The sequence below is a fragment of the Lontra canadensis genome, unplaced genomic scaffold (genome assembly GCF_010015895.1).
Source record: "Lontra canadensis isolate GAN:19392208 unplaced genomic scaffold, GSC_riverotter_1.0 scaffold16, whole genome shotgun sequence".
NCBI lineage: Eukaryota > Metazoa > Chordata > Mammalia > Carnivora > Mustelidae > Lontra > Lontra canadensis.
This window is the reverse complement of record NW_022631010.1, coordinates 10,776,398-11,637,815: the sequence shown is the minus strand read 5'-3', so window position 1 is coordinate 11,637,815 and position 861,418 is coordinate 10,776,398. Positions and strand designations below refer to the sequence as shown.

At 39.2% G+C, this 861,418-nt stretch overlaps 1 protein-coding gene and 3 pseudogenes across 2 annotated transcripts; 2 read left to right on the top strand and 2 right to left on the bottom strand.

Annotated features, from left to right (window-relative positions):
* Positions 1–125,309: 125,309 nt before the first annotated feature.
* On the bottom strand, positions 125,310–126,224 carry LOC116868796 (annotated as a pseudogene).
* Positions 126,225–182,096: 55,872 nt separating this feature from the next.
* Positions 182,097–856,079, bottom strand: PLCB1 (phospholipase C beta 1). 2 transcript variants are annotated; one of them, XM_032859165.1, is made up of 33 exons: positions 855,853–856,079; positions 837,924–838,001; positions 634,272–634,340; positions 421,321–421,458; positions 397,107–397,186; positions 395,246–395,299; positions 394,116–394,191; positions 386,662–386,762; positions 385,180–385,346; positions 361,240–361,386; positions 351,392–351,549; positions 340,624–340,706; positions 334,046–334,130; positions 332,388–332,565; positions 327,989–328,056; positions 326,046–326,142; positions 323,223–323,307; positions 321,193–321,317; positions 316,421–316,575; positions 313,225–313,389; positions 311,549–311,648; positions 310,747–310,851; positions 309,648–309,757; positions 294,447–294,579; positions 291,955–292,008; positions 288,761–288,980; positions 285,705–285,885; positions 266,380–266,456; positions 266,199–266,288; positions 265,469–265,526; positions 264,774–264,860; positions 253,526–253,643; positions 185,309–185,413 (listed from the first exon to the last, which is right to left on the bottom strand). In XM_032859165.1, exons 1-32 carry the CDS (start codon positions 855,949–855,951, stop codon positions 253,545–253,547), a joined length of 3,522 nt encoding a protein of 1,173 aa, XP_032715056.1. In that variant the 5' UTR covers positions 855,952–856,079; the 3' UTR covers positions 185,309–185,413; positions 253,526–253,544. The 2 variants fall into 2 exon arrangements, with proteins under 2 accessions (XP_032715055.1, XP_032715056.1); XM_032859164.1 differs by lacking the exon at positions 253,526–253,643 and having other exon boundaries at positions 182,097–185,413.
* Positions 278,135–278,255, top strand: LOC116868819 (annotated as a pseudogene).
* On the top strand, positions 380,808–380,969 carry LOC116868804 (annotated as a pseudogene).
* Positions 856,080–861,418: the final 5,339 nt, after the last annotated feature.

The following is an 861,418-nucleotide window of genomic DNA, read 5'->3' as shown; positions in this document are numbered from 1 at the left end:
CTTAAAACAATCTTCCAAAGCTAGTACTACTATTATCTTTTTTTTTTTTTTCCCGAGGCTTAAACTGAGCCACAGAGAGATTAAGTGGTTCCAAAAAGTCCTCCCCCAAGTGCAACCTCAGAGACGCAAACCCCCCAGACTTTCGTCCCTGTAACGCTGGGGCACTGCTCCAGCCAGTTCCTGCCTCGTCCCTACCCTACAACGGCCCCCAGTGAATCCGAGCCGCTCTCGCACTCAGACCCAAACGGTGCGGACTCTAGCATCACTCTTTGTGTGGACCCTCAGCGCGCTGCTCCAGAACTCCCGGGAGGGCTTCCTTCTCCCCCAGGCCACTCCGCCTCCTCCTCCCGGCCGGCGGCCACCAAAACCCGGAGACGTGGCACCTGCGCATTGGGGACTGGGGCCACGCTCGCTGCTAAACTGGGCATGCTCAGCCGCCTAAGCAGGTCCGGCCGGCCAGGAGGAAAGAGTGAGCGTGGCCGCTCGTGCAGTGTGGGGATTAGAGGGGGTATGTACAGGCTCTTGATGGGCAGAAGCAGTTGTAGATACCAAAGTCTCGTTCCTCTGGCACGTCCTGGCCCTTTCCAGACAGGGCTAAAAGGAGATTGGGATTGGGGTGGGGGGTGGGGGATCAAAAGTTTACCAGCTGGGCATCCTTAAGTGGGAGGGGGCTGAGCGCCAACTGACAACTCCCCAGCTGAATTGCTAAACTACAATTTTAGCTTAGCCCTTAAACAGCCTCCTAAATTAGCTGAACCTGTCTGTGCAGAAGCCAAGAAAAATAGCCTAAACCAAGTTTCCCAGCCAGATTGGAAAAGAAGGAAAGACAGATCCCAGGGAAAAGCTGAGTGGCTCTTCACTGCTCAGGGGTCTTGGAGATGTGGTGATGTTGAGTAACGCCAGCGGAATCCAGCAGCCCTTCTCAGACTGTGATGTGCGCACAAATCCTCGGGGGATCTTTTTAAAGGGCAGATTTTGATTTAGCAGTCCTGGGATGGGACCTGAGATTTCGCATTTCTAACTAGCTCCCGGATCATACTAGTGTTGCTGGTTTAAGATCAGACTCCGAGTAGCAAAAGGTTAGGGCAATATTTTAGGCCTGTTCTCTAATTATATTTATGAAAACTGAGGTTTAGAAAGGCAAAGCAATTTCACCCAGGTCACACAGCCAATAAATAGCATAGATAGTTTCAAACCCAGTACTCCGAGGACATCCTGTGCTTATGTTCCTGTATTCCCCAGGTATCACCCATAGACGATGAGCCAGTAGCTTCCATCTGTGTGTCTCAACCATGTCCACAGTGGAATTTAATTTAGTATATAGTACCCCTAAACCTACTTTACCAATTAGTCTCCCCTGTATAAAGCCCCACCAAAATGTAGTAGCTTAAAACAACTATTTGTTCACTCAGAATTCTGTGAATCAGCTATTTGGGCTGGAATCAGCAAAGCAGTTCTGCCTTTTTCTGCTGGGTCCACTCATGCAGATGTGGAAAGCCTGGAGCCTCATCTGATGGCTGAGATGAAAGGATGTTCTCTCTATATTGCTTCTTCATATAGGGAGCTTCTAGTTTTCAGCAGCAAGGGAGGGCAAGCTCCAATTCAAAAATAGCATTTCAGGGGCGCCTGGGTGGCTCAGTGCATTAAAGCCTCTGCCTTTGTCTTGGGTCATGATTCCAGGGTCCTGGGATGGAGCCCCACACATCAGGCTCTCTGCTCAGCAGGGAACCTGCTTCCTCCTCTTTCTCTCTGCCTGCCTCTCTGCCTACTTGTGATCTCTTATCTGTCAAATAATTAAATAAAATCTTTTAAAAAATAAAATAAAATAGCATTTCGTACTTCCTTTTGCCGATGTTCTATTGACTAAAGAAAGCCGTGTGGCCAAGTCCAGATGCAAAGTATGGAAAGAAATAATAAACTTCATTTTGAAATAGGGTTTGTTTTTCCAATCTACCACATACTCCAACTTCTGTAAAATCAGGCTTTTCCCCTAGAATTCACTCAAGATTTTATAGATTAAGCCTATCCTTAACTTTTACGTATTGGTAAGCCCAACCATAGCAATCATTTATTGTTAGACTATCAACCTAATAGTGCACTTATTAAGGAATCTTAGCTCAGTGGGGTATAAATGTAACTGTTTAAAATGTTTTTCAAAGTTTAATTCATTTCTGTTGAAGCTCCGTTTCCCTTTCCCTCCCCTTTCCCCTTTAATGCCATCTTAGATAGCCATTCACCCAACAAATATTTTTGAGACGTTTTTTTAAAGATTTATTTACTTATTTTTAGAGAGAGAGAGTGTACACACTTGGGGAGTGGGGAGGGGCTGAGGGAGAGGGAGACAGAGAGAGAGAGAGATCTCAAGCAGACACCCTGCTTAGCACAGAGCCCAACACAGGGCTTCATCTCACAACTATGAGATCATGACCCGAGCCAAAATGAAGAGTCGGTCGCTTAACCGACCGGGGACACCAGGCGCCCTCGTTTCTGAAACTTTTTAAATGTGCCAGGCACTATGCTTTCCCCAAGGTACCAAAGTCAACAGAAGAGACAAAATCATTTCCCCTATGGAGCTTAGATAGTATCAGAGGAGACAAACAATAAAAAGCATACTATATTGAAAGAATATGACAGCAAGTAGTACTGGGAGCCAGGGCGGAAAGGAAAAGCAAAAGCTTCATGAGGCAGATAGGAGGGACCGCTGTTTTAGATAGTGGTCAGAGATGGCCTCTCTAAGGATGCGGCATTGAGTGGAGACCTAAATGAAGAGAAAGATCTGAATATCTGGGGAACAGTGTTTTCAGCAGAGGGAACAGCAAAAGCCCGGAGATGAGAATGCGATTGGCACCAAGAAAGAGAAAGGAGGCCGGACTGGCAGAGCAAGGCAGAGAATGAGTGGAATTGGAGTCACAGAGGCAGCAGGGGCCCAGACCACATGAGGCTACAGAAAGGACTTTGGGCTTCAGGCCAAGTGCGGTATGAACCTGTGGGAAGATTTTGAGCAGGGTCAGAACATAATCTTATCAGTGGTTTAGAGAGCTCACCTTGAGATTACCTGTAGACGGAAGAGTTCAAAAAGGGAGCCCAGTAAAAGGACAGCAGTGGTTCCACTTGAGCTGAGTTTATCATCTTCAGCATTAAAACCCGGACTATGGGGGCGCCTGGGTGGCTCAGTGGGTTAAAGCCTCTGCCTTCGGCTTGGGTCATGATCCCCGAGTCCTGGGATCGAGCCGCACATCGGGCTCTCTGCTCCGCGGGGAGCCTGCTTCCCTTCCTCTCTCTCTCTGCCTGCCTCTCTGCCTGCTTGTGATCTCTGTCTGTAATAAATAAATAAATAAATAATCTTAAAAAACAAAAAAACCTGACTATGTTACATCTTCAATGTTAGACTCAATTGAAATCCCATCTTCTCTCTGTCCCCTTGCTGGCCCCAGCTGGATCCATTGCTCCTTGGAGTAGAAGGCTGGTGACGCAGGATCTGGCCCTTAAACCCCTTCATGCCACCGGCCCTGCAAGGCCTAGCTGGTCCAGGATGTTGGGTAGGAAGGAAGAAAGAGGAAATGAATGAATGTATCTGCTTTTGACTTGTGGCCGTTGTGGTCCTCACTGTGGCTGCTTCTCTATCTAAAACACCAGCAACAGGGACACCTGGGTGGCACAGTTGGCTGAGCAGCTGCCTTCGGCTTGGGTCATGATCCTGGCGTCCTAGGATCGAGACCCGCATTGGGCTCCTTGCCCAGCGGGGACCCCGCTTCTCCCTCTGCCCCTGCCTGCCACTCTGTCTGCCTGGGCTCTCTCTCTCTCTCTCTGACAAATAAATAAATAAATAAAATCTTTAAAAATAATAAAAAATTTAAAATTAAAAAAAAATTGTAAACACCAGCGACTTTGTGACAGGTGTCCTTTTGCCTGTTCCCTGCCATGAAAGACACAAGTAAGGCCCTTCAGGGGTCCTTTTGGACTCCCACCCTCCCAGCACTTCTCCTTTTATTCCAAGCCCACAATGCTCTCCATGGTGGCCTAGCCCAGTGCATCTTACTGCTGGGACTCAAAGGCCAGGCAGGCACTGTAGTGGGTGGGCCATGTACAAGAAAGCTAAGCCCAGCAGCCTTGCACAGTGCCCAATGGAAGTACTAGAGAAAATAGCCCATCCAAACCAGCTTGAAAGGTTGGTAGAGAGGGGGATGAGACAGTTTTTTCTGCCATGAGGAGGATATCTAGACCTAATTATGGGAACTTTTCCTAGAATGTGAGTGCCTGAACACTTCTTTGTACTCACCTGCAGGTTTTACTAACCAGTTGCAGGCCAACATCTTATTATGGAAATTAATATTCACCACAAGAAAGGCCAAAGCAAACTGTCTGTGCAACGAGGTCCTTACATTTTTATAAAGTCTTACTTGGTACTGCAACTTTACAGGAAAGGAGGACAGGAGACAATCAGCACCTTCAGGTTGATAGCCACAACTATGTTCTCAAAAGATCACATTGTATTCTTTTTAGAGAAAAGGCAGCTCATTTCTTGTCCTGATTTAAAGTGATACATTCATCACTGTTTCCACCTAGCTTTTTACATGCTGTTCTTTGTAAATGAAAAGATCACCACCGGCCGTTGGTCCGGTTCGCCTTAACTGGGGACATATAGCTTTGACAAGTGGGCAGCACAAGGACCAGCCTTGACGTGGGCTGGCTTGGCCCCAGGGTGTCTCCTCCCTAACCTGTGTCTTGTTCCACCGTGTGCTGAAGGAAAAAACAATTTGTTAGAGGTACTGAGAACCAAAAAGAATGATAATGAAGAAAATCGTCCGAGGATGGGGTTTGTGTAGAATATAGTGACAGTCTCAAAAGCCTCACAAAACTTTCTGTCAAATCGACTGTTGACTGGAGTCTAAAGAGAGAATAGAAAGAAAAGTAAAATAAAGAGGAGAGTTTAACTCCATTCCAAACAAATTAGCTTAAGAATGGAATTTTCTACGTGTGAGTCAGGCTTGGACTATGACTACTGCTGAAGTTCAAAGTGCTGTGTGATGGTGATGATGATGGTGGTTGCTATTATGAAGGTAATAGTATCTGTGCAGTAAAACACGAAAATCCTAAGTGGGAGCTAAGGAATTTCCACTTCCAGAAATTCTTATGTGATCACCACCTGGTTCAAAATATTTTCAGCATTCCAGAAAGTTCCCTCGTCCTCCTTCCCAGGCAGTATCCCCTCTACACACACACTACCACCACCACCACCACAAGTAATCACCATTCTAACACCATAGAATTGTTTTCCCTGTGTTTGAACTCCATATAAATGTAATCAGGTAGAATGCACTCCTTTGTATGGGGTTACTTTCATTCATTACTATGTGTGTGAGATTCCTCCAAGTTGCAATTCGTATCTAGTTTTTGTACCTTTTTATTGTCGTAAATTTTATCACTGTATGAATATATCAAAATGTGTTAATCTGTTCTATTATGATGGTAAAATTTTGTGGGCTTTAAAATTGCTCTCCAACCCTTGAAAATTGGTCCTATATTTCCATACGATTTCTTTGTATTCCCTATTACTAATACAGTACAGTATATTAAGTATATTATGTACCCAATATCACTCTTAATGGATTATTCTGTGAAAATAAAGGTGATTCTTTGCCATGGTAAATTCCTAAGGGTTTTATGCAAAAAGCACAGTAAAATTATGTCATATTACTGGATAAAAATATTAAGGGATTTTTTTTCCTCAACTAATTCAAAAGGCAAATTAATTTTTCTAATACCAAAACATCTGTAATCACTTTTTAAGTATGATGAATATGTGTAGTTAGATGTAAATTAGAAAGCCTCACACATGGATGTCAGCATTTAACCCACAAGATATGATTTACAAATGAGAACACTGTTCCTACTTACCTGATGTTTATGGCAAGATTACATAAAATGAAATGAGAGCATATGGAAAATATACACACGACTTAATGAGGCTGCTAAGCTGCTGGCCTAATTGCATGGTTTTATATTTCTCTCCACTCTTTTAATGTGAACAGATCAGTTTTGTAAATACAATGATTTGTTCCTACCATCTCTGTTAGGCTGCAACAAGATTAGAAAAATACATTAATTTACAATATAAATATCAACTGCACATTCAGCAAGACTCAATGTTCTTTTCTTTCCTTCACTGACTCCGTGTGGTTGGAATCACAACAAAAGTACAGTTCAGTTAAATTTATTGTTCCTCTATGTCTCAGGAAGCCCCAAATTTTCATACACACACACAAACATGATTTCTTTGACTTTTCTTTTTCAATCATATTTGCCAATGTGATTCGTGCTGGTTAAGATTAAAATAATGGATTCTTCTGAGTCCCACCTAGAAATGACTTAGAGGATCATGTGATCCAATCACTCCAACGAATTGAGGAACATTTTAAGTCTCAGAGAGACTGTGTGGCTTGCTTGGGTTGAATGCCCAGCTGGAGGCATGTTCAGACCCCAAATTCCATTTCAGAACTTGTAGACACACCTCTTGGGCAATTTTTTTTTCTCCTTGTATTTTATAAACGTTTCCTCAAAGAACTTTCCCTTTCTGAACTTTGTAAAATGAGCTGACAGATGCGCTAGCACTGAATTAATGAGAAGACTGAGTTTCTGGCACCCACATAAGCTTCTGATACTAAAGAAAGTCCTACTTAAGATTTAGGCAGGGCTAATGCGGTAGGGTTGGTTGTCCACTGCACAAGGACGCAGGGGCAGGAGGGCAAGTGTGAGACTGAGGTGCACCCTTTTTCAAGCCTTCTCCCTGGCACTGGGCTGTCTCTACCCTCAGAGAAAGGATACATTTTTCGAATTTGCAAAAGGTCAGGGCATAGGCCAGACCCTATAGGGCACATGCAGCAGAGAAACTCCCCTTACATATATAATATTCTGCCAATTCAAGCATAATTAACAGCAAAAGATCTGTGTGGTATTTGTGCTTCCTCCTGCCCCAATCCTATTTCAAAATGCTGTCAGTGCAACCAGAAATGAGTGTGACCTTCTTGGTTGGTTCACGTAGGGCTTTATTCCATCCGAACTCATGACAATGACAGGGTATCAGAGAAAGCCGTGCCAATGCACAGGCCCGTTTCACCTTGTGCTCGTGTCATGAATGCTAAAATCTCAGTGCCCCCAGCAAGTCACTGGTTTGGACGCAGGGTTTAGGGACAGGGCAGGGTAAACTGTGCACTGTAGAAAGTTGTGGCAAAGGGACGAGTTGAATAATTGAGGCCATCACTGCCCTCCACCACCCTGCTTTATCCAACATTGAATTCCTTAAGGGCAAGGACCATTTCCTATTTAACTTCTAATCCCCAGGGCTCAACCTGGTGCTTGGAACACAGTGAGGTAGAAACAGATGTTTTTCTGAACTAAAAACAAGGGCCCTGCAATCCAGCGAGGGGCTGAAACCAGAACCAGTGAGTCATTTTTGGCTTCTTCCGAAGCCTCACGTTACACCTGGAGCAGTCAGTAAGTACTATTGATTGACTCTGTTTTTAAAAATATCTCTTAAATCATTCCTCTTTCCATTCAAGACTCAGGACTAAAGACTAAAGCCTCCAGGAGAAATTAAGCCTCTTATGTTTCCCCAAAGCACCTTGTATATTTCTATTTCATAGCACTTGCCTCATTGTTTTAGAGTTCTCCGTTTGTCTGTTTCACCTGAAAGAAGTGCCAGACTCTGGAGGGCAAAATCAGGATTCGAACTAATTTTTTTTTTCTTGCCAAAGAAATAATTGTATATATTTTAAAAGAAGCGGTACATCCACAAGATTCAAAATTCAAAAGGCATAAAAAGGATATGCAGGGAAAAGCAAGGACTGTTTTCCACCCCCAAGCCTTCAAGTACAGAGAGGAACTCATTCTATTCCTGTGACTTATTTTTTCTCCTTGTGAGTCTTTATCATGCCAATGTACAACACATGTTCTTTCCGTTATTCACACACTAGTCTGCTTTTTAAACTTAATGTACTTTAGAAATAGTATCTACATATGAAAAGCAGCCTTAATCTTCTTAATAGCTTCATATCATTTCCTCGTATGGATGTGCCCAAATTTATTGTATCTGTAGGATTAATTACTACTCTCTGATATGAGCAATGATGGAAGTCACAAGTTTCCACTTCCTTCCCACTCCTCTTCCTCCTCTTTACCATCTGAAACTTTCATTGTTTACATTTTTGATGTTTATGTTTATAGCTTCAGATACCTCTTCGCCTCTCTTGATTGTTTTATTTGGTATCTGATGGTATCGTTGACATCTGGTTGTAAAGGTTAATGGTATATTTATACCCCTTGCCACATTCTCTCCTCCTTCCTTTCCCAAATGTTACTTACATTATTCCCACATTTTCAGGGTTCAGTTGGCATTTGATTTAGTCTTAGCATTATGAGTAAATGGATTCACTAGTAGTCTATTGCTCTATTTTTTCGTTTTACAAGTTGGTTTGCTGACATTTGGCCTAGGAAAATTTTTTTAAAGGGATTACGGGACCCATATTCCCTCATGATTGCATGCCAAGACATCTGTCTGTTCACTGTATACTCAAATGATTGTTTGGCTTCATATAAAATTCTTGGTTTGTCTTTTCTTTCCTTGAAACTTTGTAAGCTTTGCTCCTATCATCTAATGTTTCTGTGAGGAAGTGTGAGGCCAGCCTGATGTGCCCCCCTTACAGCTGGTTTATATTTGTACCCACATTCCCAAGGGAATCTTTATCTTTGAAATAAAATGGTCTTACCAGAATATTCTTCCACCACTGGTTATATTTAATGACAAGAGAGAGCGTATCTTTTCAAAGTTTTAGATTCAAAGTTATTATGTCTGCAATATCTTCTTCAATTATATCTTTAAATATTTTATGTTTTATGATTCCTGTTCTCTGTTTTAGAGATGAGTTATGTATACATTCGATTGCCTTGTTTGGTCTTCCATTTATCATTTCTTATCCTTTTTGATTCTTTGCTCTTTTATATCTTTTCTGCTCACTGTTTCTTAATCCCATCTTCTGTTATTGTTCTCTTTTATTTTTTTTTCTCTTATTTGATCTCCTTTTTAGATCTCATATCTTCTCAGAGGTCTTTGTGAAAGAGGTTTACATTTTCCCCTTTTCAGCCCACAAAAGGCAGTTCCCCAAGGCAGCATCTCTCTCCTGCTCTAAGATACTGCTTCCTACAGGGGCACCTGGGTGGCTCAGTGGGTTAAGCCTCTGCCTTCGGCTCAGGTCATGGTCTCAGGGTCCTGGGATCGAGCCCCGCATCGAGCTCTCCTCTGCTCGGCAGGGAGTCTGCTTCCTCCCTCTCTCTCCGCCTGCCTCTCTGCCTACTTGTGGTCTCTGTCTGTCAAATAAATAAATAAAATCTTTAAAAAAAAAAAAAAAAGACACTGCTTCTTACAAATGTGCTGTGTCCGTGTGAATCTTCATCAACCCCAACTCTCTGGTAACAGACATGGCCCAGGGAATCTCTCACTGTGAGCTGATCATCCTCCTTCCCAGTGCTTGAAACAAAATCACATGGAAATTATATCTCAATTAAAAAAAAATAGCCTCCCAGTGTGTGCCATCTGCTTTGGAGAGCTGTCCTCTACTGTCTTAGATCTACTGCTAGGGGGATCTTTTCAGCATTTTCCTATATCCCTATTTGATCTTCATTGGATGTTAGCAGCCCTTAGCTACATATTTATGAGAGGTTATGGAGTCATGTTTCTTTTTCTCATTTTCTTTTATGTTAGGGCTATCGGCAACAGGAAAGGGATGTAGCATTTTCTTTACTAGGACCTTTTCAAATAGGAAAAGAACAGCAATACTTCCATTAGAGTAAGACAGATAGACCTGAGTAGGAGGAGAGAAAGGAGGATGACAGGTGGGCAATTGCCAGGGACCACCCACTCTCCACTCAGAGACCGGCCTCTCTCTTTCCTAGACCAATCCCTTTTGCAGTTTAGCACAGACTCACAAGCAGAAGATGGGGGTGACAGGCACAGCGCCAACTTTAGAGCATGTGCACTTGAGAATGATTGTGTCTGCCAGTAACCCCGAGGTTATTATAGTATCTTTATAAAGCATTTCCCAGAGGCAGCCCACATTCTTGGGCTCACGGCCTCCTTCCTCCATCCTCAAAGCCTAGGAGAGGCTCAAGCACTTAACACAAGGCATCGCTATGACTTCCTTTCCTTTCTCCCTCTTCCACTTTTAAGGAAATTTGTGATTATGTTGGGCCCACTTAAATAATCTAGAATAATCTCCATATCTCAAAATCCTTAATTTAATCACATCTGCAAACTCCCTTTTGCTGTGCAAGGAAACATATTCGTAAGTGCTGAGGATAAAGAGTGGGGAATCTTTGATGGGGGGCGACATTATTCTGTCTACCACAGAGGGAGAAAGGGAGTAAAGGAAAAACTAAGTTACCTTCTTATGCAAATTGAATTCTATACTGTAATAGTGAGGTTTTATTTGACATTCACAAGGCTTTAAATTTTCACAGTGTTCAAGCACCTGGCCTATATCTGTGAGATAAGTGAAAATCTTGTGCTTTTCTGAATGATGCTGAAAACTACATTGTGATTCATATAAACAAGTAGACACCTTGATTGATCTTGTTTTTTGGGAGAAAGAAAGTATACGATTTAAAACATTTGATTGGAAAGGTCCATTAAAACATTTCCTAGACGTCTTTGCTGCCAACATAGTAAATAGTATAAAGAGGTCAAATATAAATATAAAATTAAGCTTAAGAAGAAAACAGTATATATAGTTTAAATATAAATATGAAATATAAATTAAAATATACCATATAGTAGCTAGAAAAGCAGATAGATGTAAAAAAGAAAATAATAAACAATACACCTTCAGAAAAAATAAGGAAATACTTCAAATTTATGGTGATGAAAAGAGGCATTTCTACACTTATATTTTGACATCTGAATTTATCATCGGAAATAAGATGAAACATACGGGAAACTTTTGATACAGAGACTGTACAGAAATATTAACAGAAGTCACCTTCAGAAATTGTGCAAATGAAAACATCTAGTATCTAACTGCAAAATATATTTCAAGAGGTAAACTACTGATTACCACTTAGATTAACTCTGACCTGCTATCAAAATAAATAAATTCATTATTCAAAAAAAGAGGATGAAAAATAGTTCAGAGAATCACCATATAGATTACTGAAAATCCCAAGGCAAATCATTTTTTTGAAATGGCTTATAGCATGTGGGAAAGGTTCTTCATTTTGTTTGAATTCTTTTTGAAATGTTAGTAGCTTTTCTGCTTCTTTTTTTTGTTATGTTCAGTTAGCCGCTGTGTAGTACGTAATTAGTTTTTGATGTAGTATTCAACGATTCATTAGTTAAGCATAACACCCAGTGCTCATCACAGCACGTGTCTTCTTAAGGTGGTCCACTTGCTCCCAGAATGCAGATCCAGAAGCTTGGGGGTGATATGCAGGATAGATCACATCTAACTGCCTATTGCTCCTCGCTATTTTCAATACTACACTCCTGTTTTTTAAAGGAAGCGTGACTCTAGTCTCATCTATTGAATGGCCTGAACAGCTTTGGGCACATTTTTCTTTTACCTACTTTAATGTCATTTCCATGAGAGCACAACAACACTTTTTCAGTGAGCCAGAACCAACTGATTACGAACATTAAGGCTGAGTTGATTCAGCCTTTGGGCTACATTTAGAAAAATTAGAATAAATAGAAGCAGAAATTAGTTAAGTAGATTCAAGTAGGTATAGACAAGGGACTCACTAGTGCAATGGAGTTTTCCAGGTGCCCTTTTGGTAAATTTAGGTAATGACCATCAGGGTAGCTTCTCTCATTCTTGTTTCTCTGTATATCGTTTTTAATAGAACACATCTCCAAATCACTTTCATTTTTTCCTTTTTTAAAAAAGATTTTATTGATTTATTTATCAGAGAGAGAGAATACAAGTAGGGGGAGCAGCAAGAAGAGGGAGAAGCAGGCTCCCCGCTGAACGAGGAACCTGATGGCAGGGCTCAATCCCAGGACTCTGGGATCCTGACCTGAGCAGAAGGCAGATGCTTAACAAACTGAGCCATCCAAGCATCCCTACTTTTATTTTTTTCCTACTTACAGAAGGAATGCATGATTACTGTAAGTAATTTGGAAAATAGAGAAAAATACAAAGGAAAACAACACAAGTCATCTGTAATCCTGACATCTTGAGATAACCACTATCCCTTCTTGGACACCCTTTATGCTCTTACCTGTCTCACATTTTGTTCATAGTCCTGTTATATAATTACTATTATGACTACTACTACCACTAGTAATACTACTTATCATCTCAATTGAACATAAAGTCCACGAAGACAGGGGATTTGTCTCTGAGTGCCAGAACAAGAGTAAATAAATAATATTTATTGGTTGAATAAATATTTTTTTTACTTTTATTTTATTTTTTAATTAACATATATAATGTATTATTAGCCCCAGGGGTACAGGTCTGTGAATCACCAGGTTTACACACTTCACAGCACTCACCATAGCACACACTTTCCCCCAATGTCATAACCCCACCACCCTCTCCCTATACCCCTCCCCCCAACAACCCTCAGTTTGTTTTGTGAGATTAAGAGTATCTTATGGTTTTTCTCCTTCCTGATCCCATCTTGTTTCATTTATTCCTTTCCTACCCTCCAAACCCCCCACATTGCCTCTTGACTTCCTTATATCAGGGAGATCATATGATAATTGTTTTTCTCTGATTGACTTATTTCGCTCAGCGTAATACCCTCTAGTTCCATCCACATCACAAATAGCAAGATTTCATTTCTTTTGAAGGCTGCATAGTATTCCATTATATATATATACCACATCTTCTTTATCCAGGTTGAATAAATATTTTTTACATGTATCCTCTTCCGGTCATTTTTCTAGAAAAATGTATATACATAAATTCTGTTTAGAAAGCATTATTTCTGTTAATTTTATTATTTTTAAAATTTTAATTCCAGTATAGTCAACATAGAGTGTTATATTAGATTCAAGTGTATTCTCCATAATTTGTTGGTATCGGGAAAAATATTGTTTCCTTACTATGCTCAGAATGATGCTGAGCTCTATGGAGGTAGTTCAGAGCATGCCTCAATGAGATTTTTTCTTCAAGAGAAACTTTATCTACATATAATAGGGCTTGATTTATTATTATTATGTGTAATCTCCTGCAGAAAACAAGTTTCTTTTTTCCACTGATGGAAGATTTCCCCCTCTCACACTTACCTGGCCTCGGGCAGGACAGTCTCCTAGAATGCTTGACCCAGAGTATTTATCCGCACTCCTCCCTCTGAGGGGCCCTCAAGAGAATACCATTTCCCCTCCCAACTGCCCTTTCACATTCTTCTAGGTCTTTCTTCTTTCGTACAACCAGAGGCTGCTGGCGGGTGGTGCCAGAATCAAGCTCACCTGGACCTCTTTCCAGCTGGGTGACCTGAATCCCAGTTCGCTCATCTGTAAAAGGGGCTAATGAAGTCACCTTACTCATTGGGTTGGTTTGAGGTTTACAGGAGATAAAATGCTGTTTTAGTTAAGGTTGTCCAGAGATCTCTTCTAGTTCCATACAAATTTTGGGATTGTTTGTTCCAACTCTTTGAAAAATGCTGGTGGAATTTTTATCGGGATGGCATTGAAAGTATAGATTGCTCTAGGCAGTATAGACATTTCAACAATGTGTATACTTCTGATCCATGAACATGAATGCTCTTCCATCTTTTTCTGTCTTCTTCATTTCTTTCATGAGTGTTCTGTAGTTCCTCGAGTACAGATCCTTTTCCTCTTTGGTTAGGTTTATTCCCAGGTATCTTATGGTTCTTGGTGCTATAGTAAATGGAATCAATTCTGTAATTTTCCTTTCTATATTTCCATTGTTAGTGTATAAGAAAGCAACTGATTTCTGTACACCGATTTTGTATCCTGCCATATTACTGAATTGCTGAATGAGTTATAGTAGTTTGGGGCTGGAATCTTTTGGGTTTTCCATATAAAGTATCATGTCATCTGTGAAGAGAGAGAGTTTGACTTTTTCTTTGCCAATTTGAATACCTTTGTTTTTGTTGTCTGATTGCTGTTGCTAGGACTTCTAGTACTATGTTGAACAACAGTGACGAGAGTGGACATCCTTGTGTTCCTGATCTCAAAGGGAAGGCTGTCAGCTTTTCCCCATTGAGGATGATATTTGCTGTAGGTTTTTCATAGATAAATTTTATGAAGTTGAGGAATGTTCCCTCTATCCCTATACTTTGAATCGTTTTAATGAGGAACAGATGCTGTATCTTGTCAAATGCTTTTTTCTGCATCAATTGAGAGGACCATGTGGTTCTTCTCTCTTAACGATTTTTTCTATCACATCGATTGATTTGCGAATGTTGAACCACCCTTGCATCCCATGGACAAATCCCAACTGGTCATGGTGGATAATCTTTTTAATGTACTGTTGGATCCTATTAGCTAGGATCTTGTTGAGAATCATGGCATCCATATTCATCAGGGATATTTGTCTGAAATTCTCCTTTTCGATGGGGTCTTTGCCTGGTTTGGGGATAAGGGTCTGGCTTCATAAAAAGAGTCTGGAAGTTTTCCTTCTGTTTCTATTTTTTGAAATGGCTTCAGGAGAATGGGTATTATTTCTTCTTTGAAAGTTTGGTATAATTCTCCAGGGAATCCGTCGGGTCCTGGGCTCTTGTTTTTTGGGAGGTTTTGATTACTGCTTCAATCTCATTACTAGATATTGGTCTATTCAGGTTGTCAATTTCTTCCTGATTCAGTTTTGGAAGTTTATAGGTTTCCAGGAATGCATCCATTTTGTCTAGGCTACTTAACTTATTGACATATAACTGTTGATAATAATTTCTGATGATTGTTTCTATTTCCTTGGTGTTAGTCATGATCTCTCCCTTTTCATTCATAATTTTATTAATTTGGGTTCTCTCTCTTTTCTTTTGGATTAGTTTGGCCAATGGTTTATCGATCTTATTGATTCTTTCAAAAAACCAGCTTCTAGTTTCATTGATGTGTTATACTGTATCTCTAGTTTCTATCTCATTGATCTCTGCTCTAGTCTTGATTATTTCCCTTCTTGCAAGTGTGTGGAGTTGGCATAATTTGTTGTTGATTCTCCAGTTCTTTAAGGTGTAGAGGCAGCTGGTGTATTCTGGATTTTTCAATTTTTTTGAGGGATGCTTGGATGGCTATGTATCTCCCTAGTACCACCTTTGCCATATCATATAGGTTTTGGACCAAAGTGTCTTCATTATCATTGGTTTCCATGAATTTTTTAAGTTCTTTGATTTCCTGGTTGATCCAAACATTCTTAAGCAGGGTGGTCTTTAGCTTCCAAGTGTTTGAGTTCCTTCCAAACTTTTTCATGTGGTTGAGTTCCAGTTTCAAAACATTGTGGTCTGAGAATATGCAAGGAATAATCTCAGTCTTTTGGTATCAGCTGAGCCCTGATTTGTGACCCAGTATATGGTCTATTCTGGAGAAAGTTCCATGTGGGCTCGAGAAGAATGAGTATTTTGTTGTTTTAGGGTGGAAATGTTGAAAAAGAAAAACAAAATTGGGGGCATCAAATTGCCTGATTTCAAGCTTTACTACCAAGACAGCATGGTACTGGCACAAAAACAGACACATAGACCAGTGGAACAGAGTAGAGAGCCCAGATATGGACCCTCAACTCTATGGTCAAATAATCTTCGACAAAGCAGGAAAAAATATACAGTGGAAAAAAGACAGTCTCTTCAATAAATGGTGCTGGGAAAATTAGACAGCTATATGTAGAAGAATGAAACTCGACCATTCTCTTACACCGTACACAAAGATAAACTCGAAATGGATAAAAGACCTCAACCTGAGGCAGGAATCTATCAAAATCCTAGAGGAGAACATAGGCAGTAACCTCTCTGACATCAGCCACAGTAACTTCTTTCAAGGTATGTCTCCAAAGGCAAAGGAAACAAAAGTGAAAATGAACTTTTGGGACTTTGTCAAGATCAAAAGGTTCTTTCTGCACAGCAAAGGAAACAGTCAACAAAACAAAGAGGCAACCCACGGAGTGGTAGAAGATATGCGCAAATAACATTACAGACAAAGGGCTGATATCCAAGATCTATAAAGAGATCCTCAAACTCAACACACACAAAACCAATATTTACATAAAAAAATGGGCAAAAGACATGAACAGATACTTTTTTAACAAAAACATACAAATGGCTAACAGAAGCATGAAAAAATGTTCATCATCATTAGCTATCAGGGAGATTCAAATCAAAACCACATTAGGATACCACCTTACACCAGTTAGAATGGCCAAAATTAACAAGAGAGTAAACAACAAGTGTTGGAGAGGATGTGGAGAAAGGGGAACCCTCTTACACTGTTGGTGGGAATGCAAGTTGGTGCAGCCACTTTGGAAAACTGTGTGGAGAATCCTTAAGAAATTAAAAATAGAGCTATCCTATGATGTTGCAATTGCACTACTTGGTATTTGCCCCAAAGATACAGATGTAGTGAAAAGAAGGGCCATGCATACCCCAATGTTCATATCAGCAATGGCCATTCAACAAACTGTGGAAAGAACCAAGATGCCCTTCAACAGACAAATGGATAAAGAAGATATGGTTCACTGTCACCAACCTCTTCGACCTCAGCCGCAGCAACTTCTTTCTAGGAACACGCCAAAGGCAAGGGAAACAAGGGCAAAAATGAACTATTGGGACTTCATCAAAATCAAAAGCTTTTGCACAGCAAAGGAAACAGTTAACAAAACCAGAAGACAACTGACAGAATAGGAGAAGATATTTGCAAACGACATATCAGATAAAGGACTAGTATCCAAAATCTATAAAGAACTTATCAAACCCAACGCCCAAAGAACAAATAATCCAATCAAGAAATGGGCAGGGGCACCTGGGTGGCTCAGTGGGTTAAAGCCTCTGCCTTCAGCTCAGGTCATGATCCCGGGGTCCTGGAATCGAGCCCCACATCAGGCTCTCTGCTCAGCAGGAATCCTGCTCCCCCCGCCCACGCCTGCCTCTCTGCCTGCTTGTGATCTCTCTCTGTCTGTCAAAAAATGAACAAAATCTTTAAAAAAGAAAAAAAAAGAAATGGGCAGAGGACATAAACAGACATTTCTGCAAAGAAGACATCCAGATGGCCAACAGACACATGAAAAAGTGCTCCACATCACTCGGCATCAGAGAAATACAAATCAAAACCACAATGAGATATGACCTCACACCAGTCAGAATGGCTAAAATTAACAAGTCAGGAAATGACAGATGCTCGCGAGGATGCGGAGATAAGGGAAACATCCTACGCTGTTGGTGGGAATGCGAGCTGGTGCAACCACTCTGGAAAACAGCATGGAGGTTCCTCAAAAAGTTGAAAATAGAGCTACCCTACAACCCAGCAATTTCACTACTGGGTATTTACCCTAAGGAAACAAATGTAGTGATCTGAAGGGGCATGTGCACCCAAATGTTTATAGCAGCAAAGTCCACAATAGCCAAACTATGCACAGAACCTAGATGTCCATCAACAGATGAATAGATAAAGAAGATGTGGTATATATATACAATGGAATACTATGCAGCTATCAAAAGAAATGAAATCTTGCCATTTGCGATGACATGGATGGAACTAGATGGTATTATGCTTAGTGAAATAAGTCAATTAGAGAAAAACAATTATCATATGATCTCCCTGATATGAGGAAGTTGAGAGGCAACGTGGGGGCTTGGGGAGTAGGAAAAGAATAAATGAAACAAGATGGGATCGGGAGGAAGACAAAGCATAAGAGACTCTTAATCTCACAAAACAAACTGAGGGTTGCCGGTGCAGGGGGGCGGCGAGGGTAGGGAGAGGGTGTTTTGGTTATGACATTGGGGAAGGTATGTGATATGAAGTGTGCAAACCTGGTGATTCACAGACCTGCACCCCTGGGGCTAATAATACATTATATGTTAATAAAAATTTTTTTTAAAAAAGAAGATATGGTCAATATATACAATGGAGTATTATGCCTCTATCAGGAAGGATGAATACCCAACTTTTGTATCAATGTGGATGGGACTGGAAGAGATTATGCTGAGTGAAACAAGTCAAGCAGAAAGAGTCAACTATCACATGGTTTCACTTACTTGTGGAGCATAAGGAATAACTTGGAGGACATTGGGAGAAGGAGAGGAGAAGTGACTTGGGGGAAATTGGAGGGGGAAATGAACCATGAGAGACTGTGGACTCTGAGAAACAAACTGAGGGTTTTGGAGGGGAGGGGAGTGGGTGGTTGGGTGAGCCTGCTGGTGGGTATTAAGGAGCGCATGTATTGCATGGAGCACTGGGTGTGGTGCATAAGCAATGAATTTTGGAACACTGAAAAAAATAAAATAAAATGAAAAAAAAAATATTGGGGGTAAAGACCTCATCATTCTCAGCATGAAAGAAAGAAAGAAAAAGTTGTCCAGAGAAACAGAAGATATACAGAAAGAGAGGGAGATAGATCTAGATATGAGAAGAGATTTGTTATATGAAACTGACTCACATGGTTATAGAGATGGAGAAGTCCCATGATCTGTGGTCAGCAACCTGGCGCCCCAGGAGGGCTGACAGGTAGGTTTAATCTGACTCACAAGGCCTGATGGGGTGAGTGCCAGTCAGAAAGCCAGTAGGCTTGAAACCCAAGCTGATGTTTCAGTTTGAGCCTGAAGGCCAGAAAACACCCAGCTCAAGGGATCAGGCAGGAGAATTCCCTCTTACCCAGCCTTTTTGTTCCATTCAGGTCTTCAAGTGACTGGATGAGTCTCACCCATTATAGGAGAGCAATCTGCTATCTTCAGTCTATATTAACCATTCAAATGTTAATCTCATCCAGAAACACCCTCACAGGAACATCCGGAATAATAATGTTTGGCCCAATATCTGGCTGTTCCATGGCTCAGTCAAGTGGACACATAAAATTAACCATCCTAAGGGCTTAGCACAGTACCTGGCACCTGTAAGAAATCAATGAATGCCAACTCAGGAGGCTTTTGGACTACTTCTAGTTCTCATGATCCCTTTCTCCCTCCCATGTTTCTTCCTCTATAATATTTTATTGGCCATACTATAAAGGAATGACACTATATAGCATTTAGAGCACTGTAATACCTTTTATTAACTGTTTATATCCATTTTATTTTCCCAGACAAGTTGGAAAGAAAGAAAAAAGAAATCATTGGCCTCTTTAGCTGCTGAATGAGTAAGGAGAGCTGGGGTTTTTGTTCCCTGCCCATGAGAAAATGAAGAGGGGTCTTGTCCCACATCAAACCGAGGAAAAGAAGATGCTCTGAACAAACCATAATGAAGATTTGGATTTGACCATTAGAAGGGAGGTCAGGCATTTCAATGGGCATCTAGGTAGGTGGCTGGGCTATGGGCTCATTTTGAATTATTACAGTTAAGTGGGGCTTAGAGAAGAAGTTCGTGGAAGAGCTCGAGATGTAGTCCTGGAGTTTGGGAGACTAAATGGACATTGAGTATATTTCCTGCTTCTCACATGGAGATAGATATTGGGAACAAGAACCTGGGGTGCGTGGAAGGGAGTCAGGTAGTAAGGGACTGTGGTGTAGGACAAAGATCAGAAAATGGGGCAATCTTCAGCATATCCCATCTCTGAGACTCTTAGAGGGCCCACAGAGAAGTTCCAGGGATACCCAGAGCTCTACATGAAGAAGCGTGGAGAGAAAGGCAGCCAAGGATGTAGCTGCTTAAAGCACTGCAGCGTCTAACTGTGTGAAGTGGCTAGGGACATAGGGAGATGTGCTGCTCTCCAAAGAGTCCTAAGTGGACCAGAGACAGAAGGATACTGAATATCATCCCCACAAATAACACAACACCACCCTAGTGGAGATCCCCTCAGGGCAGACTATCCGCAGCATACTCAGCCTGAGTAAGACTATGCCACATCCCACCACCAAGATAGCCAAATCTGTGTTCCATTTCTCTTGTTTCCCCATCTTCCCTGTAAAATGAAGGATTTGGAACCCTGAAGGAGGGGAAGGAAATATCCCCCACCCCCAAACTACTTATTCCTTTTCCTCCACTTCAGGGTGCTAGTGTTGGAGCAGAAATAAAAGCTTACCATGATTCTTCTCTTTCTCCAAGTCTCCAAATAAAAAACTTAAGAAGATATTCTGTAAACCAGGTTTAAACTAAAACCAATTTAAAATGGAACCCTAGGGGTGCCTGGGTGGGTGTTGATTAAGCATCTGCCTTCGACTCAGGTCATGATCTCAGTGTCTTAGGATCGAGTCCCACATTGGACTCCCTGTTCAGCGGGGAGTCTGCTTCTCCCTACCCCCTGCCCCTGCTTGTGCTGTCTCTTGCTCATGCTCTTTCTCTCTCTCTCTCTCTCAAATACATAAATAAAATCTTAAAAAAATAAAATGGAACTTTACATTGGATCAATCTGAATTATTGTTTTAAAGATTCATTTATGTATTTGAGAGAGAAGGAAAGAGAGAGAGCATGAGCAGGATAGTAGAGGGAGAGAGAATTTCAAGCAGACTCTGCACTGAGCAGGGATCCCAACATGGGGTTCAATTCTAGGACCTGGAGATCATAACCTGAGTCAAAGTCAGATGCCCAACCAACTGAGCCCCTCCAGGCATCCCTGAATTATTTTTAAATAATAAAGAACAGTATGATATCACTAGCGGACCACCAATATTGAGTTTTCTCCTTCTGAGTACATAATAAAACTGCATTTTTCATTCATCCAGGAGTTATGCAGACCCGTGTTTTAATTTGTCCAATAGATTATGAGCAAAAGTTACAAATACTGTTTCTAATTTTAGAAATTGAAAATCATTGGAGGCCCTCTAATATTTTCTTCCTGGGCTGTGGTCTCCTGAAACATACATATTAGATTTAAAATCCTAAGATGTAAGCAGGCTGGATCCCTGTATCACCTCGTGTAAGGGAGACGCATGGAGCCCTGAGCTTATAGCAGATATTCCATGAACAAGAAATAAACCTTTATTGGAGTCACTGGGATTCCTGGTCAATCTGTAATCACAGAATAACAACCTATTTTAACTAAAGTAGAAATTGATACTGGAAATGGTGTGCCACCATAACAAAACTTAAAATATTTGGTAAAGGCTTATCAGTCAAGTGGTGGACAAAAAGGTGACATGTATCAGAGTCTGGAAAGATAGTGAAGCATGTACATAGGAGTAAAGTATTTGTTTAAACCTTTGTCAGAGGTAACTTGGGGGATCTATTAGATTTCTATTACTGTTGTAACAAATTCCCACAAATTTAGGTTTAAAATAACTCGTTTATTATTTCAAAGTTCTGTAGATCACAAGTCCTACACAGATCTCACCAGGTTATAATCAAGATGGCAGCAGGCTGCATTTCTTTTTGGAAGCTCCAGGGGGAATATCCACTTCCTTGCATAGGGGGTTGTTGTCAGAATCCAGTTGTTTCTAGTTGTGGGATTGAGTTTTGTATTTCCTTTCTGTCTAAGAACTGAGTTGTTCTCAGCATCTATAGGCCCTTACCTTTCTTGACTTGTGGCCTCCTCCCTCCATCACCAAAGTCAACAAGGGTAGGTACAGTCCTCATCCTGAATCTCTGACTAACTCTTCTGACTCTCTCTTCCTTCTTTAAGAACTCATGTGATTAGATTAGGACCACTAGAGAATGCAGGATAATTTCCCTGCATTTAAGGTCTAGGATTGACAATTTTTTTCCATTTGCAACCTTGATTTCCCTTCGCCATGTAAAATAGCATATTCACATTTTTCTGAAATGAGTATGTGCACATCTTTTGGAGACATTAGTCTGGCTCACCCAGGTGGCATATGAGCCTAATGGACTTATGCTTCAGGGGTAGAGATTGGAAAATAGAACCCTGGGAGATGATTGGTATTGGTTGGATTCGATAGAGATGTTACAAGAAAGACAAGAGCTCAGAAAACAACTGCCAATTTGCAAATAGAAATGAGAGAAATTTGATTCCAAAAATTCAGGGCTTTGAAGATTTTCAAAAGGCTTCTGCTTCCAGTCCCCAAAGAAAATGATGGGATCTAAAAAAAAGAGTTTATGCAACAAAATATCAGGCTAAACTTCCCGTTGATTAGAAGACTTCAAGGCAGGGGCATCTGGGTGGCTCAGTTGGTTAAGCGTTTGATTTATGATTTTGGCTCAGGTCATGATCTCATGGGTCATGTGATCTGGCATGGAGTCAGGCTCTGTGTTCAGTGGGGAGTATCCTTGAGATTCTCTCCCTCTGCCCCTCTTCCCACTCATGCTCCCATTCTCTCACTCTCTCTCAAATAAATAAATAAATCTTAAAAAAAAAAAAAAGACCTCAAAGCAAAGAAAACACTAACGGTATGGCACCCAGTAAAACTTTCAGTTGGTTAAAATGACCAAAGGCATAGAAAAGGGTAAGTGGGTAGCCTTCTTACTGAAACCCTATACCTTCAAGGTAGGCCCTCCTTAAGTTGAGCCTGAAACTTGACATTGAGTCAATGAAGTGAAGTAGGCTTAGGAATCATAACCGAGAAAACCTCCATTGTCTTCCGTCACGTGGAACTGATTGCAGGAAACAGATCATAAGCCTGCTAGGTTTCTGAGAGGAATGTACTGCCAAGAAAGCATAAATCTTCGATTGTTTCAGTTATAAAGCAGCCTCTGAGCCGCTAAGGAGAATCTTTTCGAATGCCAATTTCAAATGTGGTAGAAAAGGATGCTAGAATCATGTTTTAGGGGTCAGAGCCCACGGCCACAGATCTCATGGACGTGTTGCCCCATCAAAGAACTTCTCCCCTCCCTGGGGCAGGGCTGCAGTTAAGGTGAGGAAAGGGCTGCGCTTGCCTCAGACACCAAATGTAGAGGGCTGCTAAAAACCTCAGGAATCAAGATGACTACTGTTTTAAAGCATGTAAAAAATATGTAAAATTAATATTTTATTATTAAAATTTAACATTTAAAATTTAAAGCATTTTACACTTAAAAATAATTTTTAAATAAAAATTAAGGTAAAGAAACTAATGATAAAACATCACAATTTTAAATTAAGACAGAATGCGTGGACTAAGATCAGTGTGAGGTCAGCAAAGCACTCACTCGGGGAGTTGGGCCAAGGCAAGTCTCTTCCCCCTGTTGGAAGCCATCCGCTGAAAAGCTCCAGTCCTGAATCACCAACTTGGACCTCTGCTGCCTTGGAGAGCCACCAGGTCCATACCAGTTTGCATGAGTAAAGGATATAGCCTTGATTTGCTAAACCACTGAGATTTTAAGGTTAATTTATCACCTTGGCCCAACCAGGCCTATTCTTACTAACCAGAAAATGGCCAGTAAGTTTTTGAGTATTTCCAGGATGCCACTAGGAGTCAGGGTAGCAAATCAGCCCAGAGCAGTTGAAGTTGCAACTGGGAAAAATGAAAATAATTTCATGTTTGTACTCTGAGACTGTTTAGTTACGTGTAGATATATTTTAAGGTAACTGAAGGAAAAACTATAAAAACGAACATTCAGGGAGCGTCTGGGTGGCTCAGTTGGTTAAGCATCTGTCTTTGGCTCAGGTCATGATCTCAGGGGCCTGGAATTGAGCCCCACATCGGGCTCCCTGCTCAGTGGGGGAGCCTCTTTCTCCCTCTCCTTCTGTCTGCCTCTCTCCCTACTTGTGATCTCTCTCTGTGTCAAATAAATAAAATATTTTTTTTTAAAAAAGACATTCAGATTTGATATATAATGTTTAAGAAATACTGTGGTGCTGAATAACAAAAGGAATTTGTTCCTTGTGAACCTTTGGACTCAAACAAGTCAAGTTTCTCTTTTTTTTTTTTTTTTTTTTTTTGAGTGAGAGAATGGGCAGAGGGAGAGAGAGAATGAGAGAATCCCAAGCAGGCTCCACACCCAACACTGAGCCCAATGCAGGGCCTGATCCCATGATCCTGAGATCATGACCTGAGTGGAAATCAAGTGTTGAACGTCCAAAAAATTGAGCCACCCAGGCGTCTCTACAGAGTCAAGTTTCTTTGCAAGTAAATCAGTTAACATATTGCCAAATATCAGCCTTTTAATTAATTATAAAATGAACTATCTCTCTTAAGGAATCTTGGTTTGAGCAAGGGGATGGCCTATTGGCCCAACATATTACTCCATGTTGAGATGATTGAAAGTCCAGAGGAGAAAGCCTCATTTTCCTATTTTTAATCATTTTTCATTTTATTGGTAATTATCACTTGTGATTCAATAATTTTTTATGAACCTCAGTGCAAAATTAGCCCCATCTTCATTACAGGATTTCAACCCATAAGTGTAACTGACTTTACTCTGTGGCATAGTGCTGAAGTTTTATAAAATGTGAATTTTTTACTGACAATTTACATCTATTTATATTTTATAGCTGTTTTTCTTCTCTTACTAATAATCTTCAAGCAGTAGCATCTTTTAAGCTAATAAATTTCTCTGGCCATTGGTTAATCTACGAAAAGTTTAAGGATCTAAAGAAACATTTAAATATACTAGGATAATTCATCTATATAATGCAATCACTGCTGATTAATTGATTATTATTAGTTTTAGTTTTCATTTTTGTATGCCCACAAACTTCTTAAGAAGTTCCTAGTACTTAGAAACCTGGGAATAGGAAAATGGGGGAGGGGCGGTCCCTAGAGATTTGGGCAGTCACCCATGCAAGTATCCAGAGCAGTCTTTTTTTTTTTTTTTTGAAGTATGCCTCTGAATTCAAGAGAGACAAAAAGCCCCTCTAAAGGGATAGAATCTCCTGAATACGCTTTTCCAGTTGTTTGTAGCCTTGAAAGATGTATAAGCTAGAAGGCCTCATGAAAAGCAAATGTTATGGTTTCGAAAAAAAAGGACAGAGAGAGACAATTTACAGAAGACATAAGTAAGGGGAAAATGTTCAGCCTCATTTGTGGTTATTAAATAAATATAAAAATTGGGGCACCTGGGTGGCTCAGTGGGTTAGCGTCTGTCTTCAGCTCAGGTCATGATCCCAGTAGGATTGAGCCCCATATCAGGCTCCCCATTGCTCAGTGGAGAGTCTGTTTCTCCCTTGCCCTGTACGACTTCCCTGGCTTGTACTCTCTCTTTCTACTAAGTAAGTAAAATCTTCTAAATGTATATATATATATATATATGTATATGCATACATATATATAAAAAATAAGATAGTGTCTTTCAATCATTGAATCACCAAAGACATTCTCAAATGACCATACTGAGGGGTGCCTGGATGGTTCAGTCAGTAAAGCATCCAGCTCTTGATTTTGGCTCAGGTCATGACCTTGGGGCTGTGAAATTGAACTTCATGTCGAGCGCTGCGAGGGACATGGAACCTGCTTGGGATTCTCTCTTTTCCTCTCCCTTTGACCATCCCCCACCACCGCTGCTCATAAGTGCTTTCTCCCTTTCTCTCCCTGGTCCCTCAGAAACGTTTGGACGACCAGATTGTATGCAAACGAAACACCCTAGCCTGGCTGGTGGGAGTATACATATTCCTGACAATAATTTGCAATACTCTGTCACTCTGAGCTCACAAATGGTGGCCTCTTCAAAATACACCATTAATTCTGAGGACAATGACTTATCTACTAAAATACTCATTTCAATGATTAATGATTTCCGGGGGAAAAAAAAAACCTGTGATCAACATAAATGTCCAACCATAGAAGCATGGTTCCATGCAATTAGGGCAGTATGGACTCTTGGGAAAATGCTAGGCTTTTGATGTTTCTGACCTGGATTCACTTCCAGCCATAAAACCATGGGCAAATCAGTCTCCCTGGACACATTTCTCATCTGAAAAATGGGAACAATAATACCTAAGAGTCATGGATGTTGTAGGACCAAGATTTCAAAAAAACTTTCTTCAATTTGTTTTTATTTAAGTAGGTATGTTTCAGTGTTCTAGAGCTCACCTGTCCAATACCATAGTCACTAGCCACATAGAACTATGTAGATTGTTTACTAAAAGTAAATACAATATAAAATTTAGTTCCTGAGTTGCACTAGCTACATTTCAAATTTCAGCGGCCATATGTTGATGGTGACTCCTGTACTGGAGACTGTGTGGATATAGAACATTTTGTTATCTCAGTTAGTTCTTTTAGATACCGTTATTCCAGAGCCTTTCTGTATTTGAATTAGAAAAGCTCACTGAAAATACTAAGACAAGAGAACATAGTAGTAGATGGCAAGAATGCTTCTAATGAAGATAAAACATACGCACGTGTGCACATTTTGAGGCCATATCTATATTTTGGTGATATGCTTTGACTTCCAAAAATTATTCCTAAAATTTAGTTAGGGAAAAAAATGATAACTTCAATTATAGCAGAAGAATGATCATATCACAACCACTAAGGCATAAGTGTGATTATAAAACTTTCATTGCTTCTCACTGCAGTGTCCTCATTTGTGTTAAGTTGTATTAGACCCAGTCACCTCTTGATTTTTCCATTTTTTAGCCAGTTCTTTAAGAAGTTATTGCTGAATTAGTCAGAATCAATGTAGCTTAACATATCTCACCAACTTCTTATTGGACATATTGTTCTGCTTGAACAAGCCTATGAATTTGGTTCCCCTACTAATAGAGGATTTTCATGTCATCTTAGTGAGCAGACTGGGTAGAATGGGAAAGATTTTTCAATAATAAGGATATCTGGTGTATACTATATTTGGATGCCTCCTTTCATGTGATTGACACATGTCATATTGGTGGGGTGTGTGTGTGTGTGTGTGTGTGTGTGAAATATTTCCTCCCCAAATCTAAAATATCCCTAGACATTAAAGAATACCATGATAATTCAATTCTTGATTATTCCATTTTACTTTATCTTATGGATCTGTTATATTAAAATTACATTTTTATAGTTTTTAATACATTTTATGAAGTTTACTTTAAAATTCTCAAAATAAACATAACAACAAAAATCTCAACATTGAGAGTTTGAGAATAGAGAGTCATTTTTAGAAAATCCCCAAATTGACTTCTGTTTCTTGTTTAAGTATGTGAAAGGGAGCCTGGCATGGGTGTCAGGAGAACCTTTATTTGTTTCTTTCTTTATCTTTTACTAATATCATTATCATTTTTATTACTTATTTTTCCAACTCACCAAAATAATTTTCTGGTCAGAGGTGGAACACAACACACGCAGATGTGTGTAAGTAAAATGAAATTTTATTCTTTTGACATCAAGTTAGATCAAGAGCATTTCTGAAACTACCAGTTTTCTATAGTCAGGCCAGCCCTGAGATCCACACTTGAGCATCTGGTTTACTCCTGGACGTGTGTCTGGGCTATCTTCCCTTTCCTTTGTCCACTCACGTTTTGCCCATCCTCACATGTCCAGATTCATCTCCAGGTGTTCCATGCAGCCAGAGACCACTGACTTGGGCTATTTACTGGTTTGGTTTTACAGACTGACTTACCTGAATTTGAATTTGGCTCAGACTCTTTCTAGTATAGTGACCTGAAGAAATACTTCGATTCTTGATAACTTACTCATTAGTTACAGGGGTATAATGAAAGCACCTTGTTTCTGGATTGTTTTGAGAATTTTTAAAAAATTATTTATTTACTTGTCAGAGAGAGAGAGAGATCACAAGCAAGGGGAGCAGCAGGCAGAGGGACAAGCAGGCTCCCCTCTGAGCGAGGAGCCCAGTGCAGGACTCGATCCCAGGACCCTGGGATCATGACCTGAGCTGAAGGCAGTTGCTTAACTGACTGAGCCTCCCAGGTGTCCCTGTTTTGAGACTTAAATGAAAAGTAAAATACTCAGTATGGTTTCTGGCACCTATGAGAACTCAATCATAGCTGTGGATATAAGCCTTTCTTCACCACGCATTTCTGCCAGGCTACCATATTCCTACTGATTTGACTTCCTGATGATTTGGATTCTAGGAAGCAGGTGTGCTGACAGTGCATAAAACATTATGCACATTAAGAAGTCTACCTTTCATCATACTTTTGTGAGTTTGAAACCTATGACTCAGTCCTTTGAGGCTGATCTATTTCACGCACCAGCAAAACTGAGTTTCTGAAAATGCGCACTTAGGACCGGGCTGTGGAATGAAATGACCAAATAAGACACTCACTATACTATCAAGCAAAGGGATCAACCTCCCTGGAAAAACTCACTCTCTTGAGCTGTGATAGTTACAGGGGACACAATTGCCAGTTTTATGACTCGTTTATATCTATCATCCTGTGTGCTCAGTGTCCTTCACATGCTGACTGATTTTCATCCTAAAGATTCTTCCACATGTACCATTAATTCTTTTGCTTTCTAAATATTTTGAATCACTCCATCACAGAAATAAATCAGAAAAAGCTGAATCTCAAACAGCAAAGCGAAATAAACAAAAAAATAAAAAACCCCATCAAGGTTAAAAGAAGCACCTGGAATCACTATTCACCCTAAATGCTCCAGACAAAACTGTGAACCAAAATTTCCTTCCTTGTGTCCTTCCCCTGTCTCCATAGCCTCCTTTCTGACCCTCTTACATTTCCAACTGGTGATCGTGTTTTCTCTACTTTTCCCCGACCCCCATCAAAGATTGCTTTAAAGGGGAAAAAAATCCAATAACCTCATTCACATTAAGATGTAAATTAGCAATTCCCTGCAAGGCTTAATAGGGTCTCTCCCATGGGGAATTTATATTTTAATGTGAACTAGAGGACCACATCTATAAAAATATAATTTCAGGGATCAGAAAGTGAAGAGGAAGAGGTCACTCAAGGAGGCTATAGGCATTTCTTGAACTTACGTGTGTGAGATCCTGAAGAGTGGAGTACAGCAAGGTCTGGGAAGAGCAGCCAGAGGCTGGGGACTAGCAGAACATTGTGGGTGTTCCTGGGTAAGTCAGGGTAAACTGGGAGGTGGGGCATGGGATGGGAAGCTTCATTGGCAGGTGGAAATCAGTGGTCCACCTCCTTTAAGGGCCAGAGTAGGAGAGGCCCAGCAAGGTAGCACCAATGGGACCCTTGAAAGACAGGAGGGGAATCTGACAATAGGCAACTTTCAGACATCCAGACAAGGACACAGCACTGCCAGGGAGCACAGACTCCCCTGAAGCTTTGGGATTTAAGACTGGTTCAGTGTTTCAGAGGACCAGGGTGAAAAATTCTGAAGTCACAGCCAGGAAACCAGAGTCAAGGGTCACCATTGTCCTGGTAGCACCAGGGAACTTAGTGATACATCGTCCCAATTTCTTGGCTCAAGTGCTCACTCAAAGCAGGGAGTCTTCAGCCCAGAGGTTTTCAGAACAAGCGGACCATGACTTTGACCTGAGAGACACTTACTTGTCTCCTTTGCCACATACTCTAGGACTCACCCATTCTCCAAGACTGACCTCCACATGCATCTCAAATGGATTTTTTTTTTTTCCCAGTGTGTGGCCTTGGAGTATCTCACTGCTCTTCTGACTGAGCTTCCTGGACTCTGCACTTTTAATTCTTGTTCTGGTATCCCATTCCTGTTCCCCACCAGGTGACTTCTCTCTCTGTTCTGCGTATGATGCTCCTTCCAGCTTCTCAGATTTGCTGCCCTTGGAGTAATTTATGTTGCACACAGAGTAAGGAAGCGATGTCTCTGATGGTGTCCAAACCATTTTCCTCCTTCCAAGTCAAACTTAGCCTACTTCATCTCAACTACCATTACTGGGCTTCTTGAAGAAACTTGCTGTGCAAAGAACCTGCACCATGCCTGGCAAATAAAAGATGTGAAGAGGAGATCTGTCTAGCAGCATGGGCTTTTCACTTCTTAGAACATAATCAGCTGCAGAGTCCCAAATCCACTGGTCCAATCAGCATCTTCCACTGTCTGGGGCCTACGCCAGATGTCATGGGTCTTTCTGGACCATGAAACAAATTTGGGGAAGACTTTGAGGTTCTATTTGTTTTGTTTTGTTTTTAATTCTATTAGGTTTTTTGTTTGTTTGTTTTGCTGCAATAATGTTATATAATAAACAGCCTCCATATCTCAAGGAGGTAGAGGAATACACATTTTGCAGTTAGATTTCTCTCCTGGAGCTTGCCAGACCAGCTTCGGACTGCAGAACAAGTTTAGATCTGCTTCATGTGTCTATTATTCTAGAACGCAGACTGAAGGAATGGAGAAGACTCGGACATGTTTTTTTCAGGGCAAATGATAGTAAGACCAGAAAGGGGGCCAAATGAGATGAGAACCTTCAAAATCTTCGAACAGATTTGGTTGAGATTATATCTGCTCATATTCCTTTGGCCAAAGTCAAGCTCAAAGTCAGTAAGGTGTACAGCAGTATTGCTTCCTCATAATGAACCAAGGCATGATCCCGTTATAAAGATAGAATTGTGTAAAAACAATACAGTCTACAACACTGGCCTGTACAGTAATACTATATATTAGGAGGAAGGGAAGGAGGAGGACAAAGAAGAGGACAAGGATAAACCCTTTGTTGAACGCTTTCTTTGGACGAGCCAATGGACTAAGCACTCTTACGCATTATTTCATCCATCCTATTGACAAATCTCAAAAGTAAATGTCTTTTTATCCTTCACTTGATAAATGAGGAACCTTTGGGGCATTGAGGTCAAATAAATCAGTAATATCAGAAACAGAAATAAAGATGAGTTCATAATTATTGGCATGACATCAATTCTGAAACGTTTCTGCTACAAATAATAAAAAAAACTGAAGTGAACTCACTTCAATGATGCCATTAATTACTGGCAAAAAAAAGTCCAGAGGTAGGGGACTTTATATTTGATTAATTCAGAAGTTCTTCAGTATCATCAAAGACCCAGGGACCTCTTTGTTTCTGTCCTATTATTCTCAGCATGTGAATATTGCTCACCAATTGTTACGAAGATGGTGATGGCAAATCCAAACTTCACATGCAGACAACAACTTCCAAAACCTCCCTGTCATGTACGCCATGGTTAAAGTTGCTACAAAACACTCCCTCTCACATCAAATTAGCCAGAAGTATATCATATATTTATGCCTAAATCAATCACTTAACAAGAGGGAAATAAGTCAGGTTAATTTAGGCAAATTATGATTTACCACCCCTTGAACTTAAGAGAATCCTGGCCTTTTAATGGACATGGCCCTCTGGGGTAGGTAAATAAAGCTGGGGGTTCTGTTAATAAAGGAGAGAGTGAAGCAAGGCCATTGGGTAGGCACTTAAAACTTCTATCACCATCTTTTTCTTTTTGGCAGCTTGCTTACATCAACTCATTACACAGTCTCAGTGACTCTGTGATTTATAAACTGTTATTAGCCTCAAATTTAAGGTTTTATTCTGAAAGTTGAAGTAAATTCTCAATATCACTCAACTAATAAATGGCAGAGCCAACATTTAAACCCTGAATCAAAATTAGCGTTCAAAACCAGAGTTCTTTTTTTGGTTGGTGAACAATGATTTCTATTTAAAACTTTTTCTGGTCTTTATTGAAATATAATTGACATATAACATTGTATAAATTTGAGGTGTACAACATGATGATGTGATACATTTACAAATTGTGCAATGATTATCACAATGGGGTTAGTTAAACACCTCCATTCCTTCATATAATTACTGTTTTTCTCCTGTGGTGAGAACACTTAACATCTACTCTCTTAGCAACTTTCAAGTACATAATACATTATTGTTAACCATAGTCATCATGCTGCACATTAAACACAAGATCTTATTCATCTTATAACTGCAAGTTTATATCCTTTCATCAACATCTCCCCATTTCCCACAAATTTGGGCTGGCTTTCTGCACATGCTCACTAGCTATCTGCCAAAAGTTCTTTCTCACTACTGCCATTGGGAGTGAGCCGAGGTAGCCAACCACAGGGTGGGGGTGTATGTGAGTGAGACAAATGGAGTGCTGGGGCCATGGGCCAGTTGAGGGGATCTGAGGGTGATGTGTCTCCAGCAGCTCATGGGTGGGCTTCTTGGTAGAGTCTGGCTCAGTTAGTAAAATTTGTGTCCCTTTAATGTCCTCTGAGAGTCCTATCTGCTGTTCTCCCAGCTGCTCCCTGCCCCTCTAGTCAAGATTCCATACTCCTTATGGGGTGATATAGAAATGGGCCTCTTTGGCAATATCCTGCATGACTGGGGAAGCTGGGAACTCACTCACATACTCTCACTCTTTCCCCATGGGAGAAATCACAGGTTGAGAAGATCTCTCTTGACCCTGAGCTGTGCCCCCTTGGGGGAGGGCTGATGTGGGTAAAGGCAAGATATACCTCTTACCTTCTCCTATGCATCTGATCCTGTATTTTTTTTGTTTGTTTGTTCGTTTTTCTCTAACAATGTGCTCGAACTTCTCCACTGGAAACCTGGATTTCCACAAAGACTCTCTCATCTTTGGGGGATTTTCTGGGACGGTGCTCTTCAGGGAGGGGCTCCTGTACTGTGGCCAAGAGTGGCTGGAGCTGGTTCATAGGTCACTGCAAAGTCCACAGCTGGGAACGACATATCTCAGCCTACTACCCAACGCACAGGTGGGTGATATTCCTCCCCATATTGACAGATTGGGCTGCATTCCACATCTCCCATAAAGGCACTTTTGTCCATGGATGGATGCCAAATCTTTGTTGTTGGTGTTGGGAACACAATCGAGGGATGTCTTATTCTGCTATGTTGCTGATGTCACTCCTTTCACCACTCATGTTTCCCAAAGTCAGAGCTCTGAACCAAAGTTTAGAAATTCCCTCATTATGTTGGTTATAGGATATATATATTTTTATATTTTATTTTCTCTGAAGTTGGAAAGCAACTAACATCCAATGGCATGTTAAAACCTCCTTGCCAGCATTTTTTTCCACTTAAAGGCACATAAAATAATGAAACAGGGGTGCCTGGATGGCTCAGTGGGTTAAGCCGGCTGCCTTTGGCTCAGGTCATGATCTCAGGGTCCTGGGATCGAGTCCCGCATCGGGCTCTCTGCTCAGCTGGGAGCCCGTTTCCCTCTCTCTGCCTGCCTCTCTGCCTACTTGTGATCTCTCTCTCTGTCAAATAAATAAATAAAATCTTAAAAAAAATAATGAAACAAAGGATCTTAAAATCAATGGCGTACCTGTGAAGAAGTATTAGACCTCCAGGTTAAGATAATGCTTCAAAAAGTGATACCAAATTGCCCAGCCCATGTCTCCAAATAGCAGTGTCCTGATTCATTAGTACTGGGAATTTGTGGAAGGGGCACTTGAGTTGTGCACCGTGAGAGGTAGGATGAAGGCAGTTTCAATTGAAATAAAAAAGATGAATATGAAGGGGCTAAAGATAATGCCTTAGGTTAGATTCCCTACTAAGCAGAATCTGAGATGTTCTCCAGGAGAAACCTTCAGGATAGCACCAGAAAAGGAGCCAGATAGGATTAGCTTCACCGAAAGTCTACACTCAGCCTAATCTAATGGGGTGCTCTGGGGCATGAATGCCACCATGGGGTATTGTCTCTTAAAGCACAGGGTTTGGGGAACCCAAGTGGCTCAGTCCATTAAGCATCCAATTCTTGATTTTGGTTCAGGTCATGATCTCAGGGTCGTGAGATCGAGACCTATCTTGGGCTCTGCACTAAGTGTGAAGACTGTTTCAGAGTCTCTTTCTCCCTCTGTCCCTTCCCTTCCCTTGTGCATTCTCTGTGTGTGTGTGTGTCCTTAAAAGAGAAAGAACACAAAACCCCACAGGGTCTGGACTTTAATACCATCTTCTCAGGAACTGAGAGGAGACTGGGGGCTCCCTCCAGCAAAAGCCATAGCTTCCCAGGCTATTCCAAGTAAAGTGGGTTCCATAGGCCAAGGGCAAGGGTGCATCTGTGAACTATGAGCAGCTAACATTTGCATCAGTTAGGCATCTAGGTGGAACACCAAAATCATTATTAGCACAAAAATTTTGATAAGACTTAGTGGCATACTGGCTATTGGTTTTTTAAAAATGAGCTTTCTGTGTTTACATTTTTTGTTTTTACTTATCTATGCAACAAATGCATGTGTTTTAAAGCCATAAAGCAATATAGGAAAAAAAAGGGTGGAAATAACTTATTTGCTTCAAACTGAACTACAGCTGCCTTTTCTCTGCCTTTTCGCTCTAGTAGAGACATTATAGATGAATTTTTAGGGCTTGATGATAAGCTACATCAGGAGAGCAGCCTGGCATTTCACCAAGGCTGTATATATCAAGGCTCAATTCAAACTTGCTTGAGAGAAGAGAGACCTTGTTGACTCTGGTTGCTAGAAGGATGAATTTGGAGCTGACCTGTGAGGTGACTGATGGAAGATTCCAAACAAACTCAAGACTCACTTAATACTTTGACAGTTTCTCTGTGCTTTGGGCCCTTGTTCTTACTCTGTGGATGGGGTAGAGGAGAATACCGCTGGACAGACAACTTTAGGCTTACCCTAGCAAATGACCTTAGAACTAAAAGGAGACCTCTTACACTCCATTTTAGTATGTGTAAATCCTAGGGATGAATTCCAATTTGCTGCCTCAGGTCACATCTCCACCTCTCAGACCAATCACTGTGAGTGGAGTATGTGGCACAGGCTGCTATGAATTGACAAAATATCTTTCTCATTTACCTCCTGGCACATAGCCAGGCTTCCTTTACCAGCCTTCTTTGTAGGTGATGTGACCATCTGACTATGTTCTGAATAATGGAATATGGAAGGAGGTGATGGGTGTCATGTCTAGGTTTTGCCTATGAACACCTCCCACCCAGTCATTCATACACCTTCTCTTTTCCTATGTGCTAACCAGATGGTGGAGACATGGCTGTAGACTCTGAGCCCAAGGAGATGATGAAGGCCCAAGATGGAAGGAGCTTAGGTCCCTGAATGACTATGTGGAAGGCTGCCTGCTGTCCAAAAACATTCACCCTGGCTCTGCATGAGCAAGAAATTAAGTTATTTGTGTGAAATTTGGGGATTTGTATGTTACAAAAACCAGTATTTCTTGCTTTAGTGAATATGGGGTATTATAAAGAACCAGACTGGCTTTGTACTTAGGCTGGTGAACAGGTGAACAGACAACTGTGGCCTTCAGTGCCAAATATTAGTTAGCTACTGGATCTGATTGGTGGAGTCATTGGTGGACTGACTGCTGGAGTCACATAAAAATTGCTAATGACATGTGGGTAGTTTGCCAGATGTAGCTGAGCCCAAGTTATAAACTTTCTTTTGTAACCATGGAATTCTATGATTGACAGTACCCTTAAGACTACGCAGAGTAGGAAAGGAACTGATCCCTACAGGAAATGGGAACACTGTATGATGACATCATCTAAAGGGAAACCATTAATGCCAACTGGGTGCACAATGACTGCAGAAGAATAGAATTATCTTCAGAAGCCTGTAATTCTTTTCTTTAAAAAGATTTTATTTATTTATTTGAGAGGCAGAAAGAGAAAGAGAGAGCATGAGTGGACATGGAGGGACAGAGAGAGAGAGGGAGAAGCAGTTTCCCCACTGAGCAGGGAGCCCGATGTAGGACTAGATCCCAGGACCTTGAAATTATGACTGAGCTAAAGGCAGATGTTTAACTGAATGAGCCGCCCACATGTCCCAAAGAATCTATAATTCTTTTTTTTTTTTTTAAAGATTTTATTTATTTATTTGACAGACAGAGATCACAAGTAGACAGAGAGGCAGGCAGAGAGAGAGAGAGGGAAGCAGGCTCCCCGCCGAGCAGAGAGCCCCATGCGGGACTCGATCCCAGGACCCCGAGATCATGACATGAGCCGAAGGCAGCGGCTTAACCCACTGAGCCACCCAGGCGCCCCTATAATTCTTTTTTTTAAGATTTTATTTATTTGACAGATAGATCACAAGTAGGCAGAGAGGCAGAGAGAAGAAGGGAAGCAGACTCCCCGCTGAGCAGAGACAGGGATGCGGGGCTCGATCCCAGGACTCTGGGATCATGACCTGAGCCGAAGGCAGAGGCTTAACCCACTGAGCCACCCAGGCGCCCTGGAGTCTGTAATTCTTAATTAAAAATTTTGGTCAAAAAAACTGTGTTGAGGAGCACCTGGGTGGCTCAGTGGTTAAGCCTCTGCCTTCAGCTCAGGTCATGATCTCAGGGTCCTGGGATTGAGCCCCACATCGGGCTCTCTGCTCAGCAGGGAGCCTGCACGCCGCCCCCCCCCCACCCCCCGGCCTGCCTCTCTGCCTACTTGTGATCTCTCTGTCAAATAAATAAAATCTAAACAAAACAAAACAAAACAAAAAAAACCGTGTTGACTTTCTCCATATCTGAAAATAATTATCTTAATATAAAAGTTGATTGCTCTTCTTTCTCTATATGATTTTGTATTATCCTCCCAGCAACACGTATTCTCTATTCCAAACAGCTGATTTCTACCTGCTGTAATCTGGAAGGCCCATCGCTATAGCCTAGACCAGTGGAACTCAGAGTCAGTGTGCATCAGACTCAGTTGGAGGGTGCGTGAAAACGCGGATTCCTGGGCACCACATCTCAAGCCTTTGGTTTAGTACATCTGAGCTGAGAATTTGCATCTCTCACAGCTTTCCAGGTGATGCTGATGCTGCTGTTCCTGGGAAGTAATTCTGAGAACCACTGTCCTTTGGAAAGTGAGTGTAAGGGTCGCTTTATTTGTGTGTTAGCAACTCCAGGTGGATTTTAGCTAGGTATCAGAAGATCACTCTAGACTTAGACAAGAAATGGCCAGCTTCAAAGCAAACATCAAAGGAAATCAAGGGTCTCTGTTCCAAGGTTGGGCCCTCAGATAGTAATGGATGGAATCGAAAAGCCTTCAATTGAGAAAGTTCCAGGAATGCTTCATGTTTGAACAAAGTGTTTCAGCCACAGACAAGTATCCCACAAGTGGCTTCCCTTCCTCCCATCTCCACCCACTGCTTCACACGTTCTCAAAGTCGCTGCCACTAGCTAAAGAGAATGACACGGGGGCTAGGGCACAAACTAACAAAAACCAGATTTGAAATCTATGTTTAGGATCAGAACTATGTAATGACGTGAGCATACTAAATTTTTGAAGCCATTGCTTTGCCAAAGAAACTGTGAGCCAGGACTGAAAAAGTTTGGCTTGTTTGAACTTTAAAATAACCTTCAGTCTGTCTCCTTCACTAGATTGTAAAATACATGAAAAGAGGGACCTTTTTTGCCTTTGTCTTAAAACTATGGTGCCCAAGTTCTCACTGCCTCACAGGGACTCACAGGGACAGAGTATAAACTTAGTAAATACATGCTGGAAAAAAATGAAAGAAAACAGCACAACCTTCAGAGAACTGAAAGCTGCACCAACTAGAATCCGGTTATGAAAGCTGTTTGTCCCCTAGTCCAGGAAAAGTATACTCATTGTGCTCCTTGGATATGGCGACTAAGAAAAGTATATTCATTGTGCTCTTTGGATATGGCCATGGAGTCTTATGGACAAGACAGAGATGTCTTGAGTGCAGATCTGTGGACTTGGGATCAAGAACAAGGGGACTGCTCCCAGACAGCAGAACCAGGATGTATCAAGATACTCCCCATTGCCTTAGGGTGTTTGTGGAGGAAGGGAGTTCACAGTGCCTGCTTCCAAGATCTCAAAATTGTCCATACGTGTCTCCCATCATTTCCTTTTATGAACAGAAGATTCATTTGGTCTCTGCTGGATCATTGTGTAGTGTGTGTTGTGGGGGCTTGCAGATAGATACTTTGTCTTTTCAGACAGGTCATTGGGCTATCAGGAGCCACATCTGGAAGGAGTGGTGTCTGCTATCACCTGTGATCCAAGAATCAGGCTAGGTGGAGCTTTGAGTTGTCTCTCTTGGGGAAGCGGTATGTTCTTGGATGGGAAGAAAAATAGAGAGTATTTGAGAACCAAAAGGAATGAACTGTGAGTTCACCAATCCATTTCCTTTTTTTTGGTGGGCTCATGGAGAGCCTGCATTTCTCAACCTCCTTTGAAGTAAGGTGTGGCCATATGACTGGAATGTATTTGTCTTAGTTTGCGCTGCTATAACAAAGTACCATAGATTGTAGCTTTTAAACAGCAGACATTTATTCCTCAACATTTATTTCTTATCATGGAGGCTGGAAGTCTGAGATCAGGGTGTCATCATGGTTGGATTCTGGTGCAAACCCTCTTCCAGCTTATGGACAGCTGACTTCTCTCATGTCTTCATGTGGCAGAAAGAGAATGAGCTAGCTCTCTGGTCTCTTCTTATAAGGGCACTAATACCATTCATGAGGGCACTACCCTTGTGACCCAAATACTTCCCAAAGGCCCCACCTTCAAATATCAACCCTTGGGGGGTTATGTTTCAACATATGAATTTAGGGGGATACAAACATTCTGTCTATAACGGTAGACAATAGCATATTCACAAAAATTTTCAGGCTTAGGACATAAAGATTTCCTATGTGTGATTCTCCAGGCTTTTTCATGTGTATATTATGTGGAAGTTAATATGCTGGGCACCCCTCAGAGCCACCTAAGAGCCTATGACTGACTGCATGAAGCACCTACCAGCTACTAACCATGGACTTTGGGATTTATGAAAGAGAAACAACTTTTTACACTGTTAACTCCATGGAACGTTGGGTTTGTTTGTCATAGCAACGAGGATGACTATAATTTATACACTTATTATTCTCCTTCAGAATTTTAAATTTTGCTAATGTGAAAGCAATCTACCCCTGCCTTGGAATGCCCATTCAACATCCAAACTAACAAAATCTACCAGTTACCTCAAGGTCAAGTTCAAAGTCTACCTCTTGCCTGAATCCTTCCTTAATAACTTCCTATTTTACTGCCTTGTGTTAGTTTCCTGTGGCTTTAGTCAGTATCACTGGTCCAAAATCAACATGTCGGCAGGGCTGTGCTCTCTCTGGAGCATCTAGAAGAGAATCTGTTTCCTGTATCTTCAACCTTCTGGTAGCTGCTCTTTAGTGTGTGGCCACATCACTCCAGGCTTCAGGGCCAACGCCTTTAAAACTCTCTCTGCTCTGTCTTCACACTGCCTTCTCATCTGTGTGGGGGTAACCTCTCTCCACCTCCCTCTTATAACAATACTTGTGATTGCACTTGGGGCCTCTGCGGATAATCTAGGATAATCTCCCAATCTCAGAATGTTTAACTTTATTACAGCTGCAAATACTTTCTGCTGTTTTTGTTACTTTTTTGCTTGATGCACATATTTCTCATAGAATACAAGTTGGAAGATAACTAACTCAGAATTTCATTATATATTGCTTTGTACTGATCTTGGTTTCACATGTTACCTATCATATGTAACACTGATACCATTCAATGATTTATTCATTCAACAATTATTTGTTGAACTTGTCGACATGATATACACTATGTTACCATCACATGGGATCATAAAGGAAAACAGTGGCCTATCATACTTATTATTATGGATTATTAGACAGATGATGGTAACATGGTGTGAGGCCAATATGAAGTGAGTGAAAAATACATTATGTAATGGATGCATAACACAGGCAATACCAAGCTGAGGCCTGAAAGAGCTACTCTGGTAAAGTGGGCAGTAAGCAGGGGGAGAAGGTGGACAGGTTGAGTAGAATGTGCAAAGGCACTGAGGTTCCCAAGAGGATGTTTTGTACATGGAAGTTCAAGTGCCTCCTGGTCCAACCAGACTACAGAGTGAAGGGGCTGGAAGGTCACAGGAAATGAGGTGAGAGAGAGAGAGAGAGAGAGAGGCAAATAGAGGATGGATGGTGAAGGGAGACCCTTATAAACCTTGACAAGGATTTGGACCTTATCTCAAAAAGCAAAGTGAGGAGGTGGGTATCTGAAAGATTTCAAAGTGAGGATTAAGCAAGCAATCAGACTGGAGCTTTGGAAACTTCACTGTGGAGTGACTTAAAGGATGGGCTGGACTTAGGCCATGATGGTCCCAGGAAGAGCAGCTTCTCCTCTCTAGATACTCCTGCCTTATTTCAATAGCAAAATCTTTCTCCAGTACTTCCTTTGGACATTATTTTAAGTGGAATTAAGTTTTTCATTACCAAATATGGTCAAATAGCAAGATCCTTCTGTGATGGAAAAGCATTGGGCTAGGTCTGAATTACCTACCAAGAGATAAAATATCAGCACTATCTAGCAGAAACTTCTGGTTTGATGGAAATGCTCTACATCTGGTCTGTCCAACTTGGAAGTCACTCGTCACATGAAACAGCTGTTGTGTGCTGGCCCATTTACTGAGGAGGAGAAGATAAGTCACAGCTAACCTTGATTTAAACTCTCCGACGAAAAGGAAGACATACGAGTCCGTATACGACTGTTCTTGAGTGTTATTGTGTATTCCAAGAGAAGAGACAGAATAGGCTCGTGTGTGGAGACAATGGAGGCTGGTTGAGGGACACTCGTGAGGCCCAGTTGGAAGCCAGAGTAGGGAGCCAGATCCACAAGTCAACCAGCAGACCGACAGCCCTCTTTATGACTCCTTGAAAGCATGGACATATTTTTTTTTTTTTTTAAGATTTTATTCATTCATTTGACAGAGAGAGAGAGAGAGATCATGTAGGCAGAGAGGCAGGCAGAGAGAGGAAGGGAAGCAGGCTCCCTGCTGAGCAGAGAGCCCGATGCGGGGCTCGATCCCAGGACCCTGAGATCATGACCTGAGCCAAAAGCAGAGGCTTAACCCACTGAGCCACCCAGGCGCCCCAGCATGGACATATTTAATGTCCTGTCCAGGTGTGTCAACATCCTCCCTACAGTGCTCGTTCAGATGAAGTGTCAGAATATGTATAAACTGTAGAGTGCCATGCAAACTTGAGATAGGTTTTAATTAATTATTGCTGTTATCTTTGAACATGAAAACATTCTTCCACTTGAATTCATTTAGATTTTACTTTTATCATTCAGTTTGAAATTTTCTGATATCCACTGTGACTCTCCTTTGACCTACAGGTTATTTATAAGCATGTCATTTGATTTCCAAATATCTGAAGGTTTTCTGATGTCTTAAGTTATTAATCTAATTCCATCATGGCCGGAGTACATACTTTGTAGGATTTCAAGCTCTTTAAATTTATAGAGAGCTTTTTTCCTATGCCCCAGCATTTGGCCTATCTTGATGAATCGACTGCTTGTACTTGAAAACAATGTGTATTTAGCAGTTATTGGATAAGATGGTTATAAATATCAATTAGGTCAATGTGGTTGATATAGACGCTTATTTTAGAAAAAAAATTAAATGTCTAATCATCTGAGGAAAGGAAATTAAATATGGTAAATTCATATAGAAGACAATTTTATTTCTATGTCCTCATGAACAATTTTACTCTGGATATTCAAACTGAGAAAGTTCTTTAACAGCTTAACCTTGCTCCCTGAATTTTCCCTTCAGAAAATTCCCTGAGTGGAAGAGAAGGACTGACAGTCCCTGATGACCAACTTTTCACAGATCACAAAGAAGTATTTATCATCACAACTTCTGAAGCAACAGAGCCATTCAAGCCTCAGCTTTCCAAGTATTTCCCCGGAGGGCTTTCCAAAGCTGAGTGACCCAGGAATCTTGAAATGGTTGCATTTTGTTCTTCTTCATTATCGAACACACAATCTATTGAATCAGCTAATTCCTTAAAGGAATGAGAAAGATGGAGGGTCCGAGTAGTCTATCACCATGACTACTGTTCAGCTATAAGCTGTAGCTTCCATGTAAGCCATGGGATGGCCCGATGTTCAAGGTTCTGTGTAAATAGAAATGCAGGAAAATTTATTTAAAACCAAATGGATTTTAATGTGAATAGTGCATTTTATAAGAGTTTTTAGCTACGAGCAACAGAAATGAACTCTGGATAATTTGAGTTCTCCAAATTAGGAATATTAGGTATTGTACATAAATGGGAAGAAGGATAAGTAAGTGGGATTCAAAAAGGGACAGGAAACAAGGTGAGTCCGAGTTGAGGACTGTTTCACTATAGTACAGTTGCTGTGGCCAGAGGGAATGAAAGCAGCTGCCAAATTTCTGTCTCACCCCCGTGAAAAGTCCTGGGGAGGAGCATCTGATTAACCAAACGTGCTCAAAAATCTACCAGCCACCCACCCACCAGATAAAGGAGGGGGAAAAAATCCATCAGGCTGTTTTCCATCTTCTAAAAAGTTCTACACTTCACCAAGCCTCCTGCAGGAGGAAATCCCTTCCTAATAGGAAATGGGTTCAGACAATAGCAGAGAAAAAGAGACTAAATAATCCTTTTTTTTCTGTCTTTGTAGTTAAATATATTCACATCATAGGGCAAAAAGAAGGCTTTTGGGGGGTTCTTTTGTTTGTTTCATATGTTGATTTGTCAAGAGAAGTAGGTAGTATATTAATAACATGTTTAATTTGCACACTGGACATCAGAAGAATGGGTTTAGTACTGGATTTCTTATGAATGAGCTGTGTAGTCTCGGTCAAATCCCTGTTTCCTTGAGCCTCAGTTTCCTCACCTGTAAATGGGGTAATTGAAGTAGATGAACACTAAATTATTTATCACGACCCAATATCTCTATCAGCACTATCCAATAGAACTTTCTATGATCATGGAAATACTCTCCATCTGGTCTGTCCAACAGGGAAGCCACATGGGACTCTTGAACACTTGAAGGATGGCTAGTGTGACCCGGAAAGCTGAATCTTCAACTTTAGTTAATTTTACCTAATTTGAGTAGCCACATGTGACTACCATATTAGAGAGTCCAACTCTAAATTATAAATCCCATAAAAGCAGGGGCCATCTCTGCCTTGTTGATTTATCTACCCACGGGGCCCAGCACACTGACTGGCTATTTGGCAGGTGGCAAGATTCTTTTAAATAGTCATTGAGCCACAAACGTGCCAGACACCGTGCAAGGTCTGGGCATCAACATGTGAACCTAACAGACATGAATCACTGTTCTCATGGTGCTTACATTCTACTAGGGAAAATATGCAATGAAAATATGAATAAAATTTTTAGTATGTTGGATGGTGGTAAGACCTAAGGGAGAAAAATAAATCAAGAGGTGGATAAGGAGTGTGAGGGCTGGAGCAGGGAGGGTTGTTATTTAAATAGAGAGATCAGGCACTAAGAAGGTGACATTTGAGTAAGGACTTGCTGAGGCTAGAAGCTAGCTATGTAGATATCTGGGCCAGCACACTCTAGGCCAAGGCTCTAAAGTGAGATCATGTTAGGAATGCTCCAGAAACTGCTAGAAGCCAAGGTGGCTTTATTGCAGGAGGGAACAAGTGGAGAGAGGATAAGTAAGGAGGTTAAAAGAGTAATGTGTATACGGGAAGGGTGGGGTGGTAGGAATTAGTACCTGAAAAACCTGGTAAATTTTTTAAAGACTGATGGGAATTACTGGAGACTTTTGAATAGAGAACTATGACATGATCTGGTTTATATCGTCAGAGGATCACTCTGGCTGCCCTGTTAAGAGTGCTGTCGGCCAAGGGAAGATGTGGAAGATGTGGAAGGACCAGGTAAGGAGAGATATTCCAAAGATCCAGTCAAGAGGTGATTGTGGCTTAGAACATAGTGGCAATGGAGGTGGTATGAGTGGTCAAATTCTGGTTTCAGAGGTGATGCCAACAGCATTAGCTAATTGATTGGCCATGGGCTATAAGGGAAAGAGATGAAGCAAAGATGACTGAAATTGGCCTGAGCAACTGGAAAAATGGAGTGGCTGTTCACCAAGCTGGGCAGGACCATGGACCAGGAGGGTTGGAGCACAGAGCAGAACTTCCATTGGCATCTGTTGAGTCCAAATCCAGAATGAAGAATAAAAGTGTTCTCTGAACCTTCCAGCTCTAGGAAAAACAGGAATCTGCCATTGGACCAGAAGGTACTGACTGCCCACCATACACGACCTAAAGAAGCTTGGTGGTCTGGGTCTTGCTCTACTGCTATGTCAAGACATGGAAATTGCCCCCGGCCACCTCCCCTCCTCCCAGAGCCCTCAGCTGTCTATGACTGCCCATTTCCCAAAGGGCAAAGCATCTAGCCAGGACTGGCTTCTGTTTGTTCTACCTGAAGGAAGCTGTCTAGACAATGTTGCTAATAAAGTTTTGCTTTTTTTTTCTTCAAAGTAACTTTAAGGCAGTCAATAGATTGAATACATTGTGTTTGTTCCCCAAGGTACTTATATTTCAAGTCTAGAAATCATCACCCAACTTTAACACAAAAAGAAACTTTCAAAATGTGTATATCCTGAGGACAAACACAGCCTATTGTTAGGACATTTGAGAATAAATTTACCTTTATTTTTACAAAAGTTTGCTTAAGACCAGAAACATGTGATATTGCAAGTAAATGCTATTCACTTCAAAATGCATAGGCACTGGGGTTAAAAAGATATAATCGAAAAGTTTCTTTCTTTCTTTCCTTCTTTCTCTTTCTTTCTTTCTTTCTTTCTTTCTTTCTTTCTTTCTTTCTTTCTTTCTTTCTTCTTTTCTTTCCTTCAGCCTTGGGAAGGATATTCTAGGTCTTGGAATCTTTCATTTAGGAAAGTCTAGAAGTCTGGCATTTGGTTGTTCTTGAGGTGGTGCCAAGAAAATGAGATGTTTGTTATCTGATAAGACTGAAGTCCTCTTTGGTTTTCTGGGAGAGCACGGACTTGGAGAAGGAGAAGCCTACAGAGAGGTAACTGGAAAGGAAACCCCACAGAATGACCACATTCTGCTAAGCTGTCTCTTTAGGAAGCGACTGCTGAACAGGGACTGTATTGTTAGGCCAACAAGCTACCCAGGACATCTCCCTATTTCCCCACTGTTGAGTTCCTGGCTGGTGTTGCAGACTTTGCATCTTTAACAAGATTCCCTAGAAAATTTTTATACACGTGGAAGTTCGAGAACATTTGCTCAAAGATGCTCTGCTGGGGAGTTTTATGTGGTAGAAAACTGCAAAAATTGGATGCCAACAGTCCAGAAATACTATAATCAAGGTGGAATTAAAGCTCACTTATATAGAGGTTATTTATTATCTTACTTGAACTTCCCAGAACAAAGCCTGGAGCCAGAGGTATAAAAAGATCTCCGAGAAACCAAAGTGGTGGGCACGAAGTTCATAAACCAAAACTCACTTGTCTTCCAGAAAATCTCAGACTCTCTTTTAGAGGATGTTTCTTTTTGCTCTATTAAGATCAGTCATCTGGTTTTCAAGTCTTCTGGACATTTGAAAGCGCCATTATAAAGGGGAAGTGATTTCCTAGAGCAGTGGTTCTCAGTCTGATTCTGGGACCAGCAGCAATGGAAAAAGGCAAAGCTCCTGTCTAGTTTTTACCTACCTGATTAGAAATTTTGGGGTGGCATCCATCTTTCTGTAGTTCAACCGGTCCTCCAAGCAATTCTGAGGCAAGTGCTAATTTTGCTTCCAATGTCCCAGAGGAAGCAAAGACCAAAGCTGATGACAAGGGAAAGGACAGGAGAAAACAAACATGGGACTGAACAGGCAGAGAGAGGCCTTAGGATCCCATAGGCTTGTGTAAGGGAGGGAAGAGGGGGGACATTTCAGGAAGAGAGGCCAGGTTGAGTAAAGACACAGAGTCATGAAACCCTTAATTTTTGGGTGGGCATAGATTTTAAAGGATGGTAGAGAATTTGCTAGAAAGGCAGTGAGGGGGATTGTTACAGGCTATAAAAAGAGCTTGGCTTTTTTACTTCAAAGTAAGGTAGAGCCACTAAATCTCTACATGGTAGAGTAACATGGTTAAAGAAGGGGGAAAAAGTTTTGTAGTTGAAGGGAAGATTTCATTGTTTAAAGATTTAATTTATCCAGAGATGTGGAATAACGAGGCACTATTCTGTTCAGTTAAATGGTGAAAAATGCTCGTGGATAACCCTGAAGTCACAGACCCAGAGTTCTGCTGTAACAGGATCTGGTCTGACCAGCTGTGGTGTACCTGGGACTTTATTTTGAGACAGGAATCTTGGCAGAAAATGAAAACAGTCATGTTAACATTTCAGACTACCTTTCAGTGTTACATAAACATAACTGTATCTCCCTTCAAAAAAACCTTCCCTTTCCTTCTAACAATATTTCCACAATGTAACATTTGGTTTCCCACTTTCTCTTCACACCTTTGTGCTTTGACTCACAGCTTTATTATTCATAATAAGTACTAAAATGAAATCACAATTTTCATCTTCATACCAACCGCTGTGGAATTTAGCTTATGGAAAACACATCCTGGCTACTGGTCATAGTTTCCTGTCATGTTCTTAAATTTTTTGCATTTTTTTACATGAATTATGTAGACGGCCACAAAATTACACACCATGTTGCCCCACTGAGTAGAAAGCTGGGTGGAAATACTAAAATGAGACGTTCAAAATGTCCTCCAGAATGGAGAAATGCAGGGGCTACATTAAAATATCTAATTCCATGAATGGAGTTCAATAGCTGCACGGCTTGGTGCTTTAGGTTTAAATGACCAAGCAGTAAAAAACTCGCGATGATGTCTCAATGGCTTCAGGAAAATAAGACAGCTCCTTTCAATGCCAGTGTCAAAAGGAATAACATTATTTTCAGAGTCATGTTCATTTGAGGTACATTGCTGTCAGGTTAAATGAACACCTGATTTGTCATGGGCGGGAGAACCCCTACTTTGGCACCTACAAAATGCAGGGGGTGAGGTTTCTGGTTAATGTGTCGGCACCACTGACCTCAGACAATGACAGACCTCACCTCTGATGGCCAGCACAGCCTCCAATGTGTTTTAGTTCTTGCTGGTGCGGTCTTTTTGCAGTAGAAAAGGAAGATACTGGTTGCATTTGATGGCCTCTGCTAAAACTTCTAAAAGCAATCTTTAAACATTTACAAAATGTTCTCTGCAGTTTTTCTATCAATGCAGTCTTTAGTTTATTGCAAAATAGAATGTCTACTTACATAACGGAAACAAATAAAAAAACACATTACTGGCATTTTTTGTTCAGTGTTAGTATGTGACTGTTCGATGATAAGCAAAATTGTGTCTTCAAATGAGATTGCATAGAGACATGATGGATGTTCCTTTCATAATATAAAAAAGAATATGTATATGAGTTATGTTGGGGAAGAATATCCTTTATATATATGTATATAAACTGGGTTTTAGTCTCACAGGTTAGCATCGTTTGGGTTGGTGTTAAAATTCCCATAGATCTGGAATAACTCACTTGTAGTCACACACACACACACACACACACACACACACACACATGCACACACACACAGATCTAGTTCACATCTTAAAGTGCTACAGTCTAAAAATAGGGAGGGGGGCCCTAGGTGGCTCAGTCAGTTGAGCCTGAGTGTTCAGCTCTTGATCAGCTCAGATGCTGATTTCAGGGTCCTGAGTTCAAACCCAGCATGGAGCTTACTTTAAAACATTTTGAAAAATAAAATGAAATAAAATAAAATAAAAATAGGTAGGAAAAAAAGTCATTGCCATTTCATAATCTTTGCTATTCCTATGTTCCTCCAAAATGAGAAGGTAATAGTTGTTAACTTTATTGAATCCAGTTTAAAGTGATGGGCTCACATATTCAAAATGTTCAAAAAATTTTAACTCCTTTTTTATGCATGAAGGGAAGTGCCTGATTCATGTGCTCCTTTATTTATCTGGACTTTTTTTTTTTTAAGATTTTATTTATTTATTTGACAGACAGAGATCACAAGTAGGCAGAGGCAGGTAGCTGGTGGGGGGGGCGGGAGGCAGGTTCCCCGCTGAGAAGGGATCCCGATGTGGGGCTCCATTCCAGGACCCTGAGATCATGACCTGAGCTGAAGGCAGAGGCTTACCCCACTGAGCCACCCAGGCACCCCTGAACTATTTTTTTTAAAACTTCTCCATAACTTGCCACCCCTCAGCTTCTCTTCCATGAGTTAAAGTATTTTCTTCCCAGGATCTCTGATTGGAGGTCACCTCCTCTAAGAAGTCTTCCCTGATTTCCTTCTACCAAAAAGTCTGAATCAAGAACCTCTCCCATGATGTCCACCACCCCCACTTTGGTACTTAAGCTGTTTTAATCCTTAGTTTACCTATCCATTCTCCCTGAAAGACTGAGCTCTTTTAAGAGTTGGAAGGAAGTCTTGTTTTCTATGGCATCTTTGGGGCTCAGCACAGTTGTTAAATAAGGATTTAATTATCACATAAATGAATACCTATATTATTAAGAGGCTTCATTTGGACTTTTTATACTTTGGTCACTGTGTTCAGGCATCCACAAAACATCTACTGAATAATCTGCTGAATGTAGCAGTTCATAATATTTGGCCAATCTGTTTCACAGATTTATAATGAAGATGGTCAACACATCTATAGTGGTTAAGAGAACAAACTCTGGAACCCGAATGCTGGGGTTCAAACCACAGTTCTGTGAGACCTTGGGAAATTTATGTAAACACTTCGCATATCATTATTTCATCAACGGAAGACTGTTTTGAAGCGTTAGTCAATTTATACATGGGCAGGAATTAGAACAGTTCCTGGCACATAGTTAAGATTGTGTAAGTGCACACTGCTACATTTACTGTTACTATTACTTATAAAACAACTTAGTAACTAAAAAGACAACTGAATATATTTGGAGAAACCAAATTTAGTTGTCTAAATAGAGATATAAATTTTCTTTTTCTTTTTTTTTAATTTTAATTTTTTAAAGACTATTTGATAGAGAGAGAGAAGAAGAGAGAGAGAGAGAGAGAGAGAGAGAGCATGAGAAGGGGTGAGGTCAGAGGGAGAAGCAGGCTCCACATGGAGCCAGGAGCCCAATATGGGACTCGATCCTAGGACTCTGGGATCATGACCTGAGGTGAAGGCAGTCGCTCAACCAGCCACCCATGCACCCCGAGACATTAATTTTCTTTATCCATTTTATTCTGTATCAGTTGCAAGATAAAAACATGGGCTCTGAAATCAAATTCATGAGCATCTTTATGTTTCCTACATGCTAAAGGCATTTTTTCCTGAGTTTTCTGCAACCATAAAATGTAGGCCTTCCCTAGCAATCCCCCTTGTACTGAAAAGGATCTCATGTTTTGACACAATTTGAGATTCAAACTTGACATGGTATCCACTGTCATTGTCTTGGGCCAGAGCTTTGTGGGCTCTGAAGAAAGAGCACATTCTTTGTACCATAGCCTCAAATGAACAGATGTTCTTGTCTTAGTCCAGTATTCTGAGAACAAGGTCTATTATTATATGCTGGAAAAAGTTTTAAGAGTATTTTGCACACACGTGGTGTCTACTTAATGTGTGTTGTCTGCCTGTAAGACATTTCCCCTATGCTCTCTTTGGCTTGATATGCATATAAGGAGGTTGGAGATGGTTCATACATCAAAAATATCCATCTTCAAAATTTCCCTATATATTCCTATCCTTAAAAACTTAGAGACTTCTGTAGCTTTGCTTTGAAACTTTTATTCACTTTTAACATGTTGCCCATTGACAAAGCATTTAAAAATCTATCTCCTCAAGCCATAAGAGACTCTTAATCATAGGGAATAAACTGACGGTTGCTGAAAGCGATGGGGTGGAGGGATGAGGTAACTGGTTGGTGGATATTAAAGAGGGCAGGTGATGTAATGTGCACTGGGTATCATAGAAGACTGATGAATCACAGACCTGTTCCTCTAAGATATATAATACATTATATATTAATTTAAATAAATAAATAGATAGATAGCTCCTGATATAGGAAGATAAAAAATAACCTCTCTCCTATACCCAGTCATGGACGAAATGTAATTCCTGCCTTGAGGTGCATGACATGTGCGTGGCCCATAAATTGATTACAGAAACACTTACCTTTCTAAAAGCTTTCTTCCCATGGTAGCAACGTTAACCTACTTGCTGTAGAGACACCATTGTTCCCATTCGATAACACTAAGAAAACAAAGGCAGGCAAAACAAAGAGAGAGGGTTATTTTTTCAAACGCACAGAAAGAACTGGAGGCAGAAATGGGAAGGGGAGGGAAGCTGCTAGGGTTTCTCTTTGTTAAGTAACTTCCTTTGTTCATCTACGTTGTCAGTTTTCAATAATGGTATTATTTTTATCTGTACAAGTAGAACAGAACTTCAGCCGAAAAATAAGAAGCAAGCCTCGAAAACGGAGAAAAATCACTTGAAAATGGATTCCACTTGGAGATATGAAGCTATAACCTTACCCAATATCTGTGTATATTGGATCAAAGATTGAATGAACACTCAAGGGGTGTATACACCATCAATATTCCTGCGTTCCTCTATTCTCCCTTGGATGCAGAGAAAACTGCTGAGCCAGATAGACCAGAAGTTGGGGCGCCTGGGTGGCTCAGTGGGTTAAAGCCTCTGCCTTCGGCTCAGGTCATGGTCCCGGGGTCCTGGGATTGAGCCCCACATCAGGCTCTCTGCTTGGTGGGGAGCCTGCTTCCTCCTTTCTCTCCGCCTGTCTCTCTACCTACTTGGGATCTCTGTCTGTCAAATCAACTAAAAAAAAAAAAAAAAAAAAAGATGGACCAGAAGACCACTTAAAATCCTAAGCATTGCTTGAGTAGAAGAGGCTTGATAACCTATTCTTAAAGGACAGAGTTTAAAAATTAGTATTCTGTAGCTCTGACTTCACTAATTTAAGTGAAAGAATTTCACCATGGACATATGCTATGTGCCAGGAACATGAAGATTTTAATGTAATTCTTATTTATTTATTTATTTAACATATAATGTATTATTTGCCCCAGGGGTACAGGTCTGTGATTCATTAGTCTTACACAATTCACAGCACTCACCATAGCACATACCCTCCCCAATGTCCATAACCTAGCCACCCTGTCCCTCCATCCCCCATCCCCCAGCAACCCTCAGTTTGTTTTGTGAGATTAAGAGTCTTTTATGGTTTGTCTCCCTCCCTGGTCCCATCTTGTTTCATTTTTTCCCTCCCTTCCCACCATGATCCCCCACCCTGCCTCTCAAATTCCTTATATCAGAGAGATCATATAATTTTCTTTCTCTGATTGACCTACCTCACTTAGCATAATACCCTCTAGTTCCATACACATCATTGCAAATGGCAAAATTTCAGGTTTTTGATGGCTGCATAGTATTCCTCTGTGTGTGTGTGTGTGTGTGTGTGTGTGTGTAATATCTTCTTTATCCATTCATCTATTGATGGACATCTAGGTTCTGTTCATAGTTTGGCTATTGTAGACATTGCTGTTATAAACTTTGGGGTGCATGTGTCCCTTCAGATCATGACATTTGTATCTTCAGGGTAAATACTCAGTAAGGTAATTGCTGGGCCCATAGGGTAGCTCTATTTTCAACTTTTTGAGGAACCTTCATGCTGTTTTCCAGAGTGGCTGCACCAGCTTGCATTCCCTCCAACAGTGTAGGAGGGTTCCCTTTTCTATGCATCCTTGTCAACATCTCTCATTTCCTAACTTGTTAATTTTAGCCATTTTGACTAGTGCAAGGTGGTATCTCACTGTGGTTTTGATTTGTATTTCCCAGATGCTGAGTGATGTGGAGCACTTTTTCATGAGTCTGTTGGCTATCTGGATGTCTTTGCAGAAATGTCTCTTCATTTCTTGATTGGGTTATTTGTTCTCTGGGTGTTGAGTTTGATAAGATCTTTATAGATTTTAGATACTAGCCCTTTATCTGATTTAACATTTGCAAATATCTTCTCCCATTCTGTTGGTTGTCTTTTGGTTTTGTTGACTATTTCCTTTGCTGTGCAAAAGCTTTTGATCTTGATGAAATCCCAATAGTTCATTTTTTCCCTTGCTTCCCTTGCCTTTGGCGATATTTCTAGGAAGAAGCTGCTGTGGCTGAGGTTGAAAAGGGTGTTGTCTGTGTTCTCCTCAAGGATTTTGATGGATTCCCATCTCACATTGAGGTCTTTCATCCATTTGGAGTCTACTTTTGTGTGTAGTGTAAGGAAATGGTCTAGTTTCATTCTTCTGCACATGATTGTCCAATTTTCCCAACACCACTTGTAGAAGATACTGTTTTTTTTTTTCCATTGGACATTCTCTCCTGCTTTGTCGAAGATTAGTTGACTATAGAGTTGAGGGTCCATATCTGGGTTCTCTCTTCTGTTCCATTGATCTACGCGTCTATTTTTGTGCCAGTACCATACTGTCTTGGTGATTACAACTTTGTAATAGAGCTTGAAGTCTGGAATTGCGATGCCACCAACTTTGGTTTTCTTTTTCAACATTCCTCTGGCTATTTGGGGTCTTTTCTGGTTCCATATAAATTTTAGGATTATTTGTTCCATTTCTTCAAAAAAAGTTGATAGTATTTTGATAGGGATTGCATTAAATGTGTAGATTGCTTTAGGTAGCACAATATTTGTTCTTCCAATCCATAAGCATGGAACGTTTTTCAATATCTTTGTGTCTTCCTCAATTTCTTTCATGAGTACTTTATTATTTTCTGAGTACAGATTCTTTGCCTCTTTGGTTAGGTTTATTCCTAGGTATCTTATGGTTTTGGCTGCAATTGTAAATGGGATCAAATCCTTAACCTCTCTTCTGTCTTGTTGGTGTATAGAAATGCAACTGATTTCTGCACATTGATTTTATATCCTGACACTTTACTGAATTTCTGTATGAGTTCTAGCAGTTTTGGAGTGAACTCTTTTGAGTTTTCCACATAAAGTATCGTATCATCTGCAAAGAGTGAGAGTTTGACTACTTCTTTGCTGATTCAGATGCCTTTAATTTCTTTTTGTTGTCCGATTGCTGAGGCTAGGACTTCTGGAACTATGTTGAATAGCAATGGTGATAGTGGACAGCCCTGCCATCATCCTGACCTTAGAGGAAAAACTTTCAGTTTTTCCTCATAGAGATGATATTTGCATTTTTCATAGATGGTTTTTATGATATTGAGGTATGTAAAACTCTGTACTCTGAAGAGTTTTGATCAAGAAAGGATGCTGTATTTTGTCAAATGCTTTTTCAGCATCTATTGAGAGAATTATATGGTTCTTGTTCTTTCTTTTATTTATATATTGTATCACATTGATTGATTTGCAGATGTTGGATGAAACTTGTAGCCCAGGAATAATTCCTACTTGGTCATGGTGAATAATCCTTTTAATGTACTGTTGGATCATATTGGCTAGTATTTTGGTGAGAATTTTTGCATCCATATTCATCAAGGATATTGCTCTGTAAATCTCTTTTTTGATGGGCTCTTTGGTTTGGGGATCAAGGTAATGCTGACCTCATAAAATGAGTTTGGAAGTTTTCCTTCCATTCCTTTTTTTTTTTTTTTTTGGTACAGTTTCAGGAGAATAGGTATTAATTCTTTAAGTGTTGTTTGGTGGAATTCCCGTGGGAAGCCATCTGGCCCTGGGCTCTTTTTTGTTGGGAGATTTTTTTAAAAAAAGATTTTATTTATTTGTCTGACAGAAAGAGAGATCGCGAGCAGGCAGAGAGGCAGGCAGAGAGAGAGGGAGAAGCAGGCTTCCCGCTGAGCAGAGAGCCTGATGCAGGGCTCCATCCCAGGACCCCGAGATCATGACCCAAGCTGAAGGCAGAGGCTTAACCCACTGAGCCACCCAGGTGCCCCTTGTTGGGAGATTTTTGATGACTTCTTCAATCTCCTTATTGGTTATGGGTCTGTTCGGGTTTTCTATTTCTTCCTGGTTCACTTTTGGTAGTTTATATATCTCTAGGAATGAATCCATTTCTTCCAGATTGTCAAATTTGCTGGTGTATAGTTGCTCATAATATGTTCTTATAATTGTTTGAATTTCTGTGGTGTTGGTTGTGATCTCTCCTCTTTCATTTATGATTTTATTAATTTGGGTCCTTTCTTTTTTCTTCTTGATAAATCTGGCCAGGAATTTATCAGTCTTACTAATTCTTTCAAAGAACAAGCTCCTAGTTTCGTTCATCTATTCTACCGTCCTTTTGGTTTCTAGTTCATTAATTTCTGCTCTGATCTTTATTATTTCTCTTCTCCTGCTGGGCTTAGGCTTTCTTTGCTGTTCTTTCTCCAGCTCCTTTAGGTGTAGGGTCAGGCTGTGTACTCGAGACTTTCCTTGTTTCTTGATAAAGGCTTGTGTTGCTATATACTTTCCTCTCAGGACTGCCTTTGCTGTGTCCCAAAGATTTTGAACAGTCATGTGTTCATTTTCATTTGTTTCCGTAAATTTTTAAAGAAATTCTTCTTTAATTTTCTGGTTGACCTATTCATTCTTTAGTAGGATGCTCTTTAACCTCCATGTATTTGAGTTCTTTCCAACTTTCCTCTTGTGGTTGAGTTCTAGTTTCAAAGCATTGTGGTCAGAAAATATGCAGGAATGATCTTAGTCTTTTTGTACTGGTTGAGACCTGATTTGTGACCTAGGATGTGATCTATTCTGGAGAATGTTGCACGTGCACTAGAGAAGAATGTGTATTCTGTTGCTTTGGGATGGAATGTTCTGAATATATCTGTGATGTCCACCTGGTCCAGTGTTTCATATAAAGCCTTTATTTCCTTGTCGATCTTTTGCTTAGATGATCTGTCTATTTCAGTGGGGGTGTTAAAGTCCTCTATTATTACTGTATTATTGTTGATGTGTTTCTTTGATTTTGTTATTAATTGGTTTATATAATTGGCTGCTCCCATGTTAGGGGCATAGATATCTAAAATTTAACAATTTTAAATTGTCAAGGTCTTCTTGTTGGACAGACCCTTTAAGCATGATATAGTGTCCTTCCTCATCTCTTATAATAGTCTTTGGATTAAAATCTAATTTATCTGATTTAAGGATTGCTGTCCCAGCTTTCTTTTGATGTCCATTAGCATGGTAAATTATTTTCCACCCCCTCACTTTAAATCTGGAGGTGTCTTTGGGTCTAAAATGAGTTTCTTGCAGACAGCACATTGATGGATCTTGGTTTTTGTTTTTGTTTTTGTTTTTTTAATCCATTCTTATACACTGTGTCCTTTGATTGAGGGATTTAGCCCATTTATATTCAGGGTAACTGCTGAAAGATATGAATTTAAGGCCATTGTATTGCCTGTAAGGTGACTGTTAGTATATATTGTCTCTGTTGCTTTCTGGTTTATGTTACTTTTAGGCTTTCTCTTTGCTCAGAGGACTCCTTTCAATATTTCCTGTAGGATTGGTTTGGTGTTCACAAGTTCTTTTAGTTTTTGTTTGTCCTCGTGGAATCTTTTTATCTCTTTGATTTTCAATGACATCTTAGCTGGATATAGTATGTTTGGCTCCATCTTTTTCTTGTTTAGTGCTCTGATTATATCATGCCAGTCCTTTTTGGTCTGCCAGGTCTCTGTGGATAGGTCTGCTGCCAATCTAATATATCTACTGTTGTATGTTATGGACTTCTTGTCCAAGCTGCTTTCAGGATTTTCTCTTTGTAACTGAGACTTGTAAGTTTGACTTTATTAGATGGCGGGGTGTTGACCTATTTTTATTGATTTTTGAGGGGGGTTCTCAGTGCCTCATGGATTTTGATGCTTACTCCCTTCACCAAATTTGATGCTTGTTCCCTTCACCAAATTCTGCTATAATTTGCTCCAATATACCTTCTGCCCCTCTCTGTCTTTCTTCTTCTTCTGGGATCCCAATTATTCTAATATTGTTTTGTCTTATGGTATCACTTATCTCTCGAATTCTCCCCTTGTGGTCCAGTAGTTGCTTATCTCTCTTTTTCTCAGCTTCTTTATTCTCCATCATTTGGTCTTCTATATCACTAATACTCTCTTCTGCCTCATTTATCCTAGCAATAAGAGCTTCAATTTTTTATTGCTACTCATTAATAGCTTTTTTTTTAAAAATTTCAACTTGGCTATATTTTAGTTCTTTTATTTCTCCATAAAGGTATTCTCTAGTATCTAGGTCCCTAGCTGTCAGTATTGCCTGTTGTTCTTTTTTGCTGGAGTGAGTTTTTCTGCCTTGTCATTTTATCCAGATAAGAATAGATGAATGAGAGAATAAAATACCAAAAAGATAGCAATGACCCCAGAAAAATATACCCTAACCAAATTGGAAGAGGCTTGAAATGGGGGAGGGGGAGGAGAAAAAAATATATATATATATTAGACTGGTGACTAGAACAGAGCCACACACTTGATTTTGGGTATATTTTGGTCTGTTAGAAGAAACTATGTCTCAAAATTTTAAAGAAAGAAAAAATATATATATGTAAACATGATGAAAGGATGGAATATGATGGTAAAGATGAAAATTTAAAAAAGAGTCCAAAAAAGGAATTGATAATATAAGAAGTCGGTTGAAAGAAGAAAAAAAAGTAAAAGAGGAAAGAATGTGATCAGGCTGGAGATTAGAACAAAGCTGCACACTAGATTTAGGGTATATTTTGATCTTTTAAAAGAAACTATCCCAAAATTTTAAAGAACAAAAAATCTATATGTATACAAAAAATAAGGTTAAATACAATGAAGGGATAGAATATGACTATAATAATGAAAATTTAAAAATATTTTTTAAGAAGGTATTGATAAGATAAAGTAGTTAAAAAGGGTTAAAATAGGAAAGAGGAAAATTTTTAAAAAGTAGAATAAGAAAAAAATAAAATTAAAAAGTTTAACTTTGAAAAACTAAAGAATCATGGGGGAAGAAAGACATGAATTCTGTGTTGCATTTCCCTAGATCTGGAGTTCCGCAGTTCTCATTGATTGGTGAACTTGGTCTTGGCTGGATTTCTTGCTAATTTTCTGGGGGAGAAGCCTGTTGCAGTGATTCTCAAATGTCTTTGACCAAGGCGGAATTGCACTGCTCTTGCCAGGGGCCGGGCTAAGCAATCTGCTCTGGTTTGCTTTCAGGAGGCTTTGTTCCCTGAATGCTGTCCATTGAGCTTTGGAGGAGGACAATGAAAATGGTGGCCTCCCAATCTCTGGCCTGGAGGAGCCGAGAGCTTGAGCTTGGGGCCTCACTCCTCAGCGCACCCTCAGAGAACAGCAGTCAATCCCTCCCATCTCCCTGGTCTCCAGCCGCACTCTAAGCTCACCTGGCCTGTGACCGAACATGTCTATCTCTGGCACACAGCCCCATTTGAAGTCTGCAAACCCAGCAGATTCCTGCAGTGCTCCCAACCACTCCCCAGGGAAGGAAGGTGAGTCTCCCTGGATCTGCCATTTGTGGGCAGAAGAGCAGTGGCCCTATTGTGCCTCAGATCATGGTTTAAGGTAACCCCAAGCTGAAAGCCCACTCCTTGGCTCTGTCTCTGTAGTTGGGTTCCCTGCTCTGGTACCTGGGAGGTTTGCCTCACTCAGACATCCCGGGTCTTTCTGTGACCCCATGAGTCCTGAGACCACACTGTCCCAGCAAGGGCTTCATCCCCTGCTTAGCCTCTGGAGTGATGTCCCTCAGTAGAGCAGACTTCTAAAAGTTCCGATTTTGTGCTCCCCTGCTCCGACACTTGCCAGGAGTTGGGCCCTCCCCCCACGGTCTATCTTCCCACTTCTCTGCTCATCATACCTTTTAGAAAGTGATCGCTTTTCTGTTCCTAGAATTGCTGCTCTTCTTCTCTTCAATCTCCTTTTGAGTTTGAAGGTGCTCAGAATGGTTTGAGAACTATCTAGCTAAACTCCTGGGACCCAATGATGTTTATGTCTCCTACACCCCTGTCATCTTGCTCCTCTCCCGTTTAATGTAATTCTCAAAGACCTTAGGAATTGCAGGAAGAAGAGCTGTTGCCAGAAGAATGAGATAAAATGGGAGCACCATCTTGGGCAATAACAATATTATCTAATAAAAAGGATAATGAAAACATGCTATAGGATGTTAATTATGACGTTCAGATAACTTGGGCATCTGCAGGCCATTTTATCAAGGACACATTTTCTTTGTGGACTGTGGTCTCCATGTAAGGCTCTCTGATTTAAATTAATGTCTTCTTTGTGAACTGGTCTCATGATTCGGAAGTCCAGTAGCTTTCATTTGCTTGGTTGGAGATTCCCAGGGTCATAATAGCTAACATTTATCAGGCACCATTTCTCAAGTCATGCACTGCATCAATGTGAATTTTCCAATATTACAGATGTACTTTCAGAATTCCTGTTTTATGGGAAAATGGAGTATTACAGAAGACAAACAGTTTGTCTAAGGTCTTGCACTTATGAAATAACATAGTTGTTTTGAAACCAAGGGGTTGGTCTGTCTAAAAAAAAAAAATGAGAGCACTAACCACCGGGGTACATTTTCTCACCACTATATTTTAAATCAAATATGCCTAGTTTTAAGTCAAATCTAGTTTATTTACAACAATTTCAGGTTGCTTCCAACTAATTCTAGTATCATCTTCCTCATCTGTTTTATACATTACGCTAAGTTCTGAGATAGTGGTGTGAAGTGTGAGATTTATGCTTTAAAATTGCGATTTACTGACTGCCTTCTGTGTCAATCACTATTCTGATGATCTATAGATTGCTCTATCTTACACCCACTCAAAGTTTGTGTTATCAAACCACAAGTGTTTGGGTTTTGTTTTTGTTTTTGTTTTGCCATGATCTTTCCTGGTTCTGGGGTTGACTGGGCTCAGCAGAGTGGTTCTTGATGGCAGCCTCTCATGTAGTGGCAGCTAGATGGTGGCTAGCTAGACAAGCTAGCTGACACCATGTCTAGAGTTATCCTGAAAAATTCTTCACTCACATGCCCAGTGCCCAGGCTAGAAGGATACGAATAAGACTGGAGTAGGGGGAGCTCTGTGTCTCTTTCTCTTGGTGTGATCTCTCTAAGCATGATAGCTTGAGGTAGCCAGACTTCTTAGATGTGGTTCAAGGTCCCAAAGATGTGTGACCCAAGAGAGCCTTGAAAGTCATGCAGGTCATTTCTGCCATATTCTGTTCACTAGAAGGGAGTCCCAGAGGCGAACCCATCTCTAGGGGAGGATAACTAGTCTCCGTCTTATAAGAGGAAGAGTGAAAAGGATTCTCAGACATGTTTTAAAACCACCACAGGCACAATCATAAACTGCACATAGTTCCCATATATAAGAATCAAGTTAACAATGCAAAGCAGACATTATCTACTAGTCCAGTGGAAGTATCAGACACTCAACTAGGAAGTGACAGAACTCAGATTCAAACTCACATCTGCCTGAATCCACATTCCTTTCTTTTATCTGCTGTCTTCCTAGTACCTTAGTCCTAAAAGATAGCAAGTTTCCAGCAGAATTAAAACAGAAAATTTAGGGATAAGAAACAGGACCATTCTAGAGGAATAGAGTAAATCAATAATACTGATTATTCATTCATTCAACAAGTATGTATTAAATATCTACTATGTGCCAGGCACCAGGGATACAAGGATATAAAAATAGGATCCAAGCAGAATAAGGATAAAAATTTCTGGATGTATGCATCAGTATCAGAGTATTTTCCACTGTCCTATGCTCATGGATATTAATGTTGAGAAGAATTGGCATTTAACAGAGAACCAAGACACAGTAAAGTTCTTACCAGTTGTGATGAGTAACTCAGAAGTGAGTAAGGGCAATGGTGAACTCGTGATGGATGGTCTGCATCCCAGGTGGTTCTCTGGAGTTGACCTCCACTCTCACATGGAAAATAATGTAGCTCAGGCCAGGCCATGGATAGTGCCTATTGCATTGGCAATAGTGATGGGTCTAAGAAACTGACATGTGATTTAAGAAGGGCCCATTAGAATGCTTTCTGGAACTCACACAAACACAGAGGAAAAGACATTTTCTTTCTGCTAGGTTTGCCAAGCTTGGAGAATATGCCTGTGGGGCGAAAGGTAGCCGCACTGAGGAAGCGTATCTGGCCAGAGGTAAAATGATGCTGAAACACAGAGAAGAGGGAAGCACCTGTAGGGTGGGGAAGAGGAGAGTACAAGACAGGAGAGAGAGAGAAAGAAGAGGAAAAGAGAAGGGGACGGGGAGAGAGAGAATCCATGGCACCCCCTGGGCTTTGTTGGTCACAAGGTGCCAAGGTATTCTCCAGAACATGCCTTACTTCCTCTCAGACACTTGGGCTGCCCCTGCCTTTACCCTTTCTGCAAAACACACCCAAACCTGAGGTTCAACAGCATCTCTCTTGTTCACCATTTATCTGTACCCCCAGTACAGAACCTGAGACATACTTGAATGAAGGGATGGCACATGAGTAAGCGATGAATGGAAAGAATGCCTAGCAAAGCCGAGGAGTCAAGGAATATTTTAGCATTTTCATATTTTATTTTATTTTATTTTTCTATGATTTTATTTATTTGTTAGACAGACAGAGATCACAAGTAGGCAGAGAGGCAGGGAGAGAGAGAGAGAGGAGGATGCAGGCTCCCCGCTGAGCAGAGAGCCCAATGCGGGGCTCCATCCCAGGACCCTGGGGTCATGACCTGAGCTGAAGGCAGAGGCTTTAACCCACTGAGCCACCCAGGTGCCCGGCATTTTCATATTTTAAAAATCATTAATGAATATGGAGTTTCATCAAAAATTTTAAAATTAAACAAACAAACAAACAAAAAAAACCCAATTATATGACCCAGCAGTCTCCCTTCCGAGAACGTATCCAAAGGAAATGAAAACAGGATAATGAAGAGGTATCTGCACCCCCGTGTTCCCTGCTGCATTATTCACAATAGTCAAAACAGGAACACAACCCAAGTGTCCACCAGTGGATGAATTGAAAAAGAAAACGTGGTATACATAAACAATAGAATATTACTGTTGTGAGAAAGAAGGAGATTCTGCCATTTGTGACAATATGGTGGAAATTTGGGGGCATCATGCTAAATGAAATAAGGAAGACAGAATGACACATACTGCGTGACATCACTTATATGTGGAATCTGGGGGAATAAAGTCAAATTCATTGAAAGAGAGAGTAGACAAGCGGTTACCAGAGGATGGGGGGTGGGGAGAAATAGGGAGAGGTTTGTAAAAGGGTACTAACTTTGAGTTATAAGATGAATAAGGTCTGAGACCCTAATGTAAAACATGGTAACTGCCTCTGTAACACTGTATTGTATAATTGAACTTTGCTAAGCAAGAGAGAACATTGTTTAATGTTCTTCCTCCCTACCTACCCAAAGGTAAATCTGTGGGGTGAGGGATGTGTTAATTAACTCGATGGGGGGGAGTCTTTTCATAATGCCTATGTATATCAAATCACCATGAGGTACACTTTAAATATCTTACAGTTCTACGTGTCAATTACACATAACTACATATTAATAAAGCTGAAAATAAACATTAGTTTAAAAACTATATAGTACTGATTCAAATACTACATTATTAACAGCATAGAAGAAGAATCACAGAAGAAGCTGTAGTTTCTCTTCTGCGTAGAATGAATATAGCGTAGGCTATAAAATGAAATATCCTAAACTCTTAAAATGCATACAATTTTTAGGATCACTTGAGTTTAAGGAAACTCCATATTGACAGGTAGAGCACAAATTCATGAAAAAATTAAGAAGTAGTTAAGACACTCATAATTCCTAGCTTTCAAGGCTTCAAGCCTATAAAAATAATGAAACTTCCTTCAGAATCAAATAACAACTTGAGTTAGTACAATCAGAGGAGACTCAGGAAGCTGGGGCCTTGGGACCAAAACATAACCAGATTGGATGTGTCTTCATGAAACCTCAGAGGTATAATTTAAAAATTACTGGGTTAATTTGCTTTTCTATAGCAAATGGTCCCTGTAAATGATGGTGTAATTTATCATCCAGGCAGGAGGATGAAAAGTTCCTGGTGGGTAGCCAGGCCTTGTCTAGTCTCATAAATTCTGGCACTGGGAGATTTCCTCCATCCCTCACGAGTTTATGGACACAGTAGATTTCCATGCTATCACCTTTCATTTCCAGTACTGGCAATCCAAGCCTTTTTATTAAAAAGAAATCAAAACAAACATAAAAGCCAATAAACATTGAGCAATAAAAACTCATAAAGAATCCAGACATAGGGGAAGTTATCATCTATTTTTGCTGGTCATTATGTTCTAAAGTCTTTCTTCTTTTTCACCCACCTCAGAAGAACACCACCTCCAGAGTCCTACCTCCCCCCAACCCTGCCTAAAATAGTCTTCACTCATCCCCAGTAAAGGACAAACCACAGTGAAGGTTTTTCTCTTCCAAAGTGCCTTGGTGGCATAGGAGAACAAAGCTTCAAGATAGAACAATTTCTGATGGAGAAAACTCCAGCACTAGTGAGAAAATAGAAGACATATTTTGGGGCCCGATGGGTTTCTCCAGACACCTCTTTGGCATTATGGAAGAGGAGGTTTTGCAAATCAGCCCAGATAAAGAGACTTGCTAGATATTCATATAATAGAGAATAATCTTCCTTCATTGGTCCATTCATCCTTTTATCCATTTACTTTTTCATTTATTCAACAAATTCCTGGGATTCATTCTTCATTTCATCCCTTCCTAGTGAACAAGTTTGGTAATGAAGTAACCACTGTATGTTTCAGTTTCCTCTTCTGCAAAGTGGGGATAATAATGGTACTTACTTCACAGGGTATAGTGAGGGTGAATTAAGTTAATACACATAAAATTCTCAGACTTGTGCCTGACACCTGGTAGTAAGTGTTCTGGATTTATATTAATTAATGAGTAGTGACTGTGTGCCAATGACTCCACCAAGTACCAGGTATATAAAGAAGGAAAGAAGGAAAACAATGTTACTGTACTCAAATCTCTTCCAGTCTAGTTGGAAAACAGTCATGTTGACAATGACAAGCGCTTTGCTGTGATAAAGGTTGAGACTGGACGCAATGACATTACATAGGTGCCCATTGCAAGGGTCAAAGAGAGAAATGCTGTAGGTCTGAACTAAACCAATGGATAAAAAAGAGAAAGCTTAGTGGGGTAGAGGAGAGGATGGATACATGAGTCTTTTCGGAAGAAGAATAATGAGACAGGTAACTGCGTGTAGAAGGTGAAAGAGATAAAGAGTGGATTTAGGTTATTGCCTTGGGCAACTGAGTCCAGGGGAACTGTTCCCCATAGACACAAATAAAGAAGGAAGAGAGCAGAGAGGTTCAGCTGTGGATACTTTGTGTCTGAGATAGAAGTGTTACTAAGGAACAGGATATACAGATCTGGAAAGGTTTAGCTTGATGACTGAGATCTAGAATTGTCAGCTGGTGAGCAGGAGAGAAAACCATTGAATCAGATGAGGTGGCCTGAGGACATTTCCTTCCCTTACTAGGCAGGCTACCTGTATCATTTTATTTGGTACTTAAAACAACCCTGTAAGTTAAAGGCACTCCTTAGAACATAGTTTTAGCCATGTGTAGTAGAGAACAAAAAACAGCATTGGCTTAAAGAAGATACTCGTTAATTTTTCTCTCATGTAAAAATCTGAATTGAGTGTGGAGGCTCTTTTCTAGGTAGGATGCTCCGTGGTAGGAGGAACCAGTGTCCTCTCTTACTGTTCTACTCTGCCTAGACTCACTGCCACGCCCACTCTAAAACCAAACTCATCCAGCCAACAGAAAGGGGAGAAGGAGGACAGAGGAACAGATCCATCCCCTTACATCTATGACCCAAAGTTGAATATGCCATATCCACTTACAGCCCATTAATAAGATTTAGGCTATGTCAATACTTACCTCCCTGGAAGGCCCCATTTTCCTCCGGGTGATGTTGTAGCATGCTTCGTAAAAGCATCATTGGAGACAATACATGCCCATTGATGGGGAACATGTACTTCTACAAGAGTACTGGGCAGCCCTAGGAAGCAAGGGAAGATTGGCTCCATAAGCTCTTTAGGAAGAATCTCTGGGATGAGTGGGGAAAAGAGCAGTAGAAAAGAGTTCGCTACTTCTTATCTAAGAATCTATTTAAGATTCTTATCTTATCTACTTCTTATCTAAACTTATCTAAAAAGTTTTTTCATGAAAAAAACTGGAAGATGAACTGTATAGTTTAAAAATTAGTGTCTTGTTTAAACATCTAATTTTTTAGTTTTTAAAAATTTTAAAGATTTTGTTTATGTGAGAGAGAGAGAGAGAATGCACAAGCAAGAGGAAGGAGAAGGAGAAGCAGATCCCTTTGCTGAGCTGGGAGTCTGACCGATCATGGGGCTCAATTCCAGAATACTGGGATCAGAACCTGAGCTGAAGGCAGATTCTTAACCCACTGAGCCGCCCAGATGCCTGAAAACTAGTGTCTTACAGAGAGAAAAGGGAACAGGTAGAAGAGACTAGAGCAGAAGTCGATTTTTCTGCATTTATTGCATGCCGATTTGAAAACTTGTCAATATTTTATGTAATTATGAAAGAAAACTAAAACTTTAAAGGCCAGTTCCTAAAAAGCAAAAGCAAAATGAAATGAATAAGTCTGATTATAAATTCATCTGGCCACATAGTACCCTATTTGAAGAGACTTTAAAACACAGGAATTTGATAGGATCTTCCTAGTGGGCCATACCCTATGAACAAAAACAGAACTGTAATAAATTATTCTCAGCCATCATATATTGCTGGTGGTGTGGATATTGTCATTCTGAGTCTATTTGTGGACAGTAAAATAAAGCAATAGATAGTTTTGTTGAATATCATTGAGAATCAGCATTTTTAGGTAGAATGAAAGGGTATAGGAATACAAAACCAGAAAGATCAAAAAGTCTTTAGTCCTGAGGCACCTGGGTGGCTCAGTTGGTTAAGTGACTATCTTCGGCTCGGGTCATGGTCCTCGAGTCCCGCATCAGGCTCCACGGGGAGTCTGCTTCTCCCTCTGACCTTCACTCCTCTCAAGCTCTCTCTCACTGTCTCTCTCTCAAAAAAAAAAAAAAAAAAAAGTCTTTAGTCCTGAATTTGAATTAGAAGTTTCATTATGAATTTATGACATAGTTTCTTAAAAAAAAAAATAGACGCACACATACATGCACACACATGTTTTCTAGATCTCTCCACTGTAAAGGTCTGGATATGGAGACAAACTCAATAACATGAACCCGCCTTGTGCCAGAGTCTTATCTCTAAATGCCTTTGCATTTAAGGGACCGGGAAAAACTGATTCTGGGTCAAGGGCAGGAAATGTCCTTGATGTGCCTGGAACAAGGAAATTATCAAAGCTACTAAATGCAAGTCAAAAGTTCTCAGGAGCGAACTCAAGAGTCACTGGCCAAAAACGGGAAATTCAGACCGCTAATAACATTAATAACTGTAATGGACCAAAACACATCAGTTAGTTCAAACTCTAAAACCAAATAACAACAGAATAAAAACCACCTCTTGGGTCACCTTTGGAGGATGTTAAGGAACAAATTATTATTCTGAAAACAAGTTATATGAACTCTATTTCAGGGCCACCAAACAGTTGATTAAAGGAAGTAAGTTTCTTTTTAAATTCTTATTGATTTTGGGGGCACCTGTGTGGCTCAGTGGGTTAAAGCCTCTGCCTTCGGCTCAGGTCATGATCTCAGGGTCCTGGGATCGAGCCCCACATTGGGTTCTCTGCTCAGCAGGGAACCTGCTTCCCCCCCATCCCCACCCCTCTGCCTGCCTCTCTGCCTACTTGTGATCTCTGTCAAATAAATAAATAAAATATTTTTTAAAATAAATTTTTATTTATTTTTAATTTTTATTTTTTACTTAATTCATTTATTTGAGAGAGTGGGAGACAGCACAAACTATTGGGTGGGGGCAGGAGGGGCAGAGGGAGATGGAGAAGCAGACTCTTGAGCAGGGAGCCACACTCAGGGCTCTATCCCACGGCCTGGAGATCATGACCTGAGCTGAAGGTAGATGCTTAACTGACTGAGCCACCCAGCACAGGTAACCCACGAAGTTTCTCTTTTTAGATGTATTCCCACTAACATACTCTAGCTAACAGCTAAAGAAGAAATAATAGAATCAGAATGCTGCCATTCTGTAATCCCTAAAAATGACAGATATACAGATCATCAAGACTTGCTACCATAATAAAGAAAAGCAAAGTATTGGGGTGCCCAGGTGGCTCAGTGGGTTCGGCTCGGGTCTTGATCCCAGGGTCCAGGGATCGAGCCCCGCATCAGGCTCTCTGCTCAGCAGGGAGCCTGCTTCCCTCTCTCTCTCTCTGCCTGCCTCTCTGCCTATTTGTGATCTCTGTCTGTCAAATAAATAAATAAATCTTTAAAAAAAAAGGAAAGAAAAGTATGCTTACTCTTTGAAGTACCCATCCCTCCTGTGAAGTACTCTTTTAAAAAACTTAAACCTATTTTTATTTTGACTTTAGATCTAGTACCAATTCATAGGAAATACAGGGAACAGAGGAGCGAGTTCAACAAACCTAGTCAATACGGACCATCAAAGTAGAGACTGTGGGAAACCAAACAAGACAAAAAACCTGGTTTATTCAATTAAAAATGTCAAGGATTAAAAAAAGTCAAGGAATAGATTCTGTTGACCAAAGACAATGTACAAACCTGACCTAGATCTTAATTTAAACAAAGCTACGAAGCACTGACAGAGAGTCAAACATTGATGGAGTACTAGAAGACATAAACTATGGTTACTTTGTAAATGTGACATATTAGCCAAAGTCCTTATCTTTTGGAGGTACCTATGGTTATATTTACGACTAAAAGGACGTAACAGACGGTCTTTCTAAGCTTGGCTTCAAAAATAAGATGGTGGGGGATGGCGGAGAAGTAGCAGCTGAGACTACTTCAGGTAGCGGGAGATCAGCTAGATAGCTTATCTAAAGATTGCAAACACCTACAAATCCAACGGGAGATCGAAGAGGAGAAGAACAGCAATTCTAGAAACAGAAAATCAACCACTTGCTGAAAGGTAGGACTGGCGGAGAAGTGAATCCAAAGGGACGGGAAGATAGACCCCGGGGGGAGGGGCCGGCTCCTGGCAAGCGGCGGAGCAACGGAGCACAAAATCGGGACTTTTAAAAGTCTGTTCCGCTGAGGGACATCGCTCCAGAGGCTTAACTGGGGTGAAGCCCACGCGGAGCCAGTGTGGCCTCAGGTCCCGCAGGGTCACAGAAGGATCGGGGGTGTCTGAGTGTCGCAGAGCTCGCAGGTATTAGAACAGGGAAGCCGGCTACAGAGACGGAGCCGAGGAGTGAGCTCACAGCTCAGGCTTACCTTGAACCGGTCGCAGGCTCGGTGAGCTCGGAGAGCAGCCGGAGGCCAGGCAGACGGGAGTAATTGGACGCTGTTCCCTGAGGGCGCACTGAGGAGTGGGACCCCGAGCTCTCGGCTCCTCCGGGCCGGAGACTGGGAGGCCGCCATCTTCATTCCCGTCCTCCGGACTCTACGGAAAGCGCTCAGGGAACAAAAGCTCCCGAAAGCAAACCCGAGCGGATTACTCAGCCCGGCCCCTGGTAAGGGCGGTGCGACTCCGCCTGGGGCAAAGACACTTGAAAATCACTACAACAGGCCCCTCCCCCAGAAGATCAACAAGAAACCCAGTCAGGACCAAGTTCACTTACGAGGAGTGCAGTTTCAATACCAAGGAGAGCAGCGGAATTCCAGAGGAGGAGAAAGCAAAGCACGGAACTCATGGCTTTCTCCCCATGATTCTTTAGCCTTGCAGTTAATTTAATTTTTTTTTCTTTTTCAATTTTTTTCTCTTCTTCTGCTAAATTTTTTTAAACTTTTACCCTTTTCTTTTTTAACGTTTTTTAACTAGTTTATCTAATATATATATATATTTTCCTTTTTATATTTTTTTCATTATTGGTTTTCTTTTTTTATTTGTTTCTTTTTTCTTTTTTCTTTTTTTTTTTTCTTTCTGAACCTCTTTTTATCCCCTTCCCCCCCGCCTCACGATTTGGGATCTCTTCTGATTTGGCTAAAGCATATTTTCCTGGGGTTGTTGCCACCCTTTTAGTATTTTACTTACTCCTTCATATACTCTTATCTGGACAAAATGACAAGGCGGAAAAACTCACCACAAAAAAAAGAACAAGAGGCAGTACCAAAGGCTAAGGACCTAATCAATACAGACATTGGTAATATGTCAGATTTAGAGTTCAGAATGACGATTCTCAAGGTTCTAGCTGGGCTCGAAAAAGGCATGGAAGATATTAGAGAAACCCTCTCGGGAGATATAAAAGCCCTTTCTGGAGAAATAAAAGAACTAAAATCTAATCAAGTTGAAATAAAAAAAGCTATTAATGAGGTGCAATCAAAAATGGAGGCTCTCACTGCTAGGATAAATGAGGCAGAAGAAAGAATTAGCGATATAGAAGACCAAATGACAGAGAATAAGGAAGCTGAACAAAAGAGGGACAAACAACTACTGGACCACGAGGGCAGAATTCGTGAGATAAGTGACACCATAAGACGAAACAACATTAGAATAATAGGGATTCCAGAAGAAGAAGAAAGAGAGAGGGGAGCAGAAGGTATATTGGAGAGAATTATTGGAGAGAATTTCCCCAATATGGCAAAGGGAACAAGCATCAAAATCCAGGAGGTTCAGAGAACCCCCCTCAAAATCAATAAGAATAGGTCCACACCCCATCACCTAATAGTCAAATTTACAAGTCTTAGTGACAAAGAGAAAATCCTGAAAGCAGCCCGGGAGAAGAAGTCTGTAACATACAATGGTAAAAATATTAGATTGGCAGCAGACTTATCCGCAGAGACCTGGCAGGCCAGAAAGAGCTGGCATGATATATTCAGAGTACTAAACGAGAAAAACATGCAGCCAAGAATACTATATCCAGCTAGGCTATCATTGAAAATAGAAGGAGAGATTAAAAGCTTCCAGGACAAACAAAAACTGAAAGAATTTGCAAACACCAAGCCAGCTCTACAGGAAATATTGAAAGGGGTCCTCTAAGCAAAGAGAGAACCTAAAAGTAGTAGATCAGAAAGGAACAGAAACAATATACAATAGCAGTCACCTTACAGGCAATACAATGGCACTAAATTCATATCTCTCAATAGTTACCCTGAATGTTAATGGGCTAAATGCCCCAATCAAAAGACACAGGGTATCAGAATGGATAAAAAAACAAACCCCATCTATATGTTGCCTACAAGAAACTCATTTGAAACCCGAAGACACTTTCAGATTTAAAGTGAGGGGGTGGAAAAGAATTTACCATGCTAATGGACATCAGAAGAAAGCAGGAGTGGCAATCCTTATATCAGATCACTTAGATTTTAAACCAAAGACTATAATAAGAGATGAAGATGGACACTATATCATACTCAAAGGATCTGTCCAACAAGAAGATCTAACAATTTTAAATATCTATGCCCCTAACGTGGGAGCAGCCAACTATATAAACCAATTAATAACAAAATCAAAGAAACACATCGACAATCATACAATAATAGTAGGGGACTTTAACACTCCCCTCGCTGAAATGGACAGATCATCCAAGCAAAAGATCAACAAGGAAATAAAGGCCTTAAATGACACACTGGACCAGATGGACATCACAGATATATTCAGAACATTTCATCCCAAAGCAACAGAATACACATTCTTCTCTAGTGCACATGGAACATTCTCCAGAATAGATCACATCCTTGGTTCTAAATCAGGTCTTAACTGTTATCAAAAAATTGGGATCATTCCCTGCATATTTTCAGACCAAAATGCTCTGAAGCTAGAACTCAATCGCAAGAGGAAATTTGGAAAGAACCCAAATACATGGCGACTAAACAGCATCCTTCTAAAGAATGAATGGGTCAACCAGGAAATTAAAGAGGAATTGAAAAAATTCATGGAAACAAATGATAATGAAAATACAACAGTTCAAAATCTGTGGGACACAACAAAGGCAGTCCTGAGAGGAAAATATATAGCGGTACAAGCCTTTCTCAAGAAACAAGAAAGGTCTCAGGTACACAACCTAACCCTACACCTAAAGGAGCTGGAGAAAGAACAAGAAAGAAACCCTAAACCCAGCAGGAGAAGAGAAATCATAAAGATCAGAGCAGAAATCAATGAAATAGAAACCAAAAAACAATAGAACAAATCAACGAAACTAGGAGCTGGTTCTTTGAAAGAATTAATAAGATTGATAAGCCCCTGGTCAGACTTATCAAAAAGAAAAGAGAAAGGACCCAAATAAATAAAATCATGAATGAAAGAGGAGAGATCACAACTAACACCAAAGAAATACAGACAATTATAAGAACATATTATGAGCAACTCTATGCCAACAAATTTGACAATCTGGAAGAAATGGATGGATTCCTAGAGACATATAAACTACCACAACTGAACCAGGAAGAAATAGAAAGCCTGAACAGGCCCATAACCAGTAAGGAGATTGAAACAGTCATCAAAAATCTCCAAACAAACAAAAGCCCAGGGCCAGACGGCTTCCCAGGGGAATTCTACCAAACATTTAAAGAAGAACTAATTCCTATTCTCCTGAGACTGTTCCAAAAAATAGAAATGGAAGGAAAACTTCCAAACTCATTTTATGAGGCCAGCCTCACCTTGATCCCCAAACCAGACAAGGATCCCATCAAAAAAGAGAACTACAGACCAATATCCTTGATGAACACAGATGCAAAAATTCTCACCAAAATACTAGCCAATAGGATTCAACACTACATTAAAAGGATTATTCACCACAACCAAGTGGGATTTATTCCAGGGCTACAAGGTTGGTTCAACATCTGCAAATCAATCAATGTGATACAACACATTAATAAAAGAAAAAACAGGAACCATATGATACTCTCCATAGATGCTGAAAAAGCATTTGACAAAGTACAGCATCCCTTCCTGATCAAAACTCTTCAAAGTGTAGGGATAGAGGGCACATACCTCAATATTATCAAAGCCATCTATAAAAAACCCATCGCAAATATCATTCTCAATGGAGAAAAACTGAAAGCTTTTCCGCTAAGGTCAGGAACACGGCAGGGATGTCCGTTATCACCACTGCTATTCAACATAGTACTAGAAGTCCTAGCCTCAGCAATCAGACAACAAAAAGAAATTAAAGGCATCCAAATCGGCAAAGAAGTAGTCAAACTATCACTCTTCGCAGATGATATGATACTATATGTGGAAAACCCAAAAGACTCCACTCCAAAACTGCTAGAACTTGTACAGGAATTCAGTAATGTGTCAGGATATAAAATGAATGCACAGAAATCAGTCGCATTTCTCTACACCAACAACAAGACAGAAGAAAGAGAAATTAAGGAGTCCATCCCATTTACAATTGCACCCAAAACTATAAGATACCTAGGAATAAACCTAACCAAAGAGACTAAGAATCTATACACAGAAAACTATAAAGTACTCATGAAAGAAATTGAGGAAGACACAAAGAAATGGAAAAATGTTCCATGCTCCTGGATTGGAAGAATAAATATTGTGAAAATGTCTATGCTACCTAAAGCAATCTACACATTTAATGCAATTCCTATCAAAGTACCATCCATTTTTTTCAAAGAAATGGAACAAATAATCCTAAAATTTATATGGAACCAGAAAAGACCGCGAATAGCCAAAGGAATATTGAAAAAGAAAGCCAGAGTTGGTGGCATCACAATTCCGGACTTCAAGCTCTATTACAAAGCTGTCATCATCAAGACAGCATGGTACTGGCACAAAAACAGACACATAGATCAATGGAACAGAATAGAGAGCCCAGAAATAGACCCTCAACTCTATGGTCAACTAATCTTCAACAAAGCAGGAAAGAATGTCCAATGGAAAAAAGACAGCCTCTTCAATAAATGGTGTTGGGAAAATTGGACAGCCACATGCAGAAAAATGAAATTGGATCATTTCCTTACACCACACACGAAAATAGACTCAAAATGGATGAAGGACCTCAATGTGAGAAAGGAATCCATCAACATCCTTGAGGAGAACACAGGCAGCAACCTCTTCGACCTCAGCCACAGCAACATCTTCCTAGGAACATCGCCAAAGGCAAGGGAAGCAAGGGCAAAAATGAACTATTGGGATTTTATCAAGATCAAAAGCTTTTGCACAGCAAAGGAAACAGTAAACAAAACCAAAAGACAACTGACAGAATGGGAGAAGATATTTGCAAACGACATATCAGATAAAGGGCTAGTGTCCAGAATCTATAAAGAACTTAGCAAACTCAACACCCAAAGAACAAATAATCCCATCAAGAAATGGGCAGAAGACATGAACAGACATTTCTGCAAAGAAGACATCCAGATGGCCAACAGACACATGAAAAAGTGCTCCATATCACTCGGCATCAGGGAAATACAAATCAAAACCACAATGAGATACCACCTCACACCAGTCAGAATGGCTAAAATTAACAAGTCCGGAAATGACAGATGCTGGCGAGGATGCGGAGAAAGGGGAACCCTCCTACACTGTTGGTGGGAATGCAAGCTGGTGCAACCACTCTGGAAAACAGCATGGAGGTTCCTCAAAATGTTGAAAATAGAACTACCCTATGACCCAGCAATTGCACTGCTGGGTATTTACCCTAAAGATACAAACGTAGTGATCCGAAGGGGCACGTGCACCCGAATGTTTATAGCAGCAATGTCTACAATAGCCAAACTATGGAAAGAACCTAGATGTCCATCAACAGACGAATGGATAAAGAAGATGTGGTATATATATACAATGGAATACTATGCAGCCATCAAAAGAAATGAAATCTTGCCATTTGTGACAACATGGATGGAACTAGAGGGTATCATGCTTAGCGAAATAAGTCAATCAGAGAAAGACAACTATCGTATGATCTCCCTGATATGAGGGAGAGGAGATGCAACATGGGGGGTTAATGTGGTAGGAGAAGAGTAAATGAAACAAGTTGGGATTGGGAGGGAGACAAACCATAAGTGACTCTTAATCTCACAAAACAAACTGAGGGTTGCTGGGCAGAGGGGGGTTGGGGGGGGGAGGTTATGGACATTGGGTAGGGTATGTGCTATGGTGAGTGCTGTGAAGTTTGTAAACGTGGAGATTCACAGACCTGTACCCCTGGGGGAAAAATATATATATATATATATATGTTTATAAAAAATAAAATTATTAAAAAAAAAAATAAGATGGTGGGGTTGGGCTGAGGGATACAACCAGATCTGTCATGAGTTGGTAATTGTTAAAACTGGGTGATAGGTACCTAGGGGTTATTATACTAATTCTTATTTTTTCGTACATGTAGAGGCTGGTTTTAGGCAACAGGTTTAAGCAATGAAGACCTGAGTGAAGTAGAAGTCCCCACAATGACCACCAAACTGAATACAACAGGCTCATTAGGTGACCCACCTTAAAACATCCATACACCGTAACTGACCAATGGGCTTATGACTGGGCACAGGTACCAAAAAAGGGAACTTCCGTACATTCCCATACCTCCTCACCTTCTCCTTCTCCTCTTAACTATAGCCTCCCACCACTGCCTCCTGGCAGACGGTCTCTCCTTTGCTGTCCTTCCCCCGACCCCTTGCAGGTATTTGGTAAACTTCTATCTCCTTTGTTCTTCCTTGGGTGAATCCTTCCACCTCCTGCACCATGGCCTTCTGCCCGGTGGGGTCACCCCCCAGTACATATTTAAAACTTTTAATATTAAAAAACTTTAATCAAATTTTTAAAGATTGTATGTATTCATTTGAGAGATAGAGAGTGAGGCAGAGGGACAGAGAGAGAATCCCAAGCAGACTCCATACTGAGAACAGAGCCTCATGGGCTCTGTAAGGAAATCGCCAGTTTTAGGCAGATGTTGGCCAAGCTTGAGTATCTGAATAATTTTTCTCCAGGAGGTGGGAAGGTTAAAGCTGGGCAAGATATATTGTTGGTAGTCAGGAGTGGGCCATGGTTCATCGTTTGTTGTAGGTGCCGAGTGGCATCATGTCTGTCCTGTTTATTTTCTGTAAGCATTGTTCATGCTCAGTGAGGAACATCGTGGCCTTTTGTGCAAGAGGGCCACTTCTCACTTTCTTAGTACTTCAGGGAGAGTTGCAAGCTGGAATTGCAAAGCTGGGTGGCAAGGCGCTAGACCATGAGGGTGTCAGTGTCAGTTTGTCCTTCCAAGGCCACTCGGGTGTGCACCAGTGTCTCCCATGGTGACGATCTTCAATTTTCCTCTTTAAGATGAGCGCACATACCCATCTTAAATGATAAAGGGGAAATGACAGAGACAAACAGGATTTCCAAATGGTGTGAACAAGCATAAATTTCACAGCCACAAAGTGGAATGAGAATCACGTAATCAATTACCCAGAAGAGTCCCATGTAGAGAGGAGAGAGAAACCGTTAAACCAAAAATTAAAAGGAGTCTCATTAATGGTTTTACAGCCATCTATCCTAGATTGTTCTGGAAACTGTTTAAAGAAATCCAAGTCGTAGTTCCTTAATGCACCTCACACCATTAACTTTACATAAAGAGCAACTCCATCAAGAGATAAATGAAACAATTCAACTGGCATTGAGTGCAGGATTATTGAAGAAAATCACCACTTAAAAACAAAAACCCTAGGTGCTTTTGCATTTATATGTTGGCATTGGCTATATCAAGCAATTTCAGCTGAAAGAAGAAAGAGCAACGTAATTAAAATAACTTCCCTTGATATTGTGGGGACGTGGGTGCAGCTGCTGGACAGCTTTATCTCCTTAAGCAGAAATGTTTTTCAAATCACTTTTTGCTCTCTACTGCTTGGTCATCAGAATACCGCTTTCATAATGGAACTTTTGTCCCTGGATATTACTGAAACCATTCTAGAAGCCCCATGTCCAGAAAAGAGAGCCCCTCTTTCTCCACTTGTCACTGCAGCGTGGACCTCGCTGTGAATTCTGCAGCGGGTGGGGTTGGAGGCAGAGGCTAATTCTAATCCTGGAGGAGGCAACAGCCTTTCTAAGGAGGAGGAGCTGAGTTCCAGTGTCCCTGAAACGTGAGCCCCTGGAGGCAGAGGCAGGAGAGAAGAGTGGCAAATACGAAGAAACAACATGGATTGTACCTTCTATGTGCCAGCCGCTCGGCTAGGAACTTCCAACCTGCTAACCCCGTTCATTCTTACAAACCCCTCCCCGGCCCTCCCCTGAAGTTAGATGCTACCGCTTATAATTTAGAGGCAGTAGAAACAGAGAGGAGTTAAGTAACTTGCTCATCCAGTATATGCCTGAGGCTGTTGGGCTAGGGGTCCATGAGGAAGGGGCTGGCTGGATTACAAACCCAGATTCCTAAAAGAAGCCAAACAGGTAACATGAACGTGTGATTTGTTTTGGGAGTTAGGTACCGTGGCCAGTTGGAGAATGTTTGCCCTAACTAAAGGCATTGCACTAAAAAAAAAAAAGCACACTATTGACTTCGCAAAACCATTCTAGAAGCTCACTGGCAGAACTTCAAGTTAGTACCTGTGGATAAAGCTGCTAATTCTATGTTGATTTCTTGTCATTTTTGTTCTTCAGTTCTCTCCCTCCTTATGGTCCTTCTCAATGCTGTTTCCCCCACCTTGCCCACTCCTTCCGCCTCTCTCTCTCAAGGTTCATTCCCAGTTGGGACAATTCCTTGTCTTCCCTAATCCACCAGAATGCGTGGGTCACTTATAATTCTTTTTTAAACTTTACCAACATAAATAGTAGATTTTAAACTTGTAAAAAAAAAAAAGGCGAGTTTATTTAGAATCTGAGGGATAGAAGAAATCTTAAGAATTCATATTTAGTTCAGTGATTTTACCTTGGAAAAATGTAAGGGCCAGAGCACACATGGCTTTCCCAAGATCATGTAGGTTTCCCAAGGTCACTTGACTTTTCACTGAAAAAGCTACAAGTTAAAGCTAAGTGTCCTCCATCTTCCTGCAGAACGGTTTCTTCTATCCTTTATTCGGGTAACAGAAAATCCCTGCTCATCCTTTCATAACAATTAGGAAAAGGAGTTTGGGTAGCAAATATCTAGGAGGAAGGGACCATATATCCTATCTGCATAAAGCTTCATAATTTAAAACCAGCTCATTTGCTCATCATGACAAGCTTAGGAAATGGAAAGAAAAAATATTATTTCTACTTTACAGGTAGGGAAACTGAGACTGAGAGAGTATGAGTTATTTTTTCGAAGTTATATCCTAGAAAAGTTAACACAAGAAATCCGGTCTCAGTTGCTTCATATAATGCCCAATCTACCATGCCACTGTCTTTCTCTTTTTCATAGAGAAATCAATACTTGCAGGACTGTTCCATTTGTTTTGTTTACCTCTAATTTGCTGTTTGCTGATATTATGATCAGAAGAACTACTTGATGTATTTATTGCTGTGTGCTCTCTCGCATGGACCCCTAGCACCAATGTGTACACTGTCCACCAGTGTGTACACTGGCCAACTTACAAGAAAGACCACATGGAAGATAGTCTCCTTTTACCCGCTAAGGCCATCCCACCCCAGCCTGCAGCCACATGGCCCCCAAATTCGTGAGCCACCCTAGCCGAGATCAACACAACTGCCTTCTTAATCTGCAGCCACCTATTGAAGCATGAGAGGGTCCCACCAAAGCTACAAGGACATCCACTGACCTGGAGAGATAATAACATAAATGTTTATTATCTTAAGGCACTGAATTTGAGATGCCTGGGTGGCACAGTTGGTTCAGCCACCAACTCTTGGTTTCAGCTCAGATCTGATCTCAGGGTCATGAGATTGAGCCCCACATCAGGCTCCACATTGGGCTCCATGCTCAGCAGTGAGTCTGCTTCGATTCTCTCTCCCTCTGCCCCTCCTGCTCATGTTCCCTCTCTCTAAAATAAAGAAATAAATCTTAAAAAAAAAAAGATACTGAATTTTGGGGCACCTGGGTGGCTCAGTGGGTTAAAGCCTCTGCCTTCGGCTCAGGTCATGATCTCAGGGTCCTGGGATCGAGTCCTGCATCAGGCTCTCTACTCAGCAGGGAGCCTGCTTCCCTTCCTCTCTCTCTGCCTGCCTCTTTGCCTACTTGTGATTTCTCTCTGTCAAATAAATAATAAAATAAAATCTTTTAAAAAAAAGATACTGAATTTTGTGGTAGATTCTTATGCAGCAGTAATGAATGGATATCACACCTTATTTTAGGAGCTGGTAGCCGAGGTTTGACATAGACAAACCACTACTATTTCCACCAACAGCACAGTTGGTTTCAGAAGAGGACGAGTTTGGAATTTGGCTTCCAAATGAAACTCTAACCTTTTTTTTTTCCCCCTGAAGTTTCAAAACTGCTTGCCTGCCTGATGAGGGATGAGGCACTTCTGTATATAGGGAAAAGATGAAGTGTCAATTGCTAGAGCAATGTCAGTTGGCAGAATATCATTAAACATAAAGCCTGTCTGGTTATTCATATATTGATAGATAACAGTGGATTATTTTAAAAATATCTTGTAATGTCACTCAAACAACTCTTCATTTCTGCCTGGAAGAAAATACATTCCATGTATTGCAAGGAATGCAAAAGTTCTGAAGGAATGCATCCAGAATATAGAGTGGAATATGGGTTATTATTCTAAGCCATGAATTCTCAATTTGGGCAGGATCGCCCCCAAGGGAGGCACTTGGTTCTTGGGGTGGGTGGTGAAAAAAGTCTTAGATGTTACAATGATTTGTCCTACAGAAAGCTGTAATGCACAAACAGATGTGTAGTCTATCTGTTTTTATTAGAATTTTCATGGCGGATGGGAGGTGAGATTTATATTTTTACAAAAGCCTAAAGGGTCTCCTTAGGGAAAGCAATTAAAAAAAAAAAAAAGTTGAGCAACACTGCTGTAAGCAGAGGTCAACATTGCATCGTCATGGTCAATAATTCTTTCATCATATCCTCTCACGTTATTTTTCTCTTAATTTATATCCCTTAACACTTCTGGTTTCTATTTTCCATTTTCATTCAAAATAAAATCCGTCTCTCCTCATTTCCGGAATAACTTCCAAGGTAGAATCGTCACTAATATTTCCATCATCACCACCATTATCAATTATTTACTTTTTGTAAGGTGCCACTAGCAAACACTCTCTCTGGACAAATATATTCCATCTGCCACAGAGGTCTCTAACCTCGTTACCATGGAGTCCCCTAAGGTACGAGTCCCTTACACCTGGCTAATTTAGCAGCAGATGTTAGAGAAACCAGCTGATTTGTGTACCTAGACAAGGGGGTAAGAGAGCACTTTCATATTATGGTCTACTGGGGAGGTGAGGATTTCTACTAGAGTAACATTCTGGCCTCTCTCCACCTTCTTACCAATTTCCCCTCTGAGCAGGAGCAAAGACGCAGCTCCAAGGCTCAAGTCCTACCAGCAAAGAGTATTCACTCTCATCTCTTCCATAATGTACATTTGTTAAGAGCATGCCTCTACGGAGGAGGCTGGTGCTTCTACAGGAACCTGTAATTCATATGTAAGTTCCTCAAAAAAGCTATACTCTACAGCAGATAGAAAGCACTTTCTCAAAGTACCATTTTTTTTCATTCATAAAGGTGTATTTTGATTTCTATCTGACTGATGCCTGCATCTATCAGTTGGCTCCAAATTTGGTCAAAGAGGTGGAGGCTGAGCATGATCTTCCTTAAATCCCCACATGAATTTTCCTTAGAAGTTCTCCTAGAGTTGAGATAACGTTCTCAGGTCCAAGCTTTATACATAGCCCTTTAATTAGACAACAGAATGGCTGGATTCCATAATTCATATCTCTTACACGGCTGACCCCATGCCCCGTGAAAAGTTAAACTCATGAATTCATGGACTTTGTTAGGATTACCACAAATGAGTCAGGTCTGACAATCTTCTAAGTAACTGCTATGTTCATAATGTGAGAATCAAGGACTCTTAAAGGGGACAGTTCAGAATTATCTTTTTTTTTTTTTAATGGGAAACGCAGTCCTCTTACATATGCATCCAACAACTACACATACAGCACACATAACAAGCACTCTGCTATCCTTCACTCTTGCCGCAAAGGATATCCATAACTCACATTGCTAAATTATGAGACCTAAATAGACTTTTGCTGTGGAACTTCTGGAGACTTTTGCTTTCATGGAAAAAAAAAGTTTAAATCTAGTGGCTAGTATTTTCCTTTTTCCTTTTCCTGACTGAATTGTAGACATGATGTCTGGAAGCACAGCAGCCATCTTGCACCCACGAAAATAATATGGGTAAAGTGAAATTATTCATGAGGTAACCAAGTTAAAGCAGGAAGACAGAAAGAGCCAGAGTTCCTACTGACAATTAACTGATATGAATCAAAGTCACCAAGTGCCTTCCTCCAGATTCCTTTTGATTCTGAGAGGGCAGGGAATAAACCTTTGTTTATGAAGGCTCTGCTAGTCAAGAGCTATTCTTGCGGTCAGATGCTTTCCTAATGTTCAATGTGCAGTAGTGGATTAGACACTCCTACTCTGAAGCTGCTCATATTCTAGAGTCTCCTTAGTAGAGGTGAAAAGCATTATCATGAAGGTAAATACAGGAAGGATATAGATAGAAGAGGGACCACTAACATAGTCTAGTATGGACTTTCGGAATAGTGAGATCCAAGATAAAATCTGAAGATAAAAAGGAGTTGGGTAAAGCCTAAGGGGACCAAAGCAACAAATAGAAACAATAGCAACAAGACAATAAAGTTTGAAGTGGGAGGGGAATAAAGCCAAATGAGAAGAGAAAGATAACTAAGGACAAGATGTTAGTCACATAAGGATAAGATGTTAGTCAAAGTAAATCTACCTCCCCAATCCCATACCCCCCAGTTAAAAATAGCATCTTAGCTTATTTTATGCCAAGTGGCAGAAGGGTATTAGAACTATTATATTTTATAGACAAGGGATGATGTTCAATCATTATTTATTTTCTACTCATCTCCTTTTTTAAAAAAGAAATCCATCTTCTTACATATACTGAAAAAATTTTTGTGATGATTTAATATACAAATCTCATAAGCTTTCCTTAATCTGTGCTGGATGTAATCCAGAAACCAAGCTTTGTCTCAGATGCTTAACAATAAATATTCTAGTCAATGTTCTCCATTAAAAACATGATTTGGTCTCAAATCTGTGTTATATATTCTTCGAAGTTCTCCAAACTCTTTATGCTTTCATGGTCTGGTTCTCCTTCTCCCTTTAATGGTAGCTAAGTGAATCAAGGTCTTGGAATCAAGCTCTGGGAACTGGGCATTCTTATCTGAAAAGAGAGAAGAAGAAAATCCAGAGCTTTCTGATGAGCTGAGCCAGGGAATCCTAAAGCTATGGGTGTCTGGAATGATCTCCTTGCCTTGATGATTCTCCTTTCAGGAGTCACCATTTTAGTGACTGGAAGCATTATCCTCTATCTGCCCATGATTGCCTAACAAGCTTCCCTAAAACTTAGTGGCTTAAAACAACCATTGTTCATTCAGTCCCCTGTATGAGAGGTCAATTCTTGGTTCAGGTTTGGCTTACCTTGGTTGGGCTTGCTCAGGCTTTTACAGATAGCAAGTGGGATGGGACCGGCTGTATTTTTGATGATCATGGTTGTTAAAGCTAGGTCAACTGGGGCCTCTCTCTACATGGTCGCTCATTGGTTCATCCTCTAAGCTGCTTTACATGGCGTTTCAGCTTCCAAAAGCAACAAATGAATAAATCCCAATGCATTAACACTTTCCAAGTCTCTGCTTATGTCATGTTTGCTACCTGTCTGAAGGTCATATTCAAAGGACTGGAGAAACAGAATCCTCTTAATGGGAGGAATGACAAAGACATGTGGCAGAAGGGTATGGCCACTAGGTAGGGCGTCACTTGTGGCCATCTTAGGCAAGTAGCCCATCACAGCTGCACATTCAAATCTATTGGGGATGATGACTGATGCCTGGGCAGTACACTGAGCCAATTACATCAGAATTTCTGGAAGTGGGACATGGCATTAGTGTTTATTCTTTATTTATTTTTAGTTTTTATTTTTTCCCAATGGTCTAGGGCTCTATCTCCAATTCCGGGATGTGAGTCTATAGAAGAGAATTCGGTTCCCTGAGAAACTCACTTTACAGTTAGTACACTTTTCAATAATTCAGGACTTTTTGATATGCAAACGCTATTTTTGCCCTGCTAACTTGGCAGGTCAATTCAGTTAAAACAGTTAAAATGGATTGGTCTTTGTAGATCAGAGTCCCTCAAAAGTTAGCGTGCATCAGAATCATGTGCAGGGCTCACTGAACACAAATCTCTGAACCCCATTCCCAGAGATTCTGAATGAATAGGCTTGCTGTGGGGCTCAGGAAAGTGCATTTCTGAGAAGTTCCCAGGTGATGCTGCTGCTGTTGATCAGAGATGATGTTTCAGGAACCACGCGTGTTGACACTTTTATTAAATATCGTCAATTAAATACCACCTTAGTCTCATTGCCCTGTGGAAGGGCTGTGGATATCACCATGAGCTGGAGTGACTTTTGCAGGAATTTTCAAACTCTTTTACTCCAGTGAACTTAGGGACAGCCAGAGTAACTAAGTAATCACTACCAGAGGAAGGGTCCTCCAATGGGATAGACCTGAGACATTTAAAGTGTCTCTATAGGACATTCACAGGCTAACAATCGAGTTCTCTACACTTCCCAACTTTGTATTAAATCATCAAAAAAGATGAGGATTTGGAATAGCTGCAGCAAAGAAGCCTGAGATCTTTAGTACCCAAGAATAAAAGTGTGAGACTTTACTTAACTCATTCATCCAGCTAGCAATTATCAATTGGAACTCACAAAAGATCTTTGATGAATCCCTGGGAGTCTATGAACCTGACCTTCTACCAACGGGGAATGAGTGATAATAGAAAAAAATTACTTGCTCTTTTCTAGATAAGAGCAAATGCTTTTTAAGTGCAGTTATTTGCCGTCCATGCCTTGATCATAAGGAACTGAACTCTCTGGTTTATCCTGATAATTGAATGGAGAATGAAGAGGTTCTTATCATCACTGTCCAGAAAATTATTTTCTATTCTTTAATGTAACCACACATCTATTTATAAAATACACACTCCATCTAAGTACTCCCATCTAATTCTAGGTAACATGAATTCAACAGTTTGTTAGACACACAGCCACTCTCTATGCGAATCTCCAAAGAGAAGGATGGCTTTATATAACATAGAGGCTATTGCTCAATACTCTGTTTTTCTGCTCAGAGTGATGCTACCAGCTTTGCCAGAGCTTGACACCTTCACTTTAACCCAATCGAACCAGTGCTCCAACTGGGCCACTGAGGTGCTCTTCATCTTCCCTTGGCCCTTTAATCATTTCTTCATTTCCCTTCCTTTCCCTTCCCTGAGCTCCTACATTTCCTTATCCCATGTGCTCCTCAATCTCCTGTGTTTGTTACTCTTTGTGGTCCGTCAGGACACACTTTTTCCTAAAGTCTTCTCTTGGTCTTCTTTTTTAAATTAAATAATTAAATATGATTAACTGTTTGGCTTAATTCCTGTGTTAGTTGCATGTTATTGGACTGACATATATTTTTTATTTTTATTTTTTTTTCGTATATATATATTTTTAAAGAATTATTTATTTAAGAGAGAGAGAGAGCACGCATGCACGGGAGCATTGGCAGGAGGGACAGAGGGAGAGAAAGAATCTTAGGCAGGCTCCACGCTGGGTGGGGCTCAATCTCAGGATCCTGAGATCATGACCTGAGCTGAAATCAGGAGTTGGCCACTTAACTGACTGAGCAGCCCAGGAACTTATTACTAATGCTGACGTCATTGACTGTACACACTGGCTTTGTGTGGCAGGACCACTTGTAGGGGGAATGAATAAACAAATTCACTGTGGGTGAATAAATAAACAAATATGAGCCACACTAACATGTTTATCTCAAATGGGTCAACTTGGAGCTATCTGAATATTTGAGTTTCGTAGAAGCCACACCACACAGCATAAAACACTGAGGTTGGGACAAATTGTTTCAAATTTTCTAGTTCAAACTTTAGCCAATGTCTTAATAGAAAATAATTTGCAGGCTCTGACTTTACCACACTTTTTTTTTTAAAGATTTTATTTATTTATTTGTCAAAGAGCGAGAGAGAGAGAGAGAGAGAGAGAGAGCGCAAGCGCACTGGCAGATGGAGGCAGAGGGAGAAGCAGGCTCCCCGCCGAGCAAGGAGCCCGATGTGGGACCTGATCCCAGGATGCTGGGATCATGACCTGAGCTGAAGGCAGCTCCTTAACCAACTGAGCCACCCAGGTGTCCCAACACACCTTTCTTTCTAGGATTTCAAATTCCATATTTCTTCTCTTTGTCCCAAGCAAAATCAGATGTGACCAACTGGAGCATTTCCTTTAACAAAAATTTAGTAATCTTTTAAAATGTGTATAGTCTGATCATATTTGTTGATTGCTTGCAGAGTTAGCTCATTACCTTTACTGCCATTCCTGATATATTTGAACTCATTTATTCCATTTCATTTTGCTCTTTCTACTTGACCTACTTTTAGAAGTATAGCTTTCTGTTCTCCTTTCTTATTTTGTTTGGAGTTGGTTTTCACTGAATCCTAACTTTTTCTCTCTACTAAAAAAAATAATTAATATTCATTTCTTTCAGAAAATACCCTGGAGGTACCTGGGTGGCTCAATCGGTTGGGCATCCAACTCTTGGTTTCAGTGATCTCAGGGTCCTGGGAATGAGCCCTGCTTTGGGCTCTGCACTCGAGCCTGCTTGGGACTCTCTATCCCTCTGCCCCTCTCCCTGCTCTCTCTCTCTCAAAGAAATAAACCTTAAAAAAAAAATCCTGGAAAATTTAATATCACTGTTTAACAAAATAATAGTGTAAAATAAATATCAGTATATTCACCTGCCTCCTGAACAACACAATTATTTTAAGTTACTTTAAATATAATGACCTACCCAAGTTATATGTAATGTCCAGTATTTTGGGGTCTATCTTGAATTTTTTAATTTTATTTTGTTTACACTTTGAATATTTGCCTGGCTTTCTTCCTAAAGCACATTCTTTGTTTTGTTTTGTTTTAAGGTTTTTATTTATTTATTTGACAAAGAGAGAGAGGAGAGCATAAGTACAGGGAGCTGCAGCAGAGGGAGAAGCAGGCTCCCCACTGAGCAAGGAGCCTGATATGGAACTTGATCCCAGAACCCTGGGAACATGACCTGAGCTGAAGGCAGATGCTTAACTGACTGAGCTACGCAGTTGCCCTGCCTAAAGCACATTTTTTCAAAGCTCTTTAGAGAGGAATCATTTGTGTCTGTCTCTCTCTTGAAATACAACAAGAGCGTATATAATGAATGTGTAAACTAATGTCCACCTAGTTTAAGGTTTCCCAGTTTCTCTTTCTTAAGCTTTCATTTACATTCCAGTGAAGTTAACATACAATGTATGTATGTTAACATATGTAACATTAGTTTTAGGTATACAATATAGTGATTGAACACTTACATACAACATCCCATGCTCATCACGAATGATAAGTGCACTCCTTAATCCCCATCACCGATTTCACCCATCCCCCAATCCACCTCCATTCTAGTAACTATCAGTTGTTCTCTATAGCTAAGAGTCTGTTTCTTTCTCTGTCTCTCTCTCTGTCTTTTTCCCCCCTTTGCTCATTTGTTTTGATTCTTAAAGCCCACATATGACTGAAATCCTATGGTATATGTCTTCCTCTAGTTGACTTATTCCACTCAGCATAATACTCTCTAGCTCCATCCATGTTGTTGCAAATGGCAAGATTTCAATCTTTTTTATGGAGAGTAATAGTCCATTGTATATATATACCACATCTTCTTTATCCATTCATCAGTTGATGGACACTTGTGTTGTTTCCAATTACCTACAACTTGCTATTGTAGGTAATGCTGCTATAAACATCGGAGTGCATGTATCCCTGTGAATCAACATTTTTGTATTCTTTGGGTAAATACCTAGGTATTGCTGGGTCCTAGGATGATTCTATTTTTAACTTTTTGAGGAAACTTCATACTGTTTTTCAGAGTCGCTTCACCAGTTTGCATTCCCACCGATAGTGCGGGAAGGTTCCCTTCTCTCCACATCCCCATCAACACCTGTTGTTTCTTAAGGTGTTGATTTTAGCCATTCTGATGGGTGTGAGGTGAGATCTCATTGCCCAGTTTCTGTTTGTCTGAAAATGTCCATATTTTGTCCTTGTTCTCAAAAGATTTTTTAAAAAATTGAGTATAGAATTTTAGACTGGCCAATATCTTCTCACTTTAAAAAAAATTCCCAGTGTAGTTAACATATAGCATTATATTAATTTCAGATGTATAGCCTAGTGAGTCAACAATTTCATATATTGCTCAGGACTTATCAATATATCTTCTCACTTCGAAGGTGTCACACTTGTTTCTCTCTTCCATTATTATTTTTTTTTTTAGAAGAAATTGGCTCTCTGAATTTTTTCCTTTGTAGGTAATGTGATTTTCCTTCCTGGATGTTTTTAAGATCTTCTCTTCTGTACTTATTAAAATTTATCTAGGTGCTAGGTATTTATTGCACTTCATAAAACTTGATCAGTTTTGGAAAATTATAGCCATTACCTCTCACATATTGTGTCTCCCCATCACTTGGTTTTCTCCTTCTGAAACTGAGTACGTGTGTATTGGAATGTCTCATTTTACCATCCCCATCCCTTAGCCTCTCTTTTATAATTTTCATCTCTTGCCCTATGAGTTGTATTTTGTATAATTTCTTCAGATCTGACTCTTCAGCTGTGTCCAGTCTGCTTAATCTATTCATTAGATCTCAGATTATTTTTCAAATCTCCCTGGTAAACATTAAAAATCTCTTGTTCCCTCATCATTATTTCAGTATCCTTTTGGATTTTTAAAAATAATATTAAACGACTTTATTTCCTATTCTTATATATTGATGTAGACATTAGCTGTTTTTGTAGGTTTTATTCTGGTGACCTCTCATCCAGCTTTGTTCATTAAAACCAAAGATCTGGGATTCTGCTCCCTCCCACTAAATTCAAGACTTCATGAGAAGTACAGATCTACCTGGTTAACCTTACCAGTCACAGGGCTAAAAGCCAGAGCAGAAAGAGAGTGTGCTAGTGTCCTCAGATAGATTCTGCCTTGTATCCCTGCCACACAGAGACAGAAACCATGGTTCCAGTCATGACTTAAGCTGAGGAGTGAAAGGACCGGCAGGAAGACCAGTCCCAGTTAACTTTAACCAGGTTGGTTAAAGAGAGAAAATACAGATGAGATTTTTGAGGCTCAGTAACTTAAACCACTGGTGAAATGGCTCAATAAAGATCAATACGTGCCCAAATCGATTGGTCAGTATTCCTCCTCTGGGGAGAGGCAAATGATGAGTGAGAGGTAGTGGAGAGACCAAAGTGTTGGCGGAAGTCCCCTCCTGAAAGAGACCCATAGAAGACATTTTGGTTTCCCACATCACAGTCTCTTGTCTCAACTTTGATTCCAGCTGCAGCTGTTGCGTGTGGTTCTGTGTGAACGCAGTCATTCTGCTAACATCATTGCATTGGACACAATTGTGTCTAGCTTTCCACTTTTGAGCCTTGATTGAAACCTCAGGAAGCTGCTCGACCTTCCAGCAAGATGGTATCACTCAACCCACAGAGAGGTGCGGCTGGTGGGAAGTCTGGCTGTCTCTTTGGGAAACTCCCAGTGATGGTGTCTTTGGGTCTTTTCTCCTGGGTTGCTAATATTCCCTAAAAAGACTGTCTTATCTTCTCCCTCCGTTTCACAGCTGAACTAGGAAGAAGGCAAAGTTCTCCACATTGAATACATGCTTATGTAATTTTCTGTTTGCAATTGGGGAATCAACCACAGGGATGACAAAAATCTTCCATGTCCTCAATGACGTTCACAAAAACCATCCACGGCCAGAATACTCATTGAATATTTTCCAGGTAGAAGTCATAGCAATTATCTCTGTTTCTTGTAGAACATCGAGATATGGGTCCTGGTTTTTCATGGCTGGCTGTTTCTTTTGAGCTTAGCTCAATCCTCTGGAAAAAATGAAGCAACTTTATTATAATCATGGTGAAGGGAAGAATTGTTTAAATTCAGCCCAGATATATGTGAAAACAGCTTAGTAACTTTTCTCTAGCATCAGAATTAATCGTCAGCTGTGTGGTGTTTAAGAAATTTTTTCATTTCGAAAAAATTCAAATACTCAAAAAGTAGTACAATGAACTTGTACTATTTAAATCCACCAATTAACATTTTGTCATATTTGCTTGCCTTCTCTGTCCCTCATTCTGTATCTCTGTTTCTCTATCTCCCTTGTCTCCCCATATGTGTGTCTAAATGGATATATGAATATATACACATGTATATTTGATGAATGGTTTGAGGGTAAGGTGCTGACATCACCTTTATTCCTAAATATCTCTGCTTGCATCTGCACAGACAAGTGTATTTTCTTACATAACCATAGAACGATGATAAAAATCAGAAAATTGAACATTGACACAATATTGTTATCCAACACAGAACACATATTCAAATTTTGCTAAGTGCCTTAATGTCTTTAACAGCAATGTTTCTCCCCATCTAGAATCTATTACAGATTCAGGCATTTTATTTAATTGTTATACCTTTCTAGTCTCCTTTAATCTGGAGAAGATCATCAACACTTTTTTCTTTTTTAGTCTCTCATGACATTGATATTTTTGAAGAGTACAGGCCAATTTTTTATGTAATCTGCTGACATGAATAAATAGCTTTTAAAATAGCTGATCTCAGAATGGGTCATACTTCAAGTCTGTAGACACAATAGCAATCAGATTAAGGCATTTGTGGCTTGAATTTTGTAAAACTACTTCCTCCTTTCCCTTCAAAATACTCTGTACCATATGGGTATATATATAGTTCAATTAGAAGAAAATAATGAACTTAGGGCTTTGAGACACTCCCTGCCATAATTGAGGTCAATCCTGTGGTGCCACAGAGGTGTGGTTAGGAATCAATGGTCTATCGCGAAACACAGACCATACAGATTTTAACACGTTTGGCAGACCAGTTATCTCAATAACTTATCCTAAGAAGCCACACGTCTGGAAATAAACCTTAGAGTAATACATAAAATTAAAATTGTATCAAGAAAATGATTTTTTTGGATACAAAAATCAAAAATTATTGGCTTGCCTACTTAGAGAATAAGATTGGTGATTCTATACAGTTCGCTCAAACTATGATATATGGTAACCTACTTTTTATATGATTTCCCTTTAGAACTAAAATCCTAGTTATGATGAAGAAAAAGGATATTAATTATTAAAAAAATGTTCTAATATCCAAAACACAGAAGGTAAGCTGCATTTATATATAGCAGTCCAGCTCCCTGAGCTTTTACCATTGAGTATGTTCCAACCGAGCCAAAGCTCCATTGTTGCAATGCCATTGAGGAACAATCTGCAGAAGGATTTTCCCCTTAAGGATTCTGCTTTTTAGAAGGAAATGAAAGACAAACATGAATCCAAAGTGGATAAGGAAGACAAAGAACTGTCAGTGATGCTTAATCTCTGGATTCCTACAGGTTAATGGACCGGGAAGCTAGGACTGCTGGAGTAGAGGGGAACCGGTAAGTCATATTTATTCTATTAGCCTTCAAGTGTGGAATTTCCTTATTTGCTCTGTGTTTTGTGTAACTAACCTGATTAGAAAGGAGGTCCAAAGTAATTTTTCAGACACAGGTGATGTTTGCACATTTTCATGATTTCCATGATTTCAGCCCACACTGTACTTTCTACACTATAATAATTGTCTTATAATTGTGTCTAATTTCAGGACATTTCTGCTTTGTCTTAAAATGATGCTGGTTACTCAGAACTCTTCACTGAGTGCCTCAGAATTCGTTTCAGTTGTTGGTACTAAAGTCAGCCACTGAACTATCAAAGTGTCTGTCAGACTCAGGGAATTGGAAATAATAATTTGCACAGCATTCCAGATCAAAAGAGGGAAGGAAACTGTTATTCACAGCCACTTCTCTGGGAACATTATTATTCCTTTTGGATTGAAGCCATAGGAAGATGCTGTAAAACATATGTTTTTAGAATGTGTAATTTAACATGAGATGTTGTCATAAAAAGAAAATTACAGAGTTGTATTTAGCTTGAAGACTTCCTATTAATCTTTTTCACCCTTTCTTTCATTGTTTTGAATGAAGTTGGTTGTCCATTAGGAAGAAAACATAGGTATTTTTGTATTCTTGATTTAAATGGAAGATAGTGAAACTGTTCACAACAATTTAACATTTCTTATGTGCTCCTTTCATGTGGGGACAGTGCACTCAAGTAAGTGACTATGGTCCCATAAATGAATAATTCATTTGATTACCTCATTCCTGTCCTTCCCTTTACAATTGTAATGGAGTTATAGAAACTGAAATGTGACTTCTACCCAGTGGATTTAGTGCCTTTGAGTGAGCTAACATTAAAGTCATCTATAAAATATTTTTGGTTTGTCTGTATGTATGAAGGGATTTGGAAAAAAAGGAGGAACTAAAATAGCCTTTTTTTTTTTTTGAGATATTGGGAGATGAAACTCAGAAATACTGAAGGGGTTCAGATACATTACAGAGACAATATCAATAACAGAAACTCCACACCCTCCCTTTGTTTCCCATTAAATGTTCTTATTTTTGGAGCACTTTTCTTCCTGTTACAGCAGCAGCATATAACTTGGGATAAGCTTTTCCCTGAGGTCTGAGAACTGAAGCTTTAGGAAGGTTTTCAGGCACCAAACCCTCAAAACTGCTCTCCTAGAGAGGGTGAGTGATTGGTGGATTAAGAGCAAGGCAGGAACTGGAGGACAGGGGGTCATGTAGAAGAGGTTTCTCAACTCATTTTAGTTGGGGACTCAGTTTTCTTAGTTAAAATGCTTTCTTTCTTGATAGTTTCCTTTCCTCCTTTACCACTAACCTCTTCTCTCTTCCATACCTCTCTATTCCATGGTCTACTATGTTGACCATGTTCGTACACACACACACACACACACACACACACACACACACACACCCTGGTGGAAGACATGGGCCAGCTGAGTATTGTATGGACACTATTGTGACTGGAACCCAGTACAAAATGGTAATGGACAATGAGGTTGAGGATCCTACCTAAATAATCTTTCTCCCATAGGGCAGGGGTTGGCAAACTACAGTCCACTGGCTAAAACTTGCCCTATCTTTTTTTCTTTCTTTCTTTCTTTTCTTACCCCACCTCCCCTGCCTTTTTTTTTAAACAAAGGCTGATTGGAATACAGTTATCCCCCATTTATTTGCTTATTGTCTCTGGTTGCTTCCAGGATACAGTGGATGGCAGATTTGAGTAATGGTGACAGAGACCATACGGCCTGCCAAGCCTAAAATATTTATTATCTGGCCCATTATGGAAAACATTTGCTGACCCCTACTAAAAGCCAAAACATTATTTCAGAAAGGGTGGTCCTAGACCAGCAGATCCAGCATCATCTAGAAAGATAATAGAATGCAAATTCTCCAGTCCCATCTCTAAAGTAAGAAATAAAAGTATCTGAGGGTAGGTAGGGCCCACAATCTGCCTTTTTTTTTTTTTTAAAGACTTATTTATTTATTTGACAGAGAGACAGATCACAAGTAGGCAGAGCAGCAGGCAGAGAGAGAAGGGGAAGCAGGTTCCCTGCTGAGCAGAGAGCCTGATGTGGGGCTTGATCCCAGGACCCTGAGACCATGACTTGAGCTGAAGGCAGAGGCTTAACCTACTGAGCCACCCAGGCGCCCCCACAATCTGTCTTTTAACAAACCCTTTGGGTAATTGGGATGCACTCTTAAGACTCTCCTGGGTCAGAGCCTCTCAACCAGATGGTGTTAATGGGTTGCAGGTGTGGCAAAGAGATTGCTCTATAGGTCATGGCTGGCATCATGTAGGGTCACACAGGATCACAGTCTGGGGCAGAGCATAATTCAAATTGTGTTTTAGAAATTCATTTGAGCTAAACAGATAGATAAAGATTTCCATACAGAATGGATTTCCTATCAATCTCAGAGGTTATTTTGTAATAACAAAAAAAAGAGAACATTTTGATAATAGTTTATAGTTTACAAAGTAGTCCAGAGTAATCTCAAAAGACATTTCCAGATTGAAAGTGTTACCTTAAGATGCATAAAACCTTAGCTTAGAAGGCACATATCTGCATGTATTGTGTTTGTGTGTATTTAACACCTTTTCTTTAAGAAAAAGAAATATCTTTGAGGTAGACTCAGTAAAGGGATATGCAAATTTATTTTTAAAAATATCCTTAGTACCAACCTGTTATATCAAGCTTTAAACAAATATCATATGATATGAATATCCAGACTGGATAAATTAGCCCAGGAGATCATTTTGAAGATACTCAGTAAGTGACTTATTTGAAATATTAATCTCCCAGATTGCACCTAAATAAGAGTCTAGTGACAACAATCCATTTCAAGTCATGTGTTTAGAACATTTCTCTTGCTCTCAGCAAGGCATGCCTGTAGGCTAACCCGTTCATAACTGGCAAATGCATGCTTGAATGTCAACTAGCAAGTAATAAACAGTGGCCCACTGCCCATCCATCATAAAGATAAAGAATGTTGACTTTTAGTGGTTTGTAGACTAGGGCCAAAACAGAACATTGGCCTTGGGAATAGGGCCTGTAGCCTATTGACGCTAGGTCTTCAGATTCCTTTCTGCAAATTTCTGTCCTGGAATTTAGGCTGATTCCAGGTTCCCTAGAACTATGTCAGATCAGTTGGGTCCAGGATGCTTTAAAAATTCCCTGTGGTTTTTGTCTATCTAGGGATTTCCGCCATGCTCAGGGTCTTGCCCCATGGGTTGCTATTGGTCCAGTTTGGCCTCAGACAATATTTGGACTGTCATGCCCTGCTAATCCTGTCCTTGCCCACCAAATACACACATATACACACATGTCACAGAAGCACTTGGACATTTAGACCCCCAAAACCTGTGGGGATATGAGATAGTGGTACAAGCCCTACGTGGGATAAATCAATCAGACCCACTTTGAATCATTGCATGGTTAAGGCAAGATCACAAATGTCACAGAGGGGGGCAAGACCCTTTCCACCACCGTAAGGGGCTTTGTGTGCATGTGTGCCTGCCTCAAGTGGCATGCACCTTACTGGGCCTAGGGGTATATGCACTATCAGAGTGGTCTGCCATAGAGAAGCAGAAAGAGGCCCACAGTGGTCCTGTGTAGGCATTTCCAGGCTCCTGGGTATGCTGGATGTGGTCTGAAAGAGGAGATGGGAGCTCTGGGTGGGCCTGTTCTCTGGACCTAGACTTCTTGCTTCATGGGAAACGTAACAGCTAGAGGAAGACTAGAGTCGACACCTTGAAGTGGGGGATGTGGAGAGAGGGCTAGGTTGACCAAGTCTGAAAGTGGCTCTAGACAAACCTTCTCATATTGACATTGGTGGCCATATAATACTTTGTTAGGGGAGGCACTGTTGTGTATGTGACATCCTCACTGGCCTTTACCCACTAGATACCAGTAGAATCCCAACTGTGCCACCAAAAACTTCTGGCACATTTGGCCAAAAGTCTCTGGAGGATGGAATCATCCCTGGTTGAGAGCCACTGCTCCACCCCAAATACCACTTAGTCCCAGCATTGTGGGTCTTCCTTGATCAACTCAAAACCAGATCCTCCTTCACTAGGCTTTTAAAACAAGAATGAAATGCAAAGTGAGGCAGATCCTTTACAATGAATCCTATATTATCCGTGTGGGGAATGGTGGTTCCTAGCCTTTTGAGATTTGCTCACAATCACATTGGGAGGTAAAGTCAGAAATCTGTGTCATCAAATTTTATCAGCCTGATATTAGGACTAAATCCATCAGGCAGATGGCTGCTATTTCAGAATTAAACATCCAAGAAAAACTCATCTCTTGCACTGTTTCCATCAAATGCATACAGTGAAACTACAGACTTTGATTCCGTTAACTCAGAGGAAAATCTATTTGGTGCTATAAATCCAAAGTTGAGAACAGAATGCAAATGTTCGGAGTAGACCTGCTCCCCACCAAAATACATCAAGAATAATGGATATTACATTTCACTTCCATTGTCAACGTGTGTGTGAATCTCGTAGACTAGGGTCTATTTGAAATTATGTTTCAATCATTCCCCCAAATAAGAATATAAAAGTAATTAACAGGTTATTTGCTTATTCCAAACCATCCAAATTTATGTTGTCGAGTTTTTCTTCTCCTTTTTGTTTTATTTTTCTGTATATGTGTGGGGGGCATGCATATTAAAGAAGAAATGTTGTTCCAGTTAGGCAGGAAAATATAGGAAATTATATAGAGCAGTAGTCAGCCTGTGGGCCAAATCCAGCCAGTTTCTACTTTTTAAATAAAGTTTTATTGGAACACACTTAAGCTTGCTTATTTATTTATTTATTTGTTTATCTGAGAGAGAGAGAGTGAGCACAAGCAGCAGCAGGCAGAGGGAGATGCAGGCTCTCCATTAAGTAAGGAGCCCGAAGCAGAACTTGATCCCAGACCCTGGAATCTGGACCCAAGCATAAGGCAGACGCTTAGTTAACTGAGGCAACCAGGCACCCTTAAGGTCATTTATTTACATATTTTCTATAACTGCTTTCATAGTACAATATCCAACCTGAGTAGTTGCAATCAACCGAGACTCTGTGGAAAATTGTGCAAAATTGAAAATACTGATCTGCCTTTTACATGAAATATTTTTTGACCTCTAATACAGGAGATGCAGGCATGTGGGGTGTCTCTCTCTCTCTCTCTCTCCCTCTTTTTTTTTTTTTTAAGATTTTATTTATTTATTTGACAGAGAGAGAAATCACAAGTAGGCAGAGAGGCAGGCAGAGAGAGAGGGAGAAGCAGGCTCCCCGCTGAGCAAAGAGCCTGATGCAGGGCCTGATCTCAGGACTCCTAGATCATGACCTGAGCCAAAGGCAGAGGCTTAAACCACTGAGCCACCCAGGTGCCCCTCTCTCTCTCTCTTTTTAAAGATTTTATTTATTTATTTGAGATATAAAGAGAGCACGAGTCGGGGGCAGAGGGAGAGGGAGAAGCAGGCTCCCCTCTGAGCAGGGCCCAAGGATCATGACCTGAGCTGAAGGCAGACACTTAACCTACTAAGCCACCCAGGAGCCCTTGTGGGATGTCTCTCAAGAAAGCTTCCAAATATTTAAATACATGCTTAAGTTGCCTTAAGTTTCAGTCCCGTTTTATGACTGTACACTTAAGTTCATATTTTGTGTTGATGAGGGTTTTAATAGCTATTTCCTATAATTTTCTGGACATGCCATAATGCAAGTTATTTAATTTCTGTTTCAGCTTTGGGCATCCACCACTGGTTGATGGGGGAGGATGCATTCCCCAATGAATATATCTAGGCTCTTTTTACCCTAGATGGTTGTCGCAGAGTGGTCTTGGTTGAACTTACTGATAAAAGTATCTCAAATCCAATTATACCTCCTTAAATGACTAAAAAATGTAGTAAATGTTGGAATGGACTTTGGAATAAGCAATTTTCTTTCTCTCTTTTTCTTAAAAGCTTTCCTAATATTTGGACACTGCTCATATTTTCTACTTAGTACTTTCTACTTTCTTAGTACAAGAAATACTTTCAGCTGGGTTCTTTGGTGTTGCTCATGTGGAAAGATGGAGGGTGGCTATTTTGAGGACTACCATTTGTCATTAAGATGATCTTCCTGTTATTTGATGGCATTTTTATATTCTGATTTTTCCTTTTCTGATTCTGGGCAAGTCAGGGATAGAATTCCATTACGACGCCTTAGTGCACTTGTGTTTTTCTCCAGTCGTCTACAATAGTTTGTGTAAGTTGTGCTTAAGAAGATTGAAGAACCATTGAAAATGCTTAAAAATTAAAAAAAAAATCTTAGGGCCCCAGTCTTTCTTATAATAAATATTATGTAATACTTATATATCACAGACCTATGGCTCTAGTGTACTTATCTATACTATACTATATCTATATCTTATCTATACTATATCTATATCTATATGTATATATACATATAGATATCAACTATTGGTATTATAATATGTAATAAAATATTAAGAAGTCTTACTATATATGTGTGTGTGGAAGTGTGTATAAATCCTATGTTTGTAGGTATATGAAGGTATGTGCCTATCTTACAGTGTGTGAGAAACAATAATCTACAAACAAAATTGAGGGTGGGACCTTGAAGCAGGAAATTGCCTGTCAAGGTCAAATGTTCCTTGATGGAACTGAACTTGTTTATATTGACCTTGTTATCTTTGTGCTGCTTAGAAAATGCTGATTATGTAAAAAGAAAACATTCTTTACTCTGTCGGCTTTTAACTTTTGGAAGCAGATTCCTTCTTTCCTTCTACATTGTATTCTTTACCGGATTTTCTCTTCGGCTCACTCCCCGAGGTGTTGCCTCCAATCCTTAAGTGTTCCTTCTACACGGTTTTGGTGTCATCTCCTACAAATCCTGCCTTCAAGGCAGCATTCTTATCTCCTGGTTGGAGATGACAGGACTCAGGGCTCCCCACAAACACAAAGTCTTTAGTTCTTAATTCCTTCTTTCTATTGACTTTTCCTTGCTAAATAATAGCCAGGTGTCCTAGGGTCATAAGGAGAGCAGCTCCACCAGTCCAAACTCACCCCCTGTGATGGAAGGCTCCTTAAACACAAGCTGAGTGTAGATACCATCCTTGTCACCCTTTTAGAGGAAGCACCTTCCTCAGACTTCTAGTCTACCTTCTTACCTTGTTCGTTTACCCTCTCCCCAGCTGCCAGACTGTGAGCAGCGTATGCAGAAGAACTATGTCTTAATTATCTTCCTAGTCCCCTGAGGAGCGTCTCTGGACATAGTCAGTGACACATGATTATTTATTGAGTGAAAAAGATGCTAAAAAATTCATTTTAAGCAGTTTCTATCAGAAAGAGAGTTTAAGTAAACAATGGATTCTGTCTCATGCCACTTGAACTGACCCAATTTCTGATACTTACATGTAACAGAGGTCATGGATTTCATAGCTGGGGAGGAAACTGAAGTCATACACAGTCCAGTCATCCCAGCTGACTGTTGAGAAGTGTGAGACTCATAGAGGAAAGGAGAAATAAGCAATTACAGGGCACCCGCTCTACATCAGGTAGTGCTTGGCAATGTCTAATCTTCATGGTAACCCCTTGCACACTCATTATTCACTCTAAGAAATAGGAGCGTCCTGTGAGAAGTCATGGCATGATGGGCTTCAACGGACAGGCTCAAGTTCACAGATCCTGAGCAGAGCTGGCTCTGCTGAGCTTTGAAGCCACGGTCACTTCCTCACACCCTGTCAAGGCAGTCCCTGAGTACTATAATTTTGCATTGCCTGATATTAACTGAAAATCACATAAGAGCTAACTGACAAGAAATACGGAGAGAGGGAGAGAAATATGTTACAAGATATTACAAAGAAACCATCAGCCTTATCTAGGATTGAAGTAATCTGATAGGGCAAAAGGACCTGCTTCCTCAACAAATAAATGATATTAACCCGTTACCACCACCACAACAGGTTGGAGAGGATTCAGAGAGGGACTTAAGGGACATATTTTCCAAATACAATCCGTGGGACCTGGACAGCATCCCGAGTCACGAACCAACTGTAAGAGGGAAAAAACAACAACAACCGCGACATTGAGAGCCCTGGGGAAATTAAACATGGACGAATATAAGATGATATGAAGGACTATTGTGAATTCTTTTTGATTAGGAAACTGCTATTTTGATTATGTTTAAAAAATCCTGATGTGTTAGAGATTCATACATAATCAAGGGTGAAGAAATATGATATCTGGGATTGATTTAAAATATCCCAGATGAATTCATATACTATTTACTTAATTAAAGGCATGCGTTTAAAGAAAAGCTGTAATTCCCAGAGCTATTAATTTGGTCCAGCTGTCAGGGAAGGTAACGGTTCTCCTCTGGAGTCTTAGGCAGGATTCAAATTCCTCATATTCATTTAGGAAGACTCCATGTTAGAACAAAACCAAATTTCTCTAAAATCAGAGGTATGCAGAATGACAAGCTCAGGTAGAATTGAAACAGTCCACTCTTCCTCTAGGAACAGACAGTCACAGTGGGGATACGATGGTTCCTGCTTCTTGAAAACCCTCCAAGGTCATCTGACATGTCCAGCTTGGACCATCTCTTCAAACCAAAGCAAGGACGTTTCTATCTTAGGGTCCTTGGGGTTAGAAGCTCTGAAGTGAGTAAAACGCATGGGCAAAATAACAGTTATTTTCAAGGATTTTTGAAAAGCCAAGGAATGGGTGAATGCACAGCTCATTTACATAGGTGCGCCTGCAGCCCCCTAAGAAACCCTATCTTCCTCTTGACAATTCTTTCAAAGAGTACTCCAGAAGAAAGAAAAGAAAGGGCTCAATTCCTGGGGCCTCTGCCCATAAAAGTCCTCTAGCTTCCCAGCTCTGTGTTAAAATTTAGAGAGGCAAGAATTGAGGGAAGGGAGATAAAACCTCCATGGTTTGAGGGGAGTCTAGAACTTTCTGCGTCAGGGTGGAAAAAGGGAATCCCCAATTTCTGCACCAAGAACAATCTTTTAGAACTCTAAATACTGGTGCATCTCTCCCCATAGTGTACACACAAAATACCCTGGAGATTTTGTCAAAATGTAGATTCTGACTCAGCTAGCTGGTCCAGTGGAGGGGGGGGGTACGGGGTGGGCACCAAGATTCTGCATTTCTGATAAGCTCCCAGAAGATGTGCTACTGCTGTTGGTTGTCCACAGACCACACTTTGAGTAGTGATCATGTGGCTACTTTTAAAGGTAGGATAGAATTTTCTCGTTTATCTTTTTCTAGGGTCAGATCTTTGTTAGGTAGCATTTGTGAAAACTAATCTGTTACCCTATGTGAGTGAGTCTAATGAAGACTTAATTTTGAATAAATGGTGACCATTTACAACCCCGTAAATTATAAACCTTCAGAAAGGATTGGAGGAGGAAGCAGTGAATAGGGACTGGGGACAAACATTTCTTTTGTTCTGGGCTTTTTTTTTCCATATATTTTTCTCATTTAAGCCTTACAAAACCCCTCTGAGGTGGATGTTATTGCCCCATTTTATAATAGTAAGAAACTGAATCACAAGCTTAAAACCATCCAAAGCAAAATGTGGGAAATTCTACAAGAAAAAATGACCTAGTTTCTTAAAAAATAAATGGCATATAAAAAGGAGGAGGGGCAGGAGCTGTCTCAGATGAAAAGAGACTGGAGAGACATACCAAGCAAATGCAGTATCAGAATCTTGCCTGGGACCTGATTTAGCCAAAAAACCTCCCATCAACAGCATTTTTGAGACATTCGGTAAAACAGATCATGATGGATTATGTATTAAGGAATTGTTACTGATTTTGTGAGGTGTGGTAAAGTTACTGCAATTATGCTATAAAACAGAGTTCTTATCAGTCAGAGACTGACTGGTGAAATTACATCTTGTCTGGATTTGCTTTAAAATATTACAGGAGGAAAAAAAAGGTGGGGAAAAAGTGGGGGTGGGTTGGGGAGGAATCAGAGAAATTAGAATGAGGCAATGTGGTACATATTATTTTTTAGAACTTTTTTGGAGATAATTTTAGATTTATAGAAAAGTTGGGCTATTTTTAGCACAGGGGGTCTGACTGCATATCACCTGTCTTCTAATGTTTACATCTTCTATAACCAATGCACCATGATCAAGCCTGGAAATTGATATTGATAGACCACTAGTAACTGATGTAGATATTTTATTACAATTTCTCCTCTTCCTCCCAGCCTCCACCAACACATGTTCTTTTTCTACTGCAGGTTTCACCTCCGAGTCCCCAAGTGCATTTAATTGTCATGTCTCCTTAGTCTCCTTGAATCTAAAGCAGTCCCTCAGTCTGTCCTGTCTTTCATGCCCTTGACACTTGGGAAGAGTGCTGTTGAGTTATTTTGTAGAATGTTTTTCAATTTAGGTTTGCCTGATGTGTCTTCATGATTAGATTGAGGTTATGTTGATAGTGACTGAAGCTGGGTGACATATATACCTACCTTTTAATTATACTGTTCTCTCTCCTTTTGGGCGTGTTTGAAAGTTTCTATAGAAGTAACTTTTTTTTTTTTATTTTTACAAAGGAGAATAAGGTTACATAACTTCTTTACCTTAATTTAGTTATTAGATGAGCAGTTCTGGGATTAGAACCCAGATTAATTTGATTAAAAAAATCTGTGACTTCTACATGACAAAGAGTATGATACAAAATAAATGATGTTTTGTTGTCAAGGTTGTGTTCATGGGTGAGCCCTGTGAAACATTTTTTACTGCTCTGAAAATAATTAATGAAGCCCCTGTTAATGGGTACATACCAATAATGGATGTATTAGGTCAAGATTTAATTGTCTTACAGGATGCCTCATTATGTATGAGAAACTAAAACCCACAGAAGTTAGCTAAAATAGATATTGAATATATGGTAAAAGGGTGGGACATAGAATTCAAAATCAAGAGAATAGCAGACTTCCCCTGGGACAAGAATTGGGAAAAACAAAACCATAGACACTTTATATGGATCTATTTATCTGTCTGTTTCTCTGGAGACACATGAAATGGATGATTTTCTGCTTCTCTTTGTGTGTCTGCTTCATTATCTTGCTTCTCTGGGTAATCATTCTTCATTTTATGTGCTCATAAAATAGTAGATGTCTGCTTCATCTTGAGTCTGTAGGACCTTAGATATAGGGATTATTACCAAGAGATTTTCAACTTCTAGGCTTCTTCATTCAAAGTCCTCATTCATGTAATTCAGTTTCTGCCGTCTTATAGGTTAAATGACCATGCTAGTTCAAAGAGCTGTGGCCAGTGAGAGGTGGGGACTTATGGTACCCACAGTAACAGGAACCTGCTGAAATGCTATGGCTAAAAATGAGATCAGGGGATGGTGAGGTCAGGCTAACATAAGAAGAAGCAAGAAAAATAATATTTCATTCCTCGGCATCGGCCATTGATGAATTTTGTCCACTTTTTCTTGATTCTAAACTCTCAGAAGTTGTAAGTGCTGATTCCTGATTTTCACTGTTGCAGAAGGAAAAAATTATCTATTAACCCTAGCTGATACGAGTTTCTTGAAAGTCCATGATTTTCTATCAAAGAACGGGCACAGTACTGAATTCTTTGGGTAGGATGGCAACATACTTATCCATGAGGAGATCAGAAGCTAGAAGAGATAGATGAATTACTTAAAAATGACAATACCAGGGGCGCCTGGGTGGCTTAGCTAGTTGAACATCCAACTCTTGGTTCCAGCTCAGGTCATGATCTTGGCGTTGTGGGATTGAGCCCCCTGCTGGGCTCCATGCTCAGTGCACTCTGCTTAGGATTCTCACCTTCTCCTTCTGCCCCTTCCCACCCCATGCTCTCTTTCTCTCTCAAAATAAAATAAATAAAAATGATGATCCCATGTGATTGATGCGGCAGTGGAAGATTCGTAGGTATAACATTAAAGGAATTAGTTAACCATGTCTGTAGAGGGTAGGATAAGGAAGGCTTCAGAAAGGGGACATCTGAGCTGGAATTTGAAGGCCAAGTTTGGAGGTGAAACACTTTTCTACGATGACTCTTGTAAGATCAGCTCTGTAAGGAAAACCAAACGGAAACCTCCTCCTCTGCAGGAGCAGTGGGCTCAGTTATTGGCCCTCCTGAATAAGCTTTTAAGTACGAATTAGCTTTTAAGTACGAAAATATGGATATTCATATGTGTTCAGCTTTCCTGATTGCTGTTGAATTTGAACTTCTCTCCTTGACTTCTTAGAAACAGTGTCTTCAGAGGCGCCTGGGTGGCTCAGTGGGTTAGAAACCTCTGCCTTCAGCTCGGGTCATGATCCCAGGGTCCTGGGATCGAGACCCGCATCGGGCTCTCTGCTCAGTGTGGAGCCTGCTTCCCCTTCTCTCTCTGCCTGCCTCTCTGCCTACTTGTGATCTCTATCTGTCAAATAAATAAATAAAATCTTAAAAAAAACAAAAACAAAAAAAAAACCAGTGTCTTCAGCCACGAGGCCCTCTTGAAGGGCATCAGTGTTGTACAGTTTAAGGCCATTGTGAATAGGTTATCTGAACAATTCCTGCATTTGCAGTGGTGGCAGCAGGAGTTGAAGAAGACTGGTGATCTGTTGTCTCTCTTGCGTGCTTTGTGAAATTTAAATGTGCACAGTAGGAAGAGCTCTTTAACAATTAGGTAATTTCACCAACTATTCTGGTCTTAGAAAAGCAGCCACAAGAAGAGAACCAGGTATGAAAGAGTGAAATGAGTGTATCTGAGCTGGTGAATTCTAAGAACCAGAATGATTGGCATGAATCTTTCATTATGTCTCAAAGCACCCATTTTAACCACAAAGTTGTTGAATTTCAGGGTGGAGGATGGATTTGGTGACTTACCAGGAGGGTTGGGTGGAGAAGATGCATGTATGTAACCAGATGTCACAACATTTAGAATAACCATATGGGTAAAACACAGCTGGATTTATTACAGAACAATGTAATGGTCATACTTCTTTCTCTGGAACATGCACAAGCAATGTCAGAAAATGCAAAACAAATTAAGTCAAAATTTAAAATGGGCCTGGTTATTTACTATCCTGGGATCCACTGGCCATCTGGAACATACAATAAAAGGAAATTCATTAGAAGGAAACTTCTGAAACATTCAAACGCTGTAGGTTGGCTTTGGAAAGCTTAAAAGAAGAGGACGGCATAACCAGTTCCTACTTGAGCTGGAGTTTGTTTATTTTGCTTGTTTGAAATCAGAGCCAAAGGCCCTAATGGTTTTGACTAGCTGTACATGTTTGTTTCTGTACTTTTGAGCTGGGCCACTTTCTGCAGATGAGACTTTGCAGATAGCACAAGACTTTCCCTCTGGTCTTAAGGACCGCCAACATTTCTGGGAAATCATTCCTGAAATTATATCTTCTCCAAGAAGCTGCCTCTGCGTCATGAGAAGAAAAAGCATAATTTCATGTATTACCATTGACAGAGAAGGTGGAATCATTGTGCTTTGGAGTGGAAAAGACCCATGAACTGTGGGCCAAAGAGTAACCCTTACTCTCAAAACAGCCTGTTCTCCACTTGGGGACACAGGTATCTACCCAAATCCCTTGACTTCCCCAAGGGAAAGAGGGAGAGAAGGGCGAGGTGGGAAACCCAGCGGTATAGCAATATTATACCTGGGAGCATCAGCATCAGGAAGAGTGCCCTTTTTCATCTCCTCCTGGGGACATAGTTGGGAACAGACAGTCTTCCCCACCCGAGAGCAGACAACTCCAGCTAGAGGCCTGGGCACGCATTTCATCCCCTCGGTGTGCTCAGCACTGAGGGGCCTTTAGGACTTAGGGCTCTGGCCAGACCCTTGCCTGTGAGGGTGGAAGGGCATGCAAGGTGTCTCTGCTAGGCAGTGCTAGAGCTGGGATTAAAAATCCAGATGAAAGTTATGGTCTATTGGGACAAAGATATTTTAGTTTAAAAGCTAGAGGATCAATTTTTAAATTCAACGAAAACAATGGCTTCCAATGAGAAGGACCAGTGACCATAACCTGAGGGCTCTATAGTTTTATATGGCTTACAATCCGAACCTGGGTCTATAGCACCTGGAATCCCTACTAGCTGCCACCCAGATGGATGTTCCGAAGAAATGTGTATGTAGAAGTATAGCCTTTTCTGTTTAACATTTTATCTTATCTTATTTTATTTATTTTATAATTTTTTTTTAAGATTTTATTTGACAGGCAGAGATCACAAGAAGGCAGAGAGGCAGGCGGAGAGAGAGGAGGAAGCAGGCTCCCTGCTGAGCAGAGAGCCTGATGCGGGGCTCCATCCCAGGACCCTGGGATCATGACCTGAGCCAAAGGCAGAGGCTTTAACCCACTGAGCCACCCAGGTGCCCCTCTGTTTAACATTTTAAAATTGAATCTTGGACTTAGAATTTTTATCGGTGCACATTGTCCCAAACAGCTGTGTCTCTAGACATGCATTCTGTTGCTGGAAATTCCTTTCTGGTTCTCTTCTGCCCTGTGCACTCTTTACTTAGCCTTTAGGAGACATTTCAAATAGTAGGTAGTCCGAGAACCCTCCAGTCACATCTCAGTGTGCAAGGTGGTGCCTGGAGCTTTCCCTTCTCTATGTGCCTCCCTCGACAAATAGACAATGAGCTTCTTCAGGGCAAAGATCAGCTTAGACTCCCAAATAATAATGAGGATAGAGAATAGTTATTGAGCCCTTACTACAAAATACATACTGTCCCGAGATGGTTACACTACTTCATTTAACTTTCTTGAGCACTTTATTGTCCCTAGTTTGCAAAGGAGTCATGAAGCACAGGGAGGTTAAGTAACTTTTCAGAGGCCACAGAGCCAGGAGCTGGCTAAAGCAGGTTCCTGACCACTGCGAGTGTCCATCCTGACTTACAAGTCTGGCTCGTTTGTTTCTTTGTTTATTTGTTAGTTAAGATTTTATTTTTAAGTAATCTCTACACTCAATGTGGGTCTTGAACTCACAACCCTGAGATCAAGAGTCCCATGCTCCACTTACTGAGCCAGCCAGGCTCCCCACACCCCCCCCCCAACCAGCCACCCCACTCCCTCCCCCCTGCCACCAAGTCCAGCTCTTAATCTTACTGGGACTTCCTCACCTGGGACCCACACATCCCTGAGTTCAAGAATAGAATTCAGGGGGATCCTTTTACGGGGATGGGAAATACATCCCATCTTTTGGTAATTTTTAGCTGCATTGTAGCACTTCCTATGATTGTGAATGAGGGCAACAGACCGCAGCGACGTCTGTAGCATCTGTGCCGTTGTCGCTAGCAGACATCACAGACATTTTCTTAGGACGTGATAGTTGTGGCTGCTCTCTTGAAATTTTGTTTATATTCTTCACTCCCTGGTAATCACAGTAGTCATTATACCTACCACTACACATTGTTGTTTAAAGCATTCACAAAATATAAACCATAAGTTAGTTTTAAAAATGTTAACTCTTGCAATAAATTGATTTTTTGTAATCTATGTTTTTAAAAAATTTATGCATTTAAAACATCATTCTGAATGAAGGACTGATACATGTTATAGCATTATGTTTTCTTTTCTTTTTTTTGAGAGGTTGAAGGAGAGAGCAAGAGAGAGTGGGTGCACTTGAGCACATGGGGGGGTTGGGGGAGAGGCAGAGGTAGAGGGAGAGGGAGAGAAAATCTTACACAGGCTCCATGTTCAACTGGGAGCCCAATGTGGGGCTCAATCTCACGACCCTGAGACCAGGATCCTGAGATCATAACCTGAGCTGAAATCAAGAGTCAGACTCCTAATGGACTGATCTACCCAGGTGTCCCTGCTATAGCACTGTATTAAAAAAAAAAAAAAAAAAGTACCTAATTGTAGAGGACCACATATTGAGTGATTCCATTTCTATGAGAAATCCAGAAAAGACAGATCTGTAGAGACAGAAAGCAAATTAGTGGTGGCCAGGGACTGGGGGGAAGGGGAGCCAAGTAGCAGCTACTAAATGGGTAGGCACTTTCTTTTTAGGGTGAAGAAACATGTTCTAGCATTAGATTCCAGTGACGATTGTACGACTTTATAATAATACTAAAAAAAAACTATTGAATTTACACATTCAATGTATACATTTTATGGCATGGAAATTATATCTCAATCAAAGTGTTTAAAAAAACAGTGTTCTGAGAAGGGTCTTGTAGGCTTCCCCAGGCTGCTCATGGGTCCATCAGCACAAACACAAAGCTTAGAATCTCATGCTTGATAAATACACAGAGAGCTTCTGATTTGAATGGGAAAAAAAATGATAATGGCTAAGTATTGTGAGTTTAAGGAACTAAATTTAGATCATGAGATAAAGTAATAGAGAACTGCCAGGATGAAATGTGAGTATCAGGGAAACTTTTTCTGGGTCACTTTCAGAGGACTATAGTAACAAAACAAGGGGCTTGGAGGTCAACATTTGATCCATGGCTCCTTTTTCTGGGGTATCATATTTATCTTCCATTTTTCCAGTGAAGTCCCTGTTCTCAGAAAACTCCAGAGCAGGAAACAATAGCAGCAACTTGCTTTCATTTTCTGCTCCCCTCGACCCCACAAAGACACTTCTATGATGAGTGCAGACAATTCTTCTTCTGCCCCTTTTGCGGAGCCATCATCTCTGTCCATAAAGAGCTCTCTTTTGTTGCCTCTTCCTTAGGATGGTTGGTGATGAGACCTGAAGGACAAATGGTGGTTTTCGGGGTGTCTTTGCTTTAGACATCTCTCCCTAGATGTCTCCCCTTCCCCAGCAGGGGCCTTGCCTTTTCCACGAAGATTCTCTGATGACCGGGTCCAGCTCGCCATGGTGTGAATGATGCCCTCCCCTCCTCCCTCACTGCTCATGGGGACCCCACAGTTCAGCATCGGGGCAGGCATAGTTGGTGCCCTGCCTGGGCTCCACTGAAACTTTGGGGGGCACCTTTTTGAAAAATCTGAGTACAGTGGACACACAACATCACATTAGTTTCAGGTGTATGAGGCAGTGATGTGACAAGTTTATAGGTTGTCCAATGGTAGCTAACATCTATCACCAGGTAATGCCGTTACGGTGCCTTTGAATCGATTCCCTATGCTGTGCCTTTTATTCCTGTGATTTCCTCATCTCATAACTGGAAGCCTGTACCTCCCAACCCCCTTCACCCATTTTGCCCAACTGGGAGACATTTTATTCATGCAGACAGCGTCTTATCTGAAGGACCTGCTACACTGTTGGGGCCTATTCACCGGGCCAGGGACAAGCTGCAGCCAATGACGGACAGGAGTTAGTGGATAAATAACTTTGTTTTCTTCATCACTCAAGGGGATTATTCTGGGGGTGTACTCCCAGAAGGATTGAGCCCTAGGTATGCAAGAGGTCACCTGCTCAGTGCTACTCTCTTTATTACCTCCGTTCCCTGTCTCACTCCATTGGCCCCCTTGCTTGTGCTTGTGGAAATCATTCCCCAAATAAACCTGTGGCACCCATGTTCTTATCTCAGGGTCTGACTTTGGGCGATCTTCCCTTGGGCAGGCATGCATGATGTATGGCTAAAGCAGATCTTTAAATATGATCGACAGCAGAGGGACCCGGCGTGTGACACGCCCAGAGGTGAGCAGATCCGCTGGGAGTTCTACCCCCTCTGCCATTGCTCAGACATTTTCAGAGCTCTTCTTTTTGAACTGCCTTCAGTGCCCATGGAATATTGGATTCAGATTTCCAGAAATGTTCATGTATTGAATGAGCATTAGCAGAATTGTTTTAAATTGCCAGAAGTTAACCCAGGATAAGTCGGGTTATATAAGATTGATTCATATAGGTGACAGAACTCTCTTTCCTCCCACTGATCAAAATTCCAAAGGGGGAATTCCAAGAATGTGTTAGCCAATTCACAAGAACCATGAGATGGGGACCATCTGAATGTCCCTCAAGTGATGAATGGATAAACAAATGTTGTCTGGCCATGTGATGAAATACCATTCAGCACCCCCACCCCAAAAAAGAACACTGGTACATGCTACAACATGGATGAACTTTGAAACTGTTAAGTGAAAGCCATCAGTCACAAAAGGCCACACACTGTATGATTCTCTTTATATGACACATCGAAAAGAGATATGTCCTTAGAGAAAGAAAGCAGACTATGGTTGCCAGAGGGTGGGCAGAGATGGGAATGGGGAATGACTGCTTAATGGATGTGGAGTTTCCTTTCAGGGGCAATGAAAATGTTTTGGAACTCGATAGAAGTGGTGGTTGTGTGATACTGTAAAAGTACTAAATGCCACTGAATTGTTGACTTTGAACTGTAATGGTTAATTTAATGTTATGTGAATTTCACAACAACAACAAAAAGCATGTATTAAAGTATGTATTAGTGAGATGGTAATGCCCTTCTATCCTTTTCCTGGAGGCAGGGATGCTATTCTAACTATTTGGTGGACTTAATGAGAATCAGCTCTGGCACTGGAGAGAAAGTCTGGAAGGGGCCAGAGGGGCAGGATGTCTAAGGCTGGATCAGAGTGGTTTGGGAAGCTGGGGCCATGAAGGGGCACTCTGGGGCACTCTGTACCTCCCATCCCCCTTCAACCATTTTGCTCATTAGGGGCACACTTTCTATTCATGTAGACAGCTTCTTATCTGAAGGACCCGCTTCACTGTTGGGGTCTAAAGGGTTTCTTGGCTGGATCAGGGTGTTCCACATGGCTGTGCTCAGCCTGGATAAGCCAGGGCTTCAAGGAGCCAGGGACAATCTGGGGGTTCAGGGCAATGGTGGCTCACCATCTGATAGGGAAGTGTCTCAAGATCTTGACAACTGGATAGTCTTTCTGGGCTATGCTGGTTAAGCTCTGCCTGCAGGGGATGATTGGGAGACTGACCTCTGTGTTTGCTCAATAGGATCTCTGTCCAAGAACAGTCCCTACTTCCAGCTCCATGGTCCAGAATGGGTGCGGGGGCTAGCATGAGTGAGCCCACCAGCCTCTTATCTGGCAGCCCCCAGGCCCTGATGCCATTAGGATAGATACTCTGGTACAGCATGCTCACCTCTTTTCCATTCCCCTCCCCTTCCTACAGGCTGGGAAAATTCCATATTTTGGAATCCCATGGAAGCACAGATGGAAGGCTGGGCTCCACAGCCTTGCTTTTAAAAAAGTGGTCTGGGATCAGCAACTTAGCTGTCACCGGGCCAGGGACAATGCCGAAACCTGGAACCTACCCCACTCCTGCTGATTCAGGACCCTCGGGTAATTTCTATGCACATTAAAATTTCAGAAGCTGAACTTTAAGAAACAGTGCCTTAGGAAGCTCTCTTGTCTCAAAAATGTAGGTTTATGTCTCTCTCCCTTGCAGTTTTCTTACCGGCATCATTTGGAAAAACAAAATAAAACAGAACAAAACTGTCACTGTGCAGGGCTTATCTGGACAAAACCAAAGTTGCCTCATAGAAAGCCCATGATTTCTTTAAAGTCTCTTATTTCATCTTAGAAACTCCTATGAATTTTGCGCTTTATTTCCTGGTATATTGATGTTAACCTTAACATAAAATTGTTGTTTTTTACTTCCCAATCTGAATGGAATTGAGGCTTCAGGAAGGTGCAATGTATTTTTATGCCCAATGGCTTTGTATCTCCCAGAATCTTGTACACACCATAGACTAAAAAGCAGATGTAAAGTGATTCAGGAAGTTTGTGAGTCCACAGGGAAACCATGTTAGGCTCTGAATATTTGGATAAACACAAGGAGGCAGAAATATGATTGGAAGAGAAGACCTTTCTTTGGATTCTTCGCTCTAGGTACTGACTACAGAATACAAACAAAAATTCATGTGAGGTCTTCAACTAAAGCAAGAGGGAATTAGGATAGCTCCAGGAAAGATTCCTGGACTCAGTGACTGTCTTAGGATGACTTCCCTCAAAGCAGAGCCTGAGACAAGGGTTGGGTGTGTATAATTTATTGAGGAGGCTTCACAGGGAGTACGGCAAGCAGGGTGGGGCTGGGAGCCCAGCAAAGATGTGGCCTTAGAGAAAGCCCAACCTTGGCTTGATTCACAGGAAGCTCTGGAGCATGAATGATACCCCAGAGTTATCTCATTTGAAGCAAGAGCACTGACATTTTGTTTCCCAGTGTCAGGCAGTCATTGGTACATCTGGGCAGCCTGGCATCTGGTCCTCTCAGGGCGGTTCCCTGGAGAAAGGGACCATCTTTGTTAGCAGCAAATCCTGAGGGCAGCCCTGTCCAGAGATCTGGGTAGACCACCACAGCCTACCATCCCTCACAGTATCTAACATTGACCTTCCCATCATTTGCTTTCACTTAGAGATCGCATCCTGTTTGACTGTATATATGTCACTGTCATTTTCTCTTATAAACAGTTGCCAGGCATGACCGCTAGGGACAGCCACTGGTTTCTGCTCTTTTGAGAATTTTGAAAACAAAATTCCCAAAGGCCCCTGGTGATTCCCACCCAGTGCCTCACCCACTTGTCATCTCATTCAGGTGAAGTTCCTGGGGTGGCTCCCTTCCTTCCCACTTTTGATTTCTGTGTAGTCCTGCCCCAGCCACACCCATCAGTCCAGGGGAGCTTTTTCCTGAGCACAGAGGCCCGAGGAAATAACAAAAGAGCAGCCCTGGCCTTATCATTCTAGCTGATTATTTAAACAGCTGTCAGAGAACTGCAGCTGCCTTGGCAAGAGTCCACGGTAAGGAAGGGAGTGAACCACCATCAGTGAGCACAGTCACTGCCGCCACCGTGCAGGAAGGCACCCTTGAGTTTCAAGGGGCCTTTAGACACGGAGATTGCAATCATCTTGTAATCACCTTGAGTGACTGGGAGTTGGGGAAGGTGGCTTCCTTTTAGATGTGCAAAATCTGGCAACGGCTTCAGGAATACAAACCTTAATCAGCGTTATGTCAAAATTCTCTGGACGCAGACACAGTGCTTCTCTCCTCTCATTCACTTCTGTCCCAGCCTATTCCCCTCTCTCTGTACCCTTTCTACTCCCCAGGCAGAGAATGCAGGTGCTGTGACTGGTGGGTTAAGCTCCATGGGAGGAGCCTGAAGTGGTCTAAGCAGAAGTGAGGAATTCACTATAAATATAAATTCCTGAGAATTTACAGTAAAATTTACTCCCAGTGCAACGATTTTATTTTTTACTGTTCCAAGAACTAACTCTAAGCGATAAGTAGTATGTTTTTTATGTATGTAGTACGTAGAAGTCCTTTCTGGGAATCATAGGGAATTCCGGGTTCTTTGCTGTGTTGAATAATGACTAATAACACTTGGTCGGACCATTCTTTTCCCATGGGGTCTTTCATTATTCCCACTTCAGAATATATTTTGGGAAGTCTGGGATTTTGAATCATCTGGGTTCTCCATAGAAACAGAACCAAGGCGAGATAGATAGATACTATATGGAATTGGCTCATACGGTTATGTTGTCCATGATCGCCAGTTGGTAAACAGGAGCCCCAGGAAAGCTGATGGTATAGCTCCAGTCTGAGTGCCAGGGCCTGGCACCCAGGAGAGCCAGCAGTCCCATTGTGAGCCCAAGTCTCAAGGCAGGAGAAGAAAAATATCCCGACTTAATGACTGTCAGGCACTCTCCTCAGCCTTATAGTCTACTCAGGCCCACCGATCTTGGGAGAGAAATCTTCCTTACTCAGTCTACCAGTTCAAATCTCATCCAGAAACACCCCGACAAACATATCCAGAACAATGTGGAACCTAATATCTGGACACCCCATGACCACATCAAGTTGACACGTGAAATTAACCATCACTGGTCTATGACAACCTCCCCCAGGCTTTAGTATCCCAGGTTGGCTCCTAGTCAGCTCTGTCCTCCATAGACGTGAATATCCACCTCTGGAGGCCCTAGTTTGTTCCTCTGTGAAATGAAAAACCTGAATAAAATAATCTATGAGATTCCAACCATATGATTTAAAATTTTTCATAAAATACCAAAAAAGGCACTCATGATCATATTTGACCTTTCTTTGGGATTTAAGGGTTTGACCCTGCCTTATATTTGGATTTGTATGCATTTATATGTAAGAAGGTCTGGGATTATGATGGCAGAGAAAGAGAATTGCCTCTCAATAGCTAATTTTAATCCAAGCAAAAGACTGTATTCCTAAACTTCTCTTAACTACGAGTGGCCAAAAAATATATGCAGGAACTGGCAGGTGGGACTTCCGGAAAAATTCCATTAGAAGGATACATATAGCTAGAGTAGACCCTACCTTCTATTACCCCTCCTCCTGCTTCTTACCAGAACAGAGGTTTATTATTGGGAGCTCCAGCAGCCATTTTGAACCATGAAGACATCTTGAGATTGAAAACCATACACTAAAGATGGCCGAGCAAGAAAATGGAAAGAACCTAGGTTTCATCTGACACCACAGAGCCTTCATACTAGCCATGAATATCCACCTCTGAACTTCTTGCGTATGTTGGGGAAATGAACTGCCACCTTGTTTAAGTCACTATTACTTTCAAAGTCTTTAATAGGAGATGAATTTAAATTTAAACTGCTATCTGAGCAAGCCTAGCTTCTGATTTCCTCAAAATAATATTTCTCAAACTTCAACCTGTGTCAGAGATCTTGTTCAAAAGCAGAATCCTGGGTGCAACCCCCCTGGAGTTTCTGATTAAGTAGGTCTGAAATAGAGTCAGATAATCTGCATATCTAACAAATTCCCAGATGATGCTGTTGCTGCTGGCCCAGGGAATACACTTTGAGAACTACTGTCTCAGCGTATCTCTAACCTATTTGGACAGAGGGAAAGAAACATTCACCTCTTGCAAAATGATGTCACAAACTGAATTACAGGGTCAGTAAAATGATATCTTATAAAACACATTTAAATTTTACTTCTGGGGGCACCTGGGTGGCTCAGTGGGTTAAAGCCTCTGCCTTCGGCTCAGGTCATGATCCCAGGGTCCTGGGATTGAGCCCAGCATCAGGCTCTCTGCTTAGCAGGGAGCCTGCTCCCTTCTCTCTCTCTGTTTGCCTCTGCCTACTTGTGATCTCTGTCTGTCAAATAAATAAACTCTTTTAAAAAAAAAGTTTACTTCTGAACTCATGATGAAGGGCACCTGGGTGGCTCAGTGGGTTAAGCGTCCAACTTCAGCTCAGGTCATGATTTCAGGATCCAGAGATTGAGCCCCAGGGTGTGTTCCATGCTCAGTGGGGAGTCTGCTTGTCCCTTTCCCTCTTCTTCTGCCCCTCCCCTCCTCGTGCTCTCTTTCTCTCTCTCAAATAAATAAATAAACTCTCTTTTTTTTAAGATTTTATTTATTTATTTGACAGAGAGACAGAGAGAGAGGGAACACAAGCAGGGGGAATGGGAGAGGGAGAAGCAGGCTTCCCGCTGAGCAAGCAGCCCGAAGTGGGCCTCGATCCCAGGACCCTGGGATCATGACCTGAGCCAAAGACAGCCGTTTAACGACTGAGCCACCCAGGCACCCAATAAATAAACTCTTTGAGAGGAAACAAAACAAAACAAAACAAAACAAAAAAACACCAACAAACTCTAATGAATGGCATCCTGGGAAGTTTTCATTTAAATGCATAGGAAATGATGGGTCCTGTGTTTTTTCTACAGAGCAAAGCGCTGAGCAGCAGAGTTGACATTATTTGGCCTCTAAGTACGCGGCTAAGAAATGGCAATATGGAATTCTGTGGGTGTTGCCATTTTAAATGTGTGGTGTTGCTGTTCTCTGTTCTCTCAAAGAAATATCTATCCATGTTTATCATAGTCTCAAATGCTCTCTTTATTGGTATCAGGAGCTGGAGCATGTTTTTTTCCCTGCAGAGAGCTGAAGAAGATAAACAATCAGGCCCAATTTAACCCAGTGTTTTGGAAAAATCACCTCCTGATGTCATTTAGCCTGAGGAAATGTCACTTTCCCAAGTCTCCTCAGGGCAGCACCCTGTCCCTTGTTTCCGGAAGGGAACAGTGTGCCTGAGGAGGTTTCCTTCTCTCACTGCTTGGGTTCTCCAGTGACAACTGGGAAACTCAGTAACCTGTGCAGAGATCTTCCAGAACAGTCTCCCGGGGTGGGAGTGCTGCCTGTTGGAGCCCAGAGCAGCCTGTTTCCCTGAGAATGGCTTCCCAAGCCCAGCATTACACCAGCATCAGTCATAGGCATCTCTCACGGTGATTGGGGCAGGAAGTCCTGGGCTTCAAGACTGTGGTTTTTCTTTTTGTTTGTTTTTTTAAAGATATTATTTATTGGGACACCTGGGTGGTTCAGTGGTTTAAGCCTCTGCCTTCGGCTCAGGTCATGATCTCAGGGTCCTAGAATCGAGCCCCGCATCAGACTCTCTGCTCAGCAGGGAGCCTGCTTCCCTCTCTCTCTCTCTGCCTGCCTCTCTGCCTACTTGTGATCTCTCTCTGTCAAATAAATAAATTCTTAAAAAAAAAGATATTATTTATTTATTTGACACAGAGAGAGAGATCACAAGTAGGCAGAGAGGCAGGCAGAGAGAGAGGGGGGGAAGCAGGATCCCTGCTGAGAAGAGAACCTGATGCGGGGCTCGATCCCAGGACCCTGAGATCATGACCTGAGCTGAAGGCAGAGGCTTAAACCACTGAGCCACCCAGGTGTCCCAATAAATAATATCTTTAAAAAAACAAACAAAAAGAAAAACCACAGTCTTGAAGCCCAGGACTTCAGGCTCAGGCACCCCAGGACTGTGATTTTTGTGTTCAGATTTTTAAGGAGAAAGAAGTGTAAGTCAGGTGGATTCAGGCCTCAGCATTCCTGGTCTTTCCAGCCCATGTGCCCGTGGGCTGCCTCTTCAGACATTTCTCGCAAGCATGGCTCCTTCCCTCCAGGCAGAAAGAATCCCACCCAGGTCTGAACTCTGTGTATTGAACCTTTTGCTTCCTCTCTTTTGCGCTCTGGCCACTTGGCACAGTCTAGGTGCTCAATAAAAGTTTGTGGAACAAATGGGTAGCCCATGTGCAGTGGGTATGAATCATTTGTGGCTGCCTGAGGTAACCGATCTCACATTTTTCTTCTTTTCTTCCTCTCTTCCTCTCATTTTTTTAAAAGATTTTATTTATTTATTTGACAGAGATCTCAAGTAGACAGAAAGGCAGGCAGAGAGAGAGGGAGGAGGAAGCAGGCTCCCCGCTGAGCAGAGAGCCTGATGTGGGACTCGATCCCAAGACCCTGGGACCATGACCTGAGCCAAAGGCAGAGGCTTTAACCCACTGAGCCACCCAGGTGCCCTTCCTCTCATTTTTCCTTCTTTTCTTCATGGGATACTATGGGAGCTCCAAGTCACTATTTTATGAAGACATAATCACACAGTGAGTAGACAAATCTTGGGTGGATTGTCACCTGAATGAAGAACATTTCTATCACCCCAGAATGTCCCACTGAACCCTTTTTTAGTCACTTGCTTTCCACCTCAATCCCCAAAGAAAAATCTCTGTTCTCATCTCTGCCACTATAGATTGGATTTCCTTGTCTGTGAACTTCATATGAATGTCTGACTTCTCTCCTAACAACACAGCATTTTTGAGATTCAGATGACCCCTTTCTTAATTTTCTTAGAAATCAAATTGTCTGACCTTGATCCCCTGTGATATTGGGCTGCTGGACATTCATCTGTCAGTATAAGGGCCCTCCTGCCCAGCCTCAGCTACAAGGTCATGGCAAATCTGAAGTGGGAAGAAGGGGAGGTCTCAGGCCCAGAAGACTTTGGTGAGGGCCCTCCCTTTCTCTTTCCACATAGGTTGGCCCATTGTCTGAGCCTGCCACGCGCTTGGAAACTAAGACCACTGGGAGCCCTACAATTCTGAGATGAGGGACCTCTGCTGAGGCCCCTGGCCTCTGTGCCTGGAGAATGTCTCCTAGAATATCTTCAAGCAACAGCTGTTGCTTGAAAGTTTTGCCCCACCTCAAGCCTCCATCTTGGATCCTCAATAGTGGGGGCCTCCAGAACTCCACTTGTTGTCCAGTCTAGGGTAATCTCCTTTCTCTTCCCCTCCTTTCTGTTCTTCCAACAACTCCAAGAGTCTGGCTCTGTGTCCCCTTTTCTTCCTTTTATAAAAACCAGGAATGAAATTATTTTCTCCTAGCAGCTTCTCTATAGGCTGGCCTGGGCCTGAGAAAAAGGAACACAAGGAACACCATCTCTGATGGGTACTCCTGGGAATAGTACCCCAGGACTTCACTTTAGCTGCTCTTTGACCTTCCAGAAAAATCTCCAGTCCACAATAAACTGTTCACTTTTGTGAGTTATTAAAGTCACTCCCTTGTGAGCTATTTTAATTTCTGCTTCCTTATACTCACCTGGGGGAGGGGAAGAGGCAGGTGGATGGGAGGGGATAACTTAACACAATACCTCCTTTTAAGCTAAATACCTGCCCAATCCACACCAGTATCAGAACCACAGAACGCTTTGTGAGGAAAATGCACAACCATGCTGACTGGGCTTACTTCAAAGTCAAGGCCGCAAAACTCAAATGTGTCTGGAATCCTTTAATACTTTCCAAGAGTGTTCAGTTTCTTGATTTCCAAAACAACTCCTCCAAATCTTTTTCTCTCTCCTCAGACTTCCTCCCAGTTCCCTCCCCAGCGCCACACACCATCCATCTCCACCCCCTCAGCCGATAACCTGCCTCAGATTCCTGTGAGAAAAAGGAAGCAGCCAACCACAGCTCTAACAACTTGCTATTTCCAAATCTGCAAGGCACTGGCACCCACTCCCTCGGCCTCCTCGCCTCCTACCGAAGAGATCCGACATCTTCTGGATCTCTTGTCCTCTTCCTTTCCTTAAAAACTTGACTCCTGAAATTGAGTCTTTTTTCCTCCTATATCACCAATTTCTCCCTCTTTAGAGGTCTAGTTTCTTCAGCACACCGTGTCTTAAGAAACATGTTCTCCTGGAACAATGATATTTGCTCCCCAGAGCTGTTATAACAAAGTCCACTGACGGGGTGACTTCAAACAACAGAAATTTATTCTCTGACAGTTCTGGAGGCCAGAAGTCTGAAATCGAAGGGTTGGGAAGGCTGTCCTCCCTCCAAAGGCTCTAGGGGAGGCTACTTCCTTGCCTCTTCCAGCTTCTGGCAGCCCCAGGTCCTCCTGAGCTTGTGGTAACATAACTCCAATCTCTGCCTCTGTTGTCACGTGGCGTTCTCCCCTAGGGTGTGCCTGTCCTTGTCTCTTCTCCTTTCCTTATGTTTTGTTTCTAAAAAGGTTAATTCCAGTATAATTAACATACAGTATTATATTAGTTTCAGCTGTACAATGCAGTGATTTAACAATTCTCTACATTATTCAGTGCTCATCACGCAGGTGCACTCTTAATCCCCTCCACCTGTTTCATCAATCACCCCACCCATAACCCCTCCAGTAACCATCTATCGTTCCCTATAGTTAAGAGGCTCTTTTTTGGTTCGTCTTTTTTTCTCTGTTGGTTTGTCTTTTTTTTTTTTTAAATTCCACATATGAGTGAAATCATACAGCATTTGTCTTTTTCTGACTAACCTATTTCACTTAATATTAGACTCTAACTGCATCCGTGTTGTTACAAAAGGCAAGATCTCATTCTTTTTGATGGCTGAGTAACATTCCTCTGTGTGTGTGTGTGTATGTGTGTGTGTGTGTGTACCACATCTTCTTTAGCCATTCATCTATCAATGGACACTTGGGTTGCTTCCATAATTTGGCTATTGTAAATAACGTTCCAATAAACATAGGGGCGCATATATCTTTTTGAATTTGTGTTTTCATATTCTTTGGGTAAATGCCCAATAATGGAATTACTGGATCATATGGTAATTCAATATTTAATTTTTTGAGAAACCTCCATACTGTTTTCCAATAGTGCACAAGGTCTCCTTCTTCTCTACATCCTCACCAGCACTCGTTGTTTCTTATTTTTGATTTTAGCCATTCTGACAGGCATGAGGTGATATTTCACTGTAGTTTTGATTTGCATTTCCCTGATAATTATTGATGTGCATCTTTCTTTTTTAAAGATTTTATTCATTTATTTGAGAGAGAGTGAGAAAGAGCATGAGAGGGGAGAAGGTCAGAGGGAGAAGCAGACTCCCTGTGAAGGTGGAAGCCAAATGTGGGACTTGATCCCGGGACTCCGAGATCATGACCTGAGCCGAAGACAGTTGCTTGACTAACTGAGCCACCCAGGTGCCCTAATGTGCATCTTTTTATGATCTGCTAGCCATCGGTAGGTCTTCTTTGGAGAAATGCATATACATACAGGTTCTGCCCATTTTTAAACTGGATTTGTTGTTGTTGTTTTTTGGTGTTGTGTAAATTCTTTATATATTTTGGATACTAACTGCTTATCAGATTATCATTTGTAAATGCCTTCTTTCATTCAGTCGGTAGTGTTTTTGTTTTGTTAATTGGTCTTTCCCTTTTCTTTCTTTTCTTTATAAGAATTTATTTGTCTGTTTGTTTACTTAGAAAGAGAGAGAGCATGCACAATTTAGGAGAGGCAGAGGGGGAGAGAGAGAGAGAGAGAGAGAGAGAGAGAGAGAAGCTCAAGCAGATTCTATGCTGAGCACAGAGCCCAACTTGGGGCTTGATCTCACAATCCCACCATCCTGACCTGAGCTGAAATCAAGAGTTGGTTCCTTAACTAACTGAGCCACCCAGGTGCCCCTGTTCTTACCCCTTTCTTAAAGATACTAGTCATACTGGACTAAGAGCTCACCTTACTCCAATATGATCTCCTCTTGACTAATTACATCTACAAAATCCCATTTCCAAATAAGTTCACATTCAGAGGAATCAGGAATTAAGACTTCAACATGACTTTTTAGAGGGCACAATTCATCCCAAAATAATCACCTATCTTCTTGTAGCTATTGTGCAATGCCTCTACAGTGTCCCCGCTTTGTAGAAGAATGGTTCATTGTATACCCTGGTTGACCTCACTTAATCTTCTCACACAATCCATACTTCTCCCTCATTCCATTCCATGGATACTGCCCTTGTTAAGGTCACCAGTGACTCCAGGTTGCCAAATCCAACTGTCACTCCACTGATCCTGAACTTGAGCTCTCAGCACTATTGTACTATTGGTAACTTGTTTCTCTGGTCTCCATGCACAGCACTCTCTTGATCCTTGCTTCCCATCCTCACCTCTACTTCCCAGCCTCCTTTGCTGGCATCCCTTCTTCTATTTTTTTAAGTTTTATACTATGTTTTTTATTTAAGTACTCTTTACACCCAATGTGGGGTTTGAATTCACAACCCAGAAATCAAGTATCACGTGCTCTTCTGACTGAGCCTGTCAGGTGCCCCTGGCATCTCTTCTTATTGACTTCTATAGGTTGAAATTCCCCAGAGATCATTAGTAGTCCCCTTCCCTCTCCTTCAAAACATTCCTCTTAGATGACTCCCCCCCATCCATTCCCATGTTTCTAAACCAGCTCCATATCTACAGCCTAGTCTGTTCTCTGGATCTCTGAGCTCACATAACCCATATTTATTTATTTATTTATTTATTTATATATATATTTTTTTCGTGTCTACTTGGATTTTTTTTTTAAGATTTTATTTATTTATTTGACAGAGAGAGATCACAAGTAGGCAGAGAAGCAGGCAGAAAGAGAGAGAGAGGGAAGCAGGCTCCCCGCTGAGCAGAGAGCCCAAAGCGGGGCTCGATCCCAGGACCCTGAGATCATGACCTGAGCTGAAGGCAGCGACTTAACCCACTGAACCACCCAGGTGCCCCACTACTTGGATTTATTATAGGAATCTGAAACTTAACATGGTCAGACTAGAGTTCTTTGATTTTCCTTTCAAACCAGTTCTTGCCCTGTTCTTCAAATAAAAGGTATTACCATTTGCCCAGTTATCCATGTGAAAAAAAAATCTAGATTTGAGGTTTTTTTCTCTTGCGCCTTTCTCCCCCAACAATCTCTACCCCACCCCCAGGTTCTATCTACTCCAACTTCACAGTTTATATCTTCTACGTCAGCCTTTCTCTGGTCTGGAACAAGCTGCCATCATCTCTCACCTGATGACTAACATAACCCCCCTAACTGGTCTGCCTATTTCCAGTCTTGCTTCTCAGAATTCACACTCCTTAAGGAAACCAGAGTGATTTTTTTTTTTTTTTTAAGATGAAAATGAAAGGAATTCCCATGGCATTTGAGTGAAAGCTCATCTTTTTGTTTGGCTTACAAAGCCTCTTATAATCTGGCCTGTCTCCTTTCCGGTCTTATCTTGTGCTTGTCTTTCCTCATTCCTCATACTCCAAGTCCTGCAGCCTTTCTCTGTTCCTTGAACTCTCCAAGTTTATTCTCTCTTTAGGACTTTGGCACTAGCTAGATCTTCTGTCCAAAATGCTATTTTTCTCTGGTCTTTGGCTGGCTGACCCCATTCATTCAGACCTTAACCTAAATGTCACCTCATTTAGAGGTCAAAGTCAAGAAGCTGTGCAGACTCTAACTAAGCCTATCTCCCCACCCTGCTTTTAAAATAATTCTCTGATATCACTTACCACCAGCTATTTTTTCTAGCCCATTTGTTCATTCATTCATTGATTGTCTCTTTCCTCCACTGGAATGTAAGCCCAGGAGAGCAGAGACTTTCTTTTGTTCTTTCTCATGTTCATTATGTGTATCTATGATCTATTGCCACAATAATGTTGTATGACAAATAGCCAAAAAAAAAAAAAAAAAAAAAACCAAAACCAAAACCAAAACCAAAAAAAACAACCCACCTTACGTTAAACAAATAGCATTTATTTTTCAAGCATTTATTTGCATGTTAGCCATTTAGGCTACTCTTGGTGGTTCATTTCTTCTGGCCTCAGTTGGGCTTACACATTTGGCCTTTAGCTGCCTGTCAGTTGGGATGATTAGAATATCTGGTCTAGCTTGGCTTGCTCATAAGGCGGCGGTAAGGGTACAACAGTGAGAACAAGCCCCAGTGAGCAAGTACTTTTATAAGCTTCACCTTATGTCATGGTTGTTGATATCCCATTGGCCAAACCAAGTCACAATGACAAAGCCCAGGGACAGAGCAGATAGGCAGTAGAAGGTTATATAGTAACAGACAAGGACACAGGGGAGGGTATAGTACTGAGACCACTAATATAATCAATCTACCCCGATACGGTATCCTCAGCCCTTGGTATCCACATCTTGCTTAATGAATGACTGAGTTACTCTTTCACAATGAAGAAAAGGAAAAAAAAATTTAATGAGAAAAGATTACTCTGACACACATAGTTATAGTACCACAGTCCAAGTGAAAGATTCTCAACTGGGGGTTTCTGAATGGGTTTCAGAGGGTTGGGAAATCTCTGAAATAGTATGTAAAATTAGGAAAAGGTTGTTCTTCTGGGCAGACAGCAGCTCATAATATAATCCAGGCCACACCCACTTCCTTGCCTGGGTGCCATTGTGCAGTCCACAGATCGTACAACTATATGCAACTGATCTGAGAACTCGAATCTTAGGATAATTTTGAGCCTTTCTCTTCTATCTTTAGTGTAGTTTACTGGCTTGACTAGGGCTGTGTCTGGGTGTTTGGATGTCCCCATCTGCCTACTTTCAGTGTTGATTCTCACAAGTTGATTATTTCTTGCCATGTCTATTAGAGGAAGAAAGTGAAAGCTCATTCTGTCTGGAAAATACCCAGCCTCCTGGTGTGTTTCCTGGGGCAACTCCTTCTCAATTTCTATCTGGAAATCTATCTGCATCTTACTGTGGCCTTTGGGGGGAAATTACTCTTTAAACCCTGAACATGGATCAATCTGCCTCATCTTGGGAAGACACCTTTGGACCAATACCAGTCCCAAATGAATCACCAAGACAGACACAACTGAGGTTACTGTAGGTAACACCAATCAAACAAGGTGGCTCACATCGGCCTCCCTAATTACCCCGTCTATGTAAAACATTTTTTAAACACACTCAGAAAGTCTCTAAAATTACCGATCCTTGTTTGGATCATGAGAAGTCTCATTCCTAGAGAGATAGTATCTAATCTATTTCTGTGGATATCATAAATGATGTAAAAGGATTGTCTTCTCACTTATAATAAATATAAATAAATGTAACACTTCAAGTTTCAAAGGGAAGGAAATCCAAGCTATAGTAATGGGATTAAAAATGGATGTTTCTATGTCTTGGCAATATGTCTATTTTTCATGTAGTTCTTAAATTCAATTATATCATGGCATCCTTCTTTTAGAATATTTTCTTAATTTGTTTGGACATTCTGACTTCTTTTAATCACAAATAATCTACAGAACAAGAGAGTGCAAATAAGTAAAAGTCAAGAAAAGGTAATATCATTGACAAACATATCAGCTAGATCAGACATCTGATTTTTGTAGTATTGAGTATAGAGTTCAACTTCAGAGAAGAATATTTTTCTTGAAGGTTTTACTCTCCCTGAGTTCCTCATGGCCCTAGGATAATTATGGCTATTGATTACGCAGGACGAATCTGAGAAGCTACAGAAAATAACTGTTTAAAATGCTAAATGAAGGGGCAAACGATGAACTGTGTTCTTGGGGTCAAGTGGTAGATAATGTGTTTATGGAAAACTTTCCATGAAAGAAGACTGGGGTTTTGCTAAGATGTGACTTCAAAGACACAGCAACTCTATTAAAATTTCCAATGCTAATCCTGGGATTATCAACCTAAACCCTTTTAGATTATTGTAAGCATCCAGTGGCCTTGAACGCCTTATCTGGAATTATAATGTTGCTGCCCTTTGTGATTTATTGGAGAACTGATGCAGAGTGATCTGGAATCAGAAAAAATTATTGGGTTTCTCTGGACCACTATCTCACACCGTATGCCAAGATTAACTTGAAATGGATTAAAGACTTGCATATAAAACTTGCAACTGTAAAACTGAAAGAAAACTGGTGGTAAGCTCCTTGACATTGGTCTTGACAACGAGCTTTTTGGATTTGTTACCAAAAGCAAAAATAAACAAGAGGCCTTCGTCAAACTAAATAAAAACAACAACAACAACAACAACAACAACAGCAACACACCACTTCTGTGCAGCAAAGGAAACCATTAACAAAGTGAAAAGGCAACCTACTGAACAGAAGAAACTATCAGCTAATCGTATACCTGATAAGGACTTAATATTCAAAATATATAAAGAACTCATACAACTCAAGAGCAAAACACCCCAAACAATTTCAATAAAAACGAATGGAATGGGGTGCCTGGGTGGCTCAGTGGGTTAAGCCTCTGCCTTCAGCTCCGGTCATGATCTCAGGGTCCTGGGATCAAGCCTCACAGTGGCTCTCTGCTCAGCAGGGAGCCTGCTTCCCCCCTCTCTCTCTGCCTGCCTCTCTGCCTACTTGTGATCTCTGTCTATCAAATGAATAAAAAATTAAAAAAAAATGAGTGGAGGATCAGAATAGACATTTTTCCAAAGAAGACATGCAAATGGCCAAAGGTTCATGACAAGATGCCCAACATCTTTTATCATCAGGGAAATGCAAATTAAAACCACAAAGAGATATAGCCCCATATCTGTTAGAAAGGCTAAAATCTTAAAGACAGGAGATAGCAAACACTGACAAGGATGTGGAGAAAAAGGAGGCCTTTACACTGTTGATGGGAAAGTAAATTGGTGCAACCACTTGGAAAACAGTAAGGAGTATATAAAATATGGTATAATATATATATATATATACACACAATGGAACATTATTTAACATAAATAGAAAAAAAGAATGAAATCTTGCCATTTGTAACAACATGCATGGATCTTGGAGGTTTTATGTTGCAGGAAACAAATCAGACAAAGAAAGACACATATCCTATGATCTCACTTATCTTTGGAATCTTAAAAACAAAACAGGACAACCAGACTCATAGATACAAAGAACAAATACATGGTTTCCAGAGATGAGGCGTGGGTGGTGGCTGAAATGGATAAAGGGAATTAAAAGGTACAAGTCTCTAGTTATGAAATAAGGAAGTTACGAGGCTATCAAGTGCACATGGTGACCATAGTTAAAATGCCATATTGTATATTTCAAAGTTGCCGAGATAGAAAATCTTAAAAGTTGTCATCACCAGAAAAAAAAAGTGCTATAACTATGTATGGTGATGGGTGTTAACTAGACTTACTGTGGTGATCATTTTGTAATGTATTCAAACACTGAATCATTACGTTATACACCTGAAATTAATATAAGGTTGCCGGTCAATTATGCCTCAATAAAAAATGTTTGAAAAACTATCAGGTTTCTGCTTCACGGTTCATTTTTGAAAAGAGCCATAAACATGGTGGAAAATATTGATAGACTTTGTCCCAGTAAAAGCTTGGTTTCCTATTTAATCTGTCTAGAATTACAGGTCATTGCCAGCAACAATCCATGTGACTGCATTTTTTAAAAAAACACTTGGTCTGAAAGCTATGCGATTTTCTGAGACAATTTTTCCCAGTGACATAAAGTAATTAAAAATTATTACAGAAAATCAATCTACCCAGTTACTCTTACCTCTTCTAAACTCAGAACAATCTTCAGGACGGCTTGCTTCTAAACCATGCCAGGAGCTCTTAGAATCAGATGCTTACCGACTGGGGATTGGCAAAGGTTTTTCATAAAGGACTTGATAGTAAATATTTTTTGTCTTTCTGGGCCATATGGCCCCTGTCTCAGCTCTTCAGATCTACCTTTGTGGCCCCAAAGCAGCTGTGAATATTATGTAAAAGTGTGGATGTTGTTGTGCTCAAATTTTTTAATTTGACCTAAGCTGGGGCAGCCTCGGGCCTCACGCTCTAAGTGCTAGCATTTCTTTCAGAGTCCTCCAGGCAAACAACCATACTTAGTGGGTCCTTTGTAGGGAGAGAGAGTTAGAGAATATCTGGGTTGGAAAAGACAAAAGTAGAAGTTTTTGGACGGAAAAAAAAAAAAAAAAGCCCCAAAGCCAAACCAAATAACAACAACAACAAAACCCCCAAAATGTCAAGTTATTCTGGCTTTACCAGGAAAACAGTGACTTTGAAAACTTACGTTTTGAGTCAAGGGAATATATATATATTTTCTAAAATATTTTATTTATTTAACAGAGAGAGAGAGAGATCACAAGTAGGCAGAGAGAGAGGGGGAAGCAGGCTCCCCACCCAGCAGAGAGCCTGATGCGGGGCTCAATCCCCGGACCCCGAGACCATGACCTGAACCGAAGGCAGGGGCTTAACCCACTGAGCCACCCAGGTGACCCAAGGGAATATATTTTTTTCCTCAGTGAACACTTATAGAAAATGCAGTTATAAAAAAAGAGATTAAAAACGAGTTCCTGTATTTGAAAGGTGGGGACCTGACCCTTCATCTTCTCGTTTGTCCTCACAGCAACTTCGTATTGTATTTCTAGAAACTTCCAGGTACTCTTGAATGGAATTTAAAATCCACTGTTTCAGTATAGTAGAAGATGCATCTTGCCTATAATTAGGGTTATGATATCTAGCAAATAAAAATATAGGATGCTCAGTTAAATTTGAATTTCAGGTCGACAACATGGACTTTTGAAGAACATGTACATCACATGCAGTATTTGGAACATACACGTGCTAAAATGTTACCTGGTATGGATCTGAAATTCAGATTTAACTGGGCATTCCTTCATTTAACTGGCCACCCTACCTCTACTTTTTTAAATGTAACCTCTCTGTGTCTTAATTTTCTCATCTGTAAAATGGGGGACATGATAGTACCTACGTAGCAGGATTTTTAAAAATAAGTTAATATATGTAGAATGTATAGAAGAGTTCTTGGCACATAATGAGTGCTCTATTACAACCCATTTAACTATTCCTGTTGTTGGGGTGCCTGGGTGGCTCAGTGGATTAAAGCCTCTGCCTTCAGCTCGGGTCATGATCTCAGGTCCTGGGATCGAGCCCCGCATCGGGCTTTCTGCTCGGTGGGGAGCCTGCTTCCTCCTCTCTCTCTGTCTGCCTCTCTGTCTGCTTGTGATCTCTCTCTGTCAAATAAATGAATAAAATCTTAAAAAAGAAAAACTATTCCTATTGTTATATTATTAGCTAATTAACTCTTTTACTAGTGGTATTAGTTCTAAATGGTTGTAATAAGACTGACTGATGTAATTGTTATGAACTGAATTATAATCCCTCTGGAAATTCGTATGTTGGAGCCCTAACCCCCAATGTGACTGTAAACAGAGATAGGGCCTTTAAAGAGGTAATTAAGGTTAAATGATGTCATAAGGATGGGATCCTAATGCAATATGATTGGCTTCCTTATAAGGAGGGAGAGACACCACGGATGTGGGCACACAATGAAAAGACCATGTGAGAATGTAGCAGTCTACAAGCCAAATAGAGAAATCTAAAGATAAACCAAACCTCCTGACACCTTGATCTTGGACTCCCAGTGTCCAGAATTATGAGAAAATACATTTCTGGTGTTGAAGCCACCCAGTTTGTGGACCTTGTTATGGCAGCTCTAGCCGACTAACAGAGTCACCATGCACATGACCTTTTTCTTTGTTCTGAACCCAGAAAACTTATTTAATGACTTTAACAAATATTTATTCTTTGAAGGAGGAGTGCATTATGACTGGGGCTAGGAAGATAGGCGATTTTTAAAATTTTTTTTAAAGAAACTAAGCCTTTTAGACATAGAAGAAAGTATTTGGTTAAAATTCTTCATTTCTAATGGAAAAACAAGGTATCCTACTGGAAAGAGAACCCCAAGACAACTGACTTCCACTGGAGAATAGGTCCTCTCGGACCTATTACTGGACCCATTCCCAAACCAGTTTTCATGGGTGGAAAGGGTTTCTCAGGATCGCCTTCATTTCCTTGGTATCTAACTCAAAGAAGCATCTTTGCTACATCCACCTAAAACAGAGAATGACATAGTCACCCAAGGATTGGATGTAACCAGGAAGGCTAAGAAGTGCTTCATGACTAAACAAGTCAGTCTTCCACTCACTTGAGGGAGAGTGTACAGATCCAGGTACTTCATGACATCCCTGACCTAGTCCACTGGCATCCCCCCATAATCTGGGCCACCTGCGAGAGAGAATCGTCATCCATAACAAAGAGCGAGTGGTAGGCGTTCGGACAGTACCTCACATCATCTTCATCTTGACACCAACGGTGTCCTGAAAACACTCTAAGGCTCTTCTCTTCTGTAGGGAGATAGCCTTGTCTTTAATGATCTTCTCGCAGGTGTGGGACAGATTTTTCCAGGGAACATGGCACCAGATATCAGAGAAGTCCCTGTGCAAGGTGTCCTTAAGCTCTGGGAAGTCATGCAATAAGGGCTCAAGGCTAGAGACCAGGGATGAGATGTGTTCACACACCCACTTCTTCTGGAGAGTTTCTGGGCTATTTTTGGGATATTCTGCAGGACTTGTTCTTCCCATAGGGCACTTGTGCTGAGGTCCCTGTCCGCCTTGGTCCAGACGATGGACCCAGGTCTCAGGCCCTAGATGGTTTTGGCAAGCTTCACCAGATTTGTGCTGAATGTTTGGAAGAGGCTATACTGGCTAAGTGGTATTTCCTCCAGATTGTTCTCCGGGCTTAGGGCAGCAGCGCTTGTGCTGAGAAGGGTGTGTGTGTGTGTGTGTGTGTGTGTGTGTGTCCCACAATATCACATTGGGAAAGTGGGAGAAGGAGTAGCAAGTGTGAATCTGGGTGGTCCTCACCACACCAGTGGGAGCTGAGGCCTCCTCCTCCTGCCCAGTTCCCCACACAGTGTGTTGATGAAGGAACACATGCCACTGCCAGAGTCCCCAGTCACAGCAATGCTCACTTGGACACTGGATGCTGTCTCCAGGTCCCAACCACAGAGACCACCTCCAGCTACTTCCCTTCTCCTAAGGCTTTTACAACATTCAAGAGACCTGCCTCATATAAAATGCTCTGGCCCATACAGTATCACACAGCAGAGTTGAAAGATATAGACAATGAAGCACAATATGACAGGGCTGGCTGCACCACACCACTGACTAGTGGTGTAACCCCACAGGACTTTAAAAATATATTCCCATTGGCCACTTCAGAAATTGAGATATTATTTTATTAATTAATTAATTTATTTATTTAAGGCCAGGGGAAGGGGCAGAGGGAGAAGGACAGTGAATCTTAAGCAGGCTCCACGCCCAGTGTGGAGCCCACCGAGGGGCTTGATCTTACCACCCTGAAATCACAATCTCAGGGGAAATCAAGAGTTGGCCCCTTAACCAACTGAGCCAACCCGGTGCCCCAAGAGGTTATTCTAAATATGAATTAAAAATGATGGTTTAATAAATTGATGTGATGGTTCTTCTCATTAAACACTCTCTGGGATATTGATTTTTGTACTCGTTGAAGTTTTGTGCTTCTTTGACATTTGTAACTCCCTTCAAGCTTATTTTTGTAGTGGTCTCATATTGTAAAATGTTCCAATAGATGAAAATAAAGTAGCTCAAGGAAGCCAGGTTTTGGCCAAAGCGATACAATCCTCATGCACACATAAAGTAACTGGTTTGCATCTTAAAAGACTGTTATTTCAATTTTTCTTTTCTTCTTCTTCCTCCTCATCTGTTGCTAGGATTCATGAACTAGTTAAAGAGCTGGCATTTACTTTTAGAATTTGGTGGTATTCATTATTTTAGCTAGACCAGGCAGTTAAATATAAAATACATCAATATTCAGTGTAAAGTGCCCATGACAGCATCTTGGAATTGACTCTCAGTGTTGTTGAATGTGTTCTTATGCTTTACTTCACATCAAGTTAACTTACCAGTTAATCCCTTTCATTGTTTTGTAAATTCTTTGAGATCTAAATAATGTCCCACACCCTGCAAAAATACAGATTTACTTTCTTCCCTTAAAAGACACTCATCCAGGATTTGCTTCAAAATAATGAGGGAGTGAGGGGGAGAGAAGCAAGATTAGCAGTGAGATGACTGTTGTAGCTGCGTGATAGGGATTATTATGACATTCTGTCTACTTTTGGCTATGTTTAAAATTTTCCATATTGTGGTAGATTTCCAATTCTTCATTCCTTTTAAGTAACAGGATTACGTATGCTTGCCCTTGGCTCTTGTGCAGTGCCTCCCACTCTGCTAGGCATAGTATATGTCCCTTCTCCTCAGATGCTGCTGCTCTCAGCCCAAGGACATTCTTTGACCAATGGCTTGCGAGCAGACTTGACATGGGATGTCTGAGCAGAGCCTTTAAATGTATTTGTATTTTTTGTGTGGTTTGCCTTGGCCTCTTACATTCCCACCATCTGTCCTGAGAAGAGGGTGCTCTGGGTAGCTGTTGTTCCTCCAGCCATAAGTTCTGTGCAGAAGAAGGTACAGGGACGCCTGGGTGGCTCTGTCGGTGAGGTGTCTGCCTTTGGCTGGGGTTGTGGTCTCGGGGTCCTGGGGTCCTACTGGGCTCTCTGCTCTGCAGGGAGTCTGCTGCTCCCTCTTCCCCTGTGCTCTCCCTCAGGCTCTCTCTCAAGTAAATAAATAAAATCTTAAAAAGAAGGTGGAGGAGGAGGAGGAGGAGGTAGAGCAGCCTCAAAACTGATTCATAAATTGGGATCCAGTCCAGCTCAGCTCAGCCCAGCTGAAAATGATCACACCACAGCCAACCAGCAGACCTGCGATAGTAAATCGATGTTTGTTATTTTAAGCCACTGAAATTTTGGACTTGTTTGTTATGGGGTGTTATCACCAGAGAAACCTGACTTTTTACACATAAGTAATTTTTCTAAATAAAGAAAAACACTATTAAAAATCTGTTCTACACTGAGAATTGTATGCTACATTGTACTTTGGTAGAATTAAAATCAGTTGTTGAGCTGGTTTCCTATCTAGAGTTCCTCAGTATCCATTTAAAAGCAAAATGTAAAGCTAGTAACTGATTTTACCATTGGCCCAGGTGCAGAAAGCATGCTTCAGATTTGTTCCCCCAGGATGGTTAATTTCATGTGTCAATGTGACTAGACCCCAGGATGCCCAGATTTGGTTGAGCATGGTTACTGGTATGTCCACGAGGGTGTTTCTGGAAGGGATTAGCATTTGAATGAGCAGCCCAAGTGAAGCAGATTGCCTGGCCCATTGTAGATGGGCCTTATCCATCCATCCATACCTGAATAGAACAAACCGGGGGAGGAAGGGATAATTTGTCTTCTCTGCCCGATTTTGTGCTGGGACAGTAGACAGTCTTCTGCTCTCAACTGACATTTATAGGGCTCCTGGTTCTCAAGCCTTCAGACTCAGACAGGAATTAAACTACTGACTCTCCTGACTCTCTAGCTTGCAGACAGCTGATTGTGGAACTTCTTAGCCTCCATGATTGCGTGAGCCAATTCCTTACAATAAACAAATATAAGTATGTATATATATATGCATGTATATAAAAACATGTCTCTAACTATATCTATATCTCCTATTGGTTCTGTTTCTCTGGAGAACCCTGATGAATATACCCCAGGAAATGAAGAAGCTGAGGTGTTTATCTGCTGATTTCAGGTTCTTGTTGGTTGAAGGCTGCTCCTGGTGGCATTAAATCCCCAACTTCCTGGCCACATTGCAGGTGAGCTGAGCTAGTTTCTGAGGTGCTGAAGAAAGCCCTCCAACTGTTTGAAAGAGAGACACACCTGCTTCAGGTGGGGAGCAGTGGGGTGGCCAGGGACGGTCCCTACTGTGGCTGCAGATGACTCAGTGCTGGGCTGAGGTACGTGGGTGGGGGGAGGCAAACAGCTGCTGCGATAATTATCTGACTGGACCCAGAATGGATGTATCTTGGGAAAATATTCTTGTACCCAGGGTTTCAGATGACTTAACACTTAGGCTTTATATTCTACCACCGGCAGAGTCTATCTCAAGTCCTGAGGGAAAGAGAAAAAGAACTGAAAGGTCAAAAAAACGAAACGACAGTATCCATCCCCCTGGTCCTCCTCTCTTTCCCTGGTGCCCCTCTGCCTGGCAGGAGCAAAGAAGCAAAATGCAGGTCTACACAGAGGGAGGCACGGCTGGGAGCACCTTTCACACCACCCCCAAATATATGTTAGGAAGGTGTAAACGCAGTATGGGATGTTGCATCAATGAAATGGGTTCCACTGGGCACCCATCATGACATTCCTATCTATCTATCATTGAAACAGGGGCTGTTATCCATCAACAGGGTTCACAGATACTTTGAGAACTGTTTCTTAGCCCCTAGGGGAAGAGAACAGTGGAATGGATCTGGGTCAGGTGGGGTGTGGCACTTCCCTGAAATGTCATTGCTGGGGTGAGGTGAGTGTTAGGAAGAAAATGACGGGCAAGGAACCCCAAGAAGAGGAAGCTGAAGGTATAGTGTTAACAGAGGAAGCTAATGACTAGTCCAGGTCAGGCAAGACCAGAAGCCAAGGGGTGGAATGGAGTGTGGTTACTCGAAGGCACAGACCCAAAGATGAGCCTTACTGAGCAGAAGGTACCCAGGGAATGTCTGTTACCCATATGTCTGCTCCGGCTCCGTATCCCTCTTACTCCAAGTTGGTCAAGAACTTACCCTTAGCCGTAATTCTTTCAATTCTTCCTTCTTAGACCTCTGGTTTCTGCCTCTGTGTAGATAAATGTGTTGGAAATGAGGTTATAGCCACACGTTCTGCACAGAAACTTTTCAGTTAGGACATTCAGTCAAGCCAGTTGGTCAAGTCAGCTTGATCGGGAGCAGCAGAAAACACAAATACTGGTCTCCCCGATGAGACGGCAAGGACGGGAACTTGCTGCCAACTGGTAGGAAAAGAAAGCTGTGTTTGAAGCTCTTCCGTCAGAATACACAGACATTGCCAAATGAGGTGTGTTCTTAAGATCCTTTCATTATTCTAGGGTCTGGGCTCTTTCGTTTTCTTTACAGTGCTATATCTGACACATAACACTGCACAAGTTTAAGGTGTACAACCCTGATTTGATCATTTCTGTTGCAATATGATTGTCACATAGGGTTAGCTAATACCTGTGTAAAGCCACGTAATTATCATTTCTTCAAGCACAGGGAACAATTAAAATCTAGTCTCTTAACAAGTTCAATGTTTAAAGGCACAATTTGTTGTCTAATCACTGTAATGTATATTAGGTCTCTAGGACTAGACTCTGTTTTTAATTTAAGAGTAATTTACTAGGGGTGCCTTGGTGGCTCAGTCAGTGTCTGCCTTCAGCTCAGGTTATGATCCCGGGGTCCTGGGATCGAGTCTTGCATCAGACTTCTTGCTCAGCGGGGAGTCTGCTTCTCCCTCTTCTATTCCCCCTGCTTGTGCTTTCTCTCTTTCTCTCCCTCTCTGTCAAATAAATAAAGCCTTTAAAAAAGAGAAGAATATACTAAATTATTCATGATGCCCCCACAGAGAGCCATGCAAAAGTTCTTTGGGTGCTCTTGTATGGACTCCCCTTCTGGCTTCCAATCCAGGTGGCCTGGGACGTCCCGCTCTCTAACTTCTTCAGTTAGTAAGGGTACTGCTCTGCAAAATAAATCCACACTCTGAATGCTACCTGTTCTGGAATGCATGAGCCAAATTTATTTATTTATTTATTTATTTTTAAAGATCTTATTTATTTGAGAGTAGGCGAGTGAGCGAGTGAGTGAGCGAGCGAGAGAGAGACAGAGAAAGCACACAAGCAGGGGAGGGGCAGAGGGAGAGAGAGAGAAAGAGAGAGAGAGAAGCAGGCTCCCTGCTGAGGGGCTCGATCCCAAGACCCCAGGATCATGACCTGAGCCAAAGTCAGACCCTTAACCAACTGAGCCACCCAGGCTCCCGCCTGAGCCAAATTTCTTAAAAGGCCCTTTTCTCAAAGTCAGGATGACAGAGCCTTAGTTTCTTAATCTGTACACTGGTTCCCAATAAAGATCGTATCTAGCTCAAAAAACAATTTTGGGGTGCCTGGGTGCCTCAGTGGGTTAAGACGCTGCCTTCAGCTCAGGTCATGATCTAGGGGTCCTGGGATCAAGTTCCGCATCAGGCTCTCTGCTCAGCAGGGAGCCTGCTTCCCTCTCTCTCTCTCTGCCTGCCTTTCTGCCTACTTGTGATCTTTGTCTGTCAAATAAATAAATAAATCTTTAAAAAACAAAACAAAAAAAATTTTTTTTTTTTTTAATTTACATCAGTCAAGAGATTAGAAGACAAAGAGAAAAGCCCAGAGTGCTGTAAGCATATGAGATCTTCTAGGATCTGCTCCCCAGAGGAATCCTTTTGGGAAGACAGTATTTTCCCCCAAAGTAATTCACTTATCATGGAATTTCGGGTCTGGAAACAGGGCAGCCCCAGTACTTCTTGAGATTGTGCCCTACACCTGAATTAACCTGTTCCATCTCCGCTTATAGCTGAGTGGGCTATCCTCGTGGCTTAAAAGCCAGCAGGGATACTGGTCAGCTCGTTGAGGCAAACCAGCAGCTACACCAACAATGCGTTGATCAGCTTCCTAACAAAAACTTGCACACTGGCTTTGAGTCCAGCAGACATTTTTTTAGGCACACACTCTATGCCAGATATTATTCAGAGCTATTTGGGCTTGAAAGTCAGGGGTGGTTCTCAATGATCTTTCCTTTCTAGCTTACTGTAGGCTCCTACCAAATCTGTAGGAATAAAAGTGAGTCAGATAATGTCTCATCAGACTGTAGGCGAGGGAAGAGGAGAAGAAGAAGAATGCAAGTGCGGGCCAAGATGGAGGAGATGTCCCCTTCCCCCCATTTCTGAGACCAGCCGACATTCCCTGCCACCGACCCCATAAGGGGTGCTCCCGGCACGTCTCGTGGTGCCCACCCAGCTCTTCACAACCTCTCTTCCTGGCAAATTTATGTTAGTGCCTCTGACAGCTGGAGAAATATGAGTTCATTTTCTGAGGTTTTGCTAAACCTTTCCCTGCCACAGTCATTGCAGTGACAGTGAGAGCTGAAATGAAAGCAACTTCCGGTTCATCTCACTTTCAATACTGAAGCCTTGGCCTTTGTAGGTTAGAACTAACCTGCCCCCACCAATCTTTTTAATAAGAATAGATCAGATGTGCTCTTTGTTCTATGAAGCTGTCAATTATCCTTGGCAAGCGTGGCAGAGCTGGGGTGGGATGTGGGTGGCTGGGAAATACTGAGTAAGTTCGGTGGAAGGCTGATTCCTGCCTCTTGCTTGAGTTTGGACTTCTTTCCCTGCCAGACCTCTCATAGCAGATGCTAATGAGTAGTCATATTGGACAGATCTTTCTTGTCACTGTCTTTCATTGCCTCTGCCTTTTTTCTTTTTTCACGGCAGAATGGGGCAGACAGAGGGAGGCTACAGCTAGGGACTTATGTAATTCAGAGCCTTGGAGAAGAGTTGATGGAGTTACATTTCTCCATTCTAATTATTTCCCCCTTGGGCTCCAATTACATGTTAGGAACTTTCAGGCTCTCCACAGATTTATCATCTTCAAATTCCCATGGATTATAAAAACCAAAGGTCCTGATCCTGAAGCTTAACATTGTTCCCAGTGCCAGCAGAAGGCTTAAAGGATTAGATCACGAGGAGCCCAGAGTGGATAGTTTCTGTCTTAAGTGGGTAAAAAACAACCTCGAGTTTGGCAGGGGATCTCTTGCTGGAAACTCTCCCCTTTCTCATCATCGTCAAAGGGCCTCGGCAATATTATTTCTTACAATGACGCTCTGACTTTTGGACACAAGGCAAAGACTGCCAGGGATCAAAATTATGATTGTTTCACACACATATGGCCACTTGACATTAGCATTTTGTGGAGTCCTAACTTCCTTATCCTCTGTTGACGTGCTCTTAAAACATTTGGGGAAAGTCAGGCTATTTCCCATCTCCATATGTTTTTAGCATGGGGAGTCATAGACATTTTTTGTGAAATGGCACAAATCAAAACCAAAGTCTTACTTGGATCCCATTAGCTTCTGCTTACTGAATGCTTACTTAGGGCCGGACATTGTTTTAAAGTTGTCTGGTGAAGGCACATGGTATATTCAAAATGGGTAGTTGAAGGATGTTTAGTGAAGAGATTATTTGGGTGGGGGGTGGAGGGAGTGAGTGGAAGTTGTCCTGCTAGAAACAGCCTTCACTGTTGACTGGCATGAAGGAGCTGGGGTTTCATAGCTTGTGAGGATTCTAAGAGGACCACCAAGCAGAAGTTGGCAACTGCCAAACCTTTGGGACTTCCAATCTCCTGGATCTGCTTCCCATTGGTCAAATCCAATTGGAAGCCAGAGGCAAGGGAACTGGGTGGTATAGTCACCAGAGATCAGCTTCCTGGGGCACATGGCTGGGCTGGGCTGGATCTCATATTCACTTTATCGTTATCATCATTGTGCGGAGAGGTTATATAACTGGCCTAGGGTCACCCAGGTAGGGAATGGCCGACCCAGGATTTGAACCCAGAGAGTCTCTTTCTGGAGCCTGAATTCCTAGTTACCATGTTCACCTGCCGTAAGGTGAGTTGGGGCACAAGACACTTAAAGAAGCCCAGAGTCCTCTAGATCAATGCTGTTGATTTAGCAATTGTACCTTCATCTGCAGACATCCCAACAGACCCTGTGTTACAGGAAGTCAGGGAACTTCTGTCCATTTCATTCAGAGTTGGATTTCTTAGCACAGAGCACATAGTAGACACCAGCTCAGCATTTTTTCCTAATGTCTTTTCTAATGAATGGATGAATTTCTGGAGAACCTCCCATAGGCCAGATTCTTGCCAGCTGCTGCCCTGCTCCTTTCTTTAGAATGGATTTCAGTAAACACTGCTATTGACTTGCCTCCAAGAATCATCTTTTCTTCCAGTAGAAGTTTTTCATCTCAGTTCTACAGCCTGAATGGGCAAAAGTTTGGAGCTTTAGCCCATGACCATGAGGTGGTGGGATAAAGGGATCCAAGAGGCATGGCGGTCTCTCCACCCATCGTCCTCTACTCGCCGCTCCCTGTGGACGGCCTCTCCTCTTGGGAATGGACAGGGCAGCCCCTGCTGCTTCCAGACAAGAGAGCACAACCCCCTGGAGAGGATTTCTGTGTTCCGTTTCTTCACTTTTGTTTTCTGCCTCTTTCTTTCCACATTTCCCTTTCTTGACCCCAAATCCACTACTGAAAAGGGATACTCGTGCTTAGGGTAGCCCATAACTGGGCTTTATTTCTCGAATTTTTCCAAACTGGGAAAACCCCAGCTCATTGAGTGGCCAGACTTCATTAACCACGGCTCAGAGATGGTGGGTTGTGCTTGTGGGAAGAAGCCGGCCAGGGCAGCACAGAGAGTTTCCAGGGGCAGATCTATCTGCCATAGAACAGAATACTTGAGCACACAGATGCTAAATCTCTCATTTCCATTAGCATCCTGCATGGATACAGAATAAATCAGTAATGTGATTCCGTCTCCCACTTGGGGAGCTGAGAAAATACTGCAGTTCTTTGACAGGTTGTGGATTATCGATGGCTTCCTAAGTACTCCCCCAAAAGGAGAATCCCTTCCTCTTTGTTTTGGGGGAAACGCTTCGATTTCCGAGATAGTATACGATAGCTGAGAAGTATGTACATGTGTGGGGGTGGGTGGGGTTGGATCTTAAAGTTATTTGGTCCATTTCCCAGTCTCTGGGCCTTTTCACATCATCCAAGATAGGTCTCCTTTTAGTTTTCAAAGAATCAAGCACACCAGTACTTTCTTTCTTTTTTTTTTTTTTTTTAAAGATTTTATTGATTTGTCAGAGAGAGAGAGAAATCACAAGTAGGCCGAGAGGCAGGCAGAGGCAAAGGGAGAAGCAGGTTTCCTGCCGAGCAAGGAGCCCGATGTGGGACTTGATCCCAGGACGCCGGGATCATGACATGAGCTGAAGGCAGCCGCTTAACCAACTGAGCCACCCAGGTGTCCCACACCAGTACTTTCTTTAGAACATACTTGATGAACTGACATTTTAGAGCCTTTGTCTAAGCAACTTAACATGTTCAAGGCCTAATTATTTTAACTCCAAAAAACAATTTTAACATCATCTTTTTTTTAAATGAAGTTTTCTAAAATATACAAGGTAGGATGAATCACACAGTGAACTCTAATATACCCATCTCCTGGATTCAACAACTACCCAGATTTTGCCCCACTTGCTTTATCTATTTATTTTTTCTTCTTAAAAAAAGTTTTATTGTGAAACTATTCTAAAGCAAATCCCAGAAATGTCATTCATGCCTACATACTGCAGCATGCATTGACAAAAACTATGGCCATTTGATATCATAGCAATGGTGTTAATTCCTACTAATTGTTATAGTAATAATAACAGCAACCGCTACATTGTTAAACAACAATTATGCACCAGGAGCTTTACATTTTGTTTTGGTTAAGGCATGTTTGTGACAAGAGCCTGAAGTCCATTGGAACTAATTTTAAAAAACAGGATTAGCACAGGAATATCTCCCTGAACTATGGGCATAAAGGTAGCAAGGTTAAACCCAAGGGAAAGAAGCCTGGAAATGGAAAGTTGTTGACTTTAAGGAATTCCCTAAGCTGCCATGTGTTTCTCTACAAATCTGCAGCAAAAGAAATCTCAGGGGCCCTCGTTTCTTTTCTATCTTGCACATTCCTGCCTATATCCCACTCTTGCACAGTCGAGAGAAGGACTTGTAGCTAGGGAGCTCGAAGATCAACTTTGAGCTGAAGCTCCATTTTTAAAGATTTTATTATTATTATTTTTATTTGACACAGAGAGAGCTATCACAAGCAGGCAGAGAGGCAGGCAGAGAGAGGGGGAAAGCAGGCTCCCCGCCGAGCAGAGAGCCCAATGCAGGACTTGATCCCAAGACCCTGAGATTGTGACCCAAGCCGAAGGCAGAGGCTTAACCCACTGACCACCCAGGCCCCCCTGAAGCTCCATTTTTAACAATATGTCCTCAACAACACTTCCTGAGACTTGCTGGTCTTGGTGTTCAAGTTCCAAAGTTCTGATTTAGCAGGAATGGGGTTGCCCATCTCTGTGTATGGCTGTTTTCTTTCCCAGTCTCATTCTCAGATGCTGGAGGATTCCAAAGAAAAGCAATCTGCAGCCTTCACTTAGCACATACAGTGGAAGACAAGGGATCCTTCAACTCCCCTGTCTCTGTGGCTTATCCATTAGGGGGTGTGGATGTTTGAGGGACTGGGGTGTGTGTGCAGTTTGGAGGTGGAGGTGAGGTGGTTCCGTGGGCAGGACTTACGACATTAGACCTGTGCTTATGAGCAGAGGATGCCAGCTGCCATAAAGAATAGGTCCAGGAGGGCTCCGTTCCAACAGAGCGGGACTGCTTTTACTCTCTCCACATAAATATCTTGCCATGTGTTCATTATGCTCAGTCTGCAAACCAGTTTCTCCCACCTTTGCTTGTGGTCCAAACAGGTGGCTCAATTCCAAGTGCCTTGCATGCATTAACTAGGGTTGCCATGTTCCATTTTCAGTATTTCAGGAGGGAAGATCCAGTTGGCCCACAACAGAGTTTGCATCAGTTGTCCCTGCTTTGTCCAGTCAGTTGTGGCCAGAGGAAAAGAGGCCAGGTCTGTGGACAGATCTGCACAGGTTGCCCCTGGAGTTGAGGGAACCATTCTCAGAGAAAGGATTTTTGGATGGGCAAACACACACAAAACGTGTCTATCATATCTAATTTAATCCCTACAGCATCCTCCAAGGAAGAGAATTTCATTCCCATTCTACAGGAAGATTAGTTGAAGCTTAGAGGATTATATTGCCTCTGATTTCATGTCCAGAGGATGTGAACCCAGCTTCATGTGACTCCAGACCTCAGGCTTGCCAAACCCTGCTCTACATGGCTCTCCTCTTAGTATTTGTTGATTCAGGCAATCATTGTTCCCCTAATTCTGGAGAACAGAGCAGTTCCTTTTTTATAAACTTCATCCTATTAGAAAACAGAATCACTATTTTGTATGGTTCAATGTAGGGGCCGCAAAAATCACTTTTCCCACTAGATTTCAAGCAAGCTTAGGAATATGTCCCCCATGTATGGGAACCCAAGAATGATAAAAGCCAGGTCAGTAAACTTTTTCTGTAAAGAGCCCAGTTAGTGAATATTCTAGACTTTGTGGACCCTTTGGTCTCTGTTGCATACTCAAAGTTATCATTGTAGCATGAAATCACTAAATTACAAAAGTTATGTATTACACAGACACTATGTAAGTGAATGAGCATGGCTGTGTTCCAAGGAAACTTTCTTTGTGGACACTGAAGCCTGAATTTCATATAGTCTTCACGTCACCAATTACTCTTGTTATTTTGATTTTTTTTTAAACCATTAAAAAAAGTAAAAAAAAAAAAAAAACAATTAAAAAAGTGGAAACCATTCTTAGGTCACAGGCCATACAGAAACAAGTGGCAGGCAACGTTTGGCCAGTGGGACATTATCTGCTGACCCATAGTTTACATTATTTTCATCCTAGTATTAATTTATTCATTCAATATACATCAAGAGGACAGCAGCTATAAATGAGGTGTAGTGGCAGGTATGACATGTATAATAGAACCAGATCCAGAACTTGCTTTCATGGAACCAACAGACCATTTGTAGCAGGATGATATTTGTCAAATAATCACACCAAAGTTTTAAAAATTGTCACAGTGATAAAGGCCACGAAGAAAAGACAAAGGAACTCAGAGCATCATTACAAAGAGAGGTGATCTTGGGGATTCTGAGAAAGTTTCTCTGTATTAAGTGATACTTGGTAGTTGTGCACATGAGCTCCCCAGCTGGAATTAACCTCACTGGCGTGATGCTCACCGGCTCTGATCTGAGTGTCTGCTCTGGCTGTGCCCAGCCAGTCCTACTTACCAGTCCAGACATGTGGAGTTTCACTGGGATGAGCCATCCTGTATTTGCTGCCCCTGTGTTTTATCTCCTTTCTAACAAGCTGCCTTTTTAATTTGCTGAGGATCATACTGAATTCTAGTCTGGTCCCTTGAGCCCTCAGAAACTCCATCTAGTTTCATTTTGCTTGCAATTTTCATCCTTATTAATCCCCAATTCCTCCAGCCAGGCAATTGATAAAGACAGGCTCTACCCAGAATAAAAGAGCCTTCCCCTCTGGTGCATGGTTTTGCTCTGGTTCTAGGAATCTAAAAATGGTTGATTCCATTTTCTCTGCCCAGAAGAGCAACAAATACTCCCTTCAGTTGGCTGGTACCATGAGCTTAAACAAGTGGGTCAGAACAACTCAGGATACAATTCTGGGATGTAAGATATATTTGTCTCCAACACATCCCAGTACTTGATGCAGAATATGTCACTACTATGACTGAAGTTCAGTTAAGCTCTCAGCTCTCGGAGTCATAGTTACAAATATCGGACCTAGAGTCAGAAAACAAAGGTTCAAAGTTTAGCCCTGAAACTTGCGCAGTTGAGTGACTGCAAGTCCCACTAGCTTTCAGTGTCTTCACATGGAGCAGGTGGTGAACAATGCTTTTCCTACAAAATTATAGGGTCAAGGTGCACAGAAATCTGTTTTAGATGGGAGCTTCTTGTGGCTTCTGCAATAATAAATCTGGCAAAGCAATTTGATGTGTAGGCTTGCATTTCTATGACTACTTATAACATTATAAGTGAAGACCCTAGAGAACTTCAGGATAAGGAAGGAGATCACATTTAATTTGGTTATTATATTGGTCATGGAGTGTGGCAGTTTTTGAAAGTGGTTGAAATATCCTTGTTATTCCTCTCACTGAAAGTTGGGGTCTAATCCCCTGTTCTCACATTTGGGCAGGCTTAGGTGTTACATATAGCAAATAGAATGCAACAGAAGTCATGCTACATGACTTGCAAGGCCATATTAGCAGTGTCCCGCATTCTCAGGCAACGCTCACTATGGGGAAGCTAGAAGTTAGGCACCTTCCTGTAAGCAAACCAACTACCCTGAGATCACCATGCTGGGAAGCACGTGTCAGCACTTCTAGTCATCAGCCCCAGCTGAGCCCAGGTGATAGACCACACTACCTACCAGCCGTACCTGGTGAACTAACTTGGATGTCCAGCCCAGTTGAGCCTCCTGGTGACTGCAGCCCAGCCAACACATGATTGTGACTGCATGAGAGACTTCCAGAGATAACTGTCCCACTGGGCCGTTCCCAAATTTCTGACCCACAAAAAGAAGAGGCAAAAAAAAAAAAAAAAAAAAGAATCTGTTGTGTTCTGGTGTAATTTTTACATAGCAACATTGCCAGCAATAATAACCAGAATCTGTAGTCACAATAGCAAGTCGCTGTGACTGGCAGACTGGGGTGGCTGGTAGAGATGCTGCTGGTGGTGACATGACACAACCATAAAATGTGAAATTTACACATATTGATTGTGACTCTTTGTGTCACTAGGACAGAGTCAAACAGGTGGCACAATGGAGACTCTGGGTTGAGGTCCAAGACTTGGTTAATTCCCATTTCCATTGAGGTGTTGGCGATGACGTTTTAATTATAACATTGATTCTTTCGAGCATGTAATAATCACATCTGCTTAACAGCATCAGGCAAGGTCTGGTTTCACTTCCAGACATTATCTATGAAGGACAGACCACATCTGAAACTTAGCCAGTGCTTTAAAGTGTGTACATTTGCTTATGACAAAAAACAGAAAAAGCTGAGAAAGGAAGTCTAATTAGAAATACCTCTGTCCAAACCCCATATTTATAAAACTCTTTTAGTCTGGTTGACTTTAATTGGATGCCTATGACAAAATCCGAGAGGGAATTTTTTTTCACACTTGTAAGGAGAACAAGATAACAGGATCTCTAAACTTCGAGGGATCGCTACAGGGGTCTTTAAGTGTTTTGTTTGATTTATAAGTAAATGTTTTATTGAAATATTATACACACGCACACAAAGGAAAGTGCACTAAGAACAGATCAGTGAATTTTTTTTTTTTTTAGATTTTATTAACGTATAACGTATTATTTGTCCCAGGGGCACAGGTCTGCGAATCACCAGGCTTACACATTTCACAGCACTCACCATAGCACATACCCTCAAGAAACAAACTGAGGGTTGCTGGGGGGTGGGGGTAGGGATAGCCCAGCCACCCTATCCCTACCCCCACCCCCCAGCAACCCTCAGTTTGTTTCTTGAGATTAAGAGTGTCTTAAGGTTTGTCTCCCTCCCTGGTCCCTTCTTGTTTCATTTTTTCCCCTTCCCTTCCCCCCATGACTCCCCCCACCCTGCCCTGTCTCTCAAATTCCTCATATCAGAGAGATCATATGATAATTGTCTTTCTCTGATTGACTTATTTCGCTTAGCATAATACCCTTTAGTTCCATCCGCATCATTGCAAATGGAAAGATTTCTTGTTTTTTGATGGCTGCACAGTATTCTATTGTATATATATATCACATCTTCTTTATCCATTCATCTGTTGATGGACATCTAGGTTCTTTCCATAGTTTGGCTATTGTGGACATTGCTGCTGTAAATATTGGGGTGCACATGCCCCTTGTGATCACTACATTTGTATCTTTAGGGTAAATACCCAGTAGTGTGATTGCTGCGTTGTAGGGTAGATCTATTTTTAACTTTTTGAGGAACCTCCATGCTGTTTTCCAGAGTGGTGCACCTGCTTGCATTCCCACCAACAGTGTAGGAGGGTTCCCCTTTCTCCGCATCCTCGCCAACATCAGTTCAGTGAATTTTTTACAAGCTGAATACACCTGCGGATTGAGAACCCAGGTCTGAAAATGGAACATTGTTACTTCTGTAGGAATGCCTCTATAGCCACTTCTAGTCACAGTGTAAACTTCAAAGGTAACCATCATTCTAACTTCTGACACAATACATTAATTTGGCCTGTTTTTAAACTTTTTTAAAAGTATTGTTTGTATGTATTGTTTTGTCCTAGTGGCTTTTGCTCAGTATTATATTTCTGAAATTTGTACATGTGGTCAGATATATTTGACATTTGTCCATTCCCACCACCATATAATATTCCATTGTGCCAATATATCATAGATGTACTTATTTTATTCCATTGATGGTCTCAATAATATTTTATTCAAATTAATGAAGAAGTTTCAGCTCTCATTGGAATCAGTCCACTAATGATCTTGAACATCCAATATGGTAGCTTTTTGGAATATGGTCTCACTGTGATCTTCCTCTACAGAGACTCTCTGAACTGCAACCATTATCTCTGATGAATTTTTTAAGGGCAAAAAGGAAAGTACAGTTGTCTCTAAATAACCTCAAGTGAGTCATTAAAGTCCTTCTGGGCTGTATCCCTTGGGATGTGGCTCTAAAAAATGTCAGTGGTTCCTGCTGAAGGTAAGTTCACGGAAAGGAAAGTGTTGAGTCAAGAACATCATTGTGCTCATGAGGTTTCTTTCACAGGAAGAGCCAAACCAATTTTCTAAATGACAGTTTGCAGTTTTTGTGGGCTTGTGAAGGATACAAACGTTGTGTCAGCTTCAGAAGCCACCACGCAAGGCAACTCTCTTTATGTGAAAATTTCAAATGACATTAGACTCATTAGGAAGTTGAATCCATGCCATTCACACCTATTTGAAAAAGGCAAGCTCATTAACACTTTCCAACAGCAAAGTGAACTGCAGAAAACAAAGGGGATCTTCTGGCATCAAGGAGGGTTTGGGGCAGGAATAGGCTATGACATCTGGCTACCACTTTGATCATTATCTAACTAGGTGATTCTTCTTCATACAAAACTCAGGGATGTGGTGTTAAACCCAAAGATTCTCTACACATGATTCTTAGATTCCTTAACACACACCTTTATGCAATGCTATTTTAGAGAGATTTCTACCCCAGGAACCTCTAATTAACCCAGCATTAACTCTACACATCGCCTCAAGATAAATTTTTTTTTTTTCTTTCAGTAGTTAGTTTCTTAAAACCTAAACACTGCTTCTTGCTTGGCTCTTTTTTTTTTTTTTGTGGGGATGCTCTTATATTATTTGAGGTCATATTAACTGAGGTAACAAATAATCTCCCAAACATCAGTGGTTCAACATAAGACACATTTATTTGTTGCTCTCATAATGGTCTAATGCTGGTCTTCCTGGTGGATTTCCACGTTACATTCAAGAGTTCAGTTACTGTCATTTCACGTTTTTGTCTCCCCAGAGCCTCAGTGTCCTTTGAGATTTAGACAGCAAATGAGGAAAGAAAAAATAGGGAGAAGATACTTAGGTTAGAAAATGACACACATCACCTCCATTCATTGGGTGGGAACTAATCATGTGGGCCTGCCTAGATGCATGGGGTTCTGGGAAATGTAATCTCCTGCTGGGCAGCTGTTTTCCAGTAAGTACCCTATCACACTGCAGGGAACACACATTTTGGTGGAGAACTAATCATCAACTACAGAAAGTGTTGGCTATTACATTTTACCTGATTTTATAACAGACGATTATAACAACAACTAACATTTGTTGGATTTGACATAAAGTGCAGAACTCTTAAGGCTTCAAAATTGGGTGTGCAAAAATATATAATTTTATTTCCTGTAACTTGAAACAATTTGCGTTTTGAAGCTCCATTCTAATACAGCAAGACGATTTATTTGGTGTCCCTAAGGTATTCCTTTCCCAAAATTTAGGCCAGAGTTCTAGAGTGTATTTCTGAAATATTGGGGGCAGGATAGGAATCTTGTCATTGATCCACCTGTTGACATGGTCCTCAGAGATGGCCACTATTGCAGAATTTATACCCTTTTATTCTACTAGTTTTTGTCACGCTATTCTCAGGGCATGGAGATTTTCCCATGTCTCCCCACCACCCCCAAATTAATCCTCTAGAAAAGAAGTATTGAAGTCATAGAGTGCTGTCCCCCTTTGTTCTGAGATCCCAGACCTCTTCGGAGTACCAATCTCTGAGCCCTAACTCCCCCACCCCCATGAGTTTAGCTAGAAATTCTAAGAAGAAAAATCCTTCTTTTTTCATGTTTCTGATCAAGATGTTTTGTCTATCCCCAAATCCTCCTTTCTCTTCCCCCCAAAGAGTATGACTTGGAATATGAAATCTTGATTTGTTATATTTCTGACTTTGGGAAAATTACTTAATCTCACTATGTCTCACTTTCCCCATCTGCAGAGTAAAAATAATGACACATCTCTTATAGATGACTAGGAAGTTTAGCTGATGATGAATTGAACACTAAGAAGGTAGGTCATTAGTCAGTTATCTGTGGTTGTAACAATATAGAACAGTGTATCAGATGACCACTGGACCACAGGGACATATCGCAATAGACTGATCACTCACACATCTGAGGTCAGCTTGGGGTTCAGCTGGGCAGCTCTGCTGATCTTGACTGGACTCTTTTATGTATCTGGGGTTAGGCTGGCTATCAGCTGATCTAGGCTGGCCTTGTCTGGGATGCCTGGGTGATTCAGCTCTGTTCCGTCTGTGTCTCATTCTCTAGCAGGTTAATCTGAAAATGTTGTCATGGTAATAACAGAGGCACAAGAGAGCAATGGAAGCACATAAATTCTCTAAAGGCAAGACTCAGAAGTAGCACACCATCACTTCTCTTGCATTCTGTTAACTGAAGCAAATCACGTAGCTTAGCCCAGATTTAAGGAATTGACTATCTTTTTTCATGGAAGAAATTCAAAGTCACGTGGCAAGGAACATAGAAATAGATAGGTAAAATAATTGAGCCATTAAACAGTCTTCCATACTAATCGATAAATTTTAGTTCAATCTGAAGTACACTTGGGCGTATTAAAACACATAATTCACTTAAAAACCCTCTGGGATCAATTTCATCAGCCCGGTCTCTTCCTCTTTTGCCCCATAGGATGAGTCTCTAGCTACCTTCTGGAAAAAAAATGGTGAATGGATAGCTCTCAGTGGAGAAAGGTCTGCTTTCTAGCCAGAGATGGTCGCTCAGTGCCCAAATGCCCATGATTAGACCTTAGCAAGGTCTAGCTCACCTTCCCTCCCCCACCCCCCAGTGAAAGGAAAGTCACCTTCTAGTCTCTAAATGAAGTTTAACATTTCTACATTCAGAGGGACAGGCAAAAAATGTTCCATCAATATAGTGATCTTGCATACCTGCCGAAGTCCTTCTAATATGGTCTCTGGGTGTGGTAGGCATGGCCGGGGTGTTCCCATGGACCTTCACTTCCTAATTTTTGTTCATTACGACTTTGAGGATGAATACAGAGTTAGATGAGCTGAGAAGTCATGGTATGATGGGAGAGGCAGTGAGGAACTTCTATTGGGAATCCTGTTTGTTCTCTTTCAGAATATCTGAAAGAAAATCTTCCCCACATTACAAAGCTCATTTCCTTCTGAAATCTCCATGTCAGCTGCCTGTGGTATTCATAATCCTTCTGGAAATATATCTGTGACTGTTTTTCTAATAAACAAATTGCTCTGGTCATGTTTGCTAAAAGAGCATTTACCCTCTACTTGTTCGGAGTTTCAGTATAAAGTTTTTCTTACACTGATTTTCCTACTAGCCTTGAGGTCTATGGGTGAGTGGCCTTGGTGTATAGCCTTCCCATAAAATTCTTTTCTTTCTTTTTTTTTTTTTAATAAGATTTTATTTATTTGACAGACAGAGATCACAAGTAGGCAGAGAGGCAGACAGAGAGAGAGAGGGGGAAGCAGGCTTCCTGCTGAGCAGAGAGCCTGATGCAGGGTTTGATCCCAGGACCCTGAGATCATGACCTGAGCGGAAAGCAGAGACTATAATCCACTGAGCCACCCAGACGCCCCTAAAATTCCTTTCTATACAGTAGGACTTCAATAGATACATCTCCCTGTTTAAAACTTAACCTATTTTTTTCTTTATTTACTTCACCAGCTAATTTAGAAAGATGTGTCTTGATGTGCATGTTTTGTTGATTTAACATATAATGAACAATTTCCCTTTCCATTATGTTTACATTTAAAATGTTATTTTTAACCAGGTGGTGGGTATTAGAGAGGGCACGGACTGCATGGAGCACTGGGTGTGGTACAAAAACAATGAATACTGTTATGCTGAAAATAAATTAAAAAAAAAATAAAATTCACTCTGTTTTTTGCAAAAAAAAAAAAATGCTATTTTTAGTCCTAACAAAACATCCCAATGCATATACGGACAGAAATTCATTTAATGAAATCATTTTGTTGAGAAACTAGATGTTTTCTGGTTTGTCATGATTATAAACCAAGGAGAAAGTGCTGGGTGTCATATTTCTACAACAGATTCTTGCTGATTTGCGACTGTAAGTGTATTAGAGATTTCCACCATACAGGTGACAGAGTTGAAAAGCTATTAGAATAGACACCTGGTTATTACCCCAGAGCCTCAACTCATTCTAACCCTGCTAAGCTATAATCCTCTACACAGGGGAGTCTTGAAAATCTATATCCATGTGAAGAGAGGGCAGGTGCCCTCCAACTTATTTCTGTGGTCAGAACTTTCAATAATTGTACCTTACTGGATTTCCACAGTGGTGTCATGAAGACAGGAAGACAGATGGGATAAGCACCAAGTCCCATTCCTATAAAGTGGGGTCTGTTCTCCGGCTCAGGCTTTCTGACTCCTAGACTGGGATTTTCCACTGCAATATGCTGCAAAAACTTATTTGTACTAAAATAATAGTCATAGGTAACTTTCATTGGGCTTTTATTATATGTTAGACTGTGTTCTCAGGGCCTTACATGTATTAATTCAGTCAATCTTCAAAATAACTATGACATATGGGTGAGTGTTATTATTATCATCACGATCATTGGTGTTTTACTGAGGTGGCAACTGAGAGAGATGAAATAATTTGTCAAGGCCACATGGCTGGGGAGTAAAAGAGCTGCAATTTGAACTCAATTTGAACTCAATTTGAATTCAATGAAGAGCCCAAGCTCTTGACCCCTGTGATACATGGATAGATATTGACTGATGTGTATAAACTTAAGGTAAACACAAAGTCAACCTGGAAACTCACCTATCATTACCATTGCCATGTTAAATCCTGGTAGATTCACTATCTTCTTGTTTCTTGTTCTCTCCATAGCTTTCTTTTGTGCATCCTTGGGCGCGCGCACACGCACACACACAACCATGCACGCGCAGGCACCCACAACTGGAGTATTACTCAACCTACCTCCAGATTACAACCCAGAAAATGTTCTTATCATCAAAACAAGGTAATCCCTTTTGCTAATCCTCCTCTTCCCCTACAAATCCCTTCTGTGCCAATCTCCCTCTGTCTCAGCGTCTTCAGCCTTAAACAATAAATTAATTGTTCATCTGGATTTTATTTCTATTTTAAACTATCACTTATTACTGCCTTCTTATTGCAGAAGTAGTATGCATCTCCTGAAAAAAGTCAGAAAAACAGAAAAGTATAGAAAATAAAGTAAAAACCATCCATAATCTCCTTGCTTCCCAGAGATAAGCACCATTTACATTTTTTCCCTATCTTCTTCCACACATCCTTGGTAGAAGGAGATCATACCACAGTTCTAGTCTGAACTGGCTCTTTTCACTATCTGTATCATGAACCTTCTCATGTTTTATTAACTACATTGTGACTTCTCAAATCTACATAGTATCCCATTGTATTATTAATATAGTAACTTAATAGACAAGCATCCTTTTACACACATATGTGTCCCATTCCTGGTCATTTCTTTAGGAACAATTCCTAGAAGTGGCATTGATGGATGGAAAGTGTCTGGTTTTAGGCTCTTAGTGACGGTTGTCAAATTCTACTCTACAAACACCTATTAGTTGACACTTCCATGAGGACTTAATGGGAATGCCCGAACACTTTTGGAGCCCACCTCTACAAGGGCCACAGCTGCTTCATCCTCTTCTGGTCCACCTCTGGCTGTTCCAAGCCATGGAGATGACATATGGACTCGCCATGGGATCCCTGACATTCACCTCCCCACAGGCAGACAGACTCGCTCACTCTGAGGTTGTTATTCATCTCATTTTACAACAACAACAACAACAGAAGACCCACTATTAGGAAATGATCTCCTCCCCACAGGCTCTGGGAATCAAACCATCTTTCCTTGTAGCCACCCGACATACTACTTTGGAAGCAGCCAGGTAAGGCTGCCATGTCTGATTCTATCAGTTTCTCGCAACCAGGCTTTGATTTTCCTAAGAACATGTTTCTCCTGACTCGACTTTTTGCAAGTTCAGAAATACCTATGTAATTAGGTATTTCTTAGAACTTCTTAGAACCTGCATCATAAAAACTCGGCTACAGTGATGGGTGTTAAGGAGGGCATATATGGCATGGAGCGCTGGGTGTTGTACGCAAACTGGGTGTTACATGCTTAGCGGGGTTAGAATGAGTGGAGGTTCTGGGGAAATAACCAGGTGTCTGTTGTAATAGCTTCTCAACTCTGTCACCTCCATGGTGGAAATCTCTAATACAATTACAGTCACTTACCAGTAAGAATCTTTTGTGGAAATATGACACCCAGCACTTTCTCCTTGGTTTATGATCATGACAAACCAGAAAACATGTCCAATGAACCATGGAGCACTACCTCAAAAACTAATGATGTAGTGTATGGTGACTAACATGACATAATAAAATACAGTAAAAAAAAGAAAAAAGAAAAATTTGGCTAAAATGAAAAGTGGCAGTAAAGATCTTAAGGTTCATGAACTTAATCTTAAATCATTTGCTGAAATATTTATGGGCAAGTTAGATGCTAGATGGTAAGACACAGTGTCTGTTTTCAGTGGGGGTCACTGTCTGGAAGGGGAGGCAGAATATAAAACACAGAGTACTTGGGACCCATGCAATAAGCAGAAGGTTACTGCATTTTCTTAAAAGATTTTATTTATTTATTTGACAGACAAGTAGGCAGAGAGGCAGGCAGAGAGAGAGGGAAGCAGGTTCCCCGAGGAGTGAGAGCCCGATGCGGGGCTTGATCCCAGGACCCCGAGATCATGACCTGAGACAAAGGCAGAGGCTTTAACCCACTGAGCCACCCAGGCGCCCCGTGTTGTCTTTGAATGATGCACAGTAGCAGATAAATATGACACAGAAAAGAAAGTTTTGCCAGACACTTTTCAGGGGGGACAAGACCAGTTTTGCTCCTCCGAGCATCTTACTCTTCTCCTGCCAGCTCGTATAAAAGGACTTAGTGGAATTTGTTGGAGGGTTTGGGATTGAGTTTCAGGTGGAAAGTTACTCCTTCCTGTGGGAAATGGGAAGGGGGCACTCTTCCTTCTCCCCAGCCAAGTGAGAAGGGCTCACAATCCTGGTTACTGGGAAGACAGAGGGTCACTCTGTGTGTCTGACTGCCCTGTGCATTTGTCATTCTGCTCACAGGACCTTTGGAACAGGGTAAAGTAATGGGTGAAAGATGGCGGAGGGAGTGGAACAGCCCCACCTTCACTGTAGAGAGAGGCAAGTTTCTTGGATTCCTGGGTAGACCAATCGCACAGTAGAGACTGATCCCAAGCTCCAGGGAAGCAGAGGGAGTCTGTGAAGTATTCCCTTGGGGGCTGGAGATGAAGAGATGGACAAATGCTGATGAGGTCTCCCTGGAGCAGAAAACTTCTTCCTGCCAGACAATTGTGCCCCTGGAAACATCCTCATAGGCACCCCTTCGGGGGAAGTCAGCATTTGGAAACCTGACACATTAGGGCAGGAGCGCAGCTGTGCCAGTTAAGATCCACCATGCCCCCCCCACCCCACCAGTCCTGCGTGCCAATTCCCTAGGTGACTGGATCACTGACTATATTCTCCAACATTCTAAATGACTGAGTAGGGCACCTGGGTGGTTCAATCGATCAAGCCTCTGACTCTTGGTTTTGGCTCAAGTCATGATCTCAGGTCCTGCGGTTGAGACCAGTGTGAGGCTCCTAGCTCAGTGGGGAGCGTGTTTAAAATTCTCTTCCTCTCCCTTCTCTCTTCCCCTCTCACCTCTCTCAAATAAATAAATAAACCTTAGGAAAAATAAATGACTGAGCAAGAATGACTCATCTGAACTGTGTATTACTATATCTTGCCCAAAGCTAACGCTGGAGACTTTGTCTAATCTACAAATATCAAGATAGTAGAGCTGGGCTCCTGGGAAGCCTTTTTTGTCTTAACTGCCAGTAACCTCAGGACCAAGTCCTTGCCCAAAGGTGGTAATTAGTCTGCCTCTTGCATCTAAACACATCACTCTTTTCTTCCATTAAGTGGCTTCTACTCCTCTAATTGTGCTATTTGACAGTTTGTTTCATTTTGCAAATGGCCCCAGGCCACTTTGTGAGTGTTGAGACAATCTTGGGGGGAGAGGTGTTCCTTTGTGTGACGTGAGGAGTCACATACTGACTGTGGTCCTAAAATCTAGAACAACGAGGATCTGCTGTCCAGCTAAGCAAATGACTGTTGCTGAAAGCTCAAGTTAAACAGGACTCTAGTCGGTGAACTGGCTAAGCGGGCATTGTTCCCGGTGTTAGAAAATTAGCCACAGTTTACTCAAATATTTTTATGTTCTGAGATCTCCGTGATTAGAAAGAGCCCTAATTTGGGGTGCTGGTATTCACTTTAACCAAAAAAAAATCACCACTTGAAGCCAGTCAGGGAATATTAGTAAAAATTTATTTACTTCTGAGATTTTTTTTTTAAAGTGAAGATAATTTATTTGAAAGTATCAGAACAATACAATATTTTTCAAATTTCTTATGGGGCATCAATTTCTTATTGACTCAGTGGGCACCTGCTATGGGCCTGACCCTGAGGATATAAGAGAGAACACAGTGGATATGGTTTTGCCCTGGCAAAGCTTATGGTCTGGCAGGGCTGTTTGCTTGTTGTACAATGCTTGTTCCTATTACTATTAATTCATGATCAATAATTCCTTTGTTTTGTCTCAATACCTCAGGAACAAATGACCACAAAATGTAACAGCCTAAAATGGCTACTTAAAATTTCTGCTCCCAAATTTGTGGCTCAGAAATTTTGGAAGGGCTCTCTTATATGGCGGACATCAAACCTCAGCTGGGCTACTGTCATCTGGTGGCTTGACTGGGTCTCATGGCTGACAGTGAACGCAGGCTGTCAGCTAGGAGCTCAGCACATAGGCTGCTGATGGAAACCCCTTCCCACCGCCTTTCCAGCATGGTGGTCTCAGGATAGTTGAGTTTCTTACATGATAGTTGGCTTCTCCAGAACAAGCATCCCAACAGAAGCAGCATGAGTCACATGGGCTTTCTGCTTGGCCTTTTGATTCTGTGACCCAGCTTTGGAAGAAACATCACTTCTGCTATATTCTAGCGGCTACAATCAAGTCACCAAGATTAGCTCAGATTCAAGTGGAGAGGACACAGAACCCACTTTTTGACGAGAGCTGTCTCAAAGAATTTGAAGTAATGTTTTAAAACCACTAAGAGAGATTTTTCAAGCGGCATCAGGTCCTGCAAGACTTATGTAATTATCTAGGGGTCCTAGGGCAGATAAGGTGGAGGCCATTCTTAAAAATGGCAGGGATTTGAAAATATGCCAAAAAAGCTTCCTCTGCTCTGCTTCCTCCCACAGTTTCTATAAAGCTAATTGAAGTAATGGTTTCCTTACTCTATTTCCCTATTCCACTGAATATCAGGCTTCTTCCAAGTTGTTTTAGGACAAGAGCGTAGGCTGTCACAAGCAGTGCCATTACTAACACCCATAGTATGTTGGATTTGCCAATACAACACCCAAAATGAACATACTTACTCTCAGTCCCAGTACAGAATTAAGAGTGGAAAACATTAGGTTATTAAGAAAACAGCAGGTATCACATACATGTCATACTATAGACAACACCCCTGAGACATAGTCACTGAGTCATTAATCTATTTCTACCTGTATCCTGAGTTTCTTTAAAAAAAATTTTTTTATTTATTTGATAGAGAGAGAACACAAGCAGGGGGAGGGGCAGGCAGAGGGGGAAGCAGACTCCCCACTGATGTGGGACTCAATCCCAGGACCCTGGGATCATGACCTGAGTCAAAAACAGATGCTTAAACAACTGAGCCACCCAGGTGGCCCCTTTCTGAGTTTCTGAAGTATAGACTTCCTTGCTGCCACCTGGTTCTGGACAGACTTTCACTGGGGGAACGAGATGTTCTCTGACATGGTCTTGAGGATTCTGGTTTCTCCTTACAAAGACCTTTAAGAAAAGCTTCTGTAGCTCACATAACCTTGTGAGTGAGCTGAGGGGATCGAGGTTATTCTATCACTTTTGCCAGAGTCCCACTGAGCAAGAAATCTCTGAGGCTTCTCTCTCCTTGCCAAATTGCCCAAAATTCAAATGCAGACACAACATGTTGTAAAATGTATTTCTTCTGAAGGCCTTGGTCAAAATGTTAGAAGCCACCTGCTTTTTATTTTTCAAAGAGGGTTTTTTTTTTTAATTATTCATTTGAGAGGGACAGAGCGAGTGAGACCATGAGTAGTGGGGAGGGTCAGAGGGAGAGGGAGAAGCAAACTCCCCTTTGACCAGGGAGCCTGATGCAGGTCTTGATCCCAGGACCCCAGGATCCACCCGAGCCAAAGACAGACAATTAGCTGACTGAGCCACCCAAGTGCCCCTCAAAACAACCTGCTTTTAAACACTAAACATAATTTTCAGAGACTAACCACTGGCATTTTCAGTGCCAATGCCGAAAAGATTCAGACCTGCGTCCCCCAGCAGTGGACAGGTGTTCGTGAGACTGTGTGAAACTCACGTTCAGTGGCCACATCGTATGATATGATAGCTTAGACTGGTTCAGACTCCAGTCTCCTCTCTGCCCGGTGGTCGGACCTAGTGTTGACCCTTTTGAACTGTCTATGCTAGGAAATTATACCTCCCCACTTCCTGTCATCTCAGCCCCCAGACTGTGCTGGAGGGAACCTTCTGGCAGAGTAGAAGCTGTCCTTGCTGAACTACTATAAGAGAGAGAAACCTCTGTAAGGCAAGGGTATTTTTGCTCCCTTACTAGCACCAAGGGCCAGTGTCAGCAGTAGTGATTCTGAATGTGACCTGTCTCTAAGGGGTGGGGCACTGGGACAAGGACTTAGTGTAGGGAACTCTCAGCCAAGCTGACCAAAGTTCCTTGGGTTCAACCCAAAACTGGGGAGATGGGAAGCAATGCGGTATTTACTGCCCCATCGGCCAGGATGGATGAAGGCTGTGTTGAGAGTTCAGTGCTCTAGGAACTGGTTGGGGGTGGGTTGTTTGTGAGTTTCACCAGTGAAGGTTGGAACCATGAAACCACCATAAGAACAGGTCTGTGCTATGGTTTTGTTTAGGCCAAGGACTTTGAACCCTTAGATTTGTTCCAGCACCAAGGGTAATAGCTCCTTTCACACTGGGGCAGGACCAGTCTTTCTTTGGGATCTCAACCATGCCTCCCTTTCATCTCCTACCACAGGGTATACAGGAGTCTCCCCTCGCCACCTTTTAAAGTTATTCCTTATAGGGGCACCTGGGTGGCTCAGGTGGTTAAGCATCCTGCTCAGCAGGGAGACTACTTCTCCTTCTCCTTCTGCCCCTCCCCACTCCTATTCATGCGCATGCGCAACTACGCACATGTGAGCTCTCCCCCTTTTTCTAAGAAATAAATAAAATCTTTTAAAAAAAGACTCTCTCTTCCTCTCCTTCTGCCCCTGCTCCTCTAAAATAAAAAAAAAAATCTTTTAAAAATAAGTTATTTAAGACATAGTAGGTTTTTTAATCCCCACCCCCTATGCTCATTACCACTTTGATCCAATGGTTCCAAGGTGGACAATGTTAAATTTTATCTTTATATGGCTAGTTCTTCCTGTGTTTCCAGGGCTCAGCTACTTCTCTTCTGCCTTTAAATCTTTCCTTTTGATATGTTAATATGTTTCATCAAGTCCTCAAGCCCTCAAGCTAGTCTGTTCAGCTCCAGCGCCAGGATGATATTTCTCTTGGGAGTTTTGACTGTTCAGTAGAGCATAGGAGAAAGTGGAACTCGGTTTTAAAACCTAAGATATCAAACAGGGTCTATGAATAAGTTTTAGGAACTTAACAGAATTGTATACAAACTTCCAGATTTGTCTGAGCTTTATTCTAGGGACAGAGTCCAGATTTAATTAGGTTCTTAAAAGGGTCAGTGACCACAGACTGGTTAACTTTATAGGATGCTGTTTCTTTCCATATACTCTCCAGCCCAGTGGGTATATTGTGTTGCTTCCTAAGAATTTTGGTTAAAAACAACAGAATCATATGGAATTAATTTATTGGGCTTTTTTTTTTTTTTTTTTTAAGTAGGCTCCTTGCCCAGCACAGAGCCCAAAGTGGGTCTTGAACTCCCAATCCTGAGATCAAGGCCTGAGCTGAAATTGAGTCAGTTGCCCAACCAACAGCCACCAGGGAGCCTCTATTAGGCTTTAATTGAGCACGTACTGAGTGCCATTCACAGGACTAGTGTTTTAGTCAGTTTCGGCTGTTTTAACAAACTACCATAGACTGAGTGATTTACAAACAACAGAAAATTATTTCTTACAGTTCTGGAGGCTGGATGTCTCACTTCAGGATGCCAGCAAGGTCAAGATCTAGTGAGAACTAACTTCTGGGTCATAGACTGACTGCTACTCATGGTATTGTCACATGGCTGAAAGACAGTGAGCTGGCCCTCTGGCCTCTTCTTCTAAGAGCACCAAGATGAAGGCTCCACACTCATGGTCTAATTACCTCCCACAGGCCCTACTTCCAGATACTCTCACACTTCGGATTGGATTTCCACATATGAGTTTGGAGAGGTGGGAACACAAATGTTTAGAGCATAACAACTAAGCACTGAGGTATAAATGCCTAAAGAGTATGATTGGTAAAGAGCTTACACGGGTAGGGAAAAAAAGGCAAGTAAATTAACTGATACTGCCCAGCATGCAAGTAGGCAGACGTGCAACTAGAGATTAGAGAAATACTGGGTGCTCAGAGGAGAATTGAAATGATAGCACGTGATTAAGGGAAGGCTTCTAGGAAGAGTAAACTCTTGCGAAAATTTTTTACAGAGTTAAAGACCATCATTTAGTTGGAGAAATGGGTTTGAGGGATAAAGGTTATTCTGGAAGAGAAAAATAATATAGATACAAACTCAGAGTAGTGAAATGATACTGCATGTTTTGATTAGTGGGAGATAAAGTCACAGAGGTAGTTTGAACTTTGCTTGCAAAACTAAGAATTTGAAGAGATAAAGGAATGCTAAGACTTGTGCTTCAGAAAGCTCATTCAACAGGCACTATTAGACAGATTGGTTGAATAGAAGTGGGCCTGTCGTCTTAACCTGTGGTATGGGAGTGGGAAGGAGGAGAATGGAGACAAATGCCACGCTTGGGTGATGTTGATAGAGAAGGGAAAATGGACTTGGAGATTCTTTGTACGTGGGTGAAGGAAGTTTCAGTCCCTGGTGAGTCCCAGTTTCTGTGTGAAATAGCTTGGATGATAGGCAAAGGTCTCACTCACTTAAATCGGTTTGGGAAAACTTTGTGAGTTTAATTATAAATATGTTTAAGGAAGTTGAGGAACACATGGATATACAGGTGGAGAGATGGTCAGTAGACATTTGCATGTGGATCTGGAACCCAGGAGACAACATAAATATGAATCCTTAACATATATGTTAGAGTTCAGTTTCGGTGAAGGACCCAGTGAAAATGTATAGTGAGAGGGGCGCCTGGGTGGCTCAGTGGGTTAAAGCCTCTGCCTTCAGCTCAGGTCATGATCTCAGGATCCTGGGATTGAGCCCCACATCGGGCTTTCTGCTCAGCAGGGAGCCTGCTTCCTCCTCACTCTCTGCCTACTTGTGATCTCTGTCTGTCAAATAAATAAATTTTTTTTAAATCTTAAAAAAAAAAAAAAGAAAATGTATAGTGAGAATAAGAAAGAACCAATGGAGAGTTTTGAGGAGTGCTGGGATTTAGAGTTTGAGGGAGATATAAAGATTCTGAAAACAAAAAAAGAAGATAGCCAAAGATATCTAAGGGGTGATGGGGAACCAAGAGGCCATTGGAAAAGAAGACATCATAAGGGAGTGGTCAGCCATGTCTCACCTTGCAGAGATGTCAAGAAAGCCAAAGGCAGAGAAATTGTGGATCAGGTAACCTACTGGGACTTAGCAAGCATTTCCTTTTTCTCTGGTGGCAGCAGAAGCCAGACTAGAGAAGGTTGAGGCATAAATGGGAGATGAGAAAGCAGAGAGAATGAAGAAACTCAGCCAGGAAGAGAATAAGAAAGCAAGGACTGGTGGGAGAAGTTTGACTTTGGAAGTTTTATTGTATTTGGAAGGAAAATGTTTTACTGTAAAGATTGTGAGGGATTTAAAGACATCTATTCACAGAGAGGAGCCTGTAGAAGAAATGACTAACAGTGGGATCAACTCTGTGGCAAAGGGTTTATAGAGGGAGGAGGGGCTAGTCCAAAGAAGGGATTCAAGAATTCACCCTAGCCTTGAAAACTTATGTTGGGTGAAAGAAGCCAGACCCAAAAGACCACATGCTGTATGGATCAATTTGTATGAAATGTCCAGAATAGGCAAATCCATAGAGACAGAAAATAGATTAGTGGTTAATTGGGGGTTGATGGGAGGAGAGAATGTGAGGTGATTGCTAATGGCGATTCTTCTGTTTTTTGGAATTAGATCATGATGATGGTTGCACAATTTAATGAATATACTAAAAATCATTTAATTGTACATTTTAGAAAGGTGAATTTTATGGTATGTGACTTACGTCACCATTAAAACAAATTTTGGAAAGAAAAAAAGAATGCTTCTTGAGTTGAAGGAGACACCTCTTAATCCCTAAGATAGAAATGCCAAAAGGAATATAAATGACGTGTCACCACTTTGCAGAAGGGCAGTACCAGGCACTATGATTTATGGGGCCTGGTGCTAAATGAAAATGTGGAGCTCCATGTTTACAAATTATTAAGAATTTTAAGACAGTGATTGCAGAGCATTAAACCAAGCTTGGGGCCCTGTGTGAGTGAGCAGGTCACACACTCATGAAACCGGTCCTGAAGAAGGGAGATCTCACAAGATCGATTTTCTCATGAAAGGAGGCACTAGAGGAGCTAAAATAAGAGAATGGAAGAAATTTGGAACTGTCCTTGAGGAGAATTTTAGAGAGAACAAACCTCAGACTTGAATTACTGGGCAGGGCATTGGTCAGAGACCCTGAACTTGTAGTAATATGATTGTGATTTTTCACTGTTTGATCTCAAAAGACTAGCTATAGGGCTTAAAGCACTTTGAATGGTAGAGGTGAGGTTTTTTTAAGGCAAGGGTTATTGAAGATCAAAAAAGCAAAAGAATCAAAGTTAATAATTAGACTCACTGGGATTGCTGGATCCCTGAGGATGGGTTAGGGAAATCACCATGCATAGAAGGTACTCATATAAAGTCTGGAAGTAGACTGGCCTATGAGTCATGGTCTAAATGAGGTGCAGACACAGAAAAGTGAGGAGAAAGAAAGGAACCTTGGAAGATTGTGCACGGAGATAGGGTCATTGGAATTTAAGATTTTAGGTCTGGAGTTTTGAGTTTTGATAAATCCAGGATGCAATTCTGTTGAGTTGATGCGGCTTCACATGGTAATGACTTGACTCACAGAGCTTCAGGCTTCAAAGGGTTTTAATCTTAAGATTTAATTGGGGCATGTTCTTCTCCTCCATGGAAGGAATGTCCTCAACCACACACAGCAAATTGCGCGTTGATAGAAGCTGCTACATATGGCATGACAGATGGGACAAGTGGGGGAACATGTTTTTCCCTTGTCACAGAAGTGTTTTCAATTGATGGCTTTGCTCCTTTATGGGGGTAGCTGTGCTTCTCACAGTTCTCACCTCTACTACAGAGAAAGGACGTGCCAGGCGTAGTGCTCAGAGGGAGACGACAAACCTGGCCAGCAGCAACTGTCCAAAGGACCAAAAAACTATCTCTACTCTAATTTCCTTTAAACACTTTTTCATAAAAATACATATGTGTGCAGGAACCATGAGTTTACAGACCATAAAGTTAATCCAGAAGTCCCCAGTGTCCCCTTCCAATCACAGCTCCTCCACAAAGATAATGAAGATCTTGACTTCTAACAATGTCCTGGGTTTTTCAAAGAAAATAATGCAATCTGTAGGCTTCCGTATTTGACTTCTTTTGCTCAACTTTATGTTTTGAGATCTATGTTGTTACATTAGCTGAAGTTCATGTGTCCTCATTGCTGTATAATATTTAATCATATGGATACACTACATTGGACATTTGAGTTTTTTCTAGTTTGGGCTACTGTGAATAATGTTCTCTTAAACTTTTGTTGAACTATGTTTGGATTTCTATTATGACCGCACTTAGAGTTGGAATTGCTGGGTCCTAACGTACACATTTATACTCAATTTTACTCGGTACTGCCAAAGGGGCTTCCAGGTTATATTCATTGTCATTCTCACTGGCACGGGATGGGAGTCTAGTTGCTCTACATCTTTGCCAACACAGGTATTGCCTGCCTTTTTAAAAATTTTCATTTTAGTCATTGTCTTTGGTTGTGTGGTATCACATTGGGCTCTGTTTGAATTTATCATTTATTTATTTAATAACCTGTGGTGGGCCTAGACCTCTGTTACATTCTGAAGGATATGCCTAATGTTTTTGTCAGGACCCTGCTAGCAAGTAAGAGGAACTTGAGTTACAACTTGAACTAGAGTAAGTGAAAAAAAGAGATTTTTTGGTCCATATTATTAAGTTGTGTGAAGGAAGCTGAAGGAGGGACCTGAACATGGTCTGGACTCCTTTGGTGTTTCATCTCTGCTTTGCTCTGTGTTTGGGTTTCATCCTTCCCTAATGAAGTCAGGCTTCTTGCCATGGCCAGTCATGTGGGCGGTGACAAGACTGGCCTTAGTGCAAGGACAAGGAAGGAGAAAAGTTCCGAGCATAACAACCCTGGAGAAATATTCTTACTAGATTACTTACTAGATTAGCTTGGGTTTTGTGCCCATCTCTGGACCAGTCTTGGAGGTCAGTGGCAGGGGACATGGGAGGGAAGGTAGCAGAGAAATGATTACAATTCCCACATTTGGATCAGGAACTCAAACTTTATCCAATTACTTTGCTTGGGGAGGCATGGTTATGGAAGAAGATATAATTCCTATTCTTTTTTTTTTTTTTAAGATTTTATTTATTTATTTGACAGAGAGAGACCATGAGAGAGGGAATATTAGCAGGGGAAGTGGGAGAGGGAGAAGCAGGCTTCCCACCAATCAGGGAACCCGATGTGGGGCTCAATCCCAGGACGCTGGGATCATGACCTGAGTCAAAGGCAGACACTTCACGACTGAGCGACCCAGGTGCCCCTATAATTCCTATTCTAATGATATAGCTCAGATTAAGGACGGAGCAGTTCTCCACAATGAGAAGAATAAACACATGTGGTCCTAGAAGAATCCTTAGGAGCCAGGCCAGCATTGCTTGGTAGGTTATTTATAACAATGCGTGCAACTATTCTCTCTCTGTCTGTTCCCCTCTGCAATGCAATGCTGTAGTTCCTCCTAATAATAGATGTCATCTACATCCTCGGTCCTTGGATCTAGGCTGGCCTTGTGACTTCCTAAAGGATTTCTTTTAGGATGTGATTTCCTTAACATAAGTAGAATGCAAAGAAGTAACAAGGTGATCGTTCTGATCCTACTCCCAAGAACTGTGAGCTTTCCCTCATTCTCTTGCTATTCTTTCCAGCTGCCATGTGGACAAGCCTGGGCTAGCCTGCTGGAGGAAGAGAGACCAACTAAGGCAAGGACAAGTCTCTCAATTTACCCCATTTGAGGCCCCAGACACGTGACAGAATACAACAAATTTAGTAAAGCCAGCTAATGGGAGAGTTAGCCCAAGACCAGACAGGTTATCCATCTAAGTCTAGCCTAAACTGCCAGCCCAATGTAGGACGAGCTAAATATATAATAATTATTATTTTTTTACCATGTATTAAGTTACTTAATTAAAAGATTATTATTAAATGATTCAAAAGACTATTATTGCTATTGTTCTTGTTAAATTACTTAATTTTGGGATGGGCATTGTGCCACAGTAGTTGACAATGATATACACCCCAATTTGTGATTACTATGCAAGAAAATTGCATGTGTTTCTTTACCCCAGAAACAGAATTTTGGTGGGAAAACAAATCATTTACCATATGAAATGGTGCCAAAGTATAACTAAGGAAAAGTTCAGGAAACAAGTGTTAATGTCATGAGTGTTATGAAGATAAGTTTGGTGTACTCAAAGAATGCTTCATGGAGATACAGAAATGTCCACTAGTTAACCTTCAAGGAAATGGGAGTGTGAGCTACAAAAATAGGGATGAAAGCCATTCTGGATGGATGTTTAGAAATGAACATGAGCAGGGGGCTCCTGGGTGGCTCCACTGGTTAAGTATCACATTCTTGATTTCAGCTCAGGTCATGGCCTCATGGTTGTGAGATTGAGCTCCACAGGCTGTGCACTTAGCATGGAGTCTGCACTTAGCATGGAGTCTGCTTGAGATTCTCTTCTTTCCCTCTGCCCCTCCCCCTTTTCCTACCCCTCCCCTCCCCCTCTCAAATAAATAAATAAAATCATAAAAAAAACCCCCAAAAAACCGAAAAGTGGAGCAGGACACGTATGGGGGACAAATGAAAGACTTGCATGGAAGCATGTTTGGGGCCATTGGGTTAAGAGCAAGAAGAAAGGGGAGGACAAGAGAAAAGCATAGCTGCAAAAGGAACGGCAGAAGAGGGAAGCACAGGTGACCAAATGAAGACATAGAGTTTTGACCCACATTCTTTTTAGTATGAACCACATTTTGTTTCTTTTATAATTTTTACTTATTTATTAATTCTTAAAGTATTTTTTTAAATTTATTTATTTGACAGACAGAGATCACAAGTAGGCAGAGAGGCAGGCAGAGAAAGAGAGAGGGGGAAGCAGGCTCCCTGTGGAGCAGAGAGTCCGATGTGGGACTCGATCCCAGGGCCCTGGGATCATGACCTAAGCCAAAGGCAGAGGCTTTAACCCACTGAGCCACCCAGGTGCCTCTGTTTTGTTTCCTTTAATTTAATGTTTTATTTTGGGAGGTCACAGAGGGAGAAGAGAGAGAATCTCAAGCAGACTCCATGTTGAGTATGGAGTCTACCCGGGGGCTCTGAGATCATGACCTGAGCCAAAATCAAGAGTCAGACATTTAACAGTCTGAGCCACCCAGGTGTCCAGCATTAACAATATTTTAAAGTTAAAAAAAAAGAAAGAAAGAAAGAAATATTTTGGTAAAATGCAGAAATGGCCCTAATTCTTTTCTCCTTTCTGTATCTATTGCCTTTTGAAATGTGAGTTCTATTTCCTCCCCTCAGTAGATGGAGTCCGCGTCTTTACTCTGAATCAGAGCTGGCCTTGTGATTTGCCTTGGACAGCAGAAAGCAAAGGAAATGATTGTGTGCCAGTTTCAAGCTTAGGCCTCCAAAGGTTTTGCAAGTACTCACTCTTGGAGCCCTGCCTCCATGGTGGGAGAAATCCCGGGCTAGCCTTCCAGAGATGAGAGACACATGGAGCCAAGGCGGGCCCCTTAGCGGATGCCATCTTAGAGAAACCAAGTCCCCATCCGACCTCCTAGAGAAACCAAGTCCCCGTCCGACCTCCTCGAGACACCAAGTCCCCGTCCGACCTCCTCGAGACACCAAGTCCCTGTCCGACCTCCTCGAGACACCAAGTCCCCGTCCAGCCTCCTAGAGACACCAAGTCCCCGTCCGACCTCCTCGAGACACCAAGTCCCCGTCCGACCTCCTCGAGACACCAAGTCCCCGTCCAGCCTCCTCGAGACACCAAGTCCCCGTCCAGCCTCCTCCAGAAACCAAGTCCCCGTCCAGCCTCCTAGAGAAACCAAGTCCCCGTCCAGCCTCCTAGAGAAACCAAGTCCCCATCCGACCTCCTAGAGACACCAAGTCCCCGTCCGACCTCCTAGAGAAACCAAGTCCCCGTCCGACCTCCTCGAGACACCAAGTCCCCGTCCGACCTCCTCGAGAAACCAAGTCCCCGTCCGACCTCCTAGAGAAACCAAGTCCCCGTCCAGCCTCCTCGAGACACCAAGTCCCCGTCCGACCTCCTAGAGACACCAAGTCCCCGTCCGGCCTCCTAGAGAAACCAAGTCCCCGTCCGGCCTCCTAGAGACACCAAGTCCCCGTCCAGCCTCCTAGAGACACCAAGTCCCCGTCCAGCCTCCTAGAGAAACCAAGTCCCCGTCCAGCCTCCTAGAGAAACCAAGTCCCCGTCCAGCCTCCTAGAGAAACCAAGTCCCCGTCCAGCCTCCTAGAGAAACCAAGTCCCCGTCCAACCTCCTAGAGACACCAAGTCCCCGTCCAGCCTCCTAGAGAAACCAAGTCCCCATCCAACCTCCTAGAGAAACCAAGTCCCCATCCAACCAGGCAGCACAGTGCAAATCCAAAAGGGAGCCCAGGTAAGATCAGAGAAACTGCCTGGATGAATGCAACCCAAATTGCTGATTTGCAGAACTCTTAACTTAGTAAAAGACTGTTGCTGTAAGCTACTTAAATCAAATGGGTGATTTTTGATAGAAATCTGGAAAAATGTCTTCCCAAGGGAAAAAAAAAATCATATGATGTGGAAATATTGGCCTGCATGCCTGCTTAGCAACAATTGGGACTTGAGTGGATTTATCTCTATTAGAGGAGAACTGCAAAATGCAATTTGCTACAATTCTCACCACTCCCTACTGTCTTACAGCTGGCCTAACCTACTCATTTACAGGACCTGACTGGCCCCTCTCATCATATTCATTTGCAACTCTAGTTTAAGTAATGGGACTATTTTGTGGGGGGCGGGGGAGGATTTGGGGGCAATTGAATAGCAGAATAAATGTGATTTAAAAAAAAAAAAGACAATCTGATGGCAGCCCATAGGACCAGGAATATGGAGTCAGGAGGTTAAGAAGCTGCAGTTGTTAGAGGAATTTTAGCAAGAGGGAATTTAGAAGACATTGCAAATATAAAGTATCAGAAGATTTTGATAACTGAATGGTTGGTCATGATGAAAATGGAGAAATTAGATTAGTTACGAAGGTAGAATGATGTACGTGGTTTATGAGCAAAAGCCAAACTGTTCCCTTAGGAAGTGAAAGTGACTCCAATATAGCCTGAAATTAATAGCATTGACTTCTAATGATGAATTAATTATTTAGAGCAGAAATTGAGTTGATCAATCGGACCACAGAGTTCTGTCGTAGTTGACACAGTGTGTTGAGTATTTTTTCTGCTGCTATTTAATAAATAACCCCAACATTAGCAGATCAAAACAACTGCAGGCATTATCTTATTCTCTCTAGGAGGGTTGATTGGGCTTAGCTTGTTGAGAAAAATTTAAAAATTTTTTAAATGTTACTTGTATTAGTATTCCCTCATCATAACACCTCATGAAATTGCTGAAACCTGGGTCTGAAGCTGAAAAATGCTAACAACTTCTACCAGTCCCCACGGGCTGAAAAATACACTTCAAACCAGAAATAGTTTTTCATTCTCTTTCATGTTTCTCTTTCCTTTCCAGAAAAATTTTCATACTAAATATTCCAGGATCTACTAACTTCAGGACCTCAGCAATTATTTGGGTCAAGGGCTGTGTATGAATCTTATGCCTAAAGAAAATTTATATTAAAAATATCATCAGACTCTAATATATAAAAGCAGTCAAAGTAAAGATGGTTAAGTATGTGTCACCCAGGGCACTTGGGTGGTTCTTGGTTAAGCATTTGACTTTGGCTTAGGTCATGATCTCAGGTTCCTGGGATCGAGTTCACAGTTGGGCTCCTTGCTCAGCAGGGAGTCTGCTTTTCCTTCTCCCCTTCCTCTGCCCCTGCTCATGCTGTCTGTCTCTCAAATAAATAGATAAAGTATTTTTAAAAATATGTGTCACCCATCCTCTAGATATTAGCCTCACCCCGTGTGGGTACACCAAGTCACTCAGCTGCCTCCTCCAACACTCTTCTCCCACTGCGTTATCTAAAATGGAGGGCTCCACAGAACTTGGTTTGAGAATCACCAGTTAGTTAGAATTCTGAGCAGACTGGGAAGCATGATTAGAAGAGAGCTTTTGCAGTGCTCTTAGCATAACATTACCATCACTGTCGCTATCATAATTGTCAGCATCTTTAGAAAACACAAAAAACCTGAATGTTCATAAACGCTCTGTGCAAGGTCAAGTGTAGAGTAAGCTACATAGTTATTTTATTCTAAGAAAGACATCCCAGGCAGACAAGGCACAGAAAACAAAGCACAGGTTGAAGTAATTTCACAAATTCAGAAAGTCAATATTTTATGTTGCCCATTCTATCCAAGCACTTACTTTGCCATAGCCAAGTTTTGAGAAAAGAAGATGGGTTTGGCAATGGACTGCCTCCCATCTTTTTCAAAGTCAAGCAGAAAGATTCAGGAGCTGGGAGGCTATGAAGGGGACCTCCTCTTCATTACAAATACAACTTACTTGTCTCAGGCATTGGCCAACACTCCAGGTGTAGTTAAATAATTCATCATGGAAGCCTATGGACGTTGGTTTTAGCATGGTCTTCCAGTGCAGCATTTTGCTAAAATGCAGATTCCGATTTGGCAGGTCAGGGGTAAAGACAACATTCTACATGTCTATCAATCCCCCAGATGATATTCACAGGCCACGCTTGGGGAAAAATGGTCTAGAGAAACATTTGTACTGTGCCGGAAAGTGTAGATTTACATCTTCCTGGACAGGAAAGATGATATTTAAGAACTTCTGGCTCATCATTTGGAAACAATGACAAAATGTACCTCTTTCCCAATCCTTAATGGTAGCTAGACAAAGCTATTCATTTGTTATGGATGCTGGTAAAGAAGTGGAAAATATTCTGTATTATATGCATATATAACCCACATACATATATAAAGCATATAATATATAATGTATCATGATACATTATATACATCTATATTTACATGAAATATAAACACATAAAGTATTTTCATCCATCAAGAATATATCATTTAAACTTTCCTGTTAGACTACCATAGAACAATGTTCACATTGACCTTTGAAAAAAAAGACTGTAATTTCTTAACTTTAGTTCGTTCATTCATTTAATCAACAAAAAATTTTGGGGGGTATCTGTTGTATCTCAGGCATTGGAAGAGAAACAAGATAATGTTCCTACCCTGGGATGAGAAATGGTGATTCAGAGTCTACTGCAAGGGACAAACATAAGTATCTAAGCAATGTGGCAAATTTTACAACAGATATCTTTACGAAGTTCTCTCTCCGTATTGAGGGAAGAATCTTGACTCATTACCAAGCTTAAGAAGACATTTCTGTTTACAAACTTGTTATTGCAACTTTCAACAATGCAAGTGCAAAATGAGAAAGAATTCTTGTCCTGGCAAGCATATGACTCCAACAGATGACTATTTTTTTTTTTTTAATGGAGGAGATTGTCTGATGGTGAGAAGTCAGAATTCCTGTTATGTTAAATAGCTTAAGTGAATGAAATGAAACCACCAATTCTTGACAACCTGCCAGACTGAATTTCCTGTGTTTCAACTGACTTTGGCATTTTTAAAATGCTGGCTTCCTTTTTTTCTGAAGGCTTCTACTCAATATGTGAGTTTGGTCTTGGTTGTTAATCTTCTCTGGGGCAGGCAATGGCCTCTATGAGAGTCTTGAAAACAATTAAGATCTTGTCCATACAATAGCAATTTTCTTCTAAGGAGTTCTGATAAGTTTCCATCTCATCCTAATATTCTCAGATTAATTGCCAGAAGGTTCGTCAAGCTCTCCAGGACTCTGGCCAATATCTTTAGAAACTTTGCAAAAATTAAACAAAAAATTCACCTTCTCCATGCAGTTATGAAGACGACATCCCTTCAGCAAACTACACCCTTATGCTATGACTCAGGACTTAATTTCATCCTCCATTACCCCCTTAGTGGGGTCCACATGCTGCACAAGCCCACGCAGCAGTCCCGAATCTTCCTCAGTTCAGAAGATTTCCCCTTGGATTTGACACCAAGTTGGATAAACAGCAATCTGTTCCATACTCCAGATAGCTTGGTTAATGCTCTTCGGGGACCAGACATTTCTGGCATGTTGAAATAGTCAATAAAATTAGGCAGAGAAAAACTGAAGCTCAATTAAATTTCTAACAACCACCAACATAGCAAACCTCTGAATGGGACAGAGGGGTGAAGAGCAAGTCTCAGAGACCAGGTACCTGGTTCTTTGGGATTTGTTAATCGTTCCTGACAAAGGATGGTGTAGGGCAGTCCAACCCATCCTCTGCCATCTTCTTAATTAAAAAAAAAAAGATTTTATTTACTTATTTATTTGAGAGAGAGAAAGGGGGGGAGAGAGAGAGAGAGAGTATGAGCAGGGCAGGGAGGGAGGGGCAGAGGGAGAGGCAGATTCCTGCTTAACAAGGAGCTGATGTGGGGCTCGATTCCAGAACCCTGAGATCATGACCCGAGCTCAAGGCAGATAGATGCTTAACCAACTGAACACCTAGGCATCCCCTTATTTGTAGTCCTGTAGTACACAGAAAACAAATCTCTAATACTGGATACTCTGCCCGTAGAAACTGTACCATTACTCAAAGACCACATCAATGAGTGGACTCATACTGTATGAGTCAGGAAGCTTTCATATCTTCCTAAGAGACAGGACATAAATGAGGGAAATGGCCTCTGTAAGGGATTAAGTCCTCTCTCATACTAACTGACTCTCAGAATTGGCACAGTCTATATGAGTACCCATTTGTTTCCAGATTTGATTCAATTGTGTCATTGAATCTTGACAATAGTACTGTGAAGTTAGATTTTTTATTTTTCCTTGATAATTGAGAAAACAGGTTCACACAAACAAAGTAACTTTCCACATTCAAACAACTAGTTAAGTGATGGGACTGAATTTTGAACCTAGATCTTCACACCTTAGTTCTGTTTTCTTAATCCCACAGTGTGACTTTGAACATAATGCCTGACCAGGAGAGCTCTAGATCTGGGGCAAGAGCCAACACCTGTCTCAGGTATTGAAATTGACTGAAGCAAGTGTGACCAGGATATAAATTCTCCTGGTATGTATCTACTATATGTGTATCTTCTGGGGAATTCCTTGTTTAACTGCTTCAGTTCAAGGTCTTTTTTTTGTGATTTTTGGAGAAACAGAAGGGAGGAATTGGAAGAAATTATTTTTGTTCAGTAGTTGGTGTGATATGCAGGACCCTGAGGAGATAGATGGAGAAGATGAGTGTTTCATGTTATGCAATAAAATTTACCTCCACTTCCAGCGTCTTTCTGAGTCTTCTTGGAAGATTTATTTATTTTCTTTAAAGATTTTATTTATTTATTTATTTGAGAGACACAGAGAGCAGGGGGAGGGGCAAAGGGTGAGGAAGAGAGAGAGAGACAATCTTAAGCAGACTCTGCACTGAGCTCAGAGCCTGATGCAGGGCTGGATCTCATGACCCTGATATCATGACCTGACCCAAAGATCAAGGGTCTAATGCTTAACTGATTGAGCCTCCCAGGAACCCATGAGTCTTCCTGGAAGATTTAAATTACCCTACTCTTTTTTTTTTTTTTTTTTAATGAAGGATTTTATTACTTTGGAATGTGACTACATACCAAGATTGGCCCTGAAGTGGCTCAATTATCTTTGGATTCTACAGTAAATAAGGAATCAGAGACCCTGGGAAGTTCTCTCCTGTCAATCCACTCCTGACTATGATTTATTTCCCAGGTGTTTCATACATTAGGTTTTTAGGTGTGCTATAAAAGATCAGTGTGTGTGTGTGTGTGTGTGAGAGAGAGAGAGAGAGAGAGAGAGAGAGAGAGAAAGAGAGATATTCTACTCAGGCTTAAGTTGGCAACAGGTTCACCTTGCTTTATAGTTTCTTTTTCTTTTTTTTTCTTTTTTAAGATTTTATTTATTTATTTGACACAGAGAGAGAGATCACAAGCAGGCAGAGAGACAGGCTGAGGTGGGGGGAAGCAGGCTCCCTACCAAGCAGAGAGCCCAATGCAGGGCTCGACCCCAGGACCCCAAGACCATGACCTGAGCCTAAGGCAGAGGCCTAACCCACTGAGCCACCCAGGCACCCCTGCTTTATCGTTTTTTCAGAAAAGGATATTTTAACAGAATTTGTGCTGTATCCCCTGGTCCTGTGGCTCAGCCTTAAAGAAATAACTCACCACGACAGTGGTTGGCTTTTATCCTTACAAGGCATCAAGACAGCAGAGTCAATAAGCAGTATTCATAGCAAGGAACCCCCCCCCCCACCCCAGGCACCACCTACTGCAGATTTCTTACATTAGATTGGTATCTGTTCATATGCTTGAGAAGTTTGCTTGCACACGTGACCAGAGCAGAACTGGCCTGAGGAATGTGTTCTATGCAGTCCAGCCTGTATGGGAATAGGGACCATAGACAAGGGCAAAGAGGGACCTCAGAGGCAGGGCACGGAAGGAATGGAAAAACCTTATGGTAACTGCACCCAAGTAATTACTTGAACATCTTAAATGAGGCATTTTGAATGTCTTCACCAAGGTCATTAGCTGTGTATGGAGCAAAGGCTTATTTTTAAAGTTTGACGTAGCCCAAGGAATGCTTTGTTCCTAATTTAGAGCACTTGTACTGAGAGGTTCCAAGACTTCGGCATCTGCTGCCACCCACCACGTGCTTTGCAGCAGGCCAAAGTCCACTTGTGGTGAAGTCCCAGAGTCGGCCAGCTCCATAGGGAGCCAGCAAGGCCTGGGAGAGAGCTTGTTTGGGGGATTATTTAGAAAGAAAACTAGCTTTTTAAAAAAAGACATCTTGGGTATGAGAGTTTGGATTCTATTTCAGTAAGTCTTCCCTTCTCTGACCTTTCTATTGTGGGGAGGGTATATTTCCTGATCCTTTTGATTTAGGGTTTGGCCATGTGACTTGTTTTGGCCAATACAATATTAGCAGACATGAAGCGGACAGAGGCCTTAACTGAACTTTGGCCATTGATCTTGTTCTTGCGCTCCAGTGATCTGCTGTGAGTTCTGGGTAGCGGCCACTCCTAGGAAGAGCAAACCTGAATTCAAGTCACAGTCTAGCTAGCCCACAACCCAAAACAGTACAATCCAGCTGAACCCCACCTAGATCGGCCAACCTCCAGAACTGTGATTGTGATAGTCACCTGTGCTTCTTATAAGCTGCTTGAATACTTGTTACACAGCATGATTATAACAATAGTTGACTACATGGAGCTAATGAATTTTATGTTTTTTCTGCACCTTGGTGGCATTTATTTTAATCATGATAGAGTTAAGATTCTTTTAGCACCGAATATAGAAAGGGAGCTCAATCAGCTGTAGCCTGGAATTCTGACACAAGAGAAAGGAGTGGTCTACTCTCCAACAAAGATGACAGCTGCTCCCAAAGTAAGCCTGCAGAGATCCAGAATTAACAGATATCTAAGGGTAGCAGTATTTAAGTTAATTTTGACCCATAACCCTGAAGAAGTCATTGAAATTCCCTAGCCCATAGAAACTACTCGAAGAGTTGTTTTCAAAGTTTTGAATTTTATTGAAGATTTTAACTTATTTAAGCTAAATTTAAGTTAAAAAATTAAACTTAGATTTTCAGATTTCTAGCTTTCTTGAAAAAAAATCAGAATGTCAGAAAATGTTGAGCTCACATTTCTTTCTTATTTTAATAAGTATGGGCACTGACTGTTCCCTTTAGACTAGGTATATGCCTTTCAGTTTGCTGAGGTGTCTGCCATGTTCTTTACTCACCCTCAGATATCTGTATGTTTTTATCACCTGCCAAATCCTTAAGCACTGGGGTTTGTAATATCTATGAGGTCAACAAATCTCTTCCTATTTTAAAGAAATTCACAGAGGTAAAGAGAGGACCACGTGCCCAGAGTAGATGTTCAATAGGGTAATCATACATCACTTTTGCCCAGGACAGTCCTGGTTTGATGTCTATTGTCCTGGGCAGATTTATCAATTTGCATGAAAAAAAATGACAGTGTCCTACATGGCAGCTGATACTGGCTTTCAGTACCCCCAGGAGCACCTCACATGGCCTCACCATATGGTCTGGGTTTGCTCACAACATGGTGACCTCTGGTAGTTAGACATCTTGTGCTGTGGCTCAAGGTATCCCATGTTACAAGGCAGAAGTTATATTATCGGACTGACTTGGCCTTAGAAGTCCCATAGCATTACTACCATCTCATTCTATTGGTCACAGTGCTGCCCAAATTCAGGGCAGGGGACACGGATATCACCTAGGGCTGAATGACTAAGTAGTAACAAAGTGAAAGCTAGAGCCAAGTCTATTTATTTCACCCAATATTTATTCTTCTGGCCCAAGAAGCCCTGTCTCCATATTCCATCCATTTTTAACCTCTCCACCTGTATTATATCATTATATACATTACATTATTAATGTGTAAGCACCTATGTAGTCTAAGAGAGCCAAGCTACAAAGTGGTCTTCAGATGGTCTTACAAAATCTAGAAATCACATGCAAAATCTGTTTTTTATGCAGGCATCAATCAGAATTCTCTGTTGAAAACATGGTTTAAGAATTTATTAAAGGCATTAGATAGTTCACAGCATCCCTGAAAGGGTCTGGGAATCAGGTGTGGAACAAATGCAGATTTAGACTGTGGACGGTTCCAGGACTGCTGCCTCTGCCCCTCCCCAGCTGTGATAGACCAGTGTGCCAGAACTTCCAACCACTCTTGCTTCGAAATCCCAGTGTCTTCACCTCTGACCTAGCCAGAAAGTATTAGTGCAGTGCCTGCTTCCAAATGTCTTGTGCATTTGTACCTAAGCCACACATCCTAATCCACATGTCTGTGCCATAGCTGCAATTAAAGGAAGTGATTTCTAATGTCTACTCCAGGGATATGCAGATTAATAAGGTGGAAAAATTCTCAAACATGAGGATAGCATTTATAAGGCGCTAAGAAGGCAAAATTATGAGAAAGTCTTCTATGTGAGCGTGGCACATATGTGTGCTTTTCTGAACCATGTGTTCCTAGTTTTCATCAGATTTTCAAAGAGGTCTCTAATATCCACATATCAAGAATCACTGATACACCAGTTCTTATATTAACACAAATCTACATGTTTGGGCCCATTTGCATATATATAAGTCTGATATACTTTTCAGAATTGAGGAGTGTGAGGTCCAATGGTGTCTATCTTGCTATCCCAGTAATGTAATCCATTAATAGAAGCTAGGTGAATACTGAAATGGTATTTTTACTGTTTTGTTCAATCTGTTTTGTGTCCCTCTTTTGGGATGATGGAAAAGTACAAAGTTCACTAAAGCATGGATTAATAAGGACAGTTATTTTAATAGATTTTATTTGTTTGACTTCTACTTTGGGGACAGAATGGCAAAAACAAAAGAAAACAAAAACCATAGAAAGCTCCCAATAAAAAATTGTTTTAAAAATATACTTTGAGGGATGGCTTAGACTAAGACACATTCAGCTTAACTTTCTACAATTTCCAGTACTTGATGTACAAGCAAATTCCCTGGAGACTTGATAAATGCTCAACTATTTAAAAGAACAAACTTTTGTCAGAAATGTAGAGCAAATCATCTTGGGGGATTCCACTCAACATATAATTAGGAGCTAAAGGAATCTCAAATCTGGTGCAGAGAGAGAGTTAAGTGTTTTGTGCAAGATTAGCAAGTTCATGGCAGAGACTTAACTGGAACTGAGAACTTAGTTCCAGCTTGGCATCCTTTCCTCCAAAACACCCTCAGGAAGGCTTGCAATGAAGATTTTGTATAAGTTAGTTACTACTGTGTAATAAGCCCACCCCAAAATTGAATAGCTGAAACCAAAAACAATTCATTAATGCTTACAAGTTGGCAGGTTGATTTGGGGATAGTCCTGCTACCTCAGCTGGGCTCCCTCCAGCTCTGTGGTCAGCTCCTGGTTGGCTGGAGGGCTTAGCTAAATTGATTGGGGTCTATCTTACATCTGGTACTTCAGTTGGGGAAATGAGGTCTATTCTCATGAGATTTCTCATCCTTCAGCAGGCTAGCACAGAACTGCTCTCATGGTGGTGTCAGGGTTCCAAAAGGTAGAATTTTAGTCTGGGAACTAGAATAATGGAGTCATCTCACTCTCTTAGTTAAAATCCATCATATAAAAAAAAAATAATAATAAAATTAAAAAAAATAAATTAAAAAAAATAAAACCCATCATAAGAGCAGTCCAGATTCAAGGTGGGAAAGAGACATGACCTCTTGATGGAAGAATCTACAAAGTCACATTACAAAAATATAGAGAGGCTGTGAAGAATTAGTGCCATTTTTCAATCAACCAAGGGTTAATTAATTCATTCAACCTCTGTCGATTGTCATCTATTGCATCTGGCTTGGTGTTACAATGAGCTCTGGGGAGGAAGTAAGGAATAAGAATCAATCTTGTACTTATTTCTTAGTGAAAAGTATGTAAACAAAACATCTGTTTCCTCAGGCAAACCTAGAGGTGACTCTAGGTTTTATATCATTGTTCTGAAAGCCATTAGTCCTTAAATTTTGATATTGCACCTTCTATTAAAAAAATCATATAAGAAATTCAGGAGTAATTTAGCGTGCATAAATTAAAATTGGCTTTGGTGAGAATAATTGACTTCTCAGAAGTGCAGCCAATAGGGAACTGTCAGGCTAGATGAGTTTTTACACATTTCAGAGAGAAATTGGAGCTCTAAATGCTAAATTTAGCTTATAAGGATATCATACATACATTTGACAACTTGAAGGTCTTTAGATTATAGGGAGAATTTTTGACATCTCTATTGGACATTTTCCTATCTAGTTGCTATTTCAGCTGAAATATTTGATTGAGGTTATACAACGTCTCCAATACAAATGAACCGATTACTTTTTAGACTATCATTGCCTACTTTCACAGATTATTGACAGTAATATATTCATGTTATCTAGATGAAGGGTCTGGTCTAAGATGCATCAAAGGTGTTTTTTTGGAAAATAGTTTTAAAAATTTCAAAATACACCAAATAGAAATTGAGTAACTGTCCTGCAGAAAACAACCAAAATGGTAGATAGAATAGAAACCTAAATATTTTCTTAAAGGTAATGAAGAGATGACAAGATAGCAAGTAATCAATAGGCCAAAATCTAAGGGAAAGATGGAATCCAGTGAAGTAAGCACAGTACTCAAGCCAATTTTATTCTGAGAAAATTTACCTATTTGGGCAAATTTGAACTTCAATTTTGATGGCCTTACTGACTGAGACAGATAAAAATGAAAATCTAAGAGCTTGTTTAAATTAGAGAATCTGACAGGCTGGTACCCCAAAGGTTTAGTATTTGAATAAATGAAAACCAGAACTAATCCTAATACTGTGTTTATTATAAGTGCTCAAAAAAAGTTTGAATCTCGATTGGAAGAAAAATGTCCCAAAGAGGTCATATCTTCAAATAAGCTTAACAATAATTTTCATCTTTAAGTGGACTATCACATACACTAGTGGTTCAAATCATTAAAAAGAACCCTAAATATATCTGGGTTGGATACTCTCCTACACATCATGCAGAAAGAAAACCAGATCTTTCTGTCAAAAAGTGTTTCCTTCCCAGGTTTCTGAGAATTCCCATAAATAATTTTCTCAAGAAAAATAAGCATTATATGGTAAAAAATAATTAAGTGCACAAGAAAATGAAGTACCAACAGAAGAATCAGCAGAAACAGAACTGCGAAATTGGCAGATATAAAGCATTTACTATACATAAAGGGGAAAAAATAGAAACAATCTTCAGAGAACAGACACTGTAAAAAGTATCCTTAACAGTTTTACAAGAGTACAAAGTAAAATGTCTAGATATAAAAAAAATTCAATAGCTGGAATAAACAAACAACTCAACAGACAGATTTAACAGCAGGTTAGACCCAGCTGAAGAGAGAATCAATTAATTGGAAAATAGGTCAGAAAAACTGTGATAAACTAAAAATTAGTTGAAAATGATAGTTTTCTCAGAGGCCATTATAATAAGACCGATGTGCCTAATGGGACAGGAAGGATCTCAGAAAGAGCAGAGGGGATTTGGGAGGATGTAGACAGCTGAAACAGCTAATTTTAGCTACGTGGCTTTTCAAACTCCCTTTGAGTTATATGGGGCTTAGGCAAATAGTAAGTCAGATAAATAGCATAGAGGATAGCTTTATACCCCAGAATTAAAATCCCTGCACATGGTAAGATAGAATAACCCAATATATTGAACCACAGACCACCATGGACCATTGGAATTGAAAAGGCAGCGTGTGACATCAAACATAGTCAAGTGAAAATTCAGATATGGCTGGTCTTAGAAGCAGAGAAGAGCAAATTTGGAGATTAAAAGAGACATTATCACCAAAGTTTCAAGCAATGAGATCAGAATGGATGGTGAACACAGGAATCTCTAAGGGAATACTTTCTTCACTATGGTTGGCCAGTCAAATAAAATTTGCCTTGCATATCATAAATGTAATGTAGTCCCCTGGTCTTAAAGGACATTTTAGATGAGCTTAGGCCTTTTGGAAATAATTATCTACATTAATTCAGAAGCCTTTGTAGGGTATGCATTATTTTTATATAACTCAAATTGGTTCATTTTTTTGAGCACCCATCTGCTAAAAAAAATCTCAGTTAATTGTTTTCAGTTGCAGCTATGTTCCAGAAGGTTTGTATAGTGCCAAGATATGCCAGAGGGAGGACCCACCTGATCTTCAGTTCATCTTTCTATGCAGGCATCCTCTGAGTCATCTGTTGTCTTGCTTTGTTCTTGTGCTCCTGGTCCATTTATATCTAATGGTTCTGCTTCATCTGTTCCATCCTTGGGAGTCCTGGAATTCTTTTGTTGTTTTTATGTTACTCTAGGATATAGGAATTTCTTGGAGCTTTCAAAGTACAGTTGTATAAAACTGACTGTGCTCACTCCAGTGTCTTGTTATTTCTTAGGTATTTTGCATAGGAGACAAAATTCCTCCCTTAGCATTCCTTTGGCATCTATATTCTTAATATATCTCCTATATTTCTGTATTTCTTCCAGCTCAAGGTAAAGCTACTTTGTCTCATGATTTCTCCCAAATGTTTTCTCCATAACTGAAATCTTTTCCATTCTGCTGAAGGTACAGGCTTTTGAATAACAAAACCTAGGAGAACAGAATGACAGACTTCTAGCTTTCCATCTTGCTAACTCCCTTCCCTGACTTATGAAACACAGAAAGGCTTAAACTTTCTAAATAAAAGGAAGAGCTGTTGGGGAAAGTATTGGGGGGAAAAGACTACATTATTTTACATTTAAAAAATTATCCAGTTGCTTATGTTTGAAAGCAGTACTTTCCTAGATCCAGCTAAAGAGTGTCCCTGCCTTGAGCTCTGTGATTTTGTTCTGGTTGTGCCCTGCCCCCTACTACCGCCATAGAAGACATTTGCTGAGCCTAGGGTACCTGCCAAACTGAAGACCACAACCCCTTTTTGGCCAAGCTTGGTATTTCAGAATTTCTGACCCAAATACCCTCAAGCCCAATTGTAGGGCCAACACAGGACTCTTTCCTGGGTCCATCCCTCTGAGGGTGGACCACCTTGATATTATGTTCATTTATAGGCCTAAGACATGGAGAAGGGGCAATTCAAAGTTTACCATTTAAAAACCGTTATAATTCTGATTTCAGAGGTAGCTTTATAGGAATAAGTTTACCTTCTCTTCTATGTATGTTACTTACAGATAGAATGGGGCCTATCTTGATGTGTTGGATGTTAGGATGTAGTTCTTATCTTGCCCCATATCACCTGAGATCATTCTCTATCCATCTAAGAAATTGTCTCTCTGTCTGAGGATGCTTTCTGGCCAAGGAGCATGTTTGGCCAATGGATAAGACAATTGGAAGTGCTAGAGAGCTCTAATGTCCCACAAGAGAAACTCAACCAATGAGAGATGGGCATTTGTGGGTAAATATCTCAGATGATTCATGCCCAGTGGTTCAATTCTGAGCAATGCTTATGGGGAGCAATCCCAGTTGCTCACAGTGATAACCTGCTTATCAAAAATAACTCCTTGCCTTTCCTCATATCCTTGTCTCACTTTAAAAAAATAGAAAAAAGAAAGAAAGAAAATAGAATAAATCAAGTGGGAATTGAGAGATATTTTGGGGGCAGATATTTTATCTGTGACAATCACATACAGGGAGAGAAAAAAATGGAAAAATATTTTTAAGACACTTTGTACTATCCTGTGAATCAAAAACCACTTCGCCATTTATAATAGAGATTTCAGCAAAGTTTGTCTCCCACGTAAACTACTTGGATTCATACATTTCCTCTCAGTGGTATATGGATCGTGTCTTCAGTTCAATAAGTTGGGGTTGCTTCTTGTTGCAGATAAGGGGTGAATTGCTTAGGGAGACTACTCTTAGAGGATGCAAAGGTGTTGTGTGTCTTTTGGTATTGAAGACCCTCTGTCTAGGCTAGGTGTATGTGCGCATGCGTGCATGTGCATAACGGTAACGTTGTCACTGTAAAAGGGAAATAGACCTTTCCTCTTAACTGTGCTGGGGTAGAGACATGCAATATAAATAATTTTGAGGGATAGCCTTAAAGACATATTCCATTTGGGTGTAGTTATGACTGAAAAACCTGAACTTCTAAACTGATTGAGCTTGTGGTAGAACCAGCGCTTGGAACATAGTAGGTATTTATTAAACATATGTTGACTGGATGTATTACTGGAAAAATGTTGACCAGGGAATATTTATAGCCTCTACCAGTAAAAGAATAATTCTGCTCGGCCTGCTTAGCTTGTGAGCCATTTGGGGGTGAATTGGGCAATACTAGAGTGTTCAGGAAGGTAGAATGATTTACTTTGGAAAAGTTAAAGAATTTAAAGAAAATACAATACATCCAGAAATGAAGATGAAAGGGTGGGAAGGCAGGATTCTGTACACATTGGGATTTAAGGGAGGTTGGAGGAGGAGTAGTACCCTTATCTGTGTCTCTCTGTGACGTACAGAGAGAGGAAAAGAGGGGAAAAGCAGTTTTAACAGACTTTGTAATATGTTATTAATCAAATTCTATTTTGGTACATTTTATAGAAATTTCTGTACAAATTTCTCTCTCATTTTCAACCTACTTGTTGGTCTTGAACTGGTGTTAATGCGTCCTAGAGATCGGACTTTCTATTGGTTTTAAATAAATGAATATATAACCTTAGGTCCTCATGGAAGAGATATTTCTTTGAAATTAAAAAGTGTAAATTAGGATATTTCATTGATGGTAAGATATACTTTTAGGCTGCCTGAAATCAGAATGTGTCTTTATGTTTGATGAGGAGTCAAAGTTTAATTGGCAAGATTTTTTTCCTTTGTTACTGATACATCCTTTTTCTGCACGTTAAACTTTTTGACAGGTTAAGTTCAATAACATGTTCTGAAATTCACTTCAAATTTTTTTTTGAGATTTTATTTATTTATTTGAAAGATAGAGATCACACATAGGCAAAGAGGCAGGCAGAGAGGGGGCAGGGAGAAGGCTCCCTGCTGAGCAGAGAGCCTGATGCGGGGCTTGATCCCAGGACTCTGGGATCATGACCTGAGCCAAAGGCAGAGGCTTTAACCCACTGAGCGACCCAGGTGCCCCCACTTCAACTTTTAAAGGCATGAGAGACTGAGACTGTGGACTCTGAGAAACAAACTGAGAGTTTTGGAGGGGAAGGGGTCAGGGGATGGGTGAGCCTGGTGGTGGGTATTAAGGAAGGCCTGTATTGCATGGAGTACGGGATATGGCATATAAACAATGATTCTTGGAACACTGAAAAAATAAAGTTATAAAAAATGGTAAAAAAAATAAAATAAAGGCTATGTGATGAATAGTTCCATGATAATATTCAGTATTTCACTAGTCTTTAATAAGTTTCTTTCCATAGAAAATATACTGGATTCCAGTGAATTCAACATCATTATGAGACTTATTTTAAACCCTGTTTTTAGGAGGAAGAGAGAAATCTGGGAAAATAAACAAATATTTGACATTAGTAAAAATAAGCAAATGATTTTTTAGATTCACATAGGAAATAACCAGTACCATTTTCTAAACAATCCCCAAATATTCAGTGGCCCAGGGGAAAATGATAATTGTGAGAGACTTTATAAGACAGAGATTTGGGGTAGAGAGGCACAAAGGGGACTAAAGAACAAAAATCAAGAGGGGGGCCCAGATTTTAAAATAAATATTTACCCAATTTAAAAAGGGGCAAAAGATTTAAATAGACATTTCTCCAGAGAAGATATACATATGGTCAGGATACACAACATCATTAATTAAGGAAATGCACATCATAACCACAATGACATACTACTTCCTACTCACACAAAACAAAACAAAAACCCAAAAAAACAAAAAACCAAAAAACCAAAAAAAACAAGTGCTGGCAAGAATGTGGAGAAGTGGGAACATTCAGGCTTTGCTGGGAATGTAAAATGGCACAGCCACTTTGGAAAACCATTTGATAGTTCTTCGAAAAGTTAAATGTGAAGATTCCATGTGAACCAGCAATTCTACCCCTTGTATGTACCCCAGAGAACTGAAAATATATTTCCAAGCAAAAACTTGTACATGAGTATTTATAGCAGTATTATTCATAGTTATCAAAAAGTGGGAACAACCCGAATGTTCATCAAGTGATGAATGAATACATAAAATGTATAGACAATAGCATATTATCCAGCCACTAAAAGGAGTGAAGTACTGATATATGCTACAGCATAGATAGACCTTGAAAATTTTATGTGAAGTGAAAGAGGCCAGACCCATAAGGTCACATATTATATAAATCTAATCATATAAAATGTCCCAAGTAGACAAATCTACAGAGACAGAAAATCGATTCATGGTTTCTAGGGGCAAGAGAGAGAGAGGAGGTGGGGTACTGGGGAGGGAATGGGAAGTGCCTGCTAATGAATATGAGGTTCCTTTTTGGGAAGATGAAAATGTTCTGGAATTAGAGAGAAGTGACTGATGAGCAACTTTGGACTATATCAAAAAATCACTGACATGTGTACTTTAAAAGGATGAACTTTACAGTATGTGAATTATAGCTCGATAAAAGTGTTATGAAAAGTGTATACACAGAATGTTCAAAGTAACAGCTGGACTGTGCGTGGATTCCAGGGGGGAACAAGGCTCCTGAGTTCTCTCTTGTGGGCAAAATAGGCTCTTGTTACCCATGGAATGCAAGGTGAGCCTCGCCTTCTCTACCTGTGTCCCAGAACCTAATATTTGGTGACTGACCTACTTTAATCACTCACTCACTGTTTTATGTTTTGGGGGTGGTGCCATACATCAGAGGTCAAGCCTGTGGGTCCTGTGTGGTATCACTTACTATTACAGAGTTATAGACTCATGAGGTCCTTAAACAAGACTGTGGTTTTGAGTTAATGACATTTATTATGTTTATATCAATTGTTTCTTGTTCTCTATCTTAGAACTAATATCTTGATGAGCAAGTAATAGCATTAATAGGTAGATGAGCAAACAAATTTATTCAACATAAATGCAATGTTTATTGAATGATTACATCATGGTTGATGAGGGGTTCATTGGTAAGTGAGGCATGATGCCTGGCATCACAAGTGTCAGCGGAGGATGTAGCTATATGTAAGACGGCCCTTACATTAGAGTTGGCATGTGCTCTATATGTGGAAGAAAGTACAAGATGTTTGGTGGATTGACTGCATTAGTGGATGCCATACAGACCACCCTGTGTCCATATCCTTTTCCCTATACTATTATAGTGTCTTCCCACTCTTTATCAGGACTGGTGTTAAGACTTACTTTCACCAATAGAATATGCTAGAAGTAATGGTGTGCCACTTCTGAGTTTAGACTTCATGAGGCCTGAACACTCATTCTTATTTTCTAGATCCTGGCCTCTGACATGTGAAAAAGCCATTGCTAGCCTGATGGAGGGTAAGAAATCATATAGGACAGTGCCATGTCAGCCCAGTCATTCCAGCCACAGTCCCAGACATGTGAAAGAACCTGGGTCAGATCAGCCACCAACCAAGTCATGACTGAATGCAGATGTACACATGAGCCCAGCTGAGATCACATCATCCCAGCCCAGATCTGCAGAAACAACCACCCTCCCCTAGACTCCCAAAGAATAGAAAATGATTGTTTAAGACACGAAGTTTTGGTGGTATTTGTCATGTAGCGATAGACAAGTGATATAGGATGTTATGAGAGCACAGATGATGAGGCCTGACAAAAACCTGGGTGAATGAAAGAAGGCTTTTTAGAGGAAGTAATACTTATGCTATAAATCTGAAGATGAATAGGAGTTAGCCAGGGAAAAGAGAGAATCTGAGTGTGTGTGAGTGTGTGTGTGTGTGTGTGTTTTGAAGAGGCGTTCAAGGGAAAAAGAAACAGAAAGAAACTGTCTAAGTAGTTGAAGGAATAATATTCAAAAAGTTGAGGAAGCAAGATGGCCCAGAGGGCTGGAATGTGGTGTGGGAGAGGAGAATTAAGAGACAAAGTTAGAGGAGGGCCTGGGTGGCTAGTCAGTTAAGTGTCTGACTCTTGGTTTCAGCTCAGGGTATGATCTCAGAGTTGAGAGACTGAGCCCCGAGTGGGGCTCTGCCCTTGGCAAGGAGCCTGTTTGATTTTTTTCCCATCTCCCTCTGGCCCCTACCCCACTAGTGTTTCTCTCTTAAAGAGAGAGAGAGAGAGAGAGAAAGTTAGAGAGTCAAGTGGGAATCAATTCGTGTAAGACCTCAAACATTTATTAAGGAGTTTAGACTTTAGCCTGAGAATAGCTGGGTCAATAAAGGCTTTTAATCCTATATTTTGCTTTCTATGATCAGCCTAGCTATAGTATAGTATTCTAGTATACTAGTATGGTACAGTCTAGTATACTACCATCTAGACTAGTTTAGTATAGTATGGTTGCAATATTTGGGACAAGGGGATTGGAGACCATTTACAAAAATCTTGGCAGGAGGGAGGGGGTGGTGGCCTGAGTTTAGGGACGAGCAGAAAGGACAGAAAGTCAATGAATCTGAGGGCTGTCATAGGGTCAGAATTGACCCAAACCATGATTCCCTGGAAGGGGGATGAGAGAGCTGTCAAAGATAATGACAACATTTTGGTTCAGGTGACTGAATTGATACTGAGTTTGCTCACTGATCTAGAACACAAAAGAGGTGGAGCAGGTTTGAGTGTAACTACACATTCAGTCGGGGCACACTGTGTGAGGCAGGTCATATTTTCCAAAGAAGGCCACACCTGCATGTTTGTTCCACTCCTCATGCTCTTGGGTGTGAGCCACGGCCACGATGAGATGGGGTCCATGTTTGTTCCTTCCTCTTGCCTCTGGGAAGGGGCTTGTGAAAGCACCAATGATTGGGGTCCCAGATAAGTGATAGTATGTAACTTTGAGGATTGGTCACAAAAATTTGGAGACAGCTCCTACCTGGCTTTCTCTCAGGAGACTCGCCTTTGGAATCTCGCCACCATATTGTGGGAAAGCCTAGGCCATGTGGGGAGGACATATGTGGGTGTTTCAGCCCAGCTGCCCAGCCAGTCTCTCTGCCGACATATCATCAACGACCAAACATGTGAGTAAATTCATCTTCAGAGGATTCCAGCCCCCAGCCTTGTAATCTTCCAGTCGAGGTCCTGGACACTGTGGAGTAGAGACATGTCATCTCTGCTCTGTCCTGTCTGAATTCTTGACCTACAAAACTATGAGAGATAAGAGATAATTCTTATCATTTTAAGCAACTGGGTTTTGGACTAATGTGTAATATAGCAGCAGGTTACGGACATACTATATACAGGGTGCCTATGGGACATTCTCATAACTCACATGAATATTCCTTCTTTTAAAAAAAAAATTAATGTTGGGGCACCTGGGTGGCGCAGTGGGTTAAGTCGCTGCCTTTGGCTCAGGTCATGATCTCAGGGTCCTGGGATCGAGTCCCGCATCGGGCTCTCTGCTCAGTGGGGAGCCTGCTTCCCTCTCTCTCTCTCTCTCTGCCTGCCTCTCTGTCTACTTGTGATCTCTCTCTGTCAAATAAATAAATAAAATCTTTAAAAAAAATTAATGTTGTGGGGGGCTTGGGAGGCTCTGTAAGTTAAGCATCCAACTCTTCATTTCAGCTCAGGTCATGATCTCAGGGTCATGAGATCAAGCCCTGTGCTGGGCAAGTAGCCTGTTTAACATTCTCTCTCTCCTCCTGCCACTCGCCTCTAAAAATAAAGAATCAGTGTTGCAAACTCTTTATGTTTCATAAGAAAAAGTTATAACAAGTACTCTGTCAGTTCATCTCCACTATTTGTTAGCAAACTTTTTTTTTTTAAGATTTTATTTATTTGACAGACAGATTACAAGTAGGCAGAGAGAAAGAGGGGAGGAAGCAGGCTCCCTGCTGAGCAGAGAGTCTGATGCGGGGCTCGATCCCAGGACCCTGAGATCATGACCTGAGCCGAAGGCAGAGGCTTTAACCCACTGAGCCACCCAGGCGCCCCTGTTAGCAAACTTTTGACTGTTCTGCTTTCCTTAGCTTTGGTGAAGGAAGGGAGGGATGGTCTCTAAAACGGAAGTTAGGGACAGGTGCTCGGTCATTCCTGGACAGGATGGTAGATCGATAAAGTAATGACAGTGGTGCCCTCTGGCACATGCATTGCAGCATCCCAAGCTCCTGTACAGGCACAGATGGGCTGCATCAGGGCGGGCCTTCTGTCCCTAATGACTGGTGCGAAAAGCACTCCCACCATCCCGCCCATCAAAAACAAAAAAAGAAAGAAAGAAAAAAGTTTGCTCTGACAGCAAGAAATGACACACCTGGGTTGTGTTAAGAAATTTTTATTGTTTCCTTTGGATTTGTGATGAAAGCACATAAAATTACAAGTGGAAGAAACATCATGCCACAAAATTGCATAGAATTATTACAAAAATGTGAATTATGCATTTTAAATAATTTGAGATAGAAGAACAAAATATGTACACTTTAAGAGTTTCAAATACTTTGTCCTATCTTTTATTTTTCTTCTGAAAAGGCAAAAGTCACAATGTCCAATCCATCACAAACAATATTTATACAGTGCACACGCGCAACATTAAATTCAAAGTAATGCAAGCAATGGCCCTTTCTTTCGGAATGATTGAATGACCGCTTATCTATTACAGGAGCATTAATGAATGAATGTACGGCGATGTGGAAATGTTCAAATGAAACGCTGGAAACCAAAAACACAAGGCATGTCATTAGAATTTTGAAAATTGGTTTTCATGGCCAAAACCACGCATTCTCAGTAGTGTAAGGATATCAGAGGGGCACGGTCTAATTTACTACACAGCTCTAACGCTCTATTACAGGAGAAACCACAGTACAGAATTTTACACATTCAACACAGAACAAGGAAAATACATAAAGGCACAAAACTGCACATCATATAGACCCTTTTTCTTTATCTTACTCTATTTCAAGTAATATTAATATTGTTAAATGATAGTATCGCTGTAGTAGTTTCAATGAGGCAAGATGGACAGTGTTCCACACTACCCCACAACTGCAAAAAAGTGTCATTGTACAGATATAAAAATGTGATTACAGTAAATGGCCAAATACAAATGTATTGCAAAATGACTAGAGTCACGAAGAGAATGCAATCCCACTACCCAAACAGTTTTGTGTAAGTCAAGGTCTTTCCACTTCTGTCTATCTCTGGACTAAAATGTGAGACAGTGTTCTGTAATAATCATCATGTGTTTGGTATGAATGCTATTATTAGTTCATTCTTCTGCAATGTTAGACAGTCTACAATTTTATTTATAAAAACGCAGCTTTCAATTGTGCCCTTCTTGCTTCCTTACGATTAATGCCTTTCTTTCAAAGTGCAAAAGTAGAATGATTTACAAAAGATTTATCTTTCAGTGGAAGATAAGTTTTATTAAGTGTCTAATTAATACCCCAAATCCTTCAGATCAAAATATAATCATCTCCAAAGAGGATGGGATTTTTTCTCCTTGTGTCTTGCCAGATGTGTTTTTTTTTTTAATCAAACACTCTTGCCTCATGTTTGAACTAAGTCTTCGTTTTGATTAAAACTTAACTGTTATCCCTAGTTATTGCTTAAAGTTAAATAAAATAATTTGCATAAAAATATTAAATTCTTGAAACACAATTTTCAGGACACAACTGGTTTTTGCATTTTAAAATGTTTCGCTAAGCTACAATCAGACAGGTTTATTTTAAAGGAAAATAAAGTTGTGAGCATCTTTCTTCAGAGCTTTAACTTCAATGTTCCTTGTGTTACTCTCTAAATTATATTTCCCTCTATATAATTATTCTCTCTTACTTAAGTTCCTTCAATAATATTTTTGATCAGTTTTCCCATGATATAATTTGTTTTTCTTATGCCACCAACATAGAAACTTAACAAAAAGACACAGTTAAGTGAATTAAATGTACATAGTATATATATAATGAAAGATTTTTTATGTTTGAATAAAGTCAAAATCTGTCAGACTTAAAAATTATGAAAGATACTAATAAATTTCCATATTGCTGTCCTATACATTTTTTATATATTCTATTAAAACAAGCTTAAAATCTGATACTTAAAATCCAGTTTTTGATCCTGCAAAATATATATCAAATTCATATTCTAAGCTCTAAATCTACCTCAACTTGCATCAACAGTTCCATCAACTGTTTCTTAAAATTTCAACATAATTTAATAGTTACATAATATAGATAGATGTTTGACCATTTTCTTCTCTGAGTATTTATCCCCGAATTTGGGTTTAAGTCTTGTGGAAGAGACTTGGGTCACTGCCAATTAAAATACACGCATCTATACTTGTATGCGCATGTGCTTGTGTGTGTGTGTGTGTGTACTTACATGGCTGTGTGTGTACATATATACATGGAGATACTATATATCATTTATATGTGGGTCTGTGTGTTCTCTAGATAAATATTCAATCTTTATCTCTATAGTAAAAATAAATGAACCATAAAAAATGTGAGACAGCAAAATAACCACTGGAACCTGTTCCCCCTGATTGAATCTCTGCTCAACATCTATCAGCTTAACCATTTTTATTCAGCCAGACAAACTCTGTAGTTATTTAATAATTTCAGGCCAACCACCAATGAATACCCAGACTTTGAGTGCAAATAGTCACTTCGGAAAGCACAGTGCCTGGAAGTGTGTGGCCAGTTTGCTCAAGCAACCCAATGTATGCGCCATATTGCTAAGTCTTGGGATAGCTTCACTGGGCAAGGATACAACCAAGTGACTTTTTTTCAAGAGAGAAGACCAAACTTATTCGAATCACTATGGTATTGAATAAAGCCATGTCAGCAACAGAAACATTGATGCCTCTATGATAAATAAATTAGCAAACTGCAAGCCTCCAGTGCTTGCAAAGCAAAGGATAAAGCAATTTAATATGCACGTTAACTTGAAGAGATGGTAGTTGAGGGGCAGTTAGGAAAACGAATGCTCAAAGTTGGCTGTTCGATAGTGTTAAATAATGCTACACATTTCTCAACTATTCCTATTACTTTGAAATACTTTACACCAGAGCTTCAAATAAAAACATGAGCTTGATTTTCTTCAAAAAAGACACTGTCCTTCGTTAAATGTCCCATGGAGCCCGGAAGTTGCCTGCTTTGAATTTACTATTGGAAAGAAAACAAAAATCCCACATACATGCACTCTCCACAAGCAGACCTGCAGTAGTGTCCACATAACGCATGGAGCCTGGGCATGAGGATGTTGGCATGGATCCTTCTAGAACTCCCCCTGTGTTGTGGATTGTAGGGTAAAGAATGCTTCTCAGGAAGATGCCCCCGGGCAGTGATTTTTGTAGTAAGAGAGAGTCAGATGACGGGGCCGTGCATGCTTTGAAGGCCTGGCAGGAACAATCACAGAGGAGTATCAAACTCTTTTCCTGGGTTGTCTCCTTCCAGCTCGTCACTGGAAGGAGGCCTGTGGTTCATTTTTCCAGGCTCTGAGGCCAGGGAGGGAGGGGCAGAGCTGTGGTTGCTGTCTTCACTGATCTTCCCTTTCATGGCTTCCTGCACGAACTCCAAGATCTCCAGGGGCAGTCTTTTGAACTTGTCTTGGTATTCTTGCTCCAGGTCTGTCTGCAGCTGGGAGACATCAAGAGAGGAGGATGGTTTTAGGTCATTTAGTTTTCTCTAACCACCCGTGTGGAAACTCTTTGAAAGAGACGTGCAAAGATGGGGGAGGAATAAATTAATGTAAATACCATCCGCGGGGTACCTATGGAGAAGATGTAAAACAGAGTGTAGTTGAACACATCACGTGTCTGCAGCTGAAGGTCAAGTTCAGGTTCTGTGGGGCAGAATAGGGCTAAAGACAGGCAACAGTATAAATACACACACACACACAGACACAGAGGCGAATCTTTTGAAAAAGTTTACAGAAGTAATATGCTGCGATCCGAAGTTCTTAAATGAAGGGACTGGAAGCTACTGAGAGCTGGGCGTGCCAAAGTCAGCCATGCATCAGGCTGGGGAGAGGGAAGAGGTGGCTGGAGAGGACAGGGGAGCTACAAGTGGGCTTCATAAAGCGCAGTCAAGTACTTCTAGAGAGAAGCTCAATGCATTTTTAAAAAAAGATGTATTTATTTATTATTTTAGAGGAAGAGAGAGAGCGAGGTGAGGAGCAAAGGGACAGCATTTCCAGCAGACTCCCTGCTGAGCGTGGAGCCTGTCACGGCTAGATCTCACCACCCTGACATCGTGACCTGAGTGGGAACAAGAGTCAGGTGTTTGACTATGCCACCTAGGCGCCCCTCAATGCATTTTTATGAACTGAACATACTCCTATAACCAACTTTAACTTCTGTATTGCCTTCTTTTATCACCTCTTTGATTCTTTTTCTTTTCATTCTAATATTATTTGCCTTGTATATTGCTTTAGCTACCTCATAAACTGTCTTTTAATTTATCTGTTTAATGCTCTGGAGAATGCCCAGACTTTTAAAAGTCAGAGAACTGTTTCTTCAGACTTAAATGGAAGCCGTAATCATAAAACCAGCGAAGGCTGGGCATCTTCTGTAGCCAGGGTGAGGCGCAGCCAGTGGTGGGTGCTGCCTGCTGGAAAGCTCTGCTGTGATGGACCCCATTGAAACACAGAATTTTATTTTATTTTTATTCTTTTTTTTTAAAGATTTTATTTATTTATTTGACACAGAGAGATTGAGAGAGAGAGAGATCACAAGTAGGTAGAGAGGCAGGCAGAGGGGTAGGGGAAGCAGGCTCCCCACTGAGCAGAGAACCCGATACAGGGCAATTCCAGGACCCCGGGATCATGCTGCTTAGTCCAGGGTTAAGACAGTGCTCAGGGCATCTGTTCCTTGGAGCTGCGACCCCTTTCCTTGCTCACATTCTGGACAATGTCAGCAGCATGAGAATACCCTCTTTGGTTCAACCCCTTTGCTTATGCTTTTATGCTGGAGAAATTCTTGTCTGCAATTCTAAAATCCCCCAAAGTTCTGAAATCCAGAACTTTTTTTGGTAAATTTGGGGTAAACACATAGACATTAATTGATATAAAGTTATTTATAATCCTTATATATTTCACTGAATGTGAATATCCTTGCACGGTACTGTAGACATATTAATTTGTATGACTGTAAGGATGCCCAAGCCCCCTCCTAGAGTATTATGCTCGCAGTATATGCATTACATGACTTTCTAAAATCAGAAAAATTATGTATTTCAAAAGACAAGGATCCCAAGAATCTCAGATGATGGACTGTGGATCTGTTTGAACAATATCCCCCCCCAACCCACCCTACATCAAAAAGTGCCAGATAGGGTCGCCTGGGTGGCTCAGTCAGTTAGGTGTCTGCCTTCAGCTCAGGTCATGGTCTCAGAGTCCCGGGATCCAGTCCTGCCTCAGGCTCCCTGCTCAGTAGGGAGTCTGCTTCTCCCTCTGTCCTTCATACCACTCTCATCCTTTCTCTCTCTCTCTCTCAAATAAATAAATACAATCTTTTTAAAAAAGTGTCTGATAAAAATGACTTGTCCTAAGTACTGAAAGTCAACTATTCTTCCCAAATATAAAATGTAGGGTATTTGTGATTATGTCGTGCTGGCATATGAATTCTAATAAGCCAAGGAGGAAGCATGCTATGAGAAGGGCACTCATGGGGCTCTGAGATTGACATTGCTACAATGGAACAAAGGCACCTTCACATACAGCTGCTTCCTCCCTGTGAGGAACAAGTGAGCCATTGGAGCATCACAGATGAGATGACAATGGCCAATTTTTTCCCAACCATTTAGAAGGGAGTGGGGGCTTTTACAGAAGTGAAATCTTAGCCTGGTGTTCACCAGTTCTCATTAACTACCATGCAGGTCATTCATTTGTCTCATTTTTAAGTCAGCAAGGCATGCTGTTCAAGTTTTGCTTCCAAGGAATATGAGGAAAGGAAGACTAAGCAAGGGGCCTGGTGTTGAGGAAACAGCAGATTTCTGTTTTCCTTTAGGTTAGTGTGGGGTACCTTCAGCATTAGATACATTGTATGCGACCTAGTGGTCAATTTCTCTTAGGTCCTGGTAGGCAAGACCCCAGAATGCTTGATAGTACTGTTTCTTTTTTGAATTTATATACAAAAAAGAATGTGAACTGTGAAACAATGTCAAATACTTAAATGAACATTTTTGAATAATTTTTTAATAATCTAATTTTTAAAATAACCCAATTTTGATAATTATGATTCTGTACCCAATTCTAATGTGTGAGATCTTTCCCCGCATACCACAAAGCAATTCCCTAGTTACCAGTTGGGTGTCCAATAATTTAACTCAATTCTGATATTACCTACCTGGAGATAGCATCAGATCCTACAAGTTGAGAGCTCAGTCCTATGGGGCTGTCCCCACCCCTACCTCATGTCTGAGGTCAGTTTCAAGTCCAGGTCGTCACATGTGATTCTGACTAACTGGTACAGACTGGCAATTCCAATGAACCCCTCCCCCACCACTAGCTTTGATTAGTTTGCTAGAGTGGCTCACAGAACTCAGACATTTTACTTACTAGATTACTGGTTTCGTATAAAAGCGTTTAACTCAGGAACAGCTAGGTGGAAGAGATGCACAGGGCAAAGTATGGGGAAAGGGTGTGGAGCTACCATGTTCTCTGAGCACCCACACTCCCTGCATCTCCCTCCACATGTTCACCAACACAGAAAGTCTTCAACCTCCATCCTTTTGGATTTTCATGGAGGCTTCATTGCATAGGCATGGTTGATTACATCATTAGTCCTTGGTTATTGACCCAGCCTCCTGCTCTCCTCTCCCTGGAGATTAGGGGTTGGGACTGAAAAGTTCAACCCTCCAACCCCAAGGTTGGTTCCCCTGGCAATCAGCCCCTATCTTTAGGTTATCTAGGGGCTTTTGAAAAGTTGCCTCTTTAACATGACCCAAGACGTCTTAGTTGCTCATCATTTAGGAAATTTCAAGGGTTTTAGGAGCCCTGTGCCAGGAACTGGGATGAAGACTAAATATATATTTCTTATTGTAAATCACAGTATCACAGTAATAATAATTAAATAATTATTTAAAATAATTTTAAATTGCTGACTCAGTTGTGGCTAAATTACAGTTTTAGTGGACTCTTCTTTTATCATGGGTTAGTGGTAGATTATGTTGTATTCTAAACTAATAAATTAAATACTTTATTAACTAAATTAATTTTGTTTAATTTATATTACATGCCATATTTTGCCCTTTTAAAAAAGTTATTCAGTTATTAAAAACTTAATTACAAAATTGCATTTATTATTAAATTTCAAGTTAGAGCTTTCCTTTTATTTGTTTTTGCTTCTTATAAATGGAACTCTTGTTCATATTAAGAAAATATGAAGGGCAAAGTCTGGCTCTGTTCCCAAAAAGTTCCATCCATGAGGAGTTTTTTCCAGCCTACAGGTCACAAACTCAGATGTTTGGGGAGACCAGGCAAGTCTTGAACATAAGTAGGAGTGGGGGGGAGGGCATGCTCTGTATAAGGGGGCAGCAGAAACCCAGCTCTAGCTAAATTTTGCAGGACTCTTATTTTTCAAGAGAAGTCAGAAATTTAAATTTTCATTGAGGACCTGATTTTTTTACTGTTGGCAATCAATTTGAACCTCATGAATTCTACTAGGCTTATTGAGTGTTTCTAACTTCTGTCCTAGTAGATTTAAATCTGGCTTCGACCAGAAAACTCTAGAGACTACGGACTTTCAATTTGGATCCCTCCTCATTCTGTCTCCCCTCCATCCTGAGCTGATTCAGATGGCTCTCCCCCAAACACCAAGACTTGTTCTTGATCACCCTTCTGCTGGGGTTCAGTGTTATCCCATCTCATTGCCACATTCTGGTTCACATCGTCACTGAGTATTGAGTGTCTACTCTGTGTAACTCAAGCTGTAGGTTCTGGGGGAATGCTAGATTAATTGCACAATGATAGCAATGTCTCACCCCTCCTGGTACTCATGGCCTCAGCAGTGTCTCCCATGAAAGAGTGGAGTGTATTTTTTTATCTCCCTGAATCTAGGGAGGTCTTGGGATTTGCTTTGTCCCATAGAATGTGTCAGAGTGACAGCATGCAGTTCTGAGCGTAGACCCCAAAAGACTTCATGTGGTTCTGCTCTCACTGTTACAAGAGCACTGAGCCATTAGGTGACGAGGCTCAGGCTAGCCTCCTGCAGGAGGAGACACATGACCCTGTTGTCCCCCCTCCATCACTTCGACTGACTATCAGACATGAGGGTGAAGCTATTATAAACCAGCCAGCCCTCAGCTGACCCACCAGCTAAACATAGGTTTGAGTAAGGCTACTGAGACCAGCTGAGCTTGACTCAGATCAGAACTGCCTAGCCAGTTCATAGACTCATGAGCTTAGTAAATGTTTATTGTGTTATGCCGCTCAATTTTGTGGGTTTTTTGTTAGGGAGAAGTAATGTGACAGTAACTACACGAGATAGTAGGAGAATGCAAAGTGATGTCATATATGGCCTGGTTCCACGAGACACTCATATTTTTTTTAAAAGATTTTATTTATTTATTTGACAGACAGAGATCACAAGTAGGCAGAGAGGCAGGCAGAGAGAGGGGAAGAAGCCGGGTCCCTGCTGAGCAGAGAGCCCGATGTGGAGCTTGATCCCAGAACCCTGGGATCGTGACCTAAGCCGAAGGCAGAGGCTTTAACCCACTGAGCCACCCAGGCACCCAAGCACCCCGAAACACTCATATTTTAATTCAGCTGGCCCCATCTTTTCATTGCTATAATCTTAAAACACATTACTGAGGGACATCACTACAGGACTGATAGATCTTCATGAAAAATCTGATTTTGGAAAATATGCTTTGGAGCTTTTCTATAACATTAGCAAACATGAGCTTGCTTGATCTCAAATTTATAAGATCTATTCTTAGGAAATGGGCAAAAAGGGAAAGATATCACCAAATTTGATCTCTAATTTTAAGGCAAATTGTTACATTACACTCAGGTATTAAGAAATCGGAACATGGCCAGAGTTTCTTTAATTATAAGCTGAGTTCTCCAATTTGACTAGCCAGACTGAATTTCTAAATATCTCAGTTAACATATTTCTCAAACCATCTTGCCTACTCATTGCTTTTGTGAACTCTGATAGCAATACAGTCAGGTTCAATGCTTTTAGCTCTGCCTGAGTATAATGTCCAATATTTTTGCACTTGGGATGCTATCCTGCCTCTGACAGTTTTTCAACTGCCTTAAAAAAATAAAGTAGAGATTTGATGTAGTTTATGCAAGGTTTTTAGATTCATAAATGTAAGTGAAGACCAAGGAGAAAGTAAAGTTACTTATGTAGGTTAGTTTACAAACAGGGGGGAATATAATGTATATGAATATAATGTAATGAATATAATGTATATGTGGCATAAATATAGAATAAGACAGGTTACTAAGTTAATAAAGAGATCTAATCAAGGAAACAAACTGAAACCAGAGTATAGTGAGCTACTGTGGGATAATAAAGACAGAAGAACTGCTAAAACTTAAAAGAAACAAACAAATTCTATAGAGAAGGCACACACACATATTTAAGGAGAACTTTCACTTTGAACTCAGGTCCAACTCAAGTCATTTTGCCTAGGGAAGTATATTAAAGACCTTAATATAAAACACAAAGCAGGGCACCTGGGTGGCTCAGTAGGTTACATCTCTGCCTTCAGTCAGGTGATGATCTCAGGGTCCTGGGATGGAGCCCTGCATCAGGCTCCCTGGTCAGCAGGGAACCTGCTTCCCCCTCTCTCTGTGTGTGTGCTCACTCACACCCTCTCTCTCTCTCTCTCTCTCTCAAATAAACAAATCTTAACAAAACAAAAAAACCCCAAACCACACACAAAGCAAAAAAATCTTAGGGAAAATTCTGGGTGAATAATTGCATTATTATAGAGATAGAGGTTTATTATATAGGTGTAAAGATCTTCTCAAGGAAGATAGATAAATTGTAAGCTACAAAGAAAAAAATTGATTAGGTATTTTGTTGATTCTTAAAAAGTATGGGGAGGGCAGAGGCGCCAACCCCCTGCACAGCCAAAAATCCTAGTCAAATTTTTAACTCCCCCAAAACTACGAATAGCCTTGACTAGAAGCCTTGCCAATAACATGAACAGTCAATTAACACATATTTGTAACATGTATTTTATCTTATAAGCATTGCAATTATATTCCTACAATAAAGTAAGCTAGAGAAAGAATGTTTTTAAGAAAATCATAAAGAGAAAACACATTTACAGTACTATACTGTATCGAAAAAAGTCCGTGTACAAGTGGACCTATTCAAACCCATGTTGGGGGTCACTATATTTATCAAAATGAAAATCATCTTTTTGGGGGATTTAAAAAATGAACAAACCTCAAGCAATTCATAGGAGAAGTGAAAATATCCAATATATATTTGAGAAAAACCTCACTCTCATTGACAGTATGGAATATTCAATAGCACATTTTTTTTAAGGAACATATTGGTAGGAAAAAAAAAGTTTGTTCAAAGGAGCATTAACATCTGGGGAGAAGTGAACATTTTCCAACAATGAGCAATAATCTTATATCTATAATATCTACAAGAAGGAGAATGCACATAGCTTTCACCCAGCAATTCCACATTTGGGAAGGCCATCTGGCCCAGGGAAACGAGAGCACTAACATATAAGGATGAAAGCATCAGGAAACTTACTATCGCATTGTTGTAGAGGTAAAACCCAAATCCACTGCCACCACACCAAAAACAAACCAAAACCAAAACCCAAACCCAAACCCAAAACCAAAACAAAATCACAGCCACAATCACAAACCCCTGAAAACAACTGTAATAATAATGTTGATATTTTTCCAAGTGTGTATTATTATTGTCTAGCCTTCTTTTTTTGTGTGTGTGTGTGAATCATTTGAAAATAAATTTCAGATATCATAATGCTTGGCCACCACACCCCCTAAAAATAAAAACATTTTCCTACATTGTGACAATACTTTAATCATGTCAAGGAAATTGATAATAATCTTTAATGTTACCCAACATCCATCCATGTTCAAGGTTTCCCAGAATCACTCTCCCAAATTTTCTAGCTTTTTTTTTTGGACCGGAATTCAATCAAAGTTCTTGAATTGCATTCAATTGTGATGTCTTCCTCTCTCTTCCCTCTTGAGTTATTTATTGTTTTAAAATTTTTTATGGGGGTGCCTGGGTGGCTCAATGGGTTAAAGCCTCTTCCTTCGGCTCAGGTCATGATCCCAGGGTCCTGGAATGGAGCCCCACATCCGGCTCTTTGCTCTTTCGGGAGCCTGCTTCCCCCTCTCTCTCTGCCTGCCTCTCTACCTACTTGTGATCTCTGTCTGTCAAATAAATAAATAAAATCTTAAAAATAAATAAATTAATAAATAAAATTTTTTTATGACTTGGCTTTTTTTGAAGAGTCCTGTTCAATTTTCTTATAGAAGGCCCACATTCTGAATTTGTCTGATTATTTCCTTAGGGTGCCATTTAAGTCAATCCTGGAAAACCTATCTTTCCTGTAAATGAGAAATTAAGCCCATAAACTTGATCAGATGGGGATTAAACAAACATTTGTTTGGACAAGAAGAGTCAACAGGTATTCTTTTACATCTCATATCATAACATATTAGTGAGGTGTATTATCATGTGACCACATTATCGACAATGCTGAATTCGATCACTTGGCCAAAAGTGGTAAATAGGACACTTTAATTTTGTCAAGACATTTTTTTTTTCTTGTGCTTATTGGCAATTATTCTGGGGGGGGGGTGAAGCTCTGGATCCACAAAAAGTTTCCTTAGCACCCTTTCATGAAATGATTTTCATCTATCTTATTAAGAGTCAATGGCAATTTTCTAACTTTTTTTTTAGCTAGTATTTTATTTAGCTCTTCTGTAAGGAAGAGCTTTCCCTTTTCAGGTGGAAATGAACCAGAGTTCCTCCTAAAAAGGCAGAGCAAGCATTTAATTCTTTTCCTTTGATTCATAAATATTCTGAGTAAGGTGTTAGGGCAATAATAATTTCAAAAGATAACAAATGAGTTTTCTTTCCCTTCTCTCTCTTTCTCTGAAAATAACTGCAGACAATGTATTTTTATTTCTAATCATTCCCTTTGTTTAAATCAGTTGCAGTCATTATTTTTTGAGCTCAAATTGTCCCCATATAATGTCAATAGAAGCCCTTTTAGGGCATGATCCTAGGTCCTTTTGACATGCCCTCATTGGGTTTTGAGCATTTGATTGCTTTTCTAGAGAAAATAAGATAACTCAGACACCTCATGCTTTCTCTGACTCAGACCTAGAATCAGCTACTTTCCCAAGGAGGCTTTGTTGGAGAAGGCACTGGGTGCTAAAAGTGCTCGCTGCTACCAGGCTGTCATTGTGTTTGGGCCCACAGTGGACATTAGGACATATATTTTTGAAAAATTTTTAGTATATACTGATATCTGAAATTTAAATGTAACATTAAATAATTTTTCTTAACTCCTTTGATTTTTTGCCTTTCCATATCTCTTTTATTTTGGAACTAATTTTGCATATTTTGCTTTCTGGTAACAACAGAAAACCCATTTGCTTTACCTTTTCATATATATGGAAATAGTTTCAATATTGTGACCTAGCAATAAAATAACCATGTGAAGCTTAAGTCGTTCTTGACGTTTTGTTTTTCACAAAATAGATCCCACCTAGGATGCACAATTATATTACTCTGCAAAAATTCCCCTGAATTAATTATATTATTTGATTAGTTACATTATTTTTTTAAAGATTTTTTTTTTTTTTTATTTGACAGAGGGACAGAGCACAAGCAGGGGGAGCAGCACAACGAGAGGGAAAGAGGATTCTCTGCTGAGCAGAGAACGCAACGTAAGTAGGGCTCAATCCCAGAACCCTGGAATCAGGACCTGAACCAAAGGCAGATGCTTAACTGACTGAACCACCCCTAATTATGTTACCTTTTATATACACATAAAGCCATTTGTTTCATTTGTTTTCTCATTAGACACTTTAGATTACTTCACTTTTTTTTTTCTTTCTCTGAAAGTATCTGTTGTATTTTTAAAAATGTAATTCCTCACAGTCTCTTAACCCTTTTAAAAATATGTCTGGTTTTGGGGAAATGCATGTGTAATATGGTACTGAAATTATCTTGCTCAAGATATTTTAAAAATTTACTGTTAAAGATTAGGGAAATAATAAAACTCATAAACAAACAAGCAAAAAAAAAAACAAAACAAAACAAAACAAAACAAAAAAACCCCTCAACTCCCCAGCAGAAACATCAATAAAACAGAGTTTCTGTAAAAGAAAACATAGGCTTCTGCTTAAAGAAATGAAACACAGCCAATGAATGTAAAACAATAAATGGCTATGAAAATAAGTGAACATAATTGTTACTGTGATAAATGAAGTAAGTCTACATACAGTTTTATATGTACTGTGATTACAGCCATGAGAATATTTTTTAAGAATACAAAATTACTGGGGCGCCTGGGTGGCTCAGTGGGTTAAAGCTCTGCCTTCAGCTCAGGTCATGATCCCAGGGTCCTGGGATCGAGCCCCGCATCGGGCTTTCTCCTTGGCGGGAACACTGCTTCCTCCTCTCTCTCTCTCTGCCTGCTTCTCTGCCTACTTGTGATCTCTGTCAAATAAATAAATAAATTAATTAATTAAAAAAAAAAAGAATACAGAATTACTTTGAAAGAAAATACTAAAATATAAACTGTTGGGACTGAATATTTTTATTTTCTCTATTTCTCACTTTTATGGTAATGTGATTATTTTACTTTTAGCATGAAAATAGCATTCCAAAATAAAAACAAATATTAAAAAAAAAAACAGAAAAGTACGAAACACTGAGCATGGGATAGAGTGACCGGGAAAATTAATAGAGTGACTGGGAATTAATGCAAATATATCTTTTTTATTTCTTTATTTGACAGACAGAGATCACACGTAGGCAGAGAGGAAGGCAGAGAGAGAGGGAAGCAGGCTCCCTGCAGAGCAGAGAGCCCGATGGGGGGCTTGATCCCAGGACCCTGAGATCATGACCTGAGCTGAAGGCAGAGGCTTAACCCACTGAGCCACTCAGGTGCCCAATGCAATGCAAGTATTTTAAGTTCAACATCATCAATCAATCAATGAGCTAAAAGGCTGTGGGAAAAGCATTAAAATACACACACAGAGTGGATGGTTTAAAATCACCCCGAGCCACCTTGCAGACTCATCTTATTTTTAGAATAATCTCATGAATTTTTACGTCAACCAAGAATAGAAATAACAAGATCATATAAAAGTTACAGAGGGAGGTCAGTCCAGTTAGCAGGGGATTGTTGGAAAATCACATGTGGGAAAATGGGACCACATTACATATCCCAACCGTTACAGATTGTGTCAGTTTATTTGTTTTCCTCTAAATTTCTTTAGAACAAATTGCAATGGGACTTCAAGTCAAAATGTCTGAGTGGAGAGATTCCTTCTTCTACTCTAAACAAGGAAATGCTAAGTAAAATAGAACACATACCTTTTATTAAATTGATAACTGAGGTTTGGGTTTTTTTTAAGATTTATTTATTTTAAGGGTGACTGGGTGGCTCCATGGGATAAAGCCTCTGCCTTCGGCTCAGATCATGACCCCAGGGTCCTGTGATCGAGCTCCGCATCAGGCTCTCTGCTCAGCAGGGAGCCTGCTTCCTCCTCTCTCTCTCTCTCTGCCTGCCTCTCTGCCTATGTGTGATCTCTATCTGTCAAATAAAGAAATAAAATCTTTTAAAAAAAGATTCTTTATTTTAGAAAGAGAGAGAGAGCGTATGTGAGAGCGGCAGAGGGAGAAGGAGAGAGAATCTCAAGCAGACTCCACACTCAGTGCAGAGCCCCACCTGGGGCTCGATCTCACCACCCTGAGATCGCCCCTTGAGCAGAAACCAAGAGTCAGATGCTCCTCCCATTGAGCCACTCAGGAGCCCCTGATAACTGAGTTTTAATACTAGAAAAGAAAATCCTTAAGTCACAGGAATAACAAAGGAATTCAAAACCAAGAGGTCCCCAGTTGCAGAATAGATTCTCCATCTTAGAGCACTGAGGTTTTCATGTTTGAAGAAGATGGGAGAGAAAGCCTAAGAACTGGTGGTATTGAAATGGTGAAATTGTCGTTTCCACACTTGATAGGCCGGCCAGGAAATCTCCACCCATAATCTCAGGGACAAGGTGAAGAAGCCAGCAATTCATGGGGTCCATTGAAGGAAAAAACTTCAACCATGAAGAATCAGGAGCCCAAATCAGCAGTGTGAGGGAGTTCGGTCTCTAAGTTCATAGTACTCTTATAGACTGGTAAACCAGTTCCCATAAATCAAAGCCAAAACTTAAAAAATCGATAAAACCCATAAATTCCCTGCAGATGGCCCAGCAAATTCAGACTGTTTGGATTTGCCACAATGCGAGGCAGTAGTGATCCCTACAGATAAACAAATTCACACTGAACATGAACTCAAAGTTGAAAGTCACCAACCACTCAAGTAAAATGCAGCATCTGTTTAACCTTGTAATTTCAGGTTGCCATTGGCAACTGAAGTCTAAAGAAAATGAGTAAAAGGTGAGATGAGTGTTTTCTAGGTCAAAACGAAAAATACTCCAGACCTAAACAGAAATAAATTGGATAGTTCATGCCAATGTGGAGGAATACAGTTAATTGACAATGGGTATAAATTCCTGACACTCTTAATCAAGTCCTGAAGTATGTTGCATGCCTACATTTTTGGCATATTTTTCCTAAACAATTATATTTGCCTAAAAATGATATTAAAATTGTTTCATCATTTGAATAAAGACCAACTAGCAATAGAGCCCATTACAAAGGACTAGGAAGACGATCACAAATTAAACTGTTGTCATTGATCTATAGAATTGGAGAATTCATTGAGGTAGATAGATAAGATTCTCTGTCCCTGAAAGGTTCTTGCATCTTCCAAATATGACCTTGGCAGCTCTTCCAGATATGACCTTGGCAGCTCATTTACTATCTTGGAATTGAAATCTCCTCATATATAAAATGGGGATAGTAATGCCAGTTTCCGCAGGTTGTTGTTAAAAGGTTTAAATGACATCATATGTGCTAAAGTAATTATCATATTGTGCTTGCTTATTAATTCTGTACGACTTCATTTATTTTTTTTTAAAAGATTTTATTTATTTATTTGACAGACAGAGATCACAAGTAGGCAAAGAGGCAGCAGCGGGTTGGGGGGGGTGGGGTGTGAGGTGGGGAGGAAGCATGCTCCCTGCTGAGCAGAAAGCCCCAGGCAGGGCTCAATCCCAGGACCCTGGGATCCTGACCTGAGCCAAAGGCAGAGGCTTTAACCCACTGAGCCCCCCAGGCGCCTTTATAACTTGATTTCTAAAGAGAGAGGAAAAAACATAACTTGTAGCCGAGAACATCTGGAACCCTAAGTGTTCTTTGTTCTTTCTAGTTGTGTCGTTTAAGTCATTACTAGGTCAACACAGCTCAATTATGGTATGTGTTGGATCTCACTTTTAAACTATGTTCTGGGCTGTTGTTGATTTGAAGCACTTATCAACAAATAATATTTTTGAATACTCTGATTGGTGTAAGGCCCTGTGTTTGGTGCTGTGAAGAATTAAAAAATTAGAATCTGTCGTGGGCGATAAGTGATAGGTACAGGGGAAATAACAAGTTGGGCTGAATGGGTTCTAAGACAAAAATATACAACAGATGTTAAAAATGAATATTGCATTGGGCAATACTTTGATATAATACAAAGTATTTGTAGAGGAGATGGGACTTAAAAAGTGGGAACCTTGTAGGATCTGCCAACATCCTTGTTATTACCATTATCCTGGGGCAAAGGGTTTCAACCTTCAACCTACGGTACATATAATAGTTGATATTTATGAGGGGGATGGAGTTTTCTAGCTGTAACCTCCTTCTTGCTTGTGCATTTTAATGGTATATGGTAGAAGAAGATATCTTTGAATCTGCTCTAATATATAACAATTAAATGATTACTAGTGTCTTTCATCTATAATTAACCACAGATTATAATAGAAGGGACCTCACAGTCTGTGACTGAGAGTCCTTTAAAAGATGGCTGTGCGTCGAAAGTGACAAGACGGGAGAGCTTTACATCAATACGTCTCAAAAGTTAACGTAGACATAAAGTACCTGATGATTTTGTTAAAATGTGGATTCTGACTCAGTAGATCTGGAGCAGGTCTTGAGATCCTGCTTCTCTAAGAAGCTCCCAGGTGATGTTCTCATTGCTCATCTAAGGACCATTTTTCTGAACAGCACCACTTTAGACAAAGGGCTCCCATCAAAGTGCTCCTTTTTTGTATCCCTCCTCAACATTTTTCAGGGGTTTGAGTCATATAATAGGATTCTCTTTGTAAATCTCATCTCCCCAGACCTCTGGAGGTGGTTAATGTTCAGGTGTGGATTCAAGGTGTTTGTTGGAGGCTGCTGTGTGAAGGGCGAATGAGGGGTAAGTCTGCAGAGGTGAAAGATGGAAGGATCCAGGATAAATAGGCAATGAATTAAGTACTAAATGCTAAGTAGATCCCAATACTGAATCAACAAAAGAGGAAAGACAGAAGCTAGAGATCATGTGATTTACCAAGCATAATCCCTATAGGCATTTGCATTTTAAATTTTATTTCACGTCAAAAGCCAAATGCACTGTGACATAGATCTTTTGTGTCAAATGCTCTATACACCCATACACTCCATGAAATTGCCCATGGAGGAAATCTGCTCTTAATACAGCAAAGAACATAATCAGATTCCTGTGAATTTTTTCCTAGCTACATCCCCATTCTTTCTTCACTGTCCTTTCCCCAGTATACCTCTCTTGAAATGCCTCAGTATCTTAGCTTAACCCTTAATTTATACCTCCTTTGATTTTAAGATGTATTACAGAACTTCCTTTGTAATCTTCTTACGGGTGTCTAGAGATTACTATAGAAATCTTTGAAAGGGACATTAGCAATTATATTGTCAACCCTTCCAAGACTTTGTAGTATTAGAAAGGTATTTTAAAAAATTACATAGTCAAATCTTTTCCTTTAACTTGGTATAAACCTGTGGCTGAAAGAAGTTAAGCGCCTTTCTCAAGGATACGGCTTGCTAATAGTAAAGCTAGGACTGGAACCTAGTTGATTCTCCTCTTTTGTAAACTGGATTAATGGCCTCAGTGCATCACCTCTCTCTCTCTCTGTATCCACAGCCTTCACCTTCTGAGCTTAAGTTCCTCTTGCTAAAGCAATAGAGGCTATCTCTCTAGCCTTTGACTATGAGGTGTCATGTGACTTATTTTGGCCCATAGGGTGTTAGCAGACATGGCCCAAGGAGAGACTTGAAAAAGCACTTGTGCATTTCAGCTTTCATCCCTATTACTTTGCTATGGTCATGGGAACATGCCTGGTCTAGGCTGGTAGAGGACGAGGCACATGGAACATAACTGAGTCACCCCAGTCATCCCAGTCACACAGCCTGAATCATCCAAGATCAACCAGTAGGTTGCCTGCCGGTAGGCTGATACAGAAACAAGCCCAGCTGAGATCAATAGAGTCACCTACCTAAACTATACTTAACCATAAATGTATGAACAAGCCCAGGTAAGATCAGCTATACTCAGCTCAGATTGGCTGAACCCTGCAAATTCATGAACTACATAAATATTGATAATTGCATGCCACTGAAATTTTGTGTTTTTAGGGAGTGTTACTGTAGCATCTCCCCCATGACCTCCATAATTTCTCTCAAAATTCTGCGTGACATTCTGGGGCATTGACATGGGATGAATTGTTTGTCATGTCCCAGCAGCCATACTCGTGCTGCTTGGTAGAGGTACCGCCACCACTCAGCATCTAAAAGCAAGTTATACTATAATGGGAGGCAATAATTTTGCTACTTGGCAAGCCACTTCATCTCAGTGAATGTATGTGTTCCAGGCTTTGAAATTTTTGTGTCTGTCCTATACTAAGAAGAGTATTCTCCACTTATAGGTGCCTACTATGAAGGCCTAGGAGTTTTCTATTTTTAATTAAGTGCTTTCTGTAGGATGACTCAGCTGGGGTCTATCAGAGCTGGGAATAAAAATGATTGTGAGTGAGGAAAAAATTTTTATTTTGCCGAAATGAGTAATCATAGGCCAGTAACACCTTGTCAAACTGAAAGTTACCACTGTACTTAAAATACCAAAAGATGGTTTAAATCTCTGAAGACCCGTGCTCTGGGCCAAAGAAGTTAAGAGACTTATTTTATAACTTTGAATGAATGCACATTTAGCACATTATTAACTGTCATTCCTTAAATAAGGAAACTGAAGCCTGCCACTCCTGTGTTTTAGTGTAGAATCAAGATCTGAACACTGAACTCTTGCCACCTAATCCAGGGCTACATCCCCCCATTCTAAGCCAACTACCATTTTGTAAAAACAGAATTAGTGATCATCTCAGTAACCTGCTCTGCTGTACATTGAGAGTAGAATCACCAATAACGCCACTGTATTTTCCTGGCATGTCTAGGATTTTAGAATGCTTTCACAAAATAATTGGAAAGTGTCTTTTACTGAAAACTGATGATAAGGAAAGGTTCCATGGCATAGGGTCTTACTGATACGCTGCCCTTTTAGTAACAGGATACAGGATCTAGAAAACAGTAAGGACTCTCAACCAGCTGCAGTGAGCCTGGTCTATTTCTCAGCCTTCACTGGGTTTTTCTATTTGCATCTGCCATGCTTAGAAGACACTGGCTTTTCACCACCCCCCGCCCCCGTGTAATTCTTCAGCCTAGGATCTGTTTATTTGGTCAGCTGGTTGTTTTCCTCTTTGCTGTTAAGTGCAGACTAATTTAATCATATTATTTCTGTAAAGAGCCATATACTACAAGAAGGAATAAACAAATAAAAAATTGGAAGAAGAACAACATCCTAGTTTACAAGAAAAAAGAAAAATCTCTTGGGGGTAAATCCAAGCTACTAAATAGTGCTAGTAAATTACAATGACATATAGAAGAATAAAAATAATGATGATTTAATTATAATTAATTATAATTTACTGAGTGCCTATTATGTGGCAGGCACTGTTCTTAGGACTTTTTTTTCCTAAAGATTTTATTTATTTACTTATTTATTTGACACAGAGAGAAAGAGTACAAGCAAAGGAACAGTAGAGGAGAAGCAGGCTCCCCGCTGAGCAGGGAGCCTGATGTGGGGCTCAATCCCAGGAACCTGGGAACATGACCTGAGCTGAAGGCAGATGTTTAACCAACTGAGCCACCCAGGTGTCCCAAGACTAGTTGAAACTTGTTCATTAATTTCAGAATCTCCCAATTCATATATATCTGGGGCCAAGAAACAACATATATCTGTGAATTACATTTGGTAAAAGGCAACAGAGAAGCAACAAAACCTGAGCAGGTCACCAGTTTATGGCTCAGGGTAGCAGCACTACAAGGAGCAAGGGCATAACAGTGAAGGGTGATCTACGCCCATTGGTAAGAGGCTAAGAAAGACCACACCAGAAGAATCCTGTTCTCTCTACCACACAAACCCTATAAGAATCAATAAAAAGCTTCAAGTCAATTGAGACAAGAGGTTGTTCAAAGGCTAATTATTTTTAGATGAAGTGTGCATTTCTTTTCCATCAAGTGGAATGCCACCAGCGGGGAAGAATTGAATTTACATTATGAATTCAGTTCTTATACTGAGTCACATTAGAAACAAATGTCTATAGTGCAAATGGCACACAGCCACCTCAGATAAGGGGGAGTTCCATCAAAACATTCTCTGGGGGATGTTTTGGGCTGGGATCCTTTGAGACATTCCAGAAGTGGTCGCTGACACTTTATTCTCATGGAGGGTCCTGTCCTTGTGTGGGTCCTCCTTTGGATCAGAGTGTCCTCATCTGCATACACCTTTGTCTAAACTCCTTTTAAGATTTACACCAAGCATCCGTAATTATCTACCTTGAACCCTCACTAAAAATGCTCTCTTTTGATTTAAAGCCTGTGCATTTAAAAAAACAAGAGATGGGCTCTGTCAAATGTCCTGGAATGAACTCAGCCATGTCCCTGGAGAACGCCCTTCTCCTGATCACCTAAAATTAGTTTTGGTTTTTCTTTTTCTTTTTATAAATGTATATTTCAGGAGAGGTTAGCAGTCCTAGGGTTTTATCAGGATAATTGATTTTGATTCTTAGGAAGCAAGTATTTCCTAATTACATAGTCACTCCTTCTAAATATAATGTTTATATCTTCTGGTTGAATCACTGTGGTTTTAGGTTAGCTGTTTCCAACTTGATCTGAGAATAAACTAGACTGAGAATAAACTAGACACTTGCTCGCTGGGCTCAGGGGTTTTGAAAAGTCTGATGGTCATTCCTGAATTCCCCATCCAAGGTGAAGTTGGGAACTATGATGGAATTTCTCAGAGAACAAACTGAGGCAGAACCAGGTAAAAAGGTAAATGAGTGTCTGGGGCTGGGCGGGAATGTGGTGACCACAGAGGGCGATCCTCCGCTACAAAGAGCAGCCATCCAATCTTGCCACCTAGATTGCTGCCACGTGTATGCCAGAGGTTGCTACCTCCGAGTCTTTCAAAAGACGGTAGCAATCTGGATTTTCATGTTACGTCTTCCGGTTTGTCAGTGTTGGCACCCAGGTTAGAAATGTATAAAACACTGTGTGGGTCTGGGGTGCTTGGCTGGCTCAGTCGGAGGAGACTGTGACTCTTGATCTTGGGCTCATGGGTTCAAACCCCATGTTGGGTGTAGAGATTACTAAAAAAAATAAACTTAAAACAACAACAATAATACCGTGCTAGTCAATTTACAACCTCTGAAATAGCTAGGTAGTGTGTTCCACGGGTTTGCCTTTGGACTTGATCTAAGTCTCCTAAGGCCTCTCTACTTTAGGACTGGCCTCCACCCTCTTTGCTGAATAAATGTAAACATAACTACATGGTGCTGGTATCTTGAACCTTTGATAAGACACCAATCACTGGGAAGGTAGAGACCCTTCACTTAGCTCCTCTGGAAGTTATTTCCTGAATAATCTGGGATATCTGTCTATTCTATTTCCTCATTTGCCAACTTGTGGTGAGGTGACTGTGCTAAATGCATAGGGTTTGGAATGGGAAATCTGATAAACCTAACTGCAAAGTGTTTTGATACAAATGTCTTTTTTTTTTAATTCTTCTAGTCTAGATCCTTCTGCTGATGGATCCCTTTTTTTCAAGAGTTCTGCAAAGGTGATTTGGAACACAAAGTGGTTACTCCATTGTCTTTATCTTGTACAAGAGGCAGTCGATTTAGAGTAATTCTAGGTATAGCAGATTTGAATTCCATTATCTTGGTCAACAGGGCAGAAAATGACGAGTTATGCCCCAAAACATTCCTTTTCCCATGGTGTCTGCTCTGCCTGTGTCTGCTACAAGACCTTCTCACTGTCTTGGCAACCAGGGTTGGCCGTTTGACCAGTTCTTGCCTCTAGAGTTCAAGGCAGGACTTTTTAGAGGCATTCGAGGTATCTACTGTTTCTTTCCCTTTTCCTGCAAGGGCCTAGCAGATGGTGGAGTCTCATTATGAGAAGAACCTGGTCCTCTGAATTAGCATGCTATCCACCAACCAGAAAGACTTTGTTACAACCAGACTGGACTTTGTTACATGAAAAAAAAAATAACAGTCTATTGTATGAAGCAAGTGACATTTTGGTACTGTTTGTCATAGCAGCTAATGTTATGCTAACCAATACATTCTTACATCAATAATTTCTGTTGCATGACTCACATTGAGTTTAGGGGAATGCTGAACATATATGTAGATATTATAAGTGTTTCTCTTATTTATGATTCATCTTTATTAGCCAATTTTTATACCATAAAGATAGCCTCTTAAAGTTGCTTGGGGGCTCATTTGATTATTATGAATTTAAAGTAGCATTAGAGAATAATCCTAACAATAAATCTTGAGCACTTTATAGCTATAAGACAGAAAGAGCTAGTGTTATGAAACCCAGAGGCATTATTACTTTCCATCACTCTTGATCTATTTCTCTTCTACAAGGAAAATGCAGGCATGAAAAAAACCTCCCTTTTCTTCTCTTGGTATCACTGGATTAAAAGTGTCTATGGAACCTATAGTGTGTGGCTATCATAAAGTTACTCCCATAAAGGCAGCAGAAGGTGACTTGAATTAAGTACTATTGCAAATCAGTGGTAAAATATGATTCCTTTTTCTTTTGCTTAGATAACAAGGCAGAGCTAGTCAGCTAAATCTCATTTTCTGCTTCTACCTTCCCATCAACTCCACAGTCCCCTGGCATGCACAACCCTGTGGCTGCTTCCAGAAACTTGGGTGATTTCTTCAGATTATCCAATATGGAGGACTAAAAGCCCTTCTGATAGATCATAGGCATCCTTACTTAATAGGAATAAATATCTTCAGGGAAATCTATTGGTGTCGGAAAGTCTAGTAGGTTCTCCCATGTCTGTTCTCGTTCTTGGTTGGCCTTGCCAGCCAGAGAGCCACCATAATCCCAAATCATGGAACACAACCTGATACATGCAGTACAGGACTGGATGGCAAATGCCACTGTTTCATGGCTCAGTCTCTATATTTACTCATTTCTTTGGCCTTTACTTTCTCAGACATTCATTGATTTATTCACTCATTCGTTTAAAATGCAGTGAGTCCTTTCCATTACCTGCCACTGTGACTAATGCTAAGCATAGAGATATGAATGAGAGACATAGCTTTAGTTTCAAGAAGTCCCCAGACCAGTGGGAGGATATGAAGCCTAAAACAATGATGTGATATGCTGAGATGAGTACCAAGATAAAGTTACAAGCAACATGCAATAATAGCACAAAAGAGTTTCCCTGTTCTTGGTGTCACAGAGTAGGAACTACCTGAGACTCTAAGTACTGGACATCACTAAACTCCTGTCCTTTTGCACACCTGTCCAGCTGACTTAAATTACAAAATAATTTTAAAAGGAAAAATACGATGGTACTTCTTTCTGTAATAAGATAAACACCGAAACGATTAGGGCAGTTTGCAGTTTGCAGTGAGCAAAGTGTGTGCAGTTACACAGGACATCAGCAACACCTGAGATCTTGTTAGAAATGCAAGTTCTCAGGCCCACACCAAATGTACTGAATTTAGAAACTTTGAGTGTGAGGACTCAGTCATCGGTGGGTATCATTCATGACTGATTCTGATGAATCCCCAAGTTTGAGAACCTCTGATTTAGAACATGAAGAAGTTGCAGATGATTCCTATATCCATGGATTGTTGAGAATTATTCATATATTTAATTATTAAGTTTTGCCAAGACAGGAGTGTCAGATTAGGAATTATTTTGTAAGCCTAAAAACACTTGACTGTTGTCGAGGTACGTATATCAGATACAAAGCACTGGGTCCACTGCCATCAAAAGTTGAACGATTAAGGCTATAACAGTATAACCTTGGGGGACTTTTCACTCAATTCTGAGGTTTGCTATAGGAGTGACTTTAATTGTCCACCATAGAACTCTGCAGAATAACCACTCAGTACCAACTGCCGTATTTCCAACTGCCTGCTTTCTCTACTAGAAGTGGCACCCAGGAGTTGGCATATGTATACCCAAGCTCCCTAACCCTTGGATGGAAAAACGGTAAGATGAATGTTCTGAATGGTCCTCCAGAGTTCCCTATTAGGCCTGAGCACCGGTTGCCCACAGTTGTAACGTACTTGATAACAAACACACATTCTATAGGCTGCCTTCGTTTTCCTACTTCACTTCCATACTCCCTACTAGTTTCCTGGGATCATGTCTCAGGTAATCATTTTTATTTGGTATTTATTTAGATAGTTAAATCCCAGTATAGTTAGCATACACTGTTGTATTAATTTCAGATGTACCAAACCCTGAAGCAAGGATGGGAATACAAGGAGTGTTTCTGAGAAGTGATCCCAAATGAGATATATCTCCCACTTCTCAGAAGAACTCCTTGTACTCACAACCCTGTCCTGGGGTCTGCTTCTGGGGGAACCCAAACTATGACATTAACTTAGTTTGAATTTATTAGCTGACATATTTTAGGTGTGTGCAAATGGCAGCGATTTTCAGATGGTTGTGTCCCAGTGTCTGATGCATGTTGATATTATGTGACTTGCTTATAAATTACTTGAGCTGAAGATCTATTGTCAATCATCCAATGCCTATATTTAAGTTGAAAAATGCACATTCCTTTCTACATCTACATAGCTCTACCTGGCCTTACAGCAGTTAAAGTCAAGCAGCAATCCAGGTAAATTTGAATTTGGCTATCCTTTTGCCCTTGCTGTACAGACCTTCATCTCAGTGGTCATATATAATACAACAGGAGTTCAAAATGCTATGAAATTATTTCTGTGAGAAGAGAAATTGATGTACCAGAGAAAAGAAAGGCTGAAATGTGCCCAGCATAGTGATGCTGCACATTTATTCCCTCTTCATCCAGCAGCATATGGAATAGAGGGATAAACTCAAATGCCAATTGGTTCTGCTGTTTTTGTTACATAACATTTCAAGCGAAAGAAAGGCTGTCAAGAAAAAATTATGCTGAACACTGAGATGAATAAATAATGTGTGGTAGACTAAGCATATTCAAAAAGAGTTTATTCCATCAGAAGAAAACCCAATGTTTTCTGTTACAGCACTGGACTTAATAGCAAAAATATAGCAATATCTTCAAGAAAATTGCTTTTGCATAAAAATTGAATAATAATACCAGAGATATAATGAATACATGTTTAAAGGAAAAAGCTTTTACTTGAAAATAAATACTTAATATCTAACTGTCAAAATGTGTATTTTCAATGCTTCTTTAAATAACTAAAATGTTAATTAGCATTTTTTTCTCTTTAGCCTGCCTTTTAATCAAATGCTCTGTCTCAAAGAAAATGACCCATCTCACCAATTAGTGACTTTTCCATCATTTATGACTCAAACAAACAGAGTAAGTGCACGGTTCTTTACTAACAGTTCCTGTGCCTTGATCAAATGTCACTAATAAAAATACACAAATTAAAATTGTTTGCTTTATACAAGTATGTTTGCATTTCATACTTGTGATCCAAATGCAATTAATATTTTCAAGTAGAAATGTCACTGATTGAGACACAAAACCTGATTTAAAATATAGTCTTCTGGATTAAAATACAACCAGAAAGAGAACTGGCAGTTTGGCTTTCTTTCCCCTTTACTCATCCACAAAGTTTTGTCACCTTCTTCTCCTCCTCCCTTAGAATATTTATTTTTATTTCTAATATTTAGTTAATAAATCAGTCACCAACTTGGAAACCATATAACAGAATATAATTACAAATTTGTCTCTCAGGTCAAAGATGGACACCATGATGGTATGGACTCTTTCAAGAAAGTTAGGTCTACTATGAGGTCAAAATAATGTGTTGAAAGTCAAGCAACTGGTTGGAATTAGTTTCTAATTGAACTTGGAAACTCATTGATGATTATCCTATCAATATATGAACTCTTCTTGTGAGTTCTCTTAAAATATCAGGAAAATCATGTTCAAGAAACAACTATGAATGCACAGATAATATACCAACTTCTTGAAGAGAATAAGCCTTAAGATGCTTTTCCTCATTCACCCAACCTGGGTCTCTGTGGAGGTATGTGGATTACTCGAAGTAATCACTGAATTGAGGAATGAATATTTATTGAGCACATACTGATGTATATAATTAGCTCTAGGGAGTTGTTTGAGAAATCTTGATTAGTATATAAGTTGCTTCTTAAGGGTCAGAAACTTACAAAAATATGTCATTGGTGAGCCAAGGCAAAATTCTATAATGACACAAGCTAGTCATGCAAGATGGATTGCCAAATCAGTGAGTATTATTGATTTGGGAATTGTGGATTATTGTAGAGAGACTTGACTCTGAGTTATTCTATGAAATCAAAGTCTACAGTTACCACACATAAAACAAACTGATAACCAATGCCTTAAGCACAAGGATTTTCTTCCACTAGGCCTTTAGTAACTATTCTGTAATGACTATGACTATTTATTGGACATTTATTATATGCAGGGTACTAGGTTAACTGGCAGACGTGGATTATCTCTGGGGATTTCTTCTTTAAATTTCCCCATTATTCTAGGATGTAAGTACTATTACTATTTGATGGATAAGTGACACAGCTGGTAAATAACGAAGTCAGAATTCAAACTCAGTTATTCTTAAACAACCTCCAATTATGTATAATGACCTCCTCTCCTTCCAAGCACAAGCAAGAAGCCTACATATTTATATTCCCTCAATGACTTGCTAGAATAAAAAGTTGGTAGGAGCTTTTTTGTAGGATAAAAGAGGAACAAAGGGAATTTTATTTTATTCAGTTGCATAATCCATAACCTTTGCAAGAAAATATTTTACTTGGTCTAATAGACTTCAACTTGAAAATATTTTACTTGGTCTAATAGACTTCAACTTGAGTCTATACTGGAAAAAAAAAAAGAACTCAACAAGAAAGATTTTTGAATTAACAGGAGACTGAGGTAAAAAATTCAGAATGTCTTCAAAAGATAGAAGGCCATCTCTAGAAGAAAAAGCTCTCCAACTCAGCTGTATGGCATAAAATCACTTCCTAAAGCCTCGATACTCAAAGTGTGGTCTTAAGACCAGCAGTATTGCCTCCTACTCACCACAGACCCACTGAATCAGAATTTGCATTTTTAACAAGATCTCCAGGTAATTCATATGTATATTCAAGTTTGAGAATCATGGGTTTAGAGATACTTGCTATGATTTTCATGATGTTGATAGAAAGCTGAACAAGTGTAGGCTGGGCTATTTTGAAGTATTTTCTATTTGTCAGCAGAGGATGCTGACAAAGGAAGTTGCAGATTTGATGTTTCTTTAAAATGAATTACAGTTACTGAGCCAATCAAAAATGAGCTCACTCTTCCTAACTGCTGGCCTCAGAAGTGCATGAGCCAGTTAGGAATAGGGAGGGACAACTTACCAGACACGGGTTGTGTTATGGAGTTACAGTAATCAAGAGATTGGTGCAGACACATGATAGACAAGTTCACCATGGAATAGAAGAGGTAGCCCAGAAATTGACCCATAGATGTATGGAACTTTGATACATGAACAGGGTGGCATGGCAGACCAATGGGGAAAAAAAGAAATTATTTAATAGATAAAGTTTTGAAAGATGGCCATCTATTTAATAAATATGAAATTAGATCCTCACCACACACTAGGCCCAAAGATAAAATTCCAATAAAGATTTCAAAGCCAAAACTAAAACTTTAAAACTTTTAGAAGAAGTATAAATAAATATATTTCAGACCTTGGGGTATTTAAGAGTTACTTAAACAAGCCTCAATAGCTAACATTAAACATTAGAGCAAAAATTAAGTGCTTAAAATTACGAAATTTGTTAACCCAATGACACTGTGACTAAAGTAAGGAACAAGTTATGAACTGGCAAAGACGTTCACAACACACACATCAGATGAAAGCATAGTATTGAGAATATATAAAAATTGCTATAAAGCAATAAGAAAAAATAACCCAGCTGATAAAAAAGCAGCTGATACAAATAGGTATTTTACTTAAGAAACATACATGGCTAAAACCAAAGCAACAACAAACAAAAAATGAAAGGATGATTATTTTCTTCACTTCATCAGAGAAAGACAGAAAAAGATCACAACGCTGTATACCATCTTGTATCTATCTAAATGGGAAATAGTAAGAAGACAGACTTGAATATCAACTGTGGGCAATTGTCTCTCATGGTCCCTCAAGGGTCTCTCATGTACTATTGAGGGAAGTGTAAAGTGGTACAATTACTTTGGAAAACAATTTTGTATCGTTTTACAAAACTGAAAATTCACACTCCCTATGACATAGCAATTCCACACTTTGGTATACAGCTAAGAAAAACTCTGTTTAATAATACTCACTGATTTGGCAATCCATCTTGCATGACTAGCTTGTGTCATTATAGAATTTTGCCTTGGCTCACCAATGACATATTTTTGTAAGTTTCTGACCCTTTAAGAGTTTGCATACTAGGGGAAATATGCAGGAATGTTCATGGCAGATCTGCTTGTAACAGTGATACCCTGGAAATTCCTAAAATGCCCATTAACAGGAGAGTGGATACACAAACTGTAATATATTCAGGGAATACAGTGTTAGAAGTCATAGCAAACTGGGGCCACAACCAGCAGTGTAGATAAATCGTATAGACATATAATTAATTTTATTTTTAAACATGTTATTAGTATATACATAGAGAGAAGTGCTTGTATCATAAGGGTAGTAGGTTGATTTTTAAAAAGACTGCATTTTCTCACTCTTCACTTGTGTCCTTTTTGTATGTGAATATAATATGGCAAAAGGGACACTGTCTCCTTTCTCAAAATGCCTCCTCTGCTTCCACTCTTGCTTTTTGAATTCTGCTACCGGCATGTGAACAAGATTGAGCTCACCTACTGGCAGACAAGAGGTGATTTGGAGAGATCTGTTGTTCTAGTTGAGGCCATCTTAGACGGGCCTAAAGCCAGCTGACCCCCAAGCTTGAAAGACAGTCCAGCCAAGGTCAGCAGAGTGGCGTACCTGGCTTTTAGCTAATACACATGTTTGAATCCAATCAAGAACAGAAGAATGTCCCAGCTCACTGACTTACGACTAATACTGAATACGTACTGTTTTAGGTCACTGAGTTTTGGAGATGTTATCAACGAGAACTGGTACAATAAATGTGTGGATTTGTGTTTGTTGTTGTTGCTGTTTTCACAAAGTGACCACATCCATTAAACCAGCACCCAGATCAGGAAAGAGGATATCACCTGTACTCCAGAAGTCCCCTTCCTATCAGCTTCCAATCACTAACCACCCTGTCACCCACCCAAAGCAGCTATCGCTTCAACTTCATAAACTTGTAATAAACTGCATATACTTTTTTGTGTCTGGCTCTTTTCACGTAATATTTTGTTTGTTAAAGTCATCTGTTACACTGTATGCTGTTGTAAACTGTCTATTTTCATTGCTGTACCGTATTAAATTGTATGAATATGTTACATTGTATTTATTGATGTAACACTTGATGGACATTTGGCCAGTTGCTATTTGAGGCTATTATGAACAGTGTGGCTGTGAACATTCTAGAACATATCTTTTGGTGAATATATGTGCACTTTCTGTTGGGTTTATCAATTTATTTTTAAGTGAAAAACATAGGTCTCAAAAGATTAAATATGCTATAATACTGAATTATGATACATTTACATATATTCTCATAGTTCAGTATGATACTCTTAACTTCATTTGATGCTATTTTTGAAGTTAGAAACAACTAAAGCCAAGAAATAAAATACTACAGGAATGTCAATGAAACATCATAGGAATACACTTAATATGATGTATATACATGTATATATGTATGTGAATGAATTATACAATGAATGTATAAGAATTATACATATAAGATTCAGATTTACCTTGGAGGATAAGAGGGTAGGGGAGCAGAGACAGGGATACCAGAAAGGGAGAAGCCAGTGTTCTAGCTTTGGTGTTGTGTAATTATTTCCCTGATATTAGTGACCAATATAGTCTTACATGGACGCATGACAGGGGTGCATCAGGAACTAAAGCTTATTATTTTATTCAATTCCATACACCTGATGTCTACTTAAACTGAACACCAAAATAAAGTAGGTAGTTAGCACTAAGGAGTCCCAAAAAGTCACCAATCCATATGGTAATTTTATATTTGAAAAGACTGAAGACCATAAAGTGTAAGTGACTTGCCCAAAGTCATTCAGATATTTTCATGACATGAATCCAGTGTAAAAAAAGTACACATTAAAGGTAGGGGGTTTTCTCCTGTATTCTTTTTTTTATTATTATTATTATTTTAAGATTTTGTTTATTTGACAGACAGAGATCACAAATAGGCAGAGAGGCAGGCAGAGAGAGAGAGAAGGGGAAGCAGGCTCCCTGCTGAGCAGAGAGACCCATGTGGGGCTTGATCCCAGGACCTTGGGATCATGACCCGAGCTGAAGGCAGAGGCTTTAACCCACTGAGCCACCCAGGTGCCCTGTTCTCCTGTATTCTTTATGCTTGGTGTGAATTCTGTTTCCTTACAAATGCCTAGTTCTGATGTTGAAAATATTGCCAACATAGTCTCCAATCATACACTTCTCATTTCCTTCTTAAAATAAGATGTTGTTGCTTTCCCCCACTTGGAGAGTATTCTTTCTTTGGTGATGTTCTGAACTTTCCTATTAAACTTGCTAGAATGCAGAACGGGGAAATTAGAAAGGTGGGTTGTTTTGTTTTGTCCCATTTTGCCAGAAATGTCATTACTTGCAACACATTTCTTGTATTTCTTAGAAGTTGGAGGGAGCCCTGGATCAGGAAGAACTGGTGATTTGGAATAAGTTCTGTTGTAGCTGGGTGAACTTGGTTTTTATAGACTACCCTCCCAAGTCTAAATCAAGAGAGGGATTTGGCCACAGAATTACAATAGAAATACTAGCATCATTTTCCCATTTCTTATTGCTTACATAAGAGCACAACTTGAAATATATTCTGACCTTCATTTGTCTTACTCTAGAATTGAGGGGGGTGGGGAAGACCTGAACCCCACCTCACCCCCATTTCTGAAATGTCTGAATCTTCCTCCCTTCCAATCCCATGCTCGAGAATGTCAGGAGGGAAGGATTTCCAGATCAATTCTACATTTTTGTCCCATCCCCTTATTAATCAGATGTTTTTGCTACTTGCATAACAAGAAGAAATTCTAAATTCACTGTGCACACATCATTTAAAATTTCCCCTCTCCCTGTTATGTTATTTAAACTTTTCCTACATATCAATTAGTTTGAAATAATAAGTCTTTAGGCTATCCATTAATTGCTGCACTGTAGACATGATCTGTATTTAAAATTACGCAAGGAAAATTAAGCTGCAGCGGGAAGGAGCCTTGGCTAACACTGAAGGCTTCTTAGCCCTTCAGAGAAGCAAAAGGAGATAATGGGGACAGGGAATACACAGGAGGCTCCTCTCTGAGTTTGTCATTTGCCAGCGTGGGCTGTGAAAACAGACTGCTCCAGCTGTAGGCTCTTCTTCCTCGCTTTTCAGTTTTCATTTTGAATTCTTACTGTATTTGGTCATGCCCAGGCAGAAGAAAACGGTTGTCAGCCAAATGTCCTTTTCTAGTAGAAATTTATTATAAATAGTCTGAAGGCAACTGGCTTCATAATGAATTTCCCTATCCTGCCTCCCCGTCTTCTGCAGCACCCTCCCCGCCCCCACAAAAGCAACACAACTCAGTCTGTAATCTTGGGTTAAGTCTGTGGGAGGTGAAAGGGGGTGGACAGAGGGAGGGGGGAGAGAGAGGAGAGATGTCCCAGCAGTCAGCCTTACCCACCAGTGTCTTGACTTAAGTCAACGCTGTGGTTTTAGTGGAAGAAATATTACTTGTAAGGCAACAGAGGTGGCAGGATTCCCTGTTGCTTGCCCAGGACCCCTGGGGTTTTGAGGATTCATAAGCTTCCCTCCCTCCCTAATCAAGGCTCTAGGCTGTGCTGGAAAACATCCTCTGCGATCTGTCTGACCCAGTCCCGCCTTGCTAAGTGGTAGTTTCAACAAGTGAGGACCCTGGGATTGATTTTTAAGAGCTGAAGGAGGAAGATGGAAAGAAAGTGACTCATGGGTGACATTTTTCATACCCTCCCTACCCAGAACAGTTAAAGTTTATGGATGTTTATTTTGCCTTCCTGTGCTCTTCCCCTTTTCTCTCTGGCTTCTTGTTTTTGCCTAGCTGTGATTAATCATTTTGACTCCAGGTCTGGCAAAGCCGAGCATCACGGAGTCGTTCTTGCCCTCTAGTGGTGAAATGCTACATTAAAGACCTTAGAAACGCTTTGTGGTAAGTCAACCTTTAGAGCCTGGGGGAAGCATTTTCTTTGCAGAAGGCTCTGGCCAGAGCCCACTCGACCAAATAAAATGTTCCAGCACAGGAGATTGTTGAAGGGGCAGAAAGCATCCCATTCTGGGTGTCATCATTTAGGAAATTAATACAGAAGAGAATCTTTCTAGGGAAATGCTTTCTTTTCCTTGATTGTATTGGATTTTTATTTCAGAGGTAGTTATTCTTAAGTCTTTATCTTTTTCTCTGCAGTACAACTGTTCATAAAAATCACCACTTATAATAGTCATAATCTGGAAACAATCCTAGTGTCTATCAACCATGGAATGGATAAATAAATTGTAATGTATTCAAATACTGTATAACAATTTAAAAAATCAACTATGGCTACACACAGCAAAAAAAAAAATGAAGCTGGAGGCAGAAGACTACAGACTGTGTGATTCTGTTAATATAAAGTTCTGAAACTTCTAGAAAAACTAATCTCAATATGAAGTTAGAATGGTGGTTATTTCAGGACGAAGGTCATTATTGATTAGACTGGAGCACGAGGGAAGCTTCTGTGATGTTGATAATATTGTGTCTTGATGTAAGTGATAACTTTATAAACTTTTAAAAAATTGTGAAGCTATGCACTTATGACTTGGCATTTAATTTTTTCCTCTCAGGCTTTCACCTATGGGCTAATAGTCTACTTCACTCCTTACTATTCCTTTGATAAATGCTTTTTTTTTTTTTTTACCTCCCTGGATAAGCCACTTCTCAGAAACTTCAACATGTATATGTGTTTTTGTGCTATCTTTAAATTCATGCAGTTATTAGAGATTTATTTTTAAGGCTTATTTATTTGTTTAAGGGGGGGAGGGGCAGAGCGAGAGGAAGAGAGAGGAGCTCAAGCAGATTCCCTGCTGAGTGTGGAGCCTGACATGGGACTCGATCTCATGACCCTGAGATCATGACTTGAGCTAAAACCAAGAGTCAGACGCTTAACTGAGCCACCCAGGTGCCCCTGTGACAGGTTGTTATTAAGGATACTTCCACTCAACAGTTGGGTGATACTCACCTTACCTCTCAGACCCTTGTCTCCCCATTGGTCATATGGACTGTTGCACTATAAGGACAGTGGAACTTCTGCCCAGTACCCAGGAGCAGTGAGAAAAATCGGAGCCCATGCCCAGACACTGGGGAGCAACCAGGGATGGGATGTGGCTGTTGTCCCATTGCCTATAGGATCTAGCACTGAGGAGGTAGAAATGGCCCGTGAACCATCTAAGAATATAAAAAACATTAGAAGGGAAGAAAGAGCAGGGGAAATCAGAGAGCATACAATGTTTTTGGAGGTTTGTAGTGACTTCTGGCATATTCCAAACTTGGGCTGTAGAAGTGACCCGGCCCACACTTAACCATCAACCCCAGACAATGTAAGTGCTTCTTTCCTCACCGTTTGACCTTTGTCTGTGACTGACCCTCTGCTCATGTGACCTCGAAGACCAGGGAGATGTGAGTAGGGTGGGTTTCCTGGGCGCCCAGGCCCATCCTAAGGACACTGGGAACACTAGGATCCTGTCGGCTGGCTCCTGCACATGTGGATTCCCTCCACTTCTTGAGAGGGGCCCTGACATCAGTTCCAGAGCCAGGGGAATAAGATAACTAACAGAGTGGGCAGAATGGTTGTTCTCCCTTCCAGGGGCAGAGCCCAACACCGATAATAGACTCTTGCCCCGTGAGAGGGCAATGGGTTTCCTTGGCTCAGTCCTGGTGCTTGTATAAGCAAATACACAAGCCACAAATTACAGGAAGTTAGCATTATTAATGTTAATGTCTATGGGAGAAAGCAGTGGCGGTGGTGATATGTGGCTGTGGTGGTGATCAGGGCTAAAGGGAGAGCATACGACAATCTAAATGGGGAGCTCATTCCTCAGTTCCAGAGAAGTACTACCAAATGGGACTTTGACCCAAAACAGCCCCGTCTTCCAATATTCAAAAGAAGCCAGGAAACATTTTAAAATGGGAAATTTCTTGATTATTAAAAGTTGGAATCCAATTCAAAAAGCAAATAGAAGAGTAGTAAAGGGGCACCTGGGTGGTGCTCAGTTGGTTAAGCATCTGACTCTTGATTTCCGCTCAGGTCATGATCTCAGGGTCGTGAATTCAAGCCCCGCACTGGGCTCAATACTGGGCATGGAGCCTACTTAAAAAAAAAAAAAAAATAGTAAAGATAAAAAACCCCACTATAACAATGTGTGAGTCAAATAAATTGTGTCTGCTGGTTATTGTGTCAGCCTTTATGTCAATTTTTGTGTCAACAATTGTGTCAGCCTGGATGCCAGTTTGTAACCTCTGGTTTATAGAATTTGTTTGGAATAGGAGTGCCAGAGACAAGGCTCCTGGAGAAGGCTGGGGAATTCTTATTCCTACTTCTTCAGATACATAGGATGAAAATCACTGATTAACTGCTCAGATAATTTAGCCTTTTATCTTTTCCTGACCAGGTAAGGGGAGTCCAGGCTGGTCTCTCAGGAATATTGACCCCTGGAAGTTCCTGTATATCCATGATTCATGAACACTATCGGTACAACAACAGCCCCTTAAACGCTGAGCACATTTCCTGGCTTTGTAAGCAGAAGCAGAAAATGTGCCCATGGGTATTTTTTAGTGGTTTGCTTTGCCCTGAGGCCACAGGGTCTGCTAAGTCTGTGACAAACATTAACTGCACAGCCCATCTCCTTTGCACTCAAGAAAAGACGACTCTGCTGGGAATCTCAATGGAAAGTTGTGGTACATTCACACACGTATGTTTTGGAGAGACCATGTAGGCTAGAGGTTTCAAGAATATGAGTCTAGGTAGGGCCAGGTGCCTTGCTTCACATCTCAACTCTGGCCAGTGGAGAGTTGCATGAGCTTGGGCTCCTGGCCTGCCGCCCTATCGAGGTTTCCTTGCATAACATCAAGATGGTAGAGTCAACTTCACAGACCCCTGCTTGGGTACCCAGAAAGAACTCAATCAAATAAGCTCCCATTATCTCAAGATCCCAAAGCCAGGGCTTAGATTTACTTTCTGGGGGGAAATCCCAGAGGATGCATCTGGGATTTGACTGGTTTCTCTTTCATTTCTCAGGCCACATATGAGAATAGCATTTGAGAAGAAAGCGCTCCCAGAAGCAGAGGGTGCAGCCAGCCTCAATCTCTCTAATTTTCCCGAAGCCTGCAGGCATTCTCTCCAGGGATAGACCGTTTGGAAACTCCAAGTATTTGGCTTCCAACTTCCCCAAATATGATGCATCTGCAAAGGCATGACGAATTCCGCATTTGACATTCCAAGTGTGGTTTCCAGAATCTGACTAGCACCGAGAATGCTGAAACAGAGGCGGGGGGGAGAAAGAGGGGAAATTTTGCCTCTTTGGTCCTGATTCTCTTGCCGAAAGTTTGTCTTTCCCAGTGAAGCTGTGGATTATCTGCTTCAGAATCTCCTGGGAGAGATTGTGAAAGGGGCTCTCAGGCTCACCCCAGACCTTCTAGGAGACCACCCTCAGCTCTGGACAAAGGGCTCTTCACAGCCCCTTTCTGGCCTCCTCCATGCACACGCTCTTCACAGGGCAAGCTCCTCTGGAAACATGGCCTCTGGAACTCTGGTATACCCAGGTGGGATGCCCTAAAAAAATAGATTTGGTCTTTTTGTCTGTTTCCTGGCACAGAGCTCCTAAAACTCTTGGAATTTTCTAAGTGATAGGAGTGGGGTGGTGTTTGTTATTGTGATTCATAAGAAGTCCCTTTCATCCCATCTGAGTTTTTGCCAATGAGGTGACTTAAGGCAAGGCCCCTGGATAACCTCAGGATGGGCTGATGGCCAGAAGGCCCAAAGGACTAGAGCACTGGAACTTTCAGCCCCCAGTACCACCCTCGAGGGAAGAGGGGTAGCTGGACACTGGGTTATAAAAGCTCTTGAACAACAGCATTAAGAGAGGTTCTAGGTTCCAGAATACATCCATATGCTAGGAGATGGCACACCCCAACTCACGGGGACAGAAGCTCCTGTGCTCCATCCTTCCAGATCCTTCCAGATCCTTCCAGACCCTTCCAGACTGTGGCCCCACATACCTCTTCATCTGCTATTCATTTGTATCCTTTATAATAAACCCGGAAACTAAGTGCCTTTCTTAGTACTGTGAGACATTCCAGCAAATGATCAAACATGAAGAGGGGGTTGAGGGAACCCCTGATTTGTACCTGGTTGGTCAGAGGTATGGGTGGCCCAGCATCTCAAGGGGGGTGCACTCGCAGGACTGAACACTTAAGCTATTAGTGTGTGCTAACTCCAGGCGGTTAACATCAGAACTGAATTGAATTGTAGGATACCCAGCTGGGTTCTGGAAATTGGTTGGTGTCAGAAGACACCCCACCGGGATACCAGAATTCCCTTCTAACTGGCCCCAAGCCACTTTTCCAGTCCCTCACAGTCTGCTTCCCATGGTCAGTCCTCAAGAGCTGACCTTGCAGTCATTTTGCACATACCTGAGTCCAAGGAGTCACATAGGGGTGGACATTTGAAGGAGAGAAAGGATACACGTTGGATATCCACATGTATGCACAGATGATCCTTTATGGCACAAGAAAGAACAGGGGTTGGGGGGGGAGTGGCAAGAAACAGGGTTTTATTTTTGCCTATTGGGCCTGCAAATATTAGGGGATGGGTGGTCTCGACCTTCTGAATCAGAATTTCTGAAGACGGTGGCTAAAAATCTTGTGGCAGTTGTCACTAAATTGATTTTCTAAAGATTTTATTTATTTGAGAGAGAGAGCATGGAAGAGGGAGGCAGAAGGAGAGGGAGAAGCAGACTCCCCACTGAGCAGGGAACCTGCTGCAAGGCTCGATTTCAGGACCCCTGGGATCATGATCTGAGCTGAAGGCGGATGCTTAACAGACCAAGCCACCCAGGCGCCCCTCACTAAATTTATTTAAACAGAAATTCTCTACCTCTGGGGCACATTAGAACCACTTGGGAGCTTCTAGAATGCCCAAGACTCATCCCAATGAGGATCTTTGGGGATGACACCTAGTCATCAGTACCTCACAAAGCTTTCCAAGTGATTCTGATATTTAGGCAAGGTTGAGAGCCCTTGAGATGAGGAAGGCAGATGAGCAAGTACCATGAGTTATGTGCAAGGGATCAGGGTGACAGAGGTGGGGCTTACAGCCAAAGGTAAATCATGGCCTTCACGAGTTGACAGCCCCCGTTCTTCTCCAGCTGACTGTTGCCATGCATGAAAGAAAGGCCCACCCTAGCCAGCAGTTCCCACAGTTTAAGAGAAGCTTCCCATGCTTGCGTGGGAACACTTCGTAAATGTTCATAACTAATCCAGAACTGTGTGTACCAATACTACACAAGCCAGGTGAAATAGCCACCATCACGATGTGGTGTTTGGGCTGCTAGCTCGGGCTTCTGAGTTAGAATCCTCCTGCTCAGCCCGGTCTAGGCACCAGCAGCATCACCACCGCCTGGGAGCTTGTTATAAAGTCCGATGAAGAAGATGGACGGGTTATGTTCCTCCTGCCCTCCTCACTTAGAACCTGCATTTCCACAGGATCAGCAGGTGATCTGCGTGCCCATTAAAGTCAGAGAATCCCTAATGAGCGGGTTACACCACTATGGTGATAGAAAAACCTAGACCTTAGGTGTGATCCCAGTTGCACTGAGTTTCAGGATGACAGAATTACATAACCCCTGATGCATGCCTTCTGTAATCAAAGCCTCCCCCACAGGGAAACCTGGCAGCAAGTGGACTGCCACTCGCCCAGTCTCCACTGTTAAAAATCAATCTTTGTGGCCTGCCAATCATTTTCTCCTACCTTTCTGAAAGGTGAGCTAGAGGAGAAACGCTTTTTTCCAACTTTTTAAAAATTAAGACTTCATTGTCGCTTCCGCTCTACCCTGTCCACGGAGGCCCTTGAAAGACTCATTTTAATGTCACCTCCTTGTGTCCACAGATTTGCTTTCTCTCAATGTTCTCCCTTCACTCAGCACTTTTATTATACTGATTGTGCTCTTATCATGATTCAACTTAATGATGAAAAGCAGGCTTTTAAAAAGCCGGACATAACGGAAAGAAAATGGACATGCATGGAAGTTCAGCAAATTACTGTTTCTAAGTGAACTTCTCATCGGAGCAATGAAAGCAATTAAGTTCATTAGAGAGAAATCAGTGTTACAGGGGGTTTTATCAGTTGTATTAGTTATTTTCGACTAATAAACCCAACTTTTAGCCTTCCCAAATTCCTGTATTATGGCCTATTTTCTATTTCACTGATTGCTGTTCTTGTTTTTTTAAATATTTTTTTAAAAATTAATTTTATTTATTTTTTTATTTATTTATTTTGAGAAAGAGAGCATATGGGTAGAGCCCAACCAGGGACTCGATCTCAGAACCTTGACATAATGACCTGAGCCGAAACCAAGAGTCAGATGCTTAACTGACTGAGCCACCCAGGTGCCCCTCTGGTCTTGTTTTTAGTGTTTGCTTCCTTCTACTTTCTCTGGGTTTAGTGTGCTGTTTCTTTTCCAAGTTTTTTGAGATGGAAACTTAGAGCACTGACTGTCACCGTATCTTCTTTTCTAATATATGCACTGAAAGCTAGGCATTTCCTTCCAAACACTGCATAAGCTTCATTCCATATATTTTAACTTGTTGTATTTTCATTATTGCTCAGTTCAAAATACATACATTCTCATTTTAATTTTGATTTTTTCTTTGACCCGTGAGTTACTTAGAAGCATGTTGATTATTTCCCAAACAGTTGGGGATTTTCTAGTTATCTTTTTGTCATTGATTTCTAGCTTAATTCTAGTATGGACAAAAAAATATACTCTATGATTTTAATAATTTGAGATTTTGAGACTTGCTTCATGACCTAGCACATAGCCTATGTTGCTAAATTTCCAATATGTGCTTCAAAGAATATGTACTGTACTGCTGTTAGAAGTAATAATTCAATGTATGAATTAGATCATGTTGGTTGTGTTACTCAAATCCTCTATATTCGTAGTGATTTTTTTTTCCTGCTTTTTGAAGGTATGTGAAAATCTCCATCTATGATTGTGGTCTTGCCTAATTCTCCATGAATTAATCAACTAAAGGAAACCAAATGTAGTTGTTTTAATATCAGATGAAGTAGCTTTAAGCCAGCTCTGTCCAACAGAAGTTTCTGAGATAATGGAAATGTTTTTTGTGCCATCCCATAGAGTAGCCACTAACCCATCTGGCTCACAAACACTTGGACTGTGACCAGTGTGACTGAGGAACTACATTTTTAATTTTTTTTAATCTTTAATCTAAAATTAAATAGACACAGAAGGCTAATGGCTACTATATTGGAGAGTATTATATTAAGGTAAGAAAAATTAAAGGGGACATTTCATATTGATAAAAGGATCAATTTCATAGGGGAACATAGCAATACTAAATATATATGCACCTAATAATTATATCTTCAAACTATATAAGCAAAAATGGACAGATCTGATATGCTTAGATACATTCGAAGGGATAATGCTTTCAATACAGGCACTTCAAGTATCCTTCCGCCTCCAAAATACCAGAACTCTCTAGTCACCAAAAGAACTCATGATCCATTTTCTTCGGGAGAAAAAAAAAAGACCTTTACTCTCCTGTGCCCTAAAACTATACCTTCCAAGGAGGCATGTTTGTACTCTGAGATTACATACTAGAACTTCCACTTGCAGAAAAATTTAGCTTTACTTACACTTACTATAAAGTTTGACACGGGTACCATATTAGTGTTTGTCAGATGGTTATGGGTGCCACATGCGCTCAAGGCCTTCTGAGGAAAGAGGACGGTCCCACATCTTCAAGGGTTAAACAGTGACGCACTTGCTTATGTGTTCAATTTTGGCATCCTGCGACACGTTCAGTTCCCATGTAGCCACGTGAAGTGGATTTGCAAGGTACTTTACCTATTTTAATTCAACAAACCTTCACCAAAGGAACGAAACACTTGCAAAAAAATATATATATATATATGGACATGGACCATATTAGCAATTTATGCAAGTGCTAAACAATAAAAAAACAAAAACAAACAAACAAAAAAAACCCCGGGAGAGTTGACCTTTCCCTTTTTCCTACATCATGAAATAATACCAATCAGATGCCACGAGAGGATCAGTCTAAAAAAATATATTATTAAGAAGGCTCTATGACATATGAATTACTTCTCTCTAGCCAACAACAAACCTTGCCCTAAGTGTATAGCTATGGCATGTTAATGGATGGGTGAAGCCACCATAATTAGCAGAACACTTAAAAATTAAGCACCCCTTATAAAGTCAAACCTTTACAGCTGGTGGATGGGATTGAATGAGAAGGGGTGTAATGATGCAATAAACACAGCTGAGATGCATTTTTCCATCTCAATCTTTAAATCTCTGCAAGGAGTCTTTTCTTCCAGCATTGACAGTTACTAAACCAACTATTGAAAAAAATACCTAAACTCAGAGCTGGCGCTTTGAATTTCTGAATCACAGACGTTTGAAAATCTTCAAGTCTATTCAAACACACGTGCTCTCGCTTTGAGAGCAAAGAGGTGTTTTGAATCATTAATAAATAAAACACTATTTTCGTCTGTATTTCGTCCTTTTCCATTACTATTTCATTATAGCTTTAAAATATATTTACGTATTATATATACATTCATTTATAATGAATGTCTGTGTTAATGGAATAATACCTACAATAAATAAGTAAGTAAATGAATATGCCTAAGTGGGGTTAATGTTCAGTTTTTAGGGGTGAGGAATCAAACAGTTGGCCCTCAACTACTGGCTAATATTTAATTTTGTTTCAGCAGATAAGTAAAAGTCATTGGGTTGACCATGTCTAACTTTAATTTCACAAAATGAAAATTTCCAAAGCCAGGAGGTCCTAATTTTGAAATAATGCCCTACAGAGATTTCATATATTCATAGTGTAGAAGTTCCTCAAACTTTTTAACTAGATGATGCTATCAGGTCATGATTTAGCCACAACTTGGTAAAACACAACGGTGAAATATTGTCATTCTCCAAGTTTAAATACCCATAGTTTCATCTCAGTAAATTCTGTGTGTTTTCTGATATTAAAAAAAACCCAAAACCCTTAATGTGTAGCTTAACCAATTAAAAAGTACATATTCAGAATGTGTGATTTCTTTTCTTTCATATTTTGGCCTGTTGTTATTCTGAAATCATTTCACCGTCAAGTCCATAAATTGAACCTGTTAGGTACTGAATCCACATACTCTCTTTAGTTCAATAAGAGATAATAAAAAATACTTCAACAAGAGATTTTGCATTGCCACAAAGCACTTTATGTGATTCAAAACCACACTTCTGAATAAATTGTAAGACTAGACTGACAAATAGTCAAAGCCAGTAGTCATTAGCAAGAAATGATAATAAATAACTCTGATTATTTGATATAAAGTTGACAAAGAACACCAAGTTTGATCCCAATAACAAAAATCCATATTAAGAATATCATCATTATGGAGCGCCTGGGTGGCTCAGTGGGTTAAAGCCTCTGCCTTCGGCTCAGGTCATGGTCCCAGGGTCCTGCGATCAAGCCCTGCATCGGGTTCTCTGCTCTGCGGGGAGCCTGCTTCCCTTCCTCTCTCTCTGCCTGTCTCTCTGCCTGCTTGTGATCTCTGTCTGTCAAATAAATAAATAAAATCTTAAAAAAAAAAGAATATTATCATTCATTTACTATATAAGCATTCTTACTGACCACTTGCCTATCTCTGTGCATGAGTAAGCTGGCCCTTGCCATTCTCTCTAGGCTTTCAGACTATGGTAAAGCATGGCTTTTGCAATGGTCAAATTTCATTCTATTTTACATCGATGTCATCATTTCCTCATTTTGTTTCCATTTCATTATAGTTTGCAACAGTGGCCACATAAGCCAAGGTGCTTTCAAAACCACAGGTGTAGGCTATTAATTCTAACTCTGTTAGTAACTGGACAATGCTAATGTCTTATTTACATTTACTCCCTTCTCACTCCAAACTTCAGACCGCACCAGAAAACTGGCTCTTTGCACAAAGCTAAAGAATCAAATTAAAGCCCCTCCAAACAAGTTCAACATCCCTAAAAATACGACTCCAAGATGTTACCCCAAGCATGAGTCACCCATTCAAGGATGTGAGCTCAGAGTCAGTGGAGAATTTGAATTTGGAACCGCAAAGCCTGACAGCTTCATGCATGTGAATACAACAGTCAGAAATTGTGGCATGAGTGGTTAAGAAATTACTTCGTTTATTAGCATTTACCTGGAATTATGATTTTAATATCAACTAGCACAAGCATAAGAACAGAGGTTATAAATGAGGAGGTGTGTACACTTGTTCACTAGCACACTTGCTACAGATCCCCTGCTGGCAGAAGGATTTGTCTTATGGAAGGACAGAGCTAGAGAGGCAGTAAAGGCTCCGGAGTCCACTGAACACAGAATGAGGAGAACTGTTGATCTCAATTACTCTGACTGCACTGATCTCCTTTTAATAAAGATCTATTTCAGAAGGAAAAAGGCAAACACATTAGCCCCGTGATTCCCACAAGGGGAAAAAGAATTTGTTTTTATTATAACAGTCATGATAAATGGTTCTGTTCTTTAAAATATAGCTATAGCTAAAGGTAATTAAGGTAACATGACAAAGTGTATTGTTTTAGAAATGACTCCATAAAATGACTTAATAGCCATTACTCACACATTTGAAGGAAGCTGCCTTGTGAGATAACACCAGGCTACTTCTGCAGATAGATTGCAATCATAGAAAATGCTGATGGAAAGTATTTTATTAGGTTGTTTTTTTTTTTTGGCTTATAATTATTGTGGGATGTTAAGTCTGCGTATAAAATAAAAACTGATTTCAAATTTTAAAGGGGGAAAGTCATTCAGTATGATGGATGGGTCAGGTCCCATTATTCTTGATGAGACTCAGTATGAAGTGGTATCTACAAAATTAAAAAGAAAATTAAGTCAATGGAGGGTCCTGTGTTGAATTTGCTCTTATAGCATTTATGAATTTATTGCCTCCAAAAGAAAACATATTGGCCAAAGTTATTGGGAGTTACAAAAGCTTGGAACTTTTGAAGAGGGAGCCCATGTTTTGTTCTGAGATAATTTGCCCAAGCCTGGCCCTTTCCAGACTTGCCACCTTCCCTAGACCTCTTGCCATATCTTCTTCCACTCAACTCACAATGTCCTTTCCCTGGATACTTTCTATAGACCAAGTACTCTTTTTCCTTTCCTTTTCCTCCCCTTTCCCTTCCCTTCCCTTTGCTTTCTTTCCTTTTCCCTTTCCCTTTATCCTTCCCTTCCCTTTCCTCTCCTCTTTTTTTCTTCTCTCTTTTTCTTTGAGCTCCTGTCTATGTATGTCAATGTCACAGAGCCTAGCCTTTACCTTATGACATCACTTTACTTGGTTATATTGTCCTAAGGAGATTAACAGGGACCACGTCCCTTTCATCTTTAGAAGCTCACACTATTTTTGGACTAGCTGGTTGGAGTACAGAACTGTGCCTGGGCTCATAGAGGAGAAGACCCACTATTGCTGCTTCATTTCAGTCTTATGGGTCCTTAGAGCGGTTCTGCAAATGCTGAAGAATTCTCAGTGGCTCTAGGAGATATGAACAGAACACTGGGGAAAATATGTTAAAAAAACATATTTTAGATCAGCCCTGAATATTCAGGAGTCCACAGCTCAGTACTTTTTTTTTAGAAGCACTAAAAAAAAAAAAAAAAAAAAAAAAAAAAAAAATCTAATAAATAAATGAAAAGAAAGCAGGCTTTCGAGTCTGCCATAAACATGTTTGACACTTAGTTTCTATTAGTGAAACTAGTTACTTACCTAATTGAGCTTCTTTTCTTCATTGGTAGGTGAGAGTGTTAATGACACATAGTATTAAACCTAGCCACCCCTGGATCTGCTAGATCATCCAGTCAAAGAGAATGAAGGAATGACCCTCCTAGTAAGAGAGAGTTCTCCTAACGGCCTTCGAACTTCAGTATTTTCCTGGTTCTCCAGCAGCTTCTGGCTTTTGGACTTGAACTGGGACATCTGCTCTGAAGATTTTGGACTTGTCAGACTCCATAACCATGTGAACCAGTTCCTAATAATAAATCTTGTAAGTCCTATTGGTTCTATTTCTCTATAGAATCACCTCCTTAAGGTCACCTTCTCAATAAAGCCTTTCCTGATCATCCTTTAAGAATAGAGAACTAAGGGGCCCCTGGGTGGCTCAGTGGGTTAAAGCCTTTGCCTCCGGCTCAGGTCATGATCTCAGAGTCCTGGATCGATCCCCGCATCAGGCTCTCTGCTCAGCAGGGAGCCTGCTTCCTCCTCTCTCTCTCTCTCTAACTACTTGTGATCTCTGTCTGTCAAATAAATAAATAAAATCTTAAGAAAAAAGAATAGAGAACTAAAAAAAATTAGAGGAAAACAGAGAGGAGGCAAGCCATAAGACACTCTTAACTATAGGGAGCGAACTGAGGGATGCTGGAGGAGAGGTGGGTGGGGGATGGGGTAACTGGATGATGGGTATGGAGGAGGACACTTGAAGTAAGGAGCACTGGGTGTTGTATTCAACTAACTCTTGAACTCTACCTCTGAAACTAATTATACAGTATATATTAATTAAACCGAAGTTAAATAAAACATTTTTTTAAAAGAATGGAAAACTTCTACTCCCTATCCCTCCTTCTTTTAATTTTCTCTATGGTTTTATTTCTTCCCAGCATGCTACATATTTTATTTCTTTATTTTATCTATTATTGGCTTATGAAACTTTATGGGAGCAGGGCTTTTTGCCCATTTATTTCCCTGCTGGATCCCTATTTCTCAGAACAATGCCTGGCACATAGCAAATGCCGACAAATATGTGTGGAATGAATGAACTCAAGAAGAAGGCCGTTCACTAATTGAAGAGTTGCTTTTGATGAAATTATTTTTTTGAGCTCTGCAGATTTCACACATACAATCTATAAGAAACGTGGTTGTAATGGTTTGTACTAATGATACAGAGAATATTTTAGAAGGATGTGCTGGAACATGGAAGGGGAAAGACTTTCAAGATAACTCATCCAGAAATGCGGACATTAGGAAGGATACCAATAAATGGAGGGGTCCAAATGCACTTTTGATGTGTCAGTTTCTTGTGGCTGATGTAACAAATTACCACAAATTGGTGGGCTTACAACAACAAAAATCCACTCTCTCACAGTTTTGGAGGCCCGAAGTCTGAAATCAAGGTGTTGGCAGGGCCATAATCCTTCCAAAGGCTCCTGGGGAGAACTGGTTCCTTGCCTTTTCTGGCTGTGGTGGCTGCCAGCATTCTTTGACTTGGCCTGAACCCTCCAATTTCTGCCTCTGCTCACAATCCCTCTTCCTCTTCTGCCCCGTCAAATCTCTCACTGCTTCATTCTCATAAGGACACATGCCATTGGAATTAGGGTCCACTTGGAAAATCCAGGATGATCTCCTCATCACAAAATCCACACCTCAATTACCTCTTCGAAGGCCCTTTTTCCAAATAAGGTAATTTTCATAGGTTCAGGGAAATGGAATGTGGGTATTTTGGGGGACACACTTTCAACCCACTACAGATCTGACACAAAATTGGAGTTTGCTTTGATTCCACAATGACAGTTCTTGATTGTGTTGTCCAGCTGCCAACAGGGGGTGCTTTCTGAGGAATGTAGGCCTTTGTCATCAAATAACTAAGCCCTGTTGTGTTTCCCTAGGGACTCAGACTAATCCATGTGGTAAAATTGCCAACAGTTACTTATTATAGTAAAGGTCTTTGCTCAGGAAGCCATGCACAGAAAGGAAGATCAAACTTTTTTTTTTTTTTTTTTTTTAAACAAGGGAGTCACCTCTGGGTCAGACTTTCAATCCTGATTATTTCCTCTCATTTCCCATAATCTTGTGATAGAGATTCTTATAATCTGGCTCAAGAGCTATCATGCACTTTAATCCATGGCAAAGGAATATGGTGTACTTTGTACCCGAGCTTATAAAATGTCAGTGGTCATCAAGATCAACTTTTAGGCAATGAGGTAGAACAAGGATATGCAAAGAAATCCAAGCTCAGAATTTCTGGCTGTTTTTCCTTGTGACAGTCTCTACATCCTCTGACTGCATTTTCACCTTCTCTGACACTCAGGAGTCCTGAAACTTCTAAATTAAATTTAATCTGTTTGAAGTATCATAATGGGTCCAACTCAGGACCAAGCGTTCCACAATTTATTTAAATCTCTTATGTTACTCTCCATTTCCCTGAGTAAGTATAAACAAGTGTTCTATTGAAGTTTTAAGGCCACAAAATTTTATTACAGTCATTAATCGTTTCTTTTTTGCTGTTGGAAGTCTCAGTCCTTCTATCCCTAATAAAATGTCGATTCAAAGGTCATATGCAAATGGCAAGCTATATCTACAAGGTGAATTCGTAAGTCTGAATTTTAACTGGAAGAATAGGGAACTATTTGTTTATTTCATAAAAATTCAGTTATCAAAAAATAAGTTTCCACTTATACTTTTTTGTTTTAGGGCTTTGCTTTCAAGACGAAGAGGCATATTATAATAAAAGGAACTGGTAGGATTTATTCAGCATTCCAATACCGAAGGTATGTCCTGAGGGCATTAGGATGACCGCACTCTTTTATAATAACTAGACCTTCATAGTGATCATAAGGCACTGGAAGCCAAGGCCAAATCACTCATTTAAGAAACAAAAGCAGGGAAATTCTAAATGGGACTTGAGAGACAGAAAGGGCACTGTTGATCCTGTGGTCAACATTCTAATGAAATCTGATGTGACTGTCCCATGATGCGGCAGATAGTTGTGTGGGCCAGTGACAAAGCAGGATGGCCTTCACCTCCCATCCAGATTGCTCTGAATGTGAGTATATGTTAAATACTCTGAACGTAAGTAGAGGATTCCACCTGCAGAAAACAGCATTGCTTCTAAAGTTTATGTCTGGGACTCCCAGTGTTACCTGTGTGAAATCTGGGCTAGAACATATGCTCTGCCCGCATATACTGATACCAGTCTTTGGATAGATTTGATTACATTTAATACATGCAGATTCACATTTAGTAGTTTCTCATGAGACTCTTAAATATTAAAAACAACAACTATAACATTGAGTTTCATTTAGACAGGGTACTTGATCTGATACATCAAAAAAAAAAAAATCATGGGGCGCCTGGGTGGCTCAGTGGGTTAAAGTTAAAGCCCCTGCTTTGGGCTCAGGTCATGATCTCAGGGTCCTGGGATGGAGCCCCGCATTGGGGCTCAGCAGGGAGCCTGCTTCCTCCTCTCTTTTTGCCTGCCTCTCTGCCTACTTGTGATCTCTGGCTGTCAAATAAATAAATAAATAAATAAAATCTTTTTAAAAAATCATGTATGCATTAATGAGTTAGTGGGCCTAAACTGTTTTCTTTATCATCCTGAACCACTGGATAGGGAATATTCTTTTTTTTTTTTTTTAAGATTTTATTTATTTGACAGAGATCACAAGTAGGCAGAGAGGCAGGCAGAGAGAGAGAGAGAGAGAGAGGAGGAAGCAGGCTCCCTGCTAAGCAGGGATGTGAGGCTCGTTCCCAGGACCCTGAGATCATGACCTGAGCAGAAGGCAGAAGCTTAACCCACTGAGCCACCCAGGGGCCCCAGGATAGGGAATATTCTTATCTACCAAACATGCATTGGGTGATCCTTACCTTACTATTTTATGGAATAGACTTCTAACTGGTTTCCTCATTCCCCTTTCCAATTTAGTCCCCACATTGCAGAGAAATTCTACTAAAACAGAAATTGGACTGTGCATCTTCAATGTCTGTTATTGTACTTTGAACAAAGCTCTAAGCCCTTATTTCCTCTTGCAATGATCTGCCAGTTCTGGCCCATTTTCTTCCTTGGCCTTATTTTTTTCTTTCCTTTTTTTCAGTTTCTTTTCTTTTTCTTCTCTTTTTTACCACCCCCCCCCATCTCTTTCTATTATAATAGACTTCCTTCATTTTCTCCACTGGTCCCCTCGCCTCTGGGAAGCCACATTTGATGTTCTCAATGACTGGGATCTCCTCCCGCAACTTCCTAGGGTTCTCACTCCTACTCACACACCTGTTATTGTCTTAGACCTCACATCCTCAAAAAAACGGTGCATGATGAAGCTAACACCATTTGTTGGTCCAGTGGTTATAAATCAAAGACCGCTGACAGTATAACACTTAAAATGAGACTTTGGATTATATATGTAGACAATTTGAAGCAATTATCAAAGACAGATGGGCTTCACTATATTTTCTGACAAAACTTCCTATCTGGCATTAGATACTTCATGGGATGAAAAAAATACTTTTTTCTCCCAATACTGCTTCTGTGTGCTTCAGGGATCTCAATCATAATTCCAAAACCCATTCAGTAATGCAAAATTTCACTCTAATATCTTTTCTGTTTTGTTTAAAAACCAAGTAGTGTATATGTGCTCATTTTTTTCTACCTTCCCATTCATTAATATTAAATCATTAAATAAACCAAATGCATGTCAATAAGAAAACTAAATGTCAAAATGGCTGATTTTCAGCTCCCTTTTACTATGGAATTACTGGTCCAATGACTTCTTCCAGGCAGGCATCAACATGGAATTCTATACTGACCCAATTATATGTCCTCAAATCCACCTATAGAATACTCTGAAAACATCTGTTTGCCAAAGGATGTAAACAAAGACAACACAAACCAAAGTAGATGGATAGGGACCAGGCTCAGACATCTTAGAGACTGGAGTATATGAGCTCATGTTCCTTTAATCACATCGTGGTATTAACCTGAAATACCCCCCAGCAACCAGTGATTGGAACTGACACTGGGAGGTCAAAGGTACACACTACAGACGTGGAGACCGGCATTTGTGTCTGAACTTAGCCATGCCTGAGAAAACCTGGACAACAATCCCTTTGGTCACAGATTTTCCTGATGATTTACTCCTTTGAAGTCAGTTAGGCTTAAGGCTAATGCTGAGGATTTAGAGGCTTAAACAAGAAATGCATTTCCTGAGGTTCCCCCCTCCCCCAGATACAATCTTGTACATCAACATTATCAAATGGGTTAGCTGATCTCCTTAGGGTTCTTTGCGTGGCACCGATCAATACACAGGTACAGAAGGTAAAATCCTGGTTCTGCAGAAATTTTCAATAGCCTTGTAGCATTTCTGACGGGGAATGGCTTGAGGAGCTCTTGCATGTATTTAATCCCGGCCCAGTAAGAGGCAGCCTATTCTTTATTAGTGAGCCCATTCTCAAGAGATGGGGAGACATGATAATAATGAGAACAGATTGATGCTGACTTGGCTCAGGTCCCACTGCAAAATAATTTTTCATTGTCTCAGTCATTCCGCCTAAGAGAAGGTTAAGAAGATAATTGGCATAGCTGTCAAGAGGGTAAGTGAATTTCCTTGTTTTATACTGTCAAACCTTTGAGAGAAGTTAATTTGCGTTTTGACAATGGGGAGGAGAGAGCCTTAGAGAGAGAAGCAGCTTTTAGATGGTATCTTTAAAAAGTTACAAAAAGACACCGAAAAAGCTGAGGTTTCCATGAAGCCCTTTGGATTCACGTTAAAAGTAACCTCCAGCATTTCTGAGCCTTTACCCCAGTCCACCATCAAATCCTAAAAGGGAGGGTGTCCTACAGTAAGCAAATCAGGGCGTGTGCTCTGAATATGTTTTTACTTCCTCTGATTTCCTTTTCCAAAACCACACAGAATAATCTCTGTCAAAGTGACTTGTGACCCTGTTATCTTCCCTCCTTCAGCTCAAGCACTGGCAAACTTTTCTGTAAAGAGTCAGAGAGCAAATATTTTAGACTTGGCAGGTTCTCGGGTCTCTGTCACAGGTGCTCAATCTGGCGGTTGCTGTTAGAAAACAGTCATAGACAATACATAAAGGAGTGGCCATGGCTGGGTTGAATAAAACTTTATTTAGAAACGTTAAAGTCTGCAGGGCACCTGAGTGGCTCAGTGAGTTAAGCCTCTGCCTTTGGCTCAGGTCATGATCTCAGGGTCCTGGGATCGAGCCCCCGCATCGGGCTCTTTGCTCAGCAGGGAGCCTGCTTGCCCTTCTCTCTCCGCCTGCCTCTCTGCCTACTTGTGATCTCTCTCTCTGTCAAATACATAAATAAAATCTTAAGGGGAAAAAAAAAAAGGAAACGCTAAAGTCTGAATTCTGGATGATTTTCATATGTTCTAAAATGTAATTCTTTTGATTGTTTTTCCATCATTTCAAAATGTGAAAATCATGATTAACTCAACAGATTATTCCAAAACTGGCAGCAGCCTGGATTCAATTCCTGCTTTAGTTCAGAGACCTTTAGTAGAACTTTCTGTGATGGTGGAAAAGTTGTATATTACCACTGCTCAATGCTGCAGACACCAGCTATGTGGGACTATTGAAAATGTGGCTGTTGTGACACAAGAACTTAATTTTTAGTATTATTTAATCTAAATCAATTTAAACTTGGATTGCTGCTAGTGGCTAGTGGTTACTATGTTAGACAGTGCAGCTCCATAATCCTTTTTCATATTAACTTGAAAAAAATATCTTCTCTCTTGGCTACATTAAAAAAAAAATTATTCTACTTGCTGCTTAATTTATATAGTTACTGCTCCTTTTCAAGAAGGAAAATTGATGTCTTGGTTTTAATTACATAGTAAACATGGGCAGACACACATAGCACATGCAAATTCGTGTGCCCACGTGAACAAAATGCAACTTTTCACTGGCACGCCATCACTACCAAATTCAGTGAATAAAAAGAATCATAGGAAGAAAACTACACCTATCAATAAAGATCTTACTGTCTTGTTCAATGCCTACTATGAAAACACAATGTTAGACAATGAAAACTATTGTATCACATGAACTTAAACTTTGCTGCTGGTATCTTCAATTATCTGTTTCAAAATCCTATACTTCCATTAGATGTAGCTTCCCATAATAAGCTTGCAAAACTGACCCCAAGGGATGCCATCTTCTAAAATATACAAGGTGGTCCTTTCTGAGTAACTAACCATGGGAATCTCAGGCCATCTCAAATAAAATTTCAGACCACCCATGGATAGCCCCTCACATTAATCTCACAGGACAAGGCCAGAGTAATTGACCAGTAAAAGACAAAAGCATACAGTCACTAACACTTAAATGGATGTGGTAACAAGCTTCATTTAGCAAACATATAAGGTCTTATTCATTAAAAACTAATCCAATTAAAAAGTATTCTTCATCTTGACTAAGACCATTTATGGTGAAACTTTTATCATTTCTGGCAGGGGTGATCCAGAGTTAACGTAAGGAAATTCTAAAGTGAGAAATGGGAGATAGTTGTCTATCTTGGCAAAACAAAACAAAGCAAAACAATAGGGAAGAACTGTAAAAAAAAAAAAAAAAAAAAAAAAAAAAGACTTGCCCTATAATCCTAATGCTATGTTCAGAATAACCCAAGGCTAAGCTGCTCCTTGAAATGCTTCCAGGCTCCATCTAAGACTTTTTCTTTCTCTTGCTGTGTTATGTTCCTTGGGAACCTCATTCATACTCAGGCCTCCCTTCCACCTTTATATCCATATCTGTGCATTCAAGTTACAAATCTTTTATTTCCAGCTAACACTTCTCTCAATTCCAAATTGGTATACCTCGCCATCTATAGAACTTCTCTCTTAGATGCTCTAAAACAGTATCTGTCCAGTTGCATGACTCCAAATCCAGGTAATTCTTCGACCTACACCTGACCACCGACCTAGCACCAAGTCCTACCTCTCACATCCTTCCCCTTCTTTTTGTTTCCATTGTCACAAACCAAGTAAACACTATAAGGGTCTCCTGACAGCTCTAATATAATAGCCCAGCTAATCTTTCACATCCTGCTTGCCCTTTCTTTCCTTTAATTTGTTCTCTTCAATCAGTAGAATTTTTTTCAAAACCTCAATTCATTCATATCACTACCCCCACCCAGGGTTAATCTTATTAGGATAAAACCCAAAATTGTTAATATGGGCTTTACCCATTTACCTTTCTTTCCCCACTTTATATTTTCTTCTTTGCTTTCTGTGCACTGTCTACCATGGCCTAAATTTAGTTCTTTGAATACACCATGGTTCCTCCTACCACAGGGCCGTTGCATGTACTATTTTTTCTGTCTAGAAGGACTTCTGTCCATCCACAACATCCCTCCTCCTTCCACTGGACCCCACATCATTTACTTACTTAGTTCTTACTCAGCTTCGGCTCCCAATTCAAATGTTACTTGCTCTAAGAAGTCCTACCTGATCTTTACCCTTTAATACATATTCCATCCAGACCAGTCTGGATTTTTCTATAATAGATTTTCCTGGAACCATGTTCCTTTCCTTCAGACAAGGTATCAGAGTTTGCAACTCCACACTCCTTTATGTGATCATGTGTTTTTCTATAAACCATGCTTTCCCTGACCCTGGCACGGTGCTGACACATTAAATGCTTTCAAGAAACGTTAGAATGAATAAATATACGACAACGAAGATCTGGGGATAATGTAAGTATATGGAAGCATCTGGGGATGGCTTCTGTGAAGCCAAAGATACTCCAGGGCTATTTCTTCTCTACAGCTAGTTTTGACTTACAGACTCTGTGGCCCAATACCAACTAATGTATGTGCTATTATGGGATGTGTGTTGTGTATGGTTTACCAACTCACTCCTTCCTGCTTCCAAGTCACTTTTCTGTTTTCATTTTCCCCATATCTTATTTCCCCCATTTATTCTCTACTTATCTTTCTATTCTGCATACACTATTGTCAGTTGTGTTCTTCTGGCAAACAAAGCTACCTTTAAATAAATAACAATTATAATTATAATTATTAATCCCAATCCTTACTGCACGGTTAAAGCTCTGAAGTCCAGGTTGAGAACCAATCCCAGCGGCTCTGGGACAGCCCAGCAGCCAGCTGGTTACTGGACAAAGAGCCAGACAAACTCATTGTCTCAGTATGATTTTTTTTTTTTTTTTTTTTTTTTTTTGCCTTTGAGGCTGCTTAGAGTTTCAATCACATGCTCTTCCTCATCCACTGCCTGCTGTCCCTGAATTTCTGGGCATGTAATAAAATCAAGATAAATGAAGCAGACACAGGACCTATTTAGACTCTAGCCTCCAATGAAAATAATAGCGAGATCATATTTAGACCTGTGCTGTGATGTCTTTGGGTTCACCTTGAAAACATTTTTCTAGGACAGGTAACTGTCGCGGGGTTGGTGCTTGGTCTAGCAGCACTGTTTCCCAGGGTCTCCTCTCGGAGATATATTTGCATCTATCTGACATTGATTCATGTAGCCAGATGGCAAAGGACAGAGCTGGGTCATTCCACACAAAGTGTGACCTACTTACAGGTCCAGCAATCTGTGGTTTAATACAAAATAAAAGTATTGAGACTTTGAGTTAAAAAAAAGAAAAATGCCGTTTTTTTTTTTTTTTGGTACCAGCAGCATGACAAATCTGAATGCCCCATGCATCCATTCCAACAAGCAAGGGGATAAGATGCTAAACCGACTCCCAAAGGCTGGGTGCTAAGGTGTGTGGTGGGTGTCATTGCCAACTCAGTGAGGTGCTGACAAAAGCCACTGAGAACCAAGAGAGAACATTTAGGCACCTACAGAACAAAACTGTGATGACCTTATGACTTTGGTTGGAAGTGTCCCAGGGTATTTTGAATGTGTGAAATCTTCAAGGGCCTTCTGGACTAAGAGCTGGTAGAGACTAAATTCATCCTGATGGAAGAAGCCCTCCTGGGTTGAGCCTGTTCTCTGTTGAAAGAGGGTATGAATCAAAAAGAAAAGAACTGAATCAGAGCATCCCATAGAAACAAAAATGCAATTAGGGCCTGTGGCCCGCCCCCCATCAAGACATAACTGGTTTTAAATGGCCTTGTTCGAAAGCAGCCACAGACATGTCAAAGCAAATATTAATATTTCAGTATGATATAAAATTGGGTAAAGTATATATTAATGGATTAGGATGTTAATATAATATGGTATAAGGGTATAATATCTTCTCTGTTCTCCCAAGTTCACGTCTTAATTTTACTGCAACTGATCAAAGGTAGAACTCTCCTTTAATCTGTCTTGGGATTCAGAAATGTTTCCTCAGTGGGGGCTTTCAAAGCCATTTCTGAGGAAGATGTAGGACCATGTTTAGGAAATTTATCCAGAGACTCATGTTCTGCTGACTTTTAATTTGCTTTCTGGTGCAAACTCTGACGTTGGTGCACTGACTGGCTTTGCATCTGAAAGCTCTTCTTACCACTGATATACTCAACCTTCCATCTGCATACTGCCTGTAGGCATCACTATAGAATTAGTTCAGAGAAAGGCCCAGAATCTCATTCCTTCCTCTTTGGTAGGTTGGCCTCCAAATTGCTCAGGTCTTGATTTTACTCTGATCTTTTTAGGCCACTGCTCCTGACAACTGTTGGCCAGTCCATTGATATATGTTGACATTAGTATCAGTAATTGATACTAATGGGTTCATTTTCTTTCACCATTTCTCGTGCTGCTTCTTCTTCTTCTTCTTTTTTTTTTTTTTTTACAATCTTATTGACTGTATTCTCTACGCTGTACTTTTCATCCCTGGGACTTAATTATTTTTTACCTGGGACTTAAAATACTTTAATACCAATGACCTCTTCTTGTTTTATATGTTAGTTCTCATTTAACCCCATAAGACATTATCATCATTCTATATAATCAATGTTCATATGATCTACCTATTATAATGTTCTTTGGTCTTTGTTTAGACTTTGCTCAGACTCTCCATTTGGATTAATTCTTGCTCTGACTAGCATTAAGGTTTATGATTTCCTTTAATGAAGGTCTGCAATTGGTAAATATTCAGGCCTTCCTGGCCCTTACCCTCATCCCCCCTCTCCTGTCATCCTGGGCTAGGTTGAAAATGTCTTTATTGCTGTCACTTTTAGGTGATACCTTTTTTTGAGTACAAAACTCCAGACTGGCAAAGATTTTCTTTCAGCACATTGAAGGTGTTATCCAACTGTCTTCTTCCTCCCATGGTTACTACTAAGAAACCAACCTTCTAAAAAAGTAATTGTCATTTCTCTAAAAGTAATTTCTCCTTAGCTGTTTTTAAGGTATTTGCTTTGTCCTTGGTCTTCTGAAATTTCAGTATGATATATATAGATAAGGAATTGTTTTTTGTTTTAAAGATTTTATTTATTTGACAGAAAGAGACACAGTGAGAAAGGGAACACAAGCAGCGGGGAGTGGGAGAGGGAGAAGCAGGCTTCCAGCCAAGCAGGGAGCCAGATGCAGGGCTCAATCTCAGGACCCTGGGATCATGACCTGAACCAAAGGCAGATGCTTAATGACTGAGCCACCCAGGTGCCCCTAGACATGGAATTGTGTAAAATGTATTTTGCTTGGGATTCCTGAATCTATGAATTTGTATCTTTCATCACTTCTGAAATATAACCTCTCCAAATATTCTCCTGTCCTCATTTTTGCTCACCTCTTCTCACTTTATCTATCCTGGTTCTTAATCTCTTACCATATTTTCATCTCTTTGACACTCTGCTATATTCTGAGTAATATTATAGGTCACTTTTAAAATCTCCTCTCTCTATTGCTGGAATGTTGGAATTTTAAATGTACTGTATTTTCATTTATAGAAAATCAATTTATTTTCAAATATACTTCATCCCCTTTTTCAGGCAATTGCTTTTGACACATATTGTCAATTCTAAAAGGACTTGTTTAACATTCTGTATGTCCGAATTCCAAAAGATAAAATCTTACAGGGCTCATTCTGTTATCTTTTGTTTCTGTTGGTTCTCATTCATGGACTTCTTAAATATTCATTTTGTAATTGTTTTGATGAACTGATATTTCTTGGATTTTTTTTTTTTTTTTTTTTTTTTGAGAGAGAATGGGAAAGGGGGAACAGGGGCAGAGGAAAGGGAGAGAGAATCTTAAGCAGGCTCCACTCTCAGTGTGGAGCCAGACACGGGGCTCGATCTTATGACCCTGAGATCATGACCTGAGCTGAAATCAAGACTTGGTTGCTTAACCCAATGAGCCACCCAGGTGCCCCTGATATTTCTTGGAACTTTAACTGTAATAATAGCATCCCAAGTTCTGGTTTGAAGATGACTCTGTTATAAACAACTTGACTGATTATGCCAGGAGCCCCAAAGATTTCCAGGGAGGGACATATTTAAACTAAATCCTGAGTGTGTCAGGTGGTGTGAATTCAGGCTTCAAACCCACATGAGCTGTAGCTTGTGATTATTTATTCTCAGGGAGAATTATTTCTCCTCTACTCAATACCAAGTTTTAAGACCAACCATTTTCTTGCAATTCTTTGAGATGATGGGTTCATTTTTTATTCATGCATACTGTGAGGTTGTGTTGTCCTCTGCAAGCCCAGGTTTATGGAGTGGGTCCCTTATTAGACTCCTCACTCTGTTTTCATTCCCTCTTCTTCTACTACCCACACATCATGAAAAAAATTCCAAGCTCAGTGTCAACTTGACAGATACTTTCAAGGTGAAAAACAGCTTTACTACTCTGATGGCCTCTCTGGGTACTTGCTTTCACTTGGACTTCGTGCTTTGAGCGTTCCTTAATTTTTCCCATTCACTGATGCATTTAAAAACATTTTAAAAGTTATACAGAGTTTTTATTTGTTTTTATTGGAAACGCAGGTCTTCCCAGTTTGCTTTTTTGATGTTTTCATAGCTTAGATCATCAGGGACAGATGTGGGGTTTTTATACGGCTGAGGGAAACAGGTGACTTCTGTTAGGATTGCTTCAGAATCACTGTAATTTTACTAAAAACCAATCAAGTTTGAAGGGCTCATTAACAGAAATGCCATGATATCTAGGACTCATAATGGCTTCTTTTAGCCTGAATTGGATTTTTTTTAAAAACCAGAAATAGAAAGAAAGAGGGTACTTGGAAGAAGTGGATCCAGATGAATGGTTAGAGAAAAGCTTAAATTTCAAACACTCTCCCACTTAAAACTAACTTTTAGCAGTAAGAGAGTTTTTACATGAAAATGCAGAGTACTTGTGACCACTCAGATAATATATACATTATTTCCAGAAACACATGCAAACATACAATACAGATAGCTAGAAAGCATCCCTTGACCACCTACCTAATCCCAGCCCCTTCCCTCAATTTAACCACTGTTTAAAAGTGTGATGTGTATAAGTCTAGAACTTTCTATTTATCCTTATTCCTATTCATATCTCTGCACATAGACAGAGACATCGAGTTTGTTTCGCATTTTAGAAAAATATATAGGCGAATCTGTTATGTCTGAATATGGTTTTGAATTCTCTTTTGCTTAATAGATGAAATCTATTAAGATTAATAGATGAAATCATCCATTAAATCCTTTCATAATTTTGAAGATTTGACTTCTCCTTCTTCAAATTTCCGGATTTTCTATAGAGAATCCTGATCCCATTCTGACTTTCAGTTTGTGACTGGTAGTTTCCTTTCTGGACATATTTAGGCATTTCTCTTTCTTCTTGGTGTTCCAAAATTTTCCAGGGTTGGGCCTTACTGTGGACTTTCTCTTTCTTGTTCCTGGGCAATCAGTTTAGCTCCTCTCTGGTAACTACTCTTCAGTTGTGAAAATGTCTCTGATCTCTTCGATAATCTGCTTTCCTCAGTTTTCTCTTTCTGGTGTCCCTTTCAGATGGGGGCACTTAACTTTTCCCTTCTCTTTCTGCAAAATCAGTTACCTTCCTTCCATTTACCTTCTATGTTCTAATTATATACTGATCTCCCATATACTATTATCACCTGTTTAGTATTCTTCAACTTTTTTCCCCCCTATCATTTTAGGAGAAACCTTTTAAATACCAGATTCTAGGAATCTGTCCAACGGAAATGCACAAGACTCCTTACGAATATCAACCCATAGGTCACATAAGTATGTTGTTACCTATATGTGCTACCTATTTTATAGTTTCTATTGCTTCCTATTATACATAATTATATTATTATACATAATTATATGTATATATATTATCTATATATGAGAGAGAGGGATAGAAATGGTATTGCTGCTATAGAGGAAAATTTGTTGACTTTTAAAATTTAAATTGCATTCAGTGCATAATGAAGTCCTTTTTCTTTTAACTATGTAAGTTTTTAATTGTCTTATAATCAGCAGATAATTTTTCATCTTCAAGCCCATATAGGTCTTATTTCTTTTTTTGTGTTGTACTGTAATTCACTGAGATGGAATATGGCTGGGGGAAGAAGGTAGCTGGGAGTGAGGTTGGGGGAACAAAATAAGAAAGCTGGAGACTAGATTTCTGGCCCGGTCCTACCACTATCTGTATTTTCACATCTGTTAAATGAAGGTGTCAGTCCAGCTTATTTCAAAACCCTTTGTGTTTCTTATTGTCTATGTAATTTTCTAGAATTCTCCACCTTGGGTTTCTCAGGGTTAGCAGTACCTTTTCCCCACACTTTGGATGGTGTCCATGGTTTGTCAACACATTTTTGTGTGAATAATGAAAAGAATGAAAAGAGCAGAGCATGGCACTGGAGTCTGAACACAAGATGTTGTCAGAAATCCAGTGGAAAAATCCTCTGTTAAGTCAGAAAGGATAAATCTGGGGAAATGCCATTCCTGGACACTGGAGGTAATGAAAGGGAAGTCCTCAAGGTTATGTAATCCATTTTTCAATTAATATGCTCCCCCAGCCCCTTAATGGTGTATAAATTAATAGCAGCTGAAAAGGAAACAAGGCAGGAACACAGAGGAAAGTAGAGTGGAACAAACAATGTGGTAGAGCAGAAATTATGTTTATAGGACATCCGCTCAACAGACAAGGGAAGCATGTGACCTGAAATCAAAGGGGACTGGGTTTCTAGAATAATGGACATTTTACCTGGATAGCTAGTGTAGAGATAGCTGTGTGGCAAGACACAATGAGCTGTGCTTGCTTTGGAGTCTTTGCTGCTGACACTGTAGAAGGTTGTGTGAAATAATATCTGCATGTGCTCTGAAAACAATTAATGGATTAACATTTGATAGGGAATGTACAGGTGCAAAATTCAAAGAGGATGAGAGGCTGTTACTCAGAGGTGCTCATCCCCTCCCAGTATTGGATCATAATACGATTTTACTGGCAATAATTTATTGTGTACCGACAGAGGCTTCTTTAGATTAGAGATATGTACCAAAACAATGAGTAAATCTGGCTTTTAATATGTCTACATATTTAATATTTATATATTATATTTATTTATGTTTTATATATAAATATATATATTTCTATATTTAAATATTTTATATATACATAAAATATTTATGTATTTTATATATTTTATATATATATTTATATATGCATGCCAGTATGTATATATCATGTATAGATGGGGATGGAGTGCTTCTTTCAAATACCTTGCCCTCCAATTTCAAGAGATTAAAGATTTGAATTTTTATTTTTTAAAATTTTTTAATTATTATTATTTTTTAAGGGGTCGGTAGGGCGGCGGGAGAGGGAAAATCCTAAGAAGGTTCCATGCTAGCCTGGAGCCCAACAGGGGGCTCGGTCTCACAACCCTGAGATCATGATCTGAGCCAATATCAAGAGTCAGACGCTTAACCGACTGAGCCACCCAGGCGCCCCCTAAAGAGATAAGCGGGTTTTCAAAAGAACACCTATTGTCTATTCTACTTTGATAAGCGAGTGAGCACTGTAATTCCAAGATTAGGAATCTAGGTGATAAAGTCGTTCTCAATCTGCAGTCTCTAGGTTTTCCAATTAAATTAGCTCTGACTTTTAGACAGAGTGTTCCTAGAGGCCAGAATCCTGGTGAAAACGGTGCCAAGTGCGATGCCGCTGACGGCCCCTGGGTATCTTCACTTGTCATCTTGGGATCTTTGTAGAGTCTCACGTAATAGCTGCTTTCACCTTTTTGTTTGCAGGCAGGATTTACATACAAAGGGATTATAGAAATATAAATAATTACAGTAACACTCTGACCGAAACACTGAACAATGTATTTAGGCGCAAGGTTTAAAGAAAAGGAAACAACAATTTCTAAACCCCCCAGCTGAGCCCAGCTCTGGCAGTCACATCAGGATGGAGAGAAGACACGCAGGTTATAGGGAAAACCTCGCTTTCCTCCATGCCCTTGCAGAGGCACACGTTCACTTAAGAACACATCTCTAGGCTAAATCTATTAAAATATCACCAGCAAAGTGGCTGTCAAGAGGGATTCTAATTAATTTGTCTGTTAGGAATTTTTTATTTTAGAGCCGATCTTACTAGAAAGACATGCTGAGCAGTTCCAGATGAAATACCCATTTCAAAACAACACAAATTTCTGGGTCTAGCTCAGCAGGATCGAGCATAATTTTCAGCCATGAAATAGCAAACGCTTCTTCTCAACAGGTGAGTGTAAAGCTTTCGACTAAAAATCTTGCCAAAGGTTTTGACGAGAGTTCAGTTTGGTAGAGAAGAATATAAGAGAAAACAGGAAAAGGCTGGCTCTGCCTAGGCGAGGGTACCTTTTGCTCCCCTGGGACCCGACCCTCCTCAAACTGTTTGCTGTTCACCTCATTATAAGCATCTCTCTGCCACAGCAGGTGTTGGGTCGGGAGGGGACACGGTGTCCAAGAAACCTGCAATCAGGTTAGCAAACTCCCAGGAGACCCATTCCCTTTCAATTGACTTGGAGTGTCCAGCAGTGTCTACCAGCCCCTGAGCTGTCTCCCCGTGAGACAGCTATCATTTGAGTCACAGCAGAAACACGTCCCCAAACCAATTTCCCTGGTTTAGGAGCTGCACTTCTAATGACATAAAGGAAAGCTGTCCAAGCCTTTCCAACCATTAAAGAAAAGACAATTTTCGGGGCACCTGGGTGGCTCTGTCGGTTAAGCATCTGCCTTCGGCTCCAGTCAAGATCCTGGGGTCCTGGGACTGAGTCCTATATGGGGCTCCCTGCTCAACTGGAGAGTCCGCGTCTCCGTCTGCCTCTGCCTGATGCTTCCCCTGCTCCTGCCCGCTTGCTGTCTGTCTCTCTTTTTTACTTTCTCTCAAATAAATAAAATCTTTAAAAAACAACAACAACAACAACAACAACAACAAAACAACAGTTTCCTCAGAGTTCCTTCGAAATTCCACTCCCTATAGAACAGGTTTTAAAAGCTTCTTGCATGAATCAGTCTCTTTGGGTGAAGTTCAGCTCTTTTTTTTTTTTTAATTTTTTTTTAAAGATTTTATTTAGTTATTTGACAGAGAAAGATCACAAGTAGGCAGAGAGGCAGGCAGAGAAAGAGGAGGAAGCAGGCTCCCTGCTGAGCAGAGAGCCCGATGCAGGACTCGATCCCAGGACCCTGAGATCATGACCTGAGCTGAAGGCAGAGGCTTTTGACCCAATGAGCCACCCAGGCGCCCGAAGTTCAGCTTTTCAAAGATGTCCTTCTGATTTCTAGCTCCTCGAAATGGTGGCTAAGTCTGTTTCAGAACTCAGACTGCCTTCAAAGTGGGAGAAGAAGAGTCAGGAGGCTCAGACTCACAAGGCTTCCTTCTATATCCTCACAGGTCTCTGCTGTGAAGTGGCTACTCTAGATTTCTTCACAGACTAATGGCTGCTGGCCCCCTGGGGTGATTGATTGGTCGTCGCTGCTTAAGTCCATGGTCTGAGCCAATTGGTCTGAGGGAGCATCTCTGTCTTATTTTAAGACACCAGCCCCCTCAATACCACCACTTTTTGTCACCAGGGCACACAGGACATTTCCTGTTCCCTCTGAGATGCACATGATATGAGAACCTTCCAGATTTTGACCCATAGAGGAAAAGTGACAGGTACATACAAATCTCACTTCCTGTTCTCTTCTCTCGCTCTACTTCTTCCCACAGTTCTCAGGGTGGGAAGGGGTACACTTTCTTCCTTCTCGGTGGCCCACCCTGAGTTCTGTCATCGCTGGGCATATGGTAAGACTCCAGCCCCTTAGGCTGGTCTGTGTTCAAAGAAGCTAATGGAATTTGGAGAAATCCCTTCCTCTATTGAAATCTCTTGTTTTTCAAGATTTCTGCCCTGCTAACGAGAATCCTTTCCCTCAGGGAACCCACTCCTTCCCTTTCCTAGAGCTATGATTCAGGAAGGATAGGGAGGGAAGGAGGGTGCTTAAAGAGAAAAGAAAATATATCAGTTTATTATGTGCAAAGTTTCATTGCTACACAAGGCAGAGTGAATTGTAATTACAGGACGGTAAATGTGGAAGTCTCTTCATCTTCCTAGGCTTTGTGTAGCCACCACTGCAGGCTTTGGGCCCTTGTGGATCAGCTCTGGGGACCACCATGCAAGCTCTATCAGTATTATTGTTAATGTACTAAATACCAAGAAAAAATGACCCAATATTGAACCAGTGTCTAGGACAACCCTTTATTGTTCTTGATAGTTCTTGATAGTTTATGCCATATGCTCATTAAGATCTCATTTTTCTACTGAGGAACTCTGATTCCTCAGAGAAAAACACAACCCTGACAAATAGTAAGATAGGTGGTCTATTTAGTCATCTCATGATAAACTAAAATAAGTGATTTATTTAGTCATCTCATGATAAACTAGACTGGACCATAAGTTAGAAATACCGATTAGTCACTTCGCCAATGGATGTCCCCATGACTATTCCAGATTTCTCTTTCCCTTCATGTCTGGGCTTCGGAAGAGTGTTAGATAAACAGTCCCTCATCCCTCCTTTCCTGTTTATCCTACTGTTATCTGGTCCCCACTCTCACGTTCCCACTAACCCATCACTAATACCAAAGGCACCCAGGCGTCCTGGTTAAAGTCAAAGGACACCTTTCTGTACCACTCAGTTACAGTAGACACTGTGCATCACTTTTTCCTCTTGGCTTCTCTGACAGTCTTGGTCTCCTTCCTATCTCACAGGTAGTACCTTTTCGGTCTCTTTCAGGCTGTATCACCTCTACCAAACTCTTAAAATGAGGAGTTATCTGGATCTCAGTCTTGGGATCCCTTCTCTTTTCCCTCTCTTGCCAAGGGTTGTAGCCATTTTAAGCTCAAATGTGTTCTAGATTCATGATCCTCAGATTTGTGGATGTAAGTTATACCCAGGGAAAGGGTGAAAACTTCCAATCACTTAATCTTTGCTGCTTGAATTTCTTCTTCTATAATCACCGTCATAAGAGCCTCAAAGGGTGTTATGGTGATAAAAGAAATCCTAAATGAACAGGGTTTTCATGAGAAAAGCAAGATGCATTGTGGTGTCCATTTGATGTGTCTACCTGGAGCAGGAAACTGAGCCCCTATTTGCTCTGTCACCTTAGGTACTTTCACTTCCTGAGCTTCAGATTTTAGAGACTTAACTGTAGTGTTTATCAACGATTGGGTGTGAATTCTGCAAAATGGCATTGCATTTTCAAAACATGAGCACCTCCTCACTTATCTGGAAGTGGTATAAAAAGGCAAGAGTGGAGAGGCACGCGGGTGGCTCAGTCGGCTAAGTGTCTGACTTAGGTTCAGGTTGCGATCTTGGAGTCCTGGGATGGAGCCCTGTGTCAGGATCCCCGCCGAGCATGGAGTCAGCTTGTCCCTTTCCCTCTGCCCCTCCCTCCACCCATGCTCTCTCTTCTCTCTCTCTCTCTCATCCTCAAATAAATAAATATAATCTTAAAAAAAGAAAAAAAAAAAGAGCAACAGTGGGGAGATATGTTTCCTACAGAATATAAAGCTTAACCTGAAAACCATTATTTATCCCAGAGGTTTCCTATTCTATTTCACTTACTGTCACTTAAAACTTTTAGGAGGAACAAAAGTCTCCCTTTTCAAATGAATTAGGTAAGTTGAGTATAAGCTTAGTAATAGCTGCAGAGTAGTATTAGCAGTGAGAGGGATATTACGTTACAGCTGAGGCAATTTTGAGGTAGAAGACACAGCTGGATGGGTTAGAAAGACCTTGTCAATGTTACATTTATGTTTTAGGGGACTTTTCTGTTGTCCCCAAAATATTTTATATGCAGGGACTGAGAGTCCATGGGTCAGGAAGGCAGCACTGCCCCTTTCTGGTGAAGGAAACAAAGAAATACAGGCTTTAAAGAGGTAATAAATCACATTTCCACAGAAAGTTTTGTTTTGTTTGTAACAGATGGGTAACAGTGTTTGCGGCTGTGGTAAGTGGCAACAGGAACCCTGCCTACAACTGTGAACTGAGTTTTGGGTATCTGTTATATTTGTTTTTAATATAATTTGTTTAATGGTAAGTGTATGTAATTTACGTTTTTATAATGGCTGCTTTTAACCGCTGGCTCACAGAAGCCCAGAAAAATTTAAAAATTAATGTCTTGTGAGCTAGTCTGACCAACTCCAACTTACCATTGGCTTGTCTTCAGAGAATAAAGGAAAAGTAATATTAATATTTGCTTGAGCAATATTTAATTATGTTTGAGTTCTGAGACGTGCACACTTAATTTAGATGTTTTTTCTAGAACTCTACATATCTATCAATGGGTAAATCAAAAGCAGTGATTAGAATCATCATATGCTAGATCAATAGATGACAGTTTTTCTATAAATTTGTGTGAGCTGAGTATGAGGTAGGTCTCATCTCCCTAGGGGAAGGAGGTGGGGAAAGAACCCAGTGAAAAAGCTATTTGCTTATTGAATGAATGACATGTTTTATGGACCTAATGGTGTCTCTTCAAAACTCTTATGTCGAAACCCCAACATATGCAACTTATTTGGAGATGGGGTCCTTAGGGATGTGATTAAATTAAATGAAGTCATAATGATGGAGTCCTAATCTGATAGGACTGGCATTCTTATAAGAGGGAGAGACACCAGAGCTCGCTCTGTGCACAAGGGCAGGTCAAACGCCACAGGAGGTTACAGTAAGAAGGCACTGTCAGTAAGCCGAGGAGAGACGTCTCACAGAATCTAGCCCTGCTAGCACCTTGACCTTACGCTTGGACCTTACGCTGCACAAGTGTGAGAAGAGAAGTTTCTGGTGTTTAGGCCACCCTGTCTGAGATATTTTGATATGGCTACCCAAACTAACTAATACAGCATGCAAATAATGCAATTCCATAACAGTTAACATGATACTCATACCTCAGGCTCTGTCACAAGGTCACGAGGAATTTCTTCCTATCTGCTCCTCTGCTTGATAAACTTCTACTTAATCCTGCCGGTCAAGGATTACCGCCTCTGGGAAGCCTTCCTTGTTTTCCCCCAGTTGTGTCAGGCCTTCTTCCCCCATAAACAGCTATATTATAGTGACGATTGTAGCGTTTTTTGTTCTAACACAAATCCTTTGAATCTTTAACTTTTTTAAAGTGTTTTTTATTTATTTGAGAAAGAGAGACTGAGAGAGAGAGACAGAGAGAGAGTGTGTGTGTATGGGAAGGGGGAGAGGGAGAGAGAATTCTTGAGCAGACTCCCCACTGAGTGCAGAGCCGGCTGTGAGACTCCATCCCAGGACCCAGAGATCACGACCTGGGTCAAAATGAAGAGTTGGCTGCTTAGCTGACTGAGCCACCCAGGCACACCCCCCAGCCACACCCTGGCATCCTTTAAAGAAAGGTAGATTGCATTTTAGAAATTAAGATGTAGCATACCTTCTGTGCTGCCTATATATTAGCCACTGGCCACATGTGGCTATTTGTCCTTACATTTAAATACGATTTAAATATAATTAAAATTCAGTACCTCAGTTGCCTTAGTGCACTTCAGATACTTGCTAACCACCTTTGGCTGGTGGCTGTTGCATTGAGCTCTCAGACATGGAACATTTTCATCTTCTCTAGGACAGAGCTGCACTGGGCTGCAAGCAATCTGAGGTGGGGGGCAAGCTTTGCATCTTTTTTGCATTGCTTTCTTGTCCCAGCATCTAGCCTGGTGCCTGATATACAGCAGGCATCCAGTAAGTATTAGCTGAATTATTCAAAGAAAAAAAAAGAACACTATTTATGTAGTTGTAGCTCCTTAAAGCATTTCATGGTTCCTCAAGATCACAGAAATAAATACGCCTATATACGTGCATTTTGATGACTGGCAAGTAAAATGCTAAAAATAAGCAATTTTCATTTTGCGTGGGATGAGAACACGAAGATGCTTTAAGATGTAATTATAGAATTCATCTCAGGTGTTAATATAGCAATCTATAGTTGTTAATTCAGAAGCACAATATCGATTCTAATTTATTTTTTTCTAGGTCATCTCAGCTTCATTGCTCTATAAGTGACTCTATGGACTCATTAAATCTTTCAGCATGATATTTATGCAACCCTATTTAATGATTCCTCCAACACCTTGAATTCTCTGGATCTCATACCTATTATTTCAGTGGCAAACTTCTGGGTTTAATTAATCCTACACTTTCTGGGCACAAAGGAGGTCAGGTAAAGGTTGCTTGTAGACAGCCCTTTTGTTGCCATATTTAAAGATCTTTGACAATAGCCCTTGGGAATCTAGGCATTTAGATGTTCCTATACTAGGAAAATTTTCTTTGTTTCTTACTTAAATGTTTCATGAGCTACCTCAAAGCAGTTCCCTTCACTCAAACTCTGGAGCAAAAGGAGAAACCCTATCCTGTGACATGATGGAGGATTAAAACCCATCTAAAAAAAAAGATGTTTTTCTTCCAAGATGTTCCTTTAGACTTCCTAGTCACTTCAAGGATAAACACCAGGGCTGAGTACATATTATTTGAATGAATAAATGAAAGCCATATAAACAACTGCTAAACCTTGGTACAAAGTCCAATGTGTACCCTAACTTCTATCTCACATCATTCAGGACACAAATTTCCAAGACAGAGAAGGAGGTGGTAGTTAGTGAGGGTGTTCTAGAGGGAACCATGCAGAGAGTAGAGAGAGGCAAGAAGATCTTCAGGGAAGTAAAGCAATTTAGGTTTGAACTCAGCACTCATACACACAAGCTGGATGGAGCAGAGAAGAAAGGAGGGAGGTGGAGAGTCAGGGTTGGGAGGAGGTGAGAGTGTCCATCCTCAATCCTCATGCTTTACAGAGGGGAGTGGTGAGCGGTGAGCCCCAAGAGCCATGGGCAGAGAAGGTTGTCTCAAAATCCTTTAAGCCACTTGCGCAGGTCACACTGAGTCTCAGTCTCCCCTCTGCGGGGCATTACTTGCCCACTGGATGTGATGAGCACAGAAAACAGTGGTCTGCCTCTCACCCATGGCCTGGGAGCTGCAGCCAACAGTGAAACCCCAGAGCTGAGCCTTGGGTTCGCAGGGGTGTTCTAACATCTAATCCTGCAAGAACATCTTCTCTAAGACATTGGTTTAGAAACAAGGGATACTGAGAAACTTGAACATGCTGCCTATGAGATTTAAATCCTCTTGCTGTTGTGATCATTTTGGGGGCTCAATCCCCGGCCAGATTGGGTTGTGATCTTAGGAAGGCTGGAGTATACCACCAGGAAAGAAACAGTGTTTGGTGTATGTGAATGGGTCCCTCCCTTCTAGCCACGCGGAGGGATCTCCTTCCTTCGACAGAAGCCTGTTAGGTAATCTCCCCACTTTACAGATGTTTATACTGAGGCAAAGATGGTGTACTTTTATTGCTGGCCTGTCCATGAAATGTGAGCAAGAGATATCATACCCTTGACATCTAGATCATAAAATCATAGCTTCAGATATTTACTGAGAAAGCTGAAGGGCACAATACATGACATGCGGTCTCCAAGGTCAGACACTCTTTGTATGACCTTGGGAAAGTTTATTAATTTTTCTGAACCTTAATTTCCTCTACTGTGCAATGTCCAGACGACTAGGATAACACATGTGATATGCTTTGAAGGTGCTTGGCAGCATAATAGGTGCTCAATAAATGCTAGTTTTTTCTGTTATTATTTAAACGTCAGGGGAGAAAAACCTTTTTAATGCTCTTCTATGGCCTTGAATTGCTCTTTATAATTTAAAAGCAGGTAGGACCTGTGTTTTTTGCTCTTTTGTGCTCTCTATTGAAATTGATATTGGCACAGCCCAGAATAAAGAAGGCACTTAATAAATTCTTCGCATAAATTGAAAATTTTCCAATGCTATATCACCAGCATTTTTATAGACATTGGTGTGTATATATATGTATACACACACACACACACACACACACACACATCTTTATGCAAAGGTCCATATGTACACAAAATGAGCAAACATCCTTTTTTATTTGCAATCTTGTTGTCTAGTGATTTGTATTTACCAAAAAATAGAAGTTACTGTGGTTAAAAGGATGACTAACCTTTACAGCTCCATTCATTAATCTCTAGTAGATACCGAGAAATATAATTTTCATCAGTGAAGGTTTGCATTCACAAATTTTAAAATGTGAAATTTCATGTATTTACATGAGGAGTACTCTTGGTATCAATCTTAGAGGGGAAAAAATCACTCTTTTCTAGAAAATGTGGGATGGCTTTATCTACTATTATTTTTGATTCATTCATTTTGTGTTCAGCAGTAGTCTATCAATGGGAAGGTATGAGGTAAGCGAGAAACATTTGGGGGAAATAGTAAACATGGCCCAAAACTGTACCTTTCATATACTGGCGGAGAAGGACTTTTTGTTCTTTTCCAGATACAAAACAGTGCATTTTTTTTGTTCTGTATTAACAATGAAACCTATTTTCCCCCAGAACATGTGAAATTGGTTTATTTTTATATTGTCTTTTATATGTGAAAAGCTGAAGGAACCAAACTAATGATGTGATTAAAGATTTTCTTAATGCCCAGTATTGTGGAAATACCTGTCTCTTTCGAAAACAAATATTTTTGTAACTCAGGAAGCTCAGTTGACCTTCTAAAGGAAAAACAAGTTGAGGACCAGCTGTTAGAAGCCTGATGAAGCCCAGCAACTAAAATGTGGTCCTTAGGCCTCTCTTGCATTTGTTTTGAAAAACAAAACCCAAGTCCTGGGTTCTGAGCTGCATTGCCATTTACCTCCTTGGAGAGAATTCAATATTCTACCTGTGGTATTAAATGTTTCACAATAACTTTCGAAAACACCAGAACAGTAACAGCAAACATCAAAAACAAACAAGCAAAAAATCCAATGATGCTGATACCTGATGACTTAAAAAAACACCCTGAACATTTATAGCCAACCGAAGAAGTCATTGTCAAGGTCTCCCTCCCTGATGCCTTCTGGGAGAAATCAATATTGCCTGCCCACCCCCAACCCCCACCTTTCCACGTGGGCTTTATCACAAGGTCACCACAGGAACAAGACCATCACAGCTGGGGGGGTGGGGACATGGATAGGATTCATAGCCAGGCTGGGGCTTTGCTCTCAAATGGCATTCTCCACCTTTCTCTAGTGTCACAGTCTGTAGTAAAAAAATAAAAAGGTCTCGAAGGGTCAGGCTCGTGATGAGGCCCAAAACTCAAAATACAATAAACCAGCAGGAAAGCAGCTTAAAGCTTTTCCTTGCAGGTGCTAAAGCCAGGAGGGTTAAGAATGTACTAGATCCCTGCTTCTCAAATGGGATCCATGGAAATGTGGCAGCAAGGGCATCCCCTGGAATCAGGTGAGAAATTCAGATCTCAGGTCCCACCCGGACCCCCCCGGAATCAGAATCTGCATTTTCATAGGATCTCCAGGTAATTCATACACTCACTGAAGTTGGGAAGTGTTGAGCTAACTACCACTGCGTGTGCTGATGGATGTAGAGAACAAGAAAGAAATTACAGCATTTTTGTTTTTTTTTTCCCCAGTGAAGTTGTTTTCACTAATTCTTCGACATGTTTCTAAACATACTGCTTCATAGATCGAGTGCTGGAAGATGAAAACATCATAAGCCTCGTTGTAGGTCTCTGCTTTCAATACATCAGAATAGATGTATTCTGCTTTCTCTACCATCACAATAACACCTCTTTCCTCCCTGAAATGCACACGCACTGGAATGGCTTTGGCCAGTTTTCCTATTAGCAAGAGGAATACAGTAGGTTTCATAATGCATTTCCTCTGGCAAGTTGAAATCCTTTCCAAACATCTGACCTTCATTTTGCTCCAACCAGCAGCCCCTGCCCAGGCATCCCGATTGGTGAGGTCTTTTCAAGGGCTTTTGATTTTAGGGAATCAGGAAATCCCGAGCTATCCCCTGAATTCAAAATATCACGTGGGAGGAATACAATGATTTTGCTGGATTTTTAAAAGGATAGGTGTAGTCAATCGAATGGAGTGGTTCAGGAATACTCCTTGAGAGTTAATTTAATCCCACTGGTGTTTAAGATAGTAAGACTGTGGGCAACCAAGGCTGCAAGAAGTAGGAACTTAAAAATGTCTCAAAAGCAGAAATAACAGCGCGAGTGTAAGAGAGAAAGATCGAGGTCTAAAAGGAAGCCAGTTTTGCAACTAGAGAAATAAAATGAAGAGAGGAAGAAGACAATAGTGGAGAATGGAATTGATGTCAAGAAGAGAGAGAACACTGATGAAAAATAAACACCAGGGGAATACAGGTAAAGATTAATCAGGTGCATCATGGTTATAGCTAGGCAGGAAAAGGATGGGAATGTAGAGAAAGGCCGGTGGGGGGTAGGGGTCTGGGGCAGTGGGAAAAACAAAGGAGCGAGTCCATGATGCCTGTAAACCTGATGGCCACACGCCACCCCTCTCTCAAAAGCGACCCCTCCCATCCAGTCCTACCTGGCCGGAAGGACGGTGGTCACCACTTGAGAGCTTGAGGGTTGGGGGGAGTAAAGTTGGGGGAAACAGAGGGATCCTCATGGCAAGTTTCCGACAAGAATGAGGAGGAATCGTCCCCCTGTGTGGGAAAAAAAGGGAGGCTGTCATTTTTGTGGCATTGAAATTGATTTCTAACCATTGGCTGTTTCAAACTCTTGGTCTGGGAGCTCTCTTGGAATACCTTCTAGAACGGAGATTTAAAATCTCCATCTCCTTTATCTATTCCAATGCTTCTACCCACAAACACAATGTGATTGGCAATGGAATTGTCCTTGGTTCTTGCCATCCCTCTGTAGGAATTAGATGTTAAGTATGATTGCAACTAGTAGTTTCGAAAAATTCTTTACAAAATCGCACTACTGCTAAGAAACTTGAAAAGAGATTGTATTGAATCCCTGACAGCAACTGAACAATGTAGCCCAATGAGTCTGGGCTGAATGGCTATACTTTTCTGTCTCAAAGAGAGAAAGCTATTTTTTAAACATATGTTAGTTTTGTTAGTCCTCTACATAACTCGTTTGTTAAAAAATATGCATTGAGCACCAATATGTGCCAGGCATTGTTCTTCGGTGCCTAGGACTCAAGAGCATCAGTGAGCAAAACAGTCCAAGCCCCTGTGCTCCAATGTAAAAGCAGCTTGTGTTCCACTGGGGAGGGAGCAACACTAAACAACGCACCTAAGAAAGAAGTAAATGACCTAATGAGAGAAGGTGATAAATGCTCTGAAACACAGAAAGTAGAGCAGAATAAATGGAAGAGGAGATACCAGGAATGGGGAAGTGGTGGGAAGAGTGCACATTTAAGTAAAGCGGTCATAGAAGGCCTCTTTGAAAAAAAAGCTTTTGAGCAAAGACTTGAACCATAGGAGGGAGGTGCCCAAGCAGACCCTTGAGAGATGAACATTCTGGGCAGAGGTCCATACAACAGTCCAGGGTGACATTGGCTTGGCTTGTTGGGTCCCAGCAAGGAAGCCAGGATGGCTGGAGCAGAGAGTAGGTCAATGAGGAAATGAAGAGGAGATACAGCAAAGTGCAGTCAGATCATGTCAGACCTTGCAGACTTTTATTTCTCAGAGAGATGGGAGCCATGAAAGAATCTTGAACTGGGGAGTGAGCTGATTTATGTTCTAAAAGATGACTCTGTCTGCCCTGTTGGGAGTAGATTGTGAGTTGGGCACATGTGGAAATGGGAAGACCATTTAGCAGGTTATTGAGAAATCCAGTTGAGAAAGGATGGTGGCTTTGACTGGGGTAATGGCGCTGCAATTGGTTCCTTAACAATTATAAAGATGTCCTAACCCTTTCATCGCATTTTGCAAGTCCTGCAGTATTTGTGATCTCACCTAGAAGATAGTCCTGATAATCAATTAAAGAATTGCAACAGCTCATTATGTATTTCCTAAAATCTAAGAACTGCTTTTAAAAAAAAATATGTGAGATTCAAAGGAAAAAAAAAAAAACAAAACCCTTTCCAGCCAAAGCTAGAAGACAACACATTTCCTGTTTTCTCCATGTCACCAAAACCATATACATGCTACTGACTACTATCTGAACCAGGATTTCTCCTATGCTAGCATAATTCTGGAGGGCAAAATCCATTTTGATGCCAAAATAGTTAAACATAGTAAGCTTCTTCCCAATTGTATCAAGTTGTTTGTGTGTGAATCCATGTGTGCATGTGTGTCTGTGATGGTCACAGAGGGTATGTAGTGGAGAATGTATGCAAACTGTCAGAAACATCATGAACTGTTTATTATCCCCTCACAAACATTAGCAGAAATTAAATACAACCCTATTAATAAAACTCTTTGAAACATAAAACTCTTTGGAATACGGAAATACTACTTGAACCTGGGTTTCAGCTACAAACTCAAAGACCTCCTCACCAAATTCAAAGATTATCCTCAGCAAATGATTACAATAAATGTAGAAGACTCCGGGACTCCAAGTGGTAGGTTTGCTACATTAATTTGACCTTAGGCAGAATACATGGGAAACAGAGAATGTGACTCTTGCTTTTAGAAACTGCTTTTCCCATTTTGAACTGAAATTTCCTTTAGCATTTTTCGGCTCACTGGTCATGCATTTTTCCTTCTGCAATAGCTTTTTCTCTGGTCTCCGCATGCTACTTCATCAAATGTTTCAAAAGCACCAGGACATCTCCTTTTTAGACATTCTCCAGGTACATATTTCTTGTGGTTTGAATTTGCTATCCTTCCCCTGAAAATGTTGAGGGCCATGGTAAAATCAGGTAGTGGTACCTGAGGTAATTAAATCTTTCCATTCCTTGCCTTAAATAGTATTTAAGGTGTGCAAGTTTGACTCTTTTTATTATTCTGGTTATACCAAAGCAGGGCTTTAAAAACAAACTAGAGATACACATTTGGGTCAGATCATCTAATTACTATTGGCAAAATTCACATAAATCATGCTCAATGATAGGCATGCAGAGTAGAAGTGAACCCAAAAGGTTTTGTGGGCCATCCAGGGTTGTGTGAACTCTTTTGTTTAGGGCAATCTTATTCGTCATGTTGATCTCAATTCTTGCTGGGAAGACTTTGAACCCCATCAACACATACACTCTTTGCTCTAATAAGTGATGTGTATTCTCTTTGGATACCCTCCCTTCCAAACTATAAGCCCATCACTGCACTCCCACATTTCCTCATCTTTAGGAAAGAAAGTAAGGGCAAGGAAAGGGGAAAGAATTCATTAATGGGGTAGAGAAAAGAGGAGGAATCAATGAAACCACGTGAATCTCCATTCCAATTTTGTTTAAGTCTCAAACCCAGTTGCCTTACAGGGGCTAATGAATAACAGGAATCCACAAGGCAGCCTGGGGAATGCCATGAAGGCCTGAGGGGAGCCCATTCTCTGCCCTAGAGATTTATTTACAGGTTGGCTCTCTGTAATTACATAATCTAATTTTTTTTTAAGTTTTATTTTTAAGTAATCTCTATACCCAATGTAGGGCTTGAACTCACAGCCCTGAGATCGAACCACATGTTCCACTGACTGAGTCAGCCAGATACCCTTATATAATCTAATATTAAAGAGAAATTATTTATTTTTATTCTTAAAGATTTTATTTATTTATTTGAGAGAGAGAAAGACAGAGATAGCGAGAGAGAGGAGGAGCTGGGAGGAGAAGGTTCAGAAGTAGGCTCCCCACTGAAGAGGGAGCCCAATGTGGAGCTTGATCCCAGGACCCTGGGATCAAGAATTGAGCTAAAGGCAGGATCTTAAATGACTGAGCCACACAGGTGCCTCGAAATTATTAAGAAGATTTCCAAGTATTAAATAATAGCATGAGGATTTTGTAATATGCTGACTTGCCTAGGCTGAACTGCATTACCCAGAGTTCCCTTTCCAAGTAAGGTGAGCTACAGGGGAGACTCTCCTGAGAGGTGGAGGACTGAGGAGGGAGGCAGTGGCCATCTATAACATACCCATGTTTTTGCAGATATGTTGAATGGGGTCTGGAATTACTTTCCCTTCTCTTTGGGCCTTTCTTTAGTTGCTCTGACTTCTGGTCCAGGTATGTGTGTGTGTGTTTGGCTCTGTGGTAAAGACTCAATCTTTTGCAGGTTCTGCTTCTCTAGGTGAACTCCAATTAATACAGGTATTAATGAATTTAAACATATTAGAAAGACCATGTAGGGATTTTCTATTCCTGGTTAGGTTACTCGGACCATTCTTCTCACTTAAAACAACTAAAAAAGCTAGATTCGAGATTGAAAATATTTTCTTCAAAGAACCTAAGAACCACAAAAATTTAAAGAGTGATCAGGCCCAAACTGCAGAACCTCAAACATAGAGAGAGAAGCCACTTATGCCCTGATGGGCTTTTGCTAATGCTGGAAGTTGAAACCATCTTTTGAAAGCCTGGTATGGTGGGGCCACAACTCAAAGCCTGTGCCCTGTACAGAATGAGGAATCCTAGGGGAAACTTTCCCTACAGTAAGTGAAACATACAGATTGTAGATTTGAAAATAAACCAAATAGCACTTATGGAATCAAAAAGAACACAAAAGCTAGGATTAAAAACCCAGTAGAAAAGTAGAAGAGCAATGTAAACAAATTTTTGGTGAATTTTTGGTGAAATTTAGAGAAAAATTGTCCACTGGGTAGCACAGAGAATTGAAAAGATGGAAAATACTGAAAAGAGTTACAAGACTGAGTTAATGGAGTAAAGGTCCATTTTATTTTATATGTAAATAATGTGATGGAAGCCATTTTTGCTGACATGATGGCTGAGTTTCTACAGAAGTGAGGAAAATTATCCATCCAGCCACCTCAAATACATATTTAGAGACATTTTAGAAAAACTGCATAGAACAAACACACACAAAAAAATCCTAAATGCAAGAAAAGGAGGAAAAATACAAGCTATTATCAAAGAATTACACTAAGACTAACAGCTTCTCCATAATAAGAGAAAGCAGAGGACAGGGGAATTTTATCTTCAGTGTGCTAAAAGAAAATAACTGTCAGCCTAAAATTTTATACCCAGTCAAAGTATCCTTCCAGAATGAAGGTAAAATAAAGACATATTTATTCTCAGACAAAAATGAAAACAAAACCAAAACCCCCAAAGAGTTTGTCATTGGTAGACTGTATAAAGGAACTTCTAAAGGATGTAGAAAATAATGGTCCTAAATGGACAGTCTGAGACACAAGATAGAATGCTGAACAAAAAAATCTTGTGAATATGTAGATAAGTCTAAATCAACACTGACAGTATAACATAGCATAAGAATGTCTTATTTGTTTAGAGATGTGTACACAATCATTAATACATTTCAAAAATAAATCAGAAGGAGACAGAGTCAAACTGTTCTAATGTTCTAGCACTGCCCAGAAGAGTCAATGTATCCTAGCTTTACATTCAAGAAAATAATGAATAACTACATTTTTTAAAAGGCAATTATTCACACTGATACCAACGGGGGAAAAAATAAAAAGTTTCTTCCACAGGAAAAAAAAACACACAAAAAAACAAACCATTGGTTGGGCCTACCAAGTCTTGACAATGAGCAAAACATAGTCAACAGGCAGCCAATTTGCACTCCGTGGTCTGGCTTTGTTGAGGAGGTCCAATGGGCAATGGCAAGGAGAATCCACATTTCCCCCATCAAGTTGCAAAGGATCAGGGAACACACAAATGAATCATATAAGGAAGAGGTTTTTACTTTAAATGCCCTAGTCTCTTTCTCCCTGAACACTGGGAAGGCAGGACTGAAATCACTTCATTGAGAGTTCTGTCTCAGGGCACAGTGGTAGATCTGACAAGACTAACTTCACTCAGAGGGATGAGTCACTCATCCTGCTCATTCAAAGATGTCAGGGAAATGAGGAAAATCAGTCTGTATTCCCCTGGTAGAGGAAAAAAATAAGAGCCAGTAGGCCACATGATGAAATATTCTTTCACTATAAATTAAAATGCCCTAAAGCTTCTTGAAATTCTCTCTTATTGATGAGCTTAAAGCTTTTCTTAAAAAAGAAAACCTGTGTTCTAAGAAGTATCAAAGACAAATTAAGTGTCAGAGAAAAAGTAAATTCCAGATTTATTAACTGTTTTATGAGGTTATGGAGATGGTTCATTAAAAAGTCCTCTCAAAAGATGATTCTTCTTGTAATGAGAACGAGTGGCTGCAAAGTGATCAATATACATTGGAATATTTGCAGCAGATTTGGGGCAACTCTGGTTAACGATGCTTCAACATGCTAAATAAATCTTTTCAAAGTGTTCAGGAGAAAGGCAGAGTGTCCTTTTTATAATCAATCAGTTCAGAGTTGGATGTGACCACAGAAGGTATGGTTTCTCTCTACTGGCAGTTGGGTTGTCAGTTGCTTCTGTTACCCTTTGTACACATATATACTTTTCCTAATGGTCTTGGCAAACCCAGGGATGGAAATCCCAAGGAAACCAATTATGTCACCTATATAATTATTAGGGTTTATTGCATCCATCTTAAGGACTCTGCAGCTATAGATTTCATAAAAAGACACACCTTGAACAAAGCCGAAAATAGCATACCCTCAGGGACTGAATTAAATATTTCACTGCTAGGATACACGCAACTGAACATTTCTTCAGAATGTAGAACTTAACTGAAAAGGAACTGGGTATTCTCTTTCAAGGATGTCTACTGCTGTTTGTAACTTAAGAAATTTCAGAAGGGCTTATGTACAGGAATGCATAGAGTAATTCTACATCAAATTGAGTTGCCTCTTTCAGAAATCACCTACTTCCATTTTCCCCAATGCCCTCAAGAATTACATGCAAAAGGAATAGACTCATTGATCTCTTTTTTAGTGGGGGAAAAATAGAGTCTATATATGAAAAAGGCCTAGTGCATGCCACAAAGTTGGACATTCTAAAATAAATGTTCACACTGTGTCTGGCCAAATTTGGTTCTCTACCAAATATGTGCCAGTAGAATGGAAGTCCTTGGTACCAGTGTGGAAATGAAATGGTCTTGACTGATGCCCATTGTCTTCCAACTGTTCTGTTGGAGGATGGTAACAATTTTAGGAACTTGAGTTGATACTTACAGATCATAAGCCCATGGTGGAGTAAAAGGTTAGAAGTTTACACTTTGGATTAATCTTCATATGTAGTTCGCTCTACATCCAGCCAGAACTCCTTGCCATTGAAGAGCTGTTGTCTTTCAGCAATTGGGTTTTCAAATTTCTTTTGTTAAAAAAATACTTGTTCAATTTTCAAGGAGTTGTTTGGTTATCAAAGGCTTGGAAAACTCTGCAGCTTGTAATTGTGGTTCAGAATAGCTCAAAATCGTAATACTAGGAAAATATAGGCATGCAAAAATAGCTTCCTCCCTGTTTTGGAGGAGGTTAGGAACATTAAACACGTTATTACATTAGTTAGAATAAGTGGACAAAGAGAAACTAAGTGATTATATTTGACGTGTTGGTGAAAGAAATTAACAAATGGGAAGACATATGATGCCATGTAGTGTATCTACTTGCTGTAGGCAAAAGATTAGCCATTACTGTTTATAAAACTGCTCATTGCATCTTAAAATACTTGAAGAAAGAACTCTACTCCCCTCAGTAACCTCTGGCAAAGTTTGTCATGCTTTCCTCTTCATAGAAAGATTGTAATTATCTTTAATATTACCTACTATAGAGTCAACTCAATTTCTTTGTCCAACATTCAGTGATGGAACAGTTCATAAATTTCTAGATGTCATGAAACCATTCCACTTTCTCATCTTTCTGACCGAATGCAATGGACTCAGTTAACCTTTTATAAATACTGCTGGTTGGTCTCATTCCCTCGAGTTACTGTTCTTTCTTTATTGTTTCTGCTTTTGTTAATTTCCCTCATATCTATGTCTAGCCTTAAAAGGCCATTCTGATACTGGATGTGAAGAGGGATTATTTCAAAGCCAGTGCTATCCTATTTCTGGTCCACATCCAACAATTACAGGAGTGTGGATGAATGCTATGCCAGTCTGGACTTTCACTTGCCTATATTTGCTTCCCTGTGCTTTGTGCTTTCTCCACATAACCTACATTTTATCTTATTCATTTCACTGTTTATTATTGTTCCTTCTTATCACAGACATTTCCTTTGATTAGCCACGGTGTCCTACAATATTAACTGTCATGATTTCTTATGTTAAAGTCATGGTTCTAAAGCACAACATTTCTTTTTTTTTTTTTTAAATATTTTATTTATTTATTTGACAGACAGAAGTCACAAGCAGGCAGAGAGGCCGGCGAGAGAGAGGGAGAAGCAGGCTCCCCGCTGAGCAGAGAGCCTGATGCGGGGCTCGATCCCAGGACCCTGGGATCATGACCTGAGCTGAAGGCAGAGGCTTTAACCCACTGAGCCACCCAGGCGCCCCTAAAGCACAACATTTCTTAAGCCTTGAAGAGCACCTCTTAATAAATGCCTTCATTTGACATGAAACCAAAAATCTCCAAGGGCAACCTTCAAATCCAGACACAAAATGGTAGTAAGGGCAACATGGATGAAAAGCAGAGAGATATCACTGGTGTTCCTATTTAGTAAAAAATGAAGGAAACAGAAATCAATGCTGATGAGGCTGTGGAAAAAAGGAACCCCCAAGCACGGTTGGTAGGAATGCAGATTGGTACAGCCCCTGGGGAAAACAGTATGGTGTCTCCAGTGTATCCACTACTGGGTATTTACCCAAAGAAAACAAAAGCACTAATTTGAAAAAGTACATGCACCCCTATGTTTACTGTAGCATTATTTACAATAGCTAAGATATGGAAGAAACCTGAGTGTCCATCCATAGATGAATGGGTTAAAAAAAATTAAGTATATTTATACAATGGAATATTACTCAGCCATAAAAAAGAATGAGCTCTTGCCATTTGCAATACCATGGATGGAGCTAGAGGGTATTATGCTGAGTGAAATAAGGCAGACAGAGAAAGACAAATACCATATGATTTCACTCATATGTAGAATTTAAGAGACAAAACAAATTTAAAAAAAAGAAAAAGAAGAGACAAAAAAATCCAGACTTTAAATACAGATTACAAACTGGTGGTAGCCAGAGGGGAGGTGGGTGGAGGGATGGAAGAAATAGGTGAAGGGAATTAAGAGTACATTTATCATGATGAACATTAAGTAATGTATAAGTTGTTGAATCATTACATTGTACACCTGAAACTAATATAAACACTGTATATTAACTATACATCAATAAAAATGAAAAAATAAAAAATAGAATCAATAAACTTAATACCTCAAAAAGGCCTCTTCTCCATATACCATGACTTTGGGGGTTAGAACTTCAACATGAGAATTCTGGGAGGACACAATTCAGCCCATAGCACCACTGATTCTGATTATTAGCTATATTTGGGCAGATTAAACTGATCATGTACAGACAGGCCCAGAATTTTACAAATAAAACAAAACACAAATGAAGGCAAAAGAACTACTACAAATTCAAAGAAACACTTCAGACCTCTTGCTATGGACCAAAAAAAGAAGAAATGGGAAATGGTATAAATATGGTAGTGGCACACACTGTTAATTATCTACCTAATTGCTATTTCTATTTCTTTGATAACAAAACATCAGTTTTGTTCAGGTGCCTGTTGACTATGATATTGAGGAAAAGCTGGACTTCTCTTCACCCTTTTGAATGAGCCTTAATTGCACTAAACCAATGACATGCAAATGACACCCACCTGCCTGTGATTGGTTTAGGAATGGGTATATGGCACAATCTTAGCCAATGGGGAGAAGGGTATCAGGAAGATTTAGGAAAGTTTTCCTTAATTCTGTAAGATGAAGACATTGCCTTTGAATGGTTTTATGTAATGTTGTGATGCATGGAGCTATGGCAGCCATCTTGTGACTATAGTTTTACAGTTCAGGCATGAAAGGCAACAAAGTGAGATGGCATGGTAGAGATTCTGAAAATACCTGGACTCTTGATGAGGTTGGTGAGCTGTTAGATTAACCAATCCTCAAACTGTGACATGTCTGAACTTTCAATAATACGACTTACTAAGTTTATTATTGTATAAGCCAGTTTTAATTGGGTTTTCTGTAAAACTGCTATAGAATGCACCTTGACTGATGAGCTGCCCAACACTTATTCTTCTAATGTGTAGTCATACTAAGTGCAGAAGTTTACAGGTGCTTTAACACCTACCAAAGTTGATTTAATCATGATAACCTAGTGCGGTAACAGAATCTATTTGTAGGGTTTTTTATAGTGAGTTATATAATCAAAACACATTTGTGATTGCATTGTATCTGTGAGACAAGTAGCTGATGATTTTAGACCACAAACAAAAACAAAGCAAAATAAAACTCTGTGGCAACAACAATATCTCAGAAGATATATATTTCTTTCAAATACAAAAACTGGTTAATGAGATAGCAGTCATAACCAGGGTATATTATGTCAGTGTACAAAGTAATGACATGTGACTTTAGATAGCATGGATTAAAAATGTGTATATGTGAATATATCACCTGGGACTGATTATTAAGGTGTTAATGTGTTTCTTAAATTCCAGCTAGACCTGAATCTTTTGCTCCAAACATTTTGAAAGATCAATCCTAAATGGAAAATATAGCAATTTCTGAAATTATCCTAAAACTTATTACTAATGCATAATCAACTCAAAATGATGGCTAAGAATATTCAAAGTGCATGTTTACATGAAAGACATAAAAATTAGCAGCATGTTTAAGTAATTATCAATTCTCAGATTTTCATTACTGCTTCATCTATATTTCCAGGCCTAAAAACTTCAGGAGTTAAAAAAATTAAATAAATCTCCTGTCTTATAAATACAAAAGGAGAAGAGCAGAAATAACTGTAAAGATATATTTAGAATCAGTCACAAAAAATTCTATAAGCAGTAAATTGATGAATGGACTATACAATGAAATGAAAACAACATTTAAACTTTGCAGGTTCATAGAGTACTTGTATGGAACAGCAATACGTTTTAGAGTAGATATTTTTAACCGTGCATAGAAAAATAATAAAACTGAAAAGCACATTTTTTCACAGACAAATATTCAGTGATGCATCAAAATGTATGTAATGATCTAAAATCAAGATGCTGTTTGCCAACCTAAAAGTATTTGATTTGTAGATGATCAGTTTGTGTACATTTAATATTAATGAGAAACAGTTGATTTTGACCGAACAATAAGGATAGGGTAATTTTAAAGAGGAGCCACATATACTATTATATAGGGATGGGGGGAAGATTTGTTCTTTCTTTTTTTTTTTTCTTTTTCTGGTTTATGAGAGCATTTTGTTGGCTAAAAACCGGGGTGATTTTGGTACAGAACGTCCTCTGCTGGACAAAGTCCGCCATTACAATATTTTATCAGAACCGAAGAGGCCTGGTTAATTCCACTAATTCTCTCTATCCCGGCAGGGAGAGAGGGAAAGCACTTTAAAGACATCTGAACCACACTTCAGACCAACTGCAACCAAGATGTCAGGATCTGCGTGTGAGCATTTGCAATGTGTAAAGCTCACCAGTAGATGATAAATGTGTACTGAATATCGCTGGAAAGATTTTCACCATGGTTGAGGAAGATACAGTTTACCCTGTAGGAACAGCTCTGAGAGACCGTGTGCAAGGTACATGACCTACAGAGATCTTATTTTAATCGAATGGAAAGAAAATGAAGTTATTGCTTGTTATTACTTGGTTCAGTTTACCTTGGGCTTTTCGTCCAGGATCTGTTGACGTATCTCCTTGTGTTTCTCTACAAGTTTTTCTTGCCGTTTACTTTGGGCCTCTTCTAACTACAAGAAAGTGACAAAGAAAGTCATTTTCATCTAAATGTGCAAGGGAATGTTTTCAGAAAAAAAACGAAAGCTTTTCAGAGCTATGGCATACATTGAATTATTTCATATCCTGAGCAAGAACTGTCCTTCCAAGTGTAGGAGACTGTTGGTAAATGTTGGTCCTGGGTGATGGGGACACAGCATCCAGGTGGGGGTGATCTATAAATTATGTTGATTTAATTAAAAATTAACATTTTTGTTAATGTTTGAAAATTTCTGTAATATCAACTTAAAAAATAGAGGAGTGCCTTTGGAGGTGGCCATCTTTCCTCGCAGTGATGACAACTACACGTTCTTTTGGGGGCTCTGCTATTGACCTTATACTTCTAGGCTCCTGTCTTTGGAAAGGATTCTTGACATTTATTTTTCGATGACCCTTTTTATCTATAGGTTTGCAATTAAATTTGCAGAAACACTGATTACAGAACAGCTGCTCTGTAAAGCAGCTCTCCCAGGTGCTGGTGATAAACGGATACCAGGCTCGGCATTTCCCTTCAGAGGCTCACACTGTGCTTGCCGAACATTCATATGTGGTTTGCAAAACAGAGAGAGATTAACTGACGTACCCTCTTGATGTACTGCACCACCTCTTGGATGTATGACCGGATCATCTCTGTCTTTTCCCTAAGAGCAAATGACAACTAGATCATTATATGACGTCATTCAGCATCAACATATAGGTGCACCTGGGACTTTCAGATGAAAGTTTCCAGAACTTTCTACATTCTCATTGCTGCTGCAAGAAAGGTACAGCTTGCTAGCTCTGGACAGAAAGCAGGTTCGGCCCACCAGCAAGCAAGCTCTGTTTTTGCTAAATGCTGGGAACCTGGACGGACAGCGTGGGAACTGAGGATTGGGTTTTTTTTTTCCCTAAGGACAACTCTTTACTCCACCTTTATCTGAAAGATCCTTGGGTGCGCCTTAGTTCTTTGCTGAACTGCTCTATGATTTCCATGTTAAAAACTTTACAAAAGGGATCTTTGGAAAGGTTAATTAGAGGAGAAATTTCACAGATGGGTCTTTAGATGGTTAAGAAGTTGTTATCCTGGGGGTGCCTGGGCGACTCAGTGGGTTAAGCCTCTGCTTTCGGCTCGGGTCATGATCTTGGGGTCCTGGGATTGAGCCCCACTTTGGGCTCTCTGCTTAGTGGGGAGCCTGCTTCCCCCTCTCTCTCTGCCAACTTGTGATCTCTGTCTGTCAAATAAATAAAGTCTTAAAAAAAAAAAAAGATTATCCTGAACGGAATAAAATAATCCCCAGGAGACAGGTAGGGGAGAAGGGGTTCTTTCTCCTTACTCTTCCATTTGACTTTTGTCTTTGGATTTAGCTTCTGTTATCTTCTCCTGCCTTTTTTTGTCCATCTTCTTCTTTAACTCCTTCTTCTCTCTGAAGTCAAAACGGAAGTAAGAGGGGGGAAAAAGGTAAATAAACAGCAGATTTTGTGCAACACATCTGTAGACACAGAATGCAGGCTTACTTCTCACAGATTTCTTTGAGCTTCTTCAGCTGATTATTCTGACATTCTTCAGCAACATCCGTCAATTTTTGAATAAGCTGGGGAAAGAAAATGTGTTTGCTGTTTTACATGATCACAAACAAAGCATCCTCTCCCCTGGATCCTCCAGATAGCAGTGTCTGGCGTTTAGAAAGCGATGATGGATGTTTAACAATAGTTAACAGTTACCAGGCATCTACCATGCCAAGCGGACATAATGTAAAACCATCGCATTATCTAGGTTTTAATATGAACGTCTTCCTCTTATCTCCTTTTTAATTAAACAGGATTCCTTAGATTATTGTCCTGGTTTCTGCAACTTAGCTCAGTGCCATGACAAGTAACATGGAAGTTCTGGCTCCAGTCCCCACTCCAGGACATCAAAAATATGATTTTGGTCAAGACTGCTACATTTTCTGAACCTTCATGTTCTCGGTTATAAACGGGATGATCACTTCTTTTGTCTCTTGGAGATATAGTGAAGCTCAAAATCGCAGGAGGATGATATGAATATAAGTTATAATCAACTCTGAATTGGAATTCTGGGTTTCCACCAGATTCATTGTTTGCCTCAAGGACCATGAGTTGCCCATCTTAGATGGAAATCGGTGTTTGGGGGCGCCTGAGTGTCTCAGTGGTTTAAGCCTCTGCCTTTGGCTCAGGTCATGATCTCAGGGTCCTGGGATGGAGCCCCGCATCGGGCTCTCTGTTCAGCGGGGAGCCTGCTTCCCCCCCCCCCCCACTTTCTGCCTGCCTCTCTGCCTACTTGTGACCTCTCTCTGTCAAATAAATAAAAAAAAATCTTAAAAAAAAATAAGAAAAAGAAACCGGTGTTTGCATCCTTGTGTAGGTAACTTCCAAAGACCTTCAGAAATTCTCTCTATAGAATGGTACCCCTGAATTTTCATGCATTTCATGAAAGCAATTCTTTTACTGTTTTGCATCAATTTTCTTATCAAACCAAACTTCCAGAGGGCAGTGACCATTGTCTGTGTTTGCATATCCTTGGCCCTCTGCACCATTCCTAGTGTTCAGTAGGTGCTCAGTTAAATGCTTATCAGTTACATGAGGGTCATTTTGCTTTCCAATCCCATCTCTTTCTCTGTTCCACATGAAGAACCTATGGAATTTTCTGCCATTACTCAGGCAGTGGTGGCAACTGGACTCTACCCTTCTGACTGGAGCCCCAAGAAGATGGTGTGGGCTTCCTCTGAAAGCCCCCCACCGCTGTCAGCCAGTAAAGGAGATTCTCAGATACCGCAGGGTAAGTGACCTGTTGCTGCAACAGGGACAAGGCAATCTAATCAGAGTCCCAGCAAACTAACTAACTTCCTTCCTTCCTTCCTTCCTTCCTTCCTTCCTTCCTTTCTTCTAATTACGTTCAGTTAGTCACTATATAGTAAATATACTATTAGTTTTTGATGCAGTGTTCAACAATTCATGTTATGTATAACACCAGTGCTCATCACAGCACACGCCCTCCTTAATACCCATCACTGTGTTACACCTCCCCCTAACCGCCCTCCAATCTGAGACCCCAAGAGTAATATCGACCAGGAATTTACAGAGGCACTCCACAGAAACAGGGACGGGTCAGACAATGGGATGGCATAAATACATATCTTTCAGTAGTAACTCTCAACAGGAATGTTGAGATGCTCCCAGCAAGCTTCCATAGCTGATTTGCATAGGGCCAGCACTGTCTGCAGAGTTTTAAGCCCTGTGAGGTTGTGCTTCTAGCTTCGTTTTACATAGGAAGTCACTGACACGCGTGGCTCAGGTCCCGGGCCCCCAGCCTCAGAGGTGGTTAAGTGGCAGAGCTAGGTGCAAACCCAAGAAATCAGGCTCTGTGGCTGGTAGCCTTCACCACTACCCTATGCTCTTTTCATTATGATTTTAGAAATTATTATTTAAAAAAAAAAAAAAACCTTCTTATGTAAGAGGATAAAAACTTAAGGGAGAAATTGTCTTAGAGAACTACAACAAAGTAGGCACATTGACTTAACATTAACGTGAAATTTGAGGCATTTGTCTGTGAAGTGGATTAAATCGGACAAATATGAACTGGGACTCGCGCCAACAGAAAATCTATTTGATCTTTCAAAAGAGATTGCCTGATCATGACCATCACAATTAAAGAAATCATGAAATATTACAGCGTTGTAGTGCCATTTATCAAGCTGTCTAGATGTAAAATGTCGGTGTGCAAAGACTCTGGAAATTTCCTTGAGGAGTCCTGCAATCTCTATTCTAGCTGAGGGTGTGCACTCGGCCCCTTTCCTTCCCCATAAGATCTTTCTTCTCTCTCATTCACTCTAAGGAGTTAAGAGGGTTCTCCCTGGTGAACCATGAGAGACTATGGACTCTGAAAAACAATCTGAGGGTTTTGAAGGGGCGGGGGTTGGGAGGTTGGGGGAACCAGGTGGTGGGTATTAAAGAGGGCACAGATTGCATGGAGCACTGGGTGTGGTGCAAAAACAATGAATACTGTTACGCTGAAAAGAAATAATTAAAAAAAAAAAAAAAGAGGGTTCTCCTCAACCTTGACTGCAATATCAGAACCACTGCTGGGCAGCTTCTTGAAAATGCAGATTCCTGGGCCCGTACCTAGGTCTATGGACTCCAAATGTCTAGGGGGAGGGCCTGGAAGTCAGTATTTTCAAAAATCTCTGGTGATTTGGATACTTTGCCGGATCTGGGGGGGTCTCCGAGGGCCTGTCCTCATTCTACAGACCACTGTTAGATCTCCCAGCAGCACTTCTGATTTCAACGGCCTTCATAATTCTGTTTCCACTTCGTCATCTGCATCCTTCACCTGATCCAGAATATTCTCTCATTGATTATGCCCCTACCTGCTCCCATGTCTTGCTTTCTTTCTACCTCCGGCCCTCATCCCCACCCAATTCTGACTTTTATTTTGATTTGGTGTCATCCCCTAGACCACTGGCAGCACTACACTCCCTCAGAGTCCCACAGAATTTCCCTGCCTGCCGCACCCCCTGGCCCTCCTCATTGTCCCTCCCTCAGATCATCTGTCCTTGCTCTTTACTTTTCTCTGGAAGAGTTCTCACCCCCTTGGCTCCCGGAACACACACCTTTATTTAAACTGTTCAATTTAGCCACAATCCAACAAATATTTATCAAGTACCCTAAACACCTGGCACTATTCTACAGACTCCTAGCTAATGAGTTGGCTTTCTAGATCTTGTTACTCAAAGTGCAGTATAACCATGTCAGACCAGCAGCATTGGCATTGCCTGGGAACGCAACAGAAATGCAAATTCTCAGGCTCTACCCCAGACCAGCTAAATCCAAATATGCATTTTAAATAAGAGTCTCAGGAGATTTGTGATCATGTTGCAGTTTAAGAGGCACTGTCTAGACTATTGAGAAAGATGGAGACAATTTAGAAGACACCCTCTGTTCTGGACTGAATGTTTGTGTTGTCCCCTGCCAGAATTCATCTATTGAAATCCTAACCCCTATGTGATGGTATTCGGTGGTGGGGCTTTGGCAGGTGATTAAGTCAGGAAGTTTGAACTCTCGTGACAGGATTAGTGCCCTTATAAAAGAGAACCTGCAGAGCTCTATTGCCACCTCAGCCAGGTGAGGACACAATGAGAAGATGGTCATCTAGGAACCAAGAAGTGGGCTTTCACCAGACATTGGATCTGTAGCCACCTTTAATCTTGGAATTCAGCCTTCAGAACTGTGAGAAATAAGTGTTTGTTGTTTCTGCCACTTAATCTACGGTAAGAGACTAAGACATTCCCTCAAATTCCCTCTTTTCTGTCTCAAAAAATCTTTGGCACTTTATCTACATTCTCTTTATTACCTCAAACTCAGCTCCCTCCTGTCTGACATGAGGCTAACACTTCCTTCCTGAGGTAGTTGTGAAAGTTAAAAGGAAAAACACACATGCAAATCCTACTAGACCACTTTGTAGGTCCCTAACTTGGTTTCCTTACCCTTCCTTCCAAGAGGAAGGTTCTCACCCTTGTTTTCCATCCTGTCTTCTCCAACCTGTGGCAGGACCTGATCTACCATTTCATTTTCGCCTCTTAAGCTTTCTTCTGCCCTGCACGCATTCCCTTTGCGTGAAAACCCATTTCTATTTCCCTTACCCTCCCAGAACCCTCAACTTTTCTTCCATGTTGGACCTTCCTTTCATTTCTATCCCTACAGTCGAAGACCAGTGGCTCCTGCTGAAGTTTTGATGCCCGAGCTGCATATGCTTCAGCTTCCCCAGGACACTTACACTTGAACCACTGGAATTCACCTGATTTTGCTTTAAGCTTACAAAAATTGTTTTGTTATTGGACTTATTGGCCATTTCTCAGGATTTAACTTTCATTATTCCAGAGATTCACAATGTTTCTTACTTCAGTGTCCTTGGGATCTCAGTAACTTTTTCAGCGTACCTTAGGCTAAAAGAAATAAAAGGAGGGCTCTATTTATTCATGAAACAATTAGATCCAAACTTAATAGTAGTACTTTGCACAGTGTCCAACAGATGTTGCTGTTTCCTTAAAAAAATGTAAAATACCCCATCATGCCCCTATGAGTTCAACATGGCACATCAGGGTGACTTTACGCACAGCTGGGGATCATGACTTTATCCTATCCTTTTTTGCCAACCACTCTCACACAAAGATCTCTTTCTTTAATTTATGGTATCTCCACCAATTACCACAGTTACCTCAACTCTTGGGGGCTTCAATTAATTTCAGCCTCATCCACTGCCTTTGACAAACTCCACCGGAGGAAGGCTCACCAGGGTCTCACCATTTCCACAAGCAAGTTTAGGATTTGTCTTGCACAGAAGACAAGTCATTGTATTATCCCACTGATTATCATCATATAGTTCAAAAGTGGGCATTATATTTGAGTTTCTTCTTGGGTACTTTCCACATCTAGGGAGTCACAGAGATGTGTGAACTGCTGGTTACCTGTATTTCAAGGCTTTGTGTTAACAGCATTCTGATGCAGATTTTTGCTAACTCCTGATTGGATTCCAAGAATTCCTTTCCTGCCCTCAGTCTCTCCTTAGTCCTTCCACTCCATTCCAAATGTTTTTCCTTCTTATATCTACCAAAGCCTTAACTGGCCCTCTATTCTCAAATATGTTATGCTCCAGCTCCAAATTTCCTGTCTGGGCTAATGCTCATCATATCCAATAACCTAGTCAGCATTTTGCTCTCTGAACTGTTCAGGCACACACCTGCTTTTATACTTTGTCTCTTGTTATTTATCTATCTTGATGATATTTCCATTTGAGTGGGAGACAGCACAATATAGGACATTCCCAAGATTTGTAGAAAGTTCCATTATGCTGGGCTGCTCTAACTAAGAAGAGTGGGTAGTAGTGAAAGTCTCTATTTTTCCATGCCCCTTTCCTTTCTAAGCCAGCCTTTGGTGATAACTCCCATTTGACCGCCCAGATAACTCTAGGCTTGGCCCCTTAACTGGCTTTTGTAAAAGATACCAATTATAGAACTGACCTTTGTATGCACATGCTTTCTTATTGCTCCCTAAAGGAATGCCATCACTGCAATCATCTTTTCTAATGACTTTTTTTGGAACCCCTGACTCTACACAAAATAGGTGCTCAGAAAAAAATTGTGAATGAAATCTTTTACGTTTTAAAACCACAGTGATCTTGACCTTGGTGACAATAAAGAAGCAGCATGTCCAAGCCATGGGTTGTCTTATTGGAAATACTTTCAAAACTATATATTTGGGTACTTAATGTTGGGTTGCAGGAGGAATAACAGAAATGACCACCGGGACTGCCATCTTCCAGCCCCTTCCCCCACCCCCTTCCTTAACCCTTGACTCTCCCGCCAAAAGGATGTATGCCCATGTCAAGGCTCCATAGGTAACCCAATACCTATGCAGGAAACAGGAGTATCAGGAGCCCCCACCCCATACTCTCTGATCACCAAATACCTTACCATATATGGATGTGAGCCCAAGCTGCCTTGGTCCGATAAAAGACCCCTGCCAACTCCCTCCCAGAGCGCAACTTCCCCCACTCCCCTCTCCAGAGTCCTGGAACCTCGCCTAAGAGTGCTGACCTTCTCCTGGCATGACTTTCCTGGCTCCCCTTCTCCCGAGCCCTGAAACTTCGCCGGAGATGACTTTAATAAATCTTGCCTTGTGCCTACCTCGCCTGCAAAACTTTACACTTAACAAGCTAAGTTTTGTTTCTTTAGAAACAAATGCCTTATTATGAAATCCAGGTATGTTTTTAAAAACATGGCTTTTGCATACAACTGATGAAAACTGTTTCTGTAGAATCACAAAGAATATGTGTTTTAAAAAGGACAACATCTCTGAGTTTAATATGGCAGATATGTGAATGTTTTTCCATCGTGTACTCAATTAATCTTGGTTTCCCCCACTCTTCCATACTACAAACCCCTCCCTGTAGCATTCCACCCTTTCCAGCTATTTCCAAAAGACCCGGCACTCTTACTGTAATTCTGCCCTTTCGGTATTTACTGTTTTTTCCCCCTTCTACTACTTAAGGTCCAATAAGTAGAATGATTAATATTGTGTCTTTGTTAATAATATTCCACTATTGTCAGACTCCCATAAAACTGGCAATGGGATTATATATACATCAGTAAGTTATCCCTTTCCTACGCTAAAAAGAGAGTTGGGGCTTACTTCTGGTTTTCTCTACCCAACACTACTTCTCTAAGAAGAACTTCTGTTTTCTGAGAACTGGTTCTGCCCCCAATGTGGTTCTCATGGGAGCTACTGTATTCTTTATCCCCATCCCTTGCCCAAGGTAACTGGTCCCAGGGGAGGCACTGATCCAAGTTGGACCAGTCATAACCTGACCTTAGCCACAGGTGATTGGTCTAAGGTTGCAAGTTTAGACAATCACATGACCCTCATAAGGCTTTTCTCCAGATGTTTCCAACCTGCTACTGGAGAAAGAAATATAACCTAGATGGGCTGATGCCTATGTTTTCTGACAGGGGGAAGCCTGCATGCTGTTGGAAAAGAATAGTGGTAATAAACATTGAAAAGTAGTAGAGAGAGAGAAAGAAGAAAGGAGGGAGGGAGGGAGAAGAACAGGATAAGAGAGAAAAGGGGAGAGATATAGGTAGACAGACAGGCAGACAGACATAGAAAGGGCTGCCAGTGACTTCTGGCATCCATTTCTCCATCCCTTCCCTTCCCTGGTGTGGATGGTCAGTCTTTCCTCATGTGACCTACCCTGTGCGTTTCTCTAGTATATAAATAAGTTTAACATGGATTTCTGTCACTTGCAACCAAGAGAATCCTGACAAAAAGTAGAAATAGAAAACCCCAAATAAGAAAAAGGAACTTCTCTGAGTATCGGGTCCAGGATTTCTATTGCATGAGATGTGAAAATGGCACCCATAAGAGGGATTTTTCACACAATAACTGGAGTGCTTTTGAACTAACATAAGGATACACTCACTTTGGGTGTATTTATTGGCAGACAGGTTCTACTCAAAGAACTATTCAATTATGATTAGTCACAAAATTCACTGAAGATAGGAAAGAAGAAAAGATTAATTTAGAATTCCCAGGGCAAAAAAACAAACCAAAACAAAATAAAACAAAACAAAACAAAAAAACAAGAGAGTTACATGGTTAAATGGAAATGCAGTAAACAACATTTAATTTTAACTTTTAGTATGATTCTTTTCTCTGGCCCAAAGGATTAGACACATTTCAGTTATTGGGCTTTTTTGTTTACCACTCTTGACAACTATCCTAGTTAAATGTTCCAAACCTTTTAAGGAGTGAAAAAGAAAAACCCGGAGGGAATACAATTTTATGCTTGTTTTCAACTCCATGCTGAAATTGACTTGGGTCCATCCTTTGAGGGTGAGCAAATGGTTTCCATGGAAGAGAATAATTCCTTGACTCTAATTCAAAAGGGATTAAAAAAACAAAAAAACAAAACAAAAAAACATGTGGACAGAAGTTGGCCTGTTCAGTCTCCTCTTAAGAAGGACAATTTTGGAACATGAGCCAAAGTCCAATATAGAGCGTTCACACTTCAGGCACAACCCACCTTCCTTCCCCACTTCCAGTAATATCTAGAGAAGGTACCACCTTCTTTTCTCCTCATTAAAGCATCCACTCTGAATTTTCACTCTGTCTTTTTTTTTTTTTTCCTTTTACAAAGAATTAATTTATGATGCTTCTAAACTAAGTAATGATCTATGGACTAAACACATTACTGAGAATTTAAATGCAAGGTGGACGTTCACACTGGGGTGTATCCTGGCCATTCGAATTGAGAAATATTTATTGAGTTCAGTCAACCAATATTAACTGAGCACCTGTGATGTGTTGGGTACTGGGCTGATGATGGTCCAACCGTGAGCTGACAGACAGACTCAGTCCACATGGAGCTGATAGCCTCCACTAGCTCTCTTTTCTCTTAAGGAGGACACCATCTTGGACTCCAAGGGCAACCATCATTGTCTGAGATATCCTTTCATACCTATGAAATTATTATTTTTTTAATTTGCATAGCTATGTAGAATTTATAACAGCTTATTCTAGTCTAAATGTTAAAGGATCCTTGGAATTTTTTTCCTTGCTGGGCAAAAAAATAAATAAAAATGAAAATCTGACCAAGATTCCTGGTCAGTGTCAATAAGCTAGCCCATTAAAGCTGTAACATTTAAAATTATTTTCACCTTTAAGTTATGCTGAGGTAAATGCCAGCTTTTGAGCTTTCTGGGAAATATAAATAGATCAATGTAGCATACTCCCTTGAATGATATTTCTGGTATTCTTTTATGAGGCTATCAACTGGAAATACCTTCAAACTTTTAAAAAATCGAGAAATTTGATAAAGGGAGGTCTACTTAGGGCATGCTAATGATGCCTGGGTTTTGCCAATGAGAAAATGTTTGCATTTCATCAAGTTAATTAAGATTATCATATCTGATTAAATCAACTAAAAAAAAAAAACAACCACCAAACCACTACAATTTTAGGGTAAGGCTTTGTAATTTTAAAAGATGTCAAGACCATTTAATTCAGAATAAATAAATAAATATCGGTCACCACTCAGATGTGGGAAAGTAGCAATAATGTTCAAACTGGAGGTTTTCAAATAATTAGCAAAGGAGATCTGATTAAAAGATGTGTGATTCCTGTGGTTTTTTACTAAATAGGGCAATAAATCATGGACTTAATATTTCAACAGTCCCTTTGGAATCCAAACTTAGAAGGACTGCCTGTGAAGATACATACCACAGCATGTCAGCTACTTGTTTTCCTAATACAAAATATATCATTTCAACATCTCTGACTTGTCCAGTGGAATGCAATGAGTCCTGCAATTCCAGAGGGCACAAATGAAATGATCAGACTTGTGGGTTCTATTTTGGAATTTTCCTTCTAGCAGAGTCCCTTCTGTTCCCTAAGCTCTTTTAAGTTGACACAAGTCAAAACTATTATTTTCTTTACCTTTGGGGATGGTTCTATTTCCTGATTGTTTTCCTTAATGTTACCCAAATAGTTACCAATTAACACATAAAAGTACATTAAGCTATATTGTGTACACACACAAAAGAAAAACCAAAGCTTATTGCTTTCAACTGAAATCCCTCATTATTATTTTAATAGGCTCAAGAGTAGGGTCATCTCTGATTCTATAATTAAGGGAAACTGGCATTACTGTCAGAGGGAAATTTTACAAGCATCCTTGTACAAACTTTTTGTTTTAAAAATGAGGGTACAGGCACTCAAAGAGGTGAAATGATTTAGCAAAAGTTATACAACTAAAAATGGATGTCATATCTTCTCAGTTTAGATCCTGTGCAAATAGTCTTTTGGTAAAGAATGATGACTGTATTCTAGGCACTGTGTTAAATTTCCCTGGATTATTTTATTGCATCTCACATCCAAATTATGAGGGCTGTGTGTAGATTATTGCCCTAATTCTCCACCACTTCCTGTATCCACACTTTTTGTAATGTGACTTGGAGGTCTCACAAACAAAAGAGAGAATCTATTTCCTTGTCCCTTGAATCTGGGCAAATCTTATGAATTGCTTTGACCAAAGAAGAAGGAAGAAGTTTCTAAGACCTCTCAAAACACCTTGTCCATTTCTCTTGCTCATAGGTGGCATCCTTTTCAGTTTCCACATGAACAAGCCCAGAGCAGCCCGCTGGATAAGACATGTGGATCAGTCACCTGTCTTGACCTGGTCGACAGTCAGCCAATCTCCAAAAGCAGAGCCCCTAGCTGATGGATGGCTGAACCAGAGACACATGAATGAACTCCAGCCAAGACATTGAATGGGCCCAGCCAAGACTAGAGAAGCCATCTAGTTGAGTGAAGTTCAAATTGCTAGCCACAGAATCAAGCAGACATCTTAAGGCAGTAAGTTTTGAGGTCTTTGTTATTCAACAAAGTTACCTGATAAAGATGGGCATACTCTTAGTAGATCTGTCTGACTTCACAACCTTTCCTTTCAATCACTGATGTGCTTGGTGTTCCCAAGATTGAAGAAGAAAAATTGGAGGAAGAAGCAGCGCCACCTAACATCACTACTATGGCAGTACCAACTAGCAGGTATCAGACTAGCATGGGGCAATACAGTACGTATGCTGCAATTCAGGATGATACAGTGCTAGCTTTAAATCTTCTCTAGTTACATTGAAGCAACTTGGGTTTGGCATTCAATTGTTCCATTTAAAAATGCATCATAATATCTAAACTGTGTGTATCACAGAATGGAAAAGTACATGCAAAAGAAGTGAGAGATTTGTCCTGAGACCTGTCATATACTTTTGAAAAGTAAAAGTATTTTTACTGAATATAGGAGAAAAAAATTGAAGTAAAAATAAAGGGAGGGTTTGCCTATTTATATGTTTATACTCATGTCTGGTAAAAACATAAAACTTACTATTTTTTGTTATCTTTATAAGATGCATGCAAACATAAGATATAAATGTCTGTATTTCATTCCGGTTGACTTTTGTTACCAACAATTACATGTTATGCTTTCTAATCTAAAAGCAGTGGGGTGCCTGGGTGGCTCAGTAGTTAAGCCTCTGCCTTCGGCTCGGGTCATGATCTTAGGGTCCTGGGATTGAGCCCCACAGCTCAGGCCATGATGTCAGGGTCCTGGGATCGAGCCCCACATCGGGTTCTCTGCTCAGTGGGGAGCCTGCTTTCCCCTATTTCTCTACCTGCCTCTCTACCTACTTGTGATCTGTCAAATAAATAAATAAAATCTTTAAAATAAATAAATAAAATAAAAGAGCTACATAATGTTTCCTAAATTATGTTTTAAATGTAATTATATTTGCACTAGTCTTTGTTAATTTGTGCTGCAGCTTTTTCTAGAAGAGAATGGAAAAATGATTTATTTTTTTAAAAGTATAGCCATTGGACAGATCATTTTATTTGAAATTTTAAACATCAAAAGCTGTAAATAAACAGATATGTTCACATTAAGAAAAAAGGGGGGGCAGGGACTATGTTTAGGCTTGGTCCACACAAATTTCCCCACGAATATGAGGACCACAGGAAGCCTTCGATGACTTTCAATGCATGAATGGTTACATAAGTGTATTTCACACTCTAACCTCCCCACCCCTCAAAATAATAAATGAAAAGATACCATATGAACTCTGTGGGTCAAAAAGAAAGGAGACAATCCAGCAGAAAAGTATGTGATGGATGTGAATGGGCAGTGCGTAAAAAGAAAAAAGACGATAATCTGCTTCCAATTAAGATGACTTTGCTCTCCCCACCGGGGGCCTGGTGTGCAGTGGTTGCAAACAGTAGTGTATGCAGCCTGTTGTTTGCATTGGTTGCCCTAAAGGACCTTGGAGACAGCCCTTTCCAATGCACATGGGTTTCTGCTGGTGCTATCCTCAATCTAAGCTCCAGACAGGTATTCAGAGTGCCTTTGGAAAGCCCCAGAGCACAGTGACCAGGGTCCACGTTGGCCAAGTCGCCATATCCACCAGTACCAACATGCAAAACAAGGAACATGCAATTAAGGCCCTACTCAGGGCCAAGTTCAAGTTCCCTGACCACCAAGAGAACCACATTTCCAAGAAGTGGGACTTTACTAAGTTTAATACAAATGAACTGAGGACATGGTAGCTGAAAAAAAGCTCAGTTCAGATGGCTGTGGGGTGAAATACATCCCTAATCATGGCCCCCTGAACAAATGGTGGGCCCTGCACTCATGTGAGCCTTGGTGCTGCCCTCTTCTTATTCATGCCCACCAATAAATTCTACTTCCTGTCAAAAAAAAAAAAAAAAAAGAATACAAATGGCCAATACGCACATGGAAATATATATTTATTTCTGCTCATAATTAAAGCAATAGAATTTTAAGATAAAGATAATTTCTATTCATATATATATGCTATACATATATCTCACATATATATGTATATATACATATATATATGAAATATATATGAAAAGAAGAGCATTCATTCTATTAGGTTTACCCAACGGGGACCAGAAAAATTGACAAATGAGAACACATTTTGACAATTCTTTCATTCTTTATTTCACTACTAAAGTCTTTTATTTATTTGTCATTTCTTATCTGGTGGAGAATGTGAAGTTTTTAGGAAAGTTAAGTCATTTATTTATTAAGAAAAATAATCCCATGTTAAAGTCAGAGAACTGGGGGAAGACAGAGAACACCACCAAAACTCAGTAGAGTCACTTCTTGACACTGCAATTATTCTTGGCCCATACACTTGAACTGGCTGACCATAGAAGGGAGAAAATTCAAGGTTGGCTTCTTTACAGGCTGCGACAGCAAATGGTGCTCATAGAAATCATCCAAAGGAAGGCAATGAGCTCCATCAGGCTGCAGCAGGATGTCAAAAACTGCAATACACATTTATATTTGAGGTCAAGATTTCCTAGTTAATTCATGTCTTAAAAAAAAAAAAAAAGGCTTCACTGAAAACAATGACTGGTGAACATTATCTCATTATTCCTTCTTATGCGTCTATGAAATGAGGATTAGTCTTACATCCATTGGACAGATGAGAAAATGAAAGTTCAGAGGGGTCACACAGATACTCAGTGGGAGAGCAGTGGCCCGAAAAGACATCTGACTCTGGACCTTCACTTATCCTTACTCACATCCTGATGGGCCATCCATTAGCAGCTGGTCGGCATTCACCCAGAGCTTTCACTGTGAAGTACATCTTTCAGTCCCCGGGATTGGCAGGGACTTGGGGAACTCAGGTGGGTATATACTAAAGTTGGTTTAAGGCCCAAAAGTGGTTGCTGGTGAGATAAGTGGGAGGATGTAGAAGAACCATAGCAGCCATTAAAGTTGATGGGAAGGAAGGGGGAAATGGATGGGGCTGGCCTAAGTGGGAGACTTTAAATATGAGAAGGAGGAGAAAACGCAGGGAGCAAAGCAAAACAAAACAATCCTCTGCATAGGATGACTAGTGTGATGACTGTGAGAAAAAAAGAGGAAATCTTTTCTTGAAGCCATGAAAAAGAGAGAAAACAAAATGGCGGGCAAGGCACCGCTGCAGTTGAGAAGTAACCCCGGTGCATCACTCCTAGTAAGTCCCCCCCTCACTAGGCTGTGGGTTTTAAAGCTTGAATGTGATACTGGGGCTCATTATTGACAGTCATCAAGAGCCCCCAGAGAGAGCCCCTAAGATTCTCTCTCACTTACCAAAGTCACTTTCATTTTATTATTTTTTTAAAGATTTATTTATTTATTTTAGGGAGAGAGGGAGTGAGGGTGGGGAGGAGCAGAGGGAGAAGGGGAGAGAATCTTGAGCAAACTCCCCACTGAGTGCAGAGCCCGACATGGGGCTTGATGTCAGGACTCCGAGATCATGACCTGCGTTGAAACCAAGAGTCAGACGCTCAACAAACTGAGCCATGCAGGCGCCCCATAACAAAATCACTTTTAAAATGAACACCTAACGCTAATGGTATGACCAAAAGTTGGGGTCACCCTATGGCTGCTGATGAAAAACAGATCAAGTTAGGGCAAATTCCCCAATCCTATCCTTGGAACGGGGTCCCCAATTGGGGTTCATAGATTTTCAAAATATCTGTGGAGAGAGCTCAGGGAGTGCAAGAACTTGAAGGGGGTTGGGGAATTTACATTTTTACTTTCACTCACCTCTAACTGAAAGTAATTGTTTTTTTTCTGACGGCCAGTCCAGGCAGGAAATAAAAGGAGGGATTTCCATAGGCCCCATGCCTTGGGCACCAATCGGTACCCCTCCAGCTTGATTATCAAGCTGTGAAGAATGGAGCACAGGCTGAATTTCCCATTTCAAGTAAAAGGAACTTTAGCCTTATTCCAAAAGGCATTTCGAATGAGGATAAGGATCGATGGCTCTCAAACCATGCCCCTTTAACTTGAATGTGTAACAAGTCACCTGGGACTCCTATTAAAATGCAAATTGTGATCTGGCAGGTCTGGGGTGAGGCAGGAGACTGCATGTCTAACAGGCTCCCAGGTGATTTGGGACCCACACTTGAGTAACCAGAGCAGAGCTATTTGGATACTGAGTTGCAATGATAAAGATTGTTCCTTAGACAGGTATAAAAATGTCTTTGAAGCTATAGCTTCTGTGAAGCTGGGCGTGCACTTTACACCTCCTATGAATGATAACCTAAAAAATATTCTGTTGGTATTTATCCGTTTATAGAGTTACAAAAATGGCTCCCACCTCCAGGTTTTTGTATCAATTTACTGATACCTTTCTTATTTCTCTTATAATATGCTATCATAACTTTGTGATATATGCTCCTGGAGTGTGCGGTAACCACATTCTCCTTCATCTTCATCTCCAGTGTTTTGCAAATATCAGCTTTTCAAAAACAGTTTTATTTTTACTCAATTTCTACATCCACGTGGGACTCGAACTTAGAACCCAAAGATCGAGAGTCACATGTTCTACCAACTGAACCCGCCGGGCGCCCCACAAATACTGAGTTTTCAGTGAATGTCTGACAGGGAGTTGATTGATGTAATGCCTTCCTTCTTGATCCTTGAATTGTGGGGGCCAGCATTAGAAATGTATAGACCTTATTCTAAACACATCTGTATTTAATTCCCAAACCAATTTTGGGAGATGAAATATCTTGTTTAATTTCCCTTATCACCCAAATTCCCCTTTTTACCTGGGGCCTACTTGCTTTTTAATTACACTTTCATTTGTCTAATTTAGCCTGAGAGGCCTGTTCTCAACTCGGATCCACAACCAAAGATAGAACGAACACTTCTGGGTGCTCTCGGTCAAAAGATTTTCTGGCAGAACAATTTCTGGCTGTTGCAAATGGAGTGATAGAAAGTTCTGATACGTACCAGCTAAGGGCACGTGGTAGAAATTGTAGATGCCTCTACACGGCCATAAAACAAACTTTGTGTGGTTCTAAATCTTAGGTGTTTCAGCCTTCTTAACAAAAGAATGCAACTGTGTTCAAAGGCATCAGGATTTCATCTGAAACCCAAATCCATAATCACAAAGGTGACGGGGTGAGTATTTTGAGTATTTTCGGCCTGAAAGGGCCAGACCGGCTTGGACATGTATGTATGTTTTTCTAAAGAATTCTTAAAAAAAAATTTTTTTTTTTTTTAAGATTTTATTTATTCGTTTGAGAGAGCAAGTGAGTGAGAACCCGTGCAGGTGGAGCGGCAGGCAGAGGAAGAGGGAGCAGACTCCCCACTGAGCAAAGGCGCCCAGTGGGGGATTCGATCCTGGGATCCCGGGCTCATGACCTGAACTAAAGGCAGATGCTCAACGGATGGAGCTACCCAGGCACCCCAAAACTATTGTTATGGATGCACTCATTCCTTCCTAGAGAGAAGTGAGTAGAAACATCTGTGGTGGGACTGCCACCCACCCCCTTCCCCACCAGGGGGAGTTTCATGACTTCTCCTGCCCCAGTGTCTCTACAGGGGTGTGATTTTCTACTTAGAAGCTCAGCTTGGTCTTCCTTCATTCCCAGTCCACCTTCCCCTCCAGGGGAAAACCTGCTGGGCCACTCTCTGTGACCTCCTCCGCTGGGATCCGATGTGGGGCCTCATGCTGAGGTGTTCCTCCACTGACTGTGACCGGGTGCAGCTCTTCCCTGTGATTGCTGCGCCCATTTGAACCACCCCCTGCTCCCTGAAAGACCCTTCTGGCCCGTCTGGGCTTCTGTTTTCATCCACACTCTGAATTCTTGGTTTGGGACTCTCCCATGACAATCGAGTTTTCCTCTTATTCTGAATTACCCCTTCTCTCTCCTTGGGGAAGGGAATCTGGCCAGGGGCTGGAAATCTGGGGCAACCTCAGATCCAGATTGCCTAGTCCTCCTAGTAATAGTCATCTGTTTGTCAACTGCAGTCACCTGCCAGAGAACCCCAGGGCTTCTAAACCCTGGGGTCACCATTCATCTGAACTCTCCTCTGGGACGGCCCTTTCCTGGGGCCCTACTCTTCACCAGGCACTAGAAGAATGATCCTCGGAAAGGTTACTTCAGGTCATGTGGCTCCTCCAGGCAAAACCTTCCAGTGGCATCAACGTCACATGAAAGTTGAAACACAAGAGGTCTACAACTCTATGAGATCTGTCCCCAGCCCCGGAAGTCCCATCTCCGACAGTCTAAGAGCCAGACTGCGGGTCCCCCAGCACACAGCTCCAACCCTCACCCAGAATCTTTGCATTTGCTAATCCTTGTGCTGAACAAAATCTTGCCCATGTTTGTAGAAGTCAGTCCTTCACTTCAGCTGCTGCCTCTCCATGAGTCCTTCCCTGTTCATTCAATTTGAAATTTCAAAGCATGCTCCTCAACCTTCCCTTCACCCTCCCTCCCTATATCCCCATTTCTCATTGATTTTCCTCCTGACAGTTAGGACCACCTGACATACTATATATGTTACGAACTTTTGAAAAAGATTTGTTAGAGAGAGAGAGAGAAAACGAGCCATGGGAGGAGGGGGCATTGAGAGAGGTAGAAGCAGACACTCTGCTGAGCAGGGAGCCTGATTCAGGGTCGGACCCCAGAACCCCAAGACCACGACCTGAGCCAAAGGCAAACGTTTAACTGACTGAGCCACCCAGGTGTCCCTTACGAAATTATTTTGTTCATAGTCTGACCCCTCATCTAGAATGTAGTCTCCATAAAGGCTGGGATTGTCATTTTTATCCTCTTCTATTTGAAAATATTTACCGAGTAGGTATCTAATATGTATTTGTTTAATGAATGAATGAATGAGGGTTTATTTTTGATGTGATAAAATGTTCTAAAATTGTGCTGATACCTGGCATGGATAATAAGGTTGTTGAAGAGAAAGAGAGAGAGAGAACAGTATCCTAGGCATTGCAATGAAGGCGTTGGCTGTGCACGTCCTGTAATAGTCGATATGAGGTCATTATGATAAGCTTGGCCTGAGATCTGAATTACCAGAGCTATCTGCACAATGGTTAGAAAGCAGGATCTCTAGAGTCAGGGGACCAAGGTTCAAATCCCAACTTCATCCCTTTCTAGTTGTGAATTGCTCTGTTTTTGTTTTTGTGTTTTTTTGGTTTTTTTTTTTTTTTAATTGCAAAAGATGCTGACAGTAATACTCCATGGGTGGTTGACAATAAACTCCAGGGGTGGTTGTTGTCAGGATTAAATTGGACAATTTCTGTAAATGGTTAACACAGGTAGGGCCCCTATGGTGAATGCGCAATACATGGTTATTATTTTAATTTTTATCATTGTTGTTGCTTTCTGGAGTACTAGGGATGAGGTACTGGAAAAAATCAGGTGGCCATTATTTCTCACTAAGATTTACTTTGACTTTCTCTGGCCTGTCAGGCAATCCCTTCCTTACACTGAACCTGACCCCTGACCTACCATTCCATCATGGCTCAGAGCTTATTTCAGAAGTTCACAGACAAGGCAGTGCCCCCCCACCCCTGCCCCAAATCAGGCGGAGCTTGTTAAAAATAAATCCTCAAGCCAGACACCTAGGAATCAGGCAGCGGTCCTCAAAGTGTGGTCCAGGAACCCAAAACATCTATCACCAGCTCTTCAAGAGGCCTGATGAGCTAGAAATTTGGGGCAAGGACCAACAATCTGTGTTTTAACAAGCCTTCCAAGTGATTCTGATGCATGCGAAGTTGAGACTAACCGGCCAAGTGGAATCCGATATTGATACACTCCTCACCTGACTTTGACCTGCTTGTTTGCATATTATCACTGGACCACCAGACTAGGTCAACAGCAGGATATTGAATCACCTAACTCCATCCACCTGACTCCAAAGCAGAACCATAAAAACTCATACAAACTCTGGCTACATGCTTTTCATTTCTATTAACTTACTCATTGGTGTTGTTCGGGGCACAAGCTTGTTTTTAAGGCTACTTGATCATTTGATTCATTTAATCTGTCACCAAATATTTGTCACAACCGTACTATGTGTCAAGGCATCAACAACAGTGGAGAGAATGTCACAGCCTTTGAGAAAACATTCCGGAGGACAAAACTGACCACTGTATTGTTTAATGCCTGCTAGGCCTGCTGACACCAAAAATAGCGAACATTTATTAGTTGCATGTTCTTAATTTTCTTGAACCAAAATAAGCATGTTTTTTTTTTTAATTCCTTGTGGGAGTTCAAAGATTCTCCCTCCCCAAAACTATAACCCCAAAATAAGTTAGTGAAAAATAAAAACAGTAAAATAGCATCATCGGGGATCAGAGGGGAGCTTGGTGAAGACGCTGGGGGCAGTGGAGCTTGGAAAATATTAGTGTGGGGGACACAGTTTCAAATTCTAAGAAATTATTTCATTGTTTTATAAAGCCCAAGGACTGGGTTTTGATTGTGCTTTCAAGTGAAGAACGCATTAAATCATGTCACACTACAGATCTGAGAAATGCATCTTACCTCGCTCTATAACCTGACATCAAGGTAAGATTATTGGCTAAGGAAGCCAAAGGAAGGTGCCAGCCAGACCTGCCACTGTCTCTCTTTATTTATTTATTTATTTATTTTTAATATTTTACTTATTTATTTGAGAGAGAGTGAGTGAGGGAGAGAGAGAACACGAGCAGTGGGGGGAGGAGTTATAGGGGGACAGGGACAAGCAGACTCCCCGCTGAGCAGGGAGCCCAACACGGGGCTCAATCTTGGGTCTCCTGGATCGTGACCTGAGCTGAAGGCAGCCACCCAACTAACTGAACCACCCAGGAGCCCCCGCTGTCTCTCTTTAAAGTTATCGAAGAACATCAACAGCTTTCTATAGAAAAGAGGGTCCCCAGCTATACAAACACAATTGTGTTTCTTGGGCTTACCAGTTTAATATGTTCTCGCTTCTGATATTTTTCACTATAATACTGCTCTTGTCGAAGATTAAGCAGCTGTTGCTGTTGTTTGTCTTTCAAGTCTATTAACTTTTGGGTCATTTCAGCATCTAGGGCAGCAAGATCTTGTTCAATCGTTGATGAACCATGGTCAGGACTGCTGGGATCTGATCTGCAAGAGGCACAGATCTTGAGTCACAAACCATGCAGGGCATAACAAAGTGAAGGGAAGGTTGTACATCACAGTTTCTCCTAGACAGAGGATGTGTTGGGAAATAAATGTTTTAATAAACCACTTGAGATAGAGGTTGATACCCCAAGGACAAGCTTACCAGTGGAGGGTCTCCAAACACAGAGAGTGGATGACACTGGGAGATTTCATGTTGGGGCTGAGAAGGAAAACCAGGAGGCTGGGGACCCTGTGGTAGCGGTGGAGAGAATGATAATCCACCCTACCTTGGGAAAAACAATCCCTAATAAGGATCTTTTAAGGCTTTTATTTTTTATTATTATTATTTTTTTTAACAAGACATGTGTAATGTGATTCTCAGCTACTTATGTCCTGTAACGACTTCACTACACTCAACATCGATTGGAGTCTGTCAGGGGAGTTGAAGAGCAGCTGAATTGTGCATCCGGGTGATATAGATAGAAAACAGAGAGCACGTGCAGACCCCGCTTGCTGGCAAACCCTCCCCCCGCCTGATGTTCTGTTTCTTGACATCTTTTAAAGAAAAGATACATTATCAAATAAGTTTCTTTGGGGGGGATATACCAACTTCATGGATAGCTCTACCCAAAATGGCGCTTTCCTCCAAACGCTTAGGTTACAAGAGAAAGGAGGATGCATGAGTTCATTGAAAAATATGTATTGTGTGCTTACACTGTGCAGGGTGACTTTCTTTGAGTTGTTCATAGCCAGAAAATTACACAGATATCGAGAAGATTAGGGGCCATGTGGAAATAAATCATAGCAATTCTCACTAACTTATTGTGCTAAAACATAGGGTGTGATCCCTTAAAATTTATGGTCTTACTTTTTGTAGGACACATGGAAATGGACGATATTATCATTTATTACTCTGAGGTATTTTCAGGATTTTAATGTGTCTCAAAGGTGATGGGAGAGAGACGGACATAATCAGACCTCAATGCTTTGACTCTTACAGAGAAGTTTCTTTTGATGTATCTTAGGGATTTTTCTTAATTTTTTTAAGAAAAGTATAAAAAATAACCAAGGGAACAGTGTTTCTGCATCTTCTGTAAAAACAGCATTGCAGACATTATCCCCTGTTGCCTACTATTGCCTGTATAAGATCCATGAGATGAATTCTTCTGTAATTTAATTCCAGGAAAATGTTTGTCTCTCTTAGAAAAACAAGCAAGTTTGCTTTAATCAGATAAGGAGAATTGTCTAACCCCTACTCCCTTTTCTCAGAGGCTAAGAGATAAAATTCAGCATTTCAAGGTCAGAAATGACATTAAATGGTTGATACTGTCAAGTAGAAATACAGCATGGGTCACGTATTTGATTTTTCCCACATATGTGATTTAGAATTTTTAGTGGCTAACTTGAAAAGTAAAAAGAAATGAGTGAAATTAATTTTAATAACACATTTTGTACAGCCTCGTACACCTAAAATACTATCATCTCAACATGTAATTAAAATAAAATCAATATAAGTCAATATAAAAATATGAGCTCTTTTATACATATATATGTATATATATATACATATATATATGTATATATATATACATATATATATGTATATATATATACATATATATATATTAAATGGAGTCTTTGAAATTTGGTATGTATTTTAGACTTAAACAGCACATTTCCATTTCCATGAGCCACTTCTCAAGGGCTCGAAAGCCATAAGTGGCTAGTGACTGCCATACTGGACAGTGGGTCTGGATAACTGGTAGCCACTCAGACTGTGTGTATGTGTGTTGCTTCTCTTTTTCTATTTTCATAGGATTTTTACATATGTCTTCTATGATGAGTTACTTCCATACTCTATTAGAAGTTTTCAGGATATGACCTCCAAGTAAACAAATGTGCAAATAAACAAAGGACCCCATATATACATCCCTACAACAGAAATTTAGGAGAAGTTTTAGGCCAATTTTGCTGGAACCGTTTGTGTAACTGTAATTGTGTAATGTGTAAATGTCTTGGGCTTTTTGGCTTTCTCCTTGAAGAAGTAGGAGCAGTTCACCTTGATGGCTTCTAAGACTATTCTAGTTCTAAGAAATGGTGATGTTGTTGCTTTTTAAAACCCAAGTATTGGGCTTTGATTGTGTCTTTAAGTTAAGCACATATTCAATCATACATCCTATGTATGGATCTGAAATTGTCTTGCATCTGTCTCTAACCTGGCATCAAGATAAGATTATTCCTTAAGGAAGTGAAAGAAAGGATGGCGTAGAGCCTATTTGACTCAGCTCAATGGCAGGTGGCTTGCAGGATCACATAGTTCCCTGCTTTGCCATGCTAGCTACTTATGGGTGATAACTGCATAAGTCATGGTCACTTCTGTGTCCCCAGCGCACACAGTAGGCACTCAACAAATGTGGGTTGAATGAATATGTGAGGGATGCTTCTCCCTGTCAAGGTCTGGGTACATGGGGCTATGGGGATCCCTAGACCCAAACAAGGGCTACTTGTACAAGGCTTTGTGGGTTTCAGCAAAGGCAGCAAAGGGTAGTTGAAACTTCTCTTTTCTACAGCAAGTCACCTCTTCAACTAGGTTCTAGAACATGGCAAAATTGCATACCTGTCAGTTTGGCAGCTGTAACATGGGAAGTCAGCCCACTGGTATTGGGCCCACAGGCCTGAACCCAAGGATAGGACTTCCTGCATATCTGTTCTTAGGAGGTAGGCAAATAAAGAAATTTAGTCCACAAGCAAAACTGAGCTGAGGTGGCCTTCCTTCTTGCCCCATATCCAAAATATGGTCTAAAAATATCGAAAATCCATGTGAAGGACTCTTTTCCTTCATACTATGAAAGAACTCAGAAATACTCACTCAACTTACTTTTTCTTACTATCCTTTTTGGCTGTCTTTTCCAAAGCTGCCCTCCTTCTCAAGTAGTCGTTCTGAATCTCATTATATTTTGTAGTGTGTTCTTTGATAAGGTCAGTGGTTTTCTTGTGGTGTCTTTTAACCAGGTCTTTCATTTCTTTGTAGTGCTTCTTTTGAAGTTTCACAAAGGATTTCTGCTGCTTTAGCTCTTCGATGGTCTGGGCTTCCACTTCTGCAACAAATGAGTATAAAAGCTAACAGACGTGGACGGACAGCAAACCCAGATGTCAGGAGGAGTCGCAACCTGCTTCCCGGGCAATACTGGTTTGATCCCAGCCAACTGGAACTTCCAAGCAGTGCTTGGATGTCAAATGCATCTGGGTTCCAGTCTGGCTCTTGAACTTGCTAACCTCAGAGGTTCCATCACCGAAGTTCCCAAAGACCCAATTTCTTCACTCATAATTTTTTGGGGAAGTTTGGCTTCCCCAGAAACAAAGCCTGAGAGGGGGGATTCCGGTGTATGTGATTTACTTGAGAGAGGCTCAGAGGGAAGAGGGGAGCGCAGCAGATGGGGGGAAAGGGAAGGAGGTGAGCAATGGTGTGGTCTCAGCAGGAGCCTGGCTTCTGCCTGGGTCTCACCTTGAGGTAAGAATGCTAGCCTTTTGCAAATTGAGAAAATCAGGGAGGGAAGGTATAACCTCCTGGTGAGGAATCTTCTTTTGGACTGAGGGCAATTGCCAAGAGAAGGGGAAGCTGTGAGCTGTTAGCAGTACCACAGCTGGAGCATGGGAAAGGGATGGGCACCAACAGGATCCACTTTAAGGACCTCAATAATCCTACTACCTGTTAGGGCTTTGTGATGATGAAATGAAAGACTCATGCGAAGTATTGAACACAGTTTCTGGCAATGTGTTTGTTGAGGCTTAACAAATCACACATAACAGCACCGTCTCCAAGGGGTACTCTTCACAGCCCAGACCCTGTAAGTTTGGATTTATCACAACAGTGTTCCAGGATAAAGACCCGAAGCAAGGGAGGGTCCCTTGATGGCATTTGCCCAAAGGAACCATCAGGGTTCATGGTAGCATACCTTATTCCTATGTGGTATTTTAACCAGTGCTTTGAACACATGTAATGTGACAGAGCTCGACCTGAAATCATTCTGTGTTTTACTGACAAATGTCATCAATTCTAGAATATTCATTTTAAAGTATGTGACCATTTCTAAAATTCAGATACTTTGTACAATCACAACTTGTTGGTGCTTTTCTTTCTTAGCAATCCATGAAGAGTGCGTTGCCTTCAAACGGACAGTGTCTTAACTTCAATGGATTATCATTTGTCTGGACCTAAATTAAGTACACAGTTCCCTTGTTTCCATCCTTTCATTTGAACTTTCTGCTTCTGGGAACAAAAATACGGTATCATAAATATTTAGATCTGTCCTGAGATTCAGAAATAATATATACCATGAACACCGACAGACCTGAAGAGAAATGAGCTATCTGGTGGATAAACACTGAAATCAGAATAATGATTTACGTGCTTCAGTGCTAAGGTCGTTAAGCAGTTGAAACATGCTCCCCTTTTTTTATAATGTGTCTATTCTCCTGACATTCGATTTCTTTTGAGAAAGAGGCCAGGAAGAGAATCAGGTACATTTATCTAATGGTTTCCCTCAGGCCCAAATGGACTCATTATGGTTGCATAATAACTTATTATGCTAAGAATTTATAATCCTAAGGAATTGCTACATTTTGGGTAACAGATCCAATCCCACTTCATTAAATGGTATAGAGCACCTAGCAACAGCAAGTTTAGCAAGAGGGTTCAAGATGTTCCAGCCTATGATTAAAAAAAAAAATCCACAGAAAGTACTCTTTTCTTCTAAAGTCTGTGGATTAAAGGCTATTCTTTAAATAGGGTCTTAAGCATAACGGGAATGTTCATTTACATAAAGTAATAAGTATCACTCACAAACAAGCCACCCAGAGATCGTCAGTGTTAATAACGGTACACATCCACTGCCTTTTGTCTACATATTTATGTATTTTAAAATAACCCTGAAATCATGCTGTATATACACTTCTGTTTCTTATTTTATGTGTTAACAATATACTGTTGCCCATGGGATTGAATCTTTAAGAACATGTTTTAATGCATTCCTCAAGTAATTATTCGATGCAGATTTTACATATTGGTGAAATATACACACATAAAAGCACATAAATCATAAATCCACCCCCTTATACGTTTTCCCAGAGTGAACAGGTTTTCCTAACCACCTCTCAGATCAAGATCAGAACATTATCAGTAAACTGGAGATCCTCTTTTTGGGGTTTGCATCCCCTGTCCCCTCCCAAGTATCATCTGAATCCGTGTTTCTAACAGACAAATTCGTTTTGTCTGTTTTTAGCTGTATACAGCTGGAATTACAAAGAATGTGCTCTCTCATCTGGCCTCTTTCCCTCTGCATTGTGCATGTGAATTTTATCCATTTTGTGTACGATCATAGTTTATTTATCCCTCCAGCTATACCGTATTTTACTCTATGACTATACCACAATGTATTTATCTACACTATTGTTTATGGACTTCTGGGTTGTTTATAGTTTTTGGCTGTTACCAAGAGCTCTGCTTTTTGGTCAACATGTGTTTGCATTACTTCTGTGTATTGGGCCAAATACTACAAACGTTTCGAAGACGCTGCTACATGCTGATCATTATAGTAAAGAAATCAGGTACCAATTTTAGTTCTTCTAGTTTAAGGTACTAACCAAATAGAAATTATTTTCTGATGGGATCACAGTTCCTAAACACTCTGTATTCGGTGGCCCCAAATGGCTCACATTCTGCATTTCTAAAATACGCCTTATTATTGGCGTGTTGGGAGGGCGTGTGTTCCCGTTCTCTGGGTCATATTTCCAGTATGAAACTATCCTTTGATTTTAATATCAATATCTTATGAAATTACATTATTTTTATACCAATAGAGTCCTATCTGCCAAATATGGTTACTTCTCTATGATGACATGATGACATTGTATAATGTGATTTGAACTCAGACTGTATATCTGTGGGTATTTTCAGAGAAGAAATATTAATTATGTTATTTTTCAGAGGTGAGGGGACATCCTTTCTCGCTAAGTACTTATGCTGTATAATATTCAACTGCCTAATTCCTTGGGGAAGAGGGCAGCATTTACCTGTTAGGACACTCTGAATAAGGTCTTCTGTTTTCACAGGTGCCTTTACAGAACCTGAAATAAAGAGACAAAAGAAATAGCCTTCTTTAACTTTAAAAAGTGTATTCTTCCTGTAAAACAACTAAGTTTGGCCCTTGAGTCCAAGTCTCTTTATGGAGAGATAAGAAATTGTAGGAGAAAATTACTTGCAAAAAAACACCCCAAAACAAGCAAACAAACAAAAAACCTTGGAAGCAATGTCTTCGTTTTGTTACTTAGACGCAAACCTAATTAAATGCAAGTCTATATGCTCCATTTAAAGACAGAAAGGGCATCCCTCCACTTTGAGTAGAAAGTATGGTCGACAAATTCCGTTTAAGCAATGCTACTGCCACCTTTTGGCAAGATCAGGAATGGCAAGTGGTCTTTTAAAAAAAATGAAACGCGGACCAGACTCCGTAGTAATTGAGGCAGGCAAGATCCACTGTTGGACACCAAAATGATCAGATACATTGAAGGAGAAAAAGGATATTTTATAGTCTCAAGGTATCTCCCCCAAGATAACTATTATCTATAAAGGGGTATGAGAACTTTCAGTTTAAAAACCTGGCTGACTCCACCTTAACCAAGTGATCGAAACATGGCGGATGATGAGAAATACTAACATCAGTTACCCCTAAAATGATGTAGTGAGAAGGACGGCATTGTCTCTGCAACATTCGTGCCCAAAATGCAAAACTTCACTCTAATCATGAGAAAACATCAGACAAGCCCAAACTGAGCGATACTGCACAAAAGAACTGACCAGTGCTCTTCAGAAGTGTCAAGGTCATGAAAGACAGGACAGTCATACATTCAAGAAGACCAAGGAGACATGACAGTTAAATACAATGTGGGATCTTGGGTTGGAACCTGGAACAATAAAAAGACATCAGTAGAGGGATGCCTGGGTGGCTCCCTCTAAGTGTCAGACTCTTAATCTCAGCTCAGTTCTTGATCTCAGGGTCATGAGTTCAAGCCCCACATTGAGTTCCATGCTGGGTGTGGAGCCTACTTAAAAAAAAAAAGACATTAGTAGAAAGCAGGTGAAGCTCAAATGAGGTCTGTAGTTCAGCTCCAAGTACTGTGCCAACGTTAATTTCCAGGTCTGATAACTGTACCATGATTCTGACAGATGTTAACACCAGGGAAGAAGAGATCAGTTTTACAATTCTGTGCCTTTTTAAAAAAGGCTTCTGTAAGTCAAATTATTTCAAAATATCAAGTTAAAAAAAATCAAGTGCTAAAATGCCAAATTTTCTTTTTACTCTTCAAAGCACAAGACTATATTTACTCACGTATTTAAATGACTTATTTATATTCCAGAAGTACTCAAAATGTTTGTATTTGGAATATGAAAATCTTAGTTGAAAATATCACTCCTGATGATAAAATCGTCTTCTTAGCATTATTGATCTCAACAACCTTCTTAAAAGCACAGGCCCCAGTTCATGCACATTTGATACAAATTCAAATGTGATTTGTTCTTTTTTAAAATCTCACTCTCTCCCATGAGAAATGCCCTTTCCCTTCCAAATAAAAGATCTGTATTTCATCACTGCTATACTATAGTTGTACGAGGAAGGAAGGAGACATGGAAGGAAATTCTTCTGCCTTTTATTTACCTTATATTAACCCACTGGACAAAAAGTGATCAAGTATATGCTATTCCTCAGGTCTGTGCAAAGGAAGCACCAAACTGAAGCCTGCCCTGGGGAACCTGCCATCCACTGGGGAAAGAGGACATACAAAGGAGAGAGAATTGCCTAAAGCAGTCTTAGATTAAAGGTCAATGTTAGCTGCACAGAAATCAAAGGTTTTTTCTAAGTGAGGCATGAGTGGACCTTTGGTAAGAATAGAGCTGAAAGCAAGAACTGGGATCACAGGGAACAGTGTTCATCCTGACTTCCCTCTTCACTAGCTATGTGGCTTTCAGGAAGTACTTCTCCACCTCAAAACCAAGTTCTTCATCTGCCCATTGGGGACAATGACAGAAGCTACACTCAGCCCTGGTATGAGGGTGAAATGAGTCAATCCACTTGAAGGGCTGAACGGAGTGCTCAGCACGTGGTAGACACCCAAAGTCATTGAAAAGTAAGTTGGAGAAAGATGGAAAGGAATTCTTGGCAGAGACTTAATGAGCGAGGTAGAGCTAAGAAGATGCTTGTCAAGCATAGCTGTTCGTAAGTTGCATGAATAATCCTTCATAAGCCTGCGAGCACGTAGATTATTATATCACTAAACAGACATGGGGATCTGGGCGATGGTTCATGGTAGCTTCATAAGTTATCATCAGAACCAGATCACTAATGAATCTCTCTTGGCATTCATTCATTCATTCATTCATGCATTCATTCCACACTCTGGAGCTCCTCCTACGTCCTTGCATCTTTGCTCATGCTATCTCCTTGAATGGCACAAATAAACTGGAGGCTCTTAGTCATGTTGTCTAGCTCTCTTTTCAGAGTGTTTACCTGGAGCCGGCTGGCTGTGGAGAGCCTGGGATGGTGGTTTGGGTGCCAAGGATGTAGTGTGATTCACTCCGTTTTCTGCTGGAGTTGTCCTGGCTTCACTTGGAGCTTCTGATGGTGTTTCCCCAGGATCAGCCTATAATCATAAATATCCTTTCATTTTCCATATTTTTTTACCGTTCTTTTATAACCTTCCTAAGCCAACAAGCCTACATTTGATTTAGCATTTTCACAACACATTTGGGGTCTGAAATATCAAAATGAAACTGTCTGGAAAGCAGGGTAGAAACAGCACGGTGTTGAGTCATGACTATAGTGGGTTGATTATATCAAAAAGCCTTGATCTGTACACCTTTCAATATCCATGCCCTTTTGTAGTGCCCTCCCACACTGACTCTGGACATGACCATGTGATTTGCCTTGGTCAAATGAGACAGTACCAAATTTGCTGCAAGCAGAAGATTGAAAAGGCACTTGTGAATATTCCCTCTCTTTCTCAGACCCCTGCTACAGCCATGGAGGACAAGACACAATGTGGAGGAGAGCCGGGTCATCTAGGTAAGGATCTCGTAGCCCAGCCAGCCCCAGCTGACCACAGACACATGAGGGAGTCCAGCTAAGATGAGCTGAGCCTAGACCAAATCAGCATAACTGCCCAGCTAACCAAATGACTCATGAAAAAGAGTCAGTCATTGTTGATGTTGTAAGCCATTGAATTTGGGAGTTGTTTGTTATGCAGCAGTAGCTAACTGGTACAGTAGTTACAAGCACAGATTTTGGAGTTAAACTTACCTGGGTTCAAAATCTGGCCTTGCCATTTATTTATTTATTTTTTAAAGATAGATTTATTTATTTATTTATTTATTTATATAAGGGAGGGGGATCATGATCAGGAGGGGCAGAGGGACAGGGAGAAAAAATTTCAAGCAGACTCTGTGCTGAGTACAGAGCTAGATGCGGGGCTCAATCTCACAACCATGATATCATGACCTGGCCTGAAACCAAGAGTCAGATGTCCAAGGTCCTGCACCACCCAGGCACCCCTGGCCTTGCCACTTGTTAGCAGTGTAGTGTTGGGCAAGTCACTTAACTCTCTGCCTCAATTTCCTCAACTTTATATATGAAGATGTGTCTATACTGGGTGTCATAATATTATGTACACTGTAAGGTTGTTTAAAGGATCAAGTAAGTTAACAGTTATAAAGTGCTTAGAATAGTTCCTGGCACAGAGTGAGTAGGTGGGTCTAAAATAAATAAAGTCTGGGGCGCCTGGGTGGCTCAGTGGGTTAAAGCCTCTACCTTCGGCTCAGGTCATGATCCTGGGGTCCTGGGATCGAGCCCTACATCGGGCTCTCTGCTCAGCAGGGATCCTGCTTCCCTTCCTCTCTCTCTGCCTGCCTCTCTGCCTACATGTGATCTCTGTCAAATAAATAAATAAAATCTTTAAAAAAATAAAATAAAGTTTTTAAGTTTGTATAATACTACCCATGAATAATAATAATAAATGTGCCAGAATTTATGAAATCTCCACTCCATTCTTCCCAGGAGCTAGTCCACTATATCCTATGTAGAATAAACATTTAGTGAATGTTTGCTGAATAAGCATTGTTTTTATAAAATAATTGCCTCAGTAGTCATCACATACCCTTGCAATGATGCATTTCAATTCTGAAATGCCCTTCAACTCTTTTTTTAGACTTGCCATCCAGGTTACTGGATGGCTGACAATGGCTGTCCCAATGTTCTACTTGGTAGTAAATTAAAAATATATATATAATATAACATAATAACAATATCATGAAATAGCCAGAAATCATTTGGAGCCCAACATTCTGATATGGTGTCATGAGATTACAGATAGCAGAAGGTCATATGAAAATACTTTTATAAAATGTAAGATGAAAATGATTGTCACAAGCGGCTTTTACTCTGTCCCCCAAAAGCATCATTAAAGCACGAGTTCTGAAACTGCTTCCAGTGATGGCAGAACTTATTTCAATTCAACAAATCACCCCTACTTATCTACCATGGCCTGCTTGTGGCCAGTGGTATTGAAGTGGAAGCGACGATCCCTGGGACCCATGGCTGGGAATGAAGTTGGGGAGGCAGGAACCTAAAGGAGGAAATTAGCCAGCCTACAACTCACCGTGGTAGAACTCTGCCTTTTGGGGAAAAAAAAGGTGGGGGCTTCTTTGGATGGGTAAGTCCTACTCTGGTTCCATTATTAAGTTACATCCATCAGGAAAATTCTCCCTAGAAGCATTATGCCCAAGGGAAGGATTGCATATTTTTTGTTCACCAAGAAATTGCAAAGTGGGGGCACCTGGCTGGCTCAGTCGGAGGAGCATGCAACTCTTGATCTCGAGTTTTGAGTCTGAGCCACACATTGGGCATAAAGATGACTTTAATAAATAAAACCCTAAAAAAAATTGCAGACTGGAGGCATAGGGTCCAACCAGTGTGCATGGGAATGTTTTCTTTGGCTCCCCCAAGGTTGCCAAAGATTTTAATGAAGGAGATTTTATGTTAATAAAATGAATTTCTTGCTTTTCTTGAAAAATCAGATCGGCAATGTTGAGCCTGCATTCCCCATGTTGGGCTAGAAGGGAATGGATTCTGTCCCTTTTAGGAGGTTCCCTCTTCACTCATTTCGGCTTCACCTGTCTCACTCCTGCAGGCATTTGGATTTGTGGAGCACTTGGGAAGACTGGGATATCATAGATGTTTGGACACAAAATTCATAAAGGAGATGCACGCACATTGCACAGAATGGACTGAAGTAAAGGGAATATAGGAAAGAACCCTGGGATATCAGCAGAGTCATCCACTGGGCCTGTTTATCTGCATGGAATAAGGTAGGAGAAAGCTTCCCAGCCTTCCCAGCCTTCCCAGCCTCCCAGCCTGCAGTCACCAAACTCAGCTGCCTGGGAGATGGGAGGAAGGGGCTCCTGTTCCACAGGCATCTGACCTTTCCCATCTATATCCAGGCAGGTTTCTGGAACCATGTGGGAGATAAATCACATTTTTCCCTAATGTGGCAGCTGGCTAAAATTAGCCCTCTGAAGAGAGATAGGATAAAAGAAAATTCTGACGGAGGGAAAAAGAGGTGATGGCAAGCCAGCTTTCACGAAGGCAATAGTATGTGGCTTTTTTTGGCAACCAAACTTGGTGTCTTGGGAGTATCAGGCTGGAAATGTGTCCAAAATGAATCCAGCAAGCTTATTTTCGCCTTGTATCTGGTTCTGCAGACATTCTGTGTAGCTGTACGCCCTTGGGAAACCAAGTTCAATCATCAACTTGAGTCAAGTGGAAGGAAAAATAAATCTCTGCTTATCAAGGTTATGCAAGACAAAGCCGCAGGTCCTGGAAACTGACATAATGTATCAATTCAGAGAGATTTTTTTTTAAAGCAGATAAATGTTGAATAAACACACAGGCAAACATGTTACATTTATAACTGAGGATAAAGGGACCACCAAGGTTTGGCGCTGGATTGTGAGGTAATCTTTGGAGAAATGCTTCTTTAGTTAACACCCAGATGTGACCCCCCCTGGGTCACACACCCAGATGCCTCCAGGAAGGTGGAAGACACGGCAGAACCCCCAGAGGGCGCCATTCACACCACACAGTCTTTCGTTTTTAAAGATTCTATTTTAAGTAATCTCTGAGCCTAGAACGGGGCTTGAACCCTGAGATCAAGAGTTGCACGCCCCACTGACTGAGCCAGCCAGGTGTCTCTCAGAGTATATATGAATAGGCAGTTAATGGGAAGGATGGAAATGAGCAAAGCTGACCAGACTTAATACAATAAAGCAAAGTGGGGCCATGGTCAGAGTTGGAGAGGGAGGTCCTGGAAAGGGGCAGCTGCCACTCAGCTTCAGTCTATTATTGAACAGGCTTCAAGAAAAGCTGGAAAACAAATTGTGTGTGTGTGTGTGTGTGTGTGTGTGTGTGTGTGAAATCCCCTAATGTGAAATCATTGAGTCCAAACAAATAACATTTTCAGACCACCTTTGGCCCAGAAGCTGCCCATCTGTATGCCATGCTCTGCAGTTTGTCTATAATTCAAAGACTGTGTCAGGGTGAACAATGCACCCACAGCAATGGTAGAGCGAGAGGGGCATGCTGGGAAATGCAGTGGCTCAAATAACCTGCAGCCCACCATGCCCCACCTGCTCGCCCCAGGGGCCAGACAAAGCGGAGAGCAAAGGGTGGCCAAAGAGAATGCTAGACTAAGGAATCCGGGGGCTCCTCAACAGTTTTTGTTTCTGCCTTTTTTTTTTTTTTTTTTTGCTTGATACTTGTCAGGTGTCTCTTATGATTATTTATTTATTGTATTTATTTATTTGTATATTTATTTATTATATTTACTTACTTATGAAATTTTATTTATTAATTTGGTGAGAATCTATGATGGCAAATATATCAGACTGGTGTTTAAAATACTGTGTTAACCAACGGCCAGTGAGTACAAATTCTAATTGACCCTTCCCTCATGGAGAGTGCTTACGGAAGCAGCTGTAGATCAGTGAGTGTGAGATGGTTTAAGACACACCAGCCTCGTTGCAGCCAGTGTCAGCTGCCTACTCAACTCCACTGTAAAGCAAAGAAATCTAAGCTATTATTAAAGGTCTTTGGGGTGCCTGGGTGGCTCAGTGGGTTAAAGCCTCTGCCTTCAGCTCAGGTCATGATCCCAGAGTCCTGTGATCGAGCCCCGCGTTGGGCTCTCTGATCCGCGGGGAGCCTGCTTCCTCCCCTCTCTCTCTCTGCCTGCCTCTCTGCCTACTTGTGATCTCTCTCTCTGTGTCAAATAAATAAAATCTTTTCTTTAAAAAAACAAAAAGGTCTTTAGTAGGGGCACCTGGGTGGCTCTGTTGGTTAAGCGTCTGCCTTTGGCTCAGGTTATGATCTCAGGGTTCTGGGATCAAGCCCTGCATCAGAAGTCTGCTTCTCTCTCCTTCTTTGCTCTCTCTCTCAAATAAATAGATAAGTAAATCTTTTTTAAAAAGTTCTTTACTAAAGACTTTATTAAAAGTCATATAACTTGCTAGAGGCCACACAGTTGACAGTTGGATTAATGTCTGAATATGTGTTAAGAGTCTAAAGTTGAGTTTCACTGCTGTCCTACTTCATTATGAATTTTAAGCTAATAGCAACTTTTAAGGAACCACAAAAGTAACTTAATTTGCAGCTGAAATTTAGAGATGTATAAATATAAACATCATTCCCAAAGAGTTAACTTTGTTACATTAAAAAGGCATTCCTGTATAAAAAGCCAAATGAGTTAAATAGAACAGCTAAATGCAAGAACTGAAAAACAAAAAATGCCTATAGTAGTAATACAATATTAGATGAAAGGTTTTGACTTCATCACTGAAAGGTTGAATAATTCCCCTTTGTAGATATGTGAGTTGAAGTCCAAAAACCAAATTCCTTGTCCCTATCAAAAGAATCAGTGGGGGTCAACACCTGTGACTCTATTTCTGCCTAGCCTTTCCCCAAATAGTCTTTTTTTAGGAGTTTGAATAAAATAAGCATGGAATACTTTCCTATTTTACTGGAAATTGTGATAGAAACAACAGAACAAGAAATGTCAGTTTTCTCAATTTAATGGATAGATTCCTGGAATCCAATTAAATACATTTCAAGGAAAGAAGGTTCAGAAGATAGTATGTTAGTTAGTTGCACTAGATTTTGCTTAGTTGGATGGAGAAAATTGTGCAGAATGAACTACAGCAGCGGGTGCCTGCCCTCTCGTGGCCAAATGGAAGCACTACAACATTTTTCCTTCAAAATATGGAATAATGGCCTTGTTAAAACCAATATTTTAAGATTTATATCCTTTCTCCTTCCAACATGAACAGGAGTGACTTTAAAATATAACACAGGTGGACCATTAAGAGGATAACTGGAAAGGACCTTTTTTTTTTTTTTTTAACAAGTTTTGCAGAAGGAGGTGATGCTATTTGGTACATCAGTTGAAAAGATTTCTATCCAGTGCACTGAAAATGTGGACCCGACAATCAAGCAATAGAAAACCAGGATTTGAGGAGTTTGGAGAATTTATTTGAGAGTGTAATATAGTTAAGTAAGGGATGTTCCAAATACCAAATATTTATCATTCTGTTGGAGGTGTTGGGTCATGCTGTCCTGCCTGAGTCACATAAAAAGTATAGTCCCTTCCATGTAGTGGTTAGGATGACAGCATCTTGATTCAGTATTGTATTATTCAGATGAGTAAGGGGTAAGGTCATCAGCTTTTACTGAATATCAAGGTCAAGGCTTATAATTTCTTCATGTAGAAATCCAGTCCACTCCAGACAGATGTGGGCTTTTCCCTCCAGATAGAACTTCCTCAAACACACATAACTGGCACCTTGAATTTATATTCCCTGAATGAAATTAAATAATGCATCCACTGCACATTTCTAAGGAATTAAAAACACTTCTAAAAACCTCCAATGTGAAGCATTTCAGAATGAAGTAAACTAATATTTGCAGCCTACTTTGAAATGCATAAAAAAATAAGATAGACTAATGAATGGATAGAAGAATGGTTAAAGATATATATAAATGTGATACAGCAAATGCATCAAAATGTAAATTGTGGAATCCAGGCGATTGATATATAGATGTTCATTATACAGTTCTTTCAACATTTGGGTACATTTGAGAATTTTTATAATAAATGATAGCAAAACTATATTGTAAAGAGTCCACCAGAGTGAGTTAGAAGCAGGACACAGCTTTAAGGACCTGAATAAATACATCTGTTGACTTCCGTTTTTGTCATATCTGTGATCACGTAAAAAATCATCAGCATTCACATGGTATCTTTGCTGAAACATTTGTAACAGCTGTTTACATGCATATGCATGAATTTTTATTAATGTTAATCTCTTCCTCCAGATTGTAAGGGCCATGAGAACAGCTGATTTTTCTCATCATTATATAAATTACTAATATATATTAATATATTATTATTATACAATTATTATATATTATATATTGCATATATAATATATATTATTAATATATATTATTGTATTTATTAACATATATATCCTGTATAATATAATATAGGATACAATGCCCAGCATGGTGACTGACAAAGTTGTATTCAAAAATTTTTTTATTGGATGAATAAATGAAGAAATCTGCCTTTTATTTTCAGCTCATGTACATACACTATCAATGACAAGGGCCTGAAACTAAAGAACCACCTTATGTTACCATAAGAAACAACTTTTTTTGAATGAATGAGTCAATGAGCGAATGGAGACGCTGTCCTTGTCTGTAGAGAATCTGCATTTAATTCAGAATTATGGCAGTTTATTTAGAAGGAGTTTAAAGGGAGACACTATTTTATATCTGTTACCTTTGTTATTGTTCCTGCCAATTTTAATGTATTAGAAATATTTGATACAGTCTTTTCTCTGAAATCAGAAAAAAAATGAACTCTTTATAGTTGGGCAGAAATCATGAATTTTTCTTTTTAAGATGAATGTAGACCAACCACCCTTAACATTCATCCTGTGGGGATGTATCTTCCAATTTATCTAAGCCAAATCACTTGGTAGGCACTCTGGTCAAACAGTCACAAAACAGATTCTGGACAATTCCCTGAGAAGAGAGTTTCTCCTGGAGCCCTACTGGGGTCCTGTGATGAAGGTGACATTTTAGAGTGGATGGAATCATGGCTTTTTATTTATTTATTTATTCATTTATTTATTTATTTTTCTAGTATTATTCTTTTAAGATTCTAAGTTCACTTAGAGAGAAAGAGAGAATGAGCAGGGGGAGAGGCAAGCTCCCCACTGAGCCAGGAGCCCGATGTGGGGCTTGACCCCAGGAGCCCAAGATCATGACCTGAGTTGAAGGCAGATGTTCAACCCACTGAGCCAACCAGGCGCCCCTGAATAATGTCCTTTTAATTCCATGTGGGGAGAGCCCCAAGTGAGCCACAGGTGTAGGAAATGTCTGTCCCTTCACCAGCAGCATAACATGACTAACAAACTCATTAGAAATGCAAATGCACCCCAGACCTACTCTCAGAAAGTCTCAAGGCCAGCAATCTGTGCTTTAGGAAGTGATCCAGGTGATTCTGAAGGATGCTTAAGTCTGAAGGCCTTGTTACTCAGAATCTGGTCCTATAAGTCAGTAGCAGCAGGTTTACTTGGAAGGCCCTTAGCGCCTGGGTGGCTCAGTGGGTTAAAGCCTCTGCCTTTGGCTCAGGTCATGATCCCAGGGTCTAGGGATTGAGCCCCCGCATCGGGCTCTCTGCTTAGCATGGAACCTGCTTCCCTTCCTCTCTCTCTGCCTACCTCTCTGCCTATCAAATAAATAAATAAAATCTTAAGAAAAAAAAGAAATGCAGAATTTTCTGCCTTGCTTCAGAACAATGAAATCTGGATTTGCACTGAAACAAGATCCCCAGGGGATCTGTCTGCACCCAAAAATTGGAGAAGCCTTACTCTAGAGAGTGAAAAACTGTCATTGAGAGTCACACTTTTACAGCCCCTATAGCATGGGGCCTGCATGGACTGTGATATTCGAATTTCTGGGTGTAGTGCTGTTTTAGGCAGATGAACTCCAAATCCATTGAAATTTGAAAAATTGATATGGAGGAAATTTGTAAAAGCAGTGAGATTGGACCAATACTTGAGTAGTTTCAACTCAAATTCATATATGGTCTTCTCTTGCGAACTCATTTAAAAAGCTCTAGTTCCTCCATTTTTTTCTTACTGATCATAGGCAAGTCAATCTACTATGCAACTGTTCCCCTCTTTTAAAAATGGGGATTACATGTTGTCTAGTTAGGGCTCAGTTTTTTTTTTTTCCCCAGGGGGCCCAATAAAATGCCTTGTAAACTCCAAATCTGTATATAGAATAAATGGACAGTGTCACTATCTAAAAGCCATCTCCAAAAAGACACACTTTCTCTTCCCACTTTATTGGATGCTTTAAAATCCAGGGATTGTGAGAAACTGTTGTTTCTATAAGTTGGCATGTTGCTAAATTATTATTTGAGGAGCAAGATTTTCACTTAAAGAGAATCTAAAATTGCCAAGAAACCTCACCTTTGATTTTAGTGCCAAGTTCTTGAACCATGGATGAGGTAACAAGCTTCTGTCTTAGAAACAGATTAAGCGACGCCCAATGCTTTCTCTGAAGTTAAACACGGTAACCTTATGAGTTGTACCATCTTGGATTTTTGCTGTTGTTATCTTACTGGTGAAATCCACACTAGATCATATAATTAACCTTTTTCTTCTCAAATAATCAAATCCCATCAAAGATGCCTATTTTGCCATATACTGAATAAGGAAATAAATTATTTTTGATACATTCCAGCTCACTTATGAGAACACATGAGTCTGACAATTTAAAAAGTAAGCCTCTTGGAATAAATGAAATTATGGTATTACTAAACAACTTTCCCTTTCAATGTCAAAGTGATATAAAGACCACTAACACACCTTCACTTGTGTATTACACACAAAGATGATACAGGGAACTCTTGAGAACAGAAATTTTGGCCTTGAAGGTTGAGGAAGGTTTGGGGCATTCTCTGTCTTAGATCATAACTTTGTCCAACGGTGGCAATGTCCACTTAGTGAATGAACATGGCCTTAGAACTTTTGAACTGGGGGAACTAAATTTTGGCCAGAAGCCACTGTGCAAATTAATCAAAGGGAATGCACATAAATAAACCTCACCATTGAAGAACAATATAATATCCAGTGATGTAAAGGCAGGGGGAATCTTGACATTTGAATCAACCAAAAAATTCAATTCAAAGGATGCTGCCATTTAAGGTAAAGGTCTTATATTCTGTGGTTAGTTATCCAAGCCACATGCTATAGAGGACAGAAAGAGGCAAGAAGGGTGGTCCTTGTTTACAGTTACTAGAAAATCGTAATTTCCTTATTGAGGTAGCACAATGGGGTGGAGTGTGGTCCCTTGCTACTCAAAGTATGCTCTGTGGAACAATGGCATTATCCCATTCCCTGGGGCTTGTGAGAGGTGCTGAGCCTCTCCCCACCCCAGACCTGCTGACTCAGGATGCCCTCCCCGGTTGGCACATCAGACTTGTAGAAATGTTGGTGTAGAACATGAGTTCCGGAGGTAGATGGCTTGGATTTCAACACCAACTCTCTCCTTACTGATTGTGTGACACTGGCTGAGAAATCGAATCTCTCACTACTCAGTTTCCTCATCTGCTAAATGGGAATAATCATAGTAACCAAGACATACGGATATTTTAAGATGTAAGTGTGTGCCACTCCCGGCTCGCCCGCAGCCTAGGTACGCTGTAAGTGCTCAGTAAAATGCTTCTGCATTCCCCAACATGCTAAAACAAGTCATGTTCAAGTACTGCTTGTGGACATTAAAGACGTCACGTAATATTTTGTGTTCAATATATTGGATATTTACTTTTCTCTTTACAGATGCATTTTTAAAATAGAAAATCAGGAATGTTACTGATGTCTCATCAGGTATTTCTAAAAATGCATGAAACATTAGGGTTGTGAAACCATTTTTAAAAATTAATATTTTCTAAAAGAAAAAAATATATATGCATCTACTTGTTAGAAGGACATACACCAAAAATGTTATCTCCAAGATTACTCAGGGCCTTTTTGGGTTTTTTTTTTTTTTTTGGTGGGGGGAGTTATTATGTTTAAAAATTTTTTATACCTTTTTTTAAACAAAGAAATAGTTATAAATATTTTAAAACCTTTGTTATAATTCAGATTAGGCAACTTTCTACAATTTTACTAACCCAGTGTCCTGAATGACGACTTTAAAAGACACAAAATAACCCAGCAACTCAAATCTCTATTATTCCTTAACTTACATAAATATATGTTGGATTTATTATAGATATCTGTCTATCTTTCCACATGATCTGAAATGTATAGTGTTCAAAGCATGGGGGAATTTTCAACTTGCCTAGTTACTTGGTTTGCACATTACTCTATGAAGATCATTTATTAAAGTATTACAAATCTGGGAATATTTTGCCATCCAATGAAGTCTTTAGTTTTCAAATAGAAATGACCTTTATAACTACCAAGTTAAAAGGATTATACTAAAAAAGTCTTCGTTGCTAAAATAGTGTCTCCAGTGCCTGCCATGCCCTAGATAGAATTTTCTTTTGAGAAAACCACAGCTACTTATTTTCAGTGGCCTCATTCAAACAAACTTACATCATTACAAGACCAGATAAAGGGCACATCGGCGTTCAAAGGTGTGGAATGACTTTTCCTTCCTAGCATTAAATGGTAAGGGCAAATGATTTTTTTTTCCTTGAGTTTCAAAAATGAGGTCATTTAGGGTTTTGATATTTCAAAGGAAAAAAATTATATTTTCTCTGTTAGACCATTTGGAATCTCTGGGATTCAATGTCTCTAAAATTATTTCTAAAACTGAAAATGTCTAAATATCCTCTAAATTTAACGAACATTATACATTTACTGAAAATCCTTTCTGATCACTACTGCTAGAGGAGAAACGAAAATAAAGTTGACCTAAAATGCTACTTCTGTATTTTTATATTCATTAGCGTTGCATTCTCTCTAGACAGATTTTTGATACGTGATGTTTGGTGCAAAGATAAGGCTTTGAAAGGACTACAGTGTGACAGGATCCCTGACATCTTGAAGGCCCTATGTCTCCCGTTCCTTAGAGTGACATTTTTTTTTTGCAATCACGAGAAAAAGTCTTTCTGGTGCACCATGAGTAGAATACCTCATTAAAAGACTTTTTATCATGGGGCGCCTGGGTTGCTCAGTCGTTAAGCATCTGCCTTCAGCTCGGGTCATGATCCCAGGGTCCTGAGATCAAGACCCACATCAGGCTCCCTGCTCAGCAGGAAGCCAGCTTTCTCCCTCTCCCACTTGCCCTGCTTGTGTTCCCTCTCTCGCTATATCTCTCTCTGTCAAATAAATAAATAAATAAAATCTTAAAAAATATATAGAGAGACTTTTTATCTCATTGCTGTACTATATAAGCAGAAACTGGCAGTATCTTGAAATGTTCTCTCCAACTGAGGGTTCACTCCTTAGAGAACCTGGCTAATGAATATGTAGAAATTCATGATAGAAAAAGTATTGTTTCTAAATAATGACAATACATTTGAACTTTGAACTTCTATTTCTTAGAAAATAAGACATATCCAGTCCATTAAAAAGATTCCTGTTCTCTAACTGGAGAAGGACGTTATTAAGGATTATTTCTATCTATATAAATTATCTTTACCTTGGATTGTATTTTATTATGTATGTTAGTGAGCTAAAGCAGGTAGAAGAGAAAAGAATTTCAGAGCTTCTGTTAGATTTCTAAGGAGAGCCTCCAATTCCATATTGGTGTCCATATGAGCAAAATGAGGCATTCACTGAATTTTCTCCTTTTAATCCTTTTGAAGGTCATTGGAAAGAAAAAGCGCTATGATGTCTAAAGAACCACTAGAATTAAAGATGTAACTATTGTCAAACATTCAAATTCTGGTTCCCAGACAAAAAACTCAGAAAAGGCATTCGTTCTTGATTTTCAGTATAAAACAGCAACTACTGAGCCTCATTGCTTTCCCTATAAGCAGAATTCAACATGGCGGTGGTAAAGTGCATGATTTACTGAGAACAGGAGGAAACTGCAGGAAGGTAAGGAAAGCAGGATAAGACTGGAAAAGAAGATTAAGTTGAAATGCGGTTTCAGCCCGGAGTCTAGCCTCAGCCTGATCCCATGGGGGCTCAGGAGTGTGAACTGTAATACAGAAGTTGCCCACCTGGAAACAATGGACCTGGGCTCTTATTCTCCTGGATCTTTCCCTTGCTCGGCATGGGTCACCTCCTTCCAAGAATGACTTAGCAGACATCTCCAGCAATGTAGTTCCAGTCCTCTGGAAGTAAATACACTTCCAAAGCTATGTGTGCCTCTAATATCTACGCTTGGTATCTGCTGAGGGGAGAAAAACAAATGCGAAACACCTAGGCCCCCTGTGTGAATTTTGAAGGCTTAGTCCAAGCACTCACTGCTTGTGTGGGGCTCACAGAAGGAGGGGCTTCCCACATTCCAAGCAGATGTTATTGATGTCCTACCCAGACCTTCTTTATATTTATTATTTTTTTTAAAGATTTTATTTATTTATTTGAGAGAGAGAGAAAGTGAGAGAGAGAACAAGCCGGGGGTGGCACAGAGGGAGAAGCAGATCCCCGCTGAGCAGAGAAATGGATTCAGGGCTGGATCCCGGGACCCTGGGATCATGACCCGAGCCGAAGGCAGACGCTTAACCAAATGAGCCACCCAGGCGCCCCTCAGACCTTCATTTTAGTGCCGCTTCACCCACGTCTACAGGACTGCTGCAGGTGTGGGCTATAGAGGGCTCATGGCCGAAGGCTTCTCCAGAGGACTGGAGGTATATTTATGTCTGCTATTAGGCATAATTTTCTGGCAGTATAAAATTTTCCTATAACCCTATTTACTGCATACCACAAAAAGCATTATTTCTGAAACTTACCAGTCTAACTTTAAATTTCACTCTCTACAGGTTCTATGGGATACAATGCCAGCAGTGTAAATAAGAGCCTGGAAAATGTTACTCTTATGATGAATGTTATCCTTTCCTTTCATTTATTTCTCATGTTCAATTAGCTCAACATATTTTAGATAAAAAATTTCTAAATTTCTGTACAAAAAGGCTGGAAATAATCATAGATGTGTTAAAAAATGTATTTACATATGTTCCCTGAAGATCTTTTAAAAGAGTGGAGTATTTGAAATATCCAGTAATAGGGGTTACAAAAATAAACTACGATATGGCTATATGATAGAAAACCATGAAATCATTAAAGGGTATATCATAGAAGAATATTTAATGACATGGAAAATATTTGCATTAAGTGAAAATAAAGGGTCAAAACACAGATTGTGAATATTATCCTATTTTATGAGAAAGTAATAACTGTGCATAAAAAGACTATTTAGCTAGTCTTTTTATACCTACTGTAAAAAGCTATCTTTAGATAGCTTAGATCTCGGTGGCTTAGGTGTTTGAATTATAGGTAATATCTTTGGGATTTGCTTTTCTCATGTTTAGTTCAAAATTTTCCTGTGATAAACCTAGGTTTCTTTTGGAATAAGAAAAAGAGTTATTTAATAAATTATATCAACCTGGGGTGCCTGGGTGGATTAGTTGGTTAAGCATCTGACTCTTGGTTTTGGCTCAGGTCATGATCTTGGAATTGTGGCATCAGGCCCCAAGTTGGGCTCCACGCTTAGTGGGGAGTCTGTTTCTCCCTCTTCTGCCCCTCCTCCCACCACTTGCATGCTCATTTTGTCTCTCAAATAAATAAATAAATCTTAAAAATGATAAATTATATCAATTTTAATGGACTTGGGTATTAGGTATAGTTATCTAAACAATTTTCAAGATTTCTTTCCCTCATTCTGATAGTTCTCCATTTTTTCTCATCTTTCTCCATGAATTTATATTCAGAATATTCAAATGAAGTATAAAAATGGCTTATTTCTTTCACTGTTTTTAATATTGATGTCATCTTCAATCATTAAACTATGTTTCACTTTTTTGAAAACTAAAAGACTACCAGTCTGCATAGAAGTTTTATATTTTTAAATTTTACTTCTAATATTTCTAGTCCCTTCCTTGATTACTCTTTGCATTGTGACACCTAATTTTTAAAAAAATATACCAATTATTTGGAAATATGTATTATAATATGTAAGTATACAGCGTAAGAGTAGTAGTAAACATTTTATGGCCCATATTACACAGTAGGTATTTATATTAAGGACTTTATGTATTCTACGAAGTCACAAAAGCATTTTGAAAATCCTGCACTCTAAAGACAAAAAATAAAATACTAAATAACATGATGATCATCTTCTTTTCTAAGTGCTTTAGTCACCTTTAAGCAATATGAAATCAGTTAGAAACTTTCACCTGAAATGGCCAGATGTGGACTGTTTGATGCTGCGGTGGGCACAGACTATCAAAAGAGGATGAAATATGAAAAATTCTGCCAATCATATAGACGTCTTATGAGATGATGCTGAGCTACATCAAAGAACTTTTCCAATGTGCCATTTTCTTCTCCCGAGGCGTGATGTTATATAGGCAAAGCCAGCCACTAGGTGTGAAAATCATGCTTAATCCCACATAAGATTAGAACACTTGCTCACCTCTTTCTTTACTTCTTCTTCATCTTCCAGTGTCAAAGCAGCTAACTGTTTAGCTCTTTGCTCCATGAGATTCACATATCGTATTGGATTTGACAAAGCTTCAATCACATCTAAATAAAGAAGAGACATTTTCAGATCAAAGGTCCTGGATATATTGATAATCTACCATCCACTCATCCATCCATGCATTCACTCATCATCTGTCTACTCACCCTCCCATCCACTGATTCATCATCCATCTTCTACTCTTCCATCTACCATGTATCTATACACTCATCCATCCAGCATTTTGGAAATGGAAAGACTCAGGACCCTTTGCTGCAATCTCAAGAAGACAGAACTCAAAGGAGTTCAGCTCTGACAGCCAAACTGGATAGGCTTCAACCCAGATACCTCAATATTCCATAGTTTTTAGTTTCTTCTTGAGGGGTCCATCCATTCCAACAATGGCCCACACACTTGTCCTATTTGGCCAAAGTGGTGTTTCATAAATGAAGGAAGACGTTTCACATAAAAAACCTGCTTTTCAGACTATTCAAACAACCTAAAGGCTTGGCAATATGAGTACTATTCACACTTTTATGGTCTAGCTGGAGTTATGGCTGCCATCGCTGGATGGACATGTGCTCCAAGTTTGCAATAGTCGCCACCACTCTCCAATACCTTACAACCAGGCCGCTCAACACTGTGACTATTTAAATTTATGATTTTTCGTTGACATTGTCATTGGTTAATTCCTCTAACCTTAGGATTTCACCCATGAAAAGGACCTGGCTTCTAAAACTGGCCGAAGACAAATTCATTGTACAGACCTAGATACACTGTTGTAGTACCAAGAAGCATAGGTTAAAAATTGCTGGATCCATAAATATAATACCATGAGTAGATAAACATGCTCAATATTTTATTGGGACTTAATTGAAATGAAATTAAAATTTATTGACAAAGACTTGAGCAATTTAATCAACATACATACTTAAATAGAAGTGATTCTGAGGCCAGAATTTCCTGCCTATTTTTGGTCTTGTTTTCCTTCCACTAAACCACAGAAAGAAGGATGGCCCCAGGTGGAAACATTCCCTTGAGTTAGGCTTCTTACCTGCATATGTATCTGGGACATAGTCTTTCACCTCTATGTAGACAAAGACAGCTGGGAGCATCAGAGGCTGGTTCCTTTCATTCCTCAGGCAGATGTAGTGATAGCCTAGAGGAGGACATTAATACCGTGTATCACGTATTTTCTTCACAGTGTTAGTTACAACAGAGAAACATCTATGTGATATAAGTGTTTATTTTAGGAGACTATGGATGACAAACAGGTCACTTCTTTCTCATTTCATCACGTGGTTTTACATGACATTATTTTTCTCAGCAGACAGGAAAACAATGTTGATTCTGATTATTCTCCTTTCCAATTATGTTTTTCCCCACAGAAGAGAATTTAAAACTCTATGTCATGGACTGAATTATTGGTCCCAATTCTTCCCCTGTACGTGATCTCTTGACTTGGGGCTTAGCCATTGCTTGACTTTAGACAACGGGATGTCAGTGATGTGGTGCAAACAGAGACCTAAAATGCATTTGCAGTCAGGCTTGCCCTGATATGCACTCCAGGGGGCGGCCAGAAATGTCCGTACTGTGGGTACCCCTGCTCCTTCCTTCCAGAAGCCTCAATGAGTGCACGTGGAACAGACCTAACTCCAGCCCTCACCCTAAAGCACAGCCTCACGGCTATGCCCAGCCAAACCCTGCCAACCCACAGACTCGTGAGCATAAAGATAAAGCACTTGTTATAACCCACTGAGCTTTCAGAGAGCTTCCTCAATCAGCCTTGAACAATCACGTAAGGCGGTGATGGTTTTCTTGACAGCTTTGAGAGTTTCTCACCACACTATCCATACCTGGCCGAATTGCTTGTACTGGCAAGATCCGGTGACCAATGAATTTACCTCCTTCTTCATAAACTGCTATCCTCAAACAGGCCAGAGAAGGAAGGACCACCTAGAGGGAAATGCAGGATCCAAGTGGTTACAAGAAGGAGCGACTCCAAGAAAGAATTAGAAAGGTAATATTCAAATACGGCCTGTGCTTCCAAACTCCAGTAGAAGTTTCTAGTTAGCGAACTGATTAAAGGTGAAGTTGTTGCTCTAGAACTCGGATTTTTCAAAAGGAATCCCAGAGATATGGCTTTGTCTATGTCCTATCACCTCGTCCCGAGAGAGGGTTTGTTCCACATGTAGACCATTTACTTTTGACATGAACATTCTCAATATGGAAATGACAAAAGTTTCAATATTCATTTAAATATAAAGTTAGTAGTCTTCTCACTATTGGAGTATCTACTCTTACATTTTCTTTTTTCTTTTTCTTTGAGAGAGAGCGCACATGCGTGAGTAGGGAGGAGAGAGGGACAAGGGGCAGAGGCAGAGGGAGAGAGGGAGAAGCCTCCACACCAGCGTGGAGCTCCATGTGGGGCTCATTCCCATGACTCCGACATCAGGACCAGAGCTGAAATCAAGAGCTGGTTGCTTAGACGACCAAGCCAGCCAGGTGCCCCTACTCTTACAGTTTCAAAACAAATTGCTTTTAAACTTTCCAAGCAAAAGCAAACACGCAAAAATAGAGCTTGCCGAACAGCTTTCAAAATGAGATTGCTTTATAAATAATTCCCAAATTAGCAACAAGTAATTGCTCACCGCCCCCGCCCCATATAAAACGTGTGTGGAGAACATGAGACTAACTGTATCCTTAAAAAACTTAATTTTGGTAACAAGCGCAAGAAAATAGTCAACATTTGCATTTGTTGGCTAATTTCAAAGTGTTGGACGTTTTATAAATGTTTTCAGTGTATTATGGAATACTTATTAATAACTCTTGAAGTAGACACTACTATTAAATCTGATTAACATATTAAAAATAGTGGGAGTACAGAGACCTTTAACATGGATATTCTCTTTGCAGAAGACGGCCTTTCTAGATCTTCTGGCCAGATAAAAGCAAAGGGTATGGTAAGACAGTCTATTCCACTTTCTACTGGACTAATGTCTTCCTTTGTGTGAGAACCATGTATGAAGATTTGGTGAAGGCAGACAGAAAGTCCCATCGAATGGAAAGACTTTAACTATCAGACAGAATCCGGACAAGAGAGAATGACCAGCTGCCAGAGGCTAGAGGTTATAGGAATAGGAAATTTAATTAATATATTTTTTAGGAAGTACGGACTTCCTTCTCTGTGCTACCCTATTATTCTCCACTTCCCACTTTACTTTTTTTCAATTACAGTGAAAATATATCATTTACCACTTGTATTATGAGAGAATACGAGTTAATTTATATGTTTGTCTGGTCTTCCAAATGACATATTTTAGAATTAAGTGATTCACAACACAATTCTGAAAATCTAAACAAGTGATTCACAGAGATCCTGAACAGTTAAGATAGCTCCCAAAGTGATATTGCTTTATAAATATGTAAATTCCCAAATTAAGCAACAAATAATTCTTCACCTAATTTTTTTCCTCAGAGTGAAACACCTAGAATATGCAGTTACATCTCATATCAAGGATATGAGACCAACCTTTTTGAACACAATGGGCTCTTCTTCCCAGACAGGATTTACAGCATTTCCTTGTGATGTTTTGGTCTTAAATGCCTTCCTCCTCGTGTCCACAGGCAAACCAAACATATCCACTTCTACGTAAGTCCCGACTTTCTTATCGGAAAGAAACTGACCTGAAATAATCTAGAAAATAATAAAAAAGGAGCTCTTGATAAATGAGTTAAATGATATAAGAAAATACTTTAGGAGTTACAAATGATGGCAGGATCATAACCAAAAAGGAATAGAGGCAAGAGTACAAAGAATATTGCTCTTTTGATTAAGGAATTGGTAGACACACATTGAAGATGCTAAGGTTAGAAGGAGTCAGTTAATAAGACAAAATTGTATAGGAGGAAATAAATGAACAAATACCAAAAGTTTGATGAGATTATACCTTTTGTACTTGAGATACATCTGTTAAATGTTGAAGATTGATCTTCAAGCCTACTGAATATAAAGGTTTTTTCTAATATTTAAAGATGTTACAAGAGAAAAAAAAATTCTCATTTTAGCATGATTGTAAATGAAGTTAAAGGGTTATTTAAGAGTACAAATTTAAAACGTAACAAAGTAGACACTCTAGCGTTTAAAAAGCTTTTTTTGTTGTTGTTCATAAAATTCAACTTGAAGGAGTGGTTGTAACACTATGCTATTCAATTCTCAGAGTTATTACACTTTTATTTTTTATTTTTTTTTTTTTAAGTAGGCTCCAAGGTGGGGCTTGAACTCACAACCCTGAGATCAAGACCTGAGCTGCGATCAAGAGTCAGACACTTAACCTACTGAGCCACCCAGGTACCGCCAGAGTTGTTATATTTACATAAAAAGCCATAATGATAATAAAAATAAAACCCAAATATTGACTTTAAGCTACCAAGCCCAGTTTATCATTACTGCTAACACCAACCTGTTAGCCATCCACACAATTACGGGTGTCCTTGCTTAGCTATAAAATTTATGGATGTTATAGAGTTCAAAGAGCTTAATATCACATACTCTGGTGGCCAGGAGCTTTCTGAGCTCAAGTCCGTGAAAGAGGAAAGAATTCCCAAGACTTTGGTGGGGCCAGAAGTGGGACAGGATGCCAGCCTGAGAATGGCCCCCAGAGGCTCAGGGAGGCCTGTGAGCTCTATGCTGATGTGGTCAGAAATTCCAAACTGGTTAGAGAAAAAAACGAGGAAGACATTTTGCCCCCGGGATCGGTCATTTTTCCTGAATGTTCTCTTTAGCTTGAGTGCCTGGGACCTGCCAGGAACAATCTCTATTTAATTTGAGATTCTAAGTGAGAACAACTTAGCAGACATTTTATGTGAGTCACACTGGGAAATCAGGTGCACCGAGGATTCTGTGTGCTTATGGTGTGTTCGATTAAAGCAGAAGTTCTTAACTAAATTAATGACACTGACCTTCAATGTTCCCGTCAGTACAATAGGATGGTGGGACACCTTTTGAGGTCCTGAGTCCGTTCTGGCACTAGGAAGTCTATGTCAGAAGGTCAAAACACAGGCATGAGGGGACGGACGCGAGCTGCCCCTTGGCTCTGGCTGTCACGTGAAAGGCAGGACAGGACGGCAGCCTGGCCTGTCTGCTCTGAGGACAGTGACGATTCTATGGCAGTGTCTCCATTCTGGACTCAGGCAACCCTCCCCATCTGTTTGGGTCTCAACTCTTTCCCCTCAACTCACTTTCCTGTTTCTACGTCATCGTCTTCTAACTACTTACACCTCCATCGTAGAATTTTTAAATAATATTTTTAAAGGTTATTTATTTGTTTGAGAGAGAGAGAGTGCAAGGAGGAGCAGAGGGAAAGGGACATGCAGACTCCCGATGAGCATGGAGCCCGACGCGGGGCTCGATCTCACAACCCTGAGATCATGACTTGAGCCCAAATCTAGAGTCGGACACTTAAAAGACTGAGCCACTCAGGTGCCCTGATTTAAAAAATAAATAAATCAATAAGCAAGCAAATATGCATAAAACAAGATGACCTGGCAGACAAAAACAAAATTATTAGTTTGATCCAACTGTAACAACAACTGACAAGGGTTCTAAAAATAGCACTTTGTTGGTGTGTCATGCTTAAGGGTTTATCTTAATCAAACTCGGCAGGAATGAAACATCTTTTGCTGAAAAGAATTTCCTAAAATAAACATAATCTCTAAGCTCTAATTCTGCCAACTCCACTCTTCAGATACATAGCATGAAATAATTTCAAAGGGTATGATTTTGAGACACTTCACTGAGATTTTTAACCTTTGGTGTCAAGGGACATGAATTTTAAATAAAAAATGGATTCAACCAGCTTAGGGTAGACAGAAATTAGCGGAACTGTTGTTATTTATTTATTTATTTTTTACATAGGTTTTCATATGCCTTTCGCTTAAGGTCAGTCTGAAAATTGCGTTTATATCCAATAAAAAAAAAAGTTTCTTAATTCCACAGTTATCCATCTAAACAGGAAAGAAAGGCAACTTTAAAGACATTGTAACTGAAATGGCCACAACAAACAAGAGGTTATAGAATTCATGTAAAAATCTCCTTATAAAATGATTTTTCATTCACAGTACAAAATATTTTCTAACAGCTAAAAAAAGTTTTATCTGAGGTAACATTAATTTCAAAGACTGCAGAAATAATTGTGAATTAATATTTTAGAGTCAGATGTATGTTTAATGAAGCAATTATTTTACTTAGTATCATTACTCTCTGTTTTAAGTCCCTGAATCCTCTGATAGATTTTTAAAGAGGTAACTTGTGAGCTTTTATTCAATACTTAATAATTTACTGAGAGAATACCTTTTTTTCTCCAGTTTTGCTCACGGTGGCTATTTTGCTAGAACTAATGGAGAAAAACAAGACCAGAAGATTTTTCCAACATGGGTCGCTGATATTTGTACCAAAAGAAAGGACCAACCATGGTGACTCTCACCAACGTGGTTTATTGATTCAGGGTTTAATTTTTATCCTATTAAAACATAGGGCTTAGCCCCTTCATCTCATGCATGTGGCTTCCGAAATTTTCATTCAGATTTAGTCCTTAAAGGAAAAATGCATACAGGAGGTGGAGATATTGCTAGCTCTAAATTTTTAATGACTAAACTACTTCTTTACACAAAATAGCTAGTGTTTGAGACTTTTGTTGGGGACAGTTTTATAACAGAGAAGTACATACCTTAACAGATAAAGTGTTGGCCACTATCCCATCCACGATGCCTTCGGTGAATGGATCAAAATGCTTGTCAGGTCTCCTCATGAACTCTGGCTTTAATCTGTAGCCACTTTTCCCATTGTATTCATACATCCCCATATTTATTTGCATAGCGAGGTCTGAATATCAAAAACACAACCCTTATTGTGACAGTAGTTGTGTTTAGAGCAAGAAAGTAAGATTGTACTACAGTCCATTTTTACTCCCCTTTTTAAAAAGAACTATTTATTCACTGTAGAAAAGTAAGAAACACAGATAAGGAAAAAAAAAAAAAGTCAAGCTGTCATCTCCAAATCTAGAGACAAGCCACTGCCCACTCGTTGGTGTATATTTTATTTTATTTCTCTTCTTCAAATATGTTTTGAACATGTAGGATGTCTATTTCACGAAATATTTGTCTGTTTTAATTCTAACAGCTGTACAAATTCTTCATTACATATAATGGTTGGATGAATATCACTGTTGTGAAATCTTTGAAGCCATCATTAATGGCATTATTAGGAGTGACATTTCTAGGTCAAAAGATGTGTTCCAGGAAGAAGATGTGTACATTTTGGTAAGTCTTGCCAAAATGCCCTTCAGAAAGCTCATGCCACTTTAAACCTCTAATCCATGCTCTGAGCCTTCCCCACACCTCACCAAACATGAACACTAGAATTCATTTTTTAAAAATTTATACGAGGAAGGGATTTCCTTTTTAAAATTTGCATTTCTTTTGTTACTTACCACCTACACCTAATTACGCACTGACTTCTTTCTAACGGACAAAACTTACTGCCAAAGTTTTCCTAAGGCTCAGTCAGCGCATGAAACGGATGTCCACAATAATTACAATTGGGAAGGTATTTTAAAAAACATTTTTAAAGTCCTAGGGAATCTGGGAAGCTGTTCTAGATTGTCTGAGTCAGGACTCAACTCTGCTTAGGTGGACAATAAAGAGGTGATCGTAGAATTATTTCAAAGTTCCACGTCACCAATCCTTTTTGGAGCAGGTAAAATAAGTGAATTTATTAACCAACGGTAGCTGTAATATCTGTCAATTTATTAACCTATGATAACTCTGATACCACAATTGGACATTGTACTAAAATAAGAAAATGACCGACTTCTCATACTTGAAAAAAATGGACACCAAAAGCCTAAAAAATTACAATAGCAAGTTGTATGTTCTGAAAAATAACACACAACTAGGAAGTAGCATTAATCCCAGAAACAGAAGACAATTACATATTAGGGGATCTATTTACTCACAAAAGAAATGAAAATATGGTCATCCCAACAGATGTCAAATCTACATTTAATAATGTCAACATAAATTCCTAGTTAGGACAGGACGTGTAGTAGTTCCCACTTCTCCATGGCAGATGTGTTCCAAGACCCCCAGTGGATGTCTGAAACATAGTGCCTAACGCTACATATACTATGTTTCTAAATAGAATGATTATAGCAATATACTGTAACAAAGGTTACAGGAATGTGGTCTGTCTCTCAAGATATCTTTCTTACTCTACTGCATTCATCCTTCTTTTTGTGAGGATGTGAGATGTTAAAATGCCTACGGGATGAGACAAAGTGAGGTAAATGATGTAGGCATTTTGACACAGCATTCAGCTACTTTTGACCTTTTGGCAGTAAGTCAGAAGGAAGAGCATCTGCTTCCAGACCCCTGTTGACTGTGGGCAACTGAAACCACAGAAAGTGAAGCCATATTAATAAGGACTATTGTACTCCTTTAGTGTGTGAATAAGTATTTGTCTCAGTCATAGCCAACATCTACTCAGTGAAATTCCCCTTACTGTCAGGTTGAAGAGAAACTGCCCACCTTTAATACTATTATTTAATCCTATTCTAAAATAGTCAGTCCAAATCCCCAGGAAGGGAAAAAACACGTAGAGGTGATTAAATTGTTGTGAGTGTGTTTCTACCTGAAAAACCCAATAGAAGCTACTGGCAAAATGGGCTATTATGAGAGCTTGGGAGGATGATTATAAAACATATTTATTCATAAAATAAACATCCGTGCATCAATATTCAGAAACAATTTGTTAAAAATATAATGTTCAGGAAAAAAGGCTTTCATCTAAAGAAAGTACACCTCAGATGAAGACGTGTGATACTGCTGAAGGATCTAATGTAAGAACTTTTTGAGGGAAGAGAAAAACATTCATTCTGTGATAAGGAAACTAAAAATTAAAAGGTGTTGGTTTTCTTTAGATTTCCTCAAATTATAAATTTAATGTGATTTTAAACAAAGTATTTTTTTTTTCCAGTGAGGAGAGGGAAACATACTATAACAATTAAACTAATATAAATTTAATGTGATTTTGTTAAAAATCCCATTTCTTTCCCAGTGGGGGAGAAGGAAATAATAATAAGTAAATTAAATTCATTTGGAATAGGAGTCCCACTGGCAATGGCAAGAAATGACTAAAAATTAATAGCCATGAAGGAGAATTTCCATTTCTGGGTATAGAGCATATTATTAAACATTACAATAATAATAGTGAGCTATTGGCCCCAGGAAGGCAGACAAATTTATTAGCAGAGGAGTATAACTGGAAGAAAATGGACCCAAATTAACCATACCAGGAAAGGCTACATCTATTAAACTGTAATTTCAGCTTAGTGTAAAAAGGACAGATCTCTTCCTGAGATTATATGTAACAACTAAATTTGGGTGGTTGAAAGGGTCAAATTGCAATAAAAAAGTAGCTATGAGAGAAACAAGTAATTACGGATATAATCCTGGGGTAAAGAGCCTGTAATAATAAAAATAAACCAAGACTCCATAAAATAAAACATTAATCAACCCAGTCTCATCTGTTTCACCAAATATGACAACATACTCATTATATACAAAGTGCTATTATAAATGGATAGGAACATTGATAATAGTCCATAAATACACACTTCATAAAAGCAGAAATGTAAAGGTCAAAACACATATTTAAATGTCCAACCTCAATAATAATCAAAGAAATAAAATTAAAGCAACAATATTTTGTCCAGAATACTATTATTATTATTATTCAATGGTAATACTTAACCAGGATCTCAAATGAGAGGTAACACTTCATATCATACACTGCCAATGGAGGAGAAATCCAGTGCAACATATTTTTTTGACTTGTCAAATGTACAGATTTTTTCAAATCATTTTATTTTTTTTTTATTATGATAAGTTTCCTCTTAATGCCCATCACCTATTTCAAAACCCCCCCAACCCTCCTCTCTGGTGACATCAGTTTGCTTTTTAAAGTTGAGTCTGTTTCTTGGTTTGTCTCTCTCTGTCTTTTAGTTGCTCATTGGTTTTGTTTCTTAAATTCCACATACGAGCGAAATCATATGGCATCTTTCTCTGACTGGTTTCTTTCTTTCTTTTTTTTTTTTTTCTTAAGATTTTATTTATTTATTTGACAGAGATCACAAGTAGGCAGAGAGACAGGCAGAGAGAAAGAGGAAGAAGCAGGCTCCCTGCTGAGCAGAGAGCCGGATGCAGGGGCTCAATCCCAGGACCCTGAGATCATGACCCGAGCCGAAGGCAGAGGCTTAACCCACTGAGCCACCCAGGCACCCCTCTCTGACTGGTTTATTTCACTTAACATTGTACTCTCCACCTCCATCCATCTTGCTGCAAATGACAAGACTTCATTCTTTTTAGGGTTGAATAATATTCCATTGTATCTATATACTCTCTATATACCACATCTTCTTTATCCATTCATCTATTGATGGATACTTGGACTATGTCCGTAATTCGGCTACTGTAAATAATGCTGCTATAAACATAAGGCTGCATGTATCCCTCTGAGTTAGTGTTTTTTGTATTTTTTGGGTAAATAACCAAGATTTTTGTTGGACAATTTGGCATATTGCATGAAGGTTTTTAAAACATTCACATCTTTTAACAGAGTAATTCTATTTTAGGAACTCTTCCAAAAGAACATTAGGACATAGATTTGATGATTTATAGTCAAGATGTTCCCTGAGCATTACGGTAGAAAAAGAATTCCTAATGTCCAGTGATAGTGAATTTCCTTCATATATAGCTATTAAAATTCATGTTTCTGTATAGCACTTAAATATATATAAATACATACATATATACACACATACATATGTGTGTGTATATATATATATATATATATATATATATACACACACACACATTTTTAAACAAGGAATTAAATAAAAAATTCTATATAGGTAATCAAAAAACCTTATAGATTACAAAGCCAACAAGTTAACCGTGTTGTCTTTCTGATTAGTAGTGTTCCTGGCAGTTTTATCTTTTTCTTCATACTTTTCTAAATTTTCCAAATTTTCTACAATATATACGTATTACTTTTTAAAAATTTAAAGATTGTATTTATTCATTTGAGAGGGAAAGAGAGAGCGAGTGAGAGTGCAAGAGCAGGGGGAAGGAGAAGCAGACTCCCTTGAGCAGGGAGACCGATGCAGGGACTCTAGGATCATGACCTGAGCTGAAGGCAGACACTTAACCAACTAACTGAGCCACCCAGGCGCCCCTCTACATATTACTTTACAAAGCATAAACATTTTTCTTTGAAAATAATGCAAAACCACTAGAAATAATTAAAGACAGTTTCTCCGTTTTCAAAGGTTACCTTTTTTTTTGGTAGTGATATTTCCTTCACTGAAACTTGCTTCTCTTCGCACGCCTGGAAATGTGGCTTTATAACAGAACGGAAATGGGCTTTTACTGCGCGACTTACCCACAGTTTGAAAATTAAGGGCAACCATTTGGCAACCTGCATTCCAGAAGAGCTGAGGCATATAGTTCGATGAATCCACACGGGTTCCCTTTGGATATATCCTGCTAAGCTGCATTTTGTTATATCTGGACCATCATGTTAAGTAGTGAATACAGTTATAAAGATGATCAGCAATACTATTAACTGAGAGGCCACTTTCCTTCCTTCTCCATTGGTAAATGAAGTACTGGTGAGGATCTCATTGGGCTAGTCAGTGAATAATGTCAAAAACTTCCTGAACACGCAGAATCAATGTGCTTTTGTAATAAAGATGTACTGTATCACATTTGCAGAGCCTTGTGGGTAAAAACTAATGGGGGAGCAAAAATGGCCGAGTCCACATCAGTGTTATTCTGAGACTTTTAAGGACAGGCTTCACGATGAAGGACACACGAAGAAGCTCAAGCGTGTCTAAGCATGTGAGCGTGATACTGTCTTTGGCAGAAGGGGCTCACGTGAACTGCATGGTTATTTTTGAAATGCTCTCTGCTCGTTTTTTAGCCTTCTCTGAGCATGCCGTTTGCCAAGATTGTGGTACTCTCTATGATGGATAACAAGGTAAATATAACACAGAAGGTTTTGACCTTGTTTTTTTTTTAAGATTTTATTATTTATTTATTTGACAGAGAGATCACAAGTAGGCAGAGCAGCAGGTGGGGGTCGGTGGGGAAGCAGGCTCCCTGCTGAGCAGAGAGCCCGAGGCGGGACTCCATCCCAGGATGCTGGGATCATGACCTCAGCCAAAGGCAGAGGCTTAACCCACTGAGCCACCCAGGCTTGACCTTCACCTTGTTTTGTATTTGAGTTCCTCCCGCCATCAGTTTTCGATCCTAAGAGCCTTCTGTTCTCGACTACCGTGTAGCTGTTAAACAATGCTATGTCTTTAAAACACGACTGATTCTTCCTATTATCAAATTTGGTGGAGGTTAGCTAAGGTGTTGAGCTCGGGCAGGGGAATAAGGCCTAAAAGGGTCTGAACCTTATTTCTGGAAGTTGCTGGCTGTAGAACCTAGAGCAAGTTATCTTGATCTATGTGTCCGTTTCCCTCCTTTACTTAGCAGATTGAACAATCCCTACATTCTAGGCCTGTTGTGAGGATTCAATGAGTTAACACAGCTATTAGAGGTTGTATCTAAGCGTCGATACTTAAGAGTCTGACTGTTTATGGAATTTACATGTTTCCTCTCCCGTTGTTGATGACTTCAAAGGGTGACTCATATTTATTCTGACACTTGCTTCATGAAATTGGGCTGTTTGAGGCAGTTACTAATTACTTTCATGAAAAAAATGTACAGACTTGTTTCATTTTTGATTTATGGATAAAAACAAAGTTTTTGTTGTCAGGACTATCGACAAAGCCATTATTAGTAATATATATATTTATATTCTATTTTTTAAGTTTTTTTTTTTTTTAATAATCTCTACACCCAACATGGGGCTTGAACACATAAGCCCAAGATCAAGGGTCACATGCTTCTTTGACTGAGCTAGCTAGGCGTCCCAATATTTATAGTCTTATCATCATCCTCCCAACTATTTTCTGATTAGACACTTATTACATGTAAGGATGTGATGTGTGAAGAAAGTTTACAAATATATGTAAACATTTTACATATATTCTATCTTACATATGTATGAAGTATATATACACGCTTTACTCATGTTGTCCCTCACCCAAAAGGCAAGCCATAAAGCTGGTATCATGGGTTCTGTTTTACAGATTAGGAAATTCAGAAGGATTAAGCAAATTATCACATGACAAAAGGCTTGATGCTGTGAAAATCACCTGGAAACCTGAGCTTCCTTTGCCTCAGACCAGTGGGAGGCCACCCCCCTCAGCCTCACACAGGAAACCTGAAACATTTCTCACACCCACGTGACGGAAGGAAGCCACTTCATGCATCTTTCTCCTTATTCGAAATAAAAATCAAACAAATGGCACGTGGCTTCAGTTGGATCCTTGCAGCGGTCACTCGTCAAATCAAGGATACTCTACAAATTCCACGGGAGACTTCGTCAGTTGCTCAAGGCCTTTGGTTTCCACGAAGGAAGACATTTCGAAACTTCTATTTCTTTCTGAGTTAATGACAAGAAAAACAGGGTGAAGTGAAATACAACAGTATAATGATAACACGTAGGAAGTAGGCGCGTGTTCAGCGGCGTTAGGGCAATGAATCCTCATCGTAACTTTGTAAATGTATTTCTTTCTGTGAACCATTTACCTGCACCCAAAGGTGAGTCTTTTAAGATGCTGTCTCTTCTAATACTTACTACCTGAGTCAGCTATGCCTCTGGCCTTGCATTAGGGTGGGGAAATGAATTTTAGATGTGGTAAATGAAAGCTGTTTTGTCAAAAGGAAAGGAGCCCTGGGGGAATCTTTTGTTCTAAATCCATTCAGATTAGCATCTCTGACTCTCTTTGATGCTCACATTGTCATTGGCTCAGTTTGTATGTGCCCCTTCCGTTCACATAACTAATGTGACAGTAAGATCAGGGTATTTCAAAGCAGAAGGATCCTTGGAAATTTTCCAGTCTGATGGCCTTGTTTTCAGATTAGATAAGAGAGGCGGGAGAGAGGAATGTGTTAGAGGTCTCAGTAGAATACAGGAGCAACGTTTTGAAAGTGGAATCCAAACTTTCCGTTAGAATGGAAGAAACAAGACAAAGTCATCTTAGCCTGTAAAACTAAGAAGAGTCCAACAGCTTCTCTGTTCTTTTCCCAGCCAAAAACCAAAGTGTCCCACATAGTACTGTGGCAAGTGTCATTCAGGGAACTTAGAAAACTCTGAGGGTCTTTTTAAAATTTATTATTATTATTATTTTTTAAAGATTTTATTTATTTATTTGAGGTAGAAAGCATGTGGGCAAGTCGGGGGAGGGGTAGAAGGAGAGAATCTCAAGCAGATTCTGCTGAGCATGGAGCCCGATGCGGGGCTCGATCCCAGGACCCTGAGATCATGACCTGAGCCAAAGGCAGAGGCTTAACTCACTGAGCCACTCAGGTGCCCTGCAGACTTTAACGTTTCTAAATAAAGTTTTATTCAACCCAGCCATGGCCACTCCTTTATGTATTGTCTATGACTGTTTTCTAACAGCAACCGCCAGATTGCCAGCCAGGCACCCTGATAGGTCCCAGCTTTATTTATTTAAAAAGAAAATTTTTTTTTTTTTAAAGATTTCTTTCTTTCTTTCTGAGAGAGAGTGAGCAGGAGAGAGAGCATAAGAAGGGGAGGAACAGAGGGAAAGGGAGAAGCAGACACCCTGCTGGGCAGGGAGCCTGATGCAGGGCTCCATCCTGGGACTCCCAGATCACGACCTCAGCATGATGGGCAGATGCTTAGGCCCTTAAACTACTGAGCCCTCCAGGTGCCCCTAGCTCTCAGTTTTTTTTTTTTTTAAAGATTACCTTTGGGGTATTTTTCCCTCTTTGATGCCCAATTTAAAGCCTCATTTTTCTTCCTAAGTCATTCCTAGATGCTTTTATCCATCGTCTCATCTTCCCCCAGTTTAATCAGCTCTCGGGGAAACCCTTACTTCTCTTATTTGGGGCCATCAGAAACCTATTTTCATATGACTAGTTATTTAAGCAAGACTGCTAATTAAGATTCTGTCCATTTAGTAGGTGTTTTTGTAACATATGTGCAGTGTTCTTTTTACAAAAGTGATAAAATGACAGAAAACTCAAGGAGAAAAGTGCTTGTTGGTCAACCTTCGGCGTGTGCTGCTGTTACCAGATTTCTGAAGGATGTCAATGCATCAGTCCCTTCTCAACTTGGCTACTTGACTAGGAGCTTTCGACTCATGAATCAGGAAAACTCGTAACAGCCAATGGAAGTTAGAGAAATATAAAAATAACTACTTTTTTAGGATGTTTCAAACCAAACAACTTGTCGTAAGATGCATCAGTACTTAAAAAAAAAAAAAATCACCTGGCGATTCACAGACATGTACCACTGGGGCTAATCATATATTATATGTTAATAAAAAAATAAAAAATTTTAAAAAACCAAAGAAAAATTTGAAATATTTATATATAAACTGTACTGGAAGTTAATTCCTCATTGTAGAGATCTAGATACTAAATACCACTAAGTTAAGGCTCTTCGGGAGAAATTATACACTTAAACATAGGTGTGTTAGGTAGAAGCTTAGGTTTTAATGTAAATATAAAACTGTGCTTTATCAGAGGCTACTATATTTAAGCAAAAATTCAGCCTTTACGAGCACACTCATAAAAGCAGCTAAAATGTCCCAAGGATTCTCTTCACCTGATAGCATCTTACATTTCATCAAAAAAAGGACAATTTCATAAAAGGGCTCTTTTCTTTAGGTAGAGGAAAGATGCTATTTCTTTCTTTGTATCCAGTATGAATATGTATTGGATGAAGGAAGAACACAAAATGATGTGACGTTAATGTTCTCAAACAGGCCGGACAAACGGAATGTGCGTGAACTGATGGACTGTGTTCCATTCTAGTCCTTAGGGCTCACCACCTCTCTGGCTGCTCCCCTGCTGGGGAATGGGTAGTTTATTCCAATCCTGCCCCTTATTTAATGGAAGGAGCCCATTATGTTGTTGAGACTCTCAATTAGCTGTACTCTAGTATCTTCCAGATAACCATGATGGTCTACAGCCCTACTCAGAAACATCATGGAATATCTTCCCACGTGGATTTGATGGTCAACCCAGGCAGGTATTCAAGACTTTCCAGAAGAGTTCTATAAAGGGTAACATTCTTTGTTCTAACTACCTTGTATTGAGAAGATACTCACTCTATACTCCATTAGGGGTTCTTCTCCAGGGAAAACTTACTTTTTGAAATTTCAAATGACTCAAACTTGACTGGCTGAATGTAGTTCACCAGGTTAGACATCTCTTCGGTGGCCATGGCCTCGCTCCCAGCAGTCCCCTGGAAGCAGAATTAAAAATAACATTCCCAGAGTCAGCATTACATCACCAAGGGTTATGTTTCCCAGGGCAGTGGTGAAGGGACCCACGAAAGAGAACATCACTCTGCCTCTTCTGAAAATGGTTATTGCCAATAGAAAGTTCATCACAGGAGAAAATTTGCTCATAGGGGCAGGTCCCAGTGTGCTCTGGGACCTGCAGCATCGGCATTCCCGAGAATTTGTTAGAGATGCAACTTCTCAGCCCTCTGCGTCCACTGGCCTCTGGAAACAGAATCTGCAATTTACGAATGTGATTCAGACACAAATTACAATCTGAGAAGCACTGAGCCCTATTTCACCTGTCACAGCATAAATTCCTTAGCTGATGTCTAAGGTTAATACATCAAGAAAACAGGAAGTCACTGTATGAGTTGAAAATTAGTACGAAGTGACTGCCAGTGAACTCCTCCCACCGCCCCCCCAAAAAGGATTTTTTAAAAAAATTGCCCTGTGGAAATAGGTTGGGGTGGGTGAACAGCTATTGCTTTTCTTTACAAATGTTCGTTCAGGTTAGTAGCTCATATTCTGGAACCAGATTGCCTAATTTCAAACCTCAAGCTCACTACTTAGAAGCTGTGCAATCTTGGGCAAATTACTTAACTGCTCTGTGCCTCAGTTTTCTCACCCGTTAAATTAAAATAAAACCAGTTCCAATAGCTTCCAGAGTTGTGGGGATTATTAAATGAGTTAGTTGATGTGAAAGAGCTCAGAACAGAACCTGGCCCATAGTAAAACCTCACATTATTTTAGCTCTTGTTAGCTATTATGGATCACTCTGATAAAGTTTTAAATGAAAGAGAAAAGCCATATTGCAGTATTGGCATGGACAGACCTCTGTAGACAGAGCTAATATTTTCTCCCATTTTCAGAAGACAGCATGCATGCAGACACAATTTCTTTTTAAAACTCCTGTAGCAATATTTAGGTTAAATGTTAATTGGGAAATATTCATTTGCAAATGAACCATCCAATTAGTAAAACAATTTTAAATGATCAAGAATCAGTGATAAAACTTATGTGTGACTAAAATAATTATCGGGCAGAACTACTCTATCAGGCATATTAATAGTTTTCCTCCTGTACATTATCTTGAAATTTAGCGGAGGAACATATTTAATCAAAACTTTAGACTACATGAAAAGGAGTAAGTACCAGAGGAAGAACATCCTGTAAGAATAGTTTATTATTCATTATTTATTCTTGAGACAGATACTTTCCAATATATCTGAAAGCAGATTCAGGGTAAACTTTTTGATCAAGACTCTTGCTATAACAAATTTTAAAATTCCGATTGGCCGATCCCAGATTCCCTTCTAGATTCTGGGCAATGACTATCTCTGAGCTGATGAGGTTCTTTGGAATGTTCAAGCTTACATCAATAAGGATCTCTAGCAGTTCCAAAATTACAATAATGGAATGCATGTCACATTTCTGGACATTTTTCCCCAATCCCGTGTCTTCTCGGGATTTGGGGTCGTTTGACAATCCATTTAATCGAAGCGGGTGGTTGGATGTCCTGAGTTTTGAATTCACCCTCTAGATGCCCCATTCGATGGAAGACAGTCTCAGTAGCATTGTTCATTACAAAGAGTTTTGCTCAATGCCATGCTTACTCCTTTAGTGACCCCGGGATGCATTTTCATTTTCCAACTGGGTAGCCAAACGAAGTTTTACGTTTTACAGTGAACTATGACTCCTTTAACCACTAGATGGCAGAAGGTGACCAGGAACTGTATCCAGATGGAGCCACCTGGGATGGGCCTTAGAAGAACCTCTGTGACCAGAAGTCAGTCCCTGGATACCTACCTCATCCATTGAAGATTTTTTACAGTCATCATCATCGTCGTCGTCGTCACTCTCAGTGTCAGCTTCCCCTGTCAAATTTTAATAACAGATCATGAGGTAACAATTTTGAAGATTTGAAGCATATACTAACAGTTACATTGCCAAAAATGTCCTTGGATATTTACCTCTTATGGTTTTAAAGTTATTCCTTCAGATAGTTAAATTTTATTAATTATATAGAGAATTAGACTGAGATTTTGAATATGGATTTTTTCCCAAGTTTCATTTGCGAATGCCATTTGAAATGCCAGCATTCTGTTGAAAATGCTTAACATTTTTATCAGTTAAAAAAAAATATATGGCATCACCTACAGTTAGCTTTCTATGGTACACACATCCTAGATAGATGTGTACATTGTCTTTCAGGGTCTTAATAATCCGAAAAGGGATAATCCATCCTGTTCCCACTTTTCCCTCTTTTTCTGGACACTGACTCTTCCTTGTGATGCTTAGCCAGTGCTCAGTGACTTTGTGGCCACTTTTCTGAGGCCATACAGGACCTCACAGTGAAGGTCAAGGACATGAGCTAGGACAAAAAGAGTGGGGCTGTGGCAGCATGCCTAACTACACAAACCCTGTATTGTCTCGATCTATGATTTGCTTATTCGAGTATCCTGTAGGCAATGCACCTATCTTAGAAAATGGCGATGTCTGTTTTAAAAAGCAGGATAAAATACATGAACCCTTAACATAATGATGCATGGAAATCTACTTCAATCACAACATACTTCAGCTCGTCTTTAGCCGATGATACACAGTCATTTCCATGGATTCTTTTTCCTCTCCGAAGATTTGGTGGATGATTCTGCTTTTGAATATTCATACTAGCATGAGGTATTAAATTCTTCCACGCTCTGGGACTCAGTCAGACCCAATAATATCAGTTATGTAAAAAGAGTTTCAAGTAAAATACTACAGAAGGCATTATTTGATTTGATTACTACCTTCTGGCATTCACACGGGGCAGTAACAGAAGGATTCCAGTAGGTGGCAATATTGGCTCAACAATGAGGCAACTTGCACTTGAAAGGACCTCCCCATCAAACCTTCCGGAAGTTCACCGCCTGGTTTAATCTATATAAATAACACAGGGTCCACAACATGTCTTCAAAGACGCTTATAAATGTTTTCATTTGGCTGACAAAGTCCAGTCAATTACTGAATGACAGCAGTGAGCAAAGTATTCATGAACTAGCTTCAGAAGGAAAGATTTCTGGGACCAACCAATCATTATTTATGGCTTGTTTATTAAAAGAAAGCACTTGCAGCCACTTTATGATGCCGATATTGTGTTAAGTTAATAAGATGAATCCATTATATTTTGGATAGAAAACACATGTATATAGAGACATGTTCTTTTAGGAAATTGGCCCTCAATTTTTTTTTTTATATTTTATTTATTTATTTGACAGACAGAGATCACAAGTAGGCAGAGAAGCAGGCAGAGGAGGAAGCAGGTTTCCTGCTGAGCAGAGAGCCCAGTGCGGAACTCGATCCCAGGACCCTGGGATCATGACCTGAGCCCAAGGCAGAGGTTTAACCCACTGAGCCACCCAGTCGCACCCCTCAAGTTTTTTTTAATAATCAAATGTGTTGCTGCAAGATCTTTTAACCAGTTTTTACTTTTTAGTTAGAGAGGGTATTCTTTCTATAGAGTAATTTAAAACTGTTTGGCAAAACCATTTACACAATGCTTCACGGGACTAACAATACACTGGGCATTTCAAATATTCTATCAGGTCATTCTTTGGTTTATGGGGGAAAGAAAGAAAGTTGTCTTCCCTTACTCTATGAGGAGAGCCCTGGTCTTTGGAGGGACCCTGGAGCCACCTTAAGACCCTAAAACCTTGCACCATAAAAAAATCTACTCTATCCTAGTTCTTTAAGACAACTGTACTGGCAAAGGGCTGATCTTGGGAGAGGCACCTGACCGACAGGGGCCATGATAAACAGACTAGTTCTGAAATAAGAACCATTGCATGTTTTTAAAGTTACTTGAGTTCCCATTACTATCTACAAACCAAATGGTAAATTAACAGCACTCATTATTCAAGAGCCTACCTACATATTCCAATGTCCAAAATTTTCCGTTGAAAGAAAGATTGCACAACAGACCATGGGGCTAGCTTAGGAAATCTACTGAACCATGAACAGATTGCTGATCTTTCTCTGTATTAAGCAATAATGTTCACTGCCTGTAAAAATCTTTATTTGTGTTTTACATCCAGTTAATAAAGGGACGGAACTGGCAGTGGGAACACACACAGGAAAACAAGTTTCTCCATGCAAAGGAAGATCTGCTTTCTTCCCTAGATTCAAGAGGTTCAAGAACTGTGCTAGGAAATATGTAGCCTCTTAACAACAATGGCCCCAAATCTTCAAAAAGAACATTCATATTGGGAACAAAATTGTTTTTGAGAAGAGAATCAGAAATGGGTAATAACGTTTGATATACACATTCAAGGGGCACCTGGGTGGCTCAGTGGGTTAAGCTTCTGCTTTCAGCTTAGGCATGATCTTGGGGTCCTGGGATCAAGCCCCACATCTGGCTCTCTGCTCAGCAGGGAGCCTGCTTCCCCCTCTCTCTACCTGCCTTTCTGCCTACTTGTGATCTCTCTCTATCAAATAAATAAATAAAAATCTTTAAGGAAGAAAAAAGAAATACACATTCAAAAACTATCCTTCCAGAAAACCTTTCAATGAATTGTATAATATCTGTTGATACGGATTTTTATCTAACCTGTAAAAGATATTGGCCATTGAGATGGAAAAATTAAAAAAAAAAAAAAGATAAATCAGTGTCTTGGTCAACCTACCCCCTCTGCTGCTGTTGCCCTAGAGTTTATTTTTTATTTTTATTTTTATTTTTTAAGGATTTTATCTATTTATTTGACAGAGATCACAGGTAGGCAGAGAGGCAGGCAGAGAGAGAGGAGGAAGCAGGCTCCCCGCCGAGCAGAGAGCCCGATGCGGGGCTTGATCCCAGGACCCTGGGATCATGACCTGAGCTGAAGGCAGAGGCCTAACCCACTGAGCCACCCAGGTGCCCCTAGAGTTTATATTTTAATTTAAAAAATTATTCCCAAATTTTTAAATTGATGTATGATAGTTATACAGAGAAGTATACATACTTGTACATGCATAGAGTGTGAATTCGCGAGGACTACACAAACCTTAGTAACTGTTAACAAGAGCAAGAAACAAAATAAAACCAGTGTCTCTACCACTTCTTCAAGGGTCACCATTTCCTGACTTCTAACTGCTATAGGATCCTTCTGCCTGTTTTTGTACTTTATATGAATGGAAATATGATGAATACTTTTTTGTATCTGATTTCTTTCACTCCACATTATGCTTCTGAGATGCAGCCCTATTCTTGTGTGCAAAGGTAGATTGTTAATGCCGCACTTTATTTCACAGTGTAAATACCCTACAACTTCTTTATCTGTCGATGACATTTGGTTAGTTTCCAGTTTGGGCATGTTGTGAGTAGCGCTGTGTTAAGCAATTCCTTGCATCTCTCTTGATGACTGTCTATACACATTTCTGTCCGGTATATGCCTAGGAAAGGACTCCCTGGGGCAGAGGGTATGCATAGGTTCTGGTTGTGTAAATACTGCCAGTTTAGCAAAGTGATCATTCCAATGACAGTTTAGCTTTTCATTGAAAAACTTCCTAGATTCAAGCTTCAAGCTTCCTCCCCTTCCTCACCCTCTAATTGGGAGAGCTTCCTAATGCCCTTTTCAGACTGCCGAGATTCTGATTAAAGCTAAAAGAGAAATCAGACTCAATGACAAGCAATTCAAAGGAAATGGGATGACCACTTGGAATTCTTTCTTCATCAGCCACAAAAAAAAAAAATCTATTTCAACTTCAATCTAAAAGGAAAATCAATGATATTAAGCATTGCCTAGGAGCTTTGACAGATAATTCTAGTACCTTTACCTTTTTACATTTTAAAAGAGATCTAGAAAATATGGATAAGTGGAATTACCCAGAATTCTTCAGCATAGCATCAATGAGAATACATCTGGTGAACATCTTTGTGCCCAGAGCCGAGTGAATGTTAAAGAATCATGGCCCTTGAGAAGCTTAAAATCATGTGGTCACTTGGAAGATTATTTGGCCAGTGTGCTCGACGGAATCATGGCTCCCCCAAATGACCACGTCCTGGGACTCTGTCCTGTGTCCCATAACTATATGGTGAGAGGTACTTTGCAGATAGCTCAAAGCAGAAATAGAAATCCAACAGTTTTAAAGAGTGTCCAAATAGGAATGTTCGAAGTCCTTCGAAGTTAAGTTAGGGCAGCCATTCTGAAACCCATGCATAATAGGGAACAAGAACCCGCCAATCCCTCACCGGCTCCGGGAGACGAGGGCTCGAACATGCTGGAGGAGTCACTGTACGTGTTGGAGGCTTGTTCGGAGAGCTTCTTTTTGCCACTTCCTTCCGACGACTTGTGTGATTTCTTCTTATTTTTCACCAAAATTTTGTACATTAAATCCATAGGGCTTGGAAGAGGAACTCCAGATTCCAGCTAATGGAAAAGAAAAGCACCTTCTGTAAAAATATTGCCCTTTTAGGGTCACCCTGGCTGGCTCAGTTGGCAGAATGTGCAACTCTTGATCTCAGGGTGGTGAGTCTGAGGGCTGTGTTGGGTGTAGAGAGGACTTAAAAATAAAATCTTAAAAAAAAAAAAAATTGCCCCTTTCTTTCAGCCTCCTTCCCCAAAGCCCCGGGATGGTGTTGGACAACAAGAGCTTCTAGATTATTCATTACTGCCTTCAGTCCAGGCCAGTAAACTGTGCTGTGTCTAGCTGCTTTGTGGTTATTTTTTCACATGAAAGGTGTGTTTTAATGACCGAACTCTTATTTTTTTCCACAACGAAATCCCCATGAATAAGAGCATCGAAACGTATTGGGAGATTTGCTAATCCAAAGGTTCATGAGTTGGCTGTGGACCATAAATCCAGTCATTTTGATTTGGGATAGGTAGGAAGGCCCTGTCTTGTATTCTCAAAGGAGGGAAGCCAGTTAGTGCGGCGTCTGCCAGGAAGGACTGGTAAAGACAGGAGCTTCCAAGCAAGCATGTAGAATCAACCCTTCAGATGCATTTAAAAAGAGCAACCCCGCCCCCACCCCAACTCCTGCCATGGAACTCGGGAGCTAAGCAGCACATGTCCTTGTCATCAGCGGAAGTGGACTGGTGGCTTCACATTTCCTTGCAGCCCCGAGATTCAAGCTACCCTTATTTGCGAGGCTTGTTTCTTATGTTTCAACTTGCACGGCTAATGAGAAAATCAATTTCCCATGAGAAGGTTGTTAGATATTGTATCAGAGAGCATGTGTGCAAGTCGCCAGATGGGTTATTTTTAGAAAGTTCAGTGAACTCTCCTATGCTGGTCATTTATGCTTTGCTTGCAAGGAGCCTGAGAATTGGTATGAAACCATGTGATAATGTGTGGAGACTAGGAAAAAGGTTCAGGAGGGGAGAGACTGTGAGATATTCCTACTGTGTTCCTTCCCAAAGCAGGGATGCTGTCAGGCCAAGAGGAGGCCTGAGTTCCAGAACAGGCATATGCAAGGATGTGAGGAGGGGACGCAAGGCCAAGTGGGGGTGTCATGGTGCCACCTGCCACATCCCGCTTTGCTGAAACATCTCTCTCAAAGGATGTGATGAGGTTCCTGGTTTGTGATCAGAGCCCCATGTGCCCGGAATATTTCCACAACTGATTGTGACTGTTGGAATTCTGTGGTCCTGCCAGTCATGTCTGTCAGAGGGAGAAGGGGAAGATGGGGAGTACAGGAAGAGGACACAGCCATGTCTCCAACCCTCCGCAGGCACACTGCCAGTTTCCTCCTGGTCAGACTTCATTATCAACGGAATCAATCTCACTGAGCAACACAAACATGGAAAGGATGTAAGGAAGTCGTCCCCCCTACTCCACCTCTGCCCCACCGGCACCCAAAACTCCAGTCATGAATATGGATATTTCTTCAGGGGTAAACTTGCTTACTGGGTATTTTTCCAGTGGTTCCATGAGAAGAGCATCTCCAAAGATCAGTCGGCAATACTCCGCCATCTTGGCTTGCTGCTTTGGGCTAAGGGGAATGACAGAGAAAGAAAGCAAATGAGGAGGATTATTTCAAGAGTTTGGTCAGGATTACTACATACTATTAATTATAGAAAGAGGTGATTCCCCCATCTTACCCTTCAGGATTCGTATTTATCATTCTAAACCCCTGGTTTATTATTCTGACTTCTGCGAATTTGATTACCACATAGCAGGTAGACACTAAGGCTATTCCCAAGGCTGGCCTCCACAGACACAGATGGGGAGCATAGCAGGTCATTTGCCAGTCACTGGGTTCTGGAATGTCTCAGGATTATGGACTCAATCCCTGTTCAATTTCCTGTCTCTAAGTCAGTTGTAAGACTCTGGGGGCAGAACTTATCCAGGACTCCTGGTGAACAATCCAGTTGAGATTTGTCTAACCTGCAGAGAGCTAGGCTGCGGAAGAGTGTTTTTAAGGAAGTGAGAGAGGAGAGGAGAGGGAGGAAGGGAGAGGGAGAGAGACAGACACACACACACACAGACATAGAATCTCAAAACACAGAAGGGCGGTCAGGCAGAAGTGTGTCTACTTGGGAGGGGATCCTGGAGGAAAGATAAAAGCAGCAGGCGCGTTGGGGAAAGGTGTCCACACCTCTTGTGTGCACAATAGGGCAGGAGAGCTGGTGACAGCCTGCCTAGGGTCAGAAGGAATCTGCTCTGACAGACAAAGCCTGGAACTGCCGGTTTTTCTGAGATGAGCTCCAGGCTCTCAACTTCTTTGGATCTATAAAATGAGGATAATAACTGTTCTTGGAAAAGGACAGAAGGTGCCGAGATAAAGTGGAGTAATGGATGCAAATGCCTTTGACCCGTTCAAAGAGTGGGGCAGATGTAAGATGATCCAGGGTTAGGACCGGCTTGCCTGGACGACGTGTGCGCTTCCTAACACAGAAACCCAGTCGATGCGAGGGAACATTGGCATCTTTCAATATTCCTGCTTCCTTTGACCTTTTAAAAAGCAATAACATTTTTTTTTCTTATTCATGTGGAATGTTAAATATAATTTTAAATGTATCCAATTTCATTGGGTTTTATGAACTGTGAGTGTGATCTACAGGCTGTCAAACTTGATTTCCAATAGTTGTCTCTGCCTGCTATAATGTGAATACATTTTTAGCAGAACTGGGATTGTAGTAAGAATAAGTGAGTGATAAAAAAGCCTTCTTTACTACAATTCAAATTGATTATAAAACGTGATTCTTATTTTCTTTCTCTCTTCTGTAACTATTAAGCCTGGATCATGGATTGGTCCCCCCGCCGCCGCCCCTGGGAAGGGGGTGCTCTGGGGATTCAAATCGTATTGCAATGATCCACAGGGAAACCCATTTTTTATATCCTTTTTTAAAGGCATATATTTTTGGGGATCCAATGCTTTCTCTGGGGTTCAGGTGGAAACCCGAAGTCACTGCTTTGTTGGAACTTCAGGGAGAGGCAAAGAAGAGATTCGAGCCCTTGCAAAACCCTGCAGAATGACCTCCCACCTTCTCCTTGTCCTTCCTTGACCCACAGGAGATTTTACTGCGTGGCTGATGCAGCCCTCAGATTCCTCCTCACCAGGATCAGGGAGAGGAGAGAACCTGCCACCCAGAGAACTGATCCTGAAAAGCCTGGGGGTGGTTGTTTAAGGACAACTCAGTTGAAGTTGGAGAGCAAACAGAGAGGTAGGTGATCTATCAGAACTGCCCTGGGCATCCTCTGTTCAGACACTGTTGCTCAAAAAACAGCCAGCTCGGGGGCTCAGATAAGGCAAACGGCTCTGCAGCTGTGGCTGAGACAAGGCCCCCTGTGTCTGGCCAACACGGTCCAGGCTGCATTGGAGAAATTGTCCAAACCCTTCATTTTACTTTCACAGAAAGATGCCACTCAGTGTCACAGAGCTTTGCTACTCCAAGTGGGGTCTGTGGACCAGTAGCATCAACAGCGCCCAGGGCTGGCCAGAAATGCAGATTCAAGGCTTCCAATGCAGATTCTGAGTCAAACTCTCCAGAGAAGCAGGGCGCAGGGGTCTTCACAAACCCTCTACATGATTCTGACGCATGCTCAAGTTTGAGAACCGTTGTGATAGATTAAAATAAGTCAGCAGGTGCTGAAGGAGATGACATTTTCCTTGAGTGTTGGAACTTGGGAGCCCCAGGGGCTCCCAAGTTCCTTTGATCAGACACCTGGAGTAGAGAGTTTCACCCCAATTCCCTGCTTTCAGGATTTTGAGCCGAGCCATGTTCACACCAGTGGAGGGATTCTGAGGTGATGCTCCAGGTGCCCCTAAGCAGGTGACCGGTAGAGGCCCCTATCCGTCATCAGGTTGTCCCCAAACCAGGGCCAAAGAAAGATTTTGCTGGAGCAAAAATCTTGCCTGATTCTACTAAAGAATCACCTGGGCTGTTAGGGCTGCGGGCAGTAGGGCTGAGGGCGAGGCCTTGATTCACTGAATTGGGAGAGGAACCCTGGAACCTGCATTTGGAACAATGCAGGCAGGCTGCTAAGCTGGCAGGCTGCTCTGATGACGGTATAGCTAGTGGGCCACAGGGTTTAACGCAAGCTCTGACACTTCAACCGAATTACCTGGGGTCTTAAGAAAATGATAATTCCTAGGCAGCATCAGCCTGGGGCCTCAGATTCTGCATTTCTTCTTTTCTTTTCTCTTTCTCTCTCTTTTTTTTTTTTTAGTAAACTCTACCCAAAATATGGGGCTCGAACTCATGACCCTGGGGTCAAGCGTCGCAGGCTCTATCGACCGAGCCAGCCAGCTGACTCGACTCAGTGTTTCTACCAAGCTTGTCAATGAGGCAGGTGCTGCTGGCCCACGGATCGATCGAAGAAAAGGGACTTGATCGGACGTTTTCAAATTTGCCTCAAAATCAACTGAGGCGAAGAGAACACGGGAGTTTTCAAGAAAAGTAAAATGGGCTACTTGGTAATCAGGCTGTTCCACACACACACACACACACACACACACACACACACACACACCAGGCAGGGAACCGAATCAGAGCAGAGAGCACAGTGAACAGAGTCGGAGGAAAACAAGGCAACTCTGTGGGTCAGACCTGCAGAAATGAAAGACATCCACACCGCAGTTAGCAAGAAAAACAAAAACAAAAACATCCTGAGGCGCTCAGGGCACCCACATCAGCTACGGCAGAGACCAAATGACAGGAAATACTCACAAATACGTTTGGAGCTTCAGGCCACAGTGGGCACATCTGGACATAGTCACATACCCTTCAAGTAGAGGCTCCAGGCCCAGAGGCCAATTTTCCGACCAAGGACTGTGCCTCACAAAACGTGATGGTGTAAATCCTCCCCATTGCACTAAACCAACCTCCTTCTTCATAGCGGAGGAAGCTATAACCCCTGGAAATTAAGGACCTTGTCCCAAATCTCACATTACCTGTGGCTGAACCAGAGCTGGGGGTTACTTTCTTGACTTTGTGTAGAATGCTTTTAATGAAAATGCTAGCTCACAAATTAGGTGAAGCATCAGAGTTAGCTAGGGCTTTTTTTTTTTTTTTTTTAAAGATTTCAAAGTCTCATTTCTATACATTCAAAATGGGGTATGGGAGTGAGGTTCAGGGATCTGCATTTTATGGGATTCTGGTGGAGCACGGGGTTGGGGGGGGGGGGGGCGAAGAATGAGCTGCCAGCAGCTAATGGCAGATCTCCCTTTGTTGTTCCTATAGAGATGGGGAATTTCAAGTACTTGGAGGGGAAAACCAGAAAAATCCAGTGGACTTCTTCCTTTCTTCCAACGTGAGTTTGTTTTGGAGGTGCGGTTCAAAGGAGCCTGAGCCACACTTCTGAATCTGACATTTTGTAGACAGAGGACACGGGGGGTAAAATGGTCCACTAGAGATGGCAGATAGGTGTTGGATTATTTCGGGGTGGGGGTGTTCTCCTGGACACTGTGTTGCGAAGGATTCTGAGGTATATTTCTGGGTTTAGTGGGAAAGAGGGCTGCGAGTGAAGAATGATGTCTGCACCAGGTTCTGTAGTGAGGTGAGCTGGCCCACGAGTCAAACACGGGGTTTTACCAGCAAAAGCAAAAAGCTTATGAATTTTCTTCGGGTGTGTGATAATCCCCCCAGGAGAGGATTGAAGCTGAGCGATTTTGACATGCGAGGCTCAAGGATCATGGAAACATGAAACAAACAGCTTTCCTCCACAACAGACCTCACTATCTTACAATTTTACTGCCATCGACTTAATCTCCATGGTTTGGGGTAAATATCTGGGCATCCTGGAAAAGTTGTTTTCCGGTTTTCTCTTATGACTTATGAATTATTAAGAAACCTTTAAGAGCGAAATATCTCATTTTTAAACCAGGAAGGACAGTATCACAGTACTGTCATTTTGCTCTTGTGTACCAGGCAAGGTTTGGTTTTCACGCCCTGTTTTGGCCCTCTGTGTGTTTGGTGTTGAAAACCGCAAAAAATGTTCTGTGGTTAAGGATCACAAGCCACATAAAAGTGAACATTTACAGTTGCTTTGCGGAGGCTCTGGTTGTCTTAATTTGATTATTCTGAAGGCTCTGCTTAGGTGTGGGGAAAGTGTTGGTGAAACCTGTGATTTCTAAGCCAGACCAGCCAGATTTTGAATCCCAGGTCTGTCATCTTTTAGCTGCCTGGCTTTGGGTAAATTACTCAGTCTCTTTGGGGCACAGTTTCATCATCTGTGAGACAGGGATTATCACAATAATATTTATTCTTCGGAGCCCCCGGGTTTCTGGTTACATGACCTTACACCTATAAGGCTGCTTACACCTGTAAGGTTACATGGCCTTACACCGATAAGGCTGCTTGGCTCATGATATAAACTCAATACATATTAGCTGTTACTATGTTTGTGGTGGTGGTTGTTGATACCTCTCTGATTCCCTTATAGGAAAGCTCAACGAGCAGGTGGGAAACAACAGTGGAAATATAGCTTTCCGTTTTGTCTAATTTATATAGAGACATTTCTTGAAGACCATAAATGTGCTAGATTTAGAGATATTTCTCGAACAAGGACATAATACATCAACAAGTCTGGGAACTACAATGCCTGAAAGAAAGGTGTTAAAGGACTGTTAGAGCCCAATCACAGATGGATAGGCAGAGATGGGAAAACACTCATGTGCAAGCCAGGGTGGTCGCAGCAAATGAGGTATTAAATACAGGAACTCAAGAGACACTCCCTTTAGTTCAAAGAGAGATAGCAATGAAACAGAATCAATTCTTCTCTCTGGAACTGCCCCTCAGAAGTGTTAGAAAAACTATCTGCCAAATGATTAAATCATTCCTTGGCTGACTGTTTCCCAGTGCAACAGAACCACAAGCTTGTAAATGTAATATGGATTTCCTGAGGGCAAACTGGAAATACAGATAATTATAAAACTGGTTCCTTGCAAACAAAGCCCTTCTCCATGATCACAAAAATGATCACATTTAAACACTTGGAAATTCCTCAGGCTGAAATTTGCTCATGACCAAAGTGTTTCTTTCAAGATTTTAGTGAAATCTTAAGGAATAAGTAAATTGAAGCATGTATTGCAAATTAGTTGGACAAAGGGAATCAATCAGTGGTCTGGGAAAGACTTCCAGTAAGAAGAAGGGTTAAAAAAAAAAAAAAAAAAGAAAAGAAAACGAACTCTTGAGCCACATTAGCACAGGTGCTGTTGGCTTTTAGTTGAGAAATCTGGCTAGGATCATTGAAATGAGAGAGGGGGCATCACAAATATTCTTTTGAGTAACGGTGGTCACTACTACGCTGTCTTCAGCCATTCATTCCATGGACTAGAATTCTAGTTTCTTGAATTTTGAGTCCATGTAGAGAAGACTCTCATTTTGAAGCACTTTAAACTGAGTAACTATAGGGTAAACTAATGCCCGTATTTTAGACGTAAATGCGTCTTACTCTGGCATTTTGTGATAAAATGAATATAAAAGAGTTAAGTCAAAGTGTCTTTTCTTTGTGTGGCTCAGCAATAAGGGCAGGCTATTTTTGAAATAGGATCATATTTACAAAGACTAACAAACAAGAGCAACCAACGGGAAGAGGAGGTGGTCTGGGTTCTGTGTAAACCCAGACAGTAGGACAGAATTTAGAGCTTTCCCTCCACCAGCTTCAGTGTGCTCGGAACTGGCCGTTTTTGTGCGGCAAAACAGACTACAAATTTGCATGCAATAGAGGGGCTACTGAAGGAGGATTATAAAAGTGGGAGAGAGATACGGTATTATTCCACAACGTTGCAAAAAGAGGAGTCCTTCATTTTAAAATCCTGTGGCCTGAAACTAGGTTCCCCAAGTCCAGTGGATTATTGTAATGTTAATGAGGTTTAAGGGAGTGAATCCCAACATATGGTGTTGAAAACATGACACTTAAGACTTAACATCAATGAGGAACACCATTAATAATGTCAAGTAATCTTAAATTGGTGCACAATTATTAAACATACCCATTTCAGGGAAAAAGACTCCCCAGTGAACATGCGGAATACTTACGAATCTACGTGGTTCTCAAATGAAAGCAGAATTGGAAAAGGTGACGTCTTAAATGCACACTCAGCAATTGCTTCTATCACTTCCTAAAAACGAGAACACGCATATATTCAATATACCAGAATTCTAACGTGTATATATGTTTCCCTTTGGGGTTACACCCATTAACGTGGTTGCTTGTTTCATTCATAGAATTGTGGGGAAAGACCTCAAGTGGCCTGAAGGGGTTGTGCAAGCTGCTGGTCTGTACATTTTCTGATTCTTTTCTTTTCTTTTTTTAAGATTTATTTATTTTAGAGAGAGAGAGCATGGGCCGGGGAGGGGGAGGGGTAGAGGGAAAGGAGGAGAGAGAAAGAGAAGCAGACTCCTGCTGAGCCCAGAGCCCGATGAAGGGCTGATCCCAGGACCCCGAAATTGTGACCTGAGGGGAAATCAAGAGTCAGTCACTGAGCCACCCAGATGCCCCTAAATTTTCTGATTCTTGACTTAACAAAGTAGAAAGAAAGAAGACTGGTTTGGTGGAGAGGGAAAGACAATCATTCTTCTATTTGCTACATATATATAAAAGAAGAAATCCAATCACATTAGAAAAAATTTGGATGAGAGAAGGCATACATTTTCACTCATACATTCAGCCTTTGAACCAAACCACTATTGGTATGTGGTTATATTTACTTCTAGTTTGTTTTTCTCTCTTATTTCGACGACTTGGTTTTCATTACAGCAAATACTCATATTTTTTGGAACATCGTAATTGAGATGTAACCTTACTGAGATACAATGTGACCATTTAAATTGCACCACTGGACCGTGCTTAGCATATTCACAGCTGTGCAACCATCATCCCGATCTAAATTAGGACATTTTAATCACCCCCAGAAGAAACCATGTCCCCGTTAGCAGTCACTTCCCATTTTCCCCTTCCCCACACCACTCCCACGCACCCTGCCCAAGGCAACCACTAATCTGCTGTCTGTCTTCCTAGATTTGCCTATCCCAAACATTTCCTATAAACGGAATCATAGGACAGGTGGCCTCTTATGTTCCAGCACCTTTTTAATTTAACATGCCTTTGAGTTTCAGCCATGTAACCTGTATTAGTACTTCATTCCTCAATCTGTATCTTTAAAGAATGTGTACGTCATAGGCTTTAATAGCTGTATAAAATTCTAAGGAGCAGTTGTATTATAATTGATTTAACCCTAACCCAACTGTTGGACAGACATATTTAAAGAGCTATCATTCAGACAGTTCTACAAAGAACATCTCCATTTTTTTTTTTTTTTTGCCCAGTATTTTGAATTACTTTCCGGGAATGAATTCTCAGAAGGGAAATTATTGAATTAGAGAAAGTGAATACTTTTATAGTCTCCTGCATTGCTCTAAATTATTTTTCATCTTTGACCACCTAAAGTAATATATGTCCAACCAGCTTTGGGCATCAGGTTTCAATATGTTTTCCTTATTGAACTGGTATACGCATATGTTTGGTTTTTAGTTTCATTTATTCTTTTCAAGTAGGGATTTCTACCTTCATTCCTTGTGCCTGAGACTTTTCCACTATCTTCTCTATCTTCCTTAAACAATGCATTGCTTTCTTTTTATCTATGTGAGAAAGCTATTTCCCCCGGCCCCAGAGTATAAATAAGGCTTTCTAATTCTGTACTACATTTGCATATATCCTCTGAGAAGGATTTGCCTGCACAGAGCAAAAGATCCACTCTGTTTCTTAGAAGTGAATTCACAGATTGCCTTTCGTGCATTATCAGTTTAACTTTTATGATAGTTGATGCCATCAAAAATAAATGTACTCTAAATAGCAAGCAACACTAAGACTTGAAATTCTTGATTTATTTGAGGACAAGCTTCAGATTCAAACAGGCGTGCGTTTGAATCCTAACTTCCTAGCTTTACAAACTGTGTGACCTTGGGAGAAATCACTCAATGCTTCCGAGCATTGGCTTACTGATGTGTAAAGTGAGGGTGATAAGCCTCCTTCCACAAGCCTGTTGTGAGGACCCAGGGAGAAAAAGTAAAGGATCCATCCATCTCATGATGAAATAGATTCTTAAATCAACTCAGGTTTCTTCCCGTTCTGGTGCCTCCCTCCCCACTCACCTGAAACCTTCCCTCTTAGACTCTTACTAATATAAACAAGAGCTACCATTAAATGAGCATTCCAGACACTATTTTAACTCATGCTATAAACATTCTCTAAGGAAAACATTATCCTCCAGCCCAAATTATAAAATGGAGGCTCAGAGATATCAACCAATTTGCCCAAGGTCACAAAGAGGAGAATTGAAGAAACTCCAGGGAAATTTACCTGACTCTAGAGTTCATGATCTTAACCTCTGCAGTAACAGGCAGCTAATGACCTTAACCAACAAAGATCAAAGCCCTCAAAATAAATGCATATAGATATCACACAGAAAGTGGTGTTAGGTGTGAATAAAAAGGAACTGGATTTTATTGATTTCATAAATTTGGCCCTATTGTATCAGCTAAATGCAAAACACATTAAAGCCATTCTTGACTTCTTCTCTCGTATCTTTTGATCGTCAGCAATCTAGTCCCAAATTTATCCAGAATATAACATCTCAGCATGTCTACCTGTAACATCCTGACCCCAAAACCTGTACAGTAACTGCTTTTGTAGATGTCATCATTGTTTCCACATACTCACCATCCCTTCCTGTGCAATCTGCTGACAACTGACATGGCCATGTCCTTTGTTTGAGCCATTGAAATGTGTGTGAAAATGACATACTGAACCCAGAGTCTTTAAGAACCACCCTGTGATTCTTTTTTTTTTTTTAAGGGTTTTTTTTTTTTTTTTTGAAGATTTTATTTATTTATTTGACAGAGACCCAGCAACTTGATCCCAGGACCCTTGAATCATGACCTGAGTTGAAGGCAGCCACTTAACTGACTGAGCCACCCAGGCACCCTTGCTCCCCGTCCCCCATGATGTGATTCTGTCATTTCTCTTTCCCCTCTGCCATGAGCCCAGTGACATCCCAGATTGGGCTGTTCTTCCCATATGGAATATAGACAGTATCAATCAGAGCAATAGCTAACATCTAATCTGAATGAGAAATAATTATTTGTGACTCTAAACCACTGAGATTCTGGGCAGGGGTGGGGGGCAGGGGGCGGTCCTGTTACTGTGGCAAAAGCCAGCAGAGGCTTCTGCATTTCCCCCTAACATTACACACCACAGCCAGAGTGATTGCTCTTAAACATGAATCAGATGATTTCACTCCTTTAGAGTCAACCTTTCACTGGCCTTCCGTTTCGCTGAATGAAATCCAAATTCTTTATTAGCTCTGGCACCTGCTATCTCTCTAAATTCGTCACCTTTTCCTTTCCCATCGCTCACCCAAATATAGTCTATTGATCTTTTCTTGCTTTTCCTCAAATGCGCCAAACAGTATTTCATTTCTGTTCATCTCTTTCATTTCTTTGTTCATCTTTGTTACTTCTGTTAGGAATTCTCTTACCTGAAAGCAAGACTCACTTTCTTAATTTTGGGGTTGGTGGTCTCTGCTTAAATGTCATGTTACCCAAGACTTTTTCCCACCACCCTACTGCAAAAGCACATCTTACTCCCCTTTTCCTTCAATACTTATTGATGTTGCCTTAAAGGGCATGTCTCCATGTGCCATATTGGGTGTTTATATTGGTCTATCTCTTCCCACTAGACTGTAAGCTTCATGGAGACAGTTCTCCCCACGGCTCTGTCCCTAGGACTTATGAGGTGTTAAGGCATATCCTAGACATTCCGTAAAAAAAAAAAATTTTTTTAAAGGATTTTATTTACTTATTTGACAGACAGAGAGAGCATACAAGCAGGGGGAGTAGCAGAGGAAGAGAGAGAAGCAGACTCCCCACTAAGCTAAGAGCCAGATGCAGGGCTGGATCCCAGGGTGCTGGGATCATGACCTGAGCCTAAGACAGATGCTAACTGAGTGAGCCACCCAGGTGCCCAGATTCTCACCAAATATTTTTAAGTAAATGAATGAACATTCTTAACAGAAGAGAAACATCATTTATCCAGTTGTATCCCAATTCAGTTTTCTATTGAACACTTCAGAGGTCAGCACACATTCCACAAATGGCCAGAGTAAGTATTTTAGGCTTTAGGCTGTATGGTTTTTTAGGGCAATTATTCGACTTTGCCTTTGTGCATGCAAAGAAACAGGTGATGGGCTAAATGTGGTGTGTGGAAGGTCAAACCCTGGGCTAGCCTGATCAGTGGCTTAAGCAAAGCTTAAAACCGACTGTAACCACAGGCAAATGTTATTTTGTATCAGAGAAGTTTGAATATTGATTCCATACTCAATAGCCCAGTTAACTTTAACAATTTCATGGCCAGAATTTCCAATCAAGTTTGAGTGTTGCATTAAAGAAAAATCATTTTTTAATTAAAACAAAAATTTTAAAAAAGATTTTATTCATTCATTTGAGAGATAGAGAGCACAAGTAGGGGGAGCAGTAGGCAGAGGGAGAGGAAGAAGCAGGCTCCTGACTAAGTAAGGAGCTCAATGCAGGGCTTGATCCCAGGACCCCAGGATAATGACCCAAGAGGAAGGCAGACACCCAACTGACTGATCCACCCAGGCTCCCCTAAAGAAAAAAAAAAAACAACACCTCTCAAACAGAATAGCATATAAAAGTGTTATTAGTCATTGATAACTTTTCTGATGATTGTTGTCTGTGGCTATTTGAGAATTCCTACAACTGCCTTTATTAGTGAAGGTTGACTATAGACCTGCCCCGTGAGCATTTGGGCCAATGACAGTCAGGCCTGAAAGTAAGTGAGAAACGTACCCCCTCTCCCTTAGAAAGTGGGTGTTCTGCTTCTAGTCAAAGGGCTTTCTCTCTTAAGCTCTGGCAAATGAAATATGAGTGTTTTTCTGGGACTGCTCTCAGGTTTGTAGGGAGTTTGTGCCTTCCTCCATCTTCCTATCTCCCTGCCTCTGGTTCTCTCTTCCCACAGCTGGGATGTTGGTACAGCCTGAACAGCAGCTGTACTCTGGGATCCCTGGACCTTCCTGGCTGTGACTCCCACTTCTCCCCTCTTCCTGCCTCTGGCCTTCTGGTCTTCTGCACTTGACTTAGGACACCCTTCTCAGCTCCCACTGGGCCTCTAACCAAGGCTGGGCTGTGTTTAGTTTGGGCTTTGAGTTTCTTCCTAGAAGTGGATATAAGGTTTTGTGTGTGGAGGGCATCTACAGTCTCTACCAAGGCAGCCTTGAAATTGACTTAATTCAAATCCTTCTGCACCGTCCTGACTTCATAAATACTCTTTGCATATAGAATACCACAATCATTACATTTACAGAAACAAAGCTAAAGGGTGGTTCTAAAAATTTCAATATAGTATCAATAGCTAACTTATACAGAGCACTCATTGCATGCCAAATCTTGTTCTAAGCAACGTCTGGGTGTTAAGTAGGGTGTCTGAATGCTTACAACAACCCTAGAAGGTAAGCACTATTATCATTTCCATTGTCCTCAGATGAAAGAGGCGAGGTCTGGTAAGGGAGCTTCTCCAGGCTCTTGCAGCCAGTCCCCGGGAGAGCTGGTATCAAAACCTTGGCCTTAGCTCCAGAAATGCATTCTTAACTTTTATAGTCTCTTTTTTCTTTTCCTCCCATCCTCTCCCCCTCCCACTGTCCATCTTTCCCACATCACCATAACTTCAGCCACTGGTGTAGGAAAGCTTTTTGAAACTTCAAAGCCAAAGAAAGCACTTACTAGAGTTCTTCTAATAACTGTAGTCGGGAGCAACCTGAAAAATTCAGTTCTTCTGTAGAACTTTCATTTTTAAATGGCGTAGGAATGTTTTGTATGGTGTGCATGATCATTGAGGATGAGAAAACCTGTTATAAGCTTTAAGTTTGGTTCTTAACATCCGAGCTATCATTAGCAGACAGTAGATTAAAAGTACCTGACTGCTCAATTGCTCCTTATTAAGCCAGAACTGTTTTTCAGGAACTTGTAACACTGGATTCAATAATCTATAAACCATATGGCTCAATTACTAACCTCCAGTGGGAAAAAAATGCCCTTGAAATTCTTTAGCCCTTGTGGATGATAGCAGGATGTATCTGGATATCCATTTTATGGGACCGTCTATGTAGCTGTTAAATTGCATCCTAAATTATCATTTTTCTCAGAGCTTTATTTTCAGAAATGCTCGATTTAACCACATACTCAAATTTAATATATTTTCATCATCGATTTTTATCACATTGCCCACTTATCCATCTTATACAATTGCTGGTAACAAAGGAGCTGCCCGAGGGGAGAAAAAGGAGCAGTTTGGGGATGGAGTGGGGCGGGGTTGGTGGTGTTCAGTGTGGGGGAGGAAGGAGACGGAGTAGGAGCAGAAAGAATGAAGACCAAGTGGCGAATGACTATTTTGTAACCATCAGAAAGGGTAAGGCAGTGAGGCAAGAAAACAGAACAGCAGATATATGAGATAAATAATAAATAAATCCAGAGTGGAAAATAAAAAGTCCTCCATAAAGATGCTGAGTTACAGCATGTCCCCTTTCTCAGAACATAACCTTTTATTTTGGCCTGTAGAATAAACAGGCAGTAAATGCCCATAGGAACTTTCACTTTTGGAGATATGTCGCACAGAAGCTTTTCAGATTACATGGATGGAGAACAGATAAATGGCGTGACATAAAAATGATGAACTTTTGCAATCAGTTTATTTTGTTCTTGCAGTATGTGCTGTGGCTACAGAATACAGCCTAATTGCACCACGAAAGTCAGGTCCAAATATACGGGATAGCCTAAACTGGCAAACGTTTGGAGAATCTTTTCACTGCCCACCAGTATATCATACGTGGACTTTGATACGTTAAAAAGGAGGAAAAAAAATTCATTTATCTGATGGACAGAGACAAGAAAGACTAAAATTAAAAGCTATGCTGTAATTTGTCTATTTGGTTGGGAATGGGAAGAGTCATTAAAAAACACACACACATTTATTGAGCACCTACTATATGCCAGATTCTTTTCCAAAGTGCTTGGGACAGATCAGGGAACAAAACAACGATCTCTATCTTTGTGGTGCTTACATGATGGTAGAAGACGAGAAGGAGACAGACAAAAACAAGAAACATAGTAATGAATTAAATGAAGCACAGTGACAGGAGGTGATACATGCCACTTGGTAAAGAGAAAAAACAAACTGCTACTGGAGAGTGTATTGGGAGTTTGGGGCTGGGCGTGATGGCTCGTTACAGTACTCAGCAGAGTGGTCGTAGTAGACCTCTTTGAGAAGGTGCATTTCAGAAAGGCTTCAAAGAGGTAAGAGGTGAGCCACGCAGATACCTGGGGGAAGAACTTGCCAGACAGAGCCTCACAGTCTGTGCAAAGGCCATGACACAGGACCTGCCTAGCATGGTCAAGGAATAGCAGACCTGGGGCACTTGGGTGGCTCAGTCGGTTAAGGTCTGCCTTTGGCTTAGGTCATGAGCTCATGATTGAGCCCCACATCAGGCTCCCTGCTCTGCAGGGAGTTTGCTTCTCCCTCTCCCTTTGCCCCTCCCCACTGCTCATGCTTTCTCTGTCTCCCAAATAAATGAATAAAATATTTTTAAAAATTTAAAAAAGGAAAAGCAGAGCCCAGTTGAGTTGCAGACAAGTGAGTGAGGGGGAAGGGATAAGGGGGGGGTGGATCACACAGGATCTTGTCCCCCATTTCTCTTACCCTTTCTTCCTAAGTCACATACACAGTGGTTTCTGGACAAGCAGACTTTGTGCTATTGACCATGAAGAGCAAGCTGGGGCTGTGTTGAGGCAAGGGAACGGTCTAAGTGCAAAATGTAAAGAGACACTCCAGCTTGGGTGCTAACTCTGCATGTCCATGACATGGAGGGCAAACGCCTCCTCAAATTTTGCAAGTGAGGTGCCGCATTAAGCCTCACCCCAGTCCTAGCCTTGATGCAGAGAGCTCCTACTCTTTGTCCACAAACCAGGTTGGCATTTTTACTATCCACAGCCATCCTAGCCTCCCCTCTCCCCACCACCTACCCACATATTTGCAAGAATAATCCATCCTGCAAATGCGCATTAGCAAGAGGCATGGCTGGGCAAGCCAACCATCGGGGAGAGGAGTTTCCTCCTCTCTTTGCCCCCCTACCCCCACCACTGTCAGGCAGAGAATGGTAGCAGTATTCTTGGCTAGATTTAGTCTTCTAGTATCTATATCTATCCCCAGATGTGTGGATGTGGTGGAGAAGTTATGCTTCCCTAGCCCAGGAAGAGAAGTCCAATCAGCCCGTGACTCTGAGACCAGAGATGTGACTGAGGAACTGCTTGATAGACGAGGGCACAGGAAGAGTCCCTCTAAACTGACTTGGTGGCTGAGATCAAGAAGCCCATGCTCTACATAAAAGAAATACGACTTAGAATGTGCTTGGTATTTATCTCTCCAGCCAACGCCCTCCTTCGTCCTACCCCAGAACTCAAAGAACTTTGAGGATTATTAATTTTCAAGAATATATAATTGTGGGGTTCCCTGGTGGCTCAGTAGGTTAAATGGTTGCCTGTGGCTCAGGTCATGATCTCCAGGTCCTGAGATCGAGCCCTGTGTCAGGCTTCCTGCTCAGTAGGGAGTCTGCTTCTATCTCTCTGTCTCTCTCTCTCTCCTTCTGCTTGTTCTCTCTCTCTCTCTCTCTCAAATAGATAAATAAAATCTTAAAAAAAAAAAAAAGAATACATAATTGCTCCCCATGGACTCCAAGGGGACCATGAGCAGGGGGTGGGAGGGCCCTCCTGGTACTGGGTCAATTCACAAGGTCATTAGAGCAGTCATGGCTCCATCACAATGTGGTGTCTCCCTTCCCAGAATTATCTACATACATCAACAGCCAGATGAGCCCAAATTGCACACACTCCACATCAGGAGTGCCCTACCTTTTCTTAAAGAGCCCATCGAGTTCAGGGGTTGATATTTTAGAGAGATGACAAAGGACAATGGCAAGAGCTGGGAGAATGGGGGACTATGGAAATAAAACAAAAACCTATTGATTTTTCCATTAAAGAAAACCAAAAGAACTTGAGTGTTCCCTTTCAGGAGCAGATGTAAATGTAAAGATTTGATTGGGATGAAGATCACCTTCATATTAAACTTTATTGTAAAATTTAGTGAAGGGTGCTATGTGTCTCTAATTACTGGGCTGTAGCCTAAGTTTAAGAAATCATGAAAAGTCAAATTCCCTAAACACAACATAGTGAACAGATTTTAAGGTGCTAATGGTATCACTTCTGAATGCATTTTTATTACTGTCAAATATAGTACCTTTGATCAGGAAATCCATTCATCTCAAGTGAAATCTGGTTGTCCCCTGACAATCCTGCTTCTCTTTTGCTGCTCTCTCAAGTGATGCTGTTTATTTTCTCACATCCCAGGTGCCTTGGGGCCAAACACTGGGAAGTGGGTTTTTTTTGCTCCCAATGTTACTTTTGAGTGCCTAGTTCTCATGAGGCATTCCAACCAGCTTTTACCACTTCCTCTCTTGTGCCATTTACTGAGCTTCCCCTCATTCAGCAAAGACTTAGGCAAGTATCTCACTTCTTCATCCAAAGATTTGTCACCAATCTTGGGGACATTAATGTATAATTCCTCCAACATCCTCTCAGCACTCTGACCACCCCATTTTCAATGGCTTTGTTCCCCCCCACCTTACCTTAGCTATCCACACAGTTGGACTATTTTCTTGGTTGCTTAGGGCAAGAGTTAGTGACCCAGAGCCAGTTCTGTCCTGAGACCCAGCTAACACAGGTAATGGGGGTCATGCCTCGGGATTTGTGCTCTAGAGGTTGTCCTCTGGCCCTTCTTTTCTAGTTCACTTCCAAAGAGGTGAGAAGCCTGAGTCAGTAAAAAAGCACATTTCCTCTATAGCCCATATATCCTCTTCCCAGATTGTTCTCTGGGTCCCTAGAGTCCCAGAATTCCCCCACCCAAATTATTCCAAGCTCCTGGGGATGGCTCTTTTCAGGGGATGTGAACATAACTTGGATATTTGGGCTTCTGCGTCCATATGCATGAGTGTTAGGCCCTCTATGATATAGGATGGAGCCTTGTGTGGAAAGAGAGGGGAGATGACCAAACATACATTCATTCCGGGCTAATAAGGATGGCTGAAGTTCCTTATCAATTACAGCTCTCATCTTACCTCCTAGATAGGATTTATTAAGGTAACCAATCACAGGATTAGTTCTGCTTATTGGTTCTACCCAATCCATAGCTGAACCTTACTTTCTTGAACCCTCACCCAAATCACCTAATATAAGCCCAAATCTTTTAAGTCCTCTATAAGGCACTTCTCCTGAGATGCCACAATTCCCCATGACATGATGCTAACTACCCACTAATACACTACTAAATTTTAGCTTCTAAAACTGCAAAGATGATTAGTAGCCTATGGACTTAATTATAACCATTGGTACTTTCTACCTTAGGAAGCTTTACCCAAAAGGGTTCAGGTCTCCCTAGTTTCTTCTTCTTCTTCTTTTTAAGATTTTATTTATTTATTTGACAGACAGAGATCATAAGTAGGCAGAGAGGCAGGCAGAGAGAGAGGAAGGGAAGCAGTCTCCCCGCTGAGCAGAGAGCCTGATGCGGGGCTCGATTGCAGGATCCTGGGATCACGACCTGAGCTCAAGGCAGAGGCTTTAACCCACTGAGCCACCAAGGTGCCCCTCCCTAATTTCTTCTATCAGCAATATTTATTCACTCTACCTTGAAGGATATCTCGGTTGTCATGGTGAACCCGTGGGTGATGACTGGTTCCTCTTCAGCAGTCCGTCCCTTCCAGCAGTCCAACTCCACACAGCGACAACCAGACAGAAGCACTTGGCGATACATCTCGACAGAGGAGTTTCCAGCCAACTGGCCAGCTGTAAAAGCACCAACAAAATGATCCTTAGAATCCTACAAAGCAAGGAAGACATGGAGGGCTTCCTAGAAAATCTTTCTAACAATGGGAAAACAAAGAGCTGAAGAGCTTGTGTAGTTGTTCTCAACCTTCTGGCTCAACATACCAGACGTTAGCGGCATAATCCCACAGGTAATTGTGGCTCCCTAGCAGCAGTTTCAGGGAAGAGAGAATAGAAGGAAAAGAACATTGTAACAGTAACAAGAGCTCATGTTTCCTAACTGCTTACCATGTGCCAATTATAGTTCTGACTTTACATGTATTACTACACTTAATCTTCATAAAAACCTCTCTTGTATAACTACCTTTATTATTTAAATATATATTTTCAGAGAATGAAAATGGCAGAGAGCAGTTCGTGGGCCCAAGTTTCCAAAGCTGATAAGTGGAAGATCTAAGGTTAAAACTCAAAACTCAGTCTTTTAATCTGGATCTTTAAGGTTATTCTGTTTTAAATCAACACTTATGCCATGTTTGTCCAAGGAACAAATGCTTAGAAGAGTTGAAAATTTTCTTTTCAAAAGTGGAATACATTTTTAGGAATAAACTTAAATGTAACGAAAAAACTATAAAACATATTCTTTAATAATTATAAAGCAGTGCCAAAAAAATTAAAGGAGACCTAAATAAGTGGAAAGACAACCCATGTTCATGGAACATAAGACTTAACATTGCTAAGATGTACTGCTGCCCAAATTTATTTACAAGTTAAATTCCTATAGAACTCCTAGATGGATTTTTTACATAAATTAACAAGCTGATCCTAAAATTCCTACGGAAATGTAAAGGACTCCAAGGGCCAAAACAATCTTGAAAAATAAGAATAAAGTTGGAGGATGTACATTTCCCAATATCAAAACTTAACTACAAAACTATAAAACAGTGTGTTACTGGCATAAGGACATATAAATCAATGGAATAGAACTGAGGGTACAGAAATAAACCTTCACATTTATAGCCAATTGACTTACAACAAAGGTGCCAAGACAATTCATTGCAGAACATATTATTTTCAACAAATAGTGCAAGGACCACTCGATAGCCACATGCAAAATAATGAAGTTGGATCCCCATCTCACATCATAAACAAAAAAGAAATGTTAACTCAAAATTGATTAAGCTCCTAAATATTGTTGGGTCCGTAATCAAAGGAGTGAGACTGATACAAAGTGAAGGTCAAGCAAAGCTTTATTTCGCGCCAAGCATCGAGAATCAAACACACCATTCGGGGCCATGCCTCTTACAGAGAGGGCAGCCTTCTCTGCCTTACAGACTAGCTTTTAAGGGCAGAGGCCATGTGATTGGGCCTGGCCACACACAGGTGGCCAATGAGATTGTAACACACAGAGAAAGCTGCACAGTCATGCTAGGTCACACATAAGTGACCAATTGAATTACAATTTACCCTATAGCAGATATTTGAACTAGCCTATCACCTTGGTCAGAATTGGCACCCAAAGGGCACCCAAAGGGCGGGGCCCACAGTCCTTGGTAGCTAGGGAGACAGTATGCACCCCCACTGATTGGATACCTCCACCTGGCCTGACCCACCCTTGTATTTGGGCTTTGTTACCTGGGACTGGTTTCCGGGACTTGTTTTTAAGGAAGTTCCCTGGGGGGAAGGGAGCAAGGAAAGTTTAAATTTTACTGTATAGACAACAAAATCACTGCTTAACCAGATGGAATTGCTCTGGCTATATGGGCTCTTACAATATAAGACATAAAACTATAAAACTCTTAGAAGAAAAGATAGGGATAAATATTGGTGACCTGAATTAGACAGTGGTTTTGTACATATGACACCAAAAGCAAGCAACAGAGGAAAAAAAAAATTGATACACTTTCTCAAAATTTAAAACCTTTGTGAACAGAACTGAAATCCTCCAGTAAAGTGATAAGAATTGTAATAATCAAGGCACTTGTAAAGTGTGAGGAAAAGAATGGAAGCCAAACAATTTGTATTTCATTTAAGTAGTTATTGGAAGGTACTAATTTCTTGATAAGTTAGTTTTTTAAAGATTAATAATAAATAACTTTCAAGAAAAGCCCACCATCAACACACAAATATAAGTTTTTGGTTTTCCACATTAAAGAGTTTCTCTCATGTCCACTCTATAAATCTCCATCATTTTTTAAATAGTTAAAAAATGACAAACTGAAGAAAACTGTCAAAATGACTGGAATCAACAAGCTCTGCCTGGTGGAGACATATAGGACAAAGAAAATGGGATTAAGCCTGTTGGCTTAATTTTAATTTTATATGCATGTCACAACACCCAAACATCAGCATAACAAAAGGATGACATTCTTGAGTTCTATGGAGCCCTAGTAAATGCATGAAAGGCTGATTAAGTAGGTTTTCATAATCACTTTTCTCTGCTGAAAAAATAGGGCATTTTAAACACACAAATGTGTTTGCAAAAGAAGAAATGCTGACAAAGTAATCTAGAAAGTTCCTGATGCTAGATAATCAATTTGCCATTTATAATTGCCTCAAAGTTTGTTGTAATAAAGGTCTCTGCTGCAGTAGAAAAGGGGAAGGGGACAGTGAGCATGAGGAGAAAAGGTTGTCATTTGCATGATTTTTTAAGCTTAAGGGAAGGATTAAGGGAGTGAAGGATTCAAAGAATATTCGCTTAACTCATTAAAAATGTTAGTTCCTGCAGAAAATTGTACGTTATTAAAGAGCAGAGCAGATTATCTTGTGTACTATCTAGAATATTGACTATCCAATGGATTACTGACTATCCAATACCATTATGATTTCTGAGTCTATTTCATTAATGGGTTGTTGAGTGTTTCTAACTTCAGTAGGGAAGTTGCCATGGGTTTATAAGCTAGATAAGGTTTAATGGTAGATTGAAGTCGATAAATACCTAATTCACACTAGAGTTTTCAGTCAAAAAAGATTCAAAAAATTTCTAGAAACATTTCTTTGGATTTGCATGCAATTTTTTTTTAAATCATTCAAGAATAAGAGGAATTTGATGTACTTTTTGAATGTTGATCAATTAATGTTTTTAAAGACATGGTAAGTCATGGGGTTGGGGTTGTGAGATGAAAAGGAATATGAAGGGAAAAAAAAACAACAACTAAAGAATGGAACATGAGAGAGAGAGAGAGAGTGAGTCTATGTTGTGTTTATTGTCCAACACCTGAGCCCCAAAGAAGCCTTCCAAAATCAACTGTTGTTCAATCTTAAAGTGAATAGTCTTTATTAGAAATGGAAGCCTCCCCCAAAAAAGCATATTTTAAGAAAACTCACATTTACCCATAACTGTCCTATTCCTTGGCATACATGTTAGGTTTCCTCTGTGTTTTCCTTCATTTACGGAGATTTTTTTCCAAATATGTATTCATATTCTCCAATTTTTCGTCCTTTTCTGCCTAAATCCTCAAACCTAGTTTATTTTTCTCGCCTAAGATTCCTAACCCTTCTTGATTATATCCCACCCACCCATTATATTTTCATTTTATTACATCCAATATATATAGTTTTGGGGCCAGGGAATTGTCTGGGGATGGGATTAATGATATGTCATGAGTCCCTCAACCCTTGTTATTTCTGAAACTAGTATCTGACATCACTGCTCTCTGGCTGTGAATACCCTCTGGAGAACATTCCAAGTCCATGATTGAACTTGGGAGCCAAAGCTCCATCTCAGACTAATTCATAATACTGCCCCAAGTCATAGCTCTGCAACTTCTCACTTGACTGCATTCACTTTGGTGAGCTGGCTACATTCAATGTGCTTTGTCTAAGATTATCCAAGGCATCCATGGATGGAAGACACCAGAAAACTGAAAATAACAACCCCTCTATTAATACAGGCTTCTGAGGTATTGTCTATATTTATAGTTATCATTATGTATTGTCTTCTTTTCAACCTCCATGCAAAAAGTTTCCAGAATGTGACACATTTGTTAATTCTGTGGTCTTCTTCAATAAACAGTATCTCCTTCAATAAATGGAGATAAGAACTATTTCTCCTTTTGCTTTCAGTGCTGTGTCAGCCATTCAGGTCACCTCATCCCACAGTTACAGTTAAGGAAACTACCCAAAATATATAGGATGTGTTATTCATCTTGACCATTTCTAGGGGCATGAGTTTGATCTGATGTCTCTCCCATAGTACCTGCCAGCTCAGGGAGACCATGAAACTGTCTTCAACATGGATTGAATGGCCATAAGGTGACTACCCATATAGGTAGGTAGGCAAGTACACATAATGGAGATGTTCTCATGTACCAGGGAATTTGAATTCTCACCCCAACCTTGCACTTCTGGTTTCCCTTTCTTTCTCTTTCTCTTCACCAGTAGAATTCTATTTAGATTCTATTTAATTAAGGTTCTGATAAGCTTTAGGATCCCGTCCTCCGTCCTAGGGTAAATCTTAATTCTTCCTGATCATGAACTGGAGTTCTACATTAGTGATTAATGTAGGGATTGCTGTGTGGTGTAGCTTTGGGCTGTATCTAATAGAGCATAAAGGAAAGGCTACAGGGTAGGGGGGCACCTCACTTGTATAAAGGGCCACAAGACAGGGACTTGCAGCCATAAGGGGAGCAAAGAGACAGAAAGCATCTGGGTGTCTGATGACACAGTGAATCTTTGATTTAATCAACCCTCAACCACTCTGCTTCTGGACTTCTTGTTGAGATTGATAATAAATCCCTTAACATTTAAGTCACTAAGTAACAATATCCTATTACTTACGGCCAAAAATACTCTGGCTGTCTCAGTTTATCTTCATTTCAGAAATGAAGAAACTAAGGCTTAGAAGAGTTAATTTTCTCAAAGGAAAATCTGAATGTCGTCTATTTGCTAAACGTCATCTCCTTCCATTCTACCACTTAACTTTCATAGGTTTGTGTGTATTTTACACCAAAACTAAGTTATAAAAGGTTACATAAGTTAAGGGTTAAAAGAGTAGGAGAGATGGGAAAGCAGAGTGACGCTCAGTATGGATTGGTAGTAGATACATGACAAGGGTAAAACTATGTCTTGAATTATTCCTAGAACTTTTCTGCAGTCCAGAGCATATATGTGAGAAGAGGAGTTGAATAATTATTTGATATATTCAATCGGATAATTTAATTCATCAGAGGATAACAAAAACCTCAAATCTATTTTGTCTTTCTAAGCTGAATGAGGATTTAATTATTGAGAGATACACTACTTTGCTTTGTCCAGGAGTCTGGAGCCATAATCTCCCAAAGGGATTGGATTATGGGAAGATTTATGAAGAGCTGAAAAAGTATAGGTTGAAATGAGTGCATACTGTTCTGTCCTTAGAGAATTTCGTTTTGAGTCATAAGGGTGGATTCCTCAAAGAAAAACAATAATTTAAAACATAATCACTACTTGATGGACTGCCAAAACTATCCAAAACCCTAGAAAAATGACCATCGTAATTAAAAATCATCTCATTCTATACACACACTTCTCTCAATGATCTTATTTATTTTTCCTTTTGGGCATCTTGATGGTCAACAAAGGAGCAATAATGAGTAAAGAAATAGGCATAATAATAATAACACACTGCTAAATTGATTAGTTTTCACACTGTACATTTAATTTTTATAGTTTCTTTGAATGCTTGGAAGACAACATTCCAAATATCAAAATCCTCCTTATTTGAATCTAGACTAGCATTTCTCAGGAATACTAGTTCATAATATGCTATAGGAAAATAAGTAGGGTGGTAACAACGAGGGGAGGGGGTTGATCATAACCTTAACGTTTGTGAATCTCTAAGCTTTTTCCTACATTTAGAACATACTGCAATAGATGCCAACTTTGTTTGTACCTAGCATTTTAAAAACTCATTTGAGTAGGAAACTCCTTTTTCCATCACATACCCTCTATACAAAATAACATTTCTATAGAAAAAGTTTCTTCTTGTTCTGGAAATGCTTATAAAATATAATAAAATCTCATTTTCTAGGTATTGATTTTAACACTTAATTGGATTCTATTGGGTTATACATTGGTTATAACTTTATTTTATAACATTCTTAATTGGCTTTGGGAAGCTTGGACTTCTATATCATCAATGTTACATTCAAAAGCCTCTGGGAGAGTTCTACATTAGGTTTCTCTATAATTAAAGCAAGGATACTAATAATATCATATGAGGTAAAACCAAATTTTACTAATAAGTCAAAGAGAATTTCAAACAAAACATCCAAAGCCTATATTAGAATTTATACATACTTTTTTTTTTGTTAACTATATGGAATCTTCTTTTTAATTCCCTGTAGGAAAATGAAAAATTTTGACTGATATTGGGATAAGGTGACACTGTGAAAATGTGGATTTATATAATGCAAACCTCAGTAAAATAATAATATATGGTTCAGAAAAGTGAGCAAGTTAAAAAAATAAATAAAGATCAGGATATGGTTTCACATAGATAACATAGTTTTAAACCTGAATATTTGAAAATTTGTGATTCTAATACTACAAGAAATTGAATAGTGGGAGAGAGAATTGGTTTAGCTTGGTCAGAAATCATGTGTATCAGGGATAGTGATATGAAACTTTTATTTTGAAATTGGAGATAGTTATTTGAGCTCTTTCTTCATCAAAAAAGAGAGTAGACCCTTCTCTTTCCTAGTAACTGAAAGTTCCAACCACGGATAACTATTAGCTATTAATATGCTAACACCCTAAAACCAAGCCAACACAATGAAGCCAAATTCTCAAACACATCTGTGCTTACCAAGTTATTCAGAGGAAGGGTGAATGAGTGACTCTGGAAGAAATTCACTGGATGAAAAATCCTTAATGAAATGCAGTTAAAAACAACAAAAAGGAATTATAGAGAAAAACTGAACAGTATTCTGTAGTTTTATCATTCCTACTGAGACCAAATAATTTTCTTGGAACTATTATTGTGTTGTTAGTAAAGCAAATGAATTAATTATGTATAATTTCATAGGTATCAAGATTGATAAAGAAAGCACAGTTATAGAATCAGGAATTTAAATAAATTAGAAGATAGGAATGAAAATAGTTTTGTTAACTGGCACAGTTCAGACACAAATATATCTTTTCTTGCTTTGTTCACTGAAATGGTCCAGAAACAATGTTCCATAGTGTGGGGTTCAAATTGCTGTTACCCATATGATTTTTTTTTTTTTTTCACTGAAGGAAGACAAAGTTCATTTGGGGAAAAGTCTGATTCTGTGGTGGTGCAGAAAGGAACAAGATGAGCCTGGAAGATCTTTATGTGCCAGAAAGCAAGGACATTTTCAAAGATCAATGGGTCATGTCAAGAGACTATAGAAGCCATCGACCAAAACTGAGACAATTTGAGTACCGAAAAAAGAACACTGCCTTTGGTTGGTGAACCTACATAAGATCTGAAAACCATAAATCCATAAAGATAAGCAGAGAGACTGTATTCTGAGAGAAGGTAAAACTAGTAGATGGTGTATCCAGTTAGTCTTATTATTCAATCATTTTGCTACCATTGCTTCATTTATTATAAGACAAATAATATAGATACTCATGAATGTAAATACACCAGTTGGAAGGACTTAAAATGGACTCTTAGTAAAATTACTGCATATCGTGACTTTCAGGCAGGTGAAACCACATACGATGTCCAAAATTGAACTAAAAATATACGTCTGTATTTTTAAGACTCTTGTGGTCCTAAGTATATGACAAATGCAAGATGCCATCCATCATCTGCCAGTCTTCATAGTTATATTATTTAGGAGGCTATCAACTGAAAGATCTTAACTGAGGTTCTGTCAATCTCCTCAAACTTGGATGAGAAACAATATTATGCCTTTAATTTAAACCTCTATGTAAAATGTAGTAATCTTTTCAGTTACAAATGCAGGTCACAAATCATTGCAGTACAAGCAGAACTGTGAGCCATGAGGAGAAATCACAGATATTTTCAAATTATGTTCCATTGTTGCAAATAGTCACAATATTATTTATACTAGTATTTAAATTGTGCTTATAGAAATATGTCATTTTACCACACATCTTTTTTAATATTTGATAAAAATATTTTGTTGGAAATTACCTCCTCTTTTATCCTATATATTTTATTTTATGCATTTATCACTACACTTAGAAGGGTCCATTAACATTCACCAGAATGTTAAATTCATCAATGGTACCAAATAAGATTAAGATTCCCCTGAGAAGATAAAAAATTAAAAATAATTTGACACTCCTCCCAATGAGACCTATGGTCTATGTTTTCTGCCTTTGAATTCGGGTAGGTTTGTGACTGTTTTGACAAATAAAGAAGTGACCACACAGAACTTCAGAGGTGAAGTATAATAAGGCAATTAAGCTTCCTCCTTGTTCTTTGGGACATCTGTTCTTGCAGCCATGTCTACCTATGCTGGGGCTGCCATGCTGTGAGGAAGCCCAAGCTACATGGTGAGGCTCTTATAGGCAAAAGATGAGTAGTCCTAACTGAGCTCAAGTTCCAGACATGTTGGAGAAGCATCCAGATGATTCCAGCACCCAATGTGTTTGCATTACCCCCAGGCACTTATTTGGCAGTTGAAGCCCAAGACACCAGGAAAGAGAGACAAGCCATCTTCTCTCATGCCCTCTTTGAATTCCTGACATACAGAAAATGGAGCAAAATAATATGGTGAGTGTTTTATGCCACTGAATTTTTGAGTGACTTATTATGCAACAAGAAATGACAAGAATAGAGGTTAGGATGAACCAAATATGAATCTAGTTAGTTTCTGGCATGCAACTCTCCCAGTAGATAACGCCAATTGAAACAAAACAGGCCACCTGAGAGCCTCCCAGTTTTTATGGAGAACATATGACTGCATTTTGACTGACCAGAACTCAGACTATGTGGTTCTGTCATGATGCTCTCAGATTATACGGAAGCATCGTGAGACGGCTCACTCTCGCTGTCTGGAGGCTACTTTGCTCTCTCTGTCGCAGGGTCATTTTTATTCTAAGCTATTTTTTCACCGAGTGTGGGACACCAGGCCAATGCCCCATTTGATACCAATACAACATATATTTGTACTGGGATCAACGGATCGCCTTAAGGAATTTAGATGAAAGAACTGCTTATGTCTCATGTAACTGGGACTATGAAATTCTCTTCGACACCCCTGAAAATACAATGCCTGGGTCTCCCTTGTCATTATATTCTTCTTAGCTTTGCCGATCTATCCTGCAACACAAACCACATGCCCCTATTTACAACGAAGTATAGGTTGTCATTCAGGTTTAAATCTGTTTACATCTAAAGTTCCATTCTACCTTGGGCAAAATTAGCTATTTGCCTTGAAGTCATACATAAGTCGTGCATGCTTTGGAAATTTCCTGTACATGAAAACAGTCCAGAGTATTGCCAAAGGCTTGAAGTCCACGGAAGAGGCAGTTCAGTTACACAAAAATTCCGTTGGCTCAAAGATATCAGATGTGATATGTTTCAGACTTAAAAACTGGGGAAGAGATAAGTTGCAAAGAAGTGATATGGCGTCTTACAGCCAGAAACTCTGCTCCCAGAGCTCAGTTCTCAGAGGTGTTTTACAGGAAATGAAAGAATACACGCCTTTCCTTCTGAACAACAGAAAGTAGGGGTTGGTGAAATTTGGGGAGACTGCCTAAAGTCATTGTCAGAGAACTATGAATTCGTACCTGTGAGGTAGGTGTTGTGTGAGGAATTGATGAAATAGTGAGAAAGGGGCTGAGACATATCTTCATTCAAATCCAGTTTCTCAGGTGAAACAACTCCATTTTCTTCTCCACTCAGATAGCGCATAAAGCCATCCACTGATATCTGTCCTGGAGGAAATAAAGAGTTAAGAAGAATGTGAATGCGTCCTTTCTACAGAGTGCTGGTATCATGTCGCTTGAACTTCTTTTTTTTCTTTTTCCTGAAAACTCTGGTACATCCAAGGTAGAAGACAATAGCCACAATTGCATTTTAACATGGATAACAGAAGTCGAGGATTATATTATTTCACAATTATCTACCAATGCCACAGAGAATGGAGAAAAATACATTTACATGAACCTCCCTGACTTTCAGAGGATTTAAATACCTAAATACCAATCTCTTGTTTTTAAATTAAATGGTTATCAACTTTATGGATGGACATCAAAATATTATTAGCGCTTATCTCTGGGTAATACAACTAGGAGTGAATTTCCAAATTTTCTGTTATTGTATATATGTTACTTTGATAATCAAAAAAGTTATTCATGAGTGGTTTTATTATTTAAAAAAAGCAGAAGTATTTTCAATTAATGATCTTTTTCTCTGAAACAGAAACTATAGATGATTACAAATGAGTCTGTCCTAGGACTAAAAAAATCGAATGCTCAGAAACAAAGAGGTTTTTAAATTTCTTGTGTAGAATGACTTTACTTCAAATGGAAGAGCCATGACGCACACTTCAGTTTACTTGGACCCTATTTAGGATTTTTGCTTTTGTTGTAACCTCTCTGAAGTGACTAATGCTAAATATTGAGATAATCCTTTATCTTTATTGCAGTAATCTTTTTTTTTTTAAACATTTTATTTATTTGACAGACAGAATACAAGTAGGCAGAGAGGCAGGCAGTGAGAGAGGAAGGGAAGCAGGCTCCCAACTGAGCAGAGAGCCCGATGCGGGGCTCGATCCCAGGACCCTGAGATCATGACCTGAGCTGAAGGCAGAGGCTTTAACCCACTGAGCCACCCAGGCGCCCCATATTGCAATAATCTTTATGGAATGCCCAGAAAGGCCATCCTCACTCTTCTGATTCATTGCCACAAGTTTATTTCTTCAACCTTAACAATCAGAGCCTCCAAAACCCCAGCACATTTAAGAGCAGTGGAGACACTGCTTGTAAACATTGGAGGGTAGCATTTCTTTCTTCTTGTTGAAATAGTTTTATGTTAACATAATAGTGTTGTATGTTCACTGAAAAAAAAAATTAGGCACTGAGATGAACAGAAAGGAAAACTAAAACTTTTCTAAACATGCCTAACTCTTTCTTCAGACCTAGGTGCTGTTAAGATCTTTGTGTATATGCCTCCAGGGGAAAAAAAAAGGGTGTGTGTGTGTGTGTGTGTGTGTGTATGTGTGTGTGTGTAATTTTTTATGAAGGTGCAATCATTTATTAATTTTATTAGATTAAACTTAATTGGAATAATAACCTTTGTATTGGTGGAACAATATATGATAAAAATTGTCATGTAATCTATAATATTTGTATTTTATATGTATAAAATTTGTATTTTGTTTGTATAAAATTTGTATAAAATTTGTATTTTATATGTATAAATATGTAACCATAGCATGACTAAGTAATATTCCCTTATCATTGGACAATAAAGTTGTTTCTAATTTTTCACTAGAGTAAGTGACATTGTACTGAATACTCTGATGGTTAACTCTTTGTTCAAACCCTTAATTATTTCCTTAAGATGAATTTCCAGGAATACAACAGCTGGTTCAAGACAGTGCATATTTTTAAGGCTTTTAGTATATATAACCAATTTGCTTTCTGTTAAAGTTCTAACAAGTTACTCTTTCAACAGTGTTTTTTTCCTTCTCTTCACCCCTACTCTAACCTTGTAGGTAAAAACATGATACATAATAATTCTATTTTTATTGAACATTACTCTCAAATGATAAGAGGTATGTCATCTACAAGTGGCAAAGCTAGTGTTAACAATTTACCATAGTCTGAATCTTTTATTTATGTACTTATTTGACAGATAAAGAGAGTGTGTGAGAGGAGGGGCAGAGCAAGAGGGAAAAAGGGAGAGACAAATGCCTCCCTGAGCACGGAACATGATGTGGAGTTTGATCCTGGGACCCCAAGATTGCAACCTGATCCAAAATTAAGAGTCAGACACTTAACTGACTGAACCACACAGGAGCCACTGTAAATCTTTTCACATCTAATATATGTCTCAAAATAATTGATGAATATTTTTCCCAGTTCTGGGGAAACATAGCTAAATTGCCTTTATTATTTTCCAGGAATAAATAAATTAAAAAAATAAATTTGGTTATTGAGTCTTGATCTGCAGAGCTGGGTTTTATAAAAAGAGAAATCTTCCTAATCAAACTGAAATAGGAATAATAATCTGACTGTGAACTTCTTAAAAGTCAGCACTAACGTATACCTTGATAATTTCAGTAATGACAAAGGGAAAAAGTGTTAAGAAGTTCTCGTGCATTAGAAATAAGAAACAGGGCATGAAGGTCCTCATCCTGCTATGTTTGTGTGAATTTTTTTTCAAGAGTTTACTTTTAAGTAGGATGCCTGGGTGGCTCAGTTGGTTGAGGAACTGCCTTCAGGTCAGGTCATGATCATGGAGTCCTGGGATCGAGTCCCACATCAGGCTTCCTGCTCAGCAGGGAGTCTGGTTCTCCCTCTGACCTTCCCACTTTTATGCTGCTCTCATTCTCTCTCTCCCTCAAATAAATAAAATCTTTTAAAAAAAAGAGTTTATTTTTAAGTAATCTCTTTACCCAATGTGGGGCTCAAACTCATAACCCCGAGACCTAGAGCCTCATGCTCCCATGACCGAGCCCACCAGGCTCTCCTGTTTGTGCACCTTTTTAATAGATGCCACAGTTTGTGCCTCCAGATCACCATCACCTAACAAAGCAATTGTTCCAAACATGCTACTGTTGATAAGAACGCTTTGGGTACTGTGCCCAAAGCCTTGGTTTTAAAATTCATTTATGGTAAAATGCGTATATCCTTTCTGACTGGCTTCATTTTGGAAACAAACTAAAATCAATGCATGTAGAGTCAATGTTATTTCAATAGATGGCTTTAAAAACTATTCTGGAGTATAAAATTCATTAGAAATACATTTTTTTTTAAAAGCCAATTTTGTCATTGTCCTCCTTTCTTTCTGTGACATGTCCATCTTGGCAGCTTCTCCCCTCCTTCTTTCCTTTCCTTCTTGCTTCTCTCATTACCTTCCACTTCTCTACCATATTGTTTAACAAAGAGTCATCAAACATCTGCCATGTGATGGGTCCACAGAAAAATAAAGCACCATGAAGCACAGCCTCTGTTCTGCCTTCACAGAACTCACAATCTCATAAAAGTAAGATCATTCATGCCCTGCAAACCAGGCGTGAGCTCCTCCAAAGCCAGGTGCGCGTTTTATCCTTGTCGTCCTGGAATCTACCACAGTGCTTTGTGCACCGTAGGTGTTCAATCAGCCCTTTTGCGGGGGGTGGGGAGCTGATTAGTGATTCAAAATAGGAAATAAGTTCATTTCAAACTGGAAGATCACCAAGGAGAACATCATTTTGATTCTTTGGTCCAATCACGTCAAATCATATGAAATTGCTAATGTTGGCATTTTTTAACAGATGCCAATGACAATTTCATCCAGCTCAGTCCTAATTCCAGTTATTTCTCAGAGGACAGGGAGTCAAGGCAAGTGTCTTAGGGGCCAGCAAAGAAAAAGTAATGTGACTGATGGAATATTGTGCACACCAGGGGGCTGTGGAGTGTGGAAAGCTCACAAGTGTAACGCTCCTCCTGAAGGCATAGAAATGACAGCAATAAAATACTGTGGGACTAAACCAACTGTTTTTACAGTGTGGTGACTCTCAGGTTGTCATGTCTGATATCTTGAAGGAATAAATATCTTTTGGTCCAACCAGCGACTCTAGAGAGCATTTAAAACAAAACATGCCAATATTATAAGGGTGACTAGTTTTGACTTGAACATTGATGCCCATGTATTGTGTCTAGTGCTTTCTGGAGGCTTATGTTGAGAAAAATTCTGAGCCACACTTATGACTGATTTTGTTATGTTTTATGGGTGCAGGACAGAGAAGTAGGGGGTACAAAAGCTATGTATTTGTTATTCTCAAGTGAGGATATTGTAATTAAGATCAAGTTATACTTTACTATATACCAAAGAACATGTGTCAAACTTGTATTTAATTCATTACTGAATAAACTAGGAAAATGACAAAGCCAAAGAGGGCTATGAAACACTAAGGCATACATATGTGTGTGTCAGCACATTACCCAAATAAAAACCCCCCAAACCTATAAAAATATAGCTAAATTGTATATAAAGCTGATTAATATTCTGTAGGTCAATTAAACATAAACTTTGGTTATCTTCTCTATCTTTATTATTTCATAGGAGTTGATTTAACATAATGTTTTAGTTTAGATTAAAATCAGTAAAAAAACAATAAGAGTTGAGTGAGTCAGTACTTGTAAGGACTATTTACAATTAATTTGGTCAAATAATTAAAAAAATCCCCCATGAAGGAATTTACTTAACTTTGAATAAGAACAATGCAAGAGTTTGGAGGACAGCTCAGAATATGACTGCAGACTGCAGGTGAGCAGACACCTGGGAGCAATTTTTCAACTCCAAAGCTTGGCTTTGCTAGTAAAGGAGCCAATATGCAAGGCTTCTGATGCATCAAATGACTAGGCAGAGATATGTCAAAGTCAAGAAAAGTCAATGAAACAGTAAGGATAAGGCATAGCAGGCTTATAAGTCATGAGGGTCAGGAGTACATTTGCAAAAATGCAGATTTTTGGGGCATAAGTTAACTTAAAAAATAGTTCTGACTGGTTCTGGGACAGAAAGCACACTTTTAGAAGATTTTCCTTTGTTGCATATGACCTACAGCTGGATTATTGCTGTTGACTTAAATGTGTCAGTCCTTTCTCCAACAACCTTGCACTGTTTTTGCAAAACTGATTAAATTTTTTTTTTCCTGGCCCATTGAGGAACATAGAAAAATGAAAAACCTTGAGAGTTAGGATAGGAAACATTGCTTTAAAAAAAAAAATTAGTAACAGAACAAGAAATCTAGCTTCCATTTCTGTCAGCAGTAACTGATCGGGGACAAATTCCTCAACCACAGGCTGGGTAAACTATATGGGCTCTTAAGTCTCTTCTCCCTCTAAACCTCAGTGAGTTCAAGTAGTTTAATATGTTAGGGATGATTACTAGCTAAATTAAAACAAACTGTCCCATAATAGAGTGACATTAGAAAACATCAAATCACAACTAAAAGCAATGCTACAATTTTCTGGAATAAAACCAAGAAGAGAAGTCCAGAAGGATGAGGCCAGCTTGCAAAGGCTACAAATAAAGCCCCTTACATATTTTCTTAATAGAAGATTGGTACATTTCCAACTGGACATGTCACTCATATCATGGCACCTACCAAAGTAGGAAAAATAGAATTCCCTTAAGGAATAGGAAAACGTTGCTCTATGAAACTTTTCTGTTCAGAAGCTCTGGTGTCCAATGAAAAAGGAAACTGGTGAGGCATGAGTGGAAAGATCTGACTTCAGTGGGGAGAAACAACCTTGAAAAAGATAAAAGAGGCAAGTGGCATGACAAAACGATGTTCCCTAAGGGCCATTCATATGTCTCATAATTCTTCAGCGATTTCTTTGCTGCAAAGAAACTGTCATGCACTGTTGCACAAATGTCATGGCCAGCAACGATACCTCTGCCTCCTTCTACTTCCCTCCCTCCCATGGGGCAGATAATGACTGAGGCTCATCTGGTGTCCTCCTGAACATTTCAGGAAGACAGAAATTTGAAACTCTGTTGTGACAAGATGAGATCTTCCAGGGATGCTTTAAAACCATTGGTGTGTCCAGTGACCCTCAGCTGGATTTTTCTCACGCTTACAAGTGCACATGCAAATGCTCTTGTATATTTATGAGGCACAAGCTATTCTGATGCCGTCCCCAAACCTGGGGACATCCAATGGCTTTTGGGAAAAATTAAGAGTAAGGAGGATCTGTGTCCACAAAAGGGAGCTCTGGAGACTACAACAGAAAGGTCTATCAAGAGCTTGGTGGACTGGTTCTTTCACCTTCTCAAGTCCTAGTTTCTAGAAAGCTAGATCAACAGAACTTTCTCCCTTGAATACCTGTTCCAGGCATCTAAGAAAAGATGGTTCAGATCGAGTCTCTCCAGGAAGAACAAAAATCTTGACCTTACCTGAAGTTGCGGCACCACTTGGTGGTGGTTATTAATGAGCACATTTGTAGTGAGGGCCTAACTCTGTGTGTCAGAAGTTGAGAATAATGAGGATGTGTACATCAGCGTCCTGACCTTCAAGACTTAAAAAACATAGCACGTAGAATTCTTTTTTGATGCCTTTTGATGTGCAGTTCAGGTTACTTTCAGTTGGGGTGATATCCTACTGTACACGTAGCTAAAGAGTTTGGAGTCCCATTTAGCAAACTCATAATTTCATGTTGGCTACATAGGAACCTTCTGGTCCAACTCATTGTGGTCCAGTTTTGTTCCATTTACTCTTTTACCATTCTGGTGCCCAGTCTGGCAGAAGATAGAGGAGAATTGGCTGAATGTGGCCAGTTGGTGGAGTGACAAAGTTAGTTAAGGAGCCACCCCACTGTTTTGCTTCTGATGTACAGACACTAATGCAAGAGATGTCTGGGGGAAAACAGTATGGTCCACAAGCAATAGGCAAGGGTTGCTTTCTAAATTTAGATCTCTTTCATAGAAGTAGAACCACTTCTACTCTGATGGAGAGTAGAAATAAGCCCCCTCATTTTCCCTTGTTAGAAGCAAATGGTTCCAGATCTTTTTGTTGATACTTTTGGTATTTACCCCTATGTCTCAAAATAATGTTTGTGGTACTATTTTTTGACTTCCCACCATGGGAGATGAGGATAGTGCTCTTTCTTTACTCTACCCCACAGCACATGTACACATTCTTCTCATCCTTCTGAGATAGTTACATTGTAGTTTAGTTAGATCAGTATTCAGTGCTTATATTATCATGACTATGTATTCTATTCAGGGCTGAGTCATGTAGTAAACAAATAATTATTTTTCTTTCCATGTACAATTAAAAATTTTCCCTGTGGTTAATAATTGTCTTGTTTTGTCATTTGCTTAATTTCTTTGCATGTATCTTGAATCCAACTCAAATGCTCCATCAGTTATCTAAACCTCTTTGCAATATGTTCAAATATAACACATGTCCTCCCAGTTTCACTTTTTTGAAGAAGTCTTTTTGGAGTCTTATGACCTACTCCAATCTAGATTGATTAACTTCCATTTCTTTCACCTCTATTCTTTGTTGAAGTTCTTTAATTTTTTTTTTTTTTTTTTTGTATATCATGTCTTCCTCTTTCATAGTTAGCCTTTTCATTTTAGTGGTAGCACAATTGTCAGTAGATTCTTGAGAAAGTGTTCATGAGTGTGAAAATTTTCGAACCTTGTATGTCTAAAATGGCTTCAGTACACTCACAGACTTGATTAACTAGTTTAGCTGGGTATAATAGTCTAGGTTGGAAAAAATTTCTTTTAAATTTTTGTGGGAAGTTTTGCTTCATTGTCTTTTAGCTTCTAGTGTGGTTATTAAGAGATCTGAAGACTTACTGATTCACCATCCTTAAAACAGTTATGTGGCCTATTTTAAAAAATTGTTTATTTTCTCTTCCTGGAAATTTTTAGCATCTTATTCAGTCCCAGTTTCCTGAAATTTTGCAACACTGTGCTTTGTTATAAGCTTATCTTTGTCTTCTATGCTGGGCACTCTTTGACCCCTTTTAGTATGAAAGCTATTATCCTTTTATTTGAACATTTCATGAATAATCTTTATGATAATTTTCTGTTTTTTCTTTCTAGAACATTATTTGGGCAAATTTGCATTTTAATACATCCTCTCTTCTATTTTTAATTTTATTTCTTTTTCTACTTTCTGGAAGATTTCCTCAGCTTTTTTCCCAACACTTCTTTTAGTGTTGTTTCTCCTGTCTTTTTTTTTTTTTTTCAATGTCTAAGAGCCAGTTTGTGTTCTCTGACATTTCTTTAAAAAACAGCATTGTGTTCTTTTTCAATAGTGCAATATCTTGTTATCTTTCTAAGGATATAAATAATATATGTATAATTAAAGTTTTTCTTCTCACTACATAACCATTATTTTGTCCAAAGTTACATATTTTCCTTATTTCTACTTTTTTTAAAAAAGATCTTATTTATTTATTTGAGAGAGAGTGAGCAAAAAAGAGAGAGAAGGAGCAGGGGGAGAGGCAGAAAGAGAGGGGGAAGCAGACTCCCCACTGAGCAGGGAGCTGGACATGGGGCTCAATCCTAGGACTCCAGGATCATGACCTGAGCCTTAACCAACTGAGCCACCCAGGTGCCCTTCCTTATTTTTATTTAAAAAAAAGAAAGAAAAGAAAAGTTTCTTCATATGTTCAGTAATTTTTAGTTTTCTGTTTATATTTCAAATTGGTAAACTAAAAAGTTTGATTGGATATTTGAATGCATCTGGATAACTGACTATAAATTGAAAAGAAATTTTCATTGTAGAGGGATCATTCTTTGTGTCTTTGGAGCAACCCTTAACGTCAGTACAGTTAGGTCTTTCATCTTGGGCTGATCAGAGTCCTGAGAGAAGATCTATCTAATCACTTGCCAAGAGAGTGGAGGCCTGCACATCAGCACTCCAGAGCACATGGGGAAAGATGAAGGGAGGACTCAGCGCTCAGTAAGTTTATGTACACATAAAATATGTAACTTTATCTCCTTGCTTTCAGTGTGGTAACCCTTCCTTCATCTGGTACTGTGTCATCTTCAGACCCTCTGTTCTCTTGTCTCCAGAGAGTAAACCTTCAGTCTTTATCCAGGTGGGAGTTCTGACTATTCCTTAAACAATAGTTAACTAGTCCTCCTTATTTTAGGTTAAACCCATGTTCAGATGAACCTAAGATCATCAGTTTTTAAGACTTTTAAGTGTTCATGGAATAACTCATATTGGTCCCCAGCTTTTCACGTGTCAGATCATGATCAGTTTTCTTAGAACTGTTATAGCTATAAGTACATAGCTAGCTGCCAACATTATGTAATTATTATCCCTTAACCTATTGTCTCCACCCTTCCCATATTATGCCTTTAAGAAATATTTCCTTTGATGCAATTTTAGTTGGTTTAAAGGGAATTTAGATGAATATATTCAGACCATCAGATTTCTCCTGATATTCTATGATTTTTCTACTACACCGACTACAGAATTTTTAAGTTTAAAAAGTCAGATTTCACATACTTTATCACTTTATCCTACTACTTTTAGGTAAAATTGAATCGGATGGGAGGAACAGAAGGTCTTCTGTTATAGACCTACTTTGCCTGGTCAGAGACTTTTCACAGGTCTCTCTAGTTTTCTTTAATTTACATCTTTCTAGTGAAGAGTAAGCAGTGACTAATATTTCGTCACAGAAGGCATTAGATGGGTCATTTGTCAGTCAGGTTTTTCTCAGGTAGAGAGTAGTCAGAGTCACAGAAGCAGTCTGAGCTCTCAGGTACTTATCAGCTAGAAATGTGCTTGGTCCCCTTGGTTTCTCTTACCAACCTCATAAGGCTGCTGGTGTGGAACAGGTATGGGAGTGTGTGTAAGGACAGGTCAATGTCCACAAGTTTCTAAGGCAGTCATGACAGAAACAAGCTGGCCTTTGATTTTATGAATGTCAGTGAATTTTCCAGCTCCCCTTATGGTGGTCCTGGGATGTGTCCCTCATGATTTCATTCAATCAGAAGAAAATACCATCCAGATTTAATTTGGTTTAATGTAATTCTATTTCCCAAGTCTCTCATGTAAAATTACAATTTGACTTCAAAGCACTGCCTGAGAAATTATCTGATTAAATCTTAAAAAAAACTATTTAAGGAGACTTCTGGAACTAAATTCTAAGGCAGCTGAAATAAATTGCATATTCAATTCTGGGGTATTGGGAGTATTTAACAGATGAGAGACTTCCTCTCTTCCTTTCCAAGTCCTATCACCCTTCTCCAGTACACACAGCAACAAAATATTCTAACTTTGCCCCAGGGAAGAGAGATTTGGCAGAGAAGGGAGAGCTAAGGGACATCTTTTCTTACTGGTTTGAGGGCACTCTTTGACTAAGACTTCCTTGTCCCAAGTTTTGGGGAAGCTCCAGGTAAGTATGATGTCCTGAAGAGAGAAGGCTATGACTCTTCCTGGAGATGCTCCAGAAAGTTCCAAGCTCTGGTGTTCCCCAGTGGCTAGAAACAGCAGAATGATTTTTATTTCCTCCCTCTGCTTAGCCCCTGGCAGATGCACTAATCAGACAGCATTAAATGTCTAAAGCCATCAAAAGAGACCAGAAAGAGGGGGCTAGGATAATTCAGAATAGGGCAAATCAATTCTTTTTTTTTTTTTTTAAAGATTATTATTTATTTATTTGACAGACAGAGATCACAAGTAGGCAGAGAGGCAGTCAGAGAGAGAGGAAGGGAAGCAGGCTCCCAGCTGAGCAGAGAGCCTGATGCGGGGCTCGATCCCAGGACCCTGAGATCATGACCTGAGCTGAAAGCAGAGGCTTAATCAGCTGAGCCACCCAGGTGCCCCAGGGCAAATCAATTCTTAAACAATAGAAGAGTTGATTGTACTTCATTACTCTGCAATGACAAGTTACCCACCGTGTCAACACCCTCTCCTAACTTCTTTGTTCAGCCCTGGTAGAATTTCTTTTTAAATTCCCAAGTAAGAAGCATATCTGAAATAAATCCATAGGTCCTCATCTTCTATCTATAAGCTTATGAAAGTGATTTTTGTTAAGGTCCGGTAACCCAAGCTAATGTTCTTCTGTGCACTGAGACTTCTGGGCCTGGGGGTGAGTCCTCAGCCCCATACTTTCTCAAGATACTTTTTAGGAGCTACATGACCAGGGGAAGAAAAAAGTATAGCAGGGTATGCTTAAAAGCTGATCTCTAAATAGAATTCATGGCACATTACTAAGGTGCCATGGAAGTCCCACTGTCAGACTCTTTTCTGTTGAGTTTGTGTTTTTTGTCAGGTTGGTTACCTTGGTAATGACCCCATCGTGGCATCAAAGCACTACCATGGAACTGTTCCTGAACTAGACCTAAAGGTAGATGGAAGGCGGCGGCAGCAAAAGGCTCAAGAAAAAAATTATGCCATGGAGCTTCAAGGAAAGAAAATATAATGGTGTATTTACAAACACAGTATTTTTTCTTATTAATGGATTCTGACTTGAAAGGAAGTGTTTTATATAAGTGCAAGCAGGATATGGAAGGTAGAGAGAGAGAACCAGCCTTTGAAGAGCTCCTTGAATTGAATTTATTTCCAGCATATTATTTAACAAACCTTTCTAAACTATTTAGTATATATAAATATTCACTCATTTCATCCTCATGATAACTCTGTGAAGTGGGTAATACTTTTTACGTCCAATTTATTGATGAGAAACCTGAGGCACGTAGTTTGCCTAATGTCACACAGCTTACAAGGGGATAAAATGGGATTGTAACCCAGGTAGTCAGGCTTTGTGTTCTGTGCTGTTAACTACTATGTTATCCTGCTGTAGAGGACACCATACATAATCTGGGAGAAGGTAAATAATGACAAAAATATCACCATTGCCATCATCATCACTGGAGAAGGAGCTACCCTCACTTGAGCACTGACCATCTGTTAGGCACAGATATCCTACGAGAAAAATCCCATCCTATTTTCAGTTGAACAAACTGAAGTTTAGAGAGGTAAGTCGCTTGTTTGAGGTCACAGGGGTACACAGTGCGAGTGCTAGATCCGGGCCCATGGCGGGGAATGAAGAGAGACAGATGGTTGGGGGTAAGACTGTAGCTGTCTATCCCCCTAACTTTCCCAGCACTGGCCCGGAGGAGGGACACAGAGGATGAAAAGGAGAGGGTCTTGCCTCCATGGCAGTTAACTTTATCTGGCTTCTGAATTAGTCCTAAAAATAGCCCTGAATGTGACCAAGGAAGAGTTTACCCCCCCATGATTTACTTATCTCTCTAAAACGTGTGACTTTAATCTGTTAAAAGAAGCTGGGCTCAGGCAGGACAAGTGACCCATCTGGCAGAGGCGTGAGGATTAGCTCTTTGATTCAGATTTGTCTGTCAAGGTCTAAAATTCTTTTTCAGACTTCATTTACATTCTAAACTCTGCCAGTGATTTAAAGGCTTCCTCTAGCATTTTTATAACTCATAAGTCTGACTTTAAGGAAGAAAAATAAAATACAACAGGAAACGTGTTAGGCCAATGTGAGGACCAGAGAAATGCTCAGCAGAAGATGTGGCATTATTTTGTGGGTTAGGGAAAAAGAAAAACAAAAAAACAGGTTAGCTTAAAAAAAATAAAAATTGCCAAACACATGCAAATAACATCCTTCAAAGCCTTCAGGCACAGAGAAATTTCTACAAATTCAGTCTTGGAAGACAGATGGCCTATAAGTCCACGCAAAGTCATCACACAGTCGAGATGGGCAAACTGGACAATGTGTCTGCCACCTAGCATGGCCACCAGCCTCATTCTGCGGAGCCAAATGCCAATTAGACAGGATCTGGCACTCAAATGCTCGGATGTCACTGGGATTAGGTGGTTGAGAAGCCATTCAGCATTATTCAATCCCCACTCTTAATGTCATGATACCAGAGCTTGTTGGAACGCTACTGGTCCAATGGCTTAACACCTCCCATGTCACTTCCAAGCACAGTGCAGAAAAGCTATTCCTTTGGCTCATGCTGCTGTAACCTTTGTGCCAGTTCTGTTAGACCAGCTCAGAGAAAGTAAGTGCAAGATGGCTTGACTATGCCATGGCTCACCAAAGTCTATTTGTCTGCTTTCAGAAATCATCTATTAAATGACCCCTTTTTAAGAACCTTTGCTTGGGCACAAACTTTCCTATGACACTTGCCAACTAACTGTGCTTTTGTAGAGGAAATGTACTTGGCCGTTTTCTTTATCTGTTTGTTTTCCAACCCTGGAGTCCATGTTACAGACTCTCATTCCATCTCTATTGAAAATCTGTTCAATTGCCATAAGTATGTACAAATACAAGTCCACAATACTGTGTGACAATGTCCACGAAATGACTACATGCTCTCAAAATCCTTTACGGATGAACCTCTCACCCAGCTGTCCTGGCTTTCAGAGTCCCCAAAATTTCCTTGCACTCAGTTGAACTTGTTGATGTGGTTTGTGTGAAAGTTCTTAATAATAATACCTAAATTCGAGTTAACACTTTCCGTTTATCAAAATGTTCTCACATCTGCGAGTTTATTTACTCCTCATTATTCTGTTTGGGAGGTAAGAGAGAGTTTTAGTATTTAACATGACAGAGAAACAAGCTCTGCCCCAGTGAGATTAAACAGTCCTTTTAAATGGCTGTGGTTAGGTAAGGACAGAATCCATATTAGAATCTTAATCTCTTTGTTTGTTTTTGTTTTTGTATATTTGTTTTACAGAACTGCACTGTATTTATTGAAAAAAATCCATGAACAAGTGGACCCACACAGTTCAAACTCATGTCGTTCAAGGGTCAACTATACACATCTTTACCCTAGAACCTTGAGCTCTTAGACACAGGCATGGAGTCTTCATGCAGGAGTTGTGTAAATCCTGATGTATTGTTAAGGGTTAGAGGTTCTCTGATGGCTGGGAACAGTTTGTTACATTTTATTAGCGTGGTGTCATATTGCTTTATCAGAGGAGATCCTTTTCAATGGTTTAAGACCATAAAGCAAAGGAGGCAAAATGTTCTAGATTCCTAACCAGAATGTTATGTTCCATGGTCAGGTTAAACGTTTTCTTTTCTTTTCTTTTTTTTTTTTTTTTTTTTAAGATTTTATTTATTTATTTGACAGACAGAGATCACAAGTAGGCAGAGAGGCAGGCAGAAAGAGAGGTGGAGGCAGGCTGAGCAGAGAGCCCGATGTGGGGCTCAATCCCAGGACCCTGGGACCATGACCTGAGCCAAAGGCAGAGGCTTAACCCACTGAGCCACCCGGTGCCCCTCAACGTTGGCTTTCTAAGAGCAAGGACCAAACCTTACTTTCATTTATATCTCTTCCATTGTTTAGCATAAAGGCCAGCCCAGAACATGGGCTCGCTTATGCTTCTGGATGAGCTCCTTATAGAATATTATCTCTTAGTGCTTTAAATGTCTCAGCATTCCTGAAATACAGCTCGACTGTCACTTTCCTCTTTGAAAGCCTTTCTTTCTTAAAGCAATTCCCAGAACTCCCCAGAACCTCAATAAATAAAACTTCCCCTTCCCTCCAAGCTTCCTTCACACTCAAAGTACACTTAACAGGCACTGACTAAATGAATGGAGATATATTATATTCTATCTTGTATTATAGCTCTTTGTATATGTCATCTCCCCTCCAAGTTAGTCTCCTTAAGAGAGACTTTATCTTGATTTCGTTCCACTTCCTTGTAGTTCTTAAGTCATCTGGGCAATATATGTTTGTTAGATTAAAATGTCCACGTAGGGGCACCTGGGTGGCTCAGTGGGTTAAAGCCTCTGTCTTTAGCTCAGGTCATGATCCCAGGGTCCTGGGATCGAGCCCCAAATCGGGCTCTCTGCTCAGCGGGGAGCCTGCTTCCTCTTCTCTCTCTGCCTACTTGTGATCTCTGTCTGTCAAATAAATAATACATAAAATCTTTAAAAAAATAAAATAAAATTTCGATGTAATTAAGTCAAGTATGTGTTAGAATAAAGAAGAGTTCAGTGAGCACCAGGTACCTTGGAGAAGTTCTTTGAGGTGGAAGGGGCTGGAAGTGTCAGAGGGTTAAGGCTTCCTAAAAGCATCCTCAGTGACTATGTTTGGGAAACTTCTCGAATTCATTCCCAGACTAAACGCCAATTATGCACATGGATAATTTATTTGTTTTACAACCAACAAAATTATTGGCCCTTCTCAGCTTCCTGACATTATTTCACCCATTGCTGTGGCACATTTTCATTTCATTTTAGCTGGTAAGTGTGAAGGTAAATGGTCCATATCTCACCTCCTCTGGGTTCCTTGTAGCACACTTTGTTTTCCCTGGAGTTGGTTCACTCTGCATTTGATGTCTTTCTCTTCCACTGACTTAGTACAAGATAAACTATTAACAGTAGTAGACTATGGGTAATGCAGATGTTGGGAGCCAAATGTGTGTGACCTTGTTGCCTTTCTCCAGAACAGTGTAACCTGGCCAGACTATTCCTTTTAACTGAGCCATAGTCCCCTGGTGAGAAGAGGGAAGGTGTCATAGTCAGCAACTGGTGGTGCTATGTTCTAATAGGAGGTTACATCTGGGGGAAAGGAGCTATTATCTGCTTTGTCCCAACAGCTCTCACATGAAATGGCAAAGCACCTGGGGAAGAAACAGTTGGCTGAGGGAAAGAGGGTTTAACAAAATCCAGCAGTCTGGGGTAGACTAGGCTATGAAGCTCACGTCCCCACACCTTGGAACTAGCATTCGAGTTACTCTTTTACTATTTAGAGTTTTCCTGACTGGTTGTTTTCTGAACAAAGGCCACTTCAGCTGTGAATGGACATGGCTGTGACTTTCTGGCTAGAGCTGTGCTTTTCGGCAGACACTGACATCACTGAAAGAAAAGTCTGGAGGAGAAAAAAAATCCCAGGGTTCATGGGCCAGATATATGCCTCTCCTCAATCCTCTGCCTCCTGGGAAAAGAGGAAATGCAATCAAGGAAGGGAAAAGGGAAGCAAGTTACCATGTCAACTAATGAACAATGGACTCTTAATGGCCATCTTGAAACAATTTTTTTTTTTCATTTTAGCCAGTCTGAAATACAGAGAAGTCTATGAACATAGGAAACACAGAGTCAAGAGGAGCTTGGAATCTACTCACAGATGATAATGTCATTCTCCTGTGACCTTCCACAGGGGCTAGAAAGTCAATATGTGGAGTTTAAATGGAATCCTAATCAATAAAACACTAAAGTGGCTTTCCAGCCACTTTCCCAGGGTAGTAACTTAATGAAAGCATGAAAAGAACTGGCTACGTCACCCGGTTTGCATCTGCCTTTGTCTTTTGGGAAGAAAATCTCTCTCGTTTGAGTTGATTCTGTATATTCATTTCCATTCTTTTTATTTATTTATTTATTTATTTATTTATTTATTTTTGGTACCTCTACCTGGGTAATCTCTATAAGAATACTTAAATGGATGCCATCTTAATTGTGAGGCGGGTCTTGAAACCAGTCAATACGTCCTCCATGTTTTTTTTAAACCGAGCATCCTGAATCTCCTGGGGTTTTGGCGGAAGGGCCTGCCAAGAATGAGGTGAATGGGGGAGCCAGCGCCATGCCTCTCTTCAACCAAAGGGTTTGAAAGGTTTTCCCTACACATTGGGCCTTTCCTGTGAGACTTTCTTAGAAGAAACAAACATAAGTAAAATAGGTTCTATCAAAGACAGGTTTTGTTGAGGTGTCCACTGCTCACTTCTAAATAGCTGACTTGTATCTCTTTTCTCGGGAAGTCCTGATGGAGGGCCCCAAGTGGGGTCTGGAGTAGGAGGGAGGCCTCTGTACTGGGGCCCAGAAAATATGGTCCCAGTCTCAATACTGTCACTTCCTCAGCTGCCTTTCCTAAGAGTTTGGGCTAAATTGTTAGGAGAGAGGAGAGACCCTGAATTGAAGCCACCAGCTAGGCCTTTGTGAATGGTAACAACAAAGACATTTATGTTACAGATCAGAAGGGATGAGCTATGGGAACTGCCTTTTTCCATGTTTTTTTCTCTCAGTGCTCATTTCTGATTTTGCTAGGGCTATTTATGAAAAGTGCTTATCTTTGAGTTCTTCTAAAAGTAGGTTTTGAGATAAGGATTTGAGTGCCAGTAATTTGTTTGGGAGGCAAACCCAGGATATAACAGTAAAGGAGTACAGAAATGAGAAAAGAAGGAAAGGCGGCCTAGTAAATTTACTGTTGTGGGCAACTCTAGGGAAAGTTCTAGCTTGTAGTGGAGCTGTTGACTGTATTGGAACAATGAATGCTGAGGGACATGGGAAGAGCACCTAGGTCTGTTAGTGTGGGTATTATCCCATTTTACAGATGAGGAAACTGAAGCTCATGAAAGTCAAGTCCTTTGCCAGAGATTAACCAGCCTAACCATTAACACTTTTCCTCTTCCTTTAATTATGGCTTGTTTGATCTCTCAAAGATAAACAGCAGACATTAATAAAAATAATCATGTTTTTAGTAACTTCTACTTCCTAACCACAAATGGTGCTGGGAAAATAATGATTTTTTTAAAAATCTACTGGGAAGGGGACATGTGGGTGGCTCAGTGGGTTAAAACCTCTGTCTTCGGCTCAGGTCATGATCCCAGGGTTCTGGGATCGAGCCCCGCATAGGGCTCTCTGCTCAGCAGGGAGCCTGCTTCCCCCTCTCTCTCTACCTGCCTCTCTGCCTACTTGTGATCTCTGTCTGTCAAATAAATAAATAAATAAATAAATAATCTTAAAAAAAGAAAAATCTACCGGGAAAATTAAGTGATGAAGTAAGTAGTAAAATTCCAGCATAAATCTTCACCTCTTTAACTATAATTCTATCTTAATAAAAATATATATAAAAGAGTTGACTGAGTCAGAAATGAACATTAGTGCACACATAGGACTGGGCATATTTTTTTTTCAGCCTCCATCATCAGATGATTCTAATTTCCTATCACTTGCAATAAGTTAAATAAGTCACTCAGCCAAGAGACAGCAACATTCAGGAATGCCTCTGCTCAGCGCCGTGAATTGGAATTCCAGATCTGTACGTGGTCTGAAATAATTTGGCATAAATACCAATGACCACTTTGCATCAGTTCAAGTCAAAAAGGTCTTGCGGGCAGCAAGAAATACATGCAACCTTCCTATCATGAGCAACTTAATTTACCCAGCAGCTCTCTCAGGGAATTTTCTTTAAAAAATGAGAGGAGGAGTAGGTGGGACGGATCAAAGAGGTTAAATGGCTTCCTAAAGTGAAATAAACAGTATGGATGAATTATTGATTTCTGACCCAGGTTTAGTGGAATCAGCTGTTCTTATCTGCCTGGGGAGGCGATCTTGCTCCTGGGAAGCACATCTGGACTGAATTTCAGGGGCCCACATCCCTGCCACTGTCAGTCCAAACCATGTGGTTTAAGTAGTGGCCTCCTCATTGGCTCAAGGGAGAGTCATGTGATGACCTAAGTCTGTCCAATTATTACATTCTATTCTCCAGGTCACAGAGATCCTCCTTCAGCAGTGACCTTGTGTGACTTAAGCCAGGCTGGGGTTTCTGGTACTTTTGATGGAAATATGAGTAAAAGTAATCTCAGTATTAGAGTTCTTGTTAATTTAGGAGAGTCTGCCCAAGCGTCTATTGCACGCGGTACAGAGAAAATGACTGCAGATGTAGAAAGACAATTCTTGATATCATTTGAGCCCCTGGATCCAGTCAGGCCTGAAGTCATTAAAACCTCGCAGTGTAAACCCTGACAGAGTTGTTGTTTTTAAATTTTATTTTTTGTAGTGCAAGTGCTTGACTTAAGCTTTGATGGCTGAGGCATCCATTTCAAAAAGGCATCCACTTCAAGACAATTATCTTGAATAAACCCATTGCCAGCCACATGACTATTAGGAAGCCAGGCCTCTTCCACACGCTGAGACTCCTTTGATTTAGAAAGTTTGGTTTAACTTCAGTAACTGGCCATTTGGGTCACTTGTCTTCTCTCTTCCTGCCCTTATGTTTTTATGTTTCACCAATAAAGAGTGAGCCCATAGAACCCTAGGCATACGGGCACGCTCCCTTTCACTCTCTTTCTCTCCCTACAAGTGACTGCCATGTGTGGTCCCAGATGCGCTGAGTAGTTTCCAGGTATTATAAATAATAAGCACCTTTTTCTCCCCAAGTTACATGGTGGTTGTTGATGAAGGGCGTCCTACAGTCATAATAAGAACCATAAGGGTCAGTATAACAACATCGGTTATTTTTTTTAAGACTTTTTATTTATTTATTTGACACACAGACAGAGAGATCACAAGTAGGCAGAGAGACAGGCTGAGAGGGGGGTGGGGAAGCAGGCTCCCTGCCGAGCAGAGAGCCTGATGCGGGGCTCAATCCCAGGACCCTGAGATTGTGACCTGAGCAGAGACTTAAACCACTGAGCCACCCAGGTGCCCCGACAACACTGGTTTTTGATAAGCTGAGATCAACACAAAACACTCCTTGACTTTTTGCTCATATGCACCAACAATAAATTTCTTTCTGTGCTGCAGTTTAAGTTTCTGTCATTTTTCTACTGTAGGAGTTCCACCTAATACTACCGGTTGGAAGAGTGTCAAGCCCCGTATTGCCTCTAGCACACTCTGGGGGCGTCTTGCCATTGACAATAGTGACATAATATAGTTCAATTGTGTAAGTATTTAAAATAAGTATCTGGATCGCTTCTCGGCCTTTTGGCTAAGATCATGTGTAAAATAAGTATCTGGAAAATACAATACATTTTTTCTGGTACTGATGTTACCATTAGCGTAGGTCTGTTTAAAGCAAAAATGCTTGCTCTACCTCAACTTCTATTTGTTTTGCTTAAAACCAAATCAATTTGCTACTGTATTTTGAGTTCATTTCAATTATTTAACCATTAATTCAGGCAGTACTGATCAAATACTAAAAGAGATGATATGGTTTCATCTTGACGATTTAATTGCAATAAAGCAAGGGAACTTTTGTACAACGTATTATAAAAATTTAAGAGAAAGAACTGATTAAAAACAGGAATGTAGCTAGAAACATCTGTTAATATCATAATCTGCTATATTAATTCAATTGCTTAACAAATACTCATAAACACCTGCTCTTCACAGAAAAACAAAAATGTGATCAGACTCAATGTTTTCTCTGGGTTTGGTTTTTTAAAATGAATTTTGGCCTTCCTTTACAGACATAACAGTTCAATGTAATCTGTAGTCTGTTACCTGGGGTATCAATTTCTTCTTTTCATGCTAATTTTACTCATTGCCTTCCTTCTAAAAGGTGTAAGTGAGTAAAGAAACCAAACTCCCTTTGGGAAACATTAGTTTTCAAACTGACATTCAGGACCCTTTGTTTGGAAGAGGCTGGGGTCATTGCGTATTCCTGTGTTAAACATGGTTTAGCATTATGCATTTTGTTCCAGTGCAAACAACACTACGGACCAAGGCATTTTGCAATGTGTGATTTTTCAATCATAAAAATTAACCAAACTCCCTTGAGAACAGTATTTTCTGCAAGAAGTTGAAATTTTTCTTTGTGGAGCCCGAACATATGCACATTTGGCCTTACACTGTTCAGAAACCCCGTGATTATTTATCACCAATACAGACGTCTTCAAAAACAAGAATTCCAGCATGGAAATGGGGCCAACCTGCCAATGACAGCAGGCCCACACGGCATCAAAGTCTATTTTCCCTTCTGTTTTTTCATTTCACACATCTATGTTTAGTCGACTAACCTATGGTCAGTTTAAGCATTTTGATGTTTGGCCATATTAAAAAATTTTCACTTAATTTTAGATTACCTCTTATGTAAGAGTTATGTGCAGTGCACATGAAAACTAAACATTAGCATATGGCAACTTTGTGTAAAGTTTGTTTGTTTAACACCTACTTTAAAAAAAATAAGTTTCTTCATATCAGAGAATATAGTTATATTGTTACATATATACATTACGGATGCATCTTAGTCTTAGCAGTTTATAACAAATACAGGCAATATGGAAGCATCTTTTTCAGAAAACTGAAATTGAATTCGTGGGTCAATATAACCAATGCTTATGCACATTTGAGGAACTAGTCAAAATGAAAGTAGCAGAAAAATTATAATGTAATATAATGTAATATACTGATTTCCATCTTCTTATAATTTATTCTAAGTATACTTATTATAAGTATAATACAATGTAAGTATACAATATAAGTAATTATGTTGTAATATACTTATTATATACTACTAATATCCTACTTATTTTCTTTTGTGTTTATTCATCAAAAAGTATTAACTAGTTGACTGAAAGTTAAAAATTATTTTCTCAAAGATCATCTTAGTGTGAATATTAGATAAGTCATTTGACCTCAAATTTTAGTTTGTTTCTCTTTACAAAATGATAATATACATTTTGAAAGTCATATAATGGGATGTCTGGGTGGCTCAGGGTGTTAAGCCTTTGCCTTCTGCTCGGGTCATGATCTCAGGGTCCTGGGCTCGAGCCCCACATTGGGCTCTCTGCTAAGCAGGGAGCCTGCTTCCCCCACTCTCTCTCTGCCTACTTGTGATCTCTCTCTCTCTCTGTCAAATAAATAAATAAAATCTTCAAAAAAATTTTTTTAAAAAATGAAAGTCATATAATGAATGAAGGCTAATTTCCTTGTAAATCTGTATGAGTCATCATATTGAAAATAAACAATACTTTCTTAAATTCCACTTTGTTTGATTTTACTTGTAGCTATGTTATAAATAAAGAAGATATGAAAGAGAGTTTTTGGAAAAATCCTAAAGTCAAATATCAAATGTGAAAAGCAAAATCAAATTTAAAAATTGATTTTCTTCTTTGTATAAAAAATATTATTAAAACTCATAATTACTAGCAAATTGAGCTTTTAACTCAGCAATTTCTTAGTCCTACAAAGAAAGATTTCAAAATCGTTCTTCTTTTGACAATGAAATAATACTCAACACAATAAAACAATTTTCTCAAGTATCTTTGCTCACATAAACAGACCCAAAGCAGCAAACAAAATGACTTTCATGTTTATTTTCTTCCAAGAGTTTTTGAGTTAAGAAATGAAATCTGTGATTTAAAAAAAAAAAAAATCACACCAGGGCTGACATGGAGGCTTATCATCAGTTTCATATTAAGTTGTGGAAAAACAAATGAAACTGGTATTTTAAGTGTACCTGAAATTTGTGTGCCTGCTGTAATTATGAAATTCGTACCTAGTGTATCTCTAAGATGGCACTAAATAAACTCGCAAATGCTAAGAGATATCATCTTAATTTTCCATTAGAGTCAACATGGGTTCTGCCAGGGTTATAGAATGTTACAATAACTGTCACAGATTTCTCTCTTTGTATCCTCTACTGCCTGCATTTGGTCAGAGTATGGTGGATGGAGGCATCATACACTGGCTGAGGAATGGATTGTTCATAGTGTGGTGTGAGAAGGGGAGGAAGCGGCAAAGTTTAGACTCTGAAGTGCCTCACTGGTTTCACAAAAGCTATTTGTTTCCTTTGTGCCATGGGCTGTTTCTGGAGGTCTTGTTGGATTTGTTATATCATCGTGTTAGTTACGTTTGGTGAAGTTCAGATTTCAAGTTGTGCCAGTGAAATCTGCAAGGAGTTACTCCCTGCATAACGCTAAGGAGAAATGCCGTCTCTGTGGCGCTGGGGATGGAAGGGTGTCAGGATAGGTAGATTCAAGGGGGTGTGGACCTAGTGATGCCAACATACACTGTTGAGTCATCCGTTTCCTTTGACGGGCCTCACCTCCATGGCAGGGATAAGGATGATGATAACAACAAAGGCAAAGTGCTTGACCATGAAAATGAACAAAAGCCAAAAAAATTTCATCTGTCAGTTCCCAACTAAAAGCATGTAGGATAAAGTTAATGGTAATATTTTACTTTTATACTTAATACATCCATTTTTGTTTTCATTTAGAGGACTAATTCTAGAATAAATACAATGGGTTAAAAGGCATTTTAATCTACTCCTATGATAACCATACTTATTAATGATGATGAGCTTGCTAGAATTGTATCTGTTACTTATGACCTGCCTTCATATTAACATGCAATTTATCTTTCTTAATAATTGGTTAATTGCACTTTATTTTCCTCCCTGTGGAATAGCTAGGCAATTTATAATAACATCAGTGATAACACGCTAGTTTTCTCAATGAAGATATGTCAGTCCAGGTGAGACATGGTCTTAGTGGTAAAAGGAAGCTAAAGAGCTGATTCAGGGATGTGATGCCACATGCAATTGGAAACTCCCAGCAAGTAAATCATCATGATCTTATTTTGGCAATTTATTTCTCCAGAATAAAAAAAAAATGAATTTCTTAACTTCCAGGCAACCGAGAGATTTCTGATATTGATTTTTAGACTAATAATTTTTTCTACAAACACTGATTTTTTTTTTTTACATATAAAAGGCCAAATTTTACATTTTCCCAAGTGGAGAAATTCATCAGTAGTGTAAACTGGAATAAAATAAGGGTTAGCTTTAGAGATTTAGGTTTAGTTTTAGAGATTTAGAGAAAGCTGTGGGTTATTTTACAGAACTTCTAGAAACAGAGCCCAAAAGGCAACCTTTAAATGTTTCTTTTTTTTTAGAAAGAGCGAGAGAATCTCAAGCAGGTTCCACACCCAGCATGGAGCCCAACATGGGGCTCAATCCCACAACCCTGAGTTCATGAGCCAAAATCGAGTCAGATGCTTAACCGACTGAGTCACCCAGGTGCCCCCTGAAAAGCCAACATTTAAGATTTCTTGTATGAGAAATATGCATTCAGTCACTGGGTAAATTTAAGACAAAATGAATGATTAGACACTTAAAAAATATGTTACATGCATATATATACATAACAACAACAACCGCAAAATCACATGTGGAAATCTAATTGAACCACTAGTGATTTAAGACAGAAAGGAAAGCAGGCATACAAATGTGGGAAACAGATCTAACCAATCCTTGATGTTGATACTTACCAGGGGGTGACCCATTCGCAATTAGAAACCACAGCTTCCCTACAGTGTGGGGCAAAGTGGACTGACCTTTTTTGGCGAGACTATGGTTGGGTTCATACTTCTCAATCAATACTTGGACTTGTTCTTGCTTTAAAGGTGGGTAAAGTATTTCATTTAGCCGGGGATCTCGCTGCTTAAGGTTGATAAAGTCCATCATCTGATCAACAGTAAGGTATGGTTTGCTTTTGGCACCACTAAAACCAATTAAAAACCAGAAGTTAGAATACTGGTCCACCAAGTGTCATTCATATATTTACACTTAACTATAGAGAAACAAAATCCTGCCATCCCTGGTAAGCACATGCTATCTGGACATTCCCATCTGACCTTGAAAACGTGTGTTGCGTCATCACAATTGCTGCATTCTATGGGGTGCAAATATCTTTTGCAATCCCTGCCACCAAACCTCAATGCCCTTGAAGTATACCAGATGCGTAAGAGAATCCACAGTAGGAAAACAGCGCATCTTGTGTGTAAAGCTGCACCACTCTCAACTGAACACAGAACATATGGGTTGTTTTTTGGATTATGACACTAACCTTCTGGTTTAGTCATCAAATTCCCACATCCCACCTCATCATTTAGAGATCTATTTATTACTCACAACTTAAAAAAAAAAGTAAACAACCTGCATACATTTTTTATTTTCATTAAGTTATGCTTTAGCAAAAATCTGTAAGTCTTCAACATAGTGTGGTTCAGGTTTCCCATTTCAACCCTATTGACAAACCAAAGCCAAGTTCAACGGTACAATTATAGCTGATGCTCAAAACATCATTGATAGCAATGAACATCACAAAGTGAGTATATCCAGTGTCATTCTTAGCACTGTTGGCCTGTCTTCCACATTAAAAAAAAAAAAAAATCCTTATTTTGTTGATATATTTTGGGTTGATTTTCTGTCACCCTGTGGATTTCAGTAAACTAGGAAAGGTGAATGGCTACTGCCCTGCATTTGCCCTGGTGTTTTGGCTTGTTTCTTTTCTTTTCTTTTCTTTCTTTCTCTTTCTTTCTTTCTTTCTTTCTTTCTTTCTTTCTTTCTTTCTTTCTTTCTTTCTTTCTTTTTAAGGAATGGCTTTATATTTTCTAAAATAAAAACAAATGACTTTCCTCTGGGAGGGTGCTTAGCAATCCAGAATTCTCATTTCACTAACGTGTGTCCAAGATGTAACCTGACTGGTTCCCCGGTCAGAGTTCTTTCTGCATCATGTGTCTCTACTGAGCCAAGATGCTCTATTCTAGCTGTAATCTTCAAACTATGCAAAGTCCCCCACGGATACTAAAACACCAATACCCAGCAACAGATCATGGCAAACATCCACTCATTAAAAGCAGTGGTTGCCCCTCTGGGGTAGGAATGTTGATTGTCTCCAACAAATGACACAGAAGCATTGTTGTCATACACAGTGCTGGAAGAGTTCTCCCGTCTCCCTCTATTGCTTAATACATCCTGCACGAGCCACCCCAAGCTGAAAAATAGTGGGTTTGAATGCTGTGTTGTTCTCTTACAATTCGGAAAAGATGTTATCAATTTCAGGTCGAGGGCAAAGGTTGTTCAGGAAAACTCTGTACACTTCTGGAGTGAAATCCTCTTGAGGTATTGAATCGTTCTGGGAAATAAAGCAACAGGGTCAGAGAAATGTTTTATTCTTTCCCTATCCTACCCACCCCCTACCCTCTTTTCATGTCTCTCTCTCCCTTCCTCTTTTTCCAGGAGCCCAGGGTAAACATTCAGAAAACATCTATGAGGCCAGCTGTAGAGTTCATTTGGACACTTGCTTTGAAGAATCAAATGTCATCCTTTCTGTTGTTTTTTCATTATAATTTAAACTTCAGTTTTCTGCATCTCAAGGGATGTTAACACAATTTTTAAAGTACATTTACTAAGTAAGTTAGACCTAGCAAAACCAGGGTCTGTACTGCAGATTTTTGTTAGGTTGCTTTTTTCTTTTTTAGTTTTAATCTTTAAAAAAAATTGTTATAAAATATAAACACCATAAAAATGACCATTTTAACCATTTTTAAGTGTACAGTGGCATGAAGCATATTCACATTGTTGATAGGCTATTTAGCAGATGTTTGAATAAATTTTTTTCAAGAGCAAAGAACCTGGAAACAGACATTTTCAAAATGAAAACATAAATTCCAATTTTTTATCTTTTTTTTTTTTCAAACAATGTTCCTTCCGGTTTAAGTAACCTGATAAATTATAGAACAGTTTTTGTAAATAGGAGAGCACTAGTCATTATTTCTCACTGATTCCTCTTGGTCTTACTGTTTGGGAAGCAAGTCATTGATATAAAAAGTCATTTCTGGACTTATTTTTTTGTTTAGTTGGGCTGCCATGGAAACCGGAAGCATGTATTCAAGGCTTTGTTAACAGGAAAGACATTCTTCATGCTGTTTTCTTATTTCAGGTATGTGTTTATATAATTATTTTTATGTTCAAGCCCTTCAATGAAAAAAAAAAAAACCCAAAAAGCAAAAAAACCAAAATCCCTTTCTTTTACCAAGTGCATATATTTTGAAATGTACTTTTATAGAAACACCTAAATTTGTTCTCTGAAATTGTACCCTGCCTGCTAACAGATAAGAGAAGTTAGCTCACCACTTGGCAAACAGCAGGAGTCTCATATTTGTGGAATGAATGAATAAAATAATATTTCCTTTACTAAATCCGTTTATGGAGCTGGAAAAAAGTCTACTTTGCAAAACAGAATTTTGAGATAACCAAATAACATGTGTAGCAGTATACACAGCAAGGTCCATTACATATCAGTGGTCCAACGCAGGATCGATATACTTGAGTCTTACTGAACTTTTATTTTTTTCTCTCTTCTGTTAGCTTAAAACCTCTTTCTCTTGCCCTGGGTTTTGTCTTTCTTTCTGGGCTACCATTACATTTCATTGGTGTGGTATTTCAACACTAACTATATTGTGCTCCCAGCTGTATGGCTCTGTTTCTTAGTAACATGCAGAACTACACAAGCTAGGACTTGTGTGTTGCTTGTTAATTGCTAGATTTCCAGTGTGACACATAATACGTCCACAATAAATATATGTACATTATGAGAAAGGTAGAAATTGATAGAACAGAATTCCCATGGGATATCAGATTCAACTGAAGTCATTTATATAAGATTCCATACACATAATTTCATAGAACAGTATGCTTTCCTGAAACTCTAACCATTGTTTATTCGCCAGCTGTGGATTAGGACTTCTTATTAAGGAGGAAAAATTAACGAGATAATCTAAATAAACACGATATTATTTTCATTGCCAGTTAGCTGTTAGCACATAGAAAAGAAACCATTTCAATATAGCTGACTTTCTTTGTCTCTTTTTTCTTTGTCCAACTTGACTGATGAGGATACCCAAAAGCTTTTAAGGTTGATGTAGGAAAACAGAAGAAATATTTTTGGAGACATGAGTTAAAATGAGTATCACTGAAAGCTGAACTGAAAGGGTTTGGGGAGGTATCTGTGGAAAAGCTATTGACAAGTCCTAATTCCTTACACCTTAAACAAGGCTGAAATTCACAAATTTCATTTACATATTTTCTTTTCCTGGATCTCATGATTTGGTGAAGTGGATGGAACAGAGTCATTGTGTCCTATCCGAGCAGGAGGAAGCCCTCAGTCCAGCACTCTGAAGATCATACCCAGTGTTCACTCTTCTCTAATCCTGCCTGACCACACTAACTAAAGGTGGCATATTCTTTTGTGTTCATAATCCACATTTATATATTTTTATTACAGAATCTATCATACAATTTTCCCCATTTTTTAATATTTCTGATTTTCTACTAGACTATGAGTTTTTGAGTGAAGTCACTATCTCTTCTTTAATTCCTTTGTGTCCCAAACATGCCACCAGGCATATAATAGTTACCCAATCAATGTCTGCTGGTGAACCCAGGACATAGGACCCAACCTTAGGTCTTTTGCTTGTAGTCTAAGACTTGGCTCACCACATCATGCTTCCAATACAAAACAGATCATCAGTGATTACTTATTGCTATTGTTACCAGAAATTTTTGGAGGGATAATTAAGAAGGATAATATAGTCTGATTCAGGCCCATTTATTCCAGAAATCGTGAGGTATTGGTAAACTTTAAAAATGACGTTGCTTCAATTCCATGCTTGGATACAAAGAATCCCAAAAGGGAAAAGATTCTTTTGAAATTTGATGGCAGTACTGATGGCATTTGTATTTACAGATTCCATAGATCTAGTTATGACATATCCACATGTTAAATTAAAAATAAGAAAGGGTGGGGCACCTGGGTGGCCCAGTGGTTAAAGCCTCTGCCTTCGGCTCAGGTCATGAACCTGGGGTCCAGGGATGGAGCCGGGCAATGGGCTCTCTGCTCAGTGGGGAGCCTGCCTCCCCCTCTCTCTGCCTGCATCTCTGCCTACTTCTGATTTCTATCTGTCAAATAAATGAATAAAATCTTTTAAAAAAATAAGAAAGAGGGAAAAAAACCCCCCACATATATGCAAATGAAAAAATCCTCAGAGGAAAAAAATATTTACTGAGCATTTACTGGGTGCCACACATATGGAACTTATGTTTTTGTTTGATCCCATGTCACCTCTAGGTGGTTGTGACCCTTTTCAGATGCAAACACTAGGGACATGGCTGCTTACAAAGCCTGTCTAAAGTCCCACGTGTGTGTGTGTGTGTGTGTGTGTGTGTGTGTGTGTGTGTATGGAGCTCCTATGGCTTTGAATGCAGGTTGTTTGATTCCATAACTCATACTGTAATCCAACAAACTAAGTGTTCACATCAACTTATTCTCAATATTTTTGTTCTAAAGCTGTAAGGCAAAAGTTGTTAACCATAGAGTAGATGATATAATTACAAGCAAATTACTATAATAAAGCAAATTCATAGTGTGGTTTAAAGATAGAATTTTGATATTAGGGATTTTAAGAGTCACAACTACATAAATGATTGTATTTTGGATGTATATTCTGGGTCTATGGCATAGGAGAAAGTCAACATATTATAGCCTTCCTGGGAAAAGTTTCTTTACGTTTGGTTTATTGTATTCTTTAGTAAAATTTATGGTACTCTTTTTTTTAAAGACTTTATTTATTTGAGAGAGAGAGAGAGAGAGAAAGCAAGCACAAGCAGGGAGAGACAGAGGGGGAGAGAGAGAATTTCAAGCAGACTCTGTCCTGAGTGGAGCTTGATACAGGGATCGATCTCATGACCCTGAGTTCTTGATCTAAGCAGAAACCAAGAGTCTCACACTTAACCTACTGAGCCATCCTGATGCCCCCTTTGGTAAATCCAAAACAGTCACTGCTTTCCTTGGTATTACATAGTAGTTTATAACTACGGTAAGCTTTATCATTTAAAGCAAAAACACTTGACCCTTGAACAATGCAGGGGTTTGGGGGTGTTGAACCCTGCCACACAGTCAAAAATCCATGTGGAACTTTTGATTCCCCCCAAAACTTTACTAAAACTGTTGATTGGGAGACTTACTTATAACATTAGTAGTCAATAAACATGGATTTTGTATGTTATATATATATTCTATATGGTATTCTTACAATGACATAGCCTAGAGAAAAGAAAGTATTATTAAGAAAATCATAAGGAAGAGAAAATACATTTATAATCCTGTACCATATTTACTGAAAAAATCCATATGTAAGTGGACCTGTAGGGTTTAAATCCGTGTTGTTCTGGGGTCAACCGTCCATGTATTTATTCCTATCTTGTTCATTAAAGTGCCAGTGCTATGCGATGACTATAATACAACCTGAAATGTCACTGAGCTGTTTTCAAGGTCACAAGCCTGAAATCAAGGGGACTTTGGTACAAGTAAACTACTTCCAGTTCTCAGAAAGTTTGTGGGTAAAATGGTAATTTTTCTGGGGCGCCTGGGTGGCTCAGTGGGTTAAAGCCTCTGCTTCAGCTCAGGTCATGATCTCAGGGTCCTGGGATCGAGCCCCATGTCGGGCTCTCTGCTCAGCGGGGAGCCTGCTTCCCCCTCTTTCTCTGCCTGCCTCTCTGCCTACTTGTGATCGCTCTCTGTCAAATAAATAAAAAAACCCTTTTAAAAATGAATTTTTCTGAATAATATGGAAAGGTCTCCAAAGATCTCCCTGGAAAATATGTTTGGATTATTAATAGAAGGACAGTAATTGCTTTGTTTCTCTTTTTAGATACAGTGCTACTTTTTAACAATTAAGGTAACTTTGGCAAGCAACTGTAATCTCTAAAGGAGTACCCTCTAAAGGAATGCATTATTCCAGTGGATCGCGTTGGCCAGGATACAACTTCAAGTGCATTAATTATCCCTAACAATGTGCGCAAAGATAATGTTTTAAAATTCTCAACAGGATATCCACTGTGTTTCTGGTAATGTATCTATTTACAGAACACAATTCAATCTAGTCTGAACGACCACTGGCTATGAAATAAGGTTCCCAGATATGCAGCCCTACCTACCATTTATGTAACCTTTTCTTCTGTGGAGTGTTTAAAACACCTCTTGTCAGTGTATCCAGAGTCTTTTTTGCTAATTAGTGGATATTTTCTAGAACCGCTCTTTTGTAGATATGAAACTACAACAAGGATTTAAAATATCACTCAGTTTAGGGAAACATTTACTTCCTAGCTCTGAAATTGTCTTTGGTTTTTAGATCTTTTGAAAGCATCCTAATTCTACAAGTCCTAAGTCCTTGAAGTAAATATACTTTACTATGAATAATGATCTTTCAAGATTTCATGATGGAGGTTGATTCTCTTTTTTAAAAAATCTCCAATTTGTTTTCAGAAAATTGTCATAACATCTAATTTACTAAAGATAAATATATTTTTTTCAATTTAAACATAACTCCTGTTATTTGAATCTCATTTTCTTTTAAAAATGTCTCCAGTTGATATTGGTCTGAAAGCATGAACCTATAATAGACATAATGGGTTGTAAAAACTCAATTTATATTTATTGACTGAATTGTCAGAATCCAATTGTTTAGAAAATTGCAATTTACAGAGAATTGGTTGATGGATTTGATTTTCTATTCAGCTTTATTTTCTATTCTTTCTTTCTCTTAGCTAGATTCAAAATAGTTAGAATTTTTGGTCATTATATTCACAAGATGTTATCCAGTAAAGGTACAATCAGGAGCAATTGCAGAGGAAAAAAAATTCTTTTCATGTCTTTCTATTCATTTCTCAAGCTTCCTTTTTATGCTTAAATGCAGAAGTCTTTTTTGTCACTCAGACCGGTGAATTCTTTCCATCCTCAGGGCTTTGCACACGTGGTTTTCTTTTTCTCGAATGATCCTCTTTTACAATGGCCACACCATTCCTTTTGCTCACCGCACCACTCCTCACCCCACTCATTTACCCTTGTGTCACTCCACGTGTTTGAGGAGCACCCCCAGAAACTCTGTGGTCCTTGAGTCCTGGGACTGTATTTTGCCCACAACTAACATTCTCAGTGCCTGAGGGCAGGTAGTAAGAGCTCAAGAAATATTTGTTGAGCAAATGATGGGACCTTAACTGGCATATCCATCCTATCCCAAAGCATCTAGGAAAGAGCAGTAGTAAGTTTACTCATTTTATTTTGCTTATAAAAGTGCAGGTTAAAATGGTTGGGGGAGGGGCACCTGGGTGGCTCAATGGGTTAAGCCTCTGCCTTCGGCTCAGGTCATGAACTCAGGATCCTGGGATCAAGCCCCACGTCGGGCTCTCTGCTCAGCGGGGAGCCTGCGTCCCTCTCTCTCTCTGCCTGCCTCTCTGCCTACTTGTGATCTCTATCTGTCAAATAAATAAAATTTAAAAAAGTGTTTGGGGGAGCCCCTCCATGTTTGTCCAATGTTGGCAGCATCACCAGCCCTCTCCCCTAATAAGAGGAAACTGAGAGTGGGGGAGCACTCTTTCTTTTCTTTCAGTTACCTACCAAAGTCCTTAATAAACTTCACTTTTCTGGAAAGTATGCACAAGAATAGGCTAACACATTTAATAATAGCACTCAATACTTTTTCATAACCTAACGATAAGTTTAGCAATGGCTTCTTAACTTCTTTCAGTGCAACTTGAACATTGACAGAGTGTTCCAAGAGGCTCAAAGTTTCTCCCTATAGTGTAAGTGCTATCCTTGGGAAAGAGCTTACTTGTTGCTTAGATACTAGGATAAAAATAATTTGCAATAGAAAAGCGAGTTCTGCATATAGCCTGAGAAAAAGGTTTTATACAACAGACTGCACTCTCCCAGAAACGATGGTAACAAATAATTTTAGAGCCAGTTACATAGAAATGCATTGAAATGAAGGCAAAATAATTTGGGTGGGCAACATTTTTGGAATGCCTACAATGTGTTGGGCCTAAAAAAAAAAAGCATGATACCTGGCTTTCCTCTCATCCACTTTACCACCATACGAGCAAAGTAGGCGGTTTCCAAACTGATCCTGCACGCCTCCCAGCAAAAACTTTGTAAGCACAGCCCTGCAGAGTATGTCGATATATTTATGTCCAAACATGTGCTACCATGTTAATTGCGTATTAACTTACACATGGTAAAACCAGACATTTAAGAAGGCTGGAATACAATGAAATCTGTATTTCAAATATCTTCCTAATCATAATCCCTAATTCCTAGCTAACATCTCCAGGAACATCAACAAAATATTTGTTATTAAGGAGAAATTTAAATTCTTAATAATAATACCTTTTGGCCCATACCTTTTTATACCAGATGGTTTTGAAAAATCATTATTTACAAAGAACCAGAGTCTTTCTGGATCAACATATTGGGTTTATGGGAATGAAAGAAAATATAACTATGGTGGCCCCTTGTATTATAAATATTAAGTGAGTCTTATGGTCTTCTTACTTTAAAAAAGTGTTTGGGTAGTATGGGGGCAAGTTATATTTCAGTATGATTATTCACAGGTATTGAGTAGTGCTAAGTTTAGAAAGGCAACATGCTCACCCTTGAAGATGGAAGACTACAAGCCTCTAAAGCAGTTTCAACTCGCTTCCGGTCTGCTGAGAACAAGCGGTATATGCTGTGGAGTGAAATCACCACAGTGAGACATTGGTCATACGCTTCTGGATGACACCAACCCAACGTATCCCATTGAATTCAAACCCTTTTGTCATTTAAGATATCCACTGCTCCATGCATCTGAGGATAGGCTCTAAAAGACCTATGTATGTGCTCTTTAAAAAAATGAAACAGCGAATATAAAATCAACGTCTTGAGGCAAAGTTGATGACCCAATTAAAAAACATCGCACTAAGTAGCCTCTAAGCACTAAAACATATCCTGGGTAACTCTGTCTCTTGGCTGCTACCTCTTGCTCTAAAGGTATACATTATTAATATTATTAAGAAACAAGTAATTACTGCTATTATTAAGAATAATTTAACATTGTAATGAGCAGGAGCCTACTACTGGCAGCTAGCAGGTCAAAGGATAAAGGTTGAGCATGAGTTTTCTTTGGTCAGTAATTTGGTTCTAAAAAATAAAATTTATGTATATCAACTGTACTTCAATGAAACAGTGGTCAATTTATTGACAAATAGAGTTTAAATATTACATTAAAAATAGAATTGAATATAAGAATTTAAATTTATGGGGTCTATTGAAACATGACAAAATCTAGTGTCTAGAGCCCATCAGTCCCACAAGGAATATGGTAGAGTTGAATTGTCGTTGTCTCCTCTGAATGGGGCTTCATTCCTGCTCTTGACATTTGAGTTCCAGCCCCTCCTTCGACGCTAGCATCATCTTGGTAGAGGGAGGCGCTGAAGTCACCCGATTGCCATTCCTAGAGCATATCTGAATCTCAAATGGCCTTTTGGGTTTAACAGTACGTTTCCCCCACCCTTTCCCCTCTCTTCCTGCTTTGTTGTTTCTTAAAAATGATGCCACAGGAAAATCTTGATGAGGAAACCAGCTGCACTGATGTGAGCATGGAGCATGAAGGAGAACAGGGTTACCATGCATTCTCAGGCTCCCACTTGGGCCAGTGGAGAAACAAAACAGAGCCATGGCACGGAATCAAATCTTTGAGAAAATAACATGAACACTGATTGGGAAATGCTCCCATAGCTTACTTTTTGAGAGGAATGCGCCCTTCTGGAGTGACTTGCAGCTTAAGTTTAGTATAGCTGTTGGAGAAGCAGAAAAACAAGTACTTAATCTTTAAAAAGCTGTCTATTAAAGAATAAAACACATAAGAAAGGGCTCATCCGTATGTACCGTTTGCTGAATCTCAACAAACTGTTCAGGTCTCTGCAGCCTGCACCCAGATCAAGAAATAGAGCCTTCTCACTTTAGCATTATTCCAGAAGCCCTTCTTGTGCCCCCTGGCAGAGCCTGGCCCACAGAGGGAACCATTATTCTGACTTCAAACAACATAGATAACCTTTTCGGCCAATTTTGCACTTTATATAAGCGGAATCACATTCTTTTGTGTCTGGCTTCTTTCATTTAATATTATGTTTTTGAGATCCATTCTCATGTTTTGCTTATAGCTGAAGATCATTCACTCTCACTGTAAAGTATTTGATTGTGTCATCATAGCTACTGTGTTTATCTCTTTGACTGCTTATCGACGTGGATAGAGAGACAGAGCGACAGAACTTTTGAACGCTGCTAATGGGTGTGTGGACTGGGATTACCACTTTAGGAAACTGCATATGACCCATCAATCCCACATCTATATGTATATGCAGAAATGCTTATGATGTATTCATCAAAAGGCATGTTCTATAATGTCCATAGCAGCCATTCATAGGGAGACACTTGTTGGAAAGGGACATTTGCAATCAATGATTAGCCAACTAGAGGTTTTACTAGCTATAACAAGTGATGTTTCAGATAAGATGTCTTCTTTATCTCTGTGTCTCTTTCCACTAATACCACCTGGCACAACAGATGTTCTAGAAACATCTGTTAGATGAAGGACAGTAAAATCAAAGTCGATAAAAAGGAAGAAGAAAGGAAGGGATTAGGGGAAAGCATTAGAAGGGTCCTCAAGGTGACAAACTATAGAGGAGATGATCACATGAAAAAAACATTTAAGTGAAGACCTATGAAGTACTAACAGTAAAAGAAATTCACGGAAGAGTAAGAAAGAAATGTAGGCTGGAGTCTTAGGTCTAGAATGATGGGTATGTCTTATAGAAGAAGAGGGAAAAGAAAAAGGTAATAAAATAGAGGACCACCTAGTAACATTTGCACTTGTGGTTTTGATTTCAAGGCTTCCCAACCTCCTGGCCATCCATAGCTTCCAAAGTGAACACAGCCAGTTTTCCTTGCTGCTCGTTTGGCAAAAATCATTATTTTCCCTCGTCAAATTATTTTTAGAAAGACTGTGTAATTCCAGAGTGATTGGGTAATCCTGCTTTGCTTCTCTTTCCTTCTCCTTTTCATTCTGTGCCTTCCTCCACATCTTTTTCTCTTTTCTTACTACCACTTTCTGTGGTGGTCTAAGGGCAGGAATCAGGACATCAGCCTACTGATTTAGGTAGGGAGGGAAGTTAGTATAGCATCTATCAGAGATCTAAGACTTGAGAGAAATGAGTACCGTATGTTCCTCTTTCCCTTTGTCAGGTCAATAGTTGATATGACACAGGCATATGTAGAAAGGAAGGGTTCTTTGAAATTAATAATTTTTGGTTCTGAGCACAGCTGTTGGGATTTGGACATGTCTCCTTATTGTGTGTCAAAGGCATTGACATTCAGGGGAGCTCAGCCTAACACGGATGTGCAGCTAGGAGGAAAAGAGAGATCTTTCTTGGAAGTTTTCCAATTCCAAACAGTGGAGGTATCAGTTCCTTAACAAATCCCAAAGGGAAGTTTATGTTTATCAATGTGCGAAGCCAGTGCAGTATAAACAAAGGACTCACAAAGGAGAAAGGAAACTGACTCAGAAGAAGCAACACCCTTAGTAATAAAATTAGAGCTACTTACGCTTTTTCCAGAAATGCGTCTCTTGACATATTTTGGGCCAGCAGGTTTGTTGCCAAACTGAAAACCTCATTTGTCCACTCCTGAAAGATGTAAATCACACTTGCATTAGCTTAAATACTCTCCAGTAATTAGACACATGTTTTTAGCTAGGCTACCAGGAAGGCAAATTAGTTCAATTTGTATGCCTAAGGTATTTTCTTTCCTTCTTTCTCTCCTTTCCTTCTTTCTTTCTTGTAAAAATGACATAATTAAATTCAAATCCCTGAGTTACTGCTCCTTTCTAAGGAAGTGTTCTTTACACATAAACAGAGTCTGCTTTTAAAAATCCCTATTGACAGGGAACTGGCACACTGTCTTTTATTAACCAAGTACTTTTTGCTAGTTTCCTAGCATTATAAAAAGATAAAGAGTTATAAAAAAGTTGAAAATATAGTCAAATATATTTTCAGTACACCTGTAGATGTAATCTTCCTGCTTTACTACTCAAGCCAAAGCAGCTATAACAGGGAACCTGTAAATGTTAATTACAGTTCTAGAAGTTCTCGAAACCAGTTGCAGTCACAACATCACAGTCTCCCTCCTCCCAGTTCTGTCAGTCCCTCACTACTCCCCTAATCTTAATCCCTACCTCACACCACTCACCAGTGATCTCACTTGGCTTCCAAGAAAATGGAAAACAGCAAATCCACACAAAAAAATTGAAATTCCATTTTGAGTGATGGTTTTGAACACAAAATTAACATTCTGCCCACGCCCCCCCCCCAACTCTTTAAGAGACGACATGAGGGCAAAGAAACCATATGTTCAACAGCTTTTCCATCTAATTGCATTTCTTCTGTTGTTTTGCTGGTCTTCTGTGTTTTGCCTCCTGATTTAAGGCATCGATAATATACCATCATGCATTATAATAACATTTGAGGTAGGACTTGTAGAATAAAGTGCTGAAGGAGGGAAGAGGGAATTCTAAGCAAAGAAGACTATCTGGGAGAAAAATCAGAGGTAAGCACACATAGTAGGACTCAGAGGGAATGGGGAGGAGTCTAGTAGGAATAGGGAAAAGAGGGCAAGTTGCAATGAGAAAAGTAGAGCTGGAGGCAGAGTATGGAGAGCTTTCAAGTCTGTTGAGTTATCTAGAGATAATTTAGCAAGAAATGAGATTTACTGAAGGCCCCTTTTCAGGATGGATGATGAGGAGACCTGAGGCCAGATTGCGTGTTGGGGAGGTTATCTGGTGGCCATGTGAAGAATGGAGTTGAGGCTGAGAAACCAAAAAGAAGAAACTCAGTTAGGAAGCTCTCCCAGTTTAGGAGAGAATTTAGGAGGCCTTAACTTCTATATACTATGGGTGGAGGACTTGGAAGACACGGCACAGAGTAATTGTGAGTGAAGCAAAATATTTGATCACCAAACTCTATGTATAAGAACAGAAGCATTGGAATAACTTTTTTAAAAGCTTTAAATTTCTTCAAATTTGATCATTTTATTTTATTTTTTTGTAAGTAAAGCGTTTTTTTAAATGTTTAAAGATTTTTAATTATTTATTTGACACAGAGAGAGAAATCACAAGTAGGCAGAGAGGCAGGCAAAGAGAGAAGGGGAAGCAGGCTCCCTGCTGAGCAGAGAGCCCTTTGCGGGGCTCAATTCCAGGACCCTGAGATCATGACCTGGGCCGAAGGTAGAGGCTTAACCCACTGAGCCACCCAAGCACCCTTCAAATTTGATCATTTTAAATTAAGAGTAGTAACTACTAGTACTGGGTTTTACAATATGTTTCTGGCAAAATAGTTTCTGAGTTAAGGGTCAAACTTTAGACATTCCCACCTCCATGGCAACTTTATGCATCAGTAAAAGCATCTGTAATTGAGGGCAGTGTACCATTTTGTATGTTTATTGGGAGCCAATTCCACACCAGTAGAAGTGAAGGCATTATGAAGAGTTGGGGAAATTTAAACTGGGTCTGACCTTTTAGGTTGAAAGGTAAGGTCCTTGTTATATCCAGCTCAATAGAAATACCAATGTGAGCTACATATATCATTTAAAAATTTCTAGTAGCCACATTAAAAGAGTAGAGGAAGGGGCGCCTGGGTGGTCAGTTGGTTAAGTGGCTGCCTTCGGCTCAGGTCATGATCTCAGAGTCCTGGGATCAAGCCCTAAGTCCGGCTCTCTGCTCAGCAGGGAGCCTGCTTCCGCCTCTCTCTTTGCCTGCCTCTCTGCCTACTTGTGGTTTCTCTCTATCTGTCAAATAAAGAAATAAAATCCTAAAAAAAAAAGTAGAAGAAAACAGGTGAAACTAATTTTAATAAAGTTTTTATTTTAGCTAATATTTCATAAGCATGACTAATCATGTAATCAACACAAAATTGAGATATTTTATATTCTTTTTATGTGCTTACTCTTTGAAGTGAGGTATGGAATTTACATTTACAGCCCATCTCAGTTTGCACTGGCAACCTTCCAAGTACTCAGTTAGCCACAGGTAGCTGGTGGCTGTGGCTATAGCATTTGGTCAGTGCAGGTCTGCTAGATCCTTAGCTCTTTTTATGGATCCTTTATAAAGCCAGCTGAAGGACAGCATCACCACATTTACCACACAGCCAGTTAGCTCATTCAGCAAGTCAAGTGTAATTTACTTTCATCACGTTCTCAGAATGTGAGCATCTAAATTTCCAAGTGTGGAATTCCTAGAATTCACTGGCTTTCTGCAGCCTTCCGAGATGTTCTAAAGATGTAACCCAGGGATTATGCCAAGGATTCAGGGACTAACGCAGTGACCAAGGCAACTTTAGAAATCACCCAGCTCTTGGTTGGGTGCTGGTCTCAGTCTATATCACACTGAGCTAAAACAGCGTGTGTCTTACTTTGGTTTCCTCAGAAGCAGACCCTGAGACAGGGATTTATGAGGAATGGATTTATTATGAAGGGTTTTCTGGCAACTTTATAGGGGATTGAGCAGGACTGGAAAGGGAAAAGGGTAGAAGGGTTGAAGGAAGAAGGAAGAAGGCAGATAGTAACTTTGGCTTTCTCCATCCTGATATAGACCACAATTCACAGTTGAGTTTTTGATGAAGAACAAGGGAGCTGGAGTGTAGCAATGCCCATGCCTGTTAGTCTTGGTTGAGGGCTGCTGGAGAGGGTGGAAATCCCCAGGCACTTCCTGGTTTCCTTGATAGGAGGCAAAGGGGGTTTCAGGTCCAGAGGGAGCAGCCAACAAAGAGACAAGGGTCCTGGCTGTTGGAAGTGAAAGCATTGTGTTTGAAAGTGGAAAAGGACTGGAAGGAACATGGACAGAGTGCTCTGGAGTTAGCTATTGCAAGATAACATATCTGAGGAGTTTTGGGTACCAAAGATAGCTACATTGTACAACCAAAGGCTTGGGGGGAATGGATTCCCATACGTTCTAGAACAGTGTTTCTAAAATTTTCACGTACACATAAACTGCTGGGGGCAGGAGGTAGAGGGTCTTGCTGAAATGCAGATGCTGATTCGGAAGCGTGCACAGAGAATGTGCATCCCAAGCGAAGTCAGCTGAACTATACTAGGAGCAGCAAGGCTTACAGTAGACTTGCAGCACTGATGGAAAGTTGGGTAGACATGAAGGACGTTAAGCTCCACACCAGATCTTGGGACTCAGAATCCACATATTTTTCAAGAAACCTTTGCATTTTTTTATGCATATTAACATTTGTTTGAGCATTCTGCTGGACCGGTAACAGCATTTTGAGTAGTAAGGACTCGGTTTAGGACTAGGACTAGCTAGGACTCGGTTTAGAAAACATTATTCTCATCTTTGTCTGCTTGCTCCCCAACCAAATAAAGAGGTTGTTTTGGTTATTTGTTTGAGAATAACCAAAAGGCTCTCACAGCTGCATTAAGAACAACATGGCTAAAACCTGTGGTCTGAGCTGCTTAAAGCAGCCTTAGCTCATCCTGAGATTATGGGATTTTTTGCTGCAGGACAGACCGAGCCCACCCTGGCAGGGTTCTCATATATCCAATGCTGGGCCCTGGTGAGTTTGGCACTAGAAGGATAGCTTCTTATTTCAATCTGGAGGGTTGGTTTTTCTACTTTGATAGACAAGGGTTCTGATGACTGCCACGAAGCTTGGCTCCGTTTTCACTATTTCAACCCTGAAGTTTCTTAAGTGACATTTTCTGTCTTATGATCAGTCTTTTCTCACAATGCACAACAGAGACTTGAATGAGAGAAAACAGAGCTGAAAGTCAACTTGCATGGAATATCATCTGGAGTTGAAGTGGGCAGATTTGTGCCTTTATTTGCAAGACCGGTTCTGCAATTCCCTCACCGCACGGGTGCGGGCGCACTTACTGAGATGCCTGGTTTGACGCCATTATAGATAGCAAGTTTTCTACCAGGTTGGAAGCTTACTTTATTTCTAACTCCATTTCAGTTCCTCCATTCTTGGCACAGGATTTATGTGTTTGCTTAATACTGCCAACAATTGTTTCACAATTGCCAATTACTCTCAGAGGTATTGTCTGAGTGTTTACTCTGAACTGACCCAAGTCCTTTGCATCTGATCACTTCCTTAGTTCTTACAACAATTCTCTAGGAGGCAGGTACAGTTATTAGCCTCATTTTACAGAGGAGGATTCCAAGTTTCAAAGCACTTTTAAGATTTATTTATATTCTCAGAGCAGATAAAAGTCACAACTTTGGATTAAATCATTAGTTTCTTGGGCTCCAAACCCTGTACTCTCAGATACTGTGCACTCTGTCACTTTGTTCTAGAAAATTTTAGGGTGGCTGATACAGTTCAACAAGATAAAAAAGATAAGTAATTCCACTTAACTGTATTCTGTATAAAACATGGACTCAACACTTACCAGGGGCTAGTCACTGTCGTGGGCATTTGGCAAATAATTAACTCATTGAATCCTCACAACTACTCTCTGAGATAAATTCTGTTATTGCCACCCCATTTGTGTAAATGAGAAAGCTGAGGCACAGAGGCATTCACTAACTGGCATAAGGTCATGCAGTTCATTATGGGTACACCTGAGATTTGAACCCAGGACATTTGCTGCTGGAATTTATATACCTTACAGTTGTACTAAGCAAACTATAGAGTTTATGAAGTAAGCACCTTAACAACATGCTAGAAGGATGGCATTAGAGGAGATAAAATGGAGAAGGGGTGAGGTCAGTCCCAAAACGCAGGGCTAAAGTCTTTGAATTTTGATAGAGGAAGGTCACAATTTCTACTTGCACTTGCTTTAACCAAAGTAAAGAGAGCTCAGTCACAACATGCCCAACCCTTGCTCTAGATCCAAATGCCCGTCATGCAGCCGTTCAGCCATGATGACTAGTCCTGAGAATAGAGAGGAATTTCCCCCATTGGCATTCACACCTCTTAATTTCTTGGCTTAACTTGTCACTGCAAGGGATATACAAAGACAGAGTCTTCTGGAAGAAATAGAATTCTTGCAGACATTCCTCCTTCCCGTTGTTCTGATTTATGTTACCTTTAATATTTTAATGTCTTTATCTTTCTTTTCTTTCCATATTACATATTTCTCTTACTCAAAGAAGTACAGAGAATAGTGTAACTAAAACAGATCAAAGTGTAATAAACGTTCATACCATGCCATATTTACTTTAGGACCTTTTAAAAACTGTATCCTTAGGATGTTGCAGTGCAGATTAATTCTATGCTGTGCGTAGAATGCTTCTCCTTGATCCCATTGTTCTCCCTTTCTCCGGGAGCAGGTTCTGTCTTGCAAGGTAGATATCAATACCAAATCTATTTTCATGTGGTATAGATCATGGTTCAGCAAACTAAGGCCTGAGGGTTAAATCCAGCCTATCATCTGTTTTTATAAATAAAGTTTTATTGAGATAGAGCAATGTTTGTTCATTTACATGTTGTCTGTGGCTGGTTTCAGGCTCTACTGGCAGAGTTGAGAGCCATTATTGAGAGCTTTCTTTTTGCAAGAGAGCCAAAAGGGCAAAGTATTTACTATCTGGCTGTTTACAGAAAACAGTTTGCTGGTCCCTGGTTTGGATGGACGCCTGTATACTTAAAATAGTACATAAATCATATCATAACTGTATGCATCTTTGGCCAATAACTATTGCAACCGACATTATGCCTTTCAATGTATCCTTGCTTCTACGTGTGGGTCTAGTTAATTAATTTAAACTATTATGCTATTCCACTATAGGAAGGTATAATTTATTAATGTATTATCTTATTGATGAACATTTATGGTTTCTTCCTTCAGAAAGCCTAGTTTGCATAAACCTATTTCCTGTTGCCTTAAGTCACATCCAGGAGATTTTCTAGGGTGAATATCATGAATTCTTAGAATCCGTGTATTTTTATCAAATGCTAATACTTGCTCACCAAAGTGGGAAGGACACTAAGATCCCAATGGCAGCGCGGGAGAGCTTGCATTTTACCATATTCTCAAAAAAACTTGCCATTATCAGACTTTGAGAAAATGTTGACAAATCTGATGGATGCACTGTGGGATCTTGCAGAGGTCTTAGTAGGCATCCCTGACTTACCAGCTTAGTTGAGCATCATTTTATATACGTTGGGGCTATTCCACTTTTCCTTTTCTGCAAATTTCCCATTAACATTCTTTTTTTTTTAATTTTATTTTTTTTTAATAATTTTATTTTTTATAAACATATATATATATATTTTTTCCCCCAGGGGTACAGGTCTGTGAATCTCCACGTTTACAAACTTCACAGCACTCACCATAGCACATACCCTACCCAATGTCCATAACCCCCCCCCCCAAGCCCCCTCTGCCCAGCAACCCTCAGTTTGTTTTGTGAGATTAAGAGTCACTTATGGTTTGTCTCCCTCCCAATCCCAACTTGTTTCATTTACTCTTCTCCTACCACATTAACCCCCCATGTTGCATCTCCTCTCCCTCATATCAGGGAGATCATATGATAGTTGTCTTTCTCTGATTGACTTATTTCACTAAGCATGATACCCTCTAGTTCCATCCACGTTGTCGCAAATGGCAAGATTTCATTTCTTTTGATGGCTGCATAGTATTCCATTGTATATATATACCACATCTTCTTTATCCATTCGTCTGTTGATGGACATCTAGGTTCTTTCCATAGTTTGGCTATTGTAGACATTGCTGCTATAAACATTCGGGTGCACGTGCCCCTTCGGATCACTACGTTTGTATCTTTAGGGTAAATACCCAGTAGTGCAATTGCTGGGTCATAGGGTAGTTCTATTTTCAACATTTTGAGGAACCTCCATGCTGTTTTCCAGAGTGGTTGCACCAGCTTGCATTCCCACCAACAGTGGAGGAGGGTTCCCCTTTCTCCACATCCTCGCCAGCATCTGTCTTTTCCGGACTTGTTAATTTTAGCCATTCTGACTGGTGTGAGGTGGTATCTCATTGTGGTTTTGATTTGTATTTCCCTGATGCCGAGTGATATGGAGCACTTTTTCATGTGTCTGTTGGCCATCTGGATGTCTTCTTTGCAGAAATGTCTGTTCATGTCTTCTGCCCATTTCTTGATTGGATTATTTGTTCTTTGGGTGTTGAGTTTGCTAAGTTCTTTATAGATTTTGGACACTAGCCCTTTATCTGATATGTCATTTGCAAATATCTTCTCCCATTCTGTCAGTTGTCTTTTGGTTTTGTTAACTGTTTCCTTTGCTGTGCAAAAGCTTTTGATCTTGATAAAATCCCAATAGTTCATTTTTGCCCTTGCTTCCCTTGCCTTTGGCGATGTTCCTAGGAAGATGTTGCTGTGGCTGAGGTCAAAGAGGTTGCTGCCTGTGTTCTCCTCAAGGATGTTGATGGATTCCTTTCTCACATTGAGGTCTTTCATCCATTTTGAGTCTATTTTCGTGTGTGGTGTAAGGAAATGGTCCAATTTCATTTTTCTGCATGTGGCTGTCCAATTTTCCCAACACCATTTATTGAAGAGGCTGTCTTTTTTCCATTGGACATTCTTTCCTGCTTTGTCGAAGATTAGTTGACCATAGAGTTGAGGGTCTATTTCTGGGCTCTCTATTCTGTTCCATTGATCTATGTGTCTGTTTTTGTGCCAGTACCATGCTGTCTTGATGATGACAGCTTTGTAATAGAGCTTGAAGTCCGGAATTGTGATGCCACCAACTCTGGCTTTCTTTTTCAATATTCCTTTGGCTATTCGTGGTTTTTTCTGGTTCCATATAAATTTTAGGATTATTTGTTCCATTTCTTTGAAAAAAATAGATGGTACTTTGATAGGAATTGCATTAAATGTGTAGATTGCTTTAGGTAGCATAGACATTTTCACAATATTTATTCTTCCAATCCAGGAGCATGGAACATTTTTCCATTTCTTTGTGTCTTCCTCAATTTCTTTCATGAGTACTTTATAGTTTTCTGTGTATAGATTCTTAGTCTCTTTGGTTAGGTTTATTACTAGGTATCTTATAGTTTTGGGTGCAATTGTAAATGGGATGGACTCCTTAATTTCTCTTTCTTCTGTCTTGTTGTTGGTGTAGAGAAATGCGACTGATTTCTGTGCATTGATTTTATATCCTGACACTTTACTGAATTCCTGTACAAGTTCTAGCAGTTTTGGAGTGGAGTCCTTTGGGTTTTCCACATATAGTATCATATCATCTGCAAAGAGTGATAGTTTGGCTTCTTCTTTGCCGATTTGGATGCCTTTAATTTCTTTTTGTTGTCTGATTGCTGAGGCTAGGACTTCTAGTACTATGTTGAATAGCAGTGGTGATAACGGACATCCCTGCCGTGTTCCTGACCTTAGCGGAAAAGCTTTCAGTTTTTCTCCATTGAGAATGATATTTGCGATGGGTTTTTCATAGATGGCTTTGATAATATTGAGGTATGTGCCCACCCATTAACATTCTTAATACACTTCACTTTTAGGGTATTTGTGCTTATTGTCTTTAAAAAGGGGAGAGTTATTGTTCGAGGTTTGAGCTCCAGCACAGGACAGTGGTCAGTATCATTTGTATTGAGAGAAACAAAGTGCTACACAGTGACTGCATGTTGTAAATGGTGCCCAGGACATCATGGCGTGCCAGGCATCCAGCCAGATCGTGGCTGTGACCCAATATCAAGCATCTGGAGTCACAGAGAAAAGGCAGACTGTGGCCTCTGCCCCCTAAAACATGTCTTCATGCAGTGAGTTCTTTGGGAAAGAAAAATATTCTAAAAGGAATACTGAATTTATATAGAAATTATGAGTCCATGGTTACCCTAATAAAATAAAAGGAGTGACAAATGATAATAATCTCAAAACTGGTATTTCCATGGTGCCTGATCTGGAAGTCTCAATTTCTCAATCTATTGTATTATTTTTCAAAAGATTTCTGGAATAAATAATAATTTATACAAGACACATTAATATTTGTGGGGCATATAAAGGTCCTAACGATCTCAAATAGCTATCTGTTTATTTTTTGTTTTTTGGCAGACCCCTACTGCCTTCAGTGATAACAGCGTCATTCCCATCATCTCTGCTCATAAGCAGGTAACGGTTTGGGGTTTGAGTAAGAAGGAACACTGTGCTTCTCATTCAGAATTGCATTGCCTGGCTGAGCACATTTCTCTCACCTACTGGTATGCATCAGAATTCATCTCATTGAGCATTTGTCTTAATGGTACAGTAAAGAGTCTTTTCATGGTGAAAAATGGTCTATGAGTTATAAAGATTTTCATTAAATGCTGAAAGGACTGTCAGAGAAGTCACCACATTTAGGATATTACATAGAGCATGTAGAATTTTGGTAAAATTTCTGGTACAGTGTCTGCTTTGGGTGGCAGTGAGGGTCTTATATTTTATAGTCAAAATGTTCATCTTATACTCAGAGAAAAAACGTTGTAACAAAACAAAAACCAGAAAGCATATTAAGACCCAGTATTATCACTACCAGGACACTAGAAAATTATATCACACAAATGATGTAATATCAAGGAAAGGTGCACAATTATTTCCAAAAGATTCAAATGCCTCTAAGCTACAGTTGACAAAAGCACAACTCAAATTAGCCTGAAAAATAGGAGAATTTCTCAGGGACCCTGGAGATTTCCTGTAATTGAAGGAAAAATTAAGCAAACTGCAGGGGAAAAAAAAAAAAAGATATAATAGAAGACATCAGGAACCTGGGGCCTAAATGCCAAGGGAATTGGCTTTATTGCTTTTCCATTGCTCTCTCCTGTCTGGAGGAATTCTTTTTTCTACTGTCCAGCTTCATTCCCATGGCCATCAACTGTACCCCAAAAGTTGTTACACACGGCCCCTCCCACCACCATAGTTAGTCTGATGACCTTACTTCCAGTATGAAAAATCCTGGCAAAGGTCTCTGATTGTCTACCTTCAAGAAAGTCTAGTCAGGTAAGAACCTAGCAGTATCCAGGAGACCAAATCATTGGAACTGGGGGAGAAGCAGTGAGCGGAGGGATGGAAGGGAATAAAAACACTACATATATTCATTCACAGGAGTACCTGCTCTTTTAGCAGATGGAAGAAAAAGGAAGTGTGTGGGTCATATCTTGTGTGGGATCTCATAGTTCTGCATCCTATTCTTTTTATACAATGGGCAATAAATCCACACTTTTGACTTGAGTTGACTTCACGAATGAATGAATGTGTCAATGAAACAGAATTATATCCATGCTTTCCAATGAATGTCTTATGAACTTAAATTTTATGTCTTCCTCATTGTTATAAGTGTTCGGTCACCCTTCTTGGCTACAGGGTTTTGGATAATCACTTTAAGCATTTCTTATTGCAGTTGGAACTCTGCTGGAACAGGTTGTAAGAACACAGAGTACTGTGTACGACATTGGGTTGAAGAAGCTCTCCAAATAGGAAAGTACAGAAGCTTTAGGGTTAGGGCTTAGGGCATCTACATGGGCTTCACAGACATGCTTTATGCTTTGCTTTATACTTCAGGCTATCTTCTGAAAGACTGTTGCCCCATTATCTTTTTCCAGTAAGTGAAGCATTGCTGTAGTACCTGGTACCCTGATGACTTAAGGAAGAGTTCACATGCTTGAAAGTGCAATTTGCAAGACATGGAAGTTCAAGGATCCACATTTGGCAAGGTAACAGGTGTAGGATAGCCCGAGTCTCCTTCCAACTCCTCTTGACCTTCCCCTGGCACCGTGGGAAAAATGTAACATGGTGAAATCAAGTTAAAATGAATATTAACAGAGTTCTTCAAAGGAAAAAAATAAAGCCTCTGAAATGAGCAGCATCTGCAGTGCAGTGTGGAAGAAAATAGGAAGATGTTTGCTCTGGCTAAGTTCTCAAGATGAGAGGTTTTCCGCTCTACCATTGTGAATCTCAGATGCGCTTGGAGCCCCTGCTGAGGGACACTATCCTCCCCTTCCAGCTAGTTGATTGAGTCATCGCTCATTTGTACAGCTGAGAAAACGTTGATCGAGTGCCCTTATACGAAACCCCTGAAGCTTCCTTTCCATGGGTTTCACGTCAACCCACCATATTCTTGAAATGGTTCTTTCTAAAAGCCTCATGTCACTTTTGTGAAAACACTTGCTATTATGTCTTCTAAGCCTAGCAGCGTCAGTGCTAATGAGTACTTTGGTTTGAATCTGCGGGATTGCTGCATACTATAGACAGTAAGTGTAGGTAAGCAGGGCCTGTAATTATAATCGATAGCATTGTTTATTGTTGAAAAAGTAATTCCTTTTGAGCAGATCAAGTGAACAAAAAATTTAAAGAAAAAAAATTCAGCTAATTTCTCTGGTAAGATGTGTTACAGGTGGAATGAAAGGAGCAATCATAATTTCTTAGGAGTAAAGTGATGCTGCTCATCCATTAAATGAAATCTGACAAAATTGAAACTGCATTCCCTGAAATGAGATTAGTAAACTACACACAGGTACTTCCTCATTAAGTTATAACTTAACCTATGGAATTCTGCTACAATATAATTTTCTCATTTGGAAGTCAATTTGTTTTAAATGCTGTAATTATATCCCCCATCTTCATTTTAGATTGTTTTACAAGCTGGATTCTTTCCCTTTAGATGCAGGGGTATTTGGCCCTTGGTAAGGACTCTATCCTGTTAGCCTTTCCTCCACTGGGAAAATTACTCTTTCCCTTTGGCTCCATTTGCTTCCTTCTTGATTTTCTCACTGCCTGTGGAAGGGTGAACCTTGAATATAACTTGTGTTTCTCTTCTAATTTAAAATTAAAATACTATCATTAGTTTATGTAATGGTTCTTACTCCCCCTCATATTATTGACACTTTTGCTTGTTTATTTAAAAATAAGTCTTATTGGATTTCAGACCCCACTGTGCTACTCCATAGCTGTGGGACCCACTGCTCATTGTGGGGGCCACTGCTCAGTACCACCTAATACTCATTTTCTCCTTCTCTCCTCACTGAAACCTGACATTATTCAGGACAGCAATATACAATAATTGAAAAATCTGCATTTTCCAACATCTCCAGCAGCTAGGGTGGCAATGTGACAAAAGAAGAACTACATGGTAGCGGATGTCTGAGAGGAACTTCTCTATATCAGGTACCTGATATAGAGGCTCCGTTCTTTTTGCTGCTGGAACCACAACTGTGATGGCTGGAGCTGCAGAGCCCTCTTGATCTATGAGGAAATGGCCATGGCAACTACAGGGTCTCCGCCTTGTTATCCTTGAGTCACTGAATGATGCCAAAAACTCTTTAGGGTTCCTACTGCATGGGGTGTTGGGGGAGGGCGGGGAAGCAGAAGCAAACAAGATGCAAACAAGTAAAAAATCCTTAATTTATCTAAGCTTAGGTTTGGTTTCTTTTTTTGTTTCTCAGGGTCAGTGAAACCCCTGCCTTCTAGAATAGTCTTGGGCAAGTTTTTTAACCTGTCCAAGATTCATTTGCCTTATAAAAAGGAGGAAATCATAGGATTTACTTCACAGGCTGTTGTGAGAATTAAGGGAGAATTAAATGTTTAGATCAGTGACAGCCACAACACACACTTAGTAAATGGTAGCTATCTAAAAATTTTTTATTTATCAAAGAAACACATACATAGATTTAAAAGAAAAAAAAAAGTCTAGAGGGGCTATAAAGAAAAAGCAATGATTGCTGTGATACTCTTTCCCTATTCTACTTCTGGACAACTATTCTCAGCATTTCTATTCTTAAATTCCTGGGAGTTAATTCCCTATTTCTAAATAATCTGTTTGTATTGCTTTCTCTTGATTGACCAACTTTAGGACTTAACTATCAATATCCAACTCTGATCTCCTATCCCATCTCCCAACTGCCCTTTCTCCTTTCCCCTGACAGAACTGGTCTTTCTTTCCAGACACCCAGACAACCTCAAGCAACATAATTTAAGCCATTTCTTAATCCACCAATTAAAGATGGTATTACTTGACTTCTCTGTGAGAGGAGGACATTTACCTGCCAATCCTTTTACCTCCAACTCCTGTTAGCTTAGGTTTACTTTCAAAATGATCAAAGTTGAAATGTTTTCTCCTTGTCCAGGATCCATAATTGACTTCAATTAGGATGAGGGAACAGAAGGCTTGCTGAGGCAAAAGCAAAAGCTGACAGACATCCTGCAACCTTCCCCCACCCCCACTCCTGGGTGGGACATAGGTGACATTCTTTAGGAATCTCCCAACTAACTTAATGTTAATATACCTTACTAGGAGGAAAAACCTTGCAGTGGCTGGGCCTCAAGGCCTCCAGTATCTTGTAGGTCCCCTTTAGCATATGAAGGTTCTATTGAAACCTCGCTTTTCCTTACTTCCCCCACCCCCATGGTACATAACCTGCCACCCCTCACAACCCCGGGGCAGCAGCTCTTCCTGCCCATAGGTCCTGTCGGTGCTGTAGTAAACCACCGTTTTGCACCAAAGATGTCTCAAGAATTCCTTCTTGGTCATCGGCTCTGGACTCCACCCCACTGAACCTCACCTATATTCTAAACTTCATCAATCATGTGCATATAAATTGATTCTAAAGGTCTGAAACTGATAAAATAAAAATTTACATGATTACAAAATTGCAAATATAATTTAATTCCTCACCCTTCTTTCCACTTCCATGTCCTGCTCCCTAATCTGCTGGGCTGGTAGTTGTCAAGTCTGGGGCCTCTCTCCACTGATTCCGAGTGGCTCAGTGACCTTGTTGGCTACGGTTTCTAAGGAACCTACATGCTGTTCCATCATGTACTCTCCTCATTTTCTTCTGCAAACTTATTGAAATATGTCATCTCGTTGTGCCCCATCTCATTCTCTTTGTCATTACATATTTACGTTCTTTTACATTTTCACAGTATCTCAAGAAAGATAGCAAGTCACATCTGTGCTTATTCTACTGCTTTGGACTTATACTGTTTTAAACCTTATGTCCAAAACCAAATTTCTGATTTTCCCTCCTTACTTGGTTCTCCATCTCATAAATGCAATGCCAGCAAAACCGACATCATCCTTAGCTCCCTCTTTCTCTCGTGCCGTGTGTCCAATCCATCAGTATGGTTTTATGCATTTTTTTGGCTTTACACTTGACGTATATCCAGAACCCAGCCATTTCTCACTATCTCCACCCCATGCACTCTGCTCTCCCTGTTTCTGCTTCTGCAGCCCTATGATGGCTTTTCAACAGAGCAGCCAGGCCAATCCTGTTAAAATATATTACAATTAATAGATTAAAACTTTATAATATTAATATAATTAATAGCAAATTAATTGGCAAAGTATTTAATTTTTTAAATTATTAATCATTTTAATTTTGTTTTTCATTCTCAGGGGCAGCTTGTTCATTGGGAGCATCGGATATTCTAGGAGCATAAAAATGACAACTGATATTAAGGCAGTAGAGGACACAGATCAACCTGCCACTCTCAGAGGATCCTAGGTATTTCTCCCCGGTAATTAAATAAGGAAGCCCAATGTTTTTAGAGCTCTTCTTCCTTCCAAAAATATTATGGTTTTTGTTTTAAAATTTTTAAAAATTTATTTCAGAGAGAGAGAGAGAGAGAGAGAATGCATGTGCATAAGCAGGGGGAGGGCAAGCAGAGGGAGAAGCAGGCTCCCCTCTGAGCAGGGAGCCCAACGCGGAACTCAATTCCAGGACCCTGGGATCACAACCTGAGCTGAAGGAAGACTCTTAACTGGCAGAGTCAAGTGTCCCTGTTGGTTTGTTTTAATCTGCCTGCCTGCTTCAAGACCATCCACAAAGATAGACAATTAGGGCTTACTCAGCTCCAAGCCTCAGAAGGCAGGGAGGTGTAGGAACGAGGGAGCAGCAGCTCATTTCTGTGTTTTGGGGTGTTTGGAAGGAAAGGGGGGGCACTGCTCTTAAGCAGTTTTCTGACTTTCCTTTCTAGGGAAAAGTGGGTTAGCACTCATGGCAGCCCATACTCTGAAAGCACATGCATTTCTGTGCCGGAGGGTATATATTTTCCCTTCAGTTTGGCATTCATTCCTCTATGTGGATCCCTTAAACACTGCCTGACTCAAAAGAAGCTCTTGCTTAAGGAATGCAGAAAAGACACCCAGAAGACTGAGGGCGGGGCGCTTTCCTCCACAGTCACCAGAAGAGCGGCTGCTGGTTCTGATCTGGGTGTAAGGAGGAGATTAATGTTCAAGTTGCCTTTTCCCTCCTCTTTTTATTATGAATGCCTCTCTCTTGACTTTTGAACTTTTAAACTTTCGTACGGACATTCCATATGGGTGACATTTTCACAATTTGAAAGTTTAAGATGCGCCTCTTTCATCTGCTCCACACTCATCCAAAATACAAATGCAGAATCTGGAACGAATCTCAGCTGCCATCCACGTGGACATCCACGACCACAAAATTCCAAGACCAACAGTACAATGTACTGACTCGGTGAGAGCCTGGCCCTTATTTACAGTTAGGAGGGGGAGTATCTTAGGATGACCTAGGCACGTTTTGCAGATATGAGGAGGACAGGAATAGAAGTGAATGAAGATACATAAAACACAATAATCCATTTGTAAATGGCAATCTTTTTGGTATATATATTCTGCCCCTGAGGAGGTCTTTCATAATTTTCCATTTTGCTCCAAAATACACTGCTAAAAACAATATATGGTACCTTTTATTCTTCTTAATCATTTTTGTTTTAAGAAAATCAGACCTATACCCATGGCTCACCATGTATTGGTCCTAGTTAAAGGGATAAATTACATATTTTGTACAAAATACATTAGTGTCTGAAAATTCTTATCTCAATGTATATGTACCAGAATACACACACACACACACACACACACACACACACACACATATATATATACCTCATGTCGCTTGGGGTAAGTTTTAAAAACACTGTTAATTTGGAGGAATGTCTAAGAGAATTCCCAGTTTTTGATGATTCAAGTTCTAGATCAGGAGCAGCAAGCTAGTGGTGGCTGCGGCAGTTCCTTTCACTGGTTTCTCTTTCTCTTCTCTTTTCCAATTTTATTTTATAGACATGATTTCTTTTTTCTTAAAAAAAAAAAAATGCTCCCTCCCTCCCCAGCACCTTCTCTCATTCTCTTCACCTGAAAGGCCTCAACTATTTGATGATTCAAAGCCATCTTAGTAACTGGTGGGTGGGGGAGGGTGATAGGGACCATGACTCGATGAGCAGGAACAAGGTTGAGTTTGGGAAAGATGAACAGGATGGGAGTCATTGTAGTTACTGCCATCCCTTTCTGCTACTGAAAACCTTGGCAAACCCTGGAGAGAGATCTGTGCTGGGAAGAGAGGGCTTGGAGCAACCCGCTAAGGGGCTTCAATTTCTTCACTTCGAAAAAATGAGATCGGAATACATGTATTCCAAGTCCCCACGGCTTGAAAGTTTTCATGATCTATCAGTTGTTTTCAAGGGCTCCAAATCTTCTCCCCTTTCTGTCTTCCTCTTTCTTTTCTTTTTTTCCTCAACCACTCATGTACTGAGCACGTATATACACTAAGCTAGATCCTGGGAACACAGAAATGATGAAGCTATTGTTTCTGACTTTAAGAAGCTCCAAAATTAAAGGTAGGGTGTCAGATACAAAATTACAGTGTGATAAATGACACAGAAAATACGCATGGGGTTCACCAAAGAGTGGAAAAGGAAACTCCATTATTCATGCATGGAAATCATGGGAGGGAGGGGGAGATGGATGAGTTGTATTTAAGCTGAGTCCCTAAGGAGGCTTCAAAGTTCTCCTGGTGGACAAAATGGAAAACTGAAGACTAGTAGGATATACAATTCTGAAGGCACCAAAATTAAAATTGTAAAGGCAGAAAGAATCACAGGTAGTTAGGAGCTATGGGAGCAGACTGGTATGAGGGGTCCAAGCGCTGAGTTGTCAGCACCTGAGAGCAAGGGCTATGTTTGTACGGTCACTAACCAATCCCCAGTGTCCCCTGAGGTGGTCACTACATACTAAGCCTTCAATGAATCTTTGTTCACTAAATGAATGAGTGAAATACACAGAAAACTTCATTTTTTAGGTAATAAGCAATGAAGAAGATTTCAAGCATGATCAGGTTTGAGCGTTTCTTTCTTTTTTAGAATTTCATTTTATTTAATTTTTAAGATGATTTTTATACAGATGGTCACATATAGTTGGAGAGCAAAGAGAGACTTCTAAGAAAGTAGGTAGAAGGTGCCTATAAGTGAGACCTGTCAAGAATTTGAACAACATAAGCAGGAGGAAAGAGGATAAGGAAAGAGAGGTGAGAGCTAGTTGGGAAATTCAGAGAGCCTTCAAGTATTTGAATGGTGGGCAAGCAAGCAAGGAAAAATTCCAAGGAATCCCAGGTCATACCCTCAAAATGAGTGAACTATATTTTCTATGACATTCATAGCTGCAGACATGGCAGAGGTTCCCTGAAAAAATCTAAAATGAGAGTCATTCAAGGCTGATGTTCACTTTATAGAGCATATCTTTGGAAAGCTCATTATTTTATGATGTCAAAATGTAATAAATTAACATACAGACATCCATTATTAAACATTATTTTTGCATGTGTGAATTACTGTTTAAAATACCAATTGGCTCAAACTGTTTGGTAAAGCGCCATTATCTATCAAAGTTGAACATATGAAGATCTATGATCAGCAACACTTACAGAAAGGCATATGTTTACAGCAACAGTATCTATAATAGTCCTAAAGTGGAAATTGCCTGATTGTTCATCAACCGTAGAATAGATAAATAAATTATGGTATACTCTTCAGCAAAAAGAATGAACTAAATGGTAACCACATGTAAAAATATAGAAGGGTTTCCTAAATATAATGTTGAATACTACTAATAATAATGTTGTTGGGCCAGAAAGAAAACATGTTTCCTGATTCTATTTACAGAGATTATAAAAACAGGTAAAACAAATCTATAAAGTTGGAGGTCAAAATAGGGGGGTGTTCGGGGCGCCTGGGTGGCCCAATCCATTAAGTGTCTGCCTTTGGCTCAGGTCATGATCTCAGGGTCCTGGGATCCAGTCCCATGTAGGGCTCCCTGCTCAGCAGGGTGTCTGCTTCTCCCTCTCTTTCTGCCCCTCTCCCATTCATACACACACACACACACACACACACACACACACACTTTCTCTCTCTCTCTAATAAAAGAAAAATTAGGGGTGTGTTAGCAGGGCAGACTCTGGAGTATTGGTGATGCCCTGTTTCTTGATCTGGGTTCTATTTACCTGGGTGGGTTGTCTTCTCAAAAATCTAACAAATCGTATAGTCAAAATCAGTGCATTTCAATAAAAAATTTAAAAAAAATCTGGCCAAATTACTGTTAAATTTCATGCTTTCCTATTTATAAATGCTTCAGAGAATTTGGTGTGTAAAGAATTAAGGATGGAAAGCAATGGCATCTGGCAAACCTTGTGCCGAGAAATGAACGCAAAATCTCCCCTGCACAACTCTGACAACACGCATCTCATTCTTAACCCACTGGATCTTTGCTGTTTCAGTCCAGTGCACCTTAACATGCTGGAGCAACACCTGGGTTGAAATCTGCCAAAGTAGGCAGTGGTTCAACAATACTCCCACCTACGGGGACTATCAGAGTGTCAAATTACTTAGGACTGAATATCAGAGCCTGAATCACCAATCCTTTTCCTTAGGGTGATGGGGTATGCCACTAAGATACCGCTTTGAACAAAGATTGGAGATAGGAGTTGGGGAGTTTGAGGGAGGGCATGAGCTTCCAGGGACCCAGCCATGGAAAAGGACCAGAATCTAGAGGGAAGACATGCTGTCTTTGCCTCCTGGGAATCCTCTTTGCTAACTCGAGACAGATTTCCTTCCTTGCTGAGAGTCTCTCAGTGAAGACTGATCTCCCAACAGTCGCACACTGAACCCCTGAGATCTGAGGGTGAATCCCAGCACATGGCAATCCTGTGAACCCCAGCCCCTGGCTCAGAGCAATCTACTTTATGGCGTGATTCAATGCTGTTCAGACTGCGTGACTACAGCTGGTGGTGTGCACAACAAGGAGTCTCTTTCTGAGTAGCGCCACACCTCAAAGAAAAGCAGAATATTCAAAAGAGGCTCTAGTATTGGGCAGGTAGAAGACAATTGTTTTTTTCTTCAAGCTTCTTGACCAATGGAAGAATTTGCATTGATCTCATAAATTGGCTCATATGCTCAAAACAACATTATTTTGGAGGCTGATGTGAATGATCTTTCACAGTCCCTGTTAACCTTATAGCCAGATCTTCAAAGAAATGCACCAAGTAGTGCTGAGAAAGGCTTGAAGGTTCACATCACCTTTACGCTCAGCTGCTGACTTCTGTGTCCTTTGTCATGGAGAAAGTAAAGGCGAACAGAAAATGTCTTCAACTTTCTCCACCACATGTACCACATGTTCCCCTTATTAGCATCTCTATCAATATGCTCCCCTCTTTCTTCTCTTATTGATGTACTGCTCTTGCTTTTGTCTGAGATTAGCCCTTCTGTCTCTGAACTAGGACTGGGTCAACACACTTTTTAAATAAAGGACCTGACAGCGAATAACTATTCATCTCTGTCTAGAGAAAGCAGCCACAGACACAATGTGTTCCCATAAAAGTATAAAAGGTGGTAGACCAGAAGTGGCCCCCAGGCTGTAGTTTACTGAGCTCTGCTCTAGATCCTACTGCTTCTCCTACTCAAGGACTTGCTCTAGCAACTCTTCTTTCCTGCATCAACACATTGTTTCCCTCTATGGGACCATTCCTATTAGCATACATGTATGCTGTTGCTTCTCACATCTTAAAAACCATTTCTGGACGTTGCTTCCCATTTCTCTTTCATATCAAAACTTCAGAGGAAAAAAAAAAAAAAAGCAATCTTTTTTTGGCTTCTTTTTTTCTCCCTTGTCAACATTCCCCAGAGCCCATTCCAATAGGCTTTGACCCCACCACTCCACTGACGTTACTCTGATCAAAGTCACTAGCGACCTCTATGTCACTCAATACAAGGGTCCATTCTTGGTCTTCATCTTCAGCAGCATTTGACCCTACTGTTGATCACTTTATTCTCCCTGAAATGTTCTCTTCACCTGGTTTCCAATGACACATACTTCCTCAATGCCTCCTCCTCACTGGCCTCCCGATTCTTTCTTATCTCAATCTCTTTATGTTGGCCTATCGATGACTCAGGTCTTGGACATCTTCTCTATCTGTAGTCACTTCCTGGCTGATCTCATCCAGCCTCATTAAATATTATCTATGACCTGATGACTTCCAAATTAATGTATTACATTTGGCACTCATCTCCAGGCTCATATATCCAACTCAACATACCCATTTGGGTGTCTAATAATGATCTCAATCTGAACATAATCAAAACTGAACCCTAACTATATACCCACAAATGTGCTCTACTTAAAATTTCCCCTATGATGTAAGTGGTATTTCCATCCTGCCTGTCTCTTGGGCCAAAACTCTAACATTATCCTTGATTTTTCTTTTTTTCTTGCATGCAACATACGATTCATAAACCTCTGCTCTTGATTCTTCCTCTCTCTCTCTCTCCATATAATACACACATACACACACACACACACACACACACACACACACACAGAGAGACTCCTTCTCATTTCCTATGCATCCCCACCTTGGTCAAAATTACAAACAACTCACTTCAAATATTTTGGTAGTTTCACTGGTCTCCCTGCTTCCATAATATTGCCTCTCCCCAGGCAGTCCATTATTGACTAAAGGGTTAAGTTAGGTCATGTCCACCCTCTGCTTAAAACCCTCAGTGGCTTCCATCTTCCTCACAATAAGAGCCAAAGTCCTTCTGAAGCCCATATCACAACATAGGGAATCAACTTCTGCTGCCTTGGCTAGTTTCCATTGTTGATATCTTTGCCACAAGTCATGTAGCCGTTAGTAGAAAATTATTGGAAGTTAATGGTAGAAAAGTGAAAGGAAGGATGGTGTTATTCACCTCCTCCCCAGGGCATCCCATGGAGATGGACTGAAGTCCAGGAGTTCCAGGGGATAGTAAACATGCATGTGTCCATTGGTCCCTAGGGGAGCAAAAGATGCCTGGAGAAGTATGCGACTCAAGGAGGCAAAGGTGAAATCATCTGTTTTCTTGGCACATTAAAAGGAGTGCCCCTCAGGAAGCAAAGAAATAATCCTTTAGGTATAAAGTGGTTGGAAAGTCAAGCTCCATAACAAAAAGTATGATTATTGTATAATTGCAAGAGATACCATATTTTTAGTCAAACTACAGAGAGAAAAATTGAAAGACAGTGTTCTCCTCTATCAAACTTTTTAAAAAGTCACTTGTCTTAAAGAATAAATAAAAAGCTCAAATTCAAGTGATTTATGTAAGAAAGGAAGCATGCAAATCTGGAATAATATATTTAGGAAAATTCAAGTTCTAGTTCTGATTGATTTTTTAAATTGATCCAATGGATTTCTCAGAAATCTATGATATTGCTGTAAGGGAACAACTTCCTTCAGATTTTTTGCCTTCTCTGTATACCCCATAAAGAAATAACCCCCTTCTCCCATGCCTTGTGCCCTCTCCTCCTGCTTTATTCTTCCACACAGATCTCCATCTGACCTACAATATATTTCCTCCATAATGGTGATTTATCTGTTTATTTCTCCCAGGATGCTGGCTCTCAGCATTCCAGAATGCTGAATCCCTAACACTGGAATTGTGGTTGGCATAGAGAAGGCAACTAACAAATATGTGTTGAATGAATAAATGAGCCAGAATCCCTTTGTAAATAATTTCTTCTGGAGACATTCGAGTTTCAAAGCAGCTCAGGTTTCTGTCAGGCATTCTACATAATGAGAGAGGCTGTCTCCTTTGGTGTTGGCACTACACAAAGCATCATGTACATTGGCCCCAGAGATTAAATAAAAGGTGTGATGTTATGAGACGATACTGACAATTAGAAGGAAGAAAAGTAAGTTTTCAGAGTAAAATGGTGTTTGCAAATTTTAACCTTCTGGCTGAGCAGTTTCAGTGGGGGGAAAAAATACCCTACTGGGAAGGCAGGAAAGGCAAAACATATTCTGTAGCTTCATTAATTATACCAGAAACATCAAGTTGCTCCTGGGACGATGTCTACAGATGCAGTCCTGACGGGGAATATTACATGGCTCAGGCATCAAAATCCCTAAAGAAAATTAATGGGTAGGAGTGCACAGAGAGGCGGAAATTGAATATGTTTTAAACATAACTGCACAAAGTTTAATGCAGTATAAGATATGTAGATTGGCTTATAATATAAAATCTATATTCACTCTTAGTAAAAGCCTCCCTGAAAGTCACTGTCATTTACTGAATGTTTTTGAGAGTTAAAGAATCTCCTGAATTTTAAAACTGAATATGGCTGCATTTGGGGAAAGATATTTTAAAGATATTTTGCAAATCATTACTATTTATTTATCCATGTTCATCCATCCATCCATACATCCATCCATATACTGAGAAATGAAGTACATAAACTCACAGATTACCAACAGTGTACCAGAATGAGAACTCTTGCTAGGCGAGTATAATGCTGCCACACTGAATGTTTCATAAAACTGGAGTCTCTCCAAACGTCTGAGGTATCCTCTAGAAGCAAATGGATGACTTGGTTCTCAAAGAGGGAAAATAGAGTAGGTCTGTAACACAGGCTTGGAGAGTAGTTTCTAAAGACCTCACACTGTTAAAACTGATTGGCACTTCATTCATTCCTTTGTAAGAAGTAAGACTGATATCATGTAAACGTTGGAAATAAACTTCTACCATAATAACTAAAAAATTAGAGGTCAGGTCATTATTTCTGGTGTAGCTCAGAGAACTGTCAGACCACTGAGGGTTAAAAATTTATAGATCATAATGATGATTGGCTTGGCCCTATAGCTGTGATCCTTGACACGAGAAGTTCTATAAGGGCACAGATATGACATATGACTTAAAAGTATTCTTTGATTCATATTCTTAACCCTTGAAGGGAAGGTATGAAGGGTAAGGATCATCATTTCTATCCTATGAACTGTAAACATGAAAAAAGAGAGCCCTTCTTTTGATATGTTCATTTCAGTGCTCTGATTTTCATGGCAATTGGACTATTCCAGAGGAAGCCTCAAAGTGGAGTCCAGTGTTCCCAGAAATTGATGGCTTCTGGTTTGATAGATCTTGCTCTATTCAAGTTATTTCCGCATGTATCTGAAAGGCCTGCTATGCTAGTAAATTAGCAAGTGCTTAATGGAGATGCTCCATCTAATTTATTATTCTAGTCCATAACTGAATAAGTGTTATTTATTGTCATTATTTGAAATTTTTGTTTTTCAAAATGGTTTCATTTCTTCTCATATTCTTTGAGCAGCTACCATGTGCATGGTGGTGGGCTAGGGGGTAGGTAGGTTAAAAGAAGTTAATAAGGTGCTAAGAATGCTCTCAAGGAGAGGGTTGAAAAGGAGATGGGGTCAGAAGTAGTTTGGGATGAGGCTAAGAGAGACGGTGTAGGGACAAGGTGTTTAAGTGAAGTAAAAAGTGGTGTCATCTATATTTTTTTCTGCAAAGAAATTATATCAAATGCCTGATGCCTAATGAAAAATCTCCATAATTCTTAGTAGGGGTCATTATTTGGAAGCATTTGAATTACACTTCTACTTGGCAGCTGAATTATTTTTAGATGTAATTTTAACACATGTTAAATATGACAACAACTCAATCTCTTGCAGAGATCAGTACAATGTCACAAGGTTTCAGAGTGAGATGACAAAGGCCAGAAGTTTCTATCCACCATACCTTAGCCACTTCTTCTTGGAAAGCCACGAGATTCAAATGGGAGATGTTAACCAAGTCAGGCCCATACACCACGGTTATCATACGATGCTCCAGGCGCCCAATGTTCCCCACATCCAAAAGTTCACGTAACTTGGGGTCCTGGATAATAAACATTGAAAAAAGTTAGTCTATAACTAGAGATTCCAATACGGTAGCATAGTTTCAAAAGTATTAGACTTAGAATGCCTTCAAAACAAAATTGCCTTTTATTCTTACTAAAAAACAGTATGATTGAAGTTCCAAACTCCATCATGGCCCAGAGAGGTCAAGCAACTTGCTGAAAGGTTGTGGAGAGAGAATTTCTTACTCAAGATTTATGGTCCTCATGGCATTATATGATGTGAAATGAATGAGACGGAGAAAGACAAATATTGCAGGTAGAATCTAAAAAAAGCTGAACCCAGAGAAACAAGAGAGTAGAGTGGTGGATACCAGGGGCAGGGAGTGTGGGGAAAATGAAGAGATTTTGTTCAAAGACTACACACTTCCAGATACAAGATGGATACGTTGTAAGGACCTAAGGTACAGCGTGGGAACTAGGGTTAATAATATTGTATTAGATACTAGAAAGATGCTAACAGTGTAGATCTTAAGTGTTCTCACCACAAAAAAGAAACGGTATGATATGATGTGAGGGGGGTGTTGGCTAATGCTGTGGTGGCAATCATCTTGCAATATGTGTGTGCAACAAATCATCATGTTGTACATCTTAAGCTTACACAATGTTATATGGTAATTATACCTCAATAAGCCTAGAAAAAATAAGAACTATGGTCCTTAGTCAATAGTTCTCTCTGTCATACATCTTTTAGTAGCATATTTTTATGTGCCATAATTCTCCCTTTATTCCCTCCAATCATCCCACAAGTCACATATTGAAATACACAGTCTCATCTCTGTCCTCAATTCATGACACATTAAGACGAAGAAGGTGATTCTTGTAGAAACAGAACATGGTGATGCTATCCAGGGCTGAGGCAGAAACATGGCTGGGAGTCACACCTTGGACCTTCTCCAACACGGATTTCCATTGTAAAGAGATAGGCTGTTAGACTGGGCAAAATGGCGGCACCTGTCATCAATATGTTCATTTCAATTCCATCCTCAGAACATACTGGGATTCGGACATAGAGAACTTCTGCAGTCTTTTCAGAGCAAGTTCCCTTCTTCGAGATACCGTAAGTGAGGATCTCTTGGATATCTAGTCCTGCCGGAAAATGGAGGCTTCCGAACTTCCCAAATTAAAAGTAAGACCTAAAATAGGATTCATTCACCTTGGCTGATTTCATTTTCCTCTCATAGGAAATGAGAGGTCCATGCAGAAAATTAACATCAAATCAATCACTTGGCAAATCTGCAGCCAGCTTCTGAGCAAGGAATAAATTTCTATTCTTATTTATTTAGCTAAATGCTGGGCCAATAGGACCTGGTTAATTTTGATCTCCTTTTTAAGGATTTTATTTATAGAATCCTTACAAAGAAAAAGTGGACTAAAAAAAAAAAAGAAGAAGAAGAAAGAAAATAAACAAAACCTTCCCAGCTAAATTATTTCATTCAGTACCATTAATCCTCTCTCAGTTAATAAAACTTTCTCCTCTGTTAGACTATGTAAAGAGGAACATTTTCAGGTAAGTTATGAAGAGAGAAAAATCCATCTCAAAGGTGTGCTGACTATAACTGAAACTTCAACTATGCTCACAGGTTGGGAACTTATAAAGTACATCAGCCTGTCTAGAAAGACCAAATGCTATCACAAGAACATCAATTTGCATGACCTAGAAAAGGAGAGGAATAGAGGAAAAATTTTATTAAGTAAACAATAACAAAAAAGGGAAATTTTGAGCATTCTAGTGTTAATGAAAGAGTAGAGGAAAAGGTTCAGGAAGAATGGACTTTTTGTGAAGGCTAATAAAGAATGATTCTAGCTGTTCTATAATATGGTTAATTGCATCCTGATTTTTAATTTTTTAATTTATTTTTAAATGCAAGTATAATTAACATACAGTATTATATTAGTTTTAGGTGTACAATATAATGATGAAACAGTTCTGTACATTTCTTAGTGTTCGTTATAATTGTACTTAATCCCCTTCACTTATTTCACTCATCACCCTATCCACCTTCCTCCTGGCTACCACCAGCTTGTTCTCTGTATTTCAGAGTCTGGGTTTTTTTTTTTGTTTGTTTGTTTGTCACTTTTTTTTTTGCTTTGTTAATTTGCATCATAGTTTTTGAACACATTTGAAGCAAAAGTTAGAAAAGAAAATGATCAGTATTTTTTATTTTTTTTTGTATACTTGGAAGAGAAAGTTAATTATCAGAAACCATCTGAAACTTAAGATTATAAATCACAAGTTTTGAATCAATGACCACAGAGTCTATCTGTGATATTGTGATTTGTAAGAAAAATAAATTTGGTCATTCAGATGACCAAAATGTATTTTTCGTATGTATTTGGTCTTCATCTGAGGTTCCTGGCTCACGGTCCCTAAAACCAGACCATTTTCTGATCAGTCTGTATTACTTTACTAATTCTCATGTCTTTTTAAAACACTTTTATACACTAATTACATAGTGATTGATTAAAGACTGCCATGTCTCAGAACTGCATGGACGAGGGGTGGGGGTCAGGGGGTTCCCATGAGTTGTGCTTGAGCTATAGGAATGCAAGGCAAGTAGAGAGCACCTAGAGAAGGTGCCAGAATAGAAAATAATTCTGGGCCGGCTTGGGTATATTAGACAGTTAAGCGTCTGTCTTCTAAACTTCTGTCTTCAGCTCAGGCCATGATCCCAGGGTCCTGGGATCAAGCCCCACATCAGGCTCCCTACTCAGCGGGGATTCTGCCCTCTCCCTCATGCTCTCTCTCTCTCTTTCAAATAAATAAATAAATAAATAAATAAATAAATAAATAAATATATTTTTAAGAAAATAATTCTGGAAAAAGACAATATTGTTAGGTATGGTCAACAGGATTTTTTTTTTAAAAGATTTTATTTATTTATTTGACAGAGAACACAAGCAGTCAGAGAGGTAGGTGGGGGGGTGGGGGGAAGCAGGCTCCCTGCTGAGCAGAGAGCCCGATGTGGGGCTCGATCCCAGGACCCTGGGATGATGACCTGAGCTGAAGGCAGCGGCTTTAACCCACTGAGCCACCCAGGCGCCCCTCAACAGGAATTTCTAAGATGATCAAATGTTTGCAACATCTCTGTAAACGTTTTCCCACTAATGGCTGTTCATATATAATTGTAAAAACAGTGGATTTTTATGTAATTAGAACTGTGGAATGCAGATTTGGAGGTAATGTCAGGGATTGGGAGGATAAGGCAGACTAGCAAAATGTTGGTGCTGATGATTAACTCTGAGGAACAGGTATCTGAGAAACCATTCTGTAAATCTCTCTATATCTGAGACAGTTGTACAATAAATAATAAAAAGGAATATTGAGCATGAACTGCAGACATAATAATATTTTAGAAATAATTTTTCAATAGAAACCACAATATTTTAAAATTATGTAATTCTGGAAGTAAATAGATAAATTGTTCAAAGTATATAATAAATGATTTCCTTACTAATGTCCTTTTTTGGTAATTGATTATACGAATTTTTATTCTTACCAGTAATCATTTTATTTGTCTTTACAACTATATCTTTTCTTTACATTTCTTTTTTTTTTTTTAATCAACATCAAACTTGGGTTATGTTAGCCTTCTCTCCCTTAAGAAATGACTTTTCTTTTCACCTATACTCTGAGTTTTCTCATCTTGAACTCAATATCCCAAGGTGACAGGGTGGCTTCAAACCTTGGTCTCATTATTGAACATGTTGATATATGAAGGGTATAGTGAAAAAGTTATTTGTCCTTTCAAGTTCCAAAAGTTGCCCTGAGTTGTTTTCAGCAGAGGAGACCCTCAGAGAATAGGTAAAGAGGGAATTATCTGGAAGGATAAAAAACAGAGGCACAAAAGTGTTTGGAGGACCTTATAGATAGAAGGAATTTAATGGAAACATCTGAAAAAATGGTTGTTTCTGGGGTACATCAGTCTCAGGTCTGGAGATATGAGTGGCTGCATTTCAAAAAGAAAGAAGAAAATTAAAATCGTAACAATAACAAAAGCCTACAATTTGCATGAAAATCACCCCCTCCTAAAAATCTATTCTACAGAGGACTTTATGTGGAGATTTTCTTTCTTTCTATCCTTCTCTATCTTTCTTTCTTCCTTCCTTTCTTCCAGAGAGAGGGAGGGGCACAGAGAGAGAGAGAGAGAGAGGGAGCACACGCACACGCACACACACGCGCATGAGCAGGGGAGAATCCCAAGCAGGGCTCAATCAATCTCAGGCCCTGAGATCATGACCAGAGTCAGATCCTCAACCAACTGAGCCACCCAGGTGCCCTGTCTGAGATTTTCTTATTGATTGAAGCTCCTGACCAGTTTTCAGAGAGGTGTTTACCTACTTGGGTTACTGCCAGACTCAAACCCATTTCTTGGTTGCTGCTGTTGATATATATTCCTTGAAATTTTTTTAAAAAGGTTTTATTTATTTATTTGACAGAAAGAGAGAGAGAGAGCGCGCACAACTAAGGAAGCAGCAAGCAGAGGGAGAGGGAGAAGCAGGGAGCCTGAAGCTGGGCTTGATCTCAGGACTCCGGGATCATAACCTGAGACAAAGGCAGACATTTCACGACTGAGCCACCCAGCCTCCCCCCTTAAAATTTTTATGAAGAAAACAAGCTATCTCTACAATTCTGTAAAAATGTTCAATTTCTCTGTTGAAGAACACTAAAGAATATAGCTCAGAAAAAAAATAAGAGGAGAGATGAACTTGGAATTTCGTATTTTCACTAAACTGTCACTCAAGGCCTGCTTTCTCCAGAGAATATCCTAGATATGTCTCCACGGTGAGAATTAACCAGAACAGCCACGAATTTTGGCAGCTATAATTTAACTGCACTGTGAAAGTTAAGTCCTAGAACACTTCCATTCCCCTAAGAGTTACAAAATGGAGACACACTGAATAAGCTCACTTTCGTTCAATCATCAGGATTCATGATTAAATTACTTCATTTCTGTTACAAAGAAAGTTGCTTAAGTTACTAATTCTCGTTTCCAGGTAATAACCCACTGAGGAAATTAAAGACCATTCTATACCTGAGACATAAGGTATTACTTTAATTGTATCATTCAAAGTATTAGAAATTAATGAAAGGGATAAACACAAGTTAAAGGATGATTTTTCAAAGAGTTAAAAAAGTCATTTTAACCATTATTCTTTAATATGACTTTTAAAGAAAAGCTATTTTATTTCTATATTTGATATCTACAAGATAAAATACCTTTTAAAGACCTGTACATTTCATTTTTTTTTTTAAGATTTTCTTTATTTATTTGACAGGAAGAGATCACAAGTAGGCAGAGAGACAGGCAGAGAGAGAGGGGGAAGCAGTCTCCCCGTTGATCAGGGAGCCCGATGTGGGGCTCGATCCCAGGACCCTAGGATCATGACCTGAGACGAAGGCAGAGGCTAACCCACTGAGCCACCCAGGCACCCCTACATTTCATTTTTTACACCAGAAAAATTTTGGTGTAGAAAATAAACCAGGGGTGCCTGAGTGGCTCAGTGAGTTAAGCCTCTGCCTTTGGCTCAGGTCATGGTCTCAGGGTCCTGGGATTAAGCCCTGCTTCCCCGTCTCTCGCTGCCTGCCTCTCTACCTACTTGTGATCTCTCTCTGTCCATCAAATGAATGAATAAAATTAAAAAAAAAAAAGAAAGAAAGAAAAGAAACCTTACTCATCCTCACGAAATATACCTTTATTGGATTTTAGGTTTATGGAAAAATTTGTATATTAGGTTAATTTTATTCTCAGCATTTAATGCAATATTTTCAACCTGAATTACAGTTATATGGATGTAACTTTATCTTTCATATAATGGATTAGGTATATGAAAGTCTTTCCATTAACATTCAGTAAAACAGAAATAATGTGACACATTCCTTGTTATACTTAAGCGACCCTAGAAAAGTATGGCTAAACTTTTTAGATATAAAGCTACCTTTTCTTTGAAGACAGACCAAATTCTTTTTAGCTTTATTCATATTTTGTTGTAAAGGAAAGATATTAACTTATATCCAGGAGGTTTCTCCATGAAGCTCTTGAATTTAATATTTGCTTCTCAAAAAATAAGGGAAAAAGATAGATTAGCAAATTCCCTTGGAATCAATACTTATTCTTGCACTTTTTATTTTAAAAGTTTTTCTCTCCTAGATATTTGAAAATGACATGTCTGATAAAGGGTTAGTATCTAAAATATAAAAAGTACTTACAAAACTCAGCATTCCACAAATGAAATGAACAGAAGATATGAATAGATATTTTTCCAAAGAAGACACACAGATAGCCAATGGACATGTGAAGAGATGCTCAATATCACTCATCATCACAGAAATGCAAATCAAAACTACAAGGATATATCACCTCACACCCATCAGAATGACTAAAATTAACAACATAAGAAACAACTGGTGTTGGCAAAGATGAGGAGAAAAGGGAACACCTTTACATTGCTGGTGGGAATGCAAACTGGTACAGGCATTCTGGAAAACAGTATGGAAGTTTCTCAAAAAGTTAAAAGTAAAACTACTCTATGATCTAGCAATCACACTACTAGGTATTTCCCTAAGAAATTAAAAAAATACTAATTCAAAGTGATACACGCACCGTAATATTTATAGCAGGATTGTTTACAATCATCAAATTATGGAAACAACCCAAACGCCTATCAATTGATGAATGGATAAAGAAGATGTGGTATAAACATACCTAATGGAATATTACTTGACCATAAAAACGAATGAAATCTTGACATTCACAATGGCATGAACAGAGCTAGAGAGTATAATGCTAAATGAAATAAGTCAGTTAGAAAATGACAAATGCCATATAACTTCAATCATACATAGGGTTTAAGAAACAAAACAAATGATCAAAGGAGGAAAAAAGAGAGAGGCAAACCAAGAAGTAGATTCTGAACAATAGAGAACAAACTGATGGTTACCAGAGGGGAGGTGAGTGCCAAATGGGTTGAACAGGTGATTAAGGACAGCACTTGGCATGAGGAGCCCTGGGGGAAGTGCTAAATCACTATATTGCACACCTTTAAACTAATATTACACTGCATGTTAACTAAGTGAAATTTAAATAAAAACTTAAAAAAATAAAATAAAAGTTTCTCTTTCCTTTTAATGAGTGTGATGAGGAGTGCCATTCTCTTCAGGATGTACTAGTAGCTTAGGCAGCAGACACAGCCAGCAAGCCTTGTGAGATAAAACACTATCCTCTTGCATGGACCACAACTCTGAAATACGGTGCCGTGAACATTCTCTTATGCAGAAAAGAAGACTTGGAGGATGTTGTTTAGGCATTTTTTCCTGTAAGTGAAAGGTGAGGGAGGCTTGAATATTTTTCAGCTTTTCCTTTAGATGGAGGGAGCAAGGGGAAAACACACTGACTATGACAAATAAAGTGACCATGGGCAAATACTAGAAAGAAAACAAAGAACAGATTGAGAATTGTCCTTCAGATTTCACAGTGGTATTGTCATAAGATCATTTATGTTTGTTTTAGAGAGCGTGGTGATGAATGTGTAAAGAGAGCCTCCACTCCACTCATGGGGAAGCTCAGTGTACAAATAAATAGACTGCTGGAAAAAAGAAAATAGAATTGGCCTGCCTATGGATCGCCACCCAAAATAAAGTAGTTTGAAGATGCCAGCCATAAATTGATTGAGCTAAAATTAATGTGCTTTTCAAATCTAAAACTAAAAAAAAAAAGAGAGAGAGAGAGAGAGAGAGAGAGTTTGGAAAAAAAATAAAGGTAACCATTCCCCCAAATATTCCCTTGAATATGGACATAACCATGTGGCTGAAAGTTTGGTTATCCTTGGGAATGGCCACAGAGACAAGATAAAATTCAAGGAGAATGTCCAAATAGCATTCTAGTGATTAAAAATTCAAGGGTTTGATGTTTTTCTCCTCTCCATAAAAAAAGCTCAGAGTGTGGTTTCATGTATTTTCAGAAGCTAGAAAGAAAAGAAAGAGAAAGAGGATGTTGGAGGCAGTCAGGGGGCTGACACGCAGAAGCAGCAGAAAAAGAGAATTAAAATAAAGTGCCCAGGCGCCTGGGAAAAAGTGAGTTAGTCCCAGAATGTGGAGATGTTCAAGGGACATTTGCCAGAGTGGGACAAACACTGTTTCAAGAAGTTGTATTACTGAGCCAGGTTGCAATACACCTGCTTGGCTAATAGGATGTTTGTCTCGATGTTCCAGAAGCCGACTTGAGTGAACAATCTGGACCAGGTAAATTAATCTGGAGGTGGTAACAGGAAGGGCAATGAGGGAGTAGGAAAGTGAGATAAGAGGAGAGAAAGCCAATAAACAGTGTGTTAATGGGAGGTTTACCACTTTGAGCACCTGAGGCTCAATCCATCCAGGGCCACTCCAAAAGACTGTGAAGAACACACCTGAGAATGTTTTCCAAGGAGCCTGGAAACTAGAATATTGATCTGTTAAATCCCATCTATCATTGATGGAGAGTGTCTCCTGGTGTGCTCACTCCCTTGCATTATGGCCAGAAAGCTTTCTCAGGACTAAATGGGAATCCTGTGGGGGGGGTGGGAAACCTCTGGGGGTGGGAAACCACCTCAGTGCCCTGATGATGTCATTACACTGTTGAAGTAGTGATTGGATAAAATAAGAAAATTTCATCCTGGAATACCTGGGTGGCTCAGTGGGTTAAACCTCTGCCTTCAGCTCAGGTCATGATCTCAGGGTCCTGGGATTAAGTCCCATATTGGGCTCTCTGCTCAGCGGGGAGACTGCTTCCCTTCCTCTCTCTCTGCCTGCCCCTCTGCCTACTTGTGATCTCTGTCTCTCAAATAAATAAATAAAATCTTAAAAAAAAAAGATAATTTCATCCTGATTTTGATTAATCTTCATCTATTCTTTGGGATCTGCTTTTGAGGGAATTTCATCCAGGCACATAGACAAATTCCCAACTGCTCAGTTCTCTATAAAAATAATAAATGTAATGGCAATAGTTCCTTCTAATTAGTAACTTAGTCATGTGTTAAGCACCCACTCTCGCTGTTCTGTGTTTTCCCCTTCATTTAATCCCCTTCATTTAAATTAACACTGAAAGACAGCTATTTTCCCCCCCAATTTGAAGACGAGAACTCTGAGGTTTAGAAGGGTAATTTGTCCAGTTTTATAAAATGGGGGGAAGGGAGATTTGATTCTAAGTACATCTGATTGGAAAATCTCAGCTTTCTGCATATCATCTCGTGTTAAAAAGTGTAGTCGACTGGATGGGGATTTACTGAGGTTTATTCTGCCACGGGAGCTATTTGCACTATTTTTATATAAACTCCATCCAGTTGACTACACTTTTTAACACGAGATGATATGCAGAAAGCTGAGATTTTCCAATCAGATGTACTTAGAATCAAATCTCCCTTCCCCCCATTTTATAAAACTGGACAAATTACCCTTCTAAACCTCAGAGTTCTCGTCTTCAAATTGGGGGGGAAGGGAGATTTGATTCTAAGTACATCTGATTGGAAAATCTCAGCTTTCTGCATATCATCTCGTGTTAAAAAGTGTAGTCAACTGGATGGAGTTTATATAAAAATAGTGCAAATAGCTCCCGTGGCAGAATAAACCTCAGTAAATCCCCATCCAGTCAAGCTATCTCCTGTAGAGATATTTTAGACCGTTCATAAAAATACAAAATAACCCAAATATGAAATGAAAATAGGAAAGCAATAGGGTCTAATGACATCACTTGTCTTCCTGGGAAAAAATGGAAGCTGAACAGCCAAGTTCATTCATCGTTTGCATAATCATCCTTCCTGAAAGTTAAAGTGCATGAAATACATAGCAGGTGTCTTTCTTTCTTTCTTTCTTTTGAATAAAAAGTCAGTGGGAATTGTTAGTTTCTTCCTCCGAATCTAGTTAGTATTTGTCAAACTTAAAAATTCTAAAGTATAGAGAGCTTGTCACTCATCTTTCAAACTACCCGTCATCTCTGACACATGCCTCCACCTAACCGTCAGCAAAATTTATATGCAAAGTCACTGCATTCCAGTGCCTACAGATCCGTGTGCCCTGAGGGGTCATGGTGCACGAAAAGCAGGCCATTGGACATCATCTGTCCCTTCCCTTTTAATCCCCTCACTGAGATGGTGAAACACGTTCTATTTTCCTTCAACTTTCGGGAAAGGGTTTGTGCTTCTAAATAAGGCTCCATATCGCTGTGTCCAAGTTTTGGAAGAATAAAGAGGCTTATTTGTTAAAAGAATGCAGATACATTTATTAAGTTCTCCCTGGTCTGTGCATCTTTTATAGGTGAGATTGTTTTTCCCCCTATTTTGTGGTGATGTCTGCCTCCTCACATGGTACTTGATATATGGTGCCCCTTAAGTGGTACCAGATGGGCTTCTGGAATCTCAGAACATAAGTTTAAATCAAGCACCAAAAAAGAAAAAAAGGCCCAGGCACCTGGGTGGCTCAGTGAGTTAAGCCTCTGCCTTCGGCTCAGGTCATGATCTCAGGTTCCTGGGATCAAGTCCCACATTGGGCTCTCTGCTCAGCAGGGAGCCTGCTTCCCCCTCCCTCTGCCTGCCTCTCTGCCTACTTGTGATCTCGCTGTCAAATAAATAAATAAAATCTTAAAAAAAAAAAAAAAAGGCCCAACAATTCCTTAATAGGGGCAAACAGAAACAATGCTCCCTTTGCAGTTTCTGGAAAATCCAAGCGTACCCTAAAGACTTTCAACACTTGGAAGGAGACAGTAGAAATTATATATGAAGGCCTGTTCGACTTTGAGTTTTAGTTCTGCCATTTAAAAGCAATGCAGCCTCTTGAAGTTTCCTTAACCCTTCCATGCCTCAGTTTGTTCATCTGTGGGATGAGGATACTAATAGTGTTCTCTTAAAAAAAAAACAAAAGGTTTTATTTTTATTTATTTGAGAGACAGAGAATGGGAGAGAGAGCACGAGAGGGGGAAGGGTCAGAGGGAGAAGCAGACTCCCCGCTGAGCAGGGAACCCGATGTGGGACTCGATCCCGAGTCTCCAGGATCATGACCTGAGCCAAAGGGAGTCGCTTAACCAAATGAGCCACCCAGGCGCCCTAGTAGTATCCTCTTAAACTAAAAGTCTGTTCTGGGACTAAATGATTAATTATATGTTAAGTGCTCAGGGCAGCGTATAACTAGATTTGACTACTTGAAAAATAAATCAGTAGCTTGAAAATGAAAGACGGTATAGGTGTACCTACTGAATAATCTCATACAAGCATCAGAACATTTTACTATATATATTTACATATATATTTATTTACGTTATGACTTATCGAAGAAGACGTATATGTGTATTTAACATTTATACTTGTGTGGCTTGTGTATATTTGGCTAACTATATTCTAAACACATGCATTTTAATTTTTTAATTTTCTTTAATTTACTCTTTCATGGGGAGCATAATTCAAAGAGCGCTAGAAGACAAGTCATTTCCAGAACTTTTGTGTGTCTGGTTCCTACATTTAACTAGCTCTGACAATGAGGCAACTTGGTTTTTGCTGCTTCAGACTGGCTTCCATGTAATATGGGTGAGAGTCATGTTCACCTTAAAGCATTAGAGCGGTAACCTAAATAACGTCTCCAAACTGTAGGGCGCCGCGTGGACAGAAAGAACTCCTATATTCTGTGGTGACTGGTGTGATTAACTTACCTTAAGTGCAACATGAAAAGTAGCAGTGAACAAGTATGAGCTCTATATCTTCTCCTTCTTACAATTATCAAGGGTCGTAGGGGTTTAAAGGAGAGAAATTTTCCTTTCAGTTCACTACAAATAACTGAGGGAGTCTGAAGTAAATGGGTAATTTATCTGTGAGTGACTAAATACAGATGTGAATTTGTGTTTGCTAAAGGCTTTAAAAATATTTCAAGATAAAATAGGATTTGATTTTCAGATTGACCTCTCTGTTTTATTTACATCTCTTTTCCTTCCCATGACTCTAGATAAATGAGTTAACTATATTCCATAATGTGCAAAGATCAATAATGTTCAGAAACACAGGGATATAAAGCTCTTTACCATTCGAAGTCTGGAGGAGGTTTCATGTCTACTTTATCAGAAATAACTAGTAGCATCTAAATAAGCCCCGTTTTAGATATGCCTTTTTATGTGTGCATTTCTCTTTGGAAGTAAGGAAGCGTCTTCTAAAATTCTTCACTATCCATCCATCAAGATCATCCAACATTATACAGGAAGACCAAAATTATCTTCAACTTTCCATGAGAAAAAATTACCTTGAGAATTTCACAAATGTAGTCTATTTTGGTAAAATTAGGCAGGCTAATTAAATCTCCATGCCATTAACACCATCACTGAAATTTTGTCAGTGCAACTCTAAACAGGTATGAAAAGGGAATTCAATGAGTTCAAAGTGCTCTTAATTTTACAAAAACTGTGCAAAAATGCATAAGTATTCCCAGGACATTATTAGCCATTTCTTTGCATTTTCACTTGTCAACCTACGCTAGTTTTTATGCAATTGTTTTTGTCACTGCTCTCAAATATCACTTACCATCTTTTCACCTGTTTCCCTCCTTCTCACTCTTCTCAGTCATCTTTTCTCTCCCCTAACAAAGTTTCCCTTAGGGGAATTTTGTAAATTTTTTGAACCCGGCAAATCAAAAGTTTTTATATCAACCTACGAAGACAACATTTAATGCACGGCGTGTTTCAGACTGAATTGTAATGCTGCCTTGTTTCCTATCATGAGAACGCAAATCATGCTATCATCAAGGACTAACTCAAATTATACCACTCCTTGAGTTCTCTAATTCATTAAAATATTTGCTTTATGATCAAAACAAACACTGTCTTAGATACTCAAGAAACAGAACAGAATATGAAGTGGGAGTAAGAGGATTTCATATACTTTTCCTTTTTTCTCTTTAGTGATTCCCATTCAATACAGCTTAGAAGATACTGGAGGATTGTTTCACAGTTTCATTTCTATTTATTTTTTATTTATGTATTTTTTTTTTTTAAGATTTTATTTATTTATTTGACAGAGAGATCACAAGTGGGCAGAGAGGCAGACAGAGAGAGGAGGAAGCAGGCTCCCTGCTGAGCAGATAGTCTGATGTGGGACTTGATCCCAAGACCCTGAGATCATGACCTGAGCCAAAGGTAGAGGCTTAACCCACTGAGCCACCCAGGTGCCCCTGTTTCATTTCTAATTAGAGATTCCCTAACTTTATTAGGCAATTTCAAAAATTAAGTACAAAAAAAATGGATTGAATTGAACTGTGAATAGTGCCTCTCATGGTTTGCTGCTACACGTTTAAGGCTTTCAACAGAAAAAAAAAAAAATCAACAAAAACCAAAACCACAAAGAAACAAATAATAAGAACAAAACCATAGCCTTGATCTGTAGCATTTACTGATTTTCATTAAATACTCGTACCATAGCCAGCTTCAAGTTATTCAATGACATCACTGAATTAGAAAGTGTAAAGAGATGTGTTGTATATGCTATTATACAGCATTCCACCCTATAGATACAAGAGGTATAAACAGCCTCAAGATCATAGATAGTGGTAAAATATAATAACATATTTAGAAAGTGACAAGTTCTGAATACTTACTGCCTTAATTTTGAGATACAATTTTAGTTGCAAATTTGTATTATTTGATTTATAATAATGGCTGTGTTTAAAAACCAGTAGCATATGTACCAAAAATGTAGCAATTGATTATCACCAGTTGGAAGGACCTGGCTCCAGCACATCACTGGTCGTGTCCAGAGGTGGTCTGTAAAAGTTAAAATTTAGAAGAGAGGGACGCCTGGGTGGCTCAGTCAGTTAACCCACTGCCTTTGGCTTAGGTCATGATCCCAGGCTTCTGGGATCGAAACTTGTGTTGGGCTCCCCATTCAGTGGAGAGTTTTCTTCTCCCTTTTCCTGGTCCCTGCTCCTGCTCTCTCTTCTCTCTCTCTCTCTCATGAGTACTCTTTCTCTCTCTAATAAGTAAATAAAATATTAAAAAAAAAAAAACTTAGAAGAGAGACTGCTATGGTACTGGGAAAAGGGGAAACGTGTCCATTTGAACAGCATGGCCCCAAATCTCTACAGGCATTAATTTTTCCATTTTATTTATTTTTAAATAATCTTTTAATAATTTATTTTATTTAGTTATTTGACAGACAGAGAGAGATCACAAGCAGGCAGAGAGGCAGGCAGAGAGAGAGGGGGAGGTGAGCAGGCTCCCTGCTGAGCAGAGAGCCTGATGCAGGACTCGATCCCAGGACCCTGAGATTGTGACCTGAGCCAAAGGCCAAGGCTTAACCCACTGAGCCACCCCAGGTGTCCCAATTTTTCCATTTTTGGTACCTTTGGTTTTTCTTTATCCTGGCAGAAACTTGCTTCCCAATTGCTTTATTGTCACTTATCTCTCTTCTCAGGCCTGATCTGAGATGTGAAAGAGGTCCCCAACTCAGGGTATTTCAAGAAAAGTCCTGTTGGGAAGCTCTCAGCTTCCTGGGCTTTGTAATAATAGGGGTGGGTCCTGGACTATCACCTTCAAATACAAGATAGTCCAACTCAAAGGGAAGTGTAATAAGGGCATTTTACTTCAAGGTAAAATGACTTGCATGGCTTTCTCCTTCTTAGAGAATCTGTTGCTCTAGGGTCACTTTGCTATTGCCTGATATTCCTCCAAAGGTTTCTTTGGGGAAGAACATTCAGAGTTTTCCTAGTGTTTGTGGGGATCTGCCTTCATGCTTTTTGTTTTTTCAGTGAACAAATGTTTATGAAGCATCTACTATTTACTGGCATTGTGATAGTTGATGAAGCTACATTGATAAATAAAACAGATATTGTAAACTTACATCGTGCTTACAATCAGGTAAGGAAACAAAGCATTAATCAAAGAGTCTGTAAATAAATGTAACAGAGCTTAGAAGGACCTAATATAATTAATGGAATAAGGGGAGCTTCCCTAAAAAAGTATTAGATGAACTGAAATTTTGAAAAATGGGGAAGAGTCTTAATCATGTGAAAGAGGGGTAAGACGCACTTCAGACAGGGAAATAGCATATGCAAATGCCCGGTGGTAGGAGGAAGAGCAGCAAAGTTCAAAGTGATTAAAGAGCCTGGGGGCAATGAACCGGAGAGATAGATAGGGAACCAGACTATGTAAGGAAATGTGGTCTGTCCTTGTTAAGGAGTTCTAAACCCTTGAGCCAGAGAGGAATAGCTTAAAGCAGGGTAATTGCAGGATGTCATTTCTTAGAATGTGGAGAAAGATTGATAGGGAGGCACCTGCAGCATTTCAGGAGGGAAGGGCTGGTAGTTGAGTGGTGCAGGAGACAGAGTTGAAAAGGTGAAATCAGCTTGAAGTGCTATGAGACCGTGTATTGGGGATGAAGAGATGGAGGTATCAGTAATAGCTCCCAGATTCTGAACAACCAAGAACATGGTGCGTCAGGAGAAATGGGGATGTCTGAAGGAGGGACAGGTTTAGGGGGAATAGATGAAATGATAATGTATTTGGGTTTTAATCCACTAATTCTGAGGTGCCTCTGAGACTATTCCTGCTGATTGTAAAGGTCTTATCTACCAGGGAGTGGCCACAGAAAACAAAGCCTCTATTTCAGTTTTATTCTGGATAGGACACTAAATACGGTGAAAACCACTTGCAGAGCAAGATGTCAAGTAGATTTGTTACACTGTCTCCTCTTCCATGGGTTTTAGGTCATTGTTCTTTAATCCCTTATGTATATTTTTTGTGTGTGTGTGTGCTGCCATGTTAAAGTCATTTTATATTTATCAAAGTGTAGCCAAAGGAAGCCAAATGAAGTATATACATTTAAAGAACAGCCTTTGAAGGGACTTAATGAGAAGTGACACATTTTGGATAAGTTTCCATGGAAGATAGACATTAACACAGATTTCTGTGTACTGTTATACTCAGTAGTGGAAAGGGGCACTTGAGTTATAAAGGCACTTTATCAAAACCATTGATTTCTAAGTCTATTCTCTTTTATGAGGGTGGTTTTGAATAGTGATTTAGAACAAAAAAAATGCATCATCAAATTGTGATCTCTGAGAAGCTTCTCTACATATAACAAAAGAACTATGAATCATTGCTTTTTTTATGAATTTAACTTCCTCAAATCCAAGAGATTTGCAAAATTCTCAAGTATTTTAGTAGTGTTTTCAGGCCACCATGTAAAACAAAAATCACTTAACCACGTGGAATGGATTAAATATTATATGCAGCTTTCCAAAGTGATGTTTATGAGGAATTTTAAAGAATAAGGAATAATGCTTATGGCATAATATTAGCTGTAAAAGCAACACTGAACCCTTGTACATGTGGTGTTAATTCTGTGAAACTAAGTATAGACAGCAAAGTCTTCAAAGAAATAAAACAAAACTATCAGGGCTTATTTCTATATGGTGGAATGATAGGTGATTTTTTTTTTTTCAGATAAAAGAAACTTCTGACTATGAACATACTACATACTCATAAAAAATTCAGGTCATTTAGAAAAGTATAACAAAATGAAATTAACCCTGAATTCCACCAGCCAGAAGCAACCACCAAAAACATGTTGGAGAACACTTTTCCAGACCAGTACTGTCTCATAGAACTTTCTATGGTAATGGAACTGTTCAATCTTTATGCTGTTCAATATGATAACCATTAGTTACATGTATGTACTGAACATTTGAAATGTGGCTCGTGCAGCTGAGGAACTGAATTTTTCATCTACTTAAATTTAAATAGCTACGTGAGGTCAGTGGCGAGTTAAGTTCTAAACATTTTTAGTGTTTAGACAGAGTAGTTCGAAGCATTTATCTATACCCACACACACATTTTTACATAAATAGGCTCAAGCCACATATTTATTTATACCTTGCACACTTACCAATAGTTTGACAAATGTTTATAAACACAGGCATACATTTCTCTTTTGATTCTACAATATTCCATTGTAGGAATTTATTTAACACATCATTATATAATATAGTTAATATACCTCTCATCATTGCTCAGATATTATTTTTATAAGCAATGCTTCAATGATCAGCTTTGTGAGCATATTATCATGTAGTTCCATGTACTTGACTGATGATCTACTTGGGATAAATTTCCAGGCTTGGAATTGCAGGGTCAATGATAATGAATGGTACGTATTGTCCGATGTTCACTAAAAATGCTTTACTAGTTTATAGCCCCACAAAGAGTGTATAAGAACACAAATATAACACTTTTTTCAACTTTGGCAGTCTGTCATTTTTAATAGTTTAATAAATAATTAATATTTTTAATTATTAAAAATAACATTTTATCATTTTTATTTGTTTTTTTAAAAATTACTAGTGGTAAGCATCTTTTCTTGTTTATTGGCATTTGCATGTCTTTTATAGTATAAACTATTTGTTCATCTTCCTATTCTATTAGGATATTTCTCTTTGTCTTATTGTTGTATAAAAACACTTCGTCTTTATTGATGCTTTGCCTAGTAAATATCTTGTGGTATTTTCTCCAAATGTATCAGCTGCTTTAACGTTTGTCATGATGTATTTTTTCCCCTCAGGAAATTCAAAATTTTTTGATATTCAAATCTGTCAATATTTTAAATTATTTTTCTGATTTATTGTCATGTGTATTGTCATGTTCCTGACATTAGAAAAATGTATTTATACCTTTTTTATAAGACTGTATTTCTGTCTTCCTCCTTTATGTACTTTGCAAATGGTTATAAAGACCACGTACAATTTTTTTAAAAAGATTTTATTTATTTGACAGAGAGAGAGATGAGAGAGAGAGAGAGAGCACAATCAGGAGGAGGGGAAGAGGGAGGGGGAGAAGGAGACTCCCCACTGAGCAGGAGACCCATGTGGGACTCCATCCCAGGACCCTGGGATCATGACCTGAGCCGAAGGCAGACACTTAATGGACTGAGCCACCTAGGTGCCCCAAGACCATTCACTCTTACCACAGTGTTATAATATGGAGATAAACATAAAGACGTACTTTTAAAAATAACTAAGACTCATATTTGCTTTTAAATGCGAGTGCTAGTAGTTTCTTTAGTCTGCAGATAAGTATTAACAAATGCTTGACATCATGAGAGAATCTTCTGTTGAGTGAAAGGAGATAGCCACTAGCTCATGTTCTGAATTTCCCCTTGTGAGATTATTACAGCACTCTCAGGTATGCTTAATGGGCACAGCTAATGTCCCTGAAGTCAATATCCAAATGTACACTGTTAAATTTATTACTCTTAGAAGACCTGAATCAGCTCTGCAATAATCCTATTCTAACACCTGAAGAAAAATGCCGTAATTAATGGTGGTCATTGGTATCTCTTGACATGATTGTTGCTGTGGCTATGTGTATGGCACACAGCTCTATAATGCATAGAGCTGTAGGGAAGTTACAAATTCAACATAGTGTTGGACAGTACTGGACATTCCTTGAAGAGGCTTTAAATGTCTTCTTTCTTTTATTTTTATTTATTTATTTATTATTTTTATTTTACTTTAGTTATTTTCTTTCTTTCTTTCTTTCTTTCTTTCTTTCTTTCTTTCTTTCTTTCTTTCTTTTTTAAGATTTCATTTATTTATTTGAGAGAGAGCGCACAAACAGGGGGAGCAGGGGAGCAGCAGAGGGAGAGGGAGAAGGAGCCAGATTCAGGGTTTGCTCCTAGGACCCTGGGACGCTTAACCAACTGAGCTACTGAGGCACCACCTTCTTTTTTCCTTTTAGAGAAATAAAGAGATGCACATTTAGACATTTAATATTTGCAGTAGAGTCAGCATTCACAATTCCAAGCTCTATTGTCTTATGGTTAAAAAGAAAGCAACAATAAAGTCCTTGTCCCCATGCAGCTAACCTCTAGACCCATTCTTAATTGACATGTATGTGAAGCCATATCCTGTACAGGAGACACACTTAAATGTGACCACCCATTTAGGACCCAACATTCTTCCTGGAAAGTCATTACAGACAGTAACTTTTTCTAGACTGTCTCAGAAAATGCCCTTCATACAGAAGGGAACTCTGGTGTTTCAAGAAGTAGGTTGGTAGTTTTGCTTTTGTGTAATCAAACTCTGCTGGGAAAGGAGCTTAAAGCCCTTTACAGGCACAGGGGAGGCTGTGGGGAGACAAATAAACTGGGACATGTGGCCTAGTTAGTAACTGGGGGAGAAGGGTCTGTGGTAACCTACAGATATGTGGAGTTTAGTGGGTCCATGATAACCCAATGCACCTAAGGAAAAAAAGGACATACAATGACTCACAGATGTTTAAACTAGTCTGTAATGGGACCTTCTGGTGAAACCTCTGAAATTCTACTAGGTTATGGTAGCAAAGAGGCTATTAGACAAGGCCATGAAAGATGGACACATGACAGGGCACTGAACTGAAGTGGGACAACCAGCTCTCATTTATATACTGTTCTTTACCTTCTTGCCTACCCAATGACTAGCAAAGATGACCTTTAAGGACTACTTTCCTCAAAACTGCTTTTTGGATTTTTCTGTCGTAGAGTCCCAGGAAAACTCTGAAGGTTTCCTTAAGTGAACTTTAGTATAAGAATTGATTCACCTACATGTATGAATATTCTGGAAACTTTATAAATACCATAAAAATACTTCTTTCAATTGTCTCTTTCCTCTTCATTCATTCATCAAGCTTTATGGTTTTGTTTCCATTCTCTATTCTGGGGTAATGTCTACAAATGAGGCATAATCTTTGGCCTCAAAGTTCAAATGGTCTTGGAGAGGAGAAACATATATAGACCATTTGAGTATAATGGGTTAAGTGTTTTGCAAGCACAGAAAAAGGCCACCAAATTGAGTTCAGGCAAGTAAAAAGGGTGAGCTATATAGCTGGTTGGTTTCTCAATAGAGGACATGTTGAGATGAGTATACCTCTTAAGAGTTTGCAGACACAAGAATAGTGCAAAGGACATGTTCCCAAAATACCAGTAGAAACACTCGAACTGTTGATCAAGAGCTGTTAAATATTTCCTGTATGCTCAGTCAATACAACTTCATTGACTGTATTTGTCCTATACAATTTCTCTAGTCCATGTTACTAGCCCTCTTGAAGAAGTTGTTTCTACAAGCTCTGGAAGTAAGACACATATGGAAATCATGTTTTCTGGGATTAAGGAACTCATAATTTTTTTTTTTTTAATGAAAATAAAGTCTTAATTGAGTCTTCTAACATTTCAAGAGAGTCAGTGCAGACTGACAACTAGGTCACAATGTGAAAGAACTGACTACAGTGGAAATCTTTCTTGGTGATACCTTTGTTAAAGACACTGATGTGTTCTTAAATTTTTTTTTTTAAAGATTTTATTTATTTGACAGAGAGAGATCACAAGTAGACAGAGAGGCAAGCAGAGAGAGAGAGAGAGAGAGAGAGAGGGAGGAGGAAGTAGGCTAGCAGAGAGCCCGATGTGGGACTCGATCCCAGGACCCTGAGATCATGACCTGAGCTGAAGGCAGAGGCTTAACCCACTGAGCCACCCAGGCAGCCCGATGTGTTCTTAATTTTAATCTTATATATTTTTAACACTAAGCCTTAACCTTATCAAAAGCAAAGTATTCCCCTGTATTTTATAACTAAGTCAAGAAAATAGACCCCAACAGGTCCGTTTTGGGCATATGTCTTTCCTTAACCTTGCAAACACAAGGGTTTTTATTTTTAAATAAATCTTTACATTCACATAGAGCTGTCATATACACTTATATGGGTGCCAAACTCTATCCCACTTCTATATTTCATTCTTACCCTATATAAATTAATATAAACAAAAGTAAAAATTTAAGTGAAAAATTGCTTAGTAATCTATAACCTCGATTGGTGTTTCGAGAGAGCCTGAAAAAAAATTATGACACATTTCCCAGATGCTTATAGTTTAACATTTACTTAAATTTCCCTTTAAACTGACAAATTCCTTAAATTAAAATATGCTTGCTTCAAATGAAACTTATTACCATTACCATAATGAAGTTGGACCCAAGCCTCACACTATTAAAACACACATACACACACACACACACACACACACACACACACACACACACAATGAATCATAGACCTAAATAGAAAAGCTGAAGTTATAAAAATCTTAGAAGAAATGGTATAAATCTTCATGACTTTGGGTTAGGCAATGGTTTCTTAGACATCAAAACACGTGCAATGAAAGAAAAAATAGATAAGTCAAGTTTCATCAAAACTTCACAAAAAATGTGCTTTAAAGGACACTTGATATCAAGAAAGTAAAAAGACAAACAAAAGAATAGGAGAAAACATTTGCAAATTCTATCTGTTATGGGACGGATTAGATACGCTGCTGATGGGAATGTAAAATGGTACAACCACTTTGGAAAAGTTTTTAGTTCCTTAAGTTGTTAAACATGGAGTCACCATATGACTCAGCAATTCCACTCCTAGTTGTATGCCCAAAAGAAATGAAAAGATATCCAAACAAAACTTTGTAAGTGGAAGTTCAGAGGATTATCATTCAAAACAGTCAAAAAAGTAGAAACAAGCCTAATGTCCCCCAACTGGTGAATGTCTAAACAAAATGTTACAGTGTTCCCCTTTATTTGCAGGGGTGTGTTCCAAGACATGTGTTCCAAATGGATGCCTGAAACTGTGGATAGTACTGGGAAAAAAAAAAAAAAAAATATATATATATATATATACACATATATATGTGTGTATATATATATATATGATGTTTTTCCTATACACTCATATCTATGATAAAGATTAATTTATAAATTAAGCACAGTAAGAAATTAATAATGATAACTAATAATAAAATAGAATAATTATAACAATGTATGTGAATATGGCCTCTCTCTCAAGATATCTTACTGTATGTTACTGTACTCACCCATGATGATAAAATGAAATGATAAAATGAGATCTTAAAAGTGAGATGATAAAATGCCTACATGATGAAATAAAGTGAGGCAAATGAGGTAGGTACTGTGACATAGCATCAGATTACCACTGACCTATCTGTAGATCAGGAGGAGGATCATCTGCTTCTGGACTAAGGTTAACTGAGGGTGATTAAAACCCTGGAAACCACAGACAAGTGAGGACTACTGTACATCTCTATATTGGGATACTATACATAGTAATTAAAAGCAATTTAAAAATCTTACATGCTACAGCATGGATGACTTTTGCAAATGTTATACTAAGTGAAAGAAGTCAGTGACTTAAATACCACAGAGTGCATGATTTCATACACATGAAATGTCTAAAATAGTTAAATCTATAGTGACAAAAAGTAGATTAATGGCTACCAGAGTCTGGAAGGAGGTGGGATGAAGATTAATTTTTAATGAGTATAACATTTCTTTCTAGAGTGATGAAAATATTCTAAAATTATGTAGTGACAGTAGCTGTGTAACTCTAAATATCTAGAAAGCCACTGAACTGTACATGTTAGAAGGGTTAATTCACCAGTGTGTGAGTATGGATGTTCATGAATCTGCCCCCAAAGTACTTTTGAACCCTCACCGTGCTGTGAAAGAAGCTGTTCTATGTCCACGGAAGACATGGGTGAATCATGGATCTCAGTGTTTTTGGAGAAAACTTCAAAAATATTTTTACTCTTGGTCAGTGACTGAGTTTTCCTGGACTAATGATAGGTGGTGAATTGAAGGGGGAAAAAAAATGCTTAAAATGTCAGAGGCAAACAAGATAGATGTGTTGGAGTCAGCATTTATAATATGCATGGCTTTTGAAGGACACATTTAGCCTAACACAATAACTTTTCATTTTTAACTCACCAGTCCCACTTCTTCCAAATGCTGGGGAGCTTCCAAACTTTTAATAAGCTCATTCTTATGCTCTAAGCCACAAGTACAAATGGTTGAGCCAGATTCTTTAAGAAATGTATAGTTAGAACAGACGTCCACCTAAAATCAGTAATCTAATGCCCACTAGCCAACATTGTCTTTATTCTGCTGACCTCCCTGCTGTGCAAATGAGTGAAAGGGAGTGGGGGAAAAAGTGGGAGGAAAAGAATACCTTCAAATCAGTGAAGTTTTTCTTATTTTGGCAGAGATTAGGAGAAGGTATTTAACTTCCCTAGGCTCAGGAGTCCCAGAAATGCTGGGGCCAGTTTTTCAGGATCCACTTAAAAAATTAGGGTATCTATATTTATATGTCTCCAACGTTTCGGGAGCTAATAGTACTAAATTACACAGCCCGTCACTGCTGTACAATTAATCAATAGTTGTTACAGTCTTCTGAGTATGATAAAGTAAAAATTGATTTAAAATCTGTAAATAAAATAAAGGTTTATTTGGAACCTTAAAAAATTACCTCTAATATTTTTATTTTTTAATCCTCATTCCTTTATTTATTTATTCAGAAAATATTTGTGTTTCTACATTGTGCATGTCACTATGCCAACTGACTCGTATTCATGTTTTTATAAAATACATTTATGAAATGTTTTATGAAAGACATTAGTGTCCGATGCAAGAAAGCACTCTTTAAATTTAAGTATCATTTTCTAAATAAGAGAAAATTTTTCTTATTCAGATAATAACAAATGTCACATGGTAAGGTAAAGCTATTTAATTTCAGTGAGCATGATAAAGTGTTTTTGGAGCTGCAACAAGTTTGCCCTGTGGGCATACCCTTTTCTTTTAAGCCAGAGATGATTATCAGCTCATTTTGAGGTCCATTTACTACCTGGAATAAAGAGAGCAATTTTGTTTATCAACCACACAGTAGAGCCCAAAATCTTTACAAAATCCCAAAGCTCATTCTCAAAGAAATGTTTAATTTGCATGTGATATTAGGTCTTAGACTATGTGAAAATGGAAGTTTCTGAGTTAGGCATATGATTTAAAATTTGCACTCTCCCTAGCTAGCTGTTATCTAGGGCTAACATACATGCACTAAAGAGAAAAGAGTGCACTAATTTTAATTGTACAGCTTGATACACATATATTCTAGTCATTTTTATATTTAAATTTAAAAATTCTCATTCCTCAATCTCTCAAATCCACACATTTAAAATTTTATTTTTAATTTTTATTTATTTTTTATTTTATTATGTTCTGTTAGTCACCATACAGTAACATCAGTAGTTTTTGATGCAGTGTTCCATGATTCATTGTTTGCTTAGAATGCCCAGTGCTCCATGCAATACGTGGCCTCCTTGATACCCACCACTGGGCTAACCCAACCCCCCACCCCGCCTCCCCTCTGAAAACTCAGTTTGTTTCCTGGAGCCCGTAGTCTTTCATGGTTCATCTCCTCCTTTGATTTTCCCTCCATCATTTTTCCCTTCTTTCTTCTAATGTCCTCCATGCTATTCCTTATGTTCCACATATAAGTGAAACCATATGATAATTGTCTTTCTCTGCTTGACCCTAATTTTTATTTTTTAAAGATTTATTTTATTTACTTGAGAGAGAAAGCATGTGAGAGAGCGGGGCCATGGGGGAGGGGACAGAGGAAGAGAAAGACTCTCAAGTAGACTTGCTGCTGAGCGTGGACCCCAGCTCTAGGCTTGTTCCCTGGAGCCATGTGATCACTACCTGAGCTGAAATCAAGAGCTGGATGTTGAGCCACCCAGGTGTCCCTCAAATCCATGCATTTTTAAAATCATCATGACTGCACTCATTCATCATTCAGTATCTATTTAACGAAGGCAAACCTGTGCCAGGCACATGTGAACAGAACATATGTTTACATTGTAGAAAAGCAATAAACAAACAACTATAATGAACAAGAAAATTTCAGACAGTGATGAGAATATTCATATTTCTTCATATTTTTTATTAAGAAAATCAAATGGGAGAAGGTGAAATAGAGAATGGCTGAAGAGAAGGGACAACTTTAGGTGGAGTGGTTAGGGAAGGACCCATATAACAAAATCCAGAAAGCAGCCAGCAGAGTCACACAAAAATTTGGGGAAGAATGATCCAGGAAGTGCTGATGCTCTAAGGTGAGTACGCATTGACTTGTTCAAGGAACATAAAACTCAAGAGATGCTGAACACAGCAAGAGAGGGGACAGTAACCTGTGATGAAATGGGCTTGGGCTGAGTCAAGTCACATGGGTTCTTGAGGGATGGATTTCTATTTGTAACACAGAGGAAATGAGGTGGGATTTAACACAGGGTAATGACATAACTTGATTTATATTTTTGGAAGTTCACTTTGAGGCAGCAAGGCCAGTTAGGAAGTTACTCAAAGTCTATTTCATGGTGGTTGGACTAATGAGGAATACGTGGAGATGTAAGTGCATGCATTCTGGATGCAATTTAGACATGGAGCCAATAGGCTTTGTTGAGGCATGGGATGTGGAAACAGTCTTAGGTGTTACTGGGGGAAAGGAAAAAACTAAGGAAGACTAAGGAGAGATGGTATTGCCATTTATTGAGCCACAGATTATGGAGAGAGAGGTGAATTTGAAATTGGGGGTCATCATCTCTTGCCTAGACTGTCAGAATCACTCCTTTACTGGTTTCTACCTTCAGGTATCTTTTCAGCAATTAATTCTAGAAAAATCTCTTTTGCAAAAACTGATCCCAAAAAAGGAGAACTTTTTTTTTTTTTTTTTTTTTTAAACAGGTCAAAAAGCAAACCCTGAAATGGTTTTCAAAGTCTTGTTTTCCAGAGAGGCTGAGGGCTCATAAAGGATCCTGTCAATGTATCATGGTAAAGATAAATTTTATACTTAATAAGATAAAAATAAAAAAATACAGAACTTTGTGTGTGTATGAAATTAGCAAGTCCTTTATTCAAAGCCTGGCAAAGTTAACATAAACACAAGCAACATAGATCATCTCACTTATGAATATAAATAGAAATATCCTTTAAAAAATACTAGTAGATTGAGTTGAAGAGGACAATGCTAATAGTCAAAATCCTAGTAGTAATAGCAGTAATGATCTACTGCTGATCAAGTCTTTATTTTGTGTTAGACAGCTTTAAAATTTTCCCATATATTAACCAGTTGAAGGAGGTGCTAGATCTTCATTTTTTTGGAAGAGGAAAATAAGGTACACAAAAGTGAGGTAACCTGTTCTACTTTACACACCTAGTCTGATAAGCTTTTTTTCCCAGGTCGGTGAAAAAAGAATTGTCCAATAAATGGTGGTGAAAAGTTTTTTAAAAAGATTTGAAGAAATTATTTTGGATTGTTTTACCATCTCACAGATTATAATAATGGTCAAATAAAGAATTCAATGTAAACAAGAAGACCTTGATGATGAAACACACATAGTTGTTGTTGTTTTTTTTTTTAACACAATATTGGAATAGAAAAATCAAGCATATGAAAGAAAATGTCAAGCATAAAACAGATCCTTTCCCCACAAAGGACAACACCCAAAACCTTTGTGTTGCACAACTGCAGGGGGCACCCTCAGATGTTATAAAATGCATTCTACCTATAAAATATATTTTCTATAAAATATCCTATGTTATATTCTATTATGAATAAAAGTACTTATGAAATACAATATGAACTGATGTTCTTGAGTTTATGCAACATGAGGGTTGGGGTGTTACAAAACATTTCCTGCAGTATAATTTTAAAAGCCTGGTTTTTATGCTTTCTGCTTTTTCTATAATCTTCACTCTAACAATGATAGGCAATGAATAATGATTTTCCTTGCTCTATTTGTAGTTGAAACTATTGTTCGACTCATCAAGAAATTCTAATGAGAAACTTTCCATGACTAGCACTCAAATTGCAGAATTATGGCAATTCCATTTTCCATGTATACTTGGCAAACCTTAATAATTGTGCAATTAAAATACATCATATCATCATGTGTCTAGAAAAAATGAGGATATACTCAAAATATGAATTTGTTAATCTATAGGTTTATTGTCTTACGACTGGCATTGTCTAAAGCATTTGATTTTTAAAGTGCTTTCATCTACATTATAGCTTTTTAAAAAAATTTTGGTAATATTCATAATATTCACATTACATGAAATTAACCAGTGGCATTTGGGGTATTCGAAATGTTCTCAAGCCTTCTTGTGCATCTGACTCACCTGTAGGGCTTGTTAAAATACACTTTGCTGTACCCCACTTCAGAGGTACTGGCCCGATAATTTGCATTTCTTCCAAGTTCCCAGAGGATGCTGATGTTGTTGGTCTGGGGACCACAATTTGATAACCACTATCTATGAATTCAGAAACAGCTGAACTGACAAGTATTGATTCTCTGTTTAAGACTCCCTTCTCTTTGAGGAGATGGTGAATGGCTCATCGGAAGCCAGCTGGTGATGCTAAAACCTACCACTGGGGATTATCCAAAAGGTTGTTTGAACTGGATCTCGGACTCCCACACTTGGGGAAAATGCAAATGTTAACCCAGTTTTGGCTTGGAGCCACTTTGGAAACCTTAAACATTGGGCTTAGCCATAGATTTAGAGGATATATACAAAAGGAGGGCACTGGATTTCTAAAATGTATTTTTAGTGACAGCTTCCATTCATAGTATGTTAAAGTCAGTGAGCAGGAAAAGAAAAAAAAAAGCAGGTAGAAAAGCAAAGCAAAGCATTCTGGAACATTTAATTTCTTTAGGTAACACAGGTGCTAAGGAGTTAAGCCTTGGGTGAAAATCAAATTTATTTTTGCTAAAGTACTTATCTTGTTTCTCACAAACAAGAGATCCACCTTCATTTTCTAGAGTTTTGAGGTCTTGAATATAGTATAGTATGAATGACCCTGCTGTACAATAAGGTAAGACTTTAACAGTGAATTTTATATAGCCAGGGCTTTTTGAAAGCAAGGTGTACTGAGGACAAAAAAAAAAAATGCTGGATATTGGACACTTAACAGAGGAGCTCCCACTGCTTTTGGATCCCAGCTCCCCATCAGGCAAACATTCAGAAAAATTCTATTGCTTGGGAAGAACAGGGAAAAGTTCTCACCTAAGCTATCAGCTTTTAACTGTGCTTTTGGCGTCTCTGACTTTCATAAGCCACAGAAATTAAACTCTTTTTTTTTTAAAGAAAGGCCGACATATTTGACCCTACTGTAATTAAAGTAGTCTAACCTGCAGCACACAGGTTTTCTAAATCACAAGAACAATAGATCAAGAAGAGAACAATTAAGCATAATTTTGAACACTTCTTTGAAAACTAACTCCGCTTGCCCTTTCAGCAAGGGAAGCTTTTTCATTAATATTCTTTGACCTGAATGCATTCATCTATTAGAATCCTGGAGAATGTGATTGGCTTTCAGCTAGAATCCATAACCTCTGGTTAATTGTCATGTATTACACATTTCGCGGGTAAAATACATTTGGACAGGGATAGATAAGTCTATTCATGTTAATTTGCCGTTGACATTCAGTGTTTAATTTAATTTTCAGAAGTGATGATATCCCTGGCATTTCGGTAAGTCCATTTTAATTAATATCTCTACACCTCTTTAAACACCATTTTGTATTCTATATGCCTGCTTTAAATTAAGGCAATTGAATGTCTCTTAAAAGAGCCCCTTTTCTGAGATTTCTAAGAGTCCACCTTGCCTTTGTTTGATTAAAAAAAGAGAACTTGGTGTCAAACATTGTCCTTTGTGTAGAACATTCTTATGGATATTGGAAAATTATACTTTGTGTTTCTTAAAATCAGCTTTCAAACCAGTCTTATTAGAGAAATTTAACTGTTACCTGATTCGAGGTTAGAAAATGTAGAGTCCCATGTAAAAATGTGTCAAGTGACATTAGATAAACATTAGGTCTCCTGAAGTCTGGAACTTGTACATTCCTAGGAGGTGAAATGGCGCTGGTGGTAGACATGGTGGTGTTGGGAAGATGGAAGGAGGGTGGGAAAGGTAAGCAAACTGGGAAGGCAAACAGCGTCTGTGCTTTCGCAGCAAGCTTTGTCTCCAAGTGAGGGGAAATCACACCAGGTAACATCAGGAGATTTAGATGAATTTTATGGTTCAAAGTTGGCTCTTTCAAAATCTCTGAAAGCTTTACGACAAATGAGAATTCCTCCATTGACTCAGGTACATAGAACACTTGCTGAGAGGCATTCTAGCTCAGGGGCGAATGACCTGGTGAGTCTGGCTCTGCCACGTACTGGCCATGGAAGTGTGGGTAGTTGTTGGATTTCTCCATTTCCTCATCTGTACAAGAGGTCAGAGCTCACTTACCGCAGAGGCTTACTGCTCAGCCCAGAAATGAGTACATATTAATACAAAGGAGGTGCTCAATAAATGTTAATTTTTCGCACAGCTATTGACAAGACGCCCTGCGTGACCTAACTAGACAGATTCATCCAAGCCCTGTAGGCCTTGACCTTGGCAACTTTTTGTCTGGTCTTTATCACACAGTTGTAGCAAGTGTCCTGCTAAGTCAGTTCAGAGGAAAAACTCCCCACCATCGATATTTGGTAACCCTCAAAATCTGACCAAATTCTTCATTCCCCGCCTTTGGTATCCCATCACCCCGGCATGCCTTCAGCAAAATTCCTGTCAACTCAGATTAGCCAGTATTCCCCCTCACCTCTGAGGCTTCCTCCTGGCAATTTTCCATCCACTGGCCTGCACCTGCTGCTTAGCTGTATGTCCCCTCTTGTCCTTGCTGTGTTCACAGTGGATCTTGGTCCTACCCTGAGGATTCCTTTCCCCCATCACAGTAGTTCTTGGATACAATCTGTTTTTGTCATTTTAACTTCTGACAGGTTCTTTCTTACTTTCTCTCTCTCTCTCTTAAATATTGCACTTTTTACCATTATTATTTTAAAATCTGTGACACATTGGACATCCCAAATCTGGGAACCTAATTAAAATCCTGCTCTGTTTTCTCCTCACTTGTCTGGTACATTCAGGTTAGTTTTAATCTCATTAGAAGTCTTCTTTTTCTCCTTGTATGTTGTATGGGCCTACTGATTACCTTTATTTGGACCTAAGAGGTCGATATGTGTTCTTTTTTTAAAAGATTTTATTCCTTTATTTGACAGAGAGAGAGAGAGCACAAACAGGTGGATTGGCAGACAGATGGAGGAGGAGAAGAAGATTTCCTGCTGAGCAGGGAGCCAGATGCAGCAATCGATCCCAGGACCTTGAGATCATGACCTGAGCCGAAGGCAGATGTTTAACTGACTGAGCCACCCAGGTGCCCTTGATATATACTCTTGAATAAAAAATTTACAGACGCATCCTAAAATAAGTACCTAGGTGTTAGACTATGGGGTATAAAATGTAAAATCTACTTTTAAGAAAAATAAAAGGTTAAGATAAAAAGTTACTCCTTTAAGAAATGTCTTTTTAAGAACCTGATTTGGGTAAGGAACTCTGTTTTCTAACAATGAATCAGATGTGGACTTAGTGTCTGATGGATACAAGACACGCTAGATTAAATGCTTTATTTCTAAAAGAGGTACTGTATTTGCTGTTCTAGTTTTCAAATTCATTTAAAGCACTGCACGCTCACTAATGTCATTGTCTCAAAAGTGCTATTTTGTTTTGTTTTGTTTTGTTTCCTCAGAGTCATAGTAGGGGATTCTTACAAGTCATTTTACAAAAAGGACAAGACACTGAGTAGAGTCAGCAGTGTTCTCGGAAGCCTAACATAGACAGCAGGCACCAAGTTGGGACTCAAAGTGTCCTTTGTGGACCAGAATCATTGGATGTCCTGGGATCCAAACAGAGAGGCAAAATCTTAGGCTCGGGCCTGACCTACTCAGTCAGGATCTGCATTTTTTTTTTTTTTAAAGATTTTATTTATTTATGTGACAGAGAGAGCGATCACAAGTAGGCAGAGAGGCAGACAGAGAGAGAGGAGGAAGCAGGCTCCCTGCTGAGCAGAGAGCCCGATGTGGGGCTCGATCCCAGGACCCTGAGATCCTGACCCGAGCCGAAGGCAGAGGCTTTAACCCACCGAGCCAGCCAGGTACCCCAGGATCTGCATTTTTAACAAGATCCGCAGGTGACGCGTATGCTCATGAATGTCGGAGAAGCCCTGTCCTAAAGCAACATACTATAGAATGAGCGAGGCTCCCTGAAGCACCAGGGACGGACAAAAGTTAAAGTGAGAGATTCCTGACTCCCAGCTCAGACTCTAATTCACATTTTTGGGAAGTCAATGAGTTGCTCAAGAGAGTTTTATTTTCAGTCAAGTCTGGAAAACAAGGTAACATTCTGAAATAACTCAGAACTGGGCTTGAATGACAAGTCTGCCCCTTGGAGACAGTGTAGTGTCATTTTGGGGTAAAACTATCTTTAGTCATAATAATAGAACCTTCCCAAAATGGTTGTCAAGAGGCCATGCAAAACCCATCAAAATTCCTGGTATATATGGGCACCTGGGTGGCTCAGTGGGTTAAAGCCTCTGCCTTCGGCTCAGGTCATGATCTCAGGGTCCTGGGATCGAGCCCCACATCGGGCTCTCTGCTCCGCAGGGAGCCTGCTTCCTCCTCTCTCTCTCTCTGCCTGCCTCTCTGCCTACTTGTGATTTCTCTCTGTCAAATAAATAAAATCTTAAAAAAAAAAAAAAAATTCCTGGTATATAAAATAACTTGATAAATTTTTAGCTAACGTAGTTAATTTTGCAAAATTACCAGTACTATTAGTTACAAAGATATTCCTCTTCCAGGGGAAAAAAACAAAAAAACAAAAAGACAAAAACCAAACCCAAACCAAAAAACACCAATAAAAACCAAGTTCTTAATAAAGCTACACTAATTTGAAAAATTAATAATCTCAGGTAAGTACATCCTAAGCCAGGACGGGATGGTGACAAGTGTACAACTCTGCTATTTCTTCTCCTTGCAATTTGCAAGGATGAATGCAAGTGTCCTTGAAAATAGAAAGAAAAATTAGAAAATAAGAAAACAAAAGACTCAGGATGTCTTTATAAGGAAGGGCTCTGCTCTCACATCTGCTTTCTTGTTTTTCCTTAACTCCTTGGAATGCCATAGAGGTGTCTCTTGGATGGGCTGGTATATACTCTTGTTGGAATTCCCCCTTGTTCAGGCCATTATGATATTATTATAGAAGAAAGTCAAGAGTGAAATTACCATGTTCCTTCCTAAGTCGGTCCCTAGGCAGGCCACATTATGAATGGTGCTGTACACAATCTGATAATTGTTTTATACCTCCTAATTAATAATAACCTAACTCATTTAGTATAAGCCTTGGGAGAATTCTTTATTGGTACTGCTGAAAGCTGAGTAAATCCTACATCATCCCCCTTTTTGAGTTCTAAACAGTTTTTATATTTGATAGCTCTGGCATTAAGTCCTCCAGAGTAGCAGAGAAAGGAGCTCATGTTTTGTTCTTAAAATTTGGGCACAATTTTATAAACTGTATCACACTTCTGGTAGGTAAAAAGACTTTCACCTAGTAAAAGATATTTTTAGGCCTGCAAATTCAATAAAAATATCAGCCTTATAGAACTTATACCAAAACCTCTACCCTTTAATGTGCTCTTAAACTAAGACGTTCTATCTAATGCTGGGGATCTAAATCTCAAAGATTCCACAGTGTATTTCTAGAAGGGTTCCAGCTTTTATAGCTCAGAGTTTTTGAGTTAATTCCACAGTTCTGGATTTTAAAATCAAAATTTATGAGCCCAAACATAAAGGTGTAGAGGGATTGAGAGCAGCATAGCGTTTATAGACTATGGCATATATCTAGGGGAAACTTACATTGTCCCTAACCTAATTTCCTATAAAATCAAATTTTGCAGAAAATAGGCAAAGGAGACCTTTTGAATTTGCAAATTTAATATTCCAAGTTCTTCGTATTTGTGAGCGATCCCTAAGGTCTATGGCACGTTGGGATTTGTCATTGTGAATATCAGACTTTACAAGGCCATTAAGGGAGAGAGATAATTAGCAAGCCTAGTCTAGCCACTGGCCCAGTACCTGCTTTTAAATGCAAATTTGTTTGTCTGTACTCCTTATGGTGTTGACAATAAATCTGCTACTGCCATATAACAGCTTTGTTTCTTTGTGAAAAGTGTGCCTGGAACAAAAGCCAAAGGCTAGAGTGGGGGAAGTGATCCAGAATGATGATTCTTCACACACACACACACACACACACACACACACACACACAGCCTTTGTGATATCAAGGGCATATAAACTTTGTAGGTCATATTGTCTTTCCAAAAGTCAGGTAATAGAACCAATTTGGTAAAATGTCCTTGACCCCATTAACTGATCTGATTAATCCATGAGTCTTGCTTATCCCCTCAGGTCTGCCTGCATGCATTCAGTGAGCAATTCGTGAAGCTGGGTGCTGGCGTGGACACGGTCCCTCTTCTCAAGGACTTTTCCACCATCTACTAAGACAGGTAAGATGTAAAAACCCTGAAGAGATATTAGCAAACTCAAATTTGTATAGAGAGGAAGCAGGAAGCTTTATCAGAGAGGATCTGGAAAGATTTCATAGAGGCAGTATCCACATTTCAATCTAATGAGTGAATGAACTTGGACACTTGGAGCTAAAAAGGACCAATTTTAGCAAACAATTTAAAAAGGACCAATTTAGCAAACGGTGGAAGTAATGCTGAAGAAGCACATTAGCCAGGGACTCAGGGGAGAGGGACGGAACTGAACTTGGGGTTCTTGGATGTGATAACTCAGCTTAGATTTGGGGGAAGAAAGAAAACACCCAGGTCAGGACAGGTCAAAAACTAGACAGTTTTATGAAGGGATAATAATATGATGAAGGGCAGAGACACATGAGCCAACATAGTGTCAGCAACTAGAAACTGTTTGGTATTAATGGAGTAAAATGTGGGGAGGGCATCAGCGGAAGAGGTTGTAGTTCTCCCCAACCCCATCTCGATTCAAACAATTCTGCAAGAGGCTGGTTTAAGGATGAGCCAAACTGACATTTTCTGAGCTGTCAGTAGACTGGAGATGTGGCAATGGAATCTGTCCTGGACCTATGACCCAACTCATATCACAGACTAGAACATGCACCTCGATATGTACCTAAAAGAGCAATGCTGTGAGCCTTGTAAACATTTTGCACCTGGAAAGTAGGCAGAAGTGTCAAGGATCACCCTGAGAACATGACCATACCATGGGGAAGGGTACCTAGTGGGGGCAATGAGAGGGTGAGCTTTTCTGAGTATAACAACAAAAGGCTAATGATTTCTGGGATCGTGGTGGGCTAAAGAGATGCTTTAAATGGGCAGCAAGGTGCACTATGACTGGATTGCTCCTGCTGCTATTTAGGGAAACCATCCTTCCACAGAAACAAGAAAATCCGGGTAAATCTATCGTGTAAAGTCAGAACGATGGTTACTATATAGTTGGGAAGTAATTGAAGAAGCTTTCTGGGATATTAGAAATGCTCTGTTTCAAAACGGGTGGTGACTGTGTGTGTGGGCTTGCATGTGTGTGTGTGTCCATAAATTCATCAAGACATACACCTAAGATTTACTCACCGTACTAATGTAAGTTATATCTTAACAAAAAGGAAAATTTAAGAAAGAGGAACCTAAAGATGAGGTATTCACAATTTTGGTTCTGAATCCTATTGCTAATATGATTTATGTATTCACCACATATTTATAGAATTCCTACTTGGTGCAAGACATACCAGTTGCATTCTTTCACATTTTATTTTATTTTATTTTATTTTAATTTATTTATTTGAGAAAGTGAAAGAAAGAAAGAGAAAGAGAGTGGGGCAGGGGCGCAGAGGGCAAGAGCTAGGGGACAGCCAACTCTCCGCTGAGAAGGAAGCCTGACTTGGAGCTCGATCCCAGGACTCCGGGAATATGACCTGAGCTGAAGGCAAATGCCTAACCAACTGAGCCACCCAGGCACACTTATTCCCCACATTTTAGATATCATCAAATATTTTGACTTGATTATAATTCTTCCTATATGATCTTTCCTCATTTTAAAAGACAGACATTAAAAAAGTTATTCAAAATGATTGTTATTAATAAATTAATTCCAGAGTGTTCTTTTTGTAGTCAATTTACAAACGCAGATGGAACCCAATATTATTTTTCTCTGGGAGAGTGCTTCATTTCATTTCTCTAAGGTTCTTATATTTGTGCCCCGGAAACACTCATTTAAATGCAGGTGTGAGGATGCATAAGCTTTTTAGCAGTGACTCAGAGTGCTGACGGACCCCTTTTTATGATTTTTCCAGACAGAGAGGAATGGTTCAGAATGTTAAGTAGCTACAAATGGTATAATTCAGCCGTAAATGGCTGCTCCACATGATTGCCTACTGCCACTAAATTTTCTCTACCTTAAATGTCATGCTAATACACTGGAATTTCATTTCTCCTTCTCACAACTTAGTTAAATAAAGGAATATCCAAAGTTCAAAATGCAAAATTGAAAACGCCCATTGAAAGCATTTTGAGGCTACTACTAGGTATGCAGAAAGAAGGTAAAGGGAGAGAACTACCTCGTGATATTCCAACAAGCTCAAGATTCAAAGGGGTGCTCTTTGCTCAAAGGAAGCACGAAGAACATAAAGTTTTCTCAATGGTTTGTTAGTTTGTACATGAGATACACTAAAGATCATATGTTTGTGCCATGGACTTTCTCCTGGGCTGGACGTTAGGTCATGTTCCCTAAAAGTAAAGTCTAAGATGGTGATTCTTAAGCCAGTGATTTATTGAGAGAGGCTCCTGGGAGAACATACAAGGGAATAAAGGAAGCAAGATAAGGAAGGAGAAGCGGGTGGGCAAGTATGTGGGTTCAGCTGGAAACTAGTCTCAGCCTGATCCCAAAGGCAGTTCAGGAATATGCATGGTATCACAGTATTGTCCCAACATGAGAGAAAATTTACCAAAGGTAACTTTGATAGCACTCTTTTAGTCAGTTGCTGGCTAGTGGACACCAGTGGATGTAGGATATTATTTCTCAGGCATTTCCAGGCAAGGTAGCTTCTTTCAGGACAATTGTCCTATAAGGACAATTCTCAGAAGGGGGTGGCTAAGACATTGTTAGCAGCCAACACACATAGCATCTAGGAGACAGATGCACTGCCTAAGTAAAGGGATGGGAGAGAGCACCAACTTCATCTACACGGGGCTTTCCCCACAATGCAGTGTCTGCCAAACTTTTTCAAGTCAGCTCATGTCACTGTCGTGTTGGCAAATGTTTTAAAACCACCCCTGGAATTAAGGGTGAGGGACAGAAGCCTTGATTTATAGTATTACTGGTTTCCACCATGTAAATTCTTCCACTGTGGCTAATTTTAATCTATTAGTGTGACTCACTAAATGTGGAATTGAGAAAAAATGAGCACAATCGGCTCTTGAAGGTTGGGGTGAGTTGGCTTCAGCATGATACCGACTTATAGTATCCATACTTTCTTGCCTACTCTGGTTTGTCAGGATTCATTGTCAACAAAACTGAATGGTAGTTGAGATACAAAAGTTTGGGGAAAAGGAATCCAGATCTCTCCAATCCAAGTTTCTGAGGTCAGAGGAGAAAAACTCAATAGCTATTCTTTGTAGAAGGTATGACACAGCAGATGTGGGGGACCAACCATCCTGATTTGCCTAAAGCTCTCTGGGTCCGGGCACTAAAAGTCCTTCCTGCACCCTAGGAAACCCTTTAAATCCTGGACGGGAAAACCTAGACAGTAGGTCACTCTAGAAGATCCATAAAGTGCTTCCTGTTTTAACACTTTTTCTTTCTGATTGTCAGTAGTGATTGCTGCCTATACCATACATTGTAGAATATGGTTCTATTCCAATTAAACTTCATCTTGTAGATATCTCAAAGGCAGAATATTCAGAATTGAACCAATTATCTTCCTTCCCAAACTTATATCTTATAACCATTTCTGAACCACTCAAGCAAGATGTTGAGTCATCCTAGATTTTGAGAGACTCATCTCTCATCTTTGCATTCCATATTCAAACAGTAACCACCTTACTTCTGCCTACAGCCATTGGCTAGAACTAGTCTCAAGGCTCCAATTTAACTGCAAGGAGAAATGGGAAAGATAGGAAAGCATATGGAACATTTAATTTGCAAGATGGTCTCTGTCACATAAATATCTACTATGAATCAGCCTTCTTATTAGGTGCTACATATAGAAGTAAAAAAAAAAGACAGATAGGATCCCTGCCCTCAGAGAGTTTATGGTGTTCCACAGTAAAGCCTTTTAAAAATGCAGGTTGTTCATATTATTTCTTTGCTTAAAACCCATAAATTATTCCTTATTGTTAGTTGAGTAAAACCCCAACTCCTTAGTATAGCATTTAAGATCTTCCTTGATCTCATACTACTTCCCGCTTGGCTTGTCCCCCACCACCTTTTTATAGGTATCCCAGGTTCTGGTCATACAGGAAGTCTTTGCACTTCCATATGACATGTTAATTTTGACCTCTGTGCCTTTGCATACACAGTCCGTCTGCCTGAAATGCTATCTACAGCCAGGTGTCAAACTCATCCCTGACGTCTTACCTGGAGGATCTCTTCTTGGAAGTTTTCTGTGACTCAGTTCAAGAGAACTGATTTCTAACTGTAGGTCAATCATTTGTTTTCATATAATTCATGCTCACTGAACTATGGGTGCCTTGAGGGCACAAATGCCACTTGGTTAAAATCCTCTAGTACCTATTGTATTGCCTGGTACCTAGTAGGTACCCAATAAATCATTGTTAAAGTGCATTAAGTTGACACTGCTTTCTATTTATCTCCAATTGCTTCCCCTAAAGAAATTCAGAGAGCATGGCATACATTCTTCACGCACATTTAGAGTGGGCACTCAGCAGAATGCTAAGATGGTCCTACATTAATGTCGAGCATTGGAAAGAAAATCTTAGAAAGGGGATAGAATAGCAAGAAGTTTCTGCTATAAACCTCAGATAGGACTGAGAAATCCTTTAAAAAAAATATTTTGAGGAAGTCGTGGTCATTGTATCCTCAGTAGCTTCAATTTACATGATTTTATGATATAAAATTCAGACTCCCCAAACCTTCTTTTCTTAGAAGAGTAAAATATTATTGCTTAAGGAAGCTAATTTAGAAGCAGGGACTGAATTAAATATGTTTTTTTTTCTGTTTTCTGTATTTCTGATGTTTTTGTGATCTGGGGCCTGCTAACCCTGAAGGGACTGCCCCTCCCAGGGATAGGAATTCCTAGCATAGCAATTCAAAGTAGAATCTTGTTTGGGAACCAATCCTAAATCCATTCCCTCACTTTTCTATTAGGCTCTTAGACTCCTCTGACCTAATTGCCCAGGGCCACCCCTGCACCCCAGAGTCTGCTGAAGTTATTCAAACCAACAAATTCTAAGCCTGCTTCCCCTGTCTTGCCCACTCATTCCAGTGGAAACCCAAGAAAGGCTCTTGTCTACATTTTACCTTTACTCCCTGTGCCTCCTGACTGATGCTGCTGCTTCCTACTATGGTTCCCCTATGGTGGAGCATGCCCCCTTCTCTGGGGAACTGTGAGTAGCAAACAATTTTTTCAATGGCAGCCTTCTGATCTGTTGGACTTACACCTGAATAATAATAAAATCTATATTTTAAAATGGGTGGAATTGTCTTTCTTGGGCTAGCTTGTAGGGCTCATTGAATACCTTAAAGGAATGGGCAAGAAAGGGTGCTGGACCTCCCCCCTACGCCGCCCAAGAAAAGACATATATGACATAAGAGGAAGACTGTTTGCTAAATGGCTACCATAATTCTTTTCTCTGTTACAATGCCCTTACAAGCATCCTCATCCCACCCTTCCCCATACAGATTCTGGCTTTGGCCAATGGGACAACAATGTGAATACTAGAAGTTTGAAAAGTTTTTCCCCAAGGAGGCTTACCTCCTTGCTGCTGGGAAGTCTACTGCTACCATGTGAATAAACTCAAGCCTACTGTAGAATAAAAGACTTTATTTTTATTTTTTAAAATTTTTTTTAAAGATTTTATTTATTTATTTGACAGAGAGAGAGAGATCACAAGTAGGCAGAGAGGCAGGCAGAGAGAGAGGGGGAAGCAGCTTCCTGCCAAGCAAAGAGCTCAATGCGGGGCTCGATCCCAGCACCCTGATATCATGACCTGAGCTGAAGGCAGAGGTTTTAACCCACTGAGCCACCCAGGTGCCCCAAATAAAAGACTTTTTAGAGAAAAGTGTCGGCTATCCTAGCTGAGGCCCCAGACATGTGAGTGAGGCTTTTCTTGGCTATTAAGCTGCTTCGAGCTACCGCAGACCAGATCTGCCTAGTCAACCCACAGAAAGTGAGAAATAATGCATATTTATTGTTCTACCCTAGTCTCTATTCCATGCAGCTGAAGAGACTGCCTTCTAGAGCATTACTAAAATCTATTGTCATATTATCTGTTGGAAACATTTTATATGATTCTGAAAAATTCCAGATATAGGCCAGGTAGATTCTTTCGTAGCTGCTCAACTTTTTTTTTTTTTTTTTTTTTAAAAAAAAAAAAAAATAAATAAATAAAGAGACCATACTTGGAACTTTCTAAGAATTTTGGAGAAAAAAAAAATCCATTGTATTTTAAATTTAATTTGATACCATATCTTTAGAATGGTATGGACATATTTGAGGAATTATGATTCATGTCCATATGGTTCTATACTTGTAACTAATAAGCAATGATTAATTACATATGTGAATATTGAAATATCCAGGTATTTCAGTCAAGTACTGTCATATTAGTGCCATGTTTACACACTGCCCCAACATTTAATGGCTTAAAACAATGGGCAACTACTTAGCTTACACTTTCGTGGGTTGATTGTGTGGTTCTGCTGGCCTTGACTGAGCATATGCTCATGCACCTGCAGGTAGACGTGCTGATGTCTGGCCTAGGATGGCCCTGGCTGCGACGACTCTCAGTTCTGCTTCATGTATTTTCTCCTCTGGCAGGTAAGTTGATATATATCCTTTCCCTGGCAACTCTAAGAACAAGCTGGACTGCACAAATGGTTTTCATACATCTGTGAATGTCACATTTGCCAACATCACATTTGCCAGTGTGAGTCACACTGCTGAGCCCAAAGTCAGAGCAGAAAACAATTATAAAGTTACATGTCCAAGGGCATGGTTACAGGGGGGTGGTGATGGGGAAGAACTGGGGCCAGTCATGCAATCAATCGTCCAACAAAGTAAATACCAGCAGGAATACCTAAAGGAAAATAGGTGCTCTGAAAACAAATTAGATTAGTATTCTATCATCTGTCATAGTGCTTCAGAATCTAGATGTGCATTAATTAAAAATATTTCCATTGAACTAATATTTATTCATATGGAGTTGTGATTGCTATAAGAATTTTCCTTAGGTCTGTATACGAATATCCATCTTATTATTGATTTACTCACTTGTTATTTCATATGATAGGTTTAAAGAAGCATTTGAGTCATTGCTTCAAGTTATACTGGAAAATAAGAGATAGTGTGATTTATGTCTCAGAAATTCAAGTCACGGATGATTTCTTTTTGATGACCCTGAATTGTAATGGACACAGAAGAAAAGTACAATGTTTTAAAAACCCAGAGAAATAACAGGGAAACAAGGAAGGGCTGCCTCCCCTAAGGCTTTAATCTAATTTCTGTACTCTAGATAATCCTTTAAATAATACTGGTTTGAACAATTTTTGCATAGAATTTTCTATCTGCCCTAATATTTATTCCTCTTACAAATAATATAGACGTCACCACCATAAATTCTAATCATGGCCCTTTTAATGAACCAACACATCCTTTATGTTCAATTTCTTGTTTAGGAGAGGTAGTTTTAATTTTTAATTTTCATGTCTCAACAGCTTTGTTCACTCCACTCACTATGATTCAAAAGATGAAGAAGTGTTCAGATCTGATCATTTATTAACTTCACATACTGAAATATTTTTTTTATTTCCCTTGGAGAGAAGACTATATCACACAGAAGTGGCTATCTCATGTCCATCCAAAGGAAGTTGGTTCATTCAACAAAAATATTAATAGCAGATATACTGCGTGCCAAGCACTGGGTTGGTGTCCGGAAAACACACACATGTGCACAAAGTTTGAATTGTCATTGTTCTCACTAAACTATTAATCAGTGAAGACAAAGAATTTAATTTACCAAAAATAAATTTCAAAGGCAAGCAAAGGTTAAGATTCGCATTAACTGTTAGTAAGTTTTATAAGAATAGAAATGAAAGGGTCCAGTTTATTAGTCATTGGGGCGACTTTTAAAGACATGTTCAGAAAGATGGAGATCCCACAGTCCATACTGCATAATCTCCCCCCCCCCACACATACACACATGCCCCTACTTATATTAAAAACTGGAAAAAGAATGCATTAAATTATTGTCTGGAAATATCTAGAAGTATGCTAATGTTAAGTGTCATCTCCAAACCTTCGGCTAAAACTGAAAAGAGAAGTTCTTTTTTTTCTCTTTTCTTTAGAAAGAGAAATTCTTGAACTATATTTAGAATTAAGAATGTTTGGTCAGAGAGTTACTTTATTCTCCTTGGTCTCTTATTTATTTCTTTATACTTTGTTCATCCCAGACTGGAGGAATTTCATTAATAACAAAGATGTGCTCTTAGAAATGCCTTTTACAGCATAGTACAGTCTTTGAACAACTTAGTAGCATTCTTTTACTAAGCGATGAAATCAGGTTAAGTGCTTCAGGGGGGATAGGCCTTTAAGAAAAGTTAGGCAGAAGTGTCTACGATTACAGATATTTTTCAAATATCAATTGGACCAACTGTGAAGTATAAAATTAAAGAAATAATTATATTTCTTAGCAATTTTTCAAAAGTGTATTGCACTTGAAAATATGCAGGCTTTTGTGATTTTAACTGGGATATTTTTATTGTATTATGTAAATTAGTCTATTGTATTTATGACTTAATCAATATGCAACTGCTTGAAGATGGGGTGTCCTCCATGAGACAGGAAGACTTGTTTCTTCTTCAATTGGGTCAGTAAGTTTGAAATGGCTACTGAAATACATCTCCAAGCTTGTTACTGGTATAAAACAAAGGGGTTGAGTAAATAGCATAGACCACAATCTCTGGAGGTGGGGTGGATGTAAATTCTTATGTGATGTTGGGCCAAAGGGAAATCAAATCAAGGTGATTAAAGATGTGAATTCCACTTTGAAGTCTGATCCAGCCTGACTGCTTAAACAAGTTAAATCAATGTGAATCCCTCTGCTAGCACTCTTAGGTGAGTTGAAAAACAGCCAGGATTTTCCCCACTTAATGGTGAACCAAACCTGTCCAACAAAGGGATGATCAAAACCCCAGAACAGAATTTATCTCCAGTTAAAGGGCTAGGATGGTGACATTGCTTGATCCTGATCTAGTTCAAAGGACAAAAGGAATGCCTTGCCCACTCCCCATGACTCTCCTTTGTCAAGTTTATGTCTGAGTTGAGAAAGAAAACATGGGACAATCACAGGGACTCTATCTATTCACAGATATATTCTGGGGGCACAATATTTTCCTTCCATAGCAAAAGGAAAACTCCTATTGGATCCTGGATGTTGTCTAGTCTAACATACTTGTCTGTTTCTGAGTCTAGTTGGGTCTAAGTATAAGTTAAGCAGTTTCCATTTTGAAATGTTTTGGTCGAATGTCCAAGACAGCTACTTCTTTCCTCTCTGTCAAAATATCTGAAGATACATAATTTATTGATGATGTTCATCAAACTCATATATTAATCTATCAAGATCTCTGATTTCGTTGTTGTATCTGTGTATGCTTAAGCAAGTCACTTAAAATGTTACTGAGCCTCAATGTCCTCATATGTCAATCAATTGGTTAGACTCTACAGCTGATTTCCAAAGTAGTTGTGGGAGGTCCCCATTTGGAGTAGTATCAGAAACAAGCCCTGGAGGAACATTGTTTTAACTATTATTGTATCTCCCCAACCCAAGGCTCTCTGATGCCCTACTCCTGTCTCCCACCCTCTACCCCCCTTACCATTTTACTGCATTTAGACTTGACTTTCAACTGCCAGCCTTAGGATCTTTTTGGCTGGAGCCTGCTTAGTGTCCAGCAGGCTGAAAATGTCACCAAAGTAATATCCCCTGGAAAGAGCCTTCAACCAATGACTGAAGGTGTTGGTGGATATATACCCCAGCTTCCTTGCAGCTCAACTGGTAAAACTCTTAGTTTCCAGTAGGATTGACTCTGATTGCCCATAACAGTAACTGGCTTGATAACACATCTTTTGTTGACTACATCCCCTCCCTGTCTCACTTCCCCACACCTCTAATGTTATTTCCTGGGAACTCCTTCAAAATAAACTACTTTTATCCAAATCCTCAACTTAAGACCTACATCTAGCCAAGTCAAACTAAGATACTTCCCACCACTAAGTGTTTTATGATGGAAAATGATTAAGAATCCTAAATATTTATTATTTCTATTTTTTCTAATGACCCTAAAGTTCTATGATCTTAGGATTCCCTCATTTTAACCTTATCATTTTTAACCAGAGTACTCTCTCTGTTCTTGATTCCTTCTCTTTTGCTGTGTAAACTGCTGGAAACTTTTGAGATCTAATCTATATGCTTCAACATGAATCAGACTTTAAATACAAAGTCTTAGAGGAAATTCTAAAAAAATCTACATTTATCTTATTCCTCTTTTGCCCATGAAATGATGTTCAACTACAGACTGCAAAATGTAAATGCTCAATTACCCTGGGGAAAAAAAAGAAACCAAACACACACACACACACACACACACACACACAAAACCAAAAAACAGGCTTAAAGAGGCATAGAATTCTTGGCTTCTTGTTTTGTTTTCATTTGATCATAGCCTGAAAGCCATAAAAAAAACTATCACGGTAATCACCCATTGATACCCCAGGGTCCAGCTCAGAGAGAAACAAGAAACAAAAATTTAAAAAGACTTCTATTCCTTGGGGAGCTTAGAGTAAAGCTTGATTAGCAGAGATCAAAGTGAAACTCAAAGTGAGATCATTTAGAACATGGGTCTTTCTAGAGCGATCGGAAGGATTATTTCATCAGTTCTCACACTCATGAATTAGAATATGAATAACTGAGAAGTGTTTTTTCTGTTGATGGAAGTGTAAGTTGGTACAACGATTTTGGAAAACAGATGTATATATGAACATTCATGACATATTGTTTTAAAATGCAAAATGTATTTAGAAACAGTCAAAATATCCAATAATTTGGGAAGGACATAAAAAACTTGCAGTGGGTTCAGAGAATGGAACAACTATGGCATTAACATGAACTTTAGCCATACACATTAATATCACTTCCTTGATACCCTAACCTTCTGCAAACACAGCGCCATTTTCTGTCCCTTTTCCTGGCAAAAGTTCTTGAAAAAGCACAATCACTGCTGTCTGTTTTCTCATGGTATATCATCTCCTGAAGTTTTTTATTTGTTTTTGTTTTTGTTTTTTGTCTCCTGAAGGTTTAGTTTATCAGTTATCTCCACTACACCAAAGAGATGGCTTCCATTGAGATCACTGATAACCTCCCTGTTGCCAAGTCCAATGATGACATTTCTGTTCTAATCATGCCTAGCTGCTCAGCAGCTTTCAATATAAGTGAACATGCTCCTCTACTTTAAATATTATCATCCCATTGGTTTTACCATCCTAAAATTCTTAATCACTTTATGTTTGAACATGTGTTTTGTAGCTGAAGCAATGAAGATGGCACAGGAGAAGAGGAGATACATGTAATATGCGTGTCCATTATTTCTTGTGTACCAATCACATAAAGCATTTACAATGCAGATAAGCACACAATTCCTGTGGATTCACAATGCATGGAAAGTCAATGAGACTCAATGTGAGCACAAGGTAAGTTATATCCAGAGGCACTGAAAGCCATGAGAAACCATGTTTTCCATTAGAGTCAAAACTTGCTTCAAATTCAGAAAAAAAGCAGCAGCATTTTAAGAAATGTGGGTGACCAAGGAGTCCTACCTTATTTGTATCAGTAGGGGAAAGGCAGGACAGAGAAAACATATATGTATATATGAATTATGCAATATAAGTTGCATAATTTGGATGATTCTGTACATGAGTTAAGGTTCTTAAGTTTGCTTTTAAAAAATATTGCACAGGGGCACCTGGGTGGCTCTGTCAATTAGGCAGCTGCCTTCGGCTCAGGTCTTGATCCCGGGGTACTGGGATCAAGCCCCGCATTGGGATCCCTGCTCAGAGGGAGTCTACTTCTCCCTCTCCCTCTACTGTCCCCCCTGCGTGTGCTCTCTCTGTCCAATAAATAAATAAAATCTTTTTAAAAAATTACACAATATAAAAATGAATGGCAAAATTCATGTCAATAATGTACAATCTTATTCTTTAAAATTTAGAGTGATATTAAGCAGCAAATTTAAGAATCTTATGACAAGTCAAGAGAGAGACAAAAGAAGAAAGAAAAAAAAGCTTTATACATTAGTACCTTTAGTGGCATTTCCCTCCCTCCTTTTTGAATGAGTAAACCTCATTTTCATTTTTGCGTTTGGCCTATATATAAGTGACTCTTCATGAATGATCAATAGACATCTCAGGCTTCAAATTTTCATAAAGGCTTCTTAATTCTCTTATTTCCTTCCTTTCCAAATCTTCACTAGTCTTTCTCAACTTAGTCCCAGCTCACTCATTCACCAGTTGCTTAAGTGGAAAAAAAAAAAATACAGTAGCCATTATTCTCTGTTTTTTCCATCAGTATGACATATGACATACAGCATTACCTCCACAAAGTACGTCCCAGGTTGTCCACTCCTCTCCACCTACTATCCCCTCTTCAAAGCACCACCATCTCTTTCCTGAACTAGTAGAACTGCTTCTTAACTGGATTCTCTGTCATCTCTCCATGATCCATTTATAAGCAGCCCATTAAGAAATCTTTTAAAGACATAAACAGATATTTATCTTTCTCTACTAAAGATACTCCAATTGTCTCATTGTTCTTTGCATGAAACTCAAATGCCTACAGTGGTTTCTGAAGTTGCACATGGCCTGATATCTACCTCTCCAAACCCTCCTCAGCTGAATCTACTTTCATACCCATATCTCTCTGCCTCATGGGACTTCCTATGTTTTCTCCAGAATCTCAGGATTGCTTGCATCTTTAGGCCTTTTGTAGCAATGGGCCTTCTTCTGTGTGTGCTCTATACTCGGATCTCTGCCTGGGTGGTTCTTCTTTTTATAAACATCTCAGCTTAAATATTTCCTCCTCAAAAAGTCCTTTCCTATGTGGAGAAAGGGGAACCCTCTTGCACTGTTGGTGGGAATGCAAGTTGGTGCAGCCACTTTGGAAAACAGTGTGGAGATTCCTCAAGAAATTAAAAATAGAGCTTCCCTATGACCCTGCAATTGCACTACTGGGTATTTACCCCAAAGATACAGATGTAGTGAAAAGAAGGGCCATCTGTACCCCAATGTTTATAGCAGCAATGGCCACGGTCGCCAAACTGTGGAAAGAACCAAGATGCCCTTCAACGGACGAATGGATAAGGAAGATGTGGTCCATATACACTATGGAGTATTATGCCTCCATCAGAAAGGATGAATACCCAACTTTTGTAGCAACATGGACGGGACTGGAAGAGATTATGCTGAGTGAAATAAGTCAAGCAAAGAGAGTCAATTATCATATGGTTTCACTTATTTGTGGAGCATAACAAATATCATGGAGGACAAGGGGAGATGGAGAGGAGAAGGGAGTTGAGGGAAATTGGAAGGGGAGTGAACCATGAGAGACTATGGACTCTGAAAAACAATCTGAGGGTTTTGAAGGGGCGGGGGTGGAAGGTTGGGGGAACCAGGTGGTGGGTATTAGAGCGGGCATGGATTGCATGGAGCACTGGGTGTGGTGCAAAAACAATGGATACTGTTACGCTGAAAAGAAAAAATTAAAAAAAAAGTCCTTTCCTAAACACTAAAAAAAAAGTCCATCTTATTACTCCAATAGTTATCTTGCTTTAATTCCTTCACATACTTTTGTTTGTTTATTCATTTATTTGTTTATTGCTTGTCTTCTCTCACTGAGATCAGAAACCTTATCTGTCTCACTTAATGTTGTGTCTGCAGAGTCTAGAATAGTTATCTGGAAGAAGACAGGTGCTGAGTAAGTATGTGTCTCCTGAATGAGTCAATGAAAAAATGAATCAGCTTGGTAGATTAGTTGTGTTTTCTCTGTAGCTGGGTTGTATGTATGCATGTATGTATCATGCATACATATACCCACACGTACAAACACAAATATATTTATATATCATAGTAGATACTGTCATTGCTTCCTCAGTACTCAAGCTACGTTTCCCTCACTGTATAGCAGCCATGGTTGTAGCATGGAATTGAGTTGCCCACAGTTGCACAGGGGTGCCCAAATTGGCTTAAAGCCAATCTTATCCTGTGGCCATATTTTTTGGCTCAGTGATAAGCCTATAACTCAGAACTTGGGGATTTTGTTCAATGTTTGCAGAAGCGAAGCCCTTTTTTGGACCCTTATAACAACTAGTTCTAGTTTCTGCTGAAGTCAAAGTGACATCCAAGAGTAGAGCCTGCTTGAACATGAATCAGACATCACAGAAGGCAGAGTGAAGGCAAGGAAACCAACTGGTCTTAACGACCTAGCTGAGCTGCCAGACCAATCCTGAAGCTCAGTTGCCGGGCTCCCAGGTACACAAGCAATAAGTTTCATTGCTAAAGCTAGTATGAGCTGGATTTTCTGTTACTTGCAAATAAAAACATTGTAATTGACACTGATGATAATTCTAATCCCTGTGAGCATTCTGGGTGTACTTCCTCTCATAAATTTTTAATGTTGAAAGATAATATAGCTGTAACCAAAATGCATGAGTACAGTTTTTACAAATATTTTCTATTTATTGTTACAGTAAAAGCATTTATTTTCATGAAAATCTTCACAACCATAACCTCATTGGTTATATAAATATCCATTGCATACACTGTAACTTACTTAGTATCTCCATTTTTTGGATACATATTACTCTACTCATGTTTTGATTAATTTCTTTAATGTTTATTTCCCAGAAATTTAGCTGTTGGTCAAAGTGTATGGAAATTTCTCTATTGAAATGCAGTTCCAAATTGCTTATTAAAATGGTTTTAGTATTTTTAATGCCTCCTGACTATATTTGACTTTATCATAATTTTACTTTTTACAAAAATTTGGCAACTAAATACACCAATAATTGGTTGTATATCTTAATTTGTATTTCTCTGATGTTAGAGGGCTTGGATAATTTCTGATATGCATTTTACAGTTGATATTTATCCTTTGGAGAAATATTTTATCACTTTGTAGTTGGAATTTATATTCAGCTTCTCAGACTCATTGTGACAGGTGTGGTCAATTTCCTATCAATTACTTCTGGGTTCTCATCTTTCCTATATCCTCAGACCAATAAGTTTCACAGCAAACAGCTGACGTTCCCTACCTAAAGGCTTTGTTGGTGATGCCAATCAGGTCCACATATGTAAGGAGGAGTAGGAGGTACTTGAGTTAAATGCCCTCTCCTTGCAACCAGAAGCGTTGGTCAATCAAGTTTGGTCTCTAAACACCCTAGGCTCCCTTGCTTCTTAAGTGGGATAACAATAAGGTCTGTGTTTTACATTCTCACTCAGAATACCCCAGTGGGGTTCAGTTCTACTTATCCTGATTAGTAATTCACCTGATGAGTTGCATTATACTGCTTGACTTTATTTCCATGTATCACTCCCATTCCTACGTGGGAGCTTGTTGACATCAGCTTTCAAATAAATTCTGTACCTAAAACCTTCTCTTAAGCTCTGTCTCTAGGTAATCCAACTTAAGACACCCATCATACCAAGATTTACTATAGTGTAATAACTTAGGCTTTAAAAATTACTTACTGAACATTTGAAATCTTCCCTACTCAATAGGAAGAAAGAAAGAAAGAAAGAAAGAAAGAAAGAAAGAAAGAAAGAAAGAAAGAAAGAAAAAGAAAGAAAGAAAGAGAGAAGAGAGAGAGGAAGGGAGGAAGGAAGGAAAGAAAGAGACAAAGAAAGAGAAAGAAAGGAAAAAGAAAGGAGGGAAGAAAGAAAAGAAGAAAGAAATAGAAAGGAAATCAAAACAAAGCAGATCACTTTCCTTTGGAAACAAACAGCAGTACTTCCTACATCATACACCAACCTTTTAAAATGCTTAAGAAAACTTTCAAGAAAAAGGAGCAAAAATAACTAATTTGTGATGATTTTTAAACTAAAGGGAATATTTATTCATTGTATATGTTGCTTCGTGCTGTAGTTTATTTTGTGTGTGGGGTACTTCTTAGAGCTTTTGAGAAGTACAAATTTCTTTCTCCCTGGGCTTTAATCATCATGCTTTAAGGAAATCTTTTGAAATGAAGGCAACATATGTTGCAATAACTAGGCCCTTTCATTAAATTTATCCCTTAGGAAAAGCCCACACAGTAACTGATTCTGACCTCAGTTCAAATAGAACTTTGGCTAGAAAATTCTCAGAGGTAAAATACCAAGAGTAATGGGAACTTTTCATACTTTAAAGTTTTCCAACAACCACAGTATGCTTTATCCAACATATATTTTGTTTGGGCTGTTTGAAGTTCACTTGGAGTTTAGATGGTGTTTGACAGATTGCATGAATAGCCTGTTTTCCAAGCATATGTAAAACCCTGCATTAAACACTGATAATAGAAGAAGAGATGATTCTTTCAAAAGCAAGTTCATTACTGAGACAATACCACAGCTCTACATACATGTCCTTTCCAAACACTGTGTTTTAGAACTTCTAAAGTCTTCAGATTTCCAATTTGGGTATGAGATCTGAAATTCCACTGATGATAAATTCCCTTTAAAGTATAAATTTACTTCAAATTTACAGCTTTGGTTGTTAAATCACAGCTTCTATATAATGTCTTTTTAAAAATCTTAACAACTTCAGGGCCTCTTGGGTGGCTCAGGTGGTTGAGCATCTGACTCTTGATTTCTGCTCAAGTTGATCCTAGGATCAAGCCCCACCTCATGCTCCACACCCTGCACAGAGTCTGCTTCTCCCTCTTCCTCCTCCTCTGTTCCTGCCCACAACTTGTGTGCTCTCGCTCTCTCGCTCTCTCATTCTCAAATAAATAAATAAATAAATAAATAAATAAAATCTTCAAAAAATCTTTTAACAACTTCAAATGGGCATTTCAACACTGGTTGCTTTTAAGCAGAGTAGGAATATACACCACCTACTAATAATGATTACTGCTTACCCTATTTTAAATTAAAGTAGCATAAAATGTTTCTGATGTGAAAGTTACAGTTTTGGAAAACACAATGTTCACTCAAAAGATATGGAATTTTAAAGGAAGATTTTGCTATCCCAATTTAGATCTTCCATCAAGATCTTGATGTTATTATAGAATATTCAATTTCTGAGCATCATGTCCTCAAGAATCAGGCTGTCTATAAGGGCAAAGTTAAGGGAAATTTGGGTCTCTGGATAATTTAGGGTAAAAACTGTTAACATAACTGAGTTAATGTAGTTGAGAGAGGGTTCATGAAAGAAGGGAGACAGAATTAAATCACTGCAGACTGATATCACAGTCACTATGGTAGCAATCCTATTTTTACCATAACTGGGGCTCAGGGTTAAGGACACACAAATCAAGAGGCTATCCTAGGAGCCCTTTACTGAAAGTGCTACTCCTTGCCAATGTTTATGAGACCTATTCCCAGGTCAACATAACATAATGACCCAAAATGCCAATAGTATCCTCACTGAGAAAAACTAAATGTGGTCTGATCAAGTTACCCATCTAACTAGCACAGGGCTATAATTGCAACTTTGTGTTCTTTCTTCTCCATATAGCAATTCTAAATTAATTGCCTATTACATACCAATCTAGGGAATACCCAAATACAAATGACACTGGCAAAATCCTATTATCAACATATCTTTTGCTGGTAGGAACACTGAAGGAATCTTCCCTATAGATGCTATATTTCCTGAATGGGTGGTTTTTAAAAATCAGAGGTGATTTATATTTTCAAAATAGCTCAAACTAGGTGACTGAGGTCCAGAAAACCCAAGACTCGCTTTACCACTCCTAAGTACTACAGACAAATAGTCATGTATCATAGCCAATTGCACACTAAATTTATGTTACCTCAGCAGGAACATTCCAAGAAAATTCAATAATGTCTATTTATTAAATTTAGCACTATAATTACCAACCAAGCAAAACAAAGCTAAAATATATCCATGGAAAATCCAACTGCTTAAAAGGTGTCCAATGGAATGTTATGTTTATTTGGTGATATTTAAATAATGTTCATCATCTCATTCATATTCATGTGATTCCTAAGAAATGATGTCTTTCACATTTCCAAAGATAAGTCATGTATCATTTCCCAGCCTTGTTTTACTGGGTTCCAGGGTATCTGTTGTCATATTATTAGGAAAATAATAATATAATATATATAATATAATAAAATAATAATATTTATTTTTTGGAAATAAGCAACTTTTTGTGTGCAATTGGCTTATATGGTGAAAAATCAATATAAGTTAGGGTACTCTGTTCATCCATTCACTTGACACATTAAGCAGACATTAATTATATTGAATGATGTCTCCACCTAATGATAAGGCACAAGCATCATCTCAAATGAATAAACTAATAAATAGTGGCCTATGTACAGGTAGTCAGATATCTTCTGTAAAGCTACTAATAGATTAGGGGATTAAAAGTAATTTTAAAAATTAAAAAGTAATTATTTAAAAATACCTACATCATATTTTAACTGTATAAGTATTATCAAATAAATAATGAAATGAAACCTTTGAACTATTAATTTTTTTTTAAGACATAAGGATTGACTTTCCTTCTTATTGAACAAGCTCAGAGTACGGATCTAGGGCTAATGTAATGGGTTCAACCACTAGGGACCTAAGCCCCTTATAAGTTTATGCTCTATCATCCTTAGCAATGATTTTCAAATGCAAGGTTGCTTCATCCAAAATGGAGGTTGCAACCCAAGTTTCAGTCTTCACTTCTGCATTACAAGCATTAGGAAAGAGAAAGGAAAACAGGATAAAAAGCAAGCCCCAGCTGTCTACACCCATTGAGAAACCTTTAAAGTTCCACCTTCTAATTTTTACTTACAGCACATTGGTTAGAAATGGCCAAACTCAGTCTTTCAGTCACATGACCAAACTCAGCCTTTTAGCTGATTACAGTGTCACCATGAATAAAAACGGGGTATGTTACAGAAGGAAACAGATGGAAAGGATATTGATTGAGCAACTATACTGTATACTTTCTGATAATCTAACATTCAGACCCACTTTCCAGCTTTCTCCACCCTGTTATGTGCCCCAGGAGACAGACCTATGTGAAGAACTTTAGCAGCCTTATTCTCCGGCTTCCTTTTGAATTTGGACAAGGCACACCAACAAAAGGTTGAAAAGTAGGAAGAGTGAAATGATGGGGTTTTTATTTCCCCTGCTCTAGCTAAGACCAGAACCCCTGTAGATGGAAACAAAATTATTTGTGCAAATATGACTTTTTAACTTGATTTGTTTTTGATAGAGCTATCCTACTACCACCATACCATTTTAAGAAAATCAACTACTTGTTTGCTGATTCTTTTATTTTTTTTTAAAGACTTTATTTATTTATTTGACAGAGAGATAGAGAGAGAGCACAAGTAAGCAGAGTGGCAGGCAGAGGGAGAGAGAGAGAAGTAGGCTCCCTGCTGAGCAGGGAGCCCAATGTGGGTCTCGACCCTAGGACCCTGGAATCATGACCTGAGCCTAAGACAGCCACTTAACCAACTGAGCCACCCAGATGCCTCAATTGCTTGCTAATTCTTCAGCAAACCTCTTAATTCGTTGTATGGATGCAAGTCTTACTGGCCAATTCACACAAGGACTGTTCCAATTGAAAATTATTTACAAATTGGCTATCTTCCTACCCTATGACTTAATATGTACACTCCTTTATTGATTGTTTGATTGATTGGCTGTCAGTCTCATAGTTCACTTTGGTTTATACTCTATAAGCTACCAAGAAGATGTATTTTCATGCAAGTGGTAGAAGTGATGGCATTAATTGGCCCACAGATTGGTCAGCAGTATATATCTCATAAAGATGAGAGACTATTTCAAACTGCTGGCCCTCAGCTATGTACTTTTCCTGGTTTAGAATTTATTCTATTAGTTAAAATGGTGTATTGATCAAAATGTTATCAAAGGTAGTAATTTGAGACTAGAAATATTCTAGAAATTACTTCATTTCAGGTATTATTTTTTTTTTAAGATTTTATTTATTTATTTGACACAGAAAGAGAGATCACAAGTAGGCAGAGAGACAGACAGAGAGAGAGGGGAAAGCAGGCTCCCCACTGAGCAGAAAGCCCGATGTGGGGCTCGATCCCAGGACCCTGAGACCATAACCTGAGCTGAAGGCAGAGGCTTAACCCACTGAGCCACCCAGGCACCCCCATTTCAGGTATTATTAATGTTAATATTACCCCCAAATGAAACCACATTGCCTAATTGCTTAGAATTTCAGTTGGTTATATTTAAATTAGGGTTATGCTTATTAAAAATGCTACCCATTTATTTTTTCTTTTTTCTTTTTTTTTATTTTAAAGAGCCATTTCCAGGCCACAGAGGAGTCCATGTACTACTTGGCAAAAGGACTGCACACCATTCTGTTAGGCAAGCTCGTCTTCATATAAACATTACTAACGTGTGGCCAGAGCAAACACAATTGCCTTGGCACAGGTACTACTCAAACATGCAACAGGACAGAGAAATATTTTGATGAGCAAGAACAGTTAGCTTGCTTTTTGTTCTTATGGAGACAACCACCTTCCTTTTCCAAAAGTCCCCCAGGCACATCCTTGCTTTACCTGGCAAAAGGTATAACACTGTTTCTTGTAAAGTAGCTGCTCTCAAACGTGGCCATACATTTAGACTGCTGGGCAGCTTTTCAAATTCCCAGTGCCTGGAGGGCATCCCAGCTCAAGGACATCAAAATCCTAGGGTAGGGACTGGAGATTAAATTTTTAAGGTGCCTCACATGATTCCATTATGCAGTCAAGATGCTGTATGCATTAATATGCATTCTAATATGCTGTAAAGAGACAAGGCTCAAGACGTTTTAAAAAAAACAGATTTTCAGGGTTACAAACGGTGAAATCCAATAATACAGTGAATACCATTACAAGACTTATGCTGATCCTCTTTTATGTTTGGAATTGTTTTATATTGTAATGGATTGACCTTTTATCAATATTTGATGTCAACTTCTGACTTACAGTCAATTTTGTCTGGTATTCACATAGCCATTTCAGCTATCTTTTGGAATTTGCATAGAATATCTTTTCCTGTTCTTTCACTTTCAACCTATTCCTATATTTGGATCTAAAGTGAGTCTATTGTAGATAGCATATAGTTAGATCTTTTTTTCTTTTAAAAAAATGCATTCTGTCAGTCTCTGCCTTTTAACTGGAGAGTATAATTCATTTACATTTAAAGTAATTACAGATAAAGAGGACAAACAAAATGTTTTCTATTATCTTATATATTTTTTGTTCCTCAATTCCTCCATTTTCGCCTTTTGTTCTTAATTGGTTTTGAAATGTACGCTTTTGATTCCCTTCTCATTTCTTTTCCTGTATTTTTCTTTTTTTCTATTGCTTATTTAAAAATTTAAATTTAAAATTTAACATTTTAAATTTATAATAATCTGGTTTGAATTAATACCAACTTCATTTTAATAGTATACACTCTGCTCCTTTACTCCTTCATCCCTCTTCCTTTATATTGTTATTGTCACAGATTATATTGTCTCAGATTATATATTGTCACATATTATATATTTATTTATATATATTTATATATAGTGTCCTATTAGCATATATTTATAATTATTATTTTATACATTTGTCTTTTAAATCATAGAAAAAGTCAGAAACCAAAATTATAATAGAGTTTTTTATATTTACCTATGTAGTAACCTTTACTAATGTTTTTGTAGTTTGTATGGCTTTAAATTACTGTCTAGTACCCTTTCATTTTATCCAGAAAGAGTCCCTTTTTGTAGAGCAAGTCTACCAGCAATGAATCACACTGAAAAGTTGAATTGTTAGATCATATGGTAATTCTATGCTTAAATTTTTGAGGAACCACCATATTGTTTTTTACAGTGATGGCAATATTTTATATTCCTACCAGCAATGCACAAAGGTTTCCATTTCTCCACATCTTCACCAACACTGGTTATTTTCCTTTTTTTTTTTTTTAAGTTGTCATCGTAATAGGTATGAAGTGGTATCCCATTGTCATTTTGAATTGCATTTCCCTAATGATTAGTGATGATGTTGAGCATCTTTTTATATGCTTACTGGTCATTTTATATCTACTTTGGAGAAATTTCTATTCAATTCCTTTGATCTTTTTCTGAACTATTTTTTTTTAAAGATTTTATTCATTTATTTGACAGAGATCACAAGCAGGCAGAGAGGCAGGCAGAGAGAGAGGAGGAAGCAGGCTCCCTGCCGAGCAGAGAGCCCAATGCCGATGCCGGGCTCAATCCCAGGACTCTGGGATCATGACCTGAGCCAAAGGCAGAGGCTTAACCCACTGAGCCACCCAGGCGCCCCTAAACTATTTTTGAAAGACTGTATTATTTGCTATATGTTGTCTCTGAATCTCTGTTCCTTTAGATTGTGATTAGCTATTTGGTTTGAACAAGGTTTCTTTAAATGCCTAAAGAAAAATAAAAACAAAACAGAAAGTGTCTTGGATTTCATAGACTGGCTTTGCGTTAGGGTTTTCTTTCAATGCTTGGATAGGCTGTTTATAACACTGTCTCAGCCATTACTTCCTGCTGGTGTGGAGCCTAATGATCAGCTGAAGGTAAAAGTCGTAGGTCTTCTCAAATCTTTTCTGGGCATGGGTCTACTTCGGGCATATGCATGGCTTTTGAGATTCCTTGGTATTGGGATGTTTTCAAAACCATTATTTCCCAAAGTAACTCTCTCTCCAGCTTTTCCTCCAAGGCTTTAAGCATATCTATTATTTGTCCCAACTATAACCTTTTGTCCCTAATGGTAGCAGCTTGTTTATTTGCCTTTCAAAGATTTTGGGGGACACCTTTTGCCTATCTTCTTTCCTGCTCTGATGGACCTTGGAGTAAGACAAAGAAAGGCAGGCACCTTGTTCCATTCTTCCAGGGAACTCAGACACATCAAAGCAGACAAACACAATTCCTTGATAACAAGATTCACTCTGTTCCTTATAGAACCAGATACCCATATTGGGAACACGGGCTGCCGTCTTAATCACTGCTGCCATGCTGAAGAACATCTGTGGCAAGGCTATGTTAAAATGCCACAAAGCTTTTTCATAGTGTTTAAGTGACATTTTTTTTTTTTTTGGTCCCAATGCAGCATTTGTTTGGTTGTTTTACGCCTTTAGCTATATTCCAAAGTTCTGATAAAGTTGATTATGACAGTTTTTGCTTGTTTCATTGGTGTTTCTCTGGAGGGATGGACCCTTGCAGCTCCCAACTGCCATTTTTGCTGAGCTCAACACCAAACCTCACACCCTTAGCCATACATCCTTAATAGGATTGAATGGAATTCAAAAAGCAGGGTAAGCAAAGGATCATAATGCCCAGCCAGTGCTATGAGCTTTGAAGTGAAAGACAGCTCTGAAACAATCTGGCCACACATTTGCTCTCTTCTTCCCCTCCCTCTCACACTTATATAATCCAGAAGCACCAGGAAAAGACCAACTCACAGACTAACACCATCTACCACCACCTGCAATTCTGCTCACTCAACAGGGGCTCTTGGCTTGATCTTCCAGAGGGAGCTTTTATGATTTAAGCACCTCTGAAGGCACACTTTCTTCCTCTTGGTTGGTTTTAAGCCTTGTCTGGAAAGGTCATACATTTGCATTTTCTATAAATCCCTGGCTTTCTCTCAATTCTTAAGTGTTTCTTCTAAATGTGTCAAATAAAAAGCAAGTGGAAAAATTTTGTTTTAATGATAAGGTAGGGCCCAATGTGTATGTCACAGTATAATACGGCATGTGCTCTTATCATAAATGTTGTAGGAACTATTTGCTTGTCAGGGCTTCATCAAAAGCATCAGCAAATTGCTAAAGTTGGAGGGGAATAGACTATAATTTCCATGTCTGCCCCAAATAACCCATCACTGACAACTTAGACAATTCTTACCAATAAAGATGGAGCCAATTTTCTCTGTTCCATCAAAATAAGCATATTATTTTCAGAAAGAATTTTAAAAATCATTTCTAGACCTAACTGAAATTACATGAAAGAGATAGTGAGTCACAGGAATGATTTTTAAGTGAAGAGAAATTTAATCAGTGATCATGAATGTCTGTTGATATGCTGGGCGGCCCATCTTGGCATGATCAAAGACTTATCTAGTAAAAATAAAAACATCGAGGTTAATGATGAGATTACAAAATTCTTTCAGAGGTAGTAGGTCTGATCACTTGGGTGTCCCTCAGCTTTCATCAACATGACACTATGCTCACATTCATTTCTTCTCCCTGAGTTTAATCATTTTGCTTTTCTCAAATTCCTCCAAATTGTACCTATTAGTTGGTATTAAGCAACAGAACTAAAGAAAGTCACAAGGGAATTGTGGTACATTCCACACAGTGAAAATCTTTGTAATGTATGAAGTATCCTAGTGAATAGAAAAACTCATCTGGCTATTCTGAAAAAATATTAAATATGTCATAAGATGTTTTTGTCAATTCCACCTGAGAAGATGACCAATATGAAATCCTACCAAAGGAAAAAAGCAATCACCAGAGATTGAACAAAACTGGTTAAATTTTTTTAAGGCTTGGTACATGAAGGGGGAAGTTTCGATTTTCTGGAAGAGTTTCCTTAAATGGAACAGTACATGTCCCAGTAATTTCACTTAAATTACATCCTGCCATATGCTGAATTTGAATTTAGCTTCCAAGCTAATGTAGAAAAACAACAGATAATATCAATATTGTCAAACAGGAACTCAGAAGCTGGGCAATAGCTTTTGTTAGTGTTATAGAGCTTATTGAGGTATAATCTATGTACAGATAATGTAAATCTTTAGCAAACAGATTCATGTAATTTGGCAGTTGTATATGACATGTAATCATCACCCAGAATATGATATAAAACATTCCATTTCTCTAGAAGTTTCTCATGTTCTTTTCCAATGAATCCCCCTGCATTCCAGAGTCAACCATTCTATTTTGGTTTCTATCATTATAAAGTACATCACCTGTCTTTGAGCTTAATATAAATGGATTCATGGAGTGTGTTCTCTTTTGTATCTCATCTCTTTAACTCCTTTGTAAGAGAGCTGAGTAGTATTCCATTATATTATATACCAAAGTTTGGTTTATTCATTCTCCAGTTGTTGGACATTTGGTTGTTGACAGTTTGGGGTTACTATGAATAAAGGTTCTATGAACAATCTTTTACAGGTCATTATGCAGATATACGTTTAATCTCTTTTGTGTAAATACCTAGGAATGGAATTTCTGGGTTAAAGGGTAGATAAGGATATATTAAACTTTATGAGAAACTGCCAAAAAGTTTTCCAAAGTAGTTGTATTATTTTGTATCATCACTGCATAAGAGTGTAGTTATTCTACATTCTTATTAACACTTGGTCTTATTGGTTTTTTAAATTGTTTTAGTCTTTTTAGTGAGTATATAGTTAGAGAATATACTTTGGTGGTTTAATAAATTATTTTATTAAAGCTCCAATTTTTTTCTGAATTTACTTGAGTTTTGCTTCACTTGACTTTCTGACTTTTAAAATACTATCACACCCCAAGCGCTACCAGAAGTTACAGATGACAATGAAATATTTTTTAAAAACTTCACTATAATGTGTGTAAATATCAGAAAGACCACATAGAAGAAAAGCTGTATGTTGTTTACATATAAATGAATATATTTTTTAAAAATAAAGAGCCTTCAAAGGCTGAGAAGTTTGTAGATCTTAAAACAAGATTTCTGGGCACCAAATTCTTGGTTTATTTCAAGAAATGATTTCACCTTGAACTTGGAAATGTGTTGACATCATTTACCAACACTCACTAACTGAAAATTTTGGCATTCCACTAAAACTTCAATAGCAAATTTAAATAGTGAGAAACTCTATCTACATCCCTCCTTGTAACAGCAGAAACCTGAAAAGAACCCCGAAATTGCCTTTTTCACACTTATAAGAGTTTGCCTTTTGAATTTTGTGATTACTGTGTCACAAAAAAAGATAAAATGCATGCAGGTTATAAAATCACCCTGATTCTGATACCTGATTTATCTGTGGGCATTGGCAGCAAAACTCAGCTTCTAAAGCTTCAGCGCTGCTCTTCAATGGAGCAAAGGATGAAGATCAAACTGTTTCCAGGGGTCGTCAAATCTGGGAAGGATGCAGCTCAGGAAGAGGTGTCATTTGGACACATGTTTCAGCTCAACAAGTTTTTCCTGAATTCTTAATAACTCCCTGAGGTGATTAACACGTAATCATCATGAAATGAGCGTGAAAATGCTTTTCCAGTTATAAAACTTACAACTTGGAAGGGGGAGCTGGAAGGGCAGGACCAGATGTTAAATGTCTGATGCCTGAGGGTGGCAATGTGGGTACAAGTTCTGGCATCTGGCTCTGGAATTTAATCCACCACACATATTTGGCTAAATTGCAAATGTCCTCTATGAAACCGTGTGTGTGGGTGTGTGTGTGTGTGTGTGGTGCGTGCGCACATGTGTGTGTGATCCTTGGTCTTATATGTCTTTCCTCATGAACTTTTTGAATCTAAAAAAAAAGCAGAGGCAGGAATGTTAAGTATAATCTCAGGGAAGTCCAATCCATTGTACTCTGCTTGTCATCCCATTGTGAGTACAGTGGGACTACCAGGCAGGAAATGCTCTGTTTATAGGGCCATCTCAAGTTGGAATGCTGACGAATTTCCCAGAAGATCATCAGGGTATTGATTGTTTTCTACATTCTTCCTTCTCTTGTCTCTTTCATCTATTCTCTAAATATCTAGAATGTATTAGTCGGACAACAAGAGCCAAAGAGAGGGAATGAGCCATCAGCAAGGGTTCTTTAACTTCTGAAATTCAGAGAGTTGTTCTTTTATTTATTTATTTATTTATTATTATTATTATTTTTTTTAGGATTCATTAATTTATTTGACAGAGATCACAAGTAGGCAGAGAGGCAGGCAGAGAGAGAGAGGAGGAAGCAGGCTCCCCGCCAAGCAGAGAGCCCGATGCGGGGCTTGATCCCAGGACCCTGAGATCATGACCTGAGCCAAAGGCAGAGGCTTAACCCACTGAGCCACCCAGGCGCCTGAGAGTTGTTCTTTGAATTCATTATATGCAAGGAATTGATAGGTGCACAAGAAACCATGGGAAAATCTTAAAAACAAAGCACTGGGTTAAAGTTTGATTCTAAAATCATACTCAAGGCATTGTGATAGCCCATAGAATGAAGGGAGGTTTGGGGAAGTACCTGAGCTAGGACTTTTTTCAGTAATGAAAAATCAAATGACATACAGTCCCTTAGCCATCCGGACTTTCGAGTGGGCTCTAAACTGGTCCTTGGTTATTTAATTACCTAAAAAATTGAAAATACTTAAAAGCAAGTACTGGCATCATGGGCCTAGACAGTCTTCTTTGATTCCACTTTATCTGTTTCCAGTATAAGATAACCATTGCTGAGAGAAGGGGTTCATTTTACGTGCTTCACTGGCCTCTTCATTCCCTTTTTAATTTCTTTTGGTCTTCAAGAATTATGTCTTCCCTTTCCTCTCTGCTTCAGTGAAAATCATTTGATAAGAAATATTAAAATATCTCATTTTCTTGCAATCTAATATTTTTCCAATGGTTACTGCTTCTTTCAACAGTCAGAGCTCGGCAGAACACTTCAGTTTTTGGTATTAGTATTTATTGAGAACCCACCTGTGCCTGGCATTGCCTTTGGTGTTCAGCATATTAAGTTAGGCAATACCATGGGGTGCCTGGGTGGCTCAGTGGGTTAAGCCTCTGCCCCTCGGGTCATGGTCTCAGGGTCCTGGGAATGAGCCCCACATCGGGCTCTCTGCTTGGCAGGGAGCCTGTTTCCCCCTCCCCCTCTACTTGTGATCTCTCTCTCTCTCTCTCTGTCAAATCGATAAATAAAAAATCTAAAAAAAAAAAAAGCAATACCAGATATAATACCATGTTCTCATGGAGTTTATAGTCTAGTAATAAAGTCTGTAGACGCAAATAAATATAAACTTATAAATGGAAATAAGTGTCCTGAAGTACAAAGATTCAGTCCTGTTGAATATGTACATATAAATATAGATAGGTAGATACACAGACAGAAAAAGATTGGTCCTGGAGGCAGGCATGTGGGAGGGTTAGAAAGACCTCTCTGAGGAAGTAGCACTTGACTTGAAATATAAAGGTAGAGAAGAACCACGAGAAGAAATTTGAGAGAGGACACAGTCTTGATAGAATGGATCTTTTCCTCCCAGAGAAGAGGAGAATGATAACATATGACCTGGAGAAGTAAGTGGGCCTAGAACATGCAGGGCCTTCAAGGTCACAATAAGAACTTCGGTCTTGATACTCAGAGCAAGAAAAACCATTGAAGGGTTTTAAACGTATGGCTCACCTGATACACTAGTTGGTCTGAAAATAACACTTTCACTAAAGTGTGCAGAAAATATTGAGAGCTCAGAGCTCAAGTGAGAGGTTACAGAGAACAGTTAGGAGGCTACTTCAAAACATGGAGGTGAACCGACCAAGGGGGGCAGTTGTGAAGGTATATCCGGCATATCTAGCATGGATTCCAGAAGTATCACTGAAAAACAGAATGGGATGGAGATGAGTTGGGAGAAGAAGAAAGTATAAGGGATGACTCCTAAATTCCCAGATTACAAAATGGGATGGATGGATGAGGGTGACACAATTTAAACCAAAGAAGTGATGTTTTTATGATGGATTTGACATGTGTTCCGATGCGGGACTAATTTCCTGAGACTTAACCTTAGGTTTCATGAAGAATAACTTCATGGTCCAGATCTGTGATGGAATTAGAGTCTTCCTTTGATAACATTTGATTTGAAGTTACTGTAATTGTTTAGTTTAAAAAAAAAAAAAAGATCCTAGAGTCAGCTGTAAGGGTTCAGTGCACACAAGAGTGAACCATGAGCAGACAGAATGAGCACAGAAAACAAATTGCTTGATGCTTGGTAGCCTGGAGAAACAATAAGCTGGCTTTAATATAAGTTTGGGGAAATGAGAAAGTTCTGTGAAATGACAGCCTGCCATTTCAGATTCTTTACAGAAGAATTAAAGTTATTATTCTAGAAATGTATGTGTTTGTTTTTAAGCGGTGGGCCATTTCACCAGTAACTTAATTAATGCCAAACCTTGGTTTCCAAGTAGAAGGTGCAATTATACATCTATAGATACATATAGTAAAATATACTAGCCGTTGCCAGAAGATTCTATTCAGAAAACCACAGCTGAATTCAAAAGAACTCATTTATTATGCCATAAAAAACCCCCCTCTTATTTGGAAAATAGAAATGATTTTTGTTAGGGAAGTTTATTATACTAGTCATTTCCTACAAATATATAACTTGAATAAGGAATAGCCAGGACACAACAATGGTAATGGTGTTTATTATAATATCATCCACCGATGATTTCAGCCACAGATCTGAGATTTGTCAGTGATGCTCTGAATATACTTATTTTTGAAGCGAGTTCTGCTCAGAAGGTGATTTAGTTTTGAAATACAGGTTGCATTATATTACCTCTCCTCCAGATCTTAAGTGTGTTGTATGAGGTTCCATGCAGAATCAGAGTGGTATTTTTGGCAATACAAGAAAATTCCTGGATCATGATTCATTACCAAAACACAATTTAAGAACTAATTTGTGAATGTATCATATGTTAGCAAAATGCTATTGAAACATTCACTGGAATGATTTATTGGTATCCACTAGAAATGATCATTGGAGCAGGAGGTTACCCTGCTTCAAGAGTTTGTAGAATATTCAGGCATACTGATTGGTTTTATAGTATTCTGCAATATGCCAGGGAAGGGAAGAAATTCATTTTCTCAACAACTTTAGGTAAAACCACTACATGCATTCCATGTCCATCTGTCTGCTAGGTTTTTTGTTTGTTTGTTTGTTTGTTTTGCAATGGTGATATGCCAAGAATGCAATATTTAGAATTCTTTTGAATGATAATTTTGCCACTTACACAGACTAATTTACTTCTTGAGCTTTAATTTCTCTATCTGTAAAACTAGTATGATCTTACTCTTCTCACATTTTGAAGATGAAATAGAATAATACATGTGAATGTATAGTGTAGAGAAGGTACTCAATAATACTAGTTCTCCCACTAACACGAACTACTTATGTCTTAAAAATAGGTCTACTATCTTTCACCCAATGCAGTTTTGCAAAGTTTTTCATTTAGGTTGGAAACCTGAGAGTCTTCTTCGATACTTCCTTCTTTCTTACCTCCTACATCCAACAGGTTTTCAAGTTCAAACAATTTTTTTAATACTCTTACTTCTATTTGTACTTACCTTTCCTCCATGATACCTCTTATACCCATACAAATCCTCATGTTCTCTCCCCTTGGCCATTGCATTTGTTTTCTAATTGGCCTCCTTAATATTGGTCTCTCCCAACATGAGTACATACAGCTGCCAGAATTCATTTTCCATTGACATACTTTGAGTCATACCACAGTTCTTCTCAGAAACCTCCAGTGGATTTTTCATTTCTAGCCAAGAAAGCCTGGCACATGAAGCCTTCCGTGGTTTTGTCCTCACTTCACCTTCTTCAGTCTGATCTTCCAAACTTGTGCCCCCAAACAGTTAGTTCTCCCACTGCCAAACTGGCTGTAACATCATTTCAGAAATGCCTTGTATTTTCCTGATTCCATGACCTGGCTCAATCCATTTTTCCATCTGGAATGCCTCTCTTGTTCTCAGTGGATTCTCCCTCATTCCTTACTTTTCACTTCAAACACCACCTTTCTCATGAAGTCTCTAAGAGACAAGTGTTTATCCCCTTTTCCAATTCCACTGTATTTAATTTTCCTTATAACATTTTCCACATATGGTTTTGCATTCAAGTTATCTTTAGACCTATAGTATCCATCCTTCTAGATTATCATCTCCTTGACAGTGAAGACTGTTTTATTCATCTTTGTTTATCTTTGCAAGCCTTCCTCAGTGCCAGATGCTCAAGATGTTATTGGATACATGAATGTGAAAATCTCTATCAAATCTGTTTTGGGACTTTCAGTTTTGTTCCATATGCTGTCTCTTGACAAAACACATTTTTCCACCTTTTTGTCTTGTATCGAGAAGCCTCTACCTAAGATATATTAGAAGTGTGTGTTTTGGGAACACATCAGCACACATAACAAATGGAATTGGCATGGGCATCAGCAAAAGTTGACCGTACCCTGAAATTGTCAGTATCAGTAATGCCTGATACCTGGAGTCCTTTCCCACTTCTTGGTCTCATTGATATGAATGTAACACAGAGAAAAAAGTTTTAGCAACCATTTAACATTTCTAAAGTGCCTTCTAATTTTGAAAGCACTTTCCTAACTCTTACATTGCCCCTGACCCTTAAACAGCAGAATGGGGAAGGTACTCCAATCACTACCTGGAATAGAAGAAAACTGCCTTCCCAAGAAGAAGTGACTTGCCCAAGGTCACAAAGCTAGGTAGTAGTAGAAATGGAAGCAACAATGAAATCTTTCAGATGCTGATCATATGTTCCCTCATTCCAGTATCACTTGGATTCTCCACTCTCTCTCTTTTTTCTTTTTTTTTTAAATTTAATTCAAGTATAGTTGAATATATAGCATTATATTAATTCCAGGTGTACAATAAAATGATGCAACATTTCTCTACATTACTCAATCCTCATCATGATAAATGCACTCTTAATCCTCTTCACCTATTTCACCCATCCCCCTACCAGTCTCCCTTCTGGTAACCTTCAGTTTATTCTTTGTAGTTAAGGGTCTGATTTTTGCTTGGTCTCTTTTTGCTTTGTTCATTCATTTCTTAAATTCCACATATGAGTGAAATCATAGTATATCTGTCTCTCTCTGACTGATTTATTTCACTTAGCATTCTACCATCTAGGTCCATCTGTGTTGTTGCAAATGGCAAGATTCCATTATTCTTTATGGCTGGTGAATATTCCATTATATATCTATATCTATATCTAGATATAGATATAGATATATATCCAACATGTTAGATTTATATCTAACATGTTCTTTATCTGTTCATCTATCAATGGATGATTGGGCTGCTTCTATTATTTTGACAATAGTCAAATTGTCAGCAGATAATGCTGTGATAAACATAGGGTTGCATATATCTTTTTGAATTTCCATTTCCATATTCTTTGGGTAAATATCCAGTAGTGGATGTATTGGATTATATGGTAATTCTATTTTTAATTTTTAATTAAAAATTAATTCTATTTTTAATTTTTTCAGGCATCTCCAAACTGTTCTCCATAGTGGTTGCACCAGTTTGCACTCCTACCAATACTGCCCAAAGGTTTCTTTTTCTCCACATCGTCACCAACATCTGTTGTCTCTTGAGCTTTTGATTTTAGCCATTCTGACAAGTGAGAGGTGATATCTCATTGTAGTTTTGATTTACATTTCCCTGATGATGAGTGATGGGGAGAATCTTCTCATGTGTCTGTTGGCCATCTGTATGTCTTCTTTGAGGAAATATTTGTTTATATTTTTTGCCCATTTTTAATTGGATTATCTGTTTTTTTGATGTTGAGTTGTATAAGTTCTTTATGTATTTTGGATACTAACCCTTTATCAGATATGTCATTTGCAAATATCTTCTCCCATTCAATGGGTTTTCTTCTAGTTTTGTTAATTGTTTTAGACTCCCCACTCTTTTATTCTGTCAACTCTCAAGCTTTTTTGAGGTCCTGAAATAATCTTTTACAGTGTACAATCTTGTACATGGCACATGCATCTCCATCTCTCTTCCAGCTTGTGGAGAAGATTGGTTTCAACTGTTGCACCTCGTAACAGCTTTTCTCCCACCTGCTTTTTTTCTTTTACATAATTTTAGTTATATCCTGCTTTGTTGTGCCTAACATTTTTTTTTCCTATATAGCTTTTGGAGATAATTTGCCTATAATAGAATGCACTCTTTCTAAGTGTACCATTAGATGGGTTTTGGCAAAAAGATACATTGATGTATTCCCCACTGTCAAGATATGAATATTTCTATCATCCTCAGAAGTTCCTGGGCCTCTTTGTAGCCCATCTCCCATTGCCAGGCCATTACTGATCTGTTCTCTGTCTGCCTAACATGTAAAGCTGTCCTACACATAATTTGTATTTGAGTCATCTTATGCCATATCTTTGCTCGGAGTCCTCTCTAGGCTTCCTTGCCTGCTCAGAACAAAAGTCCATATTCTTCATATAGTCCACAGAGCTCTGGGAACTCTGCCTCAGCATGTCTCTCTTACCTCATTTCTCAATATTGTCCCTGAACACTTCCTATGTCCCTTCTTTAAATTATTTTTTCTGTCTTCTCAATTTCAATATGCATAGGAAACCCTAGAGGACATTTTAAAAGGATATTCTGATTCAGGAGGTCTGAGGTGGTCCCTGAGATGTTGCCTTTTGATCTAACTCCTAGATACTGCTGACACATTCAGACTAGCAAGGAACTAGTGTTTGCCACCCACGTCAGGGTAGAGACTTGGTCTGTTTTATTTCCTACCATATTCCCAGTGCCTAGATGGTGCTTGCCATCCACTAGCTGTTCTTTCTCCCTGCTCTCAACAATTTCTAGTCAGGGGCTTCCAGCACATGATATTAAAATTAGCTCTCTGCTGAGGATTATAAAAATGAAAGAAAGGTCACAGACCAAATTCACAGCCACAAGGCATCTTAAGCAAACCGACCCAATACCCAGTGAGACTTTTGACAGGTGTGAGCCGTTAATGTGGAAAATGTGGGGGGCACACTCATATTGCTTAAAGTGATCAAAGATGGTTACCAGTTTCACCAGCCCATTGCCAATCTTCCCACTCACCCCTGCTTTCATGTTTCATGTGTTGGGGTTCAAGATGTCCTGCCAGACAAAGACTGAGAGTACCTAAGGCAGAATGTCCCATGGCCAGGTTCATGTCTAAGAGAGGACAAATCATGGAAACACAGGAGCCTGGGGACCATTCACTTCTGGATAATTTACCTGGCCATTCAGAGAGAGCAGAGCCCTGCAGAGAGAAGAGGAAGGGTGTTTGTCTGAGGCCACTACACAAGTTACATAAATGAGCGCCTCCATTGCCAGAGCATCCTGGGCACAAACTACAGACCGTGCTTTTAGTCTATTCAAAATTCTACCTCCGATTGGTAGGAAAATTACTCACAGCTGGGTAACGAAGTGGCATCTGTGTTCTGCAGCTTGCTGAAGTCACCTCATTCCTCTTTATCTGATCTAAATTGTGCTATTTCAAAATCATATGCAAATGCAAAAGGGAGGGAAGTTTGAAAGGAAATTACATCTCAGAATTTCTTGGGACTTCCGGGCTTGAGACATTGTTCCAAGGTTAGTGTTGATTCAGTATTTGATTATTAAACTCTCAAGTGAGGCATGGGGCAAATTAAGTATTTTACTCAGCTAATGCTAAAAAAGTGAATATAAATTACGCAAAAGAGAAGCAGATTATGCACCATTCCTGAACTCTCATCAGTCAGTCAACATGTACCCCTTTCATCATCTTTCTTTCTTTACCTGGGTTTGGCCGCCAATCATTCAATCATCTGTCATTTACAGCACTGTTTATAAGAGTAGGAGATTCGACTATCAGCCACAGAGTACTTGAGTGTGTCTAGGAGAGTGGCCCTTAGTGACACCTTACCATTGATACTGCCCCTTTGGAAGTTATCCTCAAGTTTTTTCTCTACCAAGTCTCCCTCCCTGCTACACGACCTTGCAAGGCTCTCTCCTGCTGGTGGAAGAAAGCCTAGATGTCTTAGAGTGGCATTCAGAAACTTCTTCAGTGTTGGAAGGCACGGTGAGTGGTTTGCTGGCAGTCACCACACTACTAAATGGTGGGGCCCAAATACAAACCCAGATGTGTTTTCTCTAAAGAAAACCTAATTTCTAATTTCTATTCCTATAACCTCTTGTGCAATCTGTGCTTAATCCTGATAAGCTTAACCGAGGTAAGATCCCCACTACCTACAACAGAAGAGACAGTAGAAAACAATTTTGACGCCTTTCCTTCTCAACTTTAATGCAAGATCTACATGCCTTTTCTCTCCATGTGTTTGTGCATACGACACACACGCACTGTGCAGGGCCAGGCTGTTGGAATAATAATAATAATACGCCTCACTGCGTGAGCAGTGGGAGAATTCTTTAAAAAAAATAAATAAATACAGCGAATCAGGGCTCTAAATCATTGGTTTAAAACAGGCCTGGAAGAGGTGGTATTTTCATGAGTCAAAAACAAGTCCCAGCTTCAATAGATCAATTGTAGGTGTAACAATGTTGCCTTTATTCAGTCTGTCAACAACACCGGGAAGGTGGGAATCATTCTAATCATTAGTTATATCTGACACAACCTCCATCCTACATTTCATCAATGGGGGTCTATGATGAGGTGTGCTCTAGTGGTTTGGAAACCTTTCAAAGGAAAACTAAGATCTGTGGAGTAATTTGAAAGATGGGAGGGAGGGAGTTGTCTGGAGGCTCCAAATGAATTAGAAAAGTTTGTGTCAAAGGACCGTTCAGCCTGACAGGTACAAGGGGCAGGCTTTCTGAGATATAATGTGCTTCTGATTGCTGGCTGACAAGTTGTTTTCTTTTCCGTCTTCTGAAGTATGCGAGACTATTTCCATGTTGTGATTTACAACTGGGTTAGTTTTCATCCACCTGTGGGTCGCTGCAAACTGTGTTGTGCGCTATTAGTGACAGACCATGTTTTGAGAGAAGCTTTACAATGTCAAGAAAGCTAGAGAAATGGGAGGCCCCACCCTACTTTCTAGATGAGATGGTTCTTGACTAAGCAAGAGAATATCAAGTAATAGCTCATTCATCCGGCACCAAAGCTAAATGAGGACTTCTGTACAAATGAATTTTTCAGAGAAATGGAAAAAAAAAAAAAAAGAGCTGTGAACCTTGTTTACTTGAGTGGAGTATAAGGAGCATCATTTAACATTTTCGTGACAATCAATAACATCCCTATGAGCTTCAATGGTTATGTTGTCCTATTTTAATATCAATGATTAATTGATGACTTCTTTTGTTATGTCATTGGAGGCTGGAGGTTCAGTGGGGGAAGAAGACTGACATAACCTCCAGCCCCATGAGCACTGTTATGATATGGAAGACCATCTGGTCAAATCCCATTCTGCTAAGTTCTTTATGTTCTTACTTCTATTTATTTCCATCAGAGTTTGTGTTTTAAAATGTCACTCATTTAAATAATAGAAAAAGAAAGAAAGACAGAGGAAAGAAAGATGGGAAGGAAGGATGAATGGAAGAACACTTGTACCTACTCTGTGCCAAGCATAACCTTAGGCCCCAAGGTTATAACTGTGTAACAGCAAACAAGACAGTTGAGTTCTTCCCCATCCTTCAAGGGAGAGATTGGAACTTATTAATCATCTTTAATTCTATTTTCCGAATATCAGCATTGCACCTAGAATAGTCAATAGATGTCAACTGGATGGCCGATTTGATGAATGATGAATTTGATGATTTCGGTAAGTAAATATGTATGAGTACGTTACAGGCTGGGGAAACATATTACACAAGTTCATTTAAAATGCATCCAAAATCAAAGACAAATGGTTTTATATTATTTCCCTTAAGAATTTCTTTACTGTAGAGTCTTCATGACATCCGGTCCTAGCCCTCTTACAAATGGCTCCATTTGCTATATAAGTGGATGAAGACACTGTTCTTTATTAATCCTAAATGCTACTTCTGCTACAGCCATGGTAAACTAGAAATGGGAATTAAGGCTATGGTGCAAATATGTGATGACATTTTTTAGGGAGAGATGGTTAAGAAATTAGTTGTAAAAATTAAATGGGGACTGGAAGTGTAAGACGCTCTTAATTTATTCTCTCATTTTCTAGTCACAGAATTAGGCATTGTCCTTTGATATCAAGAAATAGATTGTTTAATATCCTTGACATAGAATATCAGATGGAGCATGTGGAAGATCAGGGAAATGTGAGGCAAAATAATGGTTAGTGCTGGTTACTCTGTGGCAGACTAGCATGCTTCTAATAAGTAGACTGAATCTTTCTGTGTTGATACTTGCAAATATTTGTAAATATCTTTTATTTCATAATACATTTATACATATTTTAATTATCTTAACTATTTGCTCATCAATCACATTTCGGACCGAGTCCCAGAAATATCAATCCTCTAGTGCACGTAACAGTTCCAGTCATTTACTAATACACTTAGAAACAGAATAAGAACTTTGTTATACAGCAAAGAGGTACACTAGTCAACAATTCTGATTAATTTAATGCTGATTCAGGAGCCTTTATAGTGAGTTCTACTTCATTCACTTCTTGGTTGCTCTACTGAGCACTCTACCATCATGGAAAAGTAGTGTCCTTGAGACACATCTCTTCACTAGAAAGCAGCTTGTATCTTTTCTTTTTAAGAAGTTTCTAATGCGGGGCGCCTGGGTGGTTCAGTGGGTTAAGCTTCTGCCTTCGGTTTAGGTCATGATCTCAGAGTCCTGGGATTGAGCCCAAATCAGGCTCTCTGCTCAGTGGGGAGCCTGCTCCCCCTCTCTCTCTGCCTGCCTCTCTGTCTACTTGTGATCTCTCTGTGTCAAATAAATAAATAAAATATTTTAGAAGAAGAAGAAGGAGAAGGAGGAGGAGGAGGAAGAGGTGAAGGAGGAGAAGAAGAAGAAATTGTTCTAATGCAGGAGCGCCTGGGTGGCTCAGTCGTTAAGCGTCTGGCTTTGGCTCAGGTCATGATCCCAGGGTCCTGGGATGGAGCCCCAGATCAGGCTCCCTGCTCAGGGGGACGTCTGCTTCTCCCTCTCCCACTCCTCCTGCATGTGTTCCCTCTCTCACGCTGTCTTTATCTCTGTCAAATAAATAAATAAAATCTTAAAAAAAAAGTTTCTAATGCAGTTACTGTCCATTTAAAAAATACAGAAAAATGATATTATTAGTAAGTATTTGAAAATTTCAGCTAGATGTCATGATTGATTGATTTCCATGATAGAAGATTATACTGGAGGATTTTAGGAAGGTCCTTTTTTTTTGAGAGCATTCAAACTGGCAAAAAGCTACTCAGGAGATTTACTTTCTATAGCAGCTGTCAGAAATGTTCATTCCCTATCCAGATGTTTGCATGTCACAGGTATGGATACGTCTTCATACAGTTTTTTGGGGAATACAATTCAATGCCACACATAATTATTCACTCTGCATTCCCAGGTGAATCTGCAAAACCCTTTAGTCAAAATCCCTCATGCCGTTATGTTGCTAAACACTTGGGGAAAAGGCTAATTATAAATTCCTGTGTAAGACTCCCTCATTTTCTTTTCTAATAGATCCATTAACTTTTAAAGATTTTCTTTTAATGCAATGAAGGTATAACACAGGCTTAAGAACAGAATCAATATGAAGGGCATGAGTAAAAGTGTAAATTTCGACCAGCTGTGGAAGTCATTTACTAACAAAAAGGGCCTTACTTTGAGGAAGGAGAACTAGGTGTGTGCAGGATGTTAAGACAAGGGATATTTCAGAATGCAGACCATGTAAACTTACTGAGACATAAGAACGTCGAAGTCTGATACCTGTGGAGGTCATTCCCAATCCTGAGTGTTTTTCTAAAGAAATGTCCTGAAACTTAAAGAAAACAAGTTTTGAACTTCGTAGACTCCTAGTTCATGGGCATATGGATATGGCCATATGGTAGGCATTTTTATCACATCGTATTTGTAGGGAAGGTGTCTGTTTTTCATTGCTGACCCCTCCCTACCTTATGGTAGTTCCGGAAACCAAATGTCTCTTGCTTTGCTAGCTTGTGCTTAAAGATGCCCACCATCAAGTCCTTCCTTGTATGCATGTGACAGTCCCTTATGGAGCGAGGCTGTCTGTTCTTCCACCTTTTCTACCCTCTTTAGTCTGCAATGGCTTGTGACCATGTTGAACCATAGAACAGGGTCAAGGTGATGCGCTCCCAGTTCTGGGTCTAATCGTTAAGCGGATTGTCACTTTTGGCTTCTTGCCTCTGGAGTACTAAATTGCCATGTAGGGAGGCCAGGCTACTCTGCCGAGAGACCACAGGCAGGAGCACTGAGACACCAGACATGTATGTGGCAGTCATCTCGGAGCCTTCAGATGACTTCATCTCCAACCGCCATCTTATCACAACCATGTGAAAAGCCCCAAATAATCACCCAGCAAAGCTCAGTCAACATCTGAGGTTGAGAGGTGGTTTGTTAAAAGCAATAGGTGCCTGAAACACATGCCCCTTAGTGAAACAGTGGAACACCACAACAAATGAGAGCTGTGGGACCAGGGTGAACTACCAAGTCAGAAAAGGCGGCATAAGAGCATCAAGATTCAAACCACAAAAACTCATAAGAGGGCTTAACACAGTGGGTTTTCTCCACGTTTTTTCTTCTTGTGGATCGGTAATTTTTTTTTCCTTACAAGTAATTTCTTGCGTTAAAAACTAACATGACAGCTTTATAAAACAATTGGGAACTAGAGAAAAGAAAAACGTTCCTCCTAAGCTCACCATCCTTACATTATTGAAGTTAGCTGTTTGGTAATTTCCCATCAGATTTTTTTTTTTCTTAATCATATGCATCATGTTTGACTTCACTAAAATTATAACCAAAGACAGACCTGGTTTTATGGTGCCTGAAGCTTGCATCTATTAAGGGGGGAGAAAAAAAAAAATCTTACTTCAAGACAAAACTTAAATAATCTTTAAAATTTTTTTTTTACAAAAATCTGTAACCATTTGAAAGACATTACCACAGCCTCTCTAAGAGACTTAGAGAAGCTTTGTAGGTGAGAGGACCTACAACCCAAGTTTCAATAGCTTTGTTATAAATTACCATTGACCATAAGGTACATATAAATTTGCAACTATTATTTTCTTTTATTGTATCAAAATAAGTTTGTATTTGAAACCTAGTTTTTATATATGAGCTTTAAAGATTCCTTATTTTTTATTGAGTCAATGTACCCTAATTGCCCTAAAATAGGATTTTTGAACCTTGGAGCTAATGACATTTTGTGCTGAATAATTCTTTGTTGTGAAGGACTGTCGTATGGATTACCACACTGCCCTAATAAATCCCCTACTCTGCTTACTTATATCATTTCCTTTTTAATCATGATTAATTGAAAAATATTTTCATAAATATGATTTTATTTCATTCTTAACTATTTTTTCCCCCTTAAGACTCTTAGAAATGGAATTCCTATGTTAAAGAGAATGGTATTGACATGGCTTTTGGTGTATACTGCCAAATTTCCTTTCCCTAAAGGCTTACAGTTATCTGAAATATAGGGCAACACATTTTGCTATAGTGTGGATATATTTATTAAAATTAAATATTATAATTCATTATAACATAATAATATATTTAAAGTATATAATATACTTAGGATATTATAATTAAAACCATTTCTTTTGCTAATAAACTGTAATTATTGGCTGAGAATCTACCCTCCTTACAGAATGGTCACCAAAGAAATTAAAAATTGACCTTTTTTTTTTTTTTACTTTAAAATCCTAAAAATCATATTTTGAAAAAGAATTGAGAAGGAACTTGAAGATACCATTCTGGCTCACTGTTTTTCTTACCATCCGCCTGGTTTAACCCTTCCCAGAGAATGTCTGTAGTCGAATTTAGAAAGCAAGCAGTAAAGCTGTTTCAGCATAATCGACTTGCAGGGATAGGACAACTGTGGGCTTCCTGCTCTGGTTGTGTTAGTGAGTAGAGAAGACAGACCAGACTTCCTAGCTTGTGCCTACACCTGTCAGGATGGCTAACTAACTGGACTTCTCTTTTCTCCTTGTCATCACTACAAAGGCCTCATTATCCACCCCTCCAAAGATAAACAAAGGTATTAGTTGTTTTATGTCGTGAACAGAATCTAGAAAAATGACTTTTTGTTCTCTCTATTGCCTGCTATGAACAATGTGAACGTCCCCTGTGTTTGAGGGAAGGTTCTCCATCCTCTTTCAGACATGGTTGAAAACACTGCCTTCTGTTTTACTTTAGCCCTACAAGTTCAAGCTGTAGAACAGATCTCCTCCAAGCTGGCAACCCCAACAGGCCTTGTTTTTAAGGAGTCCACAAGCCCCTCCTACAGGACTGCCTCCTCCAGGGTATGCTGACCAAAGCTCTAATCCACTAGAAGGGTGGGGTTTGTCCCTGCTGAAGGAATTGACATAGTATCGGTAACCAATGAGCTGAAAAAGTCTGTTACATAAGGAAGAGTCCACTAGGGTTCACATTTACATGTACTATTTCTCAAGGCTATAAAATAGTGCAATTCCTCCTTTCATCAGTCCCTCCTTGAGTCCCTACCCCCCCCAGCTCTCTTCCACTTTTTCTTCTTCCTCTGAAGTTTTTTTCCCCCCAATTTCATGAAAATGGAAGTATAATAAGAATGTCTCTCTTTTTGGAAGTTTTATTTTTCATTTTCTTTTCTTTCTTTTTTTTTTTTTAGCGAATGACCCCCAATGTGAGGCTCAAACATAGAACCCTGAGATCAAGATTTACATGCTCTTACTGACTGAGCCAGCCAGGCACCCCAAATATGAATTGTCTCTTAATCTTAATATATTCTCTTCCATACTCTCAAATTCTAAAAATGGCTTTATGGCTTTGCTCTACTTCTGTTTAATGAGAATCTTCAGCATCAGTTAATACCGTATTTAGTTCCCATAAATGTCCCTGATTAAAAGTTAACAAATGGAGGGACATGTTCAGGACAGGGAAATGAAAAACAAAGAAAGAAACACAAGGACCTGGGAAATGTGAGGAGGTTGGTGTGAAAGGCAGGTGGCATGAGCCATGGGTCTGGAAAAATTGCTTCCCCAACAGATGCCTAAGAACCACAACGTGTACCTGACCTGGCTTTTAATGGACAACATTATGCAGAGGCTGTGTACTTAGAGACTGATAAGACAGTGTCCTTTGTGAAGGATCTGCTACTACCAACAGCTCAGAAGAATCCAATAGGTTTCCGATTTAAATGCTCATTTTGTTTTATTTAAATAAAAATACTCTCAAAACGCAGACACCATGTAATTGACTCATAAGATAGTAGACTGACAAATAAGGTATTTTCTAGACTAAGGTAGGAAACAAAATACTAATGTCCCAAAGAAGTTTGTTTATAGGCCTCTCCATACCCCAGTTTCCTTATTACTTGGACTTTGGGAATTAAGTTAAGCAGAGCCCAGCATATCAGATTTCACCATTAAACTCACAATTATTTTTATGTTGCTGTATATATTATTTTTCACTTCCAGTTTTTAAAGTATAGTTAAGAGAAATTAAACTAAAAGTTATGAAACAAAATAACTTATGCTTTTAAAAAATGCATGTCCTAAAATCTTGGATGAGTAGTAAAACAAGATTTTGTTTCTGATATAACATCATCACAACTTTTCCAAGATTTATATTTTTTAATCGGGAAGAATGTGTCAAATCTTGGTGAACTGTTTTTCCTATTCTCTTCCTCTTCTATCCACAACTTTCTGGGGGTGGTCAAGATTAAATTTTTTAATACATCAAGAGGGGAAAGCTAAAGGTGAAGAAGCCTTGCTAAAATTTTCTAAGTGAGCACTGATTTGTATGAACTCCCCATATCCCAGAGAACAAATTATAAATACAAACACAGAACATTGGCTTAATTTACAAGGAATTTACAGGGAATGTTGCAGATATGAGGAATGTATATATTAACCTTAATTTCACATACAAGTTGCAACTGCTAGGTCTTGTCATTTTTGTTCAAAAAGTAAATTTCGTATTCTACTTGGTTTAGACTAGAGTAAAACACCATGAAACACACGTTAACAATAGTTAATGTTCATTTCTCTGGAGTGAAGAGTAAGTACTGCAAGTATAATTTAGTGTGATGTTTATCTCCATAATATATGGTGCCTTTTACACAGCAAAAAAATTACGGTGTGCTCTTGTTGTTGTTGTTCTTGCTGCCTGGGTTTAAATAATTGCTAACAATGTGTACTTCCTTCTTTTGAAACTTGCATTTTCATTCATTCTTGTACGCTCTTTATAAGGCAAAAAGACCATGACCTTATCCATTCGTCTGAAGTCTCTGCTTCACTTTTTTGACTTGAGCCCTTCAGTATAACATTACATGAAAGATTGTTCCAGTTTTCAAGGCTGATTATTACCTAATCACAAAGTCCTTACCCAATCACAAAGTCCTATTCATCCTTACATGAATACAGATCAATGGGATTGGATAGGAATCTACAATTAAACCAAAATTACAATAATTTTGTGTATAATAAAAGTAGCATAACTGGTAGTGAGAAAGATGAATTACTCAATAAAACCTTGGTTTCAACTAAGATCTGGTTAAAAAAAAAATTGGGTTCCCTACCTCATACTTTATATCAAAATGAATCTTGAATAAACTAAATGTTTGATTATAAAAACTAAAAGCATTAGTTATATTAATAACAGAAAAATAAGACGCCATTGTAATTGAAAAACTAAAAGCATTAGTTATAATAACAGACGAATAAGACCCTATTTTAATTGATGGATCAAACAGTAAAGATGGATCAAACAGTAAACATAAAATAGTTGAAAAGTACGATGTACAAGTTTGATTTAGGAGAATATACGTTATGTTCAAGCACATGTGGGTAGTTATAAAACCTAACCACATTTTAGCAATAAAGCTAATGGGATCAAATTTCAAGGTTTTGCTATCACACTGAACACATTCCCTGACCACAGTGCAATTCAATTTAAATAGAAAATAAAAAATTATAAGAAACACCCACCTTTTCTATAAATACTAAACATATTTCTAAACAATTCATGGGTCGATGTGGAAATAATAATGAAAATTAGACTGTTTAAAGAACTGAATTATAGTACACACATGACACATATAAGTTTGTAAGGTGAGGTTAAAATAATACTTAAAAAAATTAAAGAGTCTTAAATATTTACATTAGAGAATAATGTTTGAAATTAGGGAGTGCTGCATCTTATTTAGGGATTTAAAAAATGTAACTGGCAAATACTGCCAAAGTGTATAGGGAACATTTTATGAGTCAATAGGAAAACAAAAAGCAAAAAACAAACAACAACAACAAAAAACAGGCAGAATAATTGAAGAGATAATTCACTGAAGTGAAAACCTGAAATAGACATCTGAGGGAATGATCTATTTTATTAGTATCGAGAACCTGCACATTTTAACCACAGTGAGATATGACTTCACACTCATTCAATTGAAAAGCCTGACTGGTACTAGCAAGGATGTGGAGCAACAATGAATCTCTCCCACTCCTAATGGTAAGCCAATTAGAAGACTTGTCTGCAAAAGGTTAGGAATTGCCTAACTGGGCTGAAAATACCCATAGCACAGAACGCAGAAATTCTCCTCCTAGGTATACTCCAGGAGTTACAGAACTTTTGAAAACATGTGCATTGGGAGAGATTGTCAAGAATGTTCATAGCAACATTGTTTGAGATAAATAAAAAGATGAATCAGTACACAAATGTTATTAGTAGAAAGGACGAATGAATTACAGTGTGTTCCTACAGACGCACATCCCACAAGTACAAAATGGAGGAACTACTGTTGTACGGCATCACCCTGAGTCATCTCAGAATATAATGTTCTGAGGAAGAAACAAATTACAGAAGAATTTATACAGTATGGTTCCATTTACATATGACTAAAAATAATACATTATTTAGGAATCTATACGTAGACAGAAGTGGTAAGAACATAAAGAGAAAAAGGGGAATCATAAATAAGAATTCAGTACAGCACTTACTTCTGTTTGAGATGAGAGGAGTGTCAGGGATGTGTGTTTGCAGGGGCCTAGTGTCTAGGGTTCTGGTGACATCTTTTGTTATCACAGAAAAGCTTTACAGAGAGCAAGTTGACAATGCCTAGTAAAACTGCCAAAGCATCTACCCTTATAACAATGAATACTATAAAAATAACCCCACTAATAATGTACATGTAAGGTTGTTCACTGTAACACTCTTTGCAATAACAAATATTGGAAACATTCTAAACCCTGTTCTAAATCCTGTCACTAAGGGATTAGTTGGATAAGTCATGGTTTATCCACGCAATGGAATACAATGAAGCTATACAAAAGATTGTTGAAGCTCTTTATGAATGGATACATAAAGACAAAGATATTCTTAAGTGAAAAAAAGTCTAAAACACTGTGTATAATCTGTCAATATTTGTATAAAAATGAGATGAAGAATATATACTTAAAAATGTATGTATGATCAAAATAATACATATTAAAGTGTATGCAAATTAGGATTCTTATTTAAAGGGAAGTAAACAGGGTAAATGGGAGACATGGACAAGAGGGGGGTTTTCAACATTTATCATTTTATACATTGAACCATTTGTGAATATTATTTCTGCGGAAGGGAACAAGATAGCTGGAGAAGGGTACAAAGGAGACTGGTTTTTATCATTCATCATTGATTTATTACCTTTGGATTTTGTGACTGCAATACAATGCTTATATTAATTATTGATAAACATACTAATGTTAATATCATCAATAACACAGCCACTTTCTTCTCATTCACCAGGACTCTGTCAAGAGTGAACCAAAAATGTCAACGGCGAGTCAATGCTATGGAAATGGCACTTCCTTAAAAGCTGGAACTTTCCTTATTTGTAAAAACATATCTCAAGGAGCAATTAAAACCCCCTACACATGTTCCTTGGGCATATGTCGGAAACTGTGGGGGAAAGCACTGCTGTTCCTACCCTTCTGGAGAAGGAGGAGTGAAATATATTTAAAATAACACAAGAGAACATTAAAATGATCTTCTACTCAGAGCTATATGGAACTTAATAACGACCTGAAGAATCCAGAAGGGCTTCTGGTGCACATTTTAATCTTTTGGAAAATGACAAATGGATACATAATTAAATGCGATCATGGAATGACTAAAGACTTCCATAATTTCTTGATGAGAATACAATTCAAAATTTGTGATCAACACTTCCTGAAATAGAATAAGAACAAACAGGTAAATAGAGAATTCAGTAAAAGTAAAAACATCAAGTGTGAGTGTTTGAGATCTGATGAACATCTGGTACTAAAGGGACTAGAATTAAAACCACCTACACATGCACAATGAGAAGTTACTAGAAGCCTCTCTTGTAGAACTGTATTTTCACTGGTGAAGTATCGTCTCCTCGGCAGCTTGTACGTAAGCTTTCTCATCTCCTATGTTGTGCTCTTGGAGCGCTGTATAGAAAATACCCTCTCAGTTTCTCTGGGAGGTACCATAGTCTTTCTCACCTCTTTTTTCTCATTAAGGAGATGGAGAATTGGATGTATATGATCTAATCTTGGCTGTTTGTGTCCTTGGCAAGACACATAACCTCGCTGGGCTTTAGTGTCATTTTCTATCAATGCTAATGTCCCTTCCAAGCCTGTCATTCTATAATGCCACAGCGAGTGCCAGAAGGCTTCTGGAATTCTTGCAGCTTTCTCCACTGACACAACTCCTTTCTACATTGATACAAATTAGAGCAGCCTTTCTTTCAATCTTCTCTTAACGGGATGTTCTCAGCTACAGTGGCTGAACAAAGAGGACTGTGCCTCCTTTTACATAAGAAGTATGACAGTCTATGGATGCTGGCTTTGGTTCACCAGCTCAATAATTTTAGGACTGCTATGTTTGCAGTTCTACTGGCAGAACCTCAAGGTCACAAGATGGCTGCTGCAGATCCTGTCAAACAAGACAAGGACTCTCTCCATCACCAGTCATTCCCCACCTTCTTAGAGCAGAGACAGCCACTATTTTGGTGTCCTCCATCACAGGCTAATTTTGCCTCCTCCAAAAGCTCATACAAATGGAATCACACAGTACAAAATCCTTTGTGTCGGGCTTCTTTCATTCAACATGTTCTTTTGGGAATTCATTCATGTTGTAGTAATGCTGAATAGTAGTACACTATATGAACAGACCACCATTTCTTTATCCATTCTCCTGATGTGTGTTTGAATTGTTTCCAGTTGGGGCTATTATGAATAAGGCTGCTATGAACATCAGAGTCTTTGTGTGGATTCATAGGTCTCCATTTGTATTGCATAAAAACCCAGAAGTAGAATTGCTGGATCATAGGGCCAGTGTATGCTTAGCTTTATAGAACAATGCCAAGGAGCCCTCTAACATGGCTATAGCACTTTGCATAGTTATTTTTGATGACTGCATAATTCTGGAAGTGATGCATCATCAATTAGGTATTTTTTTCCCAGATTGCTGGACATTTAATTTATATTGCTTTGAATTTTTTTTTTAAATAGGAAATATGACAATGAATGTCTTTATGCAAATGTCTTTATCTGTTATTAGAATATTTCTATTAGAATATTTACTTGCGATTATAGGGGCAGAGTCACTGAGTATTGCCATGATTTCCCAATTTCCCAGAAGCCTGTACTAGGTTATATTTCCTTTGAGAAATATTGCTTTAAACCCCTTCTTTCTTTTTTACCAAGTTTTATTTTATTGATATCTTCAGTGTACAGCTCGATGAATTTTTACAAACGTAAAATTCACTAGCTATGGCTTAGATCAAGAAACAGGATATCTTCAGCTGCACAGAAACCCTCATGCTTCTTTCAGACTATTCCACACCTCACAGAAGGGCTTACTGTTCTGATATTGATCCCATGAAATGATCGTGCTTTGGTTTAAACTTCATATAAATTGAATCATACAGTTTATATTTACTTATTCTCATATGCCTGACTTGGGAGACCAAATATGGTTTTTATTTTGAGTACAATCTGAATTCCTGATATTGATGAGAAAGTGAAATAGATGTTTAAAAGATGGTAGCTATTATAGATATAGATATTATAGATATTAAATATGTAGATATTAAATAGATGGTAGCTCACTACCATCTATTTAATAAAAATAATGATCCCCATTTGTTGAGCTCAGGAAGGGACATCAGCTCCTACCTAAGGAATTTACATCCCTAATTTCACTTCTTCTGTTCTATAACCTAATTAAGAAAGATAAACTATTCCCATTTAGTTTCTGGATAATAAATATGAGGCTAAGAGTTGAAATAGGCTTGCCCAAGCACCTAAGGCTGATATGTGCCTCAGCAAGAATGTATATTCACAACTCATGCTTTGAACAATTCCTAGAGACCAGTCCTTTAGAATCTGTAAATGCTCCGTCACCAGATAGGAGATCCTCTGATGCTTGTACTGGCCCTGCTTTCTCGACCCTTTAATAAAAGCTGAAGGCAAGCTGTTGGAAGTGAAGAATCAAAAGTCAACTTGATAGATGCAATTGCCCGGCACGATTTTGTCAATCACCCACGTACTTCAGTCATTATAAGCTTTGCTAGAAAATTGAAACAGTAGGTGTTTATTAGCACTGCAGCCCATATCTGGTCGTATTACAGCTGATCGGGGCCATTTTTTTCATTAAAATACAATTATTACCCCCAAGACATCACTATACAAAATTATATAGAATGTAAGGAACCGAGAAGCTAATGATGGAAAAACAGCATGGATTCACGAAGTATACTGTGAGTGAAGACGACTCTTAACACTGAACATTTTACCATATTGGAGGGTAATGAGGAAGCTCACTGCCTAGGAGAGGAACAGAGAAAGGTAAATCAAAGCCAGGGCTTCTATCTGAAGGAAGAGGGAAGCACCAGGCACCATTTAACCCAAGTGATTTTCTCATCCCAACTGGGAAGAAGATATTAATTTCTGTAATATATTAGAAATTACAAATAGGTTTTTGCATTACAGAAACAAAGTCCCAGTGACAAGAAACAAAGATGGTAGCCATACAGTTGATCGAAAGACATGAATCCATGAAACATGTCATCATCAAAGAAAATGATGGAGCCAGTTACTTAAATGAAGATAGGAACCCAAGTGGTGTTTTATACATTCCTTTAAAAACTTTTGGGGTATGAAAGAGGTAATATCGCAAGTGCATAAATCATAAGTGTACAAGTGAAAGAAGTTTCACAAAGTGAACACATCGGGTAACCTTTGCCCAGATAACAATATAGAACATTTACTGTGTCCCTAGAACCACCCACGTGCCCCATTCTTGTTACCATCGTGCTCCAAATGTCACCACAATTCTAACTTTGACCTTAAGGAAAATCAGTCATCGGAGTGCTAAACTTCAAATAAGTATAAGATACTTTAGGGAAAAAAAAAGAAAATTGTTATCTAATCCAATTTGCATTTGAGGAGTCGAACAAGTGTCATAACAATTTAACGAGCTAGAGCTACTGAAAGAAAATTCGACATCTCCCTCCAGCCCCCAAGCAAAAAGGAAATTTCATTTTTCCACATTTGTTATTGATTTTTCTGAATTTCACTTTATTTAATTCAGGTGTTAGTAATGGATAACACAGAGTTGATTTTCTTTGAAGTTCTACTTTATCTATATGACAGCAACACAAATGACTGTTGGTAAGACATGAAAATTAAATTTAGTTTTTCCAGTGTCTGTGTGAAGTGATTTCCCTGAGGTCTGCTTTTCAAGATCTCCTGGTGCCCAAAGGCACAACGCGGTCAGTAGAGATGCAGTGAATTGTGTCCTCTAGGTAGTGTGTTTCAGTGTGAAACTCACCAGCCTAATTACCACCTGAGCTTGGCCTTATCAACATCACAATCCAATTAACTAGAATATTACCAGGCAGACAAATATTTATGACATTTCAACCCTTAAAAATAATTACAAACCTTGAAAATGCTTTTGAATACATAATACTAATTATAATTGAAGACCGTGCATTTCTGCCAAGGTTAAGCCTCTTCCATAATTGGTCTGCAGCTAGCTCCTGTTTTTCCTATCTATGGATGGGTTGAGAGGATATTTTATAATAAATTATGTTCCCTGCTCCATCCACCAGTCTTTGATCTGAGACTGAAAAACTTATTACTATTTTTTTTTTCCTTTACATAAACAACATTACCAGAAACTTTCTTGCAGACCTGGAAGATTTTATAAAAGCAACTGAAAAGATGCTGGTTCCTGATCAGGATTTTCTTTTAATTAATTAATCTATTTATTTATTTTTCTGAAAGCAAGTGATCAAACACTTAACCTCTGCCCACACCTGTCCAGATATTCTTCCCAGGCCCCAAAGGTGTGTTGTGATGATAGCTAGGAAGAGGAAGCTGCCAGTGTTCCTAGCCTAGCCCTGGCAGCCACCACCTCCCTCTCCCACATCCCATCCCTGTAGGGGAATGGCCAAGTAAAACTATTTCTGGACAGAGTGCAGAGGCATGAGTTACTCAGTATTTTTAGATGACTTCTGAACATTGCTTAATACATCTTGGAAAGCACTGTTCACTTATACCAAACAACCCAGATCTGGCTGATAAATAGTGCCCAAGAAAAGTTTTATGATTCCAATGTTTTGTATCATTTAAGGAGACCCTGCAGGATGACACTTGGTTTCACTTCTTAATTGCATCTTCTGTTCCATTTGACTTTACCCAACCGGACTTATAAATATTTAATCAGATCATTGCTGCCTGCTTAAAAGGGAAGCAGAAACCCTGGCTGATCCTTTTGGCCAAACATGACCTTGAAAAGACAAAGACACACTGACAATGTTACTTTCATCCCGATTTCCGTTTAAGAAGGGAAACAAATACCACAACTGATTAGCAAAATTCAGGTATTAAAAAAGATTGATCTAGGCTTAGGTAGCATGGGGAAACTTTTTTTTTTTAAAAAGCAGTGTTTCCGTCTCTCCCAGAAAACCCCAGGGGGATTAAATTTTCTCATGACTTATTGAATCCCCTGAATTGCCAAAATCACAGACTTGTATTTAAATATTTGTTTTTCTTTACTATCTTACCTAATATTAGTTTATAGAACATTACAGCTGTGATGAAAGTATGACTGTAACATCCCACTTTTTGGAGATAGAGGCTTTTATTACCTGCCTTTGAAATGAATTGGGATTATTTTTTGTCTTTTATACTTTTGTTTTTGTTGTTGTCGTCATTTATGTTTTTCGACTTTACACCAAACAGTGAGATCTATGTTGGAAGTTTTTTGTATTTTAAAATTAATTAAACAATGAATCAATTATCTATTGTGATTAACCGCCTTCCCTGCCTTAGTCCAGAGAAAATGTGCTCCGCATGCTCCCGAGAAGACACAAGCATAGGTTTTAGAACCCTTCGAGCAGCTTCTTCTGTATCACTGGCCACCTCTCAGGCACTCAGAGTTCGTAGTCTTACCACATACTCTCATAACACACAAGCATCTCTTTTTCTCCCACTCCACACTCATCTGAGAGCCATCTTGATCCACTCAATACTGAGTAAATTCCACTTGTGCTCCTTCAGTGGATCTAAAACTGAGGTTTATTAACTCAAATGATGTTCACTGATACCATCACTGTAGCTAACATTCACTCTGTCTCACACCTTCCTGAGAGATTCAATTAAATCTCATACTATTCTATTTGTTGATGATCATGTGCTTTCCCTTTGGAGGTAGTATAAATATCCATATATATATATGTATATATATATATACACACACACATATGTATGTGTATATATATATATACATATATATATATATGGATGGGTGGATGGATGACCACAGCAAGGCAATCAGGCCTACCTTCTTCATTCAGTTAGTAAGTCCATCAGGATATCACACTGGACCTATTTTCTTCTGGTGGAGGATGGTGAGAAACCATAGTGATCTCAACCCAAACTGCCTATTCCACTGAGGACCATAAACCATACTCTATGACCAACATTCTGTTTGACAGCTTGGCCTGCACATTTCAGCCAGTTTGACTAAAACACCAGCTTGTCTTGGCCTTGCTTTAACTTGAGACACATTTGAGAAGCAGAGGTATCCCCCATCCTCCTTGCCTCACGAGACTTGTCTCAAATAAACATAACCCCTCATTTCATATTCTTACCTTAATCATCTTCCTATGTTTCAAATAACAGATAAGCAAGAATACTTTTGACCTTTTCTATGGTTTAGAACATTTATTTATTTTTTTTCCTTTTTTTCCTCTTTTTCTTATACTAATTGTGGTTAAGAATTTTTGAACACCCTGTTTTTTTCAATTACTCATACTTAAAATGGCAGTGTCTGCTTTCCAGGCACAGAAACTATTTGTTTGATCACTGCAACACTGTTTTCTTGAATTTGCCTAATCCCAAGAAAAAGACATTGTGGTCTGCTATACAGTGACAGTGTATCCTATAGCGGAGGAAGTATGGAATGTGGGGCGGTGGACTAATAACAGACTTTGGATTTTATTGGTCCATGGAGAATGACTCAGTAAATTTATCTCAGTAGTTATCATCCATGTAATATATTGTATAAACCATTCTAGAAAACTAGCATTTCCTTACATCTGTGTTTCAAGTATAAAATATTGATTTAGAGATGAACATGAAGAATATGGCTCAGGCTTAAGTACTGGTGTATTTGAACTAATATTCCACTAGATGTATGGCATTCTGCGTATCACAATTTACTGAAAGATTTATTCACATAGGAGAAAGCATGTTGGACCACCAGCACATTGTAGATCTCAATACATGTACTTTTTATCTTCCTTCCCTGTCTCAGGTCTTAAGATGACTCTCTAGAAATTCACCATTTTGCTTTGTACCTTCCTAATTTGTACACATGACAAGGGCCTGACTGCATTAATGAAAAGTTCTAATTGATTAATGAAAATTATTGAAAAATGAATTTTTGAAGTGACTGATACAAGATTAATGAAGCATTGCCTAGAATTGACCCTTAAGGGAACAGACTTAATAAATAGATAAGAATAATTTATAATTGAACTTTTCTCCTTGCACTTAAGATGTCCTTAAAATGAGCTCACCTATAAGAAGGTTAAGCAGATCTTCTATTGCCTACAACTTTATTGCTATTTTTTAATTTGTTTCAGGATAGTTTTCTTCAGTAGTGTATAGCTATACTAACACAGCCCCTTCTTACAGTAATGCTTCATTGTCATCAGATAAGGATAAGAACAGGGTTTAGACAGATGAGTTGCGTATCCACCCAATGTTTACAGAGGCTCTGGGCTATTCTCAACACTACAGAAATTCTTAAAATGCACAGATTTTGAATAAAAGAAGCCAGACCCCAAAGACTACCTACTGTAGGATTCCAATGGTATGAACTTCAAGAATAGACAGAAGTAATGTGTGGTCACACAAACTGAATAGTAATCGCCTTTGGAGGTGGGATGTTGGTTAGCTGGATTTATGGGTGTGGTGTTCTACAACATGATCTGGGTAATTTGTTTTACGGACTTGCACATATGGCAAAGTTCTTTGAACTGAACCCTTAATGTCCGTGCATTTTACCAAAGGTAAATTATAACTAATAAAGTATTATTAACAAAAGAATTCATAGGTTGTTACTTGGAGCAAACTTTAGAGAGGTGGGTAACACAGGGGAAAAAAGTAGTTGGATATGGAAAATTGGTAGAGTAGCTTGATAAAAGTGTTGCATCTTTCTGTGATTTATCCAACGTCTGGTCTTTGCCCCACCATTTACTATTAACTTTAGATACTGACTATGGTGAGAATTGCAATGAATATCTGCTATCTTTGCAAACCAAATACTTACTTTTTAAAATATCTTATTTTTTAAGTAATCTTTCCACCCAATATGGGGCTTGAACTTATAACCCTGAAATTAAGAGTCACATGCTCCACTGATGAAGCCAGCCAAGCACCTATGAGTGTTAACTTTAAATTAACCAGTGTGATACCCTGAAATTTCTGAAACGAGATTCCAAAATGACTCCTCATTCATGAAATCTTGTTCTCACCAAGAACTTGTCAATAGCATTGCCTCCCCTTGCTAAAAGGTTAAGAGGATCCACCAAGAGTTCTTCAGGCAAAGTGCTAATAACCCCTATGGGGACTTGTCTTATCACTCTGTCACCTAAGTGTGACTTTCGAAGCAGCATTTCTTTGTGTCTGCCAAGTTTGAGAAAACCTGAATTCCCTGCTGATGAAATCATGAACTCTAAAGCACTCATGATTTAAAAAGGAAACTATATATTAAATACCTGAGTCAGGCTGTCATATGATAGAGAGATTTATCAAGTGTTCATTCTGGCCAAATATCATGTCCTTGTTAGCATTATGGATCAGGAAATATTCAGCAAGAAATCTGAGAGCTAAGCATTCTGCAGGATTTAGGGAATGATGTCCAAATAGTGCCTTAAAATTATTGAATTAACCAAGAGTACACACATAGAAAATGAATTTTCACTTGGGGGTTTTTGGGATAAAAGCAAGACATTAGTATAGTAATATTTGTATATCATTTTAGTGGATGTTTCTCGGGTTGTAGAGTTCTATGTTTGGCTCCTAGTGTGTCTTCTGTCTGACCTGCTCTAGTAAAACTAGGCAATTATAAATAATAGGAGCAATTATACAAATATTTAGATCTCTGAAAGCAACTCCCTTTCTCAAATGTTTAATCATCATTGGGTAGGAAAGGAGTTGCAAAAGATGAAGAGGACTTCGTCACTATTGATGAAGTATTCGTCAATAGTATTGATGAATGGTATTCTGTACCTCCTATTCCTTCTTTCCCATCCTAGTTCATCTAACTTACTTTTAATCTTTTTTTCAGCTCTCAACACAAAGTCCTTCATCAGGGAAGCTTTTCCTTATCTTTCCCTCGTATAGGTTTCTGCCCCACCATATTATATGTACTCACTTTTTTTCTATTTCTCCGATGTAGTACACAACACAGTTGTTAATTCTCTCTCACTCTACAAACCATAAGCTACCAAGAAGACAAGGATTGTGTCCTTTTTTCGGTCACTTTGCAAACTCAGGTCCAGACAGATTGCCTGGCACATTGTAGTAGATACTCAGTAAGAATTTACTGGATGAACAAATGTATGAATGAACCAATGAATTAATGAAACCTCCCTCCAAAACTGACAAGGTTCTGAACTATGAGAAGAACATTAGTTTCCCTTAGTGAAGAGTAGAGATGCCATCCCATGATACCCAGTCTCTACCTGTTTTTTTTTTTTTTTTTCCCCACAATTGGGTCTTCTTTCAAGAATCCAGACTCCGTCGGTCTTGCTCCTCTCCTTTTTTCTAAATGGGTTGGACGTCGAGGTGGGCCCCACCACTTCTCTTCTCATTCTGTTGACTACAGAGCTTAGCTATGGTGCCCCCTTACCCCTAACTACAAGTCAGTTTGAAACCAACTGTATGCGCAGGAAGAAAAGGAAAGAATATGCATGTTGCTGAAGCTGCTGGAGCTATTTCTGCAACCCGGGGATCATTGGCACCTAGTTCCTCATTTCCCTCCAACCTGAGTGAAACTAATGCCGCTCACAGAAAGGCAAGCTTTCATTGGTTGTCATATTCACGTGGTTCTGATGGATGACCGCTATATCACTGGTTGAGCATTGGTTCCAGTTTCAAACATAGACAATGCCTCTCAGAGCATCTACTGTTTCCTATCTTATGTGATGTAGTAAATCCTGTCTGCTGTCTGTATCTTGACCAGGCTCGAGGCCCACCACACATGCCCCTTCAGCGTCTAACACGCTAAGCAAAGGATGTCAGGAAGAATGTATCAGACACAAACAACAGCTGAATGGGGCATGATGTCATCTCTCTTGACAGAATGTCCAACTCTATCTTCCTGGTGAGTTTTTCCCCATGTTTCAATATTCAGATTTAGCATCTTATCTTTTTTTTTTAAATATTTTATTTATTTGTTTGACAGAGATCACAAGTAGGCAGAGAGGCAGAGAGAGAGAGAAGGAAGCAGGCTCCCTGCCGAGCAGAGAGCTCGATATGGGGCTCGATCCCAGGACCCCAAGATCACGACCTGAGCCGAAGGCAGAGGCTTTAACCCACTGAGCCACCCAGGCGCCCCAAGCATCTTATCTTCTGTTAAGTGGCTAAATTTAATTCCCTAAGGAAAATGGCATACACAGAACTTCGTTTGTCTATACACACCTTAAAAATTGAAAAGCTCCGAACTGGCTTGGATTCATCTCCATGGGTATACAAAGGGCACATGGAAAATATTTGAGGATATTTTGGGGGGGGAGTCAAAAGAACACCTTGCCACCTTAACCATGACTCAACTACTACACCTATCTTGCCCAAGACTTTATTCGCCAGATTTTTTAGAATCTAAAATCCTTACGTGTGACTAGTAGCACATAGAATCAAACAAAAAACACTGCATAAGTGGATGTTAGACCATAATTTTTTCACTTTCTATAAAAACCTGAGATTCTTAAAGAAACCAAGCAATGCCAGTATTTCTAACTTGACGAAACATAGCTATGGCTCTCTGGCATGTTATAAAAATAACCAATTCACAGACTTTAGATACTACTTGTGCTTACATGTATAAAAAGGGAAATTGGCTCTGGTAGATCAGCTTTTATTCTGAAATAATCATTCATTCCCCTCCACTTCTATGGGAGGCTAACTCTTCTCTGATCCATTTAAGTTGACTTGCTTTGGCCTCACTGTGAGGAAAGAGGGTAGACACAGGGCTCCACTGTCCGACTGGCCAATGTAAATTAGCAGATGTAATGCAGTGGAAGCCTGAAATGTGCTTCCATGGCTCAATGTGCGCTCTAAGGCTTGGGCCCCCACAGGACAAGAACATGGGCTCAGGGGGTTGGGGGTGCATGAAATACACGTGGAGCAGAACAGTTGCACCCAATACACCCAGCTGAGTGCCTCCAGCTGACCGGACAGGAGTGGTAAGAATGGTTTTTGGTTTGGGGGGTGCCTGGGTGGCTCAGTGGGTTAAGCCTCTGCCTTCAGCTCGGGTCATGATCTCAGGGTCCTGGGATCGAGTCCAGCATCGGGCTCCCTGCTCAGCAGGCAGTCTGCTTCCTCCTCTCTCTCTCTGTCTGCTTCTCTGCCTACTTGTGATCTTTCTCTCTGTCAAAAAAATAAAAAAAAAAAATCTTTAAATGGTTTTTGGTTTAAGCCACTGTACTTCGGAATGTTTGTGATGCACCAACATTCAGTGTGCACACTTCTTATTGAACTTTTCTTTACATTGTACCTCTCTCAAAGCCATGCCCAACAAGACCACAGGTTATTTCTGATTAAAGCACGGAACACTGAATGGACTCAGCCCCTGAGAAGTAGAAATTGAGAAGGAAGTTTTCATTAACCAGCTGGTATCACACGTTTCTGGACAGACCATGTATCAATTTGAATGACAATAGGGGAACCAGGGGAACAGCTATATGAAAGCTTTCATACACAGACACAAGGTCAGAGTGCATGTGATAGAAAGAAAGTTGCTGGAGAGGTAAATAATTGGGGTAAAATGTCTAATAATTGTATATAACCTGAGTATATGTAGTGCCATAATTAGAAATGTAATTTACACTAACGGTGTCTTCATGCTAACAGTTATTAGTTCAATAAAAGCACCGCTCTAATAAAGCAGATGCCATTACTGAAACAGCTCTCTCATTGAAAATTCAGCTACTATTGTAGTCACTTTACAATAGGAGCAGTAAATAAGCAGCACTTTTAAAGTGTGGGGCTTTACCTCCAGGGCTGAGTATACTGAAACTTGGTTTTCTAGATACCATTTTCTATATAACATTACTTTGAGTCTTGGTTAATATTTTGCCTTCCATTCTCCCCCTCCTTGACTTTTATGTTAATTAATGTCAGTTGTTTAGTTAGTTAATTACTGTCTAATTGTTTTAGATCTCAGAGAAGATCAAAGTGTGGTCTGCGGGCCAGCAGTGGCAGCATCCCTGAGAGTTAGTTAGAAATGTCAAATCTTGGGGCGCCTGAGTGGTTCAGTCCATTAGGCGTCTGCCTTTGGTTCAGGTCATGATCCCGGGGTCATGGGATCCAACCTTGCATTGCACTGGGCATCATGCTGAGCAGAGAGCCTGCCTCTCCCTCTGCCCCTCTGCCCCTCCGCCCCTCCCCCTGATTGTGCTCCACCCCCTTTCTCTCTCTCTCAGGTAAATAAATAACATCTTTAAAGGAAAAAAAGAAAAGAAATGCCGAATCTCAGGTCCCAACACAGAATTGCAGAATCAAAATCTGATTTTAGCAAGATGCAGAGGTACTTTATATGCACGTCAAAATATGCAGAACACTGCTCTGAAAGATAGTTCCTTCATATGATGAAGAAGATGAATTATAATCTAATATCCCCCAAAGTTCTACGATAAAATCCTGAAAGCATTTCTGTATAACCGAACTAAAGTACTATTACTCCCAATGCGGTCGATGGACCAGCAGGTCCAGTATCACCTGTATATTTATTTGTTAGAACACCAGGATCTCAGTCCACCCCTCCACTATTGTAGAAGCTCAATTTTACCAAGATTCTCAGTTAATTTGTTTGAGAAACACTGTTCTAAGGTATCCTTCCTGAAGAACTGCTTTACATATAAAGCAAAAGACAATGGTATTAGAATATTCATTCCTACATACTAAATGGGATATATGATGAAGCTAACTAAAATATACTGTGTTCTCTTGTAGCCAGGATTTTCTTTGTTAGAGCGGAAAAAACACTATAAAATAAAAGAAAGGGCTTTACTCTATGGGACACAATTTTGCTTGGGGATAGGATTTCTTGCCTCATTAGGATAGTCTTTCTTCTTAATGACAAAATTTAAAATGGCTTTTGTTTCTTCTGCTCTGGTAGCTCTTTGCCATTTCCTTTGAAAGTATTTTTGGCCCTATCCTTATCTAGTAGGTATTAGGAAACACAATCTTATTTCAGGGGATATTTAATGATAGCAACTGGCAGAAAGGGAATAGAGTTCTAACAACACTTTAATGGGGATATAACTTTGGGCTTCAGCACCTGTTCTATATATTGTATACGTCTTTATTTTGAATTGTCCAATGAATTCCAACACACTTGGTGCATTTAAATGAAGGTAACTATTTACACTGTGAATAAATGTAATGTGTCTTACTGCAACTTACCATGAAAACTGATCATCTGTGCCCTGGTGTCACCTAGTAGATTATTTTTCCTGTGGGTGTAAATGAGCATATATTATGAGTATATATAATGAGCATATATTATGAGTATGTGTATATATTATAGTATGTGTATATATATTATGCCCTTCATTACTCAACCCCACATATATCGCCTGGGGCTCTAATCCTGACAACATAGCTTAATGAATTTGTTCACAGCTATACCTCTATGTGACCTTCTCTGAGATTAAAGAGTCATCTCCAAAGGTTTCTTCAGGTTTCTTCGTCTCTTCACTTTGATGAACATTTCCTGTTGTGTGTATGTCATATACACACAATATTACAGTATGCATTCATTTGTTTCTAGATTTATATATTGAAATATTTTGTTTGAACACTCTAAAGAATGAAAGAAAAAAAGAAACCACAAACGTAAAAAAAAAAAAAAAAAAGGAGAGTAAAGTTGACATGTAAGTTCTCCAAGAATTTAAAGTGCTTGATTAAAAAAATATTTTGTAGGGGCGCTTGGGTGGCTCAGTGGGTTAAAGCCTCTGCCTTCGGCTCAGGTCATGATCCCAGGGTCCTGGGATCAAGCCCTGTGTCGGGAGGGCGGGGGGGTCCCTGCTCAGCAGGGAGCCTGCTTCCCACCCCCCCGAACCACTCCCACCTGCCTCTCTGTCTACTTGTGATCTCTCTTTGTCAAATAAATAAATAAAATCTTTAAAAAATATATTTTGCAGAAGTTTTAGTAGGTTTATATTTACAAAGCTTTGATACCTCCCTCACACACAACCACAGAGAAAAAGGATATAAAACTACAGAGTAATACTAATTAAAAATATGTGAATATATTAAAAGAACATAAGAATTGTAACATATAATACATTTGTCGAAATTTTTTTGATACTGAAATACTGATGTATTTACAACTTACTTGCCTACTTTCCCCCATAAATTCTCACACCATCTCAGTGAGTCAGAAATGTATTGAAAGTAAGGCTTGTACACTTGACTTTACAGATTTCCGATTAAAACTTCGTCTGATTAAAACTTCCAAAAGATCGATCATGTAATCTCAAATTCAGTAACTATAACCTGTGGGCTGAAACTTTGGAATACAAAGTTTTATTCCTGCTTCTATTTAAAATAATGGTTGTCCTATCTGAAAGAGTTCTGGTGAGTACACAGTATTTGTCTTCTTTAGAAATAGCCCACTTGACATTTCCTTACCTTCAGCAGAACAATAATTACAAGTCAATTCACTTCTGTGAGAACAGTAAATTTTTAAATTACAGTTTATAAAAGATCAGTAATATCCCTCCCCCCAAAAACTCAGAAATTTCATCATGAATATAGAGGACTGGATTTGGCTGGTAGAAAATTTCTAGCATGAAAACAAGCTGTCCCCAGTTTTGAAATCATTTGGTTGATAGAATAAACAAGCTCCTCATTATATTTGACACTTGACTCACTCTACAATTATCAGTACAGTGATCTTTGGGTCTCATACCTGGTGGACAAAATGATGATTTTACATTCCTAGAAAGTCTCTTTGCCCCCTTGTTATCCACAAAACTGACATTAATCAGTCCATCGATCAAGATATTATACAGTCCTCCACTCTAGGTCAGAAATTATAATTACTGCCAGAAATGACAGCGAAAAAGTGTTCCATAACGCAGTCCCTCAAAAGAAAGCAGAAATATAACCAAGGATACAACAAACAAAGCAGATGGCAATGTTTTTTTGTGCCTATGCCAGTCCTTAAATGGCCTAATGGAGCATTACCATTTCAAGCAGTCACTTGTAAAATGGATAATTATTTCTGCATCTTCAGAAGGAAGCCTAGATTGAAGTAACCTTAACAGTCTTTTAATACTGCCCAAATAATTTTTTACAGACCTCTCATCTCTAATGACTTTTCTCCTGCCAATGTCCTTACTAGAGGGTGTCACCGTCTAAACACTGAAACAGCATTAGGTTAACTCAACTTTTATATCCACTACCTCTTTACTTTCTCTTTTCCGAATTTTATAAGCAAAAGAATCATATAGGTTTTCAATTTTTTTTTCACTTATTTATTTTACAAAGAGAGAGAGAGAGCAGGAGCACACGTGGGGGGAGGGGCAGAGCAGGAGGGAAAGAATCCCAGGCAGACTCTGTGCTTCACTGCGGAGCCCAGGAGGGGCTTGACCTCAGGACACTGAAACATCAGGACATGAACGGAAACCAAGAGTCGGATGCTCATCTGACTGGGCCATTCAGGTGCCCCAAGAATCATATAGTTTTGATGAATAACATTAACTAGCTTTCTTTTAGAACACAAACAGAATGGTAAGCATAGACTGACTTTGTTTTCTACCCAGTTGATTAGATCTTACTGAGGGATTTTTCATTTGAATTTGTGTTTATTTAAGAGCACAGAAAATATCATCTCCCCTGCTTTGGCAAAAACAATGACTTCAGGGGCGCCTGGGTAGCCCAGTGGGTTAAAGCCTCTGCTTTCTGCTCAGGTCATGATCCTAGGTTCTGGGATGGAGCCCTGCATCAGGCTCTCTGCTCAGCAGGGAGCCTGCTTCCTCCTCTCTGTCTGCCTGCCTCTCTGCCTACTTGTTATCGCTATCTGTCAAATAAATAAATAAAATCTTAAAAAAAAATGATGACTTCATTTCCAAGTTGTCTTACAAGGATTAGTGCTCTCTCAAGTGAAAGGTGTTTTGGAAGCACTTTGAATGAAGGTACCATTTCTATTGTCTAGTCAGACACAGGGGAGGGCTTGTGTGATTTCTTCCTGCAGCAGGACAATGAAAAGACCTGAAATATTATTGGATATCAGTGAAGTTTTAACAATGAATGCTAATACTATAAAAGGTTAGGCTCTGGGGCACCTGGATGGCTCAGTTGGTTAAGCAACAGACTTCAGCTCAGCTCATGATCCTGGAGTCTGGGGACTGAGTCCTGAATCGGGCTCCCAGCTCCCAGATCTGCGGGGAGTCTGCTCTCTCTCTGACCTTCTCCCCTCGCATGCTCTCTCTCTCTCAAATAAATAAAATAAAATCTTAGAAAAAAAAAGTTAGGCTTTGATGGCCAATGGATTATAGGTTTTTTTTTAAAATCTACAGTAAGAGAAAATATAATTAAAATATGATTATATAATAAATAGGCAGTAATGTATACAAGATTGGGGCAGAGACAGTTGTCTGCACCAGGTGCAGGGAACAAGGAAATATTTTATCTGAAAGAATTTCAAATACTAAAACTAAAAGTTGGTTGTTTTTTATTATTAGCCTTCCCTGACAATTCTTTCTTTTGTTGTTTAAAGATTAATTAATTAATTTATTTTGAGAATGAGAAAGAGAAGGGGGAGGGGCTGAAGGAGAGGGAGAGAGTCCACATCAGGCTTCCAGCTTAGCTCAGAGTCTGCTTGGTACTCTCTCCCTCTCCTTGAGGAAGCTATATATATCAATATATATGATATATATACACACACATATATATGTATATGTATATATACACACACACTTTTAAAAATATAGATACACTTTTAAACAATTGCTAGGATTACTGTTGAGTGTTCCTGTTATATATATATATATATAAACATATATGTATACACATATACACACATACATACATATATATACATTTATGTATACATACATATAGACACATACATGTGTATGTATCTCAATTACAGTGCTATCTATAAAATGCATTTCTATATAAGTATATATTTTAATTACATATACATATAATTTATGCATTTATATTATATTATATAGTTATACATGTTTAACATCTATACATTTACAAATATATTCATATATTTATTTAAATTAAATATATACACAATTATATATTCTCTATATATGCTTATATATATATGTCTTAGGTGAGCACATTTTCTTTACTTATTTTTTAATAACCATTGCATTCTGGGTGGAAGTTCTTTTGGAGAACTCCTACTTATAGTAGACCCCTGACACACAGCTGATACATACAGACTCAACACCACACATTTGTTTTCAAGACAAGAAATACGTAACATCTTGGTTTGAATTCACTCAATTTGGTCAAAGGCCTTGTACCAGAGTTTAAATAGTAGATTGGAAATAAGCAAGGACTGCTAAGGATGAAGAAACAGAGCTAGAGTCACTTCGAGTCTGTCATTTGATGTGAGCACTTGGTATTTATCGGTATTTCAAATTTAAAGCAGTAAAAGAAAGTGTAACCTTTGGGCTGTTATGTATTTGTTGGGAAATTTTAGTTCATATATGAATGTTTTTGTTGTGTTTCAGCTTGCTATTTGAACTTACATCCACCTATTGTTTCACTTACAACAGACTCAAAATCATCCCATTATAAAGTCTCCATAAATCGGGGTGCCTGGGTGGCTTAGTGGGTTAGACCTCTGCCCTCGGCTCAGGTCGTGATCTCAGGGTCTTGGGATCAAGCCCCGCATTGGGCTCTCTGCTCAGCAGAGAGCCTGCTTTCCCCTCTCTCTTTGCCTGCTGCTCTGCCTACTTGTGATCCCTCTCTCTCTGTCAAATGAGCAAATAAAATCTTTAAAATAATTAAATAAATAAAATAAAATAAAGTCTCCATAAATCTATGCTAGCCCTGGTGATAGATGGGACTATTTTCTAAACCGGGTTGAAACTTAAGTATTCAATTATTTGATGTGTCTTTAAATTATGTAAAGACATTTGTTGTTGTCATTGTTGTTAATTCTATAATTTTCTAAATTATTTCTCTTTTCTGGGATATTTTTAAAATAAATTAATTTAGAAACTTAAAAATTGTCTTGGACATCACTGTACAGAGCTATCAAAAGATGACTGGCATATCTATAATCCTTTCCTTTGGAAATGAGTTGTCCACAAAATAACACAGAGGCTAGAGTAGCAGCTATAGGATGTGGCTGTTAGATGCTACAAGAGTCTGCTTTGAATATGCAGACCTCAAAGTTATAAATAAAAATAAACTGCATAATCACGGCTTAAGAAAAGGAAACAAATGAAATTCCAAATCTCAGTAAAGAATATTTGATAATAATGTTTTTTTGTTAATCTGTTCCTTTTGTATTACATTTATCAATGCCTATTATTAAAACATTTATATTCGAGAACTTGATTCTTAATCTTTAAAGTGCTTAACTCCTCTACCTAACTTTCTGATACCAATCTCTACAATCCTTTCCTAGATAGGAAACATACAAATACCCCTACTTCTACCCCCATGAGGAAGCCCTAGCTTAACACTTACTCATGGCAAATTTCCATTGCCTTCATTCCAAATCTGCTGTTTCTCTGATATCAATTAAGTCTTGCTTCGTGGCAAGTTGATGGACTGATCTCTGTTATTTCCTTCTACCTTGACTTTGATCTTTGCTATTGCTGACTGTGACATCTAGGAAAAACATACTCCTTAAAATGTTCACTCTCCTAAAAGTGTTTGCAACTTATTACTTATTTTGATCTTTGGCAACTGTTACTTCTTAGTTACTGTATCTAAGCTCCTGCTAGTCATGAAGTAACCTCCAGTTTACTGAAATCAACACATTTCTACCTAATGTGACCAATGTGATGTTCACAATTTGTTGTTGAAACCATGACACTTGTGGGACTGAAACACTTTTGAATAAGAGATTGGATTTATTATATTAATAGACCTAAGTAATTGTTCTATTAAAACTATTTTTAAGATAAAATTCCAAGAATAATAACCTATTAAAGATTTAAACTCTGGAACAAACGACAAACTGGACAACAGACATCATCTGAGGGTATATCAGATAAAGTGGGGTAAAGGGGTACTCTTCATAATTTTTCTGGGCTTATAGAAAGTAATTTTAGATTAGTTGTGGTTAATAAAGTGTGCTCATTATTTGAACTCCAACTTCTTTGGCAGTTCACCCTATAAATAACCAGTCAACACCTGGAAATTCATATACAATGGGCATAGTGAACTTTTAAACGCATCTACAATAGTAGCTTCAATAAAGCTCTGATCTTTCCTGACATGTGTTTTGGATTATTAAAATATATAATTTTCAAGTTCATGATTTATTCTTTGCTAGCTGTTTAGCATGTTAAAAGATGGTATTTCCATGTTCAATATGGAAAACACCATAAAAAATGCTAATAAGATAATTTCACATTGGGAAAGAATGAGTTGTTTATAAAATCTAGTATCGGGGTGCCTGTGTGGTTGGTTGGTTAAGCATCTGCCTTTGGTTCAGGTCATGATCTCAGGGTCCTGGGATGGAGTCAGGCTCCCTGCTCAGTGGGGAATCTTTTTCTCCCTCTCCCTCTGCCCCTCCCCCGATTCATGTGTTTCTCTCTCTCTCTCTCTCTCTCTCAAAAATAAATAAATAAAATCTTAAAATAAATAAATAAAATCTTCTAGTATCTCAAAGACATTATTGGAGAGATAAAACAGATTTATCATTAGATAAGGAAGTTCAGTTGAGTTAGGTTTGAGTCCATAGAACTAAAAATACTAAGTTAAAATTACTGACCAGGTGTTAATAAACAAACGATTTTTTAAAATCAAGCTTTTTATTTTTTTAAAGACAAATGATTGTTTCTAAAATTCTTGCAAACCAAAGGAGACAACCAAAAACCAGATAAGCTGCATTACCTTGAACGTTATGTTAAACCAAGTTATGAATGACCAGTTGAGGAAGAAAGGAAGACAGAGAGACCAAGGAAAGGTGCAGACCTAGGACATTAACTTCAGAGTTAAGGGGCACCTGGGTGGCTCAGCGGGTTAAGCTTCTGCCTTCGGCTCAGGTCATGATCCCAGGGTTCTGGGATCAAGCCCCACATCAGGCTCTCTGCTCAGCGGGGAGCCTGCTTCCCGCTCTCTCTTGGCCAGCCTCTCTGTCTACTTGTGATCTCTCTCTGTCAAGTAAATAAATAAAATCTTTAAAAAAAGAAAGAGTTAAAACTTACACCCCAAAAAAGCAAGTGTAATTCTCCTGCTGTGCCATATTATTCCCTCCAGAAAAATGGAAAACAGTGCTTTCCCAGTTGTCCATTTTGACAGATTCCTCCAATAATAATAGCAAGTAATTCGCATGTAATCTAACCCATCTTTTATTAAATTGGTACCCCATTCACATCTCTAAAAGCCAACTTGTTTCTCCAAACAGATGTGACATAATTACCAGCTCCAAAGGATTGTTTCTTTATGGAACCAACTGTATTTTTCCTTCTATCTCTTTTAGATGCTAAAATTCCCAGTGGTCTTTTGGAGAAAAGCTAATCTCATTGAGCAATTGGACAATTTCAGAAAATTGTCTCCAACCCATCTAGCAAAACAAGATATAGTTTATGGAGCCTTTCCATTGATATCACCATAATGAGAAATTCATCACCACAAATATTCTAAAGGCTTTTATATTTATATTTGGAATAAGCACCAAACAGATGAGTAGGCTATATTTCTCTATTCTTTCTACCCCTTTCCTCCAATAACTGGAGGAGGACATAAACATTTGATTGCTGCTTTACTCACCAATTGCATTAATTCAAAATGTCTCTGGTGGGCTAACTCAAACCAATATCCTTCCCTACATCCCGGCTTCTGTTTTCCTATTAGTCACAGTGGGTTGACTTGGAGCAAACTGCTGCATCTCAAGAGTGCTCCCTGCTTGATCAGAATGAAGGCAACAGATTGAAGACATGGCAATAGCCTTGGTAGAATCATTGCTGGAGGCACAGGGCAAAAAGAATGACCATGGGTCCTCCTTGAGAAAAGGCTTATTGTTTCATTATCACAGTAAGAACATCCCCATGTCTTCTTTCTTAAGAGAAAGGCTAACAAGAACACAACTGCTCACTTCTCAGTGCCACACTGGCAATATCAGACACTTCAGTGGCATCCTCCTTTCAATATTTTTTAGAAACAGATATTTCAGAGGGCACGCAAGTAGTTTTATCTTGTTTTTCTGATGACTTATCAGTCACACTGTGTTTTTCAAGGGAGGTCAGAGGAAAACATAAAGAGAAACAGGAGAAGAAGGAAATAAGGAAAGAGGAAGAGGAGAAAGTTGGGGTGCAGCTGAGTTCTATGAAATTCATGTGTAACTTGAAAACATCTTATGCCTAGATTATAACTAAATCAAAATTTGAAGAGTTCTAGTCTTGATTTATTTTTCTCAGAAAACACTGATCAGTGCTATTTGCTATGAGTTTTGATGTTTCTGGATACACGGGGGCATTGCCTGTCTCTGCCTACTTTGAAGTTAGGTGTGGCCATGTGCTTTGTTTTGACCAGTGGGATGTTACGTAAAGCGGCCTGTGTCACTTCTGGGTGGACACTTTAAAAGCCAGTATGATGATTTGTCACATGTCCTTTCCTTCTGCCCCAGCTGCAACAAATTGTGGCTGCCCCATCCTGGAGACCTTGGAGCAGAGGTGATAAGCAGCACAGCACCTGCCTGTCTACGATGGAACTCACTGCGGTGGAGCTGGACGGAGAGATACACTTTTCCTGTTTTCCTCTGCTCAATACCTGATTAAAATTGGGCCTTTCAAGTGAAATCTTTATGTCATTCAAGTCTTCTCCCTATCCCCGCTCCAACCTGAGAGATGTCAGAAGCATCACACTGAATAATATAGGAAAAATATTAAGAAAGGGGATGGAAATAGTGACAAAGCCTGTGACATTCTCCAGCAAGCCCATGACTCAAGTAACTTACAAATTAGTTGAGTACATGAAACTTTTACATTTGACTTTCTTAGACTTTTAAAATTATATACAAAATGATTATTTAATATTTAAATGAGGAAAATACTCCTGTGATTCAAAAATTTAAAGGTAAAAACAAAGTATATGGTAAAAGGTCTCTCTCCAACCCCTGACCCTATTAGCCAAGTCCTAATCTCTGATTTCTAAGCAGTTTTTTTTTTATTATACCCATTCATTCTTCCAGAGATTTTTAGATGGATGTACGAGAAATACAAATATATAACTCTTGTTTGAATGGTAACTACTGTATACACCGTCATGCTTTAAAATATTTTTAAGGGAGACTATTTTATAAAGATGTGATAATCCAATCATTGCAATTTATCAGGAAAAGGGGGGAAATTAATCAAGAGAACTGATTATAAGTTTGTGAGATAAGAAATAAAGTAGTTTTCTTTTCTCTCCATAACATTATTAAGTTGTCCATATGACTATATAGGGTTCAACAGGAAAGGAGAAGGGACAAAAGCTGGTATTTTTTGAAGATTTATTCTCTTGTACATTCATTTTGCAGACAGGAGAGTGTCTGCCAAGCCTTCAGAAGAGATATAAAAACAGTTGGAGGGAAGAGGCAATGTCAAAGTGGCAATGATGTGGAATTGTGTGTAGGAGGAGCATAGGAAGCACCTTGCCAGGAAGATCTGGGAAAGGAAAGTTCATGTGCAGGGTCTCTAAAAAATAGAAAAAATAGCTACTCCAAGCAGCCACCAGCCCTCATTAGAGATCCGGTGTCATTCCAATGAGTTTGGACACACTGTACTGTTAGGGGCGTGTTGAAGGAAATGCTAGATCAGATTGATGATTATAAAGATTACTTACTAGTACTCTACTACTATGGGCAGTCTTTGTGGTCCGCTATCCAAGTTCCTTCCCCTTTATAAATGACTTGGATCTTCATATTAACCTCAAAGGTGGGTCCCATTCTGTCATTGTCCAGATAGTGGTCAGCTTAGGAGCCAAGATATCATTGCACGTAGCTGGTTAGTGGAAATATCACATTTTCCCTCCTTCTTTCCACAGCTGCCTACGATTGCAGAAGAGAGGTGACTAGCTAGGATACAGTAGAACAAGAGATTAAATGGCCCATGGCTTATGGATTTTCTATGACTTGGAAAAAAGAGATAATTAAAATGAAATACATATTTAATTATTTACTTAATTAAATATCTAATAATTAATTTACTTAATCATAAAAATTAAATTAAAAATTAACAAATTAAATATTTAATAATTAATTAATATTAAATAAATATTAAAATTAAATAAATAAAACTAAAATTATACTGATGCTGCAAAAAATCTCTTCTCTCTAAGAATTACCAGCAAAATGCCAAATATATTACCTGGGATTGGAGTTTTGTACAGCTACTCTACCTGCAAATTTTCTAAGTACTCTGCAAAGATGCATGCAGAACAAAATATTTCCTGCCAAGTTTACAGACCACCACTTGGAAAATTACTTGCAACCAACAATGAACTATTTACCAATCAGCAAACCTTGGGAAATTTCCTTATCTATGAGAATGCAGTTGTTCAAAGAATAACTAAAATTTAAAAAGGTTCAATGGGTAAATGCATTTAGGTATAAAAAAAAAAAAACTGTATTTAATTAAATGCAAATCCATGTGCCAGAAAATAAGTAAGAGTTTTATTTCCTCCAAACAAGAACATATGTATATTAATATCTATGCAAATAATACAATAAAAGATTTTAAACTGGAAACACATCCCTCTGCCCTGTCAATTGAAAGATGTTAGAAAATTAATCTACCAAGAAATGTATGGCTATTAATACCACCTTTGTCATTGACTGTGACAGGACTGGCAAGAATAAGAAAAGATTTAAATGTCAGAATAGTTCATGTCCCATATTTTTCCTTTCTGGAATACTTTAAGAATATGCATTTTTAATAGTTATACTATCTTTAGACCCTACCTTTGAAGCACTTTAAATTTTAGTTTTAAGTTTATATAATAGCAGTTTTTATGCAGTAGTCACTATATATCTTAAAAATGGAAAATAACTTTAATTATAAAGAAAATATACAAATTCATTTGACAAATGAAGCAAAGCCATTAACTGTAAATTACATTTTTAGTTGTTGACTGCTTGTTTTTTATTTTATTTTATTTTTTGTAAAGATCTTACTTATCCATTTGAGAGAGAACAAGAGAGAAAGCATGGGCAGGGAGGACAAAGGGAGAGTGGGAGGGAAAAGCAGACTCCTCACTGAGCAGGGTGCCTGACATAGGGTTTGATCCCAGGACCCTGAGATTATGACCTGAGCCAAAGGCAGATGCTTAACTGACTAAGCCACCTGGGTGCCATTGATTACTTGTTTTTTAGAACTGAATTCCTCCTACCTTAGAAGGAAGTACCAACCTTAGGAAAAATAAAAGGTAGGCATAATAGAAGCAAGAAAAAGGGTGCCTGGGTGGCTCAGTTGGTTAAGCGTCAGACTCTTGATTTCTGCTCAGGTCATGTACTCAGGGTTGTGAGATCCAGCCCCATGACAGCCCCTAGTGAGCTCCAGACTGGGCTCTGCATCAGGCTCCAAGCTGGGTATGGAGCCTGCTTAAGATTCTCTCTCTCCCTCTCCTTCTTAAAACAAAACAAAAAAACAAAACAAAAAACAAAATCCAAAATATGTATATAGATATTTTTTCCAAAAATGGTGGTATATGATGTATAGTGCTTCTCTTCTTAGTGTCTTTCAAAAAGGAGACTATTTGTAAATGCCTATTAAGACCTTAAAATTGCACACTGCAAAGCAGAAACCACTTTCAAAGCCCAGATTCCTCCTCCGTAAACCAAGGAAAGCAACAGCTTCCAGTACTGTATAATGACTAGGGTGTGGGAGTTGAAAGCTCTCTCCTGCTGTGATCACTCACTTCCAAGTTGGAATGGCTTTGACCTTGCTCGCATAACCTCAGAACTGCCTTTGGCCTAGGGCTCTCTCTAGTCTTGGATAGTCACTGAATTCATCTCCTTAGACTCCCACTCCAAGACCCCTTCCTTTATTTGTAAAGCCCTTTTCAATTTGGACATTTCTTTGATTCTGGCACTCTCATATTAATCTACCCTTCAAAAAGAATTTTTTTAGAGTTACCTCAGCTCTACAGGAAAGTTACCCATGAGGGCCAGAATCACAGCAAGAGGATGTTTCTAATGATCTGTTTTGTGGAATTGATCACAGGTTGCTATTTCCCTTCATCCAACCTGAAAATCTAGGAAGCTCAGGATTGTTGTCCAGTAGCATAGGGTGGAAAGGCTTCTCAGGCTGGCCAGGAAGAGGTGGGGCAGAGTTTAGTATGCCCTCCTAGGGAGACATACTGGAGGAGACCTGTATGCTGCCCCCATCTTCCAATGCAGAGGGCACTAGGACCCCGAGGAATGCTGATGTGCAAGATGCTTTCCAACAGAGTCTCCCTCAGTCTGGCCGGACCAAGGAGGAGGGAGTGACCTAGCGCAGAGGTGAATAAATGAATTTGGAGTTAGAAATGGAACCACGTCGTTTTGGTCTGGGCCATGTCACTCTCTGTTGTTGAGAAGACATTATTGGTCCCAGGCCATGAATAGGACACAGCCTCTGTCTGGTTGGTCCATGCTGTCCCCCCAGGTATCTCCGGTGGCAGTGTGAGAAGGGAGGGTGAGTGGAGATCAGTCTTCGGTGTACCAAAGGGCGTGTTTGGATGTAAACAGTCACGATTTCTTAGAAATCTTAAAAAAGAGAATACATATTGTGGGTGAGGGGCCAGGCCTAAACCTAGGGCAAGAAACAGAGAAGAAACCCTTCCTTCAGGCTAAATGAGAAAACCGGGGTGCATTTTATCTCTATTTAATAGAGCCGAGGGAAACAGGAACATAAATAAGAACAGGAAAACCAACAGCCAAAACTTTGGGAATACTTGTGAAGCTCCAGGCACTGCTGTGAACTCCTTTAGGCTTCATCTCATTTAAACCCACTAGCAAGTTAGGAATTGCTTCATGAATTCCGTGTTACCCAGGAGGAAGTTTGACTTATTGAAGGTTGACTCACTTGCCTAAGGCTGCAAAGAGTGACTGCAGGACTTGGATTCAGCTGACGACATCTGACTGTGAGGTTGTCGTCACTCATGTGGGATGTATGATAAACATGAGGAACAAAGATCTGGTCAAAGTTTACTTTCCCAAACTGCGGAAAAAGCAGGGTTTGTAAACTGTGAAATTACTTGTTCCCACAGGGATCCCTCGGGTGTGACTTCTGTGATTCGTCTCCTTCTGTGATTTCTACCATCATGGCTCACACCACAGGGGATCTTACTAAGCTCTAGATGATAGCAACATTGTCAGCCTTTTAGGCACAACTGGTCTCTCATGTGACTTAAATATCTTTAAGATCCTATAACAACAGTATATAGAATCCAAACCGAAAAATTTGTCATATCAGCCATAAAATATTTGAATTCTCAAGAGAACAATTGGTAGCTTAAGAAAGAGAATGTAAAGGCTCTAAAATGCTCTGTGTACTTCCTGAGACTCTGCTCCTTTCTCTAACTTCTTTATACTTCATGGGCTGATTTTATAGATGTTTCTAATCAAAACAGCTTTTTCCTAAATTAATAAACTGCTAAAATAATCACCAGAACACTGGATCCAGCTCAATTGTGTCAAGCAATCTTTTCTGAAATCTTTTACTAAATTTCTTACATTTTGATTTTCATTAAAAATTTTATCAGCGGGTTGTTTTTAAAAAGTAGAAAGAGGAGTTGTCCACCTAATATCTAGTAGAAGGTAAGCTCAAGGGGAGCAAGGACATTACCTATCTCATTTTATCTGTGTGTCCCTAGCACCTAGAACAGTGCCTAGCACATATAAACATTAAAAAATATATATATATTTATTTATACATTAGTGTACATTTTATACAGTAATATATTTAATATGATGTATTAAATATATTTATATTAATGAGATATAAATTAATTAATAAAAATATCATGAAAGGAAAAAGCTTTGTAAATCACATAGAAATCTTCACAAGCATTTACTTTTATGTGTGTTTTGGTTTTTATTCAAAACACAGCAAATTAATGTTTCTATTAGCTTATTAGAAATGGAGGAGAGTTAAATACATCTTTTGAAATACTGTAATACTATAGATTCTGAAGGGGAGATACTGGTATCCATACCAAGAATACTAGAGTACATGAATTTAAATAACAACCAAAAATACCCTACATTTTGTGAACCAAAGTAAAGAAATACGTTTCTTTGCTATGTGACCTCTTCACCATCGCTTCAATGAACATGAAACACGAAACACTTGGCATTGATTCTGTATTGTTTCTGGCCTCCTAATGACAAAACCAAACAAAACAAACTGCATAGTTGTTTGACTTCCCCTAATGCAACTCCTGCTCAATATTTTGCCTTCGTATTGTGTTAGTATTCAACAGGCCAGGTGGATAAAGGAGATGGCGTCACACCATGACCAGTGCAAAAGACTTCGGAAGCAGGAGAATACCACGAAAAAAGCAATGCTTGTATTTTTCTCAGAATTGTTATTACTTTCTCTTTTTGCCCTTACCTAAAATATCGCCTATGTTCCTAAGCTATTGTAGCTCCTACTCATTAGAGAGGTCATAGTAAAATACTTATTTCTGAATGAAAATCACAAACTGGCTCACAATGAGATGAACATACATCTTGGCACAAGGGTAGACCCCAAAAAGCTCCCTAATATCACTCCATCAGCCGTATGAGTTCTGTACTTCTCATGGGTTTTCAACCCTGACAAATGATACCAGAAGATTTATGGATAAGCTGGTCCATGTTTATATGGTACATACTTAGAAGATTGAAACAAAAGCCAGGATGTTTGCTTTCCAATGACCCCTGCTGCACTTGGGACATCTACCACCACCACCATGTGAAAAGTCTGGGCTCAACTGCTGGAACATGAGAAACTAAGGGAAACAGACACAAGCCATCTCCATTGAGGACACACTTGACCAGCCTCCAACTAATGTGAAAGCTGACAGTCCTTCTATAATGTCCTCCAACTGAGATCAGCTTAGCCTAACCTAGATCAGCAGAACCACACAGCTCAGCCTAGCCCAGATAGCAGCCAGCAGAGACATGAGCCTACATAAAGGGTTGTCCTAGGTCGATAAATTTTGGGATAGTTTCTGATGCAGCAAAAGCTAAGCCACTGCTAATGGGTTAGTCACTATCACAGTATCATATGTCCTTTACAATGCATCACAAATAGTAACTGTCTTCATTATTGGATATAATCTCTATGAGGGAAGGGACCTTTGACAACCTGATTTTAGCATGTATCCCCAGCTCTTAGCAGTTCCTCAGTAAGTTATTTGTGGACTGAATAAATGAATCTATTTCACAAAATTATTTTGAAGGCTAAACAAAATAGTCTATAAAGTGAGTATTTCAATTCTTGGCATTTAATTTATTATAGAAACAAATTTTTGTTGTTGTTGGCTATATGATCTTCCTACAAGATAAACAGTGACCAAGAAATAAAAAGCTATTCAGGAAGTCATTATCACATAAAAAAACAAATGCAGATCATAAGTACTTATGAAGAATATTATGCACTAGACAAGCAAATGAATGCAGTGATTAGAAGAAAAACTCCCTAATAAATAAGGCTAAATTTCTGTAGTTAATGAGCTTCTTGACTATTTACTCTTTATTAACTGACTTTAAAAATTCATATGGAGCGCAGATATCTTCCATACTATATTCAAACACAGTTTGTATCTTTGCCAAGAAAAACAGATTATTAATCTTACTTTTTTTGATCACCCACACAAGTAATCATTGTAATTACCAATAAGTTAAAGTAATGTTTGAATTTACATAAAGTCATCTAAAACTATAATCCAACAGCCACAACTGATCCATTTTATGGTCCAATGCATGGTTAAATATTTTATAATTAATTGGCTTATAACTGCTGTGAACAGCCTTCAGAAACCTTAAAAAAAATTGTCTTGTTTTTCAGAAAATGCCAAGGATAAGATGTGTAATTTGGATAGTAATTTTCTCCTCAAAACATATTTAATAATTGCTGGCAGAATTGTATTCAAAATATTATCTTCTGAATTACTTTCCAAAATTACTTTTAGACAGATGGTATTTACCTAAATCCTCATATATTATTTTAAAGTTCAGTAACAAATATCAGATGGGTATTTCAAATATTCAACAATGTATTTAGTGAATTAACAAAATTTAAACATTTTGCTATTAATATATAGGCACTAGTTATACATCAAATAAGATGCAGATTTGCTGTTTACTTCCAAATATCAATTTTTTTCTATATAAAATATATGTGCTTAAGTAAAAATTTTGTAGATTTCTCCTCCATCTCCAAATAATTAAATCCACTAGCATATGTAATGTATAAATATTTACCAGATTCCTCATATATATATATATATATATATATATATAACATTCACTGAAATCATAATAGTCCTTCAAAATTTTATGTCAAGTAGGCTTTTAATGTCTTCGAAGTAGTTCAAACCTAGTACAGAGACCCTATATAGGCTAATTTTTGCTTATGGAAGTCTTTTATTTCTTTGACTCAGTTCTTCCATCTAAAAAATGAGGGTATTATCTTTTCCCTAACCATTAGCTTTATTACAAAAAATGAGCATGAAGTCTAATTTTTAAACTATAGATAGGAATATAAAGGTTTGGTTCTAGATACACTACTGAACAAAAGACTATGTTTTGTGGAATACAGGCCAACTTGATTCATTCATTGACTTAGAGTCCCTCTACACAGCCTTTCCTGATCAATTTCCAAGTCACACTAATGGCAGAGAGCATTTAAGAATGCCCTTAGGCAATCCCATGCCAAAAACAATCCTGAGAAGAAAATCTACCTCCATAAGTGGTTTTAATGGTGTGATTTGTTGATCTGTCCATCAGCATTTCCTTAGAAAGCCCTCAAGAAAGAGATAAATAAGAATATCGCTAGTTATTAATCACTGCAAAGTTTGGATGCATATGAATTACTCCACATTTTTGGAGAATAATTCACTTTAAATGTTATAAATCTGGGGCACACCTTTACCACACTATAAAATACAAGCCTCTCATTCAGTCATTCACACTGAACATTTATTATGTGCCGGAAATCATACTAGGCCTTGAAGATAAAGCAGCAAATAAAAAGGTAATATTCTTGTGTTGTTATAGCTTACCTCCTTCAGGAGGCAGACAGAAAACAAAGAATAAAACCTGATGACTACAGATGATAATGTCCTATGTGGGGAGTACTCTGAAAAAGTAAAACAGTTCAGTGACATGATTGGTAAGAAAAGCAGATACGATCAAATCAGAGAAATCCAGATTTAAATTTTATGTATATCAATCCTGAAATACCAACCAAGCTATGAGTGAGTGCAGGTCTGAAGCCAAGATGTTGCAGTCTATATTTTCACCTGTATTTGAGGTCTATATTTTCTATATTGCTGGCCATGCAATCTTGGCTTATTCTATGACTTTGCTTCATTAAGTGTAAAGCAGCACTTATTTTATAAGATTATAATGAGATTAAATGATTTTATGCAAATGAAGGGCTTAAAATGGCAGCTAGTTATAGTAAGTGCTCAATAAACGTTGATCCTATCTATCAGTTCATTGTTGGTGGTGGTATTTTTCTCCTCTGGCTCATAGATTCATATCCCTTCCTCTTCTCCATTAAGATTTTTTAAAAAATATAATTTTGAACTAAGTCTCAGAATAGTAGGAAAAAAAATCTCTGAGTAAAACAATAAAAGGAGGAAAACAAACAAACATAAAGAATATTTATTGAGTATTAAGGTGCTAGGCATGCTGTTTGGACTTTTCACATATTGTGGCTCCATCATTATTATAAAAACCCTGTGAAATGGTTAAGTACCATTTACAGATCAGGAGACTGAAGGTCAAAAGTTAAGCTACCACCCAACGGCCAAAAGAATCCAATGGTAGAGCTAGTATGTCCTACATGTAATGGAAAAGGAAGGAAGGAAGGAAGGAGGAGTATGACTATATTTTGTTGGAGGGAAAAGAATTCTAGAACTTTTCAAGCAATAAGGAAAGAAGTAGAAATTTACATGGAAAGCTGACAAGGAAAGCATTTTGACACATTTAAAGAGCACCCAGAATTACAGACTGAGAAAAGCCTATTTTCTCTCCTTTTTTAGATCCTAAAGTACTTCATTCACTCTGGCAGCTGGCTTTCTGACTAAAGATCAAGCTAGCTTCAGAAGTGAAAGAAAATGTTCAAGTATTTAAAATACATTATTAATTTTAAAATATTGTGATGGATCCTGGCATTTTCTCCACTACAACAATATACCACCTATCTTGTCTAGAATACATTCTTATGTAATTTGAGTTAATTCCCTGGTAATTTTTGTCTTAAAAATTCCTTAAACATGTAATAATTCAACCGAAAATCCTTCTGAACATCTACAGAAAAAAATTTGAGAAAAAGAAATGTGAACTTTTAAAAAGTACAAGGAAAACAATATGGCCAAGTGTTTTCTTATAACCTTCCCATTTATCAAATGCTCAAGATATTATTTATTAATTCCTTTTTAGAATCTTCTAGGGTGTGAATGCAGACTCTTCTATGCCAAGGGAAGGAGTATCTGGGGTCCATCTCTGTATAATGCTAAATAAAGCATGTAGCAGTCTGAAAACTTTATGAGAAATGAGGCATCCCAATCTTCCTATTTGCTAGGTTTAAAGAATTATATGAAGTTTTAATAACTTTTCCAGACACCCAAAGCAAACCAGAGCTTTTCACCTATACTAAAGGGTATCAAACCATTAGTTAAAAATACAGTGATGTATAATCACAGTCTTAGATTTAGATGAAAATTGAATTCATTGTCCAACCTAGAGAGGAAGATATAACCAAGGAGATATTTACTTTGCTTCTAAATTCAGAAGTTTTTTCTGAAATAAGGGAGGTCAGTATTCACTTTCTACCACTTTCTCATCCAAAAGATAGAAGAAGGAATGGTGTCTTTGGTGACCAGAAACTGAGAACTCAACGAAAGGTGAGTGATACAGGATTGATGGACACAGAAAATCAGAGGCAGGGGTAGACTTTTATAAAAGCAAAGAACTTCCCATGAGTATTCAAACCTCAAAGGTGTCAGGTATGGGGTATGGTGGAGGATCTTGGAGCCATCATTGGGAGGTACTCACATCAAACTCATTTTAATGCCTATCTCTTGGGAGAGAAAGAGATTGGAGATAGAGAAGTTGATATGGGGGAGTATTTTATCTGAATTGTTAAACTTCTTTACAATGAGAATGCTACCATTATGTGACTGAAATTTTTCAAGAAATGAATAACAAAAAATGAGCATATATAAATTATTCTTTGTGTTTGAGGCATGAAAACAAATTTCCAAATTCATGACTAAATCATTATATGAAAAATCTACCTCTGGGAATATTTGCATTTAGGTTTAATCCTATTATATATTCCAAGGCAGGCATTATTAGCTCCTGACTTAACGTCTACATTATCATTTGTACACAGAGGAAATGCACCATTTCCACCCCCCCCCATTTTATCATACTGAAACTATAAGCCAATAAATAATTCCCCAACATAGATACAGGAAGAAGTCTGACTCAACAAAACAAACATTTCCTACTTAAATTATTTAGCATTCTGCCATGTTATTTTTTAAAAGCCAAGAAAAGACACTTAATTATGCCAAACATTTACATAAAACTTTCTTTGATGTAAACTTACAAAAGACTCATCTGAACAGTTTATCAACATTACCACAATTCGACTTGGGAGATGCAGTTAACCATTCAAACTACATAAAAGCGAGTGATTCACACATACAAATAAGTTCTTTACCCATCAGAGGAGATAAGAGCCTAAATAATGGAACACTATGTAAATGAACAGGAAGTGGGCAACAGTTTTTTTTTGGGGGGGAAGGTAGGTGGTATTTATTTTTTAACAAACAGAGGAGCTAGCTGAAAAAAAAAAATGTTGGCAAAGCAACCATTCATTAAAAATGAGCAGTATTGCTAAGCCAATGATGTAGCCAAGTACAGATTGGAGAGAACTTCTTTAGCTCACCACACCTTGAACCAAGAATATGTACTCGTTTCTGGATCAAATTAGTTATTTCTTCTTCTAGTCATAAAGGAGTAATGGGAATCAGAAATTACCCTCCTACATGAAACAACAACAGCCAAGATACACAAAACAACCATTTTCAAGATATCGTGTACTCTAGATGGTGGAAGCAAATGAGATGCGTCCTATGTATAGCCCAATCCAGGCACACAAGGTTTTATTGTGCATTGTTTTGTTGCCCTTCACCGATACTGCACTGTTCTTTGTTTGTTTTTTTACAGATTAAAGGTTCCTGGCAAACCACTGTTGAACAAGTTTATGGGCACCATTTTTCCAGCAACATTTGCTCACTTCATGTCTCCGAGTCACCCTTTGGTAATTCTTGCAATATTACAAACGTTGTCATTATTATTACAAAGTAATATGTGATTGGTGATTGGTGATTAATGATTAATCACCAATTAATGTGATTAATTGGTGACTGGTGATTAATGATTAAGACACAAATGATGGTTAAGGACTTTACAACAATAAAGTATTTTTTTTTAAATTAAAACATATACATTGGGGTTTTTTAAAAGACCTAATGCTATTGCACATTTGATAGACTACAGTATAGAGTAAACATACACTGTATGCACCGTGAAACCAAACAATTCCTTTGACTTGTTCTCTTGCAAATATTCATTTTATCCCGGTGGTCTGGAACCCAACCTGCAGTATCTCTGAAATAAGCCTATATAGCTCTAGAGTGTTGGCAATCCATGGTGCAGGAAGAAGGAGTTATAGAGATCCCCTGAGTTGAGGAAATGGGGCTGAGAATCTAGGCAGAGTAACACAGGAGCACGGGGGGAAAGGGAGCTGAGGAAAGAACTCTGGAGATCTGCACACGGCCCCTTCTGAGTATTCACCTGAGTACGGATCAGACCATGCATGTAAGGAATCTACCCAAGGCTGAAGAAAGAACAACTCATGAGAATTAAAGGTAATGATGACTCACACAAGGTTGGAACAGTCCTTAGTCTCACTAACCAGACTGAAAAAGTTCACTCATGGGATATTGGGAGAGAGTAAATAAAAAGGTGTTGTCTTAGTAAAGAGAAATAATCAACAGTAGGCTGAACACCACTGGGGTCCAAAAGAATTATCTTAAAAGCAAGACTCCAAGAACTAAACAGTTTTTTAATTACTTTACTGTGTTCAGAACAAAGTCAAAAATATTAGAGTAGAGAAATACCCACCATCCAACAGTATAATATTTACAATGTCTGGTATTCCATCAAAAATTACCAGATTTTCAAATAAGTAGGAAAATACTTATAATAAGAAGAAAAATCAAGGAATTGACACTGACCCAGAACTGATACAGATGTTAGAATTAGCATACGAGGACATTAAAAGTTTTCACAACTATATTATATATGTACAAAAAGTTAAGTAGAGATGTGATAACATTAGAAAAAAACCCCACCCAATCAAACTTCTAGAAATAAAAATTACAATATATGAGACGAAAAATCCTCCCACAAAGACCAATTTTTAAGCCCAGATGGCTTCACTGGTGAATTCTACCAAACATCCAAGGAAATAATACTAATTACTCATAAACTTTTACTGAAAATTAAAAGAAAATTAAATGTCACAACTCATTTTATGAAGACAGCTTTACCCCAATGACAAAAATCAGACAAAAGCATGAGAAAAGAAAACTAAAGATCAATATCCTTCATCAATACAGATGCCAATTTGGAAACAAAATGTTAGCAAACTGAACCCAACAATATATGCAAAGAACAATATTGCATGACTAAGTGAGAATTTGATCCAAGGAATGCAAGTAGGGTTTGATTTTTTGAAAATTAATCAATGTAATTCATCATAACAACACACTAAGAAGAAAAATCATAGGTTCACCTCAGTGGATCCAGAAAAAAAAACACATTTCACAAAATTCAACATACTTTCCTGATAAAAATTCTCAGCAAAATGGGAACTTTCTCAATTAGATAAAGGGCAACTATGAAAAGCCTATAGCCAATATCACATTTAATCATGAAAATCTAATTGCTTTCCCTTTAAGATCAGGAACAAGACAAATATGGCTGTTCTTGTCTATACTCTTCTATATTGCCCTGAAGATCTAGACTGTGCAATAATGCATTAGATTAAAAAGGAAGAATACTGTGATTATCTTTGTGGAAAATCCAGAAGAATATATAAAAGTTATTAGGCAAAGAAATTTAGCAAAATTGTAGGAGTCAAGATCAATATACAAAAATCAATTTTATTTCTATACACTGACAACACATAACTGGAAATTGACATGAGAAAAGCACTACTGCTTTTTTTTAGATTTATAAATAAATCTAAAAAAAGATGTCAATGACTTGTACACTCAAAACTGCAAAATATCACTGGAAAAAACTAAAGAAGGACTAAACAAGTGAAAAGATATGTTCCATATTTTTTAAAGTGTACATTTTCTCCACATTCATCAATGTATTCAACACAATCTCAATCAAAACCCCAAATTCTTTGAAGGAACTGACAAAATGATTCTAAAACCACAAACTTGGGCTGAATGACCCAGGAGATGGTTTGGCCGAACCACTCAGGTTCTTCAAACTTTTGCCGGGAAATGGGTTACATTGTTTCTCTTACATTCCATTGTTCAAAGCAAGACACATGTTCCAGCCTTGCAGTAATGGAGCAGATCCTTTTGAAGTCAGGGGCTCATTAAGAAAAGCCCCTTGGGGGCGCCTGGGTGGCTCAGTGGGTTAAGCCTCTGCCTTCCGCTCAGGTCATGATCCCAGGGTCCTGGGATCAAGCCCCACATCAGCCTCTCTGCTCCGCAGGGAGCCTGCTTCCTCCTCTCTCTCTGCCTACTTGTGATCTCGGTCTGTAGAATAAATAAATAAAATATTTAAAAAGAAAAGAAAAGAAAAGCCAGATGGGAAGGGAATATTTGGACAATTACAACCTGCCACAGTACTAGAGTTCTCTCTCGCCAGCTCAAGACATTCTATATAGTGTGTTACCTGGATTGCTTCTTTCTTGCCCCTAGAGATGACCGGATCACTGTGAATGAGCCCTCGGATGCCGTAAGGAGAAGGGGTTCTTCGTTAAACAAGCCAAGGATCTCATCCAATGGGACCACTTTGGCTTTGGAACTCAACAGAGAATTCCAGATCTGCAGAGAGGACACAGCTCCCCCATGGAAGACTCCAAAGGTGAACATGATCAGGCTACAAAACGTTCTTTCAAAGCAGTACTTCCAAAAAGTGAGCTTTTTAGAGTCATCCTGGCACTACAGCTGGCAGCCTTGCTCCCGTTCTCTGGAGGACGGGAGACCACCGGGGCCCTGCCAAGCCCTGTGCTGTTTCCAGAGCTTGGACCCACCTGACTTCTGGGAGCCGTGGCAGTTTTCATCACTTGCTTGACCAGAACCAGAACTTGCTAACATAAACATTTTGAAATATCCCCTAACTCAAAGACACCTTTCAGACTCCAAGAATTTCATGGAGGAAGGAGGAAAAAGGGAAAGGTGTGGAGCCAAGTCATGCTTTTTACAAAAAGAGCAGTTATCTAGATATGAAGACATTTACATTTCTTTGACCTGCTTTTCTCTCTAGGTAATTCAGCTGAAATAGTGTAGCTATGTAATATTCACGTTTAATGAGAATCGCAATTTTTATTCAGCTCCCAGCAGAGCATTCCTCTGAATTCCACTCACACTTGGCTCATTTCACTGCTGAAATCGTACCCTGAGTTCTCGCATGCTATAGGCAGATCTAGGGTACTAATGTTTATTTCTAAGTTATTTACAGATCGGAGCTCACTCTCAAATCCTGTCCTTTCCCTACGATAAATTGTGATATCCTCTTGGGAGCAAAATCCATATTCTACTACTCTGGGTTTCCAGCCCTTAGCAGAGTTACACATACTTTTAAGGTATTCATTAAATGTATGAGGACTAAATTATCTAACGTTATAAACACTGCTTATCAGCACCTCATAAAATGAGGTATTTTATTTAGGAAAATGTTTCCAAATCTCCATTTGTCCTCTTAACATGACACTGCTGAGATTAAACAGGACTATTAACATTCCCTATGTATATTTTTCACAATATAAGCTATCAATTAAATGTTGATCTCTAAGAAACACTGTCCAGGATAGTCATTAAGTAACAAATTTATATATATTTACTGAATTCCTCTCTTTGGGGTTTTAGTGTGTAAAATCATGAAGCAAAAAATATACTTACCAAATGCAGTTCAATAAATTTTGATACTATGTTATGATGAGAAGACTGAAAAATTCTAAAAACGCCGGTTTGTTGCTTACAGAGCAATTAAGTTTTAAATGATCTGGGTGGGTCTCGGAATGTAAAAGCTAACTATAAGTGAGTTAGAGTTTCCTTAGAGATATTTCTCTCTCTCTCTCTATTTCTTTCTTTCTTTTTTTTTTTTTTTTAGATCTTATTTATTCATTTGACAGAGAAGAGCACAAGCAGAGGGAAAGGCAGTTAGAGGGAAAGGGAGAAGCAGGCTCCCCGCACACCAAGTCATTTCAGGTGTGAGCCTTTCATTTGAGAGGTAGCCCCAGTTATAAACAGATATTTGATGCTTCCATATGAGTCATTTTATCTTGGTAGGGCTTCCAAAAATCAGAGCCTGAGATGAAGATTCTTAAGCATGTGATTTCTTATGGAGACCTCCCAAGAGAAACTTGAAAGGGAGTGAGTGAAGGACAGATAGGGAAGAAGCAAGGCAAAGGTTTGGAATTTATACCAGCATGATCCTAGAGGAGATCTGGAACAAAAGTCATGCCTATAGGTAAGAGAGTTGCATATTTATACCCTGATACAGATGATTGCCTACGGTGCTACCCTTGGGTAGGATGAAACATAACCTATCAGGAAGCCCAAAAGGAGCCAAGGAGCCAAGTACATAGCAGCCAAGGGCTGGGTACACTAGCCTACCAACAGGGGTATGGGTACCGTACCAATATCTCCAATGTTAAAAACCTTCACTTTCTGCTTACCACAGTGTTGTTTACAATGGTAAGGAAATATCAAGAACCTAAATCTTTAGGGGTGCCTGGGTGGCTCAGTCAGTTGAGCATCTGCCTTTGGCTCAGGTCATCGTCTCCAAGTCTCCTCTGAAATGGAGCCCCACATTGGGCTTCCTGCTCAGCCAGGAGTCTGATATTCCCTCTCTCTCTGCCCCTCTTGCCCCAATCATGCACTCTCTCTCTCTCAAATAAATAAATAAAAATTTTAAAAAGATTTTTAAAAAAACAGCCCAATCTTTAATAAACATCTAAGTTGAAAAATAAAGTAACTACTAAAAATAAGACTTTAAATTGTTTTGTTCCAGAAAATAGCAAATGAATGAAGGTATATAGAAGAAACATAATATATTGTTAAGTATTCATCATTCAACTTGAACAAATATCAACTAAACACTAGCTTACTTCATCTATGCTTCATTCCCCATCCCTGATTACTTTGAAGGGAATCTCAAACACTGTATCATTTCATCATAAATATTCATGTATGGTTTTTGAGTAATTTCTGATAAAAGGTTAAATTTCTATATTATAATAAAAACTCAAATTATAAATATCCATGTGAAATGTTATCCTAATTAGTTTTTTAAAGTATATGGTTTAATGTTTAATGTATTTTGACAATTCATATACCTGTGGGACCAACATAAGACATAGGATGTTTCCATTACTCCAAGAAGTGCCCTCATATTTACCACCCCTAGATAAGCACTGTTTTTATTTCTCTCTTCATGGTGTAATTTTTGAGTTCTAGAATTTCATAAATGGAATCAAATAGTATGCAGTGTTTTGTGTCTGATTTCTTTTACTTGGCATGCTGTTTTTGAGACACACCTGTGTGATGTTGCATATCAGCAGGACATTCCTTGTTTACTACTAAGCAGTATTCATTAAAAATGATTATATCAGGGGGACCTGGGTGGCTCAGTGGGTTGAGCCTCTGCCTTCAGCTCGGGTCATGATCCCAGGGTCCTGGGATCGAGCCCCGCATTGGGCTCTCTGCTCAGCGGGGACCCTGCCTCCTCCTCTCTCTCTGCCTGCCTCTCTGCCTACTTGTGATCTCTGTCTGTCAAATAAATAAATAAAATCTTTAAAAAAAATGATTATATCACAATTTCTTCTTTTCCTTCAGCTTTTTTTTTTTTTTTTTTAAAGAAAGAGAGAACAAGCATGCACAAGCAGTGGGGGTGGTGAGGAGGGGCAGGGGAAAAGGAGAGAATCTTAAGCAGCTTCCATGCCCTTCAGGGAGCCCAAAGCAGGGACTCAGTCCGACAATACCGAGATCATGACCTGAGCTGAAATCAAGAGTCAGATGTTTAACCCACTGAGCCATCCAGCTAATTTGATACCCCAATTTCTTTATCCAGGATGGACTTTTTTTTCTACCCAGTATGGGCTATTATTAATAATGCTGCTCTGAATAATCTGTTAAGGTCTTTTTTGTAGACACCCTTTTTATTTCTCTTGGGAAAACACCTGCATTACTGTGTAAATATATATTAAACTCGGTAAGAAATAACCAAATTTGTACCATTTGAAATTCCTGCTGGTGGTACACAAGAAGCCTACTGGCTCCACACCTTCAACTACACTTGGTATTGTCTGTTGTTTTCAATTTAGGCTTTCTAGTGGGCACGTAGTGCTATGTCATAGTGATTTAAATTGCATTTCCCTGATGATTACTAATGTTAAGCTCTTTTTCTGTGCTTAATGGCCAATTTTTAATGAAGTATGTGTTCAAATCTTTCTCCCATCTTCAACTGGGTTTTCTATCTTCTTATTGCTGCATTTAAGGAATTCTTTATGTATTCTAGATATAAGTCCTTCACCAGATATGTGATCTATAAATGTTTTCTTATACTCTGTCAATTGTCTTCTTCATCTTCTTTTTTATTTTTTAGGGGGGGGCAGTGAGGGCCAGAGGAAGAGGGAGAGAGAGAATCTTTAGAAGGCTTCATGCCCAGTGCAGAGCTCAGTGTGGGTGGGGCTCAATCCCATGACCCTGAGCTCATGACCTGAGCTGAAATCAAGAGTTGGACATTTAGCCAACCGAGGAGCCACCCAGGTGCCCCGTCCTTCTTTTTTAACATTGAGGTATAATTGACATTATATAATATTAGTTTCAATTGTACAACATAATGATTTGATATTTATATACACTGATCACCAAAATAAGTCTAGTTACCATCTGTCACCATTTATAATTTTTTTAAGATTTACTGTCTTAGCAACTTTCAAATATACAATAGATTAGTATTAAATGTAGTCACCATGTTGTACATTAAATCCTCATGACCTATTTACTTCATAACTGGGAGTTTGTACCTTTTGACCTCCTTCACCCATTTTGCCCACCACCACTTTCCTCTCCCCTCTGACAACCACCTATCTATTCTCTGTAGCTATGGGCTTGGTTTCTTTGTTTCATTTTGTTTGTTTTGTTTTTTAGATTCCACATAAAAGTGGGATCACATTGTATTTGTCTTTCTCTGTCTGATTTATTTCCTGTAGTAGAATACCTTCAAGGTCCATCCATGTTGTCACAAATGATAAGATTCCATTTTTTTAATGGCTGAATAGTATTCTGTTGCGTATATAAACCACAGTTTGTTTATTCATTCATCCATCAATGGGTCTTAAGGTTGTTTCCATAACTTGGCTCTTGCAAATAATGCTGTGATAAATGCAAGGGTGCACATATCTTTTCATATTAGTATTTTTATTTACTTTCGATAAACACCCAGAAGTGGAATTGTTATGATAGTTCTATTCCTAATTTTTTGAGAAATTTCCATACTGTTTTTTTTTTTGTTTGTTTGTTTTTTATTTGACAGAGAGAGAGATCACAAGGAGGCAGAAAGGCAGGCAGAGAGAGAGGGGGAAGCAGGCTCCCCGCTAAAGAGAGCCCGATGCGGGACTCGATTCCAGGACCCTGAGATCATGACCTGAGCTGAAGGCAGAGGCTTAACCCACTGAGCCACCCAGGCGCCCCATATTGTTTTTCAGAGTAGCTGCAGCAATCTACATTTCCATCAACAGTGGACAAAGATCCCTTTATCTCCTCATCCTTGCTAACACTTATTATTTCTTATCCTTTTGAAATAGCCATTCTAACAAGTATGAGGTGATATATATCACCTTGTTAGTGATGGCTAACTATGTCTATAGATATGTATATCTATATATATGTATCTGCAGAGGAAAAAATTGGTGGTAAAAAACTAAATTTTAAGAGGAGGCTATTTGAGAATTGTGTGTTTATACTTATGTTTTTCAAATTGTCTGCAGTGAATATGTACTTCCTGTTCAGTCCTCAAAAGTTCTTACAAAAATAAATGTGTAGGAAAGTTATACCTTAATAATGCCTTTAAAAACTAAAATAAAGGGTTATCTTAAAAAAAAAAAAACCTCACCTTTCTCAGGCTCACCTCTGAAATAAGATAGATTATAGATAACTTCATCAAAGCACCTTATTTATCTAAACAGAGCCACTGTAGTTCTCGGAGGAGCTTAAGAACAGATCAGACCTAGAAGCTCCATAAGTTCCCTCATCCCCTCCCTGTCTGACTCAGACTGATAAAGAAAGACTTCATGCCTCTCCTTGGTGTCGAAGAACCCTAGCCATTCCCGAGGAAGTGGAAAACAGCCAATCGCACATTATAAAACAGTGCTTGCGAAATCTTCTAAACCTGGGTAGTCACCACAGATGATTATTGCAAGGCAAGTGCTGATCTCAGGCATGAAGCCCAGTCCAAGAGTATTTGTAATCATTTCTCTACCCTCTGGAAGCCTTGATAGAAATGTAGCTGGGAAAATGCCACTCCTTACTTCCAGAAATCCAAGTAAGTATGACTAAATTATTACAGAAAAGGAAAAAAAATATGTATCATTTATTTTGCAAATTTTAGGACTTATTCATAAAACATCTTCAAAATGTTTTGCAGAGGTATTTTTACTTTTACTTGAGTATTTTTACTTAAGTATTTTTACTGTAAAAAGAATATATGAACAAAGAAAAAATAATCCGAGAATAGCGAGGACTCCATCTTCTGAATTTATCTTGTAACTGGATAAGCCTCTTAACTCGTTCCCCCACCCACCTCCCACACCTCTCTCTCTTTTTCTCTCTCTCTCTTTCTCATACACACACACAGACCCCAATCACATATTTGGGAAGATGAAAAAGAGACAAATACTAGGAATAAGTTGGGAACACAAAGCAGTTGAAACATTCCCATTCCTGTCAAGATCTGTATTGCTGCATATCCAACAAGGTTCCCTTTCATGGTAGAATTTAAAGGGCTAAGACCTCAGGAAATAGTAACCTTTATGTCACTTGCATCTTATTTTGGTAAAAATTCAGTGAAATATTTATGGTGCTCACATCAGAAGTACAAAAGTGATTAAAGGTACTTTGATAGACAACATCAGTGAAGAAACACAAGTTTCTCTTTCACATCCTTGAAGTGTCAGCAACTCTTAAGATTTCAGAATAAAAGCAATTGAGAGAAAAAATGAAAAATGCACTTAATACATGGCCGATATTTTATCTTTCTGAATCTCAAGTGTTTTTCCAACTTGAAAGTCTAAACCGGGAAAATAAGTGTGGTGTTTAACAAATTTGGAGGTGTGAATGGGTTGGAATCACAGATATTGAGATACTCAACTGATGGGTGTTCATTTTTTTTCTACTTTTCTGTCTTGAATGGATTCAGATTTTCAAAAATTAATGACAGGGATAGCTTGATCAACTTATCACACATCATCATATGGTAGGTAAATTATATAATTTACAATATCAATGCCCAGATTTTGCTACCACCTTAGCATTGACTTTCATCCAGCAACAGATATCAAACACTTATTATGTGCTAGGTTTTGATTTAGGTTCTGGGAATACCACAGTGAACAAAAGAAAGACTGCATTGATGGAGTGTACATTACCGTGGTTTGTTCAAAACACACTAAGATATATATTATGTAATTTCAAAACAAATGTTCTGCATTCCTGGACGACCATTCAGACATTAGAAATATTGGTTATATCCATGAAGCTACTTCTTTTTTATTCATCCCTAGGAAGAGGACAAATTTCACTTTTATTATTCATCAAAAGAAGGATCTCCCTAAATATGCCCCTGTTGATGAACCTTGGGACCAAAAGCATGGAGTTCCTTTAATATTTCAGCTAGAAGGCCCTTGATAGGATTGTAATAAACATAATCTGATGGCCTTTCAAGGACTCAGGGCAATGGGTTTAATCAGTCAATTTGAGATGATCCCAGTCCATTACCATTTGCTTGGGAGAAAATTGTACATCTATCAAGAAGATGTTTAGTTTATGCTATTAGAGGGAATAATAAATTAGTTTATTTGCCTATCACAAAGTAACTGATGGAGAAGACAGTAATATAAAAGATTTTGGGTACTATGGGGAAGCCAGTTAGAGAAAATGGATTTGTTATAGATAACAGCAATAAGTCATGCTTGAACAATCCAGATCTTACTGTATTTGGCACCTATTTCGTAGCAAATCAGTACATAGTGACACTTCATAAGTCATTAAGTCATAGGTCCTCATTTAAAAAGCCATCTGCTTTATAAAATAGCACAATGTCATTTATTTCCAAGTGGTGGAAATTTGAAAATAGCACTTGTAACAGCTACTTTTAAGAAATAGGTAACAGTACATAGAAACTTCTTATATAAGTTTCCCATTGATTGCATTTCCAGGGGACACAATGGTTTTGGTTTTAGCCACTTCAGTGCTTCCTACCTGGTTTCTAATCTCAAAACCACACAGATAGCTTCTGCCAGTTATAAAATCATTATCATTCAACGCAAAACAAAACAGTAGACCATACAAGACACCTAAGTTTAAAGAGAGAAAAGGTATAAAAGTGGTGAGTCAGGCACTCAACTGGGAACTCAAGAGTGCTCGAAGTTATGTTCCTAATGAAAAAATTGAAATATCAACTACAGAAATCAAAACAAAACCCTCTTCATTATAGATGACTAATCTGATAAGAGATTAAAGTGTGAGGGAATGGACTAATTTTCAATTAGTTAAAATGCACTGGCATTTTAAACACCCTTAATGGAACCCTTTGTTGAGATAGAAGTATCCTGCATGATTACAATAGGTTGATCATTCAAGTCTGTGAAAATGCTGAGAATTTGGTCTAAGATGTAGTTAGGTAACAGGGTGGGACAGAAAAAAGTGCCAGCAACAACAGCATTCTCAATAGCCTGGAAATGCTTGAGACATTTTATTTTCAGTATAAGATACTCCAGAGAATGTTATGCCTATGCTGAAAGTAATTTTTCTAACTCCACCCAGTTTTTATCCCCCTCTTGACACTTATGGTATAAACACTGAATGTGTTGACATTTGCATTCAATTCAGTAAAGTTTGATTTCTATATTTTCGTTCCTCATTACAATGTAACATTTTGTGGAGGGTTAATAACAACAGAAAACTTCCTAAAATAGCTACTTTAACTAAAAATTTCCATTTGCTAACAGAACATTGAAACATCATGTTATCTGTCATTAAAATGCTTCTTTCTCTGCTACAAAGTGAAAAAAAAATCTATAATAAGTTAAGATAGGACTCATTTATCCTACCAATCCTATTTAATATACATTTACAAAAATTGTTTTTAAGCAAACTTTTCTAAGACTGATTTTAAAAACATTCCCAAAGCATTCTACCTATTCTAGGGTTTATGGCATATGATCAATAATTTAGAATGTCAGAAAACTTTGCAATTCTTCCTCTTGATTTGGTGAGCTGAAAAAAATGACTGCTAACGTTAAATCAAACCCGAATTTCCTAAGGCCTCGCTGATTTGCTATCCCAATGGTGGACTGAAGACGGCACAAATTCCTTGACAAGCCTTTCCAGTGGAAAGAAGGGTTTTATGTCTCCTCCTCTTGATTCTGGATGGGGTCTGTAAGTGTTCTGACCAACCAAATTCAGCAGAAGTAAGTCTGTGTCAGTTTCTGGGCCCAGGTCTTACGACATTGACAGCTTCCTTTACCAATCTTTGGGAATGAAATCCCGAACCAGAGGAAGTCCTACTACCCTGACTACCCAGATGTTGCCATGCTTAGAAAGGTCACGTAAGAGATCCTACAGGAGTTCTGAGACCAGGGAAGCAGAGAGATGCTTGACCAGCTCCAGCTCCTCCCAGTTCCTGGCTCAGTAGGGAACAAACATTGTGGAGCCAAGACAAGACTTACTGACCATTGTCTGTGGCCATGATGGTAACAATGATAAAATGGTTATTTGAAGCTTTTAAATTTTAGAGTAGTTGAGTATTTGCCCTAAATAACTCAATACCCCCATCCTGGTTTCTCTGTGACCCCAAGATACCTCATGTGAACTCTTTGCTATTCAGTGTATTACTCCAAGATCAAGGGAGGGTTTAAATAACACCTCTGTAGGTTATGAATCTGTGAGTTTGGAGTAGAGACCAGATAGCTACACTTTTAATACTTTTCTTTGTGATTGAAATACACCCCAACATGGGAGAATGGCTGGTATAGCAGAATGAGTAAGCTCTGCCGCTAGTGAGCTGAGCTCATTCAGGCCCAAGCTCACCTGATGAGCCCCTCTGGCTCTGACCTGTGCCACACTCTGGCTAATATCTTTCCCAACTTACCTTGAAAGACCCTGGGACAATAGAACTTGTTTAGGTACATAATGGATTTCTGTGTGACCAATGAATCCATACAATGCCATCACATCACCAGACCCTGATTCTTAGTAAACATCTGGCAAGCCCAGTGATTATCTTATATCCTAGGAATAATAAGTATGCTACATTTTCTGCTCTTAAGCAGCTTATAAATTATTTGATGAGTTAAAATCAATCAAGAACACAAGAACAAAAGGAAACTTCTTTAAAAAAAAAACAACAACAACACTTTATTGAAAAGCTTCTCCCTGCCCCCCACCCCACAGTTTCTATCAAGAACCCAATAAAGAGAAATGAGATTTGGGTTGGGCTGATTGAAAAATACACAATTAAATCTACTTCTTTTATGCAAGGTTTGTGTTTGGTTGAATCCAGCCTAACAGAAAGCTCCAGATGTGGACCATGGGCCTTTGTCTTCTTTACCAAGTTCTATTCAACAACAATGCTTTTCATTTGCTGGAACACTTGTGTTCTCAAGTTTGCTGGAGGAGTATGTGAGGCCTTGCCCATTGAACAAGGGTCCTGTGCAACAGCAATCCTTCAGAATTAAGTGTTTGTTTTCAAAAGCCTTCCCTATGAAGCCCTGGTAAGCATGCTCCTCTCAAACTCCTCTCTCTTCATTTTGACTTCCAGAAAGCTTAGGGCCATGTAACACATTCATTAGAACATATATTCACTTGAAACTATTCCTAAAGTATCCTCTTGTACCAGGCGCCATTTTATTTTTTCTTATTAATTATTTTTATTAACATATAATGTATTATCTGCCCCAGGGGTACAGGTTTGTGAATCATCAGGCGGCATTTTCAAATCTAGAGGAGGGAGCAGTGAGCAAGTTCAACAAGACCCTTGCTCTCCTGGAGGTAGTATTTGAATTGGGGGAGAGAGGTGACAAAATATCAACACTTAAGTGATAAAGAACCTACTTGATTTTGATAAATGCTTGGATGAAAATAGAGCAAAGGGAGCTGACAAAGATGAGTGGAAACCCATTTCAGACCCGGGGGTTTGTGAAAGCATCTCTGTGAAAGTGCTATCTCAAAAGAGACTCGTATGACAAGAAAGAAGCCCTAAAAAGACCTGGGAAAGTGTCTGTTCTAAGAAGAGGGAAAAACATGGGTGTGGCCCCAAGATGCAAGCCCTCGTGGCTGTTAGGTCTGTGCACATGTAGTTTGTCTTCCTTGCTCTTGATTTCCTAATTTATTTGGTGCCAATTTTTCTTTTGCCATTATTATACTGTATATACTTTGCCTCACTTGTCTTTGATCCTTTATGGGATGAAGAAAGATAGTCAGAAGAATTAAATGAATTAACAAGGTACAGTTCTTCACCTGAAGTGTGATAGTATCCTGAAACAGCGTTTGCTTAGAATATTTCATTTTATTTTTAAAATTTATTTATTTATTTATTTATTTATTTGACAGACAGAGATCACAAGTAGGCCCGAGAGGCAGGCAGAGAGAGAAGAGGAAGCACGCTCCCCAGTGAGCAGAGAGCCCGATGTGGGGCTTAATCCCAGGACGCGGGGACCATGACATGAGCCGAAGGCAGAGGCTTAACCCACTGGGCCACTCAGGCGTCCCTAGAATATTTTAAATTGCATATGTGGCTAGCTTTATATTTCTATTCAACAGGATTCTAACCAGAACTCAAATCGAATGCCCTAAAGTTGCTTATAATTTTAAGGTATTGACTCAAAGCTTTTAATTACAAGGACCCTGGAGAAGACCTATTTGTTCATATACTTATGATATGAGGCAGAGAAAGGCTAACAAGCAAGTTACTTGGCTGACATTTAAGAGAATGTTACTGAGCAATAAGTCACTGTAAAAAAATCAAAAACAAAAACAAAAAAGTGTTCTGTACTTTGACTTTTGAGGACCAACTTCATATGACTAATGTTAACTGTAATGATTTAATAAAACAATACGACACTGGTATGTTGGCATGTGGCATGTGATTAATGAAAGTATGTTAACCTATGTGCATTTATAATGTACATATGGGTACCACATTATGGAGTACAACAGATCAGCTGTGGAAAAGGATGAAATAATCAGGAAATTGTATGCTGAAGAAGGATGGTCTATCAAGTACGGAGTCCTACTCTGTTCCAGGTACTTTGCACCCATTAGCAACAATATTAACTACAGGTGGAATTATTATCCTCAGGGTATGAGTGGAGAGACTGCGATATAAAATGAGTTAAATAAATGTCAAGGGTCACCCATTTAGGAAGAATTGGATCAGTAAATGCAGCAGAAATGTATGGAGAGTTCTCTCTGGATAGAATATTGTATCAGGTTTTGTCTCAAGATGCTTAGAATAGAATTAAGAAGAGAAGAAATATGTTTCTATTTGTTTGAGTTTAATGCTTATTAGATAGGAAAAGGGGCTCGTACAGAGAATAGCACCTTCCAATAATACTGGCCCAGTTAAATAGTGAAGGCTCTATTAACCCACCTCATTTCTTAGTTTCCATAGGTGAGTAGAACCATAGTAAAGATTTCAGATGAGTGGAGGGAAAATTTCTCCCTCATTTCTTCCCACCACCATTTCCCCACCCCCAAATAGCTCCCCTCAGTTCAACACAGACCTTCAGAAAAAGAGGCAAAGAAGAAAGGGCTGCTTGCCCAGCGTACACCTGTCACACATCCCTTGGCCATTACACTGTGTTTCACGCTTCACACTCTGTGACTTTCTGATTATGTTTTGAGTACAAGTTTTCAAAACCCACTTTATTACACGCAGTCCCACTTGGCAAGCAGTCTGCATTTATGTATTTTTTTTCCAATATATAAAAATTGAGTCTTTTGTAATTAAATTACTTTTTATTTTTCTGAGTGAAAATGAGAAATGCAAACAGCATTCTCAGAAAGAGAATGCATTTTTCCATATCTGAGACTGTATGGGGTTAACTGGACAGTTGAATAGTTTTGAAAATATTGCTCTTTTTACTTTCAATAAGGGGGATATTAGAACATGTTATACAAATATGGTTTTTGAGAAATACTCCTTTTTTTTTTTTTCAAAGATTTACTGATTTTGAGAGAGAGTGGGGAGGAGAGGGAGTGGGAGAGGGAGAGAGTCTTAGAAGTTGACTCTGCTGAATGTGGAACCCAACGTGGGGCTCAATCTTACAACCCTGAGATCAGGACTGAGCTGAAACTAAGAGCTGGATGGTCAACCAACTGCACCACCCAGGCACCCCAAGAAATATTCTGTTTATTTAATGCTCTAAGTTAATGGGTATGCCACTTTGTGAAGCTGGACAGAAAGCATAATTTTCATCTTCGGCTCACAGAATATAGATTTAAAATAATGTCCTTTAAGCAGAAAATAAAACGACCTACAAAAACAACAACAACAACAACAACAACAACAACAACAACAACACAGATTTTATTAAAGTATGAGTAAGTGACATACTGAAATAATTTTTTAAGCTGCAGATATTCATGAAGATTCAGGTCACTATTAAGTGATTTTTAATTCTAAGCCTGCAAGTTTTCCTGATATTTAATATTGCTTCTTTCACAAAGAGAAAGGAATATTTAAATAGATACCAACTCCAACTTGGTAAAATCATTATTCACAGAAAAACATCATTATTCACAGAAAAACATCATTATTCACAGGAAGCATTGACTTTCTGTTGCTTTCATTATCTGCAAATTTAGGATCAAAGAGCCAATTCAAATTATTTATTTGTTTTAACTGCCTACTAAATGACATTCAGTGTGATATTATCAAGGTGAAGGATAGAAAAGAATAGAGAAGTCACATACAGTCCAGTGGGGAGAAAACAACTTGTATAAAAAAATAGTTCCCTCCCAAATGGTAACTAACGGCTATTATATATGAACTAGCTTATGATTAGTTTTGAGAAAATTAACTAAATGGACTCAGTTAGGTGTACGGCCAAGGAAGAACAAATACAAAAGGTTTATTAAGCATTCAGTTTGGTAAAACTAAATGTAACCACGGACTAGCAGCAAATAGACTAATCAATGCCCTACCTTGTAAGTGGAGGACAAATAACACACAAATAATCATCTGTAAATAAAACATAAAATGGAACCTTCCCACATTGTGACACAGGTCGCACCCAAAGGCTATAATCCATCCACACGAAAACTGCCTAAAAATTGCGGGCAGATCCAAGAGCACCTTTTCAAGAAGAAATATCCCTTTCCTGGTGATCTCCTTTGGAACAACTGCTCCCCAATCCTGCCTTCCTCCCGGTTACAGGATTGATGTTTTTCCCATGCTTCCGGTTTGTTTCCTATCCTCTTCATTCCTTGAACTCACAACTGTCAACCAGCTCTGTGTGGATATTTTTCTGTTTACTTTGTATTGCTGGATATGAGTCAAATCTCACTCTTTTGATTTTACCCTCTACCCAGCTTGGACATGGGACAGGACCCTGGCTCGCCACCCACTCAAGCCCCAAGTCATGGTTATATAATCTTTTGGAATGGCTTGACCCTTCTGGCCTCATAAGCCATGTCCTAAGGTTGCCTCTTTGTATCTCTGAGTTTCTTTGAATTACCACCTAGACACCCTAAAGATGGGGAAGGCTGCTAGTCTACCCAATTCCGTCTCAATTTCTTGGCTACTCAGAAAATCCACTACTCAGAAAACCTCTAGAAACCTATGTCTAGATAGTTGACCCACACCATCATATACTAGAGCTCAGCTCAGGGGACACTTGTCCCCAGAAACCCCAGAAAGAAGACATGACATCAGTGAAAGTGCTTTGTGGTGATGGACTGCTATCTACAGGACCTGGATGATTGTTGGGTCTACCAGCTGTTTACTCTACCCACATTCAACTATAGCAAAGATGGGGAATAAAGGAACCGTGAACAGATTAACATTATCTATGTGGTGCTAAGGATATGAAAGTGAATAATAATATGGCTATGTTGTAAAAGAATCTATAGTAAGATTTGTCTATCTCTACTGTTTTATATTAGCAGAAACTGACTTAACAGCACACATCATTTCTTTCTACAACTTTCCAGTGTTAGTTAATAGCCATAGATTTTATAATTACAAAACTTATATAGCATGGAAATTACTTCATGTAAGCTAGTGTTTTGCAAGTTCTCCTGAGTTTCAGAAATATTGTATCATCTCTGATATGTTTTGGTTCCATCTTATTGAGAGTACACTGCATTTATCTATAACCTAAATAGCTAAATTTTCTAAAAATCATTAAAAAAATTTCACATACAAATGTATAATTTGATGACCTACATATGTTCTTTAATTATGTAATTTGTTTTCAATTAGCATTTTAAGGCAGATAAGGTAAAATAAGTAAACAAGTAGAGTGGACAATAAAAAGTCAAGATACGAAACAAATAATGTGAATTTATTGAGCATATCATTCAGCACTATTTTGAATATATGCATTTCTTGACACATTAACACTATTACCCCAAAATAGAGAATAGTTACGTAGATAGGAATTATAAATCTTGTTTTCCACATTGGAGAGTTAATGACAACAGAAATTCCAAATGACATTTACATAAAGAATTAGGCATGACTTCCCGACTGCAAAATTAGCTCTATAAAACATATAGTGAAGATTTTACAAGTATAATAGAATGAAGTTCATGAAGCAAAGGCAGATAACATCCAAGCAAATTTGAGCATTTTTAATTTATGCTAAGAATCTGCTCAAATTAGCAGTTTGCAATTTTGGGATCATTACTAGCAGCAAAACGTTCTTTTCAGAATTAATATTTCATAAAACCTTTATGCTTTACATTTTGAACTTAGTGAAAATTACCAGGAAACACCATAATCCACACCCTTGAGGAAAAAATAATGAAAATTACAACTCTTTAAAATATGTTTATTTTCAGAACTAACTACCTCCCTTAATAAGAATTAGAGAAACTGCTACAATTTTCCCAATATATGTAAAATTCTATGAACAAAATTAAAAATGTAAGCTACAAAGTAGCATAACATGTATAAAAGCAAGCTCTCATATTATTTGTTCACTGTCATCTTTGTGCCATTTTATTTTATTTATTTATTTATTTATTTATTTATTTTTGCCTTTGCTCAAGCTGTAGTCTCTAAATGGAATGTCTCACATCTTATATCTAGTCATGTTCATTGGCTCTGGGAAGCCTCACCTCAAACTGACATCTTTCTTCTCTATTATTATTATTATTTTTTTTTTTTTTTTTGCTCAGAGTATTACACTATTTCACTACTTTGAACTTTGTAATGTACTTTTTGCATATTATTTGTGATTCAATACACACACCTTCCACAAGTTTTGAGCAACTAACCCTTTATATATGCCGTCATCATCCTTAGCAGGATATTAGGCTGAAAGTGATTCCTAATAAATGCTTGATTGTTAGTTCCTTTGCTTCACTTTTAGACCAGTGATGAGGGGTACTTCACTATTGAGCAGCAAGATCAGCACCATCGTCTCATGGTCTAATAATTCCAGACTTGAATTCTATTTTTTGGGGGGGAGGTTTGCAGGGCAAGGGCAGAGGGAGAGGGAGGGAGAAAATCCTAAGCAGGCTCTACACCAAACATGGAGTGCGATGTGGGGCTTGATCTCATGACCCTGGGATGATGACCTGAACCCAAATCAAGACTCAGACTCTCAACAGACTGAGTCATCTAGGGAGCACCCCTCCCCCCAAGACTTGAATTCTTGATTCAGTTTTCTTCCAGTCAACTTTGACTGAAGAGACTTATGGCTGGAAGCCAGAGATGAGACTTTCTGGAAAAATAGGTGAGGACAGACCATGATTAGGGAGCTAAAGAGAGATGGAACGGCTGATGTGGAACGCTAGTGACCTGGAACTGGGTCTATTTTCTGTATCTTCTCCCTGTTATTTTACACCTTCCGTGATGCACTGGGGTCAGTCAACATACCAGGCTTTGCATGGGCCTGTTTTGTCTGTCTTCTTTTGGTCCTAATATTAGGCAGAGGCCCAAACTACTAGAGAAGAAAGGAGGCATTCAGTACTCACAATTGCGTTGCTGTGGCAACTATCGAAGTTTGCCTCCTACTTAACAGTGTCTTTAAAGAAATTTGAGCAAGCATTGGCATGCTTGGGGATCTTTTTAAACCGTAGACTTAGATTCCATAGATCGGATAGGACCTGAGAGTCTAGATGCCTAATGAGTTTACAGGTGCTGCTGATGCTGCTAGTCTTGAAATTACTCATTAGGTTCATGCCTAGAGGTTCAGATTAACTTGGTCTGGGGTGGGCCCTGAACATTTACCCTTTATGCTCTGAGAACCTGCTGCATGATCCAGAATAGAGCCTGATTTTAGAAAAACTGGAATGGATCATCATCGTACCAAAAAAAAAAAAAATTCCTTTTATTAATACAGCTGGTGTGGTGTTGCATGGTAAGGAAAAGTGATTGTGGAATCTTTGATCACTGGTCTATGTGTGGAGGTAAATGTCTCATTTTCATCATTTCAAGCTATTTATCAATATACAACTTCCTCACTACTTGGAATATCTCACACACACACACAGACACACAGACATACACAGAGACACACAGACATACACACACACACACAGAGTACCATCTTAATGCAGAACAAGATCAAATGGTCTAAGGCCCCGGTACTCAGAGTAGCACAAGGATCCGCTATATCAGACTCACCTAGGAGCTTTTAAGAAATGCCAAATTTCAGGCCCCATCCTGGACCCACTGAATCAAAATTTATATTTTAATAAGATTCTAAGGTGTTTTGTGTGCTCATTAAAATTTCAGAAGCAATGCTTTAATGAAGAAATTCACTTGCACATCTTCAAAAGTTTCACACTAAACCATTTGATCAAAGGGATAATTTTAATATAGTGGCCAGAGCACTTAAGAAAATTAACATTAGTATCCAGCCAGAATGAATCATGGGAAGGAGTGCACTATTAGGTTCTTTTTGTTTTGATTCAGCAAGGTAAAACGGAGCTTACACTGAAGAGCGAAATAGTAATTTCTCAAGGTGGTCAACAGCTTTGCTCTAGGGGGGGCCTTTGTTTTCAGATCAACTGCTCTGAATCAGGGTGACCGTCTTAACTAGGAGCACATGATTTGCTTGGGGTTTCTTTAGGAAAGAGGTGCAGAATTCATTGTGACATGTTTATTTCTTCTTTTTTATCCCTTCTACCATCACTTTATACCTTCGTTAAATCCGGAAGGTCTGCCCAGCAAACACTGTTACAAAAGTAACCAAGAGCAGGGAAGGGGCCCAAGACAGAGCTTTTGATGGTGTCAGAAATGACTGTAACAGCCTAAAACTCCAAGGGTGGCCCAGAGACTAGCAGCCTCTGTGTCCGCTGGGAATTTGTTAGAAATGCAGAAAATTTTAGGTCCCAGCTCAGACTTATCCATGAATTGGAATCTGCAGTTTAACAAGATCCCCAAGAGATCCATATGCATCTTAAAATTTGAGAAGTGGTATATGACATTATGTTAGACATTGTCCCTCTAGCAGTATGGAGAGGTAGCCATATGCAGGAAGGTAAGTCATGGAATGATTCATGTAAGGTACTACGGGTGGGGCACTTGTTCTTAAAGGAAAAAAAAAAAAATCAGATATTCTCTACCAGTTACCCCAGCATTACTTCATTCTGTTACCAGTTTCTAACTTACATTGGATTGTCATCTTAATTTTTTTCTAGACTTCATGCAAACTTTGCTGCCAAACAAGATACAAATTCTACTTCCTTAGATGCTATACAATTAACCTAACTCAATCCACATGGATGGAAATACTTGATGTATGCTAGCTATCTCAAAAAAGTAGTAACTGTGCAAGCATCCAAACTTTGTTTTTTTCAAACATGAGATAAGATGGAGAAAAAGTGGCAGCTCCTTCTTCCCAACTGTGAGGCTTGAAGCTTCTCTAGGACTAGAAGCCAGTCAAGCTTCTCTAGGACTTAGTTTTCTCGTTTGTAAAATTGGAATGGTCATGCCATACTTCGGGGTTTGTTGCAAGCACATCTCTTTTTGCTCCTCTTTATGTCTTCAGTAGCCCAGGTTAGTCCCACAAAATGTTTTTTGAACAAATGAATAAAATGTATGGGAAAAAACCCCTTCCTGGCACATCATAGGTATAGAATAAATATTGTTTCTCTGTCTTAATAATTTAATATTCGCCATGTAGGTTCTTTTGATTTCCAATATATCATTCCATTTTAAATTCAAAAACTCAATGGTTTATACTTATTAAATATACTAAAGAATACATATGGATGTCTATGTGTGTATATATGTATATCATGTATATAGTCTTCTGCATATACTATATAGTTTTATATGTAATAGAAAAATACATATAGTCTTTTATATAGACTATATGAACTATATATATATATATATATATATATATATATAGTCTTTTTTTTAACAGCTGTATGTAGTTATTAGATATCTATAGGATTTTGTTTTTAGTCATTATTTGATTGCCTGCTACAGACCAAATCAGTGGTGTACCAAGTGGGGGATAAAGGTGGTCTGGCCCTATGAGGAATATTTTACCACTGAAATTGTTTAAGCATTATGATAAGGAAAAGTAGAGCAATTTTTGTCACACTTAAAATTTTTTTTTAAGTTTCTTTCTGGACAACGCACCTCCTCATTGCCTGAACCTGGGACCCCCCCCCAACTTTCAGCAATCCCTGAAGGCCCAGAAATGGCCAACAGCAGTCCCCAGCCCAAATGCAGAGCCCAGTGAGCAAGAAGCATCATTGGTCTGGTGTTCTGCATGACAAGGAAGCCTTAAATAGGGCGGCTTTATGGTTCTATAGACAGTTCCTTGAGAGGTCAATAGCAGAACCCTGCAAGTTTCGATCCCAGCCCTGCCCCTCTCTGCCCATATTCCATACCTTCTCCCTCTCATTCACTTTTGCTGATCTATCAATTTGTCAAGCACACCCCTCACCCAGGACATTTGCCCGTGGTATTCTCTCCACATGTAATCTTCTTCCCCCCAATATCTATTTCTCCTTCACTTCCTTAGGTCTCTGCTTAAAAGGTCATATTCTCAGACCACTCTTTCCATGACATGCCATTATCCCATCCCTCTCTGGCACTCCACCCAGCTTTATCTTCCTTTATGGCATTTACCTCTACCTGGCATTAGATTATATCTTTACTTGCTTGTTCTCTATGAGATGAGTAATTTTATTTTATTGATGGCTATGTCTCCAGCACCTAGGTCACTCCCAGGCTCATAGCATGTGCTCAGTATTTGATAAAGAAATAAGTAAAAACTTCTCCTAGGCCTGCCCCTCTTTGCCTCTGGGATTGAGAATGAGCAAAGGTAGTAAGGATATTCCTGCCTAATTTATAGGGCAGCCCAGGGGAGAGACTGACAGGAATCAAGATCATAGCAGACAATTCTTTAATTCAACAAGTTCTCCTAGAGGCATCAGTGGTGCTCTGGAGCACATGATCATTACTTGTTTTTAAAAATAACCCACCATGTTTCCATTTGAGAAGAAAGTCACTCCATTGTATAAACGAGATTAAAGTTCTACCCCAGGTTATGTACTGCTGCTGGCTCAAAGAATCAGGCTGCTGAGTGTCCAGCCTCTTCTTGGGGAATAATGACATCATACCTTTAACTCATCTGAATCACATTTTCACCCACTGGGCAGTTCAGACAAAACCAATTACATGATGTCATTTTCTATTTTGAAAAGGAGACGGAGATGCGTAGATGGATATTTACTTCCCATTAGCGAACCAGAGCTATGGCAGGCAGCTTGATCTCTGCGCTAATGGTACCTGTTGAAATGATAACTAACAAGGCTGGGCTGTCAAAATCCATTTTCTAGCTATGTGTGATGCTTAGCTACTCAGTGTGACATTGTAAGGAAATTCCGGAGATATATAAATATGAGCTGGTTATTTGTTCTGTAAATTAACAGATCATTGGTTCAATAAAATTTGCCTTCCAGGAATGCCCCAAACATCTATGAACTGATCTAAAGAGAAGTTATTAAGGAAATTACTTAAAATGTTGATATATTAATTATTAGTGTCTGGGATTAAAATGCATAATTGACATGCATATGTCATTTTGTTTCCTTTGGAGATAATAACTCTATTCCATTACTCAAGTTAATTTCAGCATCATAAATATAAAAAGGCAAATATCTGGAGATAGTTGTGGCAGAGATAGTTGCATATTCAAGAAACCCATTTCTTCTTTTAGGCACGTTGTTAAACTACATGTCCCAGAGATAAGATGCGGCTGCCTGGCTGACTTCTCACTAGCGAGTCAGAGCTAAAGTGCACGCTCAGAAAAAAACCTTCCGCTGATGACCCTCAGTGCTCTTTCCCTTCTGGCTTGCTGCAGCCTAGCAGGATAAATTAGAAGTTTTTATTTTAAAATGATGGGCCGACAAAGTGTTAGGATTCTAGGACTGTGTAAGTTACGACTTGAAGAAGAACAGTCCACCATCAAGAGCATTTTATAAACAAAAAAACAAACCTCTATAAGTGCAAAAGTACTGAGATTTGGGGGTTTATCTTTTACAGTTTCTAGCTCCAAAGAGGGTGATGGCCTCTCTGCTGGTTCCTCTCTTACATCCTATCTTTATAATTTAGCATTCTGATCCGTCATTCTTCAATTATCCAAAATAACTGAGTGATCCCTACACTATCTCAATGATGAAGAGGATTTCATGTTCCAGAGAGAGTTGTACTATGAACTGAAGGTATGCCTGGGGTTCAGATTAAGTTTTCGGCCTCAGTGTAGTTGGTTTAGAGGGCTTTAACTGTTAAATCAGGGGTCGGCTTGTACATCAGCACCTGCCTCAACTTAACAATAAAACTTCGTAATCACCATCACTGGTGCCGTGGGCCAAAAAAATAAATAAGTAGATTAAATTAATAACAAAATACATAAATAAAATAAGTAAAATGAAATAAGAGAACAACGAAAAAAGAAGAACATTCTTTTCAGTTATATGTAGTGATTTAATTTGGTCCCAAATAAATTCCACAAAGGCTTGCAAACAATAATATCTTCACAATCAAGTTATCTATTCTTTAATTTTGCCTTGAAACAAAAGTTCAACTACTCCACCAAAATAAAACAAAAAATAAGAGCTAAATTTCATAATGGATACATTGTTAGTATCCTTAGGGGGAAAATGTTTAAATGATCAGTTTTGCATTTATTATAAACATGGAATAACTTAAAAATCTTTTCTATCTTCAACCTGAAGCAGTGGGAACTGCAAAGGCTATTTTCTGCAGTTCTGGAGGAGGCCGTAAGAGAGCCAAAAACAACTTAACTTTCAAATCCTATTTCCACAAATAGCTCCATTCCCTAGAAATTTATCAGAAAACATCAGATTTACCAAAATACTACATAAATGAGAAGATTCCTCAGAATTAAAATGGCTGCCTTGAAGACATTCTAGTTCTAATTTAGCAGAGATAGAGAAACCAGCTAGAACACAGCCCATTAAGCCCATAAATGGAGGGCTTTCCAAGCTTCCACCTTGAAGAGAGGCCAGTGTTAAATTTAGAGCTCTTTGAAATAACATAACAAAGCAAGCCTGTAAAAACCCATTCACTGGGGAAAGGGGTCAATTAGGAACTCTAATGAAAAAAATAAACATGCCAGCTTGCTGAGAGGAATCATAAACTGTCTCAAATCTTCTCAGGTTTTTCCTCTTTCTGCTTAGTTAATATTAGTTTTCATTCGATAAAATGTCAGGCTCCTTCCGATATTAATTCTGACTATATAATAGGCAACTTATTAATTGCTGCTTCTCCATCCCTATCCTACTATCACATGAGAACTATCTATGGCAATTCCCTTTCTTTTAGGGAAATTAAAGTTTTTAAAGCCATGCTTCTTGAGTTTGTTCTGTAGAACACAATTTTCAAAGGAAGACTACTAGAGAAGAGAAAAGCGTTTCATATTCATGCCTGGAACCACTCCTGAATGCTTACAGCGTTCACTCCATATTAAAGGCTCAAGGAAGCCATTAAGTTAAGACACTACATTCCAGCTGCTGAGTATAAAGTTCCCCAAACTTATTAAGCCATACAGAAAGTCCTTTGGTATATTACTTATTACCATTCAATGGAACAGTTTGGGAAATGTTTATATTAAATATGGCCTAGAAGATAGGAATTAATGTAGGTTCACATGATATCCTTCTAACTAATGATGGGGTTCAGGACACCTTACCCCAAAGTATTACACCTTGGCATTGAACATTTTAAACTAAAGGAATTTGAGGAAAAAAAAAACAAAACAAAACAGAAAGGTCACTCTGATCTTCCCGTTGCTCATCTCCCCTGAAGCAGGTCATAAAACTCTCAATGAGAGATGCCCTCCCTACACTTGAAAAAAAGGAGCATCCTTATGTCTGGAGACAAAGAAATGCTCAGAAGAACTGTAACAAACAGGCCTTGACAAATTTCCCATTTTATTATGCTTACCAGGGGCTCCTCGACTTATATTTCTCTAAGACTGTCCACTCATCATAAAATCTAGCATAAAAATATTCAAGCTTAACTGTTCCTTTGAGTGTTCATTTTCAAAAGAAGGCTCATGTCATGTAAAACTGAAATTAAATAGATTTGTATGCTTTTCTCCTTTTAATCTCTCTCTGTCACCACTCTGATTTTCAGATCTGCTTAGGGGCCCTAAGAGGATGGAAGAAAACTCTTTCCTCCCCTATACTAGTAAACCAAACTTTAACCTGTTTATAATCTGCAAAATTTCATTATCATGTGTGTAAGGATTCCACACTCTTTGATTATCTCCTGTTCTTTCAAGCATCTTTTTTTGTTTCGTTGTGGCCTTTTCAGTAATTATTCACTTTAACCAATAGCAGAGTTAATAAAACAAAACAAACCTACAAAGTTGTGATTCAATTTTTACAACTCAATTATACAAAAAAATAACCCAATTTAAAAAAAAAATGAGCAAAGGATCTGAATAAACATTTCTCTATGGGACATAAACGAATGGCCAGTAAGCACATGGAAAGATGCTTAACCTCACTAAGAATAGGCAAATGCTAACCAAAGCCACAATGAGATACCACTTCACACCCACCTTAGTGGTCTCTACCCACTGTAGAGAAATAATGACAACAGTTGGTAGGGATTTGGAGAAACTGGAATCATCATACACTGCAAGTAGGAATGTAAAATGATATAATTCCATAGGAAAATGGTCTGAACTCTCTTAACATTCAAACATAGAGATACCGTCTGACCTGGGATCTCAGTCCTTGGTATATACCCAAAACAAATGAAATGGGAGAGAGGTAATGAAGGATTGACAGTTGGGGATGCTTGAGAACTGGATACCAAATTAGGAAGTCAAACAATTCCTGAGTGGGATACTTAAAAAGAGATGCATACCTGGGCGCCTGGGTGGCTCAGTGGGTTAAAAGCCTCTGCCTTAGGCTCAGGTCATGATCTCAGGGTCCTGGGATCGAGGCCCGCATCGGGCTCTCTGCTCAGTAGGGAGCCTGCTTCCCCCTCTCTCTCTATCTGCCTCTCTGCCTACTTGTGATTTCTGTCTGTCAAATAAATAAATAAAATCTTAAAAAACAAAAAAAAGAGATCCATACCTGAAGACATTGCAGTGAAACTGAAGAACACCAAAGACAAAGTGAAAATATTGAAAGGACCCAGAGAAAAACATAATGTACATGGAAGCATGACAGGACTAACAGATGACTTGTCAACAACAACAATGAGCACCAAACTGTGGGATACTCTTGCCAATGTACCCAGAAGCACCAGATGTCAACCTGGAACTAAAACTTCTTTTACTATAAAAGAAGGCCATTTTTACTCAGACCGAAAAGTAAAGATCTTCACTAAAGGAAATCATACAGAATGCACAAGGCAGAAGGAAAATAATCCCAAATACAAAGCCAGAGAGAGCTATAAGGAAAGGAAAACCAAGAAACTGGTAAATATGGGAATGAACTGACATGATTAAGAGTAAAAATAAAAGTTTTAAAGTATTAAAAATGTTTATTTTGTGTGGTTAAGGAAGGTACAATTAAATACTGGACGATAATAGCCAAAACTTAAATGTTTAACATATTTCTGTTATTTATGGGAAGAGAATGATTTTGGTTAAATAAAGATTAAGTATTCACTTTAAAATCTCTGGGGTAACCAAGAATTAGAAAAAAAAAGAGTACAGTATGTAATTTCAAATTAGTTCTATAGGGAAAAAGGAAGAAAAAATTAAACCTGGAAGGACTGAGGTAAAGAGAGCAATGAAACACGAATGACTGTAGCTAATTACACCAACATAAATAAATTTCAAGTAGTGTTACTGAATGAAAAATCAAATTTCACAAGAATGTATACAACATGGTTCCATTTATATTCACTATGATTCTTCCTAAAGGATTCTCAAGCATGTAAAATTAAATACTGTATTTTTGGAGCTGTTTGGTACATAGTACAATTATGAAGAGAAGGATGGGAAAAATAAGCACAAAATGCAGAAAAGTGATTACTTTGTGGGGGAAGAAGAGGAAGGAATCAGGATGGGGTGCACAGAGAGTTTCTAAAGTAAGGCAAGCTGGTGGTAGTTATATGCACATTCATTTACTATCATTCTTTGTATCTTCTGTATGTATCATGAACATTTTAGTATGTGTTCAATACACAATTAAAAGTATGTGCATACACACCACATACCTTGTGCGTGTGCGCACGCGTGCGCACACACACACACACACACACACACACACGTTAGTATGCTGCTCTGTGCCAGGTCGGATTTTTTTCCTGGAAAAATGCATTCATTTGTGGAAACCCCACTTTAAGCAGACAAAGGAGCATAATCTGAAAAAAAAAAAAAATCACCAGGATAGCAAGGTGCCTAGAAATCAGAGCACGTAAGAAATAAATGAACAAATGGCAGTTTTTCTTCTGAGAATGGAGAAGTCAAAGTGCTTCAGGATAATGGCCTTCAAATGTTTGGGTGCCATTTACAGGGCCAACTGGTTAGATGGATCAAAGGGAAAAGTTAGTCCCAGTGATGGCAATTTATGGAGACAGACTTAGGTTCACTAAAAGAAGACATTTTTGCCCTCTTTCTCAGACATAGCCCAAAGATCAAATTCAACAGTTTGGAAGGGAGTGAAATCTTTCCACAGGGACACATTTGAGCTTCCTAGGAGGATTCAGGTATGAGATAACTTTCAAAACATAATCCCCAGATAGTATAAAAACTTCCATTTGGGTCACTTTATACTTCATGGAAACACCTCTCTTACATTAGGGACATTAAGTTTTCAAAGACCGTCCATAACATTTTTAAAATATTTTTTATTATGCTTTATAGCACTGTGGTCATATTTTACAACATATTTCTACATTGGCCTCCAATTCTCTGATTTCTTTTTCCATTGTGAAACTATTAGTAATAGATGTTTGGCTCAACTAACAGAAAGCCTAACAGTACACATACTCCCTGCCCCCCCCCCCCCAAGCAATATGTCTGCTGATATACTGTTATGGCTGTTAGGATTCTGGGCTCTTTATGTCTTTCTGCTCTGATATTTTCACCCTGGGGATTTGACTCTTGGTCAGAAGATGGCTACTACACTTCCAGTTCTCATTTATTCAAGGTTGGAATAACAGAAAGGCTTCTCCTCCTTTGCCTCTTTATCCACAGAAGGAGGTCTTCCCTCATTTTCTGCTTACTGGCCAGCCATGGTTCACACGGTCTATTACCTGGGAGAGGTGATTAGGAAAATCAAGCACTCTGCATCCAAACCTTACTGGGGATGGAAGTGAGTGAGAAAGCATGGAGTAGAGGAGGCAAGAGAGTCAGTCTAAACTCTGATCTATTTTCCCGCCATATGAACTCAGGATCAACACAGCATTGACTCAGCCTGGAGAGATTGTTGACAGTTGACCTATCACGTTGACTTTTATATTTATCCGTATTGGTTGATTTACTTCGAAATATAGTCTACAATGAAGTAAAATGTCTATAAAGAAACACTGATGAAAGCAAATAGGAAGCTGAATTCACAGCAATAGGAAGTTTTAAACAAAACATTTAAGTTATTTAATAAGATCTATGGAGTTTGTTTAAGAATATATAGAAGCACACAGCTGCATTACAAGCTATAAACACTTTAACTAAGAAACATAAAATCAATCTGTCCTCTTTCAGAAATGCCTTGATTTGTCTTAATCAATCATTCTTAAATCATTCTGGTGAAGTTCCCAGTTCAACCCATTTATAAATCATGATTGTACAAAGGTCATTGGCTGGCTGCCCCATGCCATCACCAGTAATAAGAAGACTATCAATATTTTCAGAACTCAACACATCAGCCAACATTAACAGAGCTTGAAGGTTTATTCAGCCTCAAAGGCAATTACATGAATTTATACATATAACATGCTTAGAATAGGACTCTGAACAATTATTAAACGTTAGCTATTGTGATTTTTCTTAGGTCCATGAAGCAGGCAATGCTTGTGATTTATATATATATGTATATAAACTTTGTTAATATATATTAACTTTATATATATGTAAATGTATATGTATGTGTGTGTGTGTGTGTGTGTGTGTGTGACATGAAAAAAACAAAGAATCTACCTCAAAGCAAATCTGTTCAAGAAAAACAAAAAGAGAATGTGTCCTCTATTTGCCTTAACACTACAGACAAGGGGGAAATTTGGTATTTAGCAAGTTGGAATGGGTTATTTTTAAGATGAGGTAAATTTATACAATTCCAGTCACACTTAGCAAAACATGTGGGGCACATTTTTATGAGGGAATTCAATCAAATAATACAAAAATCCCGGACCAAAAATATTATGTTTATTTCCACATACAATAAAATGAAATTCAGTGGAATAAAAGAAACTTATTAAAAAGTCTTCCTCCTTGACCATCAAAACTGTTTTCTCCGTATGGGGAGAGATACAAACCTGCATGTGATTTTTGTGTCATTTAATCTCTCAATTAGACTATGTTTCACCCCAAATAGAAATATTTAGGAGGGAAAGAACACAGGCTGACAGTATAATAAAAACTACCATTTACAGGACAAAAGCACTTGAAAAAAATGATTTGGCCCAAAATTTCATTTGAGCAATGCAGCAACTCTGTACTGTAGGTATTTCCATGATCATGATGGCTATTTTGAGATGACAAAATTGTTGCTTAGTTAAAAAAAAAAAAATGATGCTTAGTGATATTAAGTGATTTGTCAGAACTTATCCTGTAATTGGTGGAGGCAGAATTACCTACCCACCACGTCTTAAAGTTTTAAAATCAAATCTTTTTATTACATGAGAATTAAATGAATCAGCTCCTATACCTGCAAACTGTCTTTTTTGTTTGTTTGTTTTCCTAATAGAAATGCCCCTTACTATGCACACATAAAGTTCTTGGCCCTACGAAAAATTTTGGAAGTTCAGAGATAAGTAAGAAGAAGGCCTCGACCTTGAGATCACCCTTCTTGAAACTAGGGAAAGCCAATGAACTATAAAGACCTGATAATAAGTCCTCTGGCATAGTCAAATAAGCTACTTAAATTTAAATTAATTAAAATTCAATGAAATTTAATTTCAGTTGCTCATTTCTACAAGCCACATTTCAAGTGCTCAATAGCCACGTTTGGTAAGTGGCCAGTGCTTTAGAAGGACAGATAAGGTCACTTTTACCACTGCAGAAAATTCTATCAAAGAACACTGTTCTAGAGCCTTTGTACTCAATGTGTGCTTTCAGCATCATCCTCATCACCTGGGAGCTAGTTAGAAATGAAGACTCAGACACCAACATAGACCTACTAAAGCAAACCAATACAAGAGACCCCAGTGATCCATATGCACACTGAAATCTTCAATGGGGTGCTTTTTTTTTTTTTTAAGATTATATTTATTTATTTATTTGACAGAGGGAGAGAGATAGATCACAAGTGGGAAGAGAGGCAGGCAGAGAGAGGGGGTGAAGCAGGCTCCCTGCTGAGCAGAAAACCCAAGGTGGGGCTCGATCCCAGGATCCTGAGATCATGACCTGAGCTGAAGGCAGAGGCTTAACCCACTGAGCCATCCAGGCGCCCCTTCAATGGGGTGCTTTAAAGAAAATCCTCAAGAGCTTTCCCAAAACACTCAAAATCAGTAAAATATGGAAGCTGAGGACAAAAGTAAGGAGCATTTAGCAAATATTAGGGAAATTTACATTCAGAATAAAGACTATTTTTATAAGTCAATATGGTCAATAATAAAGATAGGGTCAATAATGAAGATAATGCTTATCTAATACGGATGACCTGGATGGCAGGCATGATACAGAGAAAGATTTTACATCTGTTAGAGTATACACTTCATTTGGGTGGAGAATTCTGACCAGTGATTAGTACTCATGATATATTCACTCCGGGTTTGGACAAACGTTTGGGGAGAGGGCATATTTCCAGTGAAACTTAAGCAGGCAGTATAATCTATGAGAGGAGTTCACAGAGCTCCGAGTGGGATGCATTTAAGACAGATGTACTGGGAATCGCCAAGCATATGGCATATATCTGAAAATGATATTCTAAACCATGTATAAGAAGATGACTTCCCAGCTCTTAGACAAATGCCAGGAAAGTAGTTCTGGAGTTCCTTTTGATTGATACCGGATGATGTCAATATGTTAACTGTAGCCAAGAAGTCTAGAAAAATGCTATGAATTACTAAGAAGGATTTGGGAAAGTACCAGGAAACAGAACTCACCCTACTATCTCTGTCATAGCCTCCTTCTAATCTTAAGTTTGGTAGAATCAATTCTACCAATTTCCATTAATGGAAAAGAACAACAAGTTCTCAAATCTGCACAAATAAATCTCTTCCATTCACAGAGACCAAAGTAGTTCAGGAAAACAAAACTTGAGCTCACAAGCAATTTTGGAACTTCAATTTGCCACCAAAATTAGTGTAAATGAACACATATTTAACTGTCACATACTGACATTCATAATTTTGGGTGAAGATATTACACAATAACTTGATTACTCCTCTTCTGCTAGATCTGGGAAAGCCTCCTGATGAACATTCATCACTCCCAGATAATTCTAGAAATCTTGATGGTTGTGCCATGCAAAGTGGCAATTTTTGAAATGACCTTAAATATGGTGGGGAAATGAAGAAGGCTGTGCCCTCGTGATTGATCATGACATGCCATGGTTTCAATAATCTGAGGTCATCTGAGATTCCTGGAATAACCTCATTAGGTAATTTACATGGTCACACTTTTTTATGAGCATCACAACCATCACATTAAAAATGTGAGTCTAAACAACATCACATGACTCTTTTATATCAAATATACTTAATTATAATTCTCTAATGTTATTTGAAGCCCTATACTACATGAGGCATTCATCATTACCTAAACCAAGCCCATACATACAACTCAAGTGGCTATTATCTGACTATTATCTGGTAAAGGCAGTAGCATCACATTGCAAATTAGGGTCTCAGGTATCAAGTTATTAAAAAAAATTTTAATTCTTTTAAAAAACTATTTTGATTTCTTTTAATCAGAAAAGTAATTAGGCATTCAGGCTCAATAATTTATTACATATTAATTCTCCAGGAGCTATAGTAATCCCTTTCCCAAGAAGATGATTGAAGGGAAAAAAAATGATTTCTATGCAGATGCACATTCAGATCTGATACAAGCACTGTGCAAATGCCCAGAGACAAAATTAACTTGCTTAACCAAACTTCCCCTTGGAGATGAGTAGACAGATTTCCATGATTTAGCTATGATGTAAGTGTTTTTTAGTTCATATTGGAGACCATTGTCTTTCTACAAAGATGGATATGAATAAACACCACCATTACCTCCTCCTTCCAAACCAATCACATTCTTTAGACACAGCTTTTAAGTTGTCTCACAGCATCAACATGGCCTTATGTCTCCATGTAAAAGCCTGACAGCAATTCACATTTTATTCTACGTTGGCTTTTAATTCTATTGAAATAGAATCTAAACATTTCATAGAGTAGACACCATGTTATTAGAATATTCGGTTGAGTGTCAAGCTACCAAGTAATGTTGGCACATTATTTCATTATTTCATTCATCTGCATGAGCTCCATTCTGGAGCAAATGACGTGTTATTGTTACTGTTTCTTAAGTGGGAAAAGTTGGTTTTGAAGGTCAGCATCCTTACCTATAAAGGAAGAACTTCATAGAGTCCAGAATTTACAACCTTGAATGTTTTGTAATGTAATGTAATATAATGTAAGGTAAACAGGCCAAATTGAGTGTGTAATAGAAGTAGGATGTGGAAAATCAGGGAACACAGTTCCTGTTTCATCAAAAGATGGTGGTATAGCATAGTGGTTAAGGGTAAAAGTTTGGGCAATTTCTCTGGGCAAGGAAATCTGCTTTCTCTTGAAATCAGCATTTTGAGACCTGTGTGGAAGCTGCCTTTTCCACATATTAAGAAAGGAACATATACTTTGTTGAGAGAGAGGGAATCTGGGACGTTAGAACTTCATCATTAAGGTAAAAGAGGAAGGAATGAATACTTAGTAAGATGACATATCCATTTACTCATTCAACAAATATTGATTGGTCATGAGAAACTGAATATACAAATGGACAATGGCAAGATCATATGTGACAATATAACTCTGACCACAACCCGTGCAGTAACCAGCCCGAAGCCAAACCACAACCTCTCCAGAAACCAGACCAGGAAGCAAAACCATAAACTTCGCAGCAATCAGCCCAAAATAGTCATAAGCTGGTCAATGGAGTTCATCCCTATTTTTGCCCCCCATGCCCTTTCTACTCAGGACCAACCAGAGAAAGCTAAATAGGCTTCTCAAACCAATCACATCAGATTACCATTTCTATTTAACTCCAGTTTCCCCATGCCAACAACTGCCAATCAGAGCACACCTGAAACTTTCCCTTTGTTTTATTATAAATCCTACTCCTCTGCCTGCCCTTGAGTCTCTGCCAAATGCAAATGATGGTAGCTGACTCTATTGTAAGCTCTAACTGCATAGCCTTTGTTTATTCTCATTTGTGTGATCTTCAATTATTTCTAAGAGTGTATATTAAAAACAACTTTGTAGAGTGATCCAGTAAAAGGAAGTAAAGGAAGATTTTACAAAGAGGAAAGGCACTGAGAATTCTGCATAGGATGGCACATGGTGGATGTGTGTGAGTGTGCCTTGAGGGCAGGGTGTGTGTGTGTGTGTGTGTGTGTGTGTGTGTGTGTGTGTACTTGGGACTGTAAGCATGAAGTGAATTTGAATAAAAAGGCCAAGAAGATCACAAAGAGCATTAAATGATAAACTTGCAAGTCTGTAAGTTTATCCCCCAGTTATGGGTAACAAAGTAAAAGTTTAAATAGGAGAGTGATAGAATGTAACTGGGATTTTTGAAATGTTACTCTAGTAGCATGATAGAAAAGGATGGATGGTAGGAAATTCATGTGGTTAAGTCTAGTTAGGAAATCATCACTCCCAACACATTAGCGATTTTCCCATGCATACATCATCACACCTGTGAAGAATTTTTCGGAGGGCAGATCATTCTGTAAGGTACTGCATAAAGATAAATAATAAGAGCGAATTTTTTTTCTTCTGGTCTACATGTGCCTAAAGAGAACAGTCGTGTGGTAAGACCAACAGCAAAATCTTATTGCTTAAAAAAAAAGTCATAACATACACATTTTGTGAGCTAACTTCATAACATGTTCCTCTTGGCTCCTTATAAACCAAATCTTTGATTCTCTCTGCCTCAATCACAGGAGCAAGATCAGAGTCATTGATTAAACCCTAACACGTATTCCTATAATTTACTGTGTGGCTTTGATTTTTGATGTAAAAAGCTTTGATTTTGCTGTACACATCATTCTGATTACTGCCCCTGCTTGATTACGGTTCTTGAACACAGATGGGAATTAATAGTCAGCACAAAAATGAGAGCCTATCAAGGAAGCAGGAAATCTGCATAAATGTCCATTTATGTGACAGTGGTGAGTAGCTCTGAAAGGGGAGAGTTGGGCTGCAGCCATTTCCCTCACCACCTTTTCCCCAACCACATAACCACAGAACTAAGAATCATGGTATTAGAGAAGGTCCAATGAAGTGTAGTAAGAAGTGGATGCAGTGGGCTTAGAACCTGGATAATACTACTTATACTATAATCATTACTAAGTGGTAAGCAAGGCATTAGCCATGGTATATATCTTATCTCATTTAGTCATGCAGGCAATGCCTACTAGATGTTTCCACTGGGCTGTTTGGTAGGCTTCCTGATAGCATTTTTCAGTCCCCTTCCCCAAGATTCTCCCATTCATTCACCCACTCATTCATTCACATATACAGCAAATGTTTATTGACAACTTATGTGCTAGACAGTGTTTTAGGCACAATGAACCAAAATCAGTGAACTAAACAGACAAAAGTAGATGTCCTCATAAAGTGTCCATTCTAGAAGACAGTAGAGGAAATTGGTAAGCAAAATTAGAATATGCTAGATGGCGATAAGTCCTGTAGAGGAAAGTACAGTGTGAGGGGAAATGGAGACGCAGTGTGGTTTTAAGCTGATTGGGGAAGGCCTGGATGTGAAGGTGACTTCTGAGTAAAGACATGCAGGCAGGGAGAGTGAGCCATGCCAGAGTCTGGAAAATGGTGACACGAGAACAGCAGTCTCCTCAAAAGCACCATCACTCACCCAGCTGCTCAGTCCCATGACCTGTGAGTCATCCTGATTTGTTCCTTCCCACCTCACATTCAATCAATCACCAAAATTTGTCAGCTCCATCTCCAAGCTTGATCCCAACCACTTCCCACCTTCTCTCTAGACTCACTCATCTTTACTCTAGAGCCAAGTTTCCACATAGCAGCCAGATTGATCTTTTGAAAACATGTCACATCATTTCACTTCTTGAAACCTATCTTCCAAGGACATCCATCACCTTTGGCATAAAATCCTGACTCCTCATCCTGGCAAAGGTGTTCGGGATCCCCACTCTTCTCCACTTGACTTCCCAGCTCTCTTGTCCATCACTTCCTCTCCTGCATCCCTGTGCCAAGGTCATTTCAGCCACAAATCCCGAATAGTCTGCTTGGGTTGCCATAACAACATCCCACAGGCTGAATGGCTTAATCAGAGAGTCTTCCTTCCTCACCATTCTGGAGGCCGGAAGTCCGAGATCAAGGTGCCATCAGCTTTGGTTTCTGGTGCGACCTTTCTTCCTGGCATGCAGATGGCTGCTTCCTCACTATATCCTCACATGGCCTTTCCTTTGTGCACAGGCATAGAAAGAGAGAGAGATCTCTGGTGTCTCTTCCCCTTCTTATAAGAACACCAGTCCTTTGAATTAGAATCTCATTTTTCTGACCTCATTTAATGTTAATTTCCTCACTAAAGGCCTTATCTCCAAATACAGTCCCTTGGAAGGTTTATGGCTCAACACATGAATTTGGGGGTGGGAGGCACAATTCAGTCTGTAGTAGACTATTTGCACTTGCTGTTTTTTTTCTGCCTAAAAATGCTCCTCTTCCAGATTTCTGCATGGTTTCCTCCTTCACTTCATGCGGGTATGAGGACTTCCTTGACTGTCTGCAACAATATTGCTATCCTCGCTCTGTTTCTCTATCTCCCTTTACCCTTTGTTATTTTTTTCCAGCCTCCAATCCCTACCTAATATTATATTATGTAGTCAATTGCTTGTTTCCTTTCTGAATCCCAGGAGGCAGGGACTTTGTTCTGTGTTGTATCCCCAGGCCCTAGAATAATAACTTGTAGAGAGTAAGAGTTCATATTTGTTGTACAGTCCCAGAGCAATTCTACTTGGTAGGTACTATTTGCCCCATCATACAGATGAGAAGTTAATTTGACTTGGCTTCTTCAATTAAAACCTCAATTAGAACCAATTAAATCCAAGTCTGTTTACCTCCAAAGTGAATATAGGTCCCATGTACTCTCATCTCTGTTCTTCACAATGGCCCCATGAGGTGGCTGATGGAGCTACTGCTCCCATTTCATTTCCGTCAGAACCTATAGGGCACAGTGATGGTTGGTAAGGGAAACACTGGGGACTCACAGGCAGGGGGTTTCCTTGAAGGGGAGATGCAGGAAGGAGCACCCTAGGAAGGCTGCTGTGCCAGAAACAGGGTTACCATGCCGAGTTGGATTATTACACATAGATCTCTTACTGGCATTACATAAAAATGTGTCAAATGTTTTAATCAGACACAAGTCTACTCTACAACTTAGCTGCAAGGTAATGAGGTCTAGTGTAGGGACATCTACTCGGTGTTTGTTCTAACACCACAGTCCTTTCATAAGACTTTTGTTAACTCTCCAACATAGCATTAGCTTCCAGGAACTAGTTCTTATTTTTAGCCCAATTTTATTCAGTTGGTCCTATGTCATGAATGGAGAATGATAGACTTCCTCAAATAAACTCCTCCAGCTGGGTTGGTTGTTGGTACAAAGTGTGGAATTTCTGGTGGGTGCTCTAAGATCATGCTTTCCATAAGGCTAAGGAAAAGAGGCATACAATTCTGGTACTCTGCGTGAGGCATGAAGAAAAGCCACCCAGGTGTCTGAGAAGCAGGGATTGAAGAAGGCAGACACAAAAAGAAAATAGTAGTACACTGGAAGAATTTTCATGTGACAACTGTGTGCAAGTCTATGAGTCCAGAATTGTACTGTTTTCACACGTAGAACACTACCTAAGAATGGTCCCCACCTAATGGATGCTTCTACCGATCCTTATTTTCAGAGATTGACAAGAAATTGAAAGAAAAATGAATGTGATGACTTTGTTCACTGTGTTCAATAAAACTCTTCTCGCTATCAATGTAGCTGTTTTAGTTCATTAGAGCTAAATATTAGGTTTGGAGTAGATGGAAAGAGGTTTGGTGTGAAATTTTCAAAAGGAGTAAGAACATAATCATTTCATCTACAATCTCCGACTCATCTAAGACCACAAAGGAAATTAATAGCAGACACTTCCAGGAGTGGGATGGGAGGAAGCCTTAGAAAAATGATCTTGAAATATTCATATGAAATCAATAGGCTTTTTGAAGACTTCAAAGTCATGGTAATGTGTGGTGGAGATTCTCTTTTACTGAATAATTGAATTCCAAAAAGCAAACTTCAATATATTCTCATTAACTTCCATTATATAATTAGAGATTGATGCCACAGAAATAATTTCCCAGTAAACTTAGGTTTTGTGATAGCCAACCCCCTGGTGTGATGGACATTGTAGTCCATTAGTGAGATTATGCCCATAACAAATATAACAGTTACATACTCCTAGGGAGTGTCTTAGTTTGGCTTCCCCTCAAAACAGCACCTTAGACAAGGGCATGAGTGCAGGAAGTTTATTTGGGAGGTGATCCCAGAAACAGAAAAGGAGAATGTGGACAATGAGTTAAGGAAGGAAGAGTTATTAATAAAGGATCCAGAAATGAGTTTGTTACTACTTTGCATTGAATGAAGGGGCATTCTCAGGAACTGTGTCCCAGAACTGTTCTTCTGGGAAATAATGAGGCTGCCCAGAATTGTGTTTAACCGGAAACCATCCATCCATCATTCAACTGAGTTGAGGCCTCTCCCTTGAGGATGTTAACTTCCCTGGATTTTATAGTACATCTGCCCACTGAGTGGTCTTCTGATTTCTCTCCCACATGCACTTGAAATGAGGTGCTGGCAGTCTGCAATGAACTGTCCATGGCCAGTGCTCTGAAATCTGGTGGGCCAAGGGGATGCTGTATGTGGTGAATCATTCAAGTGTGCTGTAGGGAAGCAGGATGACATAGTTAGTGGAGCTTCAGAGTTAGTGGCAGCTTCAGATTATCCACAGTCTTCCATTTTCTCATTCATAAAATGGTGAGAATAATAGAATCCATAATGCATATAACATGCCTGATAGGGAAGATGGTATATAATCCTCATTCGATAAAAACAAATTGTTTTCATTTTCCTAAGTAAATATTTTAAAACATCTTTCTTATTGCTGGCAATGCTCACCAAGCCAAAGAAATATATCCAATTTCTGTTAGCCTTTTCACTGAATTTTCATTTAAGACTATTCTATTTCCCTTCTCACTTTAGCTGGCATTTGGAATGGCCAACTGATGTGTTGTGAGATGTCACATGCCCTGGGACTGCTCTGCTCACGGAATCAGAAAATGTCAGGACTGGGAGGGGCCTCCAAGTTCGTCCCATTCAATAGACTTGTGCCATGCCTTTCAGTGGATTTTGTTTCTGCACTTTTATTTCTTGACTAGAAGCCCCCTGTTGACCTCTAACAACTGAGACTGATTTGTGTGAGATCATTTCTTTACTTGGTTGTCATCACCCCTCATACAGATAGCTAAAATCTAGATGGAGAGGAAAGCACCGCTTGAAAAGCTAAAACCATCCCCCCAAAAAGAAGTGGTTGGGGGAAAGGACGCTCATTTTTCAAAAATGAATTATCCCTGAGATATCATGTTGACATTTTCTCCAGATTTGCTCAGAAATGGTAGACATTGCTATTTCCGTCCCAGTAGGAGCCGTGATGTTGAAACAAGTTTTTATAAGACAGGGTTTTCACAGTCTTGGGCACACTATTTGTCTTCAGCGACGCCCTAACACAGCAATTTCTCTGCCAGCTCAGACTTCTTCCGCTGCCTTCTAAACATAACACATCTACAGATTTACTTAGAAGTATGTCAGCCACTTCTCCACACAAAGGCTCTGCTCCCACCAAAAACACAGCATGTGCTGAATATCTCTGAAAAGCTATAATTATCAACTACCAGTGGTACAATCAGAAGTAGGCACAAGACTGATGTGTGCTACAGATTTCCAGAACCTACTCAATTAGGGCAAGAGTACCTGGCAGAGCCAGAAGAAAAACACAAACACTGTGAGGTTTCTTCCCCCGCACAAGAAATTTTTCATGCCGGTCAAGAAAAGGATTTCCTTTTAAAGGAAATTTTGACCATAGGGGAAGGGAGGAAAATCCAAAGGGGAAGAAATCGGAGAGGGAGATGAACCATGAGAGACTATGGACCTTGAGAAACAATCTGGGGGTTCCAGAGGGGGAGGAGGGGGAGGGGAGTGATGAGTATTGAGGAGGGCATGTGCTGTGATGGGCATTGGGTGTTATACTTAACTAATGAATCATTGAACACTACATCAAAAACTAATTATGTACTATACAGTGGCTAACTGAACATAATTAAACAATTTTTTTTAAAGTAAAGGCAATTTTGACCTGTTAGTAAGCTCCTATCCCCACAATAGAGTTTCTTGAAGAAATCTGCAAGGTTGGTGACACAGAAGCCATTGTGTGCCACCTAAAATGTCTGGTAGGCGAAATTATCTGAATAGGGAAATATAGGTGGGATTGTCAAGAGCTACTCAGGACAACATGTCTCAGGGCTACTGCCAAAGGGCTGATTTGAAAAAGGGCAACATGAACACAAACAAAGGTGGCAGCCATTTTCCGGATACTCTGTCCAACATACACACAGAATACCAAGGGGAAATTAAAGGTCATTTTGTCACCTTTTCCCTCTTCCTGCTCCTCCCCTACTCCAGCAACTTCTTGCAGGAGTGCCCACTAAAATCCTATTCCACATAAGGATTATCCAGTTTTTGTCAACAAATGTCTCTGAAAGACATTGCTCCTTAGCTTATTGCATTGTTGGACAACTAGAGACTAGAAAGGTGTTTCTGATATTGGGCCAAATTCTATTTCCCTTGTAATTTCCACAGTCTCCTTCTGACTTCCTAGGGCAACTCTCCTTCCTACTGGACCAACTTTCACATTTCTAAAGAAGACTACCCTATTTCTCCCACAAACTATATTGTCCCCCTTTCCCTGGACTATTACTCGCATAACTTCTTTTCCAGACCAGTCCCTCCCTGGTTGGTAGTATTCAAAGTATTATTTGTACAGTATTTGAAATGTGCTGGGCATAGCTTTATGTACATTCTCTCAATGAACTCTCTCAAGGTTTTAGGATCCTCACTTCAGACATGAGGAACAGGAGGTATGCCACTGGTCCAAATTTCACAGCTAGTAAGGAGAGTAAAATCCAGACCACTAAAATTCAGCACTCGAAACCCTGTAGCTGGGAACCATTTTCCATATGGCTCTCCTGTTTTTTACCTGTTCATGGTAGTGCCTGGAAACATGGAAACATGGCCCCAGATGAGGTCCAACTGGCACAGAGTATAGTGGTATTTGATCCTTTTAGTGATGTCTAAAATGTAATGAGTATTTCTAAGGAGCCAAATCACAATGACGCCTCACACTAAACTTACGATCAAAGAAAATCACTTAATGTACGTACATTCCCACATGCAATTGTGATTTGTATGAAATTTCAATAAAATTCCAACTCTTTATATCCAGGACTCCAGACCACTGAGGCCTCTTTAATCCTGATGGTACTTACTATTCAATGAGTTAACTATATCGCAGAATTGTGCATCATATAAAACTTGAAAACAGTACCTTTCAAGATGGTTTCATAGAATTTCTTAATAAAATAAATGATCAGAGAAAGAAGGAGCTAATACTGAGACATAATCCATCATAAATGCCCACTCATTGGGGATGACCATGGAGAGATACTAATTTTTTTGACTAAATGACTTACTTATGCAGACTCCTACTGATCACTTTGTTCTTGTCTAAGTGTCCCCAAACCAAGGACTTAAAAATCCTGTATCAGTCAAGGTCTCAGCCCCATTCCATCTCCACCATAACTTAAATCCAATAAGTTAAGCAAAGATATTTTAATGAAAGGGGAACTCAGAGGTTTAGGCAGGTTAGAAGAAGGAACAAGGAAGCTGGTGCACGCAGGATTAGCCACTGGGGAGCCAGCACTACCTCTGGGTCTGAGGAGATGGGTGAAGTTGAAGGTAGGAGTGTGATGGAATAGAATTGCTGTAACTGGTGACAGCTGGGGGGCTGCCTGTTGGGAGCCTTTGCCAGAAAGATGGGGTGCTAAAGGAGAGGGGATGGAAGATAAATATACCACATCACTTTCCCCCTGCCCTCCAATCACCTGACAGTGCCTCCCGTTAGCAAACTCCAACTGTCCATGAGGGTTACCTTTCTAGGGCAAGGAGCTGCTGGATAGAGGTGGGAAGGGACATGGGATGGAAGGATACGGGGTGGGAAGTGACATGGGACGGGGCTGCAAAAAGAGAAAAATAAGCATGTGTCCCTTCTCCAGCTTGGCTAATGATCAATAGGGTTTCTTTACAAATTCTTTCCCCCATTGGTAAATGTTATTTTTAAATTGATATCGAATGGCATACTCTTCCGTTACTATATAAAAATCAGGGGTCTTATCCCATCAAGATGGAAGAAGTGACCTCTTCCATACCAGCCAATGATTTTTTAAAGAAAAATACATTCCAAGGCCAGGACCCGCAGTCAAGAGCCATTTGCATTAAACTTCACAAAATATTTTTGTAACCAAAATGCCAAATGCAATTTTTTTCTACTCTCCAGAAAACTGGGCTTTTACTGAGTCTTTCTGATTTGTACTAGACTAACAATGACTCAGTAGTAATTTCATAATTAAATGGTATTATCCCAGCATGGTTGGTTTTCATGCGTGACTGTTTCACTGGTTTCTGAAGCATGGCCAAGGTACTTCAATCTCTTTGGTTTCATCAATAAAATCAAGAAGAACTGAATGGATGATATTGTAAATCTTGATAATTTATGTCATGAAAAATCCATCTGAATTACTTGCAAAAAAGATAATTTTGGCATGATGCTTTCACTAAACTTTTAATGTAAATGTTCAGTGAACTGGGCTTTATATTTTTAAAAAATCAGGAAAATTATTTTACAGATATAGAGGTAAAATGAAGTACTTAAAACATATATAGATTTTCTAGAAGATCCTCAAAATAAAAAAATGACCAGAGAATCATTAACACGTCTTATACACACATCTACACACAGACTGAATGTATTTGATTGTTTTTTTTCTATAAATATTCAAGATTCAATTATATCCATCATGTTTTCTGCTGTTTTCCTTTATGTGAAATCAGAACTAGATCAAAGTGTATTTCTTAAAAACCGAATCTTTATTTTCTCCATTCATTTATCTTGCTACAATGCTTCTTTACATTAATTATATAACAGTTGCATGGTAAGATGCTCTATTGTCATTGCTCAGTTAACCCTGCTTTATTGATATTCAGACTGGTTTAAGGAAATTTTCCAATAAAAAGAACTTCACAGTTGAGCAAGTAGCAGGACAGCCATCCTCCTTAAGACAGTTTGAAGAGGATCATCCTGTCTCTCCCCCTCCCTCATCTCCCCACAGGAATTCTTCTGCTGGAAGCATGAATAATTTTAGAGTTGTCTTCTATTGTGGTCAGTCAATGCTCATGTTCCATGCCTGCCTGGTTCAATGATAAGCAAACAGTGTTTCATTCAGTCTCCAGTGTTCATGCAAAACCATCTGTATTTAGATAAATATTTTCATTCAGCAAACATCCAGAATAAGTAATATTTATTATTTCCTATTGATGTGAGTTGGAATTACAATGATTGAATTTCTATTTCTGTGATCACATTATCTTGTAACTAGAACACTGTGAGGTATCAAAACCTTGGTTGGAAAATGCATTTAAAGCAATTCTTTCTATCTTTTAGAAATTCATATCACATTCAGGAGCCTTTGGTTGATGGTCTTTCTTATCAGGCTCTTCTGTAAGTATCCTATTATGATCTGCAAGTTTGAAAATTGATTTTAACTTTAACTGTAACCATGTAATTCTTGATTTATTTTTTTATTAAAGAGAATCACACAGGTAAAATGCTCAAATTCTGTATAGCTAACCACAGATGCTCGATGTCAGTGAAGAAATAACATGGCTGTAATTGAAATATGAATTAGCAACAATGATCTAACTCTAATTGTATACAACAATAATAATTGGAACACTACTAAGAAATGCTACTTATTTGCAGGACATAACCAGATTTCTTATGATGATATTTTTTTGGAAAATTTTACTCTCTTGAATGACAGCAATAAGGTTTCTTGAATTCATTCTACAAGTCTCTCTACTATTATAGTGAGGCTGGGTTAGTTTCTTAGCTCTGTGTTAGCTATAATATGCAAACATTCCTGATATATGGAAATATGAGTAAGCCCTGAAGAGAAAAGTATTTTACTGATTTATGGTGTTTGATGGAACAACACATATCAATCAATTCCCGCAGAAAGTCCAGAAAACATAAGGATGGACCCTTTGCTCTTAGTTTCCCCTCTGCTTTCAGTTTTCTAGCTATAAATGCTAAGCAATTTTCTTAGCTGATAAAAATGTGAATAAAAAAGTTGAAAGGTTTTTGAATAAAAGCAGAACAATATAAAGAATACATTCTTATTTCCCATTACCCATATCAATATTAGCTATGGGATTCACAAATGTTTTAATCTTTTTTTGCCATCAAAATATTGGCTAACATTAAAATGATCTTCCAGTCTTAGAGATATGTTTTCCAGTCCCTGGTTGATAGCTGGCTTTCAAGCTACAAGGTATTTCTGTCTGAACCCAACTAGTTTAAATCATCCCATTTATGGTGACCTTGATGTGTTCAAATTACATTTCAAATGCTTTTATGAAAGACATTCTGAATGTGTGAAATTCTATTATTTAAGATTATTATTACTCCTTTAAAACTAAAGGAATATTTGAAACTCACATAATCTCTTAAATGACTCACTACTATGCACTAAACAAGATAATATGTATGCACCTATAAATAAGCTTGCAAATCTATACGATATTGTTCATTGAAATAGAATAGAAAGTAGAGATCATAATAGTTTTTTTAAAAAAGGACATGGGATGATTTTAGTCAAAGGAAATTTTTAAAAATTTAAGAACTTTGGCACATGATAAGAGGCATTTTCTTTGCCTGTGAAAAGCTCAATAATCTAGAAAAATATTTAAAGCTAACCAATGAAAAGAAGGAAGAAAAAGACTTAAATCAAATGTAAGGCAGGGGGTGCCTGGGTGGCTCAGTGGGTTAAAGCCCCTGCCTTCAACTCAGGTCATGATCCCAGGGTCCTGGGTCCTGGGATGGAGCCCCACATAGGAATCTCTGCTCAGTGGGGAGCCTGTTTCTCTCTCTCCCTGCCTGCCTCTCTGCCTACTTGTGATATCTGTCTGTCAAATAAATAAATAAAATCTTAAAAAAAAATGTAAGGCAGAATTTAGAAAATACAGTAGATGAAGCATAATATTAGAGGGGATCCAACTTTTATTTACAGATCTGCTATCGACCTAAATAACTAAATGTCATAGACCTAAATATCCAAATACCACACAGCTTTAAAGAGTGATGACTGCCCATTTGGGAGGTTGTCTGAAGGGTACGAGCTATATAAGCCTTCAGAAAAATTTGACAAAAACCCGGCTCCTTTGGTTGAGTATCTGAGTATTTCTGTAACTCATAGTAACAGTTTATGCCACTTGTATTTATTGATTTTGGAGAAAAAAATACATCCTGTCGTTTTTTGAAGACTTTAAAAGAAGTTTCTTTTTAAGGTATTGTTTGAAAAGGGCCAATAAAAGAATTCCTTAGTCATAAGAAACACTTCAGTGTGCTAATGCCCACTAGACGCCTCACGGTCTGGCATCTTCACTACAACTACTTCAGCCACTGACCCTGAACCCTGTGTATGGAAAAGATAGATAGAATCAGCAATTTGCTCTGTGGACTGTTACATCATTTTCTCACTCTTGCCAAAATATTTACTGAATGCCTACTTTGCACAAAGCACTGGGGATACAAAAGTAGATTGAGGGAATCCTACAGTGTAGAGTCTCTCAAGAGAATGCTTAAAAATAACTACAAAAAGGATTTTGAGAAGAGAGCCTTCTGAGAGCATGTTCCTGACACTCTTTTCTTCCCAATTCCCTTTCCAGAGTTAAGTCAACCACAAAGGAGCAAATAGGCAATACCTGGAGGTCACATGCAAGGCCAGGTGTGCTCCAAATGGCCAAGGAAGAGCAGCTATGTGGCTTTCCTCATCGTGGGGTCAGTTGAGATGGTCACTGGCCGGTCGTAAAGGAGAGACTCTCCTTCTGGTTTGGGGTAAAGACTGAGAATCCTGTGGCTGTGTCCTGAGGGAGGGCAAAGAACTCGGTCCCAAGAAACTTCTGGTAAAGGGGCTTCACCTGTCTGATTGCTGTACAGAAGCCATAAAGATGCACATTATCCAGTAGACCCGAGAATACTTGGCCAGGGGACGTAGTCATTGATTTCTGAAGTACTCCAGATTTTGTGACTAGGAGACAAGTGAGGCTTGCTTCCAAAGTTGCCTGAGAACCTCGTTTTCTTATTGATTTGTAAGAGCCACTTGTATGTTAAGAATGACATGTATTTATTTTCTTTCTGATGTATCTTATGTTTTCTTACAACCTATAACTTGTCTTTTACCTTTGTCAGTTGTGTCTTTTGCCAATCAGACATTTAACAGTGCTAAGTAGACAATCTGTCTGTGTTTTCCTTTCTCCTTTCTGGGTTTTGTATTACGTCTAGAAATGTCTTCTCCCACTCCATAGTTACAAAAAGTATTTTTCATGTAGTCTGGTAATTCTAAATTTCCCTCAATGTTTTAGATATTTATTCCATCTGGAACTTATTTGTTTAAGTGTTGTGATATAAGGTGCCCAATTTACTTATATTACTTATGAATATCCATTGTCCCAATACCCTTACAGTGGACACCATTTCCTGGTTAACTGGAAATGTAATTTATACCCGAAGCTTAATTACTAACAATAAACATATATTAAATTATGTATAAACATTTTTAAAAAGTATGAAAACATACAAAATAAAAATGAAATAGATTATATAAAGACAGAATATATAAAATAAGTATATAAATATATAAAATAAATATGAGACTATATTTATAAATATATAAAATATATTCATGTATATACTTATATTTGAGGGAATGATGCCTCATCATGGTATTGTCTCTAAGAAGATGTATTCTCAGTATCATTTATTGGTAAGTTATTTTTCTTTTCCTCCAGCTATTTAATTTTCTAAGGTTGCAGTGATGTTTATGAGTTTTCAAAGATTCCCCCCAAAACTGATAACTATATAGCTGGTCATTTTACCTAACATTCCCTTGACACTATCCAGAGAGCTCCTAAAGCCCAGTAAAAGTGGCATTTTAATATCACATAGGATATTTTTCTTTGCAACTCTTGAAAGTCCTGCCAGAGCTAACATAGGCACATTTTTGTCAGCCATGTTCATTCAGAAATGTTCATGATAATAAAAAAAAAAAATACTGCTAGAAGTAGACACCACATCAGAGAGAACAAACCAATGTTGAAAACAATAGTCTGTCACTCTACTACACCAGATGACTGGCTATTTGAAAAAAGTACATTAACTGCATTGCTCAGAACTATAAGATTTGTGTTCATGTGTTTGCACACAGTTTAATAAAAACATTTCTAAAACAATAGCACTGTAATGAAATAGCATTTCATGAAGCAATTCTAAGTAAATCATGCCTATCTGAATAGTTTCTAATCTCTTCTCGTCCCCTAATCTGGTTGTCTATTCCTGTTCTAGTAGATGATATTTCAGTATATAGATGCTTTAAAATATTCTCTCTTCTAGTCCAAACTCCCTCTTCTTTGGGAATGATTCTAAATTTGTTTCTCAACTTCCACCCCCAGGAGAGCTTCCTCTTTTTGGAGGTCTTCTGAGTAAAGTTAACTTTTCAGCCATTTCCACCACGACTCTCCCCCTCCTTTTTTTTGAAAACAGAACTCCAGGCCACATAGTTCTGATAGATGGACTTTGCTCCTGGCTATTGGGATGGGCAAGAATTCCAGGCCTGGGGCACCTGATCATCAAAGCCCATGGCCACAATGACTAGGTCAAATGTTAGCCCACTTTGTAAGTGGGTCCAATGAAAAGTATACTGGGTGTTTTGCGGGAGTAAATGGAACCAGGGATCTTTCTTGGATTTGGAGCTAGAAGAATGTAAACTTAGAGCTGAAGTGCAGGGTGGTTTACCTGAAGTAGGGAGCTAATAGATACTGATGGGGGGTTGGGGAGTTGGGGGAGAAGGGAGGGAGAGAAGGAACAGGAGTATCGTTAGGTAATAACAGACTTCTTACATTAAAAATCACTTTCCAAGTAGTGACAGTGTAAAAGCATTACCTTCAAGTGTTCATTTGCCTGTTTGTTTTTCTGAAGACAAAGTAAGGTTTCTATACTTACCAAAGAAGAAATAGTCATTGCTCAAAAAATTAATGTATACACACACATATTATATTCAATATTCTTAATGATGGAACTTTCCAAAGAAGCAGACACAGTAACATTGTCTTCCTCATGTGGAAAGGAAGTTTAGCACATCTTATCTAGAGATCACCTAACTTACCCTTAGAGCTGCTTGAGATCTCATTAAAATTCATCTTTCCACCTGGAGGTTAGTCAGCCACAATGATGGTATTTCAAAAAGTACTTACCCTAGTCACAGCTTCCTTGGAAAACTATTTGCCTTTTTAGTATATCTAACAAGGGGAAATGTATTATCATTTAATTAATACAAAAGCTTGCCTTGAGAAATGGAGCCACAGGAATAAGAATGGTGACAAAATGGGGGCACTGGCTAACCTCTTGAGATTACAACTGATGTGTCCCTACAACTGAGATTTCCACTGTTGTGTATAAATTGCCAAAAGTCTAGCAGCTGACAATACACATTACCTCAGTTTCAATGAATAGATCAGACATCTGAGCACAGCTTCCTTGAGTCCTCTGTCATAAGACTGCAATTAAGGTGTCAGACACACTGTGTTACCATCTGGAGACTTGACGGGGGAATAATCCTCTTCTAAGATTATTCAGGTTGTTGGCTAAATTCAATTTCTTGAGCTGTATGACTGAGGGCCCTAGCTTTTTCTGGCTGCATTAGATACCAGAAGCTGCTCGCAACTTTCAGTATTTCCTTGCCATGTAAGCTCCTCTAACATGGCCGATAATTTCATCAAGTTTGTGAGGACAGTGTATCACCTCAGGAATGACCCAGTCTCTTCCTTAAGGACTTCCACCTAATTAAGTCAGGTCAATTTAGGATGACCTCTCCATAGACTCATTCAAAATCAATGGACTTGAGGCTTTCGTTGTATCCGTAAAACCCCACTGTCTTTGTCACATTCCATTAGCTAGAAGTCTTAGATTCTTCCCCTACTCAATGGGAGAGGATTATGGAGGGTGTAGACACCAGGGTGGGGATCATGATCATCTCAGAATTCTGTCTACCACATCTATGTTCCATAATCTTATATGGTCAGGATAAAACCTGCTTTAATGTTTTATAGTATATCTATACAAAAACTAAGCAATATAGTGAAGAGTGATGAATTCAAATCACTGAGTAGCCTGTGTCATCCCCAAGAGGTAACTTTGTAGCTCAATTCATTTCAGCAGGTATTCTACTGTAGGCATGTTATATGCTACATAATCATAGACTGTGGCTACATGACAAGGTCTCAGGGCAATGTGTAGACTTTTGTTAGAACATTTACAAGCCTCATTATCTATGTGCATGAAAGGGTCAGGGACAGATTGAAAGAACGCATGCTTTGGAGTCCTAAGAGTGTGAGTTTGAATATGGAAGGTACTGCTTTAGGACATCTGTTTTATTATCTATGAAGTGGGAGAAACTATCCCTCCACCTCAGCAGTATTAGGATAAGACAGTGTAATAGATGAAGGTATTGGTTAAGGGGAGGGGCTCTGGAGTCTGGCAGACCTCTCTGCCTGGCTCTTAGTTGTGTGACTACGGACTTTTTATATAACCTCTAGACCTCAATGTTCACTGCTGTTTCATAACGTTAATCATGCTTTCTGGTTTCTGGTATTGTTGAATGTTCAGTACAGAGCTTGGCATATAGATATGAGTTGCTCAATAAGTATTAGTACTAATATTTTTAATATATATAAACTGCCTGGCACAGTGATTTATCAATCTGTTCCAGGTACTATCTTAGGAATAGAAATAAAACAGTGAATGAGAAAGAAATTTTCATACTCCTGATCTCACAAGTTCATCTTACATGTTCTACCGTCCAAGTAGATATTGTTGTTGTTGTTGTTGTTGTTGTTATTATTATTATTATTATTATATAATTATGTCCTCTGTCATATGCTGACATCATTAAATATAGAGACCAGGTCTTATTTGTCTGTGAAATTTTAGTGTCTGATATTTTGGACACATGTAGGCACTTAGTAAAGTTTTAAATGAATGAAAACATGAAAAATAACAAGACAGAGACCATGCTTTCAAAACTGTTTAAATTTCAGAAGGAAGTACAGACACAACTAATTGGAATGAATATAGGAATTAATCAATTGTCAACTAACTTCCTGCCTCATTCTAAAAAGTGGTCCATACAAACACACCTAATGCTCTTTTAAGCTTCAGAATAGCATATCAAGTTCATAAGAACAAGCAAGAAATAAACATGTTAGCCACAGAAACCAATAGTTACTGTGATTGAAAATCATCTTGTAACTTTCTGATAATAAGGACAAAAACAGGAATGTGATGGGTTGATTGATTCATATTTTTCAGTAGAAAGAAGTGTACCATTCTTCCAGAGAAACAGCTTATCTCCTGGTGCTACCCACAACAATTCTAGACGTCATACTGTTAGAATCACTTTTAGCAAGTACACACAAATAGCCTTCATTCACACCACTCCCAAGGCTATTAGCAGTGGAACATTATTAGATAGATATCACCAGGATCATCAAATAAAACCCACTGATGGCGATAATGATGATAATAATGATGATGGTCATGGTGATGATAAAAACCATTCATTTACTGAAAAAACACTTGGTGCCAGCTCCTCTTTTGTGCTCTTTACATATTTTCTGATTTAATCCTTGTAATAACACTGTGAGGCTGTTACTTTTATTCCCTTCACATTATAGCTCAGGACGCTGTGGCACAGATTAGGAAACTTGCCAAAGGTCACACAGATAGAATACGACACCAGCAATTTCACTCCACAGCCGGAACTGAACTTTGCGATTCATAGGTCTCCTCTTTATGGAAGACTTACAGAAACATGGGCACAAATGGCTCCGATGTTGCAAATCAAAGTAACTGTATTCTTCGCAACTTAAAAAAAAAAAAACCCAAAAAACAAAAACAAAAAACCTTCAGCATCTCATTCACAATGTCCCAGAGATTTTTTTGGAATCTACTCTTGCTCTACATCTATTAGAGAGTTAAATTTCTTTGACAGTTATTAGAAAGTTCATGGTTGAAGCTTTACAGTTATTAAAATGGTACATGCCCAGATGTTTATAATCATATTCCTTATCCTGAGGTCTGAGGCTCTCCGTGTTGATCAACTAACATGTGCAAAAAAAGGACAGGATGCTACAAAGAATTTGTTTCCTGTTATAACTGTCTTCCATAAAGCTAACTGTATTAATTAACCATTCTGGGTCTAATTAGAAGTTTGGTTAACCTCCGATGATTATGTCCATGATGCTGAATGTGTTCAGTCTGGGAAACTGGTTCTAGCCAGGGCTGGGGAATGGATCCCATGTGTAATGGAGAAGTGTCACACTGTCCTTCCCTCATGGGTGCAGCCGGGAGAAATCATCCAGGCGTGGTGGGTTCATGACTAAATTTAACTCAGGACAGGAAATGTTTTCCATGCCAGCTGGACTTCTATACCTCTCAGTTGTGATTTTCGATGGAGGAGTGATATCTGTTCTTATTCTGCTAGCAACTAGCTCGACTGATCAAAGGCTTAATATTGACAACTTCAAATGCCACTTGTAGCTCCTCTAACTTTGGTCACGTGGGAAAGAATTTCTTATGAGAAAACAAACAAACATGGAAATGACAGAAAACTGGGTTCACAAAAATGCCACAAACTACAGCACATAATGATCTGCTCAAGTAGTGAAAGTCAGTTCAAGTTTCAGCAACTGTTACAGACTGACTTCGGTCTCCCCCAAATGCATACGGTGAAGTCTTTACCCACATTGTGACCGTTTGGAGATGGGACTGAGAAGGAGGAAATTAAAATCAAATGAGGTCATAAGAGTAGAGGCCTGGCATGACAGGATTAGTGCTTATAAGAAGAAGCACCAGAGAGCTCTCTCTCTCTCTCTCTTTTTCTCTGCTTCTTTCTTTCTCTCCTGGAGACACAAAGAAGAGGTCATTTGAGCACACAGGGAGATGGCTGTCTCCAAGCCAAGAGAAGAGGACTCAGATTGAAATCTACCTCGCTGGCACCTTGATCTTGGACTTTCCAGCCTCCAGGACTGTGAGAAAGAAATTTTTGTGGTTTAAGCCACCCAGTCTGTGGTATTTTGTTATGGCATTCTGCAAACTGATACAGTATCCAAGTCCTTTCAAATCAAATTTTTAAATTAAATTTCAGCTAATATTTTCTTCTCTCCAAGATCTTCACATGAAAATTAAAGACTGCAAATTAATCTTTGTTGGCACTTAATTTTCTGGAGAACTTTACACCATTGCATTGAATGCACCTACAAGTACAGAAACCCTGAGTCGTGGGCCATTGGAATGAATGCGGAAGTCCCCCAACACTGCACACACAATCCCTAACCCATAATTTGGAAACACTAAAGCCTCTGAAGACCACAAACCTGGCCACGAGTTTGCGGCAAACCCATTTGGTTTGCAAATCTTATTGAGAAAGTATGTGAAGCAATTTATAGTATTACGAATCGCATATAGTATTTACAAATCACAATGCATTCATTGTATTTTGTTAGAAGGAATTCTTCTTCTGCCTCTCCTCTGCTTTTTGTTTTTGTTTGTTTGTTTGTTTGTTTTCCCAAGAAGTAAAAAGGGTGCTACTTCCATCCAGGTAACCATTCTAATATAATTTAGCTATTCAGATCATGACCATAATCCAGGCTTCAAGTCTACCAGGAAACAGTGAAAACACCATCTTGATAGTCATCTTAGAGGATTTGTTAATTCACATAAAGAACTTCAACATTCGGAACAGCTTGTGAAGCAGAGCTTTTTTTTTTTTTTTTTTTTTTTTTTGGATTGTTTGGTTTCCTTTCCACCTCATTTGGAGTTTAGAATTAGTTGAATAAGACAACAATAGAAATTTATTAATGTACAATATATAATGCATACTAAATAAATATAATTAATAATTTTATGTAATAAGAATATAACATAAACTGTTTATATTTCAAACCAATAAAATATGAGGAAAGAGCTTTTTCTTGGATTTCTACTTTCTCTTCTTCTGATAAAAAATAAAAATAGAACTTTCCATCATCACCATGGCTGTAGTTCTGTTAGCTTATTCTTTGAAAAGGAAACTCACATCAGAACCAGTATGGGACCTAACATCCTTAGTGACCTACTCCTCCCAGCTAGAATCATTAAAAGTGGACCTGCAAGGGTGCCTGGGTGGCTCAGTGAGTTAAAGCCTCTGCCTTTGGCTCAGGTCATGATCCCAGGGTCCTAGGATGGAGTCCCCCATCAGGCTCTCTGCTCAGCAGGGAGCCTGCTTCCCTGCCTCTCTCTCTGCCTGCCTCTCTGCCTACTTATGATCTCTGTCTGTCAAATAAATAAATAAAATCTTAAAAAAAAAAAAAGTGCACCGCAATCTGTAGTCTCAGCCCAGCTTTGGCCCATTCGGTTCCCAGGCAAGGTGATGCTGAGACCAGTGACCCAGAGACTGCTGTTTCCACCACAAACCTAGTTTTCCTGAAAAGTAATTCTGGCCTTAAATTTAACTGAGTTGGCAGAACTTACTTCCTGTTCTTCTTGCTTCAAAACACCGCCCCTCTCCAGTCACCTAAGTCTTTGCCGATCATCTAAACCCTCTCTACTTTAAGAAGAAATTTTTCCATCTTGGATTTGGCTTTGATCTTTTTCAAATGTAATTCAAACTTAAACCACACATTCCTATTTCTTCCCTGGGCTCATCTTCTATTTCCAGACCTATCTTCAGATTCACATCCTTAGGGGTCCAACCACAAAGCAAATGCCCCCCGCTTACCCCAGGGTTCAGGCTCTCAGACTGCCTCATGCAGCACGCATGTATCTGGAATAGGCTTCAGGTTTTGCCATCTGTTCTGTTGCCTGACCTTGAACTCTGACAAACGTATGTACTTGACGTGACTAATGCAGATCCACGTTCAAATTCAGGCTCTGACACTTATAAGCAACTGGGAAGACTCAAGTTAATTGATGTTCTAAAGCCACTGAAAGTTCATTCACATTTTAAACCATTGAGGGTTCATCCATAAACCCGGAAAAACATAATGCCTACTTCAAGTGGAGGTTGAAGGGATTAAAAAGTTTGTACAGAGTAGATCTTTAAAATTTTTAATGTTCTTCCTTTTACCATAAAAAGCTTCATTTTTAAATCTCACAGAAATACATTGAAATGCACTCTACATCATCAGTCACTACACTCATACATATATGTATATATGTTACTGAAACATAGAGTGTCACAAGCCAGCATTTAACCTTATTGGCTGTGATCCACTCCCACATTTTCTATTGTATTGTACTTGACTCTGTTATATTCTATTTCATTTTTTTAAATTGTAGTTCCCAATTCACAAAAATAAATTCACAAACCACAAATGGGTCACAACCTCTATTGCAGTGATAGATAACGTCATTGTATCACCTCGGCCACCGATGGTAGGGCAGTCTATGAGCTCTAGTCTAAAAGGTCAAACAGGAGGTTATCTTGTCTTCCTACCATTCATTATTTCCTATAGTTGTTAAAAAGATAAAGATTTTTTTTAAAACTCCAAGTCCATTGTTACTGCTCTGGAAATCAAAATCAAATAAACAGGTACTTGTGGCAGCCATTTTGGTGTTCCCAACCCATGCCTAAAATGTTCAAGACTGACCTCAAGACGTGGCCACATTTCTTTGACTGGAAGCATACTCCCAGAACAGAGAGGATAAGAAACAGGTGAGAAAAGGGATCCACAGACACCGCTTGTGTAGACACTGGGAAGCTCCTCTTCTCTTTCTGCACATACTATTGGTTTCCTGAGGGCTTTTAAGAAACGTTGTCTATTTCAGGAAACCACAAAGGCAGCCGAATCACAAACTAATCCACAATCCAAAATCCATAATAATCTCTACTAATTGCCATGAGATAAAAAGCAAACTTGTTTTCCCCTTTTAATTCTAATGTTTCAGAGAAGTGTCTGACAAAGACGGCAAGCCAATTTCTAGAAGGAAATCACAGAAGCTCCTAACTACTGACACTTCCATTCTCTATCATTTCTCAAAGACAGTCTGGACCTCCTTGTCTGAAGTCACCTGCTTCCCTGAGATTTTTGAATTGATCTTAAACAATGAAGTGTTTTCATACTTAACCTGTCACATTTCCTTCTCCATGAAGCTTGGTATGCTTTTGCAGTTGCATGGTGTTTGGGGGGAGGGGGTTGTGGAGAATACAAACCAGGAGTGAGTAAATGTGCCCGTTCTAGTGACACATTTTTTAATGGTGTAATTGTCTTTTCTTTCCTCTCATTATTGCCATAAAAAACCTTAGAGTTGACCTCCGATTTATTTTTTTGAGACTCAGGCCATGGAAGCTCTAGCTGAGGCTCTCCTGAATCATCTGAATCATCTGGCCCCTTCCCTGGATTCAACCTCCCCCCTCCGTTTAATTCCAGGCAGGCTTTTTCCCCGTCTCCCTGAACAGACTCTCCAGGGGCAGGCCTATCCCCATTTAGGTAATATTCGACCCTTGTATTTTCCAACCCAGCTAAGACCAGCTGTCTCGAAAGAACCAAAATCTAGGTTTAAATCTTCCAATCCCAGAAGTCGGGTTTCCTTGTAGACTTTCTAGATGGAAGAACAAACCGGACTTTCATCTTCCATGAGTCTACGAATCTGGGTTGTCCAGATTCCCATCCTTCATTAACATAAAGTAGTCCTGTTGTTATCATCTTCTTCTGCTTTTGGCATTTTCTCATTTCCATCCAGTTCATTTTTACCCTCCGTGTTGGGAACATCCCAGCCTATAGTTTTGAAGGTCTAGAGCTTAGACTGTGAAAGAAGGGCTTAAATTTAAATTCCTTTTTGCTCATCAAGTTTCTATTCTGAGCTTCAAATTTGCGTATGTATGTGTGTGCATATGCATGCACATGTGTGTGCAAACAAACAGAACTAGTTAGCTTGTTTGGTTTTCCATGCAGTGAAAATCAAATTGTAATGAGATTTCTTTTTTTTTCCTCAAATACCACTGGAAAGAAATAGAACTTTTCTTTCTTTAGGATTATGACTTATTTTAGGCCTTGTCCAGTAACTACGAGAGTTAAAGTACCACATGGCTCATGAACTTGGCCCCCAATGAAGAACGATTACTGAGCTATGTTTCATTTTTTTGCCAACCATCCTGCCATGTTTCAGGGAAAGACATGACATTGTCAGTAGTCCCAGCTTTTCCAGACAGAAATGAAACAGTTCCTCCCAGGGTCCTTTTAACTCCGCATAAAAGCAAGATCTGCTGAGGCTGATGCCAGGAAAGTGTCACCATGAAGCTCAAAGTGAAAGAGGGATGAGCTTAAGCAGGTTTCCCTACTGCCTGCTGGAAGACACCAGAAACATAAGAAGGAAGTTTTTAAAACTGCACATAAGTGCTCTCTGATGAAGAAAGTTTCAAAAAGTTGTTTTTTTTTTTTCCCTAAAATGTGGTAGAGACAAAGCATGCCAGCTCACTGCAAAGGAAAATCCAGAAATGAGGCCTCAACTATCGTGCACATTCCTATTGGTGGTGGATACTACTACTCTGTTCTGCACCCATTGCCTGGGAGGTTTACATCCACCCACTTCAGAGGGAAAGAGTATGCAGTTCTGTTTTAAGGATGAGAATAAAAGTCCTTATGGGAAAAAAAAAAAAAAAAGAATATGTATCAAGAAGAGACAAATGTATTTTCCTCTAGACTTCTGCTATTTGGAGTATGATCCTTGGCTTCACCAGGAACCTTGTTTGAGATACAAAATCTCAAGCCCTGTCCAGACCTGCTGAATCAGAATCAGAACTGGCCTTTTAAAAGCTTCCTCAGGGGATCTGGACACACAGCGTTGTTTGAGAAGCACTGTCCTAAATGACTGGATTCCATCTCGCTGAGCGCAGGTCAATGTTGAGGTGGAAACTTTCTGGGGAATGCGAGACCATCTTGGCTCAGTTCAGGCACTGAAAATGATGCTGGGGAAGACAGGAGACAGCCCTGAGGCCTTAGGTTAGAGCAAATTCAGAAGCACGGGGCACTGGAGATAGTTGAAAGGAGGAGACACTCATTTAGTCTTGCATCAAATGTTTTTCCACCAAAAAAGTTCCTGAATGCTAAAATAAGTCCCTTTATATTAAAACAGTGCCACATGGCTGCATGGTGGGAACCAGAGAAAGTAGGTTAGACCCAACAAAATAGTAAATACTTAAGGTGTTATTGAACAAATACCCTGTTGTCTTTCAAATGTAAATGTGAGTTATCTGAATCCCTTAGAATAAACATTTGAATTCCTGTCCTCTGACTCATACAAGAATCCTCACCATAATATATTTTGCAGCTTTGTAAATTCTTGCCTCAGGCAGCATATCTTATAAATTACGGTACTCCAAGTGAATCCATTGTTCTTCACTGTATTTTAATGTTCTTTCCTTTTTTGTTTTTTAAGTTCATTTCATTTAATTTTTTTGTGGGGATAAACTGCAAGCTGGCTTAGCAAGGTCAATAAGAAAATTGTGTTATTGCAGCTTTATTTACAATAGCCAAACTATGGAAGCAGACGAGGTATCCAACAATAGACGAATGGATAAAGAAGATGTGGTCTGTGTATATATATGTGCACACACACACGTGCGCGCGCACACACACGCGCGCGCGCACACACACACACACACGGATATTATTCAGCCATAGAAAAGAATGAAATCTTGCCATTTGTAACAACATGGATGGAGCTAGAGAGTGTAATGCTGAGCGAAATAAAACCAGTCAGAGAAAGACAAATACCATATGATTTTACTCATATGCGGAATTTAAGAAACAAAACAAACAAATAAAAAAAGGAGACAAATATAAAACCAGACAAATAAAAAACCAGACTCTTAACTATAGAGAACAAACAGATGGTTTCCAGAGGGTAGGTGGGTGGGAGGAAGAGTGAAACAGGTGAAGGGGATGAAGAGGTCTCTTATCCTGATGAGCACTGGGTAATATATGGAACTGCTGAATCACTATATTGTACACCTAAAACTAATACAACACTCTATGTTTCCTATACTGGGATTGGAAAAGAAAGAAAAGAAGAAAAGAAAAGAAAAAGATAAGAAAACTGTTGGATATTTAGAGCGGGTTGAACTATCTTTCCAGCAGGCAAAGCCTTAGTAAAACACTAACCCTTTCTTCTGGATTTCAAGGTCTTGTGCATGTGTTCGACACTCTGGAATTCAATCCATTTAACTTGATTCTATATTACTTGTACTGATTAAGTGCAATGCTCTCTGGGAAACTTCTAAGAGCTACATAGATGAGCACAATTAGGTCCCTACCTTACGGAGTTTGAAGCCAGGTGCACAGGTTAATGGACATAGAACGTTTGCCAAATTTGAAGGTCAAACTTCTGTTGTGAATTTGGCCTTACTCCCGATCATAATAAAAATTGCATAATCTTAGTTGATGTACTACCTTAAAGGGAGAAAAGGAAATACAGCGTAAGTGATGGTATAATAAATGTCTTAAGGAAGCTTCTAAGTACTCTTAAAAAGAGAAGTTTTTATTTCTCTAGAGCCAAATTAAAATCTTAGTCCAAATAATGATACATGCAACTTCTTCAGAATCTTCAGAATGCTACAACCATTCAATTCTCAGGGCTTTGTACTGGCAGTTTCCTCTCCCTGCAATGCTCATGTCTTGGTTTTGCCAATTACTGGTTCTTTCTCATTATTTAAGAGACTTCTTTGATCCTACCAAACCAGGCACCTAAGCTGGTTTTCTTATCACTAAGGGCACGTGATAGGTGCTCAGTAACTTATTTGGTACTTAAGAAAATAAGATCACATCTCACTTCTTTAAGAACTGATTTTGCTTCAACTTTTTTTTTTCATTTATTCATCTATTCAGTAGGTTACTGGTCATTTACTATGTGTCAGGCACTATTCTAAGGCCTGAGGAAGGTACGGTTACATCAGGGAATAGAACAGAGCAGCTCCTTACATCTTGGGGCTCATGAAGTAAGGGGGTAGGGAACCAACAATAAAAATGCAAAAAAACAAGTTACAGCAGGATCATCTGAAATAGTGATAAGTGCTCTTAAGGAAACAAAACTGGCTGAGATGATAGTAATAGTGTAGCTTGTTTATTAGAGCTACTTGATTTACCCAAGAAATACACATGGAGTATTTGCTATGTGTGAGTACTAGTCTAAGTTCTTTACAGATACGAAGTCATTCAGTCTCCAAAGCATATTCCCAAAGAACTTTTTTTTTTTTTATCATTCCCATTTTACAGATAAGGAAACTAAGGCACAGAATGGTCAATCACATGCCCTCGATTGCAGGGGACAAGAGCCAGATTTGAACGCAACAGTCTTTATCCAGAACCCATGCTGCATCCCCCTAAGCACAGCTTCTCTGATGAGCAGGCATCACTGATCAGCCTGCCTCTGAGGGATCCATAAACTTGCTGATGCAATGCACATTGACTATGCCCTCCAATGAAATACTCTCCACATGCCAAGGGAAGGGCATTCCCGAAGTATTGTTGCCAACACATCTCATTGCATCTAATATCAATTGTACTCAAATTTTAGAAGGCAAAACATTTTACTTTTTTATTGGGGTATGATTAATATTTGGTAAAATATACAGATCTTATGTGAACAGTGCACTGAACCTGACAAACGCATATTCATGTAATCTCTAGAAACAGACCATTCCTATCACCCCCGAAAGGTCCCTTCTGCCCCCTCTAGATCACTTGTATACGTTTTAGTTGGTTCTTGTAGAGATAATTCTTCAGACATTTTGCATAATGAGCAACATTCTGATTTCTCATAAATGTTTCACCTGTCAGAACAAACCAATAATCATCTTTGAAAGTTGTACTATCAGTTGCAATTTTCAACAGCAAGCTCCGATTCTGTACTTCCTTGCCCTTTGTGTGGATATGCAAATCTTCTTCTTGCAGTGTTAGTCATGCTCTGATTTTTGTTAAATACATCTAGTTCTAGAAACTCTACCAGCTGACAGTGTGCCTGGATAAAGGCGTGGGCCCGTTTGTCTGCTATTTGTAATCTAGAGGTTCATCACTCATGACCCAGCAAACAAACAGAACAGGTTGCAAAGGCTCACTGAGGCCTCCTAAGACATCTCCGAACATCACAGAAATGAGAGAACACCCGTGCAGACCTTACATGGGTTCAGCTTCCCTGCAGCTCCCAAATTATTTAAGTTCTGTGCGTGAAATATTTTCTCAGCAGGTCCCTAACCTCCACGAAGCAAAGGCGGTAAATTAGAATAAATGCTCTTCCTGTACTTTTCAAATTTAAACATGACTATGAACCTCCTGAGAATCTTGTTAAGATGGAAATTATGATCCCCCAGGTCTGGGCTGGACCTGAGACTCTGCATATCTAAAAGGATCAGGGGATGCTGATGCTGCTGGTCCCAGGACCCCAGACTGAGAACTAGGGACTAATGCAAATTTAAATTAAATAAACATTTACCAGTATGAAAGGCTTCAGGGTATAAGAAGGATCTCTGGTCAAATCAGTTTGGGAGTTACTGGGTTAAACTTAAAATGATTTATTTAATACAGGACTTATCAAAACCTTTAACATGCTCATGTGAATTGTTACTTACCCAAAAAAGCACTATGGCATATGAGGATTCCCTAAGTTTATCATATCATGGAACACTTTCTTTGCAGAGCATTTGATTGGTCTGTAATCTGTTCACCAGGGTGAAAAGATGTTGTGGGTCCTTTCTGAAACTAAACTTCTGTTATTTTCAAGGGAGCTCCCTCAAGGGTTTGATTATCTTGGGGGAAAAAAAGAAAAATAAACCAAAAAACTTTCCATTGTTTCCCACTCCTTATTTTTGCTTCTATTTTCCTGAAATGACAGATTCTACAAACTTTCAGAGCAAGAAGGCCAAGTTAATATATTATTGGCAATGTACTGCCTAAAAACAAGGAAAAGTGGGTACCTATAAAACTGTGTATCATATAAACTATGTGAGCAAATTCATTACATCAAGAGGTTTCATAAGGAACAAGAAGGTTATAGGATTTTTTTTCTACATTGTAACAACGCTGTTTATTGTTCACACTGGGAAATCTCATCCTCTGTCTTATTTCTCTAACTTACATCCTTTCCCCAGTCTGTCTCTTGCTACAGACATGATATTTGTCCAACAGCTAAGTCTTCAAATTTCCTTTTCAGAATGTCAAACTTGTCTATTGCATCAAGGTATGCAAAAACAGACTGTAAAAATATGAGTTGCCAGTAAGCCCAAGAAATTCTGAATGCTGATGGTAAATTTTTCTTTCTGGTTTGGATCTTTCTTTTACTCTTACAGATGTACTTGGAATTTCTCAAGTATAGTCTTGCATTTGTGGAATGACATCTTTGTCTTAGCCACTGAGGTGCGTTGATCTAATGTACTGAGCCGATCTAATAATGTACAGAGCTGAAGATTGTATTTACTGAAAAAGATAACATTTAAAAATGCCACTATAGCTCTCCATAGAGGCTTGTCACTCTTAGATGTAATATTGATGGCTTCAAATAATCTTGAACAAACCTGAGCATTCACAGAATGATGAAAAGTGACAAATTTGAGTCCTGTCCTCTGCCTGAAGCATAGACGGGGCAGCTTCCTTAGATAAGTGAGTAGCTAGCTGACCACCCAGCCATCTGGACCTCAGCTCTGCTTCGTTGTTCTCATTTAGCTAATTTAGGAACTTCCCTCATATTCATTACAATCCATGGGGCAGATATTATTATCCATACTTTACAGGTAACAAAATTAAGGGCATTTTCTGTTATGAAAGCATATATTTATAAATGTCTTGGAAGTGTCCTCAGAGCCATCAAGAATCAGCTCCATTAATCAGAATTACTGTTGTGACCTTATTTAATAATAGAACTTTCACAGGCTCATTTCTAATATGCCAATTCATTTGTAATTATTTCAGATACACACTGCTGCTCACATAGATATTTGAGGGCTACAAATCAAGGACAATGATAAACTTACCACAATCCTAAGACAGTTACCTTAAAATTTTCAGGCAGTGTCAATGAATTGGATACATAAACATCTGAGATACAAATAAACTATACTTTTGAATAAACGGTCCCATTTCCCACTATTGCCTCCATATAAAATTATCTCAATAATCACTAACAGTTTGAATGCTTTTTAAAGACCAAGCACTAAACCATGTCACATTTCAGAAAATATAAGCTGGTTCAGTAAAAAAAACCTTTCCCATGGCAAGAGCAGGAGCAGCACATAAGATTATAAAATGCTGTTAAGCATTGTTTAAGGTCCAAGATGTATCATATGTTTAATTTATACATCAGACATGTTGCCTTTGATTTTTAACAGATTAAGTAAAAAGTTTTCAAAACATAGACATCTTATAAACATCTATTACTTACAATATCAGTGTCAATATTTTAATTTAACATCTTTAATTTTCCACATGATCAGGGATGCTTCCATAATCACTAACTGCAATAATCACTGGTAATTACATTAATGAGCTTATCTGCAATGATCATATGAAAATTACATTAATGAGCTAATGGGAACATATAAGAGGTATTTTATACAGACTGAGGGTTCTTTTGTTTTGCTTTTTTGTTTCTTTAAGAGAGGGAGAGAGAGAGGTTGGGGTGGGGAGGGGAGATGGATAGAGGGACAGGGAGAGAGAGAATCTTAAGAATCCATGCCTAGGATGAAGCCCAACATGGGGCTCAATTCCGTGACCCCGAGGTCATAACCTGAGCTGAAATCAAGAGTTGGACTCAACCTACTGAGCCACCCAGGAGCCCCTACAGACTGAGTTTTTTTTAAAAGGTCCTTTTGGGACTCTGAGAATCTCCATGCTGTCTCCCCACTGCCCTTGTGCAGGCACTGGAGAAAGGGTACAATTTCATCTAGCTCTCTCCCAGGATGGTTGGTCACAGGACAGACAAAGTCATCAGTGTGCTTGAGCCAACCCATGCATCTAGAGTACTTAGTAATTGTATGAAAATTAGACCATAATCAGATAAAAAATTCACAGACAATGTAGTTATCATTTCTAAAAATGTAAAGATTTTGATTTTTTCATTATAACATACTTTTGCAAAACCCAAAGATAATCTTTTGTAAAAATGACAAAAAGAGAACAAAGAGAGCTTTCAGAAAGTGCTCCATTAATAGATAAGAGACTGCCATTCATTACTCACTACAGATTTTAATAAAGTAGGAATTTACATAATTCTGTGTTCACTTCTCAGGCCATTTGGGGCAGGTGAATAGAAAGCCATGATCTGCATGCTCCAAAGATCATCCGATGACCAATTTGCACCATGTAGTGCTTGATGCTTGGAGGTGACATGATGGTTGGAACAGAGCAAACAGGAGCTAATGCAGGGGGCACATGATCAGGGAGGCAAAGCCACACAAAGTGATGTGCAATCAGAGTTTATTAGGTCGAGTCCATCTCACAGCACTGCGGAAGCTAATGAGGAAGTCTACGGAAGATTGGTACCATTGCATCCCCTATTGGGACCCATGTGACTGTAGGTCAGGGCTTGCAGCTGGGAAAGAAAGATATGCATGACATGGGAGAGAGTGAGAGCAAACAGACACGAAGTCTGCTCTCACCACCTCCAGCCTTGACATTGCCATTGACCTGAAGAAACCACTGGCATCCTTCACCAGGGAACTGCCCACAAACTTTGGCCTTAGGCCTGATGGGACAGACCCAACAGGAGCTCAAGGACAGCAAGTTACAGACCCATTCCAGCCGGGTGACTGTAGATCGGTGACACCCAGTTTATGATGCCAGTGAGCAGCCTGGTTTTCCTAGACACAGGTCTGTCAGCCCATTAGAGTATGCGCCAGGACATCCTGCTAGACTGAACTATTATTCACAAATAAAAAATGGACTTCTAATATTTGACAAATTAGATTTTCTCTCATAAGATTTTCCACTCAGACATTCTGTCTTCTTACAAAGTATATGGGACTCCATTGAAAATAGGAATTAAATAACAAATTGGTTAGAGAACCTGATTAGACTGTATACAATTTCATGGGCACATCTATTAAGATTTATTGAGTTGAATAATAACTATTTGTCTAAATGTAAGGTGAGCTCTTCTACAAGAGAGAGCACGTCCTGTTCAATGTTGTGGTTCTAATAAAAGGCACTCACCAAAAGATAACAAATATATGAATTCATTGATGAATAAACCCAAAGACTCTTCTGATGTGGAACTGAAAAGAAAATGAACTGTTGGGGCAATTAAGTCCTATCGCCAGGATCAAGTCAAGGAAGAGGGAAAGAGGGAGAGAAGAGACAGCAAGAATGACGCCCCTAAAGTTCTCTTCCTCCCTGTGTTTTCCAACAGCATCATCTCTTAGCTGACCAATTCTTCTTCCTCGGACTGTTTACACAAGGCCCATAAACCCAACACAATCATGCCCAACATGATTTGTATAATTTCCAGGAAGTCGTTATGCCTATCTTGAGTCCTACTCAAGGGACTATACATAAAATGTGCTCCTTTATAAGCTTATTTTACCTGTTCTTGGGGACATAGGTCACTTTCCAAAGGGACACTAAGTGACTTAAATAAGTGAACATATCTTTGTATCCTCCACAGTTTCTGTGACCATGTTGTCTTCAATTTTTTGTTGAACCTGTGGAATTTTGTTTTACGTAGGAAAGTCAACCTTGTAACATATAGCAGATTTAGTAATATGTTTACATTGAAAAGACCTTTCCTGTGAATACTTGGCCTTATTTTCTCTCCACCCAGAACTTACTGTACTATAGACCTATGTAAGTTGTTTTAAATCATTTTGGAGGTAAACACAAATAAATGGATAAAAAGAACAGAAAATCTCCTTTGTCACACCATGCATCCTCATTCTCTTGGTTTTCAAAATATAATTCAAATGCTCAGAATACCTTGAACTCAGAAGTAGCTAAACACACATGGGTCAAAGGGAACTTCAAACAAATCATATCTGTGTTTTGGAGCTTCATTAGCTTGCAGGACATTTTTAGTGTTCTCTCAAGGAATAATGAAAGACAGGGAAAGGGCAAGCTTCAGAAAAATAAAGATATAGATGTTGGTGAAGAAGGGTGTAGAAGAATATTGATGGAATAATTTCTCTGACTATAGAGTGTAATGCATCCAATGCACTCTGTGGTCCTGAGCAATTTGCCTATGCCAAGTGATTAAGCAGCAGGAGACCTAGGTCAGATTGAGGACCCCTGGTTCTTAGTTCTCACTCCCAATAGTCATCAATATCTTTCTGCAGGGTAGTATCCTATTACATAAAACAAAACAATAAAAACTCTATTATGGTGTAGAAGACCCTACTGGTGCTCCACATTGTATCGACCATTTATATGGTCACCTGAAGTTTAGGTGGGCAGTTCCATAGTTTCTGGCATCTTCCTCCCTCAAACACCCAAAGTCCCTCAGATGGTCCTCAAGGACGACTGGGTCCCAGTTGCCCACCTCTGTGACACACTCACCAATGTGCCCTTTAATGACCTTCTCATTATTTCACTGTCCCCACTCCACTCACTGTGGTTCTTGAGATCACATTGCCTAAAAGACTTCTTATACCCAAATTCCGGTCTTAGAGTCAGATTTTGGGGGAATCCAAAGTAAGACGTATGGTAAGAAGCAGAAAGCAATTAACTGTTTCATCAACACTATTCTCCAATTCTAGATCTCATGAGTTTCCTTGCCTTAACAAATTTTGAATGATAATTTTTAAATCCCAGCCCCAAGACTCAACTCAGTAATCTATTTCCTCCCATTTCTCTTCACTGCAGAGAAATAAAGCACATACCCAAATTTAACTAAAAATGCTCAATAAACTGCAGCCAGCATGAGCCATGTAGGGACTGTTCTTTCATGAATGAATGAATCATTCAATCAATGCGGCATGTTCATTCGCATTTGGAAATTTGAAGTAAGCAATTCAAACACGATTGCAACTTACTCTTATCACATCAAATACTCTTATGTGGACAAAATGAATATGTTGCTAATGTTCATTAGCCCATGATAAAAATAGAGAATTCCCAGCTCTTCTCAATGGGTGATTAATTAGCAAATGAAAATTGCTCTAGGGCAGGGCCTCTCAAACATATACCACTTGCCTGGGGATGTTATTAAAATGCATATTCTGAGTCAGTAGGTCTGGGTGGGAGCCAAGATTCTGCATTTCTAATTAGCTCCCAGATGTGCAAGGACCACACTTTCAGTGGGAAAGTAGGAACCTGGGAGGTCCCATAGGTAGCCACCAGCCACCTGTGGCTATGCATATTTAAAATGATAAATCCAGTTGCCTTAGTCATCTTAGTCAGGCTTCAAGAGCTCGATTGCTATGTAGTACATTTCTAGAAATCCAAAATGTTTCATTGGATAGAATTGCTTTTAGCACTGTCGAAGGGTTCTCAGATATTTTACCTTTCTCTGATTTCCACTTTTTTAATCTTTCCTTCCTATCTTCCCATTCCCCACTCCCCTGCAATACCATGTTGGTTGGAGTTTTTCCTTTTACATTTTCATAAAGATTCTGAAATAGGGGTGTTTGAGGTCATCTTGTAGATACATTTCTTCTAGCAGAATCAGTTAAAAAGCCATAGGCTATTAAGACAATATACCCTCCATAACTACCTTTATTTCTAGCCTGGAGTCCTCTTCTTCTTCTTCTTCTTCTTCTTCTTCTTCTTCTTCTTCTTCTTTTTTTTATGGTGTTTATCTATTGGTTTGTAGATTTGGTAAATGGTAGACAGACTGGGGCAAATACATTTAATTTGATATGGGTCAACTGTCCTCTTAGAATACTAACTATAGCAACAATCTTTATCCATTTTATTAACCAAACTAAAAATATGTGCAGAAATCCCTCATCCTCTTAAGTATCAAGATTGAGAAAATAGGACACTTCCAGTAAAAGAATTCTGATATTTGTCCTGATAGCACTCTCCCAATCTGTGTTCATGAAAATGATATTTTTTATTGACTACATAGAAATGTATTTTCTAATAGCTGAAAATACTTTTAAAAAAATATACTTGTTTACTTCTCAGTTAGTCTGTTAGCATCTCAAGAAGTCAGGATTGGCTATTTGATAGCAACCTTTCTGGAAAACAACGATACATTTGGAGTTCAAATCCTGCATGAATTACTGGATTATAATTAAATGCAATTCAGTTTAGGAAAACACAGTTGATGACAGAATACAATGTAGGCAACATGTCTATGGGAGGTGCTGGAGATGGCACCAGTTCAATATTCTAGCTCTTGAGTTTTAAAATCTAATTTGAGATTGGGAACTTTGCAAAAAATAAAAGATTCAGGACAGGTTCTCATGCTTTTGCTACTGCAAATACAGGAGGATCTAAGAACTGGTCTGTCTTCTGGGTGTCCCTTACCTTCATGGTCAAATAGCAGTGATGGTAGTCCTCAGATTTTAGTCCTTTTGTATTGAGCTAGAATACCTTGGATATTAAGCTAGAGTGTTTTGGATGGGTATCTGAAAATTAGCAATTAGTGACTGACTCAACTCTAAGATCTGTAAAAATTTAGCAGAACACTCAGCCTATTTCAAATATTTGACAAACCTTCTGCACATTCCTTATCAAGACTGCTGGCAGAAGTAGAGCCTCATATTTTAAAATGCCTTTCCTTATTCACACTGATAACTTGAAAAAAGAAAAGCCCACACTGCTCACCCATTCCATGCTCTTGTTGTTAAGTACAAGTTGCAACAATTCAAATGACCCTGGGACACCCTCCATATAATGACGGTTCATTGTGGAAGGTATATACCCTGTCTCTGGCATGAGAGGAAATCAAGTAATACTTGATATTTTAAACAACAACAGGGTAGCACAAGAAAGAAATGGAAGAGTTTATTGGTTAAAGAGGTTGTTTTTTTTTTTTTTAACAGAAATTTCTTTTCTTAAAATTAACATGTAATGTATTATTTGTTTCAGGGGTACAGGTCTGTACATCATCAGTCTTACACAATTCACAACACTCACTATAGCACATACTCTCCCCAATGTCCATCACTCAGCCACCCATCTCTCCCAACCCCCTCCCCTCTAAACAGAGGTAATGCTAAAATAAAATCTGTATCAATTTTTAGAAATCAAATTCATAAACATATAAACAATTAAACATTTCTAGAAAATTCCAAGGGATAGCTATGAAAACAAAATAAAAACATTTGCATAATTATCTACATAATTTGGTGAAAGTCTTTAGCAAACAAACAAATGTTGGAGCTGGAATTTCTCAATTTAATTCAAAACACTGGGTACATTACCTTTTAATCTATCTATTTATTTTTTTTAAGTCACAGATGATCACTGTAGAAATTTTAAAACCTACTAAAATACATAGAAAGAAAAAAATCCTTCATTATGCCAAGACCCAAAGGTACCATTAACAGGCTAATATGTTCCCTCCATGTTGTTTTTCTTGGCAAAATACATATAACTATAGATGTATTTCATTTAAAAAAATAAGGTCAAACTGGAAAACTAATAGTCAACTAAACAGACAGATACAGACAACAGCTACAATCTTTATAATCTTTAGGTGTCGGGTGTTGTGCCCTTCATATGTGTTTCCTCATCAATCTTTGTGATGACCGCATAAGACAAGCAACTGTGTTATCTCTGTTTTACAGACAAGGAAGTGCAAGGTATTAAATATTGTCTATTAGATTCCAAAGTATTCTCTGTTAGACTATAAAATCCTCTAAGGCAAGGAACAAAGGAAAAAAGAGACAAACCAAAAAAGAGACTCCTAACTACAGAGAACAAACTAATGGTTACCAGAGTTATGGTGGGTGAGGGGATGGGTAATACAGGTGATGGGGATGAAGGAGGGGGCATTTGTTGCAATGAGCACTGAGTAATATATGGAAGTGCTGAATCACTTGTACACCTGTAATTAATATAACATTGTACTTTAACTATACTAGAATTACGGTTTTTAAGAAAATTTATTAAGGCAAGGCCTGACTGCTCACCTGACTTCCCACTTTCCTTCTACTGCACAATTTGATCACACATCCCACAGTCAGTCACTGAAAAACAGGGTTTTCTTGTGCAATAGATGGAATTATTGTTCTCAGTTCTTCATTTCCTCACAACTGGGACCCTGCGGTGGGGTCTAGTAGGAAGCACATTACAACCCTGCCCCACTGATTTTGAGGTTGGTCATATGACTGGTTTTCACCAATAGAATTTGGTGGAAGTAGGAGTGTTTCAGGAAGGACTCAAGGTCTTTAGAGTCAGGGAGGATTGTGTTTATCCTTTGGACTTCCTGTCACTGCCATGGGAGAGGAGCCTCAGGAAGGTTTGTGCTCCATCAAAGAGAGTATAGAGAATAGAAGAGATCATCTGAACCCAATGATAAGTGAAAACAACAGGCCAGATTCAAAAAAGTATAGCAGTATAAACTTACTATTTTTTTTTATTATGTTTGGTTAGCTGCTGTGTAGCACATCATAGTTTTCGATGTAGTGTTCAATGATTCTTTAGTTGTGCATAATACTGTTACAATACAAATTTATTTATATAAAATTATACTTTTTACTAATCAAAGTGTATTAAGTCAGAGTCAAGGAGTGGGTCCCATCCTTCATCCTTCTTGTCCCATTACTCTGTTCTATTTGTCTTCGTAGTTCATGTCACTTTTTTAATTGACCTTACTCATTTGTTGACTTACCTATTATCACCTCTTGTCAACCCCTAATCTTAATAGAATAAAAGTTCCATATCAGTATCATCCTTGACTGTTCTCACAGATGTCAAGTGTGGTTCAAGGGTGCAATATTTGTAGAATTCTCTGATTGTTAATGTAAGTTTGTCTAGAATGGAGATGTAAGATGCATGACCATATAAAAGGCTAGGAGCACCAGCTCCAGTCATGGTCTTTAATTCTGTCGGGATCTTACCCATGCAAAGAGTGCAATGCGCAGCTGCATGCCCTCAGAGAGAAGTCATCTCCCTACCAGGTTAGAACCCCACCAATAGGCCTTTCTTTTCCGCCAGTTCAGCCTCATATCTGTTGAGTTTCACGTGTCAGCTCTGGCAGTTGGAACCACATAGTGAGTAGAGGCAGTTATGATCTCTCCCAATTGATCTAAAACCCACTAAAAGGCTACTTGTTTCTGAAATTTTTAAGTTGCAAAGCTCAACACTATATAAAACATTGTAAATTAGATTTGATAGAAAATCAACTGTACTTTGTACTCTGGAGTACTTATTCAAACCGAAAATGAAGGATTAGTATTGGTAATGAAATCATATGGTTATTAGCAACAGAAAAATAATTTTTATGACTATTACTAGAAATATATAGCTTTCAAGTGACCTGAACAGGTAGAGATATGTGTGTGGCATGGGCAGAAAAAGCTGATGAGTGGGGATGTAGTAATTTGTTCCTGTTGCCACACTGGATAATAATGTAGTTAAAAATAGACCCTAAGACAGTTGACTTCTTTACAGTGTGATTTCAGCTACTTAGATAAAAATGCTAATATGCCTAAAGGTGTAAAGTTTTCCAAAATTAAGAATCATTGTACCAAGTCTGTATTGCAATCTACTACCTACAGATTTATATTACAGACATGTAACTTTAAAACCAAACACCATAATACCTCCAAGTCTCTTCTATAAATGATAAGAAAAATTGGCAAGAGAAGTCTAATACTTATGTCACTGTAATCTTTAAAAGAAAATAAATTTCCTTCACAATATATGCAAATATCAAATCATTACGCTGTGCAGCTGGAACCAATATAATGCTATATGTCAGTTATACCTCAATAAAAAATTTAAAAATAAAATAAATAAATTTCTAATTTGGAACATTTTTTATAGCAACTATATTAGCTTTCTGTCAATAGATTCACAAAAAGTTGCAAAGATAGTAGAGAGAATTCTCCTACTCCCCACATCCAGTTTCCTTAGCTGTTACTATCCTGCATGAGTAAGACACACTTATTTTAACTATGGAACCAATATGAATATATTATTCCAAACTAATGTCTATACTTTACTAATATTTACTCAGTTTTAACCTGATCTCCTTTTATGTCCCAGGATCCCATCTAGGATACTACACTACACTTGGTCTTCGTGTCTCCTTCGCGTACTTCTCTACTATGAGCGTTTGTTAACACTTTCTTTGTTTTTGATGACCTTGACAGTTTAGAGAAGTACTATTCCAACCCTTTGTAAAATACCCCTTAATTTGGGTTTCCTCGATGATATTCTCAAGACTAGACTGAATCATCAGTTGGGAGTAGGAAGACCACAAGCTAAAGTGTCATCTTCATGATAGCATATAAAGGTTATATACCATCATCATAACTTAATCCTGACATATTGACCTTGATCACCTGATTCAGGTAATGGTTATCAAATTTCACCAATGTAAAGTTACTCTTTCTTCCCCTTTCCCTAATGTTCTCTTTGGAAGGCAGTCACAATGCGAAGCCATACGTAAAGGCTGGAGTTATGTTCTACCCTACTGAGGGGGCATTTTCTACGTAAATTATTTAGAATTCTGTATGGGAGATTTGTCTATTCTCTCCCATATTTAAAGTTTGTTTAATCACTTAATTATATCAGTGTGAGTTCATAGATATTTATTTTACATTCTGTACCATAATACAATACTACGTTATTTATTTTGTTGCTCAAATGTTCCAGCATAAACACTGAAAGCTCTTTCAGTTGGTTGTGGTATACCTTTGACATACCCTCATTTTTATGTTTGTTTTGAGTACCTCTTTACTGTTGGGAACTATAAAATGGTTCAGGCTCACCTTGAAAATCCCCTTCCACATCCAGAATCAGACATTTCTCCAAGACGCTCTGGTTCCTTTTATTGGAGAATAGTCTTAAAAATCAACATCTGGGGGTGCCTGGGTGGCTCCGTGGGTTAAAGCCTCTCCTTTGGCTCAGGTCATGATCCCGGGGTCCTGGGATCCCGAGCCCTGAATCAGGCTCTCTGCTCAGCAGGGAGCCTGCTTCCTCCTCTTTCTCTGCCTGCCTCTCTGCCTACTTGTGATCTCTGTCTGTCAAATAAATAAAATCTTAAAAAAAAGAAAAAAAAAAGAAATCAACATCTGGGTACTGGGTATGTTTGCTTCAGCGTAGGGGGTGTTGCTGCTTCTAGGTTCTGTTAGTTAGCAAGCTGAGAATGAAATGTCTACTAACTTCTGGATGCATACATATCGATAATTGTTTCTCTATTACTCCATCAGCATCTGTACCTAACAATGGTTCACACTGATGTCTCATTTAGCATCAAATGACTCATTTTAGTTTTACTCCCTGATTATCTATAACAAATAAAAGATCAGGAGACTATGGACTGAATATTAAGAAAATGACTTTAGTAGAGCTATAAAGGTTTAGAAATAGAGTCCTGATTCTTTGTGTGGTTTCCAGCATAATTTTTCCCACTCTGAAACATCACATCATCTATCCAAAATTCCCACCATGCAACACCATATTCCAATAATTCATCAAACCATCACTAAAAAGTGTATTTTAAAATTAAATAAGGAACAGTCTGGCCAAGTTGATTCTGCACACAAAGCTGCTACAACTCTTGCTCTTTCTTGGGATGGACTCTATAGTTGGTATAACTGAAGAACAGAATTTGGGCAGCCTTGCTTTGTATTTTATCTACTTTCTAGTGCTTCCTTGGTGAGATTTCTTTCTGAAAAGACTCTCGGCTTCTTGGGTAGACTGAATGACCTTTTGCTAAGCTGGAATACTGGAAGGCAAACGTCAAATCATCTGACACAGAAAAATAACTAAGCCCTGGTCTCCACTCACAAGGAGATAAAACACAGTGTCTCATTTGCGTTCTATTGCTTCTCAATATGTAAATCTCATCTTGAAATTATGGCATTGAAAACACTTAATATTAATAAAGCGATTATTTCCCTGAATGTATGCACACTCTTTTATGACTGTGGCTACAATTTAAAATATTACCTGCCTTGTCTCCCCAGATTTTAAGGCTAGGCCAGTACCTTACCCCTAGGGAAGTTGAATGAATTTATGTTTTTATTTAAAAACATTTGATTTTATTAGAGAAAGATGGAGACAGATTTTACCACCATGTTCGTCACTGATTTAAAACTGCATGTTTAGGAATTTTAGGTTTTGCAATTACTCCATATTTTTCCTTCTTAAAGCAATAGAACATATAAAAATAAATCAGGTGAATTTGCAACAACAGGAAGGGACCTTGAGAATATTATGCTAAGTGAAGTAAGTCAGACAAAGACCAGTACCGTACAATCTCATTTGTATGTGGAATCTTAAAAAACAAACACAAACCCAAAACACAAGTTCAGACATACCGAGAACAGATCAGTGGTTGCTAGGAAGGAGGAGGGTAGAGGAAGAGTGGGTGAAATGGATGATGGGAGTCAAAACCTATAAATCTCCAGTCACAAGTAAGTCCTGGGGTACAATGTGCAGGATGGCGACTATAGTTAATAACATTGTATTGCATATTTGGAAGTTGCTAAGAGGGGAGATCTTAAAACTTCTTATCGCAAGAAAAGAAAATTCTGTAACCATGTATGGTGATGGACATTAACTAGACTTCCTGTGGTGATCAATTCACAACATATACAAATACTAAATTCTTTTATCATACACCTGAAATTGACATAATGGTGTATGTCCATTATACCTTAATTAAAAAATAAATCAGGTAAATCTGTAACTTAGGCTACAGAGTATAGGAATGACTTGATTTGAACCTCTTAATCCTCCATCACACCTGCAGGTTGTGTTGGTAACTGTTGACAAGCGGCCATGAGAAAAGGAAAAAAGATCCCTGATTCGTAGTGTTTGCCAATTTCAGTGGTGTACAAACTCCCAGGGCCAAATTCAAGCTGTCCGTGTGATATCACTGAGCAGAGATGGGGGCAGAGATCTACAGCAATACATTATTATACGGCATTTCTGCTATTCAGATATAATAACTGCAAATAACCCTGAGAACGCAGATAATAATAAAAATAGCCAGGAAGCGATGGGTTTTAGTAATGTTAGCTTTTTTGGTCAATGAAATGTATTTATTTCTCAGTTTATATAATTTCATAGTTGTGTTTAACAACTGGTGTAAGCTAGTAAAAGCCAGCTCAAAATACTAACACCTACAGAGAAAGCTTTGGTTACTTTATTGCCTAGGTTTCAAATGGCTTTGATTTGGGGGGAAGCAATCAACTTCTGGGAAAATGGGAATGGATGAAGGGCAACAATAGCCCAAATACTCCACCCTCCCTGTATCCACACCATTTTGCAATATATTTGCAGCTCCTTCCACTAGGAGATCATGCATTTCCCCAGCCTTCAATCTCAGCTGACTTTGGGACTTGCTGTGGGCTCAAGAATGGGGCATAACTGACAATATGTCTGTTGAGAATCCAGACCTCCAGGGTCCTTGTGTGCTGAAAGTCTCTCTCCCTTACCCTTCTGCTTTCACCTTGAGAATACTCCCAGCCTCCTGTTCTTGCATCCTTGCTCCAGCATGAGAACAGGTCCTGGGCTAGATTGACTTTGAGGGAGTGGGATGCAAGACACACAGAGAAGGCTGAGTTAGACCAGATCAGTCTAGAGCCAAGGGAGTCCAAAGCATGTGAGAGAGCCCAGGCAAAACCAGCAGAGGCCCTTCACTAACCCACAGCTGACCACAGACACATAAGAGAACACAGCCTAAACCGAAGAGCCAAAGAGCTGGTCTGCAGGTTCATCAGCAAAGACAGACGTTTACTGTTTCATGACCTTGTGTCGGGAGAGGTTAGGTAGAGCTTGAGAGTAAAGCTGATTCCTGCCTTCCATACTGAGCCCGAAGCAAAAATCACCAACATTTGAACATTTGCTGAAAGCAAGTGAAGAGCTCCTGAAAATATCAGAGGAAATCATGCTGTCAGGTAAAAATTAAAGGTTGAGAGAGAGATACTGCTGTTTTTGCTAATGAAGATACATGTGTCTTTCAAGAATTGTCGTCTGTAGGTGGTTTAGATCCCAAATCCTAGTTCTAGTCAGCAAGAATTCCGCTATTTTAAATAGAGAATCATAGTTCCAAAACATTCTTAATAGGTTTTATGGATTCAACACTTGTGAATTCATCTTGGAAGAAATGCAATTGCATTTTAAAAAATATACCACTGGTAAATACTGATATTTCTGGATGATTTAAAGGATCTTTATATATTTATTTTTTTAAGATTTTATTTATTTATTTGACAGAAATCACAAGTTGGCAGAGAGGCAGGCAGAGAGAGAGGAGGAAGCAGGCTCCCCGCTGAGCAGAGAGCCCGATGCAGGGCTTGATCCCAGGACCCTGGGATCATGACCTGAGCTGAAGGCAAAGGCTTTAACCCACTGAGCCACCCAGGCACCCCAAGGATATTTATATTTTTTTTAAATTAGAATCTTCAAATCATAGAATGCTACCCTAGCCACTATATAAAAGACTGCCAACTGAAGTATGGAATCAAATGGCTTCAATGTCTTGAAATGTATCATATCCCTGAGCAGCAGTAGAAATGATATAACAGCCAGGGAAATATTTCATCCATACTTTTTTAGTGCAACAAGTATTTTATTTTATTTTATTAGACAAAAAAAGATTTATTAGTTCATCTATATATGTCAAATTGTGGTCCACAAGCCATTCATCTCTTAATTATCAGATATGTGTGTTGGGGATATTCTTTGTTAAAAACAAAGGTCCCTGAGATCCACCCAGTTCTTCTTCTTCTTTTTTTTTAATGATTATGTTCAGTTAGCCACTATATAGTGCATCATTAGTTTCTGATATGGTCAATGATACATCAGTCGTGTATAACACCCAGTGCTCATCACAACACATGCCCTCCTTAGCACCCATCACCCTCTTACCCCGTCTCCCCCATGCACCTCCCCTTGGAAAGTCGCCAAAGAACAAAAGCAGTAAGTATTTTTTTTAAGATTTTATTTATTTATTTGACAGAGAGAGATCATAAGCAGGCAGAGAGGCAGGCAGAGAGAGAGCAGGGGAAGCAGGCTCCCCACTGAGCAGAGAGCTCCATCCCAGAGCCCTGGGATCATGACCCGAGCTGAAGGCAGAGGCTTTAACCCACTGAGCCACCCAGGCACCCCAGCAGTAAGTATTTTAAAGAGCATAACTAATATGATCTTATTCATGGAATACACAGTTTCTTACCCTGAGGAGGCTCCTGAAGGAAAGCAAAATAAGTGACAAGAAATTTTAATTTATCTCAAGAAGATTAGATGGCCTAAGTTTTAAAATAAAGAGTGTGATTGGAAAGGAATTCAAACATCGAAAGGCAAAAATCCTGAAATACTCAAGGTCCCTTCTGTGGTTGAATCTTTGTGGATTTTTTTTTAAAGATTTTATTTATTTCTTTGAGAGAGAGACACACACACAACGAGAGGGGGAGCACAAGCAGGAGGAGTGGGAGAGGGAGATGCAGACTCCCTGCTGATCAGGGAGCCTGATGTGGGAGTTGATCCCAGGACTCTGGGATCATGACCTGGGCGGAAGGTAGATGCTCAATGACTGAGCCACCCAGGAGCCCTGAATCTTTGTGGATTCTTATTCACAGTCCTGCTAGGGCATCTTTCTGGAGAAACCAAAAGTAGCTTTTCTAGCCAGGAACAAAAGTGAGGAGGTTTTATCACCAAAAGAAATAGGTGTTGTGGGGAAAATTTAGAATCACATAATAAACCCAAGAGAGACTAGAACCTTATGTTATAGATCTTCAGAGTTTCCCAAGGAGCTTGATATCCAGTTTTTCTGAGGAGTAAGGGGAAAAGAAAGGAAGAAAGGAAGTGCAAAATAAGGTTGGGAACTGTCCCTTTTATCTCCTACACCAGGTATTTTTATTTTTGTTTTTGTTTTTATTTTAAAATCAGCACCAGGAGATGTGTTTTACACAGAAAAGTGCAAACCATTTGACAAACCAGGCAAAATTGAGATTGGTTAAAACCAGTCTCAGGACAGAAGGAGCCTAGGAATAGATTTTGAATAAATGAAATTGTAGACAACCCCATTGTTCCCGATTAATGAGAAAGAAATGGTCCTAATTTCCAATAGAATGGACATTCAAATATCACCTTAAAACATGCACCTGGGTGGCTCAGTTGGTTTAGAGTCTGCCTTTGGCTCAGGTCACGATCCCAGCATCCTGGGAACCAGCCAAGGCTGGCTCCCTGCTCAGTGTGGATCCTGCTTTTCCCTCCTCATTTTCTTGTGCTCTCTCTCTCTTTCTCTCTCTCACTCTCAAATGAATAGATATAATCTTAAAGAAAATTAATAAATAAAAATAAAACATGTATAAATGAGTTACTAGTGTCCCAGTCCCAGTCTCCAAATACTACTGGATGTTCACAGGCATAATTATTCTACAAGCTAAATAAAGTTAAGCTTCAAAAATAAGCTTAGATTGGCTCCTGACATCCGGAGCAGTCACCTGGGCAATGTACTTCCTGTCTTATTTCTGAATATCTACCAAGATTCCATTTACATGTTACCTTGGCTGTGAAGCCTGGACATTTCTGCCACCCCAGCTCCCAGCCCACTGAACAAAATTAAAATCTTGTTATTTCCTGGGGAGTCTGGGTGGCTCAGTTGGTTAAACATCTGCCTTTGGCTCAGGTCATGCATGATCTTGGGTCCTGGGATTGAGCCCCATGTAGGGGCTCCCTGTTCAGTGGGAGCCTGCTTCTTCCTCTCCTTCTTCCCCGCCTTACCACTTCTCTCTCACTTCTCTCTCTCTCAAACAAACAAAAACTTCTAAAAAATAGCTAAAATCTTGTTATTCCCAAGCATTTCCTTGCATTCCAATTGTATCATTTACCACCTTTGACTGTGAATTACAGACATTTGTGTACTTTCTGTGGCTTTCCTATTTCAAGTATAAGAACTGTGAAAGCAAGGATTTGTTTTATTTCTTTTTACATCATTTGGGACAAAAACACAGGAATTTTCCTATGTAGACGTTCAATATTTTTGTGGAATTAAGTAGTTCTAATTCACAAACAGCTTAGAATCTAATAAAATGACAACATATACAATACTGATTAATGTTTCGCCCAACCATAAGGGATGAGAATGTTACCAGATCACCAAAATATATAAACTTCAAAGATAAAGATAAAACAGATGTAAAATTTAGAGACAAAAAGACAAAATTTCATTTCTTACACAAGGTATGTTGTATGCTTGTTAGAATGAATACACTCAACTTGAAAATATTATCAAAAGATTCAGTGAAGTTCTTGAATATATAAGAATAAATAAAAAATTAGTTTTCCTTTATTAAATACAAGGCACTTAAAATTATAAATGAAATATTTACCTAGAACTGCATCAGTGATGGAACACCCACGAAAACTTAACTTTAAATGTGTAAGATATATATGATGAAAATTTTAAAACATTAAGGGGGGATATAAAAGACAACCAGGATACAAATAAAGATGTACTCTCTACTTAAATGGAAATACCCTGTATGCTAAACATATAAACTGTCACTATATTAATCAAAACATGTAGAGTAACACCGATAAAAAAAAATCAACAGAATTTTTAGAAAAATAGTATATGTATATTATAGAATAATATAAATTGTCTCTAAAATTCATATGAAAATATAAATAAATGGAAGGAAAAACTAATGATGATTATCTCTACCAAATAATAATATATATTATAAATATATAAAAATATAATATATCCTATAAAGCTATTACAACTAGTCTAAAATATATAGAGAAGTCAATGAGAACAGAAATACAGAAGAAGTTTCCATGTGTAATCAAGATAAACTTCAAATCAGTGAGGAAAAAGATGGATTATGCCATAATTAATGTTGACATGTAGGCCACCATCTAGAATCAAATAAAGCTAATACTATAGTAAACATTACCAGCACACTAATCTTTGGTTCTCCCTTCCTTCCCTAGGTATTTCCTGGCTCCCTTACAATTAGACTGGGCGATGTGACTAGATCTGGCCAATGAAATGGAAGCAGAAGAAATATATATCGTTTCTGGGCTGATGCATTGAAAAATTCCTGTTAGCTGTCCAATTGTTTGCTCTCTTCTCCCACCAGAGGAAATGCAAAGGTCTCTCACTAGGATGTCATAGCCCACGTTAGAAACAGACTATTTTGCTGAGGGTAGCTTGGAAATTTTTTTCAAACCTTCAGCAGGCTGTTTGAACAAGAAAAAAACTTTTGATGTATTATTCCACTGACACTGAAGGGGTTTTTGGTCACCATGGACTACCTTAGCCTATCCTAACAAATAAAGATCCCTTTGTTACTGTCGTAAAATAAGGTCCAGATGGTTCAAAGACATGATTGTAAAAATTAAAACATAAAACCACTGGAAGAAATCACAAAATTATCTTTATTATTTTAGAATGGATAGGTCTTTTAAGCAGCACTACAAATTAGAAACTCATAAAGAAAAGGATTAATAAGTTTGACTACAAAAAACTTTGTAAAGCAAATATTCCAGAAAGCCAAATAAAAGTAAAAATGCTGGAGCTAATACATGATGCGCAGTTTTTAATATATCAAAGTCTCTTATAAAGCATTAAGAAAAAGCACAATGATCCACTGAAAAATGGGCAACGAATATGGTTGGAAATGTAAATATATTGCTCAGGAGGAAAGGCTCCTCTCCACTCATAACTGAAGAAATACAAATTTAAATAGTAATTTAAATTATTTTAAATTTAAATTATTTCATCCATCACATTTCCAACACTCAAAAGATGGTTAATGAAACATGATGTTGGTGACAGTGAAACAAACAGGTGATTCTGAACGCTAATGCTGGAAGTGTAACTCTATACCACCTCTTTGTAGAGCAATTTGGTAATATATCCCATAATTTAAAATGCACATGCATTTGGATGCAGAAATGTCAGTCATAGGAAATTCAAATATAGCCATCTTATGCCCAAAGATGCATTTAGTAAGTATATGTTGAAGCATTGTTTGGAGCAGCAAAATGGGAAACAATAAAGTATCTGTTAAGAGGCAGCTCAACAAATAAATGTTGGTGCATCTATAAAATCAAATAGTCTACAGTCTCTAAAAAGAGAATGAAGTGGACCTATGTGTACTAATACAGTTACAGTTCGAGGCATATTGTTGATTAAATGGTATTTGATAGTATACCATCATTCACGTAGAATTTAAAAAAAATTTAATGGGCTGGTATATGCATAGGCTTTATGGGAAATAAAAAAGGAATACAGAATAGGAATAAGAATAGGACTATGAATTGTTGCCTCTGAGAATGAAACCGAGAAAAATGGGGGTGAGAGGGTACACTTTTTAATGATATCTTTAACATCAGCAGAATTTATTTTTTATTAGATGTATGAATTCCTTTTTTTTTTTTCAAAAAATAAAAATAATTTAAATACATTAAACTAACCCAATTCCACTGCTACCCCAATGGCTAATATCATTTGAATTTTCACATCCCAAAGGTCATAAAATGGCAAAAATGATCATGTTCCCGGTAATCACTGTCAAGAAAATTTCTGTCTCAAAGAGGAGTATAGACAAGTCGCAGACAGTTGCTTCTCCTGACATTTATTTAAAATAAAAACTTACTCAACTTGGAACATCATTCCAACAGTTAGGAAGTGAAACTGATAGCTCTCACCTTCCTTAGATAAAAATCCAATCAGAAAATGTGACACTTTTCACCCACATAATGCAGCTAAGGTGTTTCCCTGTGCCTCAGCAGCTGAAGAGGTAAGAAAACTTCTGACATTATGCAAGATTTCTATCCCATGAAACTGATAGACTTAAAAAGCACAGGGCAAATGCAGCATTAATCTGCTCCCACATGTTTTATGGCTATTTAAAGGGCCTGTTAATATGAATAATGCACAGGAGTTATTTTTATATGAAGTGTGCTCAGAAATTACAGAATGAACAACTTGATGATGGCACAGATTTCTAAGAACCAAATTTATAAGATAGAGTAACCACGGTGCTCTTCTCTTATTTTTATTTCCTGAGCCTTGTGATTAAATTTATAAGATAATGTCAGTTGTTTAACTGATAATTCTGTTTACTATTTTCTAAGATTTACTACTTACTATTTTCTAGAATTTTAAAAAATGAAATTTAAAAAAATTACACTTTTGTAAAATCAGCAAATGGCATACGGTGGCTATATAGGTAGCTATAGATACATGTTTTTATATATTATATATATATGTTATTTTATATACATATATAATAAAAATTGCCTTAGGAAAAAATAAATTTTTCCCTGGGCGAGGGCTGTTAAGAGTAAAGGAAAGAATAGTATTGAGATCAAACTTTGGTAGATATAATGGGTTAATAAAATAGAAATGCATTTTTCCTAATAGAGCTTGAATTTAAAGCATTCTAATAGATGTTAATAGTTAGACTGAGCAATGAAATAGAATAAATAGTCCAGAAATATACCTAGGTACATAGGGAAAGGTTGTATATGAAAAAGGTGGTATCTTAACTTACTAGGACAAAAGCTGGACTTTCCAATAAATTGTGCAATAGACAGACTTTTAAAATAAATGGTGTTGGCACAATTAGATAACCTGTTGAAAACAGGTGCAATTTGATTTTTAAATAAATTATATAGGAATACCTAGATAACAGAATAGGATAAAAGACAGACTTCAAAAAAATAGTGTTGTAACAAAAGGCTATCAACTCAGAAAAAGATAAAATGGGATCCATACCTCGCAACACACAACATAAAAAAATCCCACATGATCATAAAATCATACTTGAGGAAAACTGTGGGTGAATTTCTTGATAAACTAGATATGGAAGAAAGACTTTCTGTGACTCAAAATCTAAAAGCAATAAAAAATATATTAATATGTTGACTACATAAAAAAACAAACAAAGCTTCCATGGCAAAGAGCATTAAGGAAATTCAAAAGGCAAAAAAACAAAAACAAAAACAAAAACAAAACAAAACAAACAACAACAACAAAAACCTAGGAGAACATTTTTTGCATTTCAGTGACAGATAAGGAACTATTTCTCCCAAAATTCTAAAAAAGTTAAGGGCGAAAAAGACCAAATATAGATAGAAAAAGATGCAAAATACAAGAGCAGAAAGTTGTAGGAAAAAACCATTGTATATATATGTATATACTCTCTTAAACTATGAAAGAATGCTTAATTTCATGCATAGTAAGAGAAACTCATGTTAAAATGATATCAATAGTATTTCTTACCAAATTGACAAAAATAAAAAAAAAAAAAACCACTTGACAATCCACTATGGGGTAAGGCGGAGGGGGTGGGGGCCAATATCATCTCGTATATTGCAGGGGGAATAGAACGTGATGACAGCAAAACAAAAGAGAGTAAAGCACCTAGGAAAGAGAAAATAGGAAAATAAACAATCCTCAGAGTGTACCCTAAAACTGGATCTCAGTACCGTAGGTCAAGGCATGCATAAAGTTTTGTTTGTTTTTTAAATTCAGCCTCATACAGCACAGCAAAATACATACTTGCGCACATACTTGCGGTGCCCAAGAGACCAACTGAACACAGTACAGCATCCTATGCAGAGGAACAATGGGCCACTGTATAGAAGAACAATAAAGATCCTCAGAACCAATATGGGGTGGTTTTGAGGTTATACTAAGAGAAAAAGGCAAGCTGTAAGAGCATAGAGAGAGAATGCTACATTTTGTTTAAGAAAGACAGGGATGTTTGATATATATATTTTGAAAAAGTGGTATGTCAGATCACTGGGAAAAGATGAGATGAGGGGACTGGATAGCTATGTGTGTGTGTGTGTGTGTGTATGTGTGTCCCTATTTTTGCAAACAGAAACACAGAAAGGAAATAACTAGAAGATGGGTAGGAATGGGTGATAGGGATATGGAAGGGAATGAGATTTTTCTGAGTATTCTTCCACATATAATCTAAGATTTTGAACTACATGAATATTTTACATTCTCAAAAGTGTAAATTTAAGGGGCATCTGGGTGGCTCAGTCGGTTATGCCTTCAGCTCAGGTCATGATCTTGGGGTCCTGACATAGAGCCCCTGTTGGCCTCCTTGCCCAGTAGTAGGCCCTACTTCTCCCTCTCCTCCCTCTTGCCCTCACTCTCGCTATCCGTTTCGCTCTCTCTGTCTCTCTCTCTCTCAAATAAATAAGTAAAATCTCTAAAAAAAAAAAAAGTACATTTAATAAAAAGGATGAAGAACAGTAATCTCTAAAACTGAAGATAGCTATAAATAAAAGAATCCAATTGTATAGCAAATTAGTATAGCTCTACAGGAAATAATTGATTTTGATATATTGGAACCTATATTCTGAATGATGTTCTAAGAAATAAAGAGAACTCCTAAGAAAGGTTGAGCCTTCACTACTGGATTTGTTATTAGTGACACTAGTATTTTTATTTTAGAATTATTTTGTGTAGGCTAAAGCAAAGAAGTACATATATTAATGCAGTAAGGAAACAGAATTGCCACTATGAGTAAAAAGAAATACCCAAATGGAATCAGAGAAAATGAGGAAGAACCCCATAACAATAGATTAAATCAAAGTAATCCCACTGCTAGGACTATAATTTAAGGAAATAACAACAAAGAAGGAAAATGGTAAGTGAAGACAGATACTTGCTTCAGGGTTCCTTACAACAACAAACATAAAAGGGGAATTGTGTCACTATTCTACAGTAAGTAGATGGTAAGTAGTTAATATAATTTCAAATCAATGGATTATTGCTCTGCCATAAACTGATAAATATGAAAAATATTTAACATCACAGGCTGTGCTTCAGATATGTGAACTTTAATATGTCATGTATGCAAATATACAGATGAACACTGATCTTTTGGGAGATAAACGCATGGCTGGGATTTTCTTTCATATATTTGCAGTTATTCAAGCTCTAAGGCAATTTATTTCGTCTCCAATTTTTTCAAGAACAGTTTTTGTAGTAGCTTCAGATATTGCCAACATTAATGACAGAATACATTTTCATCACTCTCTCCACCTTGTTCTTAAATGGTTCCTTGTGCAAGTTCCCATTTTTGGTGACCTAGCCCTTATTAAGGCAATAATTCAAGACTGGCCCCCCAAATAATTGGTTTCCTCTTCTCAGTCACACAGTCAAAAGGATTTATTTCGAGCCAAAGATGCATAATTCTAGTGTTCCAATGTAGTGCTAGAATTAATAGTGTGTGAAATTTTTGCCACATGCACCTAATACCAACTAATGCTATTAAAGCAATATGTTTTGTCAGGAAAATAAATATTTTGAATGGGCTTGGGTTCACCCAGTCCGGATTTCTACCCTTGAATTAACAATACCACACCTTAATTGAGGCAAAGACACCATCAAGGCAGTCAGATGACACTCCTGAATTTGCTTCCCTCTGCGTCTGCAACTGTATGGTTTTAGATACATGATTTATTGTCTAACATCTTGTTGCCAGAGAAACTAGTTCAGCTCACAAAGACAAGGCATGATTCAGCTCCATATATTAATTTTCTTTTACAAACTTCATGGTTTCTCAATTCATTGTGAATTGAGCATGAATATCGGTAAATTGAAAGCAGAACATTTAAGGACATGATTAAAAGAAGCTTGGTGAATTTCTAGTTACTTGGAATATTTCTAAGAATTTACTTAAAGAATGTGAAAAATATAACACAGTGAAGTGTCAGAGGGAAAATACTGACAGAGCAGAGACTCGATCTATGATGACTTTTTTGTAATTTACACACTAGAACAACAGTTTTTGGAAAACATAGTAAAATGAGGGCTCTAGTCACACTTCTACAGTATTTCAAATGCTCCACAGTATCCTTCAAGTAAATTATTTGACTTATGATTTATCAACTGGAACCATGAAATTTTGAGCAGCTAGTCATAAAATTAAACATTGAGTCCAGTTGGTGTTATTTATACAATTGATTCAATATTCTTTCCAAAGGTTTTATCAACCACTACTTCATATAAAATATCTATTTTTATTTTAGACATTCTAAGATCGATTCTTTTTTAATATTATGTGCTAATTTATTTGAAGCATTGACTTTAAAACTGTGTAAACATAAAATTTCATTTGCATTATTCAGCTAATCCGCATTCCTAGCTGTATGAGTGGGACAGAACTAATATAAGATCTTAAATTAATTTTATTTAGATTTTCATCTGGTATTCCCGTACACAAGTAAAAATAATGTAGATAATGCCTTTTAATAATCTTTAATCTTCAAACAAAATTGCATGATTGGAATTGACTATTACAGAGTCCCCCAAAAGAAAACAAATCTCTCTCACTAACCCCTATTTTCAACAGTAAAGATTTACCTATAGCAAAAGTAATCGAGTCAATAGTTAATTTCCCAGATCATCTGTATGTGTCCCAACACATAAAACTTCTTTTTTAACTCTTATTAAATTCACACTCAGGTACCATAAGAATGAAAGTGAATGTAATTCATATACAGCTACCAAATGACTTATTTATTTAACTTCAAGTAAAGACAGTTAAATTTAATGTTTAATTAACACTTGTAAAAGGACAAATTATGTTTGGCAAATAATTTTTAAGCTGATATTATAAATCCTAGTAAGGAAAAATTTAATGTAAAATTTAAACATTATCTTAGTATTTTTGAAATGTGAATGATGAACAAAGCTCTTTTTTTAAAAAAATGCTGTTCAAGATATCACTGAAAGTGAAAACCGAGCCAAAGAGTGAGATGCCTACATAAGAGAAAAAATGATGACTATGGCTGATGCTGCAATGTGTCTAATTTGTCAAATAATGACCCCCAACTGCAAGTCTATTAAAGGTATGAATTCATGACTTCTAGTTTCAGAAATAACAAGAGTGACCCCGCACAGAGCCAAGACTATGAAATATATTATGGCCTATCATCGTCACAAAAGCCCTAAGAAATAGTATTCTGAACTTCATTCTATGGATGAGGCAATCAAGGTATGAAGAAGTGAAGTGATTGACTGTGGCCACACAGATAACTTTGGTAGAACCTCTTAACCACTGCTGTCCCTGCCATGTGAGGGGACAGAGCTAAAGACTTCACTTTCAAGGTAGTAAGTCAACTCATGGGAACACTGCTCTACAGAGAACAAGGGAGACGCTATGGCTTTTGAAAATTATTGCTCTCCAAGTAACTTCCAGCCATCTTTAATTTAACCTCAACTCGAGCTAAATCTCAACTCGGGATTCTTCCAAGAGAGCCAAGTGGCATCAATGTTACACAAGTGCAAACAGGCAAAGCCATAGGAAATGGGTCTCCTGAAAGAATTATCCATGGACCTGGAATTCCACCTTAGCGGTACACCAGGCACTGAGTCGGTCTAAATGCCAAACTATGTTCCAGCTACTGTGGAAACAAATTAAATTCTTGTGTTTTGAATGATATATTGGCAATGCAGATGGCTTTCTGTCAAAGCCAAGGTATAAATTAGGAAGAAAAGACAAAGATTAACACTAATACAGTTTAAAATTAGTAACAATTCACAATGGAGCACAAGATAAAGCTTAGCCATATATTATCAAGGAATCTTTACGAAAAGAAAGACCTTTCTGGTTTAGCTCACCCAAGAACTTGATCTTTGAACAACTTTAATTAGGTATCTGCACTATTGTGGGAATAAACATCACTTTTAAGCTCGTGGTCCAGTCCCAATATGGAGTGTGATAGACTTCATGAGAACTGACTATGGAAACATTTACCAAAGAGATTCAGCAGGACATTAACCCTGTGAGATGCTTGTCAAAGAGGCCCACTGTCAAGGAAAAAAAAAGAATGGAAAATGGCCCTAATCCATGACCAGCACCTCAGTCTCTAAGACGTTCTATAATAAACAAACAAAAAGAAAAAAAAAAAAACTAGCATCTGCCAAACATATTTGACTGGACAACACTTTTATCTCATAACACCTATTAATATTCCAAGGAATTCACTTGGAGAAATGCTGAGTTACTGTTTTTTAAAAAAAAGTATTCTCTGTCCCTGAGAGAGAATAAAGTGACTCTTCACAGGGTTACCCCCACTTATGGTTAACAGTGATCAGCAAATTCTTCCAGTGCCATTAGGTCCTAACCTGAAATCAGTAGTTCCTGGAAACAAATGAAAATGTCAAGAAACATCTGGATGATGAAGTACCAAAAGGTACGGAGAAAATGTCTTGGTGAGTGAAACTGAAAGGTGAATTCTGATTTATTAGAACCCATGATCCTGTTTCCCAGCTAAAGACCAACAAATATTCTGCTTAATCTGGTTACTCCATCACCTCAAACACTAATTTCAGCAGTCGTAGAAAATTTCATTTCTGTCATTAACAAAGATAGGTAAAGTAGCAAATATTTTACTACATTATTTTGACTTTTATTGCTACGTTTTAGGTAAGATCAACACTATTTCTTCAGGTACTTGAAATTTCACGCTTTTAGACTGCTAAGAATGTTGTGTTCACATTCTCTCATCTCTGAACACACTTAGTTTGTGTCAGGTATCACACCCAAAGTCTGCCACGTAGGATTTCACGTTTTTATGGTAAATGGAATAAATGTAAGAATTTTCAACCATTTCCAATTCGAAGATGATAAAAACAAAATTCTCAGGAGAAATTAACACATACTCTTAAGCTCCTTCCACTCTACTGAGCTGTCTCACAAATTAGTATCACAGTATCACACTTTATGGCTGGGAAAGCCATTTCAGGTATGTATGTTTCTTAATTGTGTCAATAACTCCATAAATATTACCTTCCCTTCCCCAGAACTTTTCTCCTCTTACATCATGTTTCAAATTGCATTCTAGTTTTTTCCACTGTTGGACCAATTGTCAAATTGTGTGCCAACTTAGTTTAGAATCTGATCTCAAAAAGAAAACAATTTAAGTTATATAAATCCTTAATTATTGATCAGACTGGCAGAGTGCTAAGAAGAGATTGAACAGTGAACCAAAGGCAGATAGTTAGGCACCCATGAGTGTGCTCCCAAAGTGTCCAACACTAAGATTTGGGTCTAATTACAAACCATAATCCAGTTCATGAGATAACTCTATCCAGAGGAATTACCACTACACAGAGAAACTAAGAAACCTTCCCAGGATCTCTCAGTTAATACTTGCACTGGGATTTGAATCTGGATCTCTTTGACCTCAATCCTTTTCTTCTATTTCAAAATACTGTTTCAGATTTTGCTGCCATGGCTTCATAAGGCAGAGAAACATGTCAACGTGTTCTTAACTGAAAGCAAATTGCTCTAAAATTATTCTGATGGTTGGGAAAATCTATTTAACTGTTTGCAAATTCAGATAGTTTAAAAAAAATAACAGTAAGTCAGTGCAGTGGATTGCTGATAGCCCTCTGTGGGCAGGTGTTTGGCTGCAAAGATAAATATGCTTCAACTTCATTTTTGTACAGTTAATATATAAAAAATAGATTTTCATGGGTGGATATAAATAACAGAACTATAAAGTATAAATCTCTCACTCTGAAGCAATACCTAGTAGAGCATGGAATTTCACTATCTTGCTTTAGCTACCACCAGGTATCACGTGAGCATCAGTGATACATTTTATTTACTTACTAAAATTCATTCCTGATGATGGTTAAAATGTATGCGACGTATGCAACAGATGTGAAAGTTGTATTAAGTGTTTTACGTGCATTTTATCACTAAGTCCTTGCAGCAACCCAATAAGCTAAACATGGAGATTACTTCCATAAATTCAGGTGGGGAAATGAAGTCTCAGAGATGCAGAAGAACTTGCTGAGTTACAGCTAGTTATTGGCTTTGAGTCCGGGCCATCTGACCTCGGGGCTTGTGCACTTAATGACTACACTTTATTAAGCATTTACAATGCACAAGGACACCTGTTGGGTGCTCTGGTGTGTGAAAAAATGAGCACAAACGTGTTGGTAATAAGACAAAGCAACATATTCTGAAATAAAGGCACTTTCACAAGCCCTAAAGCCTATTTCTGATATGACTTTCACTACCCATTTTATCTACTTTGACAATCTTATGATTATAAAGAAAAAAAATCTATTTATATTAGATCGCTTTTGAAGTAATCCTACAGCACCACTCCCTATAAAGAAGGAAATCATAAACTTGGTTTTATAATGTAATAAGGAAATAGTATCATAAACTTAACTGTGTCTCCACAAAATTCCTACCTTGAAGTCCCAATCTCCAGGACTTCAGAATGTGACTGTATTTGGGGGCTAAGGTCTTTAAAGAGGTAATTAAGTTAAAATGAAGCTGTGAGGAGGGGCCCTAATCCAATACCACCGGTATCCTTACAACAAGAGGAAATTAGGACATTGATCAGTACGGACATAAGACCATGTGAGGACAAAGAAGGAAGACAGCTATCCAGAAGCCAAGATGACAGACCACAGAAGAAAATAACCTTGCTGTTACCTTGATACATTCTAGCCTCCAGAACGGGGAGGAAATAAATTTCTGTTATTTTAAGCCATCTAGTCTGTGATACTTTGTTATGGCAGTGGGAGGAGATTAATACAAATACCACAATGCACTTTATCTTAAGAAACCAAATCAAGTTTAAGGGAAACTGTACTAAAAACCAGTCTTTTTGACGAGCAAATACTGTAGGAAAATTCTCAATACCTTACTGCACAAAATCCCTATTTTTTTTTAAGATTTTTTATTTATTTATTTGACAGATAGAGATCACAAGTAGGCAGAGAGGCAGGCAGAGAAATAGGAAGGGAAGCAGGCTCCCCGCTGAGCAGAGAGCCCGGCTCGGGACTCGATCTTAGGACCCTGGGATCATGACCTGAGCTGAAGGCAGAGGCTTTAACCCACTGAGCCACCCAGGTGCCCCCAAATCCCTATTTTTTAAAAAAAGAAACTATTCATTTAAACTGGTGCTTTTTCCTAGGAATAACGGTTCTCAAAACCGCTGAACACAAGAATCTCTGGGGAACTCTAAAGAAAACATTGGTGCTTGAGTCCCACACCAGACATTTTGATTTAATTGATCTGGGTGTGGCCTGCACATCAAGATCTTAAAAGCTCCCCAAGTACTTCTCAGATCTCTACATTAGAACCCAAGATTAAAAACCCTTTAGAGGGTTGTTCACGATGCAGAATTAATTTATGAAATAAATATCAGATATATCCACAAGATGGCGTATCATTGCATGTGTAAGAACTAAAATTGAGAAAGGCTTTCAACATGTAACTCTATACCATTACATGTAGAAAAAATTGGGTTTAGATTCAAATCATACCAGATAGGAGCAATGGCAAAATGATTCACAGGGTTCTGAAAAGACCTGCGGTTTAGATAACTCATGTTACTAATCTTGTCTTCAACAAGGTGTCCTCTCTGGGCCAAATGTGAATGCTCATGGCAGCCATGCCCTTGGCCTGCTGTTACCTCTGGGCAGAACTGTGGTCCCCCATTCCCTCTCCATAACCCTTTGGGGACCTTTTGAACTCTTTGGCAGTAGGGTACTAAGACAGACACTTGCCATCATAAAAAAAATATAAAAGCTTTATTCAGCCACACACATGTTCTGTTAGCTGTACTTCACAGATGGATATACATATACACTGAGTTATGTCGGCACTGCTCAAATGCTCAAACTCAATTCTTCCTAAGAGACACACTCTTCTCAAATTTGGGAATTTACACCAACATCCCAAAAAAGACTTAGCCTCTCTGTGATTGCTTGAAAAAAAAGTAAAAAGCTTTTAACCATTAGAAGATATTCTATACTTAAATGGTCACTTTTAAAATCTTCCCTTGGGCACTACTGAATGGCCATGAGGATGAGGGGCAGATGGAAAGGTAGAAGAGTTTTAAATGCAAACAGGTACCTACTGAGGGAGGTACTCAGCATCGCGATGTTTCCTTACTCCCCACCGCATCCTGATATTTCTGCTACCAAATCTCTGACTAGTTATATAAAGGTTTTTGTTTCCAAGGAAACCAAACCACTGACATCTATGGAATTTAATGAACATAAGAAAGGAACCGTGCCATATAATTTACATCTGGAGATAAATGTGACTAGCTGTCAAAACCATTACACAGAGATAATTCTGTGAAATTTTAAGCTCTATTTTTCTCCATTTAGTAAAGATGTAAATAAATACTTTTATGGAAATAGGATGACAACAAACAAACAAAAACTCTTGCCACATGTCAGGTAAATTAAGAAATAGGTGGAACCAAGAACATGGGCCAAAGGTAGAGCTCCTCGGCAACTAAGAGAAAGGGAGAGGAACCTTTACTTTGCTGGGTAAAGGGTTTTCTTCTTCCCTCAACTTCAAATATCTGCATCACATTTTCATGACTGTGGCTTCACACAATGGTGGAATCTGTACAAAGTCAGGGAAATAGCTTATAATCAGCAAAGGGGGACAATAAATAAAGCACTCATTTCAACTCCCGGCCTCATGGATGATTCATTGAAACCACTGTTGTAGAACATCCAAATAACAGCTCATTATGAGATTTATACATTGGCATCCAGCTCCTATGATGAGCTATTTGGGATCTGACAACGCTTAAATAAATAGCCGATTTTGGATATTAGCAGGAAATGCTACGAATATAGGGAAAAAAATCAAAGCATATATAAAATGGTATCTTCAATAAAATTGAAAGTGTACAAAGGTGAGGGGGAAAAAGCTAGAAGGAAATTCCACTATTTTACCTAGATGACTATGCTTTCTTTCTTGACATACTTTTTTAGATATCCAGAAAATACTCTCTACTGATTCTTCTCCCTCCTCACTTGTTGTTCCTTCTGTCTTTTCCTTTTTTTTTTTTAATTGTGGTAAGATAGGCATGCCACCAAATTTACCATCTTGATGATTTTCAAGTGTATAGGTTACTGAACTTAGGCAATATTCATTATTGTGTTATGCTGCATTAAGCACCATTCATCTGCAGAACTTTTTAATTTTCTTAAACTGAAACTCTGTACCCATTAAATAATAACTTCCCATTCTCTTCTTCTCCTCTCCTCGGACTCCCTGGAAACTGCCGTTCTACTTTCTGGTTCTACGGATTTGCCTACTCTAGTTACCTCATACAGGTAGAATCCTACAATATGTGTCCTTTTGTGTCTGGCCTATTTCACTTATTGTCTTCAAAGCTTATCCATGTTAGAGCCTATGTCAGAAGTCAGAATTTCATTCCTTTTTATGGTTGAATAATTATCCAGTGTGTGTGTGTGTATCATATTTTGTATATCCATTCACCCAGCAATGGACATGTGAGTTGTCTCTACCTTTTGGCTGTTGTGAATAATGCCACTGTGAACACTGGTGTACAAATAACTGTTTGAAGCCCCTACTTTCAATTCTCTTGGGTATATACCATTCTCCATCTCCTTCCTGGCCCTTTTTAATCTTTCAAAGTTTAAATGCTGGAGGTCCCAGGGCTTAGGGATCAGTCCTTTTTCTTCTATACCTACATCCCTTAAGAGACCTCACTTAGCTTTGAGATTTAAATATTCACTTACAACTCCGTGGCCAACCTTGCCTCCGAACACCAGTATATCCAAATATGCCCATCATCAGATAGAAGTCTAAGAGACCCTTCAAACCTTAAATATCCAAAAAATCAAACTCTGAGTTTTTCTGATTAAATGTGTTTCTTCCTTCCCAACTTAGGCCATAGCAACTCAATTCCTCCACTTTCCCAGGTGAAAACTCTTAAGCTTTATTCCTGAATCCTTTCATACCTCACATCCAGTGCGTTAACAAACCCTATAGTGTCACCTTCCACCTTCCAATTAGAATTCTGACATTTTTTCCCATTAGCTCTACACCTCTCAGTCAAAGTCATTATCAACACTGCTCCAAATATTTGCAATAGTCATTTGGTTGGTGTCCCTTCTTCATTTCTTTTTCTTCCTTTCTTTTCTATAGTCCACGCTCCAGGCAGTGAGTGGCCAGTGATGTTTTTATTTATTTTTTATTTTTTAAAGATTTTATTTATTTATTTGACAGACAGAGATCACAAGTAGGCAGAAAGGTAGGCAGAGAGAGAGGAAGGGAAGCAGGCTCCCTGCTTCGCACAGAGCCCAATGCGGGGCTCCATCCCAGGACCCCGGGATCATGACCTGAGCCGAAGGCAGAGGCTTTAACCCACTGAGCCACCCAGGCGCCCCTCAGTGATGTTTTTAAAAGCAAAATCAGGGGCACCTGGGCGGCTCAGTGGGTTAAGCCTCTGCCTCAAGTTCAGGTCATGATCTCAGGGTCCTGGGATCAAGCCCCGCATTGGGCTCTCTGCTCAGCAAGGAGCCTGCTTCCCCCACTCCCTCTCTCTCTGCCTGCCTCTCTGCTACTTGTGATCATTACTATCAAATAAATAAAACCTTAAAAAAAAAAAAAGCAAACTCAGATCTTCTCATTACTCTGCCCAGAACTTTCAGATCCTTTCTTCAGTCTCACAGAAGGAAAAAACCACGGTCATTAGCATGGTTTACAAGGCCAGAATAATACAGCCCCTGGCCACTTCTCAGACTTCTGTCTTCTCATCCTTTCTGTCTTGCACTCTACTGTAACCAACTGGTTTCTTCGATACTCCTCAAATATACCAAACATGTTCCCACTTCAATTTTTTTTTAAGATTTTTATTTATTTATTTGACAGACAGAGATCACAAGTAGGCAGAGAGGCAGGCAGAGAGAGAGAGGAGGAAGCAGGCTCCCCGCTGAGCCGAGAGCCTGATGCGGGGCTCGATCCCAGGACCTTGGGATCATGATCTGAGCTGAAGGCAGAAGCCTTAAACCACCGAGCCAACCAGGCGCCCCCATGTTCCCACTTCAGAGCCCTTGCTCTTGCTTTGCCCTCTGCCTGGAATGCTGCTCCTTTTCTTAATTAATGTCTCTGTTCATATCACCTCATCATGTCAAGAGAACTTACTCCATTATGTCTCTAGAAAGCAGCAAGTACTCCACCACTCATGGTCAGTGGTCTCCACCAATCATGGTCTCTGTTCTGCTTTGGGTGTCTCCTGTGAGACTTATCTGTTACCTGTTTCTCCCACCACTGAGATGCTGGCAGCTGCACATAGGGCTAGACATTGTAGTGTACATTGCTTTACAAATCCACATTTAATGACTTCAAAAGCCATCATATATTTAGGGGTTAGGAAAACAAAAGCTGGTCAATTTTTTTTTTAATTTCATTTTACTGTAATCTATCTTACATGATTCCAGTGATATTATCCATGACACAGAATTACTATAATCCAGATATATACAAGGAACCTGTATTCCAATTAGCATTACACATCTGAAATAGGCTGCCCTTTATGGATAGAATGAATTGGTTAATTGTCAGCCAAGTACGTGAAGCCATTTTCTTTGGATGACACATAGTTTGAAAGTAAGACTTCAGAAATGTTTTTCAGTATGTAATAACGTGAACGTCAGCAACTGTTTTCATGTTGGAAACCTGGGACAGCCTCTGTAATCACAGGACCTCTATGGAGTCCAAAGCAATCTTACAATTGGTTTCAAGAAGCCCAGTGCAAAACTCCACATAAATCTTTCTTCCTTTCTTTTATTTTTGTTTGCATTGCCCCTTACCTTGGTTAGAATGTGACCTGACTTTTCAATAAGGTCACCTGATTTTCTACAACCAAGGTAAGAAGTTTTATTTAGGTCATTCAAACTTGTCAACATTAATTTTATAATCTGTAAGATAGCGTGCCTTGGCTGGGTTAACTTCCCATTTTTAAAAATATATATATTTATTTATTGACTTGAGAAAGAGAGAACGCATTGGTGGAGGGGCAGAAGCAGAGAATCTCCAGTAGACACCCTGTAGAACACAGAACCCAACACGGGGCAGGAGTCTGAGATCATGCATGACCTGTGCGGAAACCCAGAGTCAGATGCTTAACCAAAGGAGCCACCCAGGTGCCCCAACTTCTCATTTTAAAAGTTGGAATCAAGGGTTAAGCCAACTTACACACCTAAAATCCTGTGGGTCCTCCCCACCCCATTTCATAGATGAGTAAGTAGAGGCACCCACAGAAGGGTGTTACTGGCAGAGCTGACATCCAAAACCACAACTCGATCTACTTTTCAGTACACCTACAGATGGAATACACCCCAAGAATCCCAAAGATAAACTCTATATCCCAAAGAAACTATATTTTCAGCAGCATTTTCTGCAGCCCTTCTAATGTGGCCCATAGTAAACAAACAAACAAACAAAAAAACACTTTGGGTTGTGACCCAGAACAGACATTCACAGGCACAAAAGATGTTTCACCAAACAACGTCCTCTGCAAGATGCTGATTTTTTTTTTTCATTCTAGTCCAATCTATTTCATTTTATTAATGCTGTACATGAGCCACGAAATTGATCTGCTGGGAGAGGAACCACCACTAACAGATCAGAAACCACAGTGATAAAGCCTCTTTTTAAAAGTAAAGCTCATGTTGAAATGAAGATCCAGAAAATATGTGTCCCCAGCACGTGCAAGGTGCACATCCCATAGCACTTGACCTCTAGATGCACTTTATAAGCCTCAGCGGGAGGCAGAGAGAGAGAGCGAAGAAGGAAACACAAACACCTTTTAGATTTCGAAGGATAAGGCTTCTTTTTTTTTCCTCTTTTACCTTTCTACATGTGGATAAAAATCTTTCCATTTCTCCCCACTGAGAAATTTTGAAACTGATAACTAGAACAAAGGCTGCATTATGGAAAAGCCAATCTGGAATTGCATATACTGTGTTGGGAGTCGACATTTAAAATTCATTAACGGGAACACATAGAAGCTTTTCCATTTCTTATAACTGTTATTTCCAATCACAGCAGGCAGAGAAAACAGTTCATCTTCACCTAGACCATGAATTTTTATGTAATGAGATACTGTGAAAAACAAAAATAATAGTAATAATATTCACAGGGTGCCTGAGTATTTTGGATAAATAATATCTGCTCCGCACGTGTTCTTCCTTCTTTTACGGTCTATAAAGCCTCCAGAATGTCTTCCACTCAATCTGTCTTCATGTTACGTTGCCTACCCATGCTTCTCTCACTCCCTACTGGTTACCTTGACACTTTTAAATCTTATGCTGTCAATCCTGCTGCTTTTCTTCTAGCCAACACAATGGTCTCCTCTTATTTATCCCCCCAACTCCCCACCCATCCCCGCCGCCCCCGGAGCCATTGGCCTCCTTCTACAAGGTGGTTGTATTCCTGAAGCTGGTTTCTCTTCTGATTCCCCCACTGAACTGCTGTTACTTGGGGAAGCCTGGAGCTTCCAATGATGGCAAGCAGACAATGGCCACCAAGGGGATACTGAGGACGGAAGAGGAATCGCTTTCAACACCTTGGAACCCAGACTGGCAAGAGAAAGAAATACCCTATTCCCTGGTGACAGCTTTTGCTCAGCTGCCTGAGACATCGCCTGAATCCCGCACTTCCACTGGAATTTTCAATGCATTCAGATCATTTTTAATAATTTTTGTATTTATCCAGTTGGTGCTGGGGTGTTCTTTTGCAACTGAACGACTTTTAAACTGATAGCAATATCCCCTTCTCTCCAGCCGGTCAACCCACAGAGCCCCTTTCAGCCAAGCCCCTCCCCCAGCTCTCTTTACAACATAAACTTCTCCATATTAAGCGAAATGAAAACTGACTTCCTGCAAATCTGATTGAAATTTTTAATAATAATAAATACAAAAATAACAGTGATAACACCAATAACAGTGGCTAATATTTAGCGAGCGCTTATTAAATAGCAGTGATAAGTTAAGGCAGTGGTGCTCAAATTTTTGCCTCAAATCTCCTTTTCAAAAGCCCTTTTCAAAAATCCACACTACAGGGGCACCTGGGTGGCTCAGTGGGTTAAGCCGCTGCCTTCGGCTCAGGTCATGATCTCAGGGTCCTGGGATCGAGTCCCGCATCGGGTTCTCTGCTCAGCAGGGAGCCTGCTTCCCTTCCTCTCTCTCTGCCTGCCTCTCTGCTTACTTGTAATCTCTCTCTGTCAAATAAATAAATAAAATCTTAAAAAAAAAAAAAATCCACACTACACTTAACACCAGAATCTCTAGGGTTAGGAAACAGGCATCACTGTTTTTTAAAGCTCTCCATGTGATTCCATAAGCAGTCAAGTTTGAGAACTCCTCTGCTAAAGATATGCTAATGAATTTTCATTCAGTCCTTATGGTAATGATATGAACTGACCATTCTTCATCATCATCATCATCATCATCATTATTATTATCATTGATATTGTTGTCACTATTATGATCACCATGTGGCCCAGGGGGACGCCTGAGTTTCAGGAAGGTCACACAGGTACGAAACAACAGAAACCAGTTTTAAAATATTAAAGTCGCCCAAAGTTCTTGAACACCAGCAAGGAGCGGAAGGCAAAAAAAGGCAAGAACATGGATAATCCTCAGAGAACGCAATCTTCAGTGGAAAAAAAAAAAAAAAAGTGAAAGCCAGAATATTCTGAGTGCCCACGTCCGTCCTTAAGAGAAGTATTTTAGGATCTAATAGTGGCTTATCAGCTGAGCACAGAACAGACCCAAGTTCTGTTCATTTATCGTCATTCAATAGACATGTATTCAACCGCATCCATAAATGAAACATTGAACTGATAAGCAGGCTGAGTGCTGCAAGGGAAGAGAGAGGGAAACCCCACAGCGGACTAGGCATTCTGATTCCTGAAGACAAAGGGGGTCTGATTAGAGCGTAGGCAGCTGTCTTTAACCAATCCTGATCATGAATTTCAAGTTAGGCCAATACACCTGCATGAAAAAGCAAACTTTATAACTATGTTATCAGTAAAGTTCCTGGAACTAACAAGCTTCCATGAAACTTGGCCAGAACGCTTTTGGGGAAAGAAGAAAGAATTTCCTTCCTACACTAAAAACTGAACAATTCTGAATCATCAACGAAGCATTAATAATGACAAGCTTGCTACAAAATTAAAAGACGGAACAACTATAATACTATTATATTACTAAGAGGTGAAAGCAAATAACAAGCTGTTTGTTTGCACATGAAAACGCTTACAAAAACCTTTGTGAAAGTAATTCCCATTTTTCTATTTTTTTTTTTTCATTTTCCACATTTTCCTATAGATGAGCTTAACTTCTACAGCAGTAAGCAGGATTTAGGTATTTTTCCATAGCAAAATTTGCCAGCAACTATTTGCACTGTTACGTTTCTGAAGAACAATCACTCCAGGTGATTTTTTTTTTTTTTTTAAACTCTCTGCCTCTCCACAGCAACAGATCATTTTTGATGTCAAGGAAAAGTATTTTGACTTTTAAAGAATAAAACAAAAGTTGCAGGCAGATACTCACATAGAAAATCGCTAGTTTTATATCAATTATGATAAGAGGCAGCAGTTCCTGAATGGCACCTGTACTTCCCTATTTGACAATATTATCTTTGCTAGAAAGGAAGTATTTAGAGAACTAAGATTTAAATACAATAAAGAGTGGTTTCCCACTTTCAGGGCAAGTCAACACACTCCGTTACTAGACTCCACCAGAGAATCTAAGTTGAAAAGAATGTATGTATGTTCTTCATTCAACATTCTTAAACAATCTCCTAAAAATAAATAAACTGCAAAACTGCTTTGAATATGTCTGTAGTAAGTTTTTCAAGCAAAAGTAAATGGATGGGCCACACAACCGATCAGATCCCAAAGTTCTGCAGATCTTTGCTAGTGATATTTATCGAAGGATTCGAGCCCCTTTCCGCCAAGCCCCTCCCCCAGCTCTCTTTACAACATAAACTTCTCCACATTAAGCAAAATAAAAACTGACTTCCTGCAAATCTGATTGAAATTTTTAATAATAATAAATATAAAAACAACAGTGAGAACACCAATAACAGAGGCTAATATTATATTACATTATATATTATATTATTTAATATTAATTAATTAATATTAAACAGCCTTTGGCTTCGTGAACATAGTGATGGCTGTTGCAAAATATTGGAAGTACAGGCTCTTACTCATCATGTCTAAAGGTTAGTTCACGTATGCATAAGAGGCTCAGGGAAGTTTTCGAGCAACTTCAAGCACATTTTAACAATTGGGAATTACCCAGCAACTCTGGCATCGTGATATATTTTTCAAACAAAACTAAAATTAGACCACAGACGGCAAACCCCTATATCCAACTGCCTATATATTTACTCCCTGTTACCTTCTTTTAACGAAAGTGGGAATGTTCAGGGCATAGAGGCTTCTGGAAGGACTGGCTGTTTTATTGTGTTTTACAACGTTGACAACAGACAGACTTCTAGTTGGGGCAATTGATTGATGCCATGACACAGTAAATAGTCAAAAGAGCATCTGGAGCGTGCACAACGCTCCGCTTCCTACCTTGGGAGCTTTGGCATGCTTCCCACATCTGGCATCCTTGACAAGGCTGAGATCTAACAGCTCCGTCTCCTGGAAGGCAAAAATGTGAAACTGTTAAGCATCCACACAGATTTCTTTTCTTTGTTTTATATCATTGACATCACTTTTCAAAAAAAAATAATGGTATCTTGAGACCTGCCTGAAGATTTCTCTGCAGTTAGGATATTTTTTCCTCTCACATTGTTTACCAACAGAATCGGAACGGAAACAAGATAGCTAACTGCTAACTGTTCAGTTTACTGTATGTTCTAAGACATTTTAAAGTATAATGGGCGTGGTTAGGGGGGCCCCAGGCTATACTATGAGCTATTCCTAAGTCATGATGAACTAGGACTTTCTGTGCCGCAGTTGAAAAATAATCCTGAGAGTCAGTCCTGGTATGAAGATATGTGAGTGGCATGAGGTATTGGGGATGAGGGGTGGAAGGAGAGGCTCCCATCAACTCACTCTCTACCAAGGGAAAGAGATAAATCTGCCTCACCTACCTGCCCCCTCCCCAGACTTTGGCACACCTTACATCCCAATCTTTTCATTTATTCATTATATATTACTGAATACCTATGAAATGCAAGTTACTCTAGGATACAAGATACATAAAATATGATAGCTCCTCTGGATGGGCTTGCCATCAAACAGGGGAATAAAGAAATGTATATGCATAAGACATGGGGCAGTGTGTTCATGACAACTTTATTTATTTTATTTTATTTTATTTTTATTTATTTGACAGAGGAAGAGACAGCAAGAGAGGGAACACAGCAGAGGGAGTGGAAAAGGGGGAAGGAGGCTTCCCGCCAAGCAGGGAGCTCGATCCCAGGACACTGGGATCGGGACCTGAGCTGAAGGCAGACACTTAATGGCTGAGCCACCCAGGCGCCCCTCATGACAACTTTAAAGTTAACTGCTATGGGGGTCAACAGAGAAAAGAAATTTGTTCCCCCAGTGTCCCAGAGAAAAGTCCATGGAAAGTTATTGACCATGGAGAAAAGGAGCTAGAAGGCATAACATTGGCAAATATCCAGATAAGAAAGGACCAGAGTTTTGGGCAGAACATTGAGGTATTCACAGCCTTTAGATGCTTAGAGATGGAGAACATTATAAGGAGGAGGAAAGGGATAGAGGGGCATCCAGGAAGAAGGAACAGCACAGGGACGATGTAATGGCACTACGGGAGGGGATTCTCATGGGTAACATTCAATGCACAGAGCATATGAAGAAAAGTCATGGGAGATGATGCCGGAAAGGGTTACAGGCAAAGGATGGAGACCTTGAGAGTCCATCTTAGACACCGAGCCATGAGGTTTGTGACACCCATATCACTGAGTGATACGGAAGACACTACACCAGCTAGATGGAACTGTACGGCAATGAACAGTCATCTTAAAGTGACTCCAGCCATCCGTCCCACCCATGCTGACAATGAGACAGCTGGATGCAGACATCCAATCCCTTCCTTCCTGTAGGGGGCATGTATCATCACTCAGCTACTCAGACTCTCTGAAGTGGGTGTAATTTCTTTTAAGTCTTAATGTCCCCAAGTACTTGTAGATGGGGTTCCCAAACAATTCCTTCAAACAGCTGCCACCGATTTGAAATATTCGGTGCAAAATTGTCTGATTCTTTTCTTGCACCTAAGGTCGATCTCATGATTACAGTTCAACAGTCATGGAGGAGGTGGCGTCTGTCCACTGGGATGCAAAACCACACAGCAGGTCCAAGAGAACTCATGGATCCTGCAAAGGCAGGTCAAGAATCAGTGCCTTCTATTCTTTTGCTAGCCATGGCCATCTAAGTCTGCTTTTCCTCCATTTTAGCGGAAACGTTACCCCATTCCTTGCCATGGGCAACTCTGGAAATCCTCCCAGACTCTGAGGTGTGACAGGTAGCCACTCAGCAAAGATCTTGCAGGACAGAATAACTTGTTCCATAGTTCCCCTAAGGCCATACCAGCCACAATCCTGAAGGTCACCTCACGAGTGTTGGAAAACATCAATACAGGGCTCAATGTTTCACTTAGGCAAATGCGCAGTAAAGTCCTCAGACTTGAGGAGATGCAACATCTGGTCTGGGTTTCTTATCTCCACAGCAAGACAATTAAAACTTGTATTGGAAGGAGAGAAACAGGAAGAGAACCAGACTTGAAGGAGTTTCATCCAGAAGACCAGAACCAGGTGGACATTTGAGAGACAGGAGACCAAAGGAAGGTAGAGGTAACGGGAAAAAAGATGAGAGCCATAATATGGAGGTAGGATTGCCTAAAGGGAAGAGAGGAGTCATGAATAGCCCTACGGCTTCCATATTCCAAATTGGGACTTGGAAGTTTGGGCAAAGTGATGATGTATTTGGAGATGCTGTTTTGAGGGGTTTATCCAAGTGGAAATGCCAGTCATCAATTCCCTGGAATATTATTTATCAAGTGCTGCAATGTGTCAGGTATGGGGTTGGTACTGAGGAATGACACCAACAATACAGAAAACAGACACCTGTTTTAAGCAGCTCCTGCACAAAACCAATTATTATACTCTAAAGGAGACATTTCAAAGTACATTGCAGACAGGGGCTATGACATCTTTTCAGCTAATACCAGGATGAGAAACAGTTTGCCAGGCTTACAATTCTGTGGTTTTGGAGGGGGAGGAGGGTTACAGGAAGAGGAAACAGCAAGTGCAAATGCACAGAGGCAGGAATTGTGTGCAAGAAACTGAAAGTCACTTGAGATACACAACAGAGGTGTATGGAGAGTTGTCACAAACACTTCTGGACATGGTAGGCACTGCATGTGTGCCCTCTTTATAAATATCATAAACACTGACATATATGTGTGGTATACTTTTCCATATATGTCGCATGGTGCTTTACATATATGCAGAATAGAAATCACACATACATACATAATACATGCACCTAATTTTATAGCCACATTTTCTATTCAAGCAAGTTCCTCCCAGTAGTGCAAACAAGAGACTTAAACTTTACTTATTTGTTTATACACACAAAGCCCAAATTGAGTTCACAAAGAACTAGATCTTAGCAGGCATCATTATACAGACTTTTACAGTACAGATAATGAACACTGTTTTCTACTCTTGGCTCACAAGGAAACGTTCATTCCCCAAGCCACAGAGGGGTACTTAAGGCCAGCTGCCCTGGGGATTCATTCTGAGACCGCAGCGACTAAGAAACTTCTCTCGCCTGTGTGTAAAATTGTGCGTGCAGGAAAGCCACCGCAGGGCACTATCAACATGGGTAATGTGGCATGGGAAAGACCCAGGTGGAAAAGCTGTCCATGGACTCACTGGAGTAGAAAGCAATGATTAAAATAGTGTCTCCCTCTTCTATTAGCATGCAATAGCTTCCCGTCTGGGGCTTAACTACAGCCTATTCTGTCTCCTCCACTAAAAAGAAAATGTGGAACCCAATGCACAGGACCACAAAAATGTTGCTTGTGTCATTAAAACTTTTTCTAGGTTAATTTTCTCAAGCTAATAGCTTGAACAACTCACTCTCATTATTAGAAAGCAGTGAAATGGTCCCTTTCTCAGTTCATTTAAGAGATACTGATTTCCATCTTTATGGAATTCACTATTCCTTTACTCATTTCTTGAAGAGAGGGAGGTCACCTGAAGTTTAAGGAGAAAACCTGGGTTTGGGTAAGAGCCCTAAAATTAACTGGTCATGTGTTCAACCAATCACAGTCCCATAACCAAGCATTAACTGTATCATCTATAAAATGAGTATGTTAACACTTTCTATGTCTGAGGCTCTCAAACCTTAGCCTGCATTCGAGTCACCTGGAAAACTTGTTAAAACACAGACAGGCTGGGTGCCATCCATCCATTTCTGGTTCAGCAGGACTGGGATGGGCCTGAGAATCAGCATTTCTCATAAGTTCCCAGGTGATGTGGATGCTGCTGGTCCACAGACCACACTTGGACAAGCACTGATATACATTCATCTTGCGGTTGTTATGATAAGACTTTTGGGGTGAATTAAGATTAAATTATGCATTACTTATATGTTCTAGGAAGAATCTACAACTGTCTTTTCTTTATACAGGGAAATGTCAAATAAAAATATTTTACCTACTGAATGCAGAAGTGTGCCTAGCAGTGAATAATAGGCTTCAGTTCAGTTTAATTGAAGAAAAACTACTGAAGGCCAGATGGCATCAACACCTATTCTAATTTTTCTTAGCATTAAACTTCGCCCTATACAAGCAAATGTCTCTGTTCACAAATCAAAGCAATCACTGGCATTGGCCTATGTTTGCTGAAAATGTTATACTATATAAGCTTTATTTTACACTTAATCACATCAGAGACATCTTTAGAAAAGCAAAAGAAGGCAACTGGTTCTCCCTCACCTCTAAACCCACCCCACAATGGAAAGGGGGTTAGAGTGTCCAGAGGCCTGTGGGCTACCTTGACCAGTAAGAGAAGAATGAACTAATAGAACCTCTTTATTTCCAAGGCACACAATGGTCCCCTGAAAAGCTTGGAGACCACACTTCTAGGACCCCTCCCCCACGCATCCACTGAAGTGTTGACAGATGTGCCTTCTCCCTTTGTCAGTATGGATGAAAGCGAATTAACAGTAATCAAGGATTTATTTTTGATATTTTGAATGAGTGATGAGAAAAGCTAAGGGAAGACCAAATTATCTCTGATGTTTACTACTCAGCAGAAAGATTTCAATCCATCAGCCACAAACCCACTGTGAGGTAGATGAGCCATGAAATGCACTGCAAACTCAGGAAAGAATACAATTTAAAAACCAACTCTTTTCCAGAATACCAATTTCTGTGCATTGTCACCAAATTCCATTAGTCATCCAATATAATAACGTACTTTAAGTTCACACAATATATAATCAGAGCAGCAATTACAGTCACAAACATTTCACAGGGAAGATATTAATGGCTGTGTGTGTTGGGGGGGTGATTATGGACACCTCCACATGCGGTATATTCATTAAGATGTTCAACCTCAATTTACCAAAAGTAGAAGACATTAATATATTTTATTGACTGTCAAACCTCCCTAAAATGTCCAATGTTAAAGAAAAAAAAAACTATTTTAGAATCCTTTAATGAAGGTTTTAATTTAGAGAGAAGCAGAAGAAGTAGATTCAATTCTTTGTTCCTTAAGTTTATTCCACTTCTGAAGGAGTGAAAACTGCTTCAGAGGTAGTGTACCTCTCAAAAAAACAAAAACAAAAAAAACCCAAAAAAACCCTGTAGTCTCTCTCACTCTCTCGTTTCCTGTGTTCCTTAGCCTTCAATTTTGTCTTCTTCCCTGAAGTCTATGATAGAGACTCAGTGTAAGAAACACCAGGTCATCCATACCAACCACGGCAGAGAAAAGAGAAAAGTGATACATCTGGATTTCTTTATTTAAACCAACGTACATCGAAGATGATGAAAATTTCATAAATCTAGGGGGCAGAAAACTTGTCTCTGGGAATTATCATTGGTAATCTATGCACCATCAAACCAATCAGTACAGAAATCTGTGCCTTGTATCCTTGTCTGGCAAACAGAGGTAGATGCCAGCAACGTGTTCTTCATTGGGCTGCTGTTAAATCAAGGGTGATGTTACATTAAGATCTCCACTTAGCGAGCAGGGATTAATGCGTACATATGAAGTCTTAATGCTTGCAACGTTTCCCATTCCAAGTGAAAGGCAAAAGATCATAGTAGAAAAGCCAAAAATGGATAGGTAATACATGGAGAAGAAAAACACGGAATGCAAATGAACAAAAGGAAAAGCATCTGAAAAATCTAAAACTCTAGAGACATTTCATAAAACCTTGAAACCAAAATAAGAAAGACCACTTCTAGAGAACACTGATTTTCACCTTTATGTGTCACAGTTAAATGCAAAATTAGATTAACATCTGAGATGGAAAAAAGACAATAAGATAGCTCATGTGTTATGGGTAGTATGGTAATTATCACCATAGTTTGAGCCAACAAGATAAAAACTGAAGAATTCAATTCAATTAAAGCTTCCTGCCATGGAAGGAGGCAAAGTCAAGTAATAGCATCCGTAATAACAACAGCAATAGAAATCGCTGCTATTCAGAATGGAGAACAAATAAGGTGGCAAAAATTGTAAGAGATGCTATCTGAGTATATCACCTCATCATACATCACCCACAACACCATGGTGACATGAGTCTTTTTTTTTTTTTTTAAGATTTTATTCATTTATTTGACAGAGAGAGACCATAAGTAGGCAGAGAGGCAGAGAGAGAGGAGGAAGCAGGCTCCCTGCCAAGCAGAGAGACTGATGCGGGGCTCAATCCCAGGACCCGAAATCATGACCTGAGCCAAAAGCAGAGGCTTAACCCACTGAGCCACCCAGGTGCCCCCGGTGACATGAGTCTTATGGCCTCCCCTGTGCAAATGAGAGAATGAATAGAGAAGCTGAGTGACAACAGCTGGCCGTTTGTACAATGGAATCACAAATCTTAGCATTTTGCCCACCTGTTGTAAGCAGGATTGCTAGATGGCCACCATGACTCCTGTGCCCAGACCATGCCTTTGTCCAGTCCACACCCTTTGAGTGTGGTCAGCACCCCAGACTTGCTTCTAACAACAGAACGTTGTGATGGGCTATCACAACCACCTTGATGTTATTTTACATGGCAAATGCGAAGGGCTTTTGCGGGTATAATTAAAGTCTTCAATCAGGTGACTTAAATTTAACCCAAAGAGAGGTATCCTGGGTGAGCTTCTCACAAGGTCTAGAAGTGAGAGGCTTGACGTAGCGGAGATGCTCACCGGCTTGCTGTGTTGTGTGTTGCCTAAGAAAAGGGAAGGCCTCTAAGAGGTGAGGACCTCAGTCTTACTATGACAAAGAACAGAACGGCAGCAGCAACCTGAATGAGCTTGGAAGAAGGACTCCAGCTCCAAAGGAAAACACAGCCCAGCAGACACCTTTAACACAGCCTATAAAACCCGAAGCAGGTGAGACCCTGACCCACGGAGACTGGGGGATAATAAATGTTTGTTGTTTCCAGCCTCTAAGTTTGAGGTAATTTACTTTATACCAATAGATAACAAATACATTGCTCCCACTGTTTCCACATTTTAATGCACTTTATAAAAAGGGATGTAAATGAATTTACATATCTTGGTACTCTACCTAGCATAAACATGATGCAATACTGTCATCTCTTTTGAATATGTCCAGCAGGAAACAATTACTCTAATGGAGTTGCAGGCTTACAGAGCTGGGACAGATTGCAGGTTAGGAACTGAGTTCCAGAGAAAACATATTAGTTATCCAGTATCACTGAGACTGAGTAAAGGAAGGAAAAAGAATCTACATGCCCCCAGACCTATTTATTCCTCTACAGAATTATTTTTCAGTATTCACAAAATAGCAGGAACATTAACTGAGTATTATAAATTTTAAAAAGAACACATTTTTGTTCATGTACAAGAAAAAGTATTATGTTAAATAGAATCAGTAACACTGATTTTCATAAGCTGTGTCCCCCCACAAGGCAGCGTGAAATATATTGGTAAAAATCTAGTTAATTTTTTCTGTAGATAACCAGAAAGGTAGTTCAGCCCCTGGTTACTACATAAGAGCCAAATTTTTTTCCTCCTTACTTCCTTTTTAACTCCCTAGGAAACATTTATATATTCATGTCATAAGAGAAAGTTGCTTAAGTTGAAAGCTAACGCAGGTAAACATAAAATTATACCCAAAGCACCAAAGCTGTATTAGGTCATAAAATTCATAAAACAATTCTAATGGCATTTATGTTTATAACTTGATGCATTTACAACCTAAAGCATCTATGACTAGGCAGGTGGAGGGAGGTAGGTTGGGGTGGGGGAGGGGTGCAGAAAATACCACATATGATTCCAAGGTTCTGAAGCATTAGTGTCTTCTAGCAATTTTCTAAAATGATGAGTGAAGACTGGTAAAATTTAAGATTTAAAATTTAAATTTTAAATGTAAAACGATACTTACTGACTATATTTTAACCTTATTTGTTCAACACTATAAAAAAAAAAGAAGTCTCCATAATCACCGTGGAAAAATCTGAGTTTGTTCTAAAAATGAATAAAAGCATTTTATTTTATCCAATATCCAATATATTCGATGTTTATAAACAATATATATTTATATCAGTTGTTTATAAACAACATATTTTATTTCCCTAGTCCTTATTTATTAACAGGCATAGAGGGATTCACCACATTTTTACAGATAAATAGGATATTGCATTTGTTAAAGACCCAGAGTATTTTTTAAATTGTGACTACAGTGATAAAGATTGTATTGTCACAGCTTTCTATTATGCCTGTGCTCAACAAAAGTCCTCATTTCAGGCTAATCAGATTAACTAGAAAAAGCATCCATCATTTGGCAAATAGTTTCATAAATACTTAAAACTATCTTTATGGATATTTTGTGGGAGCATAAAATCTGATCTCCATAAAAAGTCATTTGAAAAGAAATATGGAAATGATATAGATTAATCAGGTGCACAAGCTGTTTCCACTTGAAAAGTCCAGATGATGTAAATGTAGCCAGATTTTCCCTTTAAATGGTCTAAAATGTTTTCTCTGATCTACACCTATTTCACTATGGTTGAAGAGCTTTGTTATCTGGTAGTGCAGATTACTAAATGTAATATCTGAACCTACCACCTATCTGCTTTATGAGTCAAATTTGTTCATTTCCCTAGACCGATGGTTCTAAAAGCATGGTCCCTGGAGCAATCCTACCAGCATCAACATACCAGCTTGAAATATGTGAAAAACCCAAATTCTCAGGACCTACCATAGACTGCTGAATCAGAACCCCTCAGGTGGGGCCCAGAATCTGTATTTTAATTAAGTTTTGGGGTGATGCAGATGCAATGTAAAATTTGAGAACCTCTGTCCTACATATTAAATGGAGTCAACCACTGCCCATAAAGAAGGGAAATTAACCAGAGTTAGAGCTTGTTGTAGGGCATTCTGTAGGACAATGGACAAGCTGCCTAGATTCATTTAAGAAATGAATGGTTCATTTTCTAGTTACTCAGAAAATTTTCATAAAACTCCTATAGGAATTCTACTGATGCCCACCTGGGTCCTTGTTGGTCCCCTTTTTTGGCTAGATATCCATCCCCCCATCTTTACAGGCTTCTCTCCTAACAATGGACAGCTATGGCCTTTGACTACTTTTGGCCTCATGGAGCCACTTACCTCAGATGCAGAGAGAGCAGGAAGTGTCTAAGAGACTATTTCCCCTCAGAGAGCTCAGAGCTCAGGCCTGCCAGGTGCAGGAGCATAAAAGCCCATCAACCTTGCCTTGGGGGAGAGCAAACCCCTGGGTTGAGGCAGGGACTTCACCTCAAACATCACTATTGGCTGGCTTCTTCCTCTTGACTGTCCTGTTTCCCTCATTCTCTGACAGTCATGTCCTAGGAGCTCCTCCTTAATAAAGCTCTTGCAAACAACCACTTGTCTTTGGGTTTCTTTAGAGAATATGACCCAAGGCAGCTATCATTTGCAAATAATCAGCATAGAAAATAATGATAACCTTAAAAATATTCTGAATCACATACGAACTATTTTTTAAAATCATTTTTATCTTAATCCTTTTCCTCGGCTTTTGATAGATTTCTGGCATTCTTAAATTTTCCACGAAAATAGTCATAATCATTATGATCCATGCACTAAATGAGAGTCCTGCCAGAGAGTTCTCAGTCACCGTACATTGTATTTTATCCTGCATTACTCTTAATTAGGTTTTAAAATACTTTGACCATTTCCTGGGAAACAGACATGAGTATATATCATATAACCCAATATACAGATAGTTTTCTCAAAAGCTTTGTCACATCACATCATAACCAAGAGGCAGTGCCTGATTCTAAAGAAGAAATGTTTCTTCCTGACAAAAAAAAAAAGGAAGAAAAACTATAAAAAGCATCAGCTTACCTAATTCCCAAACCAGAGTTCATTTTTGTCATATTCAGAGCTAAAAAGAAATATGTTCTTAACCAGTATATTTTAGGTCACTTTCTTTTTGGTTAAGATTTATTCCAATTTCAGCCACCTACTACTCCAGGTTTTTTTTTTTTTTTTTAATCTATCCCTAAGGGAACACACAAACTTTACTCCAAAGATGAATAAAAAGGATTCATTTCATAAGTTCATCAAAACTTTACTTAAAAACAAATAAAGATGACTTTTACAAGGATTTTATATAAATAACATCACTGTTTTAGGCAGTTTCACAAACAACATTAATTTAGTATTACCATCTCTCTGTGAATGCAGAGGGAGGAAGTGAAATGCAATCACAGTTGGATCCAAAGTGGGATAGGGCAGATTTGAAAGATAACACATGAGCTGGGGCACCTGGGTGGCACAGTCCATTAGGTGTCTGACTCTTGGCTCCCGTTCAGGTCATGATCTCACGGTCATGAGCTTGAACCCTGGATCAGCCTCCAAGTTCAGTGAGGAGTCTGCTAGATTTTCTCTCTCTCTCTCTCTGTGCCCCTCCCCGCACTCACTTGCTCACTCACTCTCTCTCTAAAAGAAATAAATAAATCTGGAAGGAAGGAAGGAAGATAGATAACTCATGGGAAGACTATAAAACTGAAGGTTACAGTTCTTGAGAGGAGAGACCTGTAGGAAGAAGAGAAAGAAAAGGCCTGGTAATCACTAAGAGATCCAACTAGTATTTACTGCAAAGCTAATGTTCAAGAACAAGTGACTACAGAAGGCTTAGCCATCAGGAATCCTGGGATAACTCAGATTTAGCACAGACTTAGAAGAGAGAAATGAAATTGGGACTTAAAATTGTACATACAGAAATAAGACTTCAGTAGCTAATGTGGAAAGGAGGGAATTTTTATGACCTTTCTTTACATTCATTAAAAAGTGAGATATTTTAAAGAGAGAGCGCAAGATTTTAAGCTACCAGAGTAAGATCGCGGCAGATTTGGGAGATGGGCAGTGGGCTACTTGTCAAATGGGAGTTTGAATAAATGATTTTGTTGGAATTCTTAAACTTGGAGCCAAAAAGGGAACAATGGAGCAATATAGGTGTATGCTTCGAATTTGCACTACCTAACGATGAGAAAGAAAATATCCTGTAAAAACCCTTTTACGAAGCCTTCTGTTTACTCCGATTTCAGCTTCAGAACAGTAGGCAGAAAAAGAACAAAGAAAGATAACTAATAAAAGACATTTATCTCCTTCCAACACATCTCTGTCTTGACTTTCACAAGAAATTCCCCGAGGAGATCAACCATTTACTACCTTCATTAAAAAGGTTGCAAAGTGGTAACACAGGGCAGCTAGCTTATTTCTATCAATCGGCGAGATGTATAGAATCTATAAAAAATTCAGTGACTAGAAATTGGAAATGAGAATAAGCAAAGACAGAGTTAAGGAAAGAGACTGTTAGTGCAAGCGACAGAGAGACCAAAGTGTAAATTTAATCACTGTGGCCTGAAAACAAAAGTATATGAATTAAGTAGTTTCTTAGGTAATGCAAACAACTAAAGCAAAAACAGCTGAAAGATACTTGTTTGTGTAATAGTCTATACTTTTCTCGTATATACCAAAAGTTATTTCTGGAAAGAAAACTAGGGAGGAAGGAAGGAATGGACGGAGGGAGGGAAGGAAGGAGGGAGGGAGGCAAGAGGACAAGAGCAAGGTGGGTAAGGAGAAACCAAAGGGCATGCCATCTCTCCTAGCTAGCAAGATTATGGTACTAAAACACAAGGAAAGCTGATAGACTGGGGTCATCTCATGGGCTGGCCATTCCTGGTGGAGTCATGGCAGGAGCAAGGAACCCAGCTAGGAACCCAGACAGGGTAAATGGAGAAGGAGGGAAAGAATCTGGAGGGTCTTGGGGCCACCTTCCTTTCTTCTACTTCCTGGGGTTTGCTGCTAAGGCTGCTGCTCCATGATGGTGGCAGCTGTAACACGATTCCCTAAAAAAGTGAGGGCACCAGCCGTGGGTTTCCACGTACGCTTACACATGAACTTCACGTTCTCAAGGGAGAACACTGAAAAAACCCAGAAGCCATAGAATGGTGCCAAGAGAGACAACCACAAAAGCCAGTCCTTGGATAACTTTTCTGAAATATTAAGTTGGGCAATCAAATAACAAGCAATTGAGAGTGGAACTGCTCTCAAATAAAACTTCTTTGGCAAAATGCTGGGCAGAATTTCTTCGTATCCTCAGCTTCCTTCAAATCAAAATATCCTCATGTTTGGGGCACCTGGGTGGCTCAGTCGGTTAAGTATCTATCTTCAGCTCAGGTCATGATTCCACGATCCTGGGATGGAGCCCAGCTTCCTCAGGTTCCCTGCTTAGTGGGGAATCTGCTTCTTCCTCCCCCTGCTCTTTTGAGCACTCACTCCACCCCCTCACACACAAAATAAATAAAATCTTCAAAAAAAAAAAAATCCTCATGTTTAATGCCTCCTTTGTAAGTGGAGTTCAGAAAAAAAAATAATCATATTAGAATTTTTCATCAAGGGCAAAACAAAAGAAATACCATTAGCTTCCTCAGGGGCTTGAGTATTACCTTCCTGGTGTGGGAGGTGTCTCATTCCAGGTCATCTCAAAGAATCCCATTATTGATCAACACCATTGTTTGTTGTTTGAAGGGCGTCCTGTGTACTCATTCCAGGGAGGCCTCATACTTTCAAAATGGAAACTACTGTAACTTTTGTTCTTTCATTTCACAATATCACTTTATGATAAATTACTTTATTTTTAAAAAAGATTTTATTTATTTATTTGACACACAGAGAGAGCGAGCACAAGCAGCGGGAACAGCAGGCAGAGGGAGAGGGAGAAGTGGGCTCCCTGCTCAGCAGGGAGCCAGATGCGGGACCTGATCCCAGGACGCTGGGATCATGACCTGAACCTAGGGCAGACGCTTAACTGACTGAACCACCCAGGCACTGCTATGATAAATTCCTTTATTCTCTAGAGTTTAGAACAACTGAATTCATAATCTCTTATGAAGTCTCAATTTTTACCAGATACACTCTCCCTAGGTATATAATCTTTTCAAATAAATAACTCAGGAATCCTTAACGTAAGTATGGAACATTCAAGGGATAGACCATTTGTTCATTATTGCACAATATATTTCTTCTCCTTCAGATAAAAGTAAACCCTAAAAATAAATCTACCTCAGAATTACTTCCTCTGTAAGTAAGTAAATACTGGGGCCAAAATTCTTAAATCTGTAGAGCTCTGATCCTGGATTAACATTTAGTGAAAATATTCTACCTTGCTTGTCTAGAAAGTTTTTGTAATTTTCTTGCTTCTCTCCTTAATGTCTGAGCAACTGATTCCCTGTATACCTTCAGCCTAATCCCTCCTATGACTCAAATAAGCAATCTGTTTCCTTTCAGGCGCCACTATAAACACGTACTGTGTTTCAGAACATAGGTTATTTGGGTTCTCAATTTTGAGTCAAGTGAATCACACTTGCTCTATGTGGGTCAGTCAAAATTAAGTACAGAAATCTCTACGTACTAAAGTTGCTACTATTCTGCCTTATGATTATGGAATTAAATTAACTTGAGTCTTAAGCACTTTATGTCTTTCGGCATTATTTTTTTTTTCAAAGTACAAAAGCTGGGACACATCAAATAGTCCAACCTTCGAGAAACTGCATGGATGTAGTACCTTTATCATTACCTCTTCTACTATCGCTTGATAGAATCATCAGCGGTTTTCAAAGTAGGACCCCTAGAACAGCAACAGCGGCATCACTAGGGATTTGTTAGAAACACAAATTTCTGGGCCCCTTCCCAGAGTTACTGAATTGGAAACTCTGGAGGGGCAACCTGGCAATGTCTGTTGTCACAAAATCTCCAGGTGATTCTGATATACTCTGAAGTTTGAGTACCACTGGAATGGACACTTAAGAGTTTCCAAACAAAGAGCCTTTGGAAAGAAATACCAAGCTTTCTGGGTCTTTTTTTTTTTTTTTAAAGGTTTTATTTATTCATTTGACAGACAGAGATCACAAGTAGGCAGACAGAGGGGGAAGCAGGCTCCCCATTGAGCAGAGAGCCCAACGCGGGGCTCGATCCCAGGACCCCAGGATCATGACCTGACCTGAAGGCAGAGGCTTTAACCCACTGAGCCACCCAGGCGCCCCTAGCTTTCTGGGTCTTAATACTTCCCTTACTTGTAAACAGTCAGATTTACACTATGCCATCAGCACTCAGAAGAAGTATATCTTCATATTTAAAAAAAATATTTGATTTTTATGACTCTCAGATGATATTTTTTTTTAAGAAAATAGGTTAATTACACTAAGGGAGAAAAGAAGAGGAGAGAGAGAGAACACATCAGTGCAAATAAAAGGAAAAATTAATTTCAGACATGGTGGATCTCACGTTACCTCCTATCTATTGTGCAATTCTATTTTTAAAGTTAAAAAGAAAAATAGAGCATTAAAAGGCTCTTTTGTTACATGAAAGAGCTTGAATCATGTGACTATGTAACTGATAATTTTCTTAATATTATTTTGATAATACATAAGCCGTCCCAAATGCTTTAAAAACATTTTCTGCTGAAATTATTATTAAACCATTTAAAGGGCATACAAACCAAAGGGGTCAATGTCACCATTACACTCCGTGATCACCATGAAGGACTGTATTATAATGCTGCCACTCTTTTCTCTACACAGGAGAGTGGGTTTGTGCAGGTCAGCATTAACAGGCTGTGCAGACCTTAGCAGAGGTGGCTAACTCCCCCAAATTTTGCACTTTGCCTTACACAGTGTAGGGAATCACAGAAAATTACCACCTAATCATGAACTGCAACTCACAGCACCCCTTTCATGTAAAGGGTTCTATTACTAGTTCTAACAAATGGAATATGAATGGAAGAGATAAGGGTCATTTCCAAGGCTCTTTCTCTCCCCTTCTTCCTTTACATAGTGGTCAAGGAGACCCTAAGAAATATTGGAACCTCTATACTGGACAAAGCCTAGGTCCTGAATTACGACGTAAAAGAAAGTCATCTTTAAACCAACAACACAAACACACTGGACTCCTACGTGAATGAGAAATACTTGTTGACATGGGGAACAAAGGCAAAGGGAAAAATTAAATTTCCTTTGACTTACAGTGCATTGGCAAGTCCTTGAGAAAGGCAGAAGGACTTTCCTCTAGGAACTCCACTGCCTCGATGTTAATACTTTGCGAAAGGCAAAAAGCAATCTTAGCTTAACATAACCAAGCTCCAAGATCCTGTAAGTCTACTTTAACTTGGAAAAAATCCTTTGGAAACCTCCTTTATCTCTGCCCCCCCAAGATCTATGTTAGTAATCACCCTCCATGCATATGGCCCACTGATACACATCCGAAGGGTCTCATGACTAAGGCTTTACTAGACAGTCGTAAATGACCTTTTCCTAATGGCAGGTAGCCCTCAAGGTCCTGGAAACGTTGCTTCAAAATTCCTTAGAGACTTTCGTTGTCCCTGACACTCTCTCAACTTCAGAGTATATTATCAGCCACACCTCACTACCACAATGGAGCTCTTTCTGCTCACGGGTCCTGTCCCCACACTTTCATAAAACCACCCTTTTGCACTGAAGACACCTCATAAATTCTTTCTTGACCATCCACTCTGAACTCCAACATTTCCACATCACTTGTGTTAAGCCACTGAAATTCTGGAGTTTATCTTTCATAATAGGATACTCCAGTAATCATAGGGCTTATATTACCTTTTTTATAAGGGTCAAATTCCACGATCTCAGATCATAAAACACCAGACATGTTGTGATGTGTATTTTTATGTGTCAATTTGACCAGGCCATAGGGTATCCAGATATTTGGCCAAACATTATTTGGGAGTATGTCTGTCAGGGTGTTTCTGGATGAGATTTAGTTTTTGAATTTGTAGGCTGAGAAAGGTAGATTGCTTTCCCCAATGTGGGTGGTCACCATCCAATTCACTGAGAGCCTGAATCAAACAGAAAGGCATAGAAGAGAAGAACTCATTCTCTGCTTGACTGTTTGAGCTGGGATCACGAACTTCTGCTCTCAGACGGTGTCTCACGCCATCAACTCCCTTGGTTCTCAGGCCTTTGGACTGGACAGTAGACTCTGGGATTTCTCAGCTTCCATAACTATATGAACTAATTCTTTAGAAGATAGACAAAGAGTTCTGTTTCTCCAGATAATCCTGAAAATACATACATGGAAAGTTTAAAAAGGGGGAAACGGTGAGAATTAATTTTATTCCCATTTTATAGATGGTAAAACTGAAACCGCTAGATGACTGTGGGCGCTGATACGGCAACACACCAGGTTTAACTCACTTCTCTGACTTAGAATATAATTAAAGTTACAGCAAGCATTCACGAATATGAGCGTGTTGATTACTGTGACTTTATAGTAAGTTTCAAAATCAGAGAGTGGGAGTTCTTCAACTGTGTTCTTCCATTTTAGTATTGTGTTGGCTATTCTCTGTTCTTTGCATTTCCATATAACATTTTTAAGTGTGTTGATTTTTTTTTTTAAGTTTTCTAGGATTTTAATTGGGACTGCACTGAATCTATAGTTCAGGTGGGAAGAACTGACATCTTTACCATACTGAAACCTTCCATCCATGAGCAAAGAAATGTCTCCCAATTTATTTGACTTTTTCATCAGAATGATCTTCATCAGATCTTGTTTGACCGTTTCTTTCCTTTTTTTAAAAGATTTTATTTATTTATTGTTTATTTTATTTATTTATTATTTAATTGTTTATTGTTATATTAATCATGTTTAATTATTATTATTTAAAATTAAAATTATTTAAATTTATTTAACTTATTTATTATTTAAGTTTTTTTTAAAGATTTTATTTATTTATTTATTTGAGAGAGACAGACAGACAGACAGAGTGAGAGAGCATGAGAGGGGAGGTCAGAGGGAGAAACAGATTCCCCATGGAGCTGGGAGCCTGATACGGGACTCAATCCCAGGACTCCAGGATCATGACCTGAGCCGAAGGCAGCCGCTTAACCAACTGAGCCACCCAGGCGCCCCTTATTATTTAAGATTTTATTTATTTATTTGACAGAGACAGAGAAGGAACACCAGCATGGGGTGGGATGAGGGGAGAGGGAAAAGCAAGTTCCCCTCTGAACACAGAGCCTGACCCGGGGTTTGATCCTAGCACCCTCGGAACATAACCTGAGCTGAAGGCAGACACTTAATGACTGAGCCACTCAGGCGTTTCTTCTTTGACTGTTTCATCAGTGTTGTTTGTTGCTTATGTATAAAATCCTTGACATATTTTGTTAGATTTAATCTTAAGCATTTCAATTTTGGTATGATTATAAATGGCATTTCTTTTTTAAGTGTCAAGTTCCAGCTGAACATTGCTGGAGTATAGAAAAGCGTTGACTTTTATACATTGACCTTATATCCTACAATCTCTTTGGACTCATTTATTTGCCCCAGACAGGATTTTTTTGGTAGATTCTTTGGGGTTTCCAAAATAAAGTGTCTTGTCATCATGAGATAAAGACAATTTTATTTCCCGGTTTCATGTTTCTTTTTCATTCACGGATTCTCTTCCTTCTCCACCGGACTGCGTTTGGTACTTCTTCCACCGCCCATTCCAACCTCCATCTTTCTTCCTCACAGTATTGATCTTCCACCTGGCCCTACCAAGCCTCCTTGTCACATTTCTCCTCTTATCTCCTCTCACCTCACCTTCTCGAATGCTCTAACTTTCCAATATCCACCAGCAAGGCAGCCAACAATAACCAAAGCATTCTGTTAAGTTTCCTCCTTCCCAGAAATGGTCACCACACTGCAATCATTCCCTCATCTCTTGACCACAGAATTGCAAGTTGATATAGACACAGTAAGGATTCTTCATAGAAAGAAATCAGACCCTAATTACACAGTTTTCCTGAAAATTCCACCAGGAGAACAGTGTCGTCTCTCACAGCAGCTCATGCATTCCATCAAGACCAACTGAGAGAAATGAGCCTTACCAAAAGATCCTTTCACCAGAATTTTGGCTGCAAGTATGTCACATTGAGATAACCTAAAATTCTTTCATTTTGTTGACAATATATTCACTGTATCCCACTTCCCCTTCTCGTCACCTGTCTAATCTTTCATTCCCATCTTCAAAACCTAATTCTCTGCCAAGACTCCCCAGTCTCTTTGAGCTGCATCTTCTGAGCTGCCAAGGATTTTATTGTACATGTTAATCTTTTGTTCCTTGCTCCACTGGTCCTATTGGATTGAACTGCTACACAATGGAATGTTCTACATTGTTTTGCATGTATGTGTATGTACAAATGCATGTACGTGAATGTGTGTGTGTGCACATTTTTAAATATCTTGTTTTCTCACGTCACAGAAAATCACTCAAGGGTCAAAATTCCACTTCATGCTTCTTTGCAATCCATACATGTTCAAATACATTTGACTGATTGATATCTGGTATTAAGCAGAGATATTGCTTTAGTTTTAGCACAGACTGGGAAAATCATGTAAGTTTCTAAATATTAATTAAATATCTTTTAATCCTACTTATAGTTATAGTGAACGTGTATTAGTAACAATTTATGTCCAGGTATAAGTAAAAAAAGAAGAAGAAAAGGCCAAAATATCAGTAGTTTAGACATGATAAAGACTTACTTATGTCTCAGATTGGAAAAAAAAAAAAGAATAAATAAAATAAAACAAAATAAAAAGTCTAGAGGTAGAAGTCCAGGCTGGGTAGGACTGCATGACAAGGTTGACTGGGTCCCCACTTTACCTATAGGGCAGTTTCTCAGTCCTCAGCAAGTGGTTTCTCCCTCATGGTAGAGATGGCTGTTCGAATACGGTTCATATCAGTGACAGAAGAAAAGGAATATTGAAGACACATATGCCCTTCCCTTCAAGAAAATGTTCCGGAAGTTTCACTGGCTTCTGTTTCCACCTCTTGGCTAGAATTTAGTCTCCCAGATACACCTAGCTGCAAGGGAAGCTGGGAAGTGTACAGGGAGAATGGATACTAGATCAATTGCTAGCAGGCTTCCTCCATCTAGAGGAAGAACGTTCTTTCCATGTAAGTGAACCACCAGGACTTCTATGTTCAAGCGTAATCAGAGGAGCATTTGATGAAAGACAGTAGAGTCCCAATAATTCTCCCTCTCTTTGGGAATGCTTTGTGGTCTACTCCAGAACATTATCCCTCAGTCACAACTACACACATCTCTCCTTCAACAGAAACTTACAGTGTGTCTACAGGCACATCTCCTCTCACCCCCAAGAGCCTCCCAACTTTTTTCTCCTGTGGAGTGATTTACCATCTTACCACTGAGCTTTTTAAAGAGCCAGGTCCTTTTTCTCTTCTAACTACTTGAAACTACAGCAAACCTGATATTTCACAGATATCGCTTCACAGAATTAAATTGAAATTTAACTTAAAAAATTTGTCATCCTTGTGTTTTGTCTTAACTTGAAGGTCTAAATCCATCCATTCTAATAGTAACATACTAGGTATCTCTAAGAGAAACAGGAGGTAGAGCAATATTCTGAAGGACCACTCCACTTACATTTTTGGACCATCTCAACTCCCCTAATATGGTCATATTCTCAAGTTAACACCAAATAAACTAAGACCTCTGTCCATTACATGCCCAGTGTCACCCGACTCATGGAAATTTCCATGAATACTGATCCAAGAAAATGAAAAGAAAAACACACACAAAGTGTACTTGAGACACATCATTAGCTCCAATGCTCTCTTCTGCCTTCCTGTTTGATTTCAGTCCCACTTTCTAAGAGCTCATGTCCAAGGTTTCTTTATCAATTAGTAAGCACGATTAGGAAAAGGTACCACCTCTGAAAGGTGGCAGCAAATTATGTAGTAGACATTGCAAGACAATGGACTCTCAGCCTTTTTCCCTCCCTATGCTCCAGAATTTTAATTATACAAAATGCTTGCTTTGACATTCTTGCCTTTTATTCCAAATAGCAAAATACAGAGGTAAACCATGTTTGTTTCTCTTAATCAGCATATTCTTAATTCTTTCCTGTTTATAGCTTTACACAGGAACCCTTTTGGAGTTGCTTTGCTGCTTAGCATCAAAGCTTAGGCTATCCAGGGAGCTTGGGCTATTTATTTCCATAGTTTCTATATTTAGCTCTTGGCTTTGTTTACAGTCATCTCTCCTCCACCCACAAACACTTTAAAATTCCATTGGTTTTTTAATTTTTTTTCCCCTGCAATTCTGCATCTTTCTTCTATATCTTTAGCTAGCTAGCTCCCTACCTGCTGGGCATTTTCTTCTAAAATTCTTATCCAGAGGATACCTGTCCTTACTCTTTGGTTTCTTCTGGAGAGGAAGGACATTACCTTTTAGAAGCAGAGAAGCCTTCAGGGGCACAAATGCAGCTGTTGCTCCCCCCTTGAGGAGAAGGAAACACTTCTAGTTGAGATTCACAGACAACTGTCGAACACAGTTTGAGCTCCTGGGACAGGAGAATGCTTTTCACCCCTAAAAGTCAGTGGGTTTGTCTAATAGCTCATTTAAAAGTGAACATTAGTTTTACTTTAAGGCAGATTAAAAGTTCTGGGGCTAAATCGTGCTTGTCACTACCTTGTTTATGTAATAACCCAATCCCAGCTTAAGGAGGTGTGTGCTTCATAGTTCAAATAATAACTAATGATTCCTTTGGGAAAAGGCTCAATGTGGGCTGTGTAAACTAAAAAGAAGGGAACATTAGGAAATATTATAAATGAAATCTTTATCCTGCTAAGGGCCTTGTTCTGATGTACATCTCTTGCATTTAATTTTCATCACTGAGCAAAGAACAAGGTCAGAATAACATTGTTAAATGCCAAAATCATGGTCATTAATTATTCAAGCCTTGAAAATCAGATTGGTTTAATTATCTTTATCTTAGCTAGGTCTTCTATGACGAACAGATATGAAGGAGTGAGTTGCACAGGCAGGCAACAAACACTGAGGAAGAACACTGGAAAGGTGAAATGTGTCAATGTGTCAGCAGGAAAAGGTTAAAAATAGTCTAGTCAGAGCTATGTTTGGGGGTAAGGTTGTGAATAGTTTTCCTATTTCCATCTTTATAATGCCAGGAGGTTATATTAAATAAATTATTTTCTGGGGCGCCTAGGTGGTTCAGACAGTTAAGCGTCTGCCTTCGGCTCAGGTCATGATCCCAGGGTCCTGGAATCGAGTTCTGCATTGGCTCCTTGATCAGTGGGGAGTCCGTTTCTCCCTCTGCCTGCTGCTCACCCTGCTTCTGCTTTCTTGTTGTCAAATAAATAAATACAATCTTTAAAAATAAACAAGTAGATGAGCAATTTTCTTTTGAACAGATAATAGAAGCTGGAACACTATTAAACCTACCTTAAAATTTCCTGCCACAATCTGACGTAAAACACGCATGTCCTCAGCCTCCCTACTTTATAACAGGACCATTCTTAACCTCACTGAACTCTTCCAAAACGTAAACCATCGCATCTTCTCTCTTCTGCCATTTAATTGCCTGAGGAGCACTTCTCTATAAAAGTTTGGCTGAAATTAGGGGGAGGGAAATGGTGAGATCATGAAAAGAATGCAGTCTCTATTCTGCAGAACACTTCTACTCTCCTTTGTGCTTGGACAATTTTCAGGGAGAGAAACCTGGCTTTCGCCCATCTCCCTTTTAGATTCTCAAAAGACCAATGGTTCTCTGTAGGGAGCCATTTTGCTGCCAGAGCTTTTCCCTCCAGCCTTAGGCGTTTGGCAACTTCGGGAGACATCTTGGCTGTCACTCCGATGGGGTGCTACTGGCATCTGGTGGGTGGAGGGTAGGGGCGCTGCCAAACATCCTTTGGTACCCAGGACCTGTGCTGGCACCTGTCACAGCAGGGGAAGGGGGGCCCTGGCCCCAAAGGAGGTCTGGTCCGGTGGTTGACATCATTGCTCCTCAAGACTCTGGATTTTATTGCCCTGAAGAAGGAAGCTGCGGTTCATGAATACACTCATAATTAAGAGTGAGTTGGTTTTTGTTTTGTTTTGTTTTAAGATTTTATTTATTTATTTATTTATTGGACAGACAGGGATCACAAGTAGGCAGAGAGGCAGGCAGAGAGAGGGGCAGCAGGCTCCCTGCTGAGCAGAGAGCCCGATGCGGGGCTTGATCCCAGGACCCCGGGATCAGGACCTGAGCCAAAGGCAGAGGCTTTAACCCACTGAGCCACCCAGGTGCCCCAAGAGTGAGTTATTTTTACACATCAGGACTGATGAATTCTTAGCTCCCTTTAGGTATACAGACATTCAGCAGTGATCACTGAGAACATTTCAGTTTTAAACGGTGGCTTGTCCCCTGACACAAACAACATATAATATCAACCAAGGATACCTATGGGTGAAAACATAAAAGATAAGAAAGAGTAAAAGGAACTCAAGTTTCAAACCATAATCCATTTCAAATCCTTCCAATGTGTCTGTGTCAAGGCATAAAAGCCCAAAACAAACAGCCCAGCTCTTTCCTTTTTTCTACTGAAGGGTAGTGAACAGTGAAGGAAGAGCTGACTCTGACAGTTTTGAATCTTTTTACTTTTCAAAAACTCTAAAAATACAGAGAATGAGTATACCATGTACCAAGTATACTAAAAAAAAAAAAAAAGAAAAAAAAATCTCAGTTTGGTTAGAGTAGTTTTCTACTTTTAATGGCTTCAGGTCTTACTTACAAAAAGCAAGCAGAGATCATTAGGGTCAAACATTCCTTTCAGCATGCCAACTCTGCATTGACTGTGCCCGCATTTACCAACCCTCATATGCTTCTCCCCCTAGTCTGCCTGAATGTTCAAACATTTGCCTGCAGCAAATACCTCCTTCCTCCCTCACACACATTCCTATGAAAACCAGACAAAAAAAAAAAAAAAAAAAAAAAAACACACACACAAAAAATACACAAAAAACACAAAACACCAAAATAAATTAGAGTCTAGAGCCTTTTGGGGACCCACCACCTGATTTTCATTGGGCTCAGCAAGATGCAGTTCAAGATCTGGGTAGGACTGCCTGTGTGGGTGTAACCAGGTGGGAATGGGGACCAGGAGAGGAGACACCACAGAGAGAATATTTTGGAAGGGAACTAAGTAAGCAGAAGTAGAGAGGCCCATGAGTTTATGACTTCCCTGGGGAGTGGCTGGACTAGAAAGGCCACAGTGCCAGGAGCTGAGGCTGGAAAGGAAGACGGAGGCCACAAAGGGCTCATATGCTAGCAGAAGTCCTAGAAGAACCTGGGCATGAAATGGCAAAACAGCAAGGGAGGTGGGTAGGTTTACACAATAAACCCAGAACATCGTGCAAAATGGAAATCAAATTTTAGGTCAGACTCGATAAAAAATGTGACTGTTCCCATCCAAGGGAGAGAAGTCATAGATTGCTCTCAGTACTTCTGTGCTAAGGCAGACTAAGGACATTGTGCCCATTTGGCACAAACTGCGAGTCCAAACAAACCCACAGAATCCATCTCTTTCAGATCAGTTAGCAAACTGGATGCCAGCATCTGGCAGGGCATCCCAGAGGCGAGTCAAGCCTCTTTATGAGCAGCACTTGGAGGAGTTACAGATTCAAAGGAAAAGAATTAGGACCCAAATCCCCACAACAAAACAAACAGCAGCAGCAACACATACCCCTTGCATCTAGCAGCAAGGAAAGGAAATGGCATGGATCTCCCAGCGAACAATTAGCAAAACGATAGCAAAGCAAATACAGGTTTAAGTCTGTACAGAACAGAGCAGCTTCTCTTGCTGACACTGGCCAGTTTCTCAAGACACCGCAGTTGGGGGTCGATGGTGGAATTCTGCTATATAGCATGGTGGGTTCCAAGCTGATATTAGGTCTTCCTTATGGATCACTAAAACGTTGATAGACGCCATTGTCTTGTTTATGTTCATTCCTTCTCAACAAATGCTTTTGTAGTCTGCATAAGTCCCTGAAATAAAGAACCACTTAAGGCGCTGATTGATTGATACAGAATTGAGCTTGGTAGACCGTATCTCGTAGTTGCCATTAGAGAAATAGTTTCCTGAAAAAATTCTGCCTAAGGGGTGCTTATTTCTAACCGTGTGTCACAACCCATCAGAGTCTAGAATTCTATTAAATGGCCCTATTCTATTGCATTCTATTAAATGCAAATCATTACACAGTTTTGTAAACAAGAAGAGAATATACAAAATTATCATTTTAAAAAATTTAAGGGTAATTCTGGTGGTTGGGAAATAACAAAGTTGAGGGCACAGAAAGACAAGTCAGGGGCTCCTACAATAATCTAGGACAGTGCTTCTCAAAGTGTGGGTCCCAGATCAGCAGTATCAGCATCACTGGGGAACTTTGTGGAGTTGCAAATTCCCAGGCTCCATCCAAGATCTGCTGAATCAGAATGTCTTGTAGCAGGGCCCAGAAATCTGTGTTTTAGCAAGCCCCAGGACATTCTGATGCATGCTCAGGTTTGAGAAGAGCTGACCTAGGAACTTGCTCTGCAAGGAGTGACCTGGTAGACCAGCAACCTCAACACAACCCCACCCTCCCGTCTCTGTGGGGATGGGGAGGAAGTGAAGACTGGAAGAACATTTGGGGAAGATTAGTGAACAGCTCCAACACTTTACTAGTAGACCAGTTGTATAAAACTACCCCTCAAATACCCACACGGACTGGGTTACCAGTCTGTTGGGATTTGAGGGTCCCCAGAGTCTACAGTAGCGGGGTAATAAAGACTTTTCGCCTGTGTGGCTCCATATCTGCCTCTCTAATTGTCCTCTTCCCCCAAACGCAAACATTTCTGGGAGGGGCTGTACATGAAGTCGTTAATGTAACACTTCCAAAGAATGGCTGGTCTCTTTTTGGCTGGAGAAGCAGCAGGTGGGAGATGCGGATGCCTTAGGGAGTTACTCAAGAGGCAGTGATGGGATTTAGTGGAAACAGGTTAGACCTACATCATGGTTTCTGTGCAGGCTGGCTCTAGCTCAGGGCTACGCAGGGTTGGCAGCAACAGAGCGACAGTTTATGGGAGTGCTAATAAGCTCACGGAGTGTGTTGTGGATTTGTGTTAAGGAGGCAAAGTTCAGCCTGGGAGTCAAAACCGAACAGGTGGGAAACACCTGCTCGCTCTAGCTGCAAAATGCGTTAAAACCTGCTTGCCCTTGCCAGCAATCCATGTAGGCCTTGGCTTTAATGATTAAGAGTCAAAGGAAAGAAACTATAGACCAGCTCATCTTATCTTTTTTTAATTGGGAACTCATTCTGGTTCACCTTAGATTAACGACTCATTAACGAGTAAAGTAACATATACTTGCTATTTATAAACTACGAGTTTTAGAAATTTATATCCTTATTCTAAGGTTTATACAAGACTTATAATGTACCTTATCATTTAATAAGCCCTTGCCACACTCAATGCAAATTGAGATGAATACTTCACTGTGTATCATCTATTACTTCCTGAGTCGTCACAAAGTCAAACCTTGAAATTCTCAGGGCTCCAGAGGAAACATAAAATGTTAGTTCTCTGTAGCTGGTGTCCTTTGAAGATGTTCTGTTCCACCAAATTTCCCAGTGTACTCTCTGAAAGCACAAGGAAGGAGCATAACACAATGATCTTCATCTCAGTAATTTTTATCATGGGTCCTGGCATCAGAATGTCCAGGTCAGAATTCTCCCTCAGAGAATTGGTCTCTCCCTCAGCTCAGAGACCAAGTGCAAGTTATTGAACTTCTCTGTCCCTCAGTTTGTGCATATGTACAAGGAGGAGCACAATTCCCACTTTGTATTTTCAGTGAGTAATGAGCTAACTTGCAAGTAGCAGGTCATCAATAAATGTCAGCTATCATTTTTGCTAAATGAGCGATTTGAGGGTTACAAACTCCCCTATGAAATAGTGACACGTATATAAATAAATGAGAATGTCAGGAATGGGTAAGTGTTGTTCTTGTTGTTTTTAAGTATAAAGTGAAGCAAAGAGAAAAAAGTAGCTGCTCGGGTTAGGACAATCTGGGACTTGGAAGGCCTCCAAAAACAGGTGCAATCCATGATGGGGGGAAGGCATCACCATGACTATCTGGGAGAAGAGAATTCCAGCAAAAAAGCAGCAACTATGGTGCCCTAGAGACTTTAGGATAAATTTCAGGGAAGAAGGAGACCCATCGGCCACATCAAACGATGCTTAATGGGCCAAGTGAGATGAAAACAGATGACAAGATGTTGGACTCTGATAACTGTGATAAGAACTTTGCTGCAGAGTGTGTGTGTGGAGGTGAGACCAGGAGGGGAAGGAGAAGGGATCATGTGTGAAGACCACTCTTGGAGAGAGTTTTGCTGTGAAAGAGAGCAGCAAAGTCAGGGTAAGAGTGCCTGGCAGTGCTTTCGAGTTGGTGAAAAGAAGTCCTCACCAGCCACATGGGGCCTGTGTGTAAAAGCACACAGAAAAGAAAAGAGATGTGTGCGCTGGAGGAGAGATCCCAAGGGGACAGGATGAGGAGGGAGGTCTGCATGCAGGCTGAGGGTACCCAAGCATGATGCTGGCACAAGGCAGCAGGGAATGAGCGTGAGGAACTAGAATGACTTGGCGAGGGGGGTGGGGGTGAGTCCTGCCTGAACACTGCCAAAGGCAGAGCTTGGAAGAAAATAAGCAGCTATGGGATAACACAGTTTAAGATAAAAAACCATGACCTTCCTGTTCCCAGGACTCACCAAGTCCTCTCTGCTGAGAATAAGAAAGGTACCTGAGATCCTAGGAGAATCAGGAATGAAGAATAATAGTGTTCAGATACCCCACATGTACTCATAATTTTTAAAGGAAGATGCTCTTTATGTGTCAAAATAATGATGTATTAAAACCTTTGAAAATGTATAATGGAGATCTCCATTTAGCATATAATCCTTAAAATTTCATCTTCATCTTGGAAATAGGGGATAGGAAATCCAAAGGAAATCCAGATCATGCTGGCAGGAACTTAAAAAAAAGTCTGCTGTGGAAATGCAATCATAGTAAGTACTTAATCACTAACTCTCCTGTGTCGTATTAACTAGTTCTTGGAGTGACCATTTGCATCTAAGCCTTGGAATGGGGGCGACCTCAACAAGTATGTCTAGGGCAGGTCCAAAGAGGATCTTTTGCCAGAATTATCCATTCAGGAGACCTGAGCTATGGAGAGATAATCACATGGAAGAAACATAGTAGGAGGGGCCATGCTAGGAATAGAATAGTCAGCATTTTCTGAGCATATGCTATGTGTGCCAGGATCCGTGCAGAACCCTTTCTTGTCATCCACAGCCGCATTAACTTTGTAACGCTCAATAGCATTCTTATCCCCTTTTTACAGACGAGGAAACAGAAGCTCAAAGATGTTAGGTAATTTGCCCCAAAGTTACATACCCATTACTAAGGGGGAGCACTCATGGGAGCCTTCAGTGATAACAGAACCAACCAAGTAATTGCCAAAAACAAAAGGGCAGAGTGTGTAGAGCTGGATGAATGTGGTGTGGGTGTAGAGAGAGAAAAAGCAGAGATGAGGTCAGGGTGCGGGTGGGCTGAAAGCCAGCCTCAGAGGTAATTCTATAGCACAGCCTGTCTGCTGATGGTGGAACTCTTAATGGAAGGTTGGCAGACATCACGGGGCTGAGGAGTGGTTCTGGAAGCAAATAAAGCTTGGTCTGCTGGCAGGGGAAGGATGAATTACCTCTTCAGTGCACTGGTTCTCTAATTCCATTGCCTCCCATCCCCAGCCTGCTACTCCCTCCTACTCGGTCCAGCTCAGTGATATTTAAGATTGAGGAACTGCCCACATATGGAGCTGACGGTAGTTTATCACTGAAATCAGAAACATCTATGTTCCCTCATACACTGCTGGTGAGAATGGAAAGTGACACAAACACTTAGGAAAGTTGAAGGAGTTTCTTATAAAGTTAGACATCCACCCTAATAGACTCAACAAGCCCACTCCTATTAAGTACCCAAAAGAGATGGAAAGACTGTTCATGGTAAGTCTATTTGTAACAGTTCAGCCCTGGAAACAGTCCGTCACCTGGAAAATGGACAAATCGTGGTGAAATCCCCTGAAGGAATACAACACAGCAATAAATAAGAGTCAAACAACATGCAGCAATGTGGATGGCTATCAAAAGCATTACGTTGAGTCAAAAAAAACCAAAGGCATGATAAAATGCTATATGAGTCCACTTAGACGGAGGACAAGCATAGGCGATACTAAGCTGGATGATGGATAACAGTTTTCTCTGGGTATTCATGTGTGTGCAGGGCTAGCAAGGAGAGGTAATGCCTGGAAGAGGGCAAAAGAGAATTTTCTGGGGCCATAAAGTAACTCTATCTTGAGTTACTTTATGGCTACACAGGTGTATACACTTGACAAAATTTGTTCAGGGGAGATTTGTGGATTTCACTCTATATAATTATGCCTCAAAGAAGAGTCATTAGCATACAAAATAAAAAATTTTAAAAACTTTCCTTGTTCTGACACCTGGGTAAAGAAAACCTCATTGTTGGGGTGCCTGGGTGGCTCAGTCAGTTGGGAGTCTGCCTTTGGCTCAGATCATGATTCCAGGGTCCTGAGGTTGAGTCCCTAATGGGGCTCCCTGCTCCGCTGGAAGTCTGCTTCTCCCTCTCCCTCTGTCCTGCTCTTTCTCCCTCTCTCTTTCTCTCTCTCTCAGATAAATAAATAAGATCTTTAAAAAAGAGAAAAGAAAATGAAAGCCTCATTGTTGGTGGCTTTCAAGTTTATCATCCTCATCCCATCTCTGCTAATCGGGCCCTTGACCATCCCTACACAATACTAAATGCAAAGGGAATCCACACAACAGAGAACCTGTACCACAGCTGCACTTGACTCAACAATTATCCTGGTAATGGGTACTTTTTTGCTTTTTCCTTGCAAAAGGGTATTGATCAAAAGGCAGTGCCGTTAACATTAACAAAATAATTAAAATGAGTAGGATATACTCCCACAGAGAAATGGGACAGTACATGAGCTTTCCTTAGGAATGTGCCAAGTTCCATGAATAATTAACTGTCATTGTTAAAATCCTGCCTTTCATATTTTTGAATCCTGTGAATGTATTATATATTAATAAAATTTAATAAAGTATCTGGGAAATAGAAGGAAACAGCCCCTGGTAATTCTTGGAACTATGAATTGATCTGGAAGGATCACCACTATCTGTCCTGCCCCTCTGCCCATCACTGACACTCTGGAGTCTCCAGCTTCTTGGGTACCAGAGTCTTATTCACGGGCTGGACATCGGCTGCCCTTATTTTGCTGCTCCCCTTCCCCTGTAACTAAGCAGTAGTAGCCACAATGTGCCAAAATGGGCAGATCTCTTCACATGGTTTGAGATGCAGGAACTCACTCTTACACATGTAATTACACTTTTCATCTTGCTGACCGAAAAAGAAATATTAAAGAGTGAATACTAAGTCTTAAGCACAGTTTACTTACTGAGAAAATAAGCCTCTTTATAAAACAAATTGCATATCTAAATTAATTTCCCTCTTAAGAATAGTGTGGCATACTTCAGGCATTAGGTGTAATTTTGCAAAAAAAAAAAATTTTTTTTTAATTAGTCAAACCAGTACTGAAACTCAGGTATGCTTTAGTTTTAGCAAATGGCATAAAATTATAACTATGAATCCTGAAAAGTCTCATATGCATTTTATAAATACTATTTCAAGTTTATTTGATGAAATTGGTTACTCCAGTAGATTTCATATGTCTAAGACAATTCTACAAATAAGTTAGAATTTATAAAATGCAGCACGGGTGCTCTCAAAGGCTAAGAAATATATAAGACTAAGTTATCGCCAAAGAAGTTACCTTGATGATAAAAAAATAGGACTCCACCCTTTGATACAAGTTTAAGTTACTATCTTATTTCACATTATCCTAATTAATTTTCCCAATGTGGCTATCCTAATTAATTTTCCCAATGTAACTAATTGAGATTATCAACACAGGAACCTGGATTCAAATTCTGCCACTCACTAGCTGGGAGACCTTAGGTAAATTGTTGAATTTCTCTGTATCTCATTTTCTTTTTCTATAAGAAATAATAATAATGACTATTTCATAAGTCTGTACTTTAGATTAACTCATTTGATGCATGTAAAATCCTTAAAGCAATGTTTAGCACATAAGCTGTGGTCAATTGTTCTAGCCACTGTTATTTGTTACTTTTTAAAAAAAATTCCAGTTCCTTCTATTAAAATAACTAGGAACATCTTTTAAATACAATGCTTCTATTACTATGGGAACTTAGACACATAGCAATGATCCTAAAATTTATAGACACATAATTTTCAAAACAAAGATACAAGGAACCAGTGGAAATAAAGGACTACAAGATTTGCTCTGAATGTTAAAATAGAAGACCTTATAATCACAGTTATCATCATAGTGTTACAGACTGTACTAGTGAAAAGAAAGAAGAAAAGAACAAACAGATGAGTAATGGTGAAACAGCAAATGAAGATGCTTATATATAATCAACATTCTTTTCCATAAATGTATATGTAAGGAAGATAAAAAAAATCATTCAAGTTATAATAGAACTTGGAAGTATTTTATCCCAACCCAAGACAGGCATCGGTTCTAGGTGTCGTTGGAGATGCTCAGTTAGACCCTTGCTTCTCAAGGACTAGCATCACCTGGGAGTTTGTTAGAAATGCAGAGTCCCATGCCCCACCCCAGACTTAATGAATCATAACATACATTTTAACAAGGTCACCAGGGGATCCGCATTCATATTAAATATGGAGACATACTGGCCCATACTATTTTAATTACTTGCATTCATGGCAAACTCACGACTCATGAGGCAATGGTCCACTATGAGATATTCCCAATTTCTAACATGTCTTTATTATACGGAGTCCAAGTTTAAGAAAAATATATAGGCCATGATCCTATTTTTAAAGATTTTATTTATTTATTTGACAGAGATCACAAATAGGCAGAGAGGCAGGCAGAGAGAGAGAGACAGAGAGGAGGAAGCAGGCTCCCTGCCAAGCAGAGAGTCCAATGCGGGGCTTGATCCCAGGACCCTGGGACCATGACCTGAACTGAAGGCAGAGGCCTTAACCCACTGAGCCACCCAGGTGCCCCCATGATCCCATTTTTAAGTGCTTAAATGGTCAGTGGTATGAAATATGTATGTATGTACATATGTATCTAGACTTTGATTTAGGTTTACATAGGAAAACTTCTGGAAGGATAACATCTATTTGTTGACCCTAGTAAGCAACCTTTAAATGTGCTGTTGGAATTTCTTACTATGACTTCCTTTTTTTGTACCCTTGATTCTTAGTTTGATCACCTAGATTCAAGATCAGTTTTATTAATCCTTCCTCAGAGAGCTAGAAGCAGCCTCCAGCCTCCCCTTTGGATTTCTTTACTCCAGGCTAAAGACTCTAAATGATAGCACTGGCTCCTGCTAATCTACCACCTTACCACCCTTCTGGGTTCCTCCATGCTGTCAGCAGGTCTTCCAGAAGCAGATGCTAGAACCCAGCTCTCTCTGACCACCATTAGTGAAACCAATCATTTGATCTTCAGGAGTGTTTTTCTTCTTGGCTAATAATGTCCTAATTTTAAAATGTCATTTGCAAAGTCATGGAAGAAATTAGTTCTTAAGTCACATAAATTATTATAGAACTTGTTTATAGCAGCAATGTCCACAATGGCCAAACTATGGAAAGAGCCCAGGTGTCCATCAACAGATGAATGGATAAAGAAGATGTGGTGTGTGTATATATATACATATATACAATGGAATACTGTGCAGGCATCAAAATAAATGAAAGCTTGCCATTTGCAATGACATGGATAGAACTAGAAGGTATTATGCTAAGCAAAATAAATCAATCAGAGAAAGACAATTATCATATGATCTTGCTGATATGAGGAATTTGAGAAAAAAGACAGAAGATCATAGGGGAAGGGAGGGAAAAATGAAACAAGATGAAACCAGAGAGGGAGAGAAACCATAAGAGACTCTTAATCGTAGGAAACAAACTGAGGGTTGCTGAAGGCGAGGGGGGTGGGAGGGATAAGGTGGCTGGATGATGGACATTGGGGAGGGTATGTGTGATGGTGAGTGCTGTGAATTGTGTAAGTCTGATGATTCACAAACCTGTACCTTGAAACAAATACATTATATGTTAATAAAAAAATTATTACAGAGCTTTTTCTCCGACATGTCCTGAATGTACTGGAGATGCTAGGAAGAGCCCTGCAGTGGTGTTAATTGCACAGAACTCAATATTCACTTCTGAAGCAAGAAAGAGCCATCTTGTGTATAGTGTTTAAAGGATGACAGTGCAGGGGCAACAAGTAATTCCCAGCAGGAGGAGAACAAAGAATGATGGGGGACAGATCTACTTGTGTGCATGTAATGACATTCGGTATAGCCAGAGGGATAATTGTGAACCTTGAATTGAGCTCCTACAGATAAGGTGACAACTGATATAATAACCCAGAAAATAGGGGCACCTGGGTGGCTTAGTGGGTTAAAGCCTCTGCCTTCGGCTCAGGTCATGATCCCAGGGTCTTGGGATCGAGCCCCACATCAGGCTCTCTGCTTAGCGGGGAGCCTGCTTCCTCCTCTCTCTCTACCTGCCTCTCTGCCTACTTGTGATGTCTGTCAAATAAATAAATAAATAAATAAATAATCTTAAAAAAAACAGGAAATAAGACAAAACTTTATAGGGGATTCATGGTAAAAAGAGAGTAATTAGAGCTTTTCTTTGTTTTATGTTCAGTCTAGAACAGAGTTCCCCAGCAAGTCAGTGTGTCATGATGGGTGTAATGAGTTTGCCTCTCGGCACAACTGTATGAGGCTTGGCCAGTACAAGACCTCAGCTGGCCATGTTCAGCACCACAAGTCTGCAAACACATTATATTTGTCCAACGCATGTTGTGCCACTGTTCCCACAAATAAATATATATTTATTTGGAAACACTGGAAGAAAAAATACTTCTTTACTGTCAACTTCCAAGGCTGTTTCAAAAACATAGATCACGGCAGTGGAGCAAATACAGCATCTTCTAGGCAAAAGACAAAGACATTTCTAGTGCAAGAATTGATGGACACACCCCCATTCATTAAGGCTTTAGCATGGCATTAATCTGTGCTGACACCATTTGGTACAGAAATAGCTATGGTTATAGGAAAGTTGGTGAACACTCTGTAACTCAATGTCAGAACACTGAGCTGTTGTGAAGCGCACATGAGAATGTTCTGCAATGGTATATCGACCTTGATTCAAGGACACAAGCAGATATGCATGGAAAAGCATGGAGCAGGTGTAGGACATAGCTTAGGCTGTGAAATGGGAACAAAAGAAAAAAAAAGTCCACATAGAACCAGAATGGCCACAGAAGAAATAACTTGGACTACATCAGGATAATCACATTTCTCTAAGTCACTGAGGACAGAGGGTTTTCCCAGCTCTTTGTCATGGAGGGACTAGAATGAATTAAAACTGGAACTGTATGAGCTGGGATTGAATATTAACTCTAGTTTATTGTTGTTGTTGTTGTTGTTTTTGGCAGGGGGACCAGTTATTTATTCAACCAATAAACTGACAATATATGAATATATGGGTAAGCACATTCTGTCACTCAGCAAATTATTTCTGATTTATTCCGCCATATGATTTCAGATCTTGGTAACAAGTTATTTTTGTCACATGGAGTCTTGGGAAGGAAAAGAATATTTATATTGAGTACTTATTATATGCTGGAGATGATAACAAACGTTTTAATGTGTATCATCCCATTTAAAGCTTATCATCCAATGAGATAGGTAGGTAATCACAAAGGTGTTATTATTCTCTTTTATAGATGAAAGAAGTAAAGCTTAAGGAGATTTGTTCATTTGCCCGAGTTCATAACAGCTATTAACAAGAAAGATCTAGCTTTAAAGCTGATGTTTTCTCCTCCACCCAGTGTTTATTCCACCACAACATGCTACTTTGGACTGAAGTCTTGTTGTTGAGACTGAAGGATGTACCTTGTAAAGAGGACGCCAATAGAGTAGGGGTTGGACCGTGAGTCTACCACTTCTTGAGCAGGACATGTGACAAGAACAATGTAGGTGTTCCTATCTGTGACTCCAAATGTGCTTCGAAGACAGGGTTTCTCAACCTCAGCACGATGACATGTTGGGCCAGATGATTTTTTCTTTTGTTTTAAGGAGCTGTCACCTTCATTGTAGGATGCTGAACAGTATCCCTGGCCTCTACCCGCTAGAGGCCAGTTGCTCCATGCCTCAAATTGTGACAACCAAAAATGTCTTCGGACATTGCCAAACACCCCCAGCAGGAAGTAGGGTAAAATTACTCCCATTTGAGAAACATTGCTCTGTGGCCATGAAAGAAATGTTTTCCTCACTGAAGCTTAACAGAAGGCATGGCTGAATTCAATGACTTGATCAGCAACTTAAAGGATGGACATTAATAGAATCTAATGCTCTTTACTCCAGACCTAGAGTGAAGCCACAAGAGTTTTGTACTTTGTTTTTAGTAGTAGCTAGGCTAAGTGACTCCAGCTGTCATAACAGATAAAATCTCAGTGCCTTCATTCATTGCAAGATCATCCCTTACTCATGTTACAATCCAATGTAGGTGTGCCTCCAGGTGATCATTCAGGAATATCTTTGGTTCCACCACCTTCAACCAATGGCTGGAATTTCCTCCATTCAGCCAAGGCGGGTGGGAAGAAGATGTTGAGAACATCACCTCTCTGAACCACATCAGCCTGCAAGTGTCACCTATCACTTCTCACGTTTTTTTGGTAGTCCTTCACTGGGAAGACTTTTTCCAGCAAAAACCCTATACCATGAAAGAAGTGTATGTAATTTCAGTGCTTTTTCTAGCCATCTGTTCTGAACATTTCCAAGCATGTGCGTAAATATTTCAGCCTGATAAGAACCTTCCAACATAAGCAAATATAATTCCGTGTGTGTGTGTGTGTGTGTGTGTACACGATCTTCCCATGTTATACTTGGTGAAGTTGGACACAGATACTTCCTTTAACTCGGGGTTGATATCCTAGGGTTAGAACTCCAGACTCTCACTCTTGAGTTGAGAGTTCTTACCTAAGAAGGCAAGTGACACATATTCATCGGAGTAGAGAGCACCATTAGCCAAAGACAGGGACAATGTTATAAGCACCGTCTCTGGAATCTCATTAGGTCAAGTGTTGGGCATTGCCACCGAGTAGTTGTATGTGACCTTAAACAAGCCCTCAGAGCCTGCATTTTCACATCTCGGGGCAATCATTGTGACCCTACTATAGAGTGGTATAAAGTTTAAATGAGATGATACCTGGAAAATATTTAAAACTATGTCCAATAAATTTTGGTCATTGATAAACCACAAGAAATAACTAACACATGATCTATAGGTCTATAGAATTTTCTTGCTAAAGTGCATTACACTTAAGTTCTATCTATTTTGGGGTTGATTTATGTTTCTCCACGCTAGGCTGTTTACAAAGAACAAATCACTTCTCATTGACTTCGGCAGATTTGCTCAATTCTACAGTAGAAACTGGGAGAAGAGGCATCTGGGAAAGCAGGTGTCGATGATTCAGCAAAAATCCATACTCAATGCTGGAAAGCAGCCCAGAGTATAAGCCCCGCTGACAGCAAGTCCAGAGAATCTTGTTCATTTAAACACCAAGGACAACGTGAAACATTATGAAAGATCGAAGCAAGGTCAAATGGGTCGTGTGTTCTTCTGCCAGGGTAACTGCCAGAAATTCCAGGGCCAAGAATAGAAACCCGGCACCCAACCTCACTGTCCATTTCATGGTTTCGAATCATCTTGTTTTATAGATGAGGAAACAAATGCACTGCAAAGTTGGTGGTTAAAGAGGAGACGTGAGTCCTCACGCTACGTCTCATGCACTCTTGTGTCAATTGTCTTACCGGAGTTGCCTTCATAGGTGTGTTACTTTATATTCCCTAATTCTACAGACTGCAGTGATACTGACCCACGAGGCAAAACGCAAAAGTTTACAGAGTACCTTTCTGGAAGCTGCCAGTTTTTCCCATACCTAAACACCTCTTCGAGTTTAAGAGTTATTTCCCCCAACCTGAAGGTGAATCCCACCTTCTGTGAGCACTTTGCCTTATTTCTTTAATAAGAAAGGAGGAACAAAAAAAAATGATCACATTAACAACAAGTTCTTTGTTTACGATCAAAATATTCCAAAGCCCCTCTTTCAGTTGAGTGCGTAATAACTGGAGAAGTAATGGTTTGGTGCACATGGACAGCACACCACAGTAATTTCTGTCAAAAAGATGGAGCATGAAAACTCACTCATATTAGTGCAGCACAGACATCCCCCCCACCGCCCCACAAACCCTTCTGAAGGGCATCAGCTGCCAAAACAAGAGGTTTTGCCTTCAGCAGACTAGTATAAAAACAACTCAAAATGTCCACTTTGGGTAACACGTTTCTACTGATTTTTTTTTTTTAAAGACTTTTTATTTATGTTAGAGAGCACCAGAGCACAGGCAGACAGAGTGATAGGCAGAGGCAGAGGGAGAAGCAGGCTTCCTGCCGAGCAAGGAGCCCGATGTGGGACTTGATCCCAGGACGCTGGGATCATGACCTGAGCCGAACGCAGCTGCTTAACCAACTGAGCCGACCTGAGCTGAACGCAGCTGCTTAACCAACTGAGCCACCCAGGTGTCCCCGTTTCTACTGATTTTAACACAGAAAAAATTCACAAGGATTGAGTCTTATTCTTTCAGGATTCAAATGTTGCTTTGAGAATGTGATGGTGGGCACAATATGCCAAAAACAGGTCTGTCTCAGAAACGTTCTTTTATTATAAAAACCTCAGAATGGGTTCTTAGAACAGCCTTTTAATTTCAGTTATACCAGATTTTAATATTGCCTGGAAGTCAAGTAAAATTCTATTCTGAGCTTTGTTTATTTGTTTTACTGAGTTGCCAGCGTAAATATCTTCAGATACAAAGTACACATGAGTCTGTGTATACCTGTGCATGTAGGTAGATGAAATTTCTGCTAGCTGACTGTTTTTGACCTACAAAAATATCTACTTCATAAGGTTCATCCTCACATATTTAAGAAACGTCTAATAAATAGTAAAAATGCAAAATACTGAAAACAGACTTCATGCCCTAAGAGAATATGACATCATACTTCCTATTTCTCTCCTTCTTAGTTAATTCTATTTTACACTCATCCTATATGACAGAGCAAAGGTCCAAGATGTTGTTATCATAGACTCAGATTATATTCCTTCAACTCGACCAATAACAAATGGCATCCAAATGCCCAGAAACGGTCTTTCAGAATCTGTTATGTGCCAGTGACTTTGTCCTCAAAATAGACTTGCAGAACACTCTGCTGACTTTGCAGGAAACCCTGAATGCTATCAAGAAAATAGAAACCCTGTACTAGTCTTTTCAGCAGAAGAAAGCTCTGTTGACATATATTCCTCAGAATAACAGACCTGAGAGCTGGCCACTGGATATGAGATATGAGCACTGAACTAAGAGCCAAAACTTCAGCTAAACCAGCAGAAGGGGAACATCAATCCAATCTAGTAAGCTAAAGTAGCATTTGAGAGCCTCTTAAGCAACCCTCCGTATTAAAACAACATAACTCTTTGATGGCTACAAATTGCAGCTTCTGGAATATCAACATGGAACATATGGAAAAACCATGTCCTTGTATAATAGTTAGGCACATAGGCTTTAGAATCAGCTAAATCTCAGCTTTACAGCTATAGCTCTGAGATCTGATCCAAGTACCCAACCTCTCTGTGCTCCAGCTTCCCATCTAGAAATGAAAACGAAAGAAATATCTGCCCCCCTAGGGTTGCTATAATATTTAAGTTAATACAGTATAAAATGGTAACAGGCCCAGCACGTGATAAACAATTAATAAGTAATAGCTATTATTATTGATTCGATGCCATTGTATCCATTCATTTTAAGATCCCATAGATGTATCCCACATTTTTTACTTGGAGAAGGGAAGGGGAGATCTTTGACTAAGTGATTTTTGCCTCAGGAAAGAATTATTCCTGAAGACCTGCTTGTCACCTGCCTATTTTCCTATTTGCAAGGGCAAAATATGTCAGCATTTAATGACAAGAGGGAAACCTGAAACACAACTCCTTTACAAGCATTTAAGTAACACTTATTTTAATGTGCATTTCTGCTTCCTACGAGATTTCAAGAAATTTGTAAGGCAAGGTCCTCATGAAGATGCACTGTGGTGGGCCAGTGTTAGGTTAACGAAATCTAACTCTAATTTAAGAACATGCTGGGCCATATCGCTGAGTATTGTACAGGTGAACTCTATCAGGGAACCACAGCCCAAACCAAATGATGATTTTAATAAGGGAAAAATGCTGAATGGTCTTATTGTAAATCTAGCAGAGGAAGTGTCGTTGTCATTAGTGGCGCTATTGTTGCACATGGGACATGGCATGGTAGCTTCAGAGAGGACCCTGGATCACTGACATTTCTGGCAGTTGAAAGAAGGAAATGTTTCAGCTGCCTGCACACAGGGGTGAAAAGGAGAGGACGGCTGCAAATGTGGCTGATAAAAACAAGTCTCTATTTCAGGCTGATGGGACAAAATACTGACTGTACTCAGTGACCTGGCAGCTCCAGCTGAGAGGCTTTCGACCATTTCCAAACAAATTTGGTAGAAAAGCAAGTCAATGTTTTCCAAGTCTTGTCTGAAAGAGGCAAGGGTGAATGGGGACCTAAGCTAAACAGCTTCATCAAACTTTTCCTTTTATAGAATATTGGATATAAATACAGGACTACAGAATTAAATGTTGTCGCTTAAGACCTCCCAAAGCTAACTGATTAATATAAATGAGTGAGATCACCGCTTGGATCTTACATTCTGACTTGACACTGGATTCTGGAAACAATCGGTGCTGTTCAAGGTTGGAGCTTTTCCTTGATTTTGTACCCAGCACTGTGTCTTAGGCATATCTGGCTAGTCAACTGGCTGGATGTCCACGATTAGCTGGCCGGAACACAGTATTACACGTAGACTCATTTTCCTATCTGAACCATGTTCCCAACCCCTGCCCTAGGGAGAGGTCTCGAAACCCTGGAGCAGCAAGAACTCCTGGAGACCTTGTATTTGGGTGCCTCAGTCTCACAGCATATCAAAACTCAAAACAGCATCAACTTGAATATGCCCCAAGTTGCAAAGTAATAGAGTAGCCGTAAGCTCTTGTTTTACATACATATATATGTATTTAATTTATAAAATTATGTCATTCCTATAAAATAATACCAAAAAGATACAGTTAGACATCTTTCAAGATGAAGAAACAACAAAACATAACCAGCTGAAATAATGAAGAGCAATAAAAACTAAAATGGAAAGGTTAGGACCACCGTCAGGCAACGCTCCCCAAAGACACTGGTCTTTTGTTTAAAAATGAAGCTAAGAAGAGCCAACACAGTGACAAGAGAAGCCGGCTGCAGATGCCAACAACTCCTGCATCTACCTCCTCTTTCCATTTTGAGCACTCTGCAGAAGCAGCAGAACTCACATTTAAGCTATGACCAAAGAGTTCCATAAGAGAAATAAGAGGAAAAAAAGACTGGGTGTATAATATAAGAAAAATTACCCCTAGTCATGTCAGGGTTTGTGTATGTGTGTGTACATGTAGGTGTACTACTATATATGTACATATATATTTATATATATACGTATCAGATATGTATATATAACATTATACTTGTCATATATTATCTACATAGGTATGTATACATAATACATACCTGCAGGTAGTGAAGTGAATGAAAAGATAATCAGTTTTGTATGAGGACAACCAGAAGACAATATAATTTTTCAACTATGTGTGAAATAATTTACCAGCCAGAAAAGCCTCAGAAAAATATATGGGGTCTACGTAAACCATGACTTTATTTAAAAAGCTGGAAACTTAGGAACCTGGGTGGCTCAGTCAGTTAAGCATCTGTCTTCAGCTCAGGTCAGGTCTCCCTCTCCTTCTGCCTGGCATTCCCCTTGACTGCACGCTCTCTCTCTTTCTGTGTCAAGTAAATAAATAAAATCTTAAAAAAAAAAAAAAAGCTGTGCATGAACCTCAAACTGTGCATGAAGGGAAGTTAGAGACTTATATCCTCCAAACTAAACTATGACAAGCAAGCCCTTTATGGCAGGGACTGCTAACTGTTCTACAATATCCAAGTCACACTTCTTCCCTTTTGGTAAAGGCAACCTTTAAGTGTTGCTTAGACTCCTGGACACTGAGCCAAAGAATACATTCCTCATTTTTCCTTTCAACTGAGCTTAGTTACGTGACTAAGTTCTGGCCAGTTGGACATGAGCATCAATGATGTATGAGGTTTCTACAGCAGGTCTTTAAAAGGAAACTGCTCACCATCTACATTTCCCACAGCTGGAAAGAGGACATGGTGCTGTGACCCATATTCAACCATAGGAGTACTCTGGCGTACATATGGTAGAACAAGATAAAAGAAACCAAGACACCTGGACAACTGTGTAGAACAGGGTACAATGCCCATTGGTTCAGATGTTAACATGCAAAGAAATAAACCTTACATCTCTTTAGGTCTTCTGTTTGGGTACTGTGAAATTAGCTACATCAACATCGTGGCGGATAATGAAGTTTGGTTTTGGAGTTGTGTTTCACTCTTGGTAACCAGCTATGTCTTTGAGAAACTTCAGGAAGGTCATAGAAGTAAAATAAAAAAAATAAGATACAACCTGGCTCTGATATTTTAAAAGTTTTGCTTTTATTTTTTTCCCAAAGATTTTATTTATTTATTTGAGAGAGAGAGAGAGAGTGAGAGAGAGCATGAGAGGGGAGAAGGTCGGAGGGAGAAGCAGACTCCCCATGGAGCTGGGAGCCAGATTCGAGACTCAGTCCCAGGACTTCAGGATCATGACCAGAGCTGAAGGCAGTTGCTTAACCAACTGAGCCACCCAGGCACCCAAAAGTTTTGTTTTTAAAAAGGACATTAGCAAATGCTGTGATGGAAGATTTGATTTGTAATAGGTACTCTGTAGCTTCAAAATTTCATAGGTTAACAGTTGAACTAAGTCACTAGCCAAACTTTGAAGAAGTAAATTATCTGCACCAAGAACAATTTTCTGAGTCAAGAGAAAGAAATGTCTTTCTGAAGACTGGCTAAATCATAAGCCAAGGAAAATCAAAACCTATCATTCGTAGAAAGCTTTAAAACAATTGCAAATTTCCTACTCTGGCCTTTGGGATTGTTCTGCTATGTCACAGAAGCTGGGTTAGAATGCAAATATTCCAGATCCAGAAATGTGTTAAAAAAATCTATTCTATATTAAAAACCTATTCTGTAGAGGTCAAAATATCACTCCATAATTTCCCAGAGAATTAATACTTAGTATCAGGAGCTGGAAGAAAATAGGTTAGGAATGTTTCTGATGTTGGAGAGACACATGTAAACACATCAACAGATACTTACACTTCCAAGTAGGAACACTTAACAGAGAGCAAAATATTTACTTAGACAACCCTAAAGGGTAAATCTCTTTTAAAAGAATAAACATTTAATAACTCTTAATTAGATTACAAAAGTGGATAGAAGTGCTTATAGCTTCATACAGATTTTAGAAATATTCTAAAATATTTCCTCCCTGCAAACAACAGCTTGTCCAATGTGTTCTGTCCTTTCCAATTCAGGTCAAGGGTGCTGTTCTCAGCAGAGCTTTCAAATCCCCCAGGCAAAGTGAAGCCTTTCATATTCTGTGCTTTCTAGCACTTCCTGAACATTCTACTACACTATTCAATCCTATAAACATTTGTTTGTCCTCTCTGTTTTCCACTGCACTAGAATTCTTGAGAATATTTGTAGGCAGAGCCTCACAAAAGTTCAAGGGCATAGACTCTAGAGACAGGCAGGGTTCAAGTCCTAGCCCAAATCATATGCATAACCTTAGGCATGTTACTTTACCTTCCTGAGCTTTATCCCTAAAATACATGAAATTTTCTGTTAAATCAGTTTCTGAGAATCAAATGAGTTAATATACGGTAAATGTACTAATACATGACAAATTTCAGACCTGTGCCTGGCACACAAAAAAGGCCACATAAGTGTTTTTTCAAGTCAGTTCCGGACCCCACAGGTGCGTCATTAAAACTTATTTGAACAAATGATAGACAACTTCAAGAATGGTATGAATCTTATAAAGCAAATGTTGCTTGTTAAAATATTTGAAACTTTCCAATGGAAACATAACTTCATAAAACACTGGGGTGATCACAACCCAACAAAATTATCTCAAGGGATTACCAGAGATGATTCCAGAATATTAGTCTAACATGCAACTAAATTGCTCAGAATATTAGTCCTCCCTTTGAAAACCTGGAGCTCGAAATGGAAAACACTGCTTTTTGGAATACGCCATTTATCTAACCAAGAAAATTTACGTTGCAGTTTTGAGTCATTTCTTCATTACAGAGACCATCTGGAGTGTTCCTTCTTTTCAGTGTCACCTATTAATTCCCAGGACTTTAATCCTGCGAATAGCTGGTATCTTCTAATTGATTGTATCATAATTGTTACAAGAAGGAAACATCTGTTTAAATGCAACATTTCACAAGGAAAGTACCTAAAAATCTGTCTGTATCTTTACTATATTCATAAAAAAAACATATTGTATACTGTATACATAAAAAATAAAAAATAAAAAATAATAAAAAACCCTTTCATTGACTATTTTCACCCTTTGAAAATGATTTAGAAATTCTCCCAGAGTGGGAAGTCCACATGAGCACCTGCTACCGGTACTGGTACCCAGCACTGCAGTGATAGGACCTTTGTTTGGGTTTCCTCAGAAGTAGCCGTTGTGACAAGGATGTGAACACAGGAATTCTTTTTGGAAGGGAACCTCAGAAAACCCTACACAGCAGTAGAAAGGCGAGGGAAAATGGGAAAGAAAGCCCATGAAAGTGTGACATCCAGAAATGCTGCTCTGTACACCCTCGGGGAGATCAGGCTTTCATGTCCAAGTAAGGAGGGAGCCGAGGCATTTATACACTGATTCACAGAAGTCATTGTGTGAGGACTGTTTTTCTGGCTATAAACATTCTGTGGCACGTGGGCTGCCACACACTTTAGCAGAACAGACTTTAGAGTTTAGAGAAAAAAATAAAAGGAGCAACATTCAGGCACACTGCAGACAATGGCTGGACCGACCACAGTGATAGCTATGAGGGATACGGATGAGGTACTAACAGCGTTTCCTACACCTGGCTAACCCCATGTCCGTGTGCAAACTCAAGAGAGTAAAATGGCTTGGTAATTACAGGAAAGATCCAAACAAGCGAGCACAGCCTGTGTGAGGAAGTAATTCTGTAAATGGGTTGGGGTGCTGACGTGTATGCTTTCATGAGAGCAAAAATAACACTGAAGGCCAATGAGAAATTGCCTCTTAGCCTCGATTACACTTTCATAAAACAAAGTTAGAGGAAATGACTGTTCTTAATCTCCTTCAACACTTCCACCTCAAAATAGTTCAGGGGAAGTCTCCCGTCCCCAGAGAGAAGATCTGCTGATGCCAGGTTTTGCCCAGTGACAAAGGTAAATTCTCATTCATTCAACAAACTTTTGCATGATATTTATGACACATAACTCATAATTTGAAGCCCGGAAAAAATATCAACCAGGTCATGCTTGCCTGATGTGATCAATGCCTTTTCTATTCCGTATAGAGCCTGTGGTTCTAGTTACCTCCGGATATGGGAGAATGTTAGGAACTGTTACCTGAGACTTTGGCAGGACATCAAAACTAAATACACATCTTCCAGTGATATTTCATTAGGGCGACCTCTGTAATGGTGAGCAGATAATCCTCATCAATGAATTTTGCCTGTGAATGCAGAGGCATGCACACACACATATGCACACGCACCCACGCACGCTCCTTAGGGACTGTGAGCTCACATGCACACACATGCACACATGCATGCTCCTTAGGGGATGTGAGCTCCTGAAAGACCTAGGACTAAGCTTTGTGCATGATTTTAAAGCTTCCTATATTCAGCTGTATTAATCACAGCAGCCTAGCCCAGTGTTATGCTTATAGAAGTTACCAGAGGTGTCAGTTGAATTCGACAATGAAAGCAGTAGTATGTATTCCTTCCTGATTTAGAAGTCAACATCTTCCTTCTGAATCTCCACTCCTCTCACTCAACCCATCCCTCTACATAAATATGTTTAAAAGAACAGCTGGACAACATATAAAAATCAGCAAGTGTGTCGTTATATTATAATTTTGACATATTAACTTGGCCAAAATTTTTTTTTTTTTAAACCATGACTGAGCATGCTATATTAGGCCAGATACAGCTGGGCTTACAAATAAGGAAAAGGCCCTGTAATGGTGAAAGGGAATCATTATTAAATGTGGTGGTTTTAAAAAGCCTGCAAATTCCTCGACAATCCCTCCATCAAGAAGTAGAATCTACATCTCTTCTTAAAACAGAAGGTTCCTTAGTGATTTCCTGCTAACTTATGGATGCCTGGGTTTTAAATGGCAACACAGCTGCTAACTTGGTGCTCTCTCTGTCTTGAGACATGCCTCTTTGCAGCACTGAGGCACCAGGGGAGAAGCCCTGACATCTCGAATCCACCATGCTGGAGAGACCACATGGAGAGAGGAGATAGAGACAGAGACGAAAGTGCAGGAGTTTCACTCAGGTGTCCAGACCTCAGGGATCCCTCCTTCACTGGCCTACTTGACACGCAGAACCAAAATAGAGGATAGTAGCAAATAACTGTGGTGTTTTCCAAGACCAAGTTTGGGGTGGTATGTTACACATCAGTGGATAACTGGAACATTATGTACTTTGTAAATATATTTTCCCACAAAAACCTTATCTATAACTAAGAGTATCCATGATTATATTGTAGAAGGGATATAAAACCTATCAGAAAGAAAAGAATGGCCAGCTTCTGCAAAGGTGTGTGTAACAAAGTTCATTCTGGCACCAGAGCCCTCTTGGAAATGCCCAGTCAGTGAGCTGGCTTTGACTGAAAACCCTTCTCACTCTGTGGAATGCAGATCTGACGGCAGCAGACGGGTCTTTTTTGAAAACCTTCGCCTTTCTAATGAACAAGAGCTGTTCCTTTCAATTCCAACACAAGGTGAGGTATATCTTTTATGTCAGTTCTGTCAAACCCTGACATGTGGTACAGCCCCAAACAATTCGACACATGCCTGGTCAAGAATAGCTACGGCCCTTCCTCTGATGGACCTGTGGAGGCTGCCCACGTTACCAAACGAAGAATTTTAAGGAAGCTTTTCCGGATGTATGCCTTTGCCTGTCATTTTAAATTCAAAACACTGTAAGTAAGTTTGGGGGTTCTTCTACTTTCTGAGAAATACCTTGTGCTGATCTAAATAAGTGGTTTGGTCTAGTGGTTTGGTTGTTTTACTGTCTGACGATGTAAGTCTCTTTAAAAACTGATTTAAGAAATGCTTGTAGAGTATCTTCCTATTCTATACTCATAAGCATCTTCTATCTTGAAATTTAATGAGTTTTTCAAGGCACCATCCACAAGAATTACAAGATTCTGGTATTATATTCTACAGTGCTGTGTTCTATCTACCTAGTCTCTTATACGTTATTCCTTAGCTCCCGGTGTGCTTTATACACTGTTGCAAAGAACTTTGCTTTGTAGGATGGAACTATATAACTTTAGAATTCAGAGGGAATAAATAGGCTTGACAGAGGAAAGAATAATACAGAAAGGAAAAAAAAAATTAAGTAGCCTCCACGCCAGCACAGAGCCCAACATGGGACTCAAACTCACAACGCTGAGATCAGGACCTGAGCTGAGATCAAGAGTTGAATGCCTCACACCTGACAAGCCACCCAGGCACCCCACAACAAGAAGAAAATTTTAATAAAATAATTAGGATGGCTTCAGTAATCTGATTTTTGGAATATTATGGTAGATATCTTGAGTAGGGTTCCCCCAGAAACACACCTGAGATGAAGGCTTGAGTACAGGATGTTTACCTGGGCAAAGTGATCCTAAGTAGCAATGATGGGTGAATGCTGATGCAAGGCAGGAGGGCGAACGAAGCCAGAAGAGAGTGTCTAATGAGACAGATAACTGTGGCCAGGAGCGAGGCTCAGTCCTGCTGGGGAGAGCATACCTCAGATCTTCATACCTGAAAGCCGACGGGCTTGGGGTCCCGAAGCCCATCTGTAACTGGTGGAGGGCTGCTTCCAGGGGCTTTAAATTTCTGACACCTCCAGTCTGCCCAGCACATGGCTGAGAGCATTCCAGAGGCCAGAGAGGTCTCATACACAGAGTCACAACTGCTGGGAGCAAGAAGCTGGCAGCAGAGACCAGATGCTGAGGGAGCATGGATGCAGTGCTGAGATGTCTGCTGTGGTTGCTGAAGTTCTCCCCAAGAGCGTGCTGGGGCAGAGCAGTTACATGTGCGGGGGCGGGGGGGGGGGGGGTTGGGGAGGGGGGTTTCTCTCCAACACCGTGCTAAGGCAGAACAGACAACATGGTGGGGGGTGTCTCGTCAACACCATGCTGGGGCAAAGCACATACATGGCAGGGATCTTTATTTGGGATTTTTACTTGTCTAGATACATCTTAGTGACTTGATAGCAGTTTTAGACTTTGTATTATTATCAAAGCCAGTCTAAGGTCGTTGGGGACCCTGTACCAATGGAGTTTTAAAAATGTAATTTTTGAGAACTATGGAGTATTAATAAAATAGTTAACGGACCCCTTGTCCTCTTTGGCTTGTTATCAGAAGGCTTCTGGTCCCATCCCAGGACCCATATCACCCCTCCAGTTGCCTCAAAGTCTCTTCTAAACTCTGGGGCAACAAAAATGTTTATTTTAGAAGTCAGTTTTCATTAACTTACACCAAACACATAAGCAGCAGAACATGGAAGTTTATATGAGAGAACACAGAACTGAAAAGCACATTTATGAAGTGCCTGGCGGGGGGGAAGCATAAGGGGTTTGTTGAATAGCAATTAGGAACAGGAAAAGGGCCACCGGGTTTAAAATCTGCTTCGAATCAGAGTTTTATTCACGTATGTTTACATTTTGCTATAACAGAGTACAAGAGGCTCAGTCGGTTAAGGGTCTGCCTCCAGCTCAGGTCATGATCTCGGGGTCCTGGGATGGAGCCTTGCGTTGGGTTCTCCACTCAGTGGGGAGTCTGCTTCTCCATCTCCCTCTCCTCCTCCCTCTGTGTTCTCTCTCTCTCTCTCAAATAAATAAATAAAATCTTAAAAGAGAGAGACAGAACACGTACACATCCATACAGATAAAATACACCAAGGAGAATACTTCCACCAGTTAATGGAATTGTGGACCATCTTCTCTGAAAGCTTAACTTACTACCGAAATAATTTATTTCAGTAATGTGTGTTAACAGAGGAGTGGAGGGATAAGTGGATGCACCAAAACACTGAGCAGAAGAGAAAAATCTAGCAATCCACTATACTTGCTCGTTTCCCTTTCTTTTCTTGTCTTTTCCTCTCCCTTCCTCCCTTCTGCTCTTCCTCTCGTTTCCTTTCATTCTTCCCTTCTTTCATTTTCTCTCCATTTCACTTCCTTCTTTCTTTTGAGTGGTGGTGACCAGAGGCTGGAAGGTAGGAGAAAAGGTGAGACACTGATCAAAGGGCACAAGCTCTCATTCATGAGTAAATGTTGGAGCCTGAGCGTACAGCACAGTGACTATAGTCAATGATAACAAACACCTGACGTCTGCTACAGGTGTAGAGTTCAAGTGTTTTCACCATTTATAAAAAAGTACCTGTGAGATATGTTGGTTGCAGTACCCATTTCACAGTTTAATTGTGTATCAAAACATCATGTAATACACTGGACATATATATTCAACTTTTATTTGTCAAGCATATCTCAAGAAAGCTCGGAAAAAAAAAAAACTACTTTCATCAAAAACGGTTTTGCTTTCCTTGATAATGGGCACATGGATAGCAAAGGAAAGTCTTATTATTAGTTAGGTGTCAGGACAAAGCCAGAGCAGCAAGAAAAACATCCATGGAATGAGACGCGAGTCGCGGTTTGGTTTCCCTGAGAGCTGGCTTCCAGGAAAACAGCCAGAGTAACAAGAGTGACCACATTTGGAAGTCCTAACTGAGGCAGCAAAGGAAGAGCTGTGGTTTTTATGGCTCTGAGCCTACAGCCATCCTGCCTGAAGGCTAATCTCGTCCTTTGTGAGTTGCGTAATGTGGAGCGAGACCAGCTCTATGAACCTGAATTTTCTCATCTGCAAAATGGCGGAGGGAGTACTTGATGCCTGATACCTACTTCCAAAAAATCAAATATGCTAATGGGAGTGCTCGCCCTGGAACAGACTCTGCATATGACACACACTTGGTACATATTAACTGCGGTTCCAGGGGCTGCCACATGTTTTGTATTTGATCCCTACAATCTTCGATGTTTTACGTCTGTGTGTCCGCGTTACCCTGCAAACACACTTGATAATTACAACACAATAAGGACGTATAGAGAAGCACATTTATTCATGCATCATATAGTAACTGAAAAAGTTGCAGGCATCCTGCTAAGCCCTGTTACATACTGGCAGCCAAAACACTGTCACATGTCTTGCCCTTCTTGCTGAAAATCTGATGCTAACACTTTTTTCTTAAGATTTTATTATGTACTTGAAAGCGAGAGAAAACATGAGTGGGAGGGAGGGGCAGAGAGAGAGGGAGAAGCAGACTCCCGGATGAGCACAGAGCCCAACTTCAGGCTGGAGCTCAGGATCCCAAGATCGTGACCTGAGCCAGAGTCAGACCTTTAATGGACTGAGACCCTCACCCCCCAGCCAGGCGCCCCTTATGCTAACAGTTTCAAGTCACTGCTATTTCCAGCATACCTTGGCACAGTGATACCATGCATGTGGCTCATTCAGTGCCTTGGTTTTGAGAGAGTAGGGTCTTTATTTCACCAGAGTAACACATTATAATCCATGGAGTCCTAATAAGGAAAAGGAAAAAGTAAGGTTTTAGCACCATGGATGATTTTTTTTTTTTTTTTGAAAAAAGGGCAGTTCCTATAAAATAACTTTTAGTTGAGTACATTAAGAATGTTCTGAAATGAAAGGGTCAGAAGACCTAGAAGATAAGCATTTGACTCCTCAAAATGATCTCAGTTCAGATGCTTTATATTCATTAAAGGCTCTCCCCAGCCCCCTGCCCATTGAAATTCAAACAAGGACTTAATAATGAACCTGAAATACTGTAAGTTCAGAAAAAAAATACAAATATGTATCTCTGATGTGGCTAATCCTGGAGGTCAAATAAACTGTGTAAAAATTTACCAAAAAAATTTTTTTAATTAAAGACCTAGGATGAATGCTAAGGTGTACTGCAGAGATAAGACTTCAGAGAAATAATGTCTGGTTATAAGTCCCATTTTATTTATGAATTCCAAACTTAGTGTTGGTCTCTGCATCCCAATATATTAGTTGAGATGTTCAATTTAAAAAAAAAAGAAAAGAAAAGAAATATTCTTAATGTATTCTCAATGGGAGAAAAATAAGTGGAGCCAATGGTGCTCCAGGGAAAATAAGGAGAAATAATGAGAATTGTGCACAAACTAAAAAAGGACAGATGAACAGGTTATTTATTTATTTTTTATTTATTTATAAAATATTTTATTTATTTATTTGACAGAGAGAAAGCATAAGCAGGGGGGAGTGGCAGGCAGAAGGAAAGGGAAAGAGAGAAACGGGCTCTCCGCAGAACAAGGAGCCCAATGTAGGATTCCGTCTCAGGACCTGGAGACCACGACTTCAGCCAAAGGCAGACACTTAACCTACTGAGCCACCCAGGTGCCCCTGAACAGGTTATTTAATAACTCTCTTCAAAACTACAGAGTTGTGTTACAAGGTGAATACTATCATTTTACTCTTTATTTCCACAACGAAAACAAAAAACACCAAAACCTTATTATGTGGAACAAAGATGGGTAAATAATGAACAGCAGGTACCAAAAGAGGCTTTAACAGTGATGTGGATTGGGTGTTGAGCTCACCTAAACAAATCAAATCTGGTCATAATTGGGAGATAGGAACACCTTAGGATTTGCATGTTCATTTTATGATACTATGGATTTGCAGGTTCCCCAGTTTCACATATTTGCATGGGGGCGTAAAATTGCTCATTCAACAAATATTCACAGAGTATTCACTTGTGTCAAGCACTCCAGTAGGTGATAGGAGATAATGTTTGTGGTAACAGTGAGGCAGCTCCTAACAGACAGTGAGCCCCTGAGCTCACAGTCGAGGATGACAGACATTCCTTAAAGACAGGATTAACCAAATGAGGTTCTTATTACAGAATGCCCATTGCCACAACACATAGTGCATCTTCTGTGAGTCTGGGAGGCCCAGGAAGGCCTCCCCCAAGGTCTTGATGACAGAGGATAAGACTGAAAACCTGGGAGGAAGCCAGAGGCAACTTCTAAGCCAGTATGAACCCCAGATCAGCACATCAACATTTCCTAGGAACATGTTAGAAATGCAAAGCTTGGGGCTCCACACCTGACCTCCAGAATCAGACACTCTTGGGTGGGGGGCGGGGGTCAAGAATCTGTGTATTAACTCCACCAGGGGATCTGATATAATCTCAAGTTTGAGAACTTTCTGTTGTTTTTTTTTTTTTTTAAGGCACTTCACTGTAGCCTCCTTGACCCAAACCCTTAAAGTCACTTCTCAATTTCATTCTGTCACGTCACTTATCTTCTACTGCCACTCACCTTCACTGTAATTACAACCTCTCCAATGGTCACCCCGCCTGTACTTGTCTTTTCACTCACTCATTCATTCATTCATTTGGTATTTATTGACACCTCCTATGTGTTTTAATACATCAGTGGACAAAACAAAGATCTTTGCCCTGGTGGGGTTTACATTCTTGTTTTTGGATGTGTGAGCAAGACAGAGGGTAGAGAGAAAGTAAGCCAAAAAACATAAAACATAATCAATGAGCAAATTCTATAGGATAGAATCCTATGCTCCCTTTGGATCCCCAACGGTAAATGCCATTGGGGATCCAAAGGGAGCATTTACAACTAGAGTAGAGCATGGGGATCTGTACCAACTGAGCTTCCTTTAATCTACCTCTCAATATCCATTTTACAAACGGGAAAAGAAACTCAATTTCCCAGGTAGCTAGCACCTCAGATGTTTATTCCTGCCCTTGACTTCCCTCCATGTCATTGTAGCTACACTTTTGGTTACCTGGAAAGTAGTCACAGAGATAGATTTTTATACAAGTGGAGGGCTAAATGGATGCTTATGGGATCAGCACCTACTGAAGTGAATGAATGGGAAGGGAAGGGAAAAGCTGGGGCAGAAGGAGAAGTTAGGCTCTGATACAGCTGCCCAAGAAGTCTCAGCCAATACCTATAGAGTTCTGCATTGAGATGTTCCTACAGAGTTTTCCTGAATTGGGGTGAGGAGCCTGGTCTGATCAACTGGAATCGACACTGGATTGGATGTGTGCTTCCAGAGGGGGCACGACTATAGGCAAGCTAGCTCTCTGTAGGCAATGCCAGTGCTCAGAGAGGGGATTGTCAGGAGAGATTGTGAAGCTGTACGTAGACCCTTACCAGCTCTGGTTGATTCACCAAGGAAAAGGGAAGGGCAACGATATGGACAAGAACATAAAAAAATCAGCACCCTTCATCTTTCTTGAAATCTCCTGTTTTAGAGTATCCCGTGATAACATCTTCCCGCAGAATGCCCAGCCATGTTGATCTGTGGCTCAAGCACTTTGTCACGTTAGCGTCAAAACTGTAAGTGAGTCTTTGCGTGGAGGGAATCAGCCCTGCCAGATATCCATAAAGTGTACAAGGGCTCATTCAAGAAGAGTAAAACTGCCAAGATTATAATTGCTTGTAACTGGAAGTAGGCAAAGAAATTAATGTTGCTGAATAGCATTCAGCCCCCTGAGAGCTGGCAAATTTAGTCAAGATCGCATATCATTAGAAAAACTGGAGCGAAACATTTCAGTCAATATGGTCTGCTTTCTCTAAAACCCGCGAGTGGTCATAGTTAACACAGTAAATATTTAATTCCATCACTTACGACTGCCCTTTGCCCCTAGCATTTGACTTTGGCGGCTCTGGGAGCTTAAGCAAACACTGGCGGCTCCCTTTACTTGCAGAGCGCTCATTCTGCCTTCGCCGACTGCCTAGGGACAGAATCACAGGAAATGCGTAAGAAAGACTGGCAGGCACAGTAGATTTAATGGGGTGGGAAGCAGAATGACTCATGTATACACTCAGAGCTGGAAAGGACCTTACGGATGAAAACGTCCATCCTGCACACCCTTTGATATCAGAATGAGAACAGTAAGACGTGAGACCCAGAGAGAAAGGTTGAGTGGTTTTCCCCAAAGTCATACAGCCACATCTTCGGATGTGAAGGCCAGTTCTGTTTTGGGTTTTGTTTTGTGTTTTTAGCACACGGTCGCTGGAGGTATGTGGTGACTCAATGTGTTGCCTTAGCTAGTCGGAGCAAAATTTCCCAGTTGCCTTCCTTGAATGTTTCTCACTAGGGTAGGCCACAAGAGACGGTACAGAGTCGGAAGAAGGAGGTGAAGATGCAGTGGTACTAGTCTTCACACTCAGAAGGTCCCACAGTGCTTTGTAGTTCCTACCCGCTGTCATGTACTCGATGGCTCCCGTATTGAGCACTGCTCACCTTTTTCTGCTCCCTCATGTTCGCCATCTCCTTGTCCCATGTTCCACTCCATGGTGAAGCTTCTCCCGCAGGACGCATGCTTTGCCAAGTTCGGAACTGACATGAGTCCAGTCCGTTTTAGTGGAGTCCCATTCATGCTCAGGAGTTTCAGCTTGCCCTTGCTCTCCCCCATTTTTTGCCCACCCCCCCTTCCCTTCAGACTTCAAGCTCTAGCCTTAGACAACGGCAACCATAACGTTTACACAGTCCCACAGTTGCATATAGTCAAATCCTTTAACAAATCATCAGTGGTTCTCCATCTCACACTGAACTTGACTGAAACTGGGTGCCTATAGCTGATAGAATCTTTGCTCAAAATGCTTCCTGGTATTTCGGGAATGGCCTCACCCACTGTTGGATCCAGGGTCACTAACCTTTCATTCTTCTCACCAGCTATCATCATCTAAGATTTCCAAATTCAAAAGTTGTATCTTATTTTCATTTTAAAGTTGTTTTAATTATTTGTAATTTTTCCTACTGCTTAATAATATTTGAATAATAAAATAGTAGCTAGTCATTTATTGAGTATTTATTCAATGAACCCAAAACCAATTTCAAGCATTTTGTGTCATATGGTAGCTTTTTTTTTTTTTTTAATTTCTTATTTTTTTAGCATATGGGGAAAATTGGGCAAACAAAGGTTATATAGCTTTCCCAAAGGCACAGAGTCAGAAATCAGCAGAACCGGTATTTAAAGTCAGGTTGGTTGACTGAAGGCCCCAAACTTCACACTATACTACCTCCTATAAAGAGATTTCATTTAAATGTATGATTTCTCACACACCGTATAATATTTTAGCATCATCATGGTTTCCATTAATGAATATCACTACTACTTTCCTCCAGAGCTTAGAGGATGTAATGCCACTCAAAGAAAAATTAAGAACTACTGTGGTACCAAATTTGAATTATCCCTTTCTTATATCCATGGCAGCCATTACTAATCTATGACGCTGCTCATTCCAACTCTTCCTAGTTAGGGCTGTAGAGGAGTTCTCAACCCTGTAGTTTAAGGCAGCTGTTACTGACTGATTGGCACTCAAGATGCTAAGTCAGATGCAGAAATTGGATAATGCTGGTAGAGCCCAGGATGAGATCAGCATAGAATATGGAAACCAGACCACCAGTCAATCAACATATTTATTCAGCGCTTGCTATGTAATAAGCCCATTTGGAGGATACAAAAATTATGAAATGGTCCCTGACTTTGAGGAACTTATGCTGTATCAGAGTAACAAAACATTTATACACATAAAAATAACCGTTATTATAAAGGAGCCTGTAAGCGTTGAACCAGGTTCAACACTAGGTTTCCAGAAAACAGTGAATTTCAGCCGGGTTTGGGGAAATATTTAGGCTTTGGATAGATAAAGGGAAAAGAATAAAAGATATTCCAAGAAGGAGAATGAAGTATGCAAAATTTTTGATGACAAATGAAAAAGGACAAAATGAATCGGGCAGGGATCTGGAAAGGAAAACACAAAGAGAAAATACGAAGTGACAATTGAGTTTAGGGATCTAGCTGGGAGGTTCCTATTTCCCTTGATAAAATCATATAATAAGTGTAACATAATAAATATAATAAATAATAGTATAATATATTATAATACAATAATATAAAATAGTAATATAGAATATAATAATATATAATAATGTAATCTATAATATATTATAATATAATAAATAATATAATATGCACAATAACATTATATATAATTTTATACATACATATTATGATGTGTGGGGGGGGTTGTGTAAAGTAGATGCTTCAATGTCTCTAATCCTTTGTCTCTCCTGCTATCCATACCTTTGACTATTAATCTTGTAGTATTTTCTTGCAGTTATCCTTGGCTTGACTATAGGAGATACTTTACCTAATGGAATCTTAGCAAATATGACACAAGCAATGACTTGAAAAGTGTTTGGGTAAGTGAAGTTGCTTACTCTCATCCTTGCTTTCTTGCCACCATCATGGGAACACGTTCAGGTTTGGCTGCGGGAGAATGAGAGCGAGGTGGGCTCTGTTGTCCCCACTGCCCCAAATAATAACCAGCTGACTATCAGGCCAGGATCTGAAGAACCGCCAGGTAAATTTAGTCTCTGTTGGTGAACCACAGACTCCTGAACTAATTAAACCAACTGAAGTTGAGGAGGTTTGTTATAGAGCACTATTTTGCAAATAGATGATCGATACAGTTTTTTGTTTTTTGAGGTTTTTTTGGTCACTTCCTTTTATTTTTTTTTTTTTAAAGATTTTATTTATTTATTTGACAGATAGAGATCACAAGTAGGCAGAGAGGCAGGCAGAGAGAGAGCAGGGGAGGCAGGTTCCCTGCTGAGCAGAGAGCCCGATGTGGGGCTCGATCCCAGGACACTGGGATCATGACCTGAGCCGAAGGCAGAGGCTTTAACCCACTGAGCCACCCAGGCGCCCCTACTTCCTTTTATTTAAAAAACAAAAACAACTGCTAGTGTTTTCTGCTTGAAGTAACATTTACGCTGCAGGCAGGCTGACAAGCCCTCCATGGCACCGAAATTCTACTCTTAAGATCAAAAAATGCCTTTTCCTTCCTCTTACATTTAATTAAAAAACAAATACACATAAACCTCATTTTCAATGTAAGTAAATAAGCAGTGTAAATAGTTACACATTTTTGTGACTCTACAATCCCAAATATTTGGAAGAGCAAACTCGCTCTGCAAGAAATGGTACCACTTGCAAACACAGGAGAGCCTACTGAAGGTTGAAGCTTATTTCCCCCAGAGAGAAAACATGGAGGTTCCAGGCTCCCGGGAGCTACAAAGTCTCTGGCACATTCTACTGACTCAAGGTTAGGGTTTCTATTGCTTCTGTATGTGTCCCTCCTGTTGAAAATTCTACAGATGGAATTAGTACAAATGCTGCCCTTTCTGATGGGGTTAGGAAGCAAGAGGAGAAAAAATGTTCAAAAACATGCTTTTTCCTGTTTTTCTCTCCTGTGTTAATATGTGGGAGGGTAATTACTCTTGGTTCTGTTTCATACAAGAAGAGTTGTACTCCACAAACACGGCATGCAGCTAGTTTCAGAGCAGGAAAAACATGAAAATAGCCAGTACCTAATGACATGTGCCCACAACGTAAAGTCATCTTAGAGGCAGTCATTGCTGCTCTCCTGAGGTGGGCCTGCCTTGGTCCCTTTGAAGTTCTGCTGAGGATCTTCCCCATTTTCTCAGGGAAGATAAACAGGAAGACAAGTGTTTGAGTACTGATCCCACAGGGAACTCTGGAGCATAAATCACACTACAGAGTTGTCCCTATTTGTGGCAAAAGAACAAGCCTGTTGGCCGGGGCTTAAGAAAAGCATGAGGTGCGTGTGTGTTGGGGGACGGAAATGTAAACCCCCTGACTGGACAGCCTCCACCAGTCAAGGGTAATTCTTTGAGAAGAGAGGCAGCTGTGAGCCTGAGAAGCCATTCTTCACAGAAGCTGGGATCTGTGAAAGGCTCTGGGTGGGCCACCTACAGTACCTTCTACAGCTGACTGCTGTAGACACAGCAGCATGGACTCAGAGGTTCAGTGAGGAGAGAAGAGAGGACATCAGCAGAGAAGAACAGCCACAAAGCAGGCGCAGAGGAAGTACTCATTCTCTTCCCGCCCGGTCATTACTTAAGGTTGACTCCATTGTTCACACTCTAAGCCTACATCTGTACATGCGTGTTTCTGCCAATTGTGTAATGTGGACCAACCATGACTTTAAGGCCCGGATTCAGAGCCACCTTCCGCCAGGTGGCTCGGGCACCACCTCCTCAGCTTCCTAGCCATCTTCAAGCGGCAACTTAGAAAATTCAAAGCATTTATAAGGGCAAAAGGTCACTCTGGAGTTATGGTAGCATTTCAGAAAGCCAAGACTTTCTGAATCATCAGACATGCCAATGTCTGAGAACTGATGCATTTAACAGAGACAAAAACTAAACTTTCCCTGCCCCGAGAAACACTATTATCATATGTCACCTAATCAAAGGCACAATCACAAATGCCTCTTTTCTCATTTCTAAAAAGGAAAATGGATCAAAATGAAGTCCAAATGACCCACTTTCCAACTCAATCAAATAATTGCTGACCACACAAAACCAGAAATCAAGACAGTACCTTCTGGAAGCAGACACCTTTCCACAGGGATCTAGAGATCCCAATAAATGTTTGAAGTAACAGAGTAGACGTATCTACACATAATTTCCAATATTGCTGATTGAACTTGCCAACTAATCACACCACTTTTTGTCAGTGTTTAATTTTTCTAAATCTCTGATATAATAACTCTAGACTTCATAATGGGCAACTTTATCTTTCACTCTTCTTAGGTAAAATTTGTATAGGATGAAATGCATAAATCTTAAGTTTTCACGAGTTTTAATGTACACATACCCATTACTCAAACCCTCAAGATATGGAGAATTTTCATAACCCCAACCCTTGCTCCCAATACCCAGAGGCAAGCACTGTTCTCTCTCTCTTTTTTTTTCCGTAGATTTATTTTCCTTATTCCAGAAACTCATCAGATGGGATCAAACAGTATTTACTCTTTGGTAAATGGCTTCTTTCACTCAGCATCACGTATTTGATTCAGCCTATGGTTGTAACAGTCCTTCATTGCCTTGTGATGGAGAAATTTTAGAACCAAACCTTATCTTCCAGCTTTTGTTCTGATAATTAAGGCCGATTTTAAATACTGGTTTAGATAATGGCTAATTTCTTTAAAAAATGATTCCTTTTAAGAAAATATTTCTTTGGGAGTGAGGCAAAATTTTCCAATGGAGAGACCCACAGCCATAAAAACAAACACTGTCTCCAAAGCTAAACTCCTAGAAATCCATTCTTGCCCCACAATAAAACCACATACACACACACACACACACACACACACAATTTCTCTTAATCATTCGTAAACTGCCTAAAAGATACAGTAAGGAGAAAAAGAATATTACTGAATATTACTGAAGACATTTTATATTGAAGACTCCAGTGCTGGTCTAACAAAACCAGTCAGCCATGTTGTCAGTTCTTGGGCATAACAGCAGCAAAATAACCTGAAGAATAATTCCCTGGGGGCTTTATTTCTGGCAAAGTCTCTTAATTGGCTAGCATGCTAATCCCTTTCTTAGAAGAACACTTAGCACTGGAAATGTGTGAGGCAAACACAAAAATACGAGTCCTGGTTTGGTATGCAAATCAGCACCATGGAAACTGGCATGGCATTACTGAGCTCAGGGCAATCGGCAGGGAGCAGATGAGCTATGAATCAGAGCCTGAAGAAAAGTGCTGTCAACAGGATTATGGAGACAGATTGCTCCTCACCCTATGGCTCCCTTTAACTCTGAACCAGGAGACTTAGACTTGACACTTCAATGGACTAGATCATCATGGGGCCTCTATTTCTCAATTTTAGCCTCCACTAACAAAACTCTCAGTCATTCAGAATACAGATGTCGAAGTCTGACATAGTTCCACTACTATTTCCAGTTATAAGGAATACATTTGTAGAAATCTTCAAACTATTATATTGTCTTATTCAAACAACAAAATAAACACTTTTCTATGTCAGCTGTTACATGAGTGCAGGAATTCTCTTGCCTTTGGTTCTCTTTGCATGAATCTCAGGGTGGAGAAAGGTCTTGGGCATTCTTCTGGGGGTAGAGAGAATGTCACTCTTAGTGTCTCAAGAAAGACTAATCATACTGCTCTTAGAAAACCATACTCCCCTGTTCACAGATGTCTTGTACCAAGTGCCTCCACTAGTCCAGTCAGAGAGAAAGCCACCAGCTACTTAACTATTGTATGAAACCAAAACTTAACCAGATCTTTTGGCCATACATTCCCATTCACGTGTAAAAGAGGAGGTGGATGGAGCCAGCTGTCCTACCCCCAAGGACTGTATTAGAGATTTCAAAGGCCAAAACCAGTGAGAGAGAAGCCAAGGAACCATGCAACCAGGAGAACCATCCCATGTAACAACCACGTATTACCAGAGTTTACCACAGAGTGTCCACAGAATTCAGGGGGCCCATGAACCAGAATGACAAAAATATATTTTTACTGGCCACTAACTATTTTCTTTAATTAGGGATGTAAATAATAAACCACATTAACATTGGTAATATTTGTTATTTTGTTGCCAGCAAAAAAATGACAGATTTTTTATATGACTTTACAGATGTGACAGATGTTCATCATGTATGCTCACTGCTACTTCCAAATCACAGTAGTTATGAGATCAGCTGCAAGAGCTTGTTATTAATGCATTAATAAAGAGGCACACATACTAACCTACCCAATAGATGTTTTCTAGAAATAAGCCGACAGCAGCATTTCAAAATAATTGGTTTCCCCTGTATGTATATAATCATATACTTAAGAACTTTATTCAGTAATGCAGTAATAGCAACAACAAATTGATATGCACAGTAACATGATTAAACTCAAAAACATTAGAAAGTGGGAAAGAAGCTGTACACAAAAGAGTATCTATAGTACGGTTCCATGATAACAGTGTTCAAAACTGTCCATAGTGATAGAAACCAATAGTGGTTGCCTCTAAGGTAGGGAGGGTTGATTGGCAAGAGAATGGGGAAACTTTCTAGCATGATGGAAAATGTTCTTGTTTTTGGTCTGGATCGTGATGTATGTATACATTTGCCACAACTGTATTGTCAATTATATAAGACAAGTTGACGTGATACCCATCAACCATCCATCTTTTAAAAAGTCAGATGGCTCCTTTCTACCAAGGAATCAGATAGTCCTTGCACCCACCATGCTCTAGGTCCTGTAGACAAATACTCAAGCTGCTTGGGAAATGGAGAAAAGACCAAAGACCGGAAAAGATTGAGCTTTCACCACGCCCTTGGCCTTTCTGGCTGTGATGCAGGAAGGCATATTAGGAAGATGGCTCAGCAGAAAGGCTGGACTGGGAACTGTGTGTGCAGGTAGGGAACCGTCACGGGTGAGAATTGACCCAGCCACTTCCCCTTCCCCAACTCATATTCTTCATCTCCCAAAATAAAGGGACAAGAAAATCCTGAGATTCCTAGCCCTAACAGCTGATGACCCAAGGACCACACTCATTTTTCCTCCTAATGATATTTGGTTCTAGGTCCACAATTTTTAAAATCTCTGCTTGGATCTTAATTTTAAATCACCAAACTGAGATTTTTGTTTTAACATTAAAAAGAGAGAATATGAACGTTCCTATCTGGGAGCTGAACAGAAGAACAGAACCATAAAGACAAAAGAGGTATGGTGCTCATGTTGGCAGGCTTCATTATTGTGAGGTTATTTTTTTATTATACTTAAGAAGTAGACCAAAAGTACTGACAGAGTACTGATTAAGCTTACAGACACTGCCTGGGTTCAAATCCTACCTCTTCTACTTCCTAGCTACACAATCTCCGGCAAGCTACTCGACCTCACTGCGTTTCTGTTTTCTCATCTACGAAATGGGAGAGTCGTTATGAGAATTAAATTAATTAGTGTTGCAAAGAGTATAAATTCCCTGGCAGATGGAAGTGCTATCTATGCATGTATTTGTTAATAAATTAAAGGGAAGTGTTTTGTTCAGAGAGAATTTGTGTATGGTCTTCCAATCTTGTATGGTTTCTCATTGCTGGCTATGAAAAGCTGTCCCCTCCCGAGAAGGCCTTGGGCATAAAACAGTAATGCATTTTGATTGTTCAAGGCCCGTTAAAGTGGATTAACCACTTTGATATTTAAAGCTCCCTTAATACAGACAATAAATAGCTCTACTATATAATTTGTAGAAAAGAAATAAACCACCATGAGTCAAGTACACATGTTCTTAACTAACAACATAATTAATGATTAATGGGGTAGGGTAGGAGAACTGCTGGACTAAAACAAAAAACCAGCCAAAAAAAAAAAAAACCCAAAAAACTTATTAACACTGAAATACTCTCTCTGAAGGCTTAAAGGGAGCTGTCAGGTCTTGGGCTGACTCTTGGAATGGATAATCTGTAAGAAGTCGATGGATTGTTCAATTCTTTAGCTCGTTTTACCTCTATAGATTCAGTCCCTAATTCATTTGAAGATGACACCAGAGAGGTAAAGAAGGCCCTTCTGACTTCATTTTTATGGATCCAATTAAAATTGGATCCAGAGACAAGACCTTTCAACTGACCCTCCAGAGTGCCCCTGCCTGCAGGTGCACTCAACCCTACCCTCCAGCACCCACTCCCACCCCTAAGTTTCCAGGCATGCTGTGTCTAAAACAAACACTATTTTTAACCACTGAAACGTGGATGCTTTTGTTAATTCTATTTAGAGACCAAGCAAGATGCCAGCAAAATGTCCCATTTTTACATCATCCCTCACCAGACCTGACAGTTGGAAACGTTTAGTTCTGCTCTGCTTCCATTGTGTTTCTGAAGTCATTTGAATGATTTAAATCAGAGATAAGTATTTGCAAATGAGCTGAAGGGGGGGAAAATGTGTCTGAAAATTCCAAACCGCCTTGTTAAGAATGCACTCAGTTCTAGTTTAATTCGTGGGGATTTGGTTAATACTTAGAAAATACAGTGGGAGCTCTCTGCTGATGGTAATGTTTCACAGTAAAACTTTTAATAAAGATTCTGTTTCCAAATCAAGTATTAAAAACAATTCCATTTAAAAAAATGGAAGAGAAGATTACATACAAGGAGGGTTCTTTATTCACTTTTCCATAAATCCACAAACTGATGTTAAAACCACCATGCTTTTAATGGTATCCCATTTTATTGAGCATCTAGATGCATCACTAATCATTGAGGCATGAGCACACAGTATTCCTAAGACAGTCTCAAAAAGTAAGTATGACTAGCTTCACTTTCAGACGAAAATACTGAGGATCACAGGTATCAAGGAATTTGCCCAAAGTGAGAAGGTGACACGGAGTCAACCTAAAACTTAAGGACATGTGACCCAAAAGTAACAGGTTTCTTTCCAATACTTGACTGTGTTTAAGATTCCACACTTGAGGGATGGAAGTGCTGAATCACTATATTGTACACCAGAAACTGATATTACATTGTATGAAAAACTAACTGGAATTTAAATTAAGACTCAAAAAAAAAAAAAAAAAAGATTCCACATTTGTACATGACCAATGAACCCAGCCGGTATTTGGTATTTCTGGGACACTCCTTCTGCATGTCCCCAGGAATTCAACTGGGACAGCCCATCCTAATGAATTCATAATTAAGATGAAGAGGAAAGACCTGGAGACAGTCAAGAGAAGACGTGCCTGAGATGTGTCTTTGATCTTCCCGCTCTATTTTGTTCCTTCTTTTCCAACAAATCACTCATTCCCTGCAGGCAATCTTTGCAAACGGCAACCCAATAAAGCAATTCATTCTATAATGAAAACTGTCCACCAACTTCACCTCCTCTGAGAGGGTTTAAATTTCAAAAGAGGAATGCATTCATCTCTACATATCCTTAACATCCCATTGGGGGGAGCTGTAAAAGAACAGACCCTCACTTTTGCTCCTTGGACCTGGTGCCTGGAAGCATGCCTGCCCACTCTCTGCTTTCACCCCTGATCATTAAAATTTTCCTTAGTAGCCCACACATCACGCTTCCTACCCTGAGACCCTCTCTTTGCATGCAGCTATATAAAAACCAAAACTCACTACTGCATGGGCTCAGAAACGAATGTTTCAATACATAATTCTATCATTTGCTAAAGGCTGAACCTGTATCATAACAGATGTAAGGAGAAGGCCTCAGAATTGAGGAAGAGATAAACATAAGGGTTAATAGGAGGATGGGAAACCAAGTCTGGTGATTTTGCCTCTGTATGCCTGACATGAAACTGATCAGAATTCACCTGACCCCTTTTCTCATGCCACTAGAGGGCACTAGTCATGGAGAGCAGAGTTGGGCTTTATAGGAAGCTCTGGTTCATTACCCAGGAGTGATGGGCAGCTAGAGCAAATTTCACCTGGGTATGGTCCTTAAGGCAGGTGGGTAGAACAGAAACTCCATGCTTTTGATCCAGAAGTGACTCAGTTTCAATCCTGATTCTGCTACGTTCTGTTCCCTTTAACCACTTTGAGTCCATTTCTCACCAGAAAAACAGGGCTGATGTGTACTGAGTGTTGGGAGGACGGATTGGGACAACCCATGTAAAGGTGCTAGCACGTATCCAGTGTAGAGTAGATGTTAGAAATGCTAATTTTCCACAGAAAACTGAAAATGGCTCCTGTCTTCTGCACTGGCATGGTTGAAATAGAGAAATGAGGACATTAGAAGCATTAAAATGCTGTGGTTAGGACCATGAATTCTGGATTCCAATCCCGGTGAGCAAGTTACTTAACCTCTCTCTGCCTCATTTTTCCTTATCTGTAAAATGTGGTATCATCTTAGTAACCGGTTCATACGCTTGTGAGGTTTCCATGAGCATTGAGAACTCTGCCTGGCCCACGCTGAGCACTCTGTAAGTGTTGGCTATTTATGATTATTATAGTTATTAATACCATTTGCACCAGACCAAGTAGACATATCCATACAACACAAATCATGCCCAATGAAGCATGTTTGAAAGGCGCAGAGATGTTTTGCCCATAGAAGAGGCCCCTCAGGGGGAGTTTGAGACCTGTCTTCCCTTTTATTAAAAAGCTATCAAGCCCAAGAAGGTTTTTGATTCATTGTGTTAGGTCCTCCGGGATAAATCAGGCCCCATGGATCAAAGCAGCGGGGTATTTTTTTGGCTCAATTTTAAGAAAAAAATAAAAATAAAAAGGAAACTGGCTCAGCGCCTTAGAGATGAACCAAGATGCTCCTGAAGGGAGGGGGTCTCTGTCCCACGGGAGTTCAAGCAGCACTTGAACACAACTATGGCACAAACGGCCCCTACAAACATTGACTGAGTGATGGGAACGGCTAACCTTGATTGACCCCAAGACAGAAGTTCACGGTGATAGGGAAATAACTGAGCCATGTCCACAGACGTTCCATAAGTATATAGCTTTGGTGCCGGGAATACTGAAAAAAAAAAAAAATGCCCGAGGCCATCAGATTTGGTCCCCGTTTTCTGCTGGGTCAGAACTTACTGCTCTATGTTTACCCATACCGTCCACCCCTTACAGTCAGAGCTGGCTTGGGAGCTTGCTCACCTCTCAGTCTGAGATGATCTTTCAAGAAAACAGCAAGAAACACTATTCATTTGAGATGAGAACCTGGCCTTTGGTGCACTGTTCCATTTTAATTCATGGCTTATTGGCAATCATTCGTCTCCTGCTGGAAATTAATTAAGGCTTGTGTTCAGCAGTAGCTGGTATTTGCTTTGAATCCTAGACCCTACTGTCGAAACTCTGAAATGACAAAAACTTGTCTCCGATTTGGGGCTGGATGAGGCACATTTGAAGAGCCCCCTGTGGTTCTCCGCTATTCTGTTCTCAACAATGTGCTATAAATGTTCTCGGCAACAATGCACAGGGTGGATTTCAGCCACCTGGAAGTTCCTGCTGATTTTGCCAGGAAAAAAAAAAAAAAAAAAAAAAAAAGTCTACCTAGAACTGGACATAAAAGGCCAATTTGAAGGAAAAAAAAATTAGTATTTTCACAGGAGATTTAAAAATTACCCTCTTCATATTGTGCTTCTCTGGTCTTTTTATTAAAGAAGCAATGCACCATGAATAAGAAGGAGAGTAAAAAGTTAATGATTTGTCACTCACAAATTTCTCTTGTTTCTCTCCCAACCTCTTTTTAAAATCTTTACGCACCTTTGTGGCATTCTTCTAGCTTCCATGGGCTCAGGAGGGAGAGTACAGCTCTTCCGTTAGTGTCGAGAACTAACAGCTCCCCTTTCCAGGGCAAATGGGGCCCAGAGACAAAACAACTGAGGAGATAAAATCATGACCTTGACTCTGAAACCCTAGATCTATATAAAGAGTAATGTGACAAAGAGGGAACAGGACACCTTTCAGCCTAGATGCTCTTCTTATGCTTTCAGGAGCTGCGCATAGAAGCAGACCTTCTATTTCAGGGGCGCACATAGGATATTAAGATGGAGTCAGTCCTGCCTCTCCAAGAAAAGGCTATTCCTCATCTCTATTTCTTCTCCTTGTAGAGACCACTAACCCTCTCCAAGGGCAGCAAGCTCTGGAATAGATTCCCTACCTCACAACACAGCAGTGCAACCAACGTGATTTTTTTTAGAATTCTATTTGTCTGTTTATATTTTAATCTCATTACACCATGACTGTCTTCCACCACTCTCAAGTCTCCATGCCAATGTCCAGATGCTATATTAATGACACGGTAGGATATCTGGTAAATCAAACTGTCCTTCAGGGAAAAAAAATAATAATACCTCAGTTAATTTAATTGAAAAAGAAGACAGAAATCATTTGGTCTTCTGACACAGTTTGTATATGGATAAAGAGACATTATTCAAAATTATTCAAAAATAAATAAATTTAGGGGCGCCTGGGTGGCTCTGTCGTTAAGTGACTGCCTTGAGCACAGGTCATGATCCCAGCATCCTGGGATCAAGCCCCGTATTGGGCTCCTTGCTCAGTGGGGAGGCTGCTTCTCCCTCTCCAGCTTCCCTGTGCTTGTGTTCTTTCTCTCTCTCTCTCTCTCTCTCTCTCTCTCGCTATCTCTATCATAAATAAAATCTTCTTTAAAAAGTATGAAATTATTCAAAGTAAACAAATAAATAAATTTAAAAAGTTAACAATGGATAGCGGCGTTAGGGCCTGCGACACACAACTTCCATCAGCAGCAGTGATGAGAATGCTCTTTAAACAAAGGGAGAAAAAGCTAGATTGTTGCACTGGGAACAGGCAATGAGAAGATGCAAGGCATTGCTATTGAGTTGCTAATTGCAAGCCAAAGTTTTAAATACCTAAAGCAGGACACTGGCTCTAGACCCTGAATAAAATACAATTAAAATGTTAATTCTGACCCCACTGAATCTACTTAAACATCTGGACGCACAGCTGACTTAAAGTGGCCACGTATCGGAGTCATGATATCAAATTGCCAGGGTCTTGAATAACTGTCAGGACATTTGCTGATGCTATCACGAAAGAGGAGTAGCTCCCGAAATTAAAGAGTTGGCAAGGGTTCCCTGGAAAGAAATTAGTTTAAGAGCCTACATTCCTTTCCTGACAAGTTACCCAATTGTTCATTGAACATCTATTGTAGCTAAAGCACAAGTAAAAGGGAGCAGAGAATACAAAGAGGAGAGTGAACTCTGGTGTTAACAGCAAGTGCACAAGAGAAAAGAAGAAAAAATCCACAGAGAATAAAAACACATCTGAAAACACTAGGTGCTTCCATGTGCTGAGTTCTTACCGGGTCCTAGGCACTGTTCAAGGTACATTGCACGTTACAGATACTTTTAATCTTCCCAGCACGCTTAGTAGGTAGTTGCTAATAGTCACTCCATTTTATGTATGCGAGAGCTGGGGCAAAAGGGTTCTAAGTGATTTAGCCAATGTCATATAGCGAGCCAATGGTGGCACCAGAACTTGAATCTGGGTAATCTGATGACAATGCCACAGCCTTGACCTCTGAATTCCAACTCCTGGAGATGACATAAATACTGCTAATGTTCTGGAGTAGTGCCATGCAATCTCAAAGCACAGCTCCAATTATGTTCTTAGAATAAATCATTCAAAACCAATGTACTGGGTTAAAGGGTATGCCCATTCTCAATTTCGGTAATACCTGATACCTAGACTTTGAGTAGACTCGACGGGCAGGGAAGGTACAGGAGGATATTCCAGATGGTGGAAACAGCATGAGCAGCAGGATGGATGGGCATCATGATCCAGCAGCAGCAGGAGCTCCATTTGTCTGGTGTGTGGAGGACAGGAAGGAATGCATGACGGCAGGTCTTGGTAGAGCCGTGGCTGCTCTCTTAACCATCATTCTGAAAGTGTTTCTCTCACTCTCTCTCTCTCTCTTTTTTCTCTCAAAGGATTTGATTCCCCTTGAACCCATGCAATCACATCCAACGGCACTTGCATTTGTTATTTGATAGAAAGACAAAAGTATCATGGATCTTCAGTGTTTCCTCTTCTTAATGAATTATCCCGAAACTTTTTTACAATGGACAGCAAATGACTTCACTATTAAATTGTGAATTACCAAACAAAACTCTTTGAAAGGGGCCTGCTTTCTTTGAACTGCGGGAAAGCTTCGCTAACAATAATGCTGCCCTTTGAATGGAAGATGATACCACAGAACACGCCATTAGTGGGACAGACGTTGCCTTAGGTTACATTCTTTGAAGGAGTGTTAAATGTCCAGGAAGCAGTTAGGGTTTCTCCCACTCCTCTGACTGGTTCCTATGATTTCAGGCAGGAATCTAACAAGCAGAAACAGGCAAGGAAGGCTCTTCTGAATATGGTGTTAGGGCACTGACTCCGGCCCCAGCTCTGAGCCAGAGAGAGAAGTACCTGGAGGTCACAGTGTCAGGAACTGGAGCAACTCTCCAAAGGCTCAGGTCAGGGGCCTTGTGGTGGATAGGCTGATTCATTAAGCTGAAGTCCTTACCTCTACCTGCAGATAAGCCGAGGGCAGATCTCCACCTGGGAAGCAAAGTGTAAAAACCTGTCCTTTTATCCCAAGTTGAGAAATGTGATTTGCTTTAGCCAAAGGATGTTAGGAGCCATGACATAGTAGAGCACCGAAAAACCACTTGGTGTCTCTCCCTATGGTCTTCTGCCTCTGTCTCCCCCATGAGAATATTCTCCAGCTAGACTGCTAGAAAATGAGATGTGGAGCAGAACTGAGTCTTTCCAGTCTTCCTAGCAGAAGCCCTCCTCAATCTGCCAACACACTGCTGAGCACTAGTTCTGGGAGCAAGCTCCTCCAGGACCAGCAGAGTCATCAAGGTGAACTCCACCTTTCCCAAAGTGGGAACAACAAATGTGTACATGTGCATTTGTATGCCCAAGATGTTTTGTGGTGGTACACAGCAACCACAAGGGATAACCCACGCATAAGGTGACCTTAAAGGAGAGCCCTGGGGGAGAAGCATCCAAATAAAACAAGGGAAATCCTTGAGTCTTGGGTAAGTTAAGGTAAGAGAGAAGTGGGTGGATTTTATATGGATACTGGATATAAAACTGACAGGACACTGTGACAGATTAGAAAGAGAGAGACAAGGGTCTAAGAGGTACCCAAGGATGACCCTTAGGTGTCCAGTTTGGGCAACTAAGTAGATAGACATGGAATTCATCAAAAAGGAAGGACAGAGGACGGACAGGTTTGGGGTGTTAGAAAACTGAGAGTTCACCTGTAGATGAGAAATCAGAGTGTGTGAGAGACATGTAAGAAGCAATGTCAAAGAGCCATTGACCATGAAATGGTCAGAGGAGTTTGGGAGTGGCCAATAGGTTTATTTCCATCCATGAGACTGAAAGGCGTGACCTTGAGCAAGAAGGCTGACTGAGAACGGAAGAGGACCTGAGCCTAAAAGTAGTGTGAGTGTGCATGTGTGTGATGTTTATCTATACACAGAGGTACAAGATAACATGTATGTTCAATTGAGACTCCATCTGAAACAAAACAAAAACAAAAACTCAAAAACACTGTAATGGGGTGCGTTGACCCCTACGCCTCTAACTCAGAGTAATGGCAGGATAGTCTAGAAAAGGAGACTCGTCGAAAAAGAAGAGAGTCCCTCAGAAACAACAGGGAGACGCTCCTGGAAGAAAAGACATCCAGAAAGCAGCAGCTGTGGGATAAAGCACGGGACAAACAGTGGCTACAAGAGTCAGACTTTGCCTGAAGAGGATCATAGGAAGTCTTATCGTCTCTCTTTTGCTACTTTTTTGATTAAAAAAAAAAAATGAATAACTATAGTCCCCCCGCCTCTCTTTCTCTCTCTAATTCAATGAAATATATTTATAGTTAGAGTGGTACTTTAGCGTAACATAGGCCCCATGCATCTGCTTGGTTGTTTTGGGGACCCCACCGCCTTCAAATCCCCAGGTGTTACATATACCATCAGAGTTTGAACACAAGAAAAGCTGAATGAAGAGTGAAATTAAAGGATAGATAGTTTTTAGCCACAATGCTTTATCTTTCTGAGCAATCAGTAAATATCACATGCAAACAAAAACCAAATGTAAAACAAGGAAGCTTCCAATATTCAAAGGAATAAAGAATCATCATTTTAAATTGGCTCATTTCTTCGTGAGGTCATAAAAAGAAAAAAAAAAAAAGAGTCCAGATTCCATACTTCTAAACAGAACTGCTTTGTTCAGTCAATAAACAAAGCCTTTTTCAGTACATTTATTCTAAAGTATATCAGTTGAAAAAAAACTATTAGAAATAGAGCCAAGGTAATAGTTCTTAAAATAATGAATGGTTTGAGACACAGGAATACAAAACATATTGGATTTTTTTTTTCCTCCTCACCTGTGAGTGGAAAGGGCTCTTGAAAGGAGAATGTAAACTCTAGCAATGACTCCCCTAGGTTTTGAGTTTTATGATCTTGATTCAAATTCTTACTTCATCTTATTAGAAAGAACAGGCATTTGGTAGTGCCGTAATTCAGAACGGCAAGGGAAGAGCATATGAGTCTGCAAATCATGCAGGGCAGCTCTTGGTAACAGACCGAAGAGAGAGTGCTTAAGCCAGTAAGACAGCAAATGAATGTGGAAGTTTAGGATTGAAGGTGACCCCCCAGGGGTGCCGCTCGGGATGACCTGAAATTAATAGCTCTTGACCAACCAGACTGACATTAATGCAGCTGAGACACATCTTGCTATGACTTCTAACAGCAGTGTCTATACCTCACCTTTTAACTCCCTTCACAATGGTCGTGAGCTAATGATAGGGACATCCTCAGGATCCCAAGAAAGCTTTCATTCGCCAGTCAATGGCATCCACTCTCAACCGTCCCTCGGTGGTTCTAATTATTATTATTTGGCATTAAATTGCTCCACCCCGTTTTCTCCCACTCCCCTTTGGAATTTTTATCAACAAACAACTGAAGAGAACGTGTCATTTAGTGACTTTTTCCTATACTACTTTGGTATTGACTGTTAGTCATCAGTGTACTCAATCCATCTCTGAAGAGTGAACATTATTACCCACTAATATGACTAATCACTTTTTCTGAGGTTAAGCGTATCTTTCTTGCAGAAAAAGGAAAAGGCTAATAGTTTTCAGTATAGGAAAAAAACCCAGGGACATCTAATTCTTGATTTTATATATACATATATACTATACATGTACATATACATAAGATATATAAATATATATTTATATAACAATATTAATGATATAGTAATGATATATTAATAATAACATAATACTATAATATCAATATTATATAATAATCTATATAGTTACAATTTATAAATAATATAAATTTGATCTAATATAATATATTGATTATATAATTAATATATAATATAATATTATATTATCATATATTATATTAATATTATTATATTAATCATATATATATATATATATATATATGAACTCACTGTTACCCAAGTCCTTTCAAAACAAGGGAAAAATGATACAATAATATAGCAGAAGCTGTATCTGGGTAGAAATTATTCTATATCAACAAAATAAACTTTTAAACTCTCATTTTCCATATAAATGGCTACTGGAGCATATGATTGCTTCATCCTATATGAATAATGTCCGGATGAAGCTACAGCAGGTGCAAAGCGATTGTGCACCTTTCTAACCCTTCTTCAATCCCTGCCCTACAATTTATGAAGAATCCTCAATAGCTCCAGAGTTCTTCTGCCCATGCCATGATTTGCTGGTAAGGGAACAGGATCAATAAAGGCTGGGAATGCCTTGGCTGACTTGACATAACACCCAGAGGAAGAAACACAAAACAAGGAGTCATAATTCAAAAGAAAATGACTATGCACATGGTCCCTCCCTTTCTTTGTTTGTTTCCCTCAAAATCTTTTTTCCTCATAGCCTCAAGACAATTGTTTACAAGTTCATGGGAAATGGGACAGAAAGGAGGTTTACTAGGCCAATAACCTTGCGTTACCACCTCAGCGGGAGGAGATGTAGAGAGCTCCCCGTTCTTAGGGAGCACATACCTGTTCCAATTTTCCACCGTCATGATTACATGAAGGTTTAAGAGGGCAGGACACAATAGGGAAATGAGCACAATAATAATCCGTATGATTCCCTAAATGACACTGATGGGATATGCGAAATGACTCCAGATAATTTTGCAGGCTAGATAGATACGCTCTAAACACACACACACACACACACACACAAGTGCATGCACGTGCACATGCGCACACACATTATTTAAGATATAACACCGCACTAAATAAACATGTAACTTGCTCATATCAAGCTACAGCCAGGTTTAACTGATGTAATTAAATTAACATATTCAGTGGCTAGTTACTGACAGAATACTACATATTCCGTTGTATTTGGTTTTTAAATGTAGTATTGTTCTGACAGGCGGTCTTCCCATGAAAATAATCACAGTAACTATACTAGCACATATTTCAATTCCCTGTATTATTTGGTTGAGGCGAATTCATTCAGCAAACTTAATCAAAATCAGTTCAGTAAACTCTCCCCGATTAAAAAAAGGTAAAATTTATTCATTGTCTTATTAGGTTGAACATATTAAACCAAACACAAAGACATTCCTTCTGGTTCTGTGTGAATGTGTGTAAAATCTAATCCTCAGAATATTTAACCTAAAAGCCTATCTAGAAAAAATAATTGAGAATTTTGTGTCTATATTGACTAATGGTCAAATGATAGTAAATGTCTTCACACAAAATACAATTGAAAATAATCAGCAAATTTGAAAATTATCAGTAAATTGTTTGGTTACAGATCAATCCAGAAGATAGATTCTTTTTTTTTTTTTTTCATTTTTTCTTCCTTTCAATTCTTTCTGGTAAGCCAAGATAGATTTGATGCATAATATATTCTAGGAATTCTTTTTTTTTTTTTTTAAGATTTTATTTATTTATTTGACAGACAGAGATCACAAGTAGGCAGAGAGGGCAAGCAGACAGAGAGGAGGAAGCAGGCTCCCCTGCTGAGCAGAGAGCCCAAGGCGGGACTCCATCCCAGGACCCTGGGATCATGACCTGAGCTGAAGGCAGAGGCTTTAACCCACTGAGCCACCCAGGTGCCCCTAGGAATTCTCCTTTTTTAAGGCAGGATATAAACATGGCTAAAATAAGATCTTTGCCCTGGAAGTTCTCATAATTATCACAAAACATGCAGATAACCTCATACTTATAATACAATGTGTAAAATACAAAAAAGACTAAATATTGAGGTAAAGCCTTAACAAAAAAAAATTTCCTTCTGTCATGTTTTAATATCACTTTATTACAAATATAATACACACTACATATCATACACATGTGTATCTCCTAAATCATTTTAATAAAATAAACACCCATTTGCCCAACTCTCCAGCTGAAAACATAGAAGATTACTAACACCAGTGCATGACCTATATATCCCTCCCATATCACATCTTTCTCTATATACAGCTACCAGAATAAAACACTTCCTTAAAATTCTGGGTTTATTGCAGGCCTGTATAGTTTTATCAAATAGACATATACCCATAAATAACATTTTAAATTGTCTTTGTTTTGAACTTTATAAAAAGTGTATCATCGAGTCTGCAGTCTTTTGGAGTTTTTTTTCTTCTTTCAAGTTTGTATTTCAAGCTTGTAAGATTTCCAGATATTATTGCAGATAGCAGGTCATGCATTTTTATTGTAGTATAGTATTCCAGTATAAGAATATGCCACAATCTTTCTCCAATCGATGGTCGTTTAGAATGTTCCCCCAACTTTTTTTTGCTGTTATGAACATGCTATTATACATTTTCTTATACAGTTATCTTAGGGCCCTTATACTAGACTTTGGGTAGAGTATATCCCTAAAAGTGATTTTCTGGATTGCAGAGAATGTAATGTTCAATTTCACAAAATAGTATGAAATTGTTTTCAGAAATGTAGTAACTATTTCATCTTCCAACCAAGAGACAACAAGCCCTCTTCATAACGTGCCTCATTCTCAACCTTTGATTTCATCTTTTTTTAATTACTTTTTATTTTTTAAAGATTTTATCTACATATTTGACAGAGAGAGACACAGTGAGAGAAGGAACACAAACAGGGGGAGTGGGAGAGGGAGAAGCAGGCTTCCTGCTGAGCAGGGAGCCTGACCTGGGGCTCAATCCCAGGACTCTGGAACCATGTCCTGAGCTGAAAGCAGACACCCACCCAATGACTGAGCCACCCAGGCACTCCAATTTCATCCAACTTTTAAATGTCCACCAATCTATTGAACATAGAACATTTAACTGTGATATTAATTTACATTTTCCTGATTAATAATGAAGAACAGAATGTATATCAATCAGACAAGGAATAAAGAGTGGGTAAAAACAATATGTTGTGGTGGGGCAGGAAGGCAAATGTCACCTTTGACAAACTGGGATCCCTTTTCATTGCTTTGCACTGTGATAGGCGCATAAAAAAAAATCTTTTCTAAATATATGATTTAGGTCATCCTCTAAGGAAGCTTGCAATTTCACAAGGAAAATGACTTTTTGCATGAAAAAAGTTTGGAATGAAACACATTCTTATTGTCTCAGGCACATAGCAGGTGCTCTATAAATTTTTTCTATAATGAAAAATTGTGCAAGATATCCTAAGATAAGCAATTCAAATAGGATATCCTCTAGCTGTCTCATGCCCTAAAATAGAAATAATCTTTTCTACACCAAGCCTACACTCCCTCTAGCCTCCTCCTTCTCTGCAGTGGCATCTGTGCCCACCCACATTTTAGAATGAAAAACTAAGTCATCCTTGACTCCGCTGTCCCTTCTATGCCTTCATTCATGAACAGCTTCCTGTCAACTTTACCTACTGTTTCTACAGCTCAGTGATTCTCAAAGTGTGTTCCACAGATCATTGGGTTTCTCTAAGACACTTTCAGATCCTGTCTGGGGTTAGTCTACTTTTCACTATGTTGACATTTGCACTTTGTACAAAAGTAATGGCAAATAAAACTGCTGAGAGCTTCACATGAATCAAGACAATGGCACCAGAGTTCTAGTGTTCCGGAAGTCAGTCCTTGGTCTTTTCATTCCCACACACTGACTGTTACAAAAAACACACTTGAGAATGTTCTTCTTGAACCTATAAAAATTATCAATTTTATTGAGTCTTAACTCTTTTTTTTAATATTTTATTTATTTATTTGAGAGAAAGAGAGAGCACAGAGGGAGAGGGAGAAGTAGACCACCCGCTGAGCAGGGAGTCCAACATGGGGCTCGATCCTAGAACCTGAGCTGAAGGCAAGATGCTTTTCTGACTAAGCTGTCCAGGTGCCCCTTGAATTATAACTGTTAACAGCATGCTTTTTAATATCCTATATAGCAAAATAAAAAGCAGGCAGAAATATTACTTGTGCAGTATACTGAAGCACTTACTGGGTTGTTTGAGTTTTGAACTAAAGGAGTCACTCTTCCCATGTAACGTGAGTTTTATTTAAAAGACTGAGTGACAGGCAAACTAGGGTTTTTCAGAGTTGGGTACACGGCAGATATTTTCTTCAAAATGACTGAAATGAATGTCACTTCAAAATAAATAACTGACAGTATTTGTTGCCAATGATAAAATTCAAGCTTCCATGGAAAAATGCAGGTTTTTGAAAACCTTTATCCATGACCATGAGCTTGACAGCTCATCAATACTGACAGACTTTTCTGATAAGTGGTAAATGAATGTGACCACATATGAAAGCAATTCGTGCTAAGACCAAATAATATGTCTTTGAAACTACAGTATCAAGGAAAAGATGACACTTTATCGTCAAAAATACTTCCTTACTGTGGTTATTGAGTCCATCCACCACTAAGTCCATTTACCCACGTCACCATCAAATATTTATTGAGCATCTACTCTGTACTGAGTTCTGGGATAGAGTAGTGATAACAACTTAGACAAAAATCCCAGACCCTGTCTGAGAAGGTCTGCCTGTATTAACTAACTTCAGACCCATAACAAAGTTATGAGAAAATATTCATAATCTCATTTTGCAGTTGAGGAAATTGAGTCATAGGGAGGTTGAGTGACTTAATTAAACCACAAGCTCGGAAAAATGGAAACAAGGACTTTTTGAGTCCATTCATCATAGTAGTGTGATGTAAGAGGACAACACGATACACTTGAATGTTACCAGATATGTTTTTTTTTTTTTTAAGATTTTATTTATTGTGATTAGAGATCACAAGTAGGCAGAGAGGCAGGCAGGGGGCGGGGGAAGCAGGCTCCCTGCTGAGCAGAGAACCCAGTGTGGAGCTCGATCCCAGGACCCCGGGACCATGACCCGAGCTGAAGGCAGAGGTGTTAACCCACTGAGCCACCCAGGCACCCCACCGGATATGTTTTAAACTACCCCCTAACTCTATAATAATATTATCTGACACTCAGAGCATCTTAACTAAGTGTCTGGTACCCTTTAAAGAACTATGTGGGAATTAATCCTCGTACTAATCCTATAAAGTAAGAATAGAGTGTGTGCCCCTTTTACAGATGAGGAAACTGAGGTCCACATATTTTATATAATTTATCAGTGTTAAGTATCTAAGAAGAGGATGGGAATCAGACTCAGGCCTCCTGCTCCTTGAGATGCTTTTCTTAACTTATAAGGCTATACTTCTTCAAAAAGCACAACTGAACTTGAGTTCTCATTCTCAAAGTTAACAAACGAATTACCAGTATTAGATTTTAGAGCTTGATGTGAAATAGAAAGAAAGCAACCTTGTAGGCGATCGAAACCTTTTTGGTTCATTCATCCAATCCTCATTTATCTCTAGGGATTTTAGGGCTATCTTTAAAAATGCTGATTAGAAAGCCCAAACATCCGTCTAGACTATCTCTTTGTTCCTTTTTCCAGTCGATTTCTGTTGTTCCAGAAATTCAGCATCTTTAGAATCACCACAGAGGGTTGTACACATGAAAATCACATCACAGTGTAGAAACCTGGAGGTGTCTGAAAGCATTTTCAGGGGTAATTTTGGCTCTGTGGCATTTTTTTCTTTAGGTACTGACTGTACAACCTTTTCTTTAATATCACAAAACCAGGGCAACATTTTTCTTACAAGAATTCAGAGACCACAGATAAACCCTCTAATATGTACTGAAAAACATTCCTAAAGCCATCTGGAATGAGAGCATGGAGAAGCAGAAGGATTCATCTAGAAGTCAAAATTAGTCAATATATACATTTCATCAATCTTAATGCTATTTTCATGAGCATACCACCATGATACTCCATCCAGATGCTTCGAATTTCCCATCTCTACAATGGGGATAAAAACAGCACCCACCCCGTGGTCAACTTACAAAGACGAAATAAGCCTAACTTGGCAAGGGCTTAGGATATTGTCCAGCATATGGTGAACCCTACGCTTTGTCAATTAAAATAAAACGGAAATGTATCACTGAGTTACATCATGGAGCACACAGAGACAGATGTACATCACCAAATGCCGAAGAGAAAAGCAGAGATGGGTTTTGACAGGTCCTCCCGGTCCGTAGTGTCTCTAAAATCCCATTATTCCTAGGGAACAGGTGGCTCCTGGGCTTCTATGAATAGCTTCACAGTGGAAAAGAACAGAACCAGAGGGGAAAGCTTTTCTTGAACCAAGAGCCCGATGTCAGTGACCACACTGCTTTTGTTCTGTTTTCCTTCCCACGGGCAAGAAGACACACAGGTGGGCAAACAGCAGCAGGGCTGGGAAGGTGGCAAGACAGCCTGTGTGGTGCCAGTCAGAAGATCTAGATAATGACGCCACAGACAGCAGGTCCTGGGAAGGAGCTGAATTTATTTCTCTTGGGCTTGGAATGCACTTTGCTCTTTCTCCTTTACCTCTTACGGTGCTAAACATAAATGTTGTGTTTTCAGGATTAATTTTTAAGCCCATTAAAAAAATGACACAGAAGCTTCTATTCAATTTTTGGTTGGGCTGAGCATTCTTTTTTTTTTTTTCCCTTCCAAGAAAAATGGTTACTGAGGGTCCACTCAAACCCAAGTCACCATCACAATGGGCATCCTGAAAAAAATTGATGAACAAAATCCCAAGATATTATAAGGTACTTTATAGTGTGTTATCTCATCCATGGTTCTAGTTTAATTTATAGCCTTCTAAATTGAGATACAGTATTATATTACAAAAATGTATGATGGGGACGTCTGGATGGCTCAGTCAATTAAGCATCTGCCTTTGGCTCAGGTCATGATCCCAGGATGCTGGGATCGAATCCCACATCAGACTCCCTGATCAGCGGAAGCCTGCTTCTCCCTCTGCCTATTGCTCCCCCGGCTTGTGCTCTCTCTCTCTCTGACAAATAAATAAAATCTTTTAAAAAATAAGTAGAATGTAAAATAGATAACTGCCTTAGTTAAATATCTCCAATTTAAGGGCCTATTTTTCCAGATGATGGACTCCATACAAAGTCAGGGGCAAGAGACTGAGAACTCTTTGAGGGGAAGCCACTGGTATGTAAAAGAAGATCAAAGCAACACAGTTTGCAGATGGATATTGTAATAGATGCTATAGGTTCCCTGCCACATTCCCTTGGCATTGACCATCCCCATGTAGGCACAAGCCTACAACTACAAGTGCAAAAACACTTGTTTCTCTTTGATCAAGGGCTTTCTCTGGCTGCCATCACTTGCCAGTCCCATGCCCAGAGGTGCTGGGGTTAATGCCCTATCCCTCGGGGAGCAGCCCTCCACCGATGACTGATGGGAAGGGTGAATAAATATCCCAGTTGACTTGTTCCTTAGTTGGCATTATTCTGAAGTGCAAGATCTACAGCATCTCCCAGAGAACCCAGAGGCAGAGCTGTCTTAGGAGTCGTCAGCTCGATAAAACACGGTAAGTGTTGTTGACAATTCGTTCCCTGGTTCTCTTCCCATTCCTTATAGGGGTTTTCTGGCACCACCTTCCAGAAAGCTACTTGCACAGAAACCCTGTCTCAGGGTCTCCTCCTAGGGGAGCTCAAATCAAGACGGGGTAATCCAAGGTGCTCTGTTGAATTTTAGAGTCAATTTCCTTCCCTTAGGTCTGGACCTCTACAGCAAAATCAATTTCTATTTACCTACCAAATAAAAGGCAAGTCTCAATTTTTCATAAACTGTAATGCAGCTGCCTTCTGACAGCTTTTAAGAAGCCTGGTGCACCATTTTAGGGTACACAGGAAAAATTAATTGAACACAAGGAAGCCAAGAAATCAATTAGAGTGAATCAGGTTATAAATCTCCAGTTGCCTGCTGTTTTACATTACATGTTGAAATATCACAAAAGACAAATCAAATGATCCTTGAGAAATTATAACTGTTGGCATTCTCCTCTATTCGGCACTGGCACCCACTCATTTGTTACTTTTAAGCAGTTGGGAAACAATGTTAGAACATAGCAAAGCTAGTGGTTCAAAGTCACGGGAGGCTGGAAGAGAAAATGAACGTGGGACAGGCGTGAGTCATGTGCACTCAATGACCTAGCGCCTTGGGCCCTATTTAGGCTTTGTTTGTCTGGAGATCAACCACAGTAATGCCTGTCTTTGTCTGTTGGCCTGATCAGCCTCATTTAGTCTCGTTGATCACTTCACCTTCCAGGCCTTCCATTTAAGCTGTTGTATTTGGGGGCCAGCTGCCTGGATTCAAGACAGTTCCTCTAGCCTGCTGTGAAATTTTGACCAAATGACTTAACCTCTCTGTGACTCACTTTCCTCACCTGTAAAATGGACGTACTAACAGATCCTACATCAGGGAGGGGCGCCGGGGTGGCTCATTTGGTGGAGCGTCTGACTCTTGACTTCGGCTCAGGTCATGATCTCGGGGTTTGTGAGATCAAGCCCCGTGTGGGACCCTGAGCTCAGAGCTGACTCTGCTCATCCCTCTCCCTCTGCCCACCCTCTTCTCTCTCTCACACACACACATAAATAAATAAATAAATAAATAATCTTAAAAAGGAAAAAAAAAAAAAAGGAAGAAGAATCTACATTGGGGAGCTGCTATGTGGACTGATGAGTTATCCCCTTGCTACTACCTTGGAGCTATGCTGCAGACACACAACAACTGTACCCCGGGTGGGGCAGGGGGCCAGGAAGTTGGATAGAAATACAGTTTCTCAGGCCTTGTGCCAGACTCACTGACCCAGAGTCTGCATTTTAACAAGATCCTTGGGGGACATGTGTGCCCATTAGAGCCTGAGAAGCACTGACTTAACCCATGTCAAGTGCTTAGAGCAGACCTTAACAGGCTAGAAATGTCCAATCAATTTCAGCTATTATTATCTTAGCTATTACGTGGTCTCAGTGATCTAATGTCCCAGAAGTATATTCCTGAGGGGTAAGTAGATAAGCAAGTGACTTATTAATACAGCATTCAAAGGAGAATTGGATAGTGGAGAGATAGAAACCAAATGGGATAGGGAAGAGAAAAAAGACAAGCAAGTTACAATCTCAGGCAAAGCCCTGGTCTCACCCTGACCCTGTAGGGAACTCCATAGCTTAAATGATGTTAGTATCTCCAGCCTTGAGGCAAAGGACCTAGACATTCATTATCGTGCCCCAGTCACTCACTGCCAAAGTCTTCCCCAAGAGGAAATTCCTAGGCACTGCCTGCACCTTGGAAGGGTAACTAAGGATGGTTTTCTGAAGAAGGGAGCAGGAATTAGTTGTGAAGCTTGCAAAGTTGGGGGATGGGAACCCAGGACCAAGAAGCAGGGAACTAAGGACATCTGGGGAAGTCACTGGAAGTGTCCACTACAGTTGGGCATTACACAGATGGTCCCAGATGGGCGTCTTTGACATCATACTTCACCGTACCATCACTCATTCACTCACACATTCAAAAAATTATGTCCCAAGCACTATGTGCCAGGCACTGTTAGTGACACAGTATTGATGAGATATGGGGCTTACCAAACCCAGTGGAAAAGAAACTGACAAGTGGTAAACATAGAAATATATCAGAGATTTCCAGCTAGCAATAGTGCTATGATTATATAAAAAAGACCAATAGGAAGAATGGCTGCAGAGGGCAGAGACAGGAAGGTCAAGTTCGTAACTGGAGTTGATGCTTCAGTGTCCCAGTTAGATCTCCTGCATTGGGCTGGGGCCCCCATTCCACAGATGCTGCAGGTGTCGTTCAACAGTTCCCATCTGTAATCTCAGAAGCATTGCCCTTGGCTGAGGAGTACCACTTGGGCTGGATGTGGCTAGAAGCTGATGCACCCACCCCTGGGAAGGGAAGTGCTGGTGACCAATGACCCACTGGCATCCTTCTGTTGCAACTCATACTCCAGAACTTCCTATGGGACCAGGCTAAAGAAGACTTCTCCCGCTCTACCTTGATTCACCTTCTATCTCTCTCCGATTCTGATTCCTTCACTCTCTTTCTCCTGAGAACATTCCCTCCATAAATCACTTGCCCAAGAACCCCTATCTCTGGCTCTGCTTCTAGAGAATCTGACATAAGATAGTAAATTTTCTCTCCAGAATTTTCTTTCCCTGCCAGCATCCCAGGGCCAGAATTCCAGCTCTCTAGATGGGCAGCCACTTCCCATTTCCTTGTAGCATCTGGGTCCTCTAGGTAAGGAAGCAAGGTAGCAAACGTCCCTTTTCCCATTTGTGTTGGCCTCTTGATGGAATACAAGAGTGAGGAAGGACAGACCTTAAACACAGACATCAAGATCTGCTGAAAGTTCCTTATGCACCGCATGGGAGGGTCTCTTGTTGTCCAGCTGGTGCTAGCCTAAATCATGGAGAGACACATGGGTGACAGTTATATCTTGAACAAAGAAGTCTTCTAGTTACTGCGTACTTAATGAGCTCCTACCAACGATGAACATTAAAATGACCAAATCCACCACGTATCTTCTTCCTTTTCTCAATGAAAACACCTAAAATCTTTCTTAACAGTGACATCAGTAGAAGCTACTAAAACCCTCACTGCTTAAGCTTCATGGGTTATAAATAGGTTTTTAACTGCCCACTGGTTTCTAAGGCCGTAATGAGGCAAAGATCACTGTCACACGTAAATGCTATAAATTCCTTGAGCAGTTACTAGTCTGTGTAGGTGACATTGAGGTGATGAACAAGCCAGGAGGGTCCATGCTGATTCTTTGTACATCCATCAGGCGGATGCTATGATTCTGTTAGCTTAATTATTACACCTTGTAGAGATGAAGGCAAGGAACATGCTTGCCTTGTCGGCAGCCTCCCAGGGGACTGGTACTGAGTAATTGCTTTCCATCCCTGTAGGAATCATCGACATGGAACCACAGGCACCATCTGGTTCTCTGTCCCTCCCCCTCATGCCCAGCAAGCCTCCTAGGGACAGAATGAAGTGTTTGGGGTGGCAGTTCTCATCAATACGCTGATGACATCTTGTTTCCTTCTCTATTCTAATAACAAACTCTATATTTTTAAACATTACTGACACTTGAAAAACTGTGCTAAATACATATATAAAAATATATAGAATTGTTTTCACATATCAGATAAGATACACATAATATATAGCAGCAATTATGAAGAATTGTACAAATATATGTATATATAAATGTAAATAAATATTATATATATAAGAATATTGAAGTGTGATCCTTTAGGGTACATGGTAAAGAAATTAATACATGAACATGTAGGAAATATTTAATAAACAGCACTATAAAAATTGGTCGGTGATTTCTGAAGAAAGTATATACATTTGAATCTCACCTATCAAAATCAAAATAAATTCTTGGATTAAAAAAGGTAACTATGATGATAAAAATATGAACAATAAAATATGAATAATAAAAAGTAATAACAATAATATGATAATAAAAATAGGAATAATAAAAAGTATGGATCTGAGCATCTATCAGCTTTACAGATGACTTGAATGAATTTTTTTTGTACATTAAAAAAAGGGAAGAAATATAGAAAACCTTAGTGGTTTTCAACAGCACAAGACTTTTCAACTTCTTCAGTTCAAAACCATCATACATAGAAGGAAAACAGAAAACCAGTAAACTATGTTATTACATAGATCATAGACAAAAGGATAATGGCCTAATTATAGAGAGACCCTTAGTATAAAAAATTCTGAAAAACAAATCTCTGGAATTTCATTAAAAGAAATCTTTTAGAAATATTCAAGGGCGCTAACATATAATAGGCATTCAATAACTATTTGCTCAATAATTAGCAATTAATTAACAATTGACAAAGAGGAAAATGGGTAAAGAGAACACACATACAATTCACCTGGAAGGAAATGTACAGAATTCATACATGAGATGCTGTGAATAATGACCCCCACTCTGTAGCTCTGGGGAGTATTGGCTGCTAACAGCTCATAGATGCCCCTTCTAAATATTGTCTTCATCCAAAAGGGAGTCGCCTCCCCTGGGAACCTACAGGTGTCTCCTGGGGTCAACCTCAACAAATCACTGACTCTCATGAGTGGGAGGGAGCCAGCAAGAGGAGGTAGAAAAATAATGTATGATATTTCCATGGGCTAGAAGGCAATCATTAAAATAATTTTTTGCCAGAACATCAAATAATATGAAAATCAGATCATTATATACTACAGGGATTACAAAAGTATCTACAGTCTAAGTTAATGGCATTAATATAAACTTGGTACTTACACATAATGGCAGCCTAGAAAAAAACCTATCTGACCGTTTTGTGCTATGCCTCTCAGATCCATTCTAAAATAGCCAATGGACTACAAAGTAGACTACAAGTACTGGGAATACGACATCAGCCCTGACACAATCCCAGCAATATTCAGTATCATACTTCTGCTACATTTAAGTGAGAAGGGAAACACTAAGGGCTATCTTGCATGCCTCCATCTTGAGAAAGACACTCAACAAGATTTGAAGGATTCCTTGCAAGATCCCAGGAACCCTGCCTCCTCCAGTTGGTGGGTACAGGAGAGTAGCATGCCCTGGTGGAGACTCTTATGAAGAAGCTACTCAAGCAAACTTGTGATCATCTTCCTGATCCAGAGTGTATTCTGAAGCTGTAGCAAGTAGAAGAAGGTCCTACATGCTCACACTATGTACTTTATAAGGAGGCTAGGCTAAGAAGAAAGCTAAATATGGAAAGCCACCATGCCATTCAAGCAGCTGGGTCACTGGACTAGCAATATAAATATATTAATACAACATCCAGGAAAGGATTCCTAAAGCCAACAAACAAAAAAACCTTTTAAATATAGACACACAAAAAGATCCAACCATCATTACGTCATGCTCATGAGCAATGGTCAGGTCTACTTCATAGACGATGCTTTGGTCAAGAATGAATAAATATTAAAATGAATGAGAAATTTTAAAAGCTTGAGCCCTAAAGATATAAAAGAGGAAACAAAAACAAGGAGCAGGAGCATACATTTGGGGAAATATTTACTAGAGCAAAACAAGTAAAACATCTGCTTTATAGGATTAATAAAATTCCTGGAAACAAGAACTATATAAACAATGAGATGATAAGGCCAAAGAATGAGATAAAACAGGAGCTAAGACACAGGCAGAAATAAAACAAGAGCTGGAGAGGCTGGAAATTTAATGTTAAGAAAGAAAAATACCATAATAAAATTAAAATCCTTGTTAGAAATAAGACACATAATTGTCAGAGAAGAAAAACTGAACCACTGGTGCAAGAACAAGCCTTTCAAACTCTCACGGAATGGAGAGGAAAAAGGAGATAAAGAGAATGGAAAAGAAGATGATACATATAAAAAAGCAAAGATAAGCCCAAATAGTGATACACCAAAGAATGAGGCCAGATAGACTTAAGAAAAGAAGAAAAGTAAGAATTAAGAATGGTGGGGCACTTGGGTGGCTCAGGAGGTTAAGCCTCTGCCATCAGCCCAGGTCAAGATCCCAGGGTCCTGGGCTGGAGCCCCGCATCGGGCTCTGCTCAGTAAAGAGCCTGCTTCCTCCTCTCTCTCTGCCTGCCTCTCCGCCTACTTGTGATCTCTCTCTCTGATTTTTTTATTTATTTATTTGACACACAGAATACAAGTAGGCAGAGAGGCAGGCAGAGAGAGAGGAAGGGAAGCAGACTCCCAACTGAGGAGCCCGATGCGGGGCTCGATCCCAGGACCCTGGGATTATGACCTGAGCCGAAAGCAGAGGCTTTAACCCACTGAGCCACCCAGTTGCCCAAAAATAAAACCTTCAAAAAAAAAAAAAAAGGAATGGAAGGGAATTTTTCCAAATCTGTCTGTCTAAACTAACTCCTGAGATTCGAGGAGAGAGTTATGAAACACTAATGTCCACACATGCTATAATGAGTTTATTTATTTTATTTTTTATATTTCAGGGGAAAAATCCTCAAAACTTTTAGAAAGATAAAACAAAAACAGCAACAATTATCTTATGAAAAAATAAAAGTCAGGATACCCTCCCCTCTCTCATCACATACCAGTAGTTGAGAGGAAAGGTTTGGAGAGTTGTGAAGGAAAACAGCTATAATGAAGGATTCTATACAATCAATCACCCAAGTACTTGGGTAAAGGCAATAGAAAGACATTTTGGTATGCTTGAGCACCTCAAACATAACATGTATGCAATCTTTCTTGAAAGTCTCCTTTAAGTGTCTACTCTAATCAACCAAGATACAAATCAAAATAAAATTTCAGAATGGGGGAGTCCTGATGATAGAAGAAAAGAATAGCAGTAAGTATTAAGTACAGTAAAATGTAGGAATAAGTCTTAACTGTTTACTCCTTGATTTTCTCATTAAATAAATATTTAGTGATCACTGACTAAATATAAATAAAATCTTTGTTGTAAATATGGTACAGAACAAATTTTCAATAATACAAATACTTTTTGAAAGAGAAGAGTACCTCCAAACTGGGAAAATATTTAAGCATATTTAAAGAAATATAAATGATAATATCTGTAAATAAACAATAATATCTGTATCATATGAAGAGCTTTCACAAATTAGCAAGTAGGAAAAGAGAAAAAGATCACTTAGAGGAAATTAAACAAATTATCAAGAAAAATTATTTAAGGTTTCAATGTTCACTATTAAGGAAATTGAAATTAAAACAATAATTAAAGACCACCTGTTATCTCTGAACTCCTTTGAACTATTTAGTAGTAGGAAAAATTTGGCGCAGTAATATTCTTGCACTTAACTGTAGGGGTATAATTTTGTATCACCTTTCTAAAGTTATTAATAACCTTAAAGTGTTCATTATATCTCTAAGTTAAGGATCTTAGCCACAAAAAATATTTATAAAGACTGGTGTCTTTAGAAAAAATTCTAAATATTCAAAAGTGTGAAATGATACTTTTAATTTTAATTTTATTAAATAATAATACTTATTTAAATTAATTAATTTTCATTTCATGTTATTTAAAATTAATTAAATTAAAATCAATTTAATTTTAATTTTTAATTGTAATTACATGATGATATGTGCATAGTATGTAATACTATCCAGCCATTAAAACAGTGTTTTGAAGTTTGTTAAATGTTGGGGGAAATATTCAGGGTGTGCTACAACAGTAAACAAGCCCAGCATATTTTAACATATAGCGTAATTCTGTTTTACAGGATGAAATGTATTAAAGGAATGGAAGGAAATATGCCACAAGTTAAAGATGAGATTATCTTTATGTGGTGAGTTTATGGATGGTACTTATTTTCTCCCTTATATTTTCATGTACTGTGGCTAAGATTGCCAGCTATTCTCCAATATTCAACATTCCTCTCTTCCTGTAGTAACAGAACCACTAACATGACTTGAGCACGTGACTATATGAAATTAAGGCTAAATTATCCAATTTCCCTTGTGTGACTGAGCACAGAATAATAGAATTTAAATGGAAGTGAAGTACAAGATTTCTGGGAACTTCCAGAATATTCTTTTCTCTTTTCTACCTCTTGCTGCAAGCTGGATTTGAAGCCGCCTCTCAGACCATGAGGGGCAAGCAGTGTCTGAGGACGGCAGCACGGCAATTTGGAAAGAGTCCAGGTCCTGGACACTATGCAACACCCCCTCAGCTCCTGCCTGCTTATCACACAGTAAGTAATGTGGGATAGAAATACACTGGAATCATAAAACAGTTGGATCTTTGTTACAGCAGCTAGACTCATATTCTAACATGCACACCTTCCAAAATTGCTACCTTGATCCTTTATTATTTCATGGGAAAAAAACAGTATTAAAAAAAAAGAGAGAGAGAGAGAAAGGGAGATTTAATTAAAAGCAGTTTAAAAAAAAAAAAGCAAGCAGTTGGGACAAAACCTTACTCAGGCACACAGTCAAAACACAAAACAAAATAAAATGAACTGCTAATGAACGCTTGTGATTATTTTCTCTTATTATGCTTCTTTTTCAAACAAGTGGATTTAAGGCAATAAAATCTATAAAATCCTGCCTCCATATCCCTGCTGTCATTTTTCTCCCCGCTCTGAATGCCAAACAAAAGGAAAATTATTTTATTATTGACCAGAAATCTTTAAGCAGTTTCCTTCCTAAGATCTAGAGGAAGAGAGAATGTTGATTATATCCCTTCATTGCCTTCCGATGCAAATTCAAAACACCAGATGACTTAAAAGCAGAGAGCCAAAGAGCTGTCTTTCACCCAACATGGCCAGCTGACCTAACCTAGGTTTAACAGTGTGGGTATATATAACCTTGTTCCTCAAAGAGGCAATAAAAGTCAAGATTAGGATCATAAGGAAAGAAAGCACAATTCATGCACTTTAGATCGCTTCTGTTTCATCTTTATATTCTTCCCCTTTTTATTAAAAATTAAAACCAGTAGGAAGTAGAACATTAATGTATGACATACAGTTGATCCCCGTAGCGGGTATTACCTATGCTGTCAGAGAAACTGCACTACACAGATATAGTACATTCTAGTAGGAGATCACGCTGACCCGTAGTAGATGCAAATCAATGCATATAACAGTTACAAGGTATGAAATATGAAATGACATATTGAGTGTTGAGTGTTAACATTATATATATACTATTTATATAATGTATATATATTTGTGTATATATGTATGTATATGTATTTAACATTCCATATATAATGTATATATTACATATACAAATACACATATAATGTGTGTGTGTAATATACGTTTTATATACATGTATTTGGAAAACAATTTTTAATGTTTTTGAAATATTCAAGGTTAGATTTTCCTATGATAGTTTATCCAAAGTTTTCCTTTTCATGAAATAAGTAGCTGCAAAACCAACTAGTTATACTAGGAAGACACACATAAAGTGAAAAATCAAACATCCCTAAATTTCTGAATTCCTAAGCAGCCAGCATTTAGAATAGTGCCTGTTCTTATGGAAGGTATGTTATAACCTCGCAGCCAGAATTCTACGCCATCTCAAAGGAGAATTTCAGATCAATATCCCTGATGAATATGGATGCCATGATTCTCAACAAGATCCTAGCCAATAAGATCCAACAGTACATTATAAAGATTATCCACCATGACCAGGTGGAATTCATCCCTGGGTTGCAAGGGTGATGCAACATTCGCAAATCAATCAATGCGATAGAACAAATCAGTAAGAGAAGAGAGAAGACATCTCAATCCATGCAGAAAAAGCATCTGACAAGATATAGCACCTGTTCCTGATTAAAACGCTTCAAAGTATAGGGATGGAGGGAACATTCCTCCAACTTCAAAAAATCTATCTATGAAAAACCCACAGTGAATATCATCCTCAGTGGGGAAAAGCTGACCGCCTTCCCTTTGAGATCAGGAACACGACAAAGATGTCCACTCTTGCCACTGTTGTTCAACATAGTACTAGAAGTCCTAGCAATGGCAATCAGACAACACAATGAAATAAAAGGTATTCAGATTGGCAATGAAGAAGTCAAACTCTCTCTCTTCGCAGATGACATGATACTTTATATGGAAAACCCAAAAGACTCCGCCCCCAAACTACTAGAACTCATACAGCAATTCAGTAATAGGGCAGGATACAAAATCAAAGCATAGAACTCTAAAGGATAAAAGAAAGGCACGCTTGTAAATAGCAACACATATTTGTTGAATGGTAAGCCTATCAGTTATCTATTAATTTCGAAGTAGATTAGGAAGAAAAAGTAAAAGACAACAGTTAAAACACAACCTTACCAAAAAAATTACACTATGAATCATCTTCATATAAATTCTACCTATGCTTTTGAGACTATTTTGAGGTCAAAGTCACAAAGTCAATTTGGAAATGAATTAAAAAGAGTGACCTTGGGGCCCCTGGGTGGCTCAGTGGGTTAAGCCTCTGCCTTCGGCTCAGGTCATGATCTCAGGTTCCTGGGATCGAGTCCCACATCGGGCTCTCTGCTCAGCAGGGAGCCTGCTTCCCTCTCTCTCTCTGCCTGCCTCTCTGTCTAGTTGTGATCTCTCTCTGTCAAATAAATAAATAAATAAATCTTTAAAAAAAAAAAAAGAGTGACCTTATTGAACTATCTCTGCAGATCTGTCTTCTTCAGCGTGTAAAGATTTATTGGTAAGATGGATCTGAAGTTTAAATATATCTAGTAAAAGAACATCTTCATCTTCTATGCACCTTTAAAAATCTGCTCTTTGCTGCTAAATTATTTACTGAAGAGAATTAAAGATGCTACAAAAAGTTTTTCAAAAATTATTTAATCAAACAAACAGCACAGGAAAAAATGTTTTAAAAAGAACGTTAGGTTCACTTACATGACTTCTTTTTTTAATACAAATAAAAACTCCCAGGGATTTTAAGTGAAAATGGATGCCAGATATAAACCACGAGTGCCCCAAAACCTATCGTTTCCTAAGCTGACTAAGCTTCATAGGCTGTCCCACAGATCCCCAACATCGTACCGCTTTGATAGTTAAACATGAAGTTTCTAAAGAAACAGGCTGACATGGTTTATCCTGATTCTTACTCAATTTTCAATACAATGTTACCCTAAAATAAGATTTCTACTCTTAGGAGGGGTTATTAATTTTTTTTTTTTTTTTTTTTTTTTTTTTGGTACAGTCATGAAGAGAGACGCCTGAACAAAACCCACAGACCAGGAAAGAAAGAGCCGTCTAATGAGCCAAGGGTATCAGGTGATATTCTCAGGGAGGAAGCTTAATCGTCTTGCCCACAAATGCTTCCTGAATCTCTGTGGGGAAACGTCTTTATTCAGAAATTTAATGCATGATCCAAACAAGGAAGTTAATTTGGCTTGCTGCGAGACTTCTCTGTGGGAAGAAATGCTACCCTCATTCAAGGCTTGGCCAAGCAGCATTCAGTCTCAAAAAGGAACAAATGAGTCCATCTGACTTCTTATTTTTCTTTTTATTTGTAATATTTAAAGACCTGATGTTTCATGACCCAGGTTGGATTTTGAAGATAAATTAAATTTGATATTTTTATTTAAGAGATATCTGTTTTTATATTTACACAAAGCAAGTCTTTGCATTTTCTGGAAGACTATATAAATTAAATATGTAAAATCATTTTTTCCAGTTATTTAATTTAGATCATTTGATAGCTTATTAGGATAGTATTTCAAATGAAAAAAAAATGTAATAATCTCGTAGTTAAAATATTAAATAGAAAGGGGTCGGGGCACCTGAGTGGCTCAGTGGGTTAAGCCTCTGCCTTAGGCTCAGGTCATGATCCCAGGGTGCTGGGATCAAGCCCCGAATCGGGCTCTCTGCTCAGCAGGAAGCCTGCTTCTCCCTCTCTCTCTCTGCCTGCCTCTCTGCCTACTTGTGATCTCTCTCTCTCTCCATCAAATAAATAAATAAAAATTGAAAAAGAAAAAAAAAAAGAAATGGTATAAAGTTAAGATAATCATGCCTACCTCATCCAGTTCTCCCACTAATACACTCATGACCTAACCACTCTTAATATTTTTTTGAACATTTTATTGTGAAACATAACACCTACAGAAAAATGCATTTAAAATGTATACTTAAACAGGGGCACCTGGGTGGCTCAGTCGGTTGGGCTGTAGGCTCTTGATTTTGCCTCAGGTCAAGATGTGATCTTGGGATCTTGAGATCAAGCCCTGCCTTGGGTTTTGTGCTCTGATCCTCTCCCTCTCCCTCTGCTCCTTCCCCAGCTTGCTCTCTCTCTCTCTCTCTCTCTCTCTAAAATAAATAAATAAATCTTAAAAAAAAAAAACTCTATACCTAAAGAAAGTATTATACAGTGAATACCTAAATAAAGAAATGGAACCGTGAGCATTCCGGGAGACCCCTCATTTGCCCTCCAGATCTGTGCCCACCTTCACCCCCTGTCTTCTATGGCAATTCCCTCAGTGCTTTTCTTTTTACTTAAATCACTTTGCTCTCATCCCCACAGTCTATCATTTGGTTTTACCTATTTGATCATTGATATATATGAACTTAATATTAAACATATATTATATATTAAAATTATATATGAACATAATATTAAACATATGTTTAATATTATGCATTATTTTGTGTTTAGCCTTCATCGTTGTATTTGATGGATTCATCATGTTGAGTGTAGCTGGAGCACATTTTCCTCACTATATGGTATTCTTTTCTAGGAATACACTGTAAGTTATTTTATTTTTCTATTATGGAAAACCATACATAACATAAAATTTACTTCTTAACCCTTTAATGTGTACAATCCAATGACATTAAGTACATTTACAGTGTTGCAACCATCATCGCTATTTACAGAACTTTTTCATCACCCCACACAGAAGTTCTGTACTCATTAAGCAATAACTCCCCATCCTTCCTTTGCCCCAGGCCCTGGAACCTCTATTTGACTGTGGTTGGTGTTTGGGTTGTTTCCAGTCTGGAGCTATTGCAGATAATGCTTGTGCCTGTAAGAAGACATTTCCATTGGGTATATATCTGGAACTGGGACTGCTCATAGGAATGCATATGTTCAATTTTAGTAGAAAATGTCAAACAGTTTTTCAAAGGGCTTACAACAATTTATACTGCACCAGCACATATCTGATTCCTAGGAACTTGCTGCTGTGAACATTTTTGATTTTGGCCATCTGGTAGGTTGAAAGTTACAGCTCCTTTTGGCTTGATTTTTCATTATTATTAATGAACTTGAATAGTTTTTCATACATTTATTGGCTACTTGATATCCTCTTATATGAACAGCCTGTTCAATAACCTTGTCCATTTTTTCACCAGTGCGTCACCTGTCAATTTCTCACAGGGTTTTAGGAGTTCAGTATAGGTCCTGGCAAACTCTTCAATAAGTTACAATTGCAATATTGTATTGCAAATATCTAATTTGTTGCTTATGTGTTTGCAAAGTTGTTTGTTTTCTTTTGTTTTTAATGCCCATAAGGCTAATTCAAATATTTATTTTTGGTTTTCTTCCTTTGTTCACACAAAAGATAATAAACACCATAATCATTTTTCCTTTTTTTAAGATTTTATTTATTTATTTGACAGAGAGAGACAGTGAGAGAGGGAACACAAACAGGGGAGTGGGAGAGGAAGAAGCAGGCCTCCCGCCAAGCAGGGAGCACCATGCGATGCGGGGTTCGATCCCAGGACCCTGGGATCATGACTTGAGCCTAAGGCAGAGAATTAAAGACTGAGCCACCCAGGCATCCCCGCAATCATTTTTTCTGCACCCAATCCCCAGTTCCCAGGGATACTAGTGCCAATTTCTCCACAGCCCACAAGCACATTACCATCTTCTGCATTTTTACCAATGCATTAAGATATATAGCTGTAGTTTTAAATTGCAATTTTTAAAGAAATTATGAGTAGAGAGCTTCTGTTTCGTATGTTTAAAGGCCTTTTATGTCCATGTTTCTTTTGAGTGATATGGCTTCCCCTATCAAAGAAGGTCCCAGCTGCAACAGTACAGTGACATGAAACAGTAATGTGCATATGGATTTCAGGGGTCCCTGGTAAAATTCAAATTCTTATTCAGTAGGTCTGGGTTGAAGCCTGAGATTCTGCCCTTATAACACTCAGATGGTGGCAAAGATGCGGGTCCAACGAACATTCCTGATGGTATGGTATGGTATGGTATGAAACATTCACAGCAACTTAAAGAGAAAATTCAAAGTGAATCATCAAGTGAAATAACTGTTTACTGAAAATAATCCAGATTTAGGATGATATGCTCAAAATACCTTCTCTATGGTGGGTGGCTCGAGATGATGGCATCTTCATAGAAAAATAAGTCAACGTATAAGTTTCATGTGTGCAAAGAGCACAAATAAAACTCTCAGACAAATGCAACATAACGCCTAATGAGCTACACAGGAGCTCATGGAAAGGCTATGGAGGTGCTCTTGCATATGTGAGGTCCTTAATGCCCTGGGACTCCAGATACAGACTGAGTCAGAGAGCTGAACCATTATGAAGGCACATCTAAGGCCTGTCTTCATCCAAGTCCAGGGACTTCACTCACATCAAGTGTTGACCAATGAAAAGAGAGATGTTCCAGACAAAAAACTCAAATGCAAAATTAATAGAGTTTATGTTTAAAAATACCATGCCAAAATCTCATTTAAGGCATAAATGACCTCAAAGAGAATGCCCAATGAAAGCAAAGCTGAATGAGGAAATTCCCATTGGATGCTGTAACTAATAACCCTTGTCCCTATAGGTAATGGGTACTAAGCATTTACCAAGTGCTTTCCATACATGGGTTCATTCAATCCTCACAACCTCACTATGAGGCAGGTTTCTCAAGTAGAACTCCGCACACAGTGAAAAATACAGCAGGAAAAATCTAGTCATATTCTGTTATTCTCACACATGAACAGGATGTATGCTCAGCAAAAATATTTTCAATAGTTTCAATTAATAAAGGTAAAAATTCAAGGTAAAATACAGAAAGCTAACTCTTCACCTGGAGATGTTAATCTGATGCAATTCTACCTTTCAAATCAGGGAAAATTCTTTCAGAAATACATCTTGGAAAGGAAAAGACCTTCCAGTCTCAAGTACGTTTTATTCAAAGCTACTGTTTTTTGTTTGAGATTCTCTCTTTCAAAACATTAAAGATGCAGGAGTTTTAAAACAATCTTGATAGGGTTTCTTCTCTGAATGTTCACCTCTCCCTTCCAATTTGTAAATCTTCTCAGAGCAAGTTAAAATAAATCAAGAGGGAAATAAGAATTTCCTCCAAAACAATAAAGTCAGTGAGGTGTGATTCTTATTTGGCTTGTACGTGGTAACGACAGCAACAACAACAACAAAATCTGGGAGAAAATACAGGATCCTTGACACTGGCAAGAGCGAAGAGTAAAAAAACAAAAGCCAGCATGTTCAGTTAAATATCCTTCTCAGAAGCTGAGCTCACACAGGCAGCTCTACTCTTCTAGAAAGCTTCCCCACAGGGACCATACACCATCTTCAAAGGCCAGAGGAGCAACTTTTGGGTCTTGGGTTAAAATCCTGCACTGACTTTCAGGTGAAGATGGAGGGTGAAACTGCCTCACAGATTACATTTTAAAAAGAGCAAAAGGAGTTCAACATGAAATTAAGAAGAAAGAAAAACAAAAAAACAAAACAAGAAACGAAGCTTGACCCAATGCCGTTAACTCTGACAGCTAAGAAAATAACAGAAGTTTCTGGGGCAGAGAGTTGCTGTGAGTCACCGACTTCAAACACCAAGCCCTCCCCCAAGCCACTGGTTGAGGATAAACTTACTAAGAATTCTCCTCCACAGCCACGAAGTGAGAGAAAAACAAGTTGAAGGAGTATCCTTATCTGAGAAATAGCAGAAATGACTGTGAGTGAGGAAAATGGGAGAGAATGATTCTCTTTGAAGTCAGGGAGGAATCCTTCAATGCTTCATATGAATCAAGAAAGCTGACTGAAGTGTAAGGATGCCTCCCTGTGGGAGTGGGAGACACCCCTTCGCCCTTCCACGCGCACACGCACACGCACACAAGACGGTGATATGGAGCTAGTACAGGACATTTAGCAAAATGTCAGAAGAGAACACAGACCTTGGTATTTTAAGAAAGAATGCAACGTATATGATATCAATACTCCCTCCAGAAAAAAACTCAAAGCATTCAGGTTTCAAACTATCATTCATGAAGGCAAATGCTCCAGTCTCAGATAAAGGAAGAAATTCAAGAAGTCACCTCGGCTTTATTAGAGAAACCTAGATGTTGGAAGAGGGCTATTCGGGCAAGATGAAAGAAAAGGCGAAGGAACGTGCAAAATATCCCAAACTGGAGGAAAATGAAGAAAATAATGTTTAAAGCAGCCAGGCAGAAAGACAAGTAACCCATCTCAGGGAAAGATGAGGTTCTCCTTAGACTTGTGGACAGCAACACTCAGTGCTAAGAGACCATGGGGCAATGGCTACAAATGTGACCTATGAACACTGCATTGAACTAAAGTCTGATTCACGTTCAAGGTTAAAGCGTAACACAGACAAAAATGGAAGACCTCGTGAAACACATGCACTTATCAATCTGTTTCTAAAATTATCTTTTTAAATAGACCGTGACGATGAAAGATAGCCAGTTTAGAGAAGAAGCAAGATAAACACTCTGGGAAGGCAATGCCGTGGTAAGTGGTGGATGAATCACATTGATTTCATTGAAATATAGTGCTGATACCAATCAAATGTGGAAATTGTGGCTCTAGGACAATGTGAATGTGTTAAGCATGCATAATGCAAACATGAATAACAGAAATTAAGACATGGAGGCAAGTGGGGAGGGCAAGACACACTGAGAAGGGAATGTTCTTGTTTTCCTAGGAAGGCAATTAATAAGAAATCTAAACTCTAAGGCTTCATCTTAAAATAATATCTGCAGAATGATCCTATTTTTATAGAACTATATTTTACTCCTCCTACCTATATTTATATCTGCATATATGCTTAGGAGTATATTCGGAATGACATTAACTGGATGTTAATGATAGTTTCTTCCGGGTGGCAGCATTTCAGATGACATTTTTTAAAAAACCTTCATTTTTGTGGGTTTTTTTTTCATTGTCTGACATATAAACAATGCATACATACCTAAGTGTGTGTTACAAAAAGAGTGGCAAGCTTTAAAACAAGACTGAAAGCAAATACGGAAACTTGCTAATACTGATTATTCATCATTTCAAATAAGTTTTTAAATTGAAAGTCCCAATCAACTTTTCTTACCCTTGCTGATGATACCTATAATATTACTAATATCATTATGATGGGGTTTTTCCCCTGTATTTCCCTTTCTATGGTTTTCAACAGTGTTTATGTATGGAGATATGTTTGCATCTTCTGGATTATTACCTCTATGAACTATTGTTATCTGAACGTTACAGATCAGAAAACAGCTTTGCCCAAGCACACCTTACGCGGAAGAGGTGAAATCAGAACCCAGATCCGTCTCACACCAGTGCCTGTGGTATTTACAACAAGACATTTTAGGAACAACTTTCATACTTTATTTTTAAAAACTAATCCATGTAGAAAAGTGATACCGCTGAAGTCTACTGGAAATCAACTTCTTGAAATATATGAAAATATTTACCATCCCTACAATCCAGTATTTTGAAGGAGCATTGAAAAAAAAACTCCCTATCTAATGGAGGACATGGGACACAATTCTTCATCTTGGTTGAGCCACTGGGAAAGCTGCCTAAGAACATTCTCAGCCTGAATGCTCTGAAGCAGCAAAGCAGTAGCATTTCACTGATTTAGTGCCTGCCTAGGTTACTACCAAATTGGTGATTTATTTTCCACTGTAAAAAGTTTGCTGTTGCCCAAATGACCTGTATAGTCTCTACCTTAAAACAAGTAAAATTAACAATCAGAAATGAGTTTAAAATGTAATCCAGTGCTGTCAATTTCCATTTTGAGCCACTTAGATTTAAGTCCATCTGAGCCAAACAGTAAATAGTTGTTGGTTAATATTAATGAAATAAAGAGCCAAGCCATAAAATGAGAGACAAATACTATGAAATGATTAAATTACCCACCAAATGTCTTTAAATATGGACGTGGGTTATTTGCCAACCTCCCTTGTTAAGCTTTAGTTCATCCGACACGAATGATGGTAACTTCTACAGGGCAGAATTTGAGGCCGTTTTTTCTCATCTGTCAGGCAATCTGTTTTTTCCATTTATGGGAACCTCTTTAACTGGGATCAGCCCATGTTTCAGGAACTGTTCCTACATGTCTATCGTCACTGCTTACCTCTTGCCTGTTCTGCTTTGAGTTTCAAAATTCTATCCCTGAGTGAATGACATTGAAAACAGGGAAGTTTCACATACATTCTATTTTCAGCACCAGGTGTCTGGCACTCAGAGGGCGGAAAAATTGCAAATGGCAGCAAAGTAGTTCTATATTGATTATAATGTTGGCCGTTACATTTAATTTAGCGGGGACTTAATTTTTTTTTTTTTAATTGAACTAAATGTTGTCACCTTAAGTTTGAGACAAGCAAAAGGCAGTCAACTTTCGGGGCCCGATAGAATTCATTTGTGGACATGTTCCTAGCTGGTTCACCACGTCAACAAACTTCAACCTTGGGGAAAACAGTAGAAAACAATTGGGGGGGGGAGCGTCTGGGTGGCTCAGAGGGTTAAGCCTCTGCCTTCGGCTCAGGTCATGATCCCAGGGTCCTGGGATCGAGTCCCGCATCGGGTTCTCTGCTCAGCATGGAAACTGCTTCCCCGCTTCTCTCTCTGCCTGCCTCTCTGCTTACTTGTGATTTCTCTCTCTCTGTCAAATAAATAAATAACATTTTTAAAAAAAGAAAAAAAAAACAATCTGAGAAACTCGTTCAGAATTTAATTTTCCAATTTGGGTGTACTCAAAGAAAGTTAGAAAAATACACTTCTTCATCAGGAATTACAGATTTAATACCACAGGATTTAATACCACAGGAGTGAATAAAGTCTTATCAAGACTGTTGTCCAATGAGAAACACAATCAACTCTAAGTAGAGCGGTTGGAATGATTCTGGTACATCTGTTGCCCCTATCATAACCATCGATTTCCACAGTAAAGCCCCTTGTTGCCATCTTTCTTTTCTTTCTCTCTTTTGTATCTTCCCATGACATTGTTGGTAACAAAACTTACCACATTATCGGTGACAGTGAAATATCACAAAGTTCAATCTTTTCTGGCTCACACATCTCAAGGCACAAAGGATGTGCTCTGTATCCACCTAAAAATTCTGCTTCCCTCATACTGAAAACAATCTATCCAAATAAACATGTTCTTAGTTATTGGTTCTTGCCCTCGTTCTTCAGACTTGGTTCTTAAAGGGCAAGCATTGGCTGTTTCCCAAATAGCTCAGCTCATAGTTTTGCCCCAAAGACTGGCCTGACTAAGGCTTTTAAAAAATAAAACTGTAAGGTCATAAGCACCTGGGTTAGGTTGTGCATGACAACAAAAATTTTTTAAAAGTTTGAAAGGATGATACCAGTGCACGTATCAAACTGTTCTTACTCATTATTCCTTAGAAATCTCTCCCTGCCCACCTCCTCCTTTTTCTTCGGAGCCTGTGTAGGTGGAATGTGCTAGTTGACAAATGCAGTCTAATTATATAACTTCACTTCTTCTTTTACAAGATGTTATACCAGGGTTACCTTATTTTGTCCCCGTTATGTAATTGGGTGGTAGGATGCTTGAGCCCGTATCCCTACATAAATATTAATTTTATTTCTGTCTTGTTTGATTCCAAGATATTCAAGCTCTAATTTTACACTTTTAAGGACAACTTTATTTTTGAATACAAGACACTCTGCCTCGTCTCTTTTTTCTATTCATCAAACGATTTATAACTCCCTTTTGCCCCAGCTATTATATATGCTACATGTCTTGGATGATCTTATGCAGAAATCTCCCTACTTTAGATCAAAAGAGAGTCAGAAAGTTAATAATAATTTAGGAAACAAACAAAAAACCCTGTAAATTTAAAGAGATATGATTTGTTTTCCTTAAGCTAAATTTACCCTGATTTTCAGGTTTTCATTAATTTTAAAACATGGGCTTTTAATTCTCTCAAGGGTGAAAAGGAAACAATGGGATTTTGTGATTATAGTGGGGAAGGGTGTGGACCAAAATTTCTTGAATACCCCCAGGGATTAGTCAGATGGCCAGCACTTTCAGTCATAGAACCTACTATCACGTGCCTTAAATGCTAATATGATAAAATTAACCCAAAAAAGATGAAGAGAAGAGACCAAACCTCAGGGGGGAAACACGGGAAGAAGCCAGAGTGTAATCTTCCCAATCCCTTTTATTCTTCCATTTATTCTAGGCAAACCGAAAGTGTGAAAGGGAATGATGCTTACCACTTTCAGTGAAGCCCAGTGTAATAGAAAAATTTTATAACAGCAAACAACACACAATGGTATGGCAGCAAGCACACAGCCCTGGTTAAAGGAATGTTCAGTATTTTCATCTTGAGTTTAGGTACAACAATGCATTCTACTGTGTGATACGGGGGTTGGTATCTGTTGTGGATAATTTCTTCCATATTTGCGTAGGTTTGTTTTGCTTTATCAGCAGAAGGGGTACAACATGGGACTGAGGCAGCAGCAGCTCTAGGATTTTTAAACAGGGTTATAAGACTGAGGCACTTAATCAAAAGATAGATCCCTTATTCCAAACGTTTTCGACAGAAGTAAGCAAGAGTGTCCCGCCAGTTTTCACTTTGAAAGAGTAGGAAAGCAAAAGTTGGGTTTTAATCCCAGGCAACAGGATTAGCTGCACACCAGAGGTCAAATGTCAAGGAAACAGGAATTTAAGAATCTTAATCTTAAAAATTCCCATCACTGGGTTTTCTTTGCCAATTTCCACCCTTGAATTTTTCCTCAGATTAATCAATCTGCTGGTGGATCAGTCTGTTTAAACATATTGTTCCCTCATTAAATGAAAATGCAGTAACATATGTGAACATCTGTGTCCAAAGTTCCCCCAAACATTGGCAATATCCAGAAATCTTGGAAATTTTCCTTCCCATTTACTAAACACCCACTTATTACATCATAATCAGTGTCAACCTTCACTGAAATGTGACCATGCTAGCATGTTTTCACTTTCCTGGCTTTTTCAAATTCCTGAAGAAAATATTTCCAACAACAACAAAAAAATTCTTTAAGGAAGGAAATAGAGTGTGTATTTCAGCAAATAGAGGAGCAAAAAAAAAAAAAAAAAAAAAAAAAAAAAGAAAGGAGTGAAAAGGTCAGATAATATGATTATAAAGGTGATTTCAAGAGAAAATCTGTTTGCACACACTGGCATTCAGAGCCTAAGTTTGTGAATGTGGTTCATGACTTTGTGAATGTGGTTCATGGTGTCTTTTAAAATCCCCAGCAGCATTTGATTTTCATTAAATGGTTATTTTGATGGAGGATGGTTAGTCATCAGTCTGGCCATGACCCTAAAGAGCATGACTTTCCATTTGGGCCTGGGCTGACACAAAATACAGGTAAATTTTACCACTTCTTAAAAAGATTTTACCACAAACAAGTGTCATTTTTCAAGTTGAATCTACAATCACAAGAGCTAAGAATTCTATAGTTCAGCAGAATTAAACTAGCTGATTTTTTTCAGAAAATTATCGACATTTCATAAAGAATGTTTAAATCATTATTTATGCCTCAAAGCTTACTAATTTTGAAAGTTTATTTTGCCATATGCCTAACACAGCATTCAGAAGAGGTAGTCAAAATATAATGTTAAAATGAAGTGAACATTCCTTTATCTTACTGAACTGATGTGATGAAAGCCAAAAATCTGTCCTCGTATCCTCTGAATAGAGATACAAAACACGTTTCAATTTTGACTCAATGATAGAAATAGTAAGCAACAGAAAAATAGTAAGCAACAAAATCATTTTTGAAAAAAGTAATAAGCAGAAAATAATTTTTTATTACTCCACTGCTCTATATCATAGTCATCCTACAAATAAAAATAACAGCTCTGTAGCCCCTAAACAAAGCCCTTTGAGGTGCCTTGTCACACTTCACTTCTCAACCTGATCTCTCACAATAGGAAGCATTACTCCCATTTTGCATACGAAGATACTGAAAGTTAAGTTGAATCATTTACCTAAGTTCTCAGAACCAGTAAGTAGCAGAGCTAGACCTCAACATTTCTACTTTTACTGCTATGTGGTTGCCATGAGAATATGACTGGGCTGGTCAGACACATGAGCCATGTGAAAACCCGGCCACGTTCAAGGACTCCACCTAGCTAACCCACAGCTGACTGCGGATGCCTGAGAGCCCTGCTAAGACTTGTTCAGACCAGCAGAGCCACCGCAACTGTATTGCAAAAAACAAAACAAAACAAAAAAAAACAAAACAGTAAGTGTGGTTTTCAGCCATGAAGTTTGGGAGTGGCTTGTTACACAGCATTACTGTGGTGATAGTCAACTGATACATAATTCAAAGCTGTCAACACAAAAAGCTTCAGCACTGGCAATAACGAGAAGAGAACGAGCGAGAAGAATCCAGCGGCTCAGCAGCACATTAACACAGCACTTGATAAATAAAGTAACTCAAAAAGTTAGGCAATCTTACACAGATTCTGCATAAATATTCAGGTTAATATGGTTCATTTTACAATTTATAAAAAAGTAATTCTCCACCCTACTCCAGTGATTTATTTCTACCATGACACTTTATGATTTCTTAATTGTGGTTGTAGAAAAAAATAAAAATTATAAAATAATGGTTCAAAAATCACTAAATCCTATTCTTGTCATCTTGGCACACATTCTTATTGTTAAGTAACTATTGCTAGTGAAAAGGTTATGATTTTGTTAATAATATTGTGATAACTTAGCAAATGTGATTGGAAATGGAGACATGTATTTATGCTCCAAAATTCTGTATTTTAGAAATGACTTAAGTGTGTACGGTACAGAATCAGAAGCAAGGTTAAGCATGAGACAATATTAAGATATACACTTGGGATATCCCCACTGAATAGTAGTGCTCCAGAAACGTTTTTTAAAAGCATACATGAAATACTGCAAATGCTTATGCAAGTCTGGTTTCTACATTCCATCAAAGTTCTCTTCTAGCTAAAAATGTGTAATGACCTCAACTTAGTTAGAAATTATCAGTGAAATCATTATTTGGATATTAAATAGCTCCCCCACCCTTTGGCATGTCTTAAATGGTACTTTGTCATTCCTTTGTAGAAGGAAGAGTTTTTGAGTTAGGCAATTTCAACAATAAGAACTACCTGAGTACTATCATGTATCAGAGTCAAGACCAAATGTTTAATCTTCACAATTGTCATATGAGATAGATTCTGCTATTTTCATTATATGGGTAAGAAAACTAAGACCGTCCAAAATCATACAGCTAATGACTGGTGTAATTAGTAGAACTAAGATTAAACACAAGCACGCCTATCGTCAAAGCCTATGCTCTTAAACATTTAGAATTACATACAGTGTCAGACAAATGCCAAGTTATTCTCAATATAGCCACTTATGAAGAATTTCCTCTCTGAGATAAGTGTGGGAGAATCACAGTCCAGAGCTGACAACTTCTTCCTTCATCATCACCTTCCCCTGATATCACATCCCCAACCACACATGTTGGACACTTACATGTAACTGCTTTATTTCCCTAGAACAATAGGAAAAAAGCACCAAAAATTTTTGGAAATTTTACACCTCTCTCTTACTAAAGTGAAAACACCCTCTGATGCCAATAAATACTGACATTCTATATCAAATTAATGAAGAATCCTCATCACACATGAGAAGAAAAATATATAGCTACCCATAATATATGTAATAAGAATTGAATACTCAACTTTTGCTTTATATAACATACACACCCAAATTTCTACCAAATTTAATTGAGTCAACCGGTGCTGTCATATTAGAGGAAATAACCCAAGCACTTGAAATAAAAGACTATTTAATGTCACAATTTTTTTTAAAGATTTTATTTATTTGACAGACAGAGATCACAAGTAGGCAGAGAGGTTTTTTGTTTTTTTTTTAAAGATTTTATTTATTTGACACAATTTAAAATATTAAACTAATTAAAAATTTTGTTGACCACGTAATACAATATCTCCTTACTAATGAAATAATTTTGATTTCTCAATTCCTTCGGAGTCTAAGCTAATGATTAAGTTATTGAATATTTACTATCATGCACATTTTTAGGTGCTGTAGACATTAACTAATCTGTCCCCATTTCACGGATGAGGGAACTGAGGCTTAGAGAGATTAAGTAACTTGATTAGTGTCACCTAAGCAGTCAGTTCAAAATGCTGACTCTATTACCCCTTTACTGCATTAGAGCCAAAAATTGGGAAGAACATTAGAAATTAAAAAAAAAAAAAAGAAAGAAACTAAGCATCTAAGTACCTAGAAGAGTCAGTCACATTGAGGGTTTTCCAATGACTGAAGGCAATTCCAAATTTGATTCTTTTCTGCTTGGTCCCATGCTCTAAGCTGCTTCTCTTCCCTCATTGGAGTTTTCATAAAACACAGACTTCATGGATTGTAAGTTCCCCTTTCCTCCAGGTATCTGGGTACTTCTTGTGCCAAGAAGAGAAGGAAAGAAACTCAGCTGCTATCAAGAAGAAAGCAATTACTAGTGCTCCATCAATGATTCTAGTTAATAATACAGCTTTGTATACTTGAAAGTTACTTAGAGTAGATCTTAGGCATTCTCACCACAAAATAAGGGGGGTTAACAATGAGAGGTGAGGGATCGGTTTGTAATCTTGATCTTAGTAATTACTCCACAATGTATATGGAAATCAGATCATCATGTCGTACATTTCAAATATATATAAACCTCTCTGTCAAATATCTGTCCTCAATAAAGTCAGAAAAACTAAGATATCCTGGTCAGTGATATCTGCACGGTTGTCAGGACGACCAACACTTAGAGATTTGTATATTTAATATAATATGTATTACTGATTAATCTCAATTGCTGATTACTAACAAATCTCAATACTAAGTAGAATACTCATACCCTCAGCCTAAGAAGGAAAGCAAGTTTTCTGTCTTCATTTGTCAGAATCCAGCATTTTTGTATTATTTTTGTCCTTTTAATTATTCTGGGGTATTAAGTAACCAAACGGGCAAGACTCATGAAATAAAATCACCAAACGTTTTTCCCCACTAGCAACTTAAATCGTTTGGGTGGGTTAATTATTCTCTGGCTCCCAGACGAAAACTCAGGCAGGCTCCATGACTGTTCTGGTTACACTCTCCCAGCTCCCCAATTCCTATTTAATTAATGTCTTGTACCATGGAAAAGTCATATTGGTTTTATGTTAACACTTCTCTTTCTAAGACTCAAGGACAGAGATGGAATCTTGGTGGAAGGAAAGGGGTATGACTGATGTATGCTCTCTTACCCTAACTAGTTTGGTTAGACACCCCCTTCTTACCCTGCTAACAGGGTTTATGATACTTAAACTTAGTGAAGAGATAAGGGGAGGGAGAGAAATTCTACCCCTGGTTGCTATAGTTTCTTCTATGTTTCTACTCAACTACAAAATTATACTCTGTATGCCTCACTTTAAGCCCCCGAGGTCCCGGTCTCTGTCTCTAGCTCGGTCTCATTTCCATTTGTCTCTCTGCTTTTGAGGATTCTTCGGAGACCCCTATCTCAGGTCAGGTCCCCTGGATACAGAGCCCGAGACAGTGATTCTTGTGCAAATAATTTTGGAGGGAGAGCCCCTGAAGAGACCTCAGAGGGACCAGGAGAAGCAGTCTGGGACAGGAGAAGGAGCTTAGCAAAAATGTTGTTTCAGCTAAGTTTCATCTCAGCCTGATCCCATGGAGACTTCTGGAACATGCACTAAAACACAGAAGTTGTTGGGTCTTGAGGCAAGGCGGCTGAGATTTCACACCTCTACGTTTTTTTAGTCACTGGCCACGGCAGCCTCCAGCTTGGTGCGAGATATGAACTACAAGGCACTTCTGGCCAAGAGGGCCCTTGTCAGCCAAGGGTAGTCCTCCAGAGAAAGGGGGCAGCTGTGAGTTGCTAGTGGTCAGTTCCCACAGCAACTCGAGGACTGGCTGCACCTCCTCAAGTAAAGAGGATGTAAACAGAGCACTACCAGGATCTGCTAACCTCACTCCCGTGGCTGGAGTTTTCTGGTCTTTTGATGGGCAGGGTGTCATTGTCCTGTAGCTCATCTTGTGTTCCTTCTTTAGTACTAAGCATAGATATCCTACCTTCTCTCTGCTAGACTCTGCTCTCCCCACCTTGTAGCCCCTTGAAAAGGTTGTAAGTAGGCCCCATGCTGGCTATAGGCTAACCTGAAAATGGTCCGATTAGACCCTGGGTCACTGCACTTGACGTGTATGATTGGGGATCAGTATTAGCTCTCCCCAAGGGTCCTTCATCAGGCTCTACTCTCCACTTTCTCAGCCTCTCTAAGTCTCTCTAGCCATCCTTGGTGATCTTCAAGAAGAAATGCAGCAGCCATTATCTTACACCTTGGCTAAAACTGGCACAAGGTCCTATTGCAATTTCCTGAGAGCTTAATTTAGAATATTTTCCATACAAAGTACTATTTTTGAGGGATGTAGCACCTGGAGATTACATGACTATCTGGTACCCCCCACATTGCTAGATAAAACTTCAGGAAAATCAGTATAATGATTGTGTGCTAGACCAGGTGCCACTTAAGTTCATTAGAAAAAACTTAAGATTTGGAAAACATAATGTATCAATGGTGAAAATTTGGGAAAAAAAAAAACAACAACAAAACCTGGCAAATCTTGGATTGAAGCAACAACAAAGCAGTGGTGATGGTTGGTAACGTAGTCCAAGAACTATTGATGTGTCCGATTATACTAGTTGACAGCAAACATTTATTCTAGTAATACCTTTGGAGGAAGACTTCCCTACCACACTCCCCCTACATCCATAAAAAGTACTTCTTTCACACCATTTTATTGGGCCTTTTCCAAAACAAATAAAAACATAAATTGATTATACTTGTAATTACCAAAAATTAGAAACAAATGTCCCTCAACTGGGGAGTGGATAAATGGATGGCCATACAATGAAATACTACTTAGCAATAAAAAGGGATGAACTACTGACCAAAGCGACAACAGGGATAAATCTCAAATGCATTATTCGCCAGATCCAAAAGGTGACATAGTGTATGATGCCATTTATATGAAATTTTGGAAAAGACAAAATTATAGGAAAGGAAATCAAATCAGTGGTTACCAGGTACTGACAGAAAAAGCTCCAAAAGGCTATATGAGAATCTGAAAGGTGATAAAATTGTTCAATACCCTGACTGTGGTGATGGTTAAAAGATCACCTACGTTTGTTAAAACTTGAAGAACTGTAGACTTACAGAGCAAATTTTACTGTATGCAAATTATACTTAAATTTTTAAAATATAATGCATGGCTTAGTAATAAACCTTTGTTACATAATAACCAAAATAATATTAAGATTAAAAACATAAGTAATATACTTATTGATCATTTCTAAAATTCCTGCCCATTTTTAGTTTGTAGTCATCAGAATCCTAAAGTCTAAGAGAAATTTCAAAATATTTTCTCCTCAAGAAATTGATTTAAATCTATGATAAATTTCTCTTTATGAATAATTAATCCCAGTTCATACAGATCAGATTGTTAATTTATTGAAAAGCCATTTAAAGCAGCTCTCAAAAAAAAAAAAATCAATCCAGCTAACTACCTGTTTTAATAGGTCTCAATGATTCTTTTATAAGGAAGTTGCTCAAATGTTGTGTCTTGAACCTGTTCTAACGACCCAGCAGCATGTGAAAACGAAACTAAGCCCATCTTTTTCTGATTTCTTTCTTATGGAAAGGCTTCATTGAGTCTACATTTCTGGGATTGACAAAGGACTCGGCACTTGACAGAAAAAGGTTGAACTCAAGACCACTTCTTCAATGACTAAAAGAAATTCATATTCCACATTTTTTTCCTACCACACAGCTCACCAGTTCCAAAGCAAATGCAAATTCATGGCAGGGAAAGGTATAGAACCAAATCAAGAGTAGCCAAATCAGTAGTAAAGATTTTATGGTGTTAAGACAGCCTGTTTTCCAGGGAAGCTTCACCAATCAATGCTTTTCATGGAGTCCAAGAATCTATGAAGAGAATTATGGTCACTTTCTTTGCTTTGTGGCAGAGTTCAGTCAATAGCAAAGAGGGGTCATTTTCAGCGGGACAATGAAAAATGAAGATCAAAATGCTTAAATAATGCAAGAATGAAGAATGTGCCACTTCTCTAAGGCTTAACACATACTCTATATAAAAAGCATGCTTTATGTAATATTGGGAAATTCCTGTATAATAAGTTAATATATTCAATAATACAATATTTACCAATATAATGTCTGTATATTTCTGAGAAATATAGAGATTGAGTATAACTTGAGTAAATCCAACTAATTCAAAACACTATAGTTAACAGCTAGAAGTATACAGCTGGGTTCAGAGAATTGTATACATAAAATCTTACTTTTTTTTTTTTTTTCCTAAAAAGAAACAAGCCTGGTGGACATTCTGAATGACCCTCCTGCTTGATTACCCTTTGTGGGTGGCATCAACCTGTGTGCATTTGTGTTTGTGGTGGTGCGGGAATATTCATCCAATATTTCTAGCTACATGGGGGCCATAACTTTGTCTTTTGCCTCTGTCTCCCAGGCCCCTGACACAGATACACAACATATGAGATCAAACAAGTCTGGAATGAATCAGTGAAAATACATGAAGGTTGAGATAAAAACCAACCTTAAGTATTGATAGTGAGAGCTACCATTTATTGAGTGTTTACCACGCACGGTCACTGCCCTGGCTACCCCAGGCATGTGGTCTTATTGAATCCTCATATCAACTTATGAAGTAGGCACCATTATCACCTCCATTTGTACTGGAAGGAGGTTGTAAAGTTAAGTAATGCGGGATGCACAGGTAATACATGATGGAGTTTAAGTTCAAACCCAAGCAGTCTGTATTTGAAGTCAGTTGTCCTAACTACTTTATAATATCATCTCACTAATTACGTTAGACTACAATACTCACAGGCAAGATAGATATACACAAATGCCATATTTTGCTCAATTCTTATGAAATGACTACCATATGAGTACACGGTTAGTACTAACCTTTCTAATTTTCTTCCTAATTTTCCCTAATTTTCTTTCTAATTTGTTCAAAATGAAACAAACTATCATGTAAAAAATCACTCGAGTACCTGGTTATTTCTAGACTTAGTTGATGAAACTATTCTCAGCAGATTATATTTATTTTATCTGCAGGTTTTAAATGACACGTTAGCCTTTCTGGCCCGCGTTTTGGGCTAAAGATAGCAATTATGTTTCACAGGTGAAGGTCACTTTGGGGAATGCTCCATCTAAAAAATAGGACTTTTAGAGACACTGGAAAGAGAATGCATGGCTGTCTTTAAATTTTAGGCTCAAGATACAAAATCTAGTTTCAGTTGCAATTCTATTTATCCACACCTTTCTGGAAAGCATTTATTCAGTAAGGCATGCTTCATAATGTCCTCAGAGCAAACACAATCCTTCTGTTAGCAATATTTGACATTTAAAAGCATAATATTTATTATAATCAAATTGAGAGAAAAATTGACCAGTTTAAATAAATGTTCTATTTATTAATGCATGGATTAGATTAATTTCCACATCAATCTTCTTTTTACTAGAAAAACTCAGACAGAAGCAGGAAAGAGAGTCACTATAGACCTTCGTCTGAAAGATTCCATTATATCGCTTCCCAGAAAAGGATGGAGGGGAAGAAAACAACTGTTAGGTTCATTGCATGGATGGTCCCAGTTAATGGCCTCCTTGTAACTCTGTCTTCTGCCCTGTGACTACACTGCCATCTCTCTTATCCAGAGACAGTGTCTATTCTTCCTCCACTTAAATCTGGCTGACCTGTGACTTGCTTTAGCCAGCAGAACGCTAGCCAAAGTGACACTGTCCTAGTTCCTATTTAGGCTTCAACATACTTACATGCCTTCCATGCTTTGTCTCTCTGTCTTACTCTCTCTCTTTCTCTCTCCCTCTACCTCTCCTTCTTCCCCTCTTTGTATCCCTCAGTACCCTGTCTCTGCTCTCTGAATAGGCCAGTTAGTTTAAGATGAGAAATGATTAGGGTAGGGGAGAGCTGAAGCACCCCAGCCAACAGCCAACCAACCCTTCAAACCAGAGCAGCTCAGCAGATTAATGGCTGACCATATACACAAGGGAGCCAACCGAGGCCAGAACAACCCAGAATAGCCCACCTTAAATTACTAATCCAAAGAACTGACACTCAATAAATGGCCGCCATTTAAGTCGCTGTGTTTCAGGATGGTTTGTTACACAGCAAAAGCTAACTGATACAGTCTCTGTTATGAGAAATATAGTAATAATAATTCAAGCAATATTTTGAAATTTGCAGCAGGCTTTTAAACATCAACTATTTATGAAATATTCATATCCCACAGAAGAAATTAAACTGCCATTTAACATGAAGAATAAAAAAATCTTAATTTATTTCCCTTGATATATTTTTTATATATTCCTAATTCTCAATAAATATGTTGGATTGAACTGGATATCTCACTGTCTTTAATAACAGAATGTTTTATGAGAATATTACTAGAAAAAACTTTGGGCTTTGCCTGATTAAAGAACAATAAGCATATGATATATAAAATTCTTAACATTTTTTATCAAAATTTAACATAATAATTGCTAAGTCAAAGGATAACCAACATGTTTTTAAAATTTTTGAACAAGGGTTAGGGCAATGGCATTCACTATTATTGGATTTATTTTGTTTTGTTTTTGTGCAGTGATTTGCAAAACATTTTATATTTCTATCCAGTCTATGTGCAAATGTATACATATTTACATATATGTATACCAGGAAATCATCTCAAAACAATATTTATCCTTAAGTATATCTAGTATTTTCTAGTATATTCTGATATATTCTATTCTGCTTATTTTTCTTTAATGCTGGTTTCCAGCCAAAAAACTGATTTCATAACCTACTCACAGGTCAAAACCTCTAGTTTGAAAAACACTGGTTTATGAGTTAGTTTTCATCAGCTATGAATCACAATCATTGGAAAACCTTTCCATGATAAAATACTTGCCTAAGGGTTGAGCTGTTCTTTGCTCACAGTTAAGACTTTTTCTTCATTTGTGGTGGTCACAGGTAGCTTTTCCAATATAGCAATGACAACGATTAACAACTACCTAGTGCGTTTGAGATTACAAAGCATTTTTCATATTTATTACCTCAAACCTCCATTGGGTTAATTGGCAAAGGAAACACAATGTTTTACAATTAAGTTCAATTCTAGGTAGATCTGTAATTTTATTATTCAAGATAAAGTGAACCTTCAGCAAGTAAGACACATCACACCATTTTCCCATGTCCTGATAATGTGGTTAGTTTTGAATGTGTGATACACAGGGATCTTCTGGAAAAGGTACACATTATTTGAATCAAAAAGCTTCTCATGGTTATATAAAATAAGGTAACTATGTTATACTGGTTTTCAATAAACCTACATATGAGTGGAGTTTTTTTTTTTTTTCTTGATAAGTTAGGGTGCCTTGGAAAAGCGGGGTCTGATCTATAGTCAACTCCTAACAAGTTCTAGCAAGTCACTCATGTTACTGGTATTTTCTTGATTACTTTATTTTGAACAACAGAACAATATTTGGGGAAGATACCTCAGCCTGAAATTACCTCAACTAATCTAGGTTTGGACACCTTTGAAAGTTCTTTACTTAAACAGAGCTAGTATAACAGAAAGTAAAAAATAATAATAGTAATAATATAGATTTAAGAATTATTCCCAGGTGGGCATGACTTCATAATTGCAAATGTTTTATGTAAATTAAAAGGGCCTTTTCAGGGTCACTTCAAAAATCAATACAGTAAGTGGTTTCATAGATCGCCCCCCCTTACATATACAGGATTAATGGCAAAAAAATCCTACCCTATTTTATGCAAATGATACTTATGGCTTGGGCTAAAATTTCCCATGATTTTATCGTATAGGGTTTCTAAGATTGCAACATCTCAAACAATATAAGTAGAAGTGGATAACATTTGTTCTGGAAAACTCTATTAGATGACTCCCAAAGATGCTCCAGTGACAACAAAGGCAATGTGCCCAAAAGTCATTTGAAGATTTGGGGGTAAAACTTCTATAAAATGAGTAATAAAAAAGCACTCTTCATTAAAAACAAAAACAAAAACAAAACAACAAAAAAACCAAACTATTCCTTCATATAACATCTGATCCAAATTATTTATATAACAGAAACTGTTATCCATCAATTCAATATTCATCTCTTCTTCTTTGTAAATATAATCCCAATTTTATTTAGATCAGCAACGCATTCAGCCCAGGCAATGAATCATGATTTCTTTTTTTTTTTTAATTTTTTAAAAGATTTTATTTATTTATTTGTCAGAGAGAGAGAGCAGAAGCAGGGGGAGCAGCAGGAAGAGGGAGAAGCAGGCTCCCTGCTGAGCGAGGAGCCCGATACAGGACTGGATCGCAGGACCCTGGGATCATGACCTAAGCTGAAGGCAGACACTTAACTGACTGAGCCACCCAGGCATCCATAATTTCTTAAAATTGTTGATGCTCAACCATGATGGCAAATGATAGTCTCCTGGGAATAATTACGGCAGTCTAGTATTGGTAGAAGGGCAACCCAGTGGATCCAAGGAAAGTCCAGAAACAGACCCACACATATAAAGTCACTAAACAGGGCTGCCAATAAATCTGGACATACGGTCACCTAAATATAACAAGGCAGAACCTATAATGTCACCATAGATAACTGTTTTATCTCAAGTCTATCGAACTGATACTAATTTTAGCCATGAGAGGAAGACATGGTATAGACAAAGGCTGTACCCTCCATGCACTTCTCCTTCAAATAGTATGTGGACCTGCCAATGAATTTCTACACTCAGTGCTCTACACCACAGAAGTAAATGAAGGATAGTGAGAGGGTTAATCAAGTAAGGATTCTATCTGCCTTGGTGTGCTAATGAGGTATTATTAAAAGCAACCTTAGGAAGAATATAGTCCACAGCTGTGTAGTTTATGCATGAAACAGCTATTGAATAAAACTGAAACCTTCTTCAAATCAAAGTTCACATTTATCCTAATGTTATGTACTATCTCTGGATCAGAATGAACCATTGCCCATTTAAAAGACTGCTTTTCATCTTTTCTTCCTCTGCCCCAACGCTGCGCAGACATTATAGAAAGGAGGTGCCATATAAGATTTTCTTGGTGTTAGTGACCCTGCAAAGCTCCAACACAGGATTCACTAAAATGTAAACATGGTTTTGTCAAGTGAATCCAGCAGTTTCACACCATCTGAGAGACCTGGGTAAGTGTCCGTTACAGACAGGAAGAGCTACACTCCCACTGGGCACCAAGACCAGTAGCTGTCTGAAGACCTGAGATGTCCCTTGGGAGACAAGCTTGGCCAAAGACAGTACATCCATGCCTAGCTGTATCTGGAGCCCCCGAGTTCCCCTCAGAGTTTCCTTCCTTTCCATTCTATGATGGATGTACCACCGTTTCCTCACTCTCTCTTCACCCGTATTTCCTAACTACCTCTTTTCCAGAATATCTGGAATATCTGAACTTGCAAACTGAGTCTTCAAGTAACATCATGAAGGCCTTTCAGAACTTCCTGCCTATTCCAAGCATTTGCTAAGGGCACGTTGTCAGTGTTGACCTACGAGTGAAAATATTCATACCTACATTCCTAAGGCTAGTGCAATAGAAGTCTTTCATTTATGGATATTCTCAATTCCAGTCATCTTTACTGCAACAAACAAATCACATCGTCTCAAACTTCACCATAAAATCTGTCCCAACTCTGAATGTATTTTGGGCAAGAAAATCTGGGTTTGAGCCTTATTTATAAGTGTGTAATCTGTGTTGTTGGAAAATTCTCTTTCCTGTGTTCTTAGCTGTAACAATGACTCCCAGAAGGGCACATGCCCTTCTAACAACCGGCAGGCAAGTAAGATACAATCCACTTTGAACAGTATACACAGCTTTTTGTGATCTCACCTTCATCCAACCAGACCTCCCAGCTGCAGCCATTCCTTGCCTTGGATTTCCAATGACGCAGAGTAACTAGTAGACGTGGGAGCTTGATAAGCCTTTGTGCTTTTGACTGCTTGTTTCCCTGCCTTGACTGCCTCCCCAAACTCTTATCCACCAGGCAAACTCCCCTCTATGCAGTGAGCTTCAACTCCAAGGTGAACTTCCTTATTCTCCCAGACTAGCCCTTCACTAGCCCTACATCTTGTATCTACCACATTGCTTCTGTTTGTGTTTCTTCTATAAATTCTGTGAATAAAAGGAACTACATCTTTCCAGCTCTGAATCCCAGCAGATAGCAAAATCCATGACATATTTTTCGGGCTCAATAAATATCTGTGGGCTGACAGTCTCCAAGCAAGATGAAATGCCTCAGTGCTCTTGCCCCCTCCCCACCCCTGCCTCACCCAGATCCGGCAGCCAGCAAGGACCATGGTGTACTGTTGAGGTCAATACATATCCGTTGACTGACAGACAGAAATAAAAAGATGAGATGCATCAGTTGGCTAAAGGTTTAAAATGTAAATATATGTTACTGGTAGTTCTTCCCACTTTGATTAGCCCATAGATTAACGGATTTAAAAAAGAAATAAGGTTACAAAGGCCACTCAAAGATGGCAGAAGATATGATAATGAGTATCTAATTACCAACTACATCACAGATGCAAATTTATTTGAAACACAAGGTCACAAAGCCAACAGATCACAAATAATAGAGAAAAATAAATGAGATTGTAACATGGAAGATGAGGTACTTATAGTGGCAATTTGTGCCACATGATCAGCACATGATTTTCTCTTTAATCAACTAATGAAAAATTGCAAAGATTTAAATGGGGAACACTAATGGAGTAAAGACCACCTCTGACACCCACCTTAAAAACATCCTTCTAAGGCTGCATTGCTCATCTCCAGTGGCAGATTTTCACAGACATAGGGTGATGCCCATCAGATATGGAATGATAGGCTTAAGTTTAAATCCCAGTTTTCAACAACTCCCTGTGTGTTTGATTTTCCAGCCGTGTTGGAGAAAATGCACACGTTCTCGCATTCTCAGTTAATTCTACACTCAGTGTACTAAGCCGAAGATTGAAGTGACTTGGCTTCCCTGTTAATACTTTGCACCTAAAACAATGACAGTAAATCTCTGGCACAGATTTGAGCCTCAATTTCTCGGGCTTCTAATCCACTGTCCTTATGGTCATAAATTTCAAATGGGTAACAATAGAAGCATGAATAATTAGGGGAAGGCACAGCTAATATGCTCAAATAGTGACATCAGAAAGATGGCACAGACAGCAACCTGCCAGTTATCAAAAGAAACAAATTGCAGCTCAAGGCCTTCTGGTTACAGGACTCATTGGAGCCACATACACAGACTGTCTTTGCCACTTCATACTGACAAACATAAAGACATGGCTTCAATGGAGGCACAGATTTCGGAGTGGATGTGACCCAAAATCACAGAGAAGCGCACAGCAAAGGAAAAATGGCTCTCCATTTTGTGATACCTTCTGTCAATCAAAAGAGGTGAAAAGATGCCATATCATTTCAATAGCCTTCATAATTAATTTTGGCATCTTACCAACATACATCATTTATGATTCTGGTTCCCATTCTCATGCAGCTTCAGGCAAAATTTTCTTTCCAATTGCTTCCACTGATGGACAGGTCCTTAACCCAGACAAGAATGGAAGAAGGATGATAAGCCATGCATCACCGATAAAGTGTTTTATTAACTTACCTACAAAGTCTTGAGAAAATTCTTATCAGTCATTTCTAATTTCTCATGAGACCCCAAAATGAGGAACATTAATTCAGTTTTTCACAAATATAAGTGCCTTTGTTAGTATGCCAAAGACTACGAACAGTTTTTTGGAAATTTGCTATTTCTAATAATCACTTCTTATTTGAATCAAATCCTCAGATTTTTTTTCAATATTACATTTCCTCAACTAAAAGACTATAACTGAAGATTTATGCCACCAGAACACTTCATTTTGATTTTGACAAATACCCATGAAACAATATTTCTCAAAAGAGGAATTTCAAAATTCCTTCTGAATTCTGAAAATTTCCTAAAATTCTCTTTGCTTCTTTTCCCCCTAAGCTCCTTGTCCCTAAAAGCTGTAGTTAAAACAAAAAGTCTGTGCCCTTATGGGGTGCCTGGGTGGCTCAGTCGGTTAGGCATTTGCCTTCAGCTCAGGTCACGATCTCACGCTCCTGGGATCAAGCCCTGGCTTGGGCTCTCTGCTCACTGGGCAGTTGATTCTCCCGCACGTTCTCCCTCTGTGTTCTGTCTGTCTCTCTGAAATAAATAAATAAAATCTTAAAAAAAAAAAAAAAAAGGTAGCCTTTGAGATGTAAATCACTATTTAGCCATTCTTTTAGAAAAAGGATAGTCCTATATGGCCAAAAATTAATCACCAGTTGTTTCTTTCTACAAGGGATGATAGTAAAGCTGATTCTTGAACATGATCCTTTTATCCTTAATGCTCTAATCAAATACCCCTCGCCACTTTCACCTCACGTCCGTCAGAAGATTAACTGGAGGGACTGAAGCTTGACACAGATTTCCTGGGTGTTTGATCTTCACAAATAGACTTGTTGCTGTTGGTGGACACTGCTTTAATAGCTGCTCACAAACATAATCCATGACTTTGACCTCAATGTTAACCTTGCTTTTCCCTCAAGAAGGCCACCGTTTAAGAAGAGATTTGTTTATCTGATCCCTATAAACTCTGAGAGGATGAAAAGATTCTGTTCTTGCCGGCCTAGATTTGCCACCTCCATTCCTTCTGTAGGCCCCATGCACCCACCCCTAGCTTCTACATGCTTTATTCCCAACAGCTTATACCTGCAGCCTTCTGTGGGAATTCTCCTCAGTCTCCTGGAGCTGCATATGAATATGGAGAGCTGAAGTGCCTGGGAAGTTACACCCTACCAGGACAGCCCCTAGGCAATGAGAGACAGGTGCAGGACTATGAAATGAAAGCTCCCCTAACTCAAGGAAGAATATATTGTGAGGTAGGGTTACACTCTATGGCACCCTAAGGGAATCATGCTGATGTTGGGTCTCCCCTGAAACGGAGTCTTTATTTGGTTTCTTCTTCACCCTTGGCCTGATTCCATCACTCCTTTGCCATTCTCTCCTGGGACCCTTCCCTAAAACTCATCTGAACACAATCCACTTCTCAGGATCTGCTTCTGGGGAACCCAGATTAAGAAAGAGGGCTGGAGGGAGAGCTGTGTGGTCACCAGGAGGAGAGAGAGAAATAAGAAGACAGCTAATTATTCACAGACTATTGACTCTTTCCAGACCCTGCACTAGGCACTTCACATGTATTACCTCATGGGATCTTCCCCAAGTGCAGTTAATACATCTATCATATCATTTATGACACTTTAAAAGAGTCTCAAAAGCTAAGGTGGAGAAACAGCAGGACGCCTACACAAATGATCCCCTGTCCTGCAGTCATCACTTCTGACCTAAGAAGGCCATTTTCCCATTCTGCACTCTTGCTTCCAAGAGTAATTATAATGAATATTTATTGAACATTTATTACAATGTGCCAGTCTACCCTGTGTGTATGTGTATGTGTGTGTGTTATATTCAATTGCCTAGGACCATACATCCTATAAGCAGTGGAGGTGTAATAGGAATCCCAGTCTGGCCAATTCCTGAATCCATGCTTTCATTTACTGTGCCATGTGACTACAAACCAAAGAAAAAGGAACATTCACTAAACACCTATTTTAACATGGCTTTCTAAGGCTTCTTATGCAAAGACACCACCAAATCTATGTGGTCAGGCCTCCCAGAAGAAATGTTATGCTGAAAGGATGTGTTAATGAATATACCACATTAAGCCTTCGAAAAAATTAAGAGAGATGGTTCCTAGAAAAACCAGAAACAACCTGAAAGTCACCTTAGCTGATGTACATGGTCAAGGACCAATAAATGAGAAACTCTAGTATCTCAGTCCATGAACCCTTTATGAAACATGATATTTTCCTGTGCCTCAGCTGACTCATCTACTAAATGGTTATGCTTCTTTAGTACAATGGGGCAAGGATGCTGAGAATGGAGTATGATGTTGAAGGATGCTGAAGGTATAGGAAGTGTACCCTTCCTGGAAAACAAAACAAAACAGGACATGCTCTTCAGGAAATGTACAACTTACACACATTATCAGCCAACTAAGTTAGAGAACTTGGTTTTGATACATGGATTATGTTGCGAAACAGTCCTCCTCCCTAGAAAAACCACAACATAATGCCCAAGAAATAGAGATTAAAATCAGTCCAGTACAGAAGGATTTCAAGAACATGAGACTAGCTCTGAAGTGTGGGGAATTTGGGTCCAGCTTAAATATTCAGAGCAAGTGGGCCACTATCCCAGAAAGAAATACCCCCCCAAACCACCAGCTGTTGGCAAACTATAGGGTAAATATATAAAAGATATTCTCAGCAGAAAACACACACACACACACACACAGACACACACACAGACACACACACAGTACTCATAAGAAATTGGTGTCAGAGCTCTATGGACCGAATTAAACGAGTAAGTATTATTTTTCTTTTGTTCCCACACTGAATGGGATAGCTGCAATTATTCATCACGCTGTATCTTTGCCTCTCTGCCATGTGACTTGGCAGGAAATCCCAGAACGTGGCTGAAGCTGGGTTAGCCTTGTGACTTGCTTTGACTTATAGAAGGTGGTAGAAGTCATGGTGTGCTGATTCTAAATGTAGGCCTCCAGGTCTCATGTTTCCACTCTCCCTCTTGAAACCAAACCACCACTATTTGCATGAGCTTGGAAAGCCTGCTGGAAGATGAGAGCCTCATGGTCCAATTGTCCCCAGTATCCTAGTTTAAAGTCCGCAGATCACCAGAGAAGCCTTGCTCAACTGACCCAGCACCTAATCACAGACGCCTAGTGAGCCCAGATGAAACCAGAAGAATTACCTAGCTGAGCCCAGCCCAGATTGCTGACTCAAAGAATCATGACCCACATATATGGTTACAGTTTTAAGCCATGACTTGGGATGGTTTCTTACACATAAATAGTTATTGATACACATCCTTTCTTTTGTTTTTAGATTTTAATATTGCTCATGATTTAAATGTAATTACATAATGTTCTTGAGAAACCATTATATTTTATATTATCCATGTTACTCATGTATAAAATAAAGTGTCCAGTGAACATATTTGAGAGACAATAATGCTTGAAAGACAAACATCACAGGCTCTCAAGTGGGTTATGCAGGATTTGAATCTGAGACCTCCTGCTGACTTTGTGTAAGTTACCTCAATTTTTCTCATCTGAAAAATGGGAAAAAAATAATACACAGTATCTCACTTGGTAAGAATTAAATGAATACACTAAAGGATCTTATAGTACAGTGTCTGCCATACAGTAAATCCATGACAGTTAACAACGGCAAAAATCTCCCCATCATAACAAACATATATACTCCTATACACCTTCTTTTTTATTTTTAGAGGTACCTATAATGGGGGGGGTGGTATAAATTTATCCCCCTCTGAGGGATGAAAAGACCTGGGCTCAGACAAGTTAAGTGACATAACCCTGGTTGTGTTTCTGAGTCTAAAACTCTCTCATTGAAGGTCACTAAAAAACCATACTCAACCAAAACTCACGCACAAAGGTTTGGTTGAAAAAATTATGGTATGTCAACACCATGGACTATGGACTAGACCACCATGAAATAACACTTGACTTGCAGGGATTTCCATGGAATTTTGTTGGGAGGATAAAAACAAGATGCAGGAAATGTGTATATACACCATTTTTGTAGCACAAAGACAAAGAAACCTGCACTTATATATGGATGTGTGTGTGTATAGACACATATCTCTGTATATATAATAATCATGACTTATTATGTGAACTTAAAGAAAATTATGTAGGACCATATAATAGAGTGTCAATAAGAGGGGAAGCAAAATGGGTAGAAGAAACAGAAAAAGCATTGCCCCAAAAAATCTGCCCTAAAAAAAACTGTAAGCATCCATATGATCCTATTTTTGAAATGATTATATAGATATATACACACAAAAATTTTTTAAGAAAAAAGTGCTTAAAATTGAATTCTTCCCTTTTTCATTTTAACTGATATAATGTGGTATAAAAGATAAAAAATATTATTACTTGTTCTACAGGCCAAAAAAATTAGGACCTCTGCTAAACCACATAATTTTAACTCCTTTGCAGTAGAACAAATTTACCTCTTTGCAATAAATACAGGCAAGTTAAAGCCCCTTTGTATTTTTCTCAATGCTTAAATTGCATCATCTCCTCCCCAGCTTGGACCAGGATCAACTTTTTGCATTAGACTTAACCTCTGTCTTATCTGAGGAATCAGAAAGAACAAAAGGAATTTGTTGTGATTCATTTTGAGGCATAAAATGCATATTCACATGTTTACTGAAGTATAATGTGGACACAGTTAAGAACTCTAACCTCAAGTGCACAAGTGAGTGAATGTTTACATCCATGGAGCCCCCGCCTAGGACCAAACTCCAGAACAATTCCATAGGATCCCAAAATTCTCAGGTGCCACTTTCCAACATTACCTACCGCAGGAAAGTGGCTTACTATTCTGACCTCTATCACCATTGATTAGTTTTGCCTTTTCTTGAATTTCATACAAAAGGAATCACCTTTATCTTTTGTGTATGGCTTCTTTCATTCAACATGACACTTATGAGATTTCATCCATATTGCAGCATGCATAAATAGGTCATACTTGCAATGTGTTTATCCATCCTCTTGGTAGACAACTGGGGTGTTTGCAGTTTGGGACAATTACAAATAAAAAATATTCTGAATGTTCTTTTGTCTTCCAAAGAGCATATATGCTCATTTCTCTTAGACTCATACAGTGGCCATGTGTATTGCTTTAATTAATACTGATAAACAGTTTTCCAAAGTGGTGGCAATCAATTCACACTCCCACCAGCAAAAACGAGAGTTCTAGTTATGCACATCTTAGCCAAAACTTGATATTGTCAGTCTTCTCGATTTTCATCATTCTGGTGGGCATGCACCACAGTATTTATCATTCTACGTTTGTTATATTAATTTTACCATAAAAATTCTCTGATACAAAGCAGTATAAATCTGATCATAGTAGAAACCAGTTCTTTTAATTCTTCAAAAATTTGACAACTATAGCATTTGCCACATGTACTTTTGAGGTAAAGCATAAAAATAATGAGGAAATCAAAATAATAGCATACAAATACATTATTAACAATACACTACTTTGGGGATATTAGATACCATTTGTTTTCAATTCTAAGAGAACAGTTAAAAACAATTATTATAAGCTTTTAGTATTTGACCTTATTACAGGTTTTGGAGAGGAAAGTTTCCTCAGTTTTTGATTCCACATCCAATTTACAAAGCATTCTTATGGGCAGTGCATATTCTTAATGAATAAAATAGAGTGGTTTTTAGGAATTAAAGTGATTGTAAATCAGATCTGAAGTTAAATTAAGTAACCACTACAAAGCATATGGCTTGTCTCCTTAAAGGTTCTATTTATATCCTTTGGATGACAACCATTAAGCAGTACATAGTTCCCTTAGCCCGAGTTATAGAGGTCTAAAAATATATTTCCTGGCTTCCACCAGGAACTGGCAGAGTCTCAAAAAGGAGTTCGTGGCTTGGCCAAAACACAGCCATTCTTTCAGACCAGTGTTGTCTGCACTTGGGAACAGCTAGGTCCCATTAGTACAAGAGGAAGAAATATTTACCCCTGTGTTTGAAAATTAACCTGTTCCCATTTTGCCTTTGAGGTCTAATGAACACTTAGGGAATCCCTGGCCATGAGCCAAGCACAGGCTCTTATAACAGGTTAGCCTTATCCACAGTAAACATTTTACTTGCTTCTAGAGTTGTCCCTAGTGGAGGGAACTCTTGCATTACCACTATACTTCGACACGTATTAAGTCATGATATTTTACAGGTGTTTTGGTCTTGAATCACCACTTCATGACTTGATCTATCCATCTGGAAGTTCAGGAAAATCCTGTCACAAACTCAGAGATGGTATGTCCCACAACGATATAAATCTGGTTTGTAGGCCATTGGCCATGGACTCCCCCACATTCCTTGAAAGCTCCCCCCACCCATCTCTCTAACTTCAAGCTAACATGGCTTCCTGTCTTAGTCAATCCACTTTGCACACCTCACCTGTAGCCTTATGGTCACTATTTATATACCACCGTTGAATGGTTGAATCTGAGACATTTCCCCTAACAGATGTGTCATCATCTCTCTCCTGACAATCAGATTCCTTCTCCTGTTCTTTATCTCCCAAAGGCACACAATCTCATCCCAGTCCCTGGGGCTGAAAACTCCCCTCTCTTTATAACCAATGAATCCTCCTTGTCCTTCATTCTAAGTATTTCCTATCTCCTCCCAGATCACCATTTCTCTCCCGAATCTCAAAGTCCAGTTATTTCACTCTATGTCACTATACCATAGCTCACCTCTGTGCCTCAGTCTCCCAACCCTTTCAACTCATCCCACACCAACCCCTTAATCTTTCTACCCTTCCCCCTCTCAATTAGAGAGTCAAGTTCATGTGTTTCTACTGGACCTTCAACTACTCCATAGTTAGTCTGACTATATGGACCTCCCAAATGCTCCTTGTGATTCAAATGCCAATCATTTTCTTCTTAGAGAAGCTGCCCAGGCCAAAGGATCAAAATATCAAACACCCTGCTCCCATGCCAAGGTGAGTGAGCATCTGAAGTCATTTCCCTCATCACAGCTGATGGATCCAGGGATGGATATCTGGCCCTTGGAATCTGGCACTGAGGCTCAATATCTCTGCTGTGGTGGGGTGGGCACACACTGGGCATAGAAAGCAAGCCATTCTGCAGACAAACAAAAATGTATGTACCAGGGAAGTCAAGAGAACTAGGGAAGAGACACGAAGTTCCCTACAGACACACGTGGGAGTCATCAGAGCTCCTGACTCCTAAGTTCTGGTTGCTGTTTTTCATGAGGTCCCAGTGAGTTTCTTGCCAAAGCCTTTATCCTCCAAAATTACACCTTCCAAAGCCAGTTGGATGGGGCTCTGTTCCTTGTAAATAAATCTGAATAAACTGCATTTGATCACCATGCTTCTCTTCTTGTACAGAATCTCCTCCCCTCTTTAAACACTAAAGAACATCCTTCCTCTTTATCTAATTGTTGGCCACCTTTTTGGAGTTAACACAGGCTATACCTCTTCCAAGAGGCTCTTTTTGCACCAGTTTTCACTGGTTTCTGCCAAGGTGGGAGGCAGGGTGACAAAAAGAAAGAGGCTTGGGAGCCTCAGTACTTACTTGTTATATAACCCTCCCCTCACAGCCTCCATTTCCTGATAGGGAAATCAAGTAAAATATTTCTTGTGATCCTACACTAGAAAACATACATGAAAATGCCTAGCCCACTTCTTAGCCTCTGTTTAGTGCCCACTGAATATTTTATCATATATATATATATATATATTTCTACTGAACTTTGTATTTCATTCATTTCTTGTATCCATTCATCACTGGATGTTTGCTATTCCTACATAAATCTGCTCCACTGTCAAGCTGATACTAGCTGGCGACAAAAATATAAACAGTTATCCAGAAATATATTGATGTGGGCCCAATTATCTTCAAATATGGGAGAGTTCAAGTGATGTGTTCCTCCAGTTCAGAAGGCAAACAGAACCCAAATGAAGTTAACTGAACGCCTAGCCGGGACCACCAACCTGTTTATAACCTGACCTGACCCCAGGCTATGGAAGGATCCTTGGAGAGTGAACCTAAACTCCATTAAAATTACTTTTTCTAGAATGTAAAGACTCCATTTTTCAAATATAATACTTGTGTTTTTTTCATCAATTTAGTCTGCATATTTTCTTACATTTGGAAATACACCAAGTGAAGAAATAAAGATAGATTCTGTTGATAAGCTCATGAAAATGAAATTTCTAAACCAGGAGAATTTCAATTATATTAGGAAACACCCGAACCATGAAAATTTTAGCAGATGTAAGAGTACAAGATCCCAGAACCTGGGAAAATAACTTAAAACAGACAAGTAAAGAATCTGCGTTTATAATCATTTCCCATAACCCCTAAATTGAGAACTATACTTCTGTTATTCTTCAACCCATTGATTTAAATAACCAATCAGAACTGGTTTTACAAAGGTGGCAAAGGAGAGGAAAAATACGAGGCAAAGTTTAGAGGCAGCTAGTCTCACACACATATTTGTTTCTCCTTCTCTAAATTCTTCTTCTCTAAATTTTCTAAAAAAAAAAAATTGGTGTGGGCACTAGAAATCTATCAGGGAGACAGGACGGACATCTGATTTCCATTCCTTAGATTTTTATGATATTTGGCAGGCTGTCTAATCTCTGTGCCTTATTTTGCTCATTCTTAAAGCTGAAAGGTTACTGGTGGAAAAGAAAATTAGTACATTAGTATAATCACTTTGGCGGATAATTTGGCAATGCTTATTAAAATTGAAAATGCATACACACTCTGGTCCAGCATTTCCCTTCTCTGTGTATCCTAAAGAAAACCTGCACAAGGCAGTATGTACATTCTAGCGTTATTTACAATAAGGAAATCTTTGAACAAACCAAACATCCATCTGTCCACCTGAGGGGAATGACATGAAACAAAAGATGGGCCATCCATAGGATGAAATACTCTGCATCAGATGAAAAGTATGGGGTAGCCTGATGTCTAGTAAATGCAAAGGTCTCTAACATGTATCATTAAAGATAAAAAGCAAGTTATGTAAATTGTGGTGCTATTTATTGAACAGACACTAAACAATATTGCATATTTTCTGCAGATAACATATACCTGTATGCCAATATAAGTTTGGAAGGTTGCATAACAAATAGAGAACACAGTTAACCTGTATGTTTGTTTGGGAGAACAAGACATGTCAATGGGGACACTGATTTCATTTGTATCATTTTCAATTTTTACATGAAGAAGGTATTCCCAGATTACATTTGCAATTACAATTAAGTTTTTAAAAATCAGAGTCATAGTCTAGAAAATCTCTAAGTCCTCTCTCAGTTCTATGTCTATTGGGAAAGTATGGAGACTTTATTATTTGGAAATCTTAACTTATATCTAATATCTTAACTCATATCTAAAGGTAACTAATGTCCTTTAGTCTACTAATATCGCTTCATCTACTATTTTGTAAAACCACATCTCTTTTATAAGCAGATCGTTGGGAATTACCTTCATCTCAGAAGAAGGTAACATAAATGCGAAATGTCTGCAGATTTGTAGCCAAATCCTTAGAACTGTGGGTAGGGTATGTGTTAAGTAAGCACCAACAAGGACTCCGTTTTTGGGGGTATCAGTGGCCACAGCCCTGGAGCTCTTTTGAACTAAAAGAGCTCCAAGTGTACTTACTGTTGGGGCCAATTCTATCACAGAATTCTAAGGCAGAGAATAAGATGCTATTCATTGTGCTTAATAAAAAAGGATCTGCTATAAGGCATCATATCTTTCTAAAATGTTAACTAATGCAACCCCAACCTCCCATTCAATATTCTATTCTCAAGACTTCTTTCAGAGTATACTCAGATGCCGTTATCCTTCTCCCCAAGTACTAGAAAGAGGAAACACAGTTATAGAATATACAGAAGCACTATTTGGTAAAATTAAATACAGTTTACTAGAGGCAAAACTCAGCACTTCTGCAGAGGGCATCGGCACTGTCTCCAATTTACCTCCGGCAACCACTGGCCTATTGGCCAAAATTTCTAAGTTGGTCCCCTATTCCCTACATCTGATGGTGACTTTATGAAAGCATATTATTAGCACTGCTACTTGAATATGATGGCTTAAAATGATTTCTGTATCTACCACAGAATAATTAATGACTATGAAAGCTCATGACGTGGGGCCGCCCCCTTTATTTCACATTCCAACAGATTTTAAGTTGAAGTCCATGACATCCCTCATTTCTCTTCTGGAAGGAGTTACTTCCTTGTCCACCTCAGTCTCATCCTGAGAAACTGGCATTCCTTCTCTTTCTAGGGCCGCCCATGGCCTTGGCATATGGATCCAATCCTAGCCTGCCTTCCTCAGGACTCTGTGTATTTAACCCTCCCCTCTTCCTCTTGTACCTCCAGTCCCTACCCCGCTTTGCCTGATTCCTTTTGCTCTCCACAGCAACCTACTCAAGTTTCCTTCTATCAACGATAACACACTCTGAACCCAGGATCTTCCATTCCTCCCCAGGCCCTGATTTCTGCTGCCAGATGTCTTGGGTTCTGCTTCTCTTCTACTCAGCAGACTCCTCCATCTCTAAGAGAGCTGTTTCTTTACACTTGTAGGCCCAGATGCCCTGGCTCAGTTCTCACTGGCTTAGGTTCATCTAAAACATGCAACACCATGAGACACATAACCCCTGGAATGTTGCCCCATATCATTTTTCCTCTTTTTACCAGCTCACAGACTCCTGTTTCCTCCTTTTCCTGTTTACATGTAAACGGGAGTCTTGTACAGCTCCTGCACTGTTTCTCACCCTGCCCACATAAAGGGGAGTCTTTGCACCTCTTCTGTCTTCTCATCTAGGTGTGTACCTTACTTTGCATGAAGAAGGCATGGAAAGGAGGTTGTTCTTTTTTTTTTTTTTTTTTTTAAGATTTTATTTATTTACTTGACAGAAGGAGGGAGATCACAAGTAGGCAGAGCAGCAGGCAGAGAGCGGGGGGCGGGGGGGAGCAGGCTCCCTGTCGAGCAGAGAGCCCGATGCAGGACTCAATCCCAGGACCCCAAGATCATGACCCGAGCCAAAGGCAGAGGTCCAACCCACTGAGCCACCCAGGCGCCCCAGGGAGAACGTTCTTAATGTCATTTAGGTGAGTTGTAAAAATGCCAGGAATAGAATGAGAAGAACATTCCCTGGATTGGAGCTGTGCAACCAGGGGACTCTGAACTCAACTACAGTTCACCCTTTCACAGTGTTTCACAGTCACTTCCAGGAACCAACCTATCAGTATCATCACCCCTGACAGGTCTGACTCGAGGGTCAGTTCCATATTCCCAAACGCCTGCTGGGTATTTTCACCTGGGTGACCTGCCAATTCCTGAGGTCAATACTGAACTCAGAACTTTCAATGGTCATCTTTAATTTATATATTCTAAATCTTTCCTGGATACATTACACAAGCTTTTTCAAATTAACAGAATCAATTTTAAAAGTTAGTCCTTCATTGGTTTTGTAAAGAAAAAAACATTCTTTGCCTAGGTTGTGACTGTTGAATCTGGGATCAAATTTTTGTTTAATTAGTTAGCTAATTAATTCCATGCTTAGTGCCGAGATTATGCTGTGGGTTCTATTTGTTTCTACATCGGAGTTAATGAAAAAGCTAGATTATCCAATTAAGTAGTAATAGAGAAACCAGTGAATAGAGATTCCGCTTTCAAATTCTGAATTAACAAATTGTTCTACTCATTCAATTTCTGATTCCCGTTTTTAAAAGCCAAAACAAATCTTTTATAAAATAAAAATATAATATGATTTTTTTGTGATAAATTATGGAGGTTATGTATGGTCACTGTAGAAAAATCACAAATGTGAGATAAGTACAAAGAAGTAGATTAAAATCATTCATAATCTTACCAGCCAGAGAAAGCCACTGTTATTTTGGTGCTTATCCATATAGCTTCTAGGCATTTTCCTTTTTTCAAAAAATAAGATCTTTTTGTTCATCTTCCTTTGTAGTCTACATAGTTCTCTTGACAGCAGAACATGAACATTTTTGTGTATGATTTCATTTGGCAACCTCATTCTCAATGCCTGCATGAGGTTCCATTGTAAACATATATCATAATTATTTAACTGATTTCCTATTGTTAAACAGTTACAGTTTATTTTCCAATTTGTTATACTGTTGATCAGTATCATGATGAACTTCTTTGTAATTTCTGCCCACTTTCATGATATTTTAGAATAATGCATTAAAAGTGAAATTGTTGGATCAAAGGACTTGAGAACTTTTATGCTTTTGATAAATATGCCTAAAGCTACCCAGAAAAACTGAACCAATTAAATTATCTTCAAAATAGCTTATAGTGGTGTTTACCCACAGCACTGCCAACCACTGGACCTCTTAGTTTTGGGAAAAAGGAAACTTTATGGGTGAAAGTAATTATTTTTTAAATTTGTATTTCTTTGGTTAGTAGTGAAGTTGATAATTTTCTTATACTTTTTTGTGCTCATAGTCATTTTCTTTGTTTCTATGTTTGTTTTTCTGTTTTAGTTAATGGTCCCTTCATATTCCTTGGCCATTCTTCTGTTTCTCTTACACTAGTAATGAAATAAGGATTTAAAGCTTCAAAATATCACCTAGTTTGCAAAAATTATCCCTAGTTTGCTTGTATTGCTTTGCCTTTACATTTTGTCTTTTAATTTGTGAATTACTTTTTGCGGAAGTTTTTTTAAATAATGTGGTCAAACTTATTTTTACTTTCTTTTTTTACATTCTGTCTCTTTCAGAAAAATTTATTCTTACCCAACTGACTTATTATCTTTATTAGTGTTTCCTTTAAAAAAAAAATAGTAGTTAGGGGTGTTTATGAACTTTCTGTTCTGTTTTACTGACGTGCCAGTTTCCATGACAATAAAATGTTGTATGAGTTATTTTTTATTATTTTTATTACTTTTTTAAATTTGGCAAAATTACCTCTTAGTGTCTCTCAAGAAGTCTCTTTTAAAAAATTCATATTAACTTGAGTTATTTTCCAAATTTAAAAATAATTTTCTAATTTTGAATTTGCATTAATTTAATTTGGAAATAATGTATACCTATAAAATATTAGTATTCTATCTGGAAATATGGTATCTCTATTTTTTAAAACTATTTTTGATTCCCTTGAGATTTTTAGAAATGTATGGATTGTATACACTCCACGAGGTTTTTAAAAATGTGGGTATTTTATATTTTGGGTTGCTGTTTTGAATGTCATCCTTGCAAACTTTTAATTATTGAACATAAGGAAACTTCTTTCATAATTTATTTTGGAAATACTCTACTTACTGAATCCTTCATTAGGATTAATTTTTTTAGTTGATCCTATGTTTTTAGGGTACACAACCATGTCACATGTACATTATAAAATAGCTTCTTTTGCCTGATATTTACAGCGCTTATTTAATTTTATCGGATTGTGTTCACTAATACAAATAACAATAAAAAAAAATCTTGGCCCCTTCTCAGCTTAATGGGAATGCCCACAGAGGGTTATTATTGTATATGATAATGTTGGTGGTCAGTTTGAGATAGTATGCTACTATTCTTAATTCATAAGATCTTTTAAAAATCATTAGGAATAGGTGTTGAATTTTATCTCACGTCTTTCTCTGTTTATCAATATGATCACGTAGTTTCCCTCCTTTATGTATTGAGATAGTGATTAAATGGATAAGTTCTCTAATATTACAATATTCTTACATTTCAGGATCAATCTCTACTTTATTACATTGTATTTTTATTATACTACTAGATTTTATCTATAGATACTTTTAATCTTATTTATCCAATAGAATAATTCAGTAGCATGGTTTATAAATGGAATGTATAACATGAATTAACAGGGAAAAATGCATGTAATACTTTCATTTTCTCAAAACTCCACATAAATTTCTACATAATTGAAACAAAGTTTACAAAATTACCTTATGTAATACTTCTCAAGAAAGTCACATATAATAGCATATATTCAGAAATGAATTAGGCCGAGCAAAATGGTATTCCTTTGCTACCCTTTACGGAAAATGATTTCCCTTAATGACTAACTCAGAAATCGCTACTCATCACTCACATTCATTGTCATTTTGAACACCCCCCCAAATGTACAGTCTAACAAAAAGGAAAAATGAATTCTAACCATACTATCATAAGCAAGAAGGGTTAAGTCATCAGCATTATGCTCTGAGTGATACTTAACATCATGGTAAACAGAAACACACACTCACTCACATTGTCTCTTGAGACAATGGTAATCAGCCAAGAGATCTATTTTTAGTAAAATACTGTTTTCAATCTAGTCATCTTCTACTCCAAAACAATTTATCACTTGTTGCCGGATGCACAAAGCCAAAGCAAAAACATTTGAGGCCCCCCAAAAATCTGGATTTTTCAAACAAAAATAAGATTCACGTTCACTAGATCTTCCCATGACAATAAGTAAGTGTATGTCTTTGAACAGGAGTAGCATTCTGAAGTATCATATCCGGTTCCAGGAACGGTATTTAATAGGATGTGGAAATTTTACAGTTGACCTTTAAAGTGGTACTGCATTAAAAAGGAAGAAGTTCAAAAGGGGTAAAGTGTTACATTCCATTAGCGACTGGAAATTTCAGGCAAGAATAAGCAAGGCAAACTCATGGCAAGGTTTCAAATACATGTACGTGGCTAAACCAGTAACAACCAATTTTGACAATCATACACAGCACATTTCTGAAATGCCCTTTCCTGCTGTTTTCTTGTTGCTATCCACCTTCTGGCTCACTCTCACTTGCTCCTTAAAATTCAGCCTTGGGTAAGACAAACCACATTGGAAAGCTGTTTGGTAGTACCTGTAAAAGCTGGCAATTCCCATTGCCTGCGACCAGTGGTATGTCAAGCTGGCTCCCATCAGCTCATTCACTGATTGTACCCATCTCTTCTCCTCTTGTTCTTCAAGCTTATGACTGCTCTTAACTCAGCAATGCCACTGTGACGTACATGCCCGGCAGACATGCTTTCATAGGTGCGACGTAGATATACACCAGAAAACCCATAGCATCACCATTAATAATAGCTCCAAACTGGGAACCATCCCAATGCCCATTACAGTACAATGGATAAATACGTGTAGGAATATTCACACAATGGAATGTAACATAGCAGCAAGAATGACAACGCATTTGACAGTATGGATGAGTCTTCCAAACACTCTATGGAGAGAAAGAATCCAGACACAAAGGAATACACATGCTGCCTGTTTCCACTGATATAAAAGTACAAAGCAGCTCATCTATGCTGTTAAAAGTGAAGAGATCATCTTTGCAGGCAGAGAAGGGCCTTAACACGTGGAAGAGAGCAGGATGGGAGGACAAGGCTAAGGTTGGGGGGAAGGTGAGGACTTTGCGGATGCTGAAAACACCCTTTTTCTTAATCGGACTATCAGAGTGATAGTTATATGGACATACTCCAGTTATGAAAAGTCACTGCGGTATACATTCAGGAGCTATGTGCTTTTCTAACTGTATTTTATATTGCAACAGAAAGTTAAAAAGAAAAAGAAAACGAAAGAAAAAAGCTGAGCCAAACATCAATTTCTGGAAGGTGTTTCTCCTATCACCAATACTGGTCCACCTAATTAAAAAGTGGTGAGACTTTTTAAATGCAAGTGTAAACTGTATTTAAAAAAAAAAAAATGACCCATGTGGTGACTGACATGAAGTACACCCTTACAAAAGAGTATTTATTCTCATCATCATTCTCTGACTGCCCCCTTATCTATGTTACCATATCATTTGTGTATTCATTCCCCACTGTACTGTAATCACGTTTTTGCTTCACTTCCATTCCCACTAGATGATCAGCAGCATGACACATGGGACAACATCTTAATTATACTCACAGGGGCTAGAACAGAGTGGGTACCTGATAAATATTTGATGTGATTGAATAAAAGTCTGTCACAAAGCTCCATGAATCTGTGATTAGCAGTGTCCCGGGTGACTTGGTGGTCATTCTCTGAGACCATCTAAGTGACCATGTGGTTGAGTTACAAAGGAAGCTAAAAGCAGTCTCCCGGGGCCAAGAATGTGCTAAGGCTGAGGCAGGCATCTGCTGGAGTGGGAGAGAGAGTTCATACTTGGTGGTGAAGAAATGTATACATGTTTCCTTAAAATACTCACTTGAGATCCTTTGGATCTCAAAATGAACTCCCATGTTCACTGTAGCGTTCTTCACAAAAGCCAAGGTATGTAAGCAACTTAAATGTCCACTGACAGATGAATGGATAAAGGAAATGTTACACACACACATACACACACACACACACGTGTGCGTGCACAGTGAAATATTAGTTGGTCTTCAAAAAGAAGGAAATCCTTCCATCTGCAGCAACATAGATGAAACTGGAGTGCATTATGGGTGACGTAAGTTAGACACAGGAAGACAAATATTGTGTGATCTCACTTATGTGTAGAATCTTTAAAAAAAAAAAAAAGTCAACTCATAGAAACAGGAGAATAGAATGATAGTTACCAGAAGCTGGAGGGTGGCAGAAAAGTAGAGATTAAAATTAAAAAAAACAAAAGGGAAGTATAATGATGCATGCCAGGGGCTGTATGGAGGGGATATTGGTGAGTTGTTATTAATGGGTAAGAATTTCCATTTTGCAAAATGGAAAGGATTCTAGAGATGGATGGATGGTGGTGATGACTGCACAACAGTATGAATGTACTTATACTACTGAACTTAGAGTTAATTTTTTGTTATGTGTATCCTACCATACACACACACACACAAAAGAAGTATATCCACATTTCCATTTAGAGAAGACCATAGAATCATGGCAGCCTTGGAGAGAAATAACAGCATAATGTGTTGGATGGACAACAGAGTAGATCTGCTGGGATCAAAGGTGGGTGAGGTTCTAGGAAGGCCATGCCAAAAGTGTTGAACCAAGATGGAAAGGAGACTAAACCATCTTACTGGCAGTCCAAAACAAGAGATGGATGCTGCCTTGACAATTAGACCCTGGCATAAAGCCACACATGGAGAACCTCTGGGTAGAAAATGATTCCCAGCATGAAGGACAAATGTTATGAGACAGAGATTTTCAGAATGTGGAGAGGGGGACTCATTCATCTGAGAGGATTCCAGAAAGAAGAGTGAAGCAGAAAAGCAGACCCCAAAGCTGCTGAGGACCTGTCATATAATTTCTGGATCCTTTGTACTTGGCTGGTGAGTACCGCAGAGCCAAGGTGGGTCACCATTCCCATAACACTGCTCTGGGGCCAGCGGACTTTTTGGTAGGGACCAGACTACAAAGCATATGGCTTTCTGACCATGAGCTGCACTGTCCTGTAACTCTGCATTTAATGGCTATAATTAATGGAGCCTCAAAACTGTGTGTTCATCTAGGACACTAATAAAGACCAGAGCAGGACCTAACAAGAACACCTGCATGTAGATAAAATGGGGAAGCTGGAATGCAGAATCATTTAGGTTTCCTCCAAATTCTAAAATCCTTCACTGACACCTAGTTGAAACCATGATAGATTTGGAAACTCTGAATCTTGGTTAAAATAATCAAACTGAGCATCACAGGGACACTGTCACCTTGGATTCACTCCCAGACAGACTTCAGCTCAGAAGGCTGATGATTTTTATCAGTCAGTCTACTACGGATCAACCCACCAAGCCAGCTGGTCACAGAAGACATGGCAATTGTCCTTTCTGTGGGGCCCTCCCTCCTGGAGAGTAGATTCACACAGCAAGTAAAATCTGATTCAAGAACATTTTGCTTAGTGTGCAAAGAAACAGAATGTAAGAAAGAAAAAAAAGAACAAAAGAAGGAAGCAAGGAATGGAAACATCTGACGATGACAGATTTTCCAGACAAATATTCATTCACCATTTGTGCCAACACAGTGCCATTTGTATGCACAAACTATTTGTAATTCTGTAGATTCAGTGTTTCATAAATCTTAAGAGACTCCCCTTATAGAGTGTGAAGGGCTAAAATAATGGTTCTCAACCACTGGGAATTTTACTCCCCTTCAATAATGTCTGAGGATATTTTCTGATGGTCGCAACTGGGTGTGTGACTGGCATCCAGTGAGGAGAGGTCAGGAATACTGCCAAATATCCTACAATGTACAGAACAGCTCCCTACTTCCCCGACAAAGAATTATCTGGCCCCAAATGTCAAGAGTGCTGAAGTTGAGAAATGATGATCTTAAGAGAGAGAATAAATCAATAATGACAAACAGTGCACCACGTGCCCTTATAGGCTTCTATCTAAGTAATGAAAGGGGACAATCCAAAGTGTGTGTGTGTGTGTGTGTGTGTGTGTGTGTGTGTGTGATGTATGAATAGTTTTGCAAAAGAAACTTTTTGGAGCAGCTGACCCATAAGATGAATTTTGACACAGACGTGAGTTGAAAAATATCAGGAGGTAGGTAGGGAGATGGGAAGGGAACGAATTGTGTTTAAGACAAAGGAACAGCAGGCATGAAGGCACATAGAAACTAAATTACATGATCACTCATTAGAGAGAAGGGTCAACTTGGATCATCATGGGATTTGAAGTTTGAGAGCCAGGTAGGGGCTAGATGATGCCGAACAATGGATGCTAACTCAAGAGTCTAGATCGGCATTGTCCAATCAAACTTTTTTCAGTGAAAAAAATGTTCTATATCTTCACTTCCCAATATGGTAGCCACTAGCCTCATGTGACCATTGAGTACTTGACATGTGGCTAGTGAGCTTGAGGAAATTTTTTTTTTCATTTAAGTTGATTTTACTTGATTTAAATTTAAATAGCAATATGTAGTCAGTGGTTACCATTTTGGAGAGAGTTAATCTAGACATCTATGGTAAGACTAGAGAGAAGGCTGGTGAGATTTAGACTTTAGATGGCTCTGGAAACAACTTGGATATGGCTTTTAAGTGTTTTTTTAAATGGTAGGGTTTTGTTTGTTTTTAAGATTTATTTATTTATGTTGGCGGAGATGGTGCAGAGGGAGATGAAGCCAGAGAGTCTTGAGCAGACTTTTGACTGAGCACAGAGCCCACGTGGGGTTTGATCCCACAACCCTGAGATCATAACCTAAGCCAAAATCAAGAGTCGGTTGCTTAACCGACTGAGCCACCTGGGAGCCCAATCTAAGTTTAAAGTACATATGATTCATCTGGGAATCTTAACAATCTTACGAAAATGCAGGTTCTGTTGAGCCTCAGATTCAACATTTCTAGGAAGCTCCCAAGTGAGACCAGCACTGCTGGTCCATGAGCTACTCTTCAGTAGCAAGGATCTATAGCAACATTGTCGAACAGAGCTTTCCATGATGCTGGAAATATTCTCTATCTGCAATGTCAATGCAGTGACCACTAGCCACTGCAATGTCAATGCAGTGACCACTAGCCACAAATGGCAACTGACTCTCTCAAATGTGGTTCACGAAACTGAGGAAGTAGTTTTTTAAAAAAGATTTCATTTATTTATTTGAGGAAATGGGAGAGAGTGAGCTTGGCGGGCAGGGGCAGACGGAGAAGCAGGCTCTCTGCTGAGCAGGGAGCCCTACACGGGACTCCATCCCAGAACCCTGGGATCACAACCTGAGTCAAAGTCAGATGCTTAACCAACTGAGCTACCCAGGCACTCCAAGAAAGTAATTTTTTAAATTACTTTAATTTAATTTCAATTAAATTAAATTTAAATTTGAAAAACTACATGGGCTAGTGGTTACACACTGCATTAGGCAGTTCTAGAGCACTGCTACCCAAAAGATAGCAAGTTATTTTACCAGTACACAAAGAAGTCAATACAGAAGTGAGAGTAAAAATATAGAAACTTTTATAACAATTGAGAGAGCAATTAAGTCTTGTAACCTCATAATTTTAAAAAAAGGATTCCTATTTTGCACGTTTTTTTATTTAATTTTCCTAGTAATTCATTTGTATTACATTTTATAAAAATATTGACCAATGATGGATTGAGGGAAAAATGGGTCTTCTCCTCTGAGAATTTGTGAAGGACTGCCTAGAGGACAAATGGGAAGGTAGGGATGCAAGCAGAAGGCAACGAGATATGCTAGGAGACCATGCCAGCAATCCAGGTGGACCATGGGGACAGAGAGGAAGTAATGGACAAAATCCACAAGATCTGGTGACAGAGCAGATGTGTGTGTGTGCTTGCACCAGGAATCAACATTGGTCATTAACCCCGACATCTGGTTGCTGGAGCAGAAATACCAATCAATTGTCATTCACCTTTGCTCTTATTTTTTATATTTTCTAAGTCTCTGGCCATTTATCATTAGAAAAACACTTCACTCATAAGAGATGGAGCTGACTTAGATTTACTCAACTTAAGATACATTTCATTAGAGTTATCGCTTTTAAAATGGCATTGTCAGAGATCAGCAGACATATTTTTAAAGAAGATATAGGGTACCACTAACCTCCTCCTTCTATTAGTAAGTCATCTTTTTGAATGGGTTGTTCCAGGAAGGTTCACATTTCATATACTGAATTTTAATTTTTGTGGTGTTAAAAATCAAAGTGACCATTTCTGACTCTCCTTCAGAAATCTTTGGTGCACACTTCATTTGAGTCCTACACTTTCATGTTTATCGCACAGCTTCTCATTTTCTTTCTTGACTTCCCAACCCTGCATAATGATGTGCTGTTCTTAAAGTGTGGCTATATCGACCCTAAACTAAAAAGCAATTTGAAATTGTGTGTGTTGAGACAGAGGGAAGGCAGAATTGGAGCTATGCTGTCAAATAACTAAAATGTACTCCCTAAGAATAGAGCTACGTTAGGCAGCCAAAAGTGCACCATTCTATGAGTTTAATTTATTTATTATTTTCTTTTTCTCTTAAAATGATCTGGAAGCTTTCCCATATAGGACCTTGGATTGCCTAGACCTACATTGCTCAATATGGCAGCCACGAGTCCTGAAATGTGTCCGGTCCAAATTGAGATATGCTGTTAAGTGTCAAATAAAAATACCAGAATTCAAAGAATCTATGCCCCCCCAAAAGAAAAAAGTAAAATATCTCAAAAATTTTTATACTGATTATATGTTGAAACGATACTCTTTCGGATGTATGGAATTAAGTAAAAATATTTTTTAAATTAGTTTTCTTATCTCTTTGAATTTTGCCAGAATGTAGCAAATAGAACACTCAACATTACCTATGTAAGTTTCAAGGATCAATCCTGGAAGACTGAAAAACACTTTTTGCAACACGCCACAGATAAAGAAGTAGGAGGTTATGATGTAAAGATAGCGATAAAAGAACTCAGAGTCCTGGTAACTCCTCCAGGCAAAACCCAGAAAATATGGGAAAAGCACTCAACTATGGTTCAAGGATTCTGAAATCACTGCAACTGGTCCCCTACTTCTCTGCATGGCTGTGGTGTAAGCTCAATCTGACCCGGGAGCAATTTAGTGGCAAAGCTGAGGGAGATGCCAGGCCTAAGGGTGGCCTCATGACCAGTGTAGAGAGTGAAGAGAAAGCAGCCACGAGTGCACAAGTTCCAGAGAAATCCACAGGATCGGTGGACAGAGGAAGGTCTGAGGTTGGGGCAAGTAGTTCCCAGTGAAAGGAGAGCTTGCAATCAGAGGCAATGGTAGAGGTCATCAACAGGGGGTGCTAGGAGAACCTCCAAAAGGCACACAATACTCAGGGACTGCAGAAGGTGTGGCTTGACATCAAACAGTATCAGAGCTCACAATTAACCAGAGACCATCTCAAGGCCAAGATGTTTCCCTGTGCACCCAGGTCCCATCTTGTGATGGAAAGGCCAAAGAGCAAAACTCTTGCCAGGTCAGATGAGGAAACAGAAACTTATGAAGACCAATAGTCATATGAATCTTTAATCTGAAAAAGTCTGACATACTTTTTTTTTTTTTTAAAGATTTATTCATTTCTTTGAGAGAGAGAGAGAAAGAGCACAGGTTGGGGGAGGGATGGAGGGAGAGAATCCCAAGCAGACTCCCCACTGAACATGGAGCCTAATGTGGGGCTCCATCTCACCACCCATGAGATCATGACCTAGCCAACTGAACCACCCAGCCACCCCAAGGACTGAGAGATATTTAAATGGAAACGTTATAGAATGCCACGGTAGCTCAATGGGGAGTCTGCATGGGATTCTCTCTTTCCCTCTTCCTCTGCCCCTCTCCCTGCTTGCTCTCTCCAAAATAAATAGATAAATCTTTCTAAAAAATGGAAACATCAAACATTTCCTGTGGTCAGAATATTAGCAGCTTGATAATACGATAAAATAGAAAAGAAAAATCATTTGAACAAACATCTTATTTGTGTCAGCTTTACTGTTACATTTATAAAGTCACTCTCCAGCCCCACTGGCAGAAGTGAGCATTTGAGAGTGAGAACACTTTGGCTTTCTCTATACAGCTCCTTTCCAGGAACATTCTCAGGTCTTAGCAATGAACTTCTTCACACAAGCTGAGCTAAGATGGCCCATTGAGCTTGTCTTTTTGCAGGTCAGTCAAAGAAGTAAAATGGCAAAAAGACAGATTAAGCTAAAAGTTCACCTACAAAATACTAAAGGGATTGGAAGTATGCCAAGACACAAGATGTCAGGAAATTAAAAGACTATCCCAATTTTTAGAATTCTAAGGTACTGTAAATGCCAACAATAGAACTAATTTTGAAAATATGCAGACTTTTTCTTTCTTTCTAGGTGTCATAAAGAATCACACTCCCACTCAAATATCCGACAAATGTGGTCCCCAACCTTACAACTGGTCATTTAAAAGAAGGTTGTGCATACTTTGTTCAGACTCTCTTCTGAACTGGAAAAAGAAATCACTTCTGAGACAATGGGGAAATAGTGATTCCTGACAAGATATTGATATGACATATTTACTTTAATATTTAGTTGTGACAAGGGTGCCTGGGTAGCTCAGATGGTTGAGCATCCAACTCTTGATTTCCACTGAAGTCATGAACCCAGGATCGTGGGATCGAGCCCTATGTTAGGCTTCTCCATGTCCTGTTCTTGAGATTTTCTCTACCTTTCTGTCTGCCTGCCCCCCTAAAATAAATAAATAAATCTTTTAAAAAATATTTAGTTGTGACAAAAAGAATCCTTTCCTTGTCAAGATATATACTGAACTATTTATTGGTAAAATGACACAATGTTTGGGGAAAATCATCCACTGCTTCAGGGGCAGCAGGGAATTCGATGAGTATTTTAATGAAAGTGTATATGAATTAGGATGGTTTTACGTCATTTACCTCATTTTATATAATTTACATCATTACAGGTGGCCGACGTGTTCTACACCCTCATTGTACTTTCTCTTCCTTTTCTAGGTTTGAAATTTTCCACAATAAAGTTTTTTTTTAAGATCTTATTTATTTATTTGACGGAGATCACAAGTAGGCGGAGAGGCAGGCAGAGAGAGAGAGGGGGAAGCAGCCTCCCTGCCAAGCAGAAAGCCCGATGCGGGGCTCGATCCCAGGACTCTGGGATCATGATCCAAGCCGAAGGCAGAGGCTTTAACCCACTGAGCCACCCAGGCGCCCCTCCACGATAAAGTTTTTAAAATGAGTATCACAGACATGATGCTGAGCTGAAGAAACTGACATAAGGGAGTACACACTGCACAATTCCATGATTATAAAATTTAAAAAAAAAAGGCAAAACTAATCCAATGTATGAGAAGTCAGTAGTATGGTTACTTTGGGTGAAGACAGATAACGAACAGAAGGAACATGTGTGTGTTTTGGATGTTGCTTGGAATGTCCTATTTCTCGATCTGGGCAATGATTACAAGGGCTTGTGCAGTTTATGAAAATTATTTTGAATTATATACTTACTATCTGTATGTTCTTCTATATGAACAACTCCATTAAAAAACTATTTTTTAAGTTTTTTTTTTAAAGCTGATATATTGAGTGTTCTGTGAAACTCATTAATTTATACATTTTTGGTTTATGCCTTGTTATGTGCACTTTCTTTTTAACAATAAAATGATTTAAAAATATATTTCAATTATCTCAGCCCAGCAACACCTCTATGAAAATAATGTAGCTTAGAAATTATTAGTTAGGGGCGCCTGGGTGGCTCAGTGGGTTAAGCCTCCACCTTCAGCTCAGGTCATGATCTCAGGGTCCTGGGATCGAGCCCCGCATCGGGCTCTCTGCTCAGCAGGGAGTCTGCTTTCCCCCTCTCTCTCTCTGCCTGCCTCTCTGCCTACTTGTGATCTCTGTCAAATAAATAAATAAAATCTTTAAAAAAATTATTAGTCATTAACAAAATGCTTTCATTTTCTGGTCTTGTCTATTCTTAATAATAATAGTATTTATTGAAGACATACTGGATGCAGATTAAATCTCTAATCCTCTAACCCTCCCTAAAAGATAGGTTATCATTTCTAATTTATGGAAAAGAAATGTGTGGCTCAAGGAATTAAGTGACTTGCCCAAAGCCACAGAGCTAATCAGCCAGAATTCAAATCCACACCTACTCAGCTCAAAAGCCTATGTGACTATTTTCATGTCACCATGATGATTTCTAAACAAGCATCCAATGCATGTGCAAACTAAGTTACATGTTTATTTTACATGAAGCAGGCTGTTTGTTTAAATTTTGGATTCTGCCATTAACCAAAATAACTCAAAAGGAAAGTAATTTGAAATTGCAAACAACTGTTTACTTTTAAAAAATTCCATTAATCTTACACATGCCAAGTCTCACTAATTCACGTACCGATTCTATTCCTCTTGTGCTTTCTAAAGCTTGCCTTTGCCTCCCTCCAAGCAAGTGCACTAGGGATGATGCTGACTCTTCTACCTAAACTTCAGGCATACTTCAACCTGAAGAACGGGAGCTCTTTGAATCAGGCTGGGAAAAGTCATTTTCAAAACTACTACCATAACAACTTCTTAAAAAGAGGTTTAATCTACATGCATGTGTCTGATTTGAGTCACTGTTAAGAATGTATGATCTTTCTAGATTGTACAAGTATTTGGCTGGATGTTTATATACCCAGAACATAATTCTTTCCCATGGAATTTAACCAAGATTTTATGCCCTGGGAAATACAGAGACCTGGACTTAATTCAACAAAAGCAAATGCGCACAGTAAAACAAATTTAATGCTCAACTGCTGAATTTCAAACTTTGAGAGACATTGCAATCAACAGTAAGCAGTCATTCTTCTATTTTCTTAAAAAAAAATTTTAAAAGTTAGAAAGAGAGAGTAAAATGTCAGTGTTGGGACTCTACCAAGCCTTCAGGCTTGACTGTTCAATTTGGGTTCCTCCAAATGGCTAGCTTCCAGGGTATTTGCCAATGTGATGGTAAGAATGAGTCTTTAAGTCTTGCTTAGCACAGAGAGGTCTTACAGCCTGCTCTAAATAGAGTTGTGAGACAATATAAATGTTCAAAGAAGGCCTGGGTCTGGGCAACTTATTTGAAGAACAAATTTCCTAAAAGGGCAGGACTCCTTAGAACGGGACTATGGCTCCTATAACAGAAATGGAACCAAGTCCTTATATGGGTCATAAACAAGGAAGTATAATGACGACAGAACAGACGAGAACTCCATTTAAAAGAGGCACTGCTCAGAACTACAATAACTTTGGAATATTTACTTATCAGTCGATGCTCAATCACTGTAACAGGATAAAATCGTTTGATTTGGAATAGCTGATAAATACTGAGCTGTGTAAATCACTCCTGAGTAAAATGGTGATTTAACTAACTAATAAAATGGTGATTTAATCAAACACAACAGCCATAGTAGATTTACATAAAATCCTGATCACACATACTTACTGGATAGTTGGACAGTATATCTTTAAACAAACAAATAATAACCCTCAGGTAGAGACTATAAAGAAAGGATTGGATTTCTTTCACAGAGAATGCTAACGTAACAAAGGTTGAGAAAGCATACGTATTTCTATCTGATTACAACACTAAAGATGCATGTTGAAATAAGTTATTAAAAATAATATCAATTTAGGCAATATTTTAAAAACTTAACACACATACACCTGGAGTCCCTAGAAGAGAAGAAAGGGGGGGGCATAAGATATTTAAAGATTAATGGTCAAGTTTTTGCCAAATTTCGTGAAAGATATGAGTTTACAGATTGAAGAAGCTCAGCAGAACTCAAATAGAATAAATACAAAGAAAAACAATGAAAATCTGGACTCATCTTGTATAAATGTTAAAAACCAAAGATAAAGAAAAATCTTGAAAGCTGCTAGAATGCAAGATTCCCCTTCTGATGAACCGTGATTTGAATGACTGCTGTGGGGACAAGAAGTAGATAAATATCTGTAAGGTGTTAAAAAGAAACAAATACGTTCACCCTCGAATTCTAGATCCAGGAAAAAATATCATTCAACAATGACGGTAAAATAGAGTCATTTTCAAAGCCTAAAACTAAGAGAATTTTTCTCTAGCAGTCCTGTTCTACAGCAATCCTTAAGGAAAATCTTCAGGCTGAAGGGAAATTACAGAAGATGGAAATTCAAATCTTCAAGAATGAATACTGAGCACTGGAAGTGGTAATATGGGGGTAATTTTTAAAAATGGTTTTCTTCTTAATTTCTTAAAAACACATTATATTTTTGAAAGCAAAATAATGACACTGTCTTGTAAAGTTCGGAATGTATGTAGATATAATTAACATACAACTACTATGGAGCCAAGAATGAGGTAAATGGGTCTATGTGTTTGCAGGCTTTCTGTATGATCTGGTGGAGGAGTAATGCTCCTTTGAAAACTTTCATAATAAGCTGTTGGAAAAATAACAGAAAGTCAAGACTAAATTTCCGGATATTTGATCCACTTCAATGCAGTCTAACAAAGTACGCAAGCAGATGTTTGGAAAGTGTAATTAAATACACAAGCTTATGGAATATAGATTTTTTTCAGGTCTCTTTAAATATTGAAACTCTTGGGGCGCTTGGGTGGCTCAGTGGGTTAAGCGTCTGCATTCAACTTGGGTCATGATCCTGGGGTCCTGAGATTGAGCCCCTTCCTGCTCAACAGGGAGTCTGCTTCTCCCTCTCCCTCTGCCCTCCCCACCCACCACTAGTGCTGTCTCTTTCTCTCTCTCTCAAAATAAAGAAAATCTTTAAAAATTATAATAAGTAAATATTGAAACTTTGTGAATTTTAACTTTGACCTTGAATGTTCTCTGAATGTTTTTCATAATACCTATTTTGTTAAGACAGTTCGGTTGCTATTTGAGATTTTAGACCAAAGGAAGGACTGTTCATTGATTAGGGACAGGAGAGCCCAGCCTGAGCTCAAGGAAGACAGCAACCTTGCATAAGGATGGTATGGACAGCTCGTCTCTCAATCAAATACACTGGCAAAGAGTGAGAGTCTATAAGGCAATTGTGAGCCTCAAGAGCTTTTTTCAAATTCTTCATAACTTTCTGTTTCTGGGTTCTTATCAAATAGTGGCAAAGTGTTGTAGTTATTAAAAAAAAAAAAAAAAAAGGAAAAGATATCTACAATTGGAATGGAAGCCAGCCAAAAAGAGTTAATTGACCAGTTCTGGTAACTATCATTATGACAAGGGTGAATTCAGATGCTTTCAGGGAGACATGGTCAAGAATCCTGAATGGATTATGGGTGGAAAAGAAATCTCTTTGGAATTGTACCATGGTTGAGTCAAGTTACCTAGTCTATACAGTCTATAGTCATAACCAGTAGCCATTAGAAGGTATTATTCCAAGTTATATGTACACATATATCCCAAGCTACAGGTATTACCTCATGTAATCTTCAAATAAATAAACAGAATACGGCTACTATCATCTGGACTTTTAGCTGGGAAGTGGGATGTTCTCAAGCTCCCAGTGTCACCAATAGTGGAACAAGGATATCACTTATGTCTCAAAAGTGCATGCTTTTAAACCTTATGCTACTTGCCTCACTTTCCATAAAGAAGGTCTGGCCAAAAGTAATGATGCTAGGACAGCAGGCAAATTTCCAGAAGCATTATTTCATTTTTGATCCCATCCCTTTCTTCACAAGAGGAAAAGACAATTATCTCTAGTGATAGATTCCTTGGGCTGTTACAACAAAGTACCATATACTGGATAGTTTTAAATGGCAGAAGTTTATTCTCTCAGTGCTGGAAGCTACTGATGCAAAACCAAGGTGTAAGAGAACCATGTTCCTATAAAGGTTCTAGGGAAGAATCCTTCCTAACTTCTTACTAGCTTCTGAGGGCCCTTGGCAGTCCTTGGCACCTCGGCTTATGGCTACATAAAGCCAATCTCTGCCTCCATCTTTACATGGGCTTCTTCTCTGTGGGTCCTTTCTTCTTTCTATAAAGACACCAGTCATTGGATTTAGGGCCTATCCTAAACCAGTATGACCTCATCTTAACAAATTACATCTGTCAAAAACAAAAACAAAACCGTATTTCTAACTAAGGTTACATTCTGAGCTTCTAGGTTGTTGTGAATTTTTGGACACGATTCAACCCACTATACCTTTCATGGATCATTATTCCCTACGAATAAACCCAAATCTAACTCCACACTCTTTGTGGGAATTATTAAAGCTTGCATTTGGCTAGGGCTTTGTGGTTCTGACTTCCCACATTTGATCTTTTTTTTTTTTTTTTTTTTTTTTTTTTTTTTTTTTTTTTTTTTTTTTAAGAGCAGGAGAAAACTTAAGCTGGGGAGAGAAGAGGGACAGGAACAGAGGGAGAGGGAGAATCTTAAGCAGGTTCCATGCCCAATGCAGAGCCCAACACAGAGCCGGCTCCATCTCAGGACCCTGAAATCATGACCTGTGCTGAAATCAAGAGTTGGTTGCTTAACCTACCAAGCCACCCAGGCACCCCTCTCTTTTGATCTTAAGAACAACTTTATACAGGGAGACCTGACTGGCTCAGACTGTAGAGCATGCAACTCTTGATCTTGGGGTTGTAAGTTCAAGCTCCACGTTGAGTACTAAAGAGATTACTAAAAGAATAAAATAAAGGGGCACCTGGGTGGCTCAGTGGGTTAAAGCCTCTGCCTTCAGCTCAGGTCAGATCCCAGCGTCCTGGGATCGAGCCCCCCATCAGGCTCTCTGCTCAGCAGGGAGCCTGCTTTCTACTCTCTCTCTCTCTCTCTCTCTCTCTGCCTATCTCTCTGCCTACTTGTGATCTCTGTTAAATAAATAAATAAAATCTTAAAAAAAAAGTAATAATAAAATAAAATCTTTTTAAAAAGAACAACTTCATACATAATCCGGTCAAGCATTATTAACTGCAGTTTTTAGATGATGACACTGAGATTTTAAAGTCACTTATCCAGGGCGCCTGGGTGGCTCAGTGGGTTAAGCCGCTGCCTTCGGCTCAGGTCATGATCTCAGGGTCCTGGGATCGAGTCCCGCATCGGGCTCTCTGCTTAGCAGGGAGCCTGCTTCCCTCTCTCTGTCTCTGCCTGCCTCTCTGCCTACTTGTGATCTCTGTCTGTCAAATAAATAAATAAAATCTTAAAAAAAATAAAAAATAAAAAAAAAAAATAAAGTCACTTATCCAAGTTCAAAACTCAGTTCAATGACAGATCTGGAAGTGAAAACTAGAATGCATGTCTTCAACTCAGTTTACTTTCCCAAATCCACCAGCCCCCCACACAAAAGTTCATCCAATCATCAAAGACACATTGCATTCTTGTTCTATGCCAGGCACTATTTTAGTTATCAGGGGCACGATGACATTCAAAATCGATTCCATGTCTGCCAATAGTTTGGAAACTAGAAGAAAAAAAAATTTTTGAAACTCTCAGATGGCTTAAATTGGCCATATATCCTTAAAAGTAGTAAGAATTTATCAAACTTATAAATGGGTTTGGACCTAAATTAGAAGCTAGCTTATGTGTAGTGACTACATTCCATCAGAAAGACATGAACTTCTACCTTGTTTATAAAGGTTGAAAGAAAACTGTCAATACCTAAAAAGAACTTGGCAAGCTAAAACTACATTCAATCCCTCATGTGACACTTTGTGTCCATTTAATGACGACAGCAGCCACTGTCCAACTCCCAACAACCATCTGGCCCCACACCTCTGACTGACACTTGTTCCCGGGCACTTGCTTAAACCTGTGGTTCCCACCCATATCAGTCCCAACTCTGTCACTGTCTAACAAATATTTGTAATAAAATAAAATCCACTGATCACATAACTTACCCATCCTGTGATACAATGTCTTTAAAACACAACATGCTGCCCTGATTTTAATACAAAGAAGTAAAAGGAAAGTAAATTGCTCTAAAAGTACATGCATTTCAATATATCAGTGTGTGGTCACAGCTTCACTGGAAGACATGGGAAGTCTCTGGATTCTTGTACAAATAAGGAAGAACCACAGTGAGTGCCTCGGAACTCATGTACGTTGCCTCAAGACTTGTGTGCGGAGACTGGTGTACATTAGTGGCATTCTGAAATGGTGAATAATTCTTGGTAACGTTCTGAACAAAACAAAGTACAATCATCCTTCAATTTACAAGGCAGCTGCAGTCCTGGAAAATTCAGTGTATAATAAAACTCTGAAATAACTACCTCTTGCAAGTACGTGTACAATGGGGTTGTGAGTAGCTTCAGAACATTATAAACTGGGTTTGTTGTCCTCCACGCCCCCCCAACACACAAATGTCTGCTAGGAGATTTGAAACTTGTGGAGGATGTGCTAGCCCCTTCCCATCATATTCCCCATCCAGTTCCCCACAAACTTCTAAAACAGATTCCATGGAATGGTACTACCCACCTTGAGACACACTGCTTCACGCTCTCTGTCGTCTATTATATTCTGGATTTTCTCTCTTTAACTACCTACTTATATCTATCAATACTTTACCATGTGCCCAGACAGTTTATAAATATTAACTTATATTTTAAAGATTTTATTTATTTGAGACAATGAAAGAGAAAAAGAGAGAGAGAGCATGAGGAGGGGGTAGGGGCAGAGGGAGAGGGAGACGCAGACTCCGTACTGAGCAGGGAACCCCATGAGGGACTCGCTCCCAGGACCCTGCGATCATGACCTGAGCTGAAGGTAGATGCCCTATTGACGGAGCTACCCAGGTATGCCAAAATACTAACTTATTTAATGTTCACAACAACTCCATGAAATAGGTATTACTCTTTTACTCCCAGTAAAAGAGCAAATAGGAGAGCAAACAGACATTTAAAAAACTTGCCCCAGACCACAGAGCTAGTAAGCACTCTCAGGGATCTGAATCCAGGTAGTCTGGCTCTAGAATCAACACTCTACCTTACACCTATTCTTCTCACTTTTAATGTGCATAGAGATGTTCATCTCTAACATTCTCCTTAGGGATGGAGATACTACTCATCTTTCCATTAGATGTGGGGTAGCAAGGTGACACACTAGATTCCCCACTGATGAAAACAAGGACGACACCTGCGCTACAAGGGCCTCAGGTTAAGAGTGGAGAGAAAGCTAAATATTGCTGAATGGGTGGATGAAAACATGTGAATTAAAAATTCACTTCAGTACTCAGCCCAGCCCTTTCCAGTTCTCTTCCGGACCTTCAGCTCTATGCATCATGCTACTGGCAGATGACCTCATTTCTTATTTCAGTAAGAAGTTTGAGGTCATTGATATCAAATTCTCACAAATTCCTTCTTATCTCCTTCAGGTTGTTGCATAGGTCCCCCCATCTCTCCACCTGGACATTTCTCTGTACTGTCCTTCTATCTGTTCTCTAATCCTCAGGAGGAGATGGCATGGTTCATCTCCCACCATTTTTCTTTCTTCTTGACTCAACCCTTTGTTCCTGTGAGCTTTCCTTCTTGTCAACTAATTGATCAGCTTATTTTCTCTTCAACTCTACCATCTTCTAACACTCTGACCTTCTCTCTTCATCCCCATCTGCTTTGGAGACCCTATCCTAACACTACCCCTAGTCCCCTCATAGCTGAAGGGTCTTTACTAGGAATCAGATAACATATTTTGGCTTCTGTGTCAAGGTTCCAGCTGCTTTAAAATGAAAGTGTGGATAAGGGATGTGTTCTGGAAATGACTGGGAATAATGTTACCTTTAGTCAAGTAGATTAAAATGAAGGTTTGGGGGGGCACCTGGTGGCTTAGTGGGTTAAAGCCTCTGCCTTCAGCTCAGGTCATGGTCTCAGGGTCCTGGGATCGAGCCCCACATCGGGCTCTCTGCTCAGCAGGGAGCCTGCTTCCCCCTCTCTCTCTGCCCGCCTCTCTGCCTACTTGTGATCTCTGTCTGCCAAATAAATAAATAAAATATTAAAAAAAAAATAAAATGAAGGTTTGGAATGTAACATTGTGTACCAACTATACCTCAGTGGGAAAAAAAATGTATCTCACAGCTACATCATATAGTCTCATACTATAAGCCTACAATTAATGTTTGTTGGATGAATACATGGATATCAGTACAACAAAAATTAAAAAAAAAAATAAAATCAATCAGGCTTTGGGAGAGGTAGATCAAGGCTTCACAGTAGCCACTCACCTTCAAGTAGACTGAAAGTATATGGAGAAAGGGAATAAGTCAAAGCACCTCAGCAGTGAGTCATACAGAGAGAGCACCTTTGGGAGAATGACTCTGAGGAGGCAGGAGAACAGTGGCCTATGGTACTAATCGTGTCACGTCAAGGAAACTGGTTGACATTACCATTTTGGTTGGTGAATTACCATTTGGTTTGGTTTATGAATGTTCCATCAGTCAACTTAGAGCTCTAAGCAACTCTGGTTTCTATACAGCCATAGTTGATGGCAAAGATTTTGTGTTTACATACCATAAGGGAAACAGTCTGAATTTCTCTGATGCTATATCATTTTGTGTGTGGTTCTGTAATTCAAGTTTAAATAGAAGTATTTGTGAGACCCCTTCTCTGACCTCTTTGAGGGCAAGGATCTCCTACTTCCCAGGAAACTGCCTTGAGCTGGGTGGACACCAGGAATCCTGATTAGACGTTTCTACATAAATATACCCACTTTCTATCTTTACTCACAATTGTATTTTTAAGCTTGAATTTATTTCTGCATTCTGTGTCTGTTTTACAAGATCCTCTCAAACTGTAGAGGCCCAAGCAGAACACAGCAAACTTTGCTTTGGCTCTGTGGAAGAGAACTTGACAACTCCAGCCACCATCCCTGATTCTTATTTGTCTCAAGTTGCAGGAACGAATCTTGCAGACTGGTGATCAGTCTGAGATCCATAATGCCTTTAGATCTGTATTCGTGCTCTGTATTCTCTTCTAACTTCAAATTCCATATTGCTCGATAGCTTTGCTAAATTCATTCTGTGACTACAAGTCCATGCACAAAGTATGGTGGGTGCTTTTAATCCCATTGTAAAGATGCCTAAGTGAAAAACATACAGTTTACATAAAACTCTGCCAAGAACTCCCAAATATGGCAGTTCTTCAACTGTGAGAGCCTTCCAGTTTTTCTGAACTTGTGTCCCCAAGTCCTATAATCACGTAAAATGTCAAAAGGATCTTAAAATATCAGCTAATTTTAACAAACTCCTCAAAATCATATAAATAGCTTTTTAAAATAAAAAGAATAAAAAGAAGTAAAGCAAGCTTAGCACTGAATTATTAAGTGGCAAGGGTATCATCAAGTTAATTCTGCATAAAACGGAGATCTCTCTTACTTATGGTATGTGTAGTACTCCCTTCTGTAAGTTACACGTGTAAAAATTATATATATGTATATATATATATATATATATACATATATAAAATTTTAAATCGGGTAGGCTAATATTTTGTCCCATTTAAGTACTTTTCAAAGATCTTCAGGCTGCCTTTAAGGGTCATTCTGTGCAAGTTTTGGATCTAAGCCCAGAGCCCTTGGTCTGTATAACCAAAACAATGCCGCTGATGGTCACTGAGCATCCAGTGAAATCAAGTTTGTCAAGAGAGACCAAAAGCTCCCAATGTTCACATCCCAGCCGTAGCCTCAAACTGGACTGCTTAAGGAGAGTTCCAAATGGATTGCATAATCTATGGCTGAAGTGCTCCAAAGGGGATAGAGAGGGCAAGGGGAGGGGGGAGGAAGCAGGGAACTGTCAGCTATTGGAAGGGAAAAAAATAAACTGGCCATTACCATCTTAAAAAACAGACTTTTTCTCCTGATTGGCTATAATTCTGAACAATCCTATGTCCTGCTCAGTAATATGACTTTGCCACTTCTAATCTCTCAACAAATAGCAAAGATGCCCCCCCAAACAACATAGCTTCAAGGTCATCTAGGAATTGGTTTAACTCTTTTTTCCACTGTTAGCTATTTAAGTGTGCAGGTTTTTATGGCCTTCAGAGATTAACAAATTGATTCAGAAATATAAGAAGCAAATACAACTAAGGGGGTGCCTATGGGTTTGCTTTTATTTATAGTGTGGTGATAAGTGAGAGGAGAAAAGGCTCATGGGAGCTTTCAGGACATCAACAGATCAGAAAAATAAAATAATCTTCTAAGTGGTCTCAAACCCACATGGTAGAACACACAGCTTTTGCATTAGGCCTAGCTAAGCAAATTCATCTCAGTCCTGAAGAAGCTGAGGTGGGCTGGGAAAGAAAAAGACTTCCTTAGCCAGTGATAACACAGAGGAATTAGATGGTAAGAGACCTATTTCAGCAATAAGCACAAGATGTTCAAGTCAGCTTGGCTTTTCCTATAGTCTTAGCAGCCCCACAGACATAACCCTTAAGCAAACAGCACCCTCCCCCAAATTTAGAAGTGGTGCCTAGCCCCTCCTGTTTCTGAGAGGAGAAAAAAGAAAGTTAAATAGCACATTACCAAAACCACCATTCCAAACCCCATGATTGCTTAAGGGGCAACTCTTGGCCACATCAGAGAATATCATCACATTAAGAAAGAATGAGGCTACATTAGTCCTTGAAACAAGACATTAGTCCCAACTGAGGGAAAAGCAAGGCTACAAAATGCGGTCCTTGGTATATTTCAGTAGCTTTTTAATAAAGGAAGACAAAGTCACTTTCATCAGCACGGACTGAACCCATTTTTACTAAGTAATTATTCGTACATCATTCCTAGAACTGAAACACTGCACTTAAACCTGCCCTTTACTGAAACCCCCTTTGTTTAACTTTTGCTTTTTTAGCAGCCTTATTAGGGAAGATTTTTTAAACACATGGGCTATTATCCTTCCTTTGGTTGAGTAGTTAAGGATTAAATTGTATGGAAACTGTTAGTTGTGGATGCGAAATTGGACCGGGACTCTCTGCTCAATAGGAAAATGACTTTATTAGTATTTCCTTTCAGAACTCCAGAAAATAACTGTATAGTTGAAGAGAACTACCTTCCAAAGAATTATGAACTGTTTATGTGGGTGAATGGTACAAGGTAAACAAAATCACAGCTTTTTAAAAATTTAACATTCTTTTCATATTTTACTACAATTTATGTTAATGGAAAGCTAGCTGTGTTGCTTGCCTATGGACACACATACCCCATCACCAACTCTATTCGGCCTTTGCTTAAATTTCTCACTCCCTTAGATACACTGAAGATGTAATCAGATCTGACCAACAGGCTAGCTTGCTTCTAGCCCACATTCTGGCTCTACTTTGCACCAAACTTCACTGTGTGTTCTGGGCTCAGCCACATGGCCTCCCTTCAGCTCCTCAAACTGGCTTTGCTCCCTCCTGCCACAGGGCATTTGCATGTTCAGTCTTCTCTGATTAAAAATCTCTTCTTCCCAGCCCACCTGCTATACCCACCACACTAGACAATTAGCTCTTATTTATCTTCAGAACTAGAATCACTTCCCAGTGGGCCCTCCCCTGAAGGTCCTCTCTCCCTGCTATCTGCCACCATCAGACTGTGCAGGTCCTTCTGTATTCACAGGTCTCCCTCAAATGGAAAATTCAGGTGCATTCCTGTAATTATCACCATCTTCATCTCTGACCACCTGGACTGTAACCATAAAAGCAACTATGGAAGATACTGCTTTTGTTCACTACTGCAGCCTCAGCCTTCAGTATAATCCTGGGCCCAATAAATTCTTTGGTGAATCAGTGAATACACTTTTATCACCATCAAGCTTTGAGATGATAGAGTTCTCGAGTACCAGGAGGAAACATGGTGTAAAACCCAAAGGGCACCTGGGGAGGTTTTAACGAGTAGAGGAAGATACTCAACAAGGGAGAGACCCTGTTTTCCAAATTTTGAATTTGCAAAGAAATCTTAAAAATCCATAATGTCCATTTTTGTTATATCTTTTATGGTAATACAGGTGAAAGTTTACATTTATACATACTTTGAGGAAGCATTGTTACATAAAAACTCTAAAACATATGGAAAAATGTTCTTTGGGAGTCTGCATGGGGGCTGTAACTAAAATTTGGAAGTGCTCCAAATGTCCTTGAATAGGTAAATAAATAATGGTATACTCATGCAAGGGCATACCATGCAGCCATCAGCAAACAGTGAACAGTGCCTTTAGCCAAGGTTTTTAAATTACAAAAGAGATTTTGCCCTTTGTGTTATGTATAGCTATATGTTTTTCTCTTTTATGTTACCTTTATAAATCTAAAACACAATGACAATGAAAATTACTATGTCATAGATCCTAAAATACAGAGCCTAGAATAAGAATATCACTGTGATTCAATCATTTCATTTCATAAATTAGAACATAGAGACTCAGAGATAGGTTTATTTGGCAAAGGTCACAGAGCAAAAAGGAAAAGTCTGTTGCTGACTTCTACTCCAGGGCTCTTTATACCAATCATGTATTTCCTCAATGTGAGTCTGATTTAGAATAATGTATATAAAATGTTTCAACACTGTTTTGGAAGAAACTACATAGCATCAACTAATATTGTAAACCAAAAAGTCAGACACTGTTCTGAACTTTGTAAGCTGACTTCTGATTTTATGCTCAAGGGGTTTTTATGTTCTTGAAAACAGAATAAAATTCCAGCTTTTCCAAATTCACCAATAACTGAATGCCCTTGTGATAATTCTTGAAATTTGTTGCCGTGCAAGTGAGAGAAAAAAAGGTACCTCTACCAGCAGACATAAAATCAAGACATAAATATGATTCAGTAAATGTAGACCTTGTCCCTTTGTGTACTAGAATAAAGGCTGCTGACAACAGAGCAAAACCAATGAAGATAATTCAAAAATCAATTAATACTCAAAGCAATGGCATTCATATTTCAGCTGCTTGCAGTTGCTAATAAAGGAAATTAAGAAGTCTTATAATATGAAAAGGATATTAATAGCTTAATGAAGATTGACCTAGAAAGCAGATTTTTATTTTAACTCAGGGTAGAATTACAGATAATGAACTGCTTCGAAAAATTTATTTTAGGAAAATTGATACACCAAGAGATTTTGCAATCTTTTCCAATCACAATTCAAGGAAAAATTGCAATACATTCCAATAGAAATTAGAATAAACATGTCTTCTAATACAAAATACAGATGTACTTAAAGAATTTTGGCAACCATAGCCAATATGGCTAATACTTTCCTGTTTTACTTCATCATTAATATCCATAGTTCGGCATCTTTCCCTTTTTTTGAAGACTTTTATAAACCAATCCACAACCCAGACAATTTCATTTGAATATAATTGTGTAGAGAATCTGAAAGTTCAAATCAGTAGAATTTGGTAACGCTTATCACTGGTATACTTCTCATAGTAACCAACTAATTCTTACACTTCAATGATCTAGAATGCTATTAATCAAACAGAGATATGAGGGCCCACCAACATTTTCCAAGAGAAACACAAGCATGGAGGCAGTTTTAAGGGACTGAGAATGCAGCAAATTTTCAATCTTCTAAATCCAATCGGTCTAAGGCACAGGTAGTAAGGTGGCCCCCTCCTTCTCACCCACCTACCTTCTCATTCCTTACGCAGCAAACAAAGCCATGCCCCTCATCCAACCAGAACCTTATGAAGGTGCATTATCCCAGACAGTAAAATCCTCTGAGGCACCAAACAAAGGGGTATAGTAATCTCCTTCACCCCAGGCATCACAAGCTCGCGTGGCACTCTGGATCTGCCCTGCATCCATCATAAGTATGTTCTGAATCCAGACATATTGCAGAGTAAGGCAATGGGAGGGTGAATGATTTTCACTTAACCACACTAGTCTCTTCCATTCCCTGCTAATAAGAATGAGTGCATCCATCCTGAGGGAGAGTCCCATAAAAACAAATGTAAACAAAGTGGTAAGATATCTTGACAGCAGCAGAGTATTCCTTCACCAAAGCAAGAAAGCCTGGCAAAGCTTTGTGTCTCTTGGGTCTCACATTCAAAATACCAAAATGAGGGACACCTGGGTGCCTCAGTCAGTTAAGCAACTGCCTTGGGTGGACCTGCTTCTTCTTCTGCCTGCAGCTCCCCCTGCTTGTGCGTGCGCACTCTCCTTTTCTCTCTCCTCTCTCTAATAACATGTTTAAATTTTTTTAAAATTTAAAAATACCAATATGAGATGAAAATCATGGCACGCTATTAACCTATTGATTTGAATTGAAAAGTGAGATTAGACTTTTTCTGACAATAAGGGGTGGGTTTCCCAATTAAGTTATATGATGAATATGTCCCATAAAATGAATGAATTAAACCTGTAGCTCCAAGGTTCAGCTAGACTTAAATTTATGATTGCAGTTTTTCTCAAAAGAAAATACTACATGGTCAAAGTATATTGAAATTACTAATATTCTGATTTCCTGAAATCTAAGTAATATATGATGCTTCTGTGTGAACTCACTGGTATAGAGAATGATTTCATGATGTCTCTCCCAGAAACTGAGAGAGTAAAAGACCTGGTAAACAAAAGATATAAGATACTGGTAAACAAACCCTGTTTAGGTGTCAGGTTATCTCCAATTCTATCAACTTAATAAAACTGCAGGAAAGCCTAATTAACTTGTTAACTAATAGACTGACAAAATGTTTTTTGGTGATAGATGAGTGATGATATTTCTTGGGATATAACTAAGGATTTCAAAGACTTGAGGGGCACTGGGACAAAAAAAAGTCTATTATCACCCATTTATTTATGCGAGCATACTTCTCAGCATGTATGTTAATAAAAGCAGTATTATTTATGTTGAAGCTTATTTCATTTTAGAAATCCTAATTTTCACAGCAGACACATGAATTTTTAAAACACAGCTCTGCTCATCTCATTAAAAGATATATTTGCAATAACGATTTACTTTTTATATTAAACGTATCATAATATATAAATTACAGGATATTTAATCATTATCTATCAAGAAACAGTTGTTTCTGTCAACTCTAACAAATTGTAATTGAAATAGTCCATCTAGAATAATGTTTTCAATGCTTAGAGACAATGATCACAATTTTATTTCTAATTCCCATATAAACACACACACACACACACACACACACACATATATGCTTTTGTTGCAGAAAAATATGATAAAATAATAAGTATAAGCATTTCAGCAACAGATATGTCAGATTAAAATTCTACGGAAAAAGTCATGTAGAACTACAAGTTAAAGCAAAATCAATCATAAATCTCTTTCAAAAAGAAAACTTAAATGTTCTGTTTGGGTATTATTGGCATGAATGGCGATGACGTTTGGATATCTTTAGATAAATTAAGGGTGATGAAAGAGTTTTCTCTTCCCAATGTTCATATTAATAAATAGCTAGACTTGGGGGCACCTGGGTGGCTCAGTGGGCTAAGCCTCTGCCTCCAGCTCAGGTCATGATCTCTGGGTCCTGGGATGGAGCCCCTTATCTTATCGGGCTTTCTGCTCAGCAGGGAGCCTGCTCCCCACCCCCCACCTGCCCCGCCTGCCTCTCTGCCTACTTGTAATCTCTCTCTCTGTCAAATAAATAAATAAAAATCTTTTAAAAATAAATAATATAGCTAGACGTTACATCTTTTGCAGCTGTCTAAACTTCAGATTAAAAGATGTTAACTTCAACATTTCCAAGGGATACATAGATCTTCAAATTATTTTCAGGGGTACATTAGTTAAAACATTTAATCACCTTGGATCTAAAAAAACAGCCTAAGGGAGATTCAAGTATCTGCTGCCCATGAACTGTGACCTTAGGAGAAGTAGATCCATGTGAAGAGACTGCGACACATCGTTAACTATGGACATGCTTTTTGGCACAAATTGCTTGTGTCATCTTGGGTATCTCCCCCCTTCATAAATGAATTGGAAGCTGCCAGTAGTAAAGGATCATATATTGTTCTTTTCTGATAGGTCTTCTGAATGCCCAGCATATAACTCAATTACTTCTTTGATAAATTATTATATTATTCTCAGATCCTCCTATTACACCTGGCCCTTTTGGTAGGAATGTAAACTGGCAGAATATTTAAGCAATTTCACAACTTCTAATCAATGCGGTTTTGGGCCAGATAATTCTGAGAAAACACACTACCAGCAATACTGTTTCATGACCATGAAGATGTATGTGAAAGAATGTCCACCACTGTTTTACATAGGACCACAAGAGAAATGATTTGAGTGTCTTCAATAAAGGAAAGATCTCTAAAACAAACAATGGTGTATACAAGCTATGGAATTATTAAAAGTCATAAAGCTTAGTAACAATAAGATAGAGCTATATAATAGACATGGAAAAATGGGCTCGATTTATTGTTAAACAACCCAAAGAAAGAAAATGCAGAAGGTGCATGGAATGGCCCTAACTTTATAAACAAAAATTATATACGTCGTGACATACATAAATATTCAGGTTATTTATTTAGGGTTATGTGTGGTAATAAGGCATTTTGGCTCAGAGGACATACTCTTGGGTTCGAATCCCAACTCAGCCTTTTACTAACTGTGTGATCTCACACAAATTACTTTTAAGTTCTCTCTGTCTCGTTTTCTCATCTATAGGTTGATAACAGCACCTAATATAGAGGGATGTAAAATCAACGTTGAATGTGTCCAAAAGCACTTAAAGAGAGGCAGGGCTGGGATAAACACTCATGAATGTTAGATATGATACATATATACATACATATACATATACACATACATATGTATTTTCCTCTTCGAATAAAATGCTATTAAAATGTTGTTTTAGAAAAAAATACTCTGTATAGCAACATATCCAACCGATCATAATGATGGCCTCTAGGTAGGTCAGAAAATCAAGAGAGAACAATACTTTTTATGTCCCGTACTTCAAATCCAGATTATGTTTGATTTTTCTTTTCCAACATGAATTATGACTTGGGAATTTGAAAATTATCACCTATTTCCAATTAGCAAGTCCTACTTTTGTCATTTAAAAACATTACAGGGACTCCTGGATGGCTCAGTAGGTTAAGCCTCTGCCTTCAGCTCAGGTCATGATCTCAGGGTCCTGGGATCAAGCCCCACATTGGGCTCTCTGCTCAGCAGGGAGGCTGCTTCCCTTCCTCTCTCTCTGCCTGTCTCTCTGCCTACTCGTGATCTCTGTATGTCAAATGAATAAATAAAATCTTTTAAAAAATAAAAAATAAAAATAAAAACATGACAAAAACATGTTTTTTAAGTTCAGAGAAGTAAAACAATGTAACACATCACAGTGAAATCACCATGAGATTATAGACTCCTTTTCTTTTGTTAAATTACATTTTACATGTACCCATTGTTTTAAGACAATAACTAACTCCTCTGAGAACAAACACTATATTTGCCAGTGCAATTTATTTCCTACTTTCCCTTCAATGGGAAAGTCATTTGATTGCTGAACTGAAAAACTGCATACTGGTTTGTTCCTGTAAACTGTTCATTTTATTCCATAACTGTTGACAATTTCAAGGTTAAACACAATGTATCACCTGAATATTTATTCTCCCCCCCCAAAAGGCCCTTTTCTTCTGGCCTCAAGTTTAATTAAAATAACAATCAGAGTCCCACTGGTCAGGGTGGTCACCCCTCAAGACCATCTGGACAGTCAGTAGAACCAGTTTTCTTTAATGTTATCTCTGCCGCTATTAATCATCCTCTCCAAAGACAACTGCCAGCAAAGCATTTTTAGAAACAAACACATTAATTTAATCTTGACTACCTGATCATAATCTTCACTAGAAATGCCAAGACAAAAACCGAGGAAAATTTTAATATCATTCAAGACCAAAATTTTCTATTTCCCTTCACTAATTGATCTGTGGTTTGGGGTAAATGAATTAAATTTGTCAATAAAAGGCGTGTTTTGCACACTAGCTTCTCTGAAACAATATTTTCATAGTCTATTACACTATTTTCAATAATCTCTTGAAATAAATGGAAACCAGTGTGTTAGTCCTCACTTCTCATTTGATTTCCAAATTTCCTCCTATTCGGAATCTATACAACATGGGTAGAAAAAGGTATATATAAACTCCTTGGAACATGGGCCCTGTTTTTATATTCCAAGAACATTCCTTGTGACATCTATGTAACAAAATCGCAGGTTAATGTTTTATTAAGACTTCTGTGTGTTTAGTAAGATAATGCCTGTTAAACCCTCGAATTAGCATGAAAAAAAAAATGCACTACATAAACAAGACGGAGAGTAATACAGCAGCCACGTCCCAGTGATAGAATGAACCAAGCACGTCTACAGTTTCCAAATATACAAAAAAATGACCACTCTTCCCTTGTCTTCTATTGCCAGTGCTTATCAAAGATAATGTCCACAATCTCTTTTAAAAAGCAGCCAGCTTTCCAGAGTATCTAATTTTAACTTAGTTGTGGGGTAAAAAGGAATTAGCTAAAGAAGAACCCCATCCAGTTACATGATCTTGCCTTCTAATCCCACGTTCCAAGAACTTCTTTAAGTCTATGGAATGAATCGTTAGTTATCAGTGTACCAGAAAAAATGAGAAAAAGGAAACAGTGACCTACTGTTTGGTTCAATACCAGTCTCCTCTTTGGGATCCTAACAATGGGGGAAAAAACATCCAGAGGTTCCAAAACTCTCTCCCAGTGCAATAACCCCTCACAAAAAAAGCCAACTCCCTCCCACACCTCTTTCTTCCACCCACATGCAAATATCCCTCAAGAATATAGGAAAATTTGGGGCTCCTGGTTGGCTCAGTGTGGGGAGCACACGACTCTTGATCGTGGGGTTTTAAGTTCAAGCCCCATGTTGGATGTAGAGATTACTTTAAAATAAATTTTTTTTTAAGATTTTATTTATTTATTTGATGGAAAGAGAGATCACTCACAAGTAGGCAGAGAGGCAGGCAGAGAGAGAGAGAGGGCAAGCAGGCTCCCTGCTGAGCAGAGAGCCTGATGCGGGGCTCGATCCCAGAGCTCTGAGATCATTGACCTGAGCTGAAGGCAGAGGCTTAACTCACTGAGCCCCCCAGGCACCCCTCTTTCTTTCTTTTCCTTTTTTTTTTTTTTTTTTTAAGATTTTGGTTTTTTATTTGAAAGAGAGAAAGAGAGAGAGTACAAGCAGAGGGAGGGGCAAAATGAGAGGGAGAAGCAGACAGCCCACTGAGCAATAAGCCTGCCATAAGGCTCAATCCCAGGACCCTGGGGTCATGACCTGAACTGAAGGCAGATGCTAATAAACCAAACCACCCAGGTGTCCCCAAAATAAAATCTTTTTAAAAAAGGAACACAGGAAAATTACAATAAAGATGAGGAATATTACTCAGCTATATATATAAAAAAAAATGACACCTTGCCATGTGCAACAACATGGATAGAGCTAGAGAGTCTAATGCTAAGTGAAATAGGTTAGTCAGAGAAAGACAAGTACCATATGATCTCACTTGTATGTGGAATTTAAGAAACAAAACAAACGAGCAAAGGAGAAAAAAAGAGAGAGAAGCAAAACAAGAAACAGACTTTTAACGGTGGAGAACATGTTGATGATTACCAGAAGGGAGGTGGGAGGAAGGATTGGGGAGACAGATGACAGGGATTAAGAGTACCCTGGTCATGAGCAGCATGCTGGGTAATATATGGAATTGCTGAATCATGTACGCCTGAAATGCTGTATGTTAAATATACTCGAATTAAATTTTTTTTTTTAAGAATATAGGAAAATCACTATTTAGTGTTAGCACAAGAAAACACTTATCTGCAATTCTAAAGTTGGAGGAGGGAGGCAGTTGTTGAAAAAGGAACTCTATTAAAGGGAAATAAAGTATCAAAGAAAATACTGCTTCTGGGAAGCACTGATTATGAGATAAAGAAACTCAACAGCATCGCTTTGATCAATCCAGTAGTGTTTCTTAAGTGCCTACCTGGGACCAGGCACTGTGCTTGCTGGACGCCAGGTCATCACTGAGAGGAAAATGGATCAACCCCATCTTCTCAGAGATGAAGTGATTCATTAGGATGCAGGATTTACTGTGCCATTTTTGTCTGCCTACAAAGGACAGAGCCATGAGATGCCCTGCATTATCTCTTATAACACAAATGAGACTTTAAAAAATGTGGCAGTTCATTGCAATTTATTCACTGCATTGCTTAGTGTTAACTTAAAATTAATCTTCCGTTTTCTTCCCTTTAGGACTTTATTTTCAATATAATTAGAGCCTTCTATGGCATGAATAATTTCAAATTTTATAAATATTATAACAACAGAAGGGAATTTTAAAGAAAAAATAGATCACCATTAATATCACCATTATAAGGCAACAGCTGGCTTCATTATTTTAATATCCTCTTCCAGTCTTTATCTATAAACCAACATATTTTGCATATTTATTATCAGAGTGAAAACATAATTTTTTGTTCTGCTTGTCTTTTCCTAATTTTATATCTAAATATTTACATATTGCTTCATTTTAAAAATTTATTTCTCATGGTAGTTCAATAATTCATGTTGCTGAAGTACCATTATTTAATTCTACTTTTTGCAATTTGTTATCATTTAACTGGTGTCTAATACTTTAAGTCTTGAAAATATTACAGTGGAGTGCCTTGGGAGTATAGTTGGTTAAGCGTCCAACTCTTGCTCTCAGCTTAGGTCTTGATCTCAGTGTCCTGAGTTCAAGCCCCACATTGGGCTCCATGCTGGGTGTGGAGCCTACTTTAAAAAAAAGAAAGAAAAAAAGAAAAGAAAATGGTCACTACAGTGACCAATGTTGTGCATGTTTACTTTTTTCTTCTTCTGAGATATTTTCTTGGGATATATTTACATGATGCAGCATAGCAATTCTGATAATTCTTTTTTTAAAGATTTACCATTTATTTTTATTTTTGTTGTTATTGCTGTTGTTTTTATTTTTTTAACATATAATGTATTATTTGTTTCAGGGGTACAGGTCTGTGAATCATCAGTCTTACACAATTCACAGCACTCACCATAGCACATACCCTCACTGATGTCCATAACCTAGTCACCTTAAAGATTTTAAATGATTTAAAATTACCCATTTAAAATAAATGGTAAGATTTGCCATGCTTAGGAATGGATAATTTAAATTGTTTTAAAGATTTACCATTCTTAGGAGTGAACATAATTAAAAACTCCATTGTTAATGAAGATACAGTACAAGGTATTATTTATTGTGTAGTTCGTATTATTTTAGGAAGAAGCAAAGTCTACATGTAATATAAAAAATGAATTTTATTAATTTTACCAAATTCTTATACAAGAGACTTTAATGATTTCCAAGCCAGACTAAGGACATTTCCTTTAAAAATGTGAAAATGATGATAACCCTTCATACTCTATTATTATATGACCCATCATCCCACCACATTTCATTTCCTACAGTCCTGAAACTAAGCAAATTTAATGGAAGAACAGTATGTAAGACGTAGACATCATATTCAAAATTCTGTCAATATATATTAATGATTAAAATATAAAGAAGGATAAAAGGAAAATGGAAAAAAGGTAAATAACACGGAAAGAATCTTAGCTTTAAAAAAAGATCCTACTGTGCCAACATCTGTACAAATCATGAGTAAGGGAAAGGACAAGGTTAAATGTGTTCTTTTGTATTCTCTTCTTCCATGAGCAAAGGTCAAAACTTCAAAGCCGGATTTGCAATGAAAGTTATTACAGGATGATTTTAATTGATTCTTATGCTTGATTAACCTTACATCTATTAAATAGATGAATTTAAGAATTCACAGTATTACATAATAAAACATTTTAATAGACATATAAACCATGTTCTGTTCATATATTAAATGTATCATTAATTTATGCATAATTTATAATTATATTTTATATTATACTATATATTATTAATTTAATTTTCCAACTTTTCTCATGGATAATTTTTAACATACACGAAAGTAAACAGACTAGTATAACAAACACCCCAGAGCCATAAGCCACTCTCACAAACTATCTGCCCTATCCATAGCCGACCTTCTTCCCCCACTCCTCTATTCTATTTTAATTAAGTCCTAATATCATATAATTGTATCTGTAAATAACTCAGAATGCATCTCTTTAAAGGTATGGATTCTTTCTCTGAATATAACAAAAACACCTTAAAATTAACAATGATTCCTAAATAACATCAAATAATCAAATTTCAAAGTTTCTCATAAATGTCACAATTCTTTTTTTAACTTCAATATAAATAAGGGCTATTCACTGCAATTGGTTAAAATGCTATTTTAAACTATAGTTTCTCCTTCTGCCTTATTTTTTTCTTGAAATTTATTTGTTGACTAAAACAGGTTGATTGTCCTGAGGTTTCCTTTTTCCTATACTTTATTATTAGACCTGTTGTATCCCTATGAATTAGTCACATATTTCTCTTCTAAGTATTTCCAATAAATCCCTAGCTGGACTTAGGGATTCATAAATGTCGGGTTTGGGGGCACCCACTCTTGCTTTCAGCTCAGGTCATGATCTCTGGGTCAGGAAACTGAGCCACCACCATCCCCATGGGGCTCTGAGCTCAGCAGTGAGTGAATGGCTTCCTCCTCCTTCTTCTCCTCTCCCCGCCCCTCTCCCACCTTTAAATAAATAAATCTTAAAAAAAATAAATAAATGTCAGGTTTTTGCTTTTGTTTTGCAACACTACTTCATAATAGTATATCAATAAGACTTTTAAATATGTAAATGTATTATGTGCATGCTAATTAAGTTAAATGCCAAAAAGACCATGACTGCCAGATAAGAGAGTCAGACTAGGAAAAACAAAATCATTTTGCTCTAATTCATCACATTTTAGAAAATTAATTATCTTCTATAGTCCTGCTATGTATTTCATCACATTATTAAATTGACTATTTTAAATAATTTTTTATCTTGTCTTTCCTGGTTATTATAATCACTGGATTTTATCACAACAAATTTAAGGCAACTTAACTATAGATAGTCAATTTAAATTCAAAACATATTTCTAGAATAACTTATTATAATAGATGGCAAAGCAGAGTAAGATTAACTGAGGTCAATGTCAACAAAGTAGAAACAACCAGCATTGTCAAGTAAGTGACAAGGAAGGGGAAAAAGCGATGGAAGGAAACGTTATCTTTTAAGACAGAAAATCACAAGTGTGTGACATATAGGAGAGTACGTGCTTTATAAATATTTGTTGAATGAATAATGACAATAGAGTTGGAATGAATGGACTATCCCAAAGGTGTGTTCCATAAAAAAACTCTGTCTCCTTCTGTGGGAAATGATAGGATGAATGATCAAGAATGATCATACCTCAAACTTTATTCATTCCAATCTCTTCCCTCAAGGCTCAGGGGATAGAGAACCTCTCATTCTCCTCAGTTCTTCTGAATACCACTTACTCAATTTTTTCCCTATCCTATCACAACCAAGTTCTCTCTTTTCACAGTGTATTTTCCTTCTAATCCACTGCAGGCTTTCATTTTTTAGAAAGAATGAAGCAAACTTCCATTTTGTCTCAAGTTTGTTTTCTCCCAGAAGCAGATCCTGATTCAAGAATGGGATTGCGAGTAGTTTGTCCTGAGGTGACTCTGGGGAGGGGAGTTGAGAAGGGAGAGAGGGAAGGCAAGAAAGGCAATCAGGTGTGTTCTAATAAGCAAGTTACTCACTGTGGAAACTGGGGCTGAATCCTGCAAGGGAATTCTCAAAGACTGTGTGGAACATGCTTCAAGGTCATACCAGTGAAAGTGCAATGAAGTTAGGGAATTTATGAAACAACTCCCATCTATGATCTTATTGGCTATTCCCTTTAGAAACACTTGCCCTTCCATTTTCAAGAGAATATTCTCTAACTTTACTTCCATATCTCACTAACTGTCTGCCAGCAAGGGCTGGCTCCTTCCCATCACACCCTCTAGAAGTTTCTATTGATCAGGAACCTGGTTTTTGTGTGCATCTCTCACTGGACACGCTCATCCTCTCCCTACTCTACAACCCATGTTCTGGTGATCCACACTTCTCACTATTTCCAAGCTGCAGACTCATCTTCCTCATTGCACACGGACATCTCTATCTAAGTAGTTAGGCAGGCTCCTGAGCACCATAGGTTCAAAACAAAATTCATGGTCTTTTTCTTTTCATCACCACACCAGAAATAATTTTACAATAAAATAAACAATTTATTCTCCTTAATTCTCCATGCCATTTTGGATATCACCTTCCTCCTGGTTACTCAAATAGACCTTTCCCCATCATCTTTGCTTCTTTGTCCCCATCATCTTTGCTTCTTTGTCCTCCTTCTTCTCCGCATTAAATTTGTCATCCAGTTTCTCTCTGTCATGTTTCTTCTACATTCCTATCACTACCACCATTATTCAGACTCCAAAGTGCATTCTCAGTTCTGCCCTGCTCTTTATTTACTTTCTCCAGATTGCAAATGATACTCCATACAAATGCCAGATTAGTCTATATAAGGACAAACGATATGCCCATCCAGTGTAACTCTTTCTGCTCTGTAATCACATTCACTGCTCCCCATACATCCTGTATTATCTGCCATTCCCAAAGGAAGCAAAGTGCATCCTTCACTCAGTGCTTTGCCCCCTTCTACCTGAAATAAGCCTCCCTTTTAGGACTAGACCAAATTCTACTTTCTCTGTGTGTCCCTCAAATCTGTTCCCATATCCACCCCAAACCTCTGCAAACAGATTGACTCCTCCCCTGTGCTCCCTCAACACCTTATTCATGATATGGAATAGCAATCATTATATTATGTGATGTGATCATTGTTGACAGTCCCGTTTCTGTTATGACCTTTTCACTGTTTGAAAACCCAGAACACCACGCATTGCTTAGTATACAAGGTACTGTCAACATATGTCAGTGCATTAAGCAGATAAACAAGCAACCTGCCACGTGTGATATCAGAATTATCTAGTCCAACAAATATTTGAATGGCTTCTGCATTTGAATGTCTGCATATCTGTTATAAATACCCACAGAAATAGATGTCATTGTAGGAAGAGACTGTTGTACTAAGGGTAAGCATGTGCATGGACACACATACATACAATGGTCAAAGTTTCCAAAAGTATAATATTGACATTAACAACAATAAAAAAACAAAAAAAGTAGATAAATGCCAAGAAGACAACAACAACATCCCAAAATACTGCCTTCCTGAATAACCTGGCTGAGGGGGGAAAAATTAATGTTAAGATTAGCCGTGTTGGAAATTGTCATTCTAACACTGGTACTAAATATAGTCAGGAATCAAGGACGTATGACGCCCATCAGAGGTAAAAACTGTGCACTTCTTCATTCATATTGTAGGTAAATGGTATTCTTCATGTCTCTGCTCATTTTATTATTTTCCTTTAAGTTCATTCTACATTAATCTAAAATCATGTCACTGCCTGAAAATCTCAAGTTTTGCTCCACGGGTGCAGAACATCACATTTTTTTTTTTTTCCCCATCACCTTGGCTCTGTATGCTTGGGAATTCCAACTCCTTGCTGAAGTAAATCCTCAGCTCTGGCTGAATAATAGTCTATATGAATTGGATAGATTCCTAAATTAAATTTTCTTCTCCAGTTGTATTTTGAGATTAAGGCTTATTTCTGCATTAAGCACAGAATCATTGTTGAATTAGGTAGAGACTTGGGTTTATTTTAAGCCTGAAACCTATAGCAATTCTCTTGGGCATCCCAGCTGGTATCATGAAGAATATATTTGAAGCTTCTGCTAAAAACAGCTTCGGAAAATTTTCTCTGGCTTTAAAATAAGAATTGTATAACCCCATCTTGGTCACGTATATGGAGGAGCAAACCCTACATTAACTACTCAAGATGTAAAGGCTAACTGAATAAAATACAATATCTAAAATATAAGAAGTAGGTGACTATTTTTATAGTGTTGACAAAGGAGCCTTATTTTAATAACACACAAGAAAGGGACAAAAGGAAATAACTGAGAAGATGTGATAACATAAAAAATTAAGTAACTAATAAAAAAATAAGATGATTTTTCCAACTTATCTTTTAAAGCTATATTATCTTGATATTGAACATGGAAAATACAAGAATGAATGATTCTAGATCTGTCTCACTTGTGAAGATAGAAGCAAAATAAAAACTAGCAAGCAGACTGCAGCAATGAGCTAGTAGGGTTTATCTTAACATGTGAGAGAAGAAAAGCTCATTTCAATATATGCAGAGAAGTTATTGGAAAAAACTTAACACCTATTTATGACTACTATAAAGCCCTTAATAAATCAGATCCAGAAGAGAACTTCTTTAACGGGGTTAAAGGATTATCTTTTCCATATTTGAGAATGATATCATACTCAAGAGTAGAACATGAGAAACAGCACTTTAAGATCAGGGAAAATACTCAGACCAGATATCTCTGCCTTTATTCAGTATTGTACCAGAGGCCCTAGATGATTCAAGAAGATAAATGAATGAAAGAAGTAAATGAATGAATGAATAATAAATTAAATAATGGTAAAAGTATTTGGAAAGAAAAATGTAATTTTGTACATATTACATATTTATTACTTTTCTATGTGGAAAATCCAAGAGAATCTTCAGAAAAAATTATTAGAATGAAAAAGATATTTGACGTCCTAGGGCACCTGGGTGGCTCAGTCACTTAAGCATCTAACTCTTGATTTCAGCTCAGGTCACGATTTCAGGGTCATGAGGTAGAGCCCCAGGCAGGGTCCACACTAGGTGGGGAGTCTGTTTTGGAGCCTACTTAAGATTCTCTCTCTCCCTCTCTCCCTGTCCCTCCCCGCACTGAGGTACACTCTCTCTCTCTCAAAAAAAAAAAAAAAAAAAAAAAAAAAAGATAGTTGATGTCCTGCCAACAATAGGGGACACTGAATGAGGTGTATACAGGAATACTCTGTACTATTTTTGCAACTTTTACATAGATCTAAATTATTTCAAAATAAGAGATTAATATAGTTTTCCTAATCTGCTAATGACCAAAATATACATGATCCATTCCTATCAGTTTTATTCTCCTAATTTTTTCTCAGATATGTAGTTTTATTCCATCTCCTCTGTCACCACCTTAATTCACCACCACCTCAACCTCCCACTTATGTCAATTCACTCTACTAGTTTTTGGCATCCACTCTTGTGACCCTTCTCTCTCCTACTTGCTATCTCTCCAAAACCTTTCAATGGATTCCCACTGACTGCAGAATAAAGAAAGGCATCCTTAAGGTCTTAAATGGCCTTGCCCACCCCATGTCCCTCTTCCTCTTTATCTCACCTGTTTCCTCCTTTGGCTATCCACGCTCCATCCACATTGGCCTCACCTTGTAAAGTTCCACAGGTCACAAAGATAAAACTCCCCCATGCTGCAAAACTCTACAGGGCTCACTCACCAAGAAATGAGGCACACACCCCACCTGCAACCACACTTTACCTAGACCTCAGCCCCCACTAGCTCCTCACACTCAGCCCACAGCTTGAGGCAGGTTCCTTTGTCGTGCACTCTTCCAGAATGACCCACTCCCCCTCCATAGCGCCTATCTCAATGGATAATCACCAACACTTCCTGAAGAATTCATTCATTGTAAGACTCCTTTACAAAGCTCTATGACATCTGGTACAAAGTAGATGATTAATAAATTATTTTCAGAATGATGAATACAGAAATGAATGAATAAAGACTATCTTTAGGATAAAGGCCATATCACCTCTTATCTTTATAAAGGATTGTGTTATGAAGAGAAGGAGCTTGATCTTGAATAATATAAGGATAAATTATTGCCATATCTTCCAAGCTTCTTTCAAAAAAATATTTTATTTTTGCATAGTTTCTTCTTTGTTTTCCTGAAAGATTTTCTGCTTAATAGCCTGTGGGAAAGCCCATCTCCATAAGTAGAATAATTATGTAAAATGTGTTTTAGAATATTTTTTCTATTTAAAGTAGAGAAAGAAGCTGCTATATTGGGTATGCAAATTAGGTTCAGTATAAGGTACCCTGAAGAAACCATCCCAACTCTAAAAAAAATTAGCTATTATGAAACACCAGTTGCAATCGTCTGCTCCTTCCATTAACTCTGTCCTTTAGTGGGGTTAGTACATTACTTCAGTGAGCAAAGAGTTGGTTTAGACAGATAGTATCATGTGACCAGCAATCAAATTCCCTCCCCCTTCTAATACAAAAAAAAATGTGAATCTTCAGGCAATGAGATAACAATATCTTTTTGCTATCAAGTCTTTTGGGGAGTTGTTTTGTTTTGTTTTCATTTTAAGTAATCTCCCCAAGGTGGGGCTTGAACTCACAACCCAGAGATCAAGAGTTTGAAGTGCTACTGACTGAGCCGGCCAGGCACCCTGCTATCAAATCCTTTTGAAAAAAGGGCAAATATTTATATAGTGGATATAGTTTATTTATTACAGTCATATTAGCAAATGTCTTGGCTGAACATACATCAGTCTTTTCCATCACCAATTCAGCAAACATCCATGAATATAAAAAATAAATGTGTCCATGTCTCCATGTCCTTTCCCCTTTCTCATCACACTTTTTTTGCCTGAATTATATGTATAGCAATAAAACAGACATGCACCTCTCCTAAAATTGATGTATTTTCACATGTTTAAGTCCATGATTGAAAATCTGAACATTTACTTTGACATGGCAAGTATGATTCTTTGAACTGCTTATTACATATTAAAAATTCAGCTGTATATCTACATTAAAAAGAAAAGTGACATCATGCACATACATGAATCTTTCCAACATCGACACTTAGGACTGAAAATGCAAGTGACAGTTAACATTCATACCTCATGATTCTTCAGAAACACTTATTACAGCCATATTTTATCAACCCAAAGAGGTTGATTTGAAGAGGGACTAGATTTGAAATAAGGTTAGAGGTTTAGAATGTCTTAGCAAAGTTCACAAAGGAAATGGTCTTAAAGGAAGACAAAGTCTCCTATACTGGGGATAAATAGTGGATTTAATTCCAAATTATAATCACCAATATAAAAATCAAAGTAAGAGTGGTGCACAAGAGCTAGAAGCTTTGTTTGCTTGCTTTTCACATAAGAGAAACCAGGAAGAAACCTGTATTTTGGATCCATAGTGTTAAGGATTTCATGTTTCTTTCTTCTCTCTTCTGCTGTCTCATAAATGGTTTTCAATATCAAGGTCATTTTATTGTCTGAGATGTCTACTGAGGCTCTGGACATCAAATCCATGTTTAGGAAGAAGAAAGCAAGATACAAAGGCCCTCATGCCCTAATAGATTCATGTATAAAGTACCAATATATCTCACACAACTATCTCATTGGTCTCAGAGCCACACCTAGCTGCAAGGGAAGCTGGAAAAAATTATGTAAAGCCTAGAGGACAGGGCTTCAGTTTAAAATTAAAACAAGTAAGACAGGTGTTGGGGTGAAAAGTTAGCAGTCTCCGCATATATGAATACAATAGAACTCTTTTTAATTTCTTTCACTAACTAGTACATGAACACAGATCAAAACATTTTTAAGTATGAAAAGGTTTACACAGTGAAGACTTTTACACCCACCCCTAAGTCCATCTGCCTGTTTCCACCCACCATACAACATTTTTATTCTTTTTTTTTTTAATCTCCTTCTAGTTTCCCTATGCAAACACATGCAAATGAGAGTATTCTTGTTTTGCTTTCAGGACTTATCTCCAAGTCATTACAAGGAGCATATCTTAATTCTTCTTTTTCTTTTCATTTTTCTTCTACAGCTGCATAGTATTCCATGGCTGGGTCTATCAGGATTTATTTGATTGGTTCCCATTTTCAAACATTTGATTTGGGTTTTGATCTTTTTCTGTTAACGAACAAGTTACTTAAGTTCTCCTGCATTATGCGTAAGTGACTCTGTAAGAAAAAAATACAGAAGCTGGACTGCAGGGCAAAGGGCAAATTTGTAATTTTGATAGAAATGGCCAAGTTGCTCTCCTGGTATGTCGTAATCCCTGACACCACTCCCAGCAACATGGGAGCATGCCTGTGTTCCCACAGTCTCTCTTGCAAAATGTGTGTCATGTTAACAGTCTTCTTCATTCTGGATGTTCTTTGTCAGCTTCTCATTGTGTCCTATTATTTATGCCATAAATTCTATATGCAAAAGCAGAAATTCCCAGACTGGCTTCATTATCGTAAGAGGTACATGATCGAACGTCTTACACAATGATATGTGTAATTGAATATTTGAAGGCATCCACCTATCAGGGACAGCTTGCTCTACTAATGGGACATTAGACACCATTTCCTTAGCATGCATCCTATTTTCTCGAGAACCGGCAGCAAACTTGTCACCCTTGTCACACACATCAACCCCCAGGTCCCAGTGTATTTAGCCACCACTCAGCAGTTACCTGTTTCTTTGTAGTTACATAATTTCATTTACACCAGTTCTTAGAATGTTCTCTTTCCACCTCTATGCATATCCAGTTCCCTCAAAGTCTTCTGTATTTATCTAAAAGATACTCTCCTAATTCCCTGAATGCTTAGGTTAACTACACCGATCCCACTGCTGTAAGTGATAGGAGTGTAGTCCTGCCTCCATGCGTGGCTTCAGGCTTAGGGCTCCAAATGGACTTGATGGTACAAGTGATGTTACATTTATTTTTTTAAAAACTCCCATGCCATCCAAGAGGCTTAGATGCTACAGTCCTCTAGATGTGTAGCTGAAGGAGGGCTCTTCTCCTATATGTCTGACCTACCGAGTGATCCAACTGGCTCCAGGTGCCCTTTATGTTATTCTTCAGAGTTCACTGTCACCTCACAACTTACCAGTCTACAGTCCAGCCTTATGTTCTTTGTTTTGGCTTCTAAGGCAAGAGAAGTCCATTGGGCTTAATATAATTTCTTGAAACAAAGACTGTAAAAATGAATTTGAGGTAGTCAAGTGTGAACAGATGACTCTAATAGACAGGCATCTCTCTAAAGTCTTCAGGAAGAAGGATTTAACCTTATTAATTATTGCTATAATAGTGCCATTTTAGAACATCTGAACAAATTGATGACACTTAAAAAAAAAAAAATCTGACATCCAAATAGCAAGCCTGTTCGTATTACGTATATCATTATACTGACTCTCCTGCAAGGTATGTTGTTAAATTAACAGTTCTCTTTATTTTAGATGGATTTTATCTGCCTTGTATCATATCTTAATTATAACTGCACTAAATTCTATACTTAAAATCAGAAATCCAACATGAAAGTGATCAAGTTCAAGGAGCAATAAAGTTCACCTGAATATTCATTTCCAAAGAGGGGCAGTTATGGCCGAATATTAAGGTCAAAGTCAACCTTCCTTGCATTTTTAATTCAAACGTGCTTTACAAATGCAATGTGAAAGTGTTTGAATAAGTGCCCATAATCATCTCCTTGGTAAGTCATTGGGGGAAAAAAAAAAAGAAAGAAAGAAACCTTCCAAGTGAGTAAAATATGCACAGGAGTTATTGAATAAGTTACCCTCATCTAATTGGCGTTTGGATCATCTAGCAACTATATAACTGGAATTTCGTCTAACATGTGACCATTAAATAATTAAGTCAGCTTCATTTCACAGTGATGTAGCATAACAATCTGCCCCAGAGCAACTAATGTGATGGTATTTTGGAGCTAAAGTCATTCATTTTCACTTTCTTGTTTCTCTCCATATAATTTATCAAAAAAGAAAAGAAAAAGAAAATATCCATAGTCATCTCATAGCATGCATGTATCATTATTATAATAATGTATAGAACATGACTGAATGTCCTGATTTGGATAATTATGCCCTGTGTTTCTGTTTTTAAAAAGTCCTTGTTCTTTGAATATATAAACTGAATTACTGAGAGGTCAAGTGGTATCATGACTACACCTTTCTCCCATTCAGGAAGAAACATTCAATGTGGACCAACAGCATGGTAGACAGACAGAAAGATGAAAGAAGTGGGGAAAATGATAAATAATCAGCAAATATGTGTAAAGGATGGAAAGCTGTACCTTGTTTTAATCTTGAAAATTTTCTTTAAGTTTAAAATATATCAAAATAAAAATTTACCAAAGAATCCACAAAACAACGCATATATACACTCTTGTCTAATGAGGTGGTTTTTATCATCTCTCAGATTTATTTTAGCCTCTCTGAACCCCCATTATATCTGTCGATCAGCTTTTCCTTGCCAGAATACAGTCATTATGTACTTGATTATCTTACTACTGACCGGCTAGCTAGCACAAATAACCTATCAGCCCTCCTGTCTACCAGACCTGGGTCACTCACTTGGGAAAAGACATTAAATATTTGAAACTGTGGAGTGACCGTCAATGAACTGCACCCGTAACAAAACCAGGGCATTCAGAGAAATACATGAACATCTCCAGGCCTTTAGTTACTTATTAAATGGTTCCCTGGTGACCCACGAGAGTTAATGCTCACCTTAAATACCCAACTTACACCAGCAAGACTTGGGTGCTGAGAAGAGAAGGCAATCAGAGCATAATGTACTTAACAGGTTGCCCATTGACAGTCCAGCCGTCCAGCTTGCTTTACCTATAAACACAGCACCCAGCAGACCTGGAGGCCTGACTGTCAAGATAATTGTCTGAAATCTTCACTTTGTTGTGCCACCATAAACACGAAGCTGCACGTGGGGATTGAGCTCACCAACTACAAAACATAACTTGTCCATTATGGGGAAGTTAAAAGCGTTTTCCACTTCAAAATCACAGTATTGGTACTTAGAAACGATTTGTTTCAAAAGAATGTGCAAAGTGAACAATTTCACATAATCGAGCCAAAATAATTCTAACTTTTTTTAACAACAAATAACAAAGAGAGATGTTAAGAAACTACTTATCTGAGAATTTCAGGTGATGTGTACACTCTGACCTGTTTAATGATTAATCAGGTTTCACAAAAAGGGGAGTAGGAACGTATGCCAGAACAAAATGGGGAACACAGACCACACTTAATAACATGTGGGTGTTGGGGCCTCCTGCCATGTAGAATTCAGTTTTTCAAAGGTGGTATGTTACATAAGAACTCTGACTTTAGTGCTTGATATGCAATCCGTATTTATCACATATTTATGTATCAGTATATGGGGAAAAGAAAATCAGTGAAGCCACATGTTGACTATTAATTCAAGATGCGCTAGGAACATACTAAATAGTTTATACATTATGAGCTTTTCTTGGATATTCTGTAAAAATCCTATTTTTTCTTTTCTTCCACACTTGTGCAAACTCTTTTTTTTTCCCTACCGAGACATTCCCTTAAAGCATGGTAAATGCTGAGTATTAAGGTTTCTAAGGTAATCTGAGGATGACAAATACCGAAGTGGTGGGAAGTTGTCAGTTTCTGAATCCTTCCAAGTTGAAACAGATAAATTTGTTGAATGAGTTTCATCATGAATAATACAACTGGAGAAAATTTGAGTGACTGAAAATTCAATTCATTATCATATCCATGTTTCTTAAGAAGATATCGATGATAATGTATTGAAGTTTTGACAAATTTTACAATTTGATATAAATTTCTAGCACATTCTACTACAAGTTCATTGTATTTCCTATGTTTGGATAAAAGTATGCCTGCCAATGTTTCTGGTATAGAGTAAGAAAGACCCATTTTTTTTGTCTTTCCTTTATCTTTGCTTTTCTTTATCTTTCCATATCTTTGCTTCTATGTAAAATTAAAATAGAAATGTCTTGCATCTACATAGGCAATTATAATTCTCTAAATACTAATAAAAGAAAACGTACATCTTGTTCATTTAGGTAACATTATTTTTAAATATTACAACTACTTACCTGTTGGGGCACTTCTCATTTTAATTTTTAAATCATTTGCTTTACACAATTCTCCTCTGAAACATTTACAAGATATTTTAATTACCAATCCAATCACAATAGCACAAACATATACTAATTTTAGCAGTCAACTATGCAATACTTTAAGAATTACAAATTCACCCCTGGGAATCCATTTCCTGATGTATTCAATGTTTATGGGTTAATGTTTGACCAACTCATTTTATAATACACTAACAGGGTTAAGACTAGTTTTAAAAATAAAATACATCACACTATACTGCACTCTTTGAATAGGTCAGAGATTACAAATGTGAATGAAAACGGACAATTCCCAGGAAGCTTCCGAAAGAACTGTGAAAGTTATTTATAAGTAGGTGGCTACTCTTATCAGAAGATTAACATGCAATAATGCCATAAATCTCCCTTTGTTTAGAAATTCACATTATCCTTCTGTTAGTTTCCAATTTAATATTAGCAGGAAAATGCATCTCCCCTCCTAATGAGATTAACCATGAGTTTGAAAGTCATTTATACATAAGAAGGCCTAGATATTTTTATATTTGTTTTCTTTTTATGGAAAGCAATCATTACAATTGTGTTAGATTGCATCATTGTTCCCAGGACTTCACCCCTCCCTGTGTCTACTTCCTTTTGCAGTTCCTCCCACTAGATTCTTTGATGTTGGACTTGGCTGTGTAACTTGCTTTGGCCAGAGGAATGTTAGTGAACATGACATAAGCAAAGGCTTCAAAGGTACTTGTGTGGTTGGTCTTGCTTTCTAGCACCTTTGCCATTACCCCAAGAAGAGCCTCTTCCAGATGGCTGCTGGCTCCTTAGGCTGGGACACACAAGGAACGCATGTTGGGAAGACATGTTGTGTCTAGCCTACAGTTAGAGCCTGGAACAAGGTAGGCCTAGATCATAACCTGAAGTCGAACCCAGCTGAGCCAAGCCTATATCAGCCAAACCACAGCCAACATACAGGCAAGACAGCTGGAAATATTGATCACTGTTTCCTGCCACAGAGATTCTATGGTTGTTTGTTACAAAAATAACTTACTGAGGCAGTAATCAGTTATGTAAACTATGTCATATTTGTATGTATAAACACACACACACACACACACACACACACACACCCCACCACCACCACCACCACCACAATATGTTTAACTGTCCTATACATTTACTCATTTAGTCACCGATTTTTGATACTTTCTGTATTACTGTATGGGCATTAAGCATTGCTGGCTCTAGTCTCTGGAAGTTTCCCATCATAAAATATTATAATTGATAGTGCCAATGTGACAAGAAGAGATAGAAAAATTGTCCCTACTCTGTCTGCTTCCATCATTAAAGATATTGACCTTTTCTACAAGTGTAAGTGCTGAAGAACAATGGAAAAGGACAAGAACAGCAATGAGAATTCGAAGAAGAGATGCTTACGAGTCACTACTGTTAGAAAATGGAGTGGCAGGCCCCAACCATTCCACTCTAATCATTCATGAAGCAATTTAGGAAATAGAAAACTCATGAAACCTCCTTTAAAATTAGCTGGATGACAAAATCCAGCTAACCAAAAAGTGAATCAAATTAAATAATTAATTTAATTAAACCTATTAATTATGAAGAGGAACCTATAGACCCAAATAGGAAGGAGGAATCAGAGTCTGGCATACATGCAAAGGACATGATGGCTAGGTAGATGATTGGGGTGAAGCGGAGTTAAAGGGACACATGACTCCAAAGTTTTTAACTTGGGAAGAAGGAAAATAGTGTGGTAAACTAAAAGAGGGATAGAGGGTCACGGATCATTAAGAAAGGACAGATCAAGAAAATTCATGAGTTGATTGTGGGGTGTTGAGTTTGGAGAGTCTGCAGAGCAGCAAAGTGGAGATAGGTAACTGGGAAATAGGTTTGGCATGATCAGGACTGTAGACTGAGACTAGGTGACAGTTCACATGCTAGGAGTAGATGAGGTCATCCTAGAATAAATACACAAATATAAAATAAAAGGCCCAGTGCAAGCCTTGGAAAGATGCACTGTAGGCTGAGCCTGCTGATCTCTGAAAGCCACCACCACACTTATGCCAAGGACACAGCCCCTTCTGGTGCTCCCAGCCAGTGATCAGTCCCAACAGAGAAATGAACACAGGCCCATTCCTGGCACACAGGGGACTCCTCTAATTGACTTTGACCCAAGGATTTTCCTTCAATTTTCCTGTACCTTCCTTAAAACGCATACTAGTCTGGGAAACCTCCCACCAATGTCTTCTCCCTCTCCCCAATGTCTTCTCCCTCTCCCCTTCAGTCAAGGTCAAACTTGCATCAAGGTCAGAAGGCTCTCTCCGCCTCTCCCAGCCCCTGCCTATTCTTACTAGAGGTGCATCCCCTAATAAAATCTTTGCATAGCTGGGATGCCTGGGTGGCTCAATTGCTTAAGCATCTGACTCTTGGTTTTAGCCCAGGTCATGATATGGGGGTGATGAGATCGAGCCCTGTGTCAGACTCCATGCTCAGGGGGGAGTCTGTTTGAAATTCTTTGCCCCCACTCTTTTCCTCACCCTCTGGTCTCCCTGCCCATTTTCTCTCTCTTTCTTTCCCTCTCTCTTCCAAAATCTTGGTACATTTGATACCATTTTGGCATGTGCTTCTCAGAGAATCTGGACTTTCTTCCCCTTATTGTTTCAGGGTCTTTTACCATCGTGGAGGCAAACTCACAGAACCTTGCAAGACATTTTGTGCCTTTTGAACACAGAAAAAATTTGTCTACAAGGCTTATATCACAGTCAAAAAAGAATAAAGCTATCAAGTAACCTGCCTCCCTTTTAAAGAGCACTCATACAATTCAAAATCTAAACAGAATAGAGTTATGAAAATCAACATCATTTCCACGATACATGCAATTTAAACACATACCGAACTTCAGATTATCCCTGTATCTCATTCACATGTTCATGGAGAATATATGAATAATTTCACAGAAAAAATTTTGAGTTAAATCTCTTGAGCTAAAGTTCTTCCCTGAATATATGTCACAATACAAAGTTGGAGATAAGGCTAACATCCACAAAATAATATAACATTAAAAGATAATCTAAAAAGAAATCCAAATGTCTGGGTAACATTAAAGGGTATAAGCCATTTTTAGTGAACTCCTGCACTTTAAAAAATATCACTGAAACTACAACAACAAAAAATAAAAGTACAGTGTAGGAAAAAAACCTCCACTTTGATGCAAATGTCATAATCCCATCCCAGAAGAAAGTGGAATGACACTTTAAGCCAGAACAAAATGAGACAAAAGGATTTTAAAGGTTTTTCAAGTAAGACTTCACGGATAAAATTGTGATAGACAGATATTCTCATTCATGCAGCAATTTAAGATTAAGAATACTTGTGAATGCTCCTTTTAAATTAGCTGGAGGACAAAATCCAGCTAACGAAATAACCAAAAAGTTATCAAATTTAAAAAGTCACAAATGGAGAGTCTGAGACAAAAGAAGTACTGTTGAGAATGGAATCCATTTAATTAATGCTTTAATTTTCTTTTTGTAATAAGTAATGGTCACTGATTAATAATTCAAAGAGCTAGAGTTTACCAGTATCCCCTCTCTTCCTGTATACCAGATAAACACTTTCATTAATGTCATCTATATTGTCTATATGCAAATACAAACAAGTATATTCTTATTAATTCCCTTTATTACATATTTTCTGGACATGATTTTTTTTCTTATCAGCATATCTTAGAGATCTTCCCACATCAATAGAAAGATGTATTCTTCCTTCCTCTCCTTTTCCCCTGCTTCAGCTTAGCTGCAAAATAGTAGCAATATCCTGTAATTTATTCAACCTGTCCCCTATTGATGGACACTCAAGTTGTTTCCAACGCAGGCTTTTACAAGCAACTCTGAAATAAATAACCTTGTACATATATAATTTTGTACATGTACAGATACACATAAAAAGATAAACACCCAGAAAAGAAATTACCAAGTCAAAAGATAAGATGCATTTATAATTCTGGTAGCTATTACGAAATAACCCTCTAAAAGAGTGATGCTTAATTGCCCTTTTCCCAGAGATGCATGATAAGGCTTATTTCCCCACAGCCTCACCTTTAGACGATGTTGGCAGACTTCTAGATGGTTGACAATCTGATAAGTAATAAATGGAAACTCAGTGTGGTTATAATATGCATTTCTACTATTATGAATGGGTTTGGGTTTCCCTTTTTAGAACTAAGCACACTACATTTCCCATTGGTTGGATTGTTGGTTTTCTGATGGTATTAGTTTTAAAAAATTTCAGGAATTATTACCACAAAGTATCATGGCATAACAGAAGACTTAAACATAAAAATAATATTATAACTAATATATTTAGGGGATGAAATAGTAAAGTGAGGAAAAACGCATACATAATCTAACTTCTTCATCATTCACAGCAAGAATTAAATATGATTAAAGAGCAAAATTTTACTTACATAATTAATGACTTGAACTTCAGATTTTTTTATAATTATATTTTTCTTAACTTTAGGGGGATCCTTTAGCAACAACATATCCAGCAGTGAAACTATTATCTGGCGTTCAGCCTTTCAGAATATATTCAGTTTATTTTTTTATGCTTAATTTCAAGTAAAATTAAATATAAAATGTTCATTGAATTAGTTTGCCTGATATGTTATACTTGCTCCAAAAGTATTCATATTTATGCATTCTCTTTCTATATGGATAGATGCATAGGCTGGTATCTGAAATTATAGTCTTTAAAAGTCAACAGTGTGTGTTTCTGGGTGTGGGTATCTGGATAATTTTTAGTTTATTTTATTCATTTATAGTCTCTTTATTACCTTAAATTCTATAATGATTACATATTATTATTACCAAAAAATACATTATTTTAAAACTAGAAATATCCAGAATTTTCAAGGTAATATCTGCAAACAATGCAATCTACAGTCAAACCAAGAAAACCGTTTTCTTTTCTTGGAAAGATAGAGACAAAAGAGCATTATTTTGGGTTATTCTAATAATAAACTAGTTAAAGATATCAAGAGTCAATTTTTATCTCTATGGCTGCAAATAAAACTTTGAATGTTGATGAGATATAATTTGAGAAATTCTCTCCTATATTTTAAAATCATACAAGGATCTGTGGGCTATGCAACAAAAGCTGCAAATGTATTTAAATTGGGCCAATTTACAATTAATTACCTCTTTGCACATGCTGTTACCCGATTAGAGCATGCAAATTTTACTTTCAAGGGTGCTATGAGTTCACGCCCTGAAGTGCCTGGAGACTGACAGTCATATCTGACATCCTGCATTAAAAAGTTCCTTTGAATAAGTCAAAGCTTGTTTTGCTTTATTTTATTTAAAGTCCCCATCTGTAAGCCATGTTTACAAAAACTAAAAAGTTTTCTTCTGTAGTTAATTTCAACTTTGATATTGGGCTATCAAAACATGTCTGGATTAATTTAATACTGATTGGCACGAACTTAAAATGTTCTTTATATGTTTGTTTAATGCAGTACCTAAAGGTAAAGAATTTTTTAAAAAAATTAAACATGGGAGGCGCCTGGGTGGCTCAGTTGGTTGGGCGACTGCCTTCAGGTCAGGTCATGATCCCTAAGTCCCGGGATCGAGTCCCACATCAGGCTCCCAGCTCCACGGGGAGTCTGATTCTCCCTCTGACCTTCTTCCTTCTCGTGCTCTCTCTCACTCTCTCTCAAATAAATAAATAAAATCTTTAAAAAAAAAAAGCTCTCCAGATGCTTTAAAAAAAATTAAACATGGTATATTATTGTATTATTATATTATAATATTATGTTATTGTAGAGAGGAGAGTTTTAAATAACCTAACCTTGAATTGTATGTTGCAGCTACTAAATACTTTTAGAAATATTTCATTTCTATCTAGCAATTTTGAGTTAGCTAGAAAATCATTCTTGTTTTGTTTGGTTGGTTTGGGTTTTTTTTCCCAATTTTACATATGTTGCTCAGGAAGGCTTAAAATATTCAATGAAAGTTACATATCTAATGTGAGAGTCACACAAAATATTTAATGAAATTCACGTATCTTCATTTAATGAAGAATGAGGATCAGAACTCTAAATGCTACATAATTCGTATCTCCTTCTCTACAATGGATGAAGCCAGATATATGTTACCTGTCACCACAATAACGCTGTGTAACAAACAACTACAACACTTCAATGGCATGTAATAAATATTTAACATTGTTGATGAGCGTATGCTTCAGATCATTAGATCTGCTGATCTGGACCAGCCTCGGCTGAATTGGGCTTGTCTTCCTCATGCACGTCTGGTCAACTAGCAAGTCAAGGGAAAACAGGGTGGTCTAGTATGACTCATCTCTGCTCCACATGGTCTTTCATCTTCTATCAGGCTAGTTTCTTCTAGTCTTTTCTTTTTCTTGTTTTTATACACACACACACACACACACTTACCTATTATTGGTATGTATACAAAATGCAAAATGAAAGTCCTTTTTTCAAATTTAAGTTATCATACACATTTTTCTATGGCACTAAGGGTATACCTATAGCATGAGTTTTGGTGCTACAATACTTTGCAAGTACCATGATTCAATCAATCCCCTATCACCAGTTAGAGATTTATAGCCTCATTTATTATTTTCCTGGATACCATATATTCTGTGAGCTACCTCAATGAGTTACTTCACTTGCAATAAAGAATTGACAAACTTTTTTTCTTTTTTTTAACAAGCTGGACTTTGGATTTCAGAAAGTATATCATACAACCCCTTATTTCTCACTTTGGGCCTAATACTTAACCCCTATTTCCAAATTCAAACAACCCATCCAGTTTCTGATACAATCCTGGGAATATACAATTACCACAGCACTTTGTACTTGCCAGAAATTTTATCCTGAATTCATCTTCTCATTAAGGATAAAATAAACTCATAATCATAATAAAGATAATAATAATAATACATGGGCACTGCATGGCACGCTTCATAAGCACAGGTTGGCATTGCAAATTTCTGTCCCTGCATTTTATAGAAGGGTGTAGTAGCCCAGAGTAGGAACACAAACCATAAAGCTGTATTGTCCAGAATCATCTCTCATAGCAATCATATTTATTTGGGGTCAATCACTATTTTTTTCTTTTCCTTTACTAAATATTTATTTATTTATTTGAGAGAGAGAGACCGTGCATGGGGAAGGGGCCGAGAGAAAAGGAGACAAAGTCTGAAGAAGACCCTGCACTGAATCCAGAGCCCATGCAGGGCTGGACCTCACGACCCTGAGATCACAGCCTGAGCTGAAACCAAGAGTCAGGCACTCAACCAACTGCACCACCCAGACACCCCAACATCATTCTTTTTCTTAAATGTAAATCCCACCCCGAAGAGCTAAATCTGTCATTTGCACATTTGTGTGAAATTATTTTAACTATCACTTACCGATACACCAAGCGTTACTTTCGTAAGAACATCATACTGATCACTGAGAAAGGAATAGTGGTAATACCACCTTATGAAAGAAACTTTTATTAAAGAGAGACTCACTCTATCATTTTTGTTTAGCGATGTTCGGGTATCAAGGCTATTACTAAGAATTCTCAGGTGCTAATCTGGCTGGTCCTGTTACTTCATTGAAATTTTTATTGAGATAATGATAGAACTAATACAGAGAGATCCTAGTTTCCTCTAACAATACTATCTTGCAAAATACAATGCAAGTATCACGACCAGGATATTGACATTGATAGTATCCAGCAATCTCATTCAGGTTTCTCCAGTTTTACTAGTATCCATTTATGTATGCTTATAGGTATGTGCGTATGTGTATGTGTGCACTTAATTCTATACAGTTTTATCATGTGTAGGTTCATACATCCACCACCACAGTCAAGACACAGAACAATATCATCACCACAAGGATTCTTTATGTTACCCTTTTATAACCACACTAAACTCCCTCCGTCCTTATATCCACGACTAATAACCTACAAATCACAAATATATTACCCATTCCTATAATTTTATCATTTCAAAATGCTTATATAAATAGAATTATATAGTACATAATCTTTTAAGATTGGCTTTTTTCACTTGGCATACTGGAGATTATCTAGGCTGCTGAGTGCACCAATAGTTCATTCTTTCCTATTGCTGAGAATCATTCCATGATATGGATATACCGCCATTTATTTAAACTTTCACCCACTGAAGGACATCTGGGTTGTTTTCATTTTTTTGGCTATTGTGAATAAAGCTTCCATGGACATTTGTGTACAGGATATTGGTGTGAGCCTACATTTTAACTTTTCTGGAATAAATGCTCAAGACATTGCAATATCACATGATGGCTACACGGTTAAGTTTTAAAAGAAACTGTCAAACTCTATTCCAGAGTTCTGTGCCATTTTACATTCCCAGTGACCCAGGAGTGATCCAGACTCCGCATCCTTGCTACCATTTGGTAACGTCACTATTTTCATCTTAGCCACTTTGATAGGTATGTAGTGATATCTTACTGGGATTTTAATTTGCATTTCCCTAATGGCTAGTGATGTTGAACATCTTTTCATATGCTTATGTGCCATCTGTATATCCTCTTTGGTGGATTGTCTGCATATGTCTTTTGCCCGTTTTCTAATTGGATTGCTTAGTTTTGCTTTTCAACTAGTGAGTTTAAAGTTTTTTATGTATTCTAATTATAAATCCTTTGTCACAAACGTGGTATGCAAATACTTTCTCCCAGTCTATAGCTTGTCTTCTCATCCACTTCTCAGAGTTTTTCACAGAGTACAAGATTTTAGTTCCAATGAGACTCAACTTTTCTTTTTACATATTATGTCTTGGTGTCAAGTGGAAAAACTCTTTTCCTTGTCCTAGAGCCAAAGATATTCCTGTGTTTTTATTTTTTCTGAAGTTGCTTAGTTTTATTTTTTACATTTATATCCATAATCCACTTATGTTCACTTTTGTATAAAGTGTGAGGTTTAGGTAGAGTTTTGTTTTATTTATGTTTATTTACTGCTAATGGATGTCCAATTTCTCCAGTATCATTTGTTAATAGATTATCTTTCCCCCATTAAACTGATTTTGCACTTCTGTCAAAAATCAGTTGGGCAGGGCTGCCTGGGTGGCTCAGTTATTAAGCATCTACCTTTGGCTCAGGTTATGATCCCAGGGTCTGGGGATGGAGCCCTACATCGGGCTCCCTGCTCAGTGGGAAGTCTGCCTCTCCCTCTCCCACTCCCCCTGCTTGTGTTCCCTCTCTTGCTGTATCTATCTCTGTCAAATAAATAAATTAAAAAATTAAAAATTAAAAATTAAAAAATCAGTTGGGTGCATTTCTTTATGTCTGTTTCTGGGTTTTCTACGCTATTGTCTTTGAGGCAATTTTTCCTATGTTAGAGCTTGACCCTGACATCTTATTACTTGTTTTCTATTTGTTTACTCTTGTTTCTTGATTCCTTATTTTCTTTCTCTTGCCTTCTTGGGGGTCATTTTATACTTTACGATTCCATCTTTATTTTCAGTGGGTATCTGTATAGTTTTCATAGTGGTTGCTCTGGCTATTCCAACATATGTACGTGACTATTACTAAAATATGTATTTTTTGGCCATTGCCTTTTTTTCACGTTTAATCATTTCCATTTTTTTTTAACTTCTATTTCTTTGCTGAGGTTTTCTATTTTTGCATTTGTTTCAAACGAATTTTCATTTGATTATTGAAGTTATTTTTATGATGGTTACTTTAAAATCCTTGTCAGGTAACTCCAACGTCTGATTTATCTCAATGTTGACTTCAGTAGATTGTCTTTCTCACTCAAATTGTGATTTCACTGGTTCTTGGTATGAGGGGCAATTTTCAAGTGTATCCTGGAGGTCTGGTCTACTATTTTAGAAGACTCTGAGTCCTATTTAAGTCTTATTAGTTAGCAGGCAATCACCCTGCTTGTTTGTCATGTGGGTCCTGGTGTCCTTTTGTGGGCTGTGGCTCTGATGACAAGTTTAATTTTCAGAGCCCTTACTGTGTTATTTGGGTCCGCTTGCTTCATCTGATACTGCTGGGGCTCCCACAGGTCCTTGCGCCTGAGGGAGCCGAAGGGGTTTCTTCAGCCCCAGTGTCTCTGGGTGGCGGACAAAAGTCTCAGGCACACGGGGACCAAAGTTTCCCAGGCCAGTCTCCGTTTTGCCAAGGCCACCCAGCTGTCCGCACATTGTTTATCTCTTGGTGATGGGAGGTTTCAGGCCTGGTGAGGAAGGAGAGCACTTTTCCTGGCCACTTACTGAGATAAGTGAGATCCCAGGTGATCTCCCCTTGTCAGCGGAGCTGGGCTGTTCTGGTGACAGTGGAAGGGCTCCCATTAGATCCACGAAAGGAAGGCCACCTTCTGTTTCTAGGTCAGGGGTCAGGTAATGCTGGGTCTGAGTTGTTTGTTGTTTGGGGGGAACATGAGACGCCCTGCCACTGCACTGTTCATTTCATCCTGATGACAAATCCGTTCCTCTTTCTCTTTGCCACTTCCAGAGTTCTGTGCTGTTCCTTCCGTCCTGACGACAGATCAGGTCACCTTGCTCTTACCCACTTCCAGCTGTCTGTGCTGTTCCTTCCGTCCTGACGACAGATCACGTCGCCTTTCTCTTAGCCACTTTCAGAGTTCTGCATTGTTTGCTGCTTGCATTATTTCTGAGATTTCTAGTTGTACTTAGCGTGGAACAGCAGAGAGAAACAAATCTACGCCTCTTGACTGGATCCTAACTCTGAATGATCCTTTTTTTTAAAAAAAAAAAAAAAGATTTTATTTACTTCTTTGACAGACAGAGATCACAAGTAGGCAGAGAGGCAGGCAGAGAGAATGGAGGAAGCAGGCTCCCTGCTGAGCAGAGAGCCTGATGTGGTGCTCCATCCCAGGACCCCAAGATCATGACCAGAGCCAAAGGCAGAGGCTTAACCCACTGAGCCACCCAGGTGCCCCTGAATGATTGTTTTTTGAAGCACAAGTTACTTACATCATTCCTTTGTTTAAAACCTTATAGCAGGTATGTGCTATGGTGAGTGCTGTGAGGTGTGTAAACCTGGCGATTCACAGACCTGTACCCCTGGGGCTAATAATACATTCTATGTTAATAAAAAATTTAAAGGTAAAACCTTATAGCAGCTTCAGATTTCATTCAGAGAAAAGCCAAAGACCTTAAAATAGTCCAGAAAACCCAACATAATTTGCCTTTGCCTTACAGTGACCTCTCTGATCTTATCTCCCATTATAGCCCAAACCCCCGCTTTACTTTGCTCCAGTCAAGTGACTACTTTCCTGCTCATCAAACTCTTCCAGAAATTACACATCTTTACATTCATTCATTCATTTGCCTAGAATATTCTTCCTCCCGATAGCCACATGGCTGGTACCCCCGCTCCTTTAATCTCTGCTCAAAATACCATCTTTTCAGAGATGTCTTCCCTGCCTTCCCTACATCATCATCACTGTCACCCTTTTACTTTTGCATTGACGAGGTTGTGTGTTGTCTACAAGAATGCCTGATATTTAGTAGGTGCTCAGTAAAACTGCTGGATAAATGAATTAATACCAGGACACACGTTCATGTACAATGACTCATCTGTCACTTACTTGGGTTTGGAAGGATTCTGTTGTGGGAAAGAAATCACGTGGAAAGAAAGTGCACTAGAACCTACAAAAGGCAACAGCAGGGGAAATAGTTCCCAGCCAAGTGAACACTGGAAGGCAGTTGATTCCCACCCAAATGGCACTCTGCAAAGATGAATTTCTGGAACGCTAGAGGAATTAGTATAGCTTCTCCCTTTGAAGGACAAGTAATCATTCTCCAGAAAATCCTTGTACACAAATTACATAAAGGAAAGTACAATGAAAAATAATAAAGGTAAATACATAGTGCTTTGAACATGATAAGCACTGGTTGAACATATTCTGTTTATTCATGTACTCCTCACAAGAGCCTTTCAAGGAAATCTAGTTTTTACTGTCCCTTTAGATACATGTAAACTGCAGTACAGAGAGGTTAAATCACTTGCTCGCAGTCACACAGCACACAAGTTATAGGGCTGGGACTCAAGCCCACGCAGGTGGGCTTCAGAGTCTGTACTTTTTGCTACCACCCTACATTGTAAAAGAAACAACCTAAATTGGTTTGTCTCCTACACAAGAGAAAGAAGAAGAAAAAAAAAAAAAAGGAACATAACTCATGAGCAAATAAAATGATAAATATATGTGAAATTCATCCAAATTTGAATTCATTCCAAACTTGAATGGGAAGCTGACCTCTCATGCAAAAGTTATACTTGTACTCAATTAAATGCATACAATTCAGTATGAGAAGCCTGTACAGATTTTTTAAAGGAAGCACATTGTCCCCTCTTACTGATGAAATGTCGTACCTTCTATCAATGTAAAATAAAATTATATCCATTAACAAGCCAATGCATTAGAATAAAATCATATCCATTAACAATAGAGGAAGGTAACTGCTATTTGCCATGTCATTGTCAGGTTCTACACTGTCATTATGAAAAGGCCAATTTAGCAAAAGTAACACTTGCTCTTTCTGGATGACTATATAGTTGAAGCTATAGCAAACTGCCCTGTTTGACCGTTTTTGACCTACAATTATGGCAATTTCACATGGTTCAGCATAACAGATCCAGGCCTCCTTTTTTGTCATTCTTGATGTAAGTCCTTTTTATTCATGGTTTTATGTTTATATAAAGTCAGAGATTAAAGGTCACCTTGCTTCTATGTACCTAACATACCCTTTTAATATAATATCCTTCCAGGTCAGAAAGCAGAAACCAGAACAATGCCCACTGCATAGTCTATTTCCTACTGATATATTGATTTGTTTTCCTAAGAAGTTTTAAGCAATTATACTTTTTTCCACCCAAACTTTGCAAGACTAAAGACTTAAATAGGATTTAAAATAAATCTGCAAATGCTATTATTTCCTATTCCAATTTTCCCACTTACGTTTAATGAAACTGTGATTTACTCCAAAGTTATATTTTCATCAACTTCCCCCTTCTTACCTCTGTTTTTAAATAGAGTTTATCACCTGTGTTCTGTAAATGCCCAAATGTAGATACATTAGGCATTGAGATCTTCTCTGGGGGAAAAAATAAAAAATGCCGTTTTTCCCCAGGGTCAGTAAGATTTTCTATCGTACTTAAGGAAGACAGAATCAATTATTAATTTGAGAGGGCCACCCCACCAGCTAGAGTTCTCAGATACAGTGAGGACGAACACGTTGTAGTCATTCCAAAGGGATGGGTGCAGAGGTATTCTGGGAAATCTGGGTAGAACAAGCTGACACTAACTTGTGGAATGACTAAATCAGTGTCTCTCTAACGGATTGCTCAGGTCATCTTGATGGAGACCTTATTGCCATTGTTTGAAGAAAAAAACCTTGCTGAAAGTTGCTGGAGACATGAAGAAAAATCAGACATGATTCCTATTTTCAGAAAGTAGAGAATTTAACCTTGTTTTCTAGGGTCAGCCAGGCAGGCAGGCCCAAGGAGATTGTCCAGAACCTTGGTTTGGGTGACCAACTGTTTTCTACCCCTCAGCCTTCCACTCCTAAGATTCACAGACGTAGGTCACAGGTCTCACATCCCTGCTGAGTTCTGGCATCTAGATCTATACTCCAGAGCTCTTGAAGTCTAGTAGATTTGCTAATTATTCAATAGCTCCCCAATCTATACTTACTCAGGAATGTATCTGCAACCTGAGACCCTGGCATTACTTGGGTACCCCAATTTCTCAATCAGATTGGGCACAGAAGGATTTAAAACATGAACCAGAATTGAATACCTCTCAATTCAGATTGAAAACTGAATATTCAATACAGAATATTCAGAATTGAATACTTGAATGCTTCTCATACTTCAACAATTCCCACCATCTATGTGCATTCAAATTTACTCAATTCTATTAAAAGTCGCAGGCAGGAGTGGAGCACTTACTGTCTATGCTGTAACTAGTATGTCACATGTGTGATCTCATTTGATGCCCACCAGATTCTTGCAAAGTAGATGCATTGTCTCTAGTTAGCAGAAGAAGAAACAAAAGCTCAGTGTGGTTACATGACTTCTTTAGAGACACACATAGTGTCTGCGCCAGATTTCAGACCCAGGGAGTTGGAGTTCAGAGTCCATGATCTTACACAAGGTATTCACAAGAGAACAATTATGAAGGCCCCACACTAATTCTGAAAAGTAAGTAAAGAGATGGCAATGAATGTTTTAACCTCAATGACTCCCTACCCAAAATACATTCACCAGATAATGGCCTTCCTTCCTTTTCACTGCATGCTCTGTTGGCTCAGTTGGATACAAATACGCTAATGCCTGCATCTTCCCAGAGCAGACTCAGCTTAAAAAAAGATGAGCTCAGAGTAAGGACTGATCCCTTCCCATGCTTCATTGACAAAACCTACCGATCTCTCCCTCAGTCAAACTCATGTGTTTCTCATCCCAGAAAAATGCATGTTGTGGCCCAGTCTAGAAGAAGAGATCTGCGATGATTTCTACCTCTCTACTATGGAAAATTACCCCTGATCATTTCCCTACAGTGAAGGATTCTGAGGCTTAATTTCCATTTTCCCAACGTCCTTAGAGATTTTGAATTATTTCCATGTTCCCAACATAGGACTATAAGGAAGGAAGGAAAGAAGGAAGGAAGGAAGGAAGGAAGGAAGGAAGGAAGGAAGGATTGAAGAAAGGAAAGATGAATGTATCAGGCACAAAAAAAATCACTTCAAAAACATTTAGGAAGAGGGGCACCTGGGTGGCTCAGTGGGTTAAAGCCTCTGCCTTTGGCTCAGGTCATGATCCCAGGGTCCTGGGATCGAGCCCCGCATCAGGCTCTCTGCTTGGCAGGGAGCCTGCTTCCCTTCCTCTCTCTCTGCCTGCCTCTCTGCCTACTTGTGATCTTTCTGTCAAATAAATAAATAAAAAATCTTTAAAAAAAAACACAAACATTTAGGAAGAGAAAAAGTAATAACCACAGAACGCGAGAGCATGATACCAGCAGACTCTAGCCGTAAAGATGAAGAGTTGCAATTGCCCCAACCCAGCCTCATCCTCAACACCTGTGAAAACACTTTTTGGTCTTAAGAGCCATTGCTACAAGGGTTCTGCCCAAGTGCATCCCGGGTTGGAATATGGCTCTACTCTCCCCAACACCTCACAGGGATCTTTTCCTCTTGGAACATCAATGGAGGACCCCAAAGTCTAGGGTGTAGAGAGAGACACCCCTACCCATCTCAGCTGTGTTACACAATTAACACAACTGCCTGGCTAAGACATTTAACATTGTCTTGATACTTCTGAAGGTGAGGAAGCCATTGGTCAGTTCCATTCCATGGAGACATTTCACTATTACAGAAAGAACCTTCTAGACTTTGAGGAAACAATTCCTTTTTGTATTTAATCATATTCCCTTATATGTACCCAGGCCCCTTTGTAATGTGACTTTGTAGACCTTGTTACTAAGAATTGGCATCTATCTCCCCACCCTATGAATGATTTGATTTGGCATCTAAAATGTGGCAGCAGGGCCAATATGGCCATTATGACTCTAAGGCCTGGCAACTTCCATCCTCTCTCAGAACTTGGCCAACCCACCAAGCTGGACTAGCCTGTGGGAAATGAGGGGCCACAAAGGCCAGATTCATGTCAGGCAGGCCACCCCAGCTGCAGCCTCACACGTGAGAGGGCAGTGCCGCTCAGCCAAACCATACAACCACCCCCCAGAGCCAGCCAACACGGGGCCCAGCTGAACCAGAAAAATGATCTACCTGAGTCCACGCCAATCTATCAAACCATTCAGGAGTGATCTAAATACACAGTTGTTGTTTTAAGGCACTAAGTTTTAGAGTGGTTTGCTACACAGCAAAAATTGGCTAATATATCTATTCTAGAAACAGCTATAGCAGATAAGTAAGGGGAAAATATGATACAGGGTAAACACCTCTCCACACAACCCAAATTTGTTAGGAATAAGCAAATGTTACTTTTTTTTTTTTTTTTGGTAAAGTAGATTTATTTATGATTCGTTCAACTCCACCACCATAGAACAATACAACTTGAATTAAATCACTAGTATTTTTAAAACTACTTTTTTTTTTTTTTAAATGGTAATGTGATGTAGTGGAATGAGTGTTGGTTGGTAATTAGGAGACGTGCACTTTAACTCGGGCTCTTCTGGAAGCTGGGTGATTGTGGCAGGTCCCACTCCCTGACATTCAATTAGAGGAGAGAAAAATGAAGGGATTGGTTGAGAAAACATTTAAGACCTGGTGCAATTCTAAAATACAGGATTTTATGGCATTTTTTTTTTTGTTTGTTTGAGACATTAGCATATTTTTTTATCACTACATTTCTAGGAGGAGATAAAAAACACTTCATTCAACCCTCCAGCTTTGTCATTATCTTCAAGACCACTCCCAGTCCGGAGCATGGAAGAGGACAGACATGCCCCAGCGGCGTGCTGGAGCTTTCTTGTAAGGTCACGAGAGTCAACTGTTTCCCTCTCTTCCCAAATCTATGTTCACTGGCAACGTGTTGGTAGCTTGGAGTCAGATGCCACGGGAATATTTTAAAACGTGGACATCAGCGAATGTTACAAATCCGTTTTCCCACCAGGACAGGCAGTTGTTAAACATTAACCAGGACATCCCTGGATTCTTCATTCACTGAGTCAACATCCTAAAAGGCAAGCTAGCTATTACATAAGTAGGTCTGAAACATTTTGGTACAATCAAGAAGTATGGTAAAGCAGGGGAAAGGGTGATGCATAAAGAGACAACACCTACTCCAAGCAGAGGGAAAGTTCTGTGAAGACTTCAGTCAGAAAGGAATATGCTGTGTCTGAGGAAATGGAGGAAGGCAAGTGGGGTTAGTGTGGTTGGAGTATGGAAAGCAAGGGGCCAAGAGCTTGAAGGGAAGGTGGAGAAGGAGGTGTTAAGAAAGACTTCCGGGGTTCAGACTGTGCAACCCTGTGAAGGGGGGGTGACTTTCATAAGGCAGCAGGACCAGGTCAGGGGCGCAGGGAGGAAGAGAATGAAGCCAGTCCTAGAATGGGGTTTCGGGTATCTTGGGGGCTGGGTGTTGGATCGTGCGGCAAAACAGGGCCACTGTGTACAGGCATAAATGAAGCTGTATGTAGGGATGACAGTCCAGTGAGTGGAGGACGGTGAGTCAGAGCCAGCAAAGGAAACTGAGTGGTCAGGGAGGTGGGGAAAATCCGCGAGCAAGGAAGTCAAGAAAATGGGACAATCAAAATCTAAAATCTAATAAAAGATCAAGCACAAAGGGAGCTAAAATGGCCACTGGCTTCACAATATGAAGGTCATCGGTGGCTTCAGAAAAAAGTCTGGAGGAGTGATGGGGACAGAATTCAGGCTGATATGGACTGAGGAGCCAGGGAGAGGTGAGAACAGAGAACAGAGGCAGAGAGTACGGTAAAGTCTTTAAAGATGTTCTCTGTGAATGAAAACGAGAAAGAAGGGAAAGCAGTCAGTTAGGGTCAAGAGAGGGCATACGGTTTTCTTTGAAGAGGGGAGAGGCCTGTCGTGTTTAATATTGATTGTCTAGACCTGGTGAAAGGGAAATACTGACAACACAAGAAAGAGAAGGGATAAATGTTAGTGTCAAATCATTAAGAAATCAGGGTCCAGGACCAGGGAGGGAGGGATGGCCTGGAAGGGGAGGAGGAAAACAGAGGGAAAGATAGAGCTGAAGACCATGGTGGACTTCTGGGGATGGCAGCGGCATGGAGGTAGAGATGTCCTCCAGGGCGTCCTCTCTCCTCCAGGAGATAAGAGGTCACGTAAACTACCAGGAGGGAGGCAGCTAGAGACTGGAACAAGGAGAAGGTTCTAATGAATGAGTAACAGCAGGACAGATCATTAGCTCTGGAGCCTGACAGACGTGGGATCCGCCACTTAGTGGCCTGCAACCTTAGATGTGTGGCACCACATGTCTAAATATTTCATTTGACCAACAATAATGGAGCAAGTATTATATACTAGCAGTGTACTAGAAAAATCAGATTAAAGTCTTTGAATTCAAAGACTCCATCTTCTACTGGGCAAGTAAAATGAGTCAAACAAAATTAACACAGCTTTAACGGCCTTCATGAAGGAAAACATAAGGAATTCTAAGAGCACAGAAGAAGGGGGTCCATTCTAGACTGGAAGTTTTAGAGACGGCCTTCCAAGAAAGAGCCATTCTAGCTAATGCCTCAGTTTCCCGAATGCAAAATGAGGAAAATCAATAGACTCATTAATAAGACTGTCACCATACAGTATGTTGGCATGATGTCTACAACACAACAATTATCAATAAGTTCTACTTTCCTTCTCTCAAAATCCTCCCAGTACCAATGAGACTATTGGGCTAATCCACAGAGTTGTCACAAACTTCCATTGTCTGCACAAATTTTCAATTCTTCCCATGTTTCTCAAAACATAGTCTCCCCTAATGATGGCTAGAAGCCATTAAAGTAATCCCTGATAGCAAAACCCCAACTTAGAAAAACATACAAGATAACTAACAATGTCCTACATAGGGAACTGGAGACACTGGGGGTATAGAAAATTCACAAGTTCTTTCTCTCCTTTTCTTTCTCTTTCATGTTTACGAGCCAGATGCAGCTGGATCCTAGATACATGAGTCCTTCCTTCCTTTAAAAAAAAAATGTATGATCAATGTATCAGTTGACAATCTTGACTGCAAAAAGACAATAGGCCATCTTAAATGGGGCTTAGACAATGAAGGGCTTGATACACTCAATGGCCCAATCTGGCATCTCAGATGACATCAAAAGGATTTGGTTCTTCACTGGCTTGTCCTCTGCAGGGTCAGCTTACCCTTTAGGCTCTGAACGTGTTAACCAAACTATCCCAATATCTTCATTCATGAGAATAAAATAACAAATTCAGGTTCATCCAATATCCTTGCAACACATGATCCAGCAAAAGAGAGAAAAGTTCTTTCTTCGTAAATTCAAGGAAACCTCCCCTTACTTTGGACGGGTTCTGAATAGACCATTCTAGAGCCAGTCCCTGTGCAGTGACCTCCAATAGAACTTTCTGCAATGATGGAAATGTTTTCTAACTGCACGTTCTCTACCTGGCTTACAAATAGCCATTAAACACTCAAAATGTGGCTCAAGTTGGCTAAGAAACCACTTTTTCATTTTATTCTAATTCATCAAAATTTAAATGTAAAAAGCACAACGTGTCTAGAGGCTCCTGTGTGGGATAGTACAGCTCTGCAGCGAGGGAAGGGTGGAGTACGCTGATTGCCTAACCCCAGTGCCCACGCTGCCTTGAGCTGGGGGTGAAGTGAATCCGTTCATTCCACAAAGGGAAGTCATTCTGCCTGGTGTCCCGGAGCCCACCATTTTTATTTCCCAGAGATTAATGGCCCAATTCAAGTGAGATCCTTTGCCGAGGAGTTGTATTTATAAATCTTACCTAGGACAATGCCACGTGAAAGTCACTTTCAAATAATAGCCTTTTAAAGCTGAGAGCGACCTGAGGGCTTGCGCACTTCAGATCCATATTTCACAGAGAAGAAATGGGCTTAAAGCATCAATTTCTTTCATTATGGCAGTTCTGAGCAGGGCCTGGGTATGCTGACCTTCAGCCATCTTTCCACTGTAGAATTCAGTCTTCACGCGACAGCGCTCCAATAGGCCCACTGTGACAGAATTAACTTCATTCTACGTGAAGCTTTGTAATCAATGGCTTACTGCAGCTTCCGAGAAAGAATGTGACCATAGAGGTCTTCTATTTCACACTCAAAAGACCCAAAGAGCCTAAGGGGTAATATAAACAAAGCAGGCTGGCCTGGTGGGGACTGCGAATGAATGGATACCACGCACTGTGTCTAAAGCAGGCAGCTACCACTCTGCTCCAGCCAAGTGTGGCCATGGGGGTGTGTCAGCCAACGATGCCCGCCATGCCTTCAGATAAGAAATCCGGATTTGTAAAGGAACTCTCCAGATGTTTCAGTGTTGGCCTCTCGGGTTTATACTTTTAATGACTTATGCAAACCAAACAAGATTGTGAATGGGTTTAACCTGCAGTTTGCACCCTGTGGTAGAGATTTATAAAGGCTGACCCACTGAAAATTAAAGCCTTCAGAGTAGTTGCTGCTGGAGATGCCCATGTGTTCTGACACATGCCAAGCGACAGTTTCCAACCACAGCTACGTCTGAGAGCTTTCTTGAAGCCTGGGGCCCACTGTTATGAAGCCCTCTCGGCCATCAAGAGGGGTTGGCAGAAATGTTAAGGTCTTAAGAGCCCAGAGGAGAGATGCCTATAGTCACTGACTGGCCCCTCAACTGGGATAATTCTAAGGTATGTTCTGCACTGTCTCCCAGAGTTCCTCAGTGGCATGGACCTTCCCACACCCAGAGTAGAAACTATCTGATAATTCACCCTTTATGTTGCCTTACTTTGCCTGTCTCCCTCCCACACCGCCCTGCCCCTTTTGGGGGTCACCTTCCAGATAAACCACTTGAACTTGAACCCTTGCCTTGGGGTCAGCTGCTGGAAGAACTCAACCTACAAACACCAGAAACCTGAATTTGCTTTAGTATTTCACTTGTTTTTATTTTGTTTGGTTGTTTTTGTTTTTCTTTTTGTCTTTTCTCTCTATAATAATGAAATATGTCCAGGGCTAAAATATATGGAAGATTCACAACATAGTCCAAAGTGGCCTCCACTCTGGTATTCTGATAATTCAATATTCACAATACGGTGCTGAAACTGCCGCCCTCTTGCATAATGATGCCATGCTATAGGAACAAATGTTCATCTAAAAATAGAATCCATTATGTATACCAGCACAGTTGTTAGTTTCTTAGCATAGCAACTAGTTCTGCCCCATAAAACTTTTCATGGAGGCATTCACTTCAAACAGGTGCAGTTTGCCATGCCACAATACAATTTCTAGACCACGGTGCCTAAGTAAGTGGGGAGTTTTGCACATGCCAAAGAGAAATCTCATGCAGAATCATTCTCATCACAATCCATGTTCCCTGTAGAAGACAGAATTGAAAACCACAAATTCTACTGGGAGACACATGAAGGTTACCACTCTCAAACGCATTATGTAGAGGTGATTAAATCACATGCTTCCTGTCACACCTGCATATGATCTGGCTCTCTCTGGTTTCCCTGGTGGGGTTATGTGTCAATAAAGGAAGATTCCTACAAATTAATAAGAAATGACATGATGTTATAATTTAACAAGATGATATCTGTTTCTGTACCCATAATACAAATTTAAGTTATAAAATGACATAAGTACATACAATCATTCTTACAACCACCTTTGCTTACTCGAGTGGAGTGAATTTAATTGAATATAGAATTGAAACAGCAACTTGGTCCAAGAGAGGGTCAAGAAAAACATGAACAAGTGGGGCTTCAATGTTTAGGACATGTTTGGTAAGGATAAAACAAATAGCTCATACCTGGAACATTTGGAGAATGTAAAATAAAATGAATTTTAATCAACGGAATGTAAAAAAAAAAATCTATTTTTATTCAATCTTGGATACTGTGAATCTCTCTGAAAAATGCTAGTAATTTCCTGCCTTCCTAAGTACAGTATAGGGAATATTATTCAATCATAGACAAATAATTCAAAATCTTGTAGGGCCTCTGGGTGCTCAAGCTGAGTATTACTTCTGATAGAAATTAGGCCACGGACAGGAAAGGTAGAGTGAGCACATCCTCTCAGGAAGTCTACTGACTTAATTTGTGATGTCAGCTTGCTTTCTGTTGGTGTTCACCTTGGCTGCACATTAGAATCAAATGAACAGCTTTCCCCGAAAAAGTCCAATGGCCTGACCAGACCCTGGAACAATCAAGTCAGCTTCTCTGGGGGGTACAGCCCAGGAATCAGCATTTTTGAAGCTCCCCTGGTGACTTCAACGTGCAGCTCAAGTTGAGAATCACTTCAGACTGTTGGCCTCTTCTCACGAATGTAAGCCTACTGAGGTTTCTCTTCAGACAAATCTTATAAAAGATTAAACAGGTTCTTTAAAAAGCAAACGGTTAAGAGCCAGGACATACACCAGACTACCTGGATTCTAATCCTGCCTCTCCTAGTAACCAACCATATGACCAGGGGTCATTACTTAATCTCTGTGTATATGCCAATGTCCGCACCTGTATATGGGGATAATAATAGCACTATCGTCATAGGCTTTTGGAAAAGATTTAAATGAGTGTGTCTGTGTACGCATATGTATATTGGAACAGTGGCTTGTGGAAAATATCACATACGTGTTTGCTATTATTGGTGACAATGGTAGCCATGATAACAACGATAACTACAAGGTATGTGCAAATTGGATTCATGCATATTAAAAAACGTATGTATTATATTTGAACACCAACTTACTAATAAAATGATTGCTCAAGGTTCATGTTTTTCCATTTTTAAATCAGTTAAACAAAAAAATCAGGAAAAAATGGAGGAGAAATAACTAATAATATTCTTATTTTAGTCTATTTTGACTGTAGTAAGTGCTTAAATGACTCAACTGTCCACCTAAATTTATTTTACCAGAAGGGGGAAGGGTAAGACTTGTCTTGCTGAGTAAGTACAGAAAAGGCTTAACAAGGACCCCATGGGTAAGATCAAACCACCTTGGATTGGCAAGAGAAGGAACCAGAGAACAATCAAAAACACTCACTCTACCTACAACGTCTGTAAATCAAACAAAAGAGCAAAACAAGTATCTATTCATAACAAAGGCAAACACATTTTCCACATAACAGGAAGTAAAATTAAGAACAATATATCAAATGTATTTCTTCCACACATTCCTCCAATCTAGTGCCTTAAACTAATGTTGGTATCAAAAGGTACAAATATCCCATTATCTATAGCCTCATTGCAGGGAAAGCACACAATTTAATTTTTCCTTGCAAGACTGGGAAGAACCAAATATAAGCAACTCATAAAACTGAGGCACAATTTTTAATTAAATTATATTAGGAGTAAATTCTTTTGAATTAAAGCCAGGGCGTTTTGTATTTCTCAACTCTGACCACAGCGGATTCGAACAGGCATTGGCATTGTTATTGGCATGATGAAGTGCAGTGAGAGGGGCATGAAAATCATATCAATGCACTTTTACTTTACAAACAACCCCCAAAAAACCGCAAAGCTGCTGTTTCATAATCACCACCCTGATTTCAAAAGACATTTGAAGAGGTGACATTTCAGTGAGAAATTCTGCTAAAAATCCACGAAACACAATCTCCAAGAAGAATTTGTGAGAGGTTTCATCATAATAACATTTTTTCTTGTGTTGAGTCTACATAACCCAAGCAATCATCACATTTGGTTATCGTATACTAGTTAGAGTTCACTGAGGAAAAAACTCTGGGGCTCCTGGTGGTGAGAAGAAGGTAGTGTTGAGAATAAATGGAGCTTAATCTAGAAGTGGGTTTGATGAGGAGAGGTTCATTCCTCAGCAATCAAACAAACCAATGACTATCTAAATTACACTTGAAAACACTATAGCTCTACTCACTAAGGATCTGATCAGCCTGGAAGCAGAAGAGCTGCCTGATGTCGGTATAGCTGGGACAATCCTAAAACGATTTATCTTAGGAAAAAAGACACAACCATGGTGGAGTCCAATTCTTCTTGTGAATAATACCTTTTTCCTCTTATCCAAGACTTTTAAACCATCTTAAAGTTTATTCCATAAGATGCTTCAGATTCCCGAGGGTCCAAGAAACTTTCACCTATGATGGAGTACTTATTAATGAGTTATCCTCAGAGGAAAATCCTTCTAAACAATAAATCTCTTCTTTTGCCTTCCATGGCTCTGTTCCCAAAACATTATGAAATACATAAATAAACATCTTGTGTGCCCAAACAGACCTAAGTTTCAATGCTTTAGATCAAAAGACCATAGCTCTGTCTAAACAGAACACGAGTCACTATTACCTTGAAGAAGAAAAAAAAAAAAAAAAAGATATATTTTAAAATACACATAAACAGATGATCACCTGGCTTTCAAAACAGCACATTTGTGGTCCCTAATAATTACTTAGAGACACTAATTATTTAGTCAGAAACTAGGGTTTATTATATATCCCAATAATAAAAAGCCACCACAAATAACCTTGAGGGTGTTATGCCAAGTGATATAAGCCATGGAAAGACAAACATTGCATGGTATCACTTATACGTGGTTATCTTAAAAATAAATAAATAAGTCAAATTCTGAACTCACAGAAACACTACAAAAGTGGATGCTAGGGCCTGGGGTGGGGTTGGGGAGGAGGAAATAAGAAGAGGTTAATAGAAGAGTACTACTACCTTTCAGCTAGAAGATTAATAAGGTCTGAGGATCTAATGTAAAACATGGTAACTCAGTTGAAAACACTGTAGTGTATAATTGAAATTTCCTGAAAGTAGAACTTAAATGTTTTCACACAAATGAAAAAATATATAAATCCGTGAGGTGATGGATGTGTTAATTAATTCCACAAGGACTCTTTCGCAACATATACGTATATTAAATCCCCACGATGTATACTTTAAATATCCTACAATTTTATTTGTCAATAAATTATTAACTAATCAATATACCTCCATAAAGCTGAAATTTTTAAAACTAAAATTAAATTTAAAAAATTGAATTAAAAAAAAAAGAAACCCACAGAGGATTGAAAGTTTACAAAGTGCCAGGCATTGTGTTACTCCCTTCACATAATACACTTAACAACAATCCTAAGAAAGTAATACCCCATCTTGCAGATGAACAAATCCCAGGCTCAGATTGTAAAGAAATTTCAGACAAGGTCATTCATTTAATAAGGTTGAGCAAAAGCTCAAACCCACATCTGTCTGACTCCAGAGCTGGTTTTCTTAAACAGCTTGCAGGCTCCCAAATTATGGCTGTTTTAAGAAAACTGCTTGGCTTAAAACAAAAGTATTCATCTAATAGATTCCAGTGCCTCTTACTAAGAAATCCTCTTAATGCCCTTAATTAGGGGGCATCTATATTAAGACGTCAAGCATTAAGCATCTATATTAAGCAGTTCCTAGAGACGGATTCTAGTAAAATTAGCTTATTTTAGAGGTGGTTTCAGGACACATCAGGAGTGAGGAACTGAGAAAGGAAAAGAAGGAAGGACATAATGGGTGTGTTTGCGTGCCAGTTACCACTGTGGATAAATGGGCTTAATCCCACCAAAGAATGCTGGGAAGAAAAACATAAAGCTTGCACCTTTGAGTTACCCCACCCATGAGGTGAGAGAACAGTGATATTTACCTATCAAACTCCTTGGGTTAGAGTGGGTGTAAATTCCCAGGGTCTTCCAGGGTGCCAAAGTGAGCTCTAGCGACCAGAAACAGAAAAAGAATGCAAGTGCTGGCCACTAGGAGCCAACCTGGGGCATGTGGAGTAGTAAGGATTTGGGTACAGACTTCATGCTGCATCTACACTATCAGTTTCTTCAATAATGGTGAAGCCATTCGGAGAAAGTGAAGGAAAAGATTCAGTCACTAGATGATGCTGGTTAGTTAGTAATGACTGGTATACTGCTCCAGGCCAAAGAATGATCCCAGCCCTCAGAAAGCAATCCTCACATGCATTTTGCTGTTTCCTGAGGTAATTTCAGTTATTGTTTCAGACTTTGGGGAAAGTTACTTAAATAAAAATGAACAGAGTTCATCTTTTTTAAGTTTATAACCACATTATTGTACTCAATAGACTCATATCCCATTTACCATACACAAAAAAGGTCAAAATTGATGTTTCTGGAATATACCAGTGTGCCCCAAAGAAGAACCATCATCGCTAAATGATGGTTATTGTAATGTGTGGTGCCTGGCAGTTCTTTATAAAGGCCAGACTAAGTTTTTAATAGGATATTCCTAGAGTTTCTTGTGGAGATCTATGAATCATCATTTAGAATATCTGTGAACCCTGGACACTCATGCTGAAAAAAACATCATTGAGGCTTATGTAAATATTTAATTTTTAAACTTTCTTTTGAACTCTGTATGGAAATTTAAGATTACCATAAGAGAGGATAGTCTATACTTGTCCTTAATAGAAACTTGATCATCACTCTGTACAAGGATCCAAATGGTGTCTCATGCAAATCACAGACCAGAAGAAAATGGCAAATGGGGCAGATGGTAGAGTCCATTCCTCCTGTCCTAAGTCCCTCAAAATGACTCAATATGCAGGTAGAAATTTATGTCTACAAAGTAGGGTTATGGATAAACAGAAAGGGAGTTGTACTTATTACATCAGAAAGTATGAAAAGCATTAGATAAAATGGGGAAAAAATGACGTGGGAAATGACATCCCTGAAGACCATAGGCATTAAAACATAGGAGCAGATCTATGGGCCGAAGTGGTGGTGAAGGGGTCTGTATTAGGAACACAATAGGACCATCAACTCAGATCAACCCGACACCTCAGCTCCCACCTCCCACCTCCCACATCCTGAACTACAAGAAAACCACAGGGGAAAGAGTGCGGTCATAGCTGGTTCCAACCAGAAGGGACAGGGAACCACCAACACGTAGGGCTACCCACTTGAAGAAATTAAATTTAGAGCCCCACCTCACATTAGTCCTCAAAACACATTACATGATAGCTATGGTCCAGATGCTTGTGTCCTCCCCAGGCCCTGACCCAAATTCATATGCTGAAACCCTAATGCCCAAAGATGGGATTAGAAGGTGGGGTCTTTAGGCGGTGCTTAGGTCTTGAGAGCAGAGTCCTCAAGGATGCAGTTAGTGCTTTTAAAAAGAGGCTCCAGAGATCTCTCCAGTCCCTTCCATGTGAAGATACAAGGAGAAGTCTGCAACTTGGAAGAAGGCCCTGACCTTGGACTCCAGCCTCCAGAACTGTCCTGGATAAGCTACCCGGTCTATGGTATCTTGTGATAGCAGCTTGAACAGACTAAGATTAGAAACTTAATAATGATGATGGCCATAACGATGAGGAATAAGAAAGTCCTTAAGGAAAGCAAAAACCAAAAAAAAATAAATAAAGAAAGAAAGAACGAAATGTGAATACATCAAAATTGAAAATGGCAAGTCATCTTCTGCCATGCATAAGTTAAAAGTTAAGAAACTCAAAGACAAACCACAAACAGGAAGAAAGTATTTGCAACATCTATAACAGCTAAAGGATTAACATCTAGAATACATAGAAAACTCTCAACACAAGGCAAGAGATATAAGATTTATGTAACAGAAAACAGGAACAGTCCATAAATGTATAAAAATACACAGAGCTTACCAGCAAGTTAGACACTGGCAAATTAAAACAAAGAGATAGAACCATTGCATCAGATTGGCAAAATTAAAATGTTTCTTAATAGTGTTGGTAAGGCCTGAGGAAACGGTTCCTGTCGCACAAGACTGGCAGGGTTATAAAGTGATGCAACTATTCACTAAAATTTAGGATATGTATAGCCTTCAATCAGCAATTGTAGTTTCGAGAAGTTACCTCAGGGAACCCCTGACCCAAATACCCAGAGTGGGAGACACGGGCTAACTATTACTGTATACCGCAGGATTGTTTTCTATAGCCCCAAACTAGAAACAAAGGCCAAACAGTCTGTCAATGAGAGATTATCATTAAATAAAATTTAGTAATCCATTCTATGGGATATGGATTTAAAACTATGAGGTAAATATGCAGGTACTTACATGAAAAGTTCTCTAAGACAAATTATAAAGTAAAACACAGGTTCATGGAACAGTAAAAATAATATGATGGTATTTAGGGTACAAACAATCGTAAACATTTCCATAGTTACTCATGTAAAATTCCTTCAGAGGATATCTGGAAAGATACCACGAAACTGATACCGGGGGTTGACTTCTAGTCAGAAGACTAAGACTGGGGTCAGATGGAAAGGGGTTAAGAACATTTATACTGCTTCACTCTCTTAACACAAAGATCATATTTGTGTATTATTCATAAAGTTAAAAATAATTAAAATCTGTAATTTTCAAAAAAAAAAGTATTAGGAGTCCTTCACTTATAAACGTCTATTCTTCCTCCTATTTTTTTTTCAATTTAATGTAATTATGTGCTCCCATTCCATCTCCCTCCAAGCTCCTCTTCTAAGGATACAAGGAAGAGCCCACTGAGCTGCACTGAAAGTCTTGGATCCCAACTAATAGTAGCTAGTTTTATGTTTACACCAATCTTGGCACAGAAGCAGGAAATCAAGTTGCAAGGCAAAGGTCTACTTTGTTTCATCTTCTAGGAGGATAGGTTTGTAATAGCTCTTTAACATTGACTTCTTTTTTCTTTTTGGCTTCTCCTCCAAACTTGTGAGGCAGATTCCTCTTGTACTTAAATGGTTTTTGTGGCTAACACTTCCTGTGTTTGTTCCAGGTCCCAGTATGGGACCAACAAAAAGGCATAGCCTAATGTTGGCAACCTCTTAAATACTCTGGCTGTGCAGGAGCCCCTTCCCACCCACAATCACAAAAAAAGCTCATCCTCTTCCCATACTATACACTGACATAAGAAAAACCTCCGTGCTCAAAACAGTCCTATTCGGAAACTTCTTGTTGCTACTTATAGTCACTAAGATGTACAGAGCCAACAGTAAAGAAGAAAGTGATTAAAATAAGTTCAGAGCTGGTACAAAGTATGAACATTTATCCCTTAAGATCATGTTCATATGTATCTGCTTCCACCAGCCCCAAATAGTCTTTCAATGTTTCACCAAAGCACATGTTTGCTACCTAAAAATTACTTTCTACTATTTCCAGCTTTTAATTCCTAAATCTATCTCCTTTACTCCCTGTCTTCTTTGCCACCTATCATATCTATGATGAAAAATCAAAGCGGGAGTTAGAGGAAGGGAGCATGTCACTTTCCTTAAAGGGTGAAATTGGGGACTATAGCATCACCTATAGGATGGTGTAATGTATCATGGAATATCATGTAGCCTCTACAGGAGAGAAGGCATGGCTAAGACATTGTGTAAAATGAGAAATTTTTCCTCCACAGCTATAAATAGAAAGATCTCGTTACAAGAGCTTCTTTACTAAGAGCTTCTTAAAGCCACTCAGCTCACCTCTGAGCAGACCAGGTGTCGCTCGGGCACAGGTTTCATGGCAAAGGAAAAACAAGGTGGGGAGAAATCCAAAAGTGGCCGAGAAGCCTCTTATCGTAAATACCAATGCAAGGTTCCGCACCCACAGAAAACACAGTGCATAAAGTCAATGAATAAACTTTAAAGTTTATTGTTTTCCCTCTGAGACACGGTCTCTATAATACATGGGAAAGATTCACATCACTAAGAGTCATTGCTAGAAAAAAATATTTTAAAGAAAATGGGCCTCTAAGTAACATCATGATTGTGCCACGCGGCCAGGTATCATCCAATGATCTTATGCAAAAACATGGACTAAAAGCTTGGCTTGCCATCCTCATCTGAGAGCATCATCTTCTAGCATACATTTCCTCTAATATGTCACTTATACCTGTCCATCTCCTAGAAGTGGATGTATCACTCTTTCTGGCTCCAAGACCAGGCTTAAAGCCAGAAGAAAATGACAAACTTAGAAGCATGAAAAGTTTAATTTTTTTCCTTAAATCCTCTCATCTTTTGTATACTGATATATGATCATTGACTAGAAAATAAACCTCCTAACTCTGATATATGAATGAGGGATAACTTAGGTATTTAAAAAGTGAGAAATGAAATTTAACATCTCTTGGCAGAACTGTAAGATTAATATCCAGGAGAGGGAAAGCAATAAAGAGATAAAAGGAATTGCTACCACATTATTTGTTTCAATTGGTCATTAACAGCATCACAACCAAGAGAAAATGGTTGTTGCAAAAAATTGAAAGAAATTTTCCTACACCTGAAAATAGGCATAAGTCAAAATCCTGGGTTCACAGAACAATAGAGATGCATCAGAGAACCTTCTGTCCTAAACCCTTTTTTTTTCTTAAGCAAAGAAATATTTATGATTGGTCTTAGAAGGGAGCTTAACTGAGTTGCCATGAATTATTAAAAACCCCCAAAATACCTTCTGTTGCTTTTATAGAAGCTTGATTTACAAGCTGAAAAATCAAACTGACAGTTTAGTCCCTTGTACAAATACCCAACCTCTAAAAATGCCCTAGGCATTATAAATATATCTTTCATGAAATAGCTTCAATAGTTCTAAAAATAGCCTTTAGGAGGGGAAAAAAAAAAAACTCTTTCAAGCCATTGTTTTATACATAACAGCAGGAAACCAAACAGAATGTCAAAGCCAAAGTGATTAACACACCCAGTAATAAACATGAACATTAAGTAGGAAATCTTACTCAAATACATTTTTTTTTTTACATTAGCTTGGAGTCTACGGTGTAGCCCTGCATCTATGGCCAGAGATGATTCCAGCATACCCGTATTTAGAAATTAACTTCAAGGCTAAAAGGCTAAAATTCATCTTTTGGATGAGTGTAAACAGGCATGTCTAGGACTGGCTCGGGGAGCCAGACAGCACTGTCCACTACTCTGGGGGTTCCCCCAGGCTCCACCCTGACCCCAAACATGTCATTACAAAAGATTAGTTCCAGACCACTACTCACAGATGAGGTCGAGGTTGCCCCAAAGGGAGAAGGGAAGGCTGACAAATTCCAATAACTTTGGCTATAGAGACCTAACTCAGGGATGTGAAAAGACTAACAGTCCTTCACAAGGTGATACCAGGTATTTTATTGGTTTTGATATGTATTTAGCACACTCAATAAAACTTACCCATCTCTCCAAATAATAGAATTTATAAGGTCAAAAATATTCTGTGTTCTGTAGCCTCATGGGTTCAGGTATGGAACCATGGCATTCATTGTCTCTTGAATAACTACTTTCCTATGAATTTTTTCTTTCTGCCCATTAAATTCCAAATAAATCTTGAAATTTGCAGACATTCTACTTCTTAATAATTCAAGTTGGAATCATCTCAATTGGTTTCATAGTAAATGAGATCCTAAATTCATCTCAGTTGGTTTCATAGTTAATGAGATCCTAAATTCATGATAATGGTAGACAGGAAGCTCAAATGAAAAAAACAAATCCTGAAAAACTGAAGGTATGAGCTAAAAGGATCATATTCTTAAATTTTCTAATGTGAACAAATGATCATGACCCAATTCCTCCCGAGGCTGGGAGAACTCTTTAATAAGCAGCCAAGGGGAGAAGGAAGAGTAAAGGAAAGCCAAACTCATAGTCATTTGGATCAAAGTGATTTTCTTATCATTTTTCTTTATTCTTGATGAATCAACCTGGAGGGGGGACTTAAGTCCCTAATGCTGGCTAATTTTCTTCTACAGCAAAATGTCATTCACGTGTCCATGTTCTTGTCTTTGAAAAAATACGAACTGTTCTAGGATTTAGCATATCTAATAGTTTGGACTAGTATCCTTGGAAAATCCTAAGACATGTCCACCTTAGGGATTCTAAGTAGAATCTTAAAATAAATTACAAAATTGTCATCCATGAAATAGATATATGTAAAGGTGACTCGTAGGTACAAGGATATACTTGTAGGTAACTTAAACACTTGGCAAATCAGCAACCAGTTGGAAAATGTAAGGAAGACATATCTCATTTTTTACCTTATTTTGATCGGTCCAGTAAAAGAAAAATCCCTGAGGGTCAGTCCTCAAAATAATTGGAGTGACAATAGCAGAGTCCTAGAAATTAAGAAAAAATACGAATATCAACATATATCACTGTAGAAAGTCCTATCCAGGCGTTGTTTAACAAGTAGTAATTGTTAAGGGTTTCTCCAAGGTCGCCAATGATTAGCGAAAGTTTCAAAAAAATAGACAAGGCATCCTAACTTCACAGCATTATTAATTATGTAACTAAGCTTCTTTACTAGTAATTAGAATATCTGTGCATTACTTGTAAAGAAAAAGCTCAGCAATGCATATATTTATTGATTAAGACAAATTGACATGTTTTCTATTAAAAAGCGATATCTACTTCTCCAAATAATTTTAAGATTAAACACCATTACCTATTTTATATATGTAAAATTAATTAAAACCCATGCTTGAAGGTAACATTTTAAATTACATTTGTGCTATAAAATTATCTTTAATTGTACTAAGGAGAGTAAACATACTATTTGGACATTGCTGTTTCCAAGGTAACAGTAAATAAGCCCATGGTCTACATTTTCCCAAAGATATACACTAAATTGTTGCAAATTTAAATTTCATGAGATAAAATAAAACATCACAAGCAAATAGTCTTCGGAGTTTAAAGCATGCACATTATAAAGCAAAACAGCATGCACTGTAATTATAATATTAAACATTTCTAAAATATGTGTTCTTTTCTTTTGGCAATTTTCAAAAAGGCATACCATCTGCACAAGAAAACACATGTCACTGGATATGGATTTTTATTCTGAAATACTTGGGCTTTTGCAGGAATTACATTTTTAAAAGGGACGTAAATCACCAGTTAATTTCAAGTTTTTCATACACACATAAGGTATGACATATTCTCTACCTGATCAAAAAGACTTATAATGAAAATTAGAACTTGCAGAAATAATTTTGGGAATGGAGGATTGTTTTCCCGATGGGAGGAACATAGCAATGGTTTTAGTCTACATGGTGAGTCTTATCATAAAGCTAGGTTCTGAAGGGGATGCCTGTCCTCAATGAGTGGGCTGAATTTACAGAACTACAACTGAAAACAAAAACCAAAAACCAAAATAATAATAATATCTACCTCAGAGGGTCTCCGTGAGAACTAAAGAGGATAATTTGGGTAAAGTACTTGGATGAAACGCTTGGCTCATAAAATTATTTATTATTAGTGGATTATGCTTAAAACTATTAAAATAGTAAATGAAAATTTATCATGGCCTTCTTTTTTTATCATGGTTCATACCATACAGAACTCAGCATTTGTAAGTATAAAGTTCAATGGCATTAGGTATATTCACACTGCTGTGCAGCAATTGCCACATCCATTTCCAGAACTTTTCATCTTCCCAACTGGAATCCCATACTCATTAAACACAAACTCCCCATTCCCTCCTCCCGCAATGCCCTCGCAATCTCCACCTACTTCCTGTCTCTATGAATTGGACTCGTCTAGGTACCTCATATAAGTAGAATCATACAATATTTATTCTTTTGTGACTGGTTGATTTTGTGACTGGCATCATGTGTTCAAGGGGTCATCCGTGTTGTAGCTAGCAGGTGTCAGAATTTCCTTTCTTTGTAAGGCTGGATAATATTCTATTGTATGCACAGATCGTATTTTGTTTATCTACCCATCTGTCAACGGACATTTGGGTAGTTTCCACCCTTTGGCTACTGCGAAGAATGCTGCTATGAACACAGCTTCACAAATATCTGAATCCCTGCCTTCAGCTGTTTTATACCCAGCGGTGGAATAGCTAGATCATTGGACAGTCCTGTTTTAAGTTTTTGAAGCACTGCCGTCCTGTTTTATCCTGATATACATAAGATGTATTCTTAACGTGCAGTTTGCAAACTCTCTTTTTACAAGGATTGTGTTGTTGCTTGGAAATTCAGCTGGAATTTTAAGATTTCAAAATCACTTCTAAATGTTAAAAAAAAAAAGACATTTGAAAACAAATTTAATATGATAATGAAAGAACAATTTTTAAAATAGTTTAAGCTGCTTCTATGAGATTATGGGCATAAAAGGTCACAGCAATATTTGCAATAAATCACAGCAGTATTTTCAGGTCTGCTTTATCACCTCTCATCCTCTAGAGTCGGGCAAAATGAAACTTTCAGACAAGCCGCACACAGCCCACATCCCCACTTCCGGTGAATCTGGAATTAACCTGTAGTTTTTAACGTATTGTTCCAGGTCGGTTCCTTTTCTTATCAGAGTGTCTCACAAGAGCATCTGACAAGATTCTAATCTGGCTCTTGGTGACAATTCACTGCAAGGATCCCAGACAATGAAATATTTAAACTCAACAAGGTAAACCTACTCAAATTTATATTTTAGAACACTGTACTAGTCCGCCTCACTTGCTTCTGATACTGCTATTTCTAGCTTTTTCCTTCTCCTCCTTCAAGATTACAGCTCCTTTGTTCAATATTTTCTTGACCCCACTCTTCCGGCCACGGTCCTTCTGCTAAATGATCATTTATTTCAGCTACCTGTCTGCTTCCTCCATAATCACCTCTAACATTCCAAGATCAGCTGGAACCTGGCAGTCTTGCCATCCAAGGCAGGACTTGACCCAGAAATACATGCATATCCATTTTCAATTCCACCTGCTTTTTTCCCACCTCCCACATAGCTGCAAGTGTCTATATTCTCTCCGTACCAAAGTAGCCACTCAACCCAGATCACAAGTATTCTTAATTGTCAGAACATATGCTCCAGTTTGAAGTTTGAAATATATGGTCATCCTTCATTTCCAAGGCAACTGCAGAGAGACTATAACTCTTGCCGCATTTTACTGCAGAAAAATGGAGAAAACTCTCCGAAGGTCTATTTTTTTTTTATTTCTCTCCATCAGTATCCATAAGACATGGATTCCATTTAAGACGGTGGTTTTCAAATTTCTGGGTGCATCAGATTTACTAAAAGGATTTGCTAAAACAGATTCCTGGGCCCCTTCCCCAGCATTTCTCATTCAGTAGATTTGGACTAGAGCCTGAAAACATGCATTTCTTTCTTTCTTTCCTTTTTTTTTTTCCCACTATTTTATTTATTTATTTATTTATTTATTTATTTATTTATTTTTCAGAGAGAAAGAGAGAGAGAGAAAGTACAGGCTTGGAGAACAGCAGGCAAAGCAGACAGAAGGAAAAGCAGATTCCTGCTGAGCAAGGGGCCCCCTGCAGGACTCGATCCCAGGACCCTGGGATCATAACCTGAGCCAAAGGCAGATGCTTAAATGACTGAACCAGGCAGGCATTCCAAAAACATGCATTTCTAGTAAGCCCTCAGTGCTGCTGCCACCGCTGCTGCTGCTGTTGCTGGTCCAGGGACCACGCACTTTGAGATCAACTCAGACAGGCCTACGATGGGCAAAGCTTTGGGTCAGGAACACAGCGATATAAAGTCCCAAGGAGAACCGATGAGCTCAGAATGCAGACAAAACTGTACCGCTAAGAATCCAGTTTTAACTTGCTTATTGCAGGTTATAAGGTTTTGTTTTGTTTTGTTTTCCCAATCAACATCTGCCTTGAAAAGAGAACACCAGTAAACACACCTGTCTTACGTAACAGTGGATAATGCGCAGTAAATTTCCATTTACTTCTCTTTATTTGATAGAAACTGTTTTACTCGCATCCCTAGCTCATCAATAGATCCACAGTGAGACTAATATAATGATATAAGAAGCTGCTGCTTCGCAACTTGTTTTTTTTTCATTATTGCCTCACTAAGAAGCCCTTTTAGACATTTGTTTTTCTAATCATCCTTAATGAAATTTTAATATCACAGATGCTCTTATCTATTTATGTGTCATACGTATGTCTTTATACAAAATTAAAAAAGATTTTTTTTTGTCCCTCAAGACCATTTTCCGGTTATTTTGGAGGCGATTTGGCCCCAGCTGAGAATCCATGCTCTGTGTCTGCATGTCCAGGATGGACTCACTGAACCGTTACAATGTGACTAGTTCAACTGAGATATGCTGTGCTATTTCAAAGACAAGGAATGAAAGCAAGAATATAAAATAAACACATTAATAATTATTGGTATTGATTTTATATTGATATAAACATACTGGGTTAAATAAACTCTGTTCTACCTGTTTCTTTTTACCTCTTTTAATATGGCTCCTAGAAAAATGTTAAATTTCCTAAGTGGCTTACAGTCTATTTCTATTGGGTAACGCAGCTCTAAAACTTATGGAGAAACCAGGTTTCTCATTCGTAGGGAAATGTTTTTTACAAAACAATCTTGGTCAAATAATCCCACCTAGCCAGTTCTGGGTTTTTTTCCATTTACGCAGTTATCATCCAGTTTTAACATCTAAGTAGCGCAAAACAAATCTGGTTGCTTCTCTAAGCGTCAATTCTTCAAATATCTGAATAGAGCCAGCATGTTGCCACCCCCTGAGCCAAATACTCTGCCAGGTAGAAGTATGTTGTGTGCTCAATTGTGCCCCCCACAAAAAATTTCTATGTTGAAGTCCTAACCCCAGTTCCTCAAAATAAGTGTCACCATCTTCAGAGTCTGTACACAGGTGATTACGTTAAAAGGAGGTCACAAGGGTGGGCCCAAATCCAGTGAGGCTGGCGTCCTTACAGAAGAGGAAATTTGGACACAGAAACAGAAGACAAAGTGGCAACACAGGGGAAAGTCGGCCAACCCTGAGTCTAGGCCATTGGCCTGAACAGATGTTTCCCTCAGGGCCCAAAAGGAAGGAACCAGCTCTGCCACACCTTGATCTCAGATTTCTAGCCTCCAAAACTGTGAGAAAATCAATTTCTGTTGTTTACACCCCCCAGTCTGTGGAACTTTGTAATGGCAGCTCTAGCAAAATCACGCAGAGAATCACCCTAAACTTCACCCACAGACCCTTAGTCCCATTATCAGAAACTATGGGCCCTCATTGACCACAATCCTAACTCCACAGTGATTCTATGTTTTTATGCTGTTACAAGAGAACACATATGAATAAAAACATGCACTTCTAAAATTAATCATTATTATAGTCAACAAGGAAAAATAACAATGTTCCAGAGGGACTGCCCAAGACCTGTGTCACGGAAAAGGAGAGCCAAAGATGGCAAATATATACATTGCAGGAAAAACAGCTGTGTAAAGGGTGGAAAAGAATTCTAAGGGTCACACAGAAAAGCAGATGTGATCACATCAAACATGGGCAATGCAGCCCTAACTATGCCAACAAAAAGTAAAAATAAAACAGTAAAGGATGCTATGGTATTGGCTTAGGGTCAGTAAGGTCAGACTTCTACATGCATCAGCATTGATGGGAATATCCTTCCACAGGTCTATCCAGTCTGAAATGTCCCCCCAAACAAAGGAAAGCAGAGGAGGTCTGTTACCAGGTCCAGAAGAGAAGATGCAAAAAAGTGGAGAGAAGCCCCATTTCAATATTTGCATTTTACCAACAGGTATAAAAATCTCTCTTAACACAATACCATGTTCCCAAAAAGTTGTAAACCTATTTCCTCAGATACCACACAGGTTACTTCAGACACTGTAGTCCAGATTCAAATAAGAGCCCAGATTCCCAGTCATCCAAGGTGCTGTGGTCTAGGGGAGCATCAGCTGAAGAAAGGGACTATTTTAGTAAGATAGAGCTCTCACGGATAGAAAGGGGCACCTCACTGTGGTTTGAGTTTGCATTTCCCTACGACTAATGATGTTGAACAACTTCTCATGTGTTTACTGGCCTTGTGTGTGTGTGTGTGTGTGTGTGTGTGTGTGTGCGCACACACATGCATTAGCCCAGTATTTTTTAAAATCAGTTAAGATTTAAATCAGTGGTTTCATTTCATCAGTGGTTCTGAACTGGGGCAACTTTGCAATGTCCAGAGATAACCTGGTTTGTCACACTGGGGCTTCTGCTACTGACATCTAGTGGGTAGAGGTCAGGGAGGGTCCAAAACATACTACAATGCACAGGCCAGCCCCTTACAACAGAGAATTACCTAACCCCAAATGTCAATAGCACTGAGTTCAGAACACGGCTTTAATGGTTTCCCATCGACGTTATGATAAAACCTTGCAGCGGCCTCAGCAGGCCGCTTGCCATCCTGCCAGCATTACTGAACCACAAGCTCCCCACCTGCTTATTCTGCTCTGTCCTTCAAAGGACTTCCATCCTTTGATCCTTGGAATGCCCCCATGTGCTATTCCATTGGCCTGACACACTCCCCCCTCCTCTTGATGGCCTGACAAAGTCCCACTTACAACCCAGGTCTTTCCATAAATAGACTGCATCCAGGGGACCCTTCCACATCTCTTATCCTCACATGTACTTCTTCTTTTCTTTTTTTTAAGATTTTATTTATTTATTGGACAGAGAGAGAGAGAGAGAGATCACAAGTAGGCAGAGAGGCAGGCGGAGAGAGAGGAGGAAGCAGGCTCCCTGCCAAGCAGAGAGCCCGATGCGGGGCTCAATCTCAGGACCCTGAGATCATGACCTGAGCCGAAGGCAGAGGCTTAACCCACTGAGCCACCCAGGTGCCCCCTCACAAGTACTTCTGTACCTTTCTCTGTAGCACTTACACCGCTACAATGAAACAATTCTATTCCTATTTCTTTGGCATTTATCTCCTCCAATAGAATACAAACTCCCTGAGGGCAGGGACCAAACCATTTATAATCACAACTCCACCCCACTAAAAATGTTTAGTAGTTTAGTAGACTAAAAATGTCTACTGTAAAAGAAGCATCAACACATCCTGTCATTATGAATACTGCATGGGTGGACAGAAAGCTACAAAAGGAAAAAAGAGGCAAGGAAGCAAAGATAGGTTCTGGTAAGGATGGATTGGGTTTGATGCCCAGCAGGTTGCCAGGAGCCTTGGCAAGAGAAAATCTCAAAGCAATGATAAAGGCAGAACAAGGCTTTGGAGGATTGAGGAGTGGCTGGGATGTCAGGAAAGGGGGATGGTGGGTATAAGCAACACTTCGGTCATGGCGGGAAAATGATGGAGGGGGCAGTAAGTACATGAGGAAAGCTGGAGAACATTGTGCTGAATTCTACCTTGAGATTTCAATGACTAAAAGGCATATTGGTATGTTCTTGGAGGAGTTTTGGAGGAGGGAAAATTTTCACAGCAAGTATCAAAGGGAGGTAATAATAAAGTCAGGATCCAGAGAAACCAGGAAACATGGGATCCAGAACCCAGAGAGGTATGCTTTCCCAGGGCCCAGAGGTAAGGTGGGAGAATGTAGGTGGCCCCAGTAATTAAATGAGGAGTGGGGAAGGAAGGAAGTCTTTGTGGATCATTAGCATAATAAAGGGAATGTTTTCACAACCATCAGTCTTTTGTTCTGTCACTCCCAACATGTCTGAATTTCTTTAAGGGTAATTTTCACAGCAATACCCGGGTAGTTTTGTGAGCATCTTTTTCAGAAAACAGAACCCCCTGGTAACATTCAGAATATGGGACGCAAATACATTGAGCATCATAATTTTCAACCAATATTAAATTACAATTGAGTATACCCTCAACCTTAAGCCATATTTATACCTTACAGGAAATCAGTTCTGTAAGAGCTGTCAGCTCTGTATTGACAATAAACATTTTGCTTCTCCAAATCTCATCCAGAAACCCTATCTAAAAAAGCCAGAGTCCCTTAAGGACTCCGAGAGATTTCAGATAGAATGGAAGGATGTCAGGTAGGGCTTTCCAACTGACGCCACGGACAGTGTGTCATGAAGGTCTCTTCAGAATAGGCCTACCACCCTCCGGGTCTGCCTCCCCAGTGTGAACCCACTGCAGACACACACCAGACACTTCCTTCATTCCACAGACATTTCCTCAACACCTACCCAGTGTCAAGTCTATGCTCTGTCCTAGGGAAAGAAAGAAGGTAAATAACATAAAGCTATAGTCCTCCAGGTGCCCTGGCCCAATTAAAACACAGACCAGTTCTGTCCATTTCCTTGTATCCACCTTTCTGCACCGGTAATCTAGATCTGGCCCCTCGAATGACACTACCTCGAATTCAAGCCACTCTGTGTCCTGCTTGGGGTCATCGTCTACATTTCCTTCATGCCGACCAAAGTTTCCAAGATCAACAATTTCCATAAGAAGCCACAGAACCCGTCTTAATGGGAAACCAACAAAGACAACATTTTGCAACAATGTTGAGAAGAGAAAAACATGGAGAAGCACATATAATGAGTCTTGCTAGACACAGAAGTATCACTTCGTAGGCACTGAAAAAAAAACGACCTTTGTTTTAACACCATTCCTGAATATCGACATATACCATGTGTCTATACTGAACGAGAGATACAGAACATTTGCAGAGTGCGGTACATACTGGCCTCTGTGCCTCAAAGTCGTAGTGAAGCTTTCCTATGTTCCCATGTAACGCGATGTAGACAAAAGTGGATTTTGCATATACACCATAAAAATATAAATATAAAAATATTTAATAAATATTATAAATATAAATATATTTATGTTTATATAAATTTATATATAAATAAATAAATTATATATAAATAATTATATATAAATAAATTATATATAAATATAAATTATATAAATAAATATATATAAATGATATAAATTATATATAAATAAACTATATTTATATATAAATAAATTTATATAAATAAATATATAAATATATGTATAAATAAATATAAAATATAAATAAATAAATATAAATAAATATAAAAATATAAAATATAGTTTTTGTAAATATAAATATAATACTAGCCAAAAGGTGTAAGTTTGTAGGGATCTAAACCCCATTTGTATGAATCCTAAAATGTGGGAGATGCTTTGGAGAAGTCAAGTTATCTTCTTCAACCAGTATTGATCTGGATTCTATTGAAAGTCTTTTACTACTGAAAGGATTCTGTTTGGAGATAGCATGAGCCCAGAACGTAACCAGACTTAATTTTAAATTTAGCTAACCAGTTGTATGTCCTTGGGCAAGTCACAACTCATTAGCCTCAGTTTGCTTCTATGTAAAATGGGAATAACGCTTGCCCTTTTCCTACCACTCAAGGTGGTCCTGAGGACTGAAGGGAGAGAATGAAAATAAATAACAGTGCTTTATAACTAAAAGTGCCTGTTATTAGGACTCACTCTGGAGGTATTGACCTCCAAAGGCAGCATTTTGGCAAAACTCCATGTTACTCAAATGTGATATTGAAGGAGAAAACTACATGGGACGGACATGGTGATCGCACCTAAGGACTGAAAATCATGAAGTCCTAGAACCATAAAAAGCCTATCAGGCAGGGCTTAGTGAAGAAAACAGAAATCTCTCTGGAAAATTTGAATATAAAAGGATTTGATTACAGGTTATTAAGCATTTGACAAAATCACAAGGATTGGTGACTCAGGAGTCAGGCTGGGCATCCCCAAATGACCCCAAAACACCACAGCACTGACCCTTGAGGAGAGCCATTGCCTCCAGAACATTCGGAAGAGGTAAGGAATCCAGAAGGAACTCCTCGGGTCAAGACCACACCAGCTTAGCTGAAGACAATGGAAGCGTCATCTGAGGAGAGTCAGCACCCTCTTGCCGTTGCCTCTTTACACCCAGGGTCCCACTGACGAACAGTTAGAGAAGGTAATTCGTCTTCCTGCAACTCTCACGTATATATGGAAACCAGACCAAGAAGGCAGCAAGGTGGCCTCTCTCACACCTCCGCCCTCCACATCTGTGAGTACATCCCATTCTACTGGACCTTAATTTACAGCCAGAATATTAGAGGCCTCTAGAGAGGCTGGCGAATGTAGCTTTAGATTTCCAGACTTTGCATTTTGTTTTGTTTTATTAAGATTTTATTTATTTATTTGACACACAGAGAGAGATAACAAGTAGGCAGAAAGGCAGGCAGAGAGAAAGGGGTAAGCATGCTCCCTGCTGAGCAGAGAGCCTGATGTGGGACACGTTCCCAGAACCCTGAGATCATGACCTGAGCTGAAGGCAGAGGGTTAACCCACTGAGCCACCCAGGCGCCCCATGGACTCTGCATTTTGAAAAGTCCCACAAAGAGGATGTGAAAATTAGTGCTACGTGAGACTCAACCATACCTGAGACAGAACACCTGAGAAAAGCTTCATGCTTCGTGTCCTTCCTGTTTGTTTTGTTTTGTTTTTTTTACATCTATTAGCCTACTGGCTGGTTTGTTCTGTGGTCTTCCATCTCTTTTTGAGTTCATATGGCCTCTTCTATAAAATGAATCAAATTAACTTTCTCTTACCTCACTTATAAACAAGCTCCCAAGAAAATCTGATTTTTTAACACCAAAATAATCTCTTAATCTTTTAGGTATCAATGTTATAGACTGATACCCCTCACCATGACGGGTTCAGGGAAAATGGTTTTCTTTGCCAATAATCCACTTTCCCTGAACCTGCTCTTAAAACTTTAATGCAATAAAAAGAAACAAAACATAAAGCAAATATCATGAACTAAAAGAGCCCCTGAAATGAAAAACAGATGTGGGATGCTTTTGTTCTGTTTAAATACTGAGTATTCTTTCTTCTTTTACATAATAGTCTCTTTTCTCATTTATGACAATTAAGGTTCTTGATAAATGTACAGATTTAGCCAGCAGCAATTAAGACACAGACCCAAGCATTTTTTCAGGATGCCAATTAAAGGTAAAATTTCCAAAAATTGAAATTAACCTGTGAAAAAGATAATAAAATCAAATAATAGAACTTAAAGTGATCAGAGGGGAACAAGAACTCTTAAAGAATCTAGCCCTTTTTACATGATATTTCAGTTAGCCTGTTACAGAAATTGATGGCTTCCTTAAAATCTCATGTGTAACTGAGCTCAGGGATATGTCTCCGGTCCCCTTCCCGACTCATACACAGGAGCACGGCTTAGATTGGAGCATCAGACATGGCATAGATGGGGAAAGGGAAGAATTACGAAATCTGCCTGAGCAGATGGAATTTACGACATGATTTGAAAAGGCTGCATGAACCTAACATCAGCTTGGGTAACAGGAGAGCCAACATTTTCAGTCACCATGGATGTGTTATTTAGGTGAGACCCATAGCATTAGTCAACAATTCACAATCAATCCCATTCCATTTTCAGCTGGCACTCCTTGTTCATGATAACATGAACCAATCCTGATAAAGCAACATTTAACCACGGGTTACCAAGTTCGACGTAAAAAAGGAAAATGTTCCTGTTCCATTTAAACATCATTGCAGGTAAATATAATTTGAAGCTATTTGTTGATAGGCTGAACTTTCAAGGGAAGTATTCAAGATATGCTAATAGCCAGAGCAAATTATCCTCATGCACCACAGGTAGGAATATCAAAGTCAGGCAAGATAAGAGAGAAAATCTAGAAGAGAGAAAGTGATCCCACAAATAGCACTCTGCTGGTCTGCTTTCCTGTGCCAATGATAGCCTGCAGGCAATACATTTCCTTGCTAAATGACTAGTTTTCTTTTAACTGTTTCCTCCTTTGGGGCATTTACACCTGCTTCTCTTCCCAGGCTTTACCTTAGGACAGATAAGGACCTAATCCAGTGCCATCTAAACAGAAGATAAGTCACTTTTGTTGTTATTGTTCAAGAAGGTTTATTCAGCAGTTATAAAAATATGCTTTTGGCTGAAGAGGATTTGTTTTGTTTTCACTGGAAATTTTGAAAATAGGGGTTTTTTTAGATCAAAAAACAGGCAAAGCCAATCTACGGTTTTAAGCCAGGATGACTGTCAGCCCTGGAAAGAAGTGTAGGGACGTGAAAGGAACACCTGGGGCCGGCAGTGCTGTTCTTGATCTGGGGCTGCTTACCAGAGGTGTTCGTTTTGTGAACACGAATCCAAGGGGACATAAGATCTTTTGCTTTTACGGCATGCATGTTACGCTCTGATAAAAAGCTTAAAATAGCTTTATTTGACTAGCTTTTGGAAAAGTTAATACTTTCACACTTGAAGTAATTACTATCAATGAGAAATCCACAAAAGCTCTTTGGACATCAAAAATGGACATATCTGGGCCTATTTGAGTGGGCTTTTAGAGGGCACCTGCCAGTTTTCCAGTCTAAAATCAGCCTCTCACTCCATGGGGGCCCCCATCCGGATCCACCACCTACCAGCCAGAGCTGTTTCTTCCCTGTTTCCCATAACCTTTCCAAAGTGAGCACTGTTGAATGCCCATCTCGTGAACTCTTCCCCTCTGCTCCCTCATGAATCTTGTCTGGGTCATCCATCATTCTGCTGCCATCCTTTTGGAAACTGTAACTGCGGATTTTACATAATGCAAGTATTCTAACTAAGCTTTTGTGTATGATGCTGGGTAGTACACCACACATTGCCCATTACCTGTTTTAACTGCAGAGATTTTGTTTGTGGGGGGAGCAGTGGTGGACAGGGAGGAGGGTGCTACTTGCTTCAAATCCATGGGGCATTAGTGAAAATACAAAACTTTGAGCTTCCTCAGCTTTCTCCTCAAACAACTTAGCCAGTCACAATTACAGCTTTTGAGTTAGACTGTGCTTGTAAGCCAGAAAGTACAGAGATTATTTTTATATAGATCTTAAATATATATATATATATTCTTATTAAATTATAAGAGTTTTGTGTAATTGTTTCTTCCTTCCATATAACATATGTATATATTAATAATTTAAGTATAAATAAAACTTTTGGATGTTTTTTAAACTGATTTGCTTTTTAAAAAAATGAAAATAAACAGCTTGCTTTAAAGAAAATGTGTCTATATAAAAATGCTTTTTATATAGATTCGCTTTCTCTGAAACACCTGAATTTTTTTTAAAAAGGATAAAAATCTGATTTTTTTCTTTTTCAAATTATAAAATATGAAAATCAAAGCATACATTAAAGGGAACAGAAGCGGGCGCCTGGGTGGCTCAGTCAGTTTGGCCTCTGCCTTCAGCTCAGGTCATGATCTCAGGGTCCTGGAATTGAGCCCCACATTGGGCCCCCCTGCTCAGCACAGAGCCTGCTTCCCCTCTCCCTCTGCCTGCTGCTCTGCCTACTTGTGCTCTCTCTCTGTGTCAAATAAAGAAATAAAATCTTTAAAAAAGTAAATAAATAAAAATAAAGGGAACAAAAGGAAGGTCTGGATCTTCCCACTGATAGAATAAAAGAATCATCTAACATACACAGCCACTATGACAAAATTCATGGCCCTCTACCTGCTGGAGGGATGATGATTTTTAAAACTGGGTTTTATTAAAGGTTTCCTTAATGTGTGTGCCAGGCACTACACAAAACATGGCCATGTGCCTCCCCTCATTTAACCTTAACAGCTGTAGTGTGCAGCAGGCAATATTACAATCCTCACATCACAGATGAGGACTCTGCGGCTGAGGTGCATTAAGTAACTTACAGTGAGATTGGAATGTGGATGGTGAGAATAGAGAGAAAGAAAGAACAAACAAATGAGAAGCCTTCCATGCCCTAGAGGTTGTGGAACAAGGAGACAGGGTCCTGGGAGCTTACACAGGGGCAAATCAGGGGCTGGGAGGGCCTACTGTATGGTTTCTAGTCTTCCTCTTTTCCTTTCCAACAGACTTTCCAACACAGAGCAACACCAAACACCAGGAGAGAGGGGGGCCAGACTCACAATCTCTCCAGCTCCGTAACTCCAATGCAGAAGGGAACCCCCCCTCCACTGTCCATCTCACCAAAATTCTCCCACAACGTCCACAGCCTGTTACACCCACCTCCCTGACAGGGGCTCAGAATATACAAATGCAAAATAAAAGCAAGGATAAAGTTGCATCCTTTGATATCCTTGGTAAAACAGGTAACCAAGATAGGTCAGTCCTGGATATGCTGATCAAGTTCTGGAGGACAAGGTTTGCCCTTGATGTTCTGACTGCATACGCTCTTACTACTTGTGCAAACACTGAAATAATTCTATGTGCCCCACAGACCCTGGGGACCCTCAGCTTTCCTCGTGATCAGGCCAAAGAAAGACCAGTGCCTGGTCCTGGTGCAAGAGGGTGTTCTCCAGGATCCTGCTCCCACTCCATCGCCCACCTACTGTCTGTCGTGACTGGTTAGTACCTATGTCAAAGTTTTTGACTACTGCTCTCGGAGCACCCACAGCCATGATGCTGGCAGATAGCCAACAGATTATAAAGGGCAGTGCCCCTGCTAGGGGACATCTTCCATTCCACATGGTGGTCAGAAAAACAGGATGGGTGATTATGGTGTTTTAACCACTCAAGGAACAAGATATAATCTCTCCACAATTCCAAATAGCCCCATACTCATCATTTGCACATGTATTATTATGCTTTCTAATCGGCTATTGAGAATCGGTTTTATGAGTTTGCCCATCTTTCTTCTTAAGGAAAGCAGAAAGCAGGGTTCTACAGTGTTTAAGGGAGAGCAGATATTTAAGAGATTTTAAAATTATTTCCAGCATTTATTTTTCCTCTAGACAAGCAGGTGGGGGACGCACCACCCTTGGGGCGGGGGTGGGGGGATGGGGGAGTAGGGCAGCGGGTATTTCCCAAAGTCAGAGCCCAAAGGAAAAAGTACAGCAGTCTCCCCTGCTCAAAGACACACTAGACGGCCTCTCAAAAATCTTCTAGCTTCTTTCCCTTCTTAACAGTCCCACTAGAAGCAGGCGACAAGGCTGCAAATTTTTCATTGCATAGAGGAAATTCAAAAGACACGTATGAATGGGAGTTAAGCCAGCCTAGGCATCAGAGACACTTCATAAAATATGCCATAAAATCTAAAAAATTGTTCATGATTTTGTCATTGAGGTCCTTCTACCTCCTAGATGGAAAGATGACGACTGGATGAATTTCTCAACAAGCAAACATAGAGATAAAATTAAAATCACAAACTATCAAAAATTGACACAAGCTGACAAGATCACAGGAGCTTGCTATCATATGCTTTAAGTTACTTCACAGACCTTATCTCTGTGGTTTCAACGTGTGGTTCCCTCAGACGGCCAGCCTCAGTGGCTCTCAAGATCCTATGCGCCAAGAGGGTTTGCAGAAATGCAGAGTCTCAGGCCCCACCTCAGACCTTTCTGAATCAGAAACTCAGGATGGGACCCAGCCATCTGAGTGTTACCAAGCCCCCCCTGATGTTTCTTTCTGAGGCATGCCCAAGTGTGAAATGTGCTACTTTATCCTACTGGCTACTCCCAACCACTATATGTAAAATAGGTTAAAAAAAAAAAAAAAAGAAGAAGATGCATTCTCACAGTCTTGCACAAGTGGCAGCAAGGATTCAGAAAATTTAGGTGATTAACCTAAAGTCACACAGCTGACTGGCAAGAGAACTAGCTGGTAAACTCAAGCCTTTGGACTGAAGATCTAGTTCTCTTTTGTCTTCATCACACACTATCACTAAGATTCAATACAATGAGCCAGGTCACGTAAACTGGCTTGATTTTGGAAGGGCAAATATGAACCAGAATCCACGTTCAGCTGTGAACTTAAGCCACCTGTATCCACCTGAGGAGAATACGGGGGGACCTCAGAAACTCTGGTCTCCTCTTGGTTCACAGATCATCATGGAGACAGAGAGCCAAGGAACTTGTAGGAGAGTTCATCATACTCCAGACAACTTGTCTCCTGGGTGCAGTCTAGGTTCTCCTCTGTAGAAGATCTGAGGTTCCTGTTCCTTAGTGCCTACATCCTTCCTGTAGGGTTTCCCAGGAAACTCACTGTTACAATGCTCAGAGGGAATGGCTCTCAACTTCTTCAAGTGGTGTCTCACTGCTGGCCTCTCCCTTACTCTCACTGCATTACTCCTCATCTCTATATGATCCGTGTTCTCGGTCATTTTCTGTCTCCTCCACCTATCATGTAAGGTCTGTAACGCAGAGACTCTGTCTACATTTGTCACCACCCCATGAGCTAGGATAGGGCCTGGCATTAGCAGGTAGGGAAAAAAATACCCATGCCATGAATGCATATAATAAAAACCATCTACTGGGATGTATCAAAATGCATTCCACAGAAAAGCCTCATTTTCAAAGTGGATGCTGCCTATCTTCTTCCCAATAAGACATTCTGGACCATTGTTTAAAATCATCTCTGTGGGGGCGCCTGGGTGGTTCAGGAGGTTAAGCCTCTGCCTTCGGCTCAGGTCATGATCTCAGGGTCCTGGGATCAAGCCCCGCATCGGGTTCTCTGCTCAGCAGGGAGCCTGGTCCCCCCCCCTTTCTCTGCCTGCCTCTCTGCCTACTTGTGATCTGTCAAATAAATAAATAAAATCTTAAAAAAAAAATCATCTCTGTGAATAAATCCAAAGCTTATGGTGAAATACCCTTTTATATCCTGTAAACTCTCGCTCCCTTCTTGCCCTTACCCTCTTGCTCATCACATCGGCTCTCTAGTCGAGACTTCTAGATGGGCAGGACGGTTTTGTTGCTGAACTGCATTTTCTTTTTCACTGTTGTTTTTCCTTCACACAAGCAAAGCATTTAATCTATGTCTGAACTTATTGTTTAGATTCTATTTCATTTACAAAAACATCCGGTTGTTGCAGTGGGACGGAAGAAGAGAAGTGTCCTCAGTAAAAGGATGTATGTTTGCATCCTAGCCTACAGCATTTAATAATTGGCATTAGCTTTCAAGGAAGCTGTGGCTCATACTCCAAGTTCCGTTTGCTCTTCCAACTGGACAAAATATAGACACAGACTCACTCAGCTAAGTAATTGGATTCACTACCTGGAATATTTAAATTGTTTTCAGACACTGGAAATGGCTTAAGAAGATTAAAGAAAAATACCCTGGAGGATAACAGGCTATAATTTACTAGGTGGAAAATCTTTTCAGCAAGAAGAACACCTTATTCTCCTAGAATTCCTCCTGTTTAAGAGATGTATTCGTCATTTGGACCTAAATTTCTCTAGATCCTGACAGCTCAGGTTGACCCCCGTGGGTTGTTCTTATCAAATCTTTTGAATGACACCCAGGACATATAAATTGATACGATAATGTCCCCCATCTGAAGATACCCATGTTTTCAGTAAGATTATTAATATAAGTGTTTGAAGGAGATGGGGGGGTGTCACTTGAAGTTCTGGGGTCCGGGGCTCATGTGAAACCCTGGAGATCCAGTTCTGGGCTAAGCTCTGTTCCACTTGGCAAAAGACGTACATAAATGGTGGGGGAAAGCTTTGCCAGGTCTGTTCCAAGCTGAAGATTCCAGCCAGCTCAATTCCCCCCCCCCAAAAAAACTAGCCATCCCCATTTGCCCACAGGCCACTGAGCACTCCTAGACCCCTCAGTGCTCCCCTTTCTGCCCTCTAGTCCTCCTCAGCTGTGTCCTCACCGGCCCTTCTCAAGGCCCCCTCACTCCCGAGCCAGGCGCTGAAGTTTGGCACCAGCGACCACCTGTCGGCTGGACCGCTGGTTCTCCGCCGCGTGGGCTCCCATAAGAGCGCCAAGAGGGTCTGTAGTCACTGAACAGTTTCGGACTTCGAGGCCGTACCTTCTTGAGAAGGGGCAAAAGAGGTAATGTGGGGGTGCGTCTGCGGGCGGAGAGGGGCGCGCCTTGGTCACACCCCAGCGCTCTCCAGCTGGTCCCAACTTCACACTTTCCAAACTCTCAGGACGTCGCCTGACAAAGCCTGTCCCTCCTGCTCCACTGGCCCCAAAGACAGAAGACCCTCTGGGGGCGCCTACCAGACCCGGCCAGGAGGCAACTCCTGAACCCCTGGAGCCCAGGAGCGCGCGCGAAGCCGCTGCTCTCTGCCAGCCTCCTCGGCAGCGGCCACCCCGCGCGCCCCGAGGCCGCCCGGGCCGGATCCCGAGCGCCCATTGCATAACGCGCCCCTCGCCCCACCCCCACGCAAACCGCCCCGCTGCCGGCCCCGTGCCCCGCGCCCCCGCCCCCGCCGGCGCCCCGAGTCCGCCGCCCCCGACTTACATCATCCCACTTGACGAATTTGATGCCCTTCTTGAGGCTGTCGGACACGCACACGGGCTTGAGTTGCAAAGCGTGCACTCCGGGCTGAGCCCCGGCCATCTGGGCTCATCGGGGCTCCGGGCGGCCCGGGCGAGCGCGGCAGCGACGGGGATCGGGGCGCGGGCTCCTTTCTCGGCTCGCGAGGCGCTCGACTCTGCTCCCCCGTTGGCCTCCCCCGGCCTCCCGGCCTCCGCACCTCCTCCGGCGCGGCTCAGCAGGCGGGGCGCGCGGGGGCCAAGCGCCCGGCCATGCCCCGGGCGGGACGCGGGGTCGGGCGCCCGCGGTGGCTGCGGAGCCTCGGAAAGCAAAGGGAAGCCGAGCCGGGCTGCCGAGGCTGCCAGCTACCGCCGGGTACTGCTCCTCCTCCGCCGCCGCCTCGAAGCGTACCATTCAGCACATCCTCTATACACAGAGGGAGAGCGCGAGTGACACACGCTCGGCGCCCCCCCCCCACCCGCTCCTTCCCCTCCTCCCTCCTCCTCCCGCCCCGCTTCCCCGCCACCCTAGCTGGCTCGGTCCCTCCTTCCCCCGGCTGCTTCCAGCCCAACTTTGCGCGCTGGGTCAGGCGCCGGGAAGCGGGGACGCAGCGGCACCTCCCGGCTCCTGGGCCCTACTGCAGCCAACGCCTGCGCCGCCCGCGCGCCCTCTGAGCATGCCCCATGCCCCGGTTGCAGGGGTGCTCGGGGTGCCCACGAGCCGCGCGTTCCCTGGGGCTTTCCGGGCAACTTGCTCCTGAACCTGGAATGTCTTCGGCTCCAAACTGGCTGGGGAAAGGGAGAGGTCGGGAAGAATCAGAGAAGCAACCCCTGGCTGGAGCTCTCCAGCTCCGGCCACAACCCAGCTCTTTGCAAAGACAATTATTATTTATTGGTAGAGAAGAGAGCAGTTGAGAGGCGGCGTGAGAGCTCTTTGGGGAAACCTTGTGGCGCCTGAGAGTTTGCAGCGCGCTGGTCTTGAAGCAGGGGCATGTGGTTAAGTCGTGCTTTTGAGAAAGAAAGCCCATCCTAGGAGAAACAATGGTTTTGTTTCCCATGGAGACAGAAGGCCCCCTCTCCTCTCCACGTGGTATTTGTGTGTGTGTGTTTGAGAGACAGAGACAGACAGACAGAGAGGAGACAGAGACAAAGAAGAGAGGTGTCTTACGGATGGAAACTTGCTCATTTAGTAACATGAGTTTAAGAATATCCACATCCAACGAACATTTCTTGTTTCTTAAAAAAGAAAGAGAGAGAAACTCCACCAGAATAGGTAAAATTTAAGATTGGTAATACCAATGTTTGAGAGGATATAAAGCAACTGGAACTCTCATCCGTTGCTGGAGAGAGTATAAAATGGTAAAGCCATTTTGGAGCAGTTTCTTATAAAAAGTTAAACACGTACTTATCATAAAACCCAGGACTTTCCCAAGAGAGATGAAAACATATGTTCACACAGACTTATGTAACAGTGTTCGTGTATTTCTTCATCATAGCCCAAATTGGAAACTACATATGCCAATCGACAGGTTTAAGGGGAAAACAAACAATGGAATACTATTTAGCAATAAAAAGGAATGGGTGTGTACCACAAGGAAGTGCAAGCTTTAAACCTACTAGATGAAGCTGGATATTATACTTCATGATTCCATTTGAGGAATCCTGGAATAAGGAAATTAGCCTATATTGGCAAAAACAGGTCATTAGTTGCTTGTGGCCAGGAATGGGCAGGGATTGACAGAGAAGGAGCACCAGGGAACTTTTGGGGGTGTTGGAAATATTCTATATCATGCAGGTACATATTTGTCAAAATTCATAGAACTAAAATTATTATATTTTATCAGAAATAAAATTTATCTCGGGGCACCTGGGTGGCTCAGTGGGTTAAAGCCTCTGCCTTCGGCTCAGATCATGATCTCAGGGTCCTGGGATCGAGCCCCACATCGGGCTCTCTGCTCAGCAGGGAGCCTGCTTCCTCCTCTCTCTGACTGCCTCTCTGCCTACTTGTAATCTCTGTCTGTCAAATAAATAAAAAAAAATCTTTAAAAAAAAGAAAGAAAATTTATCTCAATAAAACTGATTTTTTTTTTTAAAGAAGAAACAGTATATGAACTAAGAAAGAATGAGAGGAATCTTTCTTTCTCTTAAGCATTTGTTCTCTCTGTCCTCTGCCCCTAGGGCTTTCCAGGACCAGTGTTTATAAACTAAGTAAAAACATTACCAAAACTCCAATGGGGAAATTTCCTTATTAAATAGCTCAGAGAATTCAAAAAATACGTATTGAGCACCAGCTATGTATTAGGCACTATAAGAATCACCAGGGATAACCTGCTGAACCTGACCCCTGACTCCTGCTCTTCTGCAGGGAGGTGGCGGCAGGAAGCTCACCTTGTCCTTGGAAGCCACTTGCTAGAGAGAATCTCTGTAAAGACTGACTTGTTTCATCTGGATCACATGTCTCTAAACTAAAACCTAAGTAAAACTCTCCATAGACCTTCTAAAAGGCAGCCCTGGCTTGCCAGTTACATTGCAAAAGGCACCAGACATGATCCCAAGTTGCTTTTCCTTACTTTAGAGGATGAAGCAAGACTTCCTCCAGGGTTCCTGGCCTTCTCAATTGTCCTTACAGTGGATCCCACCAGAGTGGTTCTTTCGTCTTTCCTATTCTGTCTTTTCTCTTTATTTGTTTTTTCTTTCCTCTTGTAATCTTTCCATTATCTACGGGAAGGATTCTTGTTTAAATAGGCTTTGCCCACTAGAGTGTCTTAGGAAGGCAAGACAGACAAGAGATGTGTCTTCTAGAAGAGGAATTTGGAGGATTAAAGATGGACTGTAGCCAAACGAAAAGATAGACCTAGCTTCTGTGGTGCCTTATTCTCCATGCCCCTTTCTGTATCCACACGCTTTGCCATGTGACCTTGCAGTTTTCAACTAGACGCCTATGACTTATCCACCCCATTAATGTTAGACTGTAGCACTTGCTTTGGCCAATGGGATTTAGGAGATGTGATATGAGCAAAGGCTTGAAATATGCTTTTGAGGATGGGCTTTCCCCCTTGGATTTCTTGTCATTGCCATGAGATAAACACATCTCAAGGGGCCATATGGGGCAGACCAAGGCCTCATCTCCAGCTTGGAGGATGATCCAACAGAACCCAAGCAACTTTGCCAGAACCCAGCCAACCTGCAGACTTGTGAACATGACAATAGATGCTCATTGTTGAATGTTACTGAGCTAGAGGGTCATTTGTTAGCTATGATTATGGTAGCAATAGCTGGTTGAGTCATTCATATAGTATTCTTGTTCCTTCCCAGCTGTCGCTTTGAATGTGTGTATAAGAAGGAGAATCACGCTGTAGAATTCTGAAGAGTGTTGGTCTTTCAAGACAAACATGGGCTCCCAGAAATTCCCATGTCTACAAGAGGATGCAGTTTGATCCAGAAAGTCTACGAGATAAATCTCTTCAACATGTACAATGAGGCTTGAGACAGGTTGGTTCAACCCCCTCATTTCCCACATCTCTGGGTAAGCATACAAGGCGTACAAGGCACCTGTCCTTCTGGATGGTGGGGTCACTCTATCCCCTGAGGACACCCTTGAAGGCAAGAGAGTGCCTCACCTGCTCAGAGGGGCTGTGGCAAAGCTGCCTCCCCACAACCCCCACCACATGTATCCTCAGTGGGGAACAAGTGGGAGAAGCCAGAACCCCACCCCACCCCCGACAGCATGAGGACCCTCGTCCCTTCTCTGTGGCTGAGGGGCTTTCTCCCAGGGCTACATCAGGGGTTCCCATAGGTGCCCAGGTGCTGAGGTCTGGGGTGCGGGGATTTTTGTTCATACAGAGGGACCTGTAGGGACATCCAAAATTGTGTGAGCCAGGCCTACGATCCATCAAGTTCAGTGTTCCGTTCTGTCTTTAAAACAATAGAAAGTTCTGTATTGGGGTTTTGTTTTTGTTTTTTTTGTGAGAGCACAGAATTGCCCTCCAGAGTGTCAGCTTCGGGGAGTTGGCAAAGCTAACCTTTATTGGGTAACCTTTATTGGGTACTTACTATAGGCTAGAGAACCAAGCTAAGCAATACCTAGACACTCAGTAACACTCAGTACTTACTATAGGCTAGAGAACCAAGCTAAGCAATACCTAGACACTCAGTATTCAATAGCACCCTCCCACCCTCTTTTTCTTGTAAGCAAACCTGTATTTGATTCAGATGCTTGAGGAAGGTGGCTCCATCCTCTTCCCAGGGAATAAACTATTATCGGTCTATTCGTCTAAACCAGTTATAGAATCCCATTCTCCTTTGTCTTTGATTAGTTTAGGAGATGGTTAAGAGACCCAAATCTGGCCAATGAATTAAAAAGATAGGGCTGTAGGGAAGCATTTCTCTCCCCCAAACTCTCTCTCTCTTGCAGTACATTGTTGTGTAAAGAGAGTGGCCAAGCAGAAATATGCAAATATGGCCCTTCCCGAGCTTGTTAATTCTTTTATCATTTCTAGATTTCCTGATAAGTGAGGTAATAAGTGTCTTTATTGCTTAAGCCATATTGTTATTCCCAGATGATCTAGTGGACAATATTATTATCCCCGACTTTACTAACTGTGAAGTTGAGTCTTGGAGGGATGAATTAACCTGGTCAAGGTCGCACACATTAGAAGTGAGATTCAGACCAAAGAACGCCAACTTTAGAACTTGCCCCTTCACCGCCATGCTAGTCACTTCTAGAACCTACAACTCAGATCTGAGCAATTTCTCCCTGCTTTCAACCACAATATGGTATAAATATTCCCAATTTCCCTAGAAAACTATGGTGTGTCACCCGAGTCTCTTATAATTCACTTCTGGCCTGCCATCATGGGCAGAACAGGTGTTTTAATTTGAACAGACATACTTTCTAGCAGCCAGTTCTACCAACTGCTAGCTGTGTGTCCCTGGGAAAGTCTTTTACCCATTGGAATATTTCCATTATTATATTTCCATACAATAGCCTAATATGGTAATGGGCAAAGAATGGTGGTGATCAAAACTTACTCTGTTCCATACACTGTTGTAAGAGCCATCACACTTTCAGTTCATTAATCCTCACATGAACCCATCACCTGGATTATTATTCTTATCTCTATTGTATAGTGGAGAAAACTGAGTCAGACAAGGGTTAAATGTTAGTCCACGATTTTTCAGCTGGTATTGGAAGAACCAGGACTCAAACCCAGACAGTTTAGTTTGGCTCTAAGCCAGTACATGGACTCACCACACTATGCTATGAAATCATGTGTGTGGTCTTCTGTCACATAGTGCTAATCGGTGGTAGGTAATGCATTTATAACTATTCCAAAAGTGTACTCTTTTGCCTTTATGTGCCTTAGAATAACTTTTTATGAACAGTATTCAAAGACAACAGCCTAATTCTGGAGTCTGAGATCTAGTCAACTTCTTTTTGCTTGCATTGGTTCTCTAAACTTTAATTATACCCATTTTTATCTCTAACCTGCTGGAATTCAAAAGCTCTTTTCCATTATGAATAAATGAGTTCTAATTGCATGCAAGCATCA

Excerpts from the sequence above, each read along its gene's own strand:
- PLCB1 (XM_032859164.1), bottom strand. The coding sequence starts at position 855,951 with ATGGCCGGGGCTCAGCCCGGAGTGCACGCTTTGCAACTCAAGCCCGTG. Across the intron at positions 421,459-634,271 it reads AGCATGCCAAAGCTCCCAAG|GACCCCAAGTTACGTGAACT; the intron begins GTAGGAAGCGGA and ends TTTATTATCCAG. Across the intron at positions 309,758-310,746 it reads TGTCCCAGATACATATGCAG|ATGTGATTGAAGCTTTGTCA; the intron begins GTAAGAAGCCTA and ends TTCTTTATTTAG.